A 967,691-nucleotide genomic window follows, 5' to 3' on the forward strand; every position below is an offset into this window, starting at 1 on the left:
TTGGTGAACACCACAGCACACTTTTTACCTCTCTAACTACCTTAGTTTACCTTCTAGATAAGATATTTAGTTCCGGTAAGTTTTTATCTTAGACTACTATAATATACTGATTTTACTAATAATAATAGTATCTGACTATCAAAAACATATGTTTATGGTACAGTCGTGCCACTTATCTAATTAATATTACGTATTGTTTAAACTAATTCATCTTAGAGAACAGCGATATTACAACGTGCGTGTGATTACATAGTTTCATGTGTACGGAACTTGCTTCCCTCTAGAGACTCATTCCTGGGGAAATCTTGTAGATGTAGTTTCGCATCTAGACTACCGTTAGTCTTAGTCCACCTGTCATTTTCGAGCACCACGTGCAGACTGATATATTGAATAATCAATTACCAGCCACTCATTTAACATAGTTAATAACAAATGATCATCCGACAGACATTCAAAAACTCTCCGTAAGGATATAACATACCAAACGTAAGTATCATAATGTTTATACTCATTCGATATATCGATTATAATCCACGCATAATTTCCGCATTTTAGCAGTAAATAAACACTCAGCATATACTTCATACACACCGCAGTCACTCAAAAAGCGAGGAAAGTGAGCCACATAACTGAGGACAGTCAATAATTATAAAAATCAACTACTGACCACCTATTCCGTTTATGCAATTATCTGCATATAGGAAGTTAAAAACAATCTAATCAGTGTTTACAAATCAAGATTTGATAGAATAAAGACATACTTTTTATATATAATGTACCAGTGTTTGATTATTTAATCCATACTACAATATAACCTCAATAATGAGAACGTCTTATTGCAGCTCACCCCGTCGCAAGTTTGAGGCCAATTTTACATTGGTATTCCAGATGACCGCATATAACATCAACAACAATAGCGTTGATAATTTATCATATTTGGGAGCATCCGCAAACCATGCATACATACATTCACTCAAGGAGGAACTGTCAACTGACATTCCATAGCAATAATCATTCCTATAGCGCGTATCTAACATTAAATATAATTAATTAGACCGCGTATTTTAGACAATAATGTTACATTCAATAACCACACAATTTAGTAATATATAACTAACTTACTCTAGTCTAATACTATAATACATAGAGAGAAAGATTCTTCAATCAATTCTCTAATAGATATTATTTCGCTCACATCATGAAATTTTCAATCATAAAACGATACTATTACTATACATATACTCTAATCTGTGAAAGAATTTAACGTCTTATACTCATATTTATAGTACTTCTATAAATTACTTAACAATATGTCAAACGCATATGATTACATAGAGTTAATCGCATTAATACAAATATCTGTACTTTAACATAGAGCGTTACTTCTTAGCGTATCACCAGTGTTCTAAATGTTAATATAAATTAACATACCTATACCGTTAAATTTTTATAAGCAAACAATATCAGCTTAATAGTACACTCACAATTAATACTTCTGTGAATTACTTGACAAATATGTCAATAACATATAACTATACAGAGTTAACACATTAATTCGAAAATCTATACTTTAGTATTAAAGCGTTACTTCCAGTGTATCTAAATGTTAATATAAATTAACATACCTAAACCGTTAAGTTTTATTTTTATAAGTAATATAAAATCTTATAAGCTAACAATATCAACTTAATAGTATTAGTTATCATCCAATTATGTTTATATTGCGTTCTCTTATTAAAAAGAAAGAGAGCAATCAAATTCTCTAATAGATATTAATTTCACTCACATCATGAGATTTTCAATCATTGTCATTTTTAATAATACGATTACTATACTTATACTGTAATATATGAAAGAATTTAACGTCTTATACTCATTATTATAAGACTTCTGTAAATTACTTGACAAATATGTCAACCACATATAATTATACAGAGTTATTCACATTAGTTCGAATATCTGTGCTTAGCATTAGGTAAGTTAATATTGTATGAGTCTATTAATAATTATTAATTATTTACAAACTTAATATGTAATTTCCACTTAATATTCAGCTTCATTTCAGAAGCATAGACCATCCCATTAAATCGAGCAACTATTCAGCTACTCAGAATTTAACACATACCGTTTAAACGAACTTATCGAAGCACCAACTAATATCTTATTATTAATATTACTTTATGTCATATTGTTAACTAACTGTAAAGATTACTTATATCAATATAATTCTTATGTAGCAGTAGTAAACACCGAAATATCTATCAACCTTGGATAATATAATCCAGGTAGCATCATTATATATTATTATAACGTCCATTAACGCAGTTAAATTAATAACCAACAGAAGTATAAACCGAAAACAAACGGAAGAATACTAGATGAGAAATCCTATATGAACAGCTGCAGACACACTCGCTGATCAGCTACCAATGTCTTATAATGTTATTATCATTCCTGACTCCACACTGCAGATGATTTATGGAGCTATGAAGCTATGACAGCAGTGAAATGCTAACGTATGCATTAATCATACGCAGCTCACCACACACAACTCTCTTCTCTGCAGGGTTCCTTGTTCTACTAGAGGATGCGTCGCATCTCCGTTGAAAGATCCTTACGATGTTCAGCTGCGGGATGAGAACATCATCATATAAACGTTTAAAAATAAACGTATGCGATGCCTTTCCGTTGTCAGCTAATGTCTCCTCTCACAGCAAACCACTTGAGACAATTTCCAAATGATTTGCATCAGTCATCCAGTACTCAGGTTCCTATGTGCAAGCACATTTACCGTACATAATTATTATGTATCTGAAATTTAACATAGTATAAGCTACAGTCTAATAAACACTAAAGTAAATTATAATAAATAAATGTCATAAACGTCAAATGATGTGTTATTATCACATTCTCATTACACTATCAGTATGTGAATAATAACTGCAACTTTCCATAATAATTCTATTAGTAATAACTGTACAAGGAGCTCTCCACTATTATAAATATCAGCAATGAGATTAATACTGATGTTAACAATATCACTCTAAGGTGTAATAATTCCAGAGCAAGTGCATCCAGCACACGTACAAGTGTACCAACCCACTTTTGCACACGCGCGCGTTGCGCATATCTCCAAAACGATTTACCGCGCACACCACGTGTCCACGAGTAATAGTCAGAACAGGAGTACCATCCCAGAGTTGAGCGCTCGCGCACTGCGCAGTAAAAGAAAAAGGTGTGCACCGCGCAGCTACACTCACTACTGCACCGAGAATGAAAATCAATAATTTAATGTTAATTAAGCCATATAATCCACATAGGGCATCACTAATTAACTAATATTGCTTGCTAAATTACACTATGACCCATGATAACCACGACAATCTACATATGAGCCTGCTGTCAGCAAATGTCGTCCTCCAGAAGTGTGAGAGAGACAGAGCTATCATATGTTTAATACTTAATTATAATAACTCCGAGCACAATTCCACAAAAATATTCATCATAAACGATTTAAAATCACCCTCGCACTTAATGGAAAAGAACTCCTTTGAATATTTTCCACTCACGGCAAAAATTTCACTGCCACGTCAGATGCCACATGGATTCCCCAGGAGAAGTGGAGCCGGACGACAATTTATTGTTAATATTTAATATTAACAACCTTCCCGGGTAAAATCCACATAGTATATAACTCACTAAACATCACTTTTTACACAAGTGGGTCTCAAATGACTACCCATGACGTAAAACGCCGAAAAAACCGGTTTTCAAATTTTCTCCCACTAAATCGACCGCGGAGAGGAACCTAACCTAACCTAACCTAACCTAACCTAACCTAACCTAACCTAACCTAACCTAACCTAACCTAACCTAACCTAACCTAACCTAACCTAACCTAACCTAACCTAACCTAACCTAACCTAACCTAACCTAACCTAACCTAACCTAACCTCAGGAGTTGGAAATTTGGGGATTTCGCGGTCAGGACTGGCAAACTAGCGGGTACTTGTTGTAGTCTACTCGATTCTCCCGGTCAGGACTGGAAATTTTTTTATTTTCATTCTTCTACCGAGGTCAGAAGTGGGAAATTTTGTGAATTTCGCGGTCAGGACTGGTAAATTAGCGGGCACTTGTTGTAGTCTACTCGAATCTCCCGGTCAGGACTGGAAATTTTAATTTTCATTATTCTACCGCGGTCAGGAGTGAGAAATTTTGTGAATTTCGCGGTCAGGACTGGTAAACTCGTGGACACTTGTTGTATTCTACTCGAATCTCCCGGTCAGGACTGGAACTTTATATTTTCATTCTTCTACCGAGGTCAGGAGTGGGAAATTTTGAGAATTTCGCGGTCAGGACTGATAAACTAGCGGGTGCTTGTTGTATACTAATAGAACCTCCCGGTCAGTACTGGATATTTTTATTTTCATTCTTCTACCGCGGTCAGGAGTGGGAAATTTTGTGAATTTCGCGGTCAGGACTGGCAAACTAGCGGGTACTTGTTGTAGTCTACTCGATTCTCCCGGTCAGGACTGGAAATTTTTATTTTCATTCTTCTACCGAGGTCAGAAGTGGGAAATTTTGTGAATTTCGCGGTCAGGACTGGTAAATTAGCGGGCACTTGTTGTAGTCTACTCGAATCTCCCGGTCAGGACTGGAAATTTTAATTTTCATTATTCTACCGCGGTCAGGAGTGAGAAATTTTGTGAATTTCGCGGTCAGGACTGGTAAACTCGTGGACACTTGTTGTATTCTACTCGAATCTCCCGGTCAGGACTGGAACTTTATATTTTCATTCTTCTACCGAGGTCAGGAGTGGGAAATTTTGAGAATTTCGCGGTCAGGACTGATAAACTAGCGGGTGCTTGTTGTATACTAATAGAACCTCCCGGTCAGTACTGGATATTTTTATTTTCATTCTTCTACCGCGGTCAGGAGTGGGAAATTTTGTGAATTTCGCGGTCAGGACTGGCAAACTAGCGGGTACTTGTTGTAGTCTACTCGATTCTACCGGTCAGGACTGGAAATTTTTATTTTCATTCTTCTACCGAGGTCAGAAGTGGGAAATTTTGTGAATTTCGCGGTCAGGACTGGTAAACTAGCGGGTACATGTTGTATACTACTCGAATCTCCCGGTCAGGACTGGAAATTTTTATTTTCATTTTTCTACCGAGGTCAGGAGTGGGAAATTTTGAGAATTTCGCGGTCAGGACTGGTAAACTAGCGGGTACTTGTTGTATTCTACTCGAATCTCCCGGTCAAGACTGGAAATTTTATTTTCATTCTTCTACCAAGTTCAGGAGTGGAAAATTTTGAGAATTTCGCGGTCAGGACTGATAAACTAGCGGGTACTTGTTGTATTCTAGTAGAATCTCCCGGTCAGGACTGGATATTTTTATTTTCATTCTTCTACCGCGGTCAGGAGTGGGAAATTTTGTGAATTTCGCGGTCAGGACTGGTAAACTAGCGGGTACTTGTTGTTGTCTACTCGAGTCTCCCGGTCAGGACTGGAAATTTTTATTTTCATTCTTCTACCGAGGTCAGGAGTGAGAAATTTTGAGAATTTCGCGGTCAGGACTTTCGCGCCTGCGCAGAAGTTCGCGATGGCACGAAATGACTCCCGCGCGTGCGCAGTAGCTCGCGTATGTTCGAAAAGACTCCCGCGCGTGCGCCGAAGGTCGCGCATGCGCCAAAAGATTCATGCGCGTGCGTCGAAGGTCGCGCATGCGCGGCAAGTCTCCCGCGCGTGCGCAGTAGCTCGCGTATGTTCGAAAAGACTCCCGCGCGTGCGCCGAAGGTCGCGCATGCGCCAGAAAATTCATGCGCGTGCGTCGAAGGTCGCGCATGATCGAAAAGACTTTCGCGCGTGCGCAGAAGTTCGCGTTGGCACGAAATGACACGGGCGCTTGCGCAGAAGGTCGCGCATGCGCGGGAAGTCTCCCGCGCGTGCGCAGTAGCTCGCGTATGTTCGAAAAGACTCCCGCGCGTGCGCCGAAGGTCGCGCATGCGCCAAAAGATTCATGCGCGTGCGTCGAAGGTCGCGCATGCGCGGCAAGTCTCCCGCGCGTGCGCAGTAGCTCGCGTATGTTCGAAAAGACTCCCGCGCGTGCGCCGAAGGTCGCGCATGCGCCAGAAAATTCATGCGCGTGCGTCGAAGGTCGCGCATGATCGAAAAGACTTTCGCGCGTGCGCAGAAGTTCGCGTTGGCACGAAATGACACGGGCGCTTGCGCAGAAGGTCGCGCATGCGCGGGAAGTCTCCCGCGCGTGCGCAGTAGCTCGCGTATGTTCGAAAAGACTCCCGCGCGTGCGCCGAAGGTCGCGCATGCGCCAAAAGATTCATGCGCGTGCGCCGAAGGTCGCGCATGATCGAAAAGACTTTCGCGCGTGCGCAGAAGTTCGCGTTGGCACGAAATGAAACGGGCGCTTGCGCATAATGTCGCGCATGCGCGGCAAGTTTCCCGCGCGTGCGCAGTAGCTCGCGTATGTTCGAAAAAGACTCCCGCGAGTGCGCCGAATTTTGCGCATGCGCCAAAAGATTCATGCGTGTGCGTCGAAGGTCGCGCATGAGCGGCAAGTCTCCCGCGCGTGCGCAGTAGCTCGCGCATGTTCGAAAAGTCTTTCGCGCCTGCGCAGTAGCTCGCGTATGTTCGAAAAGACTCTCGCGCGTGCGCCGAAGGTCGCGCATGCGCCAGAAGATTCATGCGTGTGCGTCGAACGTCGCGCATGCGCGGCATGTCTTTCGCGCGTGCGCAGTAGCTCGCGCATGTTCGAAAATACTTTCGCGCCTGCGCAGAAGTTTGCGTTGGCACGAAATGACTCCCGCGCGTGCGCAGTAGCTCGCGCATGTTCGAAAAGACTTTCGCGCGTGCGCAGAAGTTCGCGTTGGCACGAAATGACTCGCGCGCTAGCGCAGAAGGTCGCGCATGCGCGGCAAGTCTTCCGCGCGTGCGCAGTAGCTCGCGTATGTTCGAAAAGACTCCCGCGCGTGCGCAGCAGCTCGCGTATGTTCGAAAAGACTCCCGCGCGTGCGCCGAAGGTTGCGCATGCGCCAAAAAATTCATGCGCGTGCGTCGAAGGTCGCGCATGCGCGGCAAGTCTCCCGCGCGTGCGCAGTAGCTCGCACATGTTCGAAAAGACTTTCGCGCCTGCGCAGAAGTTCGCGTTGGCACGAAATGACTCCCGCGCGTGCGCAGTAGCTCGCGCATGTTCGAAGAGACTTTCGCGCGTACGCAAAAGTTCGCGTTGGCACGAAATGACTCGCGCGCTTGCGCAGTAGCTCGCGCATGTTCGAAAAGACGTTCGCGCGTGCGCAGAAGTTCGCGTTGGCACGAAATGACTCGCGCGCTTGCGCAGAAGGTCGCGCATGCGCGGCAAGTCTCCCGCGCGTGCGCAGTAGCTCGCGTATGTTCGAAAAGACTCCCGCGAGTGCGCCGAAGGTCGCGCATGCGCCAAAAGATTCATGCGCGTGCGTCGAAGGTCGCGCATGCGCAGTAGCTCGCGTATGTTCGAAAAGACTCCCGCGCTTGCGCCGAAGGTCGCGCATGCGCCAGAAGATTCATGCGCGTGCGTCGAAGGTTGCGCATGCGCGGCAAGTCTCCCGCGCGTGCGCAGTATCTCGCGCATGTTCGAAAAGACTTTCGCGCCTGCGCAGAAGTTCGTGTTGGCTCGAAATGACTCCCGCGCGTGCGCAGTAGCTCGCGCATGTTCGAAAAGACTTTCGCGCGTGCGCAGAAGTTCGCGTTGGCACGAAATGACTCGCGCGCTAGCGCAGAAGGTCGCGCATGCGCGGCAAGTCTCCCGCGCGTGCGCAGTAGCTCGCGTATGTTCGAAAAGACTCCCGCGCGTGCGCCGAATTTTGCGCATGCGCCAAAAGATTCATGCGTGTGCGTCGAAGGTCGCGCATGAGCGGCAAGTCTCCCGCGCGTGCGCAGTAGCTCGCGCATGTTCGAAAAGACTTTCGCGCCTGCGCAGAAGTTCGCGTTGGCACGAAATGACTCCCGCGCGTGCGCAGTAGCTCGCGTATGTTCGAAAAGACTTCCGCGCGTGCGCCGAAGTTCGCGCATGCGCCAAAAGATTCATGCGCGTGCGTCGAAGGTCGCGCATGCGCGGCAAGTCTCCCGCGCGTGCGCAGTAGCTCGCGCATGTTCGAAAAGACTTTCGCGCCTGCGCAGAAGTTCGTGTTGGCTCGAAATGACTCCCGCGCGTGCGCAGTAGCTCGCGCATGTTCGAAAAGACTTTCGCGCGTGCGCAGAAGTTCGCGTTGGCACGAAATGACTCGCGCGCTTGCGCAGAAGGTCGCGCATGCGCGGCAAGTCACCCGCGCGTGCGCAGTAGATCGCGTATGTTCGAAAAGATTCCCGCGCGTGCGCAGTATTTCGCGCATGCGCCAAAAGTTTCATGCGCGTGCGTCGAAGGTCGCGCATGCGCGGCAAGTCTCCCGCGCGTGCGCAGTAGCTCGCGCATGTTCGAAAAGACTTTCGCGCGTGCGCAGAAGTCGCGTTGGCACGAAATGACTCCCGCGCGTGCGCAGTAGCTCGCGCATGAGCGAAGTTTCCCGCGCGAGCATAGAAGTCCGCAGAGGCGCAGAGAGTCTCCCGCACGGGCGCAGAAGCTCGTGCATGCGCTAAAACGTATTGAAAATCTGACCAATCTCAGGCGTAACTTTCCCGTATCACATGCAGCGGAACGTCTGCGATTGGTCAGATTTTCAATACGCCCGATACGTGCGTATCGTAATACGCTCCTTGGAATCCCACCCTAACGCGCGTGCGCATATAGGCGCGCATTCGAATGCGCACACACATGAGCAGACTTACGCACATGCGCGCATGGGCAGATATTTGTGCATGCGCCAACCCACGCAGAAACTACTAGAATTTTGCCATATTATGGGACATAGTGTAATATTCTTTTCCTAGGGATAGCTTAGATTACGTTTAGTTATATTGCGATATTTTGCGATATTTGGTGGCACTGTGTAATATTAATTATCCAGGGATAGTATAGGTTTAATTACAATGCGATATTTTGCGATATCGCGATATTTGTAGCGCAGAGTATTATTCTGTATCGAGGGTTAGTTTAGGTTTAATTTAAAGCGATATTTTACGACATTTGGGTAGTATCATCATATCTTATCATATCATAATCGGATCGTATCGTATCGTATCGTATCACAATCATAATCGTATCGTATCATAATCGTATTGTATCATAATCGTATCGTATCATAATGATATCGTATAGTATCGTATCTTATATACGATTATGATACGATACGATACGATTATGGTACGATACGATATGATACGATATGATACGAATGTGATACGATACGATACGATTATGATACGAAACGATACGATATGATTATGATACGATACGATACGATACGTTTATGATACGATACAATTATGATACGATACAATACGATATGATACGATGCGATTATGATACGATACGATATCATATGATTATGATAACGATATCTCGATATTTTGACGATATTTCGCAATATGTCGAGACGCCGAGTTATATTCAGGACCTAAGGGTGGTTTAGGTTTGACTTGATTTGTATTTTCAAATATATATAAGCGCACATTTTTAGCATATTCTTTTGTTATTATTTTTTTTGTTAATTATTATTGATTATTATTGATTACTTTGTTAATTATTGTCAATTAAGAAGAAATATATATTTATATAGCAAAAATTATATATTAAATATTACTACAGTCCAGAAAATTATAATATACTTAGCATAAAACTGATTTTTTATACAAGCTATAAAAAAAATTCTTCTATATTTTTTACTTTTATTTTTTCACAAGAAATTATTTTGTCAATTATAATTAATTGGATTACATATATTACCATCTTTTTATATAAATTTTATTATTATATATTTTATTATTTGAAAGCGAATATAAAATAACAATTAAATACATAATCACAAATTGTGATCATTTTCTGAATGATGACTACATTATAAAACAATTATAAAAGATTTACTTATTTATTGGTAGAAAAACATATTTCAATTATCTACGCTTATCCACGATCCATGATATATTATGCGATTATGCGGAATTAATAATAAATTAGTCATGGATTGAAAGTTACAAAAGGGTTAAATTTGCTCGTTTTGCTTACACTTAAAGTCAGTACACATGAGAAAATTTTAGTATTTACCATAAGCAAATCGACCAATCACAGGACGGCGTCCATTTTATATAGCTTCCGGCTAACTTCACAATATAAAAAAATTTAATTAAAATTAAACGAATGACTCACAAACCTTTTTAATTATACTTCAAAACTCTTCATACGAAATACAAACGATTCATAAGGAGAATTTTTAATATTTAGTTATGTTGGCTAACTACATACTGTAAAAATGATTAATTTTTTATAATTATTCTAATTACTCACAAACGTTTTTAATCACACTTCAAACATCTTCATACGAAATACAAACGATTCCATAAGGAGATTTTTGGTTGGCTGAAAAATTTCCGGCTAACTTAATACGAATGGCGTTGAATTCTCAATCTAGAGGAAGTTTTGGTTTGGCTATCTCGCGTATTCGCAAACGCACCGCATACGTATGCACAGACGCACCCGCAAACTCACGCGTATGCGCAGTTCTTCGCGCATGCGCAAAAACTCGGGTTACGGAAATCTATCGATTTTTCGTTTCGATAAAAATGTTTCTATCAACCGTATGGTCTTCAAGTTATACGAGTTTCTCAATTTTCGACCTCAAAATGTGCTCCGATCGGGTTCAACTCTGAGGGGCAGTTTTTTTTGTAGATGGCTTGACATACTCTATATTTAACAATACTTTAAATAGAAATAAATAAGCGTAAAATATTAATGTCAATAAAAATAATATATTTAATGCATTTTATAATAAATTTTTTATTATGCTTATATATTACATGTAACATAATAATATTCGTGTCTTATATTTATTTTACCCATTTTTTTCAAGAAGATTATTTATAATTAGATATTTATATTTTCTAATTAGGGCTTTGGAGTTAGCAGTAAGACATAAAAGGCAAATTGAAGAGGTTTTAAATAAAAGAGCAAAATATTTGCAATCTGTTGGCAAAAATGAAACGAATCAGTTTTTTCACATTTATAGGAAATATTTCCACGCTATAATCGACAAATAAATTAAGTAAATCCATAAGACTCTATGTAATGCTTTTACGTTATTAAGAAGCATCTATTTTGGGATAATGAAAAAAGAAATTATGTCAAAAATGTTATTGAACAAATCGATGTTGAATAAAATACATCTCCTATCTCTGCAAAGCTCCTCTATTAGTGCTGCAACGGTAGCCGGGGGAATGCCTCGTTTGACCACGTTGCGATTGACCACAGCCAATTATATCGACCTGTGCCTAGGGTAACCAGCAACGATTGACCAATCAGTGAGTCTTATTTTGAATTGGCCAATTGGCGACGTGGTCAATCGGGTGTCACCCCAATATTTTATATTTCTTCTATAATGCGTGGATGAAAATTTATCTTTTTCCATAATATAAAAATCTATCATTACGATATACAAAATTTGAAAACTAATCAAATATTAAACATTCACGAACCGAAATGTAGCGCAGATTAAAAAACAAAAAAATACTTCTTGTATAACATAATTTGGAATGTAATACTTTTATTTATTACAAATATAAGCTATATGTAATTATATGAATAGTATTATATCTTTTTTTATAGATTTCGAATTTTGCAGCTAGTATGAGGAGTGCTGTAGCTTCAGCGCTTATTATAAATGTTACTCGCATAAGTATATTGCTATGGGAAAAAAGGCCATAAACGTGTATTATATAGTGAATAGAATCCGCGCCAAATATGCACGAGCTTGTTTTTTTTTATCACGGAAAGTGTTTTAGTTGAAATTATTTAAATCAGGGCAGCAATAATTATTTACATATCTGAATTTTTTTAAATGATATGACTTGATTGTATATATTTTTCTGCTACAACTTATTTAAAACATATTTTAATAAAAGATATGAAATTTATATATTAGTTTATTATTAAGTTATATATAACTATATTTTTCTATTATAAGTTAAACATTTATGCAATTTTTACTTAAATATATACACAATGACAAGAAACATATGTAAAATGAATGTACTATAAACTAAAAGTTTACAGTATGATTTGCATACATAAGAGATGGAACATTATTTCTTATAATTTTACAATATGCCGATATGCGAAATCGATAATTATAATTTACCTTCATATATCTAATCATAAACATCAAGTATAAAAACAATCAAGGAAATAAATTTATAAGTAATTTACATATTTAATTCATATTAGTTCTAAATAAACATGAACAATATTTATAATGTAACATTATTGAAATTTAATGTCAATTAAAGTTAAGTACAGTTGATAGTAGATTGATAGACTTCAATCAACTTGAATCACTTCTTTGGACGCTCTCACTGTTGCTTGGTTGAGACAATTATTATTAAGTGGAACACAATTTATATTAGGTGGAAAGTCGTATGATATTTTTAGGATAATATATTCGATTCGGGATTACAACAATAGCGATAAGATAATATATTATTAATATGCAGGATATTCTAATTTTTTACGGATATTAAACTCGTTTATAAAAACAATTTTAAAAAGAACTCACAGCGCGAAATTTTATATGGTTTAAATAGTTTAGAAAAAGAAACAATTTTCGCGCAGATTTATTTTTTCATATATTTTTGTTGTTTGTAATTATCTCTTAAGCGATCACTTCGCTAGCCGCACATTTATCGTACATTGCATCAAGCACCTGTGTAAACTTGAGATGACGTTCTTCAGGGGCAACAGTTGCACCGCGGCTGCCCCATAGAAACTTTATATGAAACTCGGTGCGAAAGGCGTCCGACAATAACTCGTCACTTCTGCAACCTTCCAAGGCGATTTCCGCGTTTCTGCGAAAAAGTGGCAGACTCTCGGCTAGCCTACGAGCTGCTTCGAGATGCGACCAGACAATCGACAGACCGCAATCGGGCGCAGAATTTTCCCACGATGAAAGAATTGCTGCCGCGAGTCCGGAAGGCGCCACAGTACCTGTAAACAAACAAAAATAATACTGAGAGGAAGAAAAAATGACAGTAATAATACGGATAGTAATAATACTTTATAATTACTTAATACTTTATAAATACTATAATTACTTACTAGTATAACATAATATGATTAGTTAGATTAAAAAATAAAAAAAAATGAACTAGGGAAAAATACTCACGATAGAAGAGAAATTAAATGTATAACGATAAATATATTCTTTGGAATCAATTATTTTATTTGCTCTATTTTGTCAAGATCTTTTTAGTAAAAATAATTATTTTTAATAAATACCCAAAACATCTTCGGGACTGCGTTCTCCGAGTAATGCGATTGGTAGCAAATGTGGCAATGTTGTATTAGGTGCCTGCGGATTGGTACATTCGTTCATAGCCCGTAAAGTAGGCCTTAATTTTGCTTCGAAACTAAAAGCTTCATCGGTGTGTTTTTGTCTTAACAAATGCCATGTATTAGCCAATCTCTGAATTTGTGGTAAGCACAAGCCGAGCATTACACCACAGAAACCATACAGATTGCCGAGCGCGGTTTTAGTATCGATCGCTACTTTGATCCATTTGCTAATGGTAGCCGCCCTTTCTGCAATATTAACAATTATTTCTTAAAATTTAATGCAAGAGAGATTAACTGTTCCAATACTTTTCATAATTTATTTTGTATCAACACTAAGTTTTTTCTCTCTCTTTCCTCTCTCGCTCTCTCTTACTTCTACAACCAAAAATGTTATCAAAAGTAAACAGAATAATTAGCACATTTCAAGGCTTACCTATGGCCGTAGCTCCAGCTAACACAGTGACCGCCACCAACAGTTTCAAACATTCCGATCTCTCTATCAAATCCATTCTAGCTTGTCTACCATGAGGAAGAGTCGCCAGCTCGATACCGCTTAATCCAGTTCTATTTCCGGATCCTGGTTCAAGTGCCACTTCGAGATCAATTTTCGTGAGATGGGAAGCAAGTACTCTTGGTGCAGAATCTAATAACATTCCTGAGACTCCCCTCAAGGCTATCGGATCCAGAGGTCTGTGTTCGCCAGCCGGTAAGAGCAACGTAGTAAAGCCCTCGATATCGAGCATCGTAGTAATTTCTAAAGACGGTGCGGCTACCACTAACTGCTCCTCCGCAGATAATTCATACTCGCTGCCATTACTGTCATTAATGCCGTTGTTGCTATTGTTATAATGGCTGCGTATTACTACGCCCTTAATTGGCACTGAGGAGGAAGGATTGCTGGCACCACCAGAGTTGTTGGTCTCAAACTCGCTATCTCCCGATCCGTTTCCACTGTCGCTACCAGAGGCCTGATAACTTTGATGATGATGATGGTGATGATGGTGATGATGATGATGATGATAATGTTGATGGCTTGGCACATAGGGCACTCTGGGAGGCTTGGGTGGCGCCGTACCCAGAATGTTCTGCAGATTTAGATTCGATAATTGTTGCTGTTGCTGTTGCAATGCTGGATCAGAGATTACTCGGGTAATCTTTTGCCGACCCAAGGATAAGGAACACGAGGGCGGCTGACTCTGAATCGGCGGTATTCGTGGTAAAGTACTGGATTGAATAGGTAGCTGCTGACCTATTTGTTGATTATCCTCTCGAATGACGTGATGATCAGGACCATGATGCTGAGCGGTCAGAGAGTGACTGCGTTGCTGTTTCTTAGGCAAACGAGGTGGCGAACCAGTGGATAAAGAAGATGAAGAATTAGAACAGTGCTGATTGTTCGTGGTTCCTGCAATGCATGTCAATGGAACCGATCTGGGCTTTGGATTAATAATACGAGCGCCACTGGCCTGACTAATTGGCCGGCCACTGCCGACATAGAAAGTTATCAAATCGGCAACTGTATCGAAGGCCTCATCTTCAAATTGATATTGCGCTCTCTCATAAACCGTGTCGGGCTGAATTACAACCTATTAGGAAAATAAAATAATGTGATCTTAAAATATTTTAAGCGAATTTGTTTATTCTCTTGACAAATTATCAAACGTCACTATTATATTGTATACTTTATAAAACTTATGTGAAGGTACTTCAAACCGAAGGATAAAATATTAATATCAATCTATTTATCTGCCGGTTTTACATTAAAATGTGACTTCTCATTGCAATTGTAATAAATTATAAGTTAAAAAAATAAAATTTTTTACTACTAATTAATACTTTGGTATGTCACAACTCACATATTTAATAGATAGATTGAATAATAAAATTTATTAGAAACTCTTCTTTCAATTTGTGTATTAATAAATAATTTTTTAAATCTTTATCGGTAAAAATCCGTTTTTAACACAAGATTAAATATTTAATTATATAATTACTTAAAAAATAAATAGGTGAAATTTTAACTTATTTTATCAATTTATACTGTCAAAAGCAAAGACTTCTATTATATCTTCTATTATATCTATCTAGACCGCTAACATCGAAAAATAGTCACTTACAATCGAACAAAATATATAGATTGAGTTAATATAATAATTTGTATTTTGACATAGTTATATTTTAATTTATCGACAGTTATTAAAATGTATTTCAATTTAAATCGGCAATTATTTTAATATATATTAAGTATTGATTGATATTCTAAATTAATATTCTGTCCATGCAGTAATTATATTCTGTCCAATTGTGGCTACTCTTCCAGGATAACATAGCTGTTAGCGATCTAGTACAATATATAGAAGTCTGTGGTCGAATGTAATATGAATGACTTGTGTGAAACTAAATTATTTTAACATAAGAAAAGGAACTGCACAAAAATTTATACATTTTCTTATTTGTAACATTATAATATAATTAACTAGAATGAGAAAAATTTTAAAGCTTCTTCGTTTCTCCAATTTTAATTAAGGGGTTATGCCTAGTCATGAAAGTAAAAAAAAAAACAATTTTTATGTTTTTACATTTCCTTGAAATATCACATTGAAAATATTTCCTAAAAGTTTCATGTTAATCGGATGCAAATTGACGGAGTTATAAGTGTATGTTTCATGAAGCGCCAGAATGTATAACTTCGTGTAAACACGACTATAAAGCTTCAGCTCTGATGTTTTGAGAGCTATCAAGCCAATATATGAAGATTTAAATAAACTAAAATTATATGGGCCCGGAATAAATGATTGTGTAAATTAAAAAAATCTACAATTTATTTAAACGTGAGCTTGACACAAATCTTAAACGCGTTTTTCTCGAAATCATTTTTTCAAAGTCGATGAGCAAGATTTCGAAAACCGTTATATCGATTTGCTTGAAATTTTACAAGCTTCTACACATAAAAACCTAGTACATGAACGAAGGATTTTTTTTAATGAATACTTTTTTTATACTTAATAAAAAATGAGCAATTTTTAAGACGAAAAAGAATATCTTAGTGTCAAATGGCTGCCATTTTGTCCCAAAACAATTTTTCGATTAATCCTTCGTTCATCTACTAGACAATTTCATACATTAACTACAGCTTGTCGAATTTTTGATATCAGATGAATCAGATTCGAATAGCACTGCTCACCGCGCAGCGCTTTTTAAAAAACAATATCCGGAAGAATGATTATAACTTTTACATTTTTTAATATTTTATTTAAAAAAAAAATATAATATCCTTAATATTTGTACTTTTGAATAAAAATTTATTTGTAAAAAAAATTATTACACTTCAAAAAAATTCTCAAACATACTTTTTTCAGCCTGCTGACTAGACATAACCCCTTAATATGATCGCAATTTATCCTATTAATTAATCACATTTTACCCTATTAATGACAAAATGAAGAGGTTGGCCTTTCCAACGCACGGTCAGAACGTAGTTACCGGGTTGAGAGGCGCAATCGCGCACTAAAAAGTCCCCATCATCCGGCACTTCCACCTCTGCACCTCTTCGACCGCCGCGCAACGTACTGCCATGATACCAAGCATGCGATCGCAAATCTCGGGGATCGAGAAGTCGTAATTCTCTTTCTAAAAGCTTGCGAGTGGATTCCTCAGGTGGTTCCTGAAATCAAATAAAAGAAAATTTTGTCATTAATATTTCTGGTTTTAAGCAGTTTACTTGAGGCCTTTGAATTATTTAACTTCTTTAAAAAATTTATATCCCCAATTAGATTGCTCTTAATAATAATTAAATTAAAATTTACGTATGTACTTAGTAGTATATTCCCGAAAAACGTCCATATATAATCAATTATAAATTTATATAATTATACATCGTATATGATGTATAAATAAAAATTAACTTATTTTTCTTCAAACATGCATGTATATCTATATTATAAAAAGATCGATCAATTGTTTATACTCCTGAATATTTTAATTTTAAATTTAATTCTCTGTGTGGGCATTTTTTATAAAAATCTATTGTATTTGAAAAAATTTATTGTATTTAATATTATTAATAAATGATAAATAACAAGAATTATTGCAGCAAATAATGCTTTGTGATATAAACAAAGATATGAATTTTTCAAGAAATGTGCAATTGCGTAAGACAAAAATGTGGCGGAAATGTCAAAATAAAAGAAAAAACTAAATATTTCTTTATAAAGATTAAAGAGAGAGAGAGAATAAAAATATTATAATAATATAAATATTCTGCACATGCGACAGACAAGTTATTTTTATATTTTCATAACCGCAAATTATTTTCATTTTTGACAAAATTAACTTTCTAATTAAGGTTCATTAAATATTTTATTCAATTTAATTACTACTACATGTTCTCTAAATGTGTTGAATTTGTTTCAACTTTTATTTTATATAAATGATGAATCATTATCTTGAATTCAATGAATTTAATATCATGTCTACATCTTCTTATATCTTTAATTAATTATTCGGGATGATAGAAGAAACAGTGATATATGTTACGCGAACATTCTAAGAAAGACAATTGTATTAATCAAGGCAGGAAGAAGACGGGACTTTGCAGTCAAGCGAAGATTGGCTTAACAAAAACAGCCTTCAGCTCTTCGTCATATGGTCGTGGATAGTTTGTTACTCGCGTCATCGATATATCGCATCAACCAGCTCGGTTGTCACACAACCTATCATTGCTTACTTGTGCTTGTTTATCGTTTTGTTTTTGTATCACGCTACAAATAATTATATTGTCACTTCAATAATTGAAATTTATGATTATATGTTTAGACGAAAATATATAAGAGACTCTTCATCATATATATACACACACACACATCTCTCTCTCTCTCTCTCTCTCTCTCTCTCTCTCTCTCTCTCTCTCTCTCTCTCTCTCTCTCTCTCTATATATATATATATATATATATATATATATATATATATATATTTCTTTTTTTATTTTTTAATATTAATATTTTTAAAATTCATAATTTAAAAATAATTTAGATACATGATAATTGAAAAAACTAAAATTGTAACGAGTAATTAATATTGATAATTGCGTTAAAAATGATTCCAAAAATTCTTAGAACATTTATACATAAAATTATATATTTATTTATAATTAAACATTTATAAAAAATGTGTCAGCCTATGCTACAAAATGCGTATAATTAATTAAATTAATTAAGTAACATATAACTGAGTATTATATAAGTATTCAAGATATTTATATCAAAATTGCAATCTTGCCAAATAAATTAATCTAATTAATCCTTTTTGAAATTTAATTTTTAGACTCAATAAATAATATCATTTTGGTCAAATAACCATCAAAATTTATAATAGAAAAAATTTTGTATAATCAGAGACTCACCATCTGCAGAGACAAATTATTGTTACTCTCGGGTACTTTTGTTGATGGCAATTCACTTTGAGGACATATGTGGCGATTCTGTTTCGCGTCGCTGTCTTCCTCTGGTGTCCTGCGATCAGAATGAAACCTTTAACCCATCACATTTCTCAAAGATTGTTTTCGATCTTTGACAAGATTCTCTCTTGTATATTGCGATGTCTTTCAAAAAGAGAACTCTGTACGGCTCTTCGAACTGGCAGATAGAATTTGTCTGTACTCTCGATTCTCAGAGCACGCGCACGCACCCCACTGACCAGCGCAAGCTTACACAAATCGAGCCGCAGGTCCGTATTTTCGCAAGGTATCACAAGGGTACCTCTGTATGGTATTAATAGATTATGAAAAACTCACGAAGAAGAATGAGACAAGGCAAAGGAAATTAATTACATGTCAAAAAAACATTTTCTTCCTTGTTCACCTGCCCTGCTCCTTTGCTTATCTGTCGACATTTATAATATATACTTGAAAATTCGATACAACTTGTCTTGCGTGACACATCACAAAAGCATGGAGCAACTGTCATGGATAATGGAATATGCATAGAATATAACGATTGTAGTACATCAAAATGGGAATAATTCATACAACTGTTTACAGTTGCTGTCGTTTATATTTCGAATTTACAAATAGATAGTTTATTCTCCACTTAATGTACCAAGTTAACATATTAATACAATTTTGCATTATATTTAATTCATGTATAAAAATAAATATAAAATTAATGCATCAATCATTACTCACGCAACAATAATTATCACCATTTCTATGTATCTTTGAACCCTTGATTATACGTCACTGCAATGTTATCGCCTTCGTTGTTTTCACCCACTCTGGTTCTACTTGCTCCTTTTCCCCATCTATCAAAACGAGCTGATTTTGATAGATGACGGATATTGAAATACGTACACATCGAGATTAGATGCTTCTTATGCTGCATATTGCATCGAAAGGTGCAACGCAAAATTAAGTAAAAAGTGTAATTTTCTTTTAATGCTTTTGAATGGGTTATTCCATCAATATGAGAGTTATTGATCTTCTCGGATAAGAAGCTCCATAAAGGGAGAGGAGAGGATGCGGCCAAAGTGCGCTTGCGTCATTCGAAAACGTTCGATAAGCAGCATCGAGGTGCATCTATAGTCAATGTTACACTTGCTAACATAAAAAAAATAATTTCGAAGAATAATTTTTTATTTATTTCAAATTTTTATTAATATCCTAATTAAAGCTTATTTCTCTTTCTCTCTCTCTCTCTCCTTCCTTTCCTGCAATAGTATGAATGGAAAAAGAGAGGGAAAAAGAAAGACAGAGAAACTATAATGTAAATGTGCATAGGTATATTATATTTCATTTTAGCAAAATAAGTATATATATATATATATATATATATATATATATATATATATAGTATATATAGAGAGAGATATGTGTGTATAAATAAAATAAAAGAGTAAATTACGACATACAATATTTACCAGCTTTAAATAAAGATAAATCAGATCAGAGTAAATAAAATTGTAAGAGACAACAATAATTAATAAAATATTTAACTAATTCATCTTTTATCTAGATACACTCAAACCGAATTATCTTTATCTTGATCTGAGATAAAACATGAGTATATGATTTATCTAATCTGTATCTATATTATTTTAAGTTATCTAAGCGCAACACTGGCTATAATTATATACAGACATATAATATGTATTCTATGCTACAAAAACTTTGAAATTTGTTGCAAAATTGTTCAGTTTTCAAATCAATATAGCCTTATATTATCTCTTTCTTGATATCTCTGCTGTTGCAGATATTTGAAAAGACTGTCGATATTTCTATAATTTATAGATACCTTGAATTATTGCTAGAGAGATTGTTAGATGATGGCAACGTCACAATCAAACTTGGTTCTTTTTGAATGATCACTTCCGGTTGTAGATGTATCGTATGTCTCTTTTGCCGAAGATCTTTACATGAGTCCAATGAAGCAAGATCGTTTCGTTTGCGTCGTCGGCTGCTGTTTTGCAGTGTATTCATAGATGGAAATCGAAAACTCCATGCTATGCCTGAATATGTTACAGAAAAATTTATATGAAGCTTGTCACATTTTTTTTGACCGAATTGTGATAGATTAATGTATGCATGCAATGTAAATGTAAGCAAATCAATAAAACTTCAAATTACAAAAAGTCTATTACCAAATGATAATAGACTTTTTAATTTGATATTAAAATAGCATTGATAATTATGTGCTAAATTGGTGCTAAATAGTATAACCTTAAATAAAAACTTATTAAAAATTATTAAAAATTTTACGCAAATTCAGAACGAGGTGCATATTTTATTGCATAATATATCTTCTTATTAAATATTTTTCACTTATTTAATAATATTATTATAATACTTTTAAGATTCTCATTTTAAGATTTCTAGTGTTCTGATTTTATCATTATGCAATTTTACATTATATAATTATATAAATTAAGTGACAGATATGTTCACGCATGTTATAAATCTTTTGTTTAATACAATATATATAACAAATAAGTGAATTTGATCTCTCGCATTTGTATCATTTTTTTAATTTTATTAATTTTATTCTCACAGTGCGTATTACATTTAAATTGTACAATTTTGCACAACAATAAGCAATAATAAACGTGACTATTATAACTTCATTGAATTCGTTTTTGAAAGGAAGAGAGAGAGAGAGAGAGAGAGAGAGAGAGAGAGAGAGAGAGAGAGAGAGAAGAGGGAAGGAAGAGAGAGAATCACATATAATACAGTCAAACCTGGTTAAGTGGGACCTGGATAAGAGGGAAACCTCTATTACTGAGACTATTTCTGAGATCCCAACATTTTTGCATCAAAAAACCTCTGTAAGTAGGAATGCCCGACCTCTTTAACTGAGACTGATATTTAGCTATTCATAGCAATAATTACTTCTATAACTGAGACGACCCCATAGAAAACCTCTGTAACTAAGATTATTATCGTTTTTACATTGCAACGTTGTGTATGGCGTTATCGAAAATAACAGATATTTTTTAAATAAAATTTTTTTACAATGAATTACATTGTACATTTTTTCACATGTGTAATGACATAGTGCTTATTTGCATAATAAAGTTTATTTGAATACTTAATTTATGTACGTATTTTTATTTGATAATTACCTCTATAAGTGAGACATACGCGTTTTGAACCTGGATAATTGAGAAATTGGGTAAGTGAGATACCTCTTTAAATGGGATCAAATGAGCTGTCCCTTGCGATAAACCAGGTTTGACTGTATTTAGAACATTAAATTTTTAAATAAATATTAAATAAATAATATAATCAACTGGATTACTCTATTTGCAATAGATTAAATACGATGATTTTCACTTTTTTTACTTTCGTGATTATACATGCATATATAAAGCGCATACTTGGATCGAATTTGATTTCACTGTATCATGGACATGGAACCATGGAACCCCCTTGCCTTTCAATAACTTGTTCACGTTTAAAAAAGCGAAGTAGTGGAATGCAGGTGCGTAGAATCCCTTTCCTCTCTTTTTCATACGTTTTATCCATTTTATTCGCTACCTCTTTTTCTCACATTTACATTTATTGCGTATTACATGTACATTTATCTGCATATTGCTTTTTTATGAATCGCTTCATCTATCCATGAATGAACATAATCTAGCGACAGTGATAGCATTGTTTTTCGGATATACATATATATATATATACATGCAACATTTGAAGAGATGCTACATTAATTAAAAAATAAGAATACGATTTTAATGCAATTTTGCTTTCACAAAACTCAAAAATGGTAAACTCTAATCTCTTTAATCTCATCTTACAAAGTTAAAATAATTGTAATTTTAAAATTAAATAATTTTTTACCTAATTTTTTTATGATATGCTAGGATACTTGACTTAAACTATTTATTGCATTTAACACCGCAATATAAATTTAAAAAATAAATATAAAATGTATTTTTTGTTTTATTTATTTTTTGAAGCTATATTCTTCAGTAATTTTTTTATAATAATTTTAGTAGAACCGTAAATTTCATATTGATTTTAACGCTGATTCATATCATATCAATTGTACGTATATATCGATTCAACATATTTGATACACAAGTGACACACTTGATTATTTGGATTATATATGCATCGTTGCGTATGGAATTTACGTAACATTTTACGTTACAATTTATGTTTTACGAACGCCGTTCTCTCGGTTTCTCTCGACTATTGTACGGTTGCACAAATAGAAGAGATGAGGATAGAGAGGTGGGGATGGAGAGATTAAGCAGAGTGCACACACGTGTCTTCACAACCCGATCCGCACGCATACATCATCGCCGATAAATGCGACGTGCACGACATCGCCTTTCCCTCGTCAATGACATACCGTCAGAAACTCGACACCACATATAAACTCGACGCACTAACCAATTGCAATTTTATATTTACTATTAATTTATCAATATTTTTTACGTGAAATGCTTGCATGATATTGAGAAAAATGCAAACAGACGCTTTTCTTATCTATTTTATTACAAATACGCACCTCGTTCAATCAAAACTTTCTACACAGGATGTCGCAGGCGTATCGCCTATCGGTATTTTCTATCAAGAGAAAATTCGCAGGGAATTCGAGACAACCATACATGTGAATAATAAAAATGAGAAAAACGTGGCATTATATGGAACATGTAGGAAAATGCGCACTGACTCTGACTTCTCCGCGATTTCAGTTTGCTGGCGGTTTTGCCCATTTTCCCGCCAACTGTTGCATGCCAGCAGTTTCCTAATTACGTCGCAAGAATTTCCACAAATAAATTGAATCGAAAATTCACTGAAGCAAACGAAATGGCCACAGCTTGAACGCACTGACACGGCACGGCTGTAACAACGTGCGACGCGGTCTATCCACAGCATAATACGATACCGAACTGACTGATGTGAGCGTAACACACTAGAAGGAACCAGACAGACCGACCGAACGACCGTCCGACCAATCGACCGACCGACTGACCGACCGATACGCAAATGGCGCTCACAGCGTGAGAAAGGTTGCATGGTGCGGGAAAACTAACAGAATGAGAGGAAAAAAGAAAAAGAGAAATGGAAAGTCTAAATGAATTATGAAAGAATGAGAGAGAGAGAGAGAGAGAGAGAGAGAGAGGGAGGGAGAGATATTATATATATATATATATATATATATATATAGGGTATATATATATAGGGTGTGTGTGTGTGTGTGTGTGTGTGTGTGTGTGTGTGTGTGTGTGTGTGTGTGTGTGTGTGTGTGTGTATATATATATATATATATATATATATATAGAGAGAGAGAGAGAGAGAGTGTCTGAGACCACCAGTACACCCCTTTCAAAAACTAAGCATTTTTGAGAAAAACGTTTTAGACAAAAATTGTATGGTTTTGAACATAAGATGATGTCATTGGTTACACCCTCAATAGTCGTTTGAAGGTCACGTAAAGGTCACTTTCAATTTCTTAAATGGGACTCCCTACTTTTCATTGCATATTCTTGTAGCTTATCTCAAGAGTTTTCCAAAACACTGTAATTAAATATTTTTTTATTAAATACTTTTTGTGTTATAAGGCTTGAAAGTGACAGTATTTTGACATAATATTTTGTTAAATATTTATTTTTCGAATTCCTTACTTTTGATTTTTGTAAACAATACGAATCAATTAATGTAAAAGAAAACATAATTGTTTTAAAGAAATACTTGTGTAACTGCTTATTGCATATTCATTATTTTCTTTGGTCCATATTCTGAATCCTCTTTTATCGATAAAAGTGTCTCTAAAAGTGGCTTACAGCCAATCAGAAGGCTTATAAGCCACTTTTAAAGGCACTTTTATCAATAAAAGATGATTCAGAATATGGACCTTTACCTCTCACGGTTCGGGGTGAATATGCAATAAACAGTTACACAGCAAGCAATGAAAAGTAGAGAGTCCCATTTAAGAAATTGAAAGTAACCTTTACGTGACCTTCAAATGACTATTGAGGGTATAATCAATGACACTATCTTATGTTCCTCTCAAAACTATACAATTTTTGTCTAAAACGTTTTTCTCAAAAAAGCTTAGTTTTTGAAAGAAAAGGGGTGAATCGATGGTCTCATACACTCTGTGTGTATATATATACAGGGTGTCCCATTTTAAAAGTTCCACTAGATTATCTCTTTAGGAAAGCATTTAAGAAAAAAATGTTTCAAACAAAAATTGTTTGGTTCGAAGGGGGACATAAGATGGTGCCATTGGTTTGACCTTGAAGAGTCATTTGAAGAGCACATGAAGGTCACCTTGAATTTCTTAAATGGAACACCCTATATATTTTTGCATATTCTTGTAGCTTATTTCGAGAGCTTTCCAAAACACTATTTAAGTATTTTTTCATTAAGTTCTTTTCGAGTCATGAGGCTTGAAATAATTTCTTAATTTTACATAAACCATAAAATATCTAGTAAAATATTCATTTTTCGATTATCTTACCTTAATACTTTTGTGCACAGAACAATGTGAAGAATCAATTAGTGTAAATAAAAAACATAGTTTTTGAGAAAAAATATGTAATTGTTAATTGCAAATTACATATTTTTTTTAGAAACTATTATGTGTTTTCTTTACACCGATTGATTCCTCACATTGTTCTGTGCATAAAAGTATTAAGGTCAGATAATCGAAAAATGAATATTTTACTAGATATTTTATGGTTTATGTAAAATTAAGAAATTATTTCAAGCCTCATAACTCGGATAGTACTTAATGAAAACTAACTTAATTATAGTGTTTTGGAAAGCTCTCGAGATAAGCTACAAGAATATCCAAAAATATATAGGGAGTTCCATTTAAGAAATTCAAGTTGACCTTCATGTGACCTTCAAATGACTCTTCAAGGTCAAACCAATGGCACCATCTTATGTCCCCCTTCGAACCAAACAACTTTTGTTTGAAACATTTTTTTTTTCAATGCTTTCCTAAGGAGATAATCTAGTGGAACTTTTAAAATGGGACACCCTGTATATATATATATATATATATATACGTATAAATTTCTGTCATATATTACTCACTTTCTTTGTCATCATATATATATATATACACAGAAATATTTTTTGCACATTTGTAAATAAATATTTAAAATAGGACACTAGGGTCGAATCGTCTTGATCTTAACATATATGTTGTCAAGGTCCTGAATGATCTTCAAAAGGTTTTAGTAATCGCTCATTGTTTATTAAAAAGTTATAAACAAAAAAAGTTTCATAAATTATACATAATTTTCGAACACCATGTACAATAATAGACCTATTGCACAGAGAAAGCGCACTAAAAGCACAGAACAGTGTGAGATGGACCTCGCTTCACGTGAAAAGTTGCTAATCTATATGGAATCGTATGATATAATAAAATCGTATGATAATAAAATAAGTATAATTTCAAATGTGTCTTCAATTTTCTACACGAAGCGAGATTTATTCCACACCATTTCTGTTATCAGTGCGAAACCAGGTGTATTATTACATGGTTCCACATGGGTTTGCAATTTTCTACGCGAAGCAAGATCCATTCCACTCCAATCTTGCAGTCAGTGTGAAACAAAGTCTATTGCATATAAACAACTGAATCTTATAAAAATATGTTCCATTAAATGTACACGTCTAAAAATTAAGTACTATATATAATCGTGAAAGTCTTTCTGCTTATAACTTTCTAATAAACAACGAGTGACAAGAATAAAACCATTTGAAGATAATTCAGAGTCATGCTTAAAGAAACATTTTTAATGTATTAAAATTATTTTAAAACGCAATAGAGGCTTTCTTGAGAAAAAAGCTTTTGCATGTGTGCTTACATGATTGAATTACATTAAATATTTATGTTGATTTTATATTTGAGACTTAAAAAATTGTAATTAAGATATAAATGTATTTGGGGAATTGTGTGTGGACTATATGAAATATTTTACGATAATATAATCAAACTGCAACTATACAGTATAAATATCTCTCTTTTGCTGTGAAATACAGAAAAATTATTTTTATAAAAACGATATAGGCAGGTACACACACTGTATTATATTTTGTATTATAATTCTTCGATTACCATCTTTCTCATTACTTTGCCCATCATGAATTTACATTACTATAACATTGTGGCATTTATGGGCTTGATCTAGAATACTTTCATGTGTTTCATGAGTTTCGATTTTCTCTAAAATACTTCACAGAAATAATTACTACTTGTAGAATTGCTAGTTATTTAATTATTCTCTCTTGATAAGAAATTTTTGCGCTCTTTAATGCTCACATTTCTTTAAAAAGAATCTGACTAATTCATATTATATAACATATATTATAACAAAGCATATATAAAAAGTATACAGGGTATTTCCGGACATTTGCGACAAACAAAGGGGTGATAGATCTCGATAAATGGAACAATTTTTGTTAAGTAATCCGTTTCCGGCGATGCCTTAAGGCGCCAAGCTGCGATGAATGCTGTTTGATTTCTATATGGTTAGATTAAAATTTAAAAATCATACGTTTTTCAAATTATATTTTGTTTATTTGATTACAATAAATGTTCAAAATGGCGACCTGCAACCTCAATACAAACATTGCATCTACGGTGCATCGACTGACGCACCCTCTGAAAAATTCCAGGATTATTGCGAATTGTATCGCATGCGTTCATAATCTTGTCAATGAGCTCGTTTCAGGTATTAACAGAGGTTGTATACATTAAACTTTCGTAAACTGCGTAAATGTTCATCATACCCCGGCGCCTTAAGGAGGCATCGCCGGACACGGGTTGCTTAACAAAAATTGTTCCATTTATCGAGATCTATCACCCCTTTAAGTTTGTCGCAAATGTCCGGAAACACCCTGTATATTATAACAAAGCAATATGATTATTTTCTTTCGATTATTCCCTAGCGTAAACAATGTAAGACACTCTGCAACAATATCTATTTAATGTTAAATTTTCATTTTTAAACATTCACATATAGCATAGCCAAATGTATTAATAAGTGTCTCTATATTTAACATAAAAAATTTCTGTATCATATATCTTAAAAAGAAGAATATCTCTTTTTGTAATTATGTAATTTAACTGCTTACAAAAAACAAGAAAATCGACAATCCACGTATAATAAAATATTTTTGTAAATATTTTATATTGAAATGCTTTCCTATATACGCATTGAAATCTTGATATGTACGAAAATAATGCGTAATATACCAAAACTTTCTTTAATAAAAATATATACACACATACCCACACCCGCATCCAAATACTCTCTCTCTCTCTCCCCCCCTGTCACACACACACACACACACACACACACATAAAGTTTAAAAAGTAAATGAAGAATGTCCAAATCTGGACAAATAACTCTATATTGGAAATTATAGCATATAATCCAGAGAAATAGGCCAACTATGATAAAATGTATGTTTCGACTTTCGGGTGCGGATATACTTAATACCGTATAAAATAATTTATAGAGCCATTAATGTTTTTGTTATAAATGTGAAGCATAACTTAACAAAAACACAAAAAATAAATTCTCGAAAATATATGTACATTTCAAGCATATAATCCAGCTTAAAGCAATTTCAATACAAGATAACCTTTATGATTAAAATTTTGATATCATATATATACATGTACGCACGCATACACGTAGACGCGTGCGTATGCATAGGTAGGTGTGTGTGTATGTGTGTGTGTGTGTGTGTGTTTGTGTTTCTATCTAATACGTGCTAATACATTGGCCAATGATAAAGCTGGCGTATTACACGCATATGCGGACTATGAGTACGTAGGCTATTTTAAATTACATTTTTCATATTCTTATACACATTCCTTTATATATATATAAAGACTAACTGTAGAGAGAGCATATTGATTATTAGCATGCTCTATTACTCAATTGTATTCCGCTCTATAGTACTTGGATATTTTTCTCTTGGATTTGAAAATACTATGAAATGGATACAACGCAACTTAAATGAGCTCGATAAATTAATTATATCAATTTTATTTATATACAAATATATGTTCTGTGATAGACATATTTGTATAGTATTATAGAAATATATGTGAGAATAAATGTATATTGCAAAATCAGAGATATATTGTCATCAAACTTTAAAATGAAATGCAATATTGATGCGAATAAATCAAGATGTCCATTTTTTCATGTTCATCATAGCTCTATTTTAAAGTTCCAATTGAAATGAGCGGAATACAATTGAGTAAAGCACGCTCTAATAATCAACGTGCTTTCTCTGCAGTTAGTTTTTACCAGTCACAATAATAATAAAGAAATCGCGATAAGAATGCCAAATTGTCAAATATGTTAAAAATAATTATGTAAATGTTACATTTTTGCAAACGGTCAATGTAATATTCCGCAATGTGTGTAGTACAATAATAGACACTTACATATAGATTATATCGCGTTTTATGCTAAGTATATAAAAGTAAAAGGAACATTTGAATGAGATAAGTAATTTAAACAATTTAAGTCTTGCAGCAACAATAGAAAATGTTCAATCTCCTTTCTGTAATTCCTTAAAAATGCAAGAATGTCGCGCGCGCTGTTTTCCTATGTTAAAATATGTCAAGTTTCCTTTTCGCATGGCATTAAATATTTTATACATAATAAAATATATAAATGTATTATACGTGTTTATGACACCAGGTTCTTGTCGAAGCTCCCTCATTGTATTTTAGGCATCAATTGTCATTTGTTTTGTGCGTGTTATAATCAGGTAGATGTCTGGCCCGTTGAGAAAAAAAGTGGAACCGGAAGAAACGGTGGTTTACAGAAGAGCACAGGCAGTACCGTGCATCACCTCGGAGATAAACATTGGCGTACCAGCGCTGAGGCCGCCATCACCCTTTTCTTGCTCGTCCTTTTCATAGTCGCAGTCAAAGTAATGGCTCTGAGACAAAATATATCTTATGATGACACAATATGTACGTTTGAAATTTTGAATAGAAAAATCATCAATCACGAATAATCGTGTCAATAAAATGAGATAAATAGAGAATAAAGTTTCAAAGTTGCAAGTTAAGTCTATCAAAATTTTAGCTCAATTTTTCAAACAATTATTTCTCAAAAGAAAATTTTCAATGTTTACGTCCTTTAGTCTATTTTAAATTGTAAAACAGAATCTATCTTGCAAACGTGTACCTGACAATCTAGACATCTACAATGATCACTCATTTTGCAAGTTATTCCCCACTGTTTGGCCATTGCTTTGTAAAATTCTTTGCTCGATTTGTGAAGTATTTTCGGTGTTTTTATTACTTTCTTGTCCCCACCTCCAGGCCCGCCATTGCCATCATCATCCCCATCACCCTCAACATTCTCCATGCTCTTTTCCTTATTGAGAATTCGTTTCTTCTTGTCTTCTTCCTTTGCCTCTCGTAATGCAATGGCTGATGATTCCATTCGTGTCTAAATTATAATATATTTGAAAAGAATTGAGATGTATTTCCCAAAAGCTTCTTTAATATGATAGAATAAAAATGAAAAGTATCAATAGTAACCAAAATCAATCAATATCAATGACAAAGTAAGAGAAAAAAAATATCGGTAAAAATATCTTTGAGTTGCCGACAATAAAATTTCCATTAATAAAAAATTATTGAGCGATGAAATTACTGTGCATCTATAATACTTTAATTATGCGCAATTTGTAGCAGTAATATAGCAATCGCAGCTGAAAATTATAAAAAATGCGACGAGACCGCGTTTGTCATAATGCAATGTATAAATGGCGCAAATTATCAATCGCACGCATTTCTACAGTTTATATGTACATCGAACGAATTAATCTGTGTATCCTATTTTCCAACAATTAACTGTTATGAATCAATAATCTGAGGAACGCATATTTTCTTCTCGATGTTCGTTTCTTATATAAAATAAATCGTATTTCTACTTGCAATTTATGAAATTAAAGTTGACCTATATAAATGACATTCATTTGATAGTAAAAAATACTAACTAAATATTATTTTCATATGTTTAATAATCTAATCTGAACTAACAGTAAGACTTAATCAATAAAATTTTAATTTGAATATAATGCATTTACCTCTTCAAGAACATGTTCATACGAGGGCGGAGGTGAGTTGGGTATCATTTGTTCTTTTCTAATTGATAAACAATTCTTGTCCTTTTCTGCTTCAAATGTATCTGTAAATTCGTTTGCATCCAATGATTGATTAATTTGTCGTTGTTGCTCTTCAAATTCTACACTATTGCTACGACTATCGCCGGAACTCCGCGATTTCAGCATCTTTGAGAAACGAATCTTGAATGGCGCCAGTTTGATGAATTTCTTCGTCCTCGTGGCCTGCAGAAAGAGTAAAAATAATATTTTTATTTGGAAAACAATCACGCGAAGAGAATTTTTATTTTATTCAAAAATTACTTTACAAAATATATATATGAAATTTTTTTATTATATGTATATGCATGTATGTATGTGTATGTGTAACAACACGAATTTTGCATGTATGTATGTGTATGTGTAACAAAACGAATTTTTAAAAATGAAAAAATGGGCTCAATATGTAAATACAAAATTACATATGAAAGAATAAATAACTAAAAACGATACAATCCAAAGAAAAACAAAATAAAAATGCAATACAAATATGAAAATTTATTTTCTTTATATTGATAATAATTTAAGATGGAGATAGTGAAACTTTTGTTTCTCTTTCCAACTCTATCTGTCTTCTAATGATCAAAGTGTTTATTTTTAGCGCATCTTCGCATTACGTGTTCTGTAACTCTTATTAATGAGTGTGAGATTTGTTTTAAATTATTTCTATTTTGTAATCTTTTTATATTACTTGTAGGAATTAAAACTTATTTCAAACCGATAGTTTAGTTTAGAATGTAAGACATTGTTTTGCAATTGTTAAAAACAACATTCAAATTGTTATTCGTATTTCGTGTTTTTTGAAAAAAACATGTCTAGAATAATTTATTATAAATGTAATTACCAATTTTTTAAATATATTATGGAAACAAAATAGCATACACCTTCTTGTCTAACGCAAAATTTTTTTTACCAAAATAATCAATCTTACAATGTTGATGTGTTTTACTTTGTCGTCACAGTAATTAATGGCTAATATAATTAAGCAGGAAAAAACAAGAGATGCAGTAGTATAGAGAAATTTTTAAATTATATCAAACTAATTTGACACTAAAGAAACTTGTTATACATATCAATATTTTAAATAGTTTAAAATAGATAATTAATGAAATGATACGGTAAGATTGTGACGGTAATATTGATCTATACCGATAAGATATACAATTGCGCTGAATGTATCTGCTGTTGACCTACTGACCGACTTTGCAGATAGCGGTCGACGTACCGCCACTCGATCGGGCGCATTTGCAACCGACTTTACAGACGCAAAGCTTATCCCGCCCTTAAGCCCCTGCCAGAAAAAAAGTTCGATAAAATTGAGGGCAAGCCCAAAAAATTTGATTCCGACATTATGTCCTCAATATTATTTTTATATATTTCGACGCAATATGTGTGTGTGTGTGTATGTGTGTTATGCGCGAAAATAATATTTACTTTTACTAATAATTATTTCTACTTTCAATAAAATGTAGGAGGAATAAAATATATTTGCTGACTATTATTAATAACATATTATCATTGATATTTTTACGCATACAATCACGTGCACTTATATATACATATATATACACATAAAAATATTACAAGTATGTTATTTTATTAAAATAGAAATATATATATATATATATATATATATATATATATATATATGTTTACTCTATTTAATTATATTACTATTATTTAATTATATCTGTAAATGCCGAAGATCATAAGTTATTAATTAAATTTTATTATTGAGGTTTTACTTTAGATATTGAGAGCTCTTGCGGAGCAAACAAAACATATTAAAATTTTAATTTTCCTCGTTATGTGAGGATAAAACTAAGAGATGTATCGATAAGTAAATAATAAAGACATAAGTAATCTCAATCGTCTTTTATATTTTTTCCTATAGTTTAGAGGTTAGTTTTATTTTATGATTAAATATTCTGAAGCTTTCTATCGATATAATGGCAAAAAATAATGAGAATAATAAATATTCGCAAATAGTCAGAACTGATTTAATAATATATGTATTCGCAAAATGCAGAGCAAAATGCTTAATAAGGTTTGATCATAATAAAAAAAGCTAGAAGAGAATGAGAACAATATAATAAATATTTTAATATTTATGTGGTTTAATATCATTTAATGATTTTTAAGTTTTTATTTAAAAAACCAATGAAAAATATCATTACTATTTAACTTTATTAAGCGCATATTGTATTGTACTGACTAACATAAGTTCTTTTTCTTTTGCTGAGAAGATGATATATATTTATTTGAATGAGGATATGTGTGCTTCTTATCGCATATTTTTCACGATTTCTTTCGATTGGGATATATTTTATATTATTTATATAATATATATGTATATGTATATGAAATGGCAAAATATAATAAAAATCAAATATTTTTAATTTTGAATATATTGCTATCTTTTATTTTTAATTTTTCGAATGTGTTATTTTTATCACAAAATTATCGCTATTCATTATCCGATGTGGTTAATAATTGAATAATATCCAGATGTTACCCTTTTCGATGCGACATCTTGTGGAATATCACCGGCAAAATGGATATGGGTGATATATATCCACCGAAAGGCACAACATATATGAAAGATGAAAGCATTACGGTTATGCAAATACAAGGGTGCAAATGCAAAATGATAACACACAATTGGTGAGAGAGAGCAGTTATATCCTTATCGGATATAAAAATATAAGCACGTCGTGTCGAAATATTCCACCCACCACCATCGTTTTATTGATCGCCAATGTAGATACGCGTTCCGAAATATTGACGCATATACACTATACATACAAGTATATGAAGACAAATACATACACACCATGTACGCACACGCAGGCAATCGTACCTTGTCAGATAACACTCGTTCCATTCGAGTATTTTTCGGTAGCGTTTTTTTTTTCATAAACTTTTATATCCGCGAATGTTGAACGAGATTCGCCGTTGTTTGTTATACTCACGTGACTTTTTATTCGCGCGAATGGCTGAGATCCTTGAACAACACACGGCTCACGGACGTCCGAATGTGTCGAGACTTGCACAAGGTATTAAGCTGCGACAGCCATGTTGTCGAGGGTGTAGCGCCCCTAACCGGCATGCTTCGAAGTACAATTCTCTCTTTCCACCTCGATCTCGCCACCCCTTCCGTCTGCTCTACTATTTGCTGTTAGTCTGAATAAAATTTTTCGATGCAAAAAACCATTAATCGATCAAAAACATATCTAATAAAGTTAAACGACAATTTCTAAGATGATAGTTTCTCAGCGAAAAATATTAAGAAAAATGCCATATTCATTCATTACATGTTTCTGATTTTTTTATATTATGAAAGAAAGGCTTTGTAATAACAGATTTTAAATTAAAAAAAAATTTTATTAGAATAAAATCTACTTGTGTTAGGTGGAAAATATAATTCTATCATTTTTTCTCTTACTTTCTTTATATTGAAACTTAGTTTATTAGAAAAAGACTATTATATTTTTAACATTAACAAAATTAACCGAATAATATACTCAGGTGCATTTCATGAACGCAATTGCTTTCTTACATCTATTTCTTGACTGAATTATTATAAGTTGTTAACGCGAATAAAGATTCTTTTTATAAAATTCTCTTTATTATGCTTAATAAGAGCAAAGAAAATAAAACTGCAAATCTCCTCTCATACGTATAGTATACATGTAATAGAAAGATGCGCGTCGTGAGATGCGAAACTGTTTCCTTCGCTTTTGTGCAAATATGATGAAAGTTGTATTGATTGTACAAGACGGATAAGAAAATCTTTAGCCACGATTTATATTGACTCCGCTGTCGTCGATTATTTATTTTCATCATTTTTTTATCGGCCATCCTAATTTGATACATCATTGATATCTTTCGCAAGATTTAGCCTCTCATCGTGTAATCAAACTAGAAATTTCTCAAATGAACTCATTTATGACTCAATAATGTCGTTTTAAGATCCTATATTTCTTCGCCCAAGATTGCAAAGAATCGTTGAAGATCTGGAATATTTTAATTAAAAATTGTTTACAACATCATGTATTATATCGTGTTGATGGCATTGACAATAACTGTGCAAATAAAAGATTAACTGCGTTACTTATCTGACATTTGCAACGTTTAAATATCCTAGAATCAATTATTCTAAAACTATCTAATGTCGATTCTAAGCTATTGTTTCGCTTGGCATAATGATATGTATGCCAATTTCGAGAAAGATAATAGATTAAGATATAGAATCTCTCGTGATTAAAAACACACTAGCTAAAAATCTTTTCAATCCCGTAAACAATTCTATAATAGGTCCCTTGAAAAATATAGTTTTCTCATTTAATTTCTCTTTTAATGTACAGCCCGTTAAAAATCTAATATTTTTAATTATTTTCAATCATATTAATTATTAAAAAAAAATTATAAACGCTTTATTTCAACATTTTCACTAAATAACAATTAATTCCATAAAACTAAATCCATATTCAGTGAATTTGTTGTGAATAAGATATATTGCTTTCACAATACTATATTCATATTTGAAATAATCAAGATCGTTAATATGAATACAATTTCGATAATGCCAGATTAAATTATTTGTGACATTCGGAATTTATCTTATTATTAAAATAAAAAAATAAAATAAAAGACATATTATAAAAAATAAATAAATAAATATATATATATATATATATATATATATATATATATTTATATTAGAAACCGAAATAAAAAAATAATAATACGATGCATAATATGACGTTAATTTATTCATATTATCAACATGGAGCATTAAAGTTTCATAGTAATTTCTCCAAAAGAGATTGTCTCTGTTGTGATTGTCTCATTACTTATTCATTCTCGTTATATAGTACCAAGAGCAAACTGATTAGATTGAATGTTTTTAAACTATTGATTTGAAAAATTGAAATACGAAATTATCTCGCGCTCGCAAACGAATTACGAAGAGCGCAGTGCGCGTCACTGCCAGCAAATCGATGCCAAAGAGACGACGCGATCCCTGTTTCGCCACTACTGCCGACGCCACCGTTGCTACCATCCGCTGCTGCCACCCCCGCCGTCTTCTCTCTTCGGTAATTTAAGCTCTGACTCGGTTCAGCTGAGTTCAGTTGCGCCACTTGGCTGTGTGGTTTGCGTGCCGTCATAAGCTTGCAAGAGTTTCGTGTGTGCACGATTTCGAAAAATTATTTCTTCTTTTTTTCCTCAAGTTTCGGCTTGATTATCTTGTTTTTCTCTTTTTGTGTTTTCCTTTACTCTGCTCCCCTCTCTCTCTCTCTCTCTCTCTCTCTCTCTCTCTCTCTCTCTCTATTTGTCTGCCTTTTTATTGCTTGATTCGCTATTCTCACTCGAGAAATATGTGAGGTGCACATATTCGATAACGAAAAGCCGTGCAACAAACTTTCGATGTTTCGCACGAAAGTCTACATTCACTACGAGGTAAATATAATAACTTTGTATCACACGAAGATATATGACGATACATGACACAGATAAATATTTAACATGAAAATTTCTAGATCATTGAAAATTTAAGAAATAGTTAAATTTTCTATATATGATAATATTTCAAATATGATATATAATAATTAGTTCATCCTAATAATATTTAAAGACTGATAGAAATCACTTCATTCGCGAACGTAATCCTCATTGAACACGCGGCATTCTTCAAAATAATGGCAATGCACATTCCGTATATGTTCAGTATCTTATTAGAATTCGATAGGCAAATTCGAAATTTAATGAAAACATGAATGTTTTTAAGAACGTACAATTTAAATGAATATTAAAAACAATTTCATTATTACATTTTTTTTAGCGCACCTTACGTTAAAGATTTGTTGTTAAGTTTATCATTAAAAAAATTTTAAATAGGTTTTTTAAAAAAAAAGTACTTTTCTTTCGAACATGACAAAAAAAACAAAATAACATCTTTCAAACTTTTTTTTTCTGAAAATTAAAACTATTCTGAAATATTAAAATAAAGTTCTTATAAACCAAAGTTGAAATCTTTAATATTATCTTTATATCGTTATAATCTTTAATATTAAATATTCACAAATAAGGGAAAAGATTTAATTAAAAGCCGCGCGCAATAATTAGAGTACAATTTTTTCCCTTTCAAATGATTTGCTGAAATGATTTACTATTAAGTGTTCATATTGGTTCGTTTTGATCTCTTAATTGGACAATCATCAGCAACTGTCAAAAATAATACATAAAACAATAAATCGTGGACTATAAAATTGAAAATTTACAATATAAAAATACATACACATACAATATTAAAATAAAGAATGTAAACGCCCTTATATGACCTCAGTAACCTCTACGTCGGACAAGCGCAATATGCCTCTCTTCGATTTCAGCCATTGAAGAGAAAGATATATATATATATATATATGTATATGTGCATGTACATGTATATATATGTATATGTATATGTATATGTATATGTATATGTATATGTATATGTATATGTATATGTATATGTATATGTATATGTATATGTATATGTATATGTATATGTATATGTATATGTATATGTATATGTATATGTATATGTATATGTATATGTATATGTATATGTATATGTATATGTATATGTATATGTATATGTATATGTATATGTATATGTATGTGTATGTGTATGTGTATATGTATGTGTGTGTATATATATATATATATATATATATATATATATATATATAAAATAGACATTCAAGAGAAGACAGTATTTGCCATTTTATTGTTCCTAATTCTTTATTAATGTGATTATTTCATATAGCAATTATTATTCAGTTTATAATCTGTTTGTATTGTTAATTTGTATGTTACATACAAAAAGAAATATATTTAAAATATAATAAAATTTTTAAAATAATTTACAACAATACAACAATACAACAAAAACAATACTATAAAAAATACTATATCTATAATAAAATTATATAATTTTTCTTTTAATTATATATGTAATTGCTATATGAAATAATCACATTAATAAAGAATTAGGAGCAACAGAATGTCAAATATAGCGCTATCTTCTCTTGAATGTCTATTTTATGTATATATATATATATATATATATATATATATATATATATATATATATATATACATTCTCTTGAATATCTATTTTTTTTCTTGTTTGCGGACATAACAAACTAATTGTGTTGAAAGAAATATTTACAAATAATAAATACATATGAGAGAGTAAAGAGATTCTCTCTGGCTGAGAAATGTCAATATACAAGAATTTCTTAAAGTATATTATAGACAATTTTACATTATATTTGATATATATATATATATATATATATATATATATATATATATATATAGAGAGAGAGAGAGAGAGAGAGAGAGAGAGAGAGAGAGATGTTTAACAACGTATACTAGGAAATTTAATTATAGTGTTCTAATTATATTTGTTACATAATAATTATTCAGCAACTCAAAATATTACACTTGAAAATAGTGGCATGTTAGGAGAAGCATTTTACTCATATTGTAATATATATATATATTAAACATCTCTCTCTCATATTGTAATATATATATATATATATTAAACATCTCTCTCTCTCTCTCTCTCTCTCTCTCTCTCTCTCTCTCTCTCTCTCTCTCTCTCTTCTCTCTAAGTGGTATTTGACAATTCATAATTTATAAAATTAAAAGTATAAATTGGTATAAGTGGCAATGCGAGTCTAGTGTCGAAATTATTACACCGCTATTTATTGTACAAAGACAATCATATAAGAAAATACATATAATAAAGTTATTTTAAGTTATTTTATCAATTCAAACTGTTGTTCGGTTTGATGTATTTTATTTGCTGACAGATTCGGGTTGTTTAAATTGCAGACATCGTCAAAACAACAATGAGATACCGCATCATTCAACTGAAACGTATTTTTAGACAGCACTCGTATGCCTGACTCCAATTTTATATTATTTCATTACTTAATTTAAATTTGCGCTGAAGATGACCCAAAAATAGGGTCGAAACGTTCGTAACTTACTCAAATGTATATTTATTATATGTATTTTCTTATATGATTGTCTTTTGTACAATAAATAGCGGTGTAATAATTTCGACACTAGACTCGCATTGCCACTTATACCAATTTATACTTTTAATTTTATATTCACGAGTCTGACATTTTTAATAATCATAATTTATAAATAAAATGTTTATAACTTTGAAATTATCTTTATCAAGCGACGCGGTAGCGTCGCGACGCCAAGTACATAAAAAACAGGTCCGAGCATTGAGTTGAGAGTCACTGTTCTCGATGCGGGGTTGCCAAGTACCTTATCCAGAATTTCACGTCAAGTAAACTTTCGATTAAGATATTTAATAAACTAAAGCCGTAATAATTTAAAATGTCAAACAATCTCTTATAGAAAAATTTAATTCTAAATTCTCTTATTTTTTTAATTTGCTTTCTTAAGCTGGAATAATTTTTTTCCTTCAGTTTGCCATTACTAACTAATCATAACTTTATATAGTTCTGAAAAAAATTCTTCCGTTATATTAATCGATGATGTCTTTATATTTCACTAATTTGTGCACTAAATTTCGCAAATTATCATAAAGCAATTTGATGAAATGGTAAAAAAAAGAAACGATGCAGAAGAGAATTGAACAAAAATTTGAAGAAAGAGAAGAAAGCTACATAGCAAAATTTATTCCACTTGTTTATATTATTCCCATCATTTGCTCCATTCTAAAAATCTTGAAGAGTTTTTACCGACATGTCGGCTAAAGTTTTGCAGGAGATAAACTCGATTTAAGTGCTGACTGCGTGCTAGACACGTGAATGGAAACGCGTAAATACGGCGATTTCTTTATTTGACACAAAACGGGCGTATCAAACCAACGAGTAAAATATGCACTTTTTTGCAATTTTTCTATTTTTGTTGATGAAAAAATCTTGGAAAAAATGTTTAAAGCGATGATAAATCGGTTTAGAACGGTTGCAGTTTCAAATTTTGTCTGTATGTAATCGTTAGGAATAATCGATAAGATATACAAGATCTGATTATATAGAATATCTAGTAAATCATTCAATAAGGCAAGAAAAGGTACTTCTATTTCTCTTCATAATAAAACTAATAAAGGTATAAAATATCTTTCTCAATTAATTTCTTACAATCAATAGATAGAATAATAGAAGATAATAATAGAAGATTCATATTTTTCATATTAATATTCCTTTTTTAAGATTCATATTAATAATAATAGAAACTAATAGAAGATTCATATTTCAATAAATATAAAATATGTTAAATGAAACGATTTATAGATACGATTTAACGATATATATAACGTATATATTTTATATTTTTAATATAAAAATATATATATATTTGACAATGTATATTTAAAATGTTGTATGTACATATAGAGAGTATATTAATGATTAATAAATATTAATTAGTAAATATTTATTATACATACATACATACATGTACACATACACGCGCGCACGCACACATACACACACACATACACACGAGCTGACAAGAAGACGTTATGCACCTACTCTTTGATAACGGATTAAAATTAATCATTGTTAAGTTTTTCGATAATCCCTTAAAATACATAAGTATCATAATGAATATATTTTCGTGATCTTGATAATCTTGAAAGATTGATGATTGAAAACTCGACAAATTGTTATAAATTAATTGAAACAACAAAAATGAAAAATAACGTATAGAGAAATAAATTATGACAAGATATCTCAGGCGGAGAACGTTTGATAAGCATATATGAATGCATCAAAAGACTTTAAAAAATACGAAACGAATTTTTAATAATTTTACAAATGCGATGATAGCGGATCAATAAACAATTCGCCATTTGTTGTAAAAGGCACATTACATTATTGAAACAATATTCATATCTAACACGAAATACTTGCATCCAATACAAAAGTACATCTCGTGTATAGCAGTGTGCGATTAAAGCATAAATGGTATTAATTTCAAGCTTATATTTTATCTGTATTGCATGTAAGCCGGGCGCGTGTTATTTTTTCGAACTTTCTTCTTATTTTTTAGTAGACACGATAACACAAGAAAACAATATATTTATATCACTATCGTTCGCTAGACGGGGAAAATGTTTTATTCCTACAATTAAATGGATTTTCAAAGGAATAATTTATCGTAAAAATGGAATAAACGCTCCCTTCCAACTGTTTGTTTATATGAACAATAATATCTACATACTAACATAAAATTATTTTAGTTTTTATGTTACAATTTCTATTAGATGCTATATATATATATATATATATATATATATATATATATATATACAGGGTGTTCCACAGCATTATATACGAGTACAAGCGCTTATGAGGAGGTAAAACGCAGTAAATTGAACAAAAAAATCCCACATCACTTTACGATTTCCACAATAATAATAGAAAAATTAAATAGTAATAATAACAGAAATATATTAAATATAGAAATATTAATAAAGAAATATTAAATATTAAAATCGGACGAATGAGAGACGCGCTCGGTTGTTCGAGCTGTAGCGTGTCAGACATTTTGTCGGCGCGCGGCAACGGATAGCGCGGCGCGGCGGTGGCGGTGGCGGTGTAACCAATAATTTCCCTGTCTGCTCATGACAGATTATTACTACTCACCGCTATTACTATTATAGATATGATACAATGAAATAGTTTAATAAGAATGGAAATAGAATGAAAATGAGTAAACTGACAAAAACTCTTCTCTCACGGATATTTACTTCTAATGAAATTGTAAACGCTATTGCGCATTGGTTTTTGTAATGTTGCAGCAATGTTGTTAAATAATTAAAAATATCATTTCTCTTGAATCAACATCAAAGCAAGCCATATTCCGTTATCAATGTAGCTAATAATTATTAGCACAAATCCAGCTTTCACTATTATCGATATCACTTGCAGACGTTAACTTTTTGATAAATATGCCATCATCTTGTGCCGGTGTGATATAATAGGACAATTTATATATGTACAATAAACAAATAAACAATAAACTAAAAACGTAAATTAAATAAACAATATACTATAAAATAAATCCATTTTTTGTGAATCACAATTATTCAATGCACATTTCTGCCAGAAGTTTATTTATTTGTGTGAATAATTAAAACTTGTTTTTTTTACCAATAAAATGATATCGATAACTTGCTCTCATACATATGATATGATGAAACGTTTTGGACAAAAGTAGAAGATAAAATAATAACCTCTGTCAATCGCAAGTTAATTGTGAATGAGTTCAATCAAGTTTTTAAATGTAGGTACGTGGTTCTCTACTCAAGATTATTAAAATGCATAAAAAGATTTTACAATAAAACATAATATTTTACAATAAGAACATAATATTGTACATTAGCATAATAAATATATTAATCTAAATGTAATCAAATGCTTACATATGTGTCAAAAACTTAATTAGTCAAAATTTATCACAAATTTTTCTATCTATATAAAATATTTATCTATCTGCTTGATGAAAAACCCATCAACGATGACATTCGTCGGAGAAGCTGTTTATTGTAACAACTGTAATATAGACACGGGTCAGCTAATAATATTTATATTTAATTTGTAGACGGACTATCCCGGATTTACTTGTCCCGGATTTATTGAAGGGAGAGCTCAGTGACCTACAGTGGTGACCTGGTTTTCAAGCTTCTGGTATATACGCCTCCGACACGACCTTCTCCTACAAGCTCTCAGTTCCCTGCTTACAGTCGCAATTGCTGATTTCCAACTATTTGCCTTTCTCTAGTTCTGCAGCCTATCCTTCTCTGTTGCTCCATTTTCGCCATCCCATCGTCGTTGTTGTCATTGTCGTTCTCGTCGTTCGCGTCGTCCTCGTTGTCGTTGTTGTTATCGTTGCCATCATTTCCATCGAAAACCGATAGCTTTAATTGTAGAACATTACTTGTTTCGAAGATTTTTCCGTTTGCATCAGACAGTTTTATGTTCTTGAATCGTTGTGTAGTGAAGCCTAAACAAACTAAAAGTCTGAATTTTTAAAAGTTTATGTAAAAGTTTTTATATGGATACTCGCAAATTGTTATCTAAGCAAGAATCAAGATAAAAGCGCTACATGCGTGTGAGTAGCAATATATCTATTTACATATGTAGAGAAGGGTAGACAAAATAATGTGAACACCTGAAAAATATATTACATTTGTTTATTAATAAAATGGTAGACCACACCATTTATCTTTAATACGGCTTCAATTCTCCTTGGAATAAAATCATGCAATTTTGAATAGCCTACAATAGAATATTGTTCCATTCTTTTAGCAAAATATGTGCCAATTGCTTCAGAAATGTTGGAGGAGGAAATCTGTTTCTCGCTCTCTTTTCCAAAACTGTCCATAGTGGCTCGATAATATTTAAATCGGGTAATTGTGCTGGCCAGAGAAGATGTTCGAGTTCATTTTGATGCTGTTTCGAATAAAGATTGAACTTTTCTAGCTGTGTGTATGAGTACGTTATCTTGAAAAATAGCATTATTTAATAGAAGAATTGGACAATATTTTACTGGAGACTATTCAAAAATTGCATAATTCTATTCCAAGGAGAATTGAAGCTATATTAAAGGGAAATGATGGCCCAACATCTTATTAATAAACAAATACAATATTTATTTTTCAGGTGTTTACATTATTTTTATCTACCCCCTGTATATTTATCTAACTTTTATATAAATTGGAAAAATTAATTTGTTTTACATATTAATTAGAGAAAGAGCGAGAAATATTCTAATCCACTTCACTTTGTTTACAAGAAAAGTTTTGCCAAATGCTTAAATGACCTGCCGAAAGAGCGCAATGAAATTTCTGAAAAGTCTAAGGCCCATATTCTGAATCCTCTTTTATCGATAAAAGTGTCTCTAAAAGTGGCATATAAGCCTTCTGATTGGCTACAGGCCGCTTTTAGGAGCACTTTTATCGATAAAAGAGGATTCAGAATATGGGCCTAAGGCAATTTCCCACAATATTTCTCAATAATAATTAAGACAATTGCAAAGTCACGGAAGTTTCCTTTACGAATTTGAAAGCAATTGGTAAGACCTCATTTTCGAATAAGTCAGTTTCGATTGACGTTTATTTCGAATATAATATATATATATATATATATATATATATATATATGATTATATTATATTTTTTAATTATATCATAATTGGCAATTGTAAAATTATAATTAGATATTGCAAATTGGAAAATTAAAAGTATAGTTTTTTTAATCAAACTGATTATTATAACGTGATTTATAGCAAAGAGAATACAGGATGAAAATAAACAATTATAATACTTGGAAGGTGATTTCGTTCATGATCAGGCGTAGCAGCAGTTTTGAATTAATTTTATTGAGGAGGAGAGCGTTCTAACGAGTGCTTAACTTTGATGGGTTTCACCAGTTCCGTTACTGTTTTCATTGAGCGAATTAAGGCTCGCTAAATATCGACTTTAATGATCGATCGTGGGTAATCTAGGTCAAATCAGAGCAGAGCAAAATCCAGAAGGATACATGTTACACACACACACACACACACACACACACACACACACACACATTCTGTTAATTAATGTGAAATCATATTTTAGTAGATATTTATTATTTTATTTTAATATATTTTTACTTTGATACTTTTTGCTATGAGACATTACTTCTGCTTTCTGATTTTAATAAAATTGCGTAAAATATTTTTTTGGAAGACCGATGACAAAAAATATAATCTATCTAAATATTTTTTATTCATAGGATCCTTATCCTTAATCCGTCGACAAAAATAAATTCTGTAAGGGCTATTTTTGCAGGATGCCTAACGAGAATTTGCCGGTGTGTGCCTGCGGTATTGTCGTAGACCTGCCGAAGTCGCGGAGTAGCTCGATCGTTCTGGAAAAACTGACTATCCTCCTGCCCAAATCAAAGAGCAATAAACGAGAGGGTAAGGACTCGCGGAAACAACAAGCTGACAGGCGAGGACTAAAAACCCGAACGTCGAGTGAGACCGGAAGCAGCAGCTTGGTAACAGAAGCCACGAAACCTACAATGAAGAACAACAAGCATGAGAAGCGACTCAATCATTCACGAAGAACTCGAAGCGCCGATAATGCTGAATCACATTACACTTATATCGGTCAGTTAGTCCGTATATTATGCACAAATTTTATTACAATTTCACTAGATTTCTTTGCATCTCATGTTTATCTCGTGATCGCTACGGAATGGACGATGGATGAGCAAGTAAGACTCTGTGACAAGATAAGCACTGCGATGGTTATTTGATACAAGTTGCCATTTCATGTCCCCTAGATGAACGTATAGAGATCTAAGAATAATCGTTTTTGGCTTGTTAAGCTCTGCAGCGGACCGGGATGTTTTTAAGTTTAAAAAACAGCATTGACTATATAAAGAAATATGTACTGTAGAATGCTCTTATATACGTATCTGAACCACATTATAAATTTAATAGAATAGCCCGAGTGTGCAGAACTTGAAAATATAAAAAGACTATAAAAAATCGAACTATAAAAGATTTCTGCTTTTCCTCCTGGATTAATGTCTCTCTCAGATAATGCCTGTTTTCGACACAATAACAAGGAAAACAATACATTGTTGACTGAAATTTACTTAACGGTTATAATGAATAGTTTGATAGAATTCGGCATTTTCTCTTACTTCTGATAGCGGACTCTATATCTCCTGCAGCACAGCGATCTGAGAAATATGAAGGTCAACCACACCGATTAGCCCGTTTTTTCAAGGTTTTTGAAAAAGATACCATATATATATATATATATATATATATATATATATTAGCGATGTGTTGACAAACCTATATATATATATATATATATAGGTTTGTCAACACGTCGCTAATACAATAATATTTCGCTATCTAACAATTTCGATTATCACTTTCGCATATATCGGTTCTAGTTCGGTAATGGAATTAAGTTCCAATTAATTAAAGAGTAAAAACTAGAAACCAAATTCCTTCTCTATAACTTTATTTGTTGTCCTAAACAGAAATACTCCATATCTTGCAGAGCTCTTCATGCTCACGCGAACTCAAGAATGACATGTGAGATTTTGATAATATGTTGCATGTTGTTGTTGCTGTTATTATTATTATTATTATTATTATTATTATTATTATTATTGTATATGTATGTGTGTGTGTGTGTGTGTGTGTATATATATATACATATTGATAATGTTTATTATATTTTTAAAACTAAATTTGATAAAATTGCACATTAGAGACGACCTCATCAATTTCGATGACCTTAATATATGTTATCAAGGACATGTCTCTAAGTGACATTCAAAAGATTTTAGCCGTCCACTCGTTGTTTACAAAGTTATAAACAATTAAAGATAGTGACTAACCGATGGCATAATGTAAATCTAGTAATGTAAATCTCGATTTGAAATACTGAAAATCTATATAAAATTACACAATAATAGATTACACTAAAACAGGGAGCGGTATGGAGTAAACCTCGTTTCATGTAAAAAGTTGGAAAAATGCGGGACCGTTGAACTTATTTTGAGTAAATATACATAAACTGCACTCTCAGCAAGAGGTAAGATGTAGAATGAACTTTCCTTCCGGAAGATATAACCTAACTCAAACCTATTTCTGATTTGAAACAAATCTGGTTTAAAACAGAAATAGGTTTGGATTTTATTGTATCTACGCATGTATTTTGCAAGATAAAGGAAAGTTCATTCTACATCTAATCTCCCGCTGAAAGTGCAGTTCATGCAGATTTACTCAAAATAAGTTCACAGGACCATTAAATTTATTTTGTAAATAACTTTGTAATAAACGAGGCTAAAACTTTTGGCAAGTTAATCAGGAACATATTCTTGACAACATATGTCAAGGTTATATGTCGAAATTGGTGAGGTCGTCGCTAATATGCACTTTTATTCTAAATTTCAACCAAACTTTTAAAATATTTAATTAAAAATATAAAGTATATAGTACATATATAATATATATTTTTTTACACACACACATATGTGTGTGTGTGTGTGTGTGTGTGTATTATATATATTATATTTATGTATATATCATTAATAAAATTAAAATTAGTCAAAGGAAAAAAAGAAGAGAAAAAAACTTTGCATGCGCTTTCGATAATGTTTTATAGATTCAAGTTCGAGTGTCCTCAGTGATAGAATTCGAGAAAACACCGCCATACCTGAAGTATTATACGCCGGCATACCGGACACGACGAACGCAAATACCGAAGAGATCAGGACTAATCGGTCGAATATGCAAAACAGATCGCAAGCTTTTAATACTGCTATTCCATCTATGACGTCACCACCACCGACGTACGATGTCGCGATTGCAAAAGCGCGACAGGTAAGATTTGCTGCAAACTATTGTCTTAGAAAAATAAAAGTGCTGTTAAGTGTTGCATTTATGAACTTGATGATAGTTTTCTAACTTTAAGAGTTTATCTATGTTGATAATAATTTATATGCGATCCACACATGCCCCGTTTCATAGGCACTTAATGTATGGTCGTGGATAATAATCGTTGCAATCGATTGTCGATACAAAAAAAAACATTAAAAACAAAATTGGCTATTTTATTTTATATATATATATATAATGAACATTAAGGGAAATGTGAAATTGGTTTAGCCGCTAACTTGATCATTTAAACTTACATCGATTAATATATCATGAGGAATGAGTGTCGAAAGTATGTTTTTTTAATAATTAACAACAATAAATTATGCTAGTAAATAATGATCTTATTATCTTGTCGCTCATTAGTCGATTATTAGTGCCAAATATTCTACTTAATGATTATATCTTATTTCCTAGAAATCTAAAAAGAAATTTAAAAAGAAGAATCGTAGCCGCAATTTTATTTCGCAAAAGTACATTGCGTTTGATATTTGTGAAACATGAAACTACACAACGATCAGATATTGAAACCGCAGCCCTGCAAATATAACGGCAAGCAATTATTCATTGTATACTCTGGGAATGTAGTTGTTGGCTAAAATAACATGATTTCAATGTAACAAATAACGAGACAGTTTTTAAAATTTTATTAATTAATCAAAGATTAATCTCTCGATTAACTCTGTTAAACAAGATGATCGCTATAACGTATTAATATATTTCAATTTTATTTGTCGAAAATTTATAATAAATTATCATAGTTATTAGAGACCTTCTAATAAGAGACTGGGGGCCACTTTTGATTGGTCCGCCATTTTTAGGCAACTATCGCTCATATTCAAACTTTAATTACCCTATTTTGAATATAAATGATATTTATTAATAATTTATTAATAAAATATTATAGATAAGCAGTGAAATTTTAATAATGATCTATATATATATAATAAGCATTATTATAACAATGAAATTTTAATTATTATAATAATGAATATTATGTATATATATATATATATAAATTAGAATAATAAATTTTATTTAAATTTAAATATTAATATTATAAATAATAATAATTAAATTATAATGACAAATTTTATTTTATTTAAATATTAAATATGAAAAATTATTTTGACATATATTATTTAGAAAAATTTTAAAAATTAGTATTTTTTAGCATTTCTATAGTATTTCTATAGTAATATAAATATTATAGAAATACTAAAAACTAATTTTTAAAATTTTTTTAAATAATATATGTCAAAATAATTTTTCATATTATTTCATATTGTTTTTCATATCATTGACGTATTATTGCAAAATTCTGCTGTACATCCACTCATTTTATTTTTATTTCTTAACTATGTAAGAATATTAACAGACACATCTGCAAACACATACATTCGTGTAAGTGAAATCTAGAGTTTCCGCACAGATTTTACCTATATCTATCTCTCTCTCAGGATTTTGCATAAACATGGACGAAACATACTCTCGATATGCGCTCACTCTATCTGATGGTCAGTCTCTTATTAAAGGGTCTCTAATAGTTATTAAATCATCAGTATAAAAAAACTGTGCGCAATGATATGATATTTATAAAATATATGATATTTATTTAAAATAGAGAAGATATGGAGCCAAGATTATTAGAAGTCAAAAGGGACACACGTCGAACAAACATATTTACCTCAAAAGCATATTCTGCAAAATTGCAAACACATACCCTTATCGCAACTTTTTACCTCAAAGAAAAGAAGTTCTTCTTTAAAAATTTTAAAATGCATATATTTTTTACAAAGATGTTTGTCATCGAAATCTTTGCATTAGTTACAGAATTATAGCCAAATATACACTTTAAAATTTATTTATTTTAAAATTCATTTGGAAATATACACAATTAAAATTGTTTATATTTCGTATTTATATATAAATTTAAAAAATGAGAGTGAGAGAGAAAGAGAGAGAGAGAGAGAGAATCAAGAAGGATTAAAATCTCTAATATAATACAAGATAACTAAATCAACAATTTCAATCGCTGGTTAAAGCAATAAAGCAATGTTATATAAACTTAAGAGTAGAATGTCTGAATATAGCTATGTATAATAATTTTATCGGATCTTCTCTAAAATATATTTTCACTTTGCAGACCGGTTTACCACCGACCTACGAGGAATATTTGTATCACAAATATGCGATGATATCACGCTCACATACTCCTCCACCACCGTGGTCAGACTCGACAACAACATCATCTTCGATATTGTCATCTAATCCAACTTCGAGTCTTCAGACGCATCGCGACCTTTTGCTCAGTCAGCCCGAGCTTCGCGAGTATTTAGCACAGCTGACGCTTGACTCGCACTATCAACATCAGCATCAACAGCATCAACAGCAGCATCGGCAACAATCCAGAGACGCTATCTGCTCCGCCTTGAGAGAACAGCAGATCAGAGCGCATCATCGCGCGCGGGCAATGCCTCCCAGGTGAGTAATCGAAAAAAACGTATAGAGGTTACCACTATATGTAATAGTATGTTTTGGAATTGGAATCGCTCTTGCCAAATAATTTATCAAGTTTTTCAGTGACCGCATGCGGTATATTATGATACATGTACACAACCTATCGGGAATTATCTTAATTCAAGATTATATTATATTATATTTATTTAACCATAACGTAGATGCTGAAAATTAGTAGCAGCATCAAAATAGTTTTAAAAATTAGTCGGGTCAGCAATTATGCAAATAATATAAAAGGTGTCTTGCTTGTTTCTTTTTTATCGATTCAGTCAATAAATAAGGAATAACGAAATTTCTAAAAGAATTTTAAAGCTTGATGTGAGCAAAATGAAATACACAAAAAATGCATCTCTAAATGTATGTCTACTATGCTCGAGGCGTTATACAAAAATGTTTCATTTAAAATAATTTTATTAAAATTTGAATGCCTTTAATGTTTATTAAAAATATATAATTGCATTATCCCATAAATAAACCTTATTGAAATACTCTATAAAAATTATAGAATTATTATAGAATTCTGTCCTCTATAAAGTGCATGCGTGCGTGCGTGCGTGTGTGTGCGTGTGAGTGAGTGAGTGAGTTAGTGTGTGTGTGTGTGTGTGTGTGTGTGTGTGTGTGTGTGTGTGTGTGTTTGAAAGATCTTGTCGCAATTTTATGTAAAACATAATTATAAAAAAATTTATTAAAATTTCTATTAAAATTTCAATATTTTATCTCTTAAATATCTTTGATTATTAGAATTGTTAGAAATATATTTTCCAATTGGAAAAATTTAAACTTGCTTGCAGATCGCAGAGTGAAAGTCGAGCGCAGCAACAACGAATAGCAGCAATGTATGAAGACGCTGCGTTTTGCATGGAAACTACAGTATTGCAGTCGGCCTTTGATTCTGGCCAAGGATTCGGTCTTTGTAGCTTAATGTAAAAATACGACAATTTTTGTCACAGTAAAAAATATTATGAGTAAGTTAATATCATCAATTAATAATCCTTTCGAAAATATTTGTTTGAAAATGAGAATCTATTCCGCCATGCAAAGAAAATATTTGCGAAAAAATTCAATCATGAATGATACATCAAACTTCCTCTCATGGATGCAACGACACATAGGATTGCGATAAATAACTACTCTTTTACTTTGCTCTTTAATTAGCTGTTATCCAATACATAAAAATTATTTCTGTGCTTATAACTGTGCTTTTTGCGTTAAGCAATTTGTAAATAAAACACTTGGTAATTATGAGAAACCCGTTAAAGAAATTATTTTTATCTTGCGCATATCATACTCTGCTGTTACATCTTTAGCACAAATAATTTATAAATGTAAACAAATGCTGTCTGGGCATACACGTGGTCCTAACAACATACAAAGTAGAAAGTAGTATGTAAAATTGATGTTAACTTAAGATGTTGTATAGTGTAGAGCGATGTATGTATGTATGCGTTAGGACAGGCAAGAGAGAAAAGTGTTATATAGAAATCATCTTAAATATAATAACACACAAACATAATAAAGCGAGGAAATTATAATTTTAATCAAATATAAAACAAATGTGTATGTAATAAGTTCAAATTAAATATATTACGAAAATGAACTCTATGTATTATAAGCAAACATTGTGCACTGTTACTTTCTTTCACTTATTACCGTATTGTTAAATCGAGTAAAAAGAAAAAAATTTAATGCAGTATTTATATATTTGTATATATTTGTTATCTTTTCAAAGTGTAAATATAATTTTTTTTAATTTATTATTTCTCTAGATCATCAATAGAGAGAGAGAGAGAGAGAGAGAGAGAGAGAGCAACAAAGATATTTCAAGACATGACCAAACTACGTCAAGCATTCTGTTTTTATTTTCACTTAAATGTTTTGGAAAATTAATTAATTACATCAATTTTCGTTCCGAAAGTAGAATATCTAATTAGTATTTATTTAAATATATAGAAATGCCCATGACAATGACGATTCAATTATCCAAGTATATAGATCAAAATCCCGAGATTTTGACGCCGTTGGAAACGCGAAAGATCCTCTCCTTCGGCGGAAGTTCACCGATTTTATACTGATCTAAGGTTGTTCTGGCGACGGTGGAATGTCCAGTACCGATAAACGCTAAAGTCGCATCTCGTCCAGCATATTCCAAGAGAATGTCTTGGCCACCCGGATGATTATTTAGAAATTCTGTGCAATCGTATACGTAATCATAGATCACCAACCAGCAATCGTTAGATGCATCGTGCCAAGCGACTTCATCTAAATGGATCGTCCGCAATTCGTTGTGCGACTTTCTTTTGCTTGAATTTGCCCTATGTCTTTGTTCTTTGATGTATTCATTTTTCTTCATGGAATTGTTATGCTCAACCTGTAGCAAATTTTCCTTGGACGGTTTCACATCCACCAATTCGAGAAAGCGACAACTCAGATTTGAAAGATCTATGCTGCTACGAGTTCTAAGAGCTCTTTCTCTGCAACATGAATAGATAGTGATTGTGTGTGTGTGTGTGTGTTATCTTGATAATTTGATAGAAGTTAATATTGAGAAAATTAAATATGTATAGATGAAATATCGCTCTTTTCGGAAATATCATTCTTTTGCTTTTACATACACATAAAATATGCTTAAGCTCTTCAAGAGAATGCATCTCTGCACGCCAAGTTTTCATATCTTACTTCGACCTGAAGGTCATTTATGCGATTTAGAATTTGTGTAAAACTTTTTTAAATTATATACATCATATAAAAAATGCTTTAGGAATTAAAGTAATCTTAACTCATTTAGTATCGATTACGAATTAATATCGCATAATTTATTGTACTTGGCTAATAGTATTGATCTCATATCGTTTTTTAAATATTTTATTTTTATCACTTTTAGATTTTTTGATTCTTTTTATGTACTTGGCGTATTTTTTTACCTTTATAAGGTTTTTTTTAGGGGATCTCACTGCTTTTTGTAAAAAATATTATTTCTACAAAAAATATGTTAGATTTTTTAAAGATATTTTTTTATATACTTGACGTATTTTATTTTACCGTTATAAAGTTGTTTCTAGAGAGATATCACCACCTTCTTCTAAAAATTTATATTATTTCTGCAAAAAATATATACGCATTTTTAAAAATCTTTACTAAGGGTAAGTCGCGTATTTTTACAAGGTTTCATTTTCTAGATATTAGAGTTCACTCCCAAGGGGTGGTTTTTGAATATTGTTATAATACGATAAATTAGTCTCCTTAGAAGTCTTATCTAACGGCACAGTTTTTATATTTTTGTGATACCGTTTTCGAGATAGATTAGATTTTACCCCCAAGAGGTTTTTGAAAATTGTTATGCGATAAATTAATCTCTCACACATATACACATATCACACGTATGCACACACATGTACATAAATGGTTTTGTTTCTTAAAGCATTTTTGCACACTAAAGCGAATAATCATATATGCGCGGTATGAACGAAGCTTGAGGGACAAAATCGCTTTGAATGTGTGCGTGCGAAGATACGTTCATGAGTCTGAACCTTATGATGGAAAATGAAAAATGTCACAATTCTGACATGCCATTATCATTTCTCGGGATTGACTACACCGATTTTATTCAAACTGCTCACAATCGAAAGCTTGTATTCACATTATATAAGAAAAATGCCGTTAGATTTTTAATTACGGCTTTAGTTTCTGAAATATTTCAATCGAAAGTTTATGTGTGACGTCATTTAACGTAAAATTCCGGATAAGCTACTTGGTAGCGCCGCGTCGAGAACAGTGACTCTCAATGCTCGGATCCAATTTTTTATCAGTTTTTTATGTACTTGGCGTCGCGACGCGGTAGCGTCGCTTAATAACATTATAACATATACATCACAAATAGTATATAAATACTATTTACAGTAAATTATTGAATTTTTTTACATACAATGTTTCCATCATATTACTCTTTAAGTTCACTGTTCAAATCAATTAGATTGTCACTTGTTGTATTTGCTAACACAATTTGAAGCAATTAGGCGATAGGACACAATTCCATGTCTTCTTTAAGGGATTTCAATGTATAATTAATAAATTTAAAATAAATTCCATCTCCTCATTTTTTTACATTAATATACATTGACAACTATATATATATATATATATATATATATATATATATATATATATATATTATATATGTATGTATATTTTGCATTTAGGTATTATGAAATCAAAAGAACATCATATCAACAATATGCGGTACATTCTCGATACTATAACATTCTCTTTTTATGATACATAAGCATATTAAAAAATAGCATTGTAAGATAACAGAAATACAATTATAAAATTATATAAGTCGATTCTCTTCAATCAGTAATGTGTGTGTACGTATGTATATGTGCGTACATGTAAACACATATGTACATGTATATACATATATATGAGTAAAATATTTCAACAGAGACAAATCCTCTTTTAACAAAAATAATAAAAAATATAAATAAATAAAAGAAGGGAGTGAGAGAAAGAGAGAGAGAGAGAGAGAGAGAGCAGAAAGAAGGAAATGACAAGTTTATCTCTTTTTTGTAATGTACGTGTAATTAAATCAAAATTTATTTTATATTGAAACCTATTAATTTTATGTTTATATTATATGTATAGATATTTAATTAAAACATTTATCATTTTCCATTTCATTATACACTTTTTTACATACTTTATAGTTAAAATATGCGTTTTTGCACAAATTTATACGCATTTAAAAGCACGGTAAACGATTGCTACGTAATTAATAAAACGATTATACGGTAATGATTATTAATTGCATTTAAATACAATTGGTTGGAATATAACGTACTATGATAAATTGATGTTTGCAATTTGCGGAAAATTATGAGCAATTACTTCGTTAATTATCAATTATTTTGTAAAATTGACTAAAGATGACTGAAAAAGGCATGAATGCAAAAATATTATGTTGATTAAAAAAAGATAACGGGACTATAAGCCGATTAACACACTCTGGCGATGTCGTAATTTACCACTCACAATCCGGGACACGATAATAATTCGAAATATACATAGATATGTTATGTTAAATCAACTTACAATGGCGAACGTTTCTGCCGATGTTGTCTGTCAAGAGACATCGTGTGGAATACTGTGCACGCTAGACAGAAATCAATCCCCTTGGGAAAAGAAAGTAATTCTATTACTGGTTGAAACCTAATACGTGCACACGCGAGTTGTCTTCTTATGTACTATCGTGGTAAACGTACAAAACACGCACATAATCCTACCCACACAACACATTATACTAAAAGATAACGAAAAGATGTCTTTTTTAAGTTATGTTATCTTTTCGACAAAACGAAAAGATGTCTATAGAGACATTTTTTCGCTTTGTCGAAAAAGATGACATAAGAGAGACATAATAGTATGTGGCACGTGTTTCTTCGCTTGCCGCTACGCGGCGAGCCACTCTTAACTTATCTCGTATTTAATATTTATCACGAAATGTATATAAAGAATTAGCAATTAATATAAGATCTGAAGCATATTTTTGCCTTTTACGAGCAGTAATGCCAGAAAGAGGATACTGCTCGCACGCATCAATCAGAGAGAGCCACATACGTGTGCTACGCAGAATGATTGTATGCGTGTGAGCCGCATCCTTTTCTTGACATTACTGTTTATCAGTTTAATTTCTGACAAATGGAATTTAAAATAATTTATTTAATAATCTGGATCCCTTGTTGGGATTCAGAATATTAAACGGATTATTAGAAATTAGGCGGATAAATGGGAGAAATAGTCCATTTATTGCGTGTATTGAAGTATTCCTATTACCCAGTGTCGATAATCTATATAGAATGAATCAAGTCATCTTTTAGTCATCATATGGACAAGACTAAATAGTCACTGAATTCGGGTCATGAGACGACTTTTAGCCATCCTTCCGTCGCCTTAACGATGTCAGTAAAAGATGTCTGTGACAAAAAGAGAGATGTCCAGTTTTAGTAGTACTTTTAGACGACTTGATGCTGTGTGGGTAGTTATTCAAACTGATTGCGATCGAATAAAAAATTACTCTTTCTTCCTGAAATTCCAATAATGGTCACTAATTAAAAACAATTCAGATAAACAAAATACATACAAATTAATAACGTAAATTAATAAACAAATTTTAAGCGACTTTAACTGTTAGAAAAAGAGAGAAAAGGGATCGCACGCGTGAGATATACTCTGTAAATCGTAAACTATTTTAATTCTCCTTCTTTGTCAATTTTCGCATAGTTAATAACTTTCTGCAAAAATTGTAACTGGAATTTTTGTTCGCAATTCAAAAAACAACTTTAATGCGCTCTCTATCGATTGACATTTATATTTGTCAGTGATTTTCTTGTTTTCCCGCACGATGACAATGATCAGCGATCAATCAAAAATGTGTCATTTTTCTATACTGAACAAATGAAAAAAAAATAATTGAGAAGGCGCGCTTTTTTCGAAATGATGCTTGTTGTGATTTGCGATAATAAGCTTTCAATCGGCATCTCTCGGATTCCACAGTTTACACATAAATGATATCGTGAAGACGTAATTGTTATTATTTACTAACAATAAGTCATTATCGGCACTTATCTATTCACATGCTCGTATGGCATGATGTTGATGCATTCATGTATTGAGCTATTCAATTACTTCGTTTTTTGACTCGAGAATAGAGTGAGAAACATGTATTTTATATTTAATTTTAATCACATATATCATCTGATATATACATGTACACGTACACACACGCGCACGCGCACGCGCACACACACACACGCGCATACACACACACACACACACACATTTTCTTATCTCACTTATATGAAAAATAAACGGTGCAATGTACAAGTGAATCGCACGCAAGAAAAACTTTGTAAATTACTACATAATAATGAATAATAATAATATATAATCTTTATCGATTTCTTTATCAAATACGCTATAATAAATAACAATCTGCTTCTTGGTTGACGCGAACAAAACAGTTACTAAAGATAGTTGAAATGAAAATTTTGAAAAAATTATCCGACAAATATTAATATAAAAAATGTAGTAAGTAAGGATATCCGCAGTCAATGTAATATCCAAAAGATATGAATGAATAGATGAATCGACGTGAAAGAAAATGAAACTTGCATATTTCGAGGATGGAGGATAACGAATGGAAAATGGATAGTTTGTGTGATAATCTTTGAATGAAAAAAACCCCGATTGCTAGGAAACAATGATCACGTTTTAAAAGAAACAAGCTGATAAGCTGATAATTTTCCATAATGGAAGAGGAAGAAAAACAGAAGATTCGAGTTGTTTCAATTTTCGACAATTGAAACTAAATTACTAAATTAGAATTTTAAAAGAAAAATTGATTTTATTTATAATTTATAGACAGATGAGAGATAAAATGTAAATGTGTATCAAAATAGGAAGCATAGTACACTGACCGGTTGTCGATACATTGGAAAATGTAGCGAGTTGCGCTACTGTGAAATCCAAAAGTGGATTTTTCCAAAAAAAATAAAAAAATGTTCGATTCTCATCATCGATAAGGAAAGAGGCTAAAACAGAGAGTATTGGCTACAAATTTGTCAATTCTGCTCGTCCGACTGTCGCATCGCGTTGTGCAAAAAGCTGAGCGTATTATCGCCGACCGAGGCCGACGCGACGCGACGCCGCCGCATCGCCAGTGATCGCCAGGGCGCCAGTGAGCGTCGTTGACGACGACGACGACGACGACGACGACGACAACGACGACGACGATGACGACGGCAACAGCAGCGGTGGCAGCGATAGTGATGATGATGGTGCGGTCAACGCTGGCGGCGGCGCACTGCGAATCTGATAGTCGTAATCATGCCACCCTGACCTCGCGCACATTTCCGTAAGCACGGGAAGCGAGCGTGCGTCGACGTTGCAGGAAAAGATCTTTGGTACATCCGCGGTAAACATAGGTGAATAACGACGAAACACGACGGCAACCAGTACCCCGGACGTATACGCGCACGAGCGGAAGAGGTCGTCGTCGCAGGGGAGGATCAGATCGGACAATTGCAGACAATTCGTTCGTACAAGTTCCTCTAACTTTTCTTCTCGTGGATGACGTTCACGCATCCGAAGATGCTTGCGGAGAACGAATCGTCATCTAATTGTAATCGAATCGTATTCACGCGCACGTGTCGATTGAAAAATCAACTCGTTTCAATGTTGGAAACACGTATACGGAGAAGCCGCGATCCGAAATGAAAAGTCGGTGCAACGGTGTCGATAAAACGCCATCGAGATAACGCTCGCGAATGCGAGCGAATATGCGCAAACATCGGATCGATCGACCGCGAACGCGTTCGATAATCGAGGAGACGTGCCGAGAGCTCGCCACATGCTCGTTTAAAAACAGGTGCAGGTAGAACGAGAGAATGTATCGCGCGTGTACATACATGTACATTACATGTGCGTGTAGAAAATGTGTCCTCGTGACACATATTAGGTACCTACAACAGGGATACGGCGGTGCACTTGCGTGCGCCGCCACTATACCGCGTGAAGGCGCATTTGTCTGACGCGCGCGCGCGGGCGTAAGAATGAGAGAGAGAGAGAGAGAGAGAGAGAGAGAAGAACCGGCGCACGCGACGCCTGAAAGCGCATTTTCTCCGACACGCTGGAAAATCGTTGCCCTTTGGCAACGACGATTCGCAGGAGCGATATGTGTACAGGGGACTCGCGCTTACATAGTGTAAAAGTGCACGTGCAAGTGTGTATGTGTGTGTCTGTGAGATCCGAGAAGGATTTTGAATAAAATTGAGGGTGCGAGACGACGCCGCACCACCGGCGCTGCACGCCGCACGTGTTTCATTTCATCCGAGCCGGATCGATCGCCCGGAAATGTGTTCGAGCCCCAAGCTGTGCGGTCATATGCGTCTTATTCGTCGTGTGCGAATCTTTGCAAAAGTGCTCTTCCCCAAGGATAAATGATGCCGATGATTTCGGCAACTCGCGCAAAATTGCACTGTCGATGCCTACATTCTTTGCATCGACTTTATTTTTCGCTCGAGTGTTGGTGAGAAAAGTGAATCAATCGCACATACGTACACATCTATCAGTAATGTACGTAATATAGAATGAGTCGATCACTTTATTTACCTTAAATCGGTGAACGAGTGTTTGACGATGTTCGATCCGTCAAAGTATCCGTTATTGACGTACGTAGAAAAAAATTTAATTTCTAGCCTTTGTAAAATTCAAATTTGTGCATGTTGCCTGTAAAATGACCCGGGAAGATAGTTCTCCACAGCTCCGAGTAATCCTTCGGAAAAACATCGTTCATTTTTCTCTAGACTATTGCGACTTTTTCTTTTTTCTCATCTTTTGTCCTTTTTTATAGGGAAACGAAATACGCCTATGAAATTACGTTCGGAGCAAACGTGTAATAGAAAAGTACGTGTAGTAGGAAAAGGGGAAAAATGTGTACTCAACTTTTAATTAAAGATCTCTGTTTCCTTCCACGCCGACAGAGAAGCCGATTGACTCTAGATCATAAGCGCTTAGTCCTCTTTCGATGAGATTTCTCGATCGCAAAATCTTGTTACATTCGCAAAATGTTGTTCGACAATATTATTAAAAGTAGAGAAAAATAAAATGTTGCCGAGGTTTGTTTATTATATCGTAAATAATTTTTTGGATCGCTTATCGATAGATTAATTAATTAATTAATGAACTAGCATCATGATAGAAAATAATTGTCTCGAATAATTTATATGCACCATTTGGCAGATAATGTCGTGTCAAATATCTCATCGTCGATGCTAAGCAGCATCAACGACGACAACTTGCGCTTATAGCCTCTTTATATCGCATTCGTCTATTTGTCGTTCTAGTCTCGCCGTTCAGTCCTGAATTCCGACTCCGAGTTTTGTACGCCGATGTCGACACGCGCCGCCACGCGTAATAAACGACAGATTGTGAGACTGTTCCGCTGGCACACTTCTGGTCGCCTTTTCAGGTAACAGATCCGTGCAAAGTGTAACGATAGCTTACAAGCCGACGCCAGTCTTTCTTTTTTCTCGTCGCGCAACCAACCAAATACAACTCGTCCGTCACTTTTCGTTAGCATCATTATTAATAGCGAAGGCATCGATTAATTGATTTATGTTATAAAAAAGAAAAAGGCACGCGTCGATAAATAATTCCGTCTCGCCCCGGCTTCGTTTGTCATCAATAGAGCATAGCGTACCCCCCTGTGTGGTAACATCAGACTTGTACGGATCATCGACTTTGACTCGCCTCTTTTCCAACGTATGTCAGAACAACCCCTTTCCCCTTCCCACGCTTGGTAATCGAAGCCTAGTTCTTATCCCACGTTCACGGGGGAGTAACTGCCCGATATCATGCCGCTATACGCGCTTCGTTAAAAATGCAGCCTTCCTACAGAGACACGGTCTATGGACGCAACATCCTCTCGCACAGCCGTGTGTATCTTTTTGTATCTCTCTTTTTTTTGCTAATTATCGCGAACGAAAGATTAGAACGCAGTTGTATTTCTGCCCTTTTCCTTTAAATTACACTACCGAAACGTGAAAATTAGATTGAGATTCTATGTTTGTATTATTATTAGCTTCTTAGCTCTCCACCAACGCCAACACACTCGTTCGCACGCATACGGTTAACGGTTGCGAATACGATTACGATTCTTAAAAGTTAAAAGCGTATTACCGTACTATGTCTCTCCTTCTTCGTCTAACCAGCGAAAGCGCGCTTTTCGCTACAAGATAGTCTTTTCGTGACAAACGAAAGAAAATTAATCTTACGAATAACTTTTTAATTATCATCTTTTTGAGCCTTAGGCTCGTTGAGCGATATTATCGGTAGTGCTATTTGGACCGGTTAGGAAAGGTTCCTCAATCACTTCGAATCACGTATCCCGCGAATTCTCGATTGTCCGCACCGCGCCACGCGCGTGCGAGAGAACTTCTACTATTTATAAATTGTCCGAATTCAGTCGCGTTGGCGAACGATTCGACTCGACAGAGCTGCTGCTGCTGCTGCTGCTGCTGCTGTTGCTGCTGCTGCTGCTGCTACTGCTGCTGCTGCTGCTGCTGCTGCCGCCGCGGCTGCCGCAGCTGCCATTGTCGCCACCGTTACCGCCGCCTCGTGTAAGGAACAATTTGCTACTCCATAGTAAAAATAGAAGCTCCTAGTCTGCTAGCCGAAGCTCGCGGCTAGAGCTGAAACGCGCGCGGTACCGTTCTAGCCGCGCAAGGCAGACAAACGGACAAACGGCGTATGTTCGACAATGCCACCAATGGTGTGCTTGCGCGAATGCAGACGATGATGCTGATGTAGATATTGCTGCTACCGATGTTGCGTACCGAGCTCGAACGTTGTCCATCGCCGTCAACGCAAAGAAAGCTCGTGCGCGCGCGTATCCACGTGTGTCTGTCTTTGCCTTTTCCGACCCTCTCCCCCCTCTCTCTCTCTCTCTCTCTCTCTCTTACTCTCTCTTTGTGCGTGCGCGATGTGTATATGTGTATTGCATACTCATGTGTATACATAGAGTTCGGCATCGCTCTGCTTTTCTCTTCGTCTTACATCCACTTTGCAATCCGTTCAAGATAAACTCAGTGTTCGCCGAGGTTTCGCCGTGAGACCAGTCTTGTGTCATCTTAGTCATCGACCGATCTACCATAGATAGATCTCGTGGATGACTCATCAAAGAATTTTATCGGGTCCTCGTTTTTCAAAGGAAACGTCAAATTAAAAGAGAAAAGTTTTCGAAAATAAAAGAAAGTTATGAGAGATTGAGTGATAAAAAAAATACAAACGTGATAAAGATAGAGAAGCAAGTAAAAAAGAGAGAGAGAGAGAGAGAGAGCGAGAGAGAAGAGAGAAAGAGAAGCAAATTCCGAGCGGATCACGGATGCTTATAGAAGCGTTGCGTAACAGCGTCAGACGAATAACGAAAACGCGACTCCGTTGAGCTCGTCTAATTTCGATAGTTTCAACAGAAAACGCAATCTGGTTCGCAATTTACAACGAATCTTCTCACTTCAGGGCAACATCTTTCAATGGTCACCGTAGAGCTTCAAAGTTCTAGAATGTCGTATGCGAAATGCTGGATGCGCGATTTTTCGGGGACCCTCAGCGAGACTCGATTCCGTTGATCTATAATCGCAGACGACCGCGACCTCACGTGTGCGTATATGTACAAGTGTCTAAGTGGTGTGCGTGAGTGTGCGTGTGCGTGTGTGTGTATGCGTGCGCGCGCGGGTGTTTGTATGTGTGTGTGTATGTGTGTGCGCGCAAGTAAGCGAGAAGGAGACGGACCGGAACGGTAGTATAGCGAGGTGACCGGGGACGTTGTCTCGAGGTGGCGGCGATTTTATGTGATTGAAGATGCGAACAAGAGAGAATGGATAAGAAGCGTTCAAGAAAATGTATCGATTCCAAAGTAGTTATCGCAAGCATTCTTACGTATAATTTTTCGGCTCCGGAAGTGAATGAGAAACGTTTCGCGTTCGCGATCGGGAGATGTAGATTTGCGCTCGCATGTTTGGTTCCTCGAAGTCGAACTAAAATTAAACCCGGCCCGGCGAAGCTCACCGATTCTTTTCTCACGTCCGGCTTCTCTTTTGCGGGTTGCGTCGCGATGACAGGCAAGCACCTTGAGAATTCGGGCTTGAATTCGCGATCCGGGAATTGACGCGCGGTTGTCGCGCCTCCGCGATCTTGAGCGCTAAGATAAAATTTCGGTAACGTGTATATTCGTGTACGTTCGTGTTTCGTCATGTTTCTCGCAACGACAAGTATGCGTCGACGATAAGTACGCGTTGCGGTAAATCAACGCTCGATTCTACGGTATTATTATAGAGACCTAGCGAAGGCGGACGTGAAGAGGCAGCAGCGAAAAGAATGGAACGATATCCGAAACGAGGGACTCGCAGACATTGCTGACTATGCTCTGTCCAAGAGCACGATTAAGACGACTGCAATAGCGATCGTAATCAAGACGAAGACGAAAGAGAGGTAGACGGGGTCGAAGAGACCGGAGTAGGGAGACTAGGAAATCGAACGACAGTGCCTGCGATAGCCGCGAGAGATGCAGCAACAATCCGGCCAGCAATCGTCCGGGGCGCCAAACGGGGTGGCGGGGGGCACTCAATTGTCGCAAACAGGTGGCATAAGCCCGGCGCAACCTGGCGCGACCGGTACCGCCACCGTGGCGTCGAATCGTACGCAGATTAACGGAGGTAGATTCGACTTTGACGACGGCGGGACCTATTGCGGCGGTTGGGAGGACGGAAAGGCCCACGGCCACGGCGTGTGCACCGGACCGAAAGGTCAGGGCGCCTACTCCGGCAGCTGGCATTTCGGCTTTGAAGTATCCGGTGTTTACACTTGGCCTAGGTGAGTACGACTATCGTTGATGTGGATTATGCCGCTAGTACTAGTAGTACACAATTCAGCATTCTCTTATCGATGTTTTCAATTTTCCATAATGCGCGATCGTTGAATTAGAAGTGAAATTTCGCGCAACAAGCGGAATTATTATAATAATTTATCAATTTTCATGTACACGCGCGACGCGAACGTGTATATATGTGCAGGGTGCACGTACAATTCGCCAAATTGATGACTTAATTGCACTTTCTTTTCATTTGCGAAACAAATTAATCTTACATTCTTTTCGCGTTGGCGCGGAATGCGCCCGATTAAAACTAAACTCGTTTACGCCAGGACGAGTGTATGCTTATCCACACGGCTGATTATTCAGCATTAAATTGTAATACCACCGCGTTAACGGTGTTCGCGTCGTAAGGCAAACGAGTACTAATACGATAAGCTGTGAAATTAATAATCGAGACTAATAAAACTAACAAACTTTGAGAAGCTTGTGTCTTTGATAACTGTAAAGAAGAAAATGCTTTTCCGGTGGATTAGATATTTCGTTGATGCTTTTGAATGCCGAATTTACGTGACTTCGTGGCGTCGCATAACGCGAGATGAGCGAATAGCGGACCTTGACACGTATCTCGGTATATACCAGGGAGGGAATCTCCCGATCCTGGGAAACTAGGTCACTGAGCGCAAGGACAACGGGGATCGAATCACTAAGATTCACTTTAGCATCTAGTTTAAGGTCGGGATAATTGTCAAAATTTTCGAGGTTAAGAAATTTCTTAAATCTTCTAATTAAAAAGTTAATTTAACTAAATCTTTTGTCTTGTAAAGTTACAGTCTTATTTTCGATAAAAAAAGGGAAGGCATGATTGGAGTTGAAATTAGAATCTTGAATTAAAACGCAATGTCGAATATTATCAAATATACTAGTTTAACGTTATTAACAACGACATTTGCAGAGAAAAATATTCCGTGTCATTTTCTTTGATACGAAAAATAACAGCAATATATGTTAATATTCTTGATTTATTGACCAATCACATATTCGAGCATTTCTTCATCTTTATTTTCTATTAGCTGAAAATAAATCCACCATTGACATTAATTATATAAAAAGCACATTCTGAAACGCTCTATAACATAAAAATTGTGCAATAATTATAAATTCTATTTACTCTTTAAGAATCAGGAGTTGTATGAAAAAATATATATATATATATATGTGTATGTATATATATATGTATGTATATATGTATATATATAAATATATATATATATATATATATATATATGTATATGTATGTATATATTACAGATATATGTGTGCATCACACAACTAAGAATAAATTCCATAGGATCCATATGTATGCGAAACATGAAAACCTCGAAAAGATCTAATAATCGTAATTAAAATTTTTAAACCATGTAACTTATAACTTATAATGGAAACATTATCTCACATAAGAAAAATAGAAATATATAAAATCGAAATCATCTTGTTACAATAATTTTGTTTTCTTTATAACATTTAAAAATGTTTTTTTCCGTGTGCTTGGTATTAGAAGTCATTTTTTTCAATATATATATATATCTGAGATTTCATTTGAAACACAATGTTAGTGATATAAATTTTAACTTTTTAAAGCGTTATTTTGTATACGTGCGTGTGGATTTCTGCGAGACTGTTCTCGACAACTTTAATAATAAGTCTTTTTTGTTACTGATTTTTGCGGGAAATGGAATAGATTGGATGCGAATAATATATAAAAAATAAGGATTGAGGGAGGAAAACGATGAAATACTTCTTCTCCCCACTAATACATCTATTTCGTTTTCACTCAAGCTAAAGTAAAGTCTTTTCCCATCTTTCTGCAACATTTTCCGATACTTTGTTGACTTTGTTTTTTATCATATTTTATAGTAGTCAAAGCACAAACAAAACAAAAGATTCGTCTTTGTAAATCGAATATCGTATTATCGACTATTGTATTTTAAAAAATATCCGCAAACATTAAATTTTATTTGGTAAAATATTTTTTTTCTTTTAGCGAAACTATCTATATAAAAATTATTTATTACACAAAGATTTGATGTAAGATAATAATCATATTTAATTATATTTCATGTATGTGTGTGTCTTGTGTGTAATAATTGTCCTTCAATAAGGATAAAGCATGTTCTTTTAATTCATTTTTCAACTTTATATTGCACGAATATATAATTAAAACACTACCGTAGCGTTATCATATATTGAAATTTACAATTAAATTGCATCGTGTAGAAACTTTTACATATAAAAATTTGTAAATATAAATTTAATATAAATTGCAATAATTTGTGCAAATAATATAAATTTTTATTACGAATTTTTGCTATGAACTATCGTTTCTGCAAGGAAACTACTCCTGTAAAAGTTTTCATATTTCCATGCTGTCACGTTTTTAATTACATGTCTTCTATTTAACAATCATCTGCAGAAACGCGCGTTTGAGTAAGAGATTAAACATTTTCGAGTGATTTGAGACGGTCTTTCTAGGAAATTAAGAATTTTTCTTTAAAAGGTTTATCAAGAAAATTTCCCAAGTTTCCTTTGGTGTTAGCAAAAAAATAATGATAATTTTAAAAAGTAATATATATATATATGATATACATTTAATGCTGTACTCGAAAAAACTTTTTACAAATAAAATGAATTTAGCGCAAATGGGGATTTAATCGCAATTGAAAAAGTTTGCTCGATTAGCTTTCCGTTTATTTTTCTTGAATATTATAATTATAATACGCATAAAAATATATTTAAAGAAAATATATACGCGCGCTTGCGCATACACACACACATGCACGCATGCACGCATACAAATCCTCTCTCTCTCTCTCTCTCTCCCTCCCTGCTCTGTGGTATAAAGTGTCAAAACCACATCACTCATGCCAATTCAATCTACATATATCTAAATTATTATTTCACGTAATCAGCTTAAATCGTAATGATATTTTGGATATAACTAAAAATTGCTGAAAGAATTGTTTTATACTTTCAAGTTTCTTGTAGCAAGTTGCTTTTTAAAAGACTAACTTTTGCAAATCATATTTTAGCGGGTCAGCTTACGAAGGACAATGGCAAAATGGCAAGAGACATGGCTTGGGTATGGAGACTCGTGGCCGTTGGCTCTATCGAGGAGAATGGACTCAGGGATTCAAGGGTCGTTACGGAGTTCGACAATCTACTACATCCACGGCGAGATACGAAGGCACATGGTCCAGCGGTCTACAAGACGGTTACGGCTCCGAGACTTACGCCGACAGCGGTGAGTACCAAAAACTCCACTATTCTGACTAAAAATCCTATTATTATATATTTTAAAGTATATTCACGATCACGCACAATGTATGATATACAGGGTTCATTTTAAAACTTTCCATCCGTTTATTTCATGATTGACTATTTATTGTGGAAAATATCAAAAGATGTTAATTTTGTTTTCCACATTTAAGTACATTAAGTGCAACGAAATTTTTTCATCCCCTTCGTCGGGGCTCTTAGCTACCCCTTCAAAAATCTAAAATGGCAATAGGAATCAAGTGGTATATCAAAGATAAGATTTTAAAGATCTTTTGATTCTCTGTGCAACTTTCTTTCTTTTTTTCATTCAAGTAAATATTTTTCGAGGAATCGCACTTGGACATTTTTGGTGTCAAAACAGTTTTACATACAAAGATACATTTTAGAGTGAAATTTATTTATTAGTCATTTATTACAACAAATGTTCAAAATGTTCTCCATTGTTTTCTAAACAATAATATAAAATATAAACAATTCTCAAATTCTGAGCGAATATTTTGAAAAGTTTCTACAGGAATAGCTCTGCATTCTTGTACAATTCTTCGAAGCAAATCGTTTACATTTTCCATTGGTGTTTCATAAACGACGGATTTTAAATGTCCCATGCAGAAAATAGCCCTTTCCAAAATGTTCGTATGTACTTAATGTGCTTAAATGTGTCCTCCTCGAAAACAAAATTGACGTCTTTTGGTGTTTTTCGCAAAAAATAGTCAATCATGAAATAAACGGATGAAAAGTTTTAAAATGAACACCTTGTATAATTTTCATTTAATTTATCGCGAAACATATTCTATATTGAATGGAACGGAGGAAAGACGAAACATTGGGACCATTGTATCGCTCCAATTATAATAAATAACACGCTACTAAATGAGCCATGTCATGTTCGAATTGAAATGAAGAAGTAGAATTACTGACAGTCGATCGATCATTGCTTTATAAGAGTTTGCGCATTACTAACGTAAAAAAGATCATGCTTATTGTTAACACAAAATATCTTCTCGATGCACTAATTAACGCGTGATCTATTACATTCACATACATGTTATTCTTCTCGGTGAATAAATATAATTTCGGCGACAGATCTCATTGTCAGCGTGTTATAAAAAGAGATTATTATGAAATTACATAAAAAAATCTCTTTCCGTAACAATTATCATATTTATTCATTACGAACAATAAAATATTTGTTTGAAACTATATATAAATCTAAAGATAAGTCTCATGATTTCTTTGTATTGTTCTAATAAATCATTGGATATAAATCGAATGCTGAATTTTCTCAATAATAATCTTCTCTATTACATCTCGTCGCATTGTAATATTTTTATGGCATCTCAAGATCAATCTCATGATCCCAAGTAAATCTCAAGTAGAATTCAGAAACTGGAAATGCTCTAGCACTGCCACGTCACATTGAACACGCGTGCGTACATTATGCTCGTCGAAAATAGCATGTGCGATCGCTCGACGAGAATTATTCGACATTTATCAAACAGCATGAAATACTCGATTGAATTATTGCTGCTAGTTTGATTTACTTTTAATGAACCATTACTTGTAAGCCTCTTTTTTTTCGCTATATCGTAACTAATTTCTTTTTGTATTATGTAAAAGTATGAAATCTCATCTGGATACATTAATTTCTTCTGGTAGAATTATATATTCTGTGATGCAACTATACACATTTTCTACAATTAAATTATCCGTTTCAATGTCTTAGAGATAGATCGGTCTACAAAACCTGAAAAGCGCGCAACTCGATTTATAATTTAAATAAAGCATTGAAATCCAGTAGATATAATAAAATGTAATAGAATTGATTTGCATTACCGGGAATATTCTCTCTCTCTCTCTCTCTCTCTCTCTCTCTCTCTGTGTGTCTCTCTCTGTCTCTCTCTCTCTCTCTCTCTCTCTCTCTCTCATTCTTTTTTAAATGTTTACCTTTCTTTTTGCTTCTTGCTTCTTGCAATGATCATAAATGGAATGCCAGCACTTTTGATGCACAATCAAACAAGCACAAAAGCTAGAATAATTTTTCATCGATTCTTATCGTAAATTGATTTTTTATCAAATAATGAATAAATGATCATAAACGGTGTTCGAACGTACATTGCCTAAATATGTATGACAATATTCTTTAGTCACTTTTATGCAAGAAATAATGCAACAATAATCACAAACAGATTAAACAATCTTTCGAGCAATGTATCAGACAAATCTTCTCGATAGAAGATAAGCGACTTATTGCCAAGTGATACATTTCTTGTAAAGTGCAATTTGAAAATTTGACTTTAGGTATATAATCTCTCTCTTTAAAAAAATTAAACATATCAAATTGTCTTAATTTACTTTACATCAAAGACGAGACGAATCATTTTTTATAATTCAAATTCTCTAATTTATTATGAAATTTGATAGCAAATCACACGCATTAAACGATTAGTCACTCTTCATTAATTATTAAATTTGTTGTATTGAGAATTTTATATTCTAGGTTTTTGAATTTTTATTTTATTAACATTTTTCAAACACATCTACACATGCGATTTTACACTTATTAATATTATATTAAATTTAGAAAAAATAATTGATTCTAGATGGAAAGTGGAGTATAAAAGAATTAAAAATGATGTGGACAATATACAGGGTGTTTCCCTGGGGACATTTGCGACAAACTTAAAGGGGTGATAAATCTCGATAAATGAAATAATTTTTGTTAAGCAATCCGTATCCGGCGATGCCTCCTTAAGGCGTCAGGCTGCGAATGCTGTTTGATTTCTATATGGTTAGATTAAAATTTAAAAAATCATACGTTTTTTAAATTATATTTTGTTTGTTTTATTACAACAAATGTTCAAAATGACGACCTGCAACCTCAATACAAACATTGCATCTACGGTGCATTGACTGACGCACCCTCTGAAAAATTCCAGGATTATTGCGAATTATATCGCATGCGTTTATAATTCTGTCAATAAACTCATTTCGGATATTAACAGGGGTTGTATACACTAAACTTTCGTAAACTGCGTAAATGTTCATCACAGCCTGGCGTCTTAAGGAGGCATCGCCGGACACGGGTTGCTTAACAAAAATTGTTCCATTTATCGAGATCTATCACCCCTTTAAGTTTGTCGCAAATGTCCGGAAACACCCTGTATGTGTGGATGTAGCATACGCGCGCGCGCGCACACACATATACATATATATGTATATAAATAATTATTATATTTCGTATTTCTTTGGCAAGTACAAACTTTTGCATTATTTGTACTTGGGGAATAATCTGTTTTAAATTCGGAAAAATTATGTGCAAATATATTTTAATATCTTTCTTTTATAGGAAAATTTGTAAAAATAAATTTTTTTTTATCATCTTGGCACCAGTATCCATCGCGATGGTGCGGTGCGAGATAAAACGAGAAAAGAAGGAAGAATAAGAAAATGAACAAGGTGCTGTACGTGTATGCGTATCGCGTAGAAAAGGGCGAGTCCATGTAAACACAAGGTAGAGGTTTTCACCCATCTACTGTGGTGCACGCGGACGCACCCAACTTTTCCGCAAAAAGACTCGGGTTAGTTTAACCTCCCAGTTTGAACCTTTCCGTTACGGGTCAAGGTCGCTTACGGTATTCTCACCTTCACCCGCTACTTTCTACTAGCGTCGTGTAACTTCTACAATGAAATAAAATCTACGCGGTTTTTTTCGCAGTTATCAACGTTTCACTTTCTTTCGTATTCTTCTCGCAAGATTTTATTACATTAGCATAGATGTCTATACATCCGATGTATTCTACTAACACATATAGATAACCCACATGATTTACATAAATTTATTTTGTTATTAATTAATTATATTTCAATTCTCTGACGAAAAAGAGAAACAGTTTCCATCGTAACATTTTTATCATAAATTTTCTTGTCACTCTAAATCATCAAATGTTATTAGATCAATGTTTACAAAATCCTTTCATTTTTTTTATTGACATTGTATATGCATAATGTACATACTAAATAAATAAATCTAGGCTCTTTAAGAATCATTTAAATCTTATGTAATGTATGTTTGTAATCTAAGAATTCTGAGAAAGGACAGGAGATAAAAAAAGGATGAATAAAAGAAAGTGCGACATTTAAATTAAGAATTTAATCAATAGGTTGTCAAAAATCAAATAGATTCTTTGAAAAATATAGAATCAATTTCTGCTTGGATTATTCTGAAAAATTCGAAATATCAAAAGTGAATATTCTATATAAAAAAATACTCTAGAAAAAATAAAATATATGATACACAATCAGAACAACAAGGAAGGAAAAACAATTTTTTGGAAAATGAACACGAGTAATAAGTATGGCGCACGAGTATATATCCTACATCCACATATTTTCGGCATGCGTGTACATTTCTTTTTTACATATACGAAATGTGGCACATGAATACAAACACAATCAATAAAATCTTATTTTTCTAATTTATTGTTTTATATTATACACACATACAATACACACACGCGCGTGATAAAATCGAATAAATTACATAATTATTGCAAGATCTTTCGTTTTGTAATTAGATTTAAAAAAAAATTCGTGTTATATTAAATTTCAGTTTTTGCTATAACTATAATTAACATAATTAAAAAGAATATGCTATATCTATATATTATATTACATCTATATATATATATATATATATATATATATATATATATATATGCTATGTTCATATATTATATTTAAATAAAAACATTTTTATGCACTATAAAAGGACAATACAAGAGGCAATATATAATTTATGTATGTACTATGTATGCACATACACTCTGTGATATCGCGCTTTTCCACATTATTTCCTATAGAATAAATTATATCCTCTATAGACAAAAGAAATTTGGCCTTTAACTAGAAATTAACATACATAAACCACATATTTTTAATGGAGCTTTTGAAAAATGTGCAAAATGTCTCGTGCACAACCGGCGAACCCGATCTCCAATTTGACAAACATCACCCTTATGGTGCCGTAAAACAACAAAGAAGAAACAGCAATCTAGATTTATCGCCCAGATTCGAGGATCAACTTGTACATGCGCGTATAATTATTCTGTAATTATAAAAAAGTAAAATCTTGGGTCTTAAAACGGACATTCGTGAAAGTTCAAGTATTTCAATATATATATATATATATATATATATATATATATATATATTCTATATATGTATATAGAAATAGTTAGTTCTAAATCAATATATAATAATAGTTAATTCTAAATCAATATATATATATATATATATAAATGAGTAAAAATAAATAAGAATTTATAAATATTGGACTTTATTTCCTTTACTGGACTATTATTTTCTTACAATTTTTTCTTATTGTTTTACATAAAAGGATATGTAATGTATAGGAACATATGTATAAAGCTTAGGAATGAAAAATTCTCAGATGAAATAATCTTTTAGATACATATTTCACAGTTTTGCATTTCATTCCGCATTTATCACAATTATATATTATATCTTTGTATTATTTCTTTGAAACGCTTTACGTGGGGTATTAATAGATGAGAGTGACGAATGATTCATTGTGATTCATTGTCAAAGATGGAAAGTATGAAATAATTTTGCTATTCTCGCTCTGCCGTCCTCACAGTTTAAATATATGTATAAAAGTAATTGCGCATTGTTACATGTTTTAAGCAAATAAATTTATAAGCATGTTTTTTTTTTCATGTCAGCTCGTCGCACTTCGCCTTGATATTTTTTTACTGCACGCACACACACACACACACACACACACACACACACACACACACACACACACACACACACACACACACACACACACACACATATATATATATATATATATATATATATTGTATATATATGTATATATACGTATATATATATATTTTACATACATAAGTTTGTCTTAACTCTTTTCGATCGAGTTAAGGCATTTTTCAAACATTTTTATTTCTTCCATGGCACGTGGCCGAGGTATTTATTTATAAATACCGACGCCGACGCGTGCGTGTGTCGATGCGAGTGCGCGAGAAATCGCTGTTGATCGCATATGGAGGGTGAACGTGCAACCATATATCGCTCCGTTCTCTTATATCAATCCAGACCCTCGTATATTTAACGAACTTCTTGAACCACATCCACGCTTTCCTGATAAATCGCCTATATAATACGCCTATGACTCACGGTAGGGTGGGTGCTTTTATCCTCGAAAGCTCATGTCACACATGCGCGCGCATCGCGAAAATTATTGGGACTATTGTACAAATAATTGCTGACAAGTCATTTGTGAGTTGATAATTATTTCGCTAAAATGGAGAATAAGCTCGCGGCGAGTTATTCGGAACAATTTTACGCTATCACATATTGGGATTTAATTAAAGCGTAACAAAAGAGGATATTATATAGCAAGAAAAAAGGAAAAAATACATGAATTGGGTATTTTGGAAACGAGAAGCAATCGTATTGTGACATAATAGAAAGATAAATGTCTTGTTAGAATGCTTCGCGTTTATACTCACAAAAGATAAAGAAAGAGGGAGAGGGAGAGAGAGAGAGAATTGTAAAATAACATAAAATTACAATACCAATCAACTATATCCCATCACAGTTTTCACAATTATAGCTTACAGTATATTGTATTACGATTAAAGAAAAGGATATAGTAACGACACTTACAACCTCGTGTGCACAATCCAGTTACAAATATGGTGCAAATCGTGTCCGATAGTTTGTGTGTCGCATAATTTAGCGACGCATTATATGACTAATCAAATCGTATGCAATGAGAGCGAAATCCCGTTCTAGATCATACATTGGAAAACAAAAATGAAACAGAATCAAACAATTTCATATACATATAATAAAAAAACTATGCAATCTACTTTTTGTCCTCAGCGAGCGGTATTAGCGTGTTGCAACCCTTTATGTAAATAGCAATGTGTATATGAGATGCAAAGCTGTTAATATTATACCAGCGTGGGTTACCTTGGTGAACCGCTTTTACCTTTATTTTATACGACTCAGCTGTTATTTTTGATTTTTCCTGGCGTCATATTCCCTTACGTTACACAATGATCTGCCGCTGATAGCATGTAAAAATGATAATTTAAACTTTCAACTGTTCTTAATAAGAACTAAAGATAATTGTGAATTTCTAAAAGCGATTATATATATATATATATAAATAATGAGAGGAATCAATTGGTGTAAAGAAAACACATAGTTATTTTTAAGAAAGAAAATGTAATTGTTAATTGCAAATTACATCTTTTCTCTCATTATTTTGTACATAAAAGTATTAAGGTAAGATAATCGAAAAATGAATATTTTACTAGACATTTTGGTTTATGTAAAATTAAGAAATGATTTCAAGCCTCATAACTCGAAAAGTACTCAATGAAGAAATACTTTATTATAGTGTTTTGGAAAGCCCTCGAGATAAGCTACAAGAATATGCAATAGAAAGTGGAGGGTTTCATTTCAAAAATTCAAGGTGGCCTTGTCGTGACCTTGGCGACGCCATCCAAGGTCAAACACATGGCGCCAGTAAATAGACCTTTTTACACCCTACAACTTTTGTTTGAAACAATTTTTTGTAAAACTTATTTTTTGTGATATTTCGAGGTCCCGACTCTTTCGAACACTCCGTATGCCGTAGCGATGTAATGACACGTTTCCGACCCCAGGTTCATTTGCAAAAAATGATTCTTATGGTGCCCCCGACAATCTCTGAAAATTTATCGATTGAATTTTCGAACACCCTGTATATGTATATATAATAAATAAGATTTTAGAAATTGATTGCTTTACATCTCAAGTTGTAAAATATACATGATACATATATAGTCTTGGCATATCGTTGATTAATCATATATATATATATATATATATATATATATATATATATATGATTAAGTAGAGTAATTATGAGAATTTTTTGAAAATATAAACTAGACATATAAGAATAATAAATCTATCTCAAGATATACTGCGACTATATATACATTTGAATATGAAAATTTTAACATGTATTTATCATGTATATTTTATAACTTATGATATAAAGCAATCAATTTCTAAAATCTTATTTTTCAATTACATTTGCATAAAAGCGTTATAGAAATATTTTCGAAAAAAAAATTTAAAAGAAACATATACACATATGTGTATATATATACATGTGTGTGTGTGTGTTTCGAAGTACGTAGAGAAATTGCCACTTTATTATCGTTTTAACGTATTAACGCAACTCGATGCACAGCTATGTAATAATGAAATCATAAATATAAATCGAAACTACATATAGCGCAACAACACACGAATAGGTATTGTAATCAATAAGAAAGTAGATTGATTTTCTTCCAAAGCACATATAGGTTTTAACGTATAACAATGCAAATTATGCCATAAATGTAAATAAATACATCAGATTAAAACATGAGCGATATGTGTACATTGTTCTTCTATTTTTCTATTTCTTGAGATATACATCTTATTCTCTTGCTAGGAGAATGCCACATTTTAACTAATAAATAAATAAATATATATATATATATATACACACACACACACACACATATATTTATTTATTAGTTAAAATGTGGCATTATATATACATATATACAAATATACACGCGCGCGCGCGCACACACGCACACATATACAGGGTGTCCGATTCGTGAGGGACCAAACGAAAAGTGATGATAGATTGGGTCAAACTAAGAAGAAAAGTCCTCTACCATTCTGCAAAATTCGCAATAATTATTAAATAATAAGCAAAAATGAAGGTTACCTTTAATTTTTTAAATGGAACGCCCTATTTTTTATTATGTATTCTTATAGCTTATCTCGAGAGCTTTCCAAAACACTATAATAAAGTAGTACAGTATAATAAAGTTTTCTTCATTCAGTACTTTTCGAGTTATAAGGCTTGAAATAATTTCTTAATTTTACATAAACCATAAAATATCTAGTCAAATATTTATTTTTCGATTATCTTACCTTAATACTTTTATATGCAAAATAATTAGAGGAATCAATTGGTGTAAAAAAAACATAGTTGTTTTTAAGAAAAAATATGTAATTGTTAATTGCAAATTACATATTTTTTTTTAAAAACAACTATGTTTTTTCTTTACACTAATTGATTCCTCTCATTGTCTTGTATATAAAAGTATTAAGGTAAGATAATCGAAAAATGAATATTTGACTAGATATTTTATGGTTTATGTAAAATTAAGAAATTATTTTAAGCCTCATAACTCGAAAAGTACTCAATGAAGAAATACTTTATTAAAGTGTTTTGGAAAGCTCTCGAGATAAGCTATAAGAATACATAATAAAAAATAGGGGGTTCCATTTAAAAAATTAAAGGTAACCTTCATTTTTGCTTATTACTTAATAATTATTGCGAATTTTGCAAAATGGTAGAGGACTTTTCTTCTTAGTTTGACCCAATCTATCATCACTTTTCGTTTGGTCCCTCACGAATCGGACACCCTGTATATATAGTTATTAGTTATATATAATTATAGTTTCAGATAAAAAACCGTAAACTTGGAAACAGTTTGAGACAACAATTTCCTCATTCGCGTAATGTGCATAGAAAGTGATATACATATATATGGAATGCGGAGAGCATATACTGCTCGGCGTTTCTTTTTTTTTAATTTTTGTTTTCCTTTTAGGACTCTCATTATCCTCAGACAGAAAGATATATATTGTACATCAGTCGACCGTTGGGGTGGTTTGTGACAATCTAGTGGAGGCTGCGGACCGAAATACACTCGCACGGCCAATTCTCACCAACACCAAAACGTGTCTCGATATACATGTAACCGACCACCATCTCGGAAGATGGCCGCGCTATTTCAGGCAGGCTAGCTAGTGCCATATAGCAAATCAGGATCGTATAACACGTTTGAATTACCCTGTAGATTGCGATTATTTTAATTGATACGCTATAAAATTCATTTATGGTCCATTTTTTTCTACAGCATTTTAAGCGAAAGCTGAATGCTTTGATAGATGACGGCAAATTTCGTTGATGAAGAATTTCAAAGAAATGCAAAGTTTGTTGCTTATTTTTTACAATTGGCATCGACAGGCAAATATCATGCTGCAATTGTGTAAATTAAAGCCAGTGCTGTGTCATAGTTTCTATGTAACAGACATGTGCCAAGATAATTACCGTTTTATATTAAATTACTCTATGTTTAATTCTGCATTGTAACCATAATCTACTGAGAGATGAAAGAATATCATCAGAAATCATCGATTGTGTCGCACATGTTTGATAGATTACGTGTAATAAATACAATATTGTCCGATTTGACGCAATTTACAAAATAATGTGTGTGTGTGTATGTGTGTGTGCATGAATGTATTTATATATAAACATTTAAATGAAGAGCGTTAAATAATTAAGCATTGAACTGATAAGATGTCAAATTGTATCCATAATTAATTCGCATTCTGGAATCGACTGGAAAAAAACGACTTTTCGACAATCTACATTACTGGGAGATAATTTGCGCCAAATTAACACTTACTAAATCGTCTATTTATTAAACAAATTAATTTTTATAAGAGCATTGTCAAAAGTCGCGACACAATTATCAAATAGTGCAAATTAGAAGCTCGACAATAATTAATCTGGGTCGTTGCTGACGGATACGCGAATCGATACATGATGGCGCGATCCATTTTTCCGCGATAATGTCGCGTAGTTCGGTTAACGTTTCTATTGGATTTTGCAGCGTCTCGACAGTTATGTTGAAGCATCAGCTCGACATTCATTAACATCTCGAGAGACCCTCGAATCTACGAGATTTTTCGTGAAAATGGTTCCTTTCATTCTGATAAAAGTATAAAAAATATTACTATTATTTATATATATATATATATATATATATATATATATATATATAATTTTTTTCTTTTTCGAAAGTTAATTAAAATTTGTTAATATAAAAATGATATTTCACATATGCAATGTGTGATATACATACACTGTACAATATATGTGCATAGATTATGTAAACGTGCTTATTTGTATCTGCAGAAATAAGATATACGATATAAAAAGCTTGAACTATAATGATATAACAAATGAAATATACACGAGACAATTGAATAAATGCAAATTTTTTAAATGTACGACTAATAGTGAATATATATATATATATATATATATGTATATATATATATATATACATATACAAATTGTATAAAATGAATAAGCATTCTTAATCTCATTGTCAGAGATGAAACAGGAAATGAAAAAAGAGATAAACTCTTTTATACGCGCTTTTATATATACTCTTAACTTACTCTTATACAAGAGTATATCAGAATAAAAATCTATATAAAAATAAGACAATTTTTAAAAAAACTGAGGAACTGGTGTGGTGGGCGTTCTAGAAAAAACAATACAATAGTAAATGTAATATACCATTAAGCGAGTTTTAGAAAAAATGTTAAACAAACACTCATTATCCCGATTCGATAATTTATAATGTAATACATTCAAACTTTTAATTTTTTTTTGTAACATTCAAACTTTTACGTTCAGACACAGACACGCATCCCTCCCCCATCCACACACACACACATTTATACATATGTAACATACCAAAGTCCGAACGCTTTTCGGTCTTAACGGTACATGTACCATTTACGGTTTTCAATCATACCGATCAAAAAGATCAATTGCAAACATCCGACAAGCATTTAAAACTGGCACTGTCGCTACCGTGAAAATTTTGAAAATTTGTATACATTGGCATCTTATAAGCGCCAGAAACTGCCGCGCGTGTGACCCACTTGTTTAAACGCTAGCGAAATAATATTCCGTTGTCGCGAAGAGGGGAGACGCCTGGCGTCGCCATATATAGAATATTGCGCCAACCAGCGCTGTTGTGCCTTAATGATAGATTTTTTGACGAAATAAATTTGCGGAAATATTTTGCAAAGAGAAAACTTGATAAAAAATGAAACAGAAGAAAAAATTTCCCAACTTTCAATATTAATTTTGACGTAGATTTCTTTCAATGGATTAATAAAAATAAAAATAAATAGTAATGACGGAATACCTTGTACATACACACTCGCACCTAAAATGTATTGAAGAGTGACTGAAAAATAAATCATGATGCATACTCTAGTGCAATACCCTAGTCATTGTGCATTGGAGCAATTTGGTATATGTATATACCAATAAACATTGTCAACCTATTCAATGTGAAACAGATTAATATAATAAAATTCTTTCGAAGGAATAATATGTATCTATTCTATAATAAAATGTCTCGCTAGTTATATATTGATTGTACAATTGATATGATGAATTATAGAAACGATAATATTAGATAATAAAAGTTGGACATGTATCATTTGCTAAAAACTAATACATGCACATATATATCGTACGTGACAAACTTATTCCAGAATTACACACACACACACACACACACACACACACACACACACACACACACACACACACACACACACACACTCTCTCTCTCTCTCTCTCTCTCTCTCTCTCTCTCTCTCGCTACTGTGCTGCAATTTTTATTTCAACAGGAGCATACGGTCTTTCACAGTTTTTCATCGATTTGGAATTCACGTATTTACCGAAAAAGCACGCATTCGTACGCGCACTGCGCGCATTCCATCCCTGAACGGACGCGCGTAACCACTCGCTTCGTGACTCATGCAAGACATTTCGAAACACAATCACGTTTTGGCAAAAACAATACGTCTTATTGCCGAACGTAGGGAACTCATCATCTATAACGTCGACTAATGTGTAATTTCTGGAGAATGGCAATAAATTTTTCACATTTTATTAAACTTTTGCTCGACTAAATTATAAAGTAGAAATGTATGTCTTATAAAAATGTAATCTTTATTGCCATTGAACGGAACATATATTGGCTTGATCTTACATTCATATCGATAACGTCCAAATATCAAATCTCGTAAAGAGATTTATTACAAGCTGAAATTATTTTATCGGTTCTAATAGACAGGATGACTGGCAGGAGTGACAGATGTACGAGGGTACGATCGATGAGGGGATCATTCGGTCGATTGGTGATGATGGTACATATCCTTCGTTTCTATTCCATTGAATTATATATCGATGATCTATCGTAGGTACTTATCAAGGTCAATGGCTTCGCGGCATGCGGCACGGATACGGAGTAAGGGCAAGCGCGCCGTTCGGTTTGGCGAGTCACTACAAACCATCGAAACAAATGAGGGCATCCTTGACGTCGTTGAGGAGCGCCGACGGTGGACCGCTAGTCGCTCCGACGCCAGAACCCACCGACAAAAGGGACCGTCGTGTAGATGACAGTCGAGGAGGATTCGTTCTAAAGGCCAGAAGCGATGATCCACCCGCCCGAAGAAAGAGCCTTACCGAGAAATCTTTGAAGAAGGGCATTCTTTCAGTAAGAAGTCTGTCGGAATGACGGAAAATTATTCACAAAGTTCTTATCATAAATTGGAGCATTATCTAGAGGAATGTTCTATCGATACAGGGTCTCAAAATACGAAAGCAACGAAGTACGGGGGATTTGGAGAAGCGTGGTACCGGCGGCAGCATTAGGAGTAACGCCAGCTCCGCGTCATGGATGTCGACGGAGAGCTCGCAAAGTCAAGCATCGGCGTCGGTTCACACCGACAGTAATGCGTCCTTTGTCATCGAGGTGGGTCATTTTCTTTCTCAATCTTTTTTAATCGCTCGACAAGGCTAATTGGATTTGAAAATTTGCTCCTCGCGAGCATCAAATTTGTTTATTACCGACGAAAGGAGGAAAAGAGAGGAAGAGATATTTTCTAAGTAAAAATTAAAATATAATTGAAATAATTAGTCTATAGGGTCCGGCATTACATTGACGTCGCGCGACTGATTGATTTGCAGGACGAGCAGATGGACGCATCGGTAACAGAGACGTACTTGGGTGAGTGGAAAAACGATAAAAGGACCGGTTTTGGCATATCCGAAAGAAGCGACGGTCTGCGATACGAGGGCGAATGGTTCAACAATCGCAAGTACGGTTATGGCGTGACGACATTTCGCGACGGTAGTAAAGAGGAGGGAAAGTACAAAAACAATGTGCTCATCACTAGCCAAAAAAAGAAACACCTCTTCTTAATCAGATCCGCTAAATTTCGCGAGAGGATAGAGGCGGCGGTAAGCGCTGCTCAGAGAGCGAGCAAGATCGCCTTGCAGAAAGCCGACATTGCCATCTCCAGAACGGCAACGGCACGAGGAAAGGCGGAATTGGCCGACATCGCCGCTGAACACGCTAGGGAGGATTCAGAGTTAGCCCAGCAAACGGCGAGACAGTTTGCGCCGGATTTCCGGCAACCGGGTTTAGAAAGATTGCGAAATCGAGAGATACCCAAGTACGTGCCGCCGCCTCAGGACTCTGTACCTGGTAAAAGCATCCTGCATAAAGCAGCCAGCGTAGATCAGCCCGGCGCTACGCCGATTAAGACCGTTGACTCTGTAACGATGGCGACAACGACAACGACGACGACGACGACGACGACGATGATGGGGGTGGCGGCGGCGGCGGCGGCGGCGATACCGACCGCAGCGAACATTACCATCGGCAATGTAATGCAGTCGATACGTAGAGCCAGCATGAAATCGCTACCACAGAATCAAATGCCGCCGGTGCAAAATCAAATACCGAATCAAGTATCACCCGTTCCATTGATGAATCAATCGTCTATGAACCAGTTAAGCGCGCAAACTTCTCCGACTGATCAGAATCCGTATCAACAATACTCGCAAAATGTGTCGCAGAATCCAGCTCCGACGAGCCAGTATCCAAACAATATACCGAACCAATATCAACCGAATCAGTATAGCCAGCAAAATCAATTTCTTCACGGCAGTCCGTACCAATCGCAGTATCATCCGCAGGCTAATCCATTGCAGATCGATCAATATTCCAGTTATCAGCAGCACCAACAACACCAACAACAATCTATCGGGCCGCAAAACTTTCAAAATTTGCAGGCTTACCCTAATCAACAGGTGACTTTGTTCGCTATATTGTCCTTTGCGTTGCATCTTTTCGTCTTCCTGGCAACTTTCGACAACCCGATACCTACTTGCTTACGTGTGCCTACACCATTTCATTTTTTTCCTTTTCCCTTTAGGCTTAGTCGCACCTGAGACTATATAAGACTGTGCAAGATAAAACATTAGCTCGAATTAATATACGATGGATAATATCACAGTTTTGTCGATATATTGTACATGTATAAGCAAATAAATGCGTTTCTCCGCGTGAGCATGATTTCACGCGCGAGCTTTGTACGCGCTTAATCGCATATAACGATATTAATGATTAATGATATTAATGATATTGTTACTAACGTTTAGATAATGTCTATAACAATGTTTTTTAAACGTATGCTGTTTTGTACGATAATGATATTGATTGAACTCGAACGCAGGTTACATATTTTTTAAGCTTTTGGACATATAATTGCAAATTATTAAATTAAATATAATAATACAATTATATACATATATATCCGCGTTTCTTTTCAATCAAGTATGTATAGTAGAATAATAGCAATAGTAATAGTGTAATAATATTACACTCGATTCTTACTAATTCGATAAGCTTACAGAATTTGAATAATCTTTTGCAACGCACACATATCAAACATTAGGACAAATACATAATTTTTCGGCGATTTATATTTGATCTGTCCAATTTAATGTCGTTAATTTCTGGAACAGTTAATGCGAGTTATTCATAATACCTTGTATCGTTTATCTCAAAAACGCATGCTGAATATTGTAATTTCTCGACAAAGTTTCAAATATGAATAATATCCGTTCAATCATATATTTGTTCCGTTATCGAAATTAATGAGCAGTTTCTCGTTTACGAAAGATCACTAAAGCTAAAGTGAAATTTCAGACGACAGTACCTTACCAATATGGGCCTGGTCAGGTGAATCAATATAATTCGCAGCCGGCGTACATGCAGCAACAAACGCATTCATCGCAATATCAGCCTGATGGTATCGGAGATGCAGCGAGACCATCGAGCTCTACAAGTTTAAGAAGAAATAGTCGAGTTCTGAGTCCTCAGGATCGACCCGGTACCATTGGTCAAACGTTAAACGATAGGTGAACCGAGATGTCTTTTCATCTAGCTAATTACTTTAAAAAGTTTTCAGATTTAAAAAATGCCATACAACTTACCGAAGCATCATGGTGTAATCATACATAAAGGAAAATAATATTAGAAATAGAAATTTAAAAAATACTTTTTTGCGTGTTTCGCGAAACTTTCTCAAATCTTTCTATAAAATTATAATTACATTTAAATAAGTTGAAGAAATTAAAAGATCATTATGTTCTATTTGGTAGACTGGATCATTATAAAAGGCCACCTAGTCGCGATAGTTCTGTAGATCGTTTCGCCAGAGCGCATTCCCGGTTGATTGGATCGAGACAGCCATCCGTCGATAAAACTATATCCAATCTACCCTCGGATATCCCCGATAGGTGTGTATGATATACATACATTGATACATTTTAATTGAGATTTAATTTAATGATTAATAAGTATTGTATTTCATCATATTTCATTGTATTTCCGTATATATGTTGTCACAGATTGACAAATTGCTCTCCCTCTCTCTCTCTCTCTCGCTCTGCCTCCTCGTTCTCTTTTTTCTCTCTATTTAATTATTTTTATTCATGCACGTATCTCTATCATTACTAACGCATTACAACTTAGCGTTGTTACATTTATGCGTCTCTTTTCTTTTACAATTGGGATTTGTACAAAGCATGAAATATCGATTTGTAAGATAAGAAAAAGTGGATTTTAATTATAAATTACATATCGTTATATGTAGCAATTACATATTTGTAAATATAAGGCTAAATATACATATGTGGTGTTATGTTTATAACAATAACATAAAAACGAATGTGAAATGTTATTATATTGATTAGTCATTATTCTGCCCTCAATATTCGAATATTTTGTGGCTGCGAAATATTATTATAATATATTTGGAGAAAGAAGATTTTAAAGAGAAAAATCTATATTTAAAATTGCTACACCATCTTCTTCTTCTTCTCTTTAAGAGTTTAAAAACTCTACATTTTATATAGAATTGAGAGATATTCTTTGCTCATTGAAACAATTGTTTATTAGAATAATTTTTTCGTTTTGTACGATGAATAGATCGACGAGAGCCCCGAGCGTGATTCGAGCGGGTACACCTCTAAACGGTTCTGTAGTAGGCAGCGGCGCTGCGACGCCAACGTACGCAGCACCGACTCCCAACCAATTTGAAGGGGCTTTTATAAAAAATCGTAATGTTGGACAAGACATTTTGCCGAGTCCTGGACAACCTAAACGCACCGAAAGCCTCTATGTGGCTCCGACTCGTGGACCGTCCGGGAGCGGCGGTGGCGGCGGTGGCGGCGGTGGCGGCGGTGGCGGCGGTGGCGGCGGTGGCGGTGGCGGCGGTGGCGGCGGTGGTGGCATTGTGCCGAAGGTGAGTTTTTATTTTCTCACATTTACTCTTGGCTACATATTATACATATATGATATATACACGCGCGCGTGCAGTATTTTAATAATTTTGTGCGTGAACGAATAAGTGTGTGTGTGTGTGTGTGTGTGTGTGTGTGTGTGTGTCTCCAATGTATAAATGTATAATATATAAACATATTTTCGCCGCGTTTGCACATATTTACACTACACACATACATACGTCTTGTGCACTAATGATGTCTAAGCATTTATAAAAAAAAAGATTACAAATATATGTGCGGGCACGCATATGTATAATATATTGATATTTCGATACATAAATCTCTATAAGTAGAGTATATTTGTATCTTTGATAGAAATCGAATTTGATAGAATATAAAAATTAAGTACATAATATACATATATATGTATATATATATATATATATATATATATATATATATATATATATATATATATGTTGGTGATTTGAACAGAAATAAACCTCAAAAGTCGCAAAATTTTTACCAAGATACATGCATTGACGTCATCATACTGCATTTAACTGAATTATATTTATCTTGTTTGTATAAATTATATTTTTCCTTATTCATTATACTTTTAAATCGTACGTTGCACCGATAGTTTTATACTCGCATCGACATTATAAACGTCCGGAAGTTTTCTTTCAATACAATTAATTCGATACAATTATTATTACTTTCAATACAACTATATTAATTTATTATCGTTTACTCACTTGGATGTGAAAGGCAATATTCATTATTCATTTAAATTTTGATTTTTTATACGAATAAATTCTTTAAAACGATTTCTCGCAAATTACAAAAATTTATGTTGAGTGAAGCGATTTGTTTGGCGTTCAGTCTGTTGAAAAATAAAATGAAACGCCTTTCCAGAATCAAAATCGAAAATAATTTCGACGTTGTGTTAATTATACACATTAATGATACGTTAATTAAACAAGATTACAATTTTTACTAATGTTGAAGTGTCAATGATTTTACATTGCGCGTGCAAAAATATACATGTATCGCATACATCGCGAATGATATTAAATTTGAATTTTTTCTTCATATCAAAGATATAAAAGTGGTCGACAAATTTTGTCGAATTAACAAAATTTTTCCATTAGAAAATCCTCTTCTAAAATCTCAGTTTTTTGAAATCCAAAAATCAATCTGTCAAGTATTTCTTTTTTTCACATCACATGATTATAAATATTTTTTGATAAACGAATCATTACCTGCATAATTGCCGTGCAAATTATATAAATAATTCCCAACAGTTTTTTATAATAATAATAATAATAATACAAACGATTATATATATACATATATATATATATATATATGCTCAATATTCATGATAAACGCATAATTAACATCGAATTATATTCGAAATTTTCGTAATGTATCAAAAATATATGACATTAATTTCGTATATCGCGAATACAACACTCCTCTGTTGCGAACTGTAAAAACAAACAATCATTTTCATAATTCAAGTATAATCATCCTTTCTCCTTTTCTTGTTTTCTTCTCTGTATTTTTTATATCAATATATTTTAATATATAAAATTTCTCTCGAACACTTTTCCCTCGCGCCTGCATTTTCGACGCACTACCATTTTCTCCCCTCTTTTTTCCTATTAAAATTTGTCTCAACACTCATCTTTTTTATCTACTAGCGTTATCTATTTGTATATTTTCTTCTTTCTGTCTCTGTTTGTCTTTCTGTGTAACTGTGTGGCGTTTTGTGCTGTGTTTTGTGCATGCTATCCCAGGAAGCAGGCCGGACTGTCCCCGCCTTCACCGCAACGTCAAAGGGCCGCGCAACCCTATAAGTATAAGTATAAAATATGTATCCACAAGACGATACACATACACACACACACACACACACACACATACACACACCCACACACACACACATTTATGTGTATATGTACACACACACACACACACACACACACACAGCAGAGAAAGAAAGCGCAGTTTCGGAGAGACTCATTTACGCCGCATTTCGAAACGACTGAAAATTACAATGTGATTTTGATCGTTTCCGCCCGATACATCCTAATATTGAATAATTCAGTACTTTAATTCAGGAAATTAAGGTCCGATAATTAACCGTCTCGGAATAATTTTGAATACAATACGCAACTCTGACGCCGCCGCATCTCCTTCGCCGTGAGGTGATGATATTTTTCTATAAATTTACGAATATTTCATATAATGTTATCTTAATTAACAAGCATGCGATTGTAATATCCCAATATTTGAATGTCGAAATCATTAATTATGCAGAGTTGTCGCATGCACGAACCTCTGCGCAGAATCGACTCGTTGTGTTTCTCGTTGAACTCGTTATATTTTTGCAACTTACTTGATGTAAGACAGATTTTCAGAAAGGGGCCTTATACGAAAAAATGAGAAGAAATTTTAATAACGATCACATTTTTCACGCTACCAAGTTTTCGTAACATTATGAGGAACGGGAAAGTGCTTGTGCCTGTGTAAATTGTTCTTAGCCCTTATCTTTATCGCGATACCAAACGATAAAAGTGCTCGTCGATTGATAAAAACTTTAATTAAAATAGTAAGTGTATTGGAAACGAGCGATGTACATATGTATTTGTGGAAGACAGATTATTTTTCTATGCAAACATTACAGTGTAGTGTAATACGAATCACTATCTACATCTACAACTACCATCGATTTGATCGATTGATGTTAATCTTACAACAAAGCCGTAATGGCGTCTCAATTTAACGATAGCAACGATAACAATTGTACGATATAAATGTGACGATAACAATTCAAATAATTTACTCAAAATACCGTTGCGCAATAAGTTTTAGAGTGCAGAAACATAGTAGACATTCCGTTTAATTCGCTGCAACAGTTTTTGCTATGATGATAAAGAGAGCGCAGATTAAATAATTTTGGCAATTAAAATGTAGCCGAGAAAAATTAATGATGTATGTTAGAGATTTCGAGATATCTTAAATCGCGCGTATGTTGCGTCTTGGTTGAGATAGAGAATCGTAAGAAATATTAGTGAAAAAAAAAAATTTTACGCAATCTATAGATTTTGCAAACTGTTTGAAAATGTAAGTTAGCGATGCAATATCGTTTTATTGAATCGATTCGACACGCAAATAGTACTCGTGTGGGATAATATGCGCAGTCACCGAACAATAATGTAACATGTTTCAGCAGAAGGAAGCAATTCTGCAAAATGCCCTCTGACTTATTTTTCCGTTAGATAATTTATAAGTCAAATATAAGATTATTAATTTACGCAATAAAGAGAGAGAGAGAGAGAGGGAGGGAAAGAGAGAAGGGAGGAAAGAAGAAATATAAAAGTGTGTAATTACGAGTTTAAAAAGTGGATACGTATATCTTTGTGTATGTACAATATATATGTATTATATATATATATATATATATATATATATATATATATATATATGTGCGTATAAATGTTTCCGTAGACTTAATATATTATAATGTCGGAGTGACATGGGTGGCCTAAAAACTTTAAGTAAAATGACTAAAAATAATTTTCTATTTTACAACTTTTCTACATAAATATACGACTTTTATTTTTTGCAAATATAACTCTGCATATGTATAGATTAAATACGCACATATGCGAACATATACATATATATATGTAAAACTAAGCCAGCGCACAATGTCACGTCCATTAATTGTGCTAATTAACAAAATTTGAAAGGTAAGCTTGGTGCGTGGCGTGGAGGCGGGGACCATTTTTGCTTTTCGATTCTACTTTATCCTCTCTAACTAAATGTTAAGCCTTTTTCGATCCTTCTTTCGAACCTTATCGCTACCCATCTATTTACTAATCATTTCTGTATTATTCGCTTAGATTATTTGATCGATCGATCCTACCGGCTTCATTTCTGTATTCTAAGGTACTATAACTAGCTCTGTTTCTAGTTTGTAGTAAAACATCTTCCGTGTTCAAATCCTCAATCGGAATGGCTTATCTAACTTATTACAAATTACTATTGCTATTATAGAAACTAATTATTAGCTGTATTACTTGTACATTATCATATTATCACGTCAAGAGATCAAAGCAGAGTTCAAATGACCGTTTTGCGAGAGACTCTCTTATTGTTCATCACCTCCACGCCGCTTGTTTTTCCTTTTTTCTAATTCGAGAGATTGTTTTTCTCTAACGCATGCTTATCGTGAATTTAAATCTATACATTTACACACAGAAACTCGTTAAAATAAAATGAGAGGTGACAGAGTAAACCTCACTTGATACAAAGCGAGCCTTAAACAGGATCTTAAATCTACGATGCTAATCATCAAAATTGGTATATTTTATATACGCGTTACATTATACTACGTTACTTTTCATCATTTATGTCGCGCAGACATATCTACGCATTATACGATAATTTGCCATCTATAGGTAACATGAAAAAAAGAACGCGTGTCGAGTGCGAACGCTTATTTTCTATGCGTGAGAATTGAACGTTTGAGGGAAAAAAGAAAGAGAGACAACGAGGATTTCACGATTGCCTGTGTTAAATTTATTTATGACGTGATCTATTCTTTTCACACATGAAGAATATCCAAGCTACACACACGCACACACATGTATATATATTTACGCGCACGTGTGCGTGCGTCCGTGTGTGTGTGTGTATGTATCGCGAATATGTTTCGTGTAAATAAAGCTAATAAATCTATATGTAGATTATATAGCGAAATTATGTACAATTGTGTAATAAGATTAAGACCGATTTTGCCAACAATAATCTAATCTTAACAATAACCGATTAATTTTTACGCGATCTTTACAATTGCTATGTCGAATTTCTAATCGACAGAAATTACCGAGGACGACGCAAACAAAAAGAAAAGTAACGAGGCATTATCCTCCAAGATTTTCGATTAAGCTATTATAGAAAGGAATACTCGCTATTTTTCTATACAGGGTCGATTTAACAATTTTTAATATATGTGCATTAACATTTTAAGTTAAATTATAAATCATATTTTTGACAATAACGAAAGAATTAATGCGGCGAGAAAAGATTTATCATCATTTGTGTAAATGCGCAAATGCGATTCTGAATGCAACATTATTAAACAAAGGATTGAATTCTGAGAGTCAAGTCGTTAATCTATTCATGTGTTCACAGATTACTCGCTTATAAATGAATCATAATTAGTATATCGCGCAAATAAAGAATAGAGTACGAGAGAGGTGTAATATGTATAATAATATGTATTCCTTTGTCAATATAATATATAAATAGTTGTCGATATAAATATATTTTTCCTACTCTCTCGTACTCTTGAGAGTGCCAATCTTGTCAATAATTATTTTGTTCAATGTAACAAGAGCTTTTCTAGATATTTAGCAGAGTAGTCACATTTTGATTTTTAAAATATAGCATATAGATGCACAATTATTTATATATAAATACGCAATCGTATAGATGTGTGTAGAAAATGTCACAAATGAAGATGTGACAATAAATATGATATTGTGCGCATTCGATAAATTTTCAAATCATATTTCGGACAAGATCGATCTTTATGTAGAAACTGTCGACTTCCGTTTACCAAACAACGATATTGCAAACGTTAATTCAATGTAATTAAATGTAATTAAATATATTTATGTATATCATATATATAAAAGAACTTATTGTGTGCTTACGACAGATTAAACAACATCGCATAAATCGGATTTTCTTTTATCGGATTGTCTTCGTTTATTCTGTTACTTTCTTAAAAGAGTTAATATAAAAAAATATTAATCATATATATATATATATATATATATATATATATATATATATATATATATATATGATTAATATTTTTTTATATTAACTCTTTTAAGTTTTTAAAGCTATTTCAAAGTTATAGGTGTGTATATATATATATATATATACACACACACACACACACACATTCAGTCATATTTTCCAAGCTTTATGCATATATGTGTGTGTGAATGTTAAAAAATCAATACACACAAATTTAATGTTAAAAATCAATTAAATGATACTTGAAATATATTCATAAACATTTTACACACATGATAAGACTTAATGTCGATGTCGAATTGTGTATGCGCAATTACAATATTCGACAAGGAGCAAGAGTTTTGTAGAAATGATAAGAAATGTAAAGATTTGCAAAAGTGAGATCGCGCAATCAATGAAAAATACGATCATATGCACATCCGTGATTCGAGAATAATGGAATGCTTCCGATGTTAATATTTTTCTCGTTATCATTAACATCTTACAAATTGTGTCAAGTCTCTGTTATTTGCAATAATATATCTTTGCGTAAACATATATATGCTTATACATTCCATCGAAATATCTAAGCCGCGCAAGTCTTCAAAATTTTAACGGAAAATTTTTTTACGGATAAATATAATCATTTATATATCATTTATAATCATGTATGTTTATTATCATATTTGATTGAATGCAGACAATTTTTTGTCGAAAAGCGAATATAATTATAATCATAAAAAAATATTGCGATATATGTATTTACGCCAATTGAGTAATTGATGCGCTAAGAGAATAACTTGAATTAATTCGAGGCTAATTAAGCGCGTTGCATCTGTCAGTCTATTATTTCGGGGGAAAAAAATTGCAAGTAAGTGAGACGAGCTTCTTCCTGGCAGAGAAGAAAATCTTGAAATTCTCGCCGGATTTATTCATGGCATGCTAAACACATGACTCATAAGTGATTCGTTGTTGGACTGACTTTACATATGTATTACACGCGCGGTCGGGCAAAATTGACGCATTGTATCTTACATGATTCGAAATTTTTTTTATCACATATTTCGCTATCTTAAACTTGGAACAAATTTGACTTTGAAATAGCTTTAAAAACTTTGGGAAAAATTGAAGACCTCAATCATCAATCGCGAAATTGCAAAGATCATCTTTGGCAGTGTCCCGACGCAGATCTCCGTGAGCGTCGCGACGCTCGGCAAAGTTATTTCGAAAATAGTGGGGCGTCGCTCTATTTCGGTCGTGCTAGGCAGGGCTGGCCATTTAGTCTACGGCCTGGCTTTCTTACTAGGAAGCTGCGTATCCGAAAAATTCACACTAGCCTCTTTCGTGCTTTTCGTTGAAAATCAAAAGAGACCATCAAGTGTCATCGTAAGACGACGATAGACACGAGAAGGAGATTCTTATCATCGAATACAATCATACGCTCGCGCGCAAGACACTTTTGGTCCAGACGAGTGTAAAAACGGAAGATCAGCTAGCTATAATTATTGCTTCCAAGATCAATCCAGAAGTAACGTGAATTCGAAGAGTCGTAACGAGAGATGTCGGCTTGATTTCACCTCAACATGCAAAAGTGTGACAGCATATTAAAATTTAACGATTAATCACAATGCGTGACAACAGATGCAGTCGCGTTTGCAAATAATACTCGATTAAGCAAATCTGTGACGATGGAAGAAAACTATTTGAATCTCATCAATGAGCACACCGATTGATATAATTCAACGGCACAAATTGTGTAAGCGTATTCAATATTACACATATAAGGTAACAAATATTTGTCAACTCTACACTTGTAGAGAAATATTTATCGACCATGCCATATATATAAGTGTGTATATATATATATATATATATATATATATATATATATATTTACACACACACACACACACACACACACACACACATGCACGCACGCACGCACACACGCACACATACACAATCAAACGAGCAAACAACAATGATACAAAAAAACTTAAACCACAAGAAACAGCAATAATTCTCATCTCCGCAGATAGTTGAGAGCCTGCGAGATTTTAAAGCAACTTGAAGATACCTGCTTACTGTGAGAAAGCAAACATGTTTTGGATCGAGTCTGACGAAGAGGAAGAGGCGTTGCTATGCAGTCCTGCTTTGATGGCTCGACGAGCCTCAGAGTCTTGGATCGTTGCACCTCCCGTAGAGGTACGCCAGACAAAAATTTACCCTCGACAAAAAATGTGTAAATAATGTGAAAAAATTTGGAAGATACAACGAAAGAATGAGAAAATAAGAAACAACAAATTGGGAAAAAATATTATTTATTCACAGTCGTTATACGATGGATTCTACCCGTGTTTAGCGATGATATATGCTCGACGAAGCGTAGAATGAAGATTTACAAGTAAAATGCGTAATATCCGGAAAGAATCAAAAAGTTAATAAATATGAGTAAATAGGGCTACATAAATACGGCGCGTGTAAAATATCATATCATTTAATTCTGCCCTCGTTAAAAAGATTGCGCAATTTTTGTAAAAAAAGACGATAGCGCACGAATAACGCTCGATCAGCGCGAGAAACAGAAGAAGCTCTTTACAACATAATTTATGCATACATATATATATATATATATATATATATATATATATGTTAATTTAAATATGCAACATATTTTATGTGTTTACATGGTATGTATCATGAGAGATGAAACGTACACAATTATGCAATCTTTGGCGAGAACTTTGCTGAATAATTATTGCACAACGGATTTAGAATGTCTTGTGCGGAAACTCGTACAAAATTTTCTCATAATAACGATATATATGTATATATATACATATGCATTCTTTCCTCGAAGGAAAAGGAAGGAAAATCAATGTATGTAATTTTTCAGCCTGAATTCAGTTGAAACTATCTTTTTATGTTATTTATTTTGCAAAAAATAACCGTAAAACAAATGATATATTTCATCTTATATGTCTAAGTCTTGAAAAATTTTGTTATATAATCATCTAGTGCCAGACCGGAAAATGTGACTGAAACTCGATTTTTTGACCATTAGATTATTATTCGAGGCCTTTGAATTTGAAACAGCTCCAAAGATTCTGTGTTCTGCTTATGCCGATACCTTTTTCCTTGCCACTCGTTGCGTTTGCGTTAAATTCTGAATTAACAAAACACGCATAACGTTTCTACGAAACTATACGACTATCTTTGAATTACATTGAACATTATTCTATCGATTTTATAAAAAATTCTGCCGGGTTATCGATCCAGATAAGATTAAAATTAAATAAATCGTGATTATATATAATGGCCATTTTATGTAAAATAAATGAAGATATTTTGTTGTCTAGATGGACAATGATTGAGAATTTAATAATGGTAACATTTGAAAAACGATATAAAACAAAGTTTTGTCTAATTTTTGATATCAGACTAGCAAGACAAAACAAAACAAAATTACAAAAAAGAAAGCGCTCGTTTAAGTGATTGCTTAATTACGTATATATACAATGTGTACGTGAGTGTATGTGTAAAGAGAATATATGTATAAAGAGAGAGAGATATAGCTCTAATATAAACAAAAAGCTTGGAAAGAATAAAGAAAAACATATGTTGAATTAGTAGTGTTTGACAGAAAGATGCACACTTTTGTTTAAAAATGATTTGCCCTATTTTATAAAGGCTTAAATCAGTATTAAATTTAGTTAAATGTATTTCAGTATTTAATTTAATTAAATGTATTAATATATAAATTGTAAAGCACGCATAACCGTTCGCGTAACCGTTTCTTGAACGTTAGAATCTCTTAAAGACATGTTTGATCAAATCAATTATATCTTGCTCGGAGAGTAGACTTGATACTATTTCCCCATATTCTTGTCAAATATGTAGTAATGTTTAAACTACATGTATAAAAACACTCACCCTGAGAGACTATATAACTCCATTTTCTCTTTTCCCTCTGTATGCCTTTATAATACATACATATATTAATGTACCAATGTGTATATAAATGTCGATAAGTAATCGCGTTCTCTCGTTCAAAAAAACCCATCTCTCTCTCTCTCTTTCTCTCTCTTTCTCTCTCTCTCTCTCTCTCTCTCTCTTTGTTTTTGTTTACTTCCTTTGTGCAGGCGATGCCGACAACGGCAATGCCCCTTCAACGAAAAAAGTCACTGCCGGACGTGGCGCAGCCGATTCAGCTCACAGCTACGGCACCATTGTCGAGGGAAGAAGTTAGTATCTTGAGCAGTATGAGAAGAGAGGAGCTCCGCAGGCAGATCGACGAAAGTGAGAGGCTCAGAGCCAATCCGCTTTTATATCTAGTCAGTCCTCAGGTTAAAGTGAGTATCCTTCGAGTTTACATCTATTTACGACTGTCGAAATTGTTTGTTGAGAAACTGTGCATTCGTGACAAAGATGCGACAATCGCTCCGAAAATGCGAGATAAAACGATATTTAGGCAGAATATGTTACAGTTTATAAACGGCGGATATATTATATGTATATCGATTCTCGCGCGTCTCTTATATCGATAAACTGTGCGGCGAGATTATAATTGTTTCTAATGCAAAATATCAAAATCAACATTAGTTTTTACATATCTCTAAAAGAGAATAAATAAGTATGCAATTTATACATCTTGACAAAATCGCATAAAATGATGATGTAAAGATATATTTAAATACGCGATGATATGAAACAGCAATTGCATCGTGTCACGCGTGCACAAACGCAATTTCGTTAATTAATAAATGATCGATATCAATCAATCGATATCAAAATTCGTGAGGCAACGAGCGACAAAACTTAACGTAACGCATAATCGTTCGAAGAAAAACACTTGGATAATGTAATATATGTATAATGTTTCGTACACTTTCAGGACTGGTTCTCTCGACAACAACTCGTGATGCTGGTGCTCTTTATCAACATATCCTTAGCCTTGATGTTCTTCAAATTGCTGACGTAGCAGCCAGCCGATGATCGGGTTCACGGATTCGTGGTGGACGTGACCTGAAACCCGACGTCGCAACGTCTTGGATCGTTACCGAGTCAGAATTTCGACAGAGGACGAAACGTAAAACGTAGGGTATGGCCGCACCAAGAATCGCTGGAAAACGACTTTCGTGAGCGATTTACTCGGTCGTTTGCGCGTCGCGAGCATTTTGCGAAAAGAAAGAAATTTGAATCGATACGAAACGGAAAGCTCATAGAGAATCACTTTAGCGAGGATTTTTAAGGAAGATCGTGATTTAAATTTCAAACGATTGCTAATTAAACGAAAAACAAAGAGAGCAACGAGAGCATCCTTCTGAGATATATCGTGTGAGACTACGATATAGATTCATCTTCAAATATTGTAAGATAAAAAGGGCTTAAGCGCATCGAGAAAAAAAGTGAGTAGAGAGCAAGAGTAGTTTAAGGAGAGTTGGTTATTTAAATGGCAGTGCACTTTCGAGAAATAACGTAAATAATACAATGGAGGAGATAAAATTTAATGTCCCGCCTATGATGAAGCTTTTTTCCGATTTGAAAATTTGGCGCACAAGTCCTTTTTAGTCGACACGATGCTCGGAGAAAAGGAAAATTTTTACGAAAAACGAAGCGCAGTTTGTTACAGTCTCCGCGGGAAGGAGATATCGACAACAACAAGAAGAGAATTATCCTTTGAAAATTGATTGCGCAAATCCCGCGCATCATCCCGCAACGCCCGTGTATTATTATACATACTCTATATTTTTACACCAAATATTTTAATAACATTGTACTACTTGTAAGGAAAGATCGACTCCGATTTTGGACGGATCGATGCGATATACGCAAATCCTTCAAAATTTTTTCCGATGATCGGCTCGAGCGCAGTAATAGCGACGATTGAATTGTACTCGATCAATTTTTCAATAAGTTAGCCACTTGTCTAGGAATGTCGACTGTCCGTCTTCTTCTCTCGTCAATATTACGGTCGGTATATTTATTAGATATATTCGCTTTGAAAAGCAGTCTTAAAAATTAAAAACGAAGAATTCGTATTTATACGTAACAATTATAATATATTTTAGCAACGATCGTAATTGCAGCCATGATGCTGTACGCGATATATAAAAGATAGATAAAAGATTTAATATGTATTCGAGCATTTATTTATTACGTGCTTCATAGAATATGCGATTACAATTAATTGCAGTAAATTTGTAAGATTATCATAAAGTAGAAAGAGTAATCTTCTAACTTGTACGCAAACTTTGAAGAATTATGTCTCTATATATATATATATATATATATATATATAGTTGTATAGTTATACCATTATTAGATATCGCGACGATGAGATTTTGAATCTTCATTTATACATTTCCCGCTTTAGTTCTCTTCAAGTTAAGCGGCTAATAAAATAAATGTGTAAATCCAAGATGAGAGATCGAAAACACATTTAACACATTTCGAATCATCGATGTAAAAGCTTGACATTGTTTTCACGATTAAAATTCAGTCATCATCGCGATAATTGAGTTACGTACGCAGAGTTACCATCGCGATAATATTATTCATCGAAACGGTAACGCGATTCTTTCGTACGTCAAAATTGCAGAATAAATACGATTTTGCTCTCAACAAGATCTCGGAAGGTGATCCGTAACTATATTCGAGTCTAGTAAAAATTAATATCATAAACGTTTTTTGTGTCTCCACATATTTACAGTTTCGTTTATCTCGTATTTTAAAAATGTAGAAACGCGAGAATTATCTCGCGTATTTTGCATTTCCTTTTCCATTTTGCGATTAATGATCGACCTTTCTGCGCTCGAGTGACCATAGTTTTCTAGCTTCGGGAGCATAGTGTGTCATATCTTTAAATTTGTAAATAATGGTACAAAAGCGTCGATTGCGCAAGTTTTGTACATTCTACACGATACCGTTCTCGCGCTCTCAATGCAAATTAATTTAAACCGACAAGCATAAAGCATCAAAGAGTCGAAATCACCTTTCCACTCAAAAGTTCTTGCTCTTTTTCGCATGATAAAACTAAGCTTCCTATATATTGTGCTTTCTGACAGTGCCAATGACACAGCTAGTACTTCCGCGAGAATAAATACGATTGGCGACTTAGCCAAAGTAAATTCGCTTTCGATCATGCTCTAAATCAAAAAACCCTGGTTTGAGCGCGAGCACGTGATGCGAATGATCCAAAGATAATAAAATAAGAATATAAAATACTCGATTGAGATATAAAAGGCGATATTTTTGACGCTATCGAGAATGCAAAAAGCATGAAAAACTATTATTCTCATTGTTGAGGGGTACAGTTTTTTTAAAATAAACTGGACAAACTCGTTTATAGGCTATAGATTTGTAACGTTGACTTTACAAATTTGACATTTGTTCTATAACTTGATAATAATACAAAAGAAATATTATAATTTATGTATCGGAGCGTTTCTGGCTCCGATATCATATACAATATAATAAAAGAATGTTAAACTGAGGGGAGTGTCAAAAATGTCACATGTAAATTTAGCTTAAGTAAAAACGAATATCTTAACTTTAAAGAGAAAGTCATATAGAAGAAGAAATCGGAAGAAGAGAATATGTTGGATGTTCCGGCTGAAGAGAAGGACCAACGTGACTTTTCGTCACGAGGTGCATTCGCATGTAGAGATACTATAGTTATTATCATATACGCACATTCGTCGTTACGGGGTCACATGTATCGTGTGCATATAAATAAATAAATAAATAAATACACACATATATATATATATATATATATATATATATATACACATTTACATTTACGTATGTAATTAATTAATACCAAAGAAAAAAGCTATAGAATATTATTCGTAATATTATTGGCAGAGTATCAACAAGAGATTAGGATGAAAAATAAAAAGAGACGGAAAATTATTTTTATCATCACACTTTCATCATTGGACAAGGAAAATTTATTTGATTTATAGTACAGAAAATTTATTTGATGTACAGTTTTACTTATCAAATGGGGATTGATATATATACATATATATATAGCAATTTGTAATACCATGTCATAATATGCGTGTGTGTATGTGTGTACACACACATACACATACACTCTTTGACACTTTTTCTCCGAATCGAATACAAATGAATTCATTGCTCATATATATACACATATATATGAGAAATCGCATGTATATTTTCTTCTTGTTTATCTCTTAATATAATATCGTAGTTGGCGCGCATATTCCCTCCACCCCGTTATTATTATATATTATATTATATTATATTATATTATATATTATATTATATTATTATTATTATTATTATTATTATTACTACTATTATTATTACTACATTATACTACCGCTATTGTTACTATTACTGTTACTACTACTACTATTACCACTACAACTGTTACTATTATTATTAATTATTCAAATTGCTGTTATTATTATTATTATTATTATTACTATTATTATTACCATTATGGTTATCGCCTTAACATCTTTATATCAAAGATTTACGAATATTTAAAACGAAAAGATGAATGTGAAAGAAAAATTTTGGTACCTTGAAAAATATGCGATATACACACATGCGCGCGTCTCACACACACACATACACACACACAGAAACAGAAACTATTAGAAAAAGAGACTTATTGTCATTGTTAATTCGCGCAAACAGTGATTCAATAAACTTGTATCATAATTGATAAACGATTCTATTACTGACATCATAGCATATATATTTCGCTTTGTTATTCCTGTCAAATGTCTTGCAAAAGAAAAAGAATAAAACTTTAAGAAAGAATTCCGTCCTAATAATCTTCACTTTGACATGTTTTCAACAACATGATCCTAAATAATTTTCAAAATGTTTTGGTCGTTGTTCTTATAGTTTATTAAAAAATTATCAACAAATGAAGAAAAGTAAACAAATGTTGAATTCCATATAAGCTTTACATTCCATATAATTATATTATTTCATATAAGCTGAGCTTTATCGAATATATAAATTGTACGTTATACATATACATATTTGTACACTTGGGTATATACATGAGCGGAAATTTACACATTTGATTGATTTGGCAATTTTAAAATATTATTTTCGAATAATATATAACTATGACATAGAGAGATTAATTAATACTAACAAATTTTAGTATCGTAAATAAATTATTTCTTCGATGACACTTCGCAAAAATTTCGTAATTCTTCATTATCGCATATAAATTCCTGTAGACGTGCATTTCGAAAAAAATATCAAAAAGATTATATTATTCAAATTGACAGACCAACTAAAAATGTAATAATGAGTTATATACTTGGATAAAAATCAAAACAAAATAATGAAACACAAGTAATAGATGTAATTTCAAAGATGAGAAAAGATATGGAAACAATATACAAATGGTGTAAGAGTTAAATTTGAGAAAAATCAAATTAACGCATTTAACAACTATTCGCATCGTCAACTTTATTTGTTAATAATTTCTTAATAAACAATAAACAACGGCTAAAATTTTTACTCGGGATTATAATCTTGACATAATCAGGTGTTACAATCTTTTTTAGAGTTTTATCAAAAAGAGATGCAAATGAGATCAATATGATAGTCATTAATTCTCCCCCTCCCTCTCTCTCTCTCTCTCTCTCTTTCTCCCTGTTGTAGTAGTGGAACGAATTATCTGTGTTTATATCGTGTTATTGAAGAAACGAGGACGCGCATTCGAATAGAGTCTTCCATTTTCTGCATACGCACGCATGCAACAAACATACACACACACACACACATCACAGACAAGTACTGAAAAAACTACAATAAAATTTACGCAGTAAACATGCAAAATGTACCGCATTAAAGTAAATGTTTTCTTACATGTGCATGTTTATAACTTATAACGAATCGTCACAGCTTTGAATATGCGTAGTTACCGAAGCCAGTCTTAAATCTCATAAACAAAGATCGTTGCAAAAGAGTGATATATTTAAGAGCATCAATACCGTTACATTATACGTATTACATTAAAAATTGAGAATTTCGAATTCATTCATACCGGATCAATTTGTACACGCAAAAAATAATTTCCAAATGAAAATAATATCCATGACAATTTATAGTTGTCTCGTATAAAATGTTAAACTTTAGCGTGTATACTTATCGTACTCCAAATATACCGATATATGGTTGGGAAGAGACAAGTGTACAAAAACTAGAAATATATATCGCTTCTCTTCTCTTCTCTTTTATACATTTCTGTCTTTTCGGGGGCTATACACTTATATTCAATTTTCGCAGAATTTGCCATGTTTAAAGTGTGATATTTTATGTCGTCACACTCTTAAATAGATTAGCAGCTGTAATCATACTACCGCTATTGTAAATAAAAGAGGAGCCGGGTTCTTTGTTTTCTTTGTGGCACTCGTATGGTATCTTTGCACTTTTCAAAATAGTTTCTCGCATATTTAGCGTCATCCCAATTTGCAAAGAGAACTCGTCCCATTCTTTCCTCCATACACTGACATATTATTCATTCGCAAACTATATCGATTATTTAATGAATATTGTAACGCACGTTTATTTATATTAATAATATGAATAAGTTGCAAAAATATTTCCACATATAATATTCATGTTCTATATTTGATGTAGATTAATGATACGTTTATATTCGACATGCGTTATTATTCAATAAAAATAGCGTTCGTATAATTCAATATTATTACAGCTACATTTTACTCGTTTGTAACATTTTAGTTATTTTTGGCGTCAGGATACTTACGTGCATATGATGGTGCAGATTTAATCGTGATTAAGCATCGTGAGTGCTAATGGAATAGAAATAATTGATCGGAATCTGTGATTAATGCTAGGCTCGTTATAGTCATAATGACACATTACAATATAACATCATATTAGATCATAAGAATTACTTGTTTAGCGTCATGAATTATGATTTTAGGATACTGATAGGTCGCACCAACACGCATGCGGTATCGGGAATATATCGAGAAGAGTCGCGGGCGACCATCGTATTATACTTATTGTTAGATATAGCATACCGTACCGATATAATGCAAACACGTGTGACAGTTTTGTCAAATAAATTTTGCATAATCTTTCGCATCTCCCGGTTCTAAACATTGTGCCATTAGTACATTACAATTATTCGGAAATTTAATTTCCGGGGATAAAAAAAATATTCTATATCGGTTAAAAAAAGAAGGAATCGAGTCTCATTGTCAGTCGAGTTTAAATGTCTAAGGATTAGCGCTACAAAACCGAAAATGAAAGAGTAAAGCTACGCTAGCATTTTTCTAATTATGAGCATGTGCCACTGCTTTTTGCCTAATTGTGCACTTTTGTGTCACGTATCAAATCGACATTGCGATTGCGATGTCTTTAATACACGCTGTCTATTACCCGTGTCAATGTCATTCAAGGAGTGAATGTCAAACGAAAGATGATTAGATTAGCGGGCAATACTGCCGTCGCATCGTATGTTCATAAAAAATTATTTCAATGAAAATATGAATCAGTCGACTACAGTAACATAAGTAACATATGTAAATATGGACACTTTTGTTTCGTTTAATCCAATCGACAAAAAAGTACAAAAACGTCAAAACATTGAATGCTTATTAGAGGCACAACATGTACTAACATAAGATTTATCGATTATTATTAACATAACACTGGTAGTTATTAATATATAATGTAGATCAGGTATTTTTAAGATTACTAACATTTTCGTCACATCATGTCCAGATCGCGCATGTCAAGACTTACTCAAAACTTTAATGTCTGATGGACAATTTGTAATTTGTGTTTGATATGCGAGCAAAAAATTAATTATGAGATTATAAAGTAACAATTTAATATATGTATATATGTATAATATTCAAACAATCGAGATAAAGACATAATTTTGAATTCTGTAACCAACAATCGATGCACAAATATTTAGACATGATGCGCGAAAGTGCGTAGCAACTTTAGATATTGGAAGATATGAATCTTTTAATGAAACTCGATGTACGCTAATATTGATGAGATTTGTTGATTTTTATCGGTTCCTCTTTTACATTATATTTATTTAGAGATTTTATAGTTTGAGATTTAAAAATCCTATCTCTTTATAAGTGAAACTATAAAAAAAAAACTGAATACATTTTGTAGATATTGTATTCGAAATGTACTAAAACGCATGCGAATAAATGTTAATCGAAATTCACGATCGTCATATGTCGGCAAGTCGCGACTAACAAAAAAGTGAATGGCATTAAGCAACGTTTCTACGTACTTTGTATTTGCGACTCGACAAATCAATCGTTCAGCAATCGATCAGCCGTTTTATCATGATCGGTGAGCAGATAATAATGTCGAGTGCCGAAAAGAAGAGCGCGCTTTAATTTTAGCAGATGGTAAAGTACCGCGATCGTCATCGACCAAAGAATATTGTTGAATGATTGTGACGAAACGCAACTGGAGGAAACTAGTTCCGATCTCAACATCGTCTTAATTAGAGCTAAATTAATTAGATCTAAATCTTACGTGCGGTGACAAATGGCATATTAAATATATATATCTTACATAAATGTAGTTTTATATAACAGCACTTTTATATAGCAGTTCATCATATTAGAGATTCAAAATGTGCGTTTCGATCAAAGAAGGATGAAAAATCGTCTCTGCTAGAAATTGGCTCGATGAAACACGAGCGTAAGGTTCGCCCGCAACTGTCTAATACTAATTTAAAAATTATCGAGATCGTCTCTCTTCCCCCCCCTTTCCCCCCACTTGGTCCCGAAAAAATAATCTCCGTATCCGCACGCTACTTCTCAAATATTTGGCACGACGATCAGAAAAGTCGTTTAGGAACGCAATTTACGAGTCGTATCAAATCGTAATCGCGATTCGGAGAAATGGGTTTAAAAGTGAGATATCGAGCACAATGCATCGACGCTATGCGACATTCGTTATCTTTTATCTCTTTTAATTTTTCTTTTCTTTTTTCGCTAATGAACGAATGAACGATAAAAGACGCGGCCGATAATTCAACCGACAAGAGTCGCTACGAGATAATGGCGTAATGAGAGAATCCGATAAGGAAGAGAGGCTAAAATGCAAATTTAGATAGATAAAGAATGTACGAATGTTTTTGCATTGTTGTAACTATCGAATGTTGTTGCAGAGACAAAATCTCAAATTATGAATTTCGACCGTTTTCTTTCTATAATGAAATGATTGCGCGATAAAAATATCACGTAGCAATTCGTCTATCATCGACTGTTGTTTTCTCGTTCTATTTCTTTTCGTACATATTTGTATAACACTATTTACAGAGTGAAAAAGTAATCTGGCATTTTCTGGGTCATTAACCGCGATATCGATCGCGTCGATATCTCGTCTCGAGGAAACACCAGACGAGACGACCCCATTGCTCAATTCTTTTATCAAATTCATTTTTAATCTAAAGAGTAGAAACATAACTTGTGCGTATAATTGTAAAATTAACGTATATATGTGCGTATATGTGTATTTACTATGTATCTATAATATATGTGTGTACCTAACTGTAAATTTGTATATAATTGTGCATAAAAAGGAAGCGAAATGTCAATTTTAATTACATTCTTGGGTGATTGCTACCAAAAAAGAATGTCATCGAATACCTGTGTATGTGCGCATTACAATCGATACGATTAATTGTTGAAAGCCAAAATGTAGCACATGCTACAGAAAACAATTATTATTTCAACGACAACAATTTCCATTGTAATATTCTCTAAAGTGTTTGTAAATGTAAATTTACATTTTTTCTTTGTCGAGTCGATTCCGATCTCTGTATACGATACAACTGTGTACATACGTCCAATTGTAAGATTTAGAGACGGTGATGGACAATTAGATAATATCTCGCAGCATATATACATATATACACATATATATGTATATATATGTATATATATACATGTACGCAATGATGCGTACGACGATGATGAAACGAGAGGGATGCGAGAGCGAGTACATACGTATTCGTATATGTGTATAATATGAGCGCCACGCACGACGTGCACGTGCGTGATCTGACCTCGGTTTGTTCACGCACCTCCCGCATGACTCGCGTGCTACAAAAGCTGATGCGAGTCGAGACCTTCGTTCGGGAGGGGCAGAGAAAAAAGATAGACGCGTGAAATCTCACCATGTATATACTTATCGTGTATGCGATCGTATCGCTGCCGTACTGATTTCGCGAGAACTGCTTTCATTTCTATCAGCGTAAAAGACGAGAAACACTTCTTCCGTATGCGTCTTTATCCTCGATCCTTCTTTTTCTCAACAACAAAAACAACCGAATCAATCGTGCGATCCGGTCGTTCGGATTCCTTATTTTTTCAAATTGCGATCCCTAAACAAAATAAAACATTATCAAATTTGTCTGTAAATTTTGCCTCGTTTTTGTCTTATACATTAATTCTCTATTAATTGGACAAAAATTACTTACTTACTTACTTAAAGGGAAAAAAGCATATTTACATTTATATTGAATTTTCAATATTTCGCCTGTCAATTTACTCGTGTACAACTAGTATAACTTGACAACTAGTATATCTTGATAAGATCCTATTTTAATGTAAAAATAGGCGGAATAATTATAAAGAGTCGAATAAAAGAACATTACATTTATAGCGCGACATAATCTAATTAATCCATTTCTTCTCTCGGCTCTTGGATTATTCCGCCTACCTTAACATTAAAGTTTGTTCTTATCAACATTTGCTAAAGGATAATTCTATTATATGCCGAAACCTGTTTGACCCGTAGACCTTGGTTTTTGAGGCAATCTTTCTCTATTTTTTCGTTACGATGCCAACAATGTACGTAAATATTCGTTATTACGCATACGCATATTCTTGGGCATCTAGAGAAACGATGAATTTCAAAGAGCGTTACGCACGTTCTCCCCTTCCACGATCTATCTGTATACATATATATATACAGGGTGATTCATATAAAGTGACCGATGTGAATATTAGCTAAAGTTGAAGAGCTATGAAAAAATTTTTATACCAAAAGATGTTTGACACAGAGGGGGACATCGTATGGTACAAACGATATTTTTATAGATGAAGGAGATTTCAAGATCAACTTAATTTTTTTAAATGGAACCCCCTATTTTTTATTACATATTCTTGTAGCTCATCTCGAGAGCTTTCTAAAACACTATAATTAAGTTAGTTTTCATTAAGTACTTTCCGAGTTATGAGGCTTGAAATCATTTCTTAATTTTACATAAACCGTAAAATATCTTGTAAAATATTCATTTTTCGATTATCTTACCTTAATACTTTTACGTACAAAATAATGAGAGGAATCAATTGGTGTAATGAAAACACATAGTTATTTTTAAGAAAAAATATGTAATTTGCAATTAACAATTACATATTTTTTCTTCGAAACAACTATATGTTTTCTTTACACCAATTGATTCCTCTCATTATTTTGTACGTAAAAGTATTAAGATAATCGAAAAATGAATATTTTACAAGATATTTTACGGTTTATGTAAAATTAAGAAATGATTTCAAGCCTCATAACTCGGAAAGTACTTAATGAAAACTAACTTAATTATAGTGTTTTAGAAAGCTCTCGAGATGAGCTACAAGAATATGTAATAAAAAATAGGGGGTTCCATTGAAAAAAATTAAGTTGATCTTGAAATCTCCTTCATCTATAAAAATATCGTTTGTACCATACGATGTCCCCCTCTGTGTCAAACATCTTTTGGTATAAAAATTTTTTCATAGCTCTTCAACTTTAGCTAATATTCACATCGGTCACTTTATATGAATCACCCTGTATATATATATATATATATCATCTGAATACATACATCTTGGTTTTTGAAGCAATCTTTTTCTACTTTTTTGTTACGGTGCCAATGATGTATGCAAATATTCGTTATTGTATACGCATATTCTTCTTGGCATCTAGAGAGAATTTTAAAGAGCGTTACGCATCTCCTTCCACGATTTATCTGTCAACATCATCCGAATACATGTATACATCTTTAGCCGAGAGAAAATTGATCGCATCAGAAATGTTGATATATTTACTATCGAGCAAGTTTTCTGTCGCCTCGATAGAATGCTCCGATGTCGTCAACCGTGCGATTGTGGAATTCATCATTCGGGGATGATGAAACATGACGGTTCGTTGCGTTCAAGCGAATAGATCGGTTTTGCGTTTTTTGTTTCAGTCAACGCACTAGCCGGTACATGCCTCTAAACTTGAAACTGATTCTACGCGAGGCAAGAGACTGAGAAACTGAATTCAAATCAAACGAAACGTATCGTATATAAATATATAAGAGTATAAGAGATCGATGGAGAAGGAAAGTTTAAGTCTTTTACATACATATTTTTAATTAATTTATAATTTCTTGTAAATTCTGTCTGTAATGTGAAATCCGACATGCGAGAATGCTCTCTCTCTCTCACAAGGGGGAAATGCTCGTTGACGATGGAAAATTACGGCGCACTCTCGCTCGAGGACGAATCGATCGAAATTGATATCGCTCCTGGAGGGGCCAATCTTGATTCGATACATTTACGCGCCGGATAAAAAATTCGCGGCTCGATCACGCTTATCTGCTATTCCGGCGTAGAATGGCATCGCAAAAATAACGACTCACGTTGGGGAATTTAACGAAACGCGCGATCGGTGTGAGTATACCGTGCACGTGTGTTTAAAAGTCTGAGTCATAACTTTATCGAAACATCGCGTAGCATATTATCGATGACCCTTGTCGCAAAACATCGCATCGCTTATACCAAATAATTGTCTATCGAATTTACGCGCCCCTTTTACGCATCGTAAATTTTTTCGGAAGCATACAGAACACGATTGTTGCAAACGCGTATCGTAATCTCCGACGATCCACGTATCTACGTATGGATAAATTATACAAACTGATAAATCATTCGTACGTATTTTACTTTCTCGAAAAGAAAATGATCTCGCTACGTCTGTGAGAGAATCGTTCTCGACATCTCGACAGGATTGCATTTTATTACATGCGCAGTTCTTCTAATACGCACACATTTAGCACAAGCTCGACATCTTTATCAGCTGCCACGTGCTGTATGTGCACGTACAACGCCAAGTCCGTCAAGATCGGCCTTTACTGCGTCGCTCGACTATTCGCGACGCAATAAACTACGTTTATAGATTCGAATTAAAATTCAGTATGTCTAGACTCATCATTGTATTCTAATTAGTCGCGAGTTGTTAGTCGCGGCATCGAGTGCGTCGTGAATGCGTCGCGATCGCCAAATTCTGCCGCATTAACCCAATAATATACATATATATGTATATGTGTTTTACTCGAGATAATTTACCTTTACTCTCAATTTACTCTCGATCGCCCTTGACTCGCGTCTAGGCGTTTAAAAAAAGAATACAACTTTTTTATGTAAATTTACGGCATACCCTCTCTCCTTTTTTTTAAAGGCGGGGATAGAAAGTCTTTTATCGTTGGAAAGATGTAATCTGATTTAATAAATAGTCATATACGGAAAAACCGATCGCGCGCTCATTTCTCATGCAGTCTCGCAGCGTTTGTCGTCATTTCTAAATTGAGCGTGCACGTATCATGTTGGCTTTTTTGATATCAAACTTGGAAAATGAGAGAAATTGGTATATTTACGTAAAAGAGCAAGACGTAAAGGAAACGTAATGGAACGAGAGAAAATTTTGTCGAATACCATAAGTTATCCGTCACTGGCGAAACGCGAAACACCAGCGCGTCAAGCGTCAAGTACATCGCGATGTGGCACGTGCGCGCGTGCGCGCGGCGGCGATCGGGATCTCTCTCCCCACCATTGGCCCTTCGGACGTTCCGTCCGCCGTGCTCGGCTGTGTTGGTGCGTTCGGCGCTCGACGGTAAACAGCTGGTGACGCTCCGCGTTAGTGCGCAACGTCGAACGGGGCTGCGCGGAGCTAGGCCGTCTCTCTCTCCTACCTGCTCTAATCTTTCTTTTTCACATCTAATTATATATTCTCGACCGACGCATTCTTGGCCGCTGTCCAACTACTAGTCTTTGGCCGATTCGCCTCCGAGTGGCGTTGTATTTTGGTACGCGTCCGTGCCGTTCGCCTATATCGACGAGAGGAAACGGAGCGAGCTGCGTCGTTGTGGAAAAGCCGCGGAGAAAGCAGAGTCTCTTTGTTCGGTGCGACGCGACAGTTCTGCGCATAGACTGTGCGACGGCGGCGGCGGAGGCGCAGCATCGTAGCATCGTTTGTGCGTATGTGTGTGTGTGTGTGTGTGTGTGTCGCGCGGTTGATCGAGGTACTTTTGTCGCCCCTCGTGCGTAAGACGGGACGATAGCCAAGAATAGGCGGCTATTAATATTAAATCTACATTGTGCATCGTCCTATAAATCGTAGCGTAAATTTACCACCAACGTCTTTGTGATCGTCGCCAATGTGAACGACAGTGTCGCTCGTATCGTGAATCGAGCAAACGAGGAAAGAGGACGAGAGAGGAAGACGGAGAAGCGCGAGTGCGAGAGCGAGAGCGAGAGAGCGAGATCGCAGTCGCAGTCGCAGTCGCGTAACGCGGCGCGCGAGTGCTTTGTTTTGTCGAGCAGCTGATTCGAGGCGGCTACGTGACGGTAAACGCGATACGTACGGCGTTCGCCGCGACCCGCGACGCCAGAGGAATCGGCCGCCAGGCGCGCGCGCGCGCGCTCGCGGGCATCGCACGCATTTTCCGGAAAAGTTACGTCGCGTCGACGCTGGGAAAAGCGCGTCACCGCGGCCCGTCGTCGATCGAGTCGATACATCTAAACGTATCCTGGCTCCGTTGTCGCGAATCGATCGTCGACGAATGCTCCACGGACTCGGAGGAGGTGAAAACGAAACGTATCGATATTTGTCAAATCTGACGGATCTAACCTAACCTCGTGCACGGAAACTCGCTTTCTCTCTCGAAGATTTCTCGAGGAGATCCAAAGGATTTTGCACGCGTGCCGCGATGTTAAATGTCCGATGCATTTATAGAACGATCGTGCTCGATAAACCGAGTCGTAGCGACGACGCGAATCGCAAGCTGCATCGCGCTAAGATTATAACCTGAGGTACGTACACGAGGCGACGCGATCGACCGGTGCTTCTCGCCTCTGTAGGTAGAAGCGGGAGCGAGTTTGGAACGAGGAACAACGTCCCGTTTTTTATTCCGACCCGCACTTTTTCCAAGAATTAACTCTCCCGCGGTCGTAAAGGGGAGCAAAGGGGAAACGGCGTTGGAATTTCTCTCTCGACGATCGAGAGTCGGAACCTTGAAAAGATTCTCGGGCAGCTACAAAAGCCACGATTAAAATTTCAAGTCGTCGAGAAATCTGGATGATATCGCGCGACCCGGGACGACTTTTACGTAGCGGGATTTCGTCTCGAGAGCAACGTCGAGAATCGCGTTGATCGATGCGGCATAGTCTCGGGGGGGCCGTCCTCGCGAACGATCAAGAACGTGGGGTACGGCCCCGATCGAGCTGACTAGGGGAACCGTCGAGGCCGCGGGCCTCCCCTGCTGCTGACGGGGCCCGTGCCGAGAAGGAAGGCAAATACATCGAGATAAACACACTTCTATCGTTGGCTACTTGACCGCTTGACCGGCTCCACGATGCTCTACATCTTTCACGTTGATACCGGCACTACCATCACCTTCGACATCAAGCTGGCTCTACAAAGGTAATTTATACTGTAGATTTTATTATTATTATTATGTTACAGATTGTTTTACAATGTATTTTTCATTATCTAATAGTGTAGTTGTTTGAAATGAATAGAGAGAGAGAGAAGAAAGACTAATGTACAAATCGAAAAGAGTGAGATACATTTACAAAGTGTGTGTGTATGCATGTACAATTTACATTTATTACTTTTGCTTCTCTCTTTTTCGCTCGCATCTTTGATTTCGAGGTAAGAAATTATTTTGATTTAGCGCGAATCCAAGAGAATCCGTCAAAAGTCAACAAGTTGCAAAAATGCGACAGAAACATGAATGAGACCCGTTGCGTTGAATTGTGCGCGCTTCTCGAAAGTTTTTCGGAATTACGAGTAGCAACTCGTCCTAAATGACTGCAAACTCGCGCCGAAAATAACATGTACGCACACGCACACGCACAGATGTATATAAAGAAATGCGCGCGCGCAGTACACGTGGGTGTGAGCGCACGAGTTTGACCCGATGATCGGAACTCGGCCAAGCTCTCCCTCTAATGCGTACGTAACACGCACACATGATGCAAACTCTTTCGGTACTTTCGTTGCATTTTTAGTTGTCGATGCCGATTATAATGATATTTCTTTTTAATAAACAATTAAATTTGAAATTGACGTCTTGTTAGCAGGAATGTAAAATAATCGTAACCAGTTGAAAGAAACGTTTGAAATATTCGTCGAGTTTTCTCTACGAGAAAGGATTATCACGATCGTTATCGATTGAGATCATTGACGAGAGGAATAACGAGGAGGAAAATAATCTTCAGCGGATCGGGATGTAATGAATACAGATAAAATGATCGTATCGGCACATTAAATGCATCGGAAACGTTAAATCTCGTTTCCGATAACGGTGCAACGCGCCACTTTTCTCTCTCTTTCTCTTTCTATATATACATATATATATATATATATATATACATTCGTATATACTTTTGAGAATTATTCTCACGCGATTATGAAAATAATATTGGCCGGATGCACTGTCCGTTTTGTAACGTATCACGCGTGCCGAATCAGATTGCATGTGCAAGCTCAGCCAAGCTTTTAATGCGCGGCATTCCAAGAAAGACGGATTACATTGCTCTCTCTTCATATTCTAGTAACGTCGGAGATAAATTGAGCAAAAAGTTGTCGACTAGATCCGAGAGAGGGAGAGGGGAGAAATTATGTCATGTACAATATAATTTAAACTAATGTCGCTTCCGACCGATAATTGCTACAGTTTCCAGCACTTATGCTTTTATCGCGCAATTTCTCCGTCCTACTAATCCATCCAAGTCCCAATGTTTACTCCCGAGTTTATTTCGGATATGCTATTTGTGGATTAAGATAGAGAGACGGTCAACGGCCCCGTTTGTGTCGCAGCAATTAACGATCTGTGTCAATTCGCGAGGGCGCTCCTGCCCCCGCCCCCGCCCCCGCCTCACTTGCTTTTATTCATCGCGCCTGCTTAGTAATCGCGGCTGCGCGGCTAAGCGTGAATGAGTAAATACGCTGCGGCCTAATTGCAGCGTCACGATTAAACGCAAAGCTAGATAATCCCGTCGTGAGATCGGTAATACGATGATCGGTATGGCAGCATTTATTTCGCTCGATTACGTCCGCTCTTGGTTCACGTAATAAGGATACTGCGCGAAAGGAAATCAGACGCGCCAACAATCGACAACTTTTTATTAGCGCGACACGCAATTGCTGTAAATATTGGTGTTTATTTTATTGATACAATCTCGGGAATGCGCGAGCGTTTTCTCGCGCGCGAAAAACTTGAGTAAAATATATTTGCAATTAGTATAATAGTAGAATTAATACAACAGCTACTTAACAATATATATGCGTGCATTATTTACACAGTCGTTATAGTTTTACATCCTATTATAGAAATATAACGCGAAATATAATCTCGTATATTGATTTTTTCTTTATTTACAATATATTTATCATTTATGATAATACATTCGAATGAGTCACGTGTATAAATAATCGATGCGCGTGTTTCGTCTCTCCCCGAAAATTATTTACAGAGCGTCCGCTTCTATATGCGCGATACGATTAGATGGAGAGGGGTTAAACCCCGAATAGGAAAGTTTTCTACCGATTTGCGCAATTTTCATAACAATGGGATTTTTCACATTAATTTCTCATCAATTATTGCGAAAAATGATGGACTTTTTTTTTCTCTACTCGGTTTAATCTCGCTCTACCTGTAACTCCACACTTGAGAAATGATGCGATATTACGTGGACGGACTATATAGGATAATCGATGTTGTAAAAGTTGAAAAGAGAATGATTGTACATGCAAGAAGGAAAAAAAAAGATATAAAACTTGCTTTTCGTATAATGCTTTTTGTTTTTAGTATCTTTTAAATTTGATCCGACTTGAACGATGTATAACTGTCGATATCAAAATACACCTACGCATACGTAAAAGGAGAAAAGCTTGACGAGTGATGTTGATACGCGTTAACAAAATTGCAACGAACGTGTTCGCGTGAAATTCGAGTCGCGCCACGAGCCATGACGTGCCCAGCTCGACGACTCGACGACACGCAGTCTCGAGAATCAGCGCGACGTGACGCGCGCGCGCGCAACTGAACGCATCGTAATCAGCTGTAGCGCAACTGCAAATGTGACTGGCGATATACCGCTCTTGCTCTTGCGCCTGTTCTCTCGCGCCAATGCGAAGCATTTGATCGATATATGGCGTGGCATAAAGCATAATCCGAAAAACTTTAAATCGTTCGTTAATCGATGTTCGCGCATCGATGTCGATTCGATTTATAGTGAGAAAAAGAATGGAATTACGATAAATTGAGGAAAGAGATATATTAGTATTGCGTGCTAGAAACATCAATTATTTCGGGAACACTCTCTACACACACAACTAATGGACATTTTACATCTCGAATAAATAATCGTCTTACGAGGAGCAGAATTTCGCTCCTCAATTTTATTCTTAGCGATGTAATCGTTATATCGTTTGCAAATTTTCATTCTCTTATAATTAATACGCATCTTTCCTTTTACTCTGATGAAAAATATTCCTTCTTCGTCCGTTAATTGATCTTGTGCGGGATGTTAACGAGTAGCGCCAGTTTAATTATTCGCATGTATTGTCCGAGCATTGTGTCACTTGTTGAAATAAAACTAAACGGTACATGCAATCGTTTCACGGATTAACGACAATCCTTTATCGCGTTACACGAGAATAGCGAAAAATCTTGAAAAAAGTTGAAACTCTTTTCTTTTCTTTTTGATTTCATCTCTTTGAATGTCGAGAGTAATCGTTAAAACTAGAGAGAGAAAATTATTTCGACGAAAAATATCTCAGCTGTATAAAGTTGAAAAAAAAAAGTTTCTTTAAATCGTTATTCCGCGCATTTAAGAGTATAAATTATTACGCTTATATTGGTGCGTAATTAATATTTTTCTGTGTAGCGTGAGCCAGCTGATGGAGGCGATCGAGAGGGAATGCGGCGTAGTAGCGACGCATCAGGTACTGCTTATGAGCGGAGGCGAGTGCCTAGAACCCAATGCACGTGTATGCTCTTACTCGGCTGGAACCGACACGAATCCGATCTATCTGTTTAGCAAGGCTGCCATTGAGAGTAGTCTTCCGCCTACACCGAGTATAGATTACGGTTCCGGTAAGTAACGAAAACAAATCTCTTTTACTAGCGCTATATCTCATATATAAAAGTGGTTTCACAATATTGCGTGCTGAAGCATCAGCTTGTGTAATTTTTACATATATTGGTTACGACATTTTTGTTATGACAATCAAATTTTATTTTCAAATGTTATAGCATACATAATATTTTTTCTCATTATTTTGTGCAATTCTTTATTATCGTCATTTTTGTAGACAAAACGTTTCAATAATGACATACGTATTATCGCTCGTATAATATTTGTGATAATATTCAAATTAGCATCTATCTTGCATCAAATTAATTCTTATCGTAGCGCAATTTTGTGAATTCACTCGAGATGCCCGATGGTGACGTACGATTCTTACAGCTTAATTTTTAACATTATTATAAATGCGGATAATTAATTTTGATTAAGGTTAGATTTAAGCCGAAAATTTTGGAATATCATCTTCTCTCGTTGACAGTTGACATTGCTCGCTTCATCGACAGAAAATCATACAATAAAATGATAACAATCTTTGTCGTCTACTCGAAAAAGAAGGAATCGGAGATTATCATTAAAGAAATATCACAAGAATTTAAGATGTTTCCAAAGTTAATTTTTTTTATGTATCGACATGTGTCATCTTTTTTTTCGCAGTTTTTTCAAGTCTGTCATAATGGAGAAAGAACGACCGACGCGATATTTTTTTTTTCGATAGAAACGCATTTTTCCTCTCGTATTGATAATTATCTTTAATTTCCCAAAATTGGGTTTCGTAAAATGCATTTATTTTATACTTTCTTTCATTTATTCTTCTTTGTCTTGTACCGTTAGATTACCGTATGCGCGCGACTCGCTGTATTACTGTACTCGTTCTTTCTTTCTCTCTAATTGCGCATATGTATCATAAAGACACGAGAGATACGATTTACAATTAATAGTAAATTATATAAACAATTATACTTGCATACTTGTCGCAAATTTCTACACTCGTGATTTGAGCATAAATTGGACTCGTGCGAAATCAATGTGTAAAACGGTAACAGATACGCATTATGCATCTGGTAGAATCTTTACGTCATCTTGCAAGCGAAGACTTGGCGCAATTGTCCAAGTTAGGTCATAGATGTTGCCACTGCGAGACTTTGACCCGTGGTGTTAACGAGCCCCATAATCAACTGTCTGACCTGATTCTATTATTTATTGGATAATCATTCGGTTCTCCTTTCCGGTTGAGCGTGAGTAATTGCATCTCGGCGACTCGTGACACCAGCAGCTCCCATTGCATACAACGCTAGAAACTAGGCCGGCTAACTAGACGGCATAACGCTTTTTCGCGAGTCGCAAAAATTAAATGTCACATTTGCCCAAGTTGTGTGCGACGAGAAAGTCGAGTCGAGAAAGTACTCGAAACAACTTTAATTCTATCGATCGTACTTCAAAATTTCTTCTCGTCGCGATATTGTGCGTTTGCCTCTGTCGAGAAGCGAAAACATAAGAGGTGAGAATGCAAGAAAAAAGTCTGTTAAATTATAGCTAAAATTATAGCTAAAATTTCTATAGTCGATTGAATTATGTCATGTAGACGGATGTGTAGTATGACATGTAAAAATTTATTAGATGCGAACGTACAATTTTATAGACAAACGGATTCGATGATCGTGACTTTTTTATCGTTACACAGATACCGAATTGTTGGCGTTATCAATTTTTGAACGAATACACACGATATAGATCATAGTGTAGATTGTAATGTTTAAATATATACTTGTTGTAAAGAATATTGAAATCATTAAAATTTATTATATAAAAAAGTATCTCGAGAGATATTCAACTTTAAAAATTTAAAATTAAATTGAATTTAGAATTGTCAGTCTTTTCTCTACAAAGATGACATTGAATCGGTCGTTGTTTTGAAATATCGCGTTACACTAAGCCCCTCGAATAGAACGGTTTATCGAGAATCGAAGATACCTCGTGACACATTGGAGTGGTCAGCTGACTAGAGGACTTTATAAGAGTGCTTCCGTCATCGATCGTAAAACATGACAAAAGTATCAGAATAGCTGCTTATCGTTGAATAGGCTTTGAACGTTATCTTTTCAATGTTGAATGATAGATTCTCGAACCGCGACACAAAAAGAAACAAAAGACATGGTTTGTTTACGTAGCGATTTGTCAGTAATTCATAATTTGTGCGTGTGTGTGTGTGTGTGTGTGGTGCGCGCGCGCGATATAGGGAATTTCTTTTACTGGCGCATCTCAATCACTCGCGATTAGATTTAATCCGAGAGTAATTTTTTCTTATTAATTAAATTAAATTAAATTCCCAATTAGCTGATTCTCGTTGGCAGGCGAATGAGATGCGAGCAAAATTGCACTTTTCGCGATATGATACTTTTGATGTAATATTTTACGAGCTCCATCTCTTCTAGCATTATAATTATCCTCAATTTTTCTCGAGAAATCTCAATGAACAAAGTTTATCTATTTTTCTCAAGATTATTCATCTTTAATCAAACTTTATTTCTGATAAAACGCGATCCCGTAAATTTACGGAAATGGATAGTATTTTGGCGAACTAATAACTATCAAAAAATAAATAACGTATGATTGAGTCGATGCCTACATTAAGTTATATATGTGCGCGTGTACATGAGTGTGTATGCGAGCAAGTGCACGAATAATGATCTAAATATCATAACGTTATAATAATATAACCGATAATATATCCTTGCATCTTTTGTATTTGTGTAACAAATATATTATTAAAACACGTATCACTTTTTTTTTAATTTATAAATATATTTCTAAATATACGTGCATTTAGTGTAATTATCTGCGTGTGACGCGACATTTTCTTTCACAATTATATGATATGCACGTCTCGTTGCGATAGATAAGCCAAGGTTTTTTAAAGATTATACTGCTATTGCGTTGTACGGAAGCAGTGCGAAAACAGTAATGTCCGATAGATGAATTTAGTGTCAACAACTTGTCATGCTCTAACATGTTATGTAAATGATAATTACTATTTAGATTAAATAAATTTTCTCAATAAATAAAAAAAAGATCATTTGCAATCGTATGCTATGCGTATATTGGACAGATTGCACAGAATTATTCGACTTTTTTGTCTTTGATTATTTGTCACGTTCTTATTGTCTCGTATCATATATTATATTTTTATCATCGAGCAATATGCTCCTTGAAAATAGCGCCGTGGTCTTTCGCAATGGCACATCGATATAGCACAGCAGTAGCAGGATTAGAAAAATTATTGAATCGTTTTTTTTATATATCAAAATATATAAATAAAAGTGCGCCAATATTGTTTTGCGAAATATATTACACCTGCTCACATAGAAAGTTATAAAAACATTAAAATGTAATTGCAACAAATCTTACAATTAGTTCAAATATTGACGATATTAATGTGTTTATATAAATGTTGAAGAAGAATTCAAATATTGATAATATTAACGCATGACTCGATTTATAAAAAATGCTTCGATAAGGTACACCAGCTAGATAAAGAACATATCCAAGTTGATTATGACAAAGATAAGTGTTTTTGTGAAACTTATATTTTTCGCACTTATTTCCGAAAGATTTTTATCAATTTTTTTTCACTATATTGATTTTTACTACGTAAGAAAATGGAAGATGATGAATGAGCATATTTCGTAATATGTATTATTTCTATTAAGAAATGAAGAAGAAAATTGTTAATGCATTTAAAATTTTTAAAAATTTACTTAAAAAAGATACGAAAAGAAAATATTATTATGCTATTATCGTGCTTATAATATTTTTTTTATATTATATAATAAAAAGGAATACATTGTCAAAGTTATCCTTGTAAATGATGCACAAATGATGAGCAAATAGATATTTTAACTGTCATACGCGAGATCAAAGAACACATTGAGTGCTTTTTCATGTTTCTAATACGCCGTAAATCGCATTGTGCCCAGGGAAGAAATAAAAAAATGAATACATGTATAAAGAATAATTAATCACCGTCAGGAATTATAGTAAATTGAGACTTTCAATTCCATCTCCAAAAGATCCCTGATTATTAATCTGCACATTGCGCGTGTGCCTTATGAATAGTGCAAACGTCTCGATAAACAATATAATGATTAAATCCGGCATATATTTGTTCCTTGTTCGCGATATCCATCGATGGCGATTCAACTTTCGAGTCTGATAATATTGCGGCATCTCGTGCTGATTGTTCAATTGTGCATAATGATATTTTTGCATTTGCAAATCAGTAGGGTCACTCGATATAGAGTTCGGGATCGGTCGTACATAAGTATGTATGTATTATACATTATCATAGAATATGCGTGATGAAATATGCAAACTATGATCTAAATTTAGATATCATAAACGCATCACAATTTTTTTCTCCTATTCTATAATATCTTTTATTCCGTTTATTCTTTCTGCGATAGATTTTTTTTTTGCGCTTTCTCCTGCGACTTTTTGCACGTGAATTAATCTCGCTCGTCTCGTTCCTATAATTCGCTTCTTAGATCTAAGAGAATGACGTAAGATTACTGTAAAATACCGAAGCGATACACATCGCATCGACCTTGGAGTTTCATCGCGTGCCAAGATTACGCTCTTTGGCAAACTTCGTCGATCAATTATACACCTGCTACTCGATTTGCTTTTCGATTTTCGATTTGGTGCACCAAATTCCCGTTTTGTTGCGACAGACTCGTCAATTTCGCGTTATTATTGCGTAAGACACTTTTTTTTGTTCTTGACGATTATAATGTATGATCAGCAACAAGTTCAAATTTAAATCTATAGCCACTTGTACTTCTGTTTTACAAATCAGATATAGCGTCATGATGAATATCTCAATTTTATTTACGACTTGCCAAGTTGCACGCATCTCCAGATATTTAACAGATATTATGCGTCGATTCTCATTCAAGGATAGTATGTGATAAAGTTAAGAAGAAAGAGAAAATTTTTGTTTCTGCAATTTAAACGGTTAATATATTGTATAATATATTAGGGGGGAGGGGGCGGGAGATAAGCATAACTTTTTTTTTAACATTCTCTCTTAAAAGGAATTGGATTAAAACACGAAAAAAATGTGTATTTTATTAGATATAAACAATTTATATAATGTTTGCAATTTTTGCAAAAAAGTATTGCATTATTTTATACAATATAACGTATAATACTTTGTGCTAATATTATTAAATTTTGCAAAATGTTAAAAAAACTTTCGAAAAATAAAACCATTTATAACTTTTATATTAATTGTAATAATAATAATTTCGTATATATTCCACAATTACAACTTCCATATATATTAATTACAATTTCAATATATATTATTAATTATAATTTACACACATATACGCAATAAAAATGTAAAACCAAACATTCATCTTAATTTTTTTTACCAGATGTGGATCTTCAGACCCAGATCGATGCTTCGCTGGCAATGCCGGCCACCTATCAGACTCTTTGTGCACGTGCCCATCTGGCTCAACAATGTTGTGGTCTGGCACGAGAACAGACAAGAATCTGCGAGAAGCTAGTTCATGATCAGCATCTTCAACAGCAGGGTTGGGCTGCGGTAGTTGCAAATCTCGAGGATATCACACAAATGTTTCAATCACGAGCCGAGCAATTCCAACAAGCCTTTGTTTTGTATCTCGCTGAGAGGCAGCAATATACAGACCTCCTCGACAAGTAAGATTTTTCTATCACATCTATCTTATTAATGCGAAGGCGAAGGTGGTGAATGGGAGAATCCTATATTTTATTCTTAATCCTTTGATTAAGTTTTTCATATCAATAAGTTGTAATTAATATATAGAAATTTCTCAATAGGTGTATTAATTAATCAACAAATTAATTGATAGATTAAATTATTATTAATTTATAACATGATGAGCATTATGAAATGCGATATACATATATAAATTAAGATTCATTATATATATAAAGTCATTAAATCCAACATGTAGATGTTATAAAAGAATCTTTTTCTCTAATATTGAGATAAATTTATAGAAATAATGTCTTACGTTTATTTTTGTTATCGTGCTATATAATTTATAATTTATAATCGCAAAATTCCAAATCCGACATTTATTGTAATTGACACAGTTACATTGAATGCTACGAATAAGTTGCAAAAATAAGTTGAAAAAATTTGTTGTTCTCTTTTATCCGATTTAGATTTAGTGCCAAATAAAATTGAGAGGGAGGAAAATACGATGAATAAAAATTAACAATAATAGTAATAGAGGAGATTAACAGATTTACAGGTGCATTACAAAGTGAACCAATTTTTCTCAATAAGTTAAGCTAATGTAATAACATTGTTCTGAACAATTATTTTAGTTACAATGGGATATAATTGCTATTGAATCCACGCTTTAATTATCATAGCTTTGATTATCATTTTTAATCATCGCCACTTCAATTATCGTTATTTATTGCTAATCGGTAATTAAATGTGACTAAGCCACTTTAATTTTATTCAAAAATATGTGCATCGGAGTTTATAGTTTATATATGTGTTTGCCAAACATATATATAGCCAAAAATACTCCTCAGTACATGATAATATCCCAATTTGTAAGCACATTGATTCAAGTTTTTAAATTCTTCTCTGAAAATGTTGTGCCTTCGCATGAATAAAATCAGATATTTAAATTGATATGTTCTCCATATTATTAAGTGACAAAGATTAATGCGTGAAAAAACGAATTGTATTGCAGTTTTAGTGCCGATCTTGGTACTCTTGCGAAAATTCCTATTCTGCCGGCTTTGAGAGCCCAAGCGGAGGGCCTATTGAGTCCGGATGATCAACCCAGTCAATCTTCTGAGCCCGCTTCGGAGAATCCCGGGGAAATGCTTAGTCTGCTTCGATGGATCTCGGCTAAGGACAATCAGAGCAGCCTAGAACAAGTGGCGGATCAATGCTCGCGTGGTTTAGAGCAGTTCGATGAACGATTGATGGAAGCTTTGAAAGCCGAAGTAAACGCGGCCATCGACAATGCCAACAAGCAAGACATGAAAGAAATTAAGGGCTTGGGCGAGAGACTGTTCGCCTTAGAACAGCTAATGGTGCAGACCAAGAGACTCGTTCACGAACAAGGCGAATTGGCTCAGGGTTTTTTACAGAATCAGAATCGCGCGAGTAATCTGGGCGATGCAAGCGTCCTACCCGATCTTTGCACTTCCCATCGGCGACAATTGCTCGTCATGTTGCAGAATCACAACCAGTTGCGCGATATCCGTCGCAGATGTACCAAGGCGAAGGAGGAGCTCTCGGTGAACATCTATCATCGTCTCAAATGGATAATGTATGTGGAAAATAAGATGGTAGAAGTGGGCAACAAGTTGATCATATATCACGAAAGCCTGAAACGATTGAGGAGACATCTGGAAGTACTCCAGCAGATTCATTTGGCTCCGGAAATGTATATAAGCGCGGTAATTGAAGTGGTCAGAAGACGCACGTTCTCGCAAGCTTTTCTCGTATGGGCCAGCAATTTGGCTTGCCAGTTGTTGACAGTTCACAGCGAAGAGCTAGCACGTAGACGAGAGTTTCAGAGCAAATTCAACGGTCACTTTTTGAACACCCTCTTTCCGGGTCTGGAGGATACGCCGCCGCCTTTCGCGACGCAGGCACCTTCCGTTTTTGACAACGGACTGCCCAAGGTAGACTAAACTAGAAACTTTTCATTAATCATTGTTGAAATATATGACGCTATCGTACAGTTTTTATTCTTCTTAATGCTTGATTAGCTGACCGCGGATGACATGGAATCATTGAGGTCACAGCTTCCGGACTTGGCATTAACCATCTCTACGCCCGATTTAAACAACATCACACATTTCTTTTTATCCAAAAGCTTTACCGAGGGCAGCAGCGACGATATTAAGGGAAAGGATGCTACATCGGTGAGCATTCCAGCAAAGGAACAAGAACGCGGTAGAGCGCCGATGTTGTCCGACAGGTAACAATCTTTGATAAAAAAGCGTTACGTTGCGTCGTTTTTGTAGATAAAATATTAGGTAGATTACGTAAATATCGCAAACATCACCATTATGCTATTGATTTTCAGAGGGGACTTTGAATCCGAAACAGATACAGAGGAATTTGAAAAGATCGGTCAGGCCGGCGCTGACGCGACCAAGCCCGGCGTGTTCGAGGGCGCGAAACAGAAGCGGCAAAAGCAATTGGAGGTTGGTGCATCACGAAGCGTGTCCCCCGCTTCGTCGACCTCGACTAACGTCTCCCCGTTAAATTCAAAAGTCGCGGATCTAACGACACGTTCGTCCACGTCAAGCGAACCTGGTTCTTTCCAATTTCCCAGCCTGTCCGCCGTGAGTGAGCGCCCAGTGCAACTGAGTCCGCTGACTGAGTGCGTGGAGAATGGCGCTGTTGATTCCTCTGTCTGTTTGTTCCGTAACGGCGCGAGTGGCTTCTCAAACTATCGCGACGCTTTACCACTCGAGGAGCAGCATTCCTCGAGTCCGAATCCCTCCTCCTTGCCACGGTCCTCCGTCATGTGCGACGACCAGCAGCATCATTATCATCATCCGTTGTCCGGTAGCGGTGGTAGCAGTCCCTCTGTCGGCGTAGGCGCTACCGATTTTATGGGTACTGAGTTTTACATGGACGAATCTCTACCGAGCAGTCTCAGTGAGCATCCTGCCGACGGCCAGCATCAGGCTATCATGTCCCTCCTTCAGGTACTGGACGACTTACAGCTCGCTAACAGACAACTCTTGTAGTCGTAAAAACGTTCCATCAAGTACTGTCTTCGTCCTTTACCATTACCCCTATCATGCCTCTAAAATGTACAATTTTTTCTCTTTCTCTATCCTATCTCTGTTTATTCTTTTTTTCCTCCGTTCTGCATCGAAATATCGAAAATATTGTTCGGTATTCCATTTACATAGATGTATTCATGTTTATTCGCTTTTGTACTCGTGTTTATTTTTTATAATTTCCACATATTTTTTAATCGTTATCCTTATATTTGTTAGTGGGCTATTAAAATTTATTATGTGCAATTTGATTCGTGATGGACATGAATATCGTATGTATCGCTTCTTGTGTTTTGTAATCGCTCAAACCAATCGAATTAAATCTTAATGCGCTTTCAACTGATTTCTCTGTATCGCTTGCACAAATATAGTGGATTCAAATTTTAGACACGTGTGCGTCAAGTACGTGCATGCGCACACACACACATATATATATATATATATATATATATATATATATATATATATATATGCGTGCATCTTGATTTTTTACAGGATAGCTGGCGTCGCACTCGTTTCCTGATTCCTTGATCCACACGTGATTCCTTCAAAATTCCATTAAACTCATCTACGCAATCGCTTTCACAAAGACATTCGTTTTAAATTAAAATGATTGCAATTTTGCGTAATATTTGCAAATTTATACAAATCTAGTGTGAGTCAAAATTTAAAAAAAGAATGAAATGTTTCTCTCTGCATTGCATAAATTTTTCTCGACTATGTGTGCACGCGTGTATACATAGTCGCGAATAATTCTATGAAATATGATCTTGGATGTGTTTATTGGAATATCTCTGATATCGACATTTCAGGAAAATCTCGGTAATACTCGCGAGGAAGTGGAAAGGTTGCAATCCATTCTAAAAACTATGAAGATAGTTGTATGCGAAGAATTGAATTTCGTTCGGAACGAATTGGCGATTCTGCGAGAGCGATCCAACAAGGACAAGAGCGGTTTCGCCGAGATGACGGAGCGCATACGAGTGGCATTATCTTTATACTCGCGAGAATGCGATCGACGTCTTCAAGAGCGCGAGCAAGAATTGACGCTCGAGCATGAGTTTGAAATAACGGATGTCAAGAAGCTGATACAGAGTCATGAGGAAGAAATTTGCACGCTTAAGCATAATCTTCTAGAAAAGGAGACGGATTTAACGGAGCACGAACGACTGGTGGCCACAATGCGTCAAAAGCTGGAGGACGAACAGATTGAAAGAGGGAACTTACAGACTCGTCTACACCAGCAACTTGAGGATTATTCGAGAATATTGGAACAAGCGCGTATAGATAAGGAAGAGGCTATGAAGAAGGCGAATGATGAGAAATTTCTCGAGATTACCTCTCTGACGAATTCCTTGACACAATGTCAGAAACGAATTCAGGAATTAGAAGAGAATCTAATCATTGCTCGCAACGATCAGGAGAGAATAATGAAAGAGGTGACTGATAAGTTCCAGATAGAATATAAGACGGAATTGGAAACCATTCGAAGTCGCTTCAAATTAATGGCCGCTTCTACCATGGAAAGGAGTCCTAGTGATTCTAGTTTAGAAAGGATTGAGGTAAATAATCAATCATCATTTTATGCTCATGCTGTTGTTATGGAAAATAAAGCGGAGAAAAGTGCAAAAGATTATTATTTTGATTTTTTCAGCGGACAGATGTTATCGAGCTGGCGAATCACGAGGCGATTTTAGAGCAAGCAAAGGAAGATATGAAAGTAGAAAACGCCATGGCAGTTCGTACTGCTATAGAGAAGGAGAGGGCTGATTGCATGACAAAATTGGATAACGAATTAAAATTGGCAAAGGAAGTAGTTGAAGAAAAAAATAGAGAGATTGAGATGTACAGAGTAAGAACAGTTGCGTTGATCGAACAGGGCAAACGTTACAAGAATATGATGGATCGATTAATTGGAGAATTTGGATTGAAATCGGATATACAGCAAACAATAAAAGAGAAGGTATCGTATCACGTAATTTGTACACGCGTCAAATATAATTTTCAAAACGTGTTGAAGAATATAGGAAAAAATATATACTACTCACGAAAAAATGCGACAAAAACTTATCCATTAATATATCTCCATCAGATTTATACTGTCCTGTAACAGGACAGTATTGGACATTTATTTTATTTATGGAAGAAACAATTTTTACATATAAATGAATTACATACGTACAAACAATATTATGATACACAAGTTAATTTGCAATATTTCTCTCGTTGGAAGTTTTGGCATAGTACTTGGATTTTCAGTTTTTAGAATATCGACAAGATTAATTTATATATCTTTGTTTCGTACGTTTTTGTACTTTTGTCTATTTTCTACGAGTGGCTAATATAATCCAAGTTTTTCAACACTTATTTTAAATTATTTTGCATATTTTTATTTTGAATACTATATCTTTTTACGATATCTTGATCTCTTATTTATGAAAACATAGGTGAAAAATCTCGAAACAGACAAAACATGGTTGGAAGACAAAGAGACTGCGGAGAAGACAATGCAAACAGTCATGGAACAAAACAAGGATACCCTATACCCTCTAGAATCTGAAGCATGCAAGGATTTGACCTACGATCGGTTAGATGGCAGTCAAGTCGATCTGGAGAAAGTTTTCAAGGATCTAGAATCCGAAAAGTATGAAGTTGAGGTCTCGGAATCAAAGAAAGTACGATTAGAGGCTAATGACGACGATTTGGCTCATCTATCGAGACGACTTGAGATTCTCGAGAACGATAACAAGAGACTGTCTTGCGAACTGAGTTCAATACGTGCGAGTAAAATGGTAGTCGAAGCTAAAGTAGAAGCGTTAATGACGGATAAAATTCGTTTAGAAATTGAGTTGCTGAAGGAACGAGCCAAGAGGTTATTTACTATCGACTCGTCATTGTTACCCTCCGAAAATCGTGATAGAGACATGAATGCATCAGTCGCGGTAGTTTCAGACTCTAATTCGAGTCGAGATGCAGCTACCAGTCCAGAACCGAGTCGACGATCATCTTCCAAATCCATATGCTTCCATCCTTCCCTTCCCTCTTATATACATAAAAAGGTCGCGGAAAAAGTGGCCAAGATGGTGCAACAGGGGCTCGTCACCATTACCAGTTGCAATCCAGGTGATGTGGTACTCGTAGTCTGGGACACTGTTCATGGCAATTATGCAGTGTATCAGGAATCCTCGACTCTTTATTTTCTTCATTCAGACTACGTAGACGCACTGGACGCAGGAATGAATTCAAGCGGTTCTCGGAAATGCATTCTCGCTGAAGTGATCGATAAGGAATATTGTCACGCGAGAAAGGTAAGACTGCTATTAAATTAAATTCATGACAAGTTTACAGTCTATATCGCCATGATATGGAACGAATGATGATAATAATAGGGAAAAAAAAAAAACATTTTCTTGTTTTATTTTCAGCATGAAAATCGGTATCATGTCCCACGTGGCACAAAATTTTACAGAGTGCGCGCTAAACCGCGAGATGTACGCGCATTGACAGAGGAAACGGGTTCATTGTCAAAGAGTCAACTACCGTAAATTTCAGACTAAACGTCGAGAATCCCTTTGATTCTTGCCTAGTACAAGCGCTGTGATCGAGGATTTGCATCGGCAGGTCGCGTTTGTTACGAGACCAATTACCCGGGACGCAAATCCCGAACTTACGTCTCCGTAACCATCCGGAAACCTCTAGGCTAAAACCTGCCAGAGCCTTTAGACGCATCCTTGACATCAATAAACATTGGGGTGATGATCCATAATGAAAGAGGAGGTATGTGCAAATTGGATAAACGTGAATTGAAGCAGAAGGATGCGCCGGCGTTTTTTATTGTGATATAAGTAATTTTTAAACGAGTGAAACATATTTGCCGAATGCTGTGGTTAACTGTGAAGCGTAAACGATATTTGTATTCTTTGACTTTTCTTTTTCTATAAATGAGAAAACAAAGAGATGTGAATGCTGTCAACGATTCTCTTTCAATAATTTAATAGGCTGACCAATAGAATGAAAGACAGAAAGAGAGAGAGAGAGAGAGAGATTGTTTAACTTCAATATTAAATGTACGATGCGAAAAGACGAAAGCAAGTCCCTCAGGCAACGTTCAGCTTTCTCTTTCCGCACTCCGATAATTATCTTTGCATTATACGAAACGAAAAAAAACGTAATTGTAAGTTTTACAAAACCAGTATAGGAGAATGTGCGGTTTATGTATTATAAATACATGTATAATCGCATTAGGTAAATAATATATACATATGTAAACGTGTGTGTGCCCGCGCGCGTGTGTGTTGTGTGTATAAAATTATATATATATAAAGATCACATAATAAATACACACACACAACACACACACATACATATACACATTATTGTACGAAGCGTGCAATATCGAATATCTCACAGGTTCTAAAAGTGGGGCTAAAATTTTGTAAGGAAAAATTGTGTCTCGCGACTGTGTTGTGCAATTTCGCAACTATACCTAATATGTTAGGATATTTATACAAAGAGACCGTGCTATGCAACATTGTATATTTCCGACGATTCTTTTAACAATGCCTTGCGTAGTTTTTGTCGTGCGAGAATCGTCCTTTCACTTTTTTATATATTTTCAGATATATTCACTTTCACATTTCTCCCTCTTCTCTCGTTATTCACTTTCGCAGTCTCTTAGTAAATATCAACGAGGTTAAGAGATACGTAAACGTAAGCCAATGTTTCTAACGAAATAAACAAAGGCTGCACAGTGTCGTTTCCAATTTACTTACTTTATAAGAAAATGTTAGTTTATAAGCAATGCCCATCGGAGACTCGACTCCGAAAAAGAGACATGCTTCACGTAGGACAAATTTTAAAACTGTACACACGTACGTGTATATGTATATATATATACCTTTTTCAATCGTTTGACCGGTGTCCACGCGAGTATACTCATCGCTTTTACGTCAAGAGTCGCTTGCGCGGAGAATCGTTCGATTCGTAAAAGCTCTTTTAGTTGTATTATTTTGTATCGTTATAAATATTGTTAACTACTATTGTTTCTCGTGACGCGTAACTCATAGTACAGTACAATAGCTGTGATTGTTAGCTTCATGTTCTACTTCACTTCTACTTAGTCACTTCTACTTAATTAAATTAAATAATTCCTCACGGTATCGAGCAACGATCCGTTCTTCGTAACCGAGAATACATAAGGGTGTATAAACGATATTCTTTTCCTTTTTATGAAAAGGAATGCAAATCTAATTTGTCCATCTTCGAAGGGCGACGATTTCAAATTGGTGCAAATTCGGAATGTCCAGTTTGCAGACGGTTTGCAAAATATGCTGATACGTAAGATAAACTGTTCGATAGGATATTAAGTTATCTATGGAATTCCTCTCGAGAAAAGGACGTTTAGCGAATACATTAAGTAGTAGCTGATAATATTACTCTTTCGTCTTCAGTTCGCACGCGTACTCCGCACACATGTGCATAAGACAATGGGTTTTTAATACCTAGGAGACGGATGGATAAAGCTTCCTTCCTTTCTCAGAAACATTATTTCTCTCTTCACTATCGTTATTTGTCGTCCGAAATCGCATACGAAGGGAAAAAAATCTTCTACATTGAAATAATATCACCGTCACATGTAGAAAAGGAAAATAATGACAATAGTAACACGTTTTACTGCCACCACGATGATGAAAAGTTATTAAAATTTGAATTGTCGTACAATTGATCTTCGTATGCGATTTCCGCGTTAGTTTAGCTACGGTTCCTATTAGACCAAACTTGTATGCAAATTTGATAGCGGCAAAAAAATGATGATGCACTGAAACTCCAGACACGAGGCTCAAATATCACATTGCTTTCGACTGAATATTTTTCGGTTAAACTTTTTGAGAGCGTAAGAGTTCTCTCTCTATTTTTTTTTTGTAAATATATTTTTATAAATTTACATTTATCAAAGACGTGTCTGTTAAAAACAAGCGAAAACTAATGATTTATTGCAATATATTTAGAAATACATAGCGACTTGTCGATATAAAAAACGAACACGGAGGAAAAGTCAAAAAAGTAGATTGTGTTTTCCTTTTTTGCATGTACATATGCGACTCTATTATACTTTCAAATAGCTACATTTTGCTATAAGATTAAATTTAAATATATTCACATTTGAAGATTGACGAAAAACAAAATTATTCAAAAAGATACTCATCACTTTGAATGGAAAGGATGTTCTATCGCTATAAACATTTTGCTATATAAATGTGTCCGCGCGTACGATATCGTGATTTTTTATTTGTACTCGACTTGCAACTCGAAGAGTGGCGAGAAACATTTAATATCAACTCGTATCGTTTGTTTTCACTAAGAATCTCAAAGCTCTATCTGTGCAACTTTGATGTAATTTTTTTGCATCATGTGAGATATAAGATAAAGCGCGATAGTGCTTTAAAATGCAATCGATTAACTTTAATTTCTTACTTTTAAAAGATACTCCAACGAGATATATAGTCTATTAAGCGAATTTTTTTTCCCAAAATGTGATTGTGCACGATTGCATTAACTTTGACGAGATATCAATCAGTTTCAAAAATTATAATCTTATTTTGCTTTTATTAAATTAGGAATCTAAATATCAAAGCAGTGCGCCTGTGTACCATGTAAATGTATTATTTATTGAAATGTTTATATGCTTGATTAGAGAGTAGTCGATTTTGCTTCATTGAAAATTTGTATTTTCAATCAATATTGAATGGCATTGATTAATATTGGTTGACTTGTAAAAAAAAGTAATCGAGTGTCCAAAAGGAAAGGTTTCCAAGGCACAAGGAACAAAATTGGCTATTATTAAGATCAAACATTCGAAAAAAACACAAGTATCAAATAGCATAAAGATGTCGCTTTTGTATTTATAACGATTCCAATTTTTAGCGAGATTTGTTTTTCTTGTATGCCTAAATATATAGCGGTAGAAGATCTTTGATTTGGCTAAGTTTTTTTAATAATTGAAATTAATTAATAAGATAAATGTTTTAAAATTAAATTAAATTAAGGTTGTATTACGTGCGCGTGTGTATGAACGCACATTCATATGTGAAAGGGAGGGAGAGGGAGAGAATGCGTGCATACGTGTGTGTAAATAATATGCAGAGGATTGTTTTAGAGGTAAATTTTAAGAAGACAAGAACGCGCGAGATCAGTTTGCGGCATCTCCGTTGATTTGCGACTAAAATTGATTTTAATTACTGAATTAGATTAAATTGGCGAAAAGTTGCGAATGGAGTATGTGGTTGGATATTTAATTGAATATTTGATACTTTCGTAAAATTGAAAGAACTGCAGAAGAGCGAAATTAATTATCGACTGGGGTAGATTTCGATGAAATTTAAGGATCATATAATAACTATAACTGTGTATAAAATAAATTCGGCTACTTTATTGCAGGTTTAGATGCGACAGCAAATCCTATCCTGTCCTTGATATTTCGAATCTCGATGTCGAAGAGAATCGTTAAATTCCCATCACACATGCACAATTTCTCTCTCTTTTCTACTCATTTTTTTCCTCTCCCTCTCTCTCTTTCCTTAACTTTTTTCCAATGACGCATCATTCAAAATTCTCGCTCTAACCAGCCTATAATCGCGCGGACAAGCTTTCCTTGCGTTCTATCCGTTCCATTCGTGTGTTTCCATCCGTATCGTTACGTTTGCTGCTCGCGAACATTCTCATATTAATAACATTCTCGTAAAAGTAAAAAAGGTATTGCGCATGTATAACGAAGAAAGTGTAACACATAAGTAAATCAATAATAGCAAAATAATACTGCATAATACATACACATAACAATGCGATCGTGAGAGTATCTGTTGCGAATAAATCAGTTGCAAATAAAGTCATGTGATCTTTTTTTACATTGCGTTTTAATTTTGCTTCTTTTATTTTCCTGAAATCCTAGAAATTTGTATTTAGACTAGTCAAAGACAATTTCTTAGGAAATATTTTGAAATGTAAATTGATTACAAGAAGCAAATGACCGAGTCTACTATCTCCAAGAGAAAAAGAGAGCGAGAGAGAGAGAGAGAGAGAAAGACTGGCAACGCTATGTTATATATTTATTTGTACAATACAAATATGTATAATATATCGAGTAACGGCGGCGGATGTACTGTATTCTAATGATGAGGAGTATAGCTGTGCGAGTCTTGGAGACATCCCGAAGGTAATAGATTCGACGTATCCTCATCCGCGGAACTGCATAGCATCCCGACTAGAGTGTAATCCACGAAAGGTGGCAAATCTAAGTCGGCGGCAATCTGATCGCCGTAATTGTTGACGGTCCCGTGAGCTGGTCCGGCACTCGCCATCTGTGGCATCCGCTCAACGATCTCGCAAGTATAATGGCAACGGTCGTTGCTGGGATAGAAGTAAGTCTCGGGACTGTTTTGAGAGCGGACGGACGTTTCCGTCACGCCGGAATTATGGAATAGCCTCTCTACGATTTCCGGAGCCTCCTGATTGTCATAATTACCTTGAAGTCTCTCATCCAAATTTAGTCTAGACGAGTTCTGATGAACGACGCGATTGTGCGATTGATTCTTGCTATCAGCGTGCTCAAACATATGATGATATCCATCGAAGGCATACGGTTTATCTTGTTCGGAGTTGCAATTACGTCGTGCCGCATCGGGCTGATCCTCGTTCTTGGGCCTCTGATAGAGATTATATTCCATTCTACTTATAATCGGGGATTGACAATTGTTCTTGTAGCACTCGACTTCTCTGCGCGAGGCCAACAGATCTTCATCCTTGACTTCAAAACTTTCCAAATGTAATCTGTTGTCTTGTTGATTCTGAGACCAATAAGACTGTTCTTGTTCGTCCTTTGTGCTTCCTTCGATGAAATTTTTTTGACTTTGCGATCTAGAATAGCTCTGATAATTTAGAGTATCGTTTACAGGTTGATTTTGACTCTTTTCTTGCAGAACGTAATGGTGCATCGTTTTTTTAGACGAAAACCCATTGGAAACTTTCTCAGGTTCGAAACCGGTAAAATGGAACCTTTCATCCTGGGACAAACTTAAATGGCTGCTGCTGGAATCTTCGCTAAGAAACTGATTCCAATAAGTTTGATCGTGCTGCTTTATCTCGTATTTGATGGTACCGCTGCCGAGATCGAGTAGAGTCGGTGGTGAACGAGCCGTATCCTGGGGATTTGCAGAAAAATCCGGTCTTAATGGTTGATCCAATTGAAAGATTTCTTCCGGTTGAAAAAGATCGCCTGTAAAGGGATCGCGTGGAAAATCGCCGTAAACCTCCTGGGAAACCTGATTCGGCAGAGAGTAACCAACAGTGTCTTCCTGCGGCGGAGCGTTCTGCATCCAATAGGATCCGTCTGTAGAGGACAATTGTTGAGAATATACCGTTGTCTGATGATGATGAGACTGCGGGTAGGATGGTACGTTAGTTTGTAGCGAACATATGCACTCGAAGGGTGGACAGGAGCATGAATATCCTACAACGGAAGAAAGAAAGGTTTATATGATTTTTGCTATATATTCCTTGCAATTATTGGTAATTGGCAAAAGGATACTTCATTTCTCGCGTGTTGGTAAAAGTATTCTTATTACACTCAAGATCTACGAAAATTTAACGGGTCCTAAAGTTTGATACGAATTTAATAAGGATCGTTATAGCGAGAAAAATTACAAGGAATCAAGTGAAAAAGGATTGTGATTTTTTTTTACATTTATAGCAGTAATTTTTGAAATACATAAAAGCTGGCCAATCATAAGCTGTAGTTGAGGGTGCGTTTCAAAATTCTACCGTGCAGTAGAATAGTATTTAATTGACTAATCAGGACACAAGAAGCAAAAATTTCTTTATTTTGATTGGTCGATTAAACGTTACTTTACTTTACGAGTAAGATTTCCGAACATACTTGAAATGGCGGCTTGTACGTGACGTAGTATTTGCGGTGGTATTCGCGCGCTTGACATATTCGCTAACGCTTTGGAAAAATGCAGTGATTTTTAAAGTTTATTTTCCCCTGTTATTTAAAGTAAATAAATGGTGATTTGCACAAATAATGAAAAATTCCATTCGGTAGTGAAATGTGTTAAATAGTCTAATAGTTTTTCAACGATATATATATGCATACTTGATTTTCGTAAAAATTAGCTCCATTCGCTAGCGACGTAAATATCGAGGTTACAAGTTTCGAATATCGTATTCATATTTTGGTATCGTACGTGTAACAAGTGTCAAAAGTGTCGCAAAATCAAGTATCGAACAATTTTAAAATTAACATTTACATCTACGAAACGGTATATTTTGCATCTTTAATGCGAATATGAGTCATCAATCTGCTGTTGGCGGAATGGAGTCATTAAGAAAGCGACAACATTTGGTAATTGATTATTTGCTTGCAAAATTCAAATTAAATTCAAATGTAAAGTTTCACATATAAATGCATATATATGTATATGTGTGTGTATATATATATATACACATATATATGTAATAAATGTATTTTTCTAATTCTATATTTTTAATTATATTTCAATGTGTGATGGTTAGTGCCATCTTGCGAGCATGCATCTCACTTTGTGAAAGTTTCCTGCCTTTTATATATATATATTTACACATCTAAATTAATGACGCCAATGTCATGTACATTCTTCACTTTTGATTAAAAGTTATTGAAATAGTAACCTTTGTCAGAAATTAATGGTGGTGGCTGCGTTGTTCTCGATGGCTGCTCAAGTGTATCCGTGCTCGGTCTTTTAGTTCCTCTTAGTGACATTAACTGCAATGAAACATGTATATAATTAATGTGATATAATTCGCTTATATATATTTTAATCGTAATTTATCTTTTTTTTTATTGATTGTAGGAAGGTGTGGCCGGTGATTGCAGTATGAGAACGGAATTTCTTTGTTGCAGTAAGTCATTTTTTTCGTTTGTAGTTAAATTATTTTCGAATGTAACTAATGTGTTTCATATATACCGATTGTGTTGTAAATTAAACGACAACGCAAGTCGAAATAACTATTTATCGACCGATATAATTGAAGAAAATATCATCGTCCGCGAGATTTTAATCGGTATATTGATAAAAAGGAATTACGAATTTTTCTACTTTCGAATTAATTTCGCGATCAAACGCGCGAAATGCCTTGCAAATTACCTTGGAGCTTAGGGCGGTCTCTCTAGCCAAAAGAACCGCCAGCCCTCTGACCCTTCTGCCGGCACCCACGCTTCTTCTCGCCTCAGATGTGGACTTGGCTTCCGGTCGTGGATGATCGTGCTGACCTTTGGCTTGAAAAAAGATCGCGTGCTCCGTGTGTCGCCAAAAATGCGTCACGGGATAACCGCAATGTCCACGACACGACAATATCTCTAAACGACCGGTGCACTGTCTATTGGGGCACGGTTTGCCCTGTTGTTTCTTTCTCGCCTGGAAGAGTCAAAGTAAATTACGAGGATATCAAAAATTCGATATTTTATATGTATATATTATTATTATATTCTCTCGATGCGCGCTTAATACTTTAATTGGAAAATTTTGATGCACAGTGCTGTTTAATCATGCGAAATAGAGCCGCGCAAATAAATTACAGATACAGTATATTTCCTCAGATATTTGTAAACATGATGAGTCGCGAACGAGCGGGTAAAGTTTTGAATCGCGAAATAAAATAAGAATAATAGCGCGCGAATTTGTGCAACTATCGCGCGACACATTGTACATCTATTATCGGATCGAGATTGAAATTTATCGTTCCGTTCGTTTTTTACCTTATCGCAAATCGCCGGTCGGAGGTGAACCCTTCCACCACCGGGCAGTACGCACTCCTGAGAGCATACCAGAACGCCCAAGCAACTCTTCTTAAGGATGCTCACATTATGATTGTTGGTGTTTCTCATTGCCCAGCCAGAGGCGTGTCTTCTCGCTTCTTCGCAATCTGGTCCGTAGACTCTCCTCACGTGTCCATCCGCCCATTCGCACCAAGGATCATATTCTACTACCTGACGTAAAATTTCATTTTTGACATTTTAAGGATACTACTTGATTTTTATCCAATTTTCTTTGAATTTTTCAATTCGAGCGTTTGCCTTAAAAAATGAATATTTCGCGCGACGCGACTCATCTCGATCATAAACACCACATTGAAACATTGAAACATTGAAAAAAGAGACTTACCCTCGGTACGTTCGAATCGTTTATGTCCCATTCTTGATGAGGATGTTGTTGTTGATTGCCGGCGACAGTCGCTGACATCGTCGGCGACCCCACGCGACTTCTACAAAGATAGAATGAAATTTATACCCCTGAACATGAAGATGAAGCACTTGTATGTTTTGTAATTTTATTTCTTTAAACCTTACAATTTTTTATATCGACTACTATCGTATTACTTTAGCAAATTGACATTTATATTTTACAAATGCGAATTGAACTGTTGCGACGGATCTTGAAATTCTACAGTTCTTTTTGCTTCTTAAGATTAAATTGTGGTTTAATTGTTGTTCTATAATCCAAGAATTAATTAAACAACACGCAATTGTGATTGTGGCTGTCAACTGCAGGATACAATCTTAACTTGTGGTATGTACATAGCCGTATCTAACAACGTGAAACTTGTGGAAGTTCATGGATAGCATAACATGACGTGAAGCGTCTTTTCAGAACTCATATCTTTATATTACAATCGAAAAGATCGGTTTTTTATATAAAAAACTATTTCTAAAATTTCAACTTGTATGCGATCATGCATCTATATTTGCCAGTAATTCATTCAGAAGATTCATTGCATCCGATATGTTCTATCTAATACAGATATTGTATTTATCAAATTTATATGTTCCAATCGATAATAATAGGGAATTGCGACAAAAATTTTCTCCTTTATTTGTAAATTCTAGTTTCTTATTTCATCTTTATTCAAAAAATCATCCTTTTAATACTAATTTTTTTACAAAGATTTAACATTGATCCTTGTGAAAAGAATAGTGTGAAAAAGCATCGGCAATAAACTAATTCCATCGCGTATATTAATAATAATGAATATTCGGTTAATTCGTCGCTTTTGTCATCCGATTTTGCAAACAAAATGCCAAATAAAAAAATATATATATATACATACATATGAAACTGTTTATAAATTCTCTTACAATTAGTATTTTTCTTTGCGTCAACTCGCAAACCAGTTTCTATCTTTTTCTCGTTGGCATTAAAAAGTCTGCGTTTATAATCTGTGACGACATATGCGAAAATTACTCGCCAAAAAGTTATCCGAGTGTACAATGATATTCACACAAGTAAATCAAACAGATTTTTTAAAAACATTACAATCTTAAAAAACTATGAAAAAGTCAATGAAATTGCACAAAGTAACATGCATGGTTAATGAGAGATAGATACCGATTATCGTAAATAGTTTGAATGGTATTGATGAAATCGTTTGTGTCGCTTTTTCGCAAAAATATGTATTTACTGAGATTTAAAATACTATGCAAAAATAAAATAATTTAATTACAACAAATAATATTTACTTTACTTTGAGTAATAAAAGACATATTGACATATACACATAGCGAGTGCGATTTGCTCGAGTCTTTCGGCATTAGTTTGTCGATCCCCAAATTTGCAATCGGACTAATTTACTTGTCACGTATATTTATCGGGGATTACGAGACATTGCGGATTGGTTTCCGCGAATTTTTTCTATGGGATTAGCACAAGTTACGCGTCGGATGTATACACACATCATTCCCATCGCAAATCGCGTTTGAACGTTAATAATCCTGAAACATCTACTCGGGAACGCTTCATCGCTCGGAGGTCCTGTCCTCAACAACGCGAACCATCTCGTGAATCTTTTTTACGCTGATGCGATGAGTGCTAGAAAACCGCGGTTTTAATTACCACAATTATAGCGACCGCTAATTGCGTAAAGCATGTGTTTACTAATATACTTTTTAACTCGATATGACAACGTGTCAGTTCGATGTTTTATATATATTATTGAAATATTTCAGATTTTCAATAGCAATTACTCGCATCACTATCTATAATGATATAGAAACAACTAGGAATTGACTTTTTTTTATTATATATTATCGCGCGCTTGTATATATATATTTTACATATCTTTAATATTAACTCTCTCTTTTATTCACGCGCGCGTATTCTATTCATTTAAAAAATTTTACACAAATGTCACATTTTTTATGTATATCGATCATGCATGAAATATTTCACCTAAATAAATTCGAAGAGAAGAGTATCGATTTTAATTAATTATTAGAAAAATAATTTAAAATAATGTGCAGTGACAGTCGCATACATCTCACAATCAGTTCAAATGATATATCAATTCTCATGATTTATTAATCGATGATTATTGCTTAAAAAAGAGCGGCAGCTTTTTATTATAATTCCAACATTCTTTATCGATGTTTCGTTATGCATAGCGAGGAAAAGCAAACGCGTGTTTATTGTACATTACGTCAACACTTGTTTCTCTCTCTCTCTCTTTCGCTTTTGCCCTCGGAACGGTGTAAAATTGAGCTAAAGGGCACGAGAGGGAAGACGAGGACAGCGCTAACGGAGAAAAGAGCGAGCTTAGGTGAATGATTGCCCGGATCGGTGATAAAGTCATCGCCTTTAGCTCCAAGTAAGATGATACATCGGCGGACGATGGTGCGCCAAGATTGTCCAGAGTCGAAGACGTACGCACACGCGCGTGAACATACGCGTGCATCCTGGAGTACCGTGATCTCCGAGAGAAAGAGATAAAAAGAGGCGAAAGAGAAAGAGAGAAGGAAAGAAAAAACGTCTTCGTCGCTCTTTCTCGATGGTATGGGTGCGTTGAGAATTTCAGATATTAAAGCAGATACGCGTCACGACAAGGCCACTAAAATATCACGAAGGGCATACTGAAAAGGAAGAAATTTCTCGGTCCGTCTTCGTTCGTTCTTCTTTCCTTCTTTGCCTCTCTCATTTCTCGTTTCCTCCTATCTCTCCTGATTTCTCTCTCATTTTCTGTCTCTCCTCTCTTTTCTTCGTTCGTTACTGTCTGTGTTTCTGTCTTCTCCCTGCGTTTGGATCTTTCCGCGAGATTAGCTTGCGAGTTAATCTCGCGTTTCTAAACGAGTTAATTCTCCGTTTTTTTATTCAAGTTATTACTCTTGTCGTTATCCGGAAACATCACGTCGATACTTATATTGTATTATAAATAAAAAATTCACAAAGATATTTTCTCGCGCCATTTTATCCAAGAATAAGAACAGTTAATTATTACGATAAATCTTAAATGAACCTTCAGAAACATACAAATATTACATATATAGCTCATCGCTAAGAAAAAGAATAAAACTTTTTCTCGTCTGAATCAAAAATGAAAAATAGAAATAACAATGTTTGGTAAGCGATATAATTTCAATCGGTTTTTTTTAATCGTGTTTTTATTAATTTTTCATTTTTGTTTTTCGGTTTTTCTTTGCTTTTCATAAAAAATATTTCCAACTATAGACTACTCGAGAAAAATCACGTAGCATTAAGAATGTTATGGTAATTTTTCACATTAAAATCAAAATTCTACTTACTTGAATTAATTTTATACTTATTTTTTTAAATGTTTGTTTAGCTCAGACGATAGGATATGTAAAATAGATTGTATTTAAATTTACATTGTGTGATATACTCATTATATAATAATAATAAGATAGAAAACCAAAAGACGAAAATGAGGCGAAAAATATTTTTTAACCGATTTAAGAAGTATATAAAAGATCTATGTGTATATATTGTATACGTATATGTGTTTGTGTGAAAAACTCATAATTACTCGTAATTAAACTTAAAATATTCTACAATTTCTTTAAGAATAGAAATATATATATGTAATTCGAAGAACAATATTTTTAACAACTTTTTAAAATACTTTAAAAATTAATCAATCAGATCGATGAAACCAGTTATGCGCTATTTACGTTTAGTTTTTTTATTTATACAATATCAACTCTAGCAGTATTTATTTATTAACACAAAGTCTTTACGCATAATTTTGAATAATAGAATTGCGAGAGATAGTGCAAAAAGCTTAATAAAACGCGTCACAACTCAATGAAATGCGATAGAACTAAAGAAAACCGGTCGGGTTGGATTTTTGCAAATCTGTCTTTCTATCGATTCCCGTGCATCATTCCAGAGCAAACCACGCTGATTTTGAGAGAAAAGGCGAACAAATGGCCGACAAGAGCAAGAACGACGCAGATAAAATTAGTTTGACGCCAAATTTAGGGAAGCACGTGAGTCGTTTTATGACCGTAGGATATTTGTTCGCAATACTAAATTTACAATGTTACGTTATTGATGAATATATTGAATTTATAACATTAAGCTCGCAAATTTTTGAGAATGTCACGCAAAAATTTGAAATAAGATTTTGATGAAATAAGATTTTTGATTTTTTAACCCGATATCGAGAGAGATTAATTATATATTTTTCGTACATTTCTTACGATGATATCAGCCATAATAAATCATGAGATTCCTTCCAAAAGTATATAGTAGAAAATTTGGGCGAAATCTGACATTCAAAATTGTTCCCTGTTAGCTAATATCGTTAAATTAAACTACCGCGAATAAACTGTCAGCTTCCATTCGGCTGCCGCCGAATATAAAAGGATTCACAAGAAGGGAAAAGGAGCTCGCGAAGGGGACCGCGGGTTCAAAGGGTCTTTCGAAGCAGCGGACAGGAAGAGAACGTTCTTGAGATTCGAGATAAAAGGGGATCGCGTTTTACATTCGTTTAATCTGTCTTTGAGGTGTTGGCCTGTGATCAATGGCGAGGCGGCAATACATTCTTAATCGAGTTTTCACGAAGACGACTATCTTCTCTCTGATTTAGAATCCTTGACTATTCCTTTTACCTTGACTAGTAGAATAAACGTAGGGCTCGGGAGCCTATCTTAGACAATTTATTGCTAATAATTATTCAATTAAGAATATTTTATTTGCTTTTGGAAATAGTATCCTTGTATTTTTATTACATCGATTTTCTAACCATTATTTCTAAAATATTTTAAAGATTTTTGTTGTTTAATCATCGTTATATTTTTCGAAAATATGAATTATTTAAAAAAAGTGAGAGTATTAAAATTATTATTATTAAAAATTATTATAAAGAACACTTTTAGTAAAATGATAAGCATCGAAGAAGCGCAACTTTTGCACATTCGTACATGATTTGATAAAACGCGCATGTGTAAACGAGAAGGTTTATAGAACACCTTGCGTCCAATCAAGTTTCGTGATACGCCCACGCTACCAATAGGAGACTCGCAAAACACTCATTGATTAGATACTAGCATTTCTCTCTCTCTCTCTCTCCCCTTCCCCGAAATAAAAGAAATTAATAACAAAATACGATAATTATCGATATTCTTTATATTTATCAAACTATTACAAAAAATTTAATATCTTATTAGCTTTAGTCTTAATTTAAATTGCGGAAAAGTATAACCCAGCATATATTTTACAATTATAACTATAATTTTATTATACAACAAATATAAATTTAAAATACATTGTTACTTTCATTTGATTAATAAAAACTCTTAATCTATAAGACCAATTATGGATACTTACAAAACTACCATAGTCGATGCTCTTTCGTATAATTGATGTCTCGGTGCTTTGATAGCCAGTCACACGATAAACTATTCGCGATCACTTATGAACGTTCCTTTATCACAATCGCGGAATACACCACCTTTCGGTCACGGATGAAGCACGAGCTAATTCTGCATTTCACTATGACCTAGACACAATTTTTTGGAGCGAATCAAAGTCTTTGGACATTTCGATTTCATGGAAAACAATCAGTTGTTCAAAATCTATCATGTTGACAGTCGACCAATTTATTAAAGTTTGTAGGTTCATGTTGCCGCTTCTCAGGATAATTTTCAAACTTTCTTAGTGAAAAGTAAATCAGTCGAGATTTTTGTGGATGTTCGCGAAATAATTGATAGATTTTGACGTTTGCTCTAAGATGAACGGGTCCGTGCCGATGCGTGCAGCGCAACGTCGCTGTGTGAACTGGTGAGGCAACTCTACCATGGTGCAAACTAGCTGGACGCCAGGCACATTGTGCCCAGCAAAATGCGAGTATATCTTGGTTGCCACCATATGTCGGCAGGCACCGCCTATGGGAGTGGTCGTGGCTAACCAATCGCCGGCTGTTTCCCTTTCGAGGGTGCCTAATCGACGATAACAACCCCTCTCGCAACCTACGGAGGAATCGATCACTAGAGGTTCCTCCCTGTGGCAACGAGATTTCTGCCAAACATCGTGGTCCAAAATTCCACCGTTCAGTGATATATCAAAATTATCATTGGAAAGTAATCGAAATTAGTCGTTTTTAAAAACTCCATTTCTGTTATATTTCTGATTTGGAATCTGAGAGAAATCTTAAATATTCAAAAGACAGAATTATTTTTGAGAAAATGAAAAGATTGATAAAGATCATGTTTAAAATTTGATAAATATTTCATGTTTAAATAATCTATTAGACAATATTTATTTTTTAATATAGATGTCGAAAATTACCGATATCATAGACTTTTCTTTTCTTATTCATATTATACTATATTTAAGTTTACGGATATATGACAAATGTGACGATGATTACAAATTGATTAATTGATTACTATTATGAGTTATTAATTATAGGAAAATTATTTTATATGTTTTTGGTAAATGTCATGTGTTTTAATAGTTTAATATCAATACTTATTTTTTAATATAGGTAAACGAAATTATCGATATCATGAAAAAATTGCATGTTAATTGATTAATCGTATGACGATGCCTTAGTTCATCGATAATCAGCTGGCAAGAGGGTGTTCCTCGCAGGAACCTCCTATTTTCTACCTTCCCTTTGCCTCTTCCAACCCCAGGTACCCGCATCCAAGAAACGGCCCGTTACGCTTCGATCGAACTCGAACCCACGACGCAAACATATCTGTCGAGGTGAACGCGTCCTCGGAATTGTAAAGTTGCGATTTCAACCCGGAAAGAGAACTTACGATAGACATACTCTATGCGAATGTATCGCTGCAACTTTTCCAAAGATAGACGTTGTTTAGTCTTCCTATATACATTGCGCAAGCATGCATTCTACAATCTTTATCATTTGTTTTCTAGTTGTATGTAAATTACATAATAATATAATCATGTCAAGTTGCTTTCAGAATCCTTGTTTCACAGTTAGATAGTATAAAAAGAAATTTTTTAAATTTCTATTCTTGTCGATTAAATTTTCGGCATGCTTTATAACAATGTCCATTTTTTTTATACTCTACTTTATTCATATGAGGTTTATCGTATGCGACAATCGACTTCCGCACTTTGCTCGCACGTGCGATTTGATCGCGTATTCTGACACGTGTGTATAGCGATGTCTTTAGCTTTACTTCCTACCACGTGCACACAGATGCATATTGAGCTTCTATTTGAGCTTACGCACTTTAATTTTTTATATAAATTTTTTATACTAGGACAAAAGTGAGCAAATTTGTCGCCGAGTTTTTAATGATCTTATTTTTTTTCGATATTACCTATTAATGAATATAAATAGATATTAATATCAAAAGATACGAAAGAAGGTAAAATGTAAAAAAATATTAGCCACATTGTATATGTATGTGTTAATTTTAAAAAAATTTAAATTTTTAGGCGGAATTTACAGTAAGCTTTTTGATTGATTTGATTCTGAAGATTGTAAAGTCCTAGAACTTATATTTTGTACCGAATGACGGTTCCTTATTTCCTCCCCCCTCTCTCTCTCTCTCTCTTTCTCTCTCTCTCTTTCTTTCTCTCTCTCTCTCCTGTAGATCCATTAAACATGGAAGGACCGGGAAATCAGACGAGGAGAAACGGCAGAGGGTAGTGACGGGGTTAGAGGGAGAGAGAGAGAGACAGTTCGAGGCTGTTTAAATACAGAGAGTGTGCAATCAGGAATGTTTGCTGCCCTGCGAGTGAGTGAGCGAGCGAGCAAACGACTGAGCGGATCAAAGGATAAACGTTGATGGGTTGGGGTGGCTGATAGCGGACTGATTTGATTGTCGGCCTCCGCTATTGTCCCGAAACTGGCCTATTGTACGCCTCCGTGACAGTACACTCTGGTTACTTGCACACAGGTACTGAGCGTGTACCGGCGAATGCGTTCCTGTGCATGACACTATCTCTCCGACGTTATGTTATGCTCCCTAGTTTCTACGTAATAAACGCGCCGTGAGATCGCGCGACCGCCCTTCCTCTCTCTTCTCTCGTCAAGTTTCCCGAGACAATTATTGTGAATTATTATGAAAGAAAGAAAAGATCGTGCCCATTAGTATTTTTTACCAGTTCTTTCTGACAAGCTATTAATTCGCCTTGTCACTTTGTGAAATGTTCTTTATTGCATGGAAGAAGAATGAGCTTTTAATACCTTCTACACGTACATATATATACATACATACGTATGTACGAATATTTATGAATACACTCATTACACGCATGCATATTCATATATTTATATTTAATAAAAATACAATGTCAATTCATTTAGCAAGTCGACAAGACACACAGTCATAATAAGGTATTAAATTTTTATTTCTTTATTTTGCTCTTTATATTTTCTCCTTTGCTCAGTTTTTTATACTTTTCATACTCGAGTTAATTTTATAAGTAATTGCCAAATGGCAGTTTGTAGAATAATATGAAAAAGGACAAATTTTCGGGCTTATCCGTACATCTGCCTCGCATTTGCATACAATGCGAGTCGCGTGTCCCAGCCAGCAACATGTAGGAGGAGAGATTTCCCCTCTTTTAGACTTTTAAATATTCCGTCACCTGTCAACTGTAACATACGTACATACTTAAATATAATATTTATATTCAACGGTTTCTAATTCTTCAATATATTTACACGAATAATTTTGATCGGTTAAATGATATATATTTATTACTTTTCCATCAAACTAAACAATTTCGTTCATATATATAAGATTTTTTTACATCTTTCTCACAAACTCGTACTTTGATGCACTTTCATTTACATTTTCGACGATCGCTCTGTTCAGCGACTCTGAAAGCCAGATGATGAGAACAACGTCGGCAACCAGCTCACGTCTCTAGGCTCGTGCCGGCTGCTTCCGGTTTTTCAAAGCGATGCTGCCTTCTGGGATCGAGATCTGATCTGACGTGAACTCCATAATCCATTCAGCATGAGTCAATCCTCCTGCTGCTTTGTAAATCGGTTAGGATTACAAATTCATCCGGCAGTCGAGATTGCATTTCTACAATATACACAGACGCGAAATCATGTTTATTATATTACAACGCGTTTCATTAGAATTAATTGGTCGATAAATATTGAGAAATTAATTTACAAGGAAAGAATCATCCATATGGACACAATACTTGCTTATCGCTTACTTTGCATTTTGTTTTTGTCTTGGACAGCGATTTCCGCCGACGGAAGCTATGAAAACATTGTAGTCTTCATAATGTGTTCTCAAAAAAAGCTGATATCTATTGTACTCGCGTTCAACCGATGTCACCCCTGAAAACGCGCCCTTCAGATTGAAAAAAAACCATCCCTCCTAATGTATCCTTATTGTTTCGTGACATATTCTTAGGTCCTCGAGTCACAGCGAGGAGTTTTCATAATCGTTAGCTAATCATTTTTCACATTAGCAAGAAATGCGTGAAAAAGAATTAAGAAAGGGTTCTCTCATTACAATTTAAGACAAATTTCTAAAAAACTTTCATGATTTTTCGAATATTGCAGAACATTTTTCTAAAGTGCCTGAAATGGTTTATATATAAAAAATTATCCTTAATTCGTGACCTCTGCTTCCATTTAATTACGTAATTGGTATAAACAGGTCCGTGGTTCACACGAATAATACCTGCACCCCTCATCGTAATCTCTTTGTTTTCCCACATTTATTACATTGTATCGGAAATCTTATCTAGTATCGATGGGAATAAGATTCTAGTATGACAAACATCTCGACATAAATAATATTTAATTAACAAATACTTAATGGTTAGTACAATTGAAAAGAAGAGAATGCTCTTATTGAATAATGTCATATCGTATAAAATGAATCAAGTGCCATTTGGATTGTCATTTCAAATATTTTCTTCAGTTTGTTTTTTGGACGATGTAGAAGAGATGTAGGAAGTTTTAAGATTTAAGTGCCGCGTGTGTTAGTTTCCCTTCGGCCAAAGGACTCCCGGCTTCTCATTGTGTGCCAATTGAGCCTTGTTTATAAGCCAGGGGGTAGTAGGTTAAATTGATTTAAATTAGCCTCGAAGAACGCGCCCGTTCTCGCGCAGAGCGACGAGAAAGGCAGGAAAAATGTCTCGTTTTTATCGTCCAGTCGAATCTTTCCACTATACGGGAGCATTTATACACTTCTTACCTGTCTCTCGTCTCACATAGGTCACCATTCTACATTTTTTTAGATGAATTTCATGGTGCCCCACAGACTTTCATTAGGGCACCCGTATGCACTCAGCTGCAAATTCACGATTCACGATAGACATGTACATGTTATTTCATGGTTATAAGTCTATTTTATAGGTCAACTATCGTGCCTAGGATCTTTGATTTTTCGATTCCGACTGTGTGTTTTTCTTTTCCTTTATTCCTTGGTTTATTTTTTTTAAGAAAAAGAGGAAGAGTGGAAGGGCGGGGAAGAATAGACGCAGAGGTAAAGCAGATCAAAATATATCTAATGTAAATACATGTCTATGCAAAAACATGTTATGATATAATTAATTCTCTAATACTTATGATATAATAATAATGAGTGATAACTCAATATTTATTTATGGACTAGCTTCACTAAGATTTAATTATTAAACTGTATTAGTAATAATTTGTGCATAAATTAAAAACATTCTTCGATCCTTTACATTGTGTGATATAAATGACATCTTGAGTATGAATTACACAATAAAGTAACAATATTAAGTAACATTATAGAGATATTATTATATTATATATAATATAATATTCTTATATAATAAATATAATGATTTAAGATAGGCCATTCATAAAATACTAATCCTACTATTAAAAATAGTCTCTTTCGTCGTTTTATTCGGATGCACGCGGACATTACGACGCAATAGTTTGCGCATAAATTAAAACATTGTTCGACCCTTTATGTTGGTATCCTGCGGGGAAGATCCGCCACAACGGAAGCTAGGCACGCGCAGTTGATATAAATTTCAAAATTTTTTAAAAATCACCCCTTTTGCGGGGCTTTTTGGAGGCCAACGATCGCTACTCGTCAGTTTTATTAAATACGTGGACACATCGTGGAATATCGAAATGTTAAATATATTAGCTAGAATATATTATTCCACAAAATTGCATTCCAAAGTCTCGGAGCCGGCAGAAGGTACTTCTTCTATTTGTACTTTGTAAATCCCTGTAACTTTATACGATGGGTATCGCAAAAGGGGTTATCAACAAATGTGTTCAAACATATAGGGTGTCACCAGACGCGAAAGGGGAGCCAACTAAGACTAACCAACCCCTAGTGTCAATAATCAATTTTGTAATCCTTTCAGCGCGAGGGATCCGATCGATGATGTGCTTGTAACCGTTGAGAATCGATTTACAAATGACTTCTTAATTTAATAATCATAATCGGAATTTTATAAATTGGCATGTCCGATGCGAGAGAGTCATTAATATCTTTAACATAATTCTATTTCAACTAATTGCCCAAGCACATTTATAATTTTACATTCATATGACAAAATTTACATTTTATCTATATTTTATTGAGAAATTAAAAAATTATTAAAACGCTTGTTGGTAAACACAATAATTATTAATGATACATTGAGTACAGCACAAAATCAAATGTGCAAGAGTGCAACGTTTGTATTTGTAACATCCTTGAGAACGACAATAGCCTCTAACAAGCATTCTCATGATGGATCGTGGGCATTCTTCCTTTAAATATAGGCACGAGCTACATTTCGACAAAGAAAAGCAGGAAACGTGCGATCATACGAAAAGATTCGAAATTTTGACACAAACCGAAATCAATTCGAAAGTTACACCCACGCTATTCGCGATAGACACTAAATTCAAACTGAAAGGTTACTGGAAAACCAAACAAACATTGAGTTTTCAAAAATTATTGTCACCGCATCATCGCACATCTCGGAATGAGAGGTCCTGAAAATGATTGGTTCTCGAAAAGCTGAAATATCTCTAAAGAATCAGACCCATCGAAGCCTTTTATTTTTCCATCGCTTTTGGCACGCGCCCTTTTTGAATAGGAACGCTTGACTTGATTCGCATCAGCTCTATGAATAGCCGATCGCAGTCTATTAAAGTGAAATGATTATCTTCCGCATTGACAGATCGAGCAGATTTCTGTAGAGAAGATGTGGTAAATACGGTTGCCTGTAATTCTATATGGGAGTAAGTCTAGCGAAAAAAGCACGCGCGATATAAAGATTTTCTTTTCAATACTTAATCAATATACATATACATAAATTTAAAATATAAAAATTTACCTATATATAATATAATTTAATATAAATTAATTCTTAAGCGAGTTATTGAGGACGTGAAATTTTTATAAAATCTAAGCCGAGAGAGAGAGAGAGAGAGAGCATATTATATGTTATAAAAATTGTGATAAACTTATCGACGAGATACGAGTATATATTAACAAAATGTGTGAGATTTGTGGCATTTTCTTCTTAATACAATAAAATATTGATTATTTATTTTTTAAATTAATTATTTATTCTATATCAATCAACACATATACAATTGTGAAAATATGTGTTAATGCTGAAAAATTATATATGTATATATAGTCTGGAAGTATCCCATTATTTATGATTATTTTGCATTTTTAATACATATATCTTTATGTATAATAATGTAATGATATTTGAAATATCATAGCGATTGAAAGAGTTCAACCGCTATTACCGCGAAACCCTATCTCTATCAGAGATGTATTAAAAGCATCATAAAGGGGCTTGTCAAATGGCAATCATCCCCTATTATATAACGTATCACTCCCCTTGCGACGCTCCGTTGCCGCCGCTGACTCGTGTGAACTCTGCGGAAAAGATAGGAAGATAGGTAGCGGAAATCTGGTCGAGAAATAATGCAGTGTGCGTGCGTGTGTGTGTGTCGCGGCTTACGGAGAAGAGGTAAACTGATCAGTCATGTCATGCCTTATTGGCTCGTCAAGCCGCCCACATCGTACAATTAAAGCATTCGTTTTCGCGTGGTGACCTTCTTCTCGCAGCCTCTCACGATATTTTTTCCAAATCCCCGGATCGATTCCAAACAATTTATGATTCTTGTAATTTATAATTCTTGTACATTCGCAATGTGATAATTACAAAGAGAGAGAATTTAAAAGAATTAAAACAATCAATAAGAATTTATATTTTGTAAACTTACAAATTTCATTACACATTTTGTAATTCTATGAAATTATTTGTAAGAAAGCGACAGAAGAAAAAATCTAAATTTAATTCTAATTTAATTTTAAATCGAAAGAGGGATTTTGATTCTCTAAGCAATATGAAAATCATATATCTGCTAAATAATAATTTGCGAGAAAGTGTCACTCTGCTGAACGGTGCTCATCGGTGTACAGCCTGTTATCAGGATATCGCCGTTTAACAACGTAATGCATGACGGCGGAAAGACCACCTGGCGCACGCGACCACGTGTCGGACGTAGTGGACACGTGTCCGCCATGCATGTCCTTCGAAAAGCATCGCTCGTGCCATTCGCATATCTAGCCGTGGAAACGTCACTTTATGGTATAGTCCCTCAAAAATACGTATTATCGCCACGTATGTATGCTATTGTCCCTCGACAATTAATTATCGGTGCTTTCCTAACGGAGACTAGTCTTAATGACAATTTCATTATAGTTATCGAAATCGCTCGGTAATTAAAATATTGCAATTGTATACTAAATGCGATGCAAAATTTTGAAAACAAAAAATTTTTGAAAGGAGAAACGTCTTAATTCTAAATTAAACGCGAAGAAAATAGTCTGACGGATAATTGGACGTATATTATGGGCGATGAGGCTTAACGGCAAGCCTACGTTATAAGCGAACGCATCTTTCGGAGCGTCCAAATAAACCAATATTTTTCCCATGGATATACATAAGCGATTCTTACGGCGAGGGTGCACTTCACTGACAGCATGGGGATACGGGTGCGCCGCGTACATACCCCATGCTGCGCGGAGCAATACGCTACCAGTCCGAAAGCAACCCCATAAACATCCTGCGCTCTCTTTACTCGGACCTCGAGTGCGCTCGTGTGAATGTACTACTCGAGTGTCTCGCGAATCGAATCGTTACTGCTTTAACAAACTGTTAACAGCCGTACGGGACAATTTATGGAATAGCAAACAGCGCGAATAATCATTCCGAGAGTCGCATTTGTCCGGCATCGTGCAAATAATTGCCAATTTTACTTTTTCTTTTAACGTTCTTTGATGATAAACTATTTTTAATGCGACACGATTTTTTCGGGATAAATATAATACGCGTGCCTCTTTCTGTGCAATTTTTAAATATGTATATTTCGAGCGGTTAGTTTCGATTTTCCAAAGATAGTTGACGGGATTACAAAGGAAAAGTCAATAGTCAACGAAGGACAAGCAGATTAGTGACGGATTGATTCGCAGGGAGAACGACTGGTAAGGACATCGCGACTGAAATTCTCCGGCTGACCTTCGATACGGATGCCAGCGGTACAAATGAACGGAATTAAGGGGCTTTTAGAGGCGTACGCGCGCGCACACCCGCTCGTCGCATTTAGCAGGGGTAGATAACTCCCGAGAGAATCACGAGGGGGCGAGAACGGAGCACGAACGGAGAGGGAACGTTCGAGGGGTGCCCTTTGATTGGTGTGGGAAGATTCACCGCCAGTTAAGCTCTGCCACTGACTGCTCCTGCTAGGGAATTTCCCGACACGTAACACCCACAAAGGAAACGCAAAGGGTGGTCGTGTATATTCTCTAATTGACGATTACTATCCTACCGCTGCTATTTACCGACGTTGCTTTCCTAAAATTATTCCGCGAAACTTGGAGCTTCTACGACAGCGCATACGTGTCGATTTTCCGCAATATCGCGAAACGAAGAAAAATTTCGTCGTTTAAAAATCTCATCATTTTTTAAACTCTGCATTTGATCGTATTCTGCTTTTCCTGTTATTCGCGATACGATCTTTCGATTTGTCGATCATCACCAGGTCCGCAGCATTACCGATTCATTGGAGGTTAAATAATCGAGGGTTGCGCATCAAGTAGCGTTTATCCGGCGGGTGTCATAAACACGCCCCTTCCGTCGTGGTCGTCTCCGTCATAGTTCTCCATTGTCTTCTCGGTACAAAGCCACAAAGCGATCCCTGTCGTCGCCCGGTGATGCAACGGCTCGGCTGAGAAATTGCATCAAGTCGGACGGCTTGTACCGGTCGCGGTTTAAGATGTTTATCTTGCGGTAGCCAGGCCGAAATGACGTACTATTACTCTATACGTATCTATCTCAAGAGCAAGAACACATTTAGGAACAAACGCGCGTGTACGTTCCGTCAGCGGATCTAAGATTTCCACTTGGAGATGAACACTAATTGATGAAGTTGAAAGACCTATCCTAATCCGCAGATTTACAGCTAGGTCTTTAAAATACGATCCGTGTGACGGACCATTCTCCCTTAATTCGTTTATCCTTCTTATTATTAAGAAGTATGTGTATATGACGCATCGCTTCTGAGATTCGTCTCTGACGAATTTAATTCGATGATTCCAATACCGCATCGCGCAATATTCGACGCTGCATTTATGACGTCGGTATATCAACAGCTGTCTAGACGACAGATTGCTATGTACGCGATTTGAACGATGGCAGAAACGCGATAGCCTTTCTCTATAATCGCTCGCTAATAATGCTCGTATATCCCTGCTACGTTATTTTGTCGCGTCTGACCTCACGAGCGAGATATGACGCTCGATGTTCCGGAATTTGGCCGGCCATATGCCGATGAATCTACCCCCCGTGAAGTGGCAAGCAGTCTCCATTCACCGTGAAGAATTTATTCACTGCCCGGCGCTAATTTGCTTAACCGTCATGACGCGCCCCTGCTCGATGCGCGTTTGAGGTTTCGTCGCGGCCTCTTCGCTTCTTCTTAAGTTCCGCCGTTGTTCCTCCGTTGTACCACCACTTCCGATCATTGGGATCGTGCTCGTCGTCAAACAATATCCATTGCCCTCTTTTGTTCCACCCTTTCGGTAGTTTCGAGAGCGCTCTCTTGAAAATTTGTTTCTCTTTCTTGCTTTTTTCTTATGATTTTAAGTATAAAACGATACTGCTTCTGGCATTATATCATTTGTTTTAATTGTGTGTAAGCGTGCACACACGTATTACGTACATGTACTTTATATAATATGAATAAAGTGTATAATTATAACAAATTTTTGTAGTAATAAGCACATCGTTGATTTTATCATTGAAATGAACTACATCTAAAGATAAGACTAGCAACTCGTCTCTAATGAAAGCAAATCGAGTTAGCTCGAGTTTCGTGTACATATTCATTTAATTCGTGCCTCTTATAATCGAACAGAAGGAGCCGCATTAAGAGGTGAATCATAGAGGTTAACGCAACGCGGGTCTACATTCTCTCATTTTGCCTCTCTTCTCCTCTCTTCGCACCGTGATAATTGCAGCCTGGATCAGGGAACGGCGATAGAGAGAGGAGGACGGGGCGGGGCAGAAGGGAAGAATAGATCCTGCGCGATACGTTTATTCCCTCGTGCCATGACGCAATTTGTGGAAATAACGATTGTACATAATTGCTCTTTTTTAGGGATGGCCTAAAAATTGCGTGCCGCGTAAAGCGTTTTCACGCTACCGATGTAACTGAGGTCCCGACGGTTTTTCGAGAAATTAATTGTCTCATTCCGCTTATTCGTTCTCTGTTTAGAGCTATTTCTAATTACGTGATTTCGAATTAAATAATTTTTACACCGAAATTTGCAAACGTGATTAAATTGGCGAGCGAATATTCTTTCGAAGAATATCTCTCGCGAGGAATCACATTGGATGTGGTTTCTCTATGAAACCATATTGCCACCTCCGCATCTGCCGTAAATACCTCTCTAATTTATATCGTTTTAAACGCTCGAGACCCCCTTTGATGATGTGCGTAAAGCATCCGAAAAAAAATGGAATGAGAAACTGTGGCATACGTTTTCGTCGAGCTATGCGTAGGGTAAGTAGGGACGGCGCGATGGCACCAGTTGCTCGGAGCCATAATCGCTGCAATTACGTATGGAAATTCCTGATTCATCCCACCATGTTTGATAACAATCCTACTTTTCATGCGAATTACCAACGCTTCGCTGCTCACGAGCTAATTTTCGCGTCTTCCAATTTCTTAAATCGTCGCACGACAAATTCGCGAAACGATAAATGTCGTTTACGTTTAAAACAAATAATCGATTAATTTATTATTTAATTACTAGTGAAAGAACTGATAAATTTTAAAAATTTTCAATGCATTCCTAATATACATACAATAAATATTGCGTGTGTGTACGCGCAGATTTTTCGCGGTGTATTTATCGTCGTAATTTTGTGTGCGTTTCGAGATAGAGACGATGCATCAATAGAAAGATGATCTTGAACGAGGCCTGAAAAGGGACCCCTCTCTCGAGGGATCTTTTATGCAAAGACATGTCTGTCGCGATGCTGCACGAGGCAGGGTTGGAAGTTTTAGGTTACCGCCGCCGTGTGTGGCGCCTCAGGTGTCTTTGATCCTTTTCATAGGTAAATACGCGATTCGTAGCTTTCACAGTTGTGCGGTTCACCGCGAGGAATAGGATGTATTTTCGAGAAAAACGACTCGCAACAATTTTCTACCATTAAAGAATTAAAGTTTGTGCAAACAATATATATAGTATCGGTATAATTGTGTAATTTATTTCTTTTGGTTTATATATGAATATTTATTATTTATTTATTTACTTATTATTTATTATATATTAATTCTTTTTTGTTTATATATGTATATTTATCATTTTATAAACTTTATTTGGAGAAAGTCACCAATGGCCAGTATAAAGGCGAACGATCTCATTTATGTTGAAGGAACCAATGAATAATTATCAACTAGTAACACGCGAGGAAAATATCGCGTACTACAAAAGTTATAATTATAAATGTGCACGCGTTTCAGTTTCAACCGAGCAGGTGATGCACGAGGCGAAATAGATAATGGTTAAAGCAAATACGCGATAATTATAACATACGGGCTGATTATCTACCGCGAACTTTCCGTATTTAGCTTTTACCGCGCGAACGTTTCAGTATCGCTTATTTATTGGCAATATTTGTCTTGGCAATTCATCTTTGTGCTTTTCTGATATACAACGATAATATTAAATATGTCCTTTTAGTATCGTGAAAAATATATCATTTTTATATCGCATAAAAATATATAAAAAGTAATTTATTTTATCTCTTGGACGCATTTTTTATGCGTGAAACCGTTTGCCATTAACGCATTTTATGATTTCCGAATTGTGCTAAAAATTTCAAACGACTCGATAATAACTTTATGGAATAAAAAACATTAACTCTCGCATTTTGAGCGCCATCGTTTGGAATCATAAACGTATCGAATGTCATCGTGTATGGTGTGCATCTTTGTATTTGTGAATGATTGTACGCATCCACCCTTAGTTCATTAGCGTCAATAGAAAGCGATGGGACTTTCCTGCATATTTCGCGGCACGAGTTTACTTACATCTACGCCTGCTTCTCCATATTAACGCAATATGCCTCGGAATACATTCGTTATGCTCTTGCAACATCATCCTCGTTTATTTTAGGGATCGCGTCCAATATACAGACGGAAACTTCCCGTATTCGATAATCCACATATGAGAGTAGTAATTTACTCGTCGTTGAAACGTTTCGATGCATTTTGAATTTAATGCGTTATATTTCAGTACCAATCGATCGACTTTCTATTTAAAGCACCACGTCATCGCGCAATAATATACACCGAAATAAAATGTGGATCTTAGGGATGCGTATAGAGAATAAAATTTCTATAGCATTTATTATATTATCAAGAACATTTCCAAGATTTTCATCTCTTAATGACAATATTGCAAAAAATATTTCGAAATTATTAAGAATCAACGTCGAGTAATATGACATGGATGTGATTTTCTTGATATCAATTGATATTAAATTACGAAAAATTGCACTCGTCATTAGAATTAGAATTAGAATTGCAATTGTAATTAATGATTACTTACCGTAATTTTTTGTGCCAGGAAGACTTTAACGACTTTGCTAAATAATAGTCAACAGAACGATTATAATGTCGTGCTAGATATTATGTTATTACATTGTTATATATTTTGCAGCGTCCATTTTGTGTGAAATAATTATCACGTATGAATGTAAATGGTAAAAGTACCATGAAAATCCGCTACTTTCTCGAATGCTAGATACAGCAGATGCAATGACGAATACTTTATCTCTGCAGCACCTGTCCGTACATTATAAGCACAAGTAAATAGCTGTCCTTTGCTTATAATGCGATTTTCTCGCGTCAACATCTGCCAAAGTTTTAGTCGACTCAATTATTCGATTTTTTAAGTTAGATTTTAAAAATTTGAATAATTGCATATTTTATTATATCATCACTTTAATTTTAATTTAATCTTGCAGTTGAAATTGTCCAAGGTTATCACATAATATTTCCTCACAGTTTTTATTTAATGTTCAAGTTATATATATTTAATTTTATCTTGTAATATATAAATTCTATAACAACTATATAGAGATGTAGTAATTGTATATACGTAACTACAAAAATAATGTACGTGTATGTAGATTATCGCGTGTTTAATTTGAGAATCCTATCAAGTTGTTGGTTCTTTGTTAAAAGACGCGCGGGAAAATATATAAACGAGAAAGCAGGCACGTCCCTTTTAGCGTATTTAGCGCTGATATTCAATTTCGCCCAATAAAGCGCTTTATGGGATATCCACTTACCCGAGGTATGTCGCGCGCGTGCCAAAATGAAAAAAACCGCAAAATGGTGCCGCGAGCTCTTTGTACGGCCTTTGTGACCCCCGACTTTTTTTTCGAAGCTTTTTTACGATCAAATAGGACGTTGCTTCATTACGCTTCTTTCGTTTCCCGTTTCACGTTCTTTTAATTTAAAGCGCATTTTTTTGCAAATTAACGACGACGTTCATCTCACGCGTCAAAGTGACACGAAATCATCAAAGCTCTACTAATATTTTCTCTAATCGCAGATCCTCGTACGCATTTGTTGCTTTTTCCATAAAGATGAATTCAACATTTAATAGTGATGAGAAGAGATGAAATCTTCCTTGTAACATCTCTTTCGCGAATAAGCGAAGGTGCAGGGCGCTCCTCAAGATTTATCTTGAGGCGCGCATCATTCACGGCGCGAAGCGCGAGAGAACATTGCGGCGAACCGCGAGAGTCGTAAGGGCGAATCATTTGACGAGCGAAGCGCGCGCGTGGTCGTCATCGCCAAGTGGAAGCTCGTCGCGGCGGGAAAGCTTCTCGTCTGACCCGTTCCGCATCTTTCCCCTCCTTCCTTTTCTCTCTTCGAGACTGTCTCGCGCCTCGGTTTTACGGTTCTCATATTTTTATATCCGTCGCGGCGATGGTGCCGGTGACACCGTGAGCAGGTGTCACCGGTACCGAGCAGGCTAGGCCCAGTGTGGTAGTCTATTTGCGTTGTCTGTCCCAGCCGTTTGCATACCCGGCGAGTCCGCGCGCGCGCGCGAGCATAAACGTCGTTTTGTGTATTTGAGACACGTCGGTGGAGGACCGCTCGATGCGGGCTCATTACCGGCACGAGCCAAAGCGCGCCATCGAGCTATCGCATCGCCTCGACGTGACGAGCTACCGTCTAGCAAATTGTTTCTAACGACGGCGGACGCGTTCACCAACAGGCTAGGTGATGGTATCGCGTCGTATCGCGTCCTCGATGCGCGGACGCGCAATCTCCCGATACCTCTTCCCCCTTTCCGCGGTATCGTTCTTATAATGAATTCACGTAATGTCTCCGTGTAATCCGGGTCGATCGATCGGAAGAAACGAAGAGAAAAAGGTGGCATTCATTGATGTTTAGAGCTCTAGAGAATGTAATGTAATCGCGCTCATTCGCGATCGATTTTTATTCCATGAAGCTTCCATATGAAGCAATCCATGTTTCGGAGCAAGCTCTAAATTCTTTGTTGTATAATCTGAGTGAGAGGATATTTTAAAGTTTATCGACAGGTAAATCGTGCTGTTTATCTTGTCAAACAGTTTGCTGGCGATCTAAAAAAATCCCAAAGAACAGTAACCACAATTCGATAATAAATCTCGCAGATTTAATCGCTATCGTCGTGTTACAAGCGAATCGCAATATGCAATTGAATACGATGAAACGTATATATACATATCGCAAAAATTTCTTTTACGAATTAAGGCACATATAATTTATTTACATCGTAACGATAATCTTTTTATTACATATCCAGTACTATAATATCTATGTTATCTTTATTTCTACTTATTATTTGCGCCGCGTTTCATCATTTATTATTTATTACATTTTTTAATTACGCGTAAATTACTATAATAATTGTAATGACGCATGGGTATCGACGATATGCGAAACCGGCTTGCGAATTAGATGTGGGTTAGGGATTCCAAGGCCGCCGCGACTAGTTCCTCTCAATCCTCTGCTCTCGCTCATCTTTTTCTTCTCATTGTGCTTCGTCACGGCCGGCGTGCGTTCACCATCTCCATCCCATCCCTCGTCCTCGGATCCGCGTGCGATCTCTCGATGTTTCTGCTACAACACCGGTTTGTGATGGTCGCGTGCCGAGATACCCTCCGTACAAAGCGGACCTGACATTTTAATATTTATCTCTCGAAGGCGGCGAGGCAATCTTGTCGATAAACAATTTCGAATTTTTATACAAACAGATTTTCGGGCGTGTAAAAGCAATTCTCATTGTACAGCAATAACTTTTCCCATAAAATGCATAGAGAGAGGTCTATATCTTCTTTTTTAATGCGTATTTTTTCAGCAATTTAATTTCATCATTTACCTGCAGATATAATATTACATCACACATATATATATATATTTATGTCGTACACGCTGTCAAAAAGCTGCACGCATGTCGGAGGGATGTTTGATTATCTGATCAGGTTGAACCGCGGGAGGCGACCACCGTCGTCTTTTCGGTTAACGCGCGATCGCAACCCCTTAGAAAATAAATAACGTGTAATCGTTGGTGCCATCTGCGGCCGCTGTCGATCTAGAAGACACTCGCATCTGCTCGATTGAAAATTGATAGTGACATGATAACTTTGCCTTGGACCATCAGTTTCTCGAGAGATAAACCAATTCAATTTTTTCTTAATAAGAAGCGAGTAACTGAAATTAATGATACGTTTTCAAGCCAATTTCATACGAATTTGTAACCATCTACGAGGTGTAATGATCGAGAGAAATATAGAAGAAACAAGTAAATCACGTAAAAACCGATCAATCAGTAACGACGAAATTCGAATCAATTTTGGAATGTTTGCATTTGTTTTTTTTTCTTAAAATCGCATTTTAATAAAGCTATCTCAGAAGCCGAATAGTCATTCGACTTGAGCAGTCTAATCTAACTTCTAAATTGCGGTCGGTGTGGTCATAAGAAATTCGTGTAATTCGTTGATATTTCGTAATTACTAAACGTCGATCTCTTAATTGCCAGTGTTCGCAAACGATGCCCATAAAAAAGCAAAACTGGTTTTACGTTGGCAAACGCGAAAGTTTTATCAAAGATTGTCGTTACGGGCGTCTTCGTGCGCTCTGGAAATATTATAGGTCTCCAAATCATAGCTCCCGTGGATTTCGGATAATCGACGAACCATTTTGTACGGGTGACCACTAGGTGGAATTTCATCAAAGGAGCCATGTAGAATCCGTGCAAGGAGATTCCCGCGGAGATATCGAGCGTCGAGATTGCAATAAATCAAACGCGCTAGTCGGACCTATCTTAGGGAGAAGAGGAAGAGAGGAAGATGGCGAGAAAGAGTCGGGAAGAGACAGAAAAGGCACGCTCTGTTGTGACGTTGGATGATAATTTGTCCGGGTGTTCCGGCAGTTTGCGAGATTTAGACACAAAGATTTTTCTACCTCTCACGCAATAGTTTCTCTGTGGGCTTCGGGGTAGGTTCTTTCAATAGTAGCAGGTTCTTTTTCGGAAATAATAAGTTTTGCATCTGTTACTTTTCTAGTTTCTCTCTCTTTTTTTCTCTCTCTTTCTCATTTCATTAAATATAATCACTATTATTACCATTTAATATAATCTACTATTATTATAATTTTTTTTCATTTATATAACTATTAGAATAAAAAGAATACTGTATTTGGCGGTTCATAGATTATTCAACAAGAAATTATTTAATAATATTTTAACTATTATTCAATGACTTTTATCAGAAAAAAATATATACTTGTGTATATAGATATATCTTAAATAGACAACGCAGATGAAAGTATTTCGAATATATATTTAATGTTTAATGTTTAATCTAACTAATTCACAACAGCTGAAAAGATGAATTCGCAATAATAAAGCAATAGCGCGATATTATATTTATGGCTTCCTAACGCAATTATTAAATAGCACCAGGTGAATCCTTACGCTTTATAAAAATGCTTGCAGACTGTGCTTGCATGCACTTATTCTGCTCGCAGCACTTACCATGCGCGTGCACAAATGTGTCTAGAAAAATGTCGCAGCTGCAAAACGGACTTTAAAAAGAAAATTATGAAGAAGAGAAAAAGAAAGAGAGGAAGAAGAGGAGCATAAAGGTAGTCGTTCAAGGCTGTCATGTTTATCATCAATAAAATGCAATTACAGCAATTAAATCTTGCATTATGAATTATTATATAATTATGATTTGTGTTAGGGTTAGGTTTGTTATCCAATGTTTATTCATATTTGTTATAACTGATTGCATATCAATTGCACTTTTACTTGTAGAAGAACACACTTAATTGTTTATAAGAGTACTACGAGATGTGTAATATAATTAATATTGTATATGTAAAAATTATATATGTGTGTATATATATATATATACATTATATTTAAAAAAAATTGACATTTCTCCGGATTGAAAAATATCTCTTTTAGCAACGACGACTGTCATCGGGCTACGAAATCGAGTTGGCGAGAGAAGCTCTGTGTCGCGCTCGCTATCGTTTCGTTTTCATAGACCCAGTAATACTACCCCCATCGTTTCTTATCACGAGACTTCACGGATACCCGCGTGGCAGTAACTCGCGCGTAAAAAAAAAAGATAAAGAGCAAGAGAGAGAGAGAGAGAGAGAGAGAGAAAGAAAGAGGGGGGAGAAAGAAAGAGAGAAAAGCCATGCACTTGCCTTATCTGATTCCACGTTTCACGACAGATTAATGTGGGATCGAGCTGCGATCAAGCGAAGAAGTCACTATGCCTTTTATTGCTCGCGTGATGGATCACTAATATGGGATCCGCGCCACACGCACGGGGGACCAAACGACATTGTCCAAAATTCTTTCGATGCGCACGACGCGACTTTCGATATCCTTTTCTCCGTTATCCCCACCTCCAAATCAAAAGAAATCTGAAAGAAGTGTCGTTGCTTTTTTTTGAACTCGCGGATTCCCAGGCGATTATATCTAGTACGAAGAGTTAGATCTAGACATCAGATGACCCATTCATTGTCCCTTATCCTATATTGGAAGAATTTCTTCTTTCTCCTACTCCTTCTGTATCTTTGCGCTCTTCTTTATCGAAAGGACTTCCCTTTCGCTCTTCTCCTTCTCGTTGCGAGAAGTCAATGGCTTCGATTACGAAGCCCGAACTGAGATTCGGTCTGAATGAAGATTTCAAGTTCAATCTAAAAAAGCGAAATAGACAGTCCTTCTCTTGGATAGGTGGGCCAGCACGACCGCACTCTGAAAACCGGCTACAAAATGTTTTATTTATCGAGTTTGCTGAAAAGAGAAAAGGGGATCGTTCTGGTGACTCTTTCTCTCACATTTGGTTTATCTTTGTGAATCCTATTCCACTTTTTCACACGTTGCGCATCTTTTTCGAGATCGGTAGATCTTTTTCGCATTGCCACAATAGAACCGTGAGGTGCTACACGAACGACCTGATTTCAGGACAAGTGTTATTGTGCGATTAGCGGCTGCTCTATCTTTATGTGTACTCTGAAATTTAGTTTAAAGATAAAGAAATTCTTATACATATTTTTACATTTATTTATTATTATTTACATTTTACTCTAATATATTCAATGAAAAAATCTGAAATATATATATATTTCAATTTTTTTACAGTCTTTTGCTATGTTTTTAAGAATATTGGACAAAAACTCTTGGCGAAATTGTGGTAATAGCTTAAATCGTGAATGTCTTCCGTAGCGAAAATAATTTTTGTTTCCATTATGAAAATAATGGAAACAAAAATTGAAAATTGTAACAATTTTTGTTCGATACACAAGATCGATATACAATAGAAATAAAAATTTAAACATTTTATACATTTGATTAATTCCTCAATGTAATGACGAAAAAGAACACATTAATAATATTTAAATTTTTACACATAAATACAGTTAGTTATAAAAACTACATTTATTTGTAATATTGCAAGAAGAATGCATTTATTCGTATTGTTGAGTCGGTTAAGCCAAATGTATATTGATAAATGTGCATTATAAAGGAACAAATTGTACACAATAGTAAAAACGTACAAATAAAGTATAAATATAGTACAAATAAAGTATAAATATAGTACAAAGAAATAAAATTTTAAAATGCTCAAATAAATTTGCTTTTCTTTCAAAACAACAGCACTAACATTTATGAGTATAAATATTCCTTGGCAATCTGTTTATGCCACCTTGAGACAATATCCACTTTTATAAACAATTTTTCGTCCATGCTTCCAAATCAAATGACTTTGTAATACAATTAGGTAATACAATACTCATTTGTTGTAATACAATATATGATTTAGAAAAAGAATTCATGATGATATTTAATTCTAATTATTTTTTTAACTAAATTATGCATTTTAAATCAATTCTTTGATTTTATGAGTAAAATTTTTAAATTTTAAAACCATAATTGCTTTTCGACCAATACTACAATTTGCGATTGTTATTAAATGCATGTGCACGAAAGACAAAATAAAAGGAAGACGAAATAAAAGGTCAAAGAAGAAGATGGGATTAAGGCGCGATCATTACGAGCGTCAATGACATACATAGGTATACACGCATATACGAGTACACGAGTATGATCGAGATGCAAAAATCAGCGAGGTCAGCCAAATGGCCTTCAATCGATTGTTTATTCGTATAATTAATAATATAATGATAATTTGTATAATGAAACATTGCTATTATTACTAGCCTCTTTGTAAATTTATATAAAACTCTTTAAAATCCTCTCGGTAAATTTTCATCTTTATAATTTATCTCATTAAAAGGAGAAATATTAAGAAAATATTAATACTTCTTATTTTATTTTAATAAATATTTGCTTTGTGCAATCAAGCCCAACAGACTTTCGGCTGATTATCAAAATCTCGAGTGAATAATTTTAAAAAATGTTAATCATCGCTTTCATTGTTTATTAAAATATAATTAAGAAATAAAAGTTAAGTTATTTGAATTTTAATGAGTAAAAGAGATAAAAGGAAAAATTATGATTTTAACAACAAGCAAAAATGGCCCTAACTGTATATAAATATAAAGATTTATTTTTCTGTTTTATTACAAAGTGTATAAAATGATCTTCTTTGATCGTGCACATTGTATTCTATTCAAAAACAGTGAGAAATGCAATATAGAATTTCTCGCTTAATTTGTTTTTTTTTCGAGAAAACACAAAGATACTTATCCCTTGTATTCCTTATAATTTGTATCCTTATACTTGCGTCACGATGATGATATGATACGAGAGTGACGTTGTTTGCGGCGCAATTTCGAAACTAGGAAAAATATCCTTTTGTGAAGTGAATCCAAACGGCGTAGGCTTGCGCGTTTAAAAGGATTTTCATTGCGAATTGAAGGGTTCTGAACGGACCGCTTTTCACGGCCGTGAGTGCGGGCAGGTCACGCATCCATTGTTGCGAGAACTTAATGTCGTTACGTGGAGTCGCGATGTTATACGAGCGCATTATGGCGATGCGCCGTTCGACAGGCAGCCTCGTGACCACAATACGTACGTTGCATCGATATTCATAGGGATAGACATTCTACCCCCTCCTCTCGAGCCTCCTGCTGAAGCAAAAGGCGCGTGCTCGTCCAGGTGATGCCAGACTAGCTGCCAGACCGCCGCTGTTGTTCATCCGTTTTTCTGTGTCGTCCGCTTCCTCTCGTTTACTTCTTCGTGCACGCCTACGAGAACATATGTTTATGAACAATGCTATTCTCCAACAGGAGCGTACTCTTGAAAAGCCAACAAATCTCGACGATCGCAATCCGACAGCTCATCACCGTCAAATTCATCCTCGCTTTGCCCCACATTTTGCCGTTTACCTCAATAATATTTTCAGTTTATATAATTTAGGAAGGAATAGATAGATAGGTAGATAGGTACACAGGTATCTCTCTCGTTATATTTTTTTCTAGAATGTTAAGTTTAAGTGGAAAAGAAGCGATCTGCAGCCACACGTGTGACAAAAGATTGCTGTTTCATTATCGTCATGTCGTTAGAGACAATCGAGAATTGGGATACTTTGCTGGTTTATCGGTGAATATACGCTCGTTATCGAGGTGCCAATGATCCGGAGGGTCGAACACCGATAGCTCTTTATCCCTCATCGTTAATCCCTCCTTAGGTCACGATAAAGACCACCGCCCTTACAGATCGAGCGATCGCGGCTCAATGGCGTTTGCGTTGCTCTTAATTGTTGGAAATTCCGAATTTCCTTATCGAGATGATTTTCCGATATATCAATAATTTAGTTTCTCAGATACTCTGCATGAAATCTTACTAATCATGGATTACACGCCGCGAGTTGAAGATTAACGAAAATAACATTTCCAGTATCGTGTAGCGCTTACGTGCTAATTTGAAAGATGAATAATTTCGCGAACGCGGAGATGATAGTGATACGAAGAAAATAGAACACTGTGAAGAGTCACAAGTTGCTTTTAATCTTCATTAACCCGACGAGAAGCGCATTGGAACCTGGCCGAACGGTGAATGATAAGAATATATATATAATCTCGTGAGAGGCATGCAAGGCCGAAGAGATCGCGAACGAATCGGGTATTCCTCGAGGACGCATCTGCTCGCCTGGTAATCGCGAAAAATTCTGCGCGCGGAAAAAAGCCAGCAGCTGCAAACTGCCTCATCATGTGGCACATACATTGAACTTTTATTAGCTCGCGCACGGGATGCACAAACGTGCGCTTTTACGCCTATTTTATACCTTTATATTAATGCGTTGCATAATTGTTTTTTTTATATATAATTACAAATTATCAGCATTACAATGCATTGGGAGAATAAATCATTATAATATAATCCACAAAGAAATTACATAAATTGAAAAATGTCCAAAAAATGCATTTTAAATTAATTATGTAATGCCTTTTTATTATTCTGTAATAAATGTATATGCGTGCATAGATTGCACATGCGCGCTCATATGTGTTTTTTTATGTATGTAATTAATCATGTTTTTTATACTCCTGTAGAATTAAGCATAATCCTCGTAAGATGATAACATGCTTAAATGTGATGCAAATAATGACTGCAAGATTTAACGTCACAGTTTTTGTACAGCAAAGCGCGGATTCCAATAATTTATATAAAATGATATGAAATGATATGAATATAATTTCTAAACTGACCTATAATTGACTAACTACTTTGTCACTACAAATGCGGCAAAATAATTAAATGCTTTATTAGCGCGTAGACAAGTTTCGATCGTAGACGACGGAAGATGAACGGAAAGCGAGTCAATCGTGTGATCGATGATTTCTTTGTAAATTAAATTCTTTTTTTCGCGAGGAATAAAATTTATTTCAATTAATGAGGCGCACATATGACATAACAATCGCCATTTCACCGTAAATGGTATCAGTCAATAATTAATTTATGAACCAATTATTTTACTTTTTGATAAAAGAATCTTATAAAGTACATGTAAACATTTTTTGATACATGGTACATGTGCATCAACATAATATTTTTCGGAAAATATCTTTAAAAATTACTTCTTTTGCAATTTTATTTATAGCATTATATATTATACCATTAATTGGTGGTTGAATGATCGAATCACTTTCTCTCGTACAACTGATCTATAATTAACAGTCCAGTGACTGTGACAAACATATAATTAACAGTCCAGTGACTGTGACAAACATAAACACAGCTTGGACAACTTCCATCGGTCCAAAACACATTACTGTCAAGTCGGTAAACTTTTCATGATAACCTTCTGTTATTTTTTTCCATCCTTTGACATCCTTGAGATGTTACATTCGTTTCTTTTTCTTTTCAGAATGATCGTGAAAACATTTAACATGTAATAAAGCATCGAGTACGCGCAAAGATCTTACTTAGCCGGTTGATTAATAAATGTTAAATTTAAGAAACGACACTGCTCGTGTTAAGTGATTATTAACATCAAACTGACATGTGATATCTTTGGATGAAATTATTTTTTTTATCCACTGATTGGCTTGTAATCGACGCATCTTTTCGAAAGATTTTAATTGATTCGAAAAGTCTTGCCGCGAAAAACGTAATTTCAAAAATATTTTATTCACACATGGCTTTTCAAAATAGTAGTTTAGAGAAAACAAATGTCGAATTTCAAAGTTCTTGATTGGGTCATTTAAATAGTGTCGCGCGATGGGAGACAATCATTTAAGTGAAAGACTTTCCCAAGCTCACATTTAAGTCAAGTACTTATCGCACATCAACCCTCTTTATAGTGTGTGAAACAGCGGTTGCTACAATAACGTCGTTTGATCCCTCGAAAACCGCGGCGCATTCAAGTAGTCTTTTCGAGTACGCTTAGAATCAATCGACCATTCGCATCTGTGTTAGGAAAATTGGAAAATTTCCTCCAATTTGTAAAATTTAAGATTTTGTTCTGGTCTGCGCGCGCTCGGTAAAATTAAAATAAATATGAAAATACTTTTAAAACATTTTTTACTAATTTTCAAATAATCTAAATATGTTAAATATTGAAGGGAAATAAAAATTTGACTTACAGTCACCCTTCGAGTTCTACTGCTTCTAAATTTGTACGTTAGTCAATCCCCATTGCTTCGCAGCCGCGATCCCTCCTATTTGGACAAATTTGATGGTATCTTCAAAAATCTGCCTTGTACACATGAAGAAGCAAATAAAGAAGAGATCCGATCTCTCCCGGCGTCTTGATCAAAAACCTCAGTTGTTACGATTTTCTGAATAGACTGGAGTTTCAAACATTGTCGATTCACTGCACATTCGTAGCATTTACACGTAATCTTACATTCGAATGCTTGACATATCGAATTTCGAAAATCCCTGACCTTCAATAAACCTTCAATAAAAAGAAACTAGTTGACATGCGACAGGTATTTGACACATCAATCATTTAGCTCGAATATTTAATTCAAATTCACCCAAATTCAAACCGAGAAAAGCATTTAGAATCGAGAAGATTACCAGTATTGAAATTCATAGAATTCCATATTTACCCATCTATGATTTCACCTCTCCCTTTTTTTCCATATATTTGTACCAGTCAATGTATCAAAGTCGAATTAAGGAATTTTTGACATCGTATGCATGGATAGTTTCAATGCTCCCATCATATGCAATGAAACACTCCTATGTCTCTTTTTGAGTCTTTTAAAGTCTTAGACAATCTTTTGTACATTATTCTACTTATTAATCTGACGAAATACGTTTGTATCCAAAGATTTATGGTTATTATAATTATATATCATATTTTTCATAATCTCTTTTCCGTCGTATCTTCAACTAACATTTGAAAAACATGTCGACGACGCGTGTTGGTTATATACGGGCTATTTGAGAGCTGGCGAGAGGGCATTCTTAGGGGTGTTTCTCCACTGTGCTCGTTGCACAATGTAACACTATCCCCTTTTGTAACAGCGCAACCTTGAAGTGTCTTTAATGCGAAACCGAGTGCGAGCATGCTTGCCGCCTTCTATTATTTTTTTTCATGAATATTCTCGTTATGAGCATCTAAGAGGCCGGAACTTTAAGATGGTATTTCACTTTTGTTCGCGTATGCGGCTGACGCTTATCGATGTTAATTTACACCGATATTCTTTAATTTAGCCAAAACTGTATTTCTGCAAGTTTATTATAAATTTTTTCAAATTAGAGTCAATTTATTTTCGTCAGATTATTTGTAAGTCTGGAAATATTTTGAATGTGTCATCTCACAGTCGCTCGTTAGTATTCATTGTTCCCCATTTGCACAAACGTTTGTATCGACGCATGTCATAGACTAGGGAAATTTATATGGGATAGGGCTCTACTTCCAATGCTCATTATTTCCATTTTCATCGCAGCTTTTTATCTAAATCGGTTTTTTATATGGACACTTTTTAAATATATTCCATCCGACATTTAATTAAAATAATAGTGTAGACTGAGTGTGTGTGTATTCACGTATTAAATTTTTTCAAATATAATTATCATTGTAATAGATTTCAAAGATTTCTCTCATAGATTTCAAAAACGTGAATCTTGTAACTCGAAAACTATGGCTAATTGCCACGATCGTTCTCTTGTGCGGCTTTCCAGCCACATGACGACGGATTCGCTAAATTTCGTTACAATCGAACGTTTTGCAGTAAGGGATGTATTTCGTACTCACAATAAGTCCCTGAAGTGTCTTTAACGCGTACAGTAGCGCGCCATTCAATGGTCGGTGCTCACAAATACGCAGCGGGGTGTCCGGGCTCTCTCGAGATTCGCCACTTTGATATGAATGTCGGTGATCGAGAGAAAAATTAATGTCTACTTGGCTACGAGCTCGAACGAGTCCTTGCAGCCAATACTTTACCTCACGTATCGGGACTTAATATGTTTATTGCTGTGAGAATGTCAGCCTCGGATAGGTACTAGATTTTTATCTGCCATAGCACCTTTTAACTCGGTCTCGTAATGTACAACGACGAATGAGTGAAAAGCGAATCCGAATCCTCCTCTTTCATCTCTAGCTGTAATGATGTATTTTTTTTTTCAGTGTCACAATTTTTTATACCGCTTCGTTACACTAGATTTTCGATATTTCCATTCATTTTATGCGACTTTATGCAAATTATATAAATGCTTCTTATGCAAAGCAAACAAAATCAGTAAAAATTGATTGTTTGACAATGGATATTTCTTACTAGTGAAATTAATTAAATCACTGAATGATTTTTTTTTCGTAAAAATATTATATACATATAATTTATACGCATATTTTTTATTACATCATAATAATATTTGAACGCTTTAATTTGCATTAATTAATATCATAATCATCATCGGCATTTGTTATTCACTTTTTGTAAACTCACTTCATTTTCTTCTTGTATCTTCTTACCTTGTTGTTTTACTGCAAAGAAACTTTGTAAGCCGTTTATGATCTTAAACTCACAAAAATAGTAACCTTTAAAAGCTAAGAATCGATTATCTTTTATATATTTATGTGAAACTATAGCCTGTAAAGCTGCAAAAATGCAGCTTTGAAATATTTTTTTTTAATAGTTGAATAGCGAATGCGACTGCAATAATAATAATAATTATTATAATTATAATTGTTAATAATAATATTTATTATTATTATTATTATTATTATTATTATTACTATTATTATTATTATAATTATTATTATTACTATACCTATAAGAAAAACTGTTTTTCTTTCTAGTTGTATCGATAGGAACGATTTCTGTACAAATCTGTTGTGTACAAGCTACAGTCATCTGTTAACAGAAAGAAGAACTAAAATTCGAATTAATGAATCTGTAAAAGATATTACGCTCCTATATCAGATAAATAATAATTTGATATACTTATCTCTTTTGCATTTTCTATTATTTATTTTTCTATAGAGCAATCCTGTACAAAAGAGTTGGATGACTTATTCTAAACTATATAAAATATAATTTCGTTACTCAATTTGTTTAATTTATTTAAAGAGTGTTTTTTTTATTTAGATGAAATGCAAAACGCAAGTGAAATATTTCAGAGGCAAACAATTATATCAACTACCAAAAAATATATGAGTCTCGAAGAAATACGTATTGATATACCGATAGTCGACAATAAAGAATTCAGGTGAATCATCTTTTTTCTAGCTGCTATTATTATATGTATATTTTATATTATATATACTTGCAAATATATAAACTTAAATTCACATACATATAAACTTGAAACACATCATATCTGACATTTCTTACATGCAACTTGCAGAATGGATTTAATCGCGCGCATCGAAGCTGTTACATTAAAAATAATAAAGCAGATATCTGCTGGACAACCACCGTGTATATCGTTCTGCAGCAACCGAAATACTGCTACAGAATCCAGTTTACGAAAAAAAAACGTTGGTGCAATATGCCAATCCAATCTTCAATCTAATATATTGTCGAATGATTGTTTGTTTGACTTTATCGATAAACAGAACGCAGAAAACAGAGAACAGAGAAAAGAAAATAATTTTCAAAATTCACAAAAGATGATGGTCGATTTTGCGATGAAAAGCAGCAGAAATAAGTTTATTCTAATGATGATGATAATATCCGAGGCTCATCGTTTGTTGTTAACAAACACAACCAAAACGAAACGATCGTTTTACTATGATTTGAAGAATGAAATAACCAAAAGTTTGATGCCTCATCAAAGATCTATCGATTGTGCAGTAAATAGTGTTGCTAATTTATTAGAATGCGCCCCATGGGATTTGAGTAAGTTTGTGAAATTGTGTATGCGTTTATTATTTAATTAAAAATTTAAGTGAAAAACCTCGCATAAAGATTTACTAATATATAAATTAAAAAATTTTTTATATTAAACAATTTAATAATAAATACAAAAGAAAATGAAGAGAGATCGATAACCAAAAATCTTTTCAGGATTGTTAGCAACGCCTAAGGGATTAGTGGCAGGAAATATGACCATCACCCTACTCGATAATCGAGTTATCGATTGTGCGATAGTAGGTGGTGTGCAGATCCCACAGATTACTTTAAATGTAACTTCAATTTGCGTGAAAGCCAACTTTGTGTTAGTTATTGAGAAAGACGCGATTTTTCAAAAATTACTTGAAGAAGACTGCTCTCGTATCTTAAAATGTATTCTAGTGACAGGAAAGGGCTATCCAGATTTAAATACCAGAATGTTGGTTAATATTCTATCTGAAAAGATGAATCTACCGGTTTATATAATCGTAGACGCGGATCCTTTTGGCGTGGACATTATGTTACTTTATCGGTAATTTAATTCAAATAATTTTATCGGAGTTTTTCTCGGAGAATGTACATTCTTTATATATATATAAATAAAGAATGGATGTATATTGAAAATATAGAATGTATATCGTAAGATTTCTAATTTCTCAAACACACATTCGTAATTCTTAATTGGAAGATATTATTTCTTATTTTTGCAATGTTATATTGATTTGTTATAGCTTTGGCTCGTCGATACTTTGTAGACAAAATGAAAGCTTGGCTTGCCCTAATGCACGCTGGCTCGGAATCCATCCCTCGGAATCAATTATTTTCGGAGTGAAGACAATTTCGCTTACTAAGGCCGATTTCGTGAAATTGAAATCCATTGAAACCCGGACTTGCGTAAATGATGCTATATTGAAGGAGTTGAATATATTGCGAAAAGGCAAGGCAGATATAGAGGCATTTTCCTTTACACAAAACTTTCTTACGGCAACATATTTGCCTTACAAAGTAAATAGCAAGAAATATATTTAAAATAAAATACTCCTTTCTTTAATATTATCTAATATATTTAAAATAATCGTTCTTTCTTTCTATATAATTAGAAATTTTGTTATAAGCTTGACACAAAAATGTCTAGCTGAGATTAATTCTATAAAGTTATTATTGTTTTTTTTTATTAAAAAGATGTAACAAAAAAATTGTTAAAACTTTTATAATAAAAGAAAAATGTGTGTTATATATTTCAAACAATATTCTCGCTTTAAATGTTGACTAATGCCTTTTCTGAAAAAAGTTTCATTGCTATTTCATGGCATCACAAACTATAAATACACGCACACTGTTATAAAACAAACTCATATATACTATATTTTTTTTTTTGGTTAAAAAAAGTTATAATTTCTTAAATCTGCAATCTCTCGATATTTTAATTTTTATATGCTATTAAAAGTTGTCCATCAAAACTGTAACAAAAAGAAAGTAAATGTATGATAAATAAATCAAGACTATTTTTCAGATAATATATATATATATAATGTAACAGTTTATTGAAAACACTTTATCCGCCCAATGTCCGGGCCGAGCCTCGCTGATATTAAAAAACGCAGAATCTTAATAACATGATTACTTCGTAGGTATTACGTGGTAAGATAACTTGGATATTATCCGCGAAATCGACGACATGTTATAAATTTATAAACCAAATTAATTTTAATTATTCGAAAATTGCAATAAGAGAAAGAGAGATTTGAATTTTCTCTCGCTTTTTTTTCCAATAAATTTTGATCAATATTCTAATATCTAATTGTATAAAATGAAAGAAATAGCCATGAATACACACACACTTTACAAATATAAAAATATTACAAATATCGGAATAATATGTCTCTCCGATACCTGTTATATATAAGCATGCCAAAAAAAATTATGCAAATAAACTACAATATACAATATCAAATCTCCTTGAAACATTTTATTAATTACCTTTTCCTTTGATATATTAACAAATTATGTTTTTTTAACAGATCAAAAGAGATATTTTTATTATAGTTTTTGCATATTATCACTTATTTTTTGACATCGTCAAGTACATTGATATAAATTACTGATTAGTCGATTTCGTGGATAATTTTGGTGCAGTGAGGAGGGGGAGTCCGTGCGAATATCGCCAAAAATCTAATATAAATTACTTTCGTATCCGTTCCGAGTCGAAAGCGAGAATCGGTCAAGCACTCCAAACTACATCCATGACTATCATATCGAATGTATATCGAGCATTTTGATGAAATAGATATAAAAAACAACCTTTCTAAACATTTCGAATTTCACACACGATTTCGAGCGGGCACAAATTCGTTTGGAATCATAAATCGTTGGAAAACAAGTCACTCGTCATCAAAAGGTCAATTTGTTTTCTGTCGCTAGTATGATCGATTGTCAAATGACGAAAATTTAATACTTATTAAAAAGAACTTCGATATTCTCGAATATTGATAAAAATTCCAAAGTTATCTAGAATTTAAATTCGGAAAGAGCATCGAGACTATTCATTTTTTTCATTTTTTTATGAGGAATCAGTGAAAACATGATTTAACGTTTTTTTATATAATCTAATTTCTAAATTATCAGAGATTGATGTATTTTGTTTGACAATCGACATTAGATCGATATATATATAACGAATGTATATAATTCGCATGAATTTATTCATGCATTCGCACGGGCCCAATTCTTATATCTATTTCCGCATGAACTACCTGTTTTTTGTTTTTTTGTTTTTTTTTAATATGTTGCGTTGTGTGTGTAGATGTATGTGTGTGTATTTTTGTGTACGCCCAATGATTATGAGTATATTTTTCTTTACCTTTATGCTTTTTTCCTCTTTAGCCTAATGGCGATAATATGTTTTACCAAAAGCTATGGATATTCTTACGCGCTGCTACCAAGATTTTTTGTTGCGATTAATTTCATAATTCGCATGCTTGTTGCGTGTCTGTTTTTATGATAATATTTTTTCCATTGCCTTATGCTTATATTTAATTTGCCTCTCACTTTCTTCTGCCATTATTATGTTTAATAATTGATTGTAATTTTTTACACACGCACATACTCTCCCGCTTTCAATCTCATTCTCTCCACCTTTATTTCTTTTTTCCTCCTCCTTCCCTATATTTCATTTCAATTTCAATTAATCAATTAGTCGCTCTCTTTCTGCCTCCCTCTCTCTCTCTCTCTCTCTCTCTCACTCACTCACACACACACACACTCTCTCTCTCTCTCACTCTCATTCTCCCTGTCATTTTCTCTCTCTCTCTCTCTCTCTCTCTCTCTCTCCCTTCCTCTTGCATTCAACAATTTGTATTTCGATCGCTCGTGTATATATTTATTCCGGAATAAATGGAAGCGATATTTAACGACAAACTTTTTCTTGCACTACAAACGGCCCTTCATTTGTCGCGAAATGGAGGAATTTCGTCGAATAATGCTTGTTATATATTGTATGTAGTATTGCCCATTAATTTGAAAATTTATTACAAATATTTGTTAAAAAAGGATAGTGAAACAAGATTTAAACAAATTTTCGCTGACGATATTTTAAACTTGCCCAGCGAAGCAACAGAGAATTTTCCGAAGCCTCCATTAGGCGATATATTTTTGTACTTTCTACAGTCGACAGCGAGCACTTCATCTCGATCTCTCTAACGACCCTTTGCGTCTACTTTTATTCTCGCAAAATCTTTTCGGCCACGATAATTTGGTATACTAGACTTTGCACACACATCGCGATTTATATTACACACAAACCATTGCGATCATTCACGAGTATTCATTAAAATTATTAAGTAGCTTTCTTTTCTCTCCATTTTTCTCTATTTATTATCGTTTGATTAGTTGCACTAGCCTTGATTGTCGGCATTTAAGGGCTGCTGATCATGCAGCATACATATAGCGACGTGCGACTCTTCCTTATTCGAACGCGCCTCTTCTCTAATTAACATTTATGAGGACTCGCAAATTTTTTTTTCAAACGATTCGAAATTAGATATACAAACGTGTCGTTTGGAATTAAATATACATTGGTGTCTCGAACATTATCTACGATTTGATAAAGTTTCCACAAAATGAAATGTCAACGTGACGTCAAGGGGCAATGAAAGGTTTCGATTTTTGCATTCCAATTTCTGAAATATACGTGAAAGATATAATCTTAATAGTAAAGACCGCAAAGAAATATTTTCGAAACGTTTACGAATCCTGTTAGTTTTCGACATTACGGTCAGATTATTTCCGAGTATTCGCTTCTCACAACAGATGGAACAGTAGTAGAAATGATTTATATATGTGACAATAAGCGTACGATGTCTCGCCATATTTCGTCTTCTGCAGTTCCGCCCAAAAATATCGCGAGGAAACGATATAATACTCGGAAGTACCAATGTCGCGTCTGACCAATGATCAACAGCTAATCATGACGATTCCACGAGTAGATATATATTCGGCTGTTTAGTATCATCGTTCATCCATTCGGGATCGATTAATTTATCTCGAAAAGATATACAACGAGTCTAACATCTGCACCTTCGACAAGATTTGAATTCACATATATGCTCTAAGTATATTTTTATAAATCTTGTCGAGAGAATCTCAGAGAAACAAACGTACGCACCGTACGATACCGTTTGTTCCATCTTTGAATCTCTCGCGACTTCTCTTAGGTATCAGCGCAAGACCTCGTCGAAGGAGCCTCACATTTCTCATAGGTGTATACGTATGTACAAATATCCAAAATTCAAATGGATTAGAGGGAAGGAGGAGGGGCGGATCGAGATGGGAGTACGTAATGGTGGAACAACCTCTCACGCGTCGGGATACGTATAGAACTAGGCGCCAAGCTGTACAACACAAAATTTACAGTAGCCCTCTGTCCGGATCCTATATATATATAATGGTAAATATGTCGATGCCTGTGGACGAACGTCACCGCATAGGCTTAGATACTTTTTTTTCCTCGTTTAAAATCGAGGAGGCACCAGTGACGTAGCTAAAAAGAAGAACATGAGACGCGGAAGCTTGCAAACTCTTTTCGAACAAACGTAATTTGATTTGAAATTTTCAATCCGGGTTTTCAATTCCGCCGTAAAAGTGTCGATTGCAGTTTGCGGAAGAATTTTTCCTCTTATCGAGATACGTTTTTCGCGGGTATACGTACCATAATTTGACAAACTCCGTGCAAAAATGAGATACAAAAAAGAAATGCAAGTTTGCAGACTTCCAATAAGCTCTGTACGTTAAAATCTTATTCGAATCGTAATAATCGCGTCTTTAGTCGCTCTATGAAATCTCAGGCTCTTTCTATATGAACGCCCTTAGGACTTGGAACACAGCAAAACGTTAATGACGAGCTTGCAAATTGCTCGACGTCGATTTCGCGACCTCATTCCTGTCGTTGCTGTCGTTACGTCTAGGAATTTGCAAGCCGTCGATAAGCTCCGCACATAGTAATTCGGTCTGCACTTTTCGAACACGCATTTCGTCTTTTTCTTTCGCTTTTCGGAATTTGCCCAAAATCGATTTCACGGCAAATACGCGCGCTTATCCCTTCGGTACGTTACGACGATACATTATTATCGAACAAATCGCTCGCGCGAAACTGCAAATCTTTGCAAATGAGAGATTCATGTTCGATAACAATTTACATTATTTCACGAATTATCCAACTATCGAATATCGGATCTACGTGGAAAGCGCGAGAGACGTCGTTCGATAATATACAAAAATACTGCCAAGCAGAAAAGAGGATTTATCGTTTCTCGTTTTCCTCAAATATCTTTCAGGATTCCTAAATTTCCTCGCAACTTGGTGATGCATATATATCACTGAGGACTGCGCGTCCAGAGAGAAAAATGGATGAGTTCTCCAAGAGAAATCTCTAGATGAATGAAATACACACATTATAACGATATTGCTCGGTTACAAATGCCACTTTTTCCTTAATCTTTCAATGGAGTCAATTCCCATCTTTCTTCCGCATAAATTCGCATATAAGCGATTGCTTTCTTCGTTTTATCTCTTACAATAGTCTTCTCGGATAAACGACCGCGTTTCTGCTTTTCTCTCGCTTCCTTGCTTCCTTGTTTTTATTCAGCAGCCTGATTTATTTTACGATTCAGGCTTTTCTTCAGGATATCATCCTGCTCACGAGTGTAATTGCCGTGATTTCGAAAACAAGTGTTCGTTTCAACGTTCGTTTTGGATGTATCGGAAGTAGGCGCACTAGAGACAACAAAGAATTTTTCGGCTTGAGGCACTAGGAGGCATCCAGGGCGAGGCACTCGGCGAGGAAGTCCTCCATGGAACGATAAGCGTGTTCGAGCACACCCGTCAGGGCGTGATCTTCGTCCGCGTAACTCTGTTTCCCAAAGAAGCGGCAAATTGAGCGAAAATTATATTATAGCGTACGAAAATATTCTATATTTGTTTCTCGTACCTGATATCTAAAGATGACTCCCGCTTCGGACAAAGCCTTAGCGAAGGCAACGCCGTGCATGTAAGGCGCAGTGAGGTCAGCTAGACCATGAAGGACATAAAGGCTGTGACTAGGTACTAATCTCGCTCGTTGCGTGAGATCAGCTTCCACGTAACCCTTATAGTTCTCAGCCGGAGCGCCGAGGACTCGTTCCGTAAATGCAGAATCTGCAGTCAAAGGAAGCGATTAGCGATACGTCTCTCTAAATCGAGCATAAACATTTTTTAATTTGAGAGCATAAATATGATTTGGCATAAAATTTATTTAACGAATTATAATCTTAAACGTACTGTAATACATCCAATCGGCAATTGGATTTACCGCAACGCCACACTTGAAGAGATTCTCCTGATTTCCGAGCACCATAGCGGTCACGTATCCACCGTAGCCCCATCCCCAGACGCCGACTCTGGTGACGTCGAGATATTTATGCGTCTTCAAAAGATGTTTTAACACGGTAAGCTGATCCTGTACCTCGACACCGCCTATTTTTCTAAACAAATCCTTCTTCCCCTGACCTCGGGCGCCGCGTACGTCCAGTCTCACGTAGACAATGTCATTATGACTCGACATGTACGTTCCCCAATCTATCCGGAATTTATCGGTGACCGCCTCGCTACCGGGACGGCCGTTTACTTCAACGAGCACGGGGAACGCCGCATCCCTCAGCTCCTCCCGCCACGACGGAGGTAGCAATAGCTGCACTTGCGCCCGCCAACCTTGAGGTAATGGCACCTGTAAATTATTTCGCAAATCAAATATACATGTATAAAATCAATGATGATTCAACTCGAGACATAGACAGATATCCACCTCAAAGTTTCTCCTGGTAGGCAGTGCCAGTTCTGAAAGTTTGCCCGCACGTTGGATTCTCGTGTCGTATAATATGCGGACCATTTTGTGCGACGACGTCATGTGCACGCCAGCAAGAGGAAGGCCGGGACCCTCGCAATGCAGCACGTAGTAACCTTGCGCATCGTCGTCTACCGGTGGACTGACAGAAGCACCGAAATGCGTGCAATTCGTGTAATAAAACCTGCAATCAATGTATTCGTATAAACATGCGCGATAAATTGTATTGATTTGGCACGTCGTATCTTTGGAACGGAAGAATCAAACTCGCCTACTGCTCCAAAGACTTTCTCCAAGATCACACGTGACGCACAACGGCTCGAAATGACGAGGATCATCCGCAGCGGGATCTCGTACCACGTAAAGGTGTCTCTGGCCAGGTCTTTTCTCTCTGGTGCCTAAATAGTACACGAGATGCTCCTTGGTGTCCCATGCTAAGATCTCGCTTACCTGTTTTTTTTTATTTTTTTTAGAAAAGGTTTCTGCTTAAATTCTTATATATTCTTATGTACACATCTTTATATAATATTTTTATAATTATCTTTTATATATATATGTATCTCTTTTTTCTTTCTCGCGACAATCTCAAAATTGCTCACCTCGTAACGACCGTGAGAGAGTACCGCTATTCTCTGCTGCGTGAGTGTGACGTGCTTTATATGTGTAAAATGCTCCTTGTCGCCTTCCTGTACCGTGGCCAGCAATAAGAAGCTATCGCCATCCGGAGCAAAGAGAGGATGCGGTTGAGCATCCAGCCACAACCCTTCGGGCGCTCTTTCCGAGTGGGTTTCTTCGCATTCCCACGTAGGAGCGCGGCAGGCCGATATCAACGACAAATTTTGCATTCTTGTCATCCAGACGACAGCAATTTGCGAAGCGTTATCGCCGACCCAACCGGCTGATATCAGATAATAATCTCTGAAAATATTCCGCGGAAACGGATTTCGTCAACATACAAGATTGCAAAATAAAATTGGCTGCGACACACTTTGTCATATTTTTCAATTTTTATTAAATTTATTTTAGAGCGAACATTTAATTACTTACTTACTTATTGAGCAATTGACATAAGAAAATCTACAATTAAATAATTTAACATACTGTCCGTTCAGAGACGACGGCGGCTTCAGTCTCGTTTTCGCTGATAATGTGATGTTTCCGATGCCACTATAATTCGAACTTATATTCCCGAGATCCATGACCCACAATTCGACTTCTGGATTGGGCGAACCCGGTCTCGGATATCTAATTGATCTGGAAGGCGGGAAGGATTTGGATACGCCGAGAGTACTCGAACCGGTTCCGTCTTGACCTAGCTGCGTACCAAACCAAGGAAATTCCAATGCGCTCACTCTGGTATCGTTGAATGTGGCGTAAAGAATATGCGTGCCATCTGAACTGGGCCATGTCGCTTGCGGTTTCGGCAACACTTCTTCCTGATACAACCAGTCGGGGACGCCATTGTAAATCACTCCGGGTACACCCGTATCGGTCAGACGAATGTCCGCCGTCGCAGGCCCCTTTCTAAGATAAATGTCGTTTCCGGAGATCATGAGGAGACTCGATGTGTTGCCCAACCAAATGGCATATTGCAGTCGCGTTTGTTGCATACGTCGCGATGCTTGCAAATGAAGTGGCGTATGATGGCTATCGAGTGAGGGATCATAAAAACGAATGCATGATATTAATTGTATGCAAAGATTTTAATAGTACGGTTTTAATATATATGAATATAATTTTTTTAAAACTAATTCAAAATATAATAATAAAAAGATTTAAATAAAACATATGTTTTATATATATTCTATCTAACTTTATTTTCAAATTTGTTCCGTTTGTGTGTAGTTCAATACTTGTCCTTACATTATCCTTAAATTATTGTATCCCATTCTATTTCTGTTCTATCGCTGGTCTTATTTCAATTGCTAAATTTAATTTTCTTGTAATTTTACTTATATTGTCGTGTAAAGAGTTTACGGGGGGGGGGGGGTGAAAACAATTTAAAGATTTACCAATTTATCAATAATCCATTGATTAATAATAGGTTTGATAATGAGATTTGTATTCAAAATGATCAAGTATTTTTTTATGTAAGCAAATAAGCGATTGTGATATAATTTATAAAAGAACAGATAGAACAACACACAATTTTTTGATATACTCATATTCTTTACATTATATCTTTTTTAACTTTTAAAATATATATCATGTATATCTCTGTACATATCTCTCTAAAAAAAAAAAACTTGAGAAATTAAGATCAATACCTCATACATGTTAATCACGATATGCACTTACTCATTTGTAACATCGTAAACGGTGTAGTGAGCAGTGAAAGTATTCCGAAAGACCTACATAATAAAAATATCATTAATTAATTATTTGTATCATATAAAATATAAAATACAATAATCATATAAAAGTTTATAGCGCAAAAGATTAATGTTTCCTCGATAGCGATAATCGACCGCTAACTGCAACTAAACTGCGCTACACCGTATTACATGACTGAACATTGCTGATAAGCAGATCGTAAAGTTAGAGTGCAGCTGCCGTCCGAAAAACTTTCCCCTAGAAGCTTCTGCGTAGCTTTAAGCTACTTACCGGTTTGACATTGTGCCTGAACAGTACATAACGTAGATCAGAACTGCACTCGTAACCTTGAACATTTAGTTGTCTCTGAAAGAAAGTTAAAAAATTGATCTTTATAAATAATTCTCCTGATTCTTCGAACCATAAATAAAATTTCCTTCCTTTTAATAATTCTACATTTTTTAAAATTATTAACTTTATATTAATAGAAATTTAATATAAAAATTTAATCTGGAAAAGATGTATAGTAAATCAGTGCTACAAGAATTCATCTTTTGGTCATTAACTCGTTTGTAAAGCTGTTTGTTTGCCTCACAGTTTATATTTTTAAAGCCTGATTTGCGAAAAATTTTATTGCAATTTTACTTATTGCATTTTATACAAAATTCTAACATATGAAATAAACATAGATTAATTAACGTATATAATTGTTTTATAATCTTTACCTTTATCTTAACGAGAGAGATAAATTTATAAAAGAAATTTATTACTATAGTGATATAATATCAGTTTGCATCTATATTAAATTTGTGACTAGCATGTCGTCACAAATATCATGAGCAAGTTTGTCGTTATGTAATTCAAGTGTAAAGGCCATGCAAACAGACTGTATGTGTACATATATACGTACAAGCGTATGATTAGAGACTAAAAGGGTCACGATATTTTTGCGAGTGTCCAAGAGAGTAAGGGAACCATCATCAGCTTGATAGACAAACTTTTCGTGAGATATCCAGGTTGGTGGTAACCTGTGTGGTGTCAGGTCATCACGAAGGCACTCGTCCAACGTAAGACGCCTGCCGCTCCAATATAAGAGCTCATCAACGTATCTGTAATTTTTTTAATGAATAATTATCTGTTTCAAATTGTTATATATATGTATATAAACAAAAGTCATTATTGTAACTTTATGTATTTTCGATATTAAATTATCACGGATAAGACAGAAGACGAAGGAATATTAAAAACGAATGATAATTAATGTATCTTGAGTAATAATTATTATAAATAATTATTATATTGTGTGAGAGAGAAAAAGAGAAAAATTGAAAATATACATTTTTAAACATTATTGTGACAGAAAGTTATCTCTTTATACTCTGCATTATACTATCTACTATGTAGAATTTGGTTCACTTTGTGTTAAAAGCATTATAACAAAACTGTAAAAATTTTTCGTAACTAATCTTTTAAGATTAGAAAAAACAAATAGGACTTTATGTGCTATATATATTTAATTATGAGAAAAATTATCGTTATATTATATGGGTAATGTAAGAAAAAGTTTAAGAAAATCAAAATCAATAAAATGAGTGTATTCTAAATTTTGTACACAGTTGCAAGAAGCATAACAAAATAATAAATACAATATATAAAAATCTTGTAATTGTCAAAACAAGATTATTAATAAAGCAATTTATCAATTATTTATAAATTGATTGAATTATTTAGCTAGTTTTGACAAATAGCTTTCCAATACTGTAAACTATCAGTACATTGTAAACGCATAATATAGAAAATATGTATTTAAATTTATAAAATATATTATCAACACACAAAATTTTATAGCACTTTGAATTTGATTATGTATATATTCTCTAATTGACAACAACGTACAATAAATATATGAAATTAAAATATAAAAGAAAGAGACACCAAATATTATGAACTCACCCGAGGAGATAAATTGCCGTGACGATGCCAGCGATAACGAAGCCGATGACCAACAATGAGAAAATTATGCTCCGCCAATTGTGACCGCCATCCGCATACGTTAAATCCTGTGGAAGAAGATATTCTCCTACGTAATTATCAGACGAACGATGAGATCGATCGACGAGTTATAATGCAGAAGCATACTAGTACAAGAGAGCATGCAGGTCACGAATACGGAGAGGAGACTTAGAGAATAATTAGGAAGATTTAACACATCGATGAAAAAGTAGCAATCAAGATCAGAAGATTATACATTTATAATATCTTCATATACTGTGTTTTCCGCTACATTTATCGTGAGAAAAAATGTAACGAAACTATACATGTAAATATTCTATACATATTTAGGGTGTTATTTACGTGATATTATATAATCGTATAATATTATTTATTATCGTAAAGCATATTAAGTTATATAACTTTAGAAAAAATATATGAGACTTTTTTGTGTTTGATATATTGTTATATATTCTCATATATTACGTATTTCTTTCATCATAAAATGGATCGTTGTACGTGTTGCATAGTTTTTTCGTTAATCAGCAATGGCAGCAACTATGTTGAAGTATGTCAGATGTATATAATGCTACTTGCTGTAGAATTCAATGTATTACGGACCTTGCAAGAAACACGTCAAAGTTTTGCTCGCGTAGCTGCGGCTTGGCTAGAATGCAAAGAAATTTTTTCATCGCCAACGAAATTTTGCGCACGAAACTTTATCGCGTGGATCACAATTTCCGGAGTAGAAATTCCTGTTTCTTTTTTCCCCACGCACAATTATTTCCCGTATCGACAAAAATTTTTTTCCAATAAATTATTTATTCGATCAGACCTTTTACATCGAAATTTGCCCGAAGTCTTATCAAATTGTAACAAAAATAATCGTGAATGGTTGGCAAACAATTCTACGTGAATTATTTTGCGACACAATTGCTGATATATTATAATCCCGAGATACAATTACTCGCGTATTCATACATATTTCATATGTCAACATTTTGCGAATTATGAGTATTATCGACAATGAAAATGTTTGTCGCAGCCTATTATGAAGCTCTGCTTGTAAATTAATTAAAAAATTAATGCGGCACAGTTATTTATTCAGCTTGAAATTGTCCTTGCGAACCAGCGAAAATACAGTATTCGACGTTACAGGAACAGACTTTATTCTCGTAGATTGTAAAAACGCTTTTGGGGTCGCGAAGTTCGATCGCGCTACCGTCCAGAATACCGCGGTTTTTGTTCGCTTTCATGAAATACGTCACCGGTTGCGTTATGCATATTGCATACGAATTATGCGCTTGCACAGTCCTTCTCTTGTCCACCAGTTATCGGTCCGGATAACACGTGCAGGCCGTGTAAATGAGAGTTACGCATCAATTTCGTATTACGTGAGCTGTATAACGGATGGATCGTTATATATACCTTACCTGTTAGAATAGTTCGACGTGTGTTCTAAGCGAACGCAAACTCACTTTAGATAAACATAGAAACGCCACTTGCGATATCCATTGATGAGACTATTCTTAACTTTCGACCGATCAAATATCATCTTTCGAAACAAAAAAATAAAGGATGATGCTTTGAGATGATTTTGATTTGATTATTGAGTAATTAAATTATGTTGAAGTATTTTTGTCTAATTAATTTTCATTATAATTTACAAATTATCATTAACTTTGTTATAAAAAATATGTAAATATTTATATTACAATAAACCTGATAAAATAATAATTGTTACGCGTTCAATACACAATTATACACGTTATCATCAATAGCGTCACAAAAATGGGAAAATATCTGCGATTGCCTAAGCTATCAATGGCGAAGCAAGGCATTTTCTATCTGGAATATAAAATGATATAATTTAAAATGATCCTCTCGAAATAATCTTCCATCTTCCCTCGGATATCTGTCTTCGATAATGACTTTACTTTATACAACTGGAAACGATCGACTGCCGCTCCGATTGGCTGCCGTTATGCTACCATAATCGTTTTTGGACGACCTGTTTATCCGGATAAATAATTGTCGATCTCTTGTTCGAATGATTCCCCATTTCCTCGCAAATATCTTCGAAATACGACTCATTCTTTTCTTCCTTCTGTTCCGTCGATCGATTTGTCGCTGCTTTGTATTCAAAACGCAGCGTGCACGCGAGTTATATGGAATGACTATATAAATTCGCCTCGAAACATCAGACTTTGCGAGTTGATATCTACATTTACATTATAATCTCGCTAACATATTATTTGACAAAGATTCACACCATTTCGTACAATAATACTTTACAGACGAAGATATGTTTAATTTTTGTGACACATGACTTTCGCACACATTTTTTCGTGTAAAAAAAATATATGCAAAAATTTAGAAATATTAAAGAAACTATTATATACACGCGCAATTAATATGTTATATGTCGTATAATAAGTCCCTGTTGCAAACATTCGAGATTTGTTAAACAAAATGTACTCGTTTGCATATCGAATACAACTAGACAAATCGAATACAACTGCAATTAATTCAAAGGAAATGTCTATGGAACGATCGCGATAATACGACATGAGGATTTTTGGACATTCTATCGTGGTGTGTAGTGAGCTGCAACAATACGATAAATAAAGTTGTCACATACGAACTCGTTGAAATAGCCCATTTATCGCTGCACGTGTTTGCGGTTACAATATTTTCAATTTTGTTTCTCGAAATTTCACGTAGCATACGAGAAACATGCAGATTTGCTTTCGCATATAAAATTTTGACGACACATTTTTATCGTAATGCTTTTATATCCATAAAGCATTATATTTGTATCAGAGTATAGCGTATCATTGTCGACGCGATCAAACAGTAATGTTTGCTTCTTTCCTCTGGCAATAAGCTGTCAATGGCAGTAACGAAATTTTTACAGTCTCCAGTTGCCGATGGTCAAATGGCGTAAATTCCTTCGGGCTTTTTCAATATTTGTCGTGAGATCTGTACGATCAGTTACGAAGAAACTAAGGCGTCTCTGAAAATTTAATATGCCTCGGCGTGATTTTATCGTTTTGGATCTACCGCTTTGTCATCGGATAGCTAGATAGGTACATATAGACATGGAATGTGAGCGTTATTACTGTTACAACTTCGATAATGCTATACGATACTATCGATACAAAGTTTCGCCACGACGTTTTCAATAAAGCTGTGCAATTACATGCGAACTGTGGGGTGCAGTTTTATATAAAATTGTACAATTTTTGCACAACGTATCATTAATAATTAACGGTTAACAATTTGTCATATTGCTACAAAATGTCATTAATAATTGAGTTGCAAATTTCGCGGCAAACAATTGGTACAATTGTAATAATGCAGTTATTACAACACGGTCATAAAAGTGTGAAAATTGGAACGTTGCGAGAAGCTCTATCAGTGCCAAATATCACATCGTTTCTACAAAAGTTGTCCGCACATTTATTATTCTGCTTCGTATATTCTGTTGAAGAATATTTTAAATATACTTGAAAATATTATAAACCCTTTAAATTATATAACGCGGAAGCTATTGCGAATTTTGTGCATATGTGTATGCGTGTAAGCAATTGCTCATATATATACACAATTGTAATAGTAGAGAAAATTTTAAAGCGCATAGCCGGGCAGTGACTAAATTGTTGAATAAAGCCCAAGTTTTAAAAGTGATAAAACTGATTGCGCTTATCTTCCGAAAGATTAACGGGGGTATTAGCCATGGCTGCTTCTTCCTGTTTTTCGGTCCGTCGCGAAAACAAAATCCACTGGTTTCGTTATAAACAATTATCGATCACTATTTTGAATTCACAGCGGCACAAATAATAAATACGTTTCACACGATACTTATAATTAATTCATCCGTTTAGGAGACACAGATACGCTGACCGGACTGCTGAGCGCATTTCTGCCAAGAGTATTTCAGCCTATTGCCGCCCACATTTCAACTCTCCTTCTCTCTGTATATATCCTTCCTCTATATGTATATCTATATATTAATATACACATATATATATAAAATAGTAAACGGTAATGCGCGCACGTCATATGCATATGCGTCATTGCACCACGTGTCAAAATATCGCGCGGCTGATCGGCGACGACTGATGTTACTCGCAATCGATCCGCGCCTCGCGAGAAACGATCGATGATACGATAACGCGCGAACAATTCCGATTGGCAAATGTAAAGCGGGGACCACAGACTTTTGCATAAGCGCATAAGCATAAGCATAAGAAAATTGATTGGTTCATTTTCTTATGCGTACACTCGTGGACCAATCAATTTCCTTATACTTATGCTTATGCTTATACTTAAACCTGTGCCCCCGGCTTAATTCCGCAGATCGATTGCTCATTTATGCGAACTTTTTTTATGCGAACCTGACAATTTGCCCATTTTTCGAGACTAACAACGTTCGAAATTGTATATTGAGATTTTTTTAAAAGCAGGAGAGGATGTTTCTGTCATGTTCTTTTTATCTTACTCGGACAGGAAATTTAAATAGATGACATGTACACTATCCACCTGACAATTGTCTGTTTTTAAATTATCAAATTATTAAAGTGGACATTAATTCTAAATGCATGTATTTGGTTGGAAATAATTTCGCGAAAGTTTTGACGTAATGACAAATGGAGCAAAGCGGTTTTAGATGTGACCGCAGTCTGAGAAACGGCAACTGCGAAACGGAAGTCAAAGGGAGGATTTCCCTACATGTTGGCCGCGATACAATAACGGATCCAGAAAGTAGTGTGTGTACTAAACTTACGAAACTAGAGCCAGTTTCAACGCGGTGGTTTTCCTCAAGAGTGTAATGGTTTTCCACCACGAGCGTCCATTCAAATTAAAGTGTACGCCGAGCGTATTTTAACCGTTAAATATTTCAGGGAAACTCGTTTTCGCATTTATCTTTGAGAATTTGCATTATCCTTCCTTTAGAATGACAACGCGCGCATTAATATATGCGGAGCGTTTCATAGTAGTTAGGTTACCACCGAAACGATGAATATCGCCATTGATCGCAAAATGTTTCGGTACGTTGGACAAAGCGTCTTTAATCAAGACTCGAGTGACGTTTAATTCGAGTAACGTTTATTGAAGGTGACAGTTCAAGAGCCAATATCATACCCGAGTGGATAACGATGACTATCCGTAAAAATGAGCGAATAAAATGACATTGCTGGCATTTTACAGCAATGGCTTTGCTAAGAATTGGCTAGATATGCTTTTTTTTTTTTATACGTATAGCATATATGTGCACGTGCATGCGCATATCAAAAAGATAAAATGTAGCCGTCGCCACCGCTTTCATTTTCCGTCCTTCTCACTCGTTAGCTACGGATTCGAGGCGCGTGTTATCAGATAATTCAATAATCAAGTTACTCTATGTTTGTGTATGTCGTTAGCTAACAGGAGTTAGCCGATTCTGTCGTCAGAGTCCCTCTGTTGCTATGTGCTTCTTGTTCTTGTCAATTCTGCCTTTCTATTTTTCGCTCGCTAACATGGCGAATGATAAATTTGTTTACTCTTAGGTATCGGCTGAATTCTACGAAAATCGCATACAAAACGAAACGACTCACCGATCGATGTATAATTTCTTATTAAAAAATTGTTGAAGAGACAACTGATTAAAACTAGTTATCGATTAAGTAAACTTTTTTTGTTTCTTATTAAGAATAAAACGCAATAGTTTCAATGAACGTAAAGAGTCGTTTCGTGAAAATCGTCGAATCATCAACTTTGTTCAACTTTGAGGGAATAGCCGGTTAATTTGAATATAATTAAACTATACACATTTTGCATGTTAACGTGAAGATAAAGAAAAGTAGATGAAACTTTAATAACACTTTGTTAGGACTCGTAAGTGCTCATAAACTAGAAGGAAAAAGCCATCAAACGGATAAAGAAAGTGTTTTACGTAACAAGATGGAACGTGCTTCGAAGAGACACTCATGCAGATTTTTCGGGGCATCATAAACACAATTCACTGTACGAGGAAAAATGTGACTTTATCTCTTTTATAATCACATAAATAAAGAGCACACACTCTACATTTAATTCTCACTCTGTTATTCCGAATGATTGAGTTGATGTACGTTATTGCATGCCATGTTTTTACATGCTTGTAGAAACGTTGACGTCAACTTAATGAGACTTGACCATTTATTTAAACTCTAGTCAAGATGTTTCTTCGCATTTCATCATGGACAAACAACAAACATAACTGACGTTTCCTTTAACGTGGTCATTTGCAATTCAAAGTCCGAGTATCGATCGGTAATTATTCAAATGTTACATGAATATCGCAAGATAATTGTAAATTTGATCTTTTTCTAATTTTATCACAATTTTTTCTACAAAAAGACAGCAAGAAAATTAAATTTGTTATAAAAAAAAAACTGAATTTATAGAAACCTAACAGCGTAAATGTCTAGTGTCTATTGGATCGCTATCTTATTATCGCACGATATTCGTTATAATACCGCGCATAGTTTGTGCACGACGTAACTACGCTATTTGAACTATTATACCGAGTGGCCGCTTATACAAGTACCGATACTCAACGACAAATAATTCTACTACACCTGTGGACATGTGCGCGAAGAGCTTTAATCTTCATACAGTTCTATATTAATATTATTAATATTTATTACACTTCTATACCGAATGTCATTTTGAAACTTCTGTGGATGTTTGTGATTATTAAACCAAATGCAACATACATGTCCACACATGTACATTTGTTCACACTTGAACATTTATTACATTTCTATATTGAAGACACATTACATCTATAAATGTGTCTATATCACATCTAATAAAGCTACTTGGGTATTCTATGAAAAGATTATCACAGGGGGTTTGATTTTATGCATTCACACAAATCTGTCACATAATGTACTAAACAGTCTAGTACATTGATAATTACTAACATTAACATTCAATTTTTTTTAGATTTTTTCAATCTAGCGTAAGAAATAGTGTTCAAAAATATTAACACACAGTGCAAGATGTTAATTCCTTTTTTTCTGTCGAAATTATCTTCAACTTTTTGTAAATGTTTAAATTAATAGCCGGTACCACACTAGGGTGATTATTGATTTCCATCAAACATATATTTACATGCATTTAAACCTGATCGTAGTCCACGGAAGAAATATTCGACGATTGTTGGGAAAGGGATCACTTATTGAGCCGGTTGAGCGATTTACCTCTTTTACCTGGGCTGATTTTGAACGGGGATCGGCGACCTGGACGGTCTCATCGGGAGGCAGCCGCCAGGAGTTCCTCTCGACGTTAACGCTGGCGTTCATAGCGGCCTCCTCCTCCGCCTCCCGTATCCTTCGTCGGTCTCAGCCACTTCGTCCTCGCGCGATCGCTTCCCCAAGGTCCCCGGGGTAACCCCCGGGCTACTCCTGGGGCCGAGGTTTTATTACACCAATCCACAGTTCTTCACCTAGCAAGGAAATGAGACTTAATAAATTTTTATGTATACGTTGTACGGTAAAATATAAAGGAGCGAAAAAAATATACACGTTAAATCAATCTAACGATAAAATTACCGAATGAACTGATAAAAGTTGAATATTAAATTCAAGGAAATGGAATATTGAAGAATAATAGAGAGGAATGAAAAAGATAGGTCCTAAGTTCAAGAGTAGCAATTCAATCTGAGGTGAAACTCAATCTGAACTTCGGTACCGCAAGTTAAGCACTATATACAGAGCTAATAGCAAATTGATGAATTAAAACCGCGATCAAATTTTATTAAAATGTTGAAAGGATGAATTGCAGGAACGCTTTTGTATTTGCGAATTAAAAATTGAAAAACATAAAAAGAAATTTTCAAATTTTTTAAAACAATCTGTGATTAATAAATATTTTACTCGAATTGAATTGAATTTTTTTCGATTCTTTCTTTATTCGAGAAAAGAGCAAATTAACGATCGCTTCAACGATCGATGACGTAATTTTTCCAAGGAATTTAATATCTTCCGCGATATGATTAGTCAACGCCCCAAATTCCACGAGAAAGTTGCAGCGTTTAACTCACGATTTGTGCGGAGAAAAAGAAACTTGGTAATCTTGCTATTCCAGTTATTGTGCACTTTTTTGTGCAACTAAGTTGCAGCGAGTATGTGTTCGATAACTGAAACGAGATGAAGACGATAGAAAGAGAAAGAGAAAGAAAGAAGTACCGATTTCGGTTACCGCAAATTTATGGGGCGTAAAAGAAATACAAAGGCGTGGGAAGTAACGAGCAATATATAGAGGACAACCGATTAAAGTTTTCGCGTTCTTGTATTTCTATCGTTATGCGAATAATGTGCTAGAAATTGAGAAGAAAACTACCTGTGAAATTGTAACTGTCGTAGAATCTTATTCTAATGAGCAATAAAAACCATTTTATATCTTATCGTTAAATTTGAATTTTAATGATCATTTATTTATTCATGAAAAATTAAACACGAGTCAACATGACTGTCATAATCATTTGTCTCTCATTTTCATGCGACTATTATTATTTAGAAATTGAGAAAAAAATTATCTGTGAAATTGTAACTGTCGTAGAATCTTATTCTAATGAGCAATAAAAACCATTTTATATCTTATCGTTAAATTTGAATTTTAATGATCATTTATTTACTCATGAAAAATTAAACACGAGTCAACATGACTGTTATAATCATTTGTCTCTCATTTTCATGCGACTATTATTATTTAGAAATTGAGAAAAAAATTATCTATGAAATTGTAACTGTCGTAGAATCTTATTCTAATGAGCAATAAAAACCATTTTATATCTTATCGTTAAATTTGAATTTTAATGATCATTTATTTACTCATGAAAAATTAAGCACGAGTCAACATGACTGTTATAATCATTTGTCTCTCATTTTCATGCGACTATTATTATTTAGAAATTGAGAACAAAATTATCTGTGAAATTGTAACTGTTGTAGAATCTTATTCTAATGAGCAATAAAAATCATTTTATATTTTATCGTTAAATTTGAATTTTAATGATCATTTATTTACTCATGAAAAATTAAGCACGAGTCAACATGACTGTTATAATCATTTGTCTCTCATTTTCATGCGACTATTATTATTTAGAAATTGAGAACAAAATTATCTGTGAAATTGTAACTGTTGTAGAATCTTATTCTAATGAGCAATAAAAATCATTTTATATTTTATCGTTAAATTTGAATTTTAATGATCATTTATTTACTCATGAAAAATTAAGCACGAGTCAACATGACTGTTATAATCATTTGTCTCTCATTTTCATGCGACAATATTTAGAAATAATTTTTTCAAAAATTATAGACGATGCATATTTCACCAAACAATCGTTGTAACATGTTTTTGACATAATGTAATTAATATATCGAATATATGTCGTCATATTTATATGCCATCAATCTCTTAAGTAATAAGTGTATCTTTCTGTTCAATAATATCCTTAATTTAAACAACACGTTTTCTCGATCATCAAAAATTGCAATAAACAAGCATTATTAGCAAACATCGATGCTCCAATAGGAGTGCAAAAAAAAGAAACAAGAAACTCCCGCAAGAGGAAGCGAAACAAAGGACATTGTTCCCGTCGTGGGGGATGCAGGGGTAGCATGCTAACTCCACGTGTGACGTCAGAAGAGTTACGTCAATGGTGCGGCGGACTGTGTTGTACAGCCTCGCAGCAATGGTGGAGATGGCTGCGTTGCAGAAGGGAGGTTGTCGACTAGTTGAAAGGTCGTGGAGGCAAAGGGGGTACGCGAGTATGATCGAGGAGGATTCGCGGGTGCTGCGCTGGACGGGGCTGACGCGAAATAAGGCCGATCACCCCGGGATCCATCCCCGGATTTCATTCATCAGTCACAGTCGAGCGTGGCTCGTGCGAGCTATCGGGATTAATTTTCCGCGGTTGTGTCTGCATAGCGGAAAGGATAAAATCGAGCACGGCGCATCGATATCCGCGAACTTTCCAATTTGCCAAACTGGAACAAAATTTCTAAAAATGGCAATTACAGTGTGACGCAGTGGTCGCGCCAAGTGTATATTGATTATTGTGGGTAACGCGCTAAATTAATGGCTGTACAGTTAATAGTACGGAAAGGAAAATTATGCTTTATCCCCTACGAGAGGCAGACGATATTTTGGACAGTCATGGAATAATACAATATGTGTCTGAGATAAAAGAAAATTGTAATTAATCTTCTATATAATCATATATTTATTTTAATATAATTTCATTGAGTTTTTGAGCCATGTGGATCGTCCTATGTTTTTTTATTCCATTTATTCGATACACGTCTGTATCAGCATTATAAATCAATCCTAGTTTTCAATTATAAGAAATGCGCATAGAATAATCAAATTCTCACTGCGAGAGCCGTAATAGATCCGCAATTTCATTAACAATAAGTTTATTTCTTTTAAACTTTTTACAAATATATCCTCTTTCGCTTACGAGCTACGTAACGTTAAATTGGCTTGTTAAATATTTCATACAATGTCCTCGAAATTTTCATTATTTGATCGATTGAATATATATCGACCAAGTTTCTTAAATTGCACAATTGATTATCGAAACATAATTTCTATTCCTCCGAAAAAAATTTAAAGTTTCCTCGTATACGAAAATTTATTTCGTAATAATTATATTGTTGTGCTATATTATTAAACGACGAACGAAAGAGATGTATTAGATTGATGTATTAGATTTAGTAATTTAATTGGCTTACAAATGAATGGGCGATTTCAGATTTTTCAATCCAATTGGCATTATTCTTCTTTATGTATACCTGTAATATATAAATTTGCTTATTATGGAACATAAATATAGCGATTTTAATTTTGTTAATGACGCGAAATTTTGCAGTTTTTTTTGGTCGAGTGTATTATACTTTTTGAGGGTGGGATCTATCTTTTCTTGCTACTGTTTGAAGCAGAATGATTATCCTCGAGCCGGAAGATCAAGCAATTACGCTTCTTCGTCCCTCAGGAAATTCTAAGCTCGGCAGTTCCTTTAATTTTGTCTCTTTGTCTGTTACATTTTTTGTAAGAAACGTAGATAGCGACGCTTTCATGAAGAAAATAACAGATGTTGCAAAAATCAATATGACCTGATCTCTCCAATAGCTTCTCTCTATTCTTTCCATATCATGTCGTTAATATCAAGTATTCTTCTCTCGAGACTCGCGGAAGAAGGCGTAAAGTGTCAATCTATAACTATCAACTAACAGGTAGTTTCTATATCGCATGACTCAACTATTTATCTATTCGTGTTTTAATTTTATCAAATTTTACGACGCAAAGTTCATTCGATTAATTATTCCACAGCATTACTCTTATATTATTATTCATTCTTTTGTAGAAATTTACCTGACATTATAACTAGACACAAACATTTTTTCTAATCTTTAATTTTATGTAAAATTGATACACAATTAAAAAATTTAACTGCATATATTGTAAAGCTCATATTTTTCAAAATTTTTCGAAAAACGTATCGAGAGAATTATGTAATTACATTGTAACAGGATCATGAAAAAAATATTTTATTCCTTTTGTTTGTAAAATGATAATTCGGATAAAATAATATCACACATACACAAACACAGTGTACGCGTGAATTAATATGTAATATATGATATATTATTTTATATTTATCAGAGAAAAGCCGTGTGTTTATTTGTACAAAATATAACACGTGTAAGCATAGAGAAAATTAGATCGAAATAAGATATTTGAATATAACGTCTTATTTGCGCTTAAGATGTTTCATTTTTTTATAAAGGTGGAACAAGATAGTACAAATTTTTATTATTATTTAAAAAGTTTCATTATATTGTTATATTTTTTATTACATATAAATTTTTTACCATTATACTTAAGTTCAAATATGTCCAAACTATTTCTCTTATTTCAATTCTGTTTCTTATTATTAATTTTAATAAAGTTTGTTTCACACAATCGCATTACGTATCTCACATTTACAAGAAAAAATATGTTTTTAGGTAATAGTTTTACCATTCAATTTAATGTGTTTAATGTGTGTATAGTTTTATCATTCAATTTAATGTGTTTAATGTGTGAAAATTTGCGTCCACTGGAGCTATATTTACAGTTTAGCGGTAATAGAAACGTAATGCGTTTTTTAAATTAATATATGTATTGAAGCGTGCACGCAAATTAAATGAACGTATGAATACGAATATTATCTGTTGGATCGCCAAAACGTATAAAAATTTTGATTTCACTATTCATTTGAAGCTTGCCATTTACTTATTTCGTTAAACAGCTAGTATATTTTATTCTGTTATTTAAAAAAAACAATTTGAGAAACAAAGTGTTCATTTCTAGAAGGGCTTGAATCAATTTCGTCTCAAAGCAGTCTTGCTCGCTTGAATAGTAGAGATACGAAGGTACACATTTGCTTATGCGAATTACACGCATATGCTCTACCATGAGCAACTGATATTATACCGCTCCGAAGTGTGTGTCACGAAATTGCTTTTGCAACCGCGAGTAAATATCTGACATGAGTTTAAGTACTGGAATTAAACACATGTGTTTGCATAATTATAGTTTACATTTAGCCGTTAAAATTATTGATTTTAGCTTCATTTAAAGATGGGATATGAACGGTAACGTTTATTCGATTATTGTCGATGCTTGAGAATTATATGTGATACAAACTATCATAAACATTATTATAATGCCAAAGATGAAGATAATCAAAGATTCACTCTTTCGATAAAAAGAATTCGTCATAAAAATTATGATCGGATCAAGATCACAAACAAAATTTCTCGATTATATTGATCGCTGAATACCTATCATTTTATTCAACTAAGTTGAATGAGGAGGATTTGCTATTATTTTCTCAAGGAAATCGAAGTCTCGTAAATAATATTGCACTCCTCGCGATGCACGTGCATACGCATAGCGCATGTCGATTCCTCAAGCATAAAGTGAACTCTCTCAACTGCCGGTAATCAATGTCTGCTTACGCGGAAATGCAGTTTGAAAACAAAGCCATTTGTCTGTCCCTGAGCGAAAGGGATGAGCATCGCCCGCGCAAAAAACGATGACGAATGCGGTGGAATGAAGCTAGCCTTGCACTTTGACGTCGATGATGATCCTGGATTCGCTCTTTTTTCCGCTAGAGGAAAAAGATGAATCGCACTGACAAATTGATGGTTCAATACCATCTGTATATTTCGTATATATATGATGAATATTTTAATGAAAATTGGGCTCAAACTTTAGCAGCGAATTATCTGATGAATGATTTCTCTTCGATGAAAATTTCATTTGACTTTGCTCATGTTTCTTAGATACATTAAATATCTTGGGTAATTCGAATTAAATTTTATAGCCCTTGTACATTAGAATATTGTTGAAGAAAAATCTACTTTAAATAAATGAAAATTATCAATTTTATAGTTGAGTTAAAGATTTTTCTTTTCCTCAAGATAGGAAATTTTCACGTTTGAAAAAAAACGATCTTAAAGTTTGATGTGATTCTTACGAAACATCTTGCACGTGTATACTATACATGGAACTCGTTCATCATACGCGATCAATCAATATGATGCATGCAACGATGTATCTTGAGTGCAGTTCGTGCAATAGATTGAGGAATAAGTTAAAAAAACAACTACAAGGACACTGAAACGAGATCTCCAAGGTTGTGCAGAAGAATGACGTTGATAAATGGCAAATAATGCCGTAATAAGTATCAATTTACATAATATAAATGCATTGAAATAATTGCGAAATACATTACACAAATACATTACAAATTCTTTCTTATAATTACGACAAGGATGACAATATTGTAATTTTTTATTCCCTTAATTTTTTTACTATAATTATAAATTTGTTCGACTATTTTTTGCTAAAAATTTTTTGATGATAAACAAAAGTTTAATCAGATAATTTAAAAATTAAAATAAATATAAATAAAGTAGGTAATAAAAGCTAATATTAAAGTTAAAATTTAAAAGTTAAAATAACATATATAATAGTAATTATATGAATGAATAAAATAAGTGATAAAATAATCGGCGTTAAGTGTACTTTTTATATATAGAAGAATAAGCACAGAATTCTTTTTATTATCTTACAGTCGATTATGTACAGAGAACGAAAGATTTATCGTTCGGTCTCGGAATCGAATCTAAAAAAGACAATTACTTAAGTATAATAGTTTTAGCTAATCGTTACAAAGAAAGCAAGAGTTGCACTGCAAAACATTTTAACCAATTGCTACGTAGAATTCATTACGGTAAAATTATCTGATTTCGTTTCCGTTTCCGTTTCCAATCTCGTCAACGAAGATGAATAGATTTTCCTATACACGTTATCTTTCAAAAATCCACGTATAAAAGATAGATCGAGGTATAAATCTGCAGTAATCGCGTTATTGAAGCTACCTGTTGTATCCATACTCGATGTAGCCGATCGATTTGCTTGAGAGCGATTTGCTCAACAAATACCGTATTAAGGCCTAGCATGATCCGATACCAATATATCGACATTCATCGGACTCAATATTTGAATATATATATAGATATATAAATATAGAGATAAATTTCTCGAGTTTATATACAGGGTGTTCTAAAAAGGTATGTCAAAAATTTAAGGAGATATTCCTCACACCTGAAGGATGAAAAAATGTTATATGGACATAGGTGCGGAAATGCTTATTTCAGGAGTTATGTTGAAAATACTATTAGCTGTATTACTTACACAAGGAAAAATTTAGGATTAATTATTGTAGACGACAATCGTTTAATTAGGCTTATTTACATTTGGTTTTAATGTCACTGCAGGTTGCGAGACAATCCGCTGTACGCCAGGCATTTTTGAACGTGTCCGTGAATCGATGCGTCGACGTGTCACTGCTTGTATTCAGGAAAATGGTGAACATTTTCAACATTTATTGTAACATACTCAAGGTCACATTAAAACCAAATGTAAATAAGCCTAATTAAACGATTGTTGTCTACAATAATTAATCCTAAATTTTTCCTTGTGTAAGTAATACAGCTAACAGTATTTTCAACATAACTCCTGAAATAAGCATTTCCGCACCTATGTCCATATAACATTTTTTCATCCTTCAGGTGTGAGGAATATCTCCTTAAATTTTTGACATACCTTTTTAGAACACCCTGTATATATATATATATATATATATATATATATATATATATATATATATACAGGGTGTCAGGACAATCTCTTCCCAAAAAAATACTCTTGTAGCTTACCTCGAGAGCTTTTCAAAACACTATAATAAAATATTTTGAAAAGCTCTCGAGGTGAGCTACAAGAGCTTTTTTTGGGAAGAGATTGCCCTGACACCCTGTATATGTATACTTGAGAGATTATTCGCGTACTTAGATAATATAAAAAAATTTGAATAATATGCCAAATTCATAAGCTTGGATATGTAATCTAGATACGAGAAAATACTTGCGTATTCTTAGGATTCTGCGAACTCCACCAAACTTGAGATTGTTATTCGTGTCAGGAAGATCGACAAGAAGCAGAAACGCGCAAAGACGGCGACGCGCGTCTTTACGCGCGACACAGAAATAAAACGAGAGATGACCTGGCTCGTAACCAAGATGGTTAATCTCGCGCATCATGCCGGACCGATCCGTTCGATGCTTATACAAATCCGTGGAATATCTCGCCATATATGTTGCATACATGGCTGCGTGCTGCAGCATGCAGCCATGTTTACAAATCGATTTTCTTTACATGCGTACGATATCTTTTTGTCTCGTGTAGTAGAATCAAAGTCAAACTTGCGATTTTATCTTATTGAATGAGTTATTTTGAGGGATGTTTTAGTATAATGATTAGACAGGGATGAGGATTTTTCTCATAATCTATAATAATGTGAAAGATATTAATTCATTATTATTTTAATTATATATAATTATTTTATATATTCAATTATAATTAATTATTATAATATAAAAGTACAATATCATGATTTCTGTGGTCAGAAAATGCTTCTTGTAAATTAGGTAAATATGAAGGGATGAACCATAAATTGTTCTTGCCGAAAATTTAATTTTAGGAATAAATTTTCTACACGTACAAATTTGTGATGAATTTTATTAACTAATAATATTCAAATTTTTGAGATGACTGGTTTTTAAAATTGCATAATATAGTATGATACATACGTCAACTCAAAACATCAAATTAATCGAAGCACTCTCAGCAATTGACGCATTAATTAAACGTGAAATTTTTTAAGTCAGTAATATAAAGAGAGTATCTAATGTAGAGAGAATATCTAACTGTGCATTATGACAATGAATCCCGTAAGACGCATTTTTTTCTTGAATTACATTATTTTCGGAGTTTTCAGCAGAAAGAAATTGAAACAATTGCATTTTCGCGCTTATGTTCAACTTGCGGTTTATTATCATTATTATTTTTCACCGCGAAAAGATTTGGACAAGTAAATTGGTACGATATTTTTTGTCGTCATGTCCAGATAATTTAATCTCTTGCGCAATCACTTTGCAGGATTTTAACTTAAGCTCCTTGTGAAGCATCTATATTTCGCGAAAATGGTGATATCAGCTCGCGCGGCTCCTGTAGAAATCCATCTTAGTTTCGTTGCAATTTAAATGTTTCGCGTTTTCGATTCGTCTATATACGTAGTTTATTCGCGATAACGCATCATGCAAAGTTTCAATCTTCCCCACAACGAGAGTTTGATCCTTTCTCAGAAACTTTGCGCTGTTCGTTTCCCAAAATCTTTCTCTTTATATTGCTTTAACTAAATGATGTTTTCCGGACTAATCATGGCAAATAAATTGATATTTTATATTTCTTTTCTTCAATTATCTCTATTACTTTATAATTATAGCTCAACTTCATGGTACATACACAGTTTCTACAGTGTGTGCAGAACACGGCAAATAAACATTTTGTTGGAACGGAATGCGCTATACAATATTTATGAATGTCTCTTAGTTTGACCCTTTGTTTATTACACGCTGTTATACCATATGATTGTAACAATAAATATCAGAGTATTCGGCCACGTAACAATTAAAACTGTTTATCATGTTTTCAACATGGCTGGTATTTAGTTCCGTTCTTTAAAGTTAAATTATGACGCATATACAGGGCTGTTATAGAAACGCATTCTTTTTTTAAAATTGGTTTTATCTTTCTTTTATTTTGATGTATTTGATCTTTTTCAAGTTTTATCAAAGAATAGTTTATATAACATTAATATTATATATGCGTGCATGCAACAATCTAATATATTTTGTCATTCAACAGCGGATATCGAATATTTTAGCCGACTTAAAACACATGATGTAATATGATGTTTATGGCTCCGTCGCATATATTTTATGACGACAGTCTTTTCCGTTTGTATTGGCCTGGGTAGAGATAGTCCTACCGTAACCCACCCTACATATTTACGATGTTTGACTTTTATAAGCACACGAAGTACGATGAATACGATCACGGAAGATTAAAGTTTCTTTCGATTTTGAATATGGCTTTTTGCCAGAGATCGTATCAGACATTGAAGGTCTTCCTTCTTTTTGTGGTCTTCCCATTTTGTCGACGAAAATCACAACCATAAGGAAATTAAAAATTTGGCGAAGATACGCTCAATATAATGTGGAAGTGACAAAGGTAGCAACAAAAATTAATTAGAGAAAATACACGGTGTAATTCGCGCGTAAATTCAAGAATAACTTTAAAAACTAGTTCAGGAATCTCTCTTACACACACACACACACACACACACCTTATAGAATCCATCAAAACGGCGGATGTCTTTTTTCATGTTTCTTTTTCTAAATTTTTGAATCTTTTCAGTAGCTGTGTTTATATCTCTGTGAGTTTATTCGCGTAGGACGCATTTTTGGCTCGAAAATCAGTGCAAAATGTATTTTGAATGAAATTGTCGAAATTGACTAAAGTAACTTCTTAATTGTCCTATTTTTCAATAAAATGCAATTTATTATGCCAATAATGAGATGATTTACATACAAATTATGCCAAAATAATTGTTATAAAATATTATACTGACGTAGCATCCCAAAAGTTAATTCGAAAGAATAAATGAGTTCTGCTCTTTGCATTATATTAATTAATTGGATAGAGATAAGCATCGAATCGTTGCGATAATGAATATTCTTTTTGTAATAAATTTATCATTAAATACACGAATTTATATATTTGATTTTTGGAAATATAATTTAAAATTTGAAAATTAAATATTCTTCCTAAGAATGTATGTGTTATCGTTATTTTCGTTATTTTTAAACCAATTTAATTTCTTTTTTTATTTTAGGATTAATTCTCCATAAAAAGTTATTATTCCATTAATAATAAAGACAGAGAAAGTTTGGACAATTAAATATTAATAAGTTAATTACATAAATTCCCTTTTGAATATGATGATATATCGAGGAGGAAAGTGGAGAAAGCTAGAATTGCGAGAAAAAGGTTGTCGAGAAGAATACAAGCTTTCATATAAAATTTTGTTCTTTTGCATTCTTTTGTTATCGTATGCATGGAATATGAGCAAAGAAATGATAGTGAGAACCGGAGAAAGAGAGAGTGCAATGTAAGAAAATGCACGCGATACAATGCCAGCAATGCTGAGGATTCTCAGATTTCCGCGGAATGCATCCCGCAAAACTCTTCGCTTGTGTGGAATTTTCTAAGCTCGCATACACACATGGTACTTGAATGCCCATAATTTCGCGTCTGGAATTAATTTGTGATTTAGAGGGCGAGAAAGCATGTACTAATGGAGTGGATTTAGCTATTTACAATGTCGTTGCCGGACAACAGAAGAATAGAGAATCCAAAATTGACAATTAACATTGATTTATCTCAAAACTTATCATACATGCTAATTTCATAGAAAATCTAATTGATAATAATTATATTTGAACATTCAATAAAAGAATAATTTGTTTATAATATAAAAAGATGATAACAACATTATATTTTCATATTTTCTATTTGCACAATAACACGTTTTACTCTTTTAGATAAAGAGACTTTGAAGATAAAAATATAAGATATATCTGAAACTAATTTTCTCTTTCTTTTTTCTTCTGACGATAGTATTTAAGGTCTATGCATGCAAAATTTTCTCGCAAAATGTTCCAAGAAGATAACATCATTTACATCAGAACAAAGTTGCTTTCAGATAATTAATTTCTTTGTTTCGTAGCATATTCTACAGACAATAACGGACATTTGCACGAAATTTTTTTCTCTCATTTTTCTATTATTTAAAGTCTTTTGTGTTGTCTTTATGTACATTAATCTATAAGATTTTATTTATGCGAAAAAAATTTGTTAGTAATAAACAGATCTTTTCTCTTATTCGCGAATTTTGATTGTTTAAATTAAGCATTGAACAAAAGTCAACAAGACAAAATTTAAAAAGTTGATGAAACCAGAAGCGTTGATCTAATGTTGATCACAGATAATCGTCTTTGATTGTCCTTTCCACTTTTCCATATTCCAAAAGCTATTTTTTTGTGTAATGAGGAAATATTTTAAATTTCCTGTTATATTTAAGCGATCGACTAAAGAGTGGATGTCATCTTGTATGCTGGAGAGTCCTCATTTATAATCGCTTTTATCATCTCAAGCTATTATGTATTTTCAAGTGCAATAGAGTAATAATCTACAATTTATTGTCGATATTTATTATCCATATTTATGATAAAAATCATCGTCGCTATACGATTATCGCGCTGTTATCAGAGACAGATTTGAATTGTCAAGATTAATTATTATGATATACATGTTTACATATGTGTGTACGCGCCTTTCAAATTATTTGAGATAATTACAAGGAATTTATCTCACCGCTACCGTTTTCTATTTACCTCACAAAATTTACGCAATTCCCGCTGAAATTTGCATATGAATAAGATTCGCTTTTGATGATTTAAAATTCTTATAAAGTGTTGTTCTTTCTTTCTGGCGCATTTGCCTTTAGCCTTTTATTCTCGATGCCAATAATAGTATTGTCTTCATGAATATTAAACGAGAAGGAGAGAGAGAGAATGGCAAAAGAAATAGAGTGGCTAGCTTTATATATTTCGAAAAGAGAATACGCTGCATGCTAAATCAGTATTCTATATAAATTTACAGATCCGCTTGAGAACTTGAGATTTATGGCTCCGGCATTTCGCGCGACGTAGCTATTCCGTTAGCAAAATCTGTGTGGATCGGATATTCCCTCGTGATTAGTAGGACTGATCGAATACGTCGCGCGACGTAATGAAGTGCCATATCGGCAACGGAAGACGTCGGTGGTTACGGGACAGCGAGCGAAGGATAATATCTGCGTTCGGAGTTTGAGCGCGGTCAGGCGCGTGATTAATTGCCCGAGTCTCTCGAAACGCTGACTAAAGGCCAGTTCCGCAGGTCTGGCACGTCGACCGGCTCGCGAAATTAATAACGAGCAATGTAGATGAAAGGTAGGCTTAAGGAGTTTCCTTCCGATACCACACCCTCTACCTCTGTCCCCTGTTCACCCCAACTGCAACCCCGATCTCCGAAGACTCGTCATCTGTCACGACTATGTGTCAGCGATTTCTACGGGGAATTATAATCTGATGCCTCGTTTCCCGGGACGAGAACACGAGAAAAGCGACTTTTTTCATCAATCATTTCACAAGCAATTACGCTAATAGTTAGTTAAAATATATGTTAAAAAAAGTAAGATGTGTTTTCTGGAAAAAATTGTCTCAATTATACATTGAGATATTTTAAAATTTATCAATCTTATTATTTTATTTATGTCGAAAGCTAGCAGATATTTTAAATATAAAATTTTAATATAAATAAATATAAAAAAATATAAATATAAAATTAATATAAAAATTAAACAAATATAAAATTTCAATATACACATGTGGAAAGGCAAAGCGTCCATGGATTTTGGATTTTTTTTTTAAGCAACTCATATTTTTAAAACAGAACAGACTTACCAAAAGATTTTCTAATATCCTTGATAACTCGCATTGGTACAATCTATATCTCTTCGACCGAAAAATAAACGATGATTTGATAATAATCTTCTTACAACGAATTTGTGCGCGAATTTTACCACCACCAGCTTATTCTCGAAATAACACGATAACATGAACATGATAAAACCATTATTGGAGAAGAACGACGAGAAGTGGAATAATATTGAATCAAAAATTGTGAAATATAGTTAAATCGCACTAGCACTCACTTAACATAACACAATTTTAAAAACATATAAAAGACTTGAAATATTCAAGAAAGAGTTAAAAGATAATTGGCTGGCATGCCAAGAACTAACACGTAATAAAACGAGTCATGAGTTTATCCTAACGATTCATAGTTAAATCTGACAACACACGAATCGATACATATTTATTATTCATTAAAACGTGACTCGAATGATGTTTATCTTCGCGAAAAGCGATTAAGCAGATCTCACAGCCAGATATTAATAACTCAGATCGCATTCGTCGTCACGTGCTCTTGGGCTCTTCTAATAATATCTCATCTATTCTTACCAAAATGCATTGCGGTAGGTTTACGAGCTTTCGCGACACTAAATATTATCAAACTATTAAACTAATTGCAAAATTATATTATTACTCGAGCTATAGCAACAATAATACAACAGGAATAATAATATGAATCAATGTATACACGTGTGTACTCAATAATGTAGAGTGTATAGTGTATTCATAAAATTCCTTTGTGGTTTTGAATGAATACAGTTTTTGAATAAATTGCGTTAGATGCATGCATTGTATTTCAATTTTTGCTGTGCATGTGCGCGCGTGTGTGTATGTGTCTGTGTATTAAGATATATTATCAAATTATACATATATATATACACTAAACTAATAATGTATAAATTGATTGGAAATGATCCAATTGTTAGATGAACATTAGAATGTTCCAAGTTTCTTGCCATGCTACAAACTCGTTTGCATACTTCCACCATATCTATGGCTGCTCTCAGATGCTATTTAAACTTAAGTGACTTTGTGTTGAAGAGCTTTAAGCACGCTAATTGAAAACAACGAGTCACCAAAGCGCGGCCAAAACGCGGCCACAGGCGGGCTAACTATATGGTCGAGATGATTCGCATGTGGCCCATTTAAGCAGATCAGAATAGCGTGAAAACGACGATAAAAATTTTCAGAGGATTCTCCTCTATTCCATGTGTGTAAAACGCGAAAAAATTCCTCGTTAAAACATTGGATCGATTCCTCGATAAAAACATTAGACTGATGTCGCAAGGAGCAACTTTAAGTAAAATTTGTCTCCCACGCAAACTCACACAAATTATTATTATTAGGTAAATGCGCACAATCCAAAACTGCAATCCTTTCTTTCTCCTTCATTGTTAAACACTGATACGTCCGATCATCGACTGTTCTGAAAGCTCGATAGTTGGATCATTCGCTCGTAAAACTATATTGGATCGCATAAAAATACGCGCGCGTAAAAAATAATCTCACAATCAACATCGTTGGCAGTGGCAACACGATATCGTTGATATTTAAGATGTTGTGTCGGAGAAAATATTCTCGAAGAAACACAAAGCGCTCTCTCTTTTTAACGTAACGAATCATAGACCGGATCTATGGAATATCGGCATGTCTCGGTAAATTTTATGAATCGCAAATTTGTAAATCATTTCACTTGTGCAAAAATTGCACCTAAACGTTCACAATAGATATTTTATTCTTTACGGAATCTCGATGTATAAATTCAACTTTGACATACATTATAAAAGCATAGCAATGAATAGATTGAAAACAGATTCAATCATCCGTGTATTCAAACATTTTGAATATTCGTATCCGTTTTGAACGTCCATCCGCGATATATTCGAGCGAGTGATACAGTAGAAATAATCGTTGTAAGTCAGCCACAGGGCAAATCGCGAAGCATTGACTGATTGCAATTGCAACTGCATTGAAATTTCTCACGGTCGAGCACGCTCGACCCGAACAACATCGTCTTGACTTTTTGCGAAACTTGACCGATCGAAAGAATTCTCGGCTCCAAGAAATTCATCGTTGTTACACATTTCTCTCTCATATTACTCCACTTTTATCAACTTAAAGCCACCCGAAAGTGGCTCTCACGTGCGCTGTGTGCAGAATTTTACAGATGTTTCTCACGATATTATATATCACGAATACATATAAAAAGGTTATTTATAAAATTTTACATAAATTTTAATGCACATGTTTGTGTAATGATTAAATTTATGACAAAATTGCCAAACAATTATTTAAATGATCGATTATTCGCAATTATATTAATTTTTAATGTTTAATTTAATGTTTGCTTAATTGCTTTAATTACATCGCAATCCCGCAGTCCTATTAGAAAATGCATAAGTACATTATAATTTATATTAAATTTTATTAATATACTTTCATTTGCATCACATTGAGCATTTATCACATTAATAGCATATTATCATCATTAATGATTTGATTATACTTGTTAATATCATTTATTGATATTAAAGCAGATTTATTTTCATACTGTATTATAAAGATATAAATTTCAAGCAAATTTGTAATTTCTTGTTGAGAATGATAATTACATTAATATTAAAAAACTATTTCTAAGTGACTGTTCTCCAATATATTCTATATTAATTTAAATTTCTTTTCTTAAAAATCATAATGTACAGCTTCGATTTTCGTGCTAAATTACTTTTTAGCAGATATTTTCGAAAATAAAACTTACATTAAGGAAAGGAAGAGCACACAATTTTTGCAATGTAATTAGAAGAGCGTTGGTCTGATTCATTCGTTACTTCTTTTCGAATAGAATTCTGAAAGTGGCTTCGAGCTTGCGATTGAATAAACATTCCGTCTAGATTTTTCCGTCTCATTTTCCGTTTTCTCTCCTTGCGTCGCTCCGCTTTGTTTTTTTACATTTATCTTCTTTTTCTCTTCCTCTCTTTTCGATTTCTCATCTTAATCTCGAAAGCATAGAAAAATAAAAATTTGGAATGTCAAATTAAAAAAAAAAGAAAATAAAAGGAAAAGCGTCAAACTTATTAAAAAAAAACATTAAATAATTGGGATAAAATCTCTTTCTCTCTCTCTTTCATTTCTACTTTCTCTCTCATAAATTAGAACTGATTTACTGCGCATTCTACTTAATGTAGCATACCATTATTAGAAAATCAGCATCGTAAAACAAGTATTTATGTAGCTGATATTCCTCGATTACACAAGATGCATTTCGCATCTCACGATTTTTGCAAAGTAATGGATTGTAATGTAACAAATAACGTTCCGACATGTTTGTTTATTTTATTGACTTCGATCATTATAGCACATTATAAACTGTACAATTATTTACATATCTAAATAATAATACAAACAAGTAATAACACTGTTAATCATTCGAACGCTAAATGCAAATCAAATTTATTGATCGCTTATCGGATAACGGATGACAATCGAAAACTTTTTATCCCGATTAGCGCGATTAACTAGCTAATTCGAATATATAATATGAAGATATAATAGCAATGTAATAGAATATTTACATTTTTAATGAGATAATAATTTATATATTAATGTATCTTATTGGAATTTTACTTTTGTTCTAATAGGATATAACATCAAATTTTATTCGTATAGAACACGATGGATGTTTTGTGTTCTCATCATTTTGGGATTTATCGAAACACCTCTAAAGCGCATCAAGAATTCAGCTGTTTACATGCTTTGATCGATAATAATTATTTTCCAAAATTAATGAAATTCATTATAATTAATGAAATTCGTGCTTATATAATTCATTGAAACATAATCTTTTAAACAATACAATATTATTTCAGAAAAATATTAAGCAACAATGGCATTGTTGAATATTTGTATATATTATACATTTCGATATTTTTAACATTAATATTTTTTGTCGAATTTTATTCAAGCGTACAGAGAGCAATAAATATATGTAGTAAAAGTAATAAAAAATATTTTTTTTATTTTACTACTAATACGAACAAGGCAGGATTCTAAAATTTATTTATATAGAATATATCTTACGATGTAATTGATCGCGAAAAATCTTTATTAAATTTAAGCAGCAAATTTTTTTAATAATATTAAACGTCCGCTATATCCGCTATATCACGCAGGTACATGCGACATATATCGAGATAAAAAGTCCTCACATTGCAATATCCTTCGATGTAACATCCATGATGTAGGCCAAGTGCCGACCGACGTATATACTCTCAAGTTAATTTCAAGACATCTCGAAGATGGGCTTCATCTTTGCCACATGACGTCAGTTCTAATTCTCGCCTTCGTGCAATGTCGTTTTGCAATCGGATTTATCTTCCTTATCCTCTTTGTATTCTAAAGGAGATGCATTTATCCTGCGGTTGAGATGTGCGTGCCTCTCGAGAAAATCGATATATATAAAGGAATCTCTTCTTTTTTTTCTTCTTCTTTTTCTTTTTCCTTTTTCGCATGACATATTTACTTAATTTAATTTAATTATTTATTTAAATATTCTGTTTAATCTTCAATCAATTTCACAAAACTATTTTATATTTTATTTGCAAAGGGAATATTTTTCTTCCCTTTTGATTATCATTGCATCTCTCTATTGTATACACAATCTAAAAATTCCTTAAACGAATAGTTATTAATCTCTTGCTTAAAAGCAATTGCGTCTTCTTTGATTTTCTTCTAATCCAGAGTACGAAAAAATTAGAAAAAGAAAGAAAGCGCGCATTACATTTTTCATAATCATCAGCTGATCAATTAGTGCTGCTCATAAAAGATTTGTTTCTAATGTTTTTTCTTGAGATAATATAAATATAATTTTGTTAAGTAAATAGGCTTTGTATAATAAATTGCTGGATGAAAAATACGTCATCTTTTAATCCTATCTTTAGCTAATCGTTTTTTCTCTTTTTACAGTACATACATCTAGACAAAGGCTACACACGCATACACACACAACGACTCCAAGAAGATAGTGACGCTATCAAAATGTCAATCTCAACATGCAGATGACGAAAGTAGAACGAGAACTCAGGTCAATCATGGCAGAGATCTCTCTTTCTCTTCCCTTCTCTTGTAACGCTCTATTCATTCCTTCTTCCTGCTCTTCTTCATTCTTCTGCGTAGAATATTCAATCGCTCATCCTCTCAACCAAGCGTGAATCCGAAATTTAAGCGAGCTCCTTCACGAAGTTTCACCCATTTGGTTCAACTAAAAGCCATCCCTTTCTTTCGTTCTTTTCGGACCGGGTTTCAAATGTCGAATATTCTCATTCTTGACTTCAGGGAATCAACACACTTGGCTGATATTGCAGGCTAACTGCATTTTTTCACGGTCTTTGTTCAGCTCGCTAACGATTCCACTTGGACTTAAAATCTGATATGCAAATCTCGTGCAATTAAAATGTCATAGTCTAATGGATAAAGAATAAAAACGTACTTCGTTATATTTATAATGGCCGAAAATTGAAGAGCGTAGTTTCATTAAAACTGAAAATTGAAACACGCGTGCATTCACTATTAAATTCTTGATAAAATTTCTCAGAAATTTTATCAATTTATATTACACAATCAGCAGCGACGAAAATTTAATTACAATATTCATAATCTTGAAAGTAATAACTGCCTAATCTTTCTTTTTATCCGAGTCTTTCTTAATAATTATTAACAACGTTATATATATTTTATCGCATATTTGTCAAGCTTTTCGATAAATTTTGCATCTGTGATTATTCAATAAGCCAACAATTGGCAACATAAAACAATTATAGCACAGCGTGAGCAAATAATCGCTCTGATTACACGCATGATCGCATAGAGCATGCCTCGTTACACTGTAATTACATTATGGTATATATGTATATTTAATCGAATATGAAAAGTATGAAAAAAATTCTAAGAGCTGTACTCTCGCGTGAGACAATACGGCCGTCGGCTTTATTGTCGTGGGCAAAATGCTAATTATGCGACTGCCTTGCACACGTCGGCATTGTTAATTGAAAACGTCGTTTTAACTCTGTTTACCAAACCACGATTATCGTCGCGCGTATTTTTTAATGACTCTCTCAGATATAAATTAGCCTTTTTCTTTTTCGAAAAATTTTGTCGTCGGGTTAATTACTTGTAGCATCTGCGCGCATATTTTAATACTCACATTATGTTTACCTATATAAATGCTAATGAAGAGTGCGCGTTCATTCTTTTAAAATTATCTTCTAAAATTATGTTATTTGCGATAATTAAAGGTGCAAATGCGATAATTTTTCTCTCTTCCATTTTAGCTGAGGTCGCGTAATTTCGAAGTAGTTTTAATCCCTTTGAATAGAGCTATGCAATCAGCTTTCTCTACAGATATTCGCCAGTCCTGTTGAATTTTTCTTCCAGCAATTGCGGATTTTCGTGGCTTGATGAAAAAGCGAATTCAGCACGATCAACCGAAGCTAGGCGAAAAAGGGGACAAGTGTTGATAAAACACATATTACGAGTATAGGCTAAAGGAATTTTGGCCTAAATGTTCTTATCAAAAGGTATATTTCGTATGGATCACATTATCGGTGATATATAGCAGCCTCTCTAATCACGGACGTTTTTTACGAATTGTATCACTCGATTCGTTTCGATAAAATCGTTTCGATCATCAAAAGTGCCCGAGGTACGATGAAAAAGGACCGTTCTAAAGGGATTTTTCGCCCAAAGATCCCTTTAGAATCTATTATTGATTTAAAGTTGACTATTTTGTAATATCAGTCATTCTTCCGATGACAAAATTTTAATAGTTTAGTTACAAGAGTTTTAGATATAAAAAGTTCTCCTTTCAACAAAATATCTATTTCAAGGAATATTTCTTTGTTTTATATTTTTGCTCTTCTCTTTTTGAACTGATCTGTGTTCAGAAAATTGGCGAAAGTTCTCGAAAACAGATCACGAACAAATAAAATTGACGTTTTCACAAGGTAGATATAAACCAAAATATTTTAGCGTAGTCAGACGAAATAAAATTCCTGATGTTCTTTATATCTCATGACACAGCATTGTGTTGTAATTTAACTGCTGACATAATTTTGCTTCTCTCTTAATTATAGCTTTCGTATATATTTTACACTGGTAATTTTTCCTTCGTAATAAGAACACGAAATTGTGAGAATGAAGAAAGCACAGCACGCACAATTGCAATTGCTATATTACTATTTTTCAATCTAAAAATATTATATTTGAAGCGAAATAATGAAAAATTTTTCCGTGCCGAGTTTTTCTCGCTTTTGTAACAACTTTTCAGTCTCTTTATATCCTTGGATACTCTTCTCCCACTTTTTACATAATACCCTTTTACACATTGTCAAAATTATTGGTCATCATCATATTAAGTTTGAGTCAATGAGTAGAAAAAGAATCTGTTTATTAATTTTCAAATATTAATTTTCATGACTGGCAGCGACATGCGTATCACTGACGTTTTATTTTTATTAACAAAATATATCGATACATTTACTCGTAATAATTTATTCAAGATTTGCTCCGTGTCTCTCAACGTATAATTAGCTTATAAAATCTCTTCTACTCCAATCGCATAAGATTCCTGGATTTAATTCAAATCCGTTCATGATAAACGCAACTAATCGAATCGGAGAGTGTATAGAGTCGACTAAACAGAATTTCTCGTTGACATTGCCTGTCTTGACTCGCGCGTTGTCGTGCATTAACAGAGTGGGTGGAAGAGTAGGTCGTTGGAAATGCGGCAAGCTTTCCGCATTAACGTATAGATACAAATTCACATAGCTTTTGAGAATGGAAGTGTAAGTAACTGAATAATGTGCATTTGCATCTGGTGGCGTGAACTCGGCACAAGGACCCCTCAGAAGCAAATGACTGCCGCTGCACCGCGTCCGACTTCTTGCGAATCCTATTTAATCATTCACAAGCGTGATATTACATGGCGATATTGCTTCTTTGCGGATCATAATTTTGCACCTAAATACTTTTGGGCCACGAAAATTTCCCAACGATAGAAACTGAATTTAAATTTATCTCCGACGTCTATTTTCACTTAAATCAATGATGTTGTCCACGGTACAAGTACAGAAGAGTCCCAATGTCCAGCTACGAGATTCGAATTAAAAACGTAACGACTCGCTTGGAGCGAGAGATTAATGGATTCCTGTATGAATGAAAGCTCGAGTAGCTTTCGGCATTATTGGCTAACGCTACAATTGGTTTTATTTGGATGTATCGATACGCTCTTCTACGCCTCTACACGGGATTCTTTTCATCATCGAAAATTTCAATTTGTCGTGAAATTAACGAGAACTGAACTCGCCGAAAGGATTGATTGAGATTTGTGCCGAAAGCTCGCGCGAAATCCAGAGAGGCAACCATATTCCCTGTCTCTTAATGTATAAGGTAATATCGGATGTCACATTCGCTTACTATAGCTTACATGAAATTGCTTACACTTTATTTACGTTGCGATTATCACTCGTTACAACAGGCGTTTCTCATTATAAAAAAGTCTAGAAGTGCCAAAAGTATCATGAATAAATTCTTTTCATGAAGAAAAAATTATAGATTTTTCTGCCTTAAATACAAAATAAACTGTTTTAATTTGACAACATGATTATTTATAAAACTAATGATTATTCAAGGCAAGTTTTACATAATATAAGTCGTTGGCAGACATCGAGTTGCATGTATATTTAATCTAAATAAGAAAAAGTGTTTATATATCTTTATGGACAAGCGATATAAAGCGCGCGTCGTTTTTATATAATTTTATTTTTGTATTCCATAGTGTGGAGAGAGAAAAAGACATTACAGTAAAAAATTATCAAGTTATAACGCCATGTGACATCGTTTCCATGAAAAGAGCTAAACCAAACTTTAACGGCATCTACAGTTAAAGATTAACGTAAGTACGTAGCGCTCGAAAACTTGGCTTTATATTCGCAATTTATGCAAATGTTCGCTAAAACGCGGAGAATGCAAAACTTAGCAAAACAGCTCCAGTAAAGCCACTTTCCGCATCTTATTGCAAGAACAAAAGTTCAATAGTTATATAATTAAGAAATATATAAAGAGCAATGATTTCTCGTAAAACGATAACAAGATATTAATATGATTTACGTAATATATTGGTTCCCTTTAATTATATTAATTGTATTAATCATATTGTTTTTCTACTTATATATGTATTGAAAGTTATAAACTCTTGTTAGCCTCAAATTTTCGTTATATGTTAATATGTACATAAGAAAGGGAAGAGAAGGCAAGGAAGAGAGAGAAGACATAAAATGCTGAATGAATGAATGAGTAATCGATGAATGATGAATTTTTATAATTTTTTGTTGCAAATTTTTTAACATCATGCGTATCTAAATATCAAATAAAACATACTTTTGGAAACTTGGATAAAAGCAAAGTTATTTGAAATAAGATTTTGCTTCAGCCTTTGAACTTTATAATCAGGCAGCTATTGATGAGGCAAAGAACGAGAGAAGCCGACAAAATAAATTCATAGTTGAGTTCGGCGGCCAAATAGAGTAACTTAATTGTTTCTAACGTGCTGGTAATGGCTTAGCCGACGGCGTATTTTGCTAACTAAAGTTTCTCAAGCGCAGTTGAAGCCCGTTAGAGTAAGGATGTTAGTTTATTTACTGCGCGAGATATCAAAAGCCTATTAGTTTTCTCATATACCCATCTATTATATAATAACTAAATCAATTGCCTAGATATTATCAAGATGCCAAAAACTATCTATTCTATTTAATCTAAATTTTCGGGATAAAACAGTAATATTTCTATAATAAAAACAACTTTTTTTTTTAATTTATTTCCTGCTTCATAAATATAACAAAAATATTCGATAATCGCAGATCATAATCATCACTTTTAGTTGTAGCACAAACTTTGAAGATAAAACTGCAATTCCACCTGCATATTGGTATTCAAATTGATTATTAATGTAAAAAAGAATAAAGAAAAAAGGCAGAAAAAATACGATGCATACATCATAGGCCATGTCCACACATGTGCAAGTGAGAAATGTATGAGTTAGTTTTAAAATAAATTTTTACATGTGTGTGCGTGTGCTCGAAAAAATGATTGAGCCATAATAAATAATGATTGAATTTCTGGTGGTCGTATAAAACGATATAGCTGTAAGAAATGAAAAGAGATAAGTGTAATACTGTTAGAGTTTTAATTCTCTCCGAGTGAATCAAATCTAGTTAAAGACGAAAGAATACTTTTGCGCAAGTTTAATGAGTTCGTTTTGTGTTCGGGTGATATCGACGAATGCCACAGGTGCTCGCGCTCGCCGCGTCGAGATATTTCATCGTTGTATCCGCATCGAAAATTGCGAATATTTTTGCGGGACAAACATAGATGGGCACATAGGAATAAATGTTATCGTAATGAATAATCTCCCTTGTGGAAAATGTTTAACGTTAATTCCCTTGAGCGCTCACTCATTTGAATCTCGAGTTTCGAATTTTGATGCGGTGTGTTTCATAATGTAGCTTTTCATTGAAAATGCAATCCTATTTTGCATAACAAAGAACCAACAATGAGAGCTATATTTAAAAACTTACATTGTATATAAATAATGGTGCAAAATACCGAATTGTTTGTTTTGAAAAGAGACTATATTTTTGACTAAAATTAACTATAATTGTCAATGCTTTAAATTTTTGTTTATTTGACATTTCAAAGAACCAGCTGTTTTATGCATTGTGAAGATACCTCTGTTTTGATATCAATTTTATATGAATTTAAAATTGATATAAAATGTACATTTATTGAATTTAAAATTGATATAAAATGTATATAAATTAGATGATAAATTATAGAAAGCACTTATGCGTATAGTTATACACAATTGATTTCTTCTAAAAATTGTATCAAGGGAAAAATCCACTCGCGTATATATAATTATTAAAAATAACGCGATAATTTTGATATTTTAATATTAAGCTAAACATTTTTCGCGACGCTTCAGAGAGTCGTGTTTTCAAAATATATGAATATTAATTTATAATAAAATATAACGGAATGTTGTTTTCCGGACTATAAATTTTTATTTGATGATTACGACATTAAATAATAAAAAAAATATCGCGCTCTGGTAATCGGGTGTCAAAAAATGATATTAATGCCAGGAATATTAATGCCGCTCTCTTTCACATCGCATTGTAAACTACTGTATTCTTTTTACCATAATGTTGCGTGAAATTATCTCCTCCTCCGTTAAAGTTCTCTGCTTTAGTATACATCGAGAGACCCTTTGGAGGAATGAATGTTTGTATAGGAAAGGCCTCTTTTTACCGCGCCCTGTTTTTGATGTTGAAAAGATGTTTTTAACCATCGCTACCACCGCGCCAACCAATCTCGTAAGAGGCCGAGCTGTATGCTAATACAGCTTCCAGAAACTGTCGAAGAATTCACTTTAGGATTCATCGTAACTTTACATCGGGAATTGTCGTGCATGAATATATTTTCTTTCAATATCTTGGAAAATCAGCTCGATTGAACTCGCTTCCTTCGGAACAATTCGTTTCGCACAATGTTGAAAAGATAACGCTTTATGAGATTGCATTATATAACGAAACGACTTTATGTTTTAAGAGAGACGCTCTTCTCATATTTCTGTAATATTTGATTAATTTTATTTTAGGACAATTTTTTTATCTACTTATCCCTACTTTTTAATTTTGATACTTTGTTATTTGCTTTTTCAGTGACATAGAATCTTAATTTGAGTATCTCTCTCTCGCGAAAACATTCGAATTGATTCAATCGGATTCATAAGCTGCCACAATATTATAACGCAGCGAGTATCACGCATACGATCGATACTGCTGCGTTCGTGCCAGCTGACTTCGCTAACTAATTCTCGATGCATATATCTCGGTGCGTATATACATGTATGGAAGGCACGTTACGTAGGACAATTCGGGAAAAAATCTCAAAGGTCAAACCCGAAGTGAAATATTTCCGAATGTCAACGGCATCGCTCGTTTAATGCGGTCCATATCTGGAACCACGATTGAGACGTTTCGAAACTTTGGGATTAAGGGAAATATCAAATTAGCGATACATGTACAAGTCCCAACTACCATGTCGTTCTAACCATCGTCGTTTCTCTTGTTGTACCGCAACGCCGTTCAAACGAGCGGACTACTAATTATTCGGAAGCATTGTTGGAAGCAGTCTGCAGGTCTGTCGGTCTGTCCGTGAATACGCGGCAATACAACCGGCTAATTCGCGTCATGAATGTTAATCACTCGAGATTAATACGGAATAATGTGCCCAGGACTTCCTCCTTCGACCTTGCCCGTTGTTCGGACAAGCTTACGCGACGATAAACGCCGCGGCTGACATTATTTTAACAGCTGTACCGGGAAAGCGAACTTTATTATGCAATGAGATGCCAACATGTGTGTGTCTTTCTCGATAAAACAAGTTATGCTGGAGAGAAAATAATTGAAATAAGGACATATTTATACAGTTCGTCATCGAATCTCGAATCGACATGGGGCGCACAGCGGCATACTATATTATTAATTGTAAAAAGCGCGGAATCTGGTGAGCCATGCTTCTAACTATTAATTTAAGCAAAAAAGTTTATTCACGTGTAATATCTTTCGGTATTTATTTTATTATTTTTATTCTCGATTTGTAAGATCTGCTGTGACGTCGCATAGCATAACTATAGTATATTTAATTGACTGTTGGAAGCAGAGCGCTTACTAGACTTCCGCGGGATGCAATTTAGCGTCACCTACGCGTCGAGAACAAATTCGTTTAATGTAACGCGTCACTATCTGTAATATAAATTGTTAACATCGCGCTGAAGAAGGATCAAAAGATGATCCGAAACGTTTGTTTTTTGTTATTATAATGTGTTTTTTAATAAACTAATATTGAAAAAAGAAAGAAGTGTTGTTGCTTCTCTGCGCTCCAACTACCGCGCGTTGGCTCTTATGCCATTTTCTTTTTAATTTTTTGAAATAAGTGCGTCACGTGTACGTTGCAGAAAATTGAAATATTAAAATCGTGATTAATAAAACATCGTATATATAAAGAAATATTATAATCGAGATTGTACACACACATTTTTAACGCGATATGTATAGCATTGTAAAGATACGAGGATAATATTTCAAGTTAAAAAATTTCTCTTAACAAATATAAAGAAATTAAAATTTTACACACTTTATTTGTGATAACATATAATGATGTATGTTTTCTTCTTTCTAGTGCAAAATTACTGAAAGTCTCTATAATCTATCTTTTTTATAATTTTCAATTTTTTTATTTCCTTATTCTCTTTTTTTTAGTTTATTATGAAAAGAAAAAATTAGATATTTATATGACATAATTCGTAAAATTTCTCCATCTCCAAATTACAAGTCAAAAATAATTAAAATTTTAACACTTTGATACAGTTGTAATACGCGCAACGCGTTGATTGCAAAATATAATTATGTACTAATTATATTTATATATAAATATAGTAATATTGAAAATAATGAATACCTGACATAATAATTATCGTTTACTGATAAATTGTTAATTGAAAAATAATTATGGAAAAGAATCGCAGAATTAAACGTTTAAAATGGCGAAAAACTGCGATGCGTTAACGTCGTTTATTAATCAATTTAAAATTTATAGACCGTGCGAAATATATTCCACGTTTATTTTGTAGCGCGTCATATGAATATTTCGTAGTGACAACACACTATCTGCCACGCGGCGCTCGTATTTTGCGGAATCTAGCGACGCTGTTGTTTACATGCCGTGATCTTGTTGTCATTCGCACGGCGACGCTCGAACGGCAAGGTAGCGCGATTCGTGTGTGTATTTATATGTCGTGTGGTGTTATACGTATTTCGCGAAATATTCCGCACTCGTCTCACAATATGTTCAATATTTCACGAATTAATATATCGCAATCATTATGACACTGCATTTGACGCTCGAATTTTATAATATTTACATTCCTTGTGTTAGTCGCACGAGCGGCTCTAATCTCTTTATATATATTTTTTTTTCGAGAAAAACGCGAAAAGTAGCATTTTTACACTCGATGTCTCATTTCCAATGACAATCACAATTAGCGATTATTAATATCCGCGTAATTGATTAACTCCCGCGATAAATGAGACGTAAGAGTATCCCAGCGACGGTTTCGAGTAACAAAAAGATGTAATATATATTTTCGACTATTTATCAATGACATACATGTTTTCCCGACTTAATTCTATCAATTATAAGCTGTCAACTCGACTCGCCGATAATAATCGATGTCATTCTCGTGCTCTTCATATTCGTATTCTTCGAATCATTAACAGAACATGGCGAGTACGATATAAATCGACCCCCAAGTCGAGCGATGTTGCAACGCGTTTAATTACTAAGTCGTTTAATTACAGCCGTTATTAATCCCATAATTTTCAACCACGCATCACGTAAATTCGCTGTTAAAATACATCGTTGTAATTTGTCAAGGCGCATAATTTGCGAGATTTATTCTATCGAAGCTTACATTGTGAGCGAATAGTGAGTAAATTTAATTATATTTTTTGTAATATTATAATGCAAAATATTTATTTCCTTAATGTTCTTTTTAACTTACATATTTATTCGCTTATAACGTAAATATGATGAAGTTACCCTAAAATACGAGCGTATATCATTCGCGAGTTAGTAACAGAAATTAGCACTGCCGAGATGGGTGAGGGGTTGAAAGTTGACCGCGTGATTTTCAAATGCTGAGCAAGTTGTAGTTTCATGCAAATGTAACTTTTATCGTCGTTCTACCAGTTCGAATAAAGTGCGTGTCGCGTGTGATTATCCATCGGAAATGTCATACACAAAGTGCCGTCGATATTTTGCTCATTGATATGTGCGCGATCGTGTTTTCGCGAACGTTGAATAATGAATGTGAATATTGTAAAAGAACAGTGACCACAAGAGAAGGTGATCACCTGACAAAGCAATTATGAGGTAAGCAACTTTTATAATTTTTTTAATTTGTTACTTTTTATTCGTGAAATTAATTGTTTGTTTATCTCCGTCGTATGTGTGGTGTTGATCCGTTTTCTCCTCAACAATAGTTTTAAAATATTTATTATTTTTATATAAATACACGAGAAATATATTTCAATATTGTGCTTAAAGATTTATAATATATATTATTAATATAAAAAATTTTAGATTTTTATTTATCACATTTTATAAAAATTATTTTTCGTAAATTATGCAGTTTTTTTTAGTAAAAAAAAAGTTTGTTAAAAACCAAATAAAAAATTTAATTACGTGGATTAACTACTTTTAGAAATATTCATTAACTTTGCCATTGTTTTATATATATGTATATAATTTGAATATATTTATATTTCAGATCCACATGAGGTCCACATTCAGCCCAACCGGTGAGTTAAATTATTTTTTTACTTTTTTATACATTTATATAATTTATATATGCATATAATGTCTTGTGTAGACATATATATAAGAAATTATACAAACACACATATATAAGATAAATAATCTTCTTAAATAATTAAGATAAATAATATAAAAAAGAGAAAGTAGAGAGAAAGGATTAATCTTTTTTCGATGCACAAAGCCGGCAGTTTAAAAAAAATAAATATAAAATTATAACGAATGCAATTTAAAAAATATAAAATTATAATGATAACGAATGTAATAATAAGGAAAATATGCTAATATTATTTGTTCTTATATATAATATTGCTTGATTTTATTTATCTTATATTAAATGAGTATTCAAGCATTAGCCAAAAGATATTAAGTGAAATAAGTAGACAACAATGCGAACGCGAATAGAGAGAAGTGTAATAGGATTTGTGATTGCTTTGGTTAGTTTGCGGCTATATATCGCCGAGATAGGCAACAACAAATTCGCTTAAAACGCAACGATAAAACTTCTCTCTTTCATTTTCTCCATTATAAAACCGAAATTAGTCATGTGTAAATTTTTAGACATCAGACAATCTACACATATGAGAGAGAGAGAAAGAGAGAGAGAGAATCACTGCAAATGCTAAAATTTTATCGTGTGAGTTTAAAGTAATCAAGTGCGGCGAAGAAATAGCATTATATTCAATCATTCCTCAGGATGCTGTAAGAGAGAGAGTGCGATTAATTTGTCACGTGATTGTTTTTTCATCGCAGCAACGTAGAGACCGTCAAATCGATAAAACATCAATGTATATGTATGATGTATGTATATATGAATGATTATTTTATAACTCTAAATTTGATCTTTGAAGCGACTTCTTCATTGCTCGTGAAACACAGTAATATATTATAATTATACATATACTGACTGTGACTGACATATGACATGGTGACACACACGTGACTATTGCTTAGGAAATTGCGCTAGACACGTTGCTCTCTTAACGACTCTTTTTATAGTAAAACCTGACAATTTTTATATACATATCTTGATATATTAATGTTTTATTGATTTGATGATTTTGTCAAAATGAGACAGCATGTAGAAAAGACGCGTATAGAAGAAGTAGGCGCACATAAACGGCACAAAAACGGTTGTCAAAAGATGTAGAATGGACATCCTGAATCCTTTTCACGACTGGGATGAAACTGTCGGATGGATCGATCGGAACGGGCGGTTGCTTTCTAGATTGCCGCTATTCCGCAGAGAAAATGATTTCCGGCATTGAAGCGCATCGTCACTTCGCAAGCGTGTCAACAAGGATCAGTATCGGTGAGAAGCGATTTCGCTCGAGGATAGACAGTAAACTGGAATTTCTTGTCAAGGATACAATCGTGCGTACACATACAATGCTTTATTTTTCGACATTCTTCGCGATGTAACGCAAAAAATTACGAAGACGCGTCATTTTATTCCTCTGTAGTAATATTATAGTTTAGAAGAAGATTGCGGCTCGCATGAATATATTTCTCGTTGCATAAATATAGTAAACGTCAAACGATAAATGCAACAACTCGTGCTGGTATGTAATACATTGAAACTACGTGAAAGCGATAGGATATAAATTCCTTGTTCGGTCTCATATATAAAGGATGAAACCGTCGTGTCGTCGGCAGAATTCATTTACCTACCGTCTGAGCGTCGTGCATTCAACGCGAGAGTTTGCCGTAAACAAAACCATCCCTTCGCAATACTGAGACGGCACGTTTTGTTGGTCGTTGCTCTCTTTTTTTCTTTTTTCGTAAAATTGAAAGCAGCTTGGAGGACCGAGGTCCGTTCGAATCCGGATCTCGAAGTTTTCGGCAATCTCGCAGAAATGCTCCAATTCGATTCATTTTCATTTATCTCTTTGGATTTCTCACAAAAACTTTTACTCTATCTTACCAAATGCATTTGTTTACTTTGCAGACGGAAAGATACTCAACGAATACAAATCGTTAATTCGTATATTTGGTTATAGAATTACTCTGATTAACGTTACATCAAATTGATAAACAATATAGTTTGTCCATTTGTGATGAATTGGGATAAATGCAGTGGGAATACGCGAGAAATTATAGCCATCTGTTTGTCAATAAATATATCGAACATTATTCGAAAGAGTCATTTAATTTTACAAATTTATAAATTTGTTCGCCGATAGTAACAAGATAAATATCATAACGATAAAAAATAAAAGTTACGAAATATTTTCTCCCTTATTAGCGAGAAATTTGACGAAAGTGCAAAACATTGTATAGGCTTGTTTATCTCCCAACTTGTTTTTGGTAATTCATTCGATATTGTCAAAAAAGAACAACATTAATAAAACGGCAATAATTTATATTTCGTTTCGCGGCGGAGAGTGCAAATGCTCGTTTGTTGCAAGTAAAAGTTCGACATTTTATTTTGAACTTAATATTCCATATATGCGTACTCGCACACGCTCCTTTAATTTTTGTTTACTTTAATTACAAGAGAAGAAGAATATTATCGAGATATTATCCACGCAGATTAACGCGTTTAATTTGTTCATCGCGTTCAAGAAACACTTATTTAATCGTTAGTAAGAAATGTGAGACAGAATTCAAATATTTCGAGAAGCTCAATTATTTCGCAACATTGCATCCAATATATTTATTTCGTCGTTTAGGAGACAAAAATAATTTCCATTTCCATTTAAAAAAATTCATGTATGCACAATCGAATCGCAATTGAGTCTAGCTAATGGAGAAGTTTTCGCTTCATATCGTGTACGAGATGCATCATTACATAAAGGTATTAAAATGTCGCATTGCATTTCAAATACTGACGATCGCAGCGCAATTCTGGCAATTTTACATTTTAGCAATAACAGAATGAAGATTAATTTCTTTTAATACACGCACGTGGATTCTCGCGTATATAATTTAATAAATGTACCTCGAGATTTATCGTGTCGCAATATGTACGATGTTTTCAAAGTTGAATTACAATGTAATACAGCAGAATAAAGTGAGATTGCATGAAAAATATATCGATATAAACTACGTTTGTTGGAAATCATAAAATAATGACCTAGATGAATGACAAAAAGGAATTGTTTCAATTAAAAAGGAATTGTTTCAAATACTTGGCTTTCGATCATGAAAAGATATAATTGACGATAATAATGCGCATCATTAATATTTTAAATATATATTTGAACGAGAGAAGATTAATATGCGTGATATGTCGCGGCAATTTGCAGTAAATCATCGATAATTAAACGGTATTATGTTTTCACGGATAGATTAACAGGACATGAATGATCGTTGTTGGTTTTCAAAAGGCAGCGCTTTATTCGGCTATCTGATTGGATATTTTCTCATCTCTTAACTTATCTCTATATTGCCCCTGCTCGAACATCCGGAAATATCCGTTTTCCCAGTTATCAATAGCCCTGAGATTTCGTCTCCATCCGAGAGATATCGGACTCCAAACCGCACTGATAATAATAATAATAATGATAATAATAATAATGATAATAATAATAATAATAATAATAATAATAATAATAATAATAATAATAATAATAATAATAATAATAATAATAATACAAAAACACAGAGAAATGAGAGACTAGAGAATGCGCCATTTCCACGCTAAAATTATATCAGACTCAAGAATAAAAATAAAAATTTATTTACGCTGAGATTATATCAAGTTAGAAAAAAAACAAAGTTATAATATTATAAAAATAAATTTCTAAATATACTAAATTTGCGATAAAATTCTTGATACGCAATTCAACAATCTTGTATCATGCTGTCGAAAATTTTATCGATTTTTAATTAAAAAATGAAAGAATTTAATTAAATTAATTATTTATTTTTTTACCGGATCGCGGTTTCATGACGGCAAACTATTGTTCGCGCTTTTTTTGCGGCAAGTTTTTGCGCGTGTTTTAGATATTTCTGGATAGAGCGTTTTAATTCACTACGATTTCACCGTAGGAATTCCGTACTCCACGAATTTAAAATTAGTAAAAGAAAAACTCTTTCGGCCTGTTCGCTCGATATAGTGGTAAGGTCAGAATTTATATCTCCTGGCATATTCGCGTGCATCTATCCTCAAATTTTAATTTGACCCATTGGCCCACTTCGTGATAAAAAATAGCGGCTAATTCAGTTAAATCGCTAAATCGAATATATTGACTCATGAAATTGAAATTAAAGATTTCTGCTTCTTGATATTCATGAAATTTCTATTTATTATTAGAAGTACATACCGCATTATTAGAGTACATACCGCTCCAAATTATCATTTGCACAAAAACACGTGAAAATTCCTAATATATACCGAGATATTTTTTTGTAATGTGTAATATTAGCGATGCGTTGTCATTTTAGTAATTCTTTTTTATTTACTTTATTTAAGAAATCCATTTTCATGACAAATGCAAAATTATTCCGGAATAAAAACAATAGAAATAATTTATTTTTACGTTATCCTTTACGGAAAATTGTGAAAAGTTAGGAAATTCTCTTATAACGGGAAATTAATACATGTATAGATCGGAAATGACTGCCCATACTTTATCGTTAGAAACGGCCAAATTCGCGAAAACGATTCTGTTGAAGGAAATTAGCGTGCCGCCGCGAGAAATTATGGCTCGGCAGTATCGGAATCTGACATTCCGATTCGATGTCCGATACGAAAGTAACTTTGTCAACCACACGCGGTTACTGAAGTTGAAAACTCGTGTCATTCGATTAACTGGGAATTTTAACGTAAGGCATTGTTATAATTTAGAGAGAATCAGATAGTTTATTAAATATATACGCGTATCTATAACATGATTATCAAACATTATTGTGATAGACTGATACATTCGTTACGAATTAACCAAATTTGCATTCATAATTTTACATAAATGTCAATAAATCGAAACACATGTAATTTAATTCACTTGTATTAAAAACTTGTATAGAAAAAAAATAAAGTTTAAAAAGTAAAAATATATACTAAAATATTAATCAAGAAAACAAAAGAGAAAGAAAGAAAGATAAAAGAAAATGAAGATTAATATAAAATTGACGATATAAATATCTTGTGACGACGATCTTCGCAATTCCATCTTTTGTTCGTAAGGTACAAACAACCATTGTTTTAAATGAATACGAAAAGAATAAAACATGCCTATCTGTGCAATCTCTTGGGAATCGCAAATTACAATGAAACTACCAGATATTTTCTATTTTAAAAAATCTTTTAAATACTCGTTTTATATCTCGACAAATGATACTTATACTATTCATGAATCTAAAAGATTTACACCAACTATCAAGTGGAAAATCTTAAAGCATATAGACAAAAAAAAGATATAGGAAAAATTATTTTAATGTCACAAATAAAATTAACTATTTTTATATATTTTTTTATATATTTATATATTTTATTATATATTTATATATTTATATATTTTATATATTTTATATATTTTATATATTTTACATATTTTAATTATTCATTTATTTCTTATATAAAGAAAAATGGAGAAAAAGATTTTTCCACATATATTCCTTCCAAAATATTTCCTTTTTATAATGGCGAGATAAATCCTCGATATAGGGGAATCCAAATATATTGAGGAAAAGAAGAGTATATATTTTACGGATATTTATTTTGTTTCCTAAAATACGTTATGCATTTGGAAAAATTCTAATTTACATGGCCACATTTTTCATGTTTCCGGAGATGTATAACTATCGCGTAATACACGCGCGTTACACCCTATCAACGAAAATTCATCGATATTGAAACCGTGATATACCAGCCAAAATTCCTAGAGCACACGGTAATAACGAACGGTTGACGTTCATGTTCTCGCACATTGTGTACGCTACATCGTGATTCATGCTTGGATTTCCAGTAATTAATGTGGTTCTCGTTGTTGCAAAAGCACCGTCGAGATGTATAAGCTGCATGTCAGCACTGCAAGAAGTTCGAAATTACACATTTTTCCACATTAATTGATTAAAATCAATCGTAAATTTCTCAATTTTCAAATCTTGCAAAATACACACACAATAAAGGGAAAAAATATATAAAAGATAAATAAATAAAATCGATGCTCTGGAATATCGTTTTAACATAATAATATTTTAAATAATAGTCAAGCTGCTCTTTTAACAAATTTTAAGAGTATTTTGAGTATATGAGCTTTGGAAAATACACATAAAATAAAAAGAGTTACAAACGTGAACTTTTTTCAGAAGATAACATAAAATTGAAACATTTTGTAATCAATTTACTTTTAATAATCACTTTATATTTTTTTTACTTTTTGAAATACGTAAACAAAATACAAGATGTAATCAGATATACAATTAAAATATTGTAGGAGCAAATTATTAATTAATGGAAATTTTTATTTTCTTTAGAATCACACATCTCCAGATTTGCACATCAGTGCCAGAGTTTCTTTCGAAAGAATTAAAAAATGAATGTATTCTTCTTTTCCCCACAGATAACTTTTTTAAAGGAGAAAGAAAATCATTTTAAATAAACTTTATGTAAACTATTTAAAAAAAGAAAAGAATAAAAAATGAAATCTCTAAAATTCTTTATTGGACATATAAGCGATTCCTTCATATTTTATTTCTTCTGCTAATTATATCGACAGATGCATTGGATTTTCGATTATTTGAAAAATTTATTCGTTTATCGCAAAGAGAAAAAAACTAATATATTGTATATTAAAGTAGAAAAATATTACAAAATGACATTCTTCCATAGATTCTTTCACATAATAATAAGTTTATTTTAACTTTTATGGAGAATTTTTTTTTAATTTCTATGAAATTAAAGATTAACCATCGATAATTTTCATGTAATTTCATATGAGTAGGATCGGATTAGATATTAAGTCATCGAATATTTTCATCAGAAGATGGTAGTCGAAAAAATGATCAAATTATGACGTTTACGAAAAAAACAAACTAGCAAGGAATTGATATTTGTAGTTGAGCAGTTTAGGATTGAATGTACGAGGCGCTATATATACTAAAAAAATTATATATCATTGATATACTCCGAATATCAAAACAATCAGCAACGGTTATAGGAACATAAAATTAAATTAGCTTGTAAATTTTTAAAAACTACGAAAAATCCTGAAGGAAGAGAATTAGCGAGTCTATCGATTTTACGATCGTTTTATGTAATCGGGTAGAAATATCTTGGGAGAATGTAATTCATCAAACGATTTCTGTGAGAAGCCACGTATACGTTGGGACCAAGTTTTAAAGTAATCCGCTTGACTTTTCCTACGGCAAAGAGAGCACCTTCTAATCAGCAGCCGCGTGGAATCTGCTGCTTGAGTTGTCTTACGAGTAATCACGACTAAAGATCAACGAAAGTTATTAATTATGAAATAGATTTATAAAATAACTGATAAATTAAGATTCCATAAATACACAACTCTAATAAGAGGATTTGTATTTATTTATTTTTTTATATAAAAATGAAGATGATGTCTCTTAAAGTATTATCTAGAGTATTTTCTAAAAATGCAAATTTTCATTATTGGATAGGAAAGAGAGCCAACAATTTTTGCTACAAATATTTTTAGGGCATAAATAGCAATTGTTTTTATTTATTTATTTAAAGAAATAAATAAAAGCTTCTTACATCTATAAAGAATCTCAAATTATCTCGTTGATAAGCATTATTACCGAGATAGATTTATTCGAGAAGATGATACAGGTGTTTATAAAATTTGTAGGTAATTTTCAAGCTACTTACAATTTTTAGAGGACGTCAATTCTAAATCATTCACCGAATTCACATTCATCGAATCCTTTACATCTACGCGAGCCAATACCTGCTTGCGAGTACTTATTCCATTCAAACAGTTTGGCCTGCGTTGATTCGAAAGACACGTTCTCAATCTCTCAAAGAGAACCACTGTGATTTGGATCATGTCAATCCTAGATAATTGTATTTCCATCCCGTGTCAGAGTCCGGAAATCTTGCGAGGTCCTATCGGGCTTCTTACCTCAACAAAAACCGACACGAGCAGGCAGCCTCGAAGGATAGGGAAACGGTAGCTGAACGATCCTGCTGGCTGCCTCGAGGGAAGCTCGCCCGGGCGGCATGGCTCCCACCTCTTCACCTCGATCCTCCTGGCCGCTGTTGCCCGGTGAAGGATGTCCTCCGTTCGTTACTAATTCCGAGCAACTTGTATCGTTCCACTATCACCCCCGTAGTGTACACCTTATGCGATACTCCTTTGTAGCCGCGCACCCCGCGTATCGTTCGTAACGCGAATAATTGTACCAACACTCTCCCGCGCCAGCGAGTCAAGCCGCGTCTTTCGAGAAGGCGACTTCGCCGGATGTCGCACCACGTCGCGACGCGCCGGCTCTCATCGGATACGCGGACGCCGTTCGTCGTTCCGCGATTCGTTCGATCCTCGACTCGACGAGAAGAGAAGACCGAGAAAGGGGAAGAAAAAGAGATGGAGATAGGGAAAGAAAGAGGGATGAAGAAGAGAGATACGCGCGACAGGACACGGTACGGAAGAAGAGCCTCGTGATCGGAAGAGACGTAATGTTGGATGATGACAGCGACGATGACGATATACCGTGCAGAGTCCGTATGACTGTCGACAGGATCAGAGACGGGGAGAGGAGAACACGGAGACCTGGGCACAGGCAGGACACGATGGCCCGGCCACTGCGCCGACACTGAGGCTACGCCGCAGCCTCGGCCTCCTGGTACTCCCTCTTCCTCGCTCTCTCGTTCGGTCTCATTCTTGCTCCAATCGTCTCTCTCTAGCTTCCCGTCTCTCTGTAACGCTCTTCCACCCCCGCCGCGAACCTCCCTCCCCTCCCTGCGCCGTTGCTCGCGCGCTCTTTCTTTCGCAATCGCGCGGATGCGTGTGCATGGTGGATAAATTTGGAGAACCCTTTCATCGTTTGTTTCGGATTCTTTCTCCTTCCTTGTAACACAAGTACACCTTCTCTTTTGGTGTTTACTTGTATGCTCCGTGAGAATTTTCGAGAAATTATATTTTTTCTTCTTTTGAAACTGGTGACACACCAGCCTTCTTCCCTCTTTTCCTGTTGAGTCCTTCTCTTTTTATCTCACCCGATTTCTCCCTTCGTTGATTATATTTCTAATTTTCTCGCTTTTCCCTCAATTTCTCATCCCTCTTTGCATCCCTTTTTCATCCCTCTCCTTCTCTTTCTCTCTCTCTCTCTCTCTCCCTCTTATACTCAATTCCCCCTCTTCTTCAATTCCTGTTCCTCTTCTGTCGTCTATCGAAAATTTTGTCGCGTATCTTCAGCCCCACCACTTTTGCGTCTACCATCTCTTTCTACTTCGCTCTTGCTTTTACCGATGCTTCCTCTCACTTTCTCTCAATTGATATCTACATCACTTTTCAGTCAGTATAGTCCTCTTTCTCTTTCTCTTTCTCTTTTTCCCTCGTATCGTTCATCCCCCTTTTCGTCGGACCTCTCGAATATTGCTCTCTGTCCTTCCATCTCATACATCCTTTCTTCCGTAACTTTTCCATCTCTCTTTCTCTCTTTATCTTTGTCTGCTTTTCGTACATTTCTTTCCTCCCTCGCTCCTCCACTTGGATATCCCTTCGTCCCTCCGCGCTTTCTATCCTTCCCTTCCCTTCCCTTCGCAACTCCCACTAGTTATATACGATTTCACCTCTTTCCCTTCCAGGATCTTCCATCCCTCTTCCATCTGTACCCCCACATTCTGAGTTTCATCCCTTTCGTTCACCCAGCGCGCTCCCCTCCATTCTTGCACTAGCGCGACGATCTCGCGTTCTTCACATCTGTCGCGTTCCACCACGAAAGTCAACCCTGTATCGTTAGAGGGTGCAGCTTTTCTTCATTCTATCGCTTACGATCTTATCGAAGCTTATGTTCTTGAGTCAAACAAAATAAAAACACTTGAACATTTATATATACATGTTCTAAAACGAATTCGTTGACGGATGAGATAATAAATGCATTATTCGCAGCAAAGTAGCAAAAGCGCGCACATGTATAAGAAAGGGTGATGTGAGATTGTGCATCTTAAAAGAAAAATAATAGATTATTAAAATATCGTATAATGACACCGTAATAATATATCACTTAAATACTACTACATGTAAGGTAATTTTATTGAAGAATTACGCTGTGTAATTAGAATTGATGTGGAAAATTCCCGCATTATATGAAAGTGTTGGCGGTAATCGGAGAGCATATTTTCGCGTGGACTTTAATGAATTAATTAAACGTAGCCGTGAACCAAACGCGGAAATAATATCGTCCGGTTTTTCACATAACCGCAAATTGCGTTTCCTTGAAAATTGTAAAGTTTCAAGGTGCAGGTCGACAAATGCTCTACCGTTCTTCATGCAGTCGCACCATCTTTCAGCATAAAATGTATCACGATCTTCAATCAAATCGCACGCCATTACTCATTCTTTTCCTTGCTCCTTCCCTTGTTTATTATCTTTATTCCTTTCCTTCGCCTCATTATCGAATATTTTGAGTGCATATAGCTACACCTAACAATTAAATGTAAATATGTAATGTGATTCTGAGATTTATTTGATAATAACACTGATGAAAGAGACTCGGTAATGAAAGTGTAAAGAGCAAATGGAATGAGTAAAAAGAGTAAAATTGCAGAAAGCATTGATTTTAATCGATCATTAACTACGTTGTTTTAATTTTCCAAATAATATCCATGTTCATCGTTTCTGTTATATCGAGCGATCTCACAGTTTCATTTATACCGATTGTGAGTGATCCAATCTAGACAGCATTTTTATTTCGGACGAATCGACTTTCACGAGATTTATCTTATCCATCTTCTAGCTCAGAGATCTGTGCGCGATTTTCTCTTTTCCTCTCTTTCCTGCCCACCCTATTTCTTTCTTGTATTTTCCGCTTACCCCAAGCAACGCTGTGCTGAAGTAAACGTTTGCGGATAAGGGAAACAGAATTGAGTTCTCCGTGCTTATTTAACTGCAGAATGGGTGGAATTTTTGTAATAGAGTTTGCATTACACGCTTCTCAGTGTATTTTATTTAAATAAATTGATAGAAACTGACGAGCCAAATATTTTCACGAGCAGCTTATATTCGGAAACGTCCCGTTTCGTCGCGATATCGCTTTCCTCTTTCCTACGTAAAAAGATAAACTATTGTTTAAAGATTCACGTTCGCAGAGATATAAAGAAGAGATTCGAATATAACGCCGTGGCATTATAAAATATTTCGCGTGATCTCGTCGTCGTACATCTTGTTATTCTACGCACCTTGTTCCCAAGGCTGCGCGCGGAGCTCGTATAAACGTCGCGTCTGTTCATTCCGTAAATTCATAAAGTAGCGAAGACAAACTCGACGTAGGGTGCACGCCATAAGTCGTGCGTACCGGTAATGCCATAGTAAAAATGAGCCATGAAATTTTTGCGCGCTTTTAAAGAATTTAAATAATCTCGTAGCACGGAATTTCTTGTCGTTATCTTTTTCGGGAATCACCGACGAACGTTGGTAATCTTGGATAAATATACAGCGTCCGAAGGTCTTGGCAACACGCGAGAACGTTATTATGCCATAACGGCGATGACGAAAATAGTAGAATGCATATTTCGGACGTATCCTTGCTGGTAGTCAGAAGGCTCGGCAAGATATTGCGTATTATCACGCGGTACCACCCAAGATCGTGTCGAGGTCGACGTAGTTTACAGTACGAGACCTCCCTTCATAGTCACGTAAAATGAAAAGCCACCGCAGTCTAACCTTATTCAAGGAATATCGATTGGCGGAACAAGAAACGTTGCATGCGCGTCCTTGACTCCGGAAACCTTTCCGTTTCAAGGGCCAGGGTCGGCAGGTAAGAGATTAATCGTTCAGGAAACTTTTCGCTCGCGATCATAAGACCTTGATTGTTTCTCGCAAGACACCTACTCGATCGTCAGATAAGTTACACGATAAGCTCTGCCAATTTTTCTTTCAAAAGAATCATTAACGCGCTTTATAACGACGCGAGATAACAAGCGACAGAATTTGTTTGGATAAATTAAACTAAAAGAGATATTTCGAGTTTTCTGTAAATTAGGATAAAATCGAGTCTTCTGAAAATTAAGATCAAATGCGAATGAGAATACCTCTTAATACATTTTGTTTCCTTTATTTATTATTTGTTATTGCACATATACATGTACACATATGCGCGCGCGGATACATGTGTATATCTCTCCTCTAAAAATCTGCTTTAAAAAATAGTGTATGTATATATATATATATATATATATATATATATATATATATATATTATTACTACTACACAATTTATTTCGGCGAGATAAAAAGTTTATCGTTTTCATCTCGATTTCGTGCATTTTGTCGCAATCATAGAAATGATATCATAGGTCGCTCTTGATAACGTTGCTATCCTCACGGGGTGAGTCTCACGTCCTACACGATAAATTCGAGAATGGCATCGAGCACACAAAGGACAATAACGAGCTCTCGAGAGGTCACACTGGCGGAAATTCGTCTCACGGGTTCGATCGAAATGCAGTTTCGATCTGCGGCAAATTCCAAGTAGATCCGGAACGGATGCGCGGTCGGTGAGAGAACTTTACCCCGGTGACATTTCAAGCGATGGCTGTAGGTCGATTATGCAACGATTATCGCGGTGGGAATTTCTGTATAAAATTTGAATTGTCTCGGGAATAACAGACATTTTAGGAAACATGTGTAACTAGAATGGAAATGAAATATATTGATGCTGCAATAAACTGAATTATATTTTACCTCGATCTCCTTTATATGCAACAATGTAAAAAAATATAAATTCGAGCAAATAATTGACAAGAGAACAAATTGTAAATGTTATTATGGATAACTAGTATAATATGAAAAATCATTTAATACTACAGTAAACCTTTTAAGAAATAATTTGATAATTAATAATTTAAAAATTAAACTATATTGTACATCTTCTTCCTCTGTGTTACATAATCTTATTTTTCCTTTTTGATTTAAATTAATAGTTTTTAATAATGTTTAATAATGGATACAAAATTTTAATAACGAAAATTTATACACCAAAACAATTTTTTTCAAAACCATCGTATTGTTAAACGAAAAATAAACTGTACGCTATGTTTCGTTTTCCGAACGGCTTTGACACTTCCGCTTAACAATTGACTCTTTTCACAAAAGCCATTGGCACGCGTTACAGATAGGCAGAAATGGATTTTCTCCCCTCATTCTGTCTCCTCGCTAGTCAATCACATTTTTATTTAAAGGCGCGTTAACGCAACATTTTCATAGGAACAAGAATCTTCAATAGCGAAACGAAGAGACATTCAATCGCTTACCATTTAAATCTGCATAGCTGTTCACTTTCTATGAATACCATTCGAACGATAAATCGTATGGTCGCACTATTATCGATGATAATATTATCGATGAAGAAGAATAATTTTTCTTAAAGAAGAATAATTTTTCTTAGTTGATAAATGCTGACATAAATTCGTCTAACATTGGGATTTGAATTAAATATCGCAATTTTTCGCGATTTTTATCGTCGTTATTTTTGTTGTCGAAACACCTTCATCGGACTAAAATAGAGAAGAAAATTACTTTAAAGATATCAAATTAGATCATCGCTTCGTTCTCTTGTCGTTTCTCCCAGCCCACTTCTCGACTGCGCCACTTGTCTCCGTTCATTCCTTGTGAAACTTTTGGCGGGGTAGGGTTGCATCTCATTATACTTGGACGGGTATACTCGCGCTCCATTTGTCTGGTGGCCGAAGATCGCTATCCGCGTCGCCGATAGCATTTACGGACAATGAAAAGCGGCTGGGCGGGATCGATGACGACGCGTGGCATTGTTTTTGCTCGCGAGAACTGCATGACCGCGACAATGGCTAGCACGCCAAACGCCTCCCACGCAACATCGTTTCTCTCCTACAGATTCCTCTAGTGCGGAAAATAGGCTGCGTTCCTTTTGTTTAGGCTCTACTTGTCGCGAACCGAATGTAGTTTCCTCTGCTTCGGACTTGTCACAATTCAATCTTAAAAGCAAGTCTTACGGACTCTACTTTCGTGGGAATTTCTGCACTAGCGATAAATTTGCGATAAGTTTGTCCTCTTCTTCTTTTCTTTCATTTCAGTTATCTTATAATTTATTATGTAATTTCACTTTATTTCATAATCTCTTTGTAATTATTTTATAATGAATTTTCAATCATAATTTTTTTATGTTTTTATCAATCGTTTAGAAAAGTTTAAAAACGTGGTAAAATATTATTAGTTAATCAATCAATCGGAATCTGAAGTTTGGATCGTTTCCAAGTATTTAAAATAGATGTAAGATTAAAAATTTCGACGAATCTATCTGGCCATCACCATTCAACTGAAATGAAAAAGAATAGTATCAAGACATATCTAAATAAATGGAATTGCTTATCATATTTTGTAGATTTGCGTGCCAAGTCAATCTCTCCAAAGTGTTCTTCAGTTATTAAAGCACCATCGAAATCGGTATGCGTGCAAATGAGAAAGATATCATTTCATTTCACATCGAAATCAATGTTTTTGATATCTTTAATATTATCTCTTTAAAATCTCGGTGATTTGATTTGATCACATATGAGAGAATGAATATCAATTTCGTGTTACATCTGCTATTATTAACATTATTACGCGAGAGATACAAACTAACGTTGCATTAATATTGTGTATCGCGATAATAATAATAATACATTTCGTTTTATTATCTATATTTATCGATAATGAAATACTCGTTTTTAATAATTCTTATACACACGCGCACACACGCACGCACAGACACACACACATTTACAAATGCTGCGAGAATAGTATAGTTAATAAAGATATTTAAAAGAGAAAAATTGACGTATCAATGTTAATAAATATAAGACTTCGATTAGGCAATGTCGAAAAAATAACGATTTGAAATTGACGATCCCCGATCGAATGTCCTTCTTAATCTTCACTGACCGAAAAGAGTCATGAACTCGGTGAAAACTCGCTTGGATGTTTGAACAAACATTTTTCTCCCAACTGTCGAACATTCCAGGTCAGCGAGCCAAGTTGCCTCGAAAATTCGCCCATCTTCGGCACACAAGATCCGCGGATACGATGGATAGGATGATTAAATTTCCCAAAAGTCCCTTTGCTCAGACTAACTGATCGAATTGGATAGGCGAACTACGTGAACAAAAACATGATTGTCAGAAGATGCAAGAGCAAAATGTGTATTGTGTATGGATATTCTGCCTTGTGCATAAAGGAATAACAACAAAGAATAATTTGGTTTCTTTTTCTGATCGACAATATGAAAATCCAGCTCACTGATATAACAAGATCGGTTTAAAATCTATAGATAAAACAAGAAATCTAACTGAATTTTGTCCAAAAGAATTGACAACATTACATTATTGTTTTTGCTTACAGAATAATAATTATAACTATTACACTGAAAGATACATATATGATATACATCTAGCGAAATTTAATAATAAAACTTATATATATCTAATAATATTGAGAACAGATTCTCTTTGTATTTTTTCTATTCTATGAGATTATAGATTTAATTTAATCTTCTTTAAAAATCCAAATAAAAGGAACATATTTTAAATAATGCCACATGAAAAATCGTGAAAGTATGATACGAGTAAAATTTACTCTACTTGTAAGCAATAGAGTTTAAAGTCACAAGCAATTAATAATTGTTAATTCTCTCTATTTATATTTGGCACTAATTTTAGGAACTTTGGCGTACTATTTACACGTAAGAAAATTTTTAGATTTAGTTATCGAGGTTACGAAGAGTAGCGATTATATATATGCTGAAATAAATTTAACAATATATACATATTAAATAAAATATAATATCGTTTCCTGTCATAAAAATGTTATATACAAACAAATTTAATCTTTTGACAAAGATATTGACGGCACCAATAAAAAGTCGTTGCAAAAATGTAATTTTCTGAAGACATTTATTTATATAATGTAATTAAATAAATATTAACATATTTATATTACTATATAATATATTTCTACAATATGTTTATATAATATTTATTCATATGAATATAAAATTTTTCATTATTATTAAAACAAGTCCTTTTTTTATATTTCGTCGACCTCAGACAAAAAAATTATCAACACTCACTTTGCTCATATATGCACTTATTATCCCTTTTATTGCTGCCATCGATATCTTCAAGATTATATTGAAACAAGAGATCCGCCTTCAATTGTAACGACAAGCTCACATTATTAACATTAGTACAAGTATATTATATGCTGTAAATTTTCCCACAAATTCGAATGTAATTATCTTAATAGATTTTAAATTCTCTCTTTCAACACTATTCTTCTTTTATATTACAAAAATCTGGCATTAGTACAACTGAATTTATCGCTACGAATAATTCTTTTCCAGTGAATCTAAAAACGAGTTTAGGTCAAGGAGCACTGCTCAAGCCAAAGCATTTGTCCCAAAATTTGTCCATCGTGTGATAGAAATGAGGGGACACGTGCTCGAGACTATGCGCCTCGTCCGTGTACGTGATCTGTTCGAACAGGATGTCATTATGTTCCAACGACTTGGCGAGCGCCATCGCTTGCTGATAGTGCACATTATCGTCCCCGGTACCATGTATTAACATATATTTTTTGCCTCTTATTCCTTCTACTCGTCGTGTGATGTCCGTGCGATTGTAACCGGCAAGATTGTCCTCGGGAGTCGGCAATCCCATAAATCGCTCCGTGTAAATAGAATCTGTAACAAATCAGATTTTGAAGAGATATGCCAATAATGCTCGATCACTAAATCAGACAAAGATTGTTAAGATTAAAAGTTTAGATTATTTTTCCTCCCTCTTATGCTCGTATTAAAAATGATGAATTTATAATAACCGTAATAGATCCACGAAGTTACAGGCGCAACAGATATGCCGCATTTGAACACAGAGGCTGTATCTGTTGCAAGTACCATGCCAGTGGTAAAACCACCGTAACTCCAACCCCATACACCAGTCCTATTCGCATCGATCCACTTGTACCGTTTCTGTAGAGCTCTGAAATAAGACGAAAAATATTTATGTCGGTGTTTGCAAAATGAAAATGCTCGAAAATGAGGTAATTATCAACAATATACATTACTCACTTAGTAACAGCGATTGTATCTTCGATCTCCACAGTTCCTATATTTTTATATATCTCGAAGAGCATCTTGCTGCCCTTGAAGGCTGATCCTCGTCCGTCGATCCACGCGTAGATTACGTGTTTGTTAGTTGTTAGATAATACTCATAGTCGTATTTAGCATTATCAGTGATCCTAACTGTATTTGGACCGGCGTAACTGCGAAATAAATATTTTCAAATAATTATTTTTTTTTTAACACTACAATTTTACACATACATATATGTATATATTATTATACACAAGAAGCAAAGAGCTTCTTCATGATAAATGATGCAATTTTATCCCACTTTATGCCACAAAGGAATAGCATAAATTTGTAAGTAAATTATGCACTCGATACGTGACAAATGCTTCTTAAAAAAAGAGAGAAAATATAAGTGTCATTAAAGGTAATTGATCGTTGCGAAAGCTTTAACATGAATCGACCGAACAAACAGACTCGATCAAAGGTTATTCTAATTTTAAATGGAAATTGTGAATCGAGTCCTTTTGCATGCCGATCAAGGTTGTTATGTTTTAAACATTTATATTTGAAACAAATGTTTAAAATATGTTTTAAACATTACATCAAATTAAATACAATTTTGTTTTAAACATATTTAAAACAAGTGTTTTAAACATGATTTTTTTAAAATGTGCTTTATTTAAATATATTTTTAAAGCATGTAATTAAGTTATTAAATAATTTTAATATACATGTATATTGTAATAAAAATTATTTCACATATGTATGTTAAAAACATTAATATATATTTCATATATATATTTATATATATATCTTAATATGTAAAATATAAATAAATCTATATTTAAAACGTTTTTTTTTATTTTAAACATGATTTTTTTTAATACTGTTTAAAACATGTCTAGGGCATTTAAAATATGTTTTAAAGGAAAAACCTGAATGTTTAGTTTTTTTTAAAAAAAAACCTAATTTTGACCAACCCTGATGCCGATCAATCATAGTATATGCCGGTGTAATTACACTGTTACGCCATTATTAACGATATGTATGTAGGCAGATATTATCTTGATTAAATACTGTAATATCGATCTAATTTTTACAACTTTGCTCTTTCCAAAATTTATTGTTTTTTACATAGCATTTTATAAATATAAATAAAATAAAATATTTCAAAATCTTTTCATAATACGAAACATCATAAAGATTTTTACATTCAAAGTCAAACGGAATATATGACATAATATTTATATATGTATTTGACAATAAAATGAACTTTAATGTACTATTAATATACATTTTTCCATAATATTGAATAATATATAATTACATTGAAAAAATTTAATTATTTTTACACTTTATGCGTAATGTAACAAAAACAATGTTAACGACAACGCTTTTATGTCCTCCGCGTAAAATCAAAATAATCGTAATTTTATTTTTAAAAATGTCAAAAAATCTGAGTATACTCACACATATACCAACAAGGGATATGATTTATTTTCATTGAAATTCGGCGGCAGTAACAATCTGACTCTAGAATTATAGCCATTTACAGTAACATTGAAATCTCTTTGTTGCGGCATCAATCGTCGTGACAAAAGTTGTCTTGTCAATGAATTAGTGTTCCAAGTCAAGATTGGCCGATGATTTCTGTCATTAATTGTTATTGCAGCTGGATTAGGCCCAGAACAGGTGAAAGCATAATATGATCTGCGGCTTGAAAAAGCTGCAGTTGCATACGTGCATTTATTACCTGCAACATTTTAATCATTAGATTTTTTTTACCGTCATCTTTATAGATATTTGCGAAAAATTTTTCGTTTTCTATTCGACGTAATAAAATATTCGGAAATCCTTCTCAATTCTCCTCATTTTAATGTTCACGTATTTAAAAATTTTTGTTTTCATTTTCGGATAAGTACATATAAGTATATTCGTGCACATAAATAATAATATAAGAGTAATATCGTAAACTAATATAAAACGTGCATAAAATTCTACTTACTGACACGATATAAACTCTATGAAAGGAAAATATAAAAGGGAGACATAAATTTCTGCACTTTCTATAATACTTTTCTCACTAGTAGTTGTAATAAATTTCAAACATCTATTTTAACGGATATAGCTGGCATCGGCCGAACATATCGGATCTCTCGTAGAGGTAGATTTTTCGGCCCAAATAGTCGAGCGAATTAATCTCCTTTACGATAGCGCAGAGGAACGCAGATAACGCAGCTGCCGCCAATAGCCGAAAAAACTTGTACGAAAAGTAATATTTCAGTCCCTCGTTTCACGCGACGTCTCGCGCATTAAGTTGAGATCTTTCGAATCTTCTCGCATAACAACGAGGAGATAAGTTGCCAAGTTCATACGGGAAAATTTGAAAATTCTTATGTGAATTTGCAGACTTGGTGCATTTTCCGCGTGCTGTAGAAATATGAGAAGAGAATTGCGGCAATCTTCGAAGGGAGTGTAGGGCGTAGATCCTAAATTACATCGTCGTCACTACTCGCGTTTGAAAGTTTTGCGTGAATCTTCCCGACACTATACATCCATGCACGTATACGTTAAATATTCATGAGAGCGACTTGCTGCTTTCATCGGACGAGATTACTCCCGATGGACTTTTGCGTTTTAATTGGAACATGTACCTATCATGTGCCTATGGACAAATTATACGAATGCTGTCGATAATATTGCAAAATTTCTCCATCATCCATATCTGCTTAAACATTATTGGTCCCGTTTAAAAATCGAACTTAAATAAGAGGGACAATTGGAGATTAAAATTCACCAAGTCTCCGTGTTTTCCTTGCATACATATATGCAGAAAGTATTTCGCGAGAAATACCTTGAATAAAATATTCCCATGTTTCTGAACGTTCTCGTGAAATATGTAAGGTTATCACATTGCCATATAGCGCAAGCTCATCACATTAAAAGCATGATGAGAAAAATGATAGACATCGCGTTTCTCCCCTTTTCCTCTCCCTTCCTCTCTCTCTCTCCCCGATCGTATTCGCGACATTCGTGATTTCGAGTACTCACCTTCCGGCGTAAGTAGTTCGCAGGATATGCAAGTTGGTTTCTGGCTCGCATCCAGAGGCACCGAATACAAATTCCTCTGGGTCGGTTCACCCGGTGCTGTAGCGAGGTAGTAAACTTTGCCTCTAAGCGAATCGACAGCCAAAATGGAATGTACCTCGGAGGGACCGGGCGTTAGATCTACCGATGAAACGAATCGGCCACTTTCGTACTTATATCTGACGATATAACGTAAATGTTGGATTACGAGGGAAAAATTGATAGTGAAAAAATTTTTGATACATTTTCAAGTCGATAAAAGTCATTAAAATTCAAATCATTTAAATTCCAGCAGATATCAAGGTGCATTAAAAATTTAAGTGATAAAAAATGGCGCGAAATATTTTGAAAAAGTTATATCTTTTCATTGACCCATGGAGATGTATTTGTCCAAGTTGTTTGGCTTTACCTGACTATATGTCGAAATCTACCGGCGTTAGTGCCAGAATCCTTCCATCGTAAGAGTAACGCATAATCACCGGCTCTTATGGGGCGATTTGGCTGAAGCCAACCCTCGATCTCCTCGTCGTATATAATCGGTTTACTAATACCCTGCGTATCATACATGATCAATAGAGATTGATTTTGCACGCGGTTTGTCCATGTCACGATTACATGTGTTGTGTCCCACCAACTTGCAGTAAATAAAATATTATCGCTGCGAAAGAAATTCAAGTAGAAATAGATTAATGTGTAATCAATCTCTTATCAATATATGATTATATATGATAATATATGATTAATCTCTATTTAAAGATACGTGTACGAGAGAAACGCTTGTTATTAATATTAAAATTATTATAAACTTGCCTGCCAACCACATCAACGGGCGCTTCCAAAACAATTGCTTTCGACGATGGATTACTTAAATCGATTACTGACAAAAGAACTTCTGGATTAGGCGTACCTACCTGAAAATATATAGCTGAGAGATAATTGAATAATACTTTGAATATATAGATTTAGAAAATTCTCCCCTCCCCCCTTTCTCTCCCCCTTCTGTCTTGAAGTAAAATCTCACCTTGGGATATTTTAGTTTTACTTGAGTAGGATATTGATCCTCAAAAGAACCAGGAACACCGTAATAAAAATATGCCATGTCTTTTACTACGGTATCGTTAAAGGCTGCAAAAGCTAGATACCGTCCATCCGGCGAATACCACATTGCGACTGCAGATCTAAGTACTTCCTCTGCAATTAACATTTACAATTACTCGTGTTATTTATAATCTAGTGTTATTAATTATTTTATTAATATAGATGCTCGTTTACTTCGTAATGCATAATCCTTTTTTTTGACAAACATTATTTATGTAAAGTATATTTATTTGTATATTTATTTATTACATATTTATACTACATATTTATTTTTATTAAGGTGATTACCTTCATATACCCAATCCGGAACTCCATTATAAATGACACCAGATTTACCGCTTTCCGTTAATCTACGAACTATAGTCTGCTCGTGATTGAAAATCATGTGATAGATATCGTTATCATGAACGTAAACCAAATCATTGCCGATCGGTGACCATAATGCCAATACGATAGGAGCTTCATCCGCGATTGTGCTATATGTACTGCAAATGTTTAGAAAATTTAATTAAAAATATTTTATCGCAATAAAAAATAAAGAGCCAATTAAAGATAGAAAACAGCTCTGTAAGTGTTATATAAATTTTTATATTATCTTAACGTATAAACAGCTATATTAACCCAATAGTTATGATTGCAAAGATAAATGTCTAAATTTTTCCATTCATTTTAATGACGCACTTAAACTAAAAAATACACATTTAATATTGTTCTATGTATAATTTAAGACATCCTATATATTCTATACCGCGAAGAGAAAGCATTAAAATTCTTAGATTCCAATAATGAGCGAATTATATGTATTTAAAAGAGAAAGCGCCCAAAGACAAATATTAATGAACCTATTTATTATAAAAAATAATTAAGTTGTCTCTATCTAAAATTTATGCATTTATTTTGTTATTTTTTTATTTAGAAATATAAAATTTAAAAATTTGTCGTAAATCGCGCATTCAATTTTCATTCAATTTTCGCAATCAATTCGTTAATATTAATTGTTAATATTTTCGCCGGCATAAATATGTGCCATAAAAATATAAACGAATAAATTTACCTGCGGTTTACGTCGTATACTACATAATTTCTAACGGTCGTATGTCTGAATACCTGCGCAAATTATTTATCTTAGAATTATCCAAATTTAAGCGAAAAAATATTAAATAATTCATCACTCACTTGTTTAACATTGTAACCAAACAGAATGTATTGTTTGTCAGCCGAGAAGGTTGCCGACATAAATTTGTACAGTACCTGAAACAGTTTTAACATTGAATTTTATTAAAAGCATGTATTATTTATAGATTATGCGATCCTAATCTATAATATAAATATAGCTGTTTTATTTTGAGAATATCAAAATAACATTATCTATATAAATTAATATAAAGAACTTGTTTAAAGCATCGAGAAAATTATTTTTTTATAGCTAACTTTAGCAACTCGTAAAGCATATTTTATTCCATTTTTATCATAATATCTCGATGATAATGAAATATCAACAGGTTGAAGTCTCTCCGAGATTAAATTACATTATAAAACATCAATCCTTACTGGCAATTTTGATCCATCAAAAATTCGTTTATTCTCCTTTGTTACTACATCATAAATAGTAATATCGCTGTTAACAATATCTGTAATCATAATTTCTCTATCGGAGATCCACGTGCCATTGAAGCCGAAGCTATAGTAAAGTTGAAGATAAATCTCTTCCAGAGTGAATGGCTTCTTAATGACTTGATCATCATTTTTAGTGCGAATGTTGGTCCCATTGATATGTGCAACTAAACATATACGTTTAACAAAAAAAATCTAAACAGCTAATATGATTAACATCATTAAAATTTATTGAAATTCTCACAATACTCTTATCATTGATAATCGAAAATAGTCGAATATTTGTCGAGTTAAAATAAATTGATTATGCAAAATATATATTATATGAATCGACCTACTTGTCCGTGATTGGCCGATGATGATTAGATAATTGCACAGTATAAGAAGTCCAAGAATCTGAAAAAATTTGAATTGTGTGTCAAGGATATAATACTATTAAAACTCTTATGATATTTTTGCATAGATATTTTCTATTATGACTAGTCCCTAAAATGTAAATAAAGGGATAATACTTACACATATATATAAGAGAGATTTCAAAAATGACTCAGCTTAACGACAAAAAGAAGATATAGGGTAATAAAAACAAAGATGAAAGTGGATCAAACGATCGCGATATCTACAATTTTTGAATGTTGAATACATAAATCATCTTGATAATATTTAGACTAGAAATCAACAAATAGTCATGAAATGATTATCATGAAATTAAATGACTATTATCGCACAAATTTCCAACTGCCTTTCGTACCTTCACTTTTGAATTTTTAATTTTGATTTGCGATAATCAGGAAAAATTGCGTTATAGATTATTAACCTACATATCTTTTCCATAAACATTATTTTGATGAAAAACGAAAAAAAAGAGATAGAGAGAAAAATGGAAGGAGAAAGATTATTTTCTGCTTTTTTACCTTCTAAAATTGAAGTTTGAATTGTGAATACAAAACATCGACCAATCTTTTTAATATTAAAAAAGATTCAATCTAGTAAACTACTCTTCTTTTTGATGTTGAAAAACAAACTGTCGATATTATTAATTAAATTAAAATTGGCAATTTTCGTTCTTCTATAATTACCAATCAGCTTTATTTAAAAAAAGCAGAAATTTAAAAATGGAGAAATTTATTTAAATAATAAAATTAAAATCAGTTAGATTGATGTAACAAATCCATAGTGAAATTAATGGTCGGAATATCGGAAGGACAAAAATAACTTAATATTAGAATAAGTTAATACTTTGAACATATTATCGTATACTTTCTTAGACGAAGAAACGGAATGGGGAAAAGCTTAGATGGAAAGCGATAAATCTCTCTCTCTCTTTCTCGACAGTTCGAACCCTCGAAACTTTTCCATCCGTGGCTTACATCTGACGAAAAGTGCTCTCACGAACTTATCGATTTGATATGTCAGGATACTCGCGCCTGTCTCATGAACAAAATCGAAACAGAAGTAAGTCGGATAAAAGCCACGTGGAAAATTGCAAAAATGTCGGTAGATCGATATTTATTTGGTCAGTTACTCCTCTTAAACGCAAGAATGAATGAATCCAGCAACGGATAAATTAAATGCTTTGAAAATTTCAAAAAAAGATATCATAATATTTATATTTTTGATATCTTATAGCTATCGTTAATTCGAAATACTTTACAGCTATCGTTTCTCACAATAATATTTACAGTTTAATAAAATAAATTTTAAATTTCTTTAATAATCTGTAACTTGTAATTAGTATTATTTTTTTCAACTTTTCAAAATTCAAATTGATAAATTTTATTAAAAATTATATATTATATTCCGATATATACAGTCTGATATAGCATGGCAATTTTTAACTAATAATTCACAGGCATGGCATTTTAACCATGGCATTTTAACCAATAATTCACAAGCATGGCATTTCAACCAATAATTCACAATCAAAGATCTCTTAGAGTGAAAGGAAGGAATAGCGGTGATATAATGAGGAAAATTGCCGCATTTATGTTAAAAAGTGATTCATTTCGCGCTGTTTCGTTCATTTGTTATGAATTTTCTTCTTTATATATCTTTTGAAGAAAATCCGAAAGCATATTGCAAGCACAAATTTTTAGAAAAATTTCTCTATTTTATCTAAATGTACTTTATAAATTTCTCCATCTAACGATAATATGATGATCATAAAATGAACAAAAAAAACAAATCCATTTTATTGAGAATCTGAAAACGAGAAAACAATAGGCTTAATGTGCCATTGGACAACATACCGTGTGTCTTGCCATGACGACCATCAGCTGATTTATTAATCGTGGAGTCTGGACGATTGAAAAATCCGCTGCTGACGCGACGACCGATCTCGCGAGTCCGACAGAGACTAATATATCGTATGCTTTCTCGACGTGTTCGCAGCAATAGCACGTGCTCCCACCTCTTTCAACAAATCAGAGGCATACCAGTGCGTAAGTGCTTATGTATCTTCTGTCGTGCTTACAATTAACTTTTTCCGTTCTTTAGTAATTTGCTGCAATATTTTATCGATGCCGATAAGATATTCCTCTTTTTACGTAAAATCAAATCAATCTATACAAAAACAAATAATTTGTTCCCCCCAAATAATAATGCGAAAAATAAAAAAAAAGGAATCAATTTGTTTTTCTCTTTTAAATTACCATATTGCAAAATTGCAATTTTTTATTAAAAGAAAAATGGCTTTTTTAATTGATATTATTATTAATAATTGATAAACAGAAATTATTGATGATTTATTGTTACACACACACACATATAAATACATATATACATATACATATATATATAAATATTATATTACACGATATCTCTCTTTCTTTCTTAAACATAAGAAATTGAGGGCATTGTTACAATGATAATTATACTATAAAATTGCAAAAGTCGTGACAGAAACTAAAAACAGCGAGTAATAAAACAGCGCGCTGCATTAAATGCCAACTGACTGTTATTGTTATCAAGGCCGCCTGTTATTATTTAACTATATGCGATAAGTGGTAATTATCTATATATTCTCGTGAAATACATAACTAATATTTTGTGCTATTTAACTAACACAATATTGTATAAATGTGTCTGCCAGATAAATAAATTGAAAATCAATCAATTTTATCGATAGAGATTGTTTTTGTCAGAGTTTAATTTTCAGAAGAAATTGATTAAAATAAATTCAAGCAAGCTATTATTTGAATAATTATGCTGAATTAATCACATTGAATGAATTATATATTATTTCTTTCGTGTAATTTGACGAATGATTTTAATTAAAACATTATTCTAGTAGCAAATATACTCTTCATGCATATTTGCAAATCTAAAACTCTGTTATCAATGAATAAAAAATTTTTAACGATTTTTGCTTGTCACGAAATACATCGTTTCAAATACATATTATTATGCACTCGCATGTTGCATATAGCATTTTATTATTATGACGCATACTAATATCCAAACTCGATTCTTTTCTAATATCTTTTTATATAAAACTTTTACAATAAAAATATCGAGCTATTTTTTTGCGTCTTCATATTACTTTGGAAAGAATAATTCGTGACGAATCCTAAGTAATAATATCAACTGAAATAAAGCCTTTAATTTTTTTATATACTTTCCACTTCCACAATTCTGTGTTAATTACTTTAAAAATTTATTACAATAAATATAATTTAAAACACACAGATTTCACACGCTTTGTATTCTTCACAAATTTTAATCGTCACATTTTTTTCACGTTTACAAACATTCACATCAACACTCGCAAGGTCGAAAATATATGTTTCGCCTCAATAAAAGTCATTTTAAGAAACACGATCGCTACGATCGCAGCTTGTATAGAATTCAACGGGTCAATGCCGTAGCTATTGAGGAAAAGAATCATCCCCAACCTTCCTCCTGATGTTACCAGCCATCATTTCATGGCATCGCGCGTGACACACTTTATAAGAGGAAACATTGCTGTCATCAGCGTTATCATCGCGTCCGTATTCGTCGTAGTCATTTTGCACGTGGATCATTATCGAATCCCTAGCTCATGACAATCAGCCAAATGATTTGGTTGTAAGGTCGCTCTCGCTATCTATTATTATAGCGATTAAATGAAGAAAACGAAAAACAGAAAAATTTTAATATCAACAAAATAATAAACAAGCAAGAATGGCAAATAAGATTTATTTCTAGATTTATAGAGATTTCATATATAGTTTATACTTGTCGTTTCAAAAGTTTGCAATAATATTTCTTTTATTGTTATCTTATTGCTGCTCTTAAATTTATAAAATGCAAATTATATTTTTGACAGCAAAATGTATTTTCAAGAAGGAGTCAAATTCGCTTTCAATTTCTCCATAAAATCTATACCTCTTTACTTTTTTTATATATTTTTTTTTATTTTTACTGTATTTAAAATCTTGCACAAGTTAATATGAAAAGCAAAAGGAGAAAAATTTGCTGATAAATGAACATTTCGGAAAGCTATTGCAGTAATAATTTTAATCTGCGACATTTTATCTTCTTCAATGGCCGTAGTTTTCCTTATCAGAAGTCTGACTTTGGCACGGATATCTGAATCTGCACTTTTTCATCTTAATGTTATTTTCCGCTTTTCAAACACATGAGGAAGGATATTATTTCTCGATAATGATAAGGTCTTTGGAAAGAAAAATTTTAATTTTTTTTTTAATGTAAAATTATAAGGAGCAATAACACCGCAGTAAATTGAAGCCACTCGCCATCTCGTCTTAATGACACGAAATACAGAAACGATGCAACTTGAGTTACCTACCGTTAAGCCTTACATTTGCTTTAAACATGCCTACCAGATGCTAACGTCGGAATTTTCTTTGGTCTGCGTTACTTGCTAGTAGATGGCTCTTAAAATATAATGACAAGTTTACAAAAAAGATTCCAATATCTTTTATATCATAATAGCATTATTCTTTATTAGCACATTTATTACGTTAAAATGATGTGTAGAGAAACATTACGCGCATCCACAAATCTTGTATAAAATTTTTCAACTTGGATATAATTTAATTACAATTTTTGTATGACATTTTCTAAGTAAAAGGAGAATGAAACTAATTAAATACAGTAGAGACACTTGTAGAGTCAGGACGATATCTGCATGAAAAGAAAGGAGTAATCTAAAATAAATAAAAAGGGGAGCAGTAATATAAAGAATATGTCAATTTAACAAGATTGTCATTCACTTATATTTCGATTCAAAGAACATCATCGAACATTAATGAAAATAACATTTTGTAAATTTGGAGGACGGCAAGAATAATAACAAAAGGAAGTGTGTTATTTCAAACTTTTTTTGAATTTCCTTGCGTTAATTCTCCTTCATGCAGTCCCGCGAAAAATATCTCCGACCCTTTCATGGGCGCGTTTACTATCGATCGAGGGGGATATAACGTGTAACAGTCGCGTTGCCACGAGTCGAAGAATTGCCCCAGAGAGAAAGAGAGGAAGAAAGAGAGATAGATAGAGTGCACAAAGACCACCCCCTTTGCACCGACTATAAGTACCGGTCGCGGTCGGTTCGTGCGACTCATGAGCGTTCGGCGATCCCGGCGATATCGTTTTCGCATTCGCGTAAAAAGTACTTGGCGCCGAAGTCGTTTCGATCTATAAATAGATCTTGATCCACCGAACAGCGGTTTATTTTCATCGCCCAATAGCCGCGATAGCGATCATCGCCCGAAAGCATCGATCCACCAGGGAAAGCCAACGACTTAGGCACGTGAAATCTTGGACGGAGTAGCGAGTATGACAACCCCATGGAATCGAAGAATTTACGGCGAATTTTCGTAATGACTGGATCCCAAGTGAAAGACCTGAGTGATCGGCCAGGATAGGCGTAATGTCGCTCGGAATTATCTCAGAAAGTCAACCAAAATGATGCGGAGTAAATCAAAGGGAAACGTCATCGACGACGTTTGTGGTTGCTCCGCTCTTTCGTCGATCATTCAAAGAAAGAACCTCAACTCCACTTCAGGTAAGATTATTCTTTACAATTAAGACATCTCTACATGTTCTTTTTTTGTTTTTTTAAATTAAATTTAGCTTTAAATTGACATTGATATGTTGCCTAATATGTCACGAAATATACGTTGGACCGAAAGGAAAAACCACAATCATGTTGCATTTATTGCTGAACGGTAATTTGTAAGATTTGCATGAAATCTTGTTCGATGCTTTTCTTATGAAATACTTTTGGAAAGTCAAAACTGCTTTTCATCAATTATAAATAATTGAAGTAATCTGATTAAATCTGATTTAATCTGATTAAAATTATATTTAACGAAATTCAACGAGAGAAAAGAAATGTAAAATACTGAGAATATATCAGCTGCGTATATTGAATTTATTTGAAATGGATTTGAATGTCGAAGTCCAAATCTGTCGGCATGCCGTTCAGAGTTTGTGCGATTCGATCGATTGCTACGCACATGTTCTCCAGAAGACGGAAACCTCAAGCGATCGATGACGCTCGGTCTGCAACCTTGAACGAGAAAAGCTAACACTGATTGCTTACGATTTCCTTCCTGTTTATAGCGGAAAAGCCTCTTTAGGTCAATACGATTGAAATACTTCCGATAATTGTCGGCGTTAGATACTAGACTTTTATCGATTTTATATATTTTTCAATTTCTTCCTCTTTTCGATTTCTTCTCTAGCTTGCGTCAATTATCTTGCCATCACGTTTTCTTCATCTTTTCAGAATTATTTTTCCTTTTATTGCTTCAGGAATTACTATATTGATTTTCCTCTGTAATTTAAAAATTTTGATATAATTAATAGAATTCTATTTCTTTTCTCCGAAAAATTTTCTAGTACGTAAAGAAAATTTTTCTAGATAATTAAATGGAGGAAACGATGTAAAGAGATATTAGATGTACATTTGAAAAATAATAAGAAAACAAAACTCGCGAAATCGTCTGAACACGTGGAACATGGCGCGCCGATTCATTCCTCTTATTTTTCTTCTCTTCTTTCTCGTTCTACATGCTGTATGCCCCCTCCATAGGCCTACCAGCTGGTTTGTTTCTGGATACAACATCCGACCCTTCGTAGAAGCTAGCTTTGAATTTCTAAAGGCAGTCGGCAGCCAACGCCGCTTACGAATCTTTGGGTCTTCCGATCTCCCGCGCTTGTCTTTCATTCATTATTATTACTTTTTCATCACAGTTTTTCATCACAGGTCTTTTTCATCACAGTTTCGCAATTTTTTATTGTGTCTTGTTATTTTTATTTCAAGGTGAATTAGTAATTTTTTCGAACAATGACTACGCGTATTATCCGAGAAAAATTTCGAGCAAGTAGCATGAATTATGTGACGTTGAAATCATGTCAACGAGCGTAGTTGGGTTCGTCTTAGTTGCCCCACTATCTTGGCATTGTGCTGCTCGCAATCCCCTTACTTGGACCAAGTCTCTCGGGCCCTGGCAGGTGTAAGACAGTGTTTCCATTCACCGCAAAGTGATAGCAAGAAGAGCAACGACGGAAATATTTTCTTATCGAATTGCATTAAATGGTGAATTAATGCTGTAATTATTATACCAATGATAAAATTGTGACAACAGGCTTATTAACGATAATGCAAGATTCTTTAATTCTTCTAAATTTCAAGAAGAAAGTGTATATATGTATGTGTTCCGTCTTGGAAATATTAAAAAATGTGAAATAATATTTTAAACTTAAAATGATGATAACTTTTATAAAAGTATAAAAAAAAGAATAAAAGTATAAAAAAAGAATGTGCAAAAGAAATATGCAAAACAATATGTGTGTGAATATGAAAATGTAAACTTTTATATTAAACTTGCAAAAAACTAAGTTTCATAAAAATCGAAAAAGTTATCTAGAAATAATTTTCTATTCTGGTCACACGAAGCTGAATGTTGTCATCATGGTTTTCTTTGGAAAAAAAGAAAAATTGGAAGATCAGCGATTGTTGGCCAGCATGGATGCGATGAATGGCGCGATTATCCATCAAATCGATAACGGTAAAATTTCCATTATTGCAGGACAAAATATTGCTATACGGCATCTCGCGAATAATCTGTGAAACGTTTTATAACATAATAGAAATAGTTTCTCCCTCTGATAGAAATATTCACGCTTCTCCGAGATTAAAGAGAAATATTTTGTTATTCTACACACACATACGAATATATGTGTTTTCAATAGCGAAACGTATTTCTTCGAACATCCGGTGGGAATGAATGCAAATATTATCGCCAGTCGCATATTTTTAATTTCCCTCGTTTGCTTTTCCCGTAGTTTTAATATTAATTATATAGCATAACGATTAGACACATATACACACCTTTCAATTGACAACTTTCAACTCTCGCGTTTCCTGTTTGCTTGTGTGTAAAATTCATGAATACATTGCGATAACAATGCATTTCAAGACTGCATTCAGAGTTAATCAAATTGATAATAATAACAATGTATTAATACGATGAATCGATAATATTATTGATGACCGAAAACAATACAATAAGATAATATCAAATTTGTAATAGCTGTAATATATATTTTAATTATAGCATTTCTATTTTTGATATCTTTGTATATTTATACCATATACGATTGCATTATTTTTATAAACATAAATTATTATATTATTATATATATTAATATAATAATAATATAACATATACGAACATGTTTTCATAGAGAAACGTATATTTTACATGTCATCACATTTTTTAAATAAAATTTAATCTAGCTAATGCTGAAAAATATTCGTAAAAAATATATATTTATAAAAGCGTGAAAACCGGCAGCATTCCGTACACATTGTACTTCTCATGTTCCGATCCATGCTTCAATGCCTTGTAATGGCATACATTTATCATTCATGCATACTCGGCATAGGTTATTATTACATAGTCAAGTGACTTTTCATCGAGGATTCAAGTTTCAAGTATGTGTCGAAGCGTAATCGATCAATAATTCGTACAAAGCAAATCATTTAAATTTAAAAGCTGTATTTTCATTCTCTCACTGTATTTTCATTCTCTCTCACAAAATGGGAAATCAATATATTTTCCGAATATATTTCTACTTTATTCTTTTTCTTTAATGGCAAATTATAAATTATAAATTATATATGTATATATGTATGTATGTAGGATATTTAAATAAATTGATAATATCATGATAAATATTAGAAGAAATATCATAATTATATGCACTAGATATAATCGAATCGCATGTGCATCAGATACAGATATAATATCACTTAGGTGGAACGTGATAATAATATCTAAAAGACCTTGGAAAAGCATCGTACTACTTGAAGTCGCGAATAGAAGTGACGTTAATTGAAATGCACTTGGATGTGTTATTTAACAGCTTTACACTTTATCTTCGAGCTTGCGTTTGTAATAAGATTATAAACTAAAAGGAAGTGTCTCGTGTAGAGAAATTTTAAATTGTAAAATTTTTTACTTATAAATAAGAGAGACTGGTATCACAGTAAAATCCTGATCGAACAGCCAATTTTAGATATTTCTCATATATTTTCTTTTGAATTATTTGCACGTATTTATTTTGATTACTGATTTTCTTTTTAGTTTATTTTCAATTTATATTTTTATTTCATCTTTTAACTAACTTTTAATTAACACGAGAAAAAGAGAATAAACAATTGTAGAAAGAGATGCATAAAGGAAATGTTTAATAACACTTCAAGTTGAGAATTGAAAGAGATCTCGCATGATGCGTCGGCCACCTGTAGCTGACCCAAATATTGATCAGGCCGAAAGATGGCCACGCCCGGGTTCACTCTCGCATCGCTGCGACCCCATTGGCATCCCCCGCTTCTTCCTTGTGCCACCCTTTTCTAGTCTCTCTTTCTCTCTTTCTCTCTCTCAACCGTTACTACCGTTGCGGTCGTATGCCGCATGCGGCGATGCGCTGCTCCTGCTCCTGGCCCGTGAATCCGCAGCTGATTATGAACAAGTGCGCCGTTACTGTTCCAGCTGCTTTCATGCACGTACGTGACAATATCGAGGAACTGGGTAAAGTCGCCGACGACACAGACCTGCTGTTCCTGAAGGGTCTCCTCGACAGTCCGGTCGTCACGTCCCTTGTAAAGGTGAGTGCGCATCTTATCTCTAAACGAAAGTAGACGAAGAACCATCTACAATGCAAGAGTACTCGAGTATCTCTGATCTTTGTTAGCTTGCCAAGTTAAATTTTTTATGCATATCGGTGACGTTATTATATGAAAAATTTGGTCAGAAACATATGAATTTTTTATTTTTTCATCTGTATTAATTTGGATATTATTTCCAAGAAAGGAGTGTGTAAAATTAAATTATGAATGTAAAAAGATTTATTTTTTTAAGATTTATTTTTCAATTGCCTTATATATTTATCTCGATGTTGTAGATATGAAAATTCTCAATGGAAAATGATAGCAATTTTTCTTGCTCTAACTAGCAAATCGTAAACGCATGAGTGGATATAATTTCGTTTTATGCGCTACGCATAGCTTCCATATACACGTCCATGCAAACAGTCTTTACTTCGCGAAAATTTACGAGGAACACATGGATTTACGAGCGATCTTCTCTCTCTCTTTATTTCTTTCTCCGTCACTCTACCGCGATATCTTTCTTCATTGCATCGTTAAATGAAAAATTAAAACATTTGCGCAAGTGTTCTAGCAAGCTCTCTAAATACTCCATATCGTTGAACCGATGGCTTGTTTCCTTGATGTTCGTCTCATCAATAAAACGCTGATCTAAATCGGTGAACGCGATTACATAACTAAAACATGTTGGCTTGATTAAACCAGAAAATTTTAATGTGCTATTTTCTATACGTTTTTTTAAATTCCTAATGCAATTCTAAATCTAGTTTGTATAGCGTGCACGAACCAAAGAGCGAGGCAATAATTAATTATAGATCAACTGCATTTTTCAAGCAGCCATATTTATTGTCCACATACTCTCACAGACATAATATAATAATATATAATACATGATTGAACTTATGACTAATATATGTATTTAGTGCATCTGAAGAATATTTTTATTACGATATAAAATTGAATTAATCTAATATACAAAATATAATTGATTATATTAAATATTTCAGATTGTTTCGAGCTTGTGCAGTGTTAAACATCTTTAGAATATTTTTCTTGGATTGAATGCTACATCGAATAATTCTGAGGGTCTTTCGTAAAACATTTGAAAATACCTTCTACATGCCACTCTCGATTTGCTTGTATGTCGCCTAATTGCGTGCGTAGCCAAGCGATACGTGTGTGTAATTAACTTAGAAGAGTGAGTAATATCACCTCACTGGAATCTGGTCGAGTGAGAAAAACGCGGCAGGATAGAAAATAAACTCGTTTGTCACTTACAAAAAAGAATTTGATAATACGCGTGTTATTTTTCTTCGCTTTACGTGCCTTCTCTCACGTGCTTGCATCACGCGAAACACCGGGTTCGCGACACCCACGCTATTTCGGTCGCGACATACTTCTCTACCGCGAAGAATACCTCGTCGATGAAATTTATCATCGGTGAGAATCGGTCATTATGGGACGCGATGTGATTTTTTTCTATATCAAATGTGACGTATAAAAATTCTTTTCTGATTTTTATTATCTCTTTCTCTCTTTCTAGCAAAATTTTATATCAGTCTTTTCTTTCTCCATTGATTACACAATTGTATGCGCATGTGCATTTTCCCTTGTCCGAGCCCACATTCCGACAATTTACCTGACACGCAAGTAAAACATGTGACTCCAGGTAGAAAGCGGTGCCAAGAAATCATTAAAGAATCGGCTCACGCTTCTCGTTTTTAGTGCTGGATTGAGCCAACAATAGAAACTGCTGACGAGCATGATAGAATGTCTACATCTTTCGAAAATCAAGTTGGAAAGAATTCCTAGATGGCAAAAAGAAATGTAATCAACATCTGGATAATTAATTGTTTAAAAACCGGGAAGAAGATGTCATAAAAAATCAAAACCGACGAGGAAGAAAGAAATTAAAAATATTTACAAGAATGTTGATAACACACAATTACGCCTGAATGAGTCAGAGATTATTCTATCGTTTCTCACCCACATGAAGAAATATTATAATTTACAAATCAAATTAAGAGGCGCGAAAAAGAGAATAAAGATTTATGATCTCCATCAATTAACGAATTATAAAACTTACTCTCTTTCTCTTAATGTCGGATGATTGACTGCGACCTCGTAGAAACCCCTCAATTGGACGGGTCATAGGTGCCTCCGAAGAGTCATCGCTGGCTCGCAGAAATCCATGCGAGCGTGTTACAGTAGTATACGAAGCTTACATACGTGTTTTTGTAAGTCATACAAGACGACATCATTTCAGTCGGGGAGTCGGCTTTGTGATCGTACGAGAAGAAGTGGGAGGAACATACAACATGTGTGTAAATTTGTATGTATGTGGGTGACAGGACTGTAAACGTGACTATAATGATTGTACCGGAAATGGAACAATGTATTCAATTCTTTCGTCTTGATTGCAGCTATTCTTCCAATCATAGGATTACAAAGTACTCGTAAAGATGGAAATCAAATATCTCACTGTCGTTAACGTTCTCAATTGAAAGCAATAGATATGCAAATATTTTATATGCATTTTGCATGATTGTTGAAAAAATGAAGAATAGAAAAAAAGAAACAAATTCATCATTTATTTTATGATGTATGGCAGAACAGAAAGATTATAATACTGGACATACATTGCAAATTAACAGATCAATATACTCCTAATCTATTGTTATTCTTCAATTAATTTTACATAAAATTTCAGTTTCTTAATTTTAAGGACATGTGATGTTTAAAATCAAAAAGTTGTAACAAATGAGACTTTTCTCAATAATTTTCTACCAATTCAAGATTCATCAAGGGATATGCAATTTTAAGGAATTAATCGAGGGCCATTTCGAGGACCACTTTCAATAGCCCGGCCAATCTTATTCAAACGATGACCTTGGAATAGTGGCCTCCAGACAAGCAACTACGTTCCTGGAGTGAGTGTTGCATGCCAGGAGAGGAAGGACCCCCACCTGTTCTCCAGAACGGCAGCAGGCGACTCGCCTGAACAGGCTGTGCGGAGGGAGGTAGCCGACGTCAGTATAGGCGCGGCAGTTTTCTGACGTTGCTTACCTACGTAGGAAGTGTCGCGACATACTGAACCCGAATATTTTCCTCGTCTGCGTGATATATGCCTCTCTTGCCGTCCAGTAGCTAAATCTAATTTCCCTTCGTGTGTCTGACTCTGGCCGATCGATACTATCGCGAGGACATCGACACGACCGCGCTTTAGTCTCCATCAGTCTTCTCGGAGCATCGCACAGGTCACATAGGTCTTTCTCCAGGTGAGCGTCGTGTCTGACGAATGCAGAAAAAATTTCTATGAAAAGATATCTAAAGTGGACAAAACGCTGTTCTTTCTTCAGCTTTACGAATCTTCAGCAGAACATAATTATTTGAAAAATCGCGATAAACACCGTGGAATGATTTATATTAGTCAGTCTAAAGATTCAGATGTGCACTAACATGACAGTGAAATTGATAGGATTGCTATAAAATTTAACAACTCTGCCAATTGCCAGGATAAACAAGGGGAAATGATAGAAAAAGATCAACAATATACAATATCTTTTTGATGATAAAGCAAGTGACGATCTACTCGTTTGATGATATTCAGAAGAAAATCGAGGAAACGAGCATTTTTAATCGCAAGCAAAGTCTGGCATGCTTATTATTCTCAACAGAAATATGGCTTCTCGTTCATTAAAAGAACACTGCAAATCAAACGTTCAGTTCTTTTAAAGAAACGAGCAATTTATCTGAAAGGATACGCAATTTCTGTGGCAAAGTGGATAAATAAATGCTCGAACTCTTTATAATCCATAAAGAATCAGATATATGACTATAGTAAATGCGCCTCTGGCATAGTTTTATAAATATCATATTTTAAAGAAATTGGAAATCAATACAAATTCAACTCTATCGAGAGAAAATATTATTACATTAATTTGATACTCCGATAAAGTACATCTCGATAAATAATAATATGTTATAAATGCTGATTTTTTTAACAAATCACGTTCGATGTTTAAAGCACATGTGCGCGTAGAACAAACAAATTGAAAGCGTGGCGTCGAAAAGTTTTCAAGAAACATACAACCGTTATTTTTGGCCGATTGGTAATCATTGAGAAATCAATTTCGTAACACACAGTCGAGTAGGTGATGAGAAATTCACTTTCATTGCTAATAGTTGGTGAAGCCAATGTAATGATCTATGACGAGATTGAGGAAAGAAATAATTTTACAGTGAATCATCGACTTCTGATAATATTCTATATATTTATTTATTTATTTCTATATATTTATTTATTTATTTCTATATATTTATTTATTTATTTCTATATATTTATTTATATATTTATTTATTCGACTATATTATGCATGTGTTATTTACAAAATGATTGAAAAGAAACTCGCAGGCCAATTAAATAATATTTTTATTTTTCGTCCGTAAATATTTTATACTTGTTAAATTATTTTGTATTTAGAAAAAAGCGATCGTGCAAAACAATAAATTATATTCATTAAAAATTTCAATATTATGTGGATATTCAGAACTCTCTCTATCATATCGAATGATTTGTGATTGGCCTACTTTTCGAATTACTCATTCATTGTTCAACCCTACACCATTCCAAGCAAGCATATAATTAATTAGATGACTTATGTGTCAATTAGATTAACTCTAACCCAATTAAAAGTTGTCAGCATCATCACTATCACATATTTACTCTGATTATTAACAATGTATATTAACGGCCAAATTTCTTTTCGAATTTTGAAACTGTATATGTGTATAAATGTATATGTAATTATTCCATAAGCTGTATATTTAAACAATATTTATTTTTTCAGAGCTAATGTGCTTAAGTTTCTCTCTTTCTAAGTAGGTCATAGATATCAGAGTAAGTCGATTTAACAAATATTGTTACAAGAATCGAAATATACACAAGTAATTTGTTGATTCAACAACATGTACTTTCTCCATTTGCTTTTCTTTCTTTGATGAACGAAAAAAGAGACAGCCAACACTTTGCATGCTATCTCACATGATAAATTTAACAGAAACCTGTTCTCTTCCCTGACTTTTATGATTGGCAGGAATTAAGGTTACGCAGCTACATCAATAAATAAAATATAATAATAGAAAAAGATATTGCATATTTTTTGTAAACAATATCGGAAATAATATATAATATTGATATCTTTTACATGTGTGTTTTAATGCAAAATAAAGAAAACAGAATCGGTAAATATATAGTGCAAAATAATGTAAATATTAATCAAATAGAGAAAAATATATTGTATATAATATTAATATAATATATATATGAAAAATAAAACATTAATACAGATAAAAGTTATATAAGATGTAGGAGAAAAAATTGTGAAAGAATATCTATATCTCTAAGGACCATGAGAGAAACCAGTTTTTAACAGGGATTTTGACTTGAAATCTTTGTGTGGTTTAGGTCCAGGAGCGTCTGGAGGATCCGCCGGTGCCCGTGGAACCGGTATGCTCGTCCGTTTGTGACATCGTTGACGAAGTGTGTCACGCCTTCCAAACCTCCAGAAACTCATATGCTAAGGAACTGGTGAATCTTCTCGGCAACTCGCATCTAAGAGCGCTCTTGGAGACGCACGACGCAGTTGTGGAACGCAAGGAAGCGTCTTCTAAAGCGATTTCTCCCTTAGTGGCAATGCCAACGAACAAGAAGGAAGCAATGCCTATCAGGGTGGTTGGTCTTAGGAGACAACCAGACGAGCCTTTGGTAAGTCTACCTTAGAGGCATAAAGAATTTTGCGTTAAAAAGCAAATACAAATTGTTTTTATCGTTTTATCGTTTGAGAAAAGATAATTTATTGATGTTAATTTTAATATCCACAAGATATCTACTTAAAGAAATTTTTCTTGATATTTTTTATAAATTTTAATTATTTTATAATATTTTAATTATAAATACTCGAGGAAGAGAAATGTTCGTTAGAATATGCGTAAAATTAAACTTGGATGTATCTAAGATAATACTGGAAGTTTATCGTGTGAAAATCGCGAAATTCTCGAGTTAGCTGTCAGATTTGTTTAAAGGCAGAAGTACCCCATTCGCAGTTTCATAAATAAATACGAATGTTTATTTCCCTGAGGCGAGTACGATTACCAGTGCTTTAGCGATTTTCTAATACTGCATGCTTCTTCAAAATATTTTAACACATCAAAAGATGTTTATAATTTTTAACATTGAATGATTTGTTAATCATTACGCGATTAAAATACTGCAAGTAAAGGACATTTTATTGAATCGAGTGAACGAAAATAAGACATTTATTTTATGTATGTGTTTTTGTAGGGTCTGACAGTACAAGTTGACGAATCTGGGAATATGATTATTGCCAGAATTCTTGGCGGCAGCACGGCGGCTCGTCAAGAGCTTCTGAGGATAGGTGAGGTAATACTCGAGGTCAACGGCAAAACAGTTCGAAGTCCGGAAGAACTTCAGCAAGCGATTCAGGAAGCCAAAGAGAATCTGTCTCTGAAACTGGCTCCAGGTATCGCTACTGATGCGAATCGACTTCTCAAATCCACGGTAAATCCAAGTTATTTTTTTCACTTCGATGCTCCCGATAACTGCTACGTTTTTGTTCTTTTTCACGGTGCTTACTCACGTGTAGCGAATAATGTCGTGTATCATAATCGCAGAGCAATGAAAATTATAACTTATCATATTTTGTTTGATTTATTAGTGCTACATGAGAGCTCTTTTCGATTACGATCCATCGGAGGACACGCTTCTACCTTGTAGAGAAATTGGCTTACCTTTCCAAAAAGGTGATATCCTCCAAATTGTCGACCAAGCTGATCCGAATTGGTGGCAGGCACGAAGAGTGGAGGGCGAAAGTCTCGGATCGCCCGGACTGATACCTTCGTTGGAATTGGAAGAGCGCAGAAAAGCCTTCGTGCCGCCCGAGGCCGACTTTGTTCACAAGATCAGTATTTGCGGCACCAGGATATCCAAGAAGAAAAAAAGGAAGATGTATCAATCTAAATCGAACGGCGAGTTCGATGCTGCCGAGCTGCTTCTCTACGAAGAAGTCGCCCGAATGCCGCCATTTCGACGCAAGACCTTGGCCCTGGTCGGGCCACGCGGCGTAGGTCGGCGGACTCTGAAAAATAGGTTGATCAACAGCGATCCTGAGAAATTTGGCACTATCGTACCCTGTAAGAAACATACAATTAATTAATGCGTTTCATTAAATACGAATAAAGTGGATCCAATTATCATATTTGACAAACGATCTTTCTTTCAAGACACATCGAGACCACCTAGAGTTCTCGAGGAGGACGGCAAAAGCTATTGGTTTACCGATCGCGAGACGATGGAGACTGACATCAGGGAGCACAGATTCTTGGAGCATGGTGAACACGGTGGACATTTGTATGGTACGAAATTGGATTCTGTGCGGGAACTGATAAGAGCCGGCAAGATGTGCGTATTGGATTGCAGCCCAGCCGCGCTCAAGATCCTTCATAACAGTACCGAGTTCATGCCTTATGTTATATTCATCGCGGCGCCCGGAATGGAGCAGTTGAAGTCTTTATATGATCTCGGAAGGTCGACCGGTGCCAGTAATCGGAATCTAACGGTATAATTCTCTTAACCTGCCTACATTCTGTAAAAATTGTCTTCCCTGCGTCTGTTAAATTCTTCTACGCTCGCTTTAGAGCTCCTTCTGTCGATATTTATTATGCGACGCTAGCAATTCATATATGCGAAAACTTATTTATTTGTATTTAGTTTTATTTTTTTCAAACTATCAGTTCAGTTAATGAATTTTGTTGTAAAAATTCAATGTTGGCTTCGCTAGTTCGACCGCCAGAGTTCCATCAGATACAGTTCGAGAAGAGCCAGGACATTGGAATCCCTCGCGTCTTTGTACGAGGTTTGTATTGCATGACGTACGTTTATATATATTATGTTACTCAATTTTATACTCAATCCTCACAATCCTTACAATTTTAATTTTTTTTCCTATGTAGAGCATGTACTTATAATATCTTTAATTTGGAGTATTGTAAGATTATTTTAGTATGTTGTAGTCATGAGAGATTAATATCGCACGTTTTTCCATATTTTAATTCATTGAAAAAATCTATGTCATAGAATAAAACCAATGTTTCATCACAAACATGTCATGTTCTCTTGGCAAAGGTGACAATCAATTTCGTGTCATTATACTACTGTAATCAAACACTTTTCCAAACTTTTACGATCAGAGTTAAAAGAAAACAAGTTGCGATTTTATCAAAATTGCATTTTATATTGCACTCAGTATCTTTATTAAAAAGTGACTATAATGCTATATATTTGAAAGAAAAATTATTTAAAAAAAGATACCAACGAGAATTTGAAATACACTCTAAACATTATTAGGCATTCATCTAGTTTTTCTTTCGGATACTCTTGCATAACATATTGTATCACGTAAAGCATCATTTTTCTTAGAAAAATAAAATTCTATATAATAAGATAAATAAGTTAAATAACCAATTAATCCGTTAACAGGAGGATGATTTGAGATCCACGTTGGAGGAATCCGCAGCCTTGCAGAGAGCTTACGAGAAATACATCGATCTGGTGATCGTGAATGAAGATTTTGACAATACGTTTAGGCAGGTGGTTGCAGCTTTGGATGCCTTAGCTACGGAGCATCAATGGGTGCCAGTCAATTGGATTTACTAATTGGTTTTCGAATGCAGCATTCAATGTAACAGAATAGGGAGTTGAAAGAGCTGTGTGCCAGTTTTACGCGTGAATAAACGAAGGATTTATTACTGGATGATGTCACATTTGAAAACTGTGAGACTACACTGCAAAAGGTGTACATTACTTTTTTATATTCAGAATAAAACTCCGTTTATTGCGCAACTAAGGAAAAACAAGGCATGTATAATCAGAGTACAAAAAATGTTACTTCGTGCAGCATGAAGCGATATTGCTATCGCGCCTAAAAAGCGCATTCAAGAGAATCTCATTGCAGTTTATAATTAAGTGCAACGTAGTGTTTACTTTTTATAAAAATTAGCATTAGCTTTTTATAAATTTACTAAAACACGGCCCGTTCCATGGAATCTAATACTTGAATTTTCACATACATACACAATACATGTTAAATTGTAATTGAGAAGAGCTGGCAACTGAATTTTCCTCGATTCAATCTTGATAAATTCTTGATAAATAAAACAATTAAGATAGGAGATCTTATATCTAAGAATAAGATACTTTTTTTATAATGGAGAGAGAAAATCATAAGGCGCTGCATTTTTTACTGCCAATTTCTACAACGACTATATTAACAACGGGTCGATTGATGTAAAAATATTAGACTGCCGTCCAGTTAATTTTAGTATATTTTTAATTTAATTAACACATGTATATGATTATTTACATGTTCGAGTTCATTATATGTACAATTTCTCATATCTCGTATGTTTCCATTTGATTTTGTTTCATTTTACTGCTCGTGCACGCTAACAATAAGTATATTCCTGGCATAGAGTGCCTTAATAACACAAGCCTATAATTGGGTTAATGCAAAGATACTATGTCGAGACAGACTCGTCTTTATATTCACATTCAAAGTTTTGCAGACACATCTAATAACATGTTTTCTCTCTAAAGTAATGTCGGACGGACAGTCACATGTGTGCACACACACATTCGATTTTTTCAACTTCACTGATACCTTCCGAAATGCATCCATTTATCAGATTAAAATCTGAGGAATTTTGCATAGATACATGGCGAACATAACAAATTAAATATCCACAATCAAGACACTTGTCCTGTTTCGAAAAGAGCAATGTGATGCACGATGTGGAATAAAGTTTATTAAAAATATTTGTTACAAATTAGAAACATAATAAATGGATTATTATTTCAATATTCCTATCTCTGATTTTTCTTTCATTAAATCTTGAAAAGAACACTGTTAATTTATCAAGTATAAAATGATTAAATACATTTTTTACCTTTATTGCAGATTCAAAAATATAGTATATATATTAAAATGGATTGATTGTAGGTTTAATTTATGCGTGAAATATATCCTTCAATTTTTAATTGCTGATAGATCAGCAACTAAAGCAATATAATCTTAGCAAAGGAAACAACAAAATGAGCAATTTAATTAAATATATATAATAATTTTCTAATAAAAAATATTTCATATTTTAAAACTCCATTCAGCAAAAGTTCAAACAATTAGTAGAGATTTAAATCCATTTATTGTTAGCGGCGACTTGAATTTGCTTACAATTAGCAGAGACTCAAACCCTGGCGAAAATAAATATCGGAGCGTAAGTCGAATGTAAAGAAAGAGTAACAGAAGTGTAAACGAAGCTTCTAGGAGGCGTAAATTGAAACAACGAAACGTAAACGAAGTATTAACGCTTTGTTTACGTTTCGTTGTTTCAATTTACGCCTCCTAGAAGCTTCGTTTACACTTCTGTTACTCTTTCTTTACATTCGACTTACGCTCCGATATTTATTTTCGCCAGGGAACCACATTTAGCCGAGACTCGAACCCCGCGTAGAGATTAGCAGAGACTCGAAAATAATTTACAAGTATTAAATATAGCAAAAGAGGGAAAGAGAGAGAAATATTACGTGTCGTATAACGAGTTTATAGTATTTTTTCATATGTATAAAAAATTAAAACAAAAAAAAAATAGAGAAGTTACAGCCTGTTTTATACGCTAAGATCCTTGAAACGTTAAAATCTTGCCTGTGCGCGTAAAAGATTAGTGTCTAATCAACATTACAATAACAAAAAATTATTCGCTAAAAGAAAAAATCAAGTTAGAGCAAATCTCAAAAATATAGCAGATGAAAGAAATAAAGAGATGAGCTACAAATTAATGCCCGCTAGCATGAATATGAATACGACGGCCTAACATAACCTAATTTTAAACAGCTCACGCGACCGACCAGCCAATTATCTGCCACGTTTCAAAGCGGTCAGTTTTGTCACGTAAAGATATCGTGCTTCCTGCATATTATTATATCGCGCCGCGCGCAAATTTCCTCCTCTGTCACCGAGAAAAATGCAAATATTACGGCAATTAGACGTGCATCCGAAAGTGCGCGAAGAGGCGGATATTCTTGTGAGAACTTTTAGCGGTGCCATCGGTAAATACAAAGAATCCTCATTGTTTTGAGCGATACTTGACAATTTTCCATCGATAACCTCCGCCTTCTTAGCGATAACAAGTCTCGAAAATTACTACGAAGACTGGAAAGCGGAGATATTTATATTTATATTATTATTATTATTATTAATATATTGTGTATCTAATGATGCTCGTTACAGTGCGAAGTGACGTGCCATTATAATCTCCAAATTTATTTTATTAATATTCCTTGTTTGAGATATTTTCCGCGGATATTTATTGTTGATAATTAATTTGTGCCATTCTATTTTCTTCGTGCATTTCTTATATTTAACAAAGACCGTTAAATTTGGCTCACGATAAATGAAGTGCAACTTGACATACCGATACATTTTGCTACGACTGATAAAACCATTGACTTTACACATGGTACATCAATGCAAATAATGTCGTTTCAGTTACAGTTATTAGTACAATCATCATGGGTATATTGCTCATGTCAGAGATAAATTATTATCTTACACCAAGTATGAGCGAAGAATTATTTGTAGATACATCCAGAGGTTCTAAATTGAGAATCAATTTGGATATAATAGTTCCTGTCATATCCTGTGATCGTAAGTACAAATAGCATCAATGTTTATTAAAAAAGAAAAAAAAAGGGCAATATAGTTTTTGTCTTATGTAGAATTTTAGTTTTGTCGATAGATGCTATGGATACAACTGGTGAACAGCATCTGCATATAGAACACAACATTTTTAAAAGACGGTTAGATTTAAATGGAAAACCCATAGAGGATCCACAAAGGACGAGTACGTAACGTTTTTCTCAATATTATATGTATAAAATAAAATATTATATTACGAAATGTTTTATTGCAGATATCACAGATTCTAAAGCTGTCAATAAAACTGCAGAGAAGGTAACGATGGATTTTTATAGGTATCTTCCAACTGAATGTCCATTTGCAAACTAGTTATTATTGGATGGGACATTTTTACAGGCATTGGAGATCAGTTCCACAGAATCTTGTGGAGACTGCTACGGAGCAGCCACAGAGTCGCTGAGGTAAAAGAAAAAAAGAAATTCTGTCCATGTATTGGAAATAATCTATCAAATGTATATTTGTATCAAAAAGTTTTATTCATAGATGTTGCAATACTTGTGAGGAAGTACGAGAAGCGTATAAACTCAAAAAGTGGGCTCCACCAGATCCAGCTAATATTAAACAGTGTAAAAATGACAAATCTATGGAAAAAATCAAACATGCCTTCACACAAGGCTGCCAAATCTATGGTTATATGGAAGTGAATAGAGTCGGTGGGAGTTTTCACATTGCACCAGGCGACAGTTTTTCTGTTAATCACGTTCACGGTAAACTAACAAAACTTAAATTTTCCTACAACATTCACTGTAACTTTCATAAACTTGTTTTTCAATATTGCAGTACACGATGTTCAACCTTACACTTCGACTCACTTCAATATGACACATAAAATTAGACATTTAAGCTTTGGTCTCAATATCCCAGGAAAAACAAATCCCATGGATGATACAACTGTAATTGCCACGGAAGGTATGTTTTTGCTCCGTAAACCTATTTTATTAAGAATTCAATGGTCTGCTCTTACAATACAGTTGCAACTCGGAGATAAGCTTCAAAAGGTTCTATATGTAGGCTGCATAATGTAACTCTCCTTATACTAGCATCGTATTCCTGTTCCAATAGCCATAAATGTGCCAAATGTACCACCACCTTGAATCATCACTTTGCCAACATTGTGTATTAATTCTTTTCCTCTCAATCCATATCTGATAATAAAACATTATATGGATACTTACATTCGAGTCAACTAATACTACATATACAATGTTTTATTCGATATGATACCTAAGAGCAGAAAATCCTCCAAAGAGCATACCAGAAGCCATTCCCACACAAAAACCAATTGTAAAACCTAATTTCATTCTATCGAAACAAGAAGGTCCTTGTTGATAAGCTCCTCCAGGTACTACAGGCATTTTGCGGTCTGCAAAACATTACGATTCCAACATTCACAAGATTCTCTTTTAATTCTGTGGAAATTACTTTCAATTTAAACTCACTTAAGTCAATATAATAGAAAACGTAATAGATTGAATTTATCTTGTTGCACGAATAACTTAATGAACTTTTGGAGACACAATTGTAAATATTGCAAAAAAATGTATTGTGTACATATATATATATTTATAAAATGTTTTGATTATGCAGACACTTACAATTAAAGTGTTCGTTATGTGAGGCTGTTGCGATTAATCAAATGTATTTAATCTTACTATCAAATTTAGGAACTTAATCACGATTCTGTAAAGTTCGCCAAAGTTTCTTAACGCATTACACTCACGTTACAATATCGGAAGGGCGCCATGATGAATTCGTGATAAAAAGGACGATTGCGCTGTCTGCTACCTATTTCCGTTGACGTCACTCGTCGACTCATCATAGCGGGATATTCAAATTGGAAAATCACGAAATATAAAAACGAAAATTTTATTTCCTGACAATAGACTATAGAAATGTAAAATTTATTCTTTAAATGATATAAAAAAATTCTAGAATTGAATTTTTTTGTAAAGTATTAAAAATAGAAGCAAATTCTTTTAAAACTTTTCATATATATGCAATTGAAAGAAAAATTTACTTTTATAAATATATTCAAAAAATTTTTTAATTATTTCTGTATGAAAGACACAAAGAGCTAAAGATTTAATTTTATAAATAAATTCTTATTCGTATTCTTCATCCAATTCATCTGGTCATGTATCAGCAACAATTTGCCGCTGACATATGAGTAATCGGAACATTTTAATCGGTTTGGAATATTATTATTGACACATTATTATATTTTCAGGCGCCATGATGTTTTATCATTATATTAAAATCGTTCCAACGACGTATGTTCGCACGGATGGCTCGACTCTTTTCACGAATCAATTTTCCGTAACACGGCATGCAAAGCAAGTATCTTTGTTCACCGGCGAATCTGGAATGCCAGGTATATTCTTCAGCTACGAATTGAGCCCACTCATGGTAAAGTATACAGAGAAAGCAAAATCGTTCGGGCACTTTGCGACAAATACTTGCGCCATTATTGGCGGTGTATTTACCGTAGCTGGACTGATTGATTCGTTGCTCTATCATTCGGTGCGCGCGATACAAAAGAAGATAGAGTTAGGAAAGTATTATTAATAATTTGGATCTGGTTATAGCAACGTTAATTGTCGCTAATTTTGTTCTCTCTTTTATTGATATAAACATTTAAAATGGTATCAATAAACTTGAACAATTTTTATATTTTCAAATAAACAAGATGTGCTGCTGAAAATAGATTAGCATTAATCGTTGATGCAACACAATCTTAGGAGAATAATTAATAAATAGAGTTATAAAAAAAGTACTATTAAGACTTACACTATGCTTCATTTTCCATTAAAAAAAAAAAAGAAAAAAAAAACAATTTTTCTGAATTATCATTGTGCTGCATTTAGTACAGTTTTCGAGCCTCATTTATATTAAAAGTTTCGCAAACATTAGGTAAATAAATATATTTATTAGGTAAATAAAATTCAGAACCATTTGACGATATTTAGTGTTATACGTGCGATACTATTATTCTTCTTTTTGTAATATAAAAAGAAGAAAATTAGTATGTATATTATGTATAATTAATGCGCTAAATATTTGTCTTTTTTACTTTTTACTTAAAAGATGACGATAAAATAATGTTATACTCATAAAAAATTATCTGCATATGTACATAAAATTATTTGTATATGTATATAAAAAAAAATAAAATATAAAAAAGGAAACCAAACAGTGATATAAAAATAGAAATAAATTGAGGATATGTAAATGTAATTTATAAATCAACATTTATTTATATCACGACATTACTAGAATTAAAATGTTTTTAAAAATGCATTGTAAACATCGACAGATGTTTTTGCGATATTTATACAAAACTCTGCATCTGTACCACTGATTAAGGCTTTTGGTGAAACATACATTGGTTTAGAAGGATCGTATTGTGCTTTTTTCATTTCCACCAAAAATGAGTGTCTTTGTTGAAGTCTAGCTTTTCTACAGAGTAAAATATGTGGCATTTTTACAAGAAGATTATGTTGCAATTGCATTTCATGGTGAGCATATTGAAATACAGCAAATAATCTTTCACGATCTGAAAATACAATTAAACAAATGATCAGATAAATTTTATACTTATAAATTCTGAGATTTTATATTAATATTAATATATATTAATATATACTTTTCACCCATATCCTAGGTAGAGTAAGAAGCAATTGTTTTTTTTGTTTTTCATTGAAATCCATATCTTCCTTAATAGTCAACGTATTTTCCATTAAGTGTTGCATCCTATATGTGATTACATTTGGGGCCTTAACTGTCAAGATTCTTACTTCGTTACCACTAAGTTTGAAATTACTTTGAAAATAGCCAAGCCTGCCATCTATATTCTTTGTACTATACAACAACCACTTGGGATTTTTGCAGATTATAGTCTTTATCGAATCAATGTTAAATTCATGAGCTCTCAAATATCTTATTCTTGTGTGAAGATCGTCCATGTCTTTCTTGAAGATGTTGGGATTCTTTGTAAGAAAATCGCCCAAATAATCAGCAGGTACGCCACAATCATGCAGAAATGTTATATATGGTTTTATATCGCGATCAAAATCAAGAGTAAGGATATATTTCAACAGTCCCTTCTTTGATTCAAGTTTGTGTAGACTGACCCCGAGTTTCACCAGCTCTTGGATCGTACGAGATTTGTTGGCATACTTTGCAAAGGTAAAAGTCGGAGTAAGATATGGACCAATATCCGATATATCTTCGGTGCACGTGTCCAAAGGATCCGGTAACGTTACATCCTGATCGTCGAGAAAATCTTCACTAGGCAAATTAGTAATAGTTTGTTGAATATGACGAGGCGCAGTTGTGTTTACGTTATCGTTTAAGTTATGCCTAGATTTCCACGTATAATCCTCATTATCGGCTTTTGTACATTCCGATGAAATATTCGAGTCGAAAATTCTAACATTGGTTCCACTTTTATCGTATTCCTTCGGCAGACACTGGTTGAACCCGTTACTTTTCGAAACGAACCGGGTGATTAAATTTGTGACTGGTCGTGATATTGACACGAGTGAATAGCATCGTTGAAGTGGCATGTCCAATATTTACAATTATGTAAATATAAATAATTAAAATAAAAGATGACAGTTTTTACACGTATATATGCTCAAATATTCTTAATATAAAACTATCATACACTCTTGATCTATTTTTCAGCAATACACTACATTTATATGCATTATATCACATTGTTATGTCGCATCCAAAGAACCCACACATACACATGTGGTCCGCATGAGGATTGAGGCGCCTCTATCCGTAAAACAGGAATGTTGAACTACGAAGCCACAAAGGAATTTTTTCAGTAGATAACAGGCTATTTAATCGGTTCCGTTCTGAGCTATATCAGTAACAAAATCTACAATGCAGCAATTCTTTTTAATTTTCTTTCTTTGAATCCATTTAATGTATTACATAATGTATTACATAAGTAGGGAAAATCCGTTTTTTTTTCTATTTAACAAATGGGAAACAAACTCTTTCAATAATAGATATCAAAGATGCAGATTCCGAGATGTTTAAAAAATTATTTATGAAATATTATTTAAAAAATGTAGCATAAGAAATAAAATAAAAAATGCAGTTACTTTTCATTGATTCTGTTGATATATTTATTGATTCCTAAGCAATAATATATCGATAGCAAATTAAAAATAGCGTTGCGCCTTTATAAATGATTGATGTACATATTGATTGCAAGAACGTATAAAGTTCACGAATGTATAATTAATGAGATGCAATTTGTTGAGTCAGCACGTGCATTACGTAGAAAAGGAAGAACAAAAAATGCGATGCAGCAAAAATGCGATAATATGTAAACAAGTATTTTATTATCTTAAAATGATGAAACGCATGTTAAATATAAAAGCGGCAAGGTAATACGTTTAAATTTACATTAATATACATTTCAGGCAATACAACACTCTTTGGAGTTCCTGTTTCTTTCTCAAAAGCACTTTTAATTCAAAAGACTATTGCACACACATACACACACACATACGTACACATTTGCAGATTTATATATATATATTCATTCATATTTATTCTCGCACATGTACGCATATCCATACAAATTTTGTGTACTAGGACCCTTAATTATGTGTTATTTCTTTACAGCAGAGTTATTATAGTAAAATTGAAAGTGTAATAAAGTATATCCACTATGTGTTAGGTAATAAGTACATTAATTATAATACATTAAGAACACTTTGATTTACAATCTGGATCTTAATATCAAAATAACGGAAATGAACTCGGAATGTTCATTAAAATAATAACATGTTTAGCCATATTATCATACATGCTTATCTGTTATTATTCTTTATACTTATTTTCTCTCCAATTTTGTTTCCTAAAGTCATCGGATGGTTTAATTTCATAAAATTGTAATACGGCACAATAAGATACGTTTTAACGGAAAGTTTGACTAGGCAACTCTGATGTATGTTATTCTGTGTGATTGTACAAATAAATGTATTTTTTTCTTCTTTAGGTTAATTAACGTTTTGCGTTTGAGATCGGAGCGATCATCGAATTGACAATGGCCAAGTATACACAGCACTCTGTGAGACTATCTAGCTGTAAGTCAATGTAGATATATAATCTGCACTTTGTCCTTAAATTAAATAAAATATATGCCCTGCGCTTTCTCTTGTTCTCTTATTCCACCGTTTATGACTAGATGGCTGATGATTTTTATTCGTGTTTCGGTCGCATTATCATCAGTTGTTTGCCGTTCGTCGTTTCACCATTTAATCGACGATTTTTTACCCGTTGTCGTAATTGTGCTCGTCTTAAGCTTGTCATTAATTGACTTGATTGATAGAGCCAACTAGCCTGAAAAATTGTTTGCAATAGTCATGTAGTTAAATGTCAAAAGACAAAGTTAATCAATCTCAAAGTAAATATAGTATTTTTAATATTACATGTACTTACCACCATAATCATACAATTAATTAAAATAGGTACAGAGAAGACAACAGATATAAATAAACCCTTGGAATCAAAGTATTGCTGTCTAGAAAATACCCTGTAAAAATCATGAACAAATTATTAAATTAAAATTTAGTACAAATCTAGAAGAATAAATTGGTTTATGTTGCATGTGAAGTGCTTCAGCTAAAATTAATACATACATCCAATTTGTTGCTGCAATCTCGTTAATGCTTTCTGAGAAATAAACCAGAAGTACTGAAACAGAAAGAGAGAAAGAGAGGTAACTTTATAAAATGTTCTAGAAATAGAATTGCAATAACTATAGCAAAATAAACTCTTACATAGTACAAGAAACAAAATTATCTGAAAATTTGCATGATTCCTTGTCATTAACACAGTCATTGTGACGACTATGTGAAAAATAATTAAGGCAGCTAGCCATGGATCTCTCCAATCAATCTGCAACAATATATTTATACAAAATTTGTTTATGTCAATCTTGTTCTGGAAAAAAAAATTGATATTAAAACTAATAATAGAAAAAAGTTTTTCTAAAAAAAATATTTAATTTTCACACCTATTACACAGGTCTACAAAAAATAGGGTCACGATTGTTGTTGGGCAGCTGGGGGTCATTTCCGAAGTAATTTTCTGCGTAGAATCCGAATCCGAGGTCAGAATTGGCCCATCACGTCAGGATTTTGAGATATTTGAGGTTATATACTCGAAAAATGGCTTTTTGGGCTACTTTTGAGGTTATGTACAGGACGCACCAAATTTTTTAGCTCTTTTTTTCTAATTGCATCATTTAGTACTACTCTTTCCCTTCAAAATGAGCTGTCGAATGGTCATCTACGATTTTTCCTTGCAAAGTTACGGCCATTTTAAGATGACATGATGAATTCCAAACCCTGCGCCGTTATAGCCCAACAACCTCATGAGCATTCACATTAAACCTGTAAACTTTGAACTATAAACCCGAAAACCTGGACTGAAAACTGTATATATGGGTTTTTGGGGTCGCTGATGCTCATGAGGTTGTTGGGCTATAACGGCGCAAGGTTTGGAATTCATCATGTCATCTTAAAATGGCCGTAACTTTGCAAGGAAAAATCGTAGATGACCATTCGACAGCTCATTTTGAAGGGAAAGAGTAGTACTAAATGATGCGATTAGAAGAAAAGAGCTAAAAAATTTTGTGCGTCCTGTACATAACCTCAAAAGTAGCCCAAAAAGCCATTTTTCGAGTATATAATCTCAAATATCTCAAAATCCTGACGTGATGGACAAATTCTGCAAACGGATTCGAATTTGGCACAAAAAACTACCCCAGAAAACACTATTAGACTTAAAAAAGCTGGACTGTGTTGTGTTATCTATTAAAATATTTTTTTGCTTTTGAATGAAGAATAAAAAGGTATATATATCTCATTCTCTCTTCCAATCAAATTTAATCGCACAAATGGATGATAAACTCGTTGCAAAAAGGGACATGTGTAAAGAAACTGGTACGGCTACGAAGTATAAAATTCGAAAGCACAACGAGACAACTGTTTAAGAATATCCAGAAATACTTTCTGGAGAACATAAATCGACTGGAGGCGGAGGGAGGGACGCGATGTTTCCACGAGACACGAGTATCTCGGCATAAGGCGCCCTTGAGAACGAAGGCGAACGTGACCAAAATAGAATATTAATATATGTAATCGGCAGTTCTCGATCAACTTTCAGTAATTTCTTTGTAAGCTGATACGAAGCCAGACAAAACTGATATTTTATTTTCTCTCATGTTACATTTTAATCGTGTCTCGTCATGCACGCGCCATCCGATGATAAGATAAGTGCGCGATTGCCGTCAATTTAACTTGACATAACGTATACATACGCATTCGCGAAACGAGCGACCGGCTGGAGCGAAATGGAAAGTGAATGAGATCGCAAGTTAGGAATTTGGAATTAAACGTGAGAGTAATAAACGGTGTAACGTTTTACGCTTGACAGTTCCGTATCCCCCTTTTCTACGTTATTACAATCTAGAAAATTGCTAAATTGTTACAATTTAAATAGCTCTGTCGTTTATTTTATTGTTGGTTGCACTTTGCACTTCATTTCTTTGTTTTTCCTTCTAGAAACCGAACGTATCTATCTTATTGTTATTGTAAAAAATATGCAATGTATTTTCACATATCTATTTCCACATATCTATTTTTAAATACTTTATCTTCTTGGAATTTTCTCTTTATCTCTCTACATTTTTTCCTCTTCTTTGAAAATTCCAAATGTATACACAAAAGGTATAATATAGCAGTAACGTAAAGTTAAAAAGATATATCTCTCTGATTATGATCTGTCAATTATAACAAAAAAAAATATGTAAAATATAATTAAAGAGATTTTTTTAAATACAAATTAGCATTGCTAATTAATATATTTGGCGCATGGAATATATCTGTCAATTATAACAAAAAAAAATATGTAAAATATAATTAAAGAGATTTTTTTAAATACAAATTAGCGTTGCTAATTATTATACTTGGCGCATGGAATATATTATCACGATATAAAATATCATGATTTTTAATTTAATCGAAATTTTTCCTTCAGAAAAATAAAATTATGTAATATACGCTATCCTGCATTAAGTTTCAGAATATAATCGTAAAGTGGAGATTTTAAAATTATTTAATATAATTTAATACAAGAGATTGCATGCTTTTGTTTTTTACGAAACCTAACTTTAATTCTAGCATAAAACTTCTTTAATATCAACATCATCACGTTTAATAATACGCTTGATAGAGAGAGAGAGAGAGAGAGAGAGAGAACACATATGCACATGTATGTATAAAACGTTGACATATGTTTTATTTTCATGGTATTAAGGCCCGGTTATTAAGGCACCAACGTTATTTTGGCTTTAAGCAAAACTTAAATATATATCTGTCTTTATTTATTTAGAAAGAAAGATAAAAGATAGACATATATTTAAATCTCGCTTAAATCCAAAATAATATTGGAGCAACCCGGTCTAAGGCTCGATTGCACAAATGTCATTTTGGCTTTAAGCAAGACTTAAATATGTGTCTGCTTTTATTTATTTAGAAAGAAAGATAAAGATAGACACGTATATAAGTCTCGCTTAAATCTAAAATAATAATATTGCTGCCTCGTGCGTACATATACACATACACGCGTGTCGTCCAAGTTTAATCGTTAATCGGTAAAGAATAGAAAAATGCGCGAACCTGTTATCGTAAAACAAAATGTGAAACGTGAGAATCGCTGAAAGACCGCACGATGAAATGACATAATAATAACAATAGAAAGAGATCAACTCGGGAGAGACTCACGCTCTGTAAGAAGGGCCAGATACCATCGATGCTGTCCGTGGCTATGAGCATCGGCTCGTGGCTTGACATTGTGGCGCTTGTACCGATGCACGGATTTTACAAATATGTATCGTACGGCGATAACGGCGAGAAGCCAGCAAAACGAGAGGACGAGAAGGCGAGCGCATTCGCGACGAAAATCCACGCACCGGCCACTTGCACAAATCACAACCAACTGCCGACTGCCGACCGACAACGACAACTAAACAAAGCGATGACGATGACTGATCGGTGCGATTGCGTTGTACGATCGTCACAAACGGAATGTATGTATGTGTGCGCATGCACGGAGCGTAGAGCACGCAAACCGGTGAAGGAACGCTACGAATAAAGTGTATGATGTGTATGTGACAGGTGACAGGTATGACGCACAGGAGTATGACGAGCTAACTTCAAGCGGATCAGCTAGAGCAATTTGACTTTAGTGACCTCGTGCGGCGAAAGAACCATAGTTTTATAGCATTTTCGAGTGATCGGGTTCAATTCCTCCGGGGTAGTTTACTAGACGTATTGACTTATTGACCAATCACAGCCATTCTTCTGAAGAATGTAACCATACATTGACCAATCACAGCCATTCTTCAGAAGAATGGCTGTGATTGGTCAATGACATCTAGTAAACTACCCCGAGCGATTGAACCCGACCACTCGAAAACGCTATTAGATTTCAGGCCACCAACATTAAAAACTAAATCATTCATGGAGTAAGAAGTAACTAGTGTCCCTAGAAGAGATTAGTGATTTCTAGGGACACTAGAAATAACTAGGAAGGAACAGCTGATTTAAATTATATTCGCAAGTTTGGAAATTATCGCCGGCAACATTCATGTTTACCAATCAATGTGTATGTAATTGTATATATCGACAAACATTTTCTACAATGGCAAGTAAAACAATGATTAAATTAAGTAGAATGTCCAAAATATTTCAACCTATGGCAACTGAATTATCCGATATTGGAGACAAAACAGAAATATCTCGAAGTCATAAGGTATGTCCTCTTTTTCCAACTTTAAATATCAATTAAAAAGAGAAGGAACTCTTAACGATTTATCTAGATAAATCTTTGAATTTTTCTTTTACATAAAAGATGCATATTACGAATATAATTTCCTATTTATTCAATATAATAACAATCTGTTAAAAATTGTTAAAGACTGGCATTTCTTTTAACAAATTAAATTCCAAATATATATTTTGATATATTCTATTAAAATTCCATTAAGCCAAGTTTTCTTGACTTGACGTATTTGCATTTTCAACTGCTTTTTTTGTAAATTTAATTGTAATTTCAGTTAATGATTAAGTATGGAATTATTAAACCAGTTAATGTTGGTATGTATGCACTATTGCCACTGGGAATGCGAGTCTTAAATAAGCTTATAAATCTTGTGGATAAAGAAATGACAAATCTTGGTGCAGAAAAGATATTACTTCCAGCATTAACTTCTACCTCACTATGGAAAAAAACTAACAGATATGACTCTAATAAAAACGAATTATTTACAATTAAAGATAGGCATGAGAAAGAATACATATTAAGTCCAGTAAGTAAGAAAAATACACCATCTACATCATATTTTTGTTTGATTAAAAATTGCTTAAAGGAAAATAAAACATTATTATCACAATATATTAATGTATATAATTGAATAAAAAATAGATTTTAATCTTAACATATATTAAATTCTAGCTATTATGAAGTCAAAAATGAAATTTCTACAAGAAAATATTTTGGTGCAAGAAATATATTATTTTTCTGCTTTAAATTTTATTTTAAATATAGTTACTAATCTAAGTTTTTGTTAATTAAAAACTAAAAAAGTATAATTACAGTGATAACTAAATTAATTATTAATAATAATTATTTTGAAAATTAATAATTATATTTCAAAATTATATATAATTCTCTTTAAATGTATTTGATTAATATGATAAGTTTTTTGCACTAGTGCTAAATAATATGCTAGATAGATGTATCGATTAAATGATATCATTTTATTCATATAAAATGTGTACCTTCGAGTATTCCTATGTTATTATAGACATATGAAGAAGCTATCTGTGACTTAATATCATCAGCAGGATCTTTTTCAACTAAATTATTACCGTTGAGGTTATATCAAATTTCTAGCAAATGGCGAGACGAAATGAAACCACGGCTTGGTTTTCTACGAAGCAGAGAATTTATTATGAAAGACTTGTATACATTTGATACTAATTTGGATAATGCACAATATACATATGATCTAGTTTGCGAGTCTTATAATAATATTTTTAAGCAGATTGGTATAAAATATGAAAAAGGTGTGCAAATAACATATTTCTATTTTATACATATTTCTAATTTATGGAATTTACATAATCTATATATAAAATTTAAAAAATCTATGACAAATTAAAAAATTATTTAATAATTTATTAAAAGTCATAGGAGATGTAGGAACAATTGGAGGCTTAATATCACATGAATATCATTATATATCTAATATTGGTGAAGATGTTATACTTCAGTGTCCTTCATGCCATTTTTCTATTAATCAAACTATTTCTGAGACGACAAATTGCCCACAGTGTAAAAACGAATTACAGCAACATATCGCTGCTGAGGTAATATAGAAATTTCTGAGAGGATTTATATGTACTTCTGCCTTGCTTAATTAATGTAGAAAACAGATATGAGCATGCAAATATCACAAAAAAATAAATATGCACATTACATCATAATGATTGCAGATAGGGCACACATTTTTATTAAATATTAAATATTCACAACCATTAAAAGCAATGTATGTGGAGCAAAATGAATTGAAACCTATGGTAATGGGTTGTTTTGGTTTAGGATTAAGTCGTATCATTATGTTAACTATTGAAATTTTATCCACAATTAATGAGATAAGATGGCCAGTGAAATTAGCACCATATACAGTATGCATTATACCACCAAAGGTAATAATGATAAATGCATTTTTTCCACCATTAAAAATCATGCCTTATTATATGCCAAATTATTGTTCACAGGCTGGTAGTAAAGAAGAAAATGCATCTAAATATATTGAACAATTGTTTGAAATTCTCTGCAAACGCGATATCGATACAATATTGGATGATCGTACACATTTAACGATTGGTAAACGATTTGTACTTGCGCGTGCATTAGGCTATCCTTATATAATTATTATTGGCAAAGCTTCAACTAGACCGATACCTTCATTCGAAGTTCATGATATAAACAATTCGGTTAGTAATGAATTATCATTGGAACAAATAAGTCATTATTTTGACAACATAAATTAAAAAAATAGACATCTAAAGAAAAAACATGTACAGTATATATTTAGAAAATAAAATTGATATAATGTATATGCATTGTATATTATCTAAATTTTTTATATATATTTATTACATAATTGTAATAAATATTTCGTATTTATATTTGTGTTTATTGATTTTTTATCATATATAATATGTTTAAAGTAAATTTTTAGTAAGATGTACGATCATTGAAAAGAAGAAAATTTATTGATATATTTAACTATAAATATTCATATATACATGCTAATATATAGATTGTTGACTTCAATTTTGTAAATAATAATTAAAATTAAATTCATATAAATTTTTTTCATACACATGAATATTTCAGAAAATTTCTTGCTCCTATCATAATAATATCATCCTAATATCATAATAATCAGTACAAGATCAGGAACCTTAAATAATTTAGAACAGAAGCTGGGATGCATGGTACAAGGATATATTATAATAACAGTAATAGCCACAATGTTGAAAATATATTGCAATATACATACTCTTACATTATGAAATATTTGAAAGTTCTTCTAATATACTTTGCGTATCTAAAGAATTAAGATCTATCGAAGCCCGGGTATCTACTATTACACCAGTTACCTGAAAATAATGTTTAAAATAATACTTGCATATAATTTTTCTGAAAATATAGCTACACATATATATAACAAATTTTATTGAAATAATTTTTAGAAATAATAATTTTAATATGAATTAAAATAAGTTCAAATATTGTTTTATATATATATATATTGTATATAAAACAATATTATTTATATTGTTGTCTTTATATATATATATATATATATATATATATATATATATATATATATATATATATATATATATATATACAGGGTGAGTCAAAAGTATGTTTTAAAAATTTATGAGCGTGTTCCTGGATAAAAAGAAGAACAAATGTTCATATGAACATACGGTCGCAAATGCTTTGTTGTCGAGATAAAACAAAAAAAAACAAAAAAAAACAATAACAAAATTGTAAACGTTCAAATAAAGCATTATTTGATACTGCTGATTTATGTCCATTATCTCGACAACAAAGCATTTGCGACCATATGTTCATATGAACATTTGTTCTTCCTTTTTATCCAGGAACACACTCACAAATTTTTAAAACATACTTTTGGCTCACCCTGTATATAAAGACAACAATATAAATAATATAATAATATATAAAATTATTACATATAAAGTTTATGTTGTTTGCATGTGTTATATTATATAATGTAAAAGACAACAGATAAGGTTCATACAGCATGAAACATACAAACTACATAAACTTTATACATGTAATAATTTTATATATTTATATTTATTATATATATATTTATATTTATTATATATTATTTATATTTGTAATTACCATTTCTTCAAAAAATGCAGTATGATTAGGCTTTTCTGAATATCTCTCATATTGATCCAGATTATCTTGCAGTTTTAAAGCAAGACTGTCGTAATTCTGTATTATGATAGCTAGAATTTGTTCTTCCGTTGGTGTCGACAAGCTTTCTTTCGCTAGCCATGCAGCTATCTTTGGAGGAAAATGATTTACTATATCTCTCACATTCACAAGAGAATTTGTTAATTTAAGTGCATGTTCTTTGTACTCGTACGATTCACTAGTCGAATATCTCAGTGCTAAAATATTTTCATATAAAATATCATATATTTTATATTTTATACATATATATCTACATTTATTTATAATCTTATCAAGATTTTTACATTATTATTAACCACTTACCCATAGCATTTAAATTGGTAAAGATAAGCCTCATACGAATAATTTCATAAAATAATTCATCATAACTGTTGGGTGATGACAGGAATGTATCAGCATATGTAATGAAAAAGTTTAAAATGTTTACCACCTGTTTTGAAGAGTAACAAAGGTATTATGTTATTAAAAATTATATGTTCAATTATATAAATTCAATTAAATTCAATTATATAAATTTTGTGTGCTCTATCTATATAAATTATTCTCTACCTGAATAGCTAACGGAAATATGTTCATTTTCTTAATGAGATGGCTTTCGTGTGTTGTTAAAAATTTTAGCAAATTGATTAACGCAGTCCAAAGATCTCGCCACTGATAACCAAGTCTGACACGACATCTCTTCTGATAACATAGCAGTCTTTGTAGAACGCCGATACATTGATGATATAATTCGAGTGGAAATTTCTTCATCATATGCGATGTTATAAATTCAACAAGCAGATCTATAATTAATAAATAATAATAAAATACATACACAATATATATCTTTGCAAGTATATGTTATGATGGAAAACAAAGAAGGGATTATTTTATTTATTATAACTCGTCCAAAATAAAGTCTAAGCAATATAATATCTTATTAGTTAGACGCTAATAACATTTTGTGTTATTAAAGCAACAACCCTTTTTATTTGGTTCTTATTTTATGATATTTCTAAAAAAAACATGCTCTGCCCTTAAAACATATATTAGGAGAAAATACCGAGTAATGTGGCTGCAAGTGGTTGAGCAGGTGCTACTTTGTCTTGTAATTTTCTATGATGCATAGGTACCCTGTGTAATTGAACTCTGAATGCCAGGTTTGCATCATGCATCAAACTGTTTGCATATTGATCCTCTGCGATACAGCTTAGTATCAAGAAACATAATTTCACATTATTCATTATAGCCTCAGTTCTAATGACTTGCATAACTATTGAACTGTAATACAAATAAATATCAAATATATAGTTATCAAATGGCAGATTATTAAATGTATGTTTATACAAGCACAATGCATAAATATGTATATTTATGTGTTTATTTATTTTTTTCTTACCAATACTGTAGAAAAGTCGCTAATAAATTAAATGGTTGAGACGTAACATCAGGTAGCGAAGCGCCAGGAGCTACCGCGTTCGGGCCCAATGTATTATTCGGTGACGGAGGTGCACTGGTATCGCTTTGCGTATAGGCCAGAGTAGTTACAAAATTACGATTCAAGTGTGTGGCCTCGTACAGAGCTAAAAGTAAAGCATTATTCGCGCGAACTTGTTGTGTTTTTGCTTCTTCTTCTCCAATAAACATGCTACCGACTATACTAGTCAAAGAGGATAACCAAGAAGCTTGTATCTCTGGAAATATATTGATTATTGTAATGAAAAATGTTTATATATATGTTGTACAATATCAATATAGAAAAAGTCCTGTAGAAAAGTTATCTAGTCTTCTATCATAATGATTTAATATATCTGATATCTTTTTTTTTGTCTAAGATACATTAAAATTAAATTACACAAAATTTTATGAAAAATTGATGAAAAAGATTTCTAATTAGAAGAAAGAAATTGTACTATTATATTTTGTAATACCTGCTCTTTGTTGAGCGAATTGTCGACAAAACTCCGTTAATGAGCCTGATATAGCTTGCCCATATCCATTGAGGGCTAATTCATCATCCAAAATTGATAATTTAACAATATATGGATTTGCACTCTCATATTTTCTGTAGTTGACTAGAAGTGTTAATAATAAAACCACATCATGACCATGGCGATTCCTACTAGCTGTATCTCTCAATAACTGCAATATGACATTAAATATAAATATTATATTAGGATACAACTCTATTTATACAAATTTTATGTAAAAAAATGATGCGATTTATAAATAACTCTAACATACCTGAATTAATGATTCAAAAACACTGTTTAGCATTACATATTCCAATAAGGTATTTTGGCTGATATTGTCCATACCGGTAACTATTATTAACAATAATTTCAGGCACAAAGCTTTCAAACTATCAGGATATTCACCTAAAAAAACCAATTTTTTTATTTTGCTACCCAATCTTTTTTTCTAATTAAGATGTATAAATGTTTCTAATTAAATCACTATTTATTTATATCTCTCTCATACCTGTCAGAAAATTATTACAATGTTGCATTAATGTTGTCATTCTCTGCTCTGCAGAATCAAAACCTACTAAGATGTCTATTAAATTAAACCCATAGTCTCCTTGATTAGCTTTTTTGTACATAGATTGGATAACTGCTGCTAAAGTTTGCAATGCATATACTATTCTAAATGGATGTTCATCAACTAATGTATCGACACAATGGCATACTAATGCATTCAGATTTTCTTTACTAGCATTTAATTGTTCTGATGTCATATGCAAGATTTCATTCTCAATATGAGGTACCTGCAATATTATATTCATCTTTACTTATATGTATATATTCTCCAATAAGAAATAAAATTTATCAATAACAATTTAATATATTAAATGATTTATATATATCAAAAATATATAAACTTAAATTCATAATTTCTATCTTTATACATTACATAAAATGTCATATATTTATTTAATAAGTCATATTAGTTATAATAATCAAAGTATTCATACATACAACAATAGTAATTAAGTTTTAATAATTAAAGTCCACAAAATTCATAAATGATAAAAAAGTACAAATCAAGAGTAAACAGATTAATTGTTGCAATTATTAACGCATATACATATACACATTAGTTCTTAATAAAAATATATAGTATAAAAAAATATATATAGTAAAAGATATATACCATGGGTTTAATAAGAAACAACTCATTCCAAAAATTTGGATGAGCTAGAGTTAAATCTTCACCTTTGAAGAAACTCTCGTAGATTGGTACTAGTTTGCATTTGTGTTGACGTTTGGCACCAGAGCCACTTCTTTTTCTCATAGCCATTTATATAGCAAATTATTTTTTACTGTTCATACTTAATAAAAACTAAGAACATGTAGAACATTTAAGAATAATTTTTCCATATAATATGAATACATATAGAATCTCAAACTGCGCATTACACTTTTTAAAAGTTACCTTTCAAAAAAGATTAAAGAAAATATCACATATCTAATTTGCATTTAACTTCTTTTGTTACAATTAATAAAAATATTTAACTTTATATATTTATTTATTAATGTCTAAAAAATTTTAGTGACATCAAGCAATTAATATATATCTTTATAAAATTTATAATATAATTTACATTAATGTGAAATTATAGAATGATGAGAAAAGGAGACAGATAAAGAGAAAGATCATTCAATATATACAATTCTTACCAATTTCTTAAAATTTAATAATTCAACAACTATAATGAATATAATTTATAATATCGCGCATATATCGAATAATTATAATATAACCGAAAACATCATTTATATCCAAAATTATCAGTTGAAAAAATATTTCAAGGTTAGAACTTGTGTGTGTCAGCCAGAATGCAACCTGCTTGAATTAACCTCAAACTTAGGATCAAAGATTCGAACCCTGTTAGCGAAGACTCGAACCTTGCGTAGCAAAGATGCAAACCCCATTTAGCGGAGATTTGAACCCTATGTTCACAATTCACAATCGACAGAGAATCTAAATTTATAATCTAATTTGATCTAATCGACCGATCAAAATATGTTTATCAGATATATATGATGAGATATTTAAAGATATGATTCGATAATAAATTCTATATTTGTTTATTTAAGCAATCTCTCATTACAGTAACAAATTTTATCTTCAAAATTATATCTCCACTGTTGTTTATTAGGAAAAAGAATAATCTATTTGACAAGCGTAACAAATATTCAAATCATAATAAAATCTAAATATTCATTTAGGAATTTTTTTCTGAATACATTTATAGATAATTTGTATAATATATAGAAATAATAAGAATAGACAAACATATTCTTATTTTATTCAGTTTTATTTAATGTAAAACATAATATACATAATACATATACATTACATCTTTAAAATATAAAATATACTATATAAGTATAATATATCTGTACATATATATATATTTTAGAATAATCGAGTCTTTCCTTTTTGAAAAAAGTTAAAAGAAGAAAAGTTATTATTATCTATGTAAAAAAAAATTATAATTAAAAGAATTTATTTAATTTTTACTTTCTCATAAATATCAATAAATATCATTATAATATCAATCATTAATATCAACTATTAATATCAACTTCATTAATATCAATCTCATTAATATCAATATAATCAATATAACATAGTACTATTATCTGGAATTTTGGCAATTATATAATTGCCACACCCAAATGATTAATTCATAAGATACAAGCTCAGATTACTTACTAGTCAAAAAAAGTAGCCAATTCATATTTATTGTTTTAATTGAATTTTAACTCTTTGATATGCATTGCAAAGCAATCCTCGAATATTATAAATATTAGCAAAGCTTTCAGGTTGGGCATTATAGGCTGAGTCAACTGCTTTTGCCCAAATTTCAATTTCATTAATATTCTTCTCAACAGGAAGTTCCACTCTCCATAATGACCAACTCCAGTATCGACCTTGCTTTGCTTGAAGATCTTCTACTAAATCTGCTGTATACCAAGTTTTTCCTTTAAACAAAATAAAAAATTTAATAATAAGAAATCATAAGAACAAAGAAAATAATGAGGATAATTCAAGCTTTTATTTTTTGCCTTACCTTTATCATTTGTTACATCGACACGGATTATTTTTCGACCACCACCAGACCATGCATAGCCTGACAAAATTTATTTTATGAGTACTTTTGTAAAAAAAATAATTATATAGCGGTAAATTTTGTATAAATGTAACCAAAATAAGTAATATGACTAGCATCATACATAAATATATCATACATAAATATATTTCAACTATTATATATTATCTTCTTATGTTTGCAATATTCTATGATTAATTGAATTTTAATTTCATGATTTAAGTTGAATGTTTGATTCAGAGATGATTCTGATACTCATTACATTTCAATTATTATTTTTGTACTTTACCTTTTACTTGTATTTTTCCATTTTTTATTTCAACTACATCTGAATCTTGTGGATCGCATATCGCCGATATTACGGGCATTTCTTGTATCGCAGGCGATTTACTAAAATCTACATTATCCCAATTTGTACTCGGAGAGAATCCTTTATAATCACCCTGTTGCCATTGCGATTCACTTTCTTGCTTTGAAACGCAAATTTTATCTATCAAATAAATATTTTGAGACATAAGCACATGAATTCAACAATTATATATAAACAATATTAGTCTTAAAATTTTCCATACTAAGCCATTTCACATTTCTCGCACCCACAACACCAGGAACGATTACTCTGATCGGGAATCCATGATCTCTGCTTAATGGTTTACCATTCATTTCATATGCTAAAATTACATCTGCTCTTGGATCCATAGCTTTCGCGATCGGAATACTTGCACCATACGGTGTACCAGATGGATCTAAATCATATCCTTCAAACTGATGAGAAGATATTTTTAGAAAGCATTTTTAGTGCATTTTTAAGTGCAAATTATAGATTATTTACAAGTATATATGCCAGAAATTAATTTCTATCTATAAAATTCTATCAATATATTCTATCAATAAAATATTTTGACACAAGCAATCAGAAGAAGAATAGCATTAATATTTACAGAGCTTAATAACAATATTTCTATAAAAATTGTAAACTACTTTTTATTGAAAAAGATACCTGAATATGATTAAATGCATCTTCATTGATTCCCAAATCTCTTAATACATCACATAATCGCGCACCACTCCACGTGGCATTTCCAACCGCGCCTACATTCCAGTTAATTCCTTTCAACTTTTTTACCTATAAATAAAATGCTATATAAATATTGTTACTATTCTGAACAGTAATTCTTAATTTTTATATACCTTTGACATTTCTGATCGTCTATTTCCACCACACATGACAGCTGCTGTTATTGTATGCTTGTCATACTTTTTTATTGCCTCAAAATCAAGTGTCTTTTTAATCTCCCCCTCTATAGCTAATTCTAATGTGTAATCTTTTAAATCTATTTCTGGAACTGGTAAATGATTTCTAACATAGAAGAGATCACTATATGCGAAAAAAGACATAATATCAATATAATAAAGTTTAAAATATAATATAAATTATATATAATAAAGAGAAAACTTAAATAACATATATAAAACTTACACTGGTGTAAGAAAACTTTCAACTAACATCGAAGATGGTGGTTCTGCACAGAAAGGTTTATGACCATTGATTATTAAGGCTTTATGTCTAGTAGGTTCATTTGCATATGCGTCATACAAATCATTCTTATTAGATTTAGCATCTTCTTCTGATATATTTCCTATTCTCATAGATTCTAACAATGAGTATATTTCAGGTGTATTGTGATTGGCAAAAATTGACCAGAAAGGATCAATTGAACCTCCTGCTGCCATCAAAATTTTTGAGGAACCACCTGGATGTTTGTCTACAAATTCTGTTATATCATATACTCCTTGTCCAAAGGTAACCCAAATACCATTTTCTTTATTATCATGTTTTCCTATTTCTTCCATAGTGTAGACCTTCATATCCTTTCGTAATTGACCACATTGTATATTTTGTGTTGCATTTAAAGTATAAACGTTCCTTTTATATTTAAAAACATAATAGGATATACCTAAAACTGATGCAGCTACAACATATGGTGCATATGACGTAACAGATTTTTGTGTGTTTTTAGAAAATTTATATTTCTTCTCCGTGGAACATTGTTGGTACGTATTAGCATAATTTCTTACAACCACTTGTAACAATGGTATCTGCGATCTGAAATGAATTAATCAAAAGATAATTCATAAAGTTTTTAAATTTTTTATATATCTACACACATATTTACATATATAATTTAATAATATACTATCAAAAATAATACACTATTAATTAACAGACACAATAGTTCTTAAATCATAAAAACAATACCTTCGTCTTTCACAAAATATTTTCGAATGTAAATTCATATTAGTTTGTAAATGAATTATTTATTTAATATTTAAAACTCTCGTCAACAATGCAATATCAATTAATCCTATGTACGACTATGTATTAACACTTTGCAAGAGATGTATAAAATATGATAAATAGTAAAATAGATAAATAAATCTATAAAATATGATGTATCTTATAATATAAAAAATGAGTAAAAAGTAAAAAAAATAAAAAAGCCTTTTGTAGCGTGTTGTTGAGTGAACAACGAATATACAGCGGCGTGCTTTATGATTACAATTTTTCTTTTTATTTTTCTAAGGATGCTTGTGACAGCAAAATAATTGGGTATGTATGCATATTTATTTATATATTCAAGAGAATGTCCCCGATCTGAAAAAGTAATTTAGCATATAAATCTAATCTCATTAATGTAATCAGCTGATTAGAGGGGGTTAGGATGATTCTGTCAAATCTGTCAAATAAAAAAAAATTTTTTTAACTTTAAAAATTCCCTATTCGATAGCCAATTGCGTAACGTTAGATCTGTTCGTATAAAGCACGGACTTAATAAGTCCGTGGTATAAAGCCTGGTGCAGATAGGACGCGTCAAGTGTCAAGCAGCGAGCAACCAATCAGCGAAGCGGTATTTTCACGCCACTGCTGATATCGCCTTTTGGCAGAAAAGCAGAAGCCAATCAGAACTTGCCCTCATACTTGACTATGATTGGTCAATCTCTTAAGTCTTACGCCTTAAAATCTCATTGGCCGCATTCAGCGGACTCAACTGCTAAGTAGCAATTGAACATGATTGGTTTCTACTTTCAGATCCGACCAATCAGCATCTAATTACATCGGAAAATCTAGTAATGTTGCTCAATTGTTGAGTCTGCTGAATGCGGCCATTGTAGACGCCGTTTTACGTTTTGGAACTTAACCTAAAGCGAGATAAATATATATTTCAGCGGAGAGAGAGAGAGAGAGAGAGAAGGAGAAAGCTAGGGGTAAAGAGAATCCCTATATAGAGACTCCAATTGCAGCATAAACTCGTCTATGTATTTTATATATCTATGCTTTCACATCTATATATTCATCTTTATGCATTTATACTGTGTATGTATATAGAAGTCTGTGGTATGTATGTACATACATGCATATATACATCGTTGACATATATACGTATTCTGGAAATACTGACTGTAGATTGTAGTTTTCAATCATTGACAGCTGCGCGCAAATATAATTTATAATCAATCCTTTATTTTATAGATCACTTTTTTTCAATTTTAGAAAACTTTAAATGTCGCAGCTTGTTTCTTATTATATCAGAAATGAATAAATGTCTTCGGTACTGTTGATTTACATTTTCAATTGTGCGAAATAATGAAATAAAATCAGTTTTATACACTGATTAGCTATTTCCATTAAGATGAGTGAAAAATCAGAGTTTCTCGATGACGAAACGAATTTTATGGAAAAATGTGATGGTGCTAATTTTATTCCACAGCAAGACGTTCGATTAATCGAAGGTATAAATTCAGTTTAGAAATATGTAATATATTTATCTCACAGTATATTAGATTGTTGTATACGTTATACAGTTATATTAAACCCATGCACACATGTATTTATTTTAGTTAGAATATATATTAACATTATAATGGGAAAAAATATTTTTATACATAATATATATATATATATATATATAATTATATGTATACATATATATATATATATTTTTTTTTCAATATACATGTGTATAAAATTAATGCTTTTCTACTCTCTTTGATGTTATTTTTAATTTAAAAGAAAATTAGTTCTATATTTTTTAAGTAATTCTGAGATGCTGCAATAATATACTTAATATGTACAACTTATTAATATCAAAACTTGTACTTAAATTTAAGAGACATTGATTAAAATAATTATTTTTGTATGCAACTAGGAATGACGATACAGAATGTTTTGCAAAATAATCATTGTAGAAGTAATATATTCAGAAGTAAAAGCGATTCAGCATTATCAAGAAAAAATGATGGAAGACTGGATTATCAGATGACAGATAACATTAATTTATTGACTAGATTTAATGTTGACAAGTCTATTACCAACATTCCTAATACAAAACTTCAAACATGTCACTTATCTAAAAGTGAGAGCTGCCTTTCAAATAACAATGAATCTCTTCTTTGTGACTCATTTTCCAATAATACGAGTGTTTCTTTATCCATAGTACCAGTATCATCTTTAGATTCATTTCTAGTCAGAAATAAAGTTCATAAATCTGAAAATGATATATGTGCATATAAAAATATAACATGCACAGATGAAGAAGAAACACTATTTAATCAATTGAATGAAGTAAAAAATCTTTCACCTACTTTGCAATGTTCCATGAATGAAGAAGTTATTAATGTGTATGAAAATAATTTAGTAAAAGACAAACATGATAAAAATTATTTTAAAGAACAGACTGTTGCTGCAGAAACTAGTGTACTTAAAACAAAACAATCTTGTAAAGAAATAATAGATTTACAATCACAGATAAATAATAAAATTTTAAATGAGAAAAATCCAGATGAGAAAGAAGATCTGTGTAAGGAAAATGGGTCAAATTCAAATTTAATGCTAAATGCCCATGTGCAAAATAGTTTGACATCTCGACCAACATTAGTTGATGACAGTAAACTTGTTAAAATGTCTCTCCTGACAAATCCAATAACAATAATGCAATCAAATGTTCAACTTTTAAATAAAAGTCGTAATTTTTTCAATTTTATCACGGAAAAATCGACAAATATTATGGAGAAAGCTCTACTACCACAACATTTGGCAATGAAATACAATCACATATCAAAATCTTTTGAAACCAATACTATGATGGGATTTTATACTAATAATGAACCTTTTTTAAAAGATGTGATTGGAAAGACTGGATTGGACACAGATTTAACAACAAATGCGAGTAATAGTCATATGACAAATTGTACAGTAATACCAGATCATGACACAAACAAGGATAAGTTAGATAGTATAACAAATAGTGAAATTGATGAAAATCTATCTACATGTATAAAAGAGAATAATTTATCCGATAATTTGGAGAATGCAGAACAATTACATAATAATTTTAAAAATAAAGTATTAAATGAGGAAGAATATATTTTCCAAAAAAATGATGTAGATAGATTAGATTACAATATCAATGAACAAGCATTAGGAGATGTATTGTCAGAAATAAATGAAAATAAAAATAATTTTCTGCACAAAGAAAAATTGCATAACAATATGCATGAGAAAGATTCAGCTAATCCTACTACTTTGGCAGAGTCAAATATTTTAAAATTAGGCTCATTAGAACGTCCATTACATCTTACATTATTAGAGGATTATACTAGTTTAAAACTCAAGAATGCAAAATTGCTAGAAAGAATTGAATATTTAGAAAAATCAAATCGATTGGACAAATCATTATGTGAAACACAAACAAATGCAGATACATTTATCTTACAAATAGAGAACTTGGAAAAAACTATTAATAAATTAACAGCTGATTTGAATACATCACTGGATATGCAAGAAGCTTTGAAGAAAGAATGTATGTCAATTAATAAGGAGAAGGAAGATATGGTTATGAGATATGCAACTAGCGAGAAACAGGTGATTGATTCACAGAGGTATGTATGAGAAAAACTGTAATTTGGTATTTATATTATTTTTTAGACAATTGCAAAATGAAATTTTATGAAATTTCAAGTATGAAGATATTTAAATCAATTAGAAGCAGTATACATATACACCTACATATAAAAAGAATAAATCCAATAAATTAAAAATGGGAAATATTTTCCAAGTATTTTTCATATTTTTGAACAATACTTTATCAGTTATATATATATAATGATTTTGAGAAAATCGGATTCATCATAAATGCGACTAATGATTAGTGACTAGTCGACTAATTTCCATAATAAACCGATATTTATACATTAAATAGTTAAGTTCATACAATTGCTTTGTAAAATTTAATTCGTAATGTATATAACAGAGCGAAAGATTGCGCGGAACGCAAAGTTAAAGAACTTTTAAAAGATCAAGAATTATTGCAAAACAAGTTACGCCAAACGCAAGGTGAACGCACAAGAATATGTAACATTATGGATGGAAAATGTCGTGAGATCACTGATCTTCAAAAGGAAATAGAAAGATTAAAAGAAGATACTAAAATGAAGGAAACCAAACTAAAGTGGACGCAAAACAAACTTATAACTGAAATGGACTTACAGAAGGATACTCAACAGAAACTAGATAAAGCTTTGGTAAACATACATTGCAGTTTTTCACAGCTTAAGTTGTAAGAAAAAGTAGCTTAAAAATTATGTTTCAAATTATGGGAGAGTAATAATTGAATCTCATTTTAATCATAAATATTAAATATTAAACTATTACTTGCATTATTCCTATTGTATTAAATTAGTAATAATTGTGCTTTGATAAGCAGAAAACTCACATATACAAGAAAATATTTTTAATTTGAAAAATTTATTAAATCGACTTTACATAATGGTAAATCTCTGAAAAAAATTTTTCAAACATCACTACAACTTTTTAATTATTTCGTAAAATTGATTGCAAATATGACATATTTATCAATAATATGATATAATATTTATTATATATAATATATTCTAATATATTATTTAAACATATTGCAGATGAGAATAAATGATATGAAAGAAGAATGCGAACAGATACGCCGGGAAACTCAAGAATCATTTCGGAAATTTCAGCAATCCGAAGAAAATAAAGCTGTGACATTGGATCAACAATTAAAAGAACATCAAGCGCGTCTAATTTTAGAAAGACATGTTACGGAAGATAAAGAAACATTAAGGCTTCAATTACAAAAGGAATTAGAAATATTAAAATCTAAACAACAAAATTTAATAGAAGAAAATAATAGACTCAGTCTAAAAGTTCAAGAATCTGAGAAGGCTCGACTACACAATGAAAATAATTTAAGTAACTTAAAAATTGTTGCAAATCAGCGTCAGGAGCAAATCACTGAATTATTAAATAAAGTTTCTCAATTAGAAGCATTAAAACTCCAGTTGCAACAGTAAGTATGCTATGAGAATATAATATCATATAATATGTAAGATGTCATTACTGTAAATATATTATAATACATATAAAAAATATAAATATAACTTTGCATACCATGTAAAAAATATGGCAAAAATTATTATTTTTATAGACCATAATTTTATTCAATCATCATTTAAAAAATCTTTTCTTTGATGAATTTACTTAAATCTTATAACTTTTTTTAAAAATTTACATTACATGAAATCCTAATATTATTAAATGATATTTTAATTACAAACTATTTATTTAATATTCGTAAATTTATTTAATATACAGTAAAGAAGAATGTCTAGCATCGGCTGAAACTCAAATACTACAATTACGATCGGCTAATGAAGAATTGCAATTTGACATGCAAGCATGTCGTCAAAAAGAAGCGGATATGTTAGATTTTACACAAAAACTCACAGACAAAAATGTACGTCTTCAATCCGAGTTTATTGCCATTCAAACAAAAGTGAGTGATCTCGAATCCGAACACGGTCCGCTACACGACTGTATTAATGAATTGACTAATAAAATCAAAGTTTTGGAAGAAGATTTGATGCAAGAACGAAAGAAACGAAGAGAGGAGTGCGAGATTTTGGCTAAGCATGTCGCTGAACAAACTCAACGAGCTCAAAATTTTGCTCAGAAATTGGAGGATAGTCAAGGTGAAAATGCAGTATTGAAAAGGAAACATCAAATTTCCATAAAGGAGATGACGCGAGAATTACAACAATGTCGTAGAAAATTGGAGATGTTTGAAGCTGGATCTCCCAGTAATTCATTGGATATTACATCCAGAACAGGATCTAATACTTCTTTAACAGGTTTGATAAATTCATATTATTTCTTATTAACGAATAAATTGAAGCTATATTGAATTTTGACATCAAAAGCTTTGATTATTTTCAGGCGATACATTAAACGGTGCCTTATCAGATAACAATGCTAATAGTGATCACATTTATTCTATCGAAGCTAATAAACAAGTACTAATGGACCGCATTATAAAACTGCAAAAGATAAATGTAAAAAGAGCTGAAAAATTAGACTTTTTAGAAGAACATACACAAACATTGGTGGAAGAGCTACAGAAAAAAACAAAAATAATACAAAATTATATCTTGCATCAAGATTTTGGAGCTTTGGCATGTAATGAAAGAGATAAATATAAGGTAAAAAGCAACACCTTTTTTAATTAATTAAATTTTATACATAACCACAAATATAAAATAAATTTTACAGTTATCGATATATTACAAAAATAATTAAAAATATATATATATATATATATATATATATATGTTTTATTCAACTTATTTAATAATACATCTATATAAATATATAGTTTAAAACATTTAATTTTTATTTTTCTTAAATGAGATTATCCTATGAAAATACCATTATAAAAAAATAGATATAATTAATTTTCTCAATATCAATGTTGAGTAGAAATTCAACAACTGTTTATTAGATATCGTTATTTACATATTGATAATAATAGAGTCTTTATTTTTTACATCCAAGCGTATCAAAAGCAGAAGAGATATAGTAAGTGTGAGAAAATGAATTCTTTAGTAAATTAAAAAGTTTCAGAGATCAAACGATTATATGTAATATATATACGTATATGTAATATATGTAATATATACATATTTTATATTCTAATTTTGTGCAGGCCGAATTAGCACGACATGGAGGTATCATGGCATCCGTTTACAATCATCGAGTTTCAGATGAGAATATGACCCTAGAACTGTCTTTAGAAATAAATCAAAAATTACAAGCAGTTCTTGAAGATGCATTATTAAAAAATATTACTCTAAAAGTAAGTACATTAAATAAAATCATATAAATGAAAATATTATACATATAATAATAATGCATAGTAAACTGATCACTTTTGAAATATTTTATTATGCATCCTGACAAATATAAAAATATGATAACTATAAAGAATAAGTTTAAAAAATCACTTTGATTTTATTATAATTATGAAAGAAATTTAATACTTTTATACATACCAACGATATTCAAAAGTACCTCTTAGATACTTTTAAAATCTTATGTATAATTTTTCTTGTATTAGGCTAATATAACATTTGTCGTACGACAAATTTTTTAAGCACATTGATTGGCTGCAGGATAGAAAGTTTCTAAAGATTCAAAAAATTATTATCCCGCAGCCAATCAATGTGCTTAAAAAATTTGTCGTACGACAAATGTAATATCGGCCTTACACTATATTTCAAATTGATTAAAAAATCTATATATATACATACATATATATATACATACATATATATATATATATATATATATATATATATATATATTTTTTCTGCTCCCCAAAAAGTAATCGTTCTGTCATAGAATAGCATAATAATATTTATTATTTGAAACGAAATACATATAACATAGTTAATTTATCAATGTTTGTTATTTTTTTATATTACTATTTAATATTACATTACAGGACAATATTGATACATTAGGTAAAGAGATAGCAAAATTAACAATGCAGCATCAACAAAAATAATAATATTGACAATTTATAATAGTTGTTACATGTATATAGATACTTACATACACAAGTATCATATGTTATATATACAAGTATCATATGTAATATATCATATGTTATATTGACGTGAGGAAAAAGGAAGTAATATTTATTGTTGTTTCAAATTAATCAAATTTTCCTTGATCTATCATTATATAATTCAATAACATTTGTAAATATTTCTTTATTTAAAAATGTATATTTCTCACTTAGATTTAATATATTCAGAATATATTATATTATATATTTACAAAGTAGAAATAAAAAGCATCATTAAAGCAAATTAATTTATATTATATGTCTTATGCATGGATATAATTTATTTAGCTAAAAAAGAAAAAGTTCTTATGTAAAAATATAGAGATACATTTTATCACATAAAACTTAATGTTTTCAAAGTGTAGTGTTTCTACTGACATTAAAGAAATTAATATTTCTGCTTTTATTTAAATTTGTGGAATTTTTAACGACGTTATTAAATTCGACGTTGTTTAATAATATATATACATACATACATGTATACAAGGTGTCCGGAAAATCGCCCACAGTACGGGAAATAATTCGAGACCCAAAAAGAAGAAAAAAAAGCTATATAAATATAGGTCCAGAAATAAGTCGTTTCCGAGTTATAGCCACTTTTATGTTAAAAAAATCGTAATTTATAGTCTGCTTGGCATCCCTCTTTTCCAAATTTTTTTTTAATTTAAGTGTATATTCATAATACAAGAATCTATTAGCAAATAAAATAATAATAAATTATTATTGAGGAAGAAAGGTGTTACTATCTATTAAAATGTTACAAAATAACATATTTGATATCTGGTAAATAAAGATTTATTTTGCAAGTTCAACTAGATTGTTTTAATTTTTTTTAGAGTACTTATATCTAGAGGCACTAATCTCAAGCTTAAAATCTAGCTGACTACAAATTCGCTCGACAGTTAATACTTGATTTAAATGCTCAGGGGATCTGATCATAATACATACTTGAGCGTAAACAGATGAAAGATTGTAATCGAAGTAAAATTGACTAAAACTATGATTAATATCGCTAAATTTACTTTGAGTTTTTTTTATACAATTTGGATTTTTTTAATGAGCTATATATTATTACTATGATGTGTTTTATATCGTATCATATTGCATTATATCGCGTTATCATACCCTACAATGCGATAATAAAATGCAATAATATATGTTAGCTGTATGTAAAATACTCGCAAACTTGTATTATATGATGGAAGAAGAGATGAAGGAAACTAGATATAATTTCCCCTATAAGATTATTATTATTATTATTATTATTATTAAATGAGAGATTACCACTAATAAAACTGGACTTGTTCTTTGTATTGCATATTTTTAACAATAAAATATCATCTATATACTTTTCGGTAGAGCAGTATTTCAATATCTACAATCATCTATATCTAATCATATTAGCTAAAATTTTATTTTTCAAATAATCGCGATAAAGTCATTAAAGAGAGAATACTCTATAAATATTTTAATACTGATAATACTAATACCGCAATAAATATAATAAGAACACTGGGTTTAATACATTTGCTTATGTGTTTAAAGTCGATTGTGCTATACATATAATAAAATAATTGCTATAGAAATAAATTATTGCCTGTTTAAAATTTTATACGATTTTTATAGTATAGAATATTGCAGTTATACTCTATAATTGTATTTATATATATATATGAAATGTGTGTTCTTAAATTTTAAATCATGTTTAATTTTACAAAATGCATTTTTTCTGTGCAAATAATAACTTGCAAATTGAAATTGAAATAAATTTTAAAAAAAGATATTTCTATTTTATAATATCTTATAATTATGATATTTTTCATATATCTTCTTATTCTCCTTCTTTTTTCTTTTCTAAACAAGCGTTATATATATTAGATACATAAATATATTAAACAATTTCTCTTCCTTTTTTACTTTATGTGCACTCTTTCTGAGAAAGCAAGATTATTATCACTAATTTCAAACAGGCATATAATCTTCGAAAAACTCCAATTCATTTTCTGGAAAGCCTTCGTAATTATTTCTGTACATTATTTTATTTGTGAGATTGACAATATTTTATTATTTTATTAGGGTTTTATGATCGATTAATGATATATTCTATTAATAATTGAAAACTGAACTATGAAAACGTGATAAATAAGCTGTTATAATAAAATCGAATATTATGATTAATGTCTTTTTGCGCTTGAATAAAGCATAAGGAAAAGAGAATGAAAAAATAATTGTTCCTGGAATACATTGCAAATACATTTTCAACTAAATAATAATAAATAATAAATTAAGATAAATAAACATTTTACAAAATATACCACAATATTTTACAAAGTAAATCACATAAGTATTTTATAAATTTTATACGATAATTTTGAATTTTTAATAAATAAATAGAATGCGAGACTATTATAAATTTTGTGAAATTCCAACGATCGACTTATCCATTTACAGTGAGCAATAAATATTATACAATTATATGAATTATACATGGATGGTAAGAAAAGACATCGTATTATTTATGAAGGAAAAATATTTCAACATCATGTTATAGTAAATTCTATCGTTTCTATTTTTTTTTTGGTTTTTCATATATATGTTATACAAGTAATACTCTTATATATGGAAATTGTGTGAAAAAATGATTTGTAAATGTAATATTGCTAAATGTAGCATTAAAACACTCCTTCTATAGATAGTACGATAACTTTTTCGATTACCAACTTACTACATTCGGGCGATATAGTGCAGATATACATTCATTTTCGCTGCCGCCATGTATTGAAACCTCTATGTTGCCCTTTTTTATTTTGACTAAATACATTTATTAGAAAATAGAAAAATAAAGTAAAATTCGTTGGTGCGGTTAGCATAGATGCAATACTGACATCACGTATTAACTCCAACATATATATGAGCCAAATTATTCATTATTATTATTTACGCAATCTGTCGGATACGCACACCAAAAGAAAAATAATTTGAATGTATCTTATGTTATATAAAAAGAAAATAATCTACTTTGTACTCGCATGTGTGATATTGTACATAATTTAATTTAATTTAAACAGAAAAAATTTTCAAATATAAATATAATTAAATTACTAAATTAATTAAAGAAACATAAAACGTACAGTATAAAAAAGTGTTTGTGTGTTTATCGTAAAATTAATTGCATATATAACTTATAATTAAAATCTCTTTTTTTTTTAGGATTTTATCCAAGAGAATAGGGGATATAATTATCCAAGAAAATCATACTTAATTTTTTTCTAATAATAATCTATGTACAATAATTCTAAAGAAAAAAAAATATTTGGTGTTCTTGCTCTATATTAAATTAAATCAAATAAGTTCTTTATGCAAAACTGGACCAGCACCGGGCAGTGTGTCATTACGGCAGAATTGCATTAATCATAATACTGGCACAGTGAGGCAATGACCTTAGGATTTTCTAAATATACTATTAATACTTAATAATCTGAAAAACTATGTAATCATATATGTCGCGTAATTATTATCATGTTTTTTTCATATACCATCCACTTTCACATATTTGCTCAATTCTTATATATTTATTTATATGCATTGAAAGTAATAACCAACTCTATTATATTAAACTGGCTGCGGACAGTTGCAGACAGTTGGTATAATTCTAATTTATATCTCACGTGCGATTCGTTCTTAATTCGCTGTCAAAGAGATTTCTTATATGCAATATCTTTAAACCGCAATATTTTTTTATGCTACAAGAAACACATATATTGAAAATTAACAATTGGATATACTTCTGAATGTAATATTAATTTATTCTAAGCGAGAGTAAAATGCTTACATTGCTATTATAACAGAAAATTGAAATTATTATTCAAATTGATGATGAAAAATTCTGTCCCGCCTCTTTCGCCTAAACTTACGACGAAGTTGGTATCTTTTATGATTAAGATCCATTTTTCAGATCTGAATCCAATCACAGCCATTGAGGATGCAAGATGTATCGCAACTGAATTCGTTGCTATAATATCTAATGTCCTACAAAAAGATCCCAGATAGCATTCTCTAATTTGTGAATAACAAAGTTTTAAATTTCATATACTTTTAAACAGAAATATGCAAGACTTTGATTGTGAGAAGCTAGTTTTCATACACACTTATGCAAAGATATGTTTACTGTGTATAATACACGATGTTCATGGTACGCGTATGTATAAGTGCGCATTATTAAATGCATCAATTGATCAAATTATATATAATAATATATTGAAAGGAATTATTCGTAAAATTTGCATATCTCTGACATAGAATGTTATCTGGGTATATCATAGGTACAATGCGTTTATATATAAGACACTATAATGTTGCTTTTTTCTTAAACTATATTTTAATACAAAACTATTCACGAAATTGTTTTTTTCAGAATTAGTCGCCTATAGTACGAAAATGAACAAAAATATCTATTTAATGACTAAAAAATAGATTAAACTGTTCTAAAAATATCTAGAAAATGACAAAATTATTCTGACTAAGAAAAGATTGAATGTAAATTTTTTTTTATTAAATAATTTAATTACTTGCAAATAGCGCATCAAAATTTTGAAAAATTTATGATATTAATGATGAGAAGCAATAACACGCTGACATGCACGCGGACACACATTCATACACATTACAAACTATATTAATACTAAGAAATTTTATACAGATATGTGTAATGAATGAATTAATTTTTATCAACTATTATTATTGATACGTCAAAATAATATAAGCTTCTGTGATGCATTTTTCTACTACACTTTCTGACTACACTTTAAAGAACAAAACTGTAATTATAAATATTTTTCGTAATATACTTTGAACACGATAAATATATTGAGATCATAAGGCGCAAGATTAAGAATACATGCGCGAAATCCTACGATTTATGCTTTACTGATACCAAATTCTGCCATATTATGACACGCCGAACGAGCTATCTATTTTGCACTAGGAACTACATATTCCATAACTTGATTTTTTGCATTATTTCTCCTGATATTATTACTATTGTGATTTAGTCAGATATCGACCTCAAACATGTCTTGCTCAATCGGTTTTTTCACCCAACTTCCCAGCTGCGCTCTCACGAAAGCATCCTTCAATTGACGCTTGGCAAGCTATTTGAGGAAAAAAAGAAAAAAAAGAAAAGGAAAAGAACAGTCGAAATATCACGTGTACCATGCATTGACATACATCTTATACATGTATTGTTATTATATTATATATATAAAAGATGTAATGACTTACCGAATAATCTTGTACTGAAGATTTTGCATCGAGATAATGACGACAACGATTCTCATCAACATCATCTATGGTTGGAAGTTTACTTAAGAGACTAAAGAATCTTCTAAAGAATGCTTGTTTAGATATTCTAGATGGTTTTCCCAATTCATCTTTACCAGTAGTACAATTTATGACTTCGGCTTCGCTCTGTCCTAAAGTGTATAATAAAAAAAAAGAAAAAAAGAAAAAAAAACGGAAAAAAGTTGTTTAATCTTATACACTTTAACTTGGAAAAATCCAAAATATATATTTGATACGAACCGATCGTCCAATTGACACTATAATTAGGTGCTTTTCCAGGTTGTCTGACTTCAGAAGATGTGATTAGACTCATTAACGGTTTATTGAGTCTGTATGGCGGTGGTAAGCCTTGAATAGTGTTTTCAATACGACCGCAGACTGCTCTGTACATGTGACTTGGGTTCAAAAGACTGCCGAGAACAATGCTGTGGAAGTAAATTGGCTCGATGAAGTGGCTTAGAAGTGCACCTTGCACACCAAGTACGTTCCACCGAGCTATTTTGTCCGAACACGACATCGTCAGCAGTCTTTGACCCTAAAAAATTTAATTAAAAATATGGTTAATGTAGTCGAGATACTTTTTATAAAAATTTTTATAAAATTATATGACATTTAGTTTTCACACAAGTAATACATACCATTAATACGCCATCCCAAGTTTGAATACCCTCGTTACTCTTTACAGGAATGGTTCCTTCACCAGATTCTATCTTGGTACGTAATTGACCTCTAGCCCGTCTGTTGGGATGTTTATCTATAGATTCATTTTCTTCATGAGGCGAGAAGATTCTCGCGTCACCACAGGGTGCGGTATTTATATATAAATGAAATTGGATGCCTTGTTTTAATTTGAATCCTTTTTTAATTGGCTCGAGAATAGATTCTGTACTTTTATTCTCGGTGTGTAATTCTAATTGTTTATACAGATATTCACAGAGACATCGCCGTGCTACCACTTCCGCGTGACAATCATTCACAGCACCACCACTAACGCTCAAATGCTCGCCCGAAACGCATTTCGTACCTTTGCCAAGAAAAATATTTTAGTAGATATTTGAAAAGAAAAAGATATATACATATAATTATTATTATTAAATTTTGTTTAAATCTGAAACAAGCTTATGCTTTACCAGTAGTGACGCATATCAGTTCCGCATCTGATCCTTTGGTTTGTACAATACCGGCTAAAACTTTACGTCGTGCGTGTTGCGGCTTGCTCTGAATAAGTTCGCTGAATTTCTGATTAACCATCTTGCCAATTCTATCGGCCAGCATTTGCGGTAAAGTCATTTGTTCTTGCCAATGCGCGGAATTGGAAAAATTCGGCAAAATGCGAACAGGTAGCGGTATACAAAATGAAGAACTGTGGACATTTCGCAATTTCGCTAAAGCGGCTTTACTCGCCGCAGCTTTTGCCAATTTCTTACTTGGGCCTGTTCCTTCAAACGTTTCTCCATCAATAGTTACCGATATCGTGAACTTTGCGTAACTTTCTCCGTTATCGGATATGCAGTTATATATAACTCCCGGATACAATTCGTTGATCAACGCTACTGGACCTTTATCTAAAAACTTATTCGTATTCTTTGGCTCCTGTGTTTTAAATGCATTGACAAGATGGTTATCACGTTCTGTCACATCACTCGTGAAATCCGGCTCGAGAGGCACAACAGGCTGGCAAGTATTAATAGCTTGATGAACCTCGGGTGTATTTCTAAATTGAATAATATTCCGTAAAGCGAGTTCAGCAGCTGCATGTTTTGCCATCTTTTTAGTACGTCCTTTCCCTTCGTACGTCTGTCCATCGATCTGTACCGCAATTGTAAATATTGGAGCATGTGTAGGTCCGGTCTGCCCTACCACTTTGTACGTAGCTCCAGTTTTTAGCTCATTTAACGCGCATACTGCATTTTTCGGTTGTGGATTTTTATGACGCTTTTTAGCGCTGCTAACATCTAATCACAAAATTAAACAAAATTTATAATTACAATGTTGTAAAAATAAATATTATTGAATACATATATAAATCAAATTGGGTTCTTTTTCAAGTAAGTTATACAATACACATTATGAGATATCATATATCAAATATATTAATTTTGTGAGTGTGTGTGTGTGTGTGCATTACTGACCTTCTAAATCTACTTCTGATGTTCTCTTGAGTATAGATTTTGGTGAATTTCCTTGCCCCATCTGCAATACAATTTTATATAAATACCAATTATAATTACATGCTTTATTCCATATAACCAAATTAAATAATCCTTTACTTTGTTGATTTTGTATTATTTATTTTATACTAGTATAAAAAATCAGAGATGCGAATTAGCAAAACTTGTAACAAATTTCTAATATTTTAATTCTGCAAAAATATGCTTATTTATTCATAAAGTAGATTTATCATTGTTAAAAAAATTAAAGAGAAAATTCTTGTGATAATTAATAGATTGTTTTTCGCGCAAATTGATAAATTAATCCTGATAACTTATAAAATTATTCTGTAAAGTAGTAGTCTAGATTCTATGCTATTAATTTTAATCTTTAATCAATATCAAGGAATATTGGCATATCATTCCTATAGTATACTTTAAATGTTATGTCATATAAATAATATAATATTTTAATGTGTCCATAATTCTTTCTTGTTATAATTCATAATCATTGATTTTCAGCTAGATGGGTTTTTTTTATTTTGCTCTACATTAATATAATATATAATAAAGATTAAATAGAAGAGAGAGAATTTTTAAAGACAACTATTACACATATATATTATAGAAAAAGAATAAAAGTATAGAACACACCAAGTTAAATCAACAAATGACACAAAGATATATATCATATATTTTCATTCCTACATGTATACAATCCTTTATCTTGAATCTTAATAGATTTGATTAGGATTAGATTTATATATAGATCCTCTCAGAAGTTCAGAACCGTTAAAATAATTTCTCAAGCTTGAATTTTATTAAAATTATATGCTTGATGTACATTTAAAGATAATTGTTAAGTATTATTCCGCTAAGAGATTCATATTTTATTCAAGTTTTAAAATTGTAATATATATATATATATATATATATATATATATATATATTTTACAATTTTAAAACTAGAGAAACTTTTGAACGTAATGTAGCTTGCAGGATATATTGGGCAGCAGTTCTTATATAACTTTGTACATTTTTTTATTATATATATATATATATATATATATATATATATATATATATAATAAAAAATAAATGTACAAAGTTATATAAGAACTGCTGCCCAATATATCCTGCAAGCTACATTGCGTTCAAAAGTTTCTCTACCAATAAAATAAAATTGTATTTCTTTCCAATTACATATTAAATTCTGTAAGTCATTTTTCTATGCAATTGTAAAGTATCTGTTAAGAAGGTGGGAAAGGAGGGAAGGGGAGAGATTACACTCTTCACACACATTATCAGAATTATTAAATTCAATGTCAACTCACCAAGGTTGTATGACCACTCTGGGAATTTTCCAACAACGTATTACCATTCGCGGAAATCATAGGTGCGTTGCATTCTGAAAAATTTAACATTATAAATTCGCGATATTATATACGAGTATCGTGAAAATCAATAGCCGTTTCTCGTACTTGTCTGACTCGATTGTTGGTTGTTATTTAAAAATGTTAGCCCAGTTGACATGATGCGTGTCTGTCACTTAAAAAATACTTGGAAATACACAAGCGATAGTAAGCGGATGTGCGTTTTCGAGACGCCGTTGTATGTATTACATTGATTTTAATTATTCTGGTATCCCGAAAATCCGCAGCGCCATTGCCGTGTTTTTTCGCGCATAATCAACCTAACCTAATCCTCGGCCTAGTCCTTCTATATCGCTACACTTGAGGACATACTTTATTAAACACGAGCGACCACCTATGCCACTTCAAAAGGAGACTTTTTGTTTTTTCCACACGTAGCTTCACAAATGTTCAAAAAGACGCAGCGTTCGATAGATGTGACTGTCATGTATGTACAACCCTTGCAAATTTAAACCTGCCTGTGTGTGAATGTGTGCGTGCGTGCGACATTCTCCGTATTCCGTACTTACATATATCGTTCGCGTAGTATCGTCTTTCGTCTTGAAGGCGCTGCGAGCGACACCCCTGCAATAGGTGGTGCATTCGACAAGGAAGGGTTGAGAAGAGAGAGAAGAAGGAAACCGCTGAGACATTTTTCTAAAATATAAGTGAAAATCCTTTTACACGTGAGAAAATAATTTTTACACAATATGAAATTGCGATGGATTAATTATACACTTTCCAGCTGATTTTCGACATCTGTCATTCTCGAGAATATGATCATATGGATTGTATCGAGGATATATGGTATAATGTATATTTATATATTTTCATTATTCCATGAATGTAACTATTAATTATTTCAGATATTCAGATAAAAGTATATTTAAAATGCATTTTTTTTTTAAATTTGCTTGCAGTAATACAAGCCGCGTTGTGTATGCTCGATTTATCAAAGTGAATTTATACAGTGAATTTATATTATAAAATACGTAAACGGATCATTAGCTACTGACGAGGAAAGATTTAGAAATAGAGCGGGATCGGAGAGTGAAATTTTTCGGTTCCTTTTCGAGTAGGCGCGGTTCAATTATGATTTGCACTTGTGATTTGTGGATTGATACATCGAGTTGCGCCGAATCCCCCCCTCCCCTCCCCCCCCGATGCAAATCAATCCTTCATCCCGCTTCATCTATATATTTTGTATGTTCTATGACACCTTATACGTCAGGCGTCGCCAATTGCAAAGTTATCGTAATGTCCCTAGAAGATCTTCTAGGGACATTAAGTTATCCCTAGCTTGCGCGCCTTATTTACTGCGCAACATATATTGCGCATTTGGACGAAGAGGATCATCCCGGGGCGATCGATCTTATCGAACTTGTAAGTTTTTCTTTCTATAATCTGGATAATTTACTGTAGCACGCACATACACACATAATTTACTTTTTCGGCAGTCTTGTGCAATTTAAATTTAATTCGAAAAAAGTCATATCCCTATTTAAAATTTTTGAGGTGATATTAACTCTGAAAGGACCTTTTTTTTCGAGCCTCGACTGATTGCGCATTTTTCAGATATTCAAATTATATAACATATTTCATATTTTTCATAATTAATTACCTTATCAAGTTGGATCTCATTAAAATTAAAAATTAAGAAAATACATCTGAATTATATATATAATAGACCGTATTTAAAGTTATTCAATCTTCACTCTTATTTTTATGTGTACACATACAGATATATACGCTTTATGTGTAACACACACATGTACATGCGCAAATCAAGTCTATAAATTTGGTATAAATATATCAAATAACTTGACAAATCTCAGAATTAATCAAAATAACTTTAAAATAATTGATATAAATATATAGATTATTATTTATAAAAATATATAGGATAAATATTGTAATATTGAACAAAGAAAATTATTTTTTCTATTTTAAACATTATATTGGATTTTCGAAAACTTAACGCCTTTTTATTATATTAAATCGTGTTTTCTCAATTTTTTCTCATCACACACGATTTTTCAGCAATAAAGAAAAAATTAACTCCAAATTACTCATATCTATCATCTGTCAAGATTAAAATTGCGAATTATGGGATATCTTGTAAATACATCATTAAATGTCATAGATGTTAGGCTTAAAAATTATGATTAATACGAATGATTATCAATGATAGATAACATATATGATTGTGCATTTCTCTTCAGAGCAGAGAATAATAACACACGCATGTGAAAAATACATAAGAAGTGACATACACAAAAATTATATTATCGAAATTAACGCAAACACATAAAATTGCAAAATATATACATTGCGCAACACTTATAAATGTGAGATATATTTCGTTTACTTACCGTACAACTTCTTGTATTTGTTGACTATAGCTTCAACATACACAGTGTTGTGCAAACGACGTCGCACGATCTCGTTGTATCCAACGCAGATAATATCCGGATCATCGGCAAATAATCCTCGATTGAAACACTTTACGATCGTACGTAAGTCCATGTGATTTATTAAGAATCGCAATTTCTTCAGCAGCCCTTTCCGTGAGAGACTCCGTAGACGAGAACGCCACATAACATTGCACACTCGGTATAGACGCGACGAACGTTGCACTAATATACGTGTCATCATCATTACAATTTTATATAAATCTTTTTTTTGTACACTCATCTCATATATGCTCTAAACGAAGATAATCACCGTTTTCGGCAAAGCAAAAAAATGAAATGAAATTCTTGTTTGCGAGTTACTCGGTATACCGTAATAATAATGTGCGTGCTTATCGGTACAATCTGCAATTTATTTGAAAACTTTGTATATGCGCGCGTTTTGATAACGATAACGGCAAATTGATACGATTCCCTATCACTCTCGTGTAACGTCCAGCACGTGTCAAATCACATCAATCTGTCGCTATTGTTATGACAAATACCGTTTCTCGTTTAATTATTAACACAGTTCATAGTCCGTATTCGGGAGCACGGATACTACACGCATATCTCTCCAGAGAGGTGATACGGGTCTCTCATGACAGAGGAATGTAAACATACCTACCACTTTCTTTTCTAAACACTATACCTGCGACGTTGCCCTATACGATGTGTATATTTAATATGTTCTTAATGTGTTCTTTAATTTACAGCCCTGGGCCAAATTATTCCAAGTAGAAACGAGCATATAGTTATTTTCCATCAATACTAATCTATCTCATTTTTGGGATAAAAATTCCATTATAGGTCTACAAAATAAAATAACAATTATTCGCTAAAATGTACTTTGATTTGTACGCATGTGTGAGTATATTTTAATTTTTTATTGTTTTACTTTTATAAACTCTTCTGAAATAACACATTTACAAATCCGAGAAGTTTCTTTTCAACGATAAACAAATGTTCAAATATTGTTTAAATATTTATATTTTCATGCATTCTAAATTGTTAATTATATTTTGTATGGATGGAGAATACAAATTGCTAATTGAAATTAAAATTAAAAATTAAGAAAAATATGGCAATCAATGGGAATAATAAATACCAATTATGAGTGCAAGTGAACTGTTCTTAATTATAAGCATACGTGATATTTGCTACATTAGGTCTACGCACGATGTTTTATGATATGTTGTTACATATAAATTTTTATGCACTTGCTGTGTCTGTACCATCTTCTCGAAAATTTACCTCTTTTTTACTGTTTCCCTGAAAAGGGAAATTACAATAATACAATTTTTTTTACATATTTGTGTATCTCTTATGTATAATTTCTATGATTACATTTAACTGATTTCGATTAGAGACATCTTTGAATTCTATTTCAACTATAATATATGATTTATGTCATCGAGAGACAGTATTTATATCTTTGGATGAGTTGTGGGGTAAAAATTGATGTAATTCATGATTCATTTAATCATCGATAAATATAAAGGGAGTCTGAAAGAGAAGCATACTTATTGAAATATCTAACAATTCTTTTCTGTAACAATCCATAAAATCTATTTAATGTTATATATAATGAAAAAAAAATATTTACTCTGAATAAATTGTTCAACTGGATGATTATGTTACATCAACTTAATATAAGTTAATCTATTTCAACTGAAATCAATCCAGTCAAATTTAATATTTAGATACAGAGAAATCTGATATGACCTATAAGTACCATCAAAATTGAGTTATTAACAATAATATAACATATGTTAAATATCTAAAATATAATCAACATGTTATATATGAAAAATCATGTATGATTTTTAATTTTTAACATAAAATAACCCCATAAGATATTCAGAAGTCTGTTAATGTATGTAAAAGCCCTGTACTTTGGCTCTATTTTCATGATACGAATCTAATTATTACAGCATAATTTCCCTGCTAACATATACGATATATATATAGATATACAATCGATAATTATCATACGTTACATAAGAGTGCAAGAGAGTATTCTATATATATAATTTATAATACAAATACGCACATGTATATGCGTGTTTAAAGTGTTCTCTTGGATCGGTCGCTACGTGCATAGAACTTTTTGTTTCAGTCTTTATAACATTGTGTAATTGTCCATGAAACATCGATACATGTGTCATGACCGATACAAGAAATACCACTTATGGCATTACACACTTGTAATATTTCATAAAGCGTACTTTAACCATCAATAATATATGGAGAAAAGATAACAGGAGTGTGTAACATTATTCTTCAATAAAGAACAAAGTTTTATCAAATATAGAGTATCGCAAATATAGAGTATCATGATTACAAAATTGCTAATAATATTCTTTTATTAATTGAACCCTTTTATTATTGGTCAACGTACGATTTACAAAATACTACATACATAATATTTATTATTTTATATATAATTATCTCTCAGAATTCGATAGAGATGTTACATATTTCTATTTATTGTGTGCCTCGAATGAATGAGTTTCCTCATAGAAGCGTAAAACAAAAGGCAATTTTTGTATTTTCGATGCCGATTACATCGAATTATATGGGAGGTAATATTGATTCCATAAGTAATTTCTTGGCTGCTACAATATTTATATACATATATGTATGTATGTATGTATGTATGTGTGTGTGTGTGTGTATTTCACTATTAATTCCATTTTCTTCTTTCAACAATATACACAACTGTCACAACATATATCTTATACATATAATAAAAGTATATGATATAGAGATATTATTCAATAGATTCTAAAGAGAAAGTTTAGATCGATATTTGGAAATAACGATCAACAATCTGTTTAAAAACAGAAAACAAGTGTAGTATATAGTAAAATCTATGCCTAGAATATTTACAAGTGATAATTGTTCTTAATTAATTAATTTTTATCTCGACGTTTTCTTTTAAATTATCGCCAATAGGATAGTGAATCGATTACAGTATCTATGATACGTATTCGTCGTGTCAAGTTTATCTTTCAGGCCTTCCAGTTACAATCTTGTATATTAAACTTTTATTTATTTTCTATTGATTTAAGAACGTCTTTATTCAGATAAAATCTCAGATTTGTTGTCACATATATTAATCTTTTTTAGATTTTTATCATTTTACGTGTCTTCGAGATATCTAATAATTTTTACAAAGTAAATTTAATATAATCATTTTGCTAAATTGTAAACACTGATTGCTCGTACCAATTCTTGTTTAATAAATGTCACTTAAAGTCAGTTACTTAGTCATTCTGCAAAATGCATTCAACATAATACGCAATATTTTGATGTATAACGATTGTTTTGACTTGTTTCTATTTCTGTATAAATATCTCAATTTCAAAGAGAATCGAATATTCTCTCTAAAAACAATAAATCTAAAATTTCAAAAACTGGAACAAATTATAAATTTTTTAAAAATTAATAGAAAATTAATTTTAATATATGTTCATGTGTTTTTATAATATACCATATATACTTGTAATATTACCATATCATACCCTACGAAATAATATTCTGAATATGCATAAGAAATAAATATATTCTTATGCAAGTAGAAAGTATTTCGCTATTTCATGGCCTTTACATTCAGTAAAATTTCTAATCAAACTAAAAAGTTCGATGTTATTTCGCGCAAGTTTAACTTAATTTTTTTTCTTCTCAATCATCCAAATAGATAAAAAAAGACGGATAATTTAGAGAGAGGTAAGAAGATTTTAAAAACAGAACTAATATTGCGTAGGGCATCAGGAAACTTTCGATAGGCACTTTCGATTAATTGGATCAATTTAGTCTTACCTTTAATTCCCTGATACTCTAAAATACGTCAACATCTCTGTTAGAAAGTTAGAAGGAAGCAATAAGTAATATATTGACAAAAAAACATGAGTCAGAGGACTATAAGGATAATAAGGCTGATCGTAAGATTTCATGGATTTACCGAATACGTCATTAAAAACATTGGTTCATTCTTTACGCTCATCCACAAATATTTGTTATTTTATCACATCGTATCTCATCGTATCTCAATATATCTTATAAGAGCATAAAGATGAGATACGCGCATTCATACGTACATACGCATACATACACACACATAGGCATACTCGCAAATTTCCATATACAATACACATGCACATGCGCATACATGTAGATAAAGCACATTAATCTTTAATGACATATTTTGTTAAACTTGTCGAAAATTTAAAATGTTTCAGCAAGAATATTGACAATTATTTAAGCTGTAAATGATTCAAAGACTTTGTAAATTAAGCTTTAACGTTGTAAAGAAGTAATACAATTTTATATTTATTTTGAAGTAAATTTACATTTTTAATATCTAATATTTGAAATATGGAAAATATTTTTCAAAACTTTGCGATAAAACTAAAGAAAAAGGAAAAATGGTCTTATAACATATTGACTATAGAAAAAAATGTATTTTAAATTAAACATTTTAAATGAAAAATATTAAAGTAGTTTGAGTACACAATATTTATCGAAAATTTTCAAATATAAATATAAATATAACTTTCAAATATAAATATGACATTTGTTTTTAATTGTTTTAATTGTTAATTATTAAAGATGGCTTGGTACCAATACGACATACGAATAACAATTGCCATAAATGATTTTTTATATTAACATTTTACTAAAAAAATTGCAATTGTCGAATTTGTCGAGAAATATTATTATTATTATAATTTAATATTATGAATAAGACGTTTTTTGTGCCTTAACTATTTATATATTTTGCGCACGTGCGCATGTGTTTATATATGTATATATACGAAAAAGTGCATTGCATATGAATTCGTGTGTGTATGTGCGCACATGTACGTATATATACATATATTTAAATTTGTGTATGTATACGTTATTATTTATGTTATAATTTATCAGTAATGTTTTCTTAATCGTCCACATTTTAGTGTATCGATTATAAGTAACAAACCTCATATATCGAATTGAGTCGTTACCAGTCGTAGTCGTGTTGATGAAAAGGATTGGTGCATGGTTGTTGGGCGTGTAGCTGAATAGTTGGTTTTACGACATCGAATTCCCTACCCACCACTTCATTGTAGATCTATCAAACAGGAAAGCATCTCGTCAGTTTTCTCTGCATAATATATATCTCATTGAAATTTATTAATGTTCTCGTGGCATAGTATAGACAGGATTTCTTGTTCAGTGAGTTTCGAAGAAGCCTTTTGTAGAAGAGATGCAGGTAATAAACCTAAAGTCTTTTTCTTTATCTTTTTTTATCAATAGAAATATCGCATCCTCTTGCTGGACGTCTTAATTAGAATGGTTTTACTGAACCTGGAAGCTCCTACGAATATACTCGTCCTCTCCCTTGCCAGTCATACCATAATTATATCCACCTTCGCCGCCACCTCCGCCATTTAAGAATGGATTTGTTGGATTGCCAGGACCTGTGTGAAAAATTGGGTAAAGATAAAGTAGGAGAAAATCAAGAAATAATCAATTTAAAATAATCAGCTGCAAAAGTCGATCAAATTTCTCTTATAGAAAGATTGCTTCTTATTTTCGAATAAAGTCGCGAATAGAATAGTTTCTCACCTCCATTGGCACCGGGTACAGCCAGATTTCCACCAGCAGTTTGATAAGTAGCACCGTAACCGGCATCTTGATTAGCTAGTTCATGTAAGCGGGTAGAACTGAGAGCTCTCGGTATAGCATTACTCGGTACACCGTGTGGGGCCAAATGAGTAGCTTCGGCTACTTGATGCGGATCTTCCGTTTGTGGTAATTCAGATACAAAACCTGTATCTTTTCTATAGAAATTGATGAAGACAAAGATTGCTAGGACAATGATGCAAATGAGACCGTATGCTCGGAAAGTTGCAGTCGTACCTGTACATTGAATATTTATGAATATTATTAAGTTGGTAAATATGACCTTATCGTTTTGTAAAATTAATATCAAAGATTTCGATGTGTATTGTATATTAAAAATTAAGTTTTACAAAAATTACATTTAAGTGATTGTCTTAGATATGATTTTTTTTATCTTAAAAACTGATAATAATTTGTTATTAGACTTGTACACAAACATAGAGACGATAAGGTGCAACGAAGAAAAAGAAAATAGATTCTAGAAACTAGACAGAATAAACATTGCATGTCATGTAGACAAATTGAATATGGAAAAATAAATTAAAAAATACCAAGCCAAGAATTGTTGAAAAATGAACGAAACAATAAGACGGAGAATAATTGAATTTTACAGTATAATAAAATATACAATAAAATAAAAACAAATAGGAAAATTAAAAATCTGCAGATAAAGCGATTTAAATAGATAAATGATCAATAAATGTAAAAGATACAATAATATAAAGTCATTGTCGGCTTTGAATCAATTATTTAGAAACTCTACATTTTATAAAAACGTACATTGAATATTAAAAACTTACCATAAGCTGCAACAAACATGCCACCAATTATCGCACCGCATCCCCTTCCAAGCCCATGATGAAGTCCCTGAAGAACACCCTGTGCGCTCGAACGCAACTGCGACGGTGTATTATGAGCGATGTAACTACAGCATGCGGCCCATACAGCCGCATGTGTAATACCCTGAATAAATTCGAATGGCAATACCCACCATGGATTTCTCAACCAAGATATATAAAGGAATCGAAGTATATTTCCGCCTAAACCTAAACACAACACCTGAAATTTATATCATAATTATTAATCGTATATCCGCAAAAATATAGACACATGGAAAGCTCATAAAAAATTTTCAATCGCATTTTCTCTTAGAAAATAAAACGGAAAATACGTAATATCATTCCGATACTTTTTATTTTGTTAATATATTGAAAGCGATTAATCTCAAAATTGTTTACCTTAACGTGTCCAATCTGTCGAATAAGTTTAAAACTGAAAAAGTATGCGAAGATTTCGGAAATGTGATTGATTACTGATGCAACGCCAAACAAAGTTGGGGAACCACCGTAATCTTGAAGATGCCAGAAAAGGAAAGTGAAGATCAATCCTATACCAAATCCCATAAACCATGCGACGAAAAGGAACGAGGCGCATTTCAAATCCTTGAACTGCTTCAACACCGTCACCCATTCTGGTATTTCTCTTGTAGTTTGTGCAAACATTTTAGTCTAAAATTAGAAAGTCATTACAATGATTGTAATATGAACGATATTTAAGACTTTTTTTCGTGCAAAGGCTTTTTTATCGATAAATAGACTTGAAAAATATATTTACACATTTTAATTTCATTAATTAATAAATGTTAAACTACACTAGATAAATCTTAAATTCACTATAAATCTCGGTGCATGTAAAATATATCTACTTATTTTGATTAATAATTCAAAGTGCGGAAGAACTTTAGATAGAATTTATTTATTTATTTTGATTATATTATCAATTTTTCCTAAAGAGCTTTAATAACAAAATTGATGTAAAATTGAAAAATTTAATGCAACAATATTACTTTTATAAATTTGAAAAGATAAAAGAATTTTTAGTTTAATATAATTTAAAAAAGAAACATGATACATTGACAAAATTAAATATAAAGCTAATAGGAGAAAGAATAATAATTTGATAGATGTAAGCAAAATGAGATACTTATTTGTTGCTTTGGTATATTTTATGTTTGTGCATCTTGGAATAAACTTGTATCTTGATCAAAATTGGATATAGACCTTTCCTTCTGGAGGTTGAGGTTTAGGATCTACAGCAGCGGAGGAATCCTGAAGTCCAGGGAGATTAAGCTGCTGAGATAATTGACTTTGAAGTTTTTCTTCCTGTGTTGGCTCAGCTGGACCCATCACTTCCTAAAATTAAATTAACAAAATTATCATATTAAATGTAAATCTTTACGTATTAAATATACATAAAGCCATAAGTAATCGATTTAAGATTTATTCTTCTATAAAACAATCAGCTCTTTTCGTTCAAAATTCCTGTTTAAAGAAAAGAAAAAAATAAAAGAGATAAGAGATAAAAAATTTATTAAATATGTTACATAGAAAGTCTCATATTTATAAACTATAAGAAAGTGTGAGACCTAATTATATCAGTTTTTTAATAAAATTATTATTAATATTAACAATAATATTCTATCACAATAGATATTAAAACAATAGATATAAACTCACTTGTGGATACTCAGCAGACGCAAAATCATATTTGAAATTAATTTGCGTTGCTGTTATTAACGCGGCACCCATTAAAACGCTGAATATTGCAAAACAAATTGTATAATTTTTTTCTCTATCATCAGGCTTACAGGGATGATCCGGAAATGCGGTGCTATGATCAAGAGCAATTCCAACAAAAAACATAGCCAAACCCCATCCAAGACTTCCAAACATGCGTTGATGACCATATCTAAAAGTCATTAGTAAAATTTATTAATCTTGAGATTAAATTATTAAACATACACATTGACAATCAACATTTTATGTAATTTTTATCATTCGAGTTCGAAAAAAATATAAAAAAGGTACAGTTTTTAATTACAATCGGTAAATAATTAATTGTAAAAAATTTCAAAAAGATATATTTTATGAAGCATAATTTAAAAAAATTTATTGATATTACCTATCAGCATCTTCACCAAGTAAAGTGATGACAGCTGAATCGGCTAAAGTTATAGCAGGTGCAGAAAAAAATTCTCCGACTACTACTAACAGCAGTAAAAGAAAGAAGGTTTTTTGAATATCCTAAAATCAAATTTAATCAACATGTTATTAAATTATTATAAATGTAACTTCCATCTATAAATCTTTCTCAATATGCTACATTAATTAATTATGTTTTTGTTTTTACTCTTTACACACAAATGTAAAGTATCATTTTCAAAATTGTATCATAAAATGACAGTCAGAGCTTGTAACTCACCGGTAATCTATAAACTATGGAACTAAAGAGTGGTTTCACCCATCCTTTATTTTCTTCTTCATTATAATTCGCAGCATAAGTAATCGATAAAGGAGACAATTGATTCTGTGCAAAGGCAGGTCCGTGAAGCATTCTTACGCTTCTGCGATTTCTCATTAATGGCATGTCCATACTTCTTTCAGTTTCTTCCTCATTGTCATCAATGTTGATATCGTTCTCGTTCAAAAGTGATAGCTTCTTTTCTACGTCTCGTTTTACCATTATTTTTTCCGGTGGTGGTTTCACACGAGTCTTGGTATGAACGTGAGCTTTTTTTGGGACTGCTCTATCAATTGTTTCTTCATTCTACATGAAACAAATATGTATTTTATTAATTGTGTAATTTTTACATTATATAACATTTTTACATTATATTATTAACAAAAATTGTGCAATTAAATTTTAAAAAATAGTTTTTAATTCAAAACAAATGTTATCATCACATTCACTTATCATCATTGATATCACGATTGTTTATTCATCATAAGAGACAAATATAATATTTGATTACGATAATTAATTATGTTATTATACACAGGATAAAAAATATATATACCTTTAGAAAATGTTTATATTCCAAAATATCGGCTGGACGATTTTTCTTTTGCAATGACTCCAAATCGATTGTCTTTGAATCTAAATCGACATTGTCTTCGAGCGTTAAATATCTAAGATTTTTATTCGTGAGAGATATTTGTCTCTTGACTCTGTTGTTTTCCAAATCGTATGCAATAGAACCATCGTTATCGAAATTTGTAATATCATTTTTTACGATGTTAAAAGATGTTTCGAACATATTAGTTTCTTTCAATGAATTTGGGTTCTTCGTATAATCTAATATTTCATTATCGTCTATATTTCGTCGTAATCTTTCAAAGACAACATTAGACGCAACTTCCAAATACTCTTCTTTATTTTCAGGGTAATATAATTCATCCAGATCGGTTGATCTTTTTACAATTCTTTGTTCTTTGCTGGATGCTTCCAGAAAATAAGTATCATTTGGATCTTTAACCATGCAGGCAGTTGGCGGTGGCTGAATAAAACCTAAGGGTAGAGTAAAAATAATCCAGCAAGAAAGAGAAGCCAATAGAATAAGTTTGCCCTTTTGCCATCTGTGGATAAACGAAAAGAGATTTAAATTATCTATTATTTTTTTACTCCTTGTACTAATTTTTAATTTTGTATGGCTATATTTTACAATATATGTATATGTATATCATATTTTTACAAACGATAATAAGTTTAATTATATAATTATGTTATGGAAAATATGATTTTATATAAAAAATAAGGTAATGCTTCAAATTTAGATTGAAATTTTGTTGTTGTAACGTAATTCATACAAATATACAAATGGCCGCACTGATGATTAGAGGAAAATATGTACATTTTTATATATTAATTATATGCACTGGAGCAGTGTTTATTAAAAGAGATAATTATATAATTATAAAAGAAATAATTGTAAGTATAAAAAAAATTATAAATATTACAGAGTATTATTAAAGATACGTGAGAAAACTTGAAAAATAAGCAGTAAGCGAATTGAACAATCGCAGCTATACATTTTCAATAAAATAATCATCGTATATCGATATATATCGATATATATCGATAAAATTATTATATAATAAAAATTATATATATATATATATTTTTTTTATTCATTTAATGAATTTTTATTCTTGAGCAAAAATTGTACATGTTTTTATATGTAAGCATTATTTGTCATTCTCACATATTTTTAAAATATGCAAGTATATGTGTGAATGTGTGGTCTCAAATTCTCAATTTACATTTATGCAATTTTAAATTAATGTTTGAAAATATATTCGCAATCTCAATAAAATTATTATAACACAATCTTCATGTTACGCTTCCTCTAAAACCATATGGTACCATAATTCGCGGCTTTTAGATCGATAATCTTTTAATGTTAAGATATAACGCATATATATTTTCATCTAAATGACAGTGTCATATAAGAAAGCAGTACAGACACAAGCTCACCTGTCGGCCAAAGATCCCCAAAAAGGAGCGCTGAGAAACTCGATAAACGGCCTCAGACCGATGAGAAGGCCGCACTGTCCGGCGTTCATACCCATTTGTTTAAAGTATATTCCCATAAGCGGAAATAGGGAACCGAAGGCCGAATAGAAGAAAAAGTAGAAAGTCTTCACAGTGAGGAGTTCTTGGTCGACGGCGCCGAAGAGATACTCCAAGATATCGCTCTTACCGCGTATCTTATGCGTGGCTTCCTTCGGTTGAGGATACATGCTGGGATCGACCTCACCCTCGGCTTGCGGATCCACCACCGGTCTAGTGCCCGGAACTTGAGGGAGAACCCTCGATGATTGGTCATTGGATGCATCGTTCGACGCTCCATAGCCGTAATCCTCGTGTCCATAGTTCTGCATGATTCTTCCTATTTGCTTTCACGTTCGGAAACGCTCTCGCGATAGAGCGTAATTCCAGCTACCAGTGGAACACGTTCACCGAACAAAATCGCAAATTTGCAAGCTCGCAAAGTCTGTTCACCATGGAGCAACCGTTGTTCTCTTTTTTCGTCACCTCTATGTAGACTCTCCGATTATATCAACTGCCAAACCGGTACCCTTCGCGGTCAAATCAATGTTGGGCTGCATCGGGCAGCTTTGCTTCCAAAATCGATAAATACCCTATTGCGCCGGCGCAACACTTCTACCCTCTTACTACCCCTACCGACGCGACATGTACCTCAATGCCATATCGACGTGGCTAGTCTTTCGGCAGATACTATTTTTGCTTTTCCTCTAATTTATCTATCATCTTATACCTCGTCAAGTTCCATTCTCTTCTTCTGCACAAGATAGGAGAACAATATCTACACATCAGATTTTATTCGGCTGTATTTGATCTAATTTCTAGAAAACTAAATTAAATTTTATACTAGATAATCATAAAATAGTAGAATATTTAAATATATTATTCAATGAATTTTATTTTTATAAACAATTACAGAAAAAAAGACCGCAATTAAAAGACACTTAGACTAAGATACTAATTATTCTATATAATTATATATTTTATAATCGATTATAAAGATAAGAAAAAAAGTGAAGGAAATGGAGAATTTCATTTCTGAAGAAAACGCATTTTTTTCTCTTATTAGATTTTAAATTTTACTGGGTAAAGAAACCAGAAATCATTAAAAGAGAAGTGTTCCCACCATTTTGATATCGACTATGTTATTGTTAGAATATCTTAAATAAAAATTAGTTTAAGATTCTCTCCTTAATTTCCCACAAGTTTTCGTGTTTCGACTGTTTATAATTCAGAAATTATGCATTCCAACATTTTATTGAAAAAAGTTTATGCCAAATTTGACAAGGAATCTATTATTAATGTCGCAACAATCCTTGCGCAATTATTTTATAATATTTTTATAATATTTTATAACATTTCTAATATTTTATAATATTTTATAACAATTATTTTATAATATTTTTTATATTTTTTTTAATTATAGAAGATTGTGTATAAAATATTTTATGATGTGTGGGTAAAAATAAAAACAGTTATATTTAACGAAAGAAAATAAATAATAATCGCTTTATTGCATCGTCATATTATTTTCTATAGATATAGATTGAGATTAAATAATTAGTAATTATGCTTGCTAATTTATACAATGAATAATTTTCGTAATGATACATAGTTTTCTCCGTTTCAGATAACTTTAGGTATCAAGTTCATATGCGACTGTGCGGGGCACCCCGAAGAGGCCGCGGTCGACGATGGTGCAGGTTTCGGCGGTCCTTGAAACATGCAGGTTTTCGCTGTCTTCAAAAGACGTCCATTATTTGCAGTTCGCCAATAAACTGTACGAACCGCCTGCTTCCCAGCGACATAGCTAACAGCACCACCAACCAGCATCTGCGGATTAATTGTTAGCTGTCAGATATGTATGTATCGAAGCTTCAAATATAAGATATGAAGATACGAATTAACTATGAATAGTGTTAATAGAAAAGAAATAAAAATAATGTAATTTTATTTATATACCCACATAAAAAAAATTATCTAATTGATATCTAATAAATCTAAATGCCTATATGAGATCCGTATCTCTTCTATAAATAACTATAATAGATGTATATATATCATCCACTTATCTATATCCACTAATTGTTAAGTAACTACCAGAGATATCCACTAGATATACACATATTATCCACATATTTACATTCACACATAAAAAATACGGGCTATTAAATTTTAGCACAATTTTTTAACATCTTTCAATAATAATAAATCAGCGAAAAATCATCGTAAGATGAAACAAAATTTAAAGCTTGAACATTTTTCTTAAAAAGCAAAAACACAAATTTGAGTTACAAAGAACGTTTTACAAAATGACGGACATTGAAGATAAACTTTGAGAAATGGGAAACAGATTTTTTTTTAACTATTGCATTGCTCAGGAGAATCGATTTCCTGATACAAAAATGCAAATGGTTTTAAGCTCATTTATTTTCTAATAAATTAATATTTTCCTAATAAATTCATATTTTAATCAATTTTCTACGACCTTTTTTAAGTTAAGTTTAAAGTTATATCGTTTTAAAGAAAATGTTACTTTCTTTGTAAAATCTACAATCCAGAAACAAATTATTATGGAAAACTTTAAAAAAAACTCAAAAAAATTTAAAACTTAAAAAAAAATTAAAGTATAAGAGTAAATAAAAAAGGAGAGATTTTTCCTGCCATTTTACATATTGTACGGAAAACGAAAAAATCCGATATTTGCTTTCGCATTCAAATTCTATTTAGAATAGGACAGAAATTGTATCAGATATGTAGAGATAGATTGAGAATCTCAATCTATCTCCACATATCTGATGTAATCTTGTTGGAAAATCAATTTCTTTGCAAAAAACTTACAATAATTTTTTTCATAAAGCGTCAAATCTCTAGAGACTGACTTTACATCAAAAGCGAGATTTTATATAAAATGTCTGAATTTACAAAAAGCCTGTGACACATCCACAATTTAGACGCAACATGTTTGTTCAAGAATACATATCCTTTATATATATTATGAATGTTAAAGCATTTAAAGGCACAATCTGCTTAATTGTTCGAAATCTAAATATGATATAAAAATAAATTGACATACCTTCTTGTTTGGAGTTAATATACTGCGAATATTGACCAGATCGTTGATAAATAATTTGAAGGTTTGGAAAGCGAAAAATTGTTAGATGCTGTTCTACTTCATTCGGTCGTGTAGAGAAAGACTAGTAGTACTGATGGCAAGTCGCTCTCGTGATGTATTTTATATACGACAAATACAACGTGAATCATTAAGATAAGAAACTCGCGCGTCATTCACGACAATCATTATTGCCTCTCGGTGGGAGAAAAATTTGTTTTAAAGGAGGATAAAAAGGAAGAGGCTTGCGAGATAAGTGTGGGTGACACATGCGTATCTCGAGGGTCTTGTTTAGTTTTTATTATTTTTTGAAGAGCAGATTGATAAACTCTAGTGCAACGCTGACGCATATTCGCGGGCAAAAAGCTAGCAATGTGGAATATGAACTATGTACGCATATTGTCATAATTGCGCGATCATAATTGCGGGAAAATATGCGGGACGTCCAACTGTACAGTTTGACGTAAAATCATGGACGATAATAATATGATAACGATGCAAAGATAACATGGCATAAAAATGAGAACATGAAGCGTAATAATAAACATACATCGCATCTCATCCGCATCGGTCGTCGACTTATCCCTATTAAGCAGTTTGTGAGTGATGTAGCTTAATTGGACAAAGTAGAAAAAAACAATTGAAGTATAAAGTTTAATTTATATGGATTTATATGGATTGGAAAAAATTTTTGATCTAATAAAATCTCGAATAAAAAAAAATTATTACACAAATATCGCATTTAAAAGACAATCATGTATTATAAATTAATATTATATGTATATTCAAATAAGTTTTCTAAATTAATTTAAATTATAATACACACAAATCTTTGAAATGGCGTGATATTTATTATTCGATTTTATAGAAAAAAAATAATATCGCACTGATAAAAAAAATTTGCTATTAAAAAAACATCCAATGGGAATATTAGAGATATCCTGGAAGTACTAGAAATCGATATTTTTTATCGATATTTTCTTAAACGTTTCCTTCATCAAGCATCTACTAACATTTCAAGCAATATGCGGGCTACACTTGAATTGAAGATTACATCGGACGGAAAGTTTGCACGATATCTTTCCTATGATTCAATTTGTTCACGAGTAGAGCATGTAGCGCATATTCACTGCTGTAAGCAAGAGAATTAAAAAATCCTACGATATGGATAAGAGTGCACAGCTGGAGCTCACGTGACATTTTCGTGTGGTTGTAAATAAGAACACTAGAACGACGTGATTGTGATATACTGATTATTGATTCTGAAAAATTCTTGCGTACATTGTGTCGTATAATACCGATTAGTAATCAGTGATGATCACGTGGGGTCTGATTGCTTTTACAGTGAGACTGATTAAGATATAAGATAATAAAGATCGATTGCTTATCAAAACACGTGAAACATACATTTTACGCAGGTACAATTTATTAAATTAATTCGTATAATAAATTATTAAATTAAATTTATAGCAAAATATATTTTACATATTATATTTTGTTTATTTATCTTTACACACACACACACACACACACACACACACACACACACACACACACACACACACACACACACACACATATATATATAATTTGGGAATTTGTTCATTTAAAAATTTTTTATTAATTATATGTAATTGGATATTTACTGTTACTGTTTTTTAATAGCGTTAGTTTTTTTTAATATGGGGCAATATTTTAAATAAATGCAACAATAATTTATGGAATATCTATTCATTTCATATGTGTGCATAGCTTGCATTTATTTCACATATTTCAAGAGAGACGAAAACAAGAAAATATAATATATGACACAATTTTCTAATCTCATTTATCTTAAAACAATATTTGTTTACTAAAGTTCAAGCGCTATCTAGACTCGCTGTCTAGTCTAAATCGTTCGCATCTAGAGTTATATAACTTCTTGTTAACTTCATTTCTGCAATATATATATCTAAAGAGAGAAAGATATATATAATTATAACAAAGAAAAAGATATATAATTTTATAATTTAATCCAAATATATTTTCTTAGAAAAAAGAAATTTAAATACTTTACTTGAAACCACTTCAAAGTAAAGAGATTGCTGTTTCAATAAATAGTTATTAATATCTGAATACATATATTTTTTTGATAAATTGTGATAAGATTTAATACAGATACTGTCAACTGTTGCCTGTGATTACAATTATCTTTCAGTTTAATAAGTATCTTTGCAGGAGGTAAGATCTCCACTTATAACTCGATATTTTAACAATTTTAACTATAAAGAAACCCATATTACTTTAAATTAGAAGGTGAAGTTCAAAAACTTGATCAATACAACTTATATAGTTGCAGTTATCATCATGATATAAAAAATATTTATCGAAAGTATTATTTGTGTATTTTTTATCTGCAATTCTTTTAGACTAGAAAGGAAGAGAGAGAATTAACATATTCTTATTTCTGTTTTATATAAAATTATTAAAAAATTCTTTTATTATCACACACACAGAAACTCCATATTTATTTAACATTATATATATATATATATATATATATATATATATATATATATATCCATGCTATATATATATTAAAAAATATAGTCGTTTTGCATCAAGTATAAAATGCAAATTTGGATAGATATAAATTGTATATGATACAAGATATGTATAAATTTAATCTTTTTATAAAAAATTTCTTATATAAAACCTTTTTAGTACGCATTAAAAATCTATTTTTAATATACATTAGTTTCTTATTTTTTCAAAATGTTTGTATCAATGGCACACACTTGCTTGTTTCGTATCTGGAAATAAAAATTTATGTGTCCATTTCTATATAAAATTTGACATTTCTTTAATATAATAATTACAATTTAGAAATTAAAAATGCATTTTTATTATAATGTATATTAAGCTATTTTTTTACAATAGAGTAATATGTCGATAAATATTGAGGAAATTTCAGTATTACATATACAATGAGAAATAACTTATTGATTATCTAATTCATCTTCATCATATGCATATTATGCAGTATGAAATTTCAATATGTGTAAAATGTTTATGTTTCGACTTCAATGTAATCTTCTAATAGAGCACTTATATTAGCTCGACAATCTGCAAAAACTCCTTCTTCCATACCTTCGGCCAGATAATGATGAAAGAAAGCTTTTTTCTGACACATTAAATCAAATTTTGATACAAGTCTAGTCCAAGCATGCCTAATGGCGGTATTGTTACTTAAATTTGCGACAGTCTGTTTTGAAGGTGCCAAATCACCACCGGGAACCGTAACAGTAGGTAGACAATTAAGTCCCGTCTAAAAATAAATATTCTTCTCAAAAACAATGAAAAGTGAGAAGATACTAGAAAACATTGATATTGCAGCATTCGTCGAAATATTATAGAAAGCTATTCTTCGTACTAATGGATAGCTATCTTACATGATGAAATAAATGCTTATAAATATCTTGTATTTTAGATTAATATACCCAGCAAACACCAGTAACATTTATATAACTGTTAGTTGTAATTTCCCACTCAACAATATAACAGTTACATAACATATCTGTTATGTAACAGTTATATTGTTGAGTGGGAAATTATAACTAACAATTATATAACTGTTATTTGATGTTTGCTGGGATATTATAAAATATATTAATATTATAGTTACCTTAAAACCTGTTGGAACCCAATTAACAAAACGTATGGATCTTGTATTTTTTAGAAAACTAATCGCGTTATTAATCTCACTTTTACTTTTTATATTTCCCCGATATATCAGACAACAGCTCAAATAAGCTCCAATACGTGGATCACATCTCACCATCTATATATATAAATAAAGTTTTAATTAGTCATTATATAATAATTAAATATTAGTGTTTTTAAATTTTTTCTCTTCTTGCATAAGTATCGAATGACTATATTATTTTTTATTATGCGATTTTTTCTTTTTTCAATTTTTACTCTCTAAAAGTGAATCAGTGTATTATCACTGATTTACAGTGCTGTACTCATAACTGCTTGTAATCAGTGACTATTTATTGTTTTTCAGTGATAATACACTGATTCACTTTAGTGAAAGTAGCTTTAGTTTTTACTAGAGTGAATCAGTGTATTATCACTGAAAAACAGTAAATATATTTACTGTTTTTCAGTGATAATACACTGATTCGCTCTAGTAAAAACTACTTTCACTAAAGTGAATCAGTGTATTATCACTGAAAAACAATAAATAGTCACTGATTACAAGCAGTTATGAGTACAGCACTGTAAATCAGTGATAATACACTGATTCACTTTTAGAGAGTAAATGCAATATAATTATTTGGTATTCTCTTTTTAATTTGATTTTTAGTAGCATCTGTAGCAAAGTAGTGACAATATTTTTGGAGCATTCTGTATATTTTATATGTGTATACATGATTAGCAGGATCAAAACAGTCAGACGTAATTTGTTGAACCGATATATTGGCATATGCTGCTTTATAAGAAGGCATAATTGGTGCAAAGGCCATTAACGGAAAATGTAATCTTGGAAATGGTATAAGATTTGTTTGTATTTCTTCGAGGTTCAAATTTACGACACTTTCAAATCTCATCGATGCGGTAATATTAGAAACAATTTGTGCTTGCAAACGATTGAGGCTTGTGTACGTTGGCCCATCTATTTCTAGTTTCCTGCAAATAAGTATGTGTGTGTAATCACAAATATTTATATAAATATTTTTTCTTATAATAAATATCGTAATAATATATTATTTTTTCAATATTAATATATTGAGGAAATACATACGTATTTTTATTTTTAAACATTTATTTCAGTCATATGATATCATGTGATATTATAATAATTCTATTGTTAATATAATTGTACTGCAAATCTCACCTTGCACATATGTCGTACAATGCCTCATTGTCTACTATAAAACAACAATCTACATAATCCATAGCACCGTGTGTAGCTAAAACGGCATTATAAGGCTCTACGATTACAGTGGAAATATTTGGTGCAGGATAAACAGCAAAATCTAACTTTAGTTTTTTAGGATAATCTTTACTGAGCTCTTCCAATAATAAAGTCGTAAAACCACTTCCTGTACCACCGCCGACCGATCTAAAAATTTACTTCTTCGGTTTACTTAACTTTTGCTATTTACATTATATCTCGATCCGAGTAATATAAAATAAATAGGAAATGCAGATTAAGTTAATTAAAAATTAAATAAGAACGTCTAATTTTCAATATTTATTTTTGTATGTAAAATCTCAGAAAGGAATTATATCATTATATATAAGAAAAAAAGTTATAAATGTTTGAAGACTTGGGAAAAAAGTTCATATATAATCATATGCAAATACATAGAATTATATACAAAATATGTCCATATATGTATATTTTCTTTCTCTTGTATAATTTCTGGTTATGTACAATACAAAAAATAAGAAGGAATAATTAAAATATAATTGAAATAATAATTTTCGCATTGTTTTTTTAGAGACAATTTGAAGAAGTAAGGAAAATTGCTCATATACAATTATATATATAAGCAGTTTTATTTATGATATATGGATTTATGACATGGATTTTTTTCTCAGAAAGACAAATTTTAATTTTAAATATATTAATATTAAAATATGTTAAAATATTAATATACTGGAATATTAAAACTGTTAATATACCGATTAATATTAATATAAAAATGTTAATATTACTATACTGGATCTAACCGAGAATAATATATTATACATTTTGGAAAAATAATAACTATAACTACCTAAAAACTATAAACGCATTTAGATTTGAACAGTTTTCGCATATTTTACGAATACGATCCAATGTTATATCGATTGCCTCTTGACCAAGTGAGTAATAACCTCTTGCGAAATTGTCAGCAGCATCATCATTTCCAGTAATTAGAGAATCCGGATGGAAAAGTTCTTTATAAGCGCCAGTTCTAATCTCGTCGATTACAGTTGGCTCTAGATCAATCACTATGGTACGCGGTGTAAACAGTCCTTTCTAAAAAAATGTACTTATTAAAATTCAATGTTTTTTTGTACCTTTAATAAAAATATCTCCAATTATTAATAAATTTATTTATTAATTTTTTTTATTTCCGCAATATAAATTTTAGGAGAAACGTCAAGTTCGAAAAAAGAAATCGCATTATTATTTTTTAGAATAGCATTAATAGAAAGATTATTATAATAATTATACATAATGTGCTTCTCAAAAAAATTAATTATTTTATTTTAAACATATTTCTTTTGAAATTTCTCAGTATTTGTCAAGTTATTAATTATCCGTTCATTAATCGACGATTAATCGACCATGTAATATTATTAGTTTGAAGAACATTTGTTGCAATACTTTACCTGTGATTGCGTGAAAAATGCTCTGAATTTATTGCCCAAAGGTTCATATTCTTTTTTAAAATTTCCATCGGGTTCGATTCCATGCTCCAGACAGAATAATTCCCAACAAGCATTCGATATCTGCGTTCCAGCTTGCCCCACAAAAACCGTAAGTACTTCGCGAATCGTGCTCATCGAATTCTTTAATCGTAATAAAACTTATACAAAAATTTTACTTGTCGAAATTAAAACGCTCTGTAATTAACTGGATTGAATATATATAAAATTAATTTTAAAATTATGTATATATAATTGTTGTTAAATGGTACTAAAAATTTATTTATAATTTCTTAACCGGCCATTTTGGTTGACTGAGAGATGTTCATTTGCAATTTAAAAATACAAAAGAAAAATATATATACACATACATCTTAAATTCGTATAAGTATTATTTGCATTAAATTTAACGATAATTTAAAGACAATTGGTTAATAAATAAAAAATATTTTTTTATAGATTGATTAATTTAATTTTGCGTAACTTATTTTTTTAATCACTTATACTTAATCTTTCATACGCCAAATACATATGTACACATAAACTTTCAAACGTAGTTAACATAAGTACATACATGATCCACTTCTTTATGCTTTTGCAATATTATGTTCACTGGTTGTCTCTGATTAATTTATAGTAATTTATTATTACTTGTAATTTATTAAACGATACATATTATGTTTCACCATAACATTATGTCGAAGAATATTAATTAAAAAATTAATCATGTTATTTTCTATTATATGATGATTAATATTCGATAACTAGTCAAACAAATTACAACTAAATTATTAACAAACATATATCCTTTAAAATATTTTTATCCTGTTGATTACTTTTTTTATTCTCCTATGCAATATATTATAGTTCAATAGATAAAATTTAAATTGCGCTACATATATTATACAGCACTATTAAAATTATATTAAAATTATCAAATGTATTTCTGTATCTTATAAGTACATGTGTGAGCATTTGTGTACTTTATTATTTGCTTATATAAAATTTACAATTAAATTTAATTATTAATATAATGATATATAAAGAAACAAGCAATATTTTTACAGTCCTAATTATAATTTCTCAACATTATTTCTCAATTTTTTTTTGTGCGTTTTTTATCTCTGATTTTAGACATATAAAACCTATAGTTTATGTAGATGTAAAATCAAAAGGCGGCATTTCAAGAGGTGTTAGAGGTGGTAATGGCGCAAGACATAAAGCATGTTCTTCCGATCTGATATCATTGTTGGAATTGACAGAAACTGCATAGAGACGTTCTGTTAGCTGGCGTACTTCTTCTTCTTTTACTTCCAATTGGCTAAGCAAATTCCCCACAAGAGATCGCAATTGGCTATTGACAGTTCTAAGTTCCTCTATAACAGTGCCAGTGTCTTTTGGATGTTTGAAGGTTTTTTCTTCACTATCAGGTAAAGATATCAAACTCAAAAGACTATCTTGTTCGTCGATAGTTTTGTATATAGCTTGACGTAAGGAACCATCAAACTTATCAGTCCTTATATTTGTATAATTGTCTTTTTCACTGTATTTAGCTACATGTTTACTAAGAAGATCTTTTTGGCGATTTTCTAATGTTGCTTTATATTCTTCATACTGTACTTGTTTCATTCTAAAAACAAATATTTTTTTTTTATAGCAATAAAGTCATGTAAGATTACAGAATATAAAACAAATAATTTGAAAATCAAAGGTACCTGACAACAGCTGCCTGTCTTTTATGGTAATCTCGTTGTAGACTGAGGGATTCTAGAGTGACTAATGATTGAATTGGTGTCAGAAATTTTGGCGTTTCTTGAGAGGATAATGTAGGTGCATGTATATGTACGAGATTAGACTTGAGCCGAGCATGAGCCTCCGTTAAAAGATCAGCCACAGTTTCATGACACTTTGCTGCTTCTTCAAATTTTCCTCCACGCAGTAATGCTTCTGCTCTTCTCTGTTTTTCATGTGCCTTAAATTTAAATATTAATGTTATTATAATAATTATATATTAATTATATGCACACATTTAATACATAATAAATATGAATAAAATATGTGGAAATAATTCATAATAGGCCTCCATGCACTCAAAATATGTTTATGGAGTAGTACATGTATTATATTATTGTTATATATTTTTATTTCGATAAGATATAGCGTATTATTAATTCTCTTAATAGAGATTATAACTAATTATTATTTCTTATTCAACTCACATACAATAACTAATACATAATATAAAATTATATTATAGATGGAAAAATGATAAGACTTACCAAGTTCAAGGCAGACGTCTCCATGATTGTCCATGACTTGTCGGCGAAAAGTTACGACGCTAAATTAATGTTCCTAGATCGTGGAATCGTGGGAAGTAGAAAATAACTACAGAGATTGTAAGCCTACCGTAAAACGTACCGATTGGTTATCGGATAGAGAATTTCTAGAGTTTATTATGATTCGAAGAATTCTCTATCCGATAGCCAATCGGTGCGCGCAAATTATGTGTCGTATAAATGTAATGTAAGCCTAGCTTACAGTTATGTCTTTCCTCCAAGCAACCGATCAAGTTACTTCTTAATTCATGCTCCAGTGGTAGTGTTATCTTCAAATCTTTCGAAAACGCGCGAAAAAAGTGCGCACTCGTAATATCGCGATATATTTTACTTGCGGATTTTTATGCAATGTATTTCTGTATTTAAAAATTGGAGAGAGAAAAGAATGAAGAATTCAATTGTGGAAAATGTAAGTAAAATAATCAAAAAAGTTTTAACAAGTTTATTGATTGAAATTAGATAAATCAATCGGAAGGAATAGTTGATTATAGCATTTCAGAATTATAATTACAGATCACATAACCAAAACTAATTTTATATGCGAGAGACGTAAATAATTCGCACATAGAGAAAGTTTCATAATATTTATTATACTTGAAAAGACCAGATGAGAAATCATATTTTGCTGTAATACAATTTTACTTTCAAGTTTAATTACAAAGTTTATAATGTTAACAATTTGAAAAATTTGTGATATACCTAAAAAACAACTTATTTTTTACTAAAAAAATTATTTAAATATTAATTAAAGGATTATTATAAATTTAAACATAATAGAAGAAAATAATATTCAATATTTCTAAGTAAAATAAATGTATTTTTGTATAATAATCCATCAAAATATATATGTCGTCTCAATATGTCGGAGAAATCTACAACAGAAAATCCGAACTTTTCCGAAAAAAGTTGTTTTTGCCAGGAAGTATTAGCGAATATAATCACATCCATTCCATCAAGCACTCTAGCGAACCACGGCGCGTGCGCGCGAGCGTTCATTCTAGTGAATGGGCACGGCTCGTGAACGCAAGAGTCAGCGGCGATGTATGAATGAAATAGTAAATATAATTGACAGAAGGGCAGGCGTGGGCAGGCCAGTCGTGCGTTCAGTCAGACCAGACCAGCAGAAACAGGCGGAATGAGGTGCAAGACGGGAATCGAGCGCGAATATAGGATCGAGGTCATCACCTCTCTAGCTTTTCAGGATAAGCGCGATATCCTTTTTTATTTTTTTTTTCTCCTTTCGTATTATCGATCCCGCTAATTTTGTATCGTTCCTGGTCAATCCTGGTCAATTATTAATCGGGTCACCTTCCAAACTGGATTGCTTCCATTAACAGCGAGATGATTAAAAAGAATTAAACTTGGAAAATCATCCCTCAAAAGAATTAAGTTATTAAGTAATTGAGTTATTAATTTTGTATAATAATTCATTAGAATGAAAGGAAAAAGAAAAATTAAAATGTATAAATTTTTTTTCTCTTTTCTTTTTTAGATAATGAACTCGATTCACACATGTTGATCCAGTGTGCATCGGGTGTTAAAATATATTTTGGAACGTGTTAATTGCAATGCTTTTGCTCTCTATAATTATTTTGATTTTTAAAACATTTCTCTTTTACTTTATTTCACGCAAATTTTTCGCACGTTATATTTCCAATGCGAAAAATGGCGCAAAATATTGTCTCGAAGAGATCTGCTCGTGTGTACAGTCGATGTATCGGTAAAAGAACGTCGAAGAATATGGCGAGTTCTTGACCGGTCTGTCTTCTCCTTCTCTTCACTTCCCCTCTCTCTTTGTGGAGTCGTCGAGTGACGACCAAAGACGGTAGGAAGGTACGGTTTCCGGTCGCCCACGCGACAATCTAGTCAGGGGGGCTCTCTCTCTTTCTCTCTCTCCTTCTCTCTCCTTTTCTCTCACCGGCTAGCGTCGTTGTGAAAATCCTCTCGATTCAGGTGTATAGATAGCGCTTAGGAGCGGTAAGTCTCTGGCGCAACAGTTCGCTACCGTAGTGGGGTGTGTGCACGATGGGGTCTAATATTTGCGTATCTTTGCGTGACGCACCCGTCACGCGTAACGTCACCTTTGCTTCGCGTCGCGTCGCACGGTGTGAGATTTGCCTAATTTAGGAAGACAACCTTATGCGATTGTATATAAATATAAGTACTTAATTCACACATGTATTCATATATGTATGTATATACTTTTATAATTGTATAATTTTTTTTATATAGCTTTCATATCTTCAAAATAACTTCCACATTTCACACATGTTTGTTCAATAAAATTGAATCAAAGAAATGAAATCTGCGAGAGCAAATTTCACAGAAAATATAAAGAATAATTTGAAAGTTACAATTAGAATTTTTTAAAAAGAAATACATGCAACGCTGTTAATATTACTTTGATCACTTTTGGTGAAACAAATTATCACATGAATGAGTGACAATATTTTTTAAATGAATAAAAATATGAAATCTCTTCTAATTTCAAGTTTTATGACAAGTAAATTTTTATTTCTATCTTCTTTATCAATCTCCACCTGTACTCTTGTGAATTCATGTATGAATTAAATAATCGCGAAAGTATTATATGAGAAAAAGTCATACAAGGAATTAATATAATGATTTTATTATTATTTTTTTTAATAAAATAACATTTGTCAAAGTATATTTTATTCGATTTCCCGATATCTCGACGAAGTGCTGATCATGGAGGCACGTGGGCGACCGGAAACTATCCCTCCCACATTCGTGTGCCCTACCTCTTCAAAGGGAGTGTTAAAGAGAAAGAGATTCATGAAGAGCGAAGAAAGAAAGCAGAGAAAAAATTAAGATATGCATAAAGATGTACGTGAAAGTAGTAAAATTTAGAAATCTCTAATCTAATGTAAGTAAAAATGGAACACATGTCAAGAATAAATAAGTAATTCGTTCCTGAAAAGAAAATACAAAGATATTGACTAATGTGTGTGTATGAATGATTAACTTGATGATACTTTAAATTAACTTTTTTCTATATGTGATGAAAAATTTTACTTTTATGTTTATAGTAATGTATAACACATACTGAATGTTTGCTTTTACGTAATAAGATGTATAAGTATATGTCATATTTAATTATCTTAATGCCACTTGATTATTACTTTAATCAATATCTACTGATGAAGGGTTTCAAAAAAATTTTAATTATAAATATCTCCCCTAATCTTTTTTTGTCGTGTTGTATATTTCATGCTACAAGATAAAATAAATTCTGTGATATAAAGTCGAGAAAAAAAACTAAAATTTAAGATATGTACGGAGTGAGGAACGGAATGTCAAATCGACATCGAAGTACGGGTAATCGAGGGGATCGAAATCAACGTTAATCTCTTTTTGTCCCTCATCTTTCATCTCCTATCGACTCGACATCGAATCGACGACCAATATTTGCATACTCTTATATGATGATAGCTTTTTAATAAATTTTTTGAATATATTTTTTGAATAAATTTTGAGTTTTGGACATAGACAACTTGCATTGATCTTGATGCCAAAATAATTATGTATCGATGTCGATATCAGCCTTCTTATTGAATATAAGTCTAGCTATTTAACATTATATGTAAAATGTATTATATAGTCAAAGAGGAATGTAAAAAAGTAACCGCATGGAAAATAAAAATCTAGTAAGAGACATGTTGAATAATAAAAATCCGCTGTGTCGCGTGGACGAAAATCATGAGTATATATACGAGGAATAGCGAGAAATATGGAGAAACAGAGGATAAGAAAGAGCGGAGAAAAACAAGGAAAAAAAAAGATAAAAGAAGGAAAGACGATAAAACAAAAAGAACGACGATGGCGATGTAGAAGGAAACGAAAAACGAACGGGTAAATAAAGATCGACCCGTCTCCCACGCTCATGTGACCATTGTTATTATATATCCCGTGGGGTATTGTTCCCATGGGAAAACTGGACAGGCTCGTTCTACCACCTATACCTGCGAGTGCGACAAGAAGAGAAAGGAGAGAGACAAACCGAGCGCACCAATACCCTAGCGTATGTAGGTCCACACATACACATACGCAACATACTTACGAGTCAACAGCCACAAGTTTCAAGTAAGACGAACGCGGTTGTATGAGGCAACGATGCACGCACGCACGCACGCACGCACGCACGCACGCACGCACGCACGCACGCACGCACGCACGCACGCACGCACGCACTCACTCACTCACTCACTCACTCACTCACTCACTCACTCACTCACTCACTCACTCACTCACTCACTCACGCACGCATGCATGCACGCATCGCACGCACGCACGCGCGCGCGCGCGCGCACACAGATTTTAGATACGTGGGGGACGTTCACCTCGCATCTCAGACCCTCGTCGAGCTCGTTCGCGGGTCCAGAGTGTATGCATGCATGTTAGTGCCATTCCCGTATGAGAGACGTTATAAGGAGTAGTATCCGAAGACGTATGTGTGCGAGGACACACATACACATACATACACACATGCGTGTATACACACACGACTATACGCTACGAATGTCCACGGCGGAGGTCTTTCGGTGGATGCTTGAGGAACAGGGTGCGGCTCAACCTACCTCGCTTGAATTACCTACCAATATTACTGTCTAGGTAGGTATATCCAAACGCAAGCGACGCGCACAGCGCAGGATATTATGCCATATTTGCATCCTTGATCCAGGACACGCGTGTATCCGTGAAGCGTAGGTCCCCTTTTTCCTCTCCTTTCGAGTTGTACCTTCTCTGTTTCTTCTTCCGTAAGATCTTTTATTATTTTAAAAGATTTTGTTCAAATTTTGAAGAATTTTTTTTTAAATTTCATCAATTCGTTTAAAAACAATATCCATTGTATCGATGACAAATATTATGTGCGTTAAAATATGTACGTTATTTAAGAATTATATACTTCTGGACAAAATTAACGCATAATTTTTTTTTCATTTTCTCTCTAAAATTTTTCGTTAAAATTTAAATATTAGCTTTTAAAGAAAAAGTAAAAAAAAATTATGCGTTAATTTTGTCCAGGAGTATATATGCATGTAACAAACACAAGTTTCAAAGTCTTAATAATCTCGCGTAAATAAGCGTTATATTTCCTTATTATTTTTCATTACTAAACATCCCTTTTGTTCATAATGAAATTTAAATAATAAAACTAAATAAGAATAATATATAATTTAGCATTAATGAAATATTTCGTCGAATATATGAGCATTTTATATAATGGTGAGATTAATTACTCGAAATTCAATTAAATTAGATGCGAATTTAATTTATATTATTTTCAAGTGAGACAAAAATTTAGTTCAGAAATGTGGTCCCAGCTATGTCTGTTCCTTCATTTGACGGACCGGAAGACGCCTATAAGAGACATTGACGCGAAGAATGTGTGATAATAAGATGGGTCATGATCATTATTTAAAAAATTGAGAGAAGGAGGTATAAATATATAAATATATATAAATATATTTATACCCCCTCCTCTTGTAAATCATGTCACTTCTTTTCAATAAAAACTTTAATAATATTTAATAATATTTAAACTTTAATATAACTCAAAGAGAAAAATGAAAAAGCAGTCAAGATAATAATATAATAGCAATATATTTCTTCGATAGGTTTTATCCAGCCATTTATTTATACGATTATACACATATAATTGCAGGTAAATATTTAAATAGCGGTTGCTTGTCAGAAAAAGATCTTTCTTTAAAAGATAAAAAAGGGAATGTAAAAGAAATGTAATTAACATTATTATCGCACGGGATCGAGGGAGCGAAGATCGATGAAAGGATCATCGCCCGATGCAACGCAACATATCACAGTATAACCGGTTAAATCTCGAATTCTTCGAATTTTTGTATCATTCTAATAATAGTAACATCGTCAAAATACAACTGCTTTTGGGATGATGCACAAGATTTACCTTACTAAACCGGATGATCTCATCATGCGGAAATCATTTAATTAATTGATATCACGATAGAGACCGCAATGCATCATTTTCTTAATCATTCATCATAAATAATATTTGGATTAATATTAATAAATAAGATAATATCAAAATAATATGAATTGTATCCAATTGTATTGGATTTGACAGTAAAAAAACGCGGACAAAAATTCTTTAAAAGTTCTAAATGGATGATCGCGATTTGAAACAAGAACTTTATTAATATACATTATTTATGTATGTATATGTGCTTATATGTATAAAAGCTGATGTCTCATCAATAGCTGTCTTTTTATAGCGCATTTTTTATTTTATATTACTTGCATTTTATCCTTTTGCTGAATTTTTTATCCATAATAATAGAATTAAATTCTAATCTTATTAATAATAAAAATAGTAGCTTTTAAGAAAAAAATAGACTTATTTTCAAAAAGATTTATATACAAAAAATAGCCAAGTAAATTATATTTGTATTAACATTTGTAATTTGTACCTTTATTAAAGAAGACGGATAAGGATTAAAGAATAAGAATTGAAATCTCTGTATCAATTTTTTTTTTAAACCGATTGATTTTTAGAATATTTTATAATATATGTACAATATTTTCTAATTTTTTTTAGAAAAGTAACATTTTAAAAAAAGAAGCAAGTGTATTAATCACTTGTGACATGTATATATACATACACGCAAGCATAATGTAAAAGATTATCGGTTGAATAATTATAATAAAATAAAGTAAATCTAATAAAAAGTATAAAAAATGGAAGTGTTAATTTGAAGCTTTGACTAAGCAACTCCTGCCATCTCTCAGTGTGTGCTATAACCGTATCATAAACTAAGTAGCTACATATCGGTGGCGGTTTCGCAAATTATTGAGCGTAATGACTATAACGATTTAAATCTCGTTTGAAAACGATCAAGTCTCAAAACTTTAAAAACTTTAAATTATATCTAATTAAAAATATTTGTAATTTTTTATGATAGTTTCCTCAAGAAACTAAACATTTTTATTTTCACATTTGATAACATATGTCATTGAATGATTTCTTTTACCTTACGTAAAATCATTATAAAACAGCTCTGTATTTTTCTAATTTTTATTGCAAAAAGAAACTTCTTAAGTTCTTCTTTTTATGATTATCAAGATTAAACAGTCTAAAATTTTATATATTTATTTTATTATATATTTATCATATTATATAATTAATTTAATAATATATGAGCTGTTATATATTTGAACTTTATATTTCATCTTGTATATATATTAAACACTTGATGTAATTCTGATAATAAATCATGCTGTACAAAAAAAATATCTAAACACGATCCACACAGACAGAATGCGCATCTTAAATGTACGTAACTTTACATATTAAGACATCACTGTTTATTTTAATTGTCACCAAATCTCTCTTGGTAAATATTGTCTACTTTGTATATTTTTTCTTATGCTATTAAAATAAATCAATTACATTATATAAATGGTTATTATGTAAAATGTATATTATGTAAATGTATATTATATACAGCTTCCGCTGTTTACGACTTTGCTTTGCTCGTCAATATTTAACCGCAGTCTCCGCCTTGCTCAATTGGATCCTTTTTTTTTTGCTTTCAGTCTCTTGGAGCGTACGCCTTAGACTTTCACCGAAAGGAACTCTTAACCGTTCATTCATAAATTGATGATTGAAGGTTCTCCGTTTGGTCACGAGTGATATGCTCATGCGTGTTTCACGCGTAACGGCACGAGAGCTCAATGTTCTACTCTCTGTAACGTCTTTTTCCCTGTTTTTTAAGATGTTACAGAGCCACGACATAGCTAATGCACGGAAGCACAGGTATGCAACAACCAATAATCTTCATTAAACGTTTTGTGACCCATTACGAGAGTTTAGAGAGTTTAATCGCATGCTAGCTTTCAAAATCTGTCGCGCTAACATATTATATGGCGCGCTTAAATATGCAATGCTCTTAATGAATACATAATAATTTATATGAAAATTTACTTCAAAATTTAATTTTTTATAGATTCTTATATATGTTTGATATCAAAAGATACCAATGATAATTAAAATATCAATATAATACTCTTGATAATTAAAATATCAATATAATACTCTTGTATTTTGAATATATTTAATAAATGCAATTAATGTTTTAGTAATTGATCTTTATAAAAAGATATAAAAAATTATAAAAAAATATATTATTAAATTTTTATAACGATAAAGCTAGAGAGAGAGAGAGAGGGAGAGATTATCTTAGAGGCTGTTAAAATAGAATGCCTTACAATTTCGATCACAAATACCAAGGGATCAATGTATTAACGCATAAAATAACGATCAATGTATTAATGCATAAAATATGAAATGGATACGTGAATTGTGAAAAGGAAGAAGAGAAAGATGCGAGAGAAAAACGTTGGCCATGCAAGAAAAAAAAAGAAAAGAGAAAAATAAGAGATGAAACGGCTGGTGGTGGAGGTAAGGAAGAGAGAAGAGAATCGTGAAAAGTATCGAGATAGCAAGAATATAGCAGAGGAGAGATATCCAACTCGGCGCAAGGGCGCGCCGAGGACTCTCGGGATGGAAAAGAAGAAGGAAGAAAAGAGGTGTGGCACACGGCACATGGCATACGGATCTCCTAGCATTGTCCGATGGTGCGCGGCTCGCGGCGCGCGTTCGCGTGTCAGGACTGGTCCATGCACCATCCAAATCTATGTATACGCGGCGAGATGTACGTGCATTAACCGCACTCACGCATAGGAAAGAAGTCGCCTTCGTATGTACCTTCGCAACTCCGAAGTTCTGTTGGTGCACGCACGTGCGTGTGTAAGACGACTACACCACAAGCGTACGACAGACCAGACCGGTATTCAGAGTCAAAGGAGAGAGGAGCGAAAAAGAGGGAATAAGACGCGATGTGACAGACGAAGAAGGTAGAAAGAAGGTTGGTAGAAGAGGGAGTAGGCACGAGCCTAACCGCAATCAACATCCCACGCGCCTGGACCAACATTTAGATGCCTTTTCTCTCTCTCTCTCTCTTTCTCTCTTTCCTTTCTCCCCCTTCGCCCTTTCTCTTATCCTATTTTTTTTTATTCATTGACTATCTACCTCTCGTTTTAATTCTTAAATTTGTTATTACTATATAAAGATTCCGTGTATATAGGTGTATAATTCTGATGTGATCAATTTCCAATGTTACTAATAATACGATTTCTCCGTCAGCAATAAACAGAAATTATCTTGTGTCTATAGCACATGGATTTATTAAAATTATAATCAAGGGCATATATTTACATAGTGGTTATTACGTTTAAAAATATATTCAACATGTATACGAACGATTTTTTTGTAAAACACTTTTGATCTTGTATTATTTATGCTATTTATAAATTTTTCACTCGACATATTTATTTGAACGCGGAAATACATTTGGAAATAAAAATTCAATCTTAATTGCTTTCGAGCTGATCAGAATTGATGTCGTAAATCGAACATGTTTTGTAGAGTACGGTTTGTATAGAGTACGTTAAGTGAAAGTTAAATAAGCACAACATTATTTGTTAATCATCTGCCTCATTGTGTGTTTATTTAACCTCGTTATTTCATTCTTTACACAAGTTGAATGCACGGACAATATTAATCTTTACATATTTCAGGTATAAAGCAAATATACTGATGTAAAGTTTAACTAATTATAGCAAAATTTGTTTTAATCGATCAAAAGATTTTGTAGATATATTTAAATATTGATTAAACAGTAAGTTGTAGCAACGAAATATTTTTTAATAGCTAATTTAGTAAATGTGACATATTGACATTTTGCGCAGCTATAATATTTTGACAGAGAAATAAAAGTAAATTTAATTTATTTTCCAATTACCTTAAAAATGTAAAATTTACGTTCGACGATCAAATATGAAGTTTAAATGCATAATTTTGAAATATATCTAAAAAATTGTTTGAGGAATTACAACTTTTTATAATTAACATTTATACATTGTGTAATAAATTTTTAATATAATACAGGTACCTCGATAAAAAGTCACAAAGAGTGAACATAAAGTTTATTCTTTTCCGTGTGCGATTGTGTCGAGTCTTAAATTGTCGAATCGTCTCGTGAAATAAGATCCAGAATAAATTACAGACAAGTCATCTCTTCTTTGGTCTCGCCTTCTCCGTTTCTTGTTTTCTCGTTCTTACGAGATCGTTTTTCCGTATGCTCCGAGCAAGAGGTAGATTACGATTTCGATCGGGACGACGAACGGACGACGGCACGTTGTGTTGTTCTCCTAAAAAAGGAGAACTCGTTGTGTTCTGACGCGATAAAGAGCAACGATCTGGACAGCCCCGAGTGGTAGAGTACATAATAGCCAGAACGAAATCGTATTAGGGCAACGGAGAAACGTTTATTCGGCTTTTTATTGAACCAATGTATAGCATGTACGAGTATATCACTCAATATTGCCTTTGTCTTTTTTCTTTGCCCCTTGCACATCTCTTCATATATGCACCAATCGTTATAATGGTATTTACAGTGCTCGCTGCGTGTGACTAAAAATTATAATTTCTCGTATAAATTTCCAGTCTTTTAATATCAAAACAACCTGCTATGATCGTCAAGCTTTTTTCTTATACTATGATTCAGCTTAGTCTGGAATATCAATTAAATTTGTTCGAATACCGTAACCGTGATATTTCGTGTGATGTATTTATAGACAAAGAAATAGAAATCACAAGATTTAAATTTTAAATGTACGCAATAAAATTAAACATATTGGAAATTGTACATATATTGTACATTTTAATTGAAAGAAGATTTTCATTAAACAAAAAAAAAAGAGAAACACGGCGATACAATAATTAATTCCCTTCGCTTTTACTATTTTTTTTTTTTTTTTTTAATATACTGTTAAGTAATTAAATTGTTTCCATTGTAATTGATAAAAAATTGGAAACAGAGTTATATAATAATTATTGGAAAAAAGTTGTATATTTTCCACAATTAATATTTCTGAAAATTTTAAAATTTTTCTGTACGATTTTAAATGCAATATTTTCTATTTCTAGCATCAGCAAAATATTTAATTTAGATATTTATTGAAATTAAATAGAGCATAACTTGATTATTAATTGGTTATGATGCAGATGAATAATATAAGAATGTATAATATAAAAATGATCGCAAAGCATCTCACGCGAATCATGATTGCAAGTGTGCAAACTGAATTGAATAATTTCTTTTGTATGGTATCACAGTCACAACATATACTTGATACATGAATAGAATCTAATAATAAGATTGTTGGGCTCGCAAATCAATTTTAATACAAATACATTGCAATACTATTTATCATACATTGCAATTCTAAATTCGCAAAAGTCATTCATTTACGCTAAACGTGGAGAGTAGTTGGAGAAGGTAGAGAATAAATTGTGCGAATAAAACTAATAAAATTTGCATTATCCCGCCTACTTTTTTTTTTCAGAAAAAGCATCAGCGAATTGAACAAAAAGATGGAGGCAAATTTTACATTTCCGTGTAAAAGGAAGCATTCAAAAAAGTGAAAAAGGCAGGATCTTTTCTTGAATAAATTTGACGCGATGTATTAGACGGTCCTACTGGTCTGACTTGTCACCGAATAGGGTAGGAGGTGAATGAGACGGGTATATACATTCATCACTCAACGAGTCCTCTCGCCATACATCTCGGAGGCTCGGCCCTCTCGTTCCCTCCCAAGTTGTTACGCTCCCTCCTGCAGTCTGATCGAGCGCGGAAGCCCAAATAAGGGGAAATACACGGTGAATTAAGCCTTCTCTTTCTTATGTCTCGCGCGATACCTTGAAGAGGCGCCAGCGTCAAATGGAGCCTGAGTAACAAGACGCTTGGGAAATTGGCAAAAAGCTTAATCATTAAATCCAGTCTTATAATTTTAAAATTAAAAATTAAAATATACGTACAACGACTAGTATACCACTATGTTGATGTATGTTTCCTTAATGTAATTTGGCAGAAGAGAAGAGAGAGTAAAAAGTGTGATATTTTTTTAATTTTGCACCGCGTAAACCCATATGGTAAGATTTGTAGCATTTTCGCAAGATATTAATGGTATTTTAAAATTGCAAGACAATTGCAATTTAAGAAAGAGATAAGAGTATCATCATTATGACGCATACGATCATTCAGTGATACTGCGAAGCGCACATCTTGAACGTGGCGATGGGAGGAGCTCGATTCGCGGCTCGCAAATTTTAATGGCGGATTTTTGCGATTCGCCAATGGTATGCCTGCGAGTCTTTCGTTCCTGTTCCACGATTCAATATACAGTTTAACGTTTTTATTATATATATATACATATATATATATATCTCACGCGTTACGTGATTTGATTTGAGGAGAGCTCCTCGAAGCAAGCGCGCGTGGGACACGCTGCCTTGTCGCGTGCCTCGCCACTCTTCAGTGTCGCTCAACCATAAGTTCCTCTCGTGCAACATGAAATTATTTCACTGAATTATTTCGCGTATAATGCACACTAATTTATAGTAGACATTATTCGATTAAATTTTTATTTTTATGTCATCTTGTTCCTTATATCCATATTATCGAGAAATTCCATCAGAAAAATACTCCAATATTATATGCAACCATGTATCTCTACATTTTTATAGAGCTGTCTGTATTTCATACTGTCGCTTATATAAGTTATTTAAATTAAATTCTGTATATATTCGACTTTTTCCATAGTACTTCTGTTTCTAAATGATTTGTGTTTACATTTATTATATTTACTTTCACATTTGAGAGAATAGCAAATGTTTTCAAAATTAATGTCTTTATTAATACATGGTTTCGATGAATTTATTATAAATAATTGATAAGATTTGTTTTGCTAGCAAATAATTTTTTTTCGCAAACTCGACTTTACTCAAACAATGTGTAAATCTACAAGTTACTGTATGAAAATATCCTTCTAAACGATTGTTATTTCATTTCCAGTGTGAATTTGTATGGATAATCATCCCAAAGATAGTTTCAAGAGCGACGCAGAAACGGAATATTTAATGAATATATAGGAAAAAGAATCGAATGAAATTTTCTACCACAGCAAAGTATGAGATAGGAGACACAGCTCGCTTACCATTTCGACATACGAATGATATCATCGCTCGCAGGAACGGATTCAGTTATTCTAACAACGCGCGCGCATTCACTTATCGCAAGTGATTTAGCTGCGAGCCAAATTTTTAAATATCCAGATACGGTATCTATAGCTATAGATTCAATCTTGTATCGTATCAATTCTAAACACTTACAATTAGTATCTCTGTATAGACATTTCTAACACACAATTACAACATAATAATAACTTGAGCTACAACTATAAAATATTTCAATTTACAATAAGATTTATATTTTGGTCCAAATCAGAATTTTTCTCATTTTTATTTAGTAATAATAAAATCTTAAATCCGACATTTTACGCAAGCATATGATATATACTCCTGGACAAAATTAACGCATAATTTTTTTTCACTTTTTCTTTAAAATTTAAATATCAGCTTTTAAAGAAAAAGTGAAAAAAAATTATACGTTAATTTTGTCCAGGAGTATATTTTCTATATACTTTATATACAAAGCAATTAAAATTGGAAAATTATACAAAATATAATACATAATTTCTCTTAATAATTAATTATAAAATGAAAGATTAGCGTCTGCTATGAATGTCGTAGACAATTTTTTTTATCGATTCAGATTACTCTTCGCTCTTGCTTCTATGTTGACAATAATTTATCTCCGAGAAACATTGACGTTACTCCATTTCAAATATGTAGAAGATTCGAAAGAGAGAAATTCTTTCCTTCTCATTTTATTTTCCTCCTTCTTCTCCTCTTACAGCTTCGGCACGCTCGCGCGTAACCAAAACCCAGCTGTCTTTCATGGCTGGCGCGCGTACTGTAACTCGTTCTCCACCCACCGGAGAGGGATCGAAGTAAGGCAACGGTCCTGGAACCTGTTTCGAACCGTTTGAGAGTCTCTGTCCTGCCTCGTCCTCATCGTCCATCCCTCATATCCTATCCTTATCCCACCTACTCCTTCGCCTTTTGCGCCTCTTTGTCGCTCTTTCGTGTCCCTTTTCTCTTTTCTTCGTAACATTCTCTCAGCATCTCACTTTCTCTCTTCCCCTCTCCCTTTTTTCTCTCTTATTTTCTCCGTCTTTCCCTCTTTGTCTCTCTCTCCCGTTGGTGTTGGCTTCACGTATTCCGGCGCGTAATATCACGCACATCATCGTCACGAAGATGTGTACGCGTGTCTCTCCATCGTTGCTCCGTACGAAGCGAGCCGGAGGAACGTGAACCAAGATGGGTCGACGGATGAATGAGAAAGAGAAAACGGATGGGGAGGAAAACGCCAGGGAGGAAGACGGCAGGAGGGAAGAGGAGAGAGAAAAGAAAAAATAGGAGGAGAGAGCGGTCAACGCTGAGAAGGCAAGGCGGATGGGGTATGGCACACGCCACACGCCATCATAATGGAATAATGAGGCAGGGACGATAGCAATCGCGCAGAGGCTCTTTTTCCGCGCAAGACGACCGTGTATTGAAGCGCCCGTGAGAGCTGTACGCGACCGTGCACGAGCATAGAAACGTCGTGGATGAATTGAGCAAATCAGAGCCACATCCGATGAGGTCAGATCGACTCGGTCATGCCTCCAAGACTGCGTGTTCTCGGGGCTATCGTAAATAAGTGGAGGATATTACAAGATGTAAGAAATCTTATCTCGTACGTTGGCAATTAGCAGCGAAATACGCAAACATCATACACGATGTATCTTTATTAGCGCGCACACGTTGCGGAGTACATCCTTTTACCGTTATATTTATAATATATGCAAATATTAAATAATATCTACGGCACGTATAAGATACAAGTACTCTTCTAATACGTGTCCAAGCAAGCAACGTAATTTTACAGATATCTCAATGCCCTCGATACACTAATTGATTAATGACATGTAGCAAAAACAAGTGTAGCTCAATCGTGACATCCATGTGAAATGATATCGACGAAAATTTTGTTCGTGCCGTAATGAAAAAAGAACAAGGGCAACGGTAGGAGATTACAGCGGGAGAAGAAGCTGTGGCACGTGACCCCGAAGAACACCAGAGTCAACTCGCTTAAGTAGCCGAGTTCTGCTCTTTGACCCAGCCGACAATTTCAAATTATGTCTCTCAGAGGGAGAGCGAGAGAGAGAGGAAAAGAAGGAGAGAGCGGATATACTATAGTCAGAAACATCCTCCCCTCTTCGCAATGAAGGTAACGTTCATTCGCAACTTCTCATATCTAAGGCGACCGGAATGCTAATCTGGTGTCGCTCGTGGCTTCGCCGTAATTAGTCAGGATGAGATGGTTCGAGAGCCAGACGCGCGCTTTATCTGTAATCTGTCGTTGAATAGAACTAGAGTGCACTGAAAAAGCCAAGTAAAACTCGAACAAACGATTTCATTAGCCAAGTGTAGCAAACGAGAAGTGAATTTGCAAATTGATGCACAATTCGATCAAATGGTTTTCTTGAGTTTTTTCAATTTCTTTTTTTGGCCATAATGCAAATTGCTTACTATTTCATACACTTGAAGTCAAACGAGCGACTTTGATTGCAGCAAAGTTTTTCTATATCGCGTTGCTCACGACACACACAAGCATTATTCTCTCAAGTAAAAACGCAATTTCAATTCATCTGCTCTACCATCTTGCATTATAAACAATCTTTGTTGGATTAGAAATTGATTTAACGCTCTTTTAGGTATAAATTACTGGCGATGTTTCCGCGGTATAATAATTTCGCGAGAATGACTCGTGCCCAACTGCTCGGAGAATCGCTGGAGTCTACAACATGCGTAGTTGTAGTTTGCTGAGGAAGACAAATGATCTACTCCGACGCGAGACAGTTAGCGTACGGCGAGAGGCGTTGGCCACGAAGAAGCGCCTCTTGGTTCGCCTCGGGGCACACCGAGTCGACTCATTCGCTTGATCTCCATTGCCATTATGATATTAATGAAATGCCGCTAAAAAGGTGTGTTTGCTCGGTAACACGAGGCTGCAGGGTGGGAGGAGGCGAGATAGATGTTAAACCTACGTAAAATAGTCTTACCCGATATGGCGCGCACACGCCTGTGATTATGCCACCGCCGTCGAGATTTTGTTGTCGTAGCTGTTTCCGTCGTTGTCGTCACCGTCGTCACCGTGTTGTCGTCGTTGTCGCCGTCAACATCGTCACGACACGTCGTCATCGTCGACAATCATCGAGGCTCCATCACCGCCACTACCATTTTTGACGATACATCTCTGACAGTGGCATTTTTAATAAATTGTTTCTAATTTTGCCTCCTCCCATCTTTATTTTTTTTTAAATAAACAACAATCAGTAAGAAGGAACCGTTGTTTCTTCCCCTGCGCTGTGGCTCTTGTACCAATTTTGATTTATTTATTTGAGCCAAATTCCTAATTATTTATTTTTATTTTTTTTATTCAAGATTGTGAATAAAAGCTTGCATTTTTTACTCATATAAATAAATGGAGATTGCATAGCGCACACTTAATTTTTGCTCATTTTATTAAAAATATTAGTATTTTGACGATACATCTCTCACAGTGGCATTTGTGATAAATTGTTTCTAATTTTCCCTCCTTCCATCTTTATTTTTTTTTTAAATAAACAACAATCAGTAAGAAGGAAGAGTTGTTTCTTCCCCTGCGCTGTGGCTCTTGTACCAATTTTGATTTATTTATTTGAGCCAAATTTCTAATTATTTATTTTTATTTTTTTTATTCAAGATTGTGAATCAAAGCTTGCATTTTTACTCATATAAATAAATGGAGATTGCATAGCGCACACTTAATTTTTGCTCATTTTATTAAAAATATTAGTATTTTGGCGATATATCTCTCACAGTGGCATTTGTGATAAATTGTTTCTAATTTTCCCTCTTTCCATCTTTATTTTTTTTTTAAATAAACAACAATCAGTAAGAAGGAACCGTTGTTTCTTCCCCTGCGCTGTGGCTCTTGTACCAATTTCGATTTATTTATTTGAGCCAAATTCCTAATTATTTATTTTTATTTTTTTTATTCAAGATTGTGAATCAAAGCTTGCATTTTTACTCATATAAATAAATGGAGATAGCATAGCGCACACTTAATTTTTGCTCATTTTATTAAAAATATTAGTGTAAACTGTATCCGATCCCAAGAGTTATCGTCCTTTCTCAAAGGACGAAATCGGTTCAAGCTGCGAGGCTAACGACCTCTGAACCCTTTGTCGAATGGATGCGCGTTTGCGTCTATGTGTTTTGCGGGCTATCTTGGTCCATTCAGGTTTTCTCGCAGCTTCTGTACTTTTATCCGTTGCCAAAATTGTTTGCGATATAAATTTTTTTCGGCGCTATTTCGGCAATAATTTTTCGCATTGTGTCACCGATCGATTTGTCGCGTCTTCCGGCATGCACGTGCAAAAGTAAGAAAGGAGAGAGATAAAGGAGATAAACTCGGACCACAGAAACCAGAGGAGTGGAATTCGCGAGGATAAAGAGGGAGAGAAAAAAGAAGAGAGACGAGAGAAAAGAGGACACGCTTGAAAAGAGAGATGGGAGAAAGAGGCCATCCTTCTCTCTCTTTCTTTCGTACGGGGGTGCGCCCACGCTGGTGACGTCACTCGGCGAACGTCGGTTGTGGTACCGGCGATGAACGCGTTGGTGTTCAAACGTTCGGGGCACCGAGAAAGAGGAAAGATTGACGAGACAGAGACGCTATCGCGTCTCGAGGAAGGGAACGTGGAGCCGGTCGTCGGTGGTACCCAAGGGGAGGGATAGCCGGATGGAGAGAGGACACCGGCGAGATGTACCGGGTTCGGATGGGGAAACTAAGGTACACGCGAGCGCGCGCGAAAGACGGAGAGAAAGAGAGAAGACATCTTTCCGCGCGGGGGGTGGCGGGGGAAAGGAATGAATGGAGATTGCAGACCACGCGGGAGAGACGAATGGTCCGGAACCCGCGGAGGAAACGGGGGCGAGACAAGGGCGAGGAGAATTCTCCGAGAGAGGAAGCTAAAACGAAGAGGGGAGGAAGGGGAGAGGGCTGACGGGAGGGAGGGAGGGAGGAGGGCTGTTTCGCGTAGACAATCACCGTCAACGGTAGCGGGAGTAACCACGGGGTAATGTCGACGACACACGTGACACTGCTGAATCTCCGTCATCGCCGGCGATCGCACGAATCGAACGCGAACGGCGCGCGAGACGACATCGGCCGCTTCGCGATCGCGTTCTCCTCGCTTCTTCCCATGAGTGTTGCACGCGCGAACGTGCGAGCGCGCTCTCCAGGCTCGCACCCGACAGCTTCGCGCGCGAGCCACGCTTTATTAGTCTAGCGCGGGCCATCGTGAACCCCTTTAGTTGCCTCGCTACGCTTCGCCTTGTCTCGCCTCGCCTGGCCTGGCCTCGTCTCTCCTCGTCTCGCCGCGTCTCGCCTCGCCACGCTTCTTCGCCATTGGCCATCGGCCATCGGATCAACGAGACCGACGAGGGACCGTAGATGTGAGTGAGCCTAAGCGTGATAATAGAAACCGACGTGCGAGGAGGAATAGCCGAGATAAGGTTCGCGAAAGAGGAGAAAAGGTCCAAGGAGCGCGAGGAAGAGAATCAAAGGAGGGGCCAACGTGTCAAAGAGAGCGGAAGGTCGATGCGCCGGAGGAACGCGAGAAGAGCGAGAGATCCTTCTTCGTATCCTTTGGTGATACGGTACAACCGGCACTCGTACCGGTACGTTTGCGACCACCTTTGCAGCCGACGACATCCGGAGAACGTTCTTTTCCCCGATCAAAGTGCTTCTACCTCGACGAGATTCTCAAAAGAGAGCGATACGTAGATTTAACGCCGTGAGTTTCAAAATTCTGCTCCGAGATACACCGATTCCCGGAACTCGTCGACACGGATTACCATCGAGGAGGCACCGATTCGCAAATTTACGACGGCGAATCTTTTTATTCTCTCCAACGTTAGCGGTCGTCAAAGATCGTCGAAGGAAATCTGCGTACGCTAGATGAAAATACTTGTCGCGATCGCAAAACGCAGGACAGGATGCTGTCGACGTCCATTTGACCGTCGTCCATTCATCCCCCAACTTTCATCGCCCTGTACCAAACCATCGTTGAAAGACGAGAATAAGCAAGCGATCGGGACAGTCTCGGATGGACGATCCTAGGAGGGTGTCTTAGCGACGCCGTGACATGTACGAACGTTTCCCAGGGCTCTCCTCGTCGTCGACAAAGGCACACGGGTCGACGAAAACGGCGCGTAGAAAACGGTGCGAGGAACGATCGAGGCAGATCACGTGGGTCGACACCCGGTCGACGGCAACCGGCGACAGCGGGACAGGTTGAAAAGATGCTGGCACTCGCGATGCGCCGCGAACACACGACCGGGCGCAGCAATTACGAGCCCGCGAATCCGCTCGCGGGATTCGAACACCTGCAGCACAACAGTGGTGGCAATTCGTTCGCGGTGGTGCCCACCACCGAGGGGCGAGTGCGCGACGCCGCTCGGCCCGAGGCCGAGGGTGAGTTGCAAGAGTTTGTGGACATTGCGCAAGTGCAACAGCTACTGCAACAGCAACAGCAGCACCAACAGCACCATCATCATCAGCATCACCAGCATCAACCGTCCGCGGCGGCCGCGTCCTGCATCTGGGGAGCGGTTTATCCTCCGCCCCCGCCCGCCCTGGGATATCACCACCATCATCACCATCATCATCATCATGCGCCGCCACCGCCGCCATCAGGTAATGCCGTCGAGCGAGCAGCGATTTCACGCGTGACATCGCGAAATCGAATGGAAGGTCCGTCCGCGAATCCGTTTCACCGCGAAAGAAAGAGTCGGCTTGTTATTTATTACGCTGCCGCGCGCGAGATACGATGTTTTCGCACGCTATTATCCGCGACGATTTTTCCGCAACGGGCCACAGGCAGGATGGACGTGAGATGTAATTTATGTCGCTCTCGAGCCATTCGAGGCATTTTTTCGCAGTTTCCCTTTATCCTAGTAGGAGTACCGGCCGCTGCGGCTGCCGGTCTAAGCACTCCGCGACTATATGTATGATAATCGATCTTTAAGAGCTTTAAGATCAGCGCCACATCGAAACCTGTATTTCTAGACTGGCTATTAAGTTTCTTGTCACCGCGAATGTGGCTCGTGAGAAGACGCTTCGCGTGTGTTGTTGATAACGATAAAATCTCTCTTTCAAATATCAAACCCGAGATTAAATTTATTCCTACGCACAAATTGTTCCAAATTTTGTTCACGGAAATTCAATCGGTTGTAATTGACGACGATGCGAACGTCGATTAAATTTATTAATTATTGCCGTGATAATTATTTATTATTATTCGATATTGATCTGTGTCGGTTCATCGCCAAATTTCTCCGCAGGCATCAAATTGGTCGAATTTTATTCTTAACCGTCCATTCGATGTATCGATATATACATGTTTGTATATATGATTATATATGTGCAGACATATACAAATATACCAATTGTTGACTAAACCTTAAAATTTGGTAAAATAGCATTCTCGTTACTTTAGATCGGATGTAATTTGTGTAGTTTGCCCTTTGTTAACCCGTAACCATGATTTTTCGAAACTGTTTACCTATTTTGTTAAAAATTTACAATTTACATTTTTAAACATTTCTAACCAGATGTTATGCAACGATAACTTTGTTATGATATTGACAGAAAAACTAACGATTTATTTGTTGTATAATCGAAAGCTTCTTTATCATTAACCATGTTTAAACAACAATACCATAAAGATAGCTCAGATACTGATAACTTTGCTATAGGCTCTAATGTGCAAACATGAAAAATGCTTCTTATACTAGGCTTTTACCAAACGTCGAACACGTTTTAATTTGTAATATTTAAATTTTATACAGGCAAATTTAATATTTGCATTTAGACAGCATTAATATCTCAGCTGTTTCATCTTTTATATAATACTAGGATGTGCTATATTACACGAGGCGATTTGTGCAAAATTTCACCGGCGGTAAAAGTTTGATTTTTAATTTACTTAATTTTATAGCAATTTAAATGTATGAATATATTTTACAAAACCATTGTATTTGCATATAATGAAATTATAAGTCAGAGGTTTCGAAAAGTTTGACAAGATTTCCGATATTTGCGTTCAAGTTGCGAATATGCGCGCGAATATTTCACAGATCTTGCCGTCGGATACCGGACGTTGATATCGCTGGTAACCGCTGGTAAATTTGATGATCTTGACGTTTAAAACTCGGCATCATATGTATATACAATGATATTTGTTATACGTTCATAATTTTCTTTTTATAATGCTTATGATGAATAAATTCATCAATATAAAAAACAACTTTTCTGATATTTACAATTTAATAGAAAATAAAACTAGCGCATATTGAAAATTTAGTTGCAATTTTGCAATCCGCAATAAATGTCGATATATTATTACAACAAATAGAAAAACTATCGAGTTAACATACATGAAGAAGGAAGGAGAAAGATGGAGAATTTTATAGACATAAGATATACATAAGATATTTTAATTTTTTTCTACTCAACGGACTTTTCGCTGAAATCTCCTATATCGTATTGTTGATCTTGTTACACAGTTATTTATTGTATAAAAACAAATAAATATTAAAATAATAGATACAAAAGTTTGCGAACGTTTCGACCTTATTTTTGGGTCATCTTTAGCGCAAATATAAAAACAAAGAAATAATAAAGGCTTTACATAATCGGAGTCAATTATATCAAAAGTGTGCCGTCTAAAATTACGTTAAATTTGAAAAATTCGGTGTCTCATTATTCTTATTTTGACGATGCCTGTAATGAAATCAGTCCAAAATTTGTCAATGAATAAAACATTATAAAAGAAAAATTAAAATAATTAAAATAAATAACATAAACTAAAGGTAGAATTAAATAAAATTAAAATTGAAAGGTTAACTTTCCATTGAAACCAAAAACAAATTGAAATAAATAAGATAAATTAAATGTAGAATTAAATAAAATTAAAAATTAAAAGGTTAAGAGGTTAAATTATACAAAAAGAAAATGCAAGAAAATTTTTGACTTCTAGGCATCGAAAAACTTCTTCTAAATCGTACTGTACACATAGAATAATTTAAAAAGTGTACAATATTTTTATGAATTGAAATCGAAAAAGATTAAAAGAGAGAGAGAGAGAGTTTATAAATTCACATACGTTTGTCACATGAGATACTCTTATCCTTTTGCTAATAACTCGTCGGATTTTTCATTGAAACCTCCTACACATCACATATATTTCATACATAAAGTAATTTAAGAATCGCACAATATTTTTATAAATTGATATCGGAAATAAGATTAAATATATCCCGTACCGTCTTTTTTCATCGCATGGCTAGTAATAGGTTCTCATCTAGGTTCTATCTAATGCTCTTTAGATAGCGCGAAAGACAATATAGGGAAGATGAAAGAATGAGGCCGCGTCGAGAGTCGCTCAGCATGAGCAAGAGAAAAAAAGATATTGAAGAACGATAACTCTTAATTCCACGCGCTGTCGGCAGTCCTGTTGAATTGGGCATCGCTAGTCCAAGTTTGTACAAAGGAACGAGAGACGTCTCCCTTCGATGTAAAACCATTAAAAGATTAACGATAGCTTTCCGTACAAATGGACCGCGTCCAATTCGCAAAAACTCTCGCGCGTTTTTTTTTGCGCAAAAATAAATGTAACTCGTCGTGTGCGTAAGCGAGAGAAACTCTTTTCTTTTTCACTTACGCACGAGAATGGGGGATCGAAGCGCAGCTTTGCATAAGTCATTGTTTAGAGTGTCGTACGGTAATGCGTATAGTAAATCGCATGTACACGCCTGACATTTCGTTAGTATTGTATGGATTCGTAAGACAGGAAATCGTACATCATATACGAACCTACAGTGGGCGGATAAAAGGGAACGAGTCACCTTCTCTCTCTCTTTTTCTCTTTCTCTCCTCTCTCTTGTTCTCTCTCGACTCATTGACGTCTTTTTAATAATGCTAGCTTGAGCAGCTTATATGATCTTTGCCTTATTTCTCTCTCAAAGTTGCGCGTAAAAGTCTTTATGCCTAAACGATATCTGCACGCATCAATTTTTATAATACATTGTTGCGTTCAATCATAAAATTCTTTGCAATATCGATTGGTACTATAAACACAACCATTCTCTGTAATCTAATGAGTATTTTCCGCAAAGATATTTTCAAAATTTGTAAAATATTAGACGTAAATTCACGGCGACAAATAATGTCGTATGCATATGTGTTACATACACATTATCAATATTATATTAAATATTTATATATCGATTGATAGATATTTTTAATTTTAAAAGAAACACGAAATAATAAAACGACATATTTCTTAACGATGGATGTACAAGAGAAAAGAAACAGTTATTCAATTTTATATAAATATTAAAAAGTTCTAATAAAAAATTAAATAGGGGTTGCTAGTTTCATTCCCTTATAACAATATAAGAGGCTGAAAAAAATATTAATAAATAATCTTTTTATTAGCAGAAAATATCCACCTAATTTCATTTCTTTAACTTGTTCTAAATTTGAGAAAAAAATAAAAACTTAATTTTTACCCCCATTTTTGGAGGATATATGTTTATATGAAAAACTCCCCTTAATTTTCGATAAAGAATCATCTCCTAAAATTTTTCGCACTTATTAAGAAACACTCTGTATAATTGAATAATTGCTTTTTGTGTGTATTTATATATATAAAAGTAAATAAATAATTGTTGGAAAAGAGAGTTTGTACGCTTTGCCTTTTCCTATTGTCACGATATCGCATTAAAAAATGAATTTGCATTTCTTATATTTCTTGTGTCAATTACAATTGCTAAAACAGCTACGAAAATAAACCTTTCTCTTATTACCGATAATTTGAGAACTTCTTTTTAAGAAATGTCTTTAAAAATAATCCTTGAAGAGGGAGAAGGGGAGGGGAGGGAAAGGGAGAGAAAGGAATATATAAAAACAAAATTATACGTGCAATCTGAGATAATTTGCCGGAAAGAAACATTTATAATGGCATAATCTTACACTATTATCAAATTAGCTACATTCAGCTTAAAATAAAATAATCGCTAGGTATTGTTTCGTTATACTTACGTCGCGTGACAAGGCACGACCATATGCCGAAACATCGTTAGAACCTTATCGTATACGTCAAAGCTGACGTATATCCACTCTGACAATCGATAAAATACTGTAAAATTTTTATCATGAATCAAATTACGTACATAAAATAACAAGTGCAAACGTCGATATCGTAACGAGCGCGTTTATCGGGACTAACAGATCAGAGTGAAAAAAGTCGATTAAAATCGCTTTTACATTTTATATAATACAAAGTAACGTATATCACTCGTCAATAATATTTCATTCTTGCAACTATCAACATTGAAGGATCGATTAGAGCAAAACATTCTATGGCATGTCGTGAAATGCATGGACAAGATCGAAGAAGAGATTTTGCCAATGTCCGCATATTATATTTTTATTTCTGGAAATGATTATATTATTATTTTTATTTATTATTAGAAAGATTTTTTAGATAATATGTTAAACAAAAATTAAATTAAATTTTGATTAAATTTTTGTTTACTCATTTGAGCGAAATTCCTAATTATTAAAGATAATATGTTGTTTTTTATTTATATTTCGATAAATGCGATTATGCGCGAATAAATGTGAGGAACGCGATAAATAAAAATAAAAACATAACAACATGATTGACGTATAACTTGAACAATCGGTAACAGGTGTACTACGATCCCTCAAATTGATCCGTATAATCATCTTACTATGCGTGCTGTATCCATTCAACGGATCGACAGAGCGTAAAATCAGATACTTTAAATGGCTCTCGTTATACACAGTCGTTATACACACAGTCGTTTCGCTATATATGTCAATTAATAACATTTTACCTATTTGACACATTTTGGATTAATAACTAACGTTACGCGATATTATCTCGAACGATCTTTGCTTAAGGCCACATGTCATTTTGATACGTTATCGCACACATCCTGTCCAGTACCTATCAAAGGACCAATTTACAATACAATAATAAACTTATATACGAATGTATCTAATATCCTTGGCGATCCAAGTGTCAAGGGGTGTCGCGACGAAAGACATGCCCGATAAAAAATCGACCCGCTTACGCGCAATATAACGATCCGCGTGGATTCATACGGAGGGTGAGCTATATTCAACGGTTTCGCATAGGAATCGCCACAATAATCGCATGTGGGAACTAACACGTTGCTCCCGTGTATTTTTACGCTGTGGCATACAGATTTGTACGTATACGTGCGTTATAGCGTGATAAAAATATGCCGGCGAGCAGCGTGTTGGTAAGTTGTTATCGTCTATGAATGGCTCATAGACGTATGAAGCACCTACGTCAGCATCGACCGATAAGACTAAGCGGGAAGAAGACGAAGGGGGTTAACTACGCGTTATACGTAGCCGTCGTTGACGTCCAAGTACACGCGAGCTATAGTATACGAGAGGGAGAGGATCAAAGAAATCGATAGGCCACGGTGCAAAAATAGTCTTGGGAGGATTGTCTGAGTGGACTTGCCATTATCTCTTATATGAAACACGCGTTTTCGGATCAACTTTTTCAGACACCTCCGAGTGAACTTATTAATTTATTTATTTTAAAAGAACAAGAGCCGAAATTACCTTTGTGGATTAAATAAATGATTGGATATCCTAAAATAACATAAATTCCAGGGATATAAGTTTCATTTCTTCATCAATTTAAATGAGGGGATGCGCGTCATAGACGTGCGAAAGATGACAAATTTTTGGAAATTAAGTTTCAATCTCCGTATTATGTTTGGAGTATCTAATTATTTCGTTTATAGCATTAAATATATGTACATTTCATTCCAACTTAAATAGCCCATATTTTCTTAATCCTATTTACTTTCTTTTACTCGATAAAAAAAGTTTACTTTGATTCGAAATGCTTAATATAAATGATAAAAATGCTTTCCACGGTGAAAATGTTCCAAGAAAAGAATTAGTTTCGAGGAAACTAATAAAAATCCGATAAGGTCTATTGCGCGATTTATATAAAAGATACAAATTTTTTTGTGATTTCAAAAAATTCTTTAAGGTAATTTTAAAACAATAATTTTACAACAATATATATATATAACTTTGTTGTTTACAATCGCGTGATAAAAAATCATAAAAGATTGTCGTATATTTTTTTGCTCTCTGATTTTATCCGATTACGTCCATTCCTTTATTTTATTACATGCTCGCACTATTTTAAAAGTTATATTTTTAACAGAAATTTTATATAAAGTATACACATCCGCGGTTCGTAAAGCAATTATATTCTTAGTCAGTCCAGTTTCCCCACCTATCGTAGCTTCGTCCTGACGTTATCGCAGTTTATTAATATTTGCTTGCATTACGCTTTTGTAACTTCTTCACGTGGTAAATCTTTTTCCGCTGCTCCGGTCATTATTAATAGAGTTGTTGAAAAAAATGTGCAGAAATAGTGGACATCTCGCGCGAACCTCTTTTACGCATCAGCGTAATGCCTGAGGAAAGCGGTCGTGTTACGCGACCCTTTCGGAAAAATCAAATTCTCGTGCGTGGAGCGCAACATAATGGCAGTTACGACCGTGATGTTCCGCCATGATGCGCGGTTTCAGCCGTGTGTCTCTCGCATAAGTACTCATTGTAACAGAATTGCGCATTAAAAGGTCGAGAAACGAGGAAGTGCGATATAAATTATAGTTAAAATGCACAGTTCTCCTCGGAATAGTAAATTCGCTTCTACGCCTCCACGCCGATAAATTTACATTCTCTTTAAACGAAGCATTCATTTTTGGAAAATTCGTAACTGATCCCAAGCCGTTGCTTTCGATTATTTCGCCAATATCCGAAATTGTATAGCTGTCCGTCGAAAATTATTCGCGATGCAGACGCTTTCTTATCATGCTATTTGTCATGGTTATTGTAATTTAATTAATTAAATTTATTTTTAATCATCACATCATGGCTTGAAATTCTATCAACTTATCAGTATCTTACCATCAAGGAGAAACGAATAAGCAAATTTAAGAAATTGTCGAGCAAATTAATTTTTCTGTCTCTCTTTCTCTCTTTGATACAAATGTCGTTTTGTTTGGCAAACTCTGCTCTCGGTAATTTTATTCTAAAGTGTACACAGGAAAGAAGCTCAAGTCCCGTTTTATGGACTATGATGGATAACATAGCCTGTAGGAATGATTTTAGAAATACCGCTGCATATTAATTTAATTGTACAAAGAGAGCTGTTTTTTTTTCTGTAATTTACCGTTACAAGAGCGCTACATTACATATATTTATAATCTGTTGTAAAAAGAAACTCTTTTGATGGATTAAATGCATTGATAAAATATTAACTTTACACTTTGAAGAGTTATGAAGCACTTTACAGATACGTTTCGAACTCTGTGTCTCGTTTAATAAGTTTTATAATTAAATTTTAAATCGCATTGTATTGATCTGACATAGAATTCTATGGCAGTTACTGTCATAATCGGAAATAACACTCTCATCATAGCAATAACAAGCCTCTGAAAGGTCGAAGTAAATGCTCGTATCTACCGGAAACGATCATTAATCAACGATCTTGGTAACGTATCTTGGTATCGCGCAAAAACGTGCGAAAGCCTCGCGACTCGTCACATGACTCACCACTTGTATAGCACCAAAGTACGTAATAGCAAAGTGATCGGCTCGATACAGGAGCGATTTAAAACGCATCGCCTACAGCAATTATTCTGCATATAGTGTAAAAAAAGCATGAGAAATATACAGTATTTAGATTAAAATTACACTTTTTTGCGACATATTTTTTACACCGTATATTATTCTAGAATCTATTATTTAAGCGGCCCATATTTGTAATTTCCAAAATTGAACTATGCATCACCGTGCAAAGTTTTCAAACAGTACGCTTTAAAATACACAAGAATTACTAGAGAAATAATATATCAAGCCGCATCATTTATGTATTTTAAAAGATACTGAACAAATATAAAAAAATCTCCAAAGTAAAACGCAATAAAATAATTATTAAATGAAGCAAATAAAAAGTTGAATATCCAAGGATATTATTAATACGCATATTATTATATATATTCAAAGAAAATTGATTAATTTTGTAAATAAATGCGCGTCTTTCCTTGATTCTAATATATAAATTTTACCAAACAATTCTTTCGTTTTTTTTGTATCCTAACTTTTCAATTCTTCTCGCATGCCAATATGTTATTCAACTTTGAAAGAGCATTATATAAGAATTCAGGATCACACGTAATTTCGTGCCAGTATCTCGAACATATATCGCTTTTCATACATTTTACGTATAGCATTATTTGAAAATATCTCAATTTACTCCTCGCTATCGATCCAACATGAGTTAGATTTTCATAATTTTATCGCACCGATCCATTTATCATTCTTACGGTATCTTCTGTGAAGTTTCGAAAGATTTTTATTTCAAATCAGGCGAAATGTATTTATCTAAAATTTATTAATTTATAAAACTAACACGATGAAGGTACGATATCTCGTGCATGAGTATGTGCGCCGAAGAGAAAGCAAAGTAACGATGAGGGCAAGGAATATAAGACGACGCAAGGCAATGACGATACGCTGCCAAAAATCTTGTATCATCGGTTAACTGACTCATCGGCAACATAGGAAAATATTTGACGCTCGCACTAGTCATCCCGGGTATTTGGGGATGCTGGGTCGCTCAGGTGGTTGCGTGGCGGCTTGAAATAACGCCGTTCGCCCGCGCAAAATCGCGTCGATTAGGGCCACGAATAGTGCGCGCCCACCACCTCGAGAGCCACTGATAATTTTAGAACATTTTGTTGTGCCAGATCAACGTCGTCGGCGTGCGTCACTGTCTCTTTTGCTCTCGTGTGCGTGCATCGGTTTCACGCAAAGTCGATCGAATAAAACGGATGAAATGCATACCGTGCAACATACTCGATCAATCATACCGGATAACGTGTTGGATCGATCTAGAAACTCGTGTTTCTCAAAAATTTTTCTCAAAAACACGCAGTTGATTTTTTAAATCTCACTTTTTTATCTTACATTGATACGATTTGTCTCCTGTATACGTGAAAAAAATGAAATCAAATATTATACGCTTCTAATTATATTTAAAAAATTGCGGGATGTATTGGAGGACACGTTACATTTTTTATCACCATCGCTACATTTTATTTTGATAATTATTCAACGCACACAAAATTTCAAAAGGTAAAATAAAAGCTAATATATAATATAGAAGCAGATAGAGAGAAAGAGAGAGAGAGATAAAGAGATAGGCAGAGGGTAGAGGGGACGAAATACCAAGAGAGCGAGACGGAGCGAGAGGAGGGAGAGGGGGGAACGGGCGCGTGGCAGCGCGTGGTGCCAAATAGGGCATCAGGTGGTTGCGAGACGCCCGCGAGAAAAAGATCGTACGCGCGTGCGCGTATATACGTGACTGCTAACCGGGCGCACGCACGCGTCCGCACAAATGGCACGCGTCTCTTACCCTCCTGAGAGAGTGCGGTCTGCCTCGCGTATGGCGGACACGCGCTCTCCTACAAATGTTAGGAACCACGTACACCCATGTCCAGGATATAAAATTACTTTCTCCTTATTTATACATATATATATTTATTTATACATACATACATATATATATATATATATATATATATATATATATTTGTGTATGCATGTGCGTGATGTGGATATGTCGCGCTTATCTCGTAAGCGACTAGTGCGTAACTATTTATGCGGCCAAGCGCGAAACTTTTGCTCTTGATGCGTAGATATCGTAGCAGGAAGACGAGAACAAGTCCTTTGCTCCGCGATCGATTTTTCCACATCATCCCGGACAACATGTAAGCGAATAGCGATCTGCGATATTTCATTGCGCGCCTTTTAGCGGATTTAGTTAGCGATATAACGCGGCAGAGACGGACATACATTTGTATTCCACATCACAAGTGAGTACGTTTCTCTAGGATTTGAATACGATTCGCGCATAAAGTATTAAAAAGTAATTTAGTTTAATTTATATATATTATATTTATATCGGTCAGGTATAGCGACAGTTAATAATGCATTGGCCAACATTATAACAGAAATAATCAAGATCGGCATTAACAATCTTATCGACAATTTGCTTCTTTTAACATTGCAAATATGTACATTCGAAGATAAAAGGCACAGGACGATAGCAATTTCCCTCGTTAAGAGATTAAATGGTATTCTTCTGATGAAGAAAAAATTCTGACAATATTAGACGTTCGTCGATGACGGTAGCTCCGATATATCGGACCGATTCCGCTCTTACGCTCTTAACTATTGCTTTTCCTCCATCTTCCGTCGCGTGTTCGCGCGTTCTCGAAAGTACCTCGTGGGGGACAACAGTCGCGCGCCTCGAGTCTACGTCACAGAGCCTACGTCACCGGTGAACGGGGTTGAGAGGAGCCTCAACGACGAAGGAGAGATTGGAAAGAGCGAAGGAGAGAAGGAGGAAGCTCCCATGGTGGGACGCTAGTACGCGGAGGGAGATAGGGGAAGGTGGCAGCGCGAAAGAGCGATACCTGGTGGGGATAGACGTGTTCGTAAGCACCGACTGCCGACTACGACGGCGCGAGAAGCGGGGAACTGTGGATCGTTCAGCTTATACATATATGTATGTGTACATATACATGTATATATATATATATATATATATATATATATATATATATATATATACGAGACGTATGCGTGTAATTAAATATATACGCGTATATATTTAAATACGTGCGCACAGATACACACTATATATATATATATATACGTTGGCATGTATAAATACACGCGCATATGTATGAAGACGTATGGCGCACACACGCGTGCGTAGACGGAGGACCGCCGGGCGGGGATTGGCTGGCGGTCGACTCGGCGCTTCCAAATATGGGACAGTCTCGGCGGTCCATTCATAAAACTACGGGGCGCGCCGCCGCTCGGCTCAGTTCGTGCGCGACCCCCACGCATTGCGCGTCCTTTAACAATCACTGTGCACGAGCCAATACACTCTCGGTCGAAACGTATACCTAACGAAGGAGACTTGTAAAGAACGAGAGATAGAGAGAGAGAGAGAAACGAATATACGGAAGGAGAAACAAGGACGAATAAATGGATAGATAGAGAGAGCGAGAGAGAAAACGGGAGAGAAAGAGAGAGAGAGAGAGAATCGGCGACGCAACGTAACGCGCGCGATCCCGCGCGCGCGCGCTTTCGCTCGCGCGCCTACGCACACGTTCTCGGAGATCAAACACTGTATTTGCTCTCGCTCACTTGCGCGCACAGATTCGGAGTACGCGTGGACCCGACGGCGACGACGGCGACGACGACGACGACGGCGACGGCGGCCGGACACGTCTTCTCGCCGCACGAGTACTCGTCTTTGCTTCTCCGAGTCGCTTCGCGCGTATTTACATCGGCTCCTTCGACGCGTCTGTACCCTCTGTCGAAAGGTGAGAAGAGGAGAATTAATTGGAAAAATTGCACCTCGTTCGTAAGCTTCTTCTCGTTGACGAGGAAACGGCGGTGCCAGGTACTCGACCGAACCGACCGGTTGGCGAAATCTATGCGTATGCGAGAGACGGTCATACACGCGTAGCTTCTTACAACGCTCGGTGGTGGTAATGGTGATGGTGATGGTGATTATTAGTGGTCGGTTGGTGGTGGTCCATTCCGCAACACGCGCACGTAGTGTTGCCGGCCGGTGGCGTCTATCGAAATAAAAAGGCGGGAAGAAGGATACTTTGTTGTATCAGCCGGCGCGCAAACAGCTCTATCCAGTTAACCGAAGGCTCGCGCCACGCGATCGAGCGAGAAACGCGCCACGCACGCTTAATCGCTGCTACTAATCCTACTAGCCGAGAAGAGAACGAAAAAAAGAGAGAGAGAGAGAATCGTAAGACACCCCGATATTACATATCGGAGTATCGTTAACGCATTATAACCCCCGCGCTATTAAGAGGAGGAAAGTTAATCGTGTACGATCAGAGGGTGATCGAGAAACGACAATATTCTAACCATAATAATTACGTTAAACGATACAACCGCAGGCGAGGACACGCAGTGCGGTACCGAGGATTCTGCCATCGCCCAGGAAGGCGACCCGCTCCAGAGGATGACGATGGACGGCATGGAGGTGGTGGGCTCGCAGCCGCACGCAGCCACCAGCCCGTTTCTGCTCTCCTCGCCGCCCCTTGGTCATCATCATCATCATCATCACCACGCGACGTTTAATCTGCAGACGGTGCAGCTCAGTTTCGACGCGTGTTTACCGTACAACTCGTCCAACCCCTCCTCGGTCACCTGCGGCATCAGCGGGACCCCCGTGACGTACACAAACTCGTCCACCAGCTGCAGCAAGACTATACCGACGCTTTCCCTGTCTTCGTGCGTGCCGTTGCACACGCAGCTTCAAATCAGCCCGACCGACTCCGCGGAGCACAATCACGAGCAGCAACATCATCATCATCATCAGCATCATCATCGATTGGACGATCATCAGCATCACTTGCACGCCGATGCATCGTCACCATCTGTCGACGCGACGGATGGCAAGAGGCATCGGCAGACCGATGACGATGATAAGGGGTGTATCAGAAACTGCAGGAGCGATATTCACGATTCGAACGATAAGGATAAGCCTGGTGATTTAAACACCCCGGTCACCACTAGCAGCGACCTACCCTCTTTCTTCGGCCCTTCCGCCCTTGTCGAACCGCCACCGATCTCAGGTATCTACATCACATCAGCTATCCTTAAGACGAGAATCGATCGACGACAGTTTTACTTCTCCCTCGTGTCTTATTTTTCTCGATATATATTTATTTAGAGATAAACATTATTTTTTCCTCCCGTATTAATTATGTTAATTAATTATATAATTATATTTCTTCATGTTGACAATCTCATGTAAAAGGAGCAATGAAAATACGATGCCGTTAAATTTTCGGGATATTATATTTCGCTTTCGTCAACCTTTCGCTTTCGATACGTTTACGCAAACTCTTCGCGCTTCTTGATACCCTGATCCCGAACATCTCCATGATTCGCGGGAATTTGGACGTATTCGTCTAAATTCGCCCTCGAATGCGCTCTTAAAGGAGATGCATCTGCGACGAAGAATCACGAGGCGTTACTGACGTTTATTACACTGTCCGCGAAAATACGTAATATCGAAGGTCTGTCCGCCTGTCGCGGATCAATACTCAACGACCCCGACATTCAGAGACCCTCCTCTTGAACCTGCATCACCACCCCTCTTCCTCTTCCCACTACTATCCCTTGGTCGGTTCATTCATGCTTTCAGCCTCCCCTCCCCACCTTCGTCACCCTCAGTACCGTAATAATCCTCGGATAATTGTCGTGTGCGATCTTTTCTATGCGCATGTATTACGTACTTCTTTTTCTCATTTCCGTCATAAAAGTACGTATACATCTATTAAAAACGCAAACGCAATTTTTCAAGAATCTGTAATATATTTTATTTCTCGGGGCGTTGTATCAAACGCCATTATATGTGCTATGGAAAAATTGGCGAAACTTTTTCAATGAAAAATACGTAACGCTTTGTAATTTTAGCAAGTACTTTTTCAGAGCTAGTTAGCACAATTATAACATATACGGAGAAAGGAAGTAACGAAACGCGGCAGGATGCAGACAACAGATAGAACCGCTGTTAGATAAAGTCACCCCCGTATCGCACGGTTCTTCCTGTCGGCTCTTGGAAGAATAAATACACGCCTGCTCGTATATATATGTAAAACGCGCATACGTGATACACGCATCATATATCTAAAGTTGAGAGTAAAACAAAGTGATTTTATTGATATTTTACAGGCAGTCTGGGTGAGGATCTTTCCCTGGAAGAGGCGACCGCGGAGGAGGACGAAAGCGGCGCATCCGGTAGAGATCATCGACACCATCATCATCACCACCAAGATACGCGAAATACCGTTACGTCAAACGCGCCTTCCTCGAGCAGTCCACCATCGCGCCACCATCAAGCCCAGGACGAGACGGATCGTTGCAATGTGTTGCAAGGTGGTGTAATTTTGTATTCCTCCCCGCATTCCACGTCCACCGTCCCCGCGACGAGCGTAAATATCTGCAACGTACCAACGTTGACCTATCGCGGAGTCTTTACCACGACTTGCACGCAGTCCTCGCCTCTGAACAATCTTCAAGGCGAGCAGCAGCAGCAGCAACAACAACAGCCAGCGAGCCAGGAGCTGTGGGCGCCGTTACCCTCGCCAACCTTAACCTTGACGGGTCAACCGTTCCTTCACCCCAACCTTCACTCGACCGCGTATAGCGGCGAGACCGTCGAATTGCTGCAGGTCGAATCGAAGCCACCACCCCCGCCGCCCGGTTACCATGACACGCCAACTACCACTCCTGCGGCCTGGTTGACGGCACACGAGGAGGCTTACGATCCCAGTCTTCTCACCCACCATCACTCGCACACTCATCATCAGGAAGCAACGTTAAAGCAGGAGCCAACCGGCACATCCGGTTACACTCCCAGTGTGCAACAGCCTCAACCAGCTCAGGCGCAAGCTCAACAACAACAACAGCAGCAGCAGCAGCAGCAACAGCAACAACAACAACAAGCTCGGCCGTCCAATACCGGTTCCGCAGGAGTCCAGCTGGCCGAGTATAACCCGAGCACGTCGAAAGGCCACGAGATCCTCTCTCAAGTTTATCAGCAGAGCACGCTACCGCTTCAACTGGTCCCCGTAAAACCGCGAAAGTATCCGAATAGACCGAGCAAAACGCCGGTGCACGAGCGGCCGTACGCCTGTCCGGTGGATGGTTGCGATCGCAGATTCTCCCGCAGCGACGAGCTCACCCGGCACATTCGCATTCACACGGGGCAGAAACCGTTCCAGTGTCGCATCTGCATGCGCTCCTTCTCTAGGAGCGATCACTTAACCACCCATGTGCGTACGCATACCGGGGAGAAACCGTTCTGCTGTGATCAGTGCGGCCGAAAGTTCGCCAGGAGCGACGAGAAGAAGCGCCACGCGAAAGTACATCTTAAGCAGAGGCTGAAGCGGGAGGCGTCTCACGCTAATCCGAGAAGCCACCCTCAAAGTCACGCGTCGTCACCCTGCAATCAATGAATTCCACGAGTTACAACGATGTTGAAAAATTCTCTTTAACGTTCAGAGATCTCATTACGTTTGTGTCATGTTCTGACAAATTGTGATCTATGTCCCCCTCTATCCTCCCGTCTCTTTCCCCCTTCCATCTCCTTCTCTCTTGGATCGCTGCTCCCTTTCTCCCCTTCCCCTATCCTTTCGTCTCTCGTGATGACCGATGAAGAAAACGCGGAGACCTTTAGACGGCCGAAACCGTCATCGACTGATCCGTCATTTATCGTCGGCTCATCAACTAATTACGTTATCTCGTATGCATGACTGGATACGAATTAATTGCATGCACGAAACGAATTTGGACATTTCAGATATCGTATCTACGTAATTGTAAAGTAAACAACATTTGCTCATTTTAAAAATTGTCGTGAATCAAAGAATAAGAATTAAGCGTTGCCAGATATAGTTGATACTCGTGTTGTAAGAACTTTATGTATTTTGAGATTTATCGTTGACTGAAAAACGTATGAGAATATAATAGTTATTCGCTGTACCAAAAAAATCATGTTTCTCGCGTCTCACCTAGCGAAAAATTCAAGTACTTAAAGTATATTCGAGGCATTTATACAATCATCGGAAACGAACTTATATTTAACCGCAACTGAATGGAAGTTAATTATCAAAGTGCATATAATCCCATTCTTAAAATATGAAAACGATAAACACATTATTCTCTCTCCGCTTTACATGTACTTGGTATCTCTTAGCTTGTATCCAGACACGAGTTAAATGCGCGAATGTCGCGAGATATTCACCAGCAGTCGCGTATCTAGATGTCATTGAGCGTTGCGAGAGCATTTTCGTGCAATTGTATAACATAAAATCGATACCATCCGCAGCTTCCGAGAATCATCGCGGAGTGAAGCGGAAGATACGGAGAGAGGGAGAGATTGAGAGAAAGGGGAGGGGAGAGAAGAGGAGCGATGCGTCTCTCTCTCATTGCATACGAACGACTGTGTATGAGAATGTAATGCTTCGTGAAACGATAAATATTATGTATCGACACGGTCGATACGAACTCTCGGGACTCTCGATATTTAAAACACATATACATCTTGCGTCCCTATCAAACACGCGCAATTTAAAAGACTCGTGCGGTCCAAGCGCAAGTTTTCAAAAGAACGATTCATGTTTCATGGAGCTGTATTCTTATTAGACAGATCTATCTAACGCAGCGGAGATTGTTGACAAGGTTCGCAGCAACGGAAATAGAGATATTTTTTTAAGTATATTTGTATATAACTATAATTCTCGCACACATACAACCGAATCACACACGAGAATAATCATCGAGATATAAAAGTATTTATTTTTGAAAACAATTTTACAGCATTGCGTTATAGAAGATGCATAGGTGCTAAAACAAGTTCCTCCTCTCATAAATGCCGTTAGGAAACTTATGTTAATTGTTACATTTTCGGTGCTACATCGTTGCGTATGTATCTCTATCGGAAGCCAATATTTCCGTAAATTTCTCGATATAACTTGTTATAGAGTTGGCACATGTGACGAATTTGGATCTTGCAGTGATCGCTTTCCTTTTGATTTTTCTCATATCTTATACCTGCGTTGTGTATCATCGTATTTTCTTCGTGCTCCGAACACGCTAAATCTCGGCTGTCTCCGTCAAATACTTCCAATTCTCGGTCATTCTTGCCTTTCCCTTTCCATATTATTGTAAAAAAATCCAATAAAATTGTAATTAGATTTACGTGACTATCGTTGTTGAAAGAAATATTTCATGTACATATGTATATAATTTATTATACATATATATATAGATATATATATATATAAAATTGCTGTATGTATATGTAAAATCTAACGTCGTTCTCTTGCCATCTTTCTTTTCTTCATTTCGCATTACTATCTCATACGTGTACACATATTTAGCAATTGTTAATGTTATGTATATGTTGCTCTATTTATTAACAAAATGACTATATTTCAAATGAATATATTGTTAATGTTAAATAATTATTTTTATTATTAAAATATTATTATATTCAATCGTGCAATGCGTTACAAAAATGACAGAAAACCGGCGTGGTATCCACAAATTACACAAATTATACTAAAAAAATCGTATGCGCACACACATCACGCACACGCACACACACACATACACACATATATATATGGATACATTGTATAGGCGTATGCGAACGCGATGATACGCACTACTCTTTGACATAATTGTAAACGCAAAGTAACGTAAGCGCGTCCTCGAGCGAATACTTTCTTTTTACAGATAGTATTATCCTCTCTATCGCTAGATGAATTATATATAATTATTATACATATGACGCTCCGAGTGCAATGCACGTAACAAAAGCTCCCAACTACCTGTATATTCGTGTTGTCATCATCGCTCCTGCATATGCTTCTCTTTGCGAAACGGGTAACGCGAACAATCTCTTGCAACAATTATTAACAGAAATACAATTAACACTGACTCGAGAGTAAGTTGTTTGATTATTTTCGTAACCTTTTCACAAGAGTTCAATACAGACTGTTACAAAGGAGATTTAAGATTTAAAAATTGGAGAGTGCATTTTTTAATCAATTTGGAATCAATTTTTTTTAAAGGAAATTAAACTAGTAACTAAACATTAAATTTATGTTTCATTAACATGTTCCAATGAAATTATATATATATTGAATATAAAATTTTATTTATTTTTGATACACTCTCGCACATAAGAAATCTTTGATTTTTCAATTATACATTTATTCAAACATTATCAACATGCGATTTTTATTAATTGTAGAAAAAATCAGTTTTAATTGAAAAATATGCCATTGAGTCTCAAATTCTTTTCTTTTATCGATATCTCTTGTGTAACAAACAAAATGTATATAAGCTTGCAAAGCATTGATCTATACATAATCATAAGCATTCCAATAGTATTAAGACAAATTAATTTCTTAAAATTTGAGAATCTCCTAAAAGAATTTGCAACATTTAATTAATTTATTTAACCTGAAACTTGGATCCAATTATATAAAAAAGTTAATAAAGATATCACTTATAAAACTGTGTATTTTTTCTCTCTCTCTTTGAGCCCTTTTTTTCAAATTAAGTTCTTTTTGATTATAATCGTTTGATGAAAAAATGAAATATAAATTTCTTTAATATAAATATTAATGTAGTTTATAAAATACAACTAAATAGAAGAGATTTTGACACATTGCGCATTCCGCTGAATAGCAAATAAATAATAAAATTTCAATATTTACTTGCAATTTTACTCAAACAGAATTTTAATTGGCGATATACATATAATGTGATATATATAATAATAAAATTTTTAAATTTTCAAAAAATTATAACATGCATCTAGTGAAATTTTGATGATGAAATTTATCCCTTCAATTTTCAACGCGACATATCATATTTATATTCGTATCTGTTTTCGATTCAATATTGAGCAAGAATATAATTTTACTGTCAAAATTTATTTCTAGTAAAAATTGGCAACAATTTAATTAAAGTAACAAAATTTCGGTCGCAATTTTTATAAATCTGTCATCGCGCGCATCGCTCGAAAAGTGATCAAGTTCTCAGAAAGTTTTAGGAGGTGTATATTAAAACGCTTGACAATAAGACGAACAAGCGCATACATATTTTCTTCACAAACACACGCATCGATGTTGTAAAAGTATCCTGCGAGAAAAATATATTCACGCACATTCGCTGCGACGGTTGTAAGAAACAGGTAAGCGGTTTCGCGGTTTTTGGATCCACGCGATCGATCTCTCGAATATTTTGCACGGTTTTGGTAGCTCGTGCGTAGAGAAAGAGACAGGGAGAGACGCGCAATACAGTCACTATATATAGGTATACAGCCACCTATATAAGAAAGACAGTGCGCGAGCAGTGGGCACGAGTGAAGCTGAGAGCATGTCTATAAATAGGACCGAGAGCGAGATGAGGCCTTCTCTGCACTTCGCGATACCTTCTGCTTCTCTCCGTCTCACTGCGAGAAATCCCTCCGCGCGCGAGGACTTCTCTTCCTTTTCTTCCTTTTCTATTTTACCTACCTTTCGTTCTCTGCCCCTCTTACGACACGATACGTGTCTCTTCTCTCTCTCTCTCTTTCTCTCTCTCTCTTTTCTCCCTCTTCTTCGTTTATCTTAATAGATATCTGTCCCGAGTTGGGACGCACAATCTCGCTTTTTTGTGTCGCTGCTATTATTTTTCTCCGTTCAATAAAGTTTCCTCTTGCAAATTAATGTAAAATTCTCCTTATTAAGATATGTGAACGATATCTCATATTTTATTGTAATAACGATATTTTTTTCCTCTTTCAATTTATTCATGTTACATCTGGACGAGCAAGAGAAAAATGTTTAATAAGATATTTTGTATCGAGGAAAAACACACACACATAATTTAAAATTTTTCTCGACTATGAATTTTTATGCTTTGTACTATAATTTATTTCATAAACAGCTGTTACAGTAACTGTCTATAATTTCATGTCTGATTGAACAATAATTGAATCGATTATTTGTCGACTGGTAAAGCGTAATGTCACACACGATTTCACCTGTCAATTTGGAGTCGAAAAAATTGTTACATCATTACACGCTATATGTATATATGATTCGAATTTGATTACTATTTCAACGACTCGAATCGTTATTTTTCAGAATTAGCAGCGCTGATATTATTAAAGAGGAAAAATCCCAGGAGGTGACGAGGGGAGCAACTTTGTTGGGGTGCGCCGTGTCGTTACTCCTCTACGTCGCAGCATCCGCGAAAGGTCCTGGCTAGGGGTTAGGGTCACGTCACGGAGAATGAAAGAGTGGCGACGATGGCGCCACAGGGGAGGGGGAGGGGGAGGAAAGGAGAGAAGAGGAGCGCGCGCGAGAGAGAGAAAGAGAGAGAGAGGGGGGGGGGCGGGGAGAGAGTTCATTGAGCAACGGCACGTGTACGCGATAGAGAGTGCGGCTGCGATATGAAGTGGGATAAGGGTGGCTGGGAGGGGGGGGGATGGGGGCGAGCGGGAGTATACAGCAGCGAGTAGTAGGGCGAAAAGGGGTTGCCAAGCGACCATAACCGTGCGGGTTGCCCTTGACGACTAGTTGCGTCACTGCAGCGTCGCGTGACGTCACGCGACGCCACTGCCCTTGACCGTCGGGACCGACACTGGGGGAGAGCGTCCTGGCGAGCCCGCTTGCAATTCCTGCCTGTCCCGCACACCGGCTGTTTCCTGATACGCAGGACCAAAGTCTATACATAGAAGCGAACTAATACGCGAATAATGTCGAAACGCGCTCTTTCTCCCCCTCTCCCCCTCTCCCCCCTCTCTCGCTCTCTCTCTCTCTCTCTCTCTCTCGCTCTCTCTCGCACCTTTCGATATCTTCGCGCTGGAAGGCAGCCTCTCGCGATGTACACATGTATCGTAGTAACACGCGACTTGAAATAGCCATTAACGCGCTCTTGCCGGCGCTATTTTCGGAATTACGTGCCTCAGTTATTGTTACAGCGATTATAGAGTCGCGAACGGCGATGTATGTGACAAGCTCGCGTTGCGAGGAGTCTCTCGGTAATCGATTGACGCGAGTTTACACGTTGTATGCAATATTTATAGAATGACGCGCGAAGCTTACTTAACACACGTAATGAACTTATTTAATACGATTTCAATGACAGCTGCTCGTTTCCTACTATATTTTCTTTTATTCGTTATCGCGGATGACGGTAGACGCGATATCGCGCTTGCTTTTTGAAGATTATTAAAGGTACACAGTTTTATATATATCGGCATGCGAATTTTTCAGTATCCCAGTGAGAAATGTTGGTCGAATTTACATCGATTCGACATCGATTCGACATCAATTCGACAAATCATTCGTCGAATCGATGTCGAATCGATGTAGATTCGACCAACATTTCTCACTGGGATGCTCTCTTTTATCCTATTCTTCCAAAAAAAAAACCCTTGTAACGTTTTATTATATCTCACGATAAATTATTTTGGCCAGATTTATAAAAACTCTACAAGTTTTATTTAAAGCGCACACGATTTATACTTAATAATAATGACAAATATAAAATAGGCGAAATTGTATATATGACGTACAACTCGATGGAACATTTTTCTCTTCTGATTGATGGATGATTTTTTTCTCCATCGTTGTCACGCAAGTGTGGAATCTTTTTTCTTTGTATCTCGTTTTAATTATATTATAAAATATATATCTAGATAAAAATGTTCGTAATTTCGTCATTTTATATAAAATTTCTAATAACAGATAAATTACACGAATTAACAGAAAATTACGCTCGATAATAGGTGCTTTCCATTTACATCAAAACTCAGATAAATCTCACTTCTGTCTTTCTTTAACATGAATGTTGAAGAAAGACAGAAGTGAGATTTATCTGAGTTTTGATGTAAATGGAAAGCACCTAATAACTAAAAATAGTCAAATATCGAGCGAATATTTTGATATTCGATCTTTTATTAAATTAATTGATTCTATATAATATTTTTTATTAAATTAATTTATTCCACTTCTACTTTTATCATAATTCTATTCATAGTGAAGATTTAGCAGCGTAAGATTTAGCAGAAACTCGAATCTGCTTAGCGGAGACTCGAACCTTGTTTAGTAAGGATTTAAATCCCATTTAGTCAAGACTCAAACCCTGCTCAACGAAGATTCGAATCCCTTATTTCAATGGAGGATTTATAAATTTTTTGTTACGTACATTTTTGACTTAATAATTACTAAAATTGATAAATTATTAGAAATCGCGAAAATTTTATCGTTTTACTTTTTTGTTTATTATGTGTATATATTAATAATATACTTCTGATACATTATAATCTCATTTCGAAAATTTAAATTTTTTTTAAGCAAAACTTTAATCTTTTTCAAGAACGAATTGGATCGCAAAACAATAAGTAAATATTAAGTTTTGTAGGAATAAAAATAGAGATACATCTCCAAATATTCAAAACAGATTTTTAGTATATATTAGAATTTATAAAATATTCTTATTATATATAAAATATTACAAACTATTATTAATTCTCTCTTAAGATCATTCTGATCAAACTCCAATTAACTCAATCTATGACAATAATCTATAAGTAATAGAGTATTTGCATTAGCTTAAAATTAACAAATTTATAAATATAAAATCTTTATTTATATGTTTGACATAGAATTAGAAATATTAAATAAAGAATTATATAATAAAAGAATAAAAAATTTTTGTACACAATTTTGTCAATTGAATTAATCACTGTTTAATCAGAATTTGATTTAAATGATCCAAAGCTCTAATGTATAAATACGACATGATACATTCAATTTGGAAATTCCAAACTTCAAGTATAAGATTAATTAGTAAGATTACAAATAAAAAAATGTGTTTATTTTAATTATAAATGCGTTTTTTATGCAAATATATTACTACATTATATGATGAATGGAGTGTTAAAAAATGTGTAATATATCAGTCTGAATAAAAAAAATTATTATAATATGAAATATTATATGTATGTGTATAATTAAACATTTATAATACAATGTAATACATAAATTTGTAAATTTTTAATTACAAAACCCAATTAAGATAATATATTCTTATGTTATAAAGATATGATTATATGTCATTATTCCTTGTTCCTTTGTCTATATATATATTCACTTGCAGAAAGTTCACGCACGATAGATCGTAATGCATTACCTTATCATTTGTGTGTACAATTACATATTTATTTTTCTTATATATATTAATCGCAAATATTTGTTATCTTAATAAAACATTAATTGATTTGAAAACAAATTTGATATATCTTCTACATATATTAAAAAAAATTGTATATATAGTTTAAAACATATTATAAAAGTTGTTAAATTATGAAACGATTAGCGAGAAATAGGAAGAGTTTGCCTTTCTAGCCATTTAAGTGCTTGAATATTTTCTGCCCCTTGTAGAAAGGGTTTCAAAATCTTCAAACATTTTGCATGATAGTTGTTTATATATTCAATCTGAAATAAGATATATGAAATATAAGAGAAAATGTAGCATATTTAAATAAATAAATAAAAATATATATATACCTCTTTATGTGTAAGCATCGAGACATCAAGCAAACTGGTTTGAATAGGGACAAGCGTCACAGTTTCAAAAGTAAGGAAACCTCGATTTTTATAATTGTGAGGTGTCTTTGCGGGAACAACTAATTCAATGTTTTCCAGTCTAATACCGAATTTTCCATCTTCATAATATCCTGGTTCTATGTTTCAAAATTCACACATATACATTTTTATTTGCATCATATTGCCTTTAATTTTTTAATTAATGATGTTTGTCTTATATATTTTGATCATACCATTTGATAAAAACATTCCAGGTTGTAAGCCTGGATCATCTGGATGTGGTTTCCATGTAATACCAATAGGCTCTTCGTGAACATTAAGATAGGATCCTACTCCATGACCAGTACCGTGAAGATAATCAAGGCTATGAAATTAATTTAGTCAGATATACAAAAAAAATAAATTTTTCTTTAATAAAATGCTTTCTTCTTGCTTTATTATATTTTCATAAAAAGAAGTGCTTATTATACCCAACACTCCACAAACTTTCACGTGCCAATGTGTCAAGATAATTTCCTTTGGTCTTTAAAGGAAATATCATTGTTGAAAGACGGCATTGTCCTTTAAATACTCTAGTAAAACATTCACGTTCGAAACTCGTAGGTTCGCCAAAATGTAGAGTTCTCGTTACGTCTGTCGTACCATCTTGATATTGTGCGCCAGAGTCGCAAAGATAAAGTTCTTTATCTGTAATAGGCATATCAGTCTCTGCTGTAGGTGAATAATGAATAACTGCTCCATGAGGACCGATAGACGATATAGTCGTAAAACTTAATCCAACAAAATGATCTTGCTCCCTTATAAAAGAAAAAGAAAGAGATTTCTTTTGTTATATACATTTTACATTATAAAAAATGCATTTTAATAAATCACTTTATAAATTGGCTTACTGTCTAAATTTTTCCAGTTGCGTCGCACCTGAAATTTCTGTAATGTGCTCTTTTGTATTCTTGATCTTGTCTTCCAACCAAGCGAAATATTTAACGAGAGCAACAGAGTCTCTCACATGCGCCGCTTTCATACCCGTTATTTCAATCGGATTTTTTATCGCTTTCATAATGCTTATAGGTGTAATATCTGTATGTTTCTTGATTTCTCCGCAATCTGCATGTAATGCATAACTGGATTTATTGCTAATCCAAATTTTATCCTGATCTGTACATGAACTTACGAGTTCTTTCATATAGACATGTATATCTGCATAAGCATGAAAAATTGGATCGACACCTTCATTTTTTAATTGTTCTAATGCTTCTTGGCTAAGTCTACTTCTATCTACAAAGACATGTACATCTTTTAGAGTGAGGATAACATACGCAAAGAAGACAGGGTTGAAAGGTATATCGGACCCTCTCCAATTTAATAAGTATGCAATCCCATCCAATGCAGTTACTACAAGTACTGTCACATTGTTTTCTTTCATGGCTTCACGACATAATCTTATTTTATCTCCCGCACTTTGACCTGAATATCGTAATGACTGAGGTAAGATTATATTGGCTGTAGGTGCTGGTTGTTCATCGCCCCATACTTTATCTACCAAATTTTCAGAAAGAGGAATTAGACAATGACCGACAGTAGTTAGACTGGCATGTAACCTCGCCCATTCTGTATAACTTATTAAATTAGCATCTGCTCCAACTATAGATTTTGGAGCCAAATTTGAAGCCAACCATGTAGCAATTGTAGGTGTGTCTAATAAACCTTCTTTCATCAAGGTCCACTCCTCCAACGGATCTAATTCTGACATTGCTTGTGCATAATATCTTCCATCTGTCCACAGTAATGCTTTGTCGTACATAACAACCACTGTGCCATAGGAACCGCGAAATCCGCTGATAAAACATCGTCTTTGATCTCGCTCAGTCGAGTATTCTGATTGATGCGCATCCTCTCCATTAACGATCAAAGCCTGGATGCCCTTTTCTCTAATACCAGTTTGAACACTCTTCATTAATGCCCGAAGCTGTGTTAGCTTCCAAAGTCCATTCCTTTTTACCATCTGTTTTTGCATGATAAGTAGAATACTTTATTACTCTTTGTTCAACAATAAAACAATGATTGTTAACAAAGTATGTGGAAATATTTACATATATAACTTATTTCTTACCTTGAAATATTTTTTCTTGAATATTCCCTCTTCTTACACTAGTAATATACGACGCTGTAAAATAATGTAGATTTTTATATCGCTTGCATTTATAGAACTACAAGTGCCATGTTATCAATAGAATTATAAATACATCTCTCGCATAATCTTTTTAAAAAATCAGATATCTTATCTTTCTCTCATAAAAATATAACATGATAAATTGAATACCTTTATCTTCCTTAATGTGTAAATGTATGAAAAATTTTTCGAGGCGAAAGAACAAACCCCACTACAGACAATCTTCTCCACGACACATTGACACATATATCGGCGTACTGGATTGTATTCATGCAAGGTGTTGACTATTTGGATAAACAGAGAGAAGAATGAAAAGTGTCATGGCCCGCTTTTGGTGATTGCTGAAAGCGCTCTATGGACATTAAAAACGTGGGCACGAACTACGAAGCCAATGTCCACGAATGTTCTCAGAGGGTAACATATAATGTGCACAATTCTGGTTCTGTTCCGTGCTATGTGCCTGATGCTACGAAATAACGGTAACGCCAATGCTGTAAAACAAAAGACGCTTATGTAATATTAAATAATCTTAATAAAATAAATTATCTTAATAAAAATTTACCTTTTAAAAAAAATAAAAAAGACACCAAGTACACGCGTCATGTACAAAATAGTATTATTTTAAAACTCAAAAGCTCTATTGTAAAATATTATGTAAAAACTAATATATAATAAATATATAATATAAAATATAATATAAAATATAATATAAAATATATAATAAATTTATAATATGTTTCCATATGTTTCCTTTTGATCTACAATTCTATCTAGTACGGACATGAACCAATCGGTCGTTTTACCGAAAAGTGGACCTAACCATGTAGTTCCATTGGCTCTCAAATGGATCTACGGGGCGCCACTATACAACTTAATAAAACCGTCACATGAAAAACGACGGCACGGCCCCTCTCAGGCTTCTCTCGGTTCATACATTCATTCATATATATATGTATCATTCATACATTTATTCATATGAGTGAATACCGGTGAATGTGATCATTCATACATTCATTCATATATATTCTTTGTTGGACAAAAATTTGAAAGGATTTGTCTCTCTTATCTCATCGCTTTCATGTGATCTTACATTGCTCTCTACCTTTCTAACATTCATTTTCTCGTTGTCATCATCCGGTGACGCGGAGAAAAAAAAAAACATTTTCTCGTTAAATATTTTCGCCGGACGCATTATGTCCGGATACCAACTATTGGTTTTGAGATAAATTGACATCTTCCACGAAATTTAAATATATATTTTTAAGAGAATATTCTGGAAGAAAAAAGGAAAAGGAAAATAATTGAAATCGTATATCTTTTGAGAGTGCTCCAAAACGAGATATCCAAGAGTGAATTGAAAAATACAAAATAAAGGATATCTCTTTTTGTGATTCCGAAGAATTAGGCAACTTATTAAAATGATGTAAAAACACATCAGATCCTGATACAAAATATCCACGTGACGTTTCAGCCAACGTGAGTTACGTGTTGTGTTGTGAAAGGAACACGACAGATTACATCAAGTTACACAATAGTGGAGTTACAAGTGTTGAATATATTTGTTAACGATCTGTTAGTTCTAACTTCCTCCTTTGTGGAACATCTGAGAGATAGCTTTTGGTTGAATGTTTATTTTCTCACATGCTCTTTGGAGAAATCAAATCTGATACATACCTAATTTTTCGACGTCTGTAAGATTATTCATCATAATATTGCATCGTATTCTATGAATTATTATGACGCCTAGCCAAAGACAGCAGCGGGGTCTGCAGTATGGAATATTTTTGTTATGTATGCAGGCCCTAAATTTTGGACTTGACAGAATACCACCTGCTACTTTAATTGGAGTTATCTTACAGGTAATTGTCACTATATAAGTTTCTATGATTTTTAATTGCAAAATTATTAGAATTATTTGCGCGCAAGATCAATTAAATGAGACATCTTTCCAACATACAACTCATATATGGAAAATATTCTTTTCTTCAAAATATATATTTTTATAGGCAAATTTTTTTCATACATAATTATATATATTTCATTCTCATTTTGGTAATTTGGTATTTGAATATTTATTTTTTAGACTTTGTTATATACTGGATTGATACGAGTGCCATGGAATGCAGAGGAAGTATGTATATCAGCTGTAAAAATAATTAAATACAAAGATTGGCGATCATTTTTCCTTTCAAATTTTGAACATGGATCCGATATGCATCTGTATTACAACATGTTTTCCTTCATTCTAAAAGGATCGTATTTAGAACCCATATATGGAACAACAAACTTTGTACTCTTACTTGTTATACTATCTACTGGATGTAGCATTATGTATGTATCTTTGGGATATATGCTGATGCAGTTAACAGGAGATTATGGATATTTTACAACTTGCGCTATTGGCTTTTCTGCAACATTATTTGCATTAAAAGTAATTGCGTTGTGCGAAGAACGTGACAGATTACACAATGTCAATGGATTTACAGTACCAAGTAAATTAGCTGTGTGGCTTGAATTAATATTAATACATATGTTAGTTCCAAATTCTTCCTTTGTGGGACATTTGGGTGGTATTTTAATTGGATGTTTATATTCTTACACATTTATTGGAGAAATAATTGATAATTTCATACATATGATAACTGGTATACCCATTATACATGAAGAACAATTTTATAGAAAACGAAACACACTATTTACTTGACACATTTTATAATTTAATATATTTTTAAAATTTAATATATATAAAAATAATTTAATATAATAAAAATGTATGTACAAATAATTAATAAGAAACAAATTATTAATAAATACATGTGATAATTGTAAATAATTATAAATTTTTTAATTATTAATAATTTCGATATAAATGTTTTATGTTACTTGTGCATTAAATCAAATTTTACAAAACATGCTAAAGTGTCAAATCAAGTATATATAATAAATGTCAAGTAAAGATCTTTTTCTCTTAATTTTATTCTTGTAACAAACTAACTTGTTTACAAATTTTCGTTAAATGTTTAATGTGATAAAGTTTTAATAGTTTTTTATATAAGTATTTTTGTTATAATAAGATCAACAATATATTATTTTAATCTGATAATTTTTTTGTAATTTTTTGTAATAGCATTTTTAAAAATAAGTAAAAAATGAAAAAAGTCACGATTTAAAAAATTTTTTTTAATAGAAAGCTTTGAATATACATATGTGTATCACAGTATACATTTTACTTACAAATTGATTGTAAAATTTTATACAATTTGTATAGTGTTATATTTGATATATCAGAGGAGCGTTGCGTCGTCGTAATCCAATTCGCTAAAAAATCATTGAAATAAATAATCATTAAAAATAAAGAATGTGATTATTAGATACAAATATATAGTATATATATATAAATAAATATAATATTTTAAAAAAATTATTATATGAAACAACTTACAGATTATTTTATCATCAATTGGATATGGTATACCATAGAATATAAAATAAGCGCACATTCTAGCTAGAGATACAGTATCAGCTTGTACCATTCCATTAGTAAGATATTGTTTAAATAAAGGTTTCATGTCTGTGGAAAATAGAGAAAAAAATAAATCAAATATGACAAGGAATTACATTGCAATATGTTAATAATTACCATGCTCCCATTTATCAAGAATAACTGCTGTTTTTTGTTTAATCGCAAGCATACTTTCCAAACTGAGTAACAGATTCGCATCATCCATAGAATTAATTCTTTTTGACAGTTGTGATGAAAGAAGTTTTATTTGCCATATTGAAAAGCTATTTGGTTTTTCCTCAATAACTTTTAGATTTTTAATTATACGCAACCATAATGGTATAAGATTTACTTTGTCCTTTGTAATGCATTCATACACAATTATCGCAAATACATGAAGAAAATATCGTTCAAATTCCGGCATTTCCCATTGGGAACCTGTAAATTTATAAATAATGTTGATAAAAATGCCACTATTCGAAATACATTGCTTGGAATATATAATTGAGAAGTACAATTAAATCTCATACCATTTTGTAATGAATACTTGATGTTCTCAGAAGGATTGATTTCTTTCTTAGACCATTGTAAAAAATATGTTATTATGTTCAGTACAGTTTTATCATTTGTAAACGATGTAACGTACTCTGGCCGAGCAGCCCATGCAACTGCATTTTCTGTCGTTAAAGTTTGGGCTACTAAGCTTCTAAATCCCTATAATAAAATAAGAAATTAATTATTTATAACTTTTTCTTATATTAATATTTATATTTGTTTATCATTGAAAACAAATAATGAAAGAGAGAAATATGTATAAATATAAAATTAAAGTAATAATATCTTACACGGGGATCTTCCAGATATGATAAACAACCAGCCCTTTGCTTAATACTTAAGAAATCGTGTCTTTCCAACATATTTTCTAATTGTTGCCAGTTATGATGCTTCTCAAATATAATTGTCCAATATCTTGTATCTTTCAATTCAATTTTTTTCAAATTACACAGCTGTGGTAATAAACAGGGTGCTTGTAAACTAATCTCTTGTCCTTCAGCTTCCCTATCAGTCTCGAATGTTAAATGTATTGTGGCATAGCAATACTGACCAGTATCTATGTCTTTTGGTAAGATAATACGTGGTTCCGCTGCTAATACATACAAGTGACGCAATGCTTGTAAATGATATCTGTCAAAATAATGTAAATATCGAAATAATAAGTCTTGTTTAAATGAAATTTCCTATAGTAAGTTTTATAATCTAAGAAAAAAAAATATAAATTATAATTTGTTCATTTCTATTGAAGTATAAAGAATTATGCAATGGCGTGAACAAAATACATAATACAAATACCTGTTGTCGTTGCTGTGAGTTGGAAATTTTGGAAAAAGCGAAATTATAAGAGCTGCGACTGCATTTGGACTATTAGAAAGAGTGTATCTCCCACCGCCTAAGAAAAGAAGACCGAGGGCCATATGCGTTGCCAAATGAGAACCGTACGTGACAACGCCGCTGGCAGGTCCTATGCGAGTGCGTATGTGTCTGCATATTCTTATAATCTGTATATATATTTTATACAACATATATTAAATAGTCAACAAATTTTCCATTATAACTGTTATGAATATCAAGACTTACATCCAAATCACCGGTACCCGCCATTACCACTGCAGTTGAAAGCAAAACAACGTTCAGACATGTTTCAACAGTTGATTTGCCAGCTAATTCGGCTATAGTTTTATGCGACAATGCCGTAAACATCTGAGCGTAATTGTATAAAGTCTTGAAAGCATTTTTATTAGCAGTGCCTGCGTATCTTAATCCCAATGCCATGCAAGCACCAGCTATAATATTGCAGTAAGCCTGACTATAAATTGTATATTATTAGTAACATGATCAGATAATAAAGATATAAACAACTTACAAATGCTTTAAAAAATACAAAATATGATCACTCACTTGATAGTTTCTAAATCCACATTCTGTGTAATTTCCGGCGTAGGCTTTTGTAATCTGTATTTGTAAACGATATTAGGTACGTGACTAGAAACCCACGATTTGGTTGGCTCGATATCATCCCATAAAATTAGCGACTTTGCGAGCACTCGTAACAGCAGAAAATCTGGCCTTACGAATTCTAATAAATACTGCGTATCAGGAGGTTGCATCCACTCGGCTACCGCACGATTTCCAGTATTAAAATACATTAATCCTAAAGCTATTGTTGCTCCCGGGCTTGTTACATCGATATTTATCGAGTCACCTTCTCGTATTTGATAACTATAAAAAAAATAAAAAAGTCTAATTTATGAATTCTTGAAAATTTGAACATCGTAATATAATGAATGTTCGTGAGAGTAAATTTGTCTATTTTATTTCAAAAGTTTGCTCTTTGCGAAAATAAATTATTTGTCTTAATTTTAAATTTTCCGAGATATCGAAAATTATCGAAAAGGTATCTATTTTTTTTCAAAATATTATTTTTGTTTTGAATTGTGTGAAATATTGTATATATAACTTAGTGGATTCTTATTTCTCGCGAACGTATATATTCACTTCTTAAAAGAATTAAAGAACAATGATTATACCTGGGGGACTTGTATTTATCTTTTTGTGCTCCAGAGAAAGGTCTTGTGTATCCACCGACCATGTAATAATGTAAAGTATCGGGTATGCTTGCAGGTACATCCGCTCCACCACCAGAACCAAGTATAACTAAACCTAATGCTAATCCTGCTGTCAAGGAATATGATTCACGGTCCACACAATTTTTCATTTCAGGCCCTGGAGGTCTACCTATAAAGACAAATTTTTATATTAAGATATGTTAATACATATTTTGCATATTGAAAAGTATATGTCTAATAAAGAGAAAAAACAACTCGACAAACTTTTATCCTCTATTTGATTTAAAATTGATTTTGATATGTATTATAATTACCAATTTCAGATAATAAAGCATGGGAAATATGTCTGTGAGCAGTTCCTTGGTATACGAGACCAACACCCATCAGTGCCGCTATTTGAACATTCTGTTGTACATTTAATTCAATACTCGTCGGTGGCAAAAGCGTTTCTACGTGTAACGATAATAGCTTAGTCATAGATACGTTCATTGTACCGCGATGTGTTGCTGACAAGCCAAGCAAGAGTCCAACACTGGTAGCTTCATGACAATCAGCTAAATATTCATATGTACTTAAAGGAGCTAAATTTTTAAGATGTCCGTTTAAACCGAGAGCCATTAAAAATCCTGAGTGTTCTACCCCGTATTCACCCTGTTGCTGTTTATTGTATACTATCCATGTCGAATCAATGTTTGCAGCATCTGGATGAATACACAGGCCTGCAGCTACGCCGTTATGAAATAATGGCCACAGATTCATATTTGGTGCAACATCTATGTGAGTTAACTCGACGGTATTTCCACGGGGAGGTGCCTTGCCTAATGAGAATAAAAAGCAAGTTAGTTTTTCAATAATAATTAGTTAAATACGTTATTTTTTTCATAACTGCAAAAGCGTCTGTTTTTCGTAATAATAACTTTCAACACATTTATTCGTTTTAATTTAGTTTCAATTTAGTTTTTTTATCTATGAAATAAATGTATATTTATGCTCTAAAAAGAGAAAATAGATAAGAATAAAGTGCATGGAAAGAGTAATATTGAAACTTATAAAATTCATAAAATTTAATATTCATAAAAAATATAAACTTGAAGTTCTACATAGAACAATATAATCATACCTGTCAAGCATAATCGTGGAATAGGTAATTGTTCTGTTATCATTGGTGTGGAAGTTCTCAATGTAAACATGCCTCTAGCTACAGGCAATGCCATTGTTCTTGTGCATAATGTATGCAGATGCCTCTCTTGTTCTTCTATAAATTCATGATCACTTACGTTTGATCTTTGAACTATTGCGATTTTTACTGGTTTTGAGGAATTGAGCAATCTTCGCACTTCAGCGACTCTATGATCCTTGCTAAATCGTAACTTTAATATCTACAAAAACAAATAGAATACAAGATAAGAGTTGTAAGTTTAATATATAAAACAAACTATAAAAATGTTAGCTATATATGTGAAGCATTCTGTATTAAAAAAAAAAATGACATATGATCAAAATTAGATATCACAAAAAAATGTATATGATAACATTTTGTAAAACATGTATAGAAGTAGAAACATAACGTAAGAAAGCATGCATATATACCATATCATCAAATTCCATGCCATCATCTTGTTCATCCTTTATTCCATAATCCTTTGTTTCGCCGTCAATATATTGTAATCTTGACAATGGTTTTAAATGCTTATCTAATGCGGCTAAATCTTGACGATCCACGAGTTCGTACGCATGCATAGGCCAATTTGATGGTGGACATTCTCTACATCTATGCATAACATCTTTTATCATTAGAGATATCGCAGGTGGCAATATTTCGAGATCTTCTTTAGTCATACCTAAAATTAATTACGAGTCTATTTTATATTTTTGGAGATAGAAAGAAGGAAATAACATTTCCTACAATTTCCGAGTATCTATTGTAAAGAGAGTAATCTTACCCATCTCATAATACATTAATATTATTCTATCTGTTGCAGGCTTCTCCAATTTTTTCCATATCTCTTTATCAGATTTGCCTCCATTTTCTTGAAGATCGATGCGACTTCCAGCAGGTATAATTAATTTAATATACTTTTCCATTTCTATTACATCAACGCGGTTTTCATTCGCCACAAGTACTGTTAAATATATTACATTTCTCGTTCTTCGATTAACGTGACTTAGATATGGGAATGCATTTGTCTCTATTCCATTTAGCATACTGTTTAATGTTTCAAATATGTTCGGCGGTTTTCGAGGAATATAATTTGGAATTGTTATTTTCTGTAGATCCGAGTCACTAATCTGAGACTTTACGCTTTTTAAATAAGATAATGATGGAGAATCAAGAAAATAATGGTGAGCGTACATCTCGAACTTTAAATCTATGCTCAATTGATACAGTAATTGCCCGAGCAATGGTAAACTTTCCAATATAACACTGTTTAATTTCAATTCCTCATATAAGAGATGAAGAGAAAATAAAACAAGCGGAAGATGTGGATATAAAGCGGCTTGTACATTTATTTTACCGATGTTATTTGCTTCTGCAGTATTTTTGGGAATCGTGCAAAGAAAGCTGGATATCTTTTGACTTTTCAATATATTTGAAATAAAAAATTGGGAATTTTTAAATTCGTTCGATTCCAATATGTACAGCCAATCATCTACAGATCCACAATTGTTGGTTTTCTGTTTTTTAGGGAGCACTGTAGGACTATTACTATTATATTCTGTAAATTGATCTTTCTCATTATTTCGTATTAAATGTAGTTTCTCCACATCGTATCCCAATAATGTAAACAGAACTACGAGGAAGAGATCCCATTCTTGCGCCGGTGAAAAATCTTGCGGACCAGGAGCGTTTCTAGCGCCGTACCATTTAACCAATAATTGCATTGCTAAGTCTCTTTGAAGTACACTTCGCAATGTATGTAAACATTTAGTAACTATAAAAGATATATTTATAATCGTATTTTGTAAACTTTGTAAAATATATTTAACTTACTCGCTCATATTCTTATATATTCAATAATATTTTGCGCGAGAACATGTAATTATTTACCTAAAGGAGATGTACTAGATACGGGTAATGTTATACGAAAGTATTGTTTCTTTCCGCATTCCATGGTAATCTCATTGCCTACAGCGTCTTTCAATGCAAGAAAATTTGTATCCAGTAATGAATTTTCTAAAAGAATCGGCGGACGAGCGCAATTACCACCTACAGGACTTAGTAAATGCATACTCTCTTCAAATTTAATTTCATGTGAAGGTGCACAATTTTGACAAATCAAGGAACTTCGTCTCGGAAATGGAGATGCAATCTTAGAATTACTATTTGATAAAAAGTAATTACTACCCGTAAGATTGGACAGTATACCAGATATATGTAATTTGCCCACACATGTAACTCCTGTATATAATGCTATACTATTTGATAAATCTACAATTGCTATCATGTGCAAATTCTGCAAAAAAATAGAATTTCTTATACAACTTATATAAGTATCAAATTATATAAATTTAAAAGTCTAATATGTACTAACTGATAAATTAACAGCATCCTTGGCCGCAATGTTTGTTATCATTCCAAAAATGATTTGTTGTTGTTTATTAGTCTTTTCTAATCTGACTAGAAAAAGTTGCAAACGATTTGGAACCAAATAGCCCAAGTAAGTCTGTCCAACAAGATCTGATGTTAAGAAAACCTTTGATGCACGACCATAAACAATGTCTCTAGAAAAATAATGATGAGTATCATACTATGTAGAGTATTAAAAAATTTATGTTTATCCTTTGACATTTGAAAATATAAAAATGTATCTTGCTTTTAAAAATAAATTTGAAAGAATAAAAAAATATATAGTCACAAAGCTTATAACTCTACATGGAAAATTATTTAAGTAAATGTAAATCTATAGATTCAAATTTTTTTTCAAATTATTATTCTGCTGCATATAATAAAAAAATAAAACAAACTATTAATTCAAGTTTCTCAATAATACAAACTTTCGTTACTTACTTTGATATACCAACGTTTTCTGTCCATACATGTTCAAGACAAACTTCAGGATATAAAGGTTTGCTTGCAATTGTAGCATCTTTCAATTGAACATTGTTATAACTAGTAATTGGACTATGTATTTGACTCGAGGTAGTTATCATAACTGTCTGATGTAATCTGCTGTGATAGATATTTGAATTTGTAGGTACTCCAAGCAAAGGAGACAAAGCTGCTGAATGTGTGGGCGATTGACAACGAGAAATGGTAGCCATCGAGCTTTGCGAGCGTGAGTGCTGCTGCTGCTGAGGAGATGGTCCACCTGAAGCGGTGCTATAAGAGGCAGTACGCGATCCGAATGGAGTATTAGATAGTCCCAGACCTATACCAGTATTGTTACTCATTTGTAAATTTGGAATTCCTGCAATACATTTATTCACATATAGATTTTATTAATTTTCTTTAAACAATCTCTTATTTTTATTTAACTTTACCATAATATATTTGTGATAACTGTAGCAATTTTATATTTAATAGTATTGTACACACAAAAAAAACGCGCGTTACATCGATGAATTGTAAAAAAAATTATTATGCACAATGAAATATTTATATATATTATGATAAAATTAAATCCAGGAAATTATACACATGTGTGTGTGTGTGTGTGTGTGTGTGTGTGTGTGTGCGCGCGCGCGCGCGTATTGGCAATTGTACATGAATATATTTTTACCAAGAAGAAAGGGACTTTGATGTCCCTTGTTGGTGCAACTTTTATTGATGGATAAATTGCTGCCAACATTTAATGATGACATGTTAACTGAATGATTTAATAAACTCGTATCGTTAATTCCACAAACTATTTGGCATTCTTCTGCTAACGCTTTGCGAATCTTGTAAACTGAATGCAAGCCGGACTTTGTATCATATATGACTGCAAAGGATGGTTCTGAACTAGTGAATATAATTTGTTGACTTGATTCATTCATGTACGACAAAGATCCTAAAATATTTAATTTTACATATAATGTATTAAAAATTAATCTAGCCTTAATTTATTATCATGTAAATAATACATGTGATATAAATATATGACATTTTGCATGATTCATTATTTTCAATATTTAAATTTTAAGAAAATATTTACCATGTTTAATAAGCAGAGGACAAATCTCATCTAAAGGATGCATTAATGAAAAGGCAACAGGTAAATTATCATTTTGAGTTGGTAATCTGCTGTTTTCGAAAGATATGTACCTGAAAATACAAGCTACATTGAAATTAAACATCAATATTATGATTATAAATAAAATATAAAAATGTAAGAATAAAATGAATATATTAATAAGGTTATTATTCAAATATCACTAAATTATATATTTATATATATTTAAATACATATATACATTATATATTTATATATAATACATACTTTATATATTATATATTTAGATACACAGGGTGTCTGGAAAATCGCCCGCAGTACTTCGAAAAGTGATTCGGGATCCAAAAAGAAGGAAAAAAGCTATATTCAAATTTAAATTTAAAAATTTAAATTTGAAAATTTAAATTTGAAAATTTGAATTTAAAATTTAAATTTAAAAATTTGAATTTGAAAATTTAAATTTAAAAATTTGAATTTAAAAATTTAAATTTAAAAATTTGAATTTAAAATTTAAATTTGAAAATTTGAATTTAAAATTTAAATTTGAAAATTTAAATTTAAAAATTTGAATTTAAAATTTAAATTTGAAAATTTGAATTTAAAATTTAAATTTAAAAATTTGAATTTAAAAATTTGAATTTAAAATTTAAATTTGAAAATTTGAATTTAAAAATTTGAATTTGAAAATTTAAATTTAAAAATTTGAATTTAAAAATTTGAATTTAAAAATTTGAATTTAAAAATTTGAATTTAAAATTTAAATTTAAAAATTTGAATTTAAAAATGGTCAAATTTAAATTTTAAATTTAAATTAAATTTTAAATATTTATATAGCTTTATTTTCTTTTTGGGTCTCGAATCATTTTCCGAAGTATTGGAGGCGATTTTCCGGAGACCGTGTATATTTAAATACATATATTGTATATATATATTACATTCAAATATCATAAACTATATCTTTATATACCTTGAATCTATAATTGGCACTTGGCATTTTTCAAGTATAATTCCATATTTTGTCGGCCATACTGCAGAAACCTAAATCAATTAATATATTTACAATGGTAATAAATTAATATTTCTATTTCATTTAATAATTGTAATAATTTTATAAACAGCTGCTATTTTCAGAAAATATATATAAATAATTTCTTTGATATAATATATCAATTTTTTCTCAATAAGAATCAACAATATCATCAAATTATTCCCAGTTTTCTGTTTTTACCTGAAATTGTAAAGTAGAAACATAATCTTCGCCGCATTCTGTAAAAACCTTAAGAGTATACGAATCAAGCAGGCAGATACATTCTAAAGATTTGTGAATAGAATCTTCAGCTTCATATTCTTTGCCTTTAGTTAAATGATCCGGAATACTTGTATGAAATGTACACCAAAGTGCATGCTTAATATCTGTTTCACATGTATAAGTTGCTTCAAGTACTTGGGTGTTTTGGTTGCCCTTACAATGAACAGCAACTTTACCAGAGTAATATAATTCTTCTTCTCCGCATGTTTTATTACTGCGTACTAACCATGTTTCTTTCTAAATATAATTTTTTCATTCAGTATTACTTCAAGATAGATGAAAAAAATAAAATTATGAGAGATGGCAGTTATTAGGAGATATAATTTTTTTTAAGTTAGCAATATAAAAAAACATTGTCAATTGTAATCTATTTTTTTTATCTCCTTATAACACCATTCTCATTTCTTTACTGTCCTCCAAAATCTTACAGGAGACTTTTCCGATATATTTACTTCACTGAACTTTTTTAGTAAAATATTTTCTCCACAAGTTGTTCGATTATTAGATAACTGTTGACTAATTAATGATCCAGGATGCTTCAAGATTATCTGTCGGCCACCTGGCGTATATTCCTAAAATAAATAAATAAATAAATAAAGTATATGCATGTATATAATTATTATTTTATTAGAACTTAAAGATTGACATAATTACAAATTATTGTTTACACATATTTGTCACAGTAAATCTTGGGAATACAAGCAAAATGAGAAGAGAAATTTCAATACAAATCAGTACATAATTTGGTATTTAATCTGTATTTGGATCATTATTAATCTAAATAAAACAATGTGTTCAGATACAAGCTGATGTAAACAAAAGTCATGTGCAGTAGACCTAACCTAAGCTTGAAAATTATGACAGAAAAACAATATATAGAGATCTGTCTAAAATAAAACAAAGGGAACAAATAATAAATCACTTGTGTATAGAATATTTCTACAGTGATATATTATTAGGGAGATTGGAGAGTTTTTAAGTGAGAAAAAGAAAAATTTAGCAGTCATGTCTTTACATTATCCTGCGAAAGTGCTTTGAAACAAATGCTTTTGTTTACATTTATACTGTTAAAAAAGTGCATTTGCTTAATTCTTTCAATTGTACGATTAAATATATACAATGATTAAATATATATAAAATTTATAACAATCCACTTTACCACCGGTTCTGAGGCGGCGATCATCTTCTCCCTGGTTTCATCCAGATTTGCTGACTATATTTATGAATACGCGAAGAATCAATACCCCCCAACTTGTTTCTTAAACAATACTGTATACAAACCGTACAAAACAACGCGATAAAGGTTCTCGAGACACAAATCGTACACAAATCATGAAAAACCACACCATCTTCGAGAAGTACCGTCCAGAGAGAAGCCTGAGAGAGGCTATACCGGCCTCGCTATTTTTCGTGGAACAATAAGACGCACCAAATTATGACTTTACCAGCAGTAGCAAGAAATGGATGTACAATGGAATAATCGAATTAACCGACAGAGTTATCGAAAAGTGAATATGGATATGTGTTTTCAATTTCTAAAAGTGGAGATAATGGCGCTACTAAACGTCTAAATTGGCCACTGTCAAAAATATGCAACATAAACAAATGTGCGTAGACAAGTTTTGGCCAATCAGAGTTGAAAAATAACAATTATCATTTGAAAAAATATATTAAAAATAAATATAGTCTATATATTGACAGATATTATAAATATATGTACATATTTATGTAAGGAGACACGCGATGTTTAATTTGGCACACACCACTACTTGTCACGTGGCATACGTTTAGTTTACAACTTACGCGAATAAGTTCAGACGGCGCTGAAAGTCGTGCTTTTTTTTTTTTCTCCGGAAGAGAAATTTGTCGAATCGCTATACTTGTCATTACTTGTCATCTGCTGATCGTTACATTGCGTTTTCTGTTTTGTCGAATTATTCCGGGATAAGGAACACACACATACGGAGGGAAACGTGTTATGTGACATTTTATGCGTTGGATGCGTGCATTTGCGATTCGCGATAAATGGCCAACTCGCAGGACGCAATCGACTGGGAAGGTAGATGTAGCGAAACTCTTGTATGCGTGACATTAGTTTTTGTTTACATTGTAATATATTGCGCGTAAATTTTTCCAAAAGATGTACCTTTAATTTACGACGTATATCTTTTTGAAATACTTAACGTTATCTCTTCTCAGTTATCGCCAGTTTTTAAATTATTTTTGATATGTTTGTAATCTCACATATTTCTCTCATTGCATTATTTGTGCAATAATAATATACAATGATGTTTTTGTTTCTTTTTCTATATTGGATAAAATTTGCGATAGTGTACAACTTATTTTAAATTTTAAATATATTGAATACAAATAAACACATGTAAAAAAGAGCAGATTAGATGCAAAAATGCTTTTTATATCTGGCATAAAAATTACAAAAGGATTAGTACGTAGAACTAATGACAAATGTTTCAGATCTCAGGAAGCAGGCGAGACATCTGGAAAATGAAATTGATGCAAAATTGGTAGCATTCAGTAAGCTGGGTATAAATACAAGTGCTAGACATGTTAATGCAGATGAGATTCCTCTTCTGGATGAGGAACAGGTATTTGAAAACATGGCATCGGAAATAGAGACACTGCTTTCCAAAGTAGGTTTTTTTTTCTTTCTCTCTTTTCACGTATTTTTAAACAGTGTAACCATATTTTTATTAATCAAGTACAATTAATATAGTTACTTTTCATAAACGAAAGGATGAGCGAATTACAGCCAAATGGAGCAGCTATGTTGCATACGATGCAACGTCACAAGGAGATATTGAAAGATTATAAGCTAGAATTTAACAAGATTAGAAATAATTTTATGGCTAGAAAAGATCGCGAGGATCTGCTAGGCAGCGTTCGTAAAGAAATAGAGTAAGTACAAATTGTTTGTCATTATTCCCAATATTATACATTATATAACAAGTAATTTTGTATCAATAAAAATTACATAAAATCACATTTATATCTATTCCATAGCAATTATAAAAGTGCGAGTGGACTAAATCGGCGCGAAATGTACCTCAAAGAAAACCAGCATATTCATAAGTAAGTCAATCTTGCAACAATGCTAAATAAGATGTATATTTCATTAATATGTCATATGTTAAACATTTTTTGGTATATATTATATATGTATACACATATATTATTACTTTATTTTTAGCTCCGATCGATTAATAAACGATCAAATAAGCATAGCCATGGAAACGCGAGATCATTTAATGTCTCAGAGACAAGCATTCAAACGTATACGAACCAAATTCAATGATATCTCCAATCGATTTCCTGCGGTGAACAGTTTACTGCAAAGGATAAATTTACGTAAGAGAAGAGATTCTGTTATTCTCGGCCTCGTCATTGGAGTTTGCACATTCTTGATGCTTTTGTATGCCTTTCATTAAACAAGATTCATATCAATACCAAAAAAAACCTTCCATTGTCTGCAGGTAACGATTATTTCAGTGAAATATACATACACGTAACAATCATTTCAATGGGAATATACATATACTTTAAGAGGTATTATTGAATTTAATAAATATAGGGAAATCTTAGTATATATAGGGTATGCGAAATTGTATAAGTGCGATTATATATCGCGAAAAAGTATATTCAACCAGAGTGCAAAGAACGTTTATGTGTACAGTTTTTTTTATACTGAAGTGCAAAACGTGGAATATGCGATATAAGTAAAACTCCAATCTATGTTTGACACATTAAGCTAATAAATGTTAAAATATGTAATCTTTGTTCTAAATCGCACTTTTTAATTTAGATTTAGCTGATTTTATCAATTTTTTTTAAAACGCACAATTAAATCATGGTTTATTTACATCTTTTTTTTTATGATTAACCTTCTTCCTTCATGAAAAACTAGGACATCCTTTAATAGAGTGACTTGCACAATTTGCAGTAAAATTATTGTATTTCATATATAAACCAATATTTTCTTTTACTTTGCATTGTGTAACACATCTTTAAATAACAAAAAGAAAATCAAAATTATCAAGTGGTTTTGAAAATTGAAATTGCGTATCTTGATCGATTTAACATAGAATAGTAAGGCCTTAACAAAAAAATTTTCAGACGCAAAAGATGGATATTTCGAGTAAGAATTATTGGTTTTACGTACACAGAGACATTTATACATATGCATATATACACGCAGCACACTCGTTCGACTCGTCATCCGTGAAAAAAAAAACACAGCACATTACAAAAGGAATAATTCTTTCACTAGAAAGCGCGATGCCTGTTTCCACGTATACTAGATATCACATTTATAAGTCGCGTCTGCAAAGACAGGAACTCATGCGAGATAATAATTGTAAAAAATATCGAATATCAAACAGCATCTCCTACGTCCTAAGATTTCGTTTTACAATCTTCAATATATACATTCCGCATTTAACTTTATATAATCATATCGTCGAGCTACCAAATTCATTATCATCGATAATCGCATCTTTGAATCGAGCTTTGAATTGAATGATGTAAACAAAACCAAAAAAGTATCTTCGAATCATACATTTAATTTTACGTTTTCCATATTTTGTTAAAGTAATAATAATTAATATCACGTGTTATAAATACTTGATAGCAACTAAAGGAATTAAATCTATGATAAATCTATGATAAATCTCGTTAAATATTGCATTTTTTTTAACCGCAAAAAAATCATCATAGATCGGGAGTATATATGTTATAATATTATACGATCAAATGTGTGTGGTGGTATGTATTATTGCCCATTTTTTATCTTCCTTATAAATGCAATATATAGTTATTTGTAGATTGTATATTGTAGATTTGCAGTTTCTATTGCTGTATATTACGATGAAACAATTCCTCCCGACGCGAGAAACCGTGGAAACAGGTGAACGATGAATATCTCTTTCTATTATCAGACGCATTATGCGCGCACATTCTTAAAAATTAAATCACTAAAATAAGAATTCTAATCACGAATCGATTCTAATAACTGTTCCGACTGTACTCTACGCTCTACAAAAAGTCTGCATCTCATCTATCATAATAAGAGAAGATGGATATCGCGAGGCCTATATCATTAGTAATTTTTCCTCGAAACTTCGCACTCGTTCAAAACTTGTTCAGACGTACAAACAGACATCTACATACATTCAGTGTACATACAGGCCGCACTGGTTACTAGTATATGCATCTGAATATAAATATATCGGCTGTATACGTTATTTCGATCTAACTCTTTTTTTCCATTGTTTTAAGGCTAATTAATTATAGGTGGAGATCGTCGAGAGACGAGGCATCGCCTTGAACAATTTCGAATAGTATCTTGTTAAAGCTACACTATTGATCGAAATACAGCATCATATATTTTTTGTTTACTTCAATTTTGTTACCCTTTCAGTAAAATTTCACAAAAAAATATATAAATTCAAATATTTAAAGAAAAATATACTAATTTGTCTATCTTAGAAAAATAAAATTTTATTTTGTGCAAAAGAATATTATAAACTTGACTTTTGCATATCTTTGATAATATGTAGACTTTAACGATAACTTATATAAAATTAAAATATAGTTGACCATTTATTGGGACTGTAACTTTACTTCCACAAAGTGATACATAGAATAAAGTTGACATAATAAAAATTAACTTTTTTTAACTGATTTGTTTTGTCACAATAAATAAAAAAAGAAAGGAAAAAATAAAAAACGCGTGTAACTTGGCACATGTATAGTGAGTCACATTTTTCAAATTCTATGAAATAGGAAAAAACAAGCATATTTGCAACATGTATATGTCATGTTTACCTCGTCTCCCTACATCTGGGATGTTATTAGTGATAGTTTTGTAATTTTATGTATGTGTATGTGTGTGTACAGCATTAGTATTAATATAGTATTAGCAGTAATTTTTATAGTGATACGGGTAGCTATAGCAACTGTAGCAGTAGCATGTGTAAAATTGCTTTTTTTCAATTGATTGCTCGGTTTAACAATCAAATAAAAACGCTAAAACAAAAAAGCTATCGCGTATACATTTGTGCTCTTTCCAAAGAAAATCACAATATTCTAATTATCTTGTCAACCAATCTCATTTTCAATTAATTCGTTCTACTGATAATTATCGCTTTTAATCAAATTTACTGGCACTATGTTCCAGTGAAAACAATCGATAGTCATCGAATGTTATTTGCTATAGGCTAATTTAAATAAATTGAATGAACGCGTCTTGAATCATACGATTAAATTACACGTTTTCTGAATGAGAAACGCATTCCCTAAGCGTTGTCCAATTACGCTTCTCTCGTTTCTTTTAGGACACAGCCAAAATGAATGGAATCTGTATTCGCTCTACTGTACGCCACACGCTACATCCACTAAAAATCTCTTGGTGAAAATATTATAAGTAACGGCGACGATGTAAAAAATAAACTTCCTCTTCCTAATGTAACAGGGAGAGGGAAGGGGGAGGACGCATATGTATATCTCTAGAAGATAATAAAAGAGAGGTCTAACTACTTAAAAATCTACATTGGTATACGGCGGGTGAATGCTACAATTTTTACGATTGCATGACAAATAACTAAGCAGCAAGTTGTAATCTCGACTTTGTCGGTTAATTATGGAAGCGTTTACTCGTATTCATCAACATCAGATAGCAAAGCGGTGACTCTTATCGATTAGTAGATTCACTTTGGAATCTATTTTTCGACGTATCAAAGATTCCAGTAATACGCCTGATAACGGTTGCATGTTCACACAATTTGCATTCCTCTTGTTGTGTCCCGATGAAAGATTTAAGAAAAAAGGGGTTCTTCTAGAATCACGGCATGTTAGAATCATGCCGATAAGTTTGCTTGGTCCTATTCATACCTCTAAAATGATTAATTAAATATTAATTCGAAAAAATTGAGATCGATAATTATATACGAATTATCTTGTGCACGATATATAAATACATTTTATTTATCCAACATCTTACCCTTGATACAACATTCAAAACGTCAATTCCTCCGTGTTTTCCGCATCGGAGGAAAGCGCTTGACGCAATGCTTCCATACAAGACTTTGGAATAAGCGTCCCGACGATCTTCAATCCTTCATCTATTACAGAAACGAAATGAAAAATAGTCGTTTTTTAGACTTTACTAGAACAATAATTAGCAATTGTAATTATTGACTTACCCGTTCGCAACCTTACAACTTGCATCTTAGAATTATGTCCGGATCGTGCGGCGAGCACATTCTCCACACGACTCCAAACGCTCAGAACTGAACCGGCTAATACATTATAGGAACGTCTTCTTAGCCCTACTTCACAATCCATGAGTCCGAGAGTGGCATTTTTACAATTCCCGCTCCAGTATGCGTGTGAACACGTATTCACGGAAGCCTCGTACTGTTGCGTCCAGTGTGGTTCTGCCTCGTCGTTGCTCACTTTCTTATACTTTTTTTCTAATTCACCTAGAGTCTCCTGACGTAGCTGTAAACCCGTGTTGGGCCTACAATGAATGAATATATCCATGATTACATCATTTCCAACAATGTTAAAAATTATATATAAATTATATAATTATATATAAAATTATATAATTATATATAATGCGAATTAATTCTGTTGTTTATAATACAGTTTAAACTAAGCGTAAATGCATAGCGAAGCTTTAAATAACTATACCTATACACCATATAAAACTGATCTTTCTTGCTTTCGGACTTCTTCTTGCCACTGTCCACTGCGATCGAGAGGATGGCTGTATGTTTACCATTACGAATTTGATGGCTCAGATAGAAACCCTCTTTCATCCCGGTTAATTCCGAACATTTGTTCGTGGCTTCGGACCAACTCATGCCACGTTCAACATGAACCACGTGCAACTCCGTTGGCGCCTTGCCAGTCGCATGTTTTCGCAAGAATCGATACAGTCGCACTCTATGGACGTTTTCGCCCGATGTCCCGAGGTCGAGGATACCCATGTCGAAACGGCCGGTCTTTTTAGCTTGCGTAATGATAGCGTTGAGTGTATCGGTGAAATATTTGAACAGACGATTTTGCAGATCGACCGGCATGCCAAGAATACGATTTAGGAACTTTGACATGTTGTTGTAGTCCTTGTCAAGCGTAAGCACACCTGGTGTGCTCTCGCTATTGCAAATTAAACCGACGCCCACTAGCGCGTCAGCTACATCTTTGAAAAAGTCCCCGTGATAATCTTGAGGTGGTGGCACCAATGGCGCTTCGTACCTAAAATAATAATTTGTCAATTCTATAAATATCTAAATTTTACATAATTTGCGAGATGATTTTTTGGTATACTTTGATACAAACCCCATTATAGTTTTCATTGTAGCTTCCAGTGCTGCGCGACCATATTTGTTGTCGATATTAAACTGCGAGAGATCTCGAGTTTCCGTAGCGCGACGATCACCGTGCGTTAGAGCACCCAAACTTTCTAGACGCTTTGCAACGATCGAGGCGAATCTCCTTTCTCCAGCCAAATCCGATATAAGAAATATATATTCCGGCGCGTTAACCTGATTCGATCGATGCGTTCGTCCAAATTGCTGTATTGCTCTATCAGCACTCCACGGCAACTCGAGAGTGATATGCACACGTCGCATTTGATTCCTCGCTCGTCTGTCGCTCTGTAATGATATACCGCTGCTGGCTGCTTCGGAAATTATCGCTACAGTTTTTTCTCCATCCATAAACCTACGACAAGAAAAATTTTCAATTAAAAATATCTGACCGAAATAACACACAAACACATTTAACTTTTGTAAACACATTCATAGAGATTTAATACAAGTTGTGATTATTATAAGAAAAGTGTCTTATGCCAAGAAATCCTTCTACGAATCGTTAAAAAATAATGTGCGAATTAATGGCAATGATATGTAATAATGATAGTATGTGATAATTTTTATCCGATATATATACCTCTGCTTCTCTGTCAGATTGAGGGTTTCCAAAGGAACATCTACTTCCGATCTGGACTCGTATTGTATTGCACCGTCCTCCGTTTGTACGACTCGACCTTTTCTACCCGTCATCTCCGCAACATTTTCTGGTCCGCCGAGCTCATCTATCAATTGATCTAGTGTGTTTGGTGGCAATCGCTCGCCAAGAATTTCTATTTGCGATAATAATTCTTCCTTCATACTACAAGCTCTCTCGATAGCATCTCTAGGCGGTGCCTGATTATTAGGCATGCCTCCGCTCATGGCACTCATAGGTCCACCGCTCATTGCTGTATCGCCATTACGTTTATTTTTGTTACCGGACTGTTTGTGTACTAGCATTGATTGGATTTTATCTTGCGTGCTCAAACGTTTCTTCGCGGGTTTCTTTTGTTTCTTGCCCTTCTTCTTTCGCCTGTCCCAAGGATCTATAAACATAAAAAATAATTATGAAATTTTGCTTCGATTACACATACATACACGCGCGCGCGCACACACACGCACACATACACATACATATTTACATATAATTCGACTTAAAAATTAAAATAAAAAATCTTATCATCTCCCGTTTTTCAAGTTTGTAAAATATAAAAAGAATAGATTATAAAATAAAAAGTTTATGCCATATAAATAAATAGCTTATGCCACTATATAAATTACCAGTATCAGAATCGCTGTCACTGAAGAACGGATTAAAATCTGAACTGACATTACTCTCTTCGTCAGTATGATGATCATCTTCACTTTCACTACCACTTAATTTGAATTCCGAACCGGAACTATGAGCACCGTTTCTATCTTCCTCCGATATCTCCTCTTCTGATGACCAAGCGCGCACTTTTTTCGATGCACGTTGCGCAGCTTGCCGGATTGGTTTCCTTTTACTACCACCTGCAGAACCACCAGCATCCATGTCATCGTCACCTTCTAATTTAAGCTTTGGTGGTTCTAGACCGAGAAGTCGCTGGATGCGATTACGATCTGGTGCTGGAAAGTGTTTCTCCACTAGCGTTTGCAAGACGCCTCTGCAAATGCAAATTATTATAATTAAATATATATATCACAGATTTATATCATAATTTCTCCTCTCGTTAAATATTAAAATGCTACTGACTTGGCGGTAGAAACGAAATCGCTGAGTTCACCGTCATCGCGTTCTAATTGTTCCAAGGTGCGTGCCTCACCAGTAGACTGCAGACCAATCACTACACACTTGCCACATTTAACCGCTTCGCGAGCCACAGCCACTGCATGCTTTACTTTTGCAGCAATACAAAGATACTTGAAAAAACGCTGATGCGATGACCAAAATTGACCCCACATTGTCTTCTTCATGCGATTTTCCGCGTCTATCAACTCTGCCGCTTCTTGAAATTTTTGCATAGCTTCCACCCACTACATTAAAAAATAGATTGTATTTGAGAATATTTGGATCAATTTATAGAAGCTTATATTTTTGCACACAATAACTCACCAATCGCACCGAATGATCATACACTTTCATGAAATCCTTGGCAAGAGGCACCTCTTCAATCTTGAAGGCAACACCATGGAAACTCAATTGTCGTGCGATATACATACCGCGCAATTTCATTTCCATTGCTACGATCTCCATCGCGCCGACACCGCGCTTTTCTACAGCGGTGATGAAATCATTAAATTCCGGAAAAGGTGTGCCTTCACCCCACATGCCTAGTCGTACCATATAGGCCATGTTGCGAGGTTCAGAAGCGCCGGTAGCGCTGGCGTATACGACTCTAGCCTTTGGAAGTTTATTCTGTAGTTCCAAAACCGTTAATCCTACAAAAGTTTTATTAAAGTAAAGCCATTCATGTAGATGCTTCAAACAAGTAGATGTCTTTTTTACACATAAAAGTTTATTTCTTAACCTGTCTTTGTAGGTTTTGAACTTCCAGTAGGGCATAAATTTTTTGCACGATGACATTCGTCGAAGATTATTAGACCATCAAAGTCTTCATTACACCATTGCAATAGCTGTTTTAACCGGCTCTTGTATTTTCCGCCACTCTGTGACGATTCACCAATTAATGCAGAATATGTACTGAAGATTACGCCTTTCTTCACATTGCCATTTACAGCTGATGAGATTTTTGCATACTTGAATTTATTCAATGCATGTACCTGTAAATAAATTTATTCATTATATTGTGCTGTGTTACTACTATTACTTATATTTACAATAATTACTTAAAATTATTACATAATTACATGAAATATATGTAAATAATGTATGTATCGACTCTAGATTAAGATAAAAGTAGAGTTTTAATATTAATACCCTAATATCTTAATAATATACATATTTAATGGTACATATAACATAATGGTGCATTTAAAATAATTTAACACAAAACAAAATACATACTTCGATTTTAGATGCACCTATATCTTTTAAATCGCGTTCGGCGTCATATTTAAGGTCGTTCGACACTGATACCCAAATGGCACGTTTTCGGCCTTTCAAATAATTCTCGAATATTATGCCGGCTATAGTTCTGCCTTTACCGACACCCGCGCCATCGCCGATGAGAAATCCGGCGCGTGTACCATCGGGCAGCAGATGCTCATGTTGTTGAGAAGCGTACGTGATTGATTCGAGTTGAAGCGCAGATAGCGCACCGGATCGTATCGAATCCTCCGGTATAGATACTTTGTACCAAACATCTGTTGGCTCGACGCTTGACAAGGATGCTGTTTCGACAACCGGATCCGGATGCTTTCGTCCAAGCTTGACTGTTCATTATTAGAATTTAGTTGAAAGTAATCATGTAAATAAAAAGAAAAAGAAATGATGGACATTGATACATACGTTTTGTCGGCATGTAATCGGCATAAGTTTCGGCAACTCCCATATCTTCATCATCTACTTCTTCCTCTTCGGGTATATTTGGCTGAATCATTTTTGTTGGATCACCCGAATTCATCCACATTTGTGACAGAGTCTTTCCTATGATAAAATTAGTATGAATTTGTTTCTTGAATTATGCCCTTTACGATATTTGGGATGCATTGATTAGAGTAGTCTTTATCAGCATATTGTAAATACCTGAAAGGCCTGGCCAATTGGAAAATCCACCTTGATTAAGCAACTGAACAAAAGGATTAACTCCCATATTCATCCCAGGCATACCCATAAAGCTACCCATTAAAGCATTCATATCCATGTCTAAGGAACAATAAGTACAAGTATATAATTAATAAATATTATATAGCATATAATAATATAGCGTAATTTGATATTAATTCTTTTATCACAAAAAAAGTGGTAATTTTTATAAATACAATTTTCACATTTTATAATATATACATATATAGCTTAATATATCTAATCTCCTAAAAAAAATATATAATTTTCATAAAAATATAATAGACACACAAATACCATCTTAACAAGCATATTTAACAAGCAGAATATTAATAATTAAGCAAAAATAATTTGAAATAAATGATTATTTGAAAAAATTGATAATAATTTATGTAAATCATGTATGTACATAGATGATGTATTCATACATACTTTTATACTCTTTAAAAATTAAATCGCAAAAAGAAAATCTCTATTTTTTTTTTCCATAAAATTTTTGGTCTCATTTATCATATTCTCATAAAAAGATGCATAAAGATAAACTTACTCGATTGGAGAAAAGCAGCAGGATTGAATCCTGCAAGAGACGCTAACCCTGGTGGGAAACCATATCCACCAGCTGCTAATTGATTTAGTTGATTCAATTGATTTGGATTAACAAAACCTGGTGGAGTGCCTTGAGACCCTCCTCCTCCTCCTCCTCCTCCTCCTACATGCACCATTTCATAACCTGGTGTTGCAGCTTTTGTTACTAGTCCACCAGGAATTTTGTTGCCAAATTTTTGGTTTAATGCTAAAAATAATTTTTATAAAAAATAGATAATATTGAAATAATAGAAAAAGATTTGCCTTTTGCTTGAAACAGTATATGATTTACCATTTAAGGCTCCTTGTGTCTTTTCTAAAGAATCTGTTGGCAAATCTGCAGGCTTTTCATCTTTGATGTTAGCAATCCCAGCGGCAGTTGCAAGATCTTTACCTCCACCTAAAGAAAATTGTTTCTTTTATTAAATTTTAAAACATTGCTTAATTTGTGTAAAGACTAATTGTTTAATAATTGTTGAATAATTTGCCATTTTATATGAAATAGAATTCTTCTTTTAAACAAGTTTTATTACACTAAGATATATATAAATTCATTATTTACACAATATAAATTTATAATTTACCAGGTACTTCAATTTTATCAGGATCTTCTTCATCATCAAAGTCACTCCCGCTAGTATCATCGCTCACTCCATCATCGTACTTTTTTGTTGCCTATAAAAATACATATTACGACTAACAGATACCATTTGATAAACCGCAAAAGCAAATATCAAATCGAAAGTAAGAGATAAATTAAAAGCATCTTTAAAGCACTATATATCTGCAATCACAGAAAATATTTAATCATTTTAATTAAAATTGCATGGGTAAATTGAAGAATAAAAATGTATAATTAGAATGTATATTGAAACTTTTTCGATAAAACCGAATGACATTTTTCACGCATCAGCTATATATATATTTAACCAAATTTAAAGTAACAAAGTATTTCTCTCATAAATTTACCATAATGCAAAATATCATTTACAATTCCGATCGTGCGGTAACAGCCGCATCGAAACGCGCTTGTTCGGCGCGAAAGAAAAAAAAAAGGTTACATCGTGCACGCGAGTCTCTAGGTTAGTCGTTTCCCTATACAAATAAAATGGACAGATACGACAAAATACGCGCTAAGCTTTCATAGAAAGCGCGTGCCCTTCGTACCCTTTGGAAATCTCTCTCCCTCTTTCTCTCTCCTTCTTACATTCTTTATTTCAGCCTGAATATCTAGAATAAAAAACCCACCATGACAAACGTGTTGCGAGATCTCGTGCGCGTTCCTTGCCACGACGTGCTAGGACGATAAGGACGATAAGGGCGATAAGGACGACGACGATTCTCTTAGCGCGAGGGCGTCCAGATACGCTACTAGTATTACTAGCGGATTATACGGAATATGCTCCGAGACAAGCGAGCGAGCGAGGTTTTTTTCAGCCCGAATAAAGGAGTCGACGAGGAGCGCGTGTCGCATCAAGCCAACATCGCCGACGACTTCCGCGGCGATGATCCGGCGGTGTCGCGAGCGAACTATGAGATCGGCGCGACGAACGTTGGCACTGTGCGTGCGAGCCGGGCCATCTCACGCGATCACGTCGAGAGTCGAGAGCGCGTTCGCTCGGCTACCGCCATATTGGCCCCCGTCCGTCCCGCGCGTCCCGTCCGTCCCGTCCGCCCAGCATCGCGACCAACGAAAATACAAAAACACACGCGCCCGCTCGCGCCGCCGCCGCCGCCGCCGGTGGCGCTGCTGAGCGGGCGCGCTGTTGCCGGATGTCGCGGCAGCGAATAAGGGCAGGTTCGCAGGGCGCGCGAGCCAAAAAATTGCCGCGTTTTCGCGACTAATCGCTGCGCGACCGGCCGCGGGAGAGGACGGGCGATCGCTCGCTCGGGCGCGAGATTCGTCCTCTTTCCCGGTCTCGCTGGAACGAGGAGAAAAGCCCGGGAACGTTGACGGAAATTCAATATCCATCGACGTTCCCGTAATTGAATATTCTTTCGCGACCCTCTCCCTCCTGCCCTCGTAATTTTTAAACGAAATCGCTCGTTCGCTCGCTTCCGGGAACTTGCGATCAACGTTTCTTTTTGAAACGTGATCGAATCGATAATCGAGATAATAGCAAAGGTTCGTTACGAGCTAATATATGACACGTTTACGAGGACGTTTATTTCTGTTTGGACGGTATTGCTGTTTAAAATTTTCAAAAGAAATTTTTAAACTGTTGCTTTCGTCACACAATGTACGTACCATTTTAAGAGAGCGCACGAATCCAAAATTTCAGATGTCGCGTCGTTGCACCAGGGATGAATAAAGCAGTACGTAAAACGTCGATGGTAAGCGAAAGATTAAAAGTAATTTCCCTCGATGATATTTTTAACGCTGACTTGTTTAGTCTATCACATGTATTCACGATTGCAATGTGACTGCGACCAGACGACGCGAGAAACCTATATACTTTAACAAATTCCTATTAAAGATGGCTAACTGTGCGGAGATTCTCATAGCTCTCCTATGCACTCGTGCTCTCTATGAATCGAAATCGGAAACGATGATTCAATTAAATATGAATAATAATAATTACAGAGATGCTGTTTTTTACAAACATATAAAATATTATCGTATCGTGTATAGATCTAAGAGACATCGGGAAGATTGTAAATTGAAAATTGACCACATTTCAAACTGAACGTTCACAAATAATATCGAGTAATCGAGACAGATGGTAACGTCAGTCTCGATCATTACCTACCGAGTCATTAGTCAAAGTTACGAGACTTTACCCACGACGGTCTTTAGCGACGATATCGCGTATCACGTATACGTATTTATTCCTCGGTACATGTACGGATAATGGCGGATGTTGTACATTTGGCAACACCGCCGCTGCGTGCGGCGCTGATCGTTAGATGATTTAAGTATTCGCGCTAAAAAGAAAAGAACCCGCGCCGGGCGAATTCGTGCGAACGCCTCTCAGAACTATTCGATCGCGAATCTCGGTGCTGCCGATCGAAATACGGCGTTTCCGGTCGGTCTGGCGACCAAAGCATCTCACGGATAAATCGTTTAATGCGACGCGATCACCGATAAATTCATCTAAAAAATAATAACGTCGACGCTCGAGCTGCGGCGATCGATCGGCGAGCTGCGCGCCGCCGGCAGCGCCGCGGTGCGGCCGCTCCACCAACTAATTACGTCACGCGATAATTTCATCTCTCGCATCGACTCTCGGTATGCGATAATATATTTTTTACTGCCATTTATCTATGGATTAAGGCCCTTGCACAATGCTAGGCAACAGGCAATAAGAACAGAAATAGTATCTATTCTCTGCTCCTATTGGCGAATATTTTTTGTTCCGCGTATTTATTGGTGAATAGTTTCTATTCCTTATTTCTATTGCCTGTTGCCTAGCATTGTGCAAGGGGCTTAAGGCCCTTGCACAATGCTAGCCAACAGGCAATAAGAACAGTAGTATCTATTCTCTGCTCCTATCGGCGAATATTTTCTATTCCGCGTTTTTATTGTTAAATAGTTTTTATTCCTTATTTCTATTGCCTGTTGCCTAGCATTGTACAAGGGCCTAAAGCCCCTTGCAGGCAATAAGAACAGAAATAGTATCTATTCTCTGCTCCTATTGGCGAATATTTTCTATTCCGCGTTTTTATTGGTAAATAGTTTTTACTTATTCCTATTGCCTGTTGCCTAGCACTGTGCAAAGGCCTATAGAGTATTTTTCGTAGGGAACAATTTCTTGTCCCCATCTATTCGATTATTTATAATTAACAAATAGAGAAAAACACACAAATATGCAAATTTTTAATTATTATTATATACTCTCGACTCGTACTTTTCATGTTGTATGCATTAAAATGAAATAATTCACACTCGACATAAATAATAATGAATTCAAATGCTTCGTGTAGATAAAATTTATCAAGAGTTCCCCCCGCTGCGTCTAATTGGATACTGGCCATTACGAGCAATATGGCGGCACATCCGGCGCGTAGCTTGCTTGTATAATTTCAAGACTTCTTGATTTCGAAGGAGAGAGGGATTATAATCCGCATCCGCAGCTTGTCGTTTTTAAGACAAAACGATGCGGTGAAGCTGACGAGCGCACGTTGACGAGACGAGGGCGAATTCATCGCGTCGTGTCGCATCGCTGTTGCTGTTGCCAACCGTCAACGCCGCTGTTATTGCTGCCATCCGTCCGTGAGTGACCGTCATTAGTGGCTTATCATGCACAGAACGACCCGAGCGTCGTCCCATCATGTGGGAAAGCACGCCGACAACGCTGTGAAAGGTGAGGATACATCGTGCATCGACATTTTCACTCAGCATTTCGCACCGGCCCTACGGTAGGGTTATGTTTTGAGTGGATCTCGCTTTTTCTCTTGCTCCATTTTGAACGCTATCGTAGAGAGAGACGCCCCGCGACTTTATGTCTCTCGATGCATCGTGCTTTTCTCCGCGACCTTTATCGGCTCTTCTTCGATCGACGCGTCGTTTTTGTCATTTAAACGATGACGAGACGGTTGCTTCAATTATCGGACTGTTTCGATGACGAGGGTTTTCGTTAAATTGTAATTCGTGGTCTTCGCGGACTCGGGCTAGAGCACTTGGGTCAGGCTCTAAACTAACATGGAGTATGATAGTTGAGGATTAGTTGTAGACGGCGATTTGCGTGAATAAATGTGTGAGATTTGTTTCGATTATGGTATTTTTGTAGATTCATGATTCTTTTTTTTGGAATTTTTACAATTTTAAAATTGTACATCTTTGTTTTTTCTTTTTATATAAATTTTTTTCGTTAAATTAGCAATTATATTTATATAAAAATTTTGTCTAGTGATTTATTAATGTATACATATTATATTAAGTAATATTTATCACAGTCATGTAAAATTGATATTTAATATTAATTCTTTTTTTTTTTTGCATTCTATATATTTCAATATTTTTACAAATAATAATATAAATAGCGCATTGCTTTTTCTTCAATTTAAAAATATTAAATGTTAATAATATAATTAATGATCTACACAGGAAGGCGAAAACGTGGTGTAGAGAAAAATATAACAAAGACTACATCTTTGCCTATGCAAAATAATGATGCAAATTTACCAGTAAAGAGAGAAAATAAATTATTTGATACTAGTAAAAATGTAACAAACAAATTTGATGTAATTAAACCACAATCCATATTAGACACACATAAATCCCCTACGCACACAATTCATTCTTATCAAGTAAGTATTTTAAAATCTATGAATCTTTTAATTGTACTTTTATGAATATTTATGAATATTTATGAATATTTAAAATAAATGTATTTTACTTACAATCATATGAAATTACTACAGCATTATTTTACTTGCTTCAGAATTCAAATGTGGAAGTTACAAAGGAGAAAAGTCCTATATCACTCACCTATTATCTTTTTAGAAATGTGCAAGTTGTTTCAACCTGTGAAGCAAAAAATAAGGTTATCTCTGATGTAGAACAATTCAAAACTGATGGTATAAATTTAATTATAATCTTATAAATCTATCTATACTTGGTTTTTTCTTTTGGATTCAGTTTATGATACATGAAAATTTTTATCTTAGAAACACCGGTGGCTGTTCCGATTCATGGGCCATCTACACCGCATAGAATAAATATGCCATCGGAAGATTTAAATGAAAAAGCTACAATTACTACCAATGAGGAGCAATCTGTGATGACATTACTTAGTCCACTGCAAGTTATTAAAAAATCTGCCCCACGTGGACGTAAGAAAGCAGTCTCCGTTCAATCCATCAATCATCGTTCGTTCAAGTCACAGGGCACTGAAACAAATCATTCGATTACCGACTACTTTCCAGTACGTCGTAGCGTTAGAAAAAGTAAAAAAATTGTATTGGAGGAGAAACAACGTGATTTAGAAAATAAGGTACTTTGTCAAATAGAGGAAGGCTTAGAGGTAAGAACCTGCATAATAAAGATATTGTAGAGATAAGAATTTATATTTTTATCAAATAATTCTAAACAAGTTACAATTTATTTTCTATTGTAGGTAAGATATTTTCCGGGTAAGGGTCGTGGTGTCATAACGACACGAGAATTTGCTAAAGGCGAATTTGTAGTTGAATATATCGGCGAGCTGATTAATCAAGGGGAGGCAAAAGAGCGCGAAAAAATATATGCGCAAGATCAAAATGCTGGATGTTATATGTATTATTTCCAACATCGTAATCAACAGTATTGGTAAGAGATTCTTTAAATTTCATTAAAATAATTATTCTTCATGAAAATATTATATAATAATTTTGATTAAAGCAGATAGAAAAGCACGAATATTAATACATATAATTTTCAGTGTCGATGCGACAGCAGAGAGTGATAAATTGGGCCGATTAGTCAATCATTCGCGAAACGGTAATTTGGTCGCTCGAATCGTCGAAGTCAATTCTACACCACATCTCGTACTTACAGCAAAGGAAGATATACCAAATGGTGTAGAAGTTTCATATGATTATGGAGATCGAAGCCGTGAATCTATTCGTCATCATCCATGGTTGGCATTATAGCACTTTCTATTTCATTATTTATATAACATTATGTTACATTGTACAAAAGAAATATTATTTTTGTTCCTCCTATGAAGGAATTTTATATATAGACTATGTATATGCTGAATTGTGTACAAATTGCATCTTAAAAAGCAAAGCCGCCAATATATTAGGAATTGGATATGCGACTTTGCAAGCAGCTTTTATGCTAGTGAATCCCAAATATTTTTTTTACATCACTTTAGGAAATTAATTTGTTTGACTGTAAAAAAAATTATAGTTGTAAATAATTTATTTTTTTTCATAGAAAAGTAAAAAATGATTATTTTAACAACTTTTTCAATGTATAATGTATCATTAAATTCTTATTATTATCAGATTTGATTTAATTTATTCTTAATAATGGTTTTTGAAAGTATATATTTTTGTCATTCAATATGTTCAACTCGAAACAGTATTACCAATTGAATTGGAAATTCGTATTTGTTCTTTAAATTATGACGAATTGTAGCATAAAGTACTTTATCTAGTTTTTTTGGTTGAAGCATTTGTGATGATAAAGATGTAACTATGAATATAATATATTCTCCTCTTTTCCTTTGAGAAAAGAAAGAAAGAAAGAGAGAAAGTGTATATATAATCATTGTGACTATTGCAAAGAAAAAAAATTTTTTGTCGAAGTATTTATGCGACACATAATAGCCTTGAATTTTTGCATGTTCTTCACTGCCACATATTTAGATGCGAGAACGTCCCCTAAATAATTATATATAGCTTATATGATACGTGTGAACGATATTCCTTAATTGCTTATATTTCCTTGAAATGACTGCACTAGATAATAAAGACACGATCATTTCGATCATTTCATCATCGACTATTTATAACATAAATATGCATTATTATTATTATTATTATTATTATTATTATTATTATTATTATTATATTATGATATTCGTGTGTTTTTTACATTATCGTTATAGTTTAATATGCAGTTACTCTATTTTTAAATATATAATTATATGTGAAGTTTTTGTAATAATTAGTTAAAATTAATCCATTTTCTCCTCATTACTCTTTTAAGCAATCATATAACTTAAAAAAAGTATATATATTATAATATACATATATACAGTGAAAGGAAGAGATAGAAGAAATAATTTTTAATAAAAATTTCTTAGTCTATTAGGTAATTTGACTATACTTGCTGTACTTTTTTGTTATATTAGAATTTTTGTCATTATTTACTATCAATTTTTGTACACACACACATATATATATATATATATATATATATATATATATATATATATATATATATATATATACATATATATATAAACTTTGACATACTCTAAAGAGTTACGCTTATAATAATAAATCTAAGAAAATAAATATAAATAATATTATATACAAATTTTATAATTTTAAGTAATTTATATATATATATATATATATATATATATATATATATAAATTACTTAAAATTATAAAATTTGTATATAATATTATTTATATTTATTTTCTTAGATTTATTATTATAAGCGTAACTCTTTAGAGTATGTCAAAGTTTACTGTTGCAAAACATGACTATTTAATTCACTTTGTTATTGTAGTCAAAATTTGCTATCTTTATTCTAAAAAAATTTATAGCTGTAAAACAATTGTGAAGGACTTTGTTATTACATAAGAAAAAAATTATATAAAAACTTCTATATCAAGAACAAATATCTAAGATTATTTCTTTTGTCACACGACTTTCATTTTACGATATTCATAGCAATTAAATTTAGCAGTTATAAAGAGAAATTGTTAAATATAATTTATAATATATATAATATATTCAAAAATAATTATTAATCAATTATTGTATGAATATAATATACTTCAATTTTATAATTGAGAAAATTAAAAATTTTACATTATATATAAGGGCCAAAAAATGTTTCATTATGTATATATAGATTTCTCATGCCATGTGATATATATATGTCACATAAAGATATATGACATCTTCATTGATGCCGACGATGGCGGCGTAGCGTGACGTAGAGACACGGTACATACATACAAATGTATGTGGGTGCTAGGTATTGATTCTTCCAATTTACGCGCGACACACATGTTTTTGACACATGTATGCTCCGTTTCGCGGAGCGATCTTGAACGTTGATTTCTACGATGACTTAAAGTTTTTCGTTGTGCGGTGCGCTCAAAGTCGACGGATATACATCGATGCTCGTCTCAATGGCAGAGAAAGATACGTCAATGAGGAAAAGCGCATAGGTTAAGGAGAGAACGATCCATTCACATGAATGAGACACTATTTCGTGAGCGTGCGAAAATGGATAACATGGCAACTGCTGAATGTTTAACGTTGGATTTGGGTCCGTTTGAGACGGTACATCGATGGCAACGTATGCCAGAGTGTGATGAATTTGTCGGTGCCAGGTAAAAATTAATTATTATTTGCATTCTTTGAACTCTCTGCTCTTGCTACTTTTTCAATTTGATTCTATCATTTATAATAATTTAACATTTTATATCACACAATTCGCGCAATACATTTAAAACGAAATAATTATTCATAACATTGATAAAATTAATTGTTCTTTCCTTTTTACAGACGTAGCAAACATACAATTGTAGCATATAAAGATGCTATTTATGTTTTTGGCGGTGACAATGGTAAAAGAATGTTGAATGATTTACTGCGCTTTGATGTGAAAGAAAAGTCTTGGGGTAGAGCGTTTGCAACGGGAACTCCACCTGCACCACGCTACCATCACTCTGCGGTCGTTCACGGATCATCAATGTTTGTGTTTGGTGGTTATACCGGGGATATCCACTCCAACTCCAATCTCAGTAATAAGAATGATCTGTTTGAGTATCGCTTTCAGACTGGTCAGTGGACAGAATGGAAATTTATTGGACTGTAAATATTATTTATATACTTTAAGAATTCTCTTTGTAATATCTGGCAATTCTTGCTTCTTAGTATTTTATCATTTTAATCAATATATTTTATTTATTTCTCAAACACATCAATATATTTGTAGGACTCCAGTGCCTAGATCTGCACATGGTGCTGCTGTATATGATAATAAATTATGGATATTTGCAGGCTACGATGGTAATGCTAGATTGAATGATATGTGGACGATATCATTGTTGGTAGGATATTTTATAAATATTTATAAAACATTATAAACATATAAACAAATATATTGAAAAATTATATAATGTAAAGACACCTTATTTTAATTAAATAATTTTGTTAGCCTGGTGATCTTAAAGCATGGGAAGAAGTTATTCCAGCTGGTGAGCGTCCACCGACATGTTGCAACTTTCCTGTCGCAGTAGCCCGAGAATCCATGTTTGTTTTTAGTGGTCAGAGTGGGGCTCGGACAACTAACAGTCTCTTTCAATTTCACTTTAGGGAAAGACGGTAAATTTTATTACGATAATTGATTACATATTTGCATAATCTGTGGGATTTATAATTCATAAATTATACTTTTTTCTAGATGGACACGAATATCGACGGACCATATATTACGTGGCGCACCGCCGCCACCCGCGCGACGATACGGTCACACCATGGTCAGCTTTGATCGTCATCTTTATGTGTTTGGTGGTGCGGCTGATTCGGCTCTGTCCAACGATCTACATTGTTATGATCTCGACACGCAAACGTGGAATGTCATCTTACCGTCCTCTGATAGTCAGGTAGACAACCTGTCTTTGCAATTGTATTTTTTTCATCTCTTTTTTTATAATTATATATAATGCTATATATAGGTACCACCTGGTCGACTTTTCCACGCTGCCGCCGTCATCGGAGAGGCAATGTTCATTTTTGGAGGAACTGTGGACAACAACATACGTTCCGCCGAAATGTATCGCTTTCAGTTTTCATCGTATCCCAAGTGCACGTTGCACGACGATTTCGGCAGACTACTCAATATTCGTCTCTTCTGTGACGTAGAATTTATCGTGGGCGAGCTGGAGACCAAAATACCGGCGCACATAGCTATGGTGGCGGCGCGCTCACAATTTCTCCGGGCGCGTATTCGACAAGCTCGTGAGAAAAGGGACAAACATCTGGAACAAGTGTTTAGTACAGTTGATGTACCCATCAAAGTCCCACCATTGGAGGTGATTTGATTGAAACATCGAATTTAATATCTTGTGTTTTCATTTTACCCAAAAAATTTGTGGAAAAACAAAAAAATATATAACTAATATAAATGGATATTTATTTATATTGAAGTATATTTTATCAAAAATATTTATAAAATTTTACTAATTTTTATTTGTTGGTTTTGACTACGAATCTTTGTATTTATTGTAAAATTTTATATACTATTCTTTATAAAATAGTAATAGTTAATATTTCACTTTTTTTGTGACAATCAAGAAGAATAAAAAAAACTAAAGGCTTTATAAAGTCACTAAACTTATGTTATCTTATAGGTGATATTGAAAGACGCTGTGCCTGAAGCTTTTGAAATGGTGCTAAACTACATTTATACCGATCATATCGATCCCACTAAAAGATCGGATGACAAAATCGAGGATCCGCAGAGTAATCGCATCGTACTTCTTATGATGGACGTATATCGTCTCGCTGTGCAATTCAATATGGAACGCTTGGAACAGTTGTGTGTTAATTACCTCGAGGCAACCATAAGTCACGCCAATGTCTTAGAGGCTTTGCGTAATGCCGTGCATTTAAAGCTATATTTTATAAAAGAGTTTTGCCTCAGTTTCGTCGTCAAGGAGAATAATTACAACTTAATCGTAATGAGCCAAGAATTTGAAACTCTCGATCAACCGCTAATGGTAGAAATTATTAGGAGACGACAGATGCCTCAAACCAGAACTTTTACAAAGTACGAATACGAATCTGTCACTGGTGTGTATCTTTTGCAATGTATATGTTCACATGTACTTTTACAAAGTATTTTTTTATGTTAATCGAATTTGTTCGTTAGGAACTAGTCTGGAGCAAGATATGGAAGCATTTTTGAAGAATGTTGGTCGGGAATTTTGCGACATCACATTAATGCTGGACGATATGCCGATTACGGCGCATAAGGCTATTCTCGCGGCGCGATGTAGTTACTTTGAAGCAATGTTTCGATCTTTTATGCCTGAAAATAACATGGTGAATGTAAGTTTGAACAATTTATAAAAATAGATATACACATTGCCAATACATATTTTAAACAATGAAAAAGAAGAGACTATATGTAGAATATTTTACAATATTATATTCTACAATGCACACACACAATTAATGAAAATAAAATATGTTATTTTTTATTTTTAGATACAAATCGGAGAGATGATACCATCATTAGAGTCTTTCTACTCATTGCTGAGGTACATTTATTATGCGGATGTTTCAATGCCCCCTGAAGACTCCCTATATCTGTTTACTGCACCAGTATTTTACGGCTTTACGAACAACCGGCTTCAAGCGTTTTGCAAACAGAATCTTGAGATGAATGTTACTTTTGAGAATGTTATACAGATTTTAGAGGCAGCCGACAGGATGCAAGCTACCGATATGAAGAAATATGCACTAAATCTGATAGTTCATCACTTTAGTAAGGTACAGATCGTATTTGACACATAACATTACAACACATATCATTTCAATATGCATATATCTGTATAACAAAGTATTGCTTCTACAGGTTGCAAGGCTTCCAAGATTAAGACAATTGAGTCGCGAACTTTTGCTGGATATTATCGAAGCGTTGGCCGACGAACGTAGCGAAGCTAGAACGTGTCAAGACATGACAAATGATTGCTGACGGATTTCTACTTCAGATCGTCGTCCATGTAGTTGGGATTTACCATCACCGTGCAGTTTCCAAGTGAGTACAAAAGATCTTTTCTCTAAAGAAACTTTTGTTTTTATTTTCAATATTGCCGAGTTTCGTCTTTAATAGTGAATTACAGATATTATTTAAGTATTATGTAAATGCATATATGTAAATGCCATGTAATACGAATAATAAAGAAGCTAAAAATATTAGCACAATAATATCTCGGAATTTTCTCATTCTAGGAATTGTGTCGGGTGAATTTCATTCTCATAGGACGAACGATTCTGTTTGTCGGTAACTGTTATCTCGATCATACAGCTAAATCTTGCTTGACGTCAGATATACAAACTCTGCTGCCATTATCGATGACTACATCATCCGCTTCGATTCATGAATCATCTATTACGTGCAATATCGATCATCCAGATACGTCGTCTCGTTGTAGCGACGACAGGAGGCAACACCAATGGTCTACCATTACCCGTCGCTGTTCCGTCAGTTGCAACGTATTGAGACGCACTGTCGTTGCACTATCGGACTTCGGGCTTAGGAAATTATTCCCATAATCGAGATTTTATTAATGTTAAATGAAATGGCAATGATTTTTACTTTTGTGTTGTAGAGAATTGCTTAATATAAAATGTGTGTATGAGAAATTTTAATGTAAGATTATACATACTTAGTGACTGTCTCTATGTGATGTAACAGAATATTAAAAACATCATATGATATGTACACAGGATAAATGGAAAGATATATTTTCTATAGATAGATCAATATCTCAATGGTCATTTGAAGAATAATGTACATTATTTCTTCAATCGGTGATTGTTATAATACTGATTTAGTTGTACAGAGAGTTAAAATATGAGTAGATAATGGTAACTTTTGTTTTTATAACTTTTTTTAAAAAAAGAAAAGGAACTCTCCCCCTTGTTCTAAAAAAATATATGTATACAGATATAATATATAGTATATTTTACATTAAATAAAACTGAATAAAAGAAGACGATGATTATATAATTATTATTTTTATATCATATATTTAAATATATTTAAAATATATGATATATTCTTATGATTTGAATATTCATTACTATTGTTAAATAGATTTTTATCTACGATGAAGATATAATTTTGGATAAAATTTGTTACTGTAATGAAATTGCTTAAGTAATTATGCACAGATGTAGAATTTATTCGAAGCAAATCTCTGACAAAATATATATACTTCAATGATTGGACATTTAAACCAGATTCATAGACTATAGATTTTTTGCCTTTTTTTTTAATATAGAGTTCAAATCTGCGCTAAACGAGACTCCGTTAAAATTTAAGTCTCAGTTAAGTAGATTTAAATTACTTGCTATATATTATTTTGTTATTTCCTTTACTTGTCCTTTATCGGTACATTTGATTTGACAGCGGAATGTGCTGTAGATTTCGGAATTATGTTTAGATAAATTATTTACGTACTGTTTATATAATAAATAATTATTTTTTAATATATACATATAATTATTACATGTAATTATTTAATATATATGTATCATTTACATATATAATAAAAAAAGTTACAAATTATAGGACAAACGGTAATATTAATGAGCGCAGTCAATAAATTATGTATTATATTTCAATCTCGATTATAATTGTACATACATACGATTTGTATCTTTATAGAAGTAATTAATGCTTCAAACTTAAGGGCAAATAATACGAATCGAGGGAACGAGAGGAACCGGACAACAGGAGCTCGTATAAAATCATTGCCCTATCTTTTCCTGTCTCTCTCTTTCTTTCTTTTTTATATAACATTATCTCTATAGATGGCATTATTGTGTCTAATGTTATCTCTAAATAGATGATATTTATTTTTTGAATATGTGCCCAATTAGTAACGCATTTCAAAAATCGATCACGAAATCGATTCTTACATCTTGGAACAAAATCGTCCAGTCGGATTTGTACTTGTAAAGTAAATATTTTTTCCGTGTCTCTCCTCTTTTCGTTCCTTCATCCTGCTATTTATTATATTGTGCTTTTTCACAAGAAATAACGCAACGTTTACAATCCATTATAGCTTGTTTTTCATAATCTTCGACATACATGTTGATGACATGTTGACGACATACAATACTTCGACATAGTTATTGAATTTTCTTTCATGTAATAAAGTGACTAAATGGAAAAATGCGAGTTTGCAAGTAAAAAATATACATAGTTAAAAAAATAAAAGGAACGTGTGATAGTCTGAACGTTTGATGATCTCCCCTCTGCTTGAATTTGCTGTGTTACTCTCATTTCGAAGTTTTGGATAATATGTGATCGATTATTGTATTTGCATGTTACACTGCTATTGAATTCACGGCAATATTTTAAATATGTTTTAATGTTCCCCTCTCTTATATTTGTTACTTACATCTCATACGGACGCATATTCCGTCAATCATTTGTTACGCTCAAGATTGTTTCAAAAAGTTTATTAATAAACTTAACGATTTAAAACTGAACAAGTGAAAAGGAATTATTTTCATTCATTCATTTTTAAATCATTAAGTTATAATATTCACCAGAGCCGTCGCGAGACAATGTGCAAATTGTGCATTGCATAACAGCCCATGTGCACGAAGGGAGAGAGGGTAGTTTTAAATCCAAACAAATTGAACAATATTATGTTTAAAATCATATTTTATGCAATTTACCTTTCTTTTGACTAAATTTAAGTTTCACGTTCAAACTTTTGCAAATAAGTATGATATCATTATTCTATTCAATAACAATTTCAGAGAAGTGTATTCAATTCATCAAATTCGGCACGTCAAGCTAAAGTTTTTTTTCTTTTTTAGAATAAACACAAAAATAAAGTGATTTTAAATTCTTTTTAGCTTAAAATATTTTGATATCTTCCTATATATTCTTGTTACTTTACTAATTTATTCGTTGAACCTGAAAAAGGCAATTGTACTTGAAATTCTTTTTTTAATCATTAGAAAATATTGGATGCGCCAAATTGTATTTTCAATGTAATTTCAATTGTAATTTCGATTTCTTATTCTCTAAAAATTTTTCTTCGCTAAAATGTTAAATAAATTCTTTTATAAAGGCGTCTTAAATATCAACGACGGCCCTACACACTCACTATGTAATCTTAATGTAATTACGCTAAGTAGGCCTTTTTGTTCGTCGCTTAAAAGTCTAAATTGTACGAATGTTGAATATTGCATGCGACTGTTCAACACCAAGGCGATGCAATATTAAACATAGACAATTCGGACTTGGATAAATATTATAAAGAAACATCTACTATTACAAGGATAACGAGATAAAGTAGCAATACGGTCGTGGTACAAACTTCACGTTGATTTCGAATGGCCCCAATCTGAAAATGCAGAAACAACGATATGGGCAAATGGCTCTATCGTTTTACGGCGTGACGCGTCTTACCGATTGTAAAATTGCTTGATACGTTTCCAGATAGAATTCCAGAGAGTGCGAGATAATCAATCCTCGAAGATCAAATTCGCTCCTCAATTTTTGTTTTCTATGTGAAAGTGTGTGCAGCACTCACACATAGAGTTAAAGAGAAGATGCATCTCATCAAGCATTACATATCACGTATATCCACGTCGAACTTTACATATCACGTACATCCATGTCGGCGATGTGATCCATATTATATATTCTTTGGAAAATTCTTTTTGCAGATCAGTTTGCCGGTCATTTCTACGAGTAATAATAGTTGCGTGTTATCAATAAACATCTACAATATTAAAGCAACAATTTAAATTTAATTTAAAGTAATCATCAATATAATATCTTTTTGATCTATTATCTCACATTGGACATTTAGAATATTATCATTCTCTTCTTTCATTCTTTATTATCACTTTGTCACATTTTTTTTACAATTATTCGAGTCGCACATAATTGTTAAATAATAAGTTGAGGAGCATTTCAGAAACAATTCGTTATAAGTTGATATAAATATAGATTTGCTTTATTAACTTTTAACAAAAATGTGCTAATATATGTGTAATATGGTTACCTTTTCTTCGACGACGCTACTCATCGACGGCACTCTCTGCGAAGGATCTAACCTTCTCCGTCTCTCCTCGATAACTTCGGTATCGGAATTGCTTATCGTGGTTGCCTGCATCACCGGTTGCGTCAAGGATGTATTCACATGCCTCGTTTTGATCAAGGGCGGATTTCGAGATTGCGGTAACGCGAATGCTCGCCTGAGAGCACCTCGTGGCGGCGACGGTGGTGGATAGGATATACCTGACGACACATAATCGGTACATGAATATCCGTTTAAAGCATATCGTTAAAGACGTATTTTTGTTTACAAATAAAAAAAAATTCCGGTATAAAACAATAATCAAAATTGAATTATGGATAGATAAGTATCAAACAAAATTATACATTTTTATGAATACAAATTTTTATCAATATTTATTGGAGCTCTCAAATGAAAATTATATTTATAGATATCTAGGAAATAATATCTGTAACAAAGAAGTCTATCAAACGATTCATCAACATTTTATGTCTATATCTACATTAAACTATGTATTACAACACCTTCCTTGTATTATATCGTTTCTCTCGTTCCTGGATGACAATTCCGCTATTTCTAATAAGCAAATGGCATTAAGATATATAATTTCAAAATAGAGAAGCGTTTAGCGAGATAAATACTCGTGATAGTAATTTACATATTTCTATGATTTCTAATCAGCGTGCGTTTCTAATCAGAAGTAGAGACTATGCGAGACTACATCGTTAGTGTGGTCTTTGTAATTAAGAACAGAAGTGCAAATAATATAGAAATAAACATAGAAATTCGCGTCGGTAATTGCTACCTCGGTGTCCTGGTGAAAGCAGAGTGTCTTTGCTCTTTGTCATCTGCGGCACGATGAGCAACGAGTTCGGTGGCGTCGGTAACACAGTAGAAGTTTGTGGTGAGGTGGCTAGCGTCAAATTGGGCAGCGATTGTCCCAGACTCGAATACGGCACTTGGACACTCAGCGTGTTCGGCGTCGGGGATTTACCCAATAACGAACGTCTGATTCGGATAATGAGTTTTAATAGAGATGTTATTAGATCATTTACTTTGCAATTCTCATCAATGAAATTGCAAGCTTGAGGTTTCAATATTGCACTGACCTTATATGCAAAGATCTGTGATTATGCCCAGAACTGGATTCGCCACCCTCTTCCGACGACAACGAACTCGACGCTCGCGGTTGTTCGTTTGTTTCCACGCTGACGTTTCTGCTCGGAATATAACTGGGTAGAAAACTGCTACTTCCCGGAGACACGCCTTCCATCTCCATACTACCGCTGAAAATAATGGAATGCATTCTAATAGACATTTTACATACAATTGTGTCGCATAGACAACACTTTGATTATGTGTTGATATTTTTTTCCAATTTTTTGGATATATACCTGTGACTATGAGCAAGACTGCTAACATGCGAGGCTCTGCTACTACCACGTGGAGTTCTTGGAAAGTTCCCCTCGCACTCTTCTGTCTCGAAATCGCCATCACCCAACGTACTCGGTTGCCTGCTGACAGTTGCCAGATTCATTACTGGCTCGGTACCAAGTGACGGTACTTTTATCATTACAAATTGTTGCTGGGCGTGTCTCAAAGACTCCATCCACGACTGAAAAAACGTGGTAGTGTTAGTTCGAAACAACTTCTACTCGTTAATTAGAAACTCTTAGCTAAAAACGTAAAGATCCATAGTCATTGAGATCATTAGCATTAGTTTAACTTAAAGTTTAATTAATACTATCTTCTCTTTTCTAGATCATTAAAAAATTGCGTTGTGTATGTATAAGCTAGAAAGAGAGAAGATTTAATTTAAACTATTACCGTTAATTAAGCGACATTGCTGAAGACTGTCGTTAATGAAGGTACACTACGAACATGGAATCTAAATCGAACCGGACAGTCAACATTTCGCGAACTTTGTAATTCGTCGTAATTCGTGATGGCTGTTTGTCGAGTTACCTTGGCTAGTTTCGGGTCACCGGCGCTGAGAATTAAAGCAGCCGAAACTGTCCCGTACTCGTTAAGATAAACCAATCCAAGACTGGACGGTTCTTTGACCTCGTGTATTCGTATCCGGTCGACAACATACGGTTGCCTAATGATCTTGAACATTTTTTTCGTTGTAGGTTTGCAAATTAACAGCATGTCCGTCAATAATAGTACGTGCACTTCCATCTATAAAAGATAATTGACAGATATCATATTTCACTTTTTATTTCATATAATATAGAATTAAATAATTGTTTGGTATTTTTAAGATAAAAAAATAAAAGAGAAAGTTAGAAAATTAGATAAATTTATAGAAACTATTTCATAAAATAAGCCAAATTACAGTAATTATTAATATTACAGTATTATTTTCAATTATCTCGCTTTTTATCGACAATTATGCATATTTTTTTCATCTATATATTTCTATGTAATTTTATTTTATTCATTGTATTATAAACTCATTATATATAGTTTTAATTTGATTAAATAACATTATTTATAACGTATATACTTTGCTGGTGGCATCTCTTAATTTCAAATCCCCCTCTCGAAGAAGGGTTCTCAAACTGTCCTTTGGGCACCCGGGCATCGGCACCGTGGTAATATCGAGATTGCTGTACAGTTTTATCAGTTTTTCCACTTCCTCATCGAGCCCTTTAGATTCCACGACGTCGTAACTCTCTAAACGGGAGGCAGCGCTGTCCAGCTGAGCGGCCTCCTCGTTTCTTCTCAGGGCCGCGTTCACGGACGCCACGAAACCGTCGACAGACTTGATCTACATGCGAAATGAATCTTTCAAACGGAATTATCGCTCTTGTGAGCTTTCTTTCTCACAATTTTCTTTCGGTATGAATTAGATTTATAATTAATAGGATTCGCTTTATCTGCGAAACGCAACGCCAAACTTGGAAAATTTTTTGGATCTACTTCCCTTTTGCTTGCCATCCTTATTTGGTTACATTAATGGAAAGTAAAAATTGAGAAAAGTAGAAAATTTATCTTACCATATGAACTAATTCCGTACGTTGCTCTTCGTTTTCGGTATTTTTATAAACGGCTTTAAGCAGAAGCGAATACCTAGTCAACCTCTGCATCGGCATCACTAGTATGTCCATAAGTTTCAATCGGTTGCAGTCCTTTTGCGTTTCGCACCACTGTAATATTAATTAAAATATTGTTAATATAATTTGCATCATTATTTTCATCTTTATAATTTATTTCTAATAATAATGATTATTATTAAAAGTAAAGATTTATCTACGTATTAAACTGTGAAATCTATTAAAATAAAAGATCTGTTCGTTACGAATTTTTCTATGTATACAGAAAAAGGAACAGAGAAGATTTAATTCAAGTTATTTTTCTTCTCACTCATTTTTGTTGACTTGTTTATTGTATGATACATCGTTATGCATACCTAGTGTTTCACAGTTAAAACCGTTTTCATAATTCATATTAAATCGCAAACTGTCCATCACTTCCATAGTAAATTAGCCAATAATGGGATAATTGACTGAGTAAAGTTTCGTAATATATAGGAACAAGTAGAAGAGATTAATAGAGCGTGTACATACTACCAGATACGCCGTGAAAAGCTGGTTATCATTCAGCCGGTCCTTACAATATTGCTGACACTTGCTTTGTTCGGCGCAGTATCTCGTATAAGGTGCAAACGTCTGTTCAAAAGTTTCGAAGCCCAGCAAAAGATGACCAGGATCGAGCGGTTGTCCGCTTGATCTCGACGTATTCACCATCGTGAGCAGATACTCCGTCCAAAAGTAGCGATTAGCGGCGTAGATATCGGGTATATTGCTGAACAACTTGGACCTGTCGACCTCGTTCAGGATATTCGAGGCCTGCAGGCTACAGAGGCACGCCATGAAGAGCTGCGATATCAGAGACGACGATCATTACTTTTTAGGAAGATTGAGAACTTTAATCTCAATTATCTTTCTACTCTAATTATAGTGAGTTTTAATTTCCAGATATTCGTGGCATATAAATTACCGATATTTTACTCACATCGGTTACGACCTTTAACGTTTTAATGTAAGCCACTTCGGTTTCAGCCAATTCCCAGAGAGCGGTTTGTTGCTGTGTTTGTTTCTCCGAGAGTAGATGAGAATTCTCGACTATGTTGCGCCAGTCATCCTCTAAACTGTAGAGCGCTGAAACAATACAAAGACTAAGGATGCTTATATTACAATGGCACCTGAGTTATAGCTATAGCAAACACCCTACGTGATTTATTTAAATTATTCTTTATAGAGCATGTGAAGATATAAATTTTCTAAGAAAATAAAGAAAATGAAAAAGGAAAATTACGCTTTAAGTCAAGTCTCTCGCGTAAAATCACGTCGATCAAACGACAAACTAAACTATTTTGTTTAAAACACACAAGAATGTCTCTTATTCATTGACTTTCGATTTTCGATACTGCACGCGTTAACGGAAGGATACTATTAGTAATTTAAATTAACTACAACGTCGCCGACCGCACTTGATATATATCTATACAATACCTTAGAATTAATTTTGCCCGACTCGAACCATCGCGCATTTTGCCCTCGAACATAAATATTGTTCCGAGAGGTGGAAGTAAAAGAATAATATTACTTTTCGACAACAGTCATTAAGCAGGAATTTTCAAACTTTACTAATTCTGTTTGCATGCAACGAATGGTGACTGACGGTAAAAAAGGAGAATTTAAACAGTTTTTCGCGGATATTTTTTCGAGGATGACATTTGGAGATTTTATCAGTTCGAGAAGAGAAGAGCAGAATTCCTACCTTCTTCGTTGATCGTTGGATCACACTGAAAATGAATATTAGCTGGTTTCGGCACGCCATGCTTGTTGTACTCGTCCAATTGGGCAGTTAAAAGGTCCATCTTGATACCCTTGGTGTTGGTGAAGAACCCGCTCCAGCGTTGCTTACTGGTTTTGAGTCCCGCAGCCCCAGCCGAACTCCGACCAGAAGCGAGCGTTGTGCAGACACCACCAACTTCGGAATCGACGTTCGTATCTTCGGTGGAAACGCTGAAGAAACGACCGCTTCGGCCTCGATAATTCTGTCGATAAAAAATTTCTAATTAGAGTCTATTAAAAAATGTTCTAATTAGAGTCTATAAGTGAGAGATTTAATCACAACGTCAGGAAAAAATAAAAATATATTTTCTCTCTATATAATATTTTTATTTATTATTTCTTTATAGATAATAGAAATATATTTCTTTAACATTTTTGCGAATATTAATATTGCATTACTCGTAAAGAGAGGGAGAGAGCGCGAAATGTCTGGCGTAAAATGACTTTGACAAATTATTAACATCTTCAAACTCGTTCACTTGTCAAACGATTATGCCGCGGTCGTGCATCAAATCGAAAGCTTCTTGAAATGAAGGCAACATTCTAGAAATTGCTCGTTCAGTTATCGCGCTCTGTAATCCGTTATCGAGTGTGCGATGTGTTGGTAACGCCATGAATAATGTATCGCGTCCAACGCAGGGCCAATCCGCGTTAAGGGAAACTTTCCCAGCATTTTATTAACGTTATCCTTTCGTCGTGCACCGCGTCACTCACCGCGACAAATCGCTCTCGTTACGCTTCCGTACATTATATCGTGCGTTACTATATTTACGAAAACGCTTCCTCATATATACCAATACGATTATACATTCATCGATTTCACGCTTGACGCAATTTAACTCATTTTTTGTAATTTTGAAAAAGAATTATTTTTAATTGTAAAAAAGAGTCATTTTCAATTGTGAAAAAAAGAGTCGCATTTATTAATTATTTATTAATAGAATATTATTTCCCGGTCCAGAGATTAGAAATTTTCCTTTAATGCGAATAGAATGCGGTATCCGATAGTTATTGCATGTTATTTTTTTCGTTTTTGAATATTCGATAAATAATACAAATAATTTCAATTTTGTTTCAAAGATATTTTGTATTCGTCTTAAAAATGACTTTAATAAAAACCGAATTTCTTGCTCGCGCGATTACATAAAATCGCAGTTTTATTAATTTTTACGAGAATTAAAATTCTCCTGCGACATTTCAAGGACGATGAAGACAAGCGAAATATTATAGCAAATTTATTGCATGGCGATAAAAGCCTTTCTCCTCGGTAAATGTGTTTCGATGTATATGCGTTAATGTAGCGTAATCAACGTTTTGCCTGCTCGTTTCACGTGACGTCGAACGCGAGCAGATTTCATCTATAAAGTGTACCGTAATAACAGCGATAGCGAATCTTTATTACAATCTATCGTGTCTTTAATGTCCTATCCGTCACGCCGAAAATCGGCGATCTGTAAAACGCACCCTTTGCGTGAATTTTCCGAGTAACAATCGATTATAGCAAAGAAATTTAAATAATTTTTTCGACATAAAAAAGAAATATTAAGTAAAGTTAATAATTAAGACATGTACGATGCCCCGAAATTAATGTTTTAATTCTTAACAAAATTATTAATATATAATAAATTTTTTATTAATATATAATATGTAATAAAATTAATTTAGTAATTAATTTCAATAATTACTCAATTTTAATTCTGATAAAACTGCAATTGCGATAAATATAAACTTGATCGCAAAATGGAAAACGAAAATCGAAAAATGGATTCTCGAAGGTGTGTCGGATCAAATATGCGCTTGTTTCACTGACGCCCGGAGTCGGCTTTGTCTTTGACACTTGTCAGGATTAAAACTTGTTGGTTTTATTTACGTCTAGATTGAAGTACGCTGAATTGACGGAAACACGAGGGATTACATTGCTGACCAAGTGGATTCATCCGGTTGTATCCGGTACGGATGAGGCAGCTGCGTCGCGTGTTACGCGAATCGAGTTGGAATGCTGACGTAATTGTTGTTCCGACAATAGTGTAACGTACAGCACACGTACAAAGATAATAATTACTAAGACACTAGAATTCAGATGTAATTGTATAACGCTGGAATATTCAGACAATATCATGTTGGAAAATTAATTCTCTTCAATTTATTATAAAAATTTTTTATCATGAACAGTAAGAGCAAGAGTAAAGGCAAATTTTTGATTGTATTTTTGTACTTTAATTAACTGAAAATATAACGCGGCGATAAATGATGAAAATTTATTTAAAAAATTGCAGCTATTCGTATTAAATTCTTTCAAATTATATTTAATGAACAAAATTCTCGTGCGAATTTTTCAGTCATTTCTAGAAAATTTGCCGCGAGAAAATCTCGCTCCTGATATCGACAGTGTTAACCGATGATGTGCCGTCGCGTCTCATTCAACGCGACTTTGTTCGCACCCGGCGAATCGCTTTGCGATTTGTCTTTGTCAGCCCGGCTGTATTGTCGTTCCCGTATCAGTGAGTCAAGGCTCGGAAAAGGGCTACAGCATTATTGTTCGCAGATGCTAAAGCGCTTCTTCATCTTCGTAGAGCGCGTCGCTAAAAGAAAATGTTTGCGAGACAAAGGTGTGTTCGCGTTTGACAAATGATGATGCGTCGATATACTTTCTGCAAACTATATCCCGAGATGTAGACTCTGTCTTTCGCGTTAATGTGATGTAATCGTATTGTATGTGACGCGGTCTTGAATAGAGTTATATATATAAATTTCCCTTTGATCTTAAAGGGATTTCTTCGCGATAAAGACGTTAATTAAACTTTTATTTGTGCGAATCTAAGCTAGGAAATTTATCGCCTGTATGTGTTGTCGTGAAATTCAATTTAAAGTATTACTTTGACGGAAGTGAGCTACTTACTCCACTAGTTTTCCGCAACGGCACATTCTGGTTTCCCCTTTGACTCGACGTTCGAGAATTCAATCTTTCATCCTTAACTGAAATGAGAAAACGAGAGTTACTATATTACGTATATCTATATATCTGATATTTTTCAATCAATCAATTATTCTTCTTATAATTCCCGATCCAATAATTTCTATCTAATAATTTCTGTGTGTTGGGATTATAAATTGATAAAATTTATAAAGCTATGCAAACCGTAATAAACTTTGTAATATATTAATAAGAGATTATGTATCTGTTTAAAAAACAATCTTTATTTTACAAATTGCACATTCTGCGACACATTATGTAATCCGTTCGCAAAATATAAGATCCAATTAATCGCAATATTTTTTGTTGATGTTGCAAACATCATTTTCAGCATATACGAAGCGAATTCGTTTTATAGTTAAACGCTTATAAAGCATCATGGTTGAGGATCGTGAATCGAACTTTAACGACTTTGTTACTAACGCATAATATCTCTGCGTGAGAAAATTGAGAGGCTCGTTTAAATCGTACGAATGCCTGGGGCATCCCAATTTTGAGAGCTTTTCTATGGCCGACATGCCGATAGTACGCGACTCAACTTTACCTTTATCGGACGCAAAAGGATCAAAGGATCAAATGCATTATAAGGGTCGCTGTTAGCATTAACTTTACCATTATCCAGGGATAACTGGATTACTTATGCTCGTCTATTGACTCTATTAAAACTTCATGATCGCTTTGTGAAAATAAAAATGTACAAGAGATCATATTTATATATTTTTCTTTTTATTTCAATATATAAGTATTAAGTATTAAGTATTATTCAATATATAAGTTTTAGAGAATCTAGAGAGCTTTTTGAAAAGCAAAGCTCTAAATTTCGATTTATTTTTCACATATTTTTCATATCGTCTTTCTGTTTGTATTATAAAACTCCTGTTTGATTATAAAATTTATTTACTAGTAATTAAAGCATTATATCTACTATATATACTACGAACGTGTATATTTCGTTAAATTATATATATAATATTTTGAATTTTTTTCAATATATGCAAGATATACATCCTGTACATTTATATTTGAAATTAATAATTATTATATGCAAAAAAATAAATAAACATATACATATGTACTACACAAAATTTTACGAAGTTAGAAATTTATTACAGAAATTTTTATTACGGAGGAATGAAATACTTTTAGAATATGTAATTATATAATTTAATTAAATTTATATATACATGTTCGTAGTATAATATAGATATGATGCTTTAATTACGGTCTGTTACATACAACGTCGCAATCTCCTTGTTACGAATTGAGATAGTTTTGAATTTTAATCACTCGAAGTTGCATCGTGTCGCTATATTGGTTCCAGGTATGCTAGCTTGTATCGACATCTGGGTCCAGATAGTAACCAGTTATTCCTATCGCGGTTCCTTGAGCGTGCAAGGATCCTGCAACTAGTTTCGGTTTAATTTCGTTGCGGTGTGGCAGCTTTTCCATCGGTCTCGACAAAGCGGGCGATCGAAAGAAAATCGTTACCCATTTGCCGTCAAAGACATGTACTGCATTTTCGTTTCCGTCCGCGCGAACGGAAGTCAGTTTTCTACGCTTCATTTTCTGATAAGCAACGTGACAAATTTTCGTACTAATCTACACGCGAGCGAGAATCGTCACGGTAACTTTTTCGAAAGTTAATGGATTTTCAAGATTGCCAGACGCATAAAGAATATCAGTATATTTTTTATTTCTTGTTTTGTGATATTATTAATGTCTGATCTAATTATTTAATTTAAACAGAGCATTGTGCATCATCTTTTTGCTGCTATTCATCATAATAAGCAACAAGTGATAATGATTATCAATGTCCGACTAATGTCAGATATTACTACTGACATTGAGTATCACTGAGAAATTAATAAAAAATATTGTTGTTCCAATAAGATCCTTATTAAATGTATTATAAATATTAAAGAGAATCGTTATATAATATCAACAATTCACAATTGATTGCGATTGGAATTTTTTAAAACAATTGAAAAAGATGATTCAGAAAATAATATAATAGCGATTCGTCGCGTAATATCTGTCAAACTGATTTTGCGAATAAACGAATCGCTGCTACAGTTTTGGACTTCCCTTTTCCGAGAAAATATATGTTAATTTTTTATCAACTTATTAATGTTGCATCGTATGACGACACGTAGCTCTTTTCGTTGTTGAATAATATCGCGCACTTTTTGCTTCTTCGTGTGGCACACGATTACAAAAGAAACCCAGAGACTTTTAGCTCGGCTCTCTCAAAGAATATTATTGGCGATCTGTCGATCATGGGTGAACGTATCCTGATTACATTTTGCTCGAGCCCGACGTTGAGGAAATTGAACATTTTTCCGACATGTTCGCTTCGTATCTAAAATTACGCTTCATCGTATTGCTCGCGCACGTATTTCGTAGGTCCGAGTTTATTTTTGTCACACGAACGTACTCAATACGGAATCGCTTTGCACGCGTTTGCAAATAATTAGAATCAGCATTACATAATAATTATTATATTTAAAATCTAATATCATAATAGTATAAATTATATCTGCGGAATTTTTTACATATTAATTTTTACATATTAATTTTTTTAAATTGCTTTTTAAAGATATAAACTTGCTTAATCCTCGAACAATCGTATGGCAAATCAGACATTATTTCAGTACGAGTTGCATTGTACGCGTTATTCGTATATCCATTTCATGTTGAGACTTTCAACGAGTTTTCGCTCGCTCGTTCGGAATCGCTCGAAATCTGCGACCTCTCTCAGCGGCGTACGTGCCTCTCAGGGTCAAATACACCAGGGAAATCACGATGGAAACGAAATAGCGGCATTAAGTAACTGAGAAAATTTTTCGTGAGAGCGTCGAGTCGCGCGTTTAGCCCTTTTACTGCCTCCTTCCCTTTTTTGTCTCGACAGAATTATGTAGACATGGCCGCGAGATTATTTTTCTCTCTCCTTCGCTTAAATCTCTTACTCTTTTTCTCTCTCCTTCGCTAAAAAATTCTGTTTCGCTCGAAAAAGTTGCAACGATGGATTTATCGTACTAATAAATTATCAAGATATGTTGTGTACAGGTATTTTCGCTGTACACATGTTTCATTCTAGACGGATGAAGTCGTTGGCTCTGGAGATTCGCGGTTTATCCGCACGTATGTTCAAACAGATATAAATGTAGTTAAACTTCCAGCGGAGCACGGGATTCTTATTCTTTTTCTTTCTTCTTTTTATGAGCAGTTTCATCTAACTCGCAATGAGATTGTACGAAGGAGAAAAATAAATTAATGCGCTGCCACCAGATGCAATTAACAAAGATTGCAATAAAGATAGCTTGCTTGCAATTACTCGCGATAATGCGAAGTAAGGTCCTCGTATAATTAGAATACATTAGAATCAGTATATGATGTAATGTATTAGTGATTAAAAATTTGTTTAAAATTTTGTTGTAATTATTTACGGATTTTATATCTTAATTAAAAATTGCATCAAAATTAGAGTGTAAAATTATGCATTTTTTAAAATTATTCTGTATAAGACATTTAAGAAAATACACGTATATGTATGCATGAAAGAAGGAAATCTTCTTGGTAAATATCCTTCAGGCTTTCACTGCCTATTTGACTAGACTGAAATGGAGCCGAGCTTAATTACTCGTTCGTTCTTCATTATCTATTAACGATTCTTTGAAACCTCCTCGCCTGTCATCGCAAGATACCTTTGTTGTCTCAAGTCGCCGGAAGACAATTAAATTAATTGAGAGAAGCGAGAAAATGGTCTGTGCGTGATCTGTGATCATTTAACAAATTTAGAGGTGCTAAATTATTCGGAGAGCTTAATCGATTAACTTTACTGCTTAAACCGTCTTGCTTCTAGTTGTAATTGAACCAAATGTGCAACATATTTTGCGCTTTAAATATGCACTTATATTTTCCAGCATTTAAATATGTACAACGAGATTTATAAAAGTATCTTAATATTTCGCAAAGGTTTTCTACAAAAACCTATTTCCGAAAAGTCTCTAAAAAGATTTATATAAATATAAATTAAAAGATTTATATAAATATAAATTTAAAACTTAAAAGAATTGTAAATAATAAAAAAAAAATCTCTCTCTAGTATATGAGAAAGAGAGAGAGAGAAAGAAACTGAGTATTTGCTAAGATATTATCAGCGAAAAGAAAATCTTTGAAAAAGTTAAACTCAATATTTGCTTTGAAATATAAATATTGTAAATTCTATTATACGACACAAACTTGGATGATTTATGACAATCATATATTTCTGAAAAACAAGGATTATCGTCAATTCGAATGCGATCCCTTCACGATTTATGTCACTCAACTTTGAACTGTGTTTGTGCGGTTAAATTAATCAGCTTTGGGAATTAACCAGTCCATCTCATTGCACGTAGAATAATTAATTATGTTCGATGTGTCAGCCGCAAAGTCGGGGTATTCCGATGCATCATTAATAATTAATTGATGGTAATAACTAAGGCTATAGATAGCCAAGTCTTCACTGCGAGCGATATCTTAAATAAAAACGTATGCAAATTAATGATAAACAGTTTCTGACGCGCAATCATTATTTACATTTATATTTTTGACATCACTTTTCATTGAGTATTTTCTGTTGATTACTTCTGTAAAATCGGTCATCGGGTCATTGTTCTCTGTACGTACGTCTATCATGACGTCTATTGCGAAGCCTTATGTTAACGCTTGATAATTAAATGTGCAAATTGCATCTATCACGAAGGTGCCTATTGAATTCTTCGTTCTTCTCCGATGTTTGATATTTATTATCACATACAGTTAATAACAGGATAAAAAAAAATAAATAAAAACGAGATCAAAGGATATATTCATCTGCATACACACATACACATACACACAATCTAATATAACTAAGTTTGTTAGTAAATCTTATTTGAATTTAAATGTAACAGAATATATATATACAATACAAACTTACAAGTAACTCGTAGATGCTTTCCACCAAGGGTAGAAGCTTCTGTTGTCAGCAGAGATAACGGCGTCGATGAGCTGTCCAGAACTTCGACGCGCGATAAATCGACACCCCGACGCTCGCAAGCCGGACTCAGTACATCCCTGTAACATGTAAATAATATAGCGAGATAAACTATTAACGTTTGAAAGTTGAAAGTTGTATTTTTCAAAAAATTTCTAGAATTACAACGATCGTGAGATAATTTGTTCATGTATAAAATAAATTTAATTTTAATTTTTGCTTATTTTTTGCAAATCAACTAAAAATTTTTAGTTTTGTGATATATTTGAATTGAGATTTACATATTCATACTTTTTAATAGACTCCAATACAATGTTTTTGTATTGCAAAGTTACAATTTCATGATACAATTGCTTTTTCCATGATGAAAAGCTGTCAAACAAAACATTTTTTTGCTATATTTATACAAAATATTGAAATAAAAAAAATTAAAGTAGAAATATCGAGGGTTTGGAATAACAAATCATAAGAAAACGACAAATCTTGCGTAAACACAATATACGCATCGTATCATACATTTATACTAATACTTTTCGCACAAATTTAGGAAATGATCATAGGAAATAACAAACCAAGTAGATGTTGTTGCCCAATCGAGGGAAAATTACTACGCGCATCTTCATCTTAAGGGATAAAATTTGATATTCTTCATTTCTTTCCGTTCCCTCTAATGACAGAACATTGCCAAATTATGCGGAATTACTACCACGTATCCTTCATAATGATGTAAATTGCCGAAATCTTACTATTTTTATTTCGCTGAAATTTTAACTAATTGTATATAATCACCAAGTTGATTTTCATGAATAGATAATTGTAATGAATAGATAAATGTAAGAGATGATTTAATTTAGATTTGATAAACCATTTATATGTGTAATTTAATCTATGTTTATAATTGTTAATTATTTCCATCGACAATTTAATTTGCAGGCCGATTATAAATTAAAAATTATAAATTCAGTTGTGTGTATATGTGCAGAAATTATACATATATATGTATATGTATACTTAAATTTATTATATTTATAAATTATTGTTACATATTAAATTATAATATTAATACGTATGATATTAATGATATAAACTAAAATACTGAATTATAAGTACTTTACGTCTATTAATTTATCAAAAAATAAACTTGTTCTCTCTTTTACGATTTATATTGATAAAATAATTTAAAAAGAAAATGCAACATGATGTAATTTTATAATATCATAGTACAAAATTTAGTCTCCTTTCTAATTTCCTGAATATTATGCAAATTTTTCCAATAGTCTATTTTCAAAAACAGAAAAAGCAGTGTCTAATGAAATAAAAACGCAAAATAGAAAGATCAGGTATTTTCTCTTCTAATTTTCCGAATATTATGCAAATTTTTCCAGTAGTCTATTTCGAAAACAGGAAGAGGAGTGTCTAGCGAAATAAGGGCGTAAGGTTGAGAGAGAGACAAGGTATTTTCCCTCGAAGAGTAACATTACAAACCGTGACGAAGCAGAAATTCCATCAACAGAATTCGGAGGAGAAGTAAATTAATTACTCATCCACGCGCGCTTTTTATTCTTTCAATTATTCATTCTTTCTTATTGCATTTTATACGTTCCCCATTATTGTTCAACATAAATTATAATTAGAACAAAAATAACCGAACAATCCCGTCTTACAAAGTGCACCTAGATTGACATTTTTTTCTCATCAAAATAATATTTATAAGATTTTCTTAAATAAATTTTTCAGAAATTTTTTCTTAAGTAAATTTCAAAATATGCTTATTTATTTGTCAAGCATAAAATCTCAATATTTATTCGTTGGAGGTTGCTTTCAAGTTATAAATTTCACTGATATAGCAAGATATTAGATATGAAAAGGCTATATCATCCATACGCCTATTGATTCAGGATTAAATAAAACAAATTTGTGTTATAATTAAAAATGTGTCGCGATCCGAGTGGAGAAAAGAGTAAATCGAGTCTCCCTCCAATCACGCAATGTCATGAAATCAAAAATTGGCGCGCACGTGGCTTGTTCCAAGTATTTAAAAATCGAATTGTCGTTTAGGAGTCCAATTCAATGTGGCATAATTTTTTTTTATTTCACATTGTAGGTTTTGCAGCTTTCGTTTCAATCGAATAGAATGGCACTCGTGTATATCCATGTGTGTCGTTTTTTATTAACTTTAAAACATGACATTTGATCATTTTTTTTTAAACGAATAAAATGTAATATGAACTTGACATAAAATCTTGACATCAAAAAATCGATATTACGAATAAGTAAAACTTGCGAATACTTTCTTTCTCAAGTAGTTATTAGCATAATATATCGTAGGTTTATTATATTGTACGAATCGTTTCAATGTATTAATTTTTTTATTGGAAAACAGATAATGAAGATATAATAAAAGCACGTATAAAAAACAACCGCTATTGAAAATAATTTCCAATGGACACACTTGTTCGTACTCTATTATATAATATTCTCAATTTTTTATACTCTCTTTTTTATGCTTTTACATACAGTGAATGCATTTTCGTAATGCTAAGAATCATTCGATTTTTTTCCTTATCAGCTGACATTTTCTCCTTTTGCTGTTGCGATATACATTGCTCGAACAGAACTGTGACCTCTCTTTGCGTTCATTCATGTTTATTGAACATATCTAGCCGCATTAAATCGCTATAAATCACTGACTAATGCGACAGCTTCCCAGATGAGTATTGGTACACTCATGTGTGTGTATGTGTGTGTGTGTGTGTGTGTGTATGCGCACGTTCTAAATTGCGGTGTGCCATTTCAAAGAGAATGACGCAGCGATATTTGTCGTTATTATACATTGTTTGAAATTTGACTGCCAGAGATACTATGAAAACGAAAGAAATAAAATTTTCACACGAATTTACACGAATATATTTGATTATTTTTTATTTCAAATAAATAACTATTTATGTATATTTAATGTACTTAAATAATCCGTTTTTAATTGAATTAGTATCTATGATAAATTATAGCAAAGAAAATTTGAGTAGAATGAAGCATAAAACATCTGTGAGAATATTTCACGATTCTCAAACATTGTATATGAAAGCAAAATTAAGTCTTTTGAAACCACGTAAGTTAATTTTTTTTTAACAACTTAGTCATGCAGTTACTATGCAGTAATGCGTCTTAATTCTAATGCAAGATGTAGCTTTGTGAGATCATCACAAGTGGTAAAAACGACCTGAGTAATTCGAAACAAGATAAATCTCGCGCTGATAAAGAACGGCATTTTTCATACAAACTGCATATCTTGTGATTGCGATTCCAGGATTCGTACAATGGAAATTTTTTGTCAGAAAACCGATGCGACAAAAGCAAAGTGCGCTTTGTTCAATTCTCGCTTCGCCGCATAATAAAGCTTGGCAATTAAGAGTAATCTCGTTGAATCTAAAGCGTTTTCGCGGCTACTATATAGCAAATTATAATAGTATTGTCTCTTATGATATATCTTGTTGATTTTTTAAATCGTTGTCACGTTGAATAAGTACAAATTAATTGAAGACGGCAATCGTGAGCGAGGCTGTTGGAGATAAAAATAATAATACAGAACTATTACAATACTATTACAAATGTAGTATCGTGTGAAAATCAAGAAAACAAAAAGAAAAAGAAGGATAAAATTGTGATAAAAAGGAAGATCTTTATAAATTTATCTCTCGCATGGAAATAAGATAGATAAAAAAAAATTATGTATAATAATTAGAAAGCGTGACATTTTTCATATTTCATATAATTATACGTTCATTACAATATTTATACGTTCAAAATGTTTATTATTAAAAAAGTTTCTCTCCAATTATTATACATAATTCTTTTATCTTGTTTTCGTGTAAAAAAGAAATTTTTAACAATTTTTTATACCTATGCACTACTATTTTTTGTAAATTTGTATATTTATAATTATTTTTTATGTTTAAATTTTATTAAATAACTCTAAAAAGAAAAAATTGCGCTTTTTGCCATTTTAATATTCTCTCAAGTTTTTTAAATAAATATTCGATTCTCCTAATAATTTATCGAATAAAGTCCTAGTTTGATTAGTGAATGCTAAATGGCTGTTTAAATGAGCACAGTTTTCTATGATGGAGTCTTTTCTGTCGGAAAATTTTACTCGCTAATTCATTACTTACGCTCAAAAAAATCGCGAAAAAGTTCGAAATGCTTGTGAAACGTTAACTATGGATAGCTCTACTATATTATCGCGATATGCACTATCAAAAATAGCACTCTTTCCTTAAAAATTTTTTTTGAGCGAATAGATTAGTAGTTATTAATAAAATTGGGTTCGTAATAATCGTTCTCTTTTTTCTTTGAAAACTCGTAAAAAAAACTCGCGGCTCAACGTATCGTATTTAACGACGACGAATATCCACGATGATTAAAACAAATGCAACAAAGATTTTTCAATTAGACGTGTTAAGATAAATTAAATTCGTGCTTGATTATGAGATGAGAATCTTCCGGTGCGCGGCGCGCAATTTATTTCCTTTCTGCGGTAATACGGGTGCATTTATGTTATGACAAAGGTGGCGACAGCCTTTGTCTATTTATTCTCGACCTCGCAAATCCTGCATCGAAGCTGTCGCGATATATCAGTACACCCTGTAGAGCACGGACAACCACATCGTAGAAAAGAGCTGACCTCCTGGCGATTCAAAAATAGAAGTGCTGCTTCCGTCTTTCCCCCTGCTTCTTTCTCTAACCGTTTATTGAATGGATTGCCGGATCATTTCGAAGATTGATGAAGGAGGAAAAAGGATTATCCTCTTTCTCACGAGTGAATTTAAAGGAGATTAGATGTAACGCGCTATGTCGGCATATTACTTGCTTTAATAGAATATTGCCTAAAAACGTAATGCTAAGCATTACATTTTTTATTTTAAACTAATTTTTGATATTTAAAAATATTTGATAGTTAAAAATATTTTTTTAAGAAAAAATATATTTAAAAAATTATAAATGTGTGTGTGTGTGTGTGTGTGTAATGAAAGTCAATTTTGAATTCACTATATAATTAACGAATAACGCAATCAGTCCCGTATTTTTCAACACAAATATAATAAAGTTAAAATTACATATTTAATCGAAACAGAATGAAGAAATAAAATATAATTTTAATAATAATTGTGAATTATCAACAGCAATTGTACTATGCATTGTGTTATGCACATTAAAGAATATTTCAATTTTGCGACCACACATATACATATATGTGCATCGATATGAAAATATCGATATCGGAGCAAATATTTTAAAATCAATCGCATCCGCTTAAAAATCGATTATTGAGTGTAAAATAACAAATGTCGGATAACAAAATAACAATGTTATAAACAAGGATAATATCAATTTTTCATCTTATGCAATAGAAGCTTTTATAAATCATATATGATGTAATGTAGGAGTTATACGTGTCGAGAATCAGTTTATAAACGCAATATTGTTTAGATGCGTACATCTATAAATAACGCATGTCATATTTTATTTTTACTTGACATAAAACGAGGAATTTATTGACGGCACAGACCGGCTAAATATTAAATATATTGTATGATAATGCTTCACTCACACCAGGTAAGTTCCCCTCGTAGCTGGCAGAAACTCCTCGCGTTCAAAGGAAGCTGCGGCGGTGTCCTCGCCCACCTCGAAACTGACACTAAAGTATTCGTTACTGGACACCTGTAATCAAAATAAAAATATCCTTAGTTTTATTTCTTCACATAAACAAGATTTGAGATATTAATTCGGTGTCGAAATTTTATTCATCATTAATTTAATGATTAATTTATTCATCATTAATTTAATTTGACTATTCTTCTCAATGTTTTATTTGTGATCTTTAGTACGTTTTAACATATGAAGAAAAGTTTAGAGAATTGGCCAGCGTTTTCTTCAAGAGAAAAAAATCATGATTACTTCGTAGTTTTCGTACCCAGATTCAATATTACTGCCACGTTCGCCCATTCGACTCGATTTTTTTCTCCTCATAAATAATGCAGGAGCGGCGTTCTCATAAATTCGAGTCACCTGGTAGGCTGGTGAATCGGTCCGCGGAATTAAATATTAAAGCGCGGCATGTGGAAGCAATCGCTATGTTGTGCCTCTAGAGCCACCCGCAAGTAGCAAAAAGATTTTTGCCCGTCATCATTACAAATTAATTCACTTTGCTGCTTAAACAAAATAAGTCAGGAGAAACGAAAAAAAATTTAATCGAGGGAAATTAACATATTAGGATATTATTAAGCAAAATCTGCAAAGATTATGTTAAATCTAGTGTATGTATTTGTATCTTTTTAATAATTTTCAAATCTGGAACGATAACTGTTATTATCTTGCAATAGAATCTCTGAGAGAATCGTAGTTATCGATGTAACAATTGTACCAAGCGCGAACTTTACAACATGACATACATAACGAGACTATCAAATACTTCTTTGGCTATGTAATTTTGAATATATAATCGTGTAAACGGCTGTACATATCGCATTCAAGAGCTTATAATGGATATGCTGTTCCTTGATACACACTCTTTGTTTATATTACTAACTTTCCTTTTATCCATTACAAAGACTTAGAAAGTAAGTATACGCAACGTACGCAAGTATATGATTGACGCAATGTATTACAATACCCACGCATTAAAGTAAATCAAGATTGTTTAATCTGGTTATTATACATGTCAACGCTTTGCAATACAGAGAGAAAGTTTAATATGTAGATTTAAACAAATACTATAATAATTATCATGATAATTTTACGGTAGTCTATTAAATGCAACAATCGAGACGGTTTATATTTCATCATACAATTGAGACTGTTAGATAAAGATTTAATATTGTTGTATTATTTTCTTATTGTATTATTAAAAGATATATTTTAATATATTACTTTACATGCTATTTTTATTTATAAATGTTTCACAAATTTTATTTCCACCCATACTTTAAAAATATATATTTAGAAGCATTTTAAATAAAAAAATTTCATTAAAAGTTGTTTGTCAAAATAAAGATTAAGAATAATTTCGAACACATAAAATCATAAATAAATATTTGTGCCAAATTTTATCACAAATTATGGATTTTATTTATAAATTGTTTGGATAACAATCAACGAACCACTTCAACATAGAATATTTTAACACAGATACAAAAAATTAAAAAAAAAATCTCGCTTGTTCCCATCAAAAATAATTCATACAGATTGAAGACATATTATCATACCATTAGAATTTAATATTTTTAGATACGATCTGTAGAGATTCGAAGACAGTAATAATATTCCACGTTTGTGCAATATCAATTTGAATAACCGATGGTAACAGTCGTCGGAAATATGTAACTCACCAAGTTTCCCAAAGTAAGGATAAATACTTGAGTAGTTCGTGACAATGATACTAACGTGCGTGTGGGCGCTTAATGAAAATTCCTCCGCCACTTCCCATAAGAGGCAAGACTGTAATATTATCGTTTATCATTCCTTGTAACGATTTACCTCGTAGCGATTTTTCACCGCTGCCGACGCTCTAAATTTCCGACTTAATTCGTAGAATTTTATTCTTGAATTATCTTATTATACTCTAGAAATTATAAATAGAATAAAATATGATACATATAATTAAGTCGAAAAGTAATTTTCCTCTTTCTCTATAAATTAATTAAATATTTGTTGTTATTTACGTTGTACTTTTATTCTACAATATAATTATATAGTTTAAATATATATTATATAAATTAATATTTAAATATATTATATAAAGTAATTAAAAAAGTTTGAGAGCAATCCTACCATTTATTTTAGAGAATTTGTTTCCGACAAACTTTTTATCTGATAATCTACATACGAGAAAACCATTAATCTATTCTCGCCAAGAATAAAAGACGTTAAAAAAGAAAAAAGCTACATTATATGAAAAGGGCACAATTTGACAAACTCAATTTTCGTCATATATTATTACGTGACTCGAATAGAATTAGCAATATATGTGATGACTTGACTTTGGCCAAAAGTATGCAAATTTCTTTCTTTAAACGAACGAAATATTTAAATTGACTTATATGGATTTTTCTTTTTTCCAAAAGAAACGAGTTTTATTTTAAGAGCAAAAATATAAATGTTTTGGCCATTTAAAAAAAAAGAAAGAAAGAATATTCCTCTGTTATTTTACAATAATAACACTTATTTATTTGTTTGTTCAAACGGAATATATGCATGATTAAAAAAATTATGAGATTTTTTTTCTTAAAATATGTATATATGATAAAATTTATAATCACAAGTGTGTTATATTTTTTAAATATATTTTCATAATTTTTAATATTACTTTTTCGCAAATTTTTATTAATTTATCTAATTTGTCATAAGCTCAGGTTTATAAAACAATTATTTGTAGAAATGACATGGAAATCATTTGACTTGCGTTTATTACCACTATCAATGTAATTACATTACATATATGTTTTTTGAATTAATTTAGAATATTAAAAATTAATGGTAAAATATTTTAGCTTGCAATTTCATATCTAATAATGACTGAAGAGATGCTCTCATTTTATCGTTACAATCGCCATTTGCGTTTTTATGTCACAGATGGTGTGCGTAGGCGTTTCTGCAAGTAGTCCAAATCAACGCCTACGCGGCCACTTACATTTCAAAAGAGTACATATAAATATAAGTCTCTCATTCGTATAACATTTATCTTTTCGTTCCTATTTGCATATGTATTTATGTAACGATTTGCAATTTAAAATTCTTTTTTCAAATAAGCAATGGATTTTTTGTTTACATCATAAACAAAATATTATATAATACATATTTACTATAAATATTTATTTAAACAAAATTAAACGCGAGGTTAAATCTGAAGAATAGATTTTTAAAATTTTTTATAACGAAAAGAGAGATATATGATATTATTTGCGTAAAAAAATAAATTTCTTAAAAGGAAAAGACTTGAGAATATAAGCCTTAATTTATTTGATGCAAACTCTGACAATTTATCGATTTACAAAAATATGTCTCTGTACAAAAATTTTAATTTTTCCTTAATGAAAATTTTTTAATTTAATTGATATTTACTATTAAAAATATAGAATCGTACGTAAAGGTGATATAAATAAATGATTTTTATGCGGATGCCTTTCAATTCTCCCGAAAGCTTTATGAGAATGTTGAAACCACCTGGGGGATACCGATAAAATTCAAAGTGTACTTTGCAAATTACCACTCGTTCGTGTCGTTAAAAGCTCTCGCTCGGTCGTTGCCACAATCTAATCTATTAACTAAATCTTATTTTGCGCGCGTTTGTCGAAACCGACAATGATACAAGAAAACCGCCGACTTTATTCGAGGGAGCTTTAAAAAAGCTCTCTTGCGAGCCATTACATTTTTGGCTCTCCGCCGACCACTTGTGGAAGGAAATTGCAGTAATTTCGCACTCTCTTGCAATTCGCTGAAATTTTTATGTCCATTAAAATGTGACCTTGATGGTATGAGTGCGATAAATCCGGGTAATTTTGCGACACAAAATGCGTGCGTCCAGCTCTTTAAGGTTTTTATATAAATTAACGGCTTACTGCTTTGTACAATATTTTAGATGTACTTCTTTACAAATTATTTACATTATAATTAGATTGACAGGATAATATGATAGCTAAATATGAAATAATTTCTTGGATTATAAATCCGATAAAAATAAAAAATGTAATAAAAGATTCTATTATTTATTTTTTGTTAATTCTCACAATATTTAATCCATACATATTGACAAGAAAGAGATTAGAAATAATTATAGAGATTCGCTTTTCGCATGTAAATATATCATTATCGTAATATTTGCATTAAATCTGGTACAATATCCATTTTTTATTATGTATAATTGTGAAAATTATGCGATGTATCTCTATTTCTACATATACTCGAAATTGTAATTTCATTATCTAAATGGGATCAAAAATATAGCGGATAATTGTCGATTGTGTTCAATATTCTCCGCGATTATTAACGACCACGTAAATATCAATGGACCAATACAGCGGTCACAAAATTCGTTATTAATATTCGATTTATACTAGATCTAAATTCCATCGTGTTCTTTTGCATTTTTAATTGTGTCGATTTTAATCATTGTCGGTTGCTCATAGGTGCATACATTTCCAATATCAAGTTTTGTTCATGTCAGAATTCGGTGTTAAATATTTATATAATTATAACAAACGCGCTCGCATTTACGTGATGAGAGAGAGAGAAAAAGAGAGAGAGGAAAATATTTTATACGATATAGCTACGATAATATTATAATGCTGATAAAATTATATCTTCATATACAAGTTTAATTTCAGTGCAATAATATAAGTATTATATAAGAATTTGTAATATTAAACTGGCTTATATAAGAATAGATTAATGTTTCTCGAGCGTTTAAATTTTTATATATTATGCGGTAGTCAACAATATTTTTAGCACAATGGTGAGATTTAAAATGCAATTACTTGCTACGTAATGTAATTACGTATATCTAGTAAACTACATTGAATTAACTTATATTCATTTTATTTTATTATATACAGGGTGTCCCGAAACTAACGCTTGATATTTTGAAGGCAGATTCTCTGGCCAATTTAAAAACGATTTTTCCTCAGCGAAAATGTCGCGGCACTAATAGTTTTCAAGTTATAAACAATTGAAAATAAAAGGTTTTTCGCAAACTAAGACTTATGGGAATAAAATATTAATAAAGTCACATTCTTTAGTTCATTTTAGGTAGAGTTTACTTTAATAGAATTTTAATTTAAGGCTTAGTTAGAAAGATACATGATGACAAAAATTGGGAATATGCAAAAAATAATGATCTCTCTCGACATTTTCGTTGAGGAAAAATCGTTTTTAAATTGGCCAGAGAATCTGCCTTTAAAATATCAAGCGTTAGTTTCGGGACATCCTGTATAATTGTAGACTAAAATTATTTCGAATTGGGTAACATTATGATTTCGTCAAGTATTTCACAGAGGCATGTATTCCTCAGGCATGTAAAAAAGTCTGGTATTACAATTCCTGCAGTTTTATGAAATTGGGTTCGGCTAATAGCAATTCCATGTTTCGCCCTATTTTCCCACTGCTTTGCCGGATATCTCTAAGTTTCGTATTCCAGTTAGTCGTTTGTACCGAGGGGATTACACAAAGGACCTCATTCCCACTCAAAGGACGCAAGACGATCTAGTGAATATCGGGTGTTCGATAGCGATTGATCGCTTAGTGATTCGGCGTCTATTATTTCCGAGCTCGTTATTCGCATCCCACGGACATGAGGTAAATCAAACGGCGTATATACATCCGAATATCATCCGAGGAAACGAATAATTATCGAATAACTATAGTATAGACAAAATATTTGTATGTATTCGTGGAAATAATAATAAATCAAAACGCGCACGAAAAAACAATGGTTTTTATTATAATTAATTAAAGACATTTATATAAACATTAAATATTTGTTTCTTTAAAAAATATTTTTCATTAAAGAAAAGAATGAAATTAAATAATTAAGAAACGTATATAATAAAAAATTAACTTCTCTTTCTGCCCCTAAAATGTTTTACTTTTTTTCAATATCAGACATTCTTATGTAATATTGCAATTGGAGTAAGGAAGGATAAAGTAAAGTAAGAAATAATTCTGAAATTAAAAAGAATCGATAAAACTTATCTTGAAAAAAGAAAGAGAAAGTTTAAAATATTACCAGCGCAAATTAATTAACGGTTCAACGAGATAAAGCGTTTCTTGCATCGTTCAAGAAGACTATTTCTTACAGAGGAAAAAAGAGATAAGACGGATACGCGAAAGGGTGAAATAAAATGGCAGCTAAAATTTCATGATGATGCGAGTGATTATATAGCGCGGCATTGGATAGAAGCTTTGTTTCCTTTGTTTTGAATGTAATTTCATTGTCTTCGCGTGATTGTCGCGCGCATGGCTATAGGATTATGCTAATTGACAAATTAATTTTATAGAATTACTCGGTGACATTTATGTCACCGCGTATACATAGTGTAAAGCATGCCACAAGAAAATGACAACAACAGGCCAGCTGATGTAATGAAATGTCAGAAACCAACAATATCAGCGACATGGAACAATTCCCAATTGGAATTAAAGTTAGTCTGATTATCTCGTCTTGTTAACGAGTATAATGTCTTGTAATTTGACTTGCAACCACTATGGAAAAGCGTAAACTCTTAATTTATTCATCTTGGAATCTAATTATAGAATTAAATATAAACCTTATAAAATATAAACTCGAAAAGAGAGAGCAATGTTTACAAAAACCTTATTTTAAAATGCAAATGCAACGAAAAATTTTGTTTATATATATACATCATTTTTTATGAAAAAATATTTTAAAAGATATCGAACATATTCATTTTATTTAAAAAATACCACAAATATGTCATAATATATTTATAGAGCTATTTATTTCATTTTTTATCCTTCTTCTAAAAGAAATTATTTTTTACAAAAATATCCGGCGTATTAAATCTTCAATAATATATTATTTATCATACATATGATGTGTACGATGATATATAACAAAGCGTAAAGCAATATTAAAAAAATGAAAAAATAATGTTATTCAAGAGATTTCTTAAATATCGCTAATAAAGAGATGCTAACTCTCTCATTTGCATCGTCTATTGTCTTATTTATTTACCAAGATTGACTTAATAAAATGAAAAAAAATGTGTTAATCGCCAGAATAGCTTCTCTGGAGAGGAATAAATCTATGCCGCTGATCCGCGACATAGATACGACCTTTATAAATCTCTAGAAATTACAGTAAACGTTTTTCTACACCTTTCTTTTATCGTTGAGCTAAAAAAGAAGTTAGTTACACCGACACGGGGCGCAAAGTAATTGCGCGTATTTTACACTGGCTCTTTCCCCAGCTCTTCTCAATCCTTTAATCTAATTTATCTTTATTATTAGCATATTTATATTATTTGAACATGTCATTAAATGCATAAATATTAATGATTTATTAAAAGATCGTTAATTGCAGATTACTATTGCGTCATGCCGTTCAATCCGGCTTTATTGCAAATTCAGCTAGTGACACAGAATTTCCATTTGGAATATGGATCACAGTTCGGATAATGTCCGGACCACTTCGTAAAGATCGCAAAATTCCCAGGCAACCGAAAGTATTTCAATAGCATAAAGGGACGGATTTTCTTGTTGTATCGATACCGTTTCACTGGCAGGAGGGTTCCCCTTTCAACTCCTCGAATCTTATTTGAATTACTCTGTTGGAGTAGCTCGGCAATTTTTGCAAAGTGGCGTCATAAAAAATAACAAAGAAATAAAAAAAAACATTAAACAATTATCTAATTATTCATTTGCTGCAATTTATTTACGTCGCAGCATTTTAATATACATGTCCATTTACAAATATCGCGTTGCGATTATGATTCGAAATTTTATCGATACTGGAAAATGGAAATGGCCGAAGAACATACATATTATCGGAACGAAAATATTCTCCCGTGAATCTGATATTCCTGGCCGCTCATCGCGCATTTCTTACGATTGGTTTGACATTCGTACCCAAGCAATGAAAGATATATCTATCCCGCAGGAGATACATGGAAGACGCGGGGACATTTATATTTCTCTTAGAGATTGTGTTATCTCGGATGAAGGCGATACAGAGATGTGAGAGTATCACGTCGCGTCTTATTTCATTCTCAGGCGCTCGTCGTACTGGGATAAAGCGGAATCCCGCGAATAAAGAGGGAATTTCCTCACTCGTTATATCGAACTTCTCGTACATGCGATCTCTTTGTTTCCATATAGCCCGAATGTAACCCTCCCTCTCTTTCTTTTTCGAACAAATGTCGTGTAAATATTTCGTATTGTACGCAAAAAATAATGTAAATCTTGAAACATTATTTTTCTCTTTTAAAAGAGGTTGATAATTTATTAATTACAAAAGATTAAAAAATAAGACAAATTAAAAATTTCAAAAATGTAGAAAATAAAAAAGGAGAAATTCTGATTTTTTTTAAGATAGCTTGAACAAATTTTAACATAAATTTAACATCTCTCTTTTTTTTCTTTCTCTTAATAAACTTTCTCTTTAAAATAAGTTTGTGTTAAAGTTTGTTTTCAACTATTTATAAAATTAAAATTTCTCTTACTTTTTACGTCCTTAAAATTTTTAATTTGTCTTTTTTTAATTTTAGTGTGAAGAATAAAATTAAATCTTTTTCCTTTCAATAAAATATAATATACTGATAATAATATGCGAAGGGATATAAATATGAGAGAAATAATTATAAGGGATATAAGTATTTCTCGCTACAAAATTTCCACAATATTCATCAAAATTTTAAGTCAGTTAAGTTTTTAAGAAAAAAAAAATAAGAATGTAGGAAAAGAACTTCTCTAATATCTTGCTGGAAAATTACTATAGTGAAATTGCATCAACTATAATCGCAACTTTATCTACTCCAAGGAAAGACTTGTATTAAATTGTAATAGTGCGAAAACTTTTACTTTACCTGAGATCGCGAAAGTTTGTGTCTGGTACGATTAGGGTGCACAATCTCGACGGGTGCTGCGCCCGGCGCGAGAAATCGAATCCGATTGCAGTCGATACCGAGGGGGTGTTGCAGCTGATGGGGTTGCTGATGGTGGTGCAAATGAGGGGGTTGCTGCTGCGAGGAATCACTCTCTAGATGATGCTCCCCCGTGTCCAACATGCTGCTGCTGAGTGCATCCAGCTGGGTCAGCGATCTCGAGCGCACCTGTAATAAACAAATAAAAAATCGTTGATTTCATCAAGAAAAAGTAGATGCAGAATAAACTCTCTTTCTCTCTTCAACTTTAAATTTAAAAAATGTGTGCTATAATTTTATATTTGATTCTAAAGAACTAATATTATTCAAAGCTCTTTAAAAGTGAATGTTTTTCTTGCGATATACTTGTCAAATCAGCAAATTTCAAATTAATACGAGCTATAATTAAATTGAAATTTAGCTAGAAAGAAAGAGGAAAAGGCAAACATTTTTCTCTCTCAAAATTACATCATTTTACGTAATCGTTAAATTTTTTTTTTATAGACAGAATCGTGAACTTGAAAAACTCTCGAAATTCTTTTTTTATCATTGCAAGAAAATACAAGCGATTTCACATAACGCCATACTCCTTCTTCGTTCTATTATCTTTGTAATTACTCGTTTAGATATCAAGTTGAACATTTTGGGATTGCGAGTTAGCGAGAGCACGCAAACGGCCTACAATAAAATAAATTTGTAGCTGCAATCAAATGCATCGGTATGCGCGAGATGCGCGCATAACTGTCTGAGAGGAGCTCTCGTAAGAGAAAGCATGACACATAACATGGCTGGTCCAATATTAACAAACTCGCGGCGCGGCGGCGCGAAAACACACGAGAGGCCGACTTCCTGGGAGATAAATCCCGGGTAAAACCTTGACGAAGCGGGTCACCGGACAATCGATTTATGCGTGGAATCGATCCCTCTCCAGTATGTTGACGAGGCCATTCGTTATCGCGATTTACTTGTTATGTGCTCCCTTTTTCCCTTCTTAACTTCTTGCCACTGTAAAGGGATTCTTCTCACTTGTTCTTTCCCTCTGTTTCTCTCTCATCAACAACGAAATACGTGAGATATAATTGGTTACAAGAGAGTTTATGTCATTTAGCATACAACGGTTTAACTTTGCTACGACGTTATGGAGATAGACAGCGCGCGTGAATTTTGTAACAAGAAACTAAGTATCGGTGTCTAATTTAATATTAAAGGGAAATACGCGCAAGAGTAGTTAAAATAAATTGAAAATTCTATTAATTATGAATTAAATTATATATGTATAAACTGTACAATGTAATTTTCTAATGTAATTATTTTTTCTCTAGTTTTTAGAGAAAAAATAATTGCATTAGAAAATTACATTGTACAGGTTTTAAATTAATTGGTGTTAAATTAATTGTTGATAATTAATTTTCATATTTTTTACGATATTAAACTTTACGATATTAACTTCTTAAACAAAAAATAAATATTATAGATTTATAATATTTTGAAATGCCGTTATTTTTAGTATTATATAGCAATTATTCTTACAACTGGAGTAAAATTTTCAGTAAAAATAAAGTAAAGATAAATTTCTCATTTTAAATAATTTCAAATAAATTTTCTCTGTAAAAGAGAATGTATTCACTCGTTTTACTTCGTAAAAGAATAATATGAAATGTTTTCAGTCATATAAATGGTTCTTCAGAGAGCTCTTATAACTTTTACGGTCTTTCCAAAAAATAGTGCGAAACGCTACGCGAGTCTCATATGAGAATGCCTTTATAAATAAATTCGTGCAACGACACTCGATTATTTACAAGGCATCCTAAGAGACGCTACACCTGCACGATTTTTTTATTATTAAAGACAGAGAATATTTAATAATAAATTATCTAGCGATAAACTTCCAAAAACAACTCACGTCATCTTGACATATTCCTTAATAAAAAGAATACAAAAACAATCACGAATAAATATCTTTAAATATTTTTCATTAATAAAATATTGGGGTCACATACAACAAAATATCCAAAAAGAAACTTTTTTCCAAATTTTTAAATTTATTAGAAATAGTTGCGTAAGGCTTTGGAAAGATTAAATTGTATTAAAAAATATGTACAATATTTCTGAAAAAATATATATTTCTGAAAAAATAATCATCAAATTATAAACCAGAATTACTCAAAATTTCTTGTAAGCCTTAATTTTTAAAATAACCATTTTCATTTTTTCGTAAGTGATACAACAATTTCTTTCGATAGGCCAAGCTGCACACTTTTCAAGCGTTCAGAATGAAACTAGAATATTTATCCAGTCGTTGTCACCATTGTGTCGGATCCTCTTTAGCCATCAAAGAAGCTTCACAAGCATGATTATTCTAATTGATAGGAAGAAATTTATTCAAAATAATTTGCGCAATAAGAGAAGTAAGCAGATGATGATTCAAGATTGTCGAGTATATCGTTGGAATTATGTGTGAAACTGAACATATTATGGATGTTGTATTCTCTTACATATCTCCTTTCCATCTTCATCTCTTGAGACAAAATGTAACGTTAATTTGAAATTTAGTAGTCAGTTTGTTTCACTTTTATTTTTTTACTATAAAATATATTTACTTTCTTGACACTAATAATTCCTATCTTTCTCTCTCGCTTTTTTGATTTCCTGACATGTTCCGAAAGTGAACAAGAACGACAATTTATTTGTAAAAAAAAGGAAAAAAAGGAAAAGAGCTTAAAGAGAGGGAAAAAGCTGAACTACAGAATCTGAGAGAAAACTCAATTACGCCCTCGACCAACAGTATTGAGGACAACGATACTTTCTCGTCGCTCGTAAATACTTTGATGTACATACTTCCGTCGCGTTGTTTACCCATCTGTATATACGTGCCGATAACCGATCCTTGTGTGTCTTTGATCGTTCGATCTTATTCCACCCTCGCTTCGTAAAAATAATTCGTAAGATCGTCATCATGACATCGTGATAAGAAACGAAGCGAGATGAAAATCGCCTATGCCAAGGAAAGCTCAAATAATGCACCGTTCCGATCATATTGGAAAATATTGAAAATATTTTTTCAGCTCAGTCCTATAGGACTTTCTCGCCCAGCTTCTTATGCTTCTCTATCCCCTCCCTATCAAGGATATCACGTTTGTAAAATATATAATATATTGTATCTCGAAAACATGTTCATGCATACAAATAAGATGTTTTGTATTGCTTTCTTCGCATGGTTTAAGGACTCTTCCTTTATAAAAAAAAATTAAAATTGAATAAAAAAATTATAAATATGAATGTGAATAAAAAGTAACGAGTAAAAAATTGAGTAAAAAAATCTTTCTAAACATGAGTATAAATATGAATAGAAAAGATGGCAGGACAAGGGAGGAATAAATATAAAATATACAATTATTTTTAATAAGTTTCGAAAATATTAAATCACCTATATTATTATTTCTTTAATTCTCAATAACATAAAAAAAATCTCTGGAAAAAATCGTTAAAACTTACAATTAATAGATTGATATTTAAGAAAACATGGCAAATTCTAATGATTATAATAAAGACATATAAAATGTTTGAAAATTAAACATGGCTTTAATGTACATACATTAATAAAATCTTCTGTATTATTTATATAATGTCCCTATTTTATTATTGTTACATCTTGAATAATCGATCATGAACAAAATAACATAAAAGAATGAACAATTTAAACTAGTTTATTCAACTCAAGATTTCCGAGACGGAATCGTTTCGATGTGTTTGATTTAAATAAATTTGCCGTATTTTTCACGCTTTATTTCACGCACTATTTTTCGTTTTATTGAGATACTTTGTCCAATTTTTCGTGAGTTTCTGGAAATATTACGATTATCCCTGTCGCGGCCACGCGATTTTACGCGCTCTCCGACATTTTATAGATTTATCGTGACGTTCAAGACATCGCAGGCGAACGATATATCTGCGATTTCAAATTTTATAGTATCTTACGGAATTTTTCCACACGAGAAAACCGTAATATATTATTTTACGAAGCGGTATCGTATGTGCAGAACGTGTATTAAATCACTCTTCGTATATAATGCTACTTTTCACCGATATCAACTCTTTCCATTTAGATTTCGCCTCGTATCGAGAGTCTTGCAGGATTCCCGATTTAAATCTGCGACACACATCGATCTTTATTTTATTCTACATTACGATGATATTTTATATATTTTGTATAATGTATTTTTGAGGCGTATACGTAAGAATATATTCTTCGCAAAGATGTGGATATTGTTTCGTAATTTGCTTCCTGAGACTTGAGGAATTGAATGTCAGATCAAAACATTTCTCTGCGTAAAATAATGGCATCTCTGATATCTTTGTGGATTTCTTCTTTATCGCATTTGATTCGTATTGATTTCTCTCTTTTCTCTTGTATTTTTAAAAATTCATAATAAACATATGATAAACTATTTTTATTTCCCAAAACTTCCCATAATTATTCACAATATTCTTTGCTTAAGACATATATTTCCACTTTATCATAAAATATCCATGCTCACTTGTATTCGTCGTCTTATCAATCTGTCAAGTCCTAGATTCTCGCCCTAACTTCCCGTGTCAATTACAAGTGTATGATTTTACAATGAGGATATCTTGCTACAGATCGAAGCTCGTATTATTCCATTGGTCGGGGCACGATCGAAATTTTCATTAATTATCCCTCCCGTTAATCAATCTATGTCAAGTTTCGGCTGCTACATAAACAATAATTTCGTGTAAGGTCGCAGCTGTGCCGCGCATTAAAGCCGAAATCGCTGATTCATTGCGATTCGATGGACAATTAGTTATCCGGAAACTCGAATGCGAGTTTCCATCGGTTAGTATAGCGAGAAGACTTTAGAGATGCGTCTCGCAGTTTTCGGATCGTAAAACACTTCGAGTTTCAAAGGGTATGAGTAAACAAAGCTTTCTATGCGTGTCGAAAGAAGACGATAGCGAAAGAAGAATATTGATCTTTCATAACAATAACTATTTGTGCAATTAATCTTTTGATACACGTGTTTAATAAATTGAAATTTTTTCGAAATACAGAGGAAGCACCTGCCCGGAATAAAAATAAATATAAGAAAGATAATAAATTGTACGCGTGTAACACTTTGTGCTCCAATATGCATGCGACTTTCGGAGAATATAAATTTTACGAGATACTGTTATTTATATGCACGCGATAGTCATTTCTAATTCCTCTTTACGGGATACTTTAAAAATACGTATGCCCAAAATATCACCGTTTATAATAAAAATATCCATTTCAGATTACGATAGCGTGATACCAATAGTCGTACAGCACATTTTTTTCACGAATCCTTCTTCCCACGTGCCTGTTAAAATGCAAATGTGTTAAAATGCAAGTTTCGCTCGCGAGGGCGGCTCGTAAAGTTTGCTTTTAATATCTGAAAATATCGTCAATAATGATCCCCGATATTAGTCATAAAGTGAGTGTATAACCCGGCAAACGTTAACCCAGAAAGTAGCGTATTTAATGGAGTGGCTGAGAATGCCCTGCGGTTAAATGTGGTGTGTAAGTTTAATATTGCGACTGTACGGCGCGCATCTCGCTACCCGGGACACCTTGAAGAGTCGGCGATAAAGTCGCCTTTTGTCATGTCATATCTTTTTTTTTTTGTTACGTTACGAGGTTTTGTATCGCTCTCATCTCTCGACGCATCCTCCTTCCAGCCGCTATATTCCGAAGATTACACGGATTTGCAGACTGTCACGATGATGAAGAGACAACGCAATTTTCACCGATCTCTCGTCTATAAACATGACAGATGTTAAATTGAATCTTCAGCCTGACGCACAGAAAAATCTGCGAAATCGAGATTGGTTTTGTCACTTTGATGAGTGGTCTTTGATGAGAAATAATTCAACATACTTGATGTGATAAATTCGACACAAGAATGCTTTATACGAAAATAATAAAAATTAAATATTAATAGTATTCCCCCCCACCCTTAAATATTATATTATTATATCTCAATATTTTTATAATTATAAATGTTTAATATTATAATTCTCTCAAACAATTATATGAGTTTTATATCTGATTATATAATGATGGAAATTTTTATGGGATTATCAAACGTAAGAAAAAAAGAAAAAAATTGAAATTTTTCATTAACTTTGAATATTCTGTAGGAGTCTAACACATTTCTCTTGATATCTTTAAATTTAAAATTATAAAATATAAAGTTATTCAGAGATAAAAAATAAATAACTTTATTAAATATCGGAAAAGTAGAAAAAGTACTTAATAAATTTCTGTCAAAGTCATTTATCCACTAGATTGAAAAACTAATTTTCTGACTCAAAGTTGCTGCTATCATTCGTTTTTTATCTTTGTCACCGATTACTTTAATCTCAATATTACTTAAATTTTGTAATTTAAGAAAGAGAGAGATAAAATGTTATTCGGTTAAAGAAGTTGAGTAAATTTAAGAGTAGCGCTAGGTGAAAGATCAGAAAAAGTTCCAGCTAGAAATTTGTCGATAGTGATGTTGCACCAGTAGAATCATCAGGTTCGGAACGAAGGTCGTAATTAAAGTAGAGCAAATGAGGCCGGCGGCGACGGCTAATTGAATCAGGTGAGACGAGAACGACGAGATTTCGCGCTCGCGTAAATTCAATTATGAGTGGCATCCGCGATCTCAGAGATTAGATTGACGAATTTGAATTCATCGGTAACCATCGATTATATGCGTAACCTGCAGATATTGCAGTTTCATATGAGAGATGTTGTATAAAACGTTGCGATTAAAATTGTCCGACAGAAATGTTTCATAATTATTATGGGAGAGGTATTTCAGATTTACATCTAGAGTGTTCAGTGGAGTCAGAAAAGGAGCCATTAAGAAGTCGATGTAACTTTTTGAACTTTAAGATGAGATATCTTAGCACAACTACGTCTCAAATTAAAATTCTTTTCGAGAGTAACGTCTGCTTCGAGTTAAAAGTTTCGTTATTTGCTCCCATGAACCGCGATTGGTGAAAAAAAGCATTCTCCATATATATTCGGCAACTTGTAATATAATTTATTATTTGTCAAAGAGCGACATATTCCAAAGTGATATGCATCCAATTTTTCTGTCTTCAAAATATAAACACTCTGTATATCTCATCCTTTTAGATAACTATTTTGTCTAAATTGTGAAATTTATTTTACGAAACGCTCTTTTGCGTCGCATATTTTTTATCACCTTAATTGACATACAAATTATATTTTCAGAGAGCACAATAATATATAAGAAAATCCCCGAAAGTAAAGTCAGACTGAAATTTTCGCGCTTCCTTGTCATTAATTAATTCGCTTTTAATGTGCAGACTCTTTTATGGTGCGACACACACACACACACACACACATATATATATATATATATATATATATATATATATATATATATATATATATATAGAGAGAGAGAGAGAGAGAGAGAGAGAGAGAGAGAGACAGAGAGAGAGACAGAGAGAGAGAGACAGAGAGAAAACTTTGTTCGCTTCCTTAAACCCATTCGCACGTTGAAATTGACTATTAACGGCAATTCGCCTGTTATTGTCATTCTTCCTTGTAACTTCCGTTCTCCCTTTCTCTCGTTCCGATGCTCTTTTCGTTTTCTCTCGCTTCTCGATGCTTTTATTTTCGCTTCAAGCTTTTTGCGACTCTTGCTTTAGCGTATGACACAAGATCATTATATACGTATAAGGCTCTTAAGCACCGTCGTAGATAGAATTATGCTCCTGTTCGCGAGTAGAAATTAATCAAATTTTGAAATAGAGCGCTCGCAGCTTATTTACTTGACCCACTCTAATCGCATAACATGTGCGTAAAGATATTGGATGAGATTGTTAATAAAATAAAAATTTAAGCTGATCAAATATTTTTTAAAGTGTTTTGAGCGTAAATGCTATAACAAGTTGTTGCGAATAAAATGGCGAATCGCAGCATTGAATGCTAAATATGATTATCACAATTATCATTATTATTAATTATCATTATTATCATATAATCGATTGACAGTTGGAAAATTATGTGAATGTAGCGGATAACATGAGAGAGTTGTGGTTTGATGAATTATTGGGCGCATACATACGTGCGCGTCGAAATGATAGTAGAAATCGGCTTATGCATGAGCCATTAAACATCTCAGGGATTATCAAACAGTATAATAATATCAAATCGAAGTATTAACGGCGTGCGATAGTCAGACGAAGCGATTTTGATCGGTTGGAGCATGCGAGTGATTTTACTGCGCCATAAACACTGACGAGCACAACAAGAACTTTCGGTTTCCCAGACGAGAAAGAAACGTTTCGCCGGCTGGAGCAAAATAATTGCGTACCTAGCTTTCAATTACTCTCGAGTTTTATCGTCGCTTAAACGCTCCATAAACGCAGCCGTTTGTTCACCGACGAACGTAGGAAAAGTCTGATTTCTGCAAGCTTGCAGCTTTTTATTAATTTAGCGAAAAGACGTCGCTAAAGAAAGTCACCTGCGATTTGTTGCGCAGGAAGACACAAAGCAGTAAAAAATATTTTGGATCCTTGTTACTTCGAGAGGAAGCTAACCACATGACAATATTCTTCTAGTATTTAATAGATAATTGCTTTGGAGTTTTCAGGTATATTCAGCCTTATACTAATATCTAAATAGTGATATGAAACTGAGTAATTGCCATCGAAAGACTGTCATTATATTTCTAACTTTTCTCATCACTTTTCGCTATTTAATTTTCAATTTAACAGGTAACGTTTTTTAATTAATGATAAAAACTTTGCGTTATTTACACGTTATTTACACGTTATTACACGTCGATATTATTCCTTTCATACATATTATATATTAATTATCATTTATACTGCTATTTAATTACTATCTTGCAATTGTCGTATATCGACAAAATGAAATGATATATATATATTATAAGCCATAGTAATTTTCAGTACGTTATTTTATGACAATCGTTTTTGTAAATTATAACAATATCTTGTAATCAAAGACATTTAAAAGCGCTTAATGAGCGTCGTCAAAAGTTTAACACATGAGCAATATTCTCTTCAGATCCTCCGCAAAAGCGAACTTCAGAAAATTTCATTAAAAGTTATACACATATAAATGCATTCTGCTTCGAATTTATAGAATGTATAGCAGCTGTCTCTCTCTCTCTCTTTCATAGAAACTTAATTTGCTAGAAATTTGAAATCGAAAATGTATACATATTAAAATATTAAATACAATATATATATATATATTAAATATTAACTACGCTGACAATTAAACTTGAAATTTTTAGAAATCTGAAATAAAGTCTCTATATTTTTTCTACATCACATATTAGAATAATCTCATTTAATATCCGCCAGAAAGTTGATGTCTTTTTCTGATTTAAATTCAAATAAAAAAAGTTCAATGTTATCTAGGACTATAGTAAACTCGATGAGATTTGTTCGACAAACTATCATTTGCGGTGAGTTCGGGAACAGTCAGCATGTTTGCAAGAGACGACAGAAAATAAATTGCGTCGCAATATTCTCCTCGCTTTTCCTGCAAAACTTGATGATATGTCCCTGAACTTTACTAAAATTTCGTTGTTCAACTTCAAATGCGCATTTTGACGTGCCTCGATCGAAAATACTTATTGAGAGATTTAATGAGCGTCATCGAAAGTTCAACACGTACGATCACCGTGTAACGAGCAAAAGTAAAAGAGTAAAGCATCGGCAAAAAAATTATTGAACGACGAACGTTTAATTTGAATTTAAAATAAATTCAGCTCGAACAGATTTAAATTGCCAAGTAATTCTTTAATAATAAAATTTATAAAATTCTTTCTGCTAGCTATTTACATAAATTATATACATAATATTTTCAAAAAATGTATTAGACATATCCTTATTTTTATTTTTTTATTTTTTGCTCTCTCTAGTAAATTATATATATTCTTTATAAATCTTATTTTAAAATTTTTTAAATAAGATCAAACGATAAGGTTTCTATTGAGTAACCGAGTGATTTAATAAATTGCAGTTAAAAGCTAATATTAGTTTAATATACATTTGTTAAAATATAAATTTTCTGAAATCTGATAATATAAATTTTATGAAATAACCGATTTTTAAAAATTTAGGAAATATTTCATTGAAAAATGTATCGAAATAAACTATTAATAAATGCAAGATTACATTTCATAACGAAGAGAAAATGCGACACAAAAATGCTTTAATAATGAAAGCTTTAGTAGTTGCTAAAACACGGAAATTACATTGTGCCCCGTTTTAGTAGCAAAAACTGGGACAATGATCGTGTAGCGATATGTTGAATGAAACTAAAATTATGCTGCTTTATACGCCTGCAGATGTGATAAATGGTTACTATATCTACGATCTAACAACTGCATGTTAGTTGAACAGCAATTAAATCTATGATTAATGAGTATACCAGTAACTTCGACTTGCGAAAAATAATTGCTAAGCATTTGATCAGTTGCTATTGCACACACATAAATGAAGAATCTAACTGATATATGTATAGTGAGATAAAACAACTAAAGGGACTCATCAAAAGATGAAATAAAACTTTTGCATTCTATTAAATATAATAAATATTTACTACATTTTTATATTTGTATTTTGAAAAAATGAAAATTATTATAAATACATATGTTTATCTGAAAAGGGAAAACTTCTGTTTATAATCTGTTTCTTCATATAGCTGCTGTGTAATAACCGATAAATATTTCATAACATTCATTGTTGGTGATTAGGGTATGGTCTCTGGCGACTATATATATAATTGCTAATTTATCATACTTAACGGATACATTACCCAAAGTTTGCTAGTTATTCCTCGTAAAGTGTCTCGCAAATGAGCTTATAGTGTTATATCAATTTTACCAAAATTCAAAATTCAACAAACTATTTATTCAAATTACTTATTCAATTTATTCAAATTACTTATTACTTGATACTTATTAAAAAAAATTTTTGACAACGTTAAGCTTCTTATTTTGAGACATAGTATTCGTATATTTCTCTTAATTTTTAAAACATTAACACAAATTTAATTTAGTTAATAAATATATAGTTATAATTTAACTAATAAATTATTTGACAAAATTAAACTAAATATATGTGTATGTCTGAGAAAGAGAGAGAGAAAGATGTAAATATACCTATATGTAAATTTGCTTACTTGAGTTAGTGTAATTAATAAAGTATTAATATTTAATATAAATATTAACATAAATACTAAAATATCTAGTAAAATTGGTAGTTTATATTTCTATTATATTACAAAATACACACACAAGAAACTAATTCAATGTAATGAATATTAGTTTGAAATTTAAAACATTTGTTAAATTATCTAAAAAATATGAGCCTACATTAATCTAATATTTCAGATATGTTATTAAGCTTGACTCGATCAACGACAGATAATTATGATTTAAATAGCAAATAAAAAATGAGAAATAAATAATTTTTGTGTCGACGTAATATTAAATCCATTACGTTTTTTTTAATTTTCACTTGTCAAGAATTTCTTCATCCATGTGTTGCATTTATTTCCAGAATATAAAGGGATGGCTGAAACATTTTCGCGAAAATTCTGCTTTCTGCTTGTCGTGGCACTTGACAATTCACTTAACAAAGTCTTTAAACATTTATCTTCGTGCAATTGTTACAAAGATGCACAGAAGGCAGAAAAAGCAACGAAACAGCTACATTCGCGCGTCACGATTTTACTCCAACTATTTAACAAGCTTGCCAAATATCCCGTCACGTTGGGCGAAATGCATTCATACCGAGTAGCAAGCTGAATAACTATGTATAAAACTTTAGTTTGATCACGAATACGGACCTTCGATCTTCTCTCTTGCTCTAACTTATCCGCTTGAATTCGCCGGAACATCCGTATAATGAAGCAAGCGGAGAAACGTGCGGTTGGCAATTGCGAGAAATCCCGTGAGATGAATATAATTCCATCTTTACTATATACACCGACGATGTTACAGTAAGAACAATGTCGAAAAAAAAATAAAATTATTACAAAGTTAAGCAAGATTATCGTATGAATGCTATGATCACATATGCTAACAATAAGAGTATCATAATAATATAATTTTATTTGAAATTGTTGTTAGTAAAACAAATATTTTTGCTTATTAATGTAGACATACGTATAAACATTGAATAAATTATAATTTTTTCTTCATATGGAGATGTTTTTTGCTACTCTGAGAGATTTTAATTTATTCAATGAAAACATAAATTATATTTTTGTTTAGAGAGAAGATTTACGCGAGAAAAATGTGAGAGACTTTAATATGTTTATTACTATGTTTGAAAGAGTATCTCTCTGTGAAAAAGCTAATTCCCTTTAATAAACTTTAGTAAAATTTGATTTAATGAATTAATAAATAAAAAAAATAAACCTAATGGTTATTCAACCAATAGGATTTATCTAGGATCTATTAGAGATAGTTACAACTCCGTAATAATATATATCATTACATGTACATAAATCATAAGTTACTGTTTTCTTAGACAGCATTATATGTAATTGAATATAAATTACAAAGCAGCTAAAATTGTGCCTTGTAAATTGATCCAGGTTTTTAATTTTATGGGATATAATACTCTTCGGTAAATGTATCAGAGGTATTTCGCGATGCAAGCACTTTGATTTTAAAATTAATGCTTTCGGGTCTCAACATGTGCTCTTCAGATCCATAAATTTTATTCCTCTGGTACGCCGGTTTTATCTTGTCAGCTTTATAAATATTTTCATAATTAAGGTAAAACAATTTTTTTTATATAAAATAATTTTTAAGTAAATGACTACTTTTTCATTGACGTATAACTTTTATATATGTATGACTTTTGATTGCGTCAGCAAAAATGTTATTAAAAGATATATATGCGTGAGACGCTAATAAATTTAAAAATATAATAAACTCGTATATGAAATATACGATTTATAGACGTTTTATATCTCTCTTTATACGTCGTTATTAATGTGTACGCAGACAGAGCCATTGTTCGATAATAATGGACCACGATTAGAACATTAACTGCTCCGAACTCCCCGTCCACCTATAAACTAGTTCATATCATCCAAGACTGTCCGATGCTTCAATAAATCACAATAGGCAAGCCTACTCACATGCTAAATTTTCAAACTCGATAGCCAAAGCTATTGAAATGTTTGCATAAAATTTTAAATAACTTTTCGGAATATCGATGGATTTTACATATATGACTAACAAAAATAATCTCTTATTATTTAGTTTGCAATTATACTCTCTGCAACGTATGTATTTTTTACACTCCATTACAGTTTCAATAATAAATAACATGAATCGAAGCGTAATCAAATACTTATTAAATTTATTTATATTTTATTTAATTCGTTTCGAAGCGATAAAATAAGTGACAAATTTTTACCAAATCAAATATTATCGCGTTATTGTCCTCGGCTCTAATGGCCCTTTGGCATTTTAGCATGATTTGCATCTGACATTATAAACATTCTTGATTCATATCGAGAAATGTCCAGAGTACTTTCATATGTCACACGTCGGTGTTTCCGTTTAAACGTCTGTTTCTCCAGTATTGGATGAGAACGTTAAGCCGACGATATAACAATATCGAGCTTCATCTAGCGCACAGTCTTCACGAGCGGGAATGTAATTTCAAGGTTCTCCGGTGCCAGCTGTACTAAATCTAGAGAAATCGAGCACATTGCAAAATGCCTCGACCGCAGTGGCTTATGTTTTGCGATTACAGACTACAGAGTGAAAATACACGCAACTTGAATCAAATTAGTTTGTCCCGCGCTTGCTAGTAAATTTTAAGATAAAGACAAGACGGAATATTTCGTCGATGAAAATGAAGAACTATCGTACATATTTCGTCGATGAAAATGTGAAAAACTATCGTACATGTAACGTAAAGGATATGTTAAAGGGAATTTAATAAAATCTAATAAAATCTTTTTTTTCTTAATTAAGATAGCGTAGTGATTTTAATAGTCAAAATTAAATATCTCGGGAAATGCAGTTTAGAAAAATTAAAAAGCAAAGCTAATTATAGTCTAATTTTAATTAATAATTAATGAAAAGCAAAGAAGAGTTGAGCGTAAACTTTACTAAATTTTAATCCACTTAATATCTTTGAGTTATTTTTGTTTTTATTTTCTACGTCATATCTAAGAAAATCATCCTATTAGGGGGATACTTTATCTTATTCTCTGAAATATTTATTTGTAGGTGCACAACGACACTCGCGACCTATGTTTTATCGAAGTTGAACCGATGCGACGCGGCAGGAAAGCAAAACTATTGCATAAGTGAAGCTTAACGCAAGTATAGCTCGAGGCTTTATTCCGTCAACGCCTTATCGAGAGCACAAATACGTCCAAAGAGAAGGTATGCAACTACGAAACTTGTTAACTCCGTCAGATAGGACCCGATTTAATCTTATAATCGGAAAATTGTATATCAAAACGTAAACTGGCACTTCATTAAGTTGTTCGTCATATCTCCAAGCGTGATCGTAATTACTCTGAGAAACTAATTAGCGCGCATCGCCATCGCGATTTGTCATCGTTTATTGCCTCGAATATGCTATAACTACTTTAAACGTGCAATAGGAAATTTGAATCTCGAAGCGTTCTAGAATGCGCAGTCGCATAGCGTCTCGTAAGCTAAGCGATGTTATTTATGTATAAGAATCACTTTTTAATTTTTTTGTGACTTTGTAAAATTGACGAAAAAGCATTTTTAGAGCTATAAATTTGTTTCTTTTAATCTCGATATTTCTACGTACACATGTGTAGGTTTAAAAAGAAAAAAAATTACTTTTTTTTGCACGTGGGTAGATTACATGCGACCGATGATAATAATTTCAACTCCCCAGGAAGATAAAATTCGGCTCAAATAGGTCGGAGATGGGCGAACCTCGCGTTTAAGCCGATATATTTCTCGAAATTGAGAAGCACTGTTAAAGTCGATAAGATTCGATGGAGAGGCAAGGTCTCGGTACGGAAAAGTAGAAAACCACCTCCGTGGTTTAAGCCTAGCTGGGTTAGCTGGCATCGCGCCAAAGATTATCCGCTGCCATCGTTCGCTTTCGAGACTTCATAACCGAGGTGAGTGAAATCGCGGATATATACACCGACGTGCCATCAGAACCCTTTCGATTTGCGTCTCTCTCTCTTTTTTTCTCTCTCTCCCTCTTTGACTTACACCCGCTATATTTCCGACCACCCATCAATCTCTCGTAAAATATCATCTCTTCCCTTCTGTCAGGCAAGATGGCCACTTGATGGCCGATATATCCTCCCTCTTACCTCTCTTCCTCCATTGTACTTTTCTTGCAGTTTCATATTACAACTAAGCCAACGGAATTTTTATTATCGTTTCATAACCTTTGGTGCACAATCAAGTTATATATTTATTATTAAAATACGATGATTTATTTTACAGCTTTACTCGCGCGTTTCACGTTAGCGATTGTTTCGATTTTCGAGTAATATTATAATTACACTGCTTATTTTTAGAAAATTATACTTTGCGTGACACGCTTATCTCTCTGAGATGAAGGATTAAAGACCTACCACTAATAAAATTATAAAATAATATCGTACAAAATAAAAAATATTTTTTCAGATTTTTTTTCTACGGTTTTTGTATTAATGTGTTTAAATAAGTAACGCATTATTCACGATTTAAACGTATGCGCATGGTCGAAGAAATAATTTATCTCTTTTTCTCCTATTTTTCTTTTATTACATTATCCTGTAGAAAATGAGACGGTCACTCGATATCACAGATATATCACCATTTTCGATGACATTTTGAGATCTTTTTACAAGATGTGCTATGCAGGAAAAAGACAACTTTTTGTATCGTAAGATATTCACTTCATTACCTTAGCAAACTGAAACGCGCATATTAATATTAGCATAGCGATATAATTTTTTACATCATTTGAAAAGTGAATAATGCTGGTAACAATCTAATGTGACTTTACATCTCGCATGCCATCTCATGCTACATAGATTAAAGCGATGATAATAATGCTTTGTAAAACGCTTGACATTCTAGAATACTCTAAGTAAATATTGCGTGCCTTTAAATTTATCGTTATCCTACTCCTTCAGGTTTTATTTCCGGAATTGTACATTAGATTTGTTTCACATCGTAAATTTTGATCGCGATTAAATACATAAGGCGCAAGTAATTCAACACATGATAGAAGAATAAATTTCTGTCGTGGGGATCCATTTCTCTCTTATGTAACAGCACACAAAAAATAAATCAAAAAGCATTAAATTTGTCCTATGCATGTGTACATGTTATCACGTGATAGTTGTTCGATCTAACACTTCCAAATCTGGGTCAGCCCAAGATATCTTTGACCTGCAATGTCACTGTCACTAGCGTGCAAAAGAGCGCTCAATTATAAAACAAAGAAAAAATAAATAAATATAGTTTGAAAAAAGTTTATTCGGGATTTAAAAATTAAAGTTTAAATTTCCAGATTGATTGAAAAAATTTATTTATAAAATTCAAACTGAACGCATTAATAATAGTTGCATTATCAAAATTTTATTGTAATAGTTGAAAATTAAAAACAATATGCGAATATCTCTTTTCACATACAATTGCTGTGGGTTATCTCTTTATCTGGAAAAAATAACGACTAACGATTTTCACGAAGATGCAATGCAATGTTTGATTTTCAAAAGAGATTCTTGTTAAGGTAGGTGAAATAGTAACGTAACAAGCACAGAGATATGTACAAAATTTTTTTTACAAGGCATCCTTGTATTTTCCGTATCGGGATCGACTATACAAATCATTCGATGTACCAACATCGTTGTATAAACAACGATGCGCACATTGTTTATGTTTTATTTCGAAAAGAAGAGTTTTCGTCATTTTATATTTTATCTCTAAAGAAAATATCGCGCTATAAATTCAAACAATATACTAGAATAATATATTGTACGCGTAATCGGTAATTTATAATTTTTGCTTAATGTAATTTCTCTCAAGTTTACTACAAAAATACTACAAAAATATTGTCAAAATTTCGGAATTATTTTCTCGTGGAAAAAGAGTATTGTAATCGAAACGATATCTAATAAATAATCGGTATCTCTAATATTACAAATGTTAACAAATGTTCCTCATATGGACGAGAATGATCGCGTTAATTATCTTTAATCCCTACTTACGCGATAATACGATCGCGCGCAAATATCCTTGCAGTTATGGCATAGTTGAAGAGCGGGTCATCGAATACAGCTGTTACATCAGACGAAAGGTCGAACAGCGGTGCGAACGGTGCGATAATCGATTAGTCGGCGAGTTATATCGCGCGTACCGCGACTGAATCTGTCCGCACCTGATAAAAAAAGGAAATCGAATAGCCGAGCCGAAGCGTAGATTAGAAATCGCGATGGTGTTGTTTAATCGGAGCGATCGATGCTCGGGCGTATTCAGGCATGGTTTGATTGATAAATTCAGGCGGAAGCAAGTGTGCGAGGCGGCGAACGAGATAACACATCGTCCCACGGTATATTACGATGGAATTTCCGTAATCTGGGTCGACAACATGCAGCTTAGGGGAAATAGTAGACGCGTGTCTAAGATATGTGTACAAGTAATTATTTAGATATTTTCCAGTAGTAAAATAATAGATATTTTTTGCGTGCGTATTTTTTGTATCTTTGTATTTTTTGCTATCTTTCGAAAATGTTCTTTGACCGGGAATGTGACAGAAACTGTCCTGTATTTTAGCTGCATGGATATTTCGTAGAGATAATTTGTTTCGTGTTTCATCAATGACAGAGTGTTCTCGTTTCAAGCGGCTCGTTGACAAATAATGCACTTCTCGGTCGACGTAATTGCGATTATAATGGATATTCGGTCCGCGCGATATCACTCCTTGCGAGGTATTAAAGGATTAATTATTGTGATCTATCGGAGACACACTCCGCGATAACCTTTAAATTATATATCGAAATTAAGATCTAAATTATACATATACCGAGCTAATGAGAGAGACGTATTATGATTAAAACATAGCGTCATAAAAAAAGTATAATTAATAGAGAAGAGAATCTAATATACTTAATATAAATAAATTAAAGAGAAATGTTCATATAAATAAATTAATATAAATAATATAAATAAATTAATGAGAAATGTTCATTCATGTAATAATTCAGTATAAATAAATATATATTTCAACGAATATATTAAAGAAATAAATAACAATATAATTAACGCAGATAAAACTGGGATCTAAGATGGCAGATTGCTTCGATTGTTGAGAAGATTGAAGAGAAAGTAATGAAAATAATGACAATTTCTTTATTACACTTTGAATGACAGAAGAAAGAGAGATAGATATATATCTCGTTTTATCATATAAATCCGGATTGTCCCTTGAAAGAGCAAATCGTCTCTACGTCTTAGATTCGTGAGGCAATTATCAGTTTCTTTCATAAAGTAAAAGCGTCCGACTGGATTCGAGTTGTATGATTACGCGGAAACTTTGCGAAGCGTCTCTTTACCTTGATAACATGAAATGTTTCTTTTTCGTCAAATGTTTTGTTTGTTGATCGGCTTGAGAAAAAGTAGCGCGCGAATATAGATTGCAATTTACGTCAAGGAAAAAGAAGCTCATCTATATATATGTATACAGTTAATTCTCTATCGCTCACTCGTGAACCACAAATTATGCGGTAAAATGCTTATCAATTTAAAAGAAATAAAGTGCTTATAAATTTTTTTTTCCCACCGCGCGTGTACATTTCAATCGAACGTTATCTTATAGAAAAATGGTTTAACGATGGAAAGGCTGGATAGAGAAATAGGTAGCGATGCGAGCGACGTTTACCTGAACGCGTCCCATCGGCGGCGACACCACCAAGAAGATCCTCATGGCCGCCTTGAGGAAGTCGTCCTGATTACGATTGGTCGTTTCCTGCAGAGCGGCCTCGGATATGCTCGAGCTATTGTGAGCGGTCTTGCGGCGCACCTTGCGCCTTATGCTGCCGACTAGCTTCCGCCAATCCTGACCGGACGACGACGACGACGACGACGCGGTACCGGCACCACCTCCGCCCCCGTGGCTGGCCACCGCATCCTGCTGGCCGGTCGCCGACGACGCCGACGATTTCTTCGAGGGGCTTAGATCGCGGCTGGGCCGTCGGCTCGGGGTACCGCGGCCAGAGGGGGTCCCTGCGGATGCGGACACCGTGGTGCTACCGGGTCCCACCACCACGTGCTGCCCGGCTACGAGGGCGCGATCGCCGCTGGGACTCGTCTGGGTCTCGTCGCCGCCACCGCCGGGCCTGTCGGGCCCCCCGTTTCCCCCGTTGCCGCGGTCGGCGCACGACGCGATCACGGGGTGACCCGATCGACCACCCCCGCTGCTCAATCGGCGGACGAGACCGCGTACGAGGCCGCTCTTGCGCGCCGTCGGGCCCTCCTCTGGCGCTTCCACTCTCTGGCTTAGTCGGGCACCGATTCAGAGAGAGAGATTCCCGGTCGACGACGACGCTGTCGCTACCCTTCTCTCTTGAGTTCGATCTTCTCTCTCCCTCGTTTCTCTCTTCGCTACTTCTTTACTACTCTGTGCGCGGTCTTGTTTTATCGAGAGAAGCGAGTATGCACGCGAGCAAGCACCGCGTGGTAATTTCTGCTCTCTCTTCTCGATGCGTTATATTCTTCCGAGCTTTCGCACTGTACAATTTTTACGGGCGCACGTTTCCTCCCGGGGCGATTTCCAGCCGCGGTGTTCCCTCGTCGTAAATTTTACAATCTACCCCCGTAGTCCTTCCGCGGGAAAAACATGGAAACTGATGTATATATCGCCGCGCGTCACAAGCGACTCGAGCTATTCGTGTACTTTTCTCCTTCGCGCTTCGTGCCGCATCGATTAAGTTTCCTGGACACCGCTCCGGCTTCTGGCAAACTTTCCGCTGCGTAATTTTTCAACACTTTTATCTTTTATTATTTTTTCAAGACACTCTCCGAGACGTTTGTCATAAAGAATGTTTTTAAGCTCCGCTAAATTATACGAATGCGTAAAGAAATGGCGTCCTCCTCCGCGGCAACCTACGACGATTAAGCTGATTGTGCCGACGGTAACGCGTTGCTTTCGAGCAATTTCAATTTTAAATTCCTTGTCACGACTCCAAATAAACACATCTCTCGTTGGCTTTAAAAATACGGTGTCTCTGCTAGTGCAGATAGCGGAAACGCGGTATGTTTCTTAACCAACGTCCCTCTCATTGATCCGCTTTTAGGCTCTCGTTTTTTAGCGTCTCGCTTCCAACATTCCATTTTGCATACCCTTGCGATAAGTTCGTATAATTACTGAAATAACAAATCGGAGATACTTCGGCTAGGTCCTTGGTAAAATCTTGATTAAAACTTGATAATTAACATAAAAAAACTTCAAATGTAAATTTCAAGTTTATTTTTCCCTCAAATCTCACGCAGAATTTCCAAAGTTTTAATAGTTGATAATGCTTTTTCGAAACAATGTTTTATTCCTAGACTCTTCGCGCGATAAGATTATAATAACGCAGCCGTTCCATGGCAAAAGACACAAGCTGTAGATTTTCAAAATGCGTTTCGGTTGAGCAAATATTCCACGGAAAAACTTTTCATCTTTCACGTCAAAGTTCACGTTTCGAAGATTATGGCCGGCTAACTCGAGAGAGAGCACGTATTCCTCATGCTCGTTTCTATGAGATGTCACGTTCCGTGTCTCACATAAATGGAAGGTTACATTAAACGTACGTGAGGGAACAGGTATCGTGATCACGGTAGATGGATCGATTTCCGAGGTTATCGACACGGCTGTCAACGAGCAGGCTTCTTAGGCTTCTTCACGCGTTTTCACTTATAGCGAACTTTCAGCACGCCTCATTTCCCACGTACATTACTTATAGTTTGTTCTCGTGCGATTTCTCCTTTTAGCTTACTCGCATTTAATTAAATAATTATAATTGCAATATTCGAATTGATCGAGTACATCACATATGTGATTATCGTTTCAATTTTATTTCTTTGCAAGTAACTTTATCTATGATTTTATATTTTAATCTTAATTTAAAAAAAAATTATCGCCGATAAAATGTGACATATATTCAAAATTATTGCATCTTAATTACTTTGTCGTATTTTGTTTTTTGTTCTTTTTTGATTCGATATTCGAAAGGTGTCGGAAATGATTGGCACTCAAGCTCTATCTTCGTTATGAGTTACATGGATTTGTTTTACATTAATCTCAGTAAAATCTACTCGGAAATGTGTAGACATCGCCGAGATAATTCCGTCGTTGATATTACTTTGCTCAGGTACGCTATGCTAGATTAGGAGGTGCATGACGCTACTGCAAGTTCGAGAGTGAAATCCGGATTAACGCGCTATTCTTGATTTCGCTCACGATCACGTGATCTTGTACCGGGTGTGGGCAGGTACGGCGAGTCGAACGGTTACAACTTTAATTGAAATTTCCTCGTGAAGTAAGCTTCTGCGGCCTGTTCAGAATCAGATTAGTCGGCGAAAATCTGCGGAAGAGATTTGTACACGTCGGGTCCGGTTGAATCACACGGTACAGCGCGTAATTTCTTGATAATCCGAGCTCTTATTGCGTAAGGATTCGGTTCGGGGGAACCTGGCCACGGGAAAAGCCGAGAGTTGCTTTTTCGAGTTTGTTAAAGGCGCGAATCGGGCCAAGGGCGTTCACGTATCTCGAAGGGTTCGCGAGGTAGGTAGCGTTGCTATCCTTCGAATGATCGATCGGCGTTTCAAGGCTCGCCGCCGGTGAAATAACTTGGCGCGATCCCTCGGACTTTCCCACCGAGAAATCGATCGAACGTTTTGCCAGTAATTATCATCCGTTTTTCGATAGTGTGATATTTCTTGATTACACGCTCGTTTGCCCTTAATCACTTCTCTTTCTCATTTCAACTCTTCGTGTTTTCTTCAAAGTATGAGAGAGCATTCTTTAATTTGCGACGACAGCCTGATGTAATGCCTGGCATCTGCATAACGAATCGATCGTGTCTATTAAGAAGTTTATTACTAGATTACAAAATGAGAGACACGCCTGATACACCAGATATAATTGCGATAAAAGAGTGGAAAATCGAGTCTCGCAAGAAAGATGGATTTTTTAACTTTTTACTTAGGCATAGTTAATGATTTTGTATATATAAATAGAAATTTAATTATACACTTAAATTTAATTATCTTCTAATTTTATTCATTTCGAGTCTATGCAAAAAACTGTAAAAAAACTAACGTTAAGATTTTCTTAGAAAAAATTAAATTCGCACACACACACACACACACACACACACACACACACGTATTTTATATCATCTCTCTCATTTTTAAATTTATAGATAATTTGAAGATGGATTTTTCAGATTGGAAACTTTTGTTTAAGTTTTATCTCGATTTGCAAAAATACGATAGACATGTACTAGCGAATAGAAATTAATTGTGCAATCTAAATATTTCTTCATTTTAATGAGACAATGCGGAGAATTCGCAGTATTGGACACCACAAAGGACATTCTGACCTACCCTGAAGGCATCGATAGGATCAATTGCAAACAGAGCAAGATACGATTAAATGATTTTGGCACGGATTTGCGGGAAACTTTGGCTCTATCTGGACGTTACAGCGATGGACAAATTATACCATAATATCAAACAATTACATTGGATCTAATACGCTTTATTCATAAGATGTCTCTCTCTAAAATCATTTCGTTTGCAGATTCCGTAATTAATTTAAAATTGATTTTTCTTTGCAGTAAAAATTTAAAACGATTTCTATTCATATAGCTAAGATTTAAACAAATTATATTTAAATATTCGATAATTATGAAGGTATAAATTTAAATTGACAGCATTTCACACCTAGCAATAAACCAAAGTAAAACAATGAAAGATAATCTTCAGATTATAATGAAATTAAAAGACAACCATGTGGTATTTATGGCTTCTATTATATGGGATATTTATCAAATTCTCGGAAAACATAAGGCACACGCTGGATATTATGAATATTTCCATCTCATTATATTAATGTAATAGCATTTATCCGATTATATTACCTAGCATTATGTTTTAAACCGTCAAATGCGTTATATAAACGTCATAATAAATCCCTTTGCTATTCTATTAAAATATTCGAAATAAAAACATGTAATTTATTTTAATGAGATTACAGAGAACAATTTTTGCTTGAAAAAATGTATTTATTTAAAATAATTTTATATTGTATAAAATATATGTATTAAATCTCTCTATTTTTTTCCTTTTGTTTTGTATATTTTCATAAATATATAAAATAGAAAAAGTTAACAATTTTTCAGCAATTGTAAAACAATTATTAAAAAAAAGGAAAGACGAAGGAAAATGGGAATGACGCGCTTTTCGAGTGCAATGTAATTTGAAATTCAAACTCAAAATATGATTTTAGAACTCGTGTTTCAGATATCGTCGTAGGAGAGAAGGGTATCACTCGTGGAGACTAATTAATCGAGCGTGTGAGCGCTTGAATTTAGGTCACCGAGCAAGATTCGGCGGTTGAAGTTGCATCGGCACAATTTCTATGTGAAATTTAATTGAAGAGCTAAGATGTCACTGTTGGAAATGGTCACGTCTTCAAAGGTCATGTTCTTGTGCTTTCTGTGGAAAGAAATGACGATTTTAGGACAAGTATGCTAAAATACCTCATCGAAAACTTGACACGCAATTTATATATATTGTCGGTTTTAATTAAAATATAATAAAAAATTTTACATCAATTATTTTATAATGTAATATTTTAAAACTAATTTTCCAAATATTTTATCAAAGAAAACATGTTTTGCAATCTCAATTCCAAGAGCTTAAAAAATAAAACCTGAAGTATATTTAATATATTGTCGGTTTTAATTAAAATATAATAAAAAATTTTACATCAATTATTTTATAATATAATATTTTAAAACTAATTTCCTAAATATTTTATCAAAGAAAACATGTTTTGCAATCTCAATTCCAAGAGCTTAAAAAATAAAACCTGAAATATATTTAATTATATTTTTAAACGATTAATTACAAAATATCGCTGTCTTTAAAGCATTTGACACATGTGACTGTACTACGCTAATCCTTTCGCACGAAATAACTGAGATGCTATTAGAGAGTGCAAGTTTATTCGAAAGCCGCTACAATCTCGATAAGTATCCTCATCTAGAGACAATGCACGAAACTTACGAAGGACACTTTAAAGCACGCGCGTCTCGGCTCCATAAAATCAATTGGAAGTAGCCCGAGACCTAATTAAGTTCTCGCTTGATACGAGCGTAATGGCGTGACTTGTATAAAAAATGATCATGTGCATGCATCAACGAAATTCCGAACGTGCCTGACGAGTGTTGCGAAGAAGCCGACATGCATCCGGAATTTCAGTTTCGCGAGACATCGGGACGAATGCTTACCCGCATCGAAAATTCTCGGCTGAATGTCAGGAATTCGCGATCTGACTTTCGCAAATGGTGAAATTCCTATCATATTACACAGACCTGTTATGGATCCTCCATTACCAATTTAACTGTTTCTCTGTTTCACGAGTCTGACGGAAATGGGTCAGCATAATAGAAAGGCCGCGAATCAAAATGTGTGTGCATAAGTTTTTAATTATAAATCGATTTGTACATAGTAGTTTTTCTTCTATATGATTTTTCTCATATATATGTTGTCTAAAACTATCATATCGATCCTTTTATTTCTACTGTAATGGACACCACTTTATTTTGTAATTTATATAATATTTTGTATTAAAGAGAGAAAATATAATATATGTATTGCGCCTCACACACACGATGTATCAAATTTCTCTTTGTATCAAATTATAACACAATAATGTACACGATTTTTTTCTTTCTACTTGCTCATTACGCTAGAATAAAAATTAAGATCCAAGCAAATTAATAGTACTCGCTCGGTAAATTTGTTTCATCCATTCCGATGGACATATTAATTTCTTTTATCTTTTATATTTTTTTACGTTATCAATATCCGTAATATAATTATGTGGCGTAATATAATTAAGTTAATTAAAAAAATATGATTGGACTTTTCAATTAAAATATCTCAGAAAATGTGAACAATGCGTATCGTTGATATAATTTTTTAATTTTTATATATTATACGGAATGAGAAATATATCATGTATCAGAAATTTAAACCTCGTGCGGTAAATCGCGGATTTCATCTTTACAATGATTCGATGTAACCCATTTATGTCAGTTTGTGATGTTTTGCTTTTTCATGCTATTAGCTGATCAAACATAGAAACGATTAAAGAGAAGAAAATGTATCCTTAAAGAACTGTTTTTTGCACACGGTAAGAATGATCTTTTAATTCACTCTTTTCGCTGGGAATTTGCGAGTCATCTTCTATAATGAAAGAACTTCTTCGACGCTTTAATGTTTATAAACATACATCTCCCGTCGCAGCCGTTCCTTCTTGCGGAAAAAAATGTATAATCGCACCGTGATGAATCATAGATTTTTGCAGCCATTCATGTTAAAACATTTCAAAAGTATTTTAAGTCTTTCATTCAGGAAAATCTAATACCAACAAAAATTAGTAATGTGTGATGGAATTTTTCTTTGAAACAGATTTTTGAAAAACACCAACAGACTTCGAAAAAGTTCAGTATGATTTTAAAAGAATAAAAAACGTCCAATTTTCGAAGTGCGCACTTCTGAACGAAAAATCACTCCTGTCTAAATGAACGACCATCATGGCAGGCTGCCAATGGACGAATGTCAATTTCAATATCATTGAAGAACCTTCTATTGAAAGTCGATCATTAAAACTGCGTCCCAGGTGGTACGACGTGAGCGTTTCCCCCATTGTCGCGAAATGTCACGTGAAATGCCGCTCGCGCTCCTAAATATTCACTTGACGAGAATTAATTACATTCTCTCGCGCAAATCCCGGTTTCCAGTACGAATTTTCACCCAGTATCTATGCGAAAGGATCAAATTTCCCAATACAGAAAGAATTACTCGAGTATTGTACTTTTTCATTTGTTAGCTCGCAGTTCAATCGAGGTATTTTACACACTATAATAGTAGAAGTAAAATTTATGAAACAGAAATACACTTGATAAAATCTGAAAATACATCTCATTTAATATAATTTATATACATTTTGAATTATTAATATAACCGTTTTATCTCTTTTTATTATTATTGAAGATTTATCGCAGACGTTATTGATAAGTTTCAAATTTCGATATTTCACATTTAAATTTACTGATAAATATTAAACTTTCTAAAAAAGAAAATTGTAAATTAGATCGTTATTTCTTAATCAATATTTTTATTTCTTTTTTCTTAAATTAAATGGCAAAGAAAAATGAGGATCTCGGAAATTAAAATTTAATCATTAAAAGAATATTTCTCAAAATATCTCTCTATTTATTTCACGTTTCGTATACACAATCACTATCAATGCGGAGCTATCGAAATTCTATAAGATGTACAAAGAACTTGATTCGAAGCAAATTGATTGAGCAATTGCATTTTGCGCGATTCAGAAAGAGATTATCTCCGTTGAGATGTCTCGTTTGCGAAAAAAAGGTGTGTGTGAGTTTCTTTCAATGAAAATGAATTGCTCGAGCTAGATTCGTCGATGTACTTCGACGGTCAATAAAGAACGATGCTAGGACGTTGATCGATTACGCGATTCGTGGCGCAAAAAAATGACTTTCACTGATGTACTCTCTCCCAAATTCCATTTTTTATCAACATTCCTAACGTAAAAGGAATCCGTGGGACGATTCATTCATTCAGAATGAGACAGAATCTCTGACACGACGATGAAGAATGAATGTATCGATCATGTCACCGGTGATATCACTTCATTGGACTTGCCCTAATTAGTTTCGTCCAGTCCCTAATCTACTCTCTATGGACCTTAACGTTCGATATAATCCGATATAGGCAGAACTATTTATACAGGAACCAGTAATGCAATAATCATTCATCTGTCGAATTCAAACAAGATTATCACCAATAATGAACATCCTGGCGCGAGACCTTGAATCTTATTTCTCGTGTCAATAAACAAGACGTATTGCGCAATATTGTTTAAGAAGTTAAACAAGAAAAAGGAATGCAAAGTAAAACCAACAAAAATTTACGATAGTATATTTCACATTTATTTTGAATTTCACTCTTTTTGATTCGGTCGTACGTGCCTTCACCGATTTTCTCGAAAATCATTCGCTTTTTCCCTTTCCACTCGGAGGGAGTTATTCTCATCGATCATTGCCATTCGAATCTATTCCCAGCTTGCATAGAAAGTTTCTCTCGAGAGTAGATATACTGATTTTGCGATTGACTCTTTATAGTTGGCAAAATTTCATTTTATATTCTAAAATCTTCCGCAACCTTTTGTTCTTTGGAGTTTTCAATCGACTCCTGTGAAATACCGCCTCATCGATTTTAAGTATTTTATTAACGTTACGACGAATCCAGATAACTGTGAAATGTCAATTTCAATCGTGGTGCAAAGTAACTTTGAAATTATTCTGTCACTATACAGGGTGTCCCGAAACTAACGCTTGATATTTTAAAGGCAGATTCTCTGGCCAACTTAAAAACGATTTTTCCTCAGCGAAAATGTCGAGGGAGATCTTTATTTTTTGCATATTCCCAATTTTTGTCATGTATCTTTCTAACTAAGCCTTAAATTAAAATTCTATTAAAGTAAACTCTACCTAAAATTAACTAAAGAATGTGACTTTATTAATATTTTATTCCCATAAGCCTTAGTTTGCGAAAAACCCTTTATTTTCAATCGTTTATAACTCAAAAACTATTAGTGCCGCGATATTTTCGCTGAGGAAAAATCGTTTTTAAATTGGCCAGAGAATCTGCCTTTAAAATATCAAGCGTTAGTTTCGGGACACCCTGTATAATATCGATTTTTATGGGATTAAGTAACATGTTTCTGCACTTTCATTATCGAAATATCGATAATGTAAAAGGACTTTTTATGAAATAAATAATAAATTAATTAATTGTCTAAATTATTAATATTTGTTAAGAATTATTGATTAGAATTCAGTTTTTAATTTGTATAATAATTTTATCAGTATGTGTGGGTATGTGAAAATTATTCTACACAACGAGTGTTAAAAAACGATCCATTACTCTGACCTTGTTTGTGTGATCAAAAAGTCAAACGATAACGTCGGGTGTGTATGTGACGTCAATAATGAAAAGCCGTGTACAATATTTATCTGTTGGACTACTATTTTGATTGCCTGACCTTGCTGTCATTTTTTTTCGCAATGCCATCGTAGATTAAAATCTTGAAACAATTTATGTGGTTAAGTAGACGGAAGTTTATGTAAAATGAATATGCAACTTAAGCGCGGACAATGAAAAACTTTCACCCAACTTGTTTCCTTAGAAAATTCGTGCGCGAGCTCTTGAGACTTTTACGCGATCAATTTTGTTTCGTAGAAACGACCGGCTGTTTTCCCATTTTGCTTCGATTGGTGATTAATCTAGCGTAAAGTTCAAGACTTCTCGTATGAGAATCTACAAAGTCTTATATATTTTTCGCATACCTTCTTCGAAACTTGATAAACCAAGCTTGCGTCTATCAATTCGCGCTGTAAATATAACTAAATTTGAAAACTTGTAGCAATTTTATAAAAACATTGACACGCGAGATAATATACTTTCTAGCGGAGCGTAATATTTAATGTTGCTGTAAAGAAATTTATTAATTTTGTTTTTCTAAAATAATATATTGTAATTTAAAAATAAAATTCTACTCGTATAATAAGCTTTAAAATTAAAGATTTTTTTCAAAATATGCACGTTTTAAAATTAGAAAAGTATAACAGTAATATCTGAGGTACTTTCCTCAAAATAATAATGTATGTTTTCAAGATATTCAAATATATATTAAATTAAATACTTTCTACAATAGTAGAAATATTTTTTGCGCATTTCGAATCGATGTACAACTAAATGCAAGATTGCATAATACCATCGCACACGGACACACCTTGACGCGTTGAGTGAGTCATTACGCGCGGGAATTGTACAGGCATATGGTGGCGTCGCTTCGCATAAGAGACCTCGAGTTCCGTTAACATGCGAATAATACCCCTTATATATGAAATCGTGTTCGCCATATGTGCGCGAGACCGGACGTAATGCGACGATATTTGTTAGCCTTCATGCAAATATTCGCCAAGAAATACGAAATTGCACGCTATTGAACCTTCGACTTGGAGCAAAGTGAGCGAGAAAAACGAAAATATCCATTAAGGATCATAATTTTAAAAGAGCTTTGTTATTCAAATGTCATCGTCAAATATCATGCATACCATCTAGTTGTCAAAGCATTTGTCTCGCAAATCACGAATCAACTCAGGTCAATCAATAGAGGATTGTTGAGGGAAAGATATTAAAGATATCAAAAATATTATTGTTGATATTAGATTGTCAATAATATTAGAATTAAAATAACGTGAATTAACGAATGAAAATGTGATGGAATGCTAATTAAAGTGAAAATGAGAGCAATTTTACGCGCGCTAATGGTTTGGCTGTAAAAGGCATCGCGTTCGCGGTGAATGTGATTTCATGAATGTAGCAACGCGAACGTTTCTTCCGAAAATAGCAATGCATCAAAATCGCGACTCCATACACGTCGTGACACACGACAAGTGCAACACGAGTTGTGGAGCGATGGAGAGAATCGAAATTGCGGTCTACGCAATGACCACATTGAATGCGGCGCCGGTGGGTAATAGAGGGACAATACGGGAGAATTGAGTGCCGGAACTCAGGGCGGCATAAATCAGTTTTCAATAAAGCAAAACATTCAATATATATCGGCCAAGCAAGAATGCAACACGCCGTCTCTACGCGAATATATATGCGAATATCGCATTCGGTGCATCAACAAATGCATCGCTCCGAAAATTTTCACCTATATATGCATATATATTATATGGAACCTACGCACTTAATATTTGTATGATATTTTTACCTTGCACTTGTTTTCCTCACTCGAATATATTTCCGAGAAAACAATTTTTTAACTCGAGTGTTTACTGTAGTTGCAAGTTTTGTGTAATAATTGTATACAGATATAATATTAATGCGATATGCGAGTTATATTACAAGAGTTCAATAATTACAGAAAGAAAAATTATTAAAATATCGTAAAGAGGATAATTGTAAACTTTGACGCGATACAATTTCAAGCGTTCGCGAAAAAAAGTCTCCGATACTCGAGAGTGTAAAAATAAATGATACTTTTCTACGAGTCGAAAATACAGTTGAAATAACGAAACAGTTAGACAGTTTAAAATTAAAGACAACAATTCCGTAAATTACAAAAGTCTCGGTATTATTTCAATACGTCATTAGAAATAGTTCAATAATAGACGTTTCACATGCAACCTCGTTGCCATAATATTGGACTCTTCTTAGCGATGATAACCGCACAATTCTTTTCCAGCGTTTTTCCCGCATCTATCCATATAATACAATAGACGTACTATCTCCAGAAGGTTCTCCAAGCAGAAAGAATCGTCGAAAATGCCGATAGTTTCCAGCGAGATGGAAACTACGAGTTGTCGGAGGTGGTTATTCGTTTTCCGCGAGAGGGAAAATACATCGTCCGGAGATCGTATCTCGTAATTATCGATTGTGTCGTCAGCTGTGTGCTGGCTCGTCAAGCGTCGCTGTCGCAAAGTACAGCTCCACGCGTCGCGCAAATCGCTGCGAAATTGATAGCCGAGCCGCGGACAGGGACAGCATGCGCCAGTTTGCCAAGCGGTACCAAGCGGATTCGAGATCGAATGCAGTCCGCGTGTTTAACGACTTCGGCGAAGCACACGACGGATCGATAGAGAGTTCGATCGGAACCAACAATGGCGCGTTTCTCTACTACTAGAAACTGTTAATTTATGCAGCAGTCTTGCCCTACGCAATCTTTCCCCACATGTCGACATGTCTATCTATCGCGAGGGTTATATAGGTACCATGCTGTACATATCGTATCTTTTTATATCAATATATATGTATATTGTATTTCAAAGAGTAATATTTCCAGAAAGATAAATCAATTTTGTCGGGGAAAATTGTCTCATTCCGTTTGTGAAAAGATAATCCGATATTATAATAATGTCCACGTGACGTTTCGAAAATTATTCCAATTACTCGAATTGTATATATCTCTACGCGATGTTTTTCCGAAAAATATAATCGTTCGAAAAGAGAGAAAGTTTGATATACAATAGATGGTATGTAATTTATATTTAATACGATAGAATTCGAGATTCAATTGTTCGAATATATTATATCGAAACATGGCAATTAAGAGCAGTGAAAAAATGGCATCGACAAAGCGGAATCCAGTGATTGATTATCGCGTGTTATAATCCGTCATTTTATTAAATATATAAACAATGTAAAAGGAATATTTAAAGATGAAAAATTGACACGCAGCTCCGCGAGTTCAATTTATATTGATGTTATGTTTCTCTCTAATCCTAGTTTCCTCTCGCATTCTACTTAAAAATTTGCAACATCCGCAAAATGTCTGCTTGCAATCCGCTCAAACGATTCAGTTATTGTTGATGCTGTAAGCTATATCGATTTAAACTTTTTGGCGTTCAAATAGGAAACAAAGCATTTGCAATCGTGCATGCGGATACCGCTAAACGTTCTGGAAATATTTCCTCTACGGCTATTACGGGATAAAAAGAAGATTATATATATCGTGCGCGGCAAATTATTAAGCGCAATGAAAAATAATATGTATCTTCCCATATTTTTGCTCCATTTTTCTGCTCGGCGTATGAAAGGCATGGATTAACCTTTCGCTTTCCTATATTCAGTAAATTTGGTAATTATATTCGCGCATTTAGAAAATATCTCATCACTATATAATCTCTCCTTTGTACAGATTTTTCGACAATGCTTTGAATAAATTATCAGTATTCGCAATAACATTGACATTATTGCAAATTATTGCAAAGTTTTGTTAAATAATCGGTATTTTTGCTAATAAAATGTTTATAAATCCTTGTTCATTGTTTTTACCAAATTAATATAAATAGTAAAACAGTAATATTCAATATTTAACATATATATAGCTTTACTTTTAATATATATGGCTTTTAGTTTTTACTGATTCTATTCAACAAAAAACTACATATATAAATATGTTGACAACTTGTTGTTGTTTAGTGATTACAGAATATTCATAATAAATATTTGCTATAAAAGAGAATAGCAAAATATTTATCATAAAATGCAAATTATTTATTAAACATACTGACTGGAAAAATGTATAAAAACACTGGAGCGATAAAAGCACATGTAGGTAAATATTTATATGAGTATTTAAATATATATGCCAATATTTTTTATTTTTTTAATAAATGAAATTACTAGAGAATTTCTGTAAAAATGATAAAAATATATTTTCTTGTACAATTAAAATTGGATATATATATATTTAAATTTTTTCCATCTATTCTTCTCTCTCTAAAATTTGTTTTATCGATTAAAAACTTTTATCACACCTATATCTCGATATATATGATAGAAATAATCTAACTTTTTTAATCGCGTTATTCGGTTATTGTTCAATAATCATTAATCACTCATGTTAATCAATATTCTCTCTATTAAGAATAATAGACTCGATTTTCGTTATTATATGAATCAGGCGCGCTCGCGCAAACATAGACGAGATATTACCTTTGATTTTCGTCGATGATGTCATTCTGGCAGTGGAACGTTCGTTTTGTCCAGTTTCTTTCGCTATTAGACTCTTTTTTTTTAAACTCGTTTTTCTAACAATACATTTACATTTTCTCTTTCAAACTATTCAATTCTTATTCTTACAATTGCTTTGCCCATTTTCATATTTCGTAAAAATATACTCTCGCGTATAATTTATTCTAATTGTTATTTTCTCTTAAGCTTTCTTTCCGAACGCGATCGATTCAATTCTCACAATCGTATATTCAGTGCACCCTATAGTTAATAAGATTATTCTGTCATATTTTATAAATCGAGAGAGACTGAATGGACTGCCCGACTATATATATATTCTCAGCTACGGAAATCTGCATCAATTTCCTCCTTTTATTGAACCACTTTTCTTCTCGTCGATCCTTTTCTCTCTTTCTCTATCCCTTTTCTTACTAGATCGGCCCTTTCAAAAAATGCCGTTCGCTCGAGTTTGATCTTTTTCTCGATCCTGCGTCGACTCGCTCGACGACAATCCAGTTAATGTCCCGCGACGATCTCCGATCCCTCCGATCCTTCGATTCCAGTCTCGTGATTGCTCTGCGGGTCTCGTTTAGCTTCACACGGGGGCGAGGGCGGCGTCGGTCCTGCCGGCGTTAGGTCGCGCGTCGCACTGAAGGGAGAATCCGAGAAGAGAGCGCGGCTCTCCTCGGCCGATATTTCGAACGCAACCACCTACCCCGCCGGCCGGTCGGCTCCGCGACGAGGGGATGCGCGAGCGCCGCTAGAAAACTACCCCTTCCTCGTTTGAGCGAGTGTAAGCTGCCCGCCAAGGACAACGTGTCGCACCGCGCCGTCCGTTCTACTCCTCGCTTCTAGGATCTAGAGAGTGCAAATCGAAATTGAAATTTTTTGTCTTGACTTAATGAGCGGAACATGTTTCGATATTCCGCGCATTGATATCTTCTTATCGCAGCGTCTCCCTTCAGCAATTTTTGTATCGTTGTTTGATTCATAAAACAATGTACATGCTTAGTCTGTCAATTAAATTCGTATATAATCACGAGGCTTATTAAAATTTTCATCTTAAATTTTTTTTATACTAAATCACGTTGAAAAATTTATTTCGCATTAAAATATCTCATTTATCTTGCAGTTTATAGTTTCAACGATATTTTTACGATATTTTGAAATAAAGTATTTTTCGTATCATTTTTTATTGTAACCCAGCTTGCGTATTTATCATATGAAAAAATATTTATCGCACGTAGCGGAATTTCTCGGAGAGAGAACATTTCATTGCTGCAATGTATATGAGCAATCAAATCACACGATCGAAATAGCATGTAGTACATTTGATTCGCATGTCGTTTGAGAGAATACTAGTGTGCTCTGTCTGTCTTTCTCTCTCTCTGTGTGTGTGTGTGTGTGTGTAATGCGGCTTAAAGAAATTAATACTCGTCTTTCATGCGAAAAATATCATAAATCATCCCCTTTAGGCGATTGCATTACTTTTTGCATTACACGAAATAAAATCGTTTGTAGAGGAATGGAGGGAAACGACGTTTTGTAGAAATGTAATATTACACCCCCATCATACAATTTGGTGTTTCTCTCACTATCTCAATTTTACATCAAAGCACTGTCAGTGGCTTTGGTTAACATCGACCAGTATTGCTCTTATCCGATCCGTATAATCCATTCTCGTTACCATGCTGGCAACGCTTCAAACGTACATGCGTTGGAGGACATTGTAATCCTTTGTCTGTGCTTGACAAGTACGATAATACAGCAGCGATAGGATTTTAACGACAGTTTTTGCGAAATAGATCGAAGAAGTAAGCTCAATCGGAATAATTATCTCAATGTTGAATGCGATACCGTGATATTTTTCAATGTTACAATACGTAGATTTTAATGGTTGATTTCCTTTAATTTATTGCGATATAAATTTTACAATATTTCATTCTGAACACAAAGCTTTCAAATTTAATTAAAACTCTATGAATAAATTGATAAAGATATAAATTGATTTCTTCTCATATATGCATATGCAATAGTTGATAATAATATTAAATAATATTAAAATACATAATTGATAATATCAAGTAATCTTATGTAGATTTATTTAACAATTCATGTTTTCCGCAATATGTAAAATATAAAAGTGCGAAGTTCACATATATGCGTACGATATGCGGAAGATGAGATAAAATCAAGGTACATAAAATATTTAAGCGTGTTTTAAATTGTCATATGTGTAAATAAAAGTATTCATATGTATAAATAAAGTGAACTAAAAACCAAAAGCATGCTTGCAGTTTACTCGTCGAAGCGAGAAGCGTGCAAAACGATAAAATTAAACCAAATACGATATCGAATGCCTCGATCAGATCACGTGTGTGTGTATATATATATATATATATATATATACACACACGTGATCTGATCGAGGCATTCGATATCGTATTTGGTTTAATTTTATCGTTTTGCACGCTTCTCGCTTCGACGAGTAAACTGCAAGCTTTTGATTTTCGGTTCACTTTATTTACACGTACCATGTGAATACAAATTTAAGACACGCTTAAATATTCTATATATCTTGATTTTATGTTATCTTCCACACATCGTCCGCATATATGTATATATATAGAGAGAGAATACGGAGAGAAAACAATATGGCGCATCGATATTCTATATTAAAGACATAAACAAATATGGCATAATACACCTTGAAATTTTTATTTTCTCGCATCTCGATAAATCATGTTTAATTCATCTGTTCCACCGCAAGAATTTATTGTATCTTTATTGCGAGCATTGTCAGATATATATGTTGGTGGTGAAACGCAAAACGCGAAACGAGATTATGTTCAACCTTTCTTGAATGGCAACTTGATTCGAGCGACCAGCGAGAACTGCATGTAATTGCGCGAGTTGAATTTTGCATAAAAAAATGGTTTCTTTTCTAATAAATAAAAGTACGGAGAGTTTTGCAAAAGTTTTGATCGTCTACTATAATTATTTCGATTAAACTATTTAAATGCGGAATTGTGCATTCAAGAGTTGATTTAATTTTATAATTAGATTAGCATTTAAAACGAAATCCTGACTTAAATAACCTTCTCATCCATCGATTTTGCATATATTTTTCGTATTTCTGATATATTTTTTATATTAAAACAAAAAAGGCTAAAATGATAAAAAAAAACTGTACTCTCATAGATTCTCTATATTATATTAATTTTTATTCTTCTTTGATCGCTGTCATATGAGAGTAATATTATATTTCGTTAAATTTTCTATTGTTAGGGATTTTCGTTAACGAAATACAACATGTCTTTCATATACACATATATAATAAGTTTAATTAGAATAATTAAATTTAATTAAAATAATTAAAACGAGACAATAAGCTGCGATGTTATAAATAATAATTTCATGCTTTTGTCTTGCAAAGTCTTCTGAAGTCCAAAGAGCTGATGCAAAACTCGAATGTAACGTTCAAATGTAACATTTCTTTGTAAGCGGATGAAAGGATAGAGTTGTGCAAAGTAAGTTCGCAAAACGTGCCGATAATCATAAACTTTATGCCGCTGCCCTCACACATCAGTAATTTAAATTCGTTTCAAAGCGCAACACTATTTTTGATCTTGTAATCTTTAATTGACGTGTATTTTTTGAATGTTTTATATTATAAAGATTTTTCAAATATGCTGTAAACTACAAATCTTTGTGAATATTATTAATATGTAGAAGCAATACATAGTAATCAAACTTTGTTCTTCTCTAGTAAACAACAATATTCAAAATGCAATTATTTTGCGGAGCAAAAAGTGCAAATTGTATGAAATAAAGCAAAAAGGGATTTATATTTGTCGCGTTTCCATTCGCCTCCGGCTTTTTCTAGATTATACCTTTAATGGCAAATTTAGTAAAATACAAAATCCGAAACGGGGAAAATCGAAAAATCGAAAGAGTAATAGATATTTTTTCGTTACTATTCTTTTCAATTATTATAACCAACATACAAATATAAAATAAACTTAATTTTAACATTTAAACAAATTGCAGATGAATTAAAAAATAATAAATAACTCGCGTAAATACATCACTAAAACAAGAGAAATATCTCAAGATAAATATTTTTATGGAAATAATTTTTCAAAATTTTCAATATATATTTCTTAACTATTTATTTTCGTCTTTCTGCCTCTATCACGGGTCCTTCTAAAGTTTCATGCATTTATCGAGAAAAGCATCCGGAACTGCATACCTTACAGATATTCTCGCGATGGGCTCGCCTACGATTTGATTTTAGCGCGACGTCTTCGGATGGTTGCCCGTGAAGACAAAGCTCGCAGTGACAGTGAATCGGACATCTGTCACTCGTCGAGATAATTATGAAAATAATGTTGCAAGCGTTTGTGCAATGTGTACAACTGACAGTAAAACGTAAACGTCAAAGTAACAGCAACTAATTTCCTTCAGCCACTGGTTAGTAATAGATATCTTTGTGATTAAGTCATAAATTAAAAATATATTAAAATAGTTTTTCTAAAATATACGCATAAATTATAAACATTTTTGTCTCTAAAAAATGTAATATACTACGACAATTTAACGTATAAAATTATTTTAGCTCTACAAAATGGATATTTCTTACTATAATTATCCCAATTATCATCCTATTATTTTTCAGTAATTATAAGTATTATTCTAGAAATATTTGTTGAAACTAAGCAGCATTCTATTCATACAGAAATACAAATGTTGAATAAACATATTCCTTGACGTATTATATCTCATTACTGAATAATGCTACCTTCCCTTGACAAGTAGAGACTTCTATGAAATAAGCATATTTGATTTCGCTATTCGTCTTTTGTATAAATGGATTCTATCAAGAAAGCACGTATTGCAAGTGTTCTCTTTAAAGGGCTATTTCTGTCGCTAGCTTCGCTTTTCAGCTAGACAGCGAGTGCTCAAAATGGAACAATAATTGCTTTAGTCTGAGGAAAGTCAAGAAACCGGCAATGCAACATCATTTACTATAACGGTTACGACTTGGCGTTATGCGAGCGCAATTCAACAAACGTTTATGCGCGTGTGTTAAGATTGGCAAAAGAGATACACATATATGCAAATTGCGTCCTTTCGCTGCGTTCGTAGCACATTCGGAATCTAGCACTCCTATTTGGAGGGCACAACGTAAGGATCTAGCATCCTTAACGTCTTTCGCGATAACTATAACGCAATGATATAATGTTCGCGCGCTATCAAAGTTCCCGTGTCCTTAATCCATAATCGTGATTGAACGGTAAGAGAGATACATCGTTATTGAAAATCGTTCGCGTGAGCGACGAAAAAAAAATATTAGCAGAGGGCGAGACGTTAAGACGGTCTTCCGCTCGAATTTATGCTACTATTAGACAGGATTAGAAGATACGATAAAAGTCGCGATCGACAATAAATCGTCCTTTCCTTCCTGCACCGCCCACAGTGATTTGGTTTAATCTACCGCCCGGGAAAACCGATCGCGGGCGCGGGTTTGGTCGACGCTTTCGGTTCAGTAGTAACGGTCGTATTTGGATCGGACGAGCTAGTAGTTGTGGTCGGCGTAATAGCCATTATCGACACGCAGTAGTTACGGTCGTGTATAATCCGTCGCGAGAAATTGACGCAAAAACCGGAGTGACCTTCTTCGTTTCATTCACGTGCTATTTTTCCCCTCTCGATCAATCATCTCGTATACTTTTCTGCCAGAGTTGGGAAGTAACGCGTTACTTGTAACGTCGTTACCGTTACCGTTACTTTTTTTCGGTAACGATCGTTACTTTTTTCTATCTGTAACGGTAACGGTAACGTCGTTACATTTTTACAGTAACGGTAACGAATTTAACCGTTACTTCTATCGTTACTTTAATTCTGTAATCCTGGATAGTATCCCCTTAGTAATTGAAAAATCTATTCCTATTACAAAACAGTTTGTAAATATTTTGGAAAATTATATATATGCATGATGTTTTTCTCTGTATTCATAAATCTAAAATTTCTAAATTACAGTAAATGAAAAATTGAATATGAAGAACATCAATGATGGAATAATTTATAATTATCGAATATATAAAAGTAATAATTATATTTTAAAATCAATTATAATAAATACTATAAAATATTTTAAAATCAATTATAATAAATACTATAAAATAATAATTATATTTTAAAATAAATTAATTTAATTTTTGTATTATAAAAAGTAACGAATCGTTACTTTCTTAGTAACGATAACGGTAACGAGTTACTTTTCAAAATTAGTAACGAGTAACGGTAACGAGTTACTTTTCACGAAAAGTAACGGTAACGGTAACGGGTTACTTTTTTGAAGTAACGTTCCCAACTCTGCTTTTCTCTCATTTCATCCAATGTCGTCGCGAAAAATTCTATTTAAGAATTTCACTTAAGATTAAAGAGATTTCTTGTTTTAAAATTGAATCGCAAAATATGTATTTAAGAATTGTCGATTCAAAAAATAATAATTTAACGTTTCTCCATTTCTTCAAAGATATATTTGATTTAGATAAAAAATATTTACGGGAAATTGCCATTGTAAATACATGTCGTTTCTTATAGTGTACTTTTTAAAATTTTGTTTTAAGATAGCAAATTTCATCAAAGTATTAATAATCTGAGTGAAACGACCATGTATTAAGACACAAAACGAGAAAAGTTATAATGATGAATAGAGCCAAGTTTTATATATATTGCGCCAATAAAAATTACGGAAAGAAGAGTGTACGATTGCAATACTCCGGCAACAGATAGAAAACATTTTCGGATGACACTTCTATTATGGGAACGCAAAGAATCCGTCCCCACGGACAGTCTGAGAGTAGCGCGAAGGGAAGGAAAAGGATGAATCGGCATGAAGAAACGAAAGGTGGCAGATGGATCTTCGAGGAAGACACAGTAGCGGATTTAGGGCATCAAGAGCCCTAAACTGAATGACAGAATCTCTAAACCTACGTATTACTCGAAGACAGATATCAGATTTATGGCATACGCTCCCGATGAAACGGAGCAAATATAACGAGTTATAATTAACAATTGAAATATATATAGTCTAATAATATAATACAAATTTAATTTTATAAATTAAATTTGTAAAAATTTGTATAACTGCTTGGATCACTGTGCTGGATAAATCCGCTACTGTACAATTGCGATGCGCGACTTTTGCTCTTATTTCCTCTTTGCTGCAGAGCTTCCCGTCTCTCTCCCACCAGTTTCTTCTCACCAGCTGACAGTAAATCTCCTGGCACTCGTCTATCGCTCTGAGTCCAAAGGACTGAAATCTTCGCTTTATCTCTCGGATACCAATTTGACCGTGTGTTTCTAGATATCTCGATTCGCGAGCGAGATCGAATCTCATATAAATATGAGTGAGATGAAAATTACGAATTGGTTGACCTTTAGTTATCGGTTCGTAGATTGACTTTTGTAATTATTCCAGTAAATTGTGCTGGCTTCAATATTCGGACCAAACGTGATGATGATTTAATTAAGATTAATATTATTTTCAATTGAGACTACATGCAGTATTCTTGTATTAAATAACAGTGAGTTTTGATAATTACATCTATAAAATTGAGGGGGGAACATTTGATTTATAAATAAATTAAAATAATCATCGATAAACTAATACGCGTTACATTAATTTAATATAAAACCTTTGAAGGAAATGTTTTTAAATAATAATCAACTTTATTTGTCGTTTTCAAAATTTTTTTAAATAAAAAGGGAAAATATCAAATCGATAATATACACTATTGTACGCTATGGAAAATACACGAGTAAAGTTTTTTAATATTATTGGAAGATTTATGCACGTGTGTGCGCTAAATATGTAAATACCATACGTGTACTTTAATTTACATTTTGTAAAGGAATGATCGTTTAGGTTACTCAATATTTGCATATATAGTGCATATGTATATTAATTAGATACTTGTATCTTGGAAATTATGTCTTGTCGAATTTATTTCGGTGAATTTAACAATGACTATTAAATAAATGTATGCAAGTTGGTCTTTCTATAGCGCGAGCTGAGGAATTATTATTTTTATTAAGTTCATCCTGCAGTACCAGCGGGAATATTGATTCAATTATATTATGATGGGGATTATTATACGGATTATTTTCTCAAAATAAAAAAGATGACATATCTGTACCGAGAATAATTAATTTGACAAAGAAAATGAAAAAAAAAAGACTCACCAAATGTTGCTTGATGAAATTTCCCAGCGGAGATAACTTTCGAACGCTGGATCTCAAGTTTCCCGGTTCGTTCCTGACCTGTTGCTCTCTTTCATGAAATCAAAAATATAGTGAGTTAATTAGATAAATTTGCATAAAATTCTGGTGACAAATTTAAAAAAAATAAGAACTTTTTTACGACAAACTGCATCGATATGTTTTCTAAATTAAAAAGCTACATTCAATTTTCATATTTTACTTTTAAAAATCTATTAAAAATTAACAATTTCTTAATATTTTTCACAATTCAAATAATGACATCTTTTTGCCTAAATTTTCAACAAAATCAAGAAAACATGAAAGTATTCTGAAAATATATTATTACAATAATTATATTTAAATTCATAAAAATGTGTGGCTTGAAATGGTCGTTGTCGGAAAATAAGTCGCGATTTTTGTCGGACTCTATTTCATTTCATGCTTATTACTTTGTTGCAAAATTATTGTACAGATATTTTTCAATGCTGTAATATTACGTGAAGCATGCAATATCTAGGTACTCTTCAGATTTTGAGATTTGCCAGAAAAACCGGGAATTTGTCACAATATCTTCGTCGACAATACCCGAGTACTGAGAATATGGCGACTTAATTCGATCCTTGTAGACATTCTTTAGTTCGTAGTTACTAATACGACCGAATTTTTTTCCCCAAAAGAAGAGTATTACGTCTAGAAGAAGGGGAGGGAATTGTAATAACAAAGAGCTAGAGTTAAAAAGATGAGCATGCGAGGAAATGTTTCATTCGCAAAATGTTTCATTTGCAACGGAATCTCTTACTTTCACAGTTACCCTTCCTTTCACCGCTTTCATTTGCGGAAAGGCGTTAAGCCCGGAGTCCAGAAAGATCTAAGAGGAAGGAGGAAATTTGCGAAGAATGGAATAGAAATGTCAGCCGATGTCTCACGTTTTCAGTATAGTAGACAATACGTAATATACCGGTGCAAAAAAGCAAGCAATACTGCCAACACGTTTCTTTATACTCAATGTTTAACAAAATACGATGTTCATTATGCAATAATTTTTTTCCTTTTCTATCCTTTTTCTTCCAAATAAGAAAATTGTTACGTAAACATTGAGATAATTTAATAATTTGCAAATTAAAAATATATTGTACAATTAATGTAATTTTTAAAAGATCAATAATATAATTTCTGAAAAGAAAAAATAGTTTTACTTAATACAAGTTCTTTCAATTGTCATAATACAATTCCATTTTTCGCAATATTTGTGGAATTAATCTAGTGATAACAAGAAACTAAAGTTTGCCTGCCGATTAATCAAGATGATCGACGAGTATTGATTTACTAAATCGCTATTGTGTCGCAGGATGTATTTTTCCAAATTTTATTGGCAATAAATGTCAAAAAAAGGTACAAAATACGAGTATACCGGCGGAGCACTGATGTGGAATATCAAAGAATAATGACTCAGAATCGAGGTGATGCATTGACTGGAAAATTGGGGAAGAATACCGATGAGCTTCGACTACGCCCCCCAAAATAGTTTCGCCTTCCCTTGCTTGTTCCCAAAATCGGGAAATAAAAATGCGGCAAAAATTCAATAATTACAAGAAGATTAACATTGACGCGATCTTGTGAATCTTCATGACTCATATTTGAAGATGTTTATTTTACTATAGTGACATTTATTTTTTTTACGATACACAAATAAATTTGACAACATTTCCAAGAGTGATACAGTTAAATATAAAAAACAAAGAGCAACTATAGTTATTATTATAGAAATTTGAATAAATTTAATTATATGATGTAATATAAACGCATCATCTAATAAACGTATTATCTATATAAATTTATGATATTTTTTCTGTTCTCAGATTACTGTCTGTTCCACTTTTAGACTTAAGACTTACAACGTCGATAGAATCTGGAAGAGTAACGCGTTCTCATGGCAAGCGTATACAACGATGTTTCGCGCGATTTAGGCTTTTATTTTACGAAAGCAAAGTACATAAATATTGCTGTAGTGAGAGAGCTTGATTTACCACGAAAATCTCTAAACTTTCGTTACCATTGCACGTGCAGTTGCTTCTCCAGAGAAGCTATTCATTTTGCCCGCGTTTAAAAAAAAAAGAAAAAAAAAAGAAAAGAACCGATAACTTGAAGAGAAAATACGCACGCGAATGAGAGATTCTATAACATTCGTAAAAATAATTCTCAAGAAACGAGGCGATGATTTAAAGGAATAATCTAAAAAATATAAACTGTAAAATACGCGATAAGATTCAAATATGTCGAGCATTTTTCGACGAGAATAAGGCAAAGGAAATTTTTTGACCTTTTCTCGCTCTCGCTATTCGTGTATATCAGGTCCATCGCAATTCTTTGACCACTGCAGTGATTTATCGCAGGTGGCGGTTTATTGACCTCTTTCCGTCTTCCTGTCTCTCATTCTTTTCAACTGTAATTTATTATCCTACCAATGAACCGAGTATTGCCGCACGAATATCCGTACGGGAGCGAATGGACGACGTTTTACGATCGTTTTCTGAAACGACGTTTTACAAAAGGATCCGCCACGAATTTTTAAGAACGACTATAGGTACGAGCAATCATTCGTTTGTCTTTATATTTCTTTCGCTTTTCTAATTGTCCAAATTCGTATCACAAAGTAATTATATAGTAATTATAGATAGTAAGAACAAATATTAAGAGTAAAACAAATGATTAGTAAAATGATTAATACGTTGACAATTGATTTTCACGATTTTCGGAGAATTTTTATGAAAAAATAATAAATTTGTATTTTAGGCAGTCAAGCGAAAAGTAATAAATTCGAGGATTATGGAATAAAATGCGAAATCTCTCATTAATAATCTACGGTCTTTATAAATTTTGTAGCTTTCAAATGTTCAATTAAAACATTCAAATATAGAAACGCATTTAATATAATAATTAAATTATTATAGACGTCAAAAATAAAATATTTAAGTATAAAAGTGATTAAAATATTACGAATAAATAAATAAAATAAATCATTTAAACTCACAGTGGTAGTTTCGTTTCGTTGTCATCTATGTCAATAACAGAGCGACTCAAAGCAGGAAGACTACTCGCTTCGTATGGCAGATTAGTTAGATCTGAAAAAAGATAAAAATATCTTTCTCAAAAGAGCATGTTGATGAGCAGTGCATGTCGCTTATATGAATTTCGCGTAGAATAAAACTTAATCTTGTCCAAGAGAAGAGAAGGGTATAATCCCGGGATACGGAAAAATTAAGTTAGCCAGGCCGACCTGACTCCTATATTCTTATGAAAAAAAAGCTAAGTGAAATTTTGTTGCACGTGCTTTGTCGCGTGACAAACTTTGTGACAATAAATCACTTTATGAAAATTAGACGGATAATTAATTCTAAACTCAGAGAAATGACAAAAGTGAAGGATTAAAACTATGCTATGACGAAAAATTAAAAAAAGCATAATTTCTATGTTATGTTGAAAGATAAAAAAATAATACAAAGAAAAATGAAAATTGTAATATTTTTATTTATCCACTTAATTTCGTCTATACTAATCATTTCGTATTCTAAGTAATTATGTAATCGTCATCTAATTAATAATAAACAGTTGTATATTCACCTATATTGGAGTGATAATAATCGCTGTGTCGTCCATAAGGAGGTGCCGCTGGATGCGAGAGAGTGTTTACTCTTCGTCTAAAATTCGTTGCCTGCAAAATGAAATAAAGACATTTCATAAATCCCACTTAAGAACTCGTATCGTATACGTTCGGAAGAAGTCGCGAAAATTTTCATCTCTTACGCTATTGATAAATTATTTCCATCAGCAACCGAAAGGGAAAAAACAATCGCAGAAAAAAATAAGCTACGAGAAGTCATCGCGTGTGAGTTCTTCCTGATTTCGATAAAGGATTCATACGATACTCGGAGCTTTTCCTTCTCGTTCTTTTGTCGGGATTGAGACTTGCGTCCTGTTAGAAAGAAGGATCTAGTACGGTCGTCGAGTCGAGAGCTTTTTGCTTTTTATTCAGAGTCTATCTCCACCGAGAAATCGATAGGGTTTTTATATATTAAACTTTTGGTACAGACACAAATCTTCTTCTTCAGTATGACTGGTTTACGAACGGAAAAAAGAAACTGAAGATAAATAAAAGAAAAATATATTATTTTTGCACGATACGTATATATATATATATATTTGTTTATGACTACTTTTCTTTTCTGTAAGAATTAATCGAAGATATCAAATACTGTAAAATTTCTACAATTAACTTTCTTTTACAAAAAAATTATTTGTATAAGAGTTTTTTCTTCTTTTTCTAAAGAGTTTTTATTTTGTAGTTACAATAGAAAGAGGGGAAAAAATATTAATTAAATACTGCTTTACAAGTAAATATAAATATTTCCGTATGAATATTTCTTATGTAGCAAGTATAAATTTTAAAATTTGTTTTAACCAGAGCTATTACCGAAAATCATCATTATAATTTACAGTATGTGTGGCTAATTCACATTAATAAAAAACACTTGGTACATATGAATAAAATAATAAATGTGCACACAGCAAGATGAACATAAAGCCGAAGTATCTAGAAGGATATAGGTTGCGAAAAACTGAAGATGTACAAAACTTTGGCACCATTCAACAGCTATCCTCACCATTAATTTTCAACGTGCAAACAGGATGAGTTTTCCGCCAAGTTTTCCGAGAGCAAAAAGCACTTACGCGGAAGAGAGGCAGAAGTCTCATTACGTTCGCAAATTTTTCATTAACCAGCTACGTAAATAGCACCCGACATTTGAGAGACTGCAAAAGTCTCCAACTATCTTGTCAAGTACATGAGATTATTGCTTTTCCGTGATGAGTCGCGAGAAATTGAAATTTTCCGACCTCCGTCGGAGACATTCAATTTTCATCTCACTTGCAAATGTCTATTATAGGTATCGCTAATGGCAAATTATTCATCGTTTACTAATGATTATTCATTCATTTGGCTATAATTTCATGAATATGAATAATTTGATCCAATATTTGTCACATTGAGAAATTAGTCAAAATTCGCGTGAAATGATCAGGTAAATAAATTAAGACAATTATAATACAGTAAATCAAAAGTTTTTCAAGTCGAATAAATTGCAAATTTACAAATGGCACTGTTATATCAGCGTATTAATGAAATTTTTGAAACATATTCTCGTCGATTGCAAATTCAGTGAGTTTATCTCGTCAACAAGTAATTGCTACATTTTCGGAGATCAACTAGCAGCAAGATAATTCGCAAATCAAATTGTCAATAAGACAGCAGAAATTAGTTGATGAATTATGTTCACAAAGTGCGATTGTATCACATTAAATGTAGTACGTATACAAATGGGTTAAATGGTTAATTTAACCAGTTTCGCGTGCAAGATCCAGATCTGATACATAAAGCCGCGATTCAGGTGTTGGATTCCTATAGAACAATAGCTTCGGTTAGAATTCAGAAATCTCGGATACGCTTCTCCCGCGAAATCCTCGTTTACGCTATGATTCTCAATCTCGAATAAAACTAAATTTAGAATTCAAAAAGCATCAGCGTATTCTCTACCGCAAAAACATTTCACAATATTGAATCAACCTTTAATTCTTTAAATCCCTAAATATTTTTTATGTAAATCCAACAATTTCAATTTTATCATTAGCTTTCAATTAAATTTGTATGGACATTTGCCGATATTGCGAGGCAAACAAAATTAGAAATTATTAAGATGATTAACAATTACATATTTAAATTTTAATTTTGAGGCCGTGCATACTAATTTCATTATATAATTACATTTTGACAAAACTAATCAATAATTTTCGCACGCGAATATCGAAAATTCTTCATTAAATTGCCATTGGCATTTTACTCACGATGTAAACCGATAATTTTGTTCGCTCATGTACAGCATAGAATCTCGCTGAAAGTTTCTGGCAAAAGTTTTCCTTTTTTTTTCTACGAGATGGGAGCTCGTGAATAAAAAATTGAGGGCGACACCGGCAGAAAAAATTACTCTTTCTCTGGGACTCGCTAAAAGTGGAAAATCTGATTCAATGATTAAGCGAAAATTTCGCCGAGTTTTCCCGTGCCACAATCCTCCAAGATACGAGAACCTGCGGTCTAGTAAAAAATTGTAAATTGAATAAAGCTCCTGGCGGGTCCGGGGAGGAAAAAAACTCGCGGTGCGAGTAATGGGATACTGATAAAGATTGCGAAGGGATACTGATAAAGGCGCGAATACGATCTCATTAATCTTTCTGAATCGAGTTTAATGATATCCAGATAGCACGTCTTTCGCAAGTTCGTAGAAGACGATAAGAATCGCATTTAACTATTAATTATGCTCCGATGCGACATGATATGCAAAATGTGCTAAATCGAAATTGTCACCTCGCTTTAATATCGTGTATTAAATTAGATCAAATTAGTCATAATTAATTGACGGAAAAAGAAGAAAAAATAAATATTGAAGAGAAAAATATTTTATGATAAGAGAGCGAGACCTTTACCTAACATTCGAGAATTACGCAAAGTTCGTAAATTACTTGATTAATAATATATGTTACTTGGAAAGGAAAAGAAATTTTCCAAATTTTCAAATGAAAAACATTCTCAAGATTCGTTCCTACGAATAATTTTCAATTATTATTTTCTATATCTTTCTATCATTCTCAATTAGCCGTCGTTTCCCTAAAATATCTCTTCTAAAACGATAAAAAAAATTACAGGCCTTTAGGGAGCAACTTTCAACTGTGAATTTGCCTGATCTTTGTCATTTCTTTCACGAGGGTCGGTTTATGATTTCTTTTTCTAAAATAACGAGAGATCCTTACAGGATTCTTCTCCATGAGAAGACTGCGCGTCCTGATAACCTGCACCCTGCCATCGAAGACACTCTCTTCAAAGGTGCCCGCGCTCTTATAATCGTCGACCACATCGACGCGTTCGTCCTCTGCCAGCGAGCTGAGACTGTTGTACCACTGCACGCTGTTAGTCCTGTAGGGCTTCGAGGACTCGTGGCTGCGATGAAGATCTTTGCTGAAGCTCAAGCTGCGCCTAATCGGCTGCAGACCGCGATTTATCGCCGCCGGTAAATCGGCGCTCCCTTTTAACAACGCGCCGAATTTCCGACGGAACGATGCGCGCCGCTCGAGTTTCCCGCTCGAGCTGTCAACATCCTTCGACGAGCTTTCCTTCGACGCCGGCCTCTTAACGCCAGAGGATTTTTGACGCTCTGTTTCGACGGATGATGCGATGATATTAATAAAAAGCTTCAACTTTTTCACATATATACGCGCGATTCTTTCTTCGAAATTAACGCAACTATTTTTTTTTCAATTACAATGTATATTACACATGAGAATATGTTGCAATGAATTAAACAATAATTTGGTGTTTTTGTTCTATACATGTACACGTTAAATATCTATGATATAATTTATAATTATTTTTGTTGCTTTAAAGATACTCATAGCTCACTATTATAACTATTTATTATATATCTGAATCAAATAATTTATAAACTTCTCTGTATCTGTTTTAATATTAATTCAAATTAAGAAAGTTATAAAAATGAATTACTATTATTGTTGATTTCAAAATTTGAGATTATTTCCTTAAAAACAATATTAAAAAAAGATTAATCTGTTATTTAGCTAAGATATTTTTGATACTTTTTATTGAAAAAATAATAATCTCTTAATGATGTGTTACATCGATTTAACTCGGATATTAGCAACGCAAGTTATCACTTTCTTGACAGTTTCGACATTTGACAGAAATCAGCATTATCTCTACAGACTGCTAACGCTTCTCGTATATCAAGAATTTTGCAAAGAGCGATTAATAATTCAGCGCTCTGCGCACCTGCTTCCTGTTTGCATTCCTTCGCGAGATTTCCCTGCTGCAGCACATTTGCACTCTCGTCGATGCAATTCGCTTTGTGCTTCGATTTGGCCACTTTTTTCGTAGATCTCTTCGTTTCCTTGTTCAACGTCATTTTTGTCTCGCACTACGATCAATCTGCACTTACAATCAGATAATCACATTTAACAACTATGGCAAACTCTATGGCACGTTTAATTTTAATCAATCCATTGACCTTTCATATCCGTGTTTCACAATCGTGCACAGTACGTGTCTTTTAATCGTAATTTACGCGCGCAGAACAAATTCTATGTTAGATAGTATCACTTCGATAACGACAAGTTATCGTTGCAACGTATATCGGTAATATCGCGTCCACTCGTGTCTTTTTACTTTCCGTGTATTTAACGAAGCCTGGAAGTTGAGATAAAATCGATCCATCGCGCCATCAAAAGTTAAAAACTTTCTTAACCGCCTTTAAGCCTGCTGATCCGATTTACAACCTCATATCTGCCACTGTTTTTTTTAATGTTCTCCTACCGTACTTTTAGCCGATACGAAGCGATATTGCGGAATTGAACGTGCGAGTTTTTTTTTAAATAGAAAGCACTTTCATTTCTTAAGTGTCGCAATTTTACGAAAGTTTTTCAAACCCTCTCAATGTTTATTTGTTTTAAATGCCCTAAATGTCTTAAGCGTTTCGAAAGAAATTTTTTGAAAATTACAAAATTAAAATTACAATTGTATAGAAATCAAGCGAGCAAATTCTTCATCTACCAAGAGAAGATCGCGTATTCGTTCTTTACTATATTATTCATGTTATCTCACCATTATGTTCATAATTTATCTCTTGATTCCAATCGAACGATCAATTACCGAAACAAGACTTACTACTCAAGTGAAAGACATTGCTTATCGTACTGAAGAAAAATTAACGTCTGTTCCATTATTAAACCGAAAGTAATTTAAACATTATCAAGAATATTATACAATTTTTACGAAAGAAAAATTAAATTAATTTTAAATTTATTTTATAATACATATACTAAAAAATATTTATATAGAAAGAAATATAAAAAATATTTTTTATATCAATATTCAAAATTTACGTCAATTCTAATTGTCAAAGCAACTGACATTTATTTGTTAAAAAATGATATAATTATCTATATAACTTTTTAATCAGGGTATAGAGTAATTCGCATACTTTCTATTTTATCACTCAATCAATTGCATCGAAGATAAAGTATGAGGCAAAGTTTGAATTTTAATTGCATTGCATTTGATCGATGATGTACTATTATATTTTTTATGCGGCTCTTATCTACGAGCTTGTTAACGGAATATTCCTGGCTGGGAAATTATGCAAAATAACATGTACATCGTTTCATTTCGTCGCATTAGAGAAGTTGTTTGAAACAATCCACACGTTCCATAATTATAGTTTATATGCTTTGTTTCAAAGTCGAATATACATTATGTTATGTGGGCCCGGATGCATTACTATTTCCCCTCGTAGCACTATTTTAATTTTAATGTAAATGAACAAATTATGTTACAGAAATATAATATTGCAAAACAGACTGACTGCAAACAGAAAGATTATTTATTACAATGGATCTTTAAAGCGATAAATAAATTTTTTTAAAGAGCAACTTTTTTAAATTTTTTCTTTATCAACCAATCTGAAAATATGACTTTGATAAGTTTGTTCGCTATTAAATTGATGCAGTAAATATAAAGATCCTTACGTGATAAAGGTAACATTGCATGGTTTCATCGAACGATTCGCAATACATCGCGAATTTTTTGTGCAGAAATTTCCACAAGAATTATGATAAAACAGCACTCAAACTATGTCCCGCGAAATTAACGCACTATTCATTATAATTGTTATCACTCGTTTTGTTACCTTGAACATTACAATGCATTTCTGCATGAAATTATTGACCGTTTTATATATTCCAATGCATACATCATTCTAATATATTGTTTAATTTCTTGCACAATCAATTGAATAATTTATTTTAGCGATATGTTTTTTAAATAATAAAAATAATTTTAAAAGTTAAGTTTGCTTTTTTGCTATAATTTAAATTAATTCACAGTTTATTATATATATAATTATATAATTGTGTAATTAATTGATAATAACATATTTTGCGATTTATTATTTCCGATTTCGTGCTTATCTTTTGACACTAATAAATTCTTGTCAAGTTTCTCGGACACTTTTGTACGCCTCAGGACTCTCTGCTTACAGACTCCGGAATAAAACTGGTAATCTATGCTGGTTATCAAGCACTTAATTATACTTTACATCGTATCTTTACGTTCTTTCCCACTCTGCAAAAATAATAGCGTTGAGTCTAACAGAATTAGCATGATTACGGCTAAATTGCTCAGTCGAATCCATATCTGGAGCGCGTAATTCACGCGCCTTGCGCGTTCGCATATATGCAATATTGCGAAATTATCGGCGAGAAAACGGATTATAAGTCTGGTTAATCCTGGCCACGATAAGCCCGCAACGGACTGCATTTTGTTATCAGGCGGTCGCACGGCGAGTTCACGGGTAGCACACGATAATAACGTGACGACGCAACGGCAATTATTGCCGCCGGAATAAAGTGCGTTCTCAGACGTCACTGTTTAATGCATTCGAGAATCAGCCAACCGTGTCTTCGACAAATATTTGCCGACATTGCCTCGCGCTTAATCGCGACAATCAGTCGCATCGGGTTTACTGGGATAAATTTCGCGTAGGCGATATATTAAATTTCCGCAAAATTCATGACTCGACATTCGCACGCGGACAAAGCACAGATTTTTAGGATAATTCACCACGTACTTAATTCGATATTAATCACTGATTGAAGATAAATTCTGCTCCATATTTGTATCTTTTTCTGTTTACAACTTTTATTAGAGATGTGACTCTTATCTTTTATTTTTCAGATTGAAAGATTAAAAACAGATTAGCTATTTTAATCAAAATTCTTCGCTAATAATTAAATATTGAATCGATAAATAATAATATTGAGACATTTTCATTCATCTTGTCGCACGTGTCTGTTTACACACTTACAAACTGCATTTTAAGAAAAGATAATCGTAGGAATGTATATTCCAAGAAGTGAAGAAGATAATGCGTTATCATGTGATTGCAGCATGTATAGAGAAATTACACGTTACATGTTACGTAATGATTTGTCATGCTGCACATCAGATCTATAAAATTGAAGGATACGGCGAAATAATTAAAACGCAATTTCGATATTGAATATTATTTGTGAGCAGCTCGACTTGCGAGCTAAAACGAACATGCAAAATGTGATTTTAATTGATATGGAAATCAAATGTAATTCAATCTTCCTTGCGGATAATTTTATATAGAATCAAAAAATGCAAATATGTAGGAAAAATTTGCCGAGTATTATTCTGAGAAATGAATCAGAGATGAGTCGCTGTAATGAATTGCGATTTGACACATCTACCGTCAATATTAATCTGAAATTGAATTCACTAATTCAATAGTCATCTATGAACCCACATAAGTTATAGTGTGCAACGTAAAGCCATTTAAAGCCATTTCGCGAACGTAATATATATTTCGCCCTTTATTATATACATTATCTTTTAGATTATGAATTTTATTTTGTATCAAATTCTTTTGAAGAGAATTTGTGTATATCTGTCACCATTCATATATAAGTCGCTTGAGATAGGAAATACTTTACTGCGATATACGCAGATTATTATCTAGAGAATTAAATCTATCAATCATGGAGAAAATGCAATCTCTCTTTCTCTCTCGACGAAAACTAAAATCATTTCGAAAAAAAATTGTCTTCATACAATTTTTTAATTAAATAATTAATTTTAAAAACACTTTGATATCATCAATTTTAATATTATTTTTACGATTTTTTCTTAAACGTCTATTCTTCTCGATAATTATTGATATTAAATATGTACAACAGAACGTTTTACACAAATAGTCACGGCATGTTCGACTCGCTGATTTCATTCGTATAATTCCGTCGATTCAGTTTCTCTTTCGTCGCACTAATAGCGTACAAAGTCGATAGTAAAATCGGTTAAGGTTAACAATTTATCAACAATCGTACGACTTGCACAAGAAGAAAATTCGATCGGTCAGTTGATTCATAATAGTAATAAAATGCGAATCTTTGTTTCTCTTGTTGCATCGAATATTATATTAATCCAACCGACAGTTTTTACGGACACAAAAATAGAAAAAGTATAGATAACTGCAATTTTATCGGTTCGATTTTTATTTTTGCCGTGAAATAAAATGCCAGAGAATCTTTATGAGAGAAATCCGTGTCAAAGGAAACCGCGCAAACCTGCAAAGGTTTCCCTTTTAACCGCATTAATCGTTCATTTTATCGATAAACTACTAGAAATGTAAGTGCAAATCGAACGCTACTTTTATTTCGTCATGCAACTCGCTCAAACGTTAAAATATTTTAGATAATTTACATACATACGATTACGCGCGATATTTTTATTGTTGTTTGAGTTTTCACTAACTTGGGCTTATCGAATCGTAGAATTATCATCATAGAATTCCCATCGATTTTAACGCGTATCACTTATATATTTTGTTATATATGTTATATTTTATAATATTATATATTATTTTAATTTATTATATATTATATATTATATTGTTAAAATATTAATTATTTTATGATTGCAATCGCAATTTATGTGCGAGAATTTCAACGATGCTAATTTTATATTTATTACAATTGCAAATATCTCCGCGTATTTAACATATCTCGTCGATATTTTCGATAATTCTTTTTGATTGCGTATCATTATTCGAAATAATTGTGATATTTACAAATATCATTTCACTGGATGACTGATGTTTATTCGAGAACCGAATTATATGAAAAAATTTCATCTATAATATCTTCTAAAATATCCTTCTAAAATCAAATGTACGTCGGTATTTTGCACTCGCGTTTCTATACTTTTCACTATAGAGTAGTAAATTCCACCGCTTCTTTTATTACACCTCTGTACGACTAATTTCACAAGATAAGGTATACCGAGCTAATTCAAGGCTATTCGTTATCGAATCACATGATAATACAGTTATATTGAAATGTTCTATTGACACTAATTCAGTTTACATTATATGTATATTACGTTCAATAATGAAAAAGAGCCGTTCGCGACAATTCCTGATTCTCTCTTTTCTTGTCGATCTTTTCTTTTCGACTCTATTTTTTCCAGGCAATCAATGGAGCAGAATAAATGTGACACGCGACGATAAAACCGCGCTTTGCCGACTGACGAAGGTGCTGCTTCATTATTAGCTCGACATTATTATAGCTGATAATAAGCCACGTAATTGATAAACAACCGAGACGATCCAAAGAAAATGAGAAGAAGCTGGTTATACATAATATTTGAGATAAAGTGTAACAAATGAAAGAATTCCGTGAGGATTTGCCGCGAATTTTATACATTTGCTTATTATTTTCAATTATTTCTAATTATTTAAGGAAAAAAATAACTTCAATGCCTTGGAAATTCCAAGTATAAAGAAATGAGGTAGAGAATTTTTCATACATTTTGTATATTTATCTTTAGTATTAATTACGAGGTGTATAAAATAATAAAAATAATAGTATCGACAAACATTTAATACAAACATTTAATAAATAAAATAATAAATTTTTTTTGTGCGTTTTATGCATGTAAAGTTAAGATAATTTTTAATCTACTTATAGACAAGATTTGTTTGATGCACAAAAATGTACAATAAAAAAGAACGTTTTTATGCGATCATCACAGGAATAAATTAAACGAAAAAAAAAACGCTTCCGCATTTTCTTTTCTTTTTCTTGGATCGCATTTTACTCATTTTTTTACGCGATTCACGATGATTCTTATTGATATTATCTCACTTTCTCGGCTGCGACCTAAAATTAAAGTATTTTGATTTATTATCTTTTTACTTCCAAGATAGATTGATTTTATTCACTCGAGAACTGATGAGATAGTATATATCATAAGATTTAGCTTAATTAATACAAATTCTAAAACTTTTTACTTAAAAACCAACCATTAAAATTAATTAAATCAAAGATTATAAAATTTTAATATCAGTTTCGCTTCGCGACGCTCGATGAGACGATTTCACTTCTACACCAACTTCACTTATTTCCTATTTTTCCCCACGCCATTTCAATTTTCCGCTTGGGTTCGTCTAATCTCTCTGGATCCGAGTTGGACCAGAATTTTCATGACAATTGAAATTTTCAATCGTTAATCGCGCGAAAAATAAACGGAGTAGATAGACCGCATATATATAATAACGGAGTAGATAGATCGCAAATTTGTTAACTAATAGCATTAGCATTCACACACTTTGTCATTATACACGGCGACAGATTTTTCCTCGATCATATCTTTTACTTGCACTTCCGGTCGCGCGCGAGCAAACGCTTTGACATGTGAGCGCAAAAATTGCGGCAACGGACTAAGCAAGAAATTAAGGAGACAGGTGAGGCGAGGTTCGATAAGCAGTTTGTTGGCTGCGAAAAGAGAGAGAGAAAGAGAGAGAGGAAAGAGAGATACACGTGGGAGAGAAAAACACGAATGCCAGTCACCGACAAGGAGAGATACATTTGTACACGGAGAGGGGGATAACCGCAGTGGCGCTCAATTATAGCCGCAATATGGTTACATGGAATTGTGGCCAAATGATTATGACTAATCATAAGTACTGTCTGAGTCGGCATATCGGCAAGTATCGACCGATTGAGCTCTACAGAAATATTTTCCAGAAATGGAAAAAAGACAGAACAATAAAAAAAAATATATATATATATAATTAATATAAATAATTTTGTTTCCAAATATGTGTGTGGCTATGTAATATTAAAAAAGATATATATATTGTGTATTTGTATGCGTGTTATATAATGCTTTTCTTAATATTATTTAATTTTTATTTTTCTTCTAATAAATATATAATCTCTTCAAAAAATTCTTTGCCCAAAGAAGAATGAAGAATTCTTTTGGAAAATGAAAAAATAAAATAATGTAAAATATAAAAGGATAAAATAAAATTTTTCTCTATATATAAATGTGGAATACTAATCATGGATAAATATACTATTATAAAGCTCATATGACTTTAGCATTAAATGTATTATCTTTTCTGCCACTACATTTGTTACTAGTGTATTTAATTTATATTTTCATAAAACACAAGATAATTTCATAAAATTAAATAACACCGAATAAAGTTTCAAAGTTAAATTCCCAGCTATAATTTGTAATTTTACGCCAACTGTTGATCCAATCGTGCTACGTTAATTGCTCGGAAAACTGTCCTGTTTGTCTTGTTTGTGTTTGAGCTATCAAGATCCTTATCCTTACATACAGTCCAAATTGAAACCCAATTTACGTTAATTTACGACTAACACGATCAAGATATCGCAAATTGCGCTTATATTTACATATATACGCGTCGCGTTTCTTGATTTTTGTTAAGTCGGAGGTTTGATTTTGCATTTAATTAAAAGCGTTTGATTTTCCGGGTTACGGACTTGGAAGGTAAATAGGAGCAAAGCTCAAAACCCGCGAAAACCATAAATTTTCCAAACTTGTAAAGTCTACTTAAAACCCACTGCACCGCTCCCGGTAAAACAAAATTCGTGAAGAACTTTTTCGTCTTTCTCGACTTTTCAAAGGAAAGCTCCCTCAAAGTTTTTAATACAAAAGCACTTTGTCGCGTTAAATCTCTATAAAGTCTATCGTTCTCAAATGTGGTATTAGTGAAATAAATAGGACGTCTTCTCGAAGAGCGTTTTCGAATGATTAATGCACATTGTAATAATATGGCATATGTAGAAAAAAATTTAGAAAAAATAATCTTTTCTCACATCAATATTGTGCTTTTATCGTAACAAAAATATCTATATGCTAAATTAATATCAAAGAAAAATATTGCAATCAATTTATAACAAAATATAATTTTGAGTTAGATATAAATTAAGATAATAGGTTAATCGGTAGATTATAATATATATCACATATATTTGAATTATATATGTACGCATAATTCAGCTGAGAAAAAGTTGAAATTATATCCATTATGTATTATTATCGAAAGTCTACTGCAATATCAAGAATTAAATTTTCTTCCTATTTTTGGATAAATTGAAAAGATATATGCGTGTGTATGTGTGTGTGTCCCACTATACATTAAAGAAAGATTCTTTATTATTCTAAAAACAATGAATTTGATTTTTTATCTCTCTATAAATATTCTCCTATAAATTTTAAACGCTCGCTTTATATACAATAATTAACACATAATTTTTAAATTGATTTTTATTATTATGATTTTTATCACTTTCTTCTTAAATTCCGTTTAAACTAATGTTTTTCATTGTATCGAATTAAATAAATAACAATAATTTTTGAATTATAATTCGTAGCTAAACAATAATTTAACTTTTGCATTTTGGATTGTCCTCCAAGAATAATGTATGACTCTTGTCTGTAATTTAATCACTCGCGATAAAATGCAATAAATAGCGAATGTGGGTTATCGCTGCTACAAGTTCGGCCATACAGCCTATGATGTAACACGTGTCGTTGAATTTTACGAGTGATACCTCGGTAGACAGACGCTGATGATTCTTTAACGATTTATCGCCGACAGCAAGGGATCTTTGATTTACTCGCGCGACCGATTTTTCGCTTAGCAATTAGAGTAGCAAATCCCTCCCGTGGAAATAAATTACTCGTTTACACTTCGTTAACTCGATTTCTATGGTGTGCTCTGAGACAGGTGATCGCTATCGCGAGCGAGATTTCTGGTAATTTGTATTACGCCGCCGCTATTAGAACAGCAATTAAATGCGAAAGGAATTGTAAAATTGCGGCGATTAGATGCGTAAGGGAATTGTAAAATTATAGCGTGCGCACGCTCGACTTTTACAGAGCTCGAGATGGATTTTATATGCCTTACATTTTTCCAGAAATTTTTTTTGCATTTCTTTGATTTTTTATTAATTTGTAATTCAATCGAAAAACAGCCGCATCCATTATGCAAGACGTTTCTTCGTGTGCATTATATTAACGTAATTTTAATCATAACATTATGATTGAGATTGAATTATTTTTCATTCTAAGATAAGGAAAAGGAGAATCATTTCGATGACTTTCATGCACTTTGACAAAATTGAAAAAATGTTTACTTAAAGAATTTTATATTGAAAAGAAGGATGTAATAGTTTCTTTCTTTTTGCTGGAGTGAAATATTTTGCAATCTAGCATAACGTAAATTTTAATCGATAGAAATAAGAAAAAGAGTTAAAAAAATTAATAAAAATTGAAAAATTGCATCTATTGTTAACTTGTTTTAAAGAAAAAATACACGACAAATTAATAAAAAACTTTTAAATATCTCGTATATGTGGATTAAACTTAAAAGATCGTACGTGACAGAGTCACGTACGTTTCACATCATTATTTTTACACTCAAGAAATTCCATTACGATATCCATTTATCCGCACGAGTCCCCTCGCGTAAAAACAATAATTATTCTTCCGTATGTTAGCTAGATCTGAAATGACGCAAGAAATAAAAGATTATATTCGCATTTCGTAACCGAACCGCGTCTCGGGGCTTTCGTATCGCAAGAAAGTTGAGAGTTACCGGCGTCCTTTTTTCGCCGCGAAGCCGTGTAAGATAAACGATGGAGAACAGGTACAAGACAGTACGAGATGGTACTTAAGCGGATTACACCCGCGCCGGACGGAATGCGCGCGTGCCTGTCGCGCAGAGAGGAAGTTGGCAAAATTTCCTTTCCACGTGCTGTTCACGATGCATTTGCATGGGAAACGCGCGCGTCGCGGTCCCACATTCCGTAATTCGCATAATAAATGGCGTAATGAGTCCCTGCAACATCAGGTTCCCACGAACGTCGCGGTTTGAGAGCTCAAGAGTGCTCGTCGATCGACTATTACGAGCGACGTCGAGAATAAATGAAATCTTCTCGATCAAATCAACCAGAGTGCCACGATAAGCTCTCACTTTATGTTAATTATTACGAATTACTAATTGTAAGTATGATTTTCTCTTACTTAATAGAATGACAAAAATTAATTTTTTGTCAGAAAATTAAACATTAAGTTACTATGCAAACTGCTGCATTAAAAAACTTAATATTTGTAATTTTATTTAGAATATATTATATGCGCTCTTTTTTCTCTTCATTTTTCTGACATCTAAATAAGTCATTAATTATCAAAGAAAAAAAAGGATAAAAAGATTAGTAATTACGAATTAAAGAAAAAAAACTTGAAGGTAGAACTGGTTTTTGAGGGTCACTAAGTGTGAAAGAGTTAAGCGTTCAGGGACGTTTCGAGAGATTGTCTAGATGAAGAATGTTTCTCAGCATTTTTTTTAATCCTCCCGCTAATGATCCAATCATCAACAGAACAAACGCGTGGAATATTAAGACGGTTCTATGTCAACCAAGCACGATTGTCGTTATCCTGTTTTGTCGAAGCTTGGTAAGCAACTGCTTCTTTTTGTTCGTCTCTCACCGAAGACATTAGCCTCACGAATACACGAATATTCTCAGATAAAATATGCATTTCTTTTTCTCCTCCGATCTTTGGACGAAACAAAGCCATTCAAGAAAAATGTATATATTCATATAACTATTTGTCAGATCTTTTAAGACCCGTGTCATGAAACGAATCGAACTTTGGAGTTTCTCTTGCATTTTATATTAAATAACCGAACATGTATCTTTAAGAAAAAAATAAAATAAATATAATTAATAAAAAAATAAATATAATTAACTTTCCAATTTTATTTTAAGCGATTTTATTTATTAATTCGAAAGAAAGACACGAAAAAAAATTCATTGTTAAGATAAACTTTTGTCGTCCAAATTGGATAAATTGCATTATATGCTGAATTCGCATGTAATGCCAATTCAGGCAAAGAGTCGTAATAGCGATTTTACTAAGCAGGCATACATAGTTTCCTTGACATCCTTAACTGAAATCTTCTTAAGGTATGCAAGAGTGACAACATGAATTATAGCAACGCACTTGTTGCGAGACCTTTAATCCAAATATATTTCGTCCTATTTTAAATACGAATAGATCTTTTATGAAAAGATATATCCAGGATATATATATTTAAAAAATTCTCCGTATATAATTTTACTTCATACTTTTCTTCTAACAAATACACACACAAATATTAATACTTGCTTGGTAAAAGTTTAATTGTTCAATTGTTATCCATCATGTTTCTCACATTTCGTAAATTATATAATCAACGATTTTATACCATAATCATTTTTTAACGCATGCAACGATGCACAATATAGCATAACAATACAAGTTATTTTCTACGTTAATGTGTCGCAACAACGCCTGCCAATTCGATACAACTTCCTACGACACGCGGATGTTCCTACTCAATTAACATTATCCGCGGTCGGAATTCGCTTATTAAATATAGTCGAGTACATTAATAAGTGCCCTGTGCGTTTATATTCAAGAATCTCATCACGCTCGATTCGCCGATTCTTTTCGTTTTTTGCAAAAATTAAACAAGTAAATCACGCAATTAAATATGGCAGCAAAAAATTAGAATTACTTTATAAAATTTTTAAATAATTTTAAATAATTAATTTTTAATTAATTTTAATCTTGATAATTAATTTTAATTTATGACAAAAAAGATGTTATTTTTTATTTCATTGAGAATGTATGCACAAAATTGCATCTCGCGCGCACAGCCCAGCATCCAGCCGCATCCTTATAAGGCAGATGACTTCGAGAAAGGTGGCTCATTCCCACCTTAGACACATGTGCATGACACATCGACTGGGCGCGAGCATGACACATCGGCCAACATTCGTGCGTACATATACATATATGCCCAATTGTATACACGTGCATTTATGACACCGCGAGATTGGGATGCTTATTCTTTTCATTCTTACTGACTCTCGTGAATTATTTTATGGATCACCGAGATTTCTTTCATCGGAATTGAGTTACAGAATGGCTTTGAAATCATGGTTAAAAATAAAATGTAACATAAAATACTTTATTATCCTTTCTGTCTCCGCGATTTTCAACTGCTGGAATTAAAGTGATAGTATGATCTTTGAAAAAAGTAATGCGCATTTTCATGCATTATTGAATTCGTTGAAATATCCGATTATTTGACATCATGAGATTTCTATTATATAATATTTAATATTCAACAATTATATATCTTTTGCAATTTTGATTTTGTATTCTTAAAATTAAGATCTTCTGAAATAAAAATATTAAATATACTAAATTTATTAAAGACAACTAAGAAAAGAAAAAAAAGGCTCTACATGTACAAGCAAATTCAGAAAAATAAAAACTAAAAGTGTGAAACGAAAAGCACAAAATATAAAATTTTGCATTCTGTGCTCCATATGACTCTTATTTGCTTTGTAAATTTTCTTTATTAAAATAAATAAATCTGTTAATATCATAAAGTTATACATTATACACTGAAAAAAAGATGTTAATTTGACTAAATCGTTCAACTAAATTATTATTTTTTTAATTGAAATATTTAAGTATTTAAATTAAATAATACATATTAAATCTAACATAACATCTGTTTAACTTAAATATTGAACGGTTTAGTCAAATTAACAATTTTTTTATTCTCAGTGTATTATTTTAATTGTATTGTTTTTATATTAACATATTAAATTGATTTCGACATCTTCAATTTTACACATGCAGTTCTATAAGAAACGAGACATCCGGTATTTAATCAACCCACATCTATTGTTCCGCTTTCTTGTTTTCCTCCTGCTCGCGTAGGTTCAAAGAAGACTAAATAGAAGAAATAAATGATGAAAGATTCTTGCGGAAAAAGATAGTCAAAGCATATAGATGTTATTTACTTCCTCTATGTTACTTGAACATATTGTAAAAATTGATAAAAACATAGAAAAATTGTGTTTAAAATTTTGCCCCTGAAAAAGTTTATTGTATGCGAATTTATCAAAAGATATAAAGTATAAAATTTGGATACGCCTTGTGTGGATGCAGAAATATTTTTTACATTAATTTTTCTAAAGTCCCGAGAGGAATTATTTTAAAAATTTTAAAAGAGGAAAATTTTAAAAATTCGAAAGTTATATTTATTTGAAAATTGCTATTTTCCGGCAACTCACGAAAACAAACGGAAAAATTAATATACAACAGTCTGTTTCTAAATTAGACAATATATTCGTGCTTTAAGCGGGACTTCCGCGATTCCCGTCGGAGTTGGCAAAGTAGGTCGTCGTTTCAGCATCATTATGATACGAACTTCTGCTTTCTGGCGAGTTTCGACCTTCCGTAGATGGTGACCTTATCCGCGCAACCTCGGTCCCGATTGGTTCTAACAGTAAAGTTTTGGTTCGACAGGGCATACGGAACTTCCGGTCACTGCTATTCGCGATGAAGATTTTGGTATCCGGATTATTACAGGAATTTTATAATTTCCCTCGACACTAAAAATTAATATTATAAATTAATATTATAATTATATAAATTAATATTATAAAATATTCATATAAAAATTAATATAAAAATTTCCGCACACACAACATTTGCGCGCTCGAATTCTATACTTTACGCTTATTGATATAATAATTGATATATTATTAACTGTTTTGAACAATTTGTCAAATACGTAAATAGCGGCAACCATGGATCAAGATAAAGATTTCGAAATCAATAGACACTGTCAACACCGTTGAACTTTGTTTCATTCGATTATAAATATGCAACAAAAGTGAAAACGCACTAGTTATCGCCAAGTTTTCTCAGAGGTCATTTATTCTCGCGAGATCTTTAACCCGTATGATCTAGAATTACATACGCAAACTGGCAGCCGCACATCTGTCTGTAAACATGTGATCAACTTACGTAATGTACTTATGCGCGTATGTATATATGTAATTTATTATACTATATAATATTATATAATTTATTATAAAAAATTTCCTGCAAGTTAAAAAAAGTAAATATTTAAAATAAACTAAAATATACGTATAACATTTGCTATACTCGATATGCATTATCATTATTGCGAGATGATAATGAAAATGTCCTTGATAATGTCCTCAAAAAGCTTTAAAAATACTATAACGTTTTATTCTCCAACATTATTGTATATATTTTAAAATTTAATTGGTCAGTAATCGGAAAGTTTCTTTTTCTGTTGCAAATAAAAACTATACGTTACAATAATTTATACTTATATGTATATAATTTATTAATTATGCTTGTATTTCATAGTCATTTAAATTAAGAGATATTTTGATTATATAAAATCAGATTTATTTAAATTCAGATTATATCTTATTTCTCGATTACTCAGAATCGTTAAAATGAATACCGATATCTCCACAAAGATGTATTGACAATTGATGCCACATAATAACAGAACTTCTCAATTTTATCTGTCTCTAAAGATTGCCGTATTGGAACTCACCGAATTATTCCAATATCATGATAAAACATTATTAAATATAATTGAGGCAAACATTGTTCAGTTTTAATTAAAGCTCTTGTTTAACTACATCGATTTATTCATCGGTCCATCTCCTTGATTGATTCGCATCCTTTTCATCTCTAATCAGAACCAATTAAAATATTTTTATGCATGTATATAATATTTATATATATTCATCGTTCGAGACAAAATTCGAATCGGATGCTTCTTTAGCAAAAACGTAACAAAAGGCAGTGGCTGGCAGACTGACGTATTGTTAGAGTTTATTGTTGAAGGATGCATATTGAATATCGAAGCTAGATATGTGTATGAAATTCTAATTAAGGTCATGCGGCACAAAATTCCGCACGATTCTCGGCGACTAATCACTAATCGATAGTCATTCATCGACGCGCGCGGCGCGGAGACATTATTCGATTGATAGCCATTCAGAGACGAGAGAGTCAGTCAGCCATCAGATTCAACGAGCGTATGCGGCCATCGAATATTAATTAGCGATTATACGCGAAAAATTTCGCATAATAAAGCTTCTCGAAACAGATGAAGAGTAATGGAAGAGCCCGTTATCCGTTTCCACGATATTCAGCTTCGAGATACTTTACAACACGATTGCTACGCGATTGCTTTCGAGACCGTTTGTGTCTCGTGAAAATGCACTTTCATCTCTAATCCCTTTGTAAGCGACATTTCGCATCAAGTGTTCCGTTTCTGCAAATCGACTTAAAGAAAAAAAAAATGTCAATAACGCGGTGACTTCTCTATTTTTAGCTTTCATCCGAGACATCGTCTGGAAACTCACTCTCCTTCTTTATTTTTTCATGCTTTTTATTTTTACACAGTTACTAATAGTAATTTTTACAAATTACTAATTTGTTCATCAACTTGCACAATTAAAATAAATTGTAAATATATGTATATGTATATTTTTTTAAATATTTAATTATAATTCTGTAGCCTCATATGTGCACTCGATATTTGTTCCTCGCAAACATCATCGTATCGATATATGATCAGCGAGTTTATTGCGCATGTTTGCGCTAGTTTACCTCTCTAATTTGCGAATAATGCCTTAATTAAAATTTGATAGGTCACAGTAATTAGCGCTAATGCACCTTTAGCGCATGATAATTGCACGACGTGAACGCGGGAACACGTAGTGACGACGACGACGTGGACGGGCGCGCTTGATGCGGAGATAAACGAAATTGCTTTCCGCAACTACTGGACGATAAATATTTGCGTTCGTCGTGAACGTTTCTCGTTGTTATTCATTACAGCGATCTTATTATCCGATTCTTTATAGTCCATTTCGCCGCAGCGTAAGGTGAAGCGTTTTACTACAGCGGCGTACGTGTATCAAGGACGATATTATAACGTTTCCTTAAAGTGTTTCCTTTTCATTCTCACAATTTGGCGACCATTCTCTATCCTCTCATCTCTGAAAAAACGCCAAAATTAAAATATCTACGATCATATCTTGGCGAGAAGAATTTCAATATAAGGAAAGAGAGAAAGAATGACTTTTATTCTGCTAAATTGCGACACATTATATCTCGAAAATTTGTATTAGCATTTAACCAGTGTTGTATGAAATAAAAAATATATTTCTCTCAATATTTCGCATATTTATCGAAATTAATATATTTAGATTATAATATATATTATAATATATATTATAATATATATATATAATTAATATATAATTAATATATATAATTATAATATATTTAGATCAAGAGCAATCAATCAATTTTTCGAATTGCAGGAATTTATGTTCGCTTCTCGAAGACCGATTCTTAATAATAACAAAATTAAGACAAAATTAAGAAATTTTGAAAGAGTTACTTAAAGATTGAAAAAAACAATGAATGTCCGTATCTTTCATAAATAGTATATTTAATTGTGCAAGTGAAGAAAGATCCTTAACCACATTTATAGTGAGATCGAAAATATACCGTCCGCTCTCAGTGAACCCAAGGCAATGATAATCGTAATTAACATAACGCAGTTTAATATGTGTTACGGATATCGGAAATGTTCGATTTTGAATTGAAAAAAGAGAAAAGAGGAAAACGATACTCTTCCGCCTATTTCCCGGAGGGTGATAGGTTGGAGGCTCATGATTCCGCGATTGAATTGCTACAGGAATGTTGATAATCCTCCTCTCTATTTTATCTCTCTTTCGCTTTTACGCACAGATGCAATGTTACGCAATAAAAAACATATAGAAGGAGATACGGAATCACGGAATATGACAGCGCGCACAAGGCATATCTCCTTTCCTCGAGAAAAATCCAATCACTCTTGAGAATAAAGTAGATTGCACCATCGTAAATAATATTTCTTCCGTTTTCTTTTTCCTTTCTCGTAATTTCCACGGAAATCTAACAAAAAGATATTATCCAGAAGAGGAATTCCTTTATTCCTCGGGAAATTTCAGTTAATTAGTCGGCTCACAATTATGTTTTTAAGATTGCAATTCATCTAAACTTTTCTTGCATAGCTTATCTACTTAGCCTAAAGAAAGAAAATTTGACCTCTTTCGAGAAAATCATTTAGAATCAATTCAAATCTGTTAATATTTCTGAAACATGGCAGAATAGCATTAACTGTGAATGCAGATCGCGAATGAATATGCGTGTACATGCGATAAGCGTTTTCGAATAGATAAATAATTAAAATCGGATCGTTAAGAGCTGTCGGTGCAAAATCTGAATGCGCATCGATGAAAATTTTCATGTTTTATTAAACGTGAACAAGAGAACCTCATAAATAAATATGACTGTCATAAATATTCATAAGAAAAAAAGAAATAAAAGCAGACTGCATACGTTAACTTGACCGACAGATTTTTCAGAATTTATTATAGTATTTTATACATATAAGATGTCTAATTAAAAATCCCTTGTTCTTCTAGTTGCAAGCATTAGATTTCGAAATACATATAATCTATTTTAAGTCTTTGCGGGTTAATAAAAGCCAGACACAGGATGGTAGTGCACGAGTGTCACAAAAAATTAATTTTTTCCTGACACTGATTAAAGTGCACAGAGCACGCATTTTTTTTATCCATATATCAAGAGTAAATAAATCTCACGCAAAAAATTCGCGAGTTTTAATAAACTTTTCTTTTTCCTCCTGAAGAAAATGTAAAAAATGATTATATTAATCTATTTAATATATTTTCTTTAAAATTAAATTTAACAAAAATTTCATATATAAAAAAACAAGATTGCCATTAATAAAATGTGCAAATACAATACCCATCATTTTTACAATTCCAAGCGCTAGAAATGGAAAATATAATATCGATTTTTATATCATATATAGTTAATATCAATATCACATTAATCATCGAGGCAACAATCGTTTCAAATTCAACTCTAGCTTGCCATCTGGCGATCAGCCACGTGTGTATAAAAAAATCCACGTTGCGTGCAAAATCGCCACGTTTTAATAAAAATCCCAAAGCCATATAGATATCCTTTTATCTTTTCATATTTTTCATTGACATTTTTTGCAGATTGACTAGGATATTCGATATTCGATTTTAGAAGCGAGTCTTCGGAAAAAAATTACTACTTCTTACTACCCTCTACACTTAATGAATATATAAGTATAGAATAGGAAGTAGCTATTTTTTCCGAAAAGAAGTTATATCGATACTGGCGATCTTAAATTGAATTTATCACGTTGGATTTTCAAGCAACGTACGCTCGCAAGTACTTCTTCGCATCTGCGCGTTCGTAACGCGATTATATGAAACTTCTTCGATGATGATATTTCGAGACATGCTGAAAGAGTCTCTGTCAAGATTTCGTTACGAGTCCCCAAACTACGCAGTTCCTTTGAGTATGAGGACAGAAAATACGAAGAGACAGACGCGTCTAAATACTTGAGAGACTGGCTATTAATCGTCACAGCGTAATATCTATACTTTATGGTAGTTCTGGAAGATCTCGGGAAGTTATTAATCCAATAAAACTGGATTTGACGGCAACATTACGAAGCGCATTTATAAGTTTCACGGAAAATACCGATATCAAAAATTTAGTCATCTTCTTTGCGAACGTGCTTTCGATCTTTATATCTTCTTTAAATAATATTGTTAGACATACAATTGTAAAGATACATTTTTAACAATATTTATAAAATTATATGTGCAGAACATATCTAGGGAAGAAACTGATTTTGTACAGAAATAAATCGGAAACTTAAAATAAATTTTTTTCACGCTAAAATCACACTCTTTTTTTGATTCAATAATTAAGTATCAATTACATCTACATATATTAAAAAATAAAAATAAAAATAAATAAAAATAATTCATAATAATTTTTATAAAATCCTGTGTGATTCTGCAGAATATCATTGATAATAATATCGAATGTGATATAAAAGTATGAGATTAAATTTTATATTGCTATTATAACAATATAATATTATCATTTTTTTTTTAATTTTTTGGTAATTACGGGATTCGGACTTAATGTTTGCACGATTGCCAGTCATCTCACATAAAAAAAAATTTAATGTTGATCGACATCGAGTAGATTTATCGATGCGCTTTGTAATAATATTACGATGTCACTTTAGTGTTATTCGAGCATGTAATCATCATTCTGTTTCTTGACATCCAATCGACAGGGTAAGCATTGGAAAAGAGTCTTTCATCAGTTTTCTCAGATAAACGTCAGAACATCTTTAACATTTTTGTGCCCAAGTGTCAAAATATATTGTCGCCTTACGCTTTATACATAGCCCTTCTGATCGATACTTTTGTCCCGATTCCTTCTCTTGTTTACAGGATTCTAGATAATAAGAATCGGTATGATATGAATAAATGTATAAATAAATGTATATATGACATATAATGGTGGCACCGCCAGCTTTATATGTCGTATATACATGACGATATATTTTTCAATGGAACAATAGACAAGCAAATAAGATTATACGGAAAGAAAAAAAGAATTTTAATATTGTTGTCTTTACAAAAATAAATTATTAAAATCAATGCTTATAACATTAAGCTGTTTTATTTTATTAATTTAGAAATATTCTTCTCTCGCACCGATCGTTTTAAAATTATCAAAACTCAATTTTTACTCCCGAATGCTGCCAACCTATGGTTGGCAAAAAGACGGAGGGAGTATGCGTTTCACCGAGCTCGGATTGATTGTCCGCCGCGTATTCTCGATAACTATAACGTAGATCGATATCATCTTTTGCACATCAGTTTCTTTTTAATCAAGGAAGATTTCAAGTATATAATTATCGTTATTTATTCTATTAATAAAAAGCGAAAAAACAATATTATTTCGTCTATACGTTCTCTCATTGGCTGCGAGTGAATCTAAGAAGCAAAAATGATTCACCAATGAGATTCGTTCTAAGCATCCGTATAGGGAATATTAGTAACTTACAGGGCTGCGTTCGGAAACATGCCCCCGGGTATCATCTTATCCTTGTTTAACATTTGGTGAACAACAAGGATAAAATGATACCCGGGGGCACTCGGGTATTTCCGAACGCAGCCCAGGTGGACTTAAGAAGTGATAATAGGTTAGACGTAATCTGTCACGCGGGAATAATAGATTATTACATTATTATTATTTCTCTTTTCTCTCTCTCTCTTTTCATGACTTATGTAAATAAAATTTAAATTCTAGTTCTAATGAGATAAAAAGAATGATTAAGAGTTTTAGTCAACAGCGTAATGAAAGAATAATGAAAGAAGAATTCTTTCAAGGAGCGGTGCGAAAAATAAGAGAAAATAACAAAGATCCAGGGACTTGAAGCAGGTATCCAACATACGGTACTACAAGTATCGATCGCGGTGTAAAACGAGATTTGGCAAACGATACGCATTCGAAATCCTAACCATATCTCTGAATCGTCCTTGTAAACATTTCCTTTCGGAAGCGAAAAACAGAAAGAAAGAGAGTGAGAATCTCTCTCTCTCTCTCTCTCTCTCTCTCTCTCTCTCTCTCTCTCTTTCTCTTCTCGACAGAATTATTTCTATTACGGAAGAGCATAGTCAGCGCACAAGTTAGCTCGATCGAAATGGAATCCCGACATGACGAAAACGGTATCAAAGTCGTAATGTCACCGCATCGACATGAAATGGTATATCAACGATCAAATACTTAGGGGAAGTTGAGCTTATCGTGCGCGAGCTTTAACCGCGAAATTATTACTATCGGGTCCGATGGCGCTATACGCGCCACCCTATACGTGGAGCATGATCGATACGCCAAACTTTGACTGCAACTGTCCGATAATATTCGCCAAAAGTCAGAAGAGAAGACGAACGAGCTTACAAGAAGAGTCCTCTCTCTCTCTCTCTCTCTCTTTCAATTTCCGCAATATGAAATAAGATTATTTTTAACTATTTTGTTATTCGATAAAACCGAGAAATAACTTGGATTTCATTAAATTATTCTACTTTATGATATCAAAAATTAAAAATTTTTTATATAATAGTGCAAAATATGTAATGTCCTTATAAAATATAACATTCCCCGATATGAAATACTCGGTTGAAAATTTTATTAAGATATTACGATTAATCAGACTTCTGAAACATTAAACATATACATATATTAATATTATTAAATTCACTTTAAATAAAAAATTATGTATACACATCTCGGAAGAATAGATTAATCGATTAACGACAGGCGAAATAAATTTATGTAACTTTTTTCCCACTCCCCCTCCTCTCTCTCTGTCTCTGTCATTTGCTTATTATACTGAAAAGTTCATCACGCACATCCTTTTGCTCTCTAGGACATCAACTTTTTAGAGAGACAAAAAAGTGCTTTTACTGCACTATGCCAGAGAGGGATCGGTCCGCAATTATTGCAAATCGGACGACAAGAGTCGCGAACAGTGACAAATACCTTCTACAAAAAAGTGAGCGCAAGATGGCACGAATAAGATTAATTTTCGGCTGACCAGATCGACAAGTCAGATAACGTGGGTTAGGGTAAAAGGGCAAACCAGTCCTGGATCAACCTCTCAAGACTCAGATTACTACTAGAGCGGGATGAAATTGGATTATAGGGGAAGATCAGGCGGACGAGTAGGATCGAGAAATCATCTACTGCCGAGAACTAAGTTTTCCGAAAGTGAAACAATAAGACCCAGGGGTTGTTTTTCAAACGCAACGACGATAGGAGTCTGAATAATTTTTCAGAATGAATACAAATGAAAGTTTATTCTCGGTGTGGGGTGGAAAATCCATGGAAAAACTGCGATGCCCTACCGAATTATACCGATATCACGGGATCGATCGTTATGGTGCGTTCATTTAACGTAATCGCGGTTCCAGATGCGATATATTGAAACGTATAATTCATAGCTATGATTTACAATACAAAATTTAAAATTTAATATATAAAGAAATTAAATGAAATTTAAAAGATTAAACTCCACAGAAGATGTTTATACGTCCTATCTTTAAAAGTATGAAATATAAGAGTGAAATATTTTAATAAAACTTTTTATATTATAATACTAGAAAAAATATATTTGCAAATAAAGTATCAAAATTCTACAGATACATCAATTTATATTTTATCTATAAAAAAAGTTGGTTGTTAACGCAAACAATAAGTCTAAATTTATTTGCATATTTTAAATTTTCCGTTAAAACTTGGAAAAACTTTCCAATAAAGAATTGCCGTTTTTTAATATATATAATTATACTTTTAAATATATAATTATACTCTTTCTGTGTATAAAAAAATACAGAGATGTATGAATTAAATTTTTTTCTAAAACTCAGGATTTACATGATTAAAATGCACGACATTAAAATAAATGAAAGTCGTAAATTCTGAATTCGATGCATCGTTTCGGTAACTAAATTAACTTCGTCCTCGAAAAAACACGTCGACTGACAAAAATTGTCCGCCCACCTGCGATCCGCTACTAAAATATGCCATTAAACGTATGCGGCGTATATGTTTTACGCTAATTTCGCCGGTATTCGTGATTACTAGCCACATGATTTATTCGAGGGATTTAAATTAATCCGTCAAAGTAGACTAAAGTACTGATCATGATTCACAGAGTTAATCTGTAGGGCTAAGCATGGCTCTGTGTCGTGCCATGCTGTGTACTTTTAACAATTCAATTATTATAAAAGATAGTAGATAATATAAAAGATAAAGGTATAAATTTCTAGCGATACATATAAAATCCATGACACATAAAAAGATGTAAACAAAAAAATAAATCGATCAATCATAGCTAAATTTTTTAATTCGATCAATTGTAAGACATATTAAAAATGTAAACAAATAAAAAATGTCGACTTGCTTACGATTTTTGTATAAAGATTATTGTTAGTTGTGAATTAAATATGATAACTTTATTACACATTAAATCCGATTATTTTAATTCTCCGAATATTTTCTCCTAATTCTTATAAATGCGCTATGTTTTTTTTCTTCGCCATTTTGGAGGTTTATAATTTGTGTCTAATCACAATAAATCCTGAATTTATTTCGTTTTATATCAAGAAAATTACGAAAAATATGTACTATACTAAATTATATTTTAAAGACTTAACTTGTAATAAATGTAATCCTGCATCAGCAAACGACAAAATAGAACCAAAATCTTATAAACACTTAAATATATAAACAAAAACCACAACGAAATATAATATTCCCTATCTGAACTAAAATATCATCATTTTATTTTAAATTTATTCATTTCATTCTGTGCAAGAATAAAAAGATATTGATACAAATACGTGTGTCGAATGTAATATCTTCATTCAAACAAAATATACATACATATATATATATATATATATATATATATATATATATATATATATATATTGGCATCTGAAATTTCTTCAAGTATATTTACACACTGCATTAAAGCGTTTTTAAGGTTTTGGTACACGAAGCCGGAAATTAAAATCGATCGGCATGAATTCCGAGATATCTTCCGTAACGCGAATTTTTGGCAGACCTTTCCGGCCAATTCCTTTAATGACATTTTCGACTATCCCAGTAGTATCCCATCGCGTAACCGATCTCTCCTCCCGTTTCCAACAGTGCCTACATCGATTAGCCCCGAAATTGAATTATCGTGACGACGAAATCAAGAGAATCGAAAATAAAGTGGTAAGAAAAAGACAAAGGGCGCGTTGATAAGGAAAAGGGACGAGATTTAGCGAGAATATTCTCGCGAAATTATCAATTGTCATCCGACGAAAATTAAACGGGAAATTTCGTCCCAAGTCATAAAATTAATTTTTATGTTCCCTTGAGATTCTTTCGTATGTGCACGCATTGTTTATTTCTGACAAAAATTATTTGCCGCTTTTTAACAATCGTTTAACGGAAGCTTATCGCGCCAAAAGATTAAAAATCCGTTTAATTTTTCTCGCTTTATTTACTCATTGTTACATTTCTCTCGAAAATTCAAAAAAATATCTCTTTTAAATTGTATAAATATTAAAAATATAATAAGAACGCATATAATTATGTTATCGAGCATATAGTTAACGCGTAAAGTAATCTTATCGAGCAAAAAGCAATACGTTTTATGTTAAAGATAAAAATTTAGAAGAAGATAATAAACCATAAAAATTTGTATGAAAAATTGCACAATCATGAATTTCAATGAATATCAATATGATTACGATATTACAAATTTGACAGATTTATTTTCGCATTATTCTCCAACTATGTAAAATAACTATTCAAATATTTAAAGTTTTATTACATAATCCACAAATTATTGCACTTGAGAAGATACATTCGGGAGCAACGTTCAATTCCTCTTTATCACCTCGTTAATTGCAACGTTTCTAGCTGCATAGTTTATACTCTCCGCCCAGCGTTTAGTACTTCGAAATCTAAAGGATGAGATAGATTCTCTTCCGACGGAGGCTCTCTTGTCAAGTGATATATTGCGACAATGATAGCTGTTGCAACGACTTTGCCACGTGGCAATCCATTTGCAGTTTGTTTCATTGTTATCGTTATCGTGATCGATGATCAAATCATTTATCATCTCTCAATACCGTGACCCTTTTTTTCGAAATGTTCTATCATACTTTTATCCATTATTGCTCATTATAATCACATCATTTTGTACAAATTAAATTAAATTACTTACAAAATTAAAAAAATAACTTTAAAGCTTTAAATAACAAAATAAAATTTTTTACATAAAGTACAAATCCAATAAAAGATGTTAAGCAATATTTCAGCAATACACCGTTGTCGCGATCCAATTAGCAATAATACGTAATGAAGTCATATAATCATCCTTTAAAAGAAAAATGAGTCTAATTTTATATTCGGGTCGATCTTGGTCTTTTTTTAGCTTAATTTGAAGAGCAATGTAACAATGGCTAGAAATATTTACAGATATTTATAGAGAAAGATATTTATATAGAGCTTGCAATGTCCAATTATTTTTTTTATTCTCCAATAACGCCAATAGCCCCCTGCCCCTTCGCTCGGACACACACATCTTCTAAAAGTATCACATCCGAGTTGGCCAACAGAAAATTTGGCCGAGAAAGGGAAGAGCGCAGCCGGTTCGCAACAATAAAAATGATTAATGCCTCGACGGTAATTGTAACGTACGTTAATTGTAAACGTACGAGCAAACTAAAGCTAATTTATTAAGCGTAGCACACTCTCACTGCATATGCAAGTAATGCTCTTTATGTGTAGTAGAAAAATAAAATAAAATATGCGAAATAAAATTTGCAATTTGCCGCGATGAGCGGCGTTCTATATCTTTACCGAGCGGATGATTGAAATTCTCACAAAAAAACTGGTACCTTACATATTAAAATTTGAATTAACATTGTTCAATATAAATTCTTCTAGTTTTATGTAATCTTTAGTATATATTTACAACATGCATCTATATACATATATGCGTGTAAGATGTATCTTCTAATAATGCAATTTTATAATAGAAGTTAAAATATAATGTTGTTCGACATATATCGAGAATTCATTTCATTTCTGAAACATAATTTTCTTGAGTAAATTTTGATTCTTCAGCATAAATTGAATAAATAACGAAGTGTTAATAAAATTTACTCAATCAATTTTTACTACGTCGAATATTTACTTAGAAATTTCTGTAAAGTGTAAAATCCGCGCAAAAAACCACATTAATCGAGTGACAGATATGTGAAGCACTACTACGTGAATTGAAAAAAATCTTTTCGCGGATTTTCTGGATTTTCTATTTTATATATATATATAAAACGGCCAGTAAATGTGAATGAGATATTTAGCCTCGTCTTGTTACAGCACAATAAACTAATTGGCACAATGTCGTTCGAGCGTAACGTTTTAATTAGGGATGTTATTGAATGGACAATATAGATATAAGAGGAGACTAACCTCGAGGAAGGACGCTGACTGTCAGCTGGCGATGTTGTCACGTGACTTCAACACTTTTCCGACGAGTTCCCACGGATGGAGCCAAGGTGACAAAATTACGAGAACTCACGCGCGAAAGTGTTGGCGGAATAACGCGAGACCGAAATAATCTCGCGTATAAAATCGCGGATCACGGAGCGATTCTCGGAGATAAAAGTCCGGCGTCCTCCGAGCAGCCGCATCGTACAGACACGTGAACATGCGTCTCTCGTTAGGCGGAAATCAATTACCCCGATTCATCGACAATAATTGCGTATTATTGACATGTCCATAATTTATTCCACATAGAGAATGTCGATGAAATTGCAAGACGATCGATAGTCAACCCGCCCACGTGAGGTTTAAAATCGAATAATCGATCGACGCACTTAATCGCACTTGTTCGGCACAGAATTTGCGTTGTCTCACTTGTTCCAACGTAACTTTACATGTTCTCACTATTCTTCAAAATTATAATGATGTCATCGAAAGCACCGCGAAAGGGTGCATCTATCGTACGGTAATTGCCATCATATTTTACCAGAAATGAATAAGACACGATGTTTCCATGAGACACGCGTTTTCCCTCGCCTACGAATGTTTTCGACTAGACTGACTGTGGCAGAGGAACCGCGTGGCAGAGCCTTATACGGGCTGGCACGCTCACCCCCACTAACCAGCCAACCGTCTCGAATCATCCCCCCTTTCCTCCTATCGTTGCCGCCACCGCCTCCCCCAGTAAACTTTGACTCATTCCAACAGAAACGCTCGCCCTTATCGCCCTTCAGGTATACCACGTCTCGAAGTTGCCAGCCCTAAACGACAAACGCACCCTCAGGGGAGAAAACGAGAGTGAAGTTCTTTAACCTCCCAACGGGGGCTTTGTTCCTTCATCCTTCAATAAAATATTAAGAAATCTGAATCTTTGACAATCCGAGTTTTCACGTTGTCATCTTCATGACGCGACAATCATATATTCAAATATAGCTACTTATAAGAGGAAAGTCATGTAGGATCAACCAGGCATGCATTTCAGTAAACGATTAAATATATCAACTCTAAAATCCCCTCTTTTGAACACTTCTTTGAGTTTGCTTGTAACGTTAGAAAAAGTGGTTCTTCTATCGGAGCGGTACATCAATTAAGCTTTTTGTTTGACTTTACGATTTTCACCCTTGAAACACTGAGAGAAGTTGCATCGTTTTTAAGCAAGCGGAAAAACTCTAATAGTTTTTTTTTTTACTTTACTATAGTATTTACATTTTATCTTATTACGAAACTTTTAAAATTACTTTGAATTTTTGTATGGCTTATCTATTGCATTAAAATTTAAATAAACTTTCGTTTTTTGTTTTAATTAATATAAAAGAATAATTGTTTAATAAAAATACTATCTATTTGAAGTAGATGATTAAATATCTTTTATTCAATTCTCTCTTCGTAATATTATTGATTGTAAAATGAAAATTAATAAAATTTTAATATATCCAGTTAAATTTTAATATCAATATAAAATAAATGATTTTTGTCGAATTTAATATCAAAATAAACGATATGCTAAATTTATTATAAATTGTTGTTTAAAAAAAATATTTCTGTCAAATCTAATAAATAAACAAGAATTAAAATATTAGAACTGTTTATAATTCATGGAAAATGTAACGCATAGCATGTTCTTTCGGCAAAATATGACAGCAATTGTTAGATCGCGCATAGAAAAACTGCATGATTGATATATGATTGATATAAAACGAAAATAAGAGAAAATAAGAGAATAAAGAAATACGACAATTACATTGTGATAAATCGCGTGACAAGATTTATTTTGATTTCATCGCTTCAAAAAACTGATAATTAAACGATTTTTAATTACGCTTCGATAGACTTACGCCGATTATTCGTAGGAAACGATTTTCTTGCATTTGTCGCGATATTTCGAAAGATAATGCCTTCACACATCGAGCTTCTCGCGCTGATACTTTTCACTCGAGTGTCGCCGCGCGAATGACAACACAAGGTGACCGCGTGTAGCCGGTGACTGCGCGGACAAACACGCGCCGAATTCCATTGAATCACAACATGTGATCATCTTGTTGTCATTTTTTGTATCGGAAGCGATGTAATATTAGAGAAATGCTATATTAATATATCTATATAATCTAATATATGTATATATTAATATAACATATATAATATTGCATCATTTATATACGTGTGTGTTAATTATATAATTGCACAATAATTATAGTAATTACAATAATTAATATAATTACAATTATAACAAAATAATTTTGCCTTTTTCATACAGCTCAATATGAAAGATAATTATAGTAATTACAATAATTAATATAATTACAATTGAAAAAAAAATAATTTTGATTTTTTCATACAGCTCAATATAAAAGATGGTTAGTTTTCAATTCGATTTCGAGCACAAAAAAAATTTCAAAAATATGTAGAATTATAATAAACAGCAAAAGACAATTTCTAACATTGAACAACTACTACGCAAGAATGTGAGTTCAGTAATGGACCAGAAATTTCATTTCAGTATCACTAAATTTTCAACAAAAGCTGCGATGTTCGGATCTGCCATATTCGCGTGAGTAAACAATGACCTGTCGATAATGAAGTGTTCGATTCCTGTCACATACACGCACATATATACAACATGTGAACGCGTTATGATACATATACAGTAGCGCATAAAATATTATTAACATTGTGACTAAAGCACTTGATTACAGTCAGGAAGTAATGGCCCGTAAGTTACTGGATTATATAGTCAATATAGTCAATATAACAGAGAGATATATAGAGAGATTACAATATATCGATGCCATATCAAAACCACAACAAGAATATAATATCAGAGAAAAAAACGCTGTACTATTTTACAATTGTATTACAATTATTTAAAATATAATGGTATAATTTTCCTTTTTTTCTCTGATATCTTCTTCTTCATGAGCGAAATTTACTTCCGATTTTGTCTCTTATTAATTTTGTCTCTTATTAATTTATTATTAATTTGTCATTATAATTTGTTATTACGACGTATTCACGAACTATTATATTTCTTCTATATATTTTTACATAATTATATTTTTTATAATAAGTAATTGGATATATAAAAAAATAATAATCCAACTACACGCGCTATTAATTAGACATTTCCCGAGTTAGAGCGGAAATAATCAAAGGCAAATGGCAGGTACATTTTCTTCCGTCGATAGATGCTCAAAGCACGTGCACGGAATTAGGTTGAACCGTACACCACGAAGAACTGATTTTACGTTCAAATCAGTCTTGCTACGGATTTCCATTGACACTTATTAATTCGCTGCGACATATATATATTTCTTTTTATACAAATAATTAGATACGTTCGAAAGTAACAGCTTTTGTCCAATTTAGTAATAAAAATTATGTACTAGAAATTAATTAGAGTTTCAAACATATTTGCTAATCATTGTTAATTATATTAATCGCTAAAACGTACACAAAAGATGTATTAATTATATTTATACTGTGTAAAGAATACTTCAAGCAGGCTATTCTACTTTGATCTCTTTTTTATGTTGTGCGAGTAATGTCTCAGCTACGTGAGAAACACTTACTTTTATTATTAAATACCTACTTTGGGATATCATCCATACGATATCATTCGTACAGCGAAAAAAATAATAAATATCTTCATATTTTTGCTTTAATTAAGTTTGTCGTCTTCCAGGACAAATTTAACGTCAAATATAACTCGTTTCAAAATTCTTGTCCAAGAACATTCATTAAATAACAACTGTTTGATAAACGATGTAAAATGTATCATTAAACTTAGCAAATAAAATGGAAACAAAAATGTGCGGACAAACTTTAAGTATGTCAGAATAAAAGTAAATATGTTAAAATGTTCCTAAAACATTGAGAAAAAAAATCAACGTCAAGCTGAAAAGAATATCGTCGCTTTAGAAATTCAAATTCCAACAAAATTTGATATCTAAATATTTAAAAAAAATATATCTCTTGTTACAAGTATCGAATAAAAACTGAAAAATTCCTTATATAAAATATCCTCTGTTCTCGCGAATTTTAAATTAAAAATTATCGTAGGAAAAATGTGCGTCGGAAATATTTGCCTCACACAGAATTAAGTAGTAATTACGGTGTAAATGCTGTCGGTTCAATTCAATTTCTTCGTCAATATTCTGCGAGCAAGCAGTAGGTCTCGCGAATGGAGAATCCCTCTCCGATTATCGATTCCTTTCTCGTCCCTCGCTTTTGCGCGCCTATTAAATCTCGGAGGCCTCGCGCCATCGCGTGGAAGTTATGCGGCCCGCGAGAACGGTTAACGCTCCATCGCGTTCGCTTCATTTCGAAAGGTATTTAGGATGCGCTCGCGTGCCGCGACGCGGTGAATCACGGCTGGTTGTCTTGATACCACGACGAACCGTGGCTCGGGCCACGCTTTAGTTTCGTCGCACTTGGATTCGCGAGACTACGGCGATGATGGTGGAACCCGATGAGCGATATATCTCCACTTCAACCCTTCGATAACGCGACCGACCGCGGATCTCTTGTCCTTGCGTGCAGAGATTGTCAGAAATTAATTCGTCGATATCCGATAACACGGTCTAAGACGGTAATGTTTCCCGCTTTGATAGAAATGAATTTTCTTTTTCGTTACAAGAACGCGATCGAGGGATAATCAATCGGATGCTTCCTTAAAATCCTGAAATGCATAAAATTTCGAACGGGAAATAAAGAAAAATCAATTTAAAAGTCTGCATCATCTGTCTGATTTTTTAACGCTGTTAATGCATTCATTATTTCAAGATGTAGTTGTATGCAATATTTTTAGTGAAGAAATATTTTGCTCGTCGTTCAAAGCTTTAATTTATAGAGAAAGAGGGAAGAAGAGCTCGACTTTATTACTTTCTTAGCGATCAAAAAAAAGATTTCCTGCAAATTGATTCAATTATTTATTGTAAATTCAAATTCCAATATTATCGATGCGATTCATTCAAGTAAATGGACATATAAATACACATATTTTCCTTCATTTATGTCATTTTATTTATCGATTTCTTATAATCGTATTCTTAACTCTTTCTTGTTATTCCGATCCACCAATTTTCTCTCTTAAATTATTCAATCAAAAATTGTTCTAATTTCAACAATATTCCCGAGTCTCGATGCACAGTGACACGAATACACTGTGAGTACATTGCACTAATTGCTGCTTCTCTAGATATTCGTAGCAATTTGAGTGGATGTTTTAACGAGTAACTCGCACTGCGTTGTTTTACAAGTTTAAAGCCTACATGTCACTCGGAGATTCAAAAGCGATATGTATTGCATTGTATAACGAAAAAGGTAAATTGATCGATCAAAGAACCAGAAAAAAAAATAATTAAATTGAAGTTTCAAAATTTTTCTATCTCAAGATTTAAATTCGGATCACATCTTGCCCATAGCAGAGAAATTAAAATTATACCATTCTTTCAAAAAACTCTTGCAGATACATTTGTTATATGAAAAAAGCTCGATATAGTTGAGTTACTCATTATGAAGATGGTTTCCACACCGTCGATTTCACGATTATACGTCGTAAGACAGGACAGCTATAAAATATTTTTTAAAGTGTGATATATTATTGCATACGAGGAAAAAAATATGTGTATACATTCTTCCAATATTTTATTTTTAAAGCATAAAATATTATTTGTCGTTTTATTTAAACTTTTTTTCATTTCGTATGATAAGATTTCTTCTATATTCACTGGCCGAAACACGTCTGAAATTTTAGCATTATATCTTGTACTTACTTATATGTTCCAATAGAATAAGAGAAATATTCGGCCTTTATTAAAAAAAAGGGAAAGATTGTATGTCATTCGAAAGTTTTCCTTTGCCTGCTCTATGCTTTCTCGTGGCTGTTTTACACATGTTACAAGATAAACACACTTCCTCGATGTCTACATAATGCAATAAACGACGGGCAGCTCGAAGGGAGTCGCCCTGCGGACATTAGAGTTATATTTCACTCGTTGATGTACCCGGTTCGCGCAATTCGCCCTACTATATATAATCGCTCGTATGTAACTCTTATACCTATATATATTTTTACTGTCAGCTATATCCAAAACTGACAGGACATTTATAGCGCCACGATACATATTATAAATTTCCTCTCGTTGACAAGCTCCAATTCATAATCGTTCAAATTTTCCCATCATAAAAAAATTAATCTATCTATGTAAATGCACCGCTTGTAAATTCTTCATTCAAATTCTGTATCTGTATGCAAAAATTCAGAAATAGGAATAGCTAAATAGGAATTCATAAAAATTAAATCATATCTGGGCTTCTTCAGCTTCATTTTAACTTTTAAAGAAAAATTTCTAGAATTTCTAGAATTTAGAGAATTTAGAGAATTTTTTAGTTAAATTCATTCTCTCTATAATTATATCGAAATTATAAATATACAAAGTATGATATACGTATCAAATATTTGATAGAGTCCGTAATCAATTTCGCGTTGATTTTTGCTTAATAAATTTTGATAAATACTATCTACTGTCGTGATTTTATAATTTCATTGTTAAAAATGAATGCAAAAAGTGTGTTGAGCTTTTAGTAACGAAATTTACTGGAAATTATTTATCGGAAGTTAAATTTACTGGAGAAATTAATTGCAAATTAAATTTTTCAATGTTCAATCGATCTGCATTTGGTAGTGTAAGAACATAGATATTGTACATGTAAATGTATTATACTATTGGCTACAGAGAAATCATGTAATACAACGGTGAGCTTAATTTCCGGTATCCGGTATAAGATCTAGCTTGATTGCCAGACATTCGAAAGCGAGCGACGTAATGGCGACGTAGTAGGACAAGTGGCCATTTATTCAAGGTTGACAGATAAGCCGTCCGTAATTCAAGGCTAAGCAATATCGTGTGGGAAATCGCGATGCAATTAATCACCGAGCATTTTTTTGCCGATAATTGGCTAAACGCAGAAATAATGATACTCGTGATGGTCGAACGAGAACTTTTGGCGTTTCAACAATTTCTTAATTGCTTTTAACAAACTTGTATTGTATCGTGTTTGAGTGTACGTTATTTACTCGTTTTTCGAAGCGAAAACGCGGGAGAAAGTCTCTTATCGAAGAGCGCTGAACCTCGCGGATCGATGGAACCTTTTCCTCTCTGCCACCATCAGACAAGATGGAATCAACAGAAATGTAAACCACATAACGTTGGATAATATATCATCGCCCTCGATGCCTTTTCGTGTATCTTTCGCACACAATCCTCCCTCGTGAGCGCGTTCGTAATCCGGTTATTAAATTCTCAGATTGTTCTTATCCAACTATTTTATTTGACTTCATGATGACAAATTGTAAGATTGTTCGTTTTTGCGATTAAATAAGTTAATTATTTTTTAATAAAAACTTTTCAAGTATATAAAAATATTTATGTTAAATTTTTTATTATATTTTTAAATTAAGAATAATTATATTTTTTTATTTTATATACATCTGCGACGCGAATACATCAAATAATTTTGCTGCTAAACAATAATAGACGAGTTAGAGCCGCGTTAATCTATACACGTCCGATAAGTTGGCATTTCAGACATATATAGATTAAGAATAAACTAACATGGCACAATAACATAGGAATACCATTATTTTCTGTCATGATTTCTTGCATCAGTGTATGCACACGACTTGGTTTCTTATCATACGTGACACGTTCCATTGTATCGCGTGCGTCCTCGCAAATTAATTTCCCGTCTATGTTTTTCGAAATTTACATGGATGTACATTATAAGTACATCCAACAAGAATAGCTAACTTGAGTTTACGCCAAGGATAAAGAATTAGAAAATCGAGAATGCTAAAGCTCCATAAAAATGTCAGAATCATGTTATAATCCTGTTGTGAAGCGAATTAACTCTTTCGTTATTACGCACAGAGACAGCCAAAGAGTTAAAGAACTTCCCTAATTAAGAAAACTCGAAATTACTTTCTTACTGTATTTAACTCGAAAGACTATTATAATTGAGAAAACGAGAATTTCGCCACCAAGACAAAATAATGATGCAATCTTTTTTATTTACATGCTAAATTTAAAAAATTATAATTTCAGCTTTAATCGCGATATTTCTTCGACTTTTTAATATATTACAGTTTACTATAAAATTTTCATCACACATTTTAAACGATATTAAGGCAATAACAAAGAAAATGTAAAATAAAGAAGAAAAGAAAGGTATAAGAGAAGAGATATAAAAGGAAACAATCCCTAAAATTATACTTGAATTTCACGTTTCCTTCATAAGATAATCCTCCGAGTAATAATACGGGTCGAAAGCAAAATTTTATGTATATGAGCTAAGCGAAATAACACATTTCAATTTCTGAAAAATCTAATAAAGAGAATAGCTAGAAACTTTTGTAATAAAATCTATACAGTTTTTAATAAATTTGTGTAAACAGTGATAAATTTGATACAAATATTCCAGATTGTTGGCTGTTGACATTATGCAACAGAAAGTTTTTGATTTGTAATTTACTCACTTTTTTATAACGCGTTCTGCTGCCTCCTCTTTTCCTCGCTGTAAAATGTCTCCTGTCTGCAACCTGCTCAAGTACATCGTCTGTAAAAAAGAAAAAAATAGAAATTAAATTATATGTTATAGATTTTCTTAAACAAGATTATTTCACGATTGTAAATAAGATTATTTCAGAAAATGCGACCAGAATTTGAATTATTTCAAATACATATATTTCAATATTATAATAAATAAAAATCCTCATTATTTTTATTATTATTATTTTTATTATTATTGATGAACGATTATTGTTGATAAATGCAAGACGTTTATTATTGGTTATTACTATCTGGTTCAAGGCTGGAGCCTGGCACAAAGCGGCTGAAACGCATAATTCAGTAGTACAGCAGTATGATTAAGCGGACGTATCATAGTCCTTCGCATAAACGTGGGGCCTAGAAATTGAACACTTGCTATGTGGGATAGGCGCAGGAGATATACCCGTTTATTTTTAAGGTAAGTTCACAGGCTCGCGAGACGAAATGAGATCGATTATCGCGTCGGTCTGCGGGCATGCGAGGTAACCATTCGAGCCCTTCCTTCGGCATCGAAACCTTCGTCCCGATCGTGAGACGATAATTTCTAAATTAAGCCCCGTCGTTATCCCTGCTCGCGAAACACGCCTTTCCGTTTCGGCAACGTCATGTTATTAATGCTATATCCTGCCCATTTATACTGTCAATATGTCGCGGCTCAGATCATGAGCTATTGCGCAAGGATTTTGCCTCGCTTTCATTCTCACTAAGTTATTTTTCAAATTAACAAATTGCTCTGCGCACACACATACGCACATATACATGCCGGAATAAAAAGAGCTTCATATTTAACTATCGATAAAAAAGCGGATCTCTCTAAACTGTAATATACAAAATAATAATTTTGCATCATAAATTTGCTACATTGTTTTCATGTGTATTACTCATAAAATAAATTATACTCATAACTATAAATTTATACAAAGTTCATTGTCATGTTACTTATTAGTTTAAGAATAAATTTAATTTAAATCTAATTAAATATAAATAATAAATTAAATCTCTTGCAATTAATACATAAAATCGCATAACTTATAACTCGTATAAAACATGATATATCATCAAAAAGGATAATAACAATTTAGAGAGTATATATGCGTAATATACACAATGCGTTGGATAATAAAATGTCAGTGAATATGCAACTTTCAGCGAATGCATATATAAAAATGCAACGACACTAGGAAAAAACGTTCGTACAGAGAAACGCTTTTTCGGCAAATGGATCGTGCGAGGTAGAGAACTCGCGATGAGAGAGAGTTAATACATATTGATTAGAGCGCTCAAAAATTTAACATATATGTTTCTTTTCTTATAAAATAATATAATAAAAATTTCTAAAATATTGCGTATTGTATCATCAGCACGGCAGAAGCGAATTATTTATATCGAGATTAATTATAGATACTTTTGACAATTTAACTTAACTACTAATACTGCAAAATTTTACGTAAAACGGAGGAAAAAATCAGTTTTATAAAGATAATTACAAAGGAGACTTAATAAAAACTTCTGAGAATTAAAAACAAGAGTTCTTTGCGCTTTGATGCGTAGTCGCACAATAATTTATACTCTGCTAATGAGAGCTGCAAAATATTTAATGCCAGTTTTTAGAACGGAAGAAAGATTCACTTTAAAATACAAATTACAAGTCCGTGTCATTATATCAATTAACACTTTCTTTCACATAATTCTGATAAAATTTTCCGCGTTATAAAAGTTTCATGTTCTATCAAAGAAGTAAGAATTCTGTATTTGAAAATATAAGAAATTACAAGTATACAAAATTATTAAAAATTTACAAAGATGCTCTAATCTTTGCATTAATCATGGTATCAACTAAATAAAAGAAAAAGATATGTTAAGAGAGAAAAATATTGCAATACTACTAATCTAGTAAAGGATAAGATGTAGAGTTGAAATCTTTCAAGCTTTTAAATCTATTAATGAAATTTTCCAATAAAGCAAATTTCCATACATTTTTTATTAAACAAGTTATTCATACTTTTATTTATTAATTTTTTAAATAATTTAAACTATTTACATAATTGATGTTTAACTTTCAAAATAAAAATTTAAAAAAATAAAAATTCAAATATTTGTAATTGGCAAGTTTTACTACTAGTGTTTATTACATTTAAATAATATTCATTTTAATTTAGCTTTGCGTAAAAATTTACTATTAATGTTTGACACAATTTATAATTTTTTTACATGCTCTATTTTGTCGTCTTGATTATACCTGATCACGTCAACCTTATTCAAGTCTCGAAAAGCGCAAAAGCTCTCTTGGTACTTTTGTCGGGTGAAAATTAACTTTGATGTTAGATCACAGTCTCACAAATAATGTCATTTATTTCAGTCAACATTATCTCGAGTATCAATATACCCTATTTAACCTTTAATGTGTGTGTGTGTGTGTGTGTGTTGTGTGTGTGCGCGCGTGTATTTTCTCGTTCTCTTTATATGAATATTTAATACAGTTCGCCAACACACAACTTCGATCTTCATAAGTTGAAAAAATTATGTAAGAAAACTTTTAATATTTATAAACATTTAACTAAAACAAACATCAGATTCTGCTTCTTGGGATAAGTGATTGATAGCGCATGATAATGATTATCACATTTCTTGTGATGAAGGGTACATTTAATCAAACTTAATCTTTTTGATGACAACGCATTGTCTTGGCACATGATAAATTGCTTTAAATATTTTCAAAGAATAATAGAAAAGTGATCATATTGATGAAAGTCAGAATGTAACCAATAATAATTATCGTCTTCAGTATTTTCGGAATTGTTGAAAACTAAAAGAATAAATTATCGAATAAGAATTACGCGATAAAATAATCAAGAATTTTTTTTACAATTTAAAAATATATATAAAAGCACGTGTATATTATTAAAATATATATTTCTTATATAAACATACCATATTCGTTGTTCGATTAAAAATAATTAATTTACTTTTAAATAAGGATGTGTGAGATTAACAAACTTTGATAAAAAATACGCAATGTTTGGAGGATTAGGAGGTAAAAATATTTTAGATAAATGTGTGTGTTACGTCGTGAAAAAAAAGTCTCGTCACGCACGACGCGACTAAAGTTTCCCACATCACAGTTAAAATTCTCGCAAAGTGGTAAACTCTCTTTCTTTCTATAGAATCATCTTTATCGTTCATCTTTCTTCGTCTTTCATCTTCGTTTGCATACGTCGGATATCGTAGCTTTACAAAGAGTGCTTTTTTTCTTTATTTCCCTCTCTTTCTATTCTGCTAGAAACATCGAACCACCGAAAATAGACGGCGCGATATGTGTCGATAGCATCTCCTTTTATTACAGCCTGGAATATTGTAATCATGCGCGACCCTGGCTAACAGATTTTATCATGGAATACATTTGGAAAGGACCTTAATACGGTTTATATGAAACGAAATTATATGCGAGCATGCTCGAGACGTCTGCACACACACGCACATGCATGTACTATATATGTACTGTACGTCAAATAAATTGATGATTTTGTCTGACAAAGTACTGGTTGATAAATGTCAGGGAACAGTATACGTATTGTTCTACAAATAAATTATTCCTTACAAATTGTTTAATCAATGTAATATTTATTTATTTTCCTCTCTACTGAATTCGAAACTTATGATGCATCTCGGAGTAATTCACAAAATAATTTCAATTAAAATATTTATCTACGTGTAGTTTTAAAACAATAAAAACAGAGAGAGTAATTAATAATTTCGTCTCCTCAAATATTGTCTAAATTAATATTAATTTTCTTCGCGACATGGTAGCGCATAAAATTATAAAAGGGTACGTTGTTTCGTATTCTAACCGACTATTTTCACCTTTTCTGCTTAACATCATTAAAGATTCAACCGATAATATATTTTTCACCGCGATAATCGAGGATTCTCTCCACGCTCGCTCGTAAAACTTAACGTATTACCGTCGGCTTCGTTATTTTTCTCACTTAGCGAAAAGAAATCATCATGGATTCACCATCGACCCGTGTCGGTAGAATGTTGGAAAATTTTTAGTTTATACAACTGATTCGCTTGTAGTATCGCTGAATGATTTATGTCTCAACGATCGTGGCACGAATGTGGGAAGCGAGGCAACACACGCTTCTCTCTTTTAAATGCTAACACAATGATAAAATATTACTAACATGTAACATTAAAGTTAAGCGTACAAGTTCTTTTAAACATAAGTTTTTCTTAAAAAACAACATACGTTTGATATAAACGAGGAGTCCAAGTCAAATACCACGTTTTGCATTAAGCTTTTATCAAGCGAATGTGGAGAAAAAAAAATTTAAGCGCAAATTATACGATAAATGATAAGTCAACATACCTTGCTGAAGAAGTAACTTATCCAAGCGAAGAAGAACCTCGTTTTTATTTTCCTGAAAACTACCGGGTAGATCCATACACACATCCGCCGCAACAATCCAATCCGCGTACCACTGTTCGCCTTTATTGGTTGGCATGATAACCGCCAATTAAGTGTGGAAACCTAAAACAAATACAAATATAATGTTAGTCAAGACGAATTATACAAAGCGCTTCCTGACTCAAACATACTCGGTAAATTAATTATGGTAAACACGAATATAATAATACCTTGTTCTTTCAAATGATAAATGGTAAATCGATTTTTTCATAATAAAAAATTTATTATCTTTTCTCTCTAATATACAATTATTGTCGTTTGTGTAAAATATCGATTCTAAATACGATTCTGCATTGAAGAAATTAAATAAAATATCAATCTCTATTTATTTCGCGATAAAGCAAAGCAATTTAAATTCACTGTTTTTTTAATGTAATAATAAATTATAGAAAAAATATCCAAATATTCCACGCATATATATTTAATGTCAAATATGATTTTTATATGATAAAACTGTCGCAAACACAACAATATCGATTTTCCTGTTACGCGAATAAAACTCGGAGTAAGTCAGAACTTAATATAAATCTAATTGTAAGTTTAAAATGTCAAACCCACAGTAATCTATGTTATTGGACGAGATAGATTATTTCGCTTCGTATAGTTTCATAAATATATTTCATGAAATGTTTCGCGACTCCTACTGTCGCGATTACTTTTCCTTGAGGACATTTCAAAAGTCATGGAGAGTCAAAAATGGACTCGCGATTTTTCGTCCTTATCGGCGCGACTCCTGTCACACGTGTGTCGGTGACACGTGAATCATGTAACATGATATATGCACCTCTCGTATAGACTAGGAACAGCTTGCATTGTCGTTCTAACAGCCTCGAATTAATTGCATGTCGTTTATATCGTTCGCGACGAACGAACTACGAAAATTAACAGTGCTCATTTTTTAATTAAAAATGGAATACTGACCCTTTCTCGACGGCTTAATTATCACCCACGTCAACTGGTCATATTCTGTACGGATCCGAAATTATTCTTTCGCGTAAAAAAAACAGCGATTAAGGCTATCAAACTTTACCAAATATTTTTGCGCTTTTAGATAAGCAACGTCCGACGCTAATCAATGCTATCGCTTCACGTGCAGAAATTAATCTATCTGAAAAAAATTATCTATAACGCGCGCAAAATGTTATATATATAATATCATATATAGTATATATATGTTAACTTTTATAATGATCATTAAATTCTGTTCACTTCTTCAATGATTTTTATAGAATTTTCAAATTCTTTACCATTCGATTCGTAGATGCTATTCTTTTTGTAATACGATAAATATGATAAAAAAATATTATTTTACACGAAATATTAATATAATAATATTTTGCTCATAATTTTAATATCCTTAATTTAATAGTAATAATGGATTTCCTACAAATTCATAAAGTTACTTTTTGTAATTACAAACAACGGTAAATTAAAATCTTTCATTGATATTTATTAGAGCTAATTGACTTTAAAACAAAGTAAAGGGAGAGAAATAAATCGATAGTATAATTTTATACTTACAAATAAATGTACGTTTGATATAAAAGTTTTTTGTAGAAGAATTTTCGTGGGACAAGTGAAGAAGCGTCGATGGTGAACACGCGAGAGAAACGAGTACACTGACCAGTGGCCTCTACCTTGACTGCGAATTTTCGGTCGCCTGAGGGCACAGGGCCCCGAATCGGCGGCCCCTATTTATTACATAATCATGCTTGGCGAGCGAACGAGACGTCTGGTATATAACCCAGAAAATGGGCCGCGCGCCGAAATTACGGGGTCTTTACATGACACACGTAGGACCGGAAAAAACGAGAACGCACGGCGACGAAAAGTGCTCGAGTCTTTAACCCTGAAGTTGACAAAATATTAGGGAGAAATAAATTGAAAATTATACTATAAATATAATTATAATCGAGAAATATATAGATTATAATAGAGAAATAAAAGAGAGAGAGTAAAATATAATATTGAAATGTGTTTTGAAAGATAATTAGTCTCCTTAAAATTAAACATTTCCGCTTTTTGAGCTTGATTTTTTTTTATATAGTATTTTCATATAATGAAAAATATCTAGAAAGAATAAATGTGTGATAGAACACACTAATAAGGTAACATTTAACTTTTAACTTTTTAAGGTAAGTTTTTCCCTGTCCATTTATGAAATAGTAACGGTAATAACACGAATTATATGCAATTATCAAGAGAAAATGAACAAAAAGAGATATACTTGACATTTTCATATTGGATCGATGTATTTTTAAAATAATTTTCCAACTAATTATTCTTTATCATCATTGACTTATATATGTATATTATAATTATATTTTTATAACAATTATATATAATATACATATAAATTAAGAAAATAAAATATAAAAAATGTTATTTAAATACATGAATAATTGCGATACAAATTTAAAATATAAATAACATTTAATACGCATATTAACAAAAAATGAAAATCAGTTTTTTATGAAATTAAATCGAATTATTACATGTATAGAATAAAAAAGTAGATTATCATGTAAACTTGTCATTGATAAAGTAGAACTCCGACAGTTTTCTCTGTAATCAGTAATTGATAAGATGTTTATGAAAACCAATTTATGTCGCAAGATGGCAACACGTTGAATTGTTATTTATATCCAATAAATGTTCTGATTGGAGTTTCTTTATATACTATTCAAATATTTATAACTATACTTAGAATCGATTTTGTACTACTTTATCAACTTTGCACGTATCTACAGCGATGTACAGGCATGATGACGCAGCCTATGCCACCATTTTACTCTGAATAAAAAAAAAACAATAAATATTTGGCAATGAGTATGGAGCAGCCCCCTGACACTTGCATAGTTCATATGTCTACGTAGTGAAGCCGTGGCGCTGGCAACAGTCACTACAGTGTTTACATTTGTAATTTCAGTGCCTTAGGCTTAGTGATGCGACGAGTCTCTTATTTTGAGAATCGAGTAACTCGTACTCATTTTAGAAAAGAATCGAGTCTTGACTCGAGTCGAGTTATTTTGAGTACTAGATAAAAAATATTGATTCGATAAGCTCGATTAAATTAAAAATCTTAGTACTCGAGTACGGAACCATTAAATATCAATTTCAGTAGCGGAACTAAAAGTAGAGAACTTCAATTTTAATATTTGTTTCGCTAAAACTTTTAGAATATTTTATAATTTTAGTCAACTACTAATAATAGTAAGTGCATGGTTTTTTTTATCATGCAACAAAAATCATAAAAGTAACAAATAGAAATAAAAGTACAAGTTAATTATTCCATGTTATAAAGCTATCAACTTTAATTAAATAATTTTTAAGTACAAGAATGAGAACAAAACACTTTGATTTTCTTGAACGAAATTAAAATCTCTCTTAGAGCAAATAATAATATAAGATAAGTCCCAATCTGCAATAGGTAATTTAAGCCCTAAGCCTTAAAATCTCATTGTAGTCGCCGCTTTATAGCTGGTTACTCGATACTCGGAACGCATCATTTGATACTCGGTATTCGATTCGTACGCGTAATTTCAGACTCGAGTTGATTGCGATCGATTCTCGAGTTGATCGAATACTTTTAAGAATCGAGTTTGCCGAGTCTAGTACTCGACTCGTCGCATCACTACTTAGGCTAATATTGGGCCTGTTCTTTTTAGCTGCACTGCTGCACTAGTGCAATTAGTTAGAGTGAAAGAAAGTATGTTTGTCTTTGACTGTTTATAAAAGAGTGAAATTAGAGCTACTTCTCGACCAAATTCCGATTAACTTAATTGAAGAGTGATTAATTCAATTGATATATTTGCCTAAGCAAAATTTCTAATTATAAAAATTAAATCCCAACAACAATAAATTAGTGCATATACATAAAGTGTTGCAAGTATTATGTATTACTGATAAGTTAGATATCGATAAGATAATTTGGTCGAGAATCTTTAAATTCTTTTCAGTCTTTAAATTCTTACATACTTGATGGCATTTAGTTAGAATTTTCTCACGTTGATGCTGACAATCCGTTTCAAATATTACAAGAGGAGAAATCATCGCAACAAAATTTGTTACCGACGTAATATCTGGGAATAAAAATGTACGAGAATATTATCAGTAAGACAAAAAAATAACAGATAACATATTATGTAATTCTTCTCTATATGTGTGATTACACAATTGTTTTAATTAAATAAATTTTATATATAAATTTAGAATTGTATATTAAAAAATATACGAGATTGAAAATAACTTGTATATTATTTCTCAGTAATGAAAATAAAACAACATATAAGATATTATTATTTCTCTTATTATTATGCAATTGTTTTATATTAACAGTTTTATATATATTTGTAAACATGTATTTGTGAACAGAACATATATGTGGCAAAATATAAATAATATAAAACAAATTATCACTGAAAAAATTCATTGGATTATAAATAATTGCTTATCACATATTTGAGTAACTATTTTTATTAATTATATATAGATAAGATTTTTTATTATTTCACGTATTCTTATATCACTTATATTTATCACTTATATTTATTTTATTATATATATTTAATACTATTCCAATAAATTTATATTTTTATAATTATATTTCAAATTTATATCTTTGATGACAAAAATGTGATAATCGAATTGCTAAAAAGATTGCTTTTCGCATAATATTAATATTATTTCGCATAAAATTAAATTATAACTGAGAAATTCATATCAGTTTCAATCTTTCTTTATGTCAGTTTAACGATTATTTATCGTAACACTTTTTAGGACTACATTTCCTTCTACTTATATCGAGGGCTTTCATGATCCTGAAGCAGTGAAAGCTATGGAATACAAAGAGCTCGGAAAAACGGGCTTATTTGTAAGCAAATTATCTTTTGGTTGTGGTCCGCTCGGTTGTCATTACGGGTAAATTATTTATTATTTTTTTGTATGAATATTATATTTAATTATACGATGGTGATTTTTAAATAATTATATTATTGCTAGCACGTATGATGAGGCCGACGCCATCGAAGCGGTACGTCAAGCGATAAAACAAGGTGTCAATTATATCGATACAGCACCATGGTACGGTCAAGGTCGATCCGAGACAATACTCGGCAAGGTGCAAAAATTTACTAGAAAGATATATATCAAAATTTTCAAAATTTTCATTCATGGAACATACATTTGATATATTACTTTGCAAATTTATTATAGGCATTAAAAGGAATTCCGCGAGGAGCTTATTATATCGCGACGAAAATTGGCAGATATGAATTGGACTATGACAATATGTTCGATTTTTCTGTCGAGAAAACTAGAAAGAGTTTTAAAAAGAGTTTAGAATTATTGGGACTAGATTACGTCGATGTTATTCAGGCAAGAGATATTGTTTTATATCGAAATTGATAATTAATTTAATTAAAATTCTACTAATATAAATTAATAAAATTTGATTTTTATCATGTAAATATTATAGATTCACGATATCGAATTTGCACCCTCGTTAGATATAATCACCACGCAAACTCTACCGGAACTGTCAAAGCAAGTAGCCGAGGGAAAAGCCAAGTATATAGGTATAACTGGGTATCCAGTGTCCGTACTGAAAGAATGCATCGAAAAGAGTAATATAAATATAGCTTGTGTCTTGTCTTATGCGAGACTCACTCTGATCGACGATACTTTGTTAGAGTATATACCATTTTTCAAGGTATTTTTATTCGCGCATCATCAACAAATACTTGATGATAATATTTTATTAATTCTCTTTAACTTTGTAGAAGCATAATATAGGTCTAATCAATGCTGCTGCACTTTCTATGGGTCTTTTAACAAATAATGGTCCACCAAACTGGCATCCAGCTTCTGACGAGACAAAGGAACAATGTGCTAATGCTGCACAATACTGCAAGGTCTGTTATAATTATTTAACATTCAATATAATCATTTAACATTCATTATAATCATTATAATCATTTAACATTACAAATAAATTTGTTATATACTTATTATATGTTGATAATTAAGATATTGTTCATTTGTTTAATGAGTTATCAATATATAATGCTGTTAACAACTAAAAAATAATAATATAAACAATATGTAGAATCATAATGTGGAGCTTTCCAAAATAGCAATATGGCATTCTATGCAATATATGAATGTGGACACCAATTTGATTGGAATACAAAACACAAAGCAATTACAGATGAATCTGGATGTCTTGCGAAATGGCATTACAGAAAAAGAAAAGACACTATTGCAAGAAATTCAAGAAAAGTAAGTCCCTATTAAATTTTCCTTATTGCAACGCATTTTGTACTTTAATTCATTTTGGCCTATTATTTTAAACTAAAATACAATTATTTTTGTATTATCTAGATTCTTATCAACAATAAAAAATCAACATTGGGAAAATAAAGAGATCCAAATGTACCAGAAAGCTATGAAGAATAAAGTATGATAAAAATATAACTTTATTAGCATTGTTTATATGTATAATTCATGAAATTTAAGTAACATTCATGAACTTTTTTTATAAAAAAACATACATTACTTGAAATATCTAACATTTTATAAAAAATAATAAAGTTTGTTATTTTTTTGGTTAAACTATAAAACTGAATAATACTAATGTTTATACCGAGTATCACTATGAGGTACATTATTTGGTAGATGCATTTTGCTTAATAGAGAACAGACTCATATTCGATCAGTCTAATCTCTTTTTTGAGCTTTATTATTCTAACCAATATATCTATCATTAATACTGGTTTAAAAAATGTTTTCCAATACGAGGTAAGTAATCATCCTCACTAGATTTGATTTGATAACTCAATTCATACATTAATATCATTATGTATGATCCTAGGATAGGTTTGTGATATATCTGTTTCAATTCAAATCCCTTTTTAAGGCACAATTCTTTACCACCTTCTGTATATTCAGAAGCCACTATATTAGCACAACTATACCCTGCTTCAATTGCAAATTCTGCAGCAGTATTGAGCAAGCACGCCGCTATACTCTTCCTCTGATATTGCTTGTGCACACATAGTCTCTTTATCCATGCGCACTTATCTAATCTATGGCTTTTGGTCAAGCAAATAGTTCCCACAATTCTTTTGGCCTGTAAAGAAACTCCCATGTTGGCTTGGCAATACTGTTGTTCTGTAAGTATAGTATAATGAACTTCTTTAGGATGTTGTGTCATTAGATTAGGCTGAATTGCTTCGGCAACCCAGAAGCATGAGAAGCGATTGGACATATAAAGCCTATATTAACAAAAATATTAAAACATTAAAACATCTTGAATCATCTATCATGATATATTTTATTAAGATGTTATAGAATCTATACGATACGCTACCTGGGGATGTTAGATATTTCTTCATCAATCTCTGCTAGCTTTATGGCAAAACTTATGTATGTGCCAACATACACTAATATAACGACTATGGGTATAACCACAAGGCAAACGGTCAATGGCATTCCAAAGAAGATAAACATTATCGCAGAGAGTAAGATTACCAGTTGAAAAGTTATTTCCTTAAACAACATTCCACGAAACGTGGGACCCAGGGAAGACATTACGCTATTTCTAATTAATTCCTTGCAACTTTTCTCGTCGCCCGGCTTGAAGGCACGCACAAGTATGATGTAACTCATTATCAAAAGGCACTTTTATGTCAAAAGACTTTACTACAAAAATACCACCATTACGTCTGCATTTATTAAATGTATTCAGATGTGCTTGCCATGTGCTCTTGTTGTATTTATTATCTTAACATCTAAGCATGTTACTTACAACCTACAACGTTCAGCCGCTTCAGAGACAAACTATTGCACATGCGTATGAGAAAATTACATATAAAGACAGATGTGTGTGTGTGTGTGTGTGTGTGTGTGTGTGTGTGTGTATGTATGTGTGTGCGCCCATCTGCAGTACTTGGAATTACCATTGAATTGACATTGAATAGATAGACGGAGCATTAGCTATCGATTAGGACGAGGGGGGCTTTGATATTCGCGGTAAGGGAGGACTCTATGAACTTCGGTTGAATTCGGTTATTCCCGATAATGATCGGTTAATAATTCGACTCCAATCATTGACATCAAAGTTCAGCTCACATGTATTGTGCGAAGTTGTGTTGTGACTAATGTCATATTATTTTTATATTTATTATATTATTTTTAAATTTATATATATTTAATATTGTTTAATATATAATATATATATTTATTTCTTTATTTATTTACTTATTAAATAATATATATACATAATATTATATATATATATATATATATATATATATATATATATATATATATATATATATATATATATATATATATACAGGGTGAGTTTTAATGGTTGTGTCAATCTTTTTATCATGCGGGAGATTACCGATCGCAATTTTAATAAATTGATCGATACATAGATGTCAATTAATTGGATCGACCGTATCGAAGGCCGAAATATAATGTGTACAATTAAAGCAAGTTAAAAGCTGAAATTATGTAGTATGGATTTATTATTGTTATTGTTAAAGCTACGCACTTATTATTATTATTATTATTATTATTATTATTATTATTATTATTATTATTAAAGCTACGTATACATATTTAATATATTAAAGCAGTAAGAATACATATTTAAAAATTCAGTTCAAAAACACTAACGTTTTATGTAAAACTTTATTTCAAATTCCGTATTTATTTTTATGATAAAAATTTTTATTATTGTTATACGCTAAAGGTATGTAGTATTTCTGCCTTCTTGAAATAAATAATAAAAAAATAATAATAAATGCGTAGCTTTAATAATAATAATAAATCCACACTACATAATTTCAGCTTTTAACTTGCTTTAATTGTACACATCATATTTCGGCCTTCGATACGGTCGATTCAATTAACTGACATCTATGTATCAATCAATTTATAAAAATTGCGATCGGTAATCTCCCGTATGATAAAAAGATTGACACAACCATTAAAACTCACCCTGTATATGTATATCTTATATATTATTTAATATTATTATATATTTTCATATTATTTTTATATTTAGCGGCGTTAGCGATTTTCTCTAAATAAACACTTTTTAAACATTTCTGTGAAAATCTAATTGAGAATCGATGATGTCAATGGAATCGTCATGTAATGTCAAATTGTGCCGAATATAGTCGAACGTTGACGGAATTAACCGAAGTTCATGCACTCCCCCCTTACTGCATTTATCAGTTAGGCTGAGTTTCCACTGAGCGCGTCACGCGTCGCGTCATCCAGCGCGAGCCAATCAAAACATCCCATTGTAATAACACGGAAAACATGTTATTACAATGGGATGTTTTGATTGGCTCACGCTGGTTGACGCGACGCGTGACGCGCTCAGTGGAAACTCAGCCTTACCCCTCTCAAAAGGCTCCGTCCACAGACTTTCAGACGGAGCATGAACTGCCATCTTAGGCAAAGGGGGTAGAGGTCGAGAAGCAAAGGGGGAACTGTGGTGAAAGTGGAAAGGAGTCAGTGTATTTCGGTTTATTTCGGTTCTTTTCGGATATATTCGGTAGAGTTGATGCGCAGAGCGTCTTTGTCTCTCTTTCGTCTAATGACCGAATGTATCCGAGGGGAGCCGAGGTGAGCCGAGGTGCATTGGTTCCCCCCTTACGCTGCCCGTACCTTCCCCTCGGGAAAATGCTCCGTCTGGAAGTCTGTGGCTCCGTCTATCTATTCAGATGTCAATGGGAATTACATATTCTAAGGTTATGGTGCTATTGTATACAAATATTAACCTACTTTCATCATGTAATTTGTAAAAAAATTACAATTTTTAATGTACGACTCTGTGTTTCTAAGTATGCTACAGAAAACGGTTAATAAAATATAATTTCCTTATTTTTAATAAAATATTTGTAGTTTTACAACCTGTAAGTACAAATACATATATTAATTTTTATATATATAAATTTATTTTAAATATATATAAAATTATATAAAACTAAATATATATAAAATTGTGCTACACAGAAAAAAGTAATATATATATATATATATATATATATATATATACTGCGACAATAATTCTTACTATCTGTCACAAAGAATAGATCTATTGAGACATTTGTAAAAATTATTTTTGAATGTTCTTTTTATATATATATTAGAATTATAATTTAGTAGCTAAAATTATTGATCTTTGTATTTGCATTTTATCAAACTAATATAAATGGCTGCCAATTTTAAAGAGTAAAGATTTTAAAGAAAAGATTAAAATTTCAAATTTACTTGTATCATATCGATTCATTTCATAGCTATAATAATAAATCTATATATAATTGTTGTAGGAAAAGATGCAATTTTGTACATCTAACGTATCAGAAGAAATGCACATATGGAATAGCTTCAAAAAGGATTATGACCATTCTATATAAAATCTGCATGATACATCAATGAAGATTGCAATTTTCTCTTCTATATGAAAAGTTAAATATGATTCAAGAAATTTGAAAACAAATTAGTTAAATATATGATTGAACTGTGCATGATTGTTTATATTCTCTCTTGTAGAATATCATACTAATTTAAAATCTATATTTATTATATGATGCTATATTTAAATCCAGCAGTTACATTGTATATAATTTTCGGTAGTTCTAATGTATTAAACTATATTATATTAATTTGAATATGTTATATTGAATATATTATTACAAATATATATCAAATTGTATATATTGCAAATACTAGAAGTTTTTAAATTCAGCAATATCTTTTAATAAATTAATCACGCATTTAAATCAATATTATTTATATGATACATTTTTATAACTATCATTTTGTTCCTATTTTCTTTGTATAACAAATTATATATATATATCTCAAATAATTTAGAAAATTGTTAAATTATTTCTGTCATCAAAGCATTTTTTTTTATTAAAAATGATATACCATGCACAGAAAAAATTGATTATTAAAAATTGATTAAAACGTATATTGAAATATAATTTTATTAAAAAATATAAATATTTTATTCAATAATTGTTTTAAATAAATGTTCAATATAAAGGAGAGCGATAATTTTTTCGATTCGTGTGCTTCTAACAAATAATAAAATATCATAAATATTATATATCTCCTACAAATATATAAAATATATATTAAATCCTCATATTGAATATTTTCTTTCCTCAGCTTCTCCTTACAAGAACATTTATTCTCTTTTAATCTTATTAATACTCACATAAATAATATCTGGCTACGGTCACATGGAGTTCACTTGACGAAACTGTCCCACTACTGACGTGATAAATCATATCGATGGTCACGCGGAATTCACTTGACGGAACTGTCGCGCTATTGGCGCGATAAATCGTATCGATGGTCACGCGGAGTTCACTTGACGAATCTGTCGCACTATCGACACAATATGCGATATTATCGCATAATACGATGATCGCCCGACTTTTTTCGGCATTTCCGACACTATAAATTCATTTGCAAGCAACATTTATCTTTAGAAACTAAATTTTTCGTCAATTTTATGAATGTTTGACATTGATAACTGTCGCACGTACCGCTCTACCGATGCGATGTACTACACATACATATTTTTTGCAATGTAATATAATACATAGTACGCATAATACGATTTTTTTTACTCCGATACTTCTTTCAACACTCCCGATACTCGATCACGACTGTACACGCTCATTTGCAAATTATTTGATATTGATTCTCTAATTTGAAATCCTAACTCCGATGTATGACGAGACGAATAATTTTTATTTTGATCGAAGAATCGTATTATAATTACAACATTAATCACTGGCCGATTAATTCTGTACTTTCGACACTCCCGACACTCGATCGCGACTTATATCCGCACAATAAACGTCCGATATCGCAATTTAATCGCGCACAAAACTCTTCAGACGAGAACGGAAACGGCTAAATATCTCAACTTCCGATTCGCGATTCAAATATGGCTGCCGTGACGCGCTTGACTTAAGCGCCAATTTTTATGAAACGCGAAGTTAGGGGTAATATCACATTTATCAACTGTGCCATCGATTGGCTATCGAATTCTAGACAATTTCTAGAGTTTCCAAAGTTTATCGCAATGATTGCGTTAGAAACATTAGAAGCGTTTGACGCGATATACATTATTTAATACGATGACCGCCTGATCAGAGAGAAGACTGAGAGATGTCATGGCCTGTTTTTAGGTGATCCCTGAAAGCGATACTCCCTCTGTGGACATTGAAAACGTGGACATGAACTACAAAGCCAATGTCCATGAATGTTCTCAGAGGGTAATATATAATGTGCACAATTTTTGGTTTTGTTCCGTGCTATGTGCACGAAATGCCGGTAGCACTAGAGTATAACAATCATTATTTTGAAAATAATATATAAATATGATAAATAATAATTTTTATAAAAATAATTTTTATAAATTACTTACCCATATGTGTATGTATGTGTGCCCATACGTTGTCTAAATGATTTTAAATATAAGAATATACTATACGAATATCGGCGTATGTTACCGGCATAGCTCTCAGGTTCATGAGAGTACTGAAACCTCCCTAGCAAATGCCTTCGTTAAGGCGAAGATACAGGGGAGGAAAAATTGAGGAGGAAAAATTTTTTATTTTTTTTTATTTTTTTTAATAGAGTTATTAAACAGAGAATATAATACATATAAAAAATATATATTACATAATTATAATATATACAACGTAAATTATAATTAATTTGCAATTACATAAAAAACACATTACAAAATATTAAATTTTGTAATATAAAAATAATTACATTACAAATATATATATTACAAAATTTAATGCAGAATATATAAAATACAATGCATTAGAAATATGTATTACAAAATATAATACAAATTTAATATAAACTATAATTTTAAACTTAATACAAAATAAAATTTATTACACGAAAGTGTCCAAAGTATACATATAATATAAAATTTACTAAAAATTTTTACATAGACCAGACAAGACTGATTAGTGATGATTAATTACGTGATATTTATTATTAATAATAGACATAGAATAATAGAATTTAATTAGTTTTATATAAATAACGTATAAACGCGTAAATAATCATGATCAAAAGAGTCATTAATAAAATTATTGATCATTTCTTCGATTGTAGAACAAAGTATTTGCATTATTGACGCATTTCGTGCAGACCATGAAAAGAAATATTTAAAACGTGTAAAGATAAAACAAGCTTTGATGTAAATCAAAGATTAAATTACAAATTAAATTGCGATTTAAAATTCGCGAGAAAACGCGACGAATAAATAAATCGACAATAATCGAATATTCAATTGCGAGATACGCATAATTTTTATAATATAATAATCGAATCAATAGACACGCGTGCGATATAATTATTATCACACAAATGATGACAGACGAAGATATTTTAGCAAACATTTGTGATCCGTATTGTTTATGAACATAAAATTCACTGTCCGATTTATTTGCGATTAATATATACGCGACTTAATACGAATTTCACGATTGAGAATAAAATACATATCCTATTTTGCACATGATTAGCTGAATAAGAAGAAATGAGCTCTATAAGCTTTAAAATATAATTAAAAATCGCGTTGTGGCCACGTTTAATAGAAAATAACGGAACGAATGATTTTCATTAATATAGTTATCGATCGTCTTTTAAATTATAGAAGAAAATATTTGCACTACCAGCATTTTGCACGAACTATTAAAAACAATATTCAAAGACGTGGAAAGATAAACAAAGCTTCAATGTATAAGTCAACGATTAAATTATAAGATAAATCGCGATTTAAAATTCACGAGAAAACGCGACGAATAAATAAGTCGATAATATGCGGAATATTTGATCGCGATACGTACAATTTTTATAATATAATAATCGAAGCTCTCAATAGACACGTGCGCGATATAATTATTATCACGTAAATATAGAAAATCGAAAATATTTCAACAATCATTTGAGGTCTGTAATGTTTGTGATTATGCAATTCAGCGACCGAATTACTGCGAATTTTTATAAGATATATCGCAATTTCAAATTCGCGATAAAACGCGAAGATAAATAAATCGATAATATTCAAAATATTCAATTGCAGATACGCGAGAGACATACCGGTAATCCGATAAAAAGAGGAGCGATCTTAAAAATGGAGAACGATTAACATCTTGTTTCTACATCAGATTTCGCAAGATCAATCTGCGAAGAAAAGTTAAGTGATCCATTGAACGTCGGGAATTCCACTGTAGGAGGGAACGAATCCCGGATCTTCCGGACTATTCCCGAATAGCAATGATTTCAGTATTAAATCAAAGACAATTATCCCTCGTCATTATTTTCAATTCACGAAATTGATATTCACGTCAGAAAACATGTTCTTCCATTACTAAGAAATATATTTCTTTATTGAAAATTAAATGGATATAACCTTTGTTATTGAAATGTGATTACGAACGATTATATTTATAAATAATAAAATACATGCATTATTGGAGTTTGTGTTAAATGTGCGAACACATAATTTGGGGTACCGTCTGCGCGCGCGAGACGAATCGAACCCGATAACAGCAAGATTTAAAAAATTTCAATTCGAATAGTTTTCAAAATAAAATAAATGAAATAATTTTAAATATATAATTAATTCTAGATTAATTATCTCTAGATTCTTATTCTTGTAACGTTTAAATTAATAATTTTTTTTCTTTTTATCAATATCTTACTGATATAAGGGTACCCATTCGATTCGTCTCTAAATTTTTAAGTATTCGCACATTTTATGTAACATTCATGTATAATTTCGCGTATAATATACCATATTAACAAAAATTATAAAAATATTTTGGATACGTTATTTTGTTCATGTATTTTATTATACATATATATAAAATGATATATATATCTAAAAACTAATATTCTAAAATGGCGAAGGATGCCCAATACTTGCAAATAGTTTCTTAAAAGAAACAAAAACTACTATTAATATCCCCAGTACCTAGAAATAACTTTTCAAATGAGATAATTAATTAATAATTAATAAAATATATTCGTTCGTAAGCATTTTTATCAAAAAATTAATAAAAATTAATTACAATATGAAATTTCTTGAAAAATTAAAGTTTATACACAACGCTATATCCATATTTAATCTACTATTAAATCTTTCTGACATTATATAGACAATAATAATACCAATCCTAATAATGAAGAACATTTTTTAACGAAGAAATGAAAAGATACATTTCTCTCATCTAAATATATATTATTTAAATTAATTCGACGTTAAAGAAGCGTATCGTCCTCGAATTACTACCGAAATCATTGCTTTCGAAAATTGCCAGGAAAACCTGGGATTAATTCCAATCTTACAATAAAAATTCCCGATTTTTAACAGGGCACCGAACTAGACGTCGCGAATGGATCTCACAAGAACGATGAGAAATTTATTCTCCATGATGAAAATCGTTTCGACTTCTCGGCGGTACGAGCAACTTTCATTAACATTTATTTAACGGAAGGAACAACGATAACTCTTTTATTAAAACGACAATCTTGTCTAAGAACGCGAAAAGAACGCGGGAAAAACATGGTGATTTCGCAACCGTAATTTATTAATTTATTATGAATATTTTCCGATACGAAATTCGTAAGTACAAATGTAACTGAAAAACAAATTATTAAATTCATAATAATTAACTCGCGATTCTATAATATCGAAGATGATCGTTAAATTTTGTGAAGCTAATATTTAATCGTTGACTTATCACATCGAATCTTCACACTCTTATTCGATAATTCTGTATATTTAATTAGCAATATTTAGGAATATTATCTGACGAGAGGGACAGCGATAAAAATCTTTTGTTAAAACGATAATTTTGTATAAGAACTTGTATAAAAAATTTTATATTTGATCGCGCGATGTATATACGTAATATGTATACCTATACATTAGACGGCATTCCGGTTTCGGTACGAGCGTAAATCCCCTTTCACTTACAAGAATCAACTTCGAGTCAACCGGTCGGGATTGCAACGATACAACGAGCAAGGACTAAGCCCAAACCGGAAAGAAGACGAAACGATTGACGGAAATAGAGGAAAATGAAGTTCACCAACTCTTTTTCGCGCATAATTATCCTATCTCGTATCGAACCTGGACCCGCTAAGCACGATTTCAGGTGCTCCGCCCGGACATATTATGCCTCTCGCGGTTGCTATATGCTACACCAGGCTAGTAGACGGCAAAAGAAGAGGATACCCACATTTTTTAAATGCTTACATTCAGCAATTTAGAAAATGGGGAGGCAACCCCTTTTACCGAGCGAAAATCGTGCCTAGGGGAATCCACTCGACTCCTCGACAGGGTTAACACACGCAGTGCGTGTGGCTGTAGACGAGCAAAGAGAAGGGACCCATTGACGACCATTCCGAGCAATCGATCGAGTTCTAACTAATTCGGGCCGAATCACTTGACGAAGCACGAAGCAAGAGTGTACGTTGCATAGCAACGTGTGCAAACTCGAAACATCCCAGTTAGTTGGTATCGGAAGTAGAGACTCGTGACAATAAGGAAATTGGGATTTTTATACGAAAAGTCCAACGCGGAAGCGCGAAAACGCGACGACGCGAAAATACTACAACGCGGAATGCGGTAACGAAATGCCGCCGTCCGCGATACGTTGACGGCACCGACGATGGAAAGTCGATAACGCAATGTAACTCTTTTATTAAAACGACAATCTCGTCTAAGAACGCCAAAAAGAACGCGCGAAAAACATGGTGTTTTCGCAACCGTAATTTATTAATTTATTTATGAATATTTTCCGATACAAAATTCGTAAATACAAATATAACTGAAAAGCAAATTATTAAATTCATAATAATTAACTCGCTATCCTATAATAGCGAAGGTGACGCGAAAAGAACGCGGAAAGAACACGGTATTTTCGCAATCATAATTTAATAATTTATTTTAAAAATATTCAGTTCCGCGCGATATGGAATTCATAAATAGATAAATCTAACGGAAAGCATATCATTAAATTTGTAATAATTGACTCGCGATTCTACATTTTATATAAAAATTTTCCGAATTTATTAATGACTCTTTGATATGAAAATATAAATAGTTATTAGTTTCTTTTATGAATATTTCAAAAATATATACTATAGAAACAAATATGTTAATTTAACGAATTAATATTATACGTATACTTACGTATAATCATATATATACATATAATATATACGTATAATTATTATACGTATACTTTCGATAATTTTTCGTGTAATTTACAATCGTAAATACAATTTCATGTAATATAATTATAGTTATAATTGTATTTTATACAACTATGTCAATAATTAAAAATATCAATATTAGATTATAATTTATATACAATTATAACTATTTACAATTTACATCGTAAATAGACACAATACGATTTACAATCGTAAATACAATTTCATGTAATATAATTATAGTTATAATTGTATTTTATACAACTATGTCAATAATTAAAAATATCAATATTAGATTATAATTAATATACAATTATAACTATTTACAATTTACAAAACACAATTTATTAATTACAAAGTACAATTTACAAAATATAATTTATGATGTTATCAATATCAAATAAATGTACTCGATTTATTCAAATGTTTAATAGCATAAATAATTTGATATTGATAACATTAACATTTGGACTTAATATTATAGCTATATATCAATTTACACATTTATATGATATATTTTTAATTTTTAAAATCAAATATAACATGCTAAAATATATCTTGAACATTTATAATTATGCAATTTGTTTAATCTTCTTGAAAATAATTTTGATAATTTAAATTTCATTTTTAAAACATTTTTAAAAATAAATTCAATTTAACTTTTTAAGAATAATTTTAAATTATTACAAAGAATTACAAAAGTATCCAAAATATACGTATAATATAAAATTTATTAAAAATTTCTACATAGTCCAAACAAGGTGATTAGTGACGATTTACGCGATATTTATTATTAATAATCGACAATAATAGAATTTAAGAATAGAAATTAGTTTTATATAAATAACGCTTAAACATAAATAATCGTGATCAAAAGTGTCATTAATAAAATTATTGATAGTTTTTCCGAGTGTAAAAGAAAGTATTTGCATTACTGGCGCATTTTATGTAGATTATTAATATTCAAAACGCGAAAAGATAGATCAAGCTTTGATGTAAATTAATGATTGAAGTACAAGATAAATAACAATTTAAAATTCGCGAGAGAGCGATAACGAATAAATAAATCGATTATTAGGAATAGTTGATTACGAAATGCATAATTTTTGTAATATGATAATCGAAACCGCTAATAGACAGCGCGCGACATAATTATTATCAAACAAATGCGAAGATATTTCGAGACATTTGAGATTTATAATATTTGCGAATATAGAATTTATTACAAATTTTTAGAAGATAAATCGCGATTTACAATTCGCGAGAAGACGCAACAAATAAATAAATCGACAATATTCGGAATATTTGATTGCGATATGTATAATTTTAATAATATAATCAGAGCACCTAATAGACACGCGCGATATAATTACTATCACCCACAAGTGCAAAGATATTTCGACAGATGTTTAAGGTCTGTAATATTTGCGAATTTATTTGCGATTAATACGTTATTTTCTAGAAATATCGCGATTAAAAAATACATATTGAAAATACATACATCTCGCGCATGATTAGTTAAATGAAATAAAATGAATCTTAAGACTTTACAATTTTAAATATAATTAACATATAATTAAAACATCGCGTTGTTCGCCACGTTTAATAGAGAATAACGGAACAAATAATTTTATCAAAATCCCTCTCTAATAATTTAACTATCTAACTATATCTCTAACTATCGATGTATTAGTAGAGTTTAATAAGATTTATATAATGATTTAAATAATCGCGATGAATCATTAATATCAATCATCATTAATATAAAATTATCGGTCATCTTCTTAAATAACAAAAAAAAATATTTGCACGACTAGCGAAGACTATAAAAGACAATATTCAAAGACGTGGAAAGATAGACAAAGTTTCGATGTATGAGTCAACGATTAAATTATAAGATAAATCGCGATTTAAAATTCCCGAGAAAACACGACGAATAAATATAATGATCGAAGCTCTCAATAGACACGAGCGCGATATAATTATTATCACGTAAGTATAAAAAATCAAAAATATTTCAACAATCATTTGAGGTCTGTAATGTTTGTGAATATACAATTCACCGACCGATTTACTTGCGAATTTTTATAAGATAAATCGCGATTTAAAATTCGCGATAAAACGCGACGAATAAATAAATCGATAATATTCAAAATATTCAATTGCAGATACGCGAGTGACATACCGGTAATATCCGATAAAAAGTGGAGCGATCTTAAAAATGGAGAACGATTAACATCTTGTTTCTACATCAGATTTCGCAAGATCAATCTGCGAAGAAAAGTTAAGTAATCCATTGAACGTCGGGAATTCCATTGTAGGAGGGAACGAATTCTGGATCTTCCGGACTATTCCCGATAGCAATGATTTCAGTATTAAATCAAAGACAATTATCCCTCGTCATTATTTTCAATTCACGAAATTGATATTCACGTCAGAAAACATGTTCTTCCATTACTAAGAAATATATTTCTTTATTGAAAATTAAATGGATATAACTTTTGTTATTGAAATGTGATTACGAACGATTATATTTATAAATAATAAAATACATGCATTATTGGAGTTTGTGTTAAATGTGCGAACACATAATTTGGGGTACCGTCTGCGCGCGCGAGACGAATCGAACCCGATAACAGCAAGATTAAAAAATTTCAATTCGAATAGTTTTCAAAATAAAATAAATGAAAATTATGATAATTTTAAATATATAATTAATTCTAGATTAATTATCTAGATTCTCATTCTTGTAACGTTTAAATTAATAATTTTTTTTTCTTTTTATCAATATCTTACTGATATAAGGGTACCCATTCGATTCGTCTCTAAATTTTTAAGTATTCGCACATTTTATGTAACATTCATGTATAATTTCGCGTATATATAATATATCATATAAACAAAAATTATAAAAATATTTTAGATACGTTATTTTGTTCATGTATTTTATTATACATATATATATAAAATGATATATATATCTGAAAACTAATATTCTAAATTGGCGATGGATGTCCAATACTTGCAAATAGTTTCTTAAAAGAAACTAAAAACTACTATTAATATCCCCAGTACATAGAAATAATTTTTCAAATGAGATAATTAATTAATAATTAATAAAATATATTCGTTCGTAAGCATTTTTATCAAAAAATTAATAAAAATTAATTACAATATGAAATTTCTTGAAAAATTAAAGTTTATACACAACGCTATATCCATATTTAATCTACTATTAAATCTTTCTGGCATTATATAGACAATAATAATACCAATCCTAATAATGAAGAACATTATTTAACGAAGAAAAGAAAAGATACATTTCTCTCATCTAAATATAGATTATTTAAATTAATTCGACGTTAAAGAAGCGTATCGTCCTCGAATTACTACCGAAATCATTGCTTTCGGAAATTGCCAGGAAAACCTGGGATTAATTCCAATCATACAATAAAAATTCCCAATTTTTAACAGGCCACCGAACTAGACGTCGCAAATGGATCTCACAAGAACGATGAGAAATTTATTCTCCATGATGAAAATCGTTTTGACTCCTCGGCGGCACGAGCCACGCAACTTTTATTAACATTTATTTAACGGAAGTAACAACGATAACTCTTTTATTAAAACGATAATTTCGTCTAAGAATGCGAAAAGAACGCGGGAAAAACACGGTGATTTCGCAACCGTAATTTATTAATTTATTATGAATATTTTCCGATACGAAATTCGTAAGTACAAATGTAACTGAAAAACAAATTATTAAATTCATAATAATTAACTCGCGATTCTATAATATCGAAGATGATCGTTAAATTTTGTGAAGCTAATATTTAATCGTTGACTTATCACATCGAATCTTCACACTCTTATTCGATAATTCTGTATATTTAATTAGCAATATTTAGGAATATTATCTGACGAGAGGGACAGCGATAAAAATCTTTTGTTAAAACGATAATTTTGTATAAGAACTTGTATAAAAAATTTTATATTTGATCGCGCGATGTATATACTTAATATGTATACCTATACATTAGACGGCACTTCCGGTTTCGGTACGAGCGAAAATCCCCTTTCACTTACAAGAATCAACTTCGAGTCAACCGGTCGGGATTGCAACGATACAACGAGCAAGGACTAAGCCCAAACCGGAAAGAAGACGAAACGATTGACGGAAATAGAGGAAAATGAAGTTCACCAACTCTTTTTCGCGCATAATTATCCTATCTCGTATCGAACCTGGACCCGCTAAGCACGATTTCAGGTGCTCCGCCCGGACATATTATGCCTCTCGCGGTTGCTATATGCTACACCAGGCTAGTAGACGGCAAAAGAAGAGGATACCCACATTTTTTAAATGCTTACATTCAGCAATTTAGAAAATGGGGAGGCAACCCCTTTTACCGAGCGAAAATCGTGCCTAGGGGAATCCACTCGACTCCTCGACAGGGTTAACACACGCAGTGCGTGTGGCTGTAGACGAGCAAAGAGAAGGGACCCATTGACGACCATTCCGAGCAATCGATCGAGTTCTAACTAATTCGGGCCGAATCACTTGACGAAGCACGAAGCAAGAGTGTACGTTACATAGCAACGTGTGCAAACTCGGAACATCCCAGTTAGTTGGCATCGGAAGTAGAGACTCGTGACAATAAATGAAATTGGGATTTTTGTACGAAAAGTCCAACGCGGAAGCGCGAAAACGCGACGACGCGAGAATACTACAACGCGGAAATGCGGTAACGAAATGCCGCCGTCCGCGACACGTTGACGTCACCGACGATGGAAAGTCGATGACGCAATGTAATTCTTTTATTAAAACGACAATCTCGTCTAAGAACGCCAAAAAGATCCCGGGAAAAACATGGTGTTTTCGCAACCGTAATTTATTAATTTACTTATGAATATTTTCCGATACGAAATTCGTAAATATAACTGAAAAAACAAATTATTAAATTCATAATAATTAACTCGCGATTCTATAATATCGAAGGATATTGTTAAATTTTGTGAAGTTATTATTTAATCGTTGACTTATTATGTCGAATCTTCACACTTTTATTCGATATTTCTTTATATTTAATTAGCAATATTTAGGAATATTATCTGAAGAGAGGGACAGCGATAAAATTCTTTTGTTAAAACGGTAATCTTTTATAAGGACGCGAAAAGAACGCGAAAAGGACGCGGAAAGAACGCGAAAAGAATGTGGAAAGAACGCGGAAAGGACACGGAAAGAACACGGTATTTTCGCAATCATAATTTAATAATTTATTTTAAGAATATTCAGCTCCGCGCGATATGGAATTCATAAATAGATAAATCTAACGGAAAGCATATCATAAAATTTATAATAATTGACTCGCGATTCTATAATAAAGGCGTTTGTCAAATTTTATAACGTTTATATTTAATCATTAATTTAGCATCGAATTTTTACATTTTATATAAAAATTTTCCAAATTTATTAATGACTCTTTGATATGAAAATATAAATAGTTACTCTTTTATGAATATTTAAAGAATATATACTATAATAATAAATATGTTAATTTAATGAATTACTATTATATAATCACTATACGTGTACTTTGGATAATTTTTCGTGTAATTTACATAAGAATGTATTTACGCAATTTACATTCTTCTTAAACATTAATAATTTTGCAATTTCTTTTAGTATTCCTGAAAATAATTTTAATAATTTAAATTAATAATTTAAATATTTTCATGTTTTTAGCATTTTTAAAAATAAATTCAATTTAATTTTTTAAACTGAAATAAATCCAAATTAGAAATTTCTCTATATTATATTAGACTGCTAACACGGCCATATCTCATATGATAAAATGTAAAACAAAGGCAACCATTTATAACTGGACAGAATTTATACCGGGTATCACAGAATTTAACATAACTGTCGCTCTCGAAAGATGCAATTGTAATTTATATGAGTATCGATTGTATATTTATTTTAATAATTGCTGGTTATTGCTTATATTTATTTAAATACTATATTTTAATATTTTGTAACTACTTATGTTCATTTTAATCACTATCTCGTAGAAGTTTATATTTATTTTAATAAATGCCGGCAAAAATTGACAGTACGACATAATATGTATATTAATCTAATCTGTATATGTATATCCTGCCCAAATGTAAATGGCTTATCCTGGCTTCAGCTGTTAGCAGTCTGGTATAATATATAAAATTCTTATAATATAAAAGTCTCTATGCAGATTTACCAATAAAAATTGATTGATATTATATTAATATGTGTATAACATTTATCATATTACATTTATCACATTACAAGTTATTTCATTAATTAATCATTTGGCTTTACATTAAGTTTAAAAACAATATTTACAATAAATGTTGTAATGGATGAGCTAATAAGAAATTAGAGTAAGATAAGTGAACAAGATAAATGCGCGTTATAAGCGAATAAATTAGCATTAGATGTAATTGATACAATTTTTAGTGTTCTTTATTTTTAATAAGTTAGGTAAAATCTATACAAAAATAATCTTTTCTCTATCTTTTTTCTTTATAATTAAAATACTGCAATATATTTTCGCAATGGATGCAATATATTTCGAACGAATTTATTAAAAGTTGTTTAATTTAATCTATTCTAGCTCATCCATTTTAAGGCAACGGATTTATCTACAATCTCTATAAATCCGTTACTTTAAAATTAAATAAAAGTTTTTATCACTTACCGGAGCATTGATGTCCCACAGCGGAGTTGTCATTATTGAAGCTACGTTGTCTGTAACATACAAATATAAAATTCATTTATAACAAAGCTCAAAATACAATCAATATTTCAAAAAATTATTATTGTGCGGAATTTCATATCCGGTGTGTAAAATAATAAGCAGATATAAACACGTGGGAAGATTTTATAAATTTTAAAATTACTTTTTAAATAGAAATTTTTATATATGATTTTTATAAAAATCTTTCTCTCTAATTTTCTCTTTAATTCCTTTAAATTATAAGAACGAATTATTGTGCGTACGATTTATAACAATTGATATACAAATAATAAATATTCACCATCAGGTTGCTTCGCCGATGCAAGATGCCTCTCCCAGGCCTCCTCCTCCTCTCACAATAGTTTGTTGGTCTGTAACATACAAAGAAGATTCAAATTGTAGTCACGGTCAAAAAATTATTTTTATATGCATTTAATTTTATATCCGACGCACATAAATAATAAGCAGATAAACAATTTTATAAATTTTGAAAAAAATTCTACTAATAAGTAATAATTTAATAATTCTATTAAAAGCTATTCGAACGTAGAAACTTTTAAATTACAGTTTTTATGTAAAAATTTCTCTCTTTTTCTCTTGTTTAAGTCAGGTACATAAAAAATCAAATTACGCGATTAATTACTTAATTTAAATCGCGCGTACGCAATTAATAAATAATTATATATAAGCGATAATTTATTTACCATAGAGTTGCTTCAGAGGTGCCTGATGCCTCTCCCAGGCCTCCTCCTCCTCTCATGTTGTTGACGCGCGATACTTTCAACGACACTCCCGCACTCACGAGCGATATTTCTATATCGCTATTTTCGCTATTTTACGCGCTTAACGATTTCCGCACTATTTCGATGCGATTAAAAATTTTATATTTGATCGCGCGATGTATATACTTAATATGTATACCTATACATTAGACGGCACTCCGGTTTCGGTACGAGCGTAAATCCCCTTTCACTTACAAGAATCAACTTCGAGTCAACCGGTCGGGATTGCAACGATACAACGAGCAAGGACTAAGCCCAAACCGGAAAGAAGACGAAACGATTGACGGAAATAGAGGAAAATGAAGTTCGCCAACTCTTTTTCGCGCATAATTATCCTATCTCGTATCGAACCTGGACCCGCTAAGCACGATTTCAGGTGCTCCGCCCGGACATATTATGCCTCTCGCGGTTGCTATATGCTACACCAGGCTAGTAGACGGCAAAAGAAGAGGATACCCACATTTTTTAAATGCTTACATTCAGCAATTTAGAAAATGGGGAGGCAACCCCTTTTACCGGGCGAAAATCGTGCCTAGGGGAATCCACTCGACTCCTCGACAGGGTTAACACACGCAGTGCGTGTGGCTGTAGACGAGCAAAGAGAAGGGACCCATTGACGACCATTCCGAGCAATCGATCGAGTTCTAACTAATTCGGGCCGAATCACTTGACGAAGCACGAAGCAAGAGTGTACGTTACATAGCAACGTGTGCAAACTCGGAACATCCCAGTTAGTTGGCATCGGAAGTAGAGACTCGTGACAATAAATGAAATTGGGATTTTATATGAAAAGTCCAAAAGTTCCGCGAAAACGCGACGACGCGGGAATACTACAACGCGAAAACGCGGTAACGAAGCGCTTGCCATCCGCGACACGTTGACGGCACCGACGACGCGAAAGGGTACTTAGCTTCCCATTCAGGCACCTTAAGATTTATCATAAATAGAAAAATTTAAGATAAACCTCAAGGCACCATCCAAGTACTAAGCCCTCCCACCGCGACAAGGTGTACCCCATGGGAGGGTTATATTATATATAATTTTATATATAATATAATACATAATTTGAAATTTATTTTGTAATATAGTACATAAATTTAAATTCGCAAATATAAACGATAAATAAAAATATAAAGAATAAGAGAACATCTATTATACAAAGCAATGTTCAAAATAATTGATTTTAAACCTAATTATTGCGCGCAATTAATTTTTACATTTTTACTTTTAAATAGATATATTTTAATATTATAAACTGCGTAATTACAAAATAATTTATATTTCTTAGATATAAACTTTTAAAAATATGATAAATAAAAGAATTTCTATTTTTTTATATATGAAATATTTAAATAAATATATTAATTTGAAATGTTTTATAAAACATAAAAGTATCTGAAAATATTAATTAATAAAAAATTTTATAAATGTTTTAATTATTTTAAAATAAAATGGAATATTTTATATAAGTATATGTATTATATATGTTACAATTTAAAATCACTATTAAATCACTATCAAAGAAATAAATCGAAACGAGAAATATGTATATTTTGAATATATATGTTATTGATAAATAATTTATATATTGTTGCGTCCGCGGAACGCGGTATATATCGAACGCGATATATATCGAACGCGCGCGACACAATCGACAAAATACGTAGCATACGCTGACGCTCGTGCACTCGTAAATAATAACACGATTTAAGGTACACAAGAATTTTAATAAATCGCGAGTAACATACAAGAATTCAGAATAATCGTAAAACGGATCACAAATAGACGCGCGTCCGCACAACTTGACAGCTGGGCTTAGACTCTCTGACAGTCGTTGTTTATAACAATATCTTGACAACGCGCGCGAAAACGATCTTCTTCGAAAGAATTCAACGGGTGACGAATACATTCAGCGGGACGGGACGCGGGGACGCAACAATATAATAAATAATGAATGTGATAAATAATTTATATTAATGACTTACATCATATCTTATTGATCCATCCACTTCCAAAACCTCCTTTTTTCTTTTGCTTCCTTCGCTCTTTTGTCGTGGCACTTTAATCCTCGTTGCACTTACACTTATTCACGAAAAGTTCCTCGTTGCACTTGCAATTGTGTTTAGAGAAAGAATTTGATAATATATGAAACGTCTCACATCACTACTTCACTGCTCAAGAGCCACTGAGCGAATGATCGTAAGTCAAGAACATTACCGCGGTACTGTTTATATCGCCAGGGTCGACTATGTAAAGGAAGAATTTGATAATATATGAAACGTCACTACTTTATTGCTCAAGGTTTCTGTGCGAATGATAATAAAGCCGTGTAACGTATTAACAATAGCGCGATACTGTTTATCAAGGTCGAACACGGTGTTATTGATAATTCTCTCGTTGTCGAAATATTTTCTGTAATATAAAATATTCGCACGCGGAATATTAAATTATAGAAGTATTTTAATTTATTGATTTAAATTGATTATTTTTTAACAATTTATCACGGAGCCTTTCGTTATGCTATTTATTTGCATTTATAATTCGATTGTTTTACTTTGTGTTCTCTCATAATCCAAATTATTTTTAGATTTTCAACTAGAACGATAAAGTAACACGGATGAAATATATTTGTGACTCTAGGTATTGAAATAATAATTATTGTCCGTAAAGATCGCAACGATCGAAGCGATTATTTAACATTTTGGATTCCTATCATTTAATCGATTCTCGATTAAATTGTACATTGTTTAATTAACAAGGATTGTTAAAATTTAAGGTATTGGTCGAAATATAATTAATTCTAATATTGTTAAAGAAATATTATTATAATTAGCATCAATGATCGGAAGATCATAACATAATTAATTCTCTTATCCCCTTTTATGTATCTACTGTTTCAATTTTTAATCGCGGTAATGAATGATTGCGATTCAATAAAAGTTTATCGTTGCGCTACAGTTTCATGTCGTTAATTAATTTTTAATTAATTAATATTTATTAATATTTATAGCAAATTATGTTTCGATACTAATCGTAATCGTGTTTAATAAAAAAATTACAATATACGAAGCGTATCTCACCACTACCTTATTACTCGAGAGTCACCGTGCGAATGATAACAAAGCCGAAGCATGGCGCGCTACTGTTTATATTGCCAAAGTCGAATACCGTGTTATCGATAATTCGTTGCCAAAATATTTTATATATTATAAAATGTAGCTTAACGCGGAATATTAAATTAATGAAGTATTTTAATTTATTGATTAAAATTGATTATTTATTAAACAATTTATCTTTTCATTATGGTAATTATTTGCATCTATAATTCGATTCAGTACTACGTGTTCTCTCACAATCCAAATTACATTTAGATTGTTAAGTAGAACGATAAAGTAACACAGATGAAATATATTTGTGACTCTATATATTAAAATAATAATTATTGTCCGTAAAAATCGCAACGATCAAAGTGATTATTTAATATTTTGGATTCCAATAATTTAATTGATTCTCGATGAAATTGTACATTATTTAATTAACAAGAATTGAGAAAATTTAAAGCTTTCGTCGAAATATAGTTAATTTTAATATTGTTAAAGAAATATTATAGGCATCATTGAGCGAAAGATTATAAAATAATTAATTCTTTTATCCCCTTTTATGTATATCCTGTTCCAATTTTTATTTGCAGTAATGAATGATTTCGATTCGATAAAGATTTATCATTGTGTTACAGTTTCACGTCGTTAATTAATTTTTGATTAATTAATATTTATTAATATTTATAGCAAATTATGTTTTGATGCTAATCGTAATTGTGTTTAGTAAAAGTAATACAATATACGAAGCATTTCTCACCGTTACTTTATTACTCGAGAGTCACCGTGCGAATGATGACAAAGCCGTAACATAGCGCGCTACTGTTTATATTTTGTATTGTCAAAGTCGAACACCGTGTTATCGATAATTCGTTGCCGAAATATTTTATATATTATAAAATATACGCTAACGCGGAATATTAAATTATAGAAGTATTTTCATTAATTAATTAAAATTGATTATTTATTAAATAACTTATCACGGAATTCGTTATGCTAATTATTTGAATTTATTCGATTATTTTATTTTCAAAGTCAAATTCTATAATATTTAGTTTTGCATTTTAGAAGACTGACTTAGAGCGAGCTAAATAAATAAATAAATAAATAAAAAATAAATAATTGATGTTGAGAAGAAAAAGAACACACATAAATAAATAAATAAATAATAGCGTGGAAAGAGAGAACATACTAATATTTTTATATAATAAATTATTATTAATTAAATTATTTATATTTCTATTTATATTATTTATATTATCAGAGAGACATATATGTTACCCTCTGAGAACATTCGTTGGCTTTGTAGTTCATGTTCACGTTTTTAATGTCCACAGAGGGAGTATCGTTTCCAGGGATCACCTAAAAGCGGGCCATGACATCTCTCAGTCTTCTCTCTGGCCTGATACGTTTTTCGACACTCCCGATGTTACATATAAATATATATATTTATTTAAAAATTTATAACAATATTTATTTTATTTTAAAATTCTACAAGAGCGGAAATGACTAAATATCTCCGACTCGCTATTCAAATATGCCGCGCTTGACTGGAACGCCAATTTTTATGAAACGCGATCATTTACAGTTTCGGGTCGCTTGTGATTTAATCGCGATCAAATATCGTGACGATTTTAAATTATTATAGAATAAAAAAAATAAAATATTGTTACAAGTAAACGTGCAGTGTCGGGAATATCGAGAAAATACGGTACATCGATAGTGCGATAGTTCCATTTATGCGATCGTAATTTCAAATGCATTATTAAATAATTGATAAATGAACCTCAAGAGTGTGTAATAAATATCGTTTATAAATAAATGTATAATGCGGAAAATAGTATCGAGTAACGTATTAGATATTATTAGATTTTCGTTCGCGCGATCAAATGTCAAATACAATAAACATAGTAATAAAATTATCGAGAAATTTATTTTTCGGGAATAAAAATAGTGATAAAATTATCGAACATATTATGCGTAAATATCGTTTTATTGGAATAACACAAACGTGTGATATTTTCATTAAATAACATGGTAAGTATTCGGTGTTATACAATATTTAAGCTATATATACAATAATAAGATTATTTTTTCCGAATCGATGAATTGTTCATTAATGTCATGTTACCGACGATGCTCCAAATATAATTATCCTCCGGTTAATTATCCAGTTACACTTTTTTATCGTGCTTTTAGTGCATTTCAAAGATGGCGCTTCATGTGCTACTCGCGTCGCCAATTTCGCGCCAAAAGTGTTTCGCGCGTTTGACGTGAAATTGTCGGCGCGTCCTTTCATTACGCATTGTTTATTTAACAAGAGTGCGACGAACGATCGGTATATTTCATGATATTTAATCATGTATTGTGCATACTTGTTGCATAAGTATGGCATCAAAGTGACGAGTATCATTGTGTGCGCGCGTGATAATAATTAATCGTGCTTTTTCGATCGACAGATTTTTGCGGGAGTAACTATCCAGAACGGACGACATGGCAGAGACGACGAAGATTTCACGGCACGAGCGATTCTCGTGAGTAAATTTAATTAAATTTAATTAAATTTGCATGATTTCCTTCATTCGCGATAATTGCGGTTTTATTATCTAATATTATCTGATTCAAAATTTGATTCTTCACACTTGCACAAATGTAACGAAATGTAATGAAAAATAAATCGCATAAATTAATATTATGGACGTCGTACATGTATGCTAGAGAGATATTTTAGGATAGAAAATTGGCGTAGAATTTTTCAAAAAATAATCGTACATATGTTTGCGGATACCTCGTTTATTCGAATAAAAAATCGTCACATCAAAATGACATTATAATGGTGTACAGTGTCCATTTTCCAATTCAACGTAAAATATTTCATTCATCTCGTACGAATTAATCGCTGTATTCGTTCTGCAAAATTCCCACCTGGAAATAGAAGAAAATAATTATATACAGTACAATGTGTAATTTGTGATATTTTCTTCCTTTAATTTTCAAATAAATTTCATAGCGGATTTAAAATTGAAATATTAAAATTATTATACCGCATATATGTATTTACCTATGACCTTTGCGATCTTCGACGGTAAGTTTATCGAATAGAATTACATCCGTCTCTGGATTTGGTGTATTATCTCCCTCTGTTTTATTACCATTGCGTTGATACGAGACGATGCCGGTGATTGTTGGAATATCTTCGAACAAAGTACCAAATTCCGCCGCCGCGATATTATAAAACGTCATCCGTTCGTTTTTTTGTTTCGGCAAGCTTCAGTAACATTAAAGGCAACTTAATTTTATTATGATATTATTATTATCATTATAAGCTAGTGCTACATAATATTCAAGAATTTATCTCTCTCCCAACTTATGCAATATCATAAATAAAAAAAATATTTATGTTGCGTACATCGTACAAAAAATATCTTGTTATAGAAATATAATAAAATATAAATATTTCCCACATTAACATTGATGTTATTGCAACAGATACTCGTTAAATTTTTGATATTTATAGCATTGGTATAGATTGTTAGCTAAGTAAATAAATTATATATACCGAGGGGTAAACCGCTGAGGGCATTGCGGTGTACAGATTTAAGGCATTACTGGGCATTGCTTGGGCATTATTAGGTTTTATTGAAGTATTAATGCGTATTATGGACGTTATTAAAGTATTATTAAGTCTTTTCTTCCAAATAATAATTTTAAATTTATTAAAATTTAAATTATTAAATTTTAAAAATTTAGCAGTAATGCCCAGGAATTGGGCATTAGTAGGCATTAGTGTACATAATTTTGATCAGCGGTTTACCCCTCGATATATACATAGAATATTTTTTACTTACTTGCATTGAATCTTAAACACTGTTGTAGAATTACCGAGAAAAATTTTGAAAAATAATATGCCAGATGCTTGCGGCATATCTTCGGACATCGTCACTGATGCTCTGAGTGGTTGGCCTAAAATTTATGAGACCCTTTAAATTATGATTTGCAAAATATTACACAAAATAATAATAACTGTGTCACAATTACAATATTAATTTAAAGTAATTAATAAATTGTCTTCTAAAAGAGAAAATAAAAATAATCTTTTATTTCAATATATTATTTTTATTTTATTTTTATTTTTATTTTCTCAAGAAGGCAATTTATTAATTCTCATAAAAAAAAATTTATAAGACAATTATAAAATATTATTCATACCAAATGATAGTTTTCGATAATGGAATTTAATTATCTGTATATTTTATTACCGCAAAACGGCGTTTCGACTCTAGTCGATAGATAATAGGTTCCCAACGGTCCACGATTAGCCGCGTAACCCATTTCTTGATTCCAATCGGATGATTCCATAGGGAAACATATTCCCTTTGTATAAGATAATCCTCCTTGCGGACAGGGCCATGCGATGAATTTACACTTTTCATTCTGCGAGCGGATGCTCTCTATAAAGAGCTGCCAAGCTCTTAAATGGCTACATGCTATATTTCGATCCAATAACTCTTCTAAAATTAAGAGAAATAAATAATTTATAACTTTTATAAAAGCATATGATTTAATAAGAAACAATTTAAATTATATATATAATGGGACATAATGTGTGTAAAATAAATCTAAAATTTTTACTCATCTTGATTTGTTATTAATTAATAAATTTTTTGTGATATATTTTCTAATATATATTAATAAAATTAAAAATATTGAATGTGTTTCAATAAAATCAATGTATATAATTTATAAAAAAAACTAAATTTATTTAAAAACTATCAAATTAAATTAAATTAAAGATAAGTTAATATTTATCCGCGCTTAGATTTATTCCTTTATTACTTTTAATTTTCACCTTTTAAATGGCTCACTACCACCGAATTCTTAACATCGGTACAACCGGGTTGCTCTCTGCCGCCGTTGGGAAAGAAATCGATATGTCCGATCGGCTTAAGTAGGCCAAAACCATCCGCGAAATCTTGAGAACCGTCGGTATGAATAACATCAACGAGATGAGCGTCAGTGGCATCCAATTTTCTCGACTTCTCTCGGAACAGGTGATGCCTGAAGAATGGTGACGCCGGGTCGAGACCTGTTATGCGACCTAAAAGCAGATTCTTTCTTTTCAATACTTCCGAGGCGCAACCAGCCACGTGTGCGCCCAAACTAAAGCCGATCACATGGATGTCGGTGGGATCGATCCCCAAATTAATAGTGTCCAAAAGAATCAAAGCCAATTGTCGGCCGACTAGTTCGCTATTTGCTACCGCAGCTGCATAAGTGGTGCCTGCTCCTCTCGTCCAATCTAAGACGACGACGTTTGCGTCTTCCTGTATGCGAGAAGTTTTTTTTTTAAACTTTGCTGATAGCTTAGAAATTTTGCAGTTATAATCCAAAAAAGAAATAAATTGTTAAATATTACTATATCGAGAAGCAGATTAACGCCGAGTATGGCGCCGATATCACTGCCACTGCCCTTGAAACCGTGTATCAGCACTTTGAGATGCTTGGTGACATTGAATCGGGAATGTACAATGGATCTCAAATTGTCACCGTACTGTAATGGTTCTGGATTTTGTCGGTCCACACGTGTATAGAGAAAGAATCTGGTTTGAATTATACTAGGATGTTCAGGCGGTTGTTTTATCGATAAATGCTGCGGCGGATCCGCGAAGCAACCAACTAAATCTGAAATGTTTTGTGTATATATCACAATATTAACATAAATATAATATATGTATCTTATTGTACATTATATTTATATGTATGTCCTCTAAAACAAACAAATTTAAACTCAGGAAAATTAATTATGGTTTTACATTTTTTATTTTAAAAAGTCTTTTTATTCTATTTTATATTTGTACATTAAGAAAAAATAATTAAAAAATATATTTATTTAGAAAGGAAAAAAGCTGAATACAATTATATCAAATTAATGATTTGTTCATATTAATGCATTAATATTTTATTAATCGTTATCGAAAAAATTATAAGCAACAATAAAATTTATTCGCTTTACCGTAGCAAATTTTAGATTTTTCCTCGCGAAAGATGGCAATCCGTCTCAGCATAGAGCGATTTCGTGCCGTGCGAAGTTTAACTGTAAAGATAAAATTATCCTGACGAAAAATTTGGTAACAAGATTTTAATTATAAAATTTAATGCATTCGTGTTATTGTCACAACCAACACTTTATTTGCTTCATCGCGGCCCCACTTGCATTTTCCTTTCACTCAGAGCACGTAAATTATTATTCATACACTATTATGCTCTTCAGTACGATTTGTGCGCCGGTAAACGCAATATCTTGCATTATTACGATGTTAATTCAGTCTATCACAATTTAGTCTGTGCAATATTACATCATGTAATTGATAATACTGGTCGTGTTATGAAAGTGTGTCATATGTAAATATAATTTTATAAATTGCGAGATACAATTTTTACTTCTGCATATATGTAAATTATCGCGAATATTTATTTTGTGCGTGTAGTGAATATAGTGGTATTTTGTGATATTTATTTGTGACATTTATATGTGTTCTTTTTTCACATATTTTTAAATATATGTAACAAAGATGTCCAAGTATTTTGATTTTATTTCAATTTATCTTGAATACAACAATTGTTTATAACAATTGCATAACAGTTATCGATACTACTGACAATCTATATTGTAAACTATAAATATCGTTATTTAATTAAAGTTATTTAGTTTACAAGTAGCTTTTATATTTATTTATATGCAAATTTAATCGTCTATTTAATAGTCATGTCAATATAATAATAGTATATTTGCACTCACCAGGATGCAATTTTCCGGCAATTGATGTAGTAACAGCGATTATCAGTAAAGCGAAAAGAACGTGATGAAGAATGGCTGGCTGCATCTTGCCACTTGGTCGTCGAAACCTTGTGTCCTTCGTTGCATTCTTCTCCTCCCGCCTCCCCACCTTCTCCCAAACTTTCTGCTTTTTATCTATTTCTTCTTATTGTTCCTCTTCTTCCCGCGCCGAAATGCTTCGCGTTTGTGTCGCGATCGATGAAACCTGCTTTTTGTTTTTCTTTGCCGTCAGACTCACCCAGGGGCGGGCTTTACCTGTAGCTGTAGAAAGCGTTCCTTCTCTATTAGTGGCCTTCTTTTTTGCGCAACCTTCTTTCCGCTTGCTAGAGCCTGACGACTGCTCCAACATTTGCCTAAGTTTCGATCTCAATCACTGACAGATAAAATCGCTCTTTCGAGAATTATTTATCTTATTTGCATTCTTTCTTATTTTTACACTCTTTTATATCGAATTTAGTGTAACATTCTCTTTTTTTTCTGCTAATGTTAAAATTTTATATAAAAACTACTAGTAAGGAGAAATTGAGAAAAAGTTTTATAATATAATGACGAAAAGTAGAATATCTTTTTATTTATTTTATAATTATTTTTCTCATGAACGTGTCAAAATGAATCTAAATATATTTCGATCGATAATGCTTGATTGATAAATGTCTCTTGATTAATATTTGTCAGTGATGTTTGTGTGTCAATACGCTTTCGCTGTGAATGACTACAACGTTTTTTACCTTAACATGATGTAACTGTGTCATATCCTTCAGTGCAAATAGCAGAAATTGCGTACGCAGACCTGAGAACGTGTCGATGCATCGCTTTCACTAAGTGAATTATGCTATGTCTTCTCGCAAAATATCCGACACTAAATAAATAGAAAACAAAATTTATATAAAAAAGTTGATGTAAATATCGAGAATGCATCAATTTTATGTGAATATTTTGTTAACATAAGCTCATCATGGAATTAACATATAATCTCTATGAATTATGAAATGCAAGAGAGAAACACGATCTCTTAAATTATTAGAAAACGTATGCATACGTTTGGCACGAAAATGATTTAATTTCCACAACGTAAAGGTCATTTCTTCCATTTGATTGTGCAAATCGATCGAGCGAGTTTGCGCAATTTTGCAGGTGTTCGATTAAGTTACATAAGTCGAGTTACTTGTAAGTTATGAATGTCTTTCACCCATAACGCATGTGCATTTTTCTTTCCCATTTTTGCATCAATGTAAAGTCTAAAATAATGTATGAAAAAAACTCTTACTTTTTCTGAAAATAAATGATCATATGACATATATAAAATAGCTATTTAACTAAATCGATGACCAAATATTTCGATTCTTTAAATAATGTATATAAACGTAATTTATTAATAAATGCATAAACTAGAGATTTTAGTGTTGTCTGTTTAATTATCAAGTGTTTTCTTATTTTCTATATATATATATATATATATGGAGTGTTTCTTAATAAGTGCGAAAAATTTTAGGAGATGATTCTTTGTCGAAAAGAGGATTTTTTCATATAAATATTAAAAAGTTCTAATAAAAAACTGGATATTAATAAATAACCTTTTTATAAGTAGAAAATATCCACCTAATTTCATTTCTTTAACTTGTTCCAAATTTGAGAAAAAAATAAAAACGTAATTTTTATCCCCATTTTTGGAGGAGTGTAACTCCACAGGGAGGGATGTAGGAGTATATGTTTATATGAAAAGCCTCCCTTAATTTTCGGCAAAGAATCATCTCCTAAAATTTTTCGCACTTATTAAGAAACACCCTGTATATATATCAAGAGAAACTTTCAATAATAAACTTTTAGTAAATACTGACTAATTTTCCCTAACTCTCTTTTTTATTATAATATATATTAAGATATTAATAATTTTTTCGTCATAACCGTGTACATATTACTGTAAGCACGTTAATCAATTAATTGTGCAATTATAACTTATATTTTTCACTAGATTTTGCATTTTGCATCGAAGACCGACTATGAAGGAAACACAGGCACGCACACCAGATGATTACTTATAACATATTTATTTGTAATGTTTTATTAATATACTCCTTACCGTAGACATATATTTATATCGTATGGCAGCATATTATTATGATATTGTATAATATAGGTGTGAGGTGACTGACAGAACGATTTCATTATTTCTCTTATTACTCTCCGCGGCCGAAGAACGATACATGCTTATTCATTGCTCCCTACCTCGCTCATTCACACTCGTACTTTCACACACACTCACACTTATAGTTATTCCATTCATTCTTCTACTATCGGTTTCTTTCGCTCCTTCCTCTCGCGCTCGTCTCTCGCGAATCGACGAAATCGCTCGAAACTTGTAGCGTTTGTCTCCCTTTCTTCACTTTCTTCCCTATCGCGACCCCTCATTTCCGACCCGTTCCGCGCTTCGTCGATTCATCTCGCGATTAACGCATTCGATTAATTAAATGCGTCGCGCGCGTCACACGCGCACCGACCGCACGTGCGAACCGCCGTTAATATCGCCTGCGCGATAATCATTATGATAATAATTATGATATATAGTCTCGTTATATTACTCTCGCTCGTAACATTATCTCATACTTATATCGCCTAGTTAAAATATCAATATACATTATAATATACTCTAGTAACGATAATGCAACGTCGTTAATTTATTATACTTTGCAACTTAGAAAAATAGTCCTGGCTAGAGTAGCCGCGGCCGCGTCGCGTGCGCTTTCTCGCGCGATCGATCCTTCAAAAGCGGTCGATATTACTACGTGCATGTGTACATTCGACATATACTCTACATATATATGTATATTTATCTATATATATATATATTTTTTATCTTTCTCTAATCCGGGGCTTTTCGCGGTCCGTCCAGATCTACCTATGAAAAATACTCGAAAGGATTATCTAATTGACTAAATTAGCCGATCGAAATTGCATGGTATAGATCGATCGCTCGTTTTCAAAATACGGAGGAATTTGCCCCAAATTATCTATGAACTCTATCGATTCCTTGATCTATTTCGCATAGGTGATCGACGATTATATTTTCGAACAAACGCGCAGCTCCAGCATACAGAAAAATCAATATATATCTTTCATTATTTTATATATATGTCGCATTTTACAAATCTTCAATTTCTCATTTAAAAGTGGGTTTATAGAATTTTGACGATTTATACATTGATTCTTCTGATTTATTATTGTAATTATTTTTGCAATTATTTTTTTTATTTTATAATAAATCGTGCATTTAAGAAAATCCCACACGTGTAAGATAATTTAATAAGAAAAATTTCAAATTTCTATGGTTTATTTCTTTTGTCGTTTTATCAATTCTCTGTCGGTTATCGGACACCAATAGATTTCAATCTCAAACAATTATATATAGTTATATATAGTTGAACGGAATTATATTGACATATAGTTGACATTGGAGCGCGTTGTTTCTTTTATTGAGAATAGCGATAAATTAATAATTCCCGCGATTTAAGGAGCGATTACCTTTTTGTGCTTGCTTCCCGATCGCGGATGACTCGACGCGGTCGCGATGCAATAAAATCTATAGAAACAATTAACGGAACAACGGTAGTATTACCCCTTTGAAGTTGTCTCACGCTCTACTATATCTACTGTTGATTCTTTTGTTTATAATCGGTTAACGAATCGCTTATTTGCGTATCGTTGACTCGTATGTCGGATTGACCAGCGCCAACCTAACACCGATTTAAGCGTCGCTTAACGACGAATTAAGCGAAACCGGAGTCCTATACGTATATCATTCCTCGCATTGATATACTTGACAAAGCTCATTCGAAAAATTAACAATCGAGAAAGAAACTCGTTCGAGCATTCGCGGCGGTTTAATTTTCTCGATTGAAAATAAATGATCTCTTTCTCGCAACTAAAATTCAGCGACCATTTTCGCATTCTCAAATTTAACAAACCTAATAACAATGAAACATTTAATGCTAAATTTCGTTTAACGAAACTTACATTTGTCGCATTGCGCGATTACCGAATTCACAAGACACTTAATAAATCTCGTCCCAATTTTTCGTCAATTTATTCATCAAACTATTTAACCTAATCATCAACGTATTGTAAAGGAGCCTCTAAAGATTAATTTTCGTATTGCAAACAATTTCTCTTTGGTGTTAAAGTCAATTTGTATTCGCACACTGCGCTCTCTTGCACTTTCTTAAGATGCGTTCAGCTTTAACAATTTTTTTGTGACGGATCATTTATCATTCCTTTTCATATTTTTTCTTCGTTAAAATATGATATATCTGATAAAGAACTTGCAATTTTACTTTCAACCTATTGAAAGTAAAATTTAAACAAATTATATTACTTTTGATGTAAATTACTATTATAATTAGTTAATAATTTGAAAAATCAAATTACTTTTAAAATTAAAAAATTTTACACTATAAAATTAACACACAAAAATTTTAAATTATAGAAAACAACGCTTGCTATATCGCAGACTTTTCGTGCATATGTTCGTAGTTTATCCGATTTATTTTTAGAAAAAAATCAAAATTTACAAAAACTACGCTCGTATTAAGGCTGAACGCATAATTTACAATTGACGCAATTTGTATCACGTTCTCCGACACATATTCTCACGCACTCGTATACGCACAATACGCAATCGTTCCTCGTTCTTTATATACTGATTTTTCATATTTTCTCTTTCATGTATCATCGGTTCGCACAAGCGGCCAATGGTCGGGCATGAGACACGCGGCGACGCATTCTCGCAATTATAACACTAATATACCGACACGCTACTATATTTTTTTTCGTTTACTCTTAAATATACATCTACTTGCTTGATATAGCGATCAACGATAGTCGTTCTTTTTTTCATCTTTTTTTTACTATGATTTTTCGTTCGCCCAAGCCTTTCTTGCTTTTCAACCGTCTTACGCGCTCGGATATTGTATCTTTGTCTTTTCTCTCTATTTTTCTTATTCTCCATCTCCTGTCTCCCTTTATATATCTTTTAATGCTGCAGTTTCGATTAGAGGATAGAATTAGAGAGGATTCAAGTAAAATCATTAAATGCTGTCAATAATATTTGTCTAAGTCGCGACGATAGTTCTCGATTACTGCATAAATACTGATAGATATACTTGTCCGCGCCGTTTACATTGCACCACCAGCTTCTAGTGTCCCGTCTGTTTTTTTTTCATTCTCTTTCTTTTCTTATTTTTCTTCCTCGCCTTTTTATTTATACCTTTCTCTTTCTTTCTTATATTTATATATTTATATTTGTATATCTCTCTTTTACTTGTTTTTTTACTGCTGCATCTACATCTGCATTTCGTTTTCCTCCTTTCGTCTCCCTCCTTTCTGTCTTTTCTCTCTCCGTCATAAATATATTTTTAGACTTAGAATTTTCAATTCACAGAACGATCTAATCACTCAGCTGTGCACAATTTTGCTCCTTTTTTATAAATGCCCTCCTATCTTTTTCTTTCTTTCTTTTTCCTTGACGATTACTCGTTTATTCCTCGTCTGTTTCACATTCTCTCATCAGATGCATTCTTTTTCTTTCGCTCTTTCAATGTACATTAACAACTATAGTTATTCAGTAGACGTCGATTACTCGCCAATTATTAGAATTTATTCAAATTAATTTTTTTCTGCGATTACCATCTTGATAGCATATAATCTCTGTATTCCATATAATTGTTATAACTGAAATTATAATTTGCAATTTTGCATATTCAATATAAAATAGTGTAATATTTCTATTATTATTGAAATAATGAATTATAATGAATTTATATTGCTTGCAATATATATTATTTGTTTTTTCTTGCATAAATAATTAAATTTTTTATAATTTTTCATCATAATAATTATTTTACCATTATATTATGATTAAAATTATATAAGAAATAAGATATCTTTAATTTTCAAAATATGTTTAATTATAGAAAATAATCTATTTTTTAATTCTCGATATTTCTCTGATATTTATTGCATTATTATATTTATGCTACTTTTTAATTGTGGTCAATTTTTTTATTTTTTGTCACACTTGCATAAATAAAAACGTACGAAAAGAAAATTCGAAGTATGCTAATGTAGGGAGAAAATCGATTGAAAAATAATTTATATCTTCGACGGTAATTAACGTCTTCGCAAATTCTCTTTCAATAGTCGTGTATGATACATTTAATAACTGTGGTTCTCTCATTCGCACTATATCTTCAAGACTAACAGAGAGTTTACAGGCTTCGTCCCTAAGCACTAGAGTAATCAATCTTTCACCCCGCTTTTTTCTTCGCGCGATAATGATCGATAATGATATAGTTTGCAATGATATAGTATGTCTGCGGGAGAACGAATGCGTCTCTGTATTCACGTCTGTTTCATGCGGGTAAACGATGCGGGCAGCAATTTATATAATGTAAAAGCAGGAAAAATTTACAAAAGTGATTGCTATAAAGCGACATTTGCAAACATGATCGCGAAACGAGCAATAGACGTAAGAATAATTATCGTTAATCGCGCGAAGATAACGCTTGTCGTCCTCGCCCAACGAATTATTTTTCTACATTTTTCTTGCTTTCGCGCCTTTTTTATGAAAACTGGAAGAAGTAGGTGAACTTCGGTCGTCAAAACGATTACATGTTCGATTTCACGTAAACTGGAAGTCGCAGATTTGTGCAAGCTACGTATTGAATGAAGCAAAACGAAAACGAAAACAGCATCGAATTGGATATTTTAGAATTTTATTTCTAATGGTTTTTTATCCAAGCCCAAACAAATCGCAATTTTGCATCGCAAGATTATATGGGAATTTGACTGTGATATTCATTTCTGCATTACTCTTGATCTCTTGGATGATATTTATTATCGAATTTTATAATCGCAAAGTCACACACAATGTGCAAAATTCGCTTGTGGAAATTTAGTATAGAAAATTTATAATTTTAGTATTAGAGAAATTAAGGTATTCCATAACAGAAAAAAAATGTTTTTAAGTAGTAAGAATAATTATTCTTATAGTTAAAGATTCTGAACAATAATTTTTTTCTTGAGAAATTTTTTCTGATATTTGACGATATCATAATAAAATTTTTCCTATATAAAATATTTTAATGTATAAGAAGTTTAATGAATATCATTTGAATTGTTTTGCACATTGTGTCTACATTTCATTATTAGTTATTGATAGATATGTCAAAAAGATGAGAGAGAATGAAGTAATGTTATATAATAGATAAAGGAAAAAATGATACAAGAGATATAATATATGCTTCCCGTGTTTTATCTAGGTCGAAGCTGCGACTAATCCTAAAAGCGTGTTTCTCGTTCGTCTCGATTATACGAAACGCAATTCACTCCCCTAACAGATAATACACAGTGTTGTGAGGCCCATTTTGTTTATTGTGTTTTACCTCTAACGCACTTTGCTCTATCTTCACAATTCTAAATACAATCGCAAATTCTCTGTTCGTAGGCCCGTCTCTTCTTCCTTGAGAAACGAAACTCGTTTCTCTTCTTTTTTTCCCTATGATATGTAGGACGCGATGAAAGCTTTAGGGTAATTAGCCCTATGACCTAGTGATGCTCTTATTCGATGAAGAGTGGAAATGATCAGGCATATGATCCATTCGATAATTTCCCGTATCAATCGTGAGAAAAATCTTGAAAAACGCTACTTGGAATATAAATACTTTCACAAAACTCAAATCCAATTTTATTAATAAATTCTAACGTCATAAAACTTCTATTTCGAATATTTGGAAAAAATGTGAAAAGTGTGTAAATATTATACATATTATCATATTCTTTGTGTCAACATGTAAGTTCATATATTTGATAGGTAAAATTCTAGTTTTTCACAGATATAAAGGACTTATGCAATTTTACCAAATAATTACTTATATATTACTTTAAAAGTTTCAAAATTAGATAAAGAAAGCTAAAAATAAAACGTTATCATATTTCATAAATTGTGTATTGATTGAAAGAAACTTTAAATATCATTAAGACTTTCATAATTATTATTGTAATTATTCATTCGAAGCAGCGTTTAATCATCTTCCTCGGCATTATTCACAATTATCTACAACTCGCACGCATTTGTCTAATTGTAAGTAAGATAATACATCCTGGGTGGGATATGTGTTCAGAGCGATTTCGAATGATATACATATTTCGACAAATATACGAGAAAAGCTACGGTCGAAAATACATGTGTTACATGTGACCATGTACATGATGTGTATGTTTATGCGTGTATGTGTATGTGCTTGTGCGTGTCCCGCTTCCTCACTAAAGCATGTTGCGTAATTCACATGAAATCTCCTTCTCATGATAAATAAAACATAATTCATTATTTACAAGCAGCATCTCCGTCTCGCTCTTCGATTTTCCTCGTTTAATATAATTTTAATCCCTCTTGCGTTCGAAATTCTCTCGAGAGTAGCGCGTTTCACGATTATTTAAATTAGTATTATTATTATTAACTCTTTCATTATTATGTACAGCACATCTCGTTACTCGACAAGCTAAAATGCTTCCTCTCTGAGACGAAGAAGCATCTTAGCTTTTCTCAACATTGTAGCTCAAACTCGAGAGATATTTCGATGTGCTGAAAACGATATTATTTTTATGCCCGTAATTATAAAACTAATCTTTCTAGAATTTTAATTGGGAAAATTTACACAATTTTAAACACTAAACTACATAATATTCTATTAATATTAAAATGTAATCGCTAGTTACAAAAAGTAAGAAATAAATATGGTAATTTAACGTTTAAATATTAATTTTTAAAGGCTAGCTTTAGACGATGGAATTAATTAGAAATTTACATTTGTCAAACAATGCGAACATGTAGTAAACTTTGAAAATATTATATTTAACAATGAAACACATAAAAAAGCACAATTATAAGACAGATACAGCGTTTTCATCACCGAAATCTTTTGCATTAGATCGATCGCGATCGCATCCACGACGAGACGGAATGACTACGCTTATATATTTCGTTAACATATCGACTATCAGCTATTATTATCTGTTCAGGGTCATTGAGCACCAAAAGGAATGACAGTACATTATTAATCTCTGTTTTACTTCACTTTCCGGCGACTATTTACATACTAACACTCTGCACACATGTCGTATCGCGATCGGTGACTCGAGGAATTCGACTCTTCCGCGATCTTCTCGCGCGTCTTCGGAAAAGATTCTCCGCAGATCGCCTGGTATCCGGAAAGACGAAGGAAGAGCAACGTAATAAATAGTAGTCAAGCAGAGCTGAAAATTATTTCGAGATTTATTTTAAGCGCCGCGCCTTGTCGATCGCCTTGTATTAAGCATTAAGAAATCGGAGGCACCGATGATACACTCGAGTCTTTCTCAGATCGGAATCCGATCGTCCTTGTAGCTTAAATGATACATGAAATTCCTCGATGATATCTCGAAGGATACGCGGCATAATGGTCATTGCAAAATACTTTTTCCATCAGCTAAACTAACCGCATTCGCGATCGATCCATTCGTATACGCTAATTTAAATAATTTCTCCTTAAAATTCGTGCTCAAATTTTTTCCTTTCGCAGACATTAGACGCTTTGCCAATCATTTCAACCTGCAATTTATCAATCTCTCTGGTGATTGATTAATGGTCTTTGCGAAGGATCGATCGCCGATGTGGATGTTGTCAATCTCGTAAAGAGGACGTTGGGAAATAGCTAAAACTATATATATAGTATATAAGTATTAATTGTAGAAAGTTCGATAATTATGGTTCATTTACGTACGAAATTTATGCTGAGCGCGGAAGAAAAACCGATGCGCCCTGCTATGTTCTGCTTCTAACTTATAGAAAAATCATGGAAAAATTTTTAGTTTTTCTTTCTTTCTCTTTCCCTATCTCTCTTTTTTTAGAAACGTTTCAGTATGACAAACGTGGTCCATCGTATATATATTTATATGTTAGTGCTAAGATTCGATGATCCATCAAACTTGTATTCACGATTCGATATAAATGTTTGAAAATTTCTTATAATGTAATTATATTAATATTGCATGTGAGAAAATTTAATGTACAAATAAAGTACGCAATAGCGTTGATATATTATTAAAAACACGTGAAATTTGTGCGTTTTCGTAGCTATCTTTTATAATTACCTATTGATTTGTTTGGTCAAAGATTTTTTTAAATCAAATGTAGTTTTTTTTTTCATTAATTGCCGCAAATAAATAATTAATTGGGCATAGAAATATTAAAACGAGGTGAGATAAATAGAGTATATTATTTTTGTATTATAAGATTTAATTAAGATATATTTTAGAATATCATATCATATCATATTATATCAGGTTTCAAAAAGGTATATAAAAGATTTAAAAAGTATGTTTCAGTTATCGATAAAATCTTTTTTTTATTATAAATTATTAACTTATTAGTGCAATTAAAAAATCTACATATATATCAAGCCTCCTCATATAAATGTCTCCATAAAGACCATTCAATTGAAATAAATTCTAAAATCGAGAATACAAGTACATGGATCTGTTTAACGCGAATTCTCTCGTAATAATAATAATTAGTTGATTAAAATGAAATGCGATTGCATGAGAGAATCAGGTAATGTGAGCATTAAAAAATTACATTTGTATATCGATATTACGCTTCTTTCTTGGTTACTGCCCGATACTTTTTCTCTCATGTCGTTATTCATTTTTGATATTTCTATTATTTTGCAATTATGATTATAAGCAAGTTCTGGTAAATTTCTAACATGGCTCTCGAACGTATTTAATTAACTTTTTACTGTCCCCACAAATTTTGCTTGACTCGTGTCTTTCCGAATTTTCCGGCCATCTAATCCAATTTTTTCTTATATCTTTTTTAAATTTGCTGACCTTAGAAATCGTTTGAATTTGTAATGAGAGGCTAGATTCGATCATATAATTACGTCCAATCAACAATGCGCGATTGAATACTCTTTGTTCTCTTTCCGCCATCTTTTGGTGTCGCGAGGGAGGAGATATAAAGAAAGAAAAAAAAATATGAGGATCACACAATTGTGAAAAGTCGAGAGCACAAATTATTACAGTTGTGGGTTACTCTTTCTCCTTCCACTTTTAGCTCGATTCGATCAAGGGATTTTCCTTCGCGAGCGATACGAGAGGACTCTCGAAGGACCTCGCGTAACATCCAGTTTATGGCGCATGAAAATAGAGATTGATAGAAATTATTACAGTATTATTTATTGCGGATACGAGATGCACGACGATCCCAATGAATAATATTCTTTAACGAGCTTCCACTATTTTGCCGATTCTTCGACTAGCTATTGTACTTGCCATGTTTTTTTTTTCATCAAAAAAGAGAAACTTGCGAAAAATTGCATATTCGTCAAGATTTTATAAGATTGATATCCAATACTTGTAAATTTGTTAAATAACTAATAGTTATTTTTAAATATTCTTGGATATTCTCAAATATATACTTGGACGTCCTTAAATACGCAAATGTCCTGCAAGATCCAAAAATATGAATATTGCTAGATGTATTTAGATATCTAATATTTATAGATACCTACATCTTGTAAAAATGTGCAATTTTAGAATCTCCCAAATGCGTAATAATTGGGCTTAATTAATAAAGGCTAAACATTACTCCCTTCGCCGTCGAAGAATTTTAATTTACGATTTCGGACGAAGGACCCGCACTTTTATTTTTAGCGAAAGAAACTAACTCACTTGAACTAACTCACTGACCATATCCTGGACTTCCTCGCGATCGACACGTATCGCGGCTCGCTAAGTCTTGGTTAATATATAGATATATATTATATATGTACGTAAGTACGTAGGTATAACAACAGTCAATTATATAAAATTGCGGCAGTGTGCTTTCATGTATAATATTTAAGTTAATCTTGCTCTCATGCATACATACATACACCCACACATTCTTTCTTTCTCTTTCTTTCTTCGCGGCATAATTAATTTATTACTAGAAGGCGAGGAACACTGGATACCGTCTTTGTATTTGTTTGTCTGTCTCTCCTTCGTGATATATTAATTGGTCAGTCGTATCGAAAAGCAAAAATACACGAGTCATGTTAGTAAACTTATTCGTTCGTTTCAGAATATGAAGTCTAAGACGCAAATAATGCAAATTAAAGACATGCGGATATATATTGTGATATATTGTCGTGGCTATTTACGAAATAATTTTTTCAGACACACACACACAACTCATATATATCAATATATATCTATATCTTTTTCCTACAATATTAAGAAACTAATCCTTCACATGATAGACAAACGACAATTCATGTTTCTTTTATTCAATATGATTCAATTCTTCTACGAACAAGTAGAAATGATAGGAACTACGTAACGTACGTCAGTTTGACGAATCAATCTAATTTAAGAATATAGTTGAGATATGCAAAAACGAATAAAAAATAATCTCAGTATGTTATAGTAATACAAATAATTATCGCAATAATAAAATGTTAGGATACAATTAATAATTTTATAGAATTCGATGCCATATGAAGATAAATTGAAAAGTTAAAACATAGAGTTATATAGTCTAAAAATTTACAGGAATTGATTTGATAAAGAATTTACCTAAATATTTAAATTTCTTTATGAATATTATCTTATAAAATCTCTGCAAGAGAATAAAAGTTAAAAGACAATTTATGATGAAAATGTAACGTCAACATTGGACAGAATTTTTGTTCGAGTGCTTCAAATAAATAAAGAAAGAAAGAAAAGAATGAATCGGGAATAGATTTGTTTGCAAATTCTATTTCCACGTGGAGTTAAGAGAACTTTATTTCTTCAATTATCTTAAAGAAAAACGAGGATATCTCGGTACCCGGCATTCTCTCGCGCATGCTCATCAAACGCACAGTCTGGGACAGTCGCACGGTCTGGGGCTGGATATAACTAGGATTACAGCAAATCATATATATGTATATGTACGTATATATACACATTACACTCAATTATACAATTAGTTTGAATTTCGCGGCTACTTCCCCTCCCTCGTTAAATATCCCGCGCGATAACACTAACTGTGCGAAAAGAAGAGAGATTACAGATGTATTTATATATCTATTTATACGTGCGTGTTTATACAGATTACAGTGCATCCTTTTTATATTTTGCGAACCAAACCACGAGGGTGAAATCGAGCGACGATAATGACGGCGATGGTGCGTTACAGTGATAATTATGACGATGATAGGCAATCGCGATCCGCTCGTGGCTTTGTTCCGGATTCGTAGTGCGTATCTGATCGTCGCCCAATTGTTCTCAACAAGGGCGACATTCGCGTATCTACGTTTAACCCTCCCCTTTCCCTTTGTCTCTTCTTCTTTATAATCGTTTATTATTTTTATATTAGACTATTCGCACATCCCTGCTCTTTCTCTCTCTTTTTCATTCTTTCACTCTCTCTCTTTCGCGCGATCATCATTTTACAGCTTTAGACGCATAATAATACTGGCTATTTTTTACTCGTTTTTACGTTTTCTTTTTAAAAGTATAATTAATTAATCGTAGCGTTTCTTTGTTTACTCGTAATTATTATCATTTTCGATCGGTTTCTCTTGCGGTAACCCCTTCTTCCTTCTTTTATCTTCGATCACGATCCAATCTCGGACAATCAATCGACTGGTATTGATACAATAGCCACACAGTTGATTTTCCGATACTATACTCTTGATGCGAATCTGTCCAAACGATTCTTACGTGTCCTATTGTCGACATGTCGAAACACCGTCTTCCCACACACGCACACTTTCTCTTTCCCAAAGTATATATAACATCTTTATATGTATATTATGTATATCGTCTAGTTTAGTTGTTTGTTTATTTGTTTGTTTGTCGATTTGTTTGTTCATGTATCTTTTTATTTCTGTATACGAGAGCTAGCTAACGCTACAAGTAATAGTTTTTTATCAAAAGCACACGTAATATCGTGACTAGTCTACATATGTATATATAATATGTATATATAGTATATTCGCATATAAACTGATTATTATGTATGCCACGTGCGCATCCTCGTTGACCGGCTCGCTCGCTCAAGTTCTGTGTGTCGTGTTATTATTGTGTGTCATGTTGATGATAGTGAGATGTCGACGATGACGATCGCGGAGGGACAACCTCGTTTCCACCTCCTTCTTCTCTTCCACCTTTTCTCTTTCCTCATCCTTATGCAACTTCCCGGAAAAGAGCATCGAGGGCAAGGTGTATGCGATTATTTGCATTCTACCATTTGCTTTAAGAGATCATGACTCGAAAAGTCATAACTCGGAGAAACTTCCATAATGTATGAAGGACTGAACGTGTGCTTGCGGTTGTTGAAATTGCTATCCCGGTAGCGACTTTCTAATGTAGTGAATAATACCTCTTTAACTTGTTGCGGAACTTGTTTTATTATTTCAGTTCCGGCTATTGTTGCCTCTGATAGAAGGAATGTGTCTCTGATCTATCTTTCTGTAATAAGTAATATATAGTCGTAGCACTCGCATTTCTTCATTTTAATAGCTTCATCATTTCGGTAATGCTGTCGCGTCTCATGTATTTAATTATATAAATCGCATATTTTAGCTTTGTACGAAACTCAATTAGAAAATGAGACATGACATTCAAGGGAAAAATTTAATACATCGCTAGTTTAATTTCGCTATATATTTGTAGTTCTTCAGTATAATCCGACTATTGATCGAACGAGATCATTTTCCCATCTCTCTCTCTTTTTTTGTTCCCTTTTCATTTAACTTTAACAAATCCTTCTCGCAAGCAGCCATGCCCAACACAATTGACTAAATCAATTAATCACGATAGCTCTCGATCGAAATGTGTAACAAAGATTCTTACAAATCGACATTCGAGTATTAGCACCGTGCAACACAGATTTGCGTCTAAAGACTTACTCATTTTGACATGTGTTTTCTACCTCATATCTACAAAACTAAACGATTAATTCGAGAACATTTACAGGACGATCTTACGAAATTAACAAGTAATCTCTATTTCCTGCACAATTCCGTTTCACTTTCTGAATCGATCGACCTATCCTTTGGCCCGTACGTCCAGCCTCGATTGACGAAGCGTAAAATGACGAAACAATCCTCTAACTTTGATGTACGTTTGTTCGCGAACAGTCGTCTCCTCTCGCAGCCTCTTCGTTACTCACTGCGTTCATCGCTCGCGTGACGGCAGCGATTAATGCGTTTTAGGTATGTGCTGATGCCGATCGTCGTCACTCGCCTCGACATCACCTTCGACGCCCTTCTCGCCCTCTTCGGGATGGTGAGGATTACCTTCTTCGGTGTCGACGCTGCTCGTTGGCGTGACCTGCTCGACGCCGGCACCGACGCCGACCCCGATATTAATTCCGCCCGACGTGCTCGACGTCGTCGTCGTCGTCGTCGTCGTCTCGTCGCTCTTTTCGTATCCTAAATTGCCCAGAAGGCCTTTGTTAATCGGCTCCGGCGAGGCCTCTGACTCTTCGCTACTAGGTGAACCGGGAGACGAGACTATCACCTGCGCGTACAAAATGGACCCACCGTCAAGGTGTGTCGGTTAGTCGCGCACGACGCCGGAATTCCGGCTGCACTTATATACGAGATTGATCAAATGTTTTTTTCAAAGTTTTATAAAATTTTCTTCATTATTAAATGGTAAAAAGACGGAAAAACAATGAAACGTATAAAAACAAATTTGCACAGTTTATGTGTACTGTCAAAAAGAGATAACATTATAATATATAAAATGATACTATACATATAATATTTTTAAAAAATTTTTTGAAACACTTGATCAATTTCAAGAGTCGCTGTAGATATTCTCTGATATATTACGGAGAGATAGAGTTTCCATTCTTAAACTCAATAATGCATAAAATCTGAATTTTTAATTAATGTATTGTTCAATTTATTGTCATCAAATTTGATATGTATTTTTAAAAGATCCTTAATATTTGTGCAAAATTGATATTTTCAAGTCGATTCTGCATAATTTCGCGGATACCAGAGAGTCGTGGAAGTGAATGCTAATATCGTCAACATACGTAGAAATATGTGCTACATTAATATAAACAAGTATTTACAATATTCGGTATATGTCGGTAACATTTAGATTGTATAAAACGTGATGGCGTATGAAAGTAGAATGAGTTACATGAATGATATACGTTTCTCTGATATCTGAATCGGGCCATGCATGTGACAACGAACTAAAGTAGCGGATGTACATGATAATGAAAACGATAATAACAATAATACCTGTGCAAGAAGCGGCGTCTCTGTGCTGTCAGCGGTTTGGTAGAGCCGGCAATTTGCGCTTGCTCTGAAGAATACGTGCCCAAACGAAAAAAGATAAAGAAGACAACGTAAATTGTTATTATAATAGGAATGACGTCGAAACTATATACACAAAATAGAAATCATATTGACCTAATATTGTAGATGAATATGAAAGAGATACAAAAATGACATTGAAACATGCACGAAGGCACTTCACGTAAATGATACATGTAAAATGTATGATGTACATGATAAATCTGTGAAACTTAAACCGCGAGATGTGATGATTAATGGTAATGATAACGAATAGCATCGTATAAATCATTTCGGCTAGTAGTGGTTTTCAGAGCACAGAAATTAATCTTTTTCGACCAGGAATAGTTTTTTCAAAAATAAATTACTATTTTCTTTATAGTGAAAAATTTATAAAAATTGTTATTTAATTAATAATGTATATATATATTTTTAAATAATTTGAATAATCTTTAAAATTATCTCTAAGTTGAATAATTGATTGAAAACACAATCTTCTTAAAATTACATGCTTTTTAAAACACTATACCAAAATGCTTGCGAGTTTATTATAAATAAAAATTTTCTGATTGAAATCTTATCATGAATGAAAACATTTGATGTATAAGCAGGGCGAATGAATGATGACTAAATAGCATAGATTCGATTTCATAAGCGCATCGCGCGATTGAGGTTGTCTGCGAAGCGAACAAAGAAGAAATAGAATCGGTACTTTGCCTACCATGCTGTTCACAACATTTCAATGCATAGCACACGAAGAAAAGCGAGAAAGGAAACCGAGTATATATTTAGAATATCTGACAGACATATTCTCGATCAATTTTTCTAGTTTCAACATTTCGAATTGCTTGAGGGGAAATTTATGCAAATATATAAATTCACGGAAACTAGAAAAATTAATGTTTTTAACCCTAAACAGCGTAAAATATATTACTTACGTAAAAATGTTGGAGGTTGATTCACATTCTGTCTTTCACTGTCTCTCTGACTCGCGATATATTATATTTAATGATAATAAATATTTATTTGCCATATATTCTTTAACTTTTTGATTCGAAAAGAATCTGCATTTCCTTTACATAAATTTATTCAAGTTTTTATAAAAAAATTAAGATATATAATATATATAATAATAATAATAATTGTAATTTACAATAAAATAATCAAAAAGATCAGCGTTTATTCATACTGTTTAGGGTTAATATTCTCTTAATAATAAATTGAACTCAAATCGTGCCAGAGATGCACGAAAAATGACGGACTCACCTGACGAGGTTTGACCGGTGGTGGAGGACGAATGGAGGGCCCGAGGACTGCGGCTGCCGTAGTTTGGGGTTGATGATGAAGTGAGGGTGGCTGCTGCCAAGGCAGCCCTGTGCGTCCCAATGTTCCCTGTAGTTGCGCCTGTAGCTGTTGTTGCACCAATTGCTGCGCCTGTTGCAGATGTTGCTGACTGCTGCTGCGCTCGACTGCTGGCATAACTCGAGGAAGTGTTGAACCGACTGAAGAAGTCTTCCGAACTGTCTGTGAAATTAGCTACTGATTACTCGGCTTTTAGCTCATGTTTTCTTTTTAATGCACGTCGCTGCGTATACGTAGCGCTTATAAAAGCGTTAATTAAATTTTTCTCACGTTGTTACGCAGCATTTTAAGTCAAAATTCAAACTTAGTTAAATTGCATGAAATGCAATTAAAATAATTAATTTAAATTTGTGAAAAAGCAAATTTTTTTTTATGGAGATACATTAAAAACAAGTACATTACCTGACTTGACTGGCCAAATCTCCAGTAAATACTTAAGCACGGCTATCGGTTGTTGGAAATCCAGCGGAGGTCCATTTTCATCCGAATGTAACATCAATACTGGGCCGAAACAAACGGCAAGACTTGCTGGTGACATTTTATTGCATTGCGATACCACCATCGCCAAATGATCCAGCAAGTAAATCAATGTGCACTATTGCCAATCAATAATACGCATAATTAGATTATTAGAGAAACTGATAATCTCGACAGATAAAAACCTCGTTATATCTATCTTCTCTGTTGTAATCAATGCATATTTAAAAGTAAACCACGCATAAATACGTACCCTATTGACCTTAGGCAAACAATCTAGTATACTGAACATAAGCTTAGCGTTGCCCTGCGGGTCGTCCGGCAAACAGACGGCCAGTGCATCGACCATCATTTGGTAGAGGCACTTCGTGAAGAGAGGTTCCGGAAGTTCTCGTAAATAATCCTTCAGAACGCCTGAAAATACGTCGCGTTTACAGGATTAGCGTCTCGTTTATTCCCGAAACAATTTTAGATGTTTAATGCACACATTACCTGTGATGACATTGATATCCGGCACGTTGTCAGGCGACAGATTTACAGACCGTGCATTCCTTTCGAAAGCTTCTCTAAGTATTCTCTTCTTGGTCGCCGAACCGCAGAGTCTATACAAACCTATTGCATGAAATAAGAACGATGAAGTGATAATTCTAGTCGCAACATTCTCGAAATTATTTAATACTTACCGATGATGTCGAGCCCTCTTCTCTCCACTTCCTCGACGCAACGCCACACGATAATCGGAACGTTCGGGACTCCCATCGCCAAAGCCGTGGAAACTCCACCGGGAACTCCGCCAGTCTTAGTTTCTCGACTTACCTAATTATTTAAAAAAATATATACATCTTTTTTACGATTTAAATAGTTTGAAAGCATTATTTAAAAACTTATATATTTTCGAGTGAACCTTGAAAATTGACATAAAAATTTATCATTTATTATAAAAGACAGAAAACTTACCACTGTATCTAGATCAACTCCGAAAAGAGGTGCTACTCTTGTAGCTAGAGATATGACCGGTAGACCTCTTCGACGGAAAGTTTGTTGAGCGTCGGTGTATCGCAGTTTCAAGTAGATTGTTCCACGTGGCTCGACTTTAACGGCCAGTTGATGCTCCGGCGATTCTTTCAGCAGACTCGCTAAATGCACCGATCCCTTGTAACAGAGCTTATGCCTGTACTGCGGGTCCCAAGAGTAAACGAGCAGATCCAGCTGCCTATTGCCTACGAGATCCAGCTCGAAGGTCTCGTCCCAGTCGAACATTAAATCGCCGGTTCGCACTACTGTTCGCGCTTTGTGCACCCTATCGCATTCCAGTACGCAGTACAAGTCTCTCAAGCCGCAACTAGCTGTAATTATTTTTGGCAAATTAATAAATTTATTCAAATAAAATTATTTACACATAAGACCATGATATAAAATTTTTATATTAAAAATTGGCAATTATATTGCATTTTGTGATTGTGTGAAATTAACGTGAAACAAATATAAATAAAGCAAGTAAAATACTAAGATACTGCTCGAATGAAAACTGTACGCAAACATAAAAATGTCTCATCTACCTAAGTTTGGCTGACCGGAAGGGGTGGAAGGTGTAGTGGCAGCCGATGAGGTCGTAGTCGTTCGAAGCCCACGTCCCGCTAAGAGATGAACCGATAATAATCCGCTGACTCCGCTGGCAAAATCGCCACCAGTCGTCTCCCCGAGTGAACTCAAAAGGGAGCTCGTTGAGCTCGGAGTGCCCACGGTCGGCGGCTTCTCTATCTTATACTTGAGGAACTCTGCGAAAGAGAACGATCCTTCAGTGTTCCTATTTCTTATCAGGGATAAAATAGTATAAACGAATAGAATAGACTAACTAGTTTCACCTGCAGGATTAATATCTAGCAGTATTTGACCCTGAGTTCTGGTAGGCGTTGGGGTAGGTATACTCCTCGTAGACTCAAGGTCCAACAGATTTCTAATTCTCCTGACTGATGTCGCCCGCTGGCTCACGGAGCTCGTTAACGATGGTTTCTGGGTCACGAGCGACGATCGCGCGCTCGATGCCACCGAGGCTGGCCTTGGATTCGTTGTACCGCGATGACATGTCGAGCTGATTGCCGTCGACGCTCTGAGATTTGCCAGATTGACCTGCTGGGCTGACGCCGATCTCGTCGACAGGCGATCAAGTGTGCTCGAGAGCGGTCTGTACCCACCATAACTGCCATATTCTCCCTACAGAATCAGAGATCGATTACTGTATAAACTTTCGATTTAAGCAAATGAATTTATCTTTAATATTTGTCTTAAGAATATAGATTATATAAATTTACATATTTTACTGTGAAAGTGTTTATTATTTTGTGTATATTTAGCATTAAAATTTTATTCAATCAAATAAATATGATATATATTGAAAAATAATTACAAATTTTTATCGAAAGCCAATATAAATAAGTCAATACAAGTTTATAAATATAAATAAATTTATAAATATAAACTAAAGAAAATAATAGAAATATAAACTATAGATTTTTAATAGACAAAATCATAATATATATCTGCATTGAATGAATCTTTAACATTTCTTGATAAATATATGAAACACTATAACATAAATTTAAAAAAATTTAGAACCAATTAAAATAACGAATTTTACCTGATTTAATAATTAACGTAATAATAGAAATAATAATAATAAATGAAAGAAAAAATAGAAATAATAATAAAAATAATAAATAATAAGTCATAATAATAAAAATTCAAACAAGATTTATCACCATTAAACTATTCCACAAAATTAATATAATAAAATTAATTGATTACAGAAGTCTCAAGTTCATGATTACAAGTGATACCTGATTGACAGCTGCGTGAATATTCTCGGCGCTGTACGTGTAACGAGGTGGTCTACTTGTGGTCGCCCTGATCTGCTCGTACAAGGCGCTGGTACTCGGGGTGCGACTTAGCCAGGCACGATACTCATCCGACGTGAATACGCTCGGCGAGGACGGTATCCTGCCTGTTGCGATTTATCGACACGATCAGTCTACAGTAAGTAAGCTGTGTTCTCAGTTATCGCCTTTATTATTTAAGCTTACCTCTGTCACGCCTGATGGAAGGCAATTCCGGCGCCGATAGAGCGCCGTCGCTATCCTCTTGATCGATCAGACCCGACGCGACTGTGCTCAGACCAGATCTGAGACCAGGCTGTTGAGGCAACGTCCGACCGCTTCGTGGTAACGAGTTTGATCTTAAACCTATATGACAAGTCTCGTGATTTATGGCACTCGTCCGTAGAGAATCGCGTTTTACTAGGGGCTTTGAATTTAAAACGAAACGCCTAAACCGTTTGCAACGAGATACTTGACAGTTCTCTATAAATACTTCAAATATTATATTATCAGTAAATTATATTTCCAAAATTTTTGATAAAATTATCTAAATAATGCAAATTTATCATTATATCAGACTACGCGTTAATTAAAATAAAAACATAATATTTGCTTATTCAAGGAAATTGATTTAAGCCACACGAGTTTATTAATTGCAATCAGAATTTAAATGATATGATCTCGAAAAAAAAGAGGCATAATTTAAATTTAAATTATCTCGACTCACCTGAGGAACTCTGACCGATTTGTGACCTCGAAAGAGTAGCTAAATGCGATACGACGCTACTTTGAGGTGGATTGTTCATGTTGTGCCTATAATAGTAATATGCTGACTTCGGCGAGCTGGAGCATGTAGCCTCGGTGTCGGAGGCATAATCCAATGAAGGTCGATGTCGCCTCGTCAAGGTGCCAAATTGTCCTTGTCTCTGCGCGGCGGACGTTATGTCAGTCTGTCCACCATACCTCGTATTGTAACGTAATGCTGATGTACCTAATAATGACAGAAAATTACTTAGAATATAACAAGCGTATAAATCTAACATCACAAAGAGAAAATTATTAGATTATTTTTTTTTATTTTTATCTTACTTTTCTCTCTCTCTCTCTCTCTCTCTCTGAAACGTATTTGACTTGGAGAATAAATTTCTCTAAATATATTATCCATTACATATTTTTCCAAACCATTGTTGCATAGAATATATCAAGATTCATTTCGAAGATAAATAAATTACAAGAGTATTCTCCAAAATTTAGTTCTGGAGAGCAAATATGGGAGTGGAAAATGCATAAACACCGGCTGACGGAATTTACCGCCCGTAAGTCTCGAAAGCCCCACGTAAGGGCGGTAAGTAAACTCATTACGAACCTGATTTCAAGCTGGATCTAAGAAGGGTATGTCGCGCCGGCGTCGTGATACTCGTATAATCGACTCGGGGTAGATGCTGATCGGAACCGCTTCTTGGCATGATCCTTCCGGTTCCGTGCTGGCTGTAGCCATAATGGGTCGACTGCGCGGTTTGACCCGACAACCTGCCGCCGACTGATTGCATTCCGCCACCCGTCGACATACGGCGGCCATTCGACGAGGGCATCATGGGCCCCGTGTAGAAGGGGTGTACCTACACTCGCATCATCACACAAAGAAATTTTAGTCACGATCCATAAACACCGCGTAAAGTAGATTTCGTTAATATTGCCAATCGCTTTGGCTGTGAATTATAAATATTCCCGTTTCTTCCGCTAAAAAATACGTCAATATGTTATACAATTTCTGATACATATGTGTATATATTTTGACTTTAAAAGTTGAATTTTTACACGAAAAATAATAGCGATTACAACGATAAAATTTTTGTTGAAATACGGTCGATCCACGATATCGATTGCTTTTTGTTAATAATTATTTTATAGTTTTATATATATTATATACTCTGACAGACAATGGATATGATACGTAAAACACAAAAATTTTACATAGTTTATTATATATATAAATTTCTTTAAAACGTCTATAAATAATTAATTAAAGTTTCATAATAATTTCTTTGATAAATTATTAAAGTTTTTAACAGATTTATAGAATAATATTACGCACAAAATATGGCAATCGATAAACGCACATGCATTCGACCGTGATAGCGTTAATCACGATTAACGTTATCCAAAACACAGACAGAAAATACAATCGAAAGAACAAGTAGCAAGCTTACAGCAAGGAAATATAAAATTAGAGATCACATCATATGCACAAACACTGGCAGCAGGTATTCACGATTTTTCTACGTTTTAAATATATACATATATAAATGTCTATTAATTCGCATTGCGTTTATTTTCTAGGTAAAACTCGTTAAACAAACGCATTAGTGCATCAGAGAATGATTAAAAATTTAGTCGTTTACTATTAAACTTTTCCCGATTTCTCGTTCCGTTTACTAACTCTTAATTATATCCTATTGCAGAATAATTTATTTTCCTGCGGACTTTTTTTTCATTAATCTCTATCAAACTTTAGTTTTGCAAGCTTCTACTGGAAGTGCAATTTTTATGATGACAAGAGAAGCAATTTAATTAATAAATAATTTATAAGCTGTTGTTATATAACTTATTCTGCAATTTTTTCGACAATTGAAGAAAATACTACAATATAAAATAAAAAATACGTGCAACTGTTGAAATCTTTTTGGTATATAATTAATTGCCTTTCGCGCATTTATTTGTTTTTCGATCTTTTCATATTTCAAAACTAAAAAGGCTCTCTCTCGTATTGATCTTGACTTTTTTAATATAATGAACCAAACTTTGCCAATGATGAATGGAATTCAAAATGCAATGCGTGCACTCGCGCATTTGTTTGTTGTCAGGTATTCGAGAGAAAGAGAGAGAGAGAGAGACAGAGAGGGGAGAGTATTTATACTCGTGTCCATAACAGAAAATTGCAATCATACACAAGTCTAGGTATCAAGATAAAGTTTGTGTTATTTTTACCTTTGTAAAATCCTGGTTAATTTCAATGTAGCATTCATTCATAGAACCGATTAGTCATATGAAATACGTGGTCGGTACGCGAGCGGATCGATTCTCCGCGTCGTTCGGAAAAAATTCAGACATTTATCTTTTTTTATTTTCGCGAGAAGTTTTCGGTATCATGGGTAATGATTTCATATGCGATATTTAATACTCAAAAGATTTCTCTTATCGTTGTATATAACACTTTGACCATCGAAAAGTTACACGATTCTATCATGTATTTTAATTTTCCTGCGCAATATCGAAAAGTCTTGTTTTGCGGATTATTCTTCGGACTTTTCAATTCGAATAATCCGAAAGACTCGGAGATTGCGACAGCAAGTGTCCCGAGACATTGTCACGAGTTCACCACTTTTTTTCGGTCGTAAAGTAGCATTCATTGGAGACAGTGAAGGACAAACAAGTATCGAATTGGTGCAGACAGGTGTGAAATGGTGCTCGATCCACATCGTCTAGAACATCTATGCATATAACTACATCGGATCGAGATTGCAGAAACGACAAAATGTCGAAGAAATTAATATAATGGTATTTAAATAAATAATATAACATAATAAAGCACTATATATATTCATAAATTAATAACGTAAAATGATATTTTTTTACGTTATAAATATTAGACAATTAAAAAATTATTATTATCAGCATCTTAAAATAATATTAGTATTTAATAAGGGAACCATTAATATTAGCTTCTTATATTTAATCGGCAATTTTAATATTGTGTAATATATTAAAATTCTAATTATTAATTTTTTTGTAAAAGAATTGAATCGTAAAGATTTATATTACCTTCTTACAATTGAAACAAACAACTTAAAAACTTTTCTGCTTTCTCTCATTTTTAACTTATACCGAAATAAACAATGATTTGCTTTCTTCGACGATATATTTTCCGTCGTTCTGATGGATCTCGATCCGCATCAAGATTTCTGTATCAGCGTTTGAAACATTCCGCAAGACTTACTTTCTCGGCTAAGCTTTCCAACGTTTTCGGGTAACCACGCTCGTATGATTGAAAATGTTGCGTCGAAGGCTTCGGCTGATGCGTAATAACCGGCGACGGTGGCGGTTGATAGGACCAGTGACCTTCCGGTCGTGAATTATAGTACAGATCACCGTTGCTCGATCCGAGATCCTGGCTTGATCCCAAACCCGTGAGACCGAGTCTTGATCGCGACGGCAACATTTCGCGTCCGTCGCCTCGTCTACGGCTACTGCCATCTCTGTATATAAAAATTTCGAATTTTATACATGGAATATTCTATTCAAAGCTAGTAACGAGATGCGATTTATAAAATAAAAAATTATCTTAATTTATGATAGAGATAATTTAAATCATTAATGTCGAAATATTCCGGAATATATGATGGCAAAAGATAATTGTTCTCTCCATTGAATATCAACTTTTTATTAATAATTAATTTACATTTTTAACAAACTTTCAAATATGAGAGGTAAAAATATGATGTTAATAATATTTAAAATCATTTATATAGTATCTTGAAATAGCCTATTCACATATTTGAAAGAGAGAAAGATAAAGAGAGATATCTTTTTCTTATCATTTTCAACTGTTTTTTGAAACTCGAAAAGAATTGCGAACAAACACAAGAGCAATACCTGACATGATTACTCGTCACGTGGTCATTCTCATCCTCGTTTAATTCCCTCTTGATGACTACCACGGGTGGCGCCTTGTGTTCAGTCTGGCGGACATGTGAAACCGGTTGATGTGGACCATGTCTTGTGGCTAAAACTAGTCGCCTCGGTATCGACATGATGATGACGACATCGTCTAGACTCATGTGCGTCACGTCGACCAGATTCACCGCCAAGATCTCATCGCCCACCTGCAAGCGCGAATGCATGATGGCGAATAACTGATAATAGGACACGAGAGACAATCTTGCCGTAAGACAGACGAGAGAATAAACGTCCTCCCCCCGAATGTGGACAGATGTGATCGATTCCTGGCTCGCGAAATGTCAAGGTGCAAAAGTATAAATTTAATTTGACGCGTTTTCACGCCCCAACCCACCGATCTCGCGCGCCAGAAATAGGTTCCGGTCCTAAATGACCAATTTGTTTCGAACAACGACGGCAATTAAGTCCTCGCTTGACAAAGAAAAAAGCGAGAGGACGACTCGCTGCTCTATCTCGCTCTCTTCGTCGCGGCGATTTTTCACTGTCACGACGACAGAAAATGAAAATTCGCAGGACAAGGCAAAAGTAAGGATTCCCACCTTCAAACAGCCGCTATTGTAGACGGCAGTCTCCAGAGCTATCCTGGAAATAAAAACCCCATCGTTCCTGTCGACGCCATTGCCTTCGCGTATGTAGAGACCGAGGGTCTGTCCCGGTCGTTTGATTATCTCGACAAAGTGGATAGGGTGTTTAGGATCCTGAAACAAAGATCGCGAACGAATATATTTTTAATTCGTAATATATTTTAATTCCAAATATCTCGCAATGTTTGCGCGTGCTTGGACAATGTAGAAATTACACTGCGCAAAATTGTTCCATTGTCGTGAAAATAATTTTCCCCGTGCTGTGACAAATGATCGCAATGCAAGCAAATACCGTTATACCTGTTTGTTTAGTTTCGGAAGTTAAATTCACGGCTAATATTATTTCAACGATTTATTTGATAGTCACACTAGTCGGAGTTTTTTGTTTTAATTATTATTAAAAATAACAAAAAATTATTCACAAAAATTAAACAAATTGAAACAAAAGATTTATTTCAATCTGTGTTTAACTTTAATTTAAATTTTCATATCTAGTTTAATATTTGAATTGTGCAATTCTGCATTTGTATAGTCTATTTTCTTTACATTGAATCTCGCTTGTGTGTGTCTCTGAAACTATATAATTTAATAAAAAAATTAATACATGTGCAATCTCCATACATTTTTATATCGCTAAGTGATAAGATATAAAAAAATAGCAATAAATTAATTATCTAATTAAATTATATAAAAAAATCAGGAGAATAAAAACACAGAATAAAAAGAGAGATGCATTACATTGACGGTAATAAAAGTACACTGCGCGTGCAGTAATTTATGACAAGATATTACGTTTCAACGCGAATGAATCACAATCTGTCGGAAATAGACGGTCCGTCGATAACATACCTGCATGGCAATAAATTTTTTCGCCGCCTCGGAAGCCTGTCTACCCATTTGCCGAGGTTCAATGACACGCACGACCATCTCGCCTCTTCGCTCGACAGCTTCGAGGGCCGCCGCTGTCGAAGCGTCATGATCGTTTTCGACAGTCTCGATCTGCTTGAAGATCTCTGTACTGATCCCGCTCACCTGCAACGGTAGATCCTTCCGTTTTACTGAATGTATAGCGAAGCTTTATTATCGATGCGTGAATGCGATGAAATTATCTCGACGACAAAAGCAATATTTTTTAATTCATTGTCATATTATTCATCATTTTTACCAGCAATATTCTCTCTCAAATATCTTAAATGAAAGAGTATAAAATAAATAGTGAAATAATTGATATAAATAATAAGTAGAGAGAAAAATATAAAAATATTGGTCTGGTAAAATTCAATTAACTGTACAATATTAATGTTATTTAATTAAAAGAAAATGTTTATTTAAAAATAATTTCTGTCTCTCTTGATAACGGAGTAAAATATTATATTTTACACATCTACTTTGTTTATTTAATAAAAAGGAAACTGAATAATTTCATTTATTAATTTTAAATGTTATTATAATAACAATCAGATTATATGCATATTGCATAACGACTAGAGCACATGTTAATATATTTCTACTAATCGTCGAGATAACTTCACGAGCTACACAATAGAATGTCGGAATCCATCATCACGTTATCCGCCAATTGAAGTTTGCCGACGCAACGAACTCTAAATTTGTCCATTGTATCGGCAACGAGTTAATGAAGTGTCACCTACCTTCCTGAAGTCTCCTTGAATGACCATGGGGGGTGGTTCCTTGGGGCGCAACTGGTTGGCAGGTGCCTGCCTCCCAGGACTTGCGCTTATGTCTGTCACTTCCCCCCGGCCCTCCTACGAAACAATGACCCATTATTTTCGTTATTGATTAATCTTGAAACAAATTAGGCTGATTATTGTAATGGATAACAAAAAAAATGAATGAATGGCGATCGAAAAATATTTCGTGTTGTTGAAATGAAGCGCTACACACACTATTGGCAGTGAGAGTCGAGATAATTTAAACGACATTTATAAAAAACGAATTAGTCAAGATCTAAATTAATGATAAACATAAATACATAGCAACATACCTACATAGGCCATAAATCAACTACATATATCGCATACTTTGGCAATTATAATATGGGCATCTTACATTATCTAATAATAAGATTACACAATGCATTCGAAGATTGTGTAATTTTTCTGATATTAATGATAATACATTATTTAATAATAAGTATATACAATAATGTTAGTAGTGATTTGAATTACTCAAATAACTTGTTTAATTTTGCGACTATTTTTATAATTTGGAGAATTATTTAAATAAATAAGAAAAAAAGTTTTTCTTTTTGATATTATATATATAAATTAAAGATATCGTACGAGAATGTATGAGATAGAAAAAAGGGGAGAGAGAGAGAAAAAGATTATAAAAAGAGAAAAATATTTCTCACAAGCACGTGATTTAGAATTCTCACGATATGCACGTGTAATTTTGAAGCAAAAATCTCCTAATCAATTTGATTAATTTAGTTAAAATATATACAATATTTTATGTTTTTTTTGCAATTTACAAACAAATTTTAAAAATTTCTTCTTGTTATAAAAATTTCTATTGATTTTTGAAAATAATGCAAGAATAAATTTCCTCGTTTTTATAAATATCTGTTTTTTTATTTAATCGCTTGATAAAGAAATTAAATTTGTCAACCCGATCGATAAGATGTGTCTGATAAAGATAAACGGTAAAAATTATGCATCTGCAAGTGCAATAAATTTTTAAAAGCGATTGGCTTTAATTTTTGGAAACCTCGTATTAATTTTAATTAACGTGATTACGTGCGCTAGAATGAGATTGCAGAATATTTAATCCAAGAAAGGAAATGTAAAATATTATTTATTTATTCGAGATAAATGCGGCGTTTCTCTAGATATAAAACTCATCAAGATCCTTTCAAAAGCATGAGAAGCCGTTAACGAAGCACGCGGCGTTTCGCGGAAACTCATCAATCTGTCACTTTGGCATAACACAAGCACCGTGAATCCTTATGGACCGTGATTTCAGCCGGATTCACGTCTCATCGAGACTATCGAGAGAAAACACATCCTTATCGAGGCACACGCGCTCGAGGCAAATTCATCCACCTTTCCAAGCACATTTCAACCACTGTCAAACGCTGTCGTAAATGTTTGCGCGCGCGCATTGATTACGCGACGCAGGATACGAAAGAACTATTCTCTCTCCCGCATAAAACTCAGGATCTTTAGAAAAGAAAAGAGCCTCGGAGCGATCGCCCGTTCGCTCGACAGGCGTTAACGGCTAGCCGGGATTATTCCGGTGGCCGGGAGAATAGATCACAAAAGATGAGCCGTGTTACACGCACCCCGCGGAGGCATGTGACCGGGACGAGCCACGCGGCGGTACCGCACATCCGGTCGCAGAGCGACAGCAGGGACATCCACGCTGCCGTGGCCGATTTACAGCCCCTTTCGCTGGCCGGCACCGGCGGCTCCTGGAGTTCCTCGCCGCCCTTCCTTCCCGCAGCCCACCACCCCCGTATTCCGTCCGTCTTCTCTTTCCGTCTTTCCGTCTCACCCGTCTGCCGGGCGAACCCGTCCACCGCGCGTGTCGTGCTACCTCGTCGCGGCGGTCCCATGCGTGCGCGAATCGTCCTCGGTTAGCCCCGTGAAGACGACGCCGGGTCTTTTCCTCCGACCTGTCCCTCTTCTCGAGTGTTTCCGCAAGCCGCCAATCTCCTTCCGGTCTCACGTGACCGGCGAACTGTGCGAAAGGGCGCGCGTAGGACGTAGCATAGCTAAATGCCCGATGAGGGTATGAGTGCGACAAAGAAAAAGAATGATGATAGAGTGACGGAGGATGAAGAAACGAGAATGTGAGAGACAGAGAGAGAGAGAGAATGAGAGAGAGATTACGCGCGGATTACCTTTCGGAAGAAGAAACACCCCGAGCCACCCCTGTCGCACATTCTCGCCTACCCCATGGTGGCTAATATGGCGGGAAGCGGCGTTCAGAGGAACGAGTACGAGTCTCGGTGAGAAGGGTAAAAGGCGCGCGTGCGCCATCGCCGGGAGGTTACCGTGTCGCCGCGGAATAGTATGAGTGAGTATCGACCCGGCGTGACGTCACCTCACCCCCCGTACCACCCTCAACGTACTCTCCTCGCACAGCCACCCCTTGTCCTCGTCTCCCTCTTGCGTCCCGTCTCTACGCGCTCTCCATGGCACTCTTACCCCCTCGCGACATACCGCTAAACGTGGCGTCTCTCATCCGAATCCTCTCCTCCTTTCCACGTCGTCCTCTTCTCTCGTTACCTTGGTCCTTGCTGTCTACCTTGTCCCCATGCCTCCCCGTTCTCCTCCCTTGCCTCTCATCGTATATCCTCCTGATGGCGCTCCCTGATTCCCGTTCTTGCATTCCTGCCCTTCTCCTCCTTCTTCAGGTATTTCCGAGTGTTTCGGCAATCTCGTTCGCGCCTTTTTGTTTAGACCGAGGGTACGTAGGATCGTTCCCCTTCCTTTTCTTTTGCTGGCGCGTCAACTATTCTGTCTCTCTTTTAAGCATCTTTTCTTCTTCCTTTTTTTGTTATTTATTTTTGCATTCTCTCCGAATTTTTCTCAACTACACGAAATGCCTGCGTTTTCCCTTAAGCGGCTTTTCGTGCCTCTCGTATCGTCTTGCCCATGTCTTCTAATTTTTTCGCGACGTGTTTCCGTTCTCTTCTTCTCTCTCGTATTCCCTCGCTCTCTCTTCCTCCTCTCATTTCTCCTCGACAATTCCCGCCTTTTATCTCTTCCCACTCGCGGCTACCCTCAATTGGATTTTCCACGTTTCGTTTACTTCTTATTGCAGTCGGTAGCACTCCACTTACGAGTGTCGGCGGCCGCGCGATTTCTTCGTCGATCTCACCTCATACGACAACCTTGTTCGCGAATTTTTTCACGGCAGAGTGGATTTTTGCGATTCGTAAAAGTGGATTTCTTTCTGATTCGCACTTCGCGTTTCATTCTCCATGCATCAAAGTGTCGTCTCGGTCGTCGGTTTCTTCCATCGTGATGTCTCATCTCATTTTTACGCGTATCTCGCTTCCTTACTCCCTTTTCTTACGCTTATTTTACTACTGTTGCGTTCTTGCTCGTATCCTCGAACGATAGCAATTTGCAGATCGCACATCCTTACACAATGTTCGCGTCATCCATATATTTCTCTAATGACAATCTCTTATCTTCGATGTGTGCGTTCACCCTTTTTGCGCCCCTCTTTGCGCAGCTTTTCTCGCTGTGCCCTCGATATACATAATATTTGCTTTTTCTCGAGGTTCTTCACCCTTCCGTCACATATGTTCTCGAGTTGGCTACTTCTCCATCGTGCCAACTTCTTGCTCCACATATGACGACGGTACGCAACTCCATTACAGACAGCAGCTGCGACTCGAAGCTAGCGACTCGCCCCTGGAGCGATAAATAAGCCTAGGGCGCAGGACAAACGTGAGAAACGCCGGTAATGCACTTTCCAAAGTAGTCTATATCATCCGCGCTCTCGTTGACATAATGTGAGTCGTTTTTCAGCTGAAGGGGTATCTTCTTGTGGAGAACGCGAAGCGATGCTGAATGAGAGAAGACGTTGAATGCTATGATCGCAATCGTTAAATGTTCAATGCCATTTCCATTGAACGGCAATCTTGTGCTATTTTTTTCGTCTCGTAATCGAAATATAATAACAAATCTGGCAAAGAGCGGAAATCAGGAGAAACGTCAGATGCAGGAAATATCTCGCAAAAAGGACTTTTTTTTTAATCGAAATATTTTATTTAATATTAATCGCGTTATTTCATTTGATTTCACTCGAAATAATGGAAAACCTACGTAATAACGATGTCACTTACAGAGAAATAATTCTACATCGTCGGGAACATCAAAGGTTATAAAATGAAAATTGATGCGACTAAAATTTCACTGATAATGGCAGCGATAAAATCTGTGAGTGAAAATATCGAAAGGTAACGATCTCCTATGCAATTTAAACTGATTTCCACTCTGCTAAAATACTCGTAATCCAATATTTCCTGGAAAATCTGTTAATGCTTATTACGATAATCTGACTCGCGGCGATCTTGGAACATGCGCTTCGAAAATCATGACCTCCCGGCGAGCTAATTCAACGAGTCTGCTCTTTCTGCTTTTACTTTATCCGATCACCATCTTCTCTCACCCCCTCGTCGCTCATCGCGCTATTACTTTACCAACGTATCCAGTGATCTACATGGATTCTTATCACAAGATAAGGGAATGGACATGACTCCGAATTCTTTTTCAAATTTGAATAATACAGAGCAAACGCACTGACCATACAATGGATAGTAGTGACAATAGTAATAATAGTAGCAATAATAATGCAGAGATAGCAAAAGGTATTATGTGAATGACAGTATATTAATGTTGTGCTCCATACATGCATACACACACACACATGCTTTCCGCTTCCAATTTAATCCACTCTGCTTTTTCCACCCCCAGTTTCCTCTCTTCCTCCCTCTCACCTTTCTTTCTTTCCTCCATTTTTCCCTCCCTCTTTTTCTTTCTCGATATACTCGCCTACGTTATGAAGTAGGCGGAAATATCTTTAACAATATACCGCATCGTTAATGTGAGGAAAAATTGATTTTCCGATTCCTTATATTCCCAACTTACGCAATATATAGTCGTCGCATTTATTAAAGTATCTTGCCTTTTAAATTATCAAGATTTAATTTTATTATAAATAATAATTTAATTTTATAATTTACAATAATATAATTTTTATAATTTACAATAATATAATTTTTTATAATTTATAATAATTTATAATAATATAATTTTAATTTTATATTAAATTTTATTATAAATAATAATGATTTATATCTTAATCGTACTAATTCGAGATTTTAATTAAATGGTGCAAAATTAAATCACATTTTTCAAATTCATTTTTCGCGATAATAAGGAATAAAGATAAGATCGTTCATTGGTCTTCCCCTATTGTGGTTATGCACTCCCTCTTAATATTCCGCCAGATATAATTGTAAACACCGGTGTAAACGGTCCATCGAGCATTCCCGCAAATTTACGTCATCCCTATATGAGGACGCAAGTCAGTGATAATTTGTTTCATGGGAAGGACTCTCTGAATTTAATGTTTCCCGACCTACGCGCTCGCCAAACTCTCGTACTGTCGAGTTACTCGCTGGCAAAGTGGCAGCATGGATTGTGCAACTTTTGACAACGAGTACTAAATTCGTGCTTCGCTTTCGCGTGTTTCGCGTTACCACTCGGGATAGAAAGTTCCACGAACATGAGTTTTGTGCACACAGCGTATCTAGTACCACGCTGGATATCTTTACTTCCGGCAAAAAATCGAAATATTCGAGTACGTATTTCGAGATACGAATGACAAAGATTGATATTTTTAATGAAAAACTACGCAAAATTTAATAATTTTATAATATGAAAGGATATATAAAAAGATTATAATCGCGAGAAATGCATTTAAGAATTGCATTGAGATTATTCAACCTAAATGTATAGCTTATTTTTGTCTTTTAAGTAAAATGAATCTTTTAAATCCATTGAGTGAAAATCGTAACTTGATACACATGTAGATCTTACAATTAGTTATAATTTTTCTGCAAAACTTTATGTAACGTTTTCTTAAAAAATTCTTGAAAAAAGACTATATTTGTGAAAATATAGTCTTTTAATAATTTCTTTTTTTTTATTCATCGAAAGATGGAAAAAGAAAACAATGTATAATTCACATTATGAGTTCGAGAAATAATTCGATTAAGACCTCATTATCGAATTTGCACGCTTCATTAGTTTTTGTGTTCTCTAAATAAATTACTCTCGCAGCTGCGTTTTGCACATGAGAGAACTCGGAGAAAAATTATCCCCGCAGCCAAGCAGAAAATGAACTTTTACTTAAGGGGTTAAGAATGAAGAATAAGGGCAAAGTTTGGCCTACAATTCAGAAATATGTTCCAATGAAATTGAATCCGTAGTGACCAATTTATCCGGCCTCTATTTCAATTTAGTACAAATATCTTGAGCACTGAATTTTCGTTAGCCAACCCAGATTTTTTCAGAAATAGAAAATTTCAAAAAAAAGACTACGGTAAAAAGAAATCTATTTTTTTATTCTTTTCAATATTTCTAAAACTTATTTTTAAAAAACTCAAAAATTTGATTAATTCAATTACTTGTTTCGATGATAATCAAATTAATTACAAGTTGTGCAATTAAGGATTAAAATACGCCTCGTCTGTTCGTCAGAATTTCTCGATTAGAAAAGGAAGTTGGGCAAGAGAATAGATGGAGAGAGCTAATAAATAAAATAGATACACACGAGACAACAGGCGCTATTGAAATTCAATGTGCGTCGTGTAATGTGCTAAGTTCGAGAGGAGGAAGCGGGGAGGAAATAGCATGCATAAATCGCGTCACTGCGAAGCGCGTTCTTCCGAAAATTTCCCGAAAGAAATCTCACGGTAACTCTCGAGGGCAAAGATCGGGGCGGAAGGTCGTCGATACGCCACTGCTCGTAGTAGTACGCGAGTGTCAGTAGTAAAGCGTAGTACATGTAGTAAGTAGAGTAATACGACGTGTACGCAGGCGTACGCACGTCCGGTATCAGCGGTCGGCGCGAGGGGGAGGGGGGGAGGAGGAGGAAGTACGAGAGGAATGATTCGAGGGCGAAAGAGGAGAAAAGAGACGAATGCGAAACGAGGGAGGAAGGGCAGGGGTGAATGAGAAAGAGAGGACCCATGCGAAAAGGTAGGAAAGGGGTGCGAGCCGAAGAGGGGGTGGGGAACGGCACTCTGCATCCTGCAATACGATATCCGTTCGATGCGCCTGCGTTTTGCGGTCCCGAAGAGAGCGGGTGGAAGCGAATTCGCGCGTGTGCACGCCCGGCTCTTGACCGCGTACGCTACCACCCTGCGGCTTATATGCCCATGTACGTGTGCGCCCACCGTCTGATGGATGTGAGCTAGTGTGAGCTTTATGTATCTACACGAGATGAGATGTAATACACGCATGCGAGAGGGAATAATACATGCGCGAGCGAATGACGATCCTCGCGAAATCGCGTCTCATCTTTCTTTCACGGTTCTCTTGGTACATGGCTACCTGCTAAATAATAGGCGATCGATAATTTCACGAATCTCACTGTAGTGAAACTGCAGTATTATGCATCGTAGATTGTAATCTGCTGATAATCCATTTCCATTAAGGAAGGCGCGATAAAAATAGCAAGATTATTCACTACTGCTATTAAAAGCTTACGATTCAAGTTTATATAAAATAATATATTTTTATATAATCTTACGGTTTTAAATTTACCATAAAATAGTACAATAAAGTTTGACGTTATTCGATTAATATTTCACGGACATAAATAACTATTGCATACCTCGCATTTAATCTCTCGATTAAAACGATTAGAGCTGCGCGAAACTAATTGCAATTTCGATAAAACTTGGAATTATTTATATTTCAACCCTTATATTTTATAGAAAAAAATGCGAGTTATTCGACTATATATAAACTATATCGACTATTATACCGTCTTCTGTTACTAACTGCGAATGTATACGACCGCTAAGGATTTCAATTATCGCCAGTGTTACAATTGTCCCTGGTTACAATTGGCCCCGCAAATGGTGCTATTGACTTATCCGACCGTCCGGCGCGACTACACGATAACCAAGACTTCAATCACGATTAAGTTAACCGAGACTGGGTTGCAATCGAGCTACTACCGGCTGTAGCTTCCGTGTAACATCGAGGGTACGTGACTTAAATGTGTCAGGTGGCGAATGTTTCAGAGCGGAGGGTCGCGTGATTCAAGGGGACAAAAAGCTGCCATAAATTGCAACAACGTGCCCGAGGTGCGGCACAGCTTATAGGACAGTAACAAATGTAGATTGCCGGAATGTATCGATTTCAAAGATCTAAAGCGTGCTGACAAGTGTTGCGAAAAAAATGAGCTAAAATTGATTGGCGAATAATTCGCGATAGATGCGATAAAGAGATTATTTCGGGAAGAATATTCTCATTGCCCGAATTTATAATAATAGCTATATAACTTTAGAATTGAAATATAAGCGAAACATATAAATGTATGTATATACATATTTTAATTCTAAAATTATATAGCTATTATTATAAATTGCTGCTTGTTTTACACATGTTATACATATAAAATAAATTTACTGAATTACTATATTAAAAAGGATTAAAATTAAATCGTTAATATTTAAACAATTAAATTCTATTTTAAATGAAATTAATAACGTTGCAAGTACGTTATTTATCCAGATTATATGGTATATTAAATCCAATAAAATAATATCGATAACATTAATAAGAAAAATAACTGTATTCTTGGAAATTTAAATCACAATATTTTTTAATGTGCAATTTTCAAATATGCTTTTCATGCTTGAAGTAATCGAATATTTCGTATATCATTATCTATATATTTTTCACGATTTACATAAATTGGCTGGTAAATCTATGTAAGTGATACGAATTTAAAGGGAAGCGTGACAGTATTGCGGTTAGTCGCGTTAAAACGAGCGATCGACCGCTTTTTATGCATCGCACCTTCGCTATGATTGCGTTATTGCATCGCGATCGTTTTATATAGCGGCCGCCCGAAAGGGAATTTAAATGGAAATATATAGAACCGCGCATTGTTGGTGTGTGTATGTGTTTTATACGGTCTACAATAAAACGACATGACATCGGTGCAGCGATATGGGTCATTTAAACTGACAAAATAAAAGTACGTTAATGTATTTCCCCTCTGACACATTCATTTTGGAGATGCATGAATGCGTAAGAAATATTCTATTTGATGCTGATAGTAATATAAAATATTGAAAATATTTACAAATAAAAATTGTAAAATAATATTGGAGAGATTTGCTAAATATACTTCTTTTTTACTAAAAAAAAATAGGTGTATTCAAAGTATCTTTATTACTTGTCCTTTGGGGAATTAAATTTCTTTTTCTATTAGTTTAATTTTGTTATAAGACAAACATGTTCACCTTGAAATTCACATTACAAGAGGATTTGCATAGTGTGAATAACAAAATAGAAATAAACATAGATTTATAATCTTAGATAATTAAATAATTAATTAATTATTAGATTTTACCATCCAGGATTTACGCACTGTTGCATAAAATCGGTTTTCATAATAGGCAGCTATTTTTCGGGAAATACCTCCGGAAGCTCTGCTCCGTCAAATTAATTTCCGCCACAACTATATTTGCCGTGTCCCATATGTGCACAGGAGGCATCGTGATACCTACGTGCGTGTGTGCGTGGGTGTGCGCGCGCGCGTGGTGGTACGAATATTGCGCTTCGACGCAACCGCACGACGTCATATATGTCGTAATATTCGACTCGCACACAGAACGGATACCATTGCCACGCATGTGCGCGTTCTCAGCTTGAGTCTCGCAACGCACACACGACCCGCAAATATTTTCGCACTTCTTCTTATGTTATTCTATTTGTACAGTGTGTATCTCGCAACTGCCCCGTATAAAAACGTAACGACAGCGTAGCGACGTGCAAAGAATTTTATACACATTTCGGTATAACACGTTGCAGTTCTCTGACCGCGTGTATGTGCGATAGAAACTTCTTATTTATATGCAATGTCGAAATATTAAGCACGTGCAGATGCAACAACGCCTATGTATATACAGGGTGTCAGGGCAATCTCTTCCCAAAAAAAAGTTCTTGTAGCTTACCTCGAGAGCTTTTCAAAACACTATAATAAAGTATTTTTTCATCGAGTACTTTTCGAGTTATGAGGCTTGAAATAATTTCTTAATTTTTATATAAATCACAAAAAATATGTAATTTGCAATTAACAATATTTTAAATTACATATTTTTTTTTCGAAACAATTATGCGTTTTCTTTAAAAGATAAGATAATCGAAAAATGAATATTTTACTAAATATTTTACTATTTTATGATTTATGTAAAAATTAAGAAATTATTTCAAGCCTTTGAAAAGCTCTCGAGGTAAGCTACAAGAGTTTTTTTGGGGGGAATAGATTGCCCTAACACCCTGTATATGTGTATACAAGATTCAAAATTCGTGTCTACGTAACAAGATCCTTTCACCAGTCCTTGTATAATCGATTCTTTCCTAAAAAATATAAATATTCAAAATATAGATAATATACAAGTTGAATTATTAAATATAAGGTCCTTTCGTGTATGTCTGTGGATTAAGATTTAGATCATTTTAAAGTTAGAAATAAAAAATTTTTCCTCGTTAATTTATACCTTAACTTTTAGTGAAAAATGAATTTTATTTAAATTTTATATATATTTGAGATATTTATGTATTAAATAATTTGAAATTTGATCCTCTGGACACTCTCTCAGCGATGTTCTACAGATACATTACAAGTTACAATACATTATAGATACATTTTCTCGTATCTGTGCTTTCTATCGAGTCGATGTACGCTCGAGTATAATACCGTTTATAAATGGCAACACTATGCCATCTTTTACTACTATAATATTCACTATTATACATGTATGTATGTAAATGCGTACCATTATATTGGAGCGAAAGAAATTATGAAAAAGCAACCTAATTACAATAAATAAAATGCGAAACAAGATTGACCCAGTTTGCTAGCAAATTAACCAGAAGCTCTCTTCGCTTTATCAGATAAACGGAATTTATCAAAATTAATGTGCCGGGTTGTTTTGTCCGCAACTACTAAAGAGGAATACATACCATCTCTTATAAGCTTGCTTTTTAAGATAATTTCTATTGTTCGAAAAGGAATAATAATTATATAGCAATAATACGTTAGCCATCAAGGTAAATTTAAAGGTAAAATCATTAGTAAATCACACTAGTAAATCATTAAAATTATTTGAAATTCCACTTTAGATGACCTATACATCTATTCGCGACAGAAATCGAAATAGAAGTTTATTTATAATTTTGGATATATTGTATATATTTTGATTCTTCATCTATAATATATTATGTGGCGTATAAATTTATAAGCGTAAAATTTCGTCTGAAATTTCTTGATGCTCTATAAATAATGATCTAAAATGAATTTAAAATACAACTTTTCAATTTCTTTAATAACTTTAAGACATTTTCTAAAAAACTTGAAGGGTACATATTTTTTGTCGCTTTTAAAAAGGTGCTAAATGTACATGGATTTGCCAGATTAATTGCGCACCATACTAGAGATGCCATTAATGAAGGTTGTAGGCGAGTTATGCGCCCGACAGGAAGCCGCGTATGGCGCGCGGAGCGCACGACATTTCAGGATCGACGACGACTCGAGGAGCACGAGCAGGAGCAGGAGCAGGAGCGGAACGGCACCTGGCCGCTCCAACTTTTGCAATTAGCAAAGTAAATTGCCGGTAACCTTCCGATCCCCTGCGCGCCCGCCCGCGTGCGATACGACGAGCCTCGCGCGATACGATGTTTCATAATTTAATAACGCGCTCGGTCGAGTTTGCGAATTGCCAACCGTCTTGGCAGCCGTCTTGACAACTTTGCCAAAAGCGACGAGAGAGCCGTAATTGAAGAGGAAAAGAAATCGGGCTCGAGTACTCTTTTGCTCGCTCATCCTCCCTGTTTCTCTCTCTCTCTCTCTCTTTCTTTTTTTTCTCTCACAATAAAAGTTTCATTTTATCCGCGATACACGACATACGATTATTTGCGCGACAGATCGCCGCAAACGAGAAACTTTGTCTTGAAATTCTTGAAGAGCGGAAAGCCACCACAACTCATCGATTCCGCTGTTTACTCCGATTGCCGTATCCTCGAGGATATCGTTAGCCGTAAATATCCTCCGAAGACGTCGTTTGCCATCAAAGAATGCTCTCTCTTTTATCTTCTTTTTATTTTTCCTCTGTATTCATGTGTAAAATATAATTTATCAGACGATTGTAAATTGATGATATACACATATATTTAATTTTTTTCTTAAATTATTTTGCAAACAATGTTGAGCTTTATAAATTTGAGGAACACTTGCAAATCTAGCTAATATGCAAAATATTTGTTTACAGGATAAATTTGAAATTTTGCAATGTCGATTACGAAAATAATTGTATTTTATTTCATACAATAAAATACAATTATTTTCGTAATCGACATTGCAAAAGTCGAATAAAATTCTACAAGTAGTAAAATGTATATTAAATCGTACATAGTCGTTTCTCTCTGCTTTGTATTTTATTAATTTCTGATCTAACCGTAAAATATATTTAACTGCAAAAAATCGATCTTCTTCGTAATGCAGATTAAATCATAATTTTCTAGTTAACTAGTATGAGCCTTAAATCTGTCTAACCTCTGGATTTTATCATGTACCAGAAAGAGAGAATTTATAAAATATGTAAGGAGATCGATCGATCGCGCGTGCATCTGCCTTTCCACAATCTCGCGACGTATACAAATACTGACATTCCGATAAAAGAAAAACAAAGAGATAGAGAGGAAGAGAGAGCTTTGAATAGCTTTCGCGCAGGTGGAGAAAAAGGTCTCTGATTCCGAGAAAAACGGCAAAATCGAGTCGGTCACTCGGAAGACATCGCCCTAGGAATCGAATAACGTTCTTCGGGACTTTATCCGTGAAAGTGAAGAGAGAAACGCACGGTTTATATTGGCTACGCCCGGGCCACCCGAGCGCGAAGTACACGTATAATCGTATTGAAAAGCAAATATGCGAGTATCCATCTATCCGTCCGACTCGACGCTCGTTACATACAGATCGGTTTATTCTACTTCGAGGCGGAGACACGGCGAAGAATTGAAATTCAAAAGGTGCCGGTGAAAGCTTTCCGTTATAAAGGGATCCAATAAAAGGGAAATATTCAAATTCGAGTAGTGCATCTTTTCTCATATTTATAGAACAGCCAGCGTGCATCGCGAAACGGTGATTCCGTAGTTTTGTATCGAGACAAGAAACATTGCAACTAGAAACATTTTGGAGAAAATCGTGATTCAAGTATTAACCCTAAACTTGACGATTTACTATAAAAGACGCCCTCACTCGTTTCTCACAAGTTCCTTTACAATTCTTTGCTTTACAAAAAATATCGATAGAGTGAGTATAAAAAGATACAATATACTTAATTCGGAAAATTTTTATATTTTTATGCATCACAATGATTTTATGACGTTCTTTGAGAACAATACATCATTTTTATTCGTAAATTAAACCGTCGACAAAAATATACGGCACGTCGGCTTTTGATACTGATCGATTTATTCGGATGGTAAAGGGATTTATTTGATGGGCTAGATGCCAAAGAAGCGCACACCGATCAAAGCAATGTTTCCATTGTGAAGGCAGGTAATTTAAATAAAAAAATGAAAATATTAAAATTCACACATATAGAACAAGTATATATTTTTATCCAAAATTTTCTCGCATTTTCCTGAATAGCACATTTCATGTGACGATTGAAAGCAGAGCATCAATGTAATATAATCAATATATAATAATATAATTCATGAATGAAAATTAAAGAAACGTATGCTTTTTTTGGAAAAAATCTAATTGTAAGTGAGAATATGTTTAGAGAAATGTAAGTTGTTAGACACAGATATATTTATACTATCCAATACTTAAAATATACCTTATTATATAATTTATAAACTTAGTCAAATTTCTTTTGCGGAGCAATTAATTTGATAACTAACAAATATTGAATAATTTAGAAATTGTTTACCTCGTGATTGCACTGCCGTCCTCTGACGTTTTCTTGGACTTCTTCTTTCTCTTTTATTTATCTTTTGCTACTTTATGGCACAGCACATTCACATTCGTAAAATACGCCAATTAGTAGAATACGATAGATACTTTGCACAGCACTTTATGATATTGCGATAGAAAATTACAATCGATTCGGCAACCGCGAGATTCATGCGGTTAAGTTCAATTTGACCAATAATATTGCGCAATACTATGTAATTCGAATTAATGGCTAATTAAGACGCGATAAGCCGGTGGAAAATACACGAAAATTCAACATTGCAAGCATAATACATTTACATAAATATCGTTAAATACATGTATTATTAGACATTATTAGACAGTCGTTATATTTTTTTTATCACTTGAATTAAAGTCGTCATATTTTTTCATCATTTGAATTATCACCGTAATAATCATCGTGATATTTTTTTCTTTTACATATATATTAATCGGTAGAATATAATCAATCATAAGCTGATAATTTTACGCCAAAATTCGATGTTATCTTTGCGGCCTACATATCGCTGTTTACATTCCGTGGCCTTGTTATCGTTATTCACGTGGCGAGACTCGTATGAGATGTGTATACGGAGAAAATATTATAGTAAAAATTACAATATAATTTTTATAATTGTGGCACGATTTACTAACATGCAAGAAAATCACGATATTTTTTTTCCAATGGCATTTTTATACATTACATTTTATACGCATATTATATTCTACAAAGTGTTGTGATTATTCCAACATTTTGATACGAAAATAAATGCATAATCGTTAACAAATAATAAAAGAATTACACAATTTATAATTTTTATATTAATAAATATATGTCGCCCACATATCCGACTTTACAATAAATATTGAGGGAATATTTTTTTCATATAATTTATACTGTAAATTTTTCTTCGTAATGACGTGAAACGCATATTATACCTCTCGAAATATTATTGCAACGAGTAAAATGCGATTATTCCCTGCTATTATAGATTATCCACGCGATTAATCAACTCTCGCGGTTGCCGATTCGTAAGTAAAATGATGAATGTAAAAAATAACGCGACCTTGATTACGTATTTGCTGGTGTGTGCGATATCACAAAAGACATCGAGGAGAGAAAAATAATAACGACGCAAAATATTTGTTATTATTCTGTCGTCAAGAAAGGTGTTTGTCAATAAAGTTCTATCTGGGCAGTCTTTGATAGCGATACCACACAATCTTCTTATAACACTAGTTTCCTTTGTAGAATTATTTGTCAAAATATGTATTGCGAGCAATAATTATTTCTTTATTTAGAATTTTAGTATCAATATTTAGTATCAATATTTTGCCTGTTTTAAAATTCTCATCGATTTGTATGTAATTTGACAATTATTTTGAGATAAAGAATACGCAGTTAGAATACGAATCGTAGAATTGAGAGACATGTAACGAAAAGCTTCAGGATATCAATCGTTTATTACTAATCAATTTGATATTAAAAAACGCGGTACTTTTCGTATATATTTAGTTTGCAAATTATTAATATTTCGTAGCAACAATGGAATAATTACATGGACACTGGAATTTAACAACATATAGCGTTTTTGTTTACATACTGTGGCTTTGGATGATGAGACTAACAATAAGCAGCGCCGCAAGCTGTAATCATCGTATTACTTTTTAAGAGAGAAATTCGCTATTCAAATTATCAAATTCGCTATTCAAATTAACAATTATCGACCCGCGCGATTGATTAACTCACGCAATAAACACATAAAATTATTGCAGCGATAGATATGTCAGATAATTCAAATATTCTGTTAAATGAAATCAATATGTTATTACTAAAAAGCAATGTATAGTCATAAAGAAAAAATGTAATACTAATCTTTGGTGAAACCTTGTGTTACTGCGTTAACAGGGAAATTTTTATTAATACAATTTGAGATAGTAATAAAAAGGCATAATATATCGATTATTTATTATTAATATATGTATTTCGTGAGATTTACATTATAAAAATATATCATGCTTGCAATGTTATATCTTGATTACGTGTTTTCTGTCAGTTTATCGCGTCTTAATCAGCCATTATTTCGACTGTGCGTAAATTAATTTTTTTGTCACACGATTTTTGTCGAATAGATCATAATTTTTTCGCAATTAACGAAAGTGTTGTGCAAAATATCGCGTAATCATATTTTTGCTCATCATAATTAATTGTGCTTTCGCGAGTGAATACGAGTGCCATGAAGAATCAACGAAAATTAACTAGAGAAGAGAAGAAGGAGACTCAAAAAAAACATCGACAAAATAATTCTAAATAAAGTAAGCCAGTTTATAAATTATTTATTATTCATTGTAAAATTAATCTCTCTTTCGCTTAAAATAAAATCGCGTCAAATTTATAACATTCTACATTATTTAACATACTTTCTAAATTAATTTATTTATATCGCAAAAATGAAGCCTTAATGGAGAGAAGCGAAATGTCGATCAAGATTGCGCAATCGAAGCGAAAACTCAAAACGCGGGTATCTGCTCTTCTTCTTTCCTCCTTATAAATTATGCATTTAGTATCGACATTTCTTGTCAATCAATTTCTCTTCTTTGTGCTATCATAGTATAACCCGCAAATATCTGATCGAAGAACCACGTATAGTTGCAGATGCTTTTTCTATCGGAAAACAAATTTTCGAAGAATCTTAAACAAGAAAACCTTAGTCTGGCATTTTACAAATTTATCATTCATACGTGTTATAAATTATCAGGATTTTTGAAATTAATCCAAATAAGGAAAATAAAATTTTTCTATTTATTTTACGTCGAAATTTTTAATTACAAATTTAATATAAATTTACTGTACGATAAAGGAAATTATTGTAGTAAAGTTTATTGTATATTTCGTGTATTCATCTATCCTAATATCATCAATGACTTTTTTTCTAAGTATTAAATATTAATTTGTATTTATCATTTTTAAATCTCGAATGCATTGCTAAATTATATAATTGCAAATTAATGTTTTAAATAGATTTTAATGTTTTAAGTAGATTTTATTGAAATATTATAATTTCACAGACCTGACACTTAATGTCACTACTGAACACAGTAATATAATAATACGAGTCCAAAGCGATGTTGGAATCTCTCTCAATCAATACAATGCCGATTGCTGCAGAAATGGCTCGATTTTTAAAATGGCCGGTTGTTGATCATCCACCAAATGGCCACTTGGCGATTGACCTCTATAAGATTTCCGCTCAGAAAAACATCGCACCCTCTCATCGTTTGCATTATACCATTTCCACACATCTGTCTCTCTTAAAAAGGTCGTTTCTGATCTCTTGATATAAATAATGCAAAATATTAGATGAAACATTGTATGTGTCGACATCATAAATCAAAATTTGCGACAAAATATTTCGCTTTCAAGTATTATGAATTTTTGATATACCGTATGAACACGTAAATTTTGGAAACAGAATGCATGTATTAATAATACATTTCTCTCTATACTAAAAACAAGATATATGCTTTAATAATGCATGTTATATACGTAGTTACGTATTCGGATAAATATGTATAAATATAAATGTGTATATATATATTTTTTTTTTCTCCAGGAAATGGATTATGCATCGCATCGATTTCACCACAAAAGCCTGTAATGTAGTCAACGCTGGGTGAGCAATCTGTATATTATAAAATCTGTCATCCGATTTTCCTACAACGTTTTAATAATAATTTAAAATCAGAATGTCAGATACTGGAAATTTTGAGCACAAGAGTTATAAAAATTTCTTGAAATTTTAAATTGTCGAATGTGTCGAGAAACATTCGAATTCTCAAATCTTGAATCTCGATTATTTGAAATCTTGAGTCTCGATTTGTTCAAAATTCAACTTTAAATTGGGTGGAACCTCTCGATTCTATAACTATTTGATTCTCGTTGATCTTGCATTTTCTCCCCGTGCATTTATCTTACATCCCTTACATAACATACTTAGTTCATAACTAATGTAAAGCAAACTCTCGAAATGCCTCGACTAAAGGTTATAGACTGTCGGAAGATCGATTGACGGTTCCCAAAGTCGATAGCCAGTTGCACACATAGTTGGCATTCGTGTGACTGTCTATATCAAACATGTCCGAAACTTCCGGCCAATCTGTACGTAATTGTTATCCTTACATTATTACCCGTTAGTATAGGCCTCATCAAGGATCATAATTAACGCAAAATGATCGCGTGATTTAATATCTGATTAACGAATTGAATAAAATATGCGAGAAAAAAGCAATAAGTTTATAAAAATTTTTTTGCGATCATAAATAAGTATAATAAAAAAAATTAATCGTGATAATAAGGTTACCAGCTGCGTGCAATAAACTGACGAATTAACAATTTCCCGCTTCAATGATGATTATTTCTGCATTCGTGCATACATAATCGTATCTATATACGACATGTATGCGCATAAATATTCGCAGTTCTTTGCAACAACCAAATGAAGTTTGCATAATTTAACTTTTTGCTTTAAACAGTGATCGAGATTGTCTCGATTATATAAGATAAATTGAGCGAATTTTATATCAAGTCAATTAATTATTATCAATTATCATAATTAGTCGTAATTAGTCTGCATGAAGGGGCATAATTATAATCCATAATTAATACGTATATTCGTCCTGATTATAATATTATACGTTATCCGAGATGAATAAACGATGTGTCTCGTTATGATATATCATCGTGGTAATACGAGGACAGCGGTAGCGGCATTAATGAAATAACTAGGAAAGAGTAATTTATTTAAATATGCCGAGATCGAATGGCATGTAGGCGCGCTGTGGATATGACCGGCGAGAAAGAAAGGCAAAAAAGAGCGCTTGTGAAAGTTGTAGCGGCAATTATCGAATAATGTAATAAATTAAGCTGTCTGCGCACAAAATTCCTCCGAAACGCCGAAATGCGTTCGATAATTTACGAGCGGTTCTATGGAGAATTCAGGGACACACGCGAGGTTCATTCTTCTCGTATCAATTGACCCGATTGTTATCGTCAATATTCCCAATAGAGTCTTTCACAGGATAGTGGCTATATGGAAAATTAAAGCTCTATGATCTCACTATGATTTTATCATACCGTGTTGCGCGCGCCGATATTCGCACAAAATCGCATTTCTAAGAGCGCGAACTGCAGTATTATTAATTTGCTCGTTTGAATTAATTTACGCTTCTATAATTATCACCATCGTCTATTTACCTTTGTAAATTCAGATTTCTAAAGTTGCACGCGCAATAAATAATGATGTATTTTTATTAATACGAGACAGAGACAAGGGAATTTAATTCACGATTCCAGCAGCTATAAATGAGTTTAATATCGCAATAGGAAACGGAATGAGATGTGTGTGTGGGTAGAAATCGACCTAGAAACCGTTGGAAGAATAGCAACATTTATCTTCTTCGATGCAACTCGAGTCTGGTGCTTTTAATGACATAAATTGGAGACGCACAAAAAGTCATAGCATAAGTCAATACACGTTCTTCTTGAGTGATGACCCAGCCCTTCTTCTCCTGTCTTAGTGCCAGCAGATTTTTCCTCGATGATTCATCCGCAGATCTTTTGTACGTTTCCGTATTAATAAAAATATACGAAAAATCACAGACGCGAGAAATGGAAAATAAAAGAAAGACAGATGAGAGAAAGAGAGAGAGAGAGAGGGGCACGTCGTAACGATCCACCTGTTCCAGTTCCGTCATGTGGAGGGGAAATAATTGCGGCCCGTCTGAAAATCAAAGGGACCTTCTCCCTTCTGTCCGATGTTACTCCGCCTCGCGTCTCTTCGTCCCGTTCTTCCGTCTGTCGGGACGACATCCCGTTTTAATCCACAGATACCATTTTCCCCGACGAGAAAAGAGATTTCGGTCGCGAAACGAGCGGAGGAAGGAGAATTTTCCATTAGCGATATCGCGCCGATTATTATTTTTTATTTCGATCTGAAAACCGCGACAAATAACATATAATTAAATGCAGCATGTTTCAAATTCTCGACTTTAATTTTAACAATAGATTTTTATTGAAAAATAACACTATCTTTGGATTTGCCAAAGATAGTTTTCAAGAAACTCATCATTAACACTTGAGACGAAATTAGGAAACTAAATCCAATTGGAAATTCAAAATATAAAAATACATTACATGTCTCTCTTTATAAATATAATATTAAATATATTGCAGATTTTCTTTGTAACATGTATATATAACAAATATTCGATAATAATAAAAAAAAATAAATAAGTCGAGATGATGGATTTCTCTTTCCTCGGTTACTTTCAAAGAAACTGCGTTTACGGATCTTAACGATATTCTGTACATATGTATGTCAGATGTATGGCAGATATATAATGGTGCATGTCTTTCGTCCACGCTCGCTTTATCGAGTATCTTTTTCTCTTCTCTCCGTTTCTAGCCCCTTCACTTTTATTCTCAGCACTCCTTTCGTCGTTCGAACCCCTGACAGGCAGGGTGACAATTAGTCCTCAATTATGAAACCTCCCTCGGCGCAGTAACGCGTGATGCGGAAAGAAAGGGTGACCCGAGAGAGTGAGATGATGCAAGTGTGAGCGCACGTCCCACACGTGCGTGCAACCGATCGAATGCTCCAAAGTGCACTTTTGCTGAGCAGTCGGTGAAGGGAGTCGTCGATGATAGGTACACATCCATCTGCATCGAACGGGTCTCCCTCGACTTTCTTGATCGATGAATAGTTAATGATGAATCAGTCAGCTTCGGATTGGACAAAGAATTCTCAGACGAAAGAAAGTCGCGAGAAACTTACGATATTTTCTTTTTTAACTTTGTAAAATTATTTTCTCTCCCTTTTTTTGTGAAAAAGAGAGAATATCCCAACGACATTCTATTTAATGTAGATTCGGTGACTTCTCGAGATAATAATCTGACATATCGGTGGATTTTGCGAATATTTTGATTGATTGACGTGTATATATAATTCCAATTATATTATGCGGGAGTTTGACACATGCACGGTAACGCTTCCGGGCACGAGTTTACCGCGCAAATGTCGACGGAGCTACCTGTATTACACCTGCGTTCAGGCACGTGTGTAATGTCGAGCAAGAATGCGAGCAAGCATGATCATACTCGCGCGACTACGCCGCATTGTTGCGGGTGGAAACTTTAATCCGACCGACGCGCAACTGCGAGGCGTAGTGCCGGTTCGGCCGGGATGCATCCTAGAATGCATCTCGGGTAATATAATGGCACGTGGCACGATACGTACGAGCGATGAGAGGCGTACAAAGACAATGAAGGAGACGACAAGGAGAGAGAGAGAGAGAGAGAAGTAAACTGGGGCAGATACTCGATGATTCATTTAAAGAGGTGTATCGGTTCGGGCAGCTCGAAAATCATCTTGATTTTCTGTACAAGAAAAAAAGTAATAAATTATTATTACTTATTATTATTAATTAAAAATTATTATTTATTAAGAATTAGTATTAATTATTAAAATTAATTAAAAATTATTAAAATTAATTAATTAAATTTATTAAAAATTATTACTAATTATTAAAATTAATTATTATTAAAAATTATTAATAATTAAAAATTTGATATTTCGATAAATAAGGACGATAAATATCGTAAAAATTTTTAAAACAAATAAAATAAATTGTTAGAAAAATGCTCAATGATATCGCAAGAATGAAATAAAACGAAAAGATATAAAAATAATTGGTATTAGGGCGAAATTTTTTAATGCATGCTCATTTACATAAGGATACTGTCGAATTATATTGTCGCTTCGTACGGAATAGAGTACATTTGTCGTGCGAAAAAATTACGTAACTATGCAAAGATAACTCATTCGAACTTTTCATATATATGTTGGGTATTTGTATTAGGATAAATTTCGTTGCACTCGTTGTAAATAATTCTGATAATTGCATGTTTAATCGTAAAATGCCAGTGTGGAGCGATTGCGATGCTTAATATCATATTAACACGTCAAGCGACTCTGACGGCTATAATCGTCACGCCATTTCATATCTTGGTCGGAATCGTGTTAACATCATGGTGCATACAGCCGCGCATTAATAAAGGTCTGTAATTAATAAAAAAAATGGGATAACAGTTCTAATTACAACGTTGAACGATATCACGAATGAATAATATTTTTACGTCGCATCAATTTTAAATAACAAACAAGAAAAAAACAAACATTTATTCATCGAGTTCTCGCGATTGATAAATATAATGCTACAGTATATTCGAGTGGCAGCAAATATCGCTTAGCTAATATTGACAATTACAATTTGCGTTGATTTCGGGATATTTTTACGATTCTAACGTAAAAATATCGAGCTTGAGATTGACCGAAATACGAAGATTGTCGAATGCCGAGGGATAATTAAATATTGATTTTACATTAGAGTGTGCTAAGATAGAACGGCTATTCATTAACGTGTTATAACGAGTACCGTCGCTCATTGGTCGAGCCATTAAAATCAAAGACCGGCTGAGACCTCCTGGCATATTACTCGACCATTCCTCCCGTTCGTCCTTTTCTTTGTCTCCTCTTGAAATCGTCCACGCCGATTGTTCCATCTAAACGGTAATCTGGCGCGATCACATCGCCAGCAACAAACTTTCCGAGATCTGCTCTCTTTCTCTCTTATAATTAAGTCTTTGCAATTTCGATTTGATAAAATTATGCACCGTGTATTTCGGTGATACGGTTTAAGGTCGAAATTTTAGTAAATGGGACATTTTGAAGGTATGATAATTGTGATAAATTCTTGAACGTCGCCAGTAGATAAAATAAATGAAAGTAATTTAAATCGACCACACTGGCAATTTATTGATTGAAAATGTCACAACGTTTCGACCATGGGTTTTGGTCCTTATCAAGTGAACTACAATAAATAAATTACAATAAAATGTGAACAAAAAAGGAAAAAAAAAATTATATACATACAGTGTCTTAGGTAACTAATACATGGTGAGAAAAAAAGAAAAATGTAGGTCTTAATGTTGTCTATAATGTACCTAATAAACTGAATGCATTAATTAAACGTGGGAAAGATAGATTGCCTATTAACAGCAGGACTGAAGTTATTTACAAGTTAGACTGTAAAAATTGTAATATGTCATACATTGGCCAAACAAAACGACATTTAGGCACTCGTGTCAAAGAACATTGCAACAACATTAAATTGCACGAAAGCAATCTTTCTGTGGTTAGCAAACCTAAATTGGAACTTAATCATGACTTCGATTGGTCAACATCGGTTATTCTGCACAATGAGAGACATGTGAGAAAGAGAGAAATTGCTGAAATGTTTTTCATCAAAAAGTTTGACAACACTGTTAACTTACAAAAGGACACTGAAAGTTTAAACAATATTTATGATAGACTAATAAAGGTGGTTTAATCTTTCTCTTTGTGTTGGATCGAGAGGTTGACATGACTGAATTTTGACACAGTGATTTCTTTTTTCTCACCATGTATTAGTTACCTAAGACATGTGTATGTATATAATTTTTTTTTCCTTTTTTGTTCACATTTTATTGTAATTTATTTATTGTAGTTCACTTGATAAGGACCAAAACCCATGGTCGAAACGTTGTGACATTTTCAATCAATAAATTGCCAGTGTGGTCGATTTAAATTACTTTCATGTATGATAATTGATTAGCGTGACATTAATTTAGGAGAAATTAATTGAACCGATGAAAAATATGCTTAAAATAGAGAAGCATTTGATTTACATTATATTTTCATATATATTTTTGATTTCGATCAAAGTATCAAATATTCCGATTTCCTGTTGTCTCTCTTTTATTAAATTACCATTTTTTTATACAAAATTCGCAATAATTAATAGATTGATTTTTTGCTCGCATTTCTTATTACAAGTCATTTAAAGGTACTTATTTATCGATCATTTCCAATTAATTCTTTTTTTATAAATATCAGTGAATTCCTTAATTATTGTAAGGATTTAAGAATTAACTTCTCGCTTGTGATGTAATTGCGTTGTTTTATGATGTAATTAGCTTCTGCGAAACAAGTCGCGGTCTTTTACACGGTTCTTCCGAGAAATTGTGTGAAGTCGCGGATTTTATAGAGCACTGCACTTCGTTCTCGGAAAGTTGTTTCAATATTTACGCGCTCGCCGAAGTAACCGCGGGATAGATAGTTCTACGGACAAAGGATAAGTGAATAGATAAGTGTTTATTGCAGCTTTGTCGTGAGTTAAAATAGCAATGAACGAGTAATGAACGCGAGCGTGAGTGCGTGCGGCTAATAATAATAGTCAAAGGAACGAGTCATGCGATCAAATATTCAAGGGCTTTAAATTGGATGTAATTTGTACGAATCGACCGGAAAGCCGGAATCTTTGCAATAATATTCGTATCCCTTGGATTTAATACAGGCATTGTGTTCGCTTTTTGCGTCTCACCGACGTTTCCTGCAGCAATCCGGAGAATTCGAGACGCAACAAATATTCCTGAGATGAAGGAGAAATAAAGAAATTACATCTTCGGGATGTATATTTATCCGTCTAGAATCTCAAGAGGTCTCTTGTTATCGGATTATATTACGATTATTTATTTGTATAAAATTCAAGCAACTTTCTTTGAGAAAATGAACGCAAAACAATCGTTCAAGTTTCGTTCATTTTGCTTTTTTTAAAGCTAATTTATTCGAATGAAATGCAACAAGATCGAATCAAAATAAAAGAATGTCATGTATAATTTAATCCGGATTTAAATATCATCCTGCTTTCTCCTTGAGACAGATTATTTTATATCGCGAAATGCGATTGTGTTTGAATTTTAATTGTAAGAATCTTGAAGAAAGCGAATAATTGGTGCACACACATTTAATACTGAATTATTAAATTATATCAATGTAAAGAGATGATACATCGTATATTATATATAACTGATATGGTATTTATAATATATTTAAAGAAAACTTCTCCATTGCATTTTCCATTCAGATGCACAATTCACATAACTAACACATATCATATTCATAAAATTTTAATTGTATTTTCTAACACAAACAGTATCACAATCTTACGCTCGTATATTTAGAAAAATATAATAATGGAGGATTACGTATATATGATATATATTCTATATGTAAAGTTACATTTTAACCCGATTTTTATTTTTATTTTTTTTTGCATAAAAAATAAAATTGCGAGAGTTAAAGTTCAAGGGATCATTTGCTGCTCCGCGCGAAAGTTTTATCCGCGAATGAATGCGCGGGCTGGGTTCATGTGAAATTAAATTACGTACGCGTAATTAAACTTCACGTAAGCTCGCGTACATTTACGCTCGCGTACAATCGCGGATGCGCCTTCTCTCTCTGCCTACAGTTGGATACGTTGCACGTATTTCTGTCTTTCTCTCTCTCTCTCTCTCGTCGAGCATTCGATTTACGTCAGCTACAAATTTGGGTCATGCTGAATGATTTATTCGATCCACTCCAGGTCGCACCTATATTTGCAAAATATCGTTTGTACTACGAGCGTATTTCCGAACGAAACGTTCGAGAATTCGGAATTTTCGGACATCGCGTTCAACTCGTCGATATTCGAATCCTAATCCCGGATTGGCATTTCCGCTTTATCCGCCAGGTGAATGGCCAATATTCTTATGGCCAATATTCGGACGTGAATTATTAAAGCTCGAAAGTTAACGATACACGTACACGAGGATTTAAACTCATAAATTAATGATGTACAATCTATAAAGTGGATTCTTCCACCTACAGTTGGAAACATTGCACATTTCTTAAATTTCTAAGAAAGTAGAAAAGTACGGGGGTCAAGTTTTTTATCGAATAAAATTTCATAGAATGTTAGTTGTGTCAATGAGGGGATTTTTCTCGATTTATTTAATTAATTTTAATCCCGTTAATCCCACGTAAAATGTTTCTTGCTCCATTTGCAATTAGTCAGAGACATGTTCTCCTGAAAAAGAGACAGCATTTCGAAATAGAATAGCGCGATTTCGACGCGAAATAATCGTTTCCGCGGAAGCCAGGGGCGAGATACAATTACAATTCAAATTAGTCTCTCGTAACAACGAATCATGTCGCTTCTGTGACACTCGTTATGCACGAGCGGTTCGTCGGGTCGTCCTTACAAAACATCCGGTTCGCGTGCACGTGGGTAGGACTCGATTGCACGTAATGCACTCTCTCTCTCTCTCTCTCTCTCTCTTCCTCTCGGGCCTGTAAGAATCGTAGGAGGGCTCGCGGGGGTGATTTTCGCAGAAGCATGCAAAATATCCGGTCGCCTATGTCGACATGCGTGATACGCGGAAGGAACGTAAAACCGAGTTCCGGAAACTTATATAGCCGTCCGCTCTGACCTCGCAGCACTTATGGTAATATCGTATCGGAACTTACTTTTATGACGCGCCGGACCCTTTTCTCAGCATGCTATCAAGCGAAACATACAAGGAACCGAAGCCGATATTCGTCGATCGACGAGATCTATTTTTTTTATCGCGTACTTTATTTAGTGTACATTGCTAAATTTTTTTCCTTTTTATCGGAGGTAGTAAACAGAGTCTGGCTAGCAAAAAAAAAACGAATTGTGTGGAGAAAAATAAGATAAAAGTGACGGAAGAAAATATCATAGTTATTTTTTTTTTAAGTATCTCACAAACAAATTCATGTAGACGTACACAGAAAAAAATAAGTGTCAAATCATAACTTATGTACTTAAACTAACGTGTTCATTGTTTCGTATATATGCAACAATTTATAATCTTCTTGGAAGAATTTAATAATTTTAAATTTCAACAATATTATAGTCTTATTTTAATATTGTAATTGTCACCTCAAGAATATATAATTATTTAATTCTACTTTAAGAAAATTTTAATCTTTGATTTAAAAATGTTATTTTCTATCTAACATTGTTTCTTTTCAAGAAAATTAAATCTTAAATTATAAGAATATATTTTTCTTGATTGAACTATATAAAATGGCTTCATTCAAGTAAGCAATTATTCAAGAAATTATATTTTTCTTTAATTAACGCAATATAATCTCATTTCAAGATTTCCATGTTAAAACTAAATATATTTTCAAAACAAGAATGTCCCTTTTTTCTGTGTATACTTGCACGTATTTCCGCTCTTTTGATTTGGCAATCGTGCAAGCGCAGATCGAAAGTATCTGCCTTAATTCGTTATCTTTCTGCAGTGGAATCGAACATTTGAGTATCGAACATTTGAGTATCGAACATCAATAATCGAAGCACGGCGACTTGCAACACAGAATATAACGCGAATGAGAACTTTCCGATTCGACATTTTCTGTGTCGCGGGAGAAGTGTATCTGGCCGGTTGTGCTTGAGCCGGCGCATTCTACTTTCTAAACGACGTCGTTTATTATTTTAATGATGTCATTAGTGGAATTTAAGTTAAAGTTGTCAACTTTTGCTTCCTCATCCAAGCGGCACGATATAAGTCGCGCTGCATCGTTGGACATGCCGGTTGACACATCGCCGACGTAATTTTACCTGGGCACTTTTTGCGGAAAATGTAAATTTGCTGTTTTTTTCTTAAATTGACAGTTTTTATCGTACGTTAGAAATCCCGTAATAACAATGATAGAAAAAGGAAATGTACGAGAGAGACATCATGGAAATATATTAGCGAAAAGAAAGATTGCGTTACTTGTAAGTTTGCCTTTTTCTTAATAACGACTGGCGACAAGTGCACATTATTAAATCGATTTCTTCCACCCGATGCGAATAGCGATAAAAGTGATTTAGGAGCACAAAACAGAATCGGTGATAATGAACGACCACAGATTACGCAACGTCTCGGAGATAACAGTAATTACACGGTCGGCTGGATTTAAGCATTTCGTAGCTAAATTAACCGTGATTCTTGCTACTAAAAATTCACGCAAAAGGGTATTTTTTCTATTTTTAAATTTAAATAAACTGCATGGTTTTGGAATGTGAAAACAGAGTTATATTGTATACAGAAAATTAATTTTTACGTAAAATTATATCGTTACAAAAATTATAAGAAAAAATATATAATGGAATTTATAAAATTTAACACAAAGCAAATATATAGCAAAAAATTTTTAATTTTTTAAGTATATTTTTTTTAGCTTTATATAGTTTAATTACATATATTTCTTTTGCGTTTTTCTATGTTAGAGAACGTACGTAAATATAATACATATAAAAGTGCAATATATTATTTTATATACAAAGTCTATACAAATTAGATAATCAAAAATACAGATATGTCATTATTAATTTGGCGAGGCTTATAATAAATTGCCACGACAGTTGAGAAAAAAACGCGTTTTCGAAGTAGATATTTAACAAAAGAATATAATACATGAAAGAAATGCAAAAAGGAAACGCGCATCGCCATTTCTTTGTCTTCTCGCATTCATTGAACTTGTTCGATACGCAAGAGTCTTTTTCAAAAGATGTATTTGCATTTCCCCCTCGTTCTGGTCAGACGTCAGTGGAGAAACGCCGACGTATGCCAAAGGCCGTGATATTTCACGATAGTCTGTCCTTTCTCTCCTTGATTATTTTATTTAAAGAACACCTCCACATTCTTTAAATAACAATTTCCAGATATAAATAAAAAGTTCGAAAAATTATCTCAGCGGATCGATTGTTTCAAAGAATAAATTGTTTAAAAAATGTCATTAATCAGGTGGCAAAAAATAACATTTTTGCATATTATTGTTATTTTTATTATTATATATTTATTATATATTAATATTATTATATATTAGTTATTACATAATTATTTTTGTGATATCCATTCTGTTTCCTATAATATTGCATTAATTTGGAAAATTCTTTTCAATTTGAAATAGAAAAGGAATTTCAATATCTTTATTCGTGCAGCAAAATTTCTGATTGCATTCAAAACCGTTAAACAGAATGAGAACGTGCGACATGACAATAAACGAAGATCCCTTTGTTTGAAGGGAATATAAAATTAAACTTTATCGGATATTTGTCCAATAATGACCGCATGTACGTATGTAATATATTTATTAGAAAAATCATGTTAAACTCACAATATTTTTAGAATATTGTCTATGTTCTATTTTTTTGTTCGAAAATAATTATTATGAAAATCTAAGTTGTTGTAAGCATTTTTGTTTTTGACTATCATACTCTTTATAGTATTAAATGCATTAAAAATGTAAAAAATACAGTTTTGTATTTCACATTTCACATTCCGATAAAAAATTCTTTCTCTCGCTCTATAATTTTTTGGGGAACCAAACTTTTATTTTATAATAATAAAAATTAACAACGTGACAAAAGATTGTTATAATAAATTGTCGGATAATTAAGAAATAAAGAATTAATAATCATCACAAAAACGATCATTACAAAAATTCAATGAAGATAAAACTTACAATTAGTAGTAGAAGGTAGAGAAATAATAATAGAATTATGCTTCTTGGATGCAAATTGAGAATCAATTTTTCCTCGACTTACACGATGCGAAACGACTATAATCCGCTTGCGCGTCCATATTTTAATTGCGTTCGGCAATAACATCTCATCGCATGTATGCGTATATAAATAAATTCCCCTGGTCTCCCTTCGTCATTTTCGCCGATTTTCCGGCATCGCGTAGCGAAAACCGTGCCCCCCCCCCCTCCCCTCACGGCCCCCCGATAGAAAATGTATGCGCGTTTATTTCGCCCGAGCCTCGGACGCCGATAGAATGCAAAATAATGGCAGTCTGCCGGATATTTGCGGGCGCGACTGTGACAAATATATCAGATAAAGCCACCCTCGCTCTCGTCCCCCGTCCCCCATCCTCGCCCCCGCCCCCGACTGCGTTTCGTCCCATCCCGTCCCGGTCGGGGGTGCCGTTCCGTATCTCTCTATATTGATTTACCGCGAACTGATATTCTCCACCGGTATCATATTTTCCATCCTGCGAACGCGTACACTCGACAATATCAATTCCAAGATCCGACGACTACGAACGAGAAGTTTATACGATTTTATTGGGAGCAAAAATTGCTCGCGAATTAAACCAAAGATGTATTCTCGGGCGTTACGTATCGATTTGAGACTTTTCGCGGAATATATGGGGCAGTTTAAGGTCGAGCATATTTTCGCATTACGTTTTACGATGACTATTTAAAGTCTTGCGCTCATTGGATGATATCTCCGTAGTTTCTCAAACGGTATATTTTAGAATGTAAAATCTAAAGAATAAAATATGAGTGCATGTATTTTGCAGAAGAAAATGGTTAGTATTTTTTTTTTTGTTTAAAATTAAATACATCAAATATTTAACACACAATCGTTAAACCTAATATAATTTGCGAGATTGTATTGATAAAATAAATATTCAAGTAGGTTATATGCAAAAAATAACAATTGACACTACGATTCACAATTATTGTAAAAATATTGTAAAAATTTATATTGTGTTGGCTCGCGAGGATGCGACTCCAGTTACAAATAAACTTTTAAATTAACCTTTGATATATCGGAAAGCATTGGTCTGTTTCAGATCGATAAATATAATGGAACGTATCGTTTTCTTCTCTTATTAAATTATCGTATGTGTTTCTCACAATATTCTTTCATACGTCAAATGCACGAGCTACATAATTTATAATTGCTCCATAATATAATTTCGTTAAATGTTAATAAAGCTTGCTTGGAGGAGTATAAATGTATATAAATTAAATTAATAAAATTAAATTATTAAATTATTGTTACGTCGAGAGTTATAGGATTGTGTTATCGCGAAATGTTCCAATATCGGACATTTAAAATTGCTGGGAAAAAAAGAAACGATGAAGATTTGCTGGACTTTTATTAATTAAAGCTTGCTAGGTGTGTCATAAAATCTGACTTTAATTCTACGATAATATCCAACCTAAAGCGTGATATAAAATGACGTATATATTTTATCAAGTTTATTCGCGCGAGACCACATGATAAATTTGGTTGCACTATCCTCAGAATGTCCATAATATGTGCATCGGCGGATGCACGTGGCGACCGAGCCGTGCACGTGAGAGCGCGTGACATTAACCCGATTAATCCCGACTTGCCGCCGATGCGATCGTTCGACGCGGTCGGACGGTCGGTGCAATGTAAATTGAGCGCGACAGAACGGCGGTGTAATCGTAAGCATGACCTATCTTACTTAGGTAAACCGAGCGTATGTCCGTAATTTTGAAAATTAGTAGTGATAAGAATCATCGATCTATTATCGATAAATATTGTGGCATTGTCTTGTCATTATTAAAGTAATATGCATGGAAAAGACAGGGGATAACATTTTAATATATGTCATAGATCCTAATTCTTTTTAATATTTTAATAACGCTCCTGGAAAAGACGGAGAGCCTGATCAAGAGAGAGAAATGCGAGGTGACAAATTTTTTTATTTTTATTTTAAATGTGGTGTTAATGCGATATTTTGTCCAAAGCTCGAGGACTCCGAAGATGAGTCTTGCGAAAAGGAAAATTGCGCGACCAGTCGGCCGACTTGACGCGAGGAAGCCCACCAGACGATTTATTGAGACAAATTGAATGGACGGCAATCCGGAGCCGGTGCTCGAAAGCTGTGTGCTTGAACGACTTCGGCTTCGTGATTCCGGCACCGTCGTTTCTCAGCTCGCGATATAAAACGACGGAGGGAGGGATGGGTGGAAGGCGGGGGTAGGGGTGGTTGAACACGACTTCGGTTAACCCATTCACCCCCGGTGCTCCATCATGAGCGTACTTTTTCTTCATTTGTAATATCATGCATCAAAATATCTTATTTTTCGAGAATGTGATAACAAAGGATTTAAATTCAGTTGAAAAAAAAGAAAATCCTTATCTCATAATTGCATTCATTAGGTTGTAAATAAATTTTTCAGAAAATTGTAGTACTTGGAAATTGAAATATATTATTAAATACTAATTAAACTTATTGTATTATTACACAAATGACAATTTTGTCGTACGTACATCTCGAATATATTTTATTTGATTACTTTTTTTTAGATTAGCAGAAAATTTGCTCTTTATTAAAAAGCTCTTTGCATATGAAGTACGAGTGATTTAACATTGAGAAATAAAACTTTGGATGATGAATTTAATTTGTAACGTACAAGTGGATAAATCTCTCTCTATTGCAAGCAAAGGATTATTTTAACGGAAATTTGATTTAACGCTTTTATAATATCGATTGCACATTATTGAAAATTCAAGAGCTGCAAGTTTTTGTATCAAATTATCGCAGAAAGTATGGGCATGGACAAAAACGCGATAGTGACAGAGTATCTAGTATAGATAGAATGTAAAATTAAATGTGCTCATACGAATAACTTCTGCACCGTTGGCTGTGCACAATATTCTATCGGATAAAAGTTGCGATATGAATGAACGTGTGATGGACAAGCTGGATTTTTCACATCTGCCCTTTAACGTATATATAAAATGTGATTCGAGCGTGATATAAATGCGTGATTTTCGCATTAGAATAAACGACAGAAATGCATAATAGAAATTTTTGCCTTGCGTGACATAACGCAACGTTACTGAAAGGAAACGTTTTTCAAACTATCGAGAAAGCTTATGATTTTTAAATATATGATTTTATGCGAGAAGAGAAGAGATAAATCCATTTTGATTTTCGAAAACAATTATGCAAAAATTTATTATTTCCTAAAAAAGCTTAAACTTGATCATCGAAAGAAAGGCTTTTTAACAATTTGCCTGGATACTTTCACTGTATCATTTGACAGAAATCTATAAATATATTATCTAAATAGTTTCTAAGAAAAATGTAGAGACGCAATTCTTCTTTAAAAAACCGTGAAAAAGAAATTCAAGGATCAGATTTGCGTATTCGTTGCGTTTCTCGAGATGCTTTCCGTGACAGATGCGAGCAATCTATTATAGGATGTATCAATCATGCATTCTACTGCTTATACGTTGCACTTACTTTCCTGCGGCCGCAGCAGAGCATGGTTGCTGCGCTGCAGCTGCGGCGAGCCGTCGACGAGAGTTGAGGCTGATGACAGACGTAGCTGAGTCTTGCGCCCCCTTCCCTCTGCAGCTGCAGCACGCGCACCTGCAGCTGCACCTGCTCCCGCTCCCGTTGTCCTTGACCGACACCGACTCGACCACCGTACTTGATGCGCACGTGTTTTCGCCACTGCATGAGTTCGGTGCGTCATGCCCTCTTCCTAAAATTGTGACAGAAAAGTCGAGTGTCAAGATGCGTGAGTTTTTTTATAATTATTTATAATTATAATTATAATTTTTTATAATTATTATTTTTCGAAAAGAGGGAAAACTGGAGAACAATTTCTCTATTCGATCTTAGGAATTGAAACGGTGCAAAAATGTATGGTTAATATTTTTATTTATTTATGATAAGACGACAGCTCGTACTTTACATCTATGGACGAGTCATAAACTTGTAATGGATCTATCGGTAATCTCCACGTGTCGCGCTTCTCAATTTCTCATTTCCCTCCCCTAACAAAACTGTTCCCTCCCCCGTCGCGTCTCATTAACCTATTTTCCCTCTCGTTCCCCGATTCACGGTTATCTTAATTTATTAACGGCCGGCCTGTATCCACGCGATCGATTACCAATTCGCACATGCAGATGATTCCCCCTTCCTTCTCCCGGATCGCCGACAGTTATATAAATCCGCGAGAACGCACGTCGAGCACGAATATGCAATGTATTCTCTCTCCCTTTCTTTTTCTATTTTTCCCTCTTTCTCTCACGTCCTCGTCCTACATTTCCATTATATTCTCTTTGAAATGCTCCTCCTCTTTTTTCCAGAAATAAGCGTGACACGTGATATAGACATTAATAATTTAAATACGCATCCCGAGATGCATCAGCGTGATTTTTATCGATAAAATATCGAATATCGTCAAATCTGTCGTCGCACATTTGCAATATCAGAGCCTCCTAATTTGGTTTCGCCATAATCCAATAAAATATATTTAAACGTTGAAAAATTCCGCTTTTTATTCATCAAAAATTGAGATAGATATATAGGATACGCTCCATTCAAACGTCTAAAATTGGAAGTCTTTCAAAAAGGTAATATCAAATTTAAATGAGTTGAAAAACTGAGGACACGATGTTCCATTATTGATGCAGCACTAACTGTAAAATATGTATGCTCGATTAAAATATATCGATAAATATTAAATCGTAGAATTTGATTGGCGATATAATTCCGACTGTTATTTGATTATATATATATAATTGGTATATACATAAATTACGCATTTTGGTCAAATTGATCGGCACATTGCTTACAGAGTTTCGCATTCAGATTTAATAATTATTTCAATGTTAGTACGCGCGACACGAATCGAAGCAAATATAATTTCGTCAAAGGGTTACAAGCGCGAGCCTGCCAAATATTTAAACGCCGCCTGCTTTGGCTCGATTCGCGGAATAATACAAACATCACTGGCTGCTTCAAGACAATCGATACTACGTGCCGGCGCATACTCGTACTAATAAATCACAGTTGTACACGCGAAAGTCGCTGAAATTAAACGAGACATCTCTTGCCTGCGAATCCGTGTCACTTCTTTTCTAGTGCCATTAATAAAATATAACTGGAGCGAAAATGAAATTCCATCTGTAATGGTTAGTACCGCAAATAGTCGTAATAATAAAGATCGATTGTCGTTTATCATTGAGCTTGCGGAATTTAATAAAGAAATGATAATGTAATGGGCAGAAAATTTTCTCATGATTAAACGGTAGAAATAGGCCTCATGTATATACATAAAATCGTGTATTATATTTTATATATATATTAATATTATATAAAATTTTCCAAAGTATCATAAAAATGGAATTTTTTAGAAATTACTTATTCACACAATCGAGAATCTCAAGTTTAATTGTAAGTTTTATTTTCTCTGAAAATTCTATTGAACTTTAATCGATTATTGAAAATAAACGCTAATATTTTTCATAACTTTCTTATTTCTTGCGTAAATTATGCAAATATTATGCACAATATCTGAGAGAGTGAAAATTCGTGTTATTGAAAAAGTTTTATAAAAAAAACATCTCGATCTCTACAAATTATTAAGCTACTTAATAATCGTAAATCACTTAATTAAACTTTTGTTTGCTTTTAATTTTTTTTAAATTTGCTTTTTTTGTGAGAAAGTGATTATATATTGATTACTACTCCAGCTCTAATTGAATTACTTATATTTGCAATGTGAGAGGAGCTGACCCGTTTCTCGGACAGCCCATATGTATATCGAACATGATCGGATAATCTAACGGTACATGCCGACACGTGATCACGGTTGATCTGGGGTCATCATGGCATGGCATGACAGGAATCTCGTGAGCCACGTCAGTCCGACTATGTCAAACCGCTTGGATTACTATTTCTACGACATTCTGTGTCGGACTCGCGTCGGCTCATTAAGAATCAATGAAATTCCAAAACACGTGTCGGGGCAACGCGTAGCAAACCTTGACCCTCTGTACGAGAATCTTGCCCTAAAAAAGGACATTTCCCCTCGTTTGTCCGTTCAAGTCTATCGAGGGAATTTCATGTACCCTCTAAATCGTTCTTTAATTTTTTTGCCAACGAAAATAAAAGCGAAGACATTTTTCCACGAAAAGTTACTTTCAATATGTTTTGCGTTTTATTTTAAAAATCCGTACAATTCAATTTCTCACTTGCAAATTAATTAAATCACTTGTAGCAATAATAATATAGTTTACAATATCGTTGAATAATAGAATTCATAAAGAATTTGATCCACACGCGCCAAAATTGATAAATTGTTTTATTAGATTATTATCCTTGTCATGAACGCATTTATCAGAGAAATTTCTGCTTATTTAACGCATCTAATGAGCTATTGTATAGGAACAGAAAGAAGCACTCGAGATTTTATCGCTCGAAAGGCCCTTTGTCCTAGGCAAAAAATTAAAAACTGCTGATTAAAAAGAAGAAAGAGAGGGAAAAAGAAAATAGATTAATAATTACGATATATAAACTCCAATAATAACTTAAGACTAAGCGAGAATGTCTATTATTAAGGGAAACACAAAGTTTTTGTCACGTGTCAATAGCCAGTGATACATTACCTATGATATATGGGCGTCTGACCAAACTCGGTCCCAAACTCCTGAACGGAGTCTTACTCCCGGCCGCATCGCGAATAAATCGACGATATTTTTAAAGTTTGATCCTCGTGCGGATTCTCTCGTCTAGCATGATAGGTTTACCTTTCCGTTAAACTTATTATCCTTGGCACGTTTGGTGACGGCGTCTTGCGCTCATTCACGCGATTTAATTAGAGCCAGGCGCGAGCTTCATTCAGAAACTTATCCGAAATGAGCACATGCCAGCCCAAAAGTGGAGCACGCCGCGAGTGCGAGGAAACGTAAATGTCGTTCTACTTGAAACGCAGTTGACGTACCCGCGTAATTGAACCGTTGAATGGAAGAACTTTATTATTATCAAGTCACACTTCCCTCAGTTTCTAAGAAACAAAGGAATTTGTGAAGGCGCCTAATGAAAAAGATTTGACTATTATTATTAAAATATCTTTTCCTACTTTTTGATCCTTTCTTCTTTACGAAGTTGGAAGCTTAACATTTTTTATGACGCCAGAGTTGCTCCTGCAAGATTGCAAGTATATACTTTTTAAAGTAAGAAAAACGCATTTATATTTACTGTTGTTCCCAAGAGAATTTAAGCCGGTTTTTTCTTCTTTTATAAGAAATATATTCCTGAATAGCACATTGGGGGTCGCTCTTTCATAGAAAAAAAAAAATCTTTGACAAGAGCTGTCTTGAATTTTAGAAAAAGACGAGAGAAGAAGGCGCCGCCTTTTTGACATCTTAGATCTGTTTTATCCTCTAACGTGCACGTTACAAAACAATTTAACAACTTCAACTATAGACATATGAAATATGAAACTTTAATGTTTTCTCTCTTGCATTCCTATTTTTGATTCGCCACTCGATTTGTCGCTCGCGTGTCTCGACGATACATCGGGCAGGGTCGATAATTTCTCGCGAAATCCGTCGCCGGCCGGGTTTCCTGATAAACAGTGACCGAAGAAAGCCATAACTGCTAAGAGGTCAAACTGCAGCGGCTTATCCCGCGGCTATTGCACTATGCATCGTAATGCGGGATCGTAAACAGTGTCGCTATAGTTTGAGAGTAAACGGCCAATAGCTCCCTTGCGAAATTCTTTCGAGCTGGCGCTGCCGCTGCAGGAAAGTGTTTGCAGTAAAAAAAGGAAAGAGTGAGAGGGGGGAGGAAGAGGAGGAGGAGGAGGAGGAGGAACGAGCAGTATAATGATAATAATGCGCATGCAACGGAGGAAGATAAACCGTCACGCGTTCCCGAGGGTGCCGTGCGCCGATTTTACATCCCCTCCTCCCCTAATCCCCTCGTCGCAATCGCGTAAATCTTCGAGAATACGCCGTTCATGCTTTATGGAGCCTCATTGTTATTGCCCGTGATTAAGCTTAACGCTCCTCGAGGTCTGTACTGATTATAGCGTTGGAAATGCATGACAGAATGCATGACAGGCGGAAGAGAAACGCGACGTTAGCGAATATTGTCGGTATATAAGTCAAATTTTTGTTAGCTTGAAAGGTAACAGATTTAATTATTAAAGACCTGACATTTTTCACGAGGAGCAAATTATTTTGCAGCGCTATTTCATTATCAAGTGTAAAAAGGGCGCTCTTTTTATTTTCGTATATCATGCTAAAATAATAGTGTAAAAAAATTGATTTATGCAAACTTTTATTCACGCACACATTCCATCACAGCATGAGATTACTTTAACAAATGAATTTTACTGCGACACCATTAATATTGATTAAAGCATTGATTATACAATCATATTACCGCGAATTTTTTACGAATATCGTCAAATAGTAATATTTTTTATGTTTTATGGATAAAAATAATTTATAGTTGCAAAAACTGGTTTAAATTAACGCAATATTTAATATGTACAAGAGAACAACTGCAAAAATTTGTTGTATTCAGATTTCGATGTTACGCGTACAAACAGCTACCTTATTCGTAAAACATTGACTGATACGACCGATACTTTTCCGTCATGCTCACAATCGTCAAATCTCTACGTGACTTTGTAGAAGAGCATTATTACATTTTACGACACGTTACATGCAATTTCCATATTTCCAGAGTAAGTTGGAAAGAAATAACTCTGGGCACACAATTTCCGATTGACAGAGAAGATTTGACAACAAGAAGGAAACAACAGAGATCGCGAACTGTCGTTGAGAAAGATGACTGCTGCACTTGAGCTCTGTATTCATGCCATACACACATTTTCGAGACAGAGAAGAAAAGAGACATAAAATAAAGAAGTTTCCTTTTTCTTTGCCATCTAGTTTCTATTTAGCGTTATCCTGACTTTCGACATTTTATATCCCATGCTTTTTACTATCCCGCTAAATTCGCTTTTAGCTATCCCCTAGCGAATGACGTTTAATGCTAAATATGGCGCTTCGATTACATCAAATACCTTCGTATTAGACAAGCAAAGCGTTAAATGGGGACACGAGAATACGTGCCCCTTGCCCCTCCCCTTGTCCTTCATGGATCGTTACGTACCTTCTAAAAATCATCTCTCATGCGAAGGGCCGGTGGGTCCCTGTTCGACCAGTGTCTGACAGTTTCTCTCATTCTGCTGGACGTCGAGCCTCACCCTCTTCTGTCCTGAAAGATTACGAACGATCGTTACCATTACGCGAATCGCGGCCACGTGACTCTGATTAAATTATCGTTATTAAAAAGGAAAGACCAGAGAGAGAGAGAGAGAGAGGGAGGGAGGAAGGGAGAAAGCTTGATTACCGGGATAAACGCACGGCAATTTTTTCCCTAAGTAAAACATCAGCGTTTAAACGGCGCGGTTTGCTAATGGCGTATCGAAGGTGTAAAAAAAAATCGACCGATCGTTTCTACGCACACGAAAGATTAACTACATCGTATCACGCCACGAGTTACTTAATACCTTTACACACGCCACTTAACACTTAACGATGCCCGACGATTTTTCTTCCAAATGACACTTTGCCTCTCTTCGTTTCGATCGTTTTTTGTAGTAGGATAACACCGCGTGTCTCTCTCTTCCGAAAAAATTCCCTTGACCTCTCTCGCGCTATTTTCTACTCTTTAAAAATGAGCAAACATTGGATGGTTACCACCGGATATTCGACAAACATATCGTGCGGGAAATAATTAGTATTGGACTCGCAGATGTCTAATTGCTTGAATGTTTGCAATATTAATAGGAAATTTTTTACGATCTGTCTGACAATATTTAAAAATTATCTGTCATTAATCACGCAACGTGACAACAAAGTGGGCTTATTCGATATAAAGGAGATTTGATATTTATGAGAATCTCGCGCGGAATGAGCGAGAAAGCGGATATTTACGCGCAAATACATTTGATTGTCGGAGTTTCTACCAAAAGAATACAAAACGCGAGGAGGAGGCGTTCAACAAAGCGAAGCACAGCCACACGTGAAACTTTTGGTATACTAAAAGCCGAAGAAACTCGCGGAATTGTTTGATTTCTAGCTCACTCGCGCATTCCTCTCGTCAAGAGAATCCAAATTGAATTCTTCCACGTTTAATCGTTAATCAGCGGAATTTAGAAATGAAGATCGGTGAAATTTGTTAAATTCGAAAAATGCACGGCAAAAAAAAGCAAAAAATATTCCCGCGAAGGTAGAAAATGAAAAAGTGATATAAAAGCACTTGAAAAACATATAAATACGGTTCTACGATATAAATATACATATCGCTTTTTTTCAGGACCGCAAAAATAGATCCGCCGAAACAAGTTTCCATAAAATGTCATTTCCCCGGATTTAGTCTATTCGTTTGGAAATGAAAATGGGGGACGAGAGCGAGGAATACCTAAAGTGGAAACGGACGGCGAGAGTCGGGTGAGTCGGACCGATAAGATCGTACGGTCATCGTGTGTGTCACCGACGCGTATCAACCGATACGCCGCGGCAGCAACACGACGCCGTCGTCGACATAATGATTTACATAACCGACATTCAACTGGTTCTTGAACTTCACTCTTCGATTCCTTTCGCCGTGGCGATCCTCCTACGCTATATCGATCCACGACCACGACGCTGGAAGGAGGGACCGGCGCGTGCAAGAGACGGAGAGGCCGACGGCGGTGGACGGAGAGAGGGCGAAAAGTATTACACGCCGTGTGTAATATTTGTTCTTTTTTTCATTCCGCGCTACGCACCCCGTGACACGCGCTCGTAACGCAGCCGAGGGAGAAGAAAACGTCCCTTTTACGACGAAGAAATGCAAAATATAGCGAGAAAATGCATCGCACGCGTCCGGTATCGGGAGGAACCGGCGGACGTCGAAAGACGCAAAATACGTGATATCGAGGGAGATGTAACGAATGTTGCCGAATATATATCGGGAAAATGTGAAATTCTTCAATATCGGGAATTGTTGCAACTTCAATAACGCAGCTTTCGTGACGTTTCCGTTGACTCTTTTATCCAATAACACGTATTAACATCCACTTTTACGCGAGGTAAACTGCCAATAGCGAAATCCGTAAAAATAACTCGACCACTCGGATTTTTCTCCCAAGAACGAGGACTTATCTAAAGCGACGATGGCGTGATCTCCTCGATGAATCCGATAACTAACCCGTCTTTCCTCGAGAGAAACGTCACTTCCAATAGCGTTATCACAGAAACGATTGCCGGTGAAGGGCTGATATCGGCGGAAAAGAGGTTCCTTAATGCGTTGGGGCGAAAGCGAGGGTACCGGATCCGTTTTGGAGCATCGCCAATCATCCACCATCGATCGACGCGACGCACAGAATGTAATATCTGTCGAGTAGACCAAGATTGAATTTCCGTCGAGGCAAGGTAGAGGTACACTCGAAACACAAGCTTCAAAAAGGAATCTTACAAAAGCGGCACCGTCGACGACACTGACGAGACCGCCGATGGCGCGCATGAGCGAGGAACCGAAAGAGGCCGGTATATCGGGCCAGAGATACGTCCGAGGGGAAAATCGAGAGCGACGGCGACTCACCGCGCTCCGCGTCCCGCGAGGAAGAGGCACGTCGACGTCCACGCAGAAGGAGTTTCCGAGCGACACCTGTGCGCGGATCCGACTCGAGGTCGTCGAGGTCGTCGAGGTCGCGGCGGAGGTTGGAAAAGCGAGCGCGAGCCGGTGGCGCGTGGGAAAAACGATGTGCATACGATGCCGGTAGTATATCGGGCAAGGAGAGATAGAGAAAGAGAGGAAGACGGAGCGAGAGAGGGAGAGAGAGAGAGTAGAGCCACCACGAAAATCGTGTGGTGGCGTGCCAGCCGATGGTCCCGGACCAACCCGATCGATATACCCTTTTTTCGAGAGTACCTTCTCTCTCTCTCTCTCGGTTCGCTCTGTCTCCCCTTCGGTCTCGCTCGCCTCAAACTTTGCCTCACCCTCGAGATGAGATGAAGGCGGACGACTGGCCTGTCTCGTCCGTATCGCTCCAGCGCGGTGAAACAGCCTGAACGGCAACAGACACGGCGGATAAATCGAGATGTCGGGACGTTTCACGGGCACGTAAACGTACCTGACGAGAGCGGGAACGCGAAAGAGAGAGAGAAAGAGAGGAGAGAGGAGAGAGAGAGGCGGGGGAGAGAGAAAGAGAGCGAGTCTCCTCTCCTTCGCGCTTGGCTCTCTCTTCTCCGACTCTATTTTTCTCCTCGCTCCTTCTCCCCCGGCGGCGAAAGGAGGCAGGAGGAATCTTCCGGTTGCAGCTTTCTCACCTCACCGTATAACGCCACGCGGGAATCAATACGCGCGCCTGCCTCGAGCCTTTTTCTCTCTCTCTCTCTCTCTCTCTTTCTCTATGTCTCACCCTCGCTTATTCCCGCTCTCTCTCTCGCTCGCGCACTAACCACCCTCTGCGCTCGTTCGCTCTCTCTCACCCGCGCGTTCACTTTCTCTCTCTCCTTTTCGCTCTTTCTCTCTGTCGCCCACCCTCGTTGACCGAACCCCTCGTCCACACCGCCCCGCTTCGATGCTTGGCTTCCTCTCTCCCTCGCACCCTCCGGAGTATAGTACGCTACTCTGCCGTACGTTGCTGAAGAGAGCGCTTCTCCTCCCCCGCTACCTTGGTGCACTCGGACGGTGCACCGTATCCTCGTCCTTGTCCTTCTCTCTCTTTCCTCGCTTGAAACGAGGTTGCTCCTCCTCGTGGAGGGTCGGCGAACGAAAGAGCACCTCGTCGACGACGATGACGGCGATGACACGAAAAGCACGATTACAAACTCGCACGCACGGCGACGACGCGAACGGGAGAAAGAGAGAGAGAAAGACAGGGGGAGAGAGAAGGAGAGAGCGCGAGGGGTTTATACACGCGTGGATATATTTCGCGCGGGAATCGCGAGCTGCCCTTACGTCAGAGAGACTCTGTGGACTACCCGCTCGCGGAGTGCAACGCGCCCCGCCGTATAACCACGACTATCGCCGTCGCGCGGACATGTCGAGGGCTGCGACACGCACGCAAGCGCGCAAGCGAACGATAAAGACGAGGGTGCGAGGAGCAGGGTAGACGACGACGGCGACGACGACGACATTGTGTAGGTGCGAAGCGCCGGTCGTTTTTCATCTTTGCCAACCGAACGCCTTCGATCGCCAATTGTGCCGAAAACTATCGATCTCGCATACCCCTGCTTCTAAATTTCGTCGCCGGAGAATTTATTCTTCCCCGCGAATCTCCTCTATCTCGATGAATCTTGTAAGATTACATATCCCGCGATTTATTTGGTACAATGTTGCAATGAAATTCTGCTCTTTACGCGAGAATAAGAAAAGAATAAATATTCTTTAATGATAGAATTCTTTATAGATTTTTGCGATGTGAAAAAAATTGGAGTTTTTATCAATCGAAGAAAATTACCCCGATGCAAATTTGATAAAATTCCCTGTCTTTACGTATATTTACTACCTAACGAAAGGGGTGGAAAGAGCGGAGGGAATTTGACATACGGTAAAGCGATGAAACTGTATTACGTTCACGCAGGGCGACTTAAAATTTTCGTCATTCTCTCCGAGGAACAGCGTTATGGTGCGGCGTCGATTATTGCATACTGATTACAGGAACATCTTAAGAGGTCGCCCACTACTAAGGTGCATGCTTAAAGAAACTTTAAAAGCTGCCGAACAGATTCGACGGAGCGCAGTGTTCAAAGTTTCCATCGAAATTGACGTCTCTTTTCGACTAGCGCTTAAAATTCAAACTTTCGCGAGAAGTTGTAACATAAAAGGGTTCATTTTCATTAAGAATTACATGTTTCATTGAGAATTACAAAAGCAATACTAGCGATTCGAAAATGTGAACAAAGTTCAAAATTAATGTGTAAGTCAAAGAAAAAGTTTTTCCCTTTTTTTCTTCATTCTATATCGAAAAGCATTTATAAATATGTTTATGAATTTTATTTAGCGAGAGACGTGCGTTTTATTATTTTATTCCCCCTTTAGCAATATATATTGAACAAATTATAAAAGTATCATAAATATGTATATAATTATAGATTTTTATGTATATATTTTCCTTGAAATATTAATATATAGTTATGAATTTTCTACAGATTTATTCATATTTGATTAAAAACGAAAGTTGTGCGAGACTTTGTTTCGTCATGGGAATACGAGGAGCTTGGAGAGATCGATGACACTTATTTATGTTTCAGGTACGTCTAGTATATCAATTTCACAGCAAAATATTACGAAACTTGAGTATTTGAAACCCGTTACGCGAATAGATATGCTAATCGGGCCATGAATTGTATGCAAAACATATCTGACGAATATTATACTACGTATGATTACTTTCTCATCTTGCGAGTAATACGGAAAAACGGTACATTTTTTTTATAATAGTTATACGATAGTTTATTATTTGAATAAAAAATATATTCCGAGATTGTTATAATTAGTCGCTTAAAACATTTAATTTAAATCTTCGGTTTTATTTCGCACTGACGTCGTATCCGAGATAATCATAAAATGATTTCAATGATACTTTAATATGTCTTTTATATATATATATATATATATATATATATATATATATATATAGAGAGAGAGAGAGAGAGAGAGAGAGAGAGAGAGAGAGAAAGAAAGCAACATAACATTGAGCGAATAATAGGCTTATATTTGTGAGATTATTAAATCGTTTATTTGACGAGATTGTTTGTGTTTTCGCGGCTCATTACATTTGCCAAATTATTTATCATCGATTAATAAGCTAAAAGAATTAATCACTTTTTTATTATTGCAAAGACATCTCAGTTTCAACTTTAAACGCTGGTTTCTTGTAATGAGTAAAAAAGTACTTTCAAAATTAAAATTTTGTTTTATAATCAAAAGTAATTTACAGTAAAAGAAATAAATAATTAATCCAGAAATAAATAATTAATCCAGATCTTTAATTAATTGATAGATTGTTTTTTTTAACTATTTTTTTACATTTCTTTGTACCACTGCATAAACGTGTACTTCTCTTTATAATGTTGTAGGAAAAAAAACTCTATTTTTGGAAAATCTCTTATTTATAGTACACATTTTACATTCAAGGAGTTAAGTAATCCCTCTTAAAATGATCGACAAATCTTGAGAGATTTGGATTTAAATCAGTCTTAATCCCCTCCTTTGTCATTGCCGACAATCCTAAATGCCCTACTTCTGGTTCGGCTATTGCAGTCTGGGATCGATTGGGGCGATCACCTCGTGTCAAAAACACTCGGCATGGAAGACGTCACGTTGACTCTTGGCCGAGGAACTACGAGTCCGATTGTCAGCTCATAAATTTTAGAACGAAACGTAGCGGTCGACGGATTAAATTTTCGATCACAATCGACGATGGATTAAACCCATCGAACTCTCGCAACACATCAATCATGTTGTGAAAACAGCAAAAATAGGAGACGAGATTGCAAGTTTTTATCTATCAATGGCGATTAATCGAATGCAGCGATTTTATTAGATAATTACGTTACATCATATAGTATGTCGAAAATTATATTATTATTATTATTATTTATATATTATTTATTGTTAATATATGAGAATAATATTATTTAACAATTAGGCACGTAAATATTTTTTTTTTTGTTAGACATTGCTATTTTACAAAATAATTTCAAATTTATCACTTCGATTCTTTTCATGGCTTTGATTTTTAATGGAAAATAAAATGGATGTTTTAAAACTGTTTAAAGAAACGATTATATTCACGAATTATTCACACATTAACTGAAATGCTGCAAAAAAGTTGAACTCAACTCTAATGTACGGTGTTGCGATTGGGTGACATTTGAATGAATGGCGGGCAGCATTCACACCTTTTTCAACCCCTTTCTTCCACTCGCGACCTCGTCCACTTTGAAACCCCCGATGTACACTAAAGGTTACGATAGTTGACACGCGAGCGTTGCCACGTGCACATGAATATCATATACACCCACCCATCTACGCATGATATGCACAGGCGCAATAATGTATCAAAGATTTCTTTGGAAATCTGTGAAAGCCAAGAGACGTTCTTACATAATTTTGCGAATATTTTCATCGAAAGGGGATGAAAAAATCATCCGCAACTAAATTAAATTACATGTTTTAGATATCTTATTTATTATTTTTCTATTTAATTATATGGATGTGTAATCAACGTTACTGATGCGACAAAGTCCATAATGATTCCTCGTGTTTGCAATTTTTCCGTCGCATTTTTATTCAAACGGCCAGATTACAATGACATGGCGAACTTCAAGATCTGCCCGCGACACGCAGTGAAACGGATACGTCACTGGTCGGCCGCGTACGCATACGTCGATCTGGACGTGCGGCTTACATACAAACGCCGATACGCTCGCTCTCCCCCTTTCCCCGTCCCACCCCCCTCCTTCTCCCCCATCAACACGTACTACGGGAATACTACGTTCTGTGATGCGGGGCAATTAAGCCCGAACCACCCCCACTCGCGGCCCTTCCACCACCAGCGACCACACAGACTTCGGACCTGCTGCGGGGGCGCAAGTCTGTGTCTTCTTTTACCACCCCCTACCGTTTATCCATTCGTTCATTCATCAGAAAGAACATACCTTGACCGGCTTCGCAGCTTCAAATCAGGAGAATCCAGAATCGCTCGCTAAATCAAAGAAAAAATCCGAAACGCATCACGTTACGCGTGGTGTGTAATTAAAATTTACGGTGCTCATGAATGAACTTGCAGTCTGTAACATAATCAGAAATAATAATAATAGAAAGAAAATAATAATAATAGAAAAAAATAATTATAATAGAAAAAAATAATAGAAACAAAATAATAATAAAATTTAAATTTAAATTTAAAAATAATAAAATTTTAATTTAAATTTAATTTATTAAATAGTTGTATTTTAATATTTATAATATCAAATTGCAATGAATTACAACAATTTGCAATAAAAATTAATTTACAAGAAAAACAATGTTAATTTCTAGTACGTTTTTGGAAGTATTTAAAAACAAAATTTAACAATAGATGCAAGATACATATTAAATATGTAAAGACATTTTAATTCAATGTTCTCCTCTAATTTCATAAAATTTATAGTTATATAATATTTTTTACGTAAATATATACAGTGTCTTGACTGTTTCTTTCTTTCGTGTAATTATATATATAAATATTTTCTTCCGTTATCGTTTTGACATTCATTTTGATACAATGCTTTTGACTCTAGTTATAATAATTGCTAAAAGATGATTTAAATGTATAATAAATTTTTTATTACATTACCATATTTAATACATACATGATATGTTGGATCTTTAATAAATTGCTATCTAGCAAAGGGAAGAAGCAGATCTCGGATCCATTCGTTGGCAAACGATACACGTGGCGCCATCTGTGTTGCCGACGTGGCAAACTCGTGCGTCCAACGTGTGGCGCCATCTGTGCGTCGACGCAGGATGCACGATATCGCTTTGACGGTTTGCCTCCATCATTCGATGCACGTGTGTTCGCCTGTCGCGCGACACGTCTGACTTTTGGCGCACAATTAGGCAACATTCGGGGCTGTTTCGCGCGATCAGAATCGCCGAGGAAAATCGTAGGCGTGATAATTTTCGAAGCGTTTCGTTTTCACGAGCGTTCGCGACGGATTTGCGGGCGATATCGGGTCTCCTTTGTCCACTGCAGGTGAGTTTTCCAAACCCTCTCGTAACGGCTTGCCGCTCGAGACCTGTCGTGACCGTTTACGGCAACGCCGAATATCTTCGCGTTCGTTCGCGGTGTGTGTTTCCTTTCGACACGTGTCCGGGAAAATGCGCCTAACCTACGTCTTACGTAACGCGGCGAAAAAACGCCGCGACCGCCGATCCACAGCTGTCCCACCGAGTTCTTTCGCTCGTAACGAACTGGGTAAAATTGCAGGTGAAAGAGGGAGGCAATGCCGTCCGACGCGAAGAAGAAGCAGCAGCAGAAGAAGAAGGAGGCCGCGAAGGCGAGGCAGTCCGGGAAGAAACCGCCGCAGAGCAACAATCAGACGAAAACGACCGACGATAGCAAGGAACAGAGCCCGACGTTGGGAGATTTGCAGAATGGAACCAACGGCACGGCTATCAGCGCCGAAGGTAGATGGGGAATTAAATAATGTTTTTTTTTCTCCTTTTTCTTTAGATAACTTCAATGTGATTTCATGATCTCCTGATCTCGTGCTTCATTTTTTAGTTATTTTTGAATAATTTTTTAAATATTATTAATACAATGAGGAAAATTTAATTTGAGAAATTAAACTATTTTTAATGTGTTATTTGTAAATATTCTCGTAAAGATATGTAGTCTTGCTTTTGTAAATATTTACAAAATTTATATTTAATTGGGCATTTATAAGTTATAGTCAAGAATAATTTTGATGTCTGGTTTGAAGCTTATTCAAAATTCTGTCATACATATGGCAAAATGAATAAATTTGAAATAATTTATGAAGGATAATTCAATTTTTAAAAGTTTCATATTTTAATATTTTACCTTGATATATTTAATATTTATAATTACTTATATTATTTGTTATCATACACTTTATTATATTATTTTAAACTTATAGTTGATTTCTTTATACGAAATTATATATAGCTCTAAATAACTCTAAAATAGTTATCTTTAAAATTATTTGCAATTAGCTACACTTATTTCATCAAATATTTATGTTTGTATAACATGTTTGTATAACACGTTTGCAGAGGCATTATGTTTGAAATTGGAGGCAGATGCCAGACTCAATGCAGAAGCACGTTCGTGTACTGGATCATTGGCTTCGCATCCACGTAGCCGAGATATAAAGATATCTAATTTTTCTATTACTTTCCATGGCTGTGAACTGCTGCAAGACACCATGTTGGAATTGAATTGCGGCAGACGTTATGGTTTATTAGGTCTAAATGGTTCTGGAAAGTCTACATTGTTAGCAGTATTAGGAAACCGAGAAGTTCCTATTCCTCAGCAAATAGATATTTTTCATTTGACTAGAGAAATGCCTGCAAGCAATAAAACTGCTCTGGAGTGTGTGATGGAGGTTGATGAGGAGCGTATACGATTAGAGAAGCTTGCCGAAGAGTTAATAGATTGCAATGAAGAAGATGCTCAGGTTTGTTACAAATTTTTTTACATTGATGTTTACCACAATTGAAACTTTTATAAAAAAAAGTTTTTTTTTTATACAAAATATAGGAACAACTCATGGATGTATATGAGAGATTAGAGGATATGGCTGCCGACACGGCGGAAGCTCGTGCTGCCCATATCTTACATGGTTTGGGTTTTACTGCGAAAATGCAAAAAACGCCTACCAAAGATTTCTCAGGAGGTTGGAGAATGCGTATAGCTCTTGCTAGGTATGCGAAAACCTTATATACATATATATATATAATGTGGATAAAAACGTCACTTATATGTATACAATACATTATCAAGATTACAGATATAGAGAAATATTTTGGCATTTTTTTTACAGAGCGCTTTATGTAAAACCGCATCTATTGTTACTTGATGAACCAACCAATCATCTTGATCTAGATGCTTGTGTATGGCTGGAGGAAGAACTTAAAACTTATAAACGAATTCTGGTTATAATCTCTCATTCTCAAGATTTCCTTAATGGAATTTGCACCAATATTATTCATGTGAATAAAAAGCAATTGAAATATTACACTGGTAATTATGAGGCATTTGTTAAAACAAGGTAAGCTACAAGAAAATGCTTCTATATCTTATGATGTCACCGATTCTTTAATTACATCAATATTTTCCTTTAGAATGGAGTTACTTGAAAATCAAGCAAAGCAATATAACTGGGAACAAGATCAGATTGCGCATATGAAAAACTATATTGCACGGTTTGGTCATGGTTCTGCAAAATTAGCCCGACAAGCCCAATCGAAAGAAAAGACTCTAGCAAAAATGGTGGCTCAAGGTCTGACGGAGAAAGTTATCAATGACAAAGTGTTAAACTTTTACTTTCCTTCGTGTGGAACTATTCCGCCGCCGGTTATCATGGTTCAGAATGTCAGTTTCCGTTACAACGAGGATGCGCCTTGGATTTACAAAAATTTAGAATTTGGAATCGATTTGGATACTAGACTCGCATTGGTTGGACCAAACGGAGCAGGAAAAAGTACTCTATTGAAGTTGTTGTACGGCGATGTATGTACCAATAAATGCACATTCTGTTTATTAATACTTTGACACTCGATCCTTTTTTTCTTGACAAAATAATGTCACGTTACAGTTAGTGCCAACAAGCGGAATGATTCGTAAAAACAGTCATCTCCGAATTGGTAGATATCACCAACATTTGCATGAATTGCTAGACTTGGATATGTCACCTCTTGATTACATGATGAAGGCTTTCCCCGAAGTCAAAGAACGCGAGGAGATGAGAAAAATTATTGGTCGCTATGGTCTCACCGGACGTCAACAGGTACATCAAAATTTATTAAGTGCTTTATTCGAGAAGCGGCATTTTCGAACATATGATATTTTATTTCTTTCAGATTTGTCCTATTCGTCAACTGTCCGACGGTCAACGTTGTCGAGTCGTATTCGCCTGGTTGGCTTGGCAAGTGCCTCATCTATTGCTGCTCGATGAGCCTACTAATCACTTGGACATGGAAACAATCGATGCGCTCGCTGACGCTATTAACGACTTTGACGGCGGCATGGTCCTCGTCTCGCATGACTTCAGATTGATTAATCAAGTATGTATACTTTTTTATAACTCTATTTTAATTCGATGTATATTTTCTATGCTCGATGTGTAGGTTGCTGAAGAAATTTGGGTGTGTGAAAATGGCACAGTTACAAAATGGAGTGGCAATATTTTGGATTACAAAGAACACCTCAAAGACAAAGTCCTATCAGATAATCAAAAGAGACAAAAGGACTTGGCGAATCGGGGCAAATAATAGGAGATTGCACGATTTGTCATATTTCTCTCTTTTTCCAATGCACTATGCCTCTATTTATAGAAATTTTTTTGGAGAATCGTAATATATCACTGAATATACGCTAATGTTCCAGTGATAATCTGTCAAATCACTTAGTTAATTTATTATTAAGTATTAAGTCGAAATTGTAGGTTCTCCATTTGACAACCCACAAACGGATGTGGTACATTATTCGCGACATACTAGAAATCTAGAAATTCGAAAATCTCCATGTATATTGCAAATTGAATCTAAATAAATTATTGGCGTTTGATTAACGGTAATAAATATCATATCGTTAAAATGATAATTGAAAGTAGAAAAAAAGGGCGAAAGAAACCAATGATTTCTCTTATGGTTAAATTCTTTATTAAAAATTTCTATCAGTCTATAAAATAATTTGATTCTCTTCAAGAATATAAAATATCGTGTAACATGTACAAACATATGCAGATATGATCAATTATATAGTCCTAAAATACATTTTTCTGTGTATACATATATAAATACTATAATAATATAATATATGGAAGACGTACTCTTTGTTTCCACATATATTTCTGTGTATTGCAAAATATCGATTCTTAGTGAATCGCGATTTTAACGATATTAAAATATATTCTTTATGCGATACTTTCGATAAAGCGTTGATGAATTTTCATCAGTAAACATGAACTTTTTGTTCATTTTGAATTCTGTACCTTGAGATCAACAATGATCTATATTTATGTATTTGTCGCCTAAAAAGTTTCTATATATATTCCTTTAATGTATACGCTATATTTGTGACTCTAGCAATTGTAATATTACATTATGTATAACTTTCATTGCCGCGTAACGACGGCAATAAACCCAAAGCCAAGGAAAGATAAAAATAGATATTTAAAAAAAGAGATAGAAAACTGGAAATAACAAATACTATAAAAGAGAGATTCGGTCCGACTATGAAGAAGATGTACGCTCAAACTGGCGTAGAGGCTGGAATGGAGCAGGCAACTTCCTGAGCTAATGCCGCATTTCTCAAGACTAACAAATGCGTGTCCATGTCGTTCAAGGCTTGATCGATGAATGCCAATTTCCTAGCTTGACTCTTCGGCACGCCATGCTTGGTTACTAACGCTAAGTGAGTCACAGCCAATACCAGAGCTGCCACTCTGGCCTCTAGTAACCTGGCATCTAACGGTGGATACAGACTGCGAACAACATCGTCCACGCGAGGCGGTATACGTCGGGCAACCTGACCAAGAATAAATTGCAATAATTTGGGTAAAAATGGCATAGAAAAATAACACACAATGCTTGCACGTACATCTACTATTTCCAATGGGACAGTGTTACTATTAACAGTTCCAGCAATAGTAGTGAGACTGGCTGCAAGAGCATGACAAGATCGAAGCACTGCTATGCAAGGTGGAGCCAAGCCAGTAGCATCATCTACCCATCTAAAGTGCAACAATATTATCTTCTAATAAACTATGTGTAATATTTAAATTTTTACAAATTAATCAATACAATAAGAAAATAAGAAATGTAAACAATCTACCTTGATAAATTTTATAGCTTAAATTAGCTTAATTTTATTAAGATGTCAAAAACTTAATACACAAACTTGAATAAAAATAAGCTAATTAAATACAATGTTATCTATCGATCATACTATTGTAATATGATATTTCTTCATTGTTTATAACTTTGTACCTTTCAGCACCTGCCAGCCACTCTTCGTTCTCCCATACATCCAATCCTAAACCAGTGATGTTCTCTCCTTCAAGCAGATCGGAACTTAACTCTGCAGAGTCTTTTTGATTCTAAAAATGAATAAAATTATTGTACTTCTCCCCAAAACAGTTTAGCATTCCCAATATATGATTCAGTCAGATCAAACTCACATAGTAGCAACGTTGCCTGCGACAAATAACCAACAGTACCAGGAGTGCGCCAAGAAAGACTGCAGCTAGTGCACCCAGCGCAATTGCAACCACCGTCTCCATACCAGTGGCAGTGACCGGTGGTACAGCATTGCTTATGGATATCGACGAACTCATAGTATTCGACACGAGTATAGTAGTGATAATGAATCGAGGTGTCAATGAAAAAGCTACCCAAAACAGAAAACAGCAACGTCAATCATTGAACTTACATTGACATTTGAGAAATGTCAACAGAGTGTGATCCATTCTGATGATAACGGTGAGAGGCGGAGACTGTCACGGAACTTAAGCTTCGTTCATCGAGAACAGCTGAGAACAGCTCGTGATTGGCCGTGCGTTATGTAAGAGCGACTTGGCATCAACAGATGATCGAAGCATTACATTGGAGTAGTTGGATGTCGGACCAATCAGGCAGACTTTATTGAGACATGCTCTTTACGTTCCCGCGCGACAGCTTGCCGCTAACAAATTTCGCCTCATCGACGATTACGTTCTGTCGAGGCGCATCATTCGTTTCGTTATTTCGTCGTCCGGGCCTTCTCCGAGTCAAACGACTACGAATCGTGACTTGGATTGACTGCAATCTCCGTGCGATCGCATGTTTATCCACGTCACATATCCCGATATAACCTGTATCACTCTGCAACGTTTATCTCGAATCCAACGTCAACCTCGTATCCGTCGAAACGTTTCCATGACTGTCGTAAATTCCGCAGCGGATAAACCTCGGAGAGATTGTCGCAGCTGATACACTGGTCAAAGAATATATACTAAGACGAGTGTGTGTGTAAGAAACTGGGCATTGTCTGTTTGGAGATAACACTGGGCTGTACAAGATGAGTAAAGAAAACAACAGTGCGATGCTGAGATTGAAACAAGATTATCTGCATCTTAAGATGGATCCAGTACCATATGTTCTTGCGGAACCAGTGCCTGCCAATTTTTTAGAGTGGTAAGAGATACTTGGTTAAAAGAAAAATGTAATTTTTATCACGAGTAACTTAATATAAATTCTATCGGTTTCAGGCATTATGTAGTTAAGGGACCAGAAAGCACTCCATACGAAGGTGGATATTATCATGGGAAAATAATATTTCCAGAAGAGTTTCCATTTAAACCGCCTAGCATTTATATGTCCACACCAAACGGCCGATTTTGTGTCAATGCAAGACTGTGCTTGTCTATTTCTGATTATCATCCTGAAACGTGGAATCCAGCGTGGAATGTATCTACTATTCTCACTGGCTTACTTAGTTTTATGGTATAAATTTCTTTTCACATTAAGAATTTAAAAGATATAACTTATATCAAGTTATATATAAAGATTTTGTATAATTTCAGATTGAAAAAACTCCTACACTCGGTAGCATAAATACAACAGATAATGAAAAGAAACGGCTAGCTATGCAGAGTTTAGAATACAATCTCAAAGACAAAATGTTTTGTGAGCTTTTTCCAGAAACTGTTGAGGTATTACTTTATCATGGAATAAACAGTACTTTATCACTTTACTCTTACTTTATTACTTTAGTTATTGTATAGAATAAATACAGAATATATAATTGAGAATTTGTTTTTATAAATTATGGTGCATTATTTATTTATTATTTATTATTATTCATTGAAATGTTATAGGCAATCAAAATTGAATTGGAACGTCGAAAAGGAAAGAGGCCTGATGAGTCAAGATGAATGAAGTGATTTTTCATATTTTGCCAGACATTGATTCTCATTCTGTTCTGTTCTCTTCTAAAAGATTACAAACAGATTACATCTTTTATTATTAATTGTAGACATAAAGTAAATTATTGCCATTATCATGCGCATTTTTATACATCAATGCTGCTTAATGAGCACTAAAATTATAAAATGTTTGACAGTTACCTATAACATAATATGTAGATAAAACATCTATTGATTATATCTAATCACTTGTATGTTACAATATTTGAAAATATTGTACATCCAATTTATTTGATGTACAATTTTTAAGTATATGACACAAAAGTATCTTAGTCTTCAACATGAAAGAATAATGAAGATGTCAATGAAGATATATATGCCAGTAGTGAAAGAATAATTATTTGCAACATTTATATTTTATAAGTAGTATCTTTTTATGATTAGCAATTAGTTAAATATCAAGAATATTGAGTAAACCAATGCATCTGTGCAATTATCAATGAATGGAAAACTATTTCCACATTTTTTGAAACTTCTAGAACTATTTAATTTCTTGATAGTTTAATTTATCTGCATTTATCTTTTCAAAAATATATATAATTGGATTTTATATTTAATCATTAAAATATTTTAAAAAGAGATTTGATTAGGGATTCAAAAGACTAATCTTTTTTGAAATATTTAGTAGTTTAATAAGTGGTAAGCTTTTTTACATTATACAAAAACATATATATAAAAATTAAATAAAAATAATATCGATATTTATATCATACTTTTCTTTCAAGCATAAAATACTTGAACAAAAAATACTTTACTTAAATACAATAACTGATATATTTGTTACGTGAATAGAATAATTGATTTTTACATATTATTTTACATATACAAGGGAAGATTAGATTAGAAATGACAAATTATACAGAGCAATTTTATTATAGATAGTTCTACAATTTATTATTTATTAAATTAAATCATAGTTTGATCAAAGTATCCTGTATGCAATGTGTCACATTGCATAAACATTAGTGTTTGAAGGCCCAGAAATATTTCTCTTTTTTAATTGCGCTCCCTCTCTGTATTTACTAATAATTTTTTCTTTCTGTCGAAAAAAAGCACAAAGGTAATTTATTGTGATTTATTGCAAAGTGATTTTTGATTGAAACATTTATTTGAAATATTAGAGATTTTCGCGCCAGCGTAGCAACACTGCGCGCAAGCGGACGAATTCATTGAATTCCGGTGAACTCGTCATATGTTTTCCATCATCGCGCGACAGCTCGCAGCTGTCAAATTCCGTGAATTACCGATGATGATTGTATGATTCCACCGAGACATATTTTCTCGTCCAACATCTTCCATTCCGAGGATCGCCTTGATGCATATTTATCCTCGTCATCACAACGTAACCTATTTCACATCTCACAAAATTTCGGACTTGACTTTATCGTCAACTTCGCGAAACTCTGCCAAGAGATCATCCTAGTGCCACGTGAAGTTTGCGATGCGCAAACATTTCACAATTCAACATTCAACGGTGCTGAGACAGCGAAAAAGTTAAGTTGCTAAAATATATCGTCGGATTTGTAAATATTGCGAAACTGATTAAGCGCGAGCTGTGAAGATTTTTGATAAGCTGGGCGAATATATCGCGACGAGTGTAGGAAACTGGCGGATAACGTCTGTTCGGAGGTAACACCGAGCTGTATGGTAAGGATGAACAGAAAAACCAACAGCGCGACAGCTAGATTGAAACAGGATTATTTGCGACTCAAAAAGGATCCAGTACCGTACGTCCTTGCAGAACCCGTGCCTTCGAATATATTAGAGTGGCAAGTGTCTTATCGATATCCTATTTGTGAATTAACTGTTGGTTTCGAGACACAGAGTGATTAATACACAACTACTCGTTTTAGGCATTATGTGGTTGTAGGACCAGAAAAAACTCCATACGAGGGTGGATTCTATCACGGAAAGCTCATATTTCCAGGCGAGTTTCCGTTCCAACCGCCTAGTATTTATATGACTACTCCAAATGGTCGATTTAAAGTCAACACAAGATTATGTCTATCAATTTCTGATTTCCATCCCGATACGTGGAATCCAGCATGGAGTGTATCTACTATCCTTACAGGCTTGCTTAGTTTTATGGTAAGTATCTAGGTATCTAAAAATAATGTGAAGAATATTATTAAAAAGTGATTCTTTTTTGTTTAATAATATTATATTTACAGATTGAGAAAAGTCCCACACTTGGTAGCATTAATACAACAGATTATGAAAAGAGACAGCTAGCTGCGCAGAGTTTAGAATATAATTTAAGGGACAAGATGTTTTGCGAGCTTTTTCCAGAAACTGTTGAGGTATTTTGTTGTATATTGTAAATTATGTATATAAACTATTACGTCAATATTATTACTGAAATTGGAAATTCGAATCTAATATGAGATTGCATGTGATAATATAACAGGCGATTAAAACTGAACTAGAACGTCGAAAAGAGCTCGAGAAACAAGCGAGGCATCAATCCACTGCATCCGAGGTCTCTTCCTTGATACGAGATCAATTGCAGAGAGAGCAGAGTCCATTACATAGCGCACTGGCCAATCTCGTCGTTATCATCGGTTTTGCAGCATTTGCATACACAGTGAAATATGTGCTAAGGAGCATAGCTATGGAATAAATCAGAATTTAAATTTCAAGTCACAACGAGCACAAAATGAGAGAGCCATGATAAGCGTACATTTTAAAAATGTGACAAACATAAGAAGAAGATATTAGGCTCCCATATTTGCCTGATAATCTACCTTTTGAATCTGTGCAGCATTGGATTTTGCACGGTTTGGAAAACTTTTGCCAGTGAAACCTCTGAATAGTTTGATAGATTTTTATATCAAAGTTGATTGTAAGATATAAACTGTATTATAACCGCGAATTCTATTTGGCTATTCATCAATGAGGTAATTTGTAATTTCTCTTAATTTAATTGAGAGAAATGTATAACAAAGATGACACAATTTAATCATAATGGCTTCCCACCTTTTTTATATCAGATTTGCACTCTTCTAGCAATATAATTAGAGGAACTAAATTTCTTTGCTGCAATATCCTTGCTTTCATTGAATTTTCTACATTTTCAAGATTAATTAGAGTCAAAGTATATCCAGAGAGAGATACGTATTTTATGCAATACATCTGCCTAGCCCTATTACAGAGAATCTCTTGGATAGAAATGCACAAATTTATTGCACTCTACAATGTGCCAATAAGAGTAAGTCTAAAAATGTAATTAAATTAGATTATGCTTGATAACCTGACTTATTCCATTGGTTAAACAAGTCTATTTTGTAAATAGATATTGTAAGAACAAAAAACCGCGTCATAGAAATAGTTTCAATACTAATAGCAAATTCGATTGAATGTACATATTAGTGCACATTGCTGCATATTAAAGATTATCGTATATACATTTACAATAGTATAATTAAAATAATAAAAATTAATACTATATATAAATTATTACATATCGTTCAATAAGACAAATAACGATATCTCGAAAAATTAATTTTATTTATTTTAGTTATGCTATAAGTATAAATTTGTATACAACAGCCTTCGAGTGTTTGAGCAGTGCGCACTAATGCATCCAACCAAATTTGATATAACACAAAGATCAATTTATTGAATGTAACAACTTGTTGCATTGTCATATCTTAGACTTCCTTTTAAAAAAAATTTTTTTGATTAACCTTTTCGCTATGAATGGTGTGTATATATATGTATACATATATATATACCTTTTAAAAACAAAAATATATTTATGGAAAACATATATCTGTACTATAATCAAATATTGTATTATAATCAATTTATTACATTTATTTTTGCACAACACTGAAATATCTAAAACATTTGATTGTGAAACAATTTAATATTCAATAATATGTATCTTTACATCTATACATATGATACACAATAATGTGACAAGTTTTTTTAAAATATTATAAGCAAGTTTCAGAACAATTTATTATTCCGAAGTGTTTGCTTCGATGCGTCAATTTTTTTTAATTAACATAATTATTAATGTTGTTAATGCTTTTTGCATTGCAAATAATAGAACATTTCATAAGCTACTAACATAGAATAGTAATTTTTTCGTAGCATACGTAGCAAGTGTTTTTCAAATGTGCTATAGCGAAAGGGTTAATATATTTCTCCTTTATATATTATTTAAATAGCTCATAGGATTATTTTTCTTTCTTTTTTTTTGCATATAAATTTCTTCCATTTAAATATTTCCATGTTTTCTTCCTTAATTGACACAAAATGTTTACAATGTATGCAGAAAAATTTATGCTCTTCCACGATTATTATTTAAATGATATTGAGAACGAAGGAACAGAATTTTCTGTATATTTAATTTTTGGATAAATATTCAATTATAATTTAATTGTATTGAAAGTAAAACTATAACTAATTTTTGTATATTTATTGATGACTCATTTCTACAAGCACAGTTTTGAATTGTATTATGTGTGATCCTCCAACAGTGACGAAATAATTACAATGTATATGCTTATATATATATATTCTACCATCATATGTGTAAACATGGTAGATATTGTAATTATAATATAGTTACGACAAAATAATGTAAATATAACATGTTATTATTGCTAAGCATATAAGCATGTGGAATATAGTTTACTTACCTGAGAAAGTACTTCAAGATTGTCTCATTGAAGACTTATTCAACATCCGTTCCTTTATGTAACACTCAATTTTACTCATATATGTTAGTAGTTATATAGTTTTATATATATTTCACATTTAAAGAAATACGATATATGTGTTTCAAAAGAGTTAATGGAAAGCTATAAATATCTTAATATTGAAACAAACAATATCTCTATTTTATCTATTACGAAAAACTACATAGATAAGATAGAGATGTTTGTTTCAATATTGAGATATTTATAGCTTTTGAATTTTATACAGAGATTTTTTGAATTATAAAATCAAAAGATAAATGTGATAAAAATAATGAGATCTTTGATTATTTACATAAATATATTGGAAATTAAGAAATGGATAAAAAAGATACAACGTTCAATTAAAGTCCTTGATTTTGTACAAGAACTTATTCCATAATGATCATTATGTATTATAAGCAAAAATTTCATGTAATGTAGTATCGTGTAATTTTAAGATTAATTGTAAAGTATACAATATCGCGATAAGAATTTTAAATAAACGGAAAGTGAGAACATGCGATTCTCTTTTTCTCTCTCTTTGCAATTAAAAAGCGATCACATCTATTGATAATTAACAAAACTAAAATATCAATCGTTTATGTATTTTGTATAAAGTATTTTTTGATTAAAGAAACAAAAGAGAATGAGATAGATTATTGCAACTCGCTTTGAGGGAAAGAAAGAGAATTCAAATAAAGGAACAGCAAGCATTCTCTTATCGTGGCGTGCGATTTACCATTTCGTAAACTGTTGGAAATCCCGCGCGTTGAATGCTTCGTTGTCCAAGTGCGCTCGGGAGGAAGGACATATCCTGTGAACCGAGCGCGCGTCTTCTTGTCGATGTCGTGTTTATTCCTTCTTACGTACCGCAGATAAATCGGGGCACGGCTAAGTTTTCTCTTTCTCCGCCTTAGTAACCGTGTGTTTATATTAACTCTTTCAAAGTCTCGCGGCTATGTATGCGATCGTATGTATTATTAACTTTTGATTAACTCTTAATTTTATTTAAACTTTTATTTAAACTCTTGACTTGCGACGTTTATATTATGGCTATTATATAATTAGTGTATTTATTTTTATATCGTACTTTTTACTAACAAATCTGCAATTTTCTCTGTTTGTAATATTTAATAATTTTTCTAAATTTAAAACGTAGCCTGTGATAATTTCTGGATACGTAAGACTTGAAAATTTCTCAATCGTTCGTATTCTATTTTAAAATTTATATTTTTTATTTTTGTTTTCTCATTTTACCGCATAAACTTTACGTAACATCTGTCAAGGTCTATTTTTATCTCAATTTCTGTCATTTTTTCTTGTATATAGACCAACAGCAAACTAGCCACATGTCGCGGACGTGATGTCGCTTCTTATCCCATCGTCACATTGATATAATCCGTTTTAATCTGAGCAAACATCCCGCAAAAGAAGCAAACAGCAATTTAGCCGACCACGGAATAATAAGGAAGTCGCGTCGCAAGCAGCCGTTTTTCCATCGAGAAGCCGCATCTGTAATCTCACCCTCCACCCTGCTCTTGCTAGCAACACCCTTCCGCGTCCATAATGCCCGCCCCTATACGTCTTAAATCACCAAGAAAGAGGCGCCAGGACACTTTCAGTCTCGCTTGGAATCCTGCGTAAATAAGATGCACGTGTCCGCGACAGGATACGCACATATTTGATGTACTTTTAATGAAATGATCGGCTTCAAAATTGCCAATGGGAAGAAAATGTATCCAAGTTATTTAACTTGGCAAGAGGAAAGTGATAATAATATCGTACACTTTGTATAAATTATATATCTTAAAATTGAATAGATATTTATATTTGAAATAATTTTTGGCAGAAAATGTGTGTATTGCTATTTCTGTCGAAAAATTAATATTCCAAAATATTAAAGATCCGCGTTTTTATGTAGAATTTTTAAATCTTATTTTGTGAAAGTAATATGTAACATGTATCAGAATATTATCAAATTAGAAATATGTATATGACAAGAATTGAATTATATCGAAATGTCTCTTCTTTCAGATTTTTATCACAAAAGCAACTTTAGATGACTTGATTTACCATCGTCATACATCGTGCCCGGCACATTTCCAGTTCACGATCGAAATCCAAAGATGTCGAGCTTTTATGCATCCGTTCGATACCGGAAATGAACGAAATGACTCTCCCGCGAGGGTGATTTAGAGTGTCGTCAATCGCAGGCCGGAATGGTTCGTGGAATCGTTTTACGCCCTCGTTCTCCGGGTAGGTGGGACGATGTCTCACGACGGAAAGAGAAGAGGAACGAAAGCCCGAAAACCGTCTCCGAAATAATTAACTGTAGGGACGACCTCATTACGCGGCTTAATGAGCTGCCAGCGGCGCGTTGCGCGTCCATGTCGCGATGCTGATACTTGTTCGACTTTCGGGAGAAAAGGAAGAAACGTTGCGTGACGCCCTGTTCGCCGACTGGTAAAAGTATCGCTTGTGTATCACGACAGTGATTTATCGAGACCAGAATCGGCACGGCCTGATTTGTCAATTTAACAAGACGCGTCTTGTCATGTCGAGAATGAGACGATTAATCGTGAAAAGTTAAACAGTTATCGTCAGAATGCATGACTTGAATTGCTTTGTACAATTGACCTCAAATCCTTCATGGTAAAAGAAATAGGCAATTAATTACATGAGAATTTGCTTGTTGTTCATTCTTATACGTCTGTATTTATTCTATGTACAATCATTCATAGACCTAAGTAAGTGTATAAATCTATTCTGTGAATGATAATACATTAGCAATTAAAGATCTTTTATCTTGGCATATATAACGCAAGAAATTGTAATGATTTTATTATAATTTTTCTAGAACGACAATATATAAAAGAGAGAAACTAATCACTGTTTTATTCTGTACAGTCTCTTCCGATGATGGCTTACTCAAGACGCGAATACTCTGGCCATCAGTTTCCTCACGATGGATTTTTGCGCGTTTCTATTTCTATCCACGGCGACGCCTCTCTATCCACGTGGTCGCTCTATCACCGCGGGACTCGCACCGGAATCCCGGCACGGTGGTTCCCCGCACAGTATTTACCCACGTCCATCGTAGGAGAGTGCCATAATCCGGCGCGGAACGGTTTACTGCCGGCATAAAACCCGTCGTGGCGTACGAATAAGCGCGCCATCACCGTAGAAGAAGGGGAGAGAGATTGCCTCTATTCAGATATAAATATATGTATGCAAGTGGAGCACAACACACGATGGAAAAGCACACGCTTCCATTGGTACTAACGATGACCGATTCATCATTCCTGAGGAAAATGAAGGAAGTGACAGAAATTGGAGTAATTTAATAGAAAAAGACAGAGAACAGATGTTTCGGCAACATCTTCGACTGTTGCATTTTTTCGCGCGATTCCTTTCTCTCATTGAATCCATCTTTCTCTCTTCCAGTCACGATGCGAAGGTAATTATTTTTTTGTGCATAAAGATTGTGATCAACAACGATATGGAGTATTTTGAATAAATTGCGAGAAGTTAGACGGGGTCGAAAGATTCGAAAAATTGCAGTTATAATCAATTTTTTACACTGAATTAATTACAAGAATTAGATGAATTATGATTATTTAATTAGATGTATAATCGGAATAACTGCTATAACATGCGATGTTACTATCGCATTTTTTCACTATATATTTTCTATATTAGATATATATATATTCTTTTTATAATATATTATCAAAAAATCGAAAGAATTTCTTTTTTCCGTGAAAATGGTATTAGGATCATGTTGCGTTGCGTTGCGATCAGAGCCATAACAGTAATGGAAAACCTGTCTAACTTTCTCTCACGGGGTGATCCTGGAAATCTGAGAAACCGCGCCTAAACTAAACATAGCGACCCACCGCGCACGGTGCATGACGTTTTATTTACGAACTCGCGAAGCCGATGGAAATCCTTCCAGCGGCTCCAGACGCCGATTATACCGGAGCGAGCAGCTTTTACGAGTTCCGATGTTTAATGTCACTGTTACGTATGCTGCGTTGCTTTTTGTACTCTTGTCATTACATATACACATGTGCGTCGAATATGTCGTTACGATACAAAACGCAGATTTATACGCCCGATATTATTCGTTTAACGTAATAATCTTGCTAGTAATGCTCTGTACAATAATGATTGATGTAAGTTGCTCTAATTGAAATTCAAATTTTGTTTAACGCAGTTTTGTATTTTTTACAGCTAGGGTGCAAATCCTGACCTTTATCCATTGATCTGCTGATGAAGATAATAAAATGGGACGTAAATTTTTCCAAATTGCAACCAACTTTTGACACGTAAGTATAAAATATAATAACTCCAACACACATACGTTTATATCTGATATCTTTTCAATTATTTTTCCCACTGATTACATGTAAATGTATATTTCTGATATCGGAGAAATATCTCTGATTTGTAAAAAATCAAAATTTAGAATATAGTTTTAATTTGTGCCAAGCAAAGAGCTCTTTTCTTGAGAGAGAAAATTTATAAAATGTATTAAAATATGTATGAAAAATAAATTTGTTATTAAAATCTAATTAATTTTCGAAGAATAACTTAAATATCGATGACATGAAATAGTCGAGTTGGCAAGAAAGAACAAAACGTTTAAAAAAAAATCGTCTTGCAATTTCTCATTCTCGCGCTTCAACATCTTCTGATGCGAGGATAGAGCGAAGAGAAAGAGAGAGAGGAAAACCAGAGAGCATCCCATCCGATCTTACACGATTGGTCCAGGCAGAACACAATGACATGGCTCTCGACCAATGAAGCAAGGTTGGGCGTCTCTGTTCGGGTCCATTGCTTGCAATAATATTTGCACTGGCACGTCTAATTCCATTAAGGCCGCCGCCGTCTCTCGGACATAGTTTGATAAATTATTTATCGAGTCTTTTCCTCCCCCTCTCTTCTCCTCCCTCGTTCTTTCTCTCACGCAAATGTATGCTCTTTTCTACAATCTCGCGTGAATTTTTTAAATGAATATATCAGTATAATTAATTAATTAAATATATCAATATAATTAATTAAAATCAATCAAAAAATCTTAAAATATTTGTAGGGCGGTGTACGACGGCTTGATTTTAAGGGAGGTGGAAAGAAAGAAACATATTTGAATATTTTTTCCACCATCTTTTTTCTCATTTATCGAGTATAAAAATATTGTACATTACAAATGTGCGAGCGAGAGCGCTCGGATAAATAAGCAAAATGCATCTAAATAGCATCGAGTCGACGGAATGGATCTCGAGATATCATCGTCAAAAGCTCCGTTAAAATCTATCATGTTGCTATTTACAGAACATTATTTACGATCGTTACATAGTAACACGTATATACAAATGAAAAAAAAGATACATGTGTATATTAAGTCGTGATACACACAACACGCTCGCGAGGCTCGCATGGGAATAATATTGCATTATCCGGCCACTTGCTGCAAGTTGCACTCGCAATATTATTTTTCTACGTGTATATACCTTCGTGCTATCTAGTAATATGTAAAATATTTAATTTATGCTTTCGAAGCGTAAAAATCGCATGATGCTATTATACAACAGATTTGTAAATTTTCTTTTGTTTTGTATAAATTTTAGATATCCCTTTGTTGTAAATACATATATATTTTTTATTGTTATTGAAAAGTCAAAATCTATTGATGTTTCGAATTGTGATAGATGAAGAAATATTATGAATTAGAGGATGCGCCAGTTTATTACATCGTCAACTGTAGACATATTTAAATGCACAGATCGAAACGTAAATAATTAGTTTCATGAACGCTTAGTGCACGCAAAAGTGCATACTTGACAGAAGATATAAAAAAGCACGTAAATATAAAACAAGTGATTACAAATTAATATCGATATATCAATTAGTTATTATTATTAACATCTCCGAGTCGGCCTCATTCTTGCTCGTGCAATTAACCGAGATCTAACAGACGCGCCTAAAATTCGCGCGATTAGCACCGGTAACCATAAGCTGAAGTTCTTCGCCGGTTCTACTAACGTTAATTGGCCCGGTAAAAACATTTATCAACGTTTCGGCCGGGGCGACAGTCCAGAGAAGGAATCCCGACAGCGGGAGAAGCTCAATGCGCGCGTGTTTCTGTCGTTTTTATTCGTCGCGTAACGCGCCGGTGGCGACCATAAATCTCTTTGAATTCAATTAGCCAAGACACACATCCAACATTCGGCGTCTCCCGACGGGAGGACCTTTTCGGGAAGTCTCCCCGATGTGTGTGACGTTCTATAAAAACAAACCCGATGCCCCCAAGTTGACCGCGTCTGATGCATCTACCCGATTTAAATCTGAATCGATCGCTAAAAATCCGAACGATAATTTTTAATATGGATCTGCCTTGTTGATTCACGAAGCAAAAATTACAACTTTAACAATCAAATGTTGAAAAATTAAGATTCCAAGTTTGCATGCGTCTCTCAAACAATTTCGCTTTCCTAAAACAGATTTATTTTGACGATCGCGATCGCGATTTTCCCGACAGTTCTTCCGAGAGCGCCGACTTTTTTTGAGATACTCTATGCATCCGTGATGGCAGTGGCAAAAGAAAGATGTCGAGAATGACCATGACAGCTGCTTCGTTTCGCGGAGGCCTAGACAAGAAGCCGAGCAATGACGTACGCTCGTTCAAGGACGATCCGAAAAGAGCCCTCATCTTCTTCCTCTTCTCCCATCCCGTCCTCTCGCGTTGATATAATTGCCGGTATTCCCAAAAATAATTTTCCCGCAAAGAGATCTATCTGATGCCGTTTCGACAAAACGTTCATAGAAAATTTAACTATCAAGAATGCGTCGATGATTATTCGATATGTATTCGTGTATCTATTAATGTAAATTATTTTTCGCTTGACGAAAAAAGATTCTGCTCCTTTTAAATTAATTCCGTACTTTATGTATTTTTATCTTTTAATATAAATATGGCTGATGTAAATAATAACTATGAGATTGTTATATTTTAATTTGTAATTTATTTTACATTCACGTGCTTTTATAATTTTTATCAAGTTTACAAGCAGCTTTCTTAGGTGTTTACTTGAGTTTTAAAGTATACATTTATTAGCAAATATTAATGTATGTTACATGATTAAGAACATCAATGACAGATTATCACATCGCACTTTATAATTTCTTCATCTACAAGCATCAGTAGTGTATGTATTTTAATTTGGCTGGCTTTTGTAAATTCAAATTCTGATATATATGCTACTCTCCCACTACACATTTATCATGTTTGATCACATGTAGAGCGAGAAACTAAATAAGAAATGCAGAAGGCGATATTCCATCTTGCGTATATATCATTAAAATAAAAGATTGAGGGAAGAATAGAGAAATAGCTCGATCCCGATGATTTCAGGGTAAAAAAAGAGAGATTTTTATTGTTTCAAGTGCGCCGAAATTGCACTCGTCGGCCGCGCTTTTTTTTCTCCTTCCCGCCAAGATTCAGTGCCGCAATAAAGAGTCGGAGAGCGATTCTTTAACGCGGCGCGTCTTCGTTAAGCAGCTCAAAAACGCGGCCGAAAGAGTTTGCTTTGACCGGTTTAAAATAACTAACGTCATTCGGAATATTCACGGTGCCGGTGCCGCGACGGATATTTTATATTATACGATACGCGATGAAGAAGCCGACGATGGGGTCCGTCGGGGCGATTCTGTCATCTTAGGAGAGAAAAAAAATAATATTGTGCCCGACTGATGGGCGCCAAAGTACTCGTTAACTTCTTCCCCTCTTTACTGTTTCTTTAAGACGATCCCGAATCCGGCGATTATCAAACCCGGCTGGACGCGCGATCGTCCTCTTTATTCCTGGGGTAAAGTATATTGTGAACGAGCGAATTAATCATTTACAAAAATTACTAATAGTATAGTAAGCTGTATAAGTTGAAACTTCGCGCGATAAAAATCCACTTAAGGACGTCGAATTCGAAATTAGTTCGAATATTTTAACGGAAGACTCAACTATGTCAAATAATATATAATACATGAGATAAGTTTTCAGGAATTTATCCTATATTTGGTATACGCAAAATTGAAATGCACTTGCAAAATACATTTGCATTTTCCCCGGATTATCTTGTAATAATTTAAGTATAACTTTGAGTAAAGTTTGATATTAATATAATTTTTGTACAGATATACATGTATATATATGTATAAAATATTCAAGTTACGTTAAGAGGCAATGGAATTTACAGTTTATCGAATCAAGTTCGCGATGAACGCTTCGAAGGAAAGTTTAGCGAAGCTTGTAAGATTCAATAAATCAACTATGCAAAAAGATTGTTTGGACAGACCGGGTAAACGCTCGTAAATTTGGCGTTAACGGGGTGCAAGACGCGCTTTCGAAAGGTAGCCAAAAAGAAGATTAGAAACGCGAGTGAGGGAATCTCCCAGCAATAATCGATTACCCGTCGTATTTTATTGTTATCGAGATATACCCCGCGTATTATAAAGAACGAAATATGTACACTTTTTGTCGAGAAAGCCGGGGAAAAAAAATATATATATCTTCATTTTCTCGCGCAACAACACCGGTTGTTTTCGCTCTAATTTAAATCCACGCAAGCGGGGACAAAGATCCATCATGTCACGATCGTTGTCGGTCCCGCGAAGAGATAATTTCGTTGATTGATGCAGGTGCGTGACGCGACGTCGGTTAATAAGCACGCTTTGCAGCGATGCGATGCGGTACACGAGGAGTTGTCTCGCTGTTAATAGTCCGATGAGAAGACGTAAATGATTGGCTTGCATTATTGCGAGAACGTGAGCGAGCGGCCGGGCAATGCCGCGAATTAACGGGGACAGAATTAACTGCCGCGATTTTAGATTTCAAAGCGAGCCGGAAGAGAACGCCGTGAACATTATTATTTCGTATGTGAGTGAGATCACAATTCTATATATATATATATAATAATAATATATATATATATAATAATTTATTTATTTCCATATAAAAAAAATAGTAGTTTCCGAAAGGATCGACGAGAGTAACATTACGTGCATAGCAAAGCCGCAGGAGTGTCTAATTCACTTCCTCTTTTCTTCTCTAATTAACTCTAATATCTCTTTTATACGAAAAAAATTATTATATAATATTTGTACTCTAATTACCTATTTTCGATGAAACAGACATTCTTGCGGCGTACATTAAATTTACGAATGTCTTGCAATTTTCTCGCGATCTTACCTTATTGAACTCTAATGTAATATGTTATCCTAACGGCCACTTATTTTACAAACTCGAACTCCAATCGCCTTCCATCCGCCAAACGCTGAAAGCGTAGGATAATCTTTCATGCGCCATAAAAGTACTGGGCGACGATGCGATTTCCCTCGCGGCCAAAATCGCACTTCTGGCGCTCCTCTCTCCTGAAACAGATATTTTTATCAGCGCCTCGTTATCATCTGATGTAATGTAAACAATCGTGTATACAATATTTTTCTCCTGTAAATTGTTAAAAGAAAAATAACGTATTAAATAGTACATCGAATCTTTTCACACACCTGAAATGCCGAGGAGGCTATCGAGGTGAATAAAAAAATTGGAGGTTGTTATAATTTTATAAAAATGATGTAAAAACTGATCAGCACTTCATAGATGAAAATAAATCGACCTTTATTACAGAATTTTTAAATTTCTTAAATTTCTAAATTCTTTTATATTATTTTTTCAGGAAACCCCGGTCTTTATTTCGACAAAGAGATACGAGGGCGAAGATTGAGAAGAAGAGCCAGCGAAGAAATTGAAGAGAAGAAGTCGCAGAGAGATATTATACGATAATTCTGCGCGAGTTTCAAAATAAAAGGGAAGCGAGATACCCCGAGGCACCGGATTGAATAAAAGAAACGAGCGGTACGTATTTCCGTCTCGCGAAACTCGTCGCAAAAGCCGGGAACACGACGACCCAATCGACACTGATTCGAAGCTGTTAGTGTCCCGATATCGTTAGTCAGAGTTACAGATGCATCATTGAGCTATTTGACGTGTACCGGATGATTTATGTCATTCCCTGATTGAGATAAGAATGAATTGAATGATTTATAGATCTGTACTCCACAGGGTTGGCAATGAATCTTATCGCAGAATTTTAAGAGAGCTTATTCTTCTTTCGTTTTAAAGAATTTTATATAAACATTGAGTCAAGAATATTTTACATTATAATTGGCTTAATTTTAAAATGCGATTCTTTCCATCTTGGAGACAAGTCTGCGATATTACAAAGATTTACACTTTAGTAAAACTAATCTTGATGAGTTTGTCATGTTAAGTTTGATCACAATTTATTTTTCTTATATGATACACTTTTGTTTTCACATAAGTAAAAATTGAGCTGGAATAAAAAGCATAACTAGCACATATAAATAAATTATATTATAATGTACCGCTGACTTATTTTTAAATTGTTATACATCAACAGCGAATCTGCTATTATTGTCGCGTTTAATATTTTTATTATACCTTTTAATAAATTTTCTTGAGTTAATGTTTATATAGTATTTTTTTCTACTTATAAAATTGTCTTACATATCGGTTAAGTTTTAATCGTTTAACTTTAGAAGACATCTTATAATAGTAAAATATATATCGCGCGCGAGCTGCGTATCGTTTATTATTTTAGTTTATTGTTTGTTATTTTAAATATTGTAAATCTCTCAGAATCTCTCTCTCTCTCTCTCTCTCTCTCTCTCTCTACGCGGCTACTTATGACTGATTACAACTATTATGAAAACAATAAAAACATAGGCAACATGACGCGCGATATGAAGAGCGAGCTCCTTCGAAAACACTTACACGACGTAAGTGCTCTACTGAGGCTCGTCCGTAGCGTGTAAATTACAGGAATCCGCAGGCGGGAGTCTGTTTAATTAGGCTGCACTGTAAACAAGCCAGGGTCACCCCCAGCCCACTGGTGTAAACACGTACCTACCGCTCTACGGAAGAGGTGCCGACGGAGACAATCCTCGAGCGTCTCTCCAAATAATGTGCAGTTGGTACCGTAAGCTTGCAGCATCCCTTTGCTGCAAGATGGTTACTCACATTATACACACTAAAATAACTACAGTCGAGCCTACGTATTCTTAATATATCGAAACACCGAACAATCCCTTATACTTTTGTTTCCATCTGATTCCAGATAATGTCATGCGCACACGACAACACAAGATACACAAAACGCACAAAGTGATAGAGAAAGAAGCGCAGAATGGGCGAAGAAGAAAGATGTTAGGAATACGAAAGTTCGACTGTAAAGAATGTTGCATAAACACAGGTCGTGTGTACATATTTTCTGAATTATGAAGGGCTGGAGCTCGGATTTGGCCGAGAGCTCACTGGCCCGACTGGCGCGTGAGAATGGTTTGCCTCAGAAATAGCGAAATTATTTGTAAACATTGGATCGAAGCATGCTTGTAAGGTATTTCGGAGCGAAAGACGAACGTGTCTCGAGCTTTAGAGGTATACGACCTATGTTCGTACACATTTTATCTTCAGTGTGTAGATCTCTATTCCCTGAGATACACCGAGCATGCATTCTTACGAACGTGTGACCTCGTACATATCACCACATAAACATTACGCTCGTTGAGGTAACCGTACCAATATGCTAATCTCGAAATTACCTATGTTTTCAGCGTTTTCGCTGTTATCGGTGCTATACTTGAGCACGTGGAACAGGAAGTCGATGTACCTAGCGGCTAACTTGAGAGTCTGAATCTTGCTAAGCTTGTCGCTGGGAAGAGTAGGTATGATCCTCCTGAGCGCGGCAAACGCCTCGTTGAGGCTCTGCGTTCTCTGACGTTCACGGACGTTCGCCATTGCTCTTTGATTCTGGGTCTCCTCGTCGCTCTGGCCGTTCTTACGACGTATCTTCGTCCTCGTCGAGGAGGCCGCCATCGTAGTCTCGCCCTCGGACTCGTTGTTGCTGGTGCCGCTGAGCTTTCTCTTCTTCCTGACAGTCGGCCTGCCGTCCGCGGCACCGTAGCTTCTCGTCGACGACGATGGCTCCGTCACATGCCCGAGTTCCGAGGTCTGCTTGCAGTACCTCGGGATATGATCGACCATACCCCTCTCGGGCTTGTAATCGATCACCTCGGGCTTGTACTCGATTACCTCCGCCTTGTATTCCACTACGGGAACCCCCCCATCCACAGGATGGTAGGATTGGCTCTGAATCGACTGGACGGAGTCGGGAGCGACCATTTCCTCGGCTCCACAGCCGCCGGGCGAATACACGTCGTGATGATGGTACCTCGAGTCTTCGAAGTTCTTATAGACGTGCGGGAAACTGTAGCCGACCGTGACTTGATGATGATAATCGGACGACAGAAGGTTACTCCGATGTTGCTCCGGCGCCGGGCCGCTGAGGTCCATCAGATGAGTCGCGGACGGCGTGAAACTCTCGTAACACGTCACCGGCGAGTTACTGGCGGAATTGCAGCCGTCGCTGCCGTGCGCCGCGACGCTGGCATTGTCATTGCCACCGTTTCGCAGCGTGTAATAATTGCTCTGGATCGGTATGCACTGGGGCGTCTGCTGTAGTGTCGGCGTAGGCGCCGGTGCCGGTTGCGGTGCTGCTGCGGCTCCTCGCATCTCCTCGCTCGATGCTGCCTCAGCACATCGAGGGACGACGACTCGACACGATGCGGGTGACGCGACGTTTTTCTATCATCCGACACGTCGCCGGACATACGCGGCGATACAGGCTTCCTCGGTTAACAGCACCATCCACTCATCCACCGCTACGCCAGCACGTGAATTACGTACCGGTCCACATTTGCACTCTCGAACCAACGGGATGGATCACTCTCCTCTCGAATATATATACAGGGCGACGCGGAGTATTTCGAGTTTCTTCCTTTTATCTCGGGGAGAGCAGACATGAAAAAAAAATGGATTCGCACGGTCTTACGAATGTCCCGAAACTCCGTTTACGTCGCAATCGCCGTTGGCGGCGTCGTGGGCTTCGTTCTCTCTCCTCTCTGAATGTTACTACTCGTCTGACGAAGAAAGCTCCCGGTAAGAAGGCTCCTCGTGCCGGAGGAACCCCGCCTCCGACGACGAGTGTGACTGGTCCCGATTATCACTTTGTCCCCACCTATGGAAAGACGAGAAGTACATAGAGATTGAAAATATGTACATATATATATATATATATATATGTACATATATATGTATATATATATGTGTGTGTGTGTGTGTGTGTGTGTGTGTGTGTGTGTGTGTGTGTACATATTTTGTGTGTATGTGTGTGTGTGTATGTATGTATGAAATAGATCAAGTGACGGGGAGAAAGAGGGGAAGGAACGAAGAGAAACGAAAGAGTTGTCTGCGATGAAGATTATCGCGCGATTGCGGGAATCTTGAATGGAGACATTAATTATTTCTAAAAGAATTTCCGTAAATTGTCGTTGATCGCGAAATAATATCGACGTATCTTTTTTAAAATTTAGAAAATTTTGTCTCATTTATTTGTCTTAAACTCTTGTTTTAGATACATACTTGTAATACTCTTATATCCAGTATTACACTAAGATGCTCGCACAAAATCATAGAAAAAAATAGAAGCACAGTTTTCATCAAAACTGCTCTTACTTGTGTAAAAGAAAAGTTATTGTTATTGTTAAATTATCTAAGAATAAAAAATAAAGAGGAAAGGAGGAAAATAAAGGAAGAAAAAGGGAAAAAGTTAATTCCTTTACAATTAATGTCACTTTTTGCAATTATTTTTAATAAATGAGACTACAAAACTGTGTATTATTTAATAAAGAGTTTGGATAAAATTATCAAAAGTATTGATAAATGTGTGATTATGTGTGTGATCTTTTTTTATAAAGTTTACGCGAGTCTACATTTAATCATCATGAAATGCCTGGTCGGAAAAGGGACGTATCGACATTTTTCAAGCTCCTGCAATTCGGAAGCTGAGCGAGGATGAAAAATCAGTGAGATGAGAGTTACGACGTGGCCAAAAATAAGGGAGCCCGCACAGCAACGTAAAAAGTACATTCCCGAGTGAGAAAGGAGTCAACAGGAGGGAGGAACAGAAATACTGTGAGTAGTTTATAATAAAAAGAAACGGTATGATATTTTATAAATATTTCCTTGCATCAAATTTGACAATGTGCATAAACCGCATAGACAGTATATAATAAAAGCGATAAAATAATAATAAAGATCACTAACTTTATCATATATATATCACAAATAAAATTGTATCAATCGGAAATATCGCGAAACAGAAAAGTAAAACTAGAAGCAATTATTATCTTTTTCTTTTCTTGGACTTAATAATTATACAGGGTGTTCTAAAAAGGTATGTCAAAAATTTAAGGAGATATATTCCTCACATCTGAAGGATGAAAAAATGTTATATGGACATAGGTGCGGAAATGCTTATTTCAGGAGTTATGTTGAAAATACTGTTAGCTGTATTACTTACACAAGGAAAAATTTAGGATTAATTATTGCAGACGACAATCGTTTAATTAGGCTTATTTACATTTGGTTTTAATGTGACCTTGAGTATGTTACAATAAATGTTGAAAATGTTCACCATTTTCCTGAATACAAGCAGTGACACGTCGACGCATCGATTCACGGACACGTTCAAAAATGCCACCAGTGCGTGATATTCAAGATTTTCGTGACCGTATCACTGCAGGTTGCGAGACAATCCGCTGTACGCCAGGCATTTTTGACACGTGTCCGTGAATGTAAATAAATAAATGTAAATAAGCCTAATTAAACGATTGTCGTCTACAATAATTAATCCTAAATTTTTCCTTGTGTAAGTAATACAGCTAACAGTATTTTCAACATAACTCCTGAAATAAGCATTTCCGCACCTATGTCCATATAACATTTTTTCATCCTTCAGGTGTGAGGAATATCTCCTTAAATTTTTGACATACCTTTTTAGAACACCCTGTATATCGATCGTGTCCGCAATAATTATAGATTTGACTATATACTACTCGGGAGCTGACATTGTTGCGTGCAAATTAAATAAATAACGATATAAATTGATGCGGCGGCGCGCGATCGTTTGCCGAGGATGATGGCGCCTGATGGATGGCCGTGTTAGATACACCGCAACGTGTTTGTTGTGACGGATGAAAGCTCTTTTGAGAATGTCTATAAATTCCGCGTTTCCAACTTTCTCGCTCGCTTCCCTCGCGTCTTTCGCCCGTGATTTAGAATTTCGTTCGACGTCGCGCCACGCCTTTTGGTTACGAGGGTGGCTTAGAGGGAATGAGGCCGTCTTTGTTCGCCGTTTTCATGCATCTCGATCACGAGAATCGATCGATTAAAGACTATTTCGGGTGTCCGAGACAGGATGACAAGAAAAGTGAACATTTACATTCATTATCCGCGCACTATATGTAATTGCAGCTCAAATTTATAATATTTATCCTAACGTAAGACATTTGGTCTTACCCCAGTGGCTTTGTTTAAACAACTCAATCGTCATATCGCGGCGGTATTAGCGGATGAATATTCACCGTTTGTCCGCGTTCCGGGAATCAAGACGACCGTAAGTTGCGTCCTGGCGATGGTCCAATCGAAAATCAGATCACCAATAGGCAGGCTGATAAATAACGCGGTCAAATACCAAAATAATACCGAATGCTGATCAAAGAGGTAAAGTTGCGCTGACTTTCTGGCTTTCTAGCGAAACGCATCATCTTCTGTAATTTTCCAAATTTCTTCTCAGGTCAAATTTTTCCGTCATTAATTAGTTTTTACGTCAATCTTGTGGCGTAATCGTTTTATTTTCTCGGGGCAGGACTAAACTTTATTATCGAGGAAATGATTTGAGAAATCTGACAGCGCGCGAAACACATCTTCTAATTTTCCAAATTTCTTGTTAGGTCAAATTTTTCGATCTTTATAATTATAATTAATTAGTTTTTGTCTTAATCTTGTAACATGATTGTTTTGTTTTCTCAGGACTTTAAACTTTATTATCATTTGAGGGAATGATTTGAGAAATTTGACAGCTCGCGAAATGCATCTTCTATAATTTTCCAAATTTCTTGTCAGGTCAAATTTTTCTTTAATTATAATTAATTAGTTTTGCCTTAATCTTGTAGCGTGATCGTTTTGTTTTTTCAGGACTTTAAACTTTATTATCACTTGAGGAAACGATTTGAGAAATTTGACAACTCGCGAAATGCATCTTCTATAATTTTCCAAATTTCTTGTTAAGTCAAATTTTTTGATCTTTATAATTATAATTAATTAGTTTTGCTTTAATCTTGTAGCGTGATCGTTTTGTTTTTTCAGGACTTTAAGCTTTATTATCACTTGAGGAAACGATTTGACAACTCGCGAAATGCATCTTCTATAATTTTCCAAATTTCTTGTTAAGTCAAATTTTTTGATCTTTATAATTATAATTAATTAATTTTTGTCTTAATCTTGTAACATGATTGTTTTGTTTTCTCAGGACTTTAAGCTTTATCATTTGAAAGAATGATTTGAGAAATTTGACAGCTCGCGAAATGCATCTTCTATAATTTTCCAAATTTCTTGTTAAGTCAAATTTTTTTATCTTTATAATTATAATTAATTAGTTTTGCCTTAATCTTGTAGCGTGATCGTTTTGTTTTTTCAGGACTTTAAGCTTTATTATCATTTGAGGAAACAATTTGAGAAATTGACAATTCGCGAGATTGAAATGGCGCGTTGAAGGACAAGGGCGTCGAAAAATCGTGACCCTCGATCCACTTGGTCACTCATCAAACCTCCACTCAAAGTAGAATACTGACATTCGCCGATTCTCTTGGCGGCCACATTTGCGTGCGATACCATCCCGGGTACGCGCCGTTTAACGATATTAACGTGACTTTAATTGCGCGTGCCGGCGTGCAAGTTTAATCGTCGAGAGCAGCGCTTGTATCTTGGCGTCGTGGACTGTTGCAGGTTAAAGCGACCTTGTCGGTACTCTTCGGCGTCGGAAATGTGACGTAAAAAAGACAAGGTGTTTCAGTCAGCGGATGCGACAAAGTTAACAGGCGTACCGATGAATTATCGTCGGGATACAATTCAGGAAAACTCGCGATTCAGGAATGCGCGCGCTTCCCTCCTCTATAATATATCAATAAACATTTCATAATGAGGAACGCCTTCATTGTGCAATTTTCTCTCTGGCTTCGTATCTGGTTTGAGCAACATCTGCTGAATGGCCATGACCATCATCTTAAGATAACGTCACAAAAGGATGAACATCACGAAAGAATGAACATCACGAAAAGATAAACTTGGCCGTAAAATATGTGTCACAAATTAACGCGTTTATATGCTTACATTGGTTATTATTAGAAACAATTTGCAGACATTGTGAAAAATTATTTTTTTAATCTATTTTTTATCTGTTTTCTTAAGCCTGGTTTAATAAGAAACAAAGGATTGTTATTTCTATTCACAATCGCTCATGCCGCTATTTTATAAAGCTAACAAAGCTAACATGTAATTTTGAATAATAGGATTAACTGGACAGATAATGCCATTGGCGATCCAATATGGGTGGAGTCTCGCTTTTTTTCCTCTTTAATGCAGTGAAATGCAAATAATTAGAAATAACAATTCTAAAACAAAAGAATGGACAGGTCTATTTCATATTGATTTAATTCCCCAATACATCAATGCATAAAAATAATATGTATAATAATGTGTTATTTTTTTTGTATAGAATCTCTTTTGTAATTTTTTAATTTTTACCACAATTTTTTTAGCATAGCATCATGATATAAAAAGGAAAAGTGTTATTTTGAGAAAGGATTAGAAGAGAAGAAATATATATATATATATATATATATATATATATATATATATATATATATATTAACAGAGAGATTTAACAGAGCACGATAATAATTATAATAAAAATTAATTCGAAAGAATCTACGAGAAAGAAATTAAAATAATAATAATAAAATGATTTGTATGATATTCGTTCTCCAGATACTCAATGATAACAGCTTCCACTCTAAGCTCGTCGAAGAAAATGGCGTTTCGGCCATTAGTAGGTAGAAGCAAAAGGTGGGATTCTCGAATAGCAACAAGTGCAGTAAATCTAGCAGGTCTCTGATCATGGCGATTCGTCAGACTATAAGAGAAGAAGTCTAGTTGGTGCCTCTCGAAGCCAATTGCACCCTGTATTTTTCACACAGAAAATTTTTTTCACCTGTGAACTCTCAGATTTGCCGGTCGCATTGATCGCGTGTTACGCCCAAACTATTATTTTATAATAAGTTATTTTACGCAACATTTGAAAGATATATAAGATATAAAAGACATAAGACAAATTTTTTAAATGTCGTGTAGCGCATAAAAAATTAAACAAAATAATAAAGATGTATCTATGCATAATATATCCAACAGAGAGAGGGATATATATCTTGAATTCTCGTAAGATTAAGATCTCGCAAATTTAATATTACATCATTTCCTCTTTTCAATTCATATATCTATCCTGCCGCAGGAGTATCAATGAGATTTTCTTCTTCTTCAATAACTGTCTCCTTACTATCAGTTGTTTTAAAATTTTTTATCTCTGCTGTCACGTATGTATAGTTCTTTTACTAGTAAACACATGTGAAGATCCTCATCGGTTGAAAAATTTTGAAAAATTAATATACATATTACTCTTAATGATTGTATGTAATAATTATATTTGCATTTTCGATCCTATATCATGTCAATGAACAAATTTTTTTGCGATTCTTTCCTAGCATTTTATCAGTATCTATTTATTATATACATACTTTAATCACATTTACGCAAGATTAATTAACAAACATAACAACTTGCCCTTGAATTAATTTTATATTTTTTCACAATAAATTACGCTAAAACTGCTTGAACATTTTATCAAATATTTAAGATATCATCTCTCGATAGATTGAAGAATTACTTTTTTTGAAAAATTAATGTAAGACTTAAATATACAAAGTTTGTCTAAGAGAAACACACATAATTAAATTGTTGCTTACACAAGATGATAAATACAAAATTAGAAGAAATTTGACAGAGAGAAAACGTGCTTTTGAAAAATGAATCAGCGGTTGCATCATTGCAAAAGAACTTATTCTGGGATTTTCATTGACTCGATAAGTTTTACGATTTCGGAGTACGACGAATGCGCTCCGGATATTGCCGAATAATCGGTGCGATATTTGTGTCGCAAACGATGAGGGTGGTCTCGCGATTCGAGAAACTATTTTCTTAACATCGCAATGAGAGGTGCTGGTAAAGAAAAGCTGAAAACTAAACAAATCTTCCTGTCTTTTTTGCACTCCTCATCCTTGCAGATATTATCCCTCGTAGGCTAATACTAGTACGTATATTATATATGCATATAATGCTTAAAACGCTACTGCCTATAAAAACTTACCGGCTTTTTCTACTCTTTTCAGAAACTAAAGAAGCTGTAGTTTTCGAATTGATATCGAATTTATTAATAATACAGTATTTTTATTATTTTTATTAGTTTTTTCATTTTATATTTGTGGAATAATTTGATAATTGATTCTTTTTATAAATTTGAATAACTTTTCAGTGTAATTTTTCTACTTTATTGAAGAGAGAGAGAGAAGAGAAAAAGATAGATTTTCAGTTGCAATTAACTCTTGATATGAATTTTGTGTCCAACATAATTTGCTTTCGTCTCTTTATTGCAAGAATATTAGCGACGTTTAAATTTCGCCGGATTTCGGTTGGAGAACCAATGTCACACGATGAGCAAGCATATATACTTTTTTCTTAATGGACAAAATCTGACAGACATGTGTTCACCAGACGACGGTTTCTCAAGGTGCATGGGAATGAATTACATTTTATTAGACTAAGTTATACAAAGGCAGGAGAAATATCGATTACGGAGACTTTGTAGAGTTAAATCGAAATCGATTATCGGTAATATGATTATTTCGTTAAATCGTTAGAGTTAAATCGAAATCGATTATCGGTAATATGATTATTTCGTTAAATCGTTAGAGTTAAATCGAAATCGATTATCGGTAATATGATTATTTCTTTTTATTACGCTCTATATATACAATTAAAACATATTTATCATCATCTACAGTTAAAATATACTTACAACAAAACTAGATTTATATGCCGAAAATATGTGGCTGGAAATTTAAAAAGGTAAAGACTTAATTTTTAAGATCCAAGAAAACAAGATAACAAAAAGAAAATTTAGATAAGATAAGAGATAAAAAACAAAGAATTTTCGCAGAATTTCTTTTTTATTTGAAAAAACCATTGGAACTGTCACGATAATCAGATATGTTTTGTTGAATTTTTCTTTATTTTATATTGGAAGGAACTTTTGGGTTTTAACAACCTGAATAGATATATCGTATGTGGAAATAAATCTCTTTTGAAAATGGAATAATAGATATAAAAGTACATATGTGACTTTCACCAATTCCACATACGTGACTTTTTATGTCCGAAACATCTCGCTTCAAAAACTATTCTTCTTAAGCGAGAGATGAATAAAAATACTTGTATGGAGAAGAAAAGAAAAGTCGCAAACTTATCCGCATACAGAAAGCAATGCGTTTTCTCTTTGATAAAGAAAAATATTGCAAATACAAAATTAAAAATAAGATAATAAAATAAAATTAAAAAATTGGCTCAAATAATAATAACTGAAAAATTCTTTAATTAATATTGCAAATATTTTAAAATATTCCAAAAAATTAATAATTGTCAAACAAAAAGAAGGAAGAGATTTTCAGGCAAATCGTATAAGAAAGACTTGATGTTTTCGCCATTTTGAATTTTGTTCAGAGTTTCACGTTATTGGAGTGGCCTGTACAGGCATAAAAATTTACAATAGATGTTAGCGAAACGAGAGAAGTTTAAAGAAACTCTCGCGTCGATGAGATGAGATCTCCAGCTGAGGATCCCTCGAAGGATTCGTTGGATCCCTCTCTGAGCTGCCCATGAGGTTCTTTTTTTTTATTAACGTTTGCGCGACAGTTAGGTCGAAACTCCATGACCCATCAATGTAGAGCTTACGCCCCCCCTGAAGAAGAACGTTAATTCGAGCGTTTTAACCCGATATCTCCCCCTCCGCGGACATCACAGTGGCAGAAATGGCGGCGGTACCGTGCGCATCCCACAAGATTTTTTGTTCGTCTCTTGTACCCTAACAAAACTGAAGATGCCGACTCTTAATAGATGTACGGCTCGGTGTGTGGCAAATCAGTTTTTGTGACGGTTCAGCCTTTTGCCCTAGTATTTCGTCTCGTATGGTACACGAGAGGCTATCAATTAGGATAGCACAAATTAATCAGAATAAAAAAAACTGTTGATTATTTATCAATATACATGCTATTCGCAGATTGGAAAACGAAATCAGCTAAAAGGACGAATTATTTTATAATACTTTACGAAATGTATGCGTTCTGTCAAATCAACAAGAGAATCAAAGATAAAAACCGCATAGCGGGAAACTCGTATCCCAAATATTTTTCGTATCCCAAAATAAATCTAGGATCTCGGATTCAAATATATTTTCTTAGAATGTAATTTTGATAAATTACAGCTGTAAATGCTGCTAGAATAGAATTTGCCGATTGTCAAGACTTGAAAGAGGAAATGACTGTTTTTCAAAGACAAAGCGGATTATGACCTGCCGTTTTTTACCCGCCCAATAAGCTCGTCTACCGTTTCCGCCCCTCTCAGAGGTCGCAGGTTAGTTTGATGGTGGGCGATTGTTGATTTCTGGAAACACAAGAACGAACATTTCGGACACGCGACACTTTTCTGCATATAATGGCACACAGCGTGTTCTTTATTTTTTTTTCTTGTCCTTTCCGCTATTAAAACTCCCCTGTGGGCTCATTCAAGAAATCCTCTCGTCGAAAGATTCATCGTTGCTTTTTCAGGACAATGTTCAATCTCTCTCTATACGCGAATGACAAACAGAACGATAACCGTGTCCTCTTGTGCACCAGGAGTAAAGCATGAAGAACAATTTCGTTCAACAGAAGCTGAAAATCGAAAATAAGAAATCGACTAAATGAAAAAATGGAGTACAAAGAAAGCACTTGAACTATATGTTAAAGTTAATAAATAATTTTAAAAATTCCCACAATTGAAATCTTTTAGAAAGATTTTATTCGTCTAGGAAGTCTATGGTTTCACCATTTTTTCTTCAGCGTCTCCTACTTTTTATTCTGATTGGCTAAAATTTAAAAGATACTTCTTCAGCGTCTCCTACTTTTTATTCCGATCGGCTAAAATTTAAAAGACACTTCCTTCTTCAAGGTATCCCTGGCAAAAATGAAACGTTTGTTTGGCGTTTACATGAACGTTTGTGGAAGTTCGTCGAGAGTTTAAAAACGATTAGTAAAGAGTTTGTAGAACAAAAATTGCAACACTGCAGCGTTTAAAAGACGTTTGTACGTTATAGCGTAATCGTAAACGTTTGAAAAGTCTGAGTAAACTCTGTACACGAAGATGTATCAACGTTTACTGAACGTACTCTGAAAAATGTTACCTCAGCATTGCAAAACTTTCATGTAACATTATATAAAGAGTTTGTAGAACAAAAATTGCAACACTGCAGCGTTTGATAAGCATTCAAAACCCAACAGCGTTATGTAAGTGCTCTTACAAAGTTTGAAAAGCATATAAACTCTCAGAAAACCCTCACTCAACGGTTGTTAACGCTTTATAAAGTTTCTTATTTTCGCCAGGGATACAAATAACCTTTGTATACCTTGATTGGTCACTTGCATCCTATTCAGCGATTGGCTATCTGTAACCTGTTCTGTGGTGAGACAGGTGCATGTACCTGTCCAATGTCAGATAACTCCACCCACTTGAACTATAATAGAGAGAGGGAGAGAAGCACACTTGCATTTTCTTCGTAAAATCATTTATATAAAAGTATATAAAACTTGATAGAATTTTTATCGAATTTTACATAACTATATCTATATAATTTACTATAAAATAATTTATAATCTTTAAAAATTATTAACAATAAGGTAAAGATATTAAAAAGCATATATTACATATTTTGATATTTTTAAGAAATTTTGTATAAATATATCTATCGGAATAAGAAGCAAAAATCTAGGCAAGTATCTTACAACACATAAAACTAAAAAATAATATATATTAAAATATTACACATTAAAAACAAAAATTTATAGAAAACAATAGATTTTGGGAATGCATTCTCTTGATAAATGCGTCACTTACGACATGACAAGTTATAGATTTACAGCAGAGGAATCGAACGATTGTGAATCGCGCGGGACCGATTGCTCGGATCGCTCGGCGGCGTCGTTTTACGATATCTGGAACATCTGTAAGCAGGTGTCACCGAGAAGACCGCACTTGCACATTTGGTGCATGACGTTGACTTGGCTGCAGAGGATCACGAGGAGACAGGCGCGACCGGCTGCCGCGCGTTTCGTCGTTGCAACGAAACAGCTGTTCGCCTCTGTCGTACGTGTTGGCCTAAGTGGTCTCATGCCTATTATAATTTGCGAGAATTTATAGGAACACACACTCTCTCTCTCTCTCTCTCTCTCTCTCTCTCTCTCTCTCTCTCTGCGAATTACATTTTGTGCGCACAGTTATGCAAATTTTATTATTGACACAATGTTAAGTTATATGATTAAATGTCTTAAAATGTCTTTTAACATCAAACAAATTTATAAGTAATTATAGTAATAGATACAAACAAAATTGTTTAATAATTCTTTTATAAATTATTAAGATTGAGAATATTAAAACAGTGTTATTAGTAATATTAATAATATGTGCAGTAATATGAATAATTCGAACGCTTGCATAAAAAATGCTTTAAAATTTACTATTTTTCTAAACTTTAATTTTCTTCTTCGTGAAATCTGCTATTCTACTAAAAATTATTTATAACAAATTGCATTTAATTTTACTATATTAGTACATAATATACGTTTAGTAACGTAAAGCTTCAGTTGAATTTGTAAAATTTTTTCTTCCAATTCTTGTAACTTGTTGCAGTCGCGCTAAGTGCATTGTGACCAGGAATATGTAACGCGAGACTGAATCTCCGCCTACTCTTTTCGGCACTTTCGAGAGTCAAGCCAGTCCGAGTTTCGAAATTGGCACACGACGGCTGATTTTGGTCATATTCGAGAATGGGAGAGGAGTCATCTCGTCCTGTTGGCGCCAACATGACAGAAAGCTCGCGTTCATAATCGAGCGTATCTTCCCCACCAACCCTGAAATATTATGTTTCCTGTAAGAAAAATGTCGAGCAACCCCTGTCGGCGACCAATAAAGGAATGAATTTCTCGAACGCGATTCTCTAGGGGGATTAAAATATAATTTAAAAAGTTGACGATAAAAAATATTTTAAAAATAATAGAAATGTTTTATTTTTTTGCCGGCTGACGTAGACGGACAGATACGCGACGAAGTGAGTAAAGTCATCGTTGCCATTAAAATAGATCGGAACGTGGAAGTAATAAATTTGGCCCTCTCTGCCATCGGCGCCTCCCATGAAAACGATGGGATCGTAAAGAGCACCCGCGACTTTTTGTAGGATTTACTTTATGATACCGCGAAGGCCACTAATAGGCGCGCTCGACCGCTTCTCGTCGACAGCGTCGATGCGCTCGACGGAGCCAAGGAAAGCTCATACGTTTTCGTTACGAAAGAACAAAAAGGACACGCAACGAGGCCCTCGAGAGATCGACGCGCGGTCATGGACTGAAACTCTTCGCCGAATATTCGCAACCTCGTTTGAATCTGTTCGTTTCGAAAAAAGTATTTTAAAAATTATTTTTCAAATATATTATTCTATATACATATGTATAAAATATTATTATTATTGTTATTATATAAAATATTATTATTATATTACTATATTATATTATTATATTAAAATATTACTATTATATATATTATTATTATATATTATATAAAATATATAATAATAATAATTATTATTATTATATAAAAAATGTTATATTTTAAATAATTAGTAGAAAATGCATATCTAATTAATATACGAGAAAGAAGAATAATCTTAATTTTGTTTTCTCCTTTAGAAAAAATCGTAGACGCACCAAGCCAATTTTGAGAGACACGGCCAACTAGATTAAAATAGGCTGCGATTTTTTTGTGAGATAAATCGAAAGAGACGTCGCTCTTTTTGTGCTTGACGCCGGATATATAATTTACGACGCGCATTAGAGATTCTGAAAAATTATACGCCGCGGTCTCTCTTACCGGAAGTACGGTGCACGAAGACTACGTCGGCGGCGGCGTGTGCGGCTCGTTTCGACAAGCAAAGCGCCGCCCCCTGTGCGACTGCGTATCGTCGTTCTCCGGACAGGGAGACGAGAAGGGAAGAAAAAAAAGGGCCAGTTTTGCTCTCGAGGGATGCGCTCTGCTGGTTGCGCGCGAAAAAAAGGGTCACGCACGACCTTTGTGATCTTGAACGGAGACCTCGTCTCCGCAGATTTGAACCTGGAAAAAAAGACTCACCCTGACCTTCTAGGGGATGTACACGCCTACGGGGAATAAAAAGAGTTATTGTTGTGTGTCGATTGGTCCATTGGAAAGATCGAGGGAGTCAACCGCAGAGGCTCGCGGATGGTCCCCTTCTCTTATTCGGATACCGAAAACGCTTCCCCTCGACCGGTTTGGAATGGTTTTCTTCCCTGCGCTCTTCGACGCAAATAAATCAAGCCTCTTGAAAAAACACCGCGAGAGTTTGTTGCGAGCTGATATATGAACGCCTGATTCATTATGCGTCGCCGAGATGAAGTATGTGTTAATGAAGAGAAGGCGACCTCCTTCTCTCCACGTGGAGAACATTTATTTACGATACGATACACTTAATATAGGCCATGAAATTCATTAATTTAATAAAATATTTAATTTTATTAAATCGTTGAAATATTTGCTCTATTTAATTAAGTTATTAATGTAAATTTTTGTCGTTTTAATTAAGATTTATTTAAAAATTATTTCAGTAATCAAAACTGTGTAATTTGCATATATTGCGCAAAGAAAAAAATATAGACACGTATGAATGAATATAAAGCTTCAAAAAAATGGAAATAAAAGCACCGCCAAGTATCGTCCCTTTCAACAGCTGCGACATGCATCAATTTTATTATCATTTCTTCTCATAACGTTCGACTTGCCGTAGCTGGCAGCTGCTTCGCGACCGATGAAGTGCTACGACCACCATTTTCGAAAAAAGTGCGAAGAGAAGACCTCGAGTCCGCGCTCTCCTTCTTCTTCCTTCTCTTCGTCTTCCTCCCTCCGACCGAATCTCATCGGAAATTCTCTACCGCTCAGGTTAACACCGCGAGAAAACGCTTGTGGCCATAGACACGCCCCCGCCGAACAGGAAATTAGCTGCCGACAGGCGGTTCGAATTATAAATTTCTAGGGAGCACTCTCATAGAGGGGAGAGAGAGACAGAGAATACGTTTTCTTTCATTTCTTCCGCTACGTCTGATTCCGTTTTATCGAAAACTTCAAACGGGCCGGGCGGCCATTCGATCCTTTATTTCTTTATCTTCTTCCTATTTATTTATATTTTTTCGAAATTAATTTATTTAATTCCGTACAAGAAAATTGAAAAAAATAGAAATAAAATAAAATAATAATAAAAATAATAATAAAAATAGAATAATAATAAAAGAATAATAATAATAAAAGAATAATAATAAAAATAAATGTCTAATACTTTTAGATATTTATTTCTAATTTTGCGAAACAAATTTCTATTAGATCTCCTTAAAATTCATCTATATTTTTTACAGAATCATAAATTTATATTGAAAAGGAGACAATTGAATTCAAAGATTCGCGAACGCGGACAAAGGTCAAAGAGCCGATGTAACGGTCCGGAATACACGTTGTGTATCTTCTGTGCAGGAAGAGCGTCGACGATTCGCTCTGTCAATCCTTGTACACCAGCAAAGCCTGAAGACGATGTGCGCCGGGGCTCTTTTTACGCATAGGTAGGAGACTACAAAGTGCGCGCGTCAGGCCAGATGTCGGTCGAGCGGTCGTCTTTATGACTGTCAAGTCATACGTGGACCAAGACGACGAGAACGACGGACGGATGGCGAAAAGGAGGACTATGACAGCAGAACGCAAACGAAAGGATAAATGGAATCTACGGTGACGCAAAACGTCGCGTCGTCACGTCGTCACTACCGTATCGTCTGTTTCTTCGACTCATATATACGCCAATCGATGGTTTGTGAGAAATATGGAGGAGCCGAAGAAAAATAACGGCGATTTATCGCGGAAGTTATGTAAATAATAAAAAAATTACATGAAGGCTTTTTTGCGTAATTATAAGATCTTACATTTTTTTCTTCGTCTTTTGACAGATTTTTCTCGATGACAAGATGATGTAAATAGCTCATTAATTTTTTTATACACAGCAATTTCTTCGCAATGATGAATGTGACGATAATTAATGTGGCAAAACTGATTGAGATGGAAAAAGGAAAAAACACTCAGGGGATAGAACGCATATATTTCCTCGAATGTAAGTCCATCCAGAAAAAGAATAAAAAAAGATAGTGTTTTTTTATTTACTATATTGCCACTATTAATAGTAATATTTATTTATATCTATACATCGCAACTATTGAAATATATATAAAATGTCCTTGATTTAGGATGCAATTCGACCATGTCCAATGGAGAATGTTAAAAAATGACACAAACATACATTTCTTTAAAATAATTAAATCTTTAATTGAAATAAATAAGTTGTTTATTTTAATGTAATAAGAAGAATGTAAGAAAAATATAATAGAAACAGAAAAGCAGGAAATAACAGATATCTGGACAATTTTTTTAAATAAAAAATGCATATCCAACATGCATTCAATGAATTACATTTTAAATAAATATTAAAAACTATTAGTTTCAAGACAGATAATACAATCAAAAATTGAAGATATTCTTTTTCTCATTTTGAAATATACAATGTGTATTTGCGTAATATGGTACACGCAAATAATGGAATATTTTGATGAAAGATGCAGTCAGAAATTTATTTGTGCGCGTATGCTCATATTACAAAAGCGCGAAAAAAATAAAAAATACACAAGAAGGCACATTTCTTCGCGGAGTTTACGAAATTCCATCGCAAAGACGAGAAGGGAAAGCGAAACGTCGTGTGAACCGGATCCTACGTCGCCGCCAGCTGTCAAGCCGACATGTTATCTTCTCTCGTCTCGTATACAATCCTAATGTCTTCCCGCGGTATAGCACGAGACACGACGATTGACAAAGATGGTACTTTTAAACAACATCAGATTTGATACAATTCGCGCCATAATTGGAAAAAAACTTGCGCATTAATATTATACAGAAGACAAATGCATTAACGTGAAAATTAAAATTAAGAATCTCTATTTTTTAAAGAAGTTAATTTTCTTTAAATATTTATTAAACTTTAATTATTTATTAAACTAAAAAAATAATATACTTATGTGCAATTAAATATATTTCTTATATAATTTAATGTATCACAATTTTTGCAAAAGTGAAAAAGTGGGTGAAAGGGAAGAAATTAAGTCGAAGACTTGAGAAAAAAAATATAGTAGCTGCATCGTGTATATTAATGGAACGCATCTTTGGAGATAGTATTCATCAAGGAAGTCCGTTGCACGTCATCGAGGTACCATAAAAAATGTTTACAAAAAATTATTCAATCTACGCGCGTGGGAAGCTACTGTTAAGTATGTTACACTATTGATTATTTCTAGCGTTAGAGAAAACTAGATTGCAAAAGGTTTATTTTACATTGAACTTTCTTACTGTATATTTTTTCTGTTCATTAAACCATTATTTACAGGTGATTTTCATTAAACTATTATTTACAGGTGATGCTCTTTCAATAGTGTAAATCCAAGATCCCTCATTCTTTTAATATCAATGAGATATTTTATAATTGATATAATTTAATTAAAATTTGTTCAAAAAAGAATTGATAAAAATAATGCTTTTCTTTATCTTGTTAAAATATGAGTTAAAATAATGCAATTAAATATTGCTTTGGCAAAAGCATTATTTTGTAATTTTCAGGGCAAAACGTTATTTTGCTAATTAAAAAAACTAGTGAGTAAAAGTCCATCGAAATAATTGATAAAACATTTTTGTCGTTTGTTAACAAAGCTTTAAAGCAAATTTACGTCCTGTCGTTAATTTAGCTATTATCATAATAACGAGATTTCCGAAACATCGGTAGAGCTCTTTTATCCTTCGGTAATAACTAACACGAACGATCGCGTTTACGAGAATTGTAACTCTCTTTCTCTCTCTCTCTCTCTCTCAAAAAGATTCTTTTGAAGTGATGTCTCCACCGCTTGTGTATGCGTTTCTTTTATGTACATGCATAGAAACTCAATATCGCTCGCGGCGTGGGACTCGTATATTTTGCTTTGCTCAGGATGACACCGCCCGAAAAAATATACGATCCATGCTTTTTAATTTCATGAGAACGACTTGCTGCGCTGCCGAAACGTTACTTTCGGTAGCTTTGTCAGATTTACAAAAACAATGTGCATAGAAATGTCAAAATTTATATTTTTTGCAGCAAAAGTATATTTTTAAATTGTAATGGAGCCTTGTATAAAAAATAGATGAATTTTAAAGGTAGTGAAATTGAAACAAATACAAAGTATGTAGCAATAAAGAAATGGATTTAAATTTTTTTCATCGACCTCTTTTTGATCATTAAAACGTTGAAACTTTGCGAAATAAACATTTTAGTTTATTCTCTATTTTGTGCAAAGGGCACTTTCTAAAGTTCGGAAAAATTAAATAATACAATTATAAAATATTAAATAAAATTAAAAAACATATTTTACTAATTAAAATAAAATAAATATTAAGAAACACAATTTCTAAAAAAATTAAAAATATTTTTATGACTTCTATTTTATGTTAAATATATTGTAATCTTTAAGAACAACTATATTTTAATTTTCGAAAGTTTAACGATTCATATATATATATAAGGCAGAAATTCATATATGTAAGGCAGAAATTCCAATGTCAATAAATTGGTCCTTTAGAACGCTTGTTAACAACATAGACAGCAGCCACGATTGTGTAAAGTAAGAATACAATTTTATATTATCAAATGTGTATATTATTAATTAATTAATTCAAATATTGTTGTATCTCGCAATAGTTCAAGATATGTATATGTACCACTGGAGGAAAATGGACATGTACACAGAACGTCAGTTTCAAATTGCTTAAGAAAATCAACATTATATTTGAGGAGATAAACAACACCTCGTTACAGTTTTTAATTAAACTAGCAAAATTATTTTACATAATCATAAAATTATAAATATATTTTTGTGTATACTAAATAATTTTATACATCAAAACAAATCAAAGATGAACAGTACAAATAGCGAATAACAAAATGGAAACAAACCATTTGTCAACTGCTCATTTTGTCCTATGTAAATTTATTTTTATAACTAACACTAACTGAATTGAACGAACTGTAAAATCTTGAGTCAAAACTCTCAAAATTAAAGCTCGTTATCAGTTAGCGCTTAAAATGCAAAGGATTAAAAATAAATATTTATTTAAAAAAATATTATAATATATTTTGAAATTTTATGTTATATAAAATATATATTGCTCATATTCTCTCTCTTTTAATAACATTAAACTGTAGTTAATCTTATGTAGTTTAAACATTCTTTCTATATATAGTGAAATTTTTTGAAAGAATTAAAGAGGAAAGAGAAATTTGAACTTTGGCATATAAAATTCAATTTCAAATGTGTATAGTTGGTATCCAAATCATTGACTAAAAAGTTTTTTAAAGGGACGCTAAATCAGTGAAATTCTGAACAATTCCATCTGCATGATTTTGAAACACACTAAGCAATATTCAATTTATAGAATATGCCATCCACAAATACAAGCATAGTAACTCTTTAACTCATTCCTCTTATATCTAAACTATAGATTTATATAATAGATTGAACACTACGCGACGTGTAGAAGAAATAAAACATATAAAACGATCTTCTTTTCTGTTTCTCGCTAACTACATAATCGGAAAAGAAAAGTATCCAATTTTTATTGTTTATTGTCGTTCTTAAACCTCTTACACAAGTGCTTAATCTATTAACTATAAATCTATAGAATTATAAAGTTAAATAAATTCCCTTTAGAAAAGAAAAAATAGAACTGTGTTGCGAGTCATCATATATGTAAGAAACCATATTTATTCAACTTTATATTTTTAAGCTAATCTATGTATTTTATTATGCCTATGCCAAAACTCGTTTCCTTTATATCAGATATAAAAATCCTCGATTATATCTACAGCTTATGCTATATTTATGTATTCTTAAGTTGATTGTTCGATTTGATACAAATTGGCAATACTGTCTTTGACTAACACAGACTTCTTCTTAATGAAAGAAAAGATAATCATCATTTATATATAAGATTACATATTTTCGTAGTAAAGCTTCTATAATTAAAATTTAGTTGAAACTAATCTTTTCATAACAATATTTATATAGAATTATATTGTTTTATAACAAAGATTCTCATAATTAAAATCTACTCGAAAATGTATGTATAATATTTTTATGACAATAGAGTTAAATGAAAATTATTGCATGGCTGGGTAAAAACGCTATTCCGTTAAAAATATTATTTTTTTTATGTATATATAAAGAGAATTGCGTAAATTCGTTGCGTCACATAAATTGACATATTTGTACAAATTTTGAATTAAATATTACATAACAAATTTTTCTGATTTAGCAACGAATCATTGCAATATCTTGATATACATGTATAATAAGAATTTAATAGCAAGCAATAGCAAAATCATATTTTGCTAGCCTAATATTATATATTTTTTGCACGAAAGCAGCGCAAGAAAAAATTATCTAGGTAAAAGAAAATAACTATCTTGAAAAAATGTGGAGAAAAATTTATAATATAAAATTCTCTTTAGAAAAGAAAAAAAGAACTGTGTAGTGAGTATTCATCTCTGTTTAATAGTAGAAAATGTCTTTTCCTGTTCTTTTATTAGATTTGCTAACAATATAAACCGATGCCTTGATTCTGGATAATATATTTTTGTAAATATTGTGCTGTTTTTTCGTTTAATCCCAAGTTTGGTAGTTGCTTCTCAAATTGTTCAAGAGTACCAGCACCAGCTATATAACCATTTAACTTGGCTGCCAAAGGAGAGGTGCGTAAAATTTCTGATGTGGTGAGGCCCAGTGTCTCGATCAGCCATGGATGATTCTGTAGTCGATACTTCTGATGATAGCTGCAAGATAGTACATATATATATATTTAATTGTTAAATATACCAGCTTTTGTTGAATTTTTGTAACTTAATTTTTATTTATTTATAAATATGTCAAAAGAGAGAGAGAGAGATCTATATATTTATCATAATTATAATAAAAATTCATTGAAAATTTGAATGCCATCATAAATAAAAATATTTAAAATTAGAAAATTATAACTGTTTCTGAATTGAACAATAAAAGTTGTCTAAATTTATATTCTGTGGATCAGTAATTCCACCTATAATTCCTAGTAATAACCTATAATTCTAGGCAGATAATATACAGGGTGACCCATTTTAACTTAGGCAGCCAAATAACTCGAAAAATAAGCAAGATAGAGAAAAATGTTTTAGACAAAAGTTGTATGGTTTCGAGGGGGCCATAAGATGGTATCATTGGTTTGACCTTGAAGAGTCATTTGAAGGTCACGTGAAGGTTACTTCAATTTTTTTAAATGGAATACCCTATATATTTTTGTACATTCTTGTAGCTTATTTCGAGAGCTTTCCAAAACACTATAATTAAGTACCTTTCCATTAAGTACTTTTTGAGTTATGATGCTTGAAATAATTTCTTAATTTTACATAAACCGTAAAATATCTTGTAAAATATTCATTTTTCGATTATCTTACCTTAATACTTTTATGTACAAAATAATGAGAGGAATCAATTGGTGTAAAGAAAACACATAGTTGTTTTTAAGAAAAAATATGGAATTGTTAATTGCAAATTACATATTTTTTCTTCGAAACAACTATGTGTTTTCTTTACACCAATTGATTCCTCTCATTATTTTGTACATAAAACTATTAAGGTAAGGTAATCGAAAAATGAATATTTTACAAGATATTTTACGGTTTATGTAAAATTAAGAAATTATTTCAAGCCTCATAACTCAAAAAGTACTTAACGAAAATGTACTTAATTATAGTGTTTTGGAAAGCTCTCGAGATGAGCTACAAGAATGTACAAAAATATATAGGATGTTCCATTTAAAAAAATTGAAGTGACCTTCACGTGACCTTCAAATGACTCTTCAAGGTCAAACCAATGATACCATCTTATGGCCCCCTCGAAACCATACAACTTTTGTCTAAAACATTTTTCTCTATCTTGCTTATTTTTCGAGTTATTTGGCTGCCTAAGTTAAAATGGGTCACCCTGTAGAATGCGTAAAATAATATCCTACTAGTCTACTAAATAAGAAAAATAATTGTAGTATAAGTATACTAGATTACAAAATGTGGTAACTTACTCTTCTGCTGGATAAAATTTGGTAAACTTTTTAATCTCTGTAACAAAAACTTCCCCGTGCTGTTTCTGTTTTTGCTCACGAGATTTTTCAGCTAATAATCGTTGCTCTTCGTTATGATACAGAATTAATGACATATACTGAAAATTAAATTCCACTTATTATTAATATGCAAATGATATGTGTGGCTTATTCAAATATAATAAATATTACATCTATTTCTATTGAAAATAATATATTATGAGATATAAATAACGCATCAATAAAATACCTGTCTCTTAATCTTCGTCGTAAGACCATACTCGTGATTGTTCCAAAATAAGCTCAACAAGTGTGTATAAGACACTAATTCTGGATCATATTCGATATCAATGACTTCTGTATGGTCACCCCTACAAGAACAATCAAAATATAATTATTACATGCAATCTTATACATTTTTAAACATCAAAATTGCAAATATGAAAAATTACATGTCTCTGTATACGGGAGACTCCTTGGTGCCACCAGCATAGCCCACGCAGGTCCTGATAACTCCAGGTAGCGTCCCGAAGAGAGAATCCCCCGCCCAGAAGCAGCCCATGCCGAAAGTGGCGCGCTGGCCCTTGATCTCTTCTAGCTGACCTGGCATTCTACTCAACAGACAAACATTGTTGCGTTCAACGATCGGACACGTGAGAAACGCGTCGCACTGATACGACGAAATAGAGCAATTATTCGTGAGAACAGCTCGAACGAGGTACGGTAACAAAATGGGTAACATCACGCGACATGCTCGCGACATCCTCGGTCACCAGACGAGTTTGGTTACGATTCGCCTACAGATTCTCGACCCACTGTCCTCCATTTAATACTTCCACTCCACAGTAGCATGCGTTAAACCGGTACCTTTGTGGAGACGGGCGATATCAAGTGAAACGTAGACGAGGACGGACCGATGAAAGCGAGCAAGAGCGAAGAAAAGCACGCGGTTAGCGTCTTTCAACCTACCTACCTTTCGACTACACGTGTCGCACCGAACTCGTCGAACGGGACCTCACGCTCGAGTATCCGAGGTCGTCAACGAGGCGACATGCGCGTCACGAAGCCTGGTGTGGCCGAAACACGAAGACCTGCGAAGGTCAGCTGATTCTAATGTCAGTTTTATAAAACGCGAATTTCCTATCGCGATCGAATAACTCGTCGTCATGGTAAGTGTGGATCGTGGATCGTCGAGTTTCGTAATTTGGAATTTTTAATTCAGATATATTTAATCGCGTGATGAACGCAAAAAAAATTGATAAAATTTCTCTCGATAACATCTCTCCGTATAACGTCTAGAAATTTTTTTAATTAACATCTTAGAGTTAGCTTCTTTTTAAAGACTGATTTTAATAAAATTGCAATTAAGGAAGTTGAATTATATTAGCAAAATAATTGAAGAAAATTATTTATTAATATAACTTGATGAATAAATTAGAATTGAATAGCATAATTAAAAACTAATTTTCAAATGCAAAGACAGTGCAAAATAATTCGCCCTAATAAAACTTTGACAAAATTATTGTTATGATAATATTGATGATGCTTGTTGTATTATATTTTTATAATATTTTGTAAGTATTATAATTCATAAAATCAAGTCAAATATGATGTATGAAATCAACTTTTTATCAGATTTTTATCTAATTTCCTCTGTTTATTAATGTAAGTCGACATATATTTTTAAGATATACATATGTATACCGCATATCTTTTATAAGTATATTATATATATTTTAAATTAACATATAAAAAAATAGCGTGACACTACATATATTATGTATATTTATATATTATATAAAAATTTAGATGCACTTAGGTATACACGAAAGATAAATTCTAATAATATAATCAATATTTTTGTCGAGTCTACAAGCTTACTTATAAGCATACTTAAGCTTAAAAATATTTTAACTTAAGATTTACTTAAGATAAAAATATTTTATCTATACTCAAGTTTATCGCAATCGCAGGAGGTCTTAAAAGATGCAGCTGATAGTAGATAACTTTGAGTTACTCATTTAGATATTTAATCATTTGAATGGTAAAAAGCAATTATGTACATTCATATCACCTCTTCTATCTTTTATCTAAAAATTATCATGGAGATTTATGATTCCGTTCTTAAAATCACTTACAAACGTCGATGCTTATCAGTTGTAATTTATTAAAACCTCAACGTAAAATTTGCATTTTCATCTTTCTATTTTTATTATACGGGATTCTTACATCATCGCATTTAGTCCTACATAGTAAAAATTTGAAATTCATTGCGATATCGCTGGCAATTTTTAAGTGAAATCTGATGGTATATTTTATAATATTAAGCAATTATATTATATATATAGTTTGATGCGTGATCATGTTTTTTGATAATTGCGTTACTTAGTTAATACTTTTAGTCGCACTTTTATGAATATAATATTATACATATAAGTAGAAAAAACTGGAAATATTATTATTATCCGAAAATTTCCGTAAAATTTAGTAATAGAAGATACAATATCTGTGAATAAATCAATACTAAATTTTGAGAGATTTCTCCACAAATATATAATTAATTAATGCGTCTTATTCTGATCATTCTCTACATATATTTCAACAGTTAAATACTTTATATGTTAATAATATAAATAGCTAAAAAAGTTAATTTGATTAAATTTATTGGACGTTGTGATATTGTAGATTAAAACTTCCTCAATTATGCGATTATTATCAATTCGAATATCTTGGTACTCTACGCATGCGATATGTAATACAGACATGTATATACAGTACATTTTTTTTAAATTATACACAAGTTGCAAAATTATTTATAAATCAGAACATATCTCAGAAATCACTTGAAAAGACTAAGAATATTCTTTGCCAGCGGTCCTTGTGCACATTACAACACACATCTAATTCTATAAATATTCTTTCATCCGTTTTAGCAGACATTTGCAGCGTCATCCAACGAGAAGAATAATATTAACTACGAGAGGAATGATATAACTAGATTTTTGTTGAATTTTAAAAAGATGTAACCTTTGTTTTTTTACGATATTTAATAGAAATGTCTAAAATAATTCTAATGGATTATAATTGGGAGAAACGTAATCAAATGTAATCAAACGTACATGAAATTAAATGTAAAAATAGTAAAAAAAGCAGTAGTTAAATGACAGTAATAGTTGATATCTTGATATCTTATAATATTTTTTGGCTTATTAGAAAAAGACTTCGATGAACTTATTACACAGTATAATCGAAATACATAGAAGATTAATATGAATCTTTGTACAAGATCATTATACAAACAAAATAAAAAAAAGTTTTGTGAAAGACACACATATATATTATGTTATCATATACAAGTAATATATAAATATAGAGAACCTATATTTTATATTTATATTAAATACTACATATATATATATATATATATATATATATATATATATATATTGTCAGAAAAAGTAAAACAATGTAAACAATATAGACATAATTGAAATTTAAAAACATTAATTTTCAAATTTATTCTAATTATTTTATTATAAAGACAGATTATTATTACAGATTAATGGAAAAAATAAATGTAAATTAATAGAATTTTATATATAAATATTATAATATTATAAGTGTTATATGAGGAAATTACCTAATAAATTAAACAAAATGTTAATCAAAAACATTTTTACTAAATAAAAACTCATTTTTATGCTAAAAATTATTTCGATTATATTTAATTACAATTATTTTAGACATTTTCACAGAATTCTGAAAAAATACGGTAAACAGAAATTTCGTCCGTTATATTAAGTATTACCTTGAATTCGATGCAAGAAGATCGGTCGAAAGAAGAATTTAATAAATTATCGCTGTTTCGAATAACGAGATCTTCCGAGACCTTCCACTCTAGACTCCCTCCTTACGGAATTAGAGTAGTAACACTTACTGCGATATGTTATGGAGAGCACCCAGTTTTTATGTCCGTCACAAGCAAGACATATCTCTCCCCACCAAATCGTTCTTTATTCTCCCACTCTGTATATTAAACGGCCATACGTCGATTCCTTTGCGCGCTTCAATAGATATTATTTTCTCTTTTCTACATTTTGCTTTTATTTTACAAGTCATTGTATAAAATAAAGAAATGACAAAAAAATTTTTAAATAATATCAAATATATTTGTTAATATAAAATATTTTTAATTTACATTCACTTTTGTTTTATTGATCTGCAATAATAATCTGTCTTCATAATCATAAAATAGAATAAATTTGAAAATTAATTTGAAAATTAATTAAATTATTCAATTGCAATTGTATCAAATCTATATATTATTCATATTTTATTGATTTTTTCTTTACACACTATATATATATATATATATATATATATATATATATATATATATAAAATAAAATATTATATGTGTTCCATATACTTATATATTATTTGTATATTGTAACATAACATAATGTGTCTTTCACAAAATTTTCATCAAACCACTTTTTCAAGTTTCAGCATTCCAATTTTATCTCAATCCAATAATTAATCGAAATAATAACTGGAAGATTGCATCGAATTAATCGAAATAATAATTGAAAGATTATACAGATATTACAAAAATAGATTAGATTTTCTGTTATAATATCAGTTCGACATATTTTGAAAATTTGATGAAAAATTTCAGTTAAAGAGAAAAAAATTCAATGATGTAAGTCAACCTATCATTATTTTTATTTACTTGACATTGAAACAATGCGTATCTTTACATAAACACACAAATACACACAATTATAATATTTAGAAAAAAAATATATAAAATATATACAGGGTGTCCTAGACCACCCGTACACCCCTTTTCTTTCAAAAACTAAGCATTTTAGAAAAAAACGTTTTCGACAAAAGTTGTATGGTTTCGAGGGGGCCATAAGATGGTACCATTGGTTTGACCTTGAAGAGTCATTTGAAGGTCACGTAAAGGTCACTTCAATTTTTTTAAATAGAACACCCTATATATTTTTGTACATTCTTGTAGCTTATCTCGAGAGCTTTCCAAAACACTATAATTAAGTACCTTTTCGTTAAGTACTTTTTGAGTTATGAGGCTTGAAATAATTTCTTAATTTTACATAAACCGTAAAATATCTTGTAAAATATTCACTTTTCGATTATCTTACCTTAATACTTTTACGTACAAAATAATGAGAGGAATCAATTGGTGTAAAGAAAACACATAGTTGTTTTGAAGAAAAAATATGTAATTTGCAATTAACAATTCCATATTTTTTCTTAAAAATAACTATGTGTTTTCTTTACACCAATTGATTCCTCTCATTATTTTGTACGTAAAAGTATTAAGGTAAGATAATCGAAAAGTGAATATTTTACAAGATATTTTACGGTTTATGTAAAATTAAGAAATTATTTCAAGCCTCATAACTCAAAAAGTACTTAACGAAAAGGTACTTAATTATAGTGTTTTGGAAAGCTCTCGAGATAAGCTATGAATAGATAAGCAAGAATGTACAAAAATATATAGGGTGTTCTATTTAAAAAAATTGAAGTGACCTTCACGTGACCTTCAAATGACTCTTCAAGGTCAAACCAATGGTACCATCTTATGGCCCCCTCGAAACCATACAACTTTTGTCGAAAACGTTTTTCTCTAAAATGCTTAGTTTTTGAAAGAAAAGGGGTGTACGGGTGGTCTAGGACACCCTGTATATTAAATATTTATTATAATTTCAATTAAATATGTATTATGCATTATAGTTATGCAAGCAAGTTATGCACTACATATTGGGATGTTTAAGGAATCGAACTTAGCAATTTGGTATGTCATATAAACTTCTGTACAGAAAACTCAACGAGGGCATACTTAATGCACATAATCTATAATAATGTATCTAATCAAATTCATTATCTATTATACCGCGGAATCGGTTCTTACTTTTAAACATTTTCCATTGTTCACTGTTTGAAAGAGGAAACACAGGAAAAGAGTTATGTGATTATATATGTATATAAAAATATGCTAATCATTTTTATAAATTATTATAGTATTATTTTTTTTAAATTATTTTAAATAATTGTTTTATTAATTTGTGAATGTTAATAACTTCTCTTTTTGTATAATTGTTTCAGTAATTCATAATATTTTTTATTTATAATATATATTAACATATAAACTGCATAATTAATACTTTTACAGTATATACATTTGAATATTGTTTTATTTATTTACTTGTTATGTTATGTTACTATTTTTTTTGCGAGAGAGCTTCAATATAAATTGAAAAATATTTTCACGTAAACTTTAAGTCACACATAACAAGTTTAAGATTAAAATAAATTCTAAATTCTAAAAACTCACCATATCTGAATAAGTATTAAGAAATACTAATCTAGACATATATATATATATATATATATATATATATATATTTTATAATATGTAAATTTACATCAATCAAATAATAAAAAGACTGTATTTTTATTATTATTTGATATTGTTTATACTATATAATATAAAATATATAAAATAAAGATATGTATTTTTAAACTCTATTATTTGAAAATATTGAAATACTCTGCAGAGAAAGACATGTACAAATCTTAACTTGACTCTGGCAAATCAAGCTTTTGTATCTCAAATCATTTTGTATTATTTAAAATTAACATAAAATCTTTTTTTTTTATGACACAATTATACAGATTAAATCACACTTTAAGCATAAATTCTTTTGAATATTTAGAAATCATTAAAACATGTATTTAAACTAATTATATATTACATCTCAATAAATATAAATCCCCAAATTATTATTCACTATGATATATATATTTTAATTTTTTTATAAATTAAACCATTATTAGTCATTAATTTCGGACAAAAATTTTATTAAAAATAATTATTTATGAAATTCAAATCATTTTCAATGAAATTTCTTTATGATAATATGTATTTGTATATAATTTATTTTACAATTATTAATTTAAAAATTTTTATAACTTTTAAAAGCATAAAAAATAGTCTTTAAGAATTTGACATTTAATTTGAAAATTTATCGTTACAATTTGAAAAGAAATTTTAAATACATGTTTAAACGAGAATAATTTATTCCTCTGATGTAACACGATATCATAAATTTGTCACGTTTGAACAAGAACAATATGATTACTCGACGCCATTGACCTCGCAATTGTTGGATATTGCTGATCGAGGACACTAGATAAACTTCTTGCAAATAGCATTTAAAAAAAAGAAAAAAAAACATGTTTATTTTTACCTTTCGTGTTTATAAAATGCTGGATAAAATGAATAGACGCTTATTTTTATAAATAATCTAATAGTTTAGATAGATCTTGATTGCCAAATTTTCGACTATTTAAGAGAAAAGCAGAATTAAATAAACAGTTACATTTTATTGATAGAAAGATACGAAAAGTCTAACTTTATATCAAATACTTCCAGTGTGTATGTATATTTCAAGTTATTTATTTAAAAAAAAATCATATGTAGACTTTTTTTCGTATAAATATTATTGAAAATGGACTTGACAAACATAGATATACATTACTCGATTATTTAACAGCATGCTCTTGTTTATTATCAATTGATGACCCTAATAAAAGCTGAATAGGTTACATAAAACGCGATGGTTGCATCAGAAAAGACAAATGATGCACATGCTTGATTAAATCAGTTCTCAATTGAAAGTCGACTGATGTAATCTTCCTCTTCTGGCCGCTAAGCCAGAAACTCGTATCACCATGACTCTCTCATCCGGCTATTATCAGCATCACTATTCAGTTTCTGACCTCCTATGCGTCTGGTCTTACACGAGCAGAATTTACATTTTCTGCTGATAACAAGTCGGAATGATTCACAAAAGCATCACAGTTGAAGAGGAAGGAAACCGTTTCTGTGAGCACATCATATAATTGCAAATTATATTTTAAAGTAAATATATATACACATGTGTGTTGCAGCATGTCATACATAGGATAGAAAATTAAAAAAAAATCTATATAATTGTGTAGAAAAATATTATAAATAACGAAATATGTATTTATAATATTACTCACAGACATTTCAAGTCAGTCACATATTGAAAAATTAATTAACATTTATAACTAGGAAATATATCGAGAACATATGAATTTGATATACCACGTACTTGAGGATCAGAAACAATATTAAAATATAAGATAACATATATACAGTGATTTTATTTTATATGTATAACGTTATATATATTACAATACCATAACAGGTGATAGATGTCACATAAATTCGTTTTAAATACAGCCATTGAAATCAATCTTCACCATAGACATTCATATTTAAACCAAAACCAAGTATAAACAAAACTTTTACTACATTGGAATAATCATGGCAATATTAAAATTTTACAATCAACGCAATTGTAAGATTTAGGGTCATCATGAAATCATGAAATACGATCGTAGTCGAGGATTACATAGAATTTGGCAACGTTTTATTGCATCGTGGAGGAATGTATGAGCGTTTATTTGTACTATTTATTCCCATCAAAAGGTTTCTTTAAAATTTGAATATTGTTTGACACAGCGCATATAAAAAAATATGCCTGTTTGCCAAAAAAATGAATTATTTCATTTTTTACACATAATCCTGCACGCACATACGCGAGTGTATTTTGAAATTTGTCATTATTGTACTTCATTTTGATTGTTGGATCTGACGATACATAAACTTTTTTCGTAAAATTTACATATTTATATATTTCGAACAATATATCTATACACAATATCAAATTTAAACATAAATATCGTCAAAGGCGCAAAACAGGTGCAAGTTGTAAATCATAAATGTGATGTACGTGACTTGCTATACGCACATGCAAAACGAAGAATTCGGTGAAGTCTATAGTTGTAATACAGATAAATACCACATATCAAAATTTACAAATAATCTTTAAATCGATATAAAAAACGTTTTTCACTTAATTCTCTTATAGCTAGAGTCTCATAGAAAACATTGGAAGTTTGATAGTCTTATACCTGTTTACGGAGATATACTAGAAAAAAATTCGCATCTAAGAAGTACCTCTACAAATGTAATACACATTTCTTACTTTCTAGACTGTATAATCTATACATTTCTTTTAATATATAGCAATAAATAAAAGTAAAAGTCTGTACAATACTTAAATGTCTTAGGCGTTAAAGAGTTGTAAATAATTTAAAGAAAAATGCAATAATCTCTTTCTGCGAATGTGTAAGTACACGTTCCCTAAATTTATCGTAACAAGGTGTTCTCGTTTGTCGACATCGAGCTTATTTAAGCGCTACAATGCACGATTTCGTTCCACAATTGCAGAAAAAAGCTATTTCGTTACGAGATTTAAGTACATGCCGTTCGTGCATTATCAGAACCGCGACAATCGTCTCGAATTTAAAGCTGTCAATTTGCTGCACATATTACTTAAGATGTACATATAACATATGTACATATATATATGTCACGCTATATATAATATTTAAAAAACATAATAAAAAATGTCGCACGTCGGAATTGGATCGAATATGTGCGATTTGCAAAATCGTAAAAATTTAAGAACACAGCGTTGAATCTCTAAAAAAATACTAGAAGATAATCGCAGGAACACATTTTCATTTTTTTCCTTTTATTTTTCGCGAGAAACGCAAATGTTCGGTCTGCGAATATTCTCGGGCGCAATAGCGTGAGGAAGACGGGGTGGAAAACGAAATTGGAGGCGTATTTTAAAATAAATGCGTTACATGACGGTACAGCAGTTCTTCTCCGTGTGATTGTCGCTGACAATCTCACTAGTATTGCCAGTGAAGCGTTGCGTAAAGTCGTCGGCGGTGAGGTCGGAATTGGAGATGGACGAGACCGGCATCGAGATGCCATTTCCGTTAGCGTCCAGCGAGCCACCGGATATATGCCGATTCTGCGCCCGCTGCTTCTTCAGATCTGACAAGGATTTGACGAAAACAACGGACACATGTATGTTGATCTTGCCGTTGGTATCGCTGTCTGTAGCGTAAATCGGCGACTGCTGCTGACTGCCGACCGGCGGGTCAAGCCCTGTCACTGCTGTCAGGCAAACACGTAAAAATCCAATGTGCTACTCCCCCTCCCGCATCAAGTGTGCCGACTTTTTCGATCGACGCAATCGCCACTTTTTCGTCCCTTCACCGTTACCCAACTTTCTATTCCTATGCACTGATTACAATTAAAAAAAAGAGAAAAAAAGAAACGAGGATGTCAACTATGAATCTCATGCGCCAAGCCTCTTACATGCTCTTTTTAGCAACAAGCGTTTCGAAAACATTGCATCAAGAAGGACCACCATATGCACATCTCGGTGTGTACGTACACAGTATATTACTAAACGAAATTTATGATAAACGTGATTATAAGTGGTTGCGTTTTACGCAAGCAAACTAATAAATATGAAAGAGAGAGAGACAGAGAGACAATATGTATATGGTAAACACGGCTGTCACGTTACAAAGAGCAGGAAACGGTGTTTAAACGACTATGATATATCTGTATGTCATATTTTTACTACAATGGAATTTCTCCAATTATTTAATAGCTACTACAAACTGTTCTTGATCTAATTATATTCGCGCGTATTGTTGTTATAATGCATATGATGTATCATTGGGATCTCTCATCGAATGAAAAACGAAGTGATTTTAGAATATTTCATCTACAAATACAATGTTCGAGTATAATATTATTATTTAGGAAACAATAAATATGAAGGTCCATTGGTAATTTGTTCACTCAGTGTTCGTGCTCTCACTATATATCTGATATGTTCTTTTTATTTTTTAAATTGACTACCTCAATCAAATGAACGGTAGTATAATTCATCGCCATTTCTTTCAACTAAATAATATAATAGATATGAAACATTCATTAGCGGATGGTTTGCTATCGACTTTCAATCGACGTTCAAAAATCTGATAACGAATATACATAAAAATTCGTAGAGAATTGCGATCATAACTTCATGCTTTAGGCCCAAAATTCGCTCATTATACTATGAGCGCATTATTCGATAAAAGTTTACCAAACGTGAAAGTAGCAATGTTCTAAATATGTACTTATTCTAAAAAAAAACTTGCACATAATACTAGATGTATAAAGAGTATAGAATAATATATCTTTCAAAATTCTACTTATTGTGCGTCCTACTAGTATGGTATGTATAATTTTCTAAATCGATTAGGCTCCAGTTTATGTAAGAAAGTATGGAAACAATTCGACATATCTACAGTAAATATCGTTTGATTATTACTCTATATTGCGCTTGTGTGTTAATGACCGCAAAGCTTTGCTAACACGCGGTCCACAAAGATATGCTAAGAAAGCCAGTATCATTTAGGCCTTATCAAAAAGATTGGATGTAGATAAAACGAGATGTGATGCGTGTATGTGTGTAAGTATATTTTAACAATTTTTTTTTAGAGAGAAAAATGCGTTTTTGTTATGCGTAGCACACGTAGATAATGTACGTACACTATGAGCAAATAACTTTTGGCATATCATGTGACGTGTATGATACGAAAAAGAAAACATAATTAAATGCATTGTAGAAATCGTGAAATGTAATAATTAAAGAAATAGGAAAGTGACGTAGAAAACTAACCTCGCAATTATTCAGGAGCACGCAATAGTGAAAAAAAAGAAAAAGCTGGTAAATAATCGAACAGCTAACACAGTGAGTTTAACACGGTACATTTACACGATTTTGCAATTAACAGATTAATATACAATCTATATGCTTGGGACTATTTAATCTGCCAAAACTATTCAATTTTTTCCTCTCTCTTTCTATGGATGTGTAAAATTTTGTATTTCTTGATATATATATATATATATATATATATATACAGGGTGGCCCATTTTAATCCAACCAGTCGAATATCTCGAAAACCAAGGCCGGGAGAGAAAAATGTTTCAGACAAAAGCTGTTTGGTTTCGAGGGGGCCATAAGATGGTACCATTGGTTTGACTTTAAAGAGTCATTTGAAGATCACGTGAAGGTCACTTCAATTTTTTTAAATGGAACACCCTATATATTTTTGCACATTCTTGTAGCTTATCTCGAGAGCTTTCCAAAACACTATAATTAAGTACCTTTTCGTTAAGTACTTTTTGAGTTATGAGGCTTGAAATAATTTCTTAATTTTACATAAACCGTAAAATATCTTGTAAAATATTCATTTTTCGATTATCTTACCTTAATACTTTTATGTACAAAATAATGAGAGGAATCAATTGGTGTAAAGAAAACACATAGTTGTTTTTAAGAAAAAATATGGAATTGTTAATTGCAAATTACATATTTTTTCTTCAAAACAACTATGTGTTTTCTTTACACCAATTGATTCCTCTCATTATTTTGTACGTAAAAGTATTAAGGTAGGATAATCGAAAAATGAATATTTTACAAGATATTTTACGGTTTATGTAAAATTAAGAAATTATTTCAAGCCTCATAACTCAAAGAGTACTTAACGAAAAGGTACTTAATTATAGTGTTTTGGAAAGCTATCGAGATAAGCTACAAGAATATGCAATGACAAATAGTAGGTTCCATTTAAGAAATTGAAGGTGACCTTCATGTGATCTTTAAATAACTCTTCAAGGTCAAACCAATGGTACCATCTTATGGCCCCCTTGAAACCAAACAACTTTTGTCTGAAACATTTTTCTCTCCCGGGCTTGGTTTTCGAGATATTCGACTGGATGGATTAAAATGGGCCACCCTGTATATATATATATATATATATATATATATATATATATATATATATATATATATATATATATATATATATATATATATATATATATATATACACACAAATATGGTATTTGAAGAGCAAACAGTGAATATTCGACACAAAGAAAAACAACTTTATACATATATATATATATATATATATATATATATATATATATATATAAAGTTGTTTTTCTTTGTGTCGAATATTCACTGTTTGCTCTTCAAATACCATATTTGTAATTTCATAATTATTATTATTCTCAGCATAAAAATAATTCTGCCTTATTTTAAGGAGGATGTGATATACAGATATACATACATCATATGTATATATATATATATGTTTGTGTGAATTTATATAAATTTTTTTAAATTTTATATTCACATACTTTCCTATGTTTCCTTTAGAATTTATGGGGCATAAATAAATGAGCATGATATGTATATACATATATATGTATATATATACATGTGCAATTTTTGAATCACGACGTGATGGAAAATATATATTCCAGAGAAGTCTCTCCGCACCATAAAAAGCTACCATTTATCACAATATTCTACTGAACCACAACCATTGCAAGTAAGAATGCATTTGGAATGTACCTGAATCTTTATCAACATCTTCATGAAGGAAAGACTCATTGTCTTTTCCTTCAGGACCTTTTCGCACCGCTGGTGTCAATGTGCTAGAATCAGTCTCATGGTCTCCTACTTCCTGTGTACTATTCTCCAATGGCGGAATACTAGGCGCAGGAGCACTAACATATGTCTGAAATGTTTGACATTATTATTCACTTATATGTTCAAATTTCAATATTCAGCATTAATTTCTTATATATATATATATATATATATATATATATATATATATATATATATATAAGAAAAAAATAGAAAATATTTAAGATATTGTTAGGTCGCAAAATATGCCGTACCTGTTGTGCTTGTAACCTGAAACGTGCTTCTTCTTGAGCGTCTTTTTTAGTAGTAAGAACTTTGTCTCGAATAGATGTCCGGCGCACACTCTGTGTCCGCGTATTTATGCTCTGTGATCTTCGCACCCTCCGTCCCTGCGCTTCACGAAGTCGTTTACTCTCCTGTTCCGTTTTCAATTCCACTATTCTCTCCCTAATTTCCGGATCTTCACATATATCTGTATCGCATATATTTTATATTATTAAGATGTGAAAAGAAATTAAACAAGATGTATGTAACATAAATCAAAACAAATCGGCAATCTATACCTGCGGGAGTTTCGTCGTGCTTATTCTTTGCATTTAGGTCTGCTCCATTTTGCACCAATAACTCGAGTACTTCCAACTGCAACATAACATTGTATGTAATATGTTAGACTAATATTTTGATGTTTTATTTTTTTAATATTAAGCTTACATGTCCCCAACATGCAGCTGCGTGAACTGGCTGCCACTTATCATTGTCTTCAACATCTGTTGATACATGTTGATCAAGAAGAAATTCTACAACTCGTAAATAGCCATTTGCCGCTGCAATGTGAAGCTGTAAAAATAAAAATTGTGATATAGTTATGCAATTGTAAATAACTTATTAATCAATTTTTTTCTTAGTTTAAAAAATCTAAATACATACAGGTGTAGCGTCTTGATGATCTTTATATTCAAGATCACCTCCTAAAGAAGCAATTTTTTGCAAATCCCGTAACATTTGAACCTCGGTTGAGGCTCTTGTTTCATCTATTAATTCTTGAGTAACTCCTCGCCTCGCCATTTCTCCTATATTATAGAAATATAATTGGTATGAATATATATCATAATCATATTTATTATTTCTACTGTATACGTTTGAAAATGACAATATTTAAATATTAAACAAATGTTATAATGCCTAAAATCTTGTCACCTTCAATGCAATCCAATGTTTTTTCATCTTCGCAAATATCGTATGGCATGTTGCCATCAGCATTAACAGCTAATAAATTTGCACCCCTGGCAATAAGATATTTGACTAAGTGTAAGTGACCACATGTAGCAGCAGCATGTAATGGTGTCCATTTTTCACTATCTTCTGCATTTACATTAGCACCAAATTCAATAAGTAACTTCATCATTTCTTCATTATCATCTATGCAACACTGATGTAGCGCCGTCAAACCATCTTCGTTTGTTGAGTCCGGATTTACCCCTTTCTTCAAAAGTCGTCTTACTAAAAAAGAAACAAGTGTTTTCAACATAATGACAATGTTTATTTCCTAGGTATAAAATCTCTTACCTTCATCGATATCATTTCTTGCAGCGGCTTCTAATAACATAACACTATCGCTAAAATATATGTGCCGCTTGTTACTCGTATGCCTAGTTTGATGCCGTAACCATTCCTTTTCGCGTTGTCTCCATACTTTTAATTGTTGTAATCTACGGTGACGTGCCAAATGTAACCGTTCTTGCGTCGTCAGTCTTTCAACGTGTACCATCTCTGCCACTAGCTCCGAGTGTTCCATTGTTACGTGTTTGTAATTGGTGCAGGTATATTTACCTGTTTATAGTAGAGAAAGAACAGAATATTATCAAATATGTAAGCATATATATCCGACATTTACACATACATATGCAATATTTATGCATACACACATAATGCAACTGTATAAAAGAAATGAAAAATCTGCTCCAGAAAAAGCATGCATATAAATTCTCAAACCATGTTCAATTTTATTAGAACAGCCTCTTATGCCTTTGTTTTCAATAACCACACATTTAAAAAAAAACATTTAAACATAATAATCAGAAGGTTCTGCAACAAACAACGTAAACAGTTTTACCTTTACAGTTACAAAGCCAAGATCTCATTCTCAGATAATTTAAACTTTTTGGACAAATACTGGATATTATTCTGGTATCAGAATTTTCACTTATTTCAACAATGTATACGCAACTGGATTGATTTTTCCGAGTTATCTGGCAGGAATGATAGCATATTTTATTCTAGTGCTCCGCAAAACTTATCAAGTACTTAGGTAAGTAAACATTAAATATTTGCACAAATGTTTGTACATGCTGACAAAAAGTTATCTAGAAGTAGTAACAGTAATTTGACATTGATATATTATTTTTTTAAGATTATTGAATTTCTTGTATGGATTTCTTTCTATTAGAAAATAAGATAATTTATCTCAAAAAATTTTATGGAAAGCTCTTGTAAATAAAGTGACAATATTCAATAATAAAAAAATATGTAGATTACATTCCTGAAAGAATAAAATATTTAATAAATAATATATCAAGATTTTTTGCAGAGAAAAATTAGAATGTAATTAATGCAATACGTGTATATATATTTTGTTGCTTTTTATGTATTTTATTCTAATATTGCAAAAACTTGGATATTTTTAATCAAACTTGAGCGTAAAATTTTTATTAAATAAATAGATTATATATATATGTCTGCGTAATGTGCATATGTAATGAATTCTATCTTTAATCTCTTGATATAAGTAATATATTGCGTCATTGGAGATATAAGAGTGTACATATTTATTCTAACTGTACAATATAAGTTTTATATCTCTCAGAGATAATTTATAAACGATACAAACATCTTGCTTATTACTCATTCAAAATGTATAATACCACATTTATTCTTTGCCAAAGAGATAAAGAATTAACAGTATCGAAGAGAGAAATCTGCATTTGTAGTAACATACATAAAAATGTACAATTGATTTTACACAAGTTAATTGATCGAAATCAGGAGCATCTCCTTTTCAATATTTTCCCACGCAATTTTCGATAACAAACCCACGCGAAAAATGCGGAAGCACAAAATGGGAAATACTTGCGGATCATTTATTAAATTGGCATCTGCGCGCATTATTTTGTCAATCATCATTACGGTAAGCTAGGATAATCGACAAGGCGACACGACGGTCTCACAGAAGAATTCATCGCACTCTTCCCTCGTTTGTATCGCGAACGACTCGACGATTCGCGCAACGTGAAAGACACGAAGCGAGAGAGCGCGGATAGATCCTACTTCCTGCCAATTACATCGTCGAGGGTACCGAAGCCATCGCGATCAAGGCCAGGACGAGCGGTGCGTATCGCGCAGGATCTCTCCTTCTCTCTCTCTCCCTCTTTCCCGAGGTGGAAAGCCGAGGATAATCGCCAGGTAGGAGAAACGGATCGACGATCGAGCGCGATTTCGAGGAACATCGACTCGGGAGAGGCGAGTATGTCATTTTCTCCTGGCGTACTTTTCTTCACACACACGCACGTTACTTACTTAAGCGAGCGCGCGGGCCGACACGCGGTGGCGGCGACGACGATGGTCCGCTTTCCTTCCTCCCCCGCTCGCGATCGCGCCAGCGGAATGTAACGAGCGACGGTGACGAGGAGGCGAGCCGGGCTTCATCGCATCATGATCCACCCGCGTCGAGGACGTCGATCTGCGACGCGTCTCCGCCGCTGCTGAAAATACACTCGCGCGCGCGCGCGCGTTTCCCGTACCTGGCAGCGCGTGCAGCCGCGACGGAAACGTCTACCTGTCGTCCGCCATTTTTAAACTACCTTGCGAGGGAGTGAGAGAGAGAGAGAGAGAGCGCGCGCCTCGTCTCGCCTCGCCCCTCGCCTATTCCATTCCGGTCTAGTCTCGTCTCGTCCCGTCTCCCCTCACCGCGCCCGATCAAGGACCCAGGCCCGCTCCAGCTGGCTCGCGTCGCGAACGAACGTCGCCGATCGACGTCGATCTCTCGGTCGCGAGAACCAGACGCCGTTACGTAACTGTTGCCGACGTTACCGCGTCAGCCGGTCGATAAGCAAGATATCGCTCGACTCGTACTCGCATCTACGTCGAACTACTCTCGATCCGAATGGAGTTTTTTTTTTATAATAATAAAGAGCGAGTGGAAGTTTCTACGCTTCGATGAATTTTCAAACAGTTGCGATTTTAAGCTGTTTTTTTTCTCGCCTTATTTGCCGTTTTCTTTTTTTTCTTTTTTGTGTCGGATCGCCTCGGTGATTAATATGCGCATTTCAAATTTTTAGATCGCGTTCCACATTTCGCGTCTTGTATTTCCGCCTTCGATATAACACGTATTTTTAATTATATGTGAAAAATTTAATAACAACGTTATTGTCTCGTTATCTGGATATGAATATCAAGAATATTATTGCATTCTTTGTCATCCTTCCTTCTCGCAATTATACTTCTGTCAAATATGTAAATTGAGTTTAAACAATATCCTTCAATTTATTTATATATTTTATATGAATAAAAATTATTTATATGAATATTAATTATTTATATGAATAAAATTAATTATATGAATAAAAATAACCAGATACTTCAGTAAATATATGCAAAAATGACAAATATCGTATCTCGTCCTTTTAAAATATGTTCCGAAATCTTTCGCTATACAAGAGTCGTAAAAATTACGTAAATGTCAAATTGAAATGTCACGTTTTAAAAGAAAGATAAATCGCACGCGTTTATTTCGTACACCTGTTAAACTAACATTTAAGCTTTCGATATATTATACGCATAAAGTACTCGTTCTATTTTCGTGTCATTTACCGGACCTGGACATAACAATAAATTAATGCACTCCGAGGATGATTTAACTGCAGACGCGCGCTTCCTCGGTTATCTCGATAAAGCGCATGCTTGTTCGCTGATCTCGTTCATTGGATGCGTTTGGCGGAAATTACTCGGTAGCATCATCGAATCGATGATTGATTCCTACTGTCAGATCCAGCGAATCAGCGTCGAGCGTCGCAGGAATATGTCACGACAGTTTTTCCCCGTTGAACGCGCCCCATTGTATCCGATCACGCTCGATATCGCGGTCCCGTTCCAGCTACTTAATCCAACTCCGCTTCGAGCAGGTAAAAGTGCAAATTTACTGCCAACTGTCTTCCCCCCTAGTTAACGACCTTGAGTGCCGCTCGTCGATCCTCCTCGGTTACCTGCCGATATGGAAGGATACCGCGGTAGCGGGGCGCATCTCGCGGTTCTCTCTGGCATTTTCGCGACCGGTGGTAGCCTCTTGGGAAAACTCGCCGGCGCTGTTGACGCAACGTCATTGGTGAGTTGGCGGCAGATTCGAATTTCCCCAATAAAAAAAAAAAATAAGGAATCGAAATTAGAAATAATAAGAAGAAAAATATATGGAAGGGATCTTTCTTTTTTTTTTGCGATCAATTTATATTCGAAAATTAAAATTAGGTCCATTTTACAACGAGTCATTAGTCGTAAGCAAACTGACCAATCACAATGGATTATTTCGAAAATAATCGACTGTGATTGGTCAATTTGTTTACGACTAATGACTCATTGTAGAATGGACCTTAGATTAAAGATTCGAGATTATAAGTGACTTGAAATAATTATCGGAGTAATGTAATGTATCTATTTTTATACATCTATTTTCTCCCCCGTAAAAAGGCGACGTTATTACTAAAAGGAGTGCTTCTGGTCTTTATGATCGTGTCTAACACCGTGGGATGCACGTTTTTTGTCAAAGCGCTTCATGGCAGCGGCTCTTCTTTGCCGGGGACGCTCGCTAGTGCGGCTACAAACTATATTTGTTCAGTGAGTTGATAATCTTATAAATAATACGATTATTTTTTGATTGAACAACAAATTAATTAATATAATGCAAAGTGCAATCTTAAGTTTAATAAATGAATTTTTTAAGGGCCTTAATTCAAATCTCTCTTTAACAAAGATTTTGAAATATCAATTGTTTCCAAGCGACAAAAAAAATATTTTAATGGAAACATTAAAAACTTTAAGAGAATAAATAAATAATAGACTAATAATACATTTCTCGATTAACTTTAAAAAGAGATTATGCTTTAAGAATTTTAATTTGTGGTTTATAAAAATATATAATATGTAAATTAAAAATTAATGACTATATTTCCTGATATATGATATATTATGAATTAAAGAAAACAGTCGATTGATGAATTTATCATTATAATTTCAGAGATTGTCTTCAATGCTTATCATAAAGGAAACTAAAATATCGCGAGAAACATCGAATAAACACTTTTTGGAAAAAGTCTTGACAAAATATAACTGGAAATGGAATGACAGAAGAGAATAATTTATGTGAAAAAGAAGATTTGTCATGAAGAGAGAGATCGCGCAATTGTTTGCCTATATGTCTAACAATATAATCAGATTAATATATTTCCGAGAGTCGGTTCGCACAACGAGTGAAAGTTGTTTCGCGAACTAGACGCAATTCCGCGAGCGTGCACAATGCGGTCATAGCAATTATATGCGCACAGCTACGTGGCGATTGAAGGAGAGCTGTACACGATATGATATATGCTGTTGAAACGCAATCTAGATAGTGCACTTTATGCATACACACACGCCGGAATTATTACACGATCGATAGAAATATTATATTCGTCGTCTCTCTCTCTCATTGAAGAATAAATATGTTCGATTTTTCTCTCGTATTTCCTATAAAAATTACATTTATCTTATTTATATACGTAAAATTTTACGAGTATTATTATTTCACGTTTAGCCTGTTGAATAGAAATACAAAAAATCAGACATATATTTCACGTTTTTATACAAATTGTAATATTTTTATAATTCTCTGCGGAAATGGATTTAATCCACACTCTGTCGGTAGCGTGACCGCATATTGATTGTGTGAAATTAAACATTTACGAGATTAAGTTTGGATTTGTGGGGATATAAGAACGTTGCTGACTGAGCAGTCTTTGAAAAATAACGATGAAGTTATATATTTATTATGTAGTTTGTTCTACATATCATCTATGTCAAACACGTAGTTCGTCAATCTCGTTAATCTGCAGCACTTTTTTTTATAAACGATATTCAAATGCAAAAAATAAGAAAGTTTTAGTTTTATAAAAAGGATAATTATTTTCTCCTAATTAGAAAAAAATTACAATGTTCTTGTAAAGCGACATATATCTTAGAAATAATAATACTCATTTAATTTAGAATCTAATTGACTTAAAAAATGTAGCATTATTTTATATATTATTAAATTCAAGATCATTGGCGAGATATAAGATTTATAATTTTTTGTAAATGATTAAGAAAAATCTATTTCAAAATAATACAATAGTTAAAATAAGTTTAAATTTTCACTTTTACTTGGACGGATCCAATGAACTGTTTTAGCTATGTTTTTGCAAAAAGATACAGATCTTTCATGACTTCTTCTTTTTCAAAATTTTATACTATTAATTATAAAGTAAACTAAATACCACAATGTATAATGCATTATGTGAAAATAACTAGTGAAAATAATTATAAATATGTTACAGTATTTATATTTAATTTTTAGATCGTAAAATAAGAATATAAAATCCAATATATATCTTTTTCTTATATAATTAAAATTATTCAGAGTTCAAACCTTAAAAACGTAATATAAATATATTTTTTATGTTTATCTTAATATCTCGTTATTTTCTCTTCTTCAGATTTTCAAAAATATAAAACTTAACTGTTTTATTTTCTGTTAAAGGCTTTTGTAGGCTTCATCGTATTTGACGAATCTACATCATTGGCCTGGTGGTGTGGGACTTCCTTAGTACTTCTCGGCTTGATCTTGATATGTTACGTTCCCACTGAAAAGGATGCCATCGAGAAGAAATTAAAGTAGCAAAAATCAGCAGCGATCTCTTTTATATTAAAAGTAGCGAGGTATTACGACAGTACGATTTATTCTTACTTTTGTATTGATATTGCAGATCTCTCTATTATGTATCCTTATTGGAAATTTACTATATATTTAATATATTGAAGGATAAACTATATTAATGAATTCCATTATTAAAGTATTAATTAAAATATTAATAGAGATTAATTACATGCTATAATTATATATTTAAATGATGTATTATAACGTATGTATATGTATATATATGCGTAATTAATATATAATTATTATACATATATTTTAGAGTACTATAATAATTTGATAATAAAAATTTATTGCAAAGAAATTTTTCTATATTTTTTTATATTTTATCTATTTATAATGATTTTTCTCTACGTAAATCGATGATTATTTTGGAACGATGTAATCGATATAATTGCCCAAGTAATGAATGACGTACAATATATACACACATACATACTTATACATGTCTGATACTATATTATTAGATTGAATGGCGTAATGGACGTCGCATGTAAAATTTATACGTGATAGGAAAACAGAAATATTCCATTTTTGTTCAAATAAGAGAGAAATATTCTCTATATTTTCCTTCTGTTTTTAAATTATTTCCTCTAGGATATATATAAAATATTTTACATATATTTTTCGATCATTTTATTTTAATATTTTTAAATATAAAATAAGATAAACATATGTAGAGAGGAGTTATAGCAAATAAGTAATTTACTTAATAAATTTGCTTAAATGAATACAAATGCATTTTATAAAAATTATATTTATTTAAAAATTATATTGCTCCTTTTTATATGAAATTATGTAATTTTTATTTAATTTTTTAATTTTTCAATTTATTAATTCTTTTTAATTATCCTGCTATAAAAATATAAGTATAAAATATACGTGTATCTGTACGTTTATCAATTATTTTAAATTATATTAGAATATAGGATATAAAATTTTAGATAAAATAAAGAATAAAAGAATATTTCTTGATCAATCGAATATTTCGTTCTTCCATCAAAGTAAATTGGGCAAATTTAATATTGTGTGGATTGTATAGTAGAATGGATCTCCGAAAATTCGCGTCTCTCGAATTGCGTTTGTGATAGCACGGCAGAGTGGATCTCTTGTTTCTGTAGCAGCGTCGGATGAGAGATATGACAATGATGAGATAGTATATGTTTCTTCTAGTGCCACTTAAAATATACTAATAAGATGCTATCCTTCCTCGTTCAGCCATCAAGTGGATAACGCTTCACATTGACGCATTAATGAGGCAAAATTAGCGCAACGTGAGAATTATACGTCATTGTTACCTCATGGTAACAGCCTCCAACAGCGTCGGTGTAACGCGTAACGAAGACGGATGTATTTATGCTCCCGGATGTAAATATACCACGCGAATGACTGTGCGGCGTTTGATAATGAATATAATAGGCGTTGGATGAATCGATCTTCTCTGACATTAATTTCCCCACAGGGTTTATCGAAATAATTATCCGAATGATATAGCACAAATTTCACGTTCAAAATTATATTTTAAGAGCTGTCATTTCACGCGCGATGCTATTTTATCGAAAATTTGACGTTTTATTATAGTCACACACGAAAAGTAAATTAATACCATGTATTTGTAAAATGTGTCTTTTGCTTCTCCATTCGAGACTTTAATATCTCTATCATATGGTAGATCATATCATTCCCAGCGAATTTATATTGTTGACTTTTCCGCTAACATGGAATTTTATTGGGCAATATTTTATATATGTAACTTTTCATGAATTTGTCCATTTATTTAATTATCGACGAGACATCTCTCCGATATATAAATTACACATAAATATCAGTAGTTTAAAAAGCGAAAAATGAGTGCATAAATAAAAACAAAAAAAAAGAAGAAAAAATGCACTTAGAAGCCATAATATCACATATGAGATAACATTTTTTAAAGATGATGGGTTACATATATTAAAATATATTGAGCGCAATAAATAAAGCAAATCGGTTTTATCTCATATATATATAAATATGTACATTTATTAACATGCAGTAATTAATTTGTGCGGAAACATAGATTGATGATCAATAATCACAGTTCTTTTATTTGCACAACTCGATCGAAACTCGATCTTCGTCGTGTCTTATCTTGGTGTGACATCCCAAATTTCCCGTCCCAAGTAATCCGCGCGGATTTCTGAGTTAAATACTCCAGATGGACTCGCGATCGATAAGCGAGCCAATAATCATATCCCCCTCGATTCTCAATCCAATAGGGAACTCGGATCTCGTCGACTCGTGAAATATCCCGCGTCTTATTGGCGTTCTAGACTTTCTTCTCGCATCCTTATTGCATCCTTCTCGCGTTATCTTACCTGTAATTCCTAAAAAGACACGCTCGACCGAATACAGCTCTCGTCTTGAATTCGACAAATAGATAAAAAACTAAAACAAAAAAGTATATCGCTACTTTTTTCATATCTTTCAGCCGTTCAAATGTCGTATATTATATCAGAAATGTGAAATAAAAATGTTTCTTATCGCGCACAAGTAATTTACGTCTCAATTTATTAGTTACTCGCACAAATTTATTTTATCTACTCACACACGCGATTATAACATTGCATCGATATAGTTTCGAGTGTTTTCTTGAAAATCAAGTTATTGAATCACACTTGATATATTGCGATTAAAGCAATTCATTTGCATAAGAAGTAAATATTTGCAAATTGTTTATATTCTTTTAATTCTCCGTTATAAAATGATGTTATAATTAGTGTATGTTAATATTAATTCACTGATGATTTTTATTCGTTTAAAGTATATTTAAAATATTTTTTTAGAAAATAATATTGTTATAGATTTTAAAAACATATTCATATTTATATCTGCAGATAATAATAATATAACATTTGAGATAAAATAAATGAAATCTTAAATGAAATCAACGGATCTTTCTCAAATAAAATCTTGTATCACTGGTTTAATCAGTGATATTTTTACTGATTTAATTTAAGAAAGCATGTTTTAGGCAACAACAGGATATCTATAATAATTTTAATATCTTTTTGTAAATAAATAAATAAATATATATATATATATATATATATATATATATATATATATATAAAATAATTTAACATTATGGTTAAAATATTTATAAAATATTTTGATTACTGACATATCGTGATATACATGTTATTGTATGTAAAATATTTGGGCAATATATTAATAATAACATGATGTTCGATCTTTGCGATATATGTATAACGCGCTAATATTTACATTCGTACGCTCTATAATCATTCGCGTGATAACACTCGAGCAGAAAAGTAGCGGTACAAGACGCTCCGTCAAATTTCTTTTTTCGCGATCACGATCAATATCGGAAAATTATTTGTTATGAGAATATGATTAATAAATAATTAACTCTTATAAATAACACGTAGCTACATATTTCGCGACGATAATTTACAAAGTGTATACATGTCACGTAATTTAATCACAAATAAGAATCAAAGTATGTGTGACAGAAATTCATATTGTAAATTAACGTTTCATTTACGATAATAATTTATGAATAATAATTATTTCTTTAATAATACTTGTTAGTCAAATTTCATTCGATGCTTTATCGTTTGATTTTTCGACGATGTAAATATAATTCGATTTGGGAATACGCGGTAAAACAATCGAATCGAGTAATTAACGGGATCGAGTAATTAAATGAAAGGCCTCGCGATACATCTATCGTTTAATGAATAATTAATCTATAATTTAACACTTATACTTCTATAATTAATATATATATCTCGTATATGTTTATATTTTATATTTTATAGCGCGTTAAATATTTCAACCAAGAATTATCAATAATATGGTATTGTGCGACGATATTTGACCTTGGCGGTATAAACAAGCGCTAATGTGTCACGGCTTTGCTATCATTAGTATGGCGACGTTCTAATAGTAAAGCAGCGATGCGAAACACTTCTTATACCGTTGAATTCTTTTTCTAAACGTGACCGCGACTAATATCAGAACTTAATTCGTTATGGTTATAATTAATGATTATTAAATTTTTGATAAGCAACTGATGAAACTGTATCGCGACGATAAGTTTTTATCGAATCACCATTCGTTATCGTATACCTTTGATTATTCTTTCGAATAATAATTATTTTTTTAACAATACTTAAAGAATCAAATGTATATATTTCGTATAACTTTAAATTTTCTTAAAATACGAATAAATTAATTACTAATTAAACGATTGTCTTATAATAACTTTAATCTTCCGATCTTATGATTCATGTCACTCATACTTGTTCTCTCTTACAATATAATAAAGTGCATATCTCGTTTAACTGTTTCGTGATCGGAAATACACTGTGCAAAGTGTGTCTCGCCATCGTTGCGATTAATCGTAATTAATCGTGTTTCGTGAGTGAGTGTGAGTGCCACAAGAAAACAACCACGGATAAACAAGAAAGGAAAAAGAGGACGACGAAGATCAACGAGAAAAATATTTGCGGTAAGTAATTTATAAATTATTTATCATTTATATATTACTTTCAAAGTAGATGTTTGTTCTTTTATTATTTGATTTTGGATGACCATCTAAATGTAATTTAGATTGAAAAATACGCAATATATATATGAAATGATAATCGAATTCATAGAATTAAATAATTAGCTAATAATTAAAATTAAATAATAATTATTATCATATGATAATAAGCTTCGTAATACATCAACTGTTTACAAATAATTAAAAAAGTTTACAAGTAATAATATACTTTAAAATATTTAAATATTTACTTTAAATGCTTGTATAATTTATTATTTCGCATATATGTTATTTTACGTCAAATATTTAAGCAACAAAATAATAATAACAAGATGTTTGGCCTTGGCAATGTGTAGCGCTTTATTATTACGTATGTCTCAGTTCTATTATCATTTATGCAACGACAATCGAATAGAAAAAAGTAGCATGAGACGCTCTCCATCATATTCTTTTTCTAAACGCGATCGCAAAAATCGAAAAATAAGTTGATATGATTAATATAATAAAGTTGATATAATTAATAATTAATTAATATTTCCATTTGTTAAATACGTAATTATATCGCAACGATGGACTTCAAAGCACGTATTTCACGTAATGTATATAATTTAATTAAGAATCGAATTATGTGTGTGAGACAGAAATCAAAATAATAAATTGTCAATTTGTTGCGATCTTTATGAACAATAATTATTTCTTCTAAAAATAGAATGTTTGCAATTTTATTTTTCAATTTTATTCAAACATTCGTTATTATTATTTATTTAAAATTCAATACACATACATCACAGTATCGAACCATACATGAAGATGTGTCTAACAGATGTACGATCTCTGAATCGTCAACATGAAAGAATTTTTATTACGTGTGATCGTTGAATAATTTATTAAACGTTCGCATGTGACTGGTCTCTTCATTTATTTCCGCGAATGATTGAATCAGAGTATCGCGGGAGTGAATTTGCGTTGCACGAGTAATCGCGATCGATCCACGAGCATACGAGCGATTATAATTTCTTGTATGAAGCGTGTACGGGGCATAGTTTCTCATAAAAGAAAAAAATACTTTACTTTTCTTTTAATCTTCTGCCATACATACGCAATGCATCCGTTCAGCGCGATACACAGAAAGAGGCGCGCTTCTCGGCAAGATGTTTCAGCGGGGTACGAGCCCATTCAAGATCATGTTGTACACACACACATGCACGCGCACACGTATCGGCAATCGGTTACGACGCAAGCGTAGCCCAGTAGTAGTGTGTGCGAGTCCTACTACACCAGATTTGCCATTTGTAGGGCAGGGTCGAGGGGTGACGAGGGGTAAGGACGGTCTTTATCGAGCGGCTTCTGCGCGAACTCGCCAACGCCGACGTACACAACGCCTTAGTTTCAGGGACGGATGACCCCTTCACCCTTTCCGCTAATATCCGCGCGGGAAAAGATTTTCCGTCGAAGGATTGTCGAGAGGAGTCACCGTCCCTTTATCGAAGATAGAACTGTGGGCGAGGATATTTAGTGAATTTTACCGCGAAAAAATTAGAATTTAAAGTTGCAAAAAAATTGGAAAAAAAGACAGGATTATTCGAGCCAGGATCTGGACGGCCTTCAGTCACCCCTGTTGATCCCCTCCGCGTTTCATCCCCTCCTACCCTCGTCCTCCCGTCGCGGCAAATCTATTACGAGATTTCCATCGCCATCCTCGCTCTCCTCATGGCAATGAATTTGAACGGGCCACAGATTCCCGCGGACGTAGTGAGAACGACGATATCCGTGCACGTTCGGCTTTTAAAAAGAGAGAGACATGATATTTTCTCGCGGCGGTCAAGCGATCATCGATATCCAAATCTCATATCATAGAGACATCCAAGGGTGCGACAAGCGAGATTGAGCTTCCCCGAAAGAGGTCCTACTGCGTTACAGCAGCATCCACTTAGCTACCAGGATACATCCGGGTGATCTTGAATCAGACATCGACCATCGCGGCGATCGATCGCAGTGCATCGAATCGAGAGCTCGCGTCTTCCGAGTGTCGGGCTTCGCGGAGGGTGGGTTATCATCGATGAATCATCGTCATTTCCCTTTCTTCTCCCGCCGTCGTCGGAGCGATGATCCGGGGTGATCCGGAACAGATGCGAGATCCTGAGACGCGCGGGACAAAACTGACGAAACGTGCGTTCGAGGATTCGTAGGCAGGGCCTCGAGTCGCGTGACGATAGGATCTACCCCACTATCCTGCACGTTACCCCTAGTCGTTGTACCTCTCCCTCTTCCTCCTCGCCATCGTTGCGGTTTAGTTACCCCCACTTCACCCTGCCTACGTCGTCTCCCTCGCTCTCGTTACTGCTTGTTTCTCTCACCCCTGTTCCTTGCTCACCGTGAGCAGAGTAGTTCTCGTACGACGCGCCCTTCCGTCGAGTCGTCGAGGAAAGGAGAGAGAGGAAAAAGAAGGAGAGAGAGAGAAGCATGCACACGAATTGCAGTGTAACTGCTGCAACGTCTGTGTGTGACAGACGGGGTTGAAAAGTGTAACCCGGCGATGGGATTAGAAAGGCACGATTCATCGGCCACCTCGGGAATTGCTTCTCGCGGCAGCGGTTGAACAGAGTGCGCGAACGAGCCCCTTCTCTTCTAGCTCCGCTAGTCTCCCCTCGGAGAGACGAGCAGCATCCCGCGAGTGCGACGAGCTAATTCGCGATAAGGGAGAGGTATATCCTCCTTAGGGCAGGATATAGGTATACCTTCCTACCGTGTCTTCGTCGCGATATCATGTGGAGTGTGGATTTTACAGGTGCGTCTCGAAGGCTCTTGGGATTTTTTTTGGTTTCTCTATCGAAATATCGCTTTGTAGATTTCTCGTATGTGTAATTCGGACATTGCTTTTGCGAGGCGAGTGATGAATATCTCGTTCATTAATTAATCCTTATAATGCTATTTTAATTTCCAACGTAAATAAGTGCTCTATTTTCATTCCTCTTTAATTTATCTCGTCTCTTTGTATTGAGAGATATATCCGTCAGACGTGTGGATTATTGCATAATTTATAATACACATCGCGCTTTTAGCTTGATTACGAGCCGGATCCCGATACGTATCTATTTTATGAGAATCGATGAATAATCGGAGATCCGTAATCGATCTTTGGACGGATAACAGATGAAGGGATTTTACGAATGCGTCCTCGCGGCGTGTATTCGATTTTAATGAATTAATTTTACGCAAATTGATTGGATGTGCATGAGAAAAAAATTTACTGTACAAATTGTTCCACGCGTGACAGTTTTCAGATCGTTGGATATGATTGGTTTTCGTTGAATTTATTCGAATATATCATCGTTTTATTTTAAGAGTAGGTCAATACTCGTCAGACGCATTGGTTTTATGCAATTGCATTTAATCTCAATAGCAAATTGATCGATTTTACAATAATGGCAAATAGCAATAATACTAATAAATATTCGGAAAGCTTAGCAATATTGAATATCCGATAAAGATTTAAAAATATTCATCGGATATGCGATAATATAGTGATTGGTAATACACGGATATATTTCAATGGCGCTACTTAAAAATAATGCGATATATGTACGTACCGTACGTATTTTAAACGTCAAAATATTTTAATCACCTATACTCTAGTATTTATTGAAGGTCTCGATTTATTAAATATATAGATATTTTATAAAATATTATTTTAATAATAAAGAAGAATGCGATTATCTTTAATGGTATTAATCATGTAACGATGTAAGAAGGAAATGCTGAAAAATATTTGAACTTAATTCTCAATTATTTTCTTATTAATTTTCCACAAATTTTGGGAAACGAGAGGAATTTTCTAGCGAAAAGACATATATAAATATATTCACAAATTGATCGTATGAAAACATCTTATTTTTTTTAAATCATATTTTAAATAATCATTTTGTAAAAATAATTTTGAGTACTTTTATAAATTTATATTTATAGGTTTATTATTTTTTAATATATTAATAGTACATTTTATTATCGACAATTTTGTCATTTTTATTATAGCACAAATGAGGGGGTATACAAGTGAAAATTAATAGATATCTGCAAAATGCAATAATTCAAGAATATATTGCTTTGCAATTTCTAAAGATTGATTTTAATCGAATAAGTCATAGAATAGAGTTTGAACAATGGCTGTACTATATGATACCATTTGAGTTAATGGCTAATTGAGAATCGCAATAATCGTGAAAATGCATTAATTACGTAGGTTAATTATCGTTAATTGTAGTAATCGTAGATAATGGTCATATTTCGAAAGATAATAGAATGACGCTTCGAACGCCTTGCACCATCGTTTCCGCACCTTCCCGTGCAAATGACAACAAGACGATCGCGTATAAACAGTAGCAACATGTCGCACAAAATGAAGATCGAACGCGGCGTGTTAATTATTATAATTATACGTTAGTAGTTAATTATTATAATTATACGTTAGGATTTTTTTAAAAATAATCAAAGACTTATTTTTTACAGATAACAAATTCAAAATTAGAATAACAATTAATTCAAGAAACAGTTTAATGTCAAATGATATTATTAAGTTTTGTTGGATTATTTTATTATAATTTACTATTTATAGTATATTAACAAACATTACTTATAAAAATTTAATATTTTTAGAATCTATTTTCAATTCGCATATTTGAGAGCAATTAATTAGCAATTAATTCTATTAAATTTCTTTTTTATTTACGATTCACTGTGCATGATATTAAGATAAATCCCTTCCATTTTTAAATATAAATTTTCTGCTAATTGACAGGAAAAATAAATTCAGGATTGGAATTATAAATGAGCAGTAAATTAGCATCAATTATGTGACTCAGATTTGGTTTCTCGCGATAGAAATAATGGAGGTATTTTTCGCTCGTCGGATAAAATCGGAACGCAAGCTTTCAAGTTGCATCGTAATCATGTTTTGCTGCCAGAGAGAACAAAATACGTTGGGTTGATATCATGCCAATATCGAGGGCTAAAATTTACATAGACGCGTACAGTCTTGTGCTGCCATATTTGCGAGTCCGCAATAAAAACATATCTATTTCTATGAGCCGCTTCGAAATGTGAAAGCACTATTTTTCTGGCTGGCAATAGCGATTCGTGTCCTTGACAACGTCCATAGCTTACACATAGTCACGAAAATTTGTCGCAGAATTGATTTTACGCTCCATGAGGTGCTTTAAATCAATCGCGCTTCCTTTTAACTGCAAAAATTTTTTGACTAATTTTAAATCATTCTTTTCTTATTTATAGTAACATTTTTGAATAATTTCTTAATGTGTGTTGCTTATAATTAATGTTTTGATGTATCCATTTAAAAAAATGAATATATAAATGTCTGAAAAATTTATAATTGAAAGAAAAAATATAATATTTTATATTTATATATTTATTTATCGAAAAAAACATACATTTTTTATTATTAAATCTAAATGATTTACATGAGCTTTATATAAGTAATTACAAGAGAGTGGTAGATATACAATCAGAGATAAAATTTAATATTAGTGTCTCTGCATTCGCTAGATATTTCAAGACACGCGATTCACCGATTCTTTTTGTTTTTCGCGACTATAAAACAATAGAATCATGCAATTAAATAACGCAAACAGGTAATTTCTAAATATCACACAATTTAACCATTGAATTTAAATTTTTGTTTGACATGATTAATGCAGTAACCTGCTAATAAAGTAGGTTAATGTACTGCAAGGTAACCGAGTCCTTATAATTTATCTTATTGATTTTAAAATAATCGATAAGCCGCGCGTTGTTTAAACCCAGAGACTGTGCATTCATTTTCTGAAATTACGTCAGTTTTATTTTCCCTTGTTGGAATTTATTGCCACTCGTAATGCACTTTTCCCGCGACGATCGACCGTATCTATCTCTCAATGATGCAATTGTCTCAATTGTAACGAAGAAAGTCATCGAAACATCCTCGAAATACTCGAATCGGTTCGATTCCCGATTTTTAAGGCAACTCCCAAGATCATACATGCAACACATGTACCTAGGATGACGGACAATTTATCAATAACTTGTCCCACTTTCTCGAAAGAACAAGCGCGCGTTTCCTCTTTCGAGCGAGGCAATTGTGCCGCGTATCGCTAATCGATATCCAAGACAAATTCCTTCTATTCCTTCTATTTACATGGAATCTCGTCTTTCTATAACTGAGAATTTTCCTTCTTTTACAGAACCAACGCGAGTCGCGATTGCGGGTGGCCTCCCAAAGATGGTTTTGTTTTTCGCGACGTATTAAAATGTCGTCTATTTTCTTGCGTCCGCCCGAGAGAGACCGTAGAAATCCATGTATAAATGGAATCTCTCCTGGGGCGGCTACACGAGAGTTCAATAAAAAGATATCCGCGGAAAAATATCGGCGAATATAAATGTGCCCTCGCAAATCGAGGATCGGGACACATCGGTTGTCGTCCTCGAGAAAGGTGCGATTGCAAGAGCGCATAAAAGTATGGAATAATTTCACATTGTCACTGCTTGTTATCGCGATCGCTAATTATATAATTTATGCTCTACAGTAATAAATTATCGAGATAACAAACGAGGGAAGAGAGAGACAGAAAGAGAGCAAGATAAGGTAGAAGAGAAGATCGAGAGCCACGTGGCTCACGTTGAGCATCATCGATGATAAGATCAAATACGCGGCGGCTTGATGGAGTCTCGCTTCTATACTTTGAGGATGATGCTTGACGAACAATACTGTTACCTAACCGACGAGGATCGAATCGGATCGTCGAGAAATAAGCTCAAGAGACTGAAGATGATAGCGAACGAACAAAGGCTCGTGCGCGACTCGCGCTTTTAAACCAGCAGCATCAAGCACGCGCTCCTCATCGCACCGACATCATGGGGAATGGTATGAACAAGGTGAGAAATTGCTCTGATTGGGCAAATTTTTACTTTCCGATATTTTGTCGTTATACTGATCGATATTTTAGTCGTTTAGCTAAGAAGGAAACAGATATATTTCTTACGTATCGACAGGAATATGCATATTTCGGGAAATACACTCAGTTCCAAAAAAAGGTACACTTGAAATTTGGAAAAAAGTCACCAAATTTCAAATGACGATAACTTTGTAAATAATAAAGATAGAAAGGTCTATAAAAAATAAAAATAAAGCTTGAAATCTCTACTTTAAAACTAGGTTCTCCGAAATGTTGCGAGATAACATTTTAAAAAATGACGAATGACGAAACGAGAACATGCAAAATTGAAAAATAATTGTTTGAGTTTGCCATGACACGTGGCGAGAATCAAATGTCGCAGATCAATGGGGTCAAAAGCATATGATAGTACAGAGATTCCTCTTTAAAATGCTCTTTTGTTCATCTCGATACGATGATTTTTCGCCGAGTTATACGCATTTGGAGTAAAAAACCGCTTTTTTCTTCAAATGCGTATAACTCGGTGAAAAATCATCGTATCGAGATGAAGAAAAGAGCATTTTAAAGAGGAATCTCTGTACTATCATATGCTTTTGACCTCATTGACCTGCGACATTTGATTCTCGCCATGTGTCATGGCAAACTCAAACAATTATTTTTCAATTTTGCATGATCTCGTTTCGTCATCCGTCATTTTCAAAAATGTTATCTCGCAACATTTCGGAGAACCTACTTTTAAAGTAGAGATTTCAAGCTTTATTTTCATTTTTTATAGACCTTTCTATCTTTATTATTTACAAAGTTATCGTCATTTGAAATTTGGTGATTTTTTTCCAAATTTCAAGTGTACCGCTTTTTTTGGAACTGAATGTATATACAGGGTGTTTCTTAATAAGTGCAAAAAATTTTAGGAGATGATTCTTTGTCGAAAATTAAGGGGGGTTTTCATATAAACATTAAAAAAGTTCTAATAAAAAATTGAATAGGGGTTGCTAGTTTCATCCCCTTATAATAATATTTTGTAAGCTGAAAAAAATATTAATAAATAAACCTTTTTATTAGTAGAAAATATCCACCTAATTTCATTTCTTTAACTTGTTCCAAATTTGAGAAAAAAATAAGAACCTAATTTTTACCCCCATTTTTGGAGGAGTGTAACTTTACAGGAAGGGATGTAGGAGTATATGAAAAATCCCCTTAATTTTCGACAAAGAATATATCATCTAAAATTTTTCGCACTTATTAAGAAACATCCTGTATATGATTGGATTATAAAATTGCACTAAAATGTCCCATTTTTTCGCGTATTAATCCTCAAATACAACAATAAATAAACAATAGATTCTTTGACTAATTAAAAATCAAATTTTCCTTACTGAAAAAATTTAGAAAAGTAATTATTGACAACTCTGTTCAATTTTTAGCATCGCACATATACATATATCTTAATTTAAAAACTTAATCGAAAACTGCTAAAATTGACTAAAATGTAATTTTGTCATCCACGCGCATTATTGGCTTTTTAAAATATTTATCAAATAATTTTATTTATCAATCGTACGTAACTCGGAAAGTGACAAGTATCGTTATTAAAAAATAATACGCGACAAACGCGGGACATCCTTTGTATAAATTTTCAATTTGTAGCTCTTTATGTAGGGACTATAATGAAAGACTAATAACGGCGCGCCGAATAAATTACTCAAAGGTACAGTGAACAAACGTAAATTAAATACCAAACGTTTTGATCCCGCTCTTTATACCGTTTTCGAACCCCCTTTTAGTAAACGCAATAACAGATTTAAAATAAAACGTGTGTAATATTTAATTTGCATCTATTTAACAACTTTTGTATAATTGATTTGATAAGATTATGGAAGATTTATATTGTAGTAATCTGCAAGATTTTAGGAGCACACGAGATAGATTATCTGAGAGAAAAAGTTGGATAAGAATTTACCTGTTTTATGCAAGCTACGATTTATAGTTTAAAAAAGTTAAAATTAATTTTTCTTTATGTAAAAAATTTAAGATTATCTTGAGTTTCTTTAAATAAAATCATATAATTTTTTCATAATATTGCAGAGAATATTAATATTATTTAAATAAAATGTTTTTGAATTATCTATGAAAAAACTTTTGTCTATAACTTTTTTCAACTTGTCGCCTTTAAAATTTTGCGGATAATTATAATCGATATCCTATATTGCATATATAAATAATACATATACAGCATGTCCTTTTACTTGTTGATTGAATATTCGAGCTTTCATCATTATTTATTCCTATCATCTCTTGCTAACGTTTTTTTATTACAAAAGACTCGACAGAAATATCAATTTATTTAAGTTATTTAAATGAAAAGCTCTTGTCTTAACAAATTTAGTGATTTGTCTGTAGGACGAAGTAATACGAGAAATCAAAGAAATTCAATGGAAATGAATGTTGATTTAATTAAAAGATTTTTTTTTATATAAAATAGCAAAAATAATTCTGCCTAAATTATTTTTTTAATATCAATTTATCTTGTAAAAAGTTAATTACAACCATGTATGTATGTACATTTTACTTTTATTGTTGCGAGTTTTAAGTATAATTCGATAACGACAGGGAATCTTCGATAAAAATGTCTTCTTTTTCGCTGCAAACGTATAAAAAGGTCTTTATAGCGCACAATACGTTTTATTCTGACTTGGCGCCTTTACCATCCAATAACTTGTTTAAATGTATTTCAATATAACGACTACCTGACGTCGTAACCTCGCGCTTACAACCGATAATACGCTTGATAAAAATAAAATTTTATGTAGCAGCAACGCGCGCTCGTAAGACGGAAGCTGAAAGACGGAACAGAAGAGATGAAACTGAAATCGCGATGAAAATCTTCACCTACGATACACTTTTCGCAAATCATCAAATGATTAATCAGATCCGTTCACGTATTCTCATTAGCATATTTTTTCTCAAGCAACGTCATTGATTTAATTAATTCTATCTCTCTTTCTCTTCTATTTTTATATGCAAATTTTCTGTAGGAAAAATTAAGAAAGCTTCTGCAATTATTCTTTCTGCTAATTATTTAAAAAAAAGTATCACATATAGATGTAAACTTTTTTATAATCATGAGAAATTAAAATTTTATTGATAATTTAATACACACAAATTTAATATATTCAGCTTTTTCGAAGTGAAAACGAAACGTAATGTTTACAATCGATAATCGTCTCAAAATTTTACGTAATATATTTCTCCACAAAGTTTCTTGTGCGATGTATACCGAAACAACATTATACATCATATTCGTGATTATCTTGTCGCGATCTATCTTGCAGTCGATGTGATGAGCTAGAGATGCACGATGAACTCGACGATGTTTGCGATGCACTCGATTTCCCAACATTAAGTGGGAAAAATTCATCTTCGAGTACATCGATAATCCTCGTTTCTTCTTCTTTACAGTCTCCCGTCGCACATTTAGTTCTCCTACATTTCTTGTGAAGGGGATTTCGCTGGGAATTTCTTCTACGAGTCGTATCGTTTCCTACAACTGTCGCGGCGACCCTCGTCGACGAAACGACGTCGGTGGTTGTATCCGTGAAGTGTATCGTTGAAGATTCCGTCGTTAATTCCCGCGTAGGACTCAGAGTACTCGTGGGAGCATTCTTGATGGCGTCAAAAGTGGACGAGCTTTTCACGATACGAGACAACTTTATCGAACTCTCGGATTCTTCGATCTCGTCCGCGAACTTCACTTTCTCCGGTCTCATCTTTCTTCGAGCGTCCTGCTTTCGACGATTGCATTTCTTTCTTCGTTTACGACGCGGGGAATGACGCTTTAAAACGAAACGATCGACAATATTCTCGTGATCATCCGTCCTCGATGGACTCGATGTCGGAAAGGATGCAACTGGCGATTCCGAGATACCTCTCAAAGATCTTCGACGTTCGAGCAGGACATCGGGAGGGATCTCCACATCGCTGAGCGGATGACGAGAGGATCTACGCGATGTCTCGTCCAGCGATCGATGCCCCGACGCGGCGGTTGACGTTTGCACGCTACAGTGAATCGCGCAAACACACCAGAAAACCACGAGCGATCGAAATCGCATATTCGTCGTCGACGACGTGATAGAGAGTTGTGTGTTTACTATCGCTCGTTTTGCCCTCCGAAAACGGTATATCGCCTCCCTTTTTTTCTTCCTTCGCGATCGATCGATCACGAGACGGCAACCGCTTGCCGCGGTCTCGTCGAGCCCCGAGCTGGCTCTCCTCGTTTCTTCTCATCTAAAATCGACGTGGACGAGGGGCGCGCAGAAGGGGGAGCAAACTCGACGAGGGTAATCGCGATAAGAATGGTTCGAATGAAATTAAATCGCGAGAACTAAGACTAACGACCGGTGTGTCGCCGGAGAGTGTATATTTTCGAGATTACGATAATTAAAATAAACGTCATACACGCGCGAGCTATTAAAGAGATCGCCCCGGGATCGTTTTTCGCTATACGTCTCAATTTATCCTCGTCATCTCGATCGTTGATGTATATTTTTTGTTTAACGCGCGAGAGGAAGAAAAAAAAGCTCTCTCGGCGTTTTTTCGAGCCTTCATTAAAGACTGAATCAATATTGGCTGAAAGAATGGTCGGGTGAAAAACGGCATTTAAATTAATGTATGCGGTCCTCCTCTCTTCCTCTCTCGCGTCTCGCTCTCTTTCATCAAGATTCAATATTTGTCAAACGGTAAGTTAATCTAAGATTGCGACGCCAGTCGCGCGCGCGCGCGGCACATCGCGAATTCATTCCGTGGGTTTGCACTTCTCCCGCCAGCTGACCTGGATTTCTTCATCGTCTAATCGTAAGTAATCCTTCGCCAAATAGACGCCGAAAGGGGCGCGGTATTTTAAATGAGAACCGCGGTGAGACGGACGAGGAGGCTATCGCGACGTCTCTCGGTTTGTATTTTCAAGATCCGAGGTTTGACAGAAGCGCGATATTTTATACCACATCCTGATTATGTATTCTATATCGTAAATTAAAGTACGCTCTACGAAATGTCTCGTCTTTATACTATACTTTGAATTATCCTTTATTATGTCGGCAGGTACTTCCTGGTCTTTACATAGGTAATTATCAGGATAGCAAGGATGCCGATCAATTGGAGCGTTTCGAGATCACGCATATTCTGGCCATTCACGACACGGCCCGTCGTCTGCATTCTGTAAGTAGGGAAAAGATAACGCGAGAGATGTTAAAGCACCTTTGAACGAAATTTAAAAAAAAACGATCGATAAAGGGATTCCAATTAGAAACCTATCACATGAAAGATTTGACTTGTAATTAAAGAGAAAACTTGTATTGCACGGTGGGAGAAAACATGCTTATGACAGCTTCAGTTAGGCCTCGCTTTTAATTGTCTCAAGAAATATATAATCGCGATCTCTCTTCTATTTGTTGTATTTATTATATTTAATTTACTTATTTTATTATATTTAAAAATCTCTATTCATTTTAAAGTCTCTATTCATCTCTCTCTGTTTCTCAATTTTTCCTTTTTTTATTTTTCATTAATTTTCCATAACATTTTTCTTCCTCTTTCACTTTTAATATTTTTATTCGCAATTTAAAATTCAATAAAATTTCCAATTTAATCAATTTTTTTTTATATGAATAAATTTATATTTATAAATGCCTCTCCCAACTTTTTTACTTCCTCTCTACTCGTCTCGTCATCTTTTTTAATGTAACGTTTAAATTACGATCGATATATCTTCCTCCAAGCACCTATGAAATTTTGCCATAAAATTTTGATAAAATATGATACTGTCAGAATCGAAGTAGTATCTAACTTGTCTAACGCTATTCGTTTTTCTTGCACATCAAAATTATCAACAGTTTTATAATACCAGTGCATTTCCTTCGTCATTATAGCAATCATCACTTGATATTTGATTTGCAATAAAAGTCAACATGTGAATAGCGCGAAGAAAATTTGAATTGTATCGATAATAAGATCAGCTTAACAATAAGAAAATATAAATGAAATTTATCGATTCGAAATAGGTCGATTTGTCATTAGGTAGATATACTTGATTCGAAACAGAACCTCTATGGCAAAGTTATGGCTATAATACTTGGATTAAATCTCGATTGCATTTCAGGATAAGCATTACCTGTGCATCTTGGCCGCCGACAGTCCTGATCAGAATTTATCGCAATATTTCTCTTTGTGTAACGACTTCATTCATGCCGCTCGTCTTCGCGGAGGAAATGTTTTAATCCATTGGTAGATATACATTATATATTTATAATATAATTTCATCAGATGCCTTTTTTACTTTAGATTTTTCGATTTGAAATCTATTTTTCTTTAATAAAAATATCGTCGGAAAGCATTTATAATTTATAAATTACTGTAGACAAATAAAATGAAAATAATGAATAAAATTTAATTATTAATAAAATAAAATAAATAATATAAATTTATGAAAGATATAATTATGAGAAATTAAATTGACAATGAGAGAAACGAAGGAAGAAAGAGATGACATATGATAAAAGTATTATTTATTTAATAAAATTGGTAGAGGAGAACTTTTGAATATAAAACTTGATTACAAAGATATACAATTTCTTTCAAACATTTTTTAAATGCGATATATAAAAAGCGTATGATATTTTAAATTTTTTTAAAAAAGATCATTTAAAAATTGGACAAAGAAACTGGGATGAAAAGAACATTTGTTATTCGACAAAATTACCTTAACATTAAATGTCGACAAAATTGCATAAAATTTGCGATTCATAGAAATAAATATAAATTTTTGTGAATAAAAATAATTTCTTTTCAGTCTGGCAGGAATGTCGAGGAGCGTAACAGTAGCGGTGGCCTACATCATGAGCACCACCAATTTGTCCTGGAAAGAAGCGCTCAAAGTCGTCAGGGTTGGTCGTTCCATCGCGAATCCGAATGTCGGTTTTCAACAGCAGCTCAAGGACTTTGAATCCAGTCGCTTACAAGACGTAAGCGATACCAATATAATTACTTTGCTTTGTAACTTTTCTTTCTTTGCTTGTTTTTTTTCTATTCCTTTCAGTAGTGCCAAGCTTTTGTCATTTTACTTTTCATTTTTCTTTCTCTCTTTTTAAAATCGTATATTTTTAGAAAAGTTGTTGTAGCTGATATAATATTTCAAATTATCAAAAAAGTCAGAAAATTTTATTATTTAATGTCATTTTAATGCAGGAACGTCGCAGATTAAAGGAGCGGTTTCCCAGTCTTGCTCTCGCCGAGTCGGACGCCGAGGCTTGCAGATCCACCTTGAGAAATTACGAAACACTGGCCCTAGCGAAAGAGGTGTGCGAAGGCAAATGCGCCATGGGACGCACTTGTCCGACTGGCCTTTGTCGTCAACCTACTAAAAGGTAATTACAAATCTTTGGCTATAAAAAACAAGTTGACTTTAAATGACATTCAATTGTATTGGTATAAAAGTACTTTCCAAAGAGTTATATCGGATACACAAAAAGTAAGGTCGACTGAAGAAAGGAAATGGCAAAGATCCAGACGAGTGAAAGCAAATTCACGATTATATTGGCCGTATTTCCTTTTGATACGATGGTTCCAATATTCTAGCAATTTTCTTATTGTGATAAACGATACAGAATAAATTAATCACAGCTTCCTTATTTAAAACGGAATAAAATTTGCATATCAAAAATTCTTTGCCGGAATAGTTGGAATAAATTATTCCAAAGTATCCATTCCTCGCCCACGCAAACGCGTCTTGACGTACGTGTTTATAATTTCGAATTTATTTTAAGCAGGATTATGTCCCCTGTTGTCGCCAATAACTGACTTTTTTATCTATTATTATCACAACTGATTGCAGGACTGTGAGAAGAAAGTCGTCTACCAGTAGCATCGGAAGCGCATCCGGCCTGACACCCCCGCAGACGCCACGAATGCTACCATCTGCGCCGCCTTCGCCGGCTTTACAAAGGTCAACGAGTATTATGTCTACGTCAAGACCGAGAAGTGGTCCAGCAGGATTGCATTCTTACACCGGAGGTTCCGCTCCGCCTTCCAGGTAAGTCGGCCTTTTGAGAAAATGTCCTCTTTCAATGAAAGATACTATTTGAAATTATTTTGTCAAAGTTATTCGACTCACTTCAACTATATATTTTTATTTCTTCAAAAAAATACATGTGATCCTTTCGATTCGAATAAAGATTAAATCCTTTGAATTTAGTTTGATGATTCGGTCTGATGAAATATCCATAGAAATCGAGATACATTGGCTGTTCAGCAGGAAAAGCTGCTTTGCAACTGTTGTAAAGTTCGTGAATCTGATTGTATGCTCTTAGATTCAGCCAAAATTAAGAACATACACCAATCAGGTGTAGCCATTACATCTTGGTGATTAAGATCTTAAAAGGAGATTAATTGATGCACACAGGACTGCGTCGAGGGTGGACCTGTCGGCGGCGGTCGCTTGCAGCAGCAGCAACACCAATCTCTCTGTCGTGGGCAGATCGAGCGTGCTCTCCAGCAGCAATTGGCGACTGACCGCCGGTTCAGCACCGAATACTCCACGACCGACGCCGCCAGTTTCGCCGCGTTGGCCTCGACGGCTCTCGAATCGGCAGACGCAGTTGCCGATGCCACCGGAATCGCATCCTTCGACGATGACGTAGCATCGGGAGAAGCTCGGTTCGCTCTCGAGCTTGGTGGAATAAGAAACCTGGAATAAGAACCTGATGATCGGCGAACCGATTCTCGAAAAAATCTCGTTGTTCACGCGCTCTTTATTCGACGGGATAAATTATTAAGTCACGGTGCGTGCATTCGAAGACGCTTTCGATTAAAGAGAGAGCCAAGGGAAAGAGAAGCTTCAAAAATGTATAAATTTTATACGAAGATATGTGCCTGCTAATGTCTCGCTTCGGGACGCGATCTCGAATGTCTAACGTTCGTTCGGATGAAACTATTAGAGGTAAATGATCATGTAGGTGATCGGGCGAGGTGTGATAGCCCGTTGGCACGATTCGAACTTGACGTCGTGCCAGCGATAGAAACGTCGACACATCATACGCGCATATCGCATAATGCTGGGAATTGCTGGTGAATTTTGAAGTGTACAAAGTTGTTATAGTTGTTGATTATACCTGACGAGGGGAAGTGCTTTTATCGAGGGGGAGGAACGGGAGGGGGACTCTCTCTTCGTGTACAGTTGGGGCACAAGTTGATGCGTTTTATAAATAACAAACGATTTTAGCGATTCGATTTTAGCGATTCGAAACATTCATCTCGATCGGAGAAATCATGATCAATGACACCCCTATCGCAGACAATCTGTCATTTAGACGTATTACGGAGCTCGAGCGTCGAATTTATGCAGTCGCGTAACGATCGATCTGCGAGATGAAGTAATAAATTGGAAAGATTGACGCATTCGGGACGTGGAATTAATCCTTTGGGGCTTTATCGGTTACGGCGATAATTGCTTGCAATTAAGTGCGACAGGTTATCTCGCGCTTTTACGGCGCCGTTCAATCGCGCTAATAACGGCGCTTGTTAACGATCTCTGCGTGCTGCAACAACAATCCCTCCCGGAAAGATAATGCGCGAATCTGACTAATTAATCGGTTATGAAAAAAAGTATACTACGCTCGAGGTAATTACGCGATATAATTAGTCCAAGGATTAAGGAAAAAGAAAAAAAATCATATATAAATACACATATATACGTAATCGACCGCGCGATCGTAGCTTGTGGTAGTTTTGAGACAATTGATTACCCAGAGTAGAGAGAATATTTTTCGATATTTAGGACTTATGAAAAAGCGAGAGAGAGAGAGAGAAGGAAAATATACAAGACGAATAGCTCGTGTAAAAAGAAACGAGATTGTACAAAACATCGACACGTTCCCGGTCTCGGGAATCGTCCTGCGGGAAGAAGAAAATCGGTTCTGTTCGCGATTCCGACACTCGCAGGCAAAGTGACCGAGCCTTCGTTCTAGCAAAACCTGTTCCAATTAATTTCGTTCGCTACCGTCCATACGATTGTTGGCTTTCTAGCGAGATCGCACTATTTTACCGCGTGTTGTTGAAAGGCAAAGAGAGAAAGAGATACATATATTATCTATACACGCAACATACGCATACATACGTCGGCGACACACGTGTACATACAAATGTAATACCTTGTTGTGCGAGAAAAGCGGGCTTTCAGAGAATTTTATAAATGCGCGATCGATGCGATCGCGATTATATTATTATACATGAGTAGAGTGGTAGGCGTAGATAGAGGAAACCTTGTTGTTGTTGTTGTTGTTGTTTCGTCAGCACGAGCACCAGTCGCAAACGAGTCGAGATTTATGATAGCGTCGCTTCAATCGTCCTTCAGTATTATTAGAATACGCGATAACGTAACGTAGATCGTTTTTTAATCGTTTTCACGTACAAGGCTGCGCGTGTAAACAACCATGTGTAAAGCGTCGTCGCAAATGTAGTGTCGATGGTATTAAACATGCATTACGTGTCACAAATTCGCGACATTTTCCGAGGAAACTGATGTAATTGATGCTGCGAGCAGAATTGTAGGGTGAAAAAAATTGTTACGAGATATCTTTTTTTTTATTGAGGATGTACGTAAAGATTTTTTATTTTATTGCGTTACGTTTATAGGGAGAATATCGCGTTTAACTTTAAGAGACAGGGATTCTTGATTGAATTTGACGCGATGAATTTGATGCCGCGTCAAATTTTATTAGATCAGATGGATTCGTAATTTATTTATAGAATAACTGAAGGAAGAAGCAATATTTTGTGAAGAAATATTTTGTAACTTTGACGTTCAAAGTTAAAAAAAATATTAAAGTTGTATATGAAAATACAAAGATTAGAAATGATTAATATAGTTTGTAAAGACATTTTGATCGCAACGTCAATTTCGTTACGAAATACTTTACTGTCTTTTTCTTAACACATCGCAAAGCAGTTTAGGGCGAGAGAGGAAGCAAAATAAGTCACAATTAAGCAATCCGAGAAGCAATGCGTATCGTTGATTGATATTTTTCAAAAGTGTCAATAGGATTAATTATTTAATAATGTAAAACACACACATACACACATATGTAGAAGGCAAGTTAGTGGCATAAAAAAATTTCTGAGCCGGAAGTGGCGGATTCTCGATCGCTTTGTATATCGTCGTCGAGAAAATAACGCGGATGCCGGCTTTTCTGCGCGATATAACAACCGAGGTTACGAGTTTGCGTTTTACGAGAGAATTGCAAATCCCGTGGAAAACGGGATACTTTCGAGCCGAATGCGTCTACCGTTAAGATCGCGATCCAGCGTGAAACAGCTGTGCTTCACGTGTCTGGGATTAATAACAAACCGGTCCGTTATCGGCGCGAAACGGTTTCAATCGTAAACCCGCCCGTATCGTCACGTGCCCTCGTTTAATGTCGCCCATAAAAACGCGCTAATTAACCCGCAATCGAGTTACGTTTCAACAAACGTCGATCGATTGTTCGCCGAGCTTGGTGAACGATATTTGGAGAGAGGAGCATTCATACATATCGCCTGCGTTTATATAAATCATGTACCACGCAGACATGTAGCAGAGTCTCCTGAAATCACCGAATGTCCCTTTAATTAATAAATTCTCTGGTCAATTTGAAGGCAATTTTTCCTCGTCAAAAACGTCGGAAAAGATATTATTTCGACTCTACAATTTTTGCCACTATATATCTTTATAGCTTTTAAATTAAAATTCCGTCAAAATAAACCATCCACCTGAGATTAACTGAAAAATATAATCGCGCGTTAATTAAAAATTGTCCGCAGACTGGTCAGAGAAGGTTTGTTGTTGAAAGGATATTCAGTGGTTTCGGGATATCCTGTATATTTTAAAGATACGACATATATACGACGCCGGTTATCATATTTAACAGAGTTGGCACGAAGAATGAAAATGTCATTTGGCGATCTACGGTCGCATGGAGCGAATACGGGCGACTCACTCGGAAGAAAGAGAATCTAAATTGGAATTTACATTTATTTTTAATCTCCTCCGTTGATCTTACAGTCGCACAAAGTGGTCCAAGAATTATCGGGAATATAAATCCATAGTCGCTATATATTTTTGGAAGGTGTGATTTGAGAACACATTTGCTCCATGTGACGACTTTCCATAGATGATATACCTCCATAGACGGTTCTACTTTTTTACAATATCGATGTTAACGATCACACTAGATCACATTAGCTAGTCGAATAAGATTGAACGGTATCGAAGTAGCTTATTGATTTATAAAGCATCGCTAAAACAGTAGCTAAGTCTTCAGCGACGTGTAATGTGCTTATCGCAGCCGATAAGCGAAAGAGACGCGATGGAGAAAATCGCTGGACGATACATACGACGTACAGCGATGATTAATTCCAAGAGGGATTTCTCGCGGACAGAGAGATTAAATCGCGAACCTCTTTGTTTCGCCAGAGATTACAAGAATAAATACGGTACATTGATAAAAGAAATCATTTCACCGTGAAATAGAGTCTCTTGGAACAGCTCATTTTATTATTAGAGTATCGCCGACAGATTGCAAACGGATTGTTTTATCACTCAATTTACTTAATTTTGTTTGCCGATTATAATTTGGTTAAATCAGCAAAGAGAAATTTTTTTACTCTCATTGTAATAATTATTCCGCTGCCGGAATTGCATTTGCCGGAGGTGGACCATTTCAGCGACGCATTCGCGTTTCAATGAACAAATTCACTCGGCAATATATTTTTCGATCCAAATCAAATCTCGAAATATCCAATAATCGGTCATGTTAGCGAAGTGTGATTGCTTTCGCATGAAATACTCGACAGTGGCGATGATTTTGTAACGGCAAAATTATTTGCTCCCGTCAACTTGACATACTTTTTGCTACAATAAACATGAGTCGAACGATGCGAGAAGAGATTGCGATAAATAAAAAAAAAAAAAAAAAACAACACGTATCAGAGATTTCCAGACAACTTGAGTATTTTCCAGAGTACATTTCGATTTCTATCGTAAATGTTGCGCGATATCGTTGTTATCCCCATCCGATATTGCATTTATTTCGTCCACCTGTTAGCTGTCACTGTGCGACGAAGCATCGCGTCGTACAATCGTGATTTTCTAGCAATAAGCGGAGATTATCGACGCTGGCGCGAGCCGGCAAATTGCGAGGCGCCAGTTATCGCTCTCGTAGATATTAGCGCGAGCAAGCTTGATCGTTATTACACACATTCACGTACATATAAGGACACCCGTTATATAGAGGAGGCTCGCGATAATTTATTTTTCTAATGCCTACAGCGTTCATTCGATCATAGACGATATCTGATTGCGATAAGAGGGGGAGAAGAGGGTGACAGCTTTCGATCGACGCGATGGATATCGAGTTGATGGAGATTCTTGATACTTTCATCGCACACGTACATACATCGACGAGAATGTATAACACGATAAATCGTTGTGTCGCATGATTTTAATTATTGTTGCACCGATAACGTTACTTTATTAAGGCCACCATGTGATATTTTTGTAAGCTGCAGAAAGAAAACGTTTTGTTCACGCTAAAAAAAAAAGTGGTCGCTGAATTACTTCCCTCCCCGAGCGAGCGAGTGTTTTTCCTTCCCATCGATTTCCCTTCCTTTCATCGTCATAATAACTATCCGCGATAACTAGTGAAAGTTTCGTTAATTTAATAACTTTAATGAGTTTGCTTCGACTCGCGAGATAATTTGATCAGCAGCTTTTATGCCTGCGCCATCATCTTTTTTTCTTTTTGCTTGATTTTAGAAGATTCAATGCAAATCCAGGAAAGATTTGTGATTAATTTTTCAGTAGTTTTTCGTTTTAAATACAGGATTATCGTTGGTGTTACGATCAATCTCAAGTCCTCCCACGCTGTATTAGCTGGAGAAACCAACTCACGTTAATATCGATTGATACATTTGATTGATGGGTTGTTTATACAGGTATTATACATAAGGGATATATCCCGCGAGGAGAAGCTAATGCTTGCAGAGGTAGAAGTTTCCAGGAACCGCGACAGTCAATTGATTGAAAGTGAGACTAGATAAATGACGGGTAAAAAAATTCCAATTCCGTGCTGATAATTATCGGTAGCGGAACAAGAGAGAGAGAGAGAGAACGAGTTGTAAATTTAAATGTTAATTTGAGCAAGCCAGTGACTTTTTGTCACGATTATCTGCCTCGATTGATCTACGTCTGTCGTATGTAAAAAAAAAAAGAAAAAAGTATTAAAATAATCACGAATTTTAACACACGCGATCGCTCTCGTATTTATAAGAGGCTTTCCCGAGAGACACCCTGTAAATGGCGTGTAAATTCGTGTCTATTAGCGAATTGTTCGGTTTGGTGCGAGACACATAACAAGGTGAGAAAACGACAGCGAGGACGATCGATTTGCCTTGTTAATTATCGCATACGAATATGCAATGTACACATATTGGCTGTACGTTTGTATACACGAGGGGGAGATCCTCGTAAGCAACGCGCGAACATAGTTCATATATTTGTATAGGACAGAGTCGCGCGACATTAATTATCCGATCCCGGCGACCGAGTAATTTGCCCATCTACCCATCCTTCTCTTCACCCCTTTTCCCTCGTCCCTTTTGTTTTCACTTCTCTCTCTCTCTCTCTATCTCTATCTCTCTCTCTCTCTCTCTCTCTGCCTCTAGGCGCAATCTGATCCAACGATAACCAGTAAGTACAATACAATACACGGGGACCTTCGGGAACAATATACACGCGATACAAAAGAACCGGTGGTTAACTGTGTACAATTTGCTGCACAAGAGCGTCGTTTACGTATCTAGCGAGAGAGATTATTATTTCGGAAGAAAAGAAACGCACACGGTGTACACATGTACGCTGAAAATGATAATAAGCTTGACACACACTATTATGCATTTATTTGTCAAGCTTCTAATCTTTATCGTTGTGGAGGATGGTCTCTTTCAAACGTGGTTTGCACGAGAAATTTCGCACAACTTTGATCAATCTTCCAAAAGCTCAAATTTGCAACGACTTAATTAAAGACGCACGCATCTTAATCGTTATTGGAGTAATAAAGACGAGAAGGTAGATGACGTATTTTTGAAATTGCGCCCTTTCTCGAAATGATAATGCTTCCTCTCGACGAACGCTCTTGCGCAACGAATGAAAGCTCCGGCGGAAGAATGCAAGGTTTTAAGTTTATTCGTTTCGAGTTCCTTTTCATTAATTATACGTTCAAAACATAGTAATTAAAGAGAGCGCTTGATGCAAATAATAAAATACCTCGTTACTTGTTTTCGAAGGCAAGCTTTTCAGTGTTAAGTCGCTCAAGTTTTCGCCACTTCTGTTACTCCCTTACTTTGCTCTCCCGCATTTGCTTCAACTTTACTTTGGTGTTTGCGCCCGTCAAGATTTATTTCGCGCATATACCTTCTCTCAAAAAGAAAGAGAGAGAGAGAGAGAAAGTACTGACATAAAGTTGATGGAGGAACTGTAGAGAGAAACCGTGTACAGCTGTCGAGCAGAAACGAATGCCCGATGACGTAAAAATTCACATTTCGCAAAGTGACACGCGACAAGGGTCCGCTCCTTTAAATCACTCTCTTCTTTCTCGCGAAATAATTCCAGTCCGACAGAATATTGTGATATTAACCGCCGCACAACGATAAATTGCAACTCACGCGTGAATTATCGGTCCACTTATTACATATATTGAAAGAGCCGTGTGTACACGTGCATTTACGGTGCCAATTAATTGCAATCGCACAACAAGCGAGCGCACGCTTATTCGCATATATTTGACAGCCATACGTTAACGATCAAACGTCAAATTGATTTTCCGCGATGTGATTGGCGATATTGTCGAGATCGAAATTCGCACGCGTGCGCGATGGGATATTTTTCGACGAGTGCGTGGTTAATTAACTGTGTCGATTAATTAGATAGCAATATATATATATATATATATATATATATATATTCCTGAGATATATATATATATATATATATTCGGCACGCATTGGCCGAAGCATCGAATTTTCCATCCCCGTTGGTCCACTTTGTATTTAATTCTCCGCACGTTTGTTCGCCCGTCGAATAATTACAGGGTCATAATCACGGGGTGGATTTAGAATGGGTTCTTCGATTTGGTGCCGATTTCAAAATTTTATTGCGAATTTATCCAACGGGGAAAGGAGAAAGGGAGAGGGCAATTGAACGGCTATCGGCGAACGATGCGTACATACATCATCGAATATTGATAATAGTTTTCGTCGGCGACCGATTCCCCTCAATGAGTATATAATTAAGCGTTGGATAAATAAAACGGAATTATTTATTCCCGCGAGTTCATAATCCCGCTCGTCATCACTCTCCAACCTCGACGAGTGAATTTATAACTAGTATTTGTCATTTGTTGTAAACCGCGATCTCCCTATTGGTCGCGCGACAAACAACAATGGGACCGCCATAACATTTTCGTCGATGTCGATGTTTGACAAATTGAGCGATGCTCTTTGAAATTGCGACGACCAGGTATCTACGGGGCTAACGAAGCGTGCGTGCATCGTCGATATACATAATTCAACGAAGAGAATCCGTTCTTAAAAATTTGCATATTTATCGAAAGATGAGCTAAAGCAAATAATACCCCGTCGTGTTTTTTTTTCTTTCCATTTTTTTCAAGTACCGTTGCACCGATTGTAATTTTCGCCCCGCGTCGCTTGTGCGTGTGCGTGCGTTCGCGCGTACGTACGATATTTTTGGCATTATGCAAAACCGCGTGGCCTTTTTACGATGCAGATATTATCGCGCAACATTTTCCTCGGCCTTGTACTCTCTCCGCTGTTTATATCCGGCGCACCGCATTAATTTGGCAAGCCAGTTTTTAGTGGCGAACTAACAGAAATAACAATTTTGCATTCCCACTCTTGCTACAGATGAATTTTGTATAAAATTTCGAAAGCTTGCACGCACCGCTATTTTGTGTGCAAAGAATTAATTACTTTTTTTCTCTGATACAATACGGTAAACAAACAGCCGGTATTAATTTCCGCATGCGCTTTTTTTTAGAAAAAAATACACAGGTATCTTCGCAAAAATATTTACCGATCTCCCATTTATTTAATTAACACAATCTATAAAAGAGAATACGTGTACAAATAATCCTTTTATTATTCGATTTCATATAGGAAAAATCTTTAAAAGTATCAAAGAGTGATATTTAAATTCCGATAACCGAATTCACGTCGCTCCCGAAATACCCGGAGCAGATTGAACGCGACACTATTAAATTCGTCAAAGATTTCGTATAATCAGCATCCGGTTAGGTTGTTGAATCGAGGGAGAGAATCACCGTGTAATTTAAGAAAATTAGTAGAACGTTGACATCTCATTCTAATGTGACATCGAAAGCCTCTTTGCGAATATCGAGATTCATCGGGAGCTAGTCGAGGCGTGAAATCTAATAGCGTATGAATCGCCATTCGAGATTCGTGAAATAAATTCATAGAGACGGAAAAGTGCACGCTCCGTGTGTATTTGTAGGCAAACGCGTATTTATTTATTATTATTGTCAAGCATGCGCTATACATTTTGCCACGGTGCAAAAATTAGAGCGTCGTGACAGGCGGTAACGATATGTCGAGAGCACGCGAACGTCGATTCAAGGCTATCGCATGCGTGAGAGAAGAGAAAAAGAGAGAGAGAGAGGGAGAATATACAATATATTTGATGTTTGGACGATATCGCGCCGTATAACACGTAGAGAAAATCAGTTTGGCGTTTATTGGGGCGTGACAGGCGAGCCCGCGCCATCTTGAATAACATTAAAACGATTTGCGAGCGCATCGCGTTATGACATTTTTTCCCATTAAAGCACGGGCTTATAATTATTTCCGTCAGATCGAGATTCGAGAGCGAGAGAAGCGAATGTGTCATTTCGCGGGACGCGCGAAATGCGATTCCCGGTGGGTTGCTTTATCAAGTATCTAAATTGGTAACTTACAACCCTCGCAGAAATAGCTCGACCTTAGCACGTTCCTCGGAGAATAACGTTATCTATCGGCCCGCGATGGCGATAATATCGAAAGGTTAAGCTCTCTCGCGTCGCCCAAATAATACGACTCGAATGAAAATATGACATTTCGATTTGTCACTTTAACGCGACAGAAATGGACACGGATAAATTTTCATTTATCCGATCGTCGCGCGTGCTTTCGTACGAGATGGCAATTAAGAGGCCTCTTCGTTAGGAGAATAAAGCGTCGCAAAGGCGGCACTTTGCTCTCGTGTCGAGTGATTTCGCAACTGGAGCGAGATCAACCGTATCAACCGTAATTGTATTAAGAGTCAGGGCGGCAATCCTCGTTATCGTCGCGACCAGAGCGATTCCAGGACAATCTACTGGGCGGTCCTGGTCTATATCGCGATGGAAAGAGAAAAAAAACAGCGCGCGGATTAAGCTCCGGGACTCGAGAGGAGAGAAAAGATCGTCTCGAGGGAGCGATCGAATTATCGGAAGTCGTACTTCAAAGGACCGGTCCTTCAACCCTCTCTCTCTCTCTTCACCTCATCAGAGAGACTAAATTGTCGCGAGCGAAGCGGATGGATCTGGATAGATGGAATTTTGCAAGGAAGAAATTTATTCCAAAGGTATTTCACGTGTTAGTTGCGTGAGTGCATTAATGAAAATAACCGGGAAAAAGAGAGAGAGGTAGCCTTCGATATGAAGCATCGCGAATAGCGATGTTTCTGGGTCGGAGCAATAAATATATAAAAATGTGTTGTAAAAAGGTTCATATTTTCTTTTTAAATTCTTCTTCTCCTTAAACGTATATTCTAATATGCGACATACGCTGCACACTTTGCAAGAGCGAAAAAGGAAAAACTTGTAGAAAAAGTTATTAAAAGCTATTACGCGGTTTTTCGTTTTGCTCGAGCTCTCGCGATGGAAACATCATAGTCTTTTGTCGATGCACGTTACAGAGCGGAATGGTTTTTTTTTTACAGGTAAATAGTTTTGCACACCCGTCTTCTTTCCGATATTTCTGATGGTCCGACCTTTGTTCAATTGGAATGTTAATTGTAACGGTTGATCAAAGAATAAATGTCGGATAATTTCATAATACGCTCGAGCTGGTCGAAGCGCGATAAGTATAGCGGTTTGCGATCCCTCGACGACATCCCTTTATATACATTGCGAATAAAAGAAAAAAAGATATCGTAGAAATATCGTGCCGAGAAGAGAGAGAGAGAGAGAGAGAGAGAGAGAGGGAGCGAGAGAGCGACCTAGGTATACATCGATACGTAACAGGTTTCGTATTCGCTTAACGAGTAATTTCTCTCATCAACGTTTCATTGTTTAGTTAATTTACCGGAACAATTATAAAGTCGCGAGAGATTTCATCCGGAACGGTTCTTTCGCCGATAGAACCGCCGTCGTGCCACCGTGGACGGAACAAAGTCAGAATGCGAGGTCGCGCGGCGGACCCGATCGAGCCTCTTTCTACTCGCCGACGACGGGGTGGAATCCCCGCGCGAAGCGCGAGGGGAAGGACGGGAAGGGGGGAAGGGGGGGGACGGGAGAGACGACCGCGATCGAGAGCGGGGATGGAGGAGGGATAAACGGAGCGCCCCTTGGCGGCGGACGAGGGAAAAGGGTAGCCAGGATAAAGGGAGGGGGGAGGGGGCAAAACGAGGGTGTAGTCGCGCGAGGAGGGTGGTTGGAAGAAGCGCGGTAGGATAGAGTCGGGCGGAATAACGGAGGAGGGGCTGTCGGTGGTCGCAAAGGGGGTTGGCGGCGAGGGAGGGGGTAGCCGCGAGTTCGGTGAGCCCGCAGTTCTCAGGGTGGCTCGTCAGTTCGGCGGACGACCGTGCGAGAGCGCCGTCGTGGCGGCGTGATCGATCCCTATCGCTCTCTCCGCGACGGCATTCGCGCGCTCGCACACCCGATAAGCGGTACGTGGAGGCCGCCGCGGCGTGGAAACTCCTCCAGGAGAGAGAGAGAGAGAGAGAAGGAGAAGGAGAGCAGCCTGCGGTGCGCGCCAAGGGCGTCACGGATCGCTGTCGTGGCGATGACGTCGCGCTGCCGACAGAAGCGGCGGTCGCCGCGACGTCGCCAGCAACCGAGTAGTAGAAGCGCGCTATAGGCGCGACGAGACGCCGAGCGAGCGGCCCGAGCGGCCTTCCTTTGGACGGCGCGTGGACGCGGCGACGGCGGGGAAACCCCTATCGACCCTATCCGCGCGACGCGGCGGCTGGTTAACCTTGCGGCCCGTCTCTAGACGTCCCGTCTGCGCGGCTACGCGCTGCTGGGTCTCTCCCTCGTCGTCGAAGACTAGATTCGTGCGTTTAGCCGTCGCGTACGTGCGGCCGTTTGTCTCTCTCTCTCCCACCTCTTTCCTCCAAAGGACCTTGATCCACGTTGACGCGTCCAACCCGGTCAATCACCCGTGCTTTGGCACGCGCGACCCGTCGAGCTTGTGCCCGTCAGCTGGCTAGCGGTCGACGTCGGCGGTCGGTGGTGTCGCGGTCGAATCCGTCGAGTGCCGGTCGTGCCTGGTGGAGAGCCCCGACAACCGCGCGCGTCCTCGGGACGAGTGAAGTCGAGTGTCGGGTCTGCTGCGGTTCGGTCTCGCGGCAGGTGTGCGCGCGGCAGGTGTAGGCGACGACGGAAATGCCCGCGTGCTCGCCAAGACAGCATCGGTCGCGTTAATTACGTTTGCGAGGGAGTCGCAGACTCCTTTCCCCTCGATCCTTCCTCGCGTGATCTCTTTCTCTCTCTCTCTCTCTCTCTCCGGCACGCCGATTCTAGCGGGCGAAGAGGAGCAGGAAGAGGAGGAGGAGAAGGAGGAGGAGGAGGAGGAGGAGGCAGAAGATTACATTCCGCGCTGGGTCCCGCGAGGATCCCGAGGAGGCGCGCGACGATTGGTCGGCGCGGTCGGCACGGATCGTAATTAATTTCCCCGCTGCTCGGGGAATTACTGCTGGCCGGTCGCCGATATTAGGCGGCCGAAGGTCGACACCAGAGAGAGAGAGGGACACATGGAAAGAGAGAGATAGAGAGAGGGAAGGCGAGATATAGCACGGGGGGTGGCATATACGCGGCGAACAATCTTTTCCCCTCGTGCCACGCGCGTTCGACGACGCTATCGTAATCAGTTAATTTCCGGGCGCTAAGCGGCTTCGTCGGGTCCGGCGAATTGGCGATATCGGGGGGATGATCGGCGGGGGATGCGGCGCGCGAGATACGCCGCGTATGACAATTCGACGGCCGCAGGTGTGAGAGATAATCGCCTCCCCGAGCGCTATCCGCGAGATCAATTCCTTGCTCGCTGAGGGACCGCCGGGGCATTTCGTGCCTTCATGGGCTATTACGGGATCCGCGCGGCACGCGAGAGCGCAAGAAGAGGAATCAAGAACGATTACGGATCGATACGGTAAGTCTCGCTTTGCGGTAGATTCGTGGACCTTGTCGTTGCGCGCGAGAGGGAGAGAGAGAGAGATTGGAATTTCGCTGCAAATTCGATAAGATCGCAAAGATTCGCACGGTCGGAATTAGATATCCGAGAGAGATTTACAGTCGTTACGTTCGCGTGGAAACTTGGGGACTCGATCTTGATAAATTTGAGGAGCGAAAGAAGCTTCCCAAGTCGAAATTGCATCTCTAGATTTATCAGAGATACGCATTGTGTGGCCACGAGGCGCGAATGCGTGGGAATTGCAGCATTGTGCGGGAAACGAGCGCTTCGCGAGAAAATTTGACACGGCTTCATAATTGCGACAATAAACGTGAAATTTGATTTCGCGTACACATATACGTATCCGGAAGAGTAAAAGGATTAAAGCCGTAATTCAGTTTTGCGGTCGTTGACACTCGCACGCGTGCGGGCGCAAAGCCTCAATATTTACTTTAATTGTATTACAATTAATGAAATTTCGCATTATCGCGCCACTGCTATCCTCGCCCGTCGACGCCGCCCGCGATATAATACGATACTCGATTAATTTCCGTAACGCAATTAATGCAAATGCAGAAGCTTCGCCTCGAAGCTCGGCCACGATTGCGAGCGCGGACGTATCTTTGTCGAGATGTTTTATTAAATTTCATAGCGAGTCGCCGGCGAGCCTCGCCGGCCGATGATCGATAGATAACGCGTGCTCTACCTGCGAGAAATGAAAAATAAATGACACCTCTTTAGACGAATGTCCTCGCGATCAAACGCGAGGAACGCGCGACGCGTAGGGAAAGCAAGATTCTATTTTTCGCTAGAGTTAATTAGAGAGGAACGCGCGCGTACACGCTTTCAATTCTATCTGTTTAATCTATCTAATTACTTCATGACGAAACGTAATGAAATTATGAATGGATTAGGCAGCGGGACGTTCCATGCCGCTTTAATTAAGTCGCGTGACGCGTACAAGTCCCATACACGGGAGTCGAGCCACCTGCTTTGCTTTCGTCGAAGAAGGGGGAGGAGGAGGAGACCTTCGATCCGTTATCGATGCGAGGGAAAAAAGGGAAATTGGCGAGAAACCGAATCGCGCTTTTATACTCGCTTACGTTATTTTTAAACGAGATGCGATATCCGCGCGGATGGATTTTTAATATTCGCAGATTATCTTAATCTCCGCTCTTTCCCTTTTTTTCCCCTCCCTTTCTTCAATCTTCCCGACGTTGAGTTCATCTCGTGCGACGAGAAAGCCCCAATCAAGATTTCACGGTTACGGAAATTCTGCTGACTTTCATGAAGGCGTTATCTTGTGTATAATACTGGAGGAGAGAGGTCGAAGAGCGAACAATCGCGGCTTTCTACGCGCCAAGTAGTTTGATACCGTTCGACAAGTGTATTACGCTCGCGATAAGTCGCAGAAATCGAGATTGCCTCGAAGCTGTTCTCCCGTTCAAGCGAGAGAGAGAGAGAGAGAGAGAGAGGAAGAGCGAAAGAGGGAGAGAGAGAGAGAAACGTACATGAATGCCCATTGTCCGCGATATCTATCTTACAAACGATCACGTCGACGAGGATCATTCAATGCTGCCCCGACACTTAAACCCTACTCGATCATGGACGTACTTTCTCTCTATTTGCGATGGGCAAACGTATAGCTTTGAAAATTATGGCTTTTTTTATCGCTACTACTTTTCTCTCCCTTCGGCTCATCTATATTCCACATGCTCAATGTAGATTCCTTGTTCGATCGGGGCTAATAAATAATTTATCCTCGGCGGCTGAATCGTAGTAGAGAAAAAAAAAAGCGTAAAATTTGGAGAAATTTACGAAGCGCGAGAGATAGGACCAAGGACATCTCGTATACCTGGCGACGGTATCGTCCGTCGAAAAATTCCCGGGGAGATTCCCGGCGGTTTTCCGTGTCGCGCGCACAGAGGCTATTCGCGAAGAATAGAAATTGTTCTTCCTATAAATAGAGGCTCGGGGAGAGACAGCCGAGGGGTTAAAGCGAGCGACGCTAAGCTAAACGTTGACGCGCATGACTGGCCGGCACTGATGTGAGTAGAGAGAGAGCGTCGCCGGCGCACACTTGGTCAATTTTTTACAGTCCTCGGACCGTGTCCCCGAATTTGTTTTTGGGATCGATAGAAGGGAGAGAGAGAGAGAGAGAGAGAGAGAGAGAGAGAGAGAGAGAGAGAGAGAGAGAGAAGGAGAGAGCGTCCCCCGTCGAGGGGAGGAGGAGTTGTAGGGAGCAGGGTTGGAGGAGAAGAGGAAGGGTTATCTCGGATAGATTCTTCCAGACCTACTTCCGGATAAGGGGTGAGAGACGTCTCGTCTCCTCTCGCGAAGAAAACAAGTTTCCCCGAGGCGCGATCGCGTGAAAAATTGACAAACTGCGCCGCGACCACTGTCCGCCACCATTTTTCAATCTGTCCCCTTCTCGCTGTCTCCCTCCCCCCCCCTGCTCGCGTTTTCTTCCCCCTCATCCGCCCGACGATTCAACAATTAGCTAGTTTTATTTTTGACAGTTTCCCATTCGATATTGATTCGCCGCCAAACGAATAGTGCGGTCGCGCCGGCCGGTCCAAACGAGATTAATTATTTAAGGACAATCGGTTCTCGGAGGCAATTTATACCTCCCGTACGGCCGAAAAGCATGCGATATGCATGCCGTGTATAAAATGTAGCGCATGGAGATCGCATATGTACCCTTCTTGCGTTGCGATCGACGCGTCTCGGTTTGCGCGAAAAATTTGTCAAATTTACGCAGAGTACGAAATTATATTCTCGGATTCGCGAAATTAAAAAGTCGCGTTTCGCTTATTCGAGGGAGAGAAATAAAAGAAGGAAAACGTGTGTCTTTAAATTCACCGAATACATGAATATCCTCTTCCGTTTTACTCTGCGAATACGAGAAACGCGCGCGGTTAAAATTTCGACGTTTTATAGAGTCGGATTTCGTGCGTGCGCGGAAATTCTTTCGCTCGGTTTTTTTATCGTTTTTTTTTTTTTTTTTAGCGATATCGCAACGGTAGAATCGCGTTTTTATCGAAACGCCATCGTATTCGAAATTTTCGTTTCGAATATAATACGCGCGCCCCTGCGCGGGGCGCGGACCCGGGCCCTCCCCCGCCTCCCTCCCCCTTCCCGAGTATCTAAACTCGCTCGCGTTCGATATCGCGACGGCGGTAATAAATACACCGTCGAGTTAAATTGGGAAAATTGATATATTCCTCTATCCACCCCGGCGAGCTCTCTCGCATCGTCGGGGGTTGAAAAAGATGTCTAAAAGTGTTTGCGGCAGCGCTAGACAGTGGCACCTTCGCCGAGGGCCGTACCCTCGGTTAAAGTGACTGTGCGCGCGCTGGAGAGGATCCCCCGGAGGAACGACGCGATGGAGGATCGAGCTAACAAATTCCCCTCCCTCGTTCCCCGAATGAAAACGGTTTGAATTGCCATGCGAGGAGAAGGAAGAAGGAGGAATTACTCGGTCGGAATGAGAAGTAATCGTTGTCGGCGCGAGATAAAAATAGCCTCCTCGCCGGGAGGAACGGCACGCTTTTCTGAAAAAATAGAGGAAAAAAAAAGTCGAGACACAAACGAGGGGGATGTGCGTTGTATTGAGGCGAGTAAATCTCGCGGAGGAAGAAATTGTCGGTCTCCGTTTTTTTTTTTTTTTTTTTCTTTATAGCGAAAGAAACGCCCCGAGGGTTTGCGTTGTTCGAACGGGACAGCGCCCTTTATCGTCTCGGGGCAATCCCGAAGGCTCTCTTTCCGGTATTTCGCGACCGGAAATTGAACATGACCGTTTACGACTATGTAATAATTGGCTTCGTACCGGACCACTTAAACAGCAATTGTAGGTCATCTCGGCGAGGTACTTGGCACGACACAATACCGCTTCCTCCCTCCCCCTTTCTCTCTCTCTCTCTCTCTCTCTCTATCTATCTATCTCTATCTCTCGCTCCCTCTTTTCGCATAGAGTGTCGCTGAAGCCACCGGTTTCGAGATTGTTGACAATGAGACTGGAAAGTGGCTCTCTCAAACGAATCTATTGAGCGTTAAATGCCGCCGAATAACGATTTGCTCGTGAAACGGAATCGCGCGATGGCCCGAGCGATACGCGATTAAAAATGTATCGACGTTACATTTAACCTTTAGAGAGAGAGAGAGAGATCCCCACGGGAGATTTTGTAATATCCCGTTCTCACGCCATCCTATTCCCTTGATTCGGCATATATTTTCCTGTGAATCAACAGATTTAATCCGACTCTGAAATAACTTAATGAATAACGTAATGAATTCTCGCGAAAATTCTTACGGTATAATTCGCGTAATTGCATAATTATCCTAATAAGTCTTCGCCGAAGAGTCCTGAGGCAACGAACCGAGAACGAACAGGATGTTGAATTATTTCGGGGCCACTTCCGCCTCGTTAATACCAACGAGGTCGGTGACGTTTGAATGGACCGGACGAGCAACTTACTTTCAGTTCTGTATTAATATCGCGCTCGCCGAACAGAACCTTCTCGGAATTCTGATTAGATCCTCGCCCGGAAAGTTCAAATTTCATTGCGCATCATTGCAGAAACTCCGGACGAACACTGCTTTAGGCGAGGAACGCTTTAATAAACGTCGCGTTCTACGTCCCGTTCGAACGATCGACGTTTCTAAAAGGTAGCAAGTCAACTGGGAATGCATCGATCGTCATTTCAAGTACTGCACGAGGTCGTTCTAGCCACCGTTCTTGACGCAATGGCCAATCGCGATCGAAGCGCGATTCAAATTTCATACTTCTAATCTCGCGGAAAGTCTGATTGCCTTGAAACGATTCCCTCTTTTTATTCGATTTATCGTCAAGGGATTTAACAGAGTCTCGATTTTTATTAAGTGTGTGCACTGAGAAAAAAATCTGGTTGCATTAATTAGAATTCTGGTAGATTCAACCAGTATGTCTGTTGGAAAATAGACGAACCAGAATTCTTGTAGGAATTACCAGATGAATCTGATTAATTTCTTCCTGTTAAATTTACCAAATTTTCTGGTTAATAATACTAAACTCACCATCACCAAGTCGTCTAAAATTTTTTCCATCTCTCAAAAGTCTGTTTAATATTCTGAATTCCAACACGATTATTGCATAAATTCAATCCAGATTATTGAATAAATTATTTTAAGTTCAGTTTGTTAGAAATTAAACTGATAAACAGTGATGCAAGAAGAGGATGCAGCTCAAACACACACAATCAGAGAGCTAGCGTCCTCTTTCTGGCACTACTGCTCGTAAGAGAAAAAAAATATACTTTGGATTTAATATTAATACTAGTTCTTTATATACATTTCATGGCAATGAATACGAGTTAAATTAAGAGTGGCTCGCCGCCTAGCGGCAAGCAAAGAAGTTAATGTAACAAGAAATTTTATAGATCCAACCAGAAAATACTAACCAAATCCTTATAGTAAAATCTATTAAACGTTCTAGTTATAAAAAATCGAGTTTTATCATGATAACTAGAAATTCTTGTTTGATTTAACCAAAATGCCTTCAATCATATACGTCTTGTTGGTACCATCAAACGATTTTTCTCAGTGTGGAAACGATGAGAACTGGACCAGGAAAAATTGTGCGAATGAGAAATAAAAATTAGAATTAATCGCAAATAAAAATTAGGAGATAATTGTTACAACTCTTTCTCTTTTTCTTTCTCTCTCTCTCTCTCTCTCTCTCTCTCTCTCTCTCTCTCTTTGTCTGTTTGACTGTTTATCTGTCTAGTTTTACTAGGGTTAAAATTATTGTCCGGTGTGCAACTTTGAAATCTCGCTGAATGAAACGCTTGTTTCGTTAACGTTACCATGCGACCCATCTAACTTATCAGATTCAACATAGTTTTGAAGAAAGTTTTGTACGAATACACTTTTTCGCTCCTTGCAACGCATACATTCTTACGGAAGTTTTTCGTCCAAATTTAACGAACGAACGCAAAGTCTCTCACGAATGTTTATCAAGTGCACGGGAAGTTTGTCCGGGATAACAAAAGTCGGCAACTGGAGAAAGAAAAAAAGAAGAAGGAAGAACGCCGAGAAATTATCTCCGAGGAAAACTTGGGGATATCTGGCTTCCCAAAGTTGAGCAGTCATGTTGAAAGTAAAAAGGTATATCCGCGTGTAAATTTAGTAGAGCGAATCGCCTCCGCAGCCGTTGACTCTTTTTCCGCTACTTTTCTACCGCCCTCCTTCCTCCTCTCGTTCCTTCTTTTTTTCCGGCGCCGATCCCCATAAAAAAGTTTCCAACCGCGACCTCCGTTTCCGTCATTCTTCTCAATTATTAACAACAGCGAAATTTCCCTGCTTACCGAGCATAATTTACCTTGTAGTTGCATCGCGTTGGCAGATCCGTTTCACACATTCCCCAAATTCCACGTTTAATCTCTCCCCTTTCTCTCTCTCTCTCTCTCTCTCTCTCTCTCTCTCTCTCTCTCTCTCTCTCTCTCTCTCCCTCTCTCTCTCTCTCGCAGCCGTATCAATTTTGAATCTATGTCCATTATGGATAGATTCCTAGGCCATTAACATCCCTACAATCTTACCCATTTCGAACAACGCCATCAATCCTCTTTGCCCTAAACCGCCCCTTTCAATCTCCATTTTGCCCATCATCCCTCGCGCGATCCGGTAATCTTGTAAGATGATCATACGACATGTCGAATCCAGATAAAATAATTGCGCGACATTATTAATTAACTCACAGTTTCACCTTTTTGGCTGTCCGTGTGACTGAAATATATATTTTACTCCAACGTAAGAGATCCTTTCTCTCCGCGGAAAGAGCGACGGTAATTTTTTATCGAAAGGAGAAACGGCACATTTTTCGCCTCTCGCGCTCGTCGCTGGCGCAAACGTAAATAGATTTATTTGATTTCGTCTCCCCGCGGGTCGGAAGTGTTCTCTCTCGTTTCCAAGGAAGAGACGCTCTAGAGGGAAGGGGGAAAAAAGTGAGAGCCCACGCGCGACGACGTGTCATCGCCAAACATCCGACGAACGTCATCAGCTGCGAGCGCTAAATTCGCGCCCGAGGATATGTTATTCTTGAAGGATCAGGCACGATCGAAATGATGGCGGAAAAGTGGGCCAGGTCGGAGCCGATAACTTAATGGCGACAATGTAAAGCGCTCGCATCCCTTTGCCCGGCCCGATAGACGCCTCGGATTAAACTTTAGATAGAATCTCGAACTTTATTTATTTTACTTTGATAACGCGAGGATGGGATATCGCGTCCTTAAACACTTCGCCCTCTCTCGAACGAGGACGACGCCAAACGAGATAAAGCTTTAATTTCGAGTATGACGTTATGGCCCGACCGTTAATGGGTCGACACGTATCGTAACAACGAGAATAACTCGAGCGGCTTATCTCAGAAGAGGATCATCGGGGCGATTTTAAGGATGTTTCGTACCTATTTTCAAAATATTGAGAATTTAATGAAAATTGTACGGAATGTCCTTACATATGTTTAGAATCTTCGGTACAATTTTTAAATCGATTCACTAAAGCGTTGACAAGTTATAAGGATTTTAATTTGCACCGAATTAACATGTGTTCTTATGGGAAACGTATAACCACGTCGATTCAAATGACAAAAACACATGGAAATAATATTCAGAATTTGTTTAAAATTTACAAAAGTGTAGTTTAGATACAGAGGAAATATTTGGTCAAATAATATTATACAAGTACTAACTGGTTAAAAAGATATTAAATATAATTCAATGAAATTGGTCATGTATCTGACACAAGGCGAAATTTTCTGCCAAAAGTTAATCATTTCGATTAACAAAATTCGGAATATTTCAGTAAAAACGCAATAAATATTAAAAAATACATCTCTGCACTGTAGCTAAGATCAAATTGTAATATTCCACGCAATTTCTCATACTTAAAATACACCAAAAGTGGATATACAGGGTGTTCTAAAAAGATATGTCAAAATTTTAAGGAGATATTCCTTACACCTGAAGGATGAAAAAATGTTATATGGACATAGGTGCGGAAATGCTTATTTCAGGAGTTATGTTGAAAATGTTACTGAAAATGTACTGTTAGCTGTATTACTTACACAAGGAAAAATTTAGGATTAATTATTGTAGACGACAATCGTTTAATTAGGCTTATTTACATTTGGTTTTAATGTGACCTTGAGTATGTTACAATAAATGTTGAAAATGTTCACCATTTTCCTGAATACAAGCAGTGACACGTCGACGCATCGATTCACGGACACGTTCAAAAATGCCACCAGTGCGTGATATTCAAGATCTTCGTGACTGTATCACTGCAGGTTACGAGACAATCCGCTGTACGCCAGGCATTTTTGAATGTGTCCGTGAATGTAAATAAATAAATGTAAATAAGCCTAATTAAACGATTGTCGTCTACAATAATTAATCCTAAATTTTTCCTTGTGTAAATAATACAGCTAACAGTATTTTCAACATAACTCCTGAAATAAGCATTTCCGCACCTATGTCCATATAACATTTTTTCATCCTTCAGGTGTGAGGAATATCTCCTTAAATTTTTGACATACCTTTTTAGAACACTCTGTATTCGTCAATATTGATTTTCAGCTACTTTTTGCTGGGATTGTACATACAAAGCATCCTTAAGCGAGTAATCGCGATAAATTTGCATTGCATTCGCATTTGTCTTTTTTTTTCCGAGCGAATACATCAGGAAGAAACGAAAAGGTGTCGAAAATAAAATGAAAGTCGACGATTATACTTTGCGGGCGAGAGTCCAATTTCTCATTAATCTCATTATTCTTCGTTAACCTTGTTCTTGTTCTTCATTAATCTTCGTTAACTCTCCGGGAGGCTGCTATTAACTCTGCTTGTCGGAAATGGACGAGGCAATGAAAAACTGATACCATTCTTGATTTACTCGTCGCGAGACTCTCGCTCTAATCTGGCAAAACAAATAACCAGTTGACTCGGGTCTGTTTGCAGATGCAACCAGGGGATGCCAGTTGCGGCGACGATGAAACACGAGCGACGTTAAAGTGCAATCGTCTGGAATGAAGCATCGGAGATAAAGGCCTCAGTGCATTACCGAGGCGCGACATTTATGACGACGTCTCGCCTGCTTGTGGAGCACGAAATTCAAACTCGCGAATAAAGAAACGCGTCTTCTCCGACCATGCCCTTTACGAAATATCGACAATTTCCGTCGCCGCCGTATCGAGGCGCACAAAGCCCTTCCGAGGCCATCTTTTTGCTCCGTTAGACTCGTGGAAACGTTAAAAACGCGCTCGGATATTTTTCCCAAGTTTCCGTCGTCGACGTTCCAACATCCCAATTACCTCCAGTTACCTTGCTAAATAATTACGATGACTCGACGCCGGGGTTGATCGACGTCCCTCGGAGAGCGATCGTTGCAACAAATCGATCGCAGGCCTGCGGAGAATCGCGTCCGAGTCTACTTCCGGTGCGTCGTATCTCGTCATGAGAGCGGAAGCCGATGGACGAGCGGCGACGAGCGTCGCGCGGGACTTATCGTCAACGGGCTTACGCCTAGTGACCCGGAAGGGCGCGAGATGAAAACGCGCGCGTCGCGAGATGACGTCGGGGCTGACCGGATGAAGAGGACGGACGGGACGGGGATGGCCGGGGAAACTCCCGTGGCGACGACGATCGGCGACAGGGCGAGTCGCTCGCTGGCGCTGCTGGCCGTGGTCGCCTGGTGTTCCTGCTGGCTCCTGCTGATCGGCGAGTGCGCCGGCCAGAAACCGATCAATCTTGGCGGTAGCAAGAAGCGCGACGTCTACATCGCCGGCTTCTTCCCGTATGGCAACCATGTACCGGAAGGTCACATCGGGCGCGGCGTCATGCCCGCGGTGAAGCTGGCCGTGGAGCACATCAACGAACATCCGACGATACTCAGGGACTATCGGCTGCACATGTGGTGGAACGACACGGAGGTGAGTTCTCTGGAGAATAGATAATACGGGGGGATGTTTGGAAAGCTCCGTAAACTGATGTGGAGAGCAATTTTTTTCACCAAAGCGAAAATTCCCTTTATTTCTCGAGAGATGTAATTGCTTTTGAGACCGACACGGTTGGCGCAATGATGCCGGGATACAATCTTTCTTATAAGCCGGCTTGTCGAGATCCGCAAAGATGTCTTTCGTTGCTACGAAACGTTGTTTTATTCCGAGAGGGAAAACTCTCTCTTCTCTTAGGTCGGGAAATTTTCAAGTTGTAGAAAAAGGGAATAATACAAATGTTGGTTTTAATTTTATTTGAAATTATATTCTTTTTATGAATTTAAATACAGGAGCTCGGGATTTTTAAGAGCACACTTGACACGATTATCTCGACAAGTTGGCAAATGAAAATTATTCGATAAAGAGATTAGAATATGGCGTGTGCACATATTTATATTAAAGATGCAAATTAGGATGTCGTACGAATTGAAGCGATGAAGGCACCATCTCCGTGTGCGCTGAATTTTTTAAATACTTTTCATATTTAGCACGAGCATAAAAGTACCTAATTAATTAAATCCTTAAATGTAGATTCTTTCCTTCCTCTTCCGCTTTTCCAACATGAATATTTCTTCGTTTTTCTCAAACACAGTACCGCACTCTTTCCTTCTCTCTCGTCCTTTTTCTCGTTTTCTTCGATTATTTCCCTTAGCGTCGAAGATGGATTTCTTGGTCTTGGTTGAAGACGAATTCATTATCCGACTAATCCAGATACTCGTGTCAGTCTTCAATTATACTCTTCTCAATCTCGCAATTAGATTGAGACCAATGATTGATCTGAATTTCTCCGACATGGCTTTTTACGTGACTTTTCAGATAGCTTTTATGTACATGTACATTTTATCTCCCTTACCTTTTTCTGAAATGTAGAGGATAAATTGGTAGAGGACTGGTTGGCGCAATTTGAGAAAGAGAGTAGCCAATTACTAAATAAATAATGAAATTTGTGTAGTGGTGTTCAGAGGGATACTTGGGGCCGTTGGAGACGCTCGGCTTATCTCACCGTATAACTGAAATAAAGTGACGGATCGAAAATTAATAAATTATTAACTCACTTGTGGACTCACTTATATCTTCTTTCGTCATTCTCTAGATATATTTCTGAAATCTGCATGAAAATAGTGTTTGATTAAATTTTCTAAAGATTTTTCACACGACTTTTTTTTATATATTTCGTCATATTTTTTTTACCTCTCTTTCTGACTGAAACAAACATTAAATTTTAACAGCTTGAAAAGAAAATGATATTATAAAATACCATTTTATTTTTAATTATTTACAAGCCTTCAATAAATACTTTTACAATATTTTCATTTGAAATTTAATGTATATAGAATGAAGTAAAAATAAATTTAGTTGTATAAGAGTTTTTATATATACAAATTTTATTTTAAAAGAAAATTGCGAAAATTTTTTCCAAGATGATTCATTATTAATGCGAAGCATGCATAGAGATGTCAATAAATATTTTAAGAAATGATAATAATTAACAAACTGTCTCTCTCTCTATATATATACATATATGTATATAAAAAAGTTTAAATATATCATAGAATAATATAAATATATTATAAAAACGTGTATTATAATTATAATGTATAAATACATAATTATCATTATATTTTGTTCGTTAAAAATTTTATTTTAAGAAAAAATTGCGCCAATTATTTTAAAAATAAATATTTCTGATAATAAAGATCGCTCTGTAGTCACAATCTAAATAAATGTTTTAAAAAATATAATCATCATATACATATAAAACTGTGTGTATGTAAAATATTTAAAAATCAGAACTATTTTAATTATATTATTTACGAGATTTATAAAAATAGCTCTCTCGCTCTCTCTTTTTTTAATTATTTGTTTAACAAAATTAAGTATAATATTGTAGATATAACATTATGAGATCTTTTAAATTTCTCTCTTCTTATTTTTATATGCTTATTAAAAATAATAAATTTAAATAATTGTGTTTATTAAAGTAATTAATTTACAAAAAATGACTTATAAAAATATAATAAACCTCCTGAATATTAGACTATCTTTTCCGTTATGTCTATATAAAAGTCTCTTAAAAATATATATGATTAAGCTGTCATAAACATAACTAAATTATAGCCATGGAATTTTTATATATATTGCTGGGAAAGTCCCTTTGGAAATACGTAACGTAACAAAACTATGTTTGGTGTGAGCTAACTAATGCTATCGAGGGACCCGACATATTCTATCGATGCACATAAAACCCACATATACTCGTGTATACGAATAGTCATGCGGCACTGAAAGAGAATATAACCCACCGATGAATACGCAGACTCTTACAGAAAGAAAGACACATCCTATCGAAATACATATATCGCTCAATGTATTATTCTTTCGTATTTTGCGAAACTTTAATAATACTACTTTAATAATTTATTTATTATTACATTTAGTTTTCTTATATTATATATAATTTTACAGTAATATAAGAGAGGAAGAAAATGTATGATAATTAATTCTTATATATATTTTATAATAAATAATAAATAGAAATTAATTAAACTATTAGAATCGTAATGATATCGTCACAATAATGCCTATAAATTTTTGTTAATACAAAAGGAATAACTATTTGTTTGTCTGAAACCACACATCTTAATTAAGCAATCAAGTATACATCTATGTATATTTTTTTATATGCTTTATCAATCTGCTCGAATCAATTCCCAATTTATAATTTCAATAATAATATATAAATCTTTTCATGTTTTATCTGAAAATATTCTTGTGTGCATATATCATATCTATATAAAAATCGCAAAGATAAAAGCATCAAATTCTATCGTAGAAGACACAATCTGAAATTTGGGACAAGAAATATCAATCAGTTTTTATCGATGAAAAATTTGAACGAGAGAGACGAAAAGATGGAAAATTTATTGGAAATATTATATATATAAATAAAAGAAATCTCTTATATATATTCATAAACATCAAATGATTCGATTATATCGTGATCTTCGCGTGTATGTAAAATTTTATCGCAAAGTTGTTAAGCAGGTATATCAAATCTGATTTGCATAGATTGCCACAAAAAGAGGTAGCCCGATATTAGCGCTATTATGTTTTGAAAAGTATATTTTGCTACGTTATTATTATCACGCGGTAGCGTCTCGACGTCAGGTGCATAAAAATAGCGACAGGCCACGTACGCGGCCATGCTCATGTCATTATCTATCGTTAAGCGCTCCTCTTTTCTGAAAAAATTTCGCGTCTCGGATTTTGCCATTAAAATTTTTTTCAGAGAATAATATTGCAACGAGAGAGAGAGAGAGAGAGAGAGAGAGAGAGAGAGAGAGAGAGAGAGAGAGAAAGAGAAAGAGAAAGAGATCCGCAATGAAATTCTTCATCATATTTTTAATAAATTAGTGGATAAAAAAATATTACCTGTTAATATAACATTTTCCATTTTTTTTTATAATATGCTAAAGTATAATAAAGCCGAGTCTGTACACTTTCATATATTCATATATTCATTTGTTTGAAGCAATATTAATTAATATAGAATTCGTTAATATAATCATCAATTACTAATATTTTCACATTTCTAATTAATTAAATAATGATATTAATCTTCTGTTGGTTTAATACGAATAGAGTGAAAATGGCTGGATATACCTCTAAAATATTAAGATTTTAATTTTAAACGACAGCATATTCTCTCCCGCGTACAACTATTCATCGTGTAATTTAAAACAATTTATTAATTAATAATTTTTTATTTATATTTGAAATATCGTCGTGCCACTTTATTAAAAAAAAAAAAAGAAAAAGCTATATGGAGTGCGTATAACTGGGCTAATTACTGATAAAACTTTTGTTGATATTGAGTTTTTCGCGCCGACTTTTTCAGTCTGATGCATTATGCATTAAAATACACTCGGAACCGCTAAATGCATCAAAGTTGTAACGCAATCTCGGTCATTCCGACTGTCCATATATCGCAGGCGCGTCAAAATGATCTCCGTTGGAAATAATGGTAACGGGGACGCGCGAACGCGGTCCGTTACCATTATTTCCAACGTTTTTTCCCCATCTGCGGCGGATCAAGAATTAAATTCGCAGCGAAATCACGGCAGCGGACAAAATTCGTCGCGCAGATGCGACGCGACGCATTTGGATCTGTCGAATATTTGACGGGTGAACGCATTGTTCCCCGAGAGAGAGAGAGAAATGGACGCGAAGGGGGAAGGGGAGAGAATCGCGAGGCTTTGCCTTTGCCAGCCATCGCGACCGATGTTGCGCATCCCATCGGTCGATACATCCAGGCAGCAACCGCCACTTGTATCTCAATTTCCGCTGAATTAGGAGCTATCGACGCGGGACGATTTATCGCGTTGTTTACCGCCACCGAGATGGCTGCGATCGCCGCAAATTCCGCGGGGATTTTCTCGCGGGGGCTCGCTCTCTCTGTCTCGCGCGCGATTTTTCGCGGAAAGCAGCCGCGACGAGAAATATCGAGCGCGAAATTGCGCGTGTACACTTGTCCGTAGACCTTTCTCCTCGAAAATACGGACCTTAAACGTCGAGGCTTCCCGAGGTTCGCGTATATACATGTATATGTGCGTCTATACGCGTACGCAGAGACGCCCCAGAGTCTCGCTTCCCATGTAGACGTGCGGAAATTGCAGAGAAAACTTGCACAAGTAGGAGTGCACACCGAGTCAAGGATACGCGACCGCGACTGCAACTTCGAGGGAGAAACTTTACGTTTACCTTTGCATGTATATAGTCGTCTGGCGCTGTATATAAGCGGCATCCCACATACGAAGTCTCGCGGAATTAGGTCTCCTCCCCTCGTCTACATTCGAGGGAGGCGACGCGGATTCACGCGCGTGCTTTAAATTATGGATGGAAGTGTATGCGAACGCGCGTTATGGGGCCGCGAGATGCTTTTGCTCGTGAAAAACAATGTATGTACGCGTACGGGAGTCGTCGAGCCGAGACAGCGGTTCGGACTGTGAATCAGTTTTCTCATTTCGCCAAACCGAGGGAATTTCCAGAGGGATAAACAACCGAATACAATATTCAGCACTTGTACGTTCCTTCTCTCATTTGTACAATTTCATCGTTAGAGAAATGTAATTTCCTTTATAAAATAATCGTGTATTACACACAGGCATATAAATGTAATACACGATTATTTCGGCATAAAAGAAATTACATTTCTCATACGATTAAGTTTTACAAATCGAAAAGTAAAAATCGCACATTATATATATACAGGATGTTTTTTAATAAGTGCGAAAAATTTTAGGAGATGATTCTTTGTCGAAAATGAAGAGAGGTTTTTTATATAAACATCATCCCTCCCTGTAAAGTTATACTTCTCCAAAAATGGGGATAAAAATTAGGTTTTTATTTTTCTCTCAAATTTGGAACAGGTTAAAGAAATGCAATTAGGTGGATATTTTCTACTAATAAAAAGGTTATTTATTAATATTTTTTTGTACAATTTCATTGTTAGAGAAATGTAATTTCTTTATAAAATAATCGTGTATTACACACACGCATATAAATGTAATACACGATTATTTCGGCATAAAAGAAATTACATTTCTCATACGATTAAGTTTTACAAATCGAAAAGTAAAAATCGCATATTATATATATACAGGATGTTTTTTAATAAGTGCGAAAAATTTTAGGAGATGATTCTTTGTCGAAAATGAAGAGAGGTTTTTTATATAAACATCATCCCTCCCTGTAAAGTTATACTTCTCCAAAAATGGGGATAAAAATTAGGTTTTTATTTTTCTCTCAAATTTGGAACAGGTTAAAGAAATGCAATTAGGTGGATATTTTCTACTAATAAAAAGGTTATTTATTAATATTTTTTTCAGCCTTTCGTACTGTTATAAGGGGATAAAACTAGCAACCCCTATTCAATTTTTTATTACAACTTTTTATGTTTATATGAAAAATCCCTTTTAAATTTTCGACAAAGAATCATCTCCTAAAATTACTCGCACTTATTAAGAAACACCCTGTATATATAAAAGTGTAATTATAATAAATGTAATAATATATATAAAAGTGTAATTATAATAAATGTAATAATTGTGTATTACATCTGTATCTCGCTCTCTTTTTCTCTCTGAAAAAAAAATGTACGAGTTATATAATCGATGTAAAAAGAGAGACGATTTAAACTCTCTCGGGAAACTAGCAGCTCGAACGGATCGCAAAGATTAATCCGTCGGAAATTTTGTATTCACGTGCTTTAGATCCGAAGCGTCCTGACCGGAACGAAGGAATGCAACAAAATTATACTCGATGTATTTTTCGATATAAAATCAGCCGTACAGCGTGCAATGTACATATATTTGACGCGCTGACCCGCATAGTCGCGTATTATCCCTCCCTTTCCTCGCAATGGAAGGTAAACAGCCGTAAAATGACGCTTTTTCTCTCTTTCTCTCTTTTTTTCTCCCTCTTCTTTTTTTTTCCTCCCGCCTTAATATAATTTTTTCGTTCGCTGAATCCGGAGAATCGGCGTCGCGATTTACGACACGGTTCGCGCGCTCGGGAAAAATCTGCTGAGGCATCGGGACATCGAATTATGAGAGTCCGTAGACTTCCCGAAGGAAGCTGACGGCAAAAAGAGGAGCAGCTTGTAGCCAAAGACGGCGAGAGATTAATCGCTTCCGGTTACTCGCGTCGAAAGGATATTGTGTGAGAGATTGTGTATGATCGCACAAAGTACACGCGAAGACCACGAAGACCACCAAGACCACCGTGTGTACTTTGAAATATACTCTGGCGCTGTCAGAGTGTCGTTACGATAAATACGCGGGCAAACACAATTCCGTTCTTATACACGTGTGCATTTCTCACCCCCTTTTCCTTCTTATTTACCTTGTGCGATACGCGATATTCAATTTGATTAATTCGCGACGATTATAACGCAATCAAACGGAGAAGGGGGGGGGCGGGGGCGATGTTGCTTGAAATTAATTCTTCCCATTCTCACGCGAGAAGAAAACCGACGAGCTTCACTTCCGAATGGGCGTTTCGCGACACGCAATCGTATGATTAAGGAAACTGCCCGCCACTGTGTGTAAATCGATATCACTTTCCTCGATTTAACCCGAGGCAGGTCCGAGCGCAAAAAGCGAGCCTCCCTTTTCTCTCTTAAAAGTGACGGATCATCCTGCTTACAATACTTTGCTGCAACAGATGTGGAAGCCCCATTGTTCGGCGTCGTTTTGTTAAAGTGATGCGTCTCTCCTTATTCTTGTTGCATTTCAAACGGAAGATCGGCTTTACTTCCTCTCTTCCTTCTCTCTCCTCCTCCGGTTTCCTTTCAAGTCTACTACGGTGATTGTCGAGTAGCGACTAATAAACTTAGAGTTTCTTTCTCGAGTTACGCGATTCTCTTTTGTAACGTAATTTGCCGAGGGCGGATTTTTATCTCTGCTGTGATAAGCAACCAACGTATCGGAAATCAATGTAAAATAGAAGGAACGTGCAGATAGACGCGAGACGGAATCATCTAGATGGCGATAAATGTGAAGATAATTTTAAAAAATTTTGAACAAATCGCATTTTCTAATTAATTAAATATAAAAATCACAATCGGCGTGCGATGAAATTACGAGGGCAAGATGCGAGAGGGGGATAACGGGGGTGGTTAAGAAGAAGCAATTGTTGCCTGAGCGAGAATAAAAAATTGTGCAGTTCTTGCCTATTTGGAAAAACAATCTCAGTTGGATTGCACAAATATTTCAGGCTTTACTCTTGATAAATTCAGCGTCTAATATTCGGGGGAGAAAAACGCCGTTCCATTTCCGACCAATCAGAATTCCTATTTTCATCTATATAATTATATCTACATCTTGTACCCGTTACATCTTGTCTTGGAAACGGGGTCATCCGCTCATCCGCACGTCGCGACGTGCGCAAAAAGAAGGTAACGATAGCGTTAGAATCAATTTCCACGTGAAAAAGAACACTCGAAAAATGGTGCTGATATCAAAGAAACGTGTGGACTCGAACGGAATACGCGATGCCGATATCAATGTCGAATGTCCGTCGCAGAAATGCCTCGCAGCTCAAAAAAAGATCTTTTCCATTCTGTTCGTCATTTTGATAATTATTTCAATCGCACGCATAAAGAGCGCTAATACTCTCTCTGTATTCTCATGTTAAATATTTATTTCTGCAAAAATTCCACTTTCGAGAACGAAATTTTCCCTCCGTCAGAATATTTAAAATACCTATCCTGTTTGTTTTTATAAAAGAAAACCCATTATCGCATTAATGATCGAAATTCCTCTCCGAAATAAATGAAATCGGCAGATTTGCGCTTATTAATATTGCGATTTTTATTCTTCCCGAGTTTTCGCGTTAATCTCTCGATAATTGAGAGATAATGCCGAGCTTCCCAATAATATTCACCCCCTGCCGATTTGGCATAAGTCCTTCGCTTTTCTCTATTTTCTTGGGCTGTACCCCAACACAAACACTTGTTGATTCTGCAAATATCAAAGAGAGTTTTCGATATAAGAAACGATCACTTTCCATCTCGATGCAAATACACCGTGAAAACATAAGTGAGAAAGCATATATACTACGTAAAGGATATCTTACACGTGATATTTATTTTTAGTAAACATTAAATAGAATTAATTTATTAAATATATTTATGTGAATTTTTTAAAATAATTATAAATAAATATTTAGACACTTGAGAGTTTTTCCGCTGATGAGAGCATCTTAGACGAGCCTCTTCGAACGTCTTTCAGACTCTGAAATTGCTTTAAGGTTTCAAACTCTCCTCCAAGATTATCCCGTATTAACGCGAGAAGATTGAGAGCAATAAATCACGTATGTTGCAGTGTAGCGCCGCAGTCGGGATGAAAGCCTTCTTCGACATGATGCACAACGGGCCGCACAAGGTGATACTCTTCGGCGGTGCTTGCACACAAGTCACGGACCCGATAGCGAAAGCTTCGAAACACTGGCGCCTTACGCAGGTAATGCAATGGTAAAATGTCGTCGTAAATATTCATGACGTTCACGAGAGAGCGTCCTCTTTCCATCCTCGCTTATTTGCATACACACACACACACACACACACACACACACACACACACGTACATGTACACATGTATGCATAACATGAAAAAGACGCAAACGAGATTTGCAAGAGAGATGTGATTCTTTATCAACACTCACCCTCTCTTTCTCTCCTACTGTTGCAGCTCAGCTACGCAGACACCCATCCCATGTTCACGACCAACAGCTTCCCGAATTTCTTCAGGGTCGTGCCGTCCGAAAACGCCCTGAATGCACCGCGAGTGGCGTTGCTGTTGCACTTCAATTGGACGAGGGTCGGCACGATTTATCAGAACGAGCCCAGATACGCATTGGTAAAACCAATCTCCCGAGCCATTTTCGCGATGTAAAAGAGAACACGGAACACGGAGCGGAATTAAAAAAAAGGGGGAAGAATCGAGAAGATTAAAAAAAGAATTTCCTCCTCTTTAAAATTGCAAACGTAATTAAAGTTGCTAACTTACCCCGACTCTCCACGAGAGAGGAAGGGCCTCGATGTGTCTTACGAAAAATGGGAAATTTTACAAAAAATTGCAAAACTTTCCTCCCCTAATAAAACTCTTTCTACGTATTAAGGGGATCCCTCATTGAATGGTGAACTCTTACACGATTACAGCGCCCCCTCATCTAATTCTCATCCCGTATCTCTCTCTATCATATTAATTATAAAGAAGATGCACTGCTTTTATCTCTACTGTACCGATATTTCAGGTACATACGGACCGAAATTTTTGAGCACATGCCATTTATTAATTGGACTACTAAACTCAATTTTCACAGTTCCACAAGTTTTTATTGTGCAGTCCGCTATTGGGTATGCTATTGTTTTATGCATAAAAGTTACAAAACATTTATATAAAGTTAATGTCTTTATGAGGTGATAGCTTTAGACGCCATGTTGATTTAAGAAGTCGATAAATAAATATATAATTTTATACTTTTTTTCTTTCTCAGTATATAATCAGCTTCCCCGTGTCCGTTTGCATCTATACATCAACCGTAGAAAAGGATTTTTAATTCTATGTAGACAATAAAAAATGGCACATGCCCAAAAATTATAGTGTTTTGTCGATAAAAAAGATAGGTTGAGGGATCCCCTTAAGTATAATTCACGAAGGAGGTAAAGGGAAAAGAAGGAACGGCGGTTCTCAACAATCGGAAGCGTTTCGGGAAAACGAGAGGGTTAGTTAGCGCGCCAGCTCGGCTGATGTATATGCAAACGACTGTTTCATTTACATTATAAATGGAGATTCGTCGTCGCTGTAGCGGCTCGTTTGAACGACCAAACGCGCGAATTCGCACGCGTGATAAGCGTTTGCAATTTCGGTCAATGACAAAATAGTGACGCTTTTTCTCGCATGCTGCTTTGCAGGTGCACAATCGGCTGGTGGCCGACCTGGACGAGAGCAAGATGGAGCTCGTGGAGACGCTGAGTTTCGCTACAGAGGTGAGGACGGCGCTCGGGAAGCTCAAAGAGAAGGACGTGAGGATCCTGCTGGGTAACTTCAACGAGGCGTGGGCCAGGCGAATATTCTGCGAGGCCTACAAATTCGGTCTCTACGGCAGAAAGTATCAGTGGGTCATCATCGGGACTTATACCAGGGAGTGGTGGCTGCGTCCCGATGGCGGATGCGATCCCGCCGAGTTATCCGAGGCGCTTCACGGTGTCATCCTGACGGATCTATTGCCGCTAACGACCGAGCAAGAGCATACCACGTCTGGAATCGTAAGCGAATCGTATATTATCGATTGTCGCGGAAAATTGCTCCGAAATATTGCTCCCAATCTAGTCTCATTCCATTATTTATTAGGAGAAGTTAAAAAGAGACTTTTTTGTTTCAACAGATGGTTGATGATATCGACTTTTCTATAATTTAGCATAATAAGATGTATTTGTGTGTCTTTGGAGAGACGGTTTGTTGCATAATTCTCTTTCATTATGATTTCATGTCAATTTAAAATGAGTGCCTTATTGTCCAACTGCATCAAAGAAGTGCGAGCAGTGATGCGTTTTCTTCAGAGAGGGTAAAGTCTGCAGAAATTATTCAAAATGTAATAACAGTATAGTGACAATAATATTGTCTAAGTTGTCACGGTAAAATCTACGAGTGGATAGATCGTTTGAAAAATTCAACTCGAGTGAACACTCTTGATCGCAGATAAAAATTCCACCGTTTTGAAAGCAATCTATCCACTCATAGATCTCGCGGTTGATATAATTCTCACCACACTGCTGCTGAATAATTTCCGTAGGTTTCATCATTCCTGACATTTCTTCTTTAATACGCTTGGACAACGGAGCATTCATTTTAAATTGACATAAAATCACAATGAGAGAGAGAGCCACGCAACAAACTTGGAACGCACAAATACACTTTAAAGTTATGATAAATTATAGAGGAGTTAGTATTGTCAGCTCCTTGTTCGGGAAAAGGAAAAAAAAGTCCCTTTACTTTTTGACTTACTCTAGAAAGTATAATCGAAATTGTAGGAAGCCGGGATGTGTTTTTGTCTTTTTTAAAAATATCTTTCAATCTCGAGAGCACAGAAGGACGGAATATCATGTCTTTCACCGCGTAAGTAGACCGAATGCGATCCTGAAGGGATTACGGAAAAATCGACTCGGGATTGGCGGAAGAATCCGTAGATGAAGCGTAACGCGATGAAGTAACGTAGTGTACGTTATCGAAAGCACATCTCGAGCGAGTTGTCGAAAATTGCGTTTAATCGCGCCCGGAGCGATCGGAAATGCCATACATATATAATATACGTACGCGTCCCTCTTTGAGACTCTCTCGTCATAGGTCTCGCCTGTTGCGTCTCGATATGCATATTTCGAATCGCGTTTTCTCTCTGATGCAGACTCCGGAGCAGTACCAGGACGAGTACGACTCGAGGCGGGGTAGCGAGTACTCCAGGTTTCACGGATACACGTACGACGGTATCTGGACAGTCGCCCTGGCTGTAAAGCATGTCGCGCGCAGAATACGGCACTTTCATCGTAACCAGACTATATCCGACTTTCGGTATAGGGACGTATTATGGGAGCAGCTCTTCCTCGATGCCCTTAGGAATACAAGCTTCGACGGTGTTACGGTAAGCTGGCCCCGCCTTGTTGCAATTTCGCGCCCGGCCATCCCGAATACGGCTGCCGGGTTAGGTAATGCCGTTTGACATAAAACCCTTGGTGCTAAAAACAGACGCTGTTGTACGGTGTCTCATAAGTCGAGTCGTAAGAAGCTTTCATGATTTTTCGCACATTATTTTTTTTTTTCATAAATAATTTCGTATAAGATATCAGAAATTGGACATAAATCTATATAAATCTTTTCCAAATCTTTACAATTTTGTTTTATCTTAATTTATTGATAATATGCACAAAAAAAAATAAGTGTCAAATCAAAACTTATATAAACTTATTAAACTAACGCGTTCATTGTTTCGTATATACGCAACAATTTATAATCTTCTTAGAAGAATTTAATAATTTTAAATTCCAACAATATTTAATAATTTTAATAATTTTAAATTTCAACAATATTATAGTCTTAATATTGTAATTGTCACTTCAAGAATATATAATTATTTAATTCTACTTTAAGAAAATTATAATCTTTAATTTAAAAATGTTATTTTCTATCTAACATTGTTTCTTTTCCATTCAAGAAAATTAAATCTTAAATCATAAAAATATATTTTTCTTGATTGGACTATATAAAATGGCTTCATTCAAGGAAACAATTATTCAAGCAATTATATTTTTCTTTAATTAACGCAATATAATCTCATTTCAAGATTTCCATGTTGAAACTAAATATATTTTCAAAACAAGAATGTCCTTTTTTTTGTGTGTACTTTGAAATTGTAACTCTAATTCATATAGTTTTATATTTACTTAATATTTTTTTTTATTTTTTTGTAATTAACAAACGAGAAAAACTTTCAAATAAATTATTGTAGAAATATTCCTTCTGAAACATTATACAGTTTTACAAAATTCTTCAAATTTGGTCGTCAATCCCTAAATTCCATTTACGATGAATAAGTTTTCACAAATTGATGTCTCTTTGATATCTTTCTTTTAAACACCAACTGAAATTCTGATGGAACATGTTGAAAAAAATTCTTTTTAATAAATGGGTCAAATAGTTCTTTCCGTGATAATTAATAAATTTTCACAGATTAATATTCTTCTTTTAAACACCAAACTACCGAGGATTGATGGAACATTCTGAAAATATATCGAAGAAAAAAAAAATTTTCTTTTGATAGATAGGTTCCTAAATACTTCTCTTATTAATTATAAATTTTAATGAATAAATTTTCATAGATTAATATCCTTCCGATATCTTTTTTTCTAAATATCAAACTCTGAGACATTTTATATTTTCAGAAATATATATTAAGGAAAAACAATTTTCCTTCGATTTCAAAAACATTTTATGTTGTTTTCTTAATAGTGGTTGACTATATCTGTTCAGAATGATGAAAATAATAGAATATTTCTTTTTTAATCATGTTTACATACATGTTTGGAGCATACTCGAGTATATATAACATTTTTAATCGATACAACAGTCCCGACAAATCGTTTCCAAAATTTGTTTATTCACGATACACACATTCTGTATTTCTCGCAGGGGAAGAAATAAAATTTCACCGAGATTATCGCCTCGCGCTTTAGCGTCCTTTTAACGACAACTTCCGTATAGTTCGGAGCAAAATATTTCTCTCTCTCTTCGCGGTCGATTGATTCGCGTCACTTAAGTTTCAAGTTGCTGTCTCTTGGTATTCGTGTCGCGAATACACCAAGGAAACTTCACTGTTGCCGCACAATCGCCCTCGGGACAAAAAGTCGTTTAAACGAACGGAGAGAAGAGAATGAAGACGTTTATAAAGAAAAGCAAAGATTGGAGAGCGGCTCTTTACGCTCTCTCATTAGACGAGCGACAACCTTTGCCTCCGATCGGGTCGGTCCCGACGACGACAGCCGCTGACACTTTACGCCCGTTGTCTTTACGAGAAAGAGAGAGAGGAAGAACTTGCGTTCTCCAGCCATAATCAACATCGTGGCATTCGCGTGCTGCTGCACTTGACCGTCTTTTCGCGTCCGAGAGTCTCTCAAGAACGCGCATCATTTTTCTACGCGCGCCTAACCGTACCGCCGTGAATTTAATGAGTCTCCCTCTCGTTTCTCTCGTTTCTTTTTTTTATATACGCAGTACACACTTTGCCGCAGTCGAGTTTTAGCGAAAAAGGGATACATACGTACGTACGTGTAACGAGTAGCAATAACGGGAGCGGGAGAAAAGAACGAGACCGATTCTGGCGGTTGAACCGAATTGGAATTAAAACGAAATCAAAAACATAACAAACCACCGGGCGAGTTAGCGGGGCAAATTGGCATGAGCCGATGGCGTATCGGTGGAGAACGGGCTCTTGTTTTAAAATTCGATTCGCCCGCCCGATCTGTCTGTGGTAGAACACTATTCTGTATGTGTATATATATATATATATATATATATATATATATATATATATATGTATGATAACGCGAAATGGATGTGAGAAATGTGAAAATTTGCAGGGGCCGGTTCGCTTCTACGATAACGAAAGGAAAGCGTACATTCTTCTAAAACAATTTCAAAGTAAGTAAGTTACTCTTAGATATTGACGTAGGAATTTTAAAAGTTGCAAAGTACCTACTTCAAGCTTTCCAAAATACTAAGCCGTAGCTCGATAATTATTACGAGAGAGCTTCGAAAGAGAGATGTATTTGAACTTTTATTTAACAAAAACTTTTTATTATTATAAATTATTTGACGCGAAATACGTAAGAGTTTTAGTTAGATTGTTGTTAAAAATTATTAATCGGATTAAGCCATTTGACAAATCAATGATGTAATTTACGGGACAATGTATACCCAGCTCTCGCGAATTTGCGTCCAACTTGTAACGAAAATTTGTGATAAAATTAATTATAACAAAATACCTGAAGGATTCAAAATACGACAGAGATATATACGCGAACGTGGAAAATAAAATACCGCCGCTTACTTACTTGCCTGACGCGATTTGTCTTCATGATCTGTCGGAGCGGCAATTTTAACGCCAGCACGTTTCCTTCGTAATCAGCATTCGGCGATTAAATTGCTGGAAAAAGCGCGGGGCGGAAAAGTTAAAATCGATCCGATTCGACAATGAAAAGCATGTGCATGAAGGCCAATTTTGCCGAAATGGGTACTTTAATTCGAAGATGGAGAAGCATTATTTTAGCGCGCCTTCTCACTCAGTCAACTCACTCGACTCGTCCTTTTTAGACGGCCACGAGGTAAACGTAGGCGAGTACGATAGCATAACCGGCGTTCTGGATCTGACGAAAAACCACGCGCCGCTGTGGGACGGAAGGTCGCCACCAAAAGACCGGACCGTTCACATCATCGAGCACTCGACCGTGGACATCACGTTATACGCGGTGCTAGCCTCGGCCGCTAGTGTCGGTATCGTCATGGCATCCATTTTTCTCGCCATCAATATCAGATACCGAAATCAAAGGTGACGGCCACACACACACATCGCCGTAATACGTAATAATTAGCGAGCTCACGCATATGTATAACACGGATCTTCCATTTGTGGAAGCATCCGCCCCGATTACTTTGCCGAGAACCAACACGCTTTCACGCGCGAAACCCCATATTGCAGATACATCAAAATGTCATCGCCCCACCTCAACAATCTCATCATCATCGGTTGTATGCTGACCTACAGTAGCGTTATCTTCCTCGGACTAGACTCGCAATTATCGAGCGTGGCGGCTTTCCCATACATTTGTACGGCCAGAGCGTGGCTGCTGATGGCTGGTTTCTCGTTGGCCTTTGGCTCCATGTTTTCGAAAACGTGGCGCGTCCATTCCATATTCACCGACGTCAAGCTCAATAAGAAGGTAACGCATTCGCATCGAGGAATTCGTCGCAATTTTTGGTTCGCGAGTTGAACGAGTTGGTGTGTGTCATTCAGGTGATAAAAGATTACCAGTTGTTTATGGTGGTCGGGATACTGTTGGCCGTCGATCTCACAATCATGACGACGTGGCAGATAGCCGATCCGTTCTATCGGGCGATCAAGCAGATGCAGCCTTACGTGAGTAAGATAGAAAAAAAAAATGTGATCGCGCGTGAGAAAAAAATAAGCAATGCCGAAGAGTATAAATTCTCGTTTACCCGAAAAACTTGTCTCGATAACTCGCGAGGTCGCCTCTCGATTGCAGCATCATCCCTCCAGCGAGGATATAATAATCATCCCGGAGAACGAGTATTGTCAGAGCAATCAAATGAATATTTATCTGTGTTGCATATATGCATATAAAGGCCTTTTAATGGTAAGTTGTTGGGCTATATGTTTATATACAGGGTGTCGGGGCAATCTCCTCCCAAAAAAAGCTCTTGTAGTATTTTTTCATCGAGTACTTTTCGAGTTATGAGGCTTGAAATAATTTCTTAATTTTTACATAAACCATAAAATATCTAGTAAAATATTCATCTTTCGATTATCTTATCTTAATACTTTTATGTAATTGTTAATTGCATCTTAATACTTTTATGTAATTGTTAATTGCAAATTGAAAAAATACTTTATTATAGTGTTTTGAAAAGCTCTCGAGGTAAGCTACAAGAGCTTTTTTTTGGGAAGAGATTGCCCTGACACCCTGTATATATTATATATATATTCGCCTCGCGAATGAAAAACCGACAGACACTCATTCGATCCCATTCGGACTTTTAGATATTCGGTGCCTTTCTGGCATGGGAAACGCGACACGTTAGTATACCGGCATTAAATGACAGTAAATACGTGGGAATGAGCGTGTACAACGTTGTTATAATGTGCGTCACTGGCGCGGCTATAAGCTTCGTGCTGACTGACAAGCAGGACGCCATGTTCATAATGTTGGCGGTGTTCATTATATTTTGTAGTACAGCCACTCTTTGTCTGGTTTTTATTCCTAAGGTACGTTCCCATTTCACTCTTGTGTCTTTGCATGCTAGATAAAAAATACTGCTCGACCTCGGATAATCGAGAAAATTATTTAAACAATTAGCTGCTTCCTCCACTCATTAAATTAATATCGTATACTTGTCGGATAATAATAATTTAAATCTTACACGTTTTATTCAAGAATCCAATACTATTTCTTAATCCTCTTATATCTATTGCGTAAACTTTTGTAAAGTTTTCTTTTAAAATTTATTTCGAAATCAATGCATTTATCTAGAGCAAAACTTTTCGATATTATCCATATATACAGGGTGTCCCATTTTAAGTGTCCATCCCAAATATCTCTCTCATTTTTGATTTTAGAGAAAAATGGTTCAGACATGTTTTGTATAGTTTCGAGGGGGCCATAAGATGGTACCATTGATTTGACCTTGAAGAGTCATTTGAAGGTCACGTGAAGGTCACTTCAATTTTTTTAAATGGAACACCCTATATATTTTTACACATTCTTGTAGCTCATCTCGAGGGCTTTCCAAAACACTATAATTAAGTTAGTTTTCATTAAGTACTTTTCGAGTTATGAAGCTTGAAATCATTTCTTAATTTTACATAAACCGTAAAATATCTTGTAAAACATTCATTTTTCGATTATCTTACCTTAATACTTTTATGCACAAAATAATGAGAGGAATCAATTGGTGTAAAGAAAACACATAGTTGTTTCGAAGAAAAAAAATGTAATTTGCAATTAACAATTACATTTTTTTTCTTCGAAACAACTATGTGTTTTCTTTACACCAATTGATTCCTCTCATTATTTTGTGATTTTAAGATATTTTACGGTTTTACAAGATATTTTACGGTTTAAGTTTGTAAAATTAAGAAATGATTTCAAGCTTCATAACTCGAAAAGTACTTAATGAAAAGTAACTTAATTATAGTGTTTTGGAAAACCCTCGAGATGAGCTACAAGAATGTGTAAAAATATATAGGGTGTTCCATTTAAAAAAATTGAAGTGATCTTCACGTGACCTTCAAATGACTCTTCAAGGTCAAATCAATGGTACCATCTTACGGCCCCCTCGAAACCATACAAAACATGTCTGAACCATTTTTCTCTAAAATAAAAAATGAGAGAGATATTTGGGGTGGACACTTAAAATGGGACACCCTGTATAGTGTAAATCTCGAACACACACATTTCTTTACATTTATACAATGAGTTCAGTTAATGTTTCACATATTCTCTTTCCTTCTTATTCATTCGCGTTGTTTCACTATAAATATACGTCTGTTGTACGTTCTTGGAAGGAACTATAGAACGATAATAAACGCGTCTATCTATCTTATCCGTCTTCGGAATGAGAGCGGTGAAGTCGAGTACGAGTAACTCTCTTGGGATTTCCAGGTAATAGAGTTACGCAGAAATCCGCAAGGGGCAATAAATAAGCGGACCAGGGCGACTCTAAGGCCGATGTTAAAAATACGAAGGGACTCGACAGTCAGCGAGATCGACGAGCGTTTGAAGGAAGCGAAGCTGGCGAATAAAAAATTCCGGAAGCAACTGTTGCAAAAGGATTCCGAGCTTCAGGTAAGCTCTTTCCGTCCATCAAACTTTCAAACAGTATTACAGTAAATATTACTCCGCCGGGAAGTTGCAAAATTCTAATGCGAATCGAGCCACTTTACGCGGGTCCGTTGCACGGAATTGTCTTTGTTTCCTCAAACTCTGCGTCAAAGTAATCCGGAGAATTTTATTTTTCAATATATTATTTTTCAATATGTAACGTTATATAAAATTAAATTTCCTCTAGAAATATAACTTTGCGCGCCTCATAAAGTTTTCAATTTGCCTTTCACGCACGCATATGTACGCGTTCATAATATCTGACGTACGTTTCATTTATCCAATATATGTGCCACTTATTTCTATCTATTAAGAAAAATAATATTTGTATTAATTTATAATTTTTTCGCGAAAAGAAATCAAAATCAGTCACTTTTATCGTTTATTTTTTTTTCGAGTATATATTTGGAAATTGATAAAACGGAAAATATATTTTAAAATACACAAAATTGTGTGTTTGACATATTTAAAATGATATAATTATTAAAATGTTATAATATCGGAACACAAATAAGAGATATCAATACTATAATTAGATGTCATATACGTAATATAAAATATGCAAATAACATATAAAGAATTAATAATTAAAAACAAAGATGAATCAACAGTAAGAATGACAAATATTTAATGGAATTAAATGAAGATAATTTATTGATCGGCAATTAATTTATGTATTTATATTTTTTAATCAAGTCAGGTTTTATTATTATCAAATGGCTCGGTAGAGTAGATATTCAAAGCCAATTGAAATGACACTTGTAGCGCGCAAAAGGTTAAATCTTGAATAACAAAATGAAAATGCAAGCATCTCGGATGAAAATTTATTTCATGATCAATTGCGCTAAAATTCCCTTGATAAAAGATATGCCGTTGAATAAAATAGACGTCCGTGCATTCGACTGAGGGTCGACTGAGGGTCGATGACGGTCTTCGATTAACAGAAAAGCGAGCGACGTCCCCCACAACCTTCCTTAATTCGGTTATAAATAATCATGACGTCATTGTGCTCCGTACAGTTTGCCCTGCGAGGGTAACAATTTAAAATTATTCCAAGAAATGGTATGCTCGTTTACGTTTACGATACTTGTTTATGATACTTCATCCATCTTAATGTGTTGCGTTATGTCAAACGTGCACGCTTCGACGGAGAGGAAAATACTTACTTCATTACCTCGCATTACTTTAGGGATTTTTAAGAAGAATGGGCGAGGAAACTGCAAGTGAAACGCAAGAGGTGGTCGACACGTTGCCTGTTCCAAAGCCAGAAGAGGCCGTTAAAAGGGAAGGTAAATATTGCGTCCGATATTTTTCCCCGAAGTATCCCGTATCTCTATTTATTTATAAATCTAGGATACCGTTTCTATTAGTTTGACGCAAAATATCATTTTTGAATCAATAGAATCGAATCTATTAAATAGAATAAAAAAGCGATACATCCATATACAATAATATCAAACACAGTTTTTTTTGTCGAAATAACTTATCGATTAAAATGGTTGTAGGCTATCGTTTCGATATATTTTTTCTATCTAGAAAAAAAGTTTTTTTAAACTTATTTTTTACGTACACTACACTTCTAATTTGATTTAAAGTGATTTAATGGAAAAAAAGCGTGCGTATTCTTCCCTTTAAGCCTCAAAGCGAATAAAATAATTAAATCACCATAAAGCAATAATTTTGTTTTATTTGACAGGACCATCAATAACCACCGAAACGACTGATGTTTCAATGTCCATATGCAGCTTGAACTCATCAACTGTTTCGCAGCCTGAGGGCGATTACGTCAACGTGGATCAAGTAACAAAGTACGTAGCTACGTTTGATATTAAACCGCCTTTAGATTTCAACCCCTTTTCCGGAATACGGAATCAATCATCGCATAGAGGACTCAAAAGCGGTAATTAATCGCTTAGATATTTGAAAATGCAATATAGTACCGGACAATTGAAACTATAAACTATGAAAATTAAATTAACATAATTATAGTTCTCGAAGACGTATTTAATTTAATAATACTTTTTGACCAAATAGAAAACTTGAAAATTCCGTTCAACTCCAAGCCAACTTTTGCCGTCTCGATAAATTCATGCATTCTCAGATAAAGAAAATTAAGAAATTTCAATTAAACTAGAATAGTCGAGGGATAATTCGGTGACGATTCCGTCTATCCTCCTGACCTCGTTCCCAAAGTCCCCGATGTACCCGGTCCGCCGTCCATCCTCAAGGTAGTCGCGTGGTGCTCGTTTTAGGAAAAGGACGTCCATCACGAAAGCCACGTCAATCACCATCGACAACGAACGAGTGGCTGTGACGGCCCAGATCGAGGAGAGCTCTTCTCCGGGCGTCGAGACAGCCGCGGACGGGTTCCCGCCGCCGCCCCTGCCGTCAACGACGATGACAATAGCGATGACAACGACGACGATGACGACGACGACGACGGCGACGGTGCCGACGACGACGCACTCGAGGCACACGTGCGTCGCGGACGCGTCGCGACGCAGGAGCGTCTCCGACGAGGCCGGCAAGACGAGCGAGCCGACGTCGCTGATGCGCAACAGAAGCCAGGAACCGTTGCCGAACGACGCCGCGACGACGACGACGCGCTACGACTTCGTGCCGCCGGTCGTCGAGGAGAGCGACTCCGTGATCCTCGAGGAGACGGAGATCGCGAGGCACGTGTGTCGCGTGAGGAGACGGAGCAAGGACGAGCGCAGAGCGAAGCTATCGACGCCGCCGCCCACCAAGAACGTGTCCTTTGGCGAGCTTCACGAGCAGAGCTACATCGAGCAGGTCATCATGCCGTTCCCGTTGACGCAGTACGTGCCGAATCATCGGCATGCCGGTAAGACTCGACGATCCTCGGACTATAAGTATCATATAAGAGAAGTAAAGATACCGATTTTTAAATCTATAATTATTTCAAGAAATAAATATACAGGGTGGGCCATTTTAATCCATCCACGGGAATATCTCCTTAGGTAGGGGCGATAGCGGAAAATGTCTCAAACAAAAGTTGTATGGCTTGAAGGGGGCCATAAGATGGTATCATTGGTTTTACCTTGAAAAGTCGTTTGAAGGTCACGTGAAGGTCACCTCTAACTTTTTAAATGGGACACCCTATATACTTTTGCATATTTTTGTAACTTGCCTCGAGAGCTTTCCAAACACTATAATTAAACATTTTTTCATTAAGTACTTTTCGAGTTATGAGGCTTGAAATAATTTCTTAATTTTACATAAACCATAAAATATCTGGTAAAATATTCATTTTTCGATTATCTTACCTTAATACTTTTATGTACAAAATAATGAGAATAATCAATTAGTGTAAAGAAAACATACAGTTGTTTTTAAGAAAAAATATGGAATTGTTAATTGCAAATTACATATTTTTTCTTAAAAACAACTATGTTTTTTCTTTACATCAATTGATTCCTCTCATTATTTTGTACATAAAAGTATTAAGGTAAAATAATCGAAAAATGAATATTTTACTAGATATTTTATGGTTTATGTAAAATTAAGAAATGATTTCAAACCTTATAACTCGAAAAGTACTCAATAAAAAAATACTTTATTATAGTGTTTTGGAAAGCCCTCGAGATAAGCTACAAGAATATGCAATAAAAAATAGGGGGTTCCATTTAAGAAATTGACGGTGACCTTCAAAGACTCTCCAAGGTCAAATCATTGCCACCATCTGATGGTCCCCTTCAAGCCATACAACTTTTGTTTGAAACATTTTTTTATTTAACGCACCGTTTCGGAGATATTTGTGCGTATTATTTAAAATGAGACACCCTGTATATATTAATATTTTTCTTGACATTCTGCGCAAGAGTTAAAACTTGCCGCATGAAAATAAAGGCTGCGTAAGGATGTGTCGAAGTCGCGGGATCTTTCTTCTCGGCCTGAGGCGCGGGCGCGATCGAGACAATCGAATTTTCTGTCGGCAGAAAAGTACGAGGAGTCGATGTCGAGCATCATCCAGCGCTCCATGTCGGAGCGCTCGCGGGAGAAGTGCCTGCGGTTGCACATCAGCGGCGGCCACCCCATCGTCGAGTGCTCGCACCGGGTCGCGCGCCGGATGTGCCGGCACGCGGGCTCGAAGCTGCGCCACCAGGCGCGACTGGAATACGTGCAGAGCACCCCAAACGTGGCGACGATGCACAACGGCAAGCACGTCGCGGCCAATTCGCGCGGCGGAACCGCCGACGTCAACGGTATCGCAAAAGTGTCCTGATACTTTCCATGCAACAGCAGCATTCAAACTAGCAGCTAGAAAACGTTTTCTTACGAAAGATTGCGGTTGCGTTAACCCTTTCGCCGCTGTTGGCGCCTTTAGGCGTTCGATATTTTTATTATTATTATTGAAATATCTTCGTACTAGTAACTGATATGCTTTACGCGACAGCGGAATTTTATAAAATTTTATAAACTGTCGTGTATCAGTCACGGCTAAATATGTGTCGTCTATCAGACGCGCTCCACATTAGACTTTGCTGTAGCGAAAGGGTTAAATATATTTGAAAAATATTAGTCAAAAATCCATTAGTGGAATACGTCTTTTGATAAGAGATATCGCAGATTTTTTTGCCGCAAATACTGTTGCATTCGCGTCGAAGTAGAGCGAGAAAAATCCGCAGGTTTCATTACGATAAGAGAAAATAATAAATATCTTTGAGGCATTAGATTAATGACACGAAAAAAAAATCAGAAAACAATTATATATACGTTACGTCTGCATTAATCTTTGAGATTAATTTTGAGTTATTAAAATTAAAAAAATTATTAGTACGCTCCAAGAGATCACATACCTGTGCCATTACAGCGCACTCGGATGAATTAAAGGCATATATTCTAAAGCGGAAACGAGCATTTAATAACGAAATCCAGTTAAACAGCAAACTAATCAGATCTAAATGGCGATATAATTGTAACAGTACAATTATTCGTACCTCAAATATATAGCAGGTTAAATTGATACAGCTTAAATTAAATTGGATGTAATTGTCTGATATTTCAGATTTTCATTACTCGGATGAAATATATGTACCGAGGAGCGTCTACGTGTACGTCTGCAACGTATATATATATATATATATATATATATATATATATATATATATATATATCGTGTCCTAAATATTCGTATCTCGGATATGGTAGACGCGATGCAATTTGCTCAAACTTGTCTATCTTCGCGAACACGACGCCATGTGTACTCGATTTTGGCGCGGATGCAACACAAGTCAGAATCCGTAGAGTCGTCCACGATCGATCCCGATGTCGTTGCTTGCAGGTGATTCCGCGGTGAACGTCTCCAAGATGTACAGCGCCGTGTCGGACGGCGAGCTGCTGGATCTGACGATCCTGCCGATCTTTCAAAAGCTCCTCACCGAGCGGCACAAGAGCACTGCCAGGCGGGGCTATCGCTCGAATATAGCTAGTTGCCCGAATATATCCATCAAGTGCGACATCGTCGAGTATCTCTAACACGTGTCCATCCGGCGACCCGATCAGCGGCATCACCGACACTCGCTCACGTTTCCTCACGTCACACTGGACTCACTATCGGTAGGGTGTGTTAGATCGGTTGTCTAAGTTGATTAAAACGAGTTAATTGATCTCGCGCGAGCGACGATTCTCTATGACAAATCATTGTTAAGTTGAAGATACTTGGTATATCGAGTGGCGTTTATGCCGTTCCGTTAACTCATTTATAAGAATGATGACGTGGACAGCGTCTGTCCACGTGGGTTAATCAATTCGCTCCGTCTCTCGCGTTCTCACTCGGCATTTAATATTACGATAAAGCGAATGAAAATTAAACAAAAAAGAAAAAGAAAAAGAGAAACACGTGAATAATGTAACGCTCTAGTAAAATAATAATAATAATAATAATTGTCTCGAATGTCTCGTACAATTCTCAGCAAGAGGTGCAAGAGAGACGACGGTCGACGATTAAAGGTAAGACTTTTTCTATAATACACACGGGATATTTTCTAACGCGCGACGATGATTATTTAAGCGTAAGACTATATAATGGATAAAAAAAAAAACGAAGAAAATAATAACGAAAAATCGGTGAAAATCCTCTCACGAAGACACACACGAACACACACACACGCACACGCACACGCATACACTCTTGGAAGTCTCACCGAAATTTCAGTCTCACTCGCGTTGCTTGGTTTTCTTTTTTAAACGTAAACGAAATAAGCGTAAACGGATTCGCGCGCGATACTATCGAGCACACATACACTTAGTTAAACGTCAGTCAATAGGTCTCTTGTATCTCATTAGTGACACACGCGACGTGTTATACGCGACGTGTAACAAACACTGCGGGGAAGCGCAAACGAGGGAAAAAAAAGAAAACTTCATGTATAATATCCGTGGTATAATACATACACGCATGGTTTTTGGAAGCGAAGTCGGGATGAAAGGTAGGACATTGGGGGTCGTCTATGCAATCGATATAACGTATTGCTTTCGGGGTAGAAAAGTGGGGGAAGTGGCGAGAGGGAGGGAAGAGGAAGGGGGAGGGAAGAGTAAACCCTAGCAGCGAACAAATATTGTTTAAATATTTCTTAGTACGACCGAAGAATATTTTTGTGACGCGACTTTAAAACATTGAACTAGTTCTAGTTGATGCGATATCAATTAATGAATAATATACCTTCGAGATATTTACAAGACGAATTACAAAAGAAAAAAAGAAAAAGAAAAAGAATATTCGTTAGTCGCGGGGATGGGAAGGGAGATGACTCGACGCCGTTACAATGATTTTCGTCTTCAGGATTTCATCTCGTTCATCGATCGCGACGAGGACGAGAACACGGCTCCCGAGGAAAATAAAAGGAGGTCGCGTCTAAAGCGTCGCCGTCGGCTAACAAATGTTCCTCTTCTTCTCCAATAGACATACATATATCTATATAAGAATTGTTAAGGAAAAGATATCGAGAGCATGTTAATTAGACGCGTTCTCTCCTTCGGACGCTCCGTTTTCACGAAAAAAAATCTCGCCAAAATCTCAGGCCGAGGGAAGGCGGCGGAGAAAAGCGCGACACTTTACAAATACTACTAAAGTAAGTTTCCCCTCGCGTACATTTCTAAAATGAATAACTATGTGTTTGTAAAAAAATATATGTTACAAAGTAATATATTCATTGAATATTTCCTATACACGTGTATATATATACATATATATGTATATATATATACAGGGTGTCCCATTTTAATCGATCACCCCGAATAACTTTTATTTTTGATAGAAAAAAATATTTCAGACAAAAAAAACCCTTAATTATTTTTAAAAAATATGTAATTTGCAATTAACAATTACATTGAGATAAGATAATCGAAAAATGAATATTTTACGGTTTATGTAAAATTAAGAAATTATTTCAAGTCTCATTCGAAAAGTACTCAATGAAAAAATACTTTATTATAGTGTTTCGGAAAGCTCTCGAGATAAGCTATAAGAGTAAGCAATAAAAAATAGGGGGTTCCGTTTAAGAAATTAAAGGTGACCTTCACATGATCTTTAGACGACTATCCAAGGTCAAACCAATGACACCATCTTATATCCCCCTTGAAGCCATACAACTTTTGTCTGAAACGTTTTTTTCTACAATCCAAAATAAAAAAGTTATTCGGGGCGATCGATTAAAATGGGACACCCTGTATACACATACACACACTTAACTCGGCGCATCTAGCCAATCTTAGGAAATAATTACATAACGGTTTCATCAGGCATATTTCGTTCTCCGCTAGGGTGCTGTGTTCAAAAAAATACATACCTCGAAGAGAGTGTGGTGGCGGAGCATATTAATATAAATACCTTCGGGTACATTTCTAGAACTGATAATTATCGAATCGAATCAATGCATGCATTGTCAATTGCCCCATATCCTTTCGTTTTCTACGAAAAGAAAATAATAATAATAATAATAAAAAACAAGGATTGTTATCCTGCATCGGAGAAACATCCAAAGATCCTCTCGCGGAAAAGCGAGAATCGAAAGCCCCTTCTACTCTAAAACGGGGTCGGATCGCATCGGCGGGAATAAAATGCGCGCTTGAGTGGTAACGGATACCATGCTCCTCTTTACACGAGTGAGATCTAGTTTTTCTAGTTATTTCAACTTGCGAGTGAACTCATTAAAGGTAGAGCCTCAGGTATTTCTGTAAGAAATTCTTGAGTTCTTCTTGAATCGTGGGATTTTGCAGACGGAACGACCCGTGACATATATTCACGACTAAAGTGAAAGAAATTAAAGAAGTTCAAGAGGAAAAAAAAAAAAAAGAGATGAAATCTTTTTCAGCAGGATGCGCAGTTAGTCGTTCTCTCATGTAACGCTACCCCGTTTTACGGTATCAAGATATCATGAAAGATTTGCGATGAAAATTTAGAGATATAACGAGATTTAAAGTTCATCAAGGACGACATCGCGACTTTCTCTCTCTTTCTCTCTTTTTCGATAACGTGTCGTTTTTTGAACTTTTAGTACGGCATTTTTGGTGCGGAAAAATTCAAGGTGTTAAGGTACAAATCATTTCCGGTCGATATATTTCCGGCCGATACGCATGACGAAACATTCAACGAAGCGTTTGTACTCGTATTCCTACCATTAGACTCATCCTGTAATAATTACGTAAGCCAGTAGTGTCGCCAATGGATAAGCCAAGCCAAAAGTTTTTTATAAATTATTGCGAGGAAGAAAAAGAAAAAAAGAAGATGATCCAGTACACATATATGGGACTACGTTTGCAGAGAACTCGAAGGCGATTAAGCGAGCGTGACAATGGAAGAACGCTCTCCTTTTTTTTCGAAATTCATACATCACTGTGACATACGAGTGTATCTCTGTGAAAAATGGACGAATTAAAAGCGATCGACTGGAACTTGTTCTGTAAAAATCCAATTGCTGCTCCTCGAAGCTAGAAATACCGGTGCTAAAAGTCTGTACTCCGCTCTCCTACTTCTTCTTGTCGTATAGATCTGAAAGTTTTTTTCCGATTCTTCTGAGAAGAAATTCACGTGATTCGAGCAATCGAATTTCTAACGAGAAATGAAATCAATTATACGAATTGAGAATCTAATTTCGCAAGAAATCTATTCCTGCCGATTTCTTTTAATTCAAGTATTTCCTACGACGAGAACTCGAACGGTTTAATCATCAGCAAGCGTTACTAGCAAGGTGACGGACTTTGGTGAGGCGGGGAGGAGGGGAGGGGGCGAGGATTTGTTAACGTTGTTACACTTTTGTATGTTATACTACTTACATTTCTACCTGTATATATATACATATATATATTTTCGCAAGAGACAATGCATGTATCGTCAATTATCATGCGTTCAAAGTATCCCACATCATACCTCCATTTTGAAAGAACTCTGCAAAAAATAAGTAAGTTTAAAGGAATCGGGGAGGAAGGAAATTCATTTTGTGAGAATGAAACTAAGCAGCATGTCCCGTTCTTTTAGCTTGCCTATTTTTTGCAGCAGAAGTATAAAGTAGTTTACGAGTGCACTTACGAGACGATCAGACTTGTCGTAATGTGAGAGATCGATAGAGCATACCGGATAAAGATAGGATTCTTACCAGTTACGAGGGCACGTGTGATATCTTACTATCTAAAGTCTATCGAGGTAATTGCGCAAGGCGATCTTAATGTTCACCGCTGTCTACTCTCAATAAAGTGGCTGTCATTCAATAAGTATTTTGCGTTTTATATGTCATTATTCAGTCGAGATTATCCCGATTAATTAGTCGTTAAATTTTCCGTTTCTCGGCTCTGAAAATTTAAATCAAATTCATTTAATTTGAGAAATTATATTAATTTAAATTTATTTTAAAAGCCTCCGGAGCTCATTGAGCTTTATTGAGATTCTTGCAAATTCTCTTGGATAATTTCAAAATACGACAAATATAAATAAGATTCAAAAATACTAGATGTATCAAAAAAATCTTTAAAGAATGCTAGTATTAATTAATCATATAAAAAACAAATAAATATTGTTAAATCGCTCTTTAACGACTGCATCTTTAAATAATTTATTATTATTATTATTACTATCTTAATTTTTAATCATACACGCGTGAAAGTTAACGGCTCAAAAGGAGAAAAACAATTCTCACTCGAAAATCTTACATTTGACGTTAAGAATTGTACGTCTTTTATACATTAGACTAGGACATAGGATGTGATTCTGTTTTAAGTACCTCAAAATTGGAAGGTCTGGAATCAGGAGAGTAGCTTCTATCTAATCGAGTATTAAATCGCTTAGTCGGTGCAAACCACTCAGATGTGGTCAAACGAGAAGAAATAAATTGTTAATTGAAAACGAGAATCAATTTTCGTTTGTATATATAAAGAATATACAAGAGAAAAAAAAACGTTCTAAGTCAGGTTTACCTGATATTCCGAACTTTTAACGAATTTCGGGTTGGCTGCATTCTGAATAATGCTCACTGGTGCGTAAAAACTACTACTTTTTTGCACAGTGTCAAATAAACGCGTAGCGTATAAAACGCTAATAAAACGCTTAGCGCAAATCGGATTCATTCTACGCGTGTTTCAATGGTTTACAATGGTTTGCACATATTTAACGCGATACGTATTTCATAAATTTATGTCCGTTGCACCTGAGTGGCCAAATGCATCCAACTGAATTCGCTGTCAGATTTTTAAATCCTCGAGTTTTACACCGTTTTACAATCAGAGTATTCTCGTATATTGAACAGATATTACTCTATTATTCAATATACGAAAATCTTCATTAATTAAGAATTTTTCTTATATAATTATCTAGATAGTAACTAATAATGATTGCAATATTTCACAAGTTTGGCAGCAGATCGATCGATAATATTAACTATATCTGCAGTAATTATTTTTCAATAATTTGTTTTAATAAAAATGGCAAAAACGCTTCCGTATTTTATCTTCTATCTCATGTAAAAAATAAAATTGATATATTATAAAAATCGAGATAAATTAATAATGATAGATAAATGTGTCATTTAAATAGCTTTAATAATTGATGTTATGGATTATTTGAATTATAAAATGACAGATCTTTTTGTGTTTAGTTTCTGTCGCCCAATCTGCTATCAAACTATTGCAAACTTTGTTTGATCCCTACCAATTAAAATTTGTCGTCATATTTTGTTAGTAGATTTTTTCAAAACTGTTAAAAAAATTCTACTTTTAAATTATTAAATATAACAAATTTTATCTCAATTGTATCTTTTCTTGCAACAAAGTTTGTAAAATCTGTCCTCGATACATTTCATTATATATATATATAAATCATGAATCTTTCGGTTATTATCATATTCTCGCTCTCTCGAGGAGGTTGAATTTTCAGGCTGAATTAGAGTGCGTTGCACAATTGTAACTGTATAGCGATCTAGTATTGTCTAGTCAAGAGAGAAATACAAGAATCACATTATACGCAGTAGAAACAAATTGTACACTATTAATAAAAATAGAGAGAACCCGTGTGATTGATCTTGTTTCTAATTTCGAATTCTTGCGAGCAGGGATATTCGCAAGAAATACAGTAGAGCCTCCTTAAATCTGGCATTTTTTCATGTATTTTCACAAACACTAATGTCGCGTCCTTTCTACGTCAATAAGCTAATCAGAGTAATAAACAGCTAGACAGCTTCATGTGCACAACTGCGTTCGTACAAATATTGCACAATATTAGGCAGTTCGTATTATAAAGAGGCCAAATTTTTGTTCAAAAATTTTCCGCTCCTGTCCTCCTAGAAAGCTACAATTAACGAGACTCTACTGTACTGATTAAAATAAGACATTTTCAAGATTTTCTAATTTTGTCAATGTTCTGTTATTATAAATAAATTACTTAATGCAACAAAAATATAATAGATATATAAATAGACGGAGCTGTTCAGTCTCTACAGAACGCGAATGCCAAAAGAAGAATGCCAGCGAATATTGAAACTGTAATAGTACAAGAAATACGCGATTTTCTTTGGCTTTTTATTTATGTACAAATTGTTAATTATATCAGTATAATGCAACCATAATGCAATTCAATGCAATTTTAATTTTACTAAAATTTCAAAATAGCACATGCGCAAAGAGACAGAGAGAATGTCCGTGCACTTTCTGTTTTGTCAGAATTCTATCATTCGTTAACATTAGTTTAGTAATTAGGCATGCTCCGTCCACTTAGACTGCACCTATAAATTTAAAACACATTAGTTTTTCAGCAGAAAACACACATAAACATAATTGGTTATCAAAGAGGATAATTTTCAAAATTTAAAAATTTTTTAAATTCTTATCTATATTTATTATCTATTCTATATCTGATAATTAATTGCGTAACATGTATCCACTTATGTTTTCTTGCCGAAAAGCTCCTATTGATAGAAACAGGCATTGGGCAATTATCCCAAATGCAACTATATAACAATTTTTTATTTCTTTAAATTTTTATTTATGTTACAGATATGTGAGCATTTTTTTATACAGTATATTTTTGCGTTTTTGAAAGATTTTTCTATATAGTAATTAGTTTTTGGATATTTCCAATGAATGTGTTACAAAATACAAAATTCAATAAAAAAATTCAATTTATGAACTTCTCTAGTACACTTCAATATCATATCCAATAAATTATGTATATATTAATAATTATTAATTTACTTACTTAAAATCCATATAAACATAAAATCATCTTGATATTCCTTCAGAAACTGCATTTATCTATTTTCATTGAGTATAATAAAGAATAGCCATATTTTACAGCCTCAATACTGACCTGAGCACAATTGAAAGATTACAACAATATCAATCTGAATGTGTGATATAAGAAATTAGACCACATACACTATTCATTTCTGTATTACTCTATATACTATCTATTCACACTACTCATTTTTCAGTTGCTTGTCTATCAACTTGAATCTCCATAATTTTGCCTTCTATAATATATATATTTCTGTCTCCTCTGACTTCAATAGATTTTCTGGTTAGAATTGAGGCTTGTTTTCTTTCCAAGAAATAAATTCCAGAACCTACCACTGAGGCAAAAGGAATATCTATACCTAAGACACATCGATGCCATAGCAATAGCTATCATTTCCTATTGCCAAGTTATCCAACCAGCAAAATCAAATGACCTGCTGTTTTACAATCTTTTATCATCTCCAGGATAATACCAGCAGACTGATTGCTTTAAGCTGGCCAACCATACTCTGATATAGTATATAATAAATAATATAATTACAAAATTATTACAAAATTTAGATTATTATTTTATCATTTGTAATTAATAAAAGTATCTTTGGTTAATGCAAAATAATTACATTACGAGGCTCTAAATTATCATTTAGTCCTACACCTGTGATATAAGAATAAGCACCAATACTTTATTATAGTAATTTCATAAACATCTTGGACATTAGTGACAATCTGGAATAGAAAATAATGATACATAGATACATGACAGAAATTTTAAAATTTGCATACTTATTGCAAGTTATATGTACATTGTAATAAAATTGATTAAATATTTGATTGTTACATTTGATTATTGTATCGATAGCAAAGATAAAATGTATTAATATTCAAGCTATTATATAGAAAATTAACACAAAATTTGTAAATATACTATACAAAGTGTGACGCAAATAAAACTTATTCGAAAAATTCAAAAGAAAAATATATATATATATATAATTTATCTTAAACAAATTATATAAATTATTTTTAAAAAAAGAGGTATAGGTTAATATCGGGTTCCGAAAATAAAAATAAATTACTTGCTGCACTAAACTTATAAAATGATGAAAAAAAGATCGCCTTACACTATAGATACTTATATTTACTTGAAAAAAAAAACAAAAAAACTTACCGCTATGCTTATTAATAATTAATAATACATATATTTATTGCTTATCATAGATAATTTATTATACCGCGTTTGACATACGCATGCGAGAACAACCTACGCCCTACAATATAAACATAACCTGTACATGACAATCACGGCATGAATTTGTTACAAAAATATTTCGATTGATCCTGAAAAAAATACAATTATGGCAAAACTTACGAAGCGTGTTAACATAAAGAAATGCACGAGGGAACAGTTGGAACAGTTTGATAAATCGGTATGTGGTTGGTAAAGTCATTTATAAATATATTTAAACTTAAGATACTTATACATACACCATATATATATATATATATGGGTGTGTGTGTGTATTTTAATAAAATAAAAATGTACATACAAATATATATATGATATATTTTTGATTATATATGCTATTATTTATGTATCTGAATGTATGTTTATATATATATATATATATATATATATATATATATATATATATATACATTATTTATATTTGTGTGCATACAGACAATTTGGTTTACAGGAATTAATCGACAAAATATTACAATTAGAAGCTCACAATGAACAACTCAGAGCATTAATCACAAAAACTACAGATTCTAAATCGGAAAAGAAAGAGATGCCTGATAGAGTAAGAAAGTCATTTGATTTCTCACGGTAGGTTTGTATTGGTTTTCCATTATATTGTCCTTTTTATTTAAATAATATTTTGTGCATTTGATCACAGATACCATAAGAGGCACATTCTTTTAAAATTCTATTATCTTGGTTGGGACTATCATGGCTTCACTGTACAAGAAGATAACAATGACACTATTGAGCATCATTTGTTTACAGCTTTGTTAAAAAGTTGTTGCATAGAATCCCGCGAGAATGCCAACTATCATCGATGTGGACGAACGGATAAAGGTGTTAGCTCATTCTCTCAAGTGATCTCATTAGACATTCGCAGTAGGTTGGAACCAGAAAATCAACATAATTTGTCAGAGGAATTGCCCTATTGTAAAATATTAAATAGATTACTACCAACAAATATAAGATGTATAGCATGGTGTCCAGTCTCACCAAATTTCTCTGCAAGATTCGACTGCAAATATAGGACGTACAAGTACTTTTTTCCAAAAAGCAATTTAGACATAGATGCTATGGATAAATCTGTTAAATATGCTATAGGAGATCATGACTTTCGTAATATTTGTAAAATGGATGTAGCTAATGGAGTAATTAACTTCAAGAGAACTGTAATTGATGCAAAAGTCTCCATGAGCAATCAAAATGTAGAAAAAATCACAGGTAATTCTTAATTTCTTCACCTACTTGTTATTGCTCTATATAATAAATTTTTGTTTTAATACATATAATTTTTTTTTATTTTAAAGGCTATGATATGTGTGAATTAGAAATAACAAGCCAAGCTTTTCTCTGGCATCAAATACGCTGCTTAATGGGCATTTTGTTACTGGTAGGGCAAAGAAAAGAAGAGCCTGAAATAATTTTAAAGCTTTTAAACATTGAGACTTGTCCACAGAAACCACAGTATAATATGGCTCACGAAGTGCCACTGAATCTTTGGTATTGTGATTATGAGAATATAGAATGGTTTATTGATAAAAATGAGTTAATAAATACTATCAAGACATTACAACAAGATTGGGCTCTCAGTACTATAAAGTATATTTGAATGAATAAAAAATCTACATAATTATACATAATTAATTTTTTATAATCAAATTCTCTTTTTAAATGCAGATCTACAATGATTAAAAATATGTTGACAAAGTTGGAAAATTTGGCCAATTGTGCAAATACTGATTTTCAAAGTGATTGTCTCCTTCTTGGAGTGCGATCAAAAATATATCAGCCACTTATGACACGAGAAATGTGTGGTTAGTATAGATAATTAATTTTGGATAAAAATTTATTGATAAAGTCAAGACTTCATTTCAAATTCATCTTTTTTAAATGTTCAGTCTATTGTTTGAAAATGTTTTATTATCTTATTATTATTATTTATCTACAATATGAATTATTTCTTAATTTTTAAACGCTATGGCTTCAAATACTATTGAAAATCTATTAATATGCTTTATTCCATTATATGATACATTCAAAATTTTGATAATCAGATATACTTAATTCTTCACTCTGTTTTTATGCTATTAAACATAATGTCATCACTTTTGGACGTATTCTATATTCGAAACTTTTTTAAATATGCATTCTATCAAGTCAGTATACAACTTATTAAATTAAGCCTGTCCAAATTTTGATTCATGAGCAAAACGCTTTTCCGTCTTTATGTTGTTGAAGATCATCTTAAGACAGAAAATACAAGAGCACAGAGAAAATAAACCCAAATCATTATATATATATATATATATATATACGTTCGTTGTATCCGTGCGTTGCAATTAATTTAGAAAAAAATTGCTTGAGAAAATTACGACAGCACAAATAGTTGAAAAATATAGAATGGAATATAGGAAAAAGAATGTAGAGTGATATATAAAAATAAAAAAAAGATTAAATATTTAAGTTCACGAATAAACTTGAACAGGCTTAAGTAGATTAAATATTTCACTTAATTGATAATTACACGTTACACAAATTGATAATTTTGTTACATGCTGCTATATATATATAATCTATATTCTGTTTTCTTTTATAGAAAGTTTGGAAAATAAAATCAAGCATTATGAGAAAAAACGAAAGTTCGAAGTCATACATTCGAATGTTACATAGCATATGCCTATGCTAATAACAGGACTTGTATTACACATGTATTCTAACATTTTTAAATACATACGTACCTAAAAAGGTACATACATACATGACTGTGAAAATTACATATGGCATCTTAAATTTTCGCTACACATGAGAACGCTTTGTTCAGCCTTATTGTTCGTCGAATTTTGATACAATGATCAAGAGAGAATCCCTCTGCAAATTTCAGACATTAAATTTTACAAGAACATTATTGAAATCAACTCTGTAAAGTATAGGCCTGTGACAACATGCGAGACGACGAGCAAAGCTTTTACAAATCGCAATCTATATGAATCTACACGGTCATTAAACGCGTTGAGTTTTGTGCACAGTTTATTAATATCTCTGAATTAAATTAGTAACAAAAAAATTTATTTATATGATGTTACTACTATTTTATCTATGCCCTTGAGAAAATCTAACAATAGATTATTCTATAAATATTCAGGTTTTTAAAATGTTTATTTACAGAGGGTGAAGCTGTTAAAGCTATATATACAGGATTAAGATGCGAGATTTTGTGTATATATATGTGTTTGGACACTGTATAACAAACATTTTAATCACAATAGCGTTAAATGATAAAGTAGACATTGCCACCAAAATTATAATTGATGAGCAATAAAAATAAAATTACTAATCAATACTTTTTATTTTTTTTCACTTCTATCACAGGACGGCATGCATTTGAAGCGGGTGTCAAAGTCACTTTCTTCCTCTGATGAATTTTCCTCGTTATTTTTACCTTCTCCATCGTCATCTTCTTCTTCTAATTCATCTTGCTCTAAAAGTCGTCTTGCCATTTGTACGGCATGCCATTCTTGATAGTGGCCCTTTCTCTTTGCCTCAAAAGCTCTCCTCCTTTCTAAAATTGAATACATTATTAGGAAAGACATTTATATGTAAACACATATATTTCAGCATCAAAGACACTTATATCTAAGCACCTTTTTCTTCAGGAGTCTCTTCATCCTCCTCTTCTTCGCTAGATTCTTCGAAAATTTTGGGTTTGCTACTTCCAGCTAATCTAAGTTTTGATAAACAATTGATATCAAATTTTATTTTTATATCAGAATCTTTTACTTTTGCCAACATGCAATCTCAGTCATATATTGTGTATTACAAATTAAAATTACATAGTATTATAATTATTGCACTCACTTTGCTGCAATAGTGCTAGCATCTAATTGATCAAATTCATGTTCATTTTCGAGGCCTTCGAAGTTATATGGGGTTTTTGGTTCTTCGATCTTCATATGACCATAATCCTTGTCAGCAGGATGAAGAGTAGCGATAATATTCATTTCATCCCATGTTGTTTCTTTATTTGGTCTACGAATCAATTTATATAAAGTACTTTAAAAAAGAGAAAAATGCTTTTCTCATCGCTTCATGTTTAAAAACAGAATCTGTATCACGTAGCATCAGTTCATATGAATTAATTTATGATTTTTGCAAATATTCAAAAATTATTCTTCCAGCTTTCATCCCTCTTTAAATAATAATACTGAAAACATTTTAAATTTATTCCTTGATAAAAAAGGACAATCTTCTTGGCGGAAAATTTTACGGACGAAAAGCTTGTCGAAAGAATGCATATAATTTCAAGATATTCACACAAACACACTATAAAAAATTATACGCTATTATATAAAAAATTATACACTATTAAAAATTACCGAATCGAATAGATATATACATGTATATGTCGAGAAATGATATCTACGATTACGTTCGTCTATTTCTCATTTCAGTGAATTTACGGAAACGCGTCATCATCTTTATAAATATCCGATTATTAACCGAATATTAATCCAATTATTAACCGACTCTGATAACGATGAGTCGGAGTAAGAGACGCACGTATCGAGATTCAATTAACTCACCTAGGCGCCTCTGGATTATCAAAACTGCTGGACGTCTTGAGAATTCCCTTAGGAGGCCGTTTCGACAGATTCTCTGCCATTATCGGATCTTATAAGTCGACGGTCACTCACGATAATACCACGACTGCATGTTTACTAACGAATCTCGCTGGCTCCGGCTGAATAACCTGCACTTGGGCGTCAATCACTCGTAGAACATGTTGGTGCATTTGCATTCCTCAGCATCGGAAGCGATCTCTACGTAGTCCAAATCGCGGGATCGTCGTCCAGAGCCGTATCGAGCCGAACCGGCTCCCCTAGGCACACATTCCTCGCATTCCGACCTCTCAACTTGTGTATTATAGGCACATCTAGACCTCTAACCGGATTTACATATAACCGCGTGATGCATATGCGTATTGAAAAATCAATCAATCACGCAATCTAATCTTAGAATATTATACCGGGTGGGGCATGTGTGAGGGCTCTGTCGCTCGATATCTGACATTATCGCAAGAGACAGAAGATATCTCACGTGTTACAGAGTGTTTCATAATTCACACCCACGAAATATCTTTATATACTCCTGGACAAAATTAACGCATAATTTTTTTTCACTTTTTCTTTGAAAGCTGATATTTAAATTTTAACGAAAAATTTTAAAGAAAAGGGGAAAAAAAAATTATGCGTTAATTTTGTCCAGGAGTATATAATTCTCTTTATATAATACTTTATATAATCTTTATATAATAAACACATTATTGTTTCTACATGAAAGTAGAATTATTATTCTTGAATAATTAACCATCAGAAAATGTCAACGATACTTTCAATTTTGAATTTAAAATTTTCGAGTCAGACGCATCGCATCTAGATATTCACGCATCATGACTGTTGAGTCTGAAAAGAATTGGCAATATTCCCATGCAGCATAGAACATTGCAGTAATATTGCGGCAATATTGCAATATTGCTGCAATACTACAACAATATTAATAATATTGCTGCAATATTCTGTGCTGTATGGGATATATATACACACACACAAATATATATTATATTATATTATATTTATTGTGAAGGATAAATAATATTTATAAATAAATTGATCATGTCCTAAATCGTCTAATCTTGTCAAGCATAATAATAAATGTTCTTATAAGTACTCTAAGTATTGATCTATAAACTATAGTAGTATTGATATATAAATATAAAATATTCAATATTTATTTGCATATAAATTATTAATGCCACAAATAGGGGGTAAAACATGAAATATCTTAACTGATACAATAAATATAATTCGCCTGTACTTATATTTCATATGTACAATAAATCATTGCAAAAAGATATGCTTTATAAAAAATAAAGAAATTATAAAATAAATTATAAAAAAGTTGTTTTAAAAGCTTTATAAATGAAATCGAGATACAAAGATTATATACTAAAGATAAGTATATACATATTGATTTCTTAATCGATGAAAATAAGATATTCTTTTGTTATGTATGAAAAAGTTGATATTTACATAACACGTCGCATCTTACATACTTTACTACAGGTATGCTGCCGACAGCACCATCAGTTTATAATAGCCTTTAGAAGCGGTAAGATCTCGATTGAATATTAAATTTGTAATTAAATCTTTGGCTGGTTCAACAAATAAAAGGTAAGACATTAATTAAATATACTATAAAATATTTATTTCTTTTCCTTTTAACATATACATATACGAATATGTGAATAGAATAACAGGCAACTATTTTGTTTTTTAAAAGAGACATTTCTCTTCAATTTTCAAATAAATATACTTCTTTATTACAAGTACTTTTTTCATCTTCTATATATATTGCACGTAACATGAAGATATTTAGACGTGTATTATAATAGCACTTGATCATCTTGACATATAGAAAATATAAAATCGAGGCAGTTTTTTTAACGTTGTGAGTATGTTTAATTTTGCACTGTAGCTATAAAATTATCTCAAAAAATGTTTAATATTATCTGTATTTGATTTTTAAAACATTATTTTAATAATGAGTGCTTATTCTCGCAAACATTAAATAAATAGAATACGTTAAGTTGAATATGTAACGAACATGAAAAACGTGCAATATAAGTTTAATATTATGTTCGAATACATTTATATACCATTACAAATGCTAAGGAAATTTCTTTTAGAACTTTCTTCATTTTGACCCGAAATATTAAAATATTTATATATTAGCAGTTTCCAATAAAATTCGATACATATTTCTTGTTCGTTTTTCGTTTCTACATCTTTCAACTAAAATAAAAATAAACATAGAAATAATATGTTAGTGAACATACAAATTTTATATAGGTATATATATATTAGGAGGAATATTTAAAAAAAATGATACGGATAATTAATGCCTAAATGTAATATTTCATAAATATTATATTCTTTTCTTACAATTTCTTAACAATTGCGTATTATTGTTTTCAAACTAAATTTTATAAGTACGATTTAAAAAAAACCAGTTGCCAAAATCATACTTTTGGTAACTTTCAATTTAACCACAAAAACACCCACCTCCACACCCCCGGGGGACGGGGGGACGAGGGAGCAAAAAAATCTTAAATGGCATGTGGGGTTGAGTGAGGGCTCGTTCGAAAGGGCTTTCCGAGACGAAAACAACGCGAGGTCGCCGAGGTCTCTACGATTTTTTTTTCGCAGAGTTATGATCATTTAAACATTTCTATTGAGATTTTGCGATAGCGAGGGCCCACGGCGACAACAGAAGAAAGATAAGGCTTCACGCGGGCACGCGCGTTCCTGTGTGTGTGTGTGTGTCACAACAGAGATAAGGACCCCGCGGTTCGTCACTTCCGCCGTATTTAATGACTCCAAACCATCTCTATTGTGTGTGTGTGTGTGTGTCACAACAGAGATAAGGACCCCCCCCTCCTCCACATACAGGAACACGCGTGCCCGCGTGAAGCTTTATTTTTCTTCTGTTGTCACTGTGGGCCCTCGCTATCGCAAAATCTCAATAGAAATGTTCAAATGATCATAACTCTGCAAAAAAAAATCGTAGAGACCTCGGCGATTTCGCGTGGTTTTCGTCTCGGAAAGCCCTTTCGAACGAGCCCTCACTCAACCCCACATGCCATTTAAGATTTTTTTGCTCCCCCCTCCCCCCGTCCCCCGGGAGTGTGGAGGTGGGTGTTTTTGTAGTTAAATAATAGACTTTGTGATCCCATTGTATCCCTATAAATTTCAATCCTATATTTCAAACCATTCAAAAATTATTTAGGTGGCCCGGAACTTTTGATAGGCACTGTATATATACACATATATATATATATATATATATATATATATATATACACACACATTTTGTTTCTAATGAAAGAATCATTTTTATAGATATCTGAAAAAATTTAGAATGTCATTCTTAAAAATATTATTAAGTAGTAGTATAATATACATTGCCACAACAGCGAGTCCTACTGTCGAAACATCCGAAATCGAACAGCGCAGCGTACTAAACGATTTATCAGATCATATATTGCCGTTACATTATAACGTGAAGTTAAGATTCATAGATGATTATCTCTTTATTGACTGCGTAATCACTATTTATATTATTAATGCAACAAAACACATAAGTTTTCATATACTGGATCCAATGAGTATAATGAAAACGGAATTAAAGCAACACGGAGTGATTTATAAAATGAATAAAATTAATTCAAAAATAAATGATGATAAAAACAATATTGCTATGCTCAATTTCGAAGATCTTTTGTCGCCTGGAACATACAATCTATATATAAGGTCCGAAAATCCAATTAATATCGTAGAAGACTCTTTCGGAATTCCGAACATAAACGAAAATGGAGATAAAGGGTAAGTAGAAGAATAAATTGAAATATCGAAATCAAATTGTATATTTGTGCATTCTATGTTTACAATTGTCTAAAAATCATTATTTAAAGCATATCGTTAAAATGTAACAGGTGGTTAATCACAAGTCTCCAAACAAAAAACCTACTTCCGTTTTGGAATAAGCCAGAATTAAGAATTTCTTTTGATTTTTCCATAAAGCATCATCGAAGATACAAAGCATTGTCGAATATGCCGATACAAGAATCTGTACCGTTGGCCAATAATCTGGTATGGACATATTTTAAAAAGACTCCTTTAATCTTCATAGATAATGTAGCATTTATGGTGTTCGATTTTCATCGGATTAACATGGCTGAAACCGTTAGCATGTGGTGCAGACCGCAATTGATACCGCACGCAAAATTTGCACTGTATATTATTAAAAATGTTACTATGTACTTCGAAACTTATTGGAATAATTCGGGAAGAATCCTTACTTCACATGAGAGCAAGGTGGATCATGTCGCAATCCCTAATTTACAAGATGAAGTCAAACAGATTTTGGGATTTGTCTTTTACAGGTAATATATAAATAAAAATAAATATATTCAATAATAAGTTAATGTATTTTTAATTAAAAAATTATATTAATATCCAAAATTTCGCATACATTTATACAGGATACATAATAGTATGATGATTTTTTAGAGAAGCAGATATCAAGTACAATGAAAAATTAGATTTTATCGAACGCAAAACGAGAATTGCATCTTTGGTAGCACGTGGGACGATACGAAAATATATTGACAATCTGTTGAATCCATTTTATTGGTTTCGATTATGGTTAAAGGAAGGCTTCATTATATTTCTCCAAGCATATATTATCGATGAGGTTCTTTTATCTCTAACTCTATTTGAATACCCAATCAAAATAATTAATAATACAACAATGTGTACAGAAAATTCTTAAATATTTATATAAATCTTTCTTCAATATTTTTTGAATTGAAATTCAATATATTTTTAATTGAAAACGCTAATTTGAGTCTATGATTACTCGAATCTTTTAAATTCTTTTAAATCCATTTAGAGAAATTTAATAAGAAAATAACATGTATTTTAAAGTTAAAATTATTAACACAAATTTGAATTTCACGATGAATAAGAATCAGACACAAATGATAGTGCGTCGCACGTCTATCTGAAACATTAAGTGCTAATAATTATTAGTAGGAAATGTTTGTAGGCAGAAAATGAGAAGCATCGAGATATGAGATCTTAGTGGTAAGAGTAGTCTTTTGGTAAATGAAACTCGCGTTTGATTCTCGATTTAGCGACTTTGCCCTTCTGCCATTTTTCTGGCCAACGCTTCTTCAGAGATGTTAAGAGGATTTTATTAAAAATTTCAAATTATTTAATTATACACTTGGTATATAGACAAAGAAAAATTTGTGCCCGATATACAATTAATCAATTTCATGTAAAAATTAATTTCCAATCTACTGCACTATCCGCGTCTAGCTCTTATTTACTACTAAATTCAAATTCGTATTATTGACATTGTTATACATAAAACCTTTTAATTCTTAATTGTTAAAATTATTAAGAAAGAACTTTCAATCATTTAATAAACATCTTATAAATACATTTTAATGTAATTACAACGACATTTAATTTTTTATACGATGATACACATTAAATATAGAGACATACTTTATTATACTCCTAGTTTCAAATCTTATAATGTGCAAAATATTGTAAATTGTATTTAATAGCAGCGATTGATTACGATTGTTTATAAGTGTGTCGACAGCTTCTTCGTCTCTTATTAATTTTATATTCGAATTCTATTTTTAGGTTGTGTCAGATTTCCGGATGATGGAATTGTTTATAGTTCAAGTTCAACATGAATTACTCGATCTCAACACTTATATTAATATAAACATTGAGATAGAGGATAGATACTATGACAATTATACATGTACTTTTCTTTCCTATAATAAAGGTATGTACATATACAATGGTTATAAACAAATTTATTTGTATATATATATAATTCGCAGTTTATTTATTTATTATTATTTTGCTATAATATTTTAATTAATTCTTGCTCTGATAATAAAAAAAAAATTTTAAACTTAAAACTAATTTCTGTATATTGTTTCTAATAATAACTGCATGTTTAATTACAACTACAAAAAATATAAAAAGTAATGAATATTATTGATTTTATATAATGATCAAATTTTTATTAAATTTAAATATATTTATTCATAAGAGTAGATTTATCCTTTAATAGACATATTAAAATAATTTTAAGTACTGTATTTCTCACAGAAACTAGGCTTTATTTTTCAAATATGTAAATAGTTTATTAACATCAATACTATTGAATTGTTTTATTGAGCGTTAGTTGTTCTCATTTGAAGTTTGCTTCCGTTATATAGTCTGTTTATATCAGAGTAGTCGTAGCATTTTGATTGATGAGAATAGGTTCAACATTGCTTTTTGCCTAAGATTTTATTTTTTCTAGATAAGCACTTGTCATGATTATATAATATGACTATAATGAATGAATTGAATCTATTATCTCTGTGTAACAGCAGATTTTCTTTTTCACCTTACATTTTTACATAAGGTTATAAATGTTGACCGCTCTAATATCTTAATGTTACTCAATTGGTACATATCGGGTAGACATCTCAAAAAGCTTGCTTTTACATGAAATTCATCTATAAATCTATATGGTAGATATGTGTCTATTAGTCGTTTGTCGACAAACAGATATTCAGATTGCATAATTTTTTTTATTTTAACCAGCAAAGCATCTTTTTAAGAAACAGCTGATTCGATATCTTAGTTAGATTCTTTAAACAAAATAATTAAAAATTATCATTATACTTTCTTTTATGTCTGTGTTTTCACCTTTCTTATTTTATTTCTTTTCTTTTTATTTTAATTTTTAATCTTATTATATGTATTGTTTTCTTTTCTTCTTTCTTATACATTTTACTTTTTTTTAATGTAATGCTATTACTATTATGAGCAAAAGGAATTTTCTATAAATCAAATTTATCTAATCTGTTTACCTTCTATCTGCTACAATTATTGTATTTCTTGCTTGGTTTGCATTGGAATATACTTAACATTTTTTCAACTTTTGTTACATAGATTTAGATACGCAATCTTTATTACTTAGTTTTATTTACAATCTTGTGTGAATAATGCGACAAAAACATTTAAAATATATTATAAATTAATTTCTTTATTTGTGTATCATTGTAGGCTTTATCATATGGCGCATGTTGGAACGAATATTGTCGCATAGTATACTTTCAAAAGGAATCAATGTATATTTGAATAATCCGTGAGTATATTATAATATATTATAATATAATACGAGGCATATTCATAAAGTAAGGGCCGTTTGGTCATTAAAAAAATAAACTCGTGAGAAAAGGTTTTTATTGACAGTTTTAGTTTACTACATATCTACTTCACTTTTCCACATAATCGCCATTCAGTTCTAAGCACTTTTCGTAACGCTGCACCAGTTTCTTTAACCCCTCTGCATAGAAGTTCGCCGCCTGGGAATTGAACCAGTTGACAACGGCAGTCTTGAGTTCCTCGTCGTTTTCAAACCGTTGTCCACCAAGCCACCGTTTCAAATGCAAGAAGAGGAAGTAGTCGCTAGGTGCAAGGTCGGGACTATATGGAGGGTGGTCAAAAAGTTCCCAACGAAAATCTTGAATCTTCTTCTTGGTTACGGCAGCGGTGTGAGGACGCGCGTTGTCGTGAAGGAGGATTACGCCGGACGACAGTTTCTCGTGTCGTCGATTTTGGATCGCACGTCTCAGTTTGGTGAGCGTTTCGCAGTTCAATTCCCAGGCGGCGAACTTCTATGCAGAGGGGTTAAAGAAACTAGTGCAGCGTTACGAAAAGTGCTTAGAAATGAATGGCGATTATGTGGAAAAGTGAAGTAGATATGTAGTAAACTAAAACTGTCAATAAAAACCTTTTCTCACGAGTTTATTTTTTTTAATGACCAAACGACCCTTACTTTATGAATATGCCTCGTAATATATACGTATATTAAATTATATTAAAATTTTTATATATCTATGAGAGTTACATTATAATATTAAAATACGTAAATAAATTATGTAAAATGTAATTTTCTTTTTATGATGCTGATTAATTATACACAATTTTTAACATTTTTATCACAATATTAAATCCTATAGGTACATTAAGTTTATGAGAAAATCTTCCGACAATTTATGGTACGCTATACAAAGTGTCATAGATGAATTAGATTCTGAATATCAGTTTGATGTAAAAAGCATGATAAATTCATGGGCTATGCAGAAATGTTTCCCCGTGTTAGAGGTGATGCGATATTATTCGAACGATATTGTAATTATATCGGCACAATTTCGCAACAAGTTGGATGAACAGCAATATTATATACCTATTACTTATACTACGGAGCAAAATCCCAATTTTACCAGAACTTGGTCAAATATTTGGTTAACATCATCGAATTCAAAAATTAAATTCTTTCTTAAGAAAGATCAATGGATCATTGTAAACTTACAACAAACTGGTAAAAATTGAATGATAAACTTATATTTTCGTATAAGTATAACATAAATATATTATATAATTGGCTATATATATTATATAATTTAAACATTATGCTTGTAGCCAAAATTTGAGCCAAAGTTTCTAGCCTAATTTGAATTTATATAAAATTTCTTAAACAAGGTTTTTAAGTTTTACTCAATTATCATATGTCATATCATTCATTTTCATTATGATATGTCATATCATTCAGTTGCTATTTATAAATTTATATCACATATGACATATGATAATGTCATTATCATATATAGAAAAATATTTATAAATAGAAAAATAATATCAATCAAGAAATATATTAAAATTAATATACATGTATATAAATTAGTTACACACACACACACACACATACACACACATATATGTACAAACATACACAATCTGGCTATAAAGTTTTAGGAGTATCTCTCCCAAAAATAAGGAAGTCGTTATATCTTCACACAATTTTATTATTTATTTTTCAATATATATTCTTTCTAATCCCAGAACTTGGCGCGCTCCTCCAGCTTGTATAAGATGTTGTGAAAATCCGAAACTGGGACGCTGTTTAATTGTTTTGTAACGTTGCTTTGAACCTGCTTCACAAAATTTGCTTCGTCAAATCAATTTCCTTTAGACTTTAGTTTAAGTTTCGGGGAAATAAAATAGTCAGCCGGGGCCAAATTGGGAGAGTATGGGAGGAGATAATAAAGCACAGTCACGTTTTTAGACACTAAAAAGTGATTATAGCGTTATTATGGAGTAGAAACCAATCCTCTTTAGCTCAGGTCGCATACGACTAATTCTTTTAAGTAACTTTTTTTCATGACAGTCTTGTAAAATTCAGTCAATTGTTGTCCCTTGTGAAACAAGTTCTTTCTTTGTTAGTTAGTTTGGTGCTTTTCGCACCAAAAAAAGCGATGATCATTGTTTTCATTCTTGACTTTTAGAATCGGAGTATCTTCGATCTTGGGGAATTTTTTCCAACCCATTTTGAACATTTTTTATCATTTCATTTGTTTCTATAGTAATTTTACCCAATTTTACACAAAACTTTACCGCATATCGTTGCTTGATAAACACTTCCATGACGAGACAAAACAAACTCGTCACACAAAACAGGTTCGAATATAAACTGTACTGAACCAATATGGATAAAACTTAATAGAGACGTAGCTAAAGATTAATACAAGAGATTTCAAGTGGCGAAAGATAGGTTTCGGCATATTTTATCAAATTAGACGTAAAATTTTATAGCCAGACCGTGTGGGGAGTTTTAATAATCGCCTCGCATCATACGTTGATAGAACAAATTAAATCAGTAGAAAAGTTCTTTACTATTTTGCGATTTTTTCACATTTGTCAAAACAATTTTCATGGTTTTCCAATATTATTCAGTTTGTAGAAATAAATTGAAAGAATCTAATAATTAATAATTAATAAATTAATAATTAATTGATTTGTTGCATAACAGGATTCTATCGCGTCTTTTACGATATCGAGAATTGGCGAAAAATTGCGCAATACTTAAATTCTGCAAAATATAAGAATATACATGTTCTCAATCGAGCGCAAATCATCGATGATGCATTCCATTTTGCGATAAAAAAAGAACTTAAATTTTCCATATTTTGGCATCTCGCTAATTATTTGTCAAGGGAAAGAGATTATATAGCATGGTATCCTATGATCAAAGCACTTGAATTTTTGTCGAATATCATTCCATTCTTAGACGTTCAGACTGAATATAAGGTAAACACAATTATTGATTTTGTTTTTAATTATCTATTAAGACATTAATCATCTATGGTTTAATATAACGATTTCATATATCATAATAAAACGATGAAATAATTTTTTAAAAAATAGATATACGTAATGATTTTAAAGAAAGAATTTAATTATATATAATTACATAACTTTAACATACGAATATTAAAAACATAATTTAAATTTACCGACACTTATATATATATATATTACAAGAAAATGACCATTTCAAAATTTATAAAATGTGATTATTAAATTAAAAAAAAATATATATATATTTTTTTTAATTTAATAATCACATTTTATAAATTTTGGAATTGTCATTTTCTTGTAATACATTGTTATTTTCTTGTAATGCTAAGACTTTAGAATATATATTATAAGTAATAATGTGGGGCGTTGTAATTTATGTGCAATTTAAGGATATTATAGTAACAATTATTTTCTTTATATATTAATTTTCTTGCGAAATAGAACATTTGCGGCGCGTGTTAAAAATTTAAAAAAAGAGAAAGATTATTTGCAGAGAGAGAGAGAGAGAGAGAGAGAGAGAAAGAGAGAAATTGACTTATAATTTTAAAATAAATTTGTTATAGCCAGTAGTAATCCGTTTGTAAATACTATATTTAATATAATTATAATTATATAATTATATAATTATAATTATATAAAAATTGATAATTTTTGGATTTGAATTCTATTTAAAATCTATATTTGATGCAACAGATTTAAATTAAGAGAATAATTGATTCTATACCAAATTCAACGAATATATGAGTAATCTCTCTTTCTCTCTCTCTCTCTCTCTCCCTCTCTCTCTCCTCTTCTCTCTCTCCAAATTCCAAGTGATACAAACTTAAACTTAATTCCGAGTCATTAGTAGAATTCAGGTGCAGATAATAGGATTTATCATCCACCAATATAATTACACTAAAATCGTCTGTTTTCAAGGTCGAGATTGGACCTACATAGTTAAATCATTTATATGTATATTTATGATTAATAAAATGTAAAAGACTTTATTTCTCAAACTTTTATTTTTCGGGCTTACCACTTGACATTTGAGTCATTCTTATATAGACTGAAATATACATATTATGAATATAGAAACATTTGGATATAAAATATGTATGTACACAGTTATTCAAATAAAAGATCAGTTAATGTGATTATTATAATAGTTAATGCTATAAATATCATAAAATTATGAAAATAAAATTGTCTAGTAAATATGTGTATATTTTTTGAACATACATATTATAGCTGTTCTTTATATAATATGAAAGAATGAAATAAAAAGATGCTATATTTTTTATCAAATTTTAGGAAATACTAGGAGTTTTTGATTTAACATGGAATATATTCAGAGAAGATAGCGATGATGATCATACTAAATATTTACAGCAAGAACTCGCAAAGTGGAAATGTATTCTAAATGATATTTCATGCAAAGAAGAAGCCAATTATCAATTGCAAAAGCATCTGATAAATCCTAAAGAAAATAAGTAATCTTTTTACAATTCTTTATACGCATACTTTTATATAATGCAAATGATAATCATATATATCAAACATATATATATATCATATATATCAAAAATAATTCATCAAACTAAAGAAACTATTAACATAATTTTGTTAAAAAATTTTTATTTCTTTTCTGAACTATTTTTTATAGACTTTCGCCTGGATGGAAGAGGTGGACATATTGTAATGGTTTGAAAACGGCAGATCATGATACATGGGATAAAGTCTTTAACGATAACATAAAAGAAATTGATTATACAATTTTAGAATGTCTTGCTTACATTGAAAACCCTAAAATCATAGTCAATTATTTAGAGGTAAAATTACCAGATAATTTTGCAATTCTTTGGCATACTCTACCTTATCATCAATCCAAATCAGTAGAACAAGTTGAAATTTTAATGGCTAATATTTTTCTTTCTACTCTTGCCAAAAATACTAAGCATATGCTTGAGGACATATTAAATGAATTCAGCAAAATTACATATTCTTACAAGTAATACGATATTATTTCATAAAAATATATAGATATGAAAGTTTATTGTTCATGTTAATTATGAATATACTGTTTTATTTTTATAGACGTTTTCTAATTAAGATTGCGGCATTAACTGTTATAATTAACAATGTGTATTCTAAAGAACACTTGGACGAGGTAATTTTAATATATCAAAGTTACATATTTATATGTTAAATTTTTATTAGAAAATTTATTTTTTACGATGCATCTATACGTGTTTCAAGGTTGATGGTACAAACTCTTATGACAGATAAAGGGACTAAAAATGATCATTTTTTTGACAATAAACTTATCTTCACAATTTCATAATTTCAACGCATGGTCCAAAAATAATACTTTCACATAATTTCACGCCATGATAGAAATGCTAAATCTCTGATAGAATCAACAGAAATATGGTCTGACGTGCGTGCAATAACAAATTAACTCATTTTTAGCAACTATTGTAATATATATTGAAATAAAACAAAACAAAATAATAAAAATAAAAATATAAAAAAAACATTTCTCTTGCACACAACATCCTCTGCTGCTTACCCAACGTATAGGAAAAAAGCCCCGTGGGCTAGCCCTTAGCAGGATTCTAGTACGCTTCTACCATGCAGTAGTGTTGAATAGGTTGTCTTTATCAAAGCTCTAGACTGAAAATATCATTTATTTGCTATCGCGTTGAAACTATGAATTTGCGAACATGAGTTTATTGTCAAAAAATGTTCAATTTTATCCTATACTTAGAAGTTAGTAACAGCGACCATAAAACACTTTGTATATGTTATACATTTTATATACTGTCCCAGCAAACACCAAGTAACAGTTATATAACTGTTAGTTGTAATTTCTTACTAAACAATATAACTGTTACATGTTACATAACTATTATGTGTTAGATAACAATTATATTGTTGAGTAGGAAATTATAACTAACAACTATATAACTGTTACTTGGTGTTTGCTGGGGTATAATATAATCTTTTACGTATCTTGTTCTATAATTCTGACAATGAAACTCTGGCTATGTGATAATGCGGCAATTACGAAATCATTTATTGATGACAATTGTTAAAATAATCTCTTTTAGATTAAAAAATTCATTAAAACGGAGATTAAAGAACCAATTCTTTCCTATGTTGAACGCAAGATAGAAACACGCTGGTCGGACATCGAAAGACAGAAAGAATTTATTCAATATTTGTTCATCAAATAAAAATGTAAACATTTATAATGCGTCGAACTGTCTCGAGACCATAGCATAAATGTTTGGGATAAGATATATAAATTGGCATATGTAATTAATCAATACTTTCATATAATTATTAATAATTTTTTAATGGTTTTTAATTAATTTTGTAAGTAATTTTTACATTATATATTGGTTATCTTTGTAATGCAGATTTAATATTTCTATACGTATGGTTAATTACTTTTTATGTAATATTTATTGTACATACATATATGCATAATAATAAACATAAACATAAATATATATGTATGTGTATATATATATGTATATATATATATTTATGATATATATATATATATATATATATATATATATATATATATATATATATATATGGTATACATATATATATGGTATACACATATTTATAATATGTATATATATATATATATATATATATATATATATATAGTACATATATTTATGATGTGCATTTATGCTATTAATTATGTGTCTTTAAATGTGTAACTTTGTACTTAAATTATATAAAAATCAGAATTCAGATGTATTAAATAAATATAATATGTATTAAATTTAATATATGTACGAAAATAAAATACGAATATAAAATTATATATTTCTATAACTCGTTATTGTATAATTATTATACAATAACATTTACTATTATAATTTTTAATTTAATCCAAGAATGAGAAGTAGATAAATGATTACATTTTTTTAATCTTTGTGAATGGGGTTCTTGCTAATCTATATTTATATAATATTAAATATTTAGCATTACATAAAAAGATTAATTAAATGTGTTACTAATATTGCATCCATGCTTATATTTTTCAATAATTGACTGAAACAGTAATATTTATTCGATATTAACAAATTCAAATTTAATTTATGCTTTATATATAATGATGATCGGTAGTAATGATGAAGGTTGAGAAAGGAAATGTTTTTCGATCTTTAAATCTATAAGTCTTAATCTCTTCAGTAAAAATGGATCAAATCGAAATACTTATGACCAATATTCCTTACATCTTTCAAATAAGGAAGTTATTAATAAAGAGTGAAGAAGTGTAAATTAAGGTTTCTTTAATTTTTCTTTTTTCTTTGCCATGAAGAAACACTGCAAGTAAGTAAATACCCGTTTATAGGATCGTTTATTATTCAGACAATTAAAATAAAAAATGGCATAGAATAAAAATAATTTCTCATAAACATTGTAAGTAATTAGGTTTTATTCTATGCATCAAATAAGGATGCTCGTTATCTTGTTTTACAATCCGTTTATCATTGTAATTGTCATAATAAAGAAATAAAAAGTCAGATGACTTGGTAGTCCGCAGTTAAACATTTCGAAATTAGAGAAATGATATTAGACATTGCCGCAGAGTATCATAACGAGAAAAATATTACTTTTTGGATTGATGAATATGTCGATGTATGGACCAAATATTTCAACCGTAACATTCGGATTGTCATTCATTTTTCAAACATGCAAAAAACGTTAAAGTATGATCTTAATATATTTCCTATGATTTTATTTACGAATGATTTTGGATGTATACATGTAGAATCCGATAAATTAAAATACTTGGAAACTTTATTTGATGATACCGTATGTTTCGTTTTATGGTATTTCGCGTTTGTCAGTTCTTATCATACATTCCTCGCATACATTTTTAGAAAGTGTAAGCTCATTCGTAATATTAATTGTATTATTCGTAATATAATTTTTGTAATATAACACTTTGACATTTTCTTTCAAATATTATTGAACATTTTAAATATTCTAACATCATACTAAACTGTTATGAAGTTGTTATATAGTAAAATGAACGATATGCAGAAATTTAATTACAATCAATATTGTTATTGTTACATGCACTAATATAACAAATTTTCCTAATTAATACCTTATTATATCATTATTTAATTGCCTCAGTGTTAAAAATTACATTAAAAAACTTGAAAAATTAATTAACTTATTTTTAGAAAAAGTATATTTATATTATCTCAATTACTTTTTTATTATTTAATTTTCTTGAATTAGAAGGAAGAAGTAAGACATTAAAATTTATTAGAAACTGTATATTGACACTTTATTCATGCTATGCATGCGCGAGAAATCCATACATATACTAAGAGAAAAATTAGTAATTATTATAAGTAATAGATTTTTAGCGACAATTATACTTAAGCTATTATTACTATAGACACTGTGTATTATGATGACTATTAATACATTCGCAATTTCTCTGCTGATTAATTTAAAATTAATTCTATGTAGAGGAATAGAGAGAGAGAGAGAGAGAGAGAGAGAAAGAGAGAGAGATTATTTAAATGTAGCAAACAAATTAGACCAGTACATTAACTTGCGTATGAATTAGTGTCATATAAATAGGAAATAAAATTTAAAATACCTTAACTGATACGATACAAATATATATTCTCTTGTATTTATATTTCATATATATAATAAGTCATTGCAAAAAGGTAATTCTTTATAGAAAATAAAAAATAAAAAATAAAAAATATTTTTTTATTTTATACACAAAATACAATTCTCAATTGAATTTCTTGAACTTTTTCGAGAAAAATTATTCTAAATGAAAGCTTTATAAATGCAAACGAGATACAAAATTTAGAAGTATGTACATATTGATTTCTCGAGACAGCGATGAAAATAAGATATTTCTTTGTTATGTATGATCAAGGTGATATTTATATGACACGTATCTTATACACTTGACTACAGGTATGCCGACAGCCGACAGCACCATCAATTTATAATAGCCTCTCGAAGCGGTAAGATCGTGATTGAATGTTCGCGCATTTCGAATTAAATCGGTTACTTCAATAAATAAGGTAAGACATTAAATTAAATATAAAATACTTATCTTTTTTTCTTTTTTGAATATATGCATACACGAATGTGTGAATGGAGTAACAGCCAACTATTTTGTTTTTTAAAAGAGAGACAGCTCTCTTAAATTTTCAAATAAATATATTTTTTTATTGCAAGTCCTTTTTTCATTTGCAACTGACATGAAAACATTTAGACATGTATTATAATAGCATATTGATGATAGCACATTTGACCTCTCTTGAGATATAAAAAATATAAAATCCAGACAATTTTTTTGTCGTTACAAAACTATGTATGTATGTTCAATTTTGCGCTACAGCTTTAAAATTATCTCACAAATGCGTAATATTACCTGTATTTAATTTTTAAAACATTTTTTTATAATGACTGCCTAGAGTCAATATTCTCGAACGTTAAATAAATACAATATGTTAAGTTAAATATGTAACAAACATGTATGAAAAATATGCAATAAGTTAACATTTTGTCCGAATACATTTGTATGCCATGGAAAGTGCTAACAAAGTTTATATTATCATTTTCATGTTTAATCCGAATAGTTATAAAATTTTTAATAAATTTGATTTCGGCTGGACATGTATTATTCGTTTATTCTTCGATTCGATTTTAATACATCACTCGCTTAAGGTTGAAAGGATAAACACACTTTGAAAGTAACATGTTAGTAAACATAAACATTATGCCACGTAAAAAACCAAGCTGTTGAGAAAATTCCTTCATTTCTTATACGTTTCAATGCTTCCATATTTCAAAATTTAAAATATATTTATTAGAAGAAGAGAGAGAGATCAAAAGATAGATTTTTTAAACTTAAATTTGTTTTGTATGTAAAATGCCATAAAACGCAAGACATAAAAATATGTAATTAGTAGAAAAAATCTTAAAATAATTGAATTTGAAAGAAATAAAAATTGTGTTTTTGTTTCCCCTTTCGCAATTATTAAATTACTTAAATTCTTCATGTTTTTCTATATTCAAATTTAAGAAAAATATTTAATATGTCGTTTGAATAAAATTTATATTTATTTTTCTATATTTATATTTAGTATCATCTTCGCATATACTATATTATATTTTGTTTCTAATCAAAAAAACGTTTTTATAGATATCTGGAAGAAATTTAAGATGATTACATTCTTGAAAATATTATTAAGTAATAGTATAATATACATTGTTACAATAGCGAGTCCTACTGTCGAAACATCCGAAATTGTGCAGCGCAATGTATTAAACTACAATTTATCAGATTATATATTACCGTTACATTATAACGTAACGTTAAGTTTAGAAGACAAGTTGTTTATTTTTGATTGCAAAATTATTATTTATGTTACTCATGCAACACAATACATAAGTTATCATTTACTGAATCCAAAGATGATGGGGGGATTTATTATGGCACCGTCTTTAACAAAAATTAACGATAAAACGGTTTATAATTCGATATCAGAAAATTATGATAAAAGCAATATTGTCGTGTTAAAATACGATAAAGTCTTGTTGCCTGGAATGTACAATTTAGATATATGGATTGGTGTGCTAATGAATAAAGTAAAAATGTTATTCAGTACGTATATAAGCGATGATGGACATAAAGAGTAAGTAAAAGAAATATATTGAAATATTAAAAACAAATTGTATATTTATGCATTCTACGCTTATAAATGTCTAAAATTAACCATTATTTAAAGCATATCGTTAAAATTTGGCAGGTGGTTAATCACAAGTCTCCAAACAAAAAACCTACTTCCGTCTTGGAATAAACCAGAATTAAGAATTACTTTTGATTTTTCCATAAAGCATCATTCAAGATACACTGCTTGGTCGAATATGCCGATACGAGAATTTAGCATTGTAAACAATAATATGATGGAGACACATTTTAAGAAAACCGGTTTGGTGTCCATAGATGATGTAGCATTTATGGTGTTCAAATTTGATCAAATCTACTTGTCTAAAATCGTTGGTATGTGGTGCAATCCGCAATTGTCATTGCATGCAAAATTTGCACTGCATGTTATTGAAAGTGTTACTATATACTTGAAAACTTATTGGAATAATTCGAAGAGATTTTTTGAGTGGACCCTTGTTTCATCTGAGACCAAAGTGAATCATGTGGCAATCCCGAATTTACAAGATGGAGTCAAACCGACTTTAGGATTTGTCTTTCACAGGTAATATATGAAAATAGATATATATTCTATAATATGCTAAGAAAAGTATTTAAATAAAAATTTATATTAATATTCAAAACTTTTTATACATTAGCACACATATTAATATAATTATTTTTAGGGAAGAAGATATTATTTATAATGTAGAATTAGACCCTGTCCCACGTAAAATGATAATTGCACGCTTAATAGCACGTGAGATGGCACAAAAATACATTGGCAATCTGTTGTATCCATCTTATTGGTTCCATTTATGGTTAAACGAAAGCTTTATTAAGTTTCTCCAAGTATACATTATCAACAAGGTTGTTTTATTTCTAACGCATGAATATACAGTTAAAACAATTAATAGTTTGCAATATAGGAAACTTTTAAGTATTTGTATAAATCTCTTGTTTTTATATTTCATAAATATAAAAAATATGATTATTCAAGTTTCTTAAGTTTTCATAATTCCATACAAAGAAATTTAATAAAAAATAAAGAGAATATATGATTTTATATTTAAATTATTGAGAAAAAACTTATAAACATTATTTTTAGCAAAAGCAAGTAATAAAGCCAATTTGTATATATATATATATATATATATATATATATATATATATATATATATATTAAATAAATTTTTTTTAATCAATTATGGATTGATTATATTAAAATGCATTTAGGTTTTGCCAAACTTCCGGATGATGAATTTGTTTGTAGTTCAAGTTCAACATGAAGTATTCGATTTAAATTCTCACGTCGTTATAAATTCTGCTGTAGGCTATAATAGCTACTCGGAAGATTATTTATTACTTTCTTCTTTTTCCCATTTCAAAGGTATGTAATAAGATATAAATAAATAAATAAACCTTAAACATCTCAATAGTAATTTCATGAGAAGTTAAAAATGCAAATTGTAAACAAATTTATTTGTAATTTAACTTTATTATTATTATTGTTGTTGTTTTTATTATTATTATTATTATTATCATTATTATTATTATTATTATTATTATTATTATTGTCATATTTCATTATGTGCAATGATAGTATGATAAAAATATGTAAAACTAAAAACTGATATTTTTGTATAATTTTTGTATTAGATAATAATTTTATTATAATTTATAATAATTTTAATAATTTATTATAATTTTTAATTTTTAATTTTATTATTATAATTTTTTTAATTATAACTATAAATACCTACACACTGCATCTATCTACTGCAAAATATCATTTTCAAAAACATAAAAACGTTTTCGATTTTTTTATGATGGCCTAATTTTTTTATTACTTTTATACACATTTCATCATTCACTATATATTTGTTATAATTAGTTTTATCATTGAAACAAATTTGACACTTTTTTAACTTTTGTTATTCAGATTTAACTGAGCGCTCACTTTATTGTTTAGTTTTAATTAGATATATTTACAAACTTATTGTAAAAAAAAATGAAAGTAATTTAATCGACCACACCGGCAATCTTTATTGATGAAAAAATTCACAACGTTTCGACCATGGGTTTTGGTCCTTATCAAGTGAAATTGTCTTAGGTAACTAATACGTGGTGAGAAATAAAGAAATCACTGTGTCAAGTCATGTCGACCTCTCGATCCAACACAAAGAGAAAGACTAAACCGCCTTTATTAGTCTATCATAAATATCGTTTAAACTTTCAGTGTCCTTTTGTAAGTTAACAGTGTTGTCAGACTTTTTGATGAAAAACATTTCAGCAATTTCTCTCTTTCTCACATGTCTCTCATTATGCAGAATAATCGGTGTTGACCAATCGAAGTCATGATTAAGTTCCAGTTTATGTTTGCTAACCACAGAAAGATTGCTTTCGTGCAATTTAATGTTGTTGCAATGTTCTTTGATACGAGTGCCTAAATGTCTTTTTGTTTGGCCAATATATGACATATTACAATTTTTACAGTTTAACTTGTAAACGACCTCAGTCCTGTTATTAATAGGCAATCTATCTTTTCCACGTTTGATTAATGAATTCAGTTTATTAGGTACATTATAGACAACCTTCAGACCAACATTTTTAAAAAGGCGACTAATCTCATCGCTCAAGCTCTCTACAAACGGCAACGAGATGTAACATGATGTAGTCGCATTATCACATTCCGTATTCATATTTACATTGTCGCGATGTTTCAAAAATTCTAGTCTTTTTTTAACGTAACGGTTTGTAATTTGAGTTGGAAAACAATTTTTTAAAAATGTTGGTCTGAAGGTTGTCTATAATGTACCTAATAAACTGAATTCATTAATCAAACGTGGAAAAGATAGATTGCCTATTAATAACAGGACTGAGGTCGTTTACAAGTTAAACTGTAAAAATTGTAATATGTCATATATTGGCCAAACAAAAAGACATTTAGGCACTCGTATCAAAGAACATTGCAACAACATTAAATTGCACGAAAGCAATCTTTCTGTGGTTAGCAAACATAAACTGGAACTTAATCATGACTTCGATTGGTCAACACCGATTATTCTGCATAATGAGAGACATGTGAGAAAGAGAGAAATTGCTGAAATGTTTTTCATCAAAAAGTCTGACAACACTGTTAACTTACAAAAGGACACTGAAAGTTTAAACGATATTTATGATAGACTAATAAAGGCGGTTTAGTCTTTCTCTTTGTGTTGGATCGAGAGGTCGACATGACTTGACACAGTGATTTCTTTATTTCTCACCACGTATTAGTTACCTAAGACAATTTCACTTGATAAGGACCAAAACCCATGGTCGAAACGTTGTGAATTTTTTCATCAATAAAGATTGCCGGTGTGGTCGATTAAATTACTTTCATTTATTTTATCTACTGGCGACGTTCAAGAATTTATTATTGTAAAAAATTAATTACAAACTTATTGTAAAGAAATGATTTCATATATTTGAAATGCTTTTATCGCACGCATTGCCATTTTAAATATATTAATATATTTTTTTATTTCAATCATTGTAGGCTCCATTATATGGCGCATGTTAGAACGAATATTGTCGCCTGACAAATTTTTAAAAGCTATCAACATATATTTAAATATTCAGTGAGTATAATATATTGTAATATAATAATATGTACATATAGAAAAAGAAAATCAAATATATAAAAAGTTTGACAATATACATCATTTTATTATTTAAAAAACATGGATATTTGAGGAAATCTCAAATGCAATTATTATATATTTATTTTGAATTCTTCTAGTAAATTTCAATCCAGTTTTTCATAATAAATATGTGATAGGGATTGATAATTTTTGAATTATAAACGTTTCTGAATTCGAACTGAGCAATATCTTTCGAGAAACAAGTTTTACCAGCAAGCGGATAGTATAAAAAGAAACTTTAAACTTTGTAATAAAATTAAAAACTGTATTTATGCATATTAAAATTGTAGTGTGAAACTTAAAAATTTCTACATATATAATTAATTATATTTTAAAAGACATCATACGTTTTACATGAAAAAAGTGACTTTGGCCAAATTGAAATATATTGTAGTTTAAGTAGTAATCAATCAAAAATTTCCTCGAGCAAAAAGTCTAAAAATCAATAGTATGTAAAAGATATGATGATATGAAATGAATGGTATTGAAGTTTCAAAAACGCCTGTTTATACACAGATTACATCAATATAAATGTTTGAAGAAATATACATATATGTATAAAAAATATATATATTTTTTTTTCAAACATTTATATGTTAATTTAATCTATGTATTCCAAAACAGGCATTCCTTAAACTTCAATAGCACTTATTTCAAATTATCGTATTTTTTATACTTTTGATTTTCAGACTTTTGTCTCAGGAAATTTTTGATCAACACTATCTAAAGTATAACATATTTCAATTTCAGCTAATTTCACCGAAACCACTTTTTTCACATAAAATGTGCGGGATCCTTTCAATACGAAAATAAATTACGTAAATTGTGGTTTTCTTTTTTATGATGCTGATCAAATATACACAGTGTTTAATATTATTGTCATAATATTAAATCTTAAATGTCATAATATTAAGTCTTAATATTAAATCTTACAGATATACCGATCTTATGGAAACAACTCCCGATAATTTATGGAATGCCATGCAAAGTGTCATAGATGAATTAGATTCCGAGTATCAATTTAATATAAAAAGCGCGATACATTCGTGGGCTATGCAGAGATGTTTCCCCGTGTTAGAGGTGATGCGAAATTATTCTAGCGATGTAGTAATCATATCGGTAAAATTTCACAACAAGTTGGATCAAAAACAATATCACATACCTGTGACTTACACTACGGAGCAGAACCCCAACTTTATCAAAACTTGGTTAAATATGTGGTTAACACCATTGAATTCAAAAATTGAACTCTTTCTTGAGAAAGATCAATGGATCATTTTAAACTTACAACAAGCTGGTAAAAGTTGAATGATAAACATATTTTTATTGTTTATTTATATTATGTATATAATTGCAACACACACATTATATTTGAATGAATCAAAACCTACTTAAGTTTAAACAAAATTTAGGGTACATTAAAGTTTACCAAAATTATTAAATTATCATATATTTTGATTAAGAATGATAAGAAACATATCAATTCTGATATATATATATATATATATATATATATATATATATATATATATACATATGTAATATAAGTTTAAAATATACTGCAAAAATATTGCAATTTGATCAATTATAATATAGTTGAAATTTTTATTTCTTACTTATAACATGTGTTTCTCTACTTGAGAAACTTTTGCTTTTATGTTAAATAACATTTCTGATACAGTTTTTATATTAAGTAACAAAAGTAGGAAATAAAAATATCTTTATATATAATAATCTATAATTAATCTCGAAATATATTTAATCAATCAATTTAATAAATCAATTAAAAGATTCTAATAATCGACAAAAACAATTTTGTTTTATCATAGGATATTATCGTGTCAATTATGATAATGAGAATTGGCAAAAAATTGCGCGATATTTGAATTCTGAAGAATACAGAAAAATACATGTTCTCAATCGAGCACAAATCATTGATGATGCATTTCATTTTACGATAGAGAAGAAACTAAAACCCTCCGTATTTTGGGAACTCGCTACTTACTTGCAAAAAGAGAAACAGTATACAGCATGGTATCCTATGCTGAAAGCTTTTGAATTTATGTCGAATGTTTTCGCATTCTTACAATTTCCCCCTCAAATCCAGGTAAACACAATATAAATTTTGATAAGATATTTCTATTAATCATAATACTTAGTACAATACATATCATAATCATAATTTCATGTCATAATATTGAATTAATTTTTAAAAATTAGATACATGTATAGAATTGAAAAAATGAACTTGAAAAGTCGCTTATATCTTCAAATTTGTAATATAATAACTACATTTTTTAGATTTTGAAATATTCAAATATTTTTATTTTCATTATATTAATTTTTTTTGTTATAAAATATTTGCGGCGATATTAAAAACTTTATAAAATATTTCATAGAAATTGACTTACTTTTAATTTTATTACATTGTATATAGCACATATTAATCCATTTGTAAATGTCTGTTTTATAAAAAAATGACAATTTACAAATTTGAAATTTTTTTAAATCATCATATTTGTGTGTGATGTGTAATGTTTAAATTAAAACAACTGGAAAAAGAAGGTTAGGCAAATTAATCGATGGATATATCAGTATATAACGATATATACATGTTAATAATGTAGATTATTTAGATGATATAAGATACATATACAGTCATTCAAATAAATGATCGATAAATTTGGAAATTGTAGTAGTTCATGCTAAAAAACTTCATGTACTTAATAATAATAATACATTATAATAAAATTGTATAGTAAAAATATTTATACATTTATACATGTATTATACCGTTGTTGTAAATAATATGGAAGAATTAAATAAAAAGGTACTTTTTTTATCAAAATTTAGAAAGTGCTTAAAACAACGTGGAATTGGTACAGGAAAAATAGGAAATATGATTATAGAAATAATGATCATATTGAATGTTTAAGACAAGAACTCTCAAAATGGAAATGTATTACACATGATAGCATATGCAGAAGAAAAGCACATCAGCTATTGCTACGGCATCTGAGACATCCTGAAAGAAACAAGTAATTCTTCTTATAATACTTGATTCTTTATAGGAATATTTTAGATATATTTGAAAAATTGATTATCACTTATGTCAAAAATTATTTATTTAACTAAAACAATAAGCATAATTTCGTTAGAAGATTTTTACTTCTTTTCTGGATTGTCTTCTGTAGACTTTCGCGCGGATGGAAGAGATGGGCATATTGTAATGGTTTGAAAACGGCAAATCGTGATACATGGAATAAAGTTTTTGATAACACAAACGAAATTGATCATACAATTTTAGAATGTCTTGCTTATATTAACAATTCTGAAATCACAATCAATTATTTAGAGATAAAATTACATAGTTTAACTATTAATTATGACGTTATTAATAATCTATCTAATAAGTATAATATATCTTATGATCAATCGAGAGAACGAGCTGAAGCCTTATTGGTTAATATTTTTTTTTCTATTCTTGCCGAAAGAACTGAGCATATGCTTGAAGACATACTAAATAATTTCAGAATAATTACATCATATTACGGGTAATATTATTATTTCATAAAAATACATATGAATGATATAAAAGTTTATTGTTTATATTAATTATGAATGTACTGTTTTGTTTTTTTATAGGATGTTCGATTATAACATCAAGATGATAGCTGTTATAATTAACAAAGTATATAACGAGAGAGAGTTGGACAAGGTACTTTTAATAAATCAAAGTTACATATTTATTTGTTAAATTTTTATTAGAAAATTTATTTTTTACTATGCATGTACAGGGGGTAGACAAAATAATGTAAACACCTGAAAGATACACTACATTTGTTTATTAATAAGATATTGAGCCACCTTTAATACAGCTTCAATTCTGCTTGGAATTATATAGAATCATACAATTTTTGAATGATCTACAGTGGAATATTGTCCCATTCTTTTATCAAATAATACTATGTTTCAAGATGGAACGTATCCATACACAGCAAAAGTTCAATCTTAATTTGAACAACATCAAAATAAACTTCAACGTCTACTAGCACAATTACTTGATTTAAATATCATCGAACCACTATGGGCAGTTTTGGAAAAGAGAGTGAGAAGCAGATTTCCTCTTCCAACATCTCTAAGACACACACAACTGACAGATATATCTATATAATTCCAAGGAGAATTGAAGCTGTATTAAAGGCAAATGGTGACCCAATATCTTATTAATAAACAAATATAATATTTATTTTTTAGGTCTTTACATTATTTTGACTATCTCCCGTATACGTGTTGATGTTACAAAACCTTATGATAGGTAGAAGGACTAAAATTGAGCATTTTTCACAATAAACTTATGTTCACAAATGCATAATTTCTCAATGCGATGATACAAAAATAATATTTTCACATAATCTAGCGCCTTGATAGTAATGCTAGATCTTTGATAGAATTAACAGAAACATAGTTCAACGTTGCCGTGCATGCAATGACAAATTATTTCATTTTAATTTCAAATTAATTCACTTTTAGCAACTGTTGTAATATTTTTTGAAATAAAACAAAACAATAATTAAAATAAAAGTTAAAAAAAAACACCTTTCTTGCACTTTCTCTGCTGCTCAACCAGCGTGTAGAAAAAAAAGCCCTGCGAGCTAGCCCATAGCTTATGTAGGACTCTAGTATGCACCTACCACGTAGTAAGATTGAATAGATTGTCTTTATCAAAGCTCTAGACTGAAAATATCATTGATTTGCTATCGCATTGAAACTATGAATTTACGAACATAAGTTATTGTCAAAAAGTGTTCAATTTTAGTCCTTATACCTACAGCATAAGTTTCTAACCGAATAAAACATAATTTGTATATATTATACATTTTATATACAATTTTTTACGCATCTTATTCTATAATTTTGTCAATGAGACTCTAGCTATGTGATAATGCGACAAATACGAAATCATTTATTAGTGAAAATTGTTAAAATATTCTTCTTTAGGTTAGAGAATTCGTTAAAAAAGAGTTTAAAGAGATTAGAGGACCATTTCTTTTCAATGTTTTATGCAAGATAGAAACACGCCGATCGGAAATCGAAAGACAGAAAGAATTTCTTCAATACTTGTTCATCGAATAAAAATATAAACATTTATAATGCGTCGAACTGGTTAGAAACCAAAAACATAGAATAATTATAGATTAAATAATTTAAGATTAAATTTATAAGTTGACATATATAATTAATCACTACTTTCATATATTTTAAAACAATTTTTTCATTGTTTTTAATTATGTTTCATGTTTTTAATTCTAAGTAATTTTTACATTATATATTGGTTTTCTTTGTAATGCAGATTTAATATTTACATAGGTATGATTAATTATATTTATGTAATATTTATTATACATACATATATGCATAATAATAAACTTAAATAAATAAATAAATATATATATATATATATTTATTTATTTATTTATTTATTTATATATATATATGTATACATTTATGATACTAATTAAGTATTCTTAAATAAGCAACTTTTTACTTACATTTTATAAAAATTCAAATGTTTTAACTAAACGTACCGAGTATGTATTTAAAAATTTAATATATATAGAAGAAATATAAAATATATGTTACATTTTTTAATTTAATCCAAGAATGAGAAGCAGATAAATAAATACATTTTGTAATCTTTGTGAATGATGTTTTTGCTAATCTATATTTATATAATAGGAAAATATTTAGCATTACATAAGGAGCTCAATTAAATATGTTATTAATATTGCCATCCATGCATGTATTTTTTAATAATAAACCAAAACACTTATTCAACACTAACAAATATAAAGTTGCTTTATTCTTTATAAATATTGATGATCGTTGAAGATGGAGAGTAAAAATGTGTGTTTTCCGATCTATAAATCTTAATTTTGAAGTAAAATGGATCAAATCGAAACACTTACGACGAATCCTTATATCTTTGAAATAAGAAAGTTATCAACAAGGAGTGAAGAAGTGTAAATTAAGGTTTCTTTAATTTTTATTTTTTCCTTGCCATAAAGAAACACTGCGGAGCAAATATAACGTCAAAGTAAACTCCCGTTTATTGCTCATAAGATTAAAATAAAAAATAACAGAATAGAATTGAATTAATTTTTCACGAATATTATAAGCAATTAATTTTTATTCTATACATTAAATGAGGACGCTTATTATCTTGTTTTTGTAATCATTATGTTGCTATAATAAAAAAATAGATAATCAGATGGTAATCAGAATTTGTAATTCGCTGTTAAACATTCCAGAATGGAGAAATGATATTATACATCGCCGCAAAGTACTATAGCAAGAGAAATATCGTTTTTGGGATTGATGAATATATCAATGTATGGAACGAATATTTCAACCATAACATTAAAATTCCAATTATCGCTCATTTTTCAAACATGCAAAAAATAGCAACGTTAATGTTAACATGTTTCCCGTGATTTTATTTATAAATGATCTTGGATGTATACATGAATCAGATAAAATTCTCAAACTTTATTCGAGGATACCGTATGTCCCGTTTTATAATATTCCGTTTATGATATTCGTTTTGTAATATTTGTCAGTTGTCATCTATTCTTCTTCGCATATTTAGTATAAGCTAATATGTGTAAACTCATTTGCAATATTAATATAATTTTTGTTACTCTCCTCTCATATAATCGAAAAGAGAACAGACACTGCAAATTTATTGACTTTCACAAAGCTATTTTAGAAATTCGTAGTGCATATTTCCCAGAATCATAACAGAATAAGAAACAAACAGGACAAAAAAAGAAACAGCGGTAAGCACTTACGAATTAAAAGAACAAATACTATTTGTATTTAAAACTTCTCAATTAAATTGATTTTTTTCTCCATACTTTAACATTTTCTTTTAAGTATTATTGAGCACTCTCAGTATTCTAACATCGCATCTTAAACTAATATAAAGTTTTTACATATTGAAATGACCGATTTGCAAAAATTTTATTACAAACAACATTGTTATTGTTACGTGCATTAATATAAGAAATTTTCGTAATAAATACTTATTGTTAGTTGCATTAAAATATTCGAGAAATTAATTAACTTATTTTTAGAAAGAGAGTATTTATATTATCGCAATCACTTTATTATTATTTAGTTTCCTTGAGTTAAAAGGAGGAAATGAGCAATTAAAATTTATCAAAAACTTTACTAACACTTTATTCTTGTTCTGCAAGAACAATTCATACATACACTGAGAGGAAAAATCGTTGTAATTAACATAAATTAATATAATATAGAAATTTTCGGCGATATTGGTCAAAATATCTTAAATTTAAGATTATTATTATTAATCATACTTATTATTATCTCAATGTTTTATATCATTGTATTGATAACTATAAAAATAGAAATCTCAACTGCAATCTTTATTATAAAATTATAATTAGTCCTTTTTCATTAGTGAATGGCACCAATGTTGCGTTATACTTGAAATTATTAAGAATTAATTTTATATAAAGAAATAGAGAGAGAGAGAGAGAGAGAGATTTTTTAAATGTAGCAAATAAATTAGATCAGTATATTAACTTTGTATAAATTATTAGTGCTATAAATAAGAAATAAAATGTAAAATATCTTAACTGATACGATACAAATATATATTCTTTTGCATTTATATTTCATATAAACAATATGTTATTGCAAAAAGGTAATTCTTTAAAGAAAATAAAAAATATAAAATATAAAATATTTTTTTATTTTATATACAAAATACAATTCTCAATTGAATTTCTTGGACGCTTTTCGAGAAAAATTTTTCTACATAAAAGCTTTATTAAACTAATATAAAGTTTTTACTGAAAAGTTTTTAATGAAAACGAGATACAAAAATTATAAATATATACATATTGATTTCTCGAGAGAGCGATGAAAATAAGACATTTCTTTGTTATGATCAAGGTGATATTTATATGACACGTATCTTATACACTTGACTATGCCGACAGCCGACAGCATCATCAGTTTATAATAGCCTCTCGAAGCGGTAAGATCGTGATTGAATGTTCGCGCATTTCGAATTAAATCTGTGGTTACTTCAACAAATAAGGTAAGACATTAAATTAAATATAAAATACTTATCTCTTTTTCTTTTTTGAATATATGCATACACGAATGTGTGAATGGAATAACAGCCAACTATTTTGTTTCCTAAAAGAGAGACAGCTTTCTTGAATATTTAAATAAATACATTTCTTTATTGCAAGTCCTTTTTTCATTTGTAACTAACATGAAAACATTTAGACATGTATTATAATAGCATACTGATGATAGCACATTTGACCTCTCTTGAGATATAAAAAATATAAAATCCAGACAATTTTTTTGACGTTACAAAACTGTATGTATGTTCAATTTTGCGCTACAGCTATAAAATTATCTCAGAAATACTTAATATTTCCTATATTTGGTTTCTAATACATTTTTTTTTATAATGAATGCCTAGAGTCAATATTCTCGAACGTTAGATAAATACAATATGTTAAGTTGAATATGTAACAAACATGTATGAAAAACATGCAATAAGTTAACATTTTGTCCGAATACATTTGTATGCCATGGAAAGTGCTAACAAAGTTTATATTATCATTTTCATGTTTAATCCGAATAGTTATAAAATTTTTAATAAATTTGATTTCGGCTGGACATGTATTATTCGTTTATTCTTCGTTCGATTTTAATACATCACTCGCTTAAGGTTGAAAGGATAAACACACTTTGAAAGTAACATGTTAGTAAACATAAACATTATGCCACGTAAAAAACCAAGCTGTTGAGAAAATTCCTTCATTTCTTATACGTTTCAATGCTTCCATATTTCAAAATTTAAAATATATTTATTAGAAGAAGAGAGAGAGATCAAAAGATAGATTTTTTAAACTTAAATTTGTTTTGTATGTAAAATGCCATAAAACGCAAGACATAAAAATATGTAATTAGTAGAAAAAATCTTAAAATAATTGAATTTCTCTTCAATTTTCAAATAAATATATTTTTTTATTACCAGTACTTTTTTCATCTTCTATATATATTACACGTAACATGAAGATATTTAGATGTGTATTATAATAGCATAACTTGATCATCTTGGCATATATAGAAAATATCAAATCGGGGCAATTTTTTCAACGTTACAAATTGTGGGTATGTTTAATTTTGCACTGTAGCTATAAAATTATCTCAAGAAAATGTTTAATATTATTTAGTTTTTAAAACATTATTTTAATAATGAGTGCTTATTCTCACAAACATTAAATAAATAGAATACGTAAGTTGAATATGTAACGAACATGAAAAACGTGCAATAAGTTAATTTTGTGTTCGAATACATTTGTATACCATCACACAAATGCTAACGAAATTTCTTTTAGAACTTTTTCATATTTGAGCAGAAATATTAAAATATTTCTATATCAGCAAAGTTTCAAATAAAATTCGATACATATTTCTTCTTCGTTCGTTTTTCGTTTCTACATCTTTCAACTAAAATATAAATAAACATAGAAATATAAATTTTTTATATATATTAGGAGGAATATTTAAAAAAATGATACGGTTCATTACTTCCTAAATGTAATATTTCATAAATATATTCTTTTCCTACAATTTCTTAACAATTGCGTATTATTGTTTTCAAACTAAATTTTATAAGTAGGATTTAAAGAACCAGTTGCCAAAATCGTACTTTTGGTAACTTTCGATTATATAGATAATAATAATAAGTCTTTATTAATTATTTATTTCTTCAAAATGTCTAAATAAGATGTCACTATAGTCACTATAGTCACTATAGTTTGCCAACAATACTTTTTTTAAATAATCATACCAATTTTCTCTATAATCCTAATTTCTTTAAGTGGTATGATATTTCCCTATAATAAAATATATATACAAACTATAAATATATATAAGAATCATTTGTACAATAATTATTTGGAGTTGTAAAATATTATTTTGAGTATGTAGAAGACACCGCACTGAATTTGAAAAATTCTACTTTGATGTTTCTTTTAAAGGTTTCTTTTAAATTATGTTTTTTCATCAAACTTTGTCGGCACGGGAAGAAATTAATCTATAAGGCTAAACTCTTTTGTATGTGATTCTTATATTAATTGTAAACTTTTTAAGGAGTTTATATATATATATATATATATATATATATATATATATATAGACACACACATTTTGTTTCTAATAAAAGAATCATTTTTATAGATATCTGAAAAAATTTAGGATGTCATTCTTAAAAATATTATTAAGTAGTAGTATAATATACATTGCCACAACAGCGAGTCCTACTGTCGAAACATCCGAAATCGAACAGCGCAGCGTACTAAACGATTTATCAGATCATATATTGCCGTTACATTATAACGTGAAGTTAAGATTCATAGATGATTTTCTCTTTAGTGACTGCGTAATCACTATTTATATTATTAATGCAACAAAACACATAAGTTTTCATATACTGGCTCCAATGAGTATAATGGAAACGGAATTAAAGCAAAACGGAGTGATTTATGAAATGAATAAAAATAATTCAAAAATAAATGATGATAAAAACAATATTGCTATGCTCAATTTCGAAGATCTTTTGTCGCCTGGAACATACAATCTATATATAAGGTCCGAAATTCCAATTAATATCCTAGAAGACTCTTTCGGAATTCCGAACATAAACGAAAATGGAGATAAAGGGTAAGTAGAAGAATAAATTGAAATATCGAAAACAAATTGTATATTTGTGCATTCTATGTTTACAATTGTCTAAAAATCATTATTTAAAGCATATCGTTAAAATGTGACAGGTGGTTAATCACAAATCTCCAAACAAAAAACCTACTTCCGTTTTGGAATAAGCCAGAATTAAAAATTTCTTTTGATTTTTCCATAAAGCATCATCGAAGATACAAAGCTTTGTCGAATATGCCGATACAAGAATCTGTACCGATAACCAATAATCTGATATGGACATATTTTAAAAAGACTCCTTTAATCTCCATAGATAATGTAGCATTTATGGTGTTCGATTTTCATCGGATTAACATGGCTGAAACCGTTAGCATGTGGTGCAGACCGCAATTGATACCGCATGCAAATTTTGCACTGCATGTTATTAAAAATGTTACTATGTATTTCGAAACTTATTGGAATAATTTGAATAAAGTCCTTTTATTTGAGAGCAAAGTGGATCATGTCGCAATCTCGAATTTACAAGATGAAGTCAAACAGATTTTTGGATTTGTCTTTTACAGGTAATATATAAATAAAAATAAATATATTCAATAATAAGGTAATGTATTTTTAATTAGAAAATGATATTAATAACCAAAATTTCGCATACATTTATACAGCATACATAATAGTATAATAATAGTATGATGATTTTTTAGAGAAGCAGATATCATGTACAATGAAAAATTAGATTCTATCGGACGAAAAACGAGAATTGCATCTTTAGTAGCACATGGGGCGATACGAAGATATATTGACAATCTGTTGGATTTTTATTGGTTAAACAAAGGCTTTATTATATTTCTCCAAGCATATATTATCAATGAGGTTTTTTTTATCTCTAACTCTATTTGAATACCCAATCAAAATAAATAATAATACAACAATGTGTACAGAAAATTCTTAAATATTTATGTAAATGTTTCTTCAATATTTTTTGAATTGAAATTCAATATATTTTTAATTGAAACGCTAATTTGAGTCTATAATTACTCGAATCTTCTAAATTCTTATAAATCTATTTAGAGAAATTTAATAAGAAAATAACATGTATTTTAAAGTTAAAATTATTAACACAAATTTGAATTTCACGATGAATAAGAGTCAGACGCAAATGATAGTGCGTCGCACGTCTCTCTGAAACATTAAGTGTTAATAATTATTAGTAGGAAATGTTTGTAGGCAGAAAATGAGAAGCATCGAGATATGAGGTCTTAGTGGTAAGAGTAGTCTTTTGGTAAATGGAACTCGCGTTTGATTCTCGATTCAGCGACTTCGTCCTTCTGCCATTTATCTCGCCAACGCTTCTTCAGAAATGTTAAGAGGATTTTATTAAAAATTTCAAATTGAGATGTAATTATACACTTGGTATATGGACAAAGAAAAATTTGTGCCCGGTATACAATTAATCAGTTTCATGAAAAAATTAATTTCGAATCTAATGCACTATCCGCGTCTAGCTCTTATTTACTACTAAATTCAAATTCGTATTATTGACATTGTTATACATAAATCTTTTTAATTCTTAATTGTTAAAATTATTAAGAAAGAACTTTTAATCATTTAATAAACATCTTATAAATACATTTTCATGTAATTATAACGACATTTAATTTTTTATACGATGATACACATTAAATATAGAGACACACTTTATTATACTCGTAGTTTCAAATCTTATAATGTGCAAAATATTATAAATTATATTTAATATCAGCGATTAATTACGATTGTTTATAAGTGTGTCGACAGCTTCTTCGTCTCTTATTAATTTTATATTCGAATTCTATTTTTAGGTTGTGTTAGATTTCCGGATGATGGAATTGTTTATAGTTCAAGTTCAACATGAATTACTCGATCTCAACACTTATATCGATATAAACATTGAGATAGAGGATAGATACTCTTCTGACAATTATATATATACTTTTCTTTCCTATAATAAAGGTATGTACATATACATTGATTATAAACAAATTTATTTGTATAATTCGCAGTTTATTTATTTATTATTATTTTGCTATAATATTTTAATTAATTCTTGCTATGATAATAAAAAAAGAATTTTAAACTTAAAACTAATTTCTGTATATTGTTTCTAATTATAACTGCATGTTTAATTACAACTACAAAAAATATAAAAAGAAATGAATATTATTGATTTCATATAATGATTAAATTTTTATTAAATTTAAATATATTTATTCATAAGAGTAGATTTATCCTTTGATAGACATATTAAAATAATTTTAAATACTGTATTTCTCACAGAAACTAGGCTTTATTTTTCAAATATGTAAATAGTTCATTAACGTCAACTATTGAATTGTTAACTATTGAATTGTTTTATTGAGCGTTAGTTGTTCTCATTTGAAGTTTGCTTCCGTTATATAGTCTGGTTATATCAGAGTAGTCGTAGCATTTTGATTAATGAGAATAAGTTCAACATTGCTTTTTGCGTAAGATTTTATTTTTTCTAGATAAGCCCATGGGCATCATGGTACTTGTCATGATTATATATGATTATAATGAATGAATTGAATCTATTATCTCTGTGTAACAGCAGATTTCCTTTTTCATCTCACATTTTTACATAAAGTTATAAATGGTTGATCGCTCTAATATCTTAATGTTACTCAATTTGTATATATCGGGTAGATATCTCAAAAAGCTTGCTTTTACATGAAATTCATCTATAAATCTATATGGTAGATATGGATCTATTAGTCGTTTGTCGACGAACAGATATTCAGATTGCATAATTTTTTTAGTTCAGCCAGCAAAGCGTCCCTTTAAGTAACAGTTGATTCGATAACTTAGTTAGATTCTTTAAACAAAATAATTAAAAATTATCATTATACTTTCTTTTATGTCTGTTTTCACCTATCTTATTTTATTTTTTTTTTCTTTTTATTTTAATTTTTAATCTTATTATATGTATTGTTTAACTTTTTTCTTTCTTATACCTTTTACTTTTTTTTAATGTAATGCTATTACTATTATGAGCAAAAGGAATTTCCTATAAATCAAAAATTTATCTAATCGTTTACTTTCTATCTGCTACAATTATTATATTTCTTACTTGGTTTTCATTGGAATATACTTAACATTTTTCAACTTTTGTTATAGATTTAAATACACAATCTTTGTTACTTACCAGGAAAGGCACGGAAGTGTCCCTCTCCGATTTTGATGAGCTTTTAATATGTTGTTTTCTAGACAAAAATAAGGGACACGTATTTTTTTATACGTGCCCATACGCGTGTCTAGGGGGTAAAACACCCCTTTGAAAAAAATCAGTTTTTCCTTTCGAGATGAATATTTCAGAAACTATAAGAGGTAGAAAAAAATTTTCAATTAAAAGTGAAGTGGCTTCAAGAGTACTTTACAATAATTACAAAAAAAATTTTATTTTTTTAAATTTTCAAAATACCCCCACCACTAAATATATTTTTTTTAATTTTGAAATTTCTTTATTACCAAGTAAAAGGTTATTTTTTTACGAATCCAACCATATATGATTAAGTTATGTTTCGAAAAGTCATTTTCCAGAATTAATTATAAACCTCCCTATAATACGCTATTCGTATCCGTCCATACGCTCGATTTTTCGCGCAACACATCTTGTTTTTCTGTAATAAAAGATAACTAACACGGATACATTTATCTATGTAATTACGGTTTTTACGCGTGTATAGCTAGAATAACATTGAGATAACAAATCAAATTTATATTTAATATGTGATAAGATATTAAAACGTTAAGTATAAATAAGCTCAAAATGTATGCATGAAATGACGCACGAGACTCTAAATTTGTTTTATTAAGATAGCACAAAATTAAATAATAATAATAATAATAATAATAATAATAATAATAATAATAATAATGATAATGATAATGATAATGATAATGATAATGATAATGATAATGATAATGATAATGATAATGATAATGATAATGACATTTATGTAAATAATATTATAAAAAAAGTAATATATATGAAAATTTTGTAATTGTAACATACAATTTTATAAAGATCATCAATAAGAGAGGAGGAGAAAGGATAAGATAAAAGAAGGTGTAAACATACATCCATAATACCCATTTATTAAATCATATATAAATATATAATGCTTTTTATTAAATAGACAAATAAGAAATTTTATAACATAATTGTATAATTCAATTGCACAATATAAATGTATAAATGCATTTGATATAATTATGTACATAAATAAAATTATGGTTTAAAATTGTTACAAAAATGGTGGTCATGAAAAAAATGTTGTAAACATAGCGTTTTCTTACACCATGCACAAGTAATTATACCAATATTGCCGCAAACATCGCATGTTAGTTTAAATTTTTTTTAAAACAAAAATTAACTGACGTTTCAAATTGTGCTGGTCTATCTTCAATATAACCGCTTTTATGCCATGCATATTTAAATAAATCTCATATTTAAATAAATCTCTAAATCTCGGTAATGAAAATTGATAGTGTGTTAAAGATTGCAATTTTAAAATGGCATCTCGTGAATGAAGTTTAATTTCTAAATCTAGAAGTATGACAATATCTGAAAAATATTTTATAAAATTTTTCCACAAACGAAAACCATATACATCTAATGGTTGTCTTTGACCCGTTGTCCCTGCTGGTATAGTTAAAAAAACAATATCTTCAGCAGATTCTGGTTTATTTTTTGTAATTATATTTGGACAATGTCCAGTCCAAGAATCAAATAATAAAACTGATTTAGAATCAACATTTGAAAAATAAACTTCTTTTAACCAAATTTCAAAATGATGTGATGTTAATTTTCCAGATTTTGAGGCCATAACAAAAATATTGTTCTCCTTAAACATTGTTTCTTTTACTCTCGGACCGAATGATCCAGTGGGTTCTTTTAAAACAATAAAAAGAGGTGATAATAATCTACCATCGCCTGAAATTGTTGGTTGTATAGCATAACTATGTGTAATTGCCGATATTGACTGTGCTGTGCACTCTACCATTTTTGTACCTTGGATTGCTAAAGAACGACCACTGTGAAATTCTAATTGAAAACCGCTTTGCTCTGAATTATATATATTTTCATATCCATAACGCGTAATATAATATTTTACATTTTCGATAAATCTATTGCTTTCTACTTCCAGAGATTCTTTTGATTTTATAGATTTTTGTAACAAATTTTGTGACTTTACGGGAAACAATATTATATATAGCTATATATAAAGCTATATATATATATATATATATAATATATATAGCTATATATATTATATATAGCTTATTTATACTTAACGTTATAATATCTTATCACATATTAAATATAAATTTGATTTGTTATCTCAATGTTATTCTAGCTATACACGCGAAAAAAACGTAATTACATAGATAAATGTATCCTTGTTATCTTTTATTACAGAAAAACAAGATGTGTTGCGCGAAAAATCGAGCGCATGGACGGATACGAATAGCGTATTATAGGGAGGTTTATAATTAATTCTGGAAAATGACTTTTCGAAACATAACAATCATATATGGTTGGATTCGTAAAAAAATAACCTTTCACTTGGTAATAAAGAAATTTCAAAATAAAAAAAAAATATATTCAGTGGTGCGGGTATTTTGAAAATTTAAAAAAATAAAAATTTTTTTGTAATTATTGTAAAGTACTCTTGAAGCCACTTAACTTTTAATTTAAAAATTTTTTTCTATCTCTTATAGTTTCTGAAATATTCATCTCGAAAGGAAAAAACTGATTTTCTTCAAAGGGGTGTTTTACCTCCTAGACACGCGTATGGGCACGTATAAAAAAATTCGTGTCCCTTATTTCTGTCTAGAAAACAACATATTAAAAGCTCATCAAAATCGGAGGTGGACACTTCCGTGCCTTTCCGTGCCTGTTAGTTTTAATTTATTTATACAATATATTTACACATTTATTTACAAACTTGTGTGAATAATGCGACAAAAACATTTAAAATATATTATAAATTAATTTCTTTATTTGTGTATCATTTTAGGCTCCATCATATGCCGCATGTTAGAACGAACATTACCACATAGTATATTTTTAAAAAGAATCATTGAATATTTGAATCATCCGTGAGTATAATATAATATATTATAATATAATAATATATACGTATAGTAAATTATATTAAAATTTTTATATACCTATGAAAGGTACATTATAATATTAAAATACGTACAAATAAATTATGTAAAATGTGATTTTCTTTTTATGATGCTGATCAATTATACACAATTTTTAACATTTTTATCACAATATTAAATTCTATAGATATACTAATCCTATGGGAAAAACTTCCAATTATTTATGGAACGCTATGCAAAATGTCACAGATGAATTAGATTCCGAGTATCAATTTATTATAAAAAGCGCGGTACATTCATGGGCTATACAGAGATGTTTCCCCGTGTTAGAGGTGATGCGAAATTATTCGAGCGATGTTATAACTATATCGGCACAATTTCACAGCAAGTTGGATGAACAGAATGAATATTATATACCTATTACTTATACTACGGAGCAAAATTCCAATTTTACCAGAACTTGGTCAAATATTTGGTTAACATCATCAAATTCAAAAATTGAATTCTTTCTTAAGAAAGATCAATGGATCATTGTAAACTTACAACAAACTGGTAAAAATTGAATAATAAATTTGTATTTTCGTATAACATATATATTATATTTATAATTGGCTATATATAAAATATAATTTAAACATTATGCTTGTAGCCAAAATTTGAGCCAAAGTTTCTAGCCTAATTTGAATTTATACAAAATTTCTTAAACAAGTTTTTAAGTTTTACTTAATTATCACATGTCATATCATTCATTTTCATTATCATATGTCATATCATTCATTTTCTATTTATAAATTTATATCACATATGACATATGATAATGTCATATTTTTTCTAACCCTTTTTAAACTTTTTTTATCATTTCATTTGTTTCTATAATAATTTTATAGCGTCTTCCATTGGGAAAAACTCGCTGGAACTCAGTGCCCCCTAGTTTTCTAGTTTTTTGACGGGATTACACGAAACGCCATCAGTTCTCAGCTAGTTTTGCACTCTCAATGGAATATGTCTGTTGAACTCAGTTTTAAGAAAAGAGCGGCAAACGAGTAATATTTAACAAAAGAGTAATGTTTATCAAAAGACTGTAGTGCTCTTAAGAGGAAGATTGAGTTTAGTCAGTAAAGTATTCATCTCGATTATCTCTTATAATTTTAATATAATATTATGGTGTTATAATATATATATATATATATATATATATATATATATATATATATATATATATATACATATATACACTACATGTTATCACATATTATACATATTATCAAAAATATAACCTTAAAAAATCAAATATTACCTGATCATCGGTCTTTAAGTGAATAATATCCACATAATTCATAATTTTTTAGCTTCATATTTTTCGTGTTTGCAAGAAGTAACAGAATTTCATCTTCGCTTGATGAAGACGAAGATTCTAAAAATTTACTTGCTACAAATAAGTCCATATTTCTTGTTCACAGCAATGAACAGTTCAAATTCAAACAGTGTAACACAGACAGCTCCGGCCTCTAAACTCGGGGCCACTTTTACCGCACTCAGTGCGCACTGAGAGCATTTTGCACTGCCAATGAAATGTGCAGCACTCAGAACATGCTTACTAAAACTACCAATGAAATACGCTTCAAGCACTCAGTGCTGCCAGTGCAAGCGAGTTTTTCCCAATGGAAGACGCTATTACCCAATTTTACACAAAACTTTATCGCTTATCGTTGCTTGATAAACACTTCCATGACGAGACAAAACAAACTCGTCACACAAAACAGGTTCGAATATAAACTGTGTACTGAAAAAATATGGATAAAACTTAATAGAGACGTAGCTAAAGATTAATACAAGAGATTTCAAGTGGCGAAAGATAGGTTTTGCTGTTTGGGCATGTTTTATCAAATTAGACCTAAAATTTTATAGCCAGACCGTGTGGGGAGTATTAATAATCGCCTCGCATCATACGTTGATAGAACAAATTAAATCAGTAGAAAAGTTCTTTACTATTTTGCGATTTTTTCACATTTGTCAATACAATTTTCATGGTTTTCCAATATTATTCAGTTTATAGAAATAAATTGAAAGAATCTAATAATTAATAAATTAATAATTAATTGATTTGTTGCATAACAGGATACTATCGCGTCTTTTACGATATCGAGAATTGGCGAAAAATTGCGCAATACTTAAATTCTGCAAAATATAAGAATATACATGTTCTCAATCGAGCGCAAATCATCGATGATGCATTCCATTTCGCGATAAAAAAAAAACTTGAATTCTCCATATTTTGGCAACTCGCTAATTATTTGTCAAGGGAAAGAGATTATATAGCATGGTATCCTATGATCAAAGCACTTGAATTTTTGTCGAATATCTTTCCATTCTTATACGTACAGACTGGATGTAAGGTAAACACAATTATTGATTTTGTTTTTAATTATCTATTAAGACATTAATTATGTATGGTTTAATATAACGATTTCATATATCATAATAAAATGATGAAATAATTCTTAAAAAAATAGATATATGTAATGATTTTAAAGAAAGAATTTAATTATGTATAATTACATAATTTTAACATACAAATATCAAAAACATAATTTAAATTTTCCGACACTTATATATATATATATATATATACATATATATATTACAAGAAAATGACAATTTTAAAATTTATAAAATGTGATTATTAAATGAAAAAAAAAAAAATATATATATATATACAGGGTGTCCCGCAACGTGATGTTCACACTGAAACTGTGTATTCTTTGTGTCATTCTAAGTCAAAAAGTCTTAATACACATATGCCCTAAAGTCGCTTGTTTCAAAGTTATAGCGAAAAAATGCAAAAGTAGTTATTTCTCGCACTAATGCGAGAAAAGCACCTTTATGACTTACTTTATCGCACTAGTAGTGCGGAAATAACAGGCATTACAAAAAATATTGTATGTATGGCATGTGCGGAAGACACATGTGAGACTACACCCTGTATATATAGGGTGGGCCATTATAATGTCCCAAATATCTCTTTTCCTACGCCTTTTACAAAAAATGTTTTGTACAAAAGTTGTATGGTTTCAAGGGGGACATAAGATGGTGTCATTAATTTGATCTTGAACAGTTACTTGAAGGTCACGTGAAGGTCACCTTCAATTTTTTAAATGGAACCGCCTATTTTTTATTGCATATTCTTGCAGCTCATCTCGAGAGCTTTTCAAAACACTATAATTAAGTTAGTTTTCATTAAGTACTTTCCGAGTTATGAGGCTTGAAATCATTTCTTAATTTTACATAAACTATAAAATATCTTGTAAAATATTCATTTTTCGATTATCTTACCTTTATACTTTTATATAGAAAATAATGAAAGGAATCAATTGGTGTAAAGAAAACACAGTTGTTTCGAAGAAAAAATATGTAATTTGCAATTAACAATTACATATTTTTTCTTAAAAGTAACTGTGTTTTCTTTACACCAATTGATTCCTCTCATTATTTTGTACATAAAAGTATTAAGGTAAGATAATCGAAAAATGAATATTTTACAAGATATTTTATAGTTTATGTAAAATTAAGAAATGATTTCAAGCCTCATAACTCGGAAAGTACTTAATGAAAACTAACTTAATTATAGTGTTTTGAAAAGCTCTCGAGATGAGCTGCAAGAATATGCAATAAAAAGTAGGCGGTTCCATTTAAAAAATTGAAGGTGACCTTCACGTGACCTTCAAGTAACTATTCAAGGTCAAATTAATGACACCATCTTATGTCCTCCTTGAAGCCATACAACTTTTGTACAAAACATTTTTTGTAAAAGGCGTAGGAAAAGAGATATTTGGGACATTATAATGGCCCACCCTGTATATACAGGGTATAGTCTCATATGTGTGTCTTCCGCACATGCCATACATACAATATTTTTTGTAATTGTAAATGCCTGTTATTTCCGCACTACTAGTGCGATAAAGTAAGTCATAAAGGTGCTTTTCTCGCATTAGTGCGAGAAATAACTACTTTTGCATTTTTTCGCTATAACTTTGAAACAAGCGACTTTAGGGCATATGTATATTAAGACTTTTTGACTTAGAATGACACAAAGAATATACAGTTTCAGTGTGGACATCACGTTGCGGGACACCCTGTATATATATATATATATTTCTTTTTAATATAATAATAACATTTTATAAATTTTGAAATTGCCATTTTCTTGTAATACATTGTTATTTTCTTGTAATACTAAGACTTCAGAATATATATTATAAATAATAATGTGGTGCGTTGTAATTTATGTTCAATTTAAGGATATTATAGTAACAATTATTTTCTTTATATATTAATTATTTTGCGTAATAGAATGTTTGCGGCGCGTATTAAAAATATGAAAAGAGAGAAAGATCATTTGCAGAGAGAGAGAGAGAGAGAGAGAAATTGACTTATAATTTTAAAATAAATTTGTTACAGCCAGTAATAATCCGTTTGTAAATACTATATTTAATATAATTATAATTATATAATTATATAATTATAATTATATAAAAAGTAAAAATTTTTGGATTTGAATTCTATTTAAAATCGATATTTGATATGCAACAGATTTAAATTAAGAGAATAATTGATCCTATATCAAATTCAACGATCAATATATGAGTAACCCAAATTCCAAGTGATACAAACTTAAACCTAATTCCGAGTCATTAGTAGAATTCAGGTGGAGACAATGGTATTTATCATCAACCAATATAATTATACTGAAATCGTCTGTTTTCAAGGTCGAGATTGAACCTACATAGTTAAATCATTTATATGTATATTTATGATTAATAAAATGTAAAATACTTTATTTCTCAAACTTTTATTTTTCGGGCTTACCACTTGACATTTGAGTCATTCTTATATAGACTGTAATATACATAATAAGAATATAGAAACATTTGGATATAAAATATGTATGTACACAGTTATTCAAATAAGAGATCATTTAATGTGATTATTATATTAGTTAATGCTATAAATATCATAAAATTATGAAGGTAAAATTGTCTAGTAAATATGTGTATATATTTTGCACATACATATTATATCTGTTCTTTATATGAAAGGATGAAATAAAAAGATGCTATATTCTTTATCAAATTTTAGGAAATACTAGAAATTTTTGATTTAAGATGGAATATATTTATAGAAGATAGCGATGATGATCATACTGAATATTTAAAGCAAGAACTCGCAAAGTGGAAATGTATTATAAATGATATTTCATGCAAAAGAGAGGCCAGTTATCAATTGCAAAAGCATCTGATAAATCCTAAAAAAAATAAGTAATTTTTTTACAATACTGAATTCTTTATAGGCATATTTCTATATAATGCAAATGATAATCATATATATCAAATATATATATCATATATATCAAAAATAATTCATCAAACACTAAAAAAACTATTAATATAATTTTGTTAAAAAATTTTTACTTCTTTTCTGAACTATCTTTTATAGACTTTCGCCTGGATGGAAGAGGTGGACATATTGTAATGGTTTGAAAACGGCAAATCGTGATACATGGGATAAAGTTTTTAACGATAGCATAAAAGAAATTGATTATACAATTTTAGAATGTCTTGCTTACATTGAAAACTCTAAAATCATAATCAATTATTTAGAGATAAAATTACCAGATAATTTTGCATTTCTTTGGCATACTCTACCTTATCATCAATCCAAATCGGTAGAACAAGCTGACATTTTAATTGCTAATACTTTTCTTTTTACTCTTGCCAGAAATACTAAGCATATCCTTGAGGACATATTAAATAATTTCTGCAAAATTAGATGTTTTTACAAGTAATACGATATTATTTTATAAAAATATATAGATATAGTTTATTGTTCATGTTAATTATGAATGTACTGTTTTATTTTTATAGGCGTTTTGTAAGTAAGATTGCGGCATTAACTGTTATAATTAACAATGTGTATTCTAAAGAACACTTGGACGAGGTAATTTTAATATATCAAAGTTACATATTTATATGTTAAATTTTTATTAGAAAATTTATTTTTTACGATGCATCTATACGTGTTTCAAGGTTGATGGTACAAACTCTTATGACAGATAAAGGGACTAAAAATGATCATTTTTTTGACAATAAACTTATCTTCACAATTTCATAATTTCAACGCATGGTCCAAAAATAATACTTTCACATAATTTCACGCCATGATAGAAATGCTAAATCTCTGATAGAATCAACAGAAATATGGTCTGACGTGCGTGCAATAACAAATTAACTCATTTTTAGCAACTATTGTAATGTATATTGAAATAAAACAAAACAAAATAATTAAAATAAAAATATAAAAAAAACATTTCTCTTGCACACAACATCCTCTGCTGCTTACCCAACGTATAGGAAAAAAGCCCCGTGGGCTAGCCCTTAGCAGGACTCTAGTACGTTTCTACCATGCAGTAGTGTTGAATAGGTTGTCTTTATCAAAGCTCTAGACTGAAAATATCATTTATTTGCTATCGCGTTGAAACTATGAATTTGCGAACATGAGTTTATTGTCAAAAAATGTTCAATTTTATCCTATACTTAGAAGTTAGTAACAGCGACCATAAAACACTTTGTACATGTTATACATTTTATATATTGTATAATATAAACTTTTACGTATCTTGTTCTATAATTCTGACAATGAAGCTCTGGCTATGTGATAATGCGGCAATTACGAAATCATTTATTGATGACAATTGTTAAAATAATCTCTTTTAGATTAAAAAATTCATTAAAACAGAGATTGAAGGACCAACTCTTTCCTATGTTGAACGCAAGATAGAAACACGCCGGTCGGAGATCGAAAGACAGAAAAAAGTTTTTCAATATTTGTTCATCAAATAAAAATGTAAACATTTATAATGCGTCGAACTGTCTCAAGACCATAGTATAAATGTTGGGGATAAGATATATAAATTGGCATATGTAATTAATCAATACTTTCATATAATTATTAATAATTTTTTAATGGTTTTTAATTAATTTTGTAAGTAATTTTTACATTATATATTGGTTATCTTTGTAATGCAGATTTAATATTTTTATACGTATGGTTAATTACTTTTTATGTAATATTTATTGTACATACATATATGCATAATAATAAACATAAACATAAATATATATGTATGTGTGTGTGTATATATATATGTATATATATTTATGATATACATATATGTATATGGTATACATATATTTATAATATGCATAATGTGTATATATATGGTATACATATACATATATAGTATACATATATTTATAATATGCATATATATGTGTGTGTGTATATATATATATATATATATATATATATATATATATATATATATATGCATATATATGTGTATATATATATATATATAATACATATATTTATGATGTGCATTCATGCTATTAATTATGTGTCTTTAAATATGTAACTTTGTACTTAAATTATATAAAAATCAGAATTCAGATGTATTAATTAAATATAATATGTATTAAATTTAATATATGTACGAAACATAAAATTAAATATTTCTATAACTCGTTATTGTATAACATTTTCTATTATAATTTTTAATTTAATCCAAGAATGAGAAGTAGATAAATGATTACATTTTTTTAATCTTTGTGAATGGGGTTCTTGCTAATATATATTTATATAATATTAAATATTTAGCATTACATAAAAAGATAAATTAAATGTGTTACTAATATTGCATCCATGCTTTTATTTTTCAATAATTGACTGAAACAGTAATATTTGTTCGATATTAACAAATTCAAATTTATTTTATGCTTTATATATAATGATGATCGGTAGTAATGATGAAGGTTGAGAAAGGAAATGTTTTTCGATCTTTAAATCTGTAAATCTTAATCTCTTCAGTAAAAATGGATCAAATCGAAATACTCATGACCAATATTCCTTACATCTTTCAAATAAAGAAGTTATTAATAAAGAGTGAAGAAGTGTATATTAAGGTTTCTTTAATTTTTCTTTTTTCTTTGCCATGAAGAAACACTGCAAGTAAGTAAATACCCGTTTATAGGATCATTTATTACTCAGACAATTAAAATAAAAAATGGCATAGAATAAAAATAATTTTTCATAAACATTGTAAGTAATTAGGTTTTATTCTATGCATCAAATAAGGATGCTCGTTATCTTGTTTTACAATCCGTTTATCATTGTAATTGTCATAATAAAGAAATAAAAAGTCAGATGACATGGTAGTCCGCAGTTGAACATTCCGAAATTAGAGAAATGATATTAGACATTACCGCAGAGTATCATAACGAGAAAAGTATTATTTTTTGGATTGATGAATATGTCGATGTATGGACCAAATATTTCAACCGTAACATTAAAATTCTGTTTGTCATTCATTTTTCGAACATGCAAAAACGTTAAAATATGATCTCAATATATTTCCTGATTTTATTTACGAATGATTTTGGATGTATACATGTAGAATCCGATAAATTAAAATACTTGGAAACTTTATTTGATGATACCGTATGTTTCGTTTTATTTGGTATTTCGCGTTTGTCAGTTCTTATCATACATTCCTCGCATACATTTTTAGTACTTAGTAAGTGTAAGCTCATTCGTAATATTAATTGTATTATTCGTAATATAATTTTTGTAATATAACACTTTGACATTTTCTTTCAAATATTATTTAACATTTTAAATATTCTAACATCATACTAAACTGTTATGAAGTTGTTATATAGTAAAATGAACGATATGCAGAAATTTAATTACAATCAATATTGTTATTGTTACATGCACTAATATAACAAATTTTCCTAATTAATACCTTATTATATCCTTATTTAATTGCCTCAGTGTTAAAAATTACATTAAAATACTCGAAAAATTAATTAACTTATTTTTAGAAAAAGTATATTTATATTATCTCAATTACTTTTTTATTATTTAATTTACTTGAATTAGAAGGAAGAAATAAGACATTAAAATTTATTAGAAACTGTATACTGACACTTTATTCATGCTATGCATGCGCGAAAAATCCATACATATACTAAGAGAAAAATTAGTAAGTATTATAAGTAATAGATTTTTAGCGACAATTATATTTAAGCTATTATTACTATAGACACTGTGTATTATGATGACTATTAATGCATTCTCAATTTCTCTGCTGATTAATTTAAAATTAATTCTATGTAGAGGAATAGAGAGAAAGAGAGAGAGATTATTTAAATGTAGCAAACAAATTAGACCAGTACATTAACTTGCGTATGAATTAGTGTCATATAAATAGGAAATAAAATTTAAAATACCTTAACTGATACGATACAAATATATATTCTCTTGTATTTATATTTCATATATATAATAAGTCATTGCAAAAAGGTAATTCTTTATAGAAAATAAAAAATAAAAAATAAAAAATATTTTTTTATTTTATACACAAAATACAATTCTCAATTGAATTTCTTGAACTTTTTCGAGAAAAATTATTCTAAATAAAAGCTTTATAAATGCAAACGAGATACAAAATTTATAAGTATATACATATTGATTTCTCGAGAGAGCGATGAAAATAAGATATTTCTTTGTTATGTATGATCAAGGTGATATTTATATGACACGTATCTTATACACTTGACTACAGGTATGCCGACAGCCGACAGCACCATCAGTTTATAATAGCCTCTCGAAGCGGTAAGATCTCGATTGAATATTAAATTTGTAATTAAATCTGTGGCTGGTTCAACAAATAAGGTAAAAGACATAAAATAAATATACAATAAAATACATATCTCTTTTTCTTTTTTGAACATAAGCATACACAAATGTGTGAACGAAATAACAGACAATTTTGTTTCTTAAAAGAGATATTTCTCTTCAATTTTCAAATAAATATACTTCTTTATTGCAATATTTTTCATCTTCTACATATTGCGACTAAATGAAGAGATTTAGACATGTATTGTAATAGCATAATTTTACCTCCTTGATATATAAAAAATATAAAATCCAGATAAATTTTTTGACGTTACAAAATTGTGTGTATATTCAATTTTGCACTGTACCTATAAAATTATCTCACAAATGCGTAATATTACCTGTATTTAATTTTTAAAACATTTTTTTTATAATGACTGCCTAGAGTCAATATTCTCAAACATTAGATAAATAGAATATGTCAAGTTGAATATGTAACGAACATGTATGAAAAATATGCAATAAATTAATATTTTGCCCGAATACATTTGCATGTCATAGAAAGTGCTAACAAAGTTTATATTATCATTTTTATGTTTAATCCGAATAATTATGTCAATAAAACTTTTAATAAATTTAATTCCAGCTGGACATTTATTGTTCGTTTATTCTTTGTTCAATTTTAGTACATTCTCTTAAGGTTGAAAGGACAAAAACATTTTGAAAATAATACGTTAGTAATACAAACTATATTACGTATAGAACTTAGTTGTTATGAAATGCAAAACACAAAAATATGTAAGATAAAATCTTAAAAATAATAAAACTTGAGAGAAATAAAAATTATGTTTATTGTTTTCCCTTTTTCCGAATTCTCTAAATTACGTTTTTCATGTATCCTTATGTTCAAGCTCAAGGAAAATATTTTATATGCCGTTTCAATAAGTTTTCTAGTTTTAAATTTTATTATATTTATATTTTTATTTAGCATTATGTTTGCACATGTTATGTTACTAATAACGAAAACGGTTTTATATAGGCACTCAAAAGGGATTTAGCATGTCATTATTAAAATTATTACTAAGTATTAGTACAATATACACTGCCGCAATGGTAATAGTGAATCCTATCAACAACGAATCGGATGTCGTGAGGCATAATGCATTAAACTATTTTTTGTCAGAGTATAATATACTGCCATTACATTATAACATGGAGTTAAAAATACTCGATAATGATTTTTATGGTAATTGCGTAATCACTATTTATATTATTACTGCAACACAAAACATACATTTTCGTGTACCGGATTCGATGACTAGTATAAAATCGGAATTAATGCCAAATGACAATGGAGTGATTTATGAAAAGATACCAATTTATAATTCTAAGACGTATTATTATAAAAACAATATTGTCATGTCTACATACAAGGATGTCTTGCTACCTGGAAAGTACAATCTGAATATAACTTATCAAATTAATATGATAAGAGAGTCTTTTGGAACTTCATACATAAACGTAAATGGAAATAAAGAGTAAGTAGAAGAATAAATTGAAATATCAAATTACAAAAACAAATTCTATATTTGTGCATTTTACATTTACAATTGTCTAAAATTAGTCCTTAGTTAAAGCTTATCGTTAAAATGTGGCAGGTGGTTAATCGCAACAGATATCCAAACAAGAAAAAAACACATATTCCCGTTTTGGAACAAGCCAGAATTAAAAATTACTTTTAATATTTCCATAATACATCATCGAAGATACAAAGCTTTGTCGAATATGCCGATACAAGTATCTAGATTGGTAGACAAAGATACGATGCAGACATATTTTAAGACTGCTTTGATTTCCACAAATGATGTAGCATTTACGGTGTCCGATTTTCATCGGATCAGCTTGACTAAAACCGTTGCCATGTGGTGCAGGCCGCAAATTGCGTTACCGCATGCAAGATTTGCAAAGCATGTTATTGAAGGTGTTGCTACGTATTTGGAAAATTATTGGAATAATTCGGGAAGAATCCTTACTTCACCTGAGAGCAAAGTGGATCATGTCGCAATCCTTAATTTACAAGATGGAATCAAACAGATTTTGGGATTTGTCTTTCATAGGTAATATATATAATTAAAGATAGATATATACTCTATAATATGTTAATGTATTGAAATAAAAATTATATTAATCCAAAACTTTCCATACATTAGTATACATATTAGTATAATTATTTTTAGAGAAGCAGATATCATTTATAATGAAAAATTAGACCCTGTCGCACGTAAAATGATAATTGCACCCTTAGTAGCACGTAGGATGATACAAAAAAATATTGGCAATCTGTTAAATCCACCTTATTGGTTTGACCTATGGTTAAATAAAGGCTTCATTATATTTTTCCAATCATATATTATCGATAAGGTAGGTTATCTCTAATTTTATTCGAATATATAATGAAAATAATTAATAATTTAATTGTACATTAATAGTACAATAATCTGTACAGAAAGTTTTTAAATATTTGTGTAAACCATTTTTAAATATTTTGTCAATTGAAAACTATGCTAATTCGAGTCTCATGATTATTCGAGTCTTTTAAATTCTTATAAATCCATTAGAGAAATTCAATGTATATATTTTACAAAATAACATGTATTTTAAAATTAAAATTATTAACACAAATTTGAATTTTACAACGAATAAAAACCAGACGCAAATGATAGTGCTTCACAAGCCTCTCTGAAACATTAAGTGCTAATAATTATTAGTAAGAAATATTTGTAGGCAAAATGAGAAACATTGAGATGCGATGTCTTAGTGGTAAGAGCAGTCTTTAGGTAAAGACTCACATTTGATTCTCGATCTCTTGACTTCGCCCCGCCATTTTTTCGCCAACGCTTCTTCGTGAGATATTAGAGGTTTTAAGAGGTGTTGAAAATGTTAAGAGGATTTTATTAAAAATTTCAAATTAAGATTTAATTATGCACTTGATATATGGACAAAGAAAAATTTGTGCCCAGTATACAATTCAGTTTCATCAAAAAATTAATTTCCGATGACTCTGATGCACTATCATCCGCGTCTACTCTTATTTACTGCTAAATTTAAATTTTTATTATTCATATTGTGTTATACATGGAGATCCTTTTAATCTTTAATTGTTAAAATTGTTAAAATTATTAAGGAAGAACTTTCAACCTATAAGCATTTAATAAACATGTTATATATACATTTTTATGTAATTATAACGACATTTAATTTTTTAAACTAACTGACAAACATTAAATATAGAGACATATTTTACTATAGTTTCAAACCTTATAATATGCAAAATATTATAAATTATATTTAACAGCAGCGATTGATTACACAGACCTGCGAAATTTTAGATTTGATTAATTACAAAAGGCAGAGTGGATGAATCTGATAGATTTTTTGACGCTGAAAACGAATCTGGCTGCAAAATTTCTTCAGCACGTCAGGTTTTTGAGTAATTTGAGGTTAAGTAGTCCAAAAATGGCTAATTCGGCAAATTTCATGAATTTATTAAAATGAATTTGAAAATGGATTTGAAAGGTGAAGACTAATATTATACGATGCCATTGGCAGAAATATTTCAAAAAATTAGATTCTTCCCCGTAATAAATTCATGAAATTTATCGAAATTGCTATTTTTGGACTATTTAACTATAAATTGAAAACCTGACGTGCTAGGGAAATTCTGTGGCCAGATTCATTTTCAGTGTCAAAAAATTTATCAGATTCATCTACTCTGTTTTTTGTAACCTTCGCAGGCCTGTGTTATAATTGTTTGTAAGTGTATCGACAGCTTCCTCTTTTCTTATTAATTTTATACTCGAATTCTACTATCAGATTATGCCAAATTTCCGAATGATGGAATTGTTTATAGTTCAAGTTCAACATGAATTACTGGATTTCAACACTTATGTCGATATAAACTCTGAGATAGAATATGAGAACTATTTTGAAAATTATACAAAATTACACATTTTTCTTTCCTATAATAAAGGTATGTACATATACATTAATTATAAACAAATTTATTTGTATATATATATAATTCGCAGTTTATTTATTTATTATTATTTTGTTATAATATTTTAATTAATTTTAATTAATTCTTGCTATGATAATAAAAAAAAATTTTTAAACTTAAAAATTTTTCTGTATACTGTTTTTGTTATAACTGCATGTTTAATTACAACTACAAAAAATATAAAAAGAAATGAATATTATTAATTTCATATAATGATCAAATTTTTATTAAATTTAAATATATTTATTCATAAGAATAGATTTATCCTTTGATAAACATATTAAAATAATTGTAAGTACTGGGTTCTCACAGAAACTAGGCTTTATTTTTCAAATATGTAAATAGTTCATTAATGTCAATACTATTGAATTGTTTTATTGAGCGTTAATTGTTCTCATTTGAAGTTTGCTTCCGTTATATAGTCTCTTTATATCAGAGTAGCATTTTGATTGATGAGAATAGGTTCAACATTGTTTCTTGCGTAAAATTTGATTTTTTCTAGATAAGCCCATGGGCATCATAGTACTTGTCATGATTATATAATATGACTATAATGAATGAATTGAATCTATTATCTCTGTGTAACAGCAGATTTTCTTTTTCTCACATTTTTACATAAGTTATAAATGGTTGACCGCTCTAATATCTTAATATTACTCAATTTGTATATATCGAATAGACATCTCAAAAAAGCTTGCTTTTACATGAAATTCATCTATAAATCTATATGGTAGATATGCGTCTATTAGTCGTTTGTCGATGAACAGATATTCAGATTGCATAATTTTTTTAATTCAACCAGCAAAGCATCCCTTTAAGAAACAGCGGATTCGATATCTTAGTTAGATTCTAAAATAATTAAAAAATTATCATTATACTTTCTTTTATGTCTGCTTTCACCTTTCTTATTTTATTTTTTTTTCTTTTTATCTTAATTTTCAATCTAGTTATATGTATTGCTTACCTCTCTTCTTTCATTTTTTTTAATGTAATGCTATCACTATTATGACCAAAGTGAATTTCTCATAAATAAAATTTATCAAATATATCTAATCGTTTACTTTCTATCTGCTATAATTGCTATATTTCTTGCTTGATTTTCATTAAAATATATTTAATTACTACGAAATATATTTAATTACTATATTTCTTGCTTGCTTTTCATTGAAATATATTTAACATTTTTTCAACTTTTATTACATAGATTTAAATTGTCAAACTTTGTTACTTGATTTTAATTTCAGATTTATTTACGAACTTGTGGACAACGTGCGCGCGATAAAATCATTTTAAATATATTATAAATAATTTTTCTTTATTTGTATCATTTTAGGCTCCATCATATGGCACATGTTAGAACAAACATTGTTACCTAATAAGTTTTCAAAAGGCATCAACATATATTTGAAAAATCAGTAAGTACAATATATTGTAATGTAATCATATATATATATATATATATATATATATATATATATATGTATATATATATATACATATGTACATCGTAGTAAAAGAGAAAATTGAAATATATGAATTTGATAATATATTTCCTTTCTCTTTTATTGTAAAAAAGTCATACATATTTGAAGAGTCTCAGATGTACGTTGTTATTTTTATTTATAAATGTTTCTCGAATGAATTTCAACTTCAGCTTTTCTTAAGAAATAAGGTGGTTTGATCGTTTCTAAATTATAAATTATAAATTATATAAATTCAAATTATTTTCAAGCACCAAATAACATACAAGCATATGGATAGTATAAAATTTTAATTTTTATAATGTAAAAATTATAAAACCATTATTTAATTAATCAGGACAAGTTAGCCTCAATCATTGATAAAATTATAGATATTATATTACAAATACACACACACGCAAACACATACATACACACACACACGCATACGCACACGCACACATACACATATATATATAAAATTATATTAAAATTGAAAAAATTTTATATATCTATGAAACTTACATTATAACATTAAAATATGTAAATAAATTATGTAAATTGTGATTTTCATTTTTATGATGCTGATCAATTATACACAATGTTTAATATTATTGCCACGATGTTTAAATCTTATAGAGATTCTGAATCTATGGAAACTCGCGATAATTTCTGGGATGCAATGCAAACTGTCCTAGATGAATTAGATTCCGAAAAAAAGTTTGATGTAAGAAGCATAGTACATTCGTGGGCTATGCAGAAATGTTTTCCCGTGTTGAAGGTGATGCGAGATAATTCGAGCGATATTATAATAACTATATCGGTACAATTTCACAACAAGTTGGATGAAAAACAATATTATATACCTTTTACTTATACTACGAAGCGGAACTCAAACTTTACCATAACTTGGTCAAATATGATGTGGTTAACACCATCGAATCCAAAAATTTATCTCATTCTTGACATAGATCAATGGATCATTTCAAACTTACAACAAGCTGGTAAAAATTGAATGATAAATTTATATTTTTATTATTTAATATACTATGTATAATATACAGGGTGTCCCATTTTAACTTGGACAGTAAAATATCTCAAAAACTAAGCCCAGCAAACAAAAATGTTTCAGACAAAAGTTGTATGGTTTCGAGGGGGACATAAGATGGTACCATTGGTTTGACCTTGAAGAGTTATTTGAAGGTCACATGAAGGTCACCTTCAATTTCTTAAATGGAACCTACTATTTGTCATTGCATATTCTTGTAGCTTATCTCGAGAGCTTTCCAAAACACTATAATTAAGTACCTTTTCGTTAAGTACTTTTTGAGTTATGAGGCTTGAAATAATTTCTTAATTTTACATAAACCGTAAAATATCTTGTAAAATATTCATTTTCGATTATCTTACCTTAATACTTTTACGTACAAAATAATGAGAGGAATCAATTGGTGTAAAGAAAACACATAGTTGTTTTGAAGAAAAAATATGTAATTTGCAATTAACAATTCCATATTTTTTCTTCAAAACAACTATGTGTTTTCTTTACACCAATTGATTTCTCTCATTATTTTGTACGTAAAAGTATTAAGGTAAGATAATCGAAAAATGAATATTTTACAAGATATTTTACGGTTTATGTAAAATTAAGAAATTATTTCAAGCCTCATAACTCAAAAAGTACTTAACGAAAAGGTACTTAATTATAGTGTTTTGGAAAGCTCTCGAGATAAGCTACAAGAATATGCAATGACAAATAGTAGGTTCCATTTAAGAAATTGAAGGTGACCTTCATGTGACCTTCAAATAACTCTTCAAGGTCAAACCAATGGTACCATCTTATGTCCCCCTCGAAACCATACAACTTTTGTCTGAAACATTTTTGTTTGCTGGGCTTAGTTTTTGAGATATTTTACTGTCCAAGTTAAAATGGGACACCCTGTATATTTCAACATTGTGATTGAATGAAAACCAATTTAAGTTTAAACAAAATTTCTTATGTATTAAAGTTTATCAAAATTATTGAATTATCATACATGAAGTTAAAAAAATAATAAAAAAGCATATCAAATCTAATATATACATATATATACACACATATATATATACACGTTACTCCAAAATAGACTATTAAAAAATTGAAATTTTATCAATTGTAATGTAGTTGAAATTTCTATTCCTTTCTAAAACATGTGTTATTTTTGATACAGCTTTTTTTAATCTATTTTAATATATTTAATCTCCAGATATTTTTAACATTTTGAATTATATTTAATCAATATAAATCAATTAAAAGATTATAATAAGCGACAAAAGCAATTTGTTTTATAATAGGATACTATCGTGTCGATTATGATACCGAGAATTGGCGCAAAATTGTGCGATACTTAAATTCTAAAGAATATAAAAATATACATGTTCTCAATCGCGCGCAAATCATCGATGATGCATTCCATTTTGCGATAGAGAAGAAACTTAATTTCTCCATATTTTGGGAACTCGCTACTTACTTACAAAAAGAGAAAGATTATATAGCATGGTATCCTATGCTGAAAACTTTTGAATTTATGTCGAATGTTTTCGCATTCTTAAAATTTTTTCCTCAATTCCAGGTAAACACAATATAAATTTTATCAAGAAGTTTCTATTAATCATAAAACATAATACAATGCGTAATACATATCATAATCATGATTTCATGTCATAATATTGAACTAATTTTTTAAAAATTAAATACTTGTAGAGAATTAAAAAAATAAACTTAATTATATAGTTCTTGCTTCGCCAAAAGTCAAAAATCCAATTTGAGAAAATGCTTATGTTTGTATGTACCTAAATTTAATAACTATATTTTAAAATTTTTAACTTTTTAAATTGCTATTTTTCTATAACATTAATATTGTAGGATTTATTATTATTATAAATGATATAATTTGTATTAGAAAATTATTAAATTTTAGAAAATTATAGAATACAATAACAATTACTGTCCTTTTCATTATATTAAATTTCTTCCGTTATAAAATATTTGCGACGATATTGAAAACTTTATAAAATATTTAATAGAAATTGACTTATATTTTTAATTTCATTGCATTGACATATTAATCCACATGTAAATGTTTGTTTCACAAAAACTGAAAATTTACAATTTTCTAAAATCAATATTTGTTTGTGATATGCAACATTTAAATTAAAAAAAATTAAAAATAATATTTAAGTTGATAAAAGAGGATCGTATAGCAAATTCATCGATCGACACATCAATCAAATATAGAGCGATATATGCATGTTAATAATGCACTTAGATAATTTAAAATATTTGCAATTATTCAAATAAATGATCGGTAAATTTACAAATTGTAGTTCATGATATAAAATATCACATATTTATTAAAATAAAATTATCTAGTGAAAATATGTATATATTAAGACATTAAATCCGTTCTTGTAAATAATATGAAAGAATTTAATAAAAAGATGTTTTTCTATCGAATTTTAGAAAGTGCTAAAGCCGCTTGAATTAACGTGGAATGTTTACAGCAAAGATAGCAATGATGATCATATTGAATGTTTAAAGCAAGAACTCGCAAAGTGGAAATGTGTTACATATGATATCTCATGCAAAAGAAATGCAAGTGTACAATTGCAACGGCATATAAATGAAGCAATCGAGTAATTCTTTTTCTAATACTTGATTCTTTATAAACATTTTTTTTTATATTCTGCAAAGATATTCTGATAAGAAATTTTTTATCAAGTATATCAAAAATAATTTATCAAACATTAAAGAAACTATTAGCACAATTTTGCTAGAAAAACTTTATCTCTTTTCTGGACTGTCTTTTGTAGACTTTCTCCAGGATGGAAGAAGTGGACATACTGTAATGGCTTGAAAACGGCAAATCTTTCTTTCTGGAATAAAGTATATCAAAATATCATGGAAGAATTTGATCATACAATTTTAGAATGTTTGCTTTATACTGAAGATGCTGATATTATTACCTGGTCTTTAAAAAGGAAATTACCAAATACGCGTTCGGCTAATTCATATTATTATCAGCTGGAACTTATGAAAGTAATAGAGCGAAATGATACCTACAGTGCTAACATATTCCTCTCTGCTCTTGTGAAAAATACTGGACATATGCTTGAAAACATGTTAGATAATTTCAGGGATATTGTACCCAGGTAATGTTGTTTCATAAAAATATATAAATGTCATTTCATAAAAATATATAAATATGAAATATTATTGTTCGTATGAATTATAAATGTACTGTTTTGAACCTTATAGGCACGTCAATGAGATTGCGACATTAGTTGTTATAATTAATAAAGTGTATTCTAAGGAACAATTGAGTGAGGTAATTTAAATGAAAGATTCCATATTTATTGTTAAATTTTTATTACAAAATTTATTTTTTACAATACATGTATTTTTAAAGTCGATTTTACAAATTCTTATGGTAGGTAGACTAAAAGTATCATTTGTGGGCAACCGTATTGTGAAACTATAAATTTGCGAATATAAATTTATTGTCAAAAAATGTTCAATTTTAGCCTCTCTATCTACCAGGAGTTTGTAATAGCGACTGAAACACACACTCTGTAATATGTTATATATATTACACACAATCTTCTGTGTATTCTGTTCTATAATTCTGTTAATAATGAAACACTGTCTATATTCGATATAATTACGCGACAAATACGAAATCATTTGATGAAAATTGTTAAAATAATCTCCTTTAGGTTAGAGAATTCATTAGAAAAGAGATTGAAGGACCAATTCTTTCCGATTTTGAACGCAAAATAGAAACACGCTGGTCGGAGATCGAAAGACAGACAGAATTTCTTCAATCTATATTCATCGATTAAAAGTGTAAACATTTATAATGAGTCGAACTGGTTAGAAACCGAAAACAAAGGATAAATGTTGAGATAAAATATATAAATTGACATACGTAATTAATAATTACTTTCATATAATTGTTAATAACATTTTAATTGTTTTTAATTATATTCTGAGTAATTTTTACATTACATACAGGTTTTCTTTGTAATGCAGATTTAATATTTACATAGGTATGATTAATTATATGTATGTAATATTTATTATACATATATGCATACTAGTAAACATAAATAAATATATATATATATATATATATATATGTGTGTATATATATATACACACATATATATATATATGTATGTATTTATACATTTATGATATTAATTAAGTGTTCTTAAATATGCAATTTTTTACTTAAATTATATAAAAATTCAAATGTATTAATTAAATGTATCAAATGTATCAATGCATGTATTAAATTTAAAATATATAGACGAAATATAAAATTTAATATTTTTATAACTTATTGTTATGTAATATTTACTATTATAGTTTTTAATTTAATTTAAGAATGAGAAAAGTTGATAAACAATTACACTTTGTAATTTTTGTGAATGGTGTTCTTGTTATTCTGTATTTATACAATACGAAAGTGTAGCATTATACATATAAGAAGCTCATGTAAATATGTTACCGATACTGCATCTATCGTGTATTTTTCCATAATAGGCCAAAACAATAACATTTATTCGATACTAACGAATTCAAAGTTGTTTGATTCTTTATAAATATTGATAATCGACAAAAACTGAAGAAGAAAATGTTTTCCGATCTTTAAATCTATAAATTTTAATCTTCATCTTTAATCAAAATGGAAATCGAAATACAACGAATATTCCTTCCTTGAAATCTTTGAAGTAAGGAAATTAACAGAAAGATATGAAGAAGTGTAAATTAAGATTTCTTTAATTTTTCTTTTTTCTTTGCAATGAAGAAACACTGCAATAAACACTCTTTTACAAGCCCGTTTATTGCTGATAAAATTAAAATAAAAAGTGACATAGAATAGAATTAATTTTTCGCTAACATTATAAGCAATTAATTTTTATTCCGTTTTATACGTTAAATGAGGACGCTCATTATCTTGTTTTTGTAATCCGTTTATCATTATAATCGCCATAATAAAGAAATAGATAATCAGATGGTTTTGTAATTCGCAGTTAAACATTCCGGAGTTAGAGAAATGATGTTAGACTTTTGCTGAGTATCATAGCAAGAAAAGTGTTGTTTTTGTGATATTAATAAATATGTCAATGTATGAGACAAATATTTCAACCATAACATTAAAATTCTAATTGGCACTCATTTTTCAAACATGCAAGAAATATTAACGTATGATCTTAACACGTTTTTCATGATTTTATTTATAAATTATCTTGGATGTATACATGTAGAAGCCGATAAATTGAAATGCTCGCCACTTTATTCGACGGTACATGTCCGTTTTACGATATTTCGTGTTTGTCAGTTTTCATTTCATTGCTCGCATTTTTAACATATGCTAGTATGTGTAAACTCATTTGCAATATTAATATAATTTTTATTACTTTCCTCTCATATAGTTGACAATTGAACTCACAATACTAATTTATTGACGTTTACAAAGCTATTTTGGAAATTCGTAATACATATTTCTCAGAATCATAACTGGACAGAAAAAACTAACGGTAAGCATTTACGAATTAAAAGAACAAATACTATTTATATTTAAAACTTCTCAACTAAATTGATTTTTTTCTCCACACTTTAACATTTTCTTTCAAGTATTATTGAGCACTATCAGTATTCTAACATCGTATCTTAAACTTAATATAAAGTTTTTACATAGTAAAATGACCGATTTGCAAAAATTTAATTACAATCAACATTGTTATTGTTACGTGCATTAATATAAGAAATTTTCGTAATAAATACTTATTGTTAGCTGCCCCATTGTTAAAAATTGCATTAAAATATTCGAGAAATTAATTAACTTATTTTTAGAAAAAGAGAGTATTTACATTATCTCAATCACTTTATTATTATTTAGTTTTTCTGAGCTAGAAGGAGGAAATGAGAAATTAAAATTTATCAAAAACTTTATATATGTATACTTTACGCCCTGCATGAGCGAAAAAACCATACATACATTGAGAGAAAAAATAATTGTAATTATCATAAATTATAGAAACGTTTGGCGACAATTATTATTTAAAGTTATTATTACGAATACTTATTGTTATCTCAATGTTATAGTATTAATAACTATAAAAATAGAAATCTCAACTATAATTTCTTTTTACTACGAAATTATAACGAATTATATTGATCCTTCTTTTCAGTGTATGCCAACAATGTTGCGTAATACTCGAAAATTAATTTGTTGAAATATAGTAGCATTTAATTCTCTAATCAGAAAAAAACTAGCTCAATGGTCTAGAGCAGTTGCCCGGAAAGCGAAAGACTCGGGTTCGATTCCCGATTCAGCCATTTGTCCCTCACATATTTTTCTAGTCCGCGAATATTGTTTTCTAGCAATTATTCGTTGGGCTGAAAAATGTGTGAATGCTCTCTCCATGTGATATGCGTCGATGCCGTTGCCACGGATGGATTCTGTCGCTCGTTGATTAAATGGGCGTAAAGACACGTCCGACCTCCTCCCACATACATCCCCTCTTTCTCTTACGATATTGATAGGAATTTCAATCCTTGTATATAGAGAGTACTTTCCAGGCAACAAAATTCTCATAATTGAACACGACAATATTGCTTTTTTCAGAATTATTATAAGCCTTTTTATAAGCCATTCCATTGATATTTTTTAATTGCGATTCCTTTATACTCATTGGAAGTGGTGGACATACTGTAATGGTTTGAAAGATGTAAAATATTCTTTCTGGCATGAAGTATATAAAAATATCATGAAAGAATTTGATCATACAATTTTAGAATGTTTGGCTTACATTAAAGGTCATAAAACTATGTCGTAGTTTATAATATGGGAATTACCAAAAATGCTTTCGATTAACATAACTTCGGTTAATTTTTATCATCAGCGTGAATTTATGCAAGTAATAGAGCGACTTCATGCTATTTTGCTGTCTGCTCTTGCGAGAAATATTAGAAATATATATTATGAAACTGAAGAACACACTAAGTCTATGTTAGATTTGTTACATTATTTCAGGGAAATTGTACCCAGGTAACGATATTATTTTATAAAAAATATAAATATGAAATAATATTGTTCGTATTAATTATAAATGTACTTTATAGGCATAATGATATTTCGGCATTAGTTGTTATGATTAACAATGTGTATTCTGAGGAGCAGTTGCTCCAGGTAATTTTTGAATCAAGGTTCCACATTTATATTGTTAAATTTTTATTACAAAATTTATTTTTTACAATACATGATGTTTCAGGATCGATATTACAAATTGTTATGGTAGATAGACTGAAAGTATCATTTATAGGCTACCGCGTTGAAATTATAAATTTGCGAATATAAGTTTGTTGTTAAAAAATGTTCAATATTATCCCCTCTATCTACCATAGGATTTATATAACGGCGAAACACCCTGTATATGTTACATATTTTACACACAATCTTCTGTGTATCTTGTTCTATAATCCGTTAATAATGAGACACTGCCTAATGATGATACAACAATTATAAAATCATTTATTGATGAAAATTGTTATAATAATCTCTTTTAGGTACACGATTTAATTAAAAAAGAGGTTGAAGAACCAATTCATCCCTATATTGAACACAAGGTAATGACACGCTGGTCAGATATCGACAAACAGAGAGAATTTGTTAAATCTTTGTATATCAATTAAAAATATGTAGATCTATAACGCGTCGAACTAGTTAGAAACCGAAGACAAAACATAAATGTTGAGATAAACTTTATAAATCGCCATACGTAATTAATAATTACTTTCATATAATTATTAATAATATTTTAATTGTTTTTAATTATATTGTAGGTAATTGTTACATTACATACTGGCTTTCTTTAAAATGCAGATTAAATATTTATGTAAATATAGTTAATTATATTTATGTAATATTTATATAATATTGATTATATGTATAATATATATATGTACGTATATATATATTTATGATATTAGTTAAGTATTCTTAAATATGCAACTTTTTACTTAATGTTAAAATTTGGATGTATTAATTAAACGTATCAAGTACGTATTAAATTTAAAATATATAGTCAAAATATTAAAATTAATATTTTTATAACTCGTTATTATCTAGTATTTACCATTATAATTTAATTCAAGAATTAGAAGCAGATAAATAATTTTTTTTTAGTAGTACGCAAATATAATTGATTTGTTGAAATATATTTGATTGGATCCTTTTTCTCAGTTCATGCCAGCAATGTTGCGTTTTACTCGAAAACCAATTTATCGAAATATAGTAACATTTGATTCCCTAATCAGAACAAAACATAAAAGATTTTTCTGTCCTGATAGGTCTGTAACTATGTATAATTATAGTTTGGAAGAGGTTTACACATTTAAAACATATTCCAAGTATAAGATGTATTTAAATCTAATAATTTCTTTATAGAAATTTGAGATTTTCATAATTTATGAAAAAGACGCGATAAAAGATCACCTATGAAAATCTGCTAATTAAGATATTTTGCCCAATATCAGGGCATCTTGTCCTTATTTTACATTTTAAGCGACAGTGCCGTCAGTTTATAATAGCCTCTCCAAGCGATAAGATCGCGATTGAATGTTTGAGCATTTCGAATTAAATCTGTGGTTACTTCAACAAATAAGGTAAGACATTAAGTAAATTAAATATAAAATACTTACCTTTTTTCTCTTTTGAATATATGCATACACAATTGTGTGAATAGAATAACAGCCAACTATTTTATTTCTTAAAAGAAACAGCTCTCTTCAATTTTCAATTAAATATACTTTTTTATTACAAGTATGTACTTTCTTCCATTTTCTGCATATATTGCAACTAACATGAAAATATTTAAACATGTATTATAATAGCATACTGATGATAGCACATTTGACCATCTCCTGACATATAAAAATATAAAATCCAGACAATTTTTTTGACGTTACAGAATTGTATGTATGTTCAATTTAGCACTGTAGCTATAAAATTATCTCAAAAATGTTTAATATTACCTGTACTTAATTTCTAAAACATTTTTTTTTATAATGAATGCTTAGAGTCAATAGTCTCGAATGTTAGATAAATAGAATATGTTAAGTTGAATATGTAACGAACATGTATGGAAAAACATGCAATAAGTTAACATTTTGTCCGAATACGTTTGTATGCCACGGAAAGTGCCAACAAAGTTTATATTGTCATTTTCATGTTTAGCTTTTAGCGACAATTATATTTATAAGCTTTATTAATATAGATACTGTGTATTATGATGACTATTAATGCATTCTCAATTTCTCTGCTGATTAATTTAAAATTAATTCTATGTAGAGGAATAGAGAGAGAGAGAGAGAGATTATTTAAATGTAGCAAACAAATTATCACCAGTATATTAACTTGCGTATGAATTAGTGTCATATAAATAGGAAATAAAATGTAAAATATCTTAACTGATACGATACAAATATATATTCTCTTGTATTTATATTTCATATATATAATAAGTCATTGTAATTCTTTATATAAAATAAAAAATATAAAATATAAAATATTTCTTTATTTTATACACAAAATACAATTCTCAATTGAATTTCTTGAACGTTTTTCGAGAAAAGTTATTCTAAATAAAAGCTTTATAAATGCAAACGAGATACAAAATTTATAAGTATATACATATTGATTTCTCGAGAGAGCGATGAAAATAAGATATTTCTTTGTTATGTATGATCAAGGTGATATTTATATGACACGTATCTTATACACTTGACTACAGGTATGCCGACAGTCGACAGCACCATCAGTTTATAATAGCCTCTCGAAGCGGTAAGATCGTGATTGAATGTTCGCGCATTTCGAATTAAATCTGTGGTTACTTCAACAAATAAGGTAAGACATTAAATTAAATATAAAATACTTATCTCTTTTTCTTTTTTGAATATATGCATACACGAATGTGTGAATGGAATAACAGCCAACTATTTTGTTTCTTAAAAGAGAGACAGCTCTCTTGAATTTTCAAATAAATATATTTCTTTATTGCAAGTACTTTTTTCATTTGCATATAGTGCAACTAACATGAAAACATTTAGACATGTATTATAATAGCATACTGATGATAGCACATTTGACACCTCTCTTGAGATATAAAAAATATAAAATGCAGGTAATTTTTTTGACGTTACAAAACTGTATGTATGTTCAATTTTGCGCTACAGCTATAAAATTATCTCAGAAATACTTAATATTTCCTATATTTGGTTTCTAAAACATTTTTTTTTATAATGAATGCCTAGAGTCAATATTCTCGAACGTTAGATAAATACAATATGTTAAGTTGAATATGTAACAAACATGTATGAAAAACATGCAATAAGTTAACATTTTGTCCGAATACATTTGTATGCCATGGAAAGTGCTAACAAAGTATATATTATCATTTTCATGTTTAATCCGAATAGTTATAAAATTTTTAATAAATTTGATTTCGGGTGGACATGTATTATTCGTTTATTCTTCGTTCGATTTTAATACATCACTCGCTTAAGGTTGAAAGGATAAACACACTTTGAAAGTAACATGTTATTAAACATAAACATTATGCCACGTAAAAAACCAAGCTGTTGAGAAAATTCCTTCATTTCTTATACGTTTCAATGCTTCCATATTTTAAAATTTAAAATATATTTATAAGAAGAAGAGAGAGAGAGAGATCAAAAGATAGATTTTTTAAACTTAAATTTGTTTTGTATGTAAAATGCCATAAAATGCAAGACATAAAAATATGTAATTAGTAGAAAAAATCTTAAAATAATTGAATTTCTCTTCAATTTTCAAATAAATATATTTTTTTATTACCAGTACTTTTTTCATCTTCTATATATGTTACACGTAACATGAAGATATTTAGATGTGTATTATAATAGCATAACTTGATCATCTTGGCATATATAGAAAATATCAAATCGGGGCAATTTTTTCAACGTTACAAATTGTGGGTATGTTTAATTTTGCACTGTAGCTATAAAATTATCTCAAGAAAATGTTTAATATTATTTAGTTTTTAAAACATTATTTTAATAATGAGTGCTTATTCTCACAAACATTAAATAAATAGAATACGTAAGTTGAATATGTAACGAACATGAAAAACGTGCAATAAGTTAATTTTGTGTTCGAATACATTTGTATACCATCACACAAATGCTAACGAAATTTCTTTTAGAACTTTTTCATATTTGAGCAGAAATATTAAAATATTTCTATATCAGCAAAGTTTCAAATAAAATTCGATACATATTTCTTCTTCGTTCGTTTTTCGTTTCTACATCTTTCAACTAAAATATAAATAAACATAGAAATATAAATTTTTTATATATATTAGGAGGAATATTTAAAAAAATGATACGGTTCATTACTTCCTAAATGTAATATTTCATAAATATATTCTTTTCCTACAATTTCTTAACAATTGCGTATTATTGTTTTCAAACTAAATTTTATAAGTACGATTTAAAGAACCAGTTGCCAAAATCGTACTTTTGGTAACTTTCGATTATATAGATAATAATAATAAGTCTTTATTAATTATTTATTTCTTCAAAATGTCTAAATAAGATGTCACTATATCGTTTGCCAACAATACTTTTTTTAAATAATCATACCAATTTTCTCTATAATCCTAATTTCTTTAAGTGATATGATATTTCCCTATAATAAAATATATATACAAACTATAAATATATATAAGAATCATTTGTACAATAATTATTTGGAGTTGTAAAATATTATTTTGAGTATGTAGAAGACACCGTACTGAATTTGAAAAATTCTACTTTGATGTTTCTTTTAAAGGTTTCTTTTAAATTATGTTTTTTCATCAAACTTTGTCGGCATGGGAAGAAATTAATCTATAAGGCTAAACTCTTTTGTATGTGATTCTTATATTAATTGTAAACTTTTTAAGGAGTTTATATATATAGACACACACATTTTGTTTCTAATAAAAGAATCATTTTTATAGATATCTGAAAAAATTTAGGATGTCATTCTTAAAAATATTATTAAGTAGTAGTATAATATACATTGCCACAACAGCGAGTCCTACTGTCGAAACATCCGAAATCGAACAGCGCAGCGTACTAAACTACGATTTATCAGATCATATATTGCCGTTACATTATAACGTGAAGTTAAGATTCATAGATGATTTTCTCTTTAGTGACTGCGTAATCACTATTTATATTATTAATGCAACAAAACACATAAGTTTTCATATACTGGCTCCAATGAGTATAATGAAAACGGAATTAAAGCAAAACGGAGTGATTTATAAAATGAATAAAAATAATTCAAAAATAAATGATGATAAAAACAATATTGCTATGCTCAATTTCGAAGATCTTTTGTCGCCTGGAACATACAATCTATATATAAGGTCTGAAATTCCAATTAATATCGTAGAAGACTCTTTCGAAATTCCGAACATAAACGAAAATGGAGATAAAGGGTAGGTAGAAGAATAAATTGAAATATCGAAAACAAATTGTATATTTGTGCATTCTATGTTTACAATTGTCTAAAAATCATTATTTAAAGCATATCGTTAAAATGTGACAGGTGGTTAATCACAAATCTCCAAACAAAAAACCTACTTCCGTTTTGGAATAAGCCAGAATTAAAAATTTCTTTTGATTTTTCCATAAAGCATCATCGAAGATACAAAGCTTTGTCGAATATGCCGATACAAGAATCTGTACCGATGGCCAATAATCTGATATGGACATATTTTAAAAAGAATCCTTTAATCTCCATAGATAATGTAGCATTTATGGTGTTCGATTTTCATCGGATTAACATGGCTGAAACCGTTAGCATGTGGTGCAGACCGCAATTGATACCGCATGCAAAATTTGCACTGCATGTTATTAAAAATGTTACTATGTATTTCGAAACTTATTGGAATAATTTGAATAAAGTCCTTTTATTTGAGAGCAAAGTGGATCATGTCGCAATCTCGAATTTACAAGATGAAGTCAAACAGATTTTTGGATTTGTCTTTTACAGGTAATATATAAATAAAAATAAATATATTCAATAATAAGGTAATGTATTTTTAATTAGAAAATGATATTAATAACCAAAATTTCGCATACATTTATACAGCATACATAATAGTATAATAATAGTATGATGATTTTTTAGAGAAGCAGATATCATGTATAATGAAAAATTAGATTCTATCGGACGAAAAACGAGAATTGCATCTTTAGTAGCACATGGGGCGATACGAAGATATATTGACAATCTGTTGGATTTTTATTGGTTAAACAAAGGCTTTATTATATTTCTCCAAGCATATATTATCAATGAGGTTTTTTTATCTCTAACTCTATTTGAATACCCAATCAAAATAAATAATAATACAACAATGTGTACAGAAAATTCTTAAATATTTATGTAAATGTTTCTTCAATATTTTTTGAATTGAAATTCAATATATTTTTAATGGAAAACGCTAATTTGAGTCTATGATTACTCGAATCTTTTAAATTCTTATAAATCCATTTAGAGAAATTTAATAAGAAAATAAATGTATTTTAAAAATAAGAAAATAAATGTATTTTAAAGTTAAAATTATTAACACAAATTTGAATTTCACGTTGAATAAGAGTCAGACGTAAATGATAGTGCGTCGCACGTCTCTCTGAAACATTAAGTGTTAATAATTATTAGTAGGAAATGTTTGTAGGCAGAAAATAAGAAGCATCGAGATATGAAGTCTTAGTGGTAAAAGTAGTTTTTTGGTAAATGAAACTCGCGTTTGATTCTCGATTCAGCGACTTCGTTCCTTTTGCCATTTTTCTCGCCAACGCTTCTTCAGAGATGTTAAGAGGATTTTATTAAAAATTTCAAATTGAGATTTAATTATACACTTGGTATATAGACAAAGAAAAATTTGTGCCCGATATACAATTAATCAGTTTCATGTAAAAATTAATTTCCAATCTACTGCACTATCCGCGTCTAGCTCTTATTTACTACTAAATTCAAATTCGTATTATTAACATTGTTATACATAAATCCTTTTAATTCTTAATTGTTAAAATTATTAAGAAAGAATTTTTAATCATTTAATAAACATCTTATAAATACATTTTCATGTAATTATAACGACATTTAATTTTTTATACTATAATACACATTAAATATAGAGACATACTTTATTATACTCGTAGTTTCAAATCTTATAATGTGCAAAATATTATAAATTATATTTAATAGTAGCGATTAATTACGATTGTTTATAAGTGTATCGACAGCTTCTTCGTCTCTTTCTAATTTTATATTCGAATTCTATTTTTAGATTGTGTCAGATTTCCGGATGATGGAATTGTTTATAGTTCAAGTTCAACATGAATTACTCGATCTTAACACTTATATCGATATAAACATTGAGATAGAGGATAGATACTCTTCTGACAATTATATATATACTTTTCTTTCCTATAATAAAGGTATGTACATATACATTGATTATAAACAAATTTATTTGTATAATTCGCAGTTTATTTATTTATTATTATTTTGCTATAATATTTTAATTAATTCTTGCTATGATAATAAAAAAAGAATTTTAAACTTAAAACTAATTTCTGTATATTGTTTCTAATTATAACTGCATGTTTAATTACAACTACAAAAAATATAAAAAGAAATGAATATTATTGATTTCATATAATGATTAAATTTTTATTAAATTTAAATATATTTATTCATAAGAGTAGATTTATCCTTTGATAGACATATTAAAATAATTTTAAATACTATATTTCTCACAGAAACTAGGCTTTATTTTTCAAATATGTAAATAGTTCATTAACGTCAACTATTGAATTGTTAACTATTGAATTGTTTTATTGAGCGTTAGTTGTTCTCATTTGAAGTTTGCTTCCGTTATATAGTCTGGTTATATCAGAGTAGTCGTAGCATTTTGATTAATGAGAATAAGTTCAACATTGCTTTTTGCGTAAGATTTTATTTTTTCTAGATAAGCCCATGGGCATCATGGTACTTGTCATGATTATATATGATTATAATGAATGAATTGAATCTATTATCTCTGTGTAACAGCAGATTTCCTTTTTCATCTCACATTTTTACATAAAGTTATAAATGGTTGATCGCTCTAATATCTTAATGTTACTCAATTTGTATATATCGGGTAGATATCTCAAAAAGCTTGCTTTTACATGAAATTCATCTATAAATCTATATGGTAGATATGGATCTATTAGTCGTTTGTCGACGAACAGATATTCAGATTGCATAATTTTTTTAGTTCAGCCAGCAAAGCATCTCTTTAAGTAACAGCTGATTCGATAACTTAGTTAGATTCTTTAAACAAAATAATTAAAAATTATCATTATACTTTCTTTTATGTCTGTTTTCACCTATCTTATTTTATTTTTTTTTCTTTTTATTTTAATTTTTAATCTTATTATATGTATTGTTTAACTTTCTTCTTTTTTATACCTTTTACTTTTTTTAATGTAATGCTATTACTATTATGAGCAAAAGGAATTTCCTATAAATCAAAAATTTATCTAATCGTTTACTTTCTATCTGCTACAATTATTATATTTCTTGCTTGGTTTTCATTGGAATATACTTAACATTTTTCAACTTTTGTTATAGATTTAAATACACAATCTTTGTTACTTACCAGGAAAGGCACGGAAGTGTAGTCCCTCTCCGATTTTGATGAGCTTTTAATATGTTGTTTTCTAGACAAAAATAAGGGACACGTATTTTTTTATACGTGCCCATACGCGTGTCTAGGCGGTAAAACACCCCTTTGAAGAAAATCAGTTTTTCCTTTCGAGATGAATATTTCAGAAACTATAAGAGGTAGAAAAAAATTTTCAATTAAAAGTGAAGTGGCTTCAAGAGTACTTTACAATAATTACAAAAAAAATTTTATTTTTTTAAATTTTCAAAATACCCCCACCACTAAATATATTTTTTTTAATTTTGAAATTTCTTTATTACCAAGTAAAAGGTTATTTTTTTACGAATCCAACCATATATGATTAAGTTATGTTTCGAAAAGTCATTTTCCAGAATTAATTATAAACCTCCCTATAATACGCTATTCGTATCCGTCCATACGCTCGATTTTTCGCGCAACACATCTTGTTTTTCTGTAATAAAAGATAACTAACACGGATACATTTATCTATGTAATTACGGTTTTTTCGCGTGTATAGCTAGAATAACATTGAGATAACAAATCAAATTTATATTTAATATGTGATAAGATATTAAAACGTTAAGTATAAATAAGCTCAAAATGTATGCATGAAATGACGCACGAGACTCTAAATTTGTTTAATTAAGATAGCACAAGATGAAATAATAATAATAATAATAATAATAATAATAATAATAATAATAATAATAATAATAATAATAATAATAATGATAATGATAATAATAATGATAATGATAATGATAATGATAATGATAATGATAATGATAATGATAATGACATTTATGTAAATAATATTATAAAAAAAGTAATATATATGAAAATTTTGTAATTGTAACATACAATTTTATAAAGATCATCAATAAGAGAGGAGGAGAAAGGATAAGATAAAAGAAGGTGTAAACATACATCCATAATACCCATTTATTAAATCATATATAAATATATAATGCTTTTTATTAAATAGACAAATAAGAAATTTTATAACATAATTGTATAATTCAATTGCACAATATAAATGTATAAATGCATTTGATATAATTATGTACATAAATAAAATTATGGTTTAAAATTGTTACAAAAATGGTGGTCATGAAAAAAATGTTGTAAACATAGCGTTTTCTTACACCATGCACAAGTAATTATACCAATATTGCCGCAAACATCGCATGTTAGTTTAAAATTTTTTTAAAACAAAAATCAACTGGCGTTTCAAATTGTGCTGGTCTATCTTCAATATAACCGCTTTTATGCCATGCATATTTAAATAAATCTCTAAATCTCGGTGATGAAAATTGATAGTGTGTTAAAGATTGCAATTTTAAAATGGCATCTCGTGAATGAAGTTTAATTTCTAAATCTAGAAGTATGACAATATCTGAAAAATATTTTATAAAATTTTTCCACAAACGAAAACCATATACATCTAATGGTTGTCTTTGACCCGTTGTCCCTGCTGGTATAGTTAAAAAAACAATATCTTCAGCAGATTCTGGTTTATTTTTTGTAATTATATTTGGACAATGTCCAGTCCAAGAATCCAATAATAAAACTGATTTAGAATCAACATTTGAAAAATAAACTTCTTTTAACCAAATTTCAAAATGATGTGATGTTAATTTTCCAGATTTTGAGGCCATAACAAAAATATTGTTCTCCTTAAACATTGTTTCTTTTACTCTCGGACCGAATAATCCAGTGGGTTCTTTTAAAACAATAAAAAGAGGTGATAATAATCTACCATCGCCTGAAATTGTTGGTTGTATAGCATAACTATGTGTAATTGCCGATATTGACTGTGCTGTGCACTCTACCATTTTTGTACCTTGGATTGCTAAAGAACGACCACTGTGAAATTCTAATTGAAAACCGCTTTGCTCTGAATTATATATATTTTCATATCCATAACGCGTAATATAATATTTTACATTTTTGATAAATCTATTGCTTTCTACTTCCAGAGATTCTTTTGATTTTATAGATTTTTGTAACAAATTTTGTGACTTTACGGGAAACAATATTATATATAGCTATATATAAAGCTATATATATATATAATATATATAGCTATATATATTATATATAGCTTATTTATACTTAACGTTTTAATGTCTTATCACATATTAAATATAAATTTGATTTGTTATCTCAATGTTATTCTAGCTATACACGCGAAAAAAACGTAATTACATAGATAAATGTATCCTTGTTATCTTTTATTACAGAAAAACAAGATGTGTTGCGCGAAAAATCGAGCGCATGGACGGATACGAATAGCGTATTATAGGGAGGTTTATAATTAATTCTGGAAAATGACTTTTCGAAACATAACAATCATATATGGTTGGATTCGTAAAAAAATAACCTTTCACTTGGTAATAAAGAAATTTCAAAATAAAAAAAAAATATATTTAGTGGTGCGGGTATTTTGAAAATTTAAAAAAATAAAAATTTTTTTGTAATTATTGTAAAGTACTCTTGAAGCCACTTAACTTTTAATTTAAAAATTTTTTTCTATCTCTTATAGTTTCTGAAATATTCATCTCGAAAGGAAAAAACTGATTTTCTTCAAAGGGGTGTTTTACCTCCTAGACACGCGTATGGGCGTATAAAAAAATTCGTGTCCCTTATTTCTGTCTAGAAAACAACATATTAAAAGCTCATCAAAATCGGAGGTGGACACTTCCGTGCCTTTCCGTGCCTTTCCGTGCCTGTTAGTTTTAATTTATTTATACAATATATTTACACATTTATTTACAAACTTGTGTGAATAATGCGACAAAAACATTTAAAATATATTATAAATTAATTTCTTTATTTGTGTATCATTTTAGGCTCCATCATATGCCGCATGTTAGAACGAACATTACCACATAGTATATTTTTAAAAAGAATCATTGAATATTTGAATCATCCGTGAGTAAAATATAATATATTATAATATAATAATATATACGTATAGTAAATTATATTATAATTTTTATATACCTATGAAAGGTACATTATAATATTAAAATACGTACAAATAAATTATGTAAAATGTGATTTTCTTTTTATGATGCTGATCAATTATACACAATTTTTAACATTTTTATCACAATATTAAATTCTATAGATATACTAATCCTATGGGAAAAACTTCCAATTATTTATGGAACGCTATGCAAAATGTCACAGATGAATTAGATTCCGAGTATCAATTTATTATAAAAAGCGCGGTACATTCATGGACTATACAGAGATGTTTCCCCGTGTTAAAGGTGATGCGAAATTATTCGAGCGATGTTATAACTATATCGGCACAATTTCACAGCAAGTTGGATGAACAGAATGAATATTATATACCTATTACTTATACTACGGAGCAAAATTCCAATTTTATCAGAACTTGGTCAAATATTTGGTTAACATCATCGAATTCAAAAATTGAATTCTTTCTTAAGCAAGATGAATGGATCATTGTAAACTTACAACAAACTGGTAAAAATTGAATAATAAATTTGTATTTTCGTATAAGTATAACATATATATTATATTTATAATTGGCTATATATAAAATATAATTTAAACATTATGCTTGTAGCCAAATTTGAGTCAAAGTTTCTAGTCTAATTTGAATTTATACAAAATTTCTTAAACAAGTTTTTAAGTTTTACTTAATTATCACATGTCATATCATTCATTTTCATTATCATATGTCATATCATTCATTTTCTATTTATAAATTTATATCACATATGACATATGATAATGTCATATTTTTTCTAAACCATTTTAAACTTTTTCTTATTATTTCATTTGTTTCTATAATAATTTTACCCAATTTTACACAAAACTTTATCGCATATCGTTGCTTGATAAACACTTCCATGACGAGACAAAACAAACTTGTCACACAAATCAGGTTCGAATATAAACTGTGTACTGAAAAAATATGGATAAAACTTAATAGAGACGTAGCTAAAGATTAATACAAGAGATTTCAAGTGGCGAAAGATAGGTTTTGCTGTTTGGACATGTTTTATCAAATTAGACGTAAAATTTTATAGCCAGACCGTGTGGGGAGTATTAATAATCGCCTCGCATCATACGTTGATAGAACAAATTAAATCAGTAGAAAAGTTCTTTACTATTTTGCGATTTTTTCACATTTGTCAATACAATTTTCATGGTTTTCCAATATTATTCAGTTTATAGAAATAAATTGAAAGAATCTAATAATTAATAAATTAATAATTAATTGATTTGTTGCATAACAGGATACTATCGCGTCTTTTACGATATCGAGAATTGGCGAAAAATTGCGCAATACTTAAATTCTGCAAAATATAAGAATATACATGTTCTCAATCGAGCGCAAATCATCGATGATGCATTCCATTTTGCGATAAAAAAAAAACTTGAATTCTCCATATTTTGGCAACTCGCTAATTATTTGTCAAGGGAAAGAGATTATATAGCATGGTATCCTATGATCAAAGCACTTGAATTTTTGTCGAATATCTTCCCATTCTTAGACGTACAGACTGAATGCAAGGTAAACACAATTATTAATTTTGTTTTTAATTATCTATTAAGACATAAATTATCTATGGTTTAATATAACGATTTCATATATCATAATAAAATGAAATAATTCTTAAAAAAATAGATATATTTAATGATTTTAAAGAAAGAATTTAATTATATATAATTACATATATATACAGGGTTAGGAAAGAATCTGGATACCCCCGAAAATTTTGGAAACTAAGGGTTATGGAGAAAAACTTCAAATACAAAAGTTGTAGGATATCAAACGGAGCATCTCATGGTAACTTTAACTTTGACCTTGACAGCGACTTTGAGGGTTGTTTTAAGGTCAAATTGTTTTTTTTTCAAATGGAACCTTCCATTTTTTATTGCATATTCTTATAGCTCATCTCCAGAGCTTTCCAAAACACTATAATTAAGTTAGTTTTCATTAAGTACTTTCCGAGTTATGAGGCTTGAAATAATTTCTTAATTTTACATAAACCGTAAAATACCTTGTAAAATATTCTTTCTTCGATTACCTTACCTTAATACTTTTATGTACAAAATAATGAAAGGAATCAATTGGTGTAAAGAAAACACATAATTGTTTCAAAAAAAAAAATGTAATTGTTAATTGCAAATTACATTTTTTCTTTCGAAACAATTATGTGTTTTCTTTACACCAATTGATTCCTCTCATTATTTTGTACATAAAAGTATTAAGGTAAGATAATCGAAAAATGAATATTTTACAAGATATTTTATAGTTTATGTAAAATTAAGAAATGATTTCAAGCCTCATAATTCGGAAAGTACTTAAAGAAAACTAACTTAATTATAGTGTTTTGGAAAGCTCTCGAGATGAGCTACAAGAATATGCAATAAAAAATGGGGGTTCCATTTGAAAAAAACAACTTGACTTTGAAACAACCCTCAAGGTCGCTGTCGAGGTCAAAGTCAAGATTACCATGAGATGCTCCGTTTGATATCCTACAACTTTTGTATTTGAAGTTTTCCTCCATAACCCTTAGTTTCCAAAATTTTCGGGGATATCCAGACTTTTTCCTAACCCTGTATATATATTAATATATAAAGAAAATAATTATTACTGTAATATCCTTAAATTGAACATAAATTACAACGCACCGCATTATTATTTATAATATGAAAGAAAAAAATATATATATATATTGTTTTTTTAATTTAATAATCACATTTTATAAATTTTGAAATTGCCATCTTCTTGTAATACAATGTTATTTTCTTGTAATGCTAAGACTTTAGAATATATATTATAAATAATAATGTGGTGCATTGTAATTTATGTTCAATTTAAGGATATTATAGTAACAATTATTTTCTTTATATATTAATTTTTTTGCGTAATAGAATGTTTGCGGCGCGTATTAAAAATTTGAAAAGAGAGAAAGATCATTTGCAGAGAGAGAGAGAGAGAGAAACTGACTCATAATTTTAAAATAAATTTGATATAGCCAGTAATAATCCGTTTGTAAATACTATATTTAATATAATTATAATTATACAGGGTGAGTCAAAAGTATGTTTTAAAAATTTGTGAGCGTGTTCCTGGATAAAAAGGAAGAACAAATGTTCATATGAACATATGGTCGCAAATGCTTTGTTGTCGAGATAATGGACATAAATCAGCAGTATCAAATAATGCTTTATTTGAACGAAAAAAAACAAACAACAATAACAAAATTGTAAACGTTCAAATAAAGCATTATTTGATACTGCTGATTTATGTCCATTATCTCGACAACAAAGCATTTGCGACCATATGTTCAAATGAACATTTGTTCTTCCTTTTTATCCAGGAACACGCTCACAAATTTTTAAAACATACTTTTGACTCACCCTGTATAAAAATTGATAATTTTTGAATTTGAATTCTATTTAAAATCGATATTTGATATGCAACAGATTTAAATTAAGAGAATAATTGATCCTATATCAAATTCAACGATCAATATATGAGTAACCCAAATTCCAAGTGATACAAACTTAAACTTAATTCCGAGTCATTAGTAGAATTCAGGTGCAGATAATAGGATTTATCATCCACCAATATAATTACACTAAAATCGTCTGTTTTCAAGGTCGAGATTGGACCTACATAGTTAAATCATTTATATGCATATTTATGATTAATAAAATGTAAAAGACTTTATTTTTCAAACTTTTATTTTTCGGGCTTACCACTTGACATTTGAGTCATTCTTATATAGACTGAAATATACATATTAAGAATATAGAAACATTTGGATATAAAATATGTATGTACACAGTTATTCAAATAAAAGATCAGTTAATGTGATTATTATAATAGTTAATGCTATAAATATCATAAAATTATGAAAATAAAATTGTCTAGTAAATATGTGTATATTTTTTGAACATACATATTATAGCTGTTCTTTATATAATATGAAAGAATGAAATAAAAAGATGCTATATTTTTTATCAAATTTTAGGAAATACTAGGAGTTTTTGATTTAACATGGTATATATTCACAGAAGATAGCGATGATGATCATACTGAATATTTAAAGCAAGAACTCGCAAAGTGGAAATGTATTCTAAATGATATTTCATGCAAAAGAAGGGCCAATTATCAAATGCAAAAGCATCTGATAAATCCTAAACAAAATAAGTAATCTTTTTACAATTCTTTATACGCATACTTTTATATAATGCAAATGATAATCATATATATCAAACATATATATATATCATATATATCAAAAATAATTCATCAAACTAAAGAAACTATTAACATAATTTTGTTAAAAAATTTTTACTTCTTTTCTGAACTATCTTCTATAGACTTTCGCCTGGATGGAAGAGGTGGACATATTGTAATGGTTTGAAAACGGCAGATCGTGATACATGGGTTAAAGTTTTTAACGATAGTATAAAAGAAATTGATCATACAATTTTAGAATGTCTTGCTTACATTGAAAACCCTAAAATCATAATCAATTATTTAGAGATAAAATTACCAGATAATTTTGCATTTCTTTGGCATACTTTACCTTATCATCAATCCAAATCAGTAAAACAAGCTGAAATTTTAATTGCTAATATTTTTCTTTCTACTCTTGCCAAAAATACTAAGCATATGCTTGAGGACATATTAAATGATTACTACAAAATTAGATGTTTTTACAGGTAATACGATATTATTGTATAAAAATATATAGATATGAAAGTTTATTGTTCATGTTAATTATGAATGTACTGTTTTATTTTTATAGGCGTTTTCTAAGTAAGATTGCGGCATTAACTGTTATAATTAACAATGTGTATTCTAAAGAGCAGTTGGACGAGGTAATTTTAATATATCAAAGTTACATATTTATTTGTTAAATTTTTATTAAAAAATTTACTTTTTACGATGCATCTATACGTGTTTCAAGGTTGATGATACAAACTCTTATGACAGGTAAAGGGACTAAAAATGATCATTTTTTTGACAATAAACTTATGTTCACAATTTCATAATTTCAACGCATGGTCCAAAAATAATACTTTCACATAATTTCACGCCATGATAGAAATGCTAAATCTCTGATAGAATAACAGAAATATGGTCTGACGTTGCCGTGCGTGCAATAACAAATTAACTCACTTTTAGCAACTATTGTAATATATATTGAAATAAAACAAAACAAAATAATTAAAATAAAAATATAAAAAAAACATTTCTCTTGCACAACATTTTCTGCTGCTTACCCAACGTGTAGGAAAAAAGCCCTGTGGGCTAGCCCTTAGCAGGACTCTAGTACGCTTCTACCATGCAGTACTGTTGATTAGGTTGTCTTTATCAAAACTCTAGACTGAAAATATCATTTATTTGCTATCGCGTTGAAACTATGAATTTGCGAACATGAGTTTATTGTCAAAAAATGTTCAATTTTATCCTATACTTAGAAGTTGGTAACAGCGACCATAAAACACTTTGTACATGTTATACATTTTATATATTGTATAATATAATCTTTTACGTATCTTGTTCTATAATTCTGACAATGAAACTCTGACTATGTGATAATGCGACAATTACGAAATCATTTATTGATGACAATTGTTAAAATAATCTCTTTTAGATTAAAAAATTTATTAAAACAGAGATTGAAGAACCAACTCTTTCCTATGTTGAACGCAAGATAGAAACACGCTGGTCGGAGATCGAAAGACAGAAAGAATTTCTTCAATATTTGTTCATCAAATAAAAATGTAAACATTTATAATGCGTCGAACAGTCTCGAGACCATAGCATAAATGTTGGGGATAAGATATATAAATTGGCATATGTAATTATTCAATACTTTCATATAATTATTAATAATTTTTTAATGGTTTTTAATTAATTTTGTAAGTAATTTTTACATTATATATTGATTATCTTTGTAATGCAGATTTAATATTTCTATACGTATGGTTGATTACTTTTTATGTAATATTTATTGTACATACATATATGCATAATAATAAACATAAACATAAATATATATGTATGTGTGTATATATATGTGTATATATATATATGTATATATATATATATATATGTATATATGTATATATATGTATATATATATATATTTATATATATGTATATATATGTATATATATATGCATATATATGTATATATATGTATATATATGTATATATATACATATACATACATATATACATATATACATATACATACATATATACATATATATGCATATATATGTATATATATATATATATATATATATATATATATATATATATATATATATGTATATATATATATGTATATATATATATTTATATATATATGGTATACATATATATATGGTATACACATATTTATAATATGCATATATATATATATATATATATATATATATATATATATATATAGTACATATATTTATGATGTGCATTTATGCTATTAATTATGTGTCTTTAAATGTGTAACTTTGTACTTAAATTATATAAAAATCAGAATTCAGATGTATTAAATAAATATAATATGTATTAAATTTAATATATGTACGAAAATAAAATACGAATATAAAATTATATATTTCTATAACTCGTTATTGTATAATTATTATACAATAACATTTACTATTATAATTTTTAATTTAATCCAAGAATGAGAAGTAGATAAATGATTACATTTTTTTAATCTTTGTGAATGGGGTTCTTGCTAATATATATTTATATAATATTAAATATTTAGCATTACATAAAAAGATTAATTAAATGTGTTACTAATATTGCATCCATGCTTATATTTTCAATAATTGACTGAAACAGTAATATTTGTTCGATATTAACAAATTCAAATTTATTTTATGCTTTATATATAATGATGATCGGTAGTAATGATGAAGGTTGAGAAAGGAAATGTTTTTCGATGTTTAAATCTGTAAATCTTAATCTCTTCAGTAAAAAAATGGATCAAATCGGAATACTCATGACCAATATTCCTTACATCTTTCAAATAAAGAAGTTATTAATAAAGAGTGAAGAAGTGTATATTAAGGTTTCTTTAATTTTTCTTTTTTCTTTGCCATGAAGAAACACTGCAAGTAAGTAAATACCCGTTTATAGGATCATTTATTACTCAGACAATTAAAATAAAAAATGGCATAGAATAAAAATAATTTTTCATAAACATTGTAAGTAATTAGGTTTTATTCTATGCATCAAATAAGGATGCTCGTTATCTTGTTTTACAATCCGTTTATCATTGTAATTGTCATAATAAAGAAATAAAAAGTCAGATGACATGGTAGTCCGCAGTTGAACATTCCGAAATTAGAGAAATGATATTAGACATTACCGCAGAGTATCATAACGAGAAAAGTATTATTTTTTGGATTGATGAATATATCGATGTATGGACCAAATATTTCAACCGTAACATTAAAATTCTGTTTGTCATTCATTTTTCGAACATGCAAAAACGTTAAAATATGATCTCAATATATTTCCTGATTTTATTTACAAATGATTTTGGATGTATACATGTAGAATCCGATAAATTAAAATACTTGGAAACTTTATTTGATGATACCGTATGTTTCGTTTTATTTGGTATTTCGCGTTTGTCAGTTCTTATCATACATTCCTCGCATACATTTTTAGTACTTAGTAAGTGTAAGCTCATTCGTAATATTAATTGTATTATTCGTAATATAATTTTTGTAATATAACACTTTGACATTTTCTTTCAAATATTATTGAACATTTTAAATATTCTAACATCATACTAAACTGTTATGAAGTTGTTATATAGTAAAATGAACGATATGCAGAAATTTAATTACAATCAATATTGTTATTGTTACATGCACTAATATAACAAATTTTCCTAATTAATACCTTATTATATCCTTATTTAATTGCCTCAGTTGTTAAAAATTACATTAAAATACTCGAAAAATTAATTAACTTATTTTTAGAAAAAGTATATTTATATTATCTCAATTACTTTTTTATTATTTAATTTTCTTGAATTAGAAGGAAGAAATAAGACATTAAAATTTATTAGAAACTGTATACTGACACTTTATTCATGCTATGCATGCGCGAAAAATCCATACATATACTAAGAGAAAAATTAGTAAGTATTATAAGTAATAGATTTTTAGCGACAATTATATTTAAGTTATTATTACTATAGACACTGTGTATTATGATGACTATTAATGCATTCTCAATTTCTCTGCTGATTAATTTAAAATTAATTCTATGTAGAGGAATAGAGAGAAAGAGAGAGAGATTATTTAAATGTAGCAAACAAATTAGACCAGTACATTAACTTGCGTATGAATTAGTGTCATATAAATAGGAAATAAAATTTAAAATACCTTAACTGATACGATACAAATATATATTCTCTTGTATTTATATTTCATATATATAATAAGTCATTGCAAAAAGGTAATTCTTTATAGAAAATAAAAAATAAAAAATAAAAAATATTTTTTTATTTTATACACAAAATACAATTCTCAATTGAATTTCTTGAACGTTTTTCGAGAAAAATTATTCTAAATAAAAGCTTTATAAATGCAAACGAGATACAAAATTTATAAGTATATACATATTGATTTCTCGAGAGAGCGATGAAAATAAGATATTTCTTTGTTATGTATGATCAAGGTGATATTTATATGACACGTATCTTATACACTTGACTACAGGTATGCCGACAGCCGACAGCACCATCAGTTTATAATAGCCTCTCGAAGCGGTAAGATCTCGATTGAATATTAAATTTGTAATTAAATCTGTGGCTGGTTCAACAAATAAGGTAAAAGACATAAAATAAATATACAATAAAATACATATCTCTTTTTCTTTTTTGAACATAAGCATACACAAATGTGTGAACGAAATAACAGACAATTTTGTTTCTTAAAAGAGATATTTCTCTTCAATTTTCAAATAAATATACTTCTTTATTGCAATATTTTTCATCTTCTACATATTGCGACTAAATGAAGAGATTTAGACATGTATTGTAATAGCATAATTTTACCTCCTTGATATATAAAAAATATAAAATCCAGATAAATTTTTTGACGTTACAAAATTGTGTGTATATTCAATTTTGCACTGTACCTATAAAATTATCTCACAAATGCGTAATATTACCTGTATTTAATTTTTAAAACATTTTTTTTATAATGACTGCCTAGAGTCAATATTCTCAAACATTAGATAAATAGAATATGTCAAGTTGAATATGTAACGAACATGTATGAAAAATATGCAATAAATTAATATTTTGCCCGAATACATTTGCATGTCATAGAAAGTGCTAACAAAGTTTATATTATCATTTTTATGTTTAATCCGAATAATTATGTCAATAAAACTTTTAATAAATTTAATTCCAGCTGGACATTTATTGTTCGTTTATTCTTTGTTCAATTTTAGTACATTCTCTTAAGGTTGAAAGGACAAAAACATTTTGAAAATAATACGTTAGTAATACAAACTATATTACGTATAGAACTTAGTTGTTATGAAATGCAAAACACAAAAATATGTAAGATGAAATCTTAAAAATAATTAAGCTTGAGAGAAATAAAAATTATGTTTATTGTTTTCCCTTTTTCCGAATTCTCTAAATTACGTTTTTCATGTATCCTTATGTTCAAGCTCAAGGAAAATATTTTATATGCCGTTTCAATAAGTTTTCTATTTTTAAATTTTATTATATTTATATTTTTATTTAGCATTATGTTTGCACATGTTATGTTACTAATAACGAAAACGGTTTTATATAGGCACTCAAAAGGGACTTAGCATGTCATTATTAAAATTATTACTAAGTATTAGTACAATATGCACTGCCGCAATGGTAATAATGAATCCTATCAACAACGAATCGGATGTCGTGAGGCATAATGCATTAAACTACATTTTATCAGACTATAATATACTACCATTGCATTATGACATAAAGCTACAATTCCTCTACTCTAATGTCTTCGGTGAATGCGTAATAACTATTTATATTGTTTATGCAGCACAATACATACATTTTCATGTACCGGATTCGATAAATATAACAAAATCGAAATTAATTAAAAATGACAATGGAATGAATTGTACAATAATATCAAGAAATTATGATAAAGACAATATTGTTGTGCTCAATTTCAAGAATGTCCTATTACCTGGAATGTACAATCTATCTATAACTTATAAAATTAAAATTAATATAATAAGAGAGTCTTTCGGAACCTCGTACATAAAGGAAAATGGAGATAAAGAGTAAGTAGAAGAATAAATTGGAATATAAAAAACAAATTCTCAGTATTTGTGCATTTTACGCTTACAATTGCCCAAAATTAATCATTATTTAAAGCATATTGTTAAACTGTGGCAGGTGGTTAATCACAACAGGTATCCAAACAAAAAAACAGCAAATATTTCCGTTTTGGAACGAGCCAAAATTAAAAACTATTTTTGATATTACCGTAATGCATTATTCAAAATACAAAGTTTTGTCGAATATGCCAATACAAAAAACTGAATTTAAATCAATCAGTGATATATGGATACATTTATACAAGAATGTTTTGATTTCTATAGATAATATAATATTTGTGGTGTCTGATTTTTATCGGCTCAATTCGACTGAAACCATTAGCATGTGGTGCAGACCGCATTTGATACCGTATGCAAAATTTGCGCTAAATGTTATTAAAAATGTTACTATGCACTTGAAAAATTACTGGATTAATTCGAAGAGATTCATTGGGTGGACCCTTGTTTCATCTGAGAGCAAAGTGGATCATGTCGTAATCCCAAATTTACAAGATGAAGTCAAACAGACTTTGGGATTCGTCTTTCACAGGTAATACATATAATTAAAGATAGATATATATTCTATAATAAGTTAGTATTTAATTCAAAAATTATATTAATATTTTTCAAACATTTATACAACATACATATTAATATAATGATTTTTAGAGAAGCAGATATCATTTACAATGAAGAATTAGATCATATCGGACGCAAAACGATAATAGCACACTTAGTTGCACGTAAGATAATACAAAAATATATTGGCAATCTGTTGGATTCATTTTATTGGTTTGAACTATGGTTAAATGAAGGCTTTATTATATTTCTCCAAACATATATCATTGATGAGGTAATTTTATTTCTAATTCTATTTAAATATGTAATCAAAATAATTAATAGTACAACAACGTGTACAGAAAATTCTTAAATATATTTGTGAATCCTTTTTTGATATTTTTTCAATCAAAAACCTTGCTAACTCTTATGATTACTTCAGTTTTTTACATTCGTATCTATTTTTCAAATCCGTTTAGAGAAATTTAATAAGAATATGACATGTACTTTAAATTTAAAATTATTGACATAAATTTGAATTTCACGACAAAAGGGCCACGAATGATAGTGCGTCACACGCCTGGCTAAAACATGACGTTAATAGTTATTAGTAATTGATATTAATAATAGATATTAAGTAATAGTTATTAGTAATAGATATTTGTAGGCAAAATGAGAATCTGCTTTTATTTGTTGCGAAATTCAAATTTGCATTATTATTGTATTATACATATAGAGCCTTTTAATCCTTAATTAATAAAATTATTAAGGAAGAACTTGCCTTAATAATTTAATTAACTTACAATCATTTCACAAAATCTTATAAATATATTTTTTATGTAATTATAACAACATTAAATTTTTTAAATCATATCACATTAAATATAGAAACACATTTGCTTAGTTTCAAACTTTATAATGTACAAAATATTACAAATTATGTTTAGCAGCGGTAATTAGATTATAATTGTTTATATATGTCACCAGCTTCTTTTTCTCGATTAATTTTATACTCGAATTCTACTTTTAGGTTGTGCCAGATTTCCGGATGATGGATTTGTTTATAGTTCAAGTTCAACATGAATTACTTGATCTCAACACTTATGTCGATATAAGTTCTGTTATAGAATATGATAACTATCCTGAAAATTATATGTGCACTTTTCTTTCCCATATCAAAAGTATGTATCAATTGTAATATATAACATTATTTAATAAATTAATTGTAATATATAACATTATTAAATAAATTAATAAGCTATAATTCTCCCAATTATTATAGAGCAGTCAAAAAAATTAGATATAAACAAATTTATTTGTAATTCGGAATTCATTTGTTTATTATTATTTTGTTATAATATTTTATAACAAATTAATTCTTACTATGTAAGAAAAGATATCAAAAACTTAAGACTAATATATATTGTTTCTATATATTGTTTCCAATTAATACTGCACATATTTAATTACAACTACAAAAAAATATGAAAAGACATAAATATGATTTTTTATAAGGATCTAATTTATTAAATTTAAATATGTTTAAGAAATAATATATTTTCGTTCTAGGTTCCATCATATGGCGTATGTTAGAACGAACATTGTCGCCTAGTATATTTTTAAAAGGTATCAACGTATATTTTAACATTCAGTAAGCATAATATATTATAATATTATAATGATATATATACATCAAGAGAAAACCAAAGTATATGATAGAATGTTTCCTTTCTTTTATTATTTAAAGGATATACATATTTGAAAAGTCTCAGATTTACGCTGTTATTTTTATTTATGAGTGTTTTTCGAGTAAATTTCAATTCGAGTTGTTCTTAAGAAAAAAAAAAAAAATTATATATATATATACAGGGTGGACCATTTTAACCTTTAATGGAGAATAACTCGAAAACCAAGCCCGGGAGAGAAAAATGTTTCAGACAAAAGTTGTTTGATTTCGAGGGGGCCATAAGATGGTATCATTGGTTTGACCTTGAAGAGTTATTTGAAGGTCACATGAAGGTCACCTTCAATTTCTTAAATGGAACCTACTATTTGTCATTGCATATTCTTGTAGCTTATCTCGAGAGCTTTCCAAAACACTATAATTAAGTACCTTTTCGTTAAGTACTTTTTGAGTTATGAGTCTTGAAATAATTTCTTAATTTTACATAAACCGTAAAATATCTTGTAAAATATTCATTTTTCGATTATCTTACCTTAATACTTTTACGTACAAAATAATGAGAGGAATCAACTGGTGTAAAGAAAACACATAGTTGTTTTGAAGAAAAAATATGTAATTTGCAATTAACAATTACATATTTTTTCTTAAAAGTAACTGTGTTTTCTTTACACCAATTGATTCCTCTCATTATTTTGTACATAAAAGTATTAAGGTAAGATAATCGAAAAATGAATATTTTACAAGATATTTTATAGTTTATGTAAAATTAAGAAATGATTTCAAGCTTCATAACTCGGAAAGTACTTAATGAAAACTAACTTAATTATAGTGTTTTGAAAAACTCTCGAGATGAGTTGCAAGAATATGCAATAAAAAGTAGGCGGTTCCATTTAAAAAATTGAAGGTGACCTTCACGTGACCTTCAAGTAACTATTCAAGGTCAAATTAATGACACCATCTTATGTCCCCCTTGAAACCATACAACTTTTGTACAAAACATTTTTTGTAAAAGGCGTAGGAAAAGAGATATTTGGGACATTATAATGGCCCACCCTGTATATACAGGGTGTAGTCTCACATGTGTGTCTTCCGCACATGCCATACATATAATATTTTTTGTAATGCCTGTTATTTCCGCACTACTAGTGCGATAAAGTAAGTCATAAAGGTGCTTTTCTCGCATTAGTGCGAGAAATAACTACTTTTGCATTTTTTCGCTATAACTTTGAAACAAGCGACTTTAAGGCATATGTGTATTAAGACTTTTTGACTTAGAATGACACAAAGAATACACAGTTTCAGTGTGGACATCACGTTGCGGGACACCCTGTATATATATATATATATATATATATATATATATATATATATATATATTTAAATTTATATATTAAATTATAAAAATAATATATATGTATTAAAATTAAAAAATTTCTATATATCTCTATGTGAGGTTTATAACATTAAAATACGTAAATAAATTATGTAAATTGTGATTTTTTTTATGATCCTGATCAATTATACAATGTTTAATATTATTGCCACAATGTTAAATCTTATAGACTTGCTGAGCCTATGGAAACAACCTCCGATAATTTATGGAAGGCTATGCAAAGTGTCATAGATGAATTAGATTCCGAGTATCAGTTTAATGTAAAAAGCATGGTACATTCGTGGGCTATGCAGAGATGTTTTTCCGTATTGCAAGTAATGCGAAATAATTCAAGCAATGTTGTAACTATATCGGTACAATTTCCCAATAAATTGGATGAAAAACAATATTACATGTTCCCCGTGACTTATACTACGGAATCGAAGCCCAATTTTACCATAACTTGGTCAAATATTTGGTTAACACCATCGAATTCAGAAATTGAACTCTTTGTTGAGAAAGATCAATGGATCATTTTAAACTTACAACAAGCTGGTAAAAATTGAAAAATAAACTTATATTTTTATTTATTATTTATTATACTACATATATAATTTTAACATTGTGATTATAGTCAAACCAATTTAAGTTTAAACAAAATTTCTTGCACACTAAAGTATTTCAAAATTATTGAATTATCATATATAAGCTTTTAATTATAAATAATTAAGAAACATACTAAATCTCATATATATAAATAATACAAGTTACTTCCACATATACTATACAAATATTGAAATATCATCAATTGTATATTTAATCTCGAGATATTTTTAACATTTCATAATATATTTTATCAACATAAATAAAAGATTATAATAATCGACAAAAACAATTTGTTTTATAATAGGATACTATCGTGTCAATTATGATACCGAGAATTGGCAAAAAATTGCGCGATACTTAAATTCTGAAGAATATAAAAATATACATGTTCTCAATCGAGCGCAAATCATCGATGATGCATTCCATTTTGCGATAGAGAAGAAACTTAAATCCTCCGTGTTTTGGGAACTCGCTACTTACTTACAAAAAGAGAAAGATTATATAGCATGGTATCCTATGCTTAAAGCTTTTGAATTTATGTCGAATATTTTCGTACTCTTAAAATCTCATCCTCATTTAAAGGTAAACAATAATAAATTTTATTAAAAAAATTTCCTATTACGCCAATGTATAATATATATCATAATCGTGATTTCATATATATAATAATATTAAAAAATAATTCTTTAACATTAAAATAATTTTTTAAAAATTAGATTCTTATAGAGAAGTGAAAAAATAAATTTAATTATATATTCCTTCTTTGTCAAAAGTAAAAAATTTCATGTTAAAAGACGGTTATGTTTTTAAATTTAATAACTACATTTTTTAGATTTTGAACTTTTCGAATTACTATTTCCTTGTAATATTAGTATTATAGAATTTCCATTATAAATGAAATAATTTATATTTAATTTTAGAAAATTATAGAATGCAATATAACAATTATTTTTTATTATATTAATTTTGTTCCGTTATAAAATTTGCGGCGATATTAAAAACTTTATAAAATATTTTGTAGAAATTTACTTGTACTTTAAATTTTATTACATTGTATACAGTACATATTAAATTTGTAAATATCTGTTTTATAAAAAATAAAAATTTAGAAATTTGAAATTTTTTAAATCGATATTTGTGTGCAATATGCAATATTAAAATAAAACAATTAAAAAAAGAGAATCTTATAGCAAATTTATCAATCGACAAATCAATGTATATAGAGCGATATATACATATTAATAATGCATGCATTTAAATGATATGAAATGATATAAAATGATATAAAATATATATTATTCAAATAAATGATCAGTATATTTGGATATTGTAGTAGTTCATGCTATAAAATTTTATGTATTTATTAAAATAAAATTGTCTGTAAAAATACATATACACTTGCACATACATTATATCCGTTCTTGTAAATTATATGAAAGAGTTAAATAAAAAAATGCTTTTTATCGAATTTTAGAAAGTGCTAAAACCGCTTGAATTAACGTGGGATCTGTTCAGCGAAGATAGCAATGATGATCATATTGAATATTTAAAACAAGAACTCGCAAAGTGGAAATGTTTTATAAATGATATCCCATGTAGAACAAAAGCAAATCAACAATTGCAATGGCATCTGACAAATTCTGAAAAAAACAGGTAATTCTTCTTATAATACTTGATTATTTATCGAGATATTTTTTATATTGTACAAACATTTGAGAAATTAATTATCACTTACATCAAAAATATTTATATAACACTAGAACAGTTAGCACAATTTCGTTGGGCAATTTTTACTTCTTTTCTTTGTCTTCTAGACTTTTACCTGGATGGAAGAGGTGGACATATTGTAATGGTTTGAAAACGGCAGATCCTGATACATGGGATAAAGTTTTTAATGACAGCATAAAAGAAATTAATCATGCAATTTCAGAATGTCTGGCTTACAATGAAAATTCTGAAACCATAATGAATTATATAAAGATGAAAGCACCAAATATTTTTGTAATTTGTTGGCGTAATCTACCTTGTTTTCAATCCAAATCGATGAAACAAACTGAAACTTTAAATGCTAATATTTTTCTTTCCACTCTTGCCAAAAATACTAAGCATATGCTTGAGAACATATTAAACGATTTCAGACCAATTATATATTCTTACAAGTAATACGATATTATTTTATAAAAATATATAGATCTAAAAGTTTATTGTTCATGTTAATTATGAATGTACTGTTTTATTTTTATAGGCGTTATCTAAGTAAGATTGTGGCATTAACTGTTATAATTAACAATGTATATTCCCAAAGACAGTTGGACGAGGTAATTTTACTATATCAAAGTTACATATTTATTTGTTAAACTTTTATTAGAAAATTTATTTTTTACGATGCATGTATATGTGTTTTAAGGTTGATAATACAAACTGTTATGATAGGTAAAGGGACCAAAAATGATCATTTTTTGACAATTAACTTATGTTTACAAATTCATAATTTCAACGCAAGTCCAAAAATAATACTTTCACACAATCTAGCGCCTTGATAGAGATGATAAATCTCTGATAGAATCAACAAAAACATGATTGCCGTGCATGCAACGACAAATTAACTCATTTTCAGCAACTGTTGTAATATTTATTGAAATAAAATAAAACAATAATTAAAATAAATATATAAGAAAAACACCTCTCTTGCACAAATCCTCCGCTGCTCAACCAACGTATAGGGAAAATAGCGGGCTAGCCCACGCAGGACTAATACGCATTTACCACGCAGTAGCGTTGAATAGGTTGTCTTCAGCAAAGCTTTGGACTGAAAATATCATTTAGTTGCTATCGAGTTGAAACTATCAATTTGCAAACATGAGTTTATTGTCAAAAAATATTCAATTTTAGCTCCTATACTTTAGAAATTAGTAACAACGACCATAAAACACTTTGTATATATTATATATTTTATATACAATCTTTTACGTATTTTGTTCTATAATTCTGTTAATGAGACTCTACCTATGTGATAATGCGACAATTACGAAATCATTTACTGATGACAATTGTTAAAATAATCTCTTTTAGATAAAAACATTCATTAAAATAGAGATTGAAGAACCAATTCTTTCCGATGTTGAACGCAAGATAGAAAAACGTCAGTTGGAGATCAAGAGACAGACAGAATTTCTTCATTCTTTGTGCATCGATTAAAAATATAAAGATCTTTAACGCATCGATTGATATTGTGCATCATGATAACAATGAATGGTATCCTTAATCTCTCTACGGTCGATTAATTTAGAATTAATTCTATGTGAAAGAAGGGATCTTCAGTCATAGTGATTAAATGAATTATATTATTGGGTACAAATTAATGTCACAAGTAGGAAATATAACGTAAAATATTTTAAGTGGTACAATAGAGAGAGAGACAACTCTTCTTTATTTACTTTCTTAAACTTTATATTAAATTCTTGAATTCTTTAAAAAAGACAAAAATACATAATATAAAATACTACTAGAATGTTTTTATATTATATATAGAATATACGATTCCTGAATTAACTTTCTCTTAGAAAAATTATCTTTACAAATAAAAGCTTTAAATATGAAAATGGAGTACAAAGACTATAAACAAGTATATACAAGTGCTAATTATACAAGTATTAATTTTTATCGATGAGTAAGATATTCCTATATTATAATGCATAATCAAGTTGGGTGTAAAATATTTACATGACACACACACACACACACACACACACACACACACTGTGTATCTTATATATTTACTAGAGGTACGCTGATAGCGTCGTCAGTTTATAATAGTCTTTTGAAGCGGTAAGATCGCTATTGAATGTACGTGCATTTAGAATTAAACTTATGTTTGGCTCAACGAATAGGGTAAGCCTTTAAATAAATCTACATAAACTACTTATATATATCTCCTTTTTTTTGAATGTCCGCATATAAAGATATATTGAATACCGGGCAGCTATTTTGTTTCTTAAAAAAGACATTCCTCTTCAATTTTCAAAAGACATACTTCTATGTTGCAATTATTATCTTTATCTTCTGTAAATAATGCAGCTAATAAGAAAATAGGGATATATTATAATAACATTATTTGGTCATATTTTGATATAGAAAATATATAAAATCTAAGCCAAGTATTTGTTGACGTTATAATATTATTATATGTGTGTTCACTTTTACGCCATAGCTGTAAAACTATCTGAAAAATATTTAACATTATCCTTATTTTGTTTTTACATTTTTTTATAATGAATCAATATCCAGAATCAATATTCTCCTCCAACATTATATAAAATAATAATCTTAAATTAAATAACGAAATGTAACGAATGCGAATGAGGTACGATCAGTAGATTAATATTTTGTTCGAAAAAATGCGTATGCCATGATATACTAATATCGTTTCTTTTAACATTTTTTCACCGAATTATTATATCAATTAATTTTTTGATCCAAATTATTATATCAATTAAGTTTTAAATAAATTTGGTACATGTTTATTGTTCGTTCGTTTTTAATATCTCTCACTTAATTTTAATATCTCTCATTTAAGGTCAGGAGGGGCATATAAGCTTTGAAAGTAACACAATAGTAAACATACCATTCACGTGTTAATAAATATAAAATCCAGCTATTGAGAATATTCTCGTACATTTTAATACTTTTATAAATTTAACATGTATATAACAAAACGCAATAAAAAAGAAAGGCTAAAAAATTTTCGAAAAAACGGTCGCAAAATTTAAAACGCTAACAATTGATGTGAGGAATGAAAGCGCATAGACAGTTAGTAAACTAAAAAACTAATAATGTCTGGCCATAAGTTAAATTTTCTGAAAGAAGGGCAACGCTCACCTCTTCATCAGAAAAAAGACGCAATAAAACCGCAAACGTGAAAATTATTCTTCATAAATTTATATTGTGTACTATTTTGCGACCGTTATTATCGTACACAATGTCTATTTGTTTCCCATCGCGCTTGTCCTCGTTTAACCGCGCTCTGTTATTATTATTTTAAATTTTAATTTTGTTTATTTTCTAACAACTTCTTGAACATTGAAAAGGATCTTGAAAAGATCGAAACGTACGTATGTATTTTTGTATCAAACTGATTATTAATATATTATGTCTCTTACTTAGTCTTTTATTATTTTTTACGCTCTAACATCTTGCGCCACAGTTTTTTAGCCTTTCTTTTTTATTGCGTTTTGTTATCATCCGGACCGTATATTGCTTTTGTTAATGTATATATAAGAAAGAAATTTTTTTTTTAAGAGACATAGAGATTAAAAGAAAGGAAGAGATTTTTAAAACTTGTTATATATATAGAATGACCTAATATGAAAAACACAGAAATACGTAATTACATTAGAAGAAATCTTGCATTAGAAGATGAAACTGAATATAAAAATATAAAAATTATGTTTACTTTGTTCGTTCTTTTCTGAATTATCTAAATATGTTCTTTATGTCTTCTAATATTTATTTCATCAAAATTTTCAAGAAAAATATCTAATATAACGTTTCGATAAGATTTTATAGTTACTTTTTATCAATGATTTCTTTCATTTATTAATAAACTGTATTGTTTTAATCTTTCTTTAAATTAATCATATTTTCTTATGAAAATTAAATTAATTTAAGGCTTTTTTACACAAAAAGTCGATTGAATTGCACATTCTTTGTAAATACCTTGTTTCTAATAAAAAAATTGTTTTTACAGATATTCGAGTAAAATTTAACATGACATTCTTAAAATTATTATTAAGTAGTAGTCTGATATACATTGCCACAATGGCAACAGCAATTTCTATTGATAAAATAACAGAAAGCGTACAGCGCAGTGCATTAATCAACAAACTATCAGATTATATACTGCCGTTACATTATAACATGAATTTAGAATTGCTCGAGAAATATTTCATTGGCGAATACGTAATTACTATTTATATTATTCATGCAACACAAGAAATAAGTTTCCACATACTGCATCCAATCAGTATGACAAACTATCAGTATATCAGATTGCAATTAAAGCAAAATGACAATAAAGTGAATTATGAAACAATGTCACCATGTTATAATACAGACAATATTATTCACTCTTGTATCAAATATAAATTCGAGAATGTCTTGTTGCCTGGAATGTATAATTTAAATATAAATGTTAAAATTCCAATTCATATCGTAAGAGACCCTTTCGGAATTTCGTACATAAACAATGATGGAAATAAAGAGTAAGTAGAAGAATATACTGAAATAACAAATTATATATTTATAAATTCCACGCTAACAATATTAAAATTAACCATTATTTAAAGTAATATCATTAATATCATTAAAATGTGGCAGGTGGTTAATTACAATAATAGGTATCCAAATAAAAAACTGGAAAATATTTCCGTTTTGGAATAAGCCAGAATTAAGAACTACTTTTGATATTTCCATAAAGCATCATCAAAGATACAAAGCTTTGTCGAATATGCCGATACAAGAATCTAAACTGGTAGACAGTGATATGGTGTGGACATATTTTAACAAGATTGATTCGATTTCCATAGATAATATAGCATTTGTGAAATCCGATTTCCATGAGACCGTATTGACTGAAACCGTTAGCATGTGGTGCAGACCAAACGTGATATCGCATATGACATTTGCACTATATGTTGCTGAAAATATTACTATGTATTTGAAAAATTATTGGAATATTTCGGAGAGATTCCTTGTTTCACCCAAGAGCAAAGTATATCATATCGTAATCCCGAATTTACAAGATGAAGTCAAACAGACTTTGGGATTCGTCTTTTACAGGTAATATATATAATTAAAGATAGATATATATTCTATAGTCAAGTTCGTGTATTTAATTCAAAAATTATATTAATATTTTTCAAACATTTATACAGTATACATATTAATATAATGATTTTTAGAGAAGCAGATATTACGTACAGTGATGAATTGGATACTACTGGACGCAAAATGATAATTGCACCCTTAGTAGCGCGTGAGATAATACAAAAATATATTGACAATCTGTTGAATCCATCTTATTGGTTTCAACTATGGTTAAATGAAGGCTTTATTATATTTCTCCAAGCATATATTGTCGATAAGGTTGTTTTATTTCTAAGGCATGAATACACAGTTAAAACAATTAATAGTTTGCAATATAGAAAACTTTTAAATATTTATATAAATTTACTGTTTTTATACATATAAATATACAAAAAAATGATTGTTCAAGTTCTTTATGTTTTCATAATCCTATACAAATTTAATGAAAAGTAAAGAATGTAAGTTTTTATATTTAAATTATTGAGAAAGAAAATTTACAACGATTATATATATATATATATATATATATATATATATATATATTTCTTTTTTTTCTTTTTTTAACAGAAGCACATAAAGCCAATTTGTATATATAATTTTTTTTAATTTTTAATGAATTATAGATTAATTATGTTGAATTGCATTTAGGTTTTGCCATATTCCGGGATGATGGATTTATTTGCAGTTCAAGTTCAACACGAATTATTCGATTTAAACACTTATATCGTTATAAATTCTGCTGTAGGATATAATAGCTATCCGGAAAATTATTTATTTTCTTCTGTTTCGCATTTCAAAGGTATGTAAATAACATAGAATAAATAAATAATTAAACAAACTTTAAATATCAGAATGTTAATTTCATGAAAAATTAAAAATGCAAATTGTAGATAAATTTATTTGTAATTTAACTTTATCATTATTTTATTTTTATTACTATATTTTATTATATTTTTTGCAATGACAATATCAAAAAAATGCATAAAACCGAAAACTAACTCCTCTTTTTGTATAATTTTTGTATAATTACATAATAAAATAATTTTTTAAATTATAACTATAAATATATTCATCTACTACTGCAAAAAACTTAAAACTTTTCAATTTTTTATGATGGCGTAATTTTTTCTTATTTTTACATATATTTAATCATTCATTATATATTTGTTATAATTAGTTTTATCATTGAAACCCCCCATTTAACATTCTTTTAGCTTTTGTTATCTAAATTTAACTACAAAAACTTTGTTGTTTAGTTTTAATTAGATATATTCACAAATATTTATTGTAAAAAATTAATTACAAATTTATTGCAAAAAGTGATTTATTATATTTAAAATGCTTTTATCGGGCAATAAAAACATTTTAAATATATATAATTATTTTGTTATTTAATAATCGTAGGCTCCATTATATGGCGGATGTTAGAACGAACATTGTCACCTGATAAATTTTCGAAAATTATCAACATATATTTAAACATTCGGTGAGTATAATATATTCTAATGTAATAAAAAAAATATATATATATATATATATATCCCAGCAAACATCAAGTAACATTTATATAACTGTTAGTTGTAATTTCCCACTCAACAATATAACAGTTACATAACATATCTGTTATGTAACAGTTATATTGTTGAGTGGGAAATTATAACTAACAGTTATATAACTGTTATTTGGTGTTTGCTGGAATATATATCTCATACCTCAGCATGCGCATAGTATAAAAATAATAATAAAAAGAAGCTTTAATCTTTGTAAATTAAAATCATTATTTATACATATTAAAATTATATGGTGAAACTTAAATATCTCTATGTCTATTTTAGTTATATTTTAAATTAAAATACAAAGATAAATTATGTAAATTGTGATTTTTTTTATGATGCTCATCAATTACATACAGTGTTTGATATTATTGCCACAATGTTAAATCTTATAGATATGCTAAGCCTATGGAAAGAACTTCCGATAATTTATGGAAGGCTATGCAAAATGTCCTAGATGAATTAGATTCCGAGTATCAATTTAACATAAAAAGCACGGTGCATTCATGGGCTACGCAGCGATGTTTCCCAGTGTTGGAGGTGATGCGAAATTATTCTAGCGATGTTGTAACTATATCGGTATTTTTTGGCGACAAGTTGGATGACAAACAATATTACATACCCGTGACTTACACTACAGAATCAAAGCCCAATTTTACCATAACTTGGTCAAATATTTGGTTAACACCATCGAATTCAAATATTGAACTCCTTCTTGAGGAAGATCAATGGATCATTTTAAATTTACAACAAGCTGGTAAAAATTTAATGATAAACTTATATTTTTATTAATCTATTTATATCGTGTGTATATTTTAATATTATAATTGAATGAATCAAAATTAATTTAAGCTTAATCAAAATTTTTCGCACATTAAAGTTTACTAAAATTATTACTGATGATATTATACTGAATTATTACATATGAAGTTTTAATATCAAAAATGATAGAGAATCGTAACAAATCTATATATGTATATATACATATGCAATGCAACTTATATATATATATATATATATATATATATATATATATGTAATACAAATTACTTTAAAATATACTACGAAAATATTGTAATTTCATCAATTGTAATATAGTTGAGATTTCTATTCCTTATTATTATATAACATATGTTATATTTTTGATACAGCTTTTGTGTTAAATAACAAAAATAGAAAATACATAATTCTCTAAATATATTTAATCTCGAGATATTTTTAACATTTCGTAATATATTTTATCAACATAAATAAAAGGTTATAATAACCGACAAAAACAATTTGTTTTATAATAGGATACTATCGTGTCAATTATGATATCGAGAATTGGCGAAAAATTGCGCGATACTTAAATTCTGAAGAATATAAAAATATACATGTTCTCAATCGAGCGCAAATCATCGATGATGCATTCCATTTTGCGGTAGAGAAGAAACTTGAATCTTCCGTATTTTGGGAACTCGCTACTTATTTGCAAAAAGAAAAAGATTATATAGCATGGTATCCTATGCTTAAAGCTTTGGAATTTATATCAAATACTTTCAGATTTTACGATTGTATTTTTTCGTGCCAGGTAAACACAATAATAAATTTTATCGAGGAATTTTCTATTAAGCCAATGCATAATACATATCATAATCGTAATTTCATATATCATAATAATAATTCTTGACTTAATTCGTGAAGTAATTCTTTACTTAGATTCATGTAGAAAATTGAAAAAATAAATTTAATATAGTTCCTTCTGTGCCAAAAATCAAAAGTTTAATTTCAAAAGACGCTTATGTATGTTTTTAAATTTAATAACTAATTTTATAGATTTTAGATGTTTGATATTTCTATTTTTCTGTAATATTAATATTGTAGAATACTATATATGTATTGTATATAGAATACTAATATTATAGAATTTATATCATATAATAAATGATATAATTGATATTAAATTTTAAAAAATTATAGAATACAATTATAGAATAAATACCAATTATTTTCATTATATTAATTTTCTTCTGTTATAAATTTTTGCAGCGGATATTAAAAACTTGAAAATATTTTGCATAAACTGAGTTATATTTTTAACTTTTTTCGAATTATATACAACACATATTAATCCATTTAAATGCCTATTTAAACATTTTGTTAATACTTGTTTATAAAGGAAATTTACAAATTTGAAATTTTTAAGGTCGATATAATTTAAATATAAGTATACAACATATTTATATTAAAATAATTGAAAAAAGAGATCGCGATTAAGCAAATTAATTGATTGACAAATCAATGCATACAGAACGATATATACATGTTGATAATGCATCTATTTAGATGATGTAAACATATAGAATTATTCAAATAAGAAATTGTTAAAATTGGATATTGTAATAATTCAAGCTATAAAATTATATATATTTATTAAAATAAAATTGTCTACTAAAAATATTTCTGCACATATATTATATCCATTCCTGTAAATAATAGGAAAGAATTAAATAAAAAGATGCCTTTTTTATCCAATTTTAGGAAGTGTTAGACCTGCTTGATTTAACATGGGATCTGTTCAGCGAAGATATCAATGATGATCATATTAAATGTTTAAAGCAAGAACTCGCAAAGTGGAAATGTATTGTAGATGATGATATGTCGTGCAAAACATGGGCCAATAATCAGTTGCAATTGCATTTGAAAAATCCTAAAAAAAACAAGTAATTCTTCATATAATATTTGTTTCTTTATAGAAATATTTTATATACGTTTGAAAAATCATTTATTACTTATGTCAAAAATTATTTATGTAACTAAAACAATTTATTTATTTCTGGATTGTCTTCTGTAGAATTTTACCTGGATGGAAGAGGTGGACATATTGTAATGGTTTCAAAACGATAGATCGTGATAAATGGAATGAAGTTAAAGTTTTTAATGAAAACAAGAAAAAAATTGATCATACAATTTTAGAATGTCTTGCATACGTTGAAAATTCTAAAATTTTAATCGATTATATAAAGATAACATTACCAGGTATTTTTGTATTTTATCGGAACAATCTACCTCACAATCAATCGACAGAGCAAGTTGAAAGTTTAATTACTAACATTTTTCTTTCTACTCTTGCCAAAAATGCTAAGTATATGCTTGAAGATATATTAAATAATTTCAAAAATATTATACATTATTACAGGTAATGACATTATTTAATAAAGATATATTACACATAGACACATGAAAATTTATTAAGTTATAATAAACGTATATTGTTTTGTTCTCATAGACAAGTCGATGATGTTGTGGCATTAATTGTTATAATTAACAATTTGTATTCCGAGGAACAGTTAGACCAGGTAAATTTTAATGAACCAGATCTCCATACACTTATGTTTTATTAAAATTTATTTTTCATTATAATTGTGACATATTTTATATAATCTTCTATGATTCTGTTCATAATGATACTCTGAATATGTGATAATGCGACAATTATTAAATACGAAATCTTTTATAATTATGGATGATAATTATTAAAATACTAATAACTTTTAGATAAACAAAGTTATAAGCGAGAAAATCGAAGTATCAATCAAAATTTCCGATGTTAAACGCAAGATAGATATACGATGGTCGGAGATCAAGAGACAAAACAAATATTTTCAGTTTTTATTCAGCCATTGAAAAACTAAATTTATAAAGCATCAAACTGTTTAGAAATCAAAAATATAACATGTTTGAGATAATGCCGTTTAAAGTAATATTTATAAATTTATATATACAGGGTGTCCCTGAGCATGAGCTCACGCACTTGTGAGGAGGTAGAGCGCAGTAAATTAAATAAAGAAATCCTATTCCATGTAACGATTTTTGTAATAATAAAAATATTAATTATTGAAAGTTCATCACAGTTACTTTCAAGGTCAATTTTAAGATTGACAGAGGCACTTTCAGAAAAAAACGTTTGATACAAAAGTTTCTTATTTTTTCACGTACAATTCGAATCTGTAATAAAAAGTACCATGTTCCCCTAAAAAAATTCAACTTCCGATCCGGATAGCGTATTTCCGGTCGGAATCAAAAGTTGAAAATATCACCATTTGATATAGCGTACCCGATTTACTTAAAAATTGTTCGCGATTTTTGACAAAAGCCATTTATTTTCATTTTAAAAGGGGTGTACGGGTGGTCTGGGACACCTTGTATAATAAATCATTAATAAATATCAAATTACTAATAAATTGTTATATATAATTGTTAATAATTTTTTAATTGTTTTTATCATTATATTGGCCTTTTGTAATATATTTTGTAATGATTTAATATTTATATAAATATTAATTATGTTTAAATAATGCGTACTAAGCGTATTTTTTTCAGATTCCCCTTAAATTTTTTACTCTTAACGGAGATATATTTTTAAAGAATAATATAATATTAATAATAATTTAGAATAAAAATATACTGTCATCTAATTTAATGTTTTATGAAAGCGCGTTATTAATTTATAATTTAAAATATATTATTCATTAAATTATAAACATAACAAGGCTCTGATAGTTTCAAATACAAAAAAATTAAAACAATAAAGAATAAGAGCTATGTAATGAGCGGTAATAAACACATTAATTTTAAAACACTATTAGTAAAATTATATCATTATTGTAATTTCTCTATTGAATATTCGAATCTTATATATGTATGTACATGCAATCGTACAAATAAGACTATGTATGTATGAATCATTAGTATAAAAAAAAATGTAGAGATTATAATAAAGTAATGAGACGTTATTTCACGCAAAAAGATCACTCAAAATAATTTATGTTTAAATTTTAAATTTTTGTTTTATCATTTTATCAAAATTTACTTTGTATAAATAATAGCTAGGATATTTGAATAGCTTGAATAACATTTAATTGAAAGAGATTTATTATAAAGATTATAATTTAAATTTTTATTTCATAAAATATTTAAAATGTTCAGTTACATCTTCAAGTTATATTCGTATTCATATTTCGCGATAATATTTAATTTTATTCGTCTATTTTTAGCATGTAATAATATATGTCGTGCAGCATTTATCACTTTGAAAATTTATTTGATACGCGAAAAAGAATTTTGTTAACATGTCGGAAAAAATTAAAGGCGACATTATAATAAGAAAGAAGATAATAGAATAAAAGAAAGAATAAGATTTTTCTCGTCTGATTATACAGTTGATGGGAAAAAGAAAACAAGGAACGGTCACTTCACGCTCACTCTTCATTCTATTTCCTCTACGTTTCCTCTTCCAAAAGCATAAGATGGAGAAAACGTCTTATCTCACATATATCTATCATATATCTCTTTTCAGTCTTATCATCAGCTATCACTTTAGAGAGCTCAAATCTTTTATATAAGTCTATGATTAATAATTAATATATATACACACACACACATATATATATATAATTAATAAGCACAAAGATCTTATGTGAAAAAATTAAGTGCAGTCGAAGCCATATTGCAGTAATATATCAAAATATAATAATGTTAATTAAATTCTTTATACTTATTTATTAATTAAATAAAAAAAATTTAAAAATTTGGCAAAATATTATAGCTGATGATAATTGATTTCCGTGCAAATATTATTGCGATGATAAATAAGATTTTATGGGCTACAGGGAGATTTTGTTTGTAAGTAAAATCATGCAAAAATCTGATGATTAACAATTTTATTAATCCATATGGCACCAGAACGAAATTTGACTTTTAATTGGACATTTCATGAGTCGAATGATTAATAAGAGTGTTTGAATTATTCGCGCTATACGATTTAATCTTAATATCACAAATGTTTACATCCGATGCTTTTGAATTGACTCAAAAGCGTTCTATTCGTGCTATAGCTGGATTACATACATCTTGTATGCTCAGCATTAATCGAGCTTTCAGTCGTCTCCACCATAGAGAAACTTTGTAACTGACACAGTCAGTGAAATATAAACGAAAGAATAGCGATATAATCAGCGAAATCACGATGGCTTGCAGGATGGAAATCTCTTAATACTAATGCAAGAAATTGGTTTACGCCATCTCCGTTTGTTTTGACTGTTTGTGTTGGATTTAGTATTTACATGACTATTACATGTAGTTTTTCGATCCTCGCTAATACGATCCAGTTCTTGAAGTCTTCGTTCTTCTAAAAAAAAAAAAAGCGATTTTCGTTATACTTTCTACGATTTCTATCACATTACACAAAAAAGAAGGATATTACAAGAACTACAATAAGGATTCTTTTGATTACACAATTCTGTATTGTCAACATAATTTCACACAATGTTATAGCCCATTTAATATATAAGAAAAATGGCGTTAATAGACTTACCATTTAGCTGATGTTCTGTGTAATATACAGGATTGTCATCAATCCCATAGTGATATTCCATTAGATATGGCAAAACAGTCATACTATGACACTCGTTACTTTTAAGAGGAGGTATAGGTACTTCTTTCTGTATTTTAGGATGCTCGCATATGGTCCAAGCATGTCTTTTAACCTGTTGTAATGTAAATCTTTTGTCTGCATCTTTCTGCAACATTCCCTCTATAAGCGATTTTAAAGGTTCCTCTACTTCTTTCGGTATAGTATATTCGCCCCTTCCAATGTTTTCATATAATTTATATATATTATCTCCCTCAAAAGGATATAAACCCGTTGTTATATTATACCTATAAAATACAGATACGATATTTTTTCTTTTTTGCATTATATTATATATACATTATTAACTAATACTATATAAATGTTACTTACAATGTAACTCCACTACTCCATATATCTACTTTAAAACCTGAGAAACTTTCGCAGCCATTTGCAATTTCTGGTGGCTGAAATGCTGGAGATCCCTGACCTATCGTACATGTATCGTCTTTGGAAAACATGTCTAATGCCTAGCACAATGGAGATGCGTAATCAAATAGGAATGAAACACAAGTGGTTGTGAAATATATAATTGACATTTTTTAAATAGATATCGACTTTGTGTTCGCAGATACTTTTTCCTTATTAGAAACTTTTGCTTTTTTTTCTTAATCGGCTTTTATAATTTATAATTGCATAAATTTGTAGTAGTAATGAAGTTATAGATGGTATTTGTACCTCTGCAACGCCAAAGTCACTAATCTTTAAGGTACCATCTAAGGTTAATAACAAGTTTCCAGGTTTTATATCTTTGTGAACTATTCCTTTACTGTAAAGATATTCTAAACCATCCAACAACTGACAGAAATAGTCGTGTGCCTGCCAAAGAGGAAGCTTCTTGGTTGGTGCACTTTCCAACATATCCTGTAAAGGATCTAATAAATAAAAATCTAATTGTCGTTAATTCATGCAAGCCATTGTTACAGACATTAAAAGCAAAAAATTCAATATGGCTTTATTATAGCTTCTTTTATCAGAAAAAAAATTTCGCGTGTGCGCGCGCGCGCACGTGCGCACACACACATAACACACACACACACAAACACATAGTTATTATAATGTAAAATATATCATACAAATAATATAAATTGTAAGGTACAATTATGAATTCTTTCCTTGTAACTTAATTAGCTTCTTGAAACAGAATCATAAAATGTCTTATAATTAATCATGTCTGTCATTGTAAAATTATTACGTAAATACAATAATCACAACTCCTTTAATATTTATATATTTCAATTTGTCAAACTATATAGACATTCTTTATATTATTTAGTAATTAATAAGCATTGGCTGCGTTCAGTAGGAAAAGCTGCTTTGCAACTGTTGTAAAATTCATGAGTGATACTCATTGGTGTATACTCTATATTGGTGTATACTCTTAGATTCAGCTAAAATTAAGAGCATACAATCAGGCTCATGAATTTTACAACAGTTGTAAAGCAGCTTTTTCTGCTGAACGCAGCCATTATGTTTATAACATTCTTATTTTTATATATATATATTATGTTGAAAACAATTGAAATGTTTCAATACTAAAGATTCAATATCGAAATTCAATATTAATGTGAATAATGATATATGAAAAATACAAATTGAAAATAAATCAATAATCTAATCATTTATAATCCTTAATATTAATTGAAGCGAAATAAACAATTATGATATTCCACAGAAATGCAAAATCACTATCATTTCCATTTCTTAAAATTGTTTAGCTTAATAATTTGTATATAATGTTTATACATATCTAATATTTAGAGATATAACGATAATGAAAAAGATACTTTTTAAAATTTACCTGTAATCCACATACGCAAAATTCCATAACTAGATACATTTTCTCTTTCTCGTCACTACATAAAACATCTACGAGATTTATTACATTCTTGTGTCTTAATATTCTTAACAATTTTATTTCCCTGTGAATAACGAGATATTAATTGATAACAAGCAAAAACAAGAAAAAAGAAAAATAATTGTAAGTGGCTGATTGCACTTGTGTGTCTAGCGATAAAAGATTTTGATAAAAAACAATGCATACCAATATAAGACTCATAGAAAGACATATATTCGTTAAAAATACCTTTGAACATTCTGTTCACCATTCGGTATCCTACGAAGTTTTCGTTTCTTTAATATCTTGACCGCTCTTCGACAGAGCGTTTGCGAATCCAATACTTCTTTTACTTTTCCGTAACTACCTTCACCGAGAACGTCGCCCATGACATATTTGCCGATAAATTTACACTTTTTCTTTTTCTCTTCATATATAATTTGAGCTGAATCAACTCTGTGAAAAAACATGTTAATCTCGTCCAAGTCATAATTAGGATCGTCATTGATCCACATGATCGGTTCGATATCACGCAGTAAATCATTTTCAATTTCTTCTTCGTCAGGATCACATATCGTTATTTTATTGTCCATTTTTTTTTTTTAGTCTGTTAGAATTTATAAACTAAATTTATAAGAGATCATGCGAGTATAATTTAACCTAAAATACAACCGGCACGACCATTGTTGTGAACACTGGTGGAATTGGGATGTGGGATGACGTGAGAAGCACGATTATCATAGACTTGTAAGATTTGTAGACGGTCAGTGAGCTTACAATATCGTCTTTTGCGCACTAGACTGGGGAGTGCCTCGTTTGACCACGTTGAGATTGACCACAGCCAATTATATCGACCTGTGCCTAGGGTAACCAGCAACGATTGACCAATCAGAGAGTCCTATTTTGAATTGGCCAATTGGCGACGTGGTCAATCGGGTGTCACCCAGACTGTGGCTAGAAAACTTTCCCCATGCGTGTTCCTAGTTTACTAGCTTACATGCGATCTGTCACGAAATATCGCATTGTGTACCGCGATCTTTATGACGTTTTCGAATGGTCGAGTTTGACCCGACCTGGGGTAATTTACTAGACGTCATTAACCAATCACAGCCATTCTTCTGAAGAATGTAACCATACACTTCGCATTACTGATCGCATTAGCCATAAGCGTCGTCTACATTGGCTGCGTTCAGCAGAAAAAGCTGCTTTGCAACTGTTGTAAAATTCGTGAGCCTGATTGGTGTATGCTCTTAATTTTTACTGAATCTAAGAGCATACACCAATCAGATTCACGAATTTTACAACAGTTGCAAAGCAGCTTTTTCTACTGAACGCAGCCAATGGCCGCATTCAGCGGACTCAACCGCTAAGTAGCAATCGAACATGATTGGTTTCTACTTTCAGGTCCGACCAATCAGCGTCGAATTACATCGGAAAATCTAGTAATGTTGCCCAACTGTTGAGTCTGCTGAATGCGGCCACTGGCTGCATTCAGCAGCTCAACTGCTAAGTAGCAATCGAACGTGATTGATTTCTACTTTCAGGTCCGACCAATCAGCGTCGAATTACATCGGAAAATCTAGTAATGTTGCCCAACTGTTGAGTCCGCTGAATGCGGCCAATGAAATTTTAAGGCTTAAGACTTAAGAAATTGACCAATCACAGTGGAGTATTCTCACGCCGCTTTCAGCAGACTCAACAGTTGGGCAACACTACTAAATTTTCCGATGTAATTCGACGCTGATTGGTCGGACCTGAAAGTAGAAACCAATCATGTTCGATTGGTACTTAGCAGAGTCCGCTGAATGCCATTGCACGCTGCACGTGTTTTTGATGTATTTCATGTATTTCATGTATTTCTTTCACTGCACAGCAATTGTGGAGTACTATTGAGAAAAAAATAATAAAGTGAGTATCCTTTTATCAGTATTGAAGTGAAAATAACTAAGCTAACTAATTTTACAATACAGGTTTTATTAATATACAATACTAATAAAAGATTTAATTATATTAATCATTAGGATACTGCAATGAAGCAAGAAACGCATCGAGCAGGTTCATTTAAACAGGCTAATAAACAACACAAGACCGGAAGGCATCGCAGTAAAAGCGCTGTCAATAACGAGCATAAAGGTTAAATTAAGAAATTTTGTAACATAAACATAATAATTATAACTGTAATTTATTTAATTAATAAGTGCCGAGATTTTTTTTTAAATGCGATAAATAATTGGTAATTCCCACATAGCATCTATGTTCAAAAGACAGTCACAGGATATCCTAAAGATGTCCAGTTGCCCAAAGATGTCTTCAGGATGCCTTCTGGACGTCTTTTGGATATGCATGCTATGTGGATTGTGAAGGAGAGTGGTGTAAATAATTATATATTGGTGTCTTAAATAGAACATATTTCTACTTAATTTCTAAAATGTTTATCTTCTCTCATATAGGTAAACAAAATGTCATCAAAATGTCGATTAAACATCTTAAGAGAAGTCTTCAGAGGGATGCACGTAGAAACCAATTGTCGCAAATCAGAAAGAAGAAACGTGAGGAAGTACTAGCACAAAAAAGAAATCTTGGTGGTTTCCTTTCTGCGCCTGTTCTTATTTGTATTATACCTTTGCAAAGTAATATAGATATTCAGAATATCATCTCTGTTATAACTAGTATAGATGATACTGCTACTATTGCTACCAGTCCGTGTGGGATTCTACATATAAGGTATGAAACAAAATTGCATATTATTATTAGAAAGCAAATTGAAAACTTGATATTTATATTAATCTCTTAATACATATCTATACAGTATACCAAGGATGAAACAGCGGTTTTCCATCATTGTACCACCGATAGGTAATGTTGTAGCAACATTAGATGCAGCCAAAGCTGCTAATACAATACTTTTTATCACTTCGATTGCGTGTCAGACAAATAGCGATACGGAAAGAGAAATTATAGATGATTGGGGCAAGAACATAATCGTGTCTTGCCTTGCTCAAGGTTTACCTACTACCATATTTGCAGTACACAATATTCGAAGACTTCACATTAAAGTAAGTAATATTTATATCTCTAGAAAAACTACACAAGAAATAATAATTAGTTTTACTTATTGTATTTTGTAAATTTTGCACTATACTAATTGTTAATTGTACACTATATTACTATATAAGAATCTCATTAATTATTACATTGTATACATTACATCTCATTAAATATTACATGTATGTAAACAATAGAAACGTCAGGAATATAAACAATCTGTTCAACGTGCTATTTCTAAATGGCTTCCTGATGAGAAAGTACTTGAATTAGACACTGTGGACGATTGCTTGAATATGTTACGTCGTGCTGGATCACAAAAACAAAGAAATGTATTTTACAAAAATATAAGGCCATATCTTTTAGCTGAAGAAATTTCCTTCGAATGTAATGAAGTATGTTGGATTTTCTAAATATTATATTTTAGATCATATGGTTGTATATATACATACACACACACACAAAGACAAGCAATTTAACAACTACAAGTTTTTATTTATTCAGGATTCACTCGATTTTGGAACTCTTTCGGTTACTGGTTATGTGCGAGGAGAAACACCACTGTCTGTTAATAATTTGGTTCATATACCAGGCTTTGGTGACTTTCAAATGTCGTGCATCAAAGCACCAGAAGATCCATATGAAATTACACACGCTAATCGCAAGAAACGTTCTTCTGATGACGAGATGAAAGCAGAAAAAAAAAACGAAACAATAATTTTATATACCGCAGATCCTGAGAGACAGGTTAAATATATTTTATGTTGTTAATTGCACTAACAAATTATTATAAATAACAAACAATTATGTCAGACTTAATGCCAGAATTATTGTTTATTTACTTTTATATAATTTTAAATAATGATAGTGACATAATAATACCAGTGTATATTAGATTTAGAATTTATCAAAATTTGTAGGAAACTCTCGCAAGTGAATATATTCCTGATCCAATGGACGCTGAACAAACATGGCCTACAGAGGAGGAATTGGCTGAAGCAGCAGCTAATAGAAAGAAAAAAATTGTAAAAGTTGTACCAAAAGGAACTTCTGAATATCAAGCTGCATGGATACCAGACGAAGATGGAGGTATTGCACATTCTTTTAATTTTTCTTCATCTCTTTATTTTTAAGTAAAAAAAAAGAAATATTTTAACCACATTTAATTCATTTCATCCTTTTATTTTATTTTTATTTTTTAGAAAGTCTCAGTGTATATTCAGAGGAATCAGAAGACAATATGTCTGTGGATGATGCAAAATCTGAAACAGACAGCAATAAAGATTTGGAAGATGATGAAGAATATGAAACTATTACGATATCAGAAGCGGCAGTAGATGAAGCGCATTACGATCGAGATATCGATATTCTTGAAGAGAAACAAGCCATGGAAAAGTTTAAAGGTAATATAATCATATATATATATTTGTAATGTATGTATGTATATATATATATATATATATATATATATATATATATATATATATATATATATATATATATATATATATATATATATTGTCTACTTTGATAATAATTCCATAAATCACATACAGAAGCAAAATTGGACGCACAGTTTCCGGATGAAGTGGATACACCCCAGGATATATTAGCTAAAACAAGATTCCAGAAATACCGAGGTCTCGAATCTTTTCGTACTAGTCCATGGGATCCAAAGGAAAATCTTCCCATCGATTATTCTCGAATAATTGAATTTGCAGACTATGATCGTAGACGAAAGCGTATTTATAAAGAGTGCGAAGATATCGAAGATGCTGTATTGGTAATATGTGTGAAAATTTTCACTAGATATACATATATATAAATCTTTTATTAAATATATATATATATATATATTTATTACTTGTTACTTTTTTATATAATATACATATATAAACATGATTTCAGCCAGGAAGATATGTAACACTCGATATTATTCACGTTAGTAGAGAAATTTTTAAGACATTTGCTACAGTAACGAATCAACCATTAATAGTGGTTGGTCTGCTTCCATATGAACATAAAATGTCTTTATTGAATGTCGTATTGAAACATTCAAATAATTATACGCTACCGATCAAATCGAAGGAAAGATTGGTATTTCAATGCGGATTTAGACGATTTACAGCATGTCCAATATTCAGTCAACATACAAATGGCAGTAAGCATAAAGTGAGTCAGCACAATCTTTCTATTTACAACAATTGTTTGTTCTATACGATAAACAAGAAAACATAATGTGTATAAGAATTTATAATTAATAATAATAAATATGTTTTGTTTAGTATGAAAGATACTTTCATCCAGATAATACTGTCGTGGCGAGTATGTATGCACCAGTTACTTTTTCACCATGTCCAGTGCTTTGTTACATTGAAAATCAAAGTGGAGAACTTGTATGTATTCATTTTATATTAACATTATTGTAATAATTATTACAGAAAGAATTAATAATTAATATTTTCGTATTAAAAATTTAGAGGATAATAATATTGATTTCAGAAATTAATCGCAACCGGAAATGTGTTATCTTGTAATCCCAATAGAATTGTCTTGAAACGAGTCGTTCTAAGTGGTCACCCTTATAAAGTAAACAAAAGATCAGTGGTTGTGCGTTTTATGTTTTTTAATCGCGAGGATATCGAATGGTTCAAGCCTATTCAATTAAGAACAAAATACGGACGCAGAGGCCATATAAAAGAATCTCTTGGTAATTAATTGCTTATTTCCAAGCAATTGCACTTTTCTTTCGTTCACTATCTACCATATATCTATATCTATATTTGATTTTCAATACCTAATATATTTATGATTTTGTCATATATAGGTACACATGGGCATATGAAATGTATCTTTAATGGCCAGCTAAAATCTCAAGATACAATTTTAATGAATCTGTACAAACGAGTATTTCCAAAGTGGACTTACGAACCTTTATTATTAACAGAATCAGCTTGCAATCAATCTGAAGTCATGCAGACAGAATAATCTTTATTCATAGAATTAAGATATATCTAACTATATATATGTATATATAGTTAATAAAAAAATATATTTATGTTTGTTTCAAGATTTATATCCGCATAAATGATTTATTAGAAAAAGATAATCTTGCTCTCAGTAAGCATAAAGAAAGAAATCGATAAGGCTTTATCAAGGAAAAAAAAGTTGTCTTAAATAATTTATAAAATATATAATACTTTAATATTATGTTCTGTACAGTTTACTTATATAAAATATAAACATGACTTTATATGTACAACTTTAAAATATAGAAATGTACATTCGTGATGCGTCTTACGTACGCTCGGCAAATTTATAATATTTGTAATAAAACCCGCGACAGGAACATCTTGCCAACATGATTTTTTTTTTAGGGGTACAGTAAATAACTAGGTATGTATTTCTAATCTACTATACACAGGATTGGTTGATTCAATGAAGAATCTCAAAACACCAATCGCTGAGTGCGAGAGCGTCCCGTTTGACCACGTTGCGATTGGCCACAGCCAATTATATCGATCTGTGCCTAGGGTAACCAGCAACGATTGACCAATCAGAGAGTTCTATTTTAAATCAGCCAATTGGCGACGTGATCAATCGGGTACCACTCGCCGAGTGCCTGTAGTCAATCGAGAAACTCCCGAAAAATCGCATCGTGTGCTAGAAGCTTAATCAGTTTTCCATGGTTTTGACGTAAAGTTCTTTTGTCTACGATTTGTTTGAACTTTTTGCAAAATTCTCGAGTCGTATTATTTTTCGTTACAGCGTGATTTTATTGTCCTGTAGCGGACAAGAATAAGAGTGAAGATTTCTTGCTCAAGCGTAAAAGCAAAACGCAAGTAGTTCTAACCAAACGAATTGTAATCGAACTTGTCATCAACCGATGTGAATCTTACCATGACTCACGCGACGTATTGTTATTAAAATCGCTTCTGTTTTCTGTATTCGAAATGTATCGTAAGGGCAGCAGATAATATTTGAAAATTATAACCATTCGCAAACCTCGAATAGACAATAATGGCAAAATTGACGATGGAAATATGGAAGTATATCTTAGTACTTATTATCGTAAATTCAGGTAAAATTCATGTTTCGTACATAACAGATTTAGTCCGGACATTATTAAAAATAATCACTAATTAGGAATCAATTTTACAGTGGCCACCGAGAGAATAAAGGATATGATTTACATGCCTTTAGAAGGTGTAGCTGCTTGTTTCCGAAGACACAATGGCACGCATCAATTTGGATGCTCTTGTAAGAATCGATTTCATCTTCTTAATCTTTTTCGATAATCTGCATCTTTGCAGGCTATTTTATGCCAATTTTTGACAATTACAATATTTCATGTATTTACAGCCAGTAGATCGGGAAGTGTAGGTGTCGTGCATCTAATCGAGAGGGATGGCGATATTACTTGGATAGAAAGAAACGCCACTGCTGGTCCATACACTGTAGTCCTTCCATTTGATATGTTTACTAGAAATACACTCGTAAGACTTCGAAATACAAATAACATAAATGGAGTGCTATTAACGAGAAATATTAGTCGTGAACGTCCATCAAGTTATTCACCTGAAGACACGTGTCCGAACCAATATTCTGGTTATAAAAAATGTAACAAGATGAAACCATGGAATCCTTTTGGATCTGCATTACTCATGGAAGACTGGTCATTTCCCATGTTTTATACAGAGGTTAGATTCATATCTAATAAAATTTGCTATACAAGTTTCATATATGTATAAGACTTGTTTAATATTAAAAGCATTGTGTTCTTTTCAGAATCAAACTGTTTTGGAGGCCATAAAGTCTTGTTTTCAGACGCATAACGCTCACGATCTTGAGACACAGTATCAGAGATCTCTTTGCGCGATAGAAATGAAATCATTCATGTATGCTGCTGTTAATTCGGAATCGTGTATAAAACGTACCGATTTCAACTTAAATTTTAATCCGACACAATTTTGCGATCCACTCGGAGACAGAAATATACATTGGCCTTTAGCGCCTCTCAATGAGGATAGTAATTCGATAATCATGGTGACGGCACGATTAGACGCATCATCATTATTCGATGGTATATCACCTGGTGCGGGTAATGTTGTGACAGGACTTGTGACATTGCTTGCTACTGCGTATTACTTGAATCATTTAAACGCCACTGTTGATAGTATGTATCGATCTTCCCTATGAAATTTTTAAAAAGAATCTGATTGCGATAGACACATACAATATATGTATATATTCATTCCTGTTATATCTAGAAACAAACGTGGTATTTTCATTGCTGAATGGAGAGGCATTTGATTATATAGGCTCTAGTCGTATGGTTTATGATTTGAAGCACAACAATTTTAATGCTCTCGGTGGGATCAATTTAAACATCGATGACATCAAGAGTGTGATTGAGTTTGGTCAATTGGGCAGAGGAGAAATATTTCTTCACAGCAATGGTGAAGATGATATAATAAATCATTTACAGAATGCATTGAAAGTGCCGAACAATAGTGTTCTACATGGTAGTGTTCCACCTACATCCGTACAAAGTTTCCTAGAAGCAAAATCAAATCTAACGACCGTTGTTATAAGCAATCACGGACTCCAGTTTAAAAATCAATATTATAACGGTATCTTGGATGATGCGGAGAGTCTCGGTTTTAATAGGTATTAGTATAACTCCTGTTTGAAATTATATCTAGCATAGTTCATTTGCTTTGTATTATTGAATTTTCATCATGTATCATGTTTTAGAAACGATACTAGCGCGCTTGCATCAGATTTAGCGAAAATTGCTCTTCAGGTCGCTAATGAACTTTACCGGATGGTGACGGGATCCGGTGAGCAGGATCCGCAGCCTGTTTATCTATCGTTATCCGATATAAAAGATCTTATCTCGGAAATGCTATCTTGCTACTTAGAGAGTGCCAAATGTACTCTGTTTCGTGCATCTTCGGCGCCCAATGTTAAATTGATTAATCAAGTCCTGCCGTTATACGTCGGTGTGCATAGAGCGCCCAATCCCGCGACAAGTTTAACAGGCCAGCTTTTGGCTTTTCTAACTGGCGAGAAACTCTTCGAGATGAATGAAACAATGTGCCACGAGAATCGTCTCGCTTGGATGGGTGGAGCCAATTTTTCAGGATTATGTATAAATTCGACCGTCAATTATAGCGCAGCTGTAAGTCCTGCGTTTATCATCGATGGTAGGTTACTGATACTCGCAATGGACATATCCATTGACGAACTTTCTTGATGTATTTTCTGTTGTAGGATATGACATGAAGTCGGGAGTCTATTCGACTTGGACAGAATCTATATGGCAAACGTTAAGCGTTAGAATGTTTCTAAAACCATCAGCAGCGACAGAACGCTTTAGTATGATTTTGGGTAGCTTAATCGCCGGTATCTCGTTTGTATTAGTGTGGTTTATCAATAATCGAGCTGATGTTTTATTTAATTCAAGGTTAATATTATATTTAAATAGATTTAAGGATTAAATAGATCATATAACACTGACGACATTCTGCTTCAGGAGAACCGTTGATTGCTAGGAATACGCCGCGGACCACATATCAATGACCAGGTTAGATAATTATCGTCAAGATCCTGATGTTCCAATAACTAGCCTTTAATCTTATGTGTGGTACGCCCTCGGACGATTATTTTCTAATTCAATTATTTACAAATATGTTACACTGTCATCTCATTATCATTATGATTATTTTTATCATCATCATCGTTTCATATGTGTATTGCGTTCAATCGAAGGAAAGATTATCAATTGATGTGTCCTTAATATTCCCAAAATGTAAGTAACCAGACATATCTTTCCTTCTCTCTGCAATTCTCTTTTTTTATGTATGATATGGTTCCATCCATATTGTAAATTAAATGCATTTAAATTACAAAATTATATATATATGAGAAAGAGACATGTAAAGAGAAAACAAAGTCGAGATACAAGGCTCGATATATTCGACAGCTTTGTGTATTTGTATATATATACATATAAATATTTATTAAATCACTACACTGATCATTTTAAAAACTCCTATTTCCTCATCAGCCATATTGAATTATAATGTAAAAAGCGAAAAATTATATAAAATTGTGTTTTAGCGAAATATATCAAAATAATGTTTTTTCATCAATCATATTCAACAATATGAATTGATAAAATAACGAACAAACTTTTTTTGTTATCTTACATTAATAAATATACAAATTTCACTCCATATATTTCTTACATTTCCAGCAAAAGTAGAGTTTGACAAAATAAAGATTCAATATTATTTATTAATTTACGATTCACGATGAAAAGAGAGTTTCTTTGATATATTTTACAAAAATTTATATTTTCGAATACATGCGCGCATGCAAATAATGATGTAAGAAAAAATTAATTTATTTCCATGTACTTCGTAAAGAGAATATTCACATGATTTTTTGCTTCTGTGAGAGATTACAAGTCTTGGCAATGATACCAGCATAAATCTATTCTTAATAACAACATAAATTTGTTATTCATGTAAAAAAAATTGGAATATTAAGTCGTATGATGTATATATATTTATCTTTCTCTTTTTTCACCAAGTTTAGATTTAGATTTAATGTTTTAAGATAACAAAAAATACATATTCTTTTTATTTGAAACGAATATTAATTTGTTCCGAGTTGTCATATTTTTAATAACTTTCACTTTATATATACAACTCTTTATTAAAATTCTTTATTAATGGAATGGAAACATGTAGAAATATATCAATAATATTAATAAAAAGTATCTTATATACATGTTGCGGTAAGAATAAAAAGGAAATAATGCAAGCGTGATGGCGTTTATTATCGATAAACAACTTATTTAACAGGGCTTTGATGTACATGGGAAAGAAGTATTTAATTTATATATCTATGCTTTTCCTTTTTTTAGTATACATGTAAGTGTATAAGATGTTTCTCATTTACGACTTGAAACTTGGACAAAGTTAGAAATGGGCCATGTCGTTCTTGGAAACGATTAAATCAAAGATTTTGAAAAGTATACATAATCTTCTTTCTTAATCGTAATCTTTCTCTTTCTTTTTTGATTCTTAATAGGCTTCATATCTATAAACTGAATATTTGCTTTATTGATCTTCTGGATCTTATTTTAAGATGCAGTCTTACATTTCAGACACATACATAGAATGAAAACGTGTGCACGATTCAAATGACATTTTCGTTTCGTACTGTTAGACAAACGTAGAAAAAGATTCAGAATATAGAGTTTCAAGGAATTAAAAATGTGAAGGTTCGAGTTTTACAATACACGAAGATATATATAATTATGAAATCCATGTGTCATTACATAATTTATATTATGCGCATACAAATATTTTAATAACAAGTGACGTGCTATTTGCAGGATGTTAATTGCACATGTAATTTCACAAAGATTCGTTCATAAATTTCGATGAAAGGTTCGCGTCGATCATCACAATTTGCTAACTATTTAATAAACACGGTTTAATAAGCTATTATTTTGCGTGCCCATTCCTACCTTTATGTGTCCTCCCTTTTTTTCTTTAATCTAGTTTTCGATAGATAATTTTCGCACCGACGTTTTAATGCGGCAAAAGTGTTTACGTTTCCTACCGTATAAAGTATCCATATGCACGCGCGTTGTAATAGTATTTTTATATATATATATATATACGGAACATCCGCATAAAAACAAAGAAACGAAAAGTATTTAAAATGAAAATATGCCGATAACGCATATTTTAAATGCCACGCGTTCCGCGATTTTTCGTGCATATGGATGAAAAGTCATTTCTACAACGCACGTCCCGACATACGTTCAACCTCTCCTCGGTAAAATTGTTTACGCTCTTTCTTCATTTCTACTTATTTTTTTTTTAGTATACAAGGATGAAGTAGGAGGCTGGGCACCGCCCACCGAATTATCACAGTCGTCTGGTGCCGCAGCACATACGTATACGTGGTTCAGCCTTACAACCTACCTCTTAATCTATAACGTTATCTTAGAAATTTTATTTATCTCTCGGATACAGTATAGTCCCGTACGACGAGAGAGAGGCGGCGGTTTTGTTAAAGCAATAATATTTGCTAGGAGAATCATTTCTCTTCCATCTTCATTTTGCATTGGATCGCGTATATTATTGCTTATTACAAACAGTCCGGTTGAGCATGGTACGCAGATCCCTTTGAGATTCTTCGCGTTTCTCCCTCGAGCGAATTCTCTTTTTTTTTTTCAAAATCGAAAGAAAATTGAATATTTTTTCCCCACAGTTTTAAACTTTATCGTATTGCGACCGATTATTTATTACTTTTAAGCGGACTGATGTCGTAACTATATCGTACACACGGAGCTATACTGTCAGCTGTCTGCAATTGATAATATCGTTTTACTCGAGTTGTACCGCGTATATTTTCAAGTACATCGCACGATTATGACATTATAATCCATCGAAGCGATTGAAGCAAAGTTTGTGTTGCGAAAAATCGATATGCTAAAAAAATAACGATAAAAACTACAGAGTTCGCTCTCGATTTCGGGCAAGTCGCGAGCTACTATAAATGGAAGCACTCTGTCAATTGGCTATGTACATCGGGAGACTCAATATGTAAGAGGAGAATAACGCGGGTACAGGAGAGAAATAATATTTGGCTATAGGCTTAAGGCAACCGTACACTTTACCACTGCACAGGCTGCGGCATATGATACATTTTCCTCGTATGATCGAGTGACTAGTGTCGTTTCGCTTATCAAGGACTAACCCGAGTGAGGAAAACGACGGTGACAATGTATTGGCAGAGCTGAGGTGAGTTAAGCCAAAACGAGAAATTCTTCGCGATCTGTATTAATGTTCACATTAAGAGGAAGATAATTACATATTTCTAACTGGAACTGTGTCGACTTGGAACAGTTAATTTTCGTTACGTTATTTTACGTCCCGAAAACTAACAAGATAAAATGGCTTGAACCACTTATGTAAAAATCTCGATGGACGGATCGCGTGAAAATGATAGATCGGGAAAGCATAAATGTACATGCTTGTATATGTGTATCGGGAAGTATGTACATACGAATATATATATCAGAGAACAGCCATAGTGTTTGGGAGTTCGATATCAAAAGTTGCTGAACTCGAAGAAAGGAAGCTCGAAATAAACGAGCATTAAAATACAATACGTGAAGGAAGAAGAATTTCTGCCGTTGACGGTAAAACGTAATGATCACATGTAGACAGCTAGTGTATATAAACATTAATATTATTCTAAAAAAAAGATGGCGTAAATGTATGTCGTCGGATATATCCAATTTTTTTTTTAGTAACAAGAAAAGTATTAACTTCTCTTTTACATACTCGGTAATATTTGTTCTTTGTTTCATCTTTCTCTCTTTCTCTCTATTTCACACAACAGTTCCGCATGTAATATGTACAATAGTATCATGTAACGTGCAATATACGCGCGCTCAGGGACGACACTTAGATTTTAAAAATATATAATTGTCATATATTTAATGTAGTATTATATATCATCATTGCGTTGTGTGTTGTGTTGCTGTTTTTATTGTTATTACTATTATTATTATCATTATTTTATAATTATAGTTATAATTATTATCATTATCAATAGCGTAATAATTATTATCATTATTAGTTATATTTTATTTGTATTATATTATTATTATTATTATTATTATTATTATTATTATTATTATTATTATTATTATTATTATCATGGAGGGACAGCGCTTTGCTATGCCACGACACTGCAGAGCTGAACAAAGACTAAACGCGGAAGTTACCACGCTCTTTAATGGCACGAAAAATACAATTAATATTGAATAATTACATTACTATGAACTATGTTTCCATCTAATTTGAAAATTAAGTAAATATTCTTTTATCCTCTTAAATGTGATGCATTTAATCAAATGATTTGTATAATTATTTATCAACGATTCACTGTTTTATCGATCGCGTATATTTTTCATTATATAAATTATAAAGCAGATTAATAAATTTCTGTCTTTTAAAAAGCTTACACAAATTATAATTGCAAAAGGAAAATATATGCGAATATCGGATATTTTGTTGCAACGCAAAAATGGCAATTATTGTAGTAGGAGCAGTACGAGTATTGGCAATAACAGTAATAGCAGTAGCATTAGTGGTAGCGGAAGCGCGATAGTGTTAGTAGTAATAGTAATAATAGTAAAAGTCACATAGTATAGTAATAGTAGTAATAGCAATAATGGAAGGAATAGCAATAGTAGTAGTAATACTATTACTAATAATAGCAGTATAGTAATAATAGCAATAGTATAGTAATAGCAGCAGTAGTAGTAGTAGTAATAGTAGTAGAATAATGGAAGAAGTATTAATTGTAACAATATTAATAATAACGTAATAATATTGTTGATGAAGCTAACAGAAGATAAAAATTTGATTTTGTCTGCTTCGTTTTATTACTCCTAATAAAGTTGTATGTACGCATGTGTGTGTGTGTGTGAGTGTGTGTGTGTGATGAAAAACTGACGATAATTATTGATACAATTAATGTATTATGTTAAAATATACAAAAAAAGATTTTTACATATGATATAATTCATCAATAGTATATGTGTGAAAATGTATATAAAAAAAAAGATGAATCACCAAGCAAAATCTTTGTTCCACAAGTTCTTGTCTATGAATCGTTAATATGATTACATTTAACCAATACATATTTTTTTAATTACACTTTTTATAAATGTCATAAATAATATTATCACTGGGGGACGTACGTTATAAGAGAAAATAACTAAATTAATAAAAGAATTTGATTCAAAAGAAAGCTCAGATTTATCTTTATTATTCGTGCTTATTCGCTCGAAAATTTCATCAAAAAATAAATAACATTTCTTGTAGTTTAATGCAAACGTATATTTTCCTTTAAATTAGATGTATTTAAGTATAAGCTGCTCTTTGTAGTACCTATTCAATCTCAGTCCTCGTCTCTCATATTATACATGATGAAGTTAATATTCTCACCACAATATGAACCGAGATTAAAAATGTAATCGTTTATGAACCAAGTCATAAAAGAAAAGCTAATAGCTTGGGTAGATAACGAATAGTCAGTGGCAAATGATCAGAGAGCGTGATAACCTCTACCCACGTATTCTTAACTTTCGCAAGATTAATTACGTATTTGACAGTTAAAGCGATATCTATACCCGAATACCTTAATACTGTAATGAGCAACTGGATTTGAAGGTACCGTAAAGAGGTTGACGTTTCGGTGATCGACAGAGGTCAGTGAAGATCATCTTCATCGCTATCGTTTCCGTCTTTCGATCTAGCGGCACCTCCCTCACCATCGCTAGAACCCGAATCACTTGCCGAGTCTTCGGACTGCCAGCCTGTTTGTTGTTGTTGAGTCGCTTGTTGTTGTGCAGCGTGTTTCGAAACTTTATGACGTTTGCCAGCGCGCGATGCCGCATCTGCGCCCGCGCCGTCTAGCATGGGTTGCAAAATCCGCCGACGAGCATTGATAAACCAGTTATTCACTTGTAGCAACGTTAAATTCGTCTGGCTGGCGATTTGACGCTTTTCATCTTCGGTTGGGTAAGGATGCTGCGAAATAAATATGCGTGTGTCGTAAGAATGTAATTGAATGCGCCGAGATTGTACGACTGTTCTGCACACAATGGTAAATTATCGGGTACTCACTACTAAGTGCTGAAAGAGCCACGTTCGCATAATACTAGTAGCATGTTTAGGCAAAACACCACGCTTCTGACGTCCCTTTCTAGCGCTACTGTGATTACTTCTATGATTCCCAGCGTGATTCGAGGCCACGTTGCTGGCACCTTCCTCCTCGTCCTCGCTCGCCGCCGGAGAAGGCGAGCCTGCAACAGTAATGTCTAACCACGACCGACGTGTTTGATATACTCGTAATTTACAGCGTGATAATATAATACAACAATTTGATACAGATTGGGACTAACTTTTTTTTCGCGCGCGCATGTATATAAATAAGAGAAACACGTTATAATCCTAACCAAAATACTTTTCGTCATTAGCGACATCCGCGTATTCCGCGTTTTCCCGTTCTCGCAACGCAATTAGGCCCCAGTATCCAGCCTCTTCCAAATATACTCTGTTGGAGATAGTTCGTAGATACTCGTTACTGTCATCTATAATAAATTTTAACCAGATTTGCTATAAAAGAGATACAAGTTGTCTACTTATCCCAGAAAAAGAAAAGAGAGAAAAGGAGAGGAGAGGAGAGGAGAGAAGAGAAGAGGAGAAAGAGAAAGAGAGCATATCGCGATTCGGCCGACCTTGCTTTGGCCAGAGCAGTTATTATAGTCGATTGGCGATGAACGAGCGGTGGACAAGCTTCTGGCGGATTGGACTCACCTTGGCCGAGATACATATCGTTAACCGGGGCGCATCCGTGCGCCCCGATCTGCGAGAGAGGCGTGCTTCCGTGCACCGCGGACGGTGAGAGTGGATCGTCACGGTCTTGGCTAGCGGATTTGCCCGAGTTGCGCTGGATGGCGGAAGACGACGATCGGACCGGTTGATTATCGTGATTATCGCTCTCTTCTCGCGGATTCGCGCCGTCGTTGTCCGCCAGTCCGGAGTCCCCTCGGCTCACTCTGAATCCGTTAGCTCCCGACTCAACATCATTGCCTGTAGATGACAGCACCTGGCAAATATATGTCTCAACTAGCCGTCAGAGAGCAGGGATGGGAATTCTGTAATCATCTCAAGAGATGTACGCTCGTGGCGTGGTATAAAATCGTAATGTTTGTGTAATAAAATTGGCAAACTCGCCGAGAGGCGAATATCATAATTTTCCATTGCCATTCCCGCGCGTACATCCCTTCGACTATAAGGATATCTACGTTGGTAAGGGGAGTAGACAGACCGGGGGGCGTATATCGGACAAACGTCTAACCTGCAACGGGCTGCTGCCATTGCTGCCACTCGACGGACCCATATCGTGCCCATGGTGGCTGTAATCGCTGCGTAGCAGGTTCTCGCTCTGCATCTTGCCCTTCAGGCATGTAATGTACCTGTTGCAGAAGTCCTTGCACAGCTCCTGCACCTTCTCCAATTCCAGGAGGTGGATGCGCAGCACCTGTATCGCCTTGATCATCTGCAATGTTCGAAGGAAGGAACGAGAGTTCCGATTTTCATTAATCGATGCCGATCGTCTTTTCGCCCACGCCTCATCTGTTCTTCGAGTCGCGATATCGCGATCTCAATTCTACTATAAATGCGTATTGAATACGAGAATCTACACAGAAAAAAAAGTAAGTATCAAATCAAAACTTATATACTTAACTAACGCGTTCATTGTTTCGTATACGCAACAATTTATAATCTTCCTAGAAGAATTTAATAATTTTAAATTTTAACAATATTATAGTCTTATTTTAATATTGTAATTGTCACCTCAAGAATATATAATTATTTAATTCTACTTTAAGAAAATTATAATCTTTGATTTAAAAATGTTATCTTCTATCCAACATTGTTTCCTTTCCATTCAAGAAAATTAAATCTTAAATCATAAGAATATGTTTTTCTCGATTGAATTATATAAAAATGACTTCATCCAAGCAAGCAATTATATTTTTCTTTAATTAACGCAATATAATCTCATTTCAAGATTTCCATGTTGAAATTAAATATATTTTCAAAACAAGAATGTCCTTTTTTTCTGTGTAGAGAGATTAAGGAGCAGGGAAAAGCATTTCCAGTCTTACCAAACCGTCAATCTCGGGGTCATTGATCAGGAAGGGCTTTCGGTCTCTTTCTTGGTGCTGGACGAAAGCCTGTATATCCATGTTGAAGCTTTCGGACGTGGAGTTGTCCGAGCTCTGGGTCGCCTGTTCGCATCTTTCGAAGAGTAACGCCAGCAGCGGGAAGAGCGGATGCTTGTACACGGCCCTCTTGTCGGCCTCGAACTGGGCCTGATCTTGATGAGTCGTATAGTCGGCGACCCCACTCGCAGGGTCCTGATCGTATCCGGGAGTCACCATCGCTAGCGCAACGGCGGTGTTACCCTCTTGCATCCTGTCGCACGTTTTCGCGGATTCGTCACTCTTCTAATCGACATCGATCTTGTCGTCGTCTCTCCTTTTAAGCGTGCTCTTACCTATCATTCCCCCTTGGCAATCTTCATTCTCGTTCCCAGATTTCCGCCGACTCGACTTTATTTAAACTCGTGTCAAGCCCGTTTAATCCGAGACGATGCTCAAGCTGAGAAAAGAAGATAATCGCGATATAAATATCGAGTTTTCTTTTTTTATCGTATTATTATTTTATTATTTATTATTGGGTTATTTTATTATTTACTATCATATTATTTTATTATTTATTAATCTATTATTTAATCGTTTTACAGACGTTTTTTTGCGATACGAAGCTTTGACGCGTGATTGAGAAACGAAGAAGGAAAATGAAAGGGAGAGAGAGAGACAGAGCGAAAAAGACAAAGATCGATGAAAAAAAAGGTAAAGGAAGAGAAAAAAATACCCCTCCTGCCGCGCCGCGCGAACAATCGAACGATGCGGCACCGCATTTAAATGTCATCATTAGACAGCATCGGCGCCATCGGCGTTAGGGGCCTCCATCGATTTCGGACGACATATCTCTCTTTCGACGCGAATAAATCAAGTCTCCCGGAAAAAACAGGACTAAATTTTCGGAAAATCGCCTCGGCATTTTTCCCGTGACCAAAGCAAAGTATATTTTCCCCGATGAAAATATCATATAAATGAAAAATATAATAAAATATTCGAAAATTCGATGAAAAAAAAAATGAAAAAAAATCTTACAAGAATATTTCTCGAGAGAGAGAGAGAGAGATCGTTACTCGCCTCGTCATTCTCGAGAGAATCGAGAGGACTTTGGAGCGCGCTTCAATCTTATCGTGAGCTTATCAAAAAAAAAAGAAAGAAAAAAAAAAGAAAAAAATAAAACCAGCTTCTATTACGCGGTTTCGATTCACGCAAGGACGATTGACGCGGAGCACGTGTCTATTGTCGCTCGGCAGAGATCGGCGGAGGAGAGGCGGCAGGGCAGGAGGCCCGGCACCGTGTTTACTACCTGTCCATCATCGACTGAGGCCTAACCTCTCCTCCGTCGAGTTGCGCGCGATCTACGCAACTCGACGACCCGCGCACAAGCGGGCGAAAAAGAGTCGTATAGTTAAAACACACGCCCTACGGATGCTACACTCGCGGAAGCAGAGACCTCCTCTCCTCTTCTCTCCTCTTCTCTCCTCTCCTCTCCTCTTCTCTCCTCGCCTCGCCTCGCCTGCCTCTCTTCCCAACTTGTCATTTCTCGTTCGATAACTAATAAGGATAATCCCTCTCTCTCTCTCTCTTGTCGAGAAGAGCTTGAACGATGTTTGTCGTTCAAGTCACATTTAGACGTAATCAATGAGCATAAAAAGCGTCTAGTCTAAAGAGCCGTCAGCTGACCGTAGTTCGTCTCGAAATATTCCATCTATGTCGATCTGTATTTAGTAAACAAAATCGCTCGGAAACTAGACCGCGTTTTTCGTACAAAAATGTCGAGCGACACGAAGGCCGATTAAATCCGGAGCGATACCTTGGACGTGTACATATGTATACATTCGTGTTTATGTACGCACGCTTCCTTGGAAATTTGGACACGAAAATTTGTCACCGCGCGTCGAGTCTCTCCTTTTTCGTTGTCCGAGAGACCCGGGGGGCAAGAGTCCACGATTTCGATACAAACATCGTACGTCAGCGACGCGACAACCTCCCGCGAGGAAGACGCTATCTTTTAACGATAAATTTCTCTCGGGCATAAAACTAGGTATAATCTTCGCCGAGCAAATTCTCGGGTGTCTTCCCGACAACGTGCCATCCGCAGCCTGATCCGCGACGAGATCCCCGGAGGACGAGGGGGCGAGAAGGTTCGCGTGCACGCGTTCGAAGATCCCCTCGAAAAAAATGGGCGTTCACTTGGCCGCACGCGTAAAGGGGGTAGGAGAGACTCTCGCCGAGAATGAACGACGAGGGGGCGAACCTAACCTCGCGGGCGAAACGAGAGCGACTCGCCGACGACTCTCGGGATTCGTCCAACGGGATCGGTAAATACCGCGGTACTTATCTTACCGTGACAGGTCGCGAGGGCTCCACCGCTGATCGCCGACCCTCTCGGCGCGATAAGCTCGCTCGTTCGCGCGCGCGCGTCCGCCTTCGCCTCACCTTGTTTCACTTTAGCGCGTTTGACTTTACGCGACGATGCGATGCGATACGATATCGAACCGTCGACTCTCGCTCGGAACGTCTCCTCTACGCGCTACACGTGCCCGGGGACGAGGAGAGGCCCGCGTCCCGTGCCTGGGGTCGACTCGCCGGTCGACTTCGCACGCCGGTCTCGTTCGCGGAAGCCCCGCGCTGTTTACCACGCTCACTCTCGACGTTCACGTACACGATAAATCCGAGTAACCGGACATTTTTCAACCGCGCGACCGTCCACCCCGTCCGCCTCCTTCCACCGTCTCGTCTTTTGTGACGTCACCGATTCAATACTTTTCGCGAAGGTTTCTCGCCGCCGCGCCGCCGCGGCGCTCTCCGGAGCTGCCGCCTGTCGCGCGACAGATGGCGCCACGCGCGCCCGCGCATTCCTGCGTCGTATTTGTCGCGTTCGCTTCGCTCTGAATGTGTCGCGTTATTTTCACGTTTTTATATCCCACATTTTATTCGATTTTATATATTTCTTTTCCGTGTATATAACTAAAGATATCTATGACGAGGAGAGAGAGACATGTTTATGCTTGCGAATTTCGAGTAGAATTAGATATTAGGTTAGATATATCAGTTATCTATATTTATGCAGGTATGTGTATTAGAAAATAAAGTAAATAAAATTGACGTTTTACTAAAGATATCGAAGCTATAAATAATGATTTTTCTTGTTTCTCTCTCTCTGAAAATATTAATAAAGTGCACGAAATAAATGTAATAAATTACATTTATTATTCATTATATAAAATGTTCGAGAAGCAAAAATCGAGATGAGAAAAAACATCATTATTAAAGCATAAAATTGTTATTCTATCAACAAAAATTGATACTTTATATAAACATGTTAATATTATTTTATGAAAAAAAAGGAAAACAACTACTTGTCAAACCACTGCTATCAAACAATTGTACAAAAACACGATAGATAATTTTTTTGTAGTAAAATATATAAGCTTTGAGCATTTCGATTTTTGAGGTTTATCTTTCCTAAAGTAAGGAAAAGAAAAGAAACTATATATTTTACAAATATTTTATATTTTTTTCGTATAATTTTCGATGATCACGCGATAACGAAATGCGTCGGTTTCCAGTTTCACGAAGATGCTAAAGATGTAGCCACTTTGACATGGAAGCGCTTATTCTTCGATAGCGATCGATCATCCCGCATTTTCAACAGACTACGATTTCAACTGACGATTAGAGGATTATTTTGAAAAGTACATATGTCCTCCCCCACTAGACATTTCGCCGATTCTTCATTTTACTCGTCGGACATTAAAGAAATATTTTTATTACATTACATTTATCGATATGTAAATAATAGTGAGTATCTACAGATTTAAGAAACATATATTGTTTCGATTTTAGATTTAAATCGATAACGTGATTCGCGCTAAATCGTAAAGATATAAAATCACCGTTTTATGACTCGTATTATTATCGGAAAGAGATCTGTTCCTCGCTTCTCCCTCACCTGCATCGAGCGATGAGTAATTACGAGCATTATCTTATCGCTACACTTTGTTATCGTACGTAAAGTCGCGTTGATTCGCTTGGCCATTTTCAGTTAACGCCAAGAAAGAGTTTACACTTGTCATCCTTTCTAAGGATGGATCTCCGAATATCGATTCCTCTGCTCGCGCTGCTTCTTCTGGCAGAATGCGAGGATACTACTGTAAAAGACACGACTGTAGATTCGAATGAGATTACGATGGAAAATTCGACGCTGGAATCCTCGATCTTATGCAGCGTGTGCGCTTGTACAGGTAGTTGAAATGTCGAGAGTTTATCCGAAAAACCCTCATGTGACGTTTAATAAAATAATATTCCATTATTCGCGCTCCAAGTAAAAAGTGGATGAGAAAATTGCTTCGAATCGCGTCTCGCGGTGCTAAGAAAATTAATAGTTATATTTATATAAATATTAATAGTTATATAATTGCGTAAAAAACGATACATGTTTAGATGGCTATGTAGACTGCAGTAACCAAGGCTTGGAAAATCACTTTGAGGATAGACAATGGTTGAACGTAACGGCTAAAGAGATTTCGTTCGAGCACAATCGCTTGGTACACATCACGCCTTTCCCAAAGATAATAGTCGGCAAGATAATACTACGGAAAAATCAAATCTCTATGATCGATCGTCACGCCTTTAAGGAACTCGTTAATCTCACCGAATTGGACTTGAGTAATAACCAGATCACGTCGCAACAGTTACGGCCGCATATTTTCGAGGTAACGAGAGATAATGCTTCAAATTACACTACATCAATACCAGTCCAGAAAGAGACAAACGTAGTTCCTCTGATTATGATTCATCGATTAGCAAGAAATACTTTGAAACATCTCAAGTCTTTAATCGTAAATTTGATACCGCTCACGGAAATATAATTAATTTTATATTATTTTGTGAATAAGAGTGAAATCTCTTTTTTTTTCCGCTCACGAAAATATAATTAATTTTATATTGTTTTGTAAATAAGAGTGAAATCTCCTTTCTTTTTTTCAGATTATATTTTTAAAATATACCGTCAAGCATGAATCATTTATTCAGTCGAAAATGAGCTTGAAGCTTTGCTCGCATTCGATTTAAATTGATAAAGTAAATTCACGCGAAATTTATAGAATATCAAAAATTCTAGAGTCTTCAGATAATGTAAGATAATAATTAATAGCTTTTAGATTTTTAAACTCGATAGATAAAATAGTAATACATATGTCACGAAAGTTTTCAATAGAAATAAAAGATCGCTAAAAATGTTGCAATTATATTTATATTACAATAGATTATTTAATCATTTTATTAGTTGAAAAATTGCACGAGAGATTCCTGGCCCTTTTTATTCAATTATTTTCTGTTTTTCCATCCGTTTTATACCCGTTTATTCACGAGATTATTATTTTCGTTTTAGGGTCATTTCAAACCAGAAGCGTACGAGCCCTTACCGTTGAAAATATTGAACCTGTCTAATAACATACTCCACTCGTTACATCAGAGTATATTCGAGCATATCGCCGACCTCGAGGTGTTGAATCTCTCCGGGAATCCTTTTGGCGTACTCGACTATCCTACATCTATAGCTATCAGCAGTTTATCGTATTTACGAGAATTGAATATCAGTTATTGCATGTTAAAAGAACTACCAAATCTTCAATTCCACAATGCCAAGTAAGAAATGCGGGGACGCGCAGTTTCATTATGCCATAGTGTCTATGCCAATAGTTTTTTTTTTATTTTGTAAAATCAGTGTCTTTAAAATTGAATATTTCTCAAAATTGTACCATTCTTTTTTTTATTCGTAGATATTTAAAGAGATTAAACTTGGCCGGCAATGAATTCACAGTTGTGCCCAGGCCATTAGAAGAGGCCGAAGCCTTAGAGTACCTAAGTTTGGACGACAATCCGATACGCGTTATCGATAGCGCGAACGCTTTTCCCAACTTGACGAAACTGCGAGAGCTCAGTCTGCGCAATATGGCAAGTTTAACGATGATTAGAAATGACGGCTTATCGAAGTTAATCGGCCTGGAGGATCTCCGCGTGAAAAACTGCAAGAAATTGGAAGTGATCGAGGAATACGCGATCGCGATCACGGTATATCGAAAATAATTAGTAGTGATTCGGCGCTATTTCTGCGACAGATTAATAATGCGAGGATTATCTGCAATTTCGTAGACAAACAACAGAATATTCTGGCCTCCGTTGAAGAAACTAGATCTATCGTCTAACGCGCTACGATACTTGCCGATGTTATTTTTCGACAGATGGGATAGACTCGAAGAATTGCATCTAATGCACAACCGTTGGAGCTGTGATTGCCAGAATCAATATTTGGTAAGTGCCAATGAAATCGTGAAAAAACTTTTTTTTTCTAAAGAAATGCACGCCAAGTAGATAGAAAACTAAAAAAAAGCAATTATTAAACATTATTGAAAACATAAATACGATTAATGCCAAGTACTTGATTGTGAGCACCAAATGAATTTATAATTAATTCTAAGCGAAAAAGAAATCGACAAGGAAAGTGTCCTTATCATTGCTGGGTGACAAATTAATTTTTGTATGAAATTTGGTGACTAAGACGAATCTCTCTCGCTCATAGATTGGGACCATATTGCCGGAATACGCAGCGAATCGGAAGGCGACGGCCGAAGTCGGCGAACTCACCTGTTCTGCGCCGCCGGAACACGCAGGTAAGAAGCTCGCATCCCTGGCCGAACGACACCTACGCTGCTTGGATCTGTACGACGCGCGACCGGAGAAGGATGCCGCGGTACTCGTAGGGATGCTGATCGGTTTGTTGATCGCGATTCCGGTCGGGATGACGCTCTTCGCCTTCTGGCGACGCGGCCTCTTCTTTTGCGGTTCGCAGGGTCCCGCCAGTTTCTCCCGCGCATTTTACAAGCGCGCGTCCAACGATGATGATATTTGATAAGCCGACATATTTTTTTAACACTTAGTAAGTTAAAGATAGGTAAGAACAAACCTGTTTGCTATATTTTTTAAACATTAAGAGATACAAAACGATTTACATTCATCATCAAACAGCAGCGAAATTTGTAATACATATGACACATGTATATGCATCGAATACTTCTAGTCTAATCTAAGATAGTTTTTTCAAGTATGTTTTATATATATATTTTATTCAACTATAAATTTCTCTCAATGACATTGTCGAAAGAGCAAATATATACACACGTATTTTCAGTTTTAATGAACGTATTACTCTGAAACGCGAGTTTACTACGGTCTTATATAATAAACAACATGAAAATCAATGCGTATCGCTCTTTTCCGTCTAACGAGTCCCCGGAGGATCCACGAGAGCTAGGCAGAAGGACGTGTCTCGAGTCTCCGTTGAAACTTTGGACGCGATGGATTTTGGGCTTTACAAGCGAGCTGGCCGGAGGGCGGCTCTGCCACAGTAGTATAGATGCGCGGAAGAGAGGAGAGGAAGAGGGGAGAGCAACGGGATGAGGGCGAGGTGACGCGACGCCGAGCGGACGGATGGACACGCGCCGGTAACGCAATTACCGCGACGTTAATTTACTCAATAATCGCAGGAGCAACCCCGTCTAAATGTCGACACGCGTCCCTCGAACCCTAATCATACCCCGGCTCTCGTCGTCGTCGGAATAGCACGACGGTTGTGTCGGAGATTCGGAGAGTGCCCGGTCGAGATTAACGCGACCGCTAAAATATAGACGTTCCCCTCTTTCTCTCCTTTTGCATTTTTTTCTCTGTTTTTCGTTTTTTTCTTTTCCTTAATATTTTTACGTTTATATGTTTATCGTATATGTTTATGGCCAGACGACAATTGAATAGAACGCACGTCATCATTGTTCTCTATTAATATGCATTGTTTGTACGCATTGTTTATCGTTTATTACGGAGATGATGTAGGTTGTACCGCCATTTGGAGAGAGCGCGTCGTATATACATGATCCGATAAGTAATTTAATCCAGCGCTTCTCCCTGCTCGTCCAAGATTCGATATCAATATCGACCAAAGGATTTGGCCATGTTCGACGATGCGACGCAATGCACGATAACGAGACAATATCGGGGAGATTGGAGAGCGCATTTGACAACGTTTTCACCAACCGAGAGCGAATAAAAAAAACCCGAAACACTCTCAGAAATTGTGTAACTGTCTATCGTACCATGTACAAAGAAACGGAAACAGAGGTGATCCTCTTCGACATGTACGAGCGAGAGTCGTCGCGTCGCGTCACGAAACGTACAACGGACGGCCGCACCATCGGAGAGGCGAGTGGATGGCTTTCGGGGAACGTACACTCTTACGCGTACTCTTGCATTATTATCTACGTGTTGGGATGAACGATAGAATGGAGAGAGAATCGCACGGATACAGAACGATTCGCGTCTCCTCCTGCTCCTCCTCCTCCTCCGTAGTCTCTTCCTGTCGTCGCGGGGACGTACAACATCGGATTCATGAATACCCCGGAGCTCGTGTCCATGGAAACGCGCGGCCAAATCCCGCCCCGGGTGCCGCGCGGAGCCAACCCGGAGCGACGACGAGCGTCGCGACGCCGACCAATGCGGGGACGCCAGGCCTCGGATAGACTCGAAGCCTTCACCCTCTTCCTCGGCGGAGGGGACGGGAGGGACGATGATCGCGCACCGGGGGTTGAAATCGCACCGCGAGCGCACCGATACGCGACCCTTAACGTTGTCGGCGAACGACAGTGAACGGGCTGGTGCGTCTCTCGCGATTCGTGCTTTGATCCCACGGCGATCAATTCGACCTCGGGATGTTCGCGAGATGAACGCCGCCTAAATTAGCCAACTAGGCTGAGGGGTGCGCGCGTGCATCATACGACGTGCTCGCAAAGAGAGTGACTGGTTTCAAAAGTGACACATTCCTCTTCGTTTCCTCCTCCGTAAATTTCTTAGATTGACTCGCGATAGATGCGAGGAACCGCGCATCGTCTCGTAATGATTTTACTTTGAGGTGGTGCGTAGATTTCGCTTTGTTTGCAAGACCGCGGCGAGGATGTAACCGCGAAACGTCCGCCCTAATCGCGTACAGAGTTGCGTACAGAGCACGAGAAAGGGAAGATGCAGTCTTCCACCTGTCAGCAGCAACAAGCACAACCAGGTCAGAACGGAACCTCCGCCAGCAGGACGTCGTTCCTCATCGAGGATATCCTTAATCGCGGCACCGTCACGCCGCATCATCCGCATCATCATCAGTTGCACCATCAGCATCTAACGTCGACCTCCGCACACGGGCATCATCAGTATCAGCAATTTGCCAGTCTGCTACCCGGTTATCCCGCGGCGCCGCCCGCCGCCGCGGCCTTCTTCCTCGCTTCACCGCTCTTCAGTAGCACCGGCATGGGGGTCGGCATGGTACCTGGGGTCGGCGAGTTGGCGGCCTTGAAGCACTGTCGGCGACGAAAGGCTCGAACCGTGAGTACACTTTCTGCGACGATTTGCTTCTTCGCAGAGTCTCTATTTCGGTCAATTTCGGCGACTTTAAATTCCAACAATCAGTTGTTGGCTCTGAAGCGACTAAAGGTGTGAAAGGCGTTATTATATACATTGATTTTGCGTGAATTTGTATATTATTTTGCATTTATCTCACTGCCTCAACTGCATCGAGATGAGAAACAATAGCTTCTTTAAAATTTCAGGTATTCAGCGACCAACAACTGGCAGGTTTGGAAGCCAGATTCGAGGTGCAGAGATACCTGAGTACGCCCGAGAGGGTAGAACTCGCGGCCGCCCTACATCTGTCTGAAACTCAGGTGAAAACGTGGTTCCAGAATCGACGGATGAAACATAAGAAGCAATTGAGGAAACAAAACATAAGCAGCGGGAGTAATTCCAATTCGGGACAACAATCGATATCCGTTACGTCGCCCGCTGGTAAGTCCATTCTTTCCCCCTCAATCAAGCTTTGCGAAAGGTGTTATTCGACTCCCAGCGAAAAATGGAATCAGATGATGAAATTAACGGAAGCATGCAGCGATTCCGGCGAACAAGATGTAACTTCGAGTAAGCTCGAAGCGCGAGGCTCTCATGAAATGATCTCAAGAATCGTCGCGATCCTCGGCATCTGCGCAACTTGCATAATTTAATCGTCGCTAAATTAAATCTGCGCGTATCGACCTTTCGGTAAACAGCTGCGAGCGATACATTTCCGCGCGGGTCAATTGACTTGGATTAACGACACCATGTCCTAGATATGATGCGCGGATTCATGAATGGCTCGACTGCCCATGATAAAAAACAATACGTAAACGCATACATTATACGTTCGTGCTAGTCTTTTACGAGTTCCGCTATGAGATTCGCGTGAAACGCGCATGTAATCCTCGTAATATCGTAATATCGGTGTATTAATAGCGATAGTAATAGCGGCAGCCATGTATCAGGAGGGGAGGGGAGAGGGCCATGTATATACATATACATGTAACTCGAAATGTTAAACAAACTACGGATCGAGTCGATACGCAGACGCGGCGGCATCGGGGATTAATAGACCATAGTTATCGGTTAATCTGGTCCCGGGGACCGGCCGCGCGTTATAACGGTCGGTTGTCGTTAAATACTTCCCCGTTGTCACGCTAATGGGGCGGATATCTGCATATAACGCAACCAAAATACCGCTGACAATAAATTACGCAAGTTCTGGCTTAACTAACCAGACCGTAACCGTGGTTACGTCGCGAGGAACTATAATCATTAACCATATATCTGCGTAATAATGCGTGTCGCATTCCGGGGGATATTACCGTAATCGCTCGTCCGGCATGACTTCCACGCATCGCAAATGTTACAAACTCGCCGGAGAGAGTTTCTATCTCCCGAGTTCCTGTTGTGACAATTATATAATATGTATGTATATATATTTTGTTTCCCTTTACCTTTATGGAATATAAAAGTGATGGTCTAACGAGACCGCGCACGAGATACCATTTCGAGCGATTTAAATAGTTTGACCCGCGCGTAGCATTCTGTACGCTATATAAAGTTGTTCGTCTCGGTAGACAAGATGGCTCCGTTCTCCTCCGGCAAGGGGTGGGCTAACCGAGTTACATAGACGTCTCCTTGGCAGCGACCAAGAAGGAGAGATATCGTGGAGAAAGAGGGGTGGCGCGGAGTACAAGTGCACGTAGAAGACCGCCTCGGCGTCTTTAGACTGGGCCGGGGCTATGTAAGGAACCCCGGGAGAGATTCGTTCCCTCCTTCGGCGACGTTCTCTCTTTCGCTTCCCGTCTCCTTCCGCTCTCTTCCTACACCCCCGTCTTGGAGAAAATTGCTCAATTACCCGCTAAGTGCTCGGTTAGATCTCTATATTCTCGATTGTTCGCCGTTAAGGGCTATCGGTAGTCCGTAGGCGATGACGTAGGCGCGGATCCGATTTTCATTCAAATTTCGGGGGAACGAGAACGACCATCGTCGCACAAAATAAATATAATCGCAAAGAGACATTAATTATATATATATAAATGCATTTGTATATTTTCTTTCTCTAGTACAATTTTTATTATCTTTATTTACAGGAAAATGGCAATAAATAATTAGATAATTAGAATGAAAAATAATTAAATAATTAGATTGCAGATTGATTTTATTTTTTTAGAAAAAATAAAGCTTGGAGAAATAAAAAAAATTCCATATATAATCATATATATATTTTTTATAAATAATTACTATATAAATATATTTATATATATTATTAAATACATAATACTTAATATAATACATATATTATATAATATAAATATATAATACACACACAGGAAAAAAACATATATGGAGATATTTAATACATATTTATATTAGATTATATATGGATCTTTTTTTTCCGAGTCTGTAAACTGTTCCGGATGGGAAATAAATCTTAAGAAGCATGATGGATAATGATTTGTGTCGACAGAACGTCCCGTAGATTTCTCTCTGAGCGGCGGGCGCGAGTCGCGCGCGAGCAGCGACGCGCCCGCGGATTCCGAAGACGAGGACGACGACGAGATCGACGTCCTGGGCGACGAGACGCCGTCGCCGACCCCGACGCCGACGGCGACGCCGGCACCGACCTCGACCCCGACATCGACGCCGACGTCGACGCGGAGCGGCGCTCCGTCCAGACGCTCGGGAACCCCGCCGAGGACCCACCACGCGGCGATTCATCCGCAGCATCCTCACCCGCATTCGCATTCGCACTCGCACCTGATCGGCCTCCATCATCAGCCGCATCATCAACACGGCAGCAGCCAGCATTCCGCCCAACGTCCGACGCATCGCTGAGACGCGTTCCGATCTCGAGACGTTCCCGTTCGTTTTTCTTACCCGGAATGATACGGCAACGCGTGGAGAAGAAACAGGGATGATTCTTGCACGTCCGAGATAACGTTTTTCGAATCTTACGAGCGGATTTATCGATTTATGAGCTAGAACTTGGTACCGCGTAACACGGACAACGTCGTGGAATTCCGCAGAGATCGTCCGGCTCGAGATGAAAGAGATGAAAGCAATCGTCTTATGTCCTTGAGAGGTATTTATATACAGTCATTGAGATAATTGACGCAAATTCGACGGGATCGGAGTTGTCGCCGGATGGAACTCAAGTCTTACCCCCCGGTGTTTTCCCGAAATCTACTTTTTATATAGCTAAAATACGATATCAAGAGAAATACGGTATCTGGTCTGTTGTTACCTTTTATAGTCAAGTGTATAAAAATAGGCCGTGGTTTTCGTTGAGAATTAAACTATATGCTCTATAACGCGATATGTGTGCGTTTGTTTTTCCTCGATCGTTTCTCCAGATGCAGTTTTTGTTTTCTTTCAAGCAAATCTCGAGTGTCTCTTTCGAGTGTGGAGAAGAGATAATCGTCGCCTAACGATTTTCCTATTACAAGAGGGCAATTTACAAGCTCGACGACAACGAGATTCCCGGGACGTACGTCGAAAGTATGTCGACATTGACATTTAATTTGCGTCCTGGGTAGCAAACGATGCCCGGGGTCTCTACGTAATCGTTTTGTTAATCGTCGGCGCGACATTTCGGTGTCTCGTCGGGACATTTTCGCGAAAGTTAACGAGCCGATGAATAAGAGGAAGCAAGGGAGACCGAGAGTGTGAATTCTACTTGCCTAATTAGGGACAGTAATGTTGAAACTCGTTTGCCATAATTACAACGGCAACTGAGAACAATTAATGAATTTGGCTATCGTGCCATATATAACAGGTTTCTGAAAGATTTGGAGAGCTTCTTATATTAGCTTCGAGAGAGATGAAAAAAAATTATATAAATGTGTCCGAAAAAGCTTCGATTCAAAGCTCTTTAAGATATAATGAATTTTCCAAACTATACCTTTTATTAAAATATATATTTTATTAAAATAATTATCGCAAATTTATTTTTTATATAAATTTACGAAACAGTAATAAATTTCTGAGAATTTATCTTCCATTAAAATTAATTATCGCATATTTTATGTTAAATGAATTTTGCGCCAAAAAATTAAATGTTCAAAGTGGAAATTGTTTAAAATATATATCCAATATAATTCGGGAAAATTCGCGTATCAAATATAAGGGTAATGCGTACACAAAAATTTTCAACAAATTATGATGTTGGACAGTCCATTGTAAGACGCTTTGAGACGTGTATTGTTTCAGGAGGCCATTTTGAACACTTGTTTTGACGTAGCGCAAAATTCATTAAAAATTTACGATAATTATTTCGATAACAGGTAAATTCTCGAAAAAAATGTATCATCGATATCTTAAAAAGTCCTCTCGAAACGAAAGCTCTCTCGATTCCACACAAATAATCCGAATAATCGTATGAATAATCTTTATCCTCAAGATCAGCTGTCAGATCTTTCAGAGACACCCCGCGTAATTTCACGCGATTACAATTACCGCGATAATAATAACGATCCCGCCCTGTTTTTGCTACCTGTTGCCGGGACATTAGATCGGAGAGCAGGTACACCTGTTAAGAAAAGATACGATATTGCGGAGAAGAGCGCGGATAGTAGGATTTTCCAACGAGCGCGCGCGCGGCATGTCTCGTTGTATAAGCGGCATAGGGGCACGTCGTGCTTCCAGTTGGGGTGAATCCTAATACCCAGATAATGGGAAGTAATTGCGAGGGATCAGAGCGAGCGAAGCTACTCTCTCGGCTGTCGGGGACAGCGGGATGCGTAGAGAGAGAGAAAGAGAAAGAGAAAGAGAGAGAGAGGGTGGCGCCGGTGCCGCGCTTTCCTCCCCCGCCCCCTCCCCCGGCTATTCCACCCCTCATCGCGTTTCCCTTCTCGCGCGCGGGGAAGGGGGTGCGGAAAGAGGACGAGGAGGAGAGGATATCGTAATCGTGTTATCGGGACGAAATCACGGGCTACATTCTCGGATATACATCGGATATAGATGCGCGCATCGGAACCGTGGCCTCGACGATGACGACGATGATGCGCGAGATTCGTGCTCGACGAGGGAGGGAGAACGAGTTTATATATCGACGTTTGTACACTGATATTTTCCGCGTGCTATGGAAGAAAAATGTGGAAGAGAAATGTATTTCTTTTTGGAATGCGATGCATCCGATCAGGTCGTCGCGATAGCTTTGTCAAATAAAAACGCACACGCTCGCGGGCGAGGGGTGGGAGTCCGGCCTTTGATGCGCGACAGAAAGATACTATCGCGCTATTTGGAGAGGAAGAAAGGCGCCGGCCGACTATCCAGGTAAGCTTGTAAACTAATGAGATCACGGGGGCCATTTATGACGTTTATTAGATTTCGTTAAGACGTCTATTATTACGGTGCGTAAATAAAGGGGGAGAATCCGCGCGGCCGTCGTGGGGGACGGGAGCGGAATGCGGCGAAAATAATGAAATAAAGGACAATGAAGTGGCAGGTACAATGGCCAATATAGAGAGCGTGGAGGACGACAAGAGAGAGAAAGCGCGCCAGGAGAGCGAACAAGGCGCCGAGAGCCGGCGTACCGTGTGTGTAACACGGTATATGGGATCCTACGCGTGGAAGGGGTTGGTGACACGCCGACAAGGGGGTACGGGCGCGCTTTAGTTCGGCGGGCTAAATGCAGTGGGCGTGTTCCCATTACTTTCATTATTTTCAGTCACCGGGGTTCGGCTATCGATGTAACCCGGAATGTAGCCTGTAGTGAATGTGTAACATATATATATATATATATATATATATATGCAAGGGTACCTTTACCCGTGACACTTTTGATCGTTTGATCGATGCAAATCGATCGATCGATTTATCGAACGGCGTTGAGAGGGGAGGGGAGAGATATATCTCTGCATAAGATTAATTTAATCCGCTTCCAAGTGGGGGGGGGAACGAATCGCGCAGGGTGCGCGAGGGTAAACTGTTAGCCTAACAAGCTGTCAAGACGTCGCCGCGTGTCAATCCGCGGCTCTCCAACGATCTCCCCGAGATAAAGCCGCCTAAAACCTTCAGCCGTCGACCTGGACGCGCGCGCGACGAGAGTTTTCACTCGTCGGCCGCGCGTTTGACTCTTCTTCTCTCTTTTTTTTTCCTCTTTTTTTTACGCGACGAAAAATTCCTGCTTAATTGCGAACTCGCGAAACGAAGATGAAACGGAGAGAAAAATACGTGCACGAGAGAGAGAGAGAGAGAGAGAAGGAAAGGGGGAGAGGATACGTTCGTTGCGGAGACAACGGCGGCGTTTTACTGCCCACGTGCCGTTTAACTCGATCATAGCGGCAATCTGGCCTCGTTTCAACCTCCGGTTACTACGACGCTTCCGCTAACAAATAACATTGTCGTCGACCCTGCGGGGGCGTTCTGATTCGATTTGCGCACCGTGAAAGCGCGCCTGTGGAAAGGAGCAAGCGTGAAACGCTCGGAGGCGAGAAGAGGGCGAAAGCGAGGGGGATGAAAGCGCGCTCCGCTCATCGAGGAAAAAAAATGCCGTTATCTCCGCTATTTCTTATCGGCGATTTTCAAACGCGTATCAGCTGATTGTCTCCAGATGACGTAGCGCGTATGGCGATCGAGCTACTTGCGTAAACTAAATAAAGAGACGTCGTCCCGGGCGTGTATCTTTCTCTTTCTCGTTACTTGCCGCGAGATCCCTATCTGCGCGGCGTGTTTAAAAATAATTGCCGCGGTAGATTCGACGATAGTCACGGAGTTGCCCTCACCTTAGGCGCTTCCTGGCCTCTCGAGTGGCTCTCGTTCTACGATATAAAGGCGAACTCGTTCCTCTTCCGCCGTCGGTCGAGAGGTCCCCCCAAGTCCACTCCATCACCGGCGTTTAAAGAAGTAAAGACTAAAGGTCCTTTACGTGTCGAGAGTCGAGCTTGCCGCGGGACTCGAGATGAACCGAGGGACTCGATGGGGGCGAACAGACCCCTGGCTTAACCAGTTCGAAAGAGTAAAGAACACATGTTGTGATTACGCTCTAATTATTGGAGGAAAAGGTACCGAAACTTTGTAAATGATAGATCTCTATCTCGTAGTAATTAATTGTAAGTGCTGCGCTTTATCAGAGCAAGTTTCACTCGCTTATTTTATTCATTGAAAGTTCATCGTTTATATAATTAAATTGATTAATTTTCTTCAAGATCGATGATTTTTCCCTGTAATTTTCTTTGGCGAATTATAGAATCTAATGACAGATAAACGAGGGGATTTTCAAATATTTTCTTCTTTAATACGTCGATTTTACAGACTAATTGTCCAGATTAATTTCGCTTAATTAAAAGTCATATTTGTTCAAAATTGAAAACAATATCATCAAAACTGTGATACGATCCGATAGAAAATAATTTTTAATACCTCTGTACGGATATAAATTTTTAGTTTGAACTTTTAAGAGTTTGGATTTTCCCAAAAAATGATGTCAATTTTAATATTTTTTCTGTTTAATTTTTCTATTTGTCTCTATTCTTTTACATTAGGATGCTATTAATCATTGATATACAAGGTGATATATTTTTAAAGGATATTTTATAAAGGATATATTTGGAAATGTCCATGTAACATCTGTTTCTTCTCCTTCAATGTTTATAGCATTTATATTTATTTTACGTTTTTTTTTACAACTCTTGTATATATTATAATTATAATCGACAAACAGTGTAGTCTTTCTGATATAACGGAAACAATTATTACGATTATAACTAAAGGGACAGAAATGCGTCCAGCCCGCGAGAAGGCCCGAGCCGCCTACACTCAAAAACAAGATTACTATATTAGCCTTTAAATATTACAGAATTAGTCTTTGTGTATCGGTTTCTTTTTTTTATAGAGAACTTTACTTGCAATGGCTTAGAACGTTTATATATCTCGTATCATTTCTCTCTCTCTCTCTCTCTTTTTTCGCGCCATCAGTAATGGATCCTAAGGAATCTCTACGACTACATTTCGCGAAAAAACCGCAAGAATCTCAACTTATTAAAAATACACATCGCCCGCGGATGTATTATTGTTGCGCGTCAATATTGTGCACACAAGTATATCTCTCCGTCGTTAGGTACCTTGTAAGGGGGTTTTGTAAGGGCGTTGTCTACGATACCTCTGTATAGAGTTAGGCCATTAAACTACATCCGGTAAAGGATATCCAGGAAAGAGAGACGCTATCGAAAAATCTCTAAGTATGTATATATATATATTTTATGCATTAATAATTAAATGTCGGAAATATACGCGCTACTACGTATGTATGTGCTTGCATGCCGTTCTTAGGCATCGATCCCTCGCGACAAAAGTATATATTCGACCGAGAAACATTCAAGCCAAGCCGATATACACGAGCATGCAAGGGAGGTGTCTCGAAATATAATCGGTTAGTTGATACATCTGGTTATCGCCGCTGAAAAAAAAATTAAAGGTACATCGAATAAAATCTCTCTCGGCGGGAACGTCGTTGATATACACGAGAAAATTCACGATTTCAACAATATATATATGTAAATATAACGGCGCTTTTTTTTTCTCTCTTCGTCATACGCTCGCAAGAAAATTTCAACATCCTCGCGCGAAGTAACAATTTCACGATTTATCTAATCTATCATAAATGCCACGAGTATCTGCGAGAGATCAGAGATTAGAATATGCGGTTTTGTTCGCAATACATCTCGGCAATAAGAGCAATAGAGCACGGCTGAAATCATACTCGAATAAAAATTGCTGCCCCAGTCTTGTCAAAAGACGGTTTTCTCAAACCGTCACTTAAAGAAACGAACTTGCATAATGTCTTTATGTAAAAAAGAAAAAAGAAAAAATATTTGTTCTCTTTTTAAGAAGGGCGGGGGGAGGAGAGGAGACGATTAAATCCGCTGGATTAAAGATAAATACAGCTGTAAAATGTAACTGAGCGTCGCGCGGCGTCACATTTTCGTCCGTAATAGCGGTAAGATGAATGGTGAGGTAGCTAAACGCAAAACTACTTAGTGATTGAAACTTAATAATAATAAAAATAATAGTAATAATAAAACGCGAGGCCACATACAACGGCGCGCGATACGCTCTCTTTAGAATAAGCACTTATTTTTAAGAGAACTGCTTAGTCTCGATAGTAATCTTGATTTTAAGCAAACCTTTCATCAATAAGCGCGCTTTCGTTACACGAACATGTTGTACATATTAATTAACCGAGAAAAAAATATTAACATATTTCCAAAAAAAAAAAAAAAAAAAAAAAAACATCACTATGGACCAGTCCATAATTAAAGGAGATAACATTAACGCGCGAATGAAACGTTCTATTTATATAAGCGTCGTAAGCGCGTAAATCCTTTTTGAAATCTCATGTATGTACCAGAGATCTTCAGATCTTCACGAATTTTTCCATCAATAATTATTCTCCGATGGAATAACACAATTACTTCGTAAATTATATGAAATAGATAACGTGAATTAAATTTTATATTCCACAAACTTTTCTTATAAACAAAAAAATTTCAAGTTCTAAAGATATACTACTAACTAATTCTAGGAGATATACATGTGTCCCTATTTTTTCTATAAAAAATATACTTTTTGCTATCTGCAACATATAAAAGCAACAGGTGAGTCTAACATTCCGCATATTGACGTCATAAAAGTCTACACAAAATTGTTGACTCTGGTACATACAATAAGCAATCCAATCATACGTTCGCTCTAGCATAACAGTACAAAGAATACAAGTAAATATAAAAAATCAAAGAGAATAATAATAATAATAATAATAATAATTACAGAGAACCGTTATTAAAACTTCTAACAATAATAAAGGTGAATATCTTTGAGTTTGTAATAAATTATCAGCTTTAAAAGCGTCCACACAATTCAGCTAACAATGGCGAAGACGAGTCTCATGGATCCTCAAGTAACTTATATTTCATCATCCTCGTCGTAATTCACCACCGATATATCATTCGCACCGATGAGATACAAGTGAAAGCGATTCAATTGGCTCGCGACAAAAGCGGAAACAACATTCGCATTCATGAGTAGTACAAATAAGTTTTAGCGTGAATCTTACATATTGGATATAAATTCAATAAAAATATACGAGTTGTGGAATTTTTAAGGTAAATACGCGAAATTATATCTATTATATTATCGTTTAACTATATATTTGTTCGATGTTCCGTTCTAATTAGTTGCCCTGTATATTCGCTGCTTTGGAAAACAATGATGCAACAATTAGGAGAAATATTGTAGATTTGATCGCAGAGTTGAGTAATTCCATAGCCGTTCTCTATATAATTTGCACTTTCCTAAAATGCAGGTAGATAATGAATATTGCATTTTTCTCACATATTAACTTTTTGCTCCGGAACTTATTTATACTACTTTAGAGAGCAAGATTGAAGAACTTTATCAATGAAGAGAAGGTCTCGAAGCTCTCTGTTTCAACCTGGTTAACAGCGCCTGCTCGCCGTCGTCCTCTGCCGCCTTGGACGAAATCCCGCGGAAGCTCTCCGATCGATACTTATCCCTCAAGAACATCCTCCTCTCCTCTTTGTACTTTTCGATTCTCTCTCTGCATTGCGGGTCGCCCAGATCAAGGCCACCGAGGTTCCTCAGTTGAATCTTCTCGGAGACGCTCACGCCGCCGCCGCTACCGCCGACATTGGGCGTGGAACAATGCTGCGTGTCCTCGGATGTCTGTTTCACCGATAACGTCGGGATCTCTCCCGTCATCCGATGGAATTTGGCCTCGTCCAAGGACCGACTCAGCGCTGCGCGTGTCGCTCTCGCGTGACGCGCCCGCAAACAGGGTGGCAGATGTTGCGACGGCTCCTCGGATTTGCCTCTCGCGCAGTCCAATTCCTGCCTCATCCTTCTCTCCCTGACAATCTCTCGGCCAATTTCCGAGTCGAAGCTCCTGCGATCTCTGGTAGTCTCGCTCTCGTACCTTCTTCTCGCGGATGCGTTTCCCAGCGCGGCGCTTCCGGATAATCTTTGCAGAGCTAGTTCCTGCAAGATGGCCGCGGTATCTCGTAAAACCACCGTGTCATCAGCGGTCGGAGACGTACTCGGAGTATCCAATGTCCTTTCCATCAGTTCGGACGCGCCTTCTGGTGCGTGCGCGACCTCGCAGGGTTCGGCCGCGTTCTCCGAGGGGATTCTCATCTCGACGTTATCCTGCATTTGATTAGTCTGCAAACTGGCTACGCACTTGTGACCCTCGTCGCTACGTTTGGAAGAGCATTTACGTACTTGTTGCGTATTAGTCTGCTGTTTTTGCGTATTATTGTATCCGAAACTTTGGCACTTGTTTGACAGTTCGTTTGAACAGTGGTCGTTGTCACGATCATCCTGTGTCATGGAAACCGTGTTCCTCTTCCGATCGTCCTCGGATTTATCCGGAAATTTTGGGCGATTTATGGCGTGTAGCGAATACTGTGCGCTTGTATCTCTCGATAGATGGTGATAGTTTTCAAAAGTTTCCGTCTCTCTAAGCGTTTCCTTTTCTTCATCGCTCACATCGTTCCGATTCGTACCAAATACGTTCGCGTTATCAGCTTCGATGTAACACGCGCGAACCTGCTGTTGCTGCTCCCTCGCGTTAGACTCTTGATTCGAGTCAATGTCTGCCATCGTGCACGAGTAACGATTACCGTTCTCTCGATCACGCAATCGGGAATGGGAATCATCAGCGAGACTACTCTTGTTTGCGAGATCAAAACTCGTTTGCGGATCGTTTGCACAATCTTCCCGCTCATATTCGTGATTCTTCATGTATTTTTTTGTATCTGCAACATCGAGTATCATCCTTTCGCTCTCTTGTACGACTGATGTATGATTTTCTGATTTCGTGTCATCAACTCCGATGCAGAATGTATCGGCGGTTGAGGTTAACGTAAGTTCCAACAATGTTTCAGAGTCGTTTTCCGGAGACGTCGTCGGATTTGCGCCACCTTCCGAAAAGGGATCGTTGGGACTAGTCGATTCGCTGATTGGCGTTGCGAGGGAACCGGTCGTTGTTCTTCCTATGATTACCCAGTCACCAGAATCGTTGCTGTTGCTCGCCACGCGCGGATTTTCCGTATTGGTGAACGCTTTGTCAGAATTGTCACAGATTACAAATCCAGACTCTTGAAGTTCCTGCAGAGTTTGTTCGCACGACATCAGAGAATCGAAATCAGTCGTATTGGACGATGACAATCTCGGCAAATTGACTACAGCAGTAAGATTATCCGACGAATCGGTAGCTTTGTCGCGTTCCTTTGTTGCACTCGCTTTCTCGTCGTACGACTTGGATGATATTTTCACGGAATCAAGCGAACTCGATCCACCTGTCGCGTCCTTGCGAGATACAGTAACTCCGCTAGATTTCCTTTCTTCGCATAGAGAGGACAACCTGTTACATGGCGTCATCTCTATGGTGTTGTTAAAAATCGAAACAACCGCACTTGACTGGTTCGCAGCTTGATTTTCAACATCCGAATGTGACATGGTTACGTTTCTATCACGCAATTCTATGCGCCCATCACTAGTCCTCTCGCATGATCTTAACCCTCTATTCTGGTCGTCTAGATTTATCGATAATCTATGGCTAGAGTCAGATAGTTTTTCTGAAGATGACACGCTAGCTTCCTTCAACTTATTCGCATTGTTGCTATCGCGCTCATCGCCAATCTCTAATGGCAGGGTGAAACTTCGGAAACTTATTCTAGGACTATTGGCTATTGGCGACGTAGAGTGAGATGTGCCCTGCAACGTAGCGGGCGTTAACGGTGTAGAGGCTTCCGAAAGTAACGGCAAATAACCTGGTGTTGGTAACGGAGATGGTGAATCGATGCTGTGTATATCTGCGTTCGTCGCTACCATAACCTGAAAGATTGAAGAGATTAGACATAATGCACATATTTTATATATATATAAATATAAGTGACAATTACCTGATCGGGACTTTGGCTATCTATGAAACGCAACTCGACGTCACAGTGCAATCTTTCTTCCAAACGAGATCGTTTTCTCTTGGATCCGCCAGTAGGAGCGACGCATTGATTACTCTCGTTTCTTTGCCGACGCGGCGACGCCTCCACCGATGCCACTCCGCCACCTTCCTCTTCCGAAAGCATCCTCATTTCTCGCTCTTCTAAATCGAAATTGAGTTGTATCTCTGAGAGATCTAATGGTGAGGGCGCATTCGGCGCGTCCGCTAAATGATCAAAGTACGAATCATGTGAAACGGATCGACTGTGACCACAGGGTCTGGTAGGAGGCGGTCCCCCCAAGAGAGGACCCAAACCATCCTCTCCGTCCAAACTGTCGGCGCTCTTGACCGGTCTCAGCCGTCGCAGGGAGTTTAAGGAACTTGGCACTGTTTCTACTTGTGGCGGCGTACCGATCTGTCTCGTTTTCCCCACAGCCCCTCTGCCGAACAATGCCCTCCAATTTAGCGAAGGTGAACGCTTTGAACCGTTCCTCTTGCGAGGCAATTCTATGACCGTGTGATAGCGCAACGGTAAGCCGGCCGGTCCAGCTCCTACTTCTATATAATCGGGTTCACCTCTGAGGCTTCTATTGCGTGCTTCCTCCAAAGTGAGCAATCGCGCGGACGTGGTGATTGCCAATGACTTTGGTCTGCCGACAGGACCATCCCCGAATATGAGCTCCGCATAGCAGACTAGAAATTCCGTCACGACCGCCTGGACACCGACACCTTGAAGCGCCGCTACGCCGCCCACTTCCAGTTCCTTGCATCTCAAAAGATTCGGTGCCCAAACAATGGCCACGTTGCGCGGCGTCATACCTGTTTCGGTGCCTCGCGCCGCTACTCTTACTAAATGACGCATGAGATATTCTAGTGTCCTGGGCGCATATACAAAAAAAATTAATTTTAAAATAAATTATGTCATTTCTCCCACATCGACGAAATAGGAAAGCGTGACAAAGTGAGGAATGAAACAAATACCTGTAGTGAGGTGGCGGTAACTTTCTAACTGCATCTCTCATACGTCTCAATCTTTCAGCGTCGCTGCTAGCTTGAACCGCGTTAACGAAAGTGGAGTAAAGCTGATAGGTGCACAGTGGATTTGGCAGCTCTCTGAAGTACATCTTTAACAACGACGCCACCGAATGAATATCTTGCAGAATACTCTCGTCGGAATGCAATGCCGGAACCCGATCTTCATCGAAAGCGTTCCGCAATTTTTGAATGTTGGACGTGACCCCGCTGAGACGATATATACCATCGACCAGACCGTGTTTCTCTATAAATTCCGCGCAGCATGTCAAAACGGTAGGCACTACGAAAAATAAATAATCCCTTTCTCCTCTTCTTCATGATTGATGATATATCTAAATAAAAAATGATCAACATTTTTATACCATCTTGACCAGAGTTTAGCAAATGTTCCCCCAAGTCACAACCGAATACACGCTCCCGTAGTATGCCCGATTGCTTCAATCTTCTCCTCGAGGGCCGATTCAATATGAAAGATCTGAAGAAGGCGATCAGTTTGCCGTGTTTTCGCAGCACAGGCTTTACTGGTAATTTCGATCTGACTGTCGTGGAAACTGTCAGATGACGCGGTACCTTGTCACCGATTACGGCAACGCACTCGGCTGGAAAAAATCCAACCGCGAACCCATGCTTCCCGCGCCACCACGTACTTTCTCCCGCCGGAGGCATGTCTATGACGGATATCATGTCGCCTACCTGTTTGTCACGTAAATTACGCTTCGATCAGTCATCGCCTAAGTAATGTATAGTTTGCATTTAACTGCAAATGGTCTAAGCGAAAATGTTTTAGTTGAAGAAATTACCTGGAAGGAGATCTCATCTTGCGCCTGAGCGACGTAAGGCCTCACGGCGTATGCCGCGGCGACAGCCGGGGTATTTATAGGACAAGAATCCGACTCGGGTACCAGGATTCTTCTTCCTCGATTATCGAGTTGCAACCAATTCAACACTGGACCACAGTTTAGACCCTCGTGATTCAATTGCGAGAACCGGCTCAAGTAATCCTTCAGTATATCACAGGCATTTTTTGGCCGAACATCTGGAAGCTTCGTTAAAGAGGAGAATTTTCTATCGAATATGCAGCGATGCAGTTGTTTATCGAACATGACAAAGTTGTCGTAAGATCTCTGTAACGTCCAGCACGCGTCTCCGGACGTTATTCGAACGGCGTAGCTCTCAGAATCGTTTGTGGACCCTTCGTTGATGGATACCTGAAAGCCGAGTCGTATCTTGAATCATATTCCTCCGCGTATCTCGCGCATTTAGCATCTTACCTCCAAAGTGCCGAGCTCGACATGCTCGTAATGAAAGTGAGCGCACTCGTCGAGTTTCGGAAAGCGCGCGATACCACTCATATTGCTGCCAGAGCTAACAGGTGTGCTGAAATCGTCCGTCCGATTACCACCCAGACCCTGCAATTCCATTCGCAAAAGGATGAGTTGACATTGACAAACTGTCTTTGTAAGTTTATGATAGAGGATAATAAATTCAACCAGTCTACGCAATGCAATTTTTAAACAAAATGATATATATTATGCACACAAATTTATCCAGCTGAGTAAAATGTCATCAGAAAACACATGTCTCGCAATTTACCATTCTATGATTCATCTATGCTTGACTAACACAGCTACTTTGCATCATGAATTCTACCACTTGTTCTACGATTATATAGAGATACTTTAGATAAAGTATTGAAAATATTCAACCTTTGCTGCCTGAGACTCGATGTCTGTGAGCCGATGCACACGGGGTCTCTCTTGCGTCGACGGTCCAGGCATGTTTTACAGCCTTTCTGCGAACCAGGACGAGGAGGACGAGGATCCAGGCCTTTGACACGACTTGCCACACGTCACAGCGAGTCTTTACATCCCTCTCAATCGAGCCATTGCCTCTCTTGCAGTTTCTTTAAAAACAAACGTAACATTATTATTTCATGAAATACCTACGGAAGAGAGATCAGATGAAAGTATTTCATTCGCATCTTGCAAAGAATGACAGCTTTCAATGCTATATTAGTTTCTGACGATACATTTCTTCTAAATAACAGATTATTATTAATATTAGGGTAAAAAGGCGATAAAAATTCCACGAGAAAGCAACAACACACACTGATGTCTACAAGTGCATCTGCAAACACGTATGTACGTTCGCGGCAGGAAACATCTGTTTTTCATGAATGAGACGAGATCCGGCTGCGACCCTTTTTTCTCCCTAATGACTCGCCAAACACATACCGCGTGTCGCGTAATCGCGCGACGAACCTCGCAGAGACGCAAAAATAAAAATACGACGAAAAAATTCCAAGCGAAACATTTCAACTACGATTCAGTTTCGCGGACGAGAGCGAGATAAACAAACTCCATCGCTCCCCCATCAGACAACAATTTCACTCGAATACGCTCGATAATTTTAAGACGTAAAAACGTATCGAACGGAATCGCGTATTCGGGAAGGCGAGTCTATTGTATCGTGCGCGCGCCAAAGTGCCAATAACCCGAAAAGCACACACGTATACGCGCACACGTACGAGAAGGGTTAAGCTTTTAATATCTCGAGATCGAGGAAAGCCTCTCTCCCTCGGTTTTCGGCGTCAAACGGAGCCGTTACGGCCATATGCCGGGATTAGCGGCTCGCGAGAACCGCACCGTAATAAAGCCTAGCGGATCCGCGCGGGCACGCGACTCGAAACGGTATACGCCGCGTATATTTACATCGCGAACGCGAGCGAAGCGAGGAGCGAAGGAAGGAGAAGCGATATCGGATCTCCCCGCGCACACACCGGCAAAAGTCCGCGAAGCCTCTCCTCTGCACGGGAGAACAGCTGGCTCTCCGCAATTTCCCCCTCTCCTCCTTCTCGTCCGCCACCCTGCGTGCGGACTAAATCCTCTCTACGGGGGAAATAACGGAGCTATTATGTCACGAGCGATCTCTCTCTCTCTCGCTCTCCTTCTTTTTCTTCCAACACACCCAACGCCCGAACGAGGCTAGGACCCGGAGGAGCGGGGGGGGGGGGGGGACGAGCCGGCGCGATCGCGACGCGACGCCAAGCGCCGAATTGATGCCACTCCACAACCAGGGCCGCACTCTCGCTCGACAACTTTACCGACAGACTCGAGAGAGAGAGAGAGAGAGAGAGCCACGCGTCAAGATTCAAGATACCCACTCGAACGGCGCTCCTGATTTGAGAACCTCTGTCAGCCGGATGCTTCATCTCGGAGAGGAACGTAGACGTACGACGAGGGCTCGAGCCGCGTATCCATCCGTCTCCATTTGCCTGTCGCGTCTTCGCCACCTCTATCGAGGCGACATCGAGGACACGTCGAGCGACAGCCAGGCTGGGCTACCTCGTCGCGGTTGCTCGGCCGTTTCCACCGCGCCGCATCACCGTCGATCGCGTTTCCGACCTTCGCCGACCCTCCGGACTCTCCGCGACCAGAGACGCTTCTTCCGTTGCACCGCCCACCCACCGACCTACGTATATCCACCTACCTACCTATCCTTACCTCGTCTATTTCTACCTATCCACCTACTCCTGACCTAGCATAAGCCTAACCCTCATCTGACTCGGCGCGACCTAACCTGACGCGTCTGTCATAAATGTTGCCAACTACTCCCGCAGCACTGAATATTGCAGCAATATTGTTAATATTGTTGTAACAATATTGCCGCAATATTACTGCAATGTTGTGCGATTGACTTATTTATTTATTTATTATTTAAAGTAAAAAACGTTTGCTATAGCGTCTCTCCTGATATATGATTGCAATAGTGAAAACATATATTTATGTATATTTTAATATTCTCTATTAAAGCCCCATATAGCACAGAATATTGCAGCAATATTGCAATGTTATTGTATAATAATAATATAATTAATAATAATAATATATTAATATATATTAATAAATAATATAATAAATATATATTAATATTAATAATATATATTAATAATATATTGCTGCAATATTCCGTGGTGTATGGGAGAGAAAGAACCCAGCAAACACCAAGTAACAGTTATATAATTGTTAGTTACAATTTCCCACTCAACAATATAATTGTTATTCAACACATAACAATTATATAACATGTAATAGTTATATTGTTGAGTAGGAAATTATAACAGTTATATAACTGTTACTTGGTGTTTGCTGGGAATAAATGAAAAAAGGATATAATTAATTTAGGGAATGTGTTTATTGGATTTTGTCATCTCTCGATTTCTTCGTTTTCTTATTTTTCGTCGATTTCCGTTGCTCTTGAGTAAATTGGCCAGGGTGACGCACAATCGACGACAAATTGGCTTCGAGAGCTGTTTGCGCGCCAAGGCTGTTGTCAACCTTCAACTCTTTGAAACATTCATCTCGAAATTCGTTGTTTACAGTGTGCTTGATGACTTTACTTAACGCGACGCTCAAGATTAAACAAGATTTCAAGTCTTTGTCAGGTTCGTCCATGATTCTTTCGATCTACGCCTCTGCGATGTGACTTTAGCCTGCGATGTCAAACTCGATTATGCATCAATGACATAACAAAGTAAGGATAAGTGCCAATGAATTAAAGATTTTTTTTACAAACATATCGCGAATTACTTTTAGATGAGCGATAAATGATGGAAAAGTTATTTACCAAAAAATGAAGATAAGAGAGTCACGTGTCAAGGAATATATTTTTGCATATTCATTATGTAAAGATATAAATAAATTAATTTTTCGCCATACGCGATATACGATTCGGCGGCTTATGTATCGATACTCTGAGTGCGAATCGAGACCTGTCAAGTAGGGCGCCTGTCAAATCCCGACCTCTAGTCGCCGCATATGATAACTAGAACTAGCCTAGCACCTCGTCGAGTTTTCGCGACACCTGTCTGACAGACACGTGCATTGCCAACCGATAAAAACGAGCGCAGAAATCACGCGACGACCGGAAGGTGTGAGAGGGAGAGGATACGAGAGCGCGGTTGACATACGCGTTAGATTTTCCAGTTTCTCCGTAAAATACGTCAGTGATAGAGCTCGCGTGTGCGAGGGGAAAAAAGAGTTAGAATCGCGCGGACTCGGGCCAGGAACGCCCGCGCGAGGAGATTTCGCGATTCGCGAAAGTAAAAGGAAACGAGATAAAATCAAGTTTAACGAGTACTCGAGACGGTGGTAAATCGAGGCGGGGTGACTTTTTCGCGGAGACCAGCGTGACAGCGAGCGACTCGAATGACAGAACACGAACGGAGCGACGAACCTAACCTCAAGCAGGTGCGGGCCATCCCGCCGCGCAAGATTCGTCACCGGTGAGTCTGCGTTGCGTTCGCGCGCGCGAGTAGCACGTGCTCGAGTAACGCGAGAAATTCCGAACGTTCGTCCTCCAGGATGACCGGGCAGAGATAATCGAGGGAGCGCGATTTCGCTCCGTTGAAAACATCGGCGGGGCGCGCGCGCGCGCGCGCGCGCGCAGCAGATGATCGCGCCGCGTCGCGCGAACCAATCGCCGTCGCCGGCGCGTCGCCTGACACTCCGCTCGGCCAATCGCCGCCTCCCGTTCATTTTTTTTTTTTGACAGCTCGCCTCGCGAAAATCTATATAAACACCGCGCCATCGTTTTCGAAATGTATACGTATGTATGCATGTATATGTATATATCGTACTTAAAAAAAGTCTAAGTAGTCTATATGATAGTCTTTAAGTCTATGGTATATATGTACGTGCGTGTCCTGAATATTAAAATTTTTCCCGAAAGGAAAACAGATTATCGAGCTGCTTCGATTTTTTCCTTGAAAAAGATAAAAGGCGTTAAACTTACCCAGGTAGCAAGCACACGTCATTTCGACGTTTCAAATTGGTCATTCACTGGCTGTGTTCGCTTTGCACGCTCACGCGCTGTGAGCATCATTTTGTCTTTATTGCACATCGAATATCAAACAAAGATAGAACGATGCTTTCAGCACTAAAAGCGTCAAAACGAACGCAGCCACTGTCTATTCTTGACGTCACGAATTGATGTTTTTATGACGTAATAGTGACGGTCTAATGTCACAGATTCTTGACGTCATGACATGTACCGCATTTTGACGTCTTTTTCTTAGCATAATAATATATTTAATAGTGTTGTCGAATAAAGCACTCTCTAAAAGTGTATTATAATCAGTGTATTATCACTGAAAAACAGTAAATAGTCACTGATTACAGCAGTTATAAGTACAGCACTGTAAATCAGTGATATTTTATTGAAAGAATCAGTTAATAATTTTGACTATTTCAATCAGTAATATTTCTCAATATCAGTAATATTTCTTTCGTTATTGCCAGTAATATTAAACTAAAATTCATCTCTCTATCTATTTCATAAATATAATATAAATATAAAAATAAATAAATATATATAAAATTAAAAATTTTATTTATATTTACTAAATAATATTTATTATATTAAAAATTTTATTTTATTTATATTACATGTATATTGAACTTGTTATTTTAAATAGATAACGAACGAATAATTTTCATTAAGTAGCCAGACATTTATTTGTCCGACTTATAAGATCGATTTAATATCTGAAGCCTCTCTATTGAGATTGTATTAGAAATTAAATCGAAGTAATATTTCTAATTTTATCTGTCACTCTTTGCAAACTTTATACAATTCTTATGACTAAAACTAAATACGAGAGAGATAGCGATCATAGCGGTAAACGAACGAACTAGCGATTAATGATTTTACAGTGAAAAATTTACTGGTTTTACAGTGAATTTTACTTTAACAATTGTTAGTCTGATCGCGAAAGTGATGTTATATAAAAAATTTTAAAAGATTTTTTTATGGGATCGATGTACTAACTAATGACATTAATAATAAAATAATCGTCACTTCATGACTGAAAAATGACGTCAAAATAAAAACAAAATAATGTTATATCAAGACGTCAATATAAAGTCATGTAACAAATCAGTCATTTTGACATATGACTAAAAATGACCAGTTTGGAACGTCAAAAAAACGTGCTTGCTACTTGAGTAATGTATTTCATTTATTTCTAATGTTATTTAAGCCTTAAGCGAGACTTAATTATGTGTTTTTATTTCGAGAGAAGGATAAAGATGTATATGTATGTATTTAAATCTCACTTAAAATAGTTTAGTGCAACGTGACCTTAGACAAACGATAATTTTTACATAAAACACGCATGCGCGAGAATTCCTGATTCTAATCGCGTTAATGAAATCGAATATTCATTTTTTACACGTACGTCTCCTGCTGACTTTGACTTTCATTTACACAAATATGCAAGAGACTAAAATTCTCATTTTTCACTTATCACATCCTTTGAATAAAGCATTATTTGAAAAATTCGAAACAACTTATGCGTCAACTTTGCGCGTCAAGCTGCATAATGCGTGAATATCTTCTTCTATGTAAGAACGATTGCATTCTTGCAGTTCTTGAAGAAGTCCTTGAAATAAACATGAGACACCTTTGGATGCGCTTATACATTGTAGGTAGAAGTGAGCATCGTTCTACCCGACGTTGGTTGATTAACGGGTAAAATTTAAAGGAAATAAATAAAGGATATTATTTTTCGGAGAGATGATCGATCGATTCGGGAATTCTTCTCGAAAGGTCGCCAAGATCGACCCGCTCAGTTCAAGATCGACCGGAGCGAAAGCGACAGCACGAAAGAGTCGCGTGTAGAGGACCAATCATCATAAAATGACCTCGGGATCTCCGTGACACTGAAGGCGATGTGACGCAACGACCCTTGAACCCACTTGAGCTCGGCTCGCGTCCAGTCGTACGATATCGCGCCACTTGCTACAGTGGCTTTATTGCAAACGTGTATCAATTTCGATACTCCCGGCGAGTCGGTGCGACGCGCGCGATCCAGTCTTGGGCCTCCCTTAGTCCGGTGATCCTCTAACCAGGCGGCTCGACCAGGAGGAAGGAACCGCATCCGTGCTCCGTTTCTTAGATGTCACTCGACGTAGGAGGAGAAGCGGCGTCGAGGCGAACAACGTAGGCTGTATGTTACGCCGTCTTCTGGGCTCCTTCTTTTTCGGTATTTCTCCAAATTCTCTAACTCCTCATGTAATTCCCATTTTTAATTATCCCACGCATCGTGCACGCATCGTACCTACGTGTATTCTCTCCTTCGACGAGTGGTAGTCACGGTGTGTACGCGATACGCTTCTTCTTCTCTTTTCTCTTTCTTTCGCTTCCCAACTTGTTCAACTTGTTGTATCCTTCTCTCCGAGAGGGAGACTATTTTGTCATCTCCAAAGCGACATAGCGAGTCTTCGCGAGTCGCTCGATCTCGAATCAAGGGCATATATGGCGATTATGTGTTTTGAAGGTAACGCGGAGAGCGCGGAGGGAACGGAGTGCGATTCTTCGACGGGAGATTCCAGTGAGGAGATCATCGACTGTCTCGGTCCTTCCCCGGGGTGGTTCGTTTGCGCGAGAGAGATGTCGGAGGCACCGGTGAGCTTTGTCGTCGGGGAGCCCGAGCTCGATCTCGATCCCGATCCTAGCGAGGAGCAGGAGATCGAGGATAGCTTCCCGAGCGAGGGGAGCGATAGCGCCAATTTGCAGGTGCAAACCAATGTCACCCCAGGACTGCTAGAGCGCCGTAGGCGTCTCAGGTGATTGTGCTTCCGTCATATAATAACGAGCGAATTCTCTGGAGGATAAGGATTCTCATAAGGATTCTCTATCCATGCCACAAGAGACATTACTCGACGAGTCATCCTCGTCATCGTCGCTCCAGCGGATATACATTGTTTCCACCATCTAGATAATTTAATATCGGAAAAATCTGAATCGCCGAAAATCCGCCGAAAATTTGTGCATCGCTTACGCAATTCATGAGCGTAAATACCGTTATATTTATGAAGGAACGTGAACGTGGACATTTTCTCTCTCCGGCACTGTAGTCTTTTTCACCTCTGCGATCCTTGACCCGATTGCTTGAATATTCAGACAGGTTTCCACGTGATTATACGCGATTCTATTTGATGTTGAAAAAAAAACTTTTTCTCCTAAAGATTTATATAAGCGTGTAGCGCATGTGCGCACGTCCTCTCAAGATCGTTATTATATTCGCATTTAGATAAATTTAGATAAAAATTAATATTAGAATTTACTTTGACAGATTACACTCTGACTTCTTCAACTCGACCTTACGTGACGATTATTGGATGACGAGACACCTCGAAACAGCTGATAACGCGCGAAGCGAGAGAAATTGTTTTCTTTCCTTCTGTCATGCTTCTTGTTTCATATATATGCAAATTATGCAAGTCTATAAAATAAGGTAAATAGGACACGATTTTTGATGCATGATGTACGTAAATCTTCGTTAGAGAAAAAGCGGAGATAGTTTTCGGGAAAGCGAAAAAAATGTAGAGTCGAAAAATTAGGTCATCTCCCTCTTTATTCGAGAGATATCGCGGACGGAGAAAATATTACATAACATATGCATAACATTCGCATATGCATTTACTCTTCGAGACTTCCTAGAGCAGAAAGCGTAACCGCGCATAGTTTACGAACTCGTAATCTTTATTTATTATCATTTTAGCATAAACACGTGACGATCATATGAAAGAGCAACGGAAAGAGATTCCGACAAAAAAAAGTTTAAGGCCTTCACCAATTTACTAATAACTGATTTATAATGTTTCAATAATTGATGACGATAGCTTTTTATTCCGTGCAGACGCATGAACAAGCTTGATAAGCAAATTCTGAAACATATAACATGTATCATATCAACGTGTTATGCAATTTTTTTTACGTTGACGTGTATATATTTCGCATAACGTTTAAATTTACCATACATCTAATGAAAATATTAAGATGGGATCGACAAAAAAAGTGTGCGAACATTTTTCGAAATATTATATAATATTTCAAAATTTGATATTTTACGATTAATTTAATGATTATGATAAATTAATTATTAGGCATATCAATTATTATTCTCAATTATCGCGACAAAAACATTTTATTCTTATTTGACCTTTCGAGTCGAAGAAACTCTCAATTATCGCGACAAAAACATTTTATTCTTATTTGACCTTTCGAGTCGAAGAGTTTCTCGTATTTCGATATTCAAAAACAAAGGAAGATATTTCAATCAAATTATATGTAATAAATAATCAAATAAATACTGCAAATATATCGGGCAAAATATATGTACATGTATATTTTACGCTTTACGTCACGCGATGATTATAGAGAAGAAAAAAAGAAGAATACTTACAACCGGTTTACATATTTTTATTTCGATGCTGTCTAATAAAAAAGCAAAAATTATCGTACAGATCTCGAACATTACGTAAAAAGGTAGGGGAATTCTTGTTGCAAGCAAGAATAGTAAATTGGATAGAAACTTGTACTCATCAGTAAACGCTCGCCTTTCTAACGAGACGGTCAACGACGGCTAAGACGAGTGTTACACGTTATTCGTCATCATTTTATCGTTCTTTTTATTCCTTCTTATTTTTCAACTGCGTGGAAGACAAAATTTTGCGATTCAGTCGCGTAAAATCTACATGTGTCTCGATGTAAAAATATTTTCCGTATTTTCACGATAATGAAACGATAAAATAAATATCGCGGGAGACTGTAAATGTCTCGTACTTAAGAAAAATTGAATTTGTCGTTTTTAAAATATTTAACAATAAATTAATAAAACAATAAACTAATAACTAATAATTAATAAACTAATAACTAATAACAAAAATTAATAATTAATAAAACAATAAACTCTTCAGTTGTGTCGCGCCTATTATCGGGACGGGAAAATCACTGAAATTCGTTTCGCTTATTTCATCATGCGTTTTTCCTTGTTTTATAAATTTTTTGCTCGCTATTATTTTTTTACAATATTATTAGTTATGCGGCAGAAATGTTAATGACGAGTAGAGCGATAATATTTTACGATGACATAAAGATAATATAATTATAGTACGTAAAAAATACGCGTGCAAAAACAATCGATATACGTAAAATTGAGATAGTTTGCGAGATCATTTGTGTATCCCAAGGTTGCATTTATTCCAATTTAGAAAGAAATATTAAAATATTGGAAAACAAAGTCAAGATGATCTCATGCTGATTTGATGATTGTGCATGAAGCTGTTCGGTTTATCGTCCTGCATTTCGCGTGTTCATAATATCTGAATCAATTTTAAATCGGGAGTCACGATGAAGCGACTGAAGAGATTCGTCTTGGCGGAAAATACGGAAAAGGATAAAAACTGGAAGAGCTCGGACAATTTGTTGATGCGCATGGCGTCTAAGACGAGCATGAACGCACAGAATGACGGACTCGATGTGGTGGAGAACGCAGAGAACACGGAGAAAGCGAACCATCTATCAGCTTCAGAATCAACGTAATCATTTTTTACTTTGCGGATGTACATACAAGCAGACGTCGCAAATCAACAAGCGAATCTCGAGAAGAGATTTTAATCGATGCTGCGAGGAAAATAATCGAATATCAGATAATCAATCGAATTGAGTAAAAGAAGAAAGACAAGCAATCGGTTGACATACTTTATGCGACATACTTATGCAGTCATATTCTTTTATGAAATTTTCGCTCGAATGCGGAATACACATGTATATAATGATACTTATTAATTTCGCGATAAAAAAAAATATATATATATATATATATATTTATATTATATATATATATATATATATATATATATATATATATATATATATATATTAGTTCCAAATTTTTATATATAATAAATATTTTTATATATATAATATATATATATATATATATATATATATATTAGTTCCAAAAAAAGCGGTACACTTGAAATTTGGAAAAAAATCACCAAATTTCAAATGACGATAACTTTGTAAATAATAAAGATAGAAAGGTCTATAAAAAATGAAAATAAAGCTTAAAATCTCTACTTTAAAACTAGGTTCTCCGAAATGTTGCGAGATAACATTTTTAAAAATGACAGATGACGAAACGAGAACATGCAAAATTGAAAAATAATTGTTTGAGTTTGCCATGATACGTGGCGAATTCAAACAATTATTTTTCAATTTTGCATGTTCTCGTTTCGTCATCTGTCATTTTTAAAAATGTTATCTCGCAACATTTCGGAGACCCTAGTTTTAAAGTAGAAATTCAAGAAATTTCATTTTTTTCCAAATTTTAAGTGTACCGTTTTTTTTGGAACTGAGTGTATATATTTCCATATTTAGCTACACATAATATTCTATTCTTTATGCATCTATACATTTATATTCTTTATACATCTATACATTTATATTTATTTGTCTTGAATAGGAAATGAATATATCCCAATAAATATTCTTTTTTTTTTGTATATGCATAAAATTTGAAAAAATTATGGATAATATAAAATACATATTTAATTATATATATATATATATATATATATATATATATATATATATATTTAATTATATATTATATATAAAATATACATTTAATAATAATATAAAAATATATATTTAAAATATATAATTTATATATACATATAAAATTAATTAAATGATAATATAATAAATACATACTTATACATATATATATGATTTGATAGGCCCAGCATGTCGCAGGGTACGGTGATGATTCAGACGCAAAATCGGCTTCAGGAAAAGGACTTCACTATCGCGACTCCCGAAGAGTTTGTCCATCGTTTCGGAGGCACCAGGGTTATCAACAAGGTAAAATGTAAACTCTAAATATCGCTCTAAATATCGCTCAGAGCGATCTAAAGCGCGAAGACAATTGTCGAGCATTGATACTGCTATCTTGGATCTTTACGTTTGAATTGTTTCTAGGTGCTGATCGCCAACAATGGTATCGCGGCGGTTAAATGCATGCGATCGATTCGACGCTGGTCGTACGAGATGTTTAAGACCGAGAGGGCCGTGCGTTTCGTGGTGATGGTCACGCCGGAAGATCTAAAGGCGAACGCGGAATACATCAAAATGGCAGACCAGTACGTGCCAGTACCGGGTGGGACCAACAACAACAATTACGCTAATGTGGAATTGATTGTCGATATCGCGACACGTACTCAGGTCCATGCAGTTTGGGCCGGATGGGGCCACGCTTCGGAAAATCCGAAACTTCCGGAATTGCTCCACAAAAATAACATCTGCTTTATTGGTATAAAAAAGAAGATATAACAAATTAGATTTTAATGAAAAAGAGAAATACGTCTTTTTCGCTTTCTCTTTGGCTGTATCGAATGTTGTACTAAACATTATCTATAACATCAATCGTTCCGTGACACAAGTTTCCTGCAAAACTTTTACACAGTCGCGCAGTTTTATGTCGATGGACATTTATATTCTTTTACATTTCCTTGGCAGGACCGTCCGAGAGAGCCATGTGGGCTTTAGGTGACAAAATCGCATCCAGCATAGTCGCTCAAACTGCAGACGTGCCGACCCTTCCTTGGTCAGGATCGGAATTGACAGCGCATTACAGCGGGAAAAAGATTAAAATATCATCGGAACTTTTTAGAAAGGGATGCGTCGCCACTGTGGAGGAATGTCTGGCGGCAGCCAACAAGATTGGCTTTCCGATCATGGTGAAGGCGAGCGAAGGTGGTGGTGGTAAAGGAATCAGGAAAGTTGAAAACGCCGAGGAATTACCCGCCTTATTCAGGTAAACGTCAAAATTGCCACAGAGATTTTTCCTTGCATCCGTTTTCATTGCTTCTAATATTTAGACAAGTGCAGACTGAAATACCCGGCTCGCCGATATTTATTATGAAACTGGCCAAATGCGCTCGTCACTTGGAAGTGCAATTACTAGCTGATAATTATGGTAACGCGATATCACTGTTTGGACGTGATTGCTCTATTCAAAGAAGACATCAAAAAATTATCGAAGAAGCGCCGGCCGTGATCGCCAAGCCGGAGGTTTTCGAAGAGATGGAAAAAGTAAATAAATAAATACCGTTAATGATATGATTAATTGATCGATTGCGCTATTAATCTTCAAACTACTACGAACAGGCTGCTGTGAGATTAGCAAAAATGGTAGGATATGTCAGCGCGGGTACTGTGGAATATCTGTACGACACGGCCGGCAGATATTATTTCTTGGAATTGAATCCGCGTCTTCAAGTAGAACATCCTTGCACCGAAATGGTATCGGACGTGAACTTGCCAGCGGCTCAGTTACAAATAGCAATGGGTTTGCCGTTACACCACATCAAGGACATACGTCTCTTATATGGCGAAAATCCCTGGGGTGACAATCCGATCGACTTTGATCAGCCGCGTCATAAGCCTCAACCGTGGGGCCACGTTATTGCAGCTAGAATCACTAGTGAAAATCCTGATGAAGGTAAGATCACTTCTTCTTTACGTATGAAAATACTATATTATATACTAATAATTAAATTATATAACTTGGCTTGGATATTTTTAGGCTTTAAACCGAGTTCCGGTACGGTGCAGGAGTTGAATTTTCGATCATCGAAAAACGTATGGGGTTACTTTTCAGTCGGTGCTTCGGGAGGACTCCACGAGTTCGCTGACTCACAATTCGGTCATTGCTTCTCGTGGGGCGAAGACCGCAATCAGGCTAGAGAAAATTTAGTTGTAGCCCTGAAAGAATTAAGTATCAGAGGTGACTTTAGAACCACGGTCGAGTATCTCATCACTCTTCTGGAAACGGAATCCTTTCAACAGAATAACATAGATACCGCTTGGCTCGATTTGTTGATCGCGGAACGTATTCGCAGTGATAAGCCGGATGTTTTACTGGCTGTCACCTGCGGAGCGCTTCATATCGGCGATAGAATAATCACGGCCGGTTTCACCGGATTTCAGACAGCTTTGGAAAAGGGCCAAGTACAGGCTAGCAATGATTTAAACAACGTTGTCGATGTAAGTTCCTGCTCGATGTTGATCATGTAATATGCAACAACAATTTTTTCGAAAATGATACGTTATATAATGTACTTTCAAACATTTCATTACATTTTATGTTGCAGGTAGAGCTTATCAATGATGGATACAAGTATAAAGTACAAGCTGCTAAATCCGGTCCCAATAACTATTTCCTTGTGATGAACGGTTCTTACAAAGAGATGGAGATTCACCGTATGTCGGACGGTGGTTTACTGGTTTCATTGGACGGTGCGAGTTTTACGACTTACATGCGAGAGGAAGTGGATCGTTATAGGATCATGTTGGGAAATCAGACATGCGTCTTTGAAAAAGACAACGATCCATCCTTACTAAGATCGCCATCGGCTGGCAAGCTAATAAATTTTTTGGTTGATGACGGCGGTCATGTGGGCGCCGGTCAGGCGTACGCCGAAATCGAAGTAATGAAAATGGTCATGACCGTTACTGCCAGCGAAGCGGGTAGTGTCTTTTACGTGAAACGACCTGGCGCAATACTGGAAGCCGGAACCCTGATCGCGCATCTCGAATTGGACGATCCATCACTGATAACAAAAGCACAAGATTATACGGGACAGTTCTCAACGACAGCGGTGCTCGCCGTACCGGAGAAATTGAACCATCTCCACGCCAAGTACCGAAATGCTTTGGAAAATACATTAGCCGGATACTGTCTGCCGGATCCGTACCATTTGCCACGTTTGCGGGAGCTAATCGAGAAATTCATGTGTTCGTTACGCGATCCCAACTTACCGTTATTGGAATTACAAGAAGTAATCGCGACAATATCCGGCAGAATTCCCATCTCGGTGGAGAAAAAAATTCGCAAATTGATGTCGTTATACGAACGAAACATCACATCGATCTTAGCTCAGTTTCCTAGTCAACAGATTGCCGCTGTAATCGACGGACACGCGGCGACTCTATCCAAAAGAGCCGAACGCGATGTATTCTTCTTGACGACCCAAGCCATTGTGCAATTGGTACAAAGATATCGAAATGGTATACGTGGTCGAATGAAGACGGCCGTGCACGAGCTACTGCGACAGTATTACATGGTCGAGAGTCAGTTTCAACAAGGTCATTATGACAAGTGCGTTTCCGCACTAATAGAGAAGTACAAGGACGATGTAGCGACCGTCACTGGTATGATTTTCAGTCATAATCAAGTGACAAAAAAGAATGTCTTGGTCACTATGTTGATCGATCATTTGTGGGCCAACGAACCCGGTCTCACCGATGAACTTTCGAACACATTGACTGAATTGACCAGTCTAAATCGTACGGAACACAGTCGCGTCGCGCTGAGAGCCAGACAAGTGTTGATCGCCGCTCATCAACCCGCCTACGAACTCAGACACAATCAAATGGAGTCGATATTTCTCTCGGCAGTGGATATGTACGGGCATGACTTCCATCCGGAGAACTTGCAGAAACTCATTCTCTCGGAAACATCCATCTTTGACATTCTTCACGACTTTTTCTATCATACTAATCGCGCGGTATGTAATGCCGCTTTAGAGGTTTATGTGCGACGGGCGTATATTAGTTACGATCTTACATGTTTGCAACATTTAGAGCTATCCGGAGAGATTCCGCTAGTATATTTTCAATTCGTTTTACCTACCAATCATCCGAATCGTCAGAATCAATCTTTGGTGGATTATAGAGCCGGCGCGATGGTGGCTTTCCAAGATCTCGAGCAATTCAGCCAATACGCGGATGAGGTCTTGGATTTGTTGGAAGATTTATCGAGCCCTACACCGGTAATGTCCGCGAAATTGTTGGAGGCGGTGGACGCTGCCGGCAGCGAATCGCGGCACAGCACGTCTATCAACGTGTCCTTGAGCATGGCAACGGATGGAATAACGTCAACCGCGTCGACAGCGACGACGACCAACAACAAATCCACCGAACCCATTCACATATTGAGTATCGCGGTCAAGGAGAGCGGCACCGAGGATGATGCTACTATGGCCCGAATGTTTGGAGATTGGTGCGCCAACAACAAAGACGAATTGATATCCCGCGGCATCCGTAGAGTGACGTTCGCCGCGCTCAAAAAGAGACAGTTCCCCAAATTCTTCACTTTCCGTCAGCGGGAAGGTTTCGTCGAGGACAGGATCTATCGGCATCTCGAACCAGGTTGCGCCTTCCAATTGGAATTGAATCGTATGCGAACATACGATCTCGAGGCGCTTCCGACATCGAATCAAAAGATGCATTTGTATCTCGGCCAAGCCAAGGTCGCCAAAGGCCAGCAAGTTACCGATTACCGTTTCTTCATTCGCTCGATTATACGACACTCCGATCTTATCACGAAAGAAGCTAGCTTCGATTATCTTCACAACGAGGGCGAACGCGTTCTGCTCGAGGCTATGGACGAATTGGAAGTTGCGTTCTCGCATCCTCTCGCGAAACGTACCGAGTGTAATCACATCTTCTTGAATTTCGTACCCACAGTCATTATGGATCCGAATAGAATAGAGGAGAGTGTAACTAGCATGGTATTGCGATATGGGCCAAGATTATGGAAGCTGCATGTGCGACAGGCGGAAATCAAAATGACCATACGGCCCGCGCCGGGGAAACCAACTTCCAATCTACGCCTCTGTATCGCTAACGACAGCGGATATAGCATTGATTTGCATCTTTACACGGACGCCACCGATCCCAAGACGGGTATCATTCGTTTCGAGTCTTATCCACCCACAACGGCGAATGCAACGAATTGGAGACCAGGTCCTATGCATGGATTACCAATCTCCACACCATATCTAACCAAAGATTATCTCCAGGCAAAGAAATTCCAGGCGCAGAGCGCCGGTACGACTTACGTTTATGATTTACCAGACATGTTCCGACAACAAACCGAGAAATTATGGCAGAAATACGTAGAAGAGAAATCACTGATCGATGATCAGAATCCGATTACGATTCCTAATCCGGTAATAGACGTCGTGGAGTTGGTGCTAGACGGAGAACAATTAGTAGAGCAGAAGCGATTGCCGGGCGAAAACGATGTTGGCATGATCGCGTGGCGGTTGACCCTGTACACTCCGGAATGTCCGTTCGGTCGGGACATTATACTTATCGCCAATGATATCACGTATATGATAGGCTCTTTCGGAATACGTGAAGATTTGCTGTTTTGCAGAGCCTCTGAGAGGGCGAGACAGCTCGGATGTCCACGGATATATTTCGCAGCCAATTCCGGCGCCCGTATCGGTATGGCTGAAGAAGTGAAAGCTCTCTTCAGAATCGCGTGGGAAGACGAGAACGAACCGGAGAAGGGTTTCAAATATATATATCTCACGCCGGATGATTACGCACGCTTGGCATCTCTTAATTCGGTGAAGGCCTCGCTGATCGAAGATCCCGCAGGCGAGAGTCGTTACAGGATCACGGACATTATCGGCAAGGACGGAATAGGTGTAGAGAATCTTAAGTACGCCGGTCTGATCGCGGGTGAAACGTCACGCGCCTACAACGAAATAATTACAATCTCTATAGTGTCGTGTCGCGCGATCGGTATCGGCGCTTATGTGGTACGTCTCGGCCAGAGAGTGATACAGATCGAGAACTCGCACATTATTCTGACTGGTTATCGAGCGTTGAACACCGTATTGGGTCGTGAGGTTTATGCCAGCAACAATCAGCTGGGCGGTACGCAGATTATGCACAACAATGGGGTGTCTCACGCGACCGATGCTCGGGACTTGGACGGAGTGGCGACCGCCTTGAAGTGGCTCACTTACTTCCCCAAAAACAAGGGTGCCCCGTTACCGGTAATGTTGCCCATCACGGACCCAATCGAGCGAGAAATCGCTTACATGCCCACGAAAACGGCCTACGATCCAAGGTGGATGTTAGAAGGTAGATATTGCACCGAATCGAATGCTTGGGAAAGTGGCTTTTTCGACCGAGGCTCCTGGCACGTGAGTGTTTTTTTTTATCTCGCATTTTTCATCAAAATTTCGTATCATTAATACGCTTTTGTCTTTTACGAGTAGGAAATAATGAGGCCGTGGGCGCAAACGGTAGTGACCGGACGAGCCAGACTCGGTGGTATACCTTGTGGCATTATTGCCGTCGAAACGAGGACCGTCGAACTGCATTTGCCAGCCGATCCCGCCAATTTGGATTCCGAAGCTAAGACTATATCTCAAGCGGGACAGGTTTGGTTCCCGGACAGCGCGTACAAAACTGCACAGGTTATCCAAGATTTCGGAAAGGAGGAGCTGCCGCTCTTTATCTTTGCTAATTGGAGAGGCTTCTCCGGAGGCATGAAGGGTGAGCTTTCGATCGCCATTCTATTGATCCTCATAGTCGCATCATCATTCTCTTATTCTGCTTTATAGACATGTACGAGCAAATTGTCAAATTTGGCGCGTACATCGTCGACGGGCTACGGCAATATTGCAAGCCGATATTCGTTTATATCCCGCCGAATGGAGAACTTAGAGGTGGCGCTTGGGCTGTCGTGGATCCTACAATAAATCCTCGTTGCATGGAGATGTTTGCCGATAATACCAGTAGAGGTGGCATCTTGGAACCCGAGGGGATTGTAGAAATTAAATTTCGAAACAAGGACATTGTGAAAACTATGCATAGAGTCGACCCCGTTATACATAAGCTAAAGGTAAATCCAATGATTTCGCGTCAAGTCAATTCGTTTATGTAACATGTATGCATCTTTTTAGGAGAAATTGTCAACCGCAAATACGACGGAGGAACGACTTGAGCTAGAGACACAGATTCGTAAACGTGAGAAAATTTTGGAACCAATGTATCGTCAAGTAGCCATTTATTTCGCCGATTTGCACGATACGCCGGAGAGAATGTTAGAAAAAAACACGATTCAAGAGATAATACCATGGAAAACGGCGCGACGACTATTTTACTGGCGACTACGACGTAGGCTTCTGGAAGAGGAAATTAAAAACGAGATTTTATCGACGCAGCCGAGTCTCGATGTCAGGCAAGTGGAAGCAATGTTGCGACGTTGGTTTATCGAGGATAAGGGAACAACGGAATCATACTTGTGGGATCAAGATGAGGCTGCGACCTATTGGTTAGAGGCACAATGTAAAACGGATGATAGTGTCGTGTCGCGTAATATAATGTGCGTGAAGAGAGATGCGGTGGTGACGCGTATCAAGGAGGCTCTGGACACTTGTCCGGAGATTAGACTAGACGCAGTTCTGGAAATTGCGCACAGATTGCAACCGAATGAACGAGCGGAATTGCAGAGAACTTTATCGCAATTGGAGACAACGGGGCAAGAGCATCAAGACACGAACGTTTTGTCCTGAGCGTTTTTCGCGTGTAAGCATACTTGCACGCTTCATTCATTCCAGTTTATTAAATGCTCGTCAATAGTACAATTTATTGTCAAAGACGTATAATTATTCATATTGATTTTCACAAATACTCCCTATTATCGAAGGTTAATTAAGTTAGGATATATTTTAAATAGATATGTTTCAAAGATTTCGATAAACTTCGATTTCTCTTATAGATCGAAGAACCTCTATAGTTTTAGCCCCTTGGTAAGGGGGGTTAAAAGTTTGAGAAGTATTCGAAAAAAATATCAAGATAGCATCAGATTAGTTTGTTGAACGATTTTACTCGTAATTTTCAATACAGAAGGTTCGATATATACATATATTCTTGAAAATGAATATTTTAAGAAATAGAAAAAAGCGTGTCACAGCCATTCTGTGACAAGTGTATGGATTATATTTGCATCGCAATTTGATGAGACTCGAAATTCTTAAAATATCGCATGTTGCTTTAATTATTTCTTTATCGCAACTTTTAAACTTTTAGAAATTATAAACATTCTCTGATCTGTCACAAGTCTAGAAATATATACAAATTTATTATATAATAAGTTATTAAAATCCACACAATCAATATATTATTTATTTATAACGACATCATATATATTACGGTATCTTAACACGTATTATTCTTTAATTTTTAATTCCCTGATAACATTTTGATGATAAGACACTACTCTTCTTAATTTGATATTCTACATACATGGAAGAACATGCGTTACTAAAAAGTACTGCATTCTGTATATAATTACATCCATGTGCGCGAACTCACACACACACACACACACACACACACACACACACACACACACACACATACATTTTTCAAAAGAAATGTGGTTTTATCTTACAAACAATATACTTATGTATTGTTTCATAATATATGCCACAAGAGCGCATAATATAACATTAATATTTTTTTTCGCGCGAAAGATATATATAGTTTTTTTAAAATTCAACCATATCTCCTAAAAAAGGTGCCATCAAAGAATTTCAATTTTAAAACTTGTTATATACTTTAGTTATAAGTAGGAAAACTTATATACAATTTTCGTATCCATTTATATAAGTTACATTTACATAAGTTACTTCCGACACGATGCGCGATCCTTTCGTGCAGACAATAATAGCGCGTTTCTATCACAAGAGAAAAAGTTTTTTATATGCTTTATACAATTTTTGGTAATATTTTCCAAGTAAACTATACATTGTATATATTTCATCAGCTTTGTAAAAAGAAGTTGTATAAAATACATATAATTTAAATCCATATAAAAGAGAGATCTTCAAAAAACAGGTATTTGGCTACGATGTACATCTGTTAAATCATCGTCTAAAGTAAGTAATACCATGAAGGAAAAAAACATTGCTAATGCTGAAAGAAAGTGCCAGATATCGTGAGAATCGAAAAAATTCAATAATTCGCACGGTTTATTATACAAACGGGATTGAGCTGGGGTAAGAGCCCAGGATATAGTCTTATTCACGAAAAAGTACAGAGCTGCTCCCCAAAATAGCATGGACAAGAAGATGTACATCCCAGGCGTAAGAAGAATCCGTTCTCTATGGCAGAGCTGAAAAGATTTTCGTATAAATGGGCATTAAAAGATTCTGATTTTCCATACGAGACTGCGAAAGATCAAGAAAAAAGTAGAGAACGAGAGAGGAAAATGTACATACCTTCATCACTATGTAAAAAAAGGTGTATAAAATCAAATTAGACATTAGTATAGCTAGTAAAAACGTTGCGAAATTTTCCTCGTGATACATATTTCCGAATACCGCGAGTCCCACGTTGCATAAATTCGCTAACACGAGCATTATGAATCTGGCGGGATAGAGCAGCCGGAGTAGATGCCATATACCGCAACGTGCGTCATGTTTGAATGTCTACGGAATGATAGAATCGAGTATCTTGCAGCGGTTACAAAATATTAAAGAGAAAGGGAGAGAGAAAGAGACATACTTGTATTACTCTGTTAAAAACGCCTCTGTTGAATTTGCATCGTCCCATGTAATATATCTGTACAGTTAGAATAAAGCATATGAATAAATGCAGGATGCTGAATATCACCCAGAAATATGTGGAACCATTCAAAACTCCGATTAATCCTATGAATATTATAAGCGCCAAAATCCCAAATGTCACTGGTGCCCTGGCATTTATATCAGGATGACGATTCTGATAGATCTTCAGCATGCAAAGCACCGCTATTATGTACATAAAACTAGTGTCTGTAAAACAGATAATAATATCAATATCAATATATATATAGCAAATAAGAGACGACAAAAAAATATATATATACTTTTCAGTCGCTACTTACCAAATTGAAAATTACTACGACTAGGGCACACGTGATAACTCGCCGACAATATGCCTTCCATTATCAATGCCGTACCCATTGCATAAAACAGACCATAATGCTGCGGTATGCCATAACATTTCGTCATATCCGCATCCGACATGCGTTCTCGAGAATAAGTTAGAAATATAAATAGTAAACCCAGAAGAAAATACCCAAAATTCGAGAATACATGATTGAAATCGGATAACAGACCCAGCGGATGGGCACATAGAAAGTTATAGTAACACATATCTTGATTTCCGGTCGTGTGAAGCACACGCTGATATGTTATTGCCAATTGGACAACTGGCAACGTGTAGAATACTGCCACAGTTATCAAATAATACAGATATAAGCGAGATTTGTGCCGCAATATCCGCGGTTCTTTACGAGCGAGATCGCAAACTGAGAGAACGATCTTTGTTCGTATTACATCTTTGTCAAAGAGAGCATCTTCCATTAGATCTATGTCATCCTCATCTAGGGATGAATCTTCCTCCACAGAGTCCCCTTGCTTAGATGTGACCTGTGATGAAATGTTTTCATAAACACATTTAAATTATTACGAATATATGTAAAAATATACATATGCCTATTTTTTTCATAGTTTAAGTTTCTTTGACATTAATTACCTCTCTTGTCATTGAGGGACTCGGTATATAATCGTTGATATCCTGGTTTTGTTCATTTATCGGCTCTTGTATAAGCTCTCTGCTCTTTCTAATATTGAACATTATCACAGCCGTTATGTAAAAGATACAAAAACACAATACAATCGCTCCTGCTGATGCCGTGGCAACGATATAATCTTGTTTGCTGATGGTAGGATTTATAATTAATGTAACGTTTTTCGTACGAAGAGGACTACTCTCGGATATCCCGTTACACTCCGTGTCTTCTCCTTTAACGACAAGCACGACGAAGAATCCCGAAGGATAAGCCTCTCTCTGTAGGAAATATATTAATTCGATGTTACATCAGGAATATACAAATAAATTCCCATAAAAAAAATCACTAAGCAAATATAATCTTACATATTACTCACTGGTACTGTAATACCTCCTCTTCTGCTTACAGTCTGCCAATGTCCAGAAAGTTCAATATTTCGCTCTAAATCAAACACGGGACACTGCGAGAGAAAGAAGAGAAATGGAAATTTCTCATTTCATTATCTTCAACAAAAGTATCATTTACAACTCACCGATGTATTTTGTATAGACACAGTCATGCAGATATCATTATCCGATTCGACGCGAACAATAACGGAAGAATTAGCTTGTTTCGAGAAGATGTAACCATAATATATGGGCTCAGATGGAGAGATTTCTACTACCTTCTTATTTCCTGGACTGTAAAAAATGAAATGTTATAAAGAATTTGCAGACAAACATACAATTCTTTGCAATATTTCTCAAGCAATCTTGTTTATACATACCTTAAATAAAAGTCTTCTACTTTCACTACACTAAGATTAAAGAAGACATTTTCATGACTGGCTGTAGAGATAGCAACATTGATATATTCCTCTTCATCTTTTGGTGCGTATCGATAGTATTTCGTTGAGCACAAGATTCTACTAGTCTTATTATATACTACAGAATCTGCGCCATTGACTAGTAAAGGTATCTGCCAAGATAGGATACCTGTCGTTTGACGCACTATTACTGTCAATGGCAAATTGTGCGTTGCGTTACTTTCTATCTCTATCTTTGCAGTTTCCAGAGATATCTAAAAGCATGTGTCATTTATAGTTTTAACAATAAATTGATGAAATAGATAATTATGCGATCGAAAGACGATTTCATTCGAAAATTACATTAGCGGCAGGATACAAAAACACATATTCAACAGCAGCATTTGTTGTGTTTTGATAACTCTGATTATATTCGGCCTGGATGACAATCGGAGAAAATGCTGAAGAGGACAAGATCGAAGTCGCAGCATCGAAAAGCAGCAACATAGTAATTAATCCCAAGGCATTTCGCATCTCCATTGAATTTACTGGTAAAAAAAAGGAAATTACAATAATTTGAAGAATTCATTCAATAGAAGAGTACATTTATGTCTTTATACCATGTGATATCATTCAATGTTGTAATAGATAGATCGAGATAAGATAAATCGTCGGATAAGCGACAGGAGATTACCATTGATCATTTTTCCCATTTCGACGTAAAACAATGTTTTCTTGGGATGTAATAATAATTTTGCTTCTGCTACGCTCGCGTGTGATTTTATATATCCTTTATTATTTATGACGGCTGTTGGATGATTGGTTATCTCATTTTAAAACCAATTATGCGCTGAAGGAGAGTGATCCTGAGCTCTGCAAATGCAACGATCTTACTTTGCTCTTCGCAAATCAATTTTCCTTTTGTTAGGAACTCGAAACACTCCAACTTGTTTGTCAACTGCATTTGATTGAATCATCTCACCGCTATGACATTCGTATGTATTACGCATGACATATGCACTAGTGCAGAAAGTTCAGCTGTAAAGGACAGACTCTAATGTTGCACCAGAGAGAAGACTGAGAGATGTCATGGCCTGTTTTTAGGTGATCCCTGAAAGCGATACTCCCTCTATGAACATTGAAAACGTGGACATGAACTACAAAGCCAATGTCCATGAATGTTCTCAGAGGGTAATATATAATGTGCACAATTTCTGGTTTTGTTCCGTGCTATGTGCACGAAATGCCGGTAGCACCAGAGTATAACAATCATTATTTTGAAAATAATATATAAATATGATAAATAATAATTTTTATAAAAATAATTTTTATAAATTACTTACCTATATGTGTATGTATGTGTGCCTATACATTGTCCAAATGATTTTAAATATAAGAATAGACTATATGAATATCGGCGTGTGTTACCACTGGCATAGCTCTCAGGTTCATGAGAGTACTGAAACCTCCTCACCTGGCAAATGCCTTCGTTAAGGCGGAGATACAGGGGAGGAAAAATTGAGGAGAAAAAATTTTTTTATTTTTTCTTATTTTTTTTAATAGAATTTTTAAACAGAGAATATAATACATATAAAAAATATATATTACATAATTATAATATATACAACGTAAATTATAATTAATTTGCAATTACATAAAAAACACATTACAAATTATTAAATTATGTAATATAAAAATAATTACATTACAAATATATATATTACAAAATTTAATGCAGAATATATAAAATACAATGCATTAGAAATATGTATTACAAAATATAATACAAATTTAATATAAATTATAATTTTAAACTTAATACAAAATAAAATTTATTACACGAAAGTGTCCAAAATATACGTATAATATAAAATTTACTAAAAATTTTTACATAGACCAGACAAGACTGATTAGTGATAGTTAATTATGCGATATTTATTATTAATAATCGACATAGAATAATAGAATTTAATTAGTTTTATATAAATAAGGTATAAACGCGTAAATAATCAAGATCAAAAGAGTCATTAATAAAATTATTGATCATTTCTTCGATTGTAGAACAAAGTATTTGCATTATTGACGCATTTTGCGCAGGCCATGAAAAGAAATATTTAAAACGTGTAAAGATAAAACAAGCTTTGATGTAAATCAAAGATTAAATTACAAAATAAATTGCGATTTAAAATTCGCGAGAAAACGCGACGAATAAATAAATCGACAATAATCGAATATTCACACAATTACGAGATACGCATAACTTTTATAATATAATAATCGAATCAATAGACACGCGTGCGATATAATTATTATCACACAAATGTTGACAGACGAAGATATTTTAGCAAACAATTGTGATCCGTATTGTTTATGAACATAAAATTCACTGTCCGATGTTTTTACGATTAATATATACGCGACTTTATACGAATTTCACGATTGAGAATAAAATACATATCCTATTTCGCGCATGATTAGCTGAATAACAAGAAATGAGCTCTATAAGCTTTAAAATATAATTAAAAATCGCGTTGTGGTCACGTTTAATAGAAAATAACGGAACGAATGATTTTCATTAATATAGTTATCGATCGTCTTTTAAATTATAGAAGAAAATATTTGCACTACCAGCATTTTGCACGAACTATTAAAAACAATATTCAAAGATGTGGAAAGATAAACAAAGCTTCAATGTATAAGTCAACGATTAAATTATAAGATAAATCGCGATTCGAATTCACGAGAAAACGCGACGAATAAATAAATCGATAATATGCGGAATATTTGATCGCGATACATATAATTTTTATAATATAATAATCAAAGCGTCCTCAATAGACACGCGCGCGATATAATTATTATCACACAAAGGCGAAGATATTTCGATAGACAATTTGAGGTCTGTAATGTTTGCGAATATATAATTCATCGACTGATTTACGTGCGAATTTTTATAAGATAAATCGCGATAAAACGCAACGAATAAATAAATCTATAATATTCAAAATAATCAATTGCGCATAAATTTTATAATATAATTCGACGCCATTTGATACGCGGATGACATACCGGTAATATCCGATAAAAAGAGGAGCGATCTTAAAAATGGAGAACGATATTAACATCTTGTTTCTATCATCAGATTTCGCAAGATTAATTTGCGAAGAAAAGTTAAGTGATCCATTGAACGTCGGGAACTTCACTGTAGGAGGAAACGAATCCCGGATCTTCCGGACTATTCCCAATAGCAATGATTTCAATAATAAATCAACGACAATTATCCCTCGTCATTATCTTCAATTCATGAAATTGATATTCACGTCAGAAAACATGTTCTCACATTATTAAGAAATATATTTCTTTATTGAAAAATAAATGGATATAACGATTTTTTCTATAGAAATGTGATTACGAACGATTATATTTATAAATAATAAAATACATGCATCATTGGAGCTTGTGTTAAATGTGCGAACACATAATTTGGGGTACCGTTTGCGCGCGCGAGACGAATCGAACCCGATAACAGCAAGATTTAAAAAATTTCAATTCGAATAGTGTGCAAAATAAAATAAATGAAATAGTTTTAAATATATAATTAATTCTAGATTAATTCTCTAGATTCTTATTCTTATAACGTTTAAATTAATAATTTTTTTTCTTCTAATCAATATCTTACTGATATAGGAGTACCCATTCGATTCGTCTCTAAATTTTTAAGTATTCGCACATTTTATGTAACATTCATGTATAATTTCGCGTATATATAATATATCATATTAATAAAAATTATAAAATTATTTTGGATACGTTAATTTATGCATGTATTTTATTATACATATATATAAAATGGTATATATCTAAAAACTAATATTCTAAAATGGCGATGGATGTCCAATACCTGCAAATAGTTTCTTAAAAGAAACTAAAAACTAATATTAATATCCCCAGTACCTAGAAATAATTTTTCAAATGATAATTATTTAATAATTAATAAAATATATTCGTTCGTAATCATTTTTATCCAAAAAGTTAATAAAAACTAATTATAATATGAAATTTCTTGAAAAATAGAAATTTATACACAACGCTATATCCATATTTAATCTACTATTAAATATTTCCAGCATTAGGCAATAATAATACCAATCCTAATAATGACAGAACATTTTTAACGAAGAAAAGAATAGATGCATTTCTCTCACACCTAAATATATATTATTTAAATTAATTCGACTTTAAAGAAGCGTATGGCGTTCGTCGTTGAATGACTACCGAAATCATTGCTGTCGGAAATTGCCAGGAAAACCTGGGATTAGTTCCATTCCTACAATAAAAATCCCCAATTTTCAACAGGGCACCGAACTAGACGTCGCGAATGGATCCTACAAGAACCGATAAGAAATAATTCTCCATAATGAAAATCGTTTCAACTCCTCGGCGGTACGAGTCACGCAACTTTCATTAACGTTTATCTAACGAAAGGAACAACGATAACTCTTTTATTAATCTAGTATAAGAACACGAAAAGAACGCGGGAAAAACACGGTGTTTTCGCAACCGTAATTTATTAATTTATTTATGAATATTTTCCGATACGAAATTCGTAAATACACAAATATAACCGAAGAAACAAATTATTAAATTCATAATAATTAACTCGCGATTCTTTAATATCGAAGGTGATCGTTATATTTTGTGAAGCTAATATTTCGTAATAATCGTTGACTTATCACATCGAATCTTCACATTCTTATTCCATATTTATTTATATTTAATTAACAATATTTAGCAATATTATTTGACGAGAGAGACAGCGATAAGATTCTTTATTAATTCAATCTCGTTTAAAAACGCAAAAAGAACGCGGAAAGAGCACGGTATTTTCATAATCATAATTTATTAATTTATTTTACGATTATTTAGTTACGCGCGATATGGAATTCATAAATAGATAAATCTAACGGAAAGCATATCATTAAATTTATAATAATTTAACTCGCGATTCTATAACGAAGGCGTTCGTCAAATTTTGTAAAGCTTATATTTGATCATTAATTTAGCACCAAATTTTTACATTTTATATAAAAATTTTCCGAATTTATTAGTGACTCTTTGATATGAAAATATAAACAGTTACTCTTTTATGAATATTTCAAAAATATATACTATAGAATCAAATATGTTAATTTAATGAAATTACTATTATATCATCATTATACGTATACTTTCGATAATTTTTGTGTAATTTACATAAGAATGTATTTACGTAATTTACAATCGTAAATACAATTTCATATAATATAATTATAGTTATAATTGTATTTTATACACATTTATGTCAATAATTAAAAATATCAATATTAGGTTATAATTAATATACAATTATAACTATTTACAATTTACAAAACACAATTTACTAATTACAAAATACAATTTACAAAATACAATTTATGTTATCAATATCAAATAAATGTACTTGATTTATTCAAATGTTTAATAACATAAATAATTTGATATTGACAGCATTAACATTTGGACTTAATATTATAGCTATATATTAATTTACACATATATATGATATATTTTTAATTTTTAAAATAAAATATAACATGTTAAAATATATCTTGAACATTTATAATTATGCAATTCGTTTAATATTGTTGAAAGTAATTTTGATAATTTAAATTTTATTTTTAAAACATTTTTAAAAGTAAATTCAATTCGCGCATAATTAGTTAAATGAAATAAAATGAATCTTAAGACTTTACAATTTTAAATATAATTAAAAAATCACGTTGTTCGCCACTTAATAGAGAATAACGGAACGAATGATTTTACCAAAGTTTCTCTCTAATAATTTAACCATTTAATTATATCTCTAACTATCGATGTATTAGTAGAGTTTAATAAGATTTATATAATGATTTAAACAATCGCGATTAATCATTAATAAAATTATCCAACATCTTTTTAAATAGTAAAAAAATATTTGCACTACTAGCGCAGACTATAAAAGATAATATTCAAAGACGTGGAAAAACAGACAAAGTTTCGACGTATAAGTCAACGATTAAATTATAAGATAATATTAAGATAAATCGCGATTTAAAATTCCCGAGAAAACACGACGATTAAATAAATCGATAATATTCGGAATATCTGATTCCGATACGTATAATTTTTATAATATAATAATCGAAGCTCTCAACAGACACGAGCGCGGTATAATTATTATCACGTAAATATAGAAAATCGAAAATATTTTGACAATCATTTGAGGTCTGTAATGTTTGCGAATATACAATTCACCGACCGAATTACATCCGAATTTTTATAAGATAAATCGCGCTTTTGAATTCGATAAAACGCGACGAATAAATAAATCGATAATATTCAAAATACTCAATTGCAGAGGGACAGCGATAAAATTCTTTTGTTAAAACGGTAATCTTGTATAAGAACGATTAAAAATTTTATATTTAATCACGCGATGTGTATATACTTAATATGTATATACTTTAGACGGCAGTCCCGGTTTCGGTACGAGCAAAAATCCCATTTCACTTACGAGAATCAGCTTCGAGCCAATAGGTCGGGAACGCAACGATACAACGAGCAAGGATTAAGTCCAAACCGGAAAGAAGACGAAACGATTGACGGAAATAGAGGAAAATGAAGTTCACCAGCTCTTTTTCGCGCATAATTATCCTATCTCGTATCGAACCTGGACCCGCTAAGCACGATTTCAGGTGCTCCGCCCGGACATATTATGCCTCTCGCGGTTGCTATATGCTACACCAGGCTAGTAGACGGCAAAAGAAGAGGATACCCACATTTTTTAAATGCTAACATTCAGCAATTTAGAAAACGGGGAGGCAACCCCTTTTACCGAGCGAAAATCGTACCTAGGGGAATCCACTCGACTCCTCGACAGGGTTAACACACGCAGTGCGTGTGGCTGTAGACGAGCAAAGAGAAGGGACCCATTGACGACCATTCCGAGCAATCGATCGAGTTCTAATCAATTCGGGCCGAATTACTTGACGAAGCACGAAGCGCGAGTATACGTTGCATAGCAACGTGTGCAAACTCGAACATCCCAGTTAATTGGCATCGGAAGTAGAGACTCGTGACAATAATGAAATTGGGATTTTTATACAAAAAGTCCAACGCGGAAGCGCGAAAACGCGACGACGCGAGAATACTATAACGCGGAAACACGGTAACGAAATGCCATCGTTCGCGACACGTTGACAGCACCGACGATGGAAAGTCGACGACGCAATGTGCGTTCAATTAAATGCGCGTGTCACATAAGAGCCATTGTGGGGTCTTACAATAAAAATCCTCAATTTTTAACAGGGCACCGAACTAGACGTCGCGAATGGATCTCACAAAAACCGATGAGAAATAATTCTCCATGATGGAAATCGTTTCGACTCCTCGGCGGTACGAGCCACGCAACTTTTATTAACGTTTATCTAACGAAAGGAACAACGATAACTCTTTTATTAAAACGTCAATTTCATCTAAGAGGGCGAAAAGAATGCGGGAAAAACACCGTAATTTTTTCGCAACCGTATAATTTATTAATTTATTTATGAATATTTTCCGATACGAAATTCGTAAATACACAAATATAACCGAAGAAACAAATTATTAAATTCATAATAATTAACTTGCGATTCTATAATAGCAAAGGTGACCGCGATAAATTGTGTAAAGCTAATATTTAATTGTCGACTTATCACATCGAATCTTCACATTCTTATTCCATATTTCTTTATATTTAATTAGCGCAATGTTCAGGAATATTATCTGACGAGAGGAACAGATAAAATTCTTTTGCCAAAACGGTAATCTTGTATAAGAACGCGAAAAGAACGCGGAAAAAGCACGGTATTTTCGCAATCATAATTTATTAATTTATTTTACGAATACGAGTATTCAGTTCCGCGCGATATGGAATTCATAAATAGATAACTCTAACGGAAAGTATATCATTAAATTATAGTTATAATTGTATTTTATACACATTTATGTCAATAATTAAAAATATCAATATTAGGTTATAATTAATATACAATTATAACTATTTACAATTTACAAATTACAAATTACAATTTACAAAATACAATTTACAAAATACAAATTATAATGTTATCAATATTAAATAAATGGATTCGATTTACTCAAATGTTTAATAACATATAATTTGATATTGACAGCATTAACATTTGGACTTAATATTATATATCATATATATGTGTAAATTATATATTTATATATTTTTAATTTCTAAATAAAATATAACATGTTAAAAAATATCTTGAACATCTATAATTATGCAATATGTTTAATCTTTTTGAAAATAATTTTAATAATTTAAATTTCATTTTTAAAACATTTTTAAAAATAAATTCAATTTAATTTCTTAAAAATAATTTTAATTTATTACACAGAATTACACGAAAGTATCCAAAATATACGTATAATATAAAATTTATTAAAAATTTCTACATAGTCAAAACAAGACTGATTAGCGTTGATGAATTATGCAATATTTTTTATTAATAACTGATATGCAATAATAGAATTTAATAAGTTTTATGTAACGTAAATATATATAATCGTGATCAAAAGAGTCATTAATAAAATTATTGGTCGTTTTTTCGATTGTAGAAGAAAGTATTTGCATTATTGGCGCATAATACAAGATAAATAACGATTTAAATTCGCGAGGACGGTAACAAATAAATAAATCGATAATAGTAGTAATAATCGATTACGATATGCATAATTTTTGTAATACGATAATCGAAATCGCCAATAGACAGCGCGCGACATAATTATTATCAAACAAATACGAAGATATTTCGAAACATTTGAGATCTATAATATTTGCAAATATAGAATTTATTGTCTAATTCATTTGCGAATTTTTAGAAGATAAATCACGATTTACAATTCGTGAAAAGACGCGACAAATAAATAAATCGACAATATTCGAAATATTTGATTGCGATATGTATAATTTTTATAATATAATCGAAACCCCTAATAGACACGCGCGATATAATTACTATCACACACAAGCGCGAAGATATTTCGCTAGACATTTAAGGTCTGTAATATTTGCGAATTTATTTGCGATTAATACGCTATTTTATATAAATGTCGCGATTGAGAAGACGCATATTGAAAATACATATTACATCTTGCGCATGATTAATTCAATGAAATAAAATAAATCTTAAAACTTTACAATTTTAATATATAATTAATATATAATTAAAAAATCGCGTTATCACCACGTTTAATAGAGAGTAACGGAACGAATGATTTTATCAACGTCCCTCTAATACTCTACATATTTAACTATATCTGTAACTATCAATGTAATAGTAGAGTTTAATAAGATTTAAATAATGTAAACAATCGCGATTAAAACAGTCATTAATAAAATTATCAATCGTCTTTTAAATAGTAGAAAAAAATATTTGCCCTACTAGCGCAGACTATTAACGACAATATTCAAAGACATGGAAAGATAAACAAAGCTTCGATGTAAGTCAGCGATTAAGATAGGTAAATCGCGATTTAAAATTCGCTGGAAAACGCGACGAATAAATAAATTGATAATACACGGAATATTCGATATGTATAATTTTTATAATATAATAATCGCGAAGTCCTCAATAGATACGCGCGCAATGTAATTATGCTGTCACATATAAATGCGAAGATATATTTCGACAGACATTCGAGGTCTGTAATATTTGCGAATATAAAATTCACTATCCGATTTATTTGCGATTAATATGCAATTTTATATGAACGCCGCGACTGAAAATAAGATACATATCTCGCGCATGACTAACTAAATATGATAAAATGGAAAATTTTTATAATATGATAATCGAAATCATCAATAGACGTGCGCGCGACATAATTATTATCACTCAAATTATCACACAATTTGTAAATAATCGCGATTAAAACAGTCATTAAAAAAATTATCGATCGTTTTTTAAATAGTAGAAAAAAATATTTGCACTACTAGCCCATTTTGCGCGGACTATTAGAAACAATATTCAAAGACGTGAAAAGATAGACAAAGCTTCGATGTATAAGTCAACGATTAAATTATAAGATAATATTAAAATATAAGACACATCGCGATTTAAAATTTCCGAGAAAACGCGACAAATAAATAAATTGATAATATTCGGAATAACCGATTCCGCGATATCTGTAATTTTTATAATATAATAATTGAAGCGCCCTCAATAGACACGCGCGCAATATAATTATTATCACACAAAGGCGAAGATATTTCGACAGACAACTTGAGGTCTGTAATGTTTGCGAATATATAATTCATCGACTGATTTACGTGCGAATTTTTATAAGATAAATCGCGATAAAACGCAACGAATAAATAAATCTATAATATTCAAAATAATCGATTGCGCATAAATTTTATAATATAATTCGACGCCATTTGATACGCGGATGACATACTGGTAATATCCGATAAAAAGAGGAGCGACCCTAAAAATGGAGAACGATATTAACATCTTGTTTCTATCATCAGATTTCGCAAGATTAATTTGCGAAGAAAAGTTAAGTGATCCATTGAACGTCGGGAACTTCACTGTAGGAGGAAACGAATCCCGGATCTTCCGGACTATTCCCAATAGCAATGATTTCAGTAATAAATCAACAACAATTATCCCTCGTCATTATCTTCAATTCACGAAATTGATATTCACGTCAGAAAACATGTTCTCACATTATTAAGAAACATATTTCTTTATTGAAAAATAAATGGATATAACGATTTTTTATATAGAAATGTGATTACGAACGATTATATTTATAAA

The 967,691-nt window shown here is 33.3% G+C and overlaps 67 protein-coding genes, 10 long non-coding RNA genes and 1 pseudogene across 204 annotated transcripts; 41 read left to right on the top strand and 37 right to left on the bottom strand.

The window, feature by feature from the left end:
* The first annotated feature begins 346 nt into the window (after window positions 1-346).
* Window positions 347-1,563, top strand: LOC145973037 (uncharacterized). Its single transcript, XR_014439338.1, has 3 exons — window positions 347-486; window positions 556-775; window positions 843-1,563. It is a non-coding gene; the product is annotated as an uncharacterized LOC145973037 (long non-coding RNA).
* Window positions 1,564-12,331: 10,768 nt separating this feature from the next.
* LOC145972884 (breast cancer anti-estrogen resistance protein 3 homolog) lies at window positions 12,332-23,973 on the bottom strand. 7 transcript variants are annotated; one of them, XM_083101908.1, is made up of 7 exons: window positions 23,645-23,973; window positions 20,756-20,969; window positions 18,871-18,979; window positions 16,894-17,133; window positions 13,903-15,055; window positions 13,413-13,715; window positions 12,332-13,121 (listed from the first exon to the last, which is right to left on the bottom strand). In XM_083101908.1, the coding sequence occupies exons 1-7, from the start codon at window positions 23,685-23,687 to the stop codon at window positions 12,790-12,792; spliced, it is 2,394 nt and encodes a 797-aa protein (XP_082958034.1). In that variant the 5' UTR covers window positions 23,688-23,973; the 3' UTR covers window positions 12,332-12,789. The 7 variants fall into 7 exon arrangements, with proteins under 7 accessions (XP_082958034.1, XP_082958036.1, XP_082958035.1 ...); XM_083101910.1 differs by having other exon boundaries at window positions 23,480-23,973; XM_083101909.1 differs by lacking the exon at window positions 23,645-23,973 and adding an exon at window positions 21,220-21,348.
* A 2,966-nt stretch (window positions 23,974-26,939) lies between these two features.
* Window positions 26,940-34,256, bottom strand: LOC145972704 (uncharacterized). 3 transcript variants are annotated; one of them, XM_083101506.1, is made up of 4 exons: window positions 34,113-34,256; window positions 31,066-31,326; window positions 30,156-30,422; window positions 26,940-29,904 (listed from the first exon to the last, which is right to left on the bottom strand). In XM_083101506.1, exons 2-4 carry the CDS (start codon window positions 31,267-31,269, stop codon window positions 29,782-29,784), a joined length of 594 nt encoding a protein of 197 aa, XP_082957632.1. In that variant the 5' UTR covers window positions 31,270-31,326; window positions 34,113-34,256; the 3' UTR covers window positions 26,940-29,781. The 3 variants fall into 3 exon arrangements, with proteins under 3 accessions (XP_082957632.1, XP_082957631.1, XP_082957633.1); XM_083101505.1 differs by having other exon boundaries at window positions 34,001-34,123; XM_083101507.1 differs by lacking the exon at window positions 34,113-34,256 and adding an exon at window positions 33,656-33,926.
* Window positions 34,257-36,196: 1,940 nt separating this feature from the next.
* Window positions 36,197-51,917, top strand: LOC145972710 (uncharacterized). Of its 4 annotated transcripts, XM_083101526.1 has the most exons (6): window positions 36,285-36,603; window positions 42,793-42,878; window positions 45,023-45,345; window positions 47,372-47,589; window positions 49,790-50,127; window positions 50,955-51,917. In XM_083101526.1, exons 3-6 carry the CDS (start codon window positions 45,024-45,026, stop codon window positions 51,088-51,090), a joined length of 1,014 nt encoding a protein of 337 aa, XP_082957652.1. In that variant the 5' UTR covers window positions 36,285-36,603; window positions 42,793-42,878; window position 45,023; the 3' UTR covers window positions 51,091-51,917. The 4 variants fall into 4 exon arrangements, with proteins under 4 accessions (XP_082957654.1, XP_082957652.1, XP_082957653.1 ...); XM_083101528.1 differs by lacking the exons at window positions 36,285-36,603; window positions 42,793-42,878 and adding an exon at window positions 36,197-36,239; XM_083101527.1 differs by lacking the exon at window positions 42,793-42,878.
* An 82-nt stretch (window positions 51,918-51,999) lies between these two features.
* LOC145972711 (uncharacterized) lies at window positions 52,000-61,169 on the bottom strand. 4 transcript variants are annotated; one of them, XM_083101533.1, is made up of 4 exons: window positions 59,949-61,169; window positions 55,993-56,242; window positions 55,252-55,331; window positions 52,000-52,634 (listed from the first exon to the last, which is right to left on the bottom strand). In XM_083101533.1, the coding sequence occupies exons 3-4, from the start codon at window positions 55,290-55,292 to the stop codon at window positions 52,157-52,159; spliced, it is 519 nt and encodes a 172-aa protein (XP_082957659.1). In that variant the 5' UTR covers window positions 55,293-55,331; window positions 55,993-56,242; window positions 59,949-61,169; the 3' UTR covers window positions 52,000-52,156. The 4 variants fall into 4 exon arrangements, with proteins under 4 accessions (XP_082957659.1, XP_082957656.1, XP_082957658.1 ...); XM_083101530.1 differs by lacking the exon at window positions 55,993-56,242; XM_083101532.1 differs by having other exon boundaries at window positions 55,252-56,132.
* Window positions 57,892-63,211, top strand: LOC145972714 (uncharacterized). Its single transcript, XR_014439262.1, has 2 exons — window positions 57,892-58,072; window positions 63,052-63,211. It is a non-coding gene; the product is annotated as an uncharacterized LOC145972714 (long non-coding RNA).
* Window positions 62,385-87,928, top strand: LOC145972715 (uncharacterized). The gene is made up of 9 exons (XM_083101537.1): window positions 62,385-63,588; window positions 66,676-66,887; window positions 80,117-80,412; window positions 80,503-80,670; window positions 80,886-82,013; window positions 82,915-83,126; window positions 83,370-83,507; window positions 84,199-84,444; window positions 86,290-87,928. The coding sequence occupies exons 1-9, from the start codon at window positions 63,281-63,283 to the stop codon at window positions 86,357-86,359; spliced, it is 2,778 nt and encodes a 925-aa protein (XP_082957663.1). The 5' UTR covers window positions 62,385-63,280; the 3' UTR covers window positions 86,360-87,928.
* A 3,167-nt stretch (window positions 87,929-91,095) lies between these two features.
* Window positions 91,096-103,941, top strand: LOC145972713 (uncharacterized). Of its 2 annotated transcripts, none has more exons than XM_083101535.1 (4): window positions 91,096-92,105; window positions 92,356-92,525; window positions 94,463-94,672; window positions 95,215-103,941. In XM_083101535.1, the coding sequence occupies exons 2-4, from the start codon at window positions 92,421-92,423 to the stop codon at window positions 95,299-95,301; spliced, it is 402 nt and encodes a 133-aa protein (XP_082957661.1). In that variant the 5' UTR covers window positions 91,096-92,105; window positions 92,356-92,420; the 3' UTR covers window positions 95,302-103,941. The 2 variants fall into 2 exon arrangements, with proteins under 2 accessions (XP_082957661.1, XP_082957660.1); XM_083101534.1 differs by having other exon boundaries at window positions 91,116-92,076.
* Window positions 103,942-107,621: 3,680 nt separating this feature from the next.
* On the top strand, window positions 107,622-130,476 carry Atg17 (autophagy-related 17). 2 transcript variants are annotated; one of them, XM_083101509.1, is made up of 10 exons: window positions 107,622-110,075; window positions 113,549-113,757; window positions 119,185-119,473; window positions 120,511-121,456; window positions 121,544-121,755; window positions 121,864-122,494; window positions 123,385-124,134; window positions 124,227-124,535; window positions 125,020-125,880; window positions 125,998-130,476. In XM_083101509.1, exons 1-10 carry the CDS (start codon window positions 110,008-110,010, stop codon window positions 126,115-126,117), a joined length of 4,395 nt encoding a protein of 1,464 aa, XP_082957635.1. In that variant the 5' UTR covers window positions 107,622-110,007; the 3' UTR covers window positions 126,118-130,476. The 2 variants fall into 2 exon arrangements, with proteins under 2 accessions (XP_082957635.1, XP_082957636.1); XM_083101510.1 differs by having other exon boundaries at window positions 107,629-110,075; window positions 121,864-121,984.
* A 100-nt stretch (window positions 130,477-130,576) lies between these two features.
* On the top strand, window positions 130,577-170,571 carry Mei-w68 (meiotic W68). 5 transcript variants are annotated; one of them, XM_083101523.1, is made up of 7 exons: window positions 130,577-132,971; window positions 133,459-133,507; window positions 167,960-168,080; window positions 168,219-168,351; window positions 168,430-168,712; window positions 168,881-169,238; window positions 169,438-170,568. In XM_083101523.1, the coding sequence occupies exons 1-7, from the start codon at window positions 132,915-132,917 to the stop codon at window positions 169,733-169,735; spliced, it is 1,299 nt and encodes a 432-aa protein (XP_082957649.1). In that variant the 5' UTR covers window positions 130,577-132,914; the 3' UTR covers window positions 169,736-170,568. The 5 variants fall into 5 exon arrangements, with proteins under 5 accessions (XP_082957649.1, XP_082957646.1, XP_082957650.1 ...); XM_083101524.1 differs by adding an exon at window positions 167,671-167,767 and having other exon boundaries at window positions 132,933-132,971; window positions 168,219-168,712; window positions 169,438-170,570; XM_083101520.1 differs by having other exon boundaries at window positions 168,219-168,712; window positions 169,438-170,566.
* LOC145972708 (transcription factor glial cells missing) lies at window positions 130,603-140,702 on the bottom strand. The gene is made up of 6 exons (XM_083101519.1): window positions 140,224-140,702; window positions 134,770-134,869; window positions 134,364-134,594; window positions 133,753-134,022; window positions 133,277-133,370; window positions 130,603-132,077 (listed from the first exon to the last, which is right to left on the bottom strand). Exons 1-6 carry the CDS (start codon window positions 140,232-140,234, stop codon window positions 130,738-130,740), a joined length of 2,046 nt encoding a protein of 681 aa, XP_082957645.1. The 5' UTR covers window positions 140,235-140,702; the 3' UTR covers window positions 130,603-130,737.
* Window positions 170,226-225,658, bottom strand: LOC145972706 (A-type potassium channel modulatory protein DPP6). 8 transcript variants are annotated; one of them, XM_083101516.1, is made up of 13 exons: window positions 224,986-225,658; window positions 187,628-187,863; window positions 180,348-180,454; window positions 179,305-179,503; window positions 178,686-178,760; window positions 178,380-178,432; window positions 177,183-177,728; window positions 176,681-176,999; window positions 176,353-176,531; window positions 176,043-176,265; window positions 175,520-175,964; window positions 175,191-175,396; window positions 170,226-175,112 (listed from the first exon to the last, which is right to left on the bottom strand). In XM_083101516.1, exons 2-13 carry the CDS (start codon window positions 187,718-187,720, stop codon window positions 175,011-175,013), a joined length of 2,547 nt encoding a protein of 848 aa, XP_082957642.1. In that variant the 5' UTR covers window positions 187,721-187,863; window positions 224,986-225,658; the 3' UTR covers window positions 170,226-175,010. The 8 variants fall into 8 exon arrangements, with proteins under 8 accessions (XP_082957642.1, XP_082957637.1, XP_082957638.1 ...); XM_083101511.1 differs by having other exon boundaries at window positions 187,619-187,863; XM_083101512.1 differs by lacking the exon at window positions 224,986-225,658 and adding an exon at window positions 202,786-202,901 and having other exon boundaries at window positions 187,619-187,863.
* A 7,202-nt stretch (window positions 225,659-232,860) lies between these two features.
* LOC145972688 (venom dipeptidyl peptidase 4) lies at window positions 232,861-242,370 on the bottom strand. 2 transcript variants are annotated; one of them, XM_083101467.1, is made up of 14 exons: window positions 242,219-242,370; window positions 240,308-240,365; window positions 239,907-240,136; window positions 239,532-239,606; window positions 239,410-239,462; window positions 238,644-238,840; window positions 238,279-238,448; window positions 238,068-238,168; window positions 237,667-237,915; window positions 237,222-237,436; window positions 235,641-235,923; window positions 234,167-234,361; window positions 233,917-234,077; window positions 232,861-233,779 (listed from the first exon to the last, which is right to left on the bottom strand). In XM_083101467.1, the coding sequence occupies exons 1-14, from the start codon at window positions 242,240-242,242 to the stop codon at window positions 233,463-233,465; spliced, it is 2,328 nt and encodes a 775-aa protein (XP_082957593.1). In that variant the 5' UTR covers window positions 242,243-242,370; the 3' UTR covers window positions 232,861-233,462. The 2 variants fall into 2 exon arrangements, with proteins under 2 accessions (XP_082957593.1, XP_082957592.1); XM_083101466.1 differs by lacking the exons at window positions 239,410-239,462; window positions 240,308-240,365; window positions 242,219-242,370 and having other exon boundaries at window positions 239,907-240,067.
* A 3,135-nt stretch (window positions 242,371-245,505) lies between these two features.
* Window positions 245,506-260,027, top strand: Vari (MAGUK p55 subfamily member vari). Of its 3 annotated transcripts, none has more exons than XM_083101468.1 (8): window positions 245,506-245,976; window positions 249,977-250,092; window positions 255,560-255,859; window positions 256,436-256,672; window positions 256,830-257,304; window positions 257,395-257,729; window positions 257,952-258,026; window positions 258,650-260,027. In XM_083101468.1, exons 1-8 carry the CDS (start codon window positions 245,877-245,879, stop codon window positions 258,824-258,826), a joined length of 1,815 nt encoding a protein of 604 aa, XP_082957594.1. In that variant the 5' UTR covers window positions 245,506-245,876; the 3' UTR covers window positions 258,827-260,027. The 3 variants fall into 3 exon arrangements, with proteins under 3 accessions (XP_082957594.1, XP_082957595.1, XP_082957596.1); XM_083101469.1 differs by lacking the exon at window positions 245,506-245,976 and adding an exon at window positions 247,671-247,987; XM_083101470.1 differs by lacking the exons at window positions 245,506-245,976; window positions 249,977-250,092 and adding an exon at window positions 253,090-253,370.
* Window positions 250,914-252,534, bottom strand: LOC145972690 (uncharacterized). Its single transcript, XR_014439252.1, has 2 exons — window positions 252,179-252,534; window positions 250,914-251,900 (listed from the first exon to the last, which is right to left on the bottom strand). It is a non-coding gene; the product is annotated as an uncharacterized LOC145972690 (long non-coding RNA).
* A 598-nt stretch (window positions 260,028-260,625) lies between the features above and the next one.
* On the top strand, window positions 260,626-265,320 carry LOC145973916 (endoplasmic reticulum-Golgi intermediate compartment protein 3). 3 transcript variants are annotated; one of them, XM_083103583.1, is made up of 8 exons: window positions 260,626-261,274; window positions 261,720-261,872; window positions 261,952-262,068; window positions 262,138-262,178; window positions 262,260-262,324; window positions 262,407-262,630; window positions 262,704-262,832; window positions 264,151-265,320. In XM_083103583.1, exons 1-8 carry the CDS (start codon window positions 261,190-261,192, stop codon window positions 264,486-264,488), a joined length of 1,152 nt encoding a protein of 383 aa, XP_082959709.1. In that variant the 5' UTR covers window positions 260,626-261,189; the 3' UTR covers window positions 264,489-265,320. The 3 variants fall into 3 exon arrangements, with proteins under 3 accessions (XP_082959709.1, XP_082959710.1, XP_082959708.1); XM_083103584.1 differs by having other exon boundaries at window positions 260,627-261,274; window positions 261,714-261,872; window positions 261,964-262,068; XM_083103582.1 differs by having other exon boundaries at window positions 260,628-261,274; window positions 261,714-261,872.
* Window positions 262,354-263,771, bottom strand: LOC145973918 (reactive oxygen species modulator 1). Of its 5 annotated transcripts, XR_014439575.1 has the most exons (4): window positions 263,519-263,683; window positions 263,148-263,286; window positions 262,888-263,068; window positions 262,354-262,474 (listed from the first exon to the last, which is right to left on the bottom strand). XR_014439575.1 is itself a non-coding variant. In XM_083103588.1 (3 exons), exons 2-3 carry the CDS (start codon window positions 263,276-263,278, stop codon window positions 262,960-262,962), a joined length of 240 nt encoding a protein of 79 aa, XP_082959714.1. In that variant the 5' UTR covers window positions 263,279-263,286; window positions 263,644-263,771; the 3' UTR covers window positions 262,354-262,959. The 5 variants fall into 5 exon arrangements, 4 of the variants coding, with proteins under 4 accessions (XP_082959714.1, XP_082959713.1, XP_082959712.1 ...); XM_083103588.1 differs by having other exon boundaries at window positions 262,354-263,068; window positions 263,644-263,771; XM_083103587.1 differs by having other exon boundaries at window positions 262,354-263,068; window positions 263,148-263,332; window positions 263,519-263,684.
* Mterf3 (mitochondrial transcription termination factor 3) lies at window positions 265,155-266,686 on the bottom strand. Its single transcript, XM_083103580.1, has 2 exons — window positions 265,567-266,686; window positions 265,155-265,476 (listed from the first exon to the last, which is right to left on the bottom strand). The coding sequence occupies exons 1-2, from the start codon at window positions 266,486-266,488 to the stop codon at window positions 265,199-265,201; spliced, it is 1,200 nt and encodes a 399-aa protein (XP_082959706.1). The 5' UTR covers window positions 266,489-266,686; the 3' UTR covers window positions 265,155-265,198.
* Window positions 266,687-267,256: 570 nt separating this feature from the next.
* Tmem18 (transmembrane protein 18) lies at window positions 267,257-272,187 on the bottom strand. The gene is made up of 5 exons (XM_083103585.1): window positions 271,739-272,187; window positions 268,730-268,847; window positions 268,589-268,643; window positions 268,389-268,482; window positions 267,257-268,289 (listed from the first exon to the last, which is right to left on the bottom strand). Exons 1-5 carry the CDS (start codon window positions 271,805-271,807, stop codon window positions 268,149-268,151), a joined length of 477 nt encoding a protein of 158 aa, XP_082959711.1. The 5' UTR covers window positions 271,808-272,187; the 3' UTR covers window positions 267,257-268,148.
* A 254-nt stretch (window positions 272,188-272,441) lies between these two features.
* On the top strand, window positions 272,442-275,140 carry Prors-m (prolyl-tRNA synthetase 2-like protein, mitochondrial). 2 transcript variants are annotated; one of them, XM_083103579.1, is made up of 7 exons: window positions 272,442-272,621; window positions 272,690-272,768; window positions 273,073-273,324; window positions 273,823-274,084; window positions 274,206-274,387; window positions 274,514-274,726; window positions 274,799-275,140. In XM_083103579.1, the coding sequence occupies exons 2-7, from the start codon at window positions 272,691-272,693 to the stop codon at window positions 275,072-275,074; spliced, it is 1,263 nt and encodes a 420-aa protein (XP_082959705.1). In that variant the 5' UTR covers window positions 272,442-272,621; window position 272,690; the 3' UTR covers window positions 275,075-275,140. The 2 variants fall into 2 exon arrangements, with proteins under 2 accessions (XP_082959705.1, XP_082959704.1); XM_083103578.1 differs by having other exon boundaries at window positions 272,442-272,768.
* Window positions 275,141-275,552: 412 nt separating this feature from the next.
* LOC145973911 (armadillo-like helical domain-containing protein 3) lies at window positions 275,553-280,454 on the bottom strand. 2 transcript variants are annotated; one of them, XM_083103574.1, is made up of 11 exons: window positions 280,211-280,454; window positions 279,684-279,872; window positions 279,012-279,297; window positions 278,775-278,908; window positions 278,462-278,672; window positions 277,930-278,224; window positions 277,594-277,811; window positions 277,101-277,333; window positions 276,855-276,981; window positions 276,474-276,748; window positions 275,553-275,689 (listed from the first exon to the last, which is right to left on the bottom strand). In XM_083103574.1, exons 2-11 carry the CDS (start codon window positions 279,828-279,830, stop codon window positions 275,597-275,599), a joined length of 2,019 nt encoding a protein of 672 aa, XP_082959700.1. In that variant the 5' UTR covers window positions 279,831-279,872; window positions 280,211-280,454; the 3' UTR covers window positions 275,553-275,596. The 2 variants fall into 2 exon arrangements, with proteins under 2 accessions (XP_082959700.1, XP_082959701.1); XM_083103575.1 differs by lacking the exon at window positions 280,211-280,454 and having other exon boundaries at window positions 279,684-279,965.
* A 500-nt stretch (window positions 280,455-280,954) lies between these two features.
* Window positions 280,955-284,401, bottom strand: Shop (sulfite oxidase). 2 transcript variants are annotated; one of them, XM_083103576.1, is made up of 8 exons: window positions 283,910-284,401; window positions 283,130-283,756; window positions 282,841-283,027; window positions 282,650-282,775; window positions 282,222-282,414; window positions 281,939-282,139; window positions 281,611-281,670; window positions 280,955-281,521 (listed from the first exon to the last, which is right to left on the bottom strand). In XM_083103576.1, exons 1-8 carry the CDS (start codon window positions 283,945-283,947, stop codon window positions 281,280-281,282), a joined length of 1,674 nt encoding a protein of 557 aa, XP_082959702.1. In that variant the 5' UTR covers window positions 283,948-284,401; the 3' UTR covers window positions 280,955-281,279. The 2 variants fall into 2 exon arrangements, with proteins under 2 accessions (XP_082959702.1, XP_082959703.1); XM_083103577.1 differs by lacking the exon at window positions 283,910-284,401 and having other exon boundaries at window positions 280,957-281,521; window positions 283,130-283,521; window positions 283,608-283,863.
* Window positions 284,402-285,063: 662 nt separating this feature from the next.
* On the top strand, window positions 285,064-292,968 carry Golgin104 (coiled-coil domain-containing protein 186). Of its 3 annotated transcripts, XM_083103622.1 has the most exons (10): window positions 285,065-285,441; window positions 285,858-286,064; window positions 286,146-287,589; window positions 287,961-288,231; window positions 288,628-289,031; window positions 289,337-289,872; window positions 289,958-290,220; window positions 290,573-290,596; window positions 290,724-290,873; window positions 291,522-292,968. In XM_083103622.1, the coding sequence occupies exons 1-10, from the start codon at window positions 285,342-285,344 to the stop codon at window positions 291,582-291,584; spliced, it is 3,462 nt and encodes a 1,153-aa protein (XP_082959748.1). In that variant the 5' UTR covers window positions 285,065-285,341; the 3' UTR covers window positions 291,585-292,968. The 3 variants fall into 3 exon arrangements, with proteins under 3 accessions (XP_082959746.1, XP_082959748.1, XP_082959747.1); XM_083103620.1 differs by having other exon boundaries at window positions 285,064-285,441; window positions 285,858-287,589; XM_083103621.1 differs by lacking the exon at window positions 290,573-290,596 and having other exon boundaries at window positions 285,066-285,441; window positions 285,858-287,589; window positions 291,522-292,966.
* Window positions 292,420-303,258, bottom strand: Adar (adenosine deaminase acting on RNA). 3 transcript variants are annotated; one of them, XM_083103626.1, is made up of 8 exons: window positions 302,922-303,258; window positions 300,472-300,545; window positions 299,120-299,180; window positions 298,118-298,942; window positions 297,626-298,011; window positions 297,228-297,522; window positions 296,928-297,118; window positions 292,420-296,797 (listed from the first exon to the last, which is right to left on the bottom strand). In XM_083103626.1, exons 1-8 carry the CDS (start codon window positions 303,241-303,243, stop codon window positions 296,699-296,701), a joined length of 2,253 nt encoding a protein of 750 aa, XP_082959752.1. In that variant the 5' UTR covers window positions 303,244-303,258; the 3' UTR covers window positions 292,420-296,698. The 3 variants fall into 3 exon arrangements, with proteins under 3 accessions (XP_082959752.1, XP_082959754.1, XP_082959753.1); XM_083103628.1 differs by lacking the exon at window positions 302,922-303,258 and adding an exon at window positions 301,080-301,281; XM_083103627.1 differs by lacking the exon at window positions 302,922-303,258 and adding an exon at window positions 300,619-301,069.
* On the top strand, window positions 300,307-304,223 carry LOC145973932 (uncharacterized). 3 transcript variants are annotated; one of them, XR_014439582.1, is made up of 4 exons: window positions 300,307-300,997; window positions 301,097-301,932; window positions 302,952-303,061; window positions 303,716-304,223. It is a non-coding gene; the product is annotated as an uncharacterized LOC145973932 (long non-coding RNA). The 3 variants fall into 3 exon arrangements; XR_014439580.1 differs by having other exon boundaries at window positions 302,952-304,223; XR_014439581.1 differs by having other exon boundaries at window positions 301,117-301,932; window positions 302,952-304,223.
* Window positions 303,868-314,687, bottom strand: Jef (major facilitator superfamily domain-containing protein 6 jef). 2 transcript variants are annotated; one of them, XM_083103624.1, is made up of 11 exons: window positions 313,983-314,687; window positions 312,526-313,084; window positions 311,931-312,275; window positions 311,631-311,752; window positions 311,186-311,417; window positions 310,730-310,861; window positions 309,908-310,177; window positions 309,470-309,728; window positions 308,613-308,906; window positions 308,399-308,464; window positions 303,868-308,115 (listed from the first exon to the last, which is right to left on the bottom strand). In XM_083103624.1, exons 1-11 carry the CDS (start codon window positions 314,387-314,389, stop codon window positions 308,105-308,107), a joined length of 2,697 nt encoding a protein of 898 aa, XP_082959750.1. In that variant the 5' UTR covers window positions 314,390-314,687; the 3' UTR covers window positions 303,868-308,104. The 2 variants fall into 2 exon arrangements, with proteins under 2 accessions (XP_082959750.1, XP_082959749.1); XM_083103623.1 differs by having other exon boundaries at window positions 303,870-308,115; window positions 308,352-308,464; window positions 313,983-314,683.
* An 862-nt stretch (window positions 314,688-315,549) lies between these two features.
* On the bottom strand, window positions 315,550-317,289 carry LOC145973344 (uncharacterized). The gene is made up of 2 exons (XM_083102621.1): window positions 317,131-317,289; window positions 315,550-315,887 (listed from the first exon to the last, which is right to left on the bottom strand). The coding sequence occupies exon 2, from the start codon at window positions 315,885-315,887 to the stop codon at window positions 315,681-315,683; it is 207 nt and encodes a 68-aa protein (XP_082958747.1). The 5' UTR covers window positions 317,131-317,289; the 3' UTR covers window positions 315,550-315,680.
* Window positions 317,290-320,069: 2,780 nt separating this feature from the next.
* Window positions 320,070-323,863, bottom strand: LOC145973059 (tubulin alpha chain). The gene is made up of 6 exons (XM_083102221.1): window positions 323,539-323,863; window positions 322,938-323,182; window positions 322,049-322,276; window positions 321,582-321,840; window positions 320,831-320,986; window positions 320,070-320,473 (listed from the first exon to the last, which is right to left on the bottom strand). The coding sequence occupies exons 1-6, from the start codon at window positions 323,710-323,712 to the stop codon at window positions 320,216-320,218; spliced, it is 1,320 nt and encodes a 439-aa protein (XP_082958347.1). The 5' UTR covers window positions 323,713-323,863; the 3' UTR covers window positions 320,070-320,215.
* Window positions 323,864-324,534: 671 nt separating this feature from the next.
* Window positions 324,535-325,937, bottom strand: LOC145973060 (nuclear receptor-binding factor 2). Its single transcript, XM_083102222.1, has 3 exons — window positions 325,854-325,937; window positions 325,290-325,546; window positions 324,535-325,204 (listed from the first exon to the last, which is right to left on the bottom strand). The coding sequence occupies exons 1-3, from the start codon at window positions 325,875-325,877 to the stop codon at window positions 324,727-324,729; spliced, it is 759 nt and encodes a 252-aa protein (XP_082958348.1). The 5' UTR covers window positions 325,878-325,937; the 3' UTR covers window positions 324,535-324,726.
* An 18,153-nt stretch (window positions 325,938-344,090) lies between these two features.
* On the top strand, window positions 344,091-363,746 carry LOC145972887 (uncharacterized). The gene is made up of 3 exons (XM_083101917.1): window positions 344,091-345,718; window positions 358,180-358,860; window positions 359,966-363,746. The coding sequence occupies exons 1-3, from the start codon at window positions 345,325-345,327 to the stop codon at window positions 361,249-361,251; spliced, it is 2,361 nt and encodes a 786-aa protein (XP_082958043.1). The 5' UTR covers window positions 344,091-345,324; the 3' UTR covers window positions 361,252-363,746.
* A 5,034-nt stretch (window positions 363,747-368,780) lies between these two features.
* On the bottom strand, window positions 368,781-371,922 carry LOC145973104 (xaa-Pro aminopeptidase ApepP). 2 transcript variants are annotated; one of them, XM_083102296.1, is made up of 8 exons: window positions 371,732-371,922; window positions 371,522-371,575; window positions 371,116-371,413; window positions 370,302-370,947; window positions 369,882-370,208; window positions 369,645-369,775; window positions 369,373-369,548; window positions 368,781-369,300 (listed from the first exon to the last, which is right to left on the bottom strand). In XM_083102296.1, the coding sequence occupies exons 3-8, from the start codon at window positions 371,411-371,413 to the stop codon at window positions 369,178-369,180; spliced, it is 1,701 nt and encodes a 566-aa protein (XP_082958422.1). In that variant the 5' UTR covers window positions 371,522-371,575; window positions 371,732-371,922; the 3' UTR covers window positions 368,781-369,177. The 2 variants fall into 2 exon arrangements, with proteins under 2 accessions (XP_082958422.1, XP_082958421.1); XM_083102295.1 differs by having other exon boundaries at window positions 370,302-371,413.
* Window positions 371,923-372,519: 597 nt separating this feature from the next.
* On the top strand, window positions 372,520-382,545 carry LOC145973857 (uncharacterized). Of its 4 annotated transcripts, XR_014439560.1 has the most exons (5): window positions 372,523-373,440; window positions 373,665-376,614; window positions 376,713-378,545; window positions 379,690-379,764; window positions 379,982-382,545. XR_014439560.1 is itself a non-coding variant. In XM_083103464.1 (3 exons), exons 1-3 carry the CDS (start codon window positions 373,318-373,320, stop codon window positions 373,843-373,845), a joined length of 183 nt encoding a protein of 60 aa, XP_082959590.1. In that variant the 5' UTR covers window positions 372,520-373,317; the 3' UTR covers window positions 373,846-373,973. The 4 variants fall into 4 exon arrangements, 1 of the variants encoding a protein (XP_082959590.1); XR_014439559.1 differs by having other exon boundaries at window positions 379,690-382,545; XR_014439561.1 differs by having other exon boundaries at window positions 377,763-378,545; window positions 379,690-382,545.
* Window positions 374,709-385,908, bottom strand: Shtd (anaphase promoting complex subunit 1). 2 transcript variants are annotated; one of them, XM_083103460.1, is made up of 22 exons: window positions 385,329-385,908; window positions 384,598-384,741; window positions 384,089-384,406; window positions 383,828-383,898; window positions 382,843-382,952; window positions 382,429-382,698; window positions 381,717-382,116; window positions 381,241-381,430; window positions 380,757-381,162; window positions 379,651-380,640; window positions 379,298-379,548; window positions 378,828-379,086; window positions 378,022-378,525; window positions 377,669-377,876; window positions 377,040-377,360; window positions 376,719-376,947; window positions 376,434-376,639; window positions 375,929-376,268; window positions 375,614-375,797; window positions 375,222-375,521; window positions 375,024-375,152; window positions 374,709-374,899 (listed from the first exon to the last, which is right to left on the bottom strand). In XM_083103460.1, the coding sequence occupies exons 1-22, from the start codon at window positions 385,350-385,352 to the stop codon at window positions 374,808-374,810; spliced, it is 5,946 nt and encodes a 1,981-aa protein (XP_082959586.1). In that variant the 5' UTR covers window positions 385,353-385,908; the 3' UTR covers window positions 374,709-374,807. The 2 variants fall into 2 exon arrangements, with proteins under 2 accessions (XP_082959586.1, XP_082959587.1); XM_083103461.1 differs by lacking the exons at window positions 382,843-382,952; window positions 383,828-383,898; window positions 384,089-384,406; window positions 384,598-384,741; window positions 385,329-385,908 and having other exon boundaries at window positions 382,556-382,693.
* Window positions 385,909-385,992: 84 nt separating this feature from the next.
* On the top strand, window positions 385,993-390,731 carry Gos28 (golgi SNAP receptor complex member Gos28). 2 transcript variants are annotated; one of them, XM_083103467.1, is made up of 6 exons: window positions 385,993-386,228; window positions 386,645-386,820; window positions 386,904-387,085; window positions 387,191-387,259; window positions 387,378-387,660; window positions 390,520-390,731. In XM_083103467.1, exons 1-5 carry the CDS (start codon window positions 386,195-386,197, stop codon window positions 387,613-387,615), a joined length of 699 nt encoding a protein of 232 aa, XP_082959593.1. In that variant the 5' UTR covers window positions 385,993-386,194; the 3' UTR covers window positions 387,616-387,660; window positions 390,520-390,731. The 2 variants fall into 2 exon arrangements, with proteins under 2 accessions (XP_082959593.1, XP_082959592.1); XM_083103466.1 differs by lacking the exon at window positions 390,520-390,731 and having other exon boundaries at window positions 387,378-388,048.
* On the bottom strand, window positions 387,087-399,263 carry Sno (Protein strawberry notch). 2 transcript variants are annotated; one of them, XM_083103463.1, is made up of 17 exons: window positions 399,105-399,263; window positions 397,441-397,531; window positions 397,149-397,256; window positions 396,819-397,064; window positions 396,233-396,352; window positions 395,996-396,133; window positions 395,552-395,919; window positions 395,055-395,307; window positions 394,640-394,965; window positions 394,280-394,560; window positions 393,826-394,190; window positions 393,143-393,590; window positions 392,531-392,914; window positions 391,880-392,446; window positions 391,387-391,703; window positions 391,185-391,305; window positions 387,087-391,077 (listed from the first exon to the last, which is right to left on the bottom strand). In XM_083103463.1, exons 1-16 carry the CDS (start codon window positions 399,105-399,107, stop codon window positions 391,199-391,201), a joined length of 4,122 nt encoding a protein of 1,373 aa, XP_082959589.1. In that variant the 5' UTR covers window positions 399,108-399,263; the 3' UTR covers window positions 387,087-391,077; window positions 391,185-391,198. The 2 variants fall into 2 exon arrangements, with proteins under 2 accessions (XP_082959589.1, XP_082959588.1); XM_083103462.1 differs by lacking the exon at window positions 399,105-399,263 and adding an exon at window positions 398,105-398,558.
* Window positions 399,264-400,832: 1,569 nt separating this feature from the next.
* Set8 (SET domain containing 8) lies at window positions 400,833-404,120 on the top strand. Of its 2 annotated transcripts, none has more exons than XM_083102517.1 (6): window positions 400,833-401,160; window positions 401,904-402,106; window positions 402,241-402,376; window positions 402,467-402,822; window positions 402,916-403,106; window positions 403,219-404,120. In XM_083102517.1, the coding sequence occupies exons 1-6, from the start codon at window positions 401,097-401,099 to the stop codon at window positions 403,427-403,429; spliced, it is 1,161 nt and encodes a 386-aa protein (XP_082958643.1). In that variant the 5' UTR covers window positions 400,833-401,096; the 3' UTR covers window positions 403,430-404,120. The 2 variants fall into 2 exon arrangements, with proteins under 2 accessions (XP_082958643.1, XP_082958645.1); XM_083102519.1 differs by lacking the exon at window positions 400,833-401,160 and adding an exon at window positions 401,260-401,553.
* A 1,308-nt stretch (window positions 404,121-405,428) lies between these two features.
* Lztr1 (Leucine zipper like transcription regulator 1) lies at window positions 405,429-409,986 on the top strand. The gene is made up of 11 exons (XM_083101424.1): window positions 405,429-405,862; window positions 406,038-406,346; window positions 406,471-406,585; window positions 406,693-406,859; window positions 406,939-407,140; window positions 407,213-407,569; window positions 407,888-408,329; window positions 408,409-408,587; window positions 408,747-409,031; window positions 409,117-409,299; window positions 409,494-409,986. The coding sequence occupies exons 1-10, from the start codon at window positions 405,723-405,725 to the stop codon at window positions 409,234-409,236; spliced, it is 2,316 nt and encodes a 771-aa protein (XP_082957550.1). The 5' UTR covers window positions 405,429-405,722; the 3' UTR covers window positions 409,237-409,299; window positions 409,494-409,986.
* A 738-nt stretch (window positions 409,987-410,724) lies between these two features.
* Window positions 410,725-496,400, bottom strand: LOC145972657 (pleckstrin homology domain-containing family G member 5). 11 transcript variants are annotated; one of them, XM_083101419.1, is made up of 22 exons: window positions 496,307-496,325; window positions 489,896-490,051; window positions 488,863-489,263; window positions 485,626-485,716; window positions 485,036-485,126; window positions 481,987-482,074; window positions 440,768-441,013; window positions 431,782-431,891; window positions 426,117-426,253; window positions 421,079-421,155; window positions 418,103-418,382; window positions 417,335-417,480; window positions 416,887-417,198; window positions 416,317-416,466; window positions 415,824-416,087; window positions 415,280-415,495; window positions 414,709-414,929; window positions 414,424-414,600; window positions 414,117-414,322; window positions 413,300-413,535; window positions 412,699-412,977; window positions 410,725-412,633 (listed from the first exon to the last, which is right to left on the bottom strand). In XM_083101419.1, the coding sequence occupies exons 2-21, from the start codon at window positions 490,026-490,028 to the stop codon at window positions 412,972-412,974; spliced, it is 3,588 nt and encodes a 1,195-aa protein (XP_082957545.1). In that variant the 5' UTR covers window positions 490,029-490,051; window positions 496,307-496,325; the 3' UTR covers window positions 410,725-412,633; window positions 412,699-412,971. The 11 variants fall into 11 exon arrangements, with proteins under 11 accessions (XP_082957545.1, XP_082957544.1, XP_082957542.1 ...); XM_083101418.1 differs by lacking the exon at window positions 496,307-496,325 and adding an exon at window positions 491,808-492,801; XM_083101416.1 differs by lacking the exon at window positions 496,307-496,325 and adding an exon at window positions 491,647-492,801.
* Window positions 496,401-503,191: 6,791 nt separating this feature from the next.
* Window positions 503,192-553,470, bottom strand: LOC145972659 (uncharacterized). Its single transcript, XM_083101425.1, has 5 exons — window positions 553,400-553,470; window positions 553,060-553,109; window positions 528,932-529,093; window positions 524,490-524,569; window positions 503,192-503,475 (listed from the first exon to the last, which is right to left on the bottom strand). Exons 2-5 carry the CDS (start codon window positions 553,090-553,092, stop codon window positions 503,364-503,366), a joined length of 387 nt encoding a protein of 128 aa, XP_082957551.1. The 5' UTR covers window positions 553,093-553,109; window positions 553,400-553,470; the 3' UTR covers window positions 503,192-503,363.
* Window positions 532,670-535,629, top strand: LOC145973069 (uncharacterized). Of its 3 annotated transcripts, XM_083102232.1 has the most exons (9): window positions 532,670-532,739; window positions 533,023-533,126; window positions 533,810-533,950; window positions 534,032-534,149; window positions 534,245-534,406; window positions 534,507-534,740; window positions 534,811-534,942; window positions 535,137-535,309; window positions 535,412-535,629. In XM_083102232.1, coding segments are annotated over exons 2-9 (1,044 nt in total). In that variant the 5' UTR covers window positions 532,670-532,739; window positions 533,023-533,124; the 3' UTR covers window positions 535,494-535,629. The 3 variants fall into 3 exon arrangements, 2 of the variants coding, with proteins under 2 accessions (XP_082958358.1, XP_082958359.1); XR_014439353.1 differs by having other exon boundaries at window positions 532,699-533,126; window positions 535,165-535,309; window positions 535,412-535,552; XM_083102233.1 differs by having other exon boundaries at window positions 532,701-533,143.
* On the bottom strand, window positions 535,489-537,207 carry LOC145973071 (N-acetyltransferase family 8 member 7). The gene is made up of 3 exons (XM_083102234.1): window positions 536,838-537,207; window positions 536,400-536,731; window positions 535,489-536,304 (listed from the first exon to the last, which is right to left on the bottom strand). The coding sequence occupies exons 2-3, from the start codon at window positions 536,696-536,698 to the stop codon at window positions 535,794-535,796; spliced, it is 810 nt and encodes a 269-aa protein (XP_082958360.1). The 5' UTR covers window positions 536,699-536,731; window positions 536,838-537,207; the 3' UTR covers window positions 535,489-535,793.
* On the top strand, window positions 538,443-539,839 carry LOC145973118 (uncharacterized). The gene is made up of 2 exons (XR_014439367.1): window positions 538,443-538,965; window positions 539,383-539,839. It is a non-coding gene; the product is annotated as an uncharacterized LOC145973118 (long non-coding RNA).
* Window positions 553,471-559,761: 6,291 nt separating the features above from the next.
* On the bottom strand, window positions 559,762-565,131 carry LOC145973947 (pancreatic triacylglycerol lipase). 4 transcript variants are annotated; one of them, XM_083103668.1, is made up of 9 exons: window positions 564,545-565,091; window positions 563,778-564,077; window positions 562,992-563,072; window positions 562,395-562,660; window positions 561,828-562,302; window positions 561,238-561,489; window positions 560,827-560,941; window positions 560,040-560,246; window positions 559,762-559,903 (listed from the first exon to the last, which is right to left on the bottom strand). In XM_083103668.1, exons 2-9 carry the CDS (start codon window positions 563,860-563,862, stop codon window positions 559,807-559,809), a joined length of 1,578 nt encoding a protein of 525 aa, XP_082959794.1. In that variant the 5' UTR covers window positions 563,863-564,077; window positions 564,545-565,091; the 3' UTR covers window positions 559,762-559,806. The 4 variants fall into 4 exon arrangements, 3 of the variants coding, with proteins under 3 accessions (XP_082959794.1, XP_082959793.1, XP_082959795.1); XM_083103667.1 differs by having other exon boundaries at window positions 563,778-565,091; XR_014439584.1 differs by having other exon boundaries at window positions 559,767-559,903; window positions 560,040-560,172; window positions 563,778-565,131.
* Window positions 565,132-565,848: 717 nt separating this feature from the next.
* Rhogap100f (Rho GTPase activating protein at 100F) lies at window positions 565,849-634,567 on the bottom strand. Of its 15 annotated transcripts, none has more exons than XM_083103658.1 (23): window positions 634,035-634,567; window positions 633,543-633,610; window positions 630,667-630,771; window positions 624,988-625,231; window positions 591,878-591,991; window positions 591,075-591,257; window positions 590,181-590,339; window positions 589,558-589,787; window positions 588,902-589,160; window positions 587,893-587,904; window positions 586,271-586,523; window positions 585,632-585,895; window positions 585,112-585,270; window positions 584,869-585,032; window positions 583,888-584,245; window positions 583,591-583,809; window positions 582,989-583,377; window positions 582,715-582,847; window positions 582,524-582,643; window positions 582,285-582,445; window positions 581,957-582,149; window positions 581,459-581,712; window positions 565,849-579,398 (listed from the first exon to the last, which is right to left on the bottom strand). In XM_083103658.1, the coding sequence occupies exons 4-23, from the start codon at window positions 625,204-625,206 to the stop codon at window positions 579,078-579,080; spliced, it is 4,164 nt and encodes a 1,387-aa protein (XP_082959784.1). In that variant the 5' UTR covers window positions 625,207-625,231; window positions 630,667-630,771; window positions 633,543-633,610; window positions 634,035-634,567; the 3' UTR covers window positions 565,849-579,077. The 15 variants fall into 15 exon arrangements, with proteins under 15 accessions (XP_082959784.1, XP_082959783.1, XP_082959782.1 ...); XM_083103657.1 differs by having other exon boundaries at window positions 633,965-634,567; XM_083103656.1 differs by having other exon boundaries at window positions 633,677-634,567.
* Window positions 632,456-637,115, top strand: LOC145973948 (uncharacterized). Of its 2 annotated transcripts, XR_014439586.1 has the most exons (4): window positions 632,456-633,321; window positions 635,209-635,467; window positions 635,700-635,801; window positions 636,814-637,115. It is a non-coding gene; the product is annotated as an uncharacterized LOC145973948 (long non-coding RNA). The 2 variants fall into 2 exon arrangements; XR_014439585.1 differs by having other exon boundaries at window positions 632,456-635,467.
* Window positions 637,116-639,080: 1,965 nt separating this feature from the next.
* Window positions 639,081-643,311, top strand: LOC145972788 (ATP-binding cassette sub-family F member 2). Its single transcript, XM_083101721.1, has 9 exons — window positions 639,081-639,295; window positions 639,530-639,729; window positions 640,339-640,742; window positions 640,826-640,989; window positions 641,109-641,336; window positions 641,410-641,797; window positions 641,883-642,074; window positions 642,148-642,351; window positions 642,415-643,311. The coding sequence occupies exons 2-9, from the start codon at window positions 639,546-639,548 to the stop codon at window positions 642,556-642,558; spliced, it is 1,908 nt and encodes a 635-aa protein (XP_082957847.1). The 5' UTR covers window positions 639,081-639,295; window positions 639,530-639,545; the 3' UTR covers window positions 642,559-643,311.
* Window positions 642,921-645,117, bottom strand: Tmem98 (transmembrane protein 98). 2 transcript variants are annotated; one of them, XM_083101723.1, is made up of 4 exons: window positions 644,469-644,866; window positions 644,278-644,387; window positions 643,889-644,021; window positions 642,924-643,816 (listed from the first exon to the last, which is right to left on the bottom strand). In XM_083101723.1, exons 1-4 carry the CDS (start codon window positions 644,622-644,624, stop codon window positions 643,541-643,543), a joined length of 675 nt encoding a protein of 224 aa, XP_082957849.1. In that variant the 5' UTR covers window positions 644,625-644,866; the 3' UTR covers window positions 642,924-643,540. The 2 variants fall into 2 exon arrangements, with proteins under 2 accessions (XP_082957848.1, XP_082957849.1); XM_083101722.1 differs by having other exon boundaries at window positions 642,921-644,021; window positions 644,469-645,117.
* Window positions 644,738-646,340, top strand: LOC145972790 (ubiquitin-conjugating enzyme E2 J2-like). Its single transcript, XM_083101724.1, has 4 exons — window positions 644,738-645,462; window positions 645,537-645,771; window positions 645,852-645,980; window positions 646,146-646,340. The coding sequence occupies exons 1-4, from the start codon at window positions 645,347-645,349 to the stop codon at window positions 646,200-646,202; spliced, it is 537 nt and encodes a 178-aa protein (XP_082957850.1). The 5' UTR covers window positions 644,738-645,346; the 3' UTR covers window positions 646,203-646,340.
* Window positions 646,341-647,407: 1,067 nt separating this feature from the next.
* Window positions 647,408-650,919, top strand: LOC145973014 (ubiquitin-conjugating enzyme E2 J2-like). The gene is made up of 4 exons (XM_083102132.1): window positions 647,408-648,022; window positions 648,107-648,341; window positions 648,425-648,553; window positions 648,661-650,919. The coding sequence occupies exons 1-4, from the start codon at window positions 647,898-647,900 to the stop codon at window positions 648,871-648,873; spliced, it is 702 nt and encodes a 233-aa protein (XP_082958258.1). The 5' UTR covers window positions 647,408-647,897; the 3' UTR covers window positions 648,874-650,919.
* Window positions 650,920-651,156: 237 nt separating this feature from the next.
* Window positions 651,157-676,872, top strand: LOC145972764 (uncharacterized). 3 transcript variants are annotated; one of them, XR_014439281.1, is made up of 6 exons: window positions 651,157-651,911; window positions 652,271-654,398; window positions 655,175-655,269; window positions 660,673-660,851; window positions 664,832-665,048; window positions 676,076-676,872. It is a non-coding gene; the product is annotated as an uncharacterized LOC145972764 (long non-coding RNA). The 3 variants fall into 3 exon arrangements; XR_014439279.1 differs by having other exon boundaries at window positions 651,157-654,398; XR_014439280.1 differs by lacking the exons at window positions 660,673-660,851; window positions 664,832-665,048; window positions 676,076-676,872 and adding an exon at window positions 655,650-659,156 and having other exon boundaries at window positions 651,157-654,398.
* Window positions 656,093-667,095, bottom strand: Twi (twist). 4 transcript variants are annotated; one of them, XM_083101671.1, is made up of 4 exons: window positions 666,500-667,095; window positions 662,618-664,092; window positions 661,927-662,017; window positions 656,093-660,367 (listed from the first exon to the last, which is right to left on the bottom strand). In XM_083101671.1, exons 2-4 carry the CDS (start codon window positions 663,585-663,587, stop codon window positions 660,292-660,294), a joined length of 1,137 nt encoding a protein of 378 aa, XP_082957797.1. In that variant the 5' UTR covers window positions 663,588-664,092; window positions 666,500-667,095; the 3' UTR covers window positions 656,093-660,291. The 4 variants fall into 4 exon arrangements, with proteins under 4 accessions (XP_082957797.1, XP_082957798.1, XP_082957800.1 ...); XM_083101672.1 differs by lacking the exon at window positions 666,500-667,095 and adding an exon at window positions 665,909-666,067; XM_083101675.1 differs by having other exon boundaries at window positions 660,244-660,367; window positions 661,923-662,017; window positions 666,500-667,094.
* LOC145972765 (uncharacterized) lies at window positions 665,752-669,486 on the top strand. 2 transcript variants are annotated; one of them, XR_014439283.1, is made up of 4 exons: window positions 665,752-666,638; window positions 667,615-667,816; window positions 667,923-668,310; window positions 668,964-669,486. It is a non-coding gene; the product is annotated as an uncharacterized LOC145972765 (long non-coding RNA). The 2 variants fall into 2 exon arrangements; XR_014439282.1 differs by lacking the exon at window positions 668,964-669,486 and having other exon boundaries at window positions 667,923-668,641.
* Window positions 676,873-682,113: 5,241 nt separating the features above from the next.
* Msra (methionine sulfoxide reductase A) lies at window positions 682,114-688,598 on the bottom strand. Of its 5 annotated transcripts, none has more exons than XM_083102139.1 (5): window positions 688,444-688,598; window positions 685,088-685,246; window positions 684,886-685,006; window positions 684,618-684,754; window positions 682,114-683,337 (listed from the first exon to the last, which is right to left on the bottom strand). In XM_083102139.1, the coding sequence occupies exons 2-5, from the start codon at window positions 685,243-685,245 to the stop codon at window positions 683,100-683,102; spliced, it is 654 nt and encodes a 217-aa protein (XP_082958265.1). In that variant the 5' UTR covers window position 685,246; window positions 688,444-688,598; the 3' UTR covers window positions 682,114-683,099. The 5 variants fall into 5 exon arrangements, with proteins under 5 accessions (XP_082958265.1, XP_082958266.1, XP_082958268.1 ...); XM_083102140.1 differs by lacking the exon at window positions 688,444-688,598 and adding an exon at window positions 685,609-685,747; XM_083102142.1 differs by lacking the exon at window positions 688,444-688,598 and adding an exon at window positions 685,605-685,738.
* Window positions 688,599-692,428: 3,830 nt separating this feature from the next.
* On the bottom strand, window positions 692,429-702,547 carry Mypt-75d (Myosin phosphatase targeting subunit 75D). 6 transcript variants are annotated; one of them, XM_083102880.1, is made up of 9 exons: window positions 700,239-700,489; window positions 699,692-699,955; window positions 699,323-699,625; window positions 699,053-699,195; window positions 698,837-698,962; window positions 698,689-698,764; window positions 698,380-698,597; window positions 698,048-698,213; window positions 692,429-692,551 (listed from the first exon to the last, which is right to left on the bottom strand). In XM_083102880.1, the coding sequence occupies exons 1-9, from the start codon at window positions 700,264-700,266 to the stop codon at window positions 692,451-692,453; spliced, it is 1,425 nt and encodes a 474-aa protein (XP_082959006.1). In that variant the 5' UTR covers window positions 700,267-700,489; the 3' UTR covers window positions 692,429-692,450. The 6 variants fall into 6 exon arrangements, with proteins under 6 accessions (XP_082959006.1, XP_082959005.1, XP_082959004.1 ...); XM_083102879.1 differs by lacking the exons at window positions 692,429-692,551; window positions 700,239-700,489 and adding exons at window positions 692,832-694,731; window positions 701,699-702,547; XM_083102878.1 differs by lacking the exons at window positions 692,429-692,551; window positions 700,239-700,489 and adding exons at window positions 692,832-694,731; window positions 701,256-701,667.
* LOC145973469 (transmembrane protein 42) lies at window positions 701,402-706,686 on the top strand. Of its 4 annotated transcripts, none has more exons than XM_083102888.1 (4): window positions 701,402-701,645; window positions 703,343-703,502; window positions 703,862-704,008; window positions 705,945-706,686. In XM_083102888.1, exons 2-4 carry the CDS (start codon window positions 703,392-703,394, stop codon window positions 706,080-706,082), a joined length of 396 nt encoding a protein of 131 aa, XP_082959014.1. In that variant the 5' UTR covers window positions 701,402-701,645; window positions 703,343-703,391; the 3' UTR covers window positions 706,083-706,686. The 4 variants fall into 4 exon arrangements, with proteins under 4 accessions (XP_082959014.1, XP_082959015.1, XP_082959017.1 ...); XM_083102889.1 differs by having other exon boundaries at window positions 701,402-701,584; XM_083102891.1 differs by lacking the exons at window positions 701,402-701,645; window positions 705,945-706,686 and adding an exon at window positions 704,409-705,448 and having other exon boundaries at window positions 702,710-703,502.
* Window positions 706,687-710,041: 3,355 nt separating this feature from the next.
* Window positions 710,042-731,256, top strand: LOC145973467 (uncharacterized). 5 transcript variants are annotated; one of them, XM_083102885.1, is made up of 9 exons: window positions 710,042-710,634; window positions 716,904-717,176; window positions 717,246-717,594; window positions 722,712-722,828; window positions 723,769-723,893; window positions 724,459-724,630; window positions 724,854-725,032; window positions 725,500-725,697; window positions 726,067-731,256. In XM_083102885.1, the coding sequence occupies exons 3-9, from the start codon at window positions 717,574-717,576 to the stop codon at window positions 726,302-726,304; spliced, it is 1,050 nt and encodes a 349-aa protein (XP_082959011.1). In that variant the 5' UTR covers window positions 710,042-710,634; window positions 716,904-717,176; window positions 717,246-717,573; the 3' UTR covers window positions 726,305-731,256. The 5 variants fall into 5 exon arrangements, with proteins under 5 accessions (XP_082959011.1, XP_082959008.1, XP_082959012.1 ...); XM_083102882.1 differs by having other exon boundaries at window positions 716,904-717,152; XM_083102884.1 differs by lacking the exon at window positions 710,042-710,634 and adding an exon at window positions 711,979-712,715 and having other exon boundaries at window positions 716,904-717,152.
* Window positions 731,257-737,558: 6,302 nt separating this feature from the next.
* On the top strand, window positions 737,559-776,195 carry Gaba-b-r2 (gamma-aminobutyric acid type B receptor subunit 2). Of its 3 annotated transcripts, none has more exons than XM_083102892.1 (18): window positions 737,559-739,118; window positions 748,130-749,100; window positions 758,052-758,189; window positions 758,418-758,585; window positions 759,644-759,997; window positions 761,134-761,367; window positions 763,859-763,919; window positions 764,592-764,826; window positions 764,977-765,217; window positions 765,292-765,414; window positions 765,542-765,652; window positions 766,057-766,281; window positions 767,678-767,860; window positions 769,086-769,185; window positions 769,593-769,704; window positions 770,149-770,741; window positions 771,856-772,122; window positions 773,202-776,195. In XM_083102892.1, exons 2-18 carry the CDS (start codon window positions 748,717-748,719, stop codon window positions 773,393-773,395), a joined length of 3,723 nt encoding a protein of 1,240 aa, XP_082959018.1. In that variant the 5' UTR covers window positions 737,559-739,118; window positions 748,130-748,716; the 3' UTR covers window positions 773,396-776,195. The 3 variants fall into 3 exon arrangements, with proteins under 3 accessions (XP_082959018.1, XP_082959019.1, XP_082959020.1); XM_083102893.1 differs by lacking the exon at window positions 737,559-739,118 and adding an exon at window positions 744,843-745,283; XM_083102894.1 differs by lacking the exon at window positions 737,559-739,118 and having other exon boundaries at window positions 748,971-749,100; window positions 758,057-758,189.
* Window positions 776,196-778,839: 2,644 nt separating this feature from the next.
* On the bottom strand, window positions 778,840-782,219 carry LOC145973473 (uncharacterized). 2 transcript variants are annotated; one of them, XR_014439482.1, is made up of 4 exons: window positions 781,806-782,215; window positions 781,258-781,363; window positions 780,600-781,146; window positions 778,840-780,126 (listed from the first exon to the last, which is right to left on the bottom strand). It is a non-coding gene; the product is annotated as an uncharacterized LOC145973473 (long non-coding RNA). The 2 variants fall into 2 exon arrangements; XR_014439481.1 differs by having other exon boundaries at window positions 780,600-781,363; window positions 781,806-782,219.
* On the top strand, window positions 781,734-785,221 carry LOC145973471 (tRNA pseudouridine(38/39) synthase). 2 transcript variants are annotated; one of them, XM_083102896.1, is made up of 7 exons: window positions 781,734-782,064; window positions 782,335-782,468; window positions 782,539-783,104; window positions 783,191-783,273; window positions 783,340-783,482; window positions 783,561-783,697; window positions 784,480-785,221. In XM_083102896.1, the coding sequence occupies exons 1-7, from the start codon at window positions 781,993-781,995 to the stop codon at window positions 784,551-784,553; spliced, it is 1,209 nt and encodes a 402-aa protein (XP_082959022.1). In that variant the 5' UTR covers window positions 781,734-781,992; the 3' UTR covers window positions 784,554-785,221. The 2 variants fall into 2 exon arrangements, with proteins under 2 accessions (XP_082959022.1, XP_082959021.1); XM_083102895.1 differs by having other exon boundaries at window positions 781,736-782,064; window positions 783,191-783,482.
* On the bottom strand, window positions 783,884-786,837 carry LOC145973472 (protein phosphatase inhibitor 2). The gene is made up of 4 exons (XM_083102897.1): window positions 786,464-786,837; window positions 785,739-785,909; window positions 785,525-785,604; window positions 783,884-785,442 (listed from the first exon to the last, which is right to left on the bottom strand). The coding sequence occupies exons 1-4, from the start codon at window positions 786,541-786,543 to the stop codon at window positions 785,228-785,230; spliced, it is 546 nt and encodes a 181-aa protein (XP_082959023.1). The 5' UTR covers window positions 786,544-786,837; the 3' UTR covers window positions 783,884-785,227.
* Window positions 786,838-789,854: 3,017 nt separating this feature from the next.
* On the top strand, window positions 789,855-800,119 carry LOC145972849 (aminopeptidase N-like). The gene is made up of 11 exons (XM_083101851.1): window positions 789,855-790,321; window positions 790,432-790,881; window positions 791,009-791,192; window positions 792,158-792,305; window positions 793,586-793,667; window positions 794,545-794,906; window positions 796,395-796,672; window positions 798,017-798,195; window positions 798,369-798,713; window positions 798,800-798,872; window positions 799,816-800,119. The coding sequence occupies exons 1-11, from the start codon at window positions 789,858-789,860 to the stop codon at window positions 799,939-799,941; spliced, it is 2,691 nt and encodes an 896-aa protein (XP_082957977.1). The 5' UTR covers window positions 789,855-789,857; the 3' UTR covers window positions 799,942-800,119.
* A 2,511-nt stretch (window positions 800,120-802,630) lies between these two features.
* LOC145972891 (aminopeptidase N-like) lies at window positions 802,631-813,809 on the top strand. Its single transcript, XM_083101923.1, has 12 exons — window positions 802,631-802,800; window positions 803,928-804,420; window positions 804,535-804,996; window positions 805,118-805,301; window positions 805,668-805,821; window positions 807,973-808,054; window positions 809,053-809,414; window positions 809,947-810,224; window positions 810,971-811,155; window positions 811,312-811,671; window positions 811,763-811,835; window positions 813,119-813,809. Exons 2-12 carry the CDS (start codon window positions 803,948-803,950, stop codon window positions 813,251-813,253), a joined length of 2,748 nt encoding a protein of 915 aa, XP_082958049.1. The 5' UTR covers window positions 802,631-802,800; window positions 803,928-803,947; the 3' UTR covers window positions 813,254-813,809.
* A 2,373-nt stretch (window positions 813,810-816,182) lies between these two features.
* Window positions 816,183-845,391, top strand: LOC145972772 (aminopeptidase N-like). Its single transcript, XM_083101684.1, has 13 exons — window positions 816,183-816,248; window positions 834,744-834,853; window positions 835,836-836,334; window positions 836,455-836,913; window positions 837,034-837,217; window positions 838,670-838,826; window positions 840,187-840,268; window positions 840,953-841,317; window positions 842,648-842,925; window positions 843,816-843,988; window positions 844,166-844,504; window positions 844,611-844,680; window positions 845,069-845,391. The coding sequence occupies exons 3-13, from the start codon at window positions 835,856-835,858 to the stop codon at window positions 845,192-845,194; spliced, it is 2,712 nt and encodes a 903-aa protein (XP_082957810.1). The 5' UTR covers window positions 816,183-816,248; window positions 834,744-834,853; window positions 835,836-835,855; the 3' UTR covers window positions 845,195-845,391.
* Window positions 818,773-827,140, top strand: LOC145972773 (aminopeptidase A-like). Its single transcript, XM_083101685.1, has 6 exons — window positions 818,773-819,453; window positions 819,592-819,760; window positions 820,729-820,879; window positions 824,968-825,049; window positions 825,249-825,613; window positions 826,522-827,140. The coding sequence occupies exons 1-6, from the start codon at window positions 819,125-819,127 to the stop codon at window positions 826,608-826,610; spliced, it is 1,185 nt and encodes a 394-aa protein (XP_082957811.1). The 5' UTR covers window positions 818,773-819,124; the 3' UTR covers window positions 826,611-827,140.
* Window positions 823,176-824,883, bottom strand: LOC145972669 (uncharacterized; annotated as a pseudogene).
* A 5,791-nt stretch (window positions 845,392-851,182) lies between the features above and the next one.
* LOC145972775 (aminopeptidase N-like) lies at window positions 851,183-877,957 on the top strand. Of its 6 annotated transcripts, XM_083101690.1 has the most exons (14): window positions 851,183-851,268; window positions 868,898-869,007; window positions 869,597-869,683; window positions 869,990-870,479; window positions 870,595-871,065; window positions 871,185-871,368; window positions 872,104-872,254; window positions 872,643-872,724; window positions 874,320-874,684; window positions 875,040-875,317; window positions 876,210-876,388; window positions 876,550-876,894; window positions 876,981-877,053; window positions 877,808-877,957. In XM_083101690.1, exons 4-14 carry the CDS (start codon window positions 870,010-870,012, stop codon window positions 877,931-877,933), a joined length of 2,724 nt encoding a protein of 907 aa, XP_082957816.1. In that variant the 5' UTR covers window positions 851,183-851,268; window positions 868,898-869,007; window positions 869,597-869,683; window positions 869,990-870,009; the 3' UTR covers window positions 877,934-877,957. The 6 variants fall into 6 exon arrangements, with proteins under 6 accessions (XP_082957816.1, XP_082957815.1, XP_082957819.1 ...); XM_083101689.1 differs by lacking the exon at window positions 869,597-869,683; XM_083101693.1 differs by lacking the exon at window positions 869,597-869,683 and having other exon boundaries at window positions 870,233-870,479.
* On the top strand, window positions 853,764-864,342 carry LOC145973171 (aminopeptidase N-like). The gene is made up of 8 exons (XM_083102409.1): window positions 853,764-853,888; window positions 853,999-854,248; window positions 854,591-854,752; window positions 859,677-859,755; window positions 859,984-860,065; window positions 860,265-860,629; window positions 861,409-861,686; window positions 864,160-864,342. Exons 1-8 carry the CDS (start codon window positions 853,764-853,766, stop codon window positions 864,340-864,342), a joined length of 1,524 nt encoding a protein of 507 aa, XP_082958535.1.
* Window positions 877,958-878,550: 593 nt separating the features above from the next.
* LOC145972774 (aminopeptidase N-like) lies at window positions 878,551-887,494 on the top strand. 3 transcript variants are annotated; one of them, XM_083101686.1, is made up of 12 exons: window positions 878,551-878,626; window positions 880,482-880,995; window positions 881,111-881,572; window positions 881,695-881,878; window positions 882,248-882,398; window positions 883,004-883,085; window positions 883,548-883,909; window positions 884,448-884,725; window positions 885,676-885,857; window positions 885,989-886,333; window positions 886,424-886,493; window positions 886,693-887,494. In XM_083101686.1, exons 2-12 carry the CDS (start codon window positions 880,502-880,504, stop codon window positions 886,819-886,821), a joined length of 2,739 nt encoding a protein of 912 aa, XP_082957812.1. In that variant the 5' UTR covers window positions 878,551-878,626; window positions 880,482-880,501; the 3' UTR covers window positions 886,822-887,494. The 3 variants fall into 3 exon arrangements, with proteins under 3 accessions (XP_082957812.1, XP_082957813.1, XP_082957814.1); XM_083101687.1 differs by having other exon boundaries at window positions 885,989-886,173; window positions 886,693-886,782; XM_083101688.1 differs by lacking the exons at window positions 886,424-886,493; window positions 886,693-887,494 and adding an exon at window positions 886,334-886,371 and having other exon boundaries at window positions 885,989-886,173.
* A 1,346-nt stretch (window positions 887,495-888,840) lies between these two features.
* Lkb1 (Lkb1/serine/threonine kinase 11) lies at window positions 888,841-892,165 on the bottom strand. 2 transcript variants are annotated; one of them, XM_083102287.1, is made up of 6 exons: window positions 891,693-892,165; window positions 891,408-891,528; window positions 890,285-890,470; window positions 889,940-890,076; window positions 889,511-889,854; window positions 888,841-889,321 (listed from the first exon to the last, which is right to left on the bottom strand). In XM_083102287.1, the coding sequence occupies exons 1-6, from the start codon at window positions 892,034-892,036 to the stop codon at window positions 889,158-889,160; spliced, it is 1,296 nt and encodes a 431-aa protein (XP_082958413.1). In that variant the 5' UTR covers window positions 892,037-892,165; the 3' UTR covers window positions 888,841-889,157. The 2 variants fall into 2 exon arrangements, with proteins under 2 accessions (XP_082958413.1, XP_082958411.1); XM_083102285.1 differs by having other exon boundaries at window positions 888,841-889,324; window positions 891,693-892,163.
* A 1,102-nt stretch (window positions 892,166-893,267) lies between these two features.
* Tsr1 (Tsr1 ribosome assembly factor) lies at window positions 893,268-897,564 on the top strand. Its single transcript, XM_083102474.1, has 13 exons — window positions 893,268-893,351; window positions 893,465-893,576; window positions 893,894-894,167; window positions 894,253-894,499; window positions 894,686-894,883; window positions 894,993-895,235; window positions 895,409-895,577; window positions 895,691-895,891; window positions 896,045-896,271; window positions 896,397-896,660; window positions 896,774-896,884; window positions 896,991-897,198; window positions 897,316-897,564. The coding sequence occupies exons 2-13, from the start codon at window positions 893,474-893,476 to the stop codon at window positions 897,474-897,476; spliced, it is 2,406 nt and encodes an 801-aa protein (XP_082958600.1). The 5' UTR covers window positions 893,268-893,351; window positions 893,465-893,473; the 3' UTR covers window positions 897,477-897,564.
* Window positions 897,565-898,120: 556 nt separating this feature from the next.
* Nct (Nicastrin) lies at window positions 898,121-901,524 on the top strand. Its single transcript, XM_083103635.1, has 8 exons — window positions 898,121-898,569; window positions 898,650-898,748; window positions 898,851-899,188; window positions 899,277-899,664; window positions 899,759-900,158; window positions 900,246-900,697; window positions 900,765-900,957; window positions 901,027-901,524. The coding sequence occupies exons 1-8, from the start codon at window positions 898,509-898,511 to the stop codon at window positions 901,043-901,045; spliced, it is 1,950 nt and encodes a 649-aa protein (XP_082959761.1). The 5' UTR covers window positions 898,121-898,508; the 3' UTR covers window positions 901,046-901,524.
* A 792-nt stretch (window positions 901,525-902,316) lies between these two features.
* On the bottom strand, window positions 902,317-912,062 carry LOC145973941 (homeobox protein PKNOX2). Of its 4 annotated transcripts, XM_083103639.1 has the most exons (8): window positions 911,656-912,062; window positions 909,663-909,766; window positions 909,271-909,580; window positions 908,457-908,657; window positions 907,913-908,204; window positions 907,552-907,686; window positions 907,220-907,413; window positions 902,317-907,123 (listed from the first exon to the last, which is right to left on the bottom strand). In XM_083103639.1, exons 3-8 carry the CDS (start codon window positions 909,577-909,579, stop codon window positions 906,803-906,805), a joined length of 1,452 nt encoding a protein of 483 aa, XP_082959765.1. In that variant the 5' UTR covers window position 909,580; window positions 909,663-909,766; window positions 911,656-912,062; the 3' UTR covers window positions 902,317-906,802. The 4 variants fall into 4 exon arrangements, with proteins under 4 accessions (XP_082959765.1, XP_082959763.1, XP_082959764.1 ...); XM_083103637.1 differs by having other exon boundaries at window positions 909,271-909,766; XM_083103638.1 differs by lacking the exon at window positions 911,656-912,062 and adding an exon at window positions 910,616-911,023 and having other exon boundaries at window positions 909,271-909,766.
* Window positions 912,063-912,279: 217 nt separating this feature from the next.
* Window positions 912,280-916,574, top strand: LOC145973940 (tsukushi). Its single transcript, XM_083103636.1, has 9 exons — window positions 912,280-912,382; window positions 912,882-913,007; window positions 913,159-913,280; window positions 913,358-913,556; window positions 913,756-914,027; window positions 914,705-914,961; window positions 915,096-915,387; window positions 915,469-915,627; window positions 915,896-916,574. Exons 4-9 carry the CDS (start codon window positions 913,400-913,402, stop codon window positions 916,223-916,225), a joined length of 1,467 nt encoding a protein of 488 aa, XP_082959762.1. The 5' UTR covers window positions 912,280-912,382; window positions 912,882-913,007; window positions 913,159-913,280; window positions 913,358-913,399; the 3' UTR covers window positions 916,226-916,574.
* Window positions 916,575-916,727: 153 nt separating this feature from the next.
* Bsh (brain-specific homeobox) lies at window positions 916,728-922,051 on the top strand. The gene is made up of 3 exons (XM_083103641.1): window positions 916,728-918,732; window positions 918,957-919,191; window positions 921,209-922,051. Exons 1-3 carry the CDS (start codon window positions 918,379-918,381, stop codon window positions 921,574-921,576), a joined length of 957 nt encoding a protein of 318 aa, XP_082959767.1. The 5' UTR covers window positions 916,728-918,378; the 3' UTR covers window positions 921,577-922,051.
* Window positions 922,052-926,323: 4,272 nt separating this feature from the next.
* Cdgapr (GTPase-activating protein CdGAPr) lies at window positions 926,324-936,291 on the bottom strand. Its single transcript, XM_083102568.1, has 8 exons — window positions 935,901-936,291; window positions 934,444-934,640; window positions 934,009-934,146; window positions 933,538-933,945; window positions 933,100-933,430; window positions 932,684-933,017; window positions 931,665-932,580; window positions 926,324-931,596 (listed from the first exon to the last, which is right to left on the bottom strand). Exons 2-8 carry the CDS (start codon window positions 934,513-934,515, stop codon window positions 929,137-929,139), a joined length of 4,659 nt encoding a protein of 1,552 aa, XP_082958694.1. The 5' UTR covers window positions 934,516-934,640; window positions 935,901-936,291; the 3' UTR covers window positions 926,324-929,136.
* Window positions 936,292-936,912: 621 nt separating this feature from the next.
* On the bottom strand, window positions 936,913-937,502 carry LOC145973295 (uncharacterized). The gene is made up of 2 exons (XR_014439396.1): window positions 937,364-937,502; window positions 936,913-937,229 (listed from the first exon to the last, which is right to left on the bottom strand). It is a non-coding gene; the product is annotated as an uncharacterized LOC145973295 (long non-coding RNA).
* Window positions 937,503-937,584: 82 nt separating this feature from the next.
* Window positions 937,585-955,074, top strand: Acc (acetyl-CoA carboxylase). 6 transcript variants are annotated; one of them, XM_083102562.1, is made up of 13 exons: window positions 937,585-938,021; window positions 940,225-940,781; window positions 941,076-941,364; window positions 945,328-945,451; window positions 945,569-945,899; window positions 946,106-946,403; window positions 946,468-946,681; window positions 946,757-947,090; window positions 947,175-947,635; window positions 947,743-951,594; window positions 951,670-951,949; window positions 952,018-952,298; window positions 952,360-955,074. In XM_083102562.1, exons 2-13 carry the CDS (start codon window positions 940,748-940,750, stop codon window positions 952,969-952,971), a joined length of 7,110 nt encoding a protein of 2,369 aa, XP_082958688.1. In that variant the 5' UTR covers window positions 937,585-938,021; window positions 940,225-940,747; the 3' UTR covers window positions 952,972-955,074. The 6 variants fall into 6 exon arrangements, with proteins under 6 accessions (XP_082958688.1, XP_082958690.1, XP_082958691.1 ...); XM_083102564.1 differs by having other exon boundaries at window positions 937,586-938,021; window positions 940,225-940,745; XM_083102565.1 differs by lacking the exon at window positions 940,225-940,781 and having other exon boundaries at window positions 937,586-938,021.
* LOC145973294 (SID1 transmembrane family member 1) lies at window positions 953,266-957,827 on the bottom strand. Its single transcript, XM_083102570.1, has 10 exons — window positions 957,497-957,827; window positions 957,166-957,350; window positions 956,785-957,077; window positions 956,551-956,698; window positions 956,395-956,478; window positions 955,982-956,296; window positions 955,329-955,875; window positions 954,968-955,236; window positions 954,682-954,891; window positions 953,266-954,575 (listed from the first exon to the last, which is right to left on the bottom strand). Exons 1-10 carry the CDS (start codon window positions 957,513-957,515, stop codon window positions 954,288-954,290), a joined length of 2,358 nt encoding a protein of 785 aa, XP_082958696.1. The 5' UTR covers window positions 957,516-957,827; the 3' UTR covers window positions 953,266-954,287.
* Between the last annotated feature and the right edge of the window lie 9,864 nt (window positions 957,828-967,691).

The sequence above is a fragment of the Camponotus vicinus genome, unplaced genomic scaffold (genome assembly GCF_025532165.1).
Source record: "Camponotus vicinus isolate PSW18456_S1 unplaced genomic scaffold, iyCamVici1.0 SCAF_6, whole genome shotgun sequence".
In the NCBI taxonomy this organism is placed as follows: Eukaryota; Metazoa; Arthropoda; class Insecta; order Hymenoptera; family Formicidae; genus Camponotus; species Camponotus vicinus.

Excerpts from the sequence above, each read along its gene's own strand:
- LOC145972704 (XM_083101505.1), bottom strand. The coding sequence starts at position 34,057 with ATGAAAAAAAAAACGCTACCGAAAAATACTCGAATGGAACGAGTGTTA. Across the intron at positions 30,423-31,065 it reads ATGAACATGTTCTTGAAGAG|ACACGAATGGAATCATCAGC; the intron begins GTAAATGCATTA and ends ATTATAATTTAG. Across the intron at positions 29,905-30,155 it reads GTAGATGTCTAGATTGTCAG|AGCCATTACTTTGACTGCGA; the intron begins GTACACGTTTGC and ends ATTTTGTCTCAG.
- Bsh (XM_083103641.1), top strand. The coding sequence starts at position 918,379 with ATGCAGTCTTCCACCTGTCAGCAGCAACAAGCACAACCAGGTCAGAAC. Across the intron at positions 918,733-918,956 it reads GGCGACGAAAGGCTCGAACC|GTATTCAGCGACCAACAACT; the intron begins GTGAGTACACTT and ends TTAAAATTTCAG. Across the intron at positions 919,192-921,208 it reads ATCCGTTACGTCGCCCGCTG|AACGTCCCGTAGATTTCTCT; the intron begins GTAAGTCCATTC and ends TTGTGTCGACAG.
- LOC145973060 (XM_083102222.1), bottom strand. The coding sequence starts at position 325,877 with ATGGAGACGTCTGCCTTGAACTTG. Across the intron at positions 325,547-325,853 it reads AGACGTCTGCCTTGAACTTG|GCACATGAAAAACAGAGAAG; the intron begins GTAAGTCTTATC and ends TTTAAATTTAAG. Across the intron at positions 325,205-325,289 it reads AGACAGGCAGCTGTTGTCAG|AATGAAACAAGTACAGTATG; the intron begins GTACCTTTGATT and ends ATTTGTTTTTAG.
- Nct (XM_083103635.1), top strand. The coding sequence starts at position 898,509 with ATGGCAAAATTGACGATGGAAATATGGAAGTATATCTTAGTACTTATT. Across the intron at positions 898,749-898,850 it reads GCATCAATTTGGATGCTCTT|CCAGTAGATCGGGAAGTGTA; the intron begins GTAAGAATCGAT and ends ATGTATTTACAG. Across the intron at positions 899,665-899,758 it reads TTTAAACGCCACTGTTGATA|AAACAAACGTGGTATTTTCA; the intron begins GTATGTATCGAT and ends TGTTATATCTAG.
- LOC145972790 (XM_083101724.1), top strand. The coding sequence starts at position 645,347 with ATGAGTAAAGAAAACAACAGTGCGATGCTGAGATTGAAACAAGATTAT. Across the intron at positions 645,772-645,851 it reads CTGGCTTACTTAGTTTTATG|ATTGAAAAAACTCCTACACT; the intron begins GTATAAATTTCT and ends GTATAATTTCAG. Across the intron at positions 645,981-646,145 it reads TTTTTCCAGAAACTGTTGAG|GCAATCAAAATTGAATTGGA; the intron begins GTATTACTTTAT and ends GAAATGTTATAG.
- Twi (XM_083101671.1), bottom strand. The coding sequence starts at position 663,587 with ATGCGAGGAGCCGCAGCAGCACCGCAACCGGCACCGGCGCCTACGCCG. Across the intron at positions 662,018-662,617 it reads CGAAAACGCTGAAAACATAG|CAAAGGGATGCTGCAAGCTT; the intron begins GTAATTTCGAGA and ends ACCATCTTGCAG. Across the intron at positions 660,368-661,926 it reads GGCACCTCTTCCGTAGAGCG|GAGAGAGGAGCGCCAGAAGT; the intron begins GTAGGTACGTGT and ends TATCTGTTTCAG.
- LOC145973069 (XM_083102232.1), top strand. Across the intron at positions 534,150-534,244 it reads CCGAGACAATACTCGGCAAG|GCATTAAAAGGAATTCCGCG; the intron begins GTGCAAAAATTT and ends AATTTATTATAG. Across the intron at positions 535,310-535,411 it reads TTGCAAGAAATTCAAGAAAA|ATTCTTATCAACAATAAAAA; the intron begins GTAAGTCCCTAT and ends TGTATTATCTAG.
- LOC145972659 (XM_083101425.1), bottom strand. The coding sequence starts at position 553,092 with ATGACAACTCCGCTGTGGGACATCAATGCTCCG. Across the intron at positions 524,570-528,931 it reads TAAGTTACTTCTTCAGCAAG|ACGATGTACTTGAGCAGGTT; the intron begins GTATGTTGACTT and ends TCTTTTTTACAG. Across the intron at positions 503,476-524,489 it reads GCAGAACGCGTTATAAAAAA|TGTCGAGGGAAATTATAAAA; the intron begins GTGAGTAAATTA and ends ATTAATTTTTAG.
- LOC145972774 (XM_083101686.1), top strand. The coding sequence starts at position 880,502 with ATGACATTCTTAAAATTATTATTAAGTAGTAGTCTGATATACATTGCC. Across the intron at positions 881,573-881,694 it reads TTGGGATTCGTCTTTTACAG|AGAAGCAGATATTACGTACA; the intron begins GTAATATATATA and ends AATGATTTTTAG. Across the intron at positions 881,879-882,247 it reads AAGCATATATTGTCGATAAG|GTTTTGCCATATTCCGGGAT; the intron begins GTTGTTTTATTT and ends AATTGCATTTAG.
- Gos28 (XM_083103467.1), top strand. The coding sequence starts at position 386,195 with ATGGCCAACTCGCAGGACGCAATCGACTGGGAAG. Across the intron at positions 386,821-386,903 it reads TAGAGACACTGCTTTCCAAA|TTACTTTTCATAAACGAAAG; the intron begins GTAGGTTTTTTT and ends CAATTAATATAG. Across the intron at positions 387,260-387,377 it reads GAAAACCAGCATATTCATAA|CTCCGATCGATTAATAAACG; the intron begins GTAAGTCAATCT and ends CTTTATTTTTAG.
- LOC145973916 (XM_083103582.1), top strand. The coding sequence starts at position 261,190 with ATGCAAATATTACGGCAATTAGACGTGCATCCGAAAGTGCGCGAAGAG. Across the intron at positions 261,275-261,713 it reads AACTTTTAGCGGTGCCATCG|TTACAGTTATTAGTACAATC; the intron begins GTAAATACAAAG and ends ATGTCGTTTCAG. Across the intron at positions 262,179-262,259 it reads TCAATAAAACTGCAGAGAAG|GCATTGGAGATCAGTTCCAC; the intron begins GTAACGATGGAT and ends ACATTTTTACAG.
- LOC145972710 (XM_083101528.1), top strand. The coding sequence starts at position 45,024 with ATGCCTAACGAGAATTTGCCGGTGTGTGCCTGCGGTATTGTCGTAGAC. Across the intron at positions 47,590-49,789 it reads CGATTGCAAAAGCGCGACAG|ACCGGTTTACCACCGACCTA; the intron begins GTAAGATTTGCT and ends TTCACTTTGCAG. Across the intron at positions 50,128-50,954 it reads GCGCGGGCAATGCCTCCCAG|ATCGCAGAGTGAAAGTCGAG; the intron begins GTGAGTAATCGA and ends ACTTGCTTGCAG.
- LOC145973469 (XM_083102888.1), top strand. The coding sequence starts at position 703,392 with ATGGAAGGATACCGCGGTAGCGGGGCGCATCTCGCGGTTCTCTCTGGC. Across the intron at positions 703,503-703,861 it reads CTGTTGACGCAACGTCATTG|GCGACGTTATTACTAAAAGG; the intron begins GTGAGTTGGCGG and ends CCCCGTAAAAAG. Across the intron at positions 704,009-705,944 it reads CTACAAACTATATTTGTTCA|GCTTTTGTAGGCTTCATCGT; the intron begins GTGAGTTGATAA and ends TTTCTGTTAAAG.
- LOC145972887 (XM_083101917.1), top strand. The coding sequence starts at position 345,325 with ATGCTGGCACTCGCGATGCGCCGCGAACACACGACCGGGCGCAGCAAT. Across the intron at positions 345,719-358,179 it reads GCCGCCACCGCCGCCATCAG|GCGAGGACACGCAGTGCGGT; the intron begins GTAATGCCGTCG and ends ATACAACCGCAG. Across the intron at positions 358,861-359,965 it reads CGAACCGCCACCGATCTCAG|GCAGTCTGGGTGAGGATCTT; the intron begins GTATCTACATCA and ends GATATTTTACAG.
- Acc (XM_083102562.1), top strand. The coding sequence starts at position 940,748 with ATGTTACGCCGTCTTCTGGGCTCCTTCTTTTTCG. Across the intron at positions 947,091-947,174 it reads TAGTGAAAATCCTGATGAAG|GCTTTAAACCGAGTTCCGGT; the intron begins GTAAGATCACTT and ends GGATATTTTTAG. Across the intron at positions 951,595-951,669 it reads TCGACCGAGGCTCCTGGCAC|GAAATAATGAGGCCGTGGGC; the intron begins GTGAGTGTTTTT and ends TTTTACGAGTAG.
- Mterf3 (XM_083103580.1), bottom strand. The coding sequence starts at position 266,488 with ATGCCACTTCAACGATGCTATTCACTCGTGTCAATATCACGACCAGTC. Across the intron at positions 265,477-265,566 it reads ACCTAGGATATGGGTGAAAA|ATCGTGAAAGATTATTTGCT; the intron begins GTATATATTAAT and ends TTGTATTTTCAG.
- LOC145972884 (XM_083101908.1), bottom strand. The coding sequence starts at position 23,687 with ATGGGCAAAACCGCCAGCAAACTGAAATCGCGGAGAAGTCAGA. Across the intron at positions 15,056-16,893 it reads TTCATTTTGTCATTAATAGG|GTTGTAATTCAGCCCGACAC; the intron begins GTAAAATGTGAT and ends TTTTCCTAATAG. Across the intron at positions 13,716-13,902 it reads AGCTGGAGCTACGGCCATAG|AAAGGGCGGCTACCATTAGC; the intron begins GTAAGCCTTGAA and ends TTAATATTGCAG.
- Tmem18 (XM_083103585.1), bottom strand. The coding sequence starts at position 271,807 with ATGTCAAGCCACGAGCCGATGCTCATAGCCACGGACAGCATCGATGGT. Across the intron at positions 268,483-268,588 it reads ATTGCAGCAACAAATTGGAT|GGTATTTTCTAGACAGCAAT; the intron begins GTATGTATTAAT and ends TGATTTTTACAG. Across the intron at positions 268,290-268,388 it reads TTAATTGTATGATTATGGTG|GCTAGTTGGCTCTATCAATC; the intron begins GTAAGTACATGT and ends ACAATTTTTCAG.
- Atg17 (XM_083101509.1), top strand. The coding sequence starts at position 110,008 with ATGCTCTACATCTTTCACGTTGATACCGGCACTACCATCACCTTCGAC. Across the intron at positions 110,076-113,548 it reads ATCAAGCTGGCTCTACAAAG|CGTGAGCCAGCTGATGGAGG; the intron begins GTAATTTATACT and ends TTTTCTGTGTAG. Across the intron at positions 113,758-119,184 it reads GAGTATAGATTACGGTTCCG|ATGTGGATCTTCAGACCCAG; the intron begins GTAAGTAACGAA and ends TTTTTTTACCAG.
- LOC145973918 (XM_083103588.1), bottom strand. The coding sequence starts at position 263,278 with ATGCCTGTAGTACCTGGAGGAGCTTATCAACAAGGACCTTCTTGTTTC. Across the intron at positions 263,069-263,147 it reads GGAGGATTTTCTGCTCTTAG|ATATGGATTGAGAGGAAAAG; the intron begins GTATCATATCGA and ends TTTTATTATCAG.
- LOC145973911 (XM_083103574.1), bottom strand. The coding sequence starts at position 279,830 with ATGGCTATGAGAAAAAGAAGTGGCTCTGGTGCCAAACGTCAACACAAA. Across the intron at positions 278,909-279,011 it reads TTGTAATAATTTTCTGACAG|GTGAATATCCTGATAGTTTG; the intron begins GTATGAGAGAGA and ends TGGTTTTTTTAG. Across the intron at positions 277,334-277,593 it reads ACTTGCAGCCACATTACTCG|ATCTGCTTGTTGAATTTATA; the intron begins GTATTTTCTCCT and ends TATTAATTATAG.
- LOC145972849 (XM_083101851.1), top strand. The coding sequence starts at position 789,858 with ATGTCATTCTTAAAAATATTATTAAGTAGTAGTATAATATACATTGCC. Across the intron at positions 792,306-793,585 it reads TTTTCTTTCCTATAATAAAG|GCTTTATCATATGGCGCATG; the intron begins GTATGTACATAT and ends GTATCATTGTAG. Across the intron at positions 798,873-799,815 it reads CTAAAGAACACTTGGACGAG|ATTAAAAAATTCATTAAAAC; the intron begins GTAATTTTAATA and ends AATCTCTTTTAG.
- LOC145972715 (XM_083101537.1), top strand. The coding sequence starts at position 63,281 with ATGCAGCAACAATCCGGCCAGCAATCGTCCGGGGCGCCAAACGGGGTG. Across the intron at positions 80,671-80,885 it reads ATGCGTCCTTTGTCATCGAG|GACGAGCAGATGGACGCATC; the intron begins GTGGGTCATTTT and ends ATTGATTTGCAG. Across the intron at positions 84,445-86,289 it reads GGTGGCGGCGGTGGCGGCGG|GCTATCCCAGGAAGCAGGCC; the intron begins TGGCGGCGGTGG and ends TGTTTTGTGCAT.
- LOC145973104 (XM_083102295.1), bottom strand. The coding sequence starts at position 371,413 with ATGGTAAAAAGGAATGGACTTTGGAAGCTAACACAGCTTCGGGCATTA. Across the intron at positions 369,776-369,881 it reads GAAAGTTTGTGGAGTGTTGG|CCTTGATTATCTTCACGGTA; the intron begins GTATAATAAGCA and ends TTAATTTCATAG. Across the intron at positions 369,549-369,644 it reads TGGAATGTTTTTATCAAATG|AACCAGGATATTATGAAGAT; the intron begins GTATGATCAAAA and ends TTTGAAACATAG.
- LOC145973014 (XM_083102132.1), top strand. The coding sequence starts at position 647,898 with ATGGTAAGGATGAACAGAAAAACCAACAGCGCGACAGCTAGATTGAAA. Across the intron at positions 648,023-648,106 it reads CCTTCGAATATATTAGAGTG|GCATTATGTGGTTGTAGGAC; the intron begins GCAAGTGTCTTA and ends TACTCGTTTTAG. Across the intron at positions 648,554-648,660 it reads TTTTTCCAGAAACTGTTGAG|GCGATTAAAACTGAACTAGA; the intron begins GTATTTTGTTGT and ends ATAATATAACAG.
- Tmem98 (XM_083101722.1), bottom strand. The coding sequence starts at position 644,624 with ATGAGTTCGTCGATATCCATAAGCAATGCTGTACCACCGGTCACTGCC. Across the intron at positions 644,388-644,468 it reads GCAGGCAACGTTGCTACTAT|AATCAAAAAGACTCTGCAGA; the intron begins GTGAGTTTGATC and ends ATTCATTTTTAG. Across the intron at positions 644,022-644,277 it reads TGGCTGGCAGGTGCTGAAAG|ATGGGTAGATGATGCTACTG; the intron begins GTACAAAGTTAT and ends GTTGCACTTTAG.
- Vari (XM_083101468.1), top strand. The coding sequence starts at position 245,877 with ATGATGCGGAGTAAATCAAAGGGAAACGTCATCGACGACGTTTGTGGT. Across the intron at positions 250,093-255,559 it reads TCGTCACGTCCCTTGTAAAG|GTCCAGGAGCGTCTGGAGGA; the intron begins GTGAGTGCGCAT and ends TGTGTGGTTTAG. Across the intron at positions 258,027-258,649 it reads CCCTCGCGTCTTTGTACGAG|GAGGATGATTTGAGATCCAC; the intron begins GTTTGTATTGCA and ends ATCCGTTAACAG.
- LOC145972708 (XM_083101519.1), bottom strand. Across the intron at positions 134,023-134,363 it reads GACCGGCGATTTGCGATAAG|GCGAGAAAGAAACAACAGGG; the intron begins GTAAAAAACGAA and ends TGACTCTTCCAG. Across the intron at positions 133,371-133,752 it reads AGACCGCCCTAAGCTCCAAG|TTAATGTCACTAAGAGGAAC; the intron begins GTAATTTGCAAG and ends GTTTCATTGCAG.
- Shop (XM_083103576.1), bottom strand. The coding sequence starts at position 283,947 with ATGAATTTACATTCGAAAATATTTTGTGAAAGACGAAG. Across the intron at positions 283,757-283,909 it reads ATATTTTGTGAAAGACGAAG|ATCGCAGATACCATTGTTAC; the intron begins GTATTGTTTTTA and ends AATTCATTTCAG. Across the intron at positions 281,522-281,610 it reads CGATGTAACAAATGATAAAG|GAAAAACTTGGTATACAGCA; the intron begins GTAAGGCAAAAA and ends TTTTGTTTAAAG.
- LOC145973471 (XM_083102895.1), top strand. The coding sequence starts at position 781,993 with ATGGCAAAACTTACGAAGCGTGTTAACATAAAGAAATGCACGAGGGAA. Across the intron at positions 783,483-783,560 it reads TGGGCTCTCAGTACTATAAA|ATCTACAATGATTAAAAATA; the intron begins GTATATTTGAAT and ends TTTTAAATGCAG. Across the intron at positions 783,698-784,479 it reads TATGACACGAGAAATGTGTG|AAAGTTTGGAAAATAAAATC; the intron begins GTTAGTATAGAT and ends TTTCTTTTATAG.
- LOC145973071 (XM_083102234.1), bottom strand. The coding sequence starts at position 536,698 with ATGAGTTACATCATACTTGTGCGTGCCTTCAAGCCGGGCGACGAGAAA. Across the intron at positions 536,305-536,399 it reads GAAATATCTAACATCCCCAG|GCTTTATATGTCCAATCGCT; the intron begins GTAGCGTATCGT and ends TTGTTAATATAG.
- LOC145973940 (XM_083103636.1), top strand. The coding sequence starts at position 913,400 with ATGGATCTCCGAATATCGATTCCTCTGCTCGCGCTGCTTCTTCTGGCA. Across the intron at positions 913,557-913,755 it reads CAGCGTGTGCGCTTGTACAG|ATGGCTATGTAGACTGCAGT; the intron begins GTAGTTGAAATG and ends ATACATGTTTAG. Across the intron at positions 914,028-914,704 it reads TACGGCCGCATATTTTCGAG|GGTCATTTCAAACCAGAAGC; the intron begins GTAACGAGAGAT and ends TTTTCGTTTTAG.
- Msra (XM_083102138.1), bottom strand. The coding sequence starts at position 685,398 with ATGTCGCGAGCATGTCGCGTGATGTTACCCATTTTGTTACCGTACCTC. Across the intron at positions 684,755-684,885 it reads CGACGAAGATTAAGAGACAG|TATATGTCATTAATTCTGTA; the intron begins GTATTTTATTGA and ends TTTAATTTTCAG. Across the intron at positions 683,338-684,617 it reads AAATTTTATCCAGCAGAAGA|CTATCATCAGAAGTATCGAC; the intron begins GTAAGTTACCAC and ends ACTATCTTGCAG.
- Rhogap100f (XM_083103651.1), bottom strand. The coding sequence starts at position 593,802 with ATGGGACCGCCGCGACGAGGTAGCACGACACGCGCGGTGGACGGGTTC. Across the intron at positions 582,848-582,988 it reads GAGTTGATCTAGATACAGTG|GTAAGTCGAGAAACTAAGAC; the intron begins GTAAGTTTTCTG and ends TTAAATAATTAG. Across the intron at positions 582,644-582,714 it reads AAGAGGGCTCGACATCATCG|GTTTGTATAGACTCTGCGGT; the intron begins GTAAGTATTAAA and ends TTCATGCAATAG.
- Tsr1 (XM_083102474.1), top strand. The coding sequence starts at position 893,474 with ATGAAGCAAGAAACGCATCGAGCAGGTTCATTTAAACAGGCTAATAAA. Across the intron at positions 895,892-896,044 it reads AGCCATGGAAAAGTTTAAAG|AAGCAAAATTGGACGCACAG; the intron begins GTAATATAATCA and ends AATCACATACAG. Across the intron at positions 896,661-896,773 it reads CAAATGGCAGTAAGCATAAA|TATGAAAGATACTTTCATCC; the intron begins GTGAGTCAGCAC and ends TGTTTTGTTTAG.
- LOC145972891 (XM_083101923.1), top strand. The coding sequence starts at position 803,948 with ATGATTACATTCTTGAAAATATTATTAAGTAATAGTATAATATACATT. Across the intron at positions 804,997-805,117 it reads TTAGGATTTGTCTTTCACAG|GGAAGAAGATATTATTTATA; the intron begins GTAATATATGAA and ends AATTATTTTTAG. Across the intron at positions 811,156-811,311 it reads AGACATCCTGAAAGAAACAA|ACTTTCGCGCGGATGGAAGA; the intron begins GTAATTCTTCTT and ends TGTCTTCTGTAG.
- Cdgapr (XM_083102568.1), bottom strand. The coding sequence starts at position 934,515 with ATGCCTGGACCGTCGACGCAAGAGAGACCCCGTGTGCATCGGCTCACA. Across the intron at positions 934,147-934,443 it reads TCGAGTCTCAGGCAGCAAAG|GGTCTGGGTGGTAATCGGAC; the intron begins GTTGAATATTTT and ends ATGGAATTGCAG. Across the intron at positions 931,597-931,664 it reads ATAGCCAAAGTCCCGATCAG|GTTATGGTAGCGACGAACGC; the intron begins GTAATTGTCACT and ends TCAATCTTTCAG.
- Gaba-b-r2 (XM_083102892.1), top strand. The coding sequence starts at position 748,717 with ATGAAAACGCGCGCGTCGCGAGATGACGTCGGGGCTGACCGGATGAAG. Across the intron at positions 763,920-764,591 it reads TCTTCTAAAACAATTTCAAA|ACGGCCACGAGGTAAACGTA; the intron begins GTAAGTAAGTTA and ends CGTCCTTTTTAG. Across the intron at positions 765,415-765,541 it reads TCAAGCAGATGCAGCCTTAC|CATCATCCCTCCAGCGAGGA; the intron begins GTGAGTAAGATA and ends TCTCGATTGCAG.
- Adar (XM_083103626.1), bottom strand. The coding sequence starts at position 303,243 with ATGAGTGTACAAAAAAAAGATTTATATAAAATTGTAATGATGATGACA. Across the intron at positions 298,943-299,119 it reads ATCAGAAGTAGATTTAGAAG|ATGTTAGCAGCGCTAAAAAG; the intron begins GTCAGTAATGCA and ends TTTTGTGATTAG. Across the intron at positions 296,798-296,927 it reads CTTCAGTACAAGATTATTCG|CTTGCCAAGCGTCAATTGAA; the intron begins GTAAGTCATTAC and ends TTCCTCAAATAG.
- LOC145973941 (XM_083103639.1), bottom strand. The coding sequence starts at position 909,579 with ATGCAAGAGGGTAACACCGCCGTTGCGCTAGCGATGGTGACTCCCGGA. Across the intron at positions 907,414-907,551 it reads TAATGACGAAAAGTATTTTG|ACATTACTGTTGCAGGCTCG; the intron begins GTTAGGATTATA and ends GGTCGTGGTTAG. Across the intron at positions 907,124-907,219 it reads GGCTCTTTCAGCACTTAGTA|CATCCTTACCCAACCGAAGA; the intron begins GTGAGTACCCGA and ends TTTATTTCGCAG.
- LOC145972657 (XM_083101419.1), bottom strand. The coding sequence starts at position 490,028 with ATGACGTTGAACAAGGAAACGAAGAGATCTACGAAAAAAGTGGCCAAA. Across the intron at positions 482,075-485,035 it reads AACGAAACGAAACTACCACT|AGAGCAACAGGTCAGGAACG; the intron begins GTGAGTTTAAAT and ends ATTTCATGAAAG. Across the intron at positions 418,383-421,078 it reads CGTTGCGGAAAACTAGTGGA|AATTATCGAGGCCGAAGCGG; the intron begins GTAAGTAGCTCA and ends TTTTATCGACAG.
- LOC145972713 (XM_083101535.1), top strand. The coding sequence starts at position 92,421 with ATGTTTTGGATCGAGTCTGACGAAGAGGAAGAGGCGTTGCTATGCAGT. Across the intron at positions 92,526-94,462 it reads TCGTTGCACCTCCCGTAGAG|GCGATGCCGACAACGGCAAT; the intron begins GTACGCCAGACA and ends TCCTTTGTGCAG. Across the intron at positions 94,673-95,214 it reads TAGTCAGTCCTCAGGTTAAA|GACTGGTTCTCTCGACAACA; the intron begins GTGAGTATCCTT and ends GTACACTTTCAG.
- LOC145972711 (XM_083101530.1), bottom strand. Across the intron at positions 52,635-55,251 it reads CGGCAGAAACGTTCGCCATT|AGAAAGAGCTCTTAGAACTC; the intron begins GTAAGTTGATTT and ends TTCATGTTGCAG.
- LOC145972772 (XM_083101684.1), top strand. The coding sequence starts at position 835,856 with ATGTCATTATTAAAATTATTACTAAGTATTAGTACAATATACACTGCC. Across the intron at positions 841,318-842,647 it reads TTCAAACTTACAACAAGCTG|GATACTATCGTGTCGATTAT; the intron begins GTAAAAATTGAA and ends GTTTTATAATAG. Across the intron at positions 844,681-845,068 it reads CTAAGGAACAATTGAGTGAG|GTTAGAGAATTCATTAGAAA; the intron begins GTAATTTAAATG and ends AATCTCCTTTAG.
- Mei-w68 (XM_083101520.1), top strand. The coding sequence starts at position 132,915 with ATGAGTCATCAATCTGCTGTTGGCGGAATGGAGTCATTAAGAAAGCGA. Across the intron at positions 168,081-168,218 it reads GTCGACAATAAAGAATTCAG|AATGGATTTAATCGCGCGCA; the intron begins GTGAATCATCTT and ends TGCAACTTGCAG. Across the intron at positions 169,239-169,437 it reads GACATTATGTTACTTTATCG|CTTTGGCTCGTCGATACTTT; the intron begins GTAATTTAATTC and ends GATTTGTTATAG.
- Jef (XM_083103623.1), bottom strand. The coding sequence starts at position 314,389 with ATGCAGAACTATGGACACGAGGATTACGGCTATGGAGCGTCGAACGAT. Across the intron at positions 311,753-311,930 it reads CCATAGTTTATAGATTACCG|GATATTCAAAAAACCTTCTT; the intron begins GTGAGTTACAAG and ends ATTTGATTTTAG. Across the intron at positions 311,418-311,630 it reads CTTGGTGAAGATGCTGATAG|ATATGGTCATCAACGCATGT; the intron begins GTAATATCAATA and ends AATGACTTTTAG.
- Golgin104 (XM_083103620.1), top strand. The coding sequence starts at position 285,342 with ATGAGTGAAAAATCAGAGTTTCTCGATGACGAAACGAATTTTATGGAA. Across the intron at positions 289,873-289,957 it reads ATCTAATACTTCTTTAACAG|GCGATACATTAAACGGTGCC; the intron begins GTTTGATAAATT and ends GATTATTTTCAG. Across the intron at positions 290,597-290,723 it reads TCAAAAGCAGAAGAGATATA|GCCGAATTAGCACGACATGG; the intron begins GTAAGTGTGAGA and ends AATTTTGTGCAG.
- LOC145973947 (XM_083103668.1), bottom strand. The coding sequence starts at position 563,862 with ATGCAGCCAGCCATTCTTCATCACGTTCTTTTCGCTTTACTGATAATC. Across the intron at positions 563,073-563,777 it reads TGCCGGAAAATTGCATCCTG|TTAAACTTCGCACGGCACGA; the intron begins GTGAGTGCAAAT and ends TTATCTTTACAG. Across the intron at positions 560,247-560,826 it reads GTGTTTAAGATTCAATGCAA|CTTGCCGAAACAAAAAAACG; the intron begins GTAAGTAAAAAA and ends ATGTTACTGAAG.
- LOC145973472 (XM_083102897.1), bottom strand. The coding sequence starts at position 786,543 with ATGGCAGAGAATCTGTCGAAACGGCCTCCTAAGGGAATTCTCAAGACG. Across the intron at positions 785,910-786,463 it reads GATAATCCAGAGGCGCCTAG|ACCAAATAAAGAAACAACAT; the intron begins GTGAGTTAATTG and ends ATTGATTCGTAG. Across the intron at positions 785,443-785,524 it reads AGAGACTCCTGAAGAAAAAG|AAAGGAGGAGAGCTTTTGAG; the intron begins GTGCTTAGATAT and ends ATTCAATTTTAG.
- LOC145973059 (XM_083102221.1), bottom strand. The coding sequence starts at position 323,712 with ATGAGCACGATTCGCGAAGTACTTACGGTTTTTGTGGGGCAAGCTGGA. Across the intron at positions 323,183-323,538 it reads CATTTTTCACGCAATCACAG|AAAGGACTGTTTACACCGCG; the intron begins GTAAAGTATTGC and ends ACATTTTTTTAG. Across the intron at positions 320,474-320,830 it reads GGGTTCCAACAGGTTTTAAG|ACGGGACTTAATTGTCTACC; the intron begins GTAACTATAATA and ends ATTTATTTTTAG.
- LOC145972688 (XM_083101467.1), bottom strand. The coding sequence starts at position 242,242 with ATGGTCGTCATGGCAAGACACACG. Across the intron at positions 238,169-238,278 it reads TAAAACTAAAATATCCCAAG|GTAGGTACGCCTAATCCAGA; the intron begins GTGAGATTTTAC and ends ATATATTTTCAG. Across the intron at positions 235,924-237,221 it reads CGAACTACTTACGCCGGAAG|GTAATAAATGCACGTATGCA; the intron begins GTGAGTACTCGA and ends AAAATGTTGCAG.
- LOC145972788 (XM_083101721.1), top strand. The coding sequence starts at position 639,546 with ATGCCGTCCGACGCGAAGAAGAAGCAGCAGCAGAAGAAGAAGGAGGCC. Across the intron at positions 639,730-640,338 it reads CACGGCTATCAGCGCCGAAG|AGGCATTATGTTTGAAATTG; the intron begins GTAGATGGGGAA and ends ACACGTTTGCAG. Across the intron at positions 641,337-641,409 it reads GAGGCATTTGTTAAAACAAG|AATGGAGTTACTTGAAAATC; the intron begins GTAAGCTACAAG and ends ATTTTCCTTTAG.
- LOC145973294 (XM_083102570.1), bottom strand. Across the intron at positions 956,297-956,394 it reads GAGGAGGTATTACAGTACCA|AGAGAGGCTTATCCTTCGGG; the intron begins GTGAGTAATATG and ends TATTTCCTACAG. Across the intron at positions 955,237-955,328 it reads TCGTAGTAATTTTCAATTTG|ACACTAGTTTTATGTACATA; the intron begins GTAAGTAGCGAC and ends TCTGTTTTACAG.
- LOC145973344 (XM_083102621.1), bottom strand. The coding sequence starts at position 315,887 with ATGCTGGTTGGTGGTGCTGTTAGCTATGTCGCTGGGAAGCAGGCGGTT.
- Shtd (XM_083103460.1), bottom strand. The coding sequence starts at position 385,352 with ATGATCGCCGCCTCAGAACCGGTG. Across the intron at positions 376,948-377,039 it reads GTGGATTTAGAAACTATCAA|TCAGGCTTACTGCAATATTA; the intron begins GTGAGTGATCAT and ends TACAATTTATAG. Across the intron at positions 375,798-375,928 it reads CATATCTGGAAGATCCCCGT|GGATTTAGAAGCTTAGTAGC; the intron begins GTAAGATATTAT and ends ATTTTATTATAG.
- LOC145972775 (XM_083101690.1), top strand. The coding sequence starts at position 870,010 with ATGTCATTATTAAAATTATTACTAAGTATTAGTACAATATGCACTGCC. Across the intron at positions 871,369-872,103 it reads AAACATATATCATTGATGAG|GTTGTGCCAGATTTCCGGAT; the intron begins GTAATTTTATTT and ends TTCTACTTTTAG. Across the intron at positions 875,318-876,209 it reads AATCTCATCCTCATTTAAAG|AAAGTGCTAAAACCGCTTGA; the intron begins GTAAACAATAAT and ends ATCGAATTTTAG.
- Mypt-75d (XM_083102876.1), bottom strand. The coding sequence starts at position 700,266 with ATGAGATCTTGGCTTTGTAACTGTAAAG. Across the intron at positions 699,956-700,238 it reads TTGGCTTTGTAACTGTAAAG|GTAAATATACCTGCACCAAT; the intron begins GTAAAACTGTTT and ends TACTATAAACAG. Across the intron at positions 698,765-698,836 it reads CAGCTGCATGTTGGGGACAT|TTGGAAGTACTCGAGTTATT; the intron begins GTAAGCTTAATA and ends GTTATGTTGCAG.
- Set8 (XM_083102517.1), top strand. The coding sequence starts at position 401,097 with ATGCACAGAACGACCCGAGCGTCGTCCCATCATGTGGGAAAGCACGCC. Across the intron at positions 401,161-401,903 it reads CGCCGACAACGCTGTGAAAG|GAAGGCGAAAACGTGGTGTA; the intron begins GTGAGGATACAT and ends TGATCTACACAG. Across the intron at positions 402,107-402,240 it reads ACACAATTCATTCTTATCAA|AATTCAAATGTGGAAGTTAC; the intron begins GTAAGTATTTTA and ends TACTTGCTTCAG.
- LOC145973857 (XM_083103464.1), top strand. The coding sequence starts at position 373,318 with ATGACGCCTAGCCAAAGACAGCAGCGGGGTCTGCAGTATGGAATATTT. Across the intron at positions 373,441-373,664 it reads TAATTGGAGTTATCTTACAG|ACTTTGTTATATACTGGATT; the intron begins GTAATTGTCACT and ends TTTATTTTTTAG.
- LOC145973467 (XM_083102885.1), top strand. The coding sequence starts at position 717,574 with ATGGGGAATGGTATGAACAAG. Across the intron at positions 724,631-724,853 it reads AATCCAGTCGCTTACAAGAC|GAACGTCGCAGATTAAAGGA; the intron begins GTAAGCGATACC and ends ATTTTAATGCAG. Across the intron at positions 725,698-726,066 it reads GGTTCCGCTCCGCCTTCCAG|GACTGCGTCGAGGGTGGACC; the intron begins GTAAGTCGGCCT and ends TGATGCACACAG.
- LOC145972706 (XM_083101511.1), bottom strand. The coding sequence starts at position 187,720 with ATGAACGCCAGCGTTAACGTCGAGAGGAACTCCTGGCGGCTGCCTCCC. Across the intron at positions 179,504-180,347 it reads ACGGCAATTTATCTCCTCGG|ATACGTTGATGAGCTCTTAT; the intron begins GTGAGTTCATAA and ends AAAAAATTACAG. Across the intron at positions 176,266-176,352 it reads GAAAGTCTTTGGAGCAGTAG|GTTTTATTACACGAATTGCA; the intron begins GCGAGTTTGATT and ends CATTGATTGCAG.
- Sno (XM_083103463.1), bottom strand. Across the intron at positions 396,134-396,232 it reads CAATTGGCCAGGCCTTTCAG|GAAAGACTCTGTCACAAATG; the intron begins GTATTTACAATA and ends ATTTTATCATAG. Across the intron at positions 394,191-394,279 it reads GATTTCGTTTCTACCGCCAA|AGGCGTCTTGCAAACGCTAG; the intron begins GTCAGTAGCATT and ends TTGCATTTGCAG.
- Lkb1 (XM_083102285.1), bottom strand. The coding sequence starts at position 892,036 with ATGGACAATAAAATAACGATATGTGATCCTGACGAAGAAGAAATTGAA. Across the intron at positions 889,855-889,939 it reads TGGAGTAGTGGAGTTACATT|GTATAATATAACAACGGGTT; the intron begins GTAAGTAACATT and ends TGTATTTTATAG. Across the intron at positions 889,325-889,510 it reads CACAGAACATCAGCTAAATG|AAGAACGAAGACTTCAAGAA; the intron begins GTAAGTCTATTA and ends TTTTTTTTTTAG.
- Prors-m (XM_083103578.1), top strand. The coding sequence starts at position 272,604 with ATGTTTACCAATCAATGTGTATGTAATTGTATATATCGACAAACATTT. Across the intron at positions 272,769-273,072 it reads AAATATCTCGAAGTCATAAG|TTAATGATTAAGTATGGAAT; the intron begins GTATGTCCTCTT and ends TTGTAATTTCAG. Across the intron at positions 273,325-273,822 it reads AAGAATACATATTAAGTCCA|ACATATGAAGAAGCTATCTG; the intron begins GTAAGTAAGAAA and ends ATGTTATTATAG.
- Lztr1 (XM_083101424.1), top strand. The coding sequence starts at position 405,723 with ATGAATGAGACACTATTTCGTGAGCGTGCGAAAATGGATAACATGGCA. Across the intron at positions 405,863-406,037 it reads GATGAATTTGTCGGTGCCAG|ACGTAGCAAACATACAATTG; the intron begins GTAAAAATTAAT and ends TCCTTTTTACAG. Across the intron at positions 406,347-406,470 it reads GAATGGAAATTTATTGGACT|GACTCCAGTGCCTAGATCTG; the intron begins GTAAATATTATT and ends ATATATTTGTAG.
- LOC145973171 (XM_083102409.1), top strand. The coding sequence starts at position 853,764 with ATGCTCAATTTCGAAGATCTTTTGTCGCCTGGAACATACAATCTATAT. Across the intron at positions 853,889-853,998 it reads AACGAAAATGGAGATAAAGG|GTGGTTAATCACAAATCTCC; the intron begins GTAGGTAGAAGA and ends AAAATGTGACAG. Across the intron at positions 860,066-860,264 it reads ATTGAATATTTGAATCATCC|ATATACTAATCCTATGGGAA; the intron begins GTGAGTAAAATA and ends TAAATTCTATAG.
- LOC145972773 (XM_083101685.1), top strand. The coding sequence starts at position 819,125 with ATGCCGATACAAGAATCTGTACCGATAACCAATAATCTGATATGGACA. Across the intron at positions 825,050-825,248 it reads ATTGAATATTTGAATCATCC|ATATACTAATCCTATGGGAA; the intron begins GTGAGTATAATA and ends TAAATTCTATAG. Across the intron at positions 825,614-826,521 it reads TGTAAACTTACAACAAACTG|CAATGAACAGTTCAAATTCA; the intron begins GTAAAAATTGAA and ends TCTTGTTCACAG.